The 1,087,255-nt window shown below is 37.4% G+C and overlaps 5 protein-coding genes, 2 long non-coding RNA genes, 2 other non-coding genes and 4 pseudogenes across 18 annotated transcripts; 6 read left to right on the top strand and 7 right to left on the bottom strand.

Annotated features, from left to right (window-relative positions):
- Nucleotides 1–86,875: 86,875 nt before the first annotated feature.
- Prtfdc1 (phosphoribosyl transferase domain containing 1) lies at nt 86,876–176,317 on the bottom strand. Of its 9 annotated transcripts, none has more exons than XM_074056489.1 (10): nt 175,943–176,186; nt 167,355–167,461; nt 164,725–164,817; nt 163,068–163,251; nt 105,267–105,332; nt 93,836–93,853; nt 92,356–92,438; nt 91,826–91,872; nt 89,246–89,322; nt 86,876–88,110 (listed from the first exon to the last, which is right to left on the bottom strand). In XM_074056489.1, the coding sequence occupies exons 1-10, from the start codon at nt 175,988–175,990 to the stop codon at nt 88,063–88,065; spliced, it is 771 nt and encodes a 256-aa protein (XP_073912590.1). In that variant the 5' UTR covers nt 175,991–176,186; the 3' UTR covers nt 86,876–88,062. The 9 variants fall into 9 exon arrangements, 8 of the variants coding, with proteins under 8 accessions (XP_073912590.1, XP_073912584.1, XP_073912585.1 ...); XM_074056483.1 differs by lacking the exon at nt 175,943–176,186 and adding an exon at nt 175,589–175,913; XM_074056484.1 differs by lacking the exon at nt 175,943–176,186 and adding an exon at nt 175,661–175,913.
- Nucleotides 176,318–201,484: 25,167 nt separating this feature from the next.
- Enkur (enkurin, TRPC channel interacting protein) lies at nt 201,485–231,435 on the bottom strand. The gene is made up of 5 exons (XM_074055425.1): nt 230,925–231,435; nt 219,873–220,018; nt 217,027–217,250; nt 207,057–207,203; nt 201,485–202,398 (listed from the first exon to the last, which is right to left on the bottom strand). Exons 1-5 carry the CDS (start codon nt 230,999–231,001, stop codon nt 202,225–202,227), a joined length of 768 nt encoding a protein of 255 aa, XP_073911526.1. The 5' UTR covers nt 231,002–231,435; the 3' UTR covers nt 201,485–202,224.
- Nucleotides 225,447–225,583, bottom strand: LOC141417696 (small nucleolar RNA SNORA15). The gene has a single exon (XR_012442340.1). It is a non-coding gene; the product is annotated as a small nucleolar RNA SNORA15 (small nucleolar RNA).
- A 181-nt stretch (nt 231,436–231,616) lies between the features above and the next one.
- Thnsl1 (threonine synthase like 1) lies at nt 231,617–242,481 on the top strand. Its single transcript, XM_020180230.2, has 3 exons — nt 231,617–231,777; nt 237,214–237,381; nt 238,921–242,481. Exon 3 carries the CDS (start codon nt 238,968–238,970, stop codon nt 241,212–241,214), a length of 2,247 nt encoding a protein of 748 aa, XP_020035819.2. The 5' UTR covers nt 231,617–231,777; nt 237,214–237,381; nt 238,921–238,967; the 3' UTR covers nt 241,215–242,481.
- Nucleotides 242,482–344,907: 102,426 nt separating this feature from the next.
- Nucleotides 344,908–345,971, top strand: LOC109696937 (heterogeneous nuclear ribonucleoprotein A1-like). Its single transcript, XM_074055424.1, is given in 1 exon segment — nt 344,908–345,971. A coding segment is annotated over 1 exon segment (978 nt). The 5' UTR covers nt 344,908–344,922; the 3' UTR covers nt 345,901–345,971.
- Nucleotides 345,972–348,695: 2,724 nt separating this feature from the next.
- Gpr158 (G protein-coupled receptor 158) lies at nt 348,696–801,427 on the top strand. 2 transcript variants are annotated; one of them, XM_074056482.1, is made up of 12 exons: nt 348,696–348,828; nt 349,101–350,002; nt 389,623–389,728; nt 622,402–622,504; nt 647,767–647,990; nt 695,268–695,336; nt 757,104–757,213; nt 773,136–773,374; nt 787,811–787,949; nt 791,833–791,938; nt 795,931–796,077; nt 797,013–801,427. In XM_074056482.1, exons 2-12 carry the CDS (start codon nt 349,101–349,103, stop codon nt 798,477–798,479), a joined length of 3,612 nt encoding a protein of 1,203 aa, XP_073912583.1. In that variant the 5' UTR covers nt 348,696–348,828; the 3' UTR covers nt 798,480–801,427. The 2 variants fall into 2 exon arrangements, with proteins under 2 accessions (XP_073912583.1, XP_073912582.1); XM_074056481.1 differs by having other exon boundaries at nt 348,745–348,883.
- On the top strand, nt 509,217–521,471 carry LOC141417589 (melanoma inhibitory activity protein 2-like; annotated as a pseudogene).
- Nucleotides 649,802–649,965, top strand: LOC141417794 (U1 spliceosomal RNA). Its single transcript, XR_012442419.1, has one exon. It is a non-coding gene; the product is annotated as a U1 spliceosomal RNA (small nuclear RNA).
- Nucleotides 672,629–684,589, bottom strand: LOC141417504 (oxysterol-binding protein-related protein 9 pseudogene; annotated as a pseudogene).
- Nucleotides 684,631–719,526, bottom strand: LOC141417506 (uncharacterized). Its single transcript, XR_012442135.1, has 4 exons — nt 719,282–719,526; nt 707,482–707,654; nt 688,870–688,987; nt 684,631–685,510 (listed from the first exon to the last, which is right to left on the bottom strand). It is a non-coding gene; the product is annotated as an uncharacterized lncRNA (long non-coding RNA).
- LOC141417611 (U2 spliceosomal RNA) lies at nt 758,953–759,073 on the bottom strand (annotated as a pseudogene).
- Nucleotides 801,428–997,724: 196,297 nt separating the features above from the next.
- Nucleotides 997,725–1,007,827, bottom strand: LOC109703263 (cytoskeleton-associated protein 4-like; annotated as a pseudogene).
- An 8,352-nt stretch (nt 1,007,828–1,016,179) lies between these two features.
- On the top strand, nt 1,016,180–1,033,152 carry LOC141417299 (uncharacterized). The gene is made up of 3 exons (XR_012441821.1): nt 1,016,180–1,017,320; nt 1,032,563–1,032,612; nt 1,032,839–1,033,152. It is a non-coding gene; the product is annotated as an uncharacterized lncRNA (long non-coding RNA).
- The last annotated feature ends 54,103 nt before the right edge of the window (nt 1,033,153–1,087,255 follow it).

Below are 1,087,255 nucleotides of genomic sequence, written 5' to 3'. Positions count from 1 at the left end.
ATGGAAAGAAAATAAAATGCTGATGAAAACACTGTACTTTGTAGAAAGAAAGATGAAATAAAGGTGCATATTGCTTTTCCTCCCTGGCTGCCTGAGGATTGGCTTCTATCACTGTTGACACAGTAACTCTCCAGACCAGGAAGTTCATGACACGCTGGCCACTTCAGAGGAAACAAGTGGTCAATGATATTCTTCACCCTGGGAAGGCAGCAGTGCCTAAGACACAACTTCAGGGAAAATGAGCAAAAAATGTATAAGACTGTCCCAGATGTCATGTTTGTATTTGGATTCAAAATTCATTTTTGGTAAGATAATTGACTTGGTATAATTTATGCTCCCTTGAATTATGGAAAGAAAAATGAGCCCAAACACAGACTTGCAAAGTATGACCTATATGAGAAGAAACAGACCTCGACAAAACAGAGAAAGGAACATAAGAACAGGATTAACCAAGGCAGAGACTGCAAAGGCCAACATTGGTGCTGGCAAAAAAAAAGCTACAAAGTCTTCATTTGTGGTAGCTTGATTGGATTTTTCACAAGGATTAATAAACTATAAACACATTAGCAAGAAGAAGAAGCATGTATAGAAAAAGATTGACCCCAGTAAACAGAAGGAAAGTAGAGACAAATGTTTTATACCCTGAAAGAAAGAAAATATATTAAAAATGAAAGAAGGAGAAGCTGGACTCCAGAGGCTCACGCCTGTAATCCCAGCTACTCAGGAGACAGATTAGGAGGATCACAGAGTATGAAGCCAGCCCAGGCAAATAGTTTGCAAGACCCTATCTCTAAAATACCTGACACAAAAAGGGCTGGTGGAGTGGTTTAGGGTGTAGGCCCTGAATTCAAGCCCCAGTACCGCAAAAAAAAAAAAAATGAATGAAGGAGATATCAAAGGAATTAGAGAGGTAAGCGAAGATATTGAGAGGGGAAAATAACTAGAAATAAGAAATACCTATCAGAAAACAGTGGGATGAATTACAGGTTGTTAAAAAGCATATCAAATACAAAGGAAAGGAGATTAAAGTGATTTGTTAGAGGATAACAAATAAGGACTACAAACAACAAAGTCCCAAGTCTCTCACAAAGAGTTTAAAAGTAATGAAACATAAGAAGGTTTTTTTACAGATAAAATGGGCAGAATTGCTGTGTCCCCCAATATGTATTCTCTCCTTTCATAAGGGCATTTTTATCTGATCACCTAGTTAACAAGCTCAACTTTATTTCATAGTCTTCTTTCTCACGAGGTGTGGCCATATGACTAAACTCTAGGCAATGAAATGTCAGCAAGAATGATTGTGGGTCATTCCAGAAGTATCCCCTTAAAAAGATTATATCCATGCCTGCCCAGACTCTTTTCCCCCTTTACAGTGCTGGCAGTGATGAAGATGCCAGGTTTAGCAAATAAAAATAAAGAGTATTCAGTTCAATTTGAATTTCAAACAGACAGCAAATAAATTTATACTATGTATCTCAATAAATACTTTAAAAAATGTTTCATGCAATAATTGAAACATAGTACAAATTTATTTATTGTTTATTTGAAATTCAAATTGAACAAGGTGTTCTATATTTTGTCTGGAAACCCCAGGACACATAGTGAGAACTGGAATATCTGCCTTCGACCCAGAAATGAAGCCACCTGTGGAAGAAAACAGAACTATTGTGGCAGATCTGAACTGCCTGCTTCTGGATTGTTACCTGAAAGACACAACTTTCTAAGTAGCCACTTCTTAAGGACTGTAGTATTTCTAAGGTCTTTTTGGTATAGGAATTTAGCCTTTGTCCGATATGTGAAAATTTTCTTGCAGTTAGGATTAGAAGGAATTCCCATGTTTCGTGGATTATTAAAAGAGAATAATTAATTGGGGGAAGTTGTTTAACTTGGGGCACAAGAAGAAGAATTCTAGGCAAACGTGGCGTAACCTAAGCACTGGGGAGACTAAGGCAGAATGATCTTCTCAAACTCAAGACCTGCCTGGGCTATATTGCCAGACCCTGGGTCAAACAAGTGAGAAAGAGAAGATGGAGAACAGAGGAGAGGAGAGGAGGGGAGAAGAGAGGAGAGGAGAGAAGGAGGAAGAAGAAAAAGAATATGACAATAGTTAGCGATAATGGAGCTACACTGTGGAACTGGGGGAGGAGGGAAAGGAAGGGAATGACAGTCAACAATATCGAAATATTTCACATCTGCACGTGTAGAGGATATAATGATATGTACTGAAAGCTGCCAAATAATGGGGGAAGGGGAAGGAAGAGTTAAGGGAGAGTAACAGAGGGTGTTGAATTGACCAAAGTAAAGCATATTCACAGCTGGGATACATTGAGAAACTCCTTTGAACATTGACTTTGAAATTAACAATGAAAGATGGGACTGTAAAATAGGCACAGTGTGGCGTATACTTGTGTAGGGGGGAGGGTAGTGGAGGAGATGAAGGTAAGGGAATATGTTGGTCAGAAACAGAATAATGCAACCTCTTGCAATTGCTTTAAGTGGGACGGAGAGGGGGTGAGAAATCTAACCAATGTACAATGTAAGGCTGTTCAGAATTGTCACAACAAATCCACCCTGTACAATTAATATATTTCAATAAAAATGGAAAAAAGAAACAACAACAAAAGGGGTTCTACAAGCAAAGGAATCACACAAACTAGTGGTTGGCAAACTACAGCACACAGACCAAATCCAGTCTGCCACTTGTTTTTGTGGAAGACTGCCACATTCATCCCTCACGTATTTACCACCGTATTAGTACTGCACTAGTAAGAGCTGAGTAGTTGCAACAGACACCTGATGGCCTACAGAATCTTACTTATTTTCTAGTTGACCCTTTACAGTAAAACTTTGCTGACCCCTGACCAGAAGAAAAACATGTGACAGACCTCAGAATTCTTCTCACTATTAGTTAACGTGAGAAAAGTTTTGAAGGAAAAAAAAAAGAATCTGATGTAAAAGATCAAAACTATGTGGACAGTCACATTTAAAAGTAGCTGAAAGACATTTTCAAATATGTAAAGATTCAGAAAATTATCACATTATCACCTTTTCCCAAAGCAATGACAGTGTGATCTACTTAATAATGATCCCAAGTAAACATAAAAGGAAGGATAATCTGACAGAACTGTGATTTTGACTGTGACAATACAGAATGTAAGAAAAGCACTCCCGCAAAAGGGAATTCTACTATTGCTATAATATGCTAGAAAAAAACCTGTAATACCCGGGAGATGGGTGGGGAAGGAAAGGTGGGAAAAATGTTAATTGTTCTAATTTCTTCACTGGCAATAGGGAAATAATATTCTTAAACTATTTAAGCTGTCTTAAATAATGGTTGAGTGACTACATTCGAAACAAGGTAAAAAGACAAGCCACAAGCTCTCAGAAAATATATGAACAGATAGAACCCACCAAGAATTCTCATTCAGATTTTTTTTTTTTTGGTATTTAAGCATGCTTTTTTTTTTTTTTTTTTTTTAGTATTGTGAATTCAGTTTGCTCTTTTTTTTTTTTCATTTTTCTTTTATTATTCATATGTGCATACAAGGCTTGGTTCATTTCTCCCCCCTGCCCCCATCCCCTCCCTTACCACCCACTCCCCCCCCCACTCCCCCCCAATACCCAGCAGAAACTATTTTGCCCTTATTTCTAATTTTGTTGTAGAGAGAGTATAAGCAATAATAGGAAGGAACAAGGGGTTTTGCTGGTTGAGATAAGGATAGCTATACAGGGCATTGACTCATTGATTTCCTGTGCGTGGGTGTTACCTTCTAGGTTAATTCTTTTTGATCTAACCTTTTCTCTAGTTCCTGGTCCCCTTTTCCTATTGGCCTCAGTTGCTTTAAGGTATCTGCTTTAGTTTCTCTGCGTTAAGGGCAACAAATGCTAGCTAGTTTTTTAGGTGTCTTACCTATCCTCACCCCTTCCTTGTGTGCTCTCGCTTTTATCATGTGCTCAAAGTCCAATCCCCTTGTTGTGTTTGCCCTTGATCTAATGTCCACATATGAGGGAGAACATACGATTTTTGGTCTTTTGGGCCAGGCTAACCTCACTCAGAATGATGTTCTCCAATTCCATCCATATACCAGCGAATCACATTCAGATTTATGAAGAGCTTCTATAAACTGATAAATAGAATAGAAAAGGTAAACAGGCAGCTAACAAAAGAGAAAACACATCTGACCACTACACATAATAAAAGACATGCAACATCTTTGGAATTAGGATAATGGACATTAAAATGATAATGAGACCATTTCAAACCCATCAGACTGGCAATCGTGTCTGATACATCAAGTGTTGATGAAAACACAAGCACTGATACACAGCAGGTAGGAAACATAAATTCGTAAGTGGCAACTGTAGCTGCTCAGCCCCCCCATACCCTGGATTATCTGACAAATCCGAAATGACTAATGATCTCCACCTCGATATCTAATAGGGATCTCAAAATTAAAATGCTCTAATCTGCGCTTCCTAAAATAAATGACAATTCTGTTCATCTACTTGCTCAAAAACCAAAAATTTTGAGGTGCCTTGACCCTTCTTCCTCTCCTACCCCACATCCCCTTCAGTTAATTCTAACTTCAAATTATATCTAGAATCTGTCACGTCCACATCTGTCACCCAAATCCAAGCCAAGCCATCTATCACCTGGATTAAGACAACAGCAGTCTTCTGACTGCTGTTATCTTTACCAGTATCTGCTCTCTGGGAAACCCTTTTAAAACCTTAATCAGATCATGTCACTTCTTTGCTTCAAATCCTCTAATGGCTTTCCACTTCACTCAGCTAAAATGCCAAGACACTTAGCAGTAGTTTATACTGGTCATACATAGTCCACCTCCAGGCTACTCCATCTGTTTGCTGTGGTTTCTCAAATACCCCAGGCTTGCTCCCTTCACACCTGTGGCTCACTGACTATTTCCACCTGCTGTTACCCTGGGCTAGAATATGCTTCCCGTGTCCTCCGAGCCTCCTCTTCATTCATTTGCTCTTGTGCTTAAAGCTGCCTTTATAAAATAGGTCTTCCCGGACCACCCTAATTTAAAATAGCACTCACCACACCTAGCCCCTCAAGCTCTCTACCTGTGTTAGCTTTGCCGTAAACAAGTACCTGAGACAATCAACTTAAAAGAAGGAGATGGTTTATTTTAGCTCTCAGAGAGAGGTCCTTGGTCCTGTTGCTTTGGGCCTGTGGTGATGAAGCAGATCATGGTGAGGAGTGTGTGGTGGAGACACATCTCATGGCAGCTAGGAAGCAAAAAATAGGGGAGGGGAGCAGGGTCCCAATAGCCCTCCTTCAAGGGCACTCCCTGAATGACTTAACTTCCTCCTGCTGGGTCCCACCTCCTAGAGGTGCAATTGCATCTCAATGTCACCTCCCACAGCATAAGAACCTTTGGGAGGACATTTCAGATCCAAACTGTAATGCTACTCCTTCTACTTTAATTTCTCAAAGCACTTGTTGCTATCCGCTATTTTCTATTTATTTTTATTGCCTATATAGTATAGAATATAAGCCTCAAAATAGCAGGAAATAAATCTCTTTATTTCCTATATTTCTTGCTACATTGTCAGTTTCTAGAAAAGATCCTGGCATATACTAGATACCCAATAAAACATGTTAAAAAGTGAATGAATAACTACTTTAGAAAGAGCATATTAAACTACAGTAGTTTAACTACAGCAGTATGGGAAAATTAAAGATTCCCATATCCTACTATGAAAAAACTGTTTGTGGGTATCTTTTCAATACACAAGCAGACGGGCATAAATGGCTCCTTCTAGAAAAGTAGAAATTACCTGTTCTTCTGTAGGTAAATAGATAAAAATCAGCTTTATTTAGGTAATTCAAGTTTATTTAGTAGTTGAAATGAACAAGTATATCAATGTATAGCAATTTATATCAAAATAATGATGCTGAGTTAAAAAACAAATTATAAAAATGTAAGCACCTTGATATGCACACCCAACATACATGTGTATCCATCTATGTGACATTGTTTAGGAATACAAACACACGCGTTAAAAGTGTCAAGATCACGTAATGGTACACACCAACTTTAGGAGGGAGAAAGGACAGGAAGAAGAGGGAAATGGGAGGTGAGGTGATAGTTGTGACATCTGGGTTCCTTAAAATTAAAAGCTATCTCTGAAGACATACATATTTTATAATTTATATACCACATATTTTATTCATATGCACTGTATACTACACTGCACAGCTATTCCTCTCTCTCTGTTTCCACAACACATACTAAAATCAGAAACAATTGTTAGTATTTGTGTTTGGGAAAGAAAACTTAGAGTTGGGAAGGAAAGGAAGAAGTACCATGATAACTATTTGGAGTTTTTTGATTGTTTAAATATTTATGACAAAGCATCACTTCTATTTAAAAAAATTTTTAAATGCTTTCTCTTCAGTTTTTCCTTCATCAGTTCAAGCATATTGAAAAATAAATAATAGAATTAAAAGCTTAAGATAATCATCCATCAAACTCTTCACTTGAAATAAAAGACTACCTTCTCTTCCCTGAAACAGTTATAAGAACTGACTATATATTAAGCCATATAAAAAACTTTTATATATTTTAAGAGATAGAAATTGCAAAGATATATATTTACCATATACAACTAGAAGTAGAAAAAAAAGTGGAAGCAAAGCCCCCCAACCTCTGGAAATGTTCCTGTGTTTCCCTGTGCAACTCTTGCAGTTTATAGATGATTATAGATGATTTACAGATGATTAACTCCAAAATGCTTGAATATTTACAAAAGAAAGGTCCTGAGAATGAGAACGGTGAGAGGCTGAGGGATGTGACCACAGCTGCACTTACAAGAAAATTCATAGATTTACAACCTTTCATTACCAAAAAATGAAAATCAGTTACTGATTTGTCTTTATTTCTTGATTTAGAAATCAAGAAATTAGGAGAAAAGTCAAATATATGGAAGGCAGAATGAAGGAGTTAAGGAAACTAAAATATTGAATCAAGTATTTAGAACCAAAAGGCAGTGAAAATCACAAATAAGACTTATGTAATAAAAACAATAACATGGATAAATCATCTGAATATTTAATAAGAAAAAGAAAGCACTAAAACATGAAAACAAGAATGAGAAAGGAAAATAATAACCACAGATCTGAAGGGAATATGAAGTCAAAACAAGAACAGTAACTGGCCTTCCCTATCTGGGGGTCTATATTCCCAGGTGCAAAAAGTGTTGGTTTAAAATATTACATGGTTACTGATGTGTACTCTGTAGTCAGCCCTATGATGCTATACTGAATATGTATCTATACTGAACATGTACAGATTTATTTTCTTGTCAGTATTCTCTAAACAATTTAACTATTGACACAGCATCCACATTGCATTAGGTATTATAAGTAATCTAGAGATTAAAGTAAACTGAAGAATGTGTGTAGGTTATATGCAAATAATATGCCATTTTACACAAGCAATTTGAGCATCCATGGATTTTGAGAGCCATATGAGAGGCACGAAGTCCTGAAACTAATCCTTCCATAGGCAACAATGGATGACTATGCATGCTAATATATCTGAAAATCAGGAAAATATAAATTCTGAAAATTGCTTCAAGACAAACTATGCCTAAAGAGACCAATAACAATGGAAAAAATGCAGCATTGGGTTTAAATAATATATTAAATGTACCATGAAAGGGGTTCATTGCATCTATGGAATTAAGATTTTTCCCCATTTTAATTCATCAAGATTGGTGCAGTTGAGAATTCCACAGTAAGATGTCAGATTAGAAGCTTCCTCCACATGGTCGTATGCAATGACTTAAGCCTATAATCCTAACAACATCAGCCCAAGAAAAAAGTTTGCAAGACCATACCTCAACCAATAAGTTGGGTGTGATGTGCATCTGTTATCCCAGCTATGAGGGAAGGATAAACAGGGGGAGCTTGTTCCAGGTCAGCCTGAGCATAATATGAGACCTAATTTGAAAAATAACTAAAGCAAAAAGGGTTGGCAGTATGACTGAAGTGGTAGTGCTTGCTTAGCAAGCTCAAGGCTCTGAGTTCAACCATCAGCACTGCCAAAAAAATATGTAAATAAAAAGGAAGTTTTTTCCACGTGACTCTGCCAGTAAGATGAGTCAGAGTAACAAAAGAGAAACCATATTCTGAGGAGAGAAAGAGAAAGAGCAATGGAAATCATGAAAGAGGTGACAAAAAAGCTAGCAAGTACTGAGAAACAGAAAGGCAATCAACTGCAGAGAACAGTAGGGAGCAGTTGACAACTCCAAGGTGGGAAGAATCCAAAGCCAACACAGATAAGCCTGGAGAGTGCAGGCAGCCCTGGTAACAGCAGACTGGCAGTCCTAGCTGCCCCAAGTTCAGTCCAGGCTGGATTACTCAGTTTCTGATGCTTCTTCAACATCCTGTTGTAGGGAGGAAGTGTTGGAAAGCACTGAGACTGGCAGGCAGAGAAGGGTTCCCTCTGTTCTTCCCCCTTCAGTGCAGAACTCAGTTCTCTGCCGGTTTCCCCACTCTCCGGTGCACTCAGGGGACACCCCTCAGATTGGATGGACATATGCCACACACCTAAGTGCACACACTAGGGGACTTCTGCAGTGAATGACAGCCTGCTGAATCCACAAGCTGCAAAGCTCTTTGGGGCTAGCAGTGGCATTCTGTGCACAAAGAAGGGAAGCTTCCTAAGTGAATGCTGAAAACATTCCCTTGAACTTCCAGGCCCTCAGCCTATGTACTGCACCAACCCACTACCCCCTTCCTCCCAACAGATTCCAATTCTAGAGGATCCAGAAAGAAGCTTCTCTCATTCTTTTGTCTTCCTTTTAATTTTTTTTTTTTTTTACAGTCCTGGGGCTTGAACTTAGGTTCTTCACCTTGAGCCACTCCACTAGCCCAATTTTTTGTGATAGGGTTTTTTGAGATAGGGCCTTACAAACTATTTGCCCAGGTTGGCTTTGAACTGTAATCCTCCTGATGGCTGCCTCCTGGGTAGCCACTAGCCTCAGCTTATTTTCCTTTTTAAAAAAAAATTTTTTTTAAATTTTATTTATTATCATTTTAAAATGTTTTACTCCTTTTATCTAATTTTACTTACTTATATTTCTGTTTTGTAATTGGAATTTTTATCTCTTGCTTTTCTCTTCCTTATATCCTTTTCCTTTTATTTGTTTAACCTTGCTTTACTTTCTTTTTTCCCATTCCCTACTCGCTTTTTACATAATTATTTTATTAATACTCTTATCTTTCTTAATTTTTAACATCATAGTTTATTCTACATTATTTTTGTCATTTCTTTCTATAGTTATTGATGATGTCGTAGTAGTCTTTAATTAGGTTGTTTTCTTTCTTTGTTTTTGTTTTGTTTTCTTATATGGACATACATGCACAGGAGGCATTTAGAACCCCAAAAGACATGACCAGAAAAGGACTTCTCCGCATCATAATTATATTAAAATGACAGCAGTACAAAACAAAGAATACTGAAAAGAGAAGTACAAAGTCACAAAGGCAAATCCATTAGAATAGCAGACTCCTTAGCAGAAATCCTATAGACCAAAAGGATGTGGTGTAACTTATTTCAAGCCCTGAAAGAAAATAACTGCCAACCAAGTCTACTGTATTATTAAAGTTATCCTTTAAAATCAAAAGAGAAATAAATACTTTCCATAATAAGCATAAACTAAATAATTCATGACCACTAAACCAACATTGCAGAAGATAATTAAAGGAATACTACACACAGAAGAGGAAGAAAGGTATACACAATCAGGAGAGTTTGAGAAAGAGTAAATCTTACTAGAGGAATAGATAAGCAAATGAGAATTAAGGAAAAATCAAATATTATTAACATAATAAATGAGCAAACTTCTAAGATTAATAAGGAGAAAAGAAATAACACAGAGTACATGAAACAACCAGAAAAAGACCCAAAATAATAGGAATTAGTACAATAGTTCAGTAATAATCCTAATGTAAATTGTCTTAACTCTAATGAAAAGATCCACTCTGGTTAACTGGACTAAACATAAAACCTAACTGTTTGTTGTCTGCAAGAACCTTGCTGGCAAAGACATATATACAGGCTGAAAGTGAAGGGATGAAAAAGATATTCCAAGCATGGGGAATCCAAAACCAAGTAGGAGTAGCTATATTCATATCTGATATAACAGACTTTAAGTCAAAATTCACCAGAAGAGATAGAGAAGGTAACTGCATATTAATAAAGGGAATAATCCATCAAGAAGATATGATTATAAATACATATACACTGAATGTTGGTGCATCAAATGTCATACACACACACACATGCACACACACATACCACACACACATCACTACTGGGCATAAAGAGGCGGATAGGTCTAGAAACAATAATAGTTTATGACTTCAATACCCACTCTCATCTCGACCAAAAAACTCAAAAAAATCAAGAAACAAACTTCAGAGTTAAATTGTGATCAAATGGACTTAACAGACATGTACAAAGTATTCCATCCAATAAATGAGGAATATACATTTTTCTCAGCAACTCATGGAACTTTATCTAAAATAATTCTTTTAGGTCACATACCAAGTCTTAACGAGTACAACATATTGAAATAATTTCTTGAATCTTATCAGTTCATAATAGACTAAAACTAGAATTCAAAAGCATGAGAAAGTACAGAAAATATACAAACACATAGAGATTGAATAATATTCTTTTGAACAATCGATGGATCATTAAGGAAACCAGGGGGAAGTTTAAAAAGTTCCTAGAATCAAATGAAAGTGGAAGCACAATTTATAGAACCATGGGATATGGTGAAAGAAGTGCTAAAAGGGAAGTTTATAGCTACAAATGCTTACATTAAAAAAGAAATCAAAGCATTCTCAAATAAATAACCTAATGGTGCGTGTCAAGGTCTTAAAAAACAAGAACAAAGATCAGTGCTGAAATTAATAACATGGAGATTGTTATGGTTTGAATATGAAATGCTCACCAAGGTTCATTTATTGAAGGCTTGGTCACCAGCTGGTGGTTATATTTTGGAAGATGATGGAAACTTAAGTTGGTGAGGCCTGCCTGATAGGAGTAGGTTACTGGCAGTGTTCATTGGGGGCTATATCTTGCCCCAGCCCCTTCCCTTCCTCCCAACATCTCTCTCTCCCTTCTAACTACCATGAGGTGAGAGCCCTTATCCAACACATGCCTGCCACTATGATATTCTCTCACCTCAGACCCAAAGCATTGGACCCAGCTGACCTTGGATGAAACTTCTGAAACTGGCAGCCAAAATAAATCTTTCCTCCTTTTAAATTGTGTCTCTCATGTATTTGTCACAGCAATGGAAGTCTGACTAACACAGAGATTGAAAGAACAATATAAAGGATCAGTGAAATAGAGTTTGTTCTTTGAAAAGATGATTGATAAACTTTTAGCCAAACTAACTAAAAGAAAGAGAGAGAAGACCTAAATTAATATAATTAGAGATCCCAAAAGGAGCATTACCAGCTGGGTGCCAGTGGCTCACACCTGTAATCCTAGCTACTCAGGAGGCAGCGATCAGGAGGGTAGCAGTTCATTGAAGGTAGCCGGGGCAAATAGTCTGTGAGATCCTATCTCAAAAAAGCCCATCACAAAAAAAGGCTGGTGGAGTGGCTCAAGTTGTAGGTCCTGAATTCAAACCCCAGTACCACCACCACCAAACAAACAAACAAACAAACAAAAAAACACAACAGAGACCACTGAAATCCAGAGAAGTATTCTGCAATATTTTGAAAACTTTATTTTAATAAATTGGAATATCTACTATCCTAAGACACATACGTCCCACCTAAAAAAAACCTAAACAGATGAATAATGAGCAATGATTTCAAAGCAGTAATAAAAAAATCTCACAAAAAAGTCCAGGAACAGATTAACTCACTGCTGAATTCTACTAGACCTTCCTAACAACAGTGCTCCTCATACTATTCCATAAATAGAAAAGAAAAGGTTTCTAAACTCATTCTATGAGGTGTTACCCTGATACCAAAACCAGATAACAATACAACAATAAAGTTATAGACCAATTTTTTGATAAGCATAGATGCAAATATCCTCAATAAAATACTTGCAAACTGAATGTAATACCACATTTAAAAAGATCACACACCATGTTAGAGTTTAGTTCCAGGGATGCAAGAACGGTTCAACATGTGCACATCAGTAAGGATAATACAGCACATAAATGGAATCAAGGACAAAAAAATGCACAATGATTTCAAGAGATGCAGGAAAAGCCTTCAACAAAATTCAGCATCTCTTCATGATAAAACCTTGCGGAAACTAGAGATGGAAGGGCCATTCCTCAACATGAAAAAGGTTACATATTTCTGTATTACGCTCAATACAAAAAACTTGAAATCATTTCCCCCGAACTCAGGAATAGATAAGGGTGTCTATTCTCTTTACACTTAATAAATATAGTATTCTTAATCAGGGAACTAAAGCAAGAGAAAGAAATGAAACAGATAAAAAAAGGAAAGGAAGAAGTCTAATTATCTGTAATTACAGATGTTATGATCTTATACCTAAAAAACCCTAAAGACTCTACCAGAAGACACTTTGAGTTAATAAACAATTTTGGAAAAGTAGCAGGATACAAAATCAACAAACAAAAATCAATAGCTTTTGTACTCACCAATACCAAATGTGCTGAGAAAGAAATCAGGAAAACAATCCCATTAAAACTACCTGGGAATAAACCTATCAGAAGAGGTAAAAGATCTCTATAATGAAAACTAAAACACTGAAGAACAAAAGTATAAAACATTGAAGAAGACACTGGACGATGGAAAGACTTCCCATGTTCATGAACTGGCGAATTAAAACTGTGAAAATGGCTATATTACTGAAAGCAATCTACAGATTCAATGCAATCCCCATCAAAATTCTGACAACATTCTTCACAAAACTAAGAAAAAGAATCTTAAAATTTACCTGGAAACACAAAAGACCCCAAATAGCCAAAGCAATCTTGAGCAAAAGAACAACACTGGAGATATAACAATACTGGACTTCAAATTATATTACAGAGCCGTAGTAACAAAAACAGTGAGGTACTGCCACAAAAACAGACATGTAGACCAATGGAACAGAATAGAAGACCCAGAAATAAGCCCACACAGCCACCGCCACCCAATTCTCAACAAAGGAAGCACCAGTGAGTTCATCAGAAAAAGCCTTAACAGAAGCCTGCTGTCTAGCCTGAACCAGGAAAGGCTCATTCTAAGCAACAGTGAAAGCTTTTAAATAATAAACACTCCATTAAAACACCACAGGAGCTGGGTGCACCTAGGGGCTCATGCCTATAATCCTAGCTATTCAGGAGGCAGAGATCAGGAGGATCACTGTTCAAAGAAAAAAAAAATCACAAAAAAGAGATGGCAGAGTGGCTCAAGTGGTACTAGCACCTGTCTAGCAAGCGTGAGGCCCTGATTTCAAACCCTAGTAACGGCAAAAAAAAAAAAAAAAAAAGAACAGAAAAAAATTCCACAGGAAATATTGTGGCCTCATGCTACCTCTACCCAAACCAGCAAAGGTTAAGTAGGAAGCCTAGACTCCACATTCATCAGACTGTATTAGTACATCCAGCCCTCCAATACCTACAAGGTCAGTAGGACCATTTGAGAAGCTTGGCATTCCATTTGTACCTTGCAGCAAAGAGGAGCTCCTTTTTTCTCCCTAGGGTGCTGTCTGAGGAGGCCTACTGCAGAATTAGGACTTCAATTACTGCACATGGTGATGAAGCCGCCCAAACAGAGTGTCAGCTGGGAGAGTATCAGTGGCAGTAACAAGGCTCTCTTAGGACTCCAAACCAGGTTCTTATGTGGAGGCCTAGTGGAGAGACAGAACCCCCACTCCCACCAGCAGAAAGGAATCCTAGAGGCCAGCAGAGGCTGAGGGAGAAACCAAGACCTCTGTGCCCACCTGGCAGTGAAGAGGTAGCACCCTCGGCCAGAGTGATACCAAAGAAAGCCAGCCAACACAGAAGATTTATATAAGATACGAGTCACACAACTTAGTATCCAAAACGTCCAGGTTTAACTGAAAATCACTCATCTTAACAACAACTAAGAAAAGCTCAAACTAATCAATAATAGATTAATAAATTGCAAGTACAAAATGACAGAGATGTTAGAATTACCTGATGATGATTTTAAGACAGCAGTTATAAAAATGATTCAGTGAGCAAACGCAAGCATGCTCAAGACAAGAGAAAAAGGTATAAAAAGAGGGAGCAGAGATAGCAGAGATTCCAACAGATAAATTATCTATCTACAATATCCAATAGAAACAGGTGGCAAACAGTAATCATGGCATTCAGACAGAAAGCCAGTTATAAAATAAATGTACAAAGATGTCATTTTAGATTGTCAAAAAGGACAGTTTAAGTGTATATAAGTAGGTGATTGATTAAATAAAATATGATTGGTTTATAGAATGTAATACCCTGCCAACCGTATGTATTTATATGTCACTATCAGTCAGCCAGATTAGCCTAGATTGATGCTCTGGTGACAAGTAACCCCAAAATCTCAAAGATCTCTTTCTTGCTCACTTCACATATCCTTCATGAACCAACTCTACATCATTTTCTGGGTATCACCTTAATTTTAGAACTCAGTTCGATGGAACAATCTCTTTCTAAATTTTTTTCTGGTCCATGGATGAGAGAGTAAAAAGAGATAAGAATGACATACAAGCTAGTTTAAAAAGCTCTTACTTGAAAATTCTAAGTTATCACTGCTACTCATATTTCATTGGCCAAAGCTAGTCACATGCTCACGTCTGGGATCAACAAGATGGAAATACATCATCTTCCCACAAAGAACCACACCACAGAAAGCAGCACTAACTGTAAATCTGATATAACCTTTCATATTCATGATATACTATCAACTAAAAATAAAACAACAGATTATAGTGCTGGGAACAATATTTGCTATGGATAGTGACTTGGAAGGCATTGGTGGGTGGGTAGAACCAAAGAATGGCAATGATTATTTTCTGCTTTTTATGTTTTTGAAGTGTTAGAGGATTTTTGCAATGAATATGTATTAATTTCAGATTAGCATAATGATGTTTAATTTTAAAAAATGAACAAAGTAAACATCTAGCCTTAATATTTCCTGCTTTGATTGAAACACTCTGCCATTAGTGGCTGTTATGGTTTGAATATGAAATATCTCCCACAGGCTCATGTTTTGAACACTTAGTCCTTAGCTGATGGTGCTATTTTTGGAGGTTCTGGGAACGTTAGGAGGTGGGACTTAGTTGGAGGAAGGAGATCTCTGGCGGTGGATCTTTGAGGGATATCTTGTCCCTGGCCCCTCTCCCTGTCTCTCTCTGCTTCCTGTCCATGAGGTGAAAAAGTCCTCAGCTACACACTCCTGGCACCATGATGTCCTGCCCAAGCATATGGGCCAAACAGCCATGGACTGAATCCTCTGTAACCATGAGCCAAATTTTTTCTCCCTTCAGATGTTTCTGTCAGGTATTTTGGTCATAGTGACACCAAAGTAACTAATACAGTGGTCATAGAAAATATGCTATGACCATTCACAGAGCAATGGTAAATAAATTTGTAGCTTTAAAAAAACTATCTTTGCTTGAGTCAAATGTGCAATTGAGCAGATTAAAAGATCTATATACTGTCTCTGGCTATAATAGAATTCAAATCCAGTCAGCAAAGAAAATGGCCATGTATGAAAATTTTAGAGCATGACCACACATGCAATGCCCTGGAAGAGTCTACTTGCAAAAATGAAGAAGAGAGAAAGATATGGGAGGCAGGAGCCTTTGAAAGGAATTATCTCCCCATATTTCCTAAGACAGTCTGTGGACATTCCTATGTGTAAAGAAGGTTGGGGCAGGGGAGGAGCACAGAGCTGCCAGGGCCTCTGGCTATTGCGTAGTGGCTAGGTTCTGCCATTATGCAGGATTGGAGGTCCCAGTGACCACTTACCATGACTGTGTGAGTTGGGCCAGATGGGGTGATGAGAGAGTCAATAGAAAAGATGGAATAATGATGAGGAGATGTATTTCTGGAAAATCACAGACATTTTTGAGTATAAAGGGGAAACACTGAGATAGGAAGAACTGTCTTGAGAGAATTGGGTGTTCTTTCTGTGGAAGACCCCATATTGTCCTCATGAAGAAAGCTTTCCGTAGAGTCATGGACACTTTCCCTAGAGATAAGGACCTTTCTTATTCATGTATAATATCCATACAACATGCCCTTGACATTCTCAAGAAGTATCTACAAATAGCTTAACCAACCCCCAAATTTCCAGGCGTAAATGGAAGAATCATATTCTCAAACTGTCATGTCCTCTAGAGGTTACGGAGGATGGAAGTGAGAATGGAAGAATACATTTTTCTGCAGTTCCTCTTTCTACCTCAGAGACAATCAGAAAACTGTACCTTGTATCTTGGTGTGGTGCGGGGTGCTGGTGATCGAGCCGAAGCCCATGCTAGACAAATGCTCTAACGCTGAGCTACACCTCAGCTTTTTCAAACACTAATTTCTAAGTCTCAGCCAAGGGGTTGAGGACTTTATTACTTTGAAAGGCATTATAAAGGGATCTCATTTCCTCATTCCTTTGTCTTAATTGGACATAGGCCCAGAGAAGCAATTAGGTCTAGATCAAGAAATAAGAAGAAAAGGTTTGAAATTGCTCTGCAATTTAATGTAGAATGTGCTCTCTACTGTGTGTAGAGGGGCAGCCAGGCAGATTTGGTTACTTTTCTTCCTTTATGTGGATATAGACTATTGTCTGTCTCTGAGAATTGTTTGAACTTGGAAGAAGAATGAGAATGAGTAAGAGGGGACCTCAGAGGGTGTATCTGTGCAGTGGGGAGTGTTTGAGCATGTCTCCAAACAGATAGTCACAAACACTGCTAGCCTCACGGAGAATGAGGACTTTCACCTCACTTAGATATACAGATCTACAAGACAGGGGTCAGGACAATTCTACCGAGGCACCTAAGTGTCCTCTTAGGTGAAATATTACATAAAGCAGGAATTGGCAACCTAGGGCCAAATCCAGTTCCCAAATCTGTCTTTGCGAAGTGTTATCAGCCATGCCCACTTGTTTATGTACTATCTATAGCTGCTTTCATGTAGCTATGGTAGAGTTGGGTAATTGCAACAGAACCTACAGAAGAAGTTTGACCCTGGAACTAAAGTTAGCACTTCCAAAGAGAAAATTGCACATCATCAGTGTTATCCTGTGTTAGTCAGCTTTTTGCTGCTGTGATGAAATACCCAAAGGAAACAATTTAGAGGGAGGGAAGATTTATTTTGACTCATGGTTTCAGTCCACGGTTGGCTGCTTTCATTGCTTTTAGGCATGAAGCAAGGCAGAAACACGGCAGAAAGGCACAGTAGAGGAAAGAAAGCTACTTGCTTCATGATGGCTGGGAAGGAGAAAGAGAAGGAGCCAGAACAAGATAATTCCTTTCAAAAGATCCTGCCCTCCATCTACTTCCTCCAACTAGGCCCCGCCTCTTAATTGCCCCTTTAGCTGTGAACTCATCAGTAGATTGATGTGATTGGGGCCTTCATGATCCAGGCACCTCTCAATAGCACCACCAGCTGGGAACCAAGCCTTCAAAGCACAAGCCTTTGGGGACACTTTATGTTTAAGCCATAACAACCCTTGAAAATCCTTTAGAAAGGGATTACAGTTTATCTCATCACCCAACAAGACTCTGCTAGTGTTTCCTCCAACAACTAAAGATGACATTGTCTCTTCAGCTTAATGTTCCACGAAATGCTTGACATATGTCTAGGGACCCTGAGGTAAGAAAAATGCATATATCTAGTAGTAAGATTGCCATTAACATGAAAGATGAGATGTATGGGGAAACACAAGGAAGGACATGTAGATTCATGCCTCCCATCTCATTTTTACTGTTCATTGAAAGCTTCTGACAAAGAAAGCAGGCGGTGCCTCATGGACTGCACAATTTGTCATTCTCCTCTATTTTTTAAGGAGTGGTATGTAGTTGAACTTGAGTGTATTGAGTGGGTGTATGCTACAACTCTGGTTTGGGAAATACACAATGAGAGCTTTGGGTGCAGAAGTCATCTCGGGGAGAGGGAAAGATTTTTCCAGAAGTATAAAGAATTGAAGAAAGAGCTTTCCTTAGGGAAAGCTAGGAAGGTGGACAGAGAAGATAGTCTGGGCCCTAGATTGTGCCAGAAGAAGGCCCTGTGAGAAGTGTTTATTTTCCTTTTGTGTTAGATCCTGAGAACAGCTATATTTTGCCTCTTGATTAAAGTTCCTTTGCCTATATTATAGGTTTTTTTTCATGTTTCAATAGGTACACGCTTTATTATTTTTTATTATTGTATTATTGTTATACTGGGGGTACATTGTGACATTTACAAAAGTGCTTACAATATCTCTTAGTTAAATTCATCCCTTCCATCATTCTTCTTTATCCTCTCTACCTCATTCTTAGAATAGTTTCAACAGATCTCATTTTTCCATTTTCATACATGAGTATATAATATGTGTTTCTACCATATTCACTCTCCTACATCCTTTTCTTATGTTCTTTCCCCTCCCACTGGTACCAATCCCCAGAGAGGACTTGATTTATATTCTAGTCCTCTGTTTTTGAGGACAAAAAAAAAGACATTTTTGTTTGTTTAAGATAACAATACAGAGAGTTTCATTATGACATTTCCATGTATATATGTGTTGTATTCAGAATTGGTTCATCCCTTGGATTTTTTTCTCCTTTCTACCTTAGTCCTCTCCTTAGAATGAGTTCAACAGGTTTAAAAATTCTGTGTTCATTCTTTTCTTTTTTGGTGCTAGGATCTGTATTTGTTCTTGTATAGAAAGTACATCATCCATCTTCACCTTTCTTTTACCTTTTTTTCCTTCTCTAGTCCTTTAGTGCCCTCCCCTTAGCATGGTCTGTTTTTTGTAGTATTGCTTGTATTTGCATTGGGCCTATAATTGCACATGTGAGAGAAAACATGCTACCCTGGGATTTGAACCTAGCTAACTTCACTTAAGATGATGTTCTCTACTTCAATCCGTTTACCTGCAAATGCCAAATTTCATTTTTTATGGCTGAATAAAATTCCATTGTACATAAATACAATATTTTCAATTCTGGGGCATCTTGGCTGTTTCCACAGCTTAGCTAGTGTGAATAATGCCGCAGTAAACATGGGCGTGCAGGTGCCTTTGAGTATATTCCTAGGAGTGGTATCGCTGGATCCTATGGCAGTTCTGTTTTTAGTTTGTTCAGGAGCCTCCATACTGTTTTCCACAGTGGTTGTACTAATTTACCTTCCCACCAACAATGTACCTGCATTATAATTCTTTTGAGTCAGTTGCAAACCTTCAGTAAATCTCAAGTTGGGATTTTGTGGAGAACCAAAGAATAGGGCAATAAAGGTCCGTTGGCTTTCCCCAAATCACACCTCTGCCCAGCACGGCAGTACTTCTGTGGATCATATCAAGGAAGGCTGGTAATTCCAAGGTTTCTACCCAGTTATCTTAACTTCACATTCAACAGAGACTTAACATAAAAGGTGGTAGCTGGCTGGAAGTGTTAACCCGTGCCTGTAATCTCAGCATGTGGGAGGCAGAAGCAGGAGGAATGTGAGTTTGAGGTCAGCATGGATGTGACAGTGAGACCCTGTCTCAAGAAACCAAAAAAAAAAAAAAACAAAGGAGGATTTCATGGGAGCGAGCAAGGGACAGGAGAGTTGATAGAGTTGGGTAATTGCAATAGAACCTACAGAAGAAATTTGACCCTGGAACTAAAGTCAACACTTCCAAAGAGAATGTTATCCTGTGTTACTCAGTTTTCATGCTTTCATGTAGTTTTCATGGTGAACTCTTGGAAAGGGTGGAGAGTCTGAGTGTTCCAGGGGAAAGGGGAAAAATTCATGAGTTGCACTAACAGAATTGCTTTGCAAAGTGAGGTTTTAATGCATACCTTCATAGCACAAGGTAACTGATCTCATTTTCACCAACATTTGTTCCTTTGCAACCAGAAGACAAAGGTGCTAGGCAAGGAGGCCCTCCCTGGCTAGCGGAGGTCAGCAACACTGAGTGCAGGTGCAGATGCTCTCTCACTGCTCCAGTCTCACAGCACATCCCAGCTGACTTTGTCCTTCTTGTCAAATTACAACTTACCCCATGTCAGAGACTGCCAGTTTGTTCATGGGAGCCCAAACTATGAAGTCTAATCTGCAGGGCACAGTGGTGCGTGACTGTAGCCCCAGCTACTGGGAAGGCTGACATAGGAGGATCTCCTGAGCCTAGGAGTTTGAGATCAGCCTAGGCAACATAGCAAGTCTCCGTTTCTTTTAAAAAAAAAATTAAATTAAATTAGACTATCTAGTCACTGAAGAGGGGAACTTAGATCACTGGTGCAAAGTCTGATTTAGATTCCAATTACAGTGTTTTTGGTGGTAGTGGGTTTTGAACTCAGGGTCTCCCGCACTTGACCCACACCCCCAGCACTCTTTTGCTTTAGTTGTTTTTCCAGATAGGGTCTCACATTTTTGTCTGAGATTGGCCTCAGACTGTCGTCCTCCTATTTATGCCTCCCATGTAGCTAAAATGATAGGTGTGTAACAGCACACCATCTTATTGATTGAGATGGGGTCTCACTAACTTTTTGCTGGGGCTGGCCTCAAACCACAATCTCTATATCTCCACCTCACAAATAGCTAGGATTACAGGCATGCACCATCATGCTCAGCCTCCAACTATGTTTTTGAAAACGCAGATTCATTAGGCTAAGAATTGAATGATGAAAATGATAAATTAAGTAGCATCTAAATTTGATCAAATCTATAATGCTTTGTGCTTCTCAACCTCAGCTGTGCATTCTATTCTGGGAGTTTGAAAAACTCCTGAGGCTCAGATCACCATGGAGCTGGATCAATTCAGGCTCTGGAGAGAGGGGCAGGCAGGGCGCTCAGCATCAGTATTTTCAAAATCCCTTCGGATGAGCCCATTCTGTGGCCAGGCTGGAGACCACTTGCTGGAGAGAGAAACAGTGGAAAAGGGAACTTTTTCCACAACTTTTGTGTTGTAGCACAAAAGCCATCAGGAACTTGACACTTCAAAGAATGTAAAGGGTTTTGTACCTTGTCTTCTATTCTAGAGCACAAGGCATTTAGGAGTTCTTATTTAGTCCAGAAATGTGAGCTGTTCTGTTTAGACTTTGTTAAAGCACGTGTGGACAATGACACCGTGAAATCTCTTCAGCCATCTGGCAATGCAACAGGAAGTTATTCTGGGTGTATATAAAATGAGACAAGAAGGGTGAGCAATTAAAACTTCTCCAAATAGCTTCGATTTCCTAAATGATATGGGAGGGAATCCGTCGTCTCCAAAGGGAATTTTTTACTTCTCTCATTTCTATAGAAAATATTTCTAAAGCCAAGATATAATTGAATTGTGCCTTTTTCCATTAAGAAGTAAATAAAGTCTAACACTTCAAAGATTCTTTTTAAGCCCTGGCCCCACACGTACTAGACACGTGCTCTACCAGTTCAACCATGTCCCTTCCTTTTTGTTGTTGTGTTTTGTTTTTGAGATAGGATCTCTAACTTTGCCTGGACTTGCCTGAAACTCACCATCCTCCTGGGTCCACCTCATGAGTAGCTGAGATTACAGATGTAAGCCACCATGCCTGGCTTCAAAGCCATAATAAAAAATAATGCTCACCTTCTTATTTTCATGGAGAAGAATGTATAAGTCCAATGGATGGGCATTTGAAATGAATATTGACTCAATATTAAAACTAAAAAAATACATACATAAGGCTGAGGATGTAGCTAAGTGGCAAGATGCTTGTCTAGTGGGCACAAGGCCCTAGGATCCATCCCCTACACCACACCATAAGACTTGGCTGTCTTAGGACTAGGTTGGGAGCGTTGGGTAGGTGAAGTGAAGAGGGAGAACGGCTTCTGTAATACGCTGTTACCATTGCTATCTAGGTTTCTCTGCAGCGGCTGAGATAGCCTGAAATCCGTGTCTGCATGTTGTTAGCTGCTATTAGACAAACAGCACTGCCCTGGACTGTAGCAGCCTGGGCAACACTGAGCATGCCCAGTTGTACGTTAATAAATCTCAGAGTATTTTGCAAACATTCTTTTTTTAAATTTTTTTCTTGACATTTTTAACTTTAGTTTTTTATTTCAAAGACATATTATGACAATAATACATAAATGGTTACATATTCTAGACATGCCAGTATATGATATGGAGGAAATTAATAATATAATACAAAATATACTGAAAATACAATAAGTACTCCTGTCCAGATTATTCAGTTTAGGAAACAAAGCAATACCTTATCAATCCTACCATGGCTGCTGTGTTTCCTCTCCAAATGTATCATGACATATGTAAGTATTGGTAAATAATATGTGACAAGTTTGTACATCAAGCTTTAGATAAACAAAATGAAATTCTACTGCATGTATTTTGCTGTAACTTGACCTTATGTTTGTAAGAATCAACCATTTCAATAGCTACAGGATTAGGTCATTTGCTTTTTTGTTGAAATTGTAAATAATAATGCCAAGGAAAATTATTCCATTAGAGCCAAGTCAATATCTTTTGCTTAACTTCCAACAACTATTAATTGCCACTTGTGGAAGTCGTTTGTCTCATGACCTAGATCTCATGCCAGTAGTGTTTTAGAAATATGACCCGGCCTAACATGAAAACCTGTGGCTTCTATGTGGTTTTCTTTTCATTGGCCCCTTATCAAAGTAGAATATACTGTTTCTTCTAATAACTGTGATTTGGCCCTAATCTATGGTATCTTGACATTTAAAGAATCCAAAATGATTACTGCCACATTACTGGTAAGCTTTTTCACTATGAGCTTCTCCATTTGGTCTTATCTTACTGATTTGTAAGAGCTCTTTATATATCAAGAATACCTTTTCTGTTATTTTATTTTCCATTTTTTCATCATTATATTGTTTGTCCTTCTACTTGTTTGTAATAGATTTAATGTACAGCAGTCTTGAATACAATCTCTCAATAATTGTCACTTTAGTTTTCTATTTTGGGTGCCATTCAGAGAAATCCTTTTCTTACCTCAACAATTGTATCCATCACAATTTGTATTTTCTCCCAGAGCTTTTGTAAGTCCTTATATTTTAACCTTTAATTTGACTGAAATTAATTTCTATGAACTTCAATTTCTTCACTTTTTTGAAATAGCTACAATATTGAACCTTTATTGAATATTCAATTGCTCTTTTTTCCCCAGACCTAATGTTATCAGTTTTGTTTCTTTTCTCTTTTCACTTGATTAATAATACCAGTGGTGACAGTGACATTGCTTGTTTCCAACTTTAACTAGAATTCTTTTTCTTTTTTTTTTTTTTGGCAGTACTGGGGTTTGAACTCAGGGTTTCATGCTTGCTAAGCAGGCATTCTACCACTTAAGTCATTCTGCCAGCTCATTTTTGTGTTGGACATTTTCAAGATAGAGTCTCCTGAACTATTTGCCTGGGCTGGCTGAGAACCAAGAACCTCCTGGTCTCTGATCTGATTTCTGTAATCCTGAGCAGGTAGGATTACAGGTATGAGCCACTGGTGCTTGGCTTTAGAATTCTTAAGTAAAGTGCTAAATGTGACCTTTGGCTTCAGAGGAGTATTTTCATGTTAAGAAATATCCTTCTAGTCTTCATTTATTCTAGTTTTGAGTTTGGTTTTTGGTTGCTGTTATTTTGTCAATGTAGAAGAAATGATGTTGACTACATAGTTAATTGGATGCTAGAATCAGTTCTTGAAATTATTCATCAATATAATTGTTTTATGGCCTATTTAAGTTTTTGTATTTATTAATAATTTCTTTATATAACTTCCTTTAAGTTTGGAGGGTGTTTTATTGCTCTTTAAGTCAAATGTTTAATTCACTTATTTTTAATATTTATTGTCTAATACTAATTTAAGACTCTACATTTTATCTTAGTGCAATTTTGTCCTGATTCTATAAACTTTGAGATATGGTATATTCTTTGTCCTAAATAATTTGTACTTACATTGACAATATGATCTTTTTTATGCTACAATTATTTGGAAAAAGTTTTTTTTTAATTTACAAGTAATTTTGAAGGATTCTTTGAAAATCAGTATCTTGTGGTCAATTATTACCATAGTAACTTCTTAGAATTTACTGAATTTTTCTTTATAGCATGAAATATGAACACTTGGCACAAAAAGTTCATGAACTTGAGGTGAATATGGAATCCTCAGCATATGAATTTCTGCGTACGTGCTAAATTAAGCTCCCTGTTTGTTACTAATTTTTCTGTATTATTATTTTTTATTTAGTGGATTTGACAAAACTGAAAGTACACCTAATTTTGCTTTAAGTATTGTCAGTAAGTCCTTGTAGTGTTAAAAAGTTTCATAATTATTATACCTTAAACATGGATAGCAATTCAGTGTAAGTGAAGTATTCCACATGACTACCACTCATAGAGCATCTATAGTATTCTTCCTGCTCTCTTTTGGTTGTATTCGTTTATGTTATGTTGTATTTTCATTCTTTTATTATTAACTTTTTAATCTTATTTTATTGTAGGAGTCAGTTTGATATACCATACAGTTGAATTTTACGTTAAATCCAATTTGAGAATATCTTTAATGGAGATTCTTTTTTATTATCATATTATTGTTGTGCTGGGGGTACATTGTGACATTTTTAAAAAGTTGTTACAATATATCATAGTTTAATTCACCCCCTCCATCATTTTCCTTTATCCCTCCAATGGAAATTCTTAAATCCACTAAGACTAGTATCATTACTAAGCTATTATTTTTGTCATCTTGTTTTCAGCTATGCATTTCAAAAAATTTTAACTGACAAATAAAAATAGGTATTTATGGTGTACAACAAGTCTTGATATGTGCATACAGCACAGAATGGCAAAACAATATAGTCAGTGTATCCACTGCCTCACACACTCATTTCCCTGTAGTGAGAACACTCAAACCCACTGTTCCAACAAACTTCAAGTATCCAAGACATTGTCATTGACTCCTGTTGCCATGTTGTAGAACAGATTCCTGCTGTCTAAGTAGAATTTTGTATCCTTTGAACAACATCTTTCCTATCTCACCCATCCTCCCCCTCCCAGCTCCTGGTAAGCACCATTCACTCTCTGCTTCTATGAGTTTGATCTTCTCTTTTTAGAGTTTATACATAAATGAAATCATGTGGTATTTGTCTTTCTGTGCTTGGCTCATTTCACTTAACATTATAATCTCCAGTTCCATCCATGATGCTACAAATGACAGGATTTTTTTCTTTTTACGGGGGGATAGTATTGCAATGTGTGTATGAACCTCTCGTTGTTGGTGCATGCTTGGGTGGATTTCATGTCTTGGCTACTGTGCGTACCCTTGCAGTAAACGCAGGACTCCAGATGTCTCTTCAACATACCTGTATCTTTCCTTTGGTTATGTGCCCAGCAGTGGGTAGTTTTATTTTTTAATTCTTTTGAGGAGTCTTTCCATATTGTTTTCATAATGCATGTACTAATTTACATCCCCATCAACAGTGAGCAAGGGTTCCCTTTTCTCTACAACTTTGCCAATCATCTTTTCGATAATACACATTCTGAAGAGATGATAGCTCATTGTGGCTTTAATTTGCTGTTCCTTGATGATTAACGATACTGAGTCTTTTAATTAAACCTGTTGGTCATTTGTCTTGTCTTCTTTCAAGAAACATTTATATAGGTCCTAGTGTATTTTCAGCGGGTGGTTTGCTTTCTTGTTACTCCACTGGCTATTTTTAATGCTCTTTTCTTCCCATTTTTCTCTTTCCCTGCCCATTTTTCTATACTTACCATAATTATTTGCATTTTACATATTCTATTCTTATTTTGACTATTATTTTGACTATTGTTATATTAATCTTTTGCTTCATTGTTCCCATTCTCAGCTCCAGTTTTGTCATAAAATAATATGAAATACTAGATTTAAATTATTATTAGTGTAATTCTTTTCTTAAAGAATGATTTCAATATTTATGTTATTTCACCATCCTAATGTCATCTACTTAATAATTTTCTATTAACATACGTCATTAACACAAGGGGGTTTTATTGTGGCAGTTCCATAGCTGTATACAGTGTACTTTGAACAAATTCACCCCTCTGCTATATTCCTTTAGCTCCTCCCCTCCTCCCCCTTCAAACAGTATTTGGTGGATTGTATTATGCTTTCTTCAAATAAATATATATGTACTTAAATCCTTTTCACTCCATTACTCTCCCCACACACACTGATTCCGCTCAAATGTCTCCCTTTTGTACTCATGTTCTATTTGTAGTAGTAGTATGAGTATTACCATTTTACAACTAGATTCCAAATATGAGTGAAAATGTGATTTTTGGCTTGTTGAGCTTGGTTAATTTCACTCAACATTTCCATCCATTTTCCTACAAACAATGTTAACTTTGCTCTTCTTTACAGTTGAATAATACTCCATTTTCTTTATCTGTTCATTGTTTTTTGGGCAGCTACATTGAATCCACAGCTTGGTTATTGTGCATAGTGCTGTGGTAAACATGGGTGTGCACATCTCTCTCGTGTACTGATTTACATTCCTTTGAAATATGACCAAGAGTAGTACAGCAGGATCATATGGAAGGTCCATTTTTAGGTTTCTGATGAACCTCATACTGATTTCCACAGTTGTTACACTAGTTTACATTCCCACCATCAGTGTATGATGGTGTTGATCAGTGTATGATGTGGGGTTCTTTTCCCCCCACATCCTCACAGGCATTTGTTTATTTATTTATTTATTTATTTTTTCATTTTTCTTTTATTATTCATATGTGCGTACAAGGCTTGGTTCATTTCTCCCCCCTGCCCCCTCCCTCACCACCCACTCCGCCCCCTCCCGCTCCCCCCCCCCCCCCCCCGCTCAATACCCAGCAGAAACTATTTTGCCCTTATTTCTAATTTTGTTGTAGAGAGAGTATAAGCAATAATAGGAAGGAACAAGGGTTTTTGTTGGTTGAGATAAGGATAGCTATACAGGGCATTGACTCACATTGATTTCCTGTGTGCCTCACAGGCATTTGTTATTGTGTGTTTCCTTGATGATAGCCATTCTGATTGGGGTGAGGTGGGATCTCAGTGTCATTTTGATTCACATTTCCTTTATGGCTAAGAATGTTAAACGTTTTTTGTGTATTCATTAGCCATTAGTACTTCTTCTGAGAACTATCTGTTTAGTTCATTTGCCCATTTATTGTCTGTTCTTTTGGGGTTTAATTTTTTGAGCTCTTTGTATATTCTGAATATTAATCCTTTATCCAACAAATAACTGGCAAAGATTTTCTCCCATTCTAAGAAGTGTTTTTTGATTCTGGTAACTATTTTCTTTGAGGTGCAGAGCTTTTGAATTTGATGCAATCCCTTCTGTCAATTCTTACTCGTATTTCCTGGGCAATTGGAATCCTACTCGGAAGACAATTGCTTAAGCCTATATCTTTAAGTGTTTTTCCTACATTGTCCTGCATTAGGTTCAAAGTTTTAAGACTTACACTAAGATCTTTGATCCATTTTGAATTGATTTTTGTATAGGGTGAGAGATAGGAGTCTAGTTTCAGTCTTGCACATATAGATAACCAGTTTTTGTAGCACCTTTTGTTAGACTGTCTTTTCTCCAATGTATGTTTTTGGCTCCTTTCTTAAAAATCAAATGGCTGTAGCTGTGTGGGTTTATTTCTGGGTCTTCTGTTCTGTTCCACTGGTTTTCATATCTGTTCGTACCAGTTACATGCTGTTTTTATTGCTATGACTCTGCAGTATAATTTGAAGTCTGATATTGTGATGTCTCATTTGCTCTTTTTTGCTCAGGATTATTTTTGCTACTTGGGGTCTTTAATAATCCTTTAGGAATTTTTATTTCTATTTATGTGAAGAATGACATAGGGATTATGATGGGAATTGCATTGAATCTGTAGATTGATTTCAGTAGTATACCCATTTCACACTATTGATTCTGCCATGAATATCAAAGGTCTTTCCGTTCCCTGGTGTCTTCTTTCATTTCTTTCTTTAAGGAGTTGTAGTTTTGAACTCAGGACCTGGTGCTTGCTAAGCAGGAGCTCCACCACTTGAGACATACCTCCAGTACTTTTTTGCTTTAGTTATTGTTTCAGGGAGGGTCCTGCATTTTGCTCATGACTAGCTTCAGACCACAATCCTCCTACTTATTTCTCCTTTGTAGCTGGGATAAATCACAGGCAAAAATATAGCCTCATACCCATGGCTACCAAGGTTCTATTGCAAATCAATGCCAGCCATGGTGACACACGCCTGTAACCCCAGTTACTTGGAGGTGGAGGTATGGGGATTGTGGTTCAAGGCTGGCCAGGGCAAAAGTACAACATCTTATCTGAAAAGCAAACTAAATGCAAAAGAATCAGAAGCATGTCTCAAGTGGTAGGTTCTGAGTTAAATCTCTAGTACCGCACACACACACACACACACACACACACACACACACACACCCCAAAACAAAGAATAAATTTATGAAGGAGAACAAGTCAACAGAAAAGAAACAACAGAGAAGTCTTCAGAGAGAAAATTCCTGGCTATTTCTCACAGGCAGAAAGCCCTCATACAAGCTACGACAAAAAGTTATCAGGGCAGCTGTCAGTAAGGTCTCTTCTGATGTTGTCATGCACTATGTACTGATCTTTGGGCTACCATGTTCTTGAGACATTTTTGAATTTATATTCATGAGTGCTAGCATATAGATCCAAATATACACTTGTTAGTTTTCATTTAATATTAACAAAAAATGTCATGTAATAGCACAGCTTTAGGACTGTATTATATGTCAAATGAACTGGAAACACAATGCTTATATAAATTATACTTGCTTGGGAAGGGATTTATGTGACCTTAATTTTTGGCAAGTGCTCTTATGTTTGTTTTTAAAAGCTATTAGAGTAGTGGACGGCATTCAGAGGGCATAGAACATAATCCATTAGTCCTTTAACTGTCCCTGTATCATAATAATTACTGTCAAGTATAAACTGACATTAAATGAAAGCATGAAATCATTTTTATGCATATAAAACCTCTTAAAGGTTATAATTCATTAAGGCTGACATTTTGCAATAAACACATGCTAGCCTTTGAAGCAAATACTATTTTTAAATTGACATATTCATACAACTATAACTATACTGTGTAAAAATAAACTAAATGCAATATATGCTAATAAAAAACAGTAAAAAATTAAAAAGTAAACTAAAAGCAATAGCAGATAAATGGTATCTAGTTGTAAAGAGTAAAACCTTTGAAAATTTCTTCTTTGTTAGGAAAATTTGTTTGAAGAAATGAACAAATAAAATTTTAAAATATGGTTCCTCGATTTGTACAAAAGAGATCAGTGGAGCATCTTGTGACTAACAAGAACAAAGAGGAACTAATTCCACAAAATTATGAAGCTTTGCTGTGATAGACATTGAGTTATTTCACAAAATGTGAAAATTCATATTGTATTAAATCTTGGCTCTTCTTAGAAAGTGAGGCTCCTCAACAGAGTCCTTGACGTGATCATGGAGATCAGTGGGCAAGGGAAATCCATGCAAATCACAGCACAGAGCAGAGGCCAGACTGGCTGATGGAGAAACTGACTCCGCTGTGGGCTCAGCCCTGCCTGTCCTGACAGATGTGCCTTCGGCATTCACTGGTGCCTACTGGCTATAAAACTGGACCCAACTCTCCACTCTTCCCTTTCCATTCCCATCTTTGCAATGTGACTTTGTAATTCACACTGCTAAGAGGTGGTGTTGCTATCCTTACCTGTTACATCTGGCTGGCCTGTAGTTTGTTCTGCCAATAAAATGCAGGCAAATTGACAGTGTGCAGTTCTAAGTTTAGGACCCATTAAGCCTTGTGTGCTTCTAGTTGTTTCTTGGACTCTGGCCCCCACCATATGAACAAATCCAGGCTTGCCTGCTGCAAGATGTGACCTCATGGAGCAGAGATGAGTTGTCCCAACTGAAACCATCCTAGATCAACCAATCCACAGCCTGCCCACCAGCTAATGGCTGATATGTGAGTTAGCCCGGTCAGGATCTACCAAGCAGCCCTGCACACTTATATTAGGTCATTAAGCATTTGGGTAATTTGTTACAGAGCCATAGTTAACTGATGGATGAAGCAAATATTTTCAAGTATTCTATTTCAATGCAAAATAAGACAAAACCATTTCCAGTCATTTACCCTAGAATAATCCCTCCATTTTTCATCTTTTCTTCATGTCCAATTTTTGTTGTGGTGGTGGTAGTGGTTGTGGTTCTGACCCAGGGCCTTAGACATGTGTTCTCCCTGTGAGCTACATCTCTAGCCTCTGGTGTTTGAGAGAGGGTTTCACTGTGTAGCTTGAACTTGCTGTGTAGACCAGACTGGACTTAAGATCATGACTTCCTGAGTGCTGAGATTACAGTACAGGCATAATGTCAAGTTTTAAAACACTAGTCTTCTTATTCTTCACTGTCTTTTCTTTTCATTCATTACTCTACAATTCCACTAACACTGCTCATACAAAGGAGATCAAAGCTCTTTTAATGGCCAAGAAGGGAGTTGCATTAGAGACTAAGCTGAGAAGATAGGTGGGGGAAAAAGTGCAGGACCTTTTTAAAATGCCACACTAAAAGGCCTGATACAAAAAGCATTTATTTATCTCCCAAATCTGACTATATTTAGTAAACAATTAGGTGTCATTAAAAGTTCTGGAGCTTGTGACTGGAGGCATGACATGACCAGGGTCTCTTCACTGTGATTAGTCACGTAGAAGCATGGTTGGAGGAGGGACTGCTGGCCTGGGGCCTGAGTATAGAGAAAAGAGTCCAGAGACCTGTGGCAATGTAAGGCAATAAGTCTGTTAGGAAGAGTGTACCTCAGGGTGTCAATAGTGGAATGGAAGAGAAATACTGAATAAGTTGAATGCAACTGATTTGTGATTTCATTGTTTTTATGAGAGCCATTTAGGGAAGAAGCTTATTGGATGTTGATTTTGAAGTTCTAGATGGACTTCAAGGTACCAGGCAATCAGAAATATGAGTCTGGATGTCAGGATCAGATCAGAGCTAGAAAAAAATATTTTTTATCTTGTACCTTCCACTGGTGTACCTTTGTTACAGCAAGATTCCTTCAGTAATATTTTTCTAATTTGATTCTTGGCTATTCTTCCATTAGTCATTTCAAAGAATCCTGCTGAAATTTTCATTGAAATAGTATTGAATGGATTAATTAATTTGGAAAGGATTCACATTTAGAATATAAAGATAGAATATATGTTTTCCTACTCATGAATGTAGACTTTCTCTTCAACAATTTGTCTTCTTTTATTACCCCAGTGAAGTTTTACAGTTTTTTTTCATGTCAGTCCTACTTCTTATTAAGTGTATTCTTAGATATTTTATAATTTATAGTGATTTGTGATTAGAATATTTTCCTGTATTGATTAAACTGCTTCCTGATATACTGAAAAGTAATCCATTTTATGTATTTGTTTAATATAAAACATTGAATTCTATCATTAGTGCTACTAACTTATGCTTCTTAGCCTGTTTCTTCTCCTTTCTGAAATGTGTGCTTATTTCTTTTCTTGCCTTATTTCATGGCTAGAATGCCCAGAGAAATTCTGAATAACAGCAGTGACCGAGAACAGAAACACAGATTATTGTATTTTCTTAATCCTTGCATATTCAAGAAAGTCATTAAGTTGTCTTCATAAATGAAAAGAATTTTCCTTTAACTCTATTCGTATTACTTTTTGTTGTTGTACTGGGATACAATTCAGGGCCTCAACTTGCGAGGCCAGCACTCCACCACTTGAGCTATATCCCCAGTCCTTTCGCTTTCAGTTTGGTTTTCAGAAAGGGTTTTGCACTAACTTTGAGCTGACGTCCAATCATGATCCTCCTACCTCTGTCTCCTTTCTCTTTTTATCTTTTTCTTTCCTCTTTGATCTGTCTGCTTTAATTCATTGAGATCTCATCTTCTAGCATTCTATGAAGGATCAACAAGATTCCTGAAATTCTCCACAATTTTGTAGAGATCATTCACTTCCTCTAATTTCACACTACATTTTCAGACCTTTATTTCTCTCTCTCCCTCTCTTTCTTTCTCCCTTTTGGTGTGCTAGGAATTGAACACAGAGACTCACGAGTTCTAGGCAAATGCTCTACCACTAAGCTATACCCCAGTCCCTCATTCTTGAATAAGTTGTGATCTAGTCATAACCTTTTGTCAAGACAGTGGACTGCTCTGGCCCTCCTCTCTGCACACTCGTGGGAAGATTGAGTTCCCCTTTTGGCTCTACTGCTTGAGAGCGGATTAAAATGCTACTAGTCCAGTTGTCAATTTTTAGGGTGTTTTCAGTTATTGAGGCTCTATCATGACATCTTATATCACTCCTTGCACCTTAAAACTACGGAATGTATGAAAAATTAAAATAGTAGATTCCTGCAATGATGATGGTTAATTTTCTATATCATTTGACTGGGAGATAAGGTACACAGTTATCCAGTCAGGCATTATTCTGGATGTGTCTCTACCGAGTTTCTGGATGAGATTAACATTTCACTGGTAGACTGAGTAAAGCAGATGCCCCTCCACAGTGTACATGGGCCTCATTCAATCTATTGAAAGCCAGAATGGAACAAAAGGACCAGAGAACTCCTCTGCCTGGCTGCATCTGAACTGGGACATTGGTCTTTTCTTACATTCAGGCTTGAAGTGAAACATGGGCTCTTCCTGGGTCTCAGGCCTGATGACTTTGGGACTAGAACTAAGCCATTGGATCTCCTGCTTCTCTAACTTGCTAACTGCAGAACTTGAAACTTCGTCTCCGTATTTGTACTTGCCAATTCCTTCTACTAAGTGTCTTTCTATGTACATCCTGTTGGGTCTGTTTCTCTGGAGAGCTCTGACTAACACAGTCAACCCACTGGGGTCATTCCAGGCTCAGCCTTCTGCCTTTGGAAATTTACCATGGAGTCTATGCCTGCTCTATACTACTAACTGGCTTTCCTGATACCTACTTTCTGCCCAAGTAGTCTCCGGTTTGCTACCTCTGAATTATATAAGTGATCATAAAGATGATTCACATTAATGGGAATTAATTTTGACTCAAGGACTTTGCTGAGAATTTTACATATACTGTCCCACTAATATAGAAAGATGTGGAAAGATGAGCCAAAGGAGATGAAGAGCAAGAAGAAACAATCAATGTTCTGTCTGCCTCAGGCCTGGGTCTATGGGCAAGGTACCATCTGCCTAATTCTCCAATTGGTTCAGATACCAACTCTGAATGCAGGAATAATGGGGGTGGTAAAAACCACATTCTTACCTCCTTTCTGGTGATTTAGGTATATGATGAAGCAATGTCTGAGAGACTTTCTCAGTCAAACGAGCCCATAAGTAGTCTAAGAACTGTGGTCATACTTGCTCATGGTGTAGTCCTAGTACCTGGCACAGAAAAAGTGCTTAATGTTGCTCATTAATACCTGTCAAATATGCTTTTTAACTAGCAAATAATTATTCGAGATTCTGATAAGTGGTATATGACTTAATTTTCGTTGTGATCATTTTTTTTCCCTCTTCCTCCTCCTTCTTCACATTACAGAGTTTGAACCCAGGGCCTGGCAGCTGACACTCTTCCACTTGAGCCATGCCACCAGCTCTCTGTGCTTTAGTTATTATTTGAATAGTCAATGTGGACCACAATCCTATTATATACACTTCCTGAGTGCCTGGGCTGACAGGTGCACAACTTTGCACCCGGTCATTGGTCGAGATGGAGTCTTGTGAACTTTTTGTCCAGGCTGGCCTCCAACCATGATCCTCCTGATCTCTACCTCCAGAGTAGCTGGGATTATAGGCATTAACCACTGCGGCTGGCTCATTCTTCTTTTTTTTCCCCTATAGTTTCAGAGTTATTTTAGTGGATAATTGGAAGAAACTTAATATGTTTATAAACCAGAAGTCATTTTAAATGAGTTTTAAACAATATTGCATCAGAGCTGAAGAATGGCTCTATCAAAGTCCATAATAGTACACATTTCATAAATTGAATTGGTGAATTCGTACAAAAAAACAGAAATATCAAAGGGGAATATGACTTCCTGACCCTGGGTAAATACTTTCATTGCTCAGAGCTCCTTTCCTCATCTGTACCATGAAGAAAATTATAGCCACTCCTAGGTTTGTTGTACGTATGTGAGGGGCAGTGGGGAGGATTAAAATGGCATATGCAAAACTGTCTTACAAACAGTAACTATATATACTATGTTTTAGATACTTGGGTTGCTATCATTATTATTTCCTTTCTCTTGTACTGATTGACGTACAGTATCATTTTGTAACTGACTCTGATCACATATTTTATTGTCATTCCCAGAAGGAACAGTACAGTATTATGCTGGGCTTTTCTAGCAGACTCGAGGGTCACGACCTCACTGGCAGGGAGTTACTGTCAGGAAGGTCTTACTGTTGGTTCCAGGACAAACCATTAAACAGTTGCATAAGTCTTTGTCAGCTCGGAGTTGTTGTTTTGCAGGTGTTTTGCTTTGTTGACACAGCTCATGTTTGCTAGGCTTTATTTATTGCTCTTTCTTTTGGAGGAAAACAGAGAGAAAACAGGACTCCTACCACAAACGGAAAGAGTTTATCTATCTAGTGATTGAACTCCTCAGGAAAGTAGAAAGCAGGCAGTAAGAGATGCATGAATGAATGAAATGAAATGAAACACACTACAAAGCGTAGAGAAGGAGCTAAAGGAGAGGAGCCAGAGGGACAATGGAGTCCCCGGGGAGGCAAGGCGAAAAGTAAAAAATAATTCACCTCATTTTAGTAAAGTAAATAGCTGTTAAAGTCCACACATGCTCAAAGCTCTGTGGAAGCTACACAGAGCAGTAAAACACAACCTCTACCCTTATGAAGCTTAGGGCATGTGTCTGCACAGAGAAAAGAGCAAGCAAGCAACAGCATAGCATAATAAAATGGGTATCCTCTCATGCCACCGCCATTCCACCAATTTTCTTCATGACAAATTATATGAACAGGTCAATTTCTCAAATGATAGGCTTTATTAGGAACACATGGTAAAATCTTATCCTCAAAGGCAGCATTAGTGAGTGCAGTGAATACACTTTCAGAGAAGAATAGAGAGTTGTCTGGGAAGAAATGAAGGTTTTTGGAAAATAGAATCCGCTCTGTCTGATGGCCTGTCTCTGGGCCTCGTGGATGGTCATGGAAAAGGCTGCGCATATAGGAAGTAGTCTTCTTTGTAATGTGAAAGGCATATTTGTGCCCATGGAATGAGAGGTATGCATGGTATGAGAACAGGAGCCAAGGTCACCGTAGGGCTCACAGTTGTAACGCATATTTCGTGGGTTCTGTTCTTCCCCACGGGTCGTGGCTTGTTGGCTAGTCACGTCCATTACTTCTGTTGGGCCAGTTCTAGGCTGCTTAGTTATTCTGGTAATTGTTATTTCTTCTTTCCTTTCTTTATCATCCTCTGTCTTTGTTATTGTGGGATTTCATTTCAGTCTGGAATCTGTGTGCTCTCATCCAACATTTCAGAGCATTTGTTTTATATTTTCTTAGAGTCTTTAAACATGGCTTAGCAATTTTTATATTTCTTTAAAATGTTTTATTCTTCTATGAAATAAAGACTTGGAAATACATACAATTTTGTAAACACCTGCATTGTAAGTCTGAACAGATGACACACATTTAATGTTCACAGGGTAGAAATTTTCAGCTTACTTTAGAAAATGAAATATTACTTGTTACCTTGTAAACAAGATATACAAATTATCAATGATCATGTATCATTTGACAAGGTTAATTTTTATTTAACTTTGCTTTTGTTTTGGAGACAGGGTCTCACTATATTTCACAGGCTGGCCTTGAACTAGTGATCCTCCCGCCTCAGACCTCCAAATGCTGTGATTACAGAGGTGCCCACCTTGCCTGGATTGTTCATTGAGACAGGATCTCACTACCTTTCTTTTACCCTGAGCTGGCCTTGAACCATGATCTTTCTACACCTGGGTTTACAGGTGTGAGCCACTGCACCTGGCCCCAATTACCTCTCAGCACCACCACCTGCAGACTAAGCCTTCACCATGAGCCTTTTTGGGCTCAAACCATAAAGTGATTGTCATTCACTTACTAAACAGTTTTTGAGATTAATCAAGGTTACTATGTATATTAGTAGAACTTTTTATTGCTAATTATTAATTAGCAATTAATAGTCCTTTTTATTTATTGTATAAATATGCTATGATTTGTTAATACATTCAATTGTTGATGGCTGTTCAGTTTTTCAGCTTTGGGATATTATAAATAGAGCTAAACACTACCATGCACAGTCTTGTACAGGCATTTTGTGGTAAATACTCAGAAGAATCAGTGGATTGTATGTTCAGCTTTCTTTCAAAACTTACATTTTTCCAAAGTGGTATATCATTTTTTACTCATATGACAGTTCTAGTGGGTCTCCAACCTCACAGCATTTGATGTTGTCTGCCTTTTAAATTTTAATCATTCTTATGAGTATAGATAGTATCTCATCGTGGCTTTAAGATGCCTTTCTTTAGCCAGGTGCTTGGTGGCTCATGCCTAGCAGCCTAGTTGCTGGAAGAGAGACCTAATCTCAAAAAAAGCCATCACAAAACAGGGCTGGTGGAGTGGCTCAAGGGGTAAGAGTACTTGCTTAGTAAGCATGAGGCCCTGAGCTCAAACCCCAGCACTGCCAAAAAAGAAAAATATTACCTGTGCTTATTTTCCATTCGGGATCTCTCTTGTGAGGTATTTGTTCAAGCGCTTCTTCACATGTTAAAAATGAGTTGTTTGTCTTTAATTTTTTTATATATATTATCCTAGATACAAATCATTTGTTTTACATCTATTTGTTGTTTATATATTTGTTACATACACACACTATATAGGCATGTGCATATATAGTGTGCACATATTTAGACTCATATTTCTCTCAGTCTGTGACTGCCTACATTGCTATTTTAGGGAAATGTAACTTTTAACAACTTGAAGTTCAGTTATTGTCCTGTTTCTTCTGTAACATTTAGTTCTAGCTTTGAGTTTAGCTCCACAATTAAAGTCTAAGTAATTTTTTGTGTGTTGCCTGAGGCAACAAAAATTGTTTTTCCCCCATATATTTGTCCAGAAATTCCAGAGTCACTTGTTGAAAATGTTTTCTTTTTTCCATTAAAGTATACTGGGATCTTTGTGAAAATTAATTTATTGTATACATTTGGATATTTTGGACTCTCCTTTGTGTTTTATAAATTCCATAGGATTTTCTACATAGACCATCATGTCACCTGTGAACAAAACCAGGTATACTTGATCCTTTCCAATCTGAGTGCATCTCCCTACGCTTTGCACAGGTTATAAACTCAGCATGATGTTGAGTAGCAATGGATTTTTTTGGGGGGAGACTGGGGTTGACTCAGGGCCTCACATTTGCAAGGCAGGTCCTCTATCACTTGAGTCACCCTGCCAGCCATTTTTGCCTTGGCTATTTTTGAGATAGGGTCCTGCTTTATGCCTAAGCCAGCTGGGCCCGTGATCCTCCTATTTGTGCTTCTCCACCTTCCCCACATAGCTGTGATGATAGGTGTGCACCATTGTGCCCAGCCTTTGGCTAAAATGGGTCTCACCAACTTATTGCCAGTACTGTCCTTAAAAAAACTTGATCTTCCCAATCTCCACCTCCTGAGTAGTTAGGATTATAAGGTGAGCCACTGGCACCTGGCCAGCAGTGGAGTTTTTAAATAAACATTTGTTTTCTTCACCAATTGAATAAGTAACTTAAAAATGTTCTGTATTTCTTTTGGTTAACCTTAATTAAATACTCATATATGCATTCACCTCCTTCATCTAATTAATGATTTCCTGTTGTTATCTGAAAGTCATACAAGAATACTTCCAATCAATAACATTTTATGAGTAACTATGATACCATAAGGCTCAGAACAGCCTGCCTATCCAAACTTTCAAATTCTCATCCAGGAAGGCACAGGCTTGCATAGGGGCAGATCAGGCTCAGAGAATTCTATCATATTGTTTTATATTTTATTTTTCTTAAGAAAGAAGAAAGACACTGGAAACAGTTGTTAGACTCAGTTGCTGTTAACTGAGGAGCTAAGATATGTTAGCATGTGCTGTTTATTGTCATCTTCAAAAACTTCTAAAACTGTTAAAAAGAGAAACGACTGTAATTGTGACACTTGTGGACTCTATTGTTGGAATCTGAGTAGAATTTTGGGTCTGCTGATTTCTCTAATGGGCAATTTTACATAGAAAGATTGATCCATCATAACCAAAGGTCATTAAAGTGCTTTCTATTTGTCAAAAGGGGCTAGAGTTGCAAATACTGTCTGGAAGGTCTAGTATTTGACTCAAAGAGAGGGCAGCCACATTGAAAGAGAGAAGACCCTTCACAATGCAGTCAAGAAAGAGTAGAGCATGTTCTGACACACGCGCTCAGTTGTCTTCTGCTCCGAGCATCATGCTGACACTAAAGCTTTAGGTGGGTTGGTTCTTCCTTGATACTCTGTTCTGTGGGTAGCTGGACACCTTTCACTAGAATGAAAATTTATTTTATAAATTGTTATCATTTTTCAGAGGAAAACAAGGACAGTTTTAACAGCATTCCCACGGATAGTCCCTTTTCTCTTGCCAGAAAGTAATGAGACAAGCCTACAGGCTTGGTTCCATTTTGGTCCAATTGCAAATATGTGACATTTTAGGAATCTTGGGCTGCTTCTCTCTTCACACCCATTTAATCACAGTTTGGTGACCGGGTTTGATGGAATGAAGTGTCTCTGTAGATTCACTGTAGTGCTGTTTTGGGGATTTTGCAGCAACTATGGTTTCAGAAGAGATGGAAAAAATAAACACACTTAGCAACTCAAGGGCTAGCTGACTTAAAACTGGCTTGGACACTCTGGACCCATCACCATGACTTCTTCAATTTTTTTTTTTCTGTTTCTAAATTGTAAACAGACTTGTGTGAATTCTTCTTTCGTGTATTTGTATCTGAAGTAGATCCAGGTTGGGGTTATTGCTCGTGGGTATACATTTATGTGACCATTAGAAATCTAAGAGCCAGATTTCATATTTATTGAAGTGGGAAGAAAATCTCAAAAGAAATATATTTGTTGACTATTGTTATCAATTTCTTTCCCATTTAAATAAAACTAGATAAAAATATTCCTCAACTGAAGCAGCATCTCTAGTCTAGAGACTCGAAGAGCTTTAAAGATGATGTGTAGACTCAGACATTTGAGTATGGGTGGTGGCTATTGTATAGACTTGCACCATAGGTATCGGGGGAGATAGGACATAAAAGCCTAACTAGGATAGGTTAACTGAATTACCCAAGTTCATACATAGGCGTAGCTGGGAAGTTATCTACTCACTGTGCCTCTCTTCCTTATGTGTAGGTAAAGCTGGTGAAATTGAATTCTCATTACTATGGTGAATCCAATCATTTTAAAGCTATAATATTGATCCAAAGACATATATAGATAGATAGATAGATAGATAGATAGATATACATAGATATTAATATGGGCTACATCAAAAATGTTTTATGGACTTTGACCATATTGGAACACAATATCTAGTTTGGGGGAGTCATTGTGATGTTGTAGGAACATAGAAACTTAACTCAAGCTCTGCTATTGCTTGTGTTCTCTGACATTCTCTATGACATTTTAATATGTCAGTAAATCTTGTTTTAGAAAAACAGCAAAATGAAGTGTAAGGTGTATGTTTTTTAGGATGCTATAAGTATCTGGAATTTTGGGAGAAGTTCCCATTAACTCTTTATAGAACAACAATGGAATCATAGTAATTATAGCGAGATTGTCCCAGGCATGGGCTTGATTGGCAATCAGAACATCCTATCTCGAGAGCCGTAAGGATTACTCAGGGCTGGGAGTGTGGCTCAGTGGTAGAACACTTGCTTAGCTAATGTGTGAGGGTCTGGGATTGATTCCCCAGCACCATAAAACAAACATATATAAGGGTTACTCAGAGATGAACATCATCCAATTTGGGTCAATGAAATTCAATGATACATATAGTGGAGCTTCTAGGAAGAAATTTCCCTCATTCTTCCATCTCTTCCATTTCCTCAATGGAAAATTCTTCTTCCCTTAGATGAGGTAGAAAGGTCAAGGAGTATTACCACCAGTATTACTGCCATAAGTGGAACTGGCCTTAAGACAGAGATAAGACATTGAGGAGAGGAGAGGAGAGGGTGGGTAAAAGAGAAAAGTAGAGACGAGAGTTAAGTAAAGAAGAAGAGTAGGAACACATATGGCCTCTATAACCTCTGGGTCAAGTCCTGGACTATCCAATTATGTGAGCTAATAAATTCCCCAGCCTTTTAGTCTTCATTTAAGTCCAATTCAGTCAGGTTTTCTCCCACTCAAAACCAAAACCATCTTGATTGCTACAAAGGATTGAACTAGAATGTGGTCACTACAGCCAGACTGTTCATTAGAAATTTTTATGATGATGGGAATTTTCTACATCTGCACTGCCCAGTATGGAAGCCAAATGTAGCCACAGAGCATTGGGTGTGGCTAGATGGAGGTGAAGATTGTTACTTAAGTAATTAAAATCAAATTTTAAATAGCCACATATGGCTACTGTATTGGACAGTATGTATCATTAGGTGGTCTTTAAAATCCCTAATAATTCAGTACTGTATGATTTTATGAATGTACTTAATGTCTACATAATATTCACAAATCGATACATATGTTCCCTAAACTCAAATCTGTTGCTGACACACACAGACATCAGATTTCCCATGAGAATGAATATACTAATGTTTTCATTAAAAGCTGTTATGGCAGTTCCCTTGTGGGCAGATGATAAAAGATCGATGTTAATATTCCTTTCTGGCATTGTATAGCTGGGAGGGCTTGGGTACCATAAATAAAATATCTAAGGATTTTTTTTTGTGGTGTTGGGGATCAATCCCAGGGCCTTGCATAGGCTAAGCAAGTGCTACACCGCTGAGCTGTGTCCTCAGACCTCTAAAGATATGTTGGGAATTAAGTGAGAGATTGCATGTAAAGAAGCAATATGGAATCTTGCCCATAGTACATTTTCAATGAATGACAGTTGAGGCTATTGGTAATATTGCTGTTTAAGGCTACCATAAACGAACAAATGTTGCCCACTGCTTAGTATCTAGAAATGCCTACATCTGATGGAGTAGACCAATGATAGGTCATTGCTGTATAGACATATTAAATTGGAATAGAGTTTGAGAGAAAGTAGTCAATACATTATATTTGTAGAAGGACAAATTAAGTCTTAGATATCAAAATGACCAGGAAATCAGTTTTAAGAGAAAATAGAAGCAAGACTATCTGATTCAAAATTCAGGGCTTCTTCTATTATCTTACACTGCTTTCTTTTCTTTTTCACATTTTCTTAGATTTTTAAAACTGTCTGATAGTCTCTATTCAATTGAACAAAAAGGCAACAACAGAAAATTCCTTTTGTTTTCTGGGCAGTTTTACAATAATAAAGTAGTATTTTCAAGATTATTTAACCTCACAGTTGACTCTAGTTTCACTCTTCAAGAAGTAGGATGCTGGGCAAAGTGGTAGAACTCTGCCTAGTACGCATAAGGCCCTGAGTTCAAACCCTAGTACCACACACACACACACACACACAAAAATGGTGGGAAAATTTTTGCTGTTCGTGTTTATTGAGTATCTGAATCAGAGCTATTTGTAGGATTTCAAAAATTCAAATAACTTAGTTTTTGTTTGTTTTATTTTCTATTCCTTTTAAAAAAAGTCTTCTTATCAGGGGAAAATGTCTTTTTCCTGAGTGTATAGTACTGAATTATTATATTCAAAAACAGAATTGTATAGATTTGTTATTGGGTCCCAAATTCTTCTAGTTACTACATTTTCTTATCTATCGTCCACCATTTTATAGCTTTCAAAATGGAGCAAACAGTACCTAAAATTCAAACCCCTGAAGATTCAATACTGAGTTAGTCCTTTTTTGAGTCAGGGTGGCAGGGCACCAGCACCCCTACAATTCATCACTTAACAAACAGATACTATTTGTTCTACAAAAGCAGGAGATTCAAGATCATTTTAATCTTTCTTCAAGTGGCACTGGAGTGTCTTCACCGGTTGGGGTGTTGGGTCTGCAACTCTATTGTTTCATTAAAAGTTTTTATGGGATGAGTATTCTTATTAGGTTATGATTGATAGTGTACAGTTGGAAAAATCAGAATGAGTTCTGATTCCATTTAAGTTAACCTTAAGTATTATGTTGCTTTGACATGGATCTAATTCATGTCAAAAAAAAAAAGTAGCATCTTTTAAGCTACTCCATGAAATAAAGGTTGAAAATAGAGATATCCAATTTACAGAGATTTGTGTCTTACCATATCCATCTGAAACCAGACCAAATGTTGTAAGAGAGTCACCACAGCTACCTAAAGAGGTTCCCATACTTTCATAGTGTTTTAGAAAACATGCATCATCCACCCACTGTTTCCATGGCTGGAAAGAAGAATGTGTTTCTAGGCTGCCCCTATTTCTTCCCGTTTCATAAGATAATATAGGAAGTCAAAATTTTTCTCCAAATCAGTATGTGACTTTGATGCCAAAGGATTGGTTTCAACAAACATTGTTATAAATGGAGATTAGAGTTCTAAGATCACTTGCCAAAAAAGTGTATTTCAACTTCTTTAGGGGTTAACTTGGCTTTGAGTGTCTAGGGTGGGAACTAATGATGAATTTCAGAATTACTTCTGGGAAATGTCACCCAAGCTCCAAAAAGCAGACTATAAATCTTCAGAACATAAGCCATGTGGAAGTTGGGTACTTCCTACATTTCAATTAGCATTACAGTTTGATTCCTATATCTACTCACACATTTTTTTAAAGATATAATTCAATTTATAGGCAACAGTGCAAAATACAATAACAGATTCTAAAAATACAATATTAAACCTATTATATGACAAACCTCAGAATGTATAGTACTACTACACATGAAAGACTATGGAACCTATTTAAGAAGGCATTCTCACACTGGTAGCCAAAAGTAATATCTTATTGGAAATAAATATTACAGTTGATATACACATACAGAAGATTGCAGTGGATCAAGGTTAATCATATCATCCATTGTACTTTTTCACTTTGAAAGCATGGAGAGATCTAGTAGTGAGTCATCACTGTTACTTCCAAACTAGATCAATTTTGAAAGAAGTCTATTGCTGAGACTAGCTGATAAATGTCATTTGTGATGGGAAACATTTGCTTTCTGGCTAGTTGAGTGCATTTAGGTAGACAGTAATGACTTACAGCTGAAGGGTGGAGGTCCTCTAAAAAGAAGTATATTTTTTCTTTGCCAAATATAATGAAAAAAGTATGTATTCCAGCTACTCCACTATTGACAGTCATTCAAGATTTTTGCAGTGTGGCTATTTCACAGAAAATAAAACTCACTGGAAAATCAGAAGAGGGGATTATTACACACAAAAAAAGAGAATCAAGATTTGTCATTATAGAAACAAGGCATGCTGGACACTGGTGGCTCATGCCTGTAATCCTAGCTACTCAGGAGGCAGAGATCAGGAGAATCTTGGTTTGAAGGCAGCACAGGCAAATAGATCCTCCAGACCTATCTCAAAAAAACCCTTCACAAAAAGGGGCTGGTGGATGGCTCAAGGAGTAGACCCTGAGTTCAAGCCCCAATACCACACACACAAAAAAAAAAGACAGAAAGAAAGAAAAGAAATTAGAAGAAAGAATAACTATGACATAAGAACAAGAAAGTTAAGTGTATGATAACCCATGTGTTAGTTTGTATAGATTAGATGTTTTAGTTATGAATAAATTCCAAATTTATTGTACTTAGCACAGCAAAGGTTGATTTTTTTCCACCATGCAAAATGTCCAGCATGGTTCTGCAAAATTTTCTCATTCCTGTTACTGGTGTTTCCCTAATCCACAAGGGGGGTAGAAGGGAACACTATAGCATCTAGCACTGGTAAGGAAATGCCTCTCCTTCTAGGAGTCACATGTCACCTTCAGTTTTATTTAATTGGCTAAAGCAAGTCACATGGCTATGGTCAACTTCAATTGGATAGAGTCTAAGTCAGCCATATTCCTGGAGGCAGGCAGATCAAATATCTATGGATAAGCTTTAATGGCTACCATATCACATTTGACAAAAGAAAATCTATTTATAGACAAAGGCTATTACATGGTAACCATTAATAACAACTGGAAGGTATTTGTAGGTTGCAAAAGAAACCTTTAAAATTTACCACTAATCAATATGTTAACACAAGAGTGTAAAAAAATATATTGCTTGGGGTGAAAAGGGGATACAAGCAATCCCAAGAAATGAGACTAACATAAAATTCAGGCAAAACCTTAGTGGTTTGATGATATATTTTCAGTATGTGTACTTAGCAAGTCAAAGACATATTCTAACCAGTTTTATTAGGAAGTATGATCATTTTTGCAGACGTCAATCTCTTATTTTTTATGGCATGGGGTACTCCTCTTCCCTGCACCAGGCCCCCAGATAAAATCATAAGTAGCACCACAGCATATGAAAACAGAGTAATAGAGCCGAGCTACTTGAACTGAGAGTAGAGGTTCAGAGGCCCAAAGTGGTCCTAAGACAATGGAATACCCTGATTCTAGTTCCAAAAACCACTTCTCAATGGAAAAGAGTTGTCTGGTTATGGAAAAATAAAAGTTTGGGTTTTACAAAAGTCAAGAATCAGAGGCTGTGCATGGTGGTTAATGCCTGTAATCCCAGCTACACAGGAGGTGGAAACCAGAAGGATCTAGGTTTGAGGCTTGAGGCCAGGCTGAACAAAAAGTTAGCAAGACTCCACCTCAATTAGTCAGCTAGGCATGATGGCACATTCCTTGATCCTAGCTATGTGGGAGATGTGTGTAGGCAGATCACAGTCTGAGGCTAGCCCTGAGCAAAAATGCAAGACTCTATTTGAAAAATAATTAGAGCAAAAGGGTTGGGGGTGTGGTTCAAGTGGTTGAGCGCCTACCTAGTAAGTATGAGGCCCTGAGTTCAAACCCTAGTATTGCAAAAAAAGAAAAAAGTCAATATTTATGCTATTTAATCATATGATTCATATGGCAATATTACTTGTATCTATCTGTGATTGTGCTATATAGACCTTAGTAATGTGTGTGTATGACCAAAAAATTTCACAAAATAAAATGTGCCTTTACTATGCTCAGTAAACTCTGATATACTCTATTCTATCCTATACTGTTTTTTGAAAGCAGTGATTTCAACTCACAAAATTATTTCACAACTCATTATAGCATCAACACTATATTTTGAAATACTCTGGCTGGAGGGAAATTTCTAGCTGATACTCCACCAGGATCTAGCCTTTTAAACATTCCTCTGGGTGGTTTGAATTAGGACATTGACTAAACTGTGATAGTGTGTGCAGATGACATGAGGCTGGAAGATGTAGCTAACGTGGCCTTACTGACTGCAACAATGAGCCCAAGAAAACAAGTTGGGGTTAAAAATCTAAATGTATAAGCTTACACTTGAGTCTCAAAGATCTAAACCATATATACCAAACAGATGAAATATGTAAAATTTTATTTTATTCTTTTGGGTGAAGATATAGCTTAAAAGTAGAATATATGGCACAATTTCAGGGCTTAATTTGCTATGGGCATAATATGAATCATTGTTAACATTTGCCAAAATAGCCAGGCAAAGCTGAGTTGGAAAGCAATCAGAGAGTCCAGAGAAGCTTCTTTGTGGCCTTATCTGGAGCTTTTATGCTTAGTTTTTGGGACCACATATGAATCTGAGGGTCAGTGGCAAATGAGAACAAATTCTGTTAGGAGGGTGAGGAAGAAGCACTTTACACGAGGAATCATTGAAGGATCTAAGAACGCAGAGCCTGAAAATATAGGTCTAAAGAAAATAGTGTTCTTTAAGTGTCAGTCTAATACTTTTATCTAATATGAAATCCCATGAAAGAAGTGTTAAGATAAAATGAATTCAACTATGATATATTGTAAGAACTTTTGTAAATGTCACAATGTATCCCCGGTACAACAATAATATGATAATAAAAATAAATAAAAAAGAAGTGTTAATATTTGTTCCCTCTCTTCCCAGAGGGCAGAACCATTCGTCCATTCATTCATCAAATGAATGTTGAACTTTCTACCACATAGAAAGTTAATTAAGCGAGGCTCTAGAAGTACAGAGAACAGTAACTCTCTCCACGCCTAAGGAACAGAGTTTAGAAGTGAGGGACAAAGTTGAGCCTTCTGAAACTCGTGTTTGTGTTTCTTTGATGTATTACTTTGCAGATGGGGTTGTTTCACTGCCTTGACTTATGGTCTGCATGTCCCATCTGATCATATCAGTGTCCAGTGGAAGTCTTTCCAGAGCCTTCCAGTTTCCTTTAGGATAAAATCTGAAATCCAAATGACATCCGAGGCTGTTTCAATCTCTGTGTTTTCGTCAGTACCTCCTTCCACACTCTGACTACGGAGCCCACACTCCAGCCATTTCAAGTGGATTTCGGTTCTGTGGATGTGCAGAGAGCTTTCTCAGGACCTTTACCATGCCACGTGATTATTCAAGGTCAGCCAGTGTCCTTGCCTCTTCTGTTTGTCCACATGTCAACCGGTCACCACCTCCATTGTGAGACCTGACTTCTTGGCCAGGCTGCATGCTCTTCTTTTGGCTCTCATAGTACCCAGTGCCACTTTGTCCCTCACCCCAGTGGATGGAGTCTGTCTAACCACTTATCCTCAGCACCAAGCATAGCAGGTGTCAGTCATCAACAAGTGTTTGTTAGCTATTCAATGAACGAAGGATGCAGGATCACTCTGGTATATCAAGTGACACCAACAGGCAGATATCTCTAAAGATTAAAATGTCATTGATGTCAATCAAAATGGAGGAATGTGAGAGAAGTTCCTCAGAAACTCCTAAACTCAAGGCCACTGCTGAGTAAGGGTCCTAAACATGCAAGTAACAGGAAGTGCTCCCCTAAACTTGCATCACAGAGATGTAAGGAGAGGAGATGATGAATTATCGACCCCAGAAGCTTATCTCCACATGCTGTTCTGCAAGTCAACCCCACACTGCAAGGGACACCAGCATTTCTGCCCTGTGTGAAGGCTGGCACTGTGCAGCCCATGTGTCGAGCAGTAAAACAATCTCGCATGAAAGGCAGCACGTTGTCAGTGGGCCCTGCCAGCTCGGGGGAACAGTACTGCCTTTGAGAGACACAAAGAGCCACTGTCCTTGCCTCTTTTTTTCTTCTCCAAAAACTGTGAGAGTCCAAAACTCGCTATGGAGCTAACAACGGCTCCTGGAAGACTGAGCTGAGGGCTCCAGTCATGTCACCTGTAGAATTTCAGCCAAAACCAGCCCACAGGACGCAGCCCACAAGATTAGGGCTGCCAAATCTGCCTTCTGCCTGGACTGTAATCTGAAAGAAAAGCAAGCTCCACCGAAAACAGAATGTCCCTTTTCTCCCAGCATCTGTGTGTTCTGGACTGCTCTGTCCACATGGAGAGAGTGAATCAGTTTCTGTGTACCTAGATGTGGTCTTGGTAATGGGTGCCCATGTACTAGACTTTTCCATGATGGCTATATCCACTTGACAGAAAAGCCAACAAATAATGTAAGCAGAGATTGGGTGACCATGTGTAAGGTGTAGCTCTAGGCTACAAGGCCAGACTGGCTTGCTGCTAATGTCTCTTCCCGGATCTGTAATTAGGAGGTTGGGAGAGGGAATATGTAATTCACCGTGCCTTGTGTCACCTGCTGGTCACATGAACACCTAAGTGGCTTAAACAAACACAGCACTGCCATAGGTTCAAGTGCAGAGGGCAGGCTTATTAGGAGAGAAGGCTAAAGGGGCAGGTCTGCTGTTAAGAAGATGGACTTACGGATGTGAGGGCGATCTGGCTGCGACATCTGTCACCCCATTGATCGCCAGGGTTGATTCGGCTGATCTGGCTGGCTAGGCGGGTGTCCCCTTCCTCCCTCACCGCTCCATGTGCGTCCCTCCCGAAGCTGCGCGCTCGGTCGAAGAGGACGACCATCCCCGATAGAGGAGGACCGTTCTTCGGTCAAGGGTATACGAGTAGCCGCGCTCCCCTGCTAGAACCTCCAAACAAGCTCTCAAGAAGATGGACTTAGCGACCCTGCATTGGGTACTTGCTAGATGCCAGAGCAGCTGGAAACAAAGGTGAGACCCACAGAGCTTTTAGATGAACGGGAAAAATAGACACACACGGACAGAGCCAGTGCCATGGTACCTGGGTACTGGGCAGGTAGCCCAGAGGAGGAGCTAACTCAGTCTGGAGGCAGCAAAAAAGAGGACTCATTGAAGGAGTTGATGAGCTAGCTGAAGCTTGAGGATGAAAAATGAGTGAGTTAGGCTGGGAGGTGACAGGACCATAGTCCATCCAGGCGGACAGGCAGCAAATGCAAACAGTTAAGTGGGAGAAATGATGGAAGATTGGTGAGCAGCAGATAGTTTTTTGGCATGGCTGCTTTGAAGGACACTTGTGAAAATAGGACAGGTGACTGGTCACCTGAGAAATGGATGGTGACTACACTATGAAGACCATTCCTGCCATTTACAACAAGAGCTGCTTCCTGGCAATGACACAGGGAGGGACAAGACGCCAAAGCAGGGAAGAGACGGGGGACTGGCAACAGCCTCATCTGGGTTCCTTAATCTCAAACATAGCAGGAAAGTGACTGAAAGGCCCATGTGGACCAGGACAGTGGACATGTCAGAGACAGATGAGAACCCCACAGTCTGTTCCCAGCTCCGCCCTAGTACAGCTTTCTGTATCCTTGTCTGTGGCATCTCTGGGCTCTACCAATCATGGATTGAAAGTATTTTTGAAAACTCTTAACATGTATGAACGTTTTTCTCACCATTTCCCAAAACACAGCATGACAATTTACTTAACATTTACATCTTATTAGGTCTTATACGCAATGCAAGATGATTTGAATCTACGGGAAGATGAGTGCAAATTATATGCAAACACTATGCCATTTTATGGGACTTGAATGTACCTATAGATTTTGGTATCACAGGGGGTCTTGGAACCGATGACTCCCTATGTAAGACCCTGAAATTTTGTCCTGGGATATGGTAAGAAATCCCTGAGAGGGTCTGATGTTAAATTTCCTGGTAACCCACAGGATTATGGTTCAGAGTAGAGTTTTGTTTTTTTTAAATCACACACATGTGACCATTCTTTTGCATCAGGATTTGTGGGGTAGGATTTTACCTACTACATGTATCATTTTGTTAGACCTGATAATAACCTTGTACACAAAGAATGGTCCCATTCTATAGTTATGAAAAATGGAGGCTACCTATAGAACAAAGGAACGCAAAAGAAATATTGTCATTCAAACATCTCATTTTAGAATGGAGGGAACTGAGTCTTCAAGTTCAGAGAACAAGCCAGGAGAAAAGGCTGATTCCATTTTCTTTTTTCTGTTTTGTTTTTCTGGAGGTACTACGGTTTAAATATAGGCTTTCTGGATTGCTGGGCAGGCACTCTAGCACTTGAGCCACGTCTCCAGCCCTTTTTGTTCTTGTTTGGAGATGGGGGTCTCATTTTTTGCCCAGGCCATCCTGGACAGCGATCCTCCTATTCTAGGCTTTCCACTATAGCTGAAATGACAGGTATGTGACACCAGCTCAGCTTTTTTCCTTCAAGATGGGGTCTCACAAACTTTTTTTTTGCCTGGGTTGGCCTGGAACCCCAATTCTCCCAATCTCAGTCTCAAGTAGCTAGGATTATAGGTGTGAGCCACCAGTGCCCAACTTGGTTTTAGGTTTTTTGGAAGAGGGTTTTGCTGGGTAGCTTAGGTTAGCCTAGAGCTCCTGATTCTCCTGCCTCTGCCTTACTAGTGCTGGGATTATAGGCATGCTCCACCACATCTAGCCCCAACAAGCAGTCTTTAACATTAAAACTATCATTATTGTTTCCCCCTACATAAGGCAGTTACACTTGAAAGGCAAGTTTCCTGGATCTTTTCTACTTTTGAAATTATTAGTATTATTTTATGCTGAAAATTGAACCAAGAGAGCCTTGTGTATGCTAAGCATATGCTCTACCACTGAGCTATACACCCAGCTCAAATATTGCTTGTTGCTTTTTTATTTTGTAAAGAGGCAAGGTCTCAGCTATGTTGCCCAGCCTGGCCCTGAACCCATGGACCAGACTCCCAAGTAGCTGGGAGTACAGCTGCTTGAAATTTTAATTGCAATCTAAGAAGATAGAAACGTGTACAACACACAGGCCCTGCCTGAGTCTAACAGGGTTGACCCCTTCCTGAAATTTTGCCTGCCTCAAATTAAGAGGAGCAGCAAATACAAAGAGAGGGAAACTTCTAGGTCTGCGACTGCTGGAAGCAAGGAGGACCCCAGGGGCATTGCCTAAGACAATGTCAGCCAGACATCAGCTGTGACAGTGAACCGAGCTGGCTGGTGAGCCAGGGCATCTTGGGACAGGCAGATATTCAGAAGAGACTGCTATTGTTTTTCTTTTCTTTTTGGCAGTACTGGGGATTGAACTCAGAGCCTTGCCCTTGCTAGGCAGGTGCCTTACCACTTAAGCCACACCCCCAGCCCATTTTGCTTCAGTTATTTTTCAGACAGAGTCTTGTGCTTTGTGTATGGGCTGGCCTTGGACTGCAATCCTCCTGCCTGTGCCTCCTGTGTCTATGGGACTATAGGCATGAAACACCACACCCAACTTGTTTTTTGAGATAGAGTCTTGCTAACTTTTTTGCATGGGCTGCCCTCAAACCTTGATCCTTCTCTCTTTGTTTCCAAAGTAGCCGGGATTACAGGAGAGAGCCACACCTGCCCAAGAAACTACTATTTCTAAGAGCTCACTAGATACCAGGAGCTCTCACCTGTGTAATCTGATTTAATTGTAGTAGGAAATGGTGTGACAGATGCTATTCCCACTTCATGGGACTGGAAATTGAAGGTCAAGGAAGATACTTTGGAAGCTCTTGCCAAAGTCAGAGAGCTAGAAAATGGATGGGCTGATATTCAAAACCCGATCTTTGCTATGGACAAACCCACTTGCTTTGTTTTTTTTTTCCTCCTCTCCTTCATTTCTATAGACCCTGCTTCAAGGTTCGTTTCGCCAGCCAAGGGCTAGCAAGCCATTTCTTACCTCCACTAAAATGAAACAAGCAAAAATGAAATTATTTTGAAAGAAGGTGTGAAATAAGTGTAAAGAATTCTCAGGGTAAAAACAAATGCAGGATTAGGCTTGTATCACGAGAAACACCACCTTGAGGTCCTTTACTTATGTCAACACACACAAACATTCTAATTCCATTCGTAGAAAATGAGAGGTGGGAAGAAGGGGAGACAGGCTGTACTTCCCAGTAACTGTTTATGGGGGAAAAAAATCCTTGGTGAGCTAATCTTGCCTTTGAATCCTGTGTTTGTGTCACCGATGATTGCCACAGAAGTGTTTAATTTCATTTATATATTGGAAGTGTTTAATTTCATTTATTTATTATTCATATCCCTCCAACTTCCAAAGATTAATGCCAGGCATGGAAGGGAAGCTTTTTGAATTTTCATACACTAGATTCTTATCTCAACTGCTTGGTTTTGCTACTACATGCATTTAAAAAAAAAAAAAATCCCAGAGCTAATACAACCAAGAGGGTCAGCTTACAGTAGTTGACAGTAAAATTCAAATATTTGGATTTGACACTGAGGTCTAATGCCAAGGACATGCTGATCTATGTGTGACTGACCAGCTCAAATACAAGCGTCCTAATCTTATTCTGCCCTGACTGCGCAGCAGAGATGCTCTGCTGGTTTTGCCTCTTTCATCTGCCTCTCTGCTTCCAAAGCTTGGTTTCTGCTTGAAACCAAGCAAGGGCCTGGTAGCTGAGAAGATCCCGCTCCTGACAGCAGTTTTCATCTTGGACCAGAGATCCCTGGGGACTCTTTGTCTGGCCAGCAGAGGATTCTCTCGGTGGCCAGCCGAAGGCCTTTTCTTTGTGTCCTGATTGACAGACATGAATTAAATATCACCACACTGGGCTCTCTGATTGGTGAATGATGACGTATTACAAGAATGTCTTGGGAAAATGGCGTTTCATGATAGGGGGAGCAAGACCAGAAAGGCAGGGCTTTTTCAGCTAATCCTGAACTTGACAAAGCAGCAGAGACCTTGATTCTGGGCTTTTTTTTTTTTTTTTTTTGGCTGGGTCTGCCTTGTTCAGGCCCTGAAAGGGAAGACCCTGGAATGGCCTAAGAGAAGAGGGGAGGAAATAAAGATTAAGGAAAGAGAAAAGGATTGTTTTCTTTAAATGACAGATGTGATTTCAGGGTTCTGTTCTAAAACGGGTCTGGCATTGTCCCTGAGTCTGTCTCCCACTCCCCACCCCCAACCACTCCCTCAATTTATCAGTGAGGCAATTAGTATTCCTTAGGGCAGTGCTGTGTTGGAGAGTCCATGCTGCTCCCAGCATGCACGGCACAGCCTTGGGCATAAACAGTTCTGCACACACAATGGTCTTGCTTTGAACAGACAGGAACAGTGGGATAAGAGCAAAATGGGAACACAAAGAAAGGCACTCCAGAGTTGCAGGTGATGCAACCTGAATATGGCTAACTAGATAAGGATGGAAGAAACAGGGAGCAAGATGATCCCGTTAACCAGTCTTAGCCAGTGAGAGGTTTAGGTGAGTGCAAAGTAAAATGGTTGATTTGGCTTAGTTGATAATCCCATAAAACACAAAGGAGTGCCGGGAGCAATGTACACCTGTAATCCCAGCTACTTGGGAGGCTGAGACAGGAGGATTGTTTAAACCCAGGAGTTTGAGGTCAGTCCCCAATTTTTTGCCCAGCTTTCAAAAAATATTAAAGTTGTTTTGCATCAACTGGAACACAAGATTCCTTGCACAAGATGGAAAGGGAGTAGTATTTAAATGTTGGCTGGACTTTAGATAGTAAAAAGGTAACTTGTACAAAGAGTTTCCTTCACCTGAAGACTTCTTACTAGGTCGGTAAAGTAGTGTCAGTATTAAACCAGGTGCTCAGGGACAGGCTCGTGACCCTCAGCCAGGACAACTCATGGGGCTGGTTCAGGTGAACAGATAGGAATCAGATGATATCTGGGGCAACAATGGAGCAATAAGCCAGGCACATCAGCTTTGGCCACATGGGAATGGATGGAGAGAGACAAGGTAAGAAGCACGCTGGTCACAGGGCTCAGGAAATTAAGGGGAAAATTGGAAAGTAGTTTAAAAAAACCTAGCAAGAAATTTCACCAATGGGTAGACCATGGAAACTTTCTTGAGCCAAGGAATTCATTCAGCCTTGAGGCTGTAATGTTCCTTGACGAAACAAAAGTGAACCTTGGCATGGCCGTGATGGGTGACCCATAGCTCCCATGGGGTGAATTTGGGGTAATGGTGAAGGAAGAAGGTCAAGGTAGACACATAGGAGTACAAGGCTATGGTGCCAACCACCTACATTCTCTGATGACTGGAGATGACATCTTTCTTTGGGATTAAAGTTTGAGGGTTTCCTGTTTGTGTAAATTTCAATCTAGGTGAGGTCCTTATTTAAAGACTGTGTGTTTGAGTGAGCTGTTGGTGCTAAGTCAGTGCTCGGTGGTGAGTGTTAGTGTGCAGCAATGTCAGCCCCAGGGAGCCTTCCTATGCTGGAAGGAAATGTGAGGAAAACAAATATGCTTTTGTAGTAGATCAACAGCTGGCTGAGCTGTACTATGGTGCATCCCACCCCCTCGCCGCCATATTGTTTTCTTTGCTACGGCACCCTGTGTTACTAGGAAGACTAGTAGCTGTGTGTTTCTTCAGTTCCCTCATGAATCCACACAGCTCAGTCTTAATATCTTGGATATGATTTCTGTCTCAAAATGTCACAGAAAGAAATGAGATTAATTGTAAGAGAAGTGGGCTGGGCAAGGATTGAGAGTAGTGTTGACTAAGGCCAATCCTAATCCTTGATGTGATAGTATTAGAAGGTGCTGTGGTTTGATATGTTCAAGTGTATCTCCCAAGGGCTCATGGGATGGAAGCTTGACACTCAGTGCACCAACATTAGGAAGTGATGGAACCTTTAAGATGTGGGGTTTAATGGAAGGTCCTTAGGTCATCTGGGGTACTGCCTTTGGAAGGGATTAAAGTAGTTCTTGTGGGACCTTGACTTGTTTCTCATGAAAGGGCTGTTATAAAAAGGGCAAATCCCTCCTCCTCTTTCTTTGGCTTCCTATTTGGGGCCATGTGATGTCTTCCTATTGCATGTTGTGTCACCATTATGTTTCCATCTACCATAAGGTCATTCCCAGAGCCCAGTTAATGCTGGCACCATGCCCTTGAACCTCTGGAACTATGAGCTAAAAAAATCTTTATTTCCTTATAAAGTTAGCCAGCCTCGGGTATTTCATTATAGTAAGGAAAAATAGACTAATACAGGAGTGATTATATCATGAGGGTGGAGTCCTTATCAATAGTAGTGTCCTTATAAACATACCCTTGCCTCTCTGCCATGTGAAGGAACACTGAATGGACATACAGGAAACGTGTCCCTGTCAGACCCTGAATCTGCTGGGTTCTTGATCTGGGACTTCTCAGCCACTAGAACTATGAGAAAAAACTTTCTATTGTGTATAAGCCACCCAATCTATGGTATTTTGTTATAGTAGTCCCAATTGACTACAATACTTAATTACCTCTTTAATAACTCTATTCCAAGTAGTCACATATTGAAATATTGAGGGTTAGTACTTCAACATATGAATTTGGGGGAGAGAGGACATAGTTCAGCGCATGACATTAAGTCATGCCACTAAGGGGCCCCCTTGAATACCCAAGAAATATAATCGCTTTAGGGTCTAAAAGATTGTAGTGAATAGTCTTTATATGAAAACAATATGTATGGATTAATAACTAGTCAGTTTTCATTTCGGCAATCACAAACCCATTTATTATCAAGACCCCATAATTATCATATACCATGTGATCATCATGTCCATATTAATAGATACTTACTAAATGGGTGAAAGAAATCTTTCTTAACAAGTCTCACCCTTCCTGGTAAGAAGGATCTGACTATTGAGCAGGAGGCCAGGCTCTCAGGTTCCTCTGAGGATTGTCTCCCATTGAATGAGCTGTGGACAGTCTCTAGTGGACTATAAGGCATGAAAATAATTCAAATTAGACAACCCTTGACAGAATAAATGAATAGAGTGCTCTTTATGACCCAATTACTTCAGTCTCTTCAAGTCTGTTGGCTTGTTCACCAACTTGGAAATTCTAACAACAGAGGCTGAGGCTGCTTCTGTGAGTGTAAGATTATTTCCTGCAGATGGAAGGACAAATGCTCCTTCAACAGGAGCTTCTGGAAGGAATGGTGGGTTTTCAGGGAAGAGATGAGGATTTTTCATTTCAAGTGCAGTCCAGACCACAGCCAAACAAGACTCTGGTTACTTAATGGGCCTGCTCCACAAAGGCTTCTGGGAAAGTGAGCTCCTGAGTGGAATGTGAGTCTGATGCCAGAAAGTGTATTTGTTTGTTGGCTATGGTCCCTGAAGACAAGTTCCTGCTCTGGGAACATAGTTTGTCTCAGACTAATATTTTTGTCACAGTCATAGCAGCCATGAAATGGTCCTATATCAGGCATACCTCTAAATCAACACAGAACTGAAAAAGGAGAGCAAGGTTGCGAATCAGAGCCAAGAAAAAGGTAAGGAACAGAATCCTGTAATAGCTAAAGGTCAAGGAGAGGATGATCCTTTTTAAAACGTGGTAACGTACGCACAATATAAAATTTACCATTTAGCCTTTATTTTTTGGTGGTGGTACTGGGGTTTGAATTCAGGGCTTGCACTTGCTAGGCAGGTGGTCCAGCACTTGAGCCACTCCACCAACCTTGCTTTGTGTTGGGTATTTTTGAGATAGGGTCCCACAAACTATTTGCCAGGGTTGGCTTCGAACTGCGATCCTCCTGATCTTGCTAGGATTGCAAGCATGAGCCACTTGCTCCTGGCTAACATTTAACCATTTTTAAGTGTACAGTTCTGGGGCATAGTTTTTGGACAACTATGATCAACCATCTGCAGAACTTTTTCACCTTCCCCAGTTGAAACTCTGTATGGATTAAACATGGATTCCCCATTCCACCATCCCCCAAGCCCTTGGCGACAACCATTCTACTTTCTGTCTCTATAAATAACATGTAAAAATGGAATCGTGCAATATTTGTCCTTCTGCGACACTTAGCATGGTGTCTTCAAGGTTCATCGTTGAAGCATGTGTCAGAATTTCCATCCTTTCTAAGACAATATCCCATTGTATGTGCAACCACAGTTTGTTTATTCATTCACTCATCAGTAGACGAGTGGGTTGCTTCCACCTCTTGGCTATTGTGTACAGTGCTGCTATGAACACGGATGTACAAATGTCTGCTCAAGTTCTTGCTTTCCACTTTGGGGGGACCAAGAAGTGGATTGCTGGGTGCACTGATTATTAAAGCCATCCCCTCAGCCCATCTTCAAGTCAAGGAGAGAACAATAAGAACAAATGGACATATACGGAGCCCTGGAATCAAAGGTACACCCTGAAAAGGAAGCTAGGAAAACAAAGGTCCAAGTCCAAGTCCAAATCTGGAATCTGGGCCTCCAGCCGTCTGATATATTGTTTATCAGAATGTACTTCTGCCTTTAGATTGTGTATTTGCCTGTTGACCCCTTAGCTCTGTATCTGCCCTGTTCTACCCTCTGTACCATGCAGAGGCATTGGAAATTACGTATCTTAAGTTTCATACCAAATTGTAAACTTCCTCAGGGCAGGACTCTCTTCCATACATCTTGGAATTCCCAATAGCACCTTGTAGGTTTTCAGGAGTATAGCTTGTGGTCAATAAATATTTATGGAATAGATTAATCTAATAGTAAACATTAGAGAAACAGACCTGCTTACTCATCTCTTGGAGTTCTTCAAGGAAATCAACACACTTATGTCAATTTAGACATTATTGATAGTAGTTGAGTAACTGGAGGAAGTAATAACACCACTGTGGAAAAATGAGGCAAGACATCTAACTATGTGCAATTCTAGGCCTGCCATGAAATAGTCTCTGTTTTAGATATCGAGGAAAAATCTAGAAAGATGCTGGGGAAAGCTTAGCAGAAGAAACTCTCAGGTAGAAGCAGTTGAATGAATTGACAAGAAGATTAAGGGGAAAGAAATCACAAGTGTTTGAAAATATTTGAAAGGCTTTCTTGTAGAAGAGAAAGCTGACTTAGCTTTGTTCCAAAGGTAGGTCCAGGACCAATGGGCTTAAGAGCAAAAAAAATGCAATTCAAAATGTGAGAACTGTTAAACTTTTAAATTTGAGCTCTCCAACAATGCAATAGACTGATAAGATGGTGAGTTCCTTGACCACACAGAGACTGTCAGGAATGCAGTACACAGGGAAATTCAGACTAGATCCCACAGATTCTTGTTTTGATATCATAGTTTTAATTTCTAAGTTTTTAATAGTTTGCTTTAAAATGTTCTGTTCAGTTTGAAGAACACAATATCCTCTCCTATCTCTCTGAGGATATTAAGCCTGCATCCTCAGAAAGAGATCTTCTGCTTATTGAGTTTGACATCAGTCTTCAAGATATTGGAGTGTCTCAAATGACTGGCCATTCTTGGCTGTGAGCTCATATTCTGTCACTGATTCTGCTCTCTGCTTCCTGGCATTCTCAGGCACAGTGGGCTCTACCTAATGTCAGATGGAGTGTACAGTGGTTAGACCTCTGGGATGGGGACTCTTCATTATTTTTGGAAGTTTCCAAGGCATTCTTCCAAAGCTCACACTCATTATTCCTCCCCAAGGGCAGGCACCTCTGTGGGGCAAGCAGGAATAAGGACTTGTACTATTTGATGATCTGAAACCTCTCAGGCCTAGGTTTGCTTCTGGGCTCCCCTCTTCCTCCTCAAACCTCTCAGCTTAGGGATGGAGGCTCAGAGCATTCCAGAATGATCTCTTCCTCCTGCAACAACATTTTACCCAATTCTGCCTGCCCTCTCCTACTTAGGAATTCCTTCTTGTTCTGGTCCACCAAAAATACTCCTTCCTGTTTTTCACTTATATTATGGACTGATTATTTTAAACACGCAATCTCTTTTCTGTCATTTGTAGGCATCTGTATTCCGTTAACCATCTTAATCCAATCTCCTGTCCCTTCTAATTTTAAAGGTTATAATTTTATAAATGCAAAAGGAAAAGCTAACAGAGAACACAAGACACTAGAAAAAGAGCTCATTTAAAAGCTATATTCTTTTTCTAAATATAACAATAATAGCACAGAGATGAAGTTCAAAATCACTCACAAACCAGCATCAATGATCACGGTGACAATCACTGGAAACATTTTGGGATGTATGTTAAATATCTCATTAATCCACAGTGACATAACTTACATAAATAGCCACGCATGTATGAGTGGCTACTGTCGTGCTACATGGATGGACATATGAAATGAGATTGAACTCTTCAAATTACCTTGACTATGTCTAGAATTTACCCTTAAGCTGTCATGTGATTATTTCAGTAATCAAGCCAAGCACAAATCTCTGATTAGCTTTTCTCTTTCAATTCTGTTTTTCTTTCATGTTCTCATGTCTTGTCTTATAATTCGGTGTTACTCTTACTGACTAAGCACAAGAGCTTGTCTCTCAGCCTTCATTGTCGCCCTCACTAGGTATACCGATCTCTGCATAAGCAGCGATTGCAAAAACAGGGCACCCTTGAGGCCTGGAATGGCATGTCTACACAGCCTTTTAAAGTGAGTCCATTTTCATTCTTATTCAAGTAACTCATGAATGTAGTTTTAGGAATCTAATGGTAATACCAAGATTTTTTTTTAAGCAGAAGCCTGATAGGATGGCACATTCTTGTAGTCTCAGCTACCTGGGAGGCTGAGGCAGAATAATGGCAACAAAGCAAGATCCCATCACATAAAAAATAAGAATAAAAACCAAAAGTCCCCCCTTCCCCTTTAAGTGGATCTCAAAGGTATCCACTTCAATATGGTTTCCTATGGCATTTTCTCCCATAATTTTACTTATTTATTTATTTGGCAGTACTAGAGTTTGAATTCAAGGCCTCTCACTTGCTAGGCAGGCACTCTACACTTGAGCTACTCTGCCAGCTCTTTTTTGTGTTGAGTATTTTAGAGATAGGGCCTTGCAAACTGTTTCCCCAGGTTGGCCTCAAACCTTGATCCTCCTGATCTCTGTATACCAAGTAGCTAGGATTCATAGGTGTGAGCCACTGGCGCCCAGCTATTATTTTTATTTTTGAGACAGTGTTTTACTATGTAGACCAGGCTGACCTTGAACTCACACTCCTCCCAGCATCCTGAGTGTTGGGACTATATGCATGTACCACAATACCCTGCTTCTCCTCCATAATTTTATTTCTTTTTGGCTGTGCTCTACCATTTTAGCCACTCTGCCAGGCCTATACCTCATTTTTGTATTTGCTCAATTTTGCAATTTAATCATCTATTATTGTAGTAAGGAGTTAGCTTTCTTACACCACTGTTCTCCCTTCTTCCATTCTTCAATATTAACATAATACTTTTGGGGTACGTCAATATTTGGAGTTCATATTATTATGACCAATGTTTTGGTTGAAGTAAGTAGAATAAATAGCATGATTGTGTTTTTACTCAAATTTTTAAAATGTTCCTGAGTTACTGACTGTAGTATCTTTCTTAATTTGTGCCGTCATTGATGTATCCCAACTCTCTGCAATACACCACACAATCAAGTACATCCGCTTCATTTGTTTCTTTGTTTGCTGTTGTTTAATCCAGGAGATCTTCTCTCTGGAGACTTTGCTCTTTCCAGTACAACCTGAACTGGTTTCTTCCTGTGCCTCCTTTACTAGCGTCATTCTGCTGAGTGTCCTGGTTCATTTCATATATATATATTTGTTTGTTTGTTTGAGACAGGGTTTCACTATGAGGCTGGCCTCAATCTGTGATCCTCCTGCCTCAGCCTCCTGAGTGCTGGAATTACAAGTGCCTGGCCATAATTTCTGTTTCTTGGTTTTCTCTCTTATTTTATTTAAATCATTCAATATTTTTTTTCTGAAAAAGAGTATATGAAAGGTAAAACATTGGAGGATTGAAATAACTAAAAATATTTTTTGTTCTTTTTGGTGGGGGGGTGCCCGGTGTTTTAAATTCAGAGCCTCATGCTTGCTAGGCAGGTGCTCTACCACTTGATCTTTGAGCCCCTCCACCAGCCTGTTTCTGTAGGTGTGTGTTTGGAATTTATGAGATAGGGTGTCACTTTTTGCCCAGGCTGGCCTCAAACCTCAATCCTTCTGATACCTGCTTTCCGAGTAGCTAAGATTATAGGCATGAGCCACTGTTGTCCAGCCTATCCTATCTTTATACTGGGTTAATACTTTGGGCAGAGAAATGTAAGTTTGAAAAAAGTTCCTTTAGGTTTTTCTGAAGGTGGAGAAATGATACATTAACCTTGAGTTTCTCCTATTGCTATGGAAAAATCAATGCCATTTTTATTCTTGATACTTTTCATGTGAGCTTTTTTTTTTTTACTTTCTTGAAATCCTTAGGCCCCTTTTTTATTTTGTATGTTGTGAAATTTCCCAGTGATGTTTGTTATTTGAGTTCTTTTTGGTAGGTATTCAATATACCCTTTTAAATCTAGAGTCTCAGATGGAAAATAATTTCTTGTTACCTGTGAGTGTGGGTGAGTGGGCTGGTGAGGGCAGCTCATCTGGCTAATGGGGGAAAAGCAGGGAACCTGAATTATGTATGTACCCTTTACCCAGGGGGGACATGTCCCAAGATAGTTCCATGGGTGCCTAAACCAGAGATAGTACCAAACCCCGTGTACATTAGGTCTTTCCTATACATATATACCTGTGATAAAGTTTATAAGTTAATGACAGAGATTAAGAATAACTAATATTAATAAATGAGCCAATCATAGCAATATACTGAATAAAAGTTATTTTAAGCTTATGAATTGCTTTTATTTTTCTGGAGTTTTCCACTTAATATTTTGGACCATGATTGACCATGAGTAACTAAAACCACAGAACATGAAACCGTGGCTAAGGGGAGACTATTGTACTTGTATTTTCAGTTCATGCTTCATCCAGCCTTCCACACCTATGGCCAGGGTGGGGGTGGGGAGCCAAGTCAACTGTCTTTTCTTTGTTGCTCCTCTTTGCAGGCATTTAGGTGTTTGAGTTCTGCATTCTCTCTCATCCATCTTCTGTGTGTGTGTGTGTGTGTGTGTGTGTGTGTGTGTGTGTGTGTGTCTTCTACACAGATGTTAACATATCATCCACTTGCACTTTTCCTGACATTTTACTAGATTTATTTGACTTGCTTTAAACTCATAATATTTAGCCAAAAGTCTAATGAGCTCTCAGACTGAGTCTTTGAAACCAGAAATGCCATTGTTTGCTGTCCAAGAAAATGATGGGGGATAAGTTTCAGAAGAGGACACAGAAAAGGGACACAGTGTCTCTTTTCTTTATAGGTTTAACTCCTTGCCTCCTGGCAGCAAGTGATAAAGATAACTTCCAATCCCCCAGGCTTGAATTCTACTACTTGTTGGTCTTGTGACTTTGTGCAAGACTTAGGAATCAGCTTCTAGGGTACACTGCAAAAGTAAGATTAAAATGATGGCTTACTCACTTAAAATAACTGTTAAGTGTTCGTTATGATTATTGCTGTTGCTGTTTCAAATGGTAGGATGTTGGAAGTGTCACTTTGGTTTTCAGGAAAACAAAACAAGGTAACTAGTGTCATAGCTTTTGGTTAAATACAAGATGTGGGGCTGATTCCTTAGCAAACAAGCCTCAAATGATGTAGAAGGGGGTAATTCTGAAAAACCACCATATCTCTTTTCTAGAATAATTGTCAGTATTTCCAAGTGAATCTCAAGATTGCCTACTCCAGCCCCACCTTATACTCCGCGTGAACAGAGTGGGTCAAGGAGAAACTTCATGTGCCCACACCACATCCCTACATTTCCTCTTTCCTTCCCTTCAGGAAGTCCCCTTTCTTATCCAGGTCCTTTTCTATAAATAGACGCAATATGCTTGGGAGGACATGACTAGCCTCGGAGTTGGATGGGAAGCTTCACTCTGGATGGTCTGCAGCACTGAACGCTGGCCCAGTCCTGAGGGAAGGTAGGAGGAGGTAGGTGGGAGTAGGACTTGCACACAAGAGGCAGAGGTTAGCAAGCACCAGCAAACATGCAGTTGTCCTCACCTTGATTTCTCTCTCTAAGAAGGATTTGTGGTGTCTTGGAAGGAGCCCCTCATCCAGAGTCTATCGGCTCTGTGGTCCAGTTTGATCCCTGATTCATTTTCTCACAGCTTTTCTTTCTTCATCTGTAAAATGAATGCATCTCAGGGTTTTAGCATAGAGTAAATGAGTGAGTTAGATTATTTAGAAACTTTTTGCATGTCCTGGAAACCCATATCCTATTCTTTGCTCTTTTTTCCAAAATACATGATTACCAATCCACAAATACATCTCCCTGCTTCCCATAACAAGATAGGTAGGCTCTGGTCCAGGTAACACCAGAGTGCACAGGCCCCTGCTGCTGAAATTATACCATAGGACATTCACTTTGAGAGAATCTGCAGAGGTTAAAATTTCCAGGGCTATCCTAAATTGTCTCTGATAATGGCTTGCTTTGCTCAGCAATTGAATCAAGTGTAGCTAATCAATTTAACAGTATTTGTTAAGTCCTGGCCAGGGTCCTTGGGCAGTACAGAGGACATAAAGGAAGAAAAAAAGAGCTTATAATTTTGTGAATGAAACTAAAACACTAAATAAGTTATACAGAACTAAACCAAGTATTAGACTGTGGACAAAAGTCTGGAGGTGTGTTGAAGTTCAGAGAAGGAGAGACTTAGCTTTGATGGCCATTTTGTCTACTGTTCCAATGTATTCTGGGGCTAGTAGAGGTGTCTTTGCCTCTCCCGGAGGCACTTATATAACTTCAAACTCTCTGAATATACAACTAAAATCAGCTACTATTGCCATTCAACTCAGGTTATTGGAACCAGGCATTGATAATCAGCAAGTGCCTCTGTTCCCCTTCTAGTTGCATAAGAATTGGTAGTAGGTTTTCATGCTAACTTCTGTTTTCCTTTACCATTTCTACCCTTTGTCCTGATTTGACCTATAGTAGTACTGTTTCTCCTTAATTTGACTGCAGCCTCACATACTGGAAAATTCCCAGTTAATGTCTTATAGACTCATGTAGAAAAGCCCTTTCTTGGATCTAGCTCCCCTCTTCTATTGCTGTGCCTCTGGGACTCTTGAAAGTGCATGCCAATGTTTCTGAAAGGTGCCTATTGGTGATCTGGTGGTGCTGCTAAGGCCCCTGGCCACCACTGAAGACATTGCTGCAGGACTGCTGTGCCTGATGTTAGGGTGTGCCTGCCAACGCCAGGCTGAGATAGCCAGTGCCTTCCGATGGGCCTGTCAGTGAGACTGCTGCCCAGGAATATGGCCCTCATGCCAGTTCTGGGTGTGCATTCTACTGTCCCTTATGGGACAGCCAGCCCTGGAGTAGGTGCTGGACTGGGGGTTGCAATTGCTGACTTTGTGTGCTGCTTCCTGGGCTATAGTCTCACGGTGTCCATGATTCCCTAAGCAGAGATGTCCAAGCAGAAATAGGGATAAACCTTCCTTTAACTTTTAGGATGTGGTTTTATACTTCCGGCCAAAGTAGTGTTGCCTTATGTTCCCAAAATCTCATAGCACTTTCCATTTCTATTTGCTTCCTTTTCCTCCTCCAATAAGATTCAGATGCTGGTGGAAATAGCTAGGTCCCAGACCCCTGCTACCTGCTCCTACCACATTGAACATGATGTTGAACCAAAGTGTGGAGTAATTTCCCAAGGGAGTTGCAGTCTCCCAAACCATCAATCTACCACCAATCTTCCTTCCAAATTCCAGCCATAAACCCAGTTTGTAAGCCTATTTTTCTGTAGGAAAGTATGCAGGTATGATTAATAAAGAGCTTTCAAGGATAAAAATAAATTTCAGAGGGATAAAATGATGTGGAAAAGTAGAACAGATATAAATTCAAGGAGAAAAAGAAAGGATGTATCATTTTAAAGTATTAAACAAAAATTTTCATGTATAAGTTTTAGTGGATGAAAATGGGTATTAAACTGTCTAGATGTTTAGATTGTATCAGACCCATATAAAAATTATATGTAATCTTAGTTTCAAATACTAACATTCAGAGTCTGCTGGATGTCACATCCTTAGCAACTATTTAAACTTAGGTTGAAACATTTTCAATGTTATCCTTAACACGGGTGAGAAAGTGCATAGTTTTTCAAATTCCTCTTTTGGGTGGGTCGGGGGAGCTGTGAGCAGAATGTTTAAGGACCACTAATTTAGAGTGTTTTGCAAGTATACTCTGAACAACAGACTCGTTTCTATGACTTTATTTCAAACATTGCCTATATAAATATTTTATTTTATAAATTTATTTTCCATCGGATACTCGGAAAGGCACTAGCTCTGTTAGAGAACTTAATTGAGCTCATCCTCCTTCCTTTAAGGCACTGCTCAATCCATTGCTATCTAGATACTTGTGGAAGCAAGTAGACTTCAGATTACCAGTTACTACATCATGAAGCATGTCCTGCAGGGAGCCACCTTAACACTTCCTATTTTAAAGCTCAGTCTGATCTCATTCTCTGCTGCCTCCTCTTCTTCTTCTGCTCTGTTTTTTAATGTTCCAAAAAAAAGTAGCACAACCCAATATTACTTGGCAAGGAGAATGGTGGGAAGGGAACACAGTTAGCCTTCTATGCAAAGTTATTTTTATTGCCACTCCAAGCTTCAAATATCACTTGGGAGGGAAGAGTTGAGAATAAAATTGGAAACTTGATTACCAAGAGAACTCTTTCCTAATGGGAAAAAGAGAAACCATCCAAGGAGAAAGTGGCTCCGAGGACACATTTTTCCATGATCTCTTTTGTACTCTTCTTTGTTGGTTGCAAGAGAAAAGAGCAGTTGGGGTCTAAAACAGAAAGAAGACTTCCTCTAGCAAAAGAACCACAGGGTTTGATTGCCAGCTTTAGCTGGAGCAATTAGTCCACAGAAGATCAGTTTATGCCAGCAGCAGAGAAAACTGGGCAAAGGCCTTTAATGCCAGAGCTGTTGCCCAGAGGTGGAACACAAGCCCCAGAAGGCTTCAGATTCTGAGAAAAACTTGGGAGTGAGTTAAGTTCATTTCCTCCCTCACCCTGCTAATGAACACCAGAATCCCATTGAACAATGAAAACTAAAAATTTAGCCAGTCAGCAAAACTTGCATCTACATATTTCTACTTATGTAGTGTTCTAAATGATACCTACTCTGGATTTATATGTAAATATTGATATTGTGTTTGATAGAGCTTTACCCTGTTAAGTATATACACAGTTTGATATGTACATGCACACACCCCTATATGTTTTATGGTAAATGTTTAGCTACGGCTTCTTGTGCAAAATGCTTTGTTGATCAACAGTCCTAGGAAAAGCCCAAGTGGTTGGTTTACTTTGCACAACTGTGTTAGTCACTTTTCAATGCTGTGACAAAAGACCTGAGAAAACAACTAAAGGGAGGGAACACTTATTTGGCTCACAATTTCAGAAGTTTCAGCCCAAGGTTACTTGGTTTCCTCCACTGCTTCTGGGTCTGTGCATGGTGAGGTTGACCGCCATGGTGGGGAGAATGTGGTGAAGCAAAGTGGCCCACCTCATGTGGAATAGGAAGTAGCAATAGACAGACAGTGGTCAGGTACAAGATATACCCTTCAAAGGCAAGCCTCCCCCACCCCGCCCCCACTGACCTACTTCCTCATTTCCCAAGAGCCCATGCAGTTATCAATGGATTGACCCATTGATGAAGTTAGTGCTTCAACCACCTCTCAAAGCACCAGCAGCAGGGGACCAACACATAAGCCTTTTGGGGGGACACTTTATATTTAAACCATAACAACAACCATGCCTTCAAACACTGTCATGTACCAACCCAAGTTGCAGACACTGTGTTTAAGAGGAAATGTTCAGTATTTCCAGGACAGCGCTTCCCAGTCCAAGCTCACGGTCTCATCCAAACACCCAAAGGTATTGCTGAGCTCTGAAACAAATGTTTGTCTGTGACCTCACTGCCTGTCTTCCTACATGCCCATTCCTAACCTGGCAGCCAATATCTCCTGTTCTGATGATTTAAATGTGAGTTTTCTGGCAGGTGGGCCCAATGAAACCTGAAAGGACCACATAGTTCTCACTGAGTGACATTGCATACTAGGCTTACGGCCATCAAGGTGTAAATGACTATGCTGGACACCCCCTCCATGCTGTTTACAGTAAGGACACTGTTCAGCCCCAGAGATAATGAGCTTGAGAAAGGCCCTATCTGGCCATGTAGACGTCACCACTCTCTGTTCTGGGACAGAAAGTTGTGAATGGAGATCACTGGTAGAGATTGCAGATTGTTACCTCAAAGTCTCACCTCTGAATAGCCCAGGGGTCCATACATCAAAGGGGGCCTCTGTTTGCTTGTTTTTCTTGGCCAAGTGGGAGAAGGAATGTTGGAAAGCACAGGACATTCCCAGAGAAAAGCAGGGCCCTGCCTTGGTATGTTGTTCACAATTCCTTTCTGAGTGAATTCCACAGCCGATAAACTGGCTCGGGCACAACTGTTCACAGCTGCACGTAGGATGTTGCAGAGGACACAATGACTGCTGTGTGTGCTGGAGTACAAACAGTCCCACACAGGCCTGAGTCTGGGGAACAATGTGCCAGCACATAGCCTTCCACACAATACATTCATTTCCTGTCATAACACTAGGCTACCTGAGGCCCAGCAGGCCAGTTCCACCTGACCGAAAAGCTCTCCACTGGAGCATTTCAATTTAGAAGCTCACTTTCATTAAGAATGAAAGACGCACGTGGAAAGAAGAGAGGTGGCAAGTGATGGTTCCTTTTTTCTTTCCCCCTGTAGAGCAAGATATAATTAAGCCTATTTCTTTTATGTCCAAATAAAGCGGTGTGGTAAAAACACTGTAGAGATGTTAGAAGTGATTTCAATTTTAAGTCTTTATGACAATAAATGCTCACGATTCACCATCACTGCTGAAAATACTGGCAGGGAGCACCCTAGGCTGCACATGAGCTTCCTCCCTACCCTGCTGAAGTTTTCTTCTTTATGTGGGTAAAAGCTCTATTGAGAATTGCTAAAGAGGGGGTCTCCAAATATGCTAATGAGAATAGCTGCCACCTACTGAGTACTTGCTTTAGCTGGACCGGGCCTAACTGCTGGAATCCTCACAGAAACCCTACAAGGTGGGTCCCATTGTTAGCCCCTGGGAGTACAGAGGCATTGGGAGTGTAAGCAACTTCCTGCTCAAACCTGTGAGCCTTGTCACACACACACCCAGGGCCTGTGTGAAGGCCCTGTGCACGAAAGCATTTTCACCAGCACAGGGAATGGCTCATGCCAAGTCTGAGATGAGACAGAACTGACAGCTGTCACACGAGACAGCCCATTAGAGGGCTTGCAGGGTAGGGAGCATTTGGAAAGACACAATAGAGGCATGGGGAAAACCTTCTGATGGTTCTTGTAAGGGCCTGGATATTCTTGCGAGTGTTAACGTGAGATGGGAATGCATTTGGAGTTGCAACTCCAACAAGGAGGCTGTCACCTCTAGGGATCCAAGGGGACTGTTCAGGGTCTGTTCAGAGAGCCATACCCTGAATACCAACTGGCCAGGCCATCACAGGTACTGTTGCTAGGGCCAGGTCATCTCTGGAGCATCTGATGTAATTCAAGAATGTTCAAGATGTTCTATGTATGAAGATAGTATAATGAAATGCATTGAAAGCTGTTAAATAATAGGGAAGTAGGGCAACAGAGAGAGTAAGGAATAGAGGTGTTAATCTGGTTAAAGTATATATACATGTGTGAAATAACACCAAGATGACACACCCTCGAACAATAAATATACACTTAAAGAAAATGAAAGACAGGAAGGTAAAACAGGTCTTTTCAGGGGTTGGATAACAGTAGGAGAGGGGAGGGTAAATGGAGAGGGTGGTGGATGTACTTCGTATATGTGTATGAAAATAGAACAACTAAACCTGATGAAATTGTTCTAAGAAGAGGGGGAGAGAGATGGAGGGGATGAATCTAACTAAGACACATTGTAACCACATATCTAAATGTCACAATGAAAACCCCCTGTACAAGTAATATATGCTAATAAAGAATGTTCAAGATGTTAAGAGTTGCAGGGTTCCATGGCAGCAGTGGGAAGGGAGAGGGCAAAGCCAGAGGGAACATTGCAGAAATAGAAATATCCTATGTACCTGGTACTTTGGAACTAGAAAAGTCACCTCATTTTATAATTGGAGGCTGAGGAGCAGCAGGTGCGCCATCTCAGCCAACATCACTCAGGCAGTTCAAGACAGAGCCAGGATTAGAACCAGGGTCTGCTCTCTGCCCCCGAATAAAAGAACCAAACCAGTTAGTATTACTGGAGGCTCTCTTGGTAGAGATGTGACAAGAAAGAAATAAGAGCTAAGAATCCTTCTATCCTAAGGCTTAAAATTCCCTGGACCATACACGACACACGAATGTAAGATCCGATGGACATAATGTAGACTTTCCACCTGTGAGCCTGGCCCACTTGTCAAAACAGAAAATGTGACTGAGAGACAATCTGGGATGGTGATAATCCAGGAGAGGATAGATAGAAAAGAGGGATGCGAACTGAGAGAGAGAGAGCAAGTAGGAAGCATCAGTGGGGAAACGCTCTTTATGCCAAAGGACGAAGCAGCAATGAGCAAGAGCCACAAGCATAGGCAGCAAACAGGTCTGTTTGGCTGGGCCCAAGACCGTGTAGCAACAAGTAATGAAAATGACCTCACGAAGAGAAACCAATTTTTACAACATTCCTGTCATACCTCCATGCAGCTAGCTGCCTGCCATTTGAGACACTGAGGAATCTGCCTTGGTTTGCTAGCTAAGGGATAAGACCAGATAAATGTAAAACAATGAGATCACTCACATGGTCACCCAGCAGGCAACCATCAGTAATGGGAACGCTGTCACTGAGCTACTTGGAAGGGTGGTGGGGCTTCTTCCAGGTGTGATGCTAGGCTCCAGGGTCGTGAGAAACATGCTCCAGGCATGTGTTTTTTACAGGCACATTTTATCAGAATAGTTCCAGTAGAAAATCCACCCACACTGTGTCATTGAAGAGCAAGGAGGACCCAGCATTCTCAGAGCAGTAAAAACTACTTATGTTTTTGTGGCTGTTCGAATGAATGACGGTCACTGGACTTATTCTTCCCTGCCACTGACCCAATCAGAGAAGTAGACTTCCATTTGTTACTCCTCCAGCTCTCCTGGTCTAGGGAGTTCACCATCCTTATCCCCGCTTAGGTGAAAAGTTAGTTTGCTTTCTGTAGTTGTCACCAGATACCTGAGAAAAATCAACTGAAAGGAAGCAGCTTATTTTGGCTCACAGTTTCTAGAAGTTTTAGTCCCTGGTTGCTAGGCCTTGTTGTGTGGGCTCTGTACATCATGCAGAAGCATAGGGTGGTAGAGGTTGCTTATATAATGGTGGGTCAAGAAGTGAGAGAGGAAGAGACCTGCATCCCCAAATCCACCTCAAAGACCCACTCCCCATAACTTAACCTCTCCACCTCTTAAAGGTTCCACCACCTCTCAGTAGCACCACAGGGTGGGACCAAACCTTTAGCATATGTGAGCTTTTGAGGACCATTTGAGATCCAAATCACAACAGGAGTGCTCTCTCCACACAAAGAGCAAGGGTAAGGTATGATTATTGGAGTGCCTTTTTCCTTTCTTTTGCGACAGGGTCTTGCTATGTACCCCATCCTGGCCTGGTGCTCACAATCCTCCTACCTCAGCCTCCTGAGTGCTAGAATTATAGCACCACACCTGGTCAACTGGGCTGTTTTTTGTTTTGTTTTTGGTGAGATTGGGGTTTGAACTCGAGGTTTCACACTTGTAAAGCAGGTGCTCTACCACTTGAGCCGCATCTCCATTTCATTTTGCTCTGGTTGTTTTGGAGATGGGGTCTTGAAACTATTTGCCTGGTCTGGCTTGGAACCTCAGTCCTCCCAATCTCAGCCTCCCAAGTAGCTATGATCACAGGCGTGAGTCACTGGGGCCCAGTCCCAGCTATTCTTGTTGTGGATATTTTTGGCTGTCAAGGACTCCAGAAGCAGAGGAACTTGAGAAGCCCTGTGAGGGAAGCCTCAGTCTTTTTTTTTCATTTGCTCATCCCTTTGATTAGTCAGCAAGGAGGCATTTTCCTTACCTACATTTGACAGGAAGCCTCCAAGGTAGCTAGAAAGGGGGCTTGAACAAGGAAAAGATTTGCATTTTAATAAGAGAATTATCTGGCCTTTGTCAAAGGACAAGGCTGCCTCTTGTTAGAGGAGCTGAGAATCCTGGCTATTTGAGAGGCCGAGATGGTTCCAGGCCAGCCTGGGCCAAAAAAATTTCTTGAGTCCCTATCTCAATGGAATAAAGCCGGGTGTGGTGGTGTGTGGTGTGCACTCCTGTCATTGCAGCGTCTTCAGGCAATGTAAAATAGAAGGATCGTAGTCCAGGTTGTCCTGAGCAAATAGGGAGACCCTATCTCCAAAATAGCCAGAGCAAAAAGGGGTGCAGCTTTGAGTTGTGGTTCAAGCTGTAGAGTGCCTATCTAGCAAGTGGGAAGCTCTGAGATCAAACCCCAGTAATGCCAAAGAGACTAGGGTTTTAAGGAGAAAGGTTGGATCTAGATTAAAATAAGCTAGGACATCAATTTATTTCAAATAAACAAATTCAGCTATATAAATATATATTCGATACTTACTGCGTATCTGACCATTTATGCTATCTTTGGAGGACATTAATATTCTCTTTTTGTTTGTTTGTTTTCTCAAATGCGTTTCTTGCCATCAGACACATGAAATTCAGAAATTGATATATTTAGAAACTGATATGTATTTTTTGTACCCTTTTTCTCTATTTCTGTCTCTTAGTTTGCCATTAATCTTGTTTTCTTCCAATACTAGTTTGCTATACCATGGAAAGCCAAGGACTGGCTTGGGTTTGGGATGGGGACAGAATGTGTGGCCTACAATGTTGCCAGTAGCAAGAAGACAACCAGGGATCTTTCAGAACCCTGTCACCTGGAGGGAATTGAAGGCAGTGGGGCAGCCGAGCCTTCCCCTCTGCTTCTTTTCCTACTTTGTGTAATTTCCATGCAATTTGTGGATTTACAGTTTGTGGTTGTGTTAATCTGGGAGTTCACGGTTCTACAAACCATTGCTTTCTAGGATCACATGAGGAATTCATGTAGAACGCTCTCTTCTCCTCTCCTAAAAGGAAAGGAGGGAACTTGGTGGAGTGGTGGCTTCTCCTCCAAAGGAGGAAGGAACTGTGGGTAAAACTGAATTAATCCCACTTTCATAGTGTTGAAAACAAGGACTTAGCCCTCCAGCCAACTATACCTAGCCCTAAACTTCTGTATGAAGGACCACTCATTTTGAACATCAGTTGAGAGATATCTGTCCCTACATTATACAAGGCTTTCTGAGCAAGTTGCAGGCTGAGATCAGCAGGCTGTAAGACAAGTGGGGAGAGCATGCAGGGAGAGTCAGAAGGAAGTGTGTTAGTCAGTGGGTGGTGAATCAGCTTCAACTTTGGCAAATTATTTAACTCTCCCGAGCCTCTGTTAAGATGGGGGAAGATGAAGGATAGGGGAATACAGAGCAGGCTCTGGAGCAGACAAGTTAAAATTTCTATCACTTTCTAGCAGTTTGAACCTGAGAAGTTATTTTCAGTCTTCCAAAGCTTGTTTCCTCTGGTGTAAAATGAGGGAGAATGATATTACCTACCTGAAAGGGTTACACGAATTAAATATAATATATGTGGTGTCCAATAGGTGTCACCTCTTGGCACACTTTCTTTTTTGGTTCCTGACTTGACGGTTGCTGTAGACATAGTGCTTATGAACTCGTGATGCTGAACTAGCAGGGGACAGGACCTCTTCCATGGCTTCTCCTCTCAGTGTGGAAATGATTTACCAAGACATCTGTTCAAGTTAAAACAACTCTACAACTATTTTATCACAGTTTGGATAAGGGCAACTTCAAAAGCTCTTGTCTGTATCCTGATTATAAAATCAAGGTCAGGCAAACATTACCTGGTATGTTAGTCAGTGTCCTGTAACTGCAACAAAATACGGAGATACTCAGCTCACAAAGAGAAAAGGTTTATTTTGACTAACAGCTTGGGAGGTTTCAGTCCATGGCCAGTTAGCCCCATTGCTTTTAGTTCTGTAGCAAGGCAGGGAGTAGATGGTGGAGCAAGCTGCTCACCTCAGGACAGTCAGGAAACAGAGAGACACCAGAGTCCCACAGTCTCTTGAAGGGAAGACTCTCATAGGCTGAAACCTCTTACACCCCCTAAAAGTTTGGATGAATTTCCATTGGTGCCAAGTTGAAGATCAAACTTTTAACACAGGAAACATTGGGTGACATTTCAGACCCACCTGGCTATAGAAATATTCAGTAATTATTTATATATGTAGTGAAATGCAAGGACTGAGATAAAGAGAATATTCAGAGATGAGTCTCATTCAGAGATGAGAATAGCCAGAGATGAATAATAGAAAAAAAAAGTCAGGATTAAGTATTTACATATGACCATATATTGGTATATTGCATGTAAGGGTGTTGATTAATACAAAGTGGCAAGAATTTTACATCTATTTTTTCATATATGACATCTTAATATCTGTCATATATTAATACATATCATATACAACATTCTCACACCAACACCAAGAGTTGGGCATTATCTCCATTTAATGGAAGTGCAGAGAAGTAAAGCTATTTGTCAGTCAATGGGAAACTTGGACTCAAACACTGGCCTCCCTATTCCCAATGCCTGTGCTCTTGACTCCTACTTCCTGCTTCAGGATATACTGGGAGAGTATATTGGGAGAGTATACTAGGAGAAATGGGTTAGTTCAGCTCCTTCATTTTAAGTAGAAGTTCCAGAGAGGCAAAACGATGCATAATAACATAAACAGTGAGAGGTTGGGTGGAATTTACAGAGAGATTTCTAGTAAATTTGCTACCATTTCTTTCTAAGGAATAGGAAGAACTTTTTCTCTGTTAGCTTTTATACTTGAGGAAGTAAAGTTGCATTCAGAGTAGCCTCGAGGTTGCTGGGGCAGTAAAGAAAATGCCTAGTAGGAGGGGCCAGAGAGAGGCACATGGGCTAACGCCTTGGACCAGAAGGGATGACCTTCCCCCTGTTAGTCACACCGTCAAGCTTGGGCTTGAGTAGCAGTGGTTTATGAAAACGGCACAAAGCCAGGAGCAGGCTGGGAATATCAAGAAGCCATGGAATATCTGGCTGTAGGTAAGCACTGGTCAAGAGGTCTGGTGAGCAGACAGGAGTCTCCATGGGCCAGGGCAAAGTACGCTGAAGTTGTTAATGGTTCAGTCTGTGATCAGAAGACTTCCAAATTCTTTGTATCCCACCAGGAAGAATCCATGGCAGGACCGTAGGTATAAAGGGAGTTTATTAAAAGTCAGGGAAAAGAAATACAAAGGGGAGCATGGTGGGGACCAGGTGGAAGCCAGAAGCCGAGAGAGTGTGTTTCTGCTCTTCAGGTGCTTTTAAAACCTACAATAACCTATGGGAAGGGAGGAACCAGGTGACTCCCATCCAATAATCAATGAGTGGGAAGGGCATGCGCAGTTCCCGGGCAAGTGAGGGCGGTTCCTGAGTCAAAGCATGGTTAATCTAAAATGTAATATTTTTCTACGAGCCCCTAACGCTCCCTAACTTAGCCTACCTCAAAGCCAGCCAATCAGCCAGGACCTCCTACGCCCTGTGGGCACCATCACCCAGAAGACTAGTCGGGGACTTTGTATATTTCTCTGCAGGACCCTATCTTGGGGCTTGCACGTGAAAGCCCTGAACCAGAGTTGTTCATAGGTGTGTTTTTAAGGCCTGGATAGATTCCTAGTGAGCAAGCTTATACAGAAATCCATACGATATTTTGGTAAATATCATACTTGAATGATTGCTGGTTTATTTCCATAAATGAAGCAAAACTGATGTAATTTTAAAAAACATGCTTCATTAGATAGCTCGTATTGAGTTGGTCAAGATTGTCATTTAATTTCACTATAGTCATTCTTGTGCTATGGCATTGATTTTTAAAAGGCTAATATATAGAATATTAAAGAACCTGGTTGGAAATTGTCAGTGCCTAGCGAGTATTAAATAATTCATATCTGCCAGGCACTAGTGGCTCATGCCTATAATACTAGCTACTCAGGAGGCAGAGATCAGGAAGGATCAGGGCTCAAAGCCAGCCTGGGCAAATAGGGTCGTTAGCAAGACCCTATCTCAAAAAAAAAAAATCACAAAAAACAGCTGGTGGAGTGGCTCAAGGTGTAGGCCCTGAGTTCAAGCCCCAGTACTGCAAAAAAAAAAAAATCATATTTGTCAAATGAATAAACAAACCTGAAGTGACAAAAAGAGAAGATCTATACTTTTTGGAAATCTAGGAGTTTGGTACAACTCCCTTAACCTTGAATATAAACCCTAAGAAACTAGGAAGCAATGTATAGTGAAATAGTATATTTGGGAAACCAAGACACCATCACCCCCTCCTCACTAAAATGAAACTTGGGGGGGGCCAGAGAGTGTAATTCAGTAGTAGAGTATGTGTTCAGCATGTCAACATGATTGATGGGTTCCATCCCCAACACCAAAAAAAAAAAAAAAAGAAGAAGAACTAAGGAAGTGGAAAGGGAAGAAGACGAGGAGATGAAGAGGAGGAAGAAGAGAAAGAACAGAAAGAAAAGGAGATGGAGGGAGGAGAGGGATAGCACGAAAGAGAAGAAAGACTTAGGAAAGCACAGCAAAGAGTGATAGAAAGTCTTCAGTGAAGGTCATGTGCGTCCTCCTGCCTCTTACTCCTCACAACCTCCAGTGAAGAAAAGGGTTTATTCAGCTGCCTCAAGCCTGTGTGCACCAGCAGCAGGTTAGGAAATGAGCTAAAGCCAGATTTTTAAATGTTCCAAGTGGGAACATCTGAAACAGAGCTTAGTCACTTGGACTCTGCCTTGAACACCCACGCAACAGAAACGGCCCTAGCACAAGAGGGAAGAGCAGCGAAGCTGGAAGACTCGAGTACACTTGGTTGTTTGCATGTTCCCATCCCCTTCTTTCCAAGTCTTTTTTTTTTTTTTTTTCTCAAAAGCTGTCTTCCATCCCATTTGATGAGAATTCTCCCTTCTCTAGGTGAGTGACAGTACTAATTGCAGTTTCTAGTCACATTTACAGCAGTGCTCACTTTCTTCCAAGTTTCATTTCCAAACACCCTCCTTCTTGAAGTCTGAGAATTTATAAAATCCAATCAGATTTTGATAGGGTAAATTATTGAACATGGCTGAAACTTGGCAAGGGAAAAACAAGTGCACATGTTTTTTTAGGACACTCTGAGACACTCCAGTCCTTTCTCACTATTATTGGGAACATTGAAAGTAAAACAAACTTAGGGAATTAAAGACCATTCTGAGAAGTATTTATAATTGTGATAAAAAGCCACAACAAAATTTATCATCTTAACCATTTTTAAGTGCATGCACAGTTCAGTAGTGTTCGGTACATTCACCTACAGTTCTCAGGAACTTTTTCTTCTTGCAAAACTCAAACTCTGTACCCACGAAACAGTAGCTCCTTGCTTCTGCCACTCTCCCAAGCCTCTGCCTATCACCATTCGACTTTGTTCCTGTAAGTTTACTTAAATCTCACATGAGTTTAGATGCCTCCTATAATGGCATCATACACTATTTGTCCTTTTGTGACTGGTTTATTTCACTTAGGATAGTATCTTTAAGATTCATCCATTCTGTACCATGCAACATGATTTCCTATGGGTTTCATGTGCTCCAGCTCAGTGTTGAGTGGAGCATTTTTCTTCTTCCTTTCTAAGGTTGAATAATATTCCATGTGTGCCTATGCTATATCTTGTTCTTTCTCCCATCCCTAGCTAGAAAGTTGGGTTGTTTCTACCACTTGGCTATTGTGAAAATACACATAGATGTACAAGGAAATGGAACTTCTTTTTTTTTTTTTCTTTTTCTTTTATTATTCATACGTGCATACAAGGCTTGGTTCATTTCTCCCCCCTGCCCCCACCCCCTCCCTTACCACCCACTCCGCCCCCTCCCTATCCCCCCCAATACCCAGCAGAAACTATTTTGCCCTTATTTCTAATTTGGTTGTAGAGACAGTATAAGCAATAATAGGAAGGAACAAGGGTTTTTGCTGGTTGAGATAAGGATAGCTATACAGGGCATTGACTCACATTGATTTCCTGTGCGTGGGTGTTACCTTCTAGGTTAATTCTTTTTGATCTCACCTTTTGTCTAGTTCCTGGTCCCCTTTTCCTATTGGCCTCAGTTGCTTTTAAGGTATCTGCTTTAGTTTCTCTGCGTTAAGGGCAACAAATGCTAGCTAATTTTTTAGGTGTCTTACCTATCCTCACCCCTCCCTTGTGTGCTCTCGCTTTTATCATGTGCTCATAGTCTAATCCCATTGTTGTGTTTGCCCTTGATCTAATGTCCACATATAAGGGAGAACATACGATTTTTGGTCTTTTGGGCCAGGCTAACCTCACTCAGAATGATGTTCTCCAATTCCATCCATGAAATGGAACTTCTTAAATGGGGTTTCTGTGTTGCCCAGAGAAGAATGAATGTATTTAAGGTCTCACTGTGGTGTGGATGGGGGGAGGGGAGATATGGATGACATTTTGCAAAATCACCAACATTTGAAACTACATCAAGTCCTCAAAGGATTTTTCTGGAAGTATCTCAAGTGTATATATTAGTTTCCTTTAGAAAATGAGACAAATTATTGAAACCAAATTGTTTTCCTCTTGGACTTGTTGGCAGTATTTAGTCTTTAATAAAATATTCTGGAATAATGATTGAAAGAGGATGTAGAAATATTACGTTTATTAAAAAAATTCCAAACCACCAACTATTCAAGTGACCCATCTATCTATTGGGAGGCCAAATAGTTACACACAAAGATTAGTGGCATTTGTTGAATATCTCATTTATAATCAATATTAACTGACTAATTGAAGACCATCCTGTATGGGAGGTGAACGTCCATTTTCTAAAAGTCATTTTGATGCTTTTAAGTATCTAGAGTCAATTATTATCGCATGGTTAGCTCAACTTAATTGCAGTATTTTTTTTACTCTTGTATTTTTTCCCAGCAAAATCGAAATGCAGAAATTGGAGCATAAGTTTGAGCTAATGTTATTTCTTTCCTTTTCCACAATGGTAGGAAAATTTGAAGGATATCTAAGTGTGTGTGATTCTTTTCAGACAATATCTTGTTTTCTTTATTCCCATTTCAAAGAATAATGAGACTAGACTAAAACAAGAGCATCACAAAATCTAGGGACATGTTTCAAATCTATGCAAAAACTATTATGCATAGTTTATCTCTGAAGGATTGGAAGTCAGAAAGGATGTGAAGAATGTCTGGGTAGAAAACAAATGATTTATCTAGAGATTCGTTTCACAAAATTTGATCCTTATCTTCTTCCTAGTGATCATCAGAAAGACCACAAAGATTTCTTAATATAAAATCCTCTAAAAGAAATACCATTGTACTGTGAAGTGTGTAACACTCATATTTGGTTTCTTTTAATTTATTATTTCCAGTTCTCTCTTTTCAGGGTTGGGCCAACTCAGAACAGATTAACAGGAAAGATTTAGGAATCAATCATTGCAAAGCTTATGGTGTGATATTTGACCAAATTCCTACGTGTATTAATCTTTAGGGGAAAATTAAGATGCTAATGTCTGACTCCATGAAGAGAGCAACAACTGAGAGAAAAATGGAAGCCTGCCAAATGCAGAAACATGTTCAGAAAAATCACTGCTTGTAAAGAACATCCTATCTCCTTATAGAAGCTACCAGATGTTGTTGAAGTGAATTTCAAAGAAAAGAAAAGGTTATGAGTCATAGGGTGCAACTCCATTTGAGCAAAGTTTAGCAGCTCCGTTAATTAAAGCTCGTTGTGGTATGTGTGATAAATAATGTTACAAAATGAGAAAACATGAATTCTGTACCAAACAGAATTTAACTATTCAAGATACTACTTAAGCCATAACCGTGAATGATACAGAAAAAAGATGCTATGTGAGTGCTGTTTACACGCACAGTGGGTGACAGAAAACAAAACTACATCACACCCAATCACCTAAATGTCATGGGAAACATTTGAAAATCCTAAGGATAACATTATCAAGTGTGTATGGACATAGAGAAGTTAATCAGCATGAGTATTTTAAACACAGGGGAACACATCTGTCTTTGACTTTGCTCATTCAGCTTAAAGCAACTGAAAGAACTTTGGGGGTGGGCCATCCTTTCTATTACTCCTCCCACCTTCCTCTGCACCTCAAGGCACATTTCAGAGAAATTTATCTTTTTCTCTCTTTCCTCCCCTCCCCTCCCTTTCCTCCCCTCCTCTCCCCTTCCCCCCTTTCCCTTTCCTTTCCCTCCCTTCCCCTCCAGAGAGAATTACGCTGGGAATCCAACCCAGGGGCTTGCACGTACCTGGCAAGCACTCTATTACTGAGCAAAACCCCCAATCCTACATCTTAGTTTTTAAATGTTCAAGTTCAGTGTTACAGTGTCTGACCAGACAGAGAATTGAGAAAAATGTCCTTATATCAGAATAAATCCAAGTTATAGGTTCTCTTTTTTTCCAGGTGAAGATTAGGAACCCCTAGTCTTGACTATCAGGAATGGATGTTCAGCCCTTTGTGCGCTAACATTTGAATTTAATCCTGACCCCCCCACACCCAGATTTCTACCCTAGCCTTAGGTGTCCTCTAAGTTGCACTATTCTTTGTCATTCGTAATTCCACTTTTCTTTTTTTCAATTTTCTGCTCTCTCTTTATTCTCTGCAGTCCTCAAGAAAGCCAAATTTATTCTTAGACTAGTTTTGTGAACCCCATGTCATTCAATCAACAAGCATTTCTCAAATGCCTTTTGTATATTCACTATTGTGTGAGGCCCTGGAGACAAAGATGAAATGACACTGGTTCTGTTCTCTCTGGCATAGATACAAGTGACTCCAACATATTTCAAGATTGTTAAGAGTATTCTTTCTTTCTTCTTGTTGGTTTTAATTCATCTCCCTAATGACTAATGAGTTTGAACATCTTTATTTGTGCTTTTTTGACTTGTGTATGCCTTTGGTGAGGTTACTGTTCAAATACTGAGCCCATTTTAAAAACTGAATCATTTGTTTTCTTACTGTTGAATTTTGGGAGTTCTTTTTATAGTTTAGATGCCTTTATCAGATATATGATATATATCTGCAAATATTTCCTATCAGTGTACAGTTTATCTTTTCATTCTCTTGTCTTTTGAAGAACAAAATTTTATAATTTTCATAAATTCCAATTTATTAATTTGTTCCTTTGTGTATGTTACTTTTAGTGTTTTCTCAAAGAATCTTTTCCTGAACCAAGTTCACAAAGGTTTTATCTAGAAGTTTTATAAGTTTCAAGTTTTATATGTAAATCTATGATATGATATGATATGACATGATATATGATATCTATCTACCTATCTATCTAATGCAGTATAGATAACTGATTTCTGTCCTTGGAACACCCATTTACTTTGATCTTTTAAATTTTTCTTTCTTTCTCTCTCCCTCTTTCTTTCTTTTTTCTCTCTTCTTCTCCCTCTCCCTCTTCTTCTTCTTCTTTTCCCTTTCCCTCTCTCTCAGACTGGGTCACCTCAAACTTGGTGATCCTCCTGCCTCAGCCTTACAGATGCTGGGATTATAGGTATGTACTACCCAGCTCAGCAGGTCTTTTTAATTTCTACTGGCATTTTTTATAGTTTTTAGCAGACAAGTATGTGTTAGTCAGCTTCTCATTGCTGCAGCAAAATACCCAACATAAATGGCTATAGGATTCATTTTGGTTCATGGTTTCAGAGGTTTAATCCACAGTCACTTGGCTCTTTTGCTTCCAGGCTTGTGCATGGTGAGGCAGACCGTCGTGCAGTGGTACAGCAAGGTGGCTCACTTTATGGCAGATAGGAGGCAGAGGGAGGCAGAGAGGAAGGGGCTGGGATGAGATACATCCTTCAAGGCACTCCCCAGGACCTATGTCCTCCAACCAGGTCCCACCTCCTACTTGTCACCTCCTAATGATGCTATTATATTCTGAGCCCTTCAAGGGATTAATCCATTGATTAGGCAGAGCCTTGAGGAGCTAACCACTTCCCCCAAACCAATCATCTGACAACCAAAGCTCATATACATGAGGCTTTTGGGGGCAACTTCACAGCCAAACCACAGCAAAGCACTTTCACACATCAGTTCGAAGACTTCTAAGGTTTATCCTTAAGTAGTTCTTATTTGTTGAAGCTATTATAAATACTCTATATTCTACATTTTGATTTTGGATTGTTTGTTGTTAGCATATACATTTGACTTTTGTATCTCAATCTTGACTTTTACCACCTTGTTAACCTCACTTAGTACTACTAGGTTTTTGGTAGTTCTCATTAGATTTTCTGCATAGGTGATCATATCAGTTGCAAATAGATAGTTTTGCTTTTTTTTTCCCATTTCAATCTTGTTGCCTTCTTCTTGTTTTTAATTACATAATTGCACTGGATTGATCCTCTTCCACAGGATTGAATAGTCTTTTTCCCAATCTCAGAGGGAAACATTCAATCTTTCACCATTAAGTATATTATTAGTGGTAGGTTTTTAGTTTTGTTTTCTTCTTTTTGGGGAGATCATTTACATGGTTTAGGAAGTTCTTTTCCTAGTTTTCTGAAAGACTGTTTTTAGCCAGTGGCATGGCAATCACTAATTGACTTTTTTATTAGCATATATTAATTGTACAAAGGTGTTCCACTTTGAAATTTCCATTCATGCACTCTGATTACATTAACCACTCCCCGCCCTGATGTTCTTTGTTTACTTCCTCCCCATCATTTGCCAAAAGATTTAATTAGGAATAGATGTTAGACTTTGGCAATGGCTTTAAAAATATCTATTAAAAGGATCATAAGGTCTTCTTTGCTAGGTTCATCAACATGGAAACTCTGAATATAGTGCAAGACTTTACGAAGCTCAGTTTCCAACTGCTCCTCCATGCGCACCTCAACCGCTCTCTGGAGCTCAGTGGATGAAACTAAAAGTGCCAGCTTTCTAATCACTTGGTCTGTCTAGTGACCAATCTCATCCTCAGAGAATGAGTCACCTCATTAGCATAAAGGGCTCCTTCTTTATTGCTGTCACTGGGGGAAATTCTAAGAATTTTAAGAGCCCTGAGCCAGGAATTGGGGACAAAGACCAAATATATTTCTTCTGATATGCCTACCATTCTTTCTCATCCTCACCTAATTGGCATCTCCCCCAGTGAAGTGAGTGCCGAATGAGCAGCCCCCTAGCAATGGTTCAATTTCTGACTTTGAACAAACCTGTGTGCCTCTGTGTCACAAACGTGATTTCATTTCTTCACCTCTATAGTGGAGATGCCGAACCTTCCCTCAAGCTGTTGTGCTAAGCATTGAGAGTTACTTCCAGCCTTTTGTGCAGTGCATGATACACTCATGCCAAATTGCTTATGAAACATCAACAAGCCCGAGGGTCTGGCCTTGAATCGTCCACCAAATGCTTTGTTACACCCGTGACACATCTCCTCTGAGAGCAGCCATAAGGACGTGTGCAGTCACCCAGTAGCTATGTAGTGTAAGCCACTTTCTCAGGCTCTTGATAGACAGTCTTCACATGGTAGAAGCAAAGGATGCATTAAGGTGAAGACTGATGACATCTATCTCTTTTTTCAGTGAACCAACTTTGTCCTTTAAATTTAGGAGATGAAAGAACTCAGAGCAGGTTTTGTTGTGAAACTGTGTTGATTCAAAAAAAAAAAAAAACCCAAAAGACAGATTGTTAAAAAAAAAAAAAACAACAAATTGTGTTAGTTCCAACTCTGTCATCAATTTTAAGACATTTGTTAATTGATTTGGTGATTACCATTTCCAGGTATAAGATTTTATAAGATGTATAACACACACGCACAGGAAATTAATGTGAGTCACCTCCCTGTATAGCTATCCTTATCTCAACCAGCAAAAACCCCTTGTTCCTTCCTATTATTGCTTATACTCTCTCTACAACAAAATTAGAGATAAGAGCAAAATAGTTTCTGCTGGGTATTGAGGGGATGGGGGGAGAGGGAGGGGCTGGTGTGGGTGGTAAGGGAGGGGGTGGGGGCAGGGGGGAGAAATGACCCAAGCCTTGTATGCACATATGAATAATAAAACAAAAAAAGATTATATATACATATGTATATATCATACATAGTTACATTCTGTTTTAAGAAGCCCCATCCTGGGTTAGATTCTTGGCTAAATTATTATGTAATTTCTTCACATAAAAATAGAACTACTTCTAAAATTTCAAATGAATTCACATTTATAGAATGTTTGATAAACAGAAAGTATATTTATATGTATCTATTTATATATGTATGCATCGTTTTTTCTTGGTGGGACTGGGGCTTGAACTCACAGCTTTGTGCTTACAAGGCTGGCTCTATAGCTTGAGCCACACCTTCCACCCTTATTTTATTATATGTTTATACTATAAACTTAAGCAACTTAATATAAAGACATCTGCTCTTTTGAAGTCTTCATAATTTATTCCAAACTCTATCAGTAAGCAAATGTTTATTTCTTTTTACAATCAAGATATGCATACTGTCTGATGCTCTTTTTATTATCTTGTATTTCCTCATATGTGGCTAGGAATTATTCTGTAATTCTCAAAAGTCTGTCTGAGCAAGTATGCTTCCAATTACGTATTAGGGCCGGAATAACCAGCTTTTTCAGCTCTCTTAATAGGAAACCCAGAAGGTACAGAACTTTTCTGTGCGAGATTGTTTTCTGAAGGTGGTCATAGTGATGCATATCCCATCCTGCTGGATTTTTTTCCTGGTAGTTTGAATTGAAGGCCTCATGTATGCTAGGCAAGTGTCCTACCACTTAAGATCCTAGACCTGTTTTTTTTCTTTAGTTATTTTTCAGGTAGGGTTTTGTCAGGCCTTGAAAACACAATCCTCCTACCTCTGCCTCCCATGTAGCTGGGATTACAGAAAATTGCCACCATGTCTGGTTTGTTCTTTGAGATATGGTCTTGCTAACTTTTTCCCTAGACCTGGCCTTGAACTGCAATTCTCTTATCTCTGCTTCCCAAGTAGATGGAATTACAGGTATGAGCAACCATGCCTGGTCTTTTTACAATACAATGTTGCTATTCTACTATGTGTTGGAAGTCTATATTCTCTTCCCTTGTAACTGGCTAAACTAACAAAATGTGGTAGGAGTCAGCCTGTCATTTTGAATGCAATATGGCTCCCTCCCCTTTTGCCTTTCTCCATTTGCTTTTGGAACCCAGCACCATGTTATGAGGAAACCTGGGCCACGTGGAGAGGCCACATGAGTTCCCACTGACAGTCTGCCAAGGTCCCAGCTGAGAGCCCACATCGACCCAGACATGGGAATAAACAAGCCTTCAGGTTAGAGCTATCATAGAACTTTCTATGATTAGGGAAATGTCTTGTGTCTTCTCTGTCCAATATGGCAACATAATGTCACATGTTAGGCTTAAGTGGTAGAGTGCCTGCATGGCATGCTCAAGACCCTGAGTTCAAACCCTATTACAGAATATTAATTGAAATATCCAAAGTGACTTCACTTTGGACATTTAGCTTCACTTGGGGGCCGCCCTCAGCCTTTGAGTCTTAGCTGAAGAACTAGACATCAGGAAGCAGAGGCAAACCACCTCTGTGTGCCCTCTGCTGTATTCCTAACTCTCGTAATCCATTACAAATCATAAGTAAATTGGCTTAAGCTGTTCAGCTTTGGAGCATTTTGTTACAAAGCAATCAATAACAAATACATTCTTCCTCTTTGGGGTTTGTTGCTCTTCCTATAGCAAATGAAAAAAAAAAGCACAAATCTCTTCTGCCCTTGCCACCCCCCCCACCCCCCACTTTGGGCTGTGGATGGAGCTCAGGACCTTGGACATGAGAGGCATGTGCTCTGCCACTAAGCCACACCCCCAGCCCAACCTCCATCTTTTACAAAGGCTGTGGCTACAGCTGTGTGTTTTTCATAGCCAGGTTTCATGAGTGACCTGCTAACACTTACCCTCCTCGCTTACCACTGAGTCACCACTCAGTGCACCCACCAAGCTCTGGTTACAAATGATGGAGAGCCTCCCTAGCAAGCCTAGCAAACATGAAGCCCTGAGTTCAAGCCCCTGGACTGTCAATAAATAAACAAATAGATAACTAACTAGCTAAATAAAAAGGTGTCAAGATCAACAATTTATCAACCAACCAACCAACCAACTAACCAACCCAAAATCACATTTTTTCTGAGTAAAATAGGAAAAGACACCTTTTGATAAAAGATGCCCTTTCCTGAGGGCTGATGTGGTGACGGTCATCCAGCGTCCACAGCTTGGCAACTGTGGCATTGAATCCTGTGCCCTCTGCTGGGCTCCACATAACAACTGCCAGCCTGTGCTTGCGGGTGGCTCTGAGCTTTGTCCCGTGTCCATCAGCATTCCTCTCACGTGCTGTTCTGGGCTCCTTGCATGTCTGTGGCGCACGAAGCCTCTGGAGGGTGGCGTCTTGCCAAGCCCTGGGTGTGGACACTCTTTCCAGCCTTGAGTTCTTCCCAAACTGCAGAGTTTGTGGGGTCCTAATGTGGAGCTGCTGTCCCACTCCTCCCTGCACCAAAACCTTGCCATGTGCTTCAATGTGGAGAATGGTCCCTTCACTGCACATAAAAAGGCTGCCATGAACACTGCTCTTTTGACTGTGCTCTTCATCTTCTTTGCAATGGTGAGGTGTGACTAGGGCCCCGGAATCCTCAGAACCCTCTAGCCCTCTCAATAAACACCCTCTTCCTGTCTCTGTGCACCTCCTGCAAAAGGGCCCGGATCCTCTTCCATGATGCCCTGGCTCCCTCCCTGGAATCAGCCCACCCACCTGTTCTCATATGTCATCTTGGGATGCAAGGAACTATACTAGAGCATAGTAAGTAAGACTCCTAAGTGCTATGCTTACCCAAATTAGCCAGAAAACGGGAAGGAGAGTGTGGCTTAGGGTTTCAATTTCCTAGAAGAGATTACTTCATTACAAAAGGGAAGAACTATTTCCATATTTCTCTGGAAGTGAGATAAGTTGCTTTTCCCTCTGTGTTGGGAAGACTTGCAAGTTTAGCTCACAGGAGGCTGAGCAAGTGCCTGTCTGTGTTCTGACAGGCTGCTTCCACAGTCTCAGAAGACACAAAACCTTCAGACATAGCCAAAGATTGGTTATACAAGGCACACTGAAATCTGACTACTTGCAGTTCACATTTGAGGGGACACAATTCAGCCTGTGACACATCCCAGAAAGGGCCAGTTTATAATAAAGGTTTCCAATTTGTTTGGAAAATCCCAAAGTATTATTAATTATATTGATTATAACTGAATTTGAATTTCCCAATGGAAGACATACACACACCCACTCCCCCCTCAATCACCTTTAGAACACTAAATTAATAAATGGGTTATCGTTTATTAGATAAGTTTTTACATTTTTGACCTAGGTGAATAAACTCAGACTAGAAAAAGGAAGAAAAAAAAGAAATTGTACCTTTTTCCAACATAATAATCTTGGAGCTCTCTGTCCAAATATTTTCTGAAAAGAAGAAGCTGTAAGAATAATTAAACTTTTTCGTGTATTTAGCATTTTTTTCTTGTGCAGCTTAAGTATGCAAGTTCTCAAAAAGTTGTGAAGTAGATCGATTTTCTCTCTATTCTGAATAAAAATACAATTTCCCCAAATACTGATGCTTAGTAAAATTCAAGATTTTTTAGAGAAGAATTTCATATCATGTATTTTATGGATAATTAATATTTAAAATCAAATGTGTGTCTAATTTTTGTGGGTCTTCTGATATAAACATGGCATCATGGAAAATTATGTTTAGAACATTAATTTTTCATATTTGAAGAAACAAAATATTATAGTCAATTATTCATCTATAACTTGGGTACCAATTCTTTTCTGGAACAAAGCTAGAAGGGATTCCTTTTGCGGATTTCCTCTTGGGAAAGCTAGGTGTGGTTTGTTTTCTTCTCTGACTAGCACAAAGATATGCAGGAAAATCTTTTGCAAGTAAAATTCCTTGTGCTTACAAAACAAGCATAAGGAGAGGGGAAAAAGCAGGAGATCTAGTCTGGCTTAATGTTTGCTTACACTAGGGCATATTTTGGACTTAATCCAGGTTAACAAAAATAAAGCCACAGGACAGGTAAATACAGTAGTATATTTAAGCTCTTGGTGCACATGTATTTCAATGACTAAAAGTATATAGGAAATATGAAGGCGGAAGTAAAACAGTAAGCAGATATGAAGTATAACAAGTTTTCTTCTTTTTTATTAAAGGAAGCTAGACCATAATAACAATATACCACATAGGGCTCAGAATCAAACAAAGGCTGCTTAGTTATTTATTTTGCTTTTGCTCCTTTTAGGAAGCAAGAAAAAAAAAACCAACTCTAATGACACTCAAGTTTATTTTCAATCAAACTCCCCATAAATTAGAAAACGTCTCATACAATGATGATAAGGAGAAAAAGAGTGTTATTCAGAAAAAAAAAACCCTCTATAACTATGTTTATTTCTTATAGCAATTTGGATTGTGTGACAAGTCTTATAAGGACACTTCATGAAATAATTCAACCTCTGTGCTCATGTTTAGGGCAATATGTAAGTGACTTGTCCTTATTTGCTGCATCTTTTTGCATGTAAGGAAAAATTGGTACTTGCTTAGTTTTGAGCATTGCAAACTCCTGCCGTTTGTTCACGTCCCACATGAACAGAGCCTTGCTGCCATTGTGTTTTCTCTAATTAAAATTCAGAGTATTCAACACAGTCGAGTACATCCATGCAGACATGACATACTGCCGTCACGAACCGGAAGCTCAGATCAACAGCACCAAGCAAAGACTCATTTCATAACATCATTAAGATTCATTGTACCCTGCGCTTCTGAAAGGCTTTGTCAAAGCGGATACTAATGTCCTGTCAGAAATGTGCAAACAGAGATTTGTATTAAGTAGCCTTTTCCCTCCTTTTCTTAGTATGGGAACCTAGCTTCATTCCTAGTGCATGGCCTCAGAGCTTCAGTTAAGTGGTTTGCAGGTTCTTAACACTGTAAAATACTACAAAAACAGAGTATGAAAAAAGTTAGGTGAAAAATGTTTGAGTAAGTAGGTGGGGTGGGGGTTTTCCTGGGAAGAGTAATTAGGCAGAATGACTGTATCGAAACAAAAGGAGGGGTAGCTCAGGAGTGTGAAGGTGGGTAGAGCCTATGAGTCACAAGGTGGAGTGTTTAATTTGGAACAAGTCAATATAAGCACTGCTTTCTTTTCCTTAAGAACCTTGGTACTCTTTATATTATAATCTCAGAAAGGAAAGCTCTCTCTTAAAACTTTTTTTTCTTTTATATCCTGTTGAGTGAAGCCACCTGGGGAGACAGACTTTACATGCTGGCTTCCTGAATAGTTAGAATGATGGTATCTGGAATTTGCTTCTTTACACCCGATATTTTTCTTTACCATGTTCATTGATCACGCATATGTGCTGAAACAATAAAGGATATAAATAATTAATTCCTTCACAAGATATGAGGTACAGAAAATGTGATGCAGTAATGACATAGTGAAATGTCGTTGTTCATTTCAACATATGTGTATGTTTGTGTGCATGTGTAAAATCTAAAGAGAGCCAGTCAAATGCTTGACAAAAGGTGCTTTGTTGTTTTAGTTTTGAGTCCTATTCTGTGTCTGGTTCCCCAAGTTGCCCCAAATTAGAAATGCTGAGGGCTCAGAATATTTATCACTGGTGAAGAAAGAAGTCTACTAATGACAACTGCTTGGGTAAATGAAGAAATAACAGTGGGACTCTTATTTGACACTTTTTGGGTAACAGGAGATATGTTACGAATATTTTTATTCCAGGTGATAGAAATGGAGGCAGGCTAATGTTGGCCCCAAAGGGGAATTTATTGGTAGAGTATGGGGTAGTGTACAGAATCCAAGGAGGAGCTGAGCAATGAAGCCACTGGGAACCAGGACCAGGGGTAACCCCAGAAGCTTCACACACCGTACTTGTGAATGCTCTTGGGTACTGTTATTACAGCAGCTTACATCTCAAAACCTTTGGTCTCTGTAACTTTTTATAGAAATTTCTAATTTCCGGGAGCAAGACATCAACTGGTCTACTTTGAATAAGAGGTTTACCTCTAGACTATTCAAGGATGAGGGCCACATCAACCTTGGGAGCCCACCCTGGGGTCTGTGTCTGTGTGTTGAGACCATTCCCCCAAGAGGAAGAATAGTTATCAGTGGCACGCCACTGTGTTTGGAACCTGTTCAATTTCAAGCACTGACATGAAATGTTTTATAGAACATTGGCTATCTGTCATGATTGGTTGAGCATAGTCAGTGACCAGACAGAAAAATCAGTGTGGAGCCACAGTTCTGCTTTTTGCTTCCCATTTCTTTAGTACAAATAGAGATAACCATCATTTGCTTCCATGTAGGGTGGTGGTAGGAATTAATTGGGAATATGTATGCAAAGTGTTCAACATATTCCTGACACACAGGGTATCTCCAAAATAGCAGTCATCATTATTACTATTTCATTCATCTGTTAGATTGATGACACTGTTAAATTCTTATGCAAAGAGAATTAGGGTTTTGCATGCAAAACTTACATTCAGATCTCTGAAGTATTCATTGTAATCTAAGGCATATCCCACTACAAATACGTTTGGAATCTCAAATCCAGTATCTTAACAGAAAGAGAGAGAAAGAGAGGGGGAAAAATTAAGAATACATAACTATACTGTTACCATATGCTGTTGTTGGCACTTAAAACTGTGAGGACCTTGCATTTAGGCAGACAGATGAGAAAAATGGTCAGCAAGGCAAAGGAAAAGCTGAGTAGGGCCCTGAACCAGAATGCTTACTTGGGGAGTCAAGAAAAACAAGCTGACCCACATGAGGAGTGATGGGACTCTCAGTGTGCAGAGTGGAGAAAGGGTCAGAAGGCCCAGTGGATAGCCAAGAGGAGGTATGACTTAGTCATGTGGTGCTGTTATTCCAAAGCAAGCAACATAAGGCCAAAGGAAATGTACCAAAATGCATAAAGGATCATTCAGAGATACTGCAGGACCATGGTACAAGTCTAGGTGTGCAGGCCACTGCAAATGAGAAACAATTTCCCCTATAGCACTCTCCTCAGCTGGCTGGAGGGCTGGAAGGAAAACCTGGGAGACAAGATGAAAGGAAATGGATTTGTCCAGCTAGTAGAAGAGAAGGTTAAGGGTTATTTTAATGCTGGTCATCGAGTCCACAATCCAGAGGACACTACTTAGCTCTTTATCTCGATAATGAGGGTACAATGAGAGGAAATGGATTAAAATGCAGCACAAGGAACTTGGATTCATCAAAAGAAGACTGTTGAAAAGAAGATGAGTTTTACTGGAGAGGAGCCGTGAGGGACAAGACAGCTCTCCTTCTTCAGGGACTTTGAGATCGAGTTAATGTGCCTTGGTCCAATGATTTTTAAGCTTCTTTCAGTATTTCGGAATCTTGTAAGTTTGTTTATTACAGTAGACTAGGAGAGAGATTTGCTTGCTGGCTTTTATGAAACCATACTTTGTGGTGGGAGTAGAGCATGGATGGTTATCTGCATGGTGACCTATGCCCCACCATTCCATCTCTATGACCAAAGATGCTCTTGACTGGAGAAACTAATGGGGTGCTACATAGAAGTGCTAGAAGTGAGGGGTCAATTTTCTAGGGAACTCTATTATGAGGTTACTGATTAGGAAGCCTGTTTGATTCCTCCAAACTCTCCAGTGTCTAGAGGAAAAGGAGCCAGGTGTGGTGGCATATGTCTGTAATCCAGCACTCAAGAGGCTGAGGCAGAAGGATTGCAAGTTCAAGGCTAGCCTGGAATACATAGCAAGTTTGAGGCCAGCCTAGATATTATAGCAAGACCCTGATTCAAAAAAAGAAATTGTTTTTGGAGAGTAGAAGCAGAAGCAAAAGAAAAGACATTAGAGGTTACATTGACCATTAACATCTAACAGAGCCAATGTTGAGAAAGAAAGAAACAAACTGCAAAGCCTCAGAAATCCAGAAAGAGAGAAACAGAGATTCTGAGCTAGTTAAAAAAACTATAGCACTCCCAGTCACAGCTGCTACAGTTTTACTTATGTTGTCATAATTGACAAAAAACTGCAATTAATAGATATGTTTGAATTGAATGTTTTCAACTTCAGTTAAAATCTTATAACAGTATCTGACATGATTTCCACACAAATTTCTGTTTAGTAACCTCATGTAACCTTAACGATATCCAGATTAGATTCCTGAAGACAGAAACCAACAGGAACACACTATTGGGCCTAGTGACATGTGCCAGAGTTAGTACACCCAGCGGAGGACTGGGACTTGTTTTGGGAATGCAGTCACTGGCACAGGACCCATCCATACCGTGCTTCCCTGTGCCTAGTGTTTGTTCAGCTTGCAGATGAGATCTGCAGCCAAATTATCCCAGGGGCTCTACAGCAAACGTAATTTACCAAAATCAAGCTCAAGTTTGCCTATGCAAATGAAAAAAAAATTGCCTCTTGTGTTGGAATAATAAATAATCTCCATGCTTGTTTATCCTTTCTGGCATTAGAACTTGTCCTATTATAGGGAGGAGGGACAATTGCCCCAGGTAAGGACAGCCCTCCAGAACACATGTCTGAGGTCAAGTGTGAAGATGGTAGTATCTAGAGATACCTGTTTGGCTCATTCTCTGTGTTCCTGAACTTTTATTTGGAGGTGTCTCAGATTTCCCCTTCTTTGTGCTAAAACTCAGGTTTGCTAAAGGTCACCATTATGCATTGTCTGGGAACAGTTCCTGAAGTTGGTGGGAGAATCCTTCTAAATCTCCATAGAGCCTCTGCCATTGGTGGGAACAGCTGCCAGGCAGGAATTCTACATATCTGAGTCAGTCCAGTGGGGGTAAGTCTTCCTCTACCTCAAAACTGATCGACTGAGTTACTAGAGTTAGGGTGCTGCATAAAATCTAACAATAAAAATATCCAGTGCACAGAACAGAGTTCCTGTGAAAATTCGAATAAGAAGATGTCAGGCTTTTATAGGGTTCTAAGTCCTTCCTAGGCAGAGGGCAGGAGGAATTTGTGGGACTATGAGTCCTACATAGTTTTCATTTCACATTTCACATGGATGAAACACCAGCCCGCCAAAATAAACCGAAAAACCAAAACACTTACAGTCAGGTCGAAAGCCATCACTTCTGGATGTTCTCTTTACCAGCAAACTATCGTTAAAAAAAAAAAAAATTGCTTTAGTCATCTCAATAAAGTCTGTGAATTGCAAACAGAATTAAACATCACTGATGTATTTTTTCCCTTGAGCCTGTGGGGTGTCATCATGACCTTGTTTTAGTGTGTGCCCACACCTCCACCTGCTACTGTGGCACTACATCAATGGTTCTGTATAAAAAGAAGGGAGCCAAGCAATTGCAGAGAGCTCCTCCAGCTGGTCCTGGAAGCCGCTCATGTAGGCACAGTCAAGGTCAAGAGTGGCTCAGAAACACGGGAAAGCACTTCCTGTCCCCTTCCTTTTCAGGTTAGCTGTCAAATGGGCTATTTTTCCATTGTGGTCAAAAAGCATAAGGCTCCAGGTAAGAGGTCAGTGGTTTGGATGAGACTGTGTCTTTGGAAAGAGCATCCTGTGTTGGGATCCCTTTTGGGCTTGTTTGTAAAAATGCACATCATCACACTGTGCATGTTCTACCTACCTGGCTACCTTAATCATGTTGGGCTTGTATTTCTCTATGCTGCTGAGCAGTGCTTTCATGGTCCTCCCCGTTCCAACAACATCCTTGGCAAAAGGACAGACAAGTTCACCAAAAGGTATTTGTGCAATATAACAGCTTTTTCATCCAGAGAACTATTCCTTATTAATAATGCATGATAATTATAAATGCCAACTAATCTGAGTCAAAGTAGGAAGCAGACTTGCTTCTGTTTGTTTAGGTACCTCTTTCTGGAGGCTGGGCTTTGGGGGATGTATTGGTGAGTATTTCCATCTTGCATCCCAGTTATGCTGAAGAGCTAAATTCAGCCTCACAAGAACATGTGGGGCTCCCCCTGATTGAGTACACTGAGACTCACACAGGCACCCTGGGGGACTAAATTTTGACCCTGAGGTGATATAACACAATATGAGACACATGAATTTTCATGGATGTGGGATGTACATCTGAATACGCTGAATGGATTAACACCTCCCCCTTGGCATCTCCACTCAATAGGGGATTCTGTGGCTGGGAGTGAGAGGTATCTGGTCAGCAGCTGGTGACAGCCATGGGTTCTGAGGGTCTGCATCTGCAGTGAGCCCGAGCTCATCTCTGCTGATAAGCTGCTGCTGTACAATTAGGACAGAATGGGCTAATGCAATTTATTGTCCTTGGGACAGAAATCAGCTGTCGGGAGCTGCTAATCAACACAGAGGGTCTGAATTTAGCCAGGGCTGAGTAATTTGTTTGTTTGGATGGTCTACTTCATGGGTTATGTGGAGCCGGAAGAACTGCTCACAAGCAAGGCACACACAGGCAATTGTGGAACAAAAGCCTGAGAAAAAAGCCCATGTTTTTGCCAGCTGATAAGACAGGTCTGCTCCTGAAAGAAAGTGACCATTTGCTGAATAAGTCCACTGCTGTCATACAGCTGCTTTTTTTTTTCTTTCCTCTTTTCTTTCTTTTTTTAACAGAAAAACAAATTAAAAAAAAATCATAGCTTTCCTTTAGAGTAACACTTTTAATTGATTGTATTTATGATTTTGATGCTGAAAGAACTTGAGAATTGATTAAAAGCATTAGAGTTCATTAGCAAGAAGACTGAACTAAGGGTAAAGAGATTTCTAACCTTGGTTTTACTGTTAAATAAGTTTAACAGTAATTGTATTTACTGGCTCTAGGGGGTTCGTTTTCTTGTCCGTACAACTGTGTGATTCACAAATTGGCATAAGAACAAATTCAGGCATATTTGGAACTGAATATAAAAACAGAATAAGGTACCATAACTGTTATGGCAAAGCGTTCATCCTAAATTATTGGATAGTGATTATTGCTGGCTTCTATACAATCCATTTAGAGAACCACATACACAGTAGGGACTCAGTCAATCCTTGACCACTTTGATAGCAAGTTCTACACTTTAAAACTCACCAGTAGATTCTTTCAACTTCCGAGTATGGAAAAGGAAAAGTCAGCTTACCTCAACAATGAGGACATTCTGAAATAAACAAAACCCATAATTTTAGAATATGATGAAAATCTGGCTCTCAAGATAATACACATCTTGCTTGCAGTTACAATTTCACAATTTGCTTAGCCTGTCCTTCCCTGTCTATCTCTTCCAAATGATTGGAGATAAATCTAGGTATTCCAGATTCATTTCACCAGTCCCTCCTCTGGAATTCTTTGGCGTTATTTTTAGTCCTTTTTTTTTTTTTTTTTTGGCGGTACTAGGGTTTGAACTCAGGGTCTCATACTTGCGAGGCAGGCACTCTACCACTTGAGCCAGTCCACTAGCCCAGTGTTGCAATTTTAGGATCTATATTTAGGTTGGAAGCAGGCTTATCTTAGAACCTGCTGCCTGTGCGAAGAGCTATCTATAAGTCCTCCCACTTCAATATTTCTGGCACGTGCCCCCACTCAGCATTTCTTTGGAATGCTAAGCTTACTCACTGCTCACCAGGATAACAAGCCAACACAGACTGCACTCACGGGGATGGTGCTTGGTAGATGGGTCACATATTCCGTTGTGACAGCCCAGTTCCCATGTAGACACCCAAATCCCCAGGGAATCAGTATTTATCCTCAGATTTTCAACCCTGAGGATAGGGGTGGGTAAGAGGAAGTTGTGAGGGATGTGGAGTATATTTTTAGTGGCATGGTTAGGTTCTTTGCTACATGCTCACAAGGCATTCCTCTACTTCTGCTCTAAGAACACTGAGTATGTTTCATTTCAATTTCTTGTATGATAGTTGCAGTCCCCATTAGTCTCTCAAAACTCTTTGTGGTGGGAATAACGCTTATCTTGCTTGGTATTGCATTCCTAGACCCTAGTCTAATGCCTGTCTATAGATACTCAATGATTTATTGAATGAAGGAATAACAATGGATTAAGCTTATTAATGAGTTAAGATCAACCACTTACCTGGATTAGTAATAACATGTCAATGCTGTCCCACCAACTTAAAAATATGACTGCGTTAATATGCCATCCAATGAACTAAGCAGGTGGGACTATTCCCTTCAAGTAATGAAGTTTTATTCTTTAGATAATCTTTCATTTATCTCTCTGGTTTACATAGCACTTTAAAAATAAGATCAAATCTTATACAGATTTCTTATTTATATCTAATGTAAAAAAACACTGAATTAATAAAAATGTTAATCAACCACTCATCCAGCCAACAGCTCTTCTAAATTTTCACCATATGTCAAGCACATGGAAATGGCTTTCTGGAAGTTAATCCATTAAAATCTAAATTTTATCATCAAGATCCATGATTACATTGCCCACGTTTGAAGGAGATCATGCCACTGTATCTTCTGAGAATCACAAGGATAGAGGATCCCTCTGGTGTTGCTTGTTATACCTTTACCATCAGTTCACACAGTTAGTTGGGATGTACATTTTTAGTTTGATTAAGGCTTACCAACCAACACTGTTACCCAATGGGAATACTTGGAGAGTGTTGAGGTTAATTTCCTGGCTCACAATCTCTCTTTTTTGTTTCAGCTTTATAAAGAATTTTTCTAAAATATGTTAGTCTGCATTCTTGTCTAATTAAGTAGAATGCACTGAAAATAATTAAGTCTGTTTTTTTGCAAGGGGATAGTTCAGAACTTTGCAAAACAGTAGAGTCAATCTGGATTGGCTACAACCTTAAGAAATAGTGGTGGGTGAGAAGTCGGATATGGATGTGTACTGATCAGGAGGTGTGATATCAGAATCTCTCAAATACATTTTTTTTTTCCAAATACATTTTAAGATTGAAATATTTTGAAGAAAAACTTTCCTTCCCAACTTTACCTCTCCTCTCTCCCCAGTTTGCTTCCAAGAGGCAATCCTTTTAATGCTTTCAGTTGTTTTTCTGGCTGTCACTTCTGTATTTTTAAGATCCATATATAATATGTAAAATACACATATAAAATTTATATATTTATACGTGTATATGCACACACGTATGAATTATATATATTACATATGTATATTTGATCCCTAGCAGTGCTGAGGATGGAATCTGGGCCCTTATGCATGCTGAGCAAGTGAGCTACACTCCAGCCCTAAGATTTTCTAAACTTCTGATGTTATTTAAACATCATATTTAAAGAATTTAAAAATGTTCATGTGCTTTAAAATAGATTGAAGTTATCATGACATTTTCTATTATGCACATCCAACATATCACATCTAACAAAAATAATTTTTTTTTGTGTGGTACTGGGGTTTGAACTCAGGGCCTACACCTTGAGCCACTCCACCAGTCCTTTTGTGTGACGGGTTTTTTCAAGATAGGGTCTCAGGAACAGACTGGCTTTGAATCACAATCCTCCTGATCTCTGCCTCCTGAGTAGCTACGATTACAGATGCGAACCACCAGCACCCAGCATAAAAATGATAGTTTCTTAATATCCTACACAGCCAAGGGTAGTTCAAGTCTTCCCAAATGACCTTTTGGCTCATTTGTTCAATATAAGACCTTGCCCTTGATCTTGCCATGGTTCGAATGCCTCCCTCAAAGTTCCTGTCTTAGAAACTTTAATCCCCCCATGCAACACTGCTGAAAGGTGGGGCCTCATAAAAGGTGATGAGGTCATGAGTGATCTGCTCTCAGGAATAGATTACTATCATCACTGCAGGAGTACACTGGTTGTCACAAGAATGGCTTGTTTTAAAAGCAAGACAGGCCTCCTTTTGCTCTCTCACTCTCCCTTTTGTTTGAACTCAAGGCTTCATGTTTGCAAAGCAGGCACTCTACCACTTGAGCCACACCTCCAGTCCATTTTGCTCTAGTTGTTTTGGAGGTGGGGTCTTTTGAACTATTTGCCCTGGCTGGCCTCGAACCGCAGTCCTCCTGATGTCAGCCTCCCAAGTAGCTAGGATTACAAGTGTGAGCGTCTATAAGGAAAAAGACCTTCACGTTCCTTCTTTGTCCTTCTACTTTTACCATGGGATGATGTAGCATGAAGGCCAAGAGTAGAGAGGGTGTAATGGTCCCAACTTTGGAAGCATTTTCATTTGTCTAAGGAAACTAATCTCTTTGTTATTTATTTACTTATTTATTTATTTGTGGTATTGGGGGTTGAACTCAGGGCCTCACACAAGAGTGCTCTACCTCATGAGCTCGCCTGAGTCCTTTTGTTTGTAGCTTTGTTTCTGAGTTAGGGTCTTACTAATGTTGCCCAGGCTGGTCTGGGATTTGTAATCCTCCCCTATCCACTTCCCAAGTAACCAGGATTACAGGCATGAACCACCATACCTGCCTCACTATATGTTTTAACATACCAAGATTAGACCAAAGAGCTAAGGGAACAGTAGTAAGCCATCTTTCTATAATCAGCACATAAAGCAGAGACTGGCATGTGGTAGTAGGTCCTTGAGAAATATCTGTGAAATGAATGAACAAGTCTGACCTCATTTCACTTTCTCTCGCTCATTCCACTTTTGACACATCACCTCCATCTTTTCTTAATGATCTGTAACTCCTCCTTAGCCAAGCAATAATTTAGAGTTACTGCTTTTAATGTTGCTCTAAGCTGTCTTCTAAAATTCCCATTTTTTGAGTGGGCAACCTTAGAAATTTTTTCAGAACACACTGTACCTCCAAAACTCTTCCAATCTGATAACTCTGCTCACTGCCCTGTGATGTTTGCCAGGTACTGTCTTAGTCATTTCATCACACCTAGCTCATTTCCTCCTCCAAAAGCCTGTAAAATTCACAGCCTGGGGGCCACAGGCAAAAATTCTACGGGGACTCTCTTCAGTGTGCTCTTTCCTTTTTATTGCATGATTCAGATCAAAGCCAGTCTCAGAGTTTCCTAGTTTAAAAAAAGCAAAAAAAAGAAGGAAAGAAGGAGAGAAGGAAGGAAGAAGAGAGAATTAGACAAAGATAAATGATTTTTAAAACACAAAATAGCTGAATGTAGTTGGGAATAACTGTAATCCCAGCACTCGGAAAGCTGAAGCAGGAAGATCGAGAGTTCCAGGCCAGCCTGAGTTACACAGCAAAACTCTGTCTCAAAAACGCCAAATGCTTAGCACACTGTGTTGTTTTGTCTAATCTGCTGTGCTCTCTCTAAATCAGAGGCATGGCGGCTCTGAGCAGGAGTTCCAACTCGAACCCGTTGGAGAAAGGAATGCAGCCCAGCATCTCATTTTATGTGATAATTCACAGAATTGCTAGAATCACCAGTCAGTGGGCATTTCCATTATTGGTCTCAGCTTAGTGAGCTACAGTAAAAAGGAATTGGTTTAAACTATTAAGGCAGCCATGGGGAAATCCTGGCAAGTTCTGATGCTCTTTCTGGCATTTGATTAGCAACTTCTTTGGGGTGGGGGGAGAGAGTCTCCTGAAATCCTGCACCCAGCCTACACAGTTAGTTGTGTTTCTTCCTTGCCAGATTTGGGCCTGTTTCTATGCATTTGCTTTTATTCCACCCTTTCAGAAACTTCTCTTGAACATGAATAAAATCTTCTTGAGTTAATGGATGCACACATTTTATGAAGTGCCAGGATTAAATCAACTTTGGGAAAAAAATCAGCCAGAGAGCATGTTGTGCAGACAGCTACAACACACTGAGGGGTATGCTTTAAAACTGTGAGCTGGAAAGGCCATTTCACTGAATTGTTGACGGTTCCCTTCATTAAGCAGGAATGACCTATTTAGAACCATGACTCAGCCAGCCTCCCCTGAAAGCTAAAGAAAAGCAAGCAAGCAAGAAAAGAAAAAAAAAATAAATAAAAGAGAAAGAACAAGTACATGGGGTCTGTCTAGAATTTCCTTTTACTTAATATTTTAACTCCCATGTCTTTAGAGGCTTCAGACATTATGGAACCCATGATACCTCTAATGGTATGCAAAACTGCGCAGATAAACTGTGTTCCTATGTTTTATAAAGTTCCTCTTTTCCTCCCTTCCTCTCTCCCTCCTTCCCTCCCTCCTTCTCTCTCTTTCTTTTCTTCTTTCTCATTTACTGGGGTTTGAACTCAGGGTTTTGCACTTGCTAGGCAGGCACTTTGTAACTTGAACCATTTTTTGAATAGGGTCTTGCATTTCTGCCCAGGCAAGTCTGGACCTTGATACTTCTACTTACCTTTCCCATGTAGCTGGGATGACAGGTAAGCGACACTATACCCAGGTTTTATTGGTTGAGATGAGGTCTTGAGAACCATTTGCCTAGGCTGACCTCAGACCTCAATCCTCCTAATATAAGCAATATAAGCAATAATAGGAAGGACCAAGGGTTTTTGCTGGTTGAGATAAGGATAGCTATATAGGAAGTTTATTCGCCTTGCTTTCCTGTGCATGTGTGTTACCTTCTAAGTTAAATCTTCTTGAACTAACCTTTTCTCTAGGTCCTGGTCGCCCTCTCCTATTGGCCTCAGTTGCCCCAAAGTATCTGCTTTAGTTTCTCTGCGTTGAGGGCAACAAATGCCGTCTAGTTTCTTAGGTGTCTTACCTATCCTCATACCTCCCTTGTGTGCTCCCTGTATAGCTGTCCTTATCTCAACTGTCAAAAATCCTTGGTCCATCCTGTTATTGCTTGTACTCTCTCTTCAACAAAATTAGAGATAAGGGCAAAATAGTTTCTGCCGGGTAGCAAGGGGGTAAGGGGGAGAGGAAGGGGGGTGGGAGGGTAAGGGAGTGGGTGGGGGAAGGGGGAAGAAATGACCCAAACATTGTATGCACATATGAATAAAATAAAAATTAAAAAAAAATCCTCCCAATATCTGCCTTCCAAGTTGCTAGGATTACAAGCATAATCCATCATGTTTGGCCCAAAGGGATCTACTTAAAATACAAATTAGAAGCCAGATGTGGTGGTTCATACATACCTATAATCCCAGGTACTTGAGAGAGGGAAGCAGGAGGATCAAGAGTTCCAGGTCAGCCTAGGCAAAGTTAATGACACCTTATCTCAAAAATAACAACAACAAAGGCTTGGGGTCATAGCTCAGGTGGTAAAGCTCTTACCTAGCCCTTGTTCAATCCCCAACATCACAAAGCAAACAAAAACTCAATTGGATCTAACCACTTGCCACCTGAAAACTTGCCAATTTGGCTTAAATTTACCTTTTCTCTCTGCTATGTTCTCTTTCCCAAAATTAACTGAAACTTTTTAAAATTTTCTATTAAAAGACCAGGCACTCACTATTTGTCAAATATTTATATCAACCTGTGATGGCCCAGACTCTGTCCACCATGCTGGAGACAGAATGCCGAAAAAGACAGGCATGGTCTCACATTATCTTGCTGGTGGGGAGATAGGCTAATACAAAATTGGCCCCACAGTAAACTACAAAGTGTGGAAAGGGCTCCAATGGAAACAGGGTACACATATAGAGATTAATGGGGGGAGATAGAGAGGGCAAGAATGGGGATTCATTTGGGACAGTGGGTGAAAGAAGTCATCCTGTATGTAGTATGCATTTTTGATGACACCTTTAGGCTGAGACCTAGGAGGGATAGGAATAAAATAGGTTTCAAGGAGGAGCCATGGCTTGTCCAAGGTCTTGGCAGGAAGGATGTAGCTAGTGTAGTTATAGTGCTGGGACAAAGGGGTTGTGATGTATGACAATGTGGTGGCAGTAAGAAATCTGGATCATATTCATAGAGTACTGGGAGTAAGGTTGCCAGGTAAACACACAGACTGCCCACTTACATTTGGATTTCAGGTAAGCAACACATAATTTTTTAGTTTAAGCATGCCCCAAACATTACATTGAACATACTTTTAGTAAATAAGCATGGGATATAGTTATACTATAAATTTATCTATTACTGAAAACTGAAATTTAACTGGGAATCTTATTTTTTGTTTTGCTTTTCTTGAGTCTGACAACCCTAATGAAGAGACCCCTGAAAGGCGCTGATGTGACCCATTTTGTATGTAAGAAGATCCCTTTGGCCGCTTTGTGGAGGATGGTTTGGAGGGTGGCAGAAGTTAAGTGAAGGTAGATGTTTAGGACAAACTAGGGTGGGTGTCAGAGCAGCTCGGAGGAGGGACAATGGTGACCTCACCCTGGAGGCCAGTAGCTCCCAAATTTACTGTGCACAGGAATGATCTGGGGATTTGTTGCAAATGAGGACCTTAATTCTGTACATCTGGGGTGGGATCTGAGCTTCTGGGTTTCTAATAAGCTCCTCGGTGGTGTTCACTTTATTGGTTTCTAGACCAAAAATTAGTAAATGATGGCCCAGGCCAAACTTGTCTTACTGCTATCTTTGTAAATAAAGTTTTATTGGAACAAGCCAGGTCTATTTGTTTCCATGTCATCTATGGCTACTTTCCTGCTATCATGGCAGATCTGAGTTGCCACACAGACTTGGCCCACGCAGTCACAAGTATTTATAATCTGACCCTTTACAGAAAAAGTTAGCTGATCTCTGACCTAAACCTCATTTTACACAGCAAGGGTCAAGATTTGGGTGATAGACAGGGAGATGACAGAAGTGGACAGATTCCAGACATTCTTGAAAGCATATGGTGTGGGATAGCCTGTTGTGTCTTGTCTATCCTTTTCTTCTGATGGGAGCTAGGCACCCTGAGCTTCAGTCTTTAAACTCAGGTTGGTTTGACAGATGAGAACCTGGCTAACTGGTGTTGACTGATCCATCTTAGAAATACCAGCCTGGTATGTTCTAAGCCCAAGGGGTTCTGCTTGGTACACATTTAAATGTATACAGAAATTCATCTGTGCACACACAAAGTGCAAAGATACCACCACATAGCACCTCGTAACCCAGAAGAAATCATTTGTCCTGTCAGTCAGAAGTTAAAGCTGATTTCTACTTGCATGTGCTACTGGGTGGGTTTCTACCATCTTCCCCGGAATTTTCACAATCTACTTTCTCCTGGGGCCATTAGAGAAAACACTGAAGGGCAGTGCTATCACCCCTTCTGCTCGCTCTATGTCTGTTAAGCAGCTACCCTTCTCCTTCTCTCCAGCATCTTTCAGGCTCTCTCTCTCTCTTTTCGGTACTAGGGTTTGAACTCAGGGTCTTGTGATTGCTAAGCAGTCACTCTACCACTTGAGCCACACCCCCCAGCCCTTTTTTTACTTTAGTTATTTTTCAGGTAGGGTCTCATGCTTTTGCTCAGGCTGACCTCAGACCTTTTTTTTTTCAGTTTTCTTTTATTATTCATATGTGCATACAAGGCTTGGTTTATTTCTCCCCCCTGCCCCCACCCCCTCCCTTACCACCCACTCCACCCCCTCCCGCTCCCCCCCTCAATACCCAGCAGAAACTATTTTGCCCTTATCTCTAATTTTGTTGTAGAGAGAGTATAAGCAATACTAGGAAGGAACAAGGGTTTTTGCAGGTTGAGATAAGGATAGCTATACAGGGCATTGACTCACATTGATTTCCTGTGCATGGGTGTTACCTTCTAGGTTAATTCTTTTTAATCTAACCTTTTCTCTAGTTCCTGGTCCCCTTTTCCTATTGGCCTCAGTTGCTTTAAGGTATCTGCTTTAGTTTCTCTGCATTAAGGGCAACAAATGCTAGCTAGTTTTTTAGGTGTCTTACCTATCCTCACCCCTCCCTTGTGTGCTCTCGCTTTTATCATGTGCTCATAGTCCAATCCCCTTGTTGTGTTTGCCCTTGATCTAATGTCCACATATGAGGGAGAAAATACGATTTTTGGTCTTTTGAGCCAGGCTAACCTCACTCAGAATGATGTTCTCCAATTCCATCCATTTACCAGCGAATGATAACATTTCGTTCTTCTTCATGGCTGCATAAAATTCCATTGTGTATAGATACCACATTTTCTTAATCCATTCGTCAGTGCTGGGGCATCTTGGCTGTTTCCATAACTTGGCTATTGTGAATAGTGCCGCAATAAACATGGATGTGCAGGTGCCTCTGGAGTAACAGTCTTTTGGGTATATCCCCAAGAGTGGTATTGCTGGATCAAATGGTAGATCGATGTCCAGCTTTTTAAGTAGCCTCCAAATTTTTTTCCAGAGTGGTTGTACTAGTCTACATTCCCACCAACAGTGTAAGAGGGTTCCTTTTTCCCCGCATCCTCGCCAACACCTGTTGTTGGTGGTGTTGCTGATGATGGCTATTCTAACAGGGGTGAGGTGGAATCTTAGTGTGGTTTTAATTTGCATTTCCTTTATTGCTAGAGATGGTGAGCATTTTTTCATGTGTTTTCTGGCCATTTGAATTTCTTCTTTTGAGAAAGTTCTGTTTAGTTCACATGCCCATTTCTTTATTGGTTCATTAGTTTTGGGAGAATTTAGTTTTTTAAGTTCCCTGTATATTCTGGTTATCAGTCCTTTGTCTGATGTATAATTGGCAAATATTTTCTCCCACTCTGTGGGTGTTCTCTTCAGTTTAGAGACCATTTCTTTTGATGAACAGAAGCTTTTTAGTTTTATGAGGTCCCATTTATCTATGCTATCTCTTAGTTGCTGTGCTGCTGGGGTTTCATTGAGAAAGTTCTTACCTATACCTACTAACTCCAGAGTATTTCCTACTCTTTCTTGTATCAACTTAAGAGTTTGGGGTCTGATATTAAGATCCTTGATCCATTTTGAGTTAATCTTGGTATAGGGTGATATACATGGGTCTAGTTTCAGTTTTTTGCAGACTGCTAACCAGTTTTCCCAGCAGTTTTTGTTGAAGAGGCTGCTATTTCTCCATCGTATATTTTTAGCTCCTTTGTCAAAGATAAGTTGCTTATAGTTATGTGGCTTCATATCTGGATCCTCTATTCTGTTCCACTGGTCTTCATGTCTGTTTTTGTGCCAGTACCATGCTGTTTTTATTATTATTGCTTTGTAATATAGTTTGAAGTCAGGTATTGTGATACCTCCTGCATTGTTCTTTTGACTGCTGACCTCAGACCTTGATTCTCCTACATATGCCCCCCATATAGCGAGGGTGACAGGTGTACACCACTACACCCAGTTTTTTGCTGAGATGGGTGTCTCACTAATTTTTTTCCTGGCCTGGCCTTAGACTGTAAACCTCCTGATGTCTGTCTCTGAGTAGCTGGTATTCCAGGTGTGTACCACCATGCTAAGCCTCTTCTCTGGCTCCTAAAAGGAATATCAGTGCTTTTCTATGAGGAAAATCACTTCCAAATGAGGAATGAGGAGAGAGGAACCCAAATTCTATGTGCAAAGTTTTTCTTGGCATTCACTTGAGAATCTTGACAGTTGTCACTTTGACAGACTTTATAGCAAAAGCACAAGGCAATGTATTTCCCCTTAGGTAATGAGTCTATAAGAGAGCATTATACAACAAAGTGCTAAAACGACTTATTGTTTAAAAGAGCACTCCAGGTTGTTAAAAGTTAGGGCTTTCTGGAAATTGCTTTGAGTATTTTAGCTTTCTAGGATAGTTTATGCACTGACGCAGTAACATCAAATGATGGCCTTATAATGCATTAACATTAACAAGTTAATTCCAATTGCTATGGAACAAAACTTACACCAACACGGCAATTTCACACTTGGAACTATTATGCTGTCTTCAGAGTCAGGGGAAGTTAGGTGTTGTATGGTCAGGGTTCTGTTGCTCGGAAATATTCTCAACTTTATGATAACGTATTTGTGTTGCTGTTCTTTTCCCTTCCCGGGATTGCACAACAGTAACAATCTCAAGAGGTTAAGCTCATGTGATGGACTGATCCAGTTTACTCAGAAAGAGGGAGCTGTTCAGGGGTAGTGAACACAAGATAGGTCAGCACAGGTGAACACAAACAAACTCTGCCTGGCTACTTGCTTACATTCACAGCAAATCTGCAATTCAAATCACCTTCCACAAATATCATCTGCTTCATAAAACAACCCTTCCTTCCAAGTTAGGGCTTATGTCAGAATCCAAAGAATCTTTTCATTTCTAATTAGTTATTGGTAGTTTGGAACTCCGAGTTAAAATTAGAGGTGTTTCTTCCATAATTTAATAGGTTACGTTCTTTTTAATAGGGGGGGGGAACACTAAAAAATGTGCTCTTCACAAGTTCTTTTTCTTCCTCCCCCCAATTTTGTACATCTAAACAAACCTGTTTAAATATCTTGCTATAGCACTTAGGCACAAAGCTATGGGGGAGAGAGAAAAAGCAAACAAATAAAGGAGAAAGCTTGCTTTTTCAGAAGGTGCCTGAAAGGGTGAGTAAAAAAAGGAACAGAGCAAGGAGGGCCAGGGGTTTTGTTGTCTGAAATAAGACTGGAATTGGAGGCCAGGAGAAGAAGGATTTTGTCTGCCTCCTGTCCTAGAAGCAGTCTAAGAGGAGCGTTTTGGAAAGCACAAATCATTAAAGAGATTCACACATCTATTTGCATGAATTAGCAAACCCGGGTGAGTGTCTGAAATGCATGGAGTGTCTGACCTTAAATGAAGGTCACCGATGTCCCCAGACCTCAATGCGGACTGAGCAGAGTTACATTAACAAACCTTTCCAGCCAGCGTTGAAAGATCCTCGCCTCCAATTATCTGCATCTCACCCATGGATTGATCATTCTACAGAAAATGAGAAAAAAAAAAAAAAAGTGAGAGAGAATATTTTACTGCTCAAGAAAACCCTTAGAGCACATTTTCCCGTCCACTGGGTTAGTGGCTAGATTTGCGCCTTACAAAAATAGCTAGCACAGACTCATGGTTGCCTATGGTTACCAAGAGCCACTCTCCTGCACTGGGCTTGAGACAAAGCCTTCTAATGACTGGCGGGAGAGACGGGTACGGAGGGGGGATGGAAGGATGGAGGGAGGACAGACAAACCTAATTTTGAAGCAGTCATGGGAGGTGCCTGAACCCACCCAAGGCAGACAGAATTAGACAAGACAGTCACTTCTGGACTTTCCTGAGGCGAGGAGGGCTGGGGAGCCCTAGGAGAGACTAAGCGTTTGCCAGCTCTGCCAACAAGCCCCAGTCATGGACCTGCAGTGGAGAATAGAGACTGACGTCTCCTCTACTCCTTGCCACCGGACATCAAGCCCCTCAACTGAGGTCAAGGGCAATACTAGTGGGCCATGGATCAAGATGGATCACACTCAGATATTCTGACATGAATGACCAAGCCTGAGGTATTTCCATAGTTTCAGGAGTATGAGACCTCAAATTGTACTTAGAAGATTTTTAAATTCAAATCCTCTTAGAGTTTATGGCTATTCACTTCCATATAGTACACTATTTCTTATAGTTCTAATAAAACTTCATGTAGTTCATGCCTATAATCCTAGCTACTCAGGAGGCAGAGATCAGGAGGATTGCGGTTCAATCTCGAAAATACCTAACACAAAAAGGGCTGGTGGAGCAGCTCAAGGTGTAGGCCCTGAATTCAAGCCCTGGTACCACAAAAGAAAAAAAAAAAGAAAACTTCATGAAAGCAATAAGCAGGAATGGATTATTTTCTAGTGAAATATACAATAGAATTACAAAGAAACGAGAGGAAACAGCCCGCAACTGTCTTCTGCCTCATAACAGACACAAGTTAAAGGAACTGACCAGGTAGACCCAGACACTGCGTTTCCTAAAAAACAAGAATGTGGTGAGGTTGCAATGCCTTGATCTAAAAGATAACCTCAGGGAAAAGACGACAGGGTAAGGGACCATATGTGCAATGTGCTGAACCAAGAAGTGGCTTCAGTTACTGGTGTGGACAGCTGGTGTTTTTGCCAGCTTAGCATTGTTCATTCTTGTCCTGGCAAGGTGGTCTTCCCTCTTTTTTAGGGGGAGGGGTCCATTGCACAGGGCTGGGCAGGGCCAGATCTCACCAATGCAGGCCAAACAGCTATGCCTGAAGCTATTAGCCTTAAACTGTCCAGCCACTCAAGCCAGTTCTCTTAGGAATTTTCTTGGGCTGGTTTGAATTGGATTCTGTTGCTTGCAACTGAGAGGCTCTATTAAAATGTACAGTTACTTTGTCAGGGAATTGGTCCTCTGGGAAGAGAAAAAAGAGCCAAACCACTAATGTGATAGTTTTGCCAATGAAGCAACTTTTGTCTTTCTACCTTCCTGATAAAAAGGAAAAAAAAAAAAGCAGACCTTAAAATGTCTTTACTTCCACTTGCTAAAGCATTTCTTCTTTCTGCAGAGGACTGGAGAGAACTCATGAAGGCAAAGACAGAGGATTATACTGCCTGACCCGGTGGCTCACTAAATTAGAGAAAACCAATAATCTTGTGAGAACTATCTCAAAAGGAGAGAAATCACAGACTGTCACGAATTCACTGATTCTTGGCTTTTTGGTACATCAAAATGCAAACATATTTCACAAGCGGTCATGACCAGGATTAAGAACGTCAAAATTGGCCAGGTGCCTGTGACTCACACCTGTAATTCTAGCTACTTGGAAGGTTGAGATCAGTAGGATTGAGGCTCGAGGCCAGCCCCAGCAAATAGTTCCCAAGACGCCATATCCAAAATAACCACAGCAAAATGGACTGGAGATGTGGCTCAAACAGTAGAGTACCTGCTTTGGAAACACAAAGTCTTGAGTTGAAACCCCAGTCCTCCCCTCCCACCAAAAAAAGAACTTATTAAAAATGGCAAAGCGGAATATTTTATTATCACTTCTAGAAGTGCTGAGAGATAGGACTTAACAAGGCAAATATGTCTGCATAGTACACTCAATTCTGTTGTAGTAGGAACAGAAAAATAAAATTTCAGTGCATCCCAGAGAGAGCTACAGTATGAAAAATTGGGTACAACTACTAAGCCACAAAGCTTAAGGTAGGCAGTGAGCTTTACACATTGCCAGATCAGTAAATTTCATGATAATTCTACCCCACCCTACTGCATGTTCAACTCCATTCTACTGGTTTTTGGTTTGTTAAACAGTAATGGGGAATGGGAATGTGGCCTGGTGGTAGAACACTTGACTAGTATGTATGAGGGCCTGGGCTCAATTCCCAGCACGGCAAAAAAAAAAAAAAAAAAAAAAAAAAAATCAAAACAAAACACAGAACATCAGAAAGCAAAATAATGTGCTCCAAGTCATGCTGGGTTGCCAGGGAAGTCTTATTTAGCTTAGCCCAAGTTTCTAAACGTTTTTAATATTAGATCTGTCCCTACCCATCTGGAACCTGTATCTTCCAAGTGTGTATATATAGTCAATTATCCCAACACCATCTATCTAATTGTTTATTATTTTTTCCTACTGGTTTGAAATGTCATTTTTAGCATATCCTTCATTCTATACTAAGAGCCAATCTTCCAACCTAACATGTCTATCTAAGATTAATTAGTCTAACATACCCAATTCACCACCTGCCATCATCATTTTAATTATAATTAAAAAATAATAGATGAATCTAGCCTATTTCAACATACCATGTAGTTGTGATTATCATAGCTTTTCAATATCTGGCAGGGTAAATGCTGGTTTTTTGTTGTTTTTAAAAATTGTCAGTGAGGCCTGGTGGCATATGCCTGTAATCCCAGCACTGGGGAGGCAGAGGCAGGAGGATCATGAGTTTGAGGATCAAGAGTTTTAGGCCAGCCTGGCCTATATAATGAGACCTTATGTCAAAAAACTAAAATCAATCAATCAATCAACAAATAGTATTTGCTACTTTTGTACATTTTTCTTCCTGTTTCAGGGGTGGTTTTGAAAATCAAATGAGTTAATATGTATGGAATATTTAGAACAGGGTATAGCACATGGTCAGCACTCAGTAAACCAGACACCCAGTGCCATAGTTTGGATCTTAAGTATTCCCTAAAGACCCATGTGTTAGAGGCCTGGTCTCCATGTTGGCATTACTGGGAAGTGGCAGAACCTTCAGGAGGTGGGTTTCAATGCGAGCTGTTCAGGTCATTGAAGGTGTGTTCTCAAAAAGAAAAGTGGGGCCCTGGCTCCTCTGTCTTTCTTATGTTTGCTTCCAGGCCATGAGGTGGGTGGTTTTGCTCTGCCATGCACTCCTGTCATGCTGCCTTGTCATAGGCCCAAAAGCAATGGGGCCAGCCAATGATGGACTGAAACATCCAAAACTGTGAGCCAAAATAAACCTTTTCTCTCTAATATCCCAGGTAATTGTTATAGTAATGGAAAGCTGATTAAAACACTCTGTAAATAGGGTTAATTTCTTTTTCTTTCCTTCTTCACCCCTCCCCCAGTCAGGAAATGGCCACTCTTCAGTCCTTCCCAAGTACACTCCAGTCTGGAGCTCCCCAGGTTTAATGACTCCATCAAAATAAACCTTTTGTCTACTGCCAGGATGGTGCAGGCAACTTAGAGGTCCAACTTCTCCATCCTCAGGATTTCAACCAACTTCACTGCTTTCGTTCCATTCAGCCTCATTCGGCCTCCCCAGATTTGAAGAACTTGGTGTCTCTACTCCTGAGCTTTTCAAGAATTGTGTGGCAACCCCTGCCCCGCCCCCACGCTTGCCATTGACTTCTCCACAGGCATTTCGATTGTCATTTTCTCTATTCTGCTGTATCACTCACCTCCTTAATCCGTTTCAACTTCTAAACACAGCTGACATCTCTTGTCCACAAATGTATTCTTCCTGTCCTTCTTGTCCTTGCGGGTATGTATTGTTTTTCTTTATTCTCATTTCGGTAGGGTTTCAGATGGGAATAAGATCAACTGCAAGTACCTAGAATCTATCTGTAATGTTTCAAAACTATCCTGTAATCCTGGGACTGGTGTGCTTGTTTTAATCATTGCTTTTGATTTGATAATATTTTATGTGGGATTATTCACCTATCTTCATGAGTAAGATTGAAGTGCAGTTTTCTCTTGCCATCATAGTAGGTTTGTAAAACGAAGTGGTGCTAGCCTTGTATAATTGGGTGGTTCTTTTTTCTATGTTCTGGAAGAGTTTGTAAATAAATGTATTTATCTGTTCCATTCAGGTTCAGTAGTGCTCAGAGTAGGTACAAGTTAATCTCCAACTTACAGAAGATGAAATAGTAAGAGTTTAAGAGCCAGGTATGGTGGTACACATTTGTAATCTCAGCACTTAGGAGACTGAGACAGGAGATGGGGAGCTTGAGGCTATTCTGAGCTACACACCAAGAAAATGTCAAGAAAAGAAAAAGAAATGCCTGGCTCCATATTATTGTGGTGTGACCCCAACCCTCTGCATTCTGAAAGGAAGAAGCACCTAGTGAGTGCGTGTTTGAGAGCTACATGGAAATGGTAGAACCTGGTTGTAATAGTGAAGTAAGGTAGAAAACCTAACCTGGATGGGAGAAATACTGTGATAGAGGATGTGTGGATTTATTTAAATAGTAACAGAAACCTCTGACATTTAGTCCAGGCGTCCTTGGCAGAAATATTTGGAAATTACTATTTTAGGTGACCCAATCTTCAGGCACTGCATATAACACAGTCAACAGCCCAGCAGGTGAGGTGATTCCTCACATACAGGACTGGACTGCTTAGATAACACATAGAAGAAAACAAACTGAGGAAAAATAGCTGTCCTGAATATCCTGTCCCTGTGAGAAATCAGAAGAGGAAAACTAAAGAAAATAAATAAATGAAAGACCACTCTCTACACCATTCATTTCCAAAGTCAGAGTGACTTGCTTCAAAAGCCATGTGTGCAAAAGCATTCTTAAGAGTCTCCATCTACGCAGAGGCCTTCATTTTGCTTCCTCGGCCTGCATCCTAATTCCTTCCCCTCAGCTACATTCCTGTGTTCAGTGAGGTCACTGACACTCTATCAAAGGGAAAGCGATGCCAAAAAGAAACGCAAACATTTCATTACAAGAAGTATTAATAGTCGCACTAGAGAGCTTCTAATTAAGATGTTGCAAAGGGCTCAAAACTCAGAACATTTGAGACCAGGCTGGATCATAAGAACGGTGAATTGATTCTGGTATCCCATTTTCCAATCATGAGTTGATGTAGACATGAGTCTTAATTGGGTAGCTTAGTCCTTTAAAGTGCCCGGGGTGGCAATGTAGGGACGAGGGCAGTGTACAGAGCTGCTATGGCATTTGTTCTTTGTCCCTTGCTTCAATCAGAGCAGTTCTAATTGTCTCTGTTGCATTTATTAGATTGAAAGGAAGACATTGGGACAGGTAGATTCTGCTCAGAAAAAAAAAAAAAGGCATGAAAACTATCATTAAAAATGGAGTTTTTTCCTCTCCTTGAAATTGTCTTACCTCCTTTTTGGTTTTCTGTTCATTTAAATATCTTTTTGCTTCTGAAATCGGTTTTGTTTAGAAACTCACTCTTACCACGTCTGGGGGGTGGGTCATGAGAAAGGAGATTATAGAGCCCAAGTGAACGGGTAGCTGGCATCTACACACCCTGTGACCTGACTATGTGGGTTCCAGTCACAGCTCACCCTTTTATAAAGTTGTACGACCTTGAGGAAGTGGTTTAATCTTTCAGTGCTTCAGTTTCCCTATATATAAAGAGTATATTCATAGTTCCTACCTCCTAGGATTATGGGAGGGTTAAGTGATTTAGTATGCATTAAACACTTAGGAAAGTGTCTGGCTTGGACTCATTAACAGTACACAAAGTATGTGCTGATTGCTTGCCATCAACCTTTGGTCTTAAGAAGCAGGCACATCTGTTTTGTTTCCTGACATTGGTTTTGTGACTTAATTCTTTGTTGTCTTCCCTCAATGATTATGAATACGTGTAAGCTCTGTGGCTGGGGTTCACTGCAGCCCAAGAGGCATGTGGTTAGGAAGCACTGGTGCCTTCCCAGTGCCACTCTGTATCATGGCTGCTGTCATCGCATTTGGAACAAGCTCATCTGTGTGTTCCTCTGAGGTTTTTCAATGCTTTGAAGTAGGCATTGGATGAGCACAATTTCCACCATTCCACTTCATGGTTTTCACCAATAGACAGAAGCCACTTGGAGATCATGCTCTGACCCACTTTTGTATTTAGTGACTTATGTTAGATTCGTGTTGGTTCTTCTACAGAACCACGGATGGTCAGTAGAGCGTGGAGTTGATCTTGAAGCTGCTCTACAAGATGATAGCAGATGGGTTGAGGGTGCAGCTCAGAGGTAGAATGCATGCTAAGCATGTACAAGACTCTGGATTGATCCCTAGAATCACATTAAAAAAAAAATCTGGGCACAGTGGCTTATGCCTTTAAAACTGGCTACTTGGGAGGCAGAGTTAGTGGGGATCATAGTTCAAGGCCAGCCCAGACAAAAAGTTTTTAAGAGACCATCTCAACCAATGGCTGGGGCATACCTGTCACCCCTAGCTACATGGGGAAGAACAAATAGGAGATCATGGTCCAGGCTGGCTGGGAATAAAGAGAGACCTTATTCAAAAAATACCTAAGGCAAAAAGGGGCTGGTAGAGTGTCTCAAGTGGAAGAGTGCTTACCTAGCAAGTACAAGGCCCTGAGTTCAACCCCCATAACTGGAAAAAATAAAGATGGAAGTAGGAGAGCTGTGGTAGAATCTTAACATGGATGGCCAATATTTTTCCTACCTGGCTGCATTATTGCCTTGAGGATATAAGGATATTCCTACAATCTACCATTTTAGCTTAAGGGATTTAAAATAGATTCATACTCCTCGTCAACAAAAGAAACTTAACCAAGATAACAGTCTACAGAAAAAGTCAATGTTCACAAATTCTGAGAAGCACTTTGAGCTACCTCTCTTACCACTGTTGAAGAACACCACTGGCTGCACGAGGCCCTGGGAGTGCCAGGTTCATGACACCCCATTTGGTTCTCTGTGGTTTGGTTCATGCTTGCTTATGCCACACCTTGCCATCTTTCACCACATGACTAATTCTTGCTTTTTCTTCAAGGCTCAGTTCAGGCGCTCCCTGTTCTAGGGAACTTTCCCGGAATCCCTTGGACTTTGTCTGTTTGGGTCCCAACAACACTCTATGCATATCTGGATGTCAACAAAGCATGACTGGCAATAACTGTGAATGTCACAATTGCCAAGGGAACGAACCTCTTCCAGCACCACAGCCAAGTTCCATCCTAATTGTGCCCCTGGTGGCTGTGCTTGGTGGCATTCAGTGTTTGCTGTGCCATCCAGAAGCATCTAAGTACATACGTTCCATATATTTTCTAATATATCTTCCCCTGCCCATTTAGACATGAAGCACTTGTAAGTAGCACTTGGTTTCTCTTGCTTTAAATTCTTTCTCAGCCCCAAAAGAAGCTACTTGTCCAAGGGGAGGCAAAGGCAGAGAAAATCAGAATTACAAACACATATGAGCAAATATACGTAAAGCTAAACTGAGGGACAGAAATAAAGCTGAACTGAGCAACTTGGTAGACACAAAGATGAAAAATACAATCTTCCTCTGTTATAGCTGAGTGATTCTCACACAGCCCATCTACATTTCCTTGTTCTCATGACTATTATGTTATTATCTCACTTCCCAGTCTGTTCAAGATTTTTTAAAACTTACATGCAAAAAACCCAGGAGAATTCTGAACGTTAAAAGTATGAAAATATGAGTTATTGATATTTGAATGTCAGAAGTTCATTTGATGATTAGTAAAGGATACATCTTAAAGCCAGACTAGCAATTTTAACCAGAAAATTTATATATATATGCTGGCATGTACAGTTTAGTTCACTGGAAATTACATACCCATTTTGCATTCTGACTTTGCGAACATGATGTGACTTTCTTTGAACACAAAATGGCTTTCTGTTTGATGACAATGATTTATTACTCTATTGTGATTGGTATTCTACTCCACCCAGTCTCCAGGAGGAGTAGTGGTTAGCTAAGAGTCATCCCCCCCACCGACAGAGAAAGGCTCTTTTCTTAAAGAGAACTAAAGAGATAGTGGGTCAGAAGAAAGGACCACAGAGAAGAAGCTATCAGTTAACAGGAGGAATGAAGTTTAACCAAGGAAAAGAAAAGGAGAGAGAAGAACAGAATGGACTTCTACTTCTATTTAGTTATAAAAGACCCCAGGAAAAAGGAAACTCCATTTAAAAACAGATCCAGTCACTTTGCTTTATATGAACTCTGAAACCTTGAAGCAGGATATCCTTCTGTTTTGAACCTTGCTATGGACTTCTTGTTTAGGTTTAATTTACATTTTTGAATCATGGAGCAGGAAAACAAGCTGATCCTCTTGACACATCTAACGACTCCAAAGACTTTAGTAAACTCTGTTTTAAAACATGATGATCCTATGCCAATGCTGGCAATTCTTGAGGACCATTTTCTACACAGTTTTTCCCCCTTGGGAAGATTTATAACTATAATTTGAAAAAGCAGCCCAGTGAAAATTTCTCAAAAGTAATGAGATCTTAAACCAGCTCTCATGCCCCTGTGTTAAGATTGTTAGGGAATGGCAAACTGGGATAAGGCAGCATCACAGGAGAGAACCAGAAGCAGAAGCCATGCTGGGAAACATCTAGAATGCACACCACTTTTTGGCATTAGATTAGCTCTTTCTTCATTCCCATTGGATATTAAGTTCAGCCTTTGTGTCACTTCTTAGCTCAAGCTATTTCTGAAGATGCCAGGACTACAAAATGAAGCCCTATTTTGTCATGGCAAATGGGCATAGTCACCCAAAGAGCCAGGCAAGAGGGGCCTGATCTTCTAAGGAATGTTTAGTTCTAATTTTATTTTGAAAGTTCTGTAATAAGAACTTGGGAATTGTGCAAGATGGACATGTATGTGCTGAGGTGGGCTTTCTTCCCTCTTTGCAGAGACATTTGTGGTGGGGAAACAAAGACGGGCTGGTATTTTTCAGTTGACCACCCTCAATCACCCATCCTAGGCTCTACAGATAACATCGCTCTCCGTGCCTATTGGTTCAAAAGTCTTGGAAGCATCAGAGTCAGAAAAGGAGGCACAAAGGGGAAGAAGCCAGGTGTCCCACAGCCCTGACGCACTCAAACGTGGCAATCCAATCTGAAGTTCAGGCAGGTGCAATCTCTGCCCAGGAACCCTGGACTCTATCTTGTGCCCCACCTTGCCTAGCAGACATGTGGCTCCCCTCCGGCTTGGGCCTGCAGGAATGACCTCCAGGTCAGGGGACCTGAGTAGAAATGTGAGACTTGACATGTACAAAACTACAAAGTTTCGAAACCTCAAACATTTCGGTCTGTGGAATGTGGATCTGTTATCTGCTCTTGACCTGAGTCATATGTTAGGCATAAAACATCAAGCCTGACTGTTAGGATTGTTAGCTATACATTTACCAAGTGCAAGGCACTGGGAATCCTAAGACAAGCCTATGAAGTATGACCCAGCAATTGCAGTCCTTGGTATTCAACCAAATGAGCACCCAAACTTATGTCTGCATAAAAACGTGCACGTGTATGTTTATGGCAGCTTTAGTCGCAATTGCTAAAATATGGAAGCCACCAAGAGGGCCCTCAGTAGGTGAATGGCAAAATATTCTATGCATCCAGACAATGGACTATTATTTAGAGCTAATAAAAAATGAGCTATCAAGCCATGAAAATACATGCAAGAAACTTCAATGCATGTTACTAAGTGAAAGAAGTCAACCTGGAAAGATTACCTACTGTATGACTCCAACTACACAACTATTCTGGAAAAGGCAAAACTATGCAGACAGTCAAAATGTCAGTGATTGCCAAGGGGCTGGGGGTAAGGAAAGGGTGAGTGGGCAGAGCACAGAGGATTTTTTTAGGGTAATGAAATTATTCTGTATGATACTGCAGTGGTGGACACATGTCATTATACAACTGACCAATCCCATTGAATGTACAACAGTAAGGTGAATGCTGATGTAAACTATGGTCTTGGGGTGATAACTTGTTACCGTGGGTTCACTGATTGTAACTAGTGCACTGATGTAGTGAGGATGCTGGGATGGTGGGGGAGATTGGGTATGAGGAATGGGGTAAGGAATGTATGGGAAATCTCTGTTCTTTCTGAACAGTTTTGCTGTGAAAAAATAAAGCCTATTAAAAATAAATTCTATGAAATAGCAGGTTCTGTGACCTCCCTGGTTGAAGTGACCTTGCTAAGTAACTGTGCCCAAGGTCCCAGTGTTGGAAAGTGATGCTGTAGAGCCAGAGAAAAGATTTCACCCTGTCCCCAGCTTGCGCGTTAGCCTCTCCTGATCAACACATTCTACGACTTCTCTCTTCTGATCACAAGTCACCTTTCCCTGTGACTAGACACAAGCTCCCTAGAGGGCATGTGCCACTGGCTCAGCCTCTCAAGTACTGGATTACAGGCATGCACCACCAGGTCTAGCTAAAGGTCTGCATTTCTGAGGGAATGGCTCAAATTGTAAAGTCCTTGCCTTTAGTTCAAACCCCAGTACCACAAAAAAAAAAAAAAAAAAAGAAGAAGAAGAGAGCCTCATTTCTAACCAGCTCTCTTTCAGACTGTGGGGTTGCTGCAGGCCCCTGGGCACCCCCTGAGAAAGCACAGCCTGTGCTCAATGCAGGCTAATTAGTGGCTAAATCCATGCATACCCTGTGTCTTACCATGTTTGTACCTTGTTGATGATCCCTCCACTCAGAAGATCTCCTCCTGTCAAAATCCTATTCCTCCTTAGGCAGCCAGTGAAGGACTACTTCATTACACACTATCACCTGGACTTCACCCACCATTACTTGCCAGCCAGAGCCCACCTTGCCCACCAACCTGTTCCCTTTGCATCTAGCACCAACTCGTGCAGCTGTTGCTTCCTTCTTAAACAAGCACATCCTTGATCATTGCATCCATATCTGCTCTTTTGCTGTTTTGAAAGCAACTTGAGGAAAGGGACTTTGTATCTGTCATTCTTATAGGTTCCTTAGTACTGAGCAGGCCTGGCTTTGTCTGATTCAATGCCTTGTCCACTTCTTCCCTTTTATGGACGATAAAAGAGGAAAATCCAATTCACTAAATGTTGATCAGGGTTTACTGGGTGACGCACTTTACATATGTCATTTAAATTAAGCTTCATAACAACTCAAAAGGGTAGCTGTCATTGTTGCCATTTTATAGAAGAGGGCACCAGTATCAGAGAGCTGAGTAAGGAGCAGGGACAGTCTGAGCTCCTTTTCAAAATTTCTTGGGGTTTGAGTCAGGGCCTTGTGCTTGCTAGGCAGGTGCTCTACCACTTCAGCATGTCTTTGACTCTCTGAACTCTTTTCCACTCCAATGTCATGTTCCTTTCTGCATACAAGGCATCAGTGCGTCCTCACATCTTGGTAAACTATCAAGTAACATAACATGTTTTTTTTTTTTTTTTTACTTTTTTTTTTCATTTTTCTTTTATTATTCATATGTGCATACAAGGCTTGGTTCATTTCTCCCCCCTGCCCCCACCCCCTCCCTTACCACCCACTCCACCCCCTCCCGCTCCCCCCCCCAATACCCAGCAGAAACTATTTTGCCCTTATCTCTAATTTTGTTGTAGAGAGAGTATAAGCAATAATAGGAAGGAACAAGGGGTTTTGCTGGTTGAGATAAGGATAGCTATACAGGGCATTGACTCACATTGATTTTCTGTGAGTGTGTGTCAAGTAACATAACATGTTTAATATACATCTATACTGCAGTACTGCAGTGGTATGTCTATGAAACTGAGAATAACCAAATTTAGAACTAGGCAATGATTTCCAGACTAAATGTGACCATGTAAGAAAAAAAAATTATGATCAATGATAATGCCTAATTTAACTGATTGCTCACTGGGATGCCTAGGCATTTTTTATTATGACCTGAATGATTGTGTCCCCCTGCAAAATTGATTTGATGAGACTGAATCCCCAGTGGGATGGATGATACTAAGAAGTAGGATCTTTGGAAGGAGATTAAGTCAGGAGGGCTCTGCCCTCATGGTACCTCATAAAAGTGACCCTGAAAGCTGGAGATGTGGTTCAGTGGTAGAATGCTCACCTTGCATGCTCAAGACCCTGGGTTTGATTCCCAGCACCACAAGAAAAGTCACCCTGAGAGCTGTCTTACCCCTTCTACCATGCAAGGACACAGCAAGTAGGTGCCATCTATGAACCAGAACTAAATCTGCATGTGCCTCCATGTGAGACTTCCCAGTCACCAAAACTGTGAAAAATAATTTCTGTTGTTTATAGCCACAGAGTTTATGGTATTTTGTTTGAGCAGGTTGAAGAGACTAAGACAGTGTTTTACCTACTCTTCAAGGTTAATGTAAGGAGCAGACAAATTACCAGTATATGCAAATGTTATGAAAAATGTAACAAATTTTCCATGTGCAAAACATTACTAATAGTATCTCTAGGCATAATACAGATCTAAAGGGAAAAGGCAACTTATGTGAAATATACATAAAGTAGAAAACTGTGGGAAGGCCAAAGACTAGAGTTTCATCTTATTATTTTTTAGATTCATGACCTTTGTTCAAACGTCTCCAGGTACCTAATGAGACACGAGCAATAGATGTAAGAAGGTCAGAGAGCAGAATGCTCCTAGAGTCACCTTTCATTTTTCAGAAAAGAAAAGATGGTTTATTTGATGTAGGCCTGTTGATTGGCAGTGCAGGCCTGCAAATTCCTTCAGTATTAAGTCATGTCTTCAAAACTGGGTGGGGCGCTGAGTTATTAAATTTTTTCTTTTCCTCTGGAGGCCAGGGCTTGGAAAGCTGAAGACTACATGTGAAATGAGTTGGGTGGTCTCAGGAAAATTCTGTGTAAACAGCATCGCTCATCTAAAAGTAGCACCAAACACCGCGCATCTGTCTGTCCATATTATCCAAGCAAAATCTGGACTCCATTAATGTGCCTGAGGAATAAATTATTCTCTAATAAATGTTTTTGTAATCACAGTGAAAAGGAAGCTTCAGGACACCAAAGGAAATGAGACTGCTGTCCCCATGTGTTGGCGGAAGCCTGGAGGAGGAATGGGAGAAGGAAGGAGACCACAGCTGTGTCTGGCTCTAAAGGGAAAAAGGGGGGAAAGGAGGGTCCAGGGCAAGAGGTTCCCACAGGGTGTCTTAGTCTAACCCGCCAACAAGGAATGAAAAGCCCCTAGGGACCATGGCCTTTGCTCTTGGTTTTTGTGAATAATCTAAGGCAGTACCTCAATGCATGTTTATCAATGGAGACACTCCTCTGTGCTCTGCAGGTCAGATGTGTCCACAGGATGTAGCCCTACAAGGACCAGCAGCTATTAAACAGGGCACGTGGGCTGTTGTTTTTTACCCAGGTACTGCTAGTGCACAGAACATCTACTTTTCTCTGTCTCTGCCCCTGACAAATATTTGTTGTTGTTGGCTGATGAATACAGGATCCTTGTTTGCTAACGAAGTTTCATTGAGTCAGGGGTGACAGGGAAGAGAGAATAGGAGGGTGGAGGGTGATATGAATTTCTTCCTGGCTGGCTTCTTTGACAGTAAGCTACAGAACTGCTTTCATCAGGCATGGGGAGATTTGGAGAGGGGTACAGGACAGAGGTAGGATATATATATATTAAGAATTGTTTGGGGTCCCCTGGCTCTATGAGGACCCCAGCCTTGCCCTGGTCCTGAAGGTCCAGCAGCTTTGGGAGAGTCATGTTGTTACTCTCATTATAGGCATTGCCAGCAAAGGCATCACAAATGACTCAGATGAGTCTCCTCAGGCAGAAACATGAAAAGCAGGAGCTGCAGTGGGGCTGGTGGACAAGGTGGTCGATGTTCTGTGGTAACTGCAGCTAACAGACTGACTTATGGATACTTGTGAGGACCCATTTGAAGACCTTGAGAAGTAGCTGGAGAACTTGGGGAAAGCTCAACTCAAATTCATGAATAGATCCAGTTTTGTATTTATCAATTGGTAGTGAATGCTAAAGGTTAACACTACATCCAAGATGACATTGGGTTTTAGAAATTCAGGTATTTATTTTGTACTTACATGGTCTTCCTTTGATTATGTAAAATTCATTTGCTGTAAAATTCATGATACCCTTAACACAATGGGGGTTATGAAATCATTTCCTAATATTGCATCTTGTTTTTTAATTTTAAAATATTTGAAGGAAATAATTTTTTATTATAGCTTTACCATTTCATTATACTTTGGATAAGTGCCTGTGGCTTCTACTACTTACCAAAATGCAGTAACAAAGACTAGATTAACCCGCTTTTCTCAAAAGAAAAAAAGCAAATAATATGAGACAATTTCAAGACACTGACTGTCAGGCAACAATTTAACAGTAATTCCCAAGAGACACAGACAAAGTGGCCCTGTGATTAACTTAACTTACCGTCTTCTCAGGACACAACACAGAGAAGGAGAACCCAGGCCTGTCTGAGTGAGTGGAGTCCATAGAGCTGGGAGTCCAGGAAGAGCAATGTGGTTAGAGTTGTTAGTACAGAAGGCTGGACAAAAGAGAGCTAAACAGAAAGAGCACAATGCAGAGCACAGCATTCAGCAGATGGGCAGATGCATCAACTACCTGAGGCCAAGGAAAAACCATCCAAAAGGATCAAAAGGAACAGGGCTTAATACAAATAAGGCCCAGCCTCTTGCACCATCATCAGTGGAAAATCTCATGGTTGACAGGGCAATGAGTAGAGTGCTCTGGAAGGGCACTTAGTTATGAAGAATAGATACAGGGAGCATTTGCTCTGGACTCACATAATAGAATGTAAAAGCAAGATCTGTAAGGATCAAACTGCTTCCAAGTGATGCAACTGCACCCCAAATAAGGTTCAAGAATATTCACATGAATAAATATATATTTATTTGAGTATATATAGATATCCACAAGCATATAAAAACATGCTCAAAATCAATATCATTAGAGAAACCACAATCAGCTCTCACCCATTAGAATGGCTACTATTTAAAAAAAATACCCAAACCAGCAAACAACAAAGGATGTGGAGAATTTGTAACTGCTGGGCATCATTGCTAGGTAAACTGGTGCAGCTTCTGTGGCAAATAGTATGGAGGTTCCTCAAAAAAAATAATAAAATTACCTTTTCATCCAGCAAACTTACTTCACTGTATATAAAAAAGATTCGAAAGCAGTATCTCAAAGAGATAGCTGCGTACCTGTGCATTGGTCATCACAGCAGAAAAAGTGGGAGCAACATAAGTGTGCATTCATGGGTGAGTGGGTAAACAGCACAAGCATATGCGCACAGTAGGATATTTTTAAAAAGAAGGAAATCCTGTCATATGCAATAACAGAGATGAACCTGGAGGATATCATGTGACTGGAGGATATCGTGAAGTAAGTTGGTTACAAAAACAACAGACTTGCCTTGAATTTGTAATCCTGGACAACTTCATGAGACCCTGTATCAAAATAAAATTTAAAAGGGAATCGGGGTGCAACTCAATGGTAGAGAGGTAGCCGCATGTGTGAGGCCCTGGGTTCAATTCCCAGCACAAAGAGAGAGGAGAGAAAGGGAGGGAAGAAAGGACAGAAGAAGGAAAGAAAGAAAAGACAATATTCTATGATTCCATTCACATGAGACAACCTGAAGTAGATAGACTTATAGGAACAAAGAAGTAGAATGGCAGTTTCAGGAACTAGGGAGAGGGGGAAAGAAAAAGTCGTCATCCAATGGATATAACATTTCAATTTTGCAAAATGAAAAAGTTATAGAGATCTGTTGCACAACAAGGTAGATGTATTTAGCATTGCTAACCTATGTTCTGGAAACTAGTTGAAATAGTAGATTTTGTGATATGTGTTTTGTTACAAAACCACAATTAAGCATGATTTAAAAACTCTATTCCACAATTAGGTATAATTCACAATGTTCGACGTCCAGTAAACAATTACTAGAACTCAAAGAAGCATGCAAGTGAGGAGAATAATCACTCCATCAAAGCCGACCCAGAACTGACATAGATGTCAGAATTAGAAGACAAAGACATTAAAGTGGTTACTAGAACTGTATTCTGTATGCTCATGAAGCCATGTTGTACACTGACATTTGCGAAGAAAGCCGCGTGACAGGAACCATGGGCAGTCCACAGCTGACAACTAGAAAGAAAGCAGGAGCCTGAGCCAAACAACCTCAAGAAAATGGATTCGAAGGAAATGGAATCGAAACTTTTCTCTAACTGAGCATATCTGGATGCAGCCAGTTGACAACCTTGACTTCAGCCTTGAGAAACCCCAAGCAGAGGCCCCAGCTACCAGACTCCTGACCATGGAAACTAGGAGATAATAAACGTTTTCTGTTTTAAGATATTAAATTTGTGGTATTGGTTATGATGTAAAAGAAAATTAGCACAACTAGATAGGTCCAATTTCAGAGCAGACATTGCAGAAGAAATTATTTGTGAACTAAATGACAAATAGAAAATACAATGTTGGGCATGGTGATACACACCTGTAATCACAGAGCTCAGGAGGCTAAGGCAGGAGGATCACAATTTGAGGCCAGTCTGGGATACATAACAAGACCATAAAAGGAAGGAAGGAAGGGAAAAGAAAAGAAAGAGAACTAGAAAGCATATGAAGTTAAACATAGAAAAAAGAATTTTTTAAAAATAAAAAGACCATCAGTGAGCCATGGGATGATTTCAAGAAACAGCCTAAGAGATATATAATTACGATTCCTGAAAAAGTGGAACGGAGAAGAAAATGAGTAGAAGAAATAAAAGCCCCAAAATGTTCAAATTTGAGGACAAGCGTAAATTCAAGGAGTTCGATGGAACCCAAGTATAAGTGACATGAAGAAAACTGTACTGACACATAAAAACACGGCAGGAGACTTCTGTCTAAAAACAATTCCAGTGAGAAGGCAGTGGGAAAAAAACCAAAACAAAACCTTTCAACCCAGAAGTGTACACCCAGCAAAAATACTGCTCAAAACTACAGGTGAAATCCAGAGTATTTCAGACAAAAGCTGGAGGATGCACCACCACCAACGGTTCACTGCAGACAGTTACAGGAGACCCTCAGGCAGAAGGGAATGGTGTCAGAAGTAGGATATGGACCACGGGATGAGGAGCATCAGAAATGATAACAGATAGAAAGGATCCTTCTCTTATAACTGGAATTTTTAAAAATTAACTTTTGAAGAATAGTTTTAGCTTTAGAGAAGCTTTTGATATTTGCACAAAAAGTTGAACCCCCAGTTTCTCGTGTTATGTTAACACCTTACAGGACTGTGGCATATTTTTCCACACACGTGGTATTTTACCATGGATACATTACTACTTCCATTTCTCTTTCTGTCAGATGTGCTTTACAAAGATAGCTATTATATGATCAGAGTCGGAAGCGGGGATGAACTATTTTCCATAATGTAACATATTTGAGAAAGAAAACTCGCTTGAGTTTCAAAAACAACTCAGAAGGAAGGAATATAAACTTTTTTATTAAAAGTTTTCATGGGACCATCTCTTAATAATTACATAACCATATACATTAGCAACATTTTTGGAGACACTGATTCTTTTCATTTCCTCCCTCCCTCCCTCCTTCCCTCCCTCTCTTCCTTTCTTTTTGCAGTACTGGGGTCTTAAGTACAGGACCTTGTGGTTGCTAGGCAGGTGCTCTACCACTAGAGCCACAACCCTAGTTCTTTTTGCTTTATTTATTTATTTTTGGTGGGACTGGGGTTTGAACTCAGGGCTTGGCACTTGCAAAGCAGAACTCTGCTGCTTGAACCACACCTCCAGTCCATTTTGCTGTGGTGATTTTGGAGATGGGTTCTTGTGAACTTTTTGCCCAGGCTGGCCTCGAACCTTGATCTTCCTGACTTCAGTTTCCCAAATAGCTAGGATTACAGGCTTGAGCCATCAGCACCCAGCTGCTTTAGTTATTTTTCAAAAAAGGTCTCATGTTTTGCCCAGACTGGCCTGGATTGTGATCCTCCTATATATGTATCTCCTGCATAGCTGGGGCCCAGTTTACCGGGTGCAATGGAGGTCTCACTAACTTTGTCTCAGTTGACCTCAAACCACATCCTTCTAATCTCTACTTCCTGAGTAGTTGAGATTAGGAGTGAGTCACTGCACTCAGCTTTTATTTTCTTACAACTAGAAGGATATATTTAATTAATGTATAATAATAATAATAGATAAACTAAATTTTATGGAGACAGAGATTGTGCCAAGTCACACTTACCTGATCTCATTTTTCTAGAGGAGAAAATAAAATCATTAGCTAGGTAGCTGATCCCAGCTTATTCAGTAACTGGCAGAACCAGAATGTGGATCCAGCCCCATACCAAAGTCCTTGCATTCGCTCAGTTATGCTTAACTTCAGGAAAATGATACAGATCAACACTAATCAACTTGGCAATGCCAGCAACACCAACACTTAAATCTGGGCACACACAGTCCCCATCTTCTCACGTCTACTGGAAATGCAGCAAGATGGAGGAACTGCAAAGCTGCCTGTGCCCTGATGATGTTATTGTGGTGCTCAGAAGAAGGATGGAAGTGGGGTAGCTCTGCTGCTCCCTTGGCTGTTGGGAATGCTGCTTTTCTGAGTCATGTCCTTGGATCTCTGCCTCTATGGACACTGACCACTTGACCATTGCCCAGTGACTCTGGACAGGAGGCAAGATGGGTTTTGTTCCATCACGGTCAAGTGCAGTCAGGGGAGTACAGTAGTTTCTTTTTCCACTTCACGCAGCTCAAGGCCAAACTAGTTTGTGGACGAGGCAAGTGGCTGACACCCAGGTTCCCACTCGGCTATACTCAGTGACACTCCCTTTTGAGGTTTTATGGAAGATATCACTTAAGTTTCAGTGCTGAGAAAAGTTTGAAAACCACCAGCCTACCGAGAGTCAACACAGCATTGTGGTTAAGATTGTGGCTTAGTGGCTTAACAATTTGTGTTCAAATCCTGGCTGTGCTACTTGTGGACTACACACTTATGACAAATTAACCCTTCTGAGCCTCAACTACAGCCCAACCCAGGAAATGGGAGTGATTAGCTGTACCATCAGCCACTGTGGATGGGTGATGAGGAAGGTGGGACCAGTTTAAATCTCAGAAAAAGGAGAAACACCAAGAGGGAAAGGCTTGGGACTGGTTCTCTAGACAAGTCAAAAGGAGAGGGGCTTACCTGTGTTGTACCAGCCAGCATCTCCTAAAACTGCAAAAGTGGGTGGCACCTTATGGAAAAGTCGGTCCCTCTCTTATTGTATTTGTGAAAACTGAGGCCTAGGGAATTTATGCCTCGTAACACATTAACTTAGAAACCCATACCCTGTAAGTCATTCTGTTTCTGTATCAGTGTAGGTTTTTTTCCTTCTGCTGGAAATTTCTAAAGTTTCTTATTCAAGTAAATAAAGTAGTTTTCTATGTTTTAGTCAGTGTATGTGGAAGGTAGCCCATGGGGACTCTGGCATGAGCTTAGGGAAATAGTATAATACTGGAATAGAAGGGAAAGAAAACCTAAAAACCTAGGAGGGACATACATATATATATATATAATGTATATTATAAAAACATAGAATTATACATTTATTATATATAAAGTATATGTAAACATATGGTAAGTATAAGGTATGTAAATAAAACATACAATATATACATATACTATAAAATATATTAACCATATTGCATACTTATAGGAATACATAATACATATATTTGTAATATATTATATTCAGCTCAATTTTATCCCTCCCAGTTTTTAGGTTTTCTTTTACTTTTATTCTGGTACCATACTATTTCCCTAACATAGGTGGCCCCCCATGTACCACCCCAACACTTTGACACAAACATAGAATATATTTTATTTGAATAAGAAAGTTTAGACATTTCAAGTATCTTCCACGTACATATGCATATATATACAAGTACGTAGTGAGAATGATTAAAAGTGAAATTGGTATGACTTAGTACAATTTTTAACCCATCACAATATTATTACAACCCCTACAATATTAAAATTTCTTTCACACAATAACTTTCAGGCCACTAAAAGTTATGTGACACACATGTAATCTAAAACTGAAACACAAATAGTTCTTTCCTTCCCTCACCTTTTCCTGCACTGACACAGTGCACCCCCAGCCTCAGCTCACCCTCTGGCACATGACAGTCATGTGGAGTCATGCAGAGAAGGGGCTTCTAGTCTTGGAAACCAGGGGACAGAAGTCAACAGCAGGTGCTCTGAAGTCTTTCTTTTCTCAGAGCCTCCTCATAAGAATCCCAGAGTTCACCAAATTCACTTCTGACAATGTCATGTAGTTTTAATGTGTTCCCAATGGAAGGAAAGGAAAAAAGATGAGATGAAATGCACCCCATGTGAAACCACCACAGAGAAAGGGCAGAAAGTGTCAGTCACTCTGTCTGGAGGAGTACTGGCTGGTTATACATGGAGCACTCATTGGCCAAGGCAGGAGTCCTGAAGAGAGCTCTGAAAAACCCAAGTCATTCCATCCCTGCAGCAAAAGGATAAACTATTGTGTGCATTAAAAAACAAAAACAAAACCTGAGTCAAACAAAAAAAAGTCTCCTTAGAGTCAGTCAGTGGGCTTTCCCATTCCCCCCTACCCCATAACTAAGTCTAAACTTAAAAACCAAACAAAATAAAGCAGAACTACTCCTGCTACCTGTGAAATCTCTTAGGATGTTCATTGACTGCCTCTCTCTTCTCCAACCCTCAGAATGAACAAGGCTGAGGGTATTTTGGACCAAAATTAGATCAAGTGTTTTGAGAAAACTTTTTGATGGCAGGAAACGCTGTAGTGTTTAGATAGAGTGAATCAGTTAGCAATGGAGACCTTTAGGGGAATGATAAGACTGAACTTGATGGAAACCCAGGGCTTCTTTCTAAGAATGACTGTTTTTCCCAAGAAGTACAAACTAAAAAAAACCAACCAAAACAAAACAAAATGAGTTGGCACTTTTTGCCTACAAAATTGAAAAACATATGAAAGAAATAGAGTTATGATATCTGAGGGTGGCAACAACATAGAAAAAAAACACTTTCCTGAAGAGCTGTTGGAAATAGACATTAAGTACAACTGTTTTGCAGGGAAATGGGGAGAGAATGATTTTATTACACTTGAATAAAATCTTTCAAGTGCACGTGATTTGAGGAGGAAGCCTGATAAAATAATCAGAGATGTGCACGTCTTATGAATAAGGATATTTTCGCAGCACTATTTATGAAGCAAGAAGACTTTACGTAATCTAAATGTCTGGTAACAAATGCTTGAAAAATATGTAAATATACATATATAATGGGATGCTTACAAGTCATTAAAGGAGAATCTTTCTGATTTGTGCTCAACTCAAGATTTCCTCAAATAGATGTGATAGGATCCCCATTTGGACTAATTTAAATGGGAAGGTAGTTGATGGAAAGGAAGAGTTAAGAACCAAGTTTAGGAAGGCCAGAGATAAGGTAGTTTGAGTGACAGTTGAGTGACATCAAGAATGAGGGACTCAGGTGGCCTCAGGACTCTCTCTTCCTCTTGTTTCTGCTTCTACTCCATCTCTAAGCTTATACTCTCCCCAAAGAGGAAAGGATTTTTCCTCTCCAAACTTCAATGTGAAAAATTCCAAGAAAGATTTGATTGGTCTGACGTGGATCACATGGCTATCCCTTGGACCAATTATTGTCATCAGGTGTGTGTGTCAGCTATCATGATTAGCCAATCTTGTATCAGATATTGTTATAGACTGAATATTTATGCCTCTCCAAATTCATATGTTGAAATCCTAACCCCTAATGTGATGGTATAAGGAGGTGGGGTTCCTGGGGGGTAATTATGTCATGGTTTTAGTGCCCTTATAAAGTAGACCCCAGATCACTAGCTGTCTTTCCACCAAGAGAGGACGCCACAGAATATTGTTCCTTTTCAGGTGAGTAGTTGCAGCTTACTCTCTTTGAGGAGTTCATTCCTTATGCTGTTTGTAAAATTAATACTGGAGTACTAAGTGTACAAATAGATTTAGAAAACAATAAAAACATTGCATGCTAAAGAGAGAGAGAGAGAGAGAGAGAGAGAGAGAGAGAGAGAGAGAGAGAGAGAGAGAGGACTCCAAAGAGAAGTTATCCGTCTGCAAGCCAAGAGAGGGTACTTATCAGAACTCAACTGTTCCAGCACTTGATCTTGGACTTTTGGCCTCCAGAACTGTGAGGCTGCTATAACAGGGTACTAGGAACAAAGTACTGCCACAATAACCTTTATATCAACTGATGTGCTCAAGGAGGCCACGTGGACTCCCTGAGGCTGCAGTGGGTGGAATAGCACAGTCAGGTCCAATGGAGAAATTTGGGACCCAGGAGCAACTCCAATTTATGTCTGCCACAACCTCAGTCAATAACAGTACTTGCCAAAGCTTTCTTTCCACAATAGTTGAGCCTAGTCTTGTAAGGTTAAAGACCAACTCTGACTTTCTTTACTGCAAGTGAAGTTAAGAACCACATGGTTGGTAAGTGCTCTGCAATAATCTGGATAGGGATTACTTCCTGGAGCTGTGCCTGGCCACCTCTAGCCACGTTGTTTGTTCAGGATCAGAGAGAATGAACTGCCAACCCTGAAAAATATTTTATATCCTCCACAAAACTTAGGAGGGTAAAAAACAGTTATCAGAAACAATTCCCCATTATACTGAAATCTAGCAGAATATTCCTAAAGTGGACTCTGTCATGCTATCACTAGAGATGGCCAATTTGAACCACATATGAGAGAGAGAGAGAGAGACAGACAGACAGAATACAACATAACTCTTTAAAATTCAGATTTTTTTCAAGATAACAAAGATAGATGGTTATGACAAATGACAGTCATTTTAAACACATTGCCACAACAGTGAAATGCTCTAATTCAGTTACAGAATAGGCAACAATGTGGCAGGAAGAATTTCAAATTAAACAACAATGCTGAGTTTGTGGTTTTTCTTTATTACACAGATGTGGACATCCATAGACCCTCCTCTATTGGTATTGGGGGTTTAAGGAGTTGGGTAGATGTATTAGAAATAAACCTAGATTTTACTTAGGAAGAGAGTAGCAGATCTGTAGGGACTGCTAGGTACTGATAATTTAAAACTCAATGAAAAAGAAAACAATAGGTAGAATTCCAACTCTCTTGATTTACTGATATAGCTCAAGTCACCCTTTTGAAAACCACCTCATTTTATTTGATACCATGTCCCATATTGTCAGGCTAGAAGAACTTAACTAACCAGGCATGATGGTGCATACCTGTAATCCCGGACCATGGTCCGAGGCTGGCCCAAGTAAAGTTAGCATGAGATCCAACCTGAGAACAAACTAAAAAGCAAAGGCTTTACTCAAGTGGTGTAGTGCTTACCTGGTAAGCTTGAGGCCCTGAGTTCAATCCTTTGTACAAGCACCAAAAAAAAAAAAAAAAAGGGCTGGCAGCATGACTCAAATGGTAGAGTGCTTGCCTAATAGTGTGAGGCACTGAGGTTCAAACACCAGCACAGCAAAAACCAACCAGCCAAACAAAAACCCAAAAAGCTTACTAGACAAATTATGCTGGATATAGCGGTTCACATCTGTAATCCTAGCTACTTGGGAGGATCAAAGTTTGAGGCCAGTTCAGGAAAAAAGTTAACTAGTGCCCGTGGAAGTCGGGGCGGATATAAGGAAAGGGTGAGGGAGGCTGAATATAATGGAAATACTATGTACTCATGTACAAAAATGGAAAAATGAGACCTGTTGAAACTATTCCAGGAAAGGCGGGGGGTAGGGAGAGGAGAATGAAGGAGGTGGTGAATTCAACTATGATATATTGTAAGGACTGGTAAATGTCACAATGTACCCCCAGTACAACAATAAAAAAAATTAACTATACCTCATCTCAACCAATAAAAGCTGGGTCTGGGAATGTGTGGTCCAGGCAGGCCTGGGTGTAAATGTGAGACCCTATTCAAAAACTACCTCAAGCAAAAAGGGCTGGAGGCTTGGTTGAAGTGGTAAGAGCACCTGCCTAGCAAGCACAAGGCCCTGAGTTCAAACCCTGGTACAGCCAAAACAACAACAACAAAAAAAGGAACTATTTACTGCTCCAGAAATTTTCTTCCAAATACAAATTCTGGCAAAAAATTAACCAATAGCCAAGAGACATGAAAGCCAGAAGGTGCAGATCAGAACCCCCTCGCCCTGAGTGTGTTGTGGATATGTTGTTTCGTGCCCTGGCTCCGGAGGCGTAGAAATCAAAAGGCCCGAAGTTTTGAGGCTGTGGCTCTGTTGCCCACATGTATGTAACCTTGGGAAACCTGGTATTTTTCCCATCAACTTTTACAGGTCCATAAATTGCCCCCTTATTCCATCCAGCAAGTTAACAGAAAGGCAACACCTCAGACCTTTCTGGAGCCTTGAGTGGAGACAAAGAGGGAAGGGCTGTGGTAACTAATTTTGTGAGAGTTTCTCATGAAAAAAATATTCTGCTTGGGATACATAGCCCCCCCCCTCTTTTTTTTTTAGTAATTTCATCAAACTCATTCTCCAAATTAAAAAAATCCTGTAAACCAAATGAACAAATGTACATAATGTTACTGAGAAGCCAGTTAGTAAGGATTTTAGTTGCTACATTTTATACTTATCTTTTTTTTTGTTTGTTTGTTTGTTTGGAATAGGAGCTCTCTAGGTAGCTTTGGTTGGCCTTAAACTCAAGATCCTCCCAAGTGCTGGTGCTGGGATTATAGGCATATGGCACCATGCCTGGCTATACATGTTTACTTTTAGAATTTAAAAAACCCAAATTAACTAGATTAGTGCTGTAACAAAGACTCAGGAAGTACATTTTATATAAATACAATGTATGAATAAAGACTGTGTTCAGAAAGGAATAACCCTGTTTCCCGAGAAAATAGATCACTTCATAGCAACTTGTCACTAACAAGTTTGAAATTAGATTTGAAAATTTTTAGTCTGAACACTGAACATTAAACTATGAGAGTACAAAGTAATTACAGCTCAGAAATTGAATTGTAGTGTTAGAAGTGTGTCTAATTCTCTAAACTTCCTCAAAATCATATGCCTCAAATTATCACCACATGATTCATGGAAAATCATGTTTGGTTTCCTTATGAAGGGACATATCACAAAGCTACGATTAAAATTCCCCTATTGCTCAAATGGCCATGCCAGATTCTTGTTTCTTGAATGGTTGAACAGGGTAAGACCAAGTCAGTAGGAAAAAGTAGACTGAAGTGTGTAAGAACGAAACTAAGTGGGTGTTTCTTCGTTGGCCTGGTGTCAGCAATTAGGAGAACACAGGAACTCAGCAGGCGTGAGACCATGGACATGTTGTAATCATGTGATAAAAATAGAAGTTACAGACAGAAAGTTGCTTTTAAAAAGAAGTGACTCTCAGGGCTTCACTGCACTAAGACACTAACATGTATTTTCTAAAAAGCAGAAACAGTATGGCTTCATTTCTAATCTTTCCCGTGCTGAGAAAGACACACTGGCAGGGTGTTCTAGTCCGGCTCTGCCCAACTCCTCTGCAATTTGCAGTGAATTTCTCTTCCTGAACATGTATGAAATATCCATCTCCCTAACAGATGGTGGAAAGGCAGGGTGACTTGCTCAAGGGATGAAGCCCGGGAATTTCTTTAGGGATCTCCCTGCAATTTCTGCACATTTATCTACAGAGTGGGTGGTTGTTAGGAAGTGACTGGGAACAAAATAGAGGGCTGTGTTTCAGTCCCCTCCCTGCACAGCTGGCGTTGCTATTGGCAATGAAAATTTTGTGAGTTGCAGCACTGGGGTGAGACAAGAAAGATGATGGCTTAGAGCAATAGATGGATTACTCATCAAAGCTGCCAGTTTAGCTGCATGGCAGAAGGAGGGGATTGCCCAGGATTTTTTTTCCCCCACTTAATCTTTAAATTGCTCCCTGGGAAAGTAACAATTCACATTCTAGTTAGGCATTAAGCCTTGCCTGGCTTGATTGGCCAATTCATACAGCTGATGCCAACAGTTCACTCTTGTGGGGCCCACTTTATTTTGATCTGATCCCACTGCACCCTAACTACAGCTGGGCATCCTGAAAAAGCACGAAACCTTAGAGCAGGAATGAATTCTAGCAACTGTCCATTTTTCTCGTCTTTTGCAAGTAAGAAACCCAGTCAAGAGATACCAAAGCCTTTGTGATTTGGTAGATCATATCAGAACCAGGTCAATCTAGACCTTATAAATTCCAATCCAGTGTACAGTGTCTATCTCAGGAAAGGAGATTTTTTTCCTAAGAGGTTCTTGAGGAAGTTGACTTTTACATTTTCCTTTACGCTTAGACCAAAGAGAATGATACTGACCCTCAGCGAGCTTTCTTCTCTCATCATGCAGTGACAAGGTTACTGAGGACTAAGCCTTATGAACAAAAGAAGTAGTAGGACTTCTTTCTCCCTCACTGTCTTGGTGCTGTGACATAATTGTTGGCTTAGATATGCATTCATTTATTCTGTCAATAAATATCTGCTGATTTTAAGAAGACCATAAAAGTTAGAGTTTTCTATTCATACAACCTTCTCCCCTGTGGATGGAATAACAAGGTAAAGACGTTATGGTGGAAAAAGAGGAGTAGCTCATTCTCCTATACTAAGTAAATAAATTTTTGAGCATCCCTATAAACTGAAGATTAAGAAAGCAAATTGTTGGTAATATCTTATTTTTTGTTAACGGGTAGTGGTGATATGCAAATGTGTTTACTTGGTGGGAAAGTCATTGAGCTGTATGCTTATGATTTGGGCATTTTTCTGGGTGCATGTTACATGTCAATACAAAGGGCTTATTTTCAATGCAAAAAAACCCCAACCAAACAAAAAAAAAACACTTGCTAGGCATTGTGGCCTACATCTATAATCCCAGGACTCTGGAGGCTGACCCAGAAGGATTGTGAGTTCAAGGCTAGTCTGGGCTGCATAGTGAGACCCTTTCTCAAACAAAACAAAACAAAACAAAACAACAAATGCAAATGATAGGAAGCAAATAATAGGCACAATCTCAGTACTCAAGGAACTTCTGTGTTTAACACAATCACCTGAAATGTTTACTCACAGATCAAGGAGTCCTAGGAGACTCCTGAAGCCTAGGAAGTTCACATGGCTGGTTTTGGCAGACCCAGCATGGTTACTTCCTAACAATCTCTTTCTGCCCTCCCTCATCTCAGCAGTGTGGCACTCTGTGAAGGGTCACCACCAAAGAGGGTTGCTGAAAAAAATGCACAAGTTTACTCTTTGTTGGCCTTGTTCTAGTCTTTCCATACTGTAAACTGAAACTTTTAGTCTTTCTTTGGATTAACTAAATTGTATGGTTCTGAAATTAAACAGCAGTAACTCATCCTGATAAAGTTTGTCCAATGGGATCAAAGAGGGTTGTGTCTGTACCCTGAGTAGGCTGCACAATTACACCATCAAAATTCTCTTCCATTCTTCTTCTGAAATGTTTCAAAATATATGTAACACATACAACTATATACATATATACATATAGCACATATATAAATATATACACATACTATATATATATATGTACACACTATATATAGACACACATATGTATGGCTTGAGATGCTTCTAGCATTTCTGAAATTGACAAAAGCTAGTATGTGAGAAGTGTAATTCCCTCCCACTTTTTATGGTGCTGGGGGTGGAACCCAGAACCTCACGAATGCTAGGAAAGTGTTCCACCTCTGAGCTAGAGCCCAGCCAGGGGAAGTACCCACTTCTGAGGAACAGGTCACAGTATTGTGTATCTTCATTGTGAAGTCTCTCCCAAGGATACATGCACAACCAACTGTGCCTTTTCATCAAGATCATGTGGTACCAAAGGGCTCCTACGAGGCTCTGAAACAGACCTGCCAGTAACTGTTGGGGTGCATTAAGGATTTGCACCAGTCAGCTGCATGGAGGGCTGGGGGCATTTCAGGCCCACAGCACTGGTCACTTTCTGTGTTACCTCTTGGATTGTCCTCTGATTTAACCAGTCCAGAGCCTTCTCTTACAGAACTATCCTAAGATGGTTCTAGGGATCTCCATCTATTCCAGAAGTACCCACAAAAGATGAAACCATGGTTCATAGAGATCTTCCTTACTAGGTCTTTTACCTATACACCTGATCCTTCTAGTGTGGGCTCCTCTATTCTCAGTCTGCCTCCATATGTGGATATTATATAAAATCCTGTCCTCCATCCAATTTCACTTTTTCAGTCAATCTCTTCCATAGTACCAATTTCCACCCATATGCTAATGACTCCTTGATTTATTTTCATCTCTTGCCAAGATAGTACTAAGGTTCATCTTCCCAGAGACCTACTGGAAATCTCCACATGCTCCACATTGGAAATCTCGTTCAATGTCACCATGGATAAGAGTGTCTGCTACCCTCCCTGCTGGACATTTTTTTCTCTCCTGTGTTCTTTATCTCAGTAATGGCTCATTATCCACCATTTGCCTCAGCCAGAAGCAATGAGCCATAGAATTCTCTTTGCTTCCTTTTATCGCCCATATTCAATCTGTTATCTATTAATTTACTTGCCTAAAAGATTTAGTAGTTATTATCTATTTCATAATATTCTGGGATAAACAAGAAGGTCCACATAAATCACTTATATGGTGCTTAATAAGAAGTAGTCAATGAATTACTATTACTAGTCCTAGTAATGTTATCACTACTATTGCTAGCTGCCTTGATCAGAGACATAGATGGACAGGTAATAGACATGTAGATACAGACAGATACAAAGAATGACGGGACTCATGTATCTGGCAGTTTACATTAATCACTTATTCATTCAGAACTACTTATACTGTACTACTGTGGGCCAGTGTGACACGTGAGCCACCTATATTAGGTTTGGGGATACTGTGGTGAATAAAATGAAGTACCTATTTTCATGGGCCTTATATTTTAGTGGAGAGAGACCAGAAGTACATATATACATAAAAAACAAACCATGCAGTAATAAATTCTATTAAGCAAAAAACACAGGCTAAGAGAGACAAGGGATGGAGGATACTATTTTAGAACAGGTCTGAAAAGGTGCTGTTTAAAAAGAAATTTGGAGGATGTAAATGGAAAACATTTCATTTCATCCTGTTTTCGTCCTGTTTATGCACTTATGGACAAGAAACTTGAGATTCATAAACATGGAATTATTTGCCCATTGGCTTCAAAGTATTTCTGCAAAGTGTCAACCTAAGCCTTTTGTATCTCTCTGCTTTCCCTTCATCTTTGCCTTAGATCTTCCCATCCCTAGACTCTTCTGCCTCCAGAGGCCCACATATCCTTAAAATGACTTTCTGTGACATAGAAAGAACTTATCAGTACTTAAAATCCTTCTATGACTTCCTGTCCTCTGAACCCCAGAGGGTCATGGCCAATCCCTCAGAGTCACAGCAAGCTCATCTTTGTAGATCTGCTTTCTGTCATTCCCATGAATGTAGTGCTCCATATCTCCTAGATTCAGGCTTCAGATGTTGAATGTAGCTGTGGGTGTTGCTTTTTCTGCCTTAACTTCCCGTGTCCTCGTGGCTGCAGAGAAAGCACCACCGTATGACTTCTTCTGTGATGCTCATGACTGAGCAGAGGAAGCCATCCCTAACGCTTGTCTGCTCCGTGCTTTGTGAATATGGCTTGTCACAGTTCCTAGTGTATCATTACCACCAGGTAATTCTGGCCTGAAGAGAAGGCTGGTCCACCCACGTTAGGAGGGCACATCACAGTGAGTACAAAGAAATAAAACGGGTCTTACCATTTGGAACAAAGAGAATATTTCCTTGGATATTTAGACAGAATACAGATCACACAGAAGGAACATGAAAATCTGTCTTTAACTGTTTGATGTACAGATTTGGTGTTTCTGTTAAGGAGCCAGTTAACTGGAACATTTTATTTATCAGGAAAATAAGATGATTGTTACAAGACCTCATTTTATGGGGGCAACTCCAGCCACAAAGCCATGTGTGGGAGGTTTCCTCAGGTGTACTAAGAGCTAGCTTGAGGCCCCTGAGCTGCTCACTCCCACCTGAGCATCTCATGCCCTGGCTCTAAAAGGCATAGGGCCACAGGAGCAGAGAAATGGAGATGTCAGAAGGTCTTGGCGCTCTTCCTGGGTTTACCACTAGTTCATCTTTCTTTATATGTTTGGAATAGAGCCAGACAGTTATATCTACTTAGGATACAAAGCAGCCTATGTTTTATTTCCTGAATATAAAAGTCTTATGAATACATTGTAGAAATAGGGATAGTGTAGATAAGTATAAAAACTGAAAATTACTCCAGATATGGGGACTGAAAAATAGTGACTTGCATGAATTAGAATTTCTGCTGGATAAAAGCATAAAGTCTTGAATCACCTCAAGGCCAATTCCTCAAAAGAAGTCATTTCTATGGAAATGCCACATAATTATTTTTGATTTTTATCCTTCACTTGAGTTTTTGAATATCATGAGTAGCTTCACCGAACCAAAGAAAAAGTCATATTCTTTCAAATTCAATGTGTAACAATTTTTAAAAAATCATTTAGTTTGGTTTTATTCTTTCTGTTCTTTTTTATCTTAAAACTACACCCCAAATCATTTCAAAGTGAAATATTCTAACACAGTGTAAATAGAGAACCCAGAATAAAAGACTATTTCATTCTAGAGCCAGACAACAAAATGTCATGACCTTTGTCCTAAGAGTTTGATTTTCAGTAAAATTTCTTTATGGAGTTTTCTAGCAAGCAAGTGTTTGGAACATTAAATGTGGGAAAATTTTACTTGAAGGCAACACTGCTTTCTAGGATTTGATCCAAGACATTTGAAATGAATGCTGAATGGGGCCTTTTATAATACAGTTTCACTGAGTACTGCTAGATCCACAGCAAAATCTCCAAGGCCCAGGGATACATCACGCTCCTGGACCCCATCACTGAGGTACAGAAGACCCTCAGTATAGTTTTGTTGAACTGCATTTAAGTGAATATGCCCTTTGTGTTTTCCAAAGAACTGGAGGATTATCATACTGTATTTCAAGTCAATATTTTATGCAAAGAATGTTCTTTACATATCTACTTTTTTCTCCAAGGACTGTTGGCATAAGCAGGATTTAGGGGACTGAGCACTAGACTCTTCCATGAACTACTGGGTACCTTGTTGAATGTGAGACCTGCTTCCACTCGTGCCCTGGCGAGATCAGATATGGAAAGAGGGATGGGTATTTGCAGTTAGACTCTCCTCCAAAGAGTCCTTTTAATTTCTGCTACTGTGAGAAAAACAGAAGAGGTCTTGCTGGGGTAAATATGCAAGAAAGAGGTCATTCATTTTAAACATAAATTCCCATCTTGGGATGATCAACCCGGAACAAGGCACCCAACTTTTCAGAGCCTCAGTGACCCCATATGTTAAGTGAAGAGAGTATTATTCACCTTTCTGGGGATGTAGCTCAGCAGTAGAGTACCTGCTTAGCATGCACAAAGTCCTGGGTTCAATCCCCTCAACACAAAATCTACCTCAAAGATCAGTTCCTTTGAGGACTGGGATTAAGTGTGTATTTTTTTCCTTTAATTTCACATGATACAGCAGAATTGCTGATACACAGACTTCCACCAAATGTTAGTTGAATGGATGAATTTTACTTCATTGCACATGAACTTCTTCTTAATTCTTATAGCTTTACATAGGAAAAAAGAAATTCCCTTTCTTCTAATAATGAAAGACGAATATGCTATATGGCCACTAAATTAGACTTCAACTGTTATTGTTCCACAGTTTATCCTCTACATGGAAGAATGCCACTTTGCTTCATCTCACTTCCTACTCCAAGTCCATGAAGCCCTTAGTACCTCAATGAAATTAGGCAGGGTCTAGTTCAGCCACACAAGGGCCTTTGTTAGTGCTTGTAGCCAGCCATGTGTTCCTGTGTAGGTTGGGCTCCTATGTAGGTTGAGTCCAACAAAATACATAAACTTGTCTAATAGGCTGAACAGCAGCAGAAGCTGAGGATTCAGCAAATGAAGAATAATCACACTTTTGACAACTCATGTGTGTTTTAAGGACTAGTGAAAGAAGACAGCTTTGGTTGAGAGAAGAACACTGCATTTAACTTTAGGAAACCTAAATGTTAATTTTCATTTTATAAGTGGAGTGACCATGAGCAAGTCAGCAACAACGCATAAAATTTAAAAAAAATCGTTCTGTGTATAATGGAGATAGTGAATCCCATCTCAAAAGGCTGCTGGAGGATTAAGATAATGTGCACGAAAACACAGCATATTTTAGTAAACTCAAGTGTGAATCAACTAAAAACCTGGAATTTCTCACAGTCAGATGAGAGCAAGCATTTTTCTCCCTTCAGAGGTGTGTAATTATAGACATATCCTGCTTTAATAAAACCCAGTACTATATATAACAATACAAGTCTACAAAGTAATTCAAGCCCACTTATTTCACAACAAAAGGGTACTTATAGAATAAACCACCACTGGATTTCATGAAGTAGAAGCTGAACTGGAGGCAATTAAAATTCAATACAATTTATAAAAATTGTATATGACTTTTCCGATGTAAAAAAGAATCCTCAAATCAGGAACTCTAATTTCCATTTTATAGCCCAGCAGGCAAATGCCTGGAGAGTTAAGTAATTTTTTTTTCAAGATTGCTTAAGCACTGTACATCTGTGTATTTCTTCATTGAATCTCAATTAAATGTACTGACCTCAAAAATAAAAACAGAGCAGTATTTAGAGTTATTTAAAAAATAAGCTCTTTCAAGTTATCATTTATACATACTGATGGTGTATAATTCAATGAATTACAATCAATCTATCACCAGTCACCACAATCATGACACAGTGTACCCACATCAGCATCATTCTGTCCCTTTTTGTTTCCTCTCTCTCTACTTGTTGCTTCTGGTAAACATTGTTTTGCTTTCTGCTGTGACAGTCTGGGTTTTTTTTTCCTCCTAGAGTTTTGTTTAAAGGGAGTCATGTAACATTTCAAGTCTGGATTTTTTTTTACTTAGCATAATTTGAGATTCACCTATATTGTGTTACGGCTGATATCATTCTTTATGTCATTCATTCCTTTTTTTTGCTGAGGAATACTATATTCATGGATATACCTTTTGTTTATCCCTTAACCAGTTCATGGACAGTTGCAATGTTTCTAGTTTGAATTACTATGAGTAAAAAAGTTTGATATGAACATTTGCATACCAGCCCTGTTGTAAAAAAAAGTCTTCATTTCACTTGGATAAATACTACAAGTAAGATTGTGGGCCATATAAACATAGCTTTACTTTATAAGAAACTGCCAAAGGGTTTTACAAAGTGGTTGGACCATTTTACATCTTCACTAACAGTGTATGAGGTACCAACTTCTTTACTTCCTCACCAACAACTGTCACTACTTAGTTTCTTGATTCTAGGCATCCAAGTGGGTTTGAAGTGGTGTCTCCTTATGATTTTGCTTTGTTTTCCTCCATGACTAATGGCGTTGAGAATCTTCCCATGTCCTCATTTGCCATTCATATATCTTTTTCAGTAGAGTGCCTAATCAAAACTTTTGCCAATTTCAAAATATTGATGATTCCTTTCTTATTACTGAGTTGTAAGAATGCAACACACATGCACACACACGCACACGCATACACGCACACACGCACGTGCGCGCACACACACGGATACATGACCTTTATCATATTTATGTCATATTTATGTTTTGAAAGTATTTTCTTTCAATTGGTACCTGTGCCCCAAACTTTGAAGTCATCCTTAATCCTTTCATTCTTATCTGGTCTCCCTGATTCTGCCTTTGCCTCCCATTTATCTCAAACATAACATCCTGAGTGATCTTTTGAAACCACACATCAGATCATGTCACTCTTCCACTTAAAGCCTTCTAAAATCTTCCCTTTACTAAGTTGAGAGCAATAGAAGGTTATAAAAATAGTAAAAAAATTCCATTTTCAGTGGAATCTGATTTTGAAAATCAGATTTTGACATATAGTATAATACAATCTTTTCACTAAATAAAATATAAAGGCTGTCAAATACGGCATCAAAAAGTTCTAATTGCATTTACCATCAAAATCCCAGTCATCTTATGGAGAAAATGGTCACTCTTCTAGGGCTGAAAGAGTAACTCCATGCTGCAGCAGAGATCAGCCTGGAGGTGGCTTCCCCTTACTGGTTCAAAGGTAACTTAGCTTGGAGGGGGTGGGACTAACGTCAAGCAACCTTGAGGTTCTTGCTGTTCTTCTTAGTTTAATCTTTTAGATAACTGAACACGTGTTTACTAGGTTTACAAGATGATTAATTATGCACTTTTAAAATTATAATAAAGCTCTCTGTTTAGCATATAATTGATACGTTTGTTATTGTGGCTTCAAACACTGTACCCTATTTCAGGTCCAAGCTGACACTTTTTTTCTTTTTCTTTATTTTTTGGGGAGTTGGTACTGGTGGTTGAACTCAGGGCCTCCTCATGCTTGCTAGGTGGGCACTCTACCACTTGTGCCACTCCACTAGCCCTTTTCACATTGGTAATATTTGAAGTGGGGTCTTGCTTTATGCGCAGGCTGGTCTGGACCACAATCCTCCTATTTGTACTTCCTGTGTAGCTGGGATGACAGGTGCTTGCCACTGCGCACATTCATTGGTTGAGATAGGGTCTCCTGAACCCCTGACCTCCCAACCTCGAACCACAATTCTCTCAATCTCTGCCTCCTGAGTAGTTAAGATTGCAGGCTTGAGCCACTGCACCTGGTCCAATCTGACAATTTTTTAATATCCCTACACTTGGTTAAGGAAAACTCCACTGTGATAATGACAATAGAGAGGTTAGAATCAAGTCAGGCATAATACCTCTTAACTGAGTAATTAGTAATTTAGTAACTGTCATTTCTGTCAGAAATGACCAAAATGACCCTTACTAGTCAGCCTAAATGGTTTACAATGTCTCTATTAGAATATATTTTCATTAAGATTAAATAGTAAGATGCAAATAAGGATAAGGCAACTTTGGGTAATGATTTTGAAACAGGTTTTAAAGTCTATTTATTGCTACATAGGAACTAGAAATCACATTTGTGATTGTGAGGAAACACAAAGCAGCTGTGGATTCAAGATGCACAAATAAATCTTTCTGAGTCCCCATGTGGAAGAACAGGATTTCCATGGTTATTTTTAAATAAAGTAGATGAATTTTAAGTTTAGGGACTAATGAAATTTTATGTTCATTCTGGGGAAATTACTTGATTTCTGGGAAGTATCCATTTTGATTGAATTTTTTATGTTGATAAATTGAATGACCATGAATTCTAAGACAAAAACTGAAATCTAAAATCCACACTACTTTATGAATCTCTTGGCTAAAGTGCTCAAAGGCTATAAAGTTTCGAGTTATATAGAAAAAAATAAGTCATAGAATCAGGACTCAAAATCATGTATTTAGATAGGAAAATGAAGAGCCACAAGTCCTAGGATACAGACTCAATTTCTAAATTTCTAAATATTTTATTTAAGAATGAGGAATGTAACTATTTCTACTAGAAATATTCCAATTTGAACTCAGTTACTGTGAAAATAAAAAGAAAGTCATAATGTGCTGTCAAAAAAATTCTTAAGCACTTTCTATCTGCTTTTTATTTTGTGAACCAGCAAGAATAAAACCAACACCCATGTGGACACAGGACTCTAAAGTGAAAATATATGAGAGTAAGAATAAAAACAGAAGGAAGGTGAGTGAAGGCCATTGAGAGCTTCACAAACACATTCTTCTTGGTCTGCCAACATTCTTAGGCAGCAAGGTGTTCTCTTGCCCTCAGCATCCCAGGGGTGTGGTGTTATCTTAACCTTACACATGCTACGATCTGGCTTAAAGAGCAGAGTTTAAGAGAAGTCAGTGAAATTTATTTTGGAATATATCAAGCAAGTAAGTCCTTGAGGCCTGACCTGCCTCTTATGAGGTCCAGGCCATAATAAATTCTTCAAAGAATTTTATTAAAGCTGAAGCTCTAGCCAACCCTTTCTCCAGCTAGGATCATGCCAACACTGGCTTCATCTTTGCCACGTCAAAGCAAGTAGCTCTACCTGAGACCTAAGATATACTAAAGAATGTGAATAACAATAACCATAGGAAGAAGAAGAAGAAGAGAAGGAGGAGTGATAGCTGTTTGTAGATCACATGTTTGGATGATACAGTACTAGGGCTCTTGCATATGCCATCCAATTTATTGCTCATAAAAAAAATCCTTTAATGAGATACTCATAATGAGCCTATTTTACCAATGAGAATGCTAAGATTCAGAAAGGTTCAGTAACTCGATATCAAAACTCAGTATGTGATATTAGAATATGTATCAGGTGCATCGTTATTCTAAGTGTGTGATTATGGCTACCATATTGTGTTGTATTATGCATGCCTTTTCAATGACAGGAAAAAGGGTCATCCAACTTCCCTTAACATGTTTCTAAATAAATAAAAGCTTCAAAGAGCACAACTGCTCAACCTGAGTAAAAACGGAGTGTCATTTTCTTTTCAATGACTGTTTCCCACACTGGGCTTCCATCACCCTACAGGCGATGTTAGAATTGCAGGCGCCTCCTACGCAAGGAGTCATTTTGCTCTACTTCCTGTGCTTGTCTGGATTAGCTGCTATTGCTGACACACCATCATTTTCTGGGCTCTTATCAATGTCACCAAGTTCTTTCTTGCCAAATCTGGTAGTCAATTTTCATTCTTCTAGCTTGGTCACTCAGCTGCATCTGATGGTGGATCAGCCCTCCTTGCTTGGTTCCAAGGACATGACACCCTGGCTACTCCTTTTCATACTCCATTACTCATTTCATTTTGTTCTCCCAGTTTCTAAATATTCAGCTGCCCCAGGATCAGTCCTTAGAGCTCTTCATCTACCCTCATTCTCCAGGTGACTCGTTCTTTACCATGACTTTAAACCTTCTATATATTGATCACTTTAAAAATAATAGCTTCGTCTTCAACCTCTTCCCTAACTTCCAACTAGTGTGCGGAGCTTTCTGTTAAACTTGAATGTCAAAGAGGAAAACAATCCCAAACCAAACTCCTGGTTTCCTCTTCTAAACCTCCTTTCTATACCCTTCCTCATGTTAGTGAATGACAATTCAGTTCACAGTCTTGCTCAGGTCAAAAACTTAGAGTCAGGTCATTGTCCACCAGTGTCAAATTCAGCAGTAAATCTGAGTGGGGGGGCTTTCTCTGTACCTCTAAGATATGTACTAATTCAAGTACTTCTCACCAGGCTTTTGGTAACCATTCTGGCTCAAACTATCATTGTCTCTCTCTGTAATTACTGCAATAGATTTCCTAATTTCTTCCTGCCTTTTGCCCTAGTCTCTTCTTTTGAAGTATGAATCAGTTGAGTGTGGTGACTCATGCCTATAATCTCAATGTTCAGGAGGCTGAGGCAGAAGGACTTCGAGTTTATAAGCCAGCCTGGGCTACACAGAGAGACCCAGTCTCAAAAATAACTAAGCTAAACAAATCAAAACAAGCCATTCTGCTCAAAGCCCCATGACACCTGCCCACTTATTCAGAGCAAAAGGCAAAGTCCATACAGTGACCAGCCAGGCTACAATATTTCACCTTCCATTACTTCTTTGAGTCATTTCTAATCAATTTCTCCAGCTGATTTTTCTCTGGCTGCCTTTGCTTTTCCTTAAATGTGCCAAGCACATTCCCACCTTAAAGCCATTGTACTTCCCTCCCCTTTTCCCAGAACTGACTTCCCTACCACATGGTTTGCTCCCTGGTTTCCTTCACATCTCTGCTTCCAATGGCCCATAATGAGAGACCACCACCCTGACCACTCCCCCAATTTCGTTCAAGCTACCTTATCTCTCACCCAATCTTGTTTTTCTCCATAGTATTTTTCACTATTTGACAAGTTTTATATTTTCTTTTTTGTTTGTTTGAGACAAGGTCTCACTAGGTAACACAGGCTGGCCTTGAACTTGTGATCTTTTTGGCTTTGCCTCCTGAGTGCTGAGATTATAGATGTGCACTACCACATTTCATGTTGTCTTTTTTTTTTTTTTTTTTTTTGCCATACTGGGGTTTGAACTCAGGGCCATCACCTTGAGCCACTCCCCAGCCCTTTTTTTTTTTTTTTTTTTTTTGTGAAGGGTTTTTTTTTTTTATTTTTTGAGATAGGGTTCATGGAACCATTTGCCTGGGCTGGCTTTGAACTGTGATTTTCCTGATTTCTGCCTCCTGAGTAGCTAGCATTACAGGCGTGAGCCACTGGTTCCTGATTCATGTTTTCTTCTCTTGCTTTATTTCCAACTTTCTATTTATTTTACTGAAAATGTAGGTTCCAGAATGGCAAGTCAGTCACCCAGAACCTTGTTGCCTAGAACAGGGCCTGATGTATAATATAAATATTTGTGGAGGGAACAGCTGTGCAATTTTGTGCACACAGGAACTTCCAGTGGCATCATTGTCTTTTTTCCTAACAAGGCTATCTCCACCTAAATTTGTGACCTTCCCTTATGGCTGATCAGCCACATGTTCCTGTCTTTCCATTGTCCTATAGGTCCTTGGCTCAGTGGTACCATTGAGGACCTAGACTCTCTTCCCTTCCTCTCTGCTATCCTCAGTAATTACCTGAGTTCTTTTTCTTGTCTTCTCATGGTCCCAACAAGATCACAACAGTTGCAGGCATCACTTAAAGACAAAAATAACTTCATACTAAAAAGAAAGCAATTTTTTAATATGGAAACAAACCCTTTCTGAGAAGATGCTCAGAAAGGTTTCCCTTACATGTGGAAAATGCCCATTTCTTCAGCACAAGGGAGGCTGGGTATCTTCTTCTGTCTCTATGGGAATGGTGATCATAATATTTCCTTCTATAGTGCTTGACAAAAATTAATTCATCAGTGTCTTGGGAATGAGATTGGCACTGATGAGTTAATCTTGGAAAGCACTTAAAAAGTATTATATGTATACAGTATTATATATAGTATTTATTAATACATATAATACATAGTAGTATTGTACTAGAATTAATTTAAGAAGTATTAGACCATGGGAGGAAATCTCATTCTTTTTTAGCAAGATACTGTTTTGTCTTTAAGTGACCCCAGGAACTGTGGCCATCTTCTTTGGGCCATGTGAAAACAAGCTCAAGAGCTTCTATTTTCTTGGGCTTCTCTTTTTGTGTTTTTTTGTGTAGTCTTTCATGTTAAAGACCATTTTTCTTGTTTGTCATATTTAAATGTGAGACACCAAAAGTGCCTACTGGAAAGAGTTGGGGGTGGGGCAGGGAGAGGTGGACAACAAATGGATTTATTAGAAGACTCCCATGAGAGACGTGTCCTTTTCAATGGTGGATTCCTAGTGTGATGTGTGGAGATCTTTTCTTTAGGCCCCTCCAGTGTCTTCAAAGAACACTCACTGTCAAACCTGAGTATCTTGCTGGTGGGCCTGGGGGTGGTGATACACCTGGCTGCTAAGGAAGGGTACTGGTGGTCCCAGAATCTCATGTAGAGGCTGTGGTTGAATCTTCTCAGACCTCTGTTTTACTTGTCCACACTTTGGGTAGTTTTTCAGGTGCTTATTCTCCTGAAAAACTGATGTTCAGTTTTCTGTAACAGTGGGAGAAAGGGATGAGGCTGGGCAGGAGAGGAAGAGAAGAGCATACCCAGCAGAAGTGGGATCAAGAACCAAGACGTGCAAATGGTTCATTCAATGACATGGTTCACATCTGCTGCACCTGGCATCTCCACATGCTGAATCTCTCAAAGTCCTGCCTAGCTCACTCTTTCTCTGGTGTTATTCTCTGTAGGCACTGAGGTCCGACTTAACTGCCACACCATTATTAGGTCCATTACTTCTGTCCTCTTGTCTCTTCTCTGATTCTGTTTGCATTTGAAATTATTTATATGTCATAATGTAAATCAAATGAATATGGGTAATCTGCTACTTTTATAGCATCTTTTCAGGACTTTAAAGATTATGTAAATGCAAGTTTATCATTGAAAGCCTGCTTCATCACTTTACAAAAGCAGAAAGCCCAGGAAAATGAATTTTTTTGCCACAGTGACCCTTCATCATGGTGTCCTTCTCCTGGGAGGCAGAGGAGAGAGGCAGAGAAGACCTTCCTGCTCTTGAGTCAGGCTGTCTACTTTTGCATCTCAGCCTTATTCCTAGTCAGCTCTGTGATTTTGGCACAGTTTCTTAAACTCTCTGATTCTCTTCCTCCCTCATAGTCTTCTGGTTCATTGAATTGTAGTGTTCACAGATGATTGAGAATTTGTAAAATATGTAAAATAATACTTTCACATGGTGAGCAATTTTATTGGTTCAGCTATATCTAACTCAACTTTTAACAAACCTGTGTATACATGGAACTATTACATTTTAAAGATATCTGACTTGAAGAGACACCAGGGAGAACTTATTCCAGTATCCTTGTTCTACATGTAGGGAGTAGTCTTACAACATGGCTGACAAAGAACAATGACTAACACTAGAAAAATCTACTCATCCATCCATGTGATAGATGTCCAATTGTACCCAATAAGAAACAAACATTGAATTACATAATAGTTTTCATAATAAAATATATTCACTAATATTCTAAACTTATTAACAATTCCAACTCCTTCAAGAAGGCTACCAAAAGTATCGAAAATATTATTCTTTTTACAGGTCCAAATTGATCTGCACTAAAAGTGAGTGGATTTTGCTTTAAATATAGAAACAAAGCAAAGATATGTTTCTTTTACAGATAAACTCCCTGCCTACAATACACGCAACAGTTACAAGTGATTTAAAGAAATAAAACAATAAAGAAATAATTGCTTCTTGAGTGATTTGGGCTCAGAAATCAGTGGAATAAGGATGTGTTAGAATCAATTTTCAGGTTGGGTGTGGTGGTACATGCCTAGAATCTCAGCAACTCAGGAGGTAGGGGAAGGAGGAATGTGGTCTGAAGCCAGTGCAGGCAAAAGTATCATCTGAAAAATAACTAAGGCAAAAAGCCTGAGGGTGTGGCTCAAGTGGTAGAATACCTGCCTGAGTTCAATCTCCAGGACACACACACAAAATCTATTTTCAGGGCTGAGGCTTTACTGTGGTGGAAGACTTGCCTACCATGCCCGAGTCTCTAGGTTTGATCCCCAACACCACGGAAACAACAACAAAATCGCTTTCATCTATCTTAATATGAGGAAGAGAGATAACATACGTTTTCATTTCTTCCATCCCTTTGTTTTATTGTTTTTTGTTTGTTTGTTTTTCTGTGGTGTTGGGGATTGAACCTAGGGCCTTTGGAAGTGTACACTTGCCAGATACTAGTGGGAACTGCTTGAGTTTGCTGTCCAGTTGTCTGTCCTAATTACAGGAAGCTCTCCACACTGAAACAACCCAGCCCACCTCCGTCCTTCGGCGGGGCCTCCTAAGAGCCAGAGAGGAGAAAGGAGTACTTGCAGGCCTCTGCCCACAGCATTCTCCATAGCAGGAGGAGATGAGCATTCTTACCAAAGGTATCGCAGACTCATCACCAGCCACTTGGCCCAGTGATCACCTAGTCTTTTCCTGAGGCAGTCCTGCCTCCCTTTCAGACCCGTGGCCTGAGCGCCCGGGCCTTGACCCCTGACTATGGCTGGGCCCTTTGCCTCACTGACAGTCATCCTGTTTTTCTGGCATGATGTTCTAATTTGTCAATGTCTGCTTGAATTTCATGTCTGTTCTCTAGGAGGATAAAACTTCGGCAGACAAACAAAAGAACTATTTTCAAAACTATCAAAAGGAATATCAAATTAACAGATGAAAATTAAATAATTCTTGTTCTTGAAAGTTATGAAGCCCAAGCATTTCAATATATATTGAAATTACCTAAATTGTTAACAATAAACTGTGCTTAATAATGGGAAACTCATGCCATAAGAGAATATAAAGTATAGTTTACACAGAGAATAAAGGCATCAAATTCAAACTGTATTTTAGCATGTTGACCATCACAAAAGAGTCTTAAAGAAATTATTTTCCAAGATGTTTCATTATATATCCAATCGTGGTAGGTACCCCTCCCCACCCTGCCACCAAGTCCAAATTATTTCCTGGAACTCTCCTACCACATGAAGCCAAGGTATTTAAAAATATATATATGGAATATGTGAAGTCATAGACTATTATGGTTTTGATGCTAAGTTTTATATTCTACACCAGTTACAAAATGTTGGTTAAGCTTATAAGGGAAATTATTTTGTTACCTACAAGTATTTCTGTATAGAAAATTAGCAATTATGTGGATAGAATTAATAAAATAACACATTGCTATAATCTTCCTGAAACAAGTCAAGTATAAATAAGTTAAATGAATTAACAACATCCTTTGTGTGTGTATATACACACATATACACACACATATACATATTTTTTTTTCCTTAAGTTCCACGAGGCCAGCATGTGTTCAAATGATACATGGGACTTCCTACATATTTGCAGATACACAAAATATAATTGGGACCCACAAGGCATCTGATGCAGTCCAAATCATCTGATGAGTCCAGTCAGTGCTCATGGTACACACGCTTTCTTGTGGATCAGGTCCTGCCTCATCTCCAAGTTCTACAGGCTTCTCTCCTAACAGTTAGGACATCTCCATTCCCACCTCACCTGTTGGCTCAACCCCAGGGGATCACTAGGAACAAAGCAACCTTAGTGGGGATTGGAGCTCTTTGGATTTGCTACAGGCATATGCTCACTATTGTGCCTCGCTGGCTTGCTTGCGCTGTTCTGCCTTGTTCTCAAGATCTAGTACCCACTGTGCTCTCGATTTATCCTGTTTCCTGTGCCCAAGTCCCTCCCTGGAAGCTTGCCTCCATACCTAAACAACTGGGGAGTTTTCTTCTCCTGCTTGTCCACCAAAGGATTGGAATCCTTTTCCTCTCCCATGGCCTTAAGATGAAGCTTGACGGTGTTGTGATTGAAAACTTGGTTCAGGAATGAACCAGACCTCCAGTTCCTAGCCATGTGTCCTTGGGAATCCAAAGAAGCTGGCTGACCTTGTCTGCAAAGATGTTGGTAGCACCAACATCGTAAGGGTCTTGTGAGGGCTTAATGAGCCAGTAGGTATAAAACACTTAAACCATAGCAGTTAGTGAATATTAGATTTTATCTGTAGTCATACCCACTTACACAAGCTAGTCGATACTGCCTAACTAGTGCCTGCGCTCTGAAGGCCGTGGTCTTTCATTTATCTTTCAACTACCTATTACACCTACTGTGCTGGAGTTCCACTGTGTCTGTAGCCAAATGAGTTAATTCCCTGAAACACCCCACTCTCAAGACACCCCATGCCAAGGCCAGGTCTAGTTCCTTGTCCTGGATTCAGTTGATTAGCTGAGTTAAGCACCATTTTCCCCAGAGTAATCTCTCAAAACCTGGACACCTATATAATTTAGTAGCTGTTTCTGCATTATGTTCTTATTTACCATCACTGTGTTTGCTTTCCATAAGGAGAGGCAAACTCTAAAAAGTGTCTCAAAATTTAGAAAGCTAAATTTAAATATAAAGAATATATATTTTTAAAAATGCATGGATATTTATAAAAAGAGTAAAAAAGCAAGAGCTAATTTTTTTATATTATCCTTATTACACAAATGGGCTTTGGTTTAAAAAAAAAAACAAAACTCTTCTTTGATAGAAATCTCAAAGTAAACTTGCTTAGAGCAATGCGAGATGATCTCTTTTAAGCCAAACTAGGTATTTGCTTCACGCCATATTTCTTCATCCATGCATGCTGAAAGCCAGTAGTAAATATGTCTTAAGAATCAAAAGTCAAAGAGAAAACAGGTGATGTCGACAACTCTTTGTTTTAGGACACACATGAACATGACAGATGTTTCAGTGTCTCCATCCAAAGGTCACAAAGAAATTATGCTCTGGTTTGCACAAATACTTTTGATTCATTTTAAAGGCTTAAGCAGATTGACTCAAACTATCCAGGCCTATCCCTGATTTATTCTTTAGCAAATAAGTCTTCCTTTGACATCAGCATGAATGTTTTGAGGTTATAAAAAATGCTTTAAATACTAAGGTGAAAAACCATGCATCCTCAAAACAATAGCTCACCATTTGCAAATGTGTACTGTTTATAGGACCTGCTAGTGAGAATTACCAAAGAATAAAACCAATGTTTCCTGATGTATTTCAACGGTTCAAACACTTCCCAGTGATACTTCTTTAAAGGGAGGAGGGTGGCTATTAATTTTTATCAATTCCAGTTTTCACATTTTAATATCTCCCAAGTTAGGATGCATCTTAAAATTCATGTCATGTCATGGTTTATTTATAGCATTTTTTTCTTTATTACATAGAGTAATGGCATACTTTAAACTCTATAGTATCTTAGATTTAGTGGAATATGCTAAGTTTAGGGATTTTTTTATATCTCTCATCTTCACTTTTCATTTAATCTACTTTCCTGATCCTTTCATTTTGCTCTTTGTTCTCACTTTGTGTGTGTGTGTGTTTACCTACATGCCCACTTTGGAAAGATCCAAAACCCCTAAAGAAGTGAGGAACTTCTCCTCCAGAGAAGAGAATCTTTAAAGAACTGGAGTCTTGTTTTCTCATCCCAGGCCCAAGACTCTATTGAGGACAGATTTCCTATCTCCTAAAGAAAAGCCAGGCACTGGTGGCTCACACTTGTAATCTTGGTTACACAGGAGGCAGAGATCAGGAAGATCACAGCCAGAGGCAAATAGTTCTTGAGACCTTATCAGGAAAAAAAAAAAAAAGGTCACCAAAAAGGGCTGGTGGGAGTGGCTCAAGCAGTAAGAGCGCCTGCCTTGCAAGTGTGAGACCCTGAGTTCAAATCCCCATGCAGCCAAAAAAAGAAAAAAAGAAAGAAAATTCAACTCAAGATACCCTTCCTACATGAGGGTAATGGGGGGGGGGTGAGTATGATCAATGTACATTATAAAACATGTACAAAACTCTAAGTGAAATTCATTATTTTGCACAATTAAAATATGCCAATAGATAAAAAGAGAACAGTTCAGCAAAAGGCCTGGTTGTCCATACTTCTTCCATTCCTCAGTAGCATCAAGGACTGACTCAAACCTTTGCTCTTAGCTCTGGGAATGAGAGAGGAAAACAAACGTATCTTAGCATTTCTCTTCCCTCACGGGGGTAGGCGTGCGGCTAACCCTCAGTTCCAATGAGCCTCCTTACCACTGATGCCAGCTTTTCCAGGGGCCCCACCCCTGTGAGGAACTCTCACAGTCCTATGGCGGTTATGCTTTGGGTTGCAGTTAGCTCCAAGAAAACCTTTCTCTTGGTGTTGCCATCACACAGAATTGCTATTTAGTACAGCGCAGTGCACAGTCAACAGGAGCTTGCTTAAAATACAAAACTCCTCTTTGGTTTTTAAAGCCTTGAAACTTAAAGAAGATTGTCTCTGCTCACAGATTAACTAAGCAAACTGGTGGAAAGTGAAGAAATCAGTGTGGCACCCGGAGCTGTACTTTATCCTCATACTAGATCACATATAAAGTTTTTCCCTTTCCAGGGGGGGGTACCAGTGGGAGGGGGACAGCATAAGGAAAGGGTAAGGAGGATGAATATGGTGGATGTACTTTTTATTCACATATGAAAACAGAATAATGAAACCTGTCAAAATTGTTCTAAGAAGGGGGGAGAGGAGATGAGGGAGAACAATGGACAGGGTGAATCTAATTAAGATATATTGTAAGCATATATGTAAATATCACCATGTATCCCCCCTGTAAAACTAATATATGCTAATAAAAACTTTTTTTCGATGATTCTGAGGTTTGAACTCAGGGCTTTGAGCTTCCTAGGCAATCACTCTACCACTGGAGCCATACCTCCAGCCCTTTTTTGCTTAAGGTTATTTTTTCAGATAGGGCCTCATACGTTTTCCTCAGGCACTCCTGGATTGTGAGCCTTCCACCTACTGCTCCCATGTAGTTGGGATTACAGACATGCACCACCACACCCATTATAAATTATATATTTATACAAATTATAAAGTCACTTACTGGCACCTCACAACACTTCCCTCCTGCTTTTTCCAAATCTCCACTCTAGGTCCCTTGACTAGATCTTATTACACAAGGCCTCCCAGCCCTATCCTGACCCATGCTCTCAAAACACACCAAGTTCGCTAGCCCAAGGGGCAGCTGAATTATGCCATTTCACTCTGGCTCAATTTTCTACGTGCTCAGGAATTGGTATGAAGCTTGAAGCTCAAGCCTCCTTCACAATTCTGCTGGATTTGCTTCCCAAATTGCAGCAAGCTCTAAGGGAATCCAGAAAACAAGCGTATGTTCGTATCTTTTGGACAATCTCCACGATGTGGAAAGAGCAAAAGAAGATCACAGTTTCCTATAATTTATAGGAAACTTTAGTGTCAATATTTATTATTCATTTTCTTGGAACATACTTCTTCAGAGTTTATTAATGTAATAGGTAAAACATTTTAGGAAAAAAAACCACTTAATTGTCTATTTGAAGAGCGCCATTCTTACAGCAATTCTAGGAGGTGGCTTAAAATCTGGTTAGGTAGGGCTGACAGCCAGTGGCTCACGCCTGTAATCCTAACTACTTGTGAGGCAGAGATCAGGAGGGTTGCCGTTCAAGGCCAGTCTAGGTAGAAAAAAAAAAAAAAAGTAAGACCCTACTTTAAAAATACCCAACACAAAAAGAGGGCTGGTGGAGTATCTGCCTAGCAAGCATGAGATCCTAAGTTCAAACCACAGTACTGCCCCAAAAAATCTGGTTAGGTATATTTCAAAAACAAAAACAAAATCAAAACCTCATGGAAACATAGTGTTGGTGAAATTTCTCACCTTTTAACCCAACTCCTCTCAACACATCTCTAGGGAGACAGTATGTTCAGTGATCACAATCAGGCTGGGGAGTCAAACTTGCCTTTGAGTAGCTACCTGACTCACTGACCTTGGTATACTATTCACATGGCAGGCTTTAAATGAGTATAATAAAGTTACCTGTTTCTCACTTTGTGTCTACTATTAAGTCAGTCAAGTCTTGAGTTTTCTTTATTCCTCTTCACTCTCTCCATTCCTATTCTTTCAGTGGTGACTTTACTTTTTTTTAAAATTTATTTTGCAGTGCTGGGGGTCAAACTAGGACATCACAAATGCTAGGCAAGTATTCTAGCACTGAGTGATAACTCTAGTTCCATTACTCTTAATTTTTTTTTCAGTACTGGGGTTTGAACTCAGAGCCTACACCTTGAGTCACTCCACCAGCCCTTTTTATGAGTATTTTCAAGATAGGGTCTTTCAATCTGTTTGCCCCACTGGCTTTGAACCACAATCCTCCTGATCTCTGCCTCCTGAGTAGCAAGGATTACAGGCCTGAGGCACCAATGCCTGCCCTTATCCTTAAATTTTTAACAGGCATAGTTAAAGTCTGTAAGTTATCCACATGTGTATTTCCCCCCTAAATAATCCAGAGGACATTACAATGCTTTTATTCTGATCATCCCTTTCCATTTACAACTGAGTATGGGCTGGTATTTTAATTCTACATTCTTTGCTACCAAAATTTGTTAAAACCAATATATATTATTTCATTAACTATTATTTTAACCCATCAACATGTTTTTGAATTTATTTTCATGCATGTCAGTTTCTTTGCTCATGTTCATTCTTGTGAGTTCTAGTTTCTTCTTACTAAAATACATCCTTTGGAGCAGGTTTTCAGCCAGTGTTATTGAAAAATTTTTTTAGACTGTGATTACTGTTTTTATCTGGCACTCACGAGAGAGTTAAAGATTAGCAGGCCATGAAAATCTAGGTTAACAATTATTTTCTCTTGCTATTTTGAGAAAACAACTGATTTCTATTTTTCTATTTTTTCTGACTTCTCTTGTGTTTCTGAAGTCTGCTGATAGTGAGAATTCTTTCATAGGCAATCTTTCTTTTCTCTGGTTGCTTGTACAATCATCTCTTTGGCTCTGGTGTTTTGTTTGTCAGTCTATGTATAGTCTTGCTATGTTTCCTGAATCTGAATATTCATGTCTTTCATCAACTCTAGAATAAGATTAAACATTATCTTTTCAAAAATTGCCTCTCCTCTATTCTCTTTCTTAATGGAATTCCTATGGAACATTAAAAAATGGTTTTTCCATTCTTTTGCTCATGTCTCCTATCCTCTCTTTCTTTCTTTCTTTCTTTTTTTTTTTTTTTTGTGTACTGGGATTTGAACTTCAGGCCTCATGCTTGCTAGGCACACTTTACTGCCTGAGCCACTCTACCAGCCCTTTCTTATATTTTAATCTCTATCCTTAATATCTTATTGGTAACCTCTGTCGATCAGTGTTCCAGTTTAAAATTTATATCCATAACTACATTCAATCTACTGCTTATCCCAGACATTGAGTTACTATCTTATCTACTAAATTACTATCTTTTTTACAAATAGACATTCCACTATTTCATTTTTAATAGTTCTCATTTTTTTCTTCTCATGCTGTCCTATCTTTTCTCTAAAATTTCTTCAATTATATTTAGTCACATTAAGCATTATTTTATATTCTCTTTCACATCATTCATTTACTGATCTCTGCTATTTCTTTTTAGCTGATCTTGCCTATGGTGGATTCTTTCCATTGCATCATTTGTAATTTTGGCTTGTAAACTCAGGTTAAATGATGGTTTATCTTTAGGAATCATGCCTAGATTGAAGTACTCTCTGCACAGGGGTTTGGACTGGTTTCTACTAGGGTCCCTGGAGTTATCATGGCCTGAGGCCAATTTTAATATTAAAGTCTTGGAATAGAGTTTCCCAGACTATGCAGGTAGTAATGTACATGTTATTATACACATGTAAATCAAAACTTGAAGCTCACATGTGATTGAGATTTGTGGTTAAATATTACTTAGGACATATTTTACTTTCCGAGCCCATCTCTACTCAAGAAAGGTAAGGTAGCTTTCTCAGGGTCTTCCATTGGCAAAGGGTAGGTTTTTCACCAACGGTATGCGTCACTGAGGAGAATGGTTTATGTGAGGTTCTCATTCAGCTTCCAGTTTTACTTGAGTTCAAGACTTCATCATCCACCTCTAAATAAGTGTTAAAACCAGATTACGAAAACTGACATCTTTCTTCTCTACCTTTGCTCCCTGGAGGCCACAGTTTACACTTACCCTCTGATGTTCACTCTATTAATTTCTTCCATTTAAATAGCTCTTATCTTATTGTAGAGTCCAGTAAGCATTTAAAAAGTCTTTTATAATTAAATTTCACCTAGTATTTTGGGTGTTTATAAAAGGAGGGTTTTAAAGTTATCCATGGTATTCCACAAAATGGTCACAAATTCTCTTTGTACCTTGGAAGGCACATGTGTATATGAGTTTGAGAAAAAGAAAATACCATTAAAATGTATAACATTAGGCCATGGTAATCATGCCTGTAATCTGAGCTACTTAGGAGGTGGAGATCAAGAGAATTATGGTTTAAGTCTAGCCCGGGCAAAAAGTTAGCAAGACCACATTTCAACGGATGAACTGGACATGATGGTGCACACCTGACATCCTAGCTATGCTGGAAGCATAAATAGACTGACCAGACAAAAACACAAGACCTACTCGAAAAGTAACTAAAGCATAAAAGACTGGCAGTATGGCTCAAGTGATAGAGCACCTGCTTAGCAAGTGGGAGGCCCTGAGTTCAAACCCCAGGGCTGCCAAATACATATCTCATAGTAGTAGAATGCAAAAAGGTGCTCATGAGACATAATGCACCTTTGAATTAGAATAACTGAAAAGTAAATCCCCACAGGTGAGTAAACTCTTATGAGAGATAACTTATATTTGATTCTTTGTTAAATAAAATACTGTAGATATTTTAAGACAAGCTACTAAGCATAGTTACTCATGTACATACGGTATGTTGTATAGGTAATATCTTCTCTCTCATGCAACTTTAAATTTTTGTTCAGGGACGATTACTATTAAAAGCAAATTCTTACATAGTAATAATGATAATGGTATGCATGTACTTAAATTTTCTCCTCTATACATTTTAGGAAGAACACATAACCAACTCCTTTATAGATGTTGACAAGCATTATTAACATCTTAGAGAACAGTAATGTTTTGTGGGAAACCTTAGAAAACATTGTGGGAAAAGTTTACGTGCTACAAAGGACATAGGCTGGAGAGACTAATGGGTCTGTGACACCATTTCTACTATTTATTGGCTTGTGACATTAGATACATTAAATTAACCTCTCTGAACCTCTGTTTCCTCAGAAGAGATGCCTGGCAGGATTTCAGTTGGGATTTAATGAGATAATGAATTGATTTAATGTTTATAGAAAGCTAAAAGGAAAGATTGAAGGGAAACTTCTTACTAAGAAGTTTCTTGTTAAGGAATTCAGGTTGCCAGGGCCCCTCATCTCATTAAAAAACAGAAGTATGTTAGCCATGCTCTCCAAAAATTAACCTAATTTTTCCCTCCCTTCTTCTCTCCCTCCCTTCCTACCTTGGCTATACTAAGGTTTGAACTCGGGGCCTTGTGCTTGGTAGGCAAGCGCTCTTCCATTTGAGCCATCCTTGCAGCCCTTGTTGCTTTAGCTATTTTTCAGATACTGCTCATGTTTTTGCCCTGGGCTGGCCTCTCCTATCTCTGGCTCCCGCAGAGCTGGATGACAGGGACACACCACCATGTCAGGCCATGTAATGTTCATTTTCAAGCAATTATTTTCTACACTGTTGCTATTCATGCAGATTCATTTCATGTCTTACAGAAAGTTTAATATAATAGCAAAGACAAGTCCTGCTATGTATGTAACTACCTATCCCTCACAATGGTCCCTCTGAGCAAATTGTGGACCACCACATCAGGTAACTGACACCTTGTTGGGAAAAGTGTCCCAGGTGTGACTTATGGATGCTGATAGATGGGACAAGGAGACATCCTTTGAGTGAAATGAACTTTCAACTTTGTGTTCTCAAAAAGAAAACTTAAAAGAATTCTATCACCATGTTTTTCCTGGGGGGTAGGGATATGGGGGATCCTACTCAGGGGTGTGAGGGAAGAGGAAGGCAACAGTCAGCATTAAACCTTTACCACTGTCATCCAGCTTCACACATTGCACCTTAGCTTTCATTAGACGACAGGAGACCAAGGAATAAGATTACGCCATGCTTCTGAATAGCACTCACCAGCATGAACAGTCCTACTCTCTCCCAGAAACTTCTAAAGGCATCCACAGGACACTTGAATTACCATTGTTTTTTCCAAGGTGTTTTTGAGATGTCTGCACCCTATGAGCAGGGCTAGAGGTATGAGGAAGCACCAAATGCCCCAGAGGAAAGTGAGCAAGTCTTATTCTCTTATTGATGTTGCTTATTCATTTTTTTATTAGTCTCTGCCCTCGGGTGTGTTGACAGAGCTCAAATACTAAAGGGATGGTCAGCTAAAGCTTCACCTGATGGAGCAATTAATTTACTTCTTGGTCACCAACTTATATGCTATGGGTGGAGAGCTGTTCACACCATATCCCAGACCATGAATATGGATTTTCCATCCATTTACGACAATATGTAATTAAGGAGGAAGTTTTACTTGAGTGAGCAGGTAGTCTTTTATATGATGTAATCTCTTAGGAAATGATTTGTGTCACCTTGGTGGAAGACAGGAGGAGAAATATTTGGTAAGAGGGGAACAGAAGACATATTACAAGCATCTTTGAGTCTTACGAGATTGATGTTTGGGACAGAAGCTAAGACCACACATGTGTGAGGCAACATGATGGCGGTGAAGGTTTGATGTCCTCTTCCCTTAGAGTCCTGCGTAGACACTCCCACATCCTTCTCCCAGGAAAATATGGAGATTTAATATTATTTGTCTAGATGTAGCGATAATGATCCCAATGCTGCTGGAGTTTTAAAAATGCAAATGTTTATTTTAAACAATTATCATATGAACATGAGTTAACAGAGTGCTCAAGTGTTAGAATGTATGCCTCAACATGAATGCCTTTAGTAATAGAGAGGTTGTTTAGAGAAATGGATAAAGAAAATGTGGGGTATATACAAAATGGAATATTACTCAGCCATAAAGAATGAAATTATATTGTTTGCAGGAAAATGGTTGGAACTGGAGATCATCATGTTAAATGAAATAAACCAGATGGAGAATGATACGTATTGCATGTTCTCTCTCACATGTGGAATCTAGATGTTTAAAAATGAATGACAGGAGTATAAAATGGGAAGGTTTGGGAGGTGGCAGCCAGTGGGAGGTGATACAGTGAAAGGAGAAAGTAAAGGTAGGGTGAATAAGATTGAGGTGCCTGTATGCATGCATGAAAAATAGAGAAATGAAACCTGTTAACATTGTCTAAAAATGGGAAGAGGAAAGGAAAGACTAATAGAGGGATGAAATTGACTATATTCATGTATGGAATATCACCACGAAACCCCTTTGTGTAATTACTATTTTGAAAAGAGAAGGTCTGAGAAATTAGGAAGTGAGCAACATGTTTAATAAAAGTGACATGGCGTGCAATGCTGTTGGTTTCAGGATAATCAGCTCCAGCCAGGGCATATACTAAGCCTCAAGAAAGAGGACTGAGATCTTACAAAGCATAGTTTCTGCAGCAGAGCTAAACTAGAAATTATGCAGAGATCTCTTGAAAATTCTCAAATATTTGAAAATTAAACAACATGAAATAAGCAATGAGTGAAAGGGGAAGGCACAGGAGAAATTCCAAAATAACTAAAAGTTAAAAACATATATCAAAATATGTGGACTGTAGCTAAGAAAAATTTACATTATTACATTTGTGTTAGAAAACAAGAAAGGTGTCAAACCTGTGAACTAAACTTCCATTTGAAAAAATAAAAGCCAATTAACCCTAAAGCATACAGAAGGAAGGAAATGAGAAAGACAAAAGCATAAATGATGGAACTGAAAACAGTAAGGCAATTGAGAAAATTGAGGAAAGTATAATAAACTGGTTTTTTGAAACAAGGGAAACAATTGACAAGTCTCTGGGCACACTGAAAAAAAAGCAAAAGATGGAAGGTACAATTTAATAATCAGGACATTTAAAGATAATATGGAAATACAATAAGCAACTCCATGCCCCAAAATGTGAAAACTTAGATAAAATGGACAAATGTCTTAAAAGACACAAACTAATAAAACTTATTCAAGATGAAATACTCCTGAACCAGTTCATAGAAACTGAATTTGTAGTTAAAACCTAACAGACTGAGACTGGTGCTGCACACTGTAACCCCAGCACTCAGAAGGTAGAGGCATAGGACCACATGTTTGAAGTTAACCTGGGCTACATAGTGAGTTCAAGCCAGTCTGGTCCTAATAAAGACCATATCTTAAAAACAAAACCTTTTTGACAAAGAAAATTCCAGGTCCAATGGTTATGCTGAAGTATTCTACCAAATACTCAAGAAAGAATCAGTACTAATTCTATATAAATTCTTCTGAAAAGAGACAAAAAGGAAATACTTCCCAATTCATTTCATGAAACCAACATAATCCTAACAGCAGAACCAGAAAAGGCATTATAGAAAAAGAAAACTATGGTTTATGATCCTTCATGAATGTAAATGCAGAAACCTCAAAAAAAGCCAGGCGCCAATGGCTCACGCCTGTAATCCTAGCTACTCACTCAGGAGGCAGAGATCCAGAGGATTGCCATTCAAAGCCAGCCCAAGTAAACAGTTTGCAAGACCCTCTCTGGAAAAAGCCCATCACAAAAAAGGGCTGGTGGAGTGTCTCAAGGTGTAGGCCCTGAGTTCAAGCCCCAGCACTGGGAAAAAAAAAATCAAAAAATATTAGCAAACTGAGCCCAGCAATGTATGAAAAGAATAACATATCATGATCAAATGGAAAGATAACTCAACATTAGAAAAACCAGCCAATGTCATTCACCATATCAATAGATCCAAGAAAGGTATCTGATAACAGTCACACATGATTTTTAAAAATCTCTTAGCAAACCAGGAATAAAAGGAACTTCCTTAATCTTATAAAGAATATCTTAAAGAAACCAATAGTCAATACCACACCAATTGAAGGAAAGGATGTTTTCTTTCATCATTCCTATTGAGTACTGTTCAGCCAATGCAATAAGAAAAGAAAGAGGAAAGTATATGAATTAGGAAAAAAAGACATAAAATTACCTCTGTTCACAGAAGAAATGATTACCTTCATAGAAAATTTTTAAAAAATCTATAAGAAAGCTGTTAGAATTAATGAATTTCAAAATAATCATAGGGTTCAATATATAAAATCAATGCTACTTCTATAGACTATTCATAAATAATTGGAAATCAACTTCAAAGAAAAACCTCCTTGACATAGTATGACTCAAAAATAGTAAATATTGAAGTAAAAACCTAACCTTATATGTCTAAGGTATGACTCTTGAAAACTAGAAAACAGTGAAATTAAATAGAATCAGTGCCCTGATCAGGGAATGGAAGAAAAAATAGTGCTAAGATGTCACTTCTCCCCAGATTGAGCTATAGATTCTAAACAACACTAATAAAAATGTTTTGTAGAAAACAACATGATTTTAAAATTTGTTCAGAAAGGTAAAGAACAAGAATAAGCTGAAGCAGTTCTTAAAAAGAAAAGCAAAGTTGGAGGATACAATATACCTGATTTCCAAGCTCTTTACAAAGTTAGAATAAATAAAACAGTGTGATTTGTGACTTGACAAACTAGATGAACAGACCTGATAGACTGTCTAGAAATAGACACATGTAAACATATAGAGTTAATCAAATTAAATTACGCTCTTTAAAAAAATGCTGTTAGGAAAATGAAAAAAAAACCAACTCACTGACTGGAGAATATATTTAAAACACATATATCTAGTAAAGGATACACAGCCCAAATATGTAAAGAATTTTCAAAACTCGATAGTAGGTAAAGCAAACTACCCACTTTTAGAAATGGACAAGATATTCGATCAAATGCTTCATCAAAGCCTGTATGAGTAGCTGATAATCATATGAAAATATTGCAATGTCATTATTCACAAAACCATGCAAATTAAAATCATAGTGTGGTACTATCAGCTCTTCAAAAAGGAAAACATGAAGAAAAACTGACAATATGAAATGCTGTGAAAATATGGAGCAACTGAAACTCTCACAAAAGTATTCAATCGCTTTGGGAAACAGTTTGGCAGTTTCTTTCTTCTTTTTCTTTTTCTTTTTTTCTAACAGTAGTGGAGGTTGAACTCAGAGCCTCCCACTTGCTAGGCAGGTGATCTACTGCTTAAGTCTCACCCAGCTCTTTATGCTTCTAGTTATTGTTAGGATAGAATCTCACAGGTTTTGCCTAGGCCAGCCTGGCATGGTCCTCGGGATTTCAGACATGCACCATCATACCCAGTTTATTGTTTGAGATGGACTCTTGTTAACTTTTTGGCTGGGCTGGCCTTAAACTCAACCCTCCTGATCTCTGCTCCCTGAGCAGCTGTGATTATAGGTGTAAACCACTATGCCCAGCTTTAAAAAGGTGTTTTTAAGAGCTGGAATGAATACAGTGAGGATCACAGACAAATGAGTGGCAAAAATCTTGTTCATTCATACTTAATCCAAGGTGAAAGGAACCTAAAGACAGAAAACATTTTCAAGATGAAACTGAGGGGGAGAATTTGGTCAAGGTACATTATATTCATGTATTGAGATATCACAATAAAATCCCTTTGTGTAACTAACATACACTAATAAAAAATAAAATGCAGCTGGGTGCTGGTGGCTCATGCCTATAATCCTAGCTACTCAGGAGGCAGAGATCAAGAGGGTCAAGGTTCAACGCCAACTTGGGCAAATAGTTTGGAGACCTTATCTTGAAAATACTCATCACAAAGAAGAGGACTGGTAGAGTGGTTCAAGGTATAGGCCCTGAGTTCAAACTCCAGTACTGAGAAAAAAAAAAATTCTACTTTAAAAAAAAAAAGAGGATAAAACCAATGAGCTAGGGTTAAGGTGTTTGCAGACAAACAAAAAACCAACCTCACCCTAGCCTGAGAGATCATCAGGAAACACACAGTATGTTTCTTAAGAAATGAGAAGTAATGTTCGGCTGCTCTAGACCTCAGGCAACTGAGTCATGTGAAGAGGGTGGCAGGCAGAATCCTAAAACGGTTCTCAAGATTGCTGCCCTGTACATGTGTCCTAAATAGTCCCCTCCTCTGGAGTGTGAGTGAACCTTGTACATGTGGCAGGAGTAAATTCTCTTGAGATTAGCTAACTAGTCAGTTGACGCTGAGTTCATCAAAAGAGGGATTATCCGAGGCAAACATGACTTCATGAGGTGAGCTGTAGAAGGGCTGGGCCCATCCTTAATGAGATTCTCCCACAGGGCTTGAGATGCATAAACTACTACAACTGTGTTCAACTGCCTGAGGAAAAGTTCATGATACAAAGACCTGAGGGTGACCTCTAGAAGCAGACACGGGGTACCAGCTTACAAACAGGAAATGGGGGCTGAATTCTGACAACAATCAGGATTCTTGGGAAAGGCCCCAAACCTTAGCTGATCAAAACCTGAACTACCTTTCTCATCTCAGTATAGTGAGACTCCAAGCAGAGAACTCACCTGTAACACATGCAAATTTCTGACCCACGAAACTAAGATAATAAACCTGTTGTGTTGGTTTAAACCATTAAGTTTGTGGTGATTTTGTAATGACCAATCAAAAGCCAATTCAATGTGTCAAGCTAGTTTAGTCAGTGAGAATATTTTCATGGTTTTGACCCCATGAGTTCTTCAATGAATAGTAAATTAGCTTTAATGATTTTGTATCCATTGAATCAAAAAACATCATACGAGTTAGCATCATAGAGGTAAGAGATGATTACTAAGGGGACCATGTTTTTGAAAAATAATTGCTATCAATTCTGTCCAGAGATGGCCACAGAAAGCCCACCATAACCTGGTAGAAGAACTTCTGTTGGAGGCTTTCTAATCTGGTCTCCTCACACTGGAAGATGTACTGGCCCTATGGCTTCCCTTCTCTACTTCCGGGCCATGACTACAGACACTCAAGTAGTCTGGACTGGAAGCCTCCCACACGTGTCCAGGACCAAGAGCGATATCCAGGGTAGAAGTACATCCCTGTTCACTGGACTCCCTTAACATGGACCATACTCATTTGTGAGGCTGGGCACCAGGAAATAACCACACAACTTCCTCATCATAAAAGAATGCATGAATCATTCCTAAAGAGTCTTTCCATATATCTGAAAACAGAGATTTCTTTTTCTTCCTCCAAAGAATACTTTTGAATTCTTATAGTAGGATGTAGGATTCTTGCAAAATTTTTTTAAATTACCCTCTTCATTTTCATTTCAATTTTTTAAAAGCAGACCCTTCATTTTCATAACTTTGTTAGTTCTTTTTTACTAACACATTGTGAATTCTAAACATTGCATAGTTAAAATGAACATGTGATAACTTACTTTGTAACTTTTTAGTCTGATGAAATCAACCTTCATAGAGACAAATCGATCTGAATTTCGGCTGATGTTCTTCAGGTGTTCTACAAGATCAGCACAGAATTTGTACCCTCCTTTAAGCACACACAGGACCATAATGTCACAGTATCCTGTGTCTTTCATTATATCCTTAGCCAAGCGCTCAATTCTGAAAGAAGTAAGGGGTACAAGACATATTAAAGAACAACTACTTCCGAGTACTTTTGCTCCTATAATAAAAACATAAGATGCATTATACATGTTAGATTAGCATGTGGATAAGGAGAAAAGCTTAGGAAACAGAAACCAACAAGCGGAAAAGTTTTGTTTAGGCTGGACACAGAGAGAGTGTCCAAAATACTTCAGGATAGCTACTTCACAATGCTATATCCTTGTTCCTGTATGTCATAAAAATTGAAACATAAAATACACCGTCAAAGAGCATGCATGTTATCTATTGTTTTCTCATTACAGTACCTAGTTGTTAACCTCAACAACGTTATGATGGCATTTGGTGGCATGCTCACTTTATAGCAGAGAGGAAGGAAATGGACAGTGAAACTGTCAAAGGAATAATATGTCTTATATTCGACCAAGGTAGCACGTTGCATACATGAAAAGTGCCCCAGAGTACAATTTGTAGGAGGCAGGGTTTCTGTGGCACACAATGTAAGAGATGCCCCCTGGAGTTGTGCAATGTACAGCAGCCATAGACTGTGAAACTGTCCTTGTATTTATTTCTAGTTGTTCCAAGTCTGTAAATCCATTGCCCATTCACCATATAACATTAAAACTTTAAATGGGGGCAGGATCTAAGGAGCATACTTAAAAAAAAATCCTAACTGGCATATAATTAATTAAATTATATATATAACTTAATTTAATTTAATTATATATAATTAAATTGAATATATAAAATATATATTTAAATTAAATATAATTTAATTTATAATATAATTAAATTGAAATATATATATACATGTATACATGTACATTTATATAATGTCTATATAACACTGAATTATACATGTAAATATAATGGTACATGTATTCTACACATTGATGTATATTACAAGTTTTCTATAAACATATTATATAAATGCTACATGTATTCTACATATTACATAATATATTTTAAATCTTGCATATATAAATATATACATATATATATATACATATAGAATGGTAGTCATGATTTTAGGTAATGTTCCTCAAAATTTGTTTATCAAAACCAGAAAAGTACAACAGACTAGATATCATATGTCACATGCTCCTTAAAAAAAAGATATAAGGACAACTATAATCACTCCAAATTCATATGTTTCAATACACCAATTAAAAGATAAAGAGTGTCAAGAGATTACAAGAGAATCACTTTAAATGCAAAGACACAGATAAATTAAAAGTAGAAAGATGGAGAAAACATGCCATGCTAATACAAATCAAAAGTAAGCTGGAGTAGCTACTTCATTTTAGGCAGGGTAGACTTCACTGCAAGGAAAGTTTTCAGGGATAAAGTACAAGAGTATTACAAAATGATAAAGAGGCCAATTCCCCCACAACAATATAACAATCCTTATCGTTATGCTCCTAACAGCAAAGTGCCAAAACGTGATAGAACTGCAAGGAGAAATAGACAAACCCAATATTGCATCTGGAGACTTCAATATTCCTTCTGCCAGTAACTGTCAGATCCAACAGCCAGAAAATCAGCAACACCATCGATAAACTGGATCTAATTGACATGAATAGAATACTTCATCCAGCAAGAGAATACACATAATCTCAAAAGATACCAGTGAAAAAGACAAGTCATACGCTGGGAGAAAATGTTTGCAAATCACATATTTGATAAAGGACTTGTATGCAAATATACTTTTAAAAACTCTTAAAATTCGATAAGAAGAAAAATACCAAATTAGAAACTGGCAAAGGACTTGAATAAACATCTATCAAAAAAGATAAATTAATAGCTAATGAGCACACTAATGACTCAGAAAACGTAAATTAAAATCACAATGAGATATCATGCATCCACTAGAATGGCTATAACTCAAAGGACAGACCATATAAAATGGTGGCTATTTGGTGGAGACACTAGAACCTCATGTACTGCTGGTGGGAATGGAAAATGGTGCAGTCCTTTTGGAGAACAATCTACAATTTCTTAAATTTACCAGGATGCCCAGAATTCTACTCCAAGGAATCTATCCAGGAAGAATGAAAAGAGATGTCCATACAAAGACTTACATGGGAAGGTTCACAGAAGCATTGTTCTCAATAGTCAAATTTAGATATACAAATGTCCAGCCAACTGGTGAATGAATAATTAAATATTGTATGATTTTTATTTTAATGAAATGTCCAGAAAAACAAATTTATAGGGAAAGAAAGTAGATTAGTGACCACAAACTGGGGGTGGGGGTGGAGGTCGGGGCAGGCGCCAGGAGTTAACCGCAAACAAAATTTTTAGTACAATAGAATTGTAAAACTGGATTGTAGGGATGATTGCCCAAGCATGAAAATGTATTAAAATCATTGAGTCATTTACCAATAATAGGTAAATGTTGTAATATGTAAATATATCTTAATGTTTGTTTTAAAGGTGAGGATGGGTATTCCTGAGGCTCACCTTAGCTATTGACTCAAAATTTTTCAGACCTCAAGGTTAGGAATATACACTCAAGTTAACTGCAATTCTCCTGTACAGGGAAGAAGCCTAGGATCAGGTTACCCTGGACTCAATTGTGTATTAAGTCAAGATTCAACGAACTGAAGCCACAAAATTCCGGTAAGAAATCAGGCTGTTTAAACTAGGGACCTCCCAAACTGGTGTTAAGGGAAGTCTCGTCTGAGAGTTATGGACAATGCAAAGTCTCCCTCTGCACAGAGAAAGCTGTTTCTTTATAAGTCAAGCATTTCCACCCCCTCTCCTTTTTTTTTGCCAGAATTCAAAACAAAATATTTGTTTTGAATTGCCAACTGCTAGATTTAGCAATTTAAAAATGCACAATTTCCCAAGTATATTTGACCATGGAACTTTTTTCCCCTCTGAATATCAGGTTTCTATTCTATGTAAAATCCACCTGAGGCCATGAGAAACCCCAGACTAGAACTTACTTTAATAATACACTATAAATTCAGAGAACAAGCAATATACACATCTTATGCAATGGAAAATCTTAGAATGTGGATGAAAGAATGACAGTTCTTTTTGCTTATTGACAGCGATTAATGGAAAGATAATATCTTGGGAAGAGTGACTAGTTAGAGATTTTTGAACTTTCTTTTGCTCTGAGGACTTAGTTCATGAAGTTAAATATTAACTCAAAAGACTATAACAGCTTTAAAAACAATAGAGGTAGAAGTACTATAGATTATGAATTCCATTCTGAATTCTAGACCTCTGAGGAATTTCTAGGATTCCAGATGGTACATTGTAAACACCAGGAATTTTGCTTTCCCTATAAATGTACAGGCTTAAGTATTCAACCTTTGTCTGGGAACTGAGAAATACCTGAGCAGTCTTGATAGTAAGGCAGTTTTGTTAAAAGGGTACAACCCATAAATACTGATGCTCGTGGTGGGCTGAATTACAGGTGGTCTTTGAAAACCAAGAGTACATTGAAATAACACAGGATCTTGAAATGGGAGAGAAAATGTCTTTGGGAAAACCAGTCAGCTAGAAAGAAGCCAGAGAATGTCTATGTGGAAAGGAAGGAAAAAACTAGAAACAGTATGTAAGAAAGAGCTCTCTGCAGAATTTTAAGCTGCAAGTACCGTTATTCTCAAAATATTGCCACTGGCCAGAAATTATAATTGTACACAGACTAGCTAAACCATGAGAAATGAAAGTTGCACTGAAAGTGAGGACTCAAAGGGTATGTCTTGTGAAGACAAAGGTCACCTCTTGATTCCCTGGTTAACTGGACAGTCTGTGAAAGGCATGAGACAAGGGTTTTGGGGTGAAATGCAAGGCCTTCCCAACACCCATTTTCATCCTTTTGTATAGGACATAGTTATTCTGAGGCTGTTACTTACATAGCTTACTTATGCATAGCTTTCTTACCATTCTCTCCAGAACAAATGTCCAGGTATATCATTCAGATAAAGCATACATTTATTGTATTCTAAATTTGCTGCCTATTAAATGTCTTTTTACCACTAAGAAGAGGGACTCAGTAATAAGGTCCTCATATCTATTATAGGATTCACACAAGAGTTGGTCAGCTTAATTTAGGGACAAGACTTAACACAGGAAATAACACTCACCTGTCCACAATGATGCCATGAGGTATGAGCACAGATTGCAAATCTCCATAATAGTGCTGTGGGTATGTGAATAAATTCAAGTCATATCCTGGCCAATTGTCCATTATCTGTAAATCAAATTATTTTAATTATGGTATTTTTCATTGGAAGTTTACTTTTAAAACATAACCAACAAGTATCATTTGAAAAAAACAGAATAATAGTGAATATAGAGAAAAGGTCTATAGATCTTAACAGTGCATTGTTATATTCTCTCAACTTGTGAAAAACTCAGGGGAGCAAGGTTATTTGTTTGCTACAACCTCTCAAAAGACTTAGTACTAAAATGACTGCTCCATTCTCAACTATTGGTAGCATATAAGAAAAATATAAACTCAGCATCTTTTAACTGACCTGGTAGTATTATTTATAAGAGTGTTAAGGGCTGATGGTATAGCTCAATGATAAAGCATTTTCCTAACATGTGTGAAGCCTGGGTTCAACCTCCAGCACCATATAAAATAGTATATATGTGCAAACATATAATTTATATCCAATCTATAAACATATTATGAATATATAACAGAATTGTATAATCTATACAGTGTCATATTGTACATTTTATATCATTATACATAAAATTACTTTTCTATTCATTGTAAATGCCTCATCGGTCTGGAAAGTTTACTTATGAAAAATATGTATCTCTCAGCATTTGAGCAGACCAAATTTTGAGTGGTCCAGTCAGTACAGTAAAGACTTTAAAAGGATGTCCTATGGTGGGAGCTTAAGCCAGTCCACTTAAGAAAATGATGGTGCAGAAAGTTGGCCTATTCATAGAGCAGATAGACTGATAGCAAGTCTTTCTCTTGCTTAGGACTCAATGTGCAAGTTTCGTGGTTAGAATAATGACAAGGTGGGGAGAAAGTGAAGATGAAAGTAAAGTTACTTTTACTTTCGATCATCAAGAGAAAGATGCAAAAGAGCCAGGCATGGTGGTTCATCTGTAACCCCAGCTACTTGGAAGGTGGAGATAGGAGGGTCGTGGTTTGAAGCCAGCTTGTTTTTGAGAGCCTATTTCAATAACAAGCTGGATGTGGTGGTTCACACATGTAATCCCAGCTACTGAGGATAGGAGGTAGGAGGATCATGGTCCAGCAAAAAAGCATGAGACTATCTGAAAAACAAGTTAAAAGCAAAAGAATTGGGACATGACTCAAGTGGTGGAAGGCTTCCCTAGCAAGCATGAGGCCTGAGTTCAATCCCCAGTACCACCAAAACAAACAAAGAAAAAAAGATGCAATACTGAAAGTGTTATATACTTGAACTAGCTTCCTGGTCTTTAATCACTCCTGCACTCTTTGACCAGGCTAGCCTGTTCAGCTTTTAAGATGTCAAGGTCTCTTACAAAGCAGAACCATGCTAATTTTCCATCCTAACTCCCTATACCTTCTTGCTGCCCTTGAATTGGTTTCCAGTCAAGTCACAAAAAACAGCAGCTCTGGTTTCATTCATCTTTCTTGTACCTTGTAGCCTCGTGTACCCTTTTCCTTCCTTTACCCCTCTACCTTTGTATTTAAGCTTATCTCACTCCTCAGAATCTCAGGTAAGGTCCCACTTCTTAATGCTCCCACCCCCGATCTTCTTCCTCAAATTCCTTGTAGCTGTCTGTTCTAACAAAGGTTGCCACTCATGCTTCTTGAGGACACTGCTGCCCTTCCATCTTCCTCTTCATTCTGTCTTATCTGTTTGCTGACTGTTTAAGAACCCACTCAAGCTCCAGTTAGTGCTGGGACGTTCCCTTGCTTTCCATACCCCTCTACACACATGACTCAAAAACAGCTCCCCTTTATATAGGTGTTGGAGGTGGGTATAAGGTCTAGTCCCTACTCACTCCCATCCCAGTTCTAGGTTCTGGAAAGCCAGTCAAACCAAACGAATGTTATTTGTCCTCAAATTTTATCTCCTTCCTATCTCAGGCCAGGGCAACTCATTCTCCCAGTTGTTTAGCAAAAACCTTGACATTGTCCCTGATTCCTTTCTTAAGTCCCCCTCACAACTCGTTAGCTCGTCCTATCTTCAATTCCTCCCCAATTTAAGCAGGACCACCCCTCCTCTCCTCAACTCCACTGCTGTCTCTCCACCTCCATCCTGGTCCATGCCACCATCATTTGTTCCCAGACTAGTGCAGGAGCTGCTAAACTTATCCCCCTTCTTCCACTTTTGCATCCCTCCACAGGGCTCTTTGGAAAATGTACATCATATCATGGAAGCCTTCTACTCAGGTTTTTTCAAGGACTTCTCATTTCACTCTGAGTAAAATCTAGAGTCTTCACCATGGTCCACAAGGGTCTGCCTCTCTGATGTATCCTCTGGCACTTTCTTCCTCCCTCCCTCAACCATCGTTCTCCTTGCTGCTCCTTGAATCTGCCAAGCATGAGCTGTGTACCTGTGATTTCTTTTGCCTACAACATTCTTCCCCTAGATGGCCACTTGGCTTGTCCTCTCCCTCTTTCAAGTCTTCATTCATTGTTATCTCCACAGAGTGGCCTTCTCTGATTTCTGGTAGAGATTTTTATATTATTCATTGTTGAATTCCCAGTGCCCAGATTATGGACCTGGACTAAGGTAAGTGCTCAAAAATGTTCAATGAATGAATGAATGATATACTCTCCACCCATACACTGCCAACTATCTCAATTCCAGCCTCAACTCCCAGTTTGCTTCCTTGTGACAAAGAGCACCATGTCCAAGGCTCTGGAGAGTCATAGCTATCATATCCATTATCAGACAAATGGCCAAAGGGTGTGTGCCATCTGCATATTTGAAAAGTATCACATTTGCTCTACCTCCTCCAGCAAAGCAAATTAGTGGTGGGACTGGTGAATTTGTACAAAGCAACTCTGGTTTCCACCCTGAGAATTCCTTGGGCATGCTGTAACCTCTAACACCACAGTGACTGGTCAGAGCCTTGCCTAACAGCTGTATCTGAGAGAACTCCAGCCTCTGGTTGACCACAGTAAAGGCTGTCCAAGAACCATGGTGAGCACCAGGCTCCAGGGAGATCACTCAAGCACTTTCTGGCTCTCCTTCTGGACCACACACACTACCCACTCCACTTCCTAGAACTCTTCCATTTGTGGCAACAGTGGCTCATCTGTTTTTGGTTTTTGGTTTTTTTTCTGGTGGTGGTGGTACTGGGGTTTGAATTCACAGCCTTGCACTTGCTAGGCAGGTACTCTACCACTTAAGCTACACCCACTTCTCCCCCCAGCCCTACCAGTGTCCTTCTGAACGTATTCCTCCCAGCATGCAAATCCTTTACTGCCTTTTGCTTTGATTGAATCTCAGAGACTACTCTCTACTTCAAGTTCAAGAGTTCTGAACCTTACTGCCATGAAATTAGAGAAATCGCTTATTCTCTCTGAGACATGGTTTCCCCCTCATTCAAGTAAGACACAATAAAACCTATGAACAGGGAAGACTAAATGAAATATAACAGATAATGTACACAGAATAACTAGCACATAGACATGAGCAAACTAAATACCTAACAAATGATGCCCAAAATGAGAAAAGAATGCCAAGGAAAGAGAAAAGATGATAAGAAAATGACAAATCAAACCTAAACATAAAACTGTAATGGCAATCCATAGCTGAGAGGCAACATGGAGTAATGACTGGTCAATAGCATAGACTTAAAAGTCTGGCGCATGGGACAAATATGTTAGCCCTGAGACCTTGGGTGTAAACTCCAAGTCTCAACGCATTCATCTATACAAATGAAGCCAATGCCTGCCTCATATGGTTACTATAAAATAAGACTCATATCAGCATGTTAAATGTTAACCACTTAAATGTATTGAACCATCAATCATTTATATAATTTACTTAATCCCTTATATAAATTATGTTTTAAGTCATTTAAAGAAGTACCTCAAAGCTACTTGCCAGTCTTATTATCCCAGTTAAAGCTGTAAATTTAAAAGTGGAAGAAATATACTTTTCTGATAGGATTATGTAATCCCAATTGGCCATTATTTCCAATTAATCTGAAATAGTGCTTTCATTGCTGAGATAAAAGATAGGGTCTACTGGTTTAGGCTTTGCTATCTTTAATGGTGGGTGTAAATAAGTCTAAACCTGGAGAAATGGAGTTTGCTCTGAACCTTAGATAATTATGCTATTCAGCTGTTTTTGAAAAAACTCACATCTTGAAATAGTTTCAGTATTACAGATAATATGCTCTAAATGTATTCAGCACAATGCTCTCTCTGTTCAAAGAGGCCAAGCTAGGAAAGTGACAAGCACATTAACTGAGTCATTTTATACAGCATCCAAATCCCAGAACTAATTCTGACTCTCGTTCTCATTTGAAGATATATTGAAGTCATTACAAGTCATTACAAATTTTTTTTCTTGCTGAGACTATTTCTTGTAGTTTTATCCTTAAGGGAGAATAATAGTTTGGAAACATATAAGCAGCTAATTTCTGCTTCTGTCCACCTCTGAGCTCCACACACTTGGTCCCATACTCCCCTGCAAGGCATTGTCACTGGTTTTCAGGCTCATGTTTGTCCCTCCCTCTATCAGCAAAGAGGAAGGAAGTCTCATTAAGAATCGCAGCCAGGAACATCAACAGGCCCAGATCCAGAGCCCACCTCAACCACAGGTTTAGAACAATTGATAGAAGCAATGCTCAAAGCAGGCCCCAGGTTCTGCTACCAAAGGAGCAATGGGAGCTTGACAGACCACATAATACCTTGTTTCCCAGATGCCTTCCTTTTCTGCAGTGGATTCTGCCCCCAGAACATAAAACTCACTGTGACAAAGTAAAGCTGTCTCTTAGATGGAAGCCTACCTGATTACTTGCCTCTCTCCCTGACTCTGCCACACTAACCCCATGAGAGTAAGGATGGATTGGGGGAAGGGAAGAGTCAACCATAACAGAAACACATGTCATTGTAGATTTTCCTATTTTTATTTGTACCAAACTCACTTGTGTAGACATCAACTATGGCTCTTTTGATAATGCTTTAGTAAAAAAAAAAAATCAAACCAAACAGGGAAACAACAATATCTAATAACCTGACTCCAAAATAGCCCATGTGGGCAGAAATCTTGTCTCTGAGAAATAACAAAGAGTCACCAACCAGGAGTCTGATGATCTTCCTAGCTCCAGATCAAATGACAACCAACTCTGAACAAAATTTCTGAACTCGGGGTCCACATCTCTTATTTGGCAATTAGTATATGCTATACCACTAATGCCCTTCCTGCCAATTCAACTGTAAGCCACTTGTAGGCAAGAATAATTTTTAAATCTTTTGATCTTCCTTTCTCTTAAATAAATTATACTTTTCTTGTCATGTTTCCACCATCTGGCTCTAATTCTCAGACATCCCCAAGTTTCTGCCAATTCAGAATTTTCTTTTCTGCGTCACTTCTGGACAACTCTGTGGCGATACACTTCAATCCTCACCTTGATAATCATTCCAACTATTCTTTCCTGTAGCTCCGTTACCTGTCTTATGTTAAATTACTTCATCTTAATACTCAGCAACACATTCACATAACCACACCAGTCCTCTGAGCAGCCCCATCTGTGGGATTCCTTGCAGGAATCACAGCTATCTATGGAGGGGAGTGTTCAAAAACTGGTTCAAATTCTGCTTCTGCCATTTGCTACTTATGTGACTATCATAGATATGTAAATTGCTGGTCTACATGGTCTGTCCGTGCCTTGGTTTCTGCTTCTGTAAAATGGGGAGTATAGTACACCTACCTCACAGTAAAAGCCCATGGAAGTGCTCAATAAATGCTTGCTTATTATCACCTGTCCCCTCCCCTTTTTTCTAAAAACTGGTACTAAAATTTCCCTTTGATTTTTTTTGCATCTCTTTCTAAGGGGTTTCTATTTTTTCCAGTATACTTATCCTCTCCAGCTTTTCTTTCGTTCTCAACCCTATATGGCATGAGCTTCCCTCCATCAGCACCTTCAACTCTCCGAACTTGACTTGCCTTTTATATCCAACTTGAGGTTAATCTGATGGTCCCAGTTTCTATTGGAGAAAATGACATAAATGTGGGCCCATATCATCATTCATGAGTTATTGCCAACATCGGTGGACCCTCGTACAGTTTAGCAACTACGTGTCGTGCCCAAGCCCCACCCTAGCTGGTGCGGTTCCTCCTCTCCTTATACGCCTCTCACAATTCACAAAATGACCTTGCTTCTAAGATGGCCTCTGTTGACGTTGGCCTCTGTCCAATGGAGATTGGACAATTTACATTATTCTCTCACTTGCTATTAATAATCTACCTGTCATCTTATTAGTGCATCCAGATTCACCTCATTCTTTTTCAAGAGCATCCAGCATGATATGGTGGCAGTATATCTTAAACATTTTGCTAATGGGATGGTTGTTTAAAACCAATTAATTGCTTTGTTATTGTTAAATACAATGGCCCCTTTCCCATCTTTCTCCTCCTACTTGTTCCTTTTGTAGCCTCTGACACTTGTTGTCCTCATGACTCCCCAGGCCCTTCCACAAAACTGTGTCCTCTGGGCACCTACCCACTGCTTATTTTTCCCATGCTGCTCTTCCTTCTTGGTCTCGTTAACTGGCTTCTCTCTCAGTTTGCCTATTACATTGGGGCTTTCTGGGTGTCTAGCTTTTTCTCCAGGCCTTGTGCTTTCTAGGTAGGTGCTCTACCACTTGATCCATATCCCCAGTCCATTTTGCTTTAGTTACATAGGGTCTCGTGTTTATGTCTGGGCTGGCCTAGACTGTGATCCTTTTATTTCTGTTTCCCACATAGCTGGGATAATAAGGATATGTCACCACACTCAGCTTTTGTTGGTTGAGATGGGGGTCTCTCGAAATTTTGGTCCAGGCTGACCCTGAAACTGGGATCCTATGTATCTCTGTCTCCCCAAAAGCTAGGATTAAAGGTCTGAGCCATCATGCCCAGTTTCAGGCAGCTATCCTAAAAAGTTGTTTTTATTTCTTTTTTTTTCATTTTTATTGGACATCTTTGCTCATTCTCCAAAACTAAATATTACTCTTTCTGCTGATGATTTCCAAATCTGTTATATTACTCTCCTGGATTCTAAACATGAATTTCAAATTGTCTATACTATGCCCTGACTTGTGGGCCCTACAGTCTTAATTTATCCAGCATTGAACTTAATTGTTTCTCTTTTTACATTTTCACCCCCTCTTATTCATCCTTCCCCTCTGTCCTGTCCATCTTCCTCATGGTTACTAGAGTGAATTTTGTAAAAGCATAATCAGATGTGATGGTTTCTCTGTACTTGGTATGTGGCCCTGTGCCTCGGAGTCCTAAGTGGTGACCTCCTGTGTATTCTTCAGATCTTGGCTCAAATGTCACTGAAAACAGGCCACCACCCTGATCACCTGAGCAAAAGCACTGCTTCCCAGCCGTCCTCCAGTTACTTTCTACCCTGTTACCCTCTTCCCCTGGCACTCATTATTCTGAAAATATCTATTTATTTGCCTTTATACTGCTTGATCTCCTTTTGTATGCAAGTTTCATGAAGACTGGGTGTGGATCTTGTTCCCTGACTTTGGTCTGGGCCTAGAACCCAGCAGGACAGACAATACGCACAGAATGAATTAATAAATGAACTCTTTCTCCTTTAAGGAAAGATCCTGCTGTTAAATTAAGAACTGAGCCACACATTTCAACCTGAGCAGTTCTATTCCAGATGAGTTGTTTCCTTTCCCAACCCCCCTCCCCCGCCCCCGTTCTAATTCAGTCCATTCATTTTCATAAATGGATTATCTGTGAATTACATGCTGAGCTCTGGAAAGAGAATCTAAATGGCAAGTGAGCCCCATCCACTGTTTCACCACCTTTTCACACTAAGCCTGACACAGTCATAATCACCGTGGTCTCTGACCGGATCCCAGAACACACAGAGAGATGGGTACCCTCTGGTTGACATCTGAAGGATGCTAGGGTTTAAGAATTGCCCCCTCCCATCCCCCTACATCCCCCATCCCGACACACTTAAGTATTTTACACACATTCTCTCCAACTTGTCTCCCTTTCTAGAGGAGGCATAGGACACTCCAGGGCCCCTAGCTTGTCCCAGTGCTTGTGCACAGAGCCCCACCCCAAGTTCAAAGGCTTCAAAGCTCCAACTCCATCTACTTTGTTACTTTATGTCCTTCTGCCTTCAAGAATTCTCAGTATCTTATTTAAAAGACAAAAGTTAAAGCCCATACTGAAGCAGTCAGGAGGCAGCACAGATAGGAGAGGCGGCACGCAGGAGGGAGGGGCGGCGAGGGGCAGCTCACAAAAGTCGCTCCTGGTGGCTGTCAGAAGTGGGGACCCCGACGTAAGGCGGCAGTGGTGGGCTCCTGGCTGGGGACCCGGGACGAGGCGGGGGTAGTGGAAACACCGGGTAATCGTCAGATTGGGGGCGGGGAGAGGAGGACCAGGTCTGAGGATGCTAACAATCCCCGTCCGCCGGGGAGGCAGAACCCGAACCCGAACGCATCTCGTGGACAAGGAGGGTGCCAAGAAGGGAGGGGAGGGGAGCAGCCGCCTCGTTCCCGAAATTGGGACTTTGCATTTACCACGACGCCTCGCCCGTAGTCTGGCGCCTCCTCGCTGCTCCCGGCCATGTTCCTCTCGGGGAACGCGGGAAGGAAAGACGCGCGCAGGAAGGATCCGGGAGGCCGCGGCGAGGGTGGGGAATGGGACGTGGGGACACGGATGGGGACCGCCCCGCCCCTGGCCAGCCGGCTGGAAAGCAGCGCCTGGCACGGCTCCAGGCCTCGGGCGAGGCGCCCCCTCCCCTGGCGCGGAGCCCCAGCCGGAGCCCGCGGCTGCGGGGTCGCGGGGAGCAGCTGCGGAGCAGCGCGCGCCCCACCTGAGCGCAGGCCCGGGGCGCGTCCCTGGCGGCCGCCGCCTGCCGCATGGCCGTCTGTGAGCCCCGGAGCCCCGCCGCCTGCTCCGCGCCCCGCTGGGACCCGGGGAAGCTGGCAGCCCGCGGAACGGCTCGGCCTTTACGGGAAGAGAAAGCATCCCCTGCTGTCCCCAACCCCTGGGCTAGCGATCCCTTTGATTCCTCCCTGCCAATCTTGATGGCGCTCTGATCTCTAGAGCCACGACACAGAGCATCGTCAAGTATTGCTGTGGGCCCACAGTAGCCCGGGGTGGATTTCAAACCCTTTCTCCGTCCAGCCAGAAGTTGGGAAAACCACACAATGGCTTTTTACCTTGAACCATATCCGTGATAGGGCCTTGTCACTGCATTCGGGGCAGGGGGCAAAAGGGGTTTTTATAAATTTCTTTATCTGCTCTATCTTCGGTAAGAACACACGGGCAGATTTTAATTGTTTCATGTTGCAGTGGAAAGCAGTAAGTCTCCTGTGATTAGAAATCCTTGTTTTGTGAATGTATTATTAAAGCCAACCCCCAATCCCAGCTTTTTCCCAACCCAAGACCTGGGGGATTTTGTCCTTTCTCTCAGGTCTTGCTTTCTCTTTATGTGTATTCATTGTCCTAGTCTCTGACATCTTGCCAGAGGCTCCACACAGTAGGATTTGGGTTTAAAGCTCTGAATTGAGCCCAGTTTTCTTGACTCCCCAAAAGACCTGTGTTAGTCTTAGGATGTGACTCAGTGGTAGAAGGCTTGCCTAGCACAAAGCCCAGGGTTCCATCCCCAGCACCACAAAATAAATAAATAAATTGCTTTCTTGGCCCTTTGGCTAAGATCAAGTGCAAAAGATTTATGTTAAATCTTTGGATTCTGGTACATGCTGGCAAGAAGACTGGTGACTGTGCCTGGTTTGAGGGGAAAATAGTTATCAATCAGTTCATATTCCCTAGGTTGGAAAAATATTAGTCATTCAAATGTGGCAGCCGGGCCATGCTCAGTACCCTTGGCAGTTACAGTCTCTCCTAAAAGCCAGTGTAGTGCAAGAAAGAGGGTACAAAGATCCCTGAGATTACCCTCTTTGCTTGTTGACTGGCTGCATGAATGGGTGAGTTTCCTATGGCTCAAGTAAACAGTTTCAGTCATTGTGAAAGGTCCTTATTTTGAAACATTATATTTATAGCCTTCCTGTCTCCTTTCTCATACATAAAGGACCATCTTTTATTTTCCTGTTTGAAGACCAGGCCCAGGAAATATTCGTAACCGATTTCACTGAAATTTCTTAAAGTGCCATCATTAAGATGACAATCAAACATTAGGGTCATTCTTCTCTCTCAAAGACCTGCAGCTTCACTGGTCACTTCACTCCCATGTGAAGGTGTGGAGGATCTTCGGGGGGCTCAGAATTCTGCACTGCGGAGAGACACCAGAAGGATATGCTGTGGTTGGGTCACGAACCATACTCTGAGATATACCATTTCTCATTGCTTCAATATCAAACTAAGCCATAAGGGGCCCACTGTGAGTGTATGGGCCAGATTGGGAGGCAAGAGATTTCAAAATATATTAAAGGCCTGGGATGTAGCCCATCGGTAGAGTACGTGTTTATTATGCTCAAGGACCTGGGTTCAATCCCTAACGCACACACTCAGAAAGCAACAATTGGGCCCCAGCCCATCCACGGTGGAAGATGTGAGGGAGATGGTGCAAAAAATTTTACCCCCCACCCGAAAGATCATCAATTTAAACATAAAACCCAATAGGTTCACAATGAAAAACTGAACATGCTTGAAAGACAACAGGAATCTCATGAATGCACATTCAAGAAAATCCTATATAGACCTTTGTACAACACCCTATAAAGACCACAGAATGATGAACAGATAGTTTCTAAAATCAAATTCATTTTATTTATTGTCTTCGTATATTATGATAACCTTTTGTGTTGTCTGATTAATATAAGACTTGATATCACAAGTAGTATTTGCAAAGACTAACATGGAAGAAAAGCAACTCATCTGTCCAGGCTTTCTTCCTAACCTTACATTATGAGTATTCATAGGCAAAACATAGTGAAATAACTTTGGACTAAGTTTCCAATTTTTCTAATAACAATCCATATAACTTTAGCCAATCAGTCTAAGCAGCTAAATCAATGTACTATGTGTCAATTTCCTCATTGGTGGAAGAGGCAAAGCATTTCTTTTCTACTGCATATGATAATGAGGTTAACATGAGATAAGATCCAAGAGAATCCTTTGGAAAATGCTATAAACTGTAAATTACTTTTAATCTGAATGCTGTGAAAAATATATAACCAAATGCTTATAAAATGATTCCATGTAGAAATAATACAGACTTGTTTTTAAAATTTGATATAAGGTGACTAATCATAGTCAAGAGAATCTGGGACTAATAAGAGAATGGATACAGAACAATGTGAAAATTGTTAAGATAATGGGATTTTCTATAAAAATATTTTCACTCAGACTGTTCATTTTCTAACATTCACCGGAGGAGCATCTTTGCAAAGTTAATAATGAGTAAATAAACTTGCATTTTTCTGGCATTCTCTTTACCACCTTTACATTATGAGTCATTCATCTGCATTTTAAATTCTGAAATTATCTTGTTCCAATCCCCTGGTGAAAACCCAAATATTTATAATTAACTGAATTCTCCACCAGGCTAGAGAATCTTGTTCTGGAAGTACATCCTAATCTTCTGACAGTTTGGTAACACTTTGACTTTTAGTGACTGAATCTATCTACCTAGCTGTTCCTAGCCAGTTAGTCCTTGACACCAGGTTGGCAATTCCGAGGGGCATTTGATTCTTTCTGAATCCTGAAACGTGAAAATAAATTTCAAAAACTCTTAGCCAGGGAATTGTGTTGAAATACATAAACATCTGAAACTTAGTGACTCAGATTGTTAGTCACAGAGTTACTGGTTAGAATCTGGATAAAATCCACTGTGGACCAAGGCCAGTAATAATGGTGATGATATTTTGCTTTTCCATAGTGCTGAACAAAACACTGCAAATGTTGCAAGTACAAATGAAAAAGTGGCAAGATATTTTCATCCAAATATTCAGGCGAAGTAAGAATCTTGCTAACTTTGAATTAACTATTCCTTCTTTACATAAATACAGTAAAAAGAAATGTAGTTGCAAATAATTGTAACAAAAGCCAACTTAAGCAAAAACCTCATTTGTATTCAATTAACATAGTAACTCGTCTTTCCAGACCTCTTTATTTGAAGCAGACTGGACCCAATGTGTAGTCTTTGAGTAAAGAAAATAATGACTCCTTAGCACTTTTTACAAATAATGCTAGGATTAGGTTTTGTGTTATTACACTTTCGTTAGTAAATAACATTCCAGTGAAGAACACACTGAGTATAGATTGAAGCCTGTTTTCTTGCAATAATGTCGGACATGAACACTATCACCAGCAGAAAGTGCTAGGCTTCTTCATAATATCCTCCCACTATCTCCCCATCTGACCGGAACAGGAATTGGATAGCTTCAGAGAAAAAGAATAATGTATCCATGTGTTCCTCCAGATCTCAGAGTCCTGGCAGCTGACCTCAGCTCTCTTGGCCACCATAAAGCAGTCACTGAAAGGACACAGCTGCAGGAACTAGGGACTAAGCACCAAATAAATCTACAGGGCTGGAGGCAGAAGTTACATACATGACCCTAACACAATACTCTGTGATTAGGAATGAACAGATTAGCATCTAATGAGCTGCGGCATCTTATGCAAAATTAATTGGTTCCTCAGCCAGGGCTAAATTTCTCATGGAAAGATGTCCACTTCAAAAAATAAAATAAAACATAAACAACCACCAAACCACACAGTAAACAAGGGAGCCTTATTAAATTGGCAACAACTTGGTCTTGTATCCTAGGAAGCCTAGAATGGAAATGAGCGGTTCAGCTCTGTTCTGTTCTGTTTAGCTGTGTAGATCTGTCTTCAGCTCTGACGTGATGTATATTACCTACTGTTCCAGGTAGTGCCTGGTTCTGGGTTGTATTTTAGAGTGAAGGTGGGAGAGCTAGGGAAATAGGTTGGGGAGATGTGACATGATAGCAGAAGAGACTGAAAAAAAAATCACAAATATTAAACATTACATAGAGCAATCTTCCCAAAGCGTGCTTGATCCACTTTTCTTTACATTTGAAGATGATATTGTGACCCATTAGGTTTGAGAAACAATGAAATAAGCAAAGTTTAACTGATTTCAATATTGTAGGACTTCTAGAAGCTTTAGTATTCCAATGTACACTGCCATATTCAATGAGGCTGTTGCAAAATGAAGTGTTTCCCCAAGTTTTGATCATGGAAACCTTTTTTGGGGGTGGAATACAAAAGTTTTAAAAAGTCTTATTAGAGGTTTTTAAAACTTTTAAAAGGCTTAAAAAGTTTTTTTACACTTTAAAAAAGTTTTAAAAATTGCATTATCGTGAAATATTTAAATTTATGGTTTTAATGTTTTCTCCAAGTAAGACATTGTATATGGTCTCAATGATACACAAAAATGAATATCTATTTCCAACATAATATTTTTTCAAACTATCTATTGATATTCTTTGTTTTAAAAACTATGCAATGGAAACTTGAACGGACATGGCGTAAGTTCTTCCCAACCTCTGAAAGAACCTAGCCTTGTGGTTTGGACCATCATTCAAGTTGACATGAATCTTTGTAGTTGTCATAAAAGACAAGGATATTATTCACACATACACACTCCTACCTTCTTCTGTCCCTCTAGGTGTGAACAAACTTGGCTTTCTATATAGCAAGACAGATGAAAGTCATCAGTGGCAGTGTCCTTTTTTGTCTCTTGGTTACAATACAGAGGCTTGAAAAGGCAATTGTTTTTAAATATTGTCAACATGTAGACTAGCTCAGTGAACCAGGAAGCAAGCAAGGATGTTGTGTCACAAGTCACGCAAGAGTGTGTGTGTGCTAAGAGCTTCTGGAAAGCTTTTCTTTCCAAAGAGCTGCCCATCATATCCAGGACAATGGGAGATTATGGTAGCAACCTCATTAATAAATCTGTGATACGTAAGTGAAAAAAAACGAGTACATTGTGTTTCTAACCAGGAGTCTCTTAACTACACTTATTCCTTTATTAATACCTATGGGGTGTGTGGTAAGTTGAACCTGACTCAGAGGAGAGCAAATTTGCTGAGTTTTAGTCATTTTGCTTATAATTTTTAAAAAGAAAATCAAAAGGTATTTTTTGTTTTATAGTATGTGAAAATTGTTTTAAGTTGGAAAAATACAGAAAAAACAGAAGTAAAATATGAAAGTTCTTAAAACGTTTTGGTACGTTCTTCCAGTTTTGTGGTTCTGGAAAGTTTATCTTACACAGTTGTGACTAAATGCATGCTCTGTATACCCTTCTATCTGCTTCACACTTCAAGTAAAATAAGCATGTAACAAGTATTTTTCTATGTTGTTATAAATTTTAAACATCATTTGAAATAGCAGTGTCATCATTTAGACATTCCCCAATACATTTATATTACTTACAAATTTTGATTTTGTAAATATATATCAATAAATGTTTGCAATAAACTATATTTATTTTAACTATCTCTGAAGGATAGGAATGGAATTTCTAAGTTAGAGGGTATAAATATTTTAAGGTTTTTGATGTGTATTGTTAAATTTGTATTTCTTCAATGAAAAATTGTAGTAAACTGTAGAGATTTTTAAAATAAGAATGAATAAAATATTATTGTTAGAATACTTTGAGTTTAAAGGAAAAGAACATTAATTAACATATGTAAAAGTTTAGTAATGGGAACTAATAAGAAAAGTCAGATTGAATTTGTGTTAAATTCTTCTCCATAGACTATTTTAAGCAATGTGGTTTAAACATTGTAGTCCATAAAGTAATTCCTAGACTAATGAAAAGTTTATGGTGCTCAGTTTCAAGCTTTTGGCTTCAAGTCAGACAGACTCAGCTTTAAACGGATTCTACCACCTACCACCTGACCTTGGGCAAGTCTCTTAACTTCTTTAGTTTTTCTGCATCTGTCCAATAAAGATAATGTCAAGTTTTGCTTTTTAAAGTTATTGCAAGGCTTATTTAAAATAATGGATCCAGAGTACAAACTATTCTGGTAGAATGCAATACATTTCATCTAGTCTTAATATGGGCTAATTTTAAATGGAATTTCTGGTCAGAGCTTTTGCATTAATAAACAGACAAGTCAAATATTTTTTTAAAAAAATAAACTTACAGTCTGTAAAAGCTCTTTAAGCAAATGGGATATTTTCCCATGAAATAATGTTTTTTCATTGTGTTATCAACTTGTTCTCTATATATTATAACATATGTTTATGTATCTATGTGTGTGCAAACATAATAATAATAAACAAATAATCTACAAGAAAAGCTCTCACCTAATTAGTATAGTGATAGAATCTGAATTTAAGCCTGTTTTTTTAAATCATTGCTTTACTATTTTTTTTATTTTATATTAGAAAGAAAGTAGCTTGACTTATACTCTTAATGTTTGTGATATGAAGGACAGTACTAAAAGCTAACTGCAAAATTAGTGGCCACTTCAAATAAGCTCAATATCAAACATAAGCACATTGTTAATCTCAATATTTATAGTTTGTTTCTATAGAAAAGTATGGAAAAGTATAGAAAAGAAATGGATCAAATTGAAAATTCTAACTTAAAAATTAAACCAAATCAGTATTTTTTCTAGGTGTTTCTGGAAGGAAGCGATGAAGAAGGCATTATATGTACTGACAGGTTGCTGTTGGTGCGGACCTGGGCCTCAAATTTGGCATTTGGCTTAAGCAGCTTTCTGCTCCCGTAGGCCATTTGGGATGCTATTTGATTACTATGGTTTTCTTGCTTTCTCACTCACCTGACCTTAGCTTCTCCTAAGGTCAGCAAAACTATCACGATCCTTTTGAACCCCATGGTCAGGCCACATTGTCATTATTATGACTTTACCACTTGTCTTGAAAAAGATCCTTCAGTTTCTCTTTGGTTCATACTAAATTCACAAATACCTAACAACCCTAAAAGTCACACAGGTGTGAACTTTTCAACTCGGTTTAAGGCGATTTAAAGGACGAGGAGATGAGAAAATCTTGTTTTCATGGGAAGGTCAGATGCTTAATCATGATAAAATTTCCTTCTACCTCCAAGATTGATGTCATTGGCTTTTCATTCTCAGAGTTTTCAGCATGTTCACACAGTCGGCCACAGAACAGACACCCCGGTCACCTTTCACAGAGAATAAAGGGATAAGAGATGGCTGACTCAGTCTTCTCTGTGGCCTGGGGATTTTGCCAAGGCTTAAGTGATATAGATAGACTGCCTCAAAAATTGTAGTACTCATACCTGAACTTTGTTGTACCTGTTACCTTTTCACCTTCATAGTGAAGGTGTGTAACTTCTCCCCAACCCAGTACTAGGAATCAAATCTAGCACCTTGCTAATGTGAGGCAAGTTTTCTACCTTTGAGCTATATGCCCCCAGCCCCCACATTGCTTTTTTTGCTTGTTTGCTTATTTTTGCAGTGCTGAAGTTTAAATCCAGGCCTCGGCAGGTGCTCTGCTACTCACTACATTGCCTTTTACGTTCTGATTTTTTTGATGTCTAGTGTTACTTGTGAACTTTATTCTTTTTCAACATTTTCCCCCTAAATCTTAAAACTAGTTTGTGTTTCTGAGATCTTGCATTAGTCATACTTCTTGTGCTAAATTCAGTTGTCTAATTAGATTGAATTTTTTTAAGTAGCAGGTTTAGAGAGTATCTCAATGGTAGAGTGCATGCTTAGTGTGTCTGAGGTCCTGGGTTCAAGCCTCAGAACCAACAGGAAAGAAGGAAGGGCAGATGGAAGGAAGGAAGGGAGGGAGGGAGGAAGAAAACTAAAAAAAGAAGTAGCAGACTTAAAAATGGTAAATATTGAGAAATTGAGAATGGTTTCTGAAGTTGCCATTTAAATTATTATTAATAAAACTTTTTTGTGTTCATTTGGAAAAGGTTTACAGACATTTTTAACAGTTTTTCCAAATTTTATTTCCTTCTTGTTGTTGTAAAAGAAAAATAAAAAGGAAAACTCTGACATTAAAAGTGAATCATGAAAAAAATGACATTAAATGATAGACAACCAAAAATTCCCAAAAGCCAGTTTGCTATTTTACAGATGAAACTCAATAAGATGATGGAAGTAATGATCAAAGAAATACTCTCCCCCTCATTCAGCACAGTCTATGAATGTCTATAGGTTAGTTGAGAAGGTCAGTGCCTTCCCTGTTTGCTGTCAAAATCTATAGGCAACTCTGCCATGCTGAAGTGCTCTGGGTATGTGGCTTAGAAGATTTTGCCATGGGGGTGACCAGGTACGTGAACTCCCATGCACTTTACCTGGTTTTACACTAGTGTTTCTCCATATAACCAGTATGGACATTTGGAGATGTATAATCCTTTGTTGTGGGGTATCTTATACATTGTAGTCTGTTCAGCAACATTACTGACTCAGGGCCATTATAAGTCAGTGTGACAATCAAAAATGTCTTCAGAAAGTATCAAATATCTCTAGGCAGAGGGAAACAAAATCATCGGTGATTAAGAACCACTGTTCCTAGATTAAAAGCTCTTAAACTGTCCATACTTATTTCCTACTCTTTTTTAGATGGTGAAGGAAAACATAGACCTCTAGCCAACAGACCTATAGAGTACAAGTCTTAGATACGTAATAATCTGAGAACAGTTTATGGGAAGGTTTTCTTTCTTTTATGCTCCCTGGATTAAACATAAATATTTTAAACGTAGATTATGTTTCAAATTTAAAGAAACACAAATCAAGTATTGTTCAAGTCAAGAAGCAAAACTGAAAACTGTGATTTTTTTTTTGTACTTTGTTTTTAATATGTATTCAATTGTTTTCTGTCTTCTCCTTGGCCTTCAAAATAGGAATTTGGAGTTTGTAATATTATCAGACCTCTGAAGTTCACTAATATTATTTCCATTTCATATATATATATAAAAAAAGGTGAATCTTGGTAGGCTGAGCAACATACCTAAGACTGCACACAGTCATGCTCTTTTTAATTCATAGGTAGGATCACAAGGCAAGCTTACCTTCTTATACCTGCCTTTAGCATAGAATTGTGTGTGCTAAAGTGAGCAAGCCATTGCACAGGTGAGTCAGCCTGCTGTCATGGGAAAACCTGGAATGAGATTTCCAGTGCTGTAGTCTGCAGTGACCATTCTCTGCCACTTAAATGTGCAATCTTGGAACTCAATTCTCCATGTTGAAATTGAGAACAACCATAATTGATGGATAAGACCATTGTGACGGTTCCATTGCACCATCATCACAGCCATCCATATATTCCACTTTTTCTCCTTTCCCTCTTTTCCTTTTCACTTGCATCTATTACTTGCATGGTCTTGGGGCTGCAGTTCTGCTTTACCTTCTCAGCTCTCATTCTGGGTCCCAGTACTATAGAGCGATCACCAACACTTGTCTAGTTTTTTTTTTTTTTTTTTAAGAAAAATAAGTTCACAGGCTTGATAAAATTAACTGAGACCTCTGAATGGCAATTCATTACTTCTTGAAATGATTTTAAATTTCCAAATGCTTATATGTCTATGAATATGAAAAGTTAAGCTCACAGTCAGGAGCTGGCAGGAGAAAAACAGAGATCATTCAGTCCAGCAAGGCTTCTTTTTACTGATGGGGACTTGGTCTTTTGAAGTTTCATTTTCAAGCAGGTCCAATTATTAGAAGGTTCTGATCCTGCCCTATCTGTACCTTTAGGTTTATTTGTTTGTTTTAATGAGCTAAACAGCCACTGGAAAATCATGGGCCTATAGAGTTTGTATGTGAATATGCCAAATACAAAATATTGAAACTAATTCCATAGCTACAAAACCATCTGAAACCCTGTCTCATTTCTTACATTTTAGTAGGGGCTATATATTTTGGAAGGGTAGAGAATTCCTCGTGATTTAAACTTTCTGTTAAAGGACTTACAACAAGTAAATTAGTCATTAAAACTCCATAAAAAATATTAAAACTCCAGAAAAAGAGGTCTACTTGGCTGAGAAAATGAGTTTTGTTTGTTTTTACATCTGCTATAGTTTGGATCTGAAATGCTCCCCCAAGGCATTTAACACAAAGTCCCATGTGTTAAAGGTTTAGTCTCCAGCCTATGAGGTAGGGCATAGTGAGATGAAGGTAGTTAATTGGGGGTGTGCTTCTGAAGAGGTTTTTGGGGCCCTGGTCTCTTCTCTCTCTTTACTTCCTGGAGCCAGCAGGTGAAACCTTTGCCATGTGGTCACTCCATGATATACAGTGCTGCCACAGGCTCAAAGCAATAGGGCCAAGCAACTGTGGATCAAAATCTTTGAAACCATGAACCAAAATATACTTTTCCTTCTTTAAAGTTTATCTCAGGTATTTTGTCACAGTGACAGAAAGCTGATGAACAAAACCTGCAATAGTATTTGAAGCCTGACTTAATAGAGAATGCCTCTGACATTCTCTATTAAGACAAGAGATACATCCGGACTCATTCTCTTTTTCCAGAAGAATCTCCATGGTCCAAGGAGAGTATGAATTGGAACTTCTTGGGTATGGCCAGAAAATAAAAACTTGAATAAGTCACTTATGCAATGTGTGGTTTTGTCTTCTGTGCCACCTTCATATTTAGGGAAGAAAAGTGACATCTTTGCAAAAGACTTAGCAAAGAAGAAACCCCATTATGTGGCTATATGCAAACTTCTCATTAACTTGGAAAACAGTATTGACTCTTTATCTTGAGCTGTGACACCCAGTGTTGTGGTTGTTTTCTAGACACCAGAAACACCTTTCCTTAGGCTTCATCCCAGGGATGCAGGGGTGGTTCAACATACGAAAATCAATAAACGTAATAAACCACATTAACAGAAGCAAAGACAAAAACCACTTGATCATCTCAATAGATGCAGAAAAAGCCTTTGATAAGATCCAACATCATTTCATGATAAAAGCTCTAAGAAAACTAGGAATAGAAGGAAAGTTCCTCAACATTATAAAAGCTATATATGACAAACCTACAGCCAGCATTATACTTAACGGAGAAAAATTAAAACCGTTCCCTCTAAAATCAGGAATCAGACAAGGATGCCCACTATCTCCACTCCTATTCAACATAGTACTGGAATTCCTAGCCAGAGCAATTAGGCAAGAAGAAGGAATAAAAGGAATACAAATAGGTAAAGAAACTGTCAAAATATCCCTATTTGCAGAAGACATGGTCCTATACCTTAAAGACCCAAAAAACTCTACTCAGAAGCTTCTAGACATCATCAATAGCTATAGCAAAGTAGCAGGATATAAAATCAACATAGAAAAATCATTAGCATTTCTATACACTAACAATGAGCAAACTGAAAAAGAATGTATGAAAACAATTCCATTTACAATAGCCTCAAAAAAAATCAAATACCTAGGTGTAAACCTAACAAAAGATGTGAAAGACCTCTACAAGGAAAACTATACACTTCTGAAGAAAGAGATTGAGGAAGACTATAGAAAGTGGAGAGATCTCCCATGCTCATGGATTGGTAGAATCAACATAGTAAAAATGTCGATACTCCCCAAAGTAATCTACATGTTTAATGCAATTCCCATCAAAATTCCAATGACATTCATTAAAGAGATTGAAAAATCTACTGTGAAATTGATATGGAAACACAAGAGGCCACGAATAGCCAAGGCAATACTCAGTCAAAAGAACAATGCAGGAGGTATCACAATACCTGACTTCAAACTATATTACAAAGCAATAACAATAAAAACAGCATGGTACTGGCACAAAAACAGACATGAAGACCAGTGGAACAGAATAGAGGATCCAGATATGAAGCCACACAACTATGAGCAACTTATCTTTGACAAAGGAGCTAAAAATATACGATGGAGAAATAGCAGCCTCTTCAACAAAAACTGCTGGGAAAACTGGTTAGCAGTCTGCAAAAAACTGAAACTAGATCCATGTATATCACCCTATACCAAGATTAACTCAAAATGGATCAAGGATCTTAATATCAGACCCCAAACTCTTAAGTTGATACAAGAAAGAGTAGGAAATACTCTGGAGTTAGTAGGTATAGGTAAGAACTTTCTCAATGAAACCCCAGCAGCACAGCAACTAAGAGATAGCATAGATAAATGGGACCTCATAAAACTAAAAAGCTTCTGTTCATCAAAAGAAATGGTCTCTAAACTGAAGAGAACACCCACAGAGTGGGAGAAAATATTTGCCAATTATACATCAGACAAAGGACTGATAACCAGAATATACAGGGAACTTAAAAAACTAAATTCTCCCAAAACTAATGAACCAATAAAGAAATGGGCATGTGAACTAAACAGAACTTTCTCAAAAGAAGAAATTCAAATGGCCAGAAAACACATGAAAAAATGCTCACCATCTCTAGCAATAAAGGAAATGCAAATTAAAACCACACTAAGATTCCACCTCACCCCTGTTAGAATAGCCATCATCAGCAACACCACCAACAACAGGTGTTGGCGAGGATGCGGGGAAAAAGGAACCCTTTTACACTGTTGGTGGGAATGTAGACTAGTACAACCACTCTGGAAAAAAATTTGGAGGCTACTTAAAAAGATGGACATCGATCTACCATTTGATCCAGCAATACCACTCTTGGGGATATACCCAAAAGACTGTTACTCCAGAGGCACCTGCACATCCATGTTTATTGCGGCACTATTCACAATAGCCAAGTTATGGAAACAGCCAAGATGTCCCAGCACTGACGAATGGATTAAGAAAATGTGGTATCTATACACAATGGAATTTTATGCAGCCATGAAGAAGAACGAAATGTTATCATTCGCTGGTAAATGGATGGAATTGGAGAACATCATTCTGAGTGAGGTTAGCCTGGCCCAAAAGACCAAAAATCGTATGTTCTCCCTCATATGTGGACATTAGATCAAGGGCAAACACAACAAGGGGATTGGACTATGAGCACATGATAAAAGCGAGAGCACACAAGGGAGGGGTGAGGATAGGTAAGACACCTAAAAAACTAGCTAGCATTTGTTGCCCTTAATGCAGAGAAACTAAAGCAGATACCTTAAAGCAACTGAGGCCAATAGGAAAAGGGGACCAGGAACTAGAGAAAAGGTTAGATCAAAAAGAATTAACCTAGAAGGTAACACCCACGCACAGGAAATCAATGTGAGTCAATGCCCTGTATAGCTATCCTTATCTCAACCAGCAAAACCCCTTGTTCCTTCCTATTATTGCTTATACTCTCTCTACAACAAAATTAGAGATAAGGGCAAAATAGTTTCTGCTGGGTATTGAGGGGGGGAGCAGGAGGGGGTGGAGTGGGTGGTAAGGGAGGGGGTGGGGGCAGGGGGGAGAAATGAACCAAGCCTTGTATGCACATATGAATAATAAAAGAAAAATGAAAAAAAAAATAAAGAAATAGAAACTAAAAAAAAAAAAAGAAACACCTTTCCTTTGAGACATGTTCCAGCATTAGTGGCTGCAAGCCTCATTCCTAACACCTTTTCTTTATTCCTTTGCACAATCTTACTCAGTTAGAATGCACCACTTCACATACACAGGGATTAAAGCAAGGGCAATATGTATAAAGAGGATCCTAGAGATGGAGAGAAATCTTAGTAAGTATACTTCAAGAACCCTCAGGTGTTTTAGTATATGTCTGTATTTATGTGTACCTACACTTTCCCATTAGTACTTCTATAACCAACTAGTAATGGTTGAACAATTCCTTAACCTCTCTGTGCCTCAGTGTCCCTGCCAGTAAATAAGATGATGATCAGCCTTATGTCATAGGCTTATGGTGAGGATGAAGTGAATTAATTAGCTTAAACACAACACAGACTCTAATAAGTGCTATATATGTTTGCTATTGACTATTACAGAGATTAAAATGTAACAATGTCTATGTTTTTTATTTTATTTGCTGTACATAGCTTTGAAAAGTCAAAGTAAGTTAGTCAATTTTTAGTCTATGATCTTTATCATCACAGGCTGGGAAGATTCCAATTCCATCGGTTCCACACAAATCCAAAGTACTCTCTCTCTCTTTCTCTCTCTCTTGCTCTCCCCTCTCCCACTCCTCCCCCCGCAGTGTGTGTGTGTGTGTGTGTGTGTGTGTGTACATACACTAAGGACTGGCAGAGACAGATCCAGCTGGTCTGGACTGCCCATTCTTCTGTCATTACTCTACATAATGAAACCGTGTGATTTCTTTCATCATATGCAGCTGGTACCACCTGGTCTGCCTTTAATGGATCCCATGCCCAGAACTGATGAAAGGCTTTGGCTGTTACAAACGAGAATATCCCTCCAAATGAGCTGAATACTCACCACTGAGGTAGAGCATGAAAGATTGTGAATTTTTTCATTAAGCTCTAGTATTTTTCATTACTCTGCTTAATTTTATATTTAGGACCTGGAACAAATTTTATAATACCTTTTCCAGCATTCTTATCATTATCCTGGCCCTCCTTTGTGCCTTTATTTGGATAGCAGTGACACCTACATGTGTGATGGGTGTCACATATACATATATAGGTGTGTGTAAAAATATAGAGATAACATAGATATATAGATATAATGTATACTGGGCAAATAATTATAGCTCAACACTTCAACACACCCAAGACTAAAGGAGATAGCTTGAAGACAAAGGGAAATATAATAAAGCAGTATAGTTTAGAAAAAGATCTGAACAGATTCCCATGGATGAGGCCTCTGGTAGCGCTGGCCATCACTGGGACATGGAAAATAGTGGTGGAAAGTGTTATTCTCTGGCAGATTTTTAAAAAGCCTATTCACAAGTAAGATCTTGGGCCCTCCCTGATTCTGATATAAGGAAAAGACTTTCCTAAGCCCAACTAGGAGGAGCTCCTCATGCCCCTTTTCCTTTCTCTCTTGCACTAGTCCTTTTCCAGGGCCGATGCACAAGAAAGGTAAATCATACACCTAGCCATTCTGAGGCACTCTTGTCCATGAAGTCTGAGAAGGCACAAATTTGATGTCTTGTGGAGCCAACATGGCAAACTTAGGAAGCAGAGAAAACCTTTCATGTCCTTAGCCAATCTCCTTCTTCCAGAGGCCACACCTCCCACTCAATAAGGAGCCCATATGCTCTGTGATATCTCCTGTTGTCTAAGGTCCTTCCCTAGCAACATACCTCAGCCTGCCTTGCCCAGCATTGTTGCACATCCATGGCCTTTGTCAATGTCCTACAGAACCTGCACTCTTTTATATGCCTCTTGACTCCTTTAGCTGGGGTTCTTCTACCCATTAGTACCATGCTAATTCAGTAGTACTTGATAAGACTTGATGGTAGAATTTCAGGCACTGTGGCAAGGCGATGAAGGTAAGCAGTATGTTTGAAACCCATAATATCACCTGGGGGTGCCATATCATCCCCAGGGCTTTCCCGTACACAGGACTAGCTTCTTTTGGAGGCACAGAAGTTCAATCACATATGATCACTAACTCTCTCTACTTTCCCAGCCCTTGTATTTGGTTTTTTTTTATAAGTAACAGGACAGATGTCTCCAATCCTTAAGTAAGCCATGCTACCCCTTTAGTTATGAAGACTCATGATTTTAGGGTCCACAAGTCATGTTTGCTGATGAGGGTTACATGTTTAAGATATGGTGAACATATTTCATAACTTCTCTACATGTCTATCACAGAATTACAGAATACATAAATCTCTTTCTCTTTGAAAGCTCAAAAGAAACATTCCTAGAGAAAAAATGAAAAAGGAGGCTATGATGCTTTCAAAAATAAATACTACAAGTCATAGTTTTGATATTTTTTTTTTGGCTTTAAAAAAGTTGTGGTATATAGTTTTCAAAGGAAAAAAATTAAAGAGACCAGTGAATTTGAAGAAAAAATTTGGATAGGGTCTTTTGTAGCAAACAAAAAGAAATAAAAAATAAGAGCACTTTTACAAACAGCTACTTAAGTCCTGTCAATAGTTACAAATTGCCTGGAACTGAAGTTTATCATGTAAAATGACATTTCAGGCCTTTATCCATTCTCACCATGAATGTTCTTATGCCATTCCCCAAGGAATTCTAAAACTGTTCTAAGAAACTTTTGCATCATCCTAAACTTGCAGATGCTCTGCTTGATTGCCTTAGAAAAAAACCCCACTCTTTTCTGTCATTTTGCATAGCAACATCCCAAACACAGCAAACATGATGATGCATGGAAAATACAAAGAGTCTGGGAGAAATACAGCCATGGAGGGACTGGGCATGTGTTCCCAGAAACCACTTGAGGACTGAGTAGCTGCTCTCCCATGACAGCTGCAAGAGGCCAGGCCCATTCATGGTTCTCATTTCCTGAAACTCTTCCTTAGCAATTCTTCCAAACAAAGTTTTATTTTATTCTGAAATCAGGTGAAAAGGAAAAAAAAATCATTGTTTATTGAAAAGGAAAAAACCCTTTCAAGATGATGTGTACTCCCATAGGATGAGCTGCATATTTTAGAAGTATAGTAAGTATGTGCTGTTCTAAAACAGTTGCCATAGGAACAAAACTTTCCCCCCCCAAGTAAATCGAAAGATAATCACTGTAGTAAATTTCCACACAAAAATCTCAGCTATATGAAATAATGTCAGGTGAGAGTCAAATCCAATTGATTGTATATTGGGATACTCTCTTAAATAGAAAGGCCCTAGATCAAGGGAGGGGAGAGTAAGTGAAAATGCTTCCCTCAGTAAAGTTTGCATAACCAACAGTCAAACTGTAAGTTTACTAAAGAAACCATCAAAGAGGGCACTTTGATGCCACTGCTTTTGTAGTCAACCCTCACTTCCCAGGAGGAAATCACACCAGCTCTCAGATGAAAACCCGGTGAAGCCATGTCAGAGGAGTCTCCAAGGACTTGTTCTGAAGAAGAAAGCAAATGCAGTACAGCAATGAGGAAGTGGATACTAGTGTGCTGTGAGCAAGGCAGAGTCAACTGAGGTTTAACTATGGAAGGTTTGCACAGTAAGCTGGATCTGATCCAGTTTTAAAAGATGAGGTAACATCTAGGAAGAGGGGAATGTTTTGATAGAAGAGCTAGTGTCATAGTCCATTTCTTTGAGGATGTACAGGCTGCATATTTGAATATCTGTGAGATCAGACTACCTTAGAATTGATGGTGTCTCATGATCACTCTCAACTAGGTGGCACCAATGATGTTGTGACATTAGCTACATATGACCAAATGTCATGATCACTTCAACTGAGTTTTGTCTATGTAAGTCCTAGATGACATTTAAAATGTCATACAAAAGATTATACTACTATTCATTCTTGAAATAAGGAAGGCAAGGAAACAGAGTGGAATGGCCAAATTTGATATTAGTTGAAGGAAATGGTTGTTATGTGAGAAGTAACCAATGTCATCAAAATACAGAAGAGGAATCAGAAACCTGGACTAAAAACCCAGAGACAATGTTTGGAGACCATTTGTATGACGAGTTGTATCACTAACACTCCTGATGGCATAGAAAGTATGGTAAAGATGCTGACATACTGAGTAGAAAAATTATTTAGGTGGGTCCAATGTTAATGTAAAGGCATCTTAGAATTACCTTAACCTTTATCTTTTTATGCCATGCAAGAATACATGAAAAAAATTGGAGTTGGGAGTGTGGTTTAAGTGGCAGAATGCCTGCATGGCAAGTGCAAGGCTCTGAGTTCAAACTCTAGTGCCACCAAAACAAAAAAAAAGGTTGCAATAATAAGATGTCTGAAAACTCACTCAATTTAATACTTTATGAGATGTACCTTAATTTTTAATAAAATAGAAAATGCCAAAGACCATGTCTGACATATGATGAATCAATATCAGTTAGTACTTAAAGTATACTACTGGGAACATAAAACTAAATGATAGAAAAGGAATCTTTTGCAAACAGGGAATGTTCTGGTTAAGTTGAGGTATTTGGCTTATATTTTTATTTTTTTCAACTTTAAAAAAATTATAAGGAACAATTGTCATTAACTCATCTGGTTAATACTAAAATAAGTAGAAATTTTAAAGACTTAGAATCTTGGCACTTTTTTAATTTCATTTTTTATGGCATAAACTATACTGAGAGGAAATAGTCATAGGATTTACTACTGTATTTTAACCCTCTAACGGGTGTGTCAATGCAATTAAAAAAAACTTTGGGTACATTACAGAAGAACAAAAGCAGTTTAATGGTACAGTAAGGTGGTCATCCAAATTCGAAGAGACTCTTACAATTTGAAGCCCAATTCACCATTCTCACTGTTTATACCATCTCTACCCATAAGGACCTAGAATTAGTCAGTGCTGGACATCCTCTTACTGTGTGGGTGGCAGCTGCCTGTCATCTCAATAATTCTGAGGGAAATCCAGGGAATTTGTTTCAAAGCATTTGTCCAGATTAAACCACATGTGGCCTCCAGGCTGCTCTGGGCCACAGCCTGCTGGCTGTGTAGAACCATCAAGTTTATCCAGGAAAAAAAATGGACTGTCTCCTCAAAGCCAATAAAGATAAAAGAAACTCACATCAGTCCAAAGCAGCATAGCTCATGGGCGGGAATTGCATAAGATTACGTTTTGTCCTCTGTGTTGGCCTCAGAAAAGCCAGGGAATAGGAAGGAAAGTAGACAGCTGTTGAGTCCTTCTGGTTTTTGTTTTCGCTTGCTTAAAAGGAACTTTGAGTTGGACACTTGACTGTGTTGTTCAACTCCACTGGTGACAAGGGGGCCTTGAGCACTTAATAAAGAATTCTTGCTATTATGTCTACTTGGATTAAATACACATACACACATGTACACTTCACATTGCTGGAATAGGATCTTATGAAAGGTCAGATCTGATGGGATTCCTGTGTGTTAGAGGAGTTCAAGTCCTCATAGAGGTTAGTGAATAGGAAAGTTTGTTGGACGGACCAGAAAAGTTGTAGTCTTTGTTATTCCATGGCAAAACATTTGTTGAAACTGTCACCTACAGTGTCACAAAGAGAAGCCACATGCCTATCTTACTCTTTGCAGGGAGACTGGTAGGAAAAACAGAATATTGTATCAGGTTGACCATCACACATTGCTTTTAACAAGATAATACGAAAGAGAAGGAGACTCAAACAAGAAGTGTACAATTTGCATAGAGACGAAAGTGAATAGAAGGATCCTTTTGTGTGTTAGGTGAGATTTTTCTCTGCATGTGGCCTGCAATCTAAAGTTAGTAAGTGAGCGGCCTCCTAGTATTAAAAAAGACAATGAAGAAAGAGAGAAACCCAGAAAGCAGTTGATCCAATGCCATCTCCATCACCTTGGTGCTGAAAACAGATCTCGGATGGTTGCAAGGAATCTAGATAGGTTAATTCAACACAGTGCAGCTGAAGAGAGGGCAGGGTCCCATACTCAAGGCCTTGCTTCCATTCAGAGCAAAAACACAACTGCAGTAAAAGCCAAAGAAACCGTTGCTTTTTTGTGAGATCCACCAAGATGATGGTGTGTGGCTGATAAAGAATAAGGTGATGGCCAGGCATGCTAGTGCATGCCTCTAATCCCAGTTACTTGAGAGGGAGAGATGGGAGGGTTAAGTTCAAGGTCAAACTGGGCCAAAAAAGTTAATGAGACTCTAAGTCAAAAAACCAAGTTAGGTGTGGTGACACACATCAGCTTTTTTAGCTACTTGGGAGACAGAGGTGGGAGGATTGTGGTCTAAGACTGGCCTGGGCAAAAGCATGAGACCCTATCTGAGAAATAACTAAAGCAAAAAAAGGGTGTGGCTCAATGGTAGAGTGCTTGCTTAGCAATCATGAGGTCCTAGATTCAAACCCTAGTACCGCCAAAACCAAAACGAATGAGATGACAAAAAACCATTCCTAGAATGAATGCTTGCTTACATTAACACAGGATGCCTCTCTGTAAAGTACAACAGTCTTCCATAAACACAGACTATGACAGAAGACAACCAAGTATCTTCAAATAGGAGTACTTTAACTATAGATGCATATAATTATCTTATATTATAGATACACGTATGTATAGAATACTATTTGGAAATATATACAAGAAGTTGGTCATGGTGGCTGCTTCTGGGAAGGAGGATTCAGTGGCTTCAGGAAAGGACTGTGAGGGAGACTTATTCTCCCTAGTTATCTTTGGGTACATTATAAATATGAACCATGTGTCTACCTCACCTAATCACATGCATGCAAAAAAGCAAAATAAAAGAACTGCTCATAGTAAGTTACAAGTGCACACACCTTTTGACTCAGTTGTTTCTCTCCTGATAATAATACCCTCCAAGTATATCCAAATGTATGAAATGATGTATTTTCAAGCCCACTAGCAAATATTGAAACAACTTAAATGTCCATCAATAGGCAACGTATATTAGATACATCTATACAACTTAATACCGTGCATCTAAAAAGAGGGATAATGAACATTGTGGCAAAAGACGAGTACCACAATATAACTAACTGAAAAAAGGCAAATATTAGCTCATGCTCTTGTTAGAATTAAAACAAAAGTGAGGGAAATATAGATATATGTGCTATATAATATGTGTGTATGTGCATTTGCTTTTCATGAAGTATTTCTGAAAAGGCACATAAAACGATAACTTTGATTGTTTCAGGAAAGGAGAGTTTGGTGACAGAGGTTCAAGAGTGGAATGAGACACTTTTTATTAGAGAAGAATTCCATGGGTGTTTTCTACATAGGCAGTGGCATTTGGATAAGTGTGTGTTCTCACTTCACAGGCCACACTTACTTGAGGATCTATGTTATCACACTTTATATATATATATAAAGCATAAATATATATATGTGTGTAAAATATAGCATTCATTTTCTATGTGAGTAATATCATTTAGAATAAAAAATCTGCATCTAAAGGTCACATCTGCACGTGCATTAAAAGATATATGTATATGTGACCTTTTCACAGCAATCCAGTGGAAAAAATGCCTTTCAATGTGCACATTGAAATAAATAGTATAAATAGCATTCACTTATCCTGTTGCTAGTTTTAATTATTTTTCATAGGTAATTGATGTGTGCAGAAGAAAACACTACCACTTTTGACCCCATTTAACAATTTTTAATGAAGACATAGCTCTATTTTGGTGGTCCCAGATACTGTCCTAAGAGCACAAAGCCTATATCATGACTACAGAGAGTTCTATAATTGAAATTACTCTTTGTGGAAAAAAGACCATGTCCCATGTCTGGTTTTTTTTTTTTTCTCTCTCTTCCTGTGTCCCTCTCCTTTTCCCCTATCCACTTTCTTTTAGTACTAGTTTCCCAGAAAGATCATCTATTTTAGCACCCTGTGATTGAAATCCACAAATAACTGTTAGGAAGGAAGTTTCCCTTTTTGTATCTTAATGTATTTCTTGACCTATCAGTCTCAGTTTTCAACTAGCTGTCACAAAATTCTGAACATGTCTGAAATTGCATCTTTATATCTTTTCCATATCCTCCTCCAATCTCTTCCTCCAGCTTTTCTCAATTCAGAAAATGGCATTCCCATGCCCTGTTGCTTAAATCAGAAGAATTCATCCTGGAAATCTCCCTCTCCCTCACCTTTCAATCACCTTTTCACCTCCTAAGTATTTCTTCAGTACAGCTACTGTGTGTCTTCACTACTGCAACCTTGGTCTATGCAACTATCTTCTCTACCTGGAGAACCGGGTTCCTCTCCTTGTCTCCCACATGTATTCATTCTTTTACCTGGATCCATGTAGCAAGTGGATAAATTGCATCATGTCACCTCTGCTTACAACACATTAATGGCCCCTGTTTCTGTCCTCATCTTCAGTTTGCATGTTTGTCCCATCTCTAAGAATCCTCCAGTCCCAATGCCGGCCTTCCTCCTATGGGAGCCTCAGATTCTTCACAAATTTTATTCTCTCTGCTCAGATTTCTTTCCTATTTGCACTCCTTCTCATCTTACTTCTCTTAACTTTGAAGTACTAATTCTTTAGTTTAAGAGTCAGATACTACAAAATCTGGTTTAGAACTCCCTTGATATTCTCTTAAAAATAGCATCCTACTTTTTCTTTCAAAAGATGAATATAAACTTTTAGTTATAAATTTGTGTGTTTGTATCTTTCCAACATCACTGTGTTGTTCACAAATACCTAGCAACTGGAACACTTACTGGCATGGAATAGGCAGTCAATATTTGTTAAGGACAAGGAGTGAGCTACTGAAGGGATTGTTACAGAATAACCTATTTTTTTCCTTCTGACTCTATTCTAGCCGACATACCCTTTGGCTATGACTTGTCTTCTCTTACTGCTTGACTAATAGAAGGGAATGTATTGATTGGATTTATTTGGGTCAAAGATGTTGCTTAAAAATTGATGTTTAGGTGACAACTCAAGTAAGTTCAAGTGCAGTTTAGTTCATGTGCATCTTCTCTGAGGTCCTGAGAATGGTGAACTGTACCTCCAGACTTGAGGTCAGAATCTGAGCATCTCAAAATCAATAATGTCACCCATGATCCTCACTGAAGTCAACCTGCAGACCTTTCCCCTCAGCGACTCTCTGGCATCATTGTTGACTTGAACTTATTTTTCTTTTTGGAATGTCTATGCTGAGTAACTTGGAAAGTATTGCCAAATTTGGGGCAGTTACTAAAGATAGAAGTTACCAAATACAGTTGTTATCAACTGTGTGTGCCATTTAGGAGATTAACCAGGCCAGACTAATTTTAGGCTAGGACTTCTGAACTTTTCAATCAGGTCCTTTATGCAAACCAGATTTTAGTGGTTTGGAAAATTCTATTGACAGTATGCTAAGGGGCCTAGCACAAACTGGACAAAAGCACTACACATTGAAAGGAATCTATGAGATCTTAGATGCCAGGGACTGTGCTGTTGTATTTATATTGTCTCGTTCATTCTCATCATAACTTTAGAAAGCACAGTTGTAGGTTATCGACCTCATCTTACAGATAAGGAAAACAGGGTGTCACAGTGTAGTGAGCAGTAGAGTTGAGAAGTGGATCTGTGTCTTGCCTGACTCTAGTGCCTGAACTCTTCAGCATTACATGCAATTGTCTTTTCCTGACTCGATCAAATTCCAACTCTTTGGTGTGGTGTCAACTGGTTTATCTCATAACAAAAAGATCTGTAAGTCTGATTTAGGTCATGAAAACAATGCTAATGGGTCATTGAAATATATAATTGGATTTTGTTCATGAATTTCTTCAATAAAGAATTTTTGAAGAACTTCTCTATACCAGCTCTTTTGTGAATTCTAAGGAATGCAAAAGAAAAGATACACAGTCCCTTTTCCCCAGAAGTTTGCAGTTTCACAGGAAATAGGCAAACACCCAGACATGCACAGTGCAGTCTGATCAATGCTGTAAAAGGAAGCCAGATTCTGCGGAATCAAAGAGGGGCGTCATAGGAATTTGATAAGCTGACATTTGAAGGCCAGATTCAGGGAGGTGAGAAGGACAATGCCAGCTTTCTGTTCACGTGTGCAGATCTGGGAGGCCTTTGGTAACTCAGTATCATGGGCATATCGGTTGTAGTGGGTTGGAAGGGGCAGTATTTTCAAGCACCCAAGCCAAAGTCATAAGCAAAGGGTCAGACCACATCAAATATTTATGCTTCTACTCAGAGTTCCTTGGAAAAGGAAAAGAAACCAAGCCAAACTAGCAGTAATAATGAAGTTTGACTTTTAGGCTCAGGTTTTTATCCCCAAGTAACTGAAATCTCAGTGTCTCTTACTTCACGATCACAAGGAGAGAGAATCAGTCACCGAACAGTCCTCTGAATTATGTGTCTGTCCCTCCTCGGACTGATAGGATGACCCAGAAGAATGTGTGGATGAGAAGAAAGTGCATTAGAGCTAACCAAGGTTGGGCTTCCATTGCAGGAAAACCCTTCTAGGGGCAATGGATGGGAAGTTCCCCTATACGAGACAAAAGCAACAAAGTCCATCTAGCAATACACTCTGGGTCAAAGAATAAAAAAGTCCTGATTTTTTTTTTTTTAGAGCACATTTATAGAAAGCAAGAAAAAAACCCACTCATTAAAACCACAAAGTTATTGTTTTAACATTTAAGGCTACTCCCACTCAGGACTCCAAAGTGTAATAACCATATGGCTGAAATAATTTGAATGTTGTTATATTGCTATTGCTATTGATTTTTTAAAAAATGAGTATGTATAGCAGTCACTTCAAAAATAAAATACTAACCTAAATATCTTTTCCTGAACTCTAGCAGAGAAGGCTGGCGATACCAGGAGAGACGCTTAACAAAAGGGGGCTGAGTCCCTGAGTGGCTGCACGGAACAGGGTATCCACAATCCTCACTCATATCAGTGACGTAAATGAGAACGGTATCTTTATTTTATCAGGCAACTAAGACTTGTTAAAGCAACCTCAGTTGCTGACTTAGACGATGCAAGTAGAATGATAAGCAACCGTGCTAGGCCTGGCCTGTGCCTATCACTCCCCACCTCTGAACAGGACAGAACCTAACTGCTTTGTAAGTGTGGGTCCCTAAGTGAGTGTGTGGAAAGGGGTTCCTGTTGACCTGTTTACAGCACCATGCTGTTATGTGAGAAAGAGCTGAGCTTCTATTATGGTTATTTAATAATACATTTGGGGTTTATTGTTGCAGCTGTTAACTTACCCTAAAGAGCTACCAACTATTCTGGACAAGTGAAAATTTATAATATAACATCTTTTGTAGTTATCATGTATCATACACTGCCCATTTAAAAAAGTATCTTTCCAAGGCTAATAAAGAAGAATGTTCATAAAGAGATGTAAAAAAGTTTAAACTGAATTTAAAAAATTATATATAAATATTTTCCTCTAGCTAAAGTAAGCTTTTTAATAATACTCTCAAATTCTGTGTTGGTAAAAATGCTTAAAAAGACTTACTATTTGTTTCTATGTCATCTATAGGCTAAAAATTTGTGTAAGTAGTAGAAATTGTTATGTTTTTCTGGTATTTTATAGTTTTATACATTTTACTGAATTACTAATTTAAAATTTTGTAAAATTTTATAAAAGAATCTTTTTCCTTCTTAGATACACATAGATTTATTTCTTATTTTGAGTAGGAACTAGTTCCACTTACATAAATCTATTGTTTACTAAATTACAAAACTATAAAAATTAACTTTAGAATTCACAAAATAGATAAAGAGAAAGGGCCAAAAAAAAAAAAAAAAGCACATCTTAGTAAAATATGCATAGTGAGTTACAGAATAAAGCAGTGTATCACAGGTTTTAAAAATCAGTAAGTCATAAAGGAGGTTATTCTCTTAAATCATTTCTCAATGCCTTTTACAAATTGTCTTCTTGATTTTTATTTTAGTTTTTCTTTCTTCAAATATAAGAATTTTACCATATATACTGTTATGTATATTGAAAATATTATAATTTGGAGTAACTGCAAACAACAAAGACTACCAGAGAATGTATCTTTTAAATCAGTGAAGCTCAAAAAAAAAAAAGTAGGAAATACTACAGAGTAGCAAGAGAACATATGCTTCTATCTCCAATTCAAAATACTTGATAATTTTTAAAGTTGTGCTCTTTGTATCCTGAAGTGCAGAAGAATTTGAAGGTCTGAGTGTTGACTTTTTTTTCACAAATCAATGTTTATGTGAAACAGGTACATAACAACAGTGGCTTATAGGATAGAATACAGAACTGGAACACACATTCTCAAACGTCAGTGGTTGTTTATCTGTGGAAAACATGACACTAGTGACAATACTTTCCTCTTGTATAAGTGAATAATTCAATTATTCTTTAAAATTGCCTAAGCATTTTGATTTAAACTATTTTTATTCTCTTCATAGTATTTTCCTCTTTGAAAAACTTGAAGTTTTGTTTTTATATTTTCCATGTTTCCTCCTATATTAAATTTCTATACTTAAAAAACTCACCATTACTTATTAGCAATATAGATAATTTTGTGCTTTTCAATGACACTAATGTCATGTTCCAGCTGTTTCATTTCTTCTTCTAGCTTCTGCTTGCGAATCTTCTTTGGTATGGAGTCAATGAAGACTGACAGGGACTGGAACTCCTTGTGCACCTCTTCCCAGTTCTTTTTCAATCCCTGCAAATGATAAAGAAAACAGAAAATACAAAAGCATATTGAAAAAGCAAAGTAAATGGTAAAGAAATGATATTGGTAGCAAAGAATGTAAATAGGTACAGAACTTAAAAAATGTCAAAAAGAACTTTTAAAATGATATGTATTTATCAAGGACTTGGCCACAGTAACACAAAAAACTGTGCAGAGGCCAAATTCTGTCCTCGATTGTCTGCTCAGTGCCCACTGGGAGTATTTATTTGCTCTGTTCTTGGTGTTACCGTACTTGTTTTTATCATCAAATATGCATATGCAGAATTGTGAGTATTATGGCACTAAGTTCACAGCAAATGCTTGGTAAAAGCCAACAGTTTGAGAATTGATATCCCTACATTTAAAAAAATTGAGCAGAAAACTATTTCTTATAAAAATTTTACTTTTTTCACTAGAATTTTATTTTTTCCCTCATTATTCAACAGAGAAATCTTATTGAAAGACTTGATTCTGACTTGTATGGAGATATTTTCTTATATTTGGCAAAGTGGGATTGTAAAAAATGCCCAAATACAATTTTACAAAAGACAATACTTTACAAGTATTTTCAGTATATTAGATAGAACAAATCATCCTCCATATCATCAAGGGATCTATACTTGCCATTAATGTGTTCCAAAAATGATTGGAATGCTGTTAAACCCAAGACATGCTAATTCAGTAATGTAGTTAATGCTTTATAGTCTCAGGAATCAACAAATTCAAAATTAGGGCTCTCTTAGGAGCTATAAAGGTTCTTTTCCACCTCTCCCTAATTATATTTCTTATTATAGTTCTCCACTGACAAAACGGTCTTAAGGTACTAATTGAATTAATTCAATAACCTTTTATAAATTAACACTTTTTACTGTTCATTGTGGGTACACAGATCATTTTATTTACACAAAAGCATAAAGGAAAACAAACAGTTCAATATAAAATATTGTAGGAAAAACATGGCTCTTGAAAGCCATGGCTATGTCTGTAGGCATAAAAGAGATTAGAACTATCTTATGTAATAATACCTCACAATAAGCCCTCATGGTACAAACTCAATTTTGTAGAAACTTTTTGGGGACAATAAAATGTCAATGATTTAGTTCTATGCTTAGGTAAAAAATAATTATAGGACAGGGTGCACTGTAGAGAATAGGTTGGTTGGGGAGAAAAGGGCAAAAGGCTTTGACCCCTTATTGAGTGAAATTAAATCAAAGCTCTGTGAAGGGGAAGAGATAAAGGAGAGAAAAAAGCCTCCAGGTTGAACTTTGAAAAAAGGGAGATAGGTCAGCATAGTTTTTAATAGAATATGAGATGTATTCTAAAAAGAAATCCTCAAAGAATTCTGCTTCTCCATGGCCTTTCATTATGAAATGTGACATATGTTTCCACAGTGCTCCACTGGGGTGTCTACTGCAGAGAGGAAATGTATATATTTGTACACTTTCAAATATCAAAGGTTTTTCAGAGCTTCTTGGGTGATATTTCCATATTACTTATGGTCACAGCAGCTACATTTTTTCTCTGGATTTCTTTTTAAAGGGTAGTTTGCTTTTATCTTCCAGCGTGTACAATAATGTTTGGATCAAAGTCAACAGCTTGGGATGGAAACTAAATGTAACAAATAGTTCATGTTGTGTTGAAGTAGCCTCCTTGCTGTTTGTAAGGCTTTTTTTTGGTTATTTTATCCTTTAAAAGGATCTTTTATCCATGATAGCAATAGCAATTTTCCATTATTTTTTATTTCCATATTTTTCTTCCTTCTATTTTAATGCTAAGGTAATATTACTAATTTGGGAGAAAAATAAGTAGGGAGAAGTGCTCATATCCTGAGGAGTGCCTTCAGTTTCATGTTCCTTTTGTACCCACCTCACCCTCCAAACTTTCTCCACTTCCTGCCTTGCTCAGTAACTAGGCTTGGAAGGTGGGAGTCAAGTCTTGGGGGCTGTTCTCTTGGGTCTTGTGCACCCCTCCACCCCCTCCTCTGACTGAGTTCAGCCAAAGAAGACCTTGGTGGGAGGAAAGAGTTTGGTGCCTTTCTTCTCCCTCTCCCTCAACACTATCTGGACAATAGCTAGATTTCTAACTGCATTTATCTGTGACTATGATGCCTGTCAGGTATCCCTTCTTTAGGGCTCCAGCTCACGTTAGGCTCCCATAACACTATTTATTGTCCTTGCCCTTCAAGCATAGGTGGTAGTAGAGAGTTCCCTTTTCCTTAGGCCTGGGATGCCTCTGTGATCCTTGTTGGTTCTCTTACCCTGTTTCACTTCTGTAACTAGGTCTTTCTGAAATTCTCTTGAGAATCCCAGCAGAAAGTATCTTCTAGTTCCTGCTGGGGTCCTCATTCAGACAGCTTCCCTGCCTTTCTCCCTGTGACTGTAGCCATGAGGTAGTGAGGAAAACACCAGCCAGGAGTTGGTAAATGTGACTTTTAGTCCCTATTCATCCACTGGATCATTTGTGACTAAGAACAAGTATAAACCAAACTTGAAGTTCATTGACAATAAGATTGCATTTGTTTTTCACACCACAGTTTCCCTCAGCTGGATACAGTGCCTGGAACAGGACAGATGTTCAACAAATGAATGGATGGATGAATGGTGGATGAGCCGACTTACTATACCTGCATTTTGTGTCCTCATCCGTAAAATGAGAAGTTTAGACTCAAGACCAGATGCTCCCTTCCAGATATAATAAGACTGTTATTTTCATGACAAAAAAACAACAAAAAACCCAAACAAACAAACAAAAAAACAAAACAAGCAGGACAGAATTTACTTTGGGCATGCAGCCATATTGCCATAGAACTCTATGCAACTTTAACCAGGGAGGGAAGCATAGCTTACAGCTTGTTGGTAGTGGAACTAGTGGCTTTATTACTATGGCCACTGTGCTCCCTAGCTAGTAAGGCATCTGATGGAGGATTTGCTATTCATGCATCAAAGGGTAACTCTGGAGTGACCAGAAAATGAAACTGAAGGCTGTATATCCATTATACCCAAAATGAAGTGTGTGTGTGTGTGTGTGTGTGTGTGTGTGTGTGTGTGTGTGTGATTATAAGTTTTATAAGAGTCCAGGGCACTAGTCAACACTGAAGGATGTAGATCTTTAGCTGAGCCTCAAAGTGCAGAATAAGAAGGTGTCCCAGACAGCAGGAGTGGCTTAAGGGCAAGGACTATGTCTCTTTGTTGACAGTGGCATCCCCAAGCCTAACCCAGGGTCCAGCAGAGGTAGATGGGAGTTCTGCCTATTTTCTGCTTCTTCTTTTTTTTTTTTAAGCCTAACTTAGGTATAAAATCCTACTTTCACAAAGGCATGTACTTTCTGAAAATGGTAGAATCCAAACTGGAAAGAAATAACAGGCCAAAAAGCAGCAGTCTCCCCAAAAGTGATGTGCAGACTCCACTTTCATGCCAGCCTGTCTTCCACTCTCCTTTGCAGAACCCTGTTATGGGAACCTCTGCTGGATACTGGACCAGGCACCAGGGATGCCACTGTCAACAAAGAAACTCAGTCCTTACCCTTAAGCCACTCCTGCTGTCTGGAATACCTTCTCTCATTCTGTACTTTGAGGCTTGGTTAAAGATCTTTATCCTTCAGTGTTGACTAGTGCCCTGGACTCTTAAAAAACTTGCAGTCTACACACATACACACACACACACACACACACACACACACCCATACACACACACACACACACACACACACACACATACCTGTGTATCTACACATGTATAGATGCACATATTACCTTTCATCAATTAAATTAAAACAATCTCTACAGCAAAAAATTTATTTTATGCCTTTTAAAATATTCTCAGGGCTTAGCAAGATAATGTTTGCAGAATAGACATCTAATAAACCTGTATTGGTGATTATGATGACACTGATAAAATGCTAAGAATTTGTAACAGTATATGAATCCATTTCCAGTAGAAATTAATGATGTAAAAAGAGTTTTCTCTGTTTTTATGAAGTTACTAGAAATGGCGTTGTAGAAAGCTTTCAAAATAAAAGAGCAAAGAACAATTTCACCTCTGTAAGAGACAGCCTGACTGTGGATGAGAATAAGCAGGTGCTTAACAAATACTCTGTACAAATGTTTTAAATGCTTTAGATAAAAGCCTTGCATTAAAAATCCAATATAAATATACCTTTGTGTTTACTTTATTCAAAATAAAGACAATATGTGTAAAACCTAACACCCGGTAAATTAATAATTTTGATAGTTGTATAATAAGAAAGAGAAAAAGTAGGTTAGATAGCTTCAATTATTCTAGAGCTCCATCTAGTGAAAAATGTCTAGTTTATGGGCATTTTTTTTTTTTTTTTTTTACAAATTCAGGGGAGTGAGAATGAAAACTGCCTTATTCATTCATGTTGGTGATAAAAGAATGTAGTCTTCTTTATAACACAAAGTCGCTAAGTTGGAAACAAAATATTATTCGATGAATCCCTATGTTATAATTTCTTGTTCTTTCCAAAGAGTCAGCTCTACTGAATGGAGTTTCTTACTAAAACCAAAACAGTCTATTGGTTTCAAAGTCAAAATGTTATTTTAATAATCAAGTTGATTGTAGAGTGGACAGGCCTTTCTTTCAGAGATGTTGCTAAGAGTTCTTTACAAGTAGAAATTACAGAACACTGACCTGCAGAACCGCCTCCCTTTCCTCATCAGACAGTCGTTTCATAGCTGCTTTCTTAAGGTTTTCCTGGATATAATTATCATATTCTTCTTGGGCTTTCTTTACATCCTCATTTCGCTTACATATGTATTCAGGTGTGATGCCATAATCCTGTAAGGATTTTTCAGCAAAAATATCATCAGTATTTTGAATGCAATCTCAATATGTATGTACATAGAAACCAATAACTAGAGAAAAAATTTTACAGACTTAAAGACTTTTCTCAAAACACTGCATATTGACATAATTCAATAATTTTTTTCCCCCAAAAGGAGTAATCTTTTAAAACTGAGAAGTTATTGTGGTCATTTGTTTTCCTCTTCTGAATGTCTCCAGTGCCTGTTTCTGGCTTGAAACTCCACCCTTACTGTACCTCTAAGAGTTGGCCTTTTCTTTTCTATACTTTATGTACATCTGTTTTTATCTTGAGTTCTTTTTCTTGGTTAAATAAAAGGAGACACAAGGCTTTATGAAAACATACTCTTAAAATTTAAGAGAAAATTGGCCTGGGACCCTACGGTTGTTTTTGGAAAGGCAAGCTATATTTTTTGGCTCCTGGGCTTCTTAGAAGACTGACAGTAAAGCCATCAGCTGAGGTTCTTTCAGATTAATGGTCTGAAAGATTAATGCTACTGGTCTATAGAGACAAAAAAGTATTTGAGAATGTACTTGGTGCTAAGACTGATAGTGAAGAAGTACCGGGCCTGGTGGTGCATTTCGTCAATCCCAGCTATTACGGAGGCAGAAATGGGAGGATTGCAAGTTTGAAGCCAGCCCAATAAAAAGTGGGAGACCCTATCTTCAAAAATAAAATACAAATAAAAGGGCCAGTGGCATGGTTCAAGTGGCAGAGTGCTTGCCTAGCACACACAGGGTCAAGGTACTGGGTTCAATCCCCAGTACTGCAAAAAGAAAAAGATGAATAAGAAAAGCAAAGCTTCTTTCCTTATGGAATTTTCATTCTATTTGGTGAGAGACACTCACTGAATATAAAGTGACAAATACATCCCTCTGTATTTGTCAGTTCCAAATCCATGGGTTCAACCAACAGTGGATAGAAAACTTATTGAATAATTGCATCTATACTGAACATGCACTTTTTTTCTTGTCATTATTCCCTAAACAATACAGGTAATAGAGGATTCCAAGATGGCGGCTAGAGGGAGGAAGCAGAAAGCGAGCCTCCTATAGTGAAATCTTGGAGAATGCTGGAGACACACTTTGCAGGCATAATCACTGAGAAGAGGCATAACTTTGACCCCTCCACACCTCCAGCCGGCACAGAGAATCTCCACTTCACGTTAAATGGAGAAACCAGGAGGGTCCCCGGGCCGCCAGTCACCCGCGCCCAGATGGCTTGGGAAGACGCAGACCAGGCCTGACAATGTGGGTGCAGTGTCACCTTTCCCAGTGCTTGGAAAGGGGAAAGCCTGTAGCAGAGGCTCACGCACAGGAGAACTCTGAACAAACAAAGCCTGCGGGGCAAGGTGAGTGCTAAGCTCATCCTTGAGATCTGCATAAACAACGCCTCCAGCAATAACAGGCTGACAGCAGCGGGCAGGCGAGCCACAGCCGCAGACACCATTCTCAGAACTGTCTCCAGACTCTTTTTTTTCTTTTTCTCCCTACCTTTGATGAGAGAACAACCGAATTACACCTGCAAGAGGAAAAACTTACTGAAACTGTATTGCATTTGAACTTGGGACACTTGGTGGGGTTTTTTTGTTTTGTGTGTGTGTGTGTGTGTGTGTGTGTGTGTGTGTGTGAGTGTGTGGTTTTGTTCTACTTTATGCATCCCCTTTGATGAGACAACTACAGAACAACATCTGAGGCACCATCTCCAGGACTGGAGACTGAGATGGACACCCAAATTATTAAGACGGAAATTTCATTGCATTTGAACTTGGAGGGTTTTTTGGTTTTTTGGTTTTTCTTTTTTTTTAATTTTCTATTTTCCATTTTATTTTAATTCATTTTTATATAGAGATATTTCTTTCATTTACTTATTTTTTATTTTTATTCTTATCTTAATTTTTTTTATTTTTTATTTTCAATCCTCTCTCTGTCTCTCTAATGTCTGTTCAGCTTACTGTCAACTAGTACACTAACACTCCCTGTTTATACCTTTGAAACTTTCTTGTCTGAAACCTTGTTCTGCTTTCTCCCTCTTGTCTGTATATTTGTTTTCCCCTTTTCTTTAACTTCTTGCTTTCCATCTCAGCTCACCCTTCCATTCTAAATATTACCATTGTTATTATTACAAGCTAGAAAATACTTAATTGCACACAGTACAGGGACAGTAACAACACCAAAGACAATGATGGGAAGACAGAAAAAACAGGGAAACCAGTTTTCCCACAGCAAAAAATTAGTACAAGAACCAGAGCGGAATGAAGAAAACAGAAACTCAGGTTCAGACTCCAACAAAATGAAGATAAACTATGCCAAAGGACCCAATGAAGCCCACAAGAATAATTTAAAAAGAAGACATACTACAAGTACTCAATGAGAATTTTATAGAGATGATACTGGATAGGGTCAACCAAAATGTACAGGAGACACTCAAGAAATTCCAAGACAACAAAAATAGAGAATTTGAAAAAGCAAAAAAAGAAATAAAGGAAACCATAGAAGCACTCCATAAACACCAAAGTGCAAGAGAGAGCATGATGAATAATGGATAAATGAACTCAGGACAAAAATAGACAACATTAAAGAGGAAAACAGCCAGGATATGGAAAACCTCAGAAAAAAGAATGAAACAGAACTGCAAAACAAAACGGAAGGCCAATCCAGCAGAATAGAACAAACAGAAGACAGAATCTCAGAACTTGAAGATGAAATGGTAATTAAAGGAAAAACCGAAGAACTATTAATTAAACAACTCAAGACCTGTGAAAAGAAAATGCAAGAACTCACTGACTCCATCAAAAGACCAAACTTGAGAATCATGGGCATCGAAGAAGGAGAAGAGGTGCAAGCGAAGGGAATGTGTAATCTATTCAACAAAATAATAATGGAAAATCTCCCAAATCTAGAGAAAGATATTCCCATACAGATGCAAGAGGCCTCCAGGACACCAAACAGACCAGATCAAAATAGAACTACTCCACGACATATCATCATTAAAACAACAAGTTCAGAAACTAAGGAAAGAATATTGAAGGCTGTAAGAGAGAAAAAACAAGTAACATACAAAGGTAAACCCACCAAAATCACAGCAGACTTCTCAACAGAAACATTAAAAGCAAGAAGAGCGTGGGGTGAGATCTTCCGGGCACTGAATGAAAATAACTTCGACCCCAGGATACTCTACCCAGCAAAACTATCATTCAAAATAGATGGAGCAATAAAAGTCTTCCATGATAAGCAGAAACTAAAACAATATGTGACCACAAAGCCACCACTACAAAAGATCCTGCAAGGGATTCTGCACACAGAAAGTGAAACCCAACTTAACCATGAAAAGGTAGGCAGCACCAAACCACAGGAAAAGAAAAAGCAAGACAGTAGAGAGTAACCTCAAGTTAGGTACACACAATCAAACCTTCAAACAACTAAGACAACTAAATGACAGGAATCACTACATACCTATCAGTACTAACGCTTAATGTTAACGGACTTAATTCACCCATCAAAAGGCACCGCTTGACGAAATGGATTAAAAAGGAAGATCCAACAATTTGTTGCTTACAGGAGACCCATCTCACTGACAGAAATAAGCATAGGCTAAGGATGAAAGGCTAGAAGAAGATTTACCAAGCCAATGGCCCCTGAAAACAGGCAGGAGTAGCAATACTTATCTCTGACAAAGTAGACTTCAAACCTACATTGATCAAACGAGATAAAGAAGGACATTCCATACTAATAAAAGGGGAAATAGACCAAAAGAAAATAATAATCATCAATCTGTATGCACCCAATGTCAACGCACCCAATTTCATCAAACATACCCTGAAAGACCTAAAAGCATATATAAATGCCAACACAATGGTTGTGGGAGACTTTAACACCCCATTATCGTCAATAGATAGGTCATCCAAACAAAAACTCAATAAAGAAATCCAAGATCTAAAATATGCAATAGATCAAATGGACCTAGTATATGTCTACAGAACATTTCATCCAACCTCTACACAATATACATTCTTCTCAGCAGCCCATGGAACCTTCTCCAAAATAGATCATATCCTAGAGCACAAAGCAAGTCTCAGCAAATAGAAGAAAATAGAAATTATACCGTGCATACTATCTGATCACAATGCAGTAAAAGTAGAACTCAACAACAAAAGTAAAGACAAAAAACACGCAAACAGCTGGAAACTAAATAACTCATTACTTAATGAAGAATGGATCATCGATGAAATAAAAGAGGAAATTAAAAAGTTCCTGGAAGTCAATGAAAATGAAAACGCAACCTACCGGAACCTACGGGACACAGCTAAGGCAGTCCTGAGAGGAAAGTTTATAGCCATGAGTGCATATATTAAAAAGACTGAAAGATCCCAAATCAATGACCTAATGATACATCTCAAACTCCTAGAAAAGCAAGAACAAGCAAATCCCAAAACAAATAGAAGGAGAGAAATAATAAAAATAGGAGCTGAAATCAACGAAATAGAAACCAAAAAAAACATACAAAGAATTAATGAAACAAAAAGTTGGTTCTTTGAAAAAATAAACAAGATCGATAGACCCCCAGAAAACCTGACTAAAATGAGTAGAGAAAAAACTCAAATTAGTAGAATCAGGAATGCAAAAGGGGAGATAACAACAAACACCATGGAAGTCCAGGAAATCATCAAAGACTACTTTGAGAACCTATATTCAAATAAATTTGAAAATCTTAAAGAAATGGACAGATTTCTAGATACATATGATCATCCAAAACTGAACCAAGAGGAAATTAATCACCTGAATAGACCTATAACACAAAATGAAATTGAAGCAGCAATCAAGAGTCTCCCCAAAAAGAAAAGTCCAGGACCTGATGGATTCTCTGCTGAATTCTATCAGACCTTTAAAGAAAACTGATACCAACCCTCCTTAAACTGTTCCACGAAATAGAAAGGGAAGGAAAACTGCCAAACACATTTTATGAAGCCAATATTACACTTATCCCAAAACCAGGCAAAGACACCTCCAAAAAGGAGAACTATAGGCCAATCTCCTTAATGAACATTGACGCAAAAATCCTCAACAAAATAATGGAAACCGAATTCAACAACACATCAAAAAGATTATTCACCACGACCAAGTAGGCTTCATCCTAGGGATGCAGGGGTGGTTCAACATACGAAAATCAATAAATGTAATAAACCACATTAACAGAAGCAAGGACAAAAACCACTTGATCATCTCAATAGATACAGAAAAAGCCTTTGATAAGATCCAACATCATTTCATGATAAAAGCTCTAAGAAAACTAGGAATAGAAGGAAAGTTCCTCAACATTATAAAAGCTATATATGACAAACCTACAGCCAGCATTATACTTAACGGAGAAAAATTAAAACCATTCCCTCTAAAATCAGGAACCAGACAAGGATGCCCACTATCTCCACTCCTATTCAACATAGTACTGGAATTCCTAGCCAGAGCAATTAGGCAAGAAGAAGGAATAAAAGGAATACAAATAGGTAAAGAAACTGTCAAAATATCCCTATTTGCAGACGACATGATCCTATACCTCAAAGACCCCAAACACTCTACTCAGAAGCTTCTAGACATCATCAATAGCTATAGCAAGGTAGCAGGATATAAAATCAACATAGAAAAATCACTAGCATTTCTATACACTAACAATGAGCAAACGGAAAAAGAATGTATGAAAACAATTCCATTTACAATACCCTCAAAAAAAATCAAATACCTAGGTGTAAACCTAACAAAAGATGTGAAAGACCTCTACAAGGAAAACTATACACTTCTGAAGAAAGAAATTGAGGAATACTATAGAAAGTGGAGAGATCTCCCATGCTCATGGATTGGTAGAATCAACATAATAAAAATGTTGATACTCCCAAAAGTAATCTACATGTTTAATGCAATTCCCATCAAAATTCCAATGACATTCATTAAAGAGATTGAAAAATCTACTGTGAAATTTATATGGAAACACAAGAGGCCACGAATAGCCAAGGCAATACTCAGTCAAAAGAACAATGCAGGAGGTATCACAATGCTTGACTTCAAACTATATTACCAAGCAATAACAATAAAAACAGCATGGTACTGGCACAAAAACAGACATGAAGACCAGTGGAACAGAATAGAGGACCCAGATATGAAGCCACACAACTATAAGCAACTTATCTTTGACAAAGGCACTAAAAATATACGTTGGAGAAATAGCAGCCTCTTCAACAAAAACTGCTGGGAAAACTGGTTAGCAGTCTGCAAAAAACTGAAACTAGATCCATGTATATCACCCTATACCAAGATTAACTCAAAATGGATCAAGGATCTTAATATCAGACCACAAACTCTAAAGTTGATACAGGAAAGAGTAGGAAATACTCTGGAGTTAGTAGGTATAGGTAAGAACTTTCTCAATGAAACTCCTGCAGCACAGCAACTAAGAGATAGCATAGATAAATGGGACCTAATAAAGCTAAAAAGCTTCTGTTCATCAAAAGAAATGGTCTCTAAACTGAAGAGAATACCCACAGAGTGGGAGAAAATATTTGCCAGCTACACATCAGACAAAGGACTGATAGCCAGAATATATAGGGAACTTAAAAAACTAAATTCTCCCAAAACTAATGAACCAATAAAGAAATGGGCAAGTGAACTAAACAGAACTTTCTCAAAAGAAGAAATTCAAATGGCTAAAAAACACATGAAAAAATGCTCACCATCTCTAGCCATAAAGAAAATGCAAATTAAAACCACACTAAGATTCCACCTCACCCCTGTTAGAATAGCCATCATCAGCAACACCACCAACAACAGGTGTTGGCGAAGATGCGGGGAAAAATGAACCCTCTTACACTGTTGGTGGGAATGTAAACTAGTACAACCACTCTGGAAAAAAATTTGGAGGCTACTTAAAAAGCTAGACATTGATCTACCATTTGATCCAGCAATTCCACTCTTGGGGATATACCCAAAAGACTGTGACATAGGTTACTCCAGAGGCACCTGCACACCCATGTTTATTGTGGCACTATTCACAATAGCCAAGTTATGGAAACAGCCAAGATGCCCCACCACTGACAAGTGGATTAAGAAAATGTGGTATCTATACACAATGGAATTTTATGCAGCCATGAAGAAGAATGAAATGTTATCATTCGCTGGTAAATGGATGGAATTGGAGAACATCATTCTGAGTGAGGTTAGCCTGGCCCAAAAGACCAAAAATCATATGTTCTCCCTCATATGTGGACATTAGATCAAGGGCAAACACAACAATGGGATTGGACTTTGAGCACATGATAAAAGCGAGAGCACACAAGGGAGGGGTAAGGATAGGTAAGACACCTAAAAAACTAGCTAGCATTTGTTGCCCTTAACGCAGAGAAACTAAAGCAAATACCTTAAAAGCAACTGAGGCCAATAGGAAAAGGGGACCAGGAACTAGAGAAAAGGTTAGGTCAAAAAGAATTAACCTAGAAGGTAACACACACGCCCAGGAAATCAATGTGAGTCAATGCCCTGTATAGCTATCCTTATCTCAACCAGCAAAAACCCTTGTTCCTTCCTATTATTGCTTATACTCTCTCTACAACAAAATTAGAAATAAGGGCAAAATAGTTTCTGCTGGGTATTGAGGGGGGGGAGAGGGAGGGGACGGAGTGGGTGGTAAGGGAGGGGGTGGGGCAGGGGGGAGAAATGACCCAAGCCTTGTATGCATATATGAATAATAAAAGAAAAAAAATACAGGTAATAGCTATTTACATAGCATTTGCATTGTATTGGGTATTTTAAGTAATCTAGAGGTGATCTAAAATACACAAAAGGATGTATGTAGGTTATACGCAAATAAGATGCCATTTATATAAGGGATTTGAGCATCCATAGATTTTGGTATCCATGGGGGATCTGGAAACAATCCCCCGTGGATACAGAGAGATGGCTTATAAAATAATTCATCTGGGATAAAGTAAAATAAAGTGTAGGAAGGGTCAAGAAAATAATAGGGGGCTATTGTAGATAAATGAGGAGGTTGGGAAAGACTGCTCTGGAGAAGTGGCACAAATTCACTGGTTCTTCAGGGCTATGGAAGGATAATGTTGTACTAATTCTGTTGAAATAAGATGCAGCTCTATGATCTGCCTTCCCAATGTGAATGCAAGTATCTCTTCTGGGTAGAAGTCTTAAGAATAAGTGAACTACTTGCCAGGTTTCTCTTCTGTTTAGCCTTGTGACAGGTAATGTTTTGGGTTTTCTGGGTGGAAAGGAGGATAAGAAGCAGAACCTCTAACAACCCTTAGTAGAAAAGTAATTTTTTAAAAAGTCCTCTATTTACTAGCAAATAATAAATTTTGTTGATTTAAGTTACTAGAATTTGAGGGTTCTTTGTTACCACAACGTAACCTAACCCATCTTGACTGAACAAGGGATAGAGATCCTAGATGTAGGTGTGGTCTGGGAAGTTACTCAGCACTACACAAATAAACGCTGAGAGCAGGGTTCTGTGGCAGTGCATGCAATGATGACAGGGCCAGTCCAATTTAGGAAATGCTGAGGGAATACCTGGTGACAGCTCAAGCATGACAGACAACTGAAGTTCATGATGATGATTCTACAGCATCAGAAGAGATTGCATTACATTTTGCATATTCTACTTAAGAAAGGAGATGGCGCAATACCTTTTAGAAAATAAAATCCCACAAATGGGCCAAAGCATCAGGGATCTCAAATATTCTTATATGCTGCATTACTGAAGGCTAACATACACTACTAATATTAATAATTGCATACGTATTACAATACCAGTTCTTTGTCTTACTTTTATTAGGTGCCAAATTCCTTTCTTCCTTCCTCCCTCCCTTTCTTCCTTCTGTCCTTGCCACAACTTATTATTATTCTTTAGGATTTTGTACTCCTATTTTACTATGTGTTCCAGGAACTTTTATGCTCTATAAGTATACAATATAAAAGAGGATTTATATATTTTTCTTTGTAAAACGTTTTTATTTCTTACATCTTCCATCTTAACATTAAACTCGAGCTTCTATAATGTTCACCAAGGAAATTACATGCTTATCTGATAAACACCTTTTTCAGAAAGAAATGAAGGACCTAAAAGAACTAGATCATTGTATAGTCCTCTCAAACATACATCAAACTGAAAACAAACGCATTTAAGTTAAAATAGTAACATGAATTCTTTACAGTACTCTGATGGTGAGATGGCCCTAAAGTTGTATCTCTCTTCACTTCTCTCATTCTGCACCAACTTTTTGTGGTTTAATGACTACATCTTAAGATCTTCTGAAAGGTCATTTCTCTCAGATTTACAGTAGTGACTATACTTTTGAACTCGAGGCCTCCAGGTTGCTAGGCAAGCACTTTCCCACATGAGCCATATCCCCAGTTCTTTTGCTTTTAGTTTGTTTTCAAGATATGGTATTCTGCTAACTTTGCCTAGGCTGGTGGCCTCCAACCACAATCTTCTTGTCTCTGCCTCCTGTATAGCTGGGATTATAGGTATGTGCCACCATACTTGGCCTTTTAATGACATTTTCACCTCACCAAAACTTAATATTTTTCAGAGGATGGTTGTTATAACTATTAAGTGTATTATCAACTGAAATTGAGGAAAACAATTCTAACTTTCATCTACTGAATTATATGGTATTGCTCAATACAAGTTCTCGGTCATTTCATTGCATTAGATTTGGAGCAAATAGAGACTGCAGAGAATAGATGATGATGTAATCACTACTACGAATGCCATGTTTAACTGATTTAAATCTCAGGCTACCTTTTTTTTTATGTACTTTGGAACAAGACCTGAAGTCTCAAGGACATGCTTGTCTCCAGTTCTTCTGTCAACATAAATTGGCTTAGGCTTTTTAGGCACTCCCATGATGGCGTCGGCTGCATTTGTGGTTATAAAATTTTTTCCACTCTGTATTCCCATGACTGGATGATCAGTCCTCAGGGGCACACCAGGCTTTCTGGGCTCATTCCAAGCAAACTTTTTTTCTGTTAAACATAAAATTTTTGTTAATATTAAAGAATAAAAATTACTACCCAATACAATTTGCAATGTCCAGATTTTACCATGGGTTTTGGGGTTTTAGTAATAATATATTCAGATACTTAAGGTAAAAAGATATACTTATCCTCAAACTTACTGTGTTGTGTATATTAACTATGTACCTCAAAAAGTAGTTTTAAAAAGAAATAATCAAAATGAAAAAAATTAAGTACAACATAATCAATTAATGTTGAAAAAGTATTAAAAAAATCTAAAATAGGGCAAACATCCTAAATTATATACTAGCTCACTAATAAATTTCTACTGGCTATTTGAAAATATTTTCTTATAAAGACTATAGCAATAAGTGTTCAGTTTTCTCATTTAAGATAAGTTTATATAAGAAACACTAAGATGCTCTTCTGAATACTATCAGTGCTACAAATAATTGCTTTTCAGGAGAAAACTGCTAGAAAACCACCAAGTAAGTGAATCAGGCTTGATGTATTGAAAGTCCATGAATCTATGGATATTTTCACTTAAGCTATTGCTACTGTAATGTAGAAAACCCAATACACAGTTCAACAAATAAAGTGTCACAAACATGGGTGAATTTTCTTACTCATTCCTGATTGTATCCCACCTCTGAAACTAACTACTATGCAGGATTTATCTTATTTCTTTATTCGATGGTTACTTTACACAGTCTCTTCAGCTTGACGATTCCAATCAATCTATTTTAATACAGACATATCAATATAGTTTGTTAGTTCTAAAATGTGGAATAATTATAATTTATTTCTAATAACTGAAGAAAACATATGTCTTGACATGGCCTTACTCCAATCTTAACCCATCACAATTATTAAGGGACATTGACTTTACTCAGTTTTGCATTAGGTGACCTTGTTTATGAGTCTATATAACTTCTATTATCAGAAAAACAGTATTTGTTGTTAAAAGTCCATGGAGTATTTTAGCTTCTTGTGTCCTCCCAGAATTCAGATACTGTGTTCCTTACCCTTAGTACCTCAGAATGTGACTTTGGAGGTAGTGATTTGGATATAGGGTCTTTAATGTGGTAGTTACCATAAAATGAAATCATTAGAGTAGTCCCTAATCCAGTACGACTAATGTTCTTATAAAAGGAAATTTGGACACACAGGAACATAGAGGACCATGTGAAGACAGACACAGGGAAAAGACAACCATCTGTCTACAAGCCAAGGAGAGATACCGCAGAAGAAAACAATTCTGTTGCTAACTGAAGGTCAGACCTCTAGCCTCCAGAACTACTGTGTCTCACTGAACTGTTTTTTTTTTTTTTCTTTTTCCTTTAGGTAATTTTTTTGAAATTGAATCTCAAGTGGTTTTCGAATTCCTGAGCTCAAGCAACCTTCCCACCTCAGCCTCCCCAGTACTGGGGCTACCGGCACTATGCCTGGCTTGCACTGGGCTCTTAGTGCTCTTACAATATCCAGAATTATTTGTTCTTAAGACACTGAGAATACTGAACTCTATTTTAAGATTGTACACTGTTCTTGAATGGTGGTGTTGGTCACAAATGCTAAGACTCCACTTGAAGAAGGTAGAAAAGAGAATTTTGAAAAAAAGGAAGGTTGTATTTTCAGACTTGCTCCTTCCACCTTTTCTGACACTGCCCTCACCCTTTGTCATGGGATAGAGATTATGAGAGAGGATTGTGAGACATAAAACACTGCCATAGAGGAAGAAGTAATTGCACTCTTGTCAAAGTACACCCCTAGCTGAGCTTGAGATGTTGCATTATTTCCTTGATGGAGCAGACATAAAAAGCCCAACATTATAAAGAGACACTCATTTGTGACATTTCTTCATTGCCCTGTGACATTAAGGGGGACATACCGAGGATGGGAGAAGTTGCTTCTGTGCATATGTTGTCACAGATCCATTTCCATACATTCTCCATTTTCCTGATAGCCTTCTTTCCCAGCACAATGTACTCTATGATTAGAATCAACTACATACTTTTTTGAGGCCCATTACACAATGAAGAACCTTCTCAAAACCTGGTGATAACTGCAAGATGGCAATAGCAGAGCACTAAAGCAAGCATGGGGCCCTTCTAAATGTGGATAGCACACCCATGAAGCTGGCTCTGCCTGCCACACACCCATTAAGACTCCTCCAGACCTCATGGGTGCTTCAGTCCCAGAAAAGTTAATGCTTATATTCAAAAGATAGCCTGGTATTGCCTCATCAAATGATAACTGTTATCTCTTGGAAAAAGATCAAAGATCATAGGCTGCAAAATCTTGCCCATTAATCAGACACTATCTTGGGATTCTGAATTCTTATAATTGATGCCACTAGCTAGAGATTAAGATGGTAAAGCATGTGGGTGGCACTGGAGGTAGAGCTTCATTGACTAGTTCAAGATGCCTGACTCACCAGAATTTGGGGGCAATTTATCACTCTTCTGTCTCTTTCTACTATACCCTCTATTGCAGCTATCTCCTAGTCACACAACCCTGACATCATGTGAGGTCAAGTTACCATCATGGTATATATTAACTGAAAACAAATAATTCTACTTAAATTATCTACTAACACTTTTAACATTAAAAAAAGGGGGTGCTAAAACTTACTGGGTGGTAGAGGTTTATCCTTTGAATGTTTCTTTAGAAAATGCTTTGGAGAAGGTACTTCGACTTTTGCTGGTCCCATAGTTTTCATGGAAGTTTTAAACTTGTTCATGTCATTTTTTACAGCTGTCTTAAAAATTGATATATACCTGAAATAAAATCGAAAAAGTTGTCACATTTATATTTCTAGTAAAAATATTTAAAGTTTACAAACAGGCATACATTTCTAATGTATATTGAAGTCTGTATTCATATGGAGAAAAATAGCTATAAAGCATAAAGATGTGAGCCCTGGCCACCGCTTATGAGATTCGGGTAGAAGCTCTGGTCTAAGACAGAGGCGCCAGGGCAGACGTGTTTCTTGTGTTACTTGTCATCCGCTGAATGTCAGTAGCATTGGTTGTGGTGTCTCCTCTTTCCACCCTGATATTAGTAATGTCTCCCTATGTACACATACATCTAATATATGTTAGTCTTGGTAACTGGGACTTTATTAATTTTATTGATCTTCTTAAAGTCCAGAATTTCATTGATTTTTCACTAATGGTCATATATCTTCCACTTCAAAGATTTCTACACTGATCTTTATTATTTCTTCTCCTTACTTTGGGTTTAATTTGCTTTCCTTTCTAAGCTTTCCTCAAGGTATAATTATAGGTATTTGATTCTAAATCTTTATGTTTTCCTAATATGAGTGTTTAAAGCTGTAAAATTGCCTCTAAGCACCACATTAGCTATAGCCCACAAATTTTGATATGCTATGTTTCATTTTCTTTCAATCCCCAAATACCTCTTATGTAACATTTTTGTATCTTCTTTGATTTAGAAGATTGTCTAGGTACCTTTGCTTAGTTTTCATATATATATGGACTTCCCAGATATCTTAACTGATTCTAATTTACCTCTACTGTGGTTAGAGGATATACTTTGCATCATTTCAGTCCTTTAAAATGTTCTGATCCTTGTTTTAGGGGACAAAGTATGGTCCATCTGGGTAAATGTTATGTAAATGCTTGAACAGTATATTCTGCTGATCTTGGGTGGAGTGTTTTATAAATTACAATTAGATCAAACTGGTTGAGGGTGTTTTCAAATGTTCTATATTTTACTGATTTTTCCCACTTTTTCTATTTTTTTTATAATTCAAACAGCTTTTGCTTTATAGGTTTTGAAGGTCTGTCGGCATTTTTATGTTCTCTTTAAAAATTTATCCTTCATCATTAAAATTACATTCTATATTTCGTTTCAAATTCCACATCCTATGCTCAGCATGGTGGCTCACACATGTAATTTCAGCTACTCAGGATGCAGAGACAAGAGGATTATAGTTTGAGGCCAGCCTGAGCAAAAAGTCACCGAGCTTTTTTTCAAAAACAAACTGGACATGGAGGCACATGCCCATAATCCCAACTACTTGGATGTGAAGTTGGAGAATTGAGTCCGAAGGTCAGCCCCAAGCAAAAATGTGAGACCACATACCAAAATACAAAAGGACTGAGGCATGGCTCAAATAGTAGAATGCTTGGCTGAGCATGAGGCCCTGAGCAAAATAAATAAAGAAAAAAGTAAAATTCCATCATACAAAGTCTATTTTGTCTGATATAATTTTGTCTACTCTAGACTTCCTTTGATTTGCAATAGTATGCGTTTTTCCATTCTTGGACTTTTTATCCGTTTGTCATTATTTTTAGAGATTTCCTTATAGACACCATAAAATAGAATATTTATTCACTCGATAATCACTTTTTATTTGGTAAGTTTAGACTATTCAATTTAATGTGATTTTTGAGGTGTATTTGTGTTTCGGTTTTCCTTCTTGCTGTTTTATGCATCTCCTATTGCTTATTCTCCTGCATTTTTGTTTTGTAGCCATGTCTAACTTTTTATAGCCTTCCTTAAAACAACATTATCCCAGTTCATATGTGCTAGAAGAATTATGTGAGAGCTGGTGGTGCAGCCCAATGCCAGAATGTTTGCCTAACCTGTGTCTGGGTTCTAGTCCCAGAACTGTAAAACAAACAAAAAACCTTACAAAATAATATTTATATCCACCCCCACCTTTGTCTTAGTGCTGTAATGTATTTTACTTCTCTACAGGTCAAAAACTCCATAATTCCTTGAAATTATTTTCCTTTCTCAATACAGCCAATTATATTTTAAAGAGTCTTGAAGGGCTGGGGGTGTAGCTCAATGGCAGAGTCCTTGTCTAGCATGTGTGAGACCCTAGTCCAATCTCTAACTCCACACAATGAATAAGGACCTTAAAAAAGTTTTCATATTTGGACATATATTGGCCATTTCCAGTATTCTTCACTGTGCTGTGTAAATCAAGTTTCCATCTCTTTCCATTCCTTTGCATAAAAAATTTTTATTAGCATATCTTAGATGTAAAAGCGGGTTTCATTGTGACATTTACACATGTGCCTTCAGTATATCTTAAAGAGCTTTTAAAAAGCTTCTGGTTGTCCTCCGTCACTCAGTATGAAACTGGCTGTTCCCCTTTCTTCCTCCATATCTAATGCTTCTTTTTTCCCGTTTGGCTGCTTTTTAAGATTATTCTCTTTACTAGAGCTCCAATAAATTTGATTACCATCCCTTGGCATGGGGTTCTTCATGTTTTACTTTTCTCTCTTTGTTGTTTATTGTGATCTTTGGGTTTAGAGATTTTACCAAATTTCACAAATTGTTGACTTTTGTTCAACATTTCTTCTGTTTCTCTCTCTTCCAACCACTTCTGTGATTCCAATTATTTTCTTTTCTTTTTACCTTTGGAGGTACTGAGGTGTGAATTCAGGGCCTTGCATTTGCTAGGTAGGTGTTATGCCACTTCAGCCACACCTTCAGGCGTTTTTGCTTTAGGTTATTCTTCAGAGAGGGTCTTGCAATTTTTGCCTAGGGCCAGCTTGGACCACTATCTTCTTACCTATGCCTCCCAAACAGCTGGGATTACAGACACACATCACCTTATTTGCCTTTGTTTATTCAGATGAGATCGCACTAACTTTTTGTCCAGAATGGCCTCAAACAGTATTGTCCTCATCTCTACCTCCCTGGTAGTTGGGATTACGGGCATGAGCCATACTGCATGATGCTCTATTGTCCTTTCTGGTTTTATTGTGTTTCATTTTATGTTATTCTATTAATGTGTCTTCTAATTTACCTATATTTTCTTCTTGAGTATTTCAGGTGCTGTTAATCCAATCTAGCACGTCATTTTCATTTTGGACACGGTATTCTTTATGTCTAAAAGTTACATTTGGATCTTTTTTCTCTCCTTCTATTTCTCTCCAATTTTGACCCTACTTTTCTTTACATAGCTGTCTTAAATGTCCTCGTCCACTGATTTTCTTACCTCCATCACTTCTGTATCTGTTCATATTGATTTATTTTCCTTTTGGTTATACTTTGCATGTTCATGCTTCTTTACAAGATTTTTGATTGGATATATAGTAGTATGAATTTCACACTGTTGATTGCTTTTGTCTTTCTTTGCTTTTCTTTTTTGTTGTTATTCTTTTTCCTTTTTCTTTGTTTTATTCTGGGATGCAGTTATCATGCATGGAAAGAGTGTGAGCATTTTAAAGCTTGCTTTGAAGTTTTAGGGTAGGCCCAGAACAGCTTTCAGGCTCATTCCATGTTGGCCACACAAATGAGACTCAACTTAGTACCTGTGTATTAGTTGACGTCACCTTTCTGCCTTGCAGAAACACAAACTTCACCTTGGCCCCGCTGCTTGCCTTGGTTGTAGTGGTTTCATTACACACATGCACTATCAGTCAGATGTTAGGAAAATCCTCATACAATTGCCACTGATCTGTACACAGATCTCTCCCTCTGTGCTCTGAATTCTAGCTGCTCTTGTCCCCAAACTCTGAACTTACAGAGATTCTGACACTTTGTTTAAATTTCCTGCTCTGGATCTTGGCCAGGAAATTCTTACTAGGGAGGTATTTGAGCAGTTGTAGGACTGCCTCGTTCATTTCTCTTCTTTTAAGGATAACTGCTCTGTGTTGCCTGTTGTCCTGTATCTGAACATCATTGCTTTTGATGTTTTTTCAAGTCTTCTAGTTGATTAAGATGAGAGGATAAATCCCAGCCTTGGTTGGACACAGACGTTCAACTGTCCTGCTTTGGGCAGTTCGGATTCTCTTCTTCCTTATGTGGATAACTTTGTTTGAAAAATATTAAATTTTTCTTGCTTTTACATGCCCTCCCTCAATCTTGAATTCAATGGCTGGGAATCAGTTATGGTCTGAATTTAATGAGTTCATTAGACATCTTCAGGAAATAATATTCAAGCCAAACCTATGCCTTAAAATTCCCATAAAAGGGGTTGGCAGATGTGATATCATGATCAATAAATTAATTTCCTTTGAAGTGAAAAAGGGTATGTTACTCCCACCTTTACTTAACTTAAAATTTTGTAATTTAACACTTTTATGTGGATGAATTGAAAGCCTACTCATCTGTTATAGAAAATAAGAAATTAATTTTTATTTTCCAAAAGTAATTATAAAATAAATGAATTAAAATCTAGGTTCCCTTGATCTCCCTTGTCAATTTTCCAAAATAAATTCAGTTTTCTGTGTTTCTATTTCTGTGTGAATTGCAATTGATTTTTAAAAATTTAATATAGCATGATACCTTTTTAGGTCAGTATATGCAAAACTTACTCTTTCTTTTAAATAACCATATTTATTCCACTTTCTGAATGGTGTGGTTTTATTACAAAGATCTAAGAGGTGAATTTATTACATAACTGGCTCTATTTTCTGATTAATTATTTTATGTAGGCTAGGGCTAACTAATTCTGAAACAAAAATTGTCATCACCAGTAAATGTAACTTTATTTTAGTATTAATAATCACCTACAGTAAGTCATATCATTAAGATCCTAGGAATTCACTTTTTTAACATTTTTAAAGGGTACACAAATAAATGCTATTGCTCAAAAGTTGGAATTAATTGAAAGAACTTCATTGAGATTTTTTTCTCCTGATGGGTGGGATGGGCATCTGTATAACTCTCTGTGTCCATGTGGGTGTTATGCTCGTGGGTGTTATGCTCTTGTGTGGAACACAGAAGTCTCTGGAGCCTAGATTGTGTTACAAAGTCTGCCAAACCACGGGGCCCCACATTTGCTAGGTGCTCTACCAATTGAGCCACTCCACCAGCCTTTTTTTTTTTCCTAAATAAAACTATTTTTATTTTAAATAAACCAATGATAAGAATATACACAAACCAAAAACATTTATGAAAGCCATTAATTTCTTACAAACCCACTATGACCCCAACAGTTTAAATAACAGATTGCATTTATTTGTTTTGCAGTGATGCTTATCAAACTGAGGGCCTCACTTGCTTGCTAGACAAGGGCTTTACCATTGAGCCATATGCCCAGCCTATAGAATTGCATTTGAAAGCAGTTAATGGGGCTGCTGGAGTGGTTCAAGCAGTAAGAGGGTCTACCTAGCAAGTATGAGGCCCTGAGTTCAAATCCCAGTGCTGCAAAAAGAAAAGAAAGCAACTAACACAGCTAACAGCTGCTCTTGGTAAGCTATAAGTATTAGTTCATTTATTTGTACTCACTTTTAATAATGACACCCTATGGAAAACGTAGCATATCATCATAGCCATTTTAAAGAGAAGACTTTACTTTCGCACAGCATCTGGCAGTGTAAACTGCTAATTAAAGACATAGTATTCTTCCATGCCTCACCAGCCCTGTTTTTGTGGGTTTTTTTGTTGTTGTTTTTGTTTTTGAGATGGGATCTGGCAAACTATTTGCCCAGCATTGGATTCGAACCACAATCTTCCTGATCTCTGCCTCCTGAACAGCTGGATTACCAGGTGTGAACCACTGACACCTGGCTTCTGAAAGATTTCTTAAAGAGAATTTTTACACGTACTAGATACTCCATAAGCCCACCTGCAGGCATTGAAATGAATCTTCAATGCGGCCTCATGACTATCTAAGTAATTAATTTGAAGAATGGATGCCAATTCTACCGCTGTCTGGTTGGTCGTCAAAGCTCTGTGTTCAGCTGTCAGCACAGGAGTGTACCTTTGAGGGTAATTATGAGTTAGTATTGTCCATACCTATCACAAACTATTGCGAAAAACAGTAAGGTGGAATGTCAGGAGGGTATGCTGCTACTATTATTCACCTAGGTCTTCACTGTGCAAGGCACTCGCATATGGACACAGAGCCTGAAGAGGGTCACGGGATGAGATGATGCATTTTAGATATATGGGGTTAGAGAAAAATATGTCATTAAAGTTAATTTTACCTGTGTTTTCTACATTTTTTAAATGACTATTAGAAAAATTTTAACTACCTGTGGCTCATGTTCTATTTCTATTGGACAGTGCTGACCTAGATATCAAAAAAAATCTCTCCTTGAATTAAATTATGCAAATAACTGCATACTCAGAGCACAACATATGGACACTGGTCTGTAATGAGAGCAATATTAGAGCTGTGAAACTCCAAATATTTAATGTAAGAATGATGCTGACATCTTAATTTATACAATCACGCACAGCATGTCCTCTATCTATCCATGAGCCATGGAGGAGGCAGTTATGATTCACACCAAGACGCGTGCTTCTCCTTGGCTATGCTCTGCTTTTGTCTATGGAAAACATGACTTGGAGTGTAGGTGGTTTTTAAAGAATCATGGGAAGAATCTTTCCTCCTTTGTGGGCCTTGCTGCTTTCTGGTAGCTCTGAGTCAAATTTGTAGTAGACAAATGTAGGATGTCAAAGCATATCATGTACAACCTCATTTGTAGCATCACCATCCTTTTCTGTCATCTTTTCCCATTTTCTTTGATACCCTCATTATGGAATATCTTATTGCACTAAAACAAAGCAGTATACAAATACTAAACAGTACCTGACACATAATATATTACCAGAAAAGGAAAAAATACACATGGTGTTTTGAAGCAAGAGTGTCCCTTAGGTTTATTTTACTTACTCAGGCAGGTGTGCAAACTGATGTTGGACCTTAGTATCAGATTTGTTCTTGGTCTCAGCTCTTGTTCTTTCTACCTGCCTCAATTTTCTGGGCCTGAATTTTGTCTTCCATAAAACTAGAATACTACTACTTATCTCATAGGGTTCTCATGAGAATTAAATAATAACTGTGAAAAACAGAACAGTATTTGGCACTAATATAGTACCTGTTTTGTTATTATTATTCTATATCCATTTTATCAAGATTTAAAAAACTAAACTATTTAATCCTTTATTTTATCTATGCCCTGGAAGACACAAACTTATTCTCTAAAACTTGGAGTCATGGTATCTAAGTGGTTAATATATCAACACATACAGATTAACAGATTTTCCTGGCTTCTAAAAACAACCCTTTATAACACAATATTGCATACACTATTTGTTGCTTAAGATATTAAACTTTTTAAAGTAACTGAATAACCTTCTAAAAATAAGTTCATTTATCTACAAATTTCCCTGGCAACTAATTTTAAGAAGTAGCATTGGCATATTTTGTTCTCTGAACATTTTAAGGTGTGTGTGAACCACCAGAGAGACATGCTAATATCTCTTACTAGATACTGCGTTTTCTATAGCAATTTAAATGAGGTTCATTTGCTTAAATGAGAAAATATTAAGCAAGAAATGCATGTGGTAGCTGTAATTTTCCTTGCCGACAAAGATCCTTGCCCCTCATTCATATGTCTGAAAGTGAAAATCGCCTTTTGGAGTGATCCCTTCCACTAGGTAGTTTTCCAGACCTTCAAGTCTTCTACATTGTTCAGGTGCTTCTATTAATTATGCCACATTGTCAGTTGTGTGACTATTTTTGGTGAAACTGAATCTTCTGTATAAACTGTAAGACCTATGTCAAAGTGTAGAGTGTGTGTGTGTGCGTGTGCGTGTGCGTGTGTGTGTGTGTGTGTTAAGCACAGCACTTGAATAAAAGGAATACAAGAGATGAAGAGAAGTGTTATTATGGTGGAGGTCTGCAAGGATTGCCTTGCTAGATGAAAAGTAATGTCTGACACCAATCATAAAACCCTGTCTGATCCCAGGTACACAGGAGACAGATATGAGGAGGATCATGATTTGAAGCCAGCCCCAGGCAAATAGTTTGTGAGACCCTATCTTGAAAAAATCCAACACAAAAACAGGGCTGATGGAGTGGCTCAAGTGGTACAGCACCTGCCTAGTAAGTGGGAGACCCTGAGTTTGAACCCCAGGTTCCACTAAAAAAAATTCAAAGCAAACAAAAAAAATCATCTCAGATCATATATTGCAACAATGGGACAAAATTTCAATTATACCTAAAACAAAGATTTAGGTAATATCCTTGATTTTCTTTGAATATAAATTCATTAAGACGGCTACTACTCTCTGACTGAAGGCTTGCCTATAATTACTCAGCAAAGTAAACAAGACAAGAATCTCAGGATAAAAATGTTATCTAAGAATTAAACAAGCAAATGTCATAAAGACCTCAGACATGAAGGAATAATCATAGAGACAGGGAATATGTTACAATTAATCACAATGAAAAACAGAAAGACATTTAAAATAAATTAGCTTAAATTAACACTTAAAGTGTTAAATGTTTCAATTTTTAAAAAGCAAACATCCAGAAAGTCTAGTGGGCCTGATATAAATTTCTCAAACAGGAGTTACAGAAAGGATCATTTCCTTAAGTTTATGGAAAGGCCATGATTACATGAGCCCATCTGAAGTTTCAGGCACCACAAATGAATATCAGTTCAAAAAATAAGATTATCAGAGTCACAGATTGGGGAGATAATTTAAGCAAAATAATTTATATCTCGATTTTAGCAAAGCCTCTTATTAAATGCTTGTGATGAGGTAGAGAAATATGAACTGATTAATGGGTCCACTTGGGTAACTGAACACTCAAAAAAGTACTGTCAGCCTTGAGAGAGATGTCTACTGAAACACAAATTGCTTGCCCTGCTCAATGACAGATGGAGATACAAATGGCATGCTTATTAGATTTGCAAATGATACAAAGCAGGAAAGGATGGTTAACACAGTGCATGAACAATTCATAATTCAAAACTATTTCCATAAATTAGTGATGAGAAGTATAGTGCAAAATACTAAGGACATAATAGTTTTGTGGGCTGTGTGACCATGTCTGGAATACAATCTTAAACAAAAGGGGTGTGGGTGATCTCAGTTCTGTCAGTGATCAGAATCGTGACACTGCTGCAAAACTGTGATGAGCTGCCCTGGATCTGGATTTATAACTCTGTGATGTAAATAGGACTTGTAATTTTAAGTATTTCTTTCTTATGAATAATTCTTCCTATTAGGAGATAGAGTCAGGGCAAGTTTGTGCTACTGTAGTAAGAACTGGTTAAATGTTTTATTATTAATTTTTTCTTTTTTTACAAATCAGTTGCTTGCATGCATGCCATCTTGTCAAATACTCATCAGTTTTTTGTTGACAAGGTAAATTGACTTTACCCTAACAGAAAGGGCACTATTTTTGGAAGCCTTCTAATTCATTTTTCTTCTTATTTCTTCAGAATAAAATCAAGAATTTATGCAGTCATTACAACATCTCCAAGAACTGATATACTAGAGTAATGTTATGCACATAGTAAGGGTTCAGTTAATACTTGCCAAATGAATACTGTCCCTATAAACTTTTTGAAAAAAGTGCTCAGATGCAGTAAAGTTTTTTCATTTATCAATGGCAGAATGCCTATCTAATAAAACGTCTTAACATTCAAATTCAATATTCTATAGAAAATAGCATCCATTAGTGTGATACAGAGAGAAGAAAAGTTATCTTATATAGCATATAGGAATTTTGGCCCAAAACTTGGTTCAGCAATAAATAATTTGAACACTCATAAACTCTACAAATATATCAGAGTTTATATTTCTCTTTCCAATTTCTACTAACTATTGAGAAGTTAGTGGAGATACAACATGATCATCATGCTGTTTAAAACTTGATATTCACTTAGGCTTAAAATGAAAGGAGTTGATCATTTGTTGTAAGAAATTATTAGTAAAACAAGTGACTTGATTGAATTGATTTGGAGACCTTAGAGATTGTCTAATCTGCCTAATAGCTTCTACAGATCAGAACACTAATGAAAATTCATTCAAGACCTCCAAAACAATTAGTTTTGGAACCTTGGCTTTTAGCCCAAGGCTCTTTTAAAGTGGATTTGACTTACATAAGGAAAATGAGAAATGTAAATAACAAGAAACATTTTAAGTCCTAGGAAGAAAGGTATTTTTTCCCACTAGTCACCTTCTTTTCTCCCCATAGCTTTAAATAAGTTCTAAGAAGTACCTACACAGGAGTAAGTAGAGTGTTTACTTTGTGGTCATCTTTTTGGCATTTGGAGAATATTAGGCATCCTAACAGCTATGTAAAATTTTAACTTAATTACATATTTTGGGTCTCTATCCATCCAACCATTTTCCCTTCCTTTCAGCCATTAGATCTGAAAGAGACCTTAGAAACCACTGCCTATTCCATGTACGCTGCTTAACCAATCGCTGACGCTCAGAAACAAATGGGAATTTACATTTGACAATAATCTTGGGGAGTGGGATAAAGGAGCAGTAATGCAATTACAAATCCAAGTTCCCAAAACGAAACATCAAATATCCCAACACAGGACAACAAAGTTGTGATTTTCTCTTTTCAACAACATGAAATTTCACACTATGTTATATGCCACATCATGTACGAACAATAGATAAATCATAAACTAATTACATAGCGTATTAATAGGAGGCCAAGTGTAACATAATAAAATGATGTCAGAGTCCTGGACCACCTTCTCTGTGAATTGTGAAATGCTAAACTCCTAGATATTTTTCATCTTTTCTCTACAAAGTTGTGTCCAAGGTTATTTCACTGAGACAAAAATATTTTATTTAGTCTTTTAAAATCCTAGATTATGCTTAGTCCTGAAATGGAATCATTTTTTCCCTTTGTTTCAAGTGGAATCATCATTCTCCATTCTAGTTTTATCGAAATTATCAAGCGATAATCTTTGCATTCCCACATACCTAGGAGGCTGGGGAGGCTCCTTCAAGTCACTTGGTATGAGGTTATAAATGCTCTCAGAAAAGCACGTTGGATCCATGGCCACAAAATGACTCCTTTAAAAACTACTATCCTCAACTTTTTTCTTGCTATACTAGTATTCCCGTCCCTTCCCTTCCTTGCTCCCTTGCCTCGCCAAGGAACTCAAGTTTGTCTCTTTGACATAATCCCCCCTTCGGCCCCTTCTTAGCGGGCAGCACTCTCCAGAAGAAAATACCCTTTCTACTCCTCCTGAGATTGCTTAGCGTTGTTGACCGCGTGGTTGTCGCGGAAACCGTTACTAGGCAACGGGGAAGTGGAGGCAGCGTTGCAATCCAGTTTTCCTCTTCTATCCTCTCCGGCCTGAGAAATTTATATAGAAGCCTTTGTGCCTTTGGGGAAAAAGAGATAAAAATAGGGTCCCCGAAAACATTTTTTTCCGGTATTTGGAGAAAAAGAAAAATTCTACAATAGGAAGCGCAGTTAGTGCGCAGGCGTCACACGGTAAGACACCAGTGCGCAGGCTCCAATGCCGGCGGGGGCGGGGCGAGGGGCTGAGGCCACGCTGACGCATGGTCAAAGTTCCAAACCCGACGAGGAAGGGGAGGAGCCCGAGGATCTTCAGGGCGGAGCGCGGGCAGGTCACGTGCTCTGAGCGGGGAAGTGGCGCGCACGCGCGCAGGCCTGCGCATGCGCAGAGGCCGCGGTTCGGAGTTAGGCGGGGCAGGGGGTGATACTCGGAAGGTGGGCTCAGCCTTCCGAGGTGGCATTGGTGGCTTTTGGACGCTTCTTCCTATTTTCTTTCCTTTCCCCAGTCTTCTCAGTGTGATTTTCTTGGTGAGTTATTGGAGGAAAAAGAAAGGAAAAGCAGAGGCCAATCCGTTCCCCTCGCATGCCTCCCTGTCCCCATCATTCCTTCTGCTACTCGGTGGGTTCTCAACTATGTCTGCGCTCATTTTTTTCTGTTGCTTCTGTCCCGGGCTCCCCAGGACCCCGATCTGTCCCCTCGCATAAGGTAGCCGCCACCTGTGTGAGTGCGCGTCCCCGCGGCCCGCCATCCACCTGTCGCGCCTGCGCGCTCCCCTGCCCTGCAGGCTGCCATCCCTGTCTCGGTGCCCCGCGACCTCCCTCGGGTCTTCCTCCCTTCCCAACACCCCTACTGCGGACCAGCAGTCTGAACTAGGACCAGAAACGTTTAGACGGGCTCTTTAATTTTCGCTCATGTTTTGGTGTCCTTTCTTGAAATTTTTCTTCCTGAAAAAACAGTTTTCTTCCGTTTTTGAGCCATTTGGTCTTTTGCACATGGAGGGAAGGAAACTTAGGTAGAAGCCTTTAGCTGAGTCTCTAAATGACATTTTGTTTTTATGATTTGGAAGGAAGATAGATGGCTTTGAACCAACTTAACAGAGGCTTCTCTGTTCAGGAAATAGCGCTGCCCATAGATAAGGGACGACATGAAATTTGGGGTTCCTGCTGCTAGGCCTGGTGAATCGACAGCATGGTGGCTTGGTGAGCTTTTTGGTGCTTAAAAAAGCAAAGAAGACTTTGCTAAAGGTGTAGACCCTTATTTGGGGGCTCTTACTGAAGTTTATTGGATAAGAATAAATTTAGTTTTTGGTTACCAACTTGGATCAGATTTTAATTTTTACTCCAGGCAGTTAACAAACATTTCAGACAACTAACCTTTGGGGTATGATTCCTCTGATTTTTTCAGACTGCGCTAAGTTTCTATCCAAAACATTTTAGATAGATTTGGCTGTCAGTTTAGATCTGCGTATACCATTTTGCCCCTTTCTTTTCCCTTTGAGTATTTTATTCATTCATTTAAATTTTGCTTAGCATATATAGAGGAAAATTAATTGAGAGAACTGTTCTGTACATGCTAAAATTTGAGTTAAGCATTCATAGAATGGAAATACCATTAACCAACTGGATAGTTACTAGTCAAGGCTTGTAATTTTCTTTTTCAGTACTGGGGTTCAAACCAAAGTACACCGAGTGCTCTGCCACTGAGCCACATCCCAGCCCCAACCAAGGCTTATAAATTTTGTAAAAGAATGAACCGTTGGGGACTGTCCATGTCAGTCAGTTCTGGAAAAGCCAGTAAAGGCAGAGCACAGTTTCTCCAGTTAGCACCAAGTGGTCTTAGTTACTTAGGTAGCCTTGATTTCCTGGGGTTATTGAAATAAAACACTTTCAGTGATGGCAGTATTTGTGCAGCCAAGGTAATCCTACACAAGTGAACAAAGGAATGAGCAAAGAGATGAGGGAAGTGGTGTTTCACAGAAACAATTACAGACAGACCTGGGGCCACAGGCATGTACCACCATGCCTTCTTGTTAGTGATATGAAACCTCACTAACTTTTTGTCTAGACTAGCCTTGAATTATAGGTATGAGCCACCATGATGGCTTAATTTTCTTTTTTCTTTTTTGTCAGTATTGGGGTTTGAATTCAGGGTATTGCATTTGCTAGGCATGTGCTCCACCACTTGAGCCATGCCACAGCAGGAGTGCCTTTTTAAAATATTTTGTGAAGTTACAGAATTGAGAAGTCTTCAATTAAATACTTGAGACCATTGGGGTATGTAACAGCACACCACTAACAACAAGAAGAATTTAGTTTTGATAGTAATATAAAGAAAAGGATAAGTGATGAGCTTATAAAATTATGCTTTTGGTCATAGATCCTTGTGATTTCAGCATGGCGGTAGAGAATATGGTCATCTTGTCCTCCCTTATCTATTTCCTACAAAGTAGGTGACTGAAGGTGTTGTAGAGAGGATTTGGGATCAGTAGTCAAAAGCAGCATAGTTTCACTAACCCTTGGCTAGTATTTGCAATTTTTCTTATTATTGAAAAGCAATTATTGATGTAAAAGCACGGTAATTTTAAAGATATTCTTAAACTCCAGGATGGCTTTTTAAAAAATAAGATAATGAACTAGATCTAGACAACCCTTTTCCTTAGAAAGTTAAAATGAGATTATTTTAATAATACAGGTTGATGAGCATAATCATGACAGTTGTTTTTAGAAATTCATTGACCTATAGCCATTTCTCATCATTAAACAGATTTTTTTGTTTGTCTTGGTCCTGGAAATCAAAGCCAGGGCTATATGCGCACTAGCAAGTATGCTACCTATGAGCTACAATCAAGCTGGCCTCAGACTTCCTGTGCAGCCTAGGTTCTCTTTGATCTCTCCATCCTCCTTTCTTAGCCACCTGAGATTATAGGCATGTAACACCATGCCTGGTTTTAAATAATCTGAAATGTTATGTCTTACATTTTGTTTTAGAAATGCATATAAATAACAAACATTTTAAATTGGTGGCAAATGCTAAATCAGGTTTTTGAGGATTTCTCAAATTTGGAAATTAGATAACTTTATAATAATTTGAAAAATTCTTTTGAATCATTTTACAAATAAAAATTGTTAGTGCTAGAGTGTAATTTTAGTCAATTTCATCTAATGCTAAATCTAAGAAAACATCGTTGTAAAGAAGATGCTGGAAATTTATATGTATTCTGCATTGAAAAGTGTAGCTGTATTAGTATTTGCAGGGAAAAATCTAAAGTGATTTCTGTACTTTAAGTTTTGAACAGCTTGAAACACTAAAATTGTCAAATATTGTTCCTGGGGTCACACGATATTTGAATTTACATACTAAAGGACTTTTTTCTTTAAGTTCTAGCTGTGATACTGACACACTATTACCTTTTTATTTATCTGTTTGAATGGCCAGTGTCTAAAAAAGAATCATTTGGAATTAGTGGGTGAAAAAGCTTCAGTACAGGAAGTAATCAGAAGAGAAATCTATATAGAAATTATGTGAGGGGATGGATGTAGCTCAGTGGTAAAGCACTTGCCTGGCTTGCTTAAGGCCATAAGTTCAATTCCCAACAGTGAAGAAAAAACAAAACAAAACCAAAAAGCAATGTGCAGTGGAGTTGTATGGATCTTGCACCTTCTGCAGAGTTAGTATAACTAAAATGTTTTTGTGGAGAACTCACTTTACAAAGTACATTTAGAATTAGCAATGCAGTGAAACCTCATTACCATATGGTTAAGATTTTTGTCTTTCAGTAGTTTTTGTTTCTGAGTCTTACATGATTGATTTCCATTTCATGTGAAATAGTTTTGTCCTTTAGCTGAAGAAAAATTGCCTATTTGTGACCAGTGTACTGAAGGACATATTAAAATACTGATATTTAAAAAGGCTTAATAAGATAGATTTGAATAAAAGGGAAATGAGTAATTGATACTCAGTATTCACAGATTCCATAGTTGAGATTGCCTGCTTACTAAAATGTGTTTGTAAACCCCAAATAAATACTTGGCAGCACTTTTACAGCCATTCATGGACATGCGCATAGCAGTGAAAAATTTGAATTGCCCTGCTGAAGTCAAATGATGTGATACTCTGCCTTCTGGTTTCAGCTCTAATTCTATAAACAAATTTCCTCTTCACCTTTGACTTAGTACCACATTTTTGTGCTTTTAGTGGTTGAGTTTGATTTTTTTAAATGGTCCCTAAGCTGAGTGATGAAGTGCTGTGTAGTGTCCCAAGTGCAAAAATATTGTGATGTGCTTTATAGAGAAAATGGGTATGTTATATGAACTTCATTCAGGCATGAGTTATAGTGCTGTTGGCTATGAGTTCATGGTAATGAACAAACAGTATACATAAGAGGCCTTTAAACAGAAAACAAGGTTATATGTTGATCAGTTGGGAAAAATTTGTGACTAGAGGCTCATAGGCACGTGCTGCATTTCCCCTAGGTATAATGGTTCAATGTTCACTAATTCACTGATAGTGGGGACTTTATGAGACATAATTACCATGAATAAGAATCAACAGTTTATAAGTAAAAACTCAATGTACAGATAAATGTTCCCTGCCAGGCCCTATTCCATTTTCTTTTGTTTTTTGGTTAACTTAAAACAGTTAGGCAACAAGGCTCTAAAATTAATCACTGACTAAACATTACAAAATAAAATGTAACTAGCTTAAAAAAGACTGTATTTTTCTTTAGAAATGATATTATTTGTTACATGTTATAGCATTTAATTACCTTCTGCTGGTCCAAGGAAAATTTTTGTGGTAAAATAATTGTTGATACACAATTTATAAATTGAACTGTCATTTTCTCTTTTTATTTAATATCTATTTTGCTCTCTCAAAGTGTTTTGGAAAATGGAAATGAGGTAAAATTTAAATTGAGAATGCAGGGGGGAAATAGGAAGATTCCAAAAGATAAACACATTTTCCTTAAAGTCTTCTACTCTTAACAGAGTTGATGTTCAGCATTGTAGCGATCAACATAAAGTGAAAGAGAGAAGAAAGATTCAGTGTCCAGAAAAACAAACCTACTCAGATAACGTACCATTATTACTGATACAGAAATCAGAAAGAAAGTTATAGACTGCAAACTCAAGCCACTCTAATGTTATAAGTAAAAGCCTCCTGAATAGGTGGTTAACTTGACTATTTTATACAGTGCCAGAATACAGTTTTATAGAGTAAATTGCTGATATGGTTCAAGTTACAATTCTCTCTGGTCTTTGGTTTACATCAGGGAAAGTGTCAGACTGCATAGCAAAATATTTCTTCTGGAGATTTATGAAGAAACCAAACCATAAAAAATATACTTAGCTTTGTGTCTGGATATTCTTATTTAATTCATATGTTCTTGTCATATAGTGGCAATGATTAATATTGCTTTGTAGAAATATTCTTAGATGCTTAGCCACTCTGATATGTGCTTTGAATTTATCACAGATCCATTGCAATAGCAAAGGGTTACCTGTATGTGGCAAAGCTTTATTTGAGCTTTTTATAGTAGATGATGTTATATACAAATCATGTAGTGATTTCGATGGATGAGGCAACCTGAAAGAACAACACAGACACTCATTTCAGAGCTTTAGTCCATTGACCTTTTTCCCTCTGCTCATTAAACATACAGTTAACTTGTTAAATTCGGGTATCATTGTGAACAATTTTATATTTGTTTTATTAGGCTACTTGTTAGGTTTTTATTGTTTAATGGTAGAATGCCTTCAGAACTGTTTACTAAAATACTTTTTTGTGATAAGATATATGTTGAAAAGCAAAACCCAGTGTTAATCTTTTAATAATGGATTTGGGGAAACACGAAAGGATTATTTTTCCTTTAAGATTTCAGATGGATTTTTAATAATAGATTATTTTATGTATAGAATTTATGATACTATATACAGTTAGATTAACTAGAATTTTTTCCACTATAGGTTCTACTTTTTGCAAAGATCGACTTTGCCTCAGAATCAACATCTTCATCTAAGATTAGTTCCTGTGTATCCTGTGTTTGCAAATCAGTGGAGTTAAGCACACTACATACAAGCTGAGAAGTCAAATAAGGAAATGAATTCCTTCCCTTGACAGTTCTAAGTTTAATTGTAAGTGAAAATCAGTGTTAGCTTAAAATGGTTTAAATGTTTAATTACAAAACAGTTTAAGTATCATGGATAATCAATAGTATATGATTGGAAATTTTCAGAACATATTGAAATAAAACATGTAGTGTTTCACATAGTTTAGTTGCATATTAATTCTATCAGAGAATGTGAGAAAAGCCTCCCTATGTGTCTTTAAAGTTACTTCAGTCAGTTTAAATGAATATTGTAGCAATTATTAGACTATTTCACATGACAAAAAATTTGGCTTGCCTGGCATACCTTTTGTTTTGGTGAGTATATTTCCAAAAACAGGCTTAATCATTATGGAAGAATTGAAGAGCATCTTTGGATGCCAGAACAATTTTTCCTTTCATCATTGGAAACCTTCCTGAGTGTCTTGGCTATCTCTCTGGAGTCTGGAATTTGAGTTAAGTCTCACCACTGATGTTTATAGGAACAGAAACAATATTTATGGGCTCAAGCAAATGAGGTTATACATAAAACCGTTGACCTTATTGTGATTAATGTTTCTTCAGGATACTGAAATGATATTATACTTGTCACTTTGGCTTTTTAAGGCCTTGAGTATGAATGATATCTAAACATGCTTCTTAACAGTATGTATGTGAAAGGCACATAGGAAAGAAAATGCCATACCTGTGTTCTGTCATTTAGAAAATTATTTAAGCACTTTATAAGCAAGTATGTTCTTTTGTTCTAGTTTCCTGTTTGTTCTAGTTTCCTGTTGTGAATTCTTTAAAGAAATTAATAAGTAACATGATGGTGTATCAATGTGCTTGTACAACTGAAGATAAACAAGTGTTTCATATATTGTTTACCTTTCATGAATTCCAACTAATTAATTAACCCTTCAAGCCTCAATACTTGGTATCTGTTACAAACTAATAAATCACAAAACAATTTTATTACAATATTGCATGAAAGGAAAAGAATATTAATTGGACTTGGTATATACATAAATACTAATATATATCTATTTTAAAGCATCTATGATATGACATTTTTTGAATAAGGTTTCTGTTGTTTATAGTTACTTTTTATGGTGGTGGGAATCAGATATATTTTTTAAAGTTTTGATTTTTCAGTGTCTTGAAATTTGAAAAGATATGACTAACAAATACTGCATATTTTCTTTCATACATGGAAACTAAAGAAAGACCTGAAAGTAGAAGAGGGATTATTAGTTATTGGGAGAGGTATGGGGGAAGCAGGAGGATGTAGGAGCAGGAAAGGTGGATGTGATTAAAGCTAGATATATATACATATATGGAAATACCACAGTGAAGCCCGGTGATTTATATAATTTGTGTTAATAATTATAATAAAAAAGATCTTACTAAAAAGAGTAATATGCAATATATGGGAATTTAGGTTATAATACTTTTTAAGTGTCCATAAATTTGAAAGACTTTAAAGCATTTTGTATATTGAGATCATACTATAGTCAATCCTATCAGGATTTTAAGTTTGTTGAAATAAGTAACCAAATGTCTTTTTTGTTTTTATGTCTTGAAAAAGGCAAAAGCCAGTTCTTAGGTTGGCTTGGGCAGAAAAGTGAAACGAGAATGCTCCACTTAAACAGATATCAACACCTGAAACAGATAACAGTAAAATGTTTTTCTAGTATTCATGTTAAAACGGATAAACATGCACAGCTGTTTTTTTCAAGAACCTTTGCACTTGCAGAATTAAGGAAGTCATGGCATTCAACATACTCTCTTATTGGAGACAAAAATATTATCCTGATGGGCCCTCCTGGCGCTGGGAAAACAACCATAGGCAGAATAATAGGTCAGAAACTAGGTTGTTGTGTCATAGATGTGGATGATGATATACTGGAAAAAACCTGGAATATGAGTGTGTCTGAAAAATTGCAGGATGTTGGTAATGAGCAGTTTTTAGAAGAGGAAGGAAAAGCTGTGTTAAACTTGTCTGCATCTGGAAGTGTGATTTCCCTTACTGGGTCCAATCCCATGCATGATGCTAGCATGTGGCATCTGAAGAAAAATGGAATCATTATATACCTCGATGTACCTCTTACAGATATAATTAGTCGTCTACAATCCATGAAGATAGATAGGATTGTAGGTCAGAATTTTGGAACACCTATGAAAGACTTGCTTAAATTTAGAAGACAGTATTATAAGAAATGGTATGATGCCCGAGTGTTTTGCGAAAGTGGGACTTCCCCGGAGAAGATAGCTGACAAAGTGTTGGATGCAGTCAAAAGATACCAAGATGTGGATTCCGAAACATTCATTTCAACAAGGCATGTTTACCCTAAGGAGTGTGAACAGAAAGTTTCAACAAAATTCTTCAGCGAAGCTGTGATTGAGGGGTTGGCTTCAGATGGGGGACTCTTTGTTCCTGAAAAGGAGTTCCCAAAATTCAACTGTGGAGAGTGGAAAAGCCTAGTAGGAGCAACCTACATAGAAAAAGCACAAATACTTTTGGAAAGGTGTATACATCCTGCAGACATACCTGCTGCCAGGCTGGGAGAAATGATTGAAACCGCTTATGGGGAGAACTTTGCCTGCTCAAAAATTGCCCCTGTCAGGCACCTTTCAGGTAACCAGTTCATCCTGGAGTTGTTCCATGGACCAACAGGATCATTTAAAGATTTGTCTTTACAGCTTATGCCTCATATTTTTGCACACTGTATCCCACCAAACTGCAATTATATGATACTTGTAGCTACTTCTGGAGACACAGGGAGTGCAGTCTTAAATGGTTTTAGTCGTCTCAATAAGAATGACAAACAAAGAATAGGTGTGGTCACATTTTTTCCTGAGAATGGAGTTAGTGATTTTCAAAAAGCACAAATAGTTGGTAGTCAGAGAGAAAATGGATGGGTAGTGGGTGTTGAGTCAGATTTTGATTTTTGCCAGACAGCTGTAAAAAGAATTTTTAAAGATTCTGATTTTACTGGCTTTCTCACTGTGGAATATGGAACAATCTTAAGTTCAGCTAATTCCATAAACTGGGGCCGATTGCTTCCCCAGGTAGTTTATCATGCTTCCGCATATCTTGATCTTGTTAGCCAAGGATTTATTTCTTTTGGAAGCCCAGTAGATGTTTGTATTCCCACAGGAAACTTTGGTAACATATTAGCAGCAGTATATGCCAAAATGATGGGGATCCCTATTCGAAAATTTATCTGTGCCTCTAATCAGAACCATGTTTTGACTGATTTTATAAAAACAGGACATTATGATCTAAGGGAAAGGAAATTAGCACAAACCTTTTCGCCATCAATAGATATTCTCAAACCTTCAAACCTGGAGCGGCACTTATACTTGGTGGCTAATAAAGATGGACAATTAATGACAAAATTATTTAATCAGTTAGAAAATCAGCATCACTTCCAAATAGAAAAGATTCTAGTTGAGAAACTTCAGCAGGATTTTGTAGCTGACTGGTGCTCTGAGGAAGAGTGCCTAGAAGCTATTAGATCCACCTACAATACTTCAGGGTATATTTTGGATCCACACACTGCTGTTGCAAAAGTGGTTGCAGACAGAATGCAAGACAAAACTTGCCCTGTGATTATTTCATATACAGCTCATTACTCAAAGTTTGCACCTGCTGTCATGCAGGCTTTAAAGATTGAAGAAATCAACCAAACTTCATCAAGTCAGCTTTATTTACTGGGTTCATACAATGCATTACCTCCACCACATGGGGCTTTATTAGAGAGAATGAAACAGCAAGAGAAGATGGAGTACCAGGTTTGTGCAGCTGACTTGAATGTCCTGAAGAGTCATGTGGAAAAACGAATCCAAAATCAATTCATAGTAAAGTTTTCTGAGTAGAATATTTTTCCTGGTGATATGCATGCAATAATACCGAAAGTTGATTTGGAGCACAATAGCATTTTGTTCATATGTAAATGTCTGTATGTGTATCTGTTAACTTTTGGAAATTCAACACCCTTATCTCTAGTACTGATGGTTGTACCTGTGCTGTACCTCCTAAGATCCTCACTGTAGAAATGACAAATTGCAGCATAGTGCATGGAACCTTGTGCTATCATGCTTTGCTTTGTGTGCATGAGGGATATATTCTCCTTCACCCCCACTTTTAAGCAGACCAAAAATATCTGATCAATTTGACTATTAAAAACATCTAACCATAATCTTTAAGTACTACATCTATATAACCATTATTGACTTGAAACTTAATTGACTACTCAAAATAACTAACTTGTGTGGAAGAGGTAATAAGCTCATCTATTAAGAGTAGGGCCAGTATTTTAACCCTTTTCAAACTCTTTTTTTGGACTGTAATTATGTGTTTCCCACACTGTCCAAATTAGATAGCTAATAGTGCCTTCACTTTAAAGGTTTATAGTTAGGGTGATGAAGTTTGAAAATCCAGACAATGTTTAAATTTAGGATGCAACAGTCATGGATATAAAAATAAATTTGCCTATTTCCAAGAGAAAGGTTTTCCAAAATTAAGAGTGTTTAATTAGTCTTAATAAAAGTACATTTATATAACATAATAGTTGTATGTTTGCATACAGTTGTTTACTCCTGTAGTATTTGAAGTCCCTTCCTATTTAGTTTGTCTATTGTCTCTCTTTTCCATGGACTCTTTGGCACCTACCCCCATGCAGACATATTTAATTTGTATTCCTATGTGGTAGCAGTAGACTTTATGATTTATATTTGTGAATTTACTGGATGTTTTATTTCTGAATTAAAAGTTGCCACTGGAAGGACTTGTTAGTGTAGTAGGCTACTCCTGACCACAAGGTGGCATTCCTAACATAATGTCTGCTGGTACCAATCTCCTTCAGTTTCTGGGAGAACTACCTCCATGAAGAAATAATATTAAAAGCAGATACCTTAAAGCAACTGAGGCCAATAGGAAAAGGGGACCAGGAACTAGAGAAAAGGTTAGATCAAAAAGAATTAACCTAGAAGGTAACACCCACGCACAGGAAATCAATGTGAGTCAATGCCCTGTATAGCTATCCTTATCTCAACCAGCAAAACCCCTTGTTCCTTCCTATTATTGCTTATACTCTCTCTACAACAAAATTAGAGATAAGGGCAAAATAGTTTCTGCTGGGTATTGAGGGGGTGGGGGGGAGAGGGAGGGGGCTGGAGTGGGTGGTAAGGGAGGGGGTGGGGGCAGGGGGGAGAAATGAACCAAGCCTTGTATGCACATATGAATAATAAAAGAAAAAAAAAGTTGTGATGATGAAAATAGTTTAATTTTGATAGTTTAATAAGCAGGACCAATTTTTTTTTAAATTTTAAATTGAATTCATTATATGTTAACATCAGATCTCTGACTAAGCTTCTAAAATATAAGTTCTGAAGCCAAAAATGGAAAACTAGGAACAGTTTCTCAGAAAATAATGAAAGATTAAAAGTTCTACACATATTTATATATGCATTATTGTATCATTTAAAGATAATAGCTATATTTAGAAAATACATCTAAAAGTTCTCTATGTTCTGCCTGGTAGCAAGGGAGTAGGAGGGGAGAGGGAAGGGGCGGGGTAGGTAAAGGAGGGGGCAGGGGGGAAGGGGGAGAAATGACCCAAACATTATATGCACATATGAATAAAAGAAAAAATAATAAAAAAGTAAAAGTTCACTATGTGCATGACAAAAAGCAAACAAAAAAACCCCAGGAGGATCGAAAATTCTAGGCTAGCCTGAGCTACACAGACTGTTTAAAAAAAAAAAACCCAGTCAACCAAACTGGTAAAAAGAAGAGAATGCATAAAAAATCATGTGCAATACAGAAGAGTTACTGTAAGAGTGTATGAAAAGTGATATAGCCAAATGCTATAAAATTTAAAAGGAAAGGATTTCTATGGAGTAGTCAGAAAAGATTTCACAGAGGACATAGAGCCTGAGATGCAAGTTAAGATTTTCTAGGCGAGGGAAGGGGCATTACGTTCTAGGCAGAGACCAGGACTGCAGGGAAGGTGAAATGCTCCAATTTGCCTGCATTTATTTGTGGCCACTTTGTTCTCTGTCTAAAATGGTCATTTCATGTCTTCACATGTTCTCAAAACTAAATCTGGCTCTTCAAATAACCTTAATTCATTTGAGAGAAACAAATTAGCACATCATCCCTCAGGTGCACTGTTTGCATCCTGTCCTTTCTTTCATTGAATCAGGCAATAGCCCTCCTTTCAAAGGCCAGTCTCTGAGATGTGCCTTGTGTCCTGTTCCCTCCAGCCAATTCAGATCACTCACCACTCCCTCAATGGTGAACCACAGACTATCACGCAGACATTTGACTTCTGCTGTGCCACTTCTTTGCATTCACATCTCTCCCTCAGAGTGTTAGTCATTTTTTTACTGTTTAGTTTTCACATTGTGAATTTTATATAAATGGAATCATATTGTATGAATGATTCCATGACCTATTTCTTTTGCTCAAAAACTTTAAAATTCAGCCAGCCAGATGAAATTAAGCTAAGGTTCATTTTTGTTATTACTAAATAATACTTGATTACATGAATCTCTCAATGCGTTTACCAGTTAGTGGACCTTTTATCTAACTTTTATCTGATCTTGTATCCAACAGATACATCGTTTTATAAAATTTATGTTGAAGGTTAGTGAATATGGACATCCAATGATTTGTAATTCTTTGTAGTTACGTAAAATTAGTTTTCATATCTTGACATTATTAAATAAAAACGGGTATATGAAATGAAAATTACTAGTTTTCTAGTAATTACAAATTACAGCTGTGGCTGTAATTTCTAGCTTTTACTATCTTTGAAATTACTATGTAAATATAGTGAATTTGTAAGATTTTTGAGAAACATGAGATTTTTAGGTTGTATATTTTGGAAATCATAGACTGTTTCAATCAGAATAGAATTAAGACATTCTTTCACATGAGGTTTTAGTTAGAGTTTCATAGCAATTTAGCTTAAAAAAACATCATATTGGTTGCTCTCAATTCACCTATCAGCGTTTCATAATTCAGACTACTCAGTGTGAGTAGGAAAAAAAAGTAACTTTCCATGTGAACATCAAACTAATGGAAATTTTTTAATGAATAAAATACTTAGATTAAATTAGGCTTATTTGTATCCACAATGAGCTTAACTTAATTTATAACTATATGCCAACCAATATGGTTTTTATTTAACCCATATAAAAATTGTCTTGAGTTTGCTTGACTGTACACAGCCCAGGTTTGTAATCCATGTACATAATTTTCTTTAAAATTAAAGAACTTCTGTGATTTCAAAATATTTTGTTTATATCATTCATTATCTTAGTTCTTATTTAATAGGAAGCATTTTTAAAAACTTGTGTAAAATTTATAGTTTTTAAGGGAATATATCTGCTCTTTGGTTAAATAAAATAGAGAATCTAGTGTTATCTGAAGTTTTAAGGTTTTATTATTTTTATTTATTTATTTTTATTTTTGAGACAAGGTCTTGCTATGTAGCTTAGGCTAGCTTTGTCATATGCTTTCTTTTGTTGTTGTTAGTGGGACTGGGGTTTGAACTCAGGGCCTCATACTTGGAAGGCAGATTCTCTGCTGCTTGAGTCACACCTCCAGTCTTTAGGCTGGCTTTGAACTCATGATCCCCCTACCTCCTTCTCCCAAGGACTGGGATTATAAGTGTGCACCACAGCATCTGGCTAATGTTTTAATTTGATTTTGGTTCTAAAGAAGATTATTTACCAAAGACATCTTTTTTTCCTTCATAAATCTCAATATTGAATTGATCTCTTATCTAATTTTAGTTTGTGCCAGTATCTATCAAGATAATATTGATTATAATAATCAAGTATTTTGTCAACATTTAAAATTACATAATACTAAAAAGCAGCCTTTGCAGAATTAGGGATTGTAGAAAGAAAAGGCTAAGTAAGCTGGTCTTAGGCTCAGAAGTGGAGTAGTGGGTGAGATTACCTGGCAAGAAGCAGCCTTTAGTCTCCTTGGGCTATGTGGACATCAGAACTGATGTATGAGCTTTCTGAGCAAGAGAAATTCACTTGTGATTACTAAGTATCTATCGAAAGGTTTTTTATTCCTTACATTATATTTGGTCTATTGTGTTTTTTTTTAAATTTGTTCAGTCTTATGGTGGGACTGGGTTTTGAATTCAGGGCTTTGTGCTTATAAAGCACTCTACCACTTGAGCAGCACTTCCAATCCATTTTGTTCTGTTTATTTTGAAGATGGGGTCTCTTGAGCTATTTCCCCAAACTTGCCTCTGGATCTGTGACCCTCTGGATCTCAGTCTCCCAAGTAGCTAGGATTATAGGAATGAGCCACCAGCATCTAATGATTGGATCTTTTCTGAATAATTGATCTGATCAGTTTTTCTGTGTGGTACCTGAGCAATGCTTGTAATTTGCTCTATGCTTTGGAGAACAGTGATCACTGGATCAATAAATAAGCCCTTTTTGGAATGAAATTGCTATATAAATAATTGCTGTGGAAACGGTCTATTGTATAGCACCTTGGGAATGTGTTCCTCAGTAGGGCATATATGCCTTTGATCGGAAATGCTAGAATCTAATTGATTCAGAAGACAGAGAGTTTATTCCTAGGGAAGTGAATTTCAGACCAGATAGTATGTCCAAATCCACTTGGCTGCTTGATAGAAATACTAATTCCCTAGGTTCATCATTAGAAGTTCTGGTCCATTCTATCAGGAAGTGGGTCCTAGAAACTTGTGTTTTTAAAAACTTGTAATTGTGGAAAAATACACATAACAAAAAATGGGCATTTTAGCTATTTCTAAATGTTAATTTTTTTCATGTCATTGAGTATCTAATGTCCTTAACTCTTTCCAGCTTGCAAAACTGAATACCCATTATACAACTTCCATATCCATTGTAACTACACTGTGTTCCTATGATTTTGGCTGCTCTAGATACTTCGTATAAGTGGACTCTCACAGTATTTACCTTTGTGTGCCTGACGTGTAATTCAGCATAATGTCCTGAAGGTTCATACATGTTATGTACATTTTGTTTATCCAGATATCCATCATGAATATTTGAGTTGCTTCTACATTTCGACTATTGTAGATAGTGCTATGAAAATAGATGTGCAAATACTAACACACCCATGCTCCCAAGACCCTGCTTTCAGTTCTTTTAATTATTTACCCTGAAGTAAAGTTACTGGGTCAAAGCTTACTTCTGTTGAGTAACAATCTTACTGTTTTCCATAGCAGCTATACCATTTATATTCCCACCAGTATGAACTTGTATTATTGTGTTTTAAATTCAAAGTTGCACATATACCTAGTTTTAAAAGTTAGCTTTAGAATGGCAAAGTGCTAAACTTCTAATTCCCTGAATGTGCTTTTTCCCATACCCATTCCCTGGACATAATCATTTTTGATCAGCTGTTTCTCTGGCATTTTTCTTCAATATTTCTTGAAAAATTATACTGCCATTTGAATTTTAGCTTTAGATGTTATCTACTGATATTCTTATGTGAAAGATTATTTAGTTGTGTTCTACTATCCTGACTTATTCCTCTCTCATTTCCTTACCTCCCACCCTTCAAATGTACTTATAACTTTGGATTAGATCAAAACTGGTATTTACATTATCGTAAGTCTAAGAATTATCCATATTTGAATTATATAGAATATTACAAAATTTCATTTTGTTTCATTTTGGAATTAATTTTTTTTTTTTGGTGGGGCTTGGATTTGAACTTGGCCTTGCACTTGCGAAGCAGGTGTTCTACTGCTTGAGCCACACCTCCCATCCATTTTTGCTCTGCTTATTTTGGAGATGGGGGGGGCTCTCAGGAACTATTTGCCTGGGCTGGCCCTAAACTGTAGTCGTCCTGATCTCAGTCTCCCAAGCAGATTAAAGGTGTGAGCCTCTGATGCCCAGCTGGAATTAATATTTATGGTATTTATTCCATTTACTTAGCTTTCTATATATGTAACAAATTCACCTCAAACTTTCTGCCAGATGCACAAATGTCATTGAGTCTAAGTTCATTAAGTAATATAACATTTTTACCTTTTTTTGAAGATTTTCCTCTTAGAACCCTGGATCCTGTTCTAAGGCAGGCTATACAATATAAAATTTCTAAGTACAGTTGAACATAGAAATATATACCTTGAACTGCATTTATTTAATATGTATACCTATTTACATATAAATTCATATTTAGAAGTATGTATACATACATATAAAAATAAATGAGCAAATATTTACTTAAGTATGCTGGAGAAAGAACTAGTAAACTCAAAAATTTAGGAATAAAGAAAAATACCAACTAATTACCATTTATGACTGAAGTGCAACTGTAGGTTAATTATGGATGTAAGAGGCACAAATCAATGAAAGCATTCTGTGAAAATTGATTATATAGCATTTATAGTAAACAGTTTAATATTGTAATTTTGAGTTACACATTGTTTATATCAGTAGAATTGATAAAATTATGTACACACACACATTTTTTTTCAGAAAGCCACTTCTGCTCTGAAAATCTAAAATCTAGAAATTTTTGAATAAAGAAATACACTTACTCTGTAGGTTTACTATTTGTGAGTACTGCATTTTGAATTTAGTACCTCATGCTTATTATGCAAGTGCTCTACTACTTAAGTCCTGCCTCCACCCTTTTTGCTTTAGTTTATTTTTCATATAAGGTCTTGCGCTTTTTGCCAGGGATGGGCCTCTGACCAGTATTCTTCCATTACCTGTCACAGAACTGAGATTACAGATGTGCATCACCATGCTGAGCCCTACTCTGCAGGTTTAGGGGAGGGATTGTGATCCTGTCCATTTTGCCATAACACAATGCTCTGTCTGACAGAAAATATGTAAAGAAAATGGTATTTCTACTGTTTTGAGTGGCTTCATTAAAATGATTCAATTTCCCAATTTGACTAAGATTATTCATATTTGTTTTGAATTTTACAAGGCTGGAGTCAAGTAACAGAAGTCTTCAGGAAATAATTTACTTGCCCTTGGAATTACCTTCTTTCTGGAACTCTCTCTCCAATTTGCTTGAGATTTCAAACATAATTGGTTGACATAATATTTAAACAGCTGCCAAAATCAACATGGGTTATTATCAGAAAACAGATTACATTTCTTATAATTTCCACATATTTGTAGAGCTCTGTTAAAGTTGAATTCTAAAAGACCCCAATAGCTTATTTTTCATAGTGTTTTGTATGTTTTCCAGAAAAAGAGGCATTAGTTCAAGAAATACCCCTTCTCTTAAATATTGTCTGCTATGAAGAAACACAGAACATCTTTCTCTTGAGAAAAGTTGAGTATAACAATATTTTACTGGCTTCAGAGGGAAGGAAAATATTAGTTTAAATCAGGTCAAGAGCATAAAATTTCTTCTACTGGCCAAAAGCAGGACCAAGATGAAATTTTGTTTTAGGGAGAAAACAATCAAAACCCAAATATCCTTGAAAATGTACAGGTCATTCTTGTCAAAGAGAGAAAAATACATAGGAGCATTATAATTTTGAAAATTAATACACATTTCATATGATTTTCCCAAAGCCTCCAAACATGAGGTCCAGAAATTGATCAGACTTAAAGATCCTATCTCTGCTAATCATAATTATGAGACAATAATGTACAACCCCTAACATAAATTTATCAATTTTTTAAATTATTGGTATATTTTGCCAGTGAGTACAGATTTGGTCTTCTCCACCCAGGGCTCTTCATCCCTTTTACCAAGGTATCTAAGAAATGGAATGAAATAAGCCAGTTATGTAATCCCAGGTATTCAGGAGGCAGAGACAGAAGGATCAGGAGTTCAAGGCCAGCCCAGGAAAAGTTAGCAGACCCTGTTTCAAAAACAAAATACAAAGAAAAGGACATAGTTCAAGTGATAGAGCTGGATGTGATAGTGTGTACCTGTAATTCCAGCACTTGGGAGGCTGAGGCAGGAGGATTGAAAGTTGGAGGCCAGCCTGAGCTACATAGTGAAAAAGAAATAGAATGAATGTAATAGTTTACTTGGTAAACATGAAGTTAAATCAAAGAGGATAGTATTTTTGAGGGATATTTCACTCATACCCTACAATAAAGAATGCTTCTTTAGTGAAGAGAATAATGTTTGACTCAAAGTCATTCTTCTCTGGCAGTGCTATATATAAAGCTAAATATTCATATTTGAGCATCAGTCCACTACACTTCAAAATCACACACTTTGGTTGAAATTTCTCAGATTTGTTACAAAACAAAGTCATTATCTTTAGGAAGCTTATAGAGAATTTAGACAAGTAATTCAACTTACTGTAATCTGGTGTGACCAGACAGAAACATGGTATGTCCTGAGAAAGCTAATTAGACATTTGGTTTCCCTTCAAAGTGATGTTCTTCTAGTATTTACTTTTGTTTGTGGGGAGGCCAGTTTTGCTCTCACAAGCACAATACAGGAAAGGATCCTGGTAGAATATTCTCCTAAGTAAAACTGCATACCCCAACTAGCAAAACAAAAACATGGAAACTAACGAAGTTAGCCCCTCTTAAAAGGAATTTTAGTTTCATTTGTTGCTATTCGAGAATATTCCTGGATGATCCCAGCCTTCTCATTCCCAGAAGTTTCTCAAAGTAATCCTCCCAATCAATAAACAGTTTTCTCCATCTGCATTGTTCCAGTGGTGTTGAAATCTTCATGATGATTGGTGCACTGGACATTCACCTGACTGACTCTTCCCTAATCCACTTCCACCTATGATGGGTTTACACACCTGAGGCTGTGGGATGGAAGCCACAAGAGAGGCATCAAAACCATTCTCTTCTCTAGAGATGAATACTGAAACTGTACTCTTTTCCTAATAAACTTTACCATCACTTTCCAAAAAAGTCAGATCCAGGAATTAGAGAGGGTGTTCTTCTAGAGGATATGATAACATGCATGGGAGCGAAAGTTTTAAAATCAAGTGGCAGTTACATAGGCAATTGGTGGCAAAAGGAAGCAGCATGGCATGGAGTGTGGTATATTTTATTCAGTTTGCCTGATACAGTGTGTGCATGGGGTTATGAAGGTGAAACTAGAAAATCAGGCAGGATTTTCAGAAGAATTTATATGAAGGATTTTAAGTAGAATACCATAATCTTCCTTATTTTTGAAAGATCATATTGGCAATTGGGTGGTGATGAAGGAATTAGACTCATGGGCTTGAGAACAACATGAAGGCTGAGCAGGACCAAAGCAGTGGGACCAGAAAGGAGTGGGCATTTCAGGAAATATTTAGGAAGTAGCTTTATGAGATTTGGTGACAGATGAGAAAAGCATGGAGAGATTCTGGGTTGGAAATTTGGTGCATTCACAAAGAGAATGGATGTTTGGTGAGGAATGCGTTAGGAAGGAAATGTTGACCGATTTGCATGTGTAACTCATTGAACATTTAATTATTACTTTATTTTCCATTGCAAATTAGATGGTTTTCAAGCCCCTTTCAAGGAAGAGAAAGTAAAATGACTGTTACTAATGAAAGCATCTGGTGACTTGGAGAACTTTCACCTCCAACCAGATGAATCTCTGTTTCTGTCCCTAACTAACTTCTAAACCTGCCTTGCTCTTTTTTCCTTTTGCTTTTCCTTGTGTTTTACTAAAAATGACTTCCTAAATCCTTCCCATCTACTTGTCAATATACCAAGTTGTAATACAGGACTTAATTCATTTAATTTTTCCCTGAGCAATCACCTGTTCATTTTAGCTCTTGTATTTATAGCTCCTCTATAGGTAATTTGCTAAAATCCTGGATTTCTTTCTTGTAAATAGTTATTTTCACAACTTAATTGTACATTTCTATTAGAAGTTCAGATTTCTTAGTACCTGCCAAAGTGTCAGTATACTATTATCATCTAAAGGATAGATTCTTAATTAACTTTTTGGTGTATTTTATTCTGATAACTGGCAGTACAATAGATTACACAATAGAATATTGAATTTTAAATTTGTTGGGCAGACTTAATGAAATGTTTTAACTTGCATTTACTTTCTAAAGTACATTATAGGTTAGGATATTTCAGATTCTAAGTACCATTGTTCTTCAATATCTACTACTAAATTTTTTGTGTCATTTTTATACAATTAGGGAATAGTGATTTCTTTTTTAAAGGACCTACTTACTTTTGTGGTGATCAAGAAAAAAATGAAAGAAGTCTGATAGCTCTCTGAAAATTCACACAAAATATATGCTCTAAGTTGACATGGAACAATGTGTTTCCACTTCCCTATTGGTGCTCTAGTGTGGACTGGGTCCACTTAAATAAATGTATGAGTTAGACATTAGATATTTGTTTAACTCTTAGGAGACTTAGGCTTATGACTAAGGTTTGGACTCGGGGGCATGTCTCAAGTGGTAGAGCATCTGCTAGCAAGTGTGAGGCCCTGAGTTCAACCCCAATACTGCCAAAAAAAAAAAAAAAAGGCTAAGGCTTAAAATGAGTGTAAAGATACCCATTACCAGGACAGTGAGCACTTTTCTCATCTGTACAGACCTCTGTTATAAAACTTACAAAACTGATATAAAACCAATATAATAAATTAATTGTGTGGCGTTTTTAAGAGAATATATCATATTCTTATGGGTGCTGTTACTGTAAATTTTGAGAGACTGTGTCTTGGGAGAACAGTGAACTTCAATAGCTTCTTTTCTGGGAATGATTTTAATGTAGCCAAGAAGAATCCCTATGACCTTGTATAATATTGATTTCTGAAATGAATAACAATTATCAACACTGAAATACAATAGGGGAATATGACTGTAAATGCATCCTTTTATTTCAAGCTATTTTTAAATAGCTACTAATAGTAAGCTTTCCCATAATGTCAACTGTATGACATGACCTACATTTGCATAGGATTTGGAATGAGAGTGATTGGATCATTGTTACAGGTAGTACGAGTTATTTAAATAAGAGTATGTATCCTGAGGATTGCTAGAATCACTTTGATAATTTCTCTGTATAGCAGACATTTCTACAACAGACTCAAACATTTTGCTGCCATGAAGTATGATAGTTATTTTAGCAAGACATTACTTTAAAATATTTACTGTTAGATTTTCAAATGTACCTTTATGAAGTGAGCTTAAGGATATGTTACAATTTTAAGTGCCAGAGTCATAAAGCTTTAAGCTGTTTTTCTTTCAATAAGATCTTGGTGATTGATGCCTGTTTGAAAAGAAAATTCACTAAGCTTTGCTTAAATATCCTAATTTAGTCTTCATAATGGGGTCAGTTTCACTCTTGAATTCTCATTCAGAATGTCCACAAATGGTCCTGATATTTGCTTATTCTCTAGCTATGCACAGTATGTAAACCTGTATCCCGCTTTTTAACTGAAGGTATTGTTTCAGTTAAACTCACCTCCTACTGTATGACTTGTTAGCTTTCTGTTGCTCCAAGAAATACCTAAGATAATCAATTTATAAAGAAAAAGGTTTATTTGGCTCCTAGTCACAGAGGTTTCTGTTTCTGGTTGGTTGGATCCATTGTAAAGCAGCACATCTTGGTGTAGTAGAGCAGAGCACTTAGCTCATGGCTGGGAAGTGAAAAAGAGAGCAAGGAAGAGACAGGGTCCTACAATCCCCTCAAGGACATACCCCCTAATGGGGGAAGACCTCCATTTGACTCTACGTCTTAAAGGTTCCACCAACTCCCAGGGACTGGGGAGCATACCTTTAACACATGGGATGTTGGGGAACATTCTGGATTCAAACCATAGCAACACTGAGCTATTACAATCCTTAGTGACTGAAAACAACCACTATATGTCAGTGATCCTGTGGGTCAGGAATTCAGGCAGAACTCAGTGGAGATGACTCAGTATTGTGCCACATGGTGTTGGCTGGGCAACAGCTCACTTCCATGTCTGGGCCTTGATGCTGGCTGTTAGGTGTATTGCATGCCTCCTTTCTTCTCATGTGTCTTCTCTCTTTATATTATCTTCCATCCTCCCAGCCCTCTCTCCTCACATGACTTTTCTCTCCAATAGTATAACTTTCCTTTAGTTTGCTGGGTTCCAGAAGCAGAAGCAAAAATTACATGGCTGCCAGATTACTTCCACTACATGCTATTTGTCAATAGATTCCTGGTGGAGGGAAATAGATTACACTTCCTGATGGGTAGTCACATGACAAAGGAGTGTGGACTCAGGAGGTCCTGATTCATCAAATCTATTTTAAACACCCTACCAAAATTATATTAAACAGGCTTTGTAAGACAGTCATTTAAATCAAGGAGACACAGCTTCTTGGTCATAACTTGAGGATTTTTAACACTAAGATGAAATAGTGTTGGAAATAATGCTAATTTCTGAACCTAATCATAGTTTAACCATTTTGTCTTTCTTCCTTAGGCAAAGTTGAGATATTGTCTTTCTTATCTTAGTGAGATCTTGCTGTGCTGAGGTTTAGAAAACATAGCTCTTGCTTTTTAATAACTCACTTTTAACATTTAATAAAATTGTGGAAATCATTTAGTCAAATATGAACATGATTTCAAATGGTTATATAGTAATTTATATAGATGTACAATAATTTTTTGGGGGACAGGTTTCTTTTATGTAGCTCAGGCTGGCCTCAAACTTGAGATCATCCTGCCTCAGCCTCCCAAGTGCTAGGATTACAGAACAATAATATATTTAATCCCTCCCCTGCTGATAATATTTACATGTTTATAGTTTTTGTTACTTTAAATAACACTGTGACAGGGGCAACCTTAGGCATGCATTCTAGGCATAATGAATTCCTAATAAGATAAAGCACATAAACATTTGAAAATTTTGATGCTAAATTTCAGAAAAGAAGTTGTTCCAGTCTTCCAGTTTCCATGGTTTTGATGAGAAATGCCATTCATTCAAGGTTGCTTCCTTGTGTGTAATGTGTCTTTTTTCTTTCCCGTAGCTCTTTTCAAGGCATTTTTCTCTATCTTTTATTTCTATGATGACTTTGAATTTATCCTGTTTGGAGTTTATTAAGCTTCTTGAGTATATAAATTTATGTTTTTCATCAAATTTTGGTAAGCTTTTGGCTATTCATTTTTTTTTCCTGTGCTGATCTATCTTGTCTTTCTAGAATTCCAGTTACTTATATATGAGAAGTTTCTACATTGTCACATAGGTCCTAAGGCTTTGTTATTTTTAATTTGCTCTTTTATTCCAGTCTTTTTTTTTTTTTTTTTTTTGCAGTGCTGGGGTTTGAACTCAGGGCCTCACACTTGAACTCAGGTGCTCTACAGCTTGAGCCACTCTACTAGCCCTATTTCAGTCTTGGTTTTATTCTGTCATCATCATCAAGATAATTTTGATTGATCTTCTGTCAACTTTACTAACTTACTACTCTATAATCTCCATTGAGGCCTTCCAGTTATTATACTTTTCAGTCCTAAGCCTTTCATTTGGTTCTTTTCATTGTGTTTCTCTCTCTCTCTCTCTCTCTCTCTCTCTCTCTCTCTCTTTTCCCCATTGGATTTCCCACTTTTTTGAGCATCCAGTGCTAATGCAAAAATGCCAAGGTCATACAAGACACAAAAGACCATGGTACTATCCCAGAGTGAAGGAGACAAAAGAGACAACTAAATAATTAAATGCAACCTGTGATCCTGCATCAGAAATTTTTGTTTTGATAAAAAGAACATTACTGAATTGATTGACAAAATTTGAATGTCTGTAGGTTAGATAAACATATTTTATCAAATTTATTTTGTAAGTTTGGTAATTGTGATGTGGGTATGAAAGAGAAAGACCTTGTTAAGAAACTCATGTTGATATTTGTATTTTAATAAATTATAATTTTCTGTGTTTACTGTGTTCAATATTCTTTTTTATTTATTTACTTTTAAAATTAATATGTACAATGAAGTTTTTTGAAGTAAAGAGTAAATGTTTTAGAAAAAATATTTTATACTGAGACAGTAAGAGAGAGAGAGAAAGAGAGATTTAAGGACTCTAGGTGAGAAGCATATAGAAGTTTCCTTACTATTTTTGAAATTTTTCTATAAATTTAAAACTAATTCAACTATGAAGAGATTTATAAAAACCCTTGAGATCATGAAAATTAAGGAATGACCCCCAAATTGTTCAAGATGGGAAAGCACTAACGAGATATAAATGCAATGAATCATCTGAACTTAATTCTGAACCTATTCAGTACAATATTAGGACAATAAAAAATATGAGAAGAGTATTTAGTTAGATAGTAGAAGTATATCATAGTCAATTTCCTGATTTGGAAGGTTATCTTATTGTTATACATATAGCAATATATTGAAATAAGTACTGATTTTCAGAAATAAATATTGATCTTAATATTTTTGGGAATAAATTTTGATGTATTAAAGGGCAAAAAGGCACCAAATTAAAGTTTGGGAATTTAAGAAGAGAAAAATAATCACAATTCTACCACTTTAATTAATTTCCATTAATATCTTCTTTTTTCTTTCTCCATATTTTTATATAAGAAAAGAAAGCAACACTTTTAATTTTAGTCAATGATAAAACTTTTTTGCTAGGACATTTCTCAAAACTATTGAAATAAATAATAAAATGTAGTCAAATAACTGGAAAACAACATGAGTTCTGCATGATTTTATATTGCTACATGACTCATCCTGCCCTGAGCTTTACCTTAGAATATAAGATTTCTATTTCTTCCCACTTTATGGGAGAGTAAAATGAGAATATTATAGTAACATAATAATTTTTGAAATACAAGTTGTAGTAGTGAGGAAAATGAGTTATTTCTGAAAAAAGAATCTCTAAGGAATCACATAGCTTCAAATATTTGCAAAATACTGAATATTACCATAAAAGTATAAACATCACTATGAATTCTGATCAATTAACTTGATTATGTAAATCAAGCATTATTTCCAGAGATTGTTTAAATCTGTCTTTGGTTTGATTTAGCATTGATTAAAGTTAAAACTTGTTCATCCCTTTTGTCAACAGTGAACAAATTAAAAGAAGAAACATTGCAAGAGAATATAGAGCAATCAATCCTTACCAAATTAAATAATTAAATATTTAATAATAAATATGTATTAAATAATATATTTATTATTTAATAATTAAAATTATTTAATAATTAAAATTAATAATTAAATAATTAAAATTATTTAATCTGGCTATTTTATCCTTTTTATAGAAGAAATGAGATATCTTCTGGTAGAATAGTCAGAATGGTACTAGAAGCCCTGCCTTTGCAAAGTCAAAATGATCTATTCAAAGATTAAGTACATCTTATCAAATTCAGAACAAATCTTACTTAAAAAAAAAAAAAGAAAAGAAAAAGAACTCATGACCAGTCATACTTTTAGGCTTTTGAGAAGAGCATGTATGTCAGTCATTAGAACTATTGCCTCCATTCTTTTCATGTTGGTTGTATGCTCTAATTCTGTAATTTAACTTTTCTTGCATCTGATAATCTCTGTACCATAGTTTGATTAGTAAATGTTCCCTCAAAGGCCCATGTATTAAGGCTTGGTCCCAGAGTGGCAATATGGGAGGAGGTGGAATCTTAGGAGAGGCAGGGCCTAGTAGGAGATCTTCAGGTCATTGGGAGTGTATTTTTGATGGTGTTGTGGGGCCTCAGCCCTTCCTCTTTTTCTACTTTGCTTCCTGGGCCTGAGGTGAGCGGTTTTCCTTTGTTTCCTGCTCCTGCATCCATGTGCTTTATTACCATAAGCTCAAAACAATGGGGATGATCAATCATGACTGAAACCTCAAAAACTGTGAGTTGAAATAATTCTTTTCTCTTTATAAGTTACTTATTTCAGCTGCTTCATTATAGTAACAGAGAGCTGCCTAACACACTCCATGACAGCCTAGTGATGAACAACTTTTCCTATATGTGTTACAGAGGTGCTTCTGCAGCTGGATCCAACACCACCAGCCTGGATACCTTAGGCAATTAAATTAATTTCTCTATGCTTTGGCTTCTTCATCTAGAAAATATACAGATAAAAATACCTGCCTCATTGGCTTGTGACTGTGACATGAGATTGTACCCATAAAGCACCACAATCATTTGCTTTCTACAAAACCACGGCTCTTTCAGAGGAGGCACGTAAAACAATCTTACGCCATAAATTTCTGAAATCTCACTATAAATTTCCATGGACAGATGGACTTTTTACCAAACTCTGCTTTGTTGCATTCTAGCCAAGGACTTTATTTACTAAGTGCTCAAAGGGCTTTTTTTTTTTTTTTAAAGGCTGCAATACATGAAAGTAAGTTCTGTATGTTAGTTTCCATCTCCTAGAAAAGTAAGATATTAGTGACGCTATTTTACTTAGGTGGAAAAAGTGAAATTTTGCCATCTGCAGGGTAATTTGTGGTTTGGGCCAAACCAGTAGACTCTTACTTTGCTTTTCACCAAATAAAAATTATTTTTTTTCCAACAAGATTCAGGGTAATTGACTCTGAAACTACTGGCAGTTTAAATATTGTTTATGTAAATTTTTACAGTTCAGAGAGCAGAAAAACTCAATTTTTCTTTGGAAAAATTTAATCCAATGTAAACACAAACTTTCGAGATTTATTCAAGGGATGCTAATTAGTCCCTTTTCCAGTTTTTCCATGATGAGGCTATTATTGAATGTCAGCAGCAGGATTAAAACTCAGGAGCATGTAAGACCACTGGACAATGCTCTGTTGTCTCTCATTCTTTTTGGGTTACTCAGTATTTGAATATCCAAACTAACTGTGGGCAGGGAAAGCACACATAATTAAATTATACAGACAAATTCTTACACCTTATTTTGGCTGAAGACTTTACCCTTCTCAAACTTTTTAAAAGAACTAGCAAGAAAATGGTCAGTTTCCTGTCCTTACTTTCCTAGGTTCTTTTAAAGAGTATTGACAAATGACAAGACATCTCCTTCCCTAGCCCCCCATTTCCTCTGCTATAAGGAGCATTATCAATAATGAGAGCTAAAACAAGAGTCTAGGTAACAATTCCGTTAATAAGGTAGACTTGCCGGGTTATAAAAAAGAAGAGAGATCTTGAGTTTGAGGTTTGGCTTCTGGTTTTCCTTTTCTTGATTACTTTCCAACAAACTTAAAGACTATTTTCTCCCCCTTTCCCATGATAGACTTTTTTGGCAACACAGAAGTAACAGTGGAAATAAACATCTAACAGATGGTCTCAGCAGTTTCCCTAACAAACACAGCACAAAATGAAAGCAAATACAATGGTCTTATCTTAATTGCTTTATTTCCCACTGAATATTCTCCTGACCACAATTTTTGGTTGTTGTAGTTTCCCCCTTTTAACTCTGTGATTCCTTACATATAGTTCCTGCAATATTCTTCAAGGTCAAGATCCTGTACCTCTTTTACTGCCACTTCTATACCACAGAGAAAATTGTATCATACTGATAGTACAAATAGCATCCCCAACAGCAACTGTGGAGTTCTGTAGGAGCAGATAGGAAAGTACCACTTCTGTATCTGGTTCTAACACAAACACAGGTCATGAGGTAAAAGTAAATCAAGGAGTATTAATAAGAAGAGGAAGAAAGAAAAGAGTTGGGAAAATACACCGAGGACTTTTAATTGAGAAGTGAAAAAGTAAGAAACACCTAGGGTAAAAATGTCAGCCTCAGGTTATAGAGATAGCAAAAAAAGTTATGTTAGAGGACCAGAACTGGGAGTCTGTCTCCATGTGGCCTGGAGATGATATATGGGTTCAAGGCCAGGATGTTCACAAATACGAAACTCATATGTAACACTTATCAGTTATAGAAAGCAAAGCTGAGTTCTGAATCTGAGCATTGCAAGATGAAAAGGGTCAAAGTGTCAGCAGGTCCAGGGCTACATGAGGCATAAAAATCAAGCAGAAAGAGAAACAAAGCTCCATCCCTAGTCAAGGGATTCACACCAAGTAGAAGATGCTGATGAGAAGCAGAGTCCTGAACAGGCAATGGCCCAAACCAAATTAGATTCAGTTCATGAGCCAAGGTCTCAAATATCTGTTCTCAACCCTGATTTTATGACTTTCTAGGGGTATGATCAGGCTAGGGTTTCACGACATGCTGGGAACCTAGGAGAGACGAGGGGTTCTTCCAAAGTTATTCTTAGACATTTCATTCTCTGTGGTAAAGGTCTTTTGTATGACTTTGTTACAGTGTTTTGGAATAAGGGCAAAACTTCATTTTTTTCCCCCTTAAATGCAGATACAGATCAATTTGGAAATATTCAGTGTTTAGTGGAAGTAGAGGAAATGGAAATAAAAATGGAATGGGAGGAGGAAAGAAAAGACATTTAACAAATCCTAGGAGACCGTCTATATAGAATAGTGATTAAGTATACTGGCTTTGGAGTTACAATACCTTTATGTAAGTGCCATTTCCACCATTTGCAAGCTGAGTGTGATCAAGGCAAATTATTAAACATCTTTAAGTCTCATCTATAAAGTGAGGATAATAAAGCCAAAAAGTTGTTGGGATGACTTACTGTAAATTGTTAGAAGAGTACCTTACAAAAGTAGGTTCTCAATACATGCCAGTTGTTATTTTATTCTCTGGGGTACATTCTTGTAGGTAGTTATTGATCACCAACAATGTGCCAAGTACTTTGTTAGGTGCTGGGGAAACTTTGATAAACAAAACACACATACTTTCAGAAGACAATTTAACAGAATTTGAGAATCTAGATAAAGGTCTATAAATAACAATTTATGGAAACATAACAGTTTATGGAAAATTAAAGTTGTCTACTGAGGGGTAAAATGCGCTGCATATATCCATATGAAGATGGCATGATGAAACCCACCAAACACTGAAAGAGGTAGGGAAGAGGGAGAGGGGGAGTGGGAATATAATGAAGGGGGGATGTGTTTATTCAAGGTATACTGCATGCATGTATGGAATTGTCATGGTGAAACCTCATTAATGTATGATAAATCAAGAATAAAATAATTTTAAAAATAAACAATGTCAGGAGTGAAACAAGACAGAAGGAGAGAATGTTTCTGCTAGGTAACTTGTAAAAATAGAAAGAGTAAATGTATTTTGGAGAAACCAATAAAGGAAACCATGTCATCCTAAGAACTATGTTATTGTAGGGACAAGGATCAAGTGGTGATGGAAATGTGCAAAGAAGACAGTAAAAGTCAGGATTAGATACTTGGGTTTATGGAGAATGTCTGAAAGTGATGTAATGGTGTAAAAGGAACAAAGGTACTTTTGTGAAACCAACCCTCCCTCTGAGAACTAGACAAAGTATTTATAATCTGCTTGATTGGAGAGCTACCATGACAGCGAGGATTTTCTGGGCCAAAATCCAAAAAAGAAGGAGCCCCAGAGAGATGAAATCATTACCATTGTAGTTGCCCCTCTGATTTTGGAAGCCAATGCTGAGAAACTGAGCAAAGGTTTTGTCAAATTCATGGAGCAGGGAAAGAAAAATTGGGAAAACAAATCCATGGGGTAAAACTCAAAGACTCAAGGAGAAGAGATCCTGGTAAGTACTTAAGATGGGACCCTCAATGTAGGTTTGGCTAATTATGTATGGAATTGTCACAGTGAATCCTCCTCATTAATGTATGATAAATCAAGAATAAAATAATTTAAAAAATAATGTCAGTGAGTGAAACAAAATGGAAGGAGAAAATGTTTCTGTTAGGTAACTTGCAGGACTTAGTTCTTCCAATGAAATTTCAGTGTAAGTTTGTTGAGTTCCTTAAAAAATTTAGTTGAAGAGAATTGACTTCTCTATAATAATAAGTTGCGTTTTCCAAGAACATGAAATGCACCTCCATTTATTCAGATCATGTTGGGTGTCCATCCATTATAGAGTTTTACAGATTTCTCCTTAGACATTGTGTTAGTCAGACTTCTGTTACTGTAAAAAAAAAAAATACCTGAGATAATCAAAGTAAGAAGAGGAAAGGTTTATTTTGGCATGCAGTTTTGGAAGGTTCAGTCCATGGATGGTTGGCCTCATTGCTTTTGGGCCTATAATAGCATCATTGCAGGTGCAGTAGAACCTCACCGTGTGGCTGAAAGCAAAAGAAAGTGAGAGCAAAAGCCCATAGTCTCAAAGTCCTCTTTGTGGCACACCCCAATGACCTAAAACAACCTACTAGACCTCTTAAAGGTTCCACCACTTCCCGATAGCAGTATGGGCTGGGGAACTAAGCCTTTAAAACATGTACCTTTGGAGGACATATCCAAACCATAGCAGAGATCTTAATACTATTAAGCTAATCTCTAGATGTTTTATATTTTTTGTTATATAATGATCACTTGGATGTAACTAGTTATATAGTTGCTTATAACTTGCCTAGAGAAATGGCATAGTTTATTATAATTTGCTGTTCAGCAACCTTACTAAATGTTCTAACTGTTGATTTTTTTAGGTAGATAATCATATTAGTTGCAAATTATGGCTTTTTATCCTTCATCTCTTTTTCTTTTTCTTCTTTTTCTTTTTTTGGCAATGATGGGGTTTGAACTCAGGGCCTTGTACTTGCTAGGCAGGTGCTCTACCACTTGAACCATGCCTCCAGCTGTATTCTTCATCTCTTGTTTCACTTTCTTCTACTGGGTAGAACCTCCAGTGTGATGCTAGACATTGTCAGCACAGTGGGTACCCTTGTTTGTGATTTCAAAGAGAAGCATGTGTATTTAGCTAAATATAAGTCTTGTCCTAAAGGTTTTAGTAGATAACCTTAATCTGTTTATGCAGAATGCCTCATTCCCTGACGAGCCTAGATTAAAAAGGTGTATTACCACATGTATCCTCCTATTTCTTCTTCTCATCTCTGCTAAAATATGTAGAATATTCATCATTTTCTTATTTGTTTAGTATTTTTCCTTGAATAATATTCAGTTCAACATAATCAATAGCCTTGATACAGAAACTGTCAGAATAATTGTTGTGGGTGATTCCAACCACCAATTCCATTTTCTTTTATATGTAGGTTGCATTGTAGTTAAAGTTCTGAAGTTGGATCCTAATCATTAAACAGCCTTTTTAAAGTCCTGGATGGCAAATAGTGAAGACTGTTTCTTCATGTTTCATCCCTAGACTTTATCCTCTTGTAGTCCCTATGAAAAGCCAATTGTCTTGACTGGATTATGTGAATAAATTGCTAAATAAATTGCTAAGCTCCCCTTTTTCTCTGACTTACAAGCCATCTGTCCTTAAAAACAAACAAACAAACAAACAAACAAAAACTACCTATATATGGTCAGTTGCTGCTATATCTATATCCTTATCCTGCATTTATAACTATAAAATAAAAACCATGGGATTTGTAATAGAGATTTAAAAAATCATATGCAATTTAAAAATTTAAATTTGTGTACTTATAAAAGTGATGGTAATTATCTGTTTCAGCCTAAATCAATTGGCAATTCTATTAGCTTATTGCTGCACTGACATCATGCAGGCTGTCACAGGTAAAGGCGTATTCAGAGCCATGTTACATTCTAGGGAATAAAAAATAGATGTGCTATAGGTTTGACACTGTCTCAATTTATCCTCCTCCCCAGTAAGACAAAAACACAGACATTGAATGTAGAATAAAGCTAATAAGTAAATTCAAAAAATCAAATTATGCATATATGTGCATATATATGTATCCTACTTAACTTTCAAAAGGATTGAAAGGCATTTCATGAGAAAGGGGAGGACTGACATTAAAATCAGCATGGGAGTCATCTCTGTACTGGTGAACTGTGGAATAATGAATTTCTAATTCAGTTCAAGTTTTATAATTACTTTTTACTGATGATTTATGATCTTATGATGCTTTTAGAGGTACAGACTTTGAAAGTCAGACATTTATCTATGGAACTTATATAATTCTACACCAAAAAACCATAAAACTACATAAGCAAAAGCATAAAAATGAATGTAATTGCAAACTTGCCCAAAGGACGAATGATCTGAGGGGTTCGTGGATTTTCCCATTCCTGAATTGTACCTCTTTCCTCACTTCTGATTTATTAATAGAGAAAAAGCATTTCCACAATTAAGATAAAAATCGAGATGTAAATATTTCTGGGAGAAGCAGCACATATATTCATATTCCCACGATAGTGTGTTGGGTCTTTTCATGGAGTTTCAGGAGAGAGGTCACTGCAAGCAAACAAGGCAGAAGCAGGAGTCTAGAAGGATGCAAGACACATAGAGTTCCACCAGCTCATCATTCTGTGTAAGGCCTCTCACCGGATCTTTGAGGTGATTCTAATTCACAGGTAGGACACTACTGGCTTCTAGTCTTATCTGTATCAGCAACATATGAACTTATAAAATATGTTATTTTTTACTTTAAAAATGGAAAAATTACATTGGACCGCAGAATTCTGATTGAAGCCTTAGGGACTAGAACAGAAAGCTAGAGTCCCTAGAAATCTTGGGCAGGATGTACAAGGAATATAGACAGGATAACATTCATGGAAGAGCCTAATGAAATAAGTGAGAAACAATTTTCTCCATTTAACACTGTAACAAGAAACAGCAACAAAAAGTAAACCTAAATAAAGCAGTCTCCATCTGAAAAGCAAGGAGATAAATGTGCTAAAGCCTGAGTTTTAAGATTATGATTAGCGGTGGACTCATTTGGGCCTTTTGGTTTTTTCTTCACATCTTCTTGTTCAAGTGTTAAATATTTTTGCCTACTCAAGGCAAAATACACAATGTTGACTGAACTTATTCTAAATCCTCAAGAATTCCCACCTAAATACATTCACACTAATTGTGGGCTTAATGAAGTACCAGAGAAAATAAGTAGGAAAAATCTAATTTTTAATTAAGAACCAATTTTCCCTATTTTTAAGAAGATATTATAAATTGAAAAATTATAATTGTACATAATTGACAAATTATAATTGTATAAAATTGGGTACAAGGTGATGTTACAGAATACAATGTGAGATGATTAAGGTAAGCTAATTGATGTATCCACTACCTCAAATACCTATCTTTTATGTGTGTTTGTGTGTGTGAACATTTGAAATTTATTCTCTCAGCAATTTTGAAATATTCAATACTGTATTATTAACTATAGTCACCATGTTGTATAGTAGATCTCAAAAGCTTACTCCCTTGTCTATTTCTTTGTGTCCTTTGACCAACATGTCCCATTTCCCCCCGTGCCCCAACTTCTGGTCACCACCATTCTATTTTCTGCTTTTATGAGGATGACTGTTTTGGATTTCACATATAAGTGAGATAATGTGATATGTGTCTTTCTGTAAGCACCCATTTTCTATCACCTTCCACCCACTATAACTATATGGATATAGTACCTAGCTCAATAAAACTAAGTGATTTAAGGTTCACAGGACAATGGCAATAAAATTGACAATATTATCATGTTTTTGTTACTATGCCATAATTCTTTCAGCAAAACTTCCATTTTGGGCCACTTAGATAGTTTAAAATATTTTGACTGATGCAAATAGCCCTGCAGTTAGCATATTAGCACATAAACCTTTGTATACAAGGTTGATTAGAAATTATAATGAAATATTTAAGACACACAAAAAGGCAAAAATCAAATTAAAATACTGGTATACTCAACAACTACCTTAAGAAGTGAAACTTTACCAATATAGTTGAGGCATCCAGGATCCCTCTTGATCTCAGCTCCTTACCCCAGAAGTAAGCTCCTGATACTAGTGCTCAGCATTTTGCATTCCTTTATAGGTTCACGATTCAGCATGTAGTTCTAAGCCGTGCGTGTATCAGCCATGTAATATACTTTTCCAATTGCAAATGTAGTGTCTGCTCATTTTTGAAAGGTTGGTAATAAACAATTGCTGTAAGCTGATTTTTTTTCTTTACAAGGTGCTTTCTTGTTTCTCACCTCATTTAATTCCCTTGAATCCCTATAGACATGAGGAGCAGAGGTTTTGGGAGATGAGTAAATATCTCACGATTTCTTGACTATCTAGGGAAGGGGCCAGAACTCACATCTGGATCTTTTGACTGTAAACTCAGTGATGTTTCAGTCAAAATATCCTACAATGGTACCACCATTCTTCCCATTAAAATCCCCAGAATCAAGTGATAGCCCTTGCTTCTCACTCATTTGTTTTGCCTCTTGTGACTTATTTAAATGCCAGCTTTCATGTTTCTTTTAAACTGAGTTTTCTTGTGTGCCAAAGGAGAAGAGGAGAAAGAACTACAATGTAATTTACCTTTGATGCCAATCAAAAAAATGGTGCTGGATTTTAGTCTTTACTGCCATTACCCATCTTCCTTCCTTGCCAAGGCTTGTATTCTGGGTACAGACCTAGCTTTAACTTGCTGCTCTCTTTGAGGCCTGCACTTTCCAAATGCATTTATGTTGCCCCCATCTAGTATAGAAAACCTTTCTCCATATTCTCACACTGAATTTAGGTAGCAGATTAATTGGGAGGGGAGAAGACTCTCCTTGAGATGATTCTCTCAATTTGGTTTAAGCTGGAATGATTATTTTAAGAGTTAGAAGATTCTACAGAAATACTGACGATCAAAAATTTGTCTTCAGTTTATTTGTTGTTTTTGGAGTGGAGGAATTCATTATATTTCTTTTTGAGTGCTTGATATAAGGACATGAGGAAGCTCTTTTGTGTATCTTCAGCTGTTCTTCCTTTTACTTTCATAAACATGACTTATCTATCTATTCCTGCAGCGCCACTGTCTCCTTTTTCTTTAGAGAAAATTCCAGCCACCAACTGACTGAAAAACCTTCAGCATGTCAGGTGTGAGGAGGACTCCAAAGTTCTCAAGCAATAGCTGCTTTTTGCTGTGTTATATTTCTTACAATATGTAGACATTGGTGAGCCTGGTACATCCTTGTCATTATAATAAGGGTTAGAAAGTGTATCTCCTATATTTCTAACACCACATTTAGATTCCTTCAGGATAAGTATTGTTATCTATACTTCACAAATGAGAAAACAAAGGCCCAGGGAGGTGAACCACCTGTTCCGAGTCCATGCTTGTTAGTGAGAGACAGAGTCAGCGTTTGAATCCAGGTGTTAGAAATCAAACCCTGTGCTCTGTAAAAAGCAGTGCATTTGTGAAACACATATATGCCATGTACTATAGGCTATTCAGAGGTGAAAATACTTGCCTTAATCCCCAGGAGTTCCCAGGTCAATGGGAAGGAAAAGGCACACACAAATACAATTCTAATACAGAATTAGTTGTACAGATTTCTATAAAGAGGGACTGACAACATGTTCTGTGAGCCCGGGGGAAAATGAATTCATATTTTGAAGAAAGCTAGTGATTTTGAGAGGGCCTCAAAAAGAACAACTTCACCAAGTATTGCTATGGAGTAGTTTCATAAAGAAAATATAAAGTTGGGAGCCTTGAGTTGGGAACGTGTAGTTGATGTTTAGATAACTGTAGGCAGGTAAGAAGATAGGTGATTATCTGAAGGGTGTTGTTTAGAGAGAGATATACCTGGAAAGCCAGAGGTTCTTTTCTTTGAAGGACAGGAATTTTAGGAATTCTAATAAAAACAAGAGCAAAAGACTGTAAAGCTCAGTAAAACATTAGTGCCTAATGGGCTTTTGAGAAGTAACTTGGGTCCCAAGTGGCTTGGCCTATGTGGTAGTACAGAAATATAGGCTTAAATAGGTATTCATTCTGTGTATTAAGGGCACAGTGCTAGGCTCCATCACTTCAAAAATCACCCCAAGGACCTGCTCTTAATGAGGCAGTCACCTGTGGCTATGATGGATGCCAAGAGCAGCCATTATGGAAGTAGTCCAAGTGGGTTCTGGGATCAACACACACAGAACACCTGAAGAGAAGCAATCATAGTTGGAGCGGGACATGTCCCACTCCTTCCAGATCAAATTCACTGTCAAGGGGCTTTATTCCAAGGTCAGAAAGACATACTTTACTTGGAAATAAATTTTCCCAGAAAGGCCCAAGTACTGTAATTAATAACATTTGTTTTAAAAAATGAAACATAGAACACAATATTTATGTAAATCTAAAATAGTTTCATCCAAAGCAATGTTCAGGTTTTTGTGTTTTGTTTTCATTTTTGCAGTATTGGGGGTTGAACTGAAGGTCTTGTGCTTAATAGGCCAGCACTTCACCACTTGATTCACAGCCCCTGTCCACAATGCACAGCTTTGCAGGATCATATACATCCACAAAGGAAATGGAGGGGGATGGTATTGGAGGAGTGAGAGAAAGCAAATGAAAACAACAGTCAAGCCTTGCACAGTTCAGCGCTAATGCTGTGTCAGAAGCTGAGATACATAATTAGTTCCACCCTCTTCGCCTATGACCCAAACAATGCCCTTAAATTGCTTTTCAGTTCTTGTCTATAAGCTCTACGAAGATTTAAGAACACCAGGTTTGCTGGGCGTGGGTGGCTCTCAGAAGACAGAGATCAGGAGGATTGTGGTTCAAAGTCAGCCTCAGGCAAATAGTTCACAAGACCCTATCTTGGAAAAAGCCAATACAAAACAGAGCTGGTAGGGTGGCTCAAGTGGTAAAGCGCTTAGCAAGTGTGAGGTCCTGAGTTCAAACCCCAGTACAGCCAATAAATAAATAAATAAGAACACCAGGTTTAGCTTGGTGGCCTATTATGGATACAAAAAGTGAGTGAATAATGTATACATATGCTTCTGGACTTCTAGGTTCTGGAAAAGTCAATATCAGGATATGACTGCTCAGTCTATTATATCAAAATTATAACCTCATGTTATTCCTTCATAGGGAGAAACATGATTTTAACTCTTAATAGACAAGAATGCACAGGAAAGGCATTCCCAGGACAGTGTTGATGGCTAGATTCTAACACTACTTTCTCCTCCCTGCTGATCTGTGTCCTCTTCCAGGGCACAACCTGCACACATCTTTGAGTGACCTACCCATGGAATCCTGAAGAATTTGCCCTTTGGCCTTTATTTCACATCATCAGAAATCTCACAATGCAAACTCTCCCTCCTGGTATTTATATACACATACATATAAAAATACGTTCATATGGGCTGGAGATGTAGCCTGGTGGTATGGCATGCAGAAGGCTCTGGGTTTAATTTCCAGTACCATGGTGTGTGTGAGTGTATGTGTCTGTGTGTGTGTGTGTGGTGTATACACACACATACATACATATATATGTAATCAAACTAAAAGAGTATCTTTCTCCTTTCCTGTCTTAAGTTAGATCACGAATCACTTTTCTATTATCGTAGCTTCAGTAATGCCAAGCCCCAAGAGTAGACTGGAGGCAAGGATGAGGGGAAGGAAGGAAGCCTCTCATGTCACTGTAGATTGAAGCATTTCACAACCAGGACCAACTGACTATTTCCTTTTGTTTCAGAAAGGTTTTACAGCTATTATTGCTTTTCTCCCTCTTCTTGTCTCTATTATGCAAATTTAAATAAACCTGGGATTGGTCCTTACCTTTCACTTAATCCCATGCTGATTAGAACCAAGAGAGCTGATTTATGACAGAAGGTAGTCAGCGGAAGAAAGCCATGACTGGCAGGTTTACGGAGACCTGGAGGCACCACCTGAGACTCATGGATAAACAAGCAGCTCTGAGAAGCCAGGGCCCACTTCCCTCCTCACTAGTCCATGCTTCAGATTTCAGTTTTCCCCTTTGTACCTTAACTTTCTATTTACAAGGACACTTGATCCATGCTCATTTTATACAGAGAATCTATACATAGCATAAAGAAAAAATTGTCATAGAAATAACCAATATCCTGGTGGTTTTCAGCTCCTCATAAGAGACCTCTCTATTCATTTTAATATGTCCAGTGCCTGTACCACAGTCTGGGATGCCCAACGAGGTACAATAAATACCAAGAAACACTTGGCACATGACACTACATTCTGGTGGGGATGGGAGGATTTACTAGCTGGTGTCGACATGAGGAAAGACTGAAAAAAATCCCAGATGAATTAGACCTGTTTCACTATTTTGCATAGCAGCCTGTGTGAGTTTGGTAGGGCAGGAAATGATAAATTGATAAAACATCAATGCCTAGTTGTTCCAACCCTCTTATTGGCCTGGGTTCCTCTGCTTCATGAGGGCACAGTACATGGGAAGCTGGTGGAGCAGACATGTCTGTACAAGGTAACCAAACCAAGGATGCTGTGGGATTTAATCCAAAGCCATACTAGAAGAGAACATAAGGGTGACTCAGAGTCTAAAAATGTGTTGTGCAAACAGACTGGGTGCCCGTCACCTGGGTAATTTGGCTGGGTGGGATCAGGCTCCAGTGGAGGAATGCTGGTCTCCATTCTCGTAACTCAGCCCCAACAAGGAGCCAAGGAATAACTCAACCAGAAATGGCTCCAGTCTGCTTGAATTTCTCAACTAGACCCTAGGCAGAAAACATGCTTCTCACTCTCAGAAAGTTTAAGGAGAAAAACAATCCAGGAAAGCCTCTTAGTTACGAATGAACTGAAAAGGTACGTTACCTGCCTTCCCACATATTCCCCCATGAATGTACATTCACTGAAAATTACAATGACATTTTCCCAGAAGGAACGGTTCCAATTTTTGCCATCTTACATCATAAAGCTTCAATGGTGGTTGGATCTAAACTGAACTATAGGTAGTTCACCCTGTTAGCAGGGTAGACCCCAGACCAGCACCCACAGGGGTGAGGTAATCTAAATCCCTCATGTTTCTTTCTTTTTTTCTCTGTTGTTTTTTCTTTTCATTTTTCTTCTTTTTTTGAGACAGAGCCTCACTATGTAGCACAGGCTGGCCTCAAACTCACAATCCTCCATCTTGGTATCCCCAAATTGGGATTACAGGCATATACCAAACCCAGTTTCTTCCTTCATGTTTCTTTTTTTTCCATTTTTTTAATTGTTGTGCTAGGTAGAGGTACATTGTGGCATTTGCAAAAATTCTTACAATATATCAAATATATCATATTTAAAATCACCCCTTCCACCATTCTCCTTTATCTCCCCTCCTCCCATTCCTGGAATAGTTTCAACAGGTCATTTTCCCATTTATATATAAGTGTACATAGTATTTGCACCATATTCACCCTCTTACACCGTTTCCTCACCTCCTCCCCCCTCCTGATGGTACCACCACCACTACAAACACCTGATTTGGTTCATCTCTATTTTTCTTCTTTCTACCTCAGTCCCATTCTTATGGTGGTTTCAACTAGTTTAAAGATTCTACATTCATTCTTTTTTGGGGGTGGGGTCCTCTGCAAGTTTATTGAAAATACAAAATTAATAAAGGGAAGGATTAGAGGTTATGTGATTCCATTCTGATGTACTAGAACAACCCTGAACAGCACTTCCAGACCACTTTTGCTGTAGCTTCTGCACAGGGGATCAAAGGAGACAAGGTTCATGGTAACTACATTCATTCTTATATAGAGTGTACATCAACTGTATTCACCTTCTTAACTTTCTTCTTTTACCTGTGACTTCCCCTTAGCATGACCTATTTTTCATAATATTGCTGTATTGGTATTAGTTCTATATCCCACATATGAGAGAAAATATGTGGTCTTTGGCTTTCTGAACCTGGCTAACTTGACTTAAGATGATGTTCTCCAGTTCCATCCATTTACCTGCAAACGACAAGCTTCTTTGTGGTTGTATAAAATTCCACTGTATGTAAATACCACATTTTCTTAATCCATTCATGGGTAGCTCCCTCCCTCATGTTTTTTTAGGTGAAGTGATAAAGTCTCTAAGGTCCCCTGGTAGGCTGGATGCTCAGGGGCAAAACCTTTGAACACAAGAATGTCAGCATTACCTGGAGAGCCACCTCCAGGCACCTGCTGTCTTTATATTCCATGGCAATCAGTCTCCATGGAAAGATCACAGGTGCTGGCACATGTGGCAAGGCCCTAAGCTCTGAGATGGGTACTTGTTTGCAGGTTATGTGGCAGCTGGCAGACACATCCAGGTGAAGAAACAAAACTTTATCCCAGGATTGCACCAACAGCAACTTCAGGACTCTGCATCCTGCACCCATCCCTTGCCTCCTTCCCATGTGTGGCTTCCCCTTCTGTCCCTTCTTTCTTCCTCTAGACCTGGGCTCTGCAGGGATATGGGACAGTGCACCAGTTGGTATTCCTTGCTCATCTCCAATTACACAGAGAAGAGGCAGGAGAAGAAAGGAGAAGAAAGCTCTGCTGAGCTACAAATTTGGGGCAACTTTTCCTTTGGATAGGATAACCAGACAGCTAGGTCATTTTCCAAGTTCTGGCCACAGCTAAGACTATTGTCAAAAAAATGGTAAAATCAACAGGCTTCAGATTCCCCAACAACCCCTCTCTCCAATCCATAAGTTTGCCTTGTCTATCTGACATCCCTGTAGCAAGTGATTTTCAACTGCCCAAGGCACTGTCCCTTTACCAAAACCTAGACCTGCCCACTTTTCTCTCCCTTCATCCCTGTCATTTTGGTCTGAGAAACTTAATATAGGTATGATTATTTATTTATTTTGAGGTGATGAGGATGAACCCAGGGCCTCATACTAGGCAAGCCCTCTACCACTGAGCTGTATCTGCAGGCAAAGGAAAATTCACATTAAACCCTAGCTGTTGACTTTAGTATTTAAATTAGTTCCTGGCACATGGTAGGCACTCAGGAAATATTTTCTGGGGCAAAGGCTTCCAAAGTGTATATCACACAAAACTCCAACCAGCTGGCCAAATCTCTGAGACATTTGACTAGAGGAATAATGTAATAATAGCCACTATACTACTAGTAGTTAACTGAAGCTTAGGGACTATTGTGAAATGTTTGAAGAAAACCATGAGTTTGCACTGCCACTCCCTGTCTGGGAAGTCTGGGGTCAGCCTCTTGCAGTTTTTCCCTTCTGCTTTTCCTCTTCATGTGTCTCCCCTGAGTGGTTGTCCTGCCTCCTGATACAGGAGCTTGTCTATAGGCATAGCTGGGAAGGAAGGAAGCTCTGGCCAATCTCTCTGGCTGACAGAACCTCTGGAAGTGGCTTTCTGGCAGCCAGTGACACAGACGGTCTGGCTTCGTCCGCTATTTAATTGCTGACATTTGTGTAGGAGGAGACGTGTTAGTAAAAGCACACACCTTGTCAGACCACACTCAGGCCTGGGCAGAAAAATAAGGTGGTGACTCATACAAGGTTGGAAGATAGCCCCATCACCTGGGCTGCCTGAAAATGACAGGAAAGGCAGAGCCAGGAGAGGAAGGTTCTTGTCTCCCTAGCTAGTCTCTCCCTACCTCCCCCATCTTCTTTCCAGTCTGTCCTATAGCCACCTCATCATGTGCTCCAGCTATGTAGGGTGATGCACCTCTCTCCAAATGTCACTTGCTTCTCCCTCTTCTGAGCTTTTCCATTTCATCCCCTATGCTTGTAATGTTCTGGCCTCAGGTCTATATTTAATTGTTCTTCATACCATAAAGCCCAATTCACACATTTTCTCTTTTTTTGAAACTTTCCCTCCACTTTCTGCTACAGGGAATCCTTTGTGTAAAACCACACTCCAAAGGAAATGTGCACATTGTGTCATGGCTGTTCTTATGCATTTCATTGCCAGTAGATTTGAAAACAGGGACAGTATCCTATACATCTTCCTGTCTACTTTACCTACCCAGGGTCTGGCCAGGTACTCCCAAATGGTGATAGACTGATTGTGGAATGAAGTGGACAAACTATGCCAGGGACAAATGACACTGGCTGAATAGAGCAGACACATGCAGATGACGAGTGCAATGTCTATAATTCTGAAGAGTTTTCCATCTTTGAGCCCTTTAAATTTTCTTCTCTCTTCCCAGAGAAAGATCCTGTTGCATATTTGATGGTAAGAGTATTCCTTTTACTAGACTCCAAGCACAGTGATTGTTGATTGGGACAGTGGCAAATTTCCTGTGCATGTGCCATGTCAATAAGAATTTCCCTGGATCTTTTATTTTATTTTATTTTGATGGGACTGGGACTTGAGCTCAGGGTTTCATACTTGCAAAGTAGGTGCTCTATTGCCTGAGGTGTGCCGCCAGTCCATATTTGCTTTGGTTATTTTGGGAGATGGTAGTCTCATGATATTTTTCTGGGGCTGGCCTCCAACCACAGTCCTCTTGATCTCAGCCTCCCAAGTAGCTAGGATTACAGGTATAAGCCAGCAGTGCCCACCTTCCCTGGATCTTTCAATATAAAGTTGCTCCTGGTAGAAATAGCTTGACTATTTCTAACTTCAGTTAAGAGCGCTTACCCTGGTGTTTCAGGAGGAGCTATTGACTCACGGGACAGGTAGAAGCACACTATGGAAACTCTTGGTTTTAGCAGTGTGGGAAGGACTTATTCTTTCACCCAGAATAAGACCCTGTTCCCAAATCCAGCGAATGTGCAAGCTGTCTTGAGACCAGTCACGGAAACATGATGGGCTTTTGTTTCAGGGACTGCTCTCCTTTCTCAGGCATATCAGCCTGTCTGTGCCTCGACTTCTCTACGTCAGCCCCGCCTCGCTGTGACAAAGGCATGAGGAATAATGGTGGTGTTTGTAGAGCCAGCTTGTGTCACTTGGATTTGCAGACAAAGGGATACAATGCTCATGCATGACTAACACAATTCGCGTCTGCTCAGGAAGAGGAAATGACTGGCCATCACTCAGAGGGCGTCTCTCCTTCTTGCAGGGAGTACTCACAACACCTTCACAAAGGGACATTTCTTCCTCCTGTTTTTCAGTCACAAGCCTATGCAGAGGTTAAGTCATCTCTGTGTTGATTTACTTTAAGATAGGTCATCGTAATCTACTCTCTAGGAGGAATGAGGAAGCATTCGAAGCATCATAATCAGGCATCCACATTCCAAGAGTGGTTAGTTAGCATTTGAAATGCCCTAATTAAGGATCAACACTTCAGAGGGGGTTTACATAGCACTTGAAGTATTACTGAAAGCTACACCACAAAGGGCATGTTAATTAGCACAAGAGAAGTAAAAGTGAAACTTTCATTCCTGGAATATGTGGTAGTCAACGGATGCTTTTGGCTGGAAAGATTGTGTTTCCCAACACTACAGGTTGAGCCAGGTTTAAGAATGCAGCAAGTCAGCTGGTCACCAGTGGTTCATGCCTATAATCCTGGCTACTTGGAAGGCTGAGATCTGGAGGATCACGGTTTGAGGCCAGCCCACTCCCCATCTCCAGAATAACTAGAGAAAATAAACTGAAAGTGTGGTTCAAGTGGTAGAGAGCCTGCTTTGTAAGCACAAAGCTGTAGCCTCTTTTTAGCACCAGGTGATGAAGATCAAGAAAAGGCAGGTAAAATGTGATCCCTCAGGAAAATAGACTTGAGAATTATCCAACTTGGCTCTCTGCCTTTGTTATATGAGCAGATCATTGGCTATATCTTGCTTTTGCTTGATGCTATGTTGATAAGGTCTACTGCCATTCAACCCTAAGAATTTTCCTTGGTTTTAACAAAAGATAAGTATGCTATTGTCCTTCATGATAAATATAACAAATAGTCACACCTTGAGGATCACATTAAGAAGACTAAAATTCCTGGCAAAAGCCTAGAATAACAAAGAGGCTTCATAGCAATTGACAAAAATAATTATATGGTTCCTGCAGGAATTTTATTATTTGAAAATATGTACCATATGGTGCATATGGTACACTAAACAGGCTCATGATAAACCCCATTAAATTTCATGTTGTATAAAGTTGATAAGACAATAACACCACAGCCTCATTTTACCGAGATTCCATTTTTATTTTCATTCTAGTATGCCATGTCAGCAATGGAATAAAATAACAGAAAGCACTCAACAGCTGGACGGTGAACTTAATCTTATAAGGATTGTCTCATCCCAGCTCTACATCATCATGATCTTTTTTTTATTGGAAAAATTATAAGGAACTATAAGGGATGCCAGGGTTAATTATAACCTTAGACTTTAAAAAACAAACAGTATTGTATCAATTCTTGCCTTTTCAGCATCTAGAATTTCACTTCCTATTTAAAAGATTCCTTATTTATAGGAAAGGAGGAAGAGAAAGAGGAAAAGCAGGAGAATTCTAATAGTTAAAGTTTGGCTAAAAGTTTCCCCAAGATCCTACAATTCTTTTGAAGACTAATGTTGTAACTTTGAGTTCATAACAAGATCCCTGGAAGCAATACCCTGGACTCTGGAGTTTTCTTAGGTTAAAGCAGTTCTGATATTTGACTTCCCATGGATCCCAGTATTTTATCTTCATAGGATACTGGGAACTATGAGGAAGTATCTGAATTACTTATTACTTATCCTAAGCACAGGAATTGAAAATAGCCTTGAGCTTTAAGTAGGTATTCTACATAGTGCAGTAGCTTGGGAAGAAATACATCAAGTTATCTTTTAGCAGGGACATGTCCAAATGAATCAGTTCTGTTTGGATATGGTTCTCTGGGCCATGAATTACATGCTTTGCTCATTTAGGATGCTAGGGTAGTGCCCACACACGCCACCTTGGTCTCCTTAGCTTATTTGCTGTTCCTTAAAGAGATCTGTAGTTGAACAATGCATGAGGAACCTCACTCCACTGCTGAGAAACACTTTACTCTGTGGTTGTTCTCTGGGTCTTACTACCAATACCCACTAAGGTCATTGTAGAACTCGCTTTACATTTTTTCTTAAATATGTTTATCTATATTGATGTGGTATCTTAATGTTTACAGTAGATATCTAATCTTTTCTTCCCATGGAACAGTTTCCCTCCTCCTAGAACCAGTAACATTTGCAATCCAAATACCTCCCTGTAATTATGGAAAACCATAATGACCTCCCGAGCTTTATTTACATGCTTTAAATAGGGCTGTGAGTGAGAGGAAGGAGGAGATTGGAAAGGGGAAAGTTGAATCTTTGGTGACCTCCACTGGACACACACTCATATGAAGTTACATTATATTCTCATTTGTTTTGTCCTTAAATATGTGGGTTCTCTCTCAGTAAGAGAATTGCTGGATGAGAAAACAGAAGGAATATGAGAGAAACACACAATAATCTCTCTGCTATAAAATGGTGACTGTGGGTGAGGTGTGTGTCTGTATACAATCATGCAACACAGGCAAATAATGTGTATATTATATATACTTATATATAATATATATCACATACATATATATTACATATGTGAAATCAGATTTTTAATACTTTTTTCAGTTACAATGGCACTCACAGTGATTAAATGTGAAGGTTTTTTTTCTTTCATTTTAATGAAAGAATTGAGATATTTACTTTGATGATCTGGAAGGCAGTGAGGTGGGTGTAGGGATGTTTTCAATGTGAAAGATATATTTCATGACAGATGGATTTGCTTTGAGAAATGCTGTAAGGAAGATGTAAGGTGCTAAGGATAGAGTGAGAATCAATGAGCAGAAGTCACAGTGAGGGATATTTTAGCCCTAAACACGAAAGAACTTTCTACCCTGTCAACCTACTAGAAGTGGACTGAACTGAAGCATGACTTTTCAAGAGCTCTGTGAAGAGAATTTGTGTATCAGTTGGCCTCAAAACAAGGTAAAAGTTACTGTGCTTAATTTAAGTGACAAAGTGAAAAATTTGGATTTGTTAAAGGCAATGTGTAGTAAGCAGAAGTTAGGTAGTGTTATGGGAAAAATGAATCAAGCATTGCAGTACAGCACTGAACTCTATGCATCCTGGGCATTTGTGGTGTTTGCTCAGATGTACCAGCCTCAGTATGACCTAGGGAGAAATTTCTCTGAATGGCTCAAGAGAGACAGCATTCATTTCCAATGTCAATGCCAATGACATTCACTACATTAACACCTTCAAAAGGGGAAATTAAAAGATGAGGATGGAATATGTGTGAGCTCAAAACGCATTATTTCCACCATCCATAGAAGGCAGGCAAATAACAGGTAAGTATGTAACAACAACAACTAACCTTTAACTTTACAAATAGTATTATTCAAGAGCCTATTATTTCAGTTTTGTCTCATTCTGTCTTCATAATTTTATGAAATAAGTACAATTATTAGACTAATTTCATCAGCATGGAGGTGTTCATTACTGTCCCAGTGTGAAGAACTAGTAAATGACAGCACTGAGATTTGAATCCAGGTCTATCTGCCTCCACTCCCACAGTCTTACCCACTATATTCAAGAAGGGATCAGGGCTCCCAACTATCCTGGGTGGCTGCTGCCCAAGTGCATCAGGCTGTCTGTGAAGAAACCTTGGCCAAGAACTTGGAAATAAAATCAGATATGGCGATGCAAGCCCAACACATGGTAAACTGAGGCTGAGGCAAGTTTGAGGCCAGCCTGGGCTATATACAAAGACCCTGTCTCTAAAAAGAGAAACTAAAACAAAAAAGGAACTTGAAAAAGACTATACAAATCCTAGCTCACACTGTCTCAGAACTATTTAGAATATTGGAATCTACTTTTGTGACCTGAATATAAACAGTAATATATAAGGACGAGCTAAAGAAATTAGGAATTTGTGGTTGTTTGAAATTTAAGGGAGTAGATCAATGGTACACAGGTAAAGATGTACTATTCTACTGTATCTAGAATCCTTCCTTCCTCCTTCCTTCCTTCCTTCCTTCCTCCTTCCTTCCTTCTTTCCTTCCTTCCTTCCTTCCTTCCTTCTCTCTCTCTCTCTTCTGAAAACAAAATAAGAGAAAATTTTGAGAGCAATAGTATAGACTAGGTTCAATATGAGTCAGAAATTCCTGGAAGAGAAAATTGCAGAGGTTAGGAATACATTACCAAGGAAAGTTATAACTTAAAAAAAAAACATAGTCACCTATGTGGACTAACTTGTACTTTGACTATACGAAAAAACTACATGAAACTCAAAAAATTTCAATGTGGACAAAAGTCAGCTAAATTGTTGCTTACTATCATGTAGTCTTAAAAAGAAAGAATAATTTTAAAAACCTTTTTTTTGTTTTGTTTTGAACTAATTATATATACAGAAAACTAGGACCTGTTTCATTTTTTCCATGTAACATCAGTGGCACTTTTCAAAGCAACATGTGTTCACATTTCACTCATGTTTGGCCAATATCTGAGTTGGAAGACTAAGTTAGAGGTTATTGAGTTGAGTCTCCAGCTGCCTCTGGAGTATGGATTTTGGTTCTCAGACTAAAAAGTGCCAACGTCTCCAGTCCATGTACTAAGTGTATATGAGTAAGGCTCAGCAGTCAATACTGGCTCAGCAGTATTGGCTCCATCATCAATACAGATTAACCACAGTTACACCTCCAGGAGCTCCTGACTGTGTGCTCTTCCCCTGTGACTCAGTAATTCTTTCATTCCAGGATAGATACAATACTAAGTAGCAGTTTCCAACATGAAACTTGGATGTCACCCATCTACCCACCCTTGGAAAAGCTGACAAACTGTCCCCTGGGAGTTGATGATGTTTTGTGCACACCAAAAGAGAGACCTGCATGAGGCTGTAGTTTTTGACTTTTCCTGATGGTCTTTTTAAGTTGCCTTTGTTTTCTGAGCTGGAAAGTGGGAGTGGTGAGTCCATACATATAAAGGTAACCTGAGAAGTGCCATAAACATGTTATAGTAGGTGTTGGTATAACTATTTGGTTTTCCACTATATGAACTCTCTTACAATTCTGATCGTATCTGACATTATTGAAAACATTGCCTTCCAACTTAATTATAATTAAGTCCCAATTATAGAGCCTTTACTATGTGTCAGGAACTTGAGTAAGCTCATTAAAATATAAGATCTTGGTTAATACTTACCCCATACTAAGGTGGTATTATTATCTCTAATAATAAATATATGCATTAAGTTATAAGTAAGGACATTGAGGCTTATACAAAGTGGGTACAAGTTGGTCCTTTGTATCCATGGGTTCTGCATCCATGTCAACTAACTGCAGATTAAAAACATTTGTGAAAAAAATTGTGTATAGATCTTTTATTTTTGTAATTGTTCCCTAAACAATACAATATAATGACTATTTACATAGCATTTACATTGTGTTGGATATTATACATAATCTAGAGAAGATATAAAGTATTTAGGAGAAGGCATATAGGTTACATGCAAATACTATACCATATTATATAAGAAATTGATCATCTATGGATTTTGGTATTAGCAGGGGGTCCTAGAATCAATCCTCCATGGATATCAAGAGATGACTGTAATTTATTCCATGTTATAAAGCTTGGAGGAGCTGAGCAGGCATCTATCCCACGTCTATCTGACTCATATTACCTGAGAATCCTACTATGCTTTAATTTCATTTGTACTTTCCCCCAAAAAGAGCTTTCATTCTGATTGGATAGGAATGAATTTCAATAAATGTTTGCAGGAGCTTCCCATTGTGTTCAGGCACTGCGCTCCATGGCCGCAGCCCTGCCCTGTGCATTGAGCATGTTCTGGTGCTTTTATTGTAAGGACTGTTTGACATCATAGACGTCATCAGTTCCCCTCCCCCAGGTCCTCTTTGCACAGTAGTGTACCCATCCTGAATCTGCTAGCGATTCACAGTTGTGCCCACTGTGGAGCATCCACAATGCCCCAGTCACCTGGGGGTCCTCAGGTAGTTTACCATCCACTCCAGCAAGCCATGACTGAAAGCATATGGACATAAATCTGAAGGTAGGACTTAATCCTGGGTTACTTTGTACTCCAGGGTGTTGATGGGGAGCAAGATTGAAGTTTGTCTCCAGAGGACACTACTTTCTTGCTTAGCTCCACCTAGTCCCAGATCTACCCTTTCTTCTTTTTCCCCTGCCCTGACAGTATGCATAAGCCAATCAATCACATGAGCAAGAATCCCCATTTCAGGTTCTGCTTCTAGAATACCTGAGTTAAGACAGTTGGGCCATTGTTGAGAGTTTTTCTATGCTGTAGTACTTAATCTGACTCAAAGAATTCCATGCCTTTAAACCTGAAATGGGGATGTAAGGATTTCTTTTTCAGATAGTAAAAAATGCAATCTGTACAAATACATAGCTTGTAATAGCAATTCTGGAGTGAGTTCCTGTAAAGTTCTCTTCAATTATTTGAAAAAAAAAAAAAAACTCCATTTAAATACATTTCTCCCTGTGCTTATTTATACTAATTTTTTGTTGTTTGGAACTAATCCTGGCTTCTTAGAGTGGAGGTATGTATGATATTATACACTTGATGTTATCCAGGAGTGGCTTTAAAAAGGTTGTTCCTGCTGTTTAATTACTGCCATCTATTTGGTTCTCTGCCTCTTGTCATACACTTACAATCACTGAGGTATCATTCCAATGAATCTGCCATGCAGGTTATTGTACTCTGGTTATTGGAACTCTCTTTCCCTGGGTGTCAAGGCATATAAAGGACAACTGTGTCTTTCCCTCTCACAGAATCTAAAATGTCCTTCTTTTCCTTCCCCAAAGGAGAGCATCTTCTCAAGTTTTTCTCTTTGGGTTGGCCACCTGCTGGTTCATAAATCAGGCTCCAAAGGGAAATGTGATAATTGCACTGAATATCTATCACTGTACCATTTCTGGTTACCCTGAAGCAGTAACAGAGCTAAAGAAAGAAAAGGAAAATGGTTTTTCTACAGGGACTAATCTTACATTTTGAAAGAAAAATTTCTCCAAAATGCTATCACATTGTGGGCTACTGGGGGAAAAGTACCCAAGGTTAGAAGTTTAGTCTGTACCAGTCAATCATTAACAGTTTTCAGTCTGGACAAGTCAACAAGATCTACCACAAAAAGATAAGAAAGTTGGAACATTCACAGGTTCAAAGTCTAGCTATTAGGGCAGGTGGCCAGTGTGTTCTATTTCATGGCCTGCTGTCCCTCACAGTGTGGGCTGAGCCTTGAGGACAGTGGGAGAATGATTTCAAGATTCGTCTCTGGCACTAAGTTCTCACTTACGTAAGACAGAGCTCTTTGCTTATCCTTCCAGCTTTTTTCTGTACTCAAGTGCCTTTAGCTCATTAGTTATATCTTGGGTTACTTAATTTCTTCAGCTTCGTATGCCCATTAAGAAAGCTTGTTTGCATTCCCCAAATCTTTATAACTTTCCCTTCCTTGTTCACCTTATTTCAGAACCTATCAACCTACCTTTCCCCTTTCCATACAGCCTTTCTTTAGGTGAGTTATCACTTGACTGGTAACATAGCTGGTATGATTGTTGTATGGACTCCTCACTAGCAAATTCTAGATGTTTGTTTTTATGTCTCCAGATAGTCATCCATTCTATTTTTCTTGCTCTCTCAGACCATTCTCTCCCCCACTCCCTGCACATTGTCTTGTGGATTCTTTATAGCCTAGCACAGGTCTTGGGGAAAATAAGGACTTATTCTGGGCCCTAGAATAGACACATGTAAGTCTTCATTGAAATAGGCACATACATTTGAAAAAACAATACCCACCTGGGTAGTTATTTCCTGGTGATACCATTTTACCAAGTAATGTTACCTTCCTCATCTACCAAATATATTTTCCCATGGTGTAAAACACAGATATCTTTCTGTATGTAAAATCCTTCCATCCATTCATAGACACCTGCAAATAACCAAACAAATTCTATACAGCACAGAATACCATTTATAATTTAATTAAAAAATTATTTGGGTCATAAATATTCAATGTGGGCTAAAATGAGCGAATAAAAATAAAACTTGACAAAATAGTAACTAATTTCTTTTCTTATTTTTCTGCCATGCAAAGTCATCTAAGCAAAGATTTCAAAGGCCATATATTAATTTGCCTCTTAGTGTTTTCAATAGGTAATATATTTAGCGATGTTGTCAACTTTTTTTCTGATTTTTGATCCTGAAGAATGGTGATTAGCTGGGTCTGGTGCTGCCAGTGAGGGAGGTGAAGTGCGTCCTTGGTCTCCTCCCTCCACCTCTTTCTCAGTCTTTTCTTTCCTCTCTCCATTCACTCCCCACTCCTGCCTTTCAGGGCATTCTGTCAATCACCCCCTCTTCTTGGTGGGTAGTTGAAGTTTCTTTTTTAGATAATTCTAAAAAGTAATTTACCCCTTTTCTCAGGAATAATGGCATATCAATATAAACTTATCTCTTTCTGACTATAAGATTAATAAATATTTATTTTAACATTAAAAAAACAAAAAAGAAAGACAACGTAAGTTCATCTTCACTCCACATTTCAGGAATATTTACTTAGTAATTTGGTGCCTTTACTGTTTTAAAAAATTAAAACAGTTGAAATCAGCCAGATAGTGATGAACATCTATAATCCCGGCACTTGAGAGGCTGAGGCAGGAGGATTGAAGTTCAAGGTTACCCTGGACTACAAAGAGAGATTCTGTTTCAAGGAAGAAGGAGGAGGAGAAGAGGGAAGAAGAAGGAGGAGGAGGAGAAGGAGAAGAAGGAGAAGGAGAAGGAAAGGAAGAAGAAGAAGAAGAAGAAGAAGAAGAAGAAGAAGAAGAAGAAGAAGAAGAAGAAGAAGAAAAAGAAAAAGAAGAAGAAGAATTTGAGCTCATTTTATCTATGAGTTCTCCAATATGCTATTTTCTACTTAATACTAATTTGTCAGAATTTTCCATCATTAGAATATTGACTAATGTTTGATTTTAAAGGATTCATCCTGGGTTATTCTACCATTCCCTTGGTAGAAAGCATCTAGTCTTTTTCCAATTTCGCAATTATAAATAATACCATAACAAGTACTTTTTCCTATACCTCAAGAGGATTTTAATAGGGGATTCTAAAACAGCCTAAGAAATGTCTCTTTAACTGTAGATTGCAGAAATTGGCTGCAAACAGTAGATATAATTTTGAAGGGAAAATGGACTCTTGCTTCATTTGCTTACTAAAAATGTCAACTACATTTGAGGGTGTCCAGAGCCAGTGACAGATGAAGCAATTGCTGTTGACACATGTTGAGGTTATCAGCTAGGTAAGATGAAAGTGGGGTGAAAGTTGACTAGTTTTCAACTTGTAAATTGGTATTACACACTTCCTGTCTTCTACCTTTTATACATCATTCCAAAATGAAAGTAAGGCAAGCCCTTCTGTGATTGTTCCCCACTGTCTACTTTAAACGTCCCAAGCACAATCCCTCAATGATTATTTGTTGAAGGAAGAAATGAATCCATGAGTTAAGTTCTCTGTAAAGAGAGGTGTGTCCATGGCAGAAGTGAAACCTTCATCCCTTTCTCCTTCCATCCTTCAGTTGGTATTTTGACTAATTGCATTTTTGGAAGTTCTTTCTTGTAGGTTGATGGACAGTCCCTGACTCCCTCTAGTGGTAGACACCACAAGGCCAGCAGGCTGATTCTGCCCTGCAGTCTAGAAGCCAAGAGTCAGTGTCCTTAAATGCCCTTTTGAAATAATGGAAGCTGTGTTTCTGAAAGAGCCCTTTCTTACCCTACAGAAGTTTTTGTCCTTAGCAGGCCATCTGTGTCTACTGCTGCCACAAAACAAGACATCAGGGCAGGATTGTTTTTTTCTTCAGGGCAGCATCCCAATTTCTTCTTTCTTTTAATTAACTCAGCAATCTACTGAGTTATGTTTCTTTTTCACCAGGGTTTGTGACTTGCTGTGTCCAGATTTCCTTTATGCTGTGTCATGGGCAAGAAACATTGCTAATATGAACTGAGCACAGAATAATCCAGCTGTGAACCTGACAATGCTCACATAAAACATTGAAGGAAAGGCAAAAAAATCACTCTTATGCCTTTTGCAAATTAAAAATTTCAGGAACATAAAGAAAAACAGAAGGGACTATTACAAGCATTACTAGCAAATCACTTATTTAGCATTCTGTCTAAAGTTTCTAGTGTTTTATTTTTTGATAGCTATTTTAAGAATGAGTTGGGAAGCTTCCATGAGTGAATTGTCTAAACCTTTTATTGATTTCTTCATGTGCTTATGAAAAAACCAAGTCTAACTGTAGCCAGGTGAGGCAATTTGGTTTCTGGCAGAGCACCTAACTACCAATTTCACAAACTTCCTACCTGTCTAAGACAAACTAAGAACTAAGAACTATTGGCATAGATTTCCTTATTTGTGCAAGTAGAAAATTGGGAGTCTTTACTCCCATTTCCTGTGTGAGGAGCAGGAAATGTTTCTTCCCCTTTCCCCTACTTTATCTTGTTATATTAAAAGAAATCCTTGTTAAAACAAAAAAATGCAAAAAAAAAATTAGAGAACTGAATTGGCTTGGATGTAAACAGTTCTTTCCTGTTCTAAACTCACAGGGAAAAACAGCTGCTTCTTAGAGAATGACCTAAAAGAAGATGGTTCCCTTTCCCTCAGTTGTGCACCATCACTGTGGGCTCAGGATCCCCAGGAGGTTCCATGAGCAAAGCAGGAAACATTGCCTCTTTTCTAATTCCTGGCTCCACTGTCCCCTGTATGTTGCTGTTCTGAACAGGGCATCAACGTCTTGATCTGTGCTTAAGGAAGAGCTGGCAGCCTTCTAGAACTTAGGTGCAGCTACAGTAGGTGAAGACACATGGCCCCATCTCCTGGAAATCTCAATAATGAGGCTGAGATTTCTTTGCCTTGTATTTAAATTGAGATCACAGTGAACACTATAGCTTTGAGCTATGTAAAGGCAATAAGCACTTCAGCCCAGAAACAGTTCTCCTTGTTTTATGAGGTTGTACTTTCAGTATGTGTTTGAAGGAGAGCTATTTATGGGCTTGCAAACAAAGTGCTGGAGGAAAGGAATTTAAAGGATGTCCTTAAGCAAATTCAGAGAGTTTTATTTCAAGAGGCTGAACTGTACATTAACACTTTACCTTCCAACACACATCTCGCTGCCTTCCTGGGAGAGATGGTGACTAAATCCTTGAGACTGTCACTTCCTCAGTGTGTTGGCTCTTGCTGTGCCTGGTGTGACCTCCTGACAAATAGGGAAGGAAAAGAAGTTGGAAATAAGATAGCACTTTTAGGTAGGGTGGGGGCTCATTGATCCTGACTAGGTAATTTGGGTCTCACTCAAGACTTGGCCTTTTCAGACTTTAGTCATGGTGAAAGAATGCATGAATAATAACAATAATAATAACAATTATTATTACTTTTTTTTAATAAAGTGAATGACTACTATGTTGGCATGCCCAATGTAAAGTAAAACTATAGTTGTAGATTTTAAAATAAAAACAATTTATTGGATAAAGTGCAGTTTGTCAAGGCATGAAATCACCCCTCTGCCTTCTTAGGTGCAAATAATGAGCTTTAAGGTTTTCATGTCATTTTGGTTCTAATTTGTTCTGCTGTTCAAAGCTTAGTCATTTGACATCTCTTAAGCCTGGGTTAGGGAAAGTTAAAAAAAAAAGCACATCTTTTATTTAATCTTTTATGTAAGCATTTGGTTACCTTTTTAAAAGTTTGATAAGGGAGGTGTCTGAACCTCCTGTAAGAACAGGGCAGTACTCTGGTTCCCAAAATACTTGCACAAGATGTTAATAAATGATGCTTCAGAAAAAATTGTATGTGCTCAAATGAATTTAGTTAGCATTTCTCAAAGAGGAAAAAGTGATCTCTGTTCTCACTGGAAACTTGGCGGACCCAAGCTTCTGTCTCATGCCATGGTTGGTGATAGAAGGAATGAGAGCATCCTTGTGCCCCCTGGCACTTGGCTTTGGTCAGAGTAAAGTTGGTGATCTGTTGCTAGGGAGTTTGTACCTCTCTGTCCAATGATTAGATGCCAGTGTTGAGGAAAGGCTGCATTCAGAGGGGCAGGCACCCATTCTACACGATCCTCCACATCTCCTAGGTTGCCTGGTATACTTTCTGCTGCTGCTGAGTTGTAGTGGACACAGGCCCCTGTCATGAGGTCTGGGCTTCAGAAGACATTGCCCTGGTTCACCTCCAACAGATACCTTTCTTAAAAGGCATTGAAGTGATGCCTATTTAGGGCCTATGGCTCATTTCCTTTCTAGACCATTGGTACTCAAAATGTTGTGGCCCAAACAGCAGCATCACATCACCTACAGATTTGCTAGAAATGCAAATTCCTGGGCCCTAATCCAGAACTCCAGAATCAAAAACTCTGAAGGATGGATCTAACCATCAGAGTTTTAGCAGCCCTTTTGGTGATTCTGATGCTTAAGGTTAAGATCTGTGGTTTTAATCTGGACCATCCTCTGGGGTGTCTGAGTCCTGGAGATAATCTGTTAAATGGCTCTGTGCCCACTTCTGAGGCTTGCACAGGTCTCTTATTCCTGGATCTGAGAGAGATGAGTATTCAGAGGTTCAAAGCAGCTTTCTCAGATGGTTGAGAGCTAGACAGAGCTTGAATTGGATGTTCATAATTATACCTTGGGCATCTGAGTCATTACCAAAGTACATTTTTCAAAGTATAAGACAGGATATAATTTATTTAAGTTGGTAAGTTTAATTTAATGTTTAAACATTTAGAGGTAGGGTAAACAAGCCTCCATGTTTACTCCCATCCTGGCCTCTACAAGTGTTAGAGGTTAAAAGTGTATAATATTTCATTCATTTATTCTCCATTTGCATATTAATGTATTTGATGTCTTGCTCTTCATTAATGTTGCCTATGTGATACATCATCACCATCTTTCTTCACTTCTTTAATTGCAGCTTCTTTTAGTTCTTTGTACAGATTTATAAATACTTTGAAGTCTTTTTGTATTAATTTTACCATCTTTTTGTTCTCATGGCCAGTTTCTGTTGCCTCCCTATTATATGGCATACTTTCCTCTTTCTTTGCAAGTTTTGTCATTTTTTGTTGGAAACAACATATTTTAGCAAACTCTGGGTACTGATTACTGCCCCCTCAAATACACTGCAGGGTTTGTTATTGTTATTTGCTTGTGTATTTGTTTAATGGTTGCCTGGATTATTTTAGTGAAGACCCTCCTCTCCCACCACACACACACATTGGTAAGCTTACCATATTTCTCTTCAGGGAGGCATAGCTTTGGGATGCCCATGTTCATAATGGGATGACAGTAGGCTGTGTAAGGCTTTTCTCTTGTCTTTCCCCAACCACTCTCATCTGTTAGTCTCAACTAATTATCAGAGGTTGTGCTATTATTATCAGCAATGCCCTGAGTCTAAATTACTCTACAGACAAATGCAATCACATTCAGTTTCCCACAAGGCATGGTTCATTAGATCACTACTGGACAGTGTTCTGATCCTGAGAAGTCATATCCTTTCCCAGCTCTCTCCTAAAAACTAGTCTGCCTTCAGTTTAACTGAGCCTTCGTCTAATCCACAAGTCGCCTCCCAACTACCCTATCACAACCCCCACTGTTCCTGGGAGCTCCCTTGGGCTTAATGAAATCATTTCCCTTGGGAAGAGATTAGAAGCTGTTTTCCAACCTGCTTCTCCCTCCCAGGTAAAATCTCAGTGCCACAGCCTGTGGAGCCAAGAGTGGGGACAATGGCAACTTTTCCTCTGAGTGACACCACTGCTTTAGGAGTTGAGTATTTGGTGTGGTGTGGTGGTGGAGGGACAGTATCTTGAGGTCTTTCATTGCTTCTCCTACCACAGAGCCAGTACCTGACAAGCTGAGTGAGGAGTGATGGAAGCTTCATTATTTTCTGAAGTTTGGCACTCAAGGTAAAGCCTACCTGTCATGACTGGGGGCTGAAAAGACCCCCAACCTGCCCTCTGCACTGACCCACAACTTGGTCTCAGCAGCAGAATGAGAAATGATGTTGTCTTGCTCCTCTAAATGAGAGCAAAATTTACTGGGATCCCTGTGTTCATTCTTGTTCTACCAGTCTGGAGTGGGGTCTCTGCCTTGCTGAACTAGGAAGGGATAGAGGGGGAATGTTCTTGGCTCAAATACCACACTTCTGTTTTCCTCACTGAATTTTCATAGATTTTTCTTGAATCAACATTTCTTCATTTGCTTATGCCTTTACACTTTAAAGGGTGTTTTAAGATATTTTCCTCAAATTTCACTTGAATGCAGGTCTTAAGAGCTCCTTATAGTGTTAGTCCAGAAGTTGATCTTCAGATTAATTTATTTGAGCATTCTGTTGAACACCTGCAATATGCCAGGTACTATTAGAAATGCAGTGGTGCTCCTATTCAACATAGTACTGGAATTCCTAGCCAGAGCAATTAGGCAAGAAGAAGGAATAAAAGGAATACAAATAGGTAAAGAAACTGTCAAAATATCCCTATTTGCAGACGACATGATCCTATACCTTAAAGACCCAAAAAATTCTACTCAGAAGCTTCTAGACATCATCAATAGCTATAGCAAGGTAGCAGGATATAAAATCAACATAGAAAAATCATTAGCATTTCTATACACTAACAATGAGCAAACTGAAAAAGAATGTATGAAAACAATTCCATTTACAATAGCCTCAAAAAAAATCAAATACCTAGGTGTAAACCTAACAAAAGATGTGAAAGTCCTCTACAAGGAAAACTATACACTTCTGAAGAAAGAGATTGAGGAAGACTGTAGAAAGTGAGATCTCCCATGCTCATGGATTGGTAGAATCAACATAATAAAAATGTTGATACTCCCAAAAGTAATCTGCATGTTTAATGCAATTCCCATCAAAATTCCAATGACATTCATTAAAGAGATTGAAAAATCTACTGTTAAATTTATATGGAAACACAGAAAGCCACAAATAGCCAAGGCAATACTCAGTCAAAAGAACAGTGCAGGAGGTATCACAATACTTGACTTCAAACTATATTACAAAGCAGTAGCAATAAAAACAGCATGGTACTGGCACAAAAACAGACATGAAGACCAGTGGAACAGAATAGAGGACCCAGATATGAAGCCACACAACTATAACCAACTTGTCTTTGACAAAGGAGCTAAAAATATACGATGGAGAAATAGCAGCCTCTTCAACAAAAACTGCTGGGAAAACTGGTTAGCAGTCTGCAAAAAACTGAAACTAGATCCATGTATACCACCCTATACTAATATTAACTCAAAATGGATCAAGGATCTTAATATCAGACCCCAAACTCTTAAGTTGATACAGGAAAGAGTAGGAAATACTCTGGAGTTAGTAGGTATAGGTAAGAACTTTCTCAACGAAACCCCAGCAGCACAGCAACTAAGAGATAGCATAGATAAATGGGACCTCATAAAACTAAAAAGCTTCTGTTCATCAAAAGAAATGGTCTCTAAACTGAAGAGAACACCCACAAAGTGGGAGAAAATATTTGCCAGCTATACATCAGACAAAGGACTGATAACCAGAATATATAGGGAACTTAAAAAACTAAATTCTCCCAAAACTAATGAACCAATAAAGAAATGGGCAAGTGAACTAAACAGAACTTTCTCAAAAGAAGAAATTCAAATGGCCAAAAAACACATGAAAAAATGCTCACCATCTCTAGCAATAAAGGAAATGCAAATTAAAACCACGCTAAGATTCCACCTCACCCGTTAGAATAGCCATCATCAGCAACACCACCAACAACAGGTGTTGACGAGGATGCGGGGAAAAAGGAACCCTCTTACACTGCTGGTGGGAATGTAAACTAGTACAACCACTCTGGAAAAAAATTTGGAGGCTACTTAAAAAGCTAGACATTGATCTACCATTTGATCCAGCAATTCCACTCTTTGGGATATACCCAAAAGACTGTGACACAGGTTACTCCAGAGGCACCTGCACACCCATGTTTATTGCAGCACTACTCACAATAGCCAAGTTATGGAAACAGCCAAGATGCCCCAGCACTGACGAATGGATTAAGAAAATGTGGTATTTATACACAATGGAATTTTATACAGCCATGAAGAAGAACGAAATGTTATCATTCGCTGGTAAATGGATGGAATTGGAGAACACCATTCTGAGTGAGGTTAGCCTGGCCCAAAAGACCAAAAATCGTATGTTCTCCCTCATATGTGGACATTAGATCAAGGGCAAACACAACAAGGGGATTGGACTATGAGCACATGATAAAAGCGAGAGCACACAAGGGAGGGGTGAGGATAGGTGAGGCACCTAAAAAATTAGCTAGCGTTTGTTGCCCTTAACGCAGAGAAACTAAAGCAGATACCTTAAAAGCAACTGAGGCCAATAGCAAAAAGGGAACAGGAACTAGAGAAAAGGTTAGATCAAAAAGAATTAACCTAGAAGGCAACACACATGCACAGGAAATTAATGTGATCAACTCCCTGTATAGCTATCCTTATCTCAACCAGCAAAAACCCTTGTTCCTTCCTATTATTGCTTATACTCTCTCTTCAACAAAATTAGTGGTAAGGGCAAAATAGTTTCTGCTGGGTATTGAGGGGGGGGAAGAGGGACGGGGCGGAGTGGGTGGTAAGGGAGGGGGTGGGGCAGGGGGAAGAAATGACCCAAGCCTTGTATGCACATATGAATAATAAAAGAAAAAAAAAGAAATGCAGTGGTGAACAAAAGGGACACATTCTTTTAGTTTGTCATCTAGCCAGGTATATAGAGGAAACCCAATAAACATTAATCAAATGAATGAATAATAAGTGTTCTCATGTTCTCTCACTCTCTTTCTAACTAGAGGTCTAAGAAATCTTTGGGACATCTTGCTAGCTGAGTTTCTAGATATTTAGAGGCAGTCAGAGAGTTATAGGAACAATGCCTTCCTATACTAGCCTTGTTCTATTATGGTGTTTGCACAATCTTCTTGTAATCCCAACTGTATTCAAAGAGTTCATGTGGCATTTATGATCACTTTCCCTGTTATTTTTTCCCTCTTTCTTTGGAGACCTTCATTAAGGATTAAAAGTGTGCTGTTACCACAAGGTCACAGACTTTGTGACTAGAGTGTCATGGTCTTGACATGATTCTGGCCAGGAAAAACCTAACTTCTTGTTGTATGACTTCAGAAGTCCAATTTGTGTTCTTTTTCCTGGGATTCTCTAATTTACATTTTCTCCCAGTCTCTGATTAGGCTTCTTCCAATGACCAAGAATGTGGGGCTGATCTGTAATAAGAATAAAAATGAGGTGTCTTGTCTCTGCATTTTTTTTTGTTTTTAAGTTTCATTGTTTTGTTCTTACTCTAGTTCATTAGTTACATTTACATCTGCCAACAGTATACTCAAATATTCTGTCATTCTATTTACTTTAAACGTTCATAATGTTCGTAGCAAATATTTCTTACATTTTTCACATTTTGCCTATTGAAAATACATTTATTAATATCCTGAGTGGGGAATTTTGCTTGCTGGTAGTCCATATTTATCTTCAGTTGGTTCCAAGTCCTGTCTGCTATTGCAGGGTGGGACACCTCAAACCACATTTTCTGACATTTCCTCATGAAAGTATATGGGGCCTATCTTTGGCCATTTCTATGCCAGTTATCCCCAGTCACCAGATATCTGCCACACAGTTGTGCCCAATATCCAGAATCTCTTTTGGAGCCACCCAAAATGATGTTTCTATTAATGCATTTCTCTTTCTCTTGATAGCTTTAAGTTGACACACTACTCTAAAATCTGAAAAAATTCATGTTCTTTCTTTCTATATTTAGCTGAATATTTTCACCCTTGAGAGCGCAGTGTATTTTTCTCATAAAATGATGGCATTCCAGTCCCTGAAGCATTGATTGTAATATCATATCTAGAGAGTGCTAGAATCAGTTTAAGAGTCATTCTATGAGATGTACCTGTAGAAATGTTGGAAGCCACAAGGGAGAGAGAAGCCATTCTTTTTTTGGCAGAAATGGCAATGGGCGCATATGGTGAGCATTTGCAATGGTCAGCTCAAAGTCATGTCCCCCTTCAGTCCCTGCTTTGGGGGTTGTAGTGTTTCTTGTGGCATTTATGATGATTTCCTCATGGCAATAGCTTTGCTGCTATTGCTCTGACCCAAGCAATGCATTGGTGGATGGACAATCTGATCACTTGTTCAGGTGAGTTGTATTGGTCCAGGTGGGGCTGAGGATACATCAGAGTAACTGGGAGGCTGGATCAAAATATATGTTCTTATACCTAGGATCTTGTCAAAGTCTAAGGTGAGCAGAAGGGGAAGTGGTTGGTGGGACTGAAGGAGGACACTTACAGTTGTCAGTTGAAAAATTCTCCCCCAAAACACAGCTGTAACTTCAGGGAACTAATTAGGTGCTTCCAGAAACTTTGCAGAACAACACTGTGATTTCAATAAGTCCCAAAGTGAGCGTGTCCTGCCTCCAGCTCATTATGTCTCTGTTTGTGCTCTCAACTGAGGTACAACTAGACCCAGAGAAAACTATGTTCTTTTAGTGCCTGTGAAAAATGCTAAATAAGCAGCCCTGGAAAATAACAACCTCTATGTGCAAAATGGAACAATGTTGCTCTTCCTAGAACTTGAGAAAACTGGGCAAGTAGGGACTGGATTGGGCATTAAGCAAACTTTTTCTAGAATAGCAAGAGGGGGTGGGGCTTATGTTCATACGATTTTGTTTTTATATAAAACTATTTTGTCAAATATATAATTAATGTAATTTCACTTTTAGATAATGATGTCCTAACAATGTTAGTATGCTTGTTAAAAGGACTACCAATTTTATCTTTCATATATACATTCATTTAATTCATTCAACAAGCACGTATTAAGTGCTAATGTTATTCCAGACACTGTTCTAGTCACTAAGATGAACTGATAAACTGGGAGCACTGGCTCACATGCCTATAATTCCAGCACTCAAGAGGCTGAGTTCAAGGTCAACCTAAGCTATATAACAAGACCCTGTTTAAAAAAAAATGAGATACAGTCTCTGACCTCAGGAAGTTCATAGTCTAAAGAGGTTAATAGATCCACAAGCTCATGATTATAATCTGACAACATTCACAGGATGCTAGAGGGGTTTTCAGGAATCTAAAAAGAAAGAGCCTAATTCCAATTGTGTGGAAGTTCATTTCAGAGGAGGGTTACTCTAGAAACACCTAGCTCAGCATATAAGAACCAGTCCCAAGATGCCATGAAACTGAGGCTTGGGTGATGAGTGGATGTGCGGGGTCAGAAGGAAGGGGGAGTATAAAGTGGTCAGGACAAAAGTGACTTCATCCAAACTGGATACGTCTGGTTTATCTCAAGCTAATATCAAAGACTTCAGGCACATTCTTGGTGCTGACTGCCAGGCTCTGCTCATAAAGCTCCATGTTTTGTTTATTTATAGTGTGGTGGGAAAACTCTGCCGGGGAAACCAACCAGAGTTACTCAGCAGAAACCATGGCAGTTATGACTCAAGATGGTTGCAGCCAGATGAAGCTGAATCCTTATAAGGCTTCCTGGAGATAGCAACACTTAAATCTAAAAAGATGGTTAGGCATCATCCAGAGACTAGAGGGTTGGATAAGGACATTATAGGTATAAGGTCAGCTTATATACAGACACAGAGGTGAGAAACTGAGAAACTTCATTTTGGAGAACTAAAACAGCTGGGCTTATTAGATCATTAAGTGCAAGATGAGGGAATGAGAAAGAGTGGTGCTGTACTGGAAAGTCTTTTGTGGCTCATTAAAGAGTCTAGAGGACTCTAGGCCAAGACGACTTACTGGAGTGTTTTATACGTGAAGGGCAGGACCAGGTTATTGACCTTGGGTAAAATAGATGAGAGGACTGGGGGATTGGGGAGAATACAAAAGACAGAGAAACCAAAAGGTTATTGATTAATAAATGGACAGGAAGTATTAGATTTGGAAATCATTTCTATATCATCTGTAAGAAGCAGAGGTTGGCTGAATATGGGGATGAGGGAGAGGAGTAATGAGGATTGTCAAATCACATGTCCTATGGCCAGACTCATCTCAAGAGTCAACACAATAACATATGTGTGGAGATAAGCTACATGCGATCTGTATTCTTCTTTTTTGCCCCCTCAAAGACCCTATAATAAAAGTGAAAATAACTAAGAAGAAAATGCCTTGAACATCTGCTAATGTTTTATCTGAAAAGATTGTTTAAATTGTTGAGCAGACATCTTATGATTATGATGGAATTATGGTAGTGTATAGCTTGGGGACATTTTTCTTCCTCTGGAGCCTTTTAACAGTTGAAAAATGTCTTTTCTTCCTTTCTTCTTTCCTTCCTTCCTTCTGTAGTACTGGGGTTTGAACTCAGGGCCTACATCTTGAGCCACTCCACCAGCCCTTTTTTGTGATGGATTTTTTCAAGATAGGGTTTCCCAAACTATTTGCCCAGGCTAGCTTCAAACTGTGATCCTTCCTGACTGATTTCTGCCTCCTGGGTAGCTAGGATTACAGGTGGGAATCACCAATGCATGGCCTTTCTTTCTTTCTTCCTTTTTTTTTTTTGATGGGACTGGAGTTTGAACTCAGGGCTTCTCACTTGCAAAGCAGGCATTCTACTGCTTGACCCACACCACCAGTCCTCTTTCTTTCTCTCTCTTTTTTTTTTTTCCTGAGGAGAGTAAGATGAAGAGGGAAAAGCAAAGTTATGTTGCCCTTAGCAACTTGACTTGAACTATCATAGCACCACTAAGCAAAAATAGCAACTTAATGAAAGGATGGAGCTCTGTGGAACTTTGCCAGTCTGCAAGAAAGGGACAAGCCATTTGGACTCCAAGTGCCACAGAGAGGGTCAATATCTCCAGATTGGAATAGCAAAGTTGGTTAGGTGTAGATTGTTTAATTAATCCAGTGAGTGTTCTTTATGCGCAGTATAAGCAAAGGAAGGGGGGAAGATGAAAGAGAAGGAAGAGGAGGAGGGATAATTTCAGATATAAAATGTGCTATGCAGAAAGAAAAGTAAAGGAATAAAGTGACTGGTAGGACAGAAGTAGTGCATTGCTCACAGCACGATTTAGCGCCATGGGTTGTGCTATTGTGTGGCAACTGGAGGGGAACATATTTTAGCAACCATCTCCTGTATTCAACAGGATTATTTTTCATAGCAATTATAAAATTAAAGGGTCATACTGACTAGAAAAGAAACATAGTAAAGTTTTTCTTTCCTTGAACTTTGTTTATATATTCAAGTCAATAAAAATATTTTGAATAAAGCCTAAAATATGAAAGTACAGTATAGTACATGAAAGAAAAAAGGCATAGCTTTTCAATAGATTTTACATCTAGCTAGCAACTGAATTTCAATCTTTTGGATACAGTCTGATACAGTAATATTTCACATCAATGCTTTTCTAGTAGTTATTAAATGTTTATAATAACAAAAGTATAATTTAGGCAACTGTGAATTCATACCAGTAATATTGTTTTCAAAATTCATTCTTTAGTTTCAAAGCAGTTATCAATTAAAATGAACAAATTTCAAGTTACAAAGATAATCTTTCAAGTTCAGTTAGATATTTCATGTATGAAAGTTTGCACTTATGAAATAAACTATATCTTTTCTCCCAGTTCTCACTGTTCTAGAATTTAAATACTAAATAAAAACATAAAACCATCAATGTAGAATCAAAACCCAAATGCATTTTTACAATCATTGTGATATCATAGTTTATTTAAAATCCACTACTTAAGTGCAAGAAGATTTAGTACCACAGGGATAACAGGCAAGGATTTCACCCAAATCAAGCTCAAAAGATTCTGAACAGGGGAAAATTTATTGTCCTAAGGAACAAGTGTAGCCCAGTCTGGATGTGTCTGTGTTGGGGGCCAATTGCATAACCGAGATTTCTCCAAATTAAATTCCATACAGAATACACTATGTATTCAAGGATAAGTTATAAAAAACATGATAACTTAATGTATGTTACTGATACTCAGCAATAAACCACAGCAATTGCTGAAAACTTAAACCAACTAAAGGCTTTTTTGGGGAAAGAATTATTGTATTATTGACACTGTGATAATAAAGCGCAAACTGATTTCTGCATTGAAATCTGAAGTCAGATCTGTTGTTGCTTTTAAAGTTTCCAGAGACAATGTCCCACTTATCACCTGCACTCTGGCCTCCAGGGCTCCTGTTGCTCTTCTGCTCTTGATATAACACTGGATTTTCCTTGAATTCTCTCCAACCTACCTGGTGCCTACAGTTCTCTAGTTACTGTCATTGTGATAGTCAAGGACATTTGGAACACACATCCCCTGGAGTAGTATTGCCTGGCCCTGGTGGTAATTTTCACCGTCATCTGAAAGGGTTTATTGGAACCTATCCTTGAATTTTAATCATTTATTCATTCATTTATTCATTCAGTCAAGGTTCAACATGCTTATTAATTCCATAACACAGGCCAATGGAGATGGCAGGATTGTGTCCTAAGGGAACACAGTCTCGAGGGAGAAACAGACACATGGAACAGTAATTGGCAGGCAGTGTGATATGGGCTGGGTATCTGGATGGATTTTCACAGAGAACCCACAGCTCTGTGAGGGGCTGGTAAATGGGGAGCTGATAGGAGATGCCAGTAAGGCGAATCTGAGACCACTTACCATCAGCCTTGCAGCCAAAGGCACTTTGCCTGTTGGCTGTGCATTGATGCAGAGGTAGTTCTAGAGGGACCAGTTACTATGAAAAGACTCATTTCCGCTTCAGTGGGAGACAATAAAGAGGAAAGTGGCTCACAAAGGGAAGAGACAGGACGGAGAGATTTCTCTGTAGGAAAGGCAGAGTCACTTCTTCCTTGAAAAACACCCAACCTGCCTGATGTGGTGACTCTCTTCTGAGCAATGCTTCCTGAGAGGAACTTTGATATGAAATATGGCATGAACCTCCTTTACATGAATTTCCTATTAATTAACACACTACTTCCTCTCTGCATAGAATTTGGCAAGATTTTCCATGATCCAAGGTATCTGAACTCCTGCCAAACTATCTATCTTGTGCCTGCTTTGCATAATGTGCCTTGTCTGAAGTTGGACTTAGGCAGAGCATTTGCTTGTGGGATGCTCTCTCTGGGGGAGGAGTGGATTTTCTGAGCCATGGTAGATGAATGGTACCATCAGGGAGCTGAAAAGAATTCCAATAGGGTCGGGCTGGGAGCTGGATGAAGCAAGCTGGCCATGGTTTATGCATCTTGGAGCTGTTTTCTTTGGGGATTTGGAGAGAAGATACCTAGGAAATGGGGTTTAAATTAGAGAAGTCTAAAGAAGCCCTGTGGGCAGTCATTTCAGGCCAGTGCTGAGCGAGGCTCTGTGACCTGGACCTTGGCCAAGGATGGGTGGATCAGGCTTATTAGTATCTGAAAGCAGGGACAGTTCTAGAAGTTGGAAAAGGAAGTAGAAGGTAAATAGCAGATCTTGTTTCTACCTCTTCCTCACCAGGAAGCATAAGGGAGCATCTATTTGACAAATGCTGTTGCGACAGCATGAATGGCTGATGCTACTTGCCACCTATATATACAGAGGAAATTTGCTTTTCTAGATCTCAGTTTCCTCTTGTGAAACCTGTAAGGTTTCCCTTTCTGTGCTGAGGATCTGGCCTTACAATTCAGTCCTGCCCTGGGTGAAGGTGAGGAGGGGCTGGTGGCAAGGGAATGGGCCAAAGGTCTCTTGTCTGTATGGCATTCCGAGGAGTCAATGAGTAGGTGAGCGTGAAGGGTAGCCAGCTGTTGTTCAGTCACTAAAGGCTTATTCACACATTAAAGCAATCACATAGTAAGTCTTTACAAAGAACAACGTATGGCCCTTTTTCTCGAGGAGTTTCTTACTGAAAACAAGACCTATCTATTCATATAGATGATAAATGGAAAACAAGTTTAAAAAGCAACTTCAGTGCTCACCCAAGAAAGCACCATAGAAAGGGGTGTCAGCTGGGTGCTGGGGAGAACAGGTTCCCCAGGATTCACAGAGGGACTGACTACAGCGTTCTGATTCATTGCTCTAGAAGCTTCTACTGGGTAATGCTCTTTTGGGAAAAAGAGAAGTTTGGGAGCTGGAACCAATGAGGCCAAGGTCATTGGGGCTATGCCCTAGAACAAAGAATAAACAAATGTTCCTCAGTCACGCACTGTGTCCTCTATGCTTGGTTACCAGCAGGCCTGCAGGGTGGCTCTATCAAGATTGCATCCGGTAATAAAGGCAATTAAATTGCCAGGGTTGCCAGGTCAGTGCCCTTGCCACTGGGGCCCACACAGGACCAGCCCTTCTATTCCCACCTCCACCCTGAGATTCAGTGAAGGGCCATAACGGAAGTTGCAGGAAGTATAGCTGGGTCCCTCTGGGGCTGACAGGTGCCTGCAAGTCAGAGGTTGGAGTTGCTTCCCCATGTTTGCAGGGTCACAGATGTAACCTCACATTGGGTAGCTGCTCCTTTCTGGTCTTTCCCCACAGCCTGCTATTCTCTGGTTACCAAAACCATTGGCTGTTTCAGCACCAGCTCCCTTAAATCTCTCATCTCCAGTGCCTGAGACAGTACTCTTTAGGCTATGATTCTAATGATAAACACAATGAATCTCTTAGCTCATTAGCCAACATACCTAGTTGGACCACATCATATAACACATACTTAGAAACCACTTTTGCTAAAAGGCACTGACTCCTCACTTGGGCCTGCAAATGTCCAAGGGGTAGCTTTGGTAACGTTTTGCCAAGTAGGGTAGGAGCTTGGCATTCCTTCCTCCATTTTGTATTGGCTTTCTCTGTAGCTGCCTTGAAATCCAGGAAGGACAAGACTGATAGATAACATCTTGTGAAAAGAGTTGAAATAACCCCCCAGCCACTAATGACATTCATGTTATGACTGGGTCCCTCCCAACCAATCCTGAGATGATGATCAACTGGACCACATCTCTGACCACTGGACCACACCTACAACTGGGATTGTTTTATAATCATGCACACACCTCAACCCTACTCTGATTCATCCTCTATTTAAACCTAGAGCTCATGTCTGTATCCAAAGATGGGCTGAAAGGCTGACTTTGCCTCTTCCTGCAGTGTGTCTGTGCCACACAATAAACCTCCTTTTTCCACCCTTCACCACTACTTGCATTTTTGTTTGGTATATTGGGGCAAATGGCTGGACCTGAAATGTGGAACCCCTGGGGTTAGGTCTTTGGCTTAGAACTCTGGTTATAATCAGTGGGGCCAGAAGAGTCCTATGCCTCTGCCAGGACTATGGGAAATGGCCAGTGTTGAAAGAAGGGAGTGTGGACAGGCCTTTGTACCACAGAGTCTCTGCTATGTCCCTGTTTCTATCGGAGTATGTCTCATTCTCTTTTTTATGCATATGCAGAGTAGTCTGTTCCACTAAACTGTGATGGATGGTAATTCCTGAGGACAAGGAGCAGGCCACAGAGTCATTTATGCATCTCCAGGGCCCAGAACTGAAGCAGGATACATAGACAAGGAGATAGGGAAATTAAAGATAATTTAAAAATATCAAAAGGGCCAAGCACAGGAATTAAAACAGAACCAGGAAGTAAAGCTAGAAAAGCATAGCAGCAAGCTGTCCTCTATCTCCCTCACTTATAGATGTTAAGTTACAAGAATAGAGAGACACAAAGGACATGTCTTCTCTTTTTAGATGTTAGGAAGCTACAAACTCTGAATAGGGAGAGAGACAGAAAATTAAGGGGCATGTCTAGTGAATGGATGTCCTGAAGTTACAACTGTTGTCCCTCCCTGTGCTTTGGGTAAGCCAAGATTGCTTGTCTCCATGTTTTTGACCCATAATGAGACCTGGTTTAGCCATGTTTTGAGTAACAGATCCATCCAAAACCCATTATCTCAGTTTTGCTTAGCAAAATAGTTACAGGTTACTAGGTGATGTGACCAGGTGACTAGATGAGAATTCAACATGAAATCCTACAGCTAAATAACCCCAAACAAGAACCACTCCCATGTCCTGTGTGATGAGGCAGGGGATGTTTCTCGTCCCCTTTCCTTTTTCTCCTTACTTTATCCTGGTTTACTAAAATAAACCCTTGCTTTTTGTGAGACCCTTTGAAATACTTTTATTATGGGTCTCAAGTTCTTGTGAGTTGCATAGAAATTGAGAAGCTGAGGGTCCATTCTCTGGTAACAGGTCAGGAATGTGAAGCATGGAACACTTCTGATACTCAATAGACCTTTGTAGATGGAATTAGTGAGGGAATGCTCACGCCAGGGTGATCGGCAACGAAAGGGTGGCAGAGGGAAAGGGAGTCAGCGTAGAGAGTGATGAATAGGACGGGACTTTATTTGTGACGCTCTGTCTTCTCTGTCCTACCCAAGACTCAAATCTGCTGTTGGCATTTGTTATGTTATATTAGTTTTCTTCACACAATTTTCCTATGAATTAACACAATTCTTTCTCAGCAGATGAATTGGCTGGATCTGGGGAATCAGAGCAGTTGGAGTTTCTGCCAAACTGTCCACCTCACACCTGCTTGGCGTAATGTCTCCTATGAAACTACTGCCTAAGAAGTGGCACTTGGCTTCTGCCTTGACAGGAACATTTCTACCTTGGCTGTCCTTTCCACATCATGGGTTTTGCTTTCTCAGTCCTTCCCACATTCAGTTTCAGTCAGGGCCAGTTTGCACTCATAAACGAGCTTATTTTACATGGAAGGAGTTTCTTTCAAAGCAGGATTCTGTCCCATTCAAGGGGTGTCAACCGCTAACCACTTAACATCCATTCTCTATCCCTCAAATTCATTGGAGCATGTTTACGGAAAGCTGTCTTTTCCTTAACAATGGAGTGCAGTTGTCAACTGACCAAGGCTAAGGCTGAGTGCCCCAAATTCAGAATCTTTTCTTCTCTGACTATAAACTTGTTTCTGTCTCTGAAAACTACCTTTTCAGTCATTGCCTTAAGCATAATGCTAATACTAACATTTTGAAGTTTAAATAATACTTTTTTTTTTTGGAAGAGGCAAGTAATTAGGTAGATTACTGCCCAGAATTTCCTTTTCGTTTAAAAATCAAAGAAACCGCTGGGCGAGGTGGCACATGACTGTGTCCCCAGCCACTCAGGAGATAGAGGTAAGAGCATCATGATCTGAGGCTGGCCAGGCAAAAGTGTGAGACCCTATTTGAAAAACAAACTAAAAGCACGAAAGATTTGGGATGTGGCTCAAGTGGTGGAGTGCTTGCCTAGCAAGCATGAGACCTTGAAAATTAAACAAATCCCAACTTATGCACTGTTCTCATTCCTGTTTATTTTGAGATAAAGAAAGAATTTACATGTGATGCGCTATTCATTCACCTGGAGAGTGGCCTGGTTTAGGGCACTTGAAGATGAGGTCATTGTCAGGTGCTGAAATTCACACTGGATTACTAGGGGACTCATCGTATGACTCCTTAAGTGTATCTGACTCTGATTACAAATGCATTAAAAAAATTTCCTCTTGAAAAAAACAAAGATTTTCATATTTGTAACCAGTCTCTGGGAATTATAAAACAGGATATTGCTTTTGGGGTTGTGTTGTGGATGGCGAAATTGCCAGTCCACATAATTGTTGACCATAAAAATCTGCATGGGTGTGTGTTTTTTATTGAGACATAACTTTATACATCATCCATTCATAACACATTACTGACTCTGCTGCCCTTATTAGCAATTGGAAAAAGAAATGGAAACTTGAATTGGGAATGAATTTATATATTCATTTAGCTTGGCTAATTAACTGCTGAAATAATGTCCCCACTTCTTAATGGATGCTCCATTGGAGGGATAAGGCAGATGCTGAAGATGAGGTGACAGCTCAAAAAGGCACTTGGCTTATGATAATGTTTGTTAAATACATGACAGGAAAAAGCAGGTTGGAGTGTTCTCTCTACTAACAAACCAGATGCTGCCAAGCCTGGAGGCAGTTGACTGATAGCCTGCTTATACTGTGGCTGCTTACATAATAACATATCATTTTGTATTCTTGATAATGCTAATATATGCAAGTTCATGAGCACGACATTCCACTAGCCTGTTGTGGACTTGGAGGTTGCCTGGATTTAAGAGAAGCTGGAGACCAGGGAATGGTGTCTAAAGCCTGTACATGATATGCATGTATGTTTTTATTTTGGAAGGGGTGAGGAAGAGGAAGGAGGTTATTCATGTTTCACTGTCAATTGTACCAACTGTAAACTTTTTGAAGCCACCTACAGTTTGCAGTGGTAATTTAAAAAAATGGAACAGTGTGCATTTCTGGTATTTAAAACCCTGACCTAAGTTAGTTCAGAGCAACTCAGATATCCCAAAGTTCCCAAAGTATAACAGGTACTTAAAAGCTACTTTTAGTAAAAACCACTGAATCATTGCATGGGCCAGCAAATGTCCAAAAGGGGAACTAAAAGATTGGCATTCCTGGCTCCATGACCTTTGCTCTGAGCCATTCCGTCCTGCAGTCACTTTGCAGCCATCTTGTAATCCAGGAAGGACATGACTGATGGATAAATATCCTGTGAGTGGAGACAAACTTACCCCTTCCCCTCTAACCAGGCAGCAATGACTCTTATTGTAACAAGGCCCCACCTGACGACCTGATCAGTCCTGATATGAGCACTGGACCCGCTGTTACAACCACCTCTGACTACCGAAACACACCGGTGTCTGTGACTATTTATTATGCCTCTCCCTCCCTCCCTCTCTCTTTCTCTCTGCCCCCAATTCTTCCTCCTCTATTGAAACCTAAAGCAAATGCATGTATGAGGGAGATGGGTTAAAATGCATTAACTTGCCTCTTCTCACCATGTGTCTGTGATGCATTCATTAATTCTCCTCTCTCTGATCTCCACCATTACTTGTCTCTTTATTTGGTGTTCTGGGTTGAGTGGCCAGACCTGATACATGGACCCAGGAGTTTGGGCCAAGAACCTAAAACTCCTGTTTCAAATATTCATTTTATGAAGTTGAAGTTTTTCATGGTTCCAAGATTGCTGGGAAGTATGTTATAATGGTAGCTATTGTCATTTGCTTTGTAGAGGGGAAACTGAGGTAGAAAGAAGTTATGGCATCCACCCAGTTGGTATTGGAGCAATAGGCAGAATCTGCTTCTCTGATTTCTATAAAATGCAAAATTTCCCTCTTCAAACTCACTATGTAGTCTAGGCTGGCTTGGAACTTGTAATCCTCCTGCTTCAGACTCTTGAGTACTGGGATTACTCAAGAAGGTGCATGAATCACCACCTATCTGATTAATGTACTGTTATATCCTCCTCACTAGGTCACTAAGTAGACATGCCTGATAATTACAAACGCTAGGCACAGAGGTCTGCTGGAGCTGGAGATGGAATTATAGACATCTATTTCAGATGTGATCAGGGAAGGACAGAAGTCCATGACCCAAGCCTTCCACACTGGCCTCTTCCCTTTCTCAGTTACTTCTATCAGTCACATACAACAGTATTCACTAAGTTTGTGATCAAAATTTTGCCCTTCTCAGTCTGGTTTTGCTTTTGGAATACAATATCATGCTAGAGATGAAAGTTACTAGAGAGAACATCTCACTCAAACTTTTGAATTTGTGGAGAGTTTTATGAGGGATTAGACTCAGAATGTTTAAACAATTTGCAACTAGAGGCAACTCTAGTTAATAGCCATGGTCAGGCCACTAACATTTCAATTCTTCATCATCTGAGTGATGAAATTAGGATCACAGCTAGTTCTAGTTGAGCACCTATCATATATCAAGTGCTGCATATGATATTATTTTCCACCATAACCTTCCAAATGGGTCACAGGATTCCCATTTCATAAAGAAGACATAACTCAATGAGGTCAAGTAGCTTATCCACACAGCAGGTAAGTGAAAGCAAAGATCGGTGACTGAGTTTAAAGAGTTGGCTTGAAAACCATGGTCTTACTACTTTTTTCCCTCACTTGACTCCTGTTTTGAAGGGGGCACACATTATTGTTCCCTGTACAGGGATCTTTTATAATAGTGATTTATTCCAAAATATTGGTTATTTGGTCTGGTTTAGAAGCTAGGAAGTTTTAAGAAGTTCTCCGGGTAACTCAAATGTTCATCTAGTGTTGAGAATTACTGCAGGAAGTCAGAGACAGTAGAGAAGTCACTATCACCAATTGTTCTGGAATCCCAGGTGGACTGGGCACCCAGGTGGTGCTCCTCATCATTATAAGCACTGCCATTGCTATCAGCCTTAGGCGCTCAATGCTTTGGGGTCAGGTCCAGGAGAGGATCAGCCTCTTTTGAGCACTTCACTCTATAAGCGCTATTTCTCCTGCATTTCTGCTTGCTTGCTGTGAATCTTCACTTTGTGAGGAAATGGAATGATACTCGCACCTGTTGCCTTTCTTGGATCTTCATGAGGCTTTATCATTTAATGTGGTATGACGGGCTCAGTTTGGAAGACCTAAGTGATTCCATTGCCTGCACCTCCATTATTTTGCAGGAGATCACTGAGCTCAGGCAAGGCAGGTTTTCAAGACTCCTTCGAAGGTTACCTATGATGAAGACGTGCTGTGTCTCAATGGAGCAGTGAATGTCCCAGTCTCTTCTGTTCTCAGTTCTGACTTTGATCCTTTTGTAAACTCATTAAAAACAGGTTCCTTATCTTAGAATGTTCTCTCCAATTGCAGCAGTGAATGGGTTAGGTCGCTGCTTTTGTTCATTTTCTGTGGCTATAACAAATAGGTAACCTGAACCTGGGTAACATAAAAAAAAAAAAAAGAGGTTTATTTGACTCACAGGTTTGAAGGCTGAGAACCTAAGATCAGGCAGTCCCATCAGTTTGGCCACTGGTGGGAGCCTTCTGGCTACATTGCAACATGGAAGATGGAATCATCATGGGAGTATATGTTGTAGAGAAAAAGAAATCACATGGCAAGACAGGAAGTAAGAGGACTTCAGGGGCTGGGCTTGCTCTTTTTGTAACAACACATTCTTTCAGGAACTTCCCTGGTCCCGAGAGAACTTATCAGTCCTTCCTGAGAGCAGAGACTCAATAACCTAACACCTTCCACTAGGCTTCAGCTCTAAAAGATCCCACCCTTAACATCATCATAAGGGACCAAGATTTCAGCACATGAAGCTTTGGAGGGTAGACTCACTTCTTACCCAAGTCATAGCAGTCACATCAGTGTTAAGCAGAAAAGATGACAGAGGCCTGGGGCCATTAATAACCAGAGCCCTCGGTAAACTGTGTCATGTAGCTTTTGTTCAGGTTGGTGGGGAAAGGTGGAGGTGGGGGTAGACATTTGGATAGTCTCTATTTTGTTTCCACTTTCATTCACTTGCACCCACTTCTAAATCTTAGGATCAGTGTATTCCTTTTCCTTTTCCTTTCCTTGTGTGCATCATGTGCTCTGATACTGAGCTGGACCCTTAGCCCCAGAGATAGCTTAAGTGATAAAGATGAAACTTGAGTCTAGGCAGTGTGGACCAGAACCCATGTCCTTCAAGCATTGGTATTTTTAAATTATTATTCAGCATGAATAAAAGTAAAATCTACGAATCAATCTCACACTGGTGACCAGGGCAAAGGGACCACCCTGAGGCTCACCTCCAGTTCCCTTATCAACACATGGACTGGAACCAAGGGAAAGGAAGGCTTATTCCAAACTCCAAAGAGGTTCAAGTTTATTACTTCACAGGCAAAAGTCATGTTGTTACCCTGATACAGAAACTTTGCTTTGACAAGGGTTCTACAGTTAACTTAGGAAACAAGCAGAAAATTAAGTTGGTCTCTGTCCAGCGAGCATCTCATGAGACAAAGTGGCTTCTGGTACAGCAGGTATCCAGAAGGCATTCGCACTGGGGAGGGAAGCAGGCACCTTTCCAAACATTCTCCCTATCACCTCGGGAATTTTGCCTCCCAGGTGAGCCATCTCTAGAGCCGTGATGTGAAGCATGACCACGAGGGAGCGTTTGGACATTTCAGATAGCAACCAGACAAGGGGACCTTCCAGGACAGAAGACTTCCCCGGAATCAAAGCATAAAATGGAGGAAATGCTTCTACAGATTAAGTGAGGTCAACTGGAACCATTCCGAGACCCAGAAGTCCTAAACCCATCAATTCCCTCTCCCGGCGGCTCACCTAGCAGTCCTCTAACCCCAGTCCCCAGATGCATCCCTAGATGGGCGGCCCCGTCAGCCAAGTGGGGTTGAGGAAGGAGAGCTGACCCAGATCTTACTTGTAGACTAGACCACTGGGTGTGGTACAGTGGTGTTGGGTGTCGGGGTGGGCATCCCTCTTGGGATTTCACACTGGGATGTAGTTTTGCAGAAACTTGGTGGTTACCTAGTTGGCTAATTTTCCTTGTTTCTCTCATTGATTTGTTCATGCCCTTTCCTGTTCCATCAAAGAGGATGTCAGGTCAACGCAAGGAGCAACACTTTGAGGAAACCAGGAGGGATACTAGGTTGACCCAGAACTAGGTAGAGATGGCTACCTGAGAGTGAGAGTCTACCTACATTCTTGCCTGTCAAGTCTCTTCCTTCCCCTACTCCCACTCCTCTCCAGCCATAGTTGCATGGAAAACCAGCACTTTTCAGCTTCTTGTTTTCTGTGGATCCTTCAACTTCTTGCTCTACTTCCCTCTACCTCCATCCTCTTCCTAACTAAATTGTATCTTCTTACTCATTCCTGTTTAAGGCATTGGTTGGGAAGGAACAGTAAGGACTTCCTAACTAAAGTCCTTTAGAATAAAAGTAGCTAACATTCATTCAGAGATTACTATGTGTTGGACACTACTCTAAATGCTTTGTTGGCTCACAGGATGGTGAAGAAGTATCTAGTTTACACATAAAGTAACTAAAGCCCAAAGAGGTTAAGAAGCTTGCCCAAGATCACACAGTTAGTAGATGGTGGAGCCACAGTTGAAATCAAGGGCCTGCACTCTGAAGCTTTACACCTTGCCTGAAATACTGAAAAGATTTCAGACATCTGAAAGGCATACTGGGGACAAAAAAGGTTGTGATATCATGGTTTTCACTGAGAACCCCTAGATCATGTGCACTCAGGAGGCTGGTCATAGCTGAGAGCTGCTGCTTTTGGCTTATGTTTGATTGTTGTTCTTCTTAATAGGTGGTTTGGCATCCTTAATATTGGTTTATTTTAACCCTAAAGACTTTATTTGGTTGTATCTTATTCTGACCTGGCTCTCACCAGATGGTTGTGAATTTCAGGAGGGAGTCACATCTTACCCATCTTCCTGTTCCTACATCTGCAGCTCTTGGGTTTACTCTGTGTTTATCAAATGTGGTCCATTGGGATTAAACTCTTTTTATCTGTTTTAACTACCTTGAAATATGGGCCATGGCAAATCTGCTTTTCCCTGAGCAGGCTGGCTGATGATCACATCCTGCCTGTCATTGACATTCCTTCCTTCTTTCCCATTTCCACAGAATGACATTTTTTTTCTTTACTAGATTTAATATGTGAGTGTTGGTTCTCTCTGATAATCTCGACAGAGAATATACTGTGTATTTTTGATTAAATCTTTTGGATTCACATGAGTAGAAAGGACTAGAAAATTTTACCTTTCATTTCCAACTGCTTGCTTCAAGTTAAAGAGTAAATGAAATCCCACTATCCTATCTCAATCTATTTTATCTATCATGCTGTATGCCTTTTCTGTCACATACTTCTTGTAAATTGCAGATGTTTTATTTTGTTCTCCAATCCCTGATCCTCAACTTTTTGACAAATTCAATTCCTATCTGAATATAAATTTAAAGACTGAGGTTCTCTGGCTAAATGCTCAAACCTTAGGAATCTCCAGGATTCAGTATTGTTCCTGAGAGACTAGATCTCTGAGACACCCTAGATTCTTAGAGTAGGGTAGACTCTGATTCAGAAAGGAAACTCAGTATGGGATCTCAGAGCAAGCAGGAATCTCCAGGTCAAGACTGACTCCAAGTCAGAATTGATCCTGTGCATGTTTGTGGATAAAGAGGACTCACCGCTGTGCACAGTGATGTCAGTCCATGTCTGCTATAGATAGTCATATAACCTTTCATCTCCTGCCATATGTCCCAACACACTGAAAATAAGATCCCCCAGATCACTTCTTCCATGTGGTCATACCTGATCAACCCCACAGATCCCTGAATCGTTCTTTACTCAGCATCCCGTCATCTTCTCAATCCCCAATTTTTAAAAAAATTTTATTTTAAATTAATTTTTTAAACTATTGTTGTGCTGAGGGTGGTACATTGTGATATTTACAAAAGTTCTTACAATGTATCATAGTTGAAGTCACCCCCTCCATCATTCTCTCAATACCAAATTTTAATTACAAACATTTCCAGATTTGTTCTGTAGGAATATGTGAAGAATATTTTTTGAAATAACATGAGTTTGGGAGGATCTGGAAGTTATAGGTAAAGTTTTCTGTATCTTAAATGAAATTTGTCCTTTGTATTATTTTGGTACCTGTCAATGTGTTGCTTTATAAAACTCCTCCAGACTCTCTCTGTGTGATGTTTTTCTTACCACAGACACAGACCTAGGCTTACTGGCGTCTCCTTTCTGCACACACCTAAGCTTAAGTCAGCTGAGATGGTCAGCAGCCTGCCTAGAGTGAGAGGGCTGATAGAAATTCACATACACATTTAAAAGCTCTGTCAGTATCTAGAAATAATTTATCCTACCACATAAGGCACATGTTCTGCTATTTAGCCAAGGCACATTTTTAGATTGGGGGCATGGGTCCTGAAATTCTTTCTTTGCCATACTTATGTAACCTTTCTTTGTTGCGCACTTGCTCTGGGATTTCAGGACAAGGAATTTTCCACTGTCTTCACTTATGGACTTTCCCTGGGCAGGCTGAGAAAGTTTGCCTTTGTTACTGCATTCCATCTCTCTATCTTTTGGGCTTTGCCTGTGGAGCTTCACAAATTCTCCAACTGACTAAATTGAATCTGGTCCATATGAATGCTGACGGATGATTAAATGCATGGAAGCATTTAATAAATATTGTCGTTGAAAATGATTACTTTTCTGATCTCATGACAATGATGAATCTCTTTGAATGTTTCTTTATGTCTGTGAATAGATCATCAAAATGGATTGAGTCTTATTTTCATCTCAGTTCCTACTAATATTGACAAAACAGCTATTTTTAGTTTGTTAAGGAAATAGCTTCAGTTGGGAAAGGTAGCTTTTTAAAAAATAAGAAAAAAAGCCTAACCGAAGTATAGTTAATTGGAAGAGGATTTTGATAAATTCTTTTATTTTTTCTTCTGAGAGACACAGAGAATAATGGGAAAGAGAAAGAGGGGAGGGCCACTCACCAGAAAAGGTTTTAAGAAATCTTGCTGGCTTCTATTTCTGTACGGTTTGCATTGACAATGCTAACGTAGACAAATGAAGGAACAGGAAATGTAGCTCATTGGTTGGTGCTTTTCTGAAAGACTGATTGATAACATTTTCAAGTATTTGAGACGATCAGGGACAGAAAGCAGTATTCACAGGGTATGAATTCCTCCCCATGACGGCGGGGAGTGCAGTTGACGTCTCGATGCCTAGTTTTCTATCAGTTGGGCCTGGTGTCTGCAATGTCTCTCTCACACAGCTACCTTGAGCTTTCTTCCTCTGACTCTCTCACATGACCAGATCCTTATTAGGGCCTCTCCTTAAGACTCTTTTGCCACTAATCTAGTCATGCTGTGCTTGCACAAAGGAAAGTGCTAGAAATAGCTACTTCAGTCTATGACACAGCATTCCTTCTCCTTTGAAGGGCTCATGGGCCTTATTCAGGACAGCTCATAGTAGGTCTTAATGTTTCTATACAAGTCTCCAATCTTTCACAGATTCTGAAGGCAGAGATCTTTGTCATGAGCCCAGGGGAAAGAGTTACTGTATTTCACAGGACAACAGTGAAGCTCGCACCTGGGTTGTTCTCCCAAGCCTCAGCAGGCCTAATTTATGAGGTGAGGTAGAATTCTGGCAGTGAATTGGAGCCGAACTCATTTACTATTTTGACTTGTGTTTTTAAAAACTAGTGTTTTTTTTTCTAGTTATAGAAATGGTAATTGAGTTTTGCAAATGTCACAATACACCCCCAGTATAACAATACTATGATAATAAAAACATTTAAAAAAAGAAGTGATAATTATGACTATAAAAATCCAGGAAAAACATAAAATAAAACTTAAATGTAAAAGTAAAGCCCCCAAAATAACAGTACTCTCAAATTTTGGTGTCTTTCCTTATATGTCCTATTTTCTGAATAGAAAAATGTAACTATTTGACAGTTTTAGTTACACACACACATATATATGTACACACATATGTACATAGATGTATGTGGTTTGTCTTACAAGAACAGAAGCATGCTCTGCATACAGTGTCGTAGCATGTTTATTTTCACTCAGCATACAGAGCATCCATTTCCTAATGTTTTTAAATAGCTCTCAAAACCATAGCTTTAAATAGCTGCACAAGATCCAGATGTGACTATAATGAGATTACACGAGATTAACTTAACTGGTCTCTCACCATTTAATGTTGCAGTTGTTTTAATAGTTCTTACCATTATCAAGTAAGGATAAACAGCTTTTAGGTTACTTTTGTATCTCAGTTTCATTTCTTAGGGTAAATTTCTAGAAGGATAATCGATGATGCAAGTGGCAGGAATACTTCTGAGTGTATATATATATATATATATATATACTCACACACATAATATAACATTGTATGCATAGTATACATAGATTCAGAAGATTTTATATATAATCCACTGTATATGTGTGCATGTATATATGTATATCTATCCCGTCCAGTTGCCTTTGAGAAGGCAATTGCAACTTAAAACCTCACCCTCAGTGGATGACGACCTAGTCCTTAGCAACTCCATTAGTACTATTGTGTGCATGTGTATTTATGTGTTTGCATGCATGTAAACACACCTCCTCAAGTGGATGAAGTAAGAGATGGCGCCTGATTTTAACTTGCATATATTATAATTAGGAGAGTGAACACTTTTGCATAGATACTTGAATAGACCACTATATTCATTTCCCCAGTGGATTTGTAAGGCTGCTAAAAAATTCTTATCTTTTTCCCCCATCATGTTTCATATTATCATAGTAGCTGAAATAATATTAGCTTTGTATATTTAGGGCTAGGCTCTCTATATGTACGGAATGAACTGTATATTGTAGAATGATTGTGGCATTTCAAAACTAATCAAAGCACATAGTGGCAGAGGGCAGATAGGGAAGAGCCTAAGGCTGGCATAGCAAACAGTGGTCTCGCTGGAGGATTTGGGAATAAATAAAAAACAATGGAAGGGAATTAATAACAGTTCCCTCAATTTCATTTGTATTTCAATGAATTCAGATGCCACACATGAGGCAGGCAGCATCTACACACATAACCCCCTGGAAAGCTTAGAACACAGTAGCAAGGAGCCCTGGCTCTGCGCCAGCATTGGGTTTGAGCCAAGCATTTTACACTTAGGTTCCAAGCAACCACGAGCAAATACTACTTATCTTTCTTGGCCTCAGCACTATTAACAGCAATATGGGGATAATGATACCTGTTTCCCTGTGTGTCGTGATGATGAAAAGAAAGGATTTTTTACATAAGCCTCTACCAGTGTCTGGTGTATAATCAGAACCGGATAAACGGTAGCTATAATCGTAACCCCCAGGAGTTAGGAGGGTTGTCTTAAGCCAGCATCTTATACTAAGGTCACTGTACCATATCTCTGTCATCTTGAGATAAAGTTATGGTAAAATAAATTCAATTCCTTCTTCTCATTAATGCAAATTTCACTATGGGCCCTGTTAGCTGGTTTAATTTACTATTTACTCCCATTGTGTGTCAAGTGATGTTTCTCTGAACCCAGATGAGAATGAAAACGATCCAATTAGAGAAAATGCAATTAAAAGACCATAAGGCTATATCAGTGCTTTTCCATCCTCCACTCATATTAGACTCTGGATTTGACTCATGAAATGTAACACACAAGCATGCGAGCCCAGAGGATGCCCATTCCAAAGGCTGTGTTTCTTGGTGTCAACAGCACTGGGACACTCAAACTCCTGCTTTGGTTCCTTGAACCATTTTATTTTTACTCATTTTCCATTCATTTTTTTAGTTTAGATTTTAATAATATAACTCATGCACACATATATAACTTGGATATTAGAATTTGAACTTATTTGAAGGATGGGGTGTTTTACAGCTATTTTTAGCTCCCATTTCTTCTTCTTTTGCCTCTAGTTAGCAAAATCCATCTATTTTTAGTATTAGACACATTGTTGTTAGTTAAGGGATTTTCTCAAGGGAACTGAGGAACAGAGAGAAAGTAAGGAAATTTTTGACACTGCAATTCGAATGCCTCCCAATGACAAAGTCACTGTTGAGATTGAAAGCAGTCACCTCTATGTCTTCTTCAGACATTCCTTTTCACCGTCCTTTGATGGAAGATTAGTCAGTCCTTCCAAATACCTCAGGAATGAACTCTCAGGGATTTTCCTAATCCTAAGGCAGACCCTCCCTCACAGAGCCTGCTGGAGTGGAAGCCCTGAGCTGCTCTGGCACAGAGTGGAGCCCTGGCAGCCCTTCAGCTCCCCCTCCTTCATGGTTTGGTGGGTAAAGAATCTGGTTGCCATGGCAACTCCAGCAGCCATTTCAAGCTACAGGGAACATTCCCTAAGGTTTCTCTCCATCTGTGTGTCCTTGGCAATCTCCCTGCTTTGGTGAAGTAGGTGGGGAGCCACTTCCTCCGGGATCTCCCCCAGCTAACGATGGTATAAATGGGCAGGGGAATGGTGTTGCCAAGGCAGCAACTCCTCTGGTTCTTCCACTGGAAGAAGGTCCGGCTCAAGGGATCTGCTTGGTGTTCCCAGAGGCAAAGTCAGCAAGGAACTTCATTATCATAATGGCTTCCACATGATCCTTGTAAGAGAAGAGTCGGCTTTGTGGGATAGCAGCTGGAGACTGGGCAGGGAGTTTGGTTGAAGAGGCTCTATTCCCAGTGACCTCATTGCAATGGTAACATGCATAGTGGCAGGATCCAGCCAGGCAGGTCTTTTATCAGCTAAGTCCCAATGCCACCTTCCAGGTTGTTCTTGTTCCCCCATGCTTCCTATCTTCTTTTTTGTCCGTCCTTAAGGATTCTGTTAGTGTCTTTTCTACCAATTCAAGACTTGGCACAAGGAAGGATGCTGTCTTTGCCTGTGCTCACCTTCTCTGCTGTCCACCAGTGTTTTAAAAAAATCTCCTTTGGAAAAAGGTAAATTTTGTATACAAGGGATAACAAGGAATACCAAGAGTTGTAATCACAGGACTTCTGGTAAACTCTGTAAGTTGTGACTGTGTTCACCCATGCGAGCTCATCCGATCCCCTCAACCCTTACTCAGACTGCTTTCCTCTTCCTGGGCTCAGGGCCTCTGGTGGGAACAAAGGTGGCTTTGATGTTCCAACACTTGCATATAAATCTTGTTCCAATCTATTCTTATCATTTGAGAGACCATGGGTGAGTCACATAGTCTCTCTGGGTATTCATTTTCTTATCTGTGGAAGAAGAAAGTATAATGTCTTCCTCACTGAATTGTGGTGAGACTCAAAAGAGGTAACACACATGAGTTTTGTTAATCCTCAGTCACTTTGTGAAGCTTGATACTTTTGGTAGTTTTTGACCCATGGAGCACTCTTTAATTTAGCGATTCATCCAGTTAATCATCACATGCATGAATATGAAACTCAGTCTGATCCTTCCCTATGGCAGTTCCTATAACCTCTGGGAACATCGCCTTCACTTCTGTTCAATGGAACATCACCAGTTTCAGGGTGTGATTTTAAAGATCATACAAGACACTCAATATAAATGTTTACAGCAGAACCAGGCAGAGTACCTGCAAGATTTGTAGTTATCATTATTCATTGCCTACTATGTATTCTCATAGATTTCTCCTTTGAAGGCTTGAGTGAGTTAGTCTGTGTCCACATCCTCTCTCCCACTTTTAAAGGCTGAGAATTGGCAAAAATGGGCAGGACCATAAAATTTCCCCAGCAGTTAGTGACTATGCCTCAGGACCAGAGGTTCAAAATAACCAGAAGGCCCAAATCCTTGCCAGTCCCCTCCCAATCTCCTTAGAACCCAATGGCTAGGTCAGCAAACTTGGCCCTGAATTTTAGAGCAGGGACAAAATTATTTTGGGGGTAAACTTCCCCTCTTTGTTGCTTCTTCTTCCCTTCTCTGTGAGTTTCTGTCTCCTCAGAAACATCCCCTTGCCAGCACTCTGGGGACTCTCACCCAGGCCTGCCCTCCCTCAAGTGGTGCCAGTGGCTCTCAGACCTTTTCAATGTCCTCCCATTCTCCAAGTTCACCTGACCCACCATAGGCAAGTCCTTTCAAGCACAACTCAGCGTTTAGCAACCTAATCAATAATTTACAGATAAGGCATTAAAAAGTAATGAACACTTAAAACACTGCCCCTCCCAGAAAATATTTTTGCAGTTGAAGTGGAGCTTTCAAAGGCTTCACTCCTAACCCCTTGTGAAAGCTTTCATAACTACATCAGCCTGTGGTGACTGAGCCCACCTCCCTGAACTACCCCTACATTTACAGCGTTTCAGATTTAATTGGCTTTAATTGTTGCATGGGCTAGTTTCTTCTCCCCAGTGAGATTGTAAATTTCTTGAGGGTGGGACTTTTTTTATGCCAATGGTGTTCAGCATAAAATGATTTCTCAATAAATTTTTTACAAATTGATTAATAATAGGCAGTTTTCTCAACCAGGAAAATGTCTTCTAACACATGGGTTATATTTGGAAAGTTGAATTCTCCTAAAGTCCTGATTGATTCTAATGACTATTTTTGGGATTCTATCTCTATATACTTCCTCCTGAATAACCACAGTAGAATGATTTTATTTCAATGAGGATGACATTTCAAGTGAGATAGCTTTAAGGGAATTCTTAGGATAGCTTTGTATAAATTTACACCCAAAGAGGCAGTCATGGACCTGCAAGTATATTTTATTCAAAATGTCTAATTATTTCTGATAAACCACTGGAGATCTAGTTCCAGGAAGTCCAGGTTTAAAATAGGTTCTATTAAAGGAAATGATGCATAATGCAATTGCATCTTCCTTATTGATTAGATATTTTTAAGATGTGCCTTTTGTTCAAAACCAAAGGACAGAAAATAAGAGAAGCATACTCTGAAATAGTTAAGTCAGAGCAAAACAGTATGTAAAAGAAAAGTAAATGCTAAAATTAGCTAAGTTATCTCAGTCTGTAAAGAAAATCTTTTTTTTCTAATTCTCAGCAATGGTAAGGAGAGAATTCTTCATAGGACCCTTCTAGAAAAAGTCTACTTGTCTCTAGTTCTCTCAGGTATAAATAAAAGAAATGGTAATAACATCTCTAAGGTGTTATCAACTGTCATAAGAATATACAAAGGTAGACCTGTTCTCAAAGGTAACATTCAGTGCATCAAATTCCTTTTTCTGAAGGATAAGTCAAATTGCTCTTTAAAACCTAGGACACAGGTTCCTGAAATGCCAAGGAGCCTGGCTTTTATTTGCAGAACTGAGTCCCCCTGTCAGATGAGAGTCTGGTGAGGACTCCAGGGTTAATTTTCAGGATGTCAATAGAAGGAAAGTTGGATACCTTGGATCATCAGATGGAAGAAGAAGAGATATGGCCCCTTAGTCAGAGGATGTGGGAACAGTACATTCAATGGGTACTGTGGTCAGTAACTCTGATTCCCCAGATCACCCTTCAGGACTAAGGCAATCAAATTCCAGTTTCTGAGAGGGTTGACTATTGAAAGTTCACTGCTGAGGTCTCCCCAGGCCATTTCCAACAGCTAAAGAGAACCTAAAGATGAAGCATGAGATTTATATGCCTTAATCTCAGGACTTTTCTCTGGGATGAGTAGCCTCCAGTGACTTGTTGGTACTGGGGTCAGGGATAAAAATCTAGTCCTCTTGCGTCAGTTTGTTCTCTGAAGGCCCATCCTGATGCTAATGCTCCTTGTGTGATTACAGCTAAGGCTGTCATTTAGATTGTACCACAGCTCAACTCCTTTCTCAAACTAATTTCCTTCCCTTCCTCATGAGCATTGGTTCCAAGAGCACTCCCCACAAACTTCCTCACACAAACCTTCATCTAAGAGTCTGTTTCCTGATGCATCCAACTAAGACAGAGAGTCTTCTTAATTTTGATCTAGGATCAAGACTTTTCTACCAGGGAAGTTTACCCCAGATCATAGAAATCTAGAATCTTACAGTGGGAGAGGTCAACATTAGATGATTTTATACAGGAGAAACTGAAACCCTGAGAAATTAGAGGACTTGGGTAAGGCAGTGGATGCTGTAGCATGGCTGGCTTAGAACACAGTGGGGATGACTCCCAAACTACATTCTCCCTCACATCTCCATGAAGAGAGGCAGGCAGCTAGAAAAGAGTGATGAGAAAGATCAAACCTGTGAAGAATTGACCTTTCTGTAAATGTGTTAGATTTGTGTTGTGAAGGGGCTGCAAGGCGATGTCTTGGTTCCATGGCTTCTGATCTTCCTTTAGCCTTTTCCCTATTATTATTAAGGGAGGCTATGTTATGGAATAGATAATAAATGTCACAGAGATGAATGAGGAGCTAAAGAACCCTCCAGGCTTCTATAGATCAGCTAGTCTCATAACAACAATTTTGGCCAGGAAAGCTGCTGCCAGAGTAACAGCAGAAAAGTCATCCCCAGCTCAGGCAATCTCCAGAGTTAGTTTGTATGTGAACATTTACTGTTTAGTAGGTCTTTCTCACAAAATGCTTTACAGGCACATTCATTTCCCTAGATATCACTTACCCTGTTATTGCCTTCCTTTACTGAATGAGTCTGAATCTTTCCAGTTTCACAGTCTTACCTGTGATGCACATTGTTGCTTTCTTTTCTGGAGAATTCCCTCCTTCCTGCTTCCTAACACAATATTCCTGAATGGGAATGGTTACTGACTCTCCCACCTTCAGCCCAAAGGGAGAATATGGATTCAGTTACTTAAACCAATCAGTTAATGCCATGTGTGTTGCTATGGTGACAATCTTAGCTATTATCTTCTCATTTCTAAACCTATGACAGCACAGACAATGCCTTCATCTCCAAGATAGGTTCCAGGTATATATCAGAATTGTGTTGGGTCAATTAGAGTGAAAGACTTGGTGGTTAGAGAAACACAGTTTCCCCTCCTCCTAAATGGAATGATGTGGAGATGGGAGGCCTGGGACCGATGTGTCCATCTATCCATCTTGTCTTAAAGGAGTGTAGCCTGAGGAAGAAGCTGACACACAGAGGAAAGTTGAATGGAGAAAATTGCCAGGACTTTGCTGGGGTTATGGCCACACAGCACCTGGTTTTCAATCTCTTGCTCCATTTTTTATTTACACATGTGCATTTTCTTTGTATCTTGGTACAGTTGGAGTTGGGTCTTCTATTTCTTTCAACTAAACACATGCCACATGATGTAGGTTTTGCAGAGGTTATCTCCTCCACTGGACCTGTGCAATCCTGGACAGAACAACTCTAAACAGAAAACAAAAATCATGAAAAATGAAGTTGAAAGACTTAAAAGGGCATCCACAGATGGATTTTATGCGATCGTTTTGGCTCAACTTAACCTGATGCTCAAGGCCTCGTGTTGAAAGTCATGTATGTTGGTCTTCCCAAATAACAAGTTTTCCTAAGTTTATAGTAGCTGTGAGTGCAAGTGTACTGTGGTACTTACATGACTTGAATGTCGTCCTACAGTGCTGAATAAATCTTTTGCATCCTATCAATGCTTAGAAAGTAAGAGTTGAATCCAAATAAATTCACCTTTTGTTACTGCCATCAACACATCTTCTAAGTTAGGAAGAAAGGACATTCCCTCTGCCACTGTCAAGTGGTTAGACGTCTATTCTGTTAAATAATCAGTAACTAGAGTAGGGTCTGGCCCAGAATAAGTACTGAAATATTTGTTGAATAAGTTCACTTTGAATTTGGAATCATAAAACTCAAGTGGTCAGTTAATTTTTACCTTTCTACTTTTCTTCAAAAATCCTAGTTTTATAATTCTACCTTTATCTTTCTTGGCATACCTCTCCTACCAATGAATTCTCAGCCATAGAATGAAGGTTACAGAGGCTGGGGACTGGAGAGCAGGGAGATGTTGTTTTGAGTGAACAAAATTTCACTTTGTTTTGAGATCTACTGCTTAGCATGAAAAATATACTTAATAATACAGTATTATATATTTCAAAATTGCTGAGAGTAAATTTCAAATGTTCTCATTACAAAAAAAGATTAAGCATTTTGAGATGATAGATATGCTAATTATCTTGATTTGATTATTTCATATTGTATTCATAAGTCACTTTGTATCCTGTGACTGTGTCCAATGATATATTGTCAATTTAGAATAAAAATCAGATAAAAACAAATTAATTCTCAACCAATAACTTTGGGTCAAAAGTGAACCAGTTTGTCTTTCTGCTTCTAACTTGTTCCTGGGAGCTGTGAAAATGTCTTTCATTCAACAAGTGGACTGGTTTCTAAAAACAGACAAAAAGTAAGACAGAGTATAAGAATCTTCTGCTTATAATTCTTCAATAACTTCCAATTTTTTTATTATAATGAAATACATATAACAATTTACAGTTTTAAGTGTCTAATGGCACTAAGTACATTCATATCATTGTGCAAAATAATTCCCAAACTAAAAACTGTACTAATTAAACAACTTCCAATTTCACCCATCCTACAGCTCCTGAAGCCCCCACTAGAATTTCTGTCTTCATGAATTCCACTGTTCTAACTCTTCGTAAGTGGAATCATATGCTAATTGTTCGCTTGAGATTGGCTCATTTCATTAGCGTAATGTGTCCAGATTCATCCATGTTGCCACAGGTATCAAATCTTCATTTTTCTTAAAGACTGAGTAATATTTCATTGTATGTACATATCACATTTTGTTTATCAAATTATCTGTTGACAAACATTTGGGTTGATTCCACTCTTTGGATCCTGTGGATAATGCTGGTAGAACATTCATGTACAAGTTCCTGTTTCAGTTCCTGGCTTCAATTCTTTGGTGTATGTACCTGAGAGTGGAATTGCAGGATCTATTCTATGTTTAATCCTGGGATTAGGTCTTTTGAGTTAAGTTTTGTATGTGGTGTTCCAATAACTTTAAAAATAAAAATAAACACAAACTGGAACTAACATATCTTTCCAACTTTATCTCCACATTCCAACTACCCCGCCCCACCAGAGGATCCTTGTAAATGGCCTTATTCTTTATATACTGAGTTTAAACTCAGGGCCTTGAACTTGCTGGGCACGTGCTCCACCACTTGAGACATGCCCTCCAACCCTTTTTGCTTCAGTTATTTTTCAGATAGGGTCTTGTATTTTTATCTAGGCTGTCCTCAGATCAAGATTCTACTACCTCCACCTCCCTAGTAGCTAGGATTAAAGATGTGTACCATTCTGCCCAGCTCATTTGTCACCATAGGGTCTTGCTAACTTTTTTGTCTGGGCTTGTCTTGAACCATGATCTTCCTATCTCTGCTTCCCAAGTAGCTGGTATTACAGGCACTAGCCAGTGTGCCCAGCTTCTCTTCTGTATTTTTAACTCTTAAACTTTGTCCATTTCCGAGTCTTCATATTTTTTCTATCTAGGTCACTGCTTTGCTTGGCTAGTTTGTGCTCATCTTTCAGGCTTCAGCTCAAACATGACATTCCTACAGAGGCTTTATGTGGCTATTCTGCCTTTTTTTCAGCTCTCTCTTCTATTCTTCCCACCTTTCCCAGGTTATTCTTTTTATTCCATCCCACTAATTTCTTTTATAACACTTACAAAGTCTGCACATTCCATGTATATTGGCTTGCTTATTCTTGTGCAGTTCCTTTTCCACAGACAAAGAATTGTGTCCACCTGGATCGCTGCTATATTCCCTGTGTCCAAACAATACTTAGCACCAGCAGGTCCTCAACACAGTTTTGCTAAATGAATTACTGCATGCAAGAATGAGTCACTGTGTGCACGGGAAGTTAGCTCATGGAGACTTTAGCCAAGAATTCTCAATTTACAGGCTCTCTACTTAGCCTCAGAACTATGGAAGAGTGTCCTAAATCTGTTTTCTAAGGAAGTAAAACAGCCTATCAGTCAGGAATGTTAAGGATCTAAAAGAATACTTATTTTCCATAATGGTTATTTGAGATGTTATGATTGGCTTTCCATTCTGTCCATGATTTGACATAGCTGTTCTGTTATTTCACTCTAAGAATTTAAGTATACTAGTATACTTACTAGGAAAGCCTAGTAAGTAGGATTTTTTAGAATGAGGGGTGGATGTGAGTAAGTTACAGGGCGAAGGTGACAGGGTAGTGGAGAGTATTCAGAGAAAGGTTTGGTGGGATTATCTGCCTGTAAGCAGTATTCCTTAAAACATTCTTTTGTTGATTGCTAATGCTTGTTATGCCAGAACAGAAAATGTATACACAGACTCCCACTGGGGTCAGGGAAGTGATACTTCTCTAAACCCATTCATAAAATTACTCAGTCATGATGAACATTGAGGTGGTCAATAATTGTCTTCTTTGGTGTGACATTATATTGGCAAATAATCATCACTGCCAAGCAAGATGAAGAATAGTTTCTCATTTCTATCAGGTGAAATGGCAGAATAACAAGGATTTAGGATAGACAGTATTCACAGTTCAAGGCTTTTAGAAAAACAAGAAGAGTACTTTCTATAGAAGAGTGATGAATGGTTGGCTAGTTGGACGTGTGTTGGTTATGTTCACTGGTCAGTTTGTGTTCAGATGTTGCATGGAGACATCTTTACTTTGTGCAAATTCCCTCAAAATGTGCTGTGGCTCCTTCTTGTCCTGCAGCAGTAGCTCATTCCAAGTGAGCTAGAGTGGCTAACCAGGTTGGTGGAGATTTTGTCCAATATGGTTAAAAGTATCTATTTGAGATCATTAAAATGTAAACATGATCTGTCTTTCTATTTCAGCAGTATTGGAGTTTGTCTTCAATCTGATGCCCACAGAAGCATCTACCCTGGGTGCACTTTGCTCCCTCCTCTGCATTCTCAGAGCACTCTTGTTTCATCTGTATTCATTCCACTGTTACATTCTGTATCTTACTGTATTAGGCAGGGTTCTCCAGAGAAACAGAAACAATGGGGGAAGATTTATTTATTATGAGGAATTGGCTCAAATAATTGTGGAAGTCCCATGAGCTGCCATCTGCAAGCTGGAGACTCAGGGATGCCAGCTGTGAAAAAGCCAGGAAAAAAACCAAGAAAACTGATGGTGGATATTCCAGTCAGAGGCCAATAGAAGATGAGCTGAGATATCCCAGCTTGAAAGATGAGGCAGGGGAGAAAAAAGGTGGTGATAGTTCTTCTTTCTTCCACCTTTTGTACTATTGGGGTCCTCAACAGATTAGATGCTGCCTACCCACATTAGGGAGAATTACATCCTCAGTCCACTGTATTTGCTAATCTTATCTGGAAACACTTTCCCAGATAGTCCTAGAAATAACATTTCTTCTATGGCCCAGTCAAGTCTACACATAAAGTTAATCATAACACTTATACCTACTGGAATACAGGCTTGAGGAGCAATACCACCATAACCTACAGAATCAGGGCTTTCCAATACAAAAATTCATAGTAATGGTAACAGTACTCAGAATTCATTAATTCCATTCACTGTGGCCATGTGTCAGGCTCTCTATTTCTCCTGTCCACCATTGCCTAGGAATCTGAAAACCTGACACTGGTTCTGGAGTGTCCCTCAGTCCTGAACAGAGATAACAGAACTGGGGACCCCAGAGTGTCAGGCCCTTTGCTACCCATGCTTCCTAGGACAGATCTGCCTCCTTGGTTTGGCTGGAATTCTACTATTTTTTTGTAATAGCTTGTGAATTCTCTTCTTCTCTCAGTGATTTTCTTCTTGTATTCACTTTCAGGCATGCCCAGAGAGTCCCCAGCTGTAATTCCCCTGAATCATTCTTTTCTTTAATTTTCACATTGCTCTTCGCCTCCAAGGTCATCCATTACTTATGTGCTCCCTCCCACCCTCCAGCTTCCCATATTTCTTTCACCCTCACTCTGCTCATGTTGGTAGAAGTGTGAGCAATGGCTCACGTCATCCCTGGCCTCTGATGCATCACATTAATGAACACTGCCAACACCTACACAGTTCTCCTAAATTTCTTCCATTAGTCATTCTTTTGGTCAAGGCTCTTAAGGTCCTTTGAAAATTCATAAATCCTCTCTGGAAAGGTGGCACATCTAGCCAGTTTTTAGCTATTAGTTTGTTTAATCAACTAGGTTCAGGGAACAGGGCCATGAAGTGATTTTTAATAAAGTATCTAGGGAAATATGAGCCAATACCTTGGAAGAGATGTTTCAGTAAGAACTGAGCAGCACTGAAGTGATTCTTTTTGGAAATAGGAGATGCTGTCCAGTGAAAAATGGCTTGAAGAGTAGACTGCCTGACAAAATGGGGAGAAAGGAAGGAAGGAAGGAAGGAACAAAAGAAGGAAGGAAGGAACAAAGGAAGAGGATCATCTTGCTGCCACGTTTGTCCCTACACAATAACTTATAGGATGGGGACAGATGGTGTTCTACTCAACCACATGACTTTCTGCCCAAACTAGGGCACTTTTGAGAATGAACTGGGGAAACGCTTAAACATTATACAGAATTAACAGATATAAACCAGGCTTTTCCTGGGCAAATTAGTCTGTAAGGTAGTCCTAGTTATAGGAGGAACCACTGAAGAGTCTGCACCATTTAATTGAGAATTTTTCATTTTTCCCCAGAAGCCAAATATAAAATCTGCTTCCATCTACCAGGTCCCCACATAGTCATAAGACAAATGCAATTATCCATTAATTCATATTTAAATATTCTTGGTTCAAAGTGAAAAGAGAAACATGAACACAGACTCCAAATGGAGAGGTAGGTTGGGGGCAGGTTGTGAAGGGCCTTGAATGCTGTGCTGAGGAGTAACTGACTGAATTAATCTTCAAAAAGACGTTGCCAGGGGAAGGATGCAAAATGACCTACTGTTCATTGTAGTTGCAGTTACTCATGGTTAACTGTGATTCAAAAATATTAAATGGAAAATTCTGGAAAGAAACAATTCATAAATTTAAAATTGTGTGTCATTCTGAGGGTTACTTGAATGCAATCACTGAGTTAACCATGATAGTCAATCTGATAACCTCCACAGCTAGTGGACTTACAGTGGGTAGTGTATACAGCATGGATGACTCATGTCCTGTGGGGTAGAGTGGGATGGTGAGTGATTTCAACATAATACTCAGACTGCTTCCTGGGGATCAATGGAAAAGATCAATAGTAGCCTAGTGCTATGACACAATGCTATGTTATTCATCTCATCACATCTCATCAGTTAGGAATTGTATCATCTCACATCATCACAAGAGGGATGAGTATAGTATAATAAGATACTTTAATTAAAGTATATTGCTATGATTGTTTTATTTTATTGGTAATTATTACTAATGCCCTACTTGTTTAGTTCATGAATTAAGCTTTGTTATAAGGTTCTATATAAGGGGGAAAAGCATACAAATGGTTGGGTGCTAACCGGTTTCAGGCATCCACTGTTGGTCCCCATGGATAAAGGAGGGACTGCTGTATTGCCCCTGAGAAGGAGTAGCTATAACAAATATGTGACCATGTCAAGTGCAAGTGCTGAGGAGCTGAGTGAGAGCAGAAGTGGAGGCCATAGAGCTATAAATTGGATGCTGAACTGAAGCCTTGTTCCCCACAGTGGTGCCATTGGGAGGTGGTGGAAACTATAAAAGGTGGGGCCTAGTTGGAGGTCTTTAGGTCACTGGGCATGATCTTGAAAGAGATAGTGAAACCTCAGGCTCTTCCTCTCTTGTATGCCCTGACTATGAGGTAAGAAGTTTTGCTCCATTGCATACTGCCACCATAATTTGTCACCCAGGTTCCAAAACAATGGAGCCATGAGTAAAACTTCCAAAGATGTGAGCCAAAATAAACCTCTCTTATTAAGTTGATTTTCTCAATTATTTGTTATATTGAAGGAAAGCTGGCTGATACACACAGCAAGAGGTGTCTGTATTTGACAGACACTGTGGTGCTAGAATTGGTAACTCTTTGTGAATGACTAGATGTGGGAATGACAAAAAAGAAGGAATAAAGAATGACTCAGGGTTCTTGGAAGATTGACTAGATAAAATGAATGTGATTAGCCCAGATCAGGTACAAGATTGGAAGCAAGATATGTTCTGTTGTTTTTATAGAAAGTTTAAAGAGGGTGTATTATGGACTATGGCTTTGCTGGCACTTTGCATACTAGCTTACTTCATCTTCTCAACAGCTTTCCGAAATGGGTCTTGTCATTATCCCTCTTTTACAAAGGAGGAAACTGAAGCACAGAGAGGCTAAATGCCTGGTTCTGGTCCCCACCTAATGGATGTTGGTGATGAGATGTGAAGCCAGTAAGAGTTCTAACTCTTTATGGCCTCCTCTCTGGGATAAATTTTAAATCTGTTGAGATGGTGGCAATTCTAGGGGTATTTAACTGTTGGTATACATCTGGCAGATGCAAATACAGCTCCTTTTTTCATTTGTTTTTATTTTCCTTTTTTATAAGAGGTATGAGGCAGAGTCCCATACATACCCTGCTGGATGATATCCATTTTCATGGCTATAAGCATCAAACACATCCATGGAGTTACTCCAAAGAATTTATCTCAGTCCTTGACAAACAACTTCTCTGAACTCTAGTGGCACCTCTTCAGCTGCCTGCTAAAAATCCCTAATTACATAACTGCTGCCATCAAAACACTTAGGCCCTTATTAAGGTTCTTTAACCAGCTGTATTAATCCGGGAAAGATTCAAAGCCTTTCAGAGCTTCAGTTTTTCTTTTTGTAAGAAAAGGTGGTTTGGAGTAGAAGATCTATAGCCTAGACTGTAAGGCCTAGAAAGAGCCTCATTATTTAGTTACTGTGACAAAATCACCTTACTCTGCTTAGTTCTTGTAGTTATAACTTGCACTGTCTGATACAGTTGAAATGTAAATTCATGTTAATTGAAAGTATATAAAATTTAAAATTCCCTCCCTTGCTCTCACTAGCTATTTGTGTGTGTGTGTGTGTGTGTGTGTGTGTGTGTGTGAGTGTGTTGTTAAAGACTGAACCCAGGGCCTTGCACATGCTAGGCAAGTGCTCTGCTATTGTAGTGTACCTCAGCCTTCACTAGCTATACTTAGATGCTCAGTTGACACATGTGATTAGTAGCTACTATCACAGACAATGCTGATATAGAACACTGTCATCACTGAAGAATGCTCTGTTGGATAGTTATAAATTAGTCAACCATCATGTCCAAAGTCAAAATGTGTAAAGGTATCATTTCTCCATTAGCTCTTCATATTCCCTAGGACTCGTGGTAGCATGTAACATCACAGACCCATGGTAGAATATAACAACACAGAATCACGGTAGCATATCACATGCTATGGACTGAATTGTGTCTTCTCTTAATTCATATGTTGAAGTCCTAATTTCCAATGTGACTGTATTTGGAGATAGGTACACTAGGTTAAAAATTTCTAACTTATAGCTTGAAAGATGTTATAAAGTTGGGGCATTGATCTGATAGGACTGGTGTTCTTATAAGAAGAGAAAGAGACACCAGAGATGGAGCCCTCATGTGCACACACAAAAGAAGCATCATGTGGGAACACAGTGAGGAGGCAGCTGTCTGCAAACCAGGAAGAGAAGCCTTACCAGAAATCAATACCAATAGCACCTTGAGCCTCTAGAACTGTGAGAAAATATATCTCTGCTCCTTTTTTAAAAAAAAACACTTTTATTATCATATTATTGTTGAACTGGGGGAGCACATTGTGACATTTACAAAAATTCTTAGAATATATCGTAGTTGAATTCACACCCTCCATCATTCTTCTTTATCCCCTCTTCCCCCATTCCTGGAATATTTTCACAAACAACAACAAATCTTGGGGAAAGTGTACGGGAAAAGGGAACCTTCATACACTGTTGGTGAGAATGTAAATTAGTATAACCACTATGGAAAACAGTATGGAGGCTCCTCCAAAAACTAAAACTAGAACTGCCATATGATCAAGCAATAGCACTCCTAGGGATACACCCAGTGGAATGTAAGCGAGGTTTCAATAAAGACACTTGTACACCCATGTTTATTGTAGCATTATTCACAATAGCTAAGCTATGTAAACAGTCAAGATGCCCCACCATTGATGAATGCATTAAGAAAATGTGGTATTTATATACAATGGAATTTTATTCAGTCATAAAGAAGAATGAAATTTTGTTGTTTACAGGTAATGGATGGAACTAGAGAGCATCATCATAAATGAAGTTAACCAGGTTCAGAAAGCAAAAGGCTGCATGTTTTCTTTCATGTGTGAGATATAGAACCAATACAAATAATACAAGCAATATTATGAAAAACTGGCCGTGCTAAGGGTGGGGGGAGTCACTAATGGGAGAGGAAGGGTAAAAGAAAGAAGTTAAGAAGGTGAATATGGTTGATGTACTTCCTATACAAGAAAGAATATTGAATTTTTAAACACGTTGAAATTACCATAAGAAGGGAACTAAGGAAGAAAGGAGAAAGATAGAGGGAATAAACCAATTTGGGTCATAATATATATATTATATATGTATACATATATTGTATATACATATATATAATATATACATATATTATATATGTATATATATGTTATACATGGAAACGTCACAATGAAATTCCCTGTATAGCTATTTTAAGCAAACAAAAATAAATTTCTGTTCTTTAAATCACCCAGTCTGTGATATTATATTAGAGCAGCCTGAGACAACTAATATAACTGTTCTCCAAGAAACCTATCCTTAACATTCAGGTATGAAGAACAGGGTTGCCCCACTTTTATTCATACCTAACCACCCAAATCTAATACACCTTTGTGTTCTCTCTTAAATATAACTTGAGAATTTTCCTTCCTTTCCATTTCCATCTTATCTAAGCCTTCAGCTCATATTTGATATACTGCAATCACTGCCCAATGCCATTTTCCCTATTACCAACACCCAATTTATGAATTAATCCTACCAACAGATTGTGTTCACTTATGTTATCTTTTGTCATAAAACTTCAGAGTTTTATGGATTAACTCTTAGGCAAAGCTTAAACTTCTTACCCTTAAATTTACAGTCTGGCTACTGTCTACCCATAGTGTCTCCCAACTCAAACTGTGTACAGTCTAAGTGAACTGATTCCCTGACTCACCCCACACTTTGTTATTGAACTTGCTCCTTGTTCAGTGTCCTGTCCCAGAACATAAAGTGTTCCTAGTCTACACTGTCATCACTTCAACTCCCCATTGTCCATCAAATAAGAACCCCCTACAGTCTATCTCTCTTCTAAACTTCAACAGCAGCAGCACTGACAACAGCATCACAAAAGAAATTAGAATACAAGTGGCAATTTTAAGAACTTTAATTATCTGTCTTAATTTTCTCTGAAACCCTATGCAATCAATAAGTGTCATCATTTTTAAAATAAGAAAACTGAGATGCATATAGCTCAAATTAAATCAAGTCCTAGCCTGTTTTTCCTTGCCACATTCCATTCTTAATACTTAGTACTTGGTGCCATAATGTTTATCTTTTCAAGTGTGGATTCTGTTTCCCCTACTAGCCTAGAAGCTTCTCAAAGGTAAGTCCTGTGTCTTTCTTCACTTGGGCATGGAACACTGTACTGGTTCTTTATACTTACCTGTTTCTCAGCGACTTGTAAGCTTCTCTTTCTAAATCCTAGCCCTTAGTTGGTGGCAGTCCTCAAATCTTGGTCTTAGGCTCTCTGCTTTTCTTGCTTTGTACATTTTTGAATTATAATTCTGTGGTGACTTACTCCATTACCAACTGTGTGCATGGCTGAGAATTGTGCCAAGGCCATCAATTTTCCCAGCACTTCAGTACTGACAGGCATGTCAGTCGACCAGACTCCCAAGGAGGGAGAATTGCTGGCATCCATTAGGGAATACTGGAACTCTCCATTGTGACCTCTAGCTGGGTTGGGACTATGGGGAGGCAGGTGAGGAACTTGGGGGTGCAAAATTTAAAGAGGTGCTCACTGTCGGGATTTTAGACATGCTGAGCCTCATTTGGAACACTCTGAGTTCCACCTCTGGGTTGGCCTCAGAAATAATCTTGGGGTCCAGCAACAATATCTGCTACAGTCCCATACCTCCTTTTACATTGATTATGACACACTTGGCCTTATAACGTTGTTAGCTTTGTGCAGGTCTTCCCTCTTATTAAATGATAAGTTTCTTCAGGGCAGAAACTTATCTTTCTAAACCCCTTTTCCCAGTGCTTTATAACATTAGTCACTCAAAAAAATGGTTGTGATTTTGACTTGAATTCCCTCTATCTTTGGCGTATCTCTAGTGGAAGGCTGCATGAGTGCTCCCATTTCAATTCCCCTCTCTGAATTTCACCCTAGACCAGCAGAGATAATATCTATAAAAGACTTGGGGTCAAAGGGTCAGGCACAGGAGGTAGCAACTCAGGAACCAGAGCAGAGCAGTGGCTCTCCAAGTGTGGCCCCTGGATGCATAGTGTCAGCCTCTCCTGAGAACTTGCTAGAAATGCAAATTCCCAGGTCTCACCCAGATTTACTGAGTTAAAACTATAGGAGGCAATCTGTTTCTTTAAATCCTTTGGGTGATTCTGCACTAGAGAATGATCAGGTAGTGAATAACCAGGAAAAGATTTCTTGGTGTTAGGCAGAGGGAAGAAACTGGAACCTTTGGTGTATGGGTCTTGTTCAGTAGTTGAGCTGAGCAAGATGGGTCTTGGGGAATGTAGTTCTATTTAAAAATTTGGACCCTGGAATGCTTTGATAGTAAAGAGAATAGTTTGGTTTATAGAGAGTTTCAGTCTATTAAATAAAAATGAAAAGAACCGAAAGGATCCTGAAGAAACTAAGCGTGTTGAGGACCTTAAGTGGAAGGATGCCTGTACAGAGGAGATCCAAATACCAGAGTAAACATACAAGCAGAGCAGGGCACCATAATTTTTTTTTCTTTTATTATTCATACGTGCATACAAGGCTTGGTTCATTTCTCCCCCCTGCCCCCATCCCCTCCCTTACCACTCACTCTGCTCCCTCCCTCTCCCCCCACCCCCTCAATACCCAGCAGAAACTATTTTGTCCTTATTTCTAATTTTGTTGTAGAGAGAGTATAAGCAATAACAGGAAGGGACAAGGGTTTTTGCTGGTTGAGATAAGGATAGCTATACAGGGTATTGACTCACATCGATTTCCTGTGCGTGGGTGTTACCTTCTAGGTTAATTCTTTTTGATCTAACCTTTTCTCTATTACCTGTTCCCCTTTTCCTATTGGCCTCAGTCAGGGCACCATAATTTAAATGCCATCTCATACTCTAGTTACAGAAAAGGAATGAATTATTTGTATCAATTATTTTTCCCTTCTTTTCCTCCCTCCCTCTCCCTCCCTCCCTTCCTTCCTTCCTTCCTTCTTTCCTTCCTTCCTATAGTACTGGGGATTGAACCCAGAGCCTCATGCATGCTAGGCAGGCTTTCTACCACTGAGGTACATCCTTACACCTTATTTATTTTTTAATTGTTTGAGACTCTGTATCTGAAACTTTAACCCTCTGAAGCTGTCCTACTTGAAGCCATCCTAATTTCTAGGTCTTCTGTCTCAGTATGATTCAATTTCTTTTTGATTACTCTTTATATATGAAATCCAGGAAGTCCAAGATCAAGACACCAGCAAATCCTGGTTCATGGTATTTGTTCATTATAATCTCACATGGTGGATTATCTGGGGCTTCTTTTAAAAGGGCAAAAATCTCATTCATGGGGGCTCTTCACTTATGACCTCATTTCCTCCCCAAAGACTCCATCTCTTAATACTAGCACATGAATTCAACATGTGGATTATGGAGAGACAGATACGTGCGAGCTGTAGCAATGCACATGCTCAACTTTATTAGAAAATATCAGACAAATTCCTGTAGTAGCTGTTGTTTTGGTGCAGTAGATTGAACCCAGGGCCTCACACATGTTAAGCAAGTGGTCTACCACTGAGCTATTCCTTCAGCCTGTGTCAGACAAGGCTTCACAGACAGTGTCAGAGCATTCCCCTGGCTCTACATGCCCACAATTGGTCTTGCCATTTCAGTGGTTTGGAAGTGAGTGTCATATTGCGGTTTTAATTTCTATTTCTCTGAATACTAATATGGTTGCATTCCTCTTCATATGGCCATTTTGATTTTGGTGGGGGGCAGGGGAGAATGTGCATGCAAGTCTCTTGCCTTTTTTCCTGTTGGGTTGTTTACTTTCTTATTCATTGTCTTTGTGTATATATATTTAGATGCAAGTCCTCTGTAGATAATAAATATTGTTTATATCTTCTGTTCTATGGATTGCCCTTTCACTGTTAATGGTATCCTTTGATAAACAATTTTGATGTAGTTGAATTTGTACATATTTTTCTTCATGATTAGTGCTTTTGTGTCCTGCTTAAGAAATCTTTCTCTACTAAAGTCATGAATATTCTATTGTGTCAGAAACTCTTTGGGCTGCTGAGCTACTTGTGAGGTGGAGATCGGGAGGATTGCAGTTTGAAGGTAACCCAGGTCAAAAGTTTGTGAGATCCCCATCTCACAAAAACACCCCCAAAACAGCTGGGCATGGTGGTGCACCTGTCATCCCAGCTATGGAAGCGTAACTAGGAGGATCTTGGAATAGGCCAGTCTGACATAAAAACAAGACCTTATTCAGAAAATAAGTAATTCAAATAATCTGTAGGTCATTTTGGATTTTATATAAGCACAATTATGTTGGCATTTATTGAATACTGACAGTTTTATAGTTTCTTTTTCATTCTTTTTTCCCATTTTCAAAGCTGCATTTTGCTATGTAGCCCAGGCTGTCCTCAAACTCAAAATCGTGCCTCAGCCTTCCAAGTGCTGGGATTGCAGTTGTTTATCACCATGACCAACTAATTTCTTTTTCTCTTCTCTTCTTTTCTCTCTTCTCTTCTCCTCTTCTTCTTTCTTTCTTTTCTTTTGGTGGTGCTGAGGATCAAACCCAGGGCCTTGCTTAGCATTTGCTCTACCCACTGAGTTACATTCCCTGCCATTCCCCCCCAACACACCAACTTTTGATGGTACTGGGCTTTGAGCTCAAGGCTTTGCACTTGTCAGGCAGATGCTCTTTAATTTCTTTCTCTTACTTTAGGAACTCTGATATAGTTCCAAAATATTCAGATTAATAACCATACTGGGTAATTATATCATAATTCATTTAGCAAATATTTGGTTGGAGGATGCCTACTTGGTCTATTCTCTTTTTCACAAATAATGAGACATTGAGCAATTGTAAAATGTACATTTTTGTGCATTCATTCTTTAGAATGGAGTTTTTGAAGTAATTTAGTCAACCAAGCACATATAAAGTAAATAAAATATTTTAAAAACAAGTATATGGTAACCATCAGACAACAATTACTTTTCTTAGTAGCTTCTTTTTTCAGATACAATGGGATTACACATTTATATTGGAAAAAACTATACTATTGAAATGTAAATATAGAAAACAAGGTTTGTGAAGCATATGAAAATATCTGCCCTTTTGTGCCCTGATTTCTGAGGATATAAATGTCTTCATACATATTTTTAAAAATTGGCTTCCTAGTCTCAGAACTGCCTGATCTTTTGACTTGAAGAAAAATGCATTTTTCCAACATTTTCTTTTGAAATTGACAAAAAGGAAGTACAGAAGAGGGAGGCGAGAGAGAAAGCAAGAGAACTAGAGGGAAAAAAGAAAGTGCAGACAAGGCTGGGGACCTTACTTCCTTTAGCCCTCCGTTTCAAATTCAGAGCCCGGACTCATTGTCTCAGGGCAGGTGCATGGCAGGTAGGAAGCAGAACCATCTGCAGAGCCTTTCTGGTTTTGCTTCATAAAGTCTAATCCCAATGGGAACAACAACTCTCCAGGAAAAAGTTCCCTTGGCCTGTATTAGACAAGGTTCAGAACTTCAGTGGGACAGTGACCCAGGTCCCGTTTATTGGTAGTAGCCCAGGGAGGGAGTATAATCTCAGAGAAGAATATTTGCAGGTGAGATCTTAGTAGGGTTGTTAGACAAAATACAGGATGCCCAGTTAAATTTGAAATTTGTGTAAATAATGAAATATATTTCATTATAATGAACTCAGGGCCTCTTGTTTCTAGGCAGGAGCTTCTTCTACCACTTGAGTCACACCCCCAGCCATAAATTTTCAGCATAAGTATGACCCACTAAAGAATTATTTATTTAACTGACATTAAAGTTAACTGCACATCCCAACCTTTTTTTTTTAAATTCATATGTGCATACAATGTTTGGGTCATTTCTCTCCTCTTCCCTCCGCCCCCTCCCTTACCCACCCTAACCCCTCGTTACCTGGCAGAAAAATTAAAAAAGACTGTTCTGCCCTTATCTCTAATTTTGTTGAAGAGAGAATATAAGCAATAATAGGAAGGACCAAGGGTTTTTGCTAGTTGAGATAAGGATATCTATACAGGGAGTTGACTCACATTGATTTCCTGTGCATGTGTGTTACCTTCTAGGTTAATTCTTCTTGATCTCACCTTTTTTCTAGTTCCTGGTCCCCTTCTTCTATTGGCCTCAGTTGCTTTAAAGTATCTGCTTTAGTTTCTCTGTGTTGAGGGCAACAAGTGCTATCTAGGTTTTGCATGTCTTACCTATCCTCACCCCTCCCTTGTGTGTTCTCGCTTTATCATGTGATCAAAGTCCAATCCCCTTGTTGTGTTTGCCCTTGATCAAATGTCTGCATATGAGGGAGAACATATGATTTTTGGTCTTTTGGGTCAGGCTAACCTCACTCAAAATGATGTTCTCCAATTCCATCCATTTACCTGCGAATGATAATATTTCATTCTTCTTCATGGCTGCATAAAATTCCATTGTGTATAAATACCACATTTTCTTAATCCATTCATCAGTGCTGGGGCATCTTGGCTGTTTCCATAACTTGGCTATTGTGAATAGTGCCGCAATAAACATGGGTGTGCTGGTGCCTCTAGAGTAACCTGTGTCACATTCTTTTGGGTTTATCCCCAAGAGTGGTATTGCTGGATCAAATGGTAGATCAATGTTTACATTTTTAAGTAGCCTCCAAATTTTTTTCCAGAGTGGTTGTACTAGTTTACATTCCCACCAGCAGTGTAAGAGGGTTCCTTTTTCCCCACATCCTCACCAGTGGTGTTGCTAATGATGGCTATTCTAACAGGGGTGAGGTGGAATCTTAGTGTGGTTTTAATTTGCATTTCCTTTATTGCTAGGGATCATCCCAACCTTTTATTGGTCAGGTTGTGTTTTGCTAAATATGCCAATCCTATATTGTAGAATTGTAACTCAGCTCTGCAGGTGGCCAGGTACCTTCAGATTATATATGGTGGCATGGCATCAGACTGTATATAGCATCAGAGACAACTGGGCCTCAGTCTATATGGATCAGACCAGTGGATATCTTAGTAGGGAATAGTGTGGACAGATTCCGATGGCTACACTCCCAACCCTTATCACTGTGGGAGACCCCAGAAGAGGAGGCTCTTTCCAGAATGGTTAAGACTGAACCTCCAATTTGCTCATTGAGATGAGCCATTAAAGTAAAAATTAATTTGATCTCTAGAATATTTAAAAGCCACATTCCATTTATATCTGAGTGGTTAACTGTGATTCTGACATGTGATGCTTGAAAAACAAAAATCAAGGAAAGTTTAGAATTTCAAAATATAGCAGCTTGACTCTTGTTTGCTAGTGCTCACATTTCACTGATGATGTGGCTCAAGTGGTAGAGTGCCCCTGCCCAGCAAGCGTGAAGAGTTCAAACCCCAGTACTGCCAAAAAATTGTTTCTTAGTGGTCAGATGTCAAGAAGTGGCTTTGCTTATGTTGGGCAGGAGCCAAACTCAGGATTCAGGATGGATACTTGTGACAGTTGCCTGTTTCTGTGTCTGAATATGTCCTCTGTGGGTCCTGTGCTCTCCCTGAAGTGCCTCTGAGCTGCAGAGTGCTGGGTATGCAAAATCTGTCCAGTTCAGACCTGCAGCAGTGCTCTGCTGGCTTACCCTATTTAGTCACAGACACACTGTTGCCTGTCTCAGAGTTGTGTGAGGCAGTAGGAGGGTTTAGTCAGTCTTGGTCATAAGGAACGTGGCCAGAACCAGGATCTGCAAACTGTGTATAGAAGGTGAAACAGCTCCCAAGTCATACATAGTCTTTGTACTCTAGAACTGTATGTGTGGTTTCCCTCTGGTGCTTCAGAAGCCAGACCATGAGGAGTTCCTGGACTTCTTTTGTCTGCATGATTTAGAAGCTTAGTCAGAGGGTAGCCAAGCCATTTTATTACCAGGAAAAGGGATAAGTGAGAGGTTCTAGAAAGAGGCTCTAGGATGGTGGACCAACCACTACTCCCAGCTATCTCTCCTCCCAGCTCCCTACTGGGCTTCCTCTGACCTTTGTTTGGAAGTTGTTTGTGTTGATTTGTTTGGGGAGGATGCTGCTGGGAGGGAGTAAGAGGTGTTTTTCTCACCAAGACGGGGATCCTGGTCTTATAGCTTCACTTCACCTGCTCAAATGACAAGTTAAAATAAGAAGAAGGAGTTCAAAAGAGGAATTCATGTGGGTATACCACACAGATTTGGAAAGGACTATTTATTTTTTAAAAAAAATTATCCTCTTCACTCTTTTGTTCTGTTTTCATCATGAAGTAAACTTTTTTTATTGTTATACATTGTGACATTTATAAAAGTTCTTATAAGATATTATCATTGAATTCACCCCCTCCATCATCCTCCTTTATCTCTCCAGACCCCATTCCTGGAATAGTTTCAATAGGTTTCATTTTTCCATTTACATACAGAACTTCTTTACTCTTAATATCTGAAAACCCTCCTGCCTCTTGGCACTGCAGCCCAGAGCTCTTCTGGTCCTTGTCTCAAATCTGCCTTCATCCTAGGAAGGGTAGATTTGTGTGTGGGAGCCAGCTTCCTCTCTATACATATTATAATGCAGAACCAATAAACTGGAGGTAAGACAACTCCATCATCCATCTGCAGGAAGTTCTGCTGTGGCTCTTAGGACCTCACAATTCAGAAGTCACTCGGCAATGTCAGTGCCTATTCCCGGGCTTTTTTTTTTTTTTTTTTTCCCTAAAAACTACTCTTTTCATGACCTCCAGGTGATGAAGGAATTGCTGAATGGAGTCTGAAATCCTCTTCCTGTGTTTCAGAAGGATTCTATTTTCCACTTCAGTTTTTAATTCCCTTGAAATGAGTCATGTAACAAAAAGCTTAGTTTTAAGCAAATATGTGGCATGAGTTTTATTATCATGGGGTATTGAAAGTATGGCTAATTTTTTTTTAGCTTTCTTCTACATCATCTCTCACTACACAGATGCTTGTTTCCACAGTCTTTTGTTTTGTCAGTATTGGTGTTTGAACTCAGGGCCTTGTACTTGCTAGTCAAGCACTCTATCACTTAAGTCACATATCTACCCAATTTTGTTTAAAATATTTTTCAAATAGGGCCTTTTTGCCTAGGACTGACTGCAGACTGTGATCTTCCTATCACATAGCTGGGATTAAATTTATGACCCAGCATACCTGGCTTGTTCTTTGACATAGGATCTTACTAAATTTTTTTGCCCAGGCTGACCACTATCCTCCTCTCTCTGTCCCCCAAGTAGCTGGGATTATAGACATGATCTACCACACTCAGCCTTGCAAGGGACTAAAACGAGAGACTTGCAATGAGACTTACACTTCTTATCAGAAAGAGTTCTGATCTGACACCTTTGACTTCTAAATCAACTGATATTAGCCCTTCTGGGGTATCTATCTATTTTCTTCTTCTAAGAGGACTTAAAGTAGGCAGTATGGAAGGTCATCCTTCTTCCCTGAGTTTATACTTACATCCTTTTTAGGAAAAGAGACCAGACTAGTGGCCTGTGCCCTTCTGACAGAGAGGAAGCCCATAAACTTTATCTTTTTCTCTTAACCTTTTATTTGAGGGTAATCTCTGAAATAGCTATTCTTGTCAAACATGTGAATGGCTTACTATTTATACCTATTTTTAGATGCTATAATTATGGCCATCATCATCATAAATATATAATCATTAAATATGTTGGATTAAAGTTGTAGTCTTACTTAATTTGTGTTTTAAAAAGTCAGGAAAGGAGTGTTTATTCCCATTTCCTTCATGGGGAGCAGGAAATGTTTCTCCCTTTCCTCCCACTTCTCCCCACTTATCCTGTTGCATTAAAATAAATCCTTGCTAAAACTTCAAAAACAATTAGTAAAATTTCAACTGGGACCAGGCCGCTCTGTGCTGATCACAAGCAGCTTTCTGAGAGCAGGGCAGGGCTCTGTGATCTCAGGGTCTCCATGCCAGGAGCTTAGCTCCACCCCCCATGGGGCACAGCTTCTCATTTCCTCTGCCTTCTGTTCCTCCTGTGGATCACACAGAGGAAGATGTTGGCTCCATCTGGAAAGCAGGTCAGCCAGTCAAGCTTTGAGGGGACACACAGGGGCTTCTGATATAGACGACCTAAATTTAGAGACTGATGAGTAAGGAGAAGGGCTTGACTTCCAGAAAATGGAATTCACCTTCAGCCTGACAGATTCACAACTGCCAACTGTTAGGAACACAAAGATCCAGTTGAAGGAAGACAAAGAAGAAAGGTCTTTCCTAATCTCAGATACCTCCCCCAAGGCCTGCCCAGCACTGAAACCTTCCACAAGGCAATAGGGCAAGATCAGTGAGAAAGACTGTGTTACTCAGGAAGAGAAAAACATGTCGGCTCCTGTTGGAATATTTACATCATTGGTTGGTCAGCTTTGTTGGTCCAGTGAATTGCAAAAGGTGAGGAGGAGTCACAGAGCACATGACAATTATTCATTTGGGGCCAAGGCCATGGAAGAAATGCAAATTGATCAGAATTTCTTCCCTCCTCTTCCTTTTCTATTCTGTTCTGGACCTTTGATTAATCATAATCTTGGATTCAATACACATTCACCATTGGTTGATTAATGATCTTATTTATTAATTAATTTATTTATTATAAGTACCTGTGAGTCTACAAGTAATACAAAAACTGCGCACTGCTGATATTTACATGTAGCTCCATTGTGCTTCCCTATCCTGTGCTCCTACCTCACTCCACTGAAGGACTTCAACCACCTCCGCAAATTCTATGTACACAGTTCCCTTGCTTTTGTTTTTGAGTGTGTGAGAATGCCCCTGTTTAACTGTTCTCCTGTTGAGGAGCAATTAGGTTGTTTCTATCATTTAAACAATGACGTTGTTAACATTCATGTAGACATCACAGGGAACATGTGTGTAAGAGTTTCTTCTGTGTAGATATTAAGAATGGAAGTGCTCAGTCATAGAGGAGATGAATGCTTGGCATTACGACACAGTGCTAAATTATTTTCCAGAATAATCATTCATACCAATTTTATGCTCTTCCTCAAGCAGTTCCTAGGACACTTTGTGAATTCACATCCTCTCCATCCTCTTCACATCCAAGGCCAGTAAGTTGGCATTCTAGACGTTAGAATTTCTGCCAGTCATGGAGATTTAACTTGAATCTCTTTGTGCATTGACTTGTGTTTCCAGTCATCAATGAGGCAGAACAATCCCTTCACATGTTTACTGGTCATATGTTTTAAAATTTCTATTTTATGTCTTTACTCATTTTACAATTGGTATGGAAATACCAGTTGATACTGATATGTAGGAATGGCAGTTTTTCTAAAATACAAAAATCTTTAAACATAGGATTCTACTCCTAGATGGAGTTGCAGAAATTATTTCCTATACAAATATTATTCATTTGCAAGGACAGGGGTTGTATTTAATATAACAGGAGGTATTGATGGGCAATGACTATGACCTTCTGAAAATTATAATATTGCCAGGTGTGATGGCACCTGACTATGATACAAGCACTCCAGGGGCTGAATCAGGAAGTGCATGGGTTTGAAGCCAGCATGAACTACATAGCGAAACCCTGTCTCCACACTCTCCACCCTCCAAAAAGAAAATTACAATCCTGAATTCAACAATGTGCATGCATCTTGTCCATGATAATGCTACTTTCCTTTTCCCCACACCTCCAGTCCTTCATCTCTTACTGTGGCCATTTGAATAGCTTCCCGCACAGTCCTCTAATTCTACTCTGATTTTCCTCCTTCAGTTTGTGTAGCAGCCCCCATGACTTTGTCACTCCTGTGACTTCCCTGGCCTCTACTCACAGTCACTTTGGCTGTTCTGAGAACAGGCCAAACTCCTTCTTCTCTCAGGGCCTTTGGGTCAGCATCTTCTGCCAGGAAAGTTTTTCTCTGGCTTTTCATAACAATTCTTCTGGTCATTCCCTGTTCCACTCCATGCCATCTAATCCGAGCTGCCTTTCCTGACCACCAACCTATACATATCTTCTAAAAAGTTTTTGTTTGGCACTGGGGTTTGGACTCAGGGGCTTGCACTTGCTAGGGAAGCTTTCTGCCACTTGAGCAGTGCCCCTAGTCATTTTTTTTTTTTTGCTTTAGTTATTTTTCAGATAGGGTCTTGTACATTTGCTCGAGGGCTGCCTGGACTGTGATCCTCCTACCTATACCTCCTGCATAAATAAGATCACAGATATGAACCACCATACCCAGCTTGTTGTTTGAGATGGAGGTTTCACGAATTTTTTACCCAGATTAGCCTTGACTCATAAGCCTCTTGATCTCTACCTTCCCAGTAGTTGGGGTTACTGATGTATACTACCACACTCAGTTCTACACAGCTCCTTATCCTATTTTATTTTTCTTCAAAGCATTTACCACATTTTAAAATCACATTTTATCACATTTTGTTTATTACTGGACCGCTCCATGGAAGGCAAGCATCATGATGGCAGAAACTTGATTTGTTTGTTGCTATATCACTTTTGTTTAGAACATCAAAGGTAGTATCTAAACATCTTTACTCTAGCACAATGTCTGGCACATTGTCAACTCCCAATAGGTATTTATTTGTTAAATAAATTAATCAATATCATAGATGAGGAGGTAACCTCACACTTCTTTAATTATTCACATGGAGGGTCACAGCACCAACTCAGCAAATATAATCATCTTATACAAAATGAGTTCATAGGAACTAAGATCATTCTAAGACAGTCAAAGCATAATTCTGGAAAATTAAGTGAATTGTTTGAACTGTGAGCTGTTGGGGAGTTACCTAGAGTTGGTACTTCTGTTTTTTATTTTTTATATTACTGAGGCATATTTTGCACACATCCACTTCAAATGTGTAATTCCAATAATTTTTCATGATGTAACTGAGTGGTGCAGCTACCACCGTTAATCAATCTTGGAACATTTTTACTCCCTACCCCCCAAGTAATGTCCCTTGTGTCCATTTATAGTTGATTCTTGAACTCATTTTCAGCTCTAGGCAACCGGTAATCTACTTCTGTCTCTATAAATTTGCCTTTTCCAGCTATTTCATAAAAACATAACATGTGGTTTCTTGTGTCTCCCTTCTTTCACTTATCACAATATTTTTAAGCTGTATCCATGATAGAATATGTGTTAGCAGTTTGTCCATTTTTTACTGCTAAGTGGTATTTCGTTGTTTGTCTACACCACATCTTGTTTATCCATTTACCATCTAATCCTAATCACTTCCTAAAGGCATCATCTTCAAATATCATTCACGATGTGAGATCATGTGCCTGGCTTATTTCTTCCCAGTCCATCCATGTGGTTTCACATGTCTTTGCTCTTCATGAATGAGGTACTGTTGTTAGTTGGTGTCTTTTGTATGTTTATGGCATACATACACCTTGTAGACATGGTCTTGGGCACTTGCAATTACCAACTTGTAAAAGCTCCTGTGTTAAGATGGAAATCCAGGTCCTAGGTTGCACACATAGTAATTGATCATGATTATGCTCAAGGTAATATCCTGATGAAAACAACATTGGATAAACAACAGCGGGATAAAGATGGTTTGAGGTGTTTCACTCCAGCAGGTGGAGCAGATAAAATAGAGCAAAGAAAAAACAATAATCCATTGCTCATCTCTTACTATCAACAAAGTCCCTTTCTTTCAGTAAATCTTGTTTCATATTTTTGATCATTTTCATTTCCTGATGAGAAAGGGAGCCAACCAATATCGGTCTTGGCTGGGACTGCCCTTTCCATAATTGGGCATGATTTTTAGTCAGTGCCGTATTAGCCCTTCCCTGTGCTGCTACCTGTCAGGTCAGGTCATGGGAAGTCATTTAGGTAGATGCTTTCCTTAGCACATTCATGGTTTTCTCTCATAAATACCATTTCCTAGTTTGTCCTTCCTAGGTGGTTGGGAAGTTCTTTAGGTGTCCTCAGGCTTACAGAACTATTTTGGGGGAATAAAGGGATGAAAGTGAGAGGACCTAATAGTTTGGATCAATGTTCTAGTGATAATGTACCTGGTACTGTGCTTAGTAGTATTTTTTTAAGCAGTTCAGTGGGAATGTGAGAATAGTTCAAGTCATGTCCTTTACAGTGAAAAGCAGAGGAGATCACTCTGGGAAGATCTGGACTGTTGTCAGGAGTCATGCTTACAGGGAGTAAGATTTGAAGGGTAAACTGGAGGCAGGTGAAAATAAACTGCTAAGCCCAAAACATAAGCATCTTGGGCAAGTCTTTTCAGTTGGAAATAGACAAACGAGAATATTTTAGGCATGTTCTTATCCATTCACGTTGACCTTCTCTTTCCATGTGAAACACGTGGGAAAGTTTAAGCATAGAAAGGTAACAGATCAAAGGTGAGAAGCATGGCACACAGAAGTGGTTCTGGGAGTGTGGTCCCTGGACTAGCAGAATCAGAATCGCCTGGGAATTTGTTAGGAATGGAGAGTCTCAGGTCCTATTCCAGATGTACACTGAGTACAGTGCGCATTGATAAAAGCTCTTCAGGTGAATCTGAAGCTTACCAACGTTGGAGAACCACTGGAATACCCATTAAGAGCACGACATTTGGGGTCAGATGGATGTATTACTTAGGAATTTTTTGGGGTGTTTTCTGCCTGTAAGATGGCAACAGCATCAAATTCATAGTGTTGTAGTAAAGATTAGCCAAATTAAAGTATGCAAAGTCCTCAGGACAATGTTTGGTCACTGTAAGTGCTCTGCAACAGTAAAAACAGTAACAAGGTGTGGTGACTCACACCTATAATCCTAGCTACTAAGGAGGCAGAGATCAGGAGGATCATGGTTTGACGTCAGCCTGGGGAGGCAGGGGAAATTTCGTGAGACCCCACCTTAATCAATAGAAGCTGGGCATGGTGTTGCATGCCTGTCATCTCAGCTATGAGGGAAGTATAAATGGGCATACATAAGACCCTATTTGAAAAGTAACTAAGGCAAAAGGGCTAATAAGTACAAGGTCTTGAGTTCAAATGTCAGTAATGCTAAATAATTATCACCACCATCATCATCACCTTTACTGGTTTTATTTTTTCCTCATCCTAGGTGTCACAATTTATAGCAAGGCTTTGTGTTTAGTAGATGCTTTCTCTTAATATCTTAGGGTTATTTTCCATATTTCAAGACAATCTTCTTCAGCATGTGTTCCATGAATGTTTGCATCAAAATATAAAAATGCAGATTCTTAAGTCCCATCCAGAGCCAGAAGATCAGAATTCTCTAGTGACACTTCTGCAAGCTGAAATTTCAAAACCACTACTCTTAAGTAACAAAGACTATTATCTTCATTTTGCAAATGGGCACAGGAGACCCAGCAGACAGCATATGTTCAGGGAAACCCAGAACATCAGTAAGAACAGAAATCAGAAGTAAATGTCTGGCTTTGTGTTATAATAAAGATTGTGTGGTGTCTCTGTAGTTTTATTTACTTTATCAAGAATTTTATTGAGTTTGTGCCATTTTGTTTGCTGAGATTCAGAGTTATTTTATTTAAAAATACTATCTATCTTGTAAATCTAGGTGTATCAAGAGTGAAGTGGTTCATATCTGTAATTCTAGCTACTCGGGAGGTGGAGATTGGGAGGACAGAGGTTCGAGGCCAGTCTAGGCAAAAGGCTGGAGAGACACCATCTCAATCAGTAAGAGCTGGGCTTGGTGGCATGCAGCTGTCATCCCAGCTAAGTGAAAGCGTGAATAGGTGAATCACAGGCCAGGATGGCCCTGGCATAAAAGTGAGACCTTATTTGGAAAAGGACAAAAGTATAAAGGTCTGGGCTCAAGTGGTAGAGTACCTTCCCAGCAAGCTCAAGACCCTGGGTTTGAACCACAGTACACCAAAATAAAAAGAACAATGAGTTCCTGGAAAATAAACTAGACCATATCTACCACTCAGCCGAAAGTGTTCCAGTTGTTCCACTCTTGTGTGATTGGTATGTAATTTGGATGTGTAGCTGACACATCCCTCTTATTTTATAAAGGAAGCAAAAGGGCTCAGAAAGGTTGAGGAAATTGTCAAAAGTCATATGATTAGATAATAGCAGAAACAATTAGAGTTAGGCCACCCAATTACCAATCTACTTCCTTTCACTGTATCTCTCTGCCTTACTTCTTGCTTTTAAAAATTATTTAAAGCAGCCTTTAAACATTTTGAAAAGGTAATTCCCCCCACATTACTCACATCAAGTCTGATCTCAGCAGTTTTTGATCTCATTTAATTCCTTTTACTTAAATATATGCCAACACCGCATCTTTCTTTTTATAATAGTGATAAATCAATCATGCAATGAACAACTAATAACCAAAACTCCATTACACATTGCTTTTTCATCAGTGCAAATATCTTCTAAAGCAATTAGATTGACTTTTCAGGTTGTGATGAAAAAAGCTTCAGGCCTTTCACACAGAGCCTACAGGTCTTGTATCCATTGTTCAATTATGTCAAGCTTCTGCTCAGTATAAATGTGTATTTAGACAACTTAATTCTTAATTTTGAGGCATGCACAGGGATATTTATCTACATCTACAAATTATGTTCACATAATTGGAGGGCGGGAGGAGGATATTCATGCCAGGCTCATTTTTTTTAATCTTGATTATCTTGTAAAATGATTTTCCTTTTGTCTCTATTATTTGTACTTTTCCTATTACCTTTGAACTCCAGCTTATTGTAGTATATTCTTCCATTCCTCTTTCCTGCTAAGGATAGAATATTTGTAGACATTAGAACACTCATATACTACTTTCTATACCTAGGGTAAGTTTTTCCCTCTCTTATACTTAGCTAATTAACTATTACCTACTCTCTAGTTAATTACTTCTCATTCTTTAGGTGTCAGTTCAATTGTCATCTTCTCTAAAGTCTTTCCTTTTGTTTCTTTATACAACAAGCTCACTGACTTGTGCTCTTTATCACTGCACAGTATATATTTATTAATAGTACTTATCACAATATGTAATTATCTTGCTTATTTGTTTGCCTCTTTTACACCTGTCTTTACCCACCTGAATGGAAGGGTCATGTTGGCGGATGTTGTGCCTGTTTTGACTCAGTACCAGGCCCAATGCTCAATGAACATTTGCTGAATGAATGATACATGCCACGTGAGTTAGTGTGGAATTTTGTGGTCTGCTTTGAGTGTATGTTAAATCCTGGTTCCGAATAAGAGCCTTTGGGGAGGGCAGGCATAGTGGTGCATGGATGTAATCCCAGCTACTCAAGAGGTGGAGATAGGAGGATCATGGTTAGAGGCCATCTTGGGCAAAAGTTAGTGAGAACCTCTCTCAAACACTGACAACAAAACACAACTGGGCATAGTGGTGAATGTCCGTAGCTGTAGCTACTCTGTAGGCAGAGGTAGAAGGATTACAGTTCCAGGTTAGCTAGGCAAAAATGAGAGACCCTAAGAGTGTAACTGAAAAATGAACTACAAGCAAAAAGGATTGGAGGGTGTGGCTCAAGTGGTAGAGGGTTTATCCAGCAAGTGTGCAGCCCTGAGTTCAATCCTTAATACCATCAAAAAGTTAAAAAAAAAGTTTTTTGGGGGTTATCTCCTTTGTTGATAGACAGTAACACATAGGGTTGTTTAGCTATTTAGTTACCTTGACTCCAGACACATTAAACCAACCAAGTCTTCTAGAGCATATGAAACTGGGCAGCTTATCTTGAGTGGACCTAGATTTTCTAGATCATTCTGGACTACGATGCACTGTCTTCCAGAGCTTGTGGTTTATAGTAGTTTCTGGCCACAGGCAAATATTGAACTCTTGAAAGGTGGCTAGCATGATGTGCGAGGTGCTGTGAGTACAAAATACATATCAGACTTGGAAGATTTAGTAAGAATATAGAATAGATTTTTAAGAATATAAAATCGATCATTAGTAGTTTTACATTATTTGCTTATTGATATGATAATAATTTGGACACAATGGGAAAAATAAATTACATTATTGAAATTTACCTTTTAAAGTTTTTTTCAGTAGGAGGACTGAAGTGTGGCTCAGGTGCTTTTCCAGTACAATCTCAATTTCTAATTTTGAAGTCCAGATACAGAAACTTTAAATGTAACATATCTTCTTTCAAAGCAATGCAGGACTGGTCTTTTGATTATGTGGGGTCATTTAATTACTTATAGAAGTACCCACTAATAAAAATATATCTTACTTTTCAAGTTACATACTAGAAAAATTAAAAAATTTGATAAGCTATATGTCTTCTAAAAAGTCAAGTAATGAAGAAATTATACTTTAGTCTTTAGAAGGTTAAAAAATGGAAAAATCATAGAGTATACTTTGATAAATTAAAAAAACAGAAACTCTCTTTCTGTCCGTGGACCCGGCGGAGGAAGCATCGCTTAAGCCTCTCTTCCCACTGCCGTTATGTCTAAGTCGGAGTCTCCTAAACAGCCCGAGCAACTGCGGAAGCTCTTCATCGGAGGGCTGAGCTTTGAAACGACCGATTAGAGTCTGAGGAGCTATTGTGAGCAATGGGGAACGCTCACTGACTGTGTGTTAATGAGAGATCCAAACACCAAGCACTTTGGATTTGTCACTTATGCCACTGTGGAGGAGGTGGATGCGGCTATGAATGCAAGGCTACATAAGGTGGATGGAAGAGCTGTGGAACCAAAAAGAGCTGTCTCAAGAGAACATTCTCAAAGACCGGGTGCCCACTTAACTGTGAAAAAGATCTTTGTTGGTGGCATTAAAGAAGACACTGAAGAACATCACCTGAGAGATTATTTTGAACAGTATGGAAAAATCGAAGTGATAGAAATCATGACAGACGGAGGCAGTGGAAAGAAAAGGGGCTTTGCTTTTGTCACCTTTGATGACCATGACTCTGCGGATACGATCGTCATTCAGAAATACCGTACTGTGAATGGCCACAGCTGCGAAGTAAGGAAAGCCCTGTCGAAACAAGAGATGGCTAGTGCTTCATCTAGCCAAAGAGGTCGAAGTGGTTCTGGAAACTTTGGTGGTGGTCGTGGAGGTGGAGTTGGTGGCAATGACAATTTTGGTCGGGGAGGAAACTTCAGTGGTCGAGGTGGCTTTGGTGGTAGCCGTGGTGGTGGTGGTGGATATGGTGGCAGTGGGGATGGCTGCAATGGATTTGGTAAGGATGGTGGTTATGGAGGAGGTGGCCCTGGTTACTCTGGAGGAAGCAGAGGCTATGGAAGTGGTGGACAGGGTTATGGAAATCAGGGCAGTGGCTATGGCGGGAGTGGCAGCTATGACAGCTATAACAATGGAAGTGGAAGCAATTTTGGAGGTGGTGGAAGCTACAATGACTTTGGCAATTACAACAATCAATCTTCAACTTTTGGACCCATGAAGGGAAGAAACTTTGGAGACTGAAGCTCTGGCCCTTATGATGGTGGAGGCCAATACTTTGCTAATCCACGAAACCAAGGTGGCTATGGTGGTTCCAGCAGCAGTAGTAGCTATGGCAGTGGCAGAAAGTTTTAATCGACAGGAAACAAAGCTTAGCAGGAGAAGAGAGCCAGAGAGGTGACAGGGAAGCTAGAGGTTACAACAGATTTGTGAACTCAGCCAAGCACAGTGGTGGCAGGGCCTAGCTGCTACAAAGAAGACATGTTTCAGACAATATTCATGTGTGTGGGCAAAAATCTCTAGGACTGTATTTGTGACTAATTGTATAACAGGTTATTTTAGTTTCTGTTCTGTGGAAAGTGTAAAGCATTCCAACAAATGGTTTGATGTAAACTTTTTTTTTGCACCCATGCTGTTGATTGATAAATGTAATAGTCTGATCATGATGCTGAATAAATATGTCTTTAAAAAAAACCCAAAAAACCAGAAACTCCTGTAATTGTTGCCACAACGTTGTACTAGAGCATGAAGCTGGAATGACATTTACTTAGCATAGGAGCATTCATTGCAGAGCAAAATTTAAGCAAAAAGTCAGATATGAAATGAAAGCTACTTGTAAGTAAATACAAATCTAATAACTATTCTTTGCATAGCTATAAAAACTCACTCAGAGACCATGTACTGCATTTCAGAAAATTGGTTGCCATGTCTAATTTCAAAAGCCCTCATTACTGGCACATTAGGTAGAGTTCTGTTAGGTACAGTAATGAATGACCTTCTGGTTCATTAATTAATTTAGCAAATATTTAGTGAGAACCTACTCTATGTCAGGTAGTGTTCTTGATGCTCAAGATACTATAGTGATCAAAGTAGAGAAAGAATTTTGCTCCTTTGTAGCTCACATTCCAGTACTTGGGTACTGCTATGGTTTGTATATGGTTTGTTCCCCAAAGGTTCATTGACTGGGATGGCAGAACCTTTAATAGGTGGGTCCTAGTAGAAAGTAATTAGTTTCTGGGGCTCTACAATCATGAATGGACTAATGCTGTCTCTTGAAAGTGGGTCAGGTTTCCTACAAGAGTGGCTTGTTATAAAAGACCCAGTTTGGTCTTCTTGGGTTTCTTACTTCTTATCCTACCAGGTGACTTCTCTTTTCCTCTTACGCATCTTCCCAAACATGTGTCATCCACCATGTTCTGATGTAGTTGGAGGCCTTCACTAGAGGCCAGCATGATGGAGTTGCCTGAGCTTGGATTTGCCAGTTGCAAACTTATGCGCTAAATAAGCTACTTACATCTACATCTATCTACATCTATGTCTACGTCTGTGTCTCCATCAATCTGTCTTTCAAGTGGCAGGTATGTTTTTGTAGAAACACAAAACAGACTAACACAGGAATTTCCTCAGTGGAGAGAAGGGCATGAAATTGCACAGTAAATTTAGGCATTGCCATCTCAGAATGCCACGAATGACACTTGTTAGTTGGGAATTGAAGTGAATTAGAATTTTTTGTCTGTGTCAGCCTTGGGGAATTTGAAATATGGAAAGTCTAGATATCTACACCATTTATCTATTTTCAGTGTATCAGAAACACTTAAATTCCTCCAAAGGCTTCAAAGAAAGCAACTACGTTGCATTAAGGGATTTCCCAATAGTTTAGAGGCTTGGGTATCTATTCAACTCTTTATTCTGTTGGGATATCCCTATCTAGAGCTAACCAAAAGTCTTAGTTCTTATCCAGTTCTAGGAAACTCCCAGTCAGAGTGATTTCCCATCTTACTCAACGTAGACTCACACTTTCCCATTTTCATCCTTTCAGTTTGCAACCTGTGCCCCTTGAACATGTTCTTTCCCTTGCATGTCTTTATTCTCACACATTTTCAAGGTTCCCCTCCGTCCTGGTCCCCAAGAAGACATACTTTAATGATGACATTTTTCTTCCCCCTGAAATTCAGCCGGTAGATGTCTCCATTACTCTCTCATAGCTAAAGACCAGACCTACTCAGTAAGTAGGTTTCGATCATTTCTTTAATGAACAGTAAGGAAGAGGATTTGATCATTTGCCTAAGAGAATGAGCAGATGCTCAGGAGGACCCATCTCCATCCTACGTCCGTCCCTCCACTGTCAGTCAGGAATGAAAACTCCTTTCTCCCGCTTTTCCAGGCAAAAGAAAAGGCTGGTTTGAACTAAGCATCCAAGACGCCAACACCCTCCGGCTCAGTACGTCCAAGTTTCCTTGCTCTCGGTCACCAAAAAGCTCTGCTTCTCTTCTCACTCCCGCCCACCCCACCCCGAGTTTCCGAGTCATCGGCGAACGCGAGTGGGCGAAAGGACTCCGCGCGGCACGTGCCGCGCCACCGCCTCCTCCTCCGCCTCCTCGGGTTCAGCGCTGGACAGCTCCCGCCCCAGCCCAACAAATGGCCGTCAGCTGATTGACAGAGGCGCCGACCAAACAGGGAACAAGACGACTTGAAGCCGCCCTACAAGGGTTTGGTTGCGGCCAAGCTGCCTCTTTAAACTGGTTTCCTCCGAGAGCAGGGAGAGGCGGCAGTGTGGTTTGTGGCTAAACCTAAAGGCTCAGTTAACCAGCTGCCTGGCCTTCAGAGCTCCGCAGAGACAAGCGTCTTGAAAGGAATCTCCGCTCCCTGGGACTCGCTCCTGCGCTGGGGCGTGGGTCTGAGTGCGCGCTCGGAGCCGGAGCTCGGGGCGCAGGGGTCGAGGAGGAGCCAGAAGCCGGGAGGCGGGAGCGACCTGCCACGGGTGAGATGATGGAGCGGCGTCTCGGGCGGCCGCGGTGGCAGCCACAGCCGCAGCAGCAGCCGCTTCAGCAGCTCTTGAACGCACCTCAATGAGAGCGCGGAACGAGAGGCTGAGCAAAAGGACGCGAGCAGGCTCACTGCAGCCGCGGCGAGCGGACGGGGGATGTAACCCGTTCCGCTCACGGCTGCGAGGTGCGTAATCCCGAGCCGACCCATTGTGGAGCGGGTGCAGCCAACATTGCCACAGGTGACTTGATTTCCGGTGACGGCAGCTTAAGCCAGCTGGGCCAATTTCCAAACATTCTTATTTTAATAGTCCTTTTGGGACTGGGTGCCATCTGGAGAAAGGGGTGGGGGGAGGCCCCTTACTTAAACAAACAAAAAACTCTTAACTGCAGATACATTGACGACCAAAAATTTAAAAGTGACTCCTCTCGTTTCCTCCTTTCCTCTCCGCGAGACAGATGGGAGCCATGGCTTACCCCTTACTCTTTTGCCTCCTGCTCGCTCATCTGGGACTGGGAGCTGTTGGCGCCAGCCGTGACCCACCGGGACGGCCAGAGTCCCCTCGAGAGAGGACTCTGAGGGGGAAGCAACACGCCCAGCAGCCGGTTCGAGTCTCTGCCCCGGACTCCTCGGCTCTCTGGAGCCGCTCCACCGACGGCACCATCTTGGCGCAGAAACTCGCCGAGGAGGTGCCCGTGGACGTGGCCTCTTACCTCTACACCGGGGACTCCCACCAGCTGAAGCGAGCCAACTGCTCCGGCCGCTACGAGTTGGCGGGCCTGCCGGGGAAGTCGCTAGCCCTCGCCAGCTCCCACCCCTCCCTGCACGGGGCGCTGGACACGCTGACACATGCCACCAACTTCCTCAACATGATGCTGCAGAGCAATAAGTCTCGGGAGCAGAACTTGCAGGATGACCTGGAGTGGTACCAGGCGCTGGTGCGGAGCCTTCTGGAGGGCGAGCCTAGCATCTCCCGTGCGGCCATCACCTTCAGCACCGAGTCTCTGTCCGCGCCCGCCCCGCAGTTCTTCCTCCAGGCCACGCGCGAGGAGAGTCACATCCTGCTCCAGGACCTGTCCTCTTCCGCACACCACCTGGCCAACGCCACGATGGAGACCGAGTGGTTCCACGGCCTTAGGCGCAAGTGGAGGCCCCACTTACACCGCCGTGGCTCCAATCAGGGGCTCCGGGGCTTGGGCCATAGCTGGAGGCGCAGAGACGGGCTCGGAGGGGACAAGAGCCATGTCAAGTGGTCTCCGCCTTATCTGGAGTGCGAGAACGGGAGTTACAAGCCCGGGTGGCTGGTTACTCTTTCCGCTGCCTTCTACGGGTTGCAGCCTAACCTGGTCCCGGAATTCAGGTAGGAAGAGGGGGAAAAGGGCGAAAGCAACACCGTCGTTCTCCCGGTTTTGCGGGTGTGTGTGGCAAAGAACACTTCGCTGCCTGTGACACTTACATCTCCCGCCCTCAGAGCAGAGCTCTGGGCTGAGGGATGCCCCAAGCGGGCGCTTGTGCTTAGGGCTAAAAGCGCCCTGCATTTGCCAGCTTTAGGCACTCCTAGAACGTCTTTGGATGATGATATCCTTGCAAAGGAGGAGGGAAGTTGGGAGAAAGGGGGGACACTTGGTGGAGATGCTCCATGCTTCCTTCAACCCTCCGGATAACAAGGAGGGGAGCTCCCCATTAGGGGTGGTCACAGAACGTTGGGAGCTTGGGGAGTGCCCCAGTGCTGAGCGTCAAATGAGAGGAGAAGGGGAGCTAAGGAAGAGAGTTACTTGTGCCTGCCACTTTGGGATAGCCTCTGCCCATTTCCTGCAGGTGTAGATTGGGGCACCAGTCTGCTGTTAGTCAGCTACAGAATGTATAATTAAACCTGTGCTATCCCCCTGGGCAGTTCTGGCCACTCAGCAGTGAGTCACTCTCAGCAGAGCTGTCTCCAGGATCCAAACTTGGCAATTTGGTCTGTGTGCTCCTTCTACCCAGCTCCTCCCTTCTTCCCTTGCTTCGTGCCTTCCTTCTCTTGGTCCCTGTGTTAGCCATACCTAGAGGTTTTTCCTCCAGGCCTTCACAAGCTCACACACTTTATAAATGAACCTAGAGTTAACCAGGGAAGGGAGCAATGAGTTCTAAATGAATTCACTCAGGAAGCTTGGAGGAAACAAGCAGTTCTGTATTTCCTTTCTGGAGATACAGTTAAGGCAATTGAGGGAAGCTGAAAACTTGCAAATTAGCAGGTTGTAACTTCTGCCCTGAGAAGTGCCTGACTTTTGTGGTAAGGAACTCTTAGAAGCAGTGTTTAGGAATGGATGCAAGGCTAGGGGTGTAGCCCAAGTGGTAGAGTGCTTAGGCCCCAAGTTCAAACCCTAGTACCACCATGGACAGAAGGAAAAGAAAAGAGTAAAAACTTCAGGGAGGGTTTGGGAGAGGGCTGCAAATTGACTGGTATCCTCCCCAATTCTTGTGGTGGGAGGGTCTGGAAAGAAGGTCTTCGCGGGCCAGACTGAGGTTGCTTCATTATCTTTGGGGGAACCTTGGAAGAAGTGAGAAAACCTTGCATGTGGGTCATTTTGCTTTGGTGCTTTGCTCTGGCACAGCAAAGGCAGGGTACGGACCTGAAGAGAGATAGCTTGTTAAGAACTGGGTGGGAAGTGAGGAAAGTCAGACGGCTTATTTATCTCCATACTGCCATTTCCTGCTGAATGGCCTCAGGCAAGTTACTTAACCTTTCTGGTCCTCAACTATTTCTCTATCAAATGAGACAATTGAACAAGAGAGTCTCTAAGGAATAATACAGTAATAAAATTCTGTAGCTTTTAATGCTGGCAACACCTGAGAAGGCATAAAGTGGAAAACAGCCTCCCTTTTTTGATTCTGCATGACGTGTGTGTGTGTGTGTGTGTGTGTGTGTGTGTGTGTAGGTGTCTTTTAAAGATTATGTCTTAAAACACAGTAAGTTTCCTACTTTCAGGAGAAGCTCATTTCCTCCAGATTCCTACAGTATCCTATAAGTAAGAGCAGAGCCTGGCTTTGAATCTTTGAAATACTGTTGGATCAGAAAAAGAAAGACCAGCAGCTGGCAGCAAACTGTTTCTGGCCTTTAGACAAGCCTGTTCAGGGACTCTCAGGTCTCAGGGTCTACAACCCTACCTCGTTAACATTTCTCTATGTCAGGCTTTGTGTTAATTGCCTTGCATGCACTATCTTTTTTTTTTTTTCATTTTTCTTTTATTATTCATATGTGCATACAAGGCTTGGTTCATTTCTCCCCCCTGCCCCCACCCCCTCCCTTACCACCCACTCCACCCCCTCCTGCTCCCCCCCTCAATACCCAGCAGAAACTATTTTGCCCTTATTTCTAATTTTGTTGTAGAGAGAGTATAAGCAATAATAGGAAGGAACAAGGGTTTTTGCTGGTTGAGATAAGGATAGCTATACAGGACATTGACTCACATTGATTTCCTGTGCGTGGGTGTTACCTTCTAGGTTAATTCTTTTTGATCTAACCTTTTCTCTAGTACCTGTTCCCCTTTTCCTATTGGCCTCAGTTGCTTTAAGGTATCTGCTTTAGTTTCTCTGCGTTCAGGGCAACAAATGCTAGCTAGTTTTTTAGGTGTCTTACCTATCCTCACCCCTCCCTTGTGTGCTCTCGCTTTTATCATGTGCTCATAGTCCAATCCCCTTGTTGTGTTTGCCCTTGATCTAATGTCCACATATGAGGGAGAACATACGATTTTTGGTCTTTTGGGCCAGGCTAACCTCACTCAGAATGATGTTCTCCAATTCCATCCATTTACCAGCGAATGATAACATTTCGTTCTTCTTCATGGCTGCATAAAATTCCATTGTGTATAGATACCACATTTTCTTAATCCATTCGTCAGTGCTGGGGCATCTTGGCTGTTTCCATAACTTGGCTATTGTGAATAGTGCCGCAATAAACATGGATGTGCAGGTGCCTCTGGAGTAACAGTCTTTTGGGTATATCCCCAAGAGTGGTATTGCTGGATCAAATGGTAGATCGATGTCCAGCTTTTTAAGTAGCCTCCAAATTTTTTTCCAGAGTGGTTGTACTAGTCTACATTCCCACCAACAGTGTAAGAGGGTTCCTTTTTCCCCCGCATCCTTGCCAACACCTGTTGTTGGTGGTGTTGCTGATGATGGCTATTCTAACAGGGGTGAGGTGGAATCTTAGCGTGGTTTTAATTTGCATTTCCTTTATTGCTAGAGATGGTGAGCATTTTTTCATGTGTTTTCTGGCCATTTGAATTTCTTCTTTTGAGAAATTTCTGTTTAGTTCATGTGCCCATTTCTTTATTGGTTCATTAGTTTTGGGAGAATTTAGTTTTTTAAGTTCCCTGTATATTCTGGTTATCAGTCCTTTGTCTGATGTATAGTTGGCAAATATTTTCTCCCACTCTGTGGGTGTTCTCTTTAGTTTAGAGACCATTTCTTTTGATGAACGAAGCTTTTTAGTTTTATGAGGTCCCATTTATCTATGCTATCTCTTAGTTGCTGTGCTGCTGGGGTTTCATTGAGAAAGTTCTTACCTATACCTACCAACTGCAGAGTATTTCCTACTCTTTCTTGTATCAACTTAAGAGTTTGGGGTCTGATATTAAGATCCTTGATCCATTTTGAGTTAATCTTGGTATAGGGTGATATACATGGATCTAGTTTCAGTTTTTTGCAGACTGCTAACCAGTTTTCCCAGCAGTTTTTGTTGAAGAGGCTGCTATTTCTCCATCGTATATTTTTAGCTCCTTTGTCAAAGATAAGTTGCTCATAGTTGTGTGGCTTCATATCTGGATCCTCTATTCTGTTCCACTGGTCTTCATGTCTGTTTTTGTGCCAGTACCATTGCATGCACTATCTTGATTAATCCTCATAACAGCCCTACAAGTTGGATTTTATTCTTTTCCCTATTTTAAGGAAAAGGTATCTGAAGTACAGAGGCATTAAACTTCTTCCCTGCTGATTGCACAGCAGTTAAATGATAGAGCCAAGTTTTAAGCCCACTTCATGCTTGTCACGACTATGCTAAACCTTGTTTTATGAAGATGGCCTGAGGTGCTGTGCAGAGAGTAGCTGCTGTGTAATAAAAATGAGTGTCATATGTGGAACTGGGGAGAAAATCCATTTATTTTTCAGAACTGTTTCTCTTAAGGATCAGAAAGTATAAGCTAAGTCAAGGGACTCAGTGCCTTCTGCCAGCCAAGATGAAAGGCTTTGCACACAAAGGGTATGAGGTGGTGAGGAATCACATGTCCCGCATGTGTTCTCTGACTGTGTTCACAAAATAGGTTGCTTTTTAAGTGCTTATGTAGCGATCAGTGGTGTCTTCAGGCAAGGCAGGAAGCCAGACCATTTAGTGTCTGGCTCTGCACAGATGCTGGCCAGTATTGCAGAGCTCCATGAAGAGCAGAACCAGAACTTCTAGATGCTCTTGCCCAGTGTCCTGTGCCCTACCAATACCATACTGAAGATGTCAGTGTTCATTTTAGGAACTAGAAGAAATGTTAAAGGGATCAGGTGTTTCTACCTGTTGTTTCATAAAGAAACAGAACTAGAAATGTGAAGTGGCCTATACTAAAAATCATCTATCAAGTTTGTAGTGACAGCAGAAATGGGATAAAGGCCATTTCTACCTCTGGCTTAGAAATATGCTTTAGTATATACCTGAGACATATTTCCATGGCTCCCTGGACCACTGTACACAACCTACATTGAAACATACCATATTCTTTTCTTCTTTTTTTTTTGAGACAGGGTCTAGTATGTAGCTCAGGCTGGCCTTGAACTCATGATCCTTCTTTCTGTGCCTCCCAAGTGCTGGGGTTACAAGCATGTATACCAGACCCAACCCAACATTCTTTATTCTCTATCATCTTTTAGGACAAAACCCCCCATAGAATACAGTTATTGATTTCAAAAGAAGGATTATATTGTTTATTTCACACATTTGAGCTATTTAAATAGGCCTTTTATGTCTCTACATAGTTATTAGAGGAAACAGTTTTTGTTGTTAACGCTTTATCATCTAAGATTTGTATTCTAAATGTATAGGTAAATAAGACTGGACAGGTATTGTGCCAGGGTAAATCTGAAATAAACTTTGGAAACCATGGTTAGGATACCCAATCATGATTTTAAATGGTATTTTGAACATGTAGAGTGATATTTTTAGAAAGTTTTATCTGTAATGAAAAAAATCCATTGATAATGATTTATTTATGAAAGAGAAATAGAGGAAAAACTTTGTAGTTAGAATTTTCATTTAAGATTATAATAAATCCTCAGATCTTGCTTATAAGATTCAAGCATTTAAAAATATATTATATTTTTAGAAAATGTAAATTCAAAACACAAAATTTAAAAGTAATTTGGAGAATATGGTGGACTACCTTCCTATATCACCATTTGTCACTATAAATATCACTGCGTAAATTTTATTCTTCTCTGTTTTAGAATGTCACAAATATCTTAAAATTTAAAACCTAACATAAGACACACATAGAGAAGTTTATCGTTAATTTTTTCCTTTCAAAAGTGGCACTAATTTCTCTTAACTTAATGTTTCATGAATCTTTTGTTATAGACCAGCAGTTTAAACATTTAAGTTCTCATTTTCTATCTGGGCAAAAAAAGAGAGAGTCATACTTTAAGTTATACTCTAAAATATTTTTACTTACAAAATTAAATTTCTGATATCCTTGTAGAGTTTTCCTCAAAGTTAGAGCTCTTTGGTTTCGATAGTAATTTTTCTTGGCAGAATGTAAACTAGTACAGAGTTGGATCCCATTTTGCTGAGTGCAGAAATACCTGTCCGGTGGTGGTTAGAACTGATCAGTGCCTTGGATAGGTGGCAGATGCTTTGGTGTTTGTTGAATTTAAATGAAGGTGAGTTCCTTTGGGAATTACTTGCTTTTTGCTGAACTGAAAGCATCTCTGAAATTCATTTGGTTTCATCTTCTTTTTGCAGTTGAGGAAATAGAGACCAAAAGAACTAAAGGAATTTGCTACCAGGGGCACAGCTCTTTTGTGACAGTTTAGGATTATTTGGAACCAATATTTATTGAGTACCTACTATATACTAGATGCTTTATATAAACCACTGCATTTAACTCCTAGAATTCTCAGTTAGTTACAACTTCAGAGAAGTTGAGCAACCAGCCCAAGGTAACACAGCTAGTAAATTAGGGAGCCCAAGTCAAATTGAGATCTAGTTGTGGTCTTTCCATTACTACATGCTGCATTTTACCTTTTGATTCCCCAATTTTCTTTTCAACCTTTCTTATTAAAAATATAAGATGGCATTGGCTAGAATTAGTATATTTGGCCCAAATAAATGATATACACTAGTTATTTTTCTGCCAATCATACAATCAAGAATGTTGTATAGTGAGAAGAGTATTAAACTTAAGGTAGAACTTTGTCTCAAGTCTGTCTCTAGAGGTCTAGAAATCAGCTGGTGCATGGTTACAACATAGAAATGGGCTTGGTGATCTCTACATACCTTTACAACCCTCTTCTATGAGTCCTTAAGTCTCAAGTGATCAATAGGTAGTTTTGGAAACAGGGCTGATATACATAACTCTAGTACCCTATAGAAATGATGACGATGGGAGAGGAATGTCAGACCTGGTATTTAATTTGGTAATGGTCATTTATTCACGGATGAGTTACTGAGAGCCCAGTGAATGTATACTAAGTTAACCATATGAAGTAATGGAAATGAGAACTCCATTTCAAAATAAGAATAAATATGATCTAAGTTTCCAGATTTTGGAAGACCCCTGGAAGCATATTTAACTTCAATGTGGAATTATTTCACAGACTTCTAAGTCAAGGACTTAAGTAAAAATCTGTAATTTCCTCTAAGATAATCAACATTTCTACATTTTGGAGCTTTTAAAAACAATGTTTTCAGAAGGAGACAGAGACAATAGAAATTAAAAATGTGATGAGGAAATTTTCAACTAGAAGAGTTAGAAAGTCAAGTGAAAGACTTCCAAGAAGGCAGAGTAAAAGGATAAATTGGGTAATTGGATAAAGAGAAAATAAAGAGCAGTCTCATAGGGGCCCAATATGGAAGAATCAAGCTTTCAGAAAAAGAGGACAGAAAACTGTATTTTAAAATAATAGAAATGATGGATGGAATTGGAGAACATCATTCTGAGTGAGGTTAGCCTGGCCCAAAAGACCAAAAATCGTATGTTCTCCCTCATATGTGGACATTAGATCAAGGGCAAACACAACAAGGGGATTGGACTATGAGCACATGATAAAAGCGAGAGCACACAAGGGAGGGGTGAGGATAGGTAAGACACCTAAAAAACTAGCTAGCATTTGTTGCCCTTAACGCAGAGAAACTAAAGCAGATACCTTAAAGCAACTGAGGCCAATAGGAAAAGGGGACCAGGAACTAGAGAAAAGGTGAGATCAAAAAGAATTAACCTAGAAGGTAACACCCACGCACAGGAAATCAATGTGAGTCAATGCCCTGTATAGCTATCCTTATCTCAACCAGCAAAACCCCTTGTTCCTTCCTATTATTGCTTATACTCTCTCTACAACAAAATTAGAAATAAGGGCAAAATAGTCTCTGCTGGGTATTGAGGGGGGAGAGGGAGGGGGCGGAGTGGGTGGTAAGGGAGGGGGTGGGGGCAGGGGGGAGAAATGAACCAAGCCTTGTATGCACATATGAATAATAAAAGAAAAATGAAAAAAAAAATAAAGGTACAAAGATGAAAAAAAAAAATAAAATAATAGAAATGAAAAAAAAAAAAGCAAACAATGTTTTCAGTTGGGCACCAGTATGGCTCATGCCTATCAGGAGGATCTTGATTTGAGACCATGCTGGGCAAATAGTTCACAAGACCCCATTTTCAAAATAACCACAGCAAAAGGGACTGGAGATGTGGCTCAAGTAGTAGAGTGCCTGCTTTGCAAGTATGAAGACCTGAATTCAAACTCTGGTTGAACCAAAAAGAAAAAAAACCTGTTTTCCATTTCCTCTATAGTTAGCTTTAAAATTTCAAAAAAACAGCTATTTATGATGGTGCAACAGTGGCACAGGATTGTCTTGCCACTTTCTAGAATACAGAAGTGGGACTTCCAAGACTGCTAAATAAAAATACAAGAGTATATTCCTACTTTCTAGAGATGGAATTGGTGCCCTCATTCAACTGCTGGATAAGTCAAATGTTATTTTCAGAAAGACAGCTGTTTTGTAATATACTGTCCAAGTTTTCAGGCTATTCTTTTTCTGTCTTTTGAGTGCTATGTAATTCAACAAATATTGAATTTTATGATTATATTTCAATGTGCTGAGATTCCAAGAAGTATGTTGTCATTTTGCAGGTGGTTGGTACAACTGCGTTAGGACCCTGTTTTCCCTCTTCAGTTTTGGTTTGGTGTTTTTGAGGGTCATTTATGGTGAATTACTAATATAACACTTTGGAATTTTGATAACTTTGGCAGCCTGATGGTTATTGTGTGCAAGTAGGCAGTTCACTGGTACTAGGGTTATGCTTCAGAGAGATTGCAGCCAACATTGTTATTAAGCTCTTTGCCAGCACAGCAATGTCATATGCATTGGTGGGGCTTGTTTTGCTGGTCTTTCAGTCTTATCTCCTTTTCAGCTTTTAGCAATAATTCATTTCTATGTGAAATTTCCATGTTGGCTGGGCACTTGCTCATTCAAGGTTTTCTTCCAATTGGAAAAAAAACTTGATCTGTAAAAATATTTAGGTGGAGAGCTAATCCATGAAATACTCCTCAGTTAAGAAGAGGTTTAATCCTCTTGACTAAAAGTCTTTCAGATTTCCCCTCTTCTTCCCTACAATGCCAAAGTCAGAATAGGAAACATGACTGAATTTATTTTCTATATCTAAGAATAGTATAGTGCTTTAAAGCAATTCCAGGGTGCATCTAGTTTAAGTACCTTCATTATAGGTAGAGTTTATGGAAAACATGCATTGGTTTATATGTGATTTAACCACAAGACCAGAAAATTAATTTTTTCAAGCAAAAGTCCTGTTATCTTTTTGTGCAAGAAGTTTCTCTCTCTCTCTCCCCCTTTCTCAATCTCTCTCTCTCTTTCAGACACACACACACACACACACACACACACACACACACACACAGTTCCTGCCTCTAATTAATTGAGATCCTGTTAATGTTTATTCATTGTAATACTTGTAGCTTTCCCCCATTTAAAAATGCAAACAAAACAAGATAGTGTAGAATTTTTTAAACCTTGTCTAATTAACAAAGTATCCAGTATAGCCATAACTTAAAAGAAACTTTAAGAGTTGCTTAAAATCTTGGTTAGTTCTTCAACTTTGTTTTCTCATCATTTATGTGCTCTGCCCAGTGTACATGTCTTGTTATATCATTATACAAGAACTTGTATAGAATAATATGACACATGGCTTTTATCATAGAGAGCCAAAGGTGTGATAGTGAAGAATTATATATCTTATCAATTCTAAGATTTTTGCATTTTGGTGAATCAATCTGAAATGTGTCATATGATTGGGGGTAGGCCAATTTTATTTGGCATTTATGTTTTTTTTAGTGGTGCACAATGTAGCAGTTCATCTCACAATTAGTAGCATCTTGTATTTGATGAAATATATTAGGAAATGGGAAAATAAATTCCAAGGTCTCTCCAACTATAAAGTTCTATTTTCATCTATCACATATCCAAGATGCAACAAAATATGCATATATGGAAACATGAAATGCAGACCTCCTTCACTGTTGTATATTGCTATTTGTCTTTGTATAGTTTTGTTTAAAAAGATGAACTATAATAAAACATATAACCACATTGTACTTTTAATGAATGTGAAATATACAAAATGTTGGGCTAGAAACAATAGGAACTTTTATTTTCAGAATAGGTTAGGTTAGGATTATAAAAATCTTTCCAGTGCCATCTGCTCAAATATTTCACTCACACTGTGGGAAAATGCCTAGGATAAAAGACCACTGATAGACTAAGAATAGGAGGAAGTAAATGTGTCTCTTCTTTTTAAAGTGCTTGAAGGTTTTTTTGGTGGAACTAAAAACTTCTTGTGCAGCAATGCAACTAGTTTTGGCCAATAAGAGATGAACATTTTTTCCTTTCTTTTATGTAGTCCACTGCTTGGGTAGAATGAAGAGTTTAGTTTTCCCATTATTTAATGACTCAGACAACAGTGTAGGGCAGTGTTTTTCAACCATGGCACCATTGACACTTGGGGCCAGATAATCTTTTGTTATGAGGGCAGGCTTCTTCATTTTTAGATGTTTAGCAGAACCTCTGGCCTCTACCTACTAGCTACCTATAGCAAACACCCCAGTGTGGCAACCAAATGTGTCAATAGACAAATATCCAAATATCCCCAGTCGGGGGAATGTTTGAAAGCCACTAGTGTGTTGATGAACACATGTAACACATACCATGCTATTCTGAGGTATCCTAATTTCAAGGATTCTTCATGTTTGTGCACATGCAGGCATATATATATGTATCTACATGTATGTATACATATATATGCACATATACATGAGTTTGTCAGATCACATTTCTATTTTTAATTTAAGATATAAGACCATATATGTATAGAACTCCAAATGAATGAAAATCAGGAAATTTGATGGATCAATGGAACATTAACTAAGTTACATTTATTTTATATGTCATCAGAGCTTAAAAGATACCTCATAAAGTTATCGGTAGAATCAGTTGCTAAGTATTATTGTATTATTTATATGGCTAAATGTTTTATATTCAAGACTTCTTATTAAGACATGCACTTTGAAGCCAGATGTGGTGGCCAAGCCTGTAATCCTAGCTACTTGGGAGGCTGAAATTTAGAAGATTGTGGTTTGCCTGGGTCAGCATGGGCAAGAAAAAAATCACAAAACCTCATTCTCCATGGAAAAAGCTGGGTGTGGTGGTGTGTGCCTGTCATCCCAGCTATGGTGGGAAATGAAAAATAGGATTGTGGTCCAGGCCAGCCTGGGCAAAAAGTGAGACCCTGTTTCAAAAATAACCAGAGTAAAAAGGTTACACATGCAGGTATGGCTCAAGCAGTACAGTACTTGCCTAGCAACAGTAAAACCCTGAGTTCAAACCCCAGTACTGCCAAAAAAAAGAAAAAGATGCACTTTGAAAGCAAAGTGTGTGTGTGTGTGTGTGTGTGTGTGTGAATATCTAAGGGTATAGCAGCAGGATAGGGGAGTGGGGAGGAAAGAGAAGGGAGAGGAAACAAATGGAGATGAATGAGCAGATGAAAAATGATTAGCAATCTATGATTTTGAAACATTATTATTTATTTATTTATTTATTTTTGTGACACTGGGGTTTGAACTCAGGGCCTTGTGCTTGCTAGGCAGGCATTCTTACTGCTTGAGCCACTCCACCAGCCCTAGTAGTTGTGGAATATTGTTTTACTTTTTCATGACGCTCTGTTTTCCACTGAGCAATTTTATATTCAGATAAAACTGAACTAGTCTTCCCTAGAAGGTAGTTGAGGAATCAAGTTCCTGGAGATTTAATCTTTATAAATATAAGTTGATTGTGTTTGTATTTTGAGACTTTATTTCAGGATATAAAAGCAATTTTAGGCTAGTGCAGGGCTTATCCCAGGAAAGGAATATTCATACCCTAAAATACATTTATTTAAAAATATTCTATGCCATTTTAACTTTATTGATTCCACTAGAAGTTGTTAGGAATTTGAACTTATTACAAATGCATTTTCTAGGAGAAATGACTGAAAAATATAATGTCTATATATTATATAGACATTACTTAAGGCTTTAATATACATATGTTTAAGGATGTGGTTTTTAATATTATGGAAGCTTAGGTGTCTGTTAAGTGAGAAGAGAGCTTAAAAAAACTCAATGACCATGTGATGGAAAAGAATGTTTAGGTTTCACAGTGCACCTCACCTTAGTGCAAACTGATCACTCCCTATCCATAAACACATATGTGAGCTGTAGTGAGGGTACATTGTATTAATCACGCAGACATGAGAGGCAACGCTGTGAATGTTAGAGATGTGTCCAAGGCACATGAAAAGACAGAAGAAGACTGTGATTTTTCTGAGTAGGCAGATTTTTGAGAAAGCTGTTACAGACACTGACTTAATAAATAATTTTGCAGAATGACTAAGGGCGGGGGAGTGGTAACCATCACTTGTACTAGCTATGGTTGCAGTGAACTTGTAGTTTAACAGTAGCCACAAAGAAATCACTGAGCTGTCAAATCAAGGCTCACTTATGTTCGTTATTCACTGAGCACAAACCTGGCTGAGCATCGGGATCTCTTGAAGAGCCTGATCTTGTATTCCTAGGCCTTCCTCAGCCCTTGTGAATGGGACAATATGGGGATAGGGTCATGAATCAATGTTAAAAAAAGTCTTTGTAATTCAGAAGTAGCTTGTTCTTGAACACAAACTTGGGAAAAAAGTTAACAGTATTTGATAAGGTTGAAATGCATGTAATTCGTTTTACAAGATTTCAAGAATAAAAATTCAAAATTGTAAATGTTGAGCGACTTTAGCTTTAGTCATTAAAAAATTTGGTTATAAGCATTCTGGATCCATGAAGCATTCTAATCTTGTGAGTGATTCTACCTACTGCAAATTTTAGAATGAATAGCAGGCTCTTCACAAAGGCACGGAACTCACAGTACTGAAGCCTTGGAAAGAGAAACTACTGAGCTATTTCATTCTCACTTATTTGGAATTTCTTCCTTTTCATGACTTTCAACTAGGGGTGCTTATGCTTCCTTTTCTTATTTGTCTCTTTATGCAAATGTGCTATTCCTCAAACAGTTCTATACATCCCAGAATTCAAGGACCATGTTTTATGACTTCCTGTATGCAGTGCCTCTTACAAGTGCCTTGCATGTTTCAGGAAGGCAATATAGAATCATTTCTGGGAGGAGCGGCTTGGGGATTATAAACCCAGGTTTGAATCCAAGAGTTTCCACTTTCACTTGCTGTTTGACACTGGGCTCCTTATACAACTCTGGCTCAGTTCCCTCATCTGTAAAACCTGTTATTGTTGTAAAGGGTAAATAAATAATCTTATATATGTGAAGAATTGAACAATTCTGTAATGTACAATTCTTTTTTAAAAAAATTATTTGAGTGTGCAACATGAACCTGGCTAGGGCTACAGGTGCTTTGAATAGAATAGTGAAGATGACAGACAAAAATCCATCTCATTAACTTTTTTTGTGGGTAATGAGCAAGCACAATTAAAATGAGAAATAATTTGTTTTTAAAGTTTTATTATTATTATTATGCTAATAAACAAAAAGCTTCCAGTCCTCTAGTAACATGTGAATTGTGAATGACTTCATTTGGATGCTTTTATTGTACTTTTTTTTTTTGGATGCTTGTCCCTTAGCTCTGGAAGTTTGGGTTTTCCAATTTCTCTCAGGAGATCTCAGTCAAAGGATAAGCTATTTTTAGTTGCTCCATTCTAGGAAGCAAATGGATATATTGGAATATTTGAAATGTAAGGGAGGCAGAAGTTGAAAATCCAGAATTCTGTAAAAAATTTGTTTAGTGTTTTTCTTGCTCCTAGGAGCAATCCTATAAACTGAAACACTTTCCAGACACAATAGCAAAAGAATAAAAGGAGAGGTGCAGTAAATAAACATTAACAAAACATTTCCTCTTTTCACCAGCATGGCTGAGATGACGACCTGCAGGTCCCTGACCTCTTTCAAGCTGGTGCCTGGCAGATCCTATTGTTCGGCATTTCCTGACACACACTTGGCAGTCTTTTGTGGAGAGCTCTAAATCTTTAGGTCGGTAGGAAGCATAGGCCCAGAAGTGAGAATGCAACAGCCAGAGCGAGACCACAAAAATTTGAGACACGAATTTGAAGGAGGTAAATTCTGCTTAACAGGAAAAGATGTATAGGTAGGATTATTTCTGATGTTGAGTATTAATAATTATAAAATAAAATCATCATCACTAGCTTCTCAAATAAGACTAATGTGGAATTTAGTTTCTTTATGTTTTTTCTTTCTCCTGGTCTTTCCATAGTTTTATTTTCACTAAGTTTTTTCCACTGGTTACTTTGAGTCTTGAATCAATAAATTTTAGATAATATCTTCTATTCTTTACTTTTCTTCCCGTTTTACTCTTGTTACTTATCCCAAATATTTTTTACATAATTAAAGATTGTAATATTTATATTTTGTTATTTTGCTAAAAGTTTGTGTTTTGTTATTAGTTGTCTCTAAGAAATGAAATGTGAATAATTGAATTAATGCCATGAGAGAATGTGTTGAATTTCAAGTTCCAGTGGATCTTTTTAAAAAATTTTAGATCACTTGCTTAAAGCCATGCTACAGTTAGTTTGTGTATGTCTGCATCAAGAGTTTCTCAGTATGCCCTCCTACCTCTTGGAGTTGTTCATTGCTCCCCCCCTCCCTTTTTTCATGTTAAAGAGACAAAAAAAAAATCATGTGACTTATTTATTTCTAAGATCATCCAACTTCTTAAAGAAATCATTCTATTTCTTAAAGAAAATTCACATTTTTATTGGTGACATTCTTCTTGGAATCCCATAATTTGTACAAATTGCTTTAGATCTCCTAAACAATTATCATGGAAACCCTTTCAAATTATTGATTATTTGGATTCCTTCAACAACTGTGTATAGATCCTATTTCTTCTATAATTCTTCCTCTCTACCATAAAGCATATTCTCAAATACTTTTTTCAGAAAAGATGTGTGGAAGGGAAAATCTGTAAGTCTTTCCATGTCTGAAAATGTCTTTGTCTTTATGCATGATTGACTGTCAAAATACAGAAATATACAGTCAAAGTTGTTTTGTCTGTAGGATTTTAAAAACATTGCTACTCTGTTTTCAACATTTTCTGTTCCTGCTGAAAACTATGATGCCAACCTGATTTATTATACCTTTGTCAGTAATATTTTCTTCCTTCCTCATGGAAACTTTTAAGATCTTTTCTTCTTCTTGGGGTTCTGGATATGCATGATGATGTGCTTAGATGTGATTCTTTTTATTCACCAGTCTTACTACTTAAGACTTAGACCCTTTTAGACTTTCACGTAGGAACTCCCTTTTATGGTTGCTTAAAGTGTTTTCTATAATTCTGTTTTCTCTTTCAGGACTTCCTACAGTTGGCCATTTGACTTTTTGGAGTGGTCTCTTATTTCTTAACTTTTCTCTCATTTTCCATCTCCTTTTCTATTTATTTCACCTTCTGGGAGATTTTCTTATTTTTTCTTTTTTGTTGAATTAGTTTTCATTTGGCTACCTTTAAAAAAAATACAGATGAACTATTTCTTGCTTTTAGATTATTTCTTTTTCATAATTGCATGTTCATTTTCTTAAATCTCTTTGAGGATATTAATTAAAAATCTGTAAATTCTCTTCTATTCCCTGAATTATTGCTATTTCTTTCAGGTCTAGGGTTTGGCTTATTCCTATCTGTTCTTCTTTAACTATCTCCTCTCCTGAAATGTAATCCTTAGTTGCTCGTTAATTTATGATTAAAGACTAAATTTATATAGTTGGATGTCATGGATTCTTGTGATACAGCAGTAGCTCCTCAGTAGATACCACCTTTAACAGTCAGGCTTCATTCACTTTAGGATGCCCAAGAAGGTAGTTGGTAGGTAGTCTCTGCTCCACTTAGACCTTTATTCTGGGAGACCACTGGGGAACTAGCAACTATCCTAGGAGCTTCAGTTCTTTTCTTCAGGAGTTGCTTTCAGTGTGTCTACAGAATCATTCTGGGTTTTTACCTTGCTGATAAATGCCATCAGTGTACACAAGAGAGGGGATGTGCTAGGTCCATGTAACTGTTTAGAAGGAAGTCCTTCAATTTGTTATCCTGAAGGTCTCAGTTTCCACTCCCACTCTTGATAACTGCTGACATTGGACTTTAAATATTTCTGGATTAGAAGTTTCCACATCTGCTCCTGGCTTCTTGTGGGCATGTCCTGAGCATAACTGCCACCACTCTGGTCTATCATCTGCATGATCCTGGAGTACTCTCTCAATCTAAGGTCAATTACTTTCATATATATATACTTGTTGGGGTTTGGACTTAGGGTTTTGCACTTGCTAGGCAGGTGCACTATGGTTTGAGCCACACCTCCAGCTCTTTTTTGCTTTTGTCATTTTTAGAGATATGGTCTTGCTTTTTGCTTAGGCTGGCATAGGTGGCGATCCTGCTATTTATGTTTCCTGCTGTTGCTGAGATGACAGGCATGTACCACCATGCTCAGCTTTTTTCCGTCGAGATGGGGGCTTGCAAACTTTTCTTTTTGCCCAAGATAACCTGGAGTAGCAATCTTTCAGATGTCAGCCTCCCCATAGCTTGGGATGACAAGCACATGCCACTGTGCCCAGCTACTGGTTGAAATGGGGTCTTGCTAACATTTTGCTTGGTCTGACCTCGAACTGTGATCTTCCCAATCTCAGCCTCCCAATTAGCTAGAATTTTATTTATTTATTTATTTATTGTGGTGCTTGAGATGAAACTCAAGACCTTGTGCATATTAGGCAAGTGCTCTGCCACTGAGCTACATCCCCTGTCCTCCTCACTATATTTATTCCTTCTTATACTTAATTACTGTCCTTACAGTTAGATGTGGAGGAAGGGGGTAGAAAAACATATGCTCAACTCATCATCTTGAACAAGAACTTAACCTTGGGTCTTTTGATCAGTTGTCTTAACCTTGTACCTAGGATGTGTATATCATATTCAACTCTTACTTAGCTTTGTGTCCTTAGGCAAGCTATTTAGCCTCTTTATGTCCCACATTTCTTAACTTATTTAGGGAGAATAATATCAACCATATATAGCTGTAATATAAATTAGAGAGAGTAATCTCAAATACAGTTTTAATGAGGATGTTTTAAGGACGTCTAGCACAATGTCTAATAAGTAATAAGCACTCAGTAAATGATAACTGAAGTAGAAAGGATAGAAATAGACAATGAGCTGTATATTTAGTTTCTATCTGGATATATAATTAGAACTCATTTAAATCAATGGAAACATTTTTATTTGTCTTATTTTCTCTTGATCATTTCTGGATCTGAAGTGCTGTAAATCTTAATTATCATGAACAGCTGGCTTCATATATAATATTCAGATGTAGAAAAATGTTATTTAGAACTTAAAAGCCTGTACAGATTATATCTTGTACAATTTGACATGAAGACCTATATGAATAAGAGCCAACAGGGAGAGAGGGAAGGAGGAAGGAAGGGAAGGAAGGAGGGAGGGAGGGGGAGAGAGAGAGAGAGAGAGAGAGAGAGAGAGAGAGAGAAAGAGAGAGATCAGTGCACATAAATGTAAGAAATTATTAATGAAAGATGTATATTTGCTTAGACATTGCAAATACTAACATAAATGGCATGTTAATTAAATTTCCAGGAAATCTCAAGGTACATAACAACTGTTAAACATTTCAAGACAGGTTAAGTGTTCACATTTATTTTCTCTTACAGAATATGATTGTCCTTATTTTTTTCCACTCACAGCTCAAAAAGTATAACATTGGAAATATTTTGTGGTTTCTATGAACTTTATTTTCCTCATTGTAAAATGAGGTAATTATTTCTTCTTTTATTAGACTATTTGAATCAAATAAGTCAGTGGTAGTGACCTCTTTGAGCTAGGTTCTCTGATAGGGAATTGACCTAGAAATAGTCCTATTATAAGTGATGCTGTAAAGAACACTGCATATGTATTTGTTAAAATAAATTGTACCTCAAAATTATTTTAGTGAAGGAAAAACCATAAAAATGAAACATTAGTCAGTTCCTGTTGGAGCCAGCAGTGGGACAGGCACGGTCCCACTGCTGGCTCCGAAAAGTTCCCACTGCAAAAGCAGCAGACTCAAAATATATTTTTCAGGGGACAATCATCTATCTATTATCCAACTTTAAACTTTAGCAATTTTAAAAGGTGTCCTGCATTTAACTTTGAAAGATTGTTATCTGTAGGAGTCCCAAAATACAAAGACTATATTTGTAGACACAAAGCAGATATCCCATATGGTTGATCTTACCTCATTTTACATTTATAGGTTCTCTTTTAAAATCAAATTTCAGTACTGTTTTGTACATAAAATGTACAGATCTTCTCAAGGAAGGCTTGACCTGATTGCCAAAAAGACTTCTCAGAACAAGAAGCCAGACAGATGGAAGCCGTGTGTACCATGTAAAGCTTTGAAGCTTTGAACAAGTCTGCTGCAAAGTGATGTGGGGGAGGAGAACATTTTCTTGCTTTAAGACAGATTGTTATCAAATTCTTCGAGATGTTTTAGAGAAGATCAGGTCTAATAAATAATGTTACTACAGGAATATCAACTTGTGATTGAAACTATGAGTAGTTATATGGTTGGGAAATAGATTTAAATTAATTTCTGGCAATATTTTGGAATGATAAGTTATTATTACATAACAGAACTAGAGAAAAAAGACTGCCAAAAATACCTCTTAAAATTGGCCTTCTGAATAAGCAGAATACCATTTGATAATAATATGCTTGCATAACTAAAGTGTTATTTTATTGAAATGCAATAAACAAAAATGAAATTACTATTATAAGGCTGCACAGTGGGTCATGTTGCAGCAATGAGGGAAAAATAAGACTATTTACCAAGGAGTTGTGTTCAGTCATCAAAGGGCCCAACTATACTTAGTTGTCAGGTGATCTATGGCAGTATTAATGTTATTAGTAATTTAATGTTTTGCTAAGGATGCTATTACCTTAGGGTCCTGTTCAAAGTTTGGATGAAGCCAGACATTGCAATGACAAAGCAACTTCTACTGTTATGCCACAAATGTTTTCATTCTTGTCTGTTTTAAAAGAGCATGCTAAAAATATTTCTAATTAGGTTACTGAGATTTAGAGGATTAACTATGAAGTTTTAAAAATAATCATTTGCTTCCCTGCGCTGATCTGTATCAAGCATGTTTGGTTGAATAGATGGAAGAGGTGCATTTTGAGCCCAATACAGATTCTTACATATTCAGGAACTTATAAAAGAGTTGATTAAAGATGAGAACAAACCATGTGACTGATAGAAGAGAAAATTTAGAAGACCATGAAATCTTTTACTCTGCAGAGCTTTTCAGGAATGAAGTAATTATTCTCTAGTTTTAAGTGACAAATTTTTCCTATTATAAAAATGTGTTTACAACCAGGTACTGGTGCCTTATGCCTGTAAGCCTGCTACTCAGGAGGCAGAGATCAGGAGGATTGCAGTTCGAGGCCAATTCAGGAAAATAGTTCATGAAACCCTATCTCAAAAAAACCCATCATGAAAAAAAGAGTTGGTGGTGGCTCAAGTGGTAGAGCGACTGTCTAGGTGAGGCCCTGAGTTCCAATCCTAGTACTGCCAAAAAATGTGTTCACTTAAAAATTATAGAAAATGATCAACCAAAAAAAATTCTAATTAGTCACAATCTTAATGCTGGAGAGAATCACTGATAACATTTAATACATATCTTTTATTTAAACATACATATTAAAATATTCTTATTTTCTGAAAATGTATATGAAATGTTATATACTGTGTTTTGATTTATAGTTCAACATTCAGTAAATATTATTCTGAGTCACTATTATTTATGGCTGCATATTTAGCACATATATTCAAGGTTTACAAAAAACGCAGCCTTGTTAAACAATTTACTTGCCAGAAGACAGGGTAATTAACAGGTGATTTGTAAAGGTGTTATCCAAATCCTGTCCAAATTTTTTTTGCAAGATAATAAGCTAGTTTGTTACTGTGTGATAGATAGTGCCAGAAGATATGAGGATCCTGGATCAAAGAGAAAGAACATGGTAACCGTAGAGCTTCCCCATTTCCAGTACTGCCCAGGTCTCACGGGTGATGCAAAGAGGCTGTGACAGATACTTGTACATGGAATGGATTGCATTGTCGGAGGTGAATTTTGAATTCAGGGAATCAGCACTTTTATCGTAAGCAGAAGGACACCTGCCCTCTGTCTGCTGAGACAAAGGTGATCAAGGTTGCTCACTTTGAAACATGACCCTAGAAATGGAGTAAGTGGAGAAGTCAAGACTTTGCATTCTTCGCATATCTTGTAAGATCCAGAACGGAAACTGGAGTGGAGGGGAAGCTTCTCCCAACAAATTCAGGTGGTACTGGGGTATGAACACAGGGCTTCACACTTGCAAGACGGGCACTTTACCAAGTGAGCCATGCCTCCATCCCTGTTGTATAAATTTTTGATTAGTACTTCCATACTTCTAGGCAGATTTCTTGCCTTATTGTTCTAGTACTATCTTTGGGACATTTTTCTTTCTTTTTTAAGTCAAATTGCAACACAGAATATAAAATTATATTATTACTATCTTGACTTTATATGACTCATTTTAGGGAATCATAAAGGTACAATTGGCAGAAAAAACAGGTTTTGGGGTGAGTGAGCTTCATATTTTCACTTATAAGATTATTACAGACTCAGATGACAATGTAAATGTTACCTTCCCTAACTAATATACACTGGTTTCAGATAGCTACTTTTGACATTATTTTACTTAGTTTTAAAGCTATGGATAAGGCAAATACATATTTTATGTCTCGTAGTATAGTGAAGATCAAATCAGATAATATGTATTAAAAATTCTTTAAAAACTGGACAGAGTATACAATTACGGGTATTTAAAATACAATGTTTACTACATGGTGTATTCAGTAGTGCAAAGCAGGGTTTATAGGATGTGTTTACTCTGCTTTCTATTGGCCAGGTTTAGTAATCATTGTTGTTTTTATTGATTTTTCACTTTCTTGTAAGCTAGGTTAATAATGGCACTCAATTGTGTATCTCCAGTGAATGTTCAGAGGTTATTTTTTCTAATGTTGCTTTAACATTAGCAATTATCTTTCTTTAGAAATGGAAAAATTTGAAAATTTGAAAATAGAAATTTCTTAATTACCATGTCAGAATTGTAAAAGAATAAGTGAAATTAACACCTTGTACATTGTGTATTGGTACACATGACATTCCTCTACCAGCCATCTCTCAGCAGCACTGCTGTTTTCAGGATAGAGATGCTTTTGTCTTGTGTGACTCTCTCTCTCTCTCTCTCTCTCTCTCTCCCTCTCTCTGTCCCTTCCTCCCTTCCTCCCTCCCCCCTCCTCCCTCTGTGTGTGTGTGTGTGTGTATGTGTGTGTATTAGAACCAAGAAAAGAAGAAAAGAGAGGGAAGTGATAGAACTGTGTAGAATGCTGCTGGCAGCAGCAAAAACATAACATTTCCTGTTTATAGGGTTACATCTACAAAGTATCAAATTAGGTAAATCCAAAACCTGCTTTCACTTGAATTAACCTGCGAATCTGATCAGAGTCTGTCTATTTTGTTACTGCTTGGGGTATATGGTATAAGAAAGCAGGACACTTCGTTCTTTTTCTTTTTGGTGGTACTGGGATTGATCTCAGGCACTCAGGCTTGCTGGTCAAATATCTACCACTTGAACTGCACCAGAGTTCTTTTTGCTTTTAGTTTGTTTTTCAGATAGGGTCTCACTCTTTTGCTCAGCAGCCTGACTGAACCTCTCCTACCTCTGCCTTTGGATTTGCAGGTATTACAGGCTGGAATTACAGATGTGCCCTACCATGCCTGGCTAAACCACCTGTTTACTTTAGGTGACTCTCTTACTTTTATGTGTAATGTGTAAATTTTGTGGAGCATTGTTTTCTGATCCCTATTCTTCCTTTGGGGTTACTACATTAACTACAGTTATATCTGTACACAACTGTGTCATCTTCTTATAAGGCAAACTCTTAAGAGATTTCTATCTGCTTACTGGATTATCCATCCCTAAATATGCTAGTCACATCAGAGGACTGAAAAGAATACAAAGAACCATTACTAATTCAATAATAGTTGTTAGGATGACTAAACTCCCAAAGTACTGATAGACTATTTCCCCACTTCATATCTAACATTGTAGCTAGCATAGTCGATGCTCAGTGCAATTTGTGTGAATGAATAAATTGAATTTTACTTGTTTTTTCCACTATACTATTATCTTAAAAATTACTTTGTAATTATAAATGGCAATGAATTTTTAACTTTGCTTTCCAGAGATACATTATTGATATATAAAAATACAATAGATTTTTTCCGCAGTTTGCTTCTTTAAAATTAGTATATCTTAAAAGTAAAGGGTTTCATTATAGCATTTTCATAAAAGTGTATAAAGTACTTTGATTATATTCACCCCTCTATTACTCTCTCTTACCCACCCTCTTCTCTTCCTCTTTTCCCTTCTCCTTCCACCTCCCTAAAATACTCCTTTTATTTAATGACCTTGTTTTTTCCCCCTGGTTTCCACAAATGAGAGAAGACATGAGATACTTGACTTTGTGGGGCTAGCTTATTTCACTTAACATGATGATCTCTAGCTCCATTCGTTTTCCTGCAAGTAATTTCATTCTTCTTCATGGCTTAGTAAAACTCCATTGTATATATATATCACACTTTCTTTATTCATTCATCCATTGCTGGGCACCTAGGGTAATTTCATAATTTGCCTATTGCGAATGGTGTCACAATAAATATGGGTGTGCAGGCATCTCTATAGTAAGCAGACTTTGATTCTTTTAGGTGTATTACCAGAAGTGGTATGCTGGATTATATGGAAGTTCAAGTTTTAATTTTTTGAGGAATTTCCATGGTGGTTGGACTAATTTACCTTCTCATCAGCAGTGACTAAGAGTGCCCCCCCAACTGTCCTTGCTAGCATTTGTTATTTGTTTTCTTAATGATAGACATTCTGACTGTGGTTAGGTGGAATCTCATAAGTGGTTTTGATTTGTATTTCCCTGATGGCTAAGGATGCTGAACATGTTTTTCATTTATTTATTTGCCATTTTTAGTTCTTCATTTGAAAGGTGTCTGTTCAGTTCCATTTCCCATTTGTTGTTTGGATGATTTGTTTTCTGCAGTTCTTTATATATTCTAGATATTAATCCCCTGATAACTATCTGGCAAAGACTTTCTCCTATTCTATATGCTGTATCTTTACTTTGTTGATTGTTTCTTTTGCAGTGCAGAAGCTTCTGAATTTGGTGCAATCCCATTTATCAATTTTTGCTCTTATTTACTGAGCCTAGGCCTATACCTTAAAGTATTTCTTCTCTAGTAGTTTCAAAGTTTCCAGTGTTATCTTAAGGTCTTTGGTCCATTTTGAGTTGATTTTTGTATTGGGTAAGAGATTGAGCTATCTAGCTTCAGTCTTTTTGTAGATAACCGGTTTTCCCAGTACCACTTGTTAAAGAAGCTTTTTTCCCAGTGCATTTTTGGCATTTTATAGAATAATACGGCAGTACCTGTTGGGCTTATTTCTGGATAGTCTTTTCTATTCCATTAGTCTGTCTGTATTTGTAGCAGTACCATGGTGTTTTTGTTTTTAACTGTGGCTGTGCAATATAGTTTGATATTTTAGATGCCTGACTTCTAACAAAGCATTCCTTTTTTGTTCAGGTTTTCTTTGGCTATTCAGAGTGTTTTGTATTTCTACATTGATTTTAGGATTCTTTTCCTCTTTCTGTGAAAAATTTTGATGGTGATTGCATTAAATTTGTTTGCTTTTGGCAATATGGCCATTTTAATATTTATTCTCCCAATCCACAAACATGGGTCCATCTTCTATTGTCTCCTAACAATTCTATTCTTTAGTGATTTGTAGTTTTCACTGTAGAGGTCTTTCACACCATTGGATAAGTTTATGCCTAGAATTTTCTTTGAGGCTGCTATGAATAGCATTGCTTTGTGACTGCTTTTTCAGTGAGTTCATTGCTGGTGTATAGAAAAGCTACTGATTTTTGTATACTGATTTTGTATCCTGCTACTTTATTGAAAGTGAGTATCAGATCTAAGAATCTTCTGGTGGAGTGTTGAATCAATGTAGTGCTTGAATTCTTAGCCAGAGCAATATGGCAAGAGAAAGAAAGGGATACAAGTAGGAAAGAAGTCAAACTATCCCTGTTTGCAGATGATATGACCTTAAAGACTCCACCAGCGTACCATTGTCTTTTAAAGAATGGTATCTTGTGCTTTGCATTGTCACCATTACCTACCCTGCAGTCTTAAGTATAGTAGAACACACACACACACACACACACACACACACACACAATCTGTCTGTAATGTGTGTTAAAATCAGGTAATTTATTGGCATTCTGGCATGTTGATAATGAAATATCCGCTGAACAGTAAAGTAGCTACAATAGAGAATAATTAGACTTTAAATCAAATACATAGTTTTGAGTTTAGTGTCTGATAGTCTTAATATTAGGAGTTGTATATTTTCAAATTAGTTGATTTGTCTCTTCATAAAGTGGAGATGTTACATACCTTGCAGATTGTTTCTAGAAAGTTATTTATAACTCAAAAGTATTGTATACATGTTGGTTCATTGTTAGCATTATTTTTATTTTAAGCTTTAACTTCCAAATCCTGTCTGGTGTTTTGACCCCTGGCTGCATTCACTCCATGGCTTGTGATTCAAGTTTTATTTGTTCTAAAGGGAAAGTTAGCCTTATTCTCATATAATCCAGCTGTCTACCTACATTTGCCAAGTAAGCTGACAGCACACACTTTGACACTGGGGTCCTGACTGATGTGGCAGACTTGACACTAAGGCCCTGAGAAAACTGTTCTTACTGTAGTTACAGGCTAGAGTAAATGACAGAGTTGCTGGGTGTTTTGGGGAGAAATGTTTTCTCAGGATGAGGGAGATACCCAAAGATGAATTTCGCTAAAACTTGTAGTTATGAATCTAGAGCCTTTTACAGTTATATGGTAAAAGAAAGGAAATCACTTTTATTCAAAATTTTGTCATTTCCATGATACCCCAAATTTGCAACTGATGGGTTATGTAGTGTAAAAATCATTTTATTTAAATAATTGCCATAAATCTCATTATCTTTCTTAATTTTTATGCACACATCTCGGTTTTTAACTCTTAAGTGTTGCTCTATCTCCAGTCAGTCCATTTCTCTAGCGTATATCATATGACTCTTTATGGGTACAAGAATTTCTCTAAAAGATAAACTCAAGAGCAGGATTTCTGGGTTGTAGGGAAGGGTAAAATATAACTTTACTAAATTTTGTAAGATTTCTCTCTAGATAGGCCTCATCAGTCTTTGTACACACCAGCATATTCTGTAGCCTCATATTCCTGCCAAATCTTGGCACTCTATAGTGTCCTAATTTTTGCCAGTCTAATGGGTGTGAAGTGATAGCTTCATTATCATTCTTACTTGTATTTCTATGATTACTAATAACCTTGAACACCTCTTTATATGCCTGTGAGTCTGCTGGGTTTACTCTTCACTAATGTTTTGTTTATATCTTTTGCCCATTTTCTATTATGTTTACTCTATTTTTGCTGGGTTGCAACAGAGCTTGGTGCATTCAAGATATTTCCTTGTCAATTTTAGACATTGCAAAATCATCCAGTCTGTTATCTTTCAATTAACCAGTGCTTAATACCCTCCTTTGTACAGAATTTAAAAAATTCTGATGTTTACTTAAATCAAAATTTTGTCTTATAGTTTTATGCTTTTATATTTTATTTATGAAGTCTTCCCATACATCATCACAAAACATTGTCTTATATTATCAGCTATTAACTTTATAGTTTTTCCTTTCACATTGAGATCTTTAACATCTTGAGTTCATCTGTATATAATGGTATTGCTGGTGGCTCAGTTTCCCAATACTATCATCCTTTGTCATGCATACAAGTACCTTATACCCATATGTTTATCTCTAAGCTCTGTTTTTGGTCCACAACCATGTCCACTATAGTTGGGCAATGTGTCTTAATATTTGGTTGGGCAAATTCTCCTTTTCCTCTTTTCTTTTGTGCAACTGACTTTTATTAAACTTGAGCTGCTAAGTTTCTCAAAGTCTATCTAGAATTTTCATTGGTTTTTGTATTAAGTTTAAATTAAATTCTGATGAGAACTGACATTTTATTACAATAAACTATCCCCTTCGAGAGCCTGGGATGTTTCTCCATTTGTTCAGATCATCTATTTTATTCATCTTTAGTTTTCAAGTTTTCTCTGTAGAGGTTTTGTGTAATCTTGATTAACTACTAGAGAATTTATGGATTTTGTTGTCATTTTAGGTGGTATCTTTTTAGTTACACATCTTTAAGGGAGGTTGTTGCAGTAGAGAAATGCTGATAACTTTTGTTCTTTGATCTGATATTCAACAGCCTTCCTGAACCTTATTCTTTTCACTTTTGTGTATTGATTTTATTGATAGATGAATGATCATAACTCTTCTGATCTTTATTGTCTCATTTTGTTCATTTATTTTTGTTCTGATAGAATTAGTTGGGACTTTCAGTACTGCCTTACAGAGCATCAGTGACACAGTAAGCATTCTTGCTTATAGAGAATATCTTAAAGAAAAAGTTTCTCTTTCAGGTTTAATTTTGCCAGCAGCAACATTATCAAGTTAGGAGTTCCCTTTTATTTACAGTTTGAGATTAAAAAAGTTTAAATGTTAAATTTTGTAAAATGCCTTTTTACATGGATTAAAATATTTTCTCATTTATTTTATCAATATCATGAATTTCATTGATCTATTTTCTGATGTTTAAACATTCTTTCCTTATTGATATGTATTCCATTAATTATTAATTAATAATTATTAATTATTTTTAATATATTTTAACATTTTTTAGTCAATATTTCCTATAGGATTCTAAGGTATGTATACAGAGTTAAAATGTGGCTATACTTTTTTGGTATTTTCTTCATATCAAAATGAAAACCACATAAAATGAATTGGGTTTTTTTGTCTTTTTGGGGAAATTTTATGAAAACAGAAGAACTAGTCTTTAAAAGTCATTCAGAATTGAAGTTTTTCTAAGAAGTGAATGGTTTAAATTTTTTCATTTACTGTTCTATTCAAGTTTTCTATTCTCTCTGTGGCCAAATTTCACATTTTATGTTCTCTTTCAGGTTATCCTTTTAAATCCTTTTCCTCTAGATTTTTTAAGTTTATTAGAATATAATTAATCACAATGAAGTTTTTACTCATTCCTTTGTATCTTTTTACTATGTGTATTCTTTCTTTCCAATTTTTGTACTATTTGCATATTTTCTCTTCAACTCCGCAGGTCTCCCTTATTTATCTTTTCAAGAAATGAATTTTTCTTACAACTAAAAAGCTTTAAATTGTTTTGAAGTAATTTTAGACTTCAAAAGATCAGCAAAGGTAGTACAGAAAGTTCTCATATACTCTCTACCCAACTTCCCATAATAGCGCATCTTACATAACCCTGGTAAAATTACCAGAACTAAGGAACAAGTATTAATATATTATTAACTAAATCACAGACTTCATTCAGGTTTAGTCAAATTTTCTACCAAAGTCCCTTTTCTATTCTAGTATCCAAAGTAGGACACCATATGTTATAGTCTAATGAGTTATGTTCTCCACCCATTGGTTTTAATTTTTTCTTTTGTGTGTGTGTATGTATGCATGTACTTGGGTTTTGAACTCAGCGCCTTGTACTTACTAGGCAGGCATTCTACAACCTGAGCCAATCCTTCCCCAAATCTTAACCTCCAGTATCTCAGAATGTGACTTGTTTGGAGATAGCATCTTAAAGAAGTAACTAAGTTAAAATGGGGCCAATAGTGTGGGCCATAACCCAATATGGCTAGTGTCCTCATAAGAAGAAAATAAGGCACAGACAGGCATAGAGGGAAGTCCACATGAAGACACACGGAGAAGATGGTCATCTGATTTGAGAATGTTGAAGATTATTCTGTATTGTGTTGGCTATCCCTCAGCTTGGATTTGTCTGATGGTTTCTCATGAGTAGGCTGAAGTTATAAACTTTAGGAGAGTATACAATAAAGCAGACTTGCCCTTCTCATTGCATCATTTCAAAGAGTACATGGTATTATATGCTTTGTTATTGGTGATGATAACTTTGATTACTTGGTTAACATAATGTTTGCAGATTTTTCCACTCTAAAGCTTCTATTTAGATTGGGTACAGTGGCTCACACCTTAAATCTCAGCTACTTGGAAGTGGAGATAGGAAGATAGAAGTTTGAGGGCAGCCTGGAAAAAATATTGGGGTTACCCTACCTCAAAAAACAAGCTAGATCTGTTGGTGCATGCCTGTAATCCCAGCTGCTCTGAAGGCAGAGGTAGGAGGATCATAGTCTTAGGCCAGTGCCAGCAAAAGTGTGAGACTCTTATCTGAAAAATACTGAAGCCAAAAGTGTAGCTCAAGTTGTAGCTCAAGTGGCAAAGCATCTGACTAGCAAGTGTAAGGCCTTGAGATCAAAATCCCAGTACCAAGCAAAACTTTTATTTTTCCTTTCTCTACTTTGTTCATTAGAATTGAATCATTAAATTAAGTCTACACACAAGGGGAGGTGAGGTAAATTCCTCTTCTGGAAGGAGGAACATGTCTTAGACATATGTTACAACCATCATAGTAGTTTCTCTTTAAAGCTTTTCCCACTGGTATTAGCTCTCATCAGCAGGTCTAGCCTACAGAAATTATTGCTGTCATGTTCTATTTTATTTTTTTGGTACTGGGAATGGAATCCAGGGTCGCACATGCAAGGCAAGTACTCTATACTGAGCTACACTCCTAGCTCCTACTACGTTTTAATCAATTGAATCAACTTTCTTCTGAAAGAAAGTTGCTCCTCCTTCCTCATTTATTTAATCATCTCTTTGTATGAGTATGGACTTATGGACATTTTACTTTTTTTGTGTTACTATCCAATATTACCATTATTTGGCTCCGGATCCTTTGTCCTGCGCGATGCCTGTCCTTTGTGATTGACTTCTGCCTCTGTTTTACATTCATTCTGGATCTTTGCATTTTTTTGATGTTTTCTCACCTCTACCTTCTTAAATATTTAGTTTTTTTAAAAAAAATCTTGTTTCCTTATATGTATAGCAACAAATTTCCTTGTATTTTTATTGATGTTCCACAAAACTCTTTGTACTATTTTGGCTGTCATTCAATTTGAAATATATATTTTCAACCTAAGGGTAATTTAGTAATATATTTTACAAGCATATGAAATGTATTAAAGTCATCTTTCTAAGAAATTTAATTCACAATTTAATGTATTACTAGTAAAAGATATAATATGATAATGGTATTTGGAATTTGAGTTTTCTTTTGCAACATAATCTGGTTTATTTTTGGTAAATATTTGGTAAATATTCTGTGCATACTCTAACAAAGTGATTTATGAGTGATATGAGTAGTTCCATATGTGCACAACTGTAATAAAGACAATGTTTAGGTATTTGCCAAAATTGTTATTTTTGTTTTGACTTAACAGTTTCTCAGAGAGAAAATAAAAAGTTCAAATTATAATTGAAATATTTATTTCTCTCTTAATTTTGGACAACTGTTGATAAGTACCTCCTCCCCCTCCCTCACATAATAGATGCATACATGTTCTTGATGACTCTATCTCCTTGTCCATTGTTCCTTTTCCCAATATATGTATATTAGTTAGGTTTCACCTATTTCTGTAGAAGAAGCATTTTACTTTATATTTTTATAATTCTGTGGGTCACAATTATGGGAAAGGCATGGCTAGGTGGTTTATTTTGGTTGTATTATCATCTGAGGTAGCTGGGGCTGGAAGATCCATTTAGCATGGCGTCTTCACTCATGTATTTGACAGTTGGACAGGACATTTGAAATAGCTGAAGGATGTAAGGCACTACTTGGTAATCTCTCTGTCTACACCTTCAATCCATCTAGCATCCTAGAGTTCCTAAGATAATGACAGGGTATCTGACCACCTTAATGCAAAACCACTACCCCTCTCAAGCAGACTTATCCTCATTCCCTGTCTCATCTCATTGTAGTATTGTCTTGACATCAAGATTTAGTCATCTAGCAAGGTCCAGGTGAGGACAAGGCTCCATACGTGTGGCTCCGTGAGTACAGCATCTTTCAATTTAAAGACCTGTAAAGAAACATTGTTAACTCTGAAGACTTGAAAGGAAAGAGACATGGCTTGTCCCCAACCCCCACCTCTGCACTGAACATACAATAGTGGTGAAAGCATTGGGGAACAACGGTAGCACTAGTTCACAAAGCTGGGGAACAGGATACAGATAGCAGTCATTAATCCCTGAAAATTCTGAAATCCACTTAAGCACATATGACTAATTACTTCATTAGGACCCAGTCCTGCACCCTGGGAATCCTTTTCTGAAAGTCTTGGCTTTATCCTTTCAGCTCTTGAATCTGCATCAGAATTATCTTTCCTTTTTCCTAAGGAAGTGCTTAATGTTTTACAGAATCAGCTTATAAAAATCAGTAGCTTTTCTATATACCAACAATAAACAGATTGAGAAAGAATATAGGAAAACAATTCCATTTACAATAGCCTAAAAAAAATCAAATACCTGGAAATAAATAAATGACCTCTACAAGGAATACTACAAACCACTGAAGAAAGAAATTGAAGAAGACTATAGAACATGGAAAGATCTCTCATGTTCATGGATTGGTAGAATCAACATAGTAAAAATGGCTATACTACCAAAAGCAATCTACATGTTCAATGCAATTCCCATCAAAATCTCAATGACACTCATCACAGAGATTGAAAAATCAACCCTAAAGTTCATCTGGAAACACAAAAACTGCGAATAGCCAAGGCAATACTGAGCAAAAAGAACAATGCTAGAGATATCACAATACCTGCCTTCAAACTATACTACAGAGCCATAGCAATAAAACCAGCATGGTGCTGACACAAAAACAGATATGAAGACCAGTGGAACAGAACAGAAGACCCAGATATAAATCCATGCAGCTATGCCCACCTAATTTTTGACAAAGCTGCCAAAAACATATGACAGAGAAAGGATAGCCTCTTTAGCAAATGTTGCTGGGAAAACTGGATATCTGCATGCACTGAAACTAGATCTATGTTTATCACCCTGTACTAGTATCAACTCAAAGTGGATTTAAGGACCTTAATATAAGACCTGAAACCTTGAAGCCATTACAGGAAGGAGCAGGAAATACACTGGAGGCAATAGGCATAGGCAATGACTTCCTCAGTAGAACTCAAGTGGCTTAGCAACTAAGAGAAAGGAACAACAAATAGGACTACATCAAATTAAAAAGCTTCTCCACAACAAAAGAAGTGGTCTCTTAATTGAAGAGGCTGTCCACAGAATGGGAGGAAAATCTTTGCCAGCTATACATCTGACAAGGAGTTGATAACCAGAATATATAGGGAACTCAAAAAACTAAACTCCCCCCAAATCAATGAGCCAGTGAAGAAATGGGCAAATGAACTTAACAGAGCTTTTTCAAGGGAAGTTCAAATGGCTAAAAAACACATGAAAAAAATGCTCACCATCCCCGGCCATAATGGAAATGCAAATCAAAACCACATTAAGATTCCACCTTACTCCTATTAGAATGCTACCATCAAGAATACAAACGGCAACAAATGTTGGTGAGGATGGGGAAAAACGAACCCTCATGCACTGCTGGTGGGAATGTAAGCTAGTACAACCACTATGGAAAACAGTATGGAAGCTCCTTAAAAAACTAAAAATAGACTTGCCATATGATCCAGCAATACCAGTCTTAGGAATATACCCGAAGGATTGTGAGTCAGCTTATAATAAAAGCATCTGTTCACCCATGTTTAGTGCAGCACCATTCACAATAGCTAAGCTATGGAAACAGCCTAGATGCCTCACTACTGACAAACGGATTAAGACAATGTGGCATTTATGCACAATGGAATTTTACTCAGCCACAAAGAAGAATTAAATTTTGTCATTTGCAGGTAAATGGATGGAACTGAAGAACATCATCTTAAGTGAAGTTAGCCAGGCTCAGAAGGCCAAAAGCCATGTGTTCTCTCTTATCTGTGCAATATAGACCTAACGCCAATGTAGCAATACTATGAAACGCTGGTCACAGTAAGGAGAGGTCATGTACCAGAGGGGTAGGGAAACTAAGAACTTGAATAGTGTTGCTAGCTTGAGCCACTCCACCAGCTTGAATAGGGGTGATGTACTCATTATACAAGAATGAATATAGAAATCTTAAACTGACTAAAACCACCAAAAGAAAGGGACTAAGGTAGAATGAAGAAAATTAGAGGAGATAAGCCAATTGGGGTAATACACATACATGGAAATATCACAAGGAAACTCCCCATTTAGCTTTTTTGTTTTTTGTTTTATCTTTTCTCTTTTTTCTCCTACCGAATTGGAGAACAAGAGGGTGGGACAAGTCCTGACCAGGGGGGTAAGGCTGGCACCAGTAGGAGGAGGAAGGTACTGGGGAAATGGGGTAGGAGGGTGAATTGGTGCATTAAAATGTGTACACATCTAAGTAAAAGCAAAAATGATACCTGTTGAAATTACTCCAGGAATCGGGGGTGGGAGTGGGGTGGGGTTGATGGGATGAAAAATGGTTGGGGAGGTGAATTCATGTATGATATACTGGACACATTTTAAGAACCTGTGTAAATGCCACAATGTACCTCCACCCATCACAACAATAAAGAAAAAAGATCTGATTGGAATCTAGGCCCCCATAAAAGTGCTTAATGTCTGCAACTGAGTAGTTTTCTCAGTCTGTTTCTTAACCATATAAAGTAAGTGGGGGATATAGGCATATATTTACATTTTTGTATTCTCTTTTTCATTTCATTCAGCATGACAGTGCTCCTATCTATGACATTCATTGAAAAATGCTGTGAGTTTTCCTTAAATCTTACTGGATTTCACTGTAACAGAAAGAAGCCACACCTACAGATTTCTTTGAGACAGGTTATTTTTTTAAAAAAAATAATCTTGGGCCCTTTTTAAAGGTCTTAACAAAAGATTTCAGAGCTCCATTCTGTGTTTTTTTTTTTTTTTCTCTGAAGCCACTGCATATTTTGAGAATCTTATGCTGGGAGAGACTGAAGATGAGAAACAATACAACAGTCCTGGCTTTATGTATTTCTTCAAAAATTTGCTCAAAAACTAAGCAGCTCTATGGAGCATTATTCACAACAGTCAAAAGGCAGAAGCAACCCATGTGTCCATTCATAGATGGATTAATGAAATGTGATATATAAGTATTATTCAACCTTAAAAGGGAAGGAAATTCTGACACATGCTATAGTATGGGTAAAACCAGGAAATTATATTAAATGAGATAAGCCAGTGATGTAAAGGATAAATACTATATAATTATACATATATAAGGTACCCAGTAATGGAATTCAAACACAGAAAGTAGAATGCTGTTCTACTCCAGGAGCTGGGCCATGTGGAAGATTTGGGGAGTTGTAATGGGTAGTTTCAATTCTGCAAGATGAAAAGAGTTCTGGAGTTTGGTTGCACAACAATGTAAATGTATTTAATACTACTAAGCTGTATATTTTAAAATGGTTAATATAATAAATTTTATGTTGTGTATGTTTTACCACAACTTTTAAAAAAGCCAAATGAAACAAAAACCAAAGCAGATCTTACCTTAGTCTATGACTACTTTTTTGTATTTATCACAGGCAGCTAGACAGTCAGTCTGTACTCTGTGTTTGCCTAGAAAATTCCTCAGCTCCACAGGTTCATTTGTTTACAGGTGACAGTTTTGTGAAACTTTCTATTATGTGAAGAGTTCTCTTTTCTTGCCTTGAATAACATTTTCTTCATTGTCCTTCAAGACTTACCAACAGATTCCTACTTTCATTAATTACCTCAGAGGCTCTTTCAGCTTCTGCTTATGCCAAAGGTAGCCCCATGCATTTTTTGATTTTTATTATGGCAGGCACCCATTTCTGGGCAGTAGATTCTATTCTGGCCGCCTACTGTTAGAGTGAGTGACTGTGTAGTTGGTCTACCAGTACCTGGTTTAAACTCTTTTTTTCAGGAGAAGGTCTGTTGACTATATGGACTATTACTACCAATTTTTTTTTTTTGCAGCAATGGAGCAGGAAATTATTGTCCAAGGTAACACAAAGAATAAAAATGGAACCACAAAGCTTTCCTTTAATCTCTTCAGTCTTTCTTTCCATCCTTTCATTCACAGAGGTTCATGATATTCTCAGTTTGAGTTTTCTTTCCCTCCCTTTTTGGAATCATTGTTACTTTAACCATTCCTTGCTTCTCTTCAGTATCTAAATTTTTCCAAGATTTATTTTGGGGGTGGGCTGACATAGGAGCTGAGAGAAAATGTTTAAAAAAAGACATAGGCCATGGAAATTTTAGTCATGTTGAAATAGATCATTAAAAATAAAAATATACAATATAGTGTGCTAAATAATATGAAGAAGGGGAGCATTTGGGGACAGTAGAGAAGTGACTTCCAAATTTGACTTGGAGTTCATGGCAGACATCAGAAACGGGCCATACAGAAGTTACAATGTAAAACATAGTTTAGGCAAAGTTACTTCAGTTATAAAGACATGAATAAAGAAATGGTTTTATGAGAGTATGAATTTTTTGGGAGGGCTGGTCCTAAATGTAATTCTGAATTTTCAGAACAAAAAATATATGCACGAGAGGCTAGAGAAGCCAGGCATAGGAGGGAGCCAGACATAGGAGGAAGTCAGACATAAGAGGAAGCCAGACTAAGGAGTTTGGATTTTATTCTTTGGAATACTATTGATCTTGAATGGGGAACTGTCAGGATCAGATTTACAGGCTCCAAAGATTATACAGGTAGCAGAATACATGATATTTAAGCTTTAGGGTCCCTTGCTTGCATAGGCATCTTCTAAAGTCCTAGAATTAGTTTCGTGGTTAACTGTTTTTGCAAAATTTGCAAAAGTAAGACAATTTAACTGCAATGGTCTCTTTCTACTATAACATATGTCTGTTCTTGGAAACCAGTTAAGGGAAGTTCAGGATTATTTAGGCTGGATTCAGAAATAAATATTAAAGTAGTTTATAGTCACTGCTGTGTATATCTAAGTTATTGCTAGCCATTCTGCTATACAGTTGGCTTTTGGTAATGGTGCTTACCGATTTTGCAGTTGTAACACAAAGCTGTAGTGCCTAAGGTGTGATATAAATGTATTAATAGTTTTGCATTTGCTTCTAAAGAAAGAATCCTAAACCATATAAACTTCAGAACATACAAACCAGAATCTTCACCTGGAATAAAGACAGACAGAATCAAACAATTATTAAACAATGTTAGTCTCATGAGGGATGAAGGCCTGAAACCAAGCAGTGGTGGTGGAAATGGAGGGGAAGGGCCAAAATACAAAGAAGAACGTGGGGAGTCCAGCTTACTGCACTTGGCAATTGATTGACTTGGAGGTCTACTCACAGTGAAAGAACATGAGAGGAATCAGGGATCGCCAAGGACGAATCCATTTTCAGGGTCATGGCATTTCTGGTATGTTATGGACAAGTAGAGGAACACTGTGGTCTGCAGTGCAGCTGAACACACAGGGGGTGGGGTGGGGTAGGGTGCTAGTTGCTGTATTTTCCATCCTCTGGAGGCTCCCTCCCAGGCTTGTTTCGCGCCTCACGCTGCTGTCTTAACGCCTGGAAACAGCAGCTTCTTCCGGTGGCCTGGGAATTTCCCAGCGCCCCACATACCGGATGTGGAACTGCATTTCCGCCCCAGAGCCTCAGCTCTGGTGATGCAGGGCATTGCTGGCTCTGGCTGGGCTTGGAGTGGCCTGTGGTGGGGCGCCCTACATAGGCCTAAGGGTTGGTGCATGGGTTTAAGCAGACCCTTCTTCCTCACGAAGAGAACATGTTTCTTCCCCCTGAACTCCCTGAAGCCCCACTTCCTTTGCAGGAAGACTGCGGGGCCTTCCCCTGGGCTTTGCAGGTCTCCAGGCGCCAAGGCGAAGTCCTAATGAAGATGAGTCAGCGTTCATTTCCCAGCTGGTGAACGCATGGCTCATTACCTCTGGTGGTTTGCACAAACCCAGAGTGCTTATCGAATTGACTTTAGGGTCTGCGGTGACTTTTTGGATCCCATATTGGAACTTGGAATAAGGGAGATTGTTGTCAGTGGTTAAGGTAACCTATTTCTAAAGTCAGGAAAAGTAACCAGAATACTTGCAATGTCCTAGAATTCCAAAGCAGCAGCTGTTACTGAGTGAGCGGGGAGGTTTTGAGATTTCCACTGCATTGCACTAAACTCTCCTCGTGTTGAGTATAGTTGAGGAAAATTTGACCTAACAATTGTGGTAGAAGTAGAAACGCATATTTTGATTAGTTTACTCATTGCAGATACTTTCTAAATAAGATATTTAAGGAAGAGTACTAAAATGTAGCAGGCAGTAGCCCAGTAGAAATTTTCTAACACTGGAGATAGAGGATATGAATGTGAACTGCTGTAATTATCCCTTGAACACTATAATGAATTAGAAATCTCATCTCAGTGAGGCCTTTTCTGATTACCTAGTTAAAAAAAATATTTCCCCCTGCGTAATACTTCTTCCTTTGTAATGTATAGTATAATTTCCTTATTAGAGTCATTGTTGTGGGAAACGACAAGGGAAACAAAGTCACGGAGACCATTTTCACAGGAAGCAGGGTTTATTAAACTAGTGGATTTAGGAGATAATTTCTCAAAGCCCGGAGCCGCAGTCTTTTTCTGAAGCGGGTTAAATACTTACAGAGTTTGTCCCCCAACTCCCTACAGAATGTGGTCACAGTTACAGGAAACATTGCAGAGGTAGCTGGAGGCTTGCAACTGCAGAGCTAGCAGAAAGCTGCCTGTACACTCAAGAGTGGGGAAACCAAGGTGAATACCAGAAACTGAATCCTAGGAAAATAGCCAAGCTGGCCCCAACATCATCATTTATTATCTGCTATCTCAAACTAGAATTAAGTTCTATGAATGCACTATTCCCCTCATCTTCAACTTGGCTCATATTAGGCACTCAATACATATTTGAGTGCAAGAAGGAATCTGTTCTTTTCTGAAGAGCTTAACGTAGAACCAGAAGAGTGCTTACTTAGATGATTGGCAAGATCTGTATGAAACACAGTTCTATTGAAAGTCCTAGAAATGAAGGTCATCTACAAATGTTTATTGAATCCCTCCATTACCTTAAATGATAGTTTTCCACATTCCCCAGAATTTAGAATTGATTCTCCATTAAACGTCTTGGTAGTTTATGAAATGTCTTATACCTTTTGGGTGGGTTTTTTTGCAGTATCTGGGTTTGAACTCAGAGCCTCACACTTGCTAGGCACGTGCTCTTATTGCTTGAGCCACTCCACCAGCCATTGCCCTTGGGTGTTACTTTGAGGCAGGATTACTTAGTTCACCTTTGTGTCCTCCATAGAGTATTTTACGGTGATATGCACACACCAAATAATAAATACTTATTGAAAGAGCAAAGGAATGAACTGGGTTAAAGTCATAGATTACTTGGGACTCCAGTTACTTATCACATGCCCATAGCAGTTGTGTTTTCCATATTCTTCCTTACTCTGAAGGATTTGTACATTTTCTGTGATAATTTTGGGATTTTTATTTCAATGAGCATCTAAAAATTAAATATACTTCTGGTTATCTGGATAACGAAATAATAGGAGGCTTTAGTATCCTTGTTTGGTTTTGTGTCTATTTTGAGCATGTGAGAACTAAGTAGTGTAGTGCTTTGTTATTGGTTAAAGAAGGGAAGAATAAATGACTTATTCATCCCCAAGTGAAGCCCAAATGACATTAGCCTCTCTTCAGAAGATTTCACAGTAGTTTAAGGAGAAAAGATAGGAAAGAAATAAATCATTAAGATGTGGTAAAATAGAATTGTTCTGGTTTTGAGAGGTGATTTAGTATTGGCAAAGTATAATCACTGGTTTTCTTAATATTTTAAGTTTAATTTTTGTTAGTTTAATAGTTTAATTTGCATTTATTTTGTAATTGTGTGTTTCCTGTGATTATAAAAGCTAAAAATGAGGAATTTGAGGCTAATTTTATGTTTTATATATTTAATATTATAGAGAAACTAGTTCAAGTTGGGAGTGTGGGACTTGAAAATGCGTTTTACTTTTAGTAGTTTTTAGGGCTGTTTAAGCTTTACTCAAGTTTTTGAAAAACTGCAAAGAATATTTATTTTGATAAAGTCCAGGTGTGACAGTTCAGTGTAGGACAGACACATCTGCAGCTGTTGTTGCTAGTGAAATATAGAAGGAGGGATCTTAGGAAATATGGAGAAGTTGATGGGAGAACATGGGGGAGTTTTAGATAAACTTGGGGACTCTTTGAGCAAGTTAGCTTTTGGTTTAGAATATGTGAGTTTTCTTTGCTAGTGGCTCCCCAAATGCCTAAGCAAAATGCAGTCTTTTATGCTTTTATATTGAAAAGAAAAATATTAATCAGCATTTCTGTAGATAATGTAAATCGCTGTGCTTGGTGAGCAACACTGGAACACCTGAAGAGCTATTTAAAGTTGTTGTGATACCATCTTTAGCAATAAAGGAAATGCAAATTAAAACCACACTAAGATTCCACCTCACCCCTGTTAGAATAGCCATCATCAGCAACACCACCAACAACAGGTGTTGGCGAGGATGCGGGGAAAAAGGAACCCTCTTACACTGTTGGTGGGAATGTAGACTGGTACAACCACTCTGGAAAAAAATTTGGAGGCTACTTAAAAAGCTGGACATCGAACTACCATTTGATCCAGCAATACCACTCTTGGGGATATACCCAAAAGACTGTTACTCCAGAGGCACCTGCACATCCATGTTTATTGTGGCACTATTCACAATAGCCAAGTTATGGAAACAGCCAAGATGCCCCAGCACAGACGAATGGATTAAGAAAATGTGGTATCTATACACAATGGAATTCTATGCAGCCATGAAGAAGAACGAAATGTTATCATTCGCTGGTAAATGGATGGAACTGGAGAACATCATTCTGAGTGAGGTTAGCCTGGCCCAAAAGACCAAAAATCGTATGTTCTCCCTCATATGTGGACATTAGATCAAGGGCAAACACAACAAGGGGATTGGACTATGAGCACATGATAAAAGCGAGAGCACACAAGGGAGGGGTGAGGATAGGTAAGACACCTAAAAAACTAGCTAGCATTTGTTGCCCTTAATGCAGAGAAACTAAAGCAGATACCTTAAAGCAACTGAGGCCAATAGGAAAAGGGGAACAGGTACTAGAGAAAAGGTTAGATCAAAAAGAATTAACCTAGAAGGTAACACCCACGCACAGGAAATCAATGTGAGTCAATGCCCTGTATAGCTATCCTTATCTCAACCAGCAAAACCCCTTGTTCCTTCCTATTATTGCTTATACTCTCTCTACAACAAAATTAGAGTTAAGGGCAAAATAGTTTCTGCTGGGTATTGAGGAGGGGGAGCGGGAGGGGGTAGAGTGGGTGGTAAGGGAGGGGGTGGGGGCAGGGGGGAGAAATGAACCAAGCCTTGTATGCACATATGAATAATAAAAGAAAAATGAAAAAAAAAATAAAACCAAAAAAAAAAAAAGTTGTTGTGATAGAAGAAGCTTATTTTCTCCTAGTGTCCTCCCCACTCAACATTCTCAACCTCCCTGTCCCTGCCTTACAATGGGAACTTGTAGAAAGAAATGAGATGAGGATGTGGTTTTGAAGGTGGGTATTATTTCAGTCAAATTTCTACCATATCTGCAACAATATTGTTTGGGGTTCAGTCAAATATGTTTTGAGCAACTATTATGTGGCAGGCATATATGAGGAAGTAAAAATGGTACACAATACAGAGTTCCTGTCTTTGGGACTTATAACTGATAATTGCCCACTTTGTTCTGTGGTTTATCTTTACTTGGTATGCTTTAGTTAAATATGAGTGAGAAATTTGAAAAATTTTTGTACCTTTATGCTGATTTGCCTGATTTCCATGACAGAACACAGAGTTAGAAATGACAAAGGCTCAAATTATTTTTTTATCTTTTTCAATTTTAGGGGTGTCATGAAAGTTGATATAAATCTTCAGAAAGTGGACATTGATCAATGTTCAAGTGATGGCTGGTTTTCAGGGACTCACAAATGCCACCTTAACAATTCAGAGGTAAGAACATGAAAACAAAATTCTCTGAAATCAGAAGCTCATAAACGGTTTACTGTTATAAAACTGTATGTTTTTATTTGTGTGGGTGAATTAACAAGAAGAATTCTAATTAGAAAAAAAAAATCATCAGATTTCAGTGTTGCCAAATGAGCTGAAACTGGAGAAAATAAAATTCGTGCAGAATAGCTATTCATTTTGGGACTCTCTTGAGAGGTGGCCAAAATTAAGATTATATATGAAGTTTAACTTTGTTTAAAGGCTGACCTGTTCTTCAAAATGGGCTGGAAATGTAAAATAGCCACAAAGTAAGAAAACCAAATCATGCACATTAACCAGATTGTCACCATTTTATGGAATATAATGCTTATTGTAACAATTGATGGGATTCATTTAGACATACTGCTGTGTGCTAAAAAATGAGACATGGCAAGGACACTTTGCAAACAAAGAGAAAGCTATATGTAGGGATCTGGAAAGGGATTGTGTGTATTTGTTTGTGTTTTTTCCAATATTTAGCTCCTATCCATACTTGATTTGATAGGATTCTGGTTGATAAGGAACAACATTCATGCTTTTGGAAAGACTTCTTTTCTCATAAAAAAAGATTTAGCTTTTTTTAGTTTCACAGAAGAAATGTGATAATATACTAATGACTTCATTTCCAGTAATCTATCTCTGAGGTCTCAAAACGCTATGAAACAAATACTGATCTTAAATACTCATACTCTCTCAATATTCGTTCCATGAATTTGTAAGGAAAATTAGAGCTTAATTCATTATTTAAAATAGAAAGGCTATTTCCATAAATGTAATAATCTACATCTATAATTTGAATTTTTGCTATTTGTGAATGGTAATTGTACATAATGCATATGGTTTTGTTTTAAAGTAAGGAATTTTGAATCAAAAGGAACATTAGGCACTTATTTGTGCCATTTCATAAGCAAAAGTCCACAGGTATATATGCATGTATATACTATGTATATATGCCCATTGCATGTTTACAATGTGTACATCCTACCACACATACCCCTGACACACACAACCGAAATACCCCCATACTCTCATACCTCCAAACAACCTTTGACTGTTCCTTACATTCCCCATTCACTCCACACACACGTTTCACCCTCTCCTATGATCTCTGCCACAATATCCCTCAACTCTTGTACCTTCTTGCCCCTTGAAACCTCCGTAATCTCCCATATCTTTCTAAATCTATCATACCTCTCCTCCATATCACTGTGATTCCTTTCACTTCCTCACATTCTCACACATACCCAAATTTCCTTCTGCCTCTCCATATACCACTACACAGCCAGTCCACAGCTGCCTCTTATTTTACTGCCAAGAAACTGGGATCCACATATGTATGTGTGTGTTTCTGCCTTGTTAACTCACAAAAGATTCTCTTTCCCTATTTGTTCCTGTGTTTTTTGAATATTGATGATTCTAGCATTTTTAAAGATGAATTTCATTCACTGACTGGCGAGTGTCCTTATTCTGATTAGCTCCATATCAGTGGCATATGGACACTTGGCATTATCTTTTAGCTTGAGTGAACATTTTTCTACATTAGTGTCATATTGTATATATAGACTTGTGTGTGCTCATTTCTGTGCAGCCTTGTTTCATTGGTGCTCTTGGATGGTTCAATAAGCAGTCTGTTAAGCAAGATGTAGTTAGGTACTTTCAGTTTGTTATAGTTGATGCTGGCTTATAACAATATTGATGTGGTTTTTGTGGCTTTATAGCATGTTTATTTATTTGGCTAGATGGTCATATTTGACCTTTTCTTCTCATTGGAAGATTAATTCATTTTCTTACATCAGAAGTAGTAATTTTATGAGTTTTGTGTCTTTTAAAGGCTTTCAAATAAACTAAGTTTACTTTAAGATAAAATATCGTCCTATATTCTGATTAACAAACATTAGGTTGAAATATGTTACTTTTAGGACTATATATCAGATATGGGAACATTATATTTTTTCAATTCCTATTGGAAAAATTAGGAAATTCTGCTCTACAAGACAATTGACAGTTCACTGAACTTCACTTTGAAATGTACAAAGATAAAAAAATAATATAAGTGCTAAAAATAATATAAAACACTGGATGTATGGAATGCATAGTTTGACTTTCAATCTGGATCTCTCCCTGCTTGCCCTATTCTTTGCCTAGGTATTGAAGTTGGTACTTTTATAAACTGGGCTGGACCCAGGTTCTTGATATGCCTTACATAGGGCTGTCATGGAACTCTTTACACAATTTTGGTTGGGCATCTCTAAGGTCCTGTAGTTGATTCTGGTCACTGTAGGCACCTGAAATGGCTCCTTATCACATCTTCAGTCTAGTTGCTAGGAATGAATAGCCTTTCATTTCTTTCCCTCTACTGCTAGGAATTAGAGATTAGAAACTGTCTTCTCTTAAAGTTTTTACTTTGGAAAACAAAGAAAACTCTCTTGCTTGGCTGTTTTTCATCTGCTTTTATTCCCCTCTGTCCTTCTAATGTTCTGATACCCCAAGGATCACTGTGTAAACTGGCATATTTTGAGAAGTATTTAACATGATTCACATTTTAGGAGGTAGAGACGTTCATCTTTATGAACGTCCATACTATTAGAAATTGAGGCTGTCTTCATGGTTCACAGAGAGTTATCTATCTTGTAAAGAGTAGAGGAATTTACGCATTTAAAATTTCACTTAATTTTTTCTGAAATGTTGAGTTTTCAGCCTTCAGGGTATATTAAACCAGAGTAGCTGGTCTGATGTTGGAAATAGATAAGTGTTATGGGATCAATAACAAAAGTTTTAGGATTATTTTAGAAAGGCATGGAATGTTTGTGAAAAAACAGTTTCTCAGTGAGTTTAGGTTGGCACAAGGTCTAGGAAGGAACTAAGTATTTTCTGAAGGACAAAGCAAAATAAGATATGAAATGGCACTCTGAAGTGGATTGCAGGATTATTCTGGCTATCTTTGTAACCGATTTATATCACTGCAAAATGGACTTAATCATGTTTTCAGTATCCACTTAATTCCACCTATTTTTATATCAGTGTTTTGAGTACCTTAACTCCTCTTCTACAGAATAACTCTTTAAAAACATAAAGAGTTGATAATTGATTTTTGTTTTAAAGGTTTTATTCTGCTTTGTTTCCACTAAAATAATTTTTTTGATTATTTGAAGTAGAAAACATTAGTACAGTGGCCATGAAGCTTTTTGATTACGGGACATTGGGAGAAATGCTTTAAACATACCATATGTGTATTTTAAATGTACAGAGTATATGCATCTTTTATTATACTTAGGTACCATTCTTATTATAGACCAGAAAACTCTAGAAGATTGATGCAAAGATGAAATAATAATTAAATGTAAATAACATTATTTTATAAAAATATTAAGTATATCCTTAATGATAGCAAAATTGATTTGTAACTTCTGCAAAAACTTTTATCAAGATGTTATGAACAATTACGTGTTACCATTTTTGAAAGTCTTTAATATTTAGTAATGTAATGATTCAAAGTCTCTAGGTTCAGTTTATTTTTATAATTTGTTTTAGTATCTGTCAGAGGTGGAAAGGATGCTTCACAGGATATATTAATCTGAAGTGAAAGAATAAATTGTTGACTCTGTTTGCTAAATTATAATGTTTAGTTTTTAGTTCTATCTACCAGTTTTGCAAAGGTTTTTGCAGAAATACAGCTAGCAGTTTTTCATCTTCCTGATGTTAATTGACCCCTGCAAACAAATTAAAAAACTGTGCATTTTAATATTTTAAAGGATGCTGGTAGAGTGGCTCAAGTGGATATTTTAAAGGAATAGGCTAAACATAGCTGAATCCCCTCATGTGGAGTATTAAAATTGATTAGGAAATTTTATTTTCAAGTTTCAGCTGTGGGCACTATGAGTATTTGTAGTTTTTGGCAACCCTTCTCCCTACATAACTCTGGAAACATTTTCAAATATCTGTTGTGAATATGCTCACTTCAAGAGTCATTCTCATGGATTGTTAAAATGTCACTTTTGGTTTGAAGAATTGGCTTATGCATTTTTGGGAAATGTCTGCTGCATAGACACTTATCAGTGGTTACTTGTCATCACAGAATAGGTCAGCAAATGTGGGACATTTGTCTTTTTTGAAAAGTCAGTGTATAACCAATCTTTAAGCTCAGAAACAAGCATTTTGATATAATAAAATATTTGTGTAGGAAGGTTTTCTGGATCACATATCATCATTGTAAAGAATTTTAAGTATTTTGCAATGTAAATTACTCTATAAATTCATCTAAATGGCCAAATGTAAATACTAATAAGCTGAAACTTGAAATAAAATGAAGGAAACAAGCAACTACTGTCAATATTTCTGTTTTGAAACTCCTAATTTTCTTCAGGCGGTATCTCGTGCCTCATCAGATTTGTAGTCATGTGAAGTAAGCACTGAGTGAGGGCATTCATATTAGTCCAAGTCTCAAATATCAGCAGAAGTTAGCTTATTTCTTATCTTTCTAAGTGAAAAGTTAAATATAGACAAAAGTTCTAGTATTTTCTTCTTGAATGCCAATTGCTCCCGTGCATACTGCTTTGAACATTCTTTTGTAGTGCTGGGGATCAAACCCAGGGCCGCATACAAGGCTAGTTCTCCACCACTGAGCCATAGTCCCAGCCTCTGAAGACTACTGTGTGACTTTATCACATTCACTGTTCTATCTGGAATTCCTGGAATGGTTGTGTTGTCAACTCAGTCAATGGCATTAATTGCTCTAATATAGTCCTCCCATATCTCTGCTTTTCATTGGAATGTATTGGATAAGGATCTGTCTATAACTCCTCACTATTTTAATTATTTGTAAGTTAATGAATCTCTAAAGATATTTTCTTAAAAGGTCAAAAAGATAAAAAGGATATGCTTTAGTATAGTATATGAGAAGAGGAATTTAATGCAAAGATCTAAAAAAAAAGTAATGGTTAATATTACTCTTTTGAAATGCTTACATATAGAACATACTCATTTGACTACAGCAGAGGTTCCAGTACTTTTCTAGAGATCTTTAACTGTGATTTAGTGAAATCACTTAAAAATAGCTGTTTATCACTTCTTACCTGTGTCTTCTGTGCTACCATTTCTTTTCTTTTCTCTAGAAAGGTTCTGTTTACAAATATTGTTGTTCACCTATCTCTGGAACTGTGCTGCCCATTGTTGATAGGCACTAGCCCATGTGGCTACTGAAATTTAAATCAATTAAAATTGGCCAAAATGAACATTTCAGGTACCTGGCCTCCCTAATTTGATGTCAAGTGTTTGAGAGTTATTCGTAGCCAGTAGCTGTAATATTGGATAATGTAGTGGACAGATCTCTGCTAGAATATGGTCTAGTATAGACTATTTTTGAAGCCTTTCAAATCTCTGAATTTCTGAATCAGTAACATTGCCTTTAAAGTCACCAAGAGACATGTAAGGACAAACTTGAAGTTAATTTTGGCTTCTAAGATCTTCTCATGATCTATGTATTAACTCACTTGAAAATAAATAAGAACCTTGCAAACTATTTTTACATGCTATTAGTTCACATCAGAAACTGTTTTCAAATTTCAAATCAATTTTCATATAATGGAGAGAAGTGAGCATTGGCATTTGTATTGATATTTAAATTCCAATTGTATCTGTAGGAAAATCTCCCTTTTCGCTCATTACCAATAAGAAATGTGGCAATTTAATATAAATTTGCACTCTCCTATTAGAACAAAGGACAATGACCAGATGTTCACTAGTGCCTAGCTCTATCCCTGGCCACTCCATTGAAATAATGGACATAGCCCACTCTGTTGTCAGGTGACCTTCCTTTATTCTTCAGACATTGCTTTTGAATTCTTTCACTGGAAGTACCCCCAATAAAATTAAACCTTTTTTTTATAGTAGTATTCATTCAGATTTTTGAACTCTGTTTTCAGCTACCATCTAAGTCTTTCTTCCAGTCTAAATGTCCTGTGGTTCAGGTCAGATACCTTGCTGTCTTAACCAGGCTCAGCTAAAAGAACAGCGCACAGCTGTATGTCTCCACACTGATTGCTTTTTTTTTTCCTGGGGTTTTCACTATTTTCTTAGGAGTTTTTTGGGTAAGAGATTATGGAATTGTTCTTATACTAGAGTTTGGAACAATATAAGATTATTAAGGGAAAGCTTGGCTCTCAGTTTCAGAAGTTTCCAGCAACTGAATCAAGAGCTCACCAGTGCTTGTCACCACCTTGTGGTTGGAGGAAAGAGAATCCTTAGCAGGAAACTAAGACATTCAGCTATTTTCTTTGTTGTCCAGACATCTCCTTCACTGTTAGAACATTACACATATTTCCTTATTAACAGTTACAAGTTGATGTGTTACTGTTTTCTAGTTAAATCTTAGACCATTGTTCCTAACACTGTCTTGTGTGGTCCAGTTCTGTCATTAGTTTGCTTATATCTAGTTAGGTCTCTGTTTGAGGTTTGTTGAACTGTTATTCTTAGTAATTCTTCTAATTAGTAAAATGCACATTTTATTTCCTATGGGATTCATTTTCCAACAGATTCATTCAACCTCACTGTTTTCACTCATGATACGTATATTTGTTAGTACCTTCCAGACTCTGTATTCAGGATTGGGGAGACAGTGGTGAATAAACCAGAGGAAATCATAATTTAAATAATTTCTTTCTAAAGGAAACCAGAAAACTTGAAATGTATCAATTGACTTTTTAAAAATACTACATTTGCTAAGGGACTAAAATGTCATACATTAGTTTTCGAGGCACAGGACTGAATAAGCCATACAGTAAAAGTCTTTACACAGCTTCCAGAATTGAAAGAATTACCTATTGGATTGGCAAATAGTAAAAACACCCCATTACTTTATTAAGTGTTGGTAAAGATATTCTTATGCATTATTGGTAGTAATGAGAATTGTTATTTAACTTTCTAGCAATATGATAAAAACTTACAACCATTAAAAAGTGCATACTTTTTTTTGTCACACCTATTTTTTTCTACTTCTACTTTAATAATTTAAATATTTTCTGAAAGTGTCAGAAATATTTGGCACATACATAAATATATATGATAGACGACTCATCACAGTATTATGCATTGTACCATAAAGTTAGAAACAACTTAAATGCACAATAAAATATAGCCTAATATTGACTAATTATGATGCATCCCAAAATGCAATATTACATTGCTATTTAAAATGAGTATCAGTCGTAAGTCATTGATATGCAATGATAAAATGATTTAAAAGAATTTGTGATACAGAGAAAAGTGATGTTATTTGAGAAAGTCTTTCTGGAATCTATTTAGTAGATGAATCGGGAAGAAGCCAACTTTCCCCTACCCTTTAGATTTTGAGAAGAGAAATTTGTCACTGTGGAAATGTGGACAAGGCAATGTCTAAGCTAGATCACAATTTATTTAAGGTGAGTAGATTGAAGGCAAGATGGCTTATGTAGTGAAAAAGAAAAAAAACTTTATTTTCTTGGCAGTACTGGGGTTTGAACTCAGGGCCTCACACTTGCTATGCCATGTCCCCAGCCCTTTTTTTGCTCTAATTATTTTTTCAGATCGGGTCTTGTGCTTTTCCCTGGGCCAGCCTCCAACTATCATCCTCCTACATGCGTCTCCCATCTAGCTGGTATTACAGGTATGTGCCACCACACCTCGCCCGTTCTTTGAGATAGGGTCTTACTAATTTTTTTTCCCCAGTCTGGACTCCACCCATGATCCTCCTATCTCTACTTCTCATGTAACTGGGGTTATATGCACTGCACAGTGCATGGCCCTCAAACGTACTTTAAAATGCTAATGGTGTCTCTATATAGAATTTACATGCAGTTGGGAAGAAGAGGATAGAGAGTCAGTTTGAAGGACTTCAAAAATATCTCTGAGGGTGGCACATTCATTTCTTTCATTATTACTCATAGTGAAGATTGTTAATGCAAACCAAAATACCAAAATCAAAGGTTATAGTTGGAAATGGATGAATCCACCATAAAGACTATGGGTGAGCCAGATATGGCAGCTCACGCATGTAATCCTAGCTACTTGGGAGGTGGAGATCAGGAAGATCTCAGTTTGAGGCCAGCTCGGTCACAAAGTTGGTTAGACCCCATCTCAATCAATAAAAACTGGGTTTGTAGGTGTGCACCTGTCATACCAGCCATGTGGGCAATATAAATAGTGTAGATGACCAGGGTACAGACTGATGCAGGCATAAACATAGGATCCTATTTGAAAAATAACTAAAAAGTAAAGAAGGCTGGTGGCATGGCTCAAGTGGTAGAGCACCTGCCTAGCAAGCATTAGGCCCTGAGTTCAGCCCCCAGTACTGCCTCCCAAAAAGAGACTGGATACATTTCACTTTTTCTGTTGTTTCAACTTAGTAAATTTTATGAAAATCTACAAAATAAAGTTTATTAATATTAACATGAATAAAGACTGCTTTGCTTAGTAATGCTTGCTTTATGTTACACTGTTCTATTTGCTTATGAACATTAACTTAATCATTGTAGTCCCTATGTTACTAACGAGAGGTCAGATAATTTATGCATGATTATACGATTAGTAGTTGGTAGAGCTTTGTTTAGAACTCAGATTTATCTGGTTCCAGATTCTATTTTTTCACAACTATCTTACACTTCTTATTATTTTCTAGGATCCCTGTGATCAGATAAATTTATTTAGGATTAGGAGTGAGTACATTTGGGGTATTTTAGATCGTAAACTACGTTTAGTTTTGGGAATTAGATAGCAGAGATTATGGGATATTGCTCTATGTCAGATGTCATTTTAGGAAATGACTGAATGGATTTGATGTTAATAAGTGAAAGTTATAGTAGTTTGTTAGCTTTATTTGGGGCCTTGTGCTGGTTAGACTGTTCAGTTCTATGAATATAAGAGAGATGTAGTTAAAAATAACAAATGCATTCTAAATTGAAATTGGATACTAAACATTATTGCTGGGTTGGAGTAATGCACAGTTCTTCCAGGATGAAATTTAATAGAAACAAAGCTAAAATCCTGACTATGGATCAAAAAAGCTACCTTTTCAAGTATAGGAAGAATGATGTGGTTTGGTTACCCATATGTGAGCAATATTTGGGAGAATAAATAAAAGTTCATTGTGAGGCAACATTGTGGTATGGCCACAAAATGGTAGTAAAGGCCAATTTAGAATCAGGCATGGGAGTATATGATATAATCCCAGCTACTCTGTGGGTGGAGGCAGGGAGATTGAGAGTTCAAGGCCAGCTCAGGAAAATGTAGTGATTCCTTATCTCAAAAACAGAATAAAAAAGGGCTGGGAGGATAGCTTGAGTGGTAGAGCACTTGCCTAGCATTTTCTAAGCTCTGGGTTTAATCCCCAGTAAGCCAATTTAGTCTTAGGCTGTTATCTAGATCTGAGGAGGTTTATGCCTCACATTTCTAAACTTAGCAGTAAATACCTAAAACAATATGACAAATTTCAGTCCTCATACATTAAAATATGACAGAGACAAAGTGAAATGCTTTCAGAAGAGAAACCCTTTGAAAAGACTTTGAAACCTTGTTTTTAGAAGAGTCAAAGAAATGGGGAATATTTTTCCTGGGGAAGAGAATACTAGTGGAGGATCTCATAACTGTCTTCAAGAATCAAAATAGTTATAATGTGGATGTTTATACTTTTCCTCAAGGTACTAGGGACTAGGCTGTGACTCACTGGTAAATTATAGAAGACTCCGTTTGGCTCAATATTAGTGGGGCTTTTTAACAATCAGAATTATTCAAATATTGAGAATATAAATAAAAAAAGAGTTTGTGATAAGGAAATTAAGAGGTAGAGTGGTTTTAAGTAATTTAACTGCGGCAACAAATATGCTATCAAAGTTCTGGAATCTAAAATACAGGAATGTACTAGGGTGATGAATGAGTGATTTGAAAAAATAATTATTGACTGTGGTGGTTCTACTCTTGGGACTTTAGCCAAGAGGAATGATGGAATCTTACTTCTGTGGAAATTTAGGTAGACCAGTCAAGAAGAACTCATTTTGCTCTTGGGAGGCCAAAACATGTTTCTAAGAGAATGTGGTAAGCTCACATTCAGTTTTGTGTTAGGATCAATATAGAAGAGATTCCATCTTGTGAGTGTGAGTGATGGCAGCAGAAGTTTCTTGCTGGCCGTGGTACTCTTGGTTTAATGCATTAGCACGACTTGAGATGGTTGTAATGTCCAGTTTGAAACAGTAGCTAAAGGATAAGATCCATCTTCTTGGACAGTGGTTGGTGAAGCTATCCATATTTTACCAGCATTAGCTAAGAGGCCATTGTTAAGGGAAGGGACCCACTCTTTGCAGAGAGAATTATCAAATCAAGTGAGAATATAGGAATAAAACAAAAATAAATATGGAAGATTGCAGCTCACTGTGAATAGAAATGCCAAGGAAATCAACCACATTTATGATGAGTAAATTTGCACTTTAATTATTGGTGAAGATGAAACTCCTAAAATGCTGCCAAGCTTCTCTGTGGCTTAAGAATCAGGATGGCACTAAATTTGAAGGTTGAAGATAATAACTTAGGCAGTGAGGCAAGAGTAGGCTGAAGCAAGAGGATTAACTTTCACACACCAATGGATATGAACCAAGTAGCAGACTTTCTTGGTCTTTTCAATTTCATGATAGAACATCTGATTAAATACAAAGTTATGAACAGATTTGGAATATGTAACTAAATTTTAAATGGAGCCAATCAGGGGAAAACCTACCTATTAAACCTTTGCTTTTGTCATATTCAGTAGCAGAAAAAATTGCTAGTTGTCCAATTCTAGATATGAGAAGCAATCAAAGTATACAGTGAGTGCCTGAGGGTGACTTTTTGGGGGTTAAATACAACTTTGCTTCATTAGATTATATGGGAAAAAATCCCATTGTGACAGCAAATCAGATCTAATCTGGCCCTCCCTCTGCTACAACTATATAAAATATGGTGGAAACTTGTCAAAGCTTTCAGTGAGAAATGAAGCTACTGATGCTTGGCAGCCCCCTTTAGAGCACAGTGAAAAATCCTGTTGCTTAGCTATAGCCCTTGGCTGACTGGAAAAGCTTTCACTGACTGTATTATAAAAGAGTTATACTCAATTCCTTGATGTCCTCTTCCCCCTAACATGAAAAGCCTTATTTACCACCATCTTTTTCTTTTGGTTGGGGGGAGGGTATCATTACTAAGTCGTTGATGTGTAGTCATCCAAGATAGGCTTTGATTTATCTTTGTCCCTCCCCCGGGCTTATAGATTGAGAGAGAACAAGTGGGCAATTGATGATACAAGCAGAACATAAAGTATTGAGATAAGCTAAATGCTTTTGCTCTCAAAGTAATGTGCAAGTGTCTGTGTCTTTTTTTGTCATTTGGAGTCTTTGTGTTTGTCTACAAGATTTACAAGATTATAATTAAATGTACAATATTTAAATATATTTTTGTATTTTAAAATATAAACTCAAATGTTGGTGTATGGAGAGGTGTAAGGAATGGTATCTGTAATTGATGAAACAAGAATAAGAACAGAGTTGAAAAAAGCCTTAGAAAAGAAAAGAATTAAGAAGAAAAAACAAAGAACTGTAAATGGAGAAAATTTGCAGCAGTGATTGCACTTGATAGAAAAGTGTGTAAAGAGAGAAGTGGTAGATGGTCAGATTTTATTTCAGTGGGTAAAAATGGTCAGGGACTCCTGAGTCTGGGGGAATACCTTATGGTCTTTTAGAGGCTTTTGATTCATGCTCTGCCTCCAAGAAGGAGTATCTTTGCACTGTTCTAAATATGTAGAGATCCACTTTATTTTTATAGCTCTTCAGGAAAGAGAGCTGTCCCTCAGCAATGTTTTCTATTATCTCACCATAATTATTGTAATGAAGTGAAGCCATGACCTATCTTGATTATGTAATTATTTTAGTAGATTTTACTGTTGTCAGTACAAGCTCTGTTTTACACATGCTAAAGCAGTTTTTCCTCTGCTGGTGCTTACAGTTCCATGATCACTTGGAGTTAATTTTATATTTACATTTAGCAGTAGGATAATGGATAATTGTCTCTATAAGCTTGACTCCATTGCAAGTTTAGTTTCTTTGAAGCCTAGAATTCATAGACTTACAAGCTAAGCAGTCATGCTTATGGGCTTTGTTTCTATGCTGGTCTGTACATTATTTTCACCTGCCACCTTTTAAAATATGTTTGTCTAATTCAGTTATTTTAAAAATGCGGTCTGGGACCCCTGGGAGTCCTGAAGATCCTGTCAAGGAAAACTGTAGTTAAGACCATTTTTATAATAACTAAAAGCCTTTTGAGGTCTCCTCTTTCTTCTGGGTATACAGAGGTCCTAGAATGTGTAGTATAGAAACAGACTGAATGCAGAAAGAAAATCTAGTTGTCTTGTTATAAGACAGACATGAAAGAGATTTGCAGAAATGTAAAGCAATGACACCCTTCTTGCTGATTTTTGAAAATAAGTTTTTCATAAATACAGTAGTTGTGTTAACATGTTAAGTTTCCATTTTTAAGTGAATAAATATTTTTTAAATTTCTAAGTTTTAATATTTAAGATGGTAATATTCATGACTTTAAGCCATATAAATCAGTATTCTGGAACACCCAGTAATTTTTAAGAGTATGAAGGAGTCTAGAAACCAAAACGTACAAGGTCAGACTAGTGTGCTTGTCAGCTACTGCATGACTTCTGACTTTGATTGCACATCCTGCTTTCTGTCTTACTTTGGTGTTTTTGCAGACAGACTTTTACAACCTATCTTCTCCCTTCCACCTTTTCTCCCAGTTATTTTAGCCTCAGATCCTACTGAACTTTTAGGTCAGTGCCATTAGGATTGGTGGATTATAAAATGATCATCACATTATTAAAATAGGGTGTGCCTCGCATTACTGAGGAACTGGGTTCACCACACATATAAAAAATAGCAATTTGTCTAGAATAAATTTAGTTTAATACACATTTCTCATGATAGTGAATACATTATAAGGAAAATATTTATGTTATCTCACTTTTTATATAGTTGGAATGAAAAAGATACATTTAAGATTTATGTTTTTACTTCATTTGTAAACAAAGTTGATGAAAATGCCAAATGATGGTATATGCTTTATTTTACTCTTTAAAATTTTCACACTGAAATTTTAAATGTGAGTTGAAAAGCATTTACATTCTAAGGCATATATGATTATATGGAATTCTGTAGCCCTGAATACAAAGAACAATGTGTCTGTTAAACTAGTGCCATTTATTAAAAACTTGAGCATTTGATTACCAGTCAGATGGCATATTTATGTAATGCCTACAATTTTTCTCATAAGGATGGGTCTGAAATTTATGCTTATCATTTGGTAATCTTGTCAGCAGCTAATTAATTTTTATCTTTAATGAGAAGATTGTGCAGTCAATAAGTGTCATTTTTTGGTATATAGTAAAGATATCCTTAGGACCAAATGAATACTATGTATATATTCAGAATGGGAAGTCCATTCAGTATTATGTTCCTTTATTGAAATTGTACACAGATTCCAGAATCTTTTTCTGTCTAAGTGAAAGACTGCACAGGTTTTCCTTAGATAGTCAAAACAATTGCTTGGCAGTTACACACTGCCATATTTTGTCACCTGTGCCACAGTCAGGTATGTGCTGCAGCTAGCACTGAGCTTGGGAGAGGGGTGAGTAGAAATGAAATGCTTTACTTTTCTCCTGATTCACAGTTGATTAGAGTGTGAGTTTTAAGAGTGTTTGGTAGGGTGACATAATCTTTCTGGTGGTACTATGTTGTTCCCTTTCCATTTTCTTCTCACACCCAGTGCCTTGTGATGCCTTGTTGATTTTTACCTCACTATCTCATGAGTCTGTTTTTCTTTTCTCATTCTTACTATAACTGATTTAGATACCATTCTGACAATTTCTTGCTTTTCTTTAGTGACTCTAATGATTTTTAAAAAATTATATGTATCTAAGAAAAACAACACAATGTTTTGGTACAGTCCTACCTCCTGAGGTGGTTCCTGTCATCAACCAAAGTAACATATCCATCATCTGTTACCTTTAACGTCTTCCCTCTTTTTTGTCCTTTTAGAAAGAGGACCTAAAGATCTACTCTCTCAGCTTGCTTGGACTTTTGCAAAACTCTCTGTACTTAGTTTTATTCCTCTCCAATTCATCACTGCACCGCTGCCAATGAGATTAAAAAAACACTCAAATGATGATTATATCATGTTATTTTTTTTTTCTTGAGAGTATTGTTTAGTACAGTTAAAAGTGCTGGTTTGGATTCAGACTGCCTATATCTCTTAACCTTTCTAAACCTCAATTTTCTGTAAATAGTGATAATTCTATGATGTGCATAGAGTGCTTTGCACAGTGCATTTTCTATAAATGCTAGCTATTCTCCATAGCACTTTGTATGCTTGAAAGTAGTGCTTATTTATAATTGTTTATTTATATTGATCTTTTGTGCTAGATGTAATCCTCATGAGGCCAGAAACCACATCATGCTTTTTACCACTATTTCAAGTGCCATAGCAATGTCTGTAATAAAGATGCTCAAAAAATATTTTCTGTGTTTTCTAAATCTCAATTCTATCTCATTCTGTAATACCCAACTGTTTGCTTCCCGTAATTCCACCATGCTGTTTTATGTCTCTATGCATTTATTTGCACATGCTGTTTTTTTGAGATAACACACTATTTCCCACTTTGGCTGTCTGATACAGTCCTTCCTATCCTTTGAGTTCTAGGATTGTGTCTTTCAGACCTTCTTGTCGTCTATAACCTGCTGCAGGTAGAACAGATTGTTTTGTCATGTGTGCCATTATTATACATTATATTATTACATAATATATTATAACACCTATAGTTCTATGCTGAAGTTATTTGAATGTTGTTAATTACAATAACTGCATTTCTTAGAGGTAGTCTCCTTCACATTGTCATCTGTGCACGCATGTGTATACACACATGTATATAAATATACATAGAGTTGTATTTAATCCTCAGAATAAGCCCATAAAATATTTATTATTATTTTAGTTTTACAGTTGACAAAACTGAGGCTCGGAAATTTTAAGAATTTTTAAGAAAGTAATTGATTACAATTAAGATATTTGATCAGTTGCTGGTGCAAGAGTACCTAAAGGCAAGTCTGCTGCCTGATCATGAATAAGGCTATTCTTACGGTTTATGCTCATGTGCAATATCAGGTTAATTGAATAAAGTGAATTTTATGGTTACTGGTTTCATTATTATCTCAAACCAGTAAAAAAGAATTAGGTGAATTTTGCCTTAGTTTGTGAACTAAGTCCTCTTTTGGGACTGGAAAATTCCACATAGAGCCTGGTAACTCATTGAATTCTTCCTAATATCTGAAAATATCTTGGAATATTTAGATTCTAGGTCTAATTTTAATTGTTTTACGTTTTATTACTTTGTTCAAGTCACTGAAAGCAGTTATAATAAAAAGGAATAGAAGTTCAATTAAAATCAACAGTTGTAATTCTTATTAGGGAACTTCTGTTATCATACATACTATAATCAACTCTTATTTTTATAATCAGTGTGGCATAATGACAGTTATGTGATTTGGTTTCTATTGTGTTTCATTTGTGAGAGAAGAATTTTGTAAAAAGGGTAGGTGGTTTTTCAAATTGACTAGCGATTAGTCTCAGTTCACCATTGTCAAGTGTTTTTTGTCATTTATTTATATTTGAAAGAATGAAAACATGGTACTTCAAAAAAGTGCATCTCTCTCTTTTTGACATTTAAATAGTAGGCTTTGCAAATACTATTCCACTAAAGCCATATAAATCCCACTGCACAGTCAACTACCAAATTAAAAATTAAAGTATGTTCTTAACATCAAGTTTTGCAGTGTATATAAATATATAATTGGAAATACTTACCTGCATCAATTTTCAGCCCTCCATCTTTTTTTCCATCTTCTCTTTCCTTCCCTTCTTCTCATCCTCTTCTTCCTGCCTCCCTTTCTTTCCTTTGCCCTTCCTTCCTTATTTTATTGTCATTTTAATTTTCTTCCCTTCCCTGTCCTCTTCTCTTCTTCTTTTTTCTTTTCTAGTTCTTACTTTTTTTCCCCCCATGTATCTCCACAGCTTCACAGAAAGAAAAGTGAAAAGTAGAAACTCTTGTTGCCGGGTTTTAGGAGTCCCAAGCATTCCTAGTGTAGTGGTTACAAAATTTTAAAAGTATAATTCTACTTTTAGTATCTGTTAAAGGATAAAATAATGTAAGAAATTAATAATTTCATACATCACAAATCACAAGAGTTTTATATGCACTTGAAAAGACATACATGGTCAAGATATTTTAAAATTTGAATTAGAATGATTGATGTGGCTTCTTGAGTTTTTGGAACTACTTATGATCACTCCATGACTGCAGGAGATTTGTGAGCTGGGGGTTATGCACTACTTTTGGAGCTTGTGATTTACTTTTTGGCTCATGTAGTTTTGTTTGTTAAAAGCTATGTAAGACTTCCTTCAGCCAAACAAAATGAAGAATGGTTAAGCAGCAAACAACCTTAGATTGATTAAGTATGATTAAAAGTATTGTTATTAAGTTTGCCTGGTTGGTATATATTTTCTATACTAGAAAATGTACAAATGAATACTTTACAGAGCTTTTTGTGCTTAAGTGTATGTGGAAGTAAACTATAAAACATTCTTCTAGAGTTTAAAAACTGGGCATGTTAAAATCAGCTACAATTAAATTTATTTCTACCTTGAAAAGGAATGTTTAAATTGGCCTTCTTCTTCCACTGTTTTTGGGTTGTTTTCCCAATTTCAATGTCCAGTGGAACAAGTGTGATTTGAAAATGAATCTGATGATCTAATTGTTACCATAGTTGATTGCATAATTTAAAATTTTACTTCTATAAAATTACTTCAAAATATCAAAATCAATAATTGTTTATTGTAGTCATGAAAAAAAAACATACAAAAAGTAAGCATTTCCTTCTTTCCCCACCACCTTTGAATTGTACCTTCTTTTCCCATGTCCTCACTAGTACTGGATGCTATTTACTTTTTGTCTGTTTGATGGGACACCTTCAAAGCCCTCCTTCCCTCTCAAGAGTTTTGTTGCACATGTTGTAGCATCTTTTATTGTCTTAACATATGAAGTTTTATTTGCAATAGGTTATTTAACAACCCTTTCTACAAATTTTACCAACTGTGTAATTTCTTGGAATTCTCAACTCTACCTTTTCAATTCAAGGGGATGATTTGATTTACCTTCTTCTGTTCTTAGGCCTGAAAAGTCTCTTTAGACAGTGAACTAGGGCATTTGTCTAAATGCCCTAGTAGATTTTTCTCCTTTTTTCTCCTTCTCCAGTAGATTATTTGTCTAATTTGCTTGTTGTCAGATGTTTTATACATATGTATTTGTAGTGTTTTGTTTATTTAATATAGCAAGGTAAACCTTGTTACTCCATCATGCTTGAAGTGAAGGTCCACTTCAGTTCTCTTTAGTAGTACAAATTAGACAGCATTTTGATAATGAATACTTTTAATTAGATTGTACATCTGGGATCATTTCATTCTGCCTAGAATGTTTCCTTTTGAGGTCCATTATATAAGGATTCTTATTGGTAAACTCTTTATTTGTAAATATTTTGATTTTATCATTGCTCTTGAAAGACACTTGTACTGGATGTCCAATGCTGGATTTCTCCTGGATGCTTTAAAGATACTATTCTGTGGTATACTCTTTAATTTTGTCTGTCATATTCTCAGGTTCCTTCATATAATTCTTGATATTCTTTGTCTCTTCTTACAGATAAGTGAATAAGAAATGTAAGGGAGTTGACACTATGAGGAAAAACATCATTTATCAGAACTAATTGTTGATAGAAACTTTGAGGTTCACTTTTGGATAAGCCTTCACCCATTCTCTTTCATCAGGAATGATTTTCTTCACTTGATTTGAAATATTTTAGATTTAGACTGTATTTTCCTTTATACTTAACATCAATGCCAAGCCACATGTCATTTGCTGATGCCTGTAATCCTAGCTATTTGGGAGCCTGAGATTAAGAGGATAACAGTTTGAAGCTAGTCGGAGCAACAAAAGCTCCTGAGACCCCATCTCAATCAATAGCTGGGCATTCATTGTGTTGCAAATCTGCCATCCCAAGCTGCATATAAAGTTGAGATGGGAGGATTGTGTCGAGGCCAGCCCAGACAAAAAAAAAAAAGTTCATGAGATCCCATCTCAAAGGAAAAAAGCTGGATGTGGTGGCAGGGGCATCATTCCAGCTGTAGTGAGACGCTTAAGTAGAAGACTCAAAGTCCAGTCTGGGCCAGGAAAAAAGCCAGACCCTATCTCCAAAATAACCAGAGTAAAAAGGGCTGGAAGTGTGACTCAAGAGGTAGCATGCCTGTCTAATAAGCATGAAGCCTTAAGTTCAAACCTGAGTACTGCCAAAAAAAAAAAAGATTAATTACCATTTTTAAATGAAATTTGAATTATTATAGTCTATATACAGGGGATCTTAGAAAACATATATTTTATGGTCAGTTTTAAGGCTTATTCAAATCGAAATGAATGTAATATGTCTGCATATTTTTAAATTATGTCTCCTAGAAATTAGCCTAGTACCAAGCTTGTTAATTACTGGATACCCAGATCCTGACAATATGCACTCCTATTCCAGATCTAGAATTTACAGGCCTGGTAACATGGCAATTTACAGAACTGAAGTTGAGACAGAAGACAGACAGCAACAATGAGTTCCTATTGCTGTTAGATTAAGTACAATCTTATCTCTGTAGATGACCTCAAGGCTACCTATAATGACTTTATCCAATTTGCCTTATCTCCATCATTGTATCTTCTCAAGCCATGCTGTGTCTCACACATGTCATAAAATTCTTTGTCCTAGGTCTTTATTTACTGTGTCCACCCTGACTAGGATGCTATTTCACTGCTTACTAAATTTACCAGTTCTCCAAAGCTCAACTCAAGACTAATCTCTTCATCAATCAATAAGAGTAAGCTGTATTTACTCTAAAAATGGAAGGAGTGGCTACTCAGTTTGGTCTTTAATCATGCATTATGTTTGGAAATTGCTACATATGTTTCAAAACCTGTTCCAAATGGATCATTTTGGAAGACCTTTCCCAAATTGCCCATCCCACATATGAAGTTCTTTAGCAAAAGAGTTATCATCTTGGTGTCATTACTTTTTCATGTCCTAGATACTTTTTTATTCTTGAAGCTAATTCCTTGATATTTCACCATCTTCCTCCTTGATTTCTGGTTTATTCAGCCAGACATTCATGTTTCTTTTGTGCCTGCTTATGTCACTTGGTTTCATTAAGTTTTGTCACTTGATTTTCATTAAGCTTTGAAACAATATTTTATTTATTTATTTATTTTTGGTATTACCTATCTCAGTCACTGCTTCAGAATTCTTCTTAGTCCTAAACTAGACTCATCCCAGTTGGTAGTTCTGTACCATCAATCCTAGAGAACATAGAAATGTCTTTAAAAGCATCCTTGTCTACTGAATTGCTCAAAAGAAATGCCATTCAACTGTAGGGAAAGTAAGGAGGAGCCTAAGAAGGCAATCAGTACATTGGTTAGCAAACACCCAGTCCCCCACACTGAAGGACCTGTCATAGATCAGTCCTTAAGGGTGGCTGTCACCCTGGCCCAGGCCATGGCTCCTGTTCCTGAATCCTAGGAGTGAGTCATAAGATCATGAGAGCTGATGATTTCTATTCAAATTGAGAGAAGAGACAGAGGATTAATTTAAAAAAAATCCATAAATAATTACCTATTAACGATTGATCTATTTCTGGCATATGACCCACTCTTCATAGGAAACTGAATTCTAGTTCCTTTTTGTGTGTGGGTAGAGGGATGGGGGTGTAAGGCTGTGATTCTCAACCTTCGTTTATGACAACTTTGACAGTCTCTAAGGTTGTGGTAGGATTCTTTTTTTCTTTTTAAAATCTAAATTAAAAGAAGCTTTACTTACTAAAAATTTGCTATGGAACTTTTTTTATTTTTTGGCGGTACTGGGGTTAGGACTCAGGCACTCTACTGCTTGAGCCACACCTCCAGCTCTTTTTCCTCTGGTTATTTTGGAGATAGGGTTTTGCTTTTTGCACAGACTGTCCTGGGCCACGATTTTCCCCACTGTAGCTGGGATGGTGTATCCCACTGTGACTGGGACTGTGTATCCCACTGTAGCTGGGATGATGGCCCGTACCACCACACCCAGATTTTTTCTTTTGAGACAAGGTCTCACACACTTTTTTGCCAGGCTAACCATAGTCTTCCCTGATCTCAGCCTCCAGAATAGCTGGGATGACAGGTGTGCACTACCATGCTCAGCTATTGGTTGAGATGTGGTTTTATACATTTTTTTGCCCATGCTGGTCTGAAATTGCCATTCTCCCCTCTCGCCTCCTGTGTAGCTTGGATTATAGGAGTGAACCATAGGCCTAGCTGAACTTTTGAAAGAATAGAAAATAGAGTGTTCTTTCTTCTGAGATACTGGAAATTATATTTTCAACATAATCAGCAATCTTACTTTCTATTATTTTGTTAACAATACTGGGAATAATGAGAAATGATGTTAATTGTGAAATCATTTATAAATCTTGAAAACATTAAGGAACTATTTTTGATAGAGCTAAAAATGATGAGATATTTTGTAACTATTTTTGCATTATATTAGACATTGTTTAATTGGCATTATCCAATTGTTGTTAGTGAAAGATACTCCAAAGCTAGTTTGAACTTTTGTTTAAAATAGATATATATTTTTGTCTGCTTCAGTTTTTCCCACTAGAAGCAGACAGGGCTGCTATTGGTACATAGTCATGTCATTCCTATGACAAATCTAAACTTTTTGAGAACCAGTTCTTTCAGTCCATTGATAAAGATTAGTCTCCCTAATCCCATACAAAGCCTTTCATCTGTCTGTCCTTGGGTAAAGCTCATTTTATATATATATGGACTGAAAGAACTGGTTCTCAAAAAGTTTAAATTTGTCACAGGAATGACATGACTATGTACCAATAGCAGCCCTGTCTGCTTCTAGTGGGAAAAACTGAAGCAGACAAAAATATATATCTATTTTAAACAAAAGTTCAAACTAGCTTTGGAGTATCTTTCACTAACAACAATTGGATAATGCCAATTAAACAATGTCTAATATATATATATATATATTAGTATTGGGGATTGAACTCAGGGCCTCACACTTGCTAGGCAAGTGTTCTATCACTTGTGCCTTGCCCCCACAGCCCTTTATGCTTTCATTCATCTTTCAGATAGGGTTTTATGCCTTTGCTTAGGCTGGCCTTTGGACCATAATCCTCCTACCTCTGCTTTCTAAATAGGTAGGGTTATAGATATGCACCACCACAACTGGCTTGTTTTTTACGATAGGATCTTGCTAACTTTTTGGCCATGCTGGTGTTGACCTATGATCCTCTTATCTCAGCTTCCTGAGTACTGGGATTGCATTTACAGTAATTTCTTTCTGGGCAAGTGGAAATGCCAAGTTTGGCGTCATTGTAGAACATAAACCACAAAAATATAAATACTATCTCTCAAGGCCATGACACTTTTCTAAAGAACGTCTTTTTCTGTAACAGTATCATTTCTTTATTTTGTAAGAACTTAGCAAAGACTGTTTTATTGCTGGTTTGTATAACATTATTGTTTATAAAAATTGGTTCATTTTAATTTTGAAAATGGTTTTTTGAATCTTCAATCAGAACTTCAGACTGAAGCAATACCAAATGAAAAGGTAACCACTAAAGTGTTAATATTTACTGTTAGTTCAATAAAACAAATATATGAAAGACCATGAGCTGAATATTTTGGGGTATAGAATGATATAAACATGGAATCTGCTTTTAAGGAGCTTGACATCTCCTTGTAGGGTAGGGTGAGGGAGCATCTACAGAGCAAAGACACTACAGACCAAAGACACTTAGGCCATAAATCATCAATAAAGAAACCTCTAAGTACTAGGAGATCTGGCTTTTAAAGGCACTGAGTAATGAGTCCTTCAGAAACAAGATTATTTTTATAGGTTATTCATTGCTGTAGGCAACTAATTGATAAATGAGGACCTTTGGATGTAGCAATTTACCAAGCATGAAATACTAACATTGTGCCTTCATTCTGCTCTAAATGTAACATAAAAAGCAATTAATGAGGGAATTCTTGTTAATAGGTATGGAAGACTAGGCTTCATGAACTGGTTATTCTGAAATCACTCCATTGAAAACTTTAGATGCTTTGGTGAGGGTCAGTGAGGCCTTTAGCCAGCTTATAAACTTTGGGGGATGTGTAACAACAGCCCTAAATGAAAAGATCTGATTTGTTTTTCCCATCATTCTTTTTAGCTCTAGTCATTGCCATTCTCTTCTTCCTGGGAAGTTCGTCTGTCACTGACTTTCATGGAGGTGACAATCTATCATTTGCTGATTTAAAAATTGATGTTATATCAACAACATTACCAAATTATTGCCTTAACTATCTTTGTCTTAGCAACTTACTTTCTTTTATTCTTTTTTTTTTTGGTGTGACTGGGGTTTGAACTCAGAACTTTGTGCTTGTAAATCAGACATTGTACTTCTTGCACCACATCTCCAGTCCGTATTTCCTCTGATTATTTTTTGGACATGGGGTTTTGCAAAGTACATGGTCTCAAACTGTGATCTTCCCCATCTCAGCCTCCTAAGGCGTAAACCACCAGTGCCTGGCTTATTCAATATGTTTCAAAGAGTTTTCTTTTTAAAGAGAATTTAATTTCTTCATTAGAATAATGGAGGTGTCTCTCTTTGAGCCAATTACTTACTAAAGCCAATACTAAAAGATACTGCATTCATGCAAAAAAAAAAAAAAGCAGTGAAAGGACTATCCTCAAGTTTATGGAAAGCTTAAATAAGGATAATTCTAAATATGGTAATTAACTTCAAGGAGATCGGAAGGAAGTTGATTATAATGAATAATGTTACTCAGGATCTTTAACACGGCAGAATATAATTATCAAAAGTATGCTAATTTTCACAAACTCACTGTGGAAAAGATATCAGTAAGATACGTTAAAGTCTTCCACTGAGCGATGCTTTGTAAGTATATGAGCCATGATGAAAGCATAATATATAAGCACTTGGTAGCTTCTGGGCTGTGCTGCAATTAATAGTATATAAGGCAGTCTGACTTGTTGATGGAATAACTGTTATTTGAAAGACCTGTTTTCCCTTTGGAAGGAAACAATAAAATTTGCTTGAAATAAAATCAGCAAACTGAATATTGTCCACTACTCTTTTGTCAATTTAGTAAAAAACTCACACCAGAGTGGTAAAATTGCAGGAACCACAGAAAGGGTCCTATTCCTGCTATTTCCAAATACCTGTTTCAGTGTCACTTACTTGTATTGTTTAACTTGATCCTTCAAATGGAAGGATAATGAATCCAAGAGCTTTGACTATTGTATGGTACTCACTTATGGGATCATTAAAGAGAACTTCTGGGGACTAAGATCTAAAATACAGTGGGTTTTTTTTTTTTAGGTTTATGCTTCCACCTGCATTTGGGTCTTTGGCTGTTTGTTTGTGGTCTTTATAAAAAAACCTATCTATGAGCTGGGTACTGGTGGCTTATGCCTGTAATTCTAGCTATTATTTGGGAGGCTGAGATCAGGAAGATGGTGATTTGAAGCCAGTCTGGGTAAATAGTTTGAGAGACCCCCATCTCCAAAATAATCAGATTAAAATGGACTGGAGGTGTGCTCAAAGGGTAGAGCACCTACTTTGTAAGCAAGAAGCCCTGAGTTCAAATTCCAGTTCTACCAAAAAAATAGTAAGGAAATACTATCTTAGGAAAACCAAGGCAGCCTACACAAGGTAGTTATTTCAGTTCTTTTTTCTTATTTTTTATTGAAACATACATAAAGATGCCTTGGTAAAAGTCCCCCTCCCCATCCAGCCTCGCCTGGTGGCACATGCCTGTAATCTTAGATCTCTGAAGGTAGAGAGCAGGAGATTTGAGAGTTCAAGGCCTGCCTGGGCTACATAGCGAGTTTGAGTCATCCTGGGCTACATCATGAGATTCTGTTTCAAAAACAAACAGTGGGCTTCCTCATGACAAATTAATTTACCAAAAATTATGAGCACTCTAAAAATGGGTTTGTAAAAATACCATATAATGAAGAGCAAAGCTTCTTATCACCTGATGGAAATATACTTTAATTTAAAATGTTATTATCTCTGAAGATTTCTAGTTCAATTGTTTTTAAAATTAATAGATAAAGGTTTTCATTAAGTATTTTGATAGAGTCATCGATCCAGAAAGTTCTGAAAGACTTCTAAAAGAAAGTTCATGAGGGATTCCATAGTTATAAGCTAATAAATAATTTAGAAGTGAAAAATTAATTCTACATCTAATAATGCTGTTACATTGGTATGACTTTTATTTAATTGTGTACAAGAAAATAAGGAAGTTTAAGAAGGGACATTGTGAAGGGAAGTGGGTGAAAGATCTAGATCCAGGATACTCTGCTGTGTTTTTTTTGTTGTTGTTGTTGAAAACTTGTTGAGTATGTAATTAGAGGCTAAAAATTCTTTTTGAAAGCATACTCAGATAAGGTGATTGCATTTATTCATTACTTCTAGAGATACTAGTAAGTTAACTTTCCCTCTTTTGGAGACCTCAACTGCAGGGTAAATTCTACAACTATTTTTCTAAGAGAGCTAGCAAAGTTGGATGCTGAGCCACTTCAATATTCAGGCCGTGAAATCTTGGGTGTGATCCTTTACTTCCTGGACATTCTTGCTGCAGGTTTTGTAATGATACCAACTTTTCTATAACTCCAGACACACTGCTGTTCTTGGTTCTATTTTTAATAATCTTTTCAATTACATGTTTATATTCATTCTCTTCCTTCCCATTTTTAAAATTTTTATTTATTTTTTTATTCATATGTGCATACAATGTTTGGGTCATTTCTCCCCGCCCCTGCTCCCTCCCCCTCCTCCCAACCCCCTCCCCCTCCCCCCAACCCCCTCACTACCCAGCAGAAACTATTTTGCCCTTATCTCTTGTTTTGTTCTAGAGAGAGTATAAGCAAAAATAGGAAGGACCAAGGGTTTTTGCTAGTTGAGATAAGGATAGCTATTCAGGGAGTTGACTCACATTGATTTCCTGTGCATGTGTGTTACTTTCTAGGTTAATTCTTCTTGATCTGACCTTTTCTCTAGCTCCTGGTCCCATTCTCCTATTGGCCTCAGTTGCTTTAAAGTATCTGCTTTAGTTTCTCTGTGTTGAGGGCAAAAATGCTATCTGGTTTTTTAGGTGTCTTACCTATCCTCGTACCTCCCTTGTGTGCTCTCGCTTTTATCATGTGCTCAAAGTTCAATCCCCTTGTGTTTGCCCTTGATCTAATGTCCACATATGAGGGAGAACATACGATTTTTGGTCTTTTGGGCCAGGCTAACCTCACTCAGAATGATGTTCTCCAATTCCATCCATTTACCAGCGAATGATAACATTTCGTTCTTCTTCATGGCTGTATAAAATTCCATTGTGTATAGATACCACATTTTCTTAATCCATTCATCAGTGGTGGGGCATCTTGGCTGTTTCCATAACTTGGCTATTGTGAATAGTGCTGCAATAAACATGGGTGTGCAGGTGCCTCTGGAGTAACCTGTGTCACAGTCTTTTGGGTATATCCCCAAGAGTGGTATTGCTGGATCATATGATAGATCAATGTTTAGCTTTTTAAGTAGCCTCCAAATTTTTTTCCAGAGTGGTTATACTAGTTTACATTCCCACCAGCAGTGTAAGAGGGTTCCTTTTTCCCCTCATCCTTGCCAACACCTGTTGGTGGTGGTGTTGCTGATGATGGCTATTCTAACAGGGGTGAGGCGGAATCTTAGTGTGGTTTTAATTTGCATTATTTTATTGCTAGAGATGGTGAGCATTTTTTCATGTGTTTTTTTGGCCATTTGAATTTCTTCTTTTGAGAAATTTCTGTTTAGTTCACTTGCCCATTTCTTTATTGGTTCATTAATTTTGGGAGAATTTAGTTTTTTAAGTTCCCTATATATTCTGGTTATCAGTCCTTTGTCTGATGTGTAGCTGGCAGATATTTTCTCCCACTCTGTGGGTGTTCTCTTCAGTTTAGAGACCATTTCTTTTGTTGAGCAGAAGCTTTTTAGTTTTATGAAGTCCCATTTATCTATGCTATCTCTTAGTTGCTGTGCTGCTGGGGTTCCATTCACAAAGTTCTTTCCTATACCTACTAATTCCAGAGTATTTCCTACTCTTTTCTGTATCAACTTTAGAGTTTGGGGTCTGATATTAAGATCTTTGATCCATTTTGAGTTAATATTGGTATAGGGTGATATACATAGATCTAGTTTCAGTTTTTTGCAGACTGCTAACCAGTTTTCCCAGCAGTTTTTGTTGAAGAGGCTGTCTTTTCTCCATTGTATATTTTTAGCTCCTTTCTCAAAGACAAGTTGGTTATAGCTGTGTGGCTTCATATCTGGGTCCTCTATTTTGTTCCACTGGTCTTCATGTCTGTTTTTGTGCCAGTACCATGCTGTTTTTATTGTTATTGCTTTGTAATATAGTTTGAAGTCGGGTATCGTGATACCTCCAGCATTGGTCTTTTGACTGAGTATTGCCTTGGCTATTCGTGGCCTCTTGTGTTTCCATATAAATTTAATGGTAGATTTTTCAGTCTCTTTAATGAGTGTCACTGGAATTTGGATGGGAATTGCATTAAACATGTAGATTACTTTTGGGAGTATAGACATTTTTACTATGTTGATTCTACCAATCCATGAGCATGGGAGTTCCTTCACATATTTTATGATTAAATATAGCATGCATACAAATGAATGTATATGTGTATTAACTGGGTTAATAATAATAATAACAAATGAAGACTTTGATAAATACTCTTCAGCTTCTAAAACAAATGTTTAGAGTATCCTGTGGTTTTTTCCCAAAAGATATCTTAGTGCTACACCTACCAACAACATTAATCCCTCTTTTTTCAATTTTTTACTTTGATAACCTGGATCTTAAAGTGGACATGTAGAGCAGAGTCCCTTACAGATTTCAGTTGGGCATGTAATATTTTTCTTTTGTTGTGTAAATCCATTGCTATTTCAGGATAAATTTTTAAAATGTTGCATGTTGACCTATTTTAATTCAGTAAGCTACTAACTCAGGCATTTCTTGTCTCTTAAATTAATGACCCACAGCAAGAGTGGGATACTTCACTGATCTGTATGCACCAAGCTTTGATTAGTAAATCATGGAAAGCACACAGCACGGCATTGAGAGAATGAAGTGGATTTCAGTTGACTACAAAAGAGAAGGAATAGATGGTAATACTGGGATTCCATTGAGGGTGACCCTAAAAAGAAATTTTTGTTGGAAGAATTGGGAATGTCAGATTCTAAAACAAAACTTCCTACCTTGTTCCTGTTCAGAACTGTTCCTAATCTTTTTATTGTTTTCATTATTCAACTGAACGGTCTTCAGTTGAACTCTTGAGTGATATTCTAAAAATGAAATCTAATGTTATTACCCCTCTGTTGAATACATTTTGGTGACTTTGCACCACTGGTTGGATTAAGATTGACATTCTAGGATTGGTATAATTTACCTTGATTGTCTTCAGTTTGTTGCTGTAGCATACTGGATTTCTGAGATCATATTCTTTCTCTATATGAAACCTTTTCTTCATTCTCCATCTTTCCAACATCATATGTTCTCCTAGTTGAATGGTCTTTAGATCTTAGACCAGTCATCACAGTAAGGAATTTTGTTTGTGAGAGATTTTCTTAGAACTGAGTTCCTTTCCTTTAGAACAGTCATCTCAAGTCTGTAATATACATGTTTAAATATATTTTTATTAATAGCTGTGTTTCACTCATTAAGAGTAGAACTTGTGTTTTCTCACAATTTTTTGCCAAGTGTCCAGATAATAAGTAGTGCATGCAAAGTGGAATGAATAGTCTCCAGGGTCCTTCACTGTGACAGATCAAAAAGTTCAAATGGACCTGAAGAGTAGGAAAGAAGATGTGATCTATTTTACAGGAGTGGCCATCCCATAACCTGAGTTAAGGATTGGAAACCTTTTTAAGGGAATTAAAATTAAAGGGTTTTGACTACTTCACATGAATACAATGTGGTTTCAATTTCCTGTTTTATAGTTTAATCTTCCTACTGCCCTATTTCTTTTTCTTGCAATATGGAGGTAAAAGAAAAGCATAGTACACAGGCTAGTAAATAAACTGTAAGTAGTATATGCTTAATTAGCTTCAATAAGTATCGAGTGAGTTTTGATAATATTTTATTAAGTGCTATGAGCAGGTCAGAATCTCACTGATATTTTTTGATGATGACTAGAAGAATGAGTCTAGAAAGAATCACGGAATTGATGAATTCCTTTTTGTTCCTAAAAATGATATTGAAAATTTTAATCTGGCATCTGTTTCTGTATTTAAATCATTATTCATATCATCTTAACATTGCTTCTAAGCTAATTTACTTACTCAAATTAAAATAATTGCTATAACCTTTCATTTGAATATTTAAGACTAAGAGAGATGGTGATACACTTCCTCTGGATATTGTCTTTGTATCATCTGTTCCTCTTTAAAACTTAATAATATGTGTTTAAAGCTTCTCTTGTAGAACTAATTTTTAGTACTGTAGCATGGAGGCAAGTGAACATGTGAAATAACAATTGGGCTCTTTAAAACATCATAAACAAGGTTTACAAGGGCCATATGTTATCTTTTTGGAGCTGTATATGAAGAAAACAATTTATAAACTCACCATAATTTCACTGAACAAATGGGCTTTCTAATTAGACAGGCTGTGATTTGGCTCTATGGTTGAGCCCAGTGTTGTTTTATGCAAGAAATTATTATTATTTCTTACATATTTAATGATAGACCCAAATTCTTGGTTACAATTTTTTGAAAATTTGTGAAGAGAGAATTTTTTTGTCTGTTCCCCCACTCTATCCAACATACTTTCATACAGGAAGTTCTGAATAAATGTTAAGTTAACTGAATTGCAAAAAGAATATCCAACAAGGTGTGTATTAGGCTATACTTGGTTTTTCTTAACTATTTCTCTCAATTTCAATATCCCATTCCTTATATAGAAATATTTACTGTAAACTTAAAATTAATACAAGTTTGACTTGCATAGCGGATGATTCCTGATGCTACTAAAGCACATATTTTTTCTTCTTCTTTTTTTTTTTTGCAATTTTATGAATACTGTATTCATTAGGGTTAACTACTGAACCTTGAATGAATCTTTACCTAAATAAGATTCCCTTAGGGTACTTTGTTTTTCTTGAAAATTGATCCTAAATTTAGACTCTATCTATGAGGGTGCCTGTATGAGCTTTAGAGCATCTGGGAAATCTTTGTCTGTTTTATAGGAGACAGTAGGGTCTCCTGGCTGAGGTCTGGCCATAGCATGTAAAGCTTAAGGAAGGGGCCAAGGCTTCTTCCTGTGGGTATAGTGAGCTGCACATTAGCCAATCCCCAAACTACCCCCTCACCCCCTCAGCCAGCTCCACAGTGGTCTGCTCCAGTAATGAGGTAAGCAATAGGGTCGTGTTTGTCTCCTTTTGAAAATTAGACTTGGCAACAGTGAAGCAGCTTTGGAGCATGAATGGCCAAGACTGTCTGTCAGCCATACTTGGGGCTGGTCCTAGAGGAGTTTTGCAGGGTTTTGACAACAGACCATGAAGAAGTGAGACCAAAGCCCTGTAATTTTCCATGGAAACTGGTGGTATGTGTAGCTATTGTTGGACTTTTTCTATTCCATTGTTTCTGTGGAGAAGTTTTCATGTGGCTAGAAGTTGACTTTATGTGAGCAGAGAAAAACAGCTTAGTATAAAAAGCTTTCTGGACTAATTGAGATACTTGTAAAAGTTAGCCTTGTTCAAAAACAGCATGATGGTTTAGTATCATCTTTAAAGAATGCCAGCTTTATAGAAGCACAGACTTTGGAGGTTGCCCATGAAAAGCTGGAAATATCCAAGCTTAAAGTTGAGGACGTGTTCCTTCTAGGAAAAGAGCTGATAGAAATCTAAATATTCTAGACAAGTTGAATTGAATATGAACATATTAAAAATGATACAGTCCCTAGATATGAATCAAAATCTCTCAAATTAAAAGTAGCTAGAGCCCAAACAACCTTAAGAATACCTACATCAATGAAGCACATCTTAAGAACTCAATAACACATGCCTTGAATGAAAAGTCACAGCTTCAGGAAAGCTGCATACAGCTATTACAAGACGCCGAAGCATGGAAGGATCAAGTGAGTGAACTTAATAGAAAAAAAATAGCAGTTGAAGACTCCATGCACATGCAGAACAAATTCTAAAAGATAAAGAAGATTACATCAGGTCTCTTAACAGAACACTTGCTAAAGATGAAAGTCTGGGCCACTGTTCTTGGAGAACACATATCCACATGATGGATCAGGAAATGGTGCTCAATTAGATAATCAGAGGGAGCATTGAAGATACTGATGTATGCTGTGAAGTTAAATCCTTCTTTAAAAATCCTTAAAATGAGAAAGAAATCAAGTTTGTACTCAGTTGTGTGAAGTTGACAGAGCAAGTGAAGATACTATAGAACACATTAAAAATTTCCAAGGTAAACTAGACATTTTATATTCAGAAAGTATATAGTTTAAAATTGACAATGAGAAGCTTCAGCAGAATGTTTAAAAAAAATGAAAGACCTGTATGAAGAAAATGGATTGAAATTCTTTAAGAAATTAATAGTAGAGAATCATTACCAGTGAGAGACAGAAGAAAATTTCCAAGGCAGAGGAAAAGACCAGCCAGGCAGCGAAGAGCTGGAAACCTATAAAAAGATAGCTGGAGAGCTGGAAGAAAAATTGGAGAGAACCAATCATTATTATCAAGTGCAGATTATTTCATATGAGAGAAAAGCTCATTTTAATTAGTTAGTTGCCCAGGGTACTGAAAAACAACTCAAGTATTTTAAGCAAGTAAATGCCATCAAGAGACAAAAATTAATTAAAATAGAGTTGGAATTTGAACTTTTTGGAAAAAGATACATATACATTTGGTATTTTAAATGCAGTATGTGGTAGAAAGCATTTTCCTCATGGTCCCTCATCATTGTGTCAGCCTTCATCTGATCTAGCTCTTCCTCCATAAATACAAAATTCAAATGTGCCTGATTCATCTCTGCCTGCTGAAAGCAGACTCTTGGGCCCTGGTTTTGTTCCGCCTATCAGAGGTCCGTTGTTCCCAGCCACTCCAAGGATCCAGTTCATGAGAAGAGATCCTTGTTTTCCTCCACCTCCTCCAGGGAACATATCTGGAGCTCTTCAAGATTATTTTCCAATAAGGGATGTGTTCCCAATGGATCCAAGGAGCCAGTTCATGAGAAAAGGACCTCCCTTTCCTCTGCCTCCTCCAGAAAACATGTCTGGGGTTTCTACAGATTATTTTCTACCCGGGGATGTGTTCATAGTGGATCCAGGAAGCCAGTTCATGTGAACAGGTCCTCTTTTTTCCCCTGCTTCCTCCAGGAAACTTGTCTATATCTTCTTAAGATTCTTTTCTACTCACGGATATGTTCCCAAAATATCCAGGGAGCCAGTTCATGAAAAGATGGCCTCCTTTTTCACTGCCTCCACCAGGAAACATGTGTGGAGCTTCTCAAGATTATTATTCACTAGATGTTGTGTTCCCTAAGGATCCAAGGAGCCAGTTCATGAGAAGAGATCCTTTTCCTCCACAACCTGCAGGTAACATGTCTGGATCTTCTGAAGATTCTTTTCTGCCACAGGATGTATTCCCACTGGATCCAAGGAGCTAATTCATGAGAAGAGATCCTCCTTTTCCTATGTTCTCCAGAAAGCATATATGGAGCTTCTAGAACTTATTTTCCACCAATGGATTTCGCCGACACGCTACATCCTCCACTCCCAATGAGAAATGCCTATTCAGCAAGGGGTTTTCCCAATTATCTTCCCGCAAGAGCTGGATGTCCCTACACTGTACCCACATCTCAGTGTAGTACGAATTTACTTCAGGGTTGAATCCACCTTCAAATGATCCTGCTACTGAACATCTAGAGCCACAGAAAGAAACCTGGCAATATTTTAGTTTCTTTTCAAAGTAATTTTGACTTCTCTCTGGTTTTCCATGTATATATCTGCTGTTACTTAGTCTTACACTCTACCTTAAACTGAAGCTTAATAGAGTAATTCTCAGAATAGTATTTTATAAATAGATGATTTAAATATGAATCCTAATTTATTTCCATTCTATTTTATTTGGATAGTATATTTAAAATTTTCACTTTATTGTGGATTGTATAAATATTTTAATTTGATTATTTAATCCACTATTACATAAACAATAAATGAGTTCTATGTATGTACTCTTGTTGTAGGGCTTTTTTAAACTCCAAAGGCTATGTCTTTATGTTGGGAAATGTATATACTGTAATTTTAGATCAATATGAAAGTAAGATCTCTTTTCACAGTTCTTTTGATTTCTCTTTCATTTTCAGTTTAAATTACTGCTCTAAGTCATTATACTTTACCTCAAATTGAAATTTAGTAATTATAATTCTCAGGATAGTATTTTATAAACAGATGATTTAAATATGAATCTTGTTAGTTCATTTTTAACTTAGTGTATTTTCATTTTATTCTCATAGTATAACTAATTTGATTATTAATCCACTATGATGTAAACAGTAATTGGAGTTTAATATATATGATCTGGAGTCAGGTCTTTTAAACTCAAAGGATGGGTCTTTATGCCACTGTAATTGTAGACCAACATGAGAGTAACTTCATGTTTAATTAAGCAGCTCTTATTTGATTTAGGATCTTGTTTGGCCCTGATAATAATAAAACCTGTCTGTCTCCATGAAAATATTTATTTTATGTGCATTTTTAAGGATTAGATCATATTCATAAATGAGATTTCTGACCACATGACCCATTGAATTATACATGTAAAAGTGCCAAATTTTATGTATATAAATTGTGCCTTGATGAAACTATATCACTTCCAGAAATTTCTGAGTCAGGATTCTCAAAGAAATAAAATTAAAAAATACAGCTGGGTGCTGGTGGCTCATGCCTGTAATCCTAGTTACTTAGGAAGCAGAGATCAGGAGGATTGAGGTTTGAAGCCACCCTGGGCAAATAGTTTGCAAGATCCTATCTTGAAAAAACTCATCACAGAAAGTGCTAGGTGAAGTGGCTCAAGGTGAAGGTCCTGAGTTCAAACCCTACCACTGCAAAAAACAAAACAAAACAATACTCATAACAGACAATGGGAAACTTGGAAATATCTTCCATGTGGAAATTATTTCTTTCGGATCCGTCCTTTTAAAATGCAACCAAAAGAGTTTCTATGTCTGTGTGTAGAGTCCTCATGTAAATGGAATCAGAAATGGGCTAGGGTAGGAAAGAGTAATTAGACATAAGGTAACCAGGCTGCCAACCTTGGCCTTCGCATGAGATCAAGTAAAGTCCATAAAATGTCACTGCTGTTTAGAAAATTTTTTTCTAGTGAACCAATACTATATGGAAGCTGTGTGAGGAACCTACTAAGTATTTTAAGGTGAAGCCTATATCCTTTTGTTAGTTTTTTTTTTTATGTTCTTGAAGGTGTGAATCAAAAAACTGAGATTTGGCTTTGTCTTTTGCCAAATTACAAATTCTTCTTGTCTCATTTTCTTCACATATAAAATGGAGATAAATTTTCTTTCTCTGTATACCTTAACAACTCAGTACCCTATGATACAAGTACCTAGCCTATGGTTAACACTCCCTTAATTTTTTAAAAAGAGAATCTGATGATAAATAACAATTAAATGGTGAGTTAATTTTGGTTTGAATAGAGTAGATGGTTGAATAGAGTAGATGAAAATGGGGGACATGAAGATGAATTTTGATCGTTTTTGATTTTAAGCATATATTCAAATACCCAAAAGCAAGTTAGCATATGATAACATAATAATGTCCTAGTAAGCAGTTTGTAAAAAAGTTCTATTTTATATGCTTTGCCTATAATGTGTTTTTTTTTATCACCATGGGACTATAATGCTAAACTAACTTTGAAAAATATTTGTTAACTGTGTGTTTTTGCCTATCCATCTGAGAAGCCTGTGATTTTTAAGTTATATCCTCCTTCTGCCCTGGCTCTGCATTTGCTTTGTATTTTGCAGTAGAGGGAAAAGACTAGGGTTTAAAGTCTAGGTTTGCTTTCACTAGCTGTGAGACTTTTAGCAAATCAATTATTTTGATTAATTTTCCTTAATGTAATAACAACATTAGCTAATATTATCAAATAGTTATTGTGGACCAGACACTCATGAAAACTTTAACCAAGTTGAGCCATTTAGTCTTTCCTACAACCACATAACAAAATTGCAAATATTTCCCCCATTTCATGGACAGAAAATCTAAGAAACAGAGTTGATGGTGCCATGCTCTGTCAAAATACAGTGAGATTCTGATATTCAGAGGTGCTTATATATATATATATTGTCTTTAGAATTTACTTTTTATTTATGGTATCATTCAATCTGTTTTGTTTTAGTGGTATACATAAATACTAAGTTCTCTTTTTAAGTATCATGAAGCTAAATCTAGAGTGTCAAATTGTATTATTTTGAAGTCCAAGCTGTTGCTTCTTTATATTGAGAATTCAGGTTGTTTTTGCCACATTTGATACAGAAAATAGAAGTTCTTCTAGTTTGAGGTATAAGACTTTTATAGATCTGGGAATTGCTGGTTGCTGTTGACACTGTGGAGCTACAGAATCTTCCTCAATGTGTGAAATAATATACTGCAGATATACTCCACTTTAGCTTCAGAAAGATAAATTCATTTGCTTGTTGTAACACTCTTAGGATAACTGGGAAGAATTCTGTTTAAAATAATAAGATTTTCTAGGAAGATCATTCTTCTATAAATAAAGATTCTTTGTATTTCTGAAGAATTGTTGGTCTTGATTCTTCTTCTTTTCACCCCTCCCCCCATTTGAAGGGGAAAGTGTAGAATTGAAATGGATGTAATAAATTGGAACTTTCTGTAAAATAGTGTAAGAAGGATTGGTAATTCCTGGAAGACATGATTGAAGTATATGGGAAAGAGGAGATCTGAGAAAAGCCAGGCTATAGGGCAAGCAATTTGACCTCCAAAAAGAATCATTTAGGCTTGAGTTCTCTAAATTCATGCTAAACTTCTTAAATAAGTGTTTTTTTTTTTAACAGCAAAATGGTTATTTGCTGTTTTGGTTCTCTTGTTACTCTTTTTTTTTTAAATGAGGGGCAATTTTGAATTGGTGCTTATTCAGATAATAGAGATGGCATAATGCACTCAGTGGTCTGGTAGGTGATTTATGCTCTTCCTATGTTTTCTGTCTTCTTGCCCCTGCTTTTTAAAATCTTTTGTTAGCTTTCTCTTTCTCACCCTATCTGCTTTACCCTGTCTCAAAATCCCATCTTTTATTTACACTCTTTGATGTTTAAGTCAATCCATAAATATAGACAGAAAGATGTAGAAATGGTGGCTATTTTGAGCAGGAAATTACCTTCTCAGAATGTTTTTTATAAGAAGGGATTACTTCTTTGAGGAGACTCATTCATCAAGACAGAAGTTGGTCCTCCTATACAAAATGGAATGAAAATAGAAAGAGTCCAAATGTACTAGGATAAACACAGCAATCAAGAGTATGAGTAGTGAGGGGAAGTCTAATTTGGAGGAAAAATGTTGGCTGCTTGTGAGCAAAGAAATAAAAACAGCAAATGTTCCTTCAAATTACAGCAAGAGAGAAATGTTATCCAGGGATGTACTAGATTCTAAAATTTTTTCCAGTATTGCTTTGAGCCAAAGCTGAGTACCTAGAATTACTCATGTGACATCCATGCGTATGTCAACATCATAATTTCATGGGATTTGGAGTCAGAAGAGATGGAGGGTATCCTAAGGCAAGAAAACCTAAAGTTCACCTCAAATCGCAAATTGGTTCATGTCATAACTGTGACTAACTTCAGATATTCTGATTTCCAAACCACTTTTTCTACTTAAAAGGGAAGTAATTGATTTGTGGTTCCTGGAAATGCAGCCTGTATTTCATCTATCTTCTTCCTTCTCTTGTTGAGTTTCCTCTGTGAGATATCATCAGACATCATTCCAGTCATATCTCCAGCAGTGACAACCTCATCATCAATAGTAATGTATCGTAAAGAGAATGGCACAATAGATTACGCAATCTGACTAAGGTATTTTTAGGATTTGAATATGAAATGTTCCCTACCGGATCATGTGTTGAATGCTTGGTCCCTTGCTGGTGGCACAATTTTGGGAAGTTTTGGAAAGTTTAGGAGGTGGGGTGTCAATGGAGGAAATAGGGACTGGTGGCATGCCTTTGAAAGTTATACCTGATCCCCAGAGCTCTTTGCTTTCTCTGTTTCTGTTTGCAATGAGGTAAAGAAGCTCCTCCACCATACACTGAGTGGCTGTGATATTCTGTCCAAGTACATGGGGACCAACAACCAAGGACCAAACCCTGTGAAGAGTCAGTCAAAATAAATCTTTCTTCCATTAAGTTGTTACAAATGTTTGGTCACAGTGAACAGAAAAGTAACTAAAACATGTATCCTCATTTTTGTCCAGAGAGAAATTATCTGTTTGACAAATAGGCTACAGTTATAATTTCATCCTAAGGATATTCTGGGCCTTTATCAAGAGAATTGATACTATAATCTTCTTTTTTTCCACATACAACATGAAGCAAGACTTTTGGTTCAGTTTTCCCATTGTATTTAGGAAATAATCTTTGCTTTAGTTTAAATATATTTTCAGATGAAAAGGCTTTTGAGGTCATTTATACCTGCTATAAATCTTCTCGAAATACCTAAAGCATTTTAAGAAATGTTGGTAAATAGCTCTACCATAGATTTTAATTTATTAGGGAGAAAACATTATTTTCCCAATTTACTCTTCCTGTGTTGTAGCTTTTAAAAGCTTTTTTATTGTCATACTGTTGTACTGGGAGAAATTGTAACATTTACAAAAGTGCTCATAATATATCTTAATTTCACCCCCTCCAACATTTTCCTTTATCCTCTCTCCTCCCAATTTCTAGAATAGTTTCAACAGGTCTCATTTTTCTGTTTTCCTATATGAGTACATTATGTAATATTTCTACCATATTCACCTTCCCACACCTTTTCATTATGTCCTCCCCCCTCCCACTGGCGCCATCTTCCAGACAGGACCTGTTTTACCTCCGTTTTCGATAAAAAGACATTTTTATTTAAGACATCTATACAGAGAGTTTCATTATGACATTTCCATGTAGATGTATTGTATCCCAAATTGGTTTATCCCCTCCATTTTTCTCTTTTCTATTTTAATCCTCTTCTTATGGTGATTTCGATAAGCTTAAAATTCTATATTCCTTCTTGTATAGAAAGCACATCACCCATATTCACCCTCTTTACTTCCTTCTTTTACCCCCCATCCCATTAGTGGCCTCCATTTAGTGCATCCTGTTTTCATTTGTGTCCTTCATTGTTTATGTTTGTTGGTCAGTGAAATGTTTGTCTTAGTATTATACCTGCACGTGCATTGTACTTAAGTCAATGTAATCCCCTTTTACTGCACTTCTTTCCCTTTTTTCCCTTTCCTGTGTAGTTTAACAATTTTCAGCATGTTTCCTTGTGTCTTGTTTCTACACAGATGTGATGTACCTTCTTCATGACTGTGGTTTTTGCTTGGTATAGTTTTAATCTGCTGTGTGTGCTTTGGAAAAAGAAGCAGTTGTCAGTGAACACAGTTTCCTCTCTGCTTGTTCTTTTGCAATTGAGCCATTTTCCCTTCCTCTGGCCTATTTATTCTTCCTTTGAAGTCAAATTATTATTACAATTATTTACACAGCACCTAAGATGGTTTGATTTCATTGTTTTTTTGGAAACGTTGTTCATGAGGATATAATCATTTTTCTTTCACCCTCAGAAAGCACACATACACCCACATTTGATCAAGATAGTTTATTACTCCATGTGGTCAAATCATATCCTATATAAGATGTGAATGATAAAATCTGCTTGCTTGTAAAATAAGCTAGTTATTATATCTTCAAATAGTAGCAATATAAAAGGAACATAAAGAGGCTCATTAAAAAAAAAGAGGCTCATTGAAGAGATAATTTTACACAAAGATGATATGTTAAGTACCCCTCCTCAGTAGCAGTGTAGGTGATGTAATCTGATTTAAAAGACAGCTTACTCATTAGTATTAAATACATATAGACTGTCATAAGGACATTGTTGGCAGGCAGAAATAGATGATAAAATTATAAAACAGATGAGTACAAGTTAGTGAGGTCATGATGTGACCTACACTTTTCTTTTTGGACAAATTAGGGTTTTGGACTCAGGGCCTTCTGCTTGTTAGGCAAGCACTGTACCTCTTGAACCACGCCTCCAGTCTTTTTTGCTTTAGTTTATTTTTCAGATAGGGTCTCATGTATTTGCTTGGAGCTGTCTTGGGCAGCAGTCTTTCTACCTCTGCCTCCTGAGTATCTGGATTACAGTTATATGCCACCACATCCAGCTTCTTTTTTGAGTTAGAATTTCACTAACTTTTTTACCTGGACTGATCTCAAACATCAATCTTCCTATGTCTGCCTCCTGAATAGGTGGGATTACAGGTGTGTGTCACCACCCTCAGCCTGTGTTTTGAGTTAGAGTTGCACTAACTATATGATTGGGCTGGCCTTAAACCACAACCTTCCTATCTTTTTCTTCCGTGTAGCTGAGATTACAGTTGTGACCACCATGCTCAGCTCTCACACTATTGATAAATTTTTAAAAATGCATATATATTAATTAACTTTCCTTGATACCACTGATCATCAAAGCCATATAACTATTAGATAGGCACAAGTATTTTAATCATATCACATGTTTAAAAATGAACCTTTTGACTTTTGTTGTATTTTTGGTGCATTGAAATGAGTTAAGTAACTCCCTAATTGTAAACATAGGTTCTTCTTGTATCAGTCTGACTTTTGTGTGTGCTCAGAGTAAGGTGATACAGAAACAGGAAATACTTTGAGGAAAACAATACTTCAGGAATTATACAAAATTATCCTTGTTTGAAACAGTGGTTGGGCCATTCATTTACGAAAAATACCTTATATTGTTTTAATAACCTTTTCCATTCTAGAATCTTGCTTATCATCTTTGCTGTACAGGATTCCGTGCTGGGATTGTAAGGAAATCATCTTAGAAAGCTTCTGGGAGGTCCAATTCCATAGGCACAGCTCTACTTTTCCATAGGAAATTGTATGTGTTGAGGTTTCTATAGAGATGTAAAACCTGGGGACTCTATGAGGTCCCCACAAGGTGAACATTTCTGTTCCCTTGTCTGTTTCCCCTGAAATGGGTATAGCAGAACTCTTCAAAGGAAGGAATCTCATGCTCATTTTCTGGGTTCATCAGGCAGAAGGTGGCTGGGAACCTATGGCCCACATTGCCTCTGGACTATGTCTTGAGCTGCCCAGCGACATAGTCCATCTAACTGTGTAGTCCTGCTGCACCTTCATCAGAATTGTCTAGGATTCTTGCCAAAAACATAGATTTGAGTTTTCCTCAAAATTCTGGATTCTTTACAATAAGTATCTCACACACTGTAAATATTGAGAACTACGGGTTTATTAAGTAGTAATCCTTTTGCTGTTACATGCACACCTCTTCCCATTGGCTTCTTGACACTCTTGTTCTCTGTCTTAGCTCTTTATTTACAATAGCAGAAGAAGAGACAAATGACTTTCATATTAATAACACCCTTTCTTCACATGCTGCCAGGAAGAGAGGTTTGGGGAGGCTTTTAAAGAAAAAATATGAAGCAGATGTTTGTTACTTGAATATTTCCAGGCTCTCTGTTCATTTTGTTGCCCCAGCTCAGACTTGGCATGAAGACTGATCATGAAAATGACTTTCACTCATTTAACCCTCTGCTGTTGAGAAAGCACTTATGAATTTAAAAAAAATTCATATGACTTGTACCTAGTAGGAGATTTGGATTTTTTTTCTAGTTTTTCTATTTTACATATGAAGACAATGATACCTAGACAAGTTTTCTGTTTGATCCGAGTCCTAATTGCTGACAGAACTGAAAGAGTTATCCACCTATCCTAATTCTAAGACCATTTTTTGAGGGGTGTGGTTACTATTATAAAAATACATGCAATTATTTATTTGAAGGGCAAATTATTTTGTAGCTGAGACATCATCTTTGAGTTGTTATTCTTAATAACCTCACTGCTTCCCAGGTATATTTCTATTTATTGTCATGTTGTAGGAAAACAGCTGAAAAACATTTCTTATTGAGTGAGCTTTTGTGCAAATTGTACTCAGGCATTGGATCCCTTCTGCTTGAGGTTGGATTCAGTAACACTGTTTTAAGTGTCAAGGCGTGGTACTTTTAATTAGCATTTACTATATTAACACTGATCAGTGTGAATTCTGTTGATTAAATGTGGATGGTAGTATATACCCTGAGCAGAATCCACTTACATGCTGTTATGTTCACAGGACTCCTCTTTCTCTTGCTCAGTTTTCATTTACAAAAACAAAAACTCCTTTCTGTTTCTTTCTTGTGAATGCTTAAATTGATAGTTTTTGGACTTGCTCAAGGTATCCCTTCAAATGTTTACAAGAATCATGTCTTTTGCCTCCATTATTCTGTAACAGCTCAACTGAGGAGTTATTTAAATATGAATGTAGGCCATTTTGTGAAACATAGTTTGGTGACAGAATCATACTGCTGAAACATAAAATTCTAGACAGAGGGCTAAGACACAGATCAGGAGAAATCTTTTTAATTGGGCCTCATCTGGAAAGAGCTAAGGCAAGAGGAACATTCTGACTTGAATGAGAGAGCTTATATTCTGTGTATGAAACATAGTAGACTAGAGAACAGAATCTGGTAAGCAAAAGATCATTTTTAATGAAGAAAAGTGCTTTGTATATAACAGACCTAAGCAAGAACATCACCTGAATCAGTCCCAGAGATTTTTTAAGTCAAGAAAAATGGAGGAAAGTAGAATTAATTGGGAGTAAATCTCTCATACAAGTAGTAAAGACATAAGTAAAACAGCATAAATTTTTCATACCAAGTATTACAACACTATTCACCAACTGACTTAATTTTCATTGAAGCTTTGCAAAAACAAAACAAGCAGTACAAAGTAACAGGAATTTTCAGGTGGAGTTATAGTAAACAGGACAGCATTGTTAACTTCTATAGGGAAAAAAATCAACACAAAGCTTATGGTTCTGGCAAAATGATAGATATACATTGTGAAAAGCTGGATAAAGAAGTAAAGACAATTTTAGTTGCATAGCTGATTTTGTGAAAACCAAAGTGAAAAATGTAAGCATCCCTCCTCCAAAACCAACAAAATGAAAACAAAAAGTAAACAAAACTAAAAGAAAATCTGAGCACCAAAGAAATAGGGGGATGAAGGCAAGTCTGAGAACTTGCACTGCTATTGGTGCTAATGATGACACATTTGTCTTGGAGGTAGTGGGCTTTCTGGTGGGAAACTGGCCAAACAAAAAGGGCTAAACCTAGACCCTCAAAGGGACAGTGCTCTTCGGGGAACAGTGGCAAAGCGAAAATTGGCTCACACATATGGGAAGAATGGGAACAGGTAGGAAACCCAAAACTTGAAAGTCTTTGATGTCCCCACTGCAGAGAAACTAATACAGTAACTTTAAAATGACAGAGGTCAAGATGGGAAGGTGACTGAAAAGTAGTGAAGCGGTCTGGTAGAGATGAATCAATTCGGGTTGTAATACACTTGTACGTGGAAGCAATGCTAGGAATCTCTCTGTATAGCTATCCTTACCTCAACTAGCAAAAACGCCTTGTCTTTCTTATTATTACTTATGTCTATTCTTCATCAAAATTGGAGAAAAGGGCAGAACAGGTTCTGCCTGGAAGTGAGGGGGGTGGGGGTAGGGGGGAGAAATGGCTCAAACAATGTATGCACTATGAATAAAGAGAAAAAATAATTGGCTCGAAAATTGAGGAGAGAAACCCACCAGATACCTTGGTGATTCACTTTGGTTTTGGAGAGTTAGTGTTCTCAAGAATTTTCAACTGCAGGCCTAAGGCCTGCCTACATCTGGATCTGGAGTTTAAATTATTTAGTAATTAGTAGGACAAATTATACCAATGCTTTTATCCATTGTTTGTAGACCCCTCAATGGTGCCCATTCAAAGCAAGAACAAATGGTCCCTGAAAAGTCACCTAAGGCCCTAGACTTTAGAATTTCTGGAGACTGAGTTTAAACAAATAGTACATGATAAAACATGACAAGCACATCGGAAACCAAAAACAGGAAAAATAGTAGATTTTCATTTCCAGATAATTCAGATATTGTGATTAATAATGAAATAATATAGTATGTTTAATAGTAAAGATAGGAAGGATAAGTGAGAGATTATCAAATATGGCACATAGATTTAAAGACATATGGACATCTGGAAATGAAAATAAAGGTTTGACCAATGTCCTAAACTGGAGGCCTGACTACAGAGATTCTACCATGTTAGGTACAGCCACTTGCCCCAAATGAAAGCAAAGAAAAATAGTCATGAAAAGGCAGGGAAGGATTTCAGTCAAAATGGCCACTTTCAGAAGATAGAAATTGAGCATTTCAGTCCATCTTTGGGGTACTTACATGAATTTTGGGTTTAAGTAGAGGAAAAATTGGGGTAGAAGATGAAAGATGTGAACAATTAAGCAGTCTTGGTCAAACTGTGCTGTAGTATATTATCATCTCCATTCTGATTCTTCAGAGTAGTCCCAAGAAAGTTCTTATTGTTTGAGGAGGCAATCTAGTTCCCATGAGAGGATCGCAACTACCTGGGGATAATCCCATCATGGAGTATCTGTCTGCATGGCTCCAGTGTTCCTGGAATCCAAGGTGACTACAGATTTAGGAGAATGACTGGAGACTTTCAAGTGCTTTTTTAGAGGTCTGGAAGAGGGTTTTGTAAATGCTGTCAGTAAAATGCCTGAGTTACTCTTTGTGACTTCAGCCTTCAATGAGGATTGGATAGGTTAGGTATCACCAGTGTTTAGGCAGGCACTCCTAGGATGATTAACATGCCTACATGCAAAGTTAAGTAGGAATCTGGCCCAAAGTAAAGTAGATAGATTAAAAATTAAGGCAGAAATGTCAGGTTTTTATCCTATTTTTAGTTGCCTATGAGCCAGTGAGGAGTCAAGTTTTAGAAATAGCAGTTTCTAGTACTTTTTATGTAATTAATAAATTAGAAAGTCATATATTAGACTCAGATGCTGAGAGAATTGATGAACTGGAAGATTGGTTCAAGGAAATCTTGCAAAATGTAAAACAGAAATAAAGGAAAACATGGCAAATTGAGAAACATGGAGAATTCAATAGAAGAATGAGCATATAGCTACTCAGATTAGTAGATTGACAGAATAGAATGAGGAGGAGATGATATTGAAGAAGTTAATGCTGTAGAATTTTTCAGAACTGATGATATATTGAAAAAATTCTTAGGACCATGAAAACCGAGTATATCTCATTTAGAATGAATAAAAAGAAATTCATATAGTCACAGATCATATCAAAACTGTAATTATGTATGTATATGCATATAGTCCCCAAATTAAAAAAATTCCCAAATGATAAATTTTTCTGGCATTTCAAATAAGGCATACTCAACCTGAAGAACCAAATCAAAAGAATTTACTAGTGAACATACGTAAATAGAAATTTGCTGGTTCAGTGTCAGAGATTGCCATATTCAATTGATAGTTCAAGATTCAGGTCTATTCTATTTAGATATTTATCTAAAATAAAAAAACTAGGACATAGAGAGTTTAAAAGAATAAGTATAAAAAAGGAATGCAAGGAAAATACTAATTAAAAAGTTCTTAGATAACCTTCTTAATGTCACATAAAATAGATTTGAAGGTCAAAAGCTCTGTTGGTTATAGAGGCATTCAGTCTACAATAAGCCATATATCCTAAGTTAGCATATGTAATTACATGGTGTATACAATAAGTAAATATAGATTATGTTGGAAATAGTTTCTTTAGTTAAAGCTTGTAAATTTTGACATATCAAGTTTTCATTTTTATTTAGTTCCAACCTTATTTAAATTTCTCTTAATGTGTAAATTTCTCTTAAAGCTTCTTGTTTGGACATTAGGTTATTTATAAGTATATTTAATTTTAAATATTTGGGGAGTCCCTGTTTTTTTTTCTGTAACTGATTGCTAGTTTAATTTCCTTATAGTAAAAAAACATACTTTGTACTATGTGTATATTCTTTTAAATTTGCTAAGGAAATATGTAACCCCAAATATGGTCTGTCCTTGTAATATTCCACGAATACTTGAACTTGTGATACCTCATGCTAAAGACATGTCAAGTGGATCAATTTTATTGATATAGTTTTTCAGATGTTTTTATAATGTTACAATTTTTCTGTGTACTTATTCTACAAATTTCTGAACAAGGTGTATTGAAGTCTACAAAGACAGTTGTAGATTCGTCTATTTCTCCTTTTAGTTCCATCAGCTTCTGTTTCATGTATTGTGGAACTCTTTTGTTGGTTGAATATATATATTTAAAATTAATATGTCTTCTTGGGTAATGTTTTCTTTTTCTATGTCTTTATTTTAACCTTTGTTTTTATTGGTTAGGCTGAATTTCTTTTATATTGCAATTTTAATTTTTGTGTTTTTAGATAAAATATAATGTCTTTATGTGAATTTGCTATTTTTATTTTTGTTCTTAATTTTATTTCTCTTTCTTCTTTTTTAAGCAGTAGATATTATAATTCTACCTCCAAGATTGTCTTTATACTTATACCCATTAAAAATTTTTTTTTTGTGTGGTTCTGGAGTTTGAACTGAAGGTCTACACCATGAGCCACTCTACCAGCCCTATTTTTGTGATGGGTTTTTTTGAGCTAAGGTCTTGCAAACTATTTGCCTAGGCTGGCTCCAAACCTTGATGATCCTCCTGATCTCTTCCTTCTGAAAAGATAGGATTACAGGCGGTGAGCCACTGGTGCCCAGCTCCATTTAAATATTTTAATGATTGTCAAATGGTTTATAATTCATATGTTATTTACTGAGACTCTACCTCACATATTATATTATTTCATGTGTAGCATAATTCCTAATTCCTTCCTCTCATCCTTTGTGCTATTTTTATACTCTTGAGCTATTTCCTTTTCTATACACTATAAACAATACATTGCTACTATATGCTATTCAACTGTCACTTATCTTTTAGAGAATTTTAAAACAACTTATATTTCATTTATTCTACTTTAAACTGTGTGTGTCTTCTGTCTGGTAGAACTCTTTTAGTATCTCTTTTAGTCTAGGCATACTGCTAAAAATTATATTTTGGTTTATCTGAGAAAAATATCCTTGAGAGGTCATTTCCCAGCATATAGAATTCTGGTTTGATTTTTCTTCTTTCCATACTTTAAAGATGGTGTTTCATTGTTTTCTGTTGTACAGTTTTTTTTATTAGAAGTCTATTGCAGTGTTTAATCTTTGTTCAATTATATATAAAATTTATTTTTGTCTTATGCCTTACCAGAGCTTTTCTTTTGATTGCTAACTGTTTGAATCTGATATGCCTCTGTGAGTATATGTCTTTTTTCTTTCTTTTTTTTGTTTTAGTATGTATTGTATTTGGGTTACCTAAGCCTCTTGAATTTGGTATGGTGTCATTCATTAAATTTAAATTTTTTCACAAATCTTTTATCTCTTTCTTGACCTTCTACTTCCCCTCACACTCTTTATTAGTTTGGATGATTTCTATTTACCTATCTTCAAGTTCACTGATTGTTTCTTTGGCTGTGGGAAGTCTACTGATTACACTGTCAAGGGCATTCTTCATTTTTGTTACTGTGCTTTTCTTTGTAACATTTCCATTAGATTCTTTTTTGGGGCTTTCGTTAAGATGTTGGGTAGCCAATAGACCCTGGAACCTTGAGCACTTACGAGTCTGAAAGAATATTTCAGATTTGTGGTAGCAGGGATTGGGTAACCTGGCTTTTTCACTAAGTATTATACTATGACTCCATTAAAAGACCAAACCTGCAAATCATGGGCATTGAAAAAGGAGAAGAGGTGCAAGCTGAAGGTATAGGTAATATATTCAACAAAATAATAGCAGAAAGTTTCTCAAATCTCTAGAAAGAGATGCCCGTCCAGGTACAGGAAGCCTCCAGGACACCAAAGAGACATAACCAAAATAAAACCTCTCCATGGTATATTATAGTTAAAACAATTAGCACACAGAACAAGGAAGGAATGTTGAAGACTGTAAGAGAGAAAAATCAAATAACATTTAAAGGTAAGCCCATCAAAATAATAGCAGAGATACAAATGACCAGTAAATACATATATAAGTGTTCAACTCCCCTGGCTATAAGGAAATGCAAATTAAAACTATAGTAAGATTTCACCAGTTAGAATGGCTATAATCAGGGCAATAACAACAACAAATGCTGGTGAGGATATGGCAAAACAAGAACCCTTATTTACTACTGGTGGGAATGCCAATTAGTACAACTGTTATGGAAAGCAATATGGAAATTCCTCAAAAAGCTGAAAATAGAACTTCCATATGATACAGTGATATCACTCTTGGGCATATACCCAAAGAAATGTAAATCAGAATACAATAGAGACACCTATACACTGATGTTCATCACAGCACTATTCATAATAGCCAAACTATAGAAACAACCTAGGTGCCTTACAACTGATGAATGGATCAAGAAAATGTGGTATATATACACAGTGGATCATTACTCAGCTCTAAGGAATAATGATGTGAGGATTGAAGGTACATGGATGCAATTGGAAGACATCATGTTAAGTGAAGTAAGCCAGGCTCAGAAAGACAAAAGCCACTTGTTTTCTTTCATACATGAAAGACAGATTCAAAAGATAAACATACCACAAAAAACATGATCACACACAAACTCATATGTAGAACTTGTTTGTAATAATGGAAATACTCTATGGAACTCAGGGAAGGAGGGAAAGGAAATGAGAGTGTTAGAGTATCAACAATATCATAAAACATAACATCTTTGAAGATAGAGGATATAAGGATATGTATTGAAAGCTATTGAGAAATAGGCGATATGCTAATCTCTTTAATAAACTTAGATGCAAAAATCCTCAATAAAATATTGGCAAACTGAATACAGCAGAGTATCAAAAAGTTCATACATCATGATTAAGTCTGTTTCATCTCAGGAATTCAGGGATGGTTCAACGTATGCAAATCATTGAATGTAATACAGCATATTAACAGAAGCAAAGAAAAAAACCCACATGATCATCTCAATATATGCAGAAAAAGCCTTTGACAAAATTCAACATACTTTCATGATAAAAGCTCTGATGAAACTAGGAATAGAAGGACTGTACCTCAACATATTAAATGCTATATATGGCAAGCTGTAATCAACATCATACTAAATGGGCAAAAACTGAAACCATTTTCTCTAAAGTCAGGAATGAGACAAGGGTGTTCACTCTCTCCACTCTTATTTAACATAGTCTTGGAATTCCTAACCAGAGCAATAAGACAGAAGAAATAAAAGGAATATAAATAGAAAAGGAAGAAGTCAAACTATTCCTATTGGCAGATGACATGATCTTATACCTAAAAGACCTGAAAAATGCCACCAAGAAACTTTTAGACATCACAAAGACCTTCAGCAAAGTAGCAGGATACAAAATCAATTTACAAAAATCAGTAGCCTTTCTGTATACCAACAATGAACAGACTGAGAAAGAATATAGGAAAAACAATTCCATTTTTAGTAGCCTCAAAGATATAAAATACCTAGGAATAAACTTATCAAAGGAAGTGAAAGACCTCTACAGTGAAAGCTATAAATTATTGAAGGAGATGGAAACATCTCCCATGCTCATGGATTGGCAGAATCAATATGAAAATGGCTACCAAAGCAATCTACATGTTGAATGCAATTCCCATCAAAATTCTAATCATATTCATCACAGAGATTGAAAAATCAACCCTAAAATTCATTTGGAAGCCCAAAAGGCAATAAATGGCCAAAGCAATACTGAGCAAAAAGAGCAATGCTAGAGTAATCCCAATACCTGACTTCAAACTATACTACAGAACCATAGCAATAAAAATAGCATGATACTGGCACAAAAACAGACATGAAGACCAGTGGAACAGAATAGAAGATCCAGCTATGAATCCACATAGCTATGACCACCTGATTTTTGACAAAGGTGCCCAAAATACATGATGGAGAAATGACAGCCTTTTTGACAAATGTTGCTAGGAAAACTGGGTATCCGCATGCAGAAACCTGAAACTAGATCCATGTCTTTCACAGTATACAAATACCAACTCAAAGTGAACTAAGGACCTTAATATAAGATCTGAAACTTTGAAGCTAGTGGAGGAAAGAGTAGGGAACATGCTGGAACTTAAAGATGTAGGCAATGACTTTCAAATGGCTCAGTAACTAAGAGAAAGGATTAACAAATAGGATTACATGAAATTAAAAAGCTGTGCACAATGAAAGAAATGGTCACCAGATTGAAAAGGCAGCCTACAGAATGGTAAAAAAATCTTTACCAGCTATAATCTGACAAGGGATTAATAACCAGAATATACAGGGAGCTCAAAAACTAAATTAGTTCCCCACCCCCAAAAACAATGCCTAATGAAGAAACTGGCAGATGACTAATAAACACAAGAAGAAATGCTGAGCATCTCTGGCCATAAAGGGAATGCAAATCAAAACCACATTATGATTTCACCTCAGTTCTGTTAGAATGGTTCTCATCAAGAGCACAACAACAACAAATGTTGGTAAGGATGTGGGGCAAAAAGGAATCCTCTTACACTGTTGATAGGTATGTAAATTGGTACAACTATTAGGGAAAACAGAATGGAGGCTCCTTAAAAAACTAAATATAGAACAGCCATATGATCTAACAGTGCCACACCTAGGGATATACCTTAAGGAATTTATGTCAGGTTACAATAAAGACAGCTGCACACCAATGTTTATTGCATCATTATTCACACTAGCTATGCTATGGAAATAGTCAAGATGCCCCAGTACTGTTGAATGGATTAAGAAAATGTGTTATTTATATATAATGGAATTTTATTAAGTCAAAAGAAGAATGAAACTTTGTTGTGTGCAGGTAAATGAATGGACCTGACAACAACATCATAAGTGAAGTTAGCTAGGTTCGGAAAGTCAAAAGCTGCATGTTTTCTCTCAAATGTGAAATATAGGATCAGTAAAAACACAAGCAATGTTATGAAAAACAAGTCACACTAAGGGGAGGTCACATATGAGAGAGGGAAGGTAAAAAAAGGAAATTAAGAAGGTGAATATGATTGATGCACTTCCTATATGAGAATGAATATATAATTTTTAAACCTGTTGAAATCACCATAAAAAGGGGATAAGGTAGAAAGAAAAATGAAGAGGATGAAACAATTTGGGTTATAATACATTTACATATGGAAATGTAAACACCCTGTATAGCTATCTTAAACAAACAAAAATTTCATTTTTTTTTTTCAAAAACAGAGAACAGGAAGGCAAAACAGGTCCTCGCTGGTGGGTTGGTACCAGTGGGAGGGGGGAATATAAGGAAAGGTTGTAGCAGGGTGAATAAGGTGTATGTAAATGTATGTAAATGGAAAAATGAGACCTGTTGAAATGATTCTGGAATGAGGGGAAGAGGGATAAGAATGATGAAGGGGGTGAATTCAACTGTGATACATTGCAAGAACTTTTGTAAATGTCACAATGTCCCCAGTACAACAATAATAAAAAATTTAAAAAGATCATTTCTTAAATTTTCATCTTAAATTATCCATCTATTTTGCATGTTGTCTACCTTTTCTATTAGAACCTTTAACATGTCAATAATAGTGTTTAATATAGTTTTGATTTATGTGTGACATTTGAATCTAGGTATTTAGATCATTTAGTCACCTGGCATTAGGTAGGTTGTTGAAATCTTTTGATGGTTCACATTTTTTGTTGTTGTTGTTAAAATCTGGGCATCTTGCATAGAAAAGAGGTGCCTGATGTAAATAGCTTTTTGCCTTGAAATAGGTATGCCTTTTCATACACTGAAGCTTCAGTGTGGTATTTGAGTCAATAAAGATAGGAATTGGTGTGGGTTTAGGATTAGTGTTATTACCTTCATTGGTCAGAGCTTCCAATCCTATAGTTGTTACCTTGTGTTAGGATGATGATTTTTATCAGGAAGTTTTTTTCTCCAGTGTCTTCTGTACTTTCAGCTTTAGGTCTTCTCTTTGTGATGTGCCTTAGAATTTTTCTCCACATTTTTGCTCAGCTGTCATATATCATTGTCACTTGATACTTATTATCTCATAGTGAGGGCTAGAGGGAATTTTAAAGAAAGTAATAGTTATTATCAAGCTTCTGTTTTAGGCAGGTGTTGAGCTGAGGAATGTGACTTTCTCAGGACTCCTACTATATTCCTAGTATTCCTATTCTTCTATCAGAAATAGAAAATATTTTGTTCCTTTTCTTCTATCTTCAGCAGGTTTTCACTGTTGTCCTAAAGGAGAGCATTTTTGTTTTTTACCAGTAGTTTAAGGCATTTTAAAAAGATATTTAATATCTTTTTGATGTCGTTTCTCCATGCCTACACTGTGGAGAATGCTATCTCATGATTTTCACTTTCTTTTTTAAATGTGAGCAGCAAGTCAGGATTGTGTAGAAGAACCTTTAAGTTTTATGAATCCTCATATATATGGATTCCCAATATTTTATAGCTTTGCTAGTCCACAGTTAATCTTTGACAAACTGTTAAAAACATTTACCTGAATTCTTACTGGTGTCTGGTAGCATCTGTCTTATGTAAGCAAATGCTTGGGTCTTATCTCTCCTTGCAGGTGCATGTCTTTCCTTAGATTTTATGTTAGAGTTTCAGAGTTTCTTGCCCTGCTACCTCACATCTAATGAGTTCAAGAAAAGTTTGGGATTCTAGCTACGTTTGGAGAGTCACTTCTGTAATAGCAGAACTCCTTGGGAGGTATAGGCAGGAAGTTGAGTTTGACACCAGAATGGGCTACATGGTAAGACCCTATCTTAAAACAAGCAAACACCATCTGCCAAAAAACATTGTGGATTTTCAGAGAATTCATCATTTTCTACGTTATTTTCACTACATTAAGTGTGGAACAGTGTTCTCTACAGCTTTATAAATTTCAACAGAAATGCCGTATCCACTGTCATGTTTTAATAGAATAGTAAGCCTGGGATATATATGCATGGACTATACTCACAAATTACCAAATCTTTGGGTTTAAATTACCCGGAACAGAAACCCCATTGTAATGGTTTTTGCATTTCTATATCCACCTTTCCATCACTAGTGGTAAAATAATAGAAGCTAAAACATATGCATTGCATATTGTATGCCAAACCCTATGTCAAGTTAACATGTAACTCAGTCCTTCCAATTTTTATATTATATTTCAGGACAATGAGGAACAGTGAGATTAAACTGCTTATCCATGATAACATACCTTCTAAATAGTAGATTTGGAGTTCGAATCCAAGTATTTTCAACCACTAAGTATTATCACTTCTCAAAATTATAAAAGCACAATGAGCGAGGATAACTTAGAATTCTGCAGGGCATGTAGTCCTGCTCTTTTCATTTTACAAATGAGAAGTCTTCAAGAGATAAGTTAAATGACTTATATGGAGGTAACTGCAGAGTTTGTGGCTGGTTCAGTATAGAATTAATTTTCCATTCTGTTTTCATTAAATTTATTACAGGTGGGAATATACTTCCAGTGTTCCAGGCCTAGAGATTCATTGTTAAACCATTTCTCATTTGGACTAGGGTTTATTTATGGGTTCAGTTTGAATGGTGGAAATGAGAGCAGTTTTCAGATTGCCATTTAATTATATCACATCCTTTATGTATGTCTAAGAACAGAACACATCCACAGTTAAAATACCATTTTTTCTCAGGCAGGGAACAAATGAAATGTCCATAGTTGGGAATTTCCTACCAAAGGGCTCTTTTCCTCCAGTTGTTTATTAACTCTTGTATTCAATTGTGAAAGCCATTTGTTCCATTCAGGTCTTTTCAATAGTCACTGATGAAATGCCATTTGTCCTCTGATAGACTGAATCTTAAATATATAATTAATTCATCATTATAACCCTATTCCTAACCCTCACCTTCTACCTAATACAGTGCTTATGGAAACTGATATACCCTGTAAGGGCAGAGATTCCATCTTATATTCTTTCTTTTCCTTTCCTTTTTGCCTTTATATGATGGTTACATATATAGAATGTAGTGAGAGGATTCTGGAAACTGAAATTACCATGTTCTGACTTACTAGCACTTTATCCTCTGGAAAATGTTCTATTGTTTTTGAGTCTGTTTTCTTACCTGTATTGAACAGTGTATGATGATTAAATTAGATCATTGATTAAACTACCAGTATGTGTTGGAACTCCTGTTACATGCCTGACCCACTGTTGCACACTGGGGACACAAATTTGAATAGGACATAGCTGCAGTTTTCCAGTGAGTTCATCATCTAGTGCTCCAGAGAAGGGGCACCTGTGAGCCCTAAGCAGCCAGTACTCATGGTAGCCAAGGGTGGGAATGTCACCTAATGAAGGAGAATCTGCCTGTGGGGTTAGCAACCTCTGTTATATGCATCCTTATCAATTATGCACCCTGCTGAACTTTCCATTATAACATTTGTTCCTGCTTGTCATTGTTTTATCTACTTGACTATATATCTGCATATCTATCTATCTGTCTGTCTGTCTATCCATTTATCTCTATCATCTCTCCTGTGCCTCTTCTCTTTCAAAGATTAAAATGAAATCTTCATAAGGAAACACATTTTTCTTTTTTTTGTCTGTATTCCTAGTGCCCAGATAAATACCTGGTACCTTAAAAATGTCAAATAAGAATGATTGTGAATAACATTTATTAAATGCTTTCAATTTGCCAGGTGTGAGAGTTCTAAATGCTTGGAAGTGTTACTTCATGCGCTTCTCAGAACAATTTTACGAGGAAGATACCACTGTCATCTCCATTTTACAGATGAGGAAACTGAGACGGGGCTAAGCAACTTGTTCACCATTACACATTTAGCAAGTGTTGTGTTGAGGATTCAGCTGTACTGAGCCTGCCACCTCTCCATAAATAACACATGAGTTTTGAAGGAATAAGTCACCTGATTTAGATTCATCAGCATTTTCCAGGTAGTTCTATGTTTCTGTCATCCTGTTTCAGCACAGTAATGAAATGAAGATTCAGTAAAATTCCTTCAGTGTCTTTCTGTGCCTATGTTCTGCCATAGGAAAAGGCTGGCACTTTCCCCATTTTTTCCAGTGCATGTGACCTTGGCCTGTATGTTAATTAGCTCTTGGACTTAGTCATTTGTTATTGTATGATGTACCCCATATCATTTCATTTTGAAAATCTAGTTTCTACCCTAGGACTGACATCGCTATCTTTGCAGGCTAGGGAAACTTTCTCATTCTTTCTGAAGCTCACTTTCTTGAGTAGTAAAGTGAGATGAGTGTCATCTAGGTGGATAAAATTATGGGCCTGAGAAATAGACGTGTTTGTCTTTAGTCTTTTTTTAAAAAAAAATTTTATTTTATTCATATGTGCATACATTGTTTGGGTCATTTCTCTCCCCTATTCCCTTCCTTACCCCCCTGCTCACTTAGAATAGCTTGGTTATATTTTATCCATATATTTTCATTATTATCATATATGTTTAGTGTGTGTAACATGTTTTGGTGTTCACTTACATGGTAAAGTGGTCACTATTGTCAAATAAATCATTGTATCCATGATGTTACTCTGTGTGTATGTCTGTGTGTGTTAAGAGCACCTACTGTCATAGAAAAATGTAGTACAAAATACAATATTGACTGTAGTCATCATGTTGTATGTTAGATCTCTAGACTTACTCATCCAAGATAAGTGCACCTTTGTACACTTTGACCAGCATTTACTCATGTCTGCTACCCTCTGACTCCTAGTAAATTTACCTTTCTGTTCTCTGTATTTCTTTAGATAGATTACACATATAAGTAGGTGATGCAGTATTTTCTTTCTCTGTTTGGTTTGTTTCACTAATACCCTCTGGATTTATTCATATTTGTTCAAATGACCTTCTTCATCTGGAGGGCTGGTGTTATAGGTATATGCCATCCCACCTGGCAGAAGAAGCATGCTGTATCCGTGTTCTGTGCTTTTTGTGACAAATAACCTGCAACTTAGCAGCTTAAAAGAGCACAAATTTATTATCTTATACTTTCATGTATTAGAAATCTGAACAGGTACCACTAGGTTCAAATCAGGTGTTAGCAGGGCTGCATTAGAGATCTTTTACCTCTCTTTCCTGAAGTTACTTACATTCCTTGACTTGTGATCCATTCCTTTCATCTTCAAAGGCAGAAATTTACATGCCTATGACTCTTTCTCCACAGTAACGTCATCTTACTCACCTCCTTTCACATTCAAGAGCACATGTGATTATACTGTGTCTATTTGCTTGTATAGCATAATATTTCTATGTTAAGGTATGCAACCTTAGCTCAATCCCATTGGCAACTTAATTCTCTTTTGCCCTATAAAGTGACATTCTCAGCTGCAGGAATTAGGATGTGGGCATATTGGGGACTGGGGTGGGACATTATTCTACCTCCCATACATTCTTTAATAAAGTATCATCCTTCCATTTGAATATGGGACAACTGAGGAAATATCATTTGGTAGAAGTTCTTAAGGAGATTGCTTTGTTACATAGAGAAGAATGATTATAATTAGTCTATCAATGTCTATATGCAAATGTACCCCTTCTGCATGAGTGAGGGTAAAAGAAATCAGGATTGTCTAAATTGTTTTAATCCCCAGGCAATCTCTTGTGCATAAAAGAAATAGAAACATGGGACTAAAAGAAACTTCCAGGGCTGGGCACCGGTGGCTCACACCTAACCTGTGATCCTAGCTACTGAGAAGGCAGCAGTCAGGAGGATTATGGTTTGAAGCCAGCCCAGGCAATAGTTCTTGAGTACCTATCTCAAAAAAACAAAAACAAAAAAACCAACCCATCACAAAAAACAGGCTGGTATAGTGGCTCAAGGTTTAGACCCTGAGTTCATACTGCAAAAAAAAAAAAAAAAAAAAAGAAAAAGAAAAAGAAACTTCCTGGGAGAGGGGAAGAAGAGAGAGGAGGAAGCAAGAAACCTACTTAGACGAGGATAGATAGAACAACAGAAGTAAAGCCAATTGAATTTATTGGCTTTGTCTAAATGATGTACAAAGTATGTCGGACAAAGTAAAACATCACCACTTCATTGACTGGTGTTTTCTCTTGTGGATATTGAGTCTACTGTGGTGGCTTAGTGTGGCCTCTGAGTTTATCTTGTTCAGCTCTTCTTATCTCAAACTTTTGTGTACACTCAACATAAGCTTTATGTGACAACTACCTATGGTTATTCCTGCCATTCTTAGTCCCTTAAAAATATATCATGAGTTTTTAGAAAAGATATATATATATGTCTATGTATATGAATTAGAGAGTTGGCAGGAGAAACTGTTAGTGTTTCCCCATAAAGTTTTTCAGTTAATAAAACTGTATCATAGATCTTAGTTTCTCTATCTTTAAAATAAGTTGCTCTGAGTCGATAGCCTTGTAAGATCCTGTCTTTTAGTTTAAAATTCTGTTCCTTTAGGCCATTTATCAATTCTGGTGTATTCTTTAAAAGTGAAATAAAAGTGTCAATGCCTAGTCTTTACCTCAAGTGACACTGATTTAGTTGATTATATTTTGCAATTTCATTTCAATTGCTCCACATGAAGTTTTTCAGGATAAAAGACACACAGTAATTTAAAGTGAATTAGTGAGGAAAAACATGAATGAGTGAGGAGTACATAAGTGAACACTTATTTTCTTTGAACTACTTCCTAGCCTAGATAAATCATATTCTATATATTAGGATTATGAGGACTTTGATAGGCAAACACACTGCTACTTGAGCCATGTCGCCATCCAGATTATGAGGAGTTTGCAAAGAATGGGAATAGTTTGGGAAGGTAAATTTGTAGATTTCAAAAAGGAAAAGCAGTTGAATACTGTATTATACAAATCTTTGTCACTGCCTTTTAAAATGAGATACAATAATACATTTTGAATTATACTTTATTGAGATAGAGGTTATGTATAATAAAGTACTGTTTGAGGTCAACTACTGTTGACAAAGATACACATTTGTATAACCACAACCTAATTCAATATATATACATATAAGAAAAATATAAGAAAAGACTCCGTGAAGACTCTGGGAGATGAGGTTATCTTTAAGCCAAGGAGAGAGGCCTCAGAAAAAACCCATTGTGAAATACCGTCACCTAGTGCTAATCTCTAAAATTGTGAGAAAAAAAATTTCTATTGTTTAATACTCCCAGTCCATGATACTTTATTATGGCTAACTAGTACATATTTCATTACTGTCATTATTTATTTTGATGATCAAATTGTTCCAAGATTTGATAGATAAGTGCCCCTTTAATTTGCCTTTTGTAGCTTTCTGATATGTCCTCATGATTACATGAGCACTTTGTAGCATAATAAGATGTTCTAGGTTCTTTGTGTACTTCCTCTCCTTGGGCCCTGGAATCAGCCATTTCATGAAGCCTTGATTTCTTGGAGTGAAGAATGGCATTTTGCAAACAAGGTCCAGGGGCTGTGTGTGCCAATTGCTACTAAGGTAGTGTTAATGTCTGCATATTCAGGAAGCATATTGTGTGTCCCTTTTCCTCTCTATGTCTCTGTCTCTATGCACATATACACATACACATTATGAATCTACATCATTACCTCTTCCAATTTCACACCACGGGATTTGTTATGGTCTTCTGATTGTTCACGTTTGCAACTCTTGTCTCTGACAATGAGAAGCTTACCTCTCCCCATCCTCAATCCAAGAAGACATCATAATCATTCAGCTCTTTCACTGTGGTAAATGAACCTACTAATTAGATTTTAAATGTTTGCTTGTATTTCTTTTGGTGTTTAATCTGGGAATGTGTAATGAAAATATCCCGAGTTTATGTTATTCATTTTAAAATTTGTTTACATTTCATTTTAGAACTCAATTCACATTGTTATTATATCACCATATTATTTTTAGTCAGGATCTCACTAGTAGCCTAGTCTGTCCTTGAATTTAAGATCTTCCTGCCTCAGCTTTCCACTATTGGAATTACAACATATGTCACCAATCCTAGCAATATTTTCATTTTTTGAATGTTAAAATATTAATGATTCAAAAGTAAAATTACAATACAAATGTTATTCTGAGAAAGTATAATTGCTACTCTATGGTTACATCTCTTTCCCACCTACTTTTCCTTCCCTAATTCCATTCCAACCCAAAGGTAACCAGTCTCATTAGTGTATTGGGTTTATCTTGCTCTATCATGTTTTATTCTTTCACAAATGAATTGGTGCACACATACACACACACATACAAGCACACAATGTAAAGGCTACATTTACTTTTTAGAGACAGTTTAGGTTAGCAGCACTATTGCGAGGAAGTTGAACAACTATCCCATATATCTCCTACTCCTACACAATGTATAGCCTTCCCCATTACCAGTATTTTCTACCAGGATGGTACATTTTTCTACAATGGATGAACTTGTGTTAGCACAAATTATCATACAAAGTCCATAGCTTACATTAGGATTCACTCTGTGTGCACATTCTATGGGTTTGTGCAAATTATAATGACATATCTCTATAGTACCATATACAATAGTTTCAACTATCTGAAAAATACCCAGTGATCCACTTGTCCATCTCTTCCTTCCTCCGAACTCTGACAACAACTGAACTTTTTAGTGTTTCCACAGTTGTACCACTTCTAAAATGTCATGTAGTTAGAATCATATGGTATGTAGCCTTTCCATATTAGCTTCTTTCACTGAGTAATGGTCATTTGAATTTCTTCCATGTCTTTTCCTGGCTTGGTAGCTCATTTATTTTTGGTTTTGAATAATATTTCATTGTCTTGATATATCACATTTATTATTTACTCACCTATTGGAGGACCTCTTGGTTACTTTTAAGTTTTGGCAATTATGTGTGAAGCTTTCAGAAAGCTTCACAGATTTGTGAATGGAGGTAAGTTTTCCATTTCTTTGGGTAAAAGCAAGAAATATGATTGCTATATCAATCTCGTAAGAGTACATTTAGTTTTACCAGAGACCACCAAACTGTCTTTGAAAGTAGCTCTTTCATTTTGTATTTCTACCAGCAATGAATGAGAATTCTTGTTGTTTCACATTTTTGTCAGAGTTTAGTGTTAGTCTTTTGGGATTTTCATCATTCTACTTGGCTTATTGTAGCATCTCAGTGTTTAAATTGCAATTCTCAAGAAACATGGTATACAGCATCTTTTCATATGCTTATTTGCCATCTGCATGTCTTCTTTGGTGAGAAGTCTGTTAGGATGGGACACATTTTTAATCAGGTTGTTTACTTCTTATTGTTGAGTTTTGGAAAATGTTTGTTTTGATTAATTGTATTTTATCAGATACAGGTTTTTATAAATATTTCTCCCAGTATGTGTCTTGTCTTTTAGTTTTCTTAACAGTGTCCTTTTTCTTTCTTTCTTTTTTTTCCAGTATCATGTAATAAACCCAGAGCCTCACACATACTAGGCAAGTGCTTTCTCAATCAAGTTATGCTCCAGTCCTTTTGTTTGTACTTTCTTTTTGAGATGGTCTCCTATCTCAAAAGTTTGAGGCTGGCCTCAAACTTCAATCCTTCTGCCTCTTCCTCTCTAGTAGCTGAGTTTCAATCATGTTCTACCATGCCTGGCTTTGACAGTGCTATTTGCAAAGTGGAAAATTTTATTCTGAATAAAGTCCAAATTATAAATTCTTTCTTTCATGAATCAAGTCTTTGATGTCATATGTAAAGTGTCATTGTCATCTTGTCCTGTCACCTTGTAGTTTTAAAGTTTTTTGTTTAGGTTTGTGATCCATTTTGTAGCTGTTTTCATGGACTATAATAACATCTGTGCCTGGATTTTAATTCTTGGCCTGGGAAAGTCTCCTTGTTTCATTTCTTTCATTGAAAGACTATCTTTATATCTCCCTTGTAATTTGTACAATTGCATGCATACAAACAGATGTATTTAATGTATATTAACAGAGTAAAACTATTAACAATAACAATTGAAGACTCATATAGATACTATTCAGCTTCTATAACAAATGTTTGAAGTTTCCTGAGTGTTTATTCCCAGAGATATCTTACTGCTACTACCTACCAATAAGACTTCTCTCTTTTCTTTTAATTTCTCACTTTTCCCCCTTTTTTTGGCAGTACTGGGGTATGAACTCAGTGGCTTGCACTTGCGAGGCAGATGCCCAACTACCTGAGCCATGCCTCCTGTCTTCAATTTGTTACTTTCAGTAAAATGTTTCTTATATAATGTTTCCATATATGTGTCTGTCTGTCTCTGGGTTTTGTATTCTTCTAGTGCTTTAGTTATCTATCCCCGTGCCTGTATACCATTTTCCTAATTACAATAGTTTCATTATCAGAATTTATATCTTTCAGAGCAAAACTGTCCTGTGATTTTTTTTCTTTAGCATTTCTTGGCTGTCTTCTTCTAAATAAATCTTAAAAATTCAGTGATTAAGGTCCACAAAAGCTCAGTTAAGAATTAGATTGAATTGTGTTAATACATATGGAAAGATACACCACTAGAATGTTGCATTTCTGTTTCTGAGCACAGTGTCTCCTTTAATTTGGATTGTTATTGATTCCTCAAACTGAAGTTTAGGATAATCTTTATGTCTTGCACATCACTTTTTAGGTTTGTTTATGCCTACGTTGTTTTTGTGTTGGTATGGTAAATGGTATCTTTTAAAATAGCTTTTTATAAATCTATTGCTGGTGCATATAATTTTAATCAAATTTCATATGCTGATCTTATGTGCACTTATATAGCTAACTCTCTTAACAAATCTAATCATTTTCTTTGGGATTTATTCTGAATTCTGTGTCTAATGACATTTTTTGTTTCTTAATTTTCTCTTATACTCATTTTTATTTAATTTCACTGGGTACAACCTGTAGTAGCAGGTTCAACATTGTAACAATGTTGAATAGAAGAAACAATAAAGAGTAGTAATCCTTATATTTTCTTCTATTTTCTAAAAACTGTTTTAACCCTGGACATTAAATTTGTGGTAGATTTTTTTGTTGGTTTGTTTGTAAGATACTTTTATCAGGTCAAGAAGTTTGTTATATTTTTTCCTTTTGTATTCGATAATTGCAGTGTTTATTTGGTCCTTTACCTTTCCCCCCAATAACTCTCCTTTGGGGGGCCTTAATTTTCATGCATTGGTGGCCATGTTTCTTAGTATTTCATCTACAGAAATCTTTTAGGTATGAATCAAAGTATGTTCTTCCAGTGGAGATCTGTATTTGTATTTGTTAGTGCGGTCTGTATCACCTTAGAACTTCTTTGACTAAGGTATTTGCCTGACACTGTTTAGGCCACACAGTTAATATGAATTCTTTGTGGGTTAGGTATTTTTCCTTTTCTTCCATAGAATCCAGAGTTCAAGACTTAGAATGACATGTAATATTCTTTTATGGCACAGATTTGTTTTGTTTGTTTTTATTCTTCACCCATTTCATGTTCTGAGGATGCCACCCTTTGAAGTCATTGGGATTAAGGGGACATCTGTATCTGACCCTTTCACTGAAAGGGCCTTAGTCTTGCGTCTTGTTATGTAGCTGATTAAAACTCAGGGTCTCGTTATCAACAACTGGTGTCACCCCAAAGCGACTGTTAGTTGCCATGCTAAGTATTCCTGTGGATTTGTGCTTTCTTTAATTTCTGGAGTCTGGGTACTCTTAATTTCTTATTAGCTGAGTAAGGCATTAGATAAAGTATTTTGAAATATTTTCATTATCATTTTCAGTTGTGCTTTACCAGGAGGAGATTATATGAACATCTATTCCACTGTATTGCCAAAACTAGTATTTCCCACTTAACTTTACTCATAATCACAGTCTTGTCTTGAACCTGTCTTCCTGACACTGGCCAATCATTGAATCAACAGTTGTTACACTTTGCTGTACATGAAAACCACCTGGGAACTTTTAAAAGTTCCTGATGCTTAGGCCACACACCAGATTAATTAGATGAGAAGAATATCTGAAGTCTTAGTAATTTTTAGAGTTCCCTGCAGGATTCCATTGTGTAGCCAAGGGTAAGAACAACTATTTAAAACCTAGCTGACCATTTTGGTGCTTGTGTATTCCTGTTCACTTACTTTTTCACCATTCTTCAGTCACATAGTTCTTTTTTTTTCTTTTATTATTCATATGTGCATACAAGGCTTGGGTCATTTCTCCCCCCTGCCCCCACCCCCTCCCTTACCACCCACTCCACCCCCTCCCTCTCCCCCCCACCCCCTCAATACCCAGCAGAAACTATTTTGCCCTTATTTCTAATTTTGTTGTAGAGAGAGTATAAGCAATAATAGGAAGGAACATTGATTTTTGCTGGTTGAGATAAGGATAGCTATACAGGGCATTGACTCACATTGATTTCCTGTGCGTGGGTGTTACCTTCTAGGTTAATTCTTTTTGATCTAACCTTTTCTCTAGTTCCTGGTCCCCTTTTCCTATTGGCCTCAGTTGCTTTTAAGGTATCTGCTTTAGTTTCTCTGCGTTAAGGGCAACAAACACTAGCTAATTTTTTAGGTGTCTTACCTATCCTCACCCCTCCCTTGTGTGCTCTCGCTTTTATCATGTGCTCAAAATCCAATCCCCTTGTTGTGTTTGCCCCTGATCTAATGTCCACATATGAGGGAGAACATACGATTTTTGGTCTTTTGGGCCAGGCTAACCTCACTCAGAATGATGTTCTCCAATTCCATCTATTTACCAGCGAATGATAACATTTCGTTCTTCTTCATGGCTGCATAAAATTCCATTGTGTATAGATACCACATTTTCTTAATCCATTTGTCAGTGGTGGGGCATCTTGGCTGTTTCCATAACTTGGCTATTGTGAATAGTGCCGCAATAAACATGGGTGTGCAGGTGCCTCTGGAGTAACCTGTGTCACAGTCTTTTGGGTATATCCCCAAGATTCGTATTGCTGGATCAAATGGTAGATCAATGTCTAGCTTTTTAAGTAGCCTCCAAATTTTTTTCCAGAGTGGTTGAACTAGTTTACATTCCCACCAACAGTGTAAGAGGGTTCCTTTTTCCCCGCATCCTCGTCAACACCTGTTGTTGGTGGTGTTGCTGATGATGGCTATTCTAACAGGGGTGAGGTGGAATCTTTGTGTGGTTTTAATTTGCATTTCCTTTATTGCTAGAGATGGTGAGCATTTTTTCATGTGTTTTCTGGCCATTTGAATTTCTTCTTTTGAGAAAGTTCTGTTTAGTTCACTTGCCCATTTCTTTATTGGTTCATTAGTTTTGGGAGAATTTAGTTTTTTAAGTTCCCTATATATTCTGGTTATCAGTCCTTTGATGTATAGTTGGCAAATATTTTCTCCCACTCTGTGGGTGTTCTCTTCAGTTTAGAGGCCATTTCTTTTGATGAACAGAAGCTTTTTAGCTTTATTAGGTCCCATTTATCTATGCTATCTCTTAGTTGCTGTGCTGCGGGGGTTTCGTTGAGAAAGTTCTTACCTATACCTACTAACTCCAGAGTATTTCCTACTCTTTCCTGTATCAACTTTAGAGTTTGTGGTCTGATATTAAGATCCTTGATCCATTTTGAGTCAGTCTTGGTATAGGGTGATATACATGGATCTAGTTTCAGTTTTTTGCAGACTGCTAACCAGTCTTCCCAGCAGTTTTTGTTGAAGAGGCTGCTATTTCTCCATCGTGTATTTTTAGCTCCTTTGTCAAAGACAAGTTGGTTATAGTTGTGTGGCTTCATATCTGGGTCCTCTATTCTGTTCCACTGGTCTTCATGTCTGTTTTTGTGCCAGTACCATGCTGTTTTTATTGTTATTGCTTGGTAATATAGTTTGAAGTCAAGTATTGTGATACCTCCTGCATTGTTCTTTTGACTGAGTATTGCCTTGGCTATTCGTGGCCTCTTGTGTTTCCATATAAATTTCACAGTAGATTTTTCAATCTCTTTAATGAATGTCATTGGAATTTTGATGGGAATTGCATTAAACATATAGATTACTTTTGGGAGTATCGACATTTTTACTATGTTGATTCTACCAATCCATGAGCATGGGAGATCTCTCCACTTTCTATAGTCTTCCTCAATCTCTTTCTTCAGAAGTGTATAGTTTTCCTTGTAGGGGTCTTTCACATCTTTTGTTAGGTTTACACCTAGGTATTTGATTTTTTTTGAGGCTATTGTAAATGAAATTGTTTTCATACATTCTTTTTCAGTTTGCTCATTGTTAGTGTATAGAAATGCTAATGATTTTTCTATGTTGATTTTATATCCTGCTACCTTGCTATAGCTATTGATGATGTCTAGAAGCTTCTGAGTAGAATTTTTTGGGTCTTTAAAGTATAGGATCATGCCGTCTGCAAATAGGGATATTTTGACAGTTTCTTTACCTATTTGTATTCCTTTTATTCCTTCTTCTTGCATAATTGCTCTGGCTAGGAATTCCAGTACTATGTTGAATAGGAGTGGAGATAGTGGGCATCCTTGTCTGGTTCCTGATTTTAGAGGGAATGGTTTCAGTTTTTCTCCATTAAGTATAAGGTTTGTCATATATAGCTTTTATAATGTTGAGGAACTTTCCTTCTATTCCTAGTTTTCTTAGAGCTTTTATCATGAAATGATGTTGGATCTTATCAAAGGTTTTTTCTATATCTATTGAGATGATCAAGTGGTTTTTGTCTTTGCTTCTGTTAATGTGGTTTATTACATTTATTGATTTTCGTATGTTGAACCACCCCTGCATCCCTGGGATGAAGCCTACTTTGTCGTGGTGAATAATCTTTTTGATGTGTTGTTGAATTCGGTTTGCCATTATTTTGTTGAGGATTTTTGCGTCAATGTTCATTAAGGAGATTGGCCTATAGTTCTCCTTTTTGGAGGTGTCTTTGCCTGGTTTTGGGATAAGTGTAATACTGGCTTCATAAAATGTGTTTGGCAGTTTTCCTTCCCTTTCTATTTCGTGGAACAGTTTAAGGAGGGTTGGTATCAGTTCTCCTTTAAAGGTCTGATAGAATTCAGCAGAGAATCTATCAGGTCCTGGACTTTTCTTTTTGGGGAGACTCTTGATTGCTGCTTCAATTTCATTTTGTGTTATAGGTCTATTCAGGTGATTAATTTCCTCTTGGTTCAGTTTTGGATGATCATATGTATCTAGAAATCTGTCCATTTCTTTAAGATTTTCAAATTTATTTGAATATAGGTTTCCAGTCACATAGTTCATTGCTATGGCTCGTGTTCCATATCCACAGAAATCACCAAATTGGTATACTCTTGACATACTCCTTCAAACCAATGTGCTGTCTGGGAAACTCAGTCTGTTACACCTATGATCACTGAACAGGAACATGTCCGCTTATTTTTACTTTTCTTTACAATTCTATTTTTAAAAAGTGTTTTCACACTGGTGATACAATTTTGTTTTCTTGTGCTGAGAAATTTTTAGTGCCAAGTCTATTAATTTTCTAATTAATTCTGATAGACTACTTTTATAGTCTTAGCAAATCAGTGTGTGATATGCTTAGATTATGAATAGCTTAGCACAGAAAATGCTGTAATTTCAATGGAATAAATTAGAGTCCATTAACATGGCAGAGTCAGTTGTCTTTTTAAAAAATGCAGATTTGTTCAGAAATGTACTCTTTTATTTGTTAAATGATCCATGCTTTTAATCATTATGAATTCCATAGTTTTTCTCTTTTTGGAGCTAATAGAAAAGGAAAAGGTAAATGATAAGTGGAGCTAGTAGATGTAGCAAAACAGAAAGTTTCTGTCATCATACTTTGTTTCTGGTCAGAGTATAGTAATTGACCATAGCATCTTACAAAATGTTGTACGACTGTCCTTAAATGTATGCATCTAAAATACATAACATAATAAATTTGTAATTTTTAAAATATGTAATATTAAAATAATATAGTTATTTTATTTCTTAGTAAATAACTTATTGTAATAAAACAAACTGTTTCATTTCTGGAGCTTTTGTATGTATGCATGGGAGCCAATAGAGATCTAGCTACACTAGTGCAAATGATTAGGTTAATACATTAATTTTACTGTGTACAAGATAAAAGATATTTCCAAAAGGGAACAGATGGCTTAACCAGGAATAGCAGACTTTTCATGATTTAATAGAGTTGAGGACTGGAATGCTTTAGAACAAATCATTCTTTGGGATGCAGTTGGGCAAGTTCGTTTTAAGAAGCCTGCTATTGCTTTCCATTATAATTGGTAATTACCGTTATTTTCTTCAGGGGAACATTGTGTGGAATAACTAATAATTGCAATGTATTTTTGAAGATACTCATGAAACTTCATAATATTTCGAACTCTCATATCAGAAGGGAATGAATATGGATAAAGGAAATCTGGGAGAAAAAACTTATTTCCAAATTTTCTGAAATTTTCCTAAATTGTTTTATTAATCTGTTTAATTTCTCTGCAAAGATACTATATTTTTCAGACATTCTGCTGTTTTGTGATATGTATCAATACCTCGGTATGGATGTAGGTCCAATACATGGCATACAAATGTCTTTTCTTATATAAGTGCCACCTTTTGGTTAATGCCATCTTTTGGTATTCAGAAACATTTTTACTGTCGTTGGATACATTGGAGGTTTGTTTTCAAGAATTTATTCCTATAATATCTAAATCACATGTCGATTTTGTTTTTGCTGATGTCTCTTATTTCTCAAACCAATAGTGTGGTAGTTTCCCAAGATACCTCCCTCCCAATGTATCACAACTCTTTATACTTATGCCCTTGCCTAGTTGTCCACACAGTGAAACTGGGCTACCTTTTTGTAACCAATGGGATGTGTCTAGATTGATGCAGAACACCTTCCAAAGGTAGCTTATGAGACGCCCTACATGCAGATCCTTCATATGGCAAAATGATGTTCTTGAAAATTGTCACAGTGATATCTAAAATGGTACCTTTCCAGTCTCTAGTGCTATCTATGAGGTTCATGTTTGCTTAAAAGTAGAATTGAGACCTGTGACCTATTTTTAGTTTTTTAAGAAGACTGTTAAATATGGTGCATTAACCCAAGGTAAGGCTGCACAGCTCATACAACACATTTCTTTCCTTTTTTTGCTAGATAGATACCAAATCTTACATATATTTCATTGAATAAACTTAAATTTAGAGGTAGTTTTTTGACATTGTTGTTTTATTTTCTTTGGTAGTCAGAGTATTTCAAAATAAGGGGTTCTTGTAAGGAGAATAAAATGGATTCTCTTAATGTGATTAGGTTTTATTAATGTTTCCCAAAATCTACTTCTTCTTCCCTTCCAAGCCTGCAGAAGACTGTACTTTCCATCCCTTTTATATTTGAGTTCAGCTGTTTGGCTACTTCTGTTTATGGACATTAGATTGTGTGTCACTCAGTTTTTCATCACTGTAGCAAATACCTACGAGATATAATTTGAAAGGAGAAAATTTGGCTCAAGGTGTAGTTCACAGTTGACTGGGTTCATTTTTTCTAGGTTGTGATGAGGTAGCATATCATGGCAGAAGGGTATATCAAAGCAAAGTTGCTCACCTAATGGTTACCAGGCAACAGAGGGAGACTGATGGAGACAATCATTACAAGATATAGCACCCAAAAGCTCATTCCCAGTGACCCACTTCCTCTAACTAGATCCCACTTCTGGAAGTTTCTGCCATCCACCAATAATGCCATAATTTATGTATCAATCCATTAATGAATGCAGAACCTTATGATACAATCACCTCTCAGTTATTTGGCCTCAGCATCTGGGGATCAAGCCTTCAACTCATGAGCCTTTTCAGGGGACACTTCATATCCAAACCTTAAAAGAGTGTAGGGAGAAATGATATGCATGACTTCTGAACCCGAGCATTTCATTGTCATAAAACATTCTGTCCTCTCTTCTCTGATGCAGTAGGCAAAATGGTCCTGTGTTCTAGATGGTACATTTTCAAGAAGGAGGAATGTTGATAACTTGGATCCCCAAGTGGACATGTAGAACAGAGTTCCCTATAGATTTCAGTTATGCATGCAACATTTTTTTGTTGTGTAAATCCACTGAGATTTCAGGATAAATTGTAAAAATGTAGCATAAGGTGACCTATTTTTCATATAGCAAGCCACCAACTAAGGTGTTTTTCTTCTCTTCAAATAATGACACACAGCAAGAGTAAAGAGATATCATACTTAACTGATCTGTATGCACCAAGTTTTGATTAGTAAATCATAAAAAGCACTCAACAAGACATTAAGGGAATGAAGGAACTTTTAGTTGACTACAAAAGAGAAGGTACAGATGGAAATACTGGAATTCCACAGAGGGTGAATCTAAATTCACCAACTTCTTGTTGGAAGAACTGGGAAAGTTGGGTTCTGAAAATAAAACTTCCCATCTTGTTCATCTTCAGAACTGTTTCTAATCTTTAAACAAAACAGTCTCTGTTGTAGTGCTTGAGCAATATTTTAAAATGGAATGTTATTACCCCTCTACCAAATATGATTTTGCACCAATGGTTGGATTAAGATTGACATTCTAGGATTGGTGTGATTTACCTTGATTGTCTTCAGTTTGTTGCTGTAGCATACTGGATTTCTGAGATCATATTCTTTCTCTATATGAAACTTTCTTCATTCTCCATCTTTCCAACCTCATATGTTCTCCTAGTTGAATGGTCTTTAGATCTTAGACCAGTCATCACAGTAAGGAATTTTGTTTGTGAGAGATTTTCATAGAACTGAGTTCCTTTCCTTCAGAACACTCATCTCAAGTCTGTATTATACATGTTTAAATATATTTTTATTAATAGCTGTATTTCACTCATTAAGAGTAGAACTTGTGTTTTCTCACCCTTTTTTTGCCAGGTGTCCAGATAATAAGTAGTGCATGCAAAGTGGAATGAATATTCTCCAGGGCCCTTCACTGTGACAGATCAAAAAGTTCAAATGGACCTGAAGAGTAGGAAAGAAGATGTGATCTGTTTAACAGGGGTGGCCATCCCATTACCTGAGTTAAGGATAGGAAACCTTGATTAGATCCTTTTTGATGGAATTAAAACTAAAGCGTTTTGACTACTTGACATGAATACAATGTGGTTTCAATTTCCTATTTTATAGTTTAATCTTCCTACTGCCCTATTTCTTTTTATTGCAATATGGAGGTAAAAGAAAAGCATAGCACACAGGCTAGCAAATAAACTGTAAGTATAGTAGATGCTTAATTAACTTCAATAAGTATTGAATGAGTTTTGATAATATTTTATTAAGTGCTATGAGGTCAGAATCTCATGGATGTTTTTTGATGATGACTAGAAGAATGATTCTAGAAAGAATCATGGAATTGATGAACTCGTTTTTGTTCCTAAAAATGATGTTGAAAATTTTAATCTGGCATCTGTTTCTGTATTTAATTCATAATTCATATCATCTTAACATTGCTTCTAAGCTAATTTACTTACTCAAATAATAATTGCTATAACCTTTCATTTGAATATTTAAGACTAGGAGAGATGGTGATACATTTCCTCTGGATATTGTCTTTGTATCCTCTGTTCCTCTTTAAAATTTAATAATATATGTTTAAAGCTTCTCTTGTAGACCTAATTTTTAGTCCTGTAGCATGGAAGCAAGTGAACATGTGAAATAACAATCGGTGTCTTTAAAACATCATAAACAAGTGACATGTACAAGGTTTACAAGGCCCATATGTTATCTTTTTGGAACTGTATATGAAGAAAACAATTCATAAACTCACCATAATTTCACTGAACAAATGGGCTTTCCAATTAGACAGGCTGTGATTTGGCTCTGTGGTTGAGCCCAGTGTTGTTTTATGCAAGAAGTTATTATTTCTTACATATTTAATGATAGACCTAATTCTTGATTACAACTTTTTGATAATATGTGAGGAGAGAATTATTTTTTGTATATTGAGTGAGTACTCAACACACTTTACATACAAGAAGTACTGAATAAATGTTATTTAAGTGAACTAAATTGCAAAATGAATACACAATGAGGTGTATATTAGACCATACTTAGTTTTTCTTAACTATTTCTCTCAATTACATTATCCCATGGCTTATATAGAAATATATACCACAATAAATTTAAACATTAATACAAGTTTAAATTGTGTAGAAAATTTCTGAATCTACAAAAGCGTAGGTTTCTTCTCTTTTTTGCACTTTTTCTGAATACTGTATTCACAAGGGTAAACTGCTGAACCTGGAGTGAATGTTTACCTAAATAAGATCACCTTAAGGCGCTTTGCTTCTTCATAAGAAATGATTCTCAATTTAGGCTCTATCTATGCGGATGCCTGTTGTTAGGGCATTTTGGAAGTCTTTGTCCTTTTTCTATGAGACAGTGGGGCCTCCTGACTGAGGTCTGGTCATAGCATGTAAAGCTTAAGGAAGGGGCCAAGGCTGCCTCCCCTGTAGGTGGTGTGAGCTGCACCTTACACAAGACTCCTCTATCCCACTAGCCAGCACTGCAGTGGTCTGCCCTAGTGTCAGGGTCCCAGGCAGAATTTTGAGTGTTTGTTGCCTTTTGAGGCTCAGCCTGTCCTTGGCAATAGACAAAGCAGCCTTAGAGCCATGAATGGGCACGAGACTGTCAGCCATACCTGGGGCTGGTCCTAAAGGAGTTTTGCTGGGCTTTGACAATAGACCCTGAAGAAGTGAGACCAAAGCCCTATGATTTTCCATGGAAACTGGTGATATGTACAGCTATTGTTGGGCTTTTTCTATTCCATTGTTTCTGTGGAGTTTTCATTTGGTTAGAAGTCAACTTATATGAGAAGAGAAAAACACCTTGGTATAAAATTGAAGAAAAATGTGAGGTACTTGAAAAAGTTACCCCTGTTCAAAAACAGCATGATGGTTTAATATCATCTTGAAAAGATGCCAGCTTGTTAGAAGTACAGATTTTGGAGGTAGCCTATGAAAAAGTGCAAATATCCAAGTCTAAAATTCAGGAAGCACTCCTTCTAGAAAAAGAGCTGATAAAAGAGAAATCTAAACATTCTGAACAGGTTGAATTGAATGTGGACATGTCAAAAATGATACAGTCCCAAGAGGATGAACCAAAATGTCTCAAGTCAAAAGTCACTAAAGGTTGGTATAAAAAGCTTTATGGACTACTTGAAGAAAAATGTGAGATACTTGTAAAAGTTAGCCTTGTTCAAAAATAGCATGATGGTTTAGTGTCATCTTTAAAGAATGCCAGCTTGATAGAAGCACAGACTTTGGAGGTATCCTATAAAAAGCTGGAAATATCCAAGTTTAATGTTGAGGAAGTGTTCCTCCTAGGAAAAGAGCTGACAAGAGAAATCTAACCATTCTAAACAAGTTGAATTGAATGTGTACATGTTTTAAATGGTACAGTCCTTAGAAGATGAATTAAAATCTCTGAAATCAAAAGTAGCTAAAGCCAAAACAACTTTACCAATACTTCATATCAATGAAGCACATCTTAAGGATTCAGTGAAAATTCCAGCTTTGGGAAAGCTGGAAACAGCTTTTACAAGAGGCTGAAGCAGAGAAGATCCAAGTTTGTGAACTTAATAAAAAGACAATAGCAGTTGAAGACTCCATGGTACATGCAGAACAAGTTCTAAAAGATAAAGATTACATCAGATCTCTTAACAGAACACTTATTAAAGATGAAATTCTGCGCCATTGTTCTTGGAGAACACATAATGCATGATGGTAACTTAGAAATAGCAATGAAGTGTGGATCAGGAAATGGTGCTCTCTTAGATAATCAGACAAAGGGAGCATTGAAAATACTGATGTATGCTATGAAGTTAAATACTTCTTTAAAATCCTCAGAACAAGAAAGAAATCAAATTTGTATTCAGTTGTGTGAAGTACAGAGCATGGGAAGACCTAACAGAGCAAAGTAAAGAAGACATTTTACAGTCAGAAAGTATACAGTTTGAAATTGACAATCAGAAACTTCAGCAGAATGTTAAAAAAATTAAGGAACTGTATGAAGAAAATGGATTGAAATTACAGGAGATTAATGGTAGAGGATCATTACTGGTGATATACAGTGAAGAAAATTTCCAAAGCAGAAGAAAAGATCAGCCATGCAACTGAAGAGCTGGAGACCAATAAAAAGATACCCAGAGAACTCGAAGAAAAATTGGAGAGAACCAATCATTATTATCAAGTGCAGATTATTTCATATGAGAGAAAAGCTCATTTTAATTGGTTGGTAGCCCAGGGTGCCGAAAAACAACTCAAGTATTTTAGGCAAGTAAATGCCAGCAAGAGACAAAAATTAATTAAAATGGAGTTGGAATTTGAACTTTTAGGAAAAGATTCATATACATATGGTATTTCAAATGCAGCATGTGGCAGAGAGCATTTTCCTCGTGGTCTCTCACCATTGTGTCAACCTTCATCTGAAACGGAAGCTTTCCTCTGTCCCTCAATTTTGTTGGAAGGTCCACTGAGGCCCCCACCTTTTCTTCCTCTGGGTAGAGTGAAAGGCTCAAGAAGCCCTGAGAATCCTCTGGATCATCACGATAGCAATGAAAGAGGGAAAGCTGTGATAGGGTGACTGGTCTTTGTGAGCACCTCTTGAGACTGGGTCCCTGTCCAATGCATGCAAACAGGATAGAAGCATGATGATCCTTTATTAGGTAAATCATGTTCTGATCCAGCTCTTCCTCCACAGAGGTAACACTCAAATGGATTCATCTCTGTCTGCTGAAAGCAAAGTAGTGGGCTCTGGTTTTGTTCCTCGTATCAGAGGTTCATTGTTCCCAGTGGATCCAGTGAGCCAGTTCATGAGAAGGGGCCCTTGTTTTCTTCCACTTCTTCCAGGAAAAATGTCTGGACCTCTTCAAGATTATTGTCCACCAGGGGATATATTCCTATAGGATCGAAGGAGCCAGTTCATAAGAAGAGGGTCTCCTTTTCTCCTGCCTCTCTAGGAAACATGTCTAGAGCTTCTCATCATTATTTTCTACTTGAAGATATGTTCCCAAGGGATCCACAGAACCAGTTTATGAGAAAAGGGTCTCCTTTTCCTCCACCTCCTCCAAGAAACAAATCTGGAGCTTCTGAAGATTCCTTTCCACCAGGGGATGTGTTCCCAATGGATCCAAGTAGCTAATTCATGAGAAGAGACCCTCCTTTTCCTCAGCCTCCTCCAGGAAGCATATCTGGAGCTTCTTGAGCTTATTTTTTCACCATGGGATTTACCTGACCCACCACATCCTCCACTCCGAGTGAGAAATGTTTATTCACTGAGAGGTTTTTTCAGTTATCTTCCCCCAAGGGCTAGATGTTTCCTGCTGTACCCACATTCTCAAGGTGGAAATGAATTTAGTATAGGGTTGATTCCACCTTGAAATAAATGATCCTGCTACTGAGCATCTAGAACCAAAGAAGAACTCTGGCAATATTTTCACTTCTTTTCAAAGTAATTTTGAATTGTCTCTTGTTTTCCATTTATATATCTGCTTTTACTTAATCATTCTACTTTGCCTTAAATTGAAGCTTAATAGAATAATTCTTGGGGTAATGTTTTACATATAGATGACTTAAATATGAATTTTATTCTATTTACATCTGTTATATTTATATAGTATATTTTTCATTTTTCTAGATTGTATAAGTATTTTAAATTGATTATTTAATCCACTATTACATTAACAATAGTTGGAGTTTTATTTATATACTTGGAGGTCATCAATTATAAGGACAGTATTTATAAACAGATGTTTTAAATATGAGTCTTACTAGTTCATTTCCATTCTATTCTCTTTGGATAGTTTATTTTCATTTTATTCTAGGTAGTATAAGTATTTTAAATTGATTATTAATCCACCATTATGTAAGTAATAATTGGAGTTTAATGTATGTAATTTTGGAGTGGGGCTCTTTTAAATGCCAAAGAATATGTCTTTATGCCAAAAAATGTATTCACGATTATTGTAGATTAATACGAAATAAGATCTCTTTTCAAAGTACTTTTGACTTCTCTCTCATTTTCAGTTCATAGTACCACTGTTAATAGTCATTATACTTTACATCAAATAGAAGATTAATAGCATTCTAATACTCAGGATAATATTTTATAAATAGAAAGATTTAAATATGAACGTTTTATTCATATCATTTTATTTTGTTCTAGATAGCATAACTATTTTAATTTGATTACTTAACCCACCATTACATAAAAAATAATTGGAACTTCATGTATGTAATCTTGCAGTTGGGCTATTTTAAACTCTGAAGACTGTGCTTTTATTCCAGGAAATGCATTTACTATAATTTTAGACCAATGTGAACATATTATCTCTTTTCAAATATTTTTAACTTCTCTCTTATTTTCAGTTTTAATGACTACTGTTATTTAATCATTATACTTTACATCAAATAGAAGATTAATAGATTTGTAATTCTCAGGATAGCATTATATAAATATATGACTTGAATATGAATTTATTTGATAATACTTTTTCTTTTCTTTTTATTCTAGGTAGTATAACTGTTTTGATTTATTTAGTTCACTATTATATAAAGATTAATTTGAGTTTTATGTATATACTCTTGCAGTGGGGTTCTTTTACACTCCAAAGACTATGTCTTTATGCCAGGAAATGTACTTAACATCATTACAGGCCAATAAGAAAGGAAGATCTCTTTTCATAGTAGTTTTTATTTCTCTTTCATTTTCAGTTAAAATTAGTACTGTTGTTCAGTCATTATACTTTATGTCAAATTGAAGCTTAATAGAATTATTTTTCAGGGTAGTATTTTTTCAGTATATGATTTAATTGCAGATTTATTTTCTTTAGATAATATATTTTATTTTAATTTTATTCTGGATAATAAAACCATTTTAAATTGATTTAATTGGTGTTTTATATATGTAATCTTTTAGTGGGGCTATTTTAGACTCCAAAGGCTGTGTCTTTATTGTTACAATTGTAGACCAATGTGAAAGTAAGATCTCTTTTCAAAGTACTTTTCAAAGTACTTTTGACATCTCTCTTGTTTTCAATTTCAATTGTAACTGTTACTTAGTCATTATACTTTAATGCCTACTGTTATTTAATCTTTATGCTTTACATCAAGTAGAAGATTAACAGATTTTTAATTCTCAGGATAGTATTTTATGAATAGATGATTTAAATACAAATGCTATTATTTTATTTCCATTTTCTTATTTAAATAGTGTATTTACCACTTTTGGGAACATACCCAAAAGACTGTGACACAGGTTACTCCAGAGGCACTTGCACACCCATGTTTATTGCAGCACTATTCACAATAGCCAAGTTATGGAAACAGCCAAGATGCCCCACTACTGACGAATGGATCAAGAAAATGTGGTATCTATACACAATGGAATTTTATGCAGCCATGAAGAAGAATGAAATGTTATCATTTGCTGGTAAATGGATAGAATTGGAGAACATCATTCTGAGTGAGGTTAGCCTGGTCCAAAAGACCAAAAATCGTATGTTCTCCCTCATATGTGGACATTAGATCAAGGGCAAACACAACAAGGGGATTGAACTTTGATCACAAGATAAAAGCGAGTGCACACAAGGGAGATATGAGGATAGGTAAGACACCTAAAAAATTAGCTAGCATTTGTTGCCCTCAATGCAGAAAAACTAAAGCAGATACCTTAAAAGCTACTGAGGCCAATAGGAGAAGGGGACCAGGAACTAAAGAAAAGGTTAAATCAAAAAGAATTAACCTAGAAGGTAACACACATGCACAGGAAATTAATGTGAGTCAATTCCCTGTATAGTTATCCTTATCTAACTAGCAAAACCCCTTGTTCCTTCCTATTATTGCTTATACTCTGTCTTCAACAAAATTAGAGATAAGGGCAAAATAGTTTCTGCTGGGTATCGAGGGGGTGGGGGGGAGAGGGAGGGAGCAGAGTGGGTGGTAAGGGAGGGGGTGGGGCAGGGGGGAGAAATGACCCAAGCATTGTATGCACATATGAATAATAAAAAAATAAAAATTAAAAAAAATAGTGTATTTAATTTTTATTTTATTCCAGATAGTAAAACTATTTTAATTTGATTATTTAATTCACTATTGCATAAACAATAATTGGAGTCTTATGTATGTAATCTTGGAGTGGGGTACATTAAACTCCAAAGGCTGTCTTTATGCCAAGAAATGTAGTTACTTATAAATTGCAAACCAATGTGAAAGTAACTTTTTGCCTAATGAAACAAATTTTAATTAATTTAAAATCTTGTTTGGCCCTGATAATAATAAAACCTGCCTGTTTCCATTAAAAATATTGATTGTCTGTATATTTTTAAAGGATTAGCTCTTATTCATAAATGAGATTTGTGACCACATGACTCATTGTATTAAACATGTAAAAGTGGTGATTTTTTTCACATGTAAATGTTCCCTTAATGAAGCTGTATCACTTCCAAAAACTCTGAGACAAGGTTTTCAAATAAAATAAAATAAAATAAAAATATACTCATAGCAGACAGGGAGAAGCTTCAAAGTATCTTCTACGTGGAAATCTTTTCTTTCAGATCTGCCCTTCTAAAATGCATCCAAAATAGTTTCCATGTTTGTGTGCAGAATCCTTATGGAAATGGAATCAGAAAATGGGGTGAGATAGGGAAGAGTAAATTAGACATGACACAACCACACTGCCAACCTTGGCCTTCATGTGAGCATCAAGTAAGGTTCATAAAATGTTACTGTTATTCAGTAAATTATTTTCAGCTGAATCAATACTATATAAATCTGTGTTAGGAACTTACTAAGTATCTTAAGATGAAGCTTATGTCCTTTTGTTATTTAGTTTTTGATGTTCTTGAAGGTGTGAATCAAGAAACTTAGATTTAATTTAGCTTTGTGTCGAAACCTTTTTAAAAGCAATAATTTGTGACTTTAAACAAATTTCAAAGTCTTCTTATCCCATTTTCTTTGCCTATAAAATGGAGATAAATTTTCTTTCCCTATATACCTTAACATCTCAGTACCTTATCATACATGGAACCTAGCCCATGGTTAACACTCCATTAATGTTTAAAAGAGAATCTGATAATGAGTAACAGTTAATTAAATGAATTAATTTTGGTTTCAACAGAATAGGTGATTTTTGTATGAAAATGGGGGAACATGAATATGAATTTTGATCATTTTAGTTTTTAAACATATATTCAAATACCCAAAAGTAAGTTAGCACATGATAACATAGTAATGTCCTTGTAAGCAGAGATTGTAAAGAAGTTCTATTTTATATCCTTTGCCTATAACTTGCCTTTTTTTATCATAATGGGACTAGAATGCTAAAATAACTTTGAAAAATATTTGTTAGCTATGGGTTATTCGCTTACATGTCTGAAAAGTTTGTGATTTTTAAGTTACATCTTCATTCCACCCTTGACCCTGCATTAGTTTTAGATTTTACATTAGAGAAAAGAGTAGGGTTTGAAGTCTAGTTTTGCTTTCACTAGCTCTGAGACCTTCAGCAAATTGATTATTTTGGTTAATTTTCCTTAATGCAGTAAAAACATTAGCTAATATTATCAAACAGTCACTGTGGACCAGGCACTCATGAAAACTTTAACCAATTTGAGGCTTCTTACAATGACACAATGAAATTGCAACATTTTCCCCCATTTCATGGATGGGAAAACTAAGGAACAGAGGTGATGTTGCCATGCTCTGTCAAAAGTTGATGGGTATATTGTTACCAATACAGTAAAATTCTGATATTCAGAGGTGCTTACATAGTTTTAAAAGTTTACATTTTATTTGTTATCATTCAATTTGTTTTGTTTTAGTGTTACACAAAAAGTCTAAATTCTCTTTTTAAGTTCCTGTTTGAGGTATAAAACTTTAATAGAGATCTAGGCATTGCTGGTTGTTGTTGACATACACACATATTTGATCAAAATAGCTGATTACTCCATGTGGTCAAATCACATACTATATAAGATGTGAAGGATAAAGTCTCCTTGCTTCTAAAATAAGCTAGTTTTTGTACCTTCAAATAGTAGTGATATAAAAGGAGCATAAAGGACCTCCATTGAAGAGATAATTTTACATGAAGATGATATATAAATCACTCTCCTCAGTAGCATTATAGGTGATGAATAAAAGCTTACTTTTTATTGATAGATACGTATAGACTGTCATAAGGACATTGGTGGCAGCCAGAAATAGATGATAAAATTACAAAACAGATGAGTATAAGATTTTGAGGTCATGATATGACCCACACTTTTCTTTTTGTCTAAACTAGGGTTTTGAATTCAGGGTCTTCTGCTTGTTAGGCAAGCACTGTACCTCTTGAGTCACACACCCAGCCATTTTTGGATTTGTTTATTTTTTCAGATAGGGTCTCATACTTTTTGGTTGGGGCTGGCCTTGGGCAGCAATCTTCCTACCTCTCACAGCTTAGTAGTTGGGATTAGAAGTATGTATCACCACACCTAACTTGTTTCTTGAGTTAGAGTTTCCCTAACATTTTTGCCTAGGCAGGCATCAAACCACAATCCTATCTCTACATCCTGAATAGTGGGGATTAAAGGTGAATGTCTCCACACCAAGCTAGTTTTGAGTTAGGGTTTCACTAACTTTTTTACCTGTGCTAGCCTTAAACAACAATCCTCCTTCTGCCTCCTGAGTATCTGAGATTACAGGTGTGCACCATCCAAGATCAGCACTCACACTTACATATATCTAAAAAAAATCCATGCAGGATGCCACTACTCATCAAGTGTTATTATATCAAATGTTCATAAAATGAACCTTCAACTTTCATTGTACTTCTGGTGTATTGTAATGGGTTAAGTGAATCTCTAGTTGTAAATACAGGTTTTTCGTCATCCATCTAATCCCAATCTCTGACTTTTATGTGTGCTGAGAGCTATGGTGATATAGAAACAGGAACTACTGTCAGGAAAATAAGATTGCTAGAATTACACAAAATTATCTTTGTTTGAAACAGTGGTTGGGGACATTTGTTTAAGAAAAATATCTTACATTATTCTAATTTAATAACCATTTCTGTTCTAGAATCTTCCTTATAGCATCTTGGCAGTACAGGATTCCGTGCTGGGATTGTAATAAAATCATCTTAAAAAGCTTCTGGGAGGTTCTAATCCATAGGCACAGCTCCCCAGTTCCATAGGAAATTGTGTGTTGAGCTTTCTGTAGAGATGTAAAACCTGGAGACTCTATGAGGTCCCCACAAAGTGAACATTTCTATTCCCCATCTCTCTCCTCTGAGTGGGTACCAAGGAGCTTTTCAAAGGGAGTCTCATGTTCATTTTCTTAGTTCATCAGGCAGGAGCTCCTCAGAGGACTGTGGATTCACTCTGCCACAAGGCTATTGGGGTAGACTGTGCCAGGGACTGAGCACTTCTGACAACGTGGTCCAGGTGCACCTTCATCGGAATTGTCTAGGATGCTTTCAAAAACCTAGATTTGGCTTCTCCTCAACTTTATGAATTCCTGACAAGTAAGAATCTCACACATGTCAGGTGCCAGTGGCTTTTGCCTCTACTCCTAGTTACTCAGGCAGAGATCAAGAGAATAATGGTTTGAAGGCAGCCTGGGCAAATAGTTCACAAGACCCTATCTTGAAAAACCCTTCACAAAAATAAGGCTGGTGGAGTGGCAAAAGGTGAAGACCCTGAGTTCAAACCACAGCACCACACACACACACAAAATCTCACACATCCTAAATATGGAGAATCACTGGTTTATCAAGTACTAAACCTTTTGCTGTTATATACAGACCTCTTCTCATTGGAGTCTTGACACTCTTGTTCTCTACTTAGCTCTTTATTTACAATGACAGAATTCATATTAATAACACTATTTCTTCACATGCTGTCAGGAAGACTGATTTGAGAAGGTTTTTAAAGGAGGAATTGTGAAGTGGATGTTTGTGACTTGAATGCTTCCAGGCTCTCTGTTCATTTTGTTGCCTCAACTCAGACATGGCATGAAGACTGATCATGATAATAACTTTTATTCATTTTACCCTCTGCTACTGAGAAAACACTCATCATATATTATTTTTTAAAATTCATATAATTAGGAGAAAATTTGGATCACTTTTTCTAATTCTTCTATTTTACACCTGAAGAAAAAAATAGTGCATAAACAGATTTTCTGATTTGATCAGAGTCCTAATTGTTGACAGATTTGAAAGTTACCCCCTTATTCTAGCTCCAAGACAATTTGTATTTTTTGGGGTGAGTACATGCTATTATAAAAGTATATGCAGGTCTTTATTTGAAGACCAAATTGTGTAGCTTAGACATCTTTGATTTGTTATTCTTAATAGCTTCATGATTTTCCTGGTCAGTTTCTGTTTGTTGATATTTTGTAGGAAAATAGCTGAAAAAGACATTTCTTATTGTGTGAGCTTTTTTGCAGATCGTACCTCTTAGCATCATTGGAACCCTGCTGCTCAGTAACACTTTGTTTTATGTGTCAAGGCATGGTATTCATTCACTGTATTAACAATGATTGCTGTGGATTCTGTTGATTAAATGTAGATGGTAGTATTACTGTACCTTCAGGAGAATCCACCCACATGCTGCTATGTTCACTGAACTCTTCTTTCTCTTGCTCAGTTTTGATTTAGAGAAACAAAAACTGCTTTCTGTTTCTTCCTTATGGATACTTAACTCATAGTTCTTGAACATGCTCAAGGTAGTCCTTAGAATGGGTAGAAGAATAAATAAAGTCTTTTGCTTCCATTATTCTGTAACAACTCAGATGAGGAGTTATTTAAATTTGAATGTAGGTCATTTTACATAACATTGCTCAGTGACAAAATCATGGTGTTCAAACAAAATTCTAGACAGAGGGCTAAGATACACAGATGAGTAGAAATCCTTATAATTGTACCTTATCTGGAAAGAGCTAAGGCAAGAGGAACATTCTGACCTGAATGAGAGAGTTCATATTCTGTGCATAAAACATAGTAGACCTAGAGAACAGAATCTGGTAAGCAAAACGTATCACTTTTAATGAAGAAAAATGCTTTCTTTGTAACAAACCTAAGAAAGAATGTCGCCTGAATCAATCCAGAGATTTTTTTAAATCAAGAAAAATGAAGGCATGAAGAATGAGTAGGAAACATATCTCTCATAGAAGCAGGAAGGATATAGTTATAAGAGCAGAAACTTTTTCATACCTAGAGTATTTCAACAACATTCACCAATTTATTTAGTTTTAATTGAGGCTTTGCAAAAACAAAACAGACATTACAAAGTAACAGGAGTTTTCAGATGGAGTTATAGTGAAGAGGACAGCACTGTTAACTCCTATATGGAAAAGTCAACACAAAGCTTATGATTCTGGCAGAATGATAGATACATATGGTAAAAAGCTAGACAAAAATGTAAAGACAAATTTAGATGAATAAATGACTTTGTAAAAACAAAACTGAAAAATGTGAGTTCCCCTGGAAAAAACCCAACATGAAAACCAAAAGAAACAAAACTAAGGAAAATCTGAACATCAAAGAACTAGGGGTTGAAATCAAGTTTGTGAACTTGCACTGCTGTGGGTGCCAATGCTTGAGTGGATACATTTGTCTTGGAGGTAATGACTTCCTGGTGACAAACAGAAAGTGGCTAAACGTGGACCATCAAAGGGACAGTGCTTTTCAGGGAAATGTGGCTTAGCAAAAATAGTCTGGCAAAGTGAACAAAGAAAACTTCCAGATACCTGGTGACTCACTCTGGTTTTAGGGGGGTGGTATTCTCAAGAATTTGCAGCTGCAGGCCTAAGGCCTGCCTACATCTGGATCTGGAGTTTAAATTTGTATTACCTACTTAGTAGGGCAACTTTAAACTAATGATTTTTAATCCTCGTGTGGAGTCCCCCTCAATGGTGCTCATCAAATAAGGAACAAACGGTCCTTGTAAAGCTACCCATGACCCAAACCTTTAAAATTCCCAAGAGTAAGTTTAATCAAATAGTACATGATAAAATATGACAAGCACATTATGAGATGATAAACATGAAAAATAGCAAATTTTCATTTCCAGATAATTCAGATATTGTGATTAACAACAAAATAATATATTACTTTTAATACATAAAATGTAAAGGTAGGAAGTAAGAGATTATCAAATATGACACACAGATTTAAAGACAAATGGACATCTAGAAATCCAAATACAGGATTAACTAGAGTTCTAGGCCAGAGCCTGATTTAGGAGATTCTATCATTAGGTCCAGCCACTTGCCCCAAATGAAAGCAAACAAAAGGAACGGTGAAAAGGCAAGAAAGGATTTTAATCAAAGTGACTACTTTGGAAAGATAGAAACTGACCATTTGAGCCCACCTTTGGGGCACTGATGTGAATTTGGGGCTTAAATAGAGGAAAAATTGGGGTAGAAGATGAAAGATATGAACAATTAAGTGGTCTTGGTCAAACTGCTCTGGTAAGTCATTATCTGGTTTTTCAGTGTAGCCCCAGGAAAGTCTTTATTTTTGAGGGGGGAATCTGGTTCCCATGAGAGGTTTGTTCCTGCTTGGGGATAATCCCATCATGGAGTATCTGTCTGTATGGCTCTGCTCTTCCTGGAATCCAAGGTGACTACAGATTTAGGAGAATGACTGGAGACTTTCAGGTGCTTTTTTAGAAGTCTGAAAGAGGGCTTTAAATGCTGACAGCAAAATGGCTGAGTTACTCTTTGTGCCTTGAGCCTTGAAGGGGGATAGGACAGGTGAGGTATCACAGGTTTCCAGACAGACACTTCTTAAATGATTAACATGTCTACATGCAGAATTAGGTAGGAGTCTGACCCAAAATCAAGTAGATATGAAATGAAGGTAGAAATGTCAGGAGTTTATCCTGCTTTTAGTTACTATAGACCAAAGTGTGGAGACACTATTTAGGAAAAGCAGTTTCTAGTACTCCATGTAATTACTAAAGTAAAAGGTCATGTATTAGATATTTTAGTCTCAAGTGAGAAGAGAATTGATGAACTGGAAGATTGATTGAAGGAAATCATGCAGAGTGCAAAACAGAGAAATACAAAGAAAACCTGACAAATTGAGAAACATGGAGAATTCAATAGAGGCATAAATATATAGCTACTTAGATTAGTAGATTGACAGAATATAATGAGGAAGAGGTAATAAGTAAAATAATGCCCTAAAATGAATGAGACATTAAAAAAATTCTAAAGACCAGGAGAACCAAGTATATTTCATTTGCATTAAATAAAAATCTATTCATATAGACACAGATCGTATTAAAACTATAATTATGTTGTTATGTATATGTATATAGTCCCCAAATTTGAAAAAGTCCCAAATCAGAAATTCTTCTGGCAGTTCAAATGAGGCATACTCAAATAAATAAAAGACTAAACCAATCAAAGAATTTTCTAATGAACAAAAGGAAATAGAATTTTGCTGGTTCAGTGTCAGAGGTTGTCATATTCAAATGATAGTCCAAGATTCACCTATACTAATCTAAACTCAAACACAAGGACATAGAGAGTTTGAAAGAATAAGTATGAGGAAAGGAAAGTGTGTCAAATACTAATTAAAAGAAATCTTAGGTAGCCATCTAAGATAAAATACACTTGAAGGCCAAAAGCACTCTTGGCTTTAAAGGCTCTAATAATCCACACATCATAAGCTAATATGTATAATTACATGCTGTATAGAATAAAAATATAACTGTTGAAAATATTCTCTTTAGCTAAAGCTAGTAAATTTTAACATGTTGAACTTTCATGTTTATTTAGTTCAAACTTTGTTTAAATTTTTCTTAAACTATGTTTAACTTTCTCTTATGACTTCTTGTTTGGACATTAGGTTATTTACAAGTATATTTAATTTAAAATATTTGGGGATTTCCTGATATTTTTGTTACTGATTGGTACTTTAATTCCTTTATGGTTACAAAACATACTTTGTATGATATATATTCTTTTAAATTTGCTAAGGAAATGCGCAAACCAAAGTATGACCTGTCCTGGTAAATATTCCAAGAATGCTTGACCACATGATTACCTAGTGCTTTTGAGGGGCATTCTTCTGTACATGTTAAGCAGATCAAATTGATAGATAGGGTTTTCAGATCTTTTATAGCCTTACTGTTTTTCTTTGTACTTACTATATCAGTTTCTGAGCCTGGAGTGATGAAGTCTCCAAGGACAGTTGTAGATTTGTCTATTTTTCCTTTTTTGTTCTATCAGCCTTTTCTTCATATATTTTGAAGCTCTGTTGTTAGTTGCATATGAATTTAAAATTAATATGTCTTCTTGGGTAACGTTTTCTTTTTTCTGTCTTTATTTTTACCTACTTACTTTTATTTGTTTGCTGAATTTCCTTTATATTACAATCTATATTTTAATTTTGTGTTATTAAATAAAATGTCTTGGTATGAATTTGCTATTTTTATTCACGTTCTTAATTTTATTTCTCTTTGTGTCTTCTTTTTAGCCATGGGATATTATTTATAATTCCATTTCATCTCCAATATTGTCTTTATACTTATACCCATTATACCCATTAAAATATTTTACTGATTGTCAAATGGTTCACAATATGTATCTTATTTATTCACTCAACTTCAAATACTATTATATTATTTCACATGTAGTCTAATTCCTAATTTCTTACTCTTGTCCTTTGTGCTATTTTTGCTCTTTTCACTATTTCCTTTTCTATATACTATAATAGTACATTGCTGCTATTTTTACTTGTCACTTATTTTTAGAGCATTTAAAAACATTTTTATATTTCATTTATTCTACTTCAAAAATTATGTGTTTGTGTGTGAGTGTATATGTGTGTGTGTGTGTGTATGTTTGTCTTCTGTCTGGTATATTCTTTCTTCCCTTAGAACTCTTTTCACATCTCTTCTAGTTTGGCATACTGCCAAACAGTACTATTTTGGTTTAGTTGAGAAAAATATTTGTTTTTCTTTCACTTTTTGACAGGTAATTTCCCTGCATATAAAATTCTGCGTTTATTTTTCTTCTTTCCATAGTTTAAAGACAGTGTTTTATTGGATTCTGACTTACGGTGTTTTTTATTAGAAGTCTACTATAATTTTACCTTTGTTCAATTTTATATAAAATTTATTGTCTGGTGGCTTGCCAGGGTTTTTCTTTTCTTTTGTTTGTTAACTCTTGAATCCAATATGACTCTGTGTGTGTGTGTGGCTTTCTTTTTTTGTTTTTGTGTGTATTGTATTTGTGTTATCTAAGCCTCTTCAGTGGTATGATGTCATTCATTAAGTTTAAATTTTTTTCACAAATCTTGTATCTCTGTCCTGACCCCCTACTTACCTTCACATTCTTTTATTAGTTTGTATAATTTCTATTTACCTATCTTCAAGTTCAGTGATTGTTTCTTTGATTGTGTGAAGTCTACTAATTAGAAGAATGTAAAAGGCATTCTTCATTTTTTATTGTGTTTTCCATTGTAACATTTCCACTAGATTCTTTCTTAAGGTTTAATCTTTTTGTTGAAATTATCCATCTGATCTTGTATTTTGTCTATGTTTTCTTTTTTATTATTGTGCTGGGGGTACATTGTGGCATTTACAAAAGTTCTTATAATATATCAACTATATCGTAGTTGAATTCATCCCTTCTACCACTCTCTTTTACCCTCCTTCCCCCAATTATAACATTTAACATATCAGCAATAGTGTTTTAATAGTTCTGATCTATGTGTGATATTTGAATTTGGTCTTTAGATCTATGATATTAGGTGGGTTTTTAAATTTTTTGATAGTCAGTAACCTTTGTTGTTGTTAAAATATGGGCATCATGCGCAGGACAGTAGAGCCTGAAGTAAATAGCTTTTTACCTAGAAAAGACTATGCCTTTTTCAAATTGAAACTTCAGTGTGGTATTTGAGTCAATAATGATAGGAACTGGTCTGGGTTTGAGGTTATTATTCTTACCCTCATTGGCCAGAGCTTTCAATTCCTGTAGTTGTTACCTTGTGTTAGGATGATTGTAGTTTGCTGGAAGTTTTCCCCCCGGAGAGCAAAAAGAATTACCCTAGAAGGTAACACACACGCACAGGAAATTGATGTGAGTCAACCCCTGGTGTCTATTCTACTTTCACCTTTAGACCTTTCCTTTGTGATGTGCCTTAGGACTTTTCTCCCTCCATATTTTTGCTCAGTGTCCCTGTAGTATATCATTGTCACGTCATACTTACTATCCCATGGTGAGGCAGGAGGGATTTTTTAAAAGCAAGAGTTCTTAACAATTTCTGTTTTAGGCAGGTACTATGCTCCTGAGTCTCAGGAATATGACTTTATCGATACTCCTACTCTTCTAATATTCCCATTCTTCCACCAGAAATAGAGAAGTATTTTTTTCCTTCTGTCTTCGATGGATTTTCCCTGTTGTCCTAAATGAGAGCATTTTTGTTTTCCATCAGCGGTCTAAGGCATTTTTAAAAGGCATTTTTAAGGGGAAAGAGTGAAGATGGCTTTAGGTGGGGTTTAATATCTTTTTGATGTCTTTTCTCATGCCTGTACTGTGAAGGATGCCGCTATCTATGATTTTCACTTTTTTAAAAAATGTGAGCAGCAAGTCAAGACTGTGTAGAAGAAACTTTAAGAGTTATGAATCTTCAGATATGTGGATCCCCAGTACTTTATAGTATTGCTAGTCCATACTTAATCTTTGAAAAATTGTTAAAAACACGTGAATTCTTACTGGTGTCTGGCAGTGTCTGTCTCATGTAAGCAAATGCTTCATCTTATCTCTCCTTAGATTTTGTGTTAGAGTTTCTTGTCCTGCTACCTTATGTCTCATGAGTTCAAGAACAGTTTGGGATTCCAGTTGATTGTGGAGGGTCACTTCAGTAACTGCAGAACTCCTTGGGAGGTGTAGGCAGGAGGTCGAGTTTGACACCATCATGGGCTACATGGTGACATCCTATCTTAAAAAAACACAAACACCACCTGCCAGAAACAGTGTGGATTTTCAAAGAAGTCAGCATTTTCAGTCATTTTTATTGTATTAAGTGTGGGAGCAATGTTCTCCACAACTTTCTACATTTCAACAGAAATATTGTATCCACTATTATGTTTTAATAGAATATTAAGCCTGGGATATATGTGCATGGACAATATTCACAAAGTACCAAATTTTTAGGTGTAAATTACCTGGAGCAGAATGATTTTTGCATTCCTGTATTCACCTTTCCATCACCAGTGGTAAAATAATAGAAGCTAAAACATATGCATTGCATACTGTGTGCCAAACTCTGTGTCAAGCATGTTTCATATGTTAACTCAGTCCTTCCAATTTTCATATTATATTTCAGGACAATGAGGAACAGTGAGATTAAACTGCTTGTCCATGATAACATACCTTCTAAATAGTAGATTTGGAGTTTGAATCCAAGTATTTTCAACCACTAAGTATTATTGCTTCTCAAAATTGTAAAAGCACAATGAAGAATAATTTAGAACATATCATCCCACTCTTTCATTTTATAATTGAGAAGTCTTAAGCAGATGAGTTAAATGACTTACACTGGGATAACCACATAGTTTGTGGCTGATTCAGTGTAGAAGTAAGATCTTCAGTTTCCCATCCTATTTAATTAAATAATAGCATTTGATCACAGATGGGAATATACTTCCAGTGTTCCAGGCCTAGAGATTCATTGTTAAACCATTTCTCATTTGGATTAGGGTTTATTTATAGGTTCAGTTTGAATGGTGGAAATGAGGGCAGTTTTCAGATTGCTGTTTAATTATATCACATCCATTTATATATGTCCAAGAACAGAACACATCCACAGTTAAAATACCATTTTTTCTCAGGCAGGGAACAAATGAAATGTCCATAGTTGTGAATTTCCTGCCAAAGGACTCTTTCCCTCAGTTGTTTATTAACTCTTGTATTCAATTGTGAAAGCCATTTTTTCTGCTCAGGCCTTTTCAATAGTCACTGACTAAATTTTGTTAGTCCTCTGATAGACTGAATCTTAAATATATAATTTATTCATGTTTATATCCCTGTTCCTGACTCTCATCTTCTACTTAATGCAGTGCTTATGGGAACTCACATATCCTGTAAGGGTAGAGATTTATCTTATATTCTTTCTTTCCCTTTCTTGTTTGCCTTTCTATGATGATTACATAATAGAGTATAGTGAGTGGAGTTAGAAAGCTTGAGTTTTATTTATCGTGTTGTGACTTAGTAGTAATTTGTCCTCTAGGAATTGTTCTATTCTTTTTGAGTCTCTTTTCTTACCTCTATTGAACAATGTTTGAGGATTAAATTAGATCATTCGTTAACCTACAAACTATTGTTATATGTCAGACCCACTGTCAGGCACTGGGGACACAAAGTTGAATAGGACATAGCTGCAACTTCCCAATGAGTTCATTGTTTAGTATAGTGATTAATGTGTAAATAATTCTGACAAGTGATGATATTTATAAAAGTTAATATAGGACATACAGATGTGAGAAAGTCCAGATATCCCAAAGAGGTGTGTTTAAATATGAACAAGTATTTATCAAGCAGTTGAGGAAAAAACAGTGGTAGGGAAAGTTAAAGGCACTTAAGTGTTTTGTGAGCTGTGGGACATAGCTTGAGTGGTGGAGCACTTGCTTAATTAGTATGATGCCCTGGATTCAATCTTCAATACCAAAATGAAATGAAATGTAAAAAAATAAAAATTTCCCAAGTGTGCATCAAGAACTAGTCAAGTTTCACATATGTGATGGATTGTCTTTATTTTTAAGAAGCTATGTGTCAAGAAATAAAGAAGAATATAATTGGATTTTTTTGTGTGTGTCACTGGACATTGAGCTGAAGGCTTTGTGCATGCTAGGCAAACCCTGCTACATCCCCAGCCCTATAATTGGGATTTTGAAAATAATCTTGTTGTTATATTTTGAATAATAAGTCTAGAGAAATGCTAGTATTAAATTTACAAATAAGTGAAGAAGATTAAATGACAAGTCAAGACCGCAATTAATTATAAGAAATTAGAGGCTTCAGGTCTTCATTTTATGAGCCATTTTAGCCAAAACTTTTAGTAATTATCTTTACAATAATATCATCATACCATTGGTGACTCTATGAGGTCACAAAAACATAACAAAAAGTAACATTGCTTAGGATGTCATGGTTAAATAATTGAAGGTGGGTTGGATGGCATAATAGTTGAAACCCATACAATACAGAAAGACCAGGAAAACAGAAAAAATACTCAGATTCAAGAGTCTCTTTATTCTAGTATGTCAAAGACATTTTGTGCTGTTGGCTTTTTGAAAAGATTCTATATAATATGTTTCTGATTTTCTCACACTATTGACTTCCTATTACAGCTATCCTTTTATCTAATGCCATTTGGAATAATATGAGAAAATTTTGCCTTCACAGATTAGAATTTAGAAGAAAAGCATTGGGTAAATTAGTTAATGCTAATATGTAATACAGTGTTTAAAGAGTGCTGTGTATAGAACCTATCCAACAATGCAAAAGACCATAATTCATGTGATGATAAAACTGTAACTTAGTATATCAGTGCAAGGAAAAAGAAAATGTGATTTTAAAACAAAAGGCAAGAATAATAAAAAATGTCTAAGGAAGAAATAGATTAATATTCACACAAAGTGACAATCAGAAAATGTAGCCTGTTTTTCATCAGCAATAGAGATATACTTGATAATCAGATGTTATATGACTGAAGCATTGGGTGTACATGTGTATCAGGGAGAGGATTTCATGCAGTATCTTCTTGTATTTTTCTATTAATCCTCCTATTTTTAATCTAAGTGGAAATTATGAAATAATTTCCATGTTTTTTTCTAGATAACTGCATATTACATTTGCTTTTGAATTATTTAGTTAAGACTCCATCCTAATTAAACCAAATGTACTATATTTGTTTGGTTGCATAAGGGGCCACAAAGTACTATGCATTAAAAATGAAATTCTAGGGGGAGAGACAATGGAGATGATCGAGCCAATGTACAGTAAAAGCCAAATCAAAATTGTCACTATGTATCCCCCCATATAATGAATATATCCTAATAAAAATTTATTAGGATAAATTTAACAAAACTATTTAAAAATTAGTGAAAAAATGGCATAATTAGAAAAAAAATTATGATCCAAATACCCTTTATGCAGCTATTTTAATATTTGCACATTGACTTCTGCATGCAGCAGTGTTTTTAGCATAATTGCAATTATATATCTATATGTTATAATTTCTATATTGTGATTTCCTTCTCTCCTGTGAAAAATGAGACTTAAATAAGTTTGCAGAGATATACACAGTAGAACAAGGTAACATTAAGTAAAACCAGTTGCAAAGAAAGAATTCTGGAGACAGGGAAAAGGTAGGAAAAATAAGAAATGTGTGAAATAATATAAAATAATTGTGTCATGATATTCTAAATGTATACCAAAAAAATTAGCTTTGAGTAGACACACAAAGAGGAAACTGGGTACAGTTTCTGGTTTATAACAATGAGTAGACGAAAACAGACCAGTTGTTTAGGAGAAGTGACAAATGTTCTTAATCCTGAGGCAAGAGAGAACTTTCTTTTGTTTCTTATGATAAAGAGGATACAAGGGCTTCCACACCACTCTGGTATCAAATATATTCATGAATTTAATGGGGCTGCATTTCTTATTACATCCATTTTTATGTTCTCATTGTTGGCAAATACTATTCAATTAAGGTTATAATATAATACACTTAAAGAAGTATTTAAATTCACAATTGTGATTTCTTTAGAATTTAGAAAATCTCCTTGCAATGAGCTGGTTTTTTTGGCTTAAAATAATGATTCAAGATTACTTTAAGTGGACACTTTTTTCTTTTCCTTTTGGCTAAATTTATTCATGATTAGTAGACTACTTAAAGCATTTCTTTGATCTAGTTATAGTTTTAATGCAATTGTCCTGCACCACCTTTTTTTATCCTAGATTATTACCTAACTATTTAATTCATTAAGAAAGCAAAAAATGAATGATGATAAAAATCATAAGAATTATAAGACGATGGGAGGAGAAATCAGCCATGGTGAGCTGGATGTGATTTTTTTCCACATTAAATTGGATGAGAAATGGATGAGAGATTTGATCGATTTTAAAGATAGGTCACAAAAAGTATCTTTTGCTATTGCTAGAAAGTTTTCCTCTACCTTTCTTGACAAAGGACACAAGCTCATTGATTTCTTTTTTATTTTATTTTTTTTTTCATTTTTCTTTTATTATTCATATGTGCATACAAGGCTTGGTTTATTTCTCCCCTCTGCCCCCACCCCCTCCCTTACCACCCACTCCGCCCCCTCCCTCTCCCCCCCCAATACCCAGCAGAAACTATTTTGCCCTTATTTCTAATTTTGTTGTAGAGAGAGAATAAGCAATAATAGGAAGGAACAAGGGTTTTTGCTGGTTGAAGCTCATTGATTTCTAAAAGACCCTTTGAGCTTTCCCACTTTTTACTTTGCAGATGTAAAAGATAACATTGGTTGTATACTGCTCCAGTCCTCATGAATATAGAATTCTTTTTTTAGTAGAAAACAGTAAGTTATTTATCCTCTACTTTTATCCATATGAGGAAAAACATCAGTTATAATGTATCTTATGAGTTATAACTTGTGTTGTAACTATGTGGGGTTGGGAGAAATATCTGCCCAGGAAACTGAACTTGGTTCCTGACCCTCCTACTTACTTAGTAGGCATGGTCTGCCTAGGTTCAGCATGCTTTAAATAAATGGGGGTAGTCTTTACAGTGAAGTTAATCTATGTTTAAAGGATTCTATGAGCTATTATATACCTCACACAATAGCTATTAAATATTTGTCCTTCAAAAAGTGATAACCAGTATATTTTATTATGATTTCTGGTGGTATTATTCTGGGAAGCAAATTTGCAACAGTAGTAACCATTTGCCTTAAAGGGTTTTATAGGTACTTTATGTTTCTGGATTTCTGCTTAGGATTAAGAGAGAGAATAATAGAAAATCAGGTGCAGAAATAATTTCTTCATATCAAGTTATGTTTTTATTCCTATGGATCATCCTATATTCTTGACCCTAGTTTGGGGATTGAAAAACAGTCTTTAAATCTTTAACTTCTGATAGATTTAAATATTACAGATTAACTTGCAAATAAATTAATTTGTTTTATATTGCCATTGTTGCATTGATTACATTTATACTGCTGTTGTATTATTAACCAATAAAAGATGAATGAGATTCCAGGCATTTGAACCAAGAAGGAAATGCTGACTAAAACAACCATTTTTAGAGGAGGGATAGTGGGAAGAAATTTGCAAGTCACTATTTTAAGAGAATTTTTAATCAATATTAAAATAATTCATTTTAATATGCTTATAATTAAAAATAAAAGGAGTGGAAATACTTCTTTACATCAACTTAGTTTGCTCAGCAAGATACTCACAGTTCATAAAGACATCTTTTTACTTAGTTTTCTGAGTCGTGCTATGACTCACTAGGCTGGCTTTCATGATGATGAGTCATTGCAGATTTTCTGGGAATAAGGCATCCACCTGATCATCATTGCTTTCTTTTATTTGTGATCAGTAAAGAAAGTAGAACATCATTTCAGGTGATCATAGAGATAGCAAGGGGAACATGGAAATAAAAGCTTATCATTTGGATGTAATCATTTCTACCTAGTAAAGGGTGAGTGATTTGTGCAACAAAAAAAGGTAATACCTAGCATGTTCATAACTTCCAGTTTTCCATAACTACCTCCTTTGATGCCTAACTAAGAATATGGAAGCTAATTACCCATAGACATGGAAATTCTGTTTACCTTTTAAAACATAAGATTTACACTGGGGCAAGAGATTGGTTGTATCTGTGATTCATATGAGGTGAAATCATTGGTCAGGATGTCTAGCTTGTCAGGTAGCTATCTAGATGTATAAAAAAATAGAAACTGAGAAGAATCATTAATATCTGATAATGTACTGATATCTACTGATGTAACCCTTAAAAAAGAAGAGGGCATGAAAGCTGACTGCTTGTCAGATTATATTGGAGATGTTTCTTTTTCTCTTTCCCAATTTTTCCTTTCTCTGGTCTTCCTCAGGTCATACCTCCCCATGTTACCACCACATATAGCCAAAATCCTGTGTCATCCAGAATTCAGATTCTGGTTATCTCTACCAGTTCCATTATTGAGTTCTGTCATTCAAAAGATCACCTATATCCATCATACATCATCACTTTAACTGTTATATCCATACTCCAAACCATCTTAATGCCTTATGTGATCTTCAGTACTAGTCTCCTAACTGGCAGCACTACTTACCTGCTTATCCTTTCTGAAGTTCATTTGCTCATCAGCAAGAGCAATTGATTTAAAAGACAAATCATACCATGCTTAAAAGTAGGAATGAATGGGTTCTTTTCCCTTTACACACCAAATAAAACCTGAAAAAACCTTTTTTTGGTCTCCTGATTTTTGTTCCTTGAATGTGCCCAATTCTCTCCAGACTGAGGTCATGTGCTTGTCTAGCATACTATTCTCCCTAAAGTTCTCCCTGAAGACCTCTCCCTAAAGCTCTTTTCTTTAGATCTCTGGTCATATGTCACTTTTACAATCTTTAAAAAATGATGTCTTAGGTCAGGGACTCCAGAAGCAGAAACTGCTCTAGGTATTCTTGGGTAAGACATATACTGAGTGCTGTCAGGAGAGAGGAAATGAGAACGTTTTAGAGCCACAGAGAAAAGCTCAGCAGGTTGTCAGCTGATCTAGGGACTTGCTTCTACCTGGTTGCAGGAGGAGCCCAAGAACACAAATCATATCACAGACTTAGTCCCACATTGAGGCAAGGAGACTGGCTAGTTGTTCACCATACTAGCCAGTCATTGGCTGCTCCCAGGATGGTGATAATGGGAGGCAGTTTTCTGATGTGTCAGCTTCCATTCAGATGAGGATAGTGCTCCAGAGCAGGGGCAGCTGTGAGCCCTTAGCAGCCAATACTCACAGTAGTCAAGGATGGGAATGTCACCTAATGAAGGAGAATCTGTTCAGGGAGTTAGCAACCTCTGTTATAAGCATCCTTCTCAATTATGCACCCTACTGAACTTTCCATTATAACATTTGTTCCTGCCTGTCACTGTATTATCTACTTGACTATACTTGACTATATATCTGCATATCTATCTATCTGTCTGTCTATCTATCTATCTCTATCATCTCTCCTGTGCCTCTTTCCTTTTAAAGATTAAAATGAAATCTTCATAAGGCAACATATTTTTTCTTTTTTTTTGTCCTAGTGCCCAGATAAATACCTGGTATGTTAAAAGTATCAAATAAGAATGATTGTGAATAACATTTATTAAATGCTTTCAATTTGCAGGTGTGAGAGTTCTAAGTGCTTGGAAGTGTTACTTCATGCACTTCTCAGAACAATTTTATGAGGAAGATACCACTGTCATCTCCATTTTACAGATGAGCAAACTGAGACTGGGGCTAGGCAACTTGTTCACCATTACACATTTAGCATGTGTTGTGTTGAGGCTTCAGCCGTGCCGAGCCTGCTGCCTCTCCATAAATAATACATGAGTTTTGAAGGAATAAGTCACCTGATTTAGATTCATCAGCATTTTCCAGGTAGTTCTATGTTTCTGTCATCCTGTTTCAGCACAGTAGTGAAATGATGATTCAGTAAAATTCCTTCTTCAGTGTCTTTCTGTGCCTGTGTTCTGCCATAGGAAAAGGCTGCCACTTTCCCCATTTTTTCCAGTGCATGTGACCTTGGCCTGTATATTAATTAGCTCTTGGACTTAGTCATTTGTTATTGTATGATGTACCCCATATCATTTCATTTTGAAAATCTAGTTTCTACCCTAGGACTGACATCGCTATCTTTGCAGGCTAGGGAAACTTTCTCATTCTTTCTGAAGCTCACTTTCTTGAGTAGTAAAGTGAGATGTTTCATCTAGGTGGATAAAATTATGGGCCTGAGAAATAGACGTGTTTGTCTTTAGTCTTTTTTTAAAAAAAATTTTATTTTATTCATATGTGCATACATTGTTTGGGTCATTTCTCTCCCCTACTCCCTTCCTTACCCCCCTGCTCCCTGCCTTACCCCCCCTTACCTCTCGCTACCAGGCAGAAATTATTTTGTCCTTATCTCTAATTTTATTGAAGAGAGAGTATAAGCAATAATGGGAAGGACCAAGGGTTTTTGCTAGTTGAGATAAGGATAGCTATACAGGGAGTTGACTCGCATTGATTTCCTGTGCATGTGTGTTACCTTCTAGGTTAATTCTTGTCACACTAACCTTTTCTCTAGTTCCTGGTCCCCTTCTCCTATGGGCCTCAGTTGCTTTAAAGTATCTGCTTTAGTTTCTCTGTGTTGAGGGCAACAAATGCTATCTAGTTTTTTTGGGTGTCTTACCTATCCTCATACCTTCCTTGTGTGTTCATGCTTTATCATGTGATCAAAGTCCAATGCCCTTATTGTGTTTGCCCTGATCTAATGTCCACATATGAGGGAGAACATGATTTTTGGTCTTTTGGGCCAAGCTAACCTCACTCAGAATGATGTTCTCCAATTCCATCAATTTACCTGTGAATAATAACATTTCATTCTTCATGGCTGCATAAAATTCCAGTGTGTACAAATACCACATTTTCTTAATCCATTCGTCAGAAGTGGGGCATCTTGGTTGTTTCCATAACTTGGCTATTGTGAATAGTGCTGCAATAAACTTGGGTGTGCAGGTGACTCTGGAGTAACCTGTGTCACATTCTTTTGGGTATATCCCCAAGAGTGGTATTGCTGATCATATGGTAGATCAATGTTTAGATGTTTTAAGTAGCCTCCAAATTTTTTTCCAAAGTGGTTGTACTACTTTACATTCCCACCAGCAGTGTAAGAGGGTTCCTTTTTCCCCGCATCCTCGCCAACACCTGTTGTTAGTGGTGTTGCTAATGATGGCTATTCTAACAGGGGTGAGGTAGAATCTTAGTGTGCTTTTAATTTGCATTTCCTTTATGGCTAGGGATGGTGAGCATTTTTTCATGTGTTTTTTGGCCATTTGAATTTCTTCTTTTAAGAAAGTTCTGTTTAGTTCACTTGCCCATTTCTTTACTGGCTCATTAGTTTTGGGAGAATTTAGTTTTTTAAGTTCCCTATATATTCTGGTTATCAGTCCTTTGTCTGATGTGTAGCTGGTAAATATTTTCTCCCACTCTGTGGGTGGTCTCTTCAGTTTAGAAACCATTTCTTTTGTTGAGCAGAAGCTTTTAAGTTTTATGTAGTCCCATTTATCTATGCTATCTCTTAGTTGCTGAGCTGCTGGGGTTCCATTGAGAAAGTTCTTGCCTATACCTACTAATTCCAGAGTATTTCCTCTCTTTCCTATATCAACTTTAGAGTTTGGGGTCTGATATTAAGATCCTTGATCCATTTTGAGTTAATACTGGTATAGGGTGATATACATGGGTCTAGTTTCAGATTTTGCAGACTGCTAACCAGTTTTCCCAGCAGTTTTTGTTGAAGAGGCTGTCTTTTCTCCATCGTTTATTTTTAGTGCCTTTGTCAAAGACAAGTTGGTTATAGTTGTGTGGCTTCATATCTGGGTCCTGTATTCTGTTCCACTGGTCTTCATGTCTGTTTTTGTGCCAGTACCATGCTGTTTTTATTGTTATTGCTTTGTAATATAGTTTGAAGTCAGGTATTGTGATACCTCCAGCATTGTTCTTCTGACTGAGTATTGCCTTGGCTATTCGTGGCCTCATGTGTTTCCATATAAATTTCACAGTAGATTTTTCAATCTCTTTAAGGAATGTCATTGGGATTTTGAGGGGAATTGCATTAAACATGTAGATTACTTTTGGGAGTATCGACATTTTTACTATGTTGATTCTACCAATCCATGAGCATGGGAGATCTCTCCACTTTCTATAGTCTTCCTCAATCTATTTCTTCAGACGTTTATAGTTTTCCTTGTAGAGGTCATTTACAACCTTTGTTAAGTTTACACCTAGGTATTTGATTTTTTTTGAGGCTATCATAAATGGAATTGTTTTCATATATTCTTTCTCAGTTTGCTCATTGTTAGTGTATAGAAATTCTAATGATTTTTCTATGTTGATTTTATATCCTGCTACCTTGCTATAGCTGTTGATGGTGTCTAGAAGCTTTTGAGTAGAGTTTTTTGGGTTTTTAACGCATAGGATCATATCATCTGCAAATAGGGATATTTTGAGTTTCTTTACCTATTTATATTCTTTTTATTCCTTCTTCTTGCCTAATTGCTCTGGCTAAGAATTCCAGTACTATGTTGAATAGGAGTGGAGATATTAGGCATCCTTGTCTAGTTCATGATTTTAGAAAGAATGGTTTCAGTTTTTTGCCATTAAGTATAATGCTGGCTGTAGGTTTGTCATATATAGTTTATGATGTAGAGCTACTTTCCTTCTATTCCTAGTTTTCTTAGAGCTTTTATCATGAAATGGTGTTAGATCTTATCAAAGGCTTTTTCTGCATCTATTGAGATGTCAAGTGATTTTTGTCTTTGCTTCTGTTAATGTGGTTTATTACATTTATTGATTTTCATATGTTGAACCACCCCTGCATCCCTGCGATGAAGCCTACTTGGTCGTGGTGAATGATCTTTTTCATGTGTTGTTGCATTCAGTTTGCCATTATTTTATTGAGGATTTTTGCATCAGTGTTCATTAAGAAGATTGGCCTATTGTTCTCCTTTTTGGAGGTGTCTTTGCCTGGTTTTGGGATAAGTGTAATACTGGCTTCATAAAATGTGTTAGGCAGTTTTCCTTCCCTTTCTATTTTGTGGAACAGTTTAAGGAGGGTTGGTATCAGTTCTTCTTTAAAGGTCTGATAGAATTCAGCAGAGAATCCATCAGGTCCTGGGCTTTTCTTTTTAGGGAGTCTCTTGATTGCTTCTTCAATTTCATTTTGTGTTATAGATCTATTCAGGTGATTAATAGCCTCTTGGTTCTGTTTTGGATGATCATATGTATCTAGAAATCTGTCCATTTCTTTAAGATTTTCAAATTTATTTGAATATAGGTTCTCAAAGTAGTCTCTGATGATTTCCTGGACTTCCATGGTGTTTGTTGTTATCTCCCCTTTTGCATTCCTGGTTCTACTAATTAGGGTTTTTTTCTCTCCTCTTTTTAGTCAGGTTTGTCAGGGGTCTGTCGATCTTATTTATTTTTTCAAAGAGCCAATTTTTTGTTTCATTAATTCTTTGTATGGTTTTTTTGGTTTCTGTTTCGCTGATTTCAGCTCCTATTTTTTATTATTTCTCTCCTTCTATTTGTTTTGGGATTTGCTTGTTCTTGTTTTTCAAGGAGTTTGAGATGTATCATTAGGTCATTGATTTGGGATGTTTCAGTCTTTTAATACATGCACTCATGGCTATAAGCTTTCTCTCAGGTCTGCCTTAGCTGTGTGCCATAGGTTCCGGTAGGTTGTGTTTTCATTTTCATTGACTTCCAGGAACTTTTTAATTTCCTCTTTTATTTCATCAATGACCCATTGCTCATTAAGTAATGAGTTACTCAGTTTCCAGCTGTTTGTATGCTTGTTGTCTTTTCTTTTGTTGTTGAGTTCTACATTTACTGCATTGTGATCAGATAGTATGCATGGCATAATTTCTGTTTTCTTATATTTGCTGAGGCTTGCTTTGTGCCCTAGGATATGATCTATTTTGGAGAAGATTCCATGGGCTGCTGAGAAGAATGTATATTGTGTAGAAGTTGGATGAAATGTTCTATAGGCATCAAATATGTCCATTTGATCTATTGTATATTTTAGATTTTGAATTTCTTTATTAATTTTTTGTTTGGATGACCTATCTATTGATGATAATGGAGTGTTAAAGTCTCCCACAACCACTGTGTTGGCATTAATATATGCTTTTAGGTCTTTCAGGGTATGTTTGATGAAATTGGGTGTGTTGACATTGGGTGCATATAGGTTGATAATTATTATTTCCTTTTGGTCTATTTCCCCTTTTATTAGTATGGAATTTCCTTCTTTATCTCATTTCATCAATGTAGGTTTGAAGTGTACTTTTTCAGAAATAAGTATTGCTACTCCTGCCTGTTTTGGGGGGCCATTGGCTTGGTAAATCTTCTTCCAGCCTTTCATCCTAAGCATATGCTTATTTCTGTCGGTGAGATGGGTCTCCTGTAAGCAACAAATTGTTGGATCCTCCTTTTTAATCCATTTCACCAAACAGTGCCTTTTGATGGGTGAATTAAGTCTGTTAACATTAGGTGTTAGTAACTGATAGTTATGTGGTGATTCCTGTCATTTAGTTGTCTTAATTGTTTTAAGGTGTGATTGTGTGTACCTAAATTGAGGTTACTCTCTACTTTCTTGCTATTTCTTTTCCTGTAGTTTGGTACTGCCTGTCCTTTTACGGTTATGTTGGGTTTCTCTTTCTGTGTGCAGAATCCCTTGAAGAATCTTTTGTAGTGGTGGCTTTGTGGTCACATATTGTTTTAATTTCTGCTTATCATGGAAAACTTTTATTGCTCCATCTATTTTGAATGATAGTTTTGCTGGGTAGAGTATCCTGGGGTTGAAGTTATTTTCATTCAGTGCCCGGAAGATCTCACCCCACGCTCATCTTGCTTTTATTGTTTCTGTTGAGAAGTCTGCTGTGATTTTGATGGGTTTACCTTTGTATTTTGTTTTTTCTCTCTTACAGCCTTCAATATTCTTTCCCTAGTTTATGAACTTGTTGTTTTAATGATGATATGTCGTGGGGTAGTTCTATTTTGAACTGGTCTGATTGGTGTTCTGGAGGCCTCTTGCATCTGTATTGGAATATCTTTATCTAGATTTGGGAAATTTTCTGTTATTATTTTGTTGAATATATTACGCATTCCCTTTGCTTGCAACTATTCTCCTTCATCGATGTCCATGATTCTTAAGTTTGGTCTTTTGATGGAGTCAGTGAGTTCTTGCATTTTCTTTTCATAGGTCTTGAGTTGTTTAATTAATAATTCTTCAGTTTTTCCTTTAATTATCATTTCATCTTCGAGTTCTAAGATTCTGTCTTCAGTTTGTTCTATTCTGCTGGATTGGCCTTCTGTTTTGTTTTGCAATTTTGTTTTTCTGAGGTTTTCCATATCCTGGTTCATTTCCTCTTTAATGTTGTCTCTTTTTGTCCTGAGTTTATTTATCTTTTTATTAATCATGTCCTTTGTTTCACTTTGGTGTTTATTCAGTGCTTCTATGGTTTCTTTTATTTCTTCTTGTGCTTTTTCAAATTCTCTATTTTTGTTGTCTTGGAATTTCTTGAGTATCTCCTGTACATTTTGGTTGACCATATCCAGTATCATCTATATAAAATTCTTATTGATTACTTGGAGGATTTCCTTTCAGATTATTCTTGTGGGCTTCATTGGGCTGTTTAGCACAGTTTATGTTCGTTTTCTTGGAGTCTGGATCTAAGTATCTGTTTTCTTCATTTCTCTCTGGTTCCTGTGCTAATTTTTTGCTGTGGGGAAACTGGTTTCCCTGTTTTTTCTGTCTTCCCGTCATTGCCCTTGGTATTGTTACTGTCCCTCTATTGTGTGCAATTAAGTATTTTCTAGCATGTAATAATAACAATGGTGATATTTAGAATGGAAGGGTGAGAGGAGAAGGAAAGCAAAGGAAGTAAATAAAAAGGAAAAAACAAATAATCAAGTAAACAAAACAAAACAAACAGAAAAAACCTGTGTCAAAGATATAAACAGGGAGAGATAGTGTGCTAATCAACAGTAAGCTAAACAGGCATTATAGAGACAGAGAATTAAATAAAATAAAAATAAATCATATAAAAATTAAAAATAATCTCCAAGTTCAAATGCAATAAACTTTCATTCTTAATAATTTTGGTGTTAGTCCCTCAGCCTCCAATCCTGAAGATGGTGTCTCAGAAGTAGTTCTGTCATTGTCTCATCAAAAGGAAAAAAACCAAAAAACAAAGAAAAAACAAAGCACAACAAACTGTCCCAAGTTCAGATGCAATACAGTTTCATCAAGTTTTTCAGCATGCAGGTGTAGTTAGGTTGTTGTCTCATCAAAGGAAGAGAAAAAAAAGAGTCTGCAGACAGCTTTGTGAATGTCTAGCTGAGGCTGCTGTCCACCTGCCGGCTGCTGTCAGCCTGCTTTTGCTGGAGGGTTTATTATGTAGAGCTCAGGCGTGAGCTTAACACTCACCTAGCCCCTCAGGCTTTGTTTACTTAGAGTTCTTCTGGGTGGGACCGCCACTGCTACAAGCTTTCCCCTTTCCAAGCTTTCCCCTTTCCAAGCACACTGTGGGAGGTGATACTTCACTGGCTTTCTCAGGTCAGCGTGTTTATTTACAGTTCACGTGGGAAGTGACCCTTCCCTCTCCTGTGGAGTTTTCCTCCCACCACCACTTTCACAAGCTTTCCCGCTCCTGGTTGCTGGGTGGGTGCTGCTGCTCCTGCCTTCTCCAGCTGGCTTGTTTATTTACAGTTCCATGAGGGATTGCCCCTCCCCACCTCTTCAGCGCTCAGGGCTCTTTGCTATGTGTCTTTTTTATTGTTATTATTATTCAATTTATTTTTTTCTTTTTTCCCTGGGTGGAGGTTGGTCTGTCCAGGGGTCTATGCTGATCTGGCCCAGGCTTGTCTGTGGGAGTACCGTGTACCACTTAGTTCACCTGGTCATCTGCTTCTCCCAAGCCAGTTAGGCGCTGGCATTTGGCGGTGCGAGAGCCCTCCTGGTTTCTCCATTTAACGTGGAGTGGAGGTGCTTTGTGCAGGCTGGGGATGTGGTGGTGTTGGAGTTTTACCTTTTCTGTGTGGTTTTTCCTTCAAGGTGTTCTCTAGCATCTCTCCAAGATTTTACTTTAGGAAGCATGCTTTCTGCTTCCTCCCTCTAGTTGCTATCTTGGAATCCCTCCTTGCCTTTAGTCTTAAGTATTGTATGAATGAACCCATATAAAAGTAAGTGAATGAAACAAGTGTTTAAGTATCATTTGAAATTGAAAAGAATTATTTTGTATTTTTTAACTATTTGGACCAGGAAGCCAAAAGCATAAGAAGATATATTGGACCTAACTAGAAGTAAGAAGATTTCTTTACATTGTCCTTATTACATGTCTCCTGTGTTTCAGATCTGCCATATGTTTCACCATTTAGGTGTCATCATTTCAGAAGCTAGGAAATGCACTGTGTTTTGACTTTTAAGCATCAGGTACCTTATACCTTAAATTTATCAAAGCTCAGTTGGAGAATAAATATTTTGGAGCAAATCAGTTGAATTACCAGGCCACATAGGTATTGTGGTTTACAGATTGTAACCTTCGGAAAAGAAACTAGATTTAAGACAAGAAACATAAGGTTAAATTTATCCTTGTGTTAGTAACTGTGTAACTCTGTTTTGAGACCCTTTTTGGTGAACTAGAATGGCCCTGCAAGAACAATGGAATTTCACGAGTTTTTTTTTTTTTTAATAACGTTTGCTGTGTTTTACATTGGAAAGAACATACCTAGACTTAAGAGCTAGTTATAGCTGAGTTGAGTTCATATTCTGGCATCAGTACTACAGGGAATAAAAAGATCATATTCCTTCCCTTTAATATCTGAGGACATTGGGCTAGGCTCTTAACATTATTGATCTGCAGGTTCCATCTGTGTGAAAGGAGATATTATGAGAGCTATGCCTGAAAGAATGCCTGCTGAGACATATAGACACTCAATAAATGCAAGCTAATAATTGATTGTGATAGTGATATAATAACATTAGTTTAGATTATGTCCTTTAATACTAATAGGCTACTTCTGCATGGGCATTGTTCTTGTATTTTGGGTGTGCTGTATGATAAGGCCTAACTCTAAATGTTTCAGAATTTAACTCTGCTTGAATTTAGCTGCTTTAATTCTACTTTTCCTTTCTTGTTTGTTTTATTACTAGATTTTTTTTTTTTTTTGCAGTACTGGGGCTTGAACTCAGGGTCTTCACCTTGATCCACTCCACCAGCCCTATTTTTGTGAAGGGTTTTTTGAGACAGGGGCTCATGGAACTATTTACCCTGGTTGGCTTTGAACTGAGATCCTCCTGATCTCTGCCTCCTGAGTAGCTAGGATTACAGGCGTGAGCCACCACCTCTCTGCCTAGATATTTGTTTTTTAATTTCACCAACTTCTCACCTTAAATAGTATTACCCAACAAGATAGAAAATTTGCAAAAGTTGCCCCATTCTTTTATAAGCAAATTTTTTTGCCACCAATCTGACAGAACAGCTTTAGAAACTTTGTTTTATTAGAAGAGAATAATTTCAAATGAACATACCATCATATGTCTTGAATCTCAAATGGTACTTCATTCTGTTAAGGCTGGTCTCTTGGTCAGCCCTCTTAGGGGCTTTTAAAAATTTTTCCATTAATATTTTTACTTTTTTCTTTATCAGTGCAGCCAAAATTCTGGCTTCGAATTAAAAGGTGGGTAGTTCAAATCTTTGGATGAATTATAACCTTACATGTTATAACTAGCATATTTCTCAGAAGTTATATTTCTTCTTTTTAAAATTTCTTGATCAGTTATAAATCTTGTATGTATCCCTGCACTGGTATTTGAACTTCAAAGGAATGCCTTTGTTATTTCTACTTCTCTGCTGTTATGTCCTTTTGAAAGGTTGCAAGGAAGACTAATCTCTCCATATTTTTTTCTTCACTCCAACCAGAAGAAAGAGATTTTCACTTTGACTTTAGTTTTCATTTCATTTTCTTAATGTCTTTAGCTGGACATGATATCTATGGTCCTTGTTTATTTTCGGAACTGTTTGTTAGTAACGATTTGTGGTGTGGTTAGCATAATTTCTCTGATCTTTGTTGCATGGAAGAGCTATATTCACTTAGAATAGTTTGTTTATATTTTTTCCATATATTTTCATTATTATTGTATATGTTTAGTGTGTGTAACATGTTTTGGTGTTCACTTACATAGTTAAGTGGTGACTACTGTCAAATAAATCATTGTATCCATAATGTTATTTTGTGTATGTGTGTGTTAAGAGCACCTGTAATCTACTGTCATAGAAAAATCTAGTACAAAATACAATATTGATTATAGTCATATGTATGTTAGATCTCTAGACTTACTCATCCAAGATAAGTGCACCTTTGTATACCTTGACCTGCATTTACTCATGTCTGCTACCCTCTGACTCCTGGTAAATTTACCTTTCTGTTCTCTGTGTTTCTTTAGATAGATTACACATGTAAGTAGGTGATGTAGTATTTTCTTTCTCTGTTTGGCTTGTTTCACTAATGTTCTCTGGATTTATCCATATCAACGAAAATAGCCCTCTGCTTCTGGTGTTATAGGTATATGCCATCCCACCTGGCAGTAGAATCATGCTGTATTTGTGTTCTGTGCTTTTTGTGACAAATAACTTAAAATTGATAATAGAACACAAATTTATTATCTTATATTTTCTTATATTAGAAGTCTGACACAGGTTTCTACTTCAAGGTGTCAGCAGGGCTGCATTAGAGAATCTTTTACCTCTGTTTCCTGAAGTCACTTTACATTCCTTGACTTGTGATCCCTTTTTTCATCTTCAGAGGCAGAAATTTGCATCCATCCCTCTGACCATTTCTCCAAGGTCACATCTTCTTCTGACACCTTTTTGCCTCCTCCTTTCACATTCAAGAACACATGTGATTATGTTGTATCCACCTGCTTATCTAGCATAATATTTCTATGTTAAGGTATGCAACCTTAGCTCAATCCCATTGGCAACCTAATTCTCTTTTGCCTTATAAAGTGACATTCTCAGCTGCAGGAATTAGGATGTGGGCGTATTGGGAGTTGTGGTGAGACAATACTACTACCTCCCATACATTCTTTAAAAAACTGTCATCTTTCCATTTGATTATGGATAAACTGAGGAAATGTTATCTGGTAGAGGATCTTAGGCAGATTGCTTTGCTACGTAGAGAAGAATGATTATAATTAGACTATCAAGGCCTAAATGGAAATGTACCCCTTAGGCGTAGTAGGGTAAAAGATAACAGTATTTTCTAAATTGTTTTAATCCCCAGGGAACCATTGTGCAGGAATGAAATAGAAACATGAGATTAAAATAAACTTCCAGGGAGAGAGGAAGAAGAGAAAGGGGGAGAAAGAAACCTTATTAGACAAGGATGGATCAAACAACAGAAGTGAAACCTATTGAATGTACTGATTTTGTCTAAATGATGTACAAAGTATATTGGACAAAGTAAAATACCACCACTTCATCGACTGGTGTTTTTTTCTTGTGGAGACTGAGACTACTATAGTGGCTTAGTGGCCTCTGAGTTTATGTCATTCAGTTCTTTCCTTAAATCAACAAAAGCTTTATATGGCAACTAGTTATGGTTATTCCTGCTATTCTTAATTCCTTCAAATATATCATGAGAATTTAGAAGTATATATATATATATATACACACACACACATATATATGAATTAGAGAGTTGACAGGAGGAACTGTTAGTGTTCCTCAATAAAGTTTTTCAATAATAAAACTATATCATAGATCTTAGTGTCTCTATTTCTAAAATTAGTTGGTTTGAATAGATGGCCTTTTAAGATCTTATCTTCTAGTTTAAAATTCAGTTCCTTTAGGCCATCTCTCACTTTCTGCCTATTCTTTAGAAATGTGATAAAAGTGTCAATGTCTGGGTCTTACCTTAAGATATACAGATTTAATTGATTGAAATCCTTAGATTTCATTTGAATTAAGTGTTTTTTCCCAAAGTGAAGATTTTCAGGATAGAAGAGATACATTTATTTAAAGTGAATTAGTAAAGACAAACATACCAGAACGAATGAAGAGTACATAAGTGGACACTTATTTTCTTTGAATTACTTCATAGCTTAGGAAAATCATATTCTATATGTTGGGATTATGAGGAATTTGAGAGTTAAGCCCCCTACCACTTGAGCCATGTTCCCAGTCTAGATTATGAGGAGTTTGCAGAGTGAGAATGGTGTGGAAAGGTGAATATTCTGACTTTCAAAAAGGAAAAGCAGTTGAATACTGTGTAGTGCAAATGGATATCTTTGTCATTGCTTTTTTAAATGAGATGCTGTTATACATTTTAAATGCTACTTTATTGAGGTAGAGTTTATGTATAATAAATTTCAATTTGAGGTCAACCATTGTTGACAAAGGTACACATTTGTATAACCACAACTTAATTTTAAGATGTATAGGATTTTCATCATTCAAGACAGTTTTCTGGTATTTCTTTGTGATCAATCTCACACCCTCTATCTGGAGAACTATAGATCTGGTTTCTGTCACTACAGATTTTAATGTTCTAGAGTTTCATATAAGTAAGAGCATACAGTATACACTGTTTTGCATTTGTCTTGTTTTGTATAGCATAAGGTCTAAGTGATTTATCTGTTTATTGCATCTGTAAACTATTTTTTAGTGCTGTGTGGTATTCCATTGGAATGCTGATAACAGTAGGTCAGTTTGCATTATGTTGTATATATGAAGGAAATGTGAAGGCACGTGATATGAATTTTTTTCCTTGTATAGCTCTCATATATGTATTTTGGCATGATACCAGTTGAAGTTAAACAAAAAGCCTTTTTTCACAAAAATAATTTCATGTTGAAATCATTGGAAAGTTTGTCATTTGAAAAAGATGATAATACTTTAATAAATAATGTGAATGGTTTATGTCTAATCCAGGATTATCAATGTGAGAGAGGCCATGGGGAAGGGTGGCATAAAATTTTCTGTCTGGGGGCTTTTAGAGTGATACCAATGACATCTGAGATGGTAGTTAAAACAATTTTCTTCTCCTAACAGAAACCAATAATCAGTATTGCCTACCTTCACATTTGAGATGTGTAATGTAAAACAAATTATCCTGTAGCCTGTTTTCTTCCTTCCTCTCTTCTTTTTGTCCTTCTCTCTGCAAACTCACTTTCCCTTTCTTTTTTTCTGTCTTTCCCTCTTTTTCTGTCTGTCAGTCATGGTTGAAGTACCCTACTTTGCCAATTCTTTCTTTGGTCCTCTGTTAACCTCTAGACACTAGTTCCTTGACCCAGTCCCCAGATCCTTTCCTTTTGTCCCAGTATTATCAACTCTATTATGATTTTCTTTGTGCCTTTACTTAAAGAACCTATTACATGAACTGTAATCACATGAGCTTTCTTGTCCTACTCACCTTTGAATCCACTCACTGAGATCCACTGTACCAATCATAAGTGGACTTCTCACCTTCCATAGTGTGAAGGTTGCATGCTGCTAGAGAAAATACTCTCATAATAGCAATGTAAGCTTATGAATTTTAATTTCAGAACTTCTCTGATTTCTTTCAACATTTATTTCAAATGTTTTTCTTCTCAAAACATTAATCCAACTTCATTTTCCTCACTATTAGAATCATTATATCTTTCATCATTTCCTTCCAAATTAAAGCCATGTCAATAAATAGTAATGCCGATTATCCTTCTCTTGGGCTCCTCCTATTTCTTTCTCTATTAAATATCACTGTTTAATACTCTTTTATTTTTGCTTTTCTTCTGTATGGTTTAAAAATATTCCCAATCCTAAAATCAGTCAAACATTATTGCTTTCCTAAAAATTCTTTTTTATTTTCCTCTTTTTTTTCTTCATCAAGGTGAGTTGAAAGAGTAGTTTGCATTGTTTTCCTCTATCGCCCTTCCTTATTTACTCAACAACTGACCAAAATCGGAAAGTAATAACCAATTCCAGTGGATACAAATCAGGATTTATATTTGGGAAATGTTACATTATTTCACCTCCCTGAAATTCTATACCTTTACCTTCCATCATAACACAGATCCAAATTCTTCCTCTGCCTGTACCCTTTAAGTTACTCTCACGTTCTCCTTTTCTACAGCCTGTGCCATTTTTAAAAATTTTATTGTTTTATTATTCATATATGCATACAAGGCTTGGGTCATTTCTCCCCCCTGCCCCCATCCCCTCCCTTACCACCCACTCCGCCCCCTTCCTCTCCCCACCACCCCCTCAATACACAGCAGAAACTATTTTGACCTTATCTCTAATTTTGTTGAAGAGAGAGTATAAGCAGTAATAGGAAGCAACAAGTGTTCCTGGTTGAGATAAGGATAGCTATACAGGGAGTTGACTCACATTAATTTCCTGTGCGTGTGTGTTGCCTTCTAGGTTAATTCTTTTTGATGTAACCTTTTCTCTAGTTCCTGGTCCCCTTTTCCTGTTGGCTTCAGTTACTTTTAAGGTATCTGCTTTAGTTTCTCTGTGTTAAGGGCAACAAATGCTAGCTAATTTTTTAGGTGTCTTACCTATCCTCACCCCTCCCTTGTGTGTACAGCCTGTGCCATTAAGGTTGTTGTACTTTCTAGGGACTCATCTTTATTTATTTTTTTTCCCTGCTGAATTCTATCAGATATTTATTTATTTGTTTGTTTTTTTTATTCATTTATTCACATGTGCATATATTGTTTGAGTTATTTCTCCACCCTGTCTCCCTCCCCACTCAGTTGCAGGTAGGTCCTGTTCTGCCCTTATCACTAATTTTGTTGAAGAAAAGATACAAGCATAATAAGGAACACAAAGCATTTTTGCTAGTTGAGTTAAGGACAGCTATGCAGAAATATTCCTAGCATTGCTTTCATGTACACATGTTATGATCATGTTGATTCATCTCTAACTGATCTTTACACTGGTTCCTAATCCCCTTCTCATGTTAACCTTTGTCGCTTTAAGGTTTCTGTATTAGTTCCTCTGGATTGGGGACATCAAATGCTTTTATGTTTTGGGTTTTCTAACTATTCCTATATCTTAGGGACTCATCTTTAGCTTGGTTTTCCTTGCTGTCATTTGCACTGTGGAAAATCTCATCTACTCATGATTTTCAAATGCAATGTTTCAGTGACTTCTAAATAAACTAACTTAAGCCTCGTTTTACCCCCTAAATTCAAGTCCCCTTTATTCTACTATGTGAGGAGGAGCAATACCTGGGTATAAATTACCCCTAGTTAATGATTAATTCTTTATCTTCCACCCAAATGTTAGAACTGGAGCCTCTCATGTTTTTCCTATTACCTTTATCAGTTGGCAATATGTCACTCATGCCAGAGTCCTGGGATCTTCCTTTATTTTCTTTGTTTTACAGATATAATAAAGTATAAAATTACCCTCCTTTAATCCATATTTTCTTAGAAGGTAATTCTTCCATAATGCAGTGGAATTATACCACAAGTTTCCTTGCAAGAAAGTATTAGGACACATCCATGCACAAAGTAAAGACCATGTGAAGACACTTGGAAATGATGGTTATCTTTAACCAAAGGAGAGAGGCTTCAGAATAAAACAACCATGTTAACACCTTGTCACAAATTTCTAGCCTTTAGAATTGTGAAAAAATTAATTTCTATTGTTTAATACGTCCAGTCTGAGATGCTTTATTACAGCAAACTAATATATAATCCATTACTATTGTTATCTATTTTGATGAACAAATTGTCTCAGATTTGACTGGTAAGAGTCCCTTTAATTTGACTTTGGTGGCCCTCTGACATATCTTCATGATTACATGAGTACTTTGCAGCATAGTAAAATGTTCCAGACTCATTGTATATTTCCTTTACCTTGGCCCTGGACTCAGCCATTTCTCATGAAGCATTGAGTCCTTGGAGTGAAAAATGGCTTTTAGAGAAAGACCCAGGTGATATGCATGCCCATTGCTACTTGGGTAGTGTTAATGCTACCATGTCTTGGGAAGCATTTTGTGTATCCCCCCACCTTCTCTGTCTCTGTCTCTATGTACATTATGACTCTAGCATTACTTCTTTGAATTTCACACCATGAGATTTTTCTGGTCTTCTGACTTTTCACATTTGTAACTCTTGTCTCTGACAATGAGAAGCCTACCTCTGTCCATCCTCGATCCTAGAAGACATCAAAATCATTCAGCTATTTTACTTGATAAGTAAACCTACTAACTAAATTTTAAATATTTTCTTATATTTCTTTTGGTGTTTAATCTGAAAATGTGTAATCAAAATGTCATGTGGGTATGTTATTCATTTTGAAATTTGTTAATATTTCATTGATATCACTTTTTTTTTTTGAGACAGAATCTCACTAATAGCCCTGACTGGCCTTGAACTCAAGATTTCTTGCCTCAACCTCCCAGTATTGAAATTATAGCACGCGTCACTAAGCCTAGCATATTTTCAGTTTTTGAATGTTAAAATATTAATTATTCAAAATTAAAATTATAACAAAGATGATATTGTTAGAAAGTATAATTTCTATTCTATGGTTACACTTTCCCACTTACTTTTCCTACCCTAATTCCACTCAAACCTGAAGGTAACCAATCTCAATAGTATGTTGGGTTTATCTTAATCTATCATGTTTTATTTTTTCACAAATGAACAGATGCACACATATATACACACATACAAATACACAATGTAAAGCCATTTTTAGAGACATTTTACATTAGCAGTAAAATTGAGAGGTTTTACTCAATTTTAAAATTGAGAGGTTTGTACACTTGTACAATGGATGAGCTTATGTTACCACATAATTATCACACAGAGACTTACATTAGAATTCACTCTTTGTGTTTTACATTTTATGGGTTCATGTAAATTATAATGACATGTCTCTGTTATAGTATCATACAGAATAGTTTCAACTGTCTGAAAGATACCCAGTGCTTCTTGTAGCCATATTCCCCCACCTCTAAACTCTGGCAACATGTGAACTTTGTAGTGTTTTCAGAATTTTACCTCTTCCAAAATGTAGTTAGAATCATATGATATATACCCTTTCCATATTGACTTCTTCCACTTAGTAATGTTCATTTGAATTTCTTCCATGTCTTTTCATGGCTTGGTAGCTCATTTGTCTGTGGTTTTGAATAATACTTCATTGTCTTGTTATATTGTACTTATTATCCATTCACCTATTGAAGGACCTTAGTTGTTTTTAAATTTTGGCAATTGTAAGTGAAGTTTTGTGAGCATATGTATGCAGGTTTTTGTGTGGACATAAGTTTTCCATTTCTTTGAGTAATAGCAAGGTATGTGATTGCTATATCAATCTGATAAGATCATGTTTGGTTTTACCAGAAACCACCAAACTGTCTTAAAAAAAGTAGCTCTTTCATGTTGCATTTCTACCATCAATGAATGAGAATTCTTGTTGTTTCACACTTTTGCCAGTACTTAGTGATAGTATTTTAGGATTTTCATCATTCGACTTGGCTTATTATAGCATCTCAGTGTTTAAGTTGCAATTCTCAAGAAACGTGGTATGGAGCATCTTTTCATATGCTTATTTGCCATCTGCGTGTCTTCTTTGGTGAGAAGTCTGTTAGGCTTTGGGCACATTTTTAATCTGGTTGCTTGTTTTTTATTGTTGGGTTTTAAAAATATTGTCTTGATTAATTGTCTTTTATCAGATTTATATTTTTAAAATATTTCTTTTTTTATTGTTTTATTATTCATATGTGCAGACAAGGCATGGGTCATTTCTCCCCCCTGCCCCCAACCCCCTCCCTTACTACCCACTCCATTCCCTCCCAGTATGTGTCTTGTCTTTAAATTTTCTTGCTAGTATCTTTGTTTTTCTTTTTTTCAGTATGGGGGATTGAACTCAGAGTCTCATACATGCTAGGCAAGGACTGTCTCCATTGAGCCATGCCCCAGTCCTTCTGTTTGTACTTTGTACTTGAGAAAAGGTCTCCCTAACCTTATCCTGGCTGGCCTCGAACTTCCATCTTCTCTCCTTTGTTTCTCCAGTAGCTGAGATTATAGTCATGTGCCACCATGCCTGACTTTGACAGTGTTGCTTGCAAAGTAGAAATTTTTATTCTTAATGAAATCCAACTTACCAATTCTTTCTTTCATGGATCGTCTTTAACATCATTTTCAATGAAGACTCATTGAAAATCCAAAATCTAGATTTTGTGCTGTCATCTTGTAGTTTTACAGTTTTGCATTTTATATTTAGGTCTGTGATCTATTTTGCATTTGTTTTCATGGAAATTATAACATATAAGTCTGGATTTTTACTGACTTTAGAATATGTAATTGTTTCAGTATTATTTGTTGAAAAATTCTTTATATCTCCTTTTAATTTTCTCATTGCATGTATACAAATGAATGTACATAATTTATAGGGGTAAAAAATTATAGCAACAAATGAAGACTCATGTAAATACTACTCATCTTCTAAAGTGAAAGTTTGAAGTATTCTATGGATTTCTCTGAAAAGATATCTTACTGCCACTACTTACCAACAAAACTGCTCTCTTTTCTTTCATTTCTTACATTTTTTTTGGCAGTACTAGAGATTGAATTTAGTGCCTCATGCAAAATAGACAGCTACTCTACCACTTGAGCCTTGCCTATACTTCTTAATTTTTTACTTTCAGCATTGATTACTTATACAAAATAAGTCTTACTATATGTTTCCCAATATGTGCCAGTGTGTCACTGGGTTATAAATACTTTTCCAGTGTTTTAGTTGTATATCTTCATATCTGTATTCCATTTTTCTTATTAAAATAGTTTCATTATCAGAGTTGTTATCTTTCAGAGCAGAACTCATGTGTAATTTTTTTCCTTCAGTATTTTTGGCCTTTCTTCTCTGTCTTCTTCTAAATAAACTTTAAAAATTCAGTGATCAAGGTCCACAAAAGCTCATTTAAGAATTAGATTGAATTGTGTTAAATCCATATGGAGAGATACACCATTAGAATGTTGCATTTCTGTTTCTGATCACAGTGTCTCCTTTTATTTGGATTGTTACTGATTCCTCAGAGTGAAGTTTAGGATAATCTTTATGTCTTGCACATCACTTTTTAGGTTTGTTTATGCCTACATTGTTTTTGTGTTGGTATGGTAAATGGTATCTTTTAAAATAGCTTTTTATAAATCTATTGCTGGTGCATATAATTTGAATCAAATTTCACATGCTGATCTTATGTGCACTTACATAGCTAACTCTCTTAACAAATCTAATCATTTTCTTTGGGATTTATTCTGAATTCTGTGTCTAATGACTTTTTGTTTCTTAATTTTCTCTTATACTCATTTTTATTTAATTTCACTGGGTACAACCTGTAGTAGCAGGTTCAACATTGTAACAATGTTGAATAGAAACAATAAAGTGCAGTAATCCTTATATTTTCTAAAAACTGTTTTAACCCTGGATATTAAATTTGTGGTAGATTTTTTTGATGGTTTGTTTGTAAGATACTTTATCAGGTCAAGAAGCTTGTTATATTTTTTCCTTTTGTATTTGATAATTGCAGTGTTTATTTGGTCCTTTACCTTTCCCCCCAATAACTCTCCTTTGGGGGGGCCTTAATTTTCATGCATTGGTGGCCATGTTTCTTAGTATTTCATCTACAGAAATCATTTAGGTATGAATCAAAGTATGTTCTTCCAGTGGAGAGCTGTGTTTGCATTTGTTAGTGCGGTCTGTATCACCTTAGAACTTCTTTGACTAAGGTATTTGCCTGACACTGTTTAGGCCACACAGTTAATATGAATTCTTTGTGGGTTAGGTATTTTTCCTTTTCTTCCATAGAATCCAGAGTTCAAGACTTAGAATGACATGTAATATTCTTTTATGGCACAGATTTGTTTTGTTTGTTTTTATTCTTCACCCATTTCATGTTCTGAGGATGCCACCCTTTGAAGTCATTGGGATTAAGGGGACATCTCTATCTGCCCTTTCTCTGAAAGGGCCTTAGTCTGTGTCATGTTATGTAGCTGATTAAAACTCAGGGTCTCGTTATCAACAACTGATGTCACCCCAGAGCGACTGTTAGTTGCCATGCTAAGTATTTCTGTGGATTTGTGCTTTCTTTAATTTCTGGAGTCTGGGTACTCTTAATTTCTTATTAGCTGAGTAAGGCATTAGATAAAGTATTTCAAAATATTTTCATTATCATTTTCAGTTGTGCTTTACCAGGAGGAGATTATATGAACATCTATTCCACTGTATTGCCAAAACTAGTATTTCCCACTTAACTTTACTCATAATCACAGTCTTGTCTTGAACCTGTCTTCCTGACACTGGCCAATCATTGAATCAACAGTTGTTACACTTTGCTGTACATGAAAACCACCTGGGAACTTTTAAAAGTTCCTGATGCTTAGGCCACACACCAGATTAATTAGATGAGAAGAATATCTGAAGTCTTAGTAATTTTTAGAGTTCCCTGCAGGATTCCGTTGTGTAGCCAAGGGTAAGAACAACTATTTAAAACCTAGCTGACCATTTTGGTGCTTGTCTATTCCTGTTCACTTACTTTTTCACCATTCTTCAGCCACATAGTTCACTGCTGAGGCCAGGTGTTCCACATTCACAGATCACTAAGTTGGTATACTCTTGACGTACTCCTTCAAACCAATGTGCTCTCTGGGAAACTTAATCTTTTATACCGATGATCACTGAACAGGAACATGTCAACTTATTTTTACTTGTTCTTAAAACATTCTGTTTTTAAAAAATGTTTTCACACTGGTGATATAATTTTGTTTTCTTGTGCTGAGAAATTTTTAGTGCCAAGTCTATTAATTTGCTAATTAATTCTGATAGACTACTTTTATAGTCTCAGCAAATCAGTGTGTGATATGCTTAGATTATGAATAGTTTAGCACAGAAAATGCTGTAATTTCAGTGGAATAAATTAGAGTCCATTAACATGGCAGAGTCAGTTGTCTTTTTAAGAAATGCAGATTTGTTCAGAAATGCAGTCTTTTTTGTAAAATGATCCCTGCTTTTAACCATTATGACTTCCATAACCCTTCTCCTTTTGGAGCTAATAGAAAAGGAAAAGATAAATGATAAGAGGAGCTAGTAGATGTAGCAAAACAGAAAGTTTCTGTCATCATACTTTGTTCTTGGTCAGAATATAGTAATTGACCATAGCATCTTACAAAATGTTGTTTTATGACTATCTTTAAATGTATGTTCACAGCATCTAAACTATGTACGTGTAAATTTATATTTTATAATTATATAAAATTAAAATATAATTATTTTAATATCTTGGGAAATAACTTATTTCTTGTTAGTAAAACAAGTTTCATTTCTCGAGCTTTTTATATATTTTTCAGAGCATGGGACTATGTAGAGCAAATTGAGATCTAACTACAATATTACAAATAATTAGGTTAACACATTAATTTTAGTGTGTACAAGATAAAAGATATTTCCAAAAGGGAACAGATGGCTTAACCAGGAATAGCAGACTTTTCATGATTTAATGGAGAGAGTTGTGGACTAGAATGCTTTAGAAAAAAAATCACATTCTTTGGGATGTGGTTGGAATAGTTGGTCTTTAGAAGCCTGCTGTTGCTTTCCATTATAATGGATAATTATCAGTAATTTCCTCAGGGGAACACTGAGTAGAATAACTAATTAATAATTGCAGGGCACTTTCAGAGATATTCTGAGTAACTTCTTAGTATTTTCAACTTTCTTACCGGAAGAAAATGAATATGGATAAGGGAAACTTGGAAGGAAAAATTTATTTCCAAATTATTTGATATAATTATTCTTAAATTTTTTGTTAGTTTAGTTTCTTGCAAAGATACTGTATTTTTCAATAATTCTGCTGTTTTGTGATAAATACCTCGATGTGGCTATAGGTCCAATACATGGCACACAAATGTCTTTTCTTACATAATTGTCACCTTTTGGTTAATGCTATCTTTTGTTATTCAGAAACATTTTTACTGTTGTTGGATACATTGGAGGTTTGTTTTCAAGAAAGTTATTCCCATCATATCTAAATCACATGTCGTTTTTGTTTTTGCTGATGCCTCTTATTTCTCAAACCAATAGTGTGGTAGTTTCCCAAGATACCTCCCTCCCAATGTATCACACTTCTTTATACTTATGCCCTTGCCTAGTTGTCCACACAGTGAAACTGGGCTACCTTTTTGTAACCAATGGGATGTGTCTAGATTGATGCAGAATGCCTTCTGAAGACAGCTCATGAGGAAGCCCTGCAGTTTTGACTCTGACTAGAATGGTAGTATCATGCAGATCCTTCATATGGCAAAATGATGTTCTTGAAAATTGTCACAGTGATATCTAAAATGGTACCTTTCCAGTCTCTAGTGCTATCTGTGAGGTTCATGTTTGCTTAAAAGTAGAATTGAGACCCGTGACCTATTGTTAGTTTTTCAAGAAGACTGATAAATATGGTGCATTAACCCAAAGTAAGGCTGCACAGCTCATACAATACATTTCTTTCCTTTTTTGCTAGGTAGATACCAAATCCTACATGTATTTCATTGAATAAACTTAAATTTAAAAGTGGTTTTTGAAATCGTTGTTTTATTTTCTTTGGTAGTCAAGAGTATTTCAAAATAAGGGGTTCTTTTATGGAGAATAAAATGGATTCTCTTAATGTGGTTAGGTTTTATTAATGTTTCCCAAGATCTACTTCTTCTTCCCTTCCAAGCCTGCAGAAGACTGCACTTTCCATCCCCTCTACATTTGCATTTAGCTGTTTGGCTACTTCTGTTTATGGACATTGGGTTGTTTGTCACTCAGTTTTTCATCACTGTGGCAAATACCTAAGAGATAGAATTTGAAAGGAGAAAAGATTTATTTTCTCAAGGTTTTAATTCACAGTTGACTGGATTCATTTTTTTCTGGTTTGTGATGAAGTAGCATATCATGGCAGAAGGATATAACAAAGCAAAGTTGCTCACCTCATGGTGACTGGAAAGCAATGAGAGACTGATGGAGAAAATCATTACAAGATATAGCACCCAAGAACATATTCCCAGTGACCCACTTCCTTCAACTATGTGTCACTTCTGGAAGTTTCCTCCACCCCCCAATAATGCCAAAATTTATGTTATTAATCCATTGGTGAAGGCAAAGCCCTTATGATCCAGTCACTTCTCAGTCATTTGGATCCAGCAGCTGAGATCGAGCCTTTAATTCATGAACCTTTTCAGGGAACACTTCATATTTTAACCATAACTTGCTGTGAAAAGAAATGATATGAGTAATTCCTAAGCCCAAGAATTGTATTATTGCCATAGAACATTCTATTCTCTCTTCTCTGATGCAGTAAGCAAAATGGACCTGTGTTCCAGATGGTGTACTTTTAAGGAGAAATGTTGATAGCATGGATCCCTAAGTGGACATATAGAGCAAAGACCCTATAGATTTCAGTTATGCATGCAACATTTTTTTTGTGTAAATCCACTGAAATTTCAGGATGAATTGTCAATATGTAGCATGTTGATGTATTTTAATACAATAAACTACTAATTAAGGTATTTCTCCTCTCTTCAAATAATGACCCACAGCCAGAGTGGAAGAGATGGCATTACTTCACTGATTTGTATGCACAAAGCTTTGAATAATAAATCATAGAGAGCACACAGCAGGGCATTGTGAGCATGAAGCATGAAGCGGCTTTCAGTTGAAATGCTGGAATCTAGGGTCAATCCTCGATGGAACTTTTTGAATGGGAACTGGGAAAGTTGGGTTGTGAAAATCAAACTCCTCATCTTTTTCATGTTCAAAACTATTCCTAATATTTTGGTGGTATCATTATTCAACAAACAATCTCCATTTTAGTGCTTGAGCAATATTTTAAAAATGAGATCTGATGTTATTACCCCTTTACTGAATACATTTCTGTGATTGTACCAGCAGTTGGAATAAGATTGATGTTCTAGGATTAGTGTGAATTTACCTTGATTCTTTTCAGTTCTTTGTCTTAGTGTACTAAATTTATGAGGTCAGATTCTTTCTTTGTATGATACCTTTTTGTCCCTTCTCCATCCTTTCAGCCTTTCACTATTTTCCTAGTTGATCCTACTCAGTATGTAGACCTGATGTCAGTCATCAGATTGTTAGAGATTTTGATTGTGATTTTCATAGAACTGAGTTTTTTTCTTTCAAAACAGTCATGTCACATCTCTAATTTACATGTTTAAGCCCAATTTTTTGATCAATAACTGTATTTCACTCAATAAGAGTAGAACTTGTGTTTTCTTACCTTTTTGTGCTCAGTGTCCAGATAATAAGTAGTGCAGGCAAAGTGGAATGAATATTCTCCAGGGTCTTCACTGTAATAGGCCAAAAAGTTTAAATGGCTCTGAAGAGTTGCTTGGAAGATGTGATGTGTAGTACACTGTTGGCCATGCCATAATTTGATTACTTAGTTTTGGATTAGAAGCCTTGATTAGATCCTTTTTAATGGAATTAAAACAAAAGGGTTTTGACTACTTCATATGAATACAGTGTGGTTTCAGTTTTCTGTTTTATAATCTAATCTTCCTAATGCCCTATTTGTTTTTCTTGCAATATAGATGTAAAAGACAAGCATAGTACATAGACTGCAAATAAATACTAAGTAGAAACTGTTAAATTAGCTTCAGTAACCGTTGAGTTTTGATATTTTATTACTTCATATGAGCAGTTCAGAACCTCATAAATATTTTTAAAATAATGATTCTAGAATCAGTAATTGATGAATTCATTTTTATTCCAGAAGATGATGTTGAAAATGTTAGTCTGGCATCTGTTTCTGTATTTAATTTATACTCAGTGTTTGCCTTGTCTTAACCTTGCTAGTAATTTATTTACTCAGATTAGGTAATAATTGCCATAACCTTTCATTTGAATATTTAAGATTTAAGAGTCCTGTGGATACTGTCTTTGTACCCTCTATTCCTTTGTAAAGTTAAATTGTATATAGTTAAAGCTTGTGTTGTAGACTTAATTTTTAGTATTGTTGCATGCAGGCAAAAGTGAAAATGTGAAATAAAAATTAGGGTCTTGAGTAAATTCTACACCAATGGTATATAAAATATTTACAAAAGCTATATGTTACCATTTTGGAAGTGTATATGAAGAAAGCAGTTCATAAACTCACCATAATCTCAGTGTCTACAAATGTGTTTTCTAACTAGACAAGCTGCCTTTTAGCCCTATAGTTGAATTCAATGTTATTTTATACTAGTCATTATTATTAGTTTTTACATATTTCATAATAGATTCAAATTCTTGGTTATAACTGTTTGAAAATTTGCAGACAGAATTATTATTTACATATTCCTTACCCTATTCAATGTATTTTCACACTGTAAGTATTAAGTTAATGTTATTTGAGTTAACTGAATTGCAAAAAGAATTCCTAATGAGGTCATATGAGACCAACTTAGTTTTCTTAACCTATTTCTCTTAATTTTATTACCCCATGCCTTATATAGAAATATATTCTACAATAAATTTTAAAAAATTACAAGTTTGAATTGTGTAGAAAAGTTTTGAAGCTACAAAAGCACGAGTTTCTTTCCCTTTTTTTATAATTTTCTGAATACTGCATTCATAAGGGTAAACTGCTGAACCTGGAGTGAATGTTCTCCTAAATGAGATTCCCTTAGGGTACTTTGTTTCTTCTTGAAAAATGATTCTCAATTTAGGCTCTATCAATGAGGGTGTCTGTATGAACTTTAGAGGATCTTAGAAGTCTTTGTCCATTTTGTATGAGACAGTGGGGCCTCCTGGTCAAGGTCTGGCCTATACCATGTCAAGCTTAAGGAAGGGGCCAAGGCTTCTCCCTTGTGGGTGGAGTGAGCTGCACCTTACCCAACACTACTCTCCCTACCTCCTCCCACCCCCACTCCAGCCAGCTACTCAGAAGTGGTCTTCTCAGGTGTCAGGGTTCCAGATAGAACTTGGGTTGTTTGTCACCTTTGAGGCTTGGCAAAAGGCAAAGCAGCCTTGGAGCCATGGATGGGCCCAAGACTGTCTGTCAGCCATACCTGGGGCTGGTCCTAAAGGAGTTTTGCAGGGTTTGACAACAGACCATGAAGAACTTAGACCAAACCCCATGATTTTCCATAGGAACTGGTAATATATATAGTTGTTGTTGGACTTTTTCTGTCCCATTGTTTCTGTGGAGTTTTAATTTGGTTAGAAGTCAACTTTATGTGAGAAGAGAAAAACACCTTGGTATTAAATTGAAGAAAAATGTGAGGTACTTGAAAAAGTTAGCCCTGATCAAAAACAGCATGATGATTTAATGTCATCTTGAAAGGATGCCAGCTCAATAGAAGCACAGGTTTTGGAGGCCACCTATGAAAAACTGCAAATATACAAGTCTAAAATTCAAGAAGCACTCCTTCTAGGAAAAGAGCTGATGAAAGAGAAATCTAAACGTTCTAAACAAATTGAATTGAATGTGGACATGTCAAAAATGATACAGTCCCAAGAAGATGAACCAAAATGTCTCAAGTCAAAAGTCGCTAAAGCCAAAACAACCTTAAGAATACTTCAAATCAATGAAGCACATTTTAAAGACTTAATAACAGGTGCTTTGAATGAAAATTCCCACCTTCAGGAACACTGCAAACAGATTTTATAAGAAGTTGAACTATGAAAGGGAAAAGCCAGTGAACTTAATCAACAGAAAATAGCACTTGAAGACTCCATAGCACATGCAGGACAAGTTATAAAAGATAAAGAAGATTACATCAGGTCTCTAACTGAATGCTTGCTAAAGATGAAAATCTGGGCTGTTGATCTTGGAGAGGACATAATATATTATGATAACTTGGAATTAGTAATGAAGAGTGGATCGGGAACTGGCACTTACTTAGATAATAAGACAAAAAGGGCTTTGAAGAAACTGATGTATGCTGTGAAGTTAAATGCTTCTTTAAAATCCTTAGAACAAGAAAGAAACAAAATTTGTACTCAGTTATTTCAAGTAGATAGAGCAAGCAAAGATCGTACGGAGCATATTCAAAATGTCCAAAGTAAACATGCCATTTTACAATTAGAGAATACAGGATTTGAAATTGAGAAGCAGAAGCTTCAACAGACTGTTACAAATTGACTGAACCATATGAAGAAAATGGAGTGAAATTCTACAAGAAATTAATCGTGGAGGATTATTACCAGCTAGACATAGAGAATAAACTTTCCAAAGCAGAAGATCAGCCATGAAGCTGAAGAGCTGGAGACCTATAAAAAGGTACCCAGAGAACTTGAAGAAAAATTAGAGAGAACCAATCATTATTATCAAGTACAGATTAAAGTGAGAAAAGCTCATTTTAATTGGTTGGCAGCCCAGGGTGCTGAAAAACAGCTCAAGTATTTTAGGCAAGTAAATGCCAGCAAGAGACAAAAATTAATTAAAATGGAGTTGGAATTTGAACTTTCAGAAAAAGATTCATATACATATGGTATTTCAAATGCAGCATGTGGCAGAAAACATTTTCCTCATTGTCTCTCACCATTGTGTCAATCTTCATCTGAAAGGGAAGCTTTCCTCTGTCCCTCAATTTTGTAGGAAGGTCCACTGAGACCCCCACCTTTTCTTCTGGGTGGAGCAGAAGGCTCAAGAAACCTGAAGAATCCTCTGGACCCCTTGCATTAGCAATGAAAGAAGAGATTCAAGCTATGATAGGTTGACTGGCCCTTGTAAAACTCCTCCTGAGGCTGGGTCCCTGTCCAGTCCATGCAAACTGGATGAAAGCATGATGATCCCTCCTTCATGTGAACCATGTACTGATTCAGCTCTTCCTCCATAGAGGCAAAATTCTAATGTGCCTGATTCATCTCTGCCTGCTGAAAGCAGAGTAGTGGGTCCTGGTTCTGTTCCTTCTATCAGAGGTCCGATGTTTCCAGTGTATCCAACCAACCAGTTCCTGAGAAGGGGCCCTTGTTTTCTTCCACCTCCTCCAGGAAACATGTCTGGAGCTTCTCAAGATTATTTTCCACCAAAGAATTTGTTCCTAATGGATCCAAGGAGCCAGTTCTTAAGAAGAGGACCTCCTCCTCCCCATTTCCCCACTCCAGCAACATGTTTGGAGCTTCTCCAGATTATTCTTCACCAGGGGATGTGTTCCTAAGGGATCCAAGGAGTTATTTCATAAGAAGAGCACATCCTTTTCTTACACCTCCTCTAGCAAGCATGTCTGGAGGTTCTGGAGATTATTTTCCACCAAGGCATTTCTCTGACCCACCACATCCTCCAGTCCCAATGAGAAATGTCTACTCACCAAGGGGTTTCCCCAGTTATCTTCCCCCAAGAGCTGGATGTCCCCCCACCATATCCATGTTCTTAGAGCAGAAGTAAGTTTTCTTCAGGATTGATTCCACCTTCAAACAATCCTGATACTGAACATCTGGAACCACAAGAAGAAACCTGGCAATACTTTGATTTCTTTCAAAGTACTTTTGATGTCTATCTCATTTTCAGTTTAAATAACTACTGTTACTTAGTCGTTATAGTTTACCTCAAATTGAAGCTTAATAGAATTGTAACTCTCAGGGATAGCATTTATAAATAGATGATTTAAATAAGAAGTTATTTTATTTGGATAATATGTTTTATTTTCCTTTTATTCTAGACAGTGTAACTGTTTTAACTTGGTTATTTAATCCACTATTACATGAACAATAATTGGAGCTTTACATTTGTAATCTTGCAGTGGAGCTATTTATTAACTGCAAAGGCTGTGACTTTATACCAAGAAATCTGTTTACTATTCTTGTAGATCAATGTGAAAGTAATATCTCTTTTCAAAATACTTTTGACTTCTCTCTTATTTTCAGTTTAAATTAGTACTGTTACTTAGGCATTATACTTTATATCAAATTAAAGCTTGATAAATTATAATTTTCAGCATTGCATTTTATGAATAGATGATTAATATGAATTTATTTTATTTTGATAATATGTTTATTTTCATTTTATTCTAGAGAGTATAACTACTTTAATTGATTTGATTGGAATTTTATGTATGCAGTCTTGCAGTCTTGCAGTGAGGCTGTTTTAAACTCCAACAGCTGTGTCTATTTTGCCATGAAATGTCTTTACTATAACTGTAGAACAATGTGAAAGTAAGATCTCTTTTCAAAGTACTTTTGACTTCTCTCTCATTTTCAATTTAAATGGCTACCGTTACTTAGTAATTATTCTTTTCCTCAAAATTAAGGTTAATAGAATTACAATTCTCAGGATACTATTTCATAAATATATGATTTAAATATGAATGTCATTTTATGTACACCCTCTTTTATTTAGATATGTTTTATTTTTATTTTATTCTAAATAGTGTAACTATTATAATTTGATTATTTAACCCACTGTTACAGAAACAATAATTGGAGTGTTACATATGTATTCTTGGACTGGGCCTATTTTAAACTTCAATGGCTATGTCTTTAGGCCAAGAAATGTGTTTACTATAATTGTAAACCAATGTGAAATTAATTATATGATTAATTAAACATATTTTAAGTGGTTTAAAGTCTTGTTTGGACCAGATAATAATAATAATCTGCCTGTTTAAGTTAAAAAATACTGGTTGTATGTGCATTTTTAAGGGACAATATACCAGGATTAGATTGTTTTCATAAATGAGATTTGTGACCAAATGACTCATTGAGTTATACATGTAAAAATGGTGAATTTTACACATGAAAATTGTGCCTCAATGAAACTGTATCACTCCCAAAAAAGTCTGAGTCATGATTCTCAAAGAAAATAAAATTTAAAAATACTCAGACAGCGAAAAACTTGGAAGTATCTTCTGTGTGGAAATTATTTCTTTAGATCTGCCCTTCTAAAATGCAATAAAAATTGTTTCTATATTCCTGTGTAGAATCCTCATGAAATGGAATCAGAAACTGGGGTGGGATAGAGAAAAGAAATTAGACATGACATAACCACACTGCCAACCTTGGCCTTCACGTGAGCATCAAGTAAGGTCCATGAAATGTCACTGCTCGTCAGCAAATTATTTTCAACTGAATCAATACTATAGAAAAACTATGTTAGGAAACTACTAAGTATTTTAAGGAGAAGCCTATGTTCTTTTGTTATTTTATTTTTGATGTTCTTGAAGGTGTGAATCAAGAATGAGATTTAATTTAGTTTTTTCCCAAAACCTGTTTAAGCGAGAATTTGTGAATTTAAGTAAATTACAGATTCTTCTTGTCTCATTTTCTGTGCCTACAAAGTAAAGGATAATTTTCCTTCTCTATAAACCTTAACATCTCAGGACCCTATCATACATGGAGCCTGACCCCCTTAACACTCCATTAATTAAAAAAAAATCTGATAATGAATAACAGTTAATTAAATGGTAGATTAATTTTGGTTTGAATAGAAAATGTATAAAAATGGAGGAACATAAGGATGAATTTTGATCATTTTAGATTTTAAGCATATATTCAAATATCCAAAAATAAGTTAGCATTTGATAACATAACAATGTCTTAGTAAGCAGAATTTGTGAAGAAGTCTATTTTATATTCTTTGTCTATAATATAAGACATTATGGGATCTAGTCCCCATAATGGGACTAGAATGTTAAAACAACTTTGAAAAATATTTGTTAATTATGTGTTATTTGCCTGCATGCCTGAAAAGCTTGTGATTTTTAAGTTACATCTTCCTTCCACCCTTGACCCTGCATTAGTTTTAAAACAACAGATACTTCTGCTGCAAAAAAAAAAAGATACTCTTTTTCCCTGCATTAGAGGGAAAAGAGTAGGGTTTAAAGTCTAGCTTTGCTTTCAATAGCTCTGGGACCTTTAGCAAATCAATTATTTGATTCATTTTCCTTAATGCAATAAGAACATTAGCTAATATTATCAAACAGTCACTGTGGACCAGGCCTCATGTAAACTTTACCCAAGTTGAGCCAAGCCATTTAGTCCTTCCTACAACCACATAATGAAATTGCAACTATTTTCCCCATTTCATGGACAGGAAAGCTAAGGAACAGAGGTGATATTGTCAGGCACTGTCAAAAGTTGACGGATATATTGTTACCAATGCAGTGAGATCCTGATATTCAGAGGTACTTTTATATAGTCTTCAAAATTTACATTTTATTATGGTATCATTTAATTTCTTTTAGTGTAATACAGAAATTGAAGTAACCTGAACTTAAATATAGGATGACAAATTGTATGATCCTGAAGTCAAACCTTTTGTCTTTTTATAAAAACAATTCTAGTTCTTTTTGTCACATTTGGTACAGAAAGTAGAAGTTCTTCTAGTTCAAGATATAAGAATTTTTATAGAGATTTAGGGATTGCTGGGTGCTGTTGACATGTGGAGATAACAGTATCTTCCTCAAGGCATAGAATAATATACTACAGATATACTCCACTGTAGCTTCAGAAAGATCAAGTCATTTCTTGTACACTTAGGACAGCTAGGAAGAATTCTATTTAAAATCATGGGCCTTTCAAAATAGATCATGCTTCTATAAAAATTTTTAAATATTCTTTGTGTTAGCGAACAATAGAAGGTCTTGATTCTCTCCCCCAACCCCAGCCCCAGTTTGCAGGGGAAAGCATAGAATTGAAGTAGATGTGGTGCCAGTGGAATTTTCTGTAAAATATAGTAGGAAGGATTGGTAATTACTGGAAGGCAGGATTAAAGTATATGGGGAGGAGGAGATCTCAGAAAATCCAGGCCCCAAAGCAAGCAGTTTGTTCTACAAACAGTAAAATCATTTATGTTTGAAAACATTTTCCAAATTCTTGGTAAACTTCTTAAGTCTTATTTTTTGTAGCAGAGTATCTGGTTATTTGTTGTTTTGAATCTTCTATCATATTTTTTAATGAGGAAAATTTTTGAATTGGGGCTTATTTAAATAATAGAGCTGGTATAATGTGCTCAATGGTCTGATAGGTGATTAATGTCATTCCTGTGTTTTCTGTCTCCTCATTCCTGCTTTATAAAATCCTTCTTTAGCCTTCTCTTTACTATCCTTTTTGGTTTACCCTATCTCAAGATCCCATCTTTTATTTACATGCTTTCATGTTTAAGTCAATCCATAAGTATAGATAGATGTAGAAATGGCAGCTTTCTATTTGGAGCGGGAAATTACCTTCTCAGAATGTTTATAAGAACAGATCACTTCTCTCAGGAGATTCATTCATCAAGCAGAAGCTGGTCCTTCTGTACAAATTGGAATGGAAATAGAAACCATCCAAATATACTGGGATAAACACCACAATCAGAGATTGGATTGTGAGTGGAAGCCTAATTTGGAGGAAAAATGTTGGCTGTATGTGAGAGAAAAAAAATATAAATAGCAACTGTTCCTTCAAATTAAAACAAGAGAGAAATGTTATCCAGGGATGTACTAGACTTTAAAATTTTATCCAGTACTGCTTTGAGCCAAGGCTGAGTACCTAGAATTACTCACGTGACATCCATGCGTATGTCAGCATCATAATTTCATGGGATTTGGAGTCAGAAGAGATGGAGGATACCCTAAGGCAAGATTACCTATAGTTTACCTCAAATCACAAATTGGTTCATGTCATAACTAAGGCTGACTTCAGATATTCTGATTTCCAAACCACTTTTTTCCACTTAAGAGGGAAGTAATTGATTTGTGGTTCCTGGAAATGCAGCCTGTATTTCATCTATCTTCTTCCTTCTCTTGTTGAGTTTCCTCTGTGAGATATCATCAGGCATCATTCCAGTCATATCTCCAGCAGTGACAACCTCATCATCAATAGCAGTGTATCTTAAAGAGAATGACACAGTAAATTATGCAACCTAACTAAGGTATTTTTAGGATTTGGATATGAAATGTTCCCCACAGGCTCATGTGTTGAATGCTTGGTCCCCTGCTGGTGGCACAATTTTGGAAAGTTTTAAAAAGTTTAGGAGGTAGGGTGTCAATGGGACTGGTGGCATGTCTTTGAAAGTTATACCTGATCCCCAGTGCTCTTTGCTTTTTCTGCTTCTGTTTGCAATGAGGTGAAGAAGCTTCTCCACCATACACTGAGTGGCTGTGATATTCTGTCCAAGCACATGGGGCCCAACAACCATAGACCAAACCCTGTGAAGAATCAGTCAAAATAGATCTTTCCTTCATTAAGTCGTTCATACAGATGTTTGGTCACAATGACCAGAAAAGTAATTAATACATGCATCCTCATTTTTGTTCAGGGAAAATTGTTTATTTGACAAAATGGAGTGTAGTTAAAATTTCATCCTAAGAATATTCTTAGACTTAAGTAAATTGATACTATAACTAAATCTTGCGAAGCAAGATTTTTCGTTCTGTTTTCCCATTATTTTTAGAAAACAGTATTTGCTTTTAGTTTAAATATACCTTGAGATGGCAAGACGTATGAGATAACTTATACCTGCTACAAGTAAAGCATTTCAGGTAGTCCCAGTAAACAGCTGTACCATAGATTTTAGTTTATTAGGGAGCAAACATTTTTTCCAATTCACTCTTTCTCTTATTACATTTGTTTTTTTAATCTTTTTAAAAAAATCATATTAGTGTTATTCTGGGGGTACATTATGACGTTTAGAAAGTACTTAGAATGTATCATAGTTGAATTCACCCCTCCATCATTCTCCTTTTTCTCCCTCCCCTCCATTTTTAGAATTGGTTCATCAGGTTTCATTTTACATTTTCATACACGACTACATGAGTTTTCCACCATATTCACTCTTCTACACCCTTTCCTCATATCCTCCCCACCCCACTGGTCTCAACCCCTGTTTGCCTTCCTGTCCTCCATTTTTGAAAAAGATATTTTTGTTCATTTATTATATCTATACAGAGAGTTTCATTATGACATTTCAATGTATATATGTATTGTATCCCAAATTGGTTCATCTCTTCTATTTTTCTCCTTACTTAGTCCTCTTCTTATGGGGACTTCAACAGTAAGTTTGTATTAGGTAGCAGTATAGTGATGCAATCTGGTTTGTAAGACAGCTTACTTCTTGGTGTTAAGTACATATAGGCAGTCACAAAGAAATTGGTGGCAGCTAAAAAACAATGATAATATTCCAAAATAGATGAGTATAAAGTTTTGAGGTCATGATGTGACCTACACTTTTCTTTTTGACAAAACTGGGGTTTTGAACTCAGAACCTTCTGCTTGTTAGGCAAGCACTCTACCTCTTGAGCCATGATTCCAGCTATTTTTGCTATTGTTATTTTTCATATAAGGTCTCATGCTTTTTGACTGGGGCTGGCCTGTGGACAACAGTCCTCCTTCCTGTGGCTCTTTAGTTGCTGGGCTTTCAGGTGTGTGTCATCACAGCCAGCTTATTTTTTGATCACTTTTTTTTATCTGGGCTGGTCTCAAACCATAATCCTCCTATGTTGGCCTCCTGAATAAACAGCATATATGTGTGTGTTACCACATGCAGTTTGTTTTTGAATTAGGGTTTCACTAATTATTTGCCTGGGATGTTCTTAAACCACAACCCTCCTATCTCTGCCTCCTTAGTAGCTGGGAATACAGGTGTGAACCACAGTGTACAGCCCCCACACATTTGATAAATCTAAAAAATAATGCACATACATTAATTAACTTTCATTGATCCTACTACTTATCAAAGCCACATAACTATTAGACAGGCACAAGTGTTTTAATCATACCACATTTACAAAAAGAACCTTGAACTTTCATTGTAGTTTTGGTATATTGTAAAATGAGTTAAGTTATTTCCTAATTATAAATATAGGTTCCTCTTCATCAATGCAATCCTAGTCTCTGACTTTTGTGTGTTCTCAGAATATAGTGTTACAGTAAGAGAAACTACTGTCAGGAAGACAAGACTGTTGGAATTATACAAAATTATCCTTATTTAAAACAGTGGTTAGAGCCATTTGTTTAGGCAAAATTTCTTAAATTATCCTAATTTAATGATATTTTCCAATCTAGAGTCTTGCTTATAAAATCTTGGCATTATAGGATTCTGTGCTGGGATTTTAATGAAATCATCTTTAAAAGTTTCTGGGAGGGTCAGTTCCGTATGCATAGTTCTACAGTTCCATAGGAATTTATACATGTTAAGGTTTCTGTAGAGATGTAAGGTCTTGAAACTTTATGAGGAACCCACAAGGTGAATATTTCTTTTCCCATGTCTTCTTCCCGAGTGGGTGCAGAGGAGTTTTTCAAAAGAAGTGATCTCATGCTCATTTTCTGACTACACCAGGCAGAGGGCTCCTGTAAGGACTATGGCCCACCTGTCACGAGGCTTGTGTGTTGTGTTGCCCCAGGGACAGAACACTTCAGCGGTGTGGTCCAGGTACACCTTCATTAGAATCCTCTAGGATGCTTGCCAAAAACCTAGATTTGGGTTCTCCCCCACTTTCTGAATTACTGAAAAAAAGAATCTCATGAACCCTAAATATGGAGAACCACTGGTGTGTTAAGTGGTAATCTTTTTGCCGTTACACGCACACCTCCTCCCATTGGGCCCCTGGTACTCTTGTTCTCTACCTTAGCTCTTTATTTGCAGTAGCAGAAGAAGGGACAAATGGCTTTCGTATTTATAACATTCTCTCTTCACATGCTGCCAGGAAGAGAGGCTCAGTTTAAAGAGAAATTGTGAAGTGGATGTTTGTGACTTGAATGTTTCCAGGCTCTTTGTTCATTTTATTACCCCACCTCAGATATGGCATGAAGACTGATTGTGATAATGACTTTCATTTATTTTGCCTTCTGCTATTGAGAAGGCACTTATGTTATTTAAAAAAATTATATAACTTGTGCCTAGAAGGAAATTTGGTTAATTTTTTGGACATTCTTCTATTTTACACATGGAGAAAATAATGCTTATAGGCAGGTTTTCTGGTTTGATCAAAATCCTAATTGCTGAGAGAGCTAAAAGAGTTATCCATCTATTTGAACTCAATGATCAATTTTTTTGGAGGTGGGAGACATACTGTTATAAAAATATATGCAATTATTTATTTGTAGAGCAATTGTTTTGTAGGTGAAACATCATATTTTATTTGTTATTGTTTTATTGGCCTCAATGCTTTCCAGGTGTATTTCTATTTATTGCTATGTTGTAGAAAAACAGCGGAAAAATACATTTCTTATTGAGTCAGCTTTTGTGCACATTTAGTGTTCAGAGGCATTGTATCTCTGCTGCTCAAGGTTGAATTCAATAACACATTGTTTTGAGTGTCAAGGCATTGTACATTTAATTAGAATTCACTGTATTAACACTGATCAATGTGAATTCTGTGGATTAAATGTGGATAGTAGTATTACCATGCCCTGAGCAGAATCTACACACATGCTATTATGTTCACTAGATTTTTCATTCCCTTGCTCAGTTTTGATTAAAAAAAAACAAAACTGCTTTCTGTTTATTCCTTTTGAATGCTTAATTGATAGTTTTTTGACCTTGTTCTTAGACTGAGTACAAGAATAAAGAATTTTGCCTCCATTATTCTTTAACAACTCAGCAAAGAAATCATTTAAATTTGAATGTAGGCCATTTTGCAAATATAGCTTAGTGACAAAGTCATACTGTTCAAACAAAATTTTAGATAGAGGGCTAAGATACACAGATCAGCAGAAATCTTTATAATTCTACCTCACCTGGAAAGAGCTAAGGCAAGAGGAACATTCTGATTTGAGTAAGAGAGCTCACATTCTATTCATAAAACATAGTAGACCTAGAGAACAGAATCTGGTAAGCACACTATAGCATTTTTAATTAAGAAAAATGCTTTGTATTTAACAAACTAAGCAAGAACATCACTTGAATCAATTCTATAGATTTTTGAAATCAAGAAAAATAGAGGCAAGTAGAATGAATTGGGAAGAAATTTCTCATGAAGCAGGATGGGCATAAGTAAAAGCAGAAATTTTTTCATACCTAGAATATTACAGCAGGATTCAACAATTAATTTAGTTTTAATTTAGGCTTTGCAAAAAGAAAACAAAACAGACACTACAAAGTAACAAGAGTTTTCACAGCACTGTTAGCTCCTATGTGGAAAAAATCAACACAAAAGCTTATGATTTTGGCAAAATGATAGATACATATTGTGAAAAGCTGGATAAAAATGTAAAGACAATTTTAGTTGAATAGCTGACTATGTAAAAGCAAAATTGAAAAGTGTAAGTACCCCTGAAAAACACCCAAAATGCAAACAAAAAGAAACAAAATTAAAAATATGAACCCCAGAGAAGTAGGGGTTGAAATCAAGTTTGGGGACTTGCATTGCTGTGGGTACCAGAGCTGGAGTGAAGACATTTGTCTTGGAGATAATGGCTTCCTGATAGAAAACTGGCCACAAAAGTGGCTAAATGTGGGCCATCAAAGGGACAGTGCTTTTCAGGGAAATGTGACATAGTAAAAACAGACTAGCAAAGTGAACAAAGAAACCTTCCAGATACTGGTGACACTCTGTATTTTGGAGGGTGGTGTTCTCAGAATTTGCAACTGCAGGCCAAAGGCCTGCCTGCATCTGGATCTGGAGTTTAAATTAACATTACCTGCTTAGCAGGACAAATTTAAACTAATGTTTTTTAATTGTTGTTTGGAGACCCCTCTGTTGTACCCATGCAAAGAAAGAACAAATGATCCTTGAAAGCCACCTATGGCCCTAGACTTTAGAATGCCCAGAGATTAAGAGTACATGATAAAAGATGACAAGCACATTGGAAACCACAAACATGACAAATAGCATATTTCTTTTCCAGATAATTTAGAAATTGGGATTAACAACAAAATAATATATTACACTTAATACATAAAATATAAAAGTAGGAAAGATAAGTAAGAGATTAGCAAACATGATACACAGATTTAAAGACAAATACACATCTAGAAATGAAAATAAAGGTGTGACCAGAGCCCCAGGTCAGTGACCTGACTGCAGAGGTTAGATATAAATTGAGCATTTGAGCCCATCTTTGGGCTACTGACATGAGCTTTGGGTTTTTATAGAGAAAAATTGGGATAGAAGTTGACAGATATGAATAATTTTTAATAATTTTATTAGCATATAATAGTTGTACATTGTGATATTTACATATGTGTTTAAATGTATCTTAGTTGGATTTATCCCCTCTTTTATTCTCCATCTTCTTAGAACAGTTTTATTCTTCTATTTTCATATGTGGATAAAAATACATCTGCCATATATACCATCATTCCTGCTTTCCTTGTGCCTATCCCCTCCCACTGGTACCTACCCCCAGAAAAGATTTATTTTTCCCTCCTGCCCTTTATCTTTTAAAATTAAGTATATATTGAGAGTCCAACGGTGTTTTCCCTTGATACTTCAGGTCTGTGTATATCATGCTTTTATCAAATTAACACCTCCCTCTGCTACTTACTCATTCTCTATCACAATGGTTCCCTAACATTCAACATATTATATGATATTCATATATAGATGGGTTGTTTCAGTATTTTTCATTCTCTAACATTTTCTCTCACCTCCCATAACCTCTCAGACTGAATCACTAATATAATTTTGTTCTCTGTCACTATATATATGTGTGTATATATATATATATATATGATCATATGTGCTTCTATATATACATTTAACTTATAGGTCTAGCTTGCACATATGAGAGAAAAACATGTGACCTTTGGTTTTTTGAGCTTGGGTTACTTCACTTAACATGAAGTTCCCTAGTCCCATCCATTTTCCTGCAAATAACATAATTTCATTCTTCTTTATGCCTGAATAACACTCCATTGTTTTCTTAATCCATTCATTAGCTGTGGGGAATCCGGGCTTCTTCCAAATCTTGGCCATTGTAAATATGTTCATACATCATGATCAAATTAGTTTCATTCCAGTGGTGTAAGGATGGTACAACATTTAAAAATCAATTAGTGTAATACAACATATAAACAGAATCAAGGACAAAAACCATATCATCTTATCAATAGATGTAGAAAAAGCCTTTGACAAAATTCAACATCTTTTCATGATGTGAATAATAAAGCAATCTAGGTCGAAATGTGCTCTGATATGCCATTATCTCAGTTCTGGTTCTTCAATGTAGCCCCAGAAAAGTTCTTATTGTTTGAGGGGCAGTCTGCCTCACATGAAGAGTCTCTTCTGCTTGGGGGTAATCTCATCATGGGATATCTGTCTGCGTGGCACTACTGTTCCTAGAATCCAAGGTGAGTACAGGTTTAGGAGAATGACTAGAGACTTTCTGGTGCTTTTTTAGTGGTCTGGAACAGGGCTGTGTAAATGCGGACAATAAAATTCCTGAGTCAATCTTTGTGCCTTCAATGTAGAAGGGGATAGAATAGGTTAGGTATCACCAGTGTTTAGGCAGACACTCCTTGAATGATTAACATGCCTACATGCAGAGTTAAGCAGGAGTCTGACCCAAAGTAAAACAGCTAAATACAAAATGAGGCAGAAACGTCAGACTTTCATCCTGCTTTTAGATACCTGTGGGTCAAAGTGAGGAGTCACTTCAGAAAATGCAGTTTCTAGTACCTGTTTTGTAACTAATAAATTAAGTCATATATTAGATATATTAGTCTCAGATGCTGAGAGAATTGATGAACTGGAAGACTGACTCAAGAAAATCATACAGAGTGTAAAATATAGAAATGCAAGAAAACCTGACAGACTGTCACATGGAAAACTCAATAGAGGCATGAAGATGTAGCTACTGAGATTAGTAGATTGATTGAGTAGAATGAGGAAGAGGTAATAAGTGCAGAAATAATGCTCTAGAATTTTCCAGAATGGATGATACATTAAAAAAATTCTTAGGGCCAGGAAAACCAATTATATCTCATTTGCGTTAAAAGGAAATTCATAAAGACACAGATCATATAAAAACTATGTTTGTTTTATGTATGCATATATTTCCCAAATTTGAAAAAAATTCTAAATCAGAAATTCTGGCAATTCAAATAAGGCATACTCAACCTGAAGAAACAAATCAAACTAATTCATTAATGAACAAAGGGAAATAGGAATTTTCTGGTTCAATGTCAGAGATTGACATATTGGATTGATAGTTGGAGACCCAGTTGTATTCTATCTACATATTTATCTAAAATAAAAAATTAGGATGTAGGCTAAAGAATAAATATGAAGGGAGGAATGCCAGGCAAATACTAATGAAAAGAATTCTTAGATAACCATCTTAATGTCAGATAAAATAGTAACATGGCTAAAAACCATGTTGGTTATAAAGACATTCACTCTACAATAAGCCATATATCAAAAGTTAATGTGTATTATCATATTAATACATATGTATTCATATGTGTATCATATACTGTAATAAACCTATAAATGTTGAAAACATTCTCTCATAAAGCGAGTAAATTTTGACATATTGAATTTTCATTTTTATTTAGTTCAAACCATATTTAAATCTCTCTTAAAACAACTTCTTTGGACATTAGGGTATTTATAAGTGTATTTTATTTTAACTATTTGGGAATTTCATGATATTTTTCTGTTACTAATTGCTAATTTAATTCCTTTATAGTCACACAATGTATTTGTATGATATATATTCTAATTTCCTAAGGAAATATGGAGATGAAAGTGTGGTCTTTCCTAGTAAATATTCCATGAATACTTGAAGGTATGGTACCTGGTGCTATTGAGGGGTAGACTTACACACATGCTAAGTGGATCTATTTGATTTGTAGGGTTTTCATATCTTTCATAGCTTTAATGTTTTTTCTGTGTACTTATTATAATCAGTTCCTGAGCAAAAAGTGTTGAATTCTCCAAGGACAGTTGTGGATTTGTCTGTTTCTCCTTTTACTTCCATCAGTTTTTGCTTCATATATTTTGAAGCTTTGTTGTTAGTTGCATATATATTTAGAATTAATATGTATTCTTGGGTAATGTTTTCTTTTTTTTCCTTTGTCTTTATTTTAACCTATCTTTGTTTTTATTGGCAGGCTGAATTTCATTTATATTGTAATCTGTGTGGTTAGATAAAATATAGTAAGTCTTACTGTGAATTTGCTGTTTTTAATTCATGTTCTTAATTTTATTTCTCTTTGTGTTCTCTTTTAACCATTAGATATTATTTATAATTCCATTTTCTTTCCAGTCATGTCTTTATACTTATACCCATTAAAATATTTTACTGATTGTTAAATGGTTTACAATACGTATCTTATTTACTCACTCTGCTTTAAATTCTGTTATATTATTTCACATGTAGTGCAATTCCAAATCCTTCCTCTCATGATTTATGCTAATTTTGCACTATTTCCTTTTCTATGTATTTATCAGTACATTGTTGCCATTTTTTATTTGACTGTCACTTATTTTTAGAGCATTCAGAAATATAATTAATTTTATATTTCATTTATTCTACTTCAAACTTTGTGTGTGTGTGTGTGTGTGTGTGTGTGTATGACTTCTGTCTGGTTTATTCTTTCTTTCTGAATAACTCTTTTAACATCTCTTTTATTCTAAGCATATTGCCAAAATATTATATTTTGTTTATCTGAGAAAAATATTTGTATTTCCTTCATCCTTGAAGGATAATTCCCTAAATGTAAGTTATGGATTGAATTTTCTTCGTTCCAAACTTTAAAGATAGTGTTGCGTTGTTTTCTGATTTACAGTGCTTCTTATTAGAACTCTACTGTAATTTTTACCTTTGTTCAATTTTATGTAAAATTTATTTTTTGCCCGATGGATTTTCAGAGTTTTTCTTTGCTTTATATTGTTAACTGTTTGAATCTGATATGACTGTGTGTTTGGGTGTGTGTGTCTGTGTCTTCTTTCTTTTTTGTTTTAGTATGTATTGTACTTGGCTTATCTAAGCCTCTTGATCTGTGGTATGGTGTCATTCATTAACTTTAATTTTTTTCACAAATCTTGTGTCTCTGTCTTGAATCCCTACCTCCCCTCATCCTCTTTTATTAGTTTATAATTTGTATTTATATATCTCATGTTCACTGATTGTTTCTTTGGCTATATGAAGTCTACTGACTAGACTGTAAAAGGCATTCTTCATTTTTGTTACCTTGCTTTTTGTTGTAATATTTCCATTACATTCTTTCTTAAGGTTTCATCATTTTGTAGAAATTATGTATTTTTTCTTGCATGTTGTCTTCCTTTTCCATTAGTACCTTTAACATATTAATAATAGTGTTTCAGTAGTTTGAATAGTTCAGAATATTTGAATCTGGCTCTTCAGATCATTTAGTCACCAGATAGTAAGTGGGTTTTAAATTTTTTTGATGGTTCATATTTGTTGTTGTTGTTAAAACATGAGCATCTTGTACAGGACAGTAGTGCCTGAAGTAAATAGCTTTTTGCTTACAAATGATATTCCCTTACTTACACTGAACCATCACTGTGGTGTTTGAGTCAGTAAGGATAAGAACTTGTCTGGAATTGGTATTGTTGTTATCCTCATTGGCCAGAGGCTTCCATTTACTGTAGTTGTTAGCTTGTGTTAGGATGAGGATAGTTTGCCAGGAAGGTTTTTCCCTGGTGTCTACTCTATTTTCAGCTTTACGTCCTCCCTTTATGATGTGCCTTAGAATTTTTCTCCACATTCTTGCTCAGTCTCCCTGTCATATATCATTGTCACTTGATATTTATTGTACCATTGTAAGGACTGGAGCGACTTTAAAAAGTAGTAATTCTTATCAGACTTTATTCGACTTAATAAGGTCTTATTGAGACTTATTTTAGGCAGGTGCTGTGCTCCTGAGCACTCTTAGTACCTCCTACTCTCCTCCCCATTTTAAGTCTGAGACTGGCATGTCCTCCTATTCTTCCACCAGAAAGAATGTTTTTTTCCTTCTGTTTTCAGTAGTTACCTAAGTGAGACTATCTTTATTTTCCACCAATAGTGTAGGGCATTTTTTTGTTTTTTTATTGTTGTGCTGGGTGGGGGTACATTGTGACATTTACAAAAGTTCTTACAATATATCAAATATATTTTACTTGAATTCACCACCTCCACCATTCTCCTTCATTCCTTCCTCCCTTCATTCCTGGAATAGTTTCAACAGATATAATTCTTCCATGTGCATACATGTGTACACTGTATTTGCACCATATTCACCCTCCTTCACAATTTCCCCACCTCCTTCCCCCTCCCAATAATACTACCCCCATCAGGCAGGACCTCTTTCACTCTTCTGTTCTCTGATTTTGAATAAGAAAAGAACAAGAAAAAAAAATGACATTTTTGTTTAAGTTAGCTACACAGGAAGTTTCCTTGTGGCATTTCCATGTTTATATGTGTTATAGACTGATTTGGTTCATCTCCTCTATTTTTCTTCTTTTTACCTTAGTCCCTTTCTCATGGTGGTTTCAACTGGTTTAAAAATTCTATATTCATTCTTGTATAGAGAATGCATCAACCATATTCACCTTCTTAACTACTATCTTTTACCCTCCCCCTCGTGTATGTGATCTCCCTTAGTGTGACCTGTTTTCATACTATTGCTATATTTGTATTAGGTCTATGTTCCACATATGAGAGAAAACATGCAACTTTTGGCCTTCTGTACCTGGCTGACTTCACTTAAGATAATGTTCTCCAGTTCCATAAATTTGCCTGCAAATGACAAAATTTCATTCTTCTTTGTGGCTGAATAAAATTCAATTGTGTATAAATACCACATTTTCTTAATCCATTTGTCAGTAGTGAGGAATATTGCCTGTTTCCATAGCTTAGCTATTGTGAATAATACTACAATAAACACGAGTGTGCAAGTGCCTTAATCATAACCTGACTTGCATTCCTTTGGGTATATCCCCAGGAGTGAAATTCCTGATTCATATGGCAGTAATATTTTTAGTTTTTTGAGGAGCCTCCATATGTTTTCCATAGTGTTTGTACTAATTTATATTCCCACCATCAGTGTATGAGAGTTCCTTTATTCTCTACATCCTTGCCAACATTTATTGTTGTTTGTGTTCTTGATGGTAGCCATTCTAACAGGAGTGAGGTGGAATTTTAACATGGTTTTGATATCCATTTCCTTTATGGCCAGGGATGTTGAGTAGTTCTTCATGTGTTTTTTAGACATTTGGATTTCTTTCTTTGAAAAAGTTCTGTTCAGATCATTTGCCCGTCTCTTCATTGGGTCATTGCATTTTTGGGAGTTTATTTTTTTGAGCTCCCCATATAGTCTGGCTATCAATTCCTTGTCAGATGTACAGTTGGCAAGGATTTCCTCCCATTCTATATGGAGTCTCTTCAATTTAAAGATCATTTCTTTTAGTTGTGCAGAAGCTTTATAGTCCCATTTGTCAATCTTTCTTCTTAGCTACTGAGCCTTTTGAGTTCTATTGAGGAAGTCATTACCTATGCCTATTCTAGTGTATTCCTTGCTCTTTCTTGCACTAGCTTTAAAGTTTCAAGTCTTATATTAAGGTCCTTGATTGGCTTTGAGTTGTTACTTGCACAGGGTGAAAGACAGGGATCTGCATGCAGATAATCCAGTTTTCTCAGCAACATTTGTTGAAGAGACTGTCTTTCTCCACCATATGTTCTTGGCACCTTTGTCAAAAATCAGGTGGGCGTGTCTATATGGATTCATTTCTGGGTCTTCTATTCTCTTCCACTGGTCTTCATATCTGTTTTTGTGCCATACCATGCTGTTTTTATTGCTATGGCTTTTTAATATATTTTGAAGTAGGGTATTGTGATACCTCCAGCATTGCTCTTTTTGCTCAGCATTGCCTTGGCTATTTGTGGTCTTCTGTGCTTCCAAATGAACTTTAGTGTTGATTTTTCAATTTCTGTGATGAATGTCATTGGAATTTTGTTTAACATGTAGATTTTTTTCATAGATTTTAATACCTGTCTTGATATCTTTTGTCTGTGCCTGCACTGTGAAGGGTGCTATCTCATGACTTTCAATGTTTCAATTTTTTTTTAATGTGAACAAGGCAGGACTGTGTTGAAGAACCTTTAAGTGTTGTGAATCCTTATATATGTGGATTCCTAATATTTTTTAGTCTTGCTAGTCCATACTCAGTCTTTGAAAAATTGTTAAAAATATTTAGATAAATTCTTACTGGTATCTGGCCGTGTCTGTCTCATGTAAGCAAATGCTTGCATCTTATCTCTACTTATAAATGCATGTCTTTCCTCAGATCTTCTGTTAAAGTTTGTTTCCCTACTGATAGTCAACTCTCTAATGAATTCAAGAAAAGTTTTAGATTCTACCTGGCTGTGGTGGTTGACCTCTGTAACTGCAGAACTCTTTGGGTGATGTAAGCAGGAGGCAGAGTTTGACACCAGCCTGGACTACATGGTGTGACCTTATTTCAACAAAAACCCACCAAACACCAAACCTGCCGAAAAAGAAAAAACGTTGAGGATTTGCACAGAGTCCAGCATTTTCTGTTATTTTTATTATATTAAGTGTGGGAGCAATGTTCTCTACAACTTTCTACATTTCAACAGAAACTCCATATCCACTAGGATCTTTTATTGAAGTATGAAAGTATGAGATATATATGTGTGGAGTATATTCACAAATTACCAAATCTTCGGGCTTAGATTACCTGGAGTAGGACACCCATTGTAATGATTTTTTACATTCCTACATTAATGGTAAAATAATAGAAGCTAAAGCATATGCAGTGTGTGCTGTGTGCAACCCTGTGTCAGCATGTTTCACATTCAGTCCTCCAGTTTTCATGTTGCATTTTAGGACAAGGAGGCACTGCAGGGTTAAATCACGTGTGTAGGATAACATGCCTTCCAAATAGCAGATTTGGAATTTGAATTCAAGTATTTTTAGCCACCATGTATTATTGCTTCTCAGTATTATAAAGCATGATGAATGAGAGTGTCCCACTCTTTCATTTTATAATTGAAAAGTCTTAAGCAGATGAGTTAAATGACTTACATGGGGATAGCCACATAGTTTGTGGCTGATTCAATGTAGAAGTAAGATCTTCAGTTTCCCATCCTGTTTTTATTAAATAATAGCATTAGATCACAGATGGGAATATAGTTTCAGTGTTCCAAGCCTGGAGATTTCATTGTTAAACCATTTCTCATTCGGTCTAGGATTTATTTATAGGTTCAGTTTGAATGGTGGAAATGAGGGCAGTTTTCAGATTGCTGTTTAATTATATCACATCCATTTATCCAAGAACAGAACACATCCACAATTAAAATACCATTTTTTCTCAGGCGGGGAACAAATGAAATGCCCATAGTTGTGAATTTCCTACCAAAGGACTCTTTCCCAAAGGACATCTTGTGCTATTGGCTTTTTGAAAAAGATTCCAAATAATACATTTTTGATTTTCTCACATGATTGACTTCTGTTAGTACTGTCCTTTTACATATGCCATTTAGAATAATCTGGGAAAATTCTGCCTTCATTGTTAGAATTTAGAAGAAATTCATTGAGTAAATTAGTTAATGCTATGTATGATACAATGTTTAAAGACTACTAGTGCCTACAGACCTATCCAACAAAGCAAAAGACCACAATTCATATGATGATAAAACTGTAACATAATATATCATGCAAGGAAAAAAGAAAATGTGATTTCAAAACAAAAGGCAAGGAAAATAGAAAGTGTCTAAGGAAGGAATAGATTAATATTCACATAAAGTGATAATCAGAAAATGTAGCCTATTTTCCATGAGCAGTAGAGATATGCTTGATAACCAGATGGTAAATGACTGAAGCATGGGGTGTTCATATGTATCAGGCAGATGATTTCATGTAGTATCTTCTTTAATCCTAACCATTATCAATTAGTCCTAACCATTTTAAATCTAAATGCTAAGGATAATTTCTGTATATTTCAATTTTTCTATATAACTATATGTTACACTTGCTTTTGAAATGTTTAGTTAAGACTTGTTCCTAATTGAACCAAATGCACTATATTTTTTTGGTTGCAGAAGGGGCACCAAAGTACTATATATTAGAGAATAAAATTCTACTGTAATAAAAATTTAGCAGAACTATTTAAAAATTACCACTGAAAACAATTGGCATAATCAGAAAAAATATGAATATAATTTATAATTCCATTACCCTCATGCATGCAGCAGTATTTTTAACATAATTGCACTATACATTGACATGTTACAATTTTTTGTATTGTGAATTCCTTCTCCCCCATCTCATGAAACATTTGATTTAAATCAGCTTACAAAGTTATGAACAGAACTAGATAGCATTAAATAAAGGAAGAATTGTGGAGAAAGAGAAAAGGTAGGAAAACTAAGAAATGTGTGAGTTAATAAAAAAAAAATCATGTCATGATATCCTAAGTGTATCCCAAAAATTTATCTTTGAGCAGGTACACAGAGAGAGAAATGGGAACAGTTTTTGGTTTATAACATCAAGTAGATTAAAACAGACCACTTGTTTAAGAGAAGTAACAGGAGGATCCTAAATGGTGACTGGGACACAGACACAGACTGCATGAGCTCCATGAATCAGGGACCTTACTGAGATGCTGAAGACACCCTTGGTTGGGGGAGAGCACAAGGGAGAGCTGAAACTTCAGCACTCAACCCCTAGCCCATGGAAGGTTTCTCCATGCCATGATATACTGAAAGAACTGGCAGGCCACCACCCCTACACTGCCACCACCTGCCTGCCGAGCGGCCACCCACTTGCCAGCCCACTGGCTGCCAACTCCAAATGTGCTTGAGAGACCTTCAGCAGACCAAACAGAATATTTTCTTGCTGGACCCACACTTGGCAAAAAAAAAGAAGAAACAAAACTCTGAAACCCTGAACCCCCAGCCCATAAAAACCTTCTCCATAGCATGTTACACTGAGAAAACAGGAGGGCTCCAGTACTGGCAGACATCAGCTCCAACCTGCCTAGAGACACAGACAAACAGGCCTGGATGCTAAAGCAGTAACACCAGAACTATGAAAACTGAAATTCTACTGCTCCTGAATCGGGCATTTTTCTTTTCTTTTCTTTAAGTATTTGTTTGTCTTGTTTGCTGTTTGATTGTGCACCATCTCTCCCTGTTGATTTATTTGGTTCTCCTTTTCTTTTCTTTCCTTTTCTTTTGCTTTTTTCTCTTTCTTTCTTTCTTGGTTTTATTAGTTTTACTATTGTAAGTTAGCTAATACTAAATTACACATAGACCAGGGACAGAAATAGTATGAAGTGGAATGATGAAACAGTATGAAGATGAAAAAGGGATGGAAACCATTCTCCCCACAAAAATAAATTAGTACAAGATTCAGAGGGAAATAAAGAAAATGGATACCCAGATCCAGACTCCAACAAAGCAAAGATAAACTATACCAAGGAACCCAATGAAGCCCACAAGAACATTCTGAAAGAAGAAATCCTGCAAGTAATCAATGAGCACTTCATAGAAATGTTGCTAGACATGGTCAACAAAAACATACAGGAGGCACTCAAGAAATTCCAAGACAACAAAAATAAAGAATATGAGAAAACACAAAAACAAATAAATGAACTCATAGGAGCCCTAAATAAACACCAAAGTGAAACAGAGGACACCATAAATAGAGAGATAAATGAATTAAAGGTGAAAATTGACAATATTAAAGAGGAAGTGACCCATGATATGGAAAACCTCAGAAAGAAAAATGAAACAGAAATACAAAACAAAATGGAAGGCCACTCCAGCAGACTACAAAAAGCAGAAGACAGAATCTCAGAACTTGAAGATGAAATGAAAATTAAAGGAAAAACTATTAGTCAGACAACTCAAGACCTGTGAAAAGGAATATGCAAGGACTCACCAACTCCATCAAAAGACCAAACCTGAGAATCATGGACGTTGAAGAAGGAGAAGAGGTGCAAGCAAAAGGAATTTGAAATATATTCAACAAAATAATAACAGAAAATTTCCCGAATCTAGAGAAAACTATGCCCATACAGGTACAGGAAGCCTCCAGGACACCAGACTTCACCAAAATAGAACTACCCCATGACATATTATTAAAACAACAAGCACAGAGAATAGAGAAAGAATATTGAAGGCTGTAAGAGAGAAAAAACAAATAACATACAAAGGTAAACCCATCAAAATCACAGCAGACTTCTGAACAGAAACCTTAAAAGCAAGAAGAGTTTGGAGTGAGGTCTTCTGGGCACTGAATGAAAATAACTTCAACCCTAGGGTACTCTATCCAGCAAAATTAAAATTCAAAATAGATGAGGCATAAATGTCTTCCATGATAAGCAGAAACTAAAACAATATGTGACCACCAAGCCACCACTACAAAAGATTCTTCAAGGAATTCTGCACACAGAAAGTGAAAGCAAATAAAACCATGAAAGGACAGGCAGAACCAAACCACAAGAGAAGAAAAGGCAAGAAAGTAGAGAGTAACGTTGATTCAGCTGAACACAATCAAATCCTTAAACAACAAAGACAACTAAATGACAGGAATCACCACATACCTATCAATACTAACACTGAATGTTAATGGACTTAATTCCCCCATCAAAAGACACCGCTTGGCAAACTGGATTAAAAAGGGAGATCCAACAATCTGCTACATACAGGAGACCTATGTCATCAACATAAACAATCACTGGCTGAGGGTGAAAGGCTAGAAGAAGATTTACCAAGCCAGTGGCCCCAGAAAACAGGCAGCAGTAGCAATACTTATCTCGGACAAAGTAGACTTCAAACTTACATTGATCAAACGAGATAAAGAAGGACATTCCATACTAATAAAAGGGGAAATACACCCAAAGGAAATAACAATTATCAACCTAGATGCACCAGCATCAATGCATCCAATTTCATCAAACATACTCTGAAGGACCTAAAAACATATATAGTCTCCAACACAGTAGTAGTGGGAGACTTTAATACCAAACAAAAAATCAGTAAAGAGATTCTATAACTAAATTACATCATAGATCAAATGGACCTACCTGATGTCTACAGAATATTTCATCCAACTTCTGCACAATATATATTTTTCTCAGCAGCTCATAGAACCTTCTCCAAAATTGATCATATCTTTGGGCACAAAGCAAGCTTCAGCAAATATAAGAATATAGAAGTAATCCCATGCATTCTATCTGATCACAATGCATTAAAATTAGAACTCAATAACAAAAACAACAGTAAAAAACATGCAAACAATTGGAAGCTGAACAACACATTGCTCAATGATCCATGGGTCTTTGAGAAATAAAAGGAAATTAAAAGGTTTCTGTAAGTTAATGAAAATGAAAACATGACCCCCCAGAACCTATTGGACATAGCAAAAGCAGTCTGAAGAGGAAAGTTTATAGCCATGAGTGCATATATTAAAAGATCAGAAAGATCTCAAATCAATGACCTAATGCTATATCCCAAACTCCTAGAAAAACAAGAACAAGCAAATCCCATAACAAGCAGAAGGAGAGAAATAATAAAAAGAAGGACTGAGAACAATGAAATAGAAACAACAACAAAAAAACCATACAAAATCAATGAAACAAAAAACTGGTTCTTTGAAAAATAAATAAGATTGACAGACCCCTGCAAACCTAAAATGAGGAGAGAAAAAACCCAAATTGGAAAATCAGAAACATAAAAGGGGAGATAACAAGAAACACCACGGAAATCCAGGGAATCAGCAGAGACTACTTTGAGAACCTATATTTTAATAAATTTGAAAATCTTGAAGAAATGGGACAGATTTCTAGGTAATTATGACCATCCAAAACTGAACTAAGAGGATATTAATCACCTGAATAGATCTATAACACAAAATGAAATTGAAACAGCATTAGTCTCCCAAAAAAGAAAAGTCCAGGACCTGAAGGATTATCTGCTGAATTCTATCAGATGTTTAAAGAACTAATACTAACCCTCCTTAAACTGTTCCATGAAATAGAAAGGGAGGGAACACTGCCTAACTCATTTTATAAAGCCAACATTACTCTCATCCCAAAACAAGACAAAGACACCTCCAAAAAGGAGAACTATAGGCCAGTTTCCTTAATGAACATTGATGCAAAAATCCTCAGTAAAATAATGGTAAATTGAATCCAACACCACATCAAAAAGATCATCCACCATGACCAAGTCTGCTTTGTCCTAGGGATGCATGGATGGTCCAACATACACAATTCTATAAATGTAATACAGCACCTTAATAGAAGCAAAGACAAAAACCACTTGATCCTCTCAATAGATGCAGAAAAAGCCTTCGACATGATCCAATATCACTTCATGATAAAAGCAAATGGTATCTAAACTGAAGAGACCACCACAGAGTGGGAGAAAATACTTGCCAGCTAAACATCAGACAAAGGATTGATAACCAGAATATACAGAGAATTTAAGAAACTAAACTCTCCCAAAATCAATGAACAATAAAGAAATGGGCAACTGAACTAAACAGAACTTTCTCAAAAGAAGAAATTCAAATGGCTAAAAAACACATGAAAAAATGCTCACCATCTTTAGCCATAAAAGAAATGCAAATCAAAACCACACTAAGATTCCACCTCATCCCTGTTAAAATAGCCATCATCAAAAACACCACCAACTACAGGTGTTGGCGAGGATGTGGGGAGAAAGGAACCCTCTTACACTGCTGGTGGGAATGCAAGCTAGTGCCACCACTGTGAAAAAAAATTTGGAGGCTTCTTAAAAATATAAACATGGACCTGCCATATGATCTGGCAGTCTCACTCCTGGGGATATACCCAAAGGAATGTGACACAGATTACTCCAGAGGCACCTGCACACCCATGTTTATTGCAGCACTATTCACAATAGCCAAGTAATGGAAACAGCCAAGATGCCTCACTACTGACAAATGGAGCAAGAAAATGTGGTATTTACACACAATGGAATTTTACTCAGACATGAAGAAGAATGAAATCTTATCATTTGTAAGTGAATGGGTGGAACTGGAGAACATCATTCTGAGTGAGGTTAGCCAGGCTCAGAAGACCAAAAATCGTATGTTCTCCCTTATATGTGGACTTTAGATCTAGGGCAAATACAGCAGTGTTGTTGGACTTGGGTCACATGACAAGGGAGAGCACATAAGGGAGGTATGTGGATAGGTGGAAAACCCAAAACATGAAAGCATTTGATGTCCCCACTCCAGAGGAACTAATACAGAAACCTTAAAGCGACAGAGGCCAACACCAGAAGGGTATCAGGAACCAGTGTAAAGATCAGTTAGAGATGAATCAACTTGGGATGTAACACATTTGTATACAGAAGCAATGCTAGGAATTGCTCTGTATAGCTATCCTTAACTCTTCTAGCAAAAATGCTTTGTCTTTCTTATTATTGCTTATGTCTTCTCTTTAACAAAAATAGAGATAAGGGCAGAACAGGTTTTGCCTGGAAGTGAGGGGTTGGGGGGAGAGGGTGGAGGCAGGGATCAGGGGGGAGAAATGACCCAAACAATGTATGCACATGTGAATAAATGAATAAAAAGATAATAAATTACAGATTAAAAAAATCAGGATTATGTTGAGAAAGGAAACCTCTCATTCCAACCTATGGCTAGAGTGACAGGGAAGGGTACAAATTAGCCAAGAATATGAGAGTGCTATTCTTCAGCTTGATAATTTCTTCTAATAACATAAACAGGCACTGGGTAGCCCAGCAAAAAAAGTGCTTGCCTAGCATGTGTGAGGCTCTAGATTTAATCCCCAGGGCCACAAATCCAAAAACAAGCAAGCAAGCAAAATCATTATGAGCATGAGTAGAAAATCCAGGGATACTTTTATAACATAGTCATCATTTTCTTAAATTCTTACCATGAATAAAACTTGCAAAATAAAATAAAATGAAAAAAAGAGAAGCAACAAATATTCTGAATCCTGAGGCAATGGAGACATTTATTTTTCATCATAAAGAGGATACAATGGCTTCAACACCATCTGGTATCAAATGTACCCTTTAATAGGGCTGCTTTTCCTGTGTCATCCAGAATTCAGATTCTGGTTATCTCCACCAGTTCCATTATTGAGCTCTGTCTCTCCATTCAAAAGATCGCCTATATCCATCATACATCATCACTTTAACTGTTATATCCATACTCCAAACCATCTTAATGCCTTACGTGATCTTCAGTACTAGTCTCCTAACTGGCAGCACTTCTTACCGGATTATCCTTTCTGAAGTTCATTTGCTCATCAGCAAGAGCATTTGATTTAAAAGACAAATCATACCATGCTCAAAAGTAGGAATGAATGGGTTCTTTTCCCTTTACATACCAAATAAAACCTGAAAAAACCTTTTTGTGGTCTCCTAAAACATTTTTGTTCCTTGAATGTGCCCAATTCTCTCCAGACTGAGGTCATGTGCTTGTCTAGCATACTATTCTCCCTAAAGCTCTCCCTGAAGACCTCTCCCTAAAGCTCTTTTCTTTAGATCTCTGGTCACATGTCACTTTTACAATCTTTAAAAAATGATGTCTTAGGTCAGGGACTCCAGAAGCAGAAACTGCTCTAGGTATTCTTGGGTAAGACATATACTGAGTGCTGTCAGGAGAGAGGAAATGAGAACGTTTTAGAGCCACAGAGAAAAGCTCAGCAGGTTGTCAGCTGATCTAGGGACTTGCTTCTACCTGGTTGCAGGAGGAGCCCAAGAACACAAATCATATCACAGACTTAGTCCCACATCGAGGCAAGGAGACTGGCTAGTTGTTCATCATACTAGCCAGTCATTGGCTGCTCCCAGGATGGTGATAATGGGAGGCAGTTTTCTGATGAGTTAGTGTCCGTTCAGATGAGGATAGTGCTCCAGAGCAGGGGCAGCTGTGAGCCCTTAGCAGCCAATACTCACAGTAGCCAAGGGTGGAAATGTCACCTAATGAAGGAGAATCTGTTCGGGGAGTTAGCGACTTCTGTTATAAGCATCCTTCTCAATTATGCACCCTGCTTAATTTTCCATTATAACATTTGTTCCTGTCTCTCATTGTATTATCTACTTGACTGTATATCTGCATATCTATCTATCTATGCCACTTTGCTTTCCAAAATTAAAATAAATCTTCCTAAGGAAAGATGTTTTTAACTGTCTTTCTAGTGCCCAGATAACTACCTGATACATTAAAAGTATCAAATAAAAATGATTATACATAACATTAATTAAATGCTTTCATTATGCCAGGTGTGAGAATTCTAAGTGCTTGGAAGTGTTACTTCATTCATTCCTCATAACAATTTTATGAGGAAAAGATCACTGTTATAAGTAATAAATGAAATCCATACATAAGTAAGCATCATTTGAAATTCCAACGTGTTGTGCTGTTTAACTATTTAGACCAGAAAGCCAAAAGCATAAGAAGAAATATTGGGCTTAACCAGAAGTAAGAGCATTTCTTTAACATTGTCCTCAATACATGCACCTGGGTTTCAGGCTTGTCATGTGTTTGACCATCTGGGTGTTATCATTTCAGAAACCAAGAAATGCGCTCTGTTTTGTCTTTTAACCCTGACACATTAAACTTACCAAAGCTCAGCTGGAGAGTAAAGATTCTGTGGCAAATCCATTTAGTTATCAGGCAGCATAGTTAAAGTTGCTTACAGATCATAATCTACAGAAAGAAAAACTAGTTTTGGGCCAAAAGACATAGAGTTGAATTTCTCCTTGATTTAATAACTGTTACTGTGTTTTAAATCCTTTTTGATGATTTAGAATGGCCCTGCAAGAACAGTAGAATTTCATGAGTTTTTGTGATGTTTGCTGTGTTTTACATTGGAAAGAGTATGCCTAGACTCAGGAGCTAGTCATATCTGAGTTAAGATCACATTCTGGCATCAGTGCCAAGCAGGGGTGGAAAAAAAGGTCACTTTCCTGCCCTTTAATATCTGAGGATCTTGCACTAGGCTGTTAACATTATTGAACTTCAAGTTCCATCGGTATAAAAAGAGTAAATGTGCAGATATTTTGAGGGGTATGCCTGGAAGAATGCCTGCTGAGATACATAGACACTCAGTAAGTATAAGCTAATAATCATAATAGTCTGGGTTATGTTTTAGAAGAGTAATAGACTACTTCTGCTTGGACACTGTTTGTGTACTTTGGGTATATGATAAGGCCTAACTCTGAGGTTCTAGATACTAGAATCTCTGCTTGAATTTAGCTGTTTAATTCTGCTTTTCCTTTCTTGTTTGTTGTATTAGTAAATACGAGAATTCGTTTTTTAACTCCACAAGTGTCTGACCTTAAATAGTATTACCCATCAAGATAGAAAATTTTTAGAGCAATCTATTAAAAAAACAGATTTAAGATTGTCTCATTATTTTATAAGATTGAATTTTGCCACTAGACTAACAGAGTACCTTTAGAAAGTTTGCTTTATTAAAAGAGAATCATTGCAAATTGACATCACTATACCAGTGTCTATTTTGAATCTAAAATGGTACTTCACTCTGTTAAGGATATAACACAAGTTTGTTCTCTTAATAGCTTAGGGAACCTTTTTTGGCCACACTAGGGTTGGACTCAGGACCTCACACTTGCTAGGCAGGCACTCTCACTGCTTGAGCAACTCTGCCATCCCTTAAGGGCCTTTAAAAATCTTTCCATTAATGTTTCTACCTTTTTCTTTAAGAGTTCAACTAGTATCCTAGCTGTGCATTTAAAGGTGGGTTGTCCAAATCTATAATCTTTGGATAAATCTTAGTCTTAAATGTTATGACCAGAATATTTCTCAGAAGTTTTGTTTCTTTTTATTTCTTCTTTTTTAAAATTTCCTGATTAATTACAAATCTTCTATGTTTCTCTGATAAGGCATTGAACTTTGTTGTTTCTACTTCTCTGTTGTTACATCCATTAAAAATGTTGCTAGGAAGATTGAACTCTATATGTTTATTTAATCAAACCAGAAGAAAGAATTTTACACTTTGACTTCAGTTTTCACTTCATTTTTTCTGATATAGCTATTTTCTTTTTTTTTTATTATTATTGTGCTGGGTGGAGATACATTGTGGCATTTACAAAAGTTCTTATAATATATCAAATATATCATTCTTGAACTCACCCCCTCCACCATTCTCCTTTATATCCCCTCACCCCATTCTTGGAATAATTTTGACAGGTATCATTTTCCATTTACTATGTATACAGTATTTGCACTAGATCTACCCCCTATACCCTTTTCCCATCTCTTCCCCTCCCACTGATAACAAACCCCCAGACAGGACCTGTTCTGCCCTCCTGTTCTCTGATTTTGTAAAAGAAAAAAAGTGATACTCTTGTTTGTTTAAGATAGTTACACAGGGAGTTTTCTTGTGACATTTCCATGTAGATATGTATTATAACCCGAATTCATTTATCTCCTCTATTTTTCTTCTTGCTACCTTAGTCCCCTACTCATGGTGGTTTCAACAAGTTTTTAGCTCGACCTAAGTAGAACTTGATGTCTACACAGTGCTTGTTTATTTTCAGGACTGTTTCATCAGTAATGATTTGTGGTTATGATTAGCATCATTGAAAGGTTTTCTCTAACCTTTGCATTAACTTCTCTGATTTCCCTCAATATTCATTTCAAATTTTTTTCTTCTCTCTCTCTTTCTCTCTCTCTCTCGCTGCACTAGGGTTTGAACTCAGCCTCGTGCTTTCTAGCAGATACACTTATGACTTGAGCCTCACATCTTTATTCTCAAAACATTAACCCAACTTCATGTTCCTCACTGTCAGAATCATTATATCTTATTTGATATGGAGGAAATAAGCCATTTACATAGATATTAATGTCTCTCATTCTTTCCCTGGGCTCCTCCTATTCCTGTCTCTATTAGTAGAATTCCCTGTCTTTTAACATATATTTTTTACTGCTCTTCTGTATATTTTAAAATATGTCCAGTCCTAAAATCAACCAAATATTATAGCCTTCCTATGAATTTTTTTCTATTTTCCTCTCTTTTTTCCTCATCAAAGTGAGTTGAAAGAGTAGTTTGCATTGTTTTCCTCTACCACCCTTCCTTATTGACTCAACAACTGATCAAAACTGGAAAGTCATAGCCAATTCTAGTGGATGCAAATACAGACTGATTATTGTACCTCCTTGAAACTCAATACCTTTACCTTCCATCATAACATAGACCCAAGTTCTTCCTCTGCCTATACCCTTTAAGTTATTCTCACATCCTGTTCTACAGCCTGTGCCATTAAGGTTGCCATACTTTCTAGGGACTCCTTTCTAGCTCGGTTTTCCTTGCTCTCTCATGCTCACCATGGGCAATCTCATCTACCATACAGCTTCTAAACAGTATGTGTCAGTGACTCTTAAATAATTTATCTTAAGCCTTGTATTTTCCCCCTAAGTAGAAGTCACCTTTATTCCACTATGTGCAGAGCAGCTCTAGCTGGGTATTTAAATCCCCCATAGTTAAAGATTAATTCTTTATCTTCCACCCAAATGTTGAAACTGGAGTTTCTTCTATATTATCTTTATCAGTTGGTGATCCTTCACTCATGCCAGGCACTGGTTCCTCATTTTCTTCTTCACTGAGATCTAATAAAAGATATAATTTCCCTCCTTTTAATCTTTATTTCCTTAGATCCTCATCATTTTTCATCTGGCTAATAATGCCTTCTAGTTTATCTTCTTGCGAATATATGTATATATATATACATATATATATATATATATATACACACACACACAAATACATATATATTGTTCTTAAAATCCTCCCATGATACAATGGAATTATACTACAACTTTCCTTGTAAGAAAAGATCAAGACATACCATGCACAAAAAGAAGACCATGTGAAGACAGTGGGAGATGACAGTTTTCTTTCAGTGAAGGAGAGATGCCTCAGAAAAAACCAACCCTAACACCTTGTCACAAACTTCTAGCCTTTAGAATTGTGAAAAAATAAATTTCTATTATTTAATATGTCCAGTCTGAGATACTTTATTATGGCAAGCTAATACATAATCCATTACTATCATTATTTATTTTGAAGATCAAATTGTCCCAGATTTGATAGATAAGTGTCCCTTTAATTTGCTTTTGGTGGCTTCTGACATGTCTTCATTATTCCATGAGCACTTTGTACCACAATAAGATTTGTGTACTTCCTGTATCTTGGCCCTGGACTCAACCATTTCTCATGAAGCCTTGAGTCCTTGGAGTGAAGAATGGCTTTTAGAAAAAGACCCAGGTGCTATGTATGCCCATTGCTACTAAGGTTGTGTTAATAGCAGCATGTCTCAGGAAGCATGTTGTGTGTCCCTCTGCCTTTCTCTGTCTATGCACATGTACACATACACATTATGAATCTACATCATTACCCTTTGCAATTTCACACCATGGGATTTGTTCTGGTTGTCTGACTTTTCACGTTTGCAGTGCTTGTCTCTGACAATGAGAAGCTTAGCTCTCTCCATCGTCAATCCTAGAAGACATCACAATCATTCAGCTGTTTCACTGTGGTAAGTAAACCACATTAATTTTCAATATTTGTTTGTATTTCTTTTGGTCTTTAATCTGAAAATGTGTAATAGAAACATCCTGAGTTTATGTTATTCATTTTAAAATGTGTTAGTGTTTCATTTTATAATTTTATCCACATTGTTATTAATATCAGACTGGCCTTGAGTTCAAGAACTTCCTGCCTCAGTCTCCTAGTACTGGAATTACAACATGCATCACCAAGCATATTTCACTTTTTAAATGTTAAAATTTTAATGGTTTAAAATTAAAATCATAACATAAATGCTATTCTGAGAAAGTGTAATTCCTACTTTATGGTTATAACACTTTTCCATCTACTTTTCATGCTCTAATTCCATTCAAACCCTAAGGTAACCAATCTTATTAATTTATTGGGTTTTTCTTAATCTATCATATTTTTATTTCACAAATAATTAAATGCACAAATGCACACATACAAACACATAGTCTAAAGGCTATTTTTAGAGATGTTTTAGGTTAGCAACAATATTGAGAAGAAGGTGCCCAAATATCCCATATACCTCCTGCTCCTGCACTTGTTTAGCCTTCCCCATTATCAATATCCTCCAACAGGATCGTACATTTTCTACAATGGATGAATTCATGTTAGCACATCATTTTTGCAGACTATAGTTTACATTGGAATTCATTCTTTGTGTTGCCCATTCTATGGGTTTGTGCAAATGGTAATGACATTTATCTATTACAAAAACATACATTATAGTTTCAGCTGTCTGAAAAATCCCCAGTGCTTCACTTAGCCATTCCTTTTTCCCTTCAACCCCTGGAAACACCATAACTCTTTCCTGTTTCCAGGGTTTTACCTCTTTTAAAATGTCATGTAGTCTGAATCCTATATTATGTTGCCTTTTAATATTGGCTTCTTTCACTGAGTAATAGTCATTTGAATGTCCTCCATGTCTTTTCCTGGCTTGGTAGCTCATTTATTTGTGATTTTGAATAATACTTCATTGTCTTGATATAACACATTTATTATTCATTCATCTGTTGAAGGACCTCTTGGTTGTTTTTAAGTTTTGTGAACATACGTATGCAGGTTTTTGTGTGGACATAAGTTTTCCACTAGTTTGGGTAAATAGCAAGGTATGTGATTACTTTGTCAATCTGGTAAGAGTATGTTTAGTTTTACCAGAAACCACCAAACTGTCTTTTAAAGTAGGTCCTCTATGTTGCATTTCCAGCAGCAATAAGTGAGAATTCTTGTTCCTTCACTTTTTTATTTAGTGATAGTATTTTGGGTTTTTCATCATTCTTATAGGCTTATAATAGCATCTTAGTGTTTAAGTTGCAATTCTCAAGAAACATGGTGTAGAGCATCTTGTCATATGTTTATTTGCCATCTGCGTGTCTTCTTTGGTGAGTTGACTTAATTTTTGGCATTTTTTAAAAGATCATATTGTTTCTCATTGTTCAGTTTATTTGGATTGTCTTTTATCAGATTTGTTTTACAGTGTTTTCTCCTAGTCTGTATCTTATCTTTTAGTTTTCTTAACTGTAGTTGTTTTTTTTTTTTTTTCAGTACAGGGGGTTATACCCAAAGCCTTCACACATGCTAGGCTAGTGCTTTCTCAGTTGCACTTTTTCCCATTCCTTTTTGTGTATATTTTGTGTTTGAGATAAGGTCTTCCTAAGTTTGCCCCATCTGGCCTTCAACTCTCCATCCTTCTGCTTCTGTCTCCACAGTAGCTGAGATTACCATCATGTCTGCTTTGACAGTGTCATTTGCAAAATTTGTTCTGAATGAGGTCTAACTTACTATTTCTTTCTTTCATGGATCAAGACTTTGATATCATACCTAAAAAGTGATTGCAAAATTCAGTCTTCCTGATTTTGTGCTATCATCTTGCAGTTTTACAGTTTTACATTTAGGTCTGTGTGTGATCTATTTTGCACTTGTTTTAATGGAATGTATAACATCTGAATCTGGATTTTTTTGGGGGAGGGCATGTGGATGTTAAGTTGTTTCAGCATCATTTTGTTAAAAAGACTATCTTTATATCTCCATTGTAAATTGCTCCTTTGTTAAAGGTCACCTGAGTATATTTTTGTAGGTATGTGGCTCAGGTCTCTATTTTGTTCCACTGGTCTAATTCTCTATTCTTTTTCAAGGTCATATCATCTTGATTACTATAGCATTAGAGTAAATCTTAAATGTAGTCTGTCCTCCATCTTTGTTCTTTCATTGTATGTGGCAATTCTGAGTCTTTTTTCTCTCTCTATAAGCCTTAGAATCAGTTTGTTGATATCTATGAAATAACTTACTAAGATTTTGATTGGGATAGCATTGAATTTATAGTTCAAGTTGGGAAGAACTGACATCTTGACAATGTTGTGCCTTCCTCACCACAAACATTCTTCCTTTATATTCCAAATCTTGATGTGGTAATTTCTTAAATGTTATTTAGAATTTGAAACCATTTCAATATATTTGTTGTATTTGTTATATTAAAAGTTATTAGTGTGTCTTTCAGTTTGAATGTGTCTTTTCCATATGCATAACTTTGTTATACCATGTAATAGAGATAGTGTTTCACCGAGTTATGCAGATTTCCCAAAATGATTACACATTTGACTACAAAATGTAAGGAAAAATATTTGTCAAAAATTACCACTAATTTCATCAGAAATGTCTAATATTGGAACCTTGTCAAGCTTATGATGGTAGAAACAAGTTTTCCAAAACTTGATTTTGTCATTGACAGAAAATCTTGACAGTTGTTTTCCCTGAAGTATAGTTTACTTTATTCATTTTCTAAAAAATGCTTGTCAGATATCTAATTTGAATAACCATAATTTATCTGTCAATTTTTCTTTCAAGGAAAATGATGCTTTATAAATAAGTGCTAATTCAACATATAACTGAAACAATTGTACAAGTGATTTTGCTTGAGATAAACGTTATAATTTGGTAGGCAGCATAAGTACTTCATGCATACTTTCCCTTTCATTGCACTAAAAATGAACTGCACTCAAGGGCTGATATGTACTAATATTAATTTAATTGAAAGATACTCAAAGGTTGAGATTTTTAACATATTACTAATTTTTACTTTCTTGATGAGGCAATTATTAAGTGAAATTTATTTTTTTCTGCCAGTGACTCACAGTGGTGAGTACAATAGTTGTTAGTCAGGTTTGATGTTAGTACTTTGGTTCATGCTAAGATGCCAGCAATGCTAACACCCGAAGTTTTGTAGCAGCAGCACAAGTATTAGTACATTAGAAAAAGCAGTATTTTCTGGGGGGTTATCTTTTTTTTATTTCATTTGGATTTTTTTTTGTTTTATTCATTTATTCACATGTGCATACATTGTTTGGGTCATTTCCTCCCCCCTTCCCCCCACCTTCTCCCTCTCCTCCCCACCCCCTTTCACTTCCAGGCAGAACCTGTTCTGCCCTTATCTCTAATTTTTTTTTCATTTTTCTTTCATTATTCATATGTGCATACAAGGCTTGGTTCATTTCTCCCCCCTGCCCCCACCCCCTCCCTTACCACCCACTCCGCCCCCTCCCTCTCCCCCCACCCCCTCAATACCCAGCAGAAACTATTTTGCCCTTATTTCTAATTTTGTTGTAGAGAGAGTATAAGCAATAATAGGAAGGAACAAGGGTTTTTGCTGGTTGACCTTATCTCTAATTTTGTTGAAGAGAAAACATAAGCAAAATAAGAAAGACAAAGGATTTTTGCTAGTTGAGATAAGGACAGCTATACAGAGAGATTCCTAGCATTGCTTCCATGTACAAATGTGTTGCAACCCAAGTTTATTCACTTCTAACTGACCTTTTCACTAGTTCCTGACCCCCTTCATACTGACCTCTGTTGCTTTAAGGGACCTTTTTCCATTGCAAATCTCTTGAAAGAGTCATTGGGATTCCCTGAATATTCACAGATCATACTTTAAAGAACCACTGATACAGATTTTTTATTTCTGTTTACTGTTGCCTTCAGGACAATTTTAAATAGTAGTGAGAAAGTATATATCCTTGCCTTATTCCTTTTCTTACGTGAGATATGTATAAATATATCTATTTCCCCTAGTAAGTAAGATCCATGCTTATTAAAAATGTATATTTCATGGGCTGGGAGAATGGCTCAAGTGGTAAAGTGCCTACCTAGCAAGCATAAAGCTCTGAGTTCAATGCTCAGTCCTCCCCCCCAAAAATAATCAGTCTGAAGGGTTGTGTTTTGTTAGCTGAGTGTGGTGCCACATGCTGTTATCCCAAGCTGTGTGGGAGACTGAGATTGGGAGGATTTTCCAGGCCAGCCTGGCCAAGAAAAAGTTTGCAAGTCCCCATCCCAATGGGAAAAAAAGATGTGGTAGGGTATGGCTGTTACCTGGTCTATACATTGTTATCTCAAAAAGTGAGACCCTGTTTCTAAGAAAAACAGAGCAAACAGGGCTGGAAGCATGGCTCAAGCTATAGAGCCTCTGCTAGCAAGTGTAAAGCCCTATATTGTCCCCAAAAAGTACATTTCAATTTCTATTTTCTTGAGTGCTTTCAAAATCAGAAATAGATCTTAAATTCTACCAAAGGACGTTTTAGTGGCATTTATGACAACAATCAAATTTTTCTGCTTAGATGTCTTATTATGGTGCACAGTGTTAATGGTCTCCCTAACTCACTAATATTGTTCCTAGAATAAATTTTACTTAGTCATGGTGTATACATATGGCTCAGATTGTTAATATTTAGCAGTTTATACTGATATTTGTAAGTGATATTGATCTGAAATTTTCTTTTGTTGTACTATCTTTAAAGATTTTTTTTTATTGTGGATGATTTTTATCCTTGAACTCAAGATCTCCTGCTTGAGAAGGTACTAAAGCACTTGAGATATGCACACAGCCTTTTGCTGCTTTAATTATGTCTTGGATAAGATCTTGCATTTTTGCCCAGACTCAGACCACAGTCTTCCTACCTATGCCCCTAGTAGCTGGGATGATAGGTGTGCCACCATCCTGAATATTTGGGTTTAAATGTTATACTTGCTTTATCTCCCATCCAAGTACTAAGTACTAACCAGGCCCAACACTGATAAGCTTCTGAGATCAGACGATATTGGGCATGTTCAGGGTGGTATGGCCAGAGACTAATACTTGCTTTATAAAAGAATTTGGAAGTCTTTCTTAAGCATTCATACCCTGGAATAATTTATATAGAATTGGGATTGTTTGGTTGAATGCTCCAATGAAATTATGAAGGCCTGGTACTTTATATGACACTATTTCTGTGTTTTCGAAACATACTTTAAAAATATTCTTGTCCACATCTGTTTTTGGTTTTTTTGTTATATATCTGCAACTGAAGTTTCTTTTATTATGGTTAGATGATATTCATCTGCTTGTAGATTATCCAAGAAATGCTCATCTGGGTGCAGTGGCTCATGTCTGTAATCCTAGCTACTCAGGAAGATTCATGGTTTGAGGCTAGCCTTGGCAAAAAGTTTGCAAGACCCTGTCTCAACCAATAAATAGCTGGGCATGGTGGCGTGCCCTGTCATCACAGCTATATAGGAAGATTAACAGGAGGATCATATTCCACTCCAGCTCAGGCATCAACACAGACTCCATTAAAAAATACCTAAACTAAAAAGGCTCTAGTGGTAGACCACCTGCCTAGTAAGTACAGGCCCTGAATTTAAACTCTAATACTGCCAAAAAAGGTAGGGGGAGATGGTCATCTATACTGTATTCCATGACATCTTCCATATTTAAAACTTTGTCTATAAATTTGATACTTAAAGGACAGCTTAGCTGGATATAAAAATCGTGTTTTATCTCTTCTTCTTTTTTTTTTTTTTTTGCAATTGGACTTTAGCTCATTTATTTGGGTTTGACTCTGTCATCTTTTTTTTTTCCTTTTTCTTTTATTATTCATATGTGCATACAAGGCTTGGTTCATTTCTCCCCCCTGCCCCCACCCCCTCCCTTACCACCCACTCCACCCCTCCCTCTCCCCCACCCCTCAATACCCAGCAGAAACTATTTTGCCCTTCTTTCTAATTTTGTTGTAGAGAGAGTATAAGCAATAACAGGAAGGGACAAGGGTTTTTGCTGGTTGAGATAAGGATGGCTATACAGGGCATTGACGCACATTGATTTCCTGTGCGTGGGTGTTACCTTCTAGGTTAATTCTTTTTGATCTAACCAGTTTTATCTCTTCTTTATGTGGGTTCTTGAAAATGCTGTTCACTTGTTGCCTTGACTTCTGTATTGCTTTTGAAAAGTCTGATGCTAGCTGAATTTTCTTGGGTTTGTAAGTTATTTGTTCTTTTTCTTTGAGGCCTTGAAGATTTTCTTATCTTCAAACTCTAATAATTTTAATACGATAGTCTCAGAGTTTATCATTGATAATTAGTTTTCCCAGATATCTGATAAGCTCTTTCTACATAGATTAAAGCAGAGGATCCAAAGTTTCTCAGTTAATGATAACTAGAGTACCTCAAAAAATATTGTTATAGAGTACTGAGGCCAAGAGAAATCTATAGCAGTTCTATTTATTAAGTAGTTTGATCTCAACCACTTAATAAATATTTATGTCCTAATAACTTGATGGCCATTTGAAAATAATTGAAAGAAAATAAAAATAATGTTTTACTTATGCTTCTACCCCAGTTCATCTGATATTGGGATGTGTGAACTTGTTGTTAGTCACTGCATAATTTCTCAGACCTTAGTATCAATTGGAAACTGTCTGTTCCATACTGATTTTCATGTAACACAGCAAGATTTGAATGAGAAGTGTATGTACATGTATATGTTACACAATTGTTCCTTGTTTAAATGTGTGCACATCGATGTGTACATACTTAATTGTTTTTTATCACAACAACTATGAACAAATCAATGTTACAAAGATTTGATGTTTTGAAAAGTAATACAGTGCTATCTCATGTTCAATTTGTGGAATATTATAGAATAATTGTGTGATTTTTAATAGCTGTCAGATGTCTGTGTTTTCCTCAAGAATTTAAGCTACCTCATACCTTGCCTGTAATTCACTCAGTGTACAGTTTGGGAACCATTTGATTAAGACCTTTATTTCTGTAAAGTTCTTTAGTTATTTTCCTTCATTTAAGACTCCAATTAAACATGTTTTAAATTTGTTACCTATTTTAACTACTTTTTGATTTTCATGTCTTTGAAAGCTTATTTTAATTTTATTTCAATGCATCATGTTAAGTATTTATTGACGTTTATTTCTCCTTGGGCATTTTGTACTTTAAGTTTTGTTTCCAGTATGACTTTTGTATTTTTCTTCTATTTATTTCTTGAATTTAAAAAAGTCCAACATTTCTTCTTCTTCACTATTTTTCCCCTTAGTTTTGGAATTCTGTCTCAATATTTGTTTTCAAATACTTGTTTGAAGTTTGTCTTTTTCTGATGACTAATGGTGTTGAGACGCTTTCCCTGTTTATTTATTTATTTTTTTATCAATTTATCTTTTTTGGTCAAGAGTCTCTTTGAATCTTTGGCCTTCTTTTTACATTGTTTTTTTTTTCTTATTATATTCCAGAAACATATCTCTTTTCATATCTATCACTCATAAATACTTTCTCACAGACTCTACATTGTGTTTTCATTCTCTTTCCAGAGTGTTTGAATGCCATTATATATTTTAGAAAGTTATGTTCTTTTGATGAATTGATTTTATCATTATGAAATGACTTCTTTGTCATTGTTAATATCGTTTGCTTTGGAAGTACTTTTTCTGACCTTAAAATAATTCAAGTTTAGTGAAGAGGACATCTACATGGGGAGGTGGCAGCTGAGACAGGAAAGCTAAGTTATACAGAGGCAATTTATCAAATAGCTAAATTAATGATAATAGGAACTAGGTTTCTCATTGTCTGAAGACTTCAAATTTAGGAATAAAGACAAACAGAACAAGTCTGTAATATTGAATTAGAATTAGAAATTTCATTGGGATTTCATGGTTTGATAGCTATAAAATTAAATATTGATATGAATGTATTTTTGTGTATGTTTATATGATACATATCTTTGTGTACATATATTTCCTAGTTTTATCTATGAACAGGGTATGGAAACAGCAACATACCAAAATAGCTAGCAACTAGCATTTAGTTCTTTGCTTATAAATATCAGTTTTCACTAAAAGGAAGCAGGGTTTCTTGGAAAAACGACTATTTTAGGACCAATCAATGAAAGTGCAATATGAGCCTGGACTATACCAGAAATCAATGAGGTTATCAAAGAATGATGGAGTATATTAAAAGCTTATAGAACACAGCTTGCTACTCTTCAAATCTGGTTTAATTTGCCATTAGAACAAATAATTGTGGATTTTAACCCACTTAATTATATAACAAAGTGAGAGTTGAATGAGAACTGCATGGGTATGTGCACACATGTTTGTGTGTTGTACAGTTGTCCCTTGGTATGCTTTGGGGATTTGTTTCAGGACCCTACAAATACCAAAATCCATAGATACTCAAAGTCCTTATATAAAGTGTTACAGTATTTTCATATAATCTAGAACATTCTTCTTCATACTTTAAATCATCAATGAAGTACTAATATCTACTGCAATCTAAATGCTATGTAGTTATTAAATGATATTATTTAGAAAAGCACAAGAAGAAATATCTATACACATTTACATATATGTATGTATGTAGATGCATATATATGTAGATGCATATATATATACATATATATGGTATATGTAGAGGTGTTATGAAAAGTAGTATAGTGACATAGTTTTGCAATATTTTCCCAGAAAGTATTTATTAATTTCAAAGAGGAAAGAGCCTGAAAATCACTTTAATTAAGTGATCATCATGTATTTTACCAGTAATGTTAACAATTTGAACCTACACAGACACACACCGCCTGATATGTCACAATGTGAAGATCCTGGAATTACTTCTGTGATATTTCTAGCAAATGTTCATAAAATGAATCTGTCATGCAGAAACATAAAGCATACCCATACTGAGCTGCATTCCACAAAATAAGTAGTGTATATTCTTCCAAAAGGTCCAAGCTTATTATTTTTTTAAAAGTTAAAGGAAGACTAAAAACTTACAGACTGAAGTGGACCTAATAGACATATCAACATGTGAATATGAACTAGTTTCTTTTGCTTTAGTGAGAATGGGGACAAGAGATGAAACTTAATGGGGTAGAAATATTAGATGGCAATGATCAATATTAAATTTCTTATGATTATATTTATGCTATGTAGGAGAATGTCCTTCTTTATAGGAGATATTCACTGAAATACTCAGTTATGATGTGCCATCCAATTGCTAACATTTTATTCAGGATAAAAATGTTTATTGTATTACACATATTTTTTAATGTTTATGATTAATTAAAAATTAAATTATGTCAACAAAAATGAAAAAATCTGTGCAAAGAGCATCAAAGTTGTAATCTACTGTTACTGTGTTGAACTGTTGGATAATTTTAACAGTATTCTGAGGAGCTGAATGGCATTTTCCTAAAAGTTTAAGTAACTTTGATGAACTGTTTGGGCTACTTCAGATGATGGCCTCTCTGGTTAGTAGAGGGGAGAAGACACTGTGCATTGAAGGAAAATGGAAGAATGGAGAGTTTGATTTTTCTCAACTTCAAGTCATTGTTAAACCAGTATTAAAATATTGACTTCTTTATTTTCAAACCCAGTCCTGAAAGTATTTTATAACTTAAAATTATTTTTAAGTAACCTAACCGTTCTGGTCTTGTTTCTTCTTGAAATGAATAAATTAGGTTAAAGTACTTTCCAGCTATGTGACACACTGTGTCACAATGTAGTGTCATCCTTGATCAGGGGTAGAATTGCTGAAATATGGCACATTGTCAACATAAAGCAAACTCCCTACAACAAAATATCTCCCGTAGTCTGAAGTTCTCAGCATCAAATCTGTTTTATGAGATTAAGGTAACATTTCCTAAAGTGCCCTTTTAGGGTAATGGTGGATCTGTTTTAAAAACAGAATTTTGTTGTCAAATACATGAGAAAACTCTAGGCTAAATAAAATTAAATTGATTTCTTGACTTAGACAAAGTACATTATTAGAGAAGATTGCAAATGAAACATTATTACATGTAGAATACGAGCCCAGATTGGTTGTTGTATCAACAAAGATCTGCATTCCGAAGGAATGATCCAGGGGCCAATGAATTTTGATGGGAATAGTTCTGCTCATGATAACTCAGGGCATAGTTTCAGTCAGAGGTCAGACTTGATAGTAACACTAGGTCAATAGTTTGAGCAGCCAGCAAATATGAATGTCAACTAGCAGAAAAATCGCAGATTAGGAATCACATTGATTTGGATAATCCAGGTTCTTTGATTCTACTTTGTATGTTGTTCACCAACTCAGTAACACTCTGAGTCTCAGTTTCTTATTACCAAAGTAGAGATAAAATAATAATAATGATAATAATAATGGTGGTACCAAGTACTTATATAGCACTTAGAGCCTGGTATTCTAATCATTTAGCATATATTAACTCATTGAATATTCACATTCACATAATCTCACATAAAATTTATTTTCTTATCTCTACATCAAATTCTGATCATACAGGATTTTTGTGACAATTAGACAAATACATAAAATGACTGCTGCAATGCTGAGGACAGACACACTGAGCACTTCTTAAATTTAGGTGCTGGGTACTACAGGTTAAAGCAAGGAAGAGCTGAAGCCAAAGGGAGTGTAGTGACCTGTGAAAATGGAGGAGCACTAAAGATAAATTTTCACAGCTTTCACAACCTTCCTTGGAGCTAATTATGGCCACGACTTCCCACTCTTTCTTATTTTTGCATACTTGCAATCTTAATTTTCCTCCCACACCACAATGTCACTTTTAGCAAACAATGTTTGTTTGTTTAATCAACAAATCTATTTTCTATTGAATATTTACTATGTGTAAGGCTCTGTTCTACATAACTAGTATTGAACTAGTACATAAAAGGAATAAAGGATCCCTGCTCTCAAAACATACCTTCTTCTAGAAGAAAATGGGTAATAAATGATATAGGTAAAATATAAAATATGTCAGATGATCATAAGTATTATAGACAAAAGTAAACAGGAGAGGTAGATAGGAAGAGTATGGGTGAGGATGGCATTGACCTTTATATAATTTCTTCTGTTCTTTCCTATGATTTTTATAGATCAAGTCTACACATCAAAGGGAAAAGTAAAGGCAGAAGAGATAGGGAGAGAGGGAAAGAATTAGGATGTACAACTGTTGATTTGTGTTTAGACGTAAATAAATAAAGCATTGTTTTATTCATTTGAAAGTATGTAATACAGCATTTCTGTTTCTGTGCCTGACTTATTTCAATAAGCATAATATTTATGCTAAGGGTATTTATGTTGTTACAAACTACAGATTTGTCTTCCTCTTTTTTTTTGGCAGTACTGGAGTCTGAACTCAGGGCCTCACACTTGCTAGACAGGCGCTCTACTACTTGAGCCACTTCACCAGCTCTAGATTGTCTTCTTTTTATTAAGGCTGACCTTAATAGTCTCTCTTTCTCTCTCTCCCTCTCACATACACACACACACACACATACACACACACACACACACACACACACTACTTTCGTTCTTTATTATCACCCTATTGTTGTACTGGGAGTACAATGTGACATTTACAAAAGTACATACAGTATACCTTAGTTAAATTCACCCGCTCCACCATTCTCCTTTATCCCCCCCCCATTTTTATAACTACTTCAGAGGTCTCGTTTTTCCATTTTCTTATATGAGTACCTAATATTTCTACCATATTCATCCTCCCATACCCTTTCCTTATATCTTCCCACTCCCACTGGTCCTGCCAACACCCAGACAAGATCTCTTTTACCTTCCTGTTCTTCATTTTTGAAAAAAAAGACATTTTTGTTTGTATAAGATAGCTATATAGACATATCCTACATGGTTCTTATCTACCATCTTGCAATTGGAGAATGTCTGTAATACCAGAGCTTGGGAAAACCATTGAAACCAGAAAATGTGTCTGGAATCACCTGGCTCCATGCCCAACACTGGTTAGCACTCAATAAATGTTCTCTCATTCAAAAGAAAAAAAAAAGAAAGCTATGCAGGGAGTTTCATTGTGACATTTCCATGTATATATGTATAATACACCGAATTGATTCATCTCCTTTTTCTCCTTTCTTTTTTTTTTTATTTTAACAATGTTTTACTTTTATTAACATTCTTTTTTTTTCATTTTTCTTTTATAATTCATATGTGCATACAAGGCTTGGTTCATTGCTCCCCCCTGCCCCCACCCCCTCCCTTACCACCCACTCCACCCCCTCTTTTTCTCCTTTCTACTATAAGCCCCTTCTTGTGGTGATTTCAACATATTTAAAAATTCTATATTTATTCTTATAAGGAAAGTAATTCAACCATATTTGCCTTCTTCATTTCCTTTTTTACCCTCCCTCTCCCATTAGTGACCTCCCATTAGCAGGGCCTGTTCTTCATAATGTTGCCCAATACAAATTATTGGGCCTGTCTTCCACATATGAGAGAAAACATGCAGCCCTTGGCTTTCTCAACCTGGCTAACTTCACCTGAGATGATGTTCTCCACTTCCACCCACTGACCTGCAAAACAACAAAATTTCATTCTTCTTTATGGCTGAATAAAATTCCATTGTATATAAATACCACATTTTCTTAACTCATTCCTCAGTTGTGGGGCATCTTGGCTGTTTCTGTAGCTTAGCTATTATGAGTGATACTTCAATAAACACGGGTGTGCAGGTGTCTTTATTGTAACCTGACCTACAGTCCTTCAGGTATATCCCTAGGTGTGGCACTGCTGGATCATATGGTTGTTCTATTTTTAGTTTTTTGAGGAGCCTCCATACTGTTTTCCGTAGTGGTTATATTAATTTACATTCCCACCAAACAGTGTATGAGGGTTCCTTTTTCCCACATCCCTGACAACATTTGCTGTTGTTTGTGTTCTTGATTGCAGCTGTCCTACAGGAGTGAAGTGGGATCTTAATGTGGTTTTGATTTGCATTTCCTTTATGGCCATGGATGTTGAGTATGTTTTTGTGGTTTTTTTTTTTTTTTTTTTTTTTTGTCATTTGGACTCCTTCCTTTGAAAAAGCTCTGTTTAGTTCATTTGCTCATTTCTTCACTGGAACATTGATTTTGGAGGGAGTTTAGTTTTTGAGCTCCCTGTATATTCTGGTTATTAATCCCTTATCAGATGTATAGCTGTCAACTTCAATTTGGTGACCATTTATTTTGTTGTTTCATGTAGTCCCATTTGTTGTCCTTTCTTTTAGTTGCTGAGCCATTTGAGTTCTATTTACCAAGTTATTGCTTATGCCTGTAAGTTCCAATGTATGCTGTGCTCATACATTGCAAGTTTCATATCTTATATTAAGGGCCTTAATCCACTTTGAGTTGATATTTGTACAGGGGGAAAAGCATGGATCTAGTTTCAGTTTTCTGCAAGCAGATATCCAGTCTTCCCATCAATTTTTATTTTAGGTATAAGATCATGTCATCCACAAATAGGGATAGTTTAACTTCTTCCTTTCCTATTGAATTCTTTTTGTTTCTTCTTCCTGTCTTATTGCTCTGGCAAGGAATTACAAGAGTATGTTGAATAAGAGTGGCAAGAGTGGACACTCTTGTCTCATTCCTGACTTTAGAGGAAATGGTTTCAGTTTTTTCCCATTTACTATGATGTTGGCTATAGGCTTTTCATATATAGTCTTCATTATGTTGAGGTACATTTCTTCTATTCCTAGTTTCAGCAGAGCTTTTATCATGAAAGAATATTGAATTTTGTTGAAGGCTTTCTCTGCATCTGTTGTATTGAGATGATCATTTATTTGTCTTCTGTCTTTGCTTCTGTTAATATGCTGTATTACATTTATTGGTTTGTGTATGTTGAATCATCCCTGCATCTCTGTGATGAAGTCGACTTGATCATGGTGTATGATCTTTTTTATATGTTGTTGAATTTCATTTGTCAGTATTTATTGAGAAGTTTTACTTATAAGTTCATTAAAGAGATTGGCCTGTATTTGTCTTCATTTGTTGTGTTCTTGTATGGTTTGAGATGAATATGATACTGGCTTCATAAATGAGTTTGGCAGTGTTCCTTTCCTTTCTATGTCATGGAAAAGACTGACTGATAGAATTCATCAGTTAATACTCTAGGTCCTTGACTTTTCTTCTGGGAGACTCTTTATTGCTGTTTCAATTTCATTGCTTATTATAGATCTATTTAAGTGATTTATGTCCTCTTGGTTTAATTTTGATTGGTCATATGTATCTAGAAATTTGTCCATTTCTTCTAGTTTTCTAATTTATTAGAATATAGGTTTTCAAAATAATCCCTAATGATTCCCTGAAGTTCCTTGGTGTTTGTTGTGATCTCTCCTTTTTTATTTTTTATTTTATTAATTTAGGTCTTTTACCTGTTCCTTTTAGTCAGACTTGTTAGAGATTTATCAATCTTATTTATTTTTTCAAAGAGCCAGCTTTTTGTTTCATTGATTCTTTGTATGTTTTTTTTTAATCTCTATTTCATTGATTTCAGCCCTTGTTTTTATTATTTCTCTCTTTCTGCTAGTTTGGGGTTTGTTTTTTTCTTATTTTTCTAGGAGTTTGAGATGCAGCTTTATGCCATTTTTTGAGATTTCTGTGTTATTATATGCATTCATGGCTATAATCTTCTTGTTAGCATTGCCTTTGCTGTGTCCCATAGGTTCTGGTGGATTGTGCTTTCATTTTCATTAAATTTGAAGAACTTTTTGATATCTTCTTTTAACCATTTCTTTATCTGTTCATCCTTCAGGGGCACAATAGCCAAGAAATGGCTATTGTGAATAATGCTACAAGAGACATGCAGTGTCTCTGATTTGGTTTCCATTGGATGTACACCCAGAAGTGTGATTACCAGATCATATTGTAATTCTAGTTCTAATTGTTTGAAGAATGTTTATACCATTTTCCATAACGGCTGTACTAATTTAAATTTCTACCATCAATGGATAAGGATTCTTTTTTTCCCACATCATCACCAATACTTGTTATCTTCTGTCTTTCTGAAAACATGCTTCTTAAGAGGTGTGAAGTAATATTTCATTATTGTTTTAATTTTTATTTCCCTGATAATATTTATAAGCATTTTTTCATATTTCTATTGTCCATTTGTATGTCTTCTTTTGAGAAATGTCTATTCAGGTCTTTGTCTTTTTTTAAATTGGGTATTTTCTTGCTATTGAGTTCCATATATATTTTGGATATTAACATCTTGTCAGACTTACAGCTTTCAAACATGTCCCTCATTCCAAAAATTCTTTTCACACTGTTGACTGTTTCCTTTGTTATGCATGATTTTATTTATATGTGGAATGTTTAAAAAGTTGAACACATAGTAGTAGAGTATGTGTTGCCAGGGGCTGGGAATGGGAAAGAAATGTTGGCTAAAGTGTTCAAAGTTTCACTTATATAAGATAACAAGTTTCTGGAGATCTGTTGTACAGCATGGAGACTGTAGTTAAAACTAATGTTCTATATACTTGCAAATTGCTAATAGAACAGATCTAAAATGTTCATATTGCAAAATGTTCATATTGCAAAATGTTCATATTGCACAGATTTAAATCTGTGAGGTGATGAATATATTAATTAGCTTAACAAATTCCCCAATGTTTACATATGTACACTGTAAATATGTACAATTTTTGTTAATTATATTCTAATAAACTTGATAATATTCTGCTAATAAAAATAAACCTAAAGCCATACACACATGAGAAATGGAGAAAAACCTCCTTACATACCTCACTACTATTTTACCTTCTGTATCTGCACACAGTTTAAAACTGTGATTCTGAAGCTTTGAATCTGAGTCACGTACACAACCTGATTCCATTGACTTCAGTTTTTCCATGGCCTTAAGTATTTGCTGACATAGTGCCTCACAAATGGCTGACATATTGCTGTGCTAAGCAGATTTCTGCCATCAGTGTGCACCAGCGAATGAAGTGCCTCACCAGGGACCTATTGAGTTAAATGGTGCACACTGGATTCACTCTGTTCTTTCCCATTGTACAATGACGTCACCTTCTCAGTTCTCAAGGGAAATAAAAACTCCTTCCATCTGTGGCTACACTTGCATTCTGAGGGGTTTAGGATTTATGATTTCAAAAGATGGAAGGCAGGGTAAATGAGACACTAACCAAATTAAAAGTGTCACACTAACTTTTATAACTATTACTGTTGATAGGGCCATTAATTGTCTGTTTTCTTCATTTTGGGGTTTAACTAGAAACCTAAGAGTTGACAAAATTACAGAAAGGTTAAAAGAGAGTACAAAGAAAGAATGAAGAAAAGGGATTAAAATTTTAGAATGATCTTAGAATTCTAAATCTTTTATTACAACTATAGTGATTGGACTATTTTCAAAATGTTTTATGTTTTAAAAGTATGTACATTCTCACAAGAACTTTCTTCATAGATATTTGTGTTGAGGATACTTCTCTAGCTTAACTAATAGTTTGGCTGTTAGAAAAGCCATTTTCTAACACTGAGAACAAAGATTTAAAGAATAACAGTGCTAACAGTGTATCCTATAAATAATGCTAGTGCAGACACTATTTGTTGCTATAATTGGTTAGTGTATTGGGTCTGAGAGTTAGTTCACTTGGAATGTACTTGAATAAGGGGGCACTACTTCCTGTCTTGCTAACAAAGAAAGTGAACTGTATACAGACAGTACTTGGTGTTAGATACCAAGGACTCCTCCAATTTGGGATCCTGGAATCCACCCACCACTGACAACCCTTGAAGCTGTAATTGAAGAAGAGATCCAAAAGAGACAGTATCTCATTTGTGCACGTATTTGTTACCTAATGTTTATTTTATTAGAACATTTCCTTAGGTTTTGAAACCCTGAAGAATATTTTGATAGCATAATATAGTCATTAATGATTTAGAAGCCACCATGTCCAGTAAAGCATTGAAAGCAGTTTATTTTTGTCCACAGAAATGAAATAATTAAGATAGTGTACTAAAGAAAATTTATATATGTGACATTTTATTTATCTCAATTTAGTAACACCTCCACATAGAACTACTTTCCATTCACTGTCTCTAGCTAAGTGGAAATATTCTATGTACCTGGTAGTTTGAAATAATTTTTAATTTGTTTTGCTTTATTGTAGGTAATTTACATACTAAGATACATTTAATTTCCATTGTCTGGCCTTTCAAACAGGTATTAGTAGTTTTTAATCCATCCTTTAGATCCCACTATGTTTCTCCTGAGGCACAATCCTGAATAACAAGTTATTACCTCTTACATACATGAGCTAACTCTCACTTTTCTAACAGATTAAGATCATGTAATATCTGTTTATTTCTTTAAACTTTTTAAAACCTTTTTCTTCCAGTTAAACTATCCTTTTACTTTTCTTTTCTGTTCCCAACACTTCCACTCTTTTAAAATTTTTCCCCAACATTAATGACTCACATTTACTGAAACTAGGATTTTTTATGGTTGTGGAGAAAGCACAGAACAGTCACATATAGTCAAGTTTGGCATAGAGGAACTCATGTTTAGGATAGCATTTCAGTGCTTCAGCTCCTTGGACAGATTAATAAATTGCATTCCAATAAAGATAAATCCCAAACAAGGAATACCAGGCCACCCTACCCTTGAAAAACCACATAAAATTTTAACTTTGTAAGTTGATCTGACTGTGTTTAGAAGTTGAAACTTAAAAATGGTTAGGAAATAGTTTATGGGTTGAGCTCATGAAGTTGAATTTGAGTCTGACACCTTTCATTAAGAAAACATTTTTCCCTTCATAGAAGAAAACATACATTGATAAATTGTTTGTAGTTTGAGTAACTGATAAATGAATGGTTAAGGCCTTAACCTTAGCTTAAAGAAAAAAAACAACGTTCTTTTAATCACAGAAGAGGAGATAATCTATTCTATCAGAAAAGATATCATAAGTATCATGTTTTGCCCTATTGTGATAAATTAAATAGGCCCAAACTATAATACAAAGTAACTGAATAGAAAATGTCAATTTTTATCTTTAAAAACAGTATTTTCTCTCAACGGAGTAAAGTACTACATTGGGTCTGCTCAAGGATGTGACAGGGAATAATGTTAACCTTAGAAATGTCAACAACAGTGGCTCTGAAGAGAAGTTGCTACCACTGCTAATGGCTTTCATGAGCCATTACCTGGCCTATCTCACTCATCCCAGAGTAGGTAGGTTAAGGAATTAGGTCATGCAAGCCTCGTTCTCCACAATGTTAGGACGTGACATTATTTTGAGAAGACCCCTTTCCTCCCTTTCTCCCTCCCTCTTCCCATTCTCCCTCCCTCCGTCTCTCCCTCCCTCCCTTCCTGTCTTTCTTCCTTCCCATACTGGGGTTTGAATGCAGGGCCTTTCACTAGACAGGTACTCTGCCACTTAAGCTATACTCCCAGCCTGAGTAGAGCCCTTTTTTAAAATCATGATTCAAAAAATATTTGCTCCCTCTGAGATTTGATTTAAAATAATCTGTGGGAATGGTAGTGTAGATGAAATAAGACTGGCAGAGGATTGATAATTGAAGGGTACTTGGGTATTACTATTTGCTGAACACTGTGTGTTTAAAATGTTCTCTTTAAAAATGTAAAAGCAAAGGGATATATAAACAAAAAGTGATAAAAAGGAAAAGGGATTTTGCTAACATACATGCTAACATATGGCATATAAGAAGAAAGTGCATATACCATATAATTGTGCAATTTTAAACGATGAGACTCAACGAAGCAGCTTATTAGAATCACTTGGGAAGCTTTTTGCAAATAAACTTCTAGATTCCTCTCCCTAGAGCTTTTGATTCAGTCAGTCTGGGGAGATAAACAGCTTCCCAGGAATTCTGATTTACTAGCAGCTTTGAGAGCCACTGTCATCATTATCTGCCTGGATTATGTCAAAAAATTAACTTCAGAAAAAGAATTTTGGTGAAGATAGCAAATTGTAAAGTTTGTGAAATTCACCAATTTGATGAAATGGGCAGTTTTCTTAAGTAGAACTAAGGCATGTTTTCAGCTTTTAACCTATGACACTGATAGACTTAGAATGAGATCTAGCAAGAATTCACAGACTGTTAGAGCCAAAATTTTACTTAGATATTCCCTGTCTTTTCTCTTTGTTTTATTATATAGACAAGAGAGACCATAACACAAAACTCACCAGGATTTAGCAAATGTTTATTGGAATGCCATAGGAGCCAGGTATGGGTTTGGATAGGCATTCTGGACTGGAAATTAAGAAGAGTTGCAGTGCTTGACCTGGAGAAACATATCCATGCCTTCTATTTTTTTTTGTCGTCTTCTATCATATTATCCCACCCTCTTCTCATCTTATCTTTAACTTTAAATAATAAGCCTACATAACTTCAAAGAGAACATTTCCATTTTATATTAATTTCCAATATTTAGTACCTTTCCTTATAGCTTAAAAAAAATCAGGGCTAATCCTAGTACTAACATCTGTTTACCTCTAAGCAAGGATAGTTTTTCTCCATACTAGGAATGATTCCACACACTTCAGGTTCTCCCAGCATCAGCATCAGAGGGACTTAAGGTTTTCTTAAATGCAGCTTAGTTCAGATGCCTACACTTTTTCACATAGTATTTCTCTTGATTCATTTTTTTTGGTATTCCAGTGGTTCTAAAATTTAATATGTAGAAAAGTAACCACATAATGCTTCATATTCATATTACATGCTGACTTTAAGGCAGATTTAAAGGATTTTTCTTATTTTTAATGTGTGACATTTGACAGAGTGTAGGTGCTGTGGTAAACACTATACTCCCTATAACTAAGTGTTTGGATGTGATAAAATGAAAAAGGATAATGTAATGACTGAAAATGGATTTTCATTCAAGAGGAAATAAATCATTACACTAGTTTCTAGACATCCTCCAAAATGAGAAGAGACCAAAGACTACATATAAACAGAAGTTCAATACCAAAATTCTTTGTTCTTTAAGGACATAGTGGGTACTCTTTTTTTTTCCTCCAAATGTTAGGTTTCCTGGAGCTTTAACAGAAAGAACATGAGTAGGCAGAGCTTCTTATTTGATCTCAGTTAGGTTCAATTTCAAAAGTGTCCTGGACCAAATACAGACAACCCCCAGGCAGACTGCTTTATGTTTTAAACCTACAGATTATAGATCAAATACATTTTGGTTCCTTTGGAAAAAATGCATTAATTCTATTTATAAAAACATTAAAAAGAGATTGGTTTCCTATGAAAAATCAGAGGATTATTTTAATCTATAAAAAGCTGAAATGGAATTATTAAAAGGATAATAGGCAACCTGTTGAAAATGACAAGTGAAAGAAGATTTATTTCAACTTTTGGCACATAATAATAATAATAATAATACCCCCAAAGGATAAGTATTAAATTAGTCACTTTGTGGATAAAAAAACATTTTTTAAATTTAAATAGAGAAATATATCACAAGTAAAACTTGGAACAATTATTAAACTATGAATACATTTTCAACTTAGGCTATTATTGTCATTTCTCCAAAACCTGTAGTTATTAGTTCTGTCCTACTGGAAACATTCTCTAGCCCCTTTTGGTAACTTCCTGTCATTGAGAAGTTTCAGAGTCTCTGACAACAGAAGTGACATCAGGAGTCCAGAGAAGTCAAGAACTGTTGTGATAGCTCAGTTTCAGTTTTAAATAAGCAATCCAATTTCTTTCAGATTATGCAAGCTGAGATAGAAAGTGTGATATCTGAAGGAACCAAAATCTGAATGAAAAAAACTTGAGAACTGGATTCCAGTTACCAATGTTACTATCCTGGGTTGCCTTCCATTCAGTTTCTTTATTACCTAGTTCTTCCTATAAAGAAATATAAAAGTTACCTCCTTCACTACCTTATAAAGTTCTAGTAAGAATAAAATGTGATATATGACATGAAAAGGGAAGTACAAGACAAATATAAAATATTTTTGACTCAATTCACTGCATTCATCTATTTTGTATTTCCACCCTAAGCTACATTTTTTCAAATTTTTTAAAAAGTCAGTCCTTTCAAATTCATTACTAATGTGAAACTGGATTGTGGTCAGGAATCAATGCAGTGTAAAGAAAGATCAAGACAAGGATCTTCTGTCAAACAGCAGGCTAGATGGAAAAGCTCAATGTGAATCTCTTATTTTTAAATAATTTTTCTTGGGGAATTCCAAGATGGTGGCTAGAGGGAGGAAGCAAAAAGTGTGCTTCCTAAAGTAAAATCTTAGAGAGACGCTGGAGATACACCTTGCAGGAAAAAACACCAAGAAGAGGCAAAAGTTTGACTCCTCCACACCCTCATCCCATGCATACCATCACCACTTCACATTAAATGGAGAAATCAAGAAGGCTCCTGGCCACCGCCAGATGCCAGTGCCAAGATGGCTTGGGAAGATGTGGACCACGAGGTGAGCTAAGTGGCATGCAGCACTCCCACAGACAACCCTGGGCCAGATCAGCATAGCTCCCTGGACAGACTGACCCCCACCCAGGGAAAAAAGAGAAATGAATAATAAGCAATAAAAAAAAGACATGAAGCAAAGAGGGTGGGGTTCCCTGATCACTGAAAGGGGAGAGGGGAAATCCTTCACAGAACTGTAAATAAACATGCCAGCCTGAGAAAGCAGGTGCAGTGTCAACTCCCTCAGTGTGCTTGGAAAGGGGAAAGCTTGTAGCAGTGGCAGTTGTGCCCAGGAGAACTCTAAGTAAACATAGCCTGTGGGGCTAGGTGAGTATTAATCTCACTCCTGAGATTTGCATAAATAAAGCTTCCAGCAACAGCAGGCTGACAGCAGCAGGCAGGTGAGCTGCAGCCTCAGATAGCCATTCACAGAACAGTCTCCAGACTCTTTTTTTTTTTCTCTCTTCCTTTGATGAGACAACAACTGAACTACACCTGCATGCTGAAAAACTTACTGAAACTGTATTGCATTTGAATTTGGGACACTTTGTGGTGTTTTGTTTTGTTTTATTTGTTTTTTCCCTTTGATGAGACAATGACAGAACTCCTTCTGAGACACTATCTCTAGGATTGGAGGCTGAGGAAATAACACAAAAATTATTAAGACTGAAACTGTATTGCATTTGAACTTGGGACACTTTGTGGTGTTTTTGTTTTGTTTTGTTTTATTTGTTTTTTTTCCCCTTTGATGAGACAATGACAGAACTACTTCTGAGACACAATCTCCAGGATTGGAGGCTGGGGTACTAGCACCAAAATTATTAAGACTGAAACTTTATTGCATTTGAGCTTGGAGATTTTTTTTTCAATCCTCTCTCTGTCTCTCCAATGCCTGTTTAACTTACTGTTGATTAGTACACTACCAATTTGTTTGTTTGTTTTGTTTTGTTTTTGTTTGTTTATTTGTTTTTCATTTTTTCTTTAATTTCTTTGCTTTCCCTCTCCTCTCACCCTTCCATTCTAAATATCACCATTGTTATTATTACAAGCTAGAAAATACTTAATTGCACACACTACAGGGACAATAACAACACCAAGGGCGATGATGGGAAGACAGAAAAAATAGGGAAAACAGTTTCCCCACAGCAACAAATTAGTACAGGAACCAGAGAGAAATGAAGAAAACAGATACTCAGATTAAGACTCCAACCAAATGAAGATAAACTATGCCAAAGAAAACAATGAAGCCCACAAGAATAATTTAAAAGAAGAAATCCTGTAGGTAATCAATGAGAATTTAATGGAGATGACCATATGGATGACACCATATGGTCAACCAAAATGTACAGGAGACACTCAAAAAATTCCAAGACAACAAAAATACAGAATTTGAAAAAGCACAAGGGAAATAAAAGAAACCATAAAAGTACTGTATAAACACCAAAGCGAAACAAAGAACATGATTAATAAAGACACAAATGAATGCAGGACGAAAATAGACAACATTAAAGAGAAAGAAACTCAGGATATGGAAAACCTCAGAAAAAAGAATGAAAGAGAATTGCAAAACAAAATGGAAGGCCAATCCAGCAGAACAGAACAAACAGAAGACAGAATCTCAGAACTCAAAGATGAAGTGGTAATTAAAGGAAAAGCTGAACAACGATTAGTTAAACAACTCAAGACCTGTGAAAAGAAAATGCAAGAACTCACTGACTCCATCAAAAGACCAAACCTGAGAATCATGGGCATTGAAGAAGGAGAAGAGGTGCAAGCAAAGGAAATGTGTAATATATTCAACAAAATAACAGAAAATTTCCAAAATCTAGAGAAATCTATTCTCATACAGATGCAAGAGACCTACAGAACATGAACAAACCAGACCAAAATAGAACTACCCCACAGCATATTATCATTAAAACAACAAATACAGAGACCTGAGAAAAAATACTGAAGGCTGTAAGAGAGAGAAAAAAAAAACATACAAAGGTAAACCCTTCAAAATCACAGCAGACTTCTCAATAGAAACATTAAAAGCAAGAAGAGCTTGGGGTGAGATCTTCTGGGGATGGAATGAAAATAACTTCAACCTTAGGATACTCTACCCAGGAAAACTATCATTCAAAATAGATGGAGCAATAAAAATCTTCCATGATAAGCAGAAACTAAAATAATACGTGACCACAAAGCCACCACTACAAAAGATTCTTCAAGGAATTCTGCACACAGAAAGTGAAACTCAACATAACCATGAAAGGGCAGGCAGCACCAAACTACAGGAAAAGAAAAAGCAAGAAAGTAGTGAGTAACTTCAACTTAGGTACACACAATCAAACCATCAAACAACTAAGACAACTAAATGACAGGAATCACCACATACCTATCAGAACTAACACTTAATATTAATGGACTTAATTCCCCCATCAAAAGGCACCGTTTGAAGAACTGGATTAAAAAGGAATATCCAACAATTTGTTGCTTACAGGAGACCCATCTCACTGACAGAAAGAAGCATAGGCTTAGGATGAAAGGATGGAAGAAGATTTACCAAGCCAGTGGCCCTGAAAACAGGCAGGAGTAGTAATACTTGTCTCTGACAAAGTAGACTTCAAACCTACATTGATCAAATGAGATAAAGAAGGACATTCCATACTAATAAAAGGGGAAATAGACCAAAAAGAAATAACAATTATCAACCTATATGCACCCAATGTCAATGCACCCAATTTCATCAAACATACCCTGAAGGACCTAAAAGCATATATTAATGCCAACACAGTGGTTGTGGGAGACTTAAACACCCCCTTGTCATCAATAGATAGGTCATCCAAACAAAAAATCAATAAAGAAATCCTAGATCTAAAATATACCATAGATCAAATGGACCTAGTTGATGTCTACAGAACATTTCATCCAACTTCTACACTATACATTCTTCTCAGCAGCCCATGGAACCTTCTCCAAAATAGATCATATCCTAGGGCACAAAGCAAGCCTCAGAAAATATTAGAAAACAGAAATTATACCATGCATTCTAGCTGATCACAATGCAATAAAACTAGAACTCAACAACAAAAGTAAAGACAAAAAACATACAAACAGCTGGAAAATGAATAACTTATTGCTTAATGAACAATGGGTCATTGATGAAATAAAAAGAAATTAAAAAGTTCCTGGAAGTCAATGAAAATGAAAACACAACCTACTGGAACCTATGGGACACAGCAAAGGCAGTCCTGAGAGGAAAGTTTATAGCCATGAGTGCATATATTAAAAAGACTGAAAGATCCCAAATCAATGACCTAATGATATATCACAAACTCCTTGAAAAACAAGAACAAGCAAATCCCTAAACAAATAGAAGGAGAGAAATATTAAAAATAAGAGCTGAAATCAATGAAATAGAAACCAAAAAAACCATACAAAGAATTAATGAAACAAAAAGTTGGTTCTTTGAAAAAATAAACAAGGTTGACAGACCCCTGGCAAACCTGACTAAAATGAGGAGAGAAAAAAACCCAAATTAGTAGAATCAGGAATGCAAAAGGGGAGAAAACAATAAACACCATGGAAGTCCAGGAAATCATCAGAGACTACTTTGAGAACCTATCAAATAAATTAAAAAATCTTAAGGAAATGGACAGATTTCTGGATACATATGATCATCCAAAACTGAACCAAGAAGATGTTAATCACCTGAATAGATCTTTAACACAAAATGAAATTGAAGCAGCAATCAAGAGTCAACCCAAAAAGAGAAGTCTATGACCTGATGGCTTCTCTGCTGAATTCTATCAGACATTTAAAGAAGAACTGATACCAACCCTCCTTAAACTGTTCCACAAAATAGAAAGGGAAGGAAAACTGCCTAACACATTTTATGAAGCCAGCATTACACTTATCCCAAAACCAGGCAAAGACACCTGGAAAAAGGAGAACTATAGGCCAATCTCCTTAATGAACATTGTTCCAAAAATCCTAAAAAATAATGGCAAACCGAATTCAACAATACATCAGAAAGATCATTCACCATGACCAATTAGGCTTCAACCCAGGAATGCAGGGGTGGTTCAACATATGAAGATCAATAAACATAATAAACCACATTAACAGAAGCAAAGACAAAAACCACTTGATCGTCTCAATAGATGCAGAAAAAGCCTTTGATAAAATCCAACACCATTTCATGATAAAAGCTCTAAAAAACTAGGAATACAAGGAAAGTACCTCAACATTGTAAAAGCTATATATGACAAACCTACAGCCAGCATTATACTTAACAGAGAAAAACTGAAACCATTCCCTCCAAAATCAGGAACTAGACAAGGATGCCCACTATCTCCACTTCTATTCAACATAGTACTTGAATTTCTAGCTAGAGCAGTCAGGCAAGAAGAAGGAATAAAAGAAATACAAATAGGTAAAGAAACTGTCAAAATATCCCTATTTGCAGATGATATGATCCTATACCTTAAAGATCCAAAAAACTCTACTCAGAAGCTCCTAGACACCATCAATAGCTATAGCAAGGTAGCAGGATATAAAATCAACATAGGAAAATCATTAGCATTTCTATACACTAAAAATGAACAAACTGAGAAAGAATATATGAAAACAGTTCCATTTACCATAGCCTCAAAAAAAAAATCAAATACCTAGGTGGAAACCTAGCAAAGGTTGTGAATGACTTCTACAAGGAAAACTATAAACTTCTGAAGAAAGAGATTGAGGAATACTATAGAAAGTGGAGAGATCTCCCATCCTCATGGATTGGTAGAATCAACATAGTAAAAATGTCTATACTCACAAAAGTAATCTACATGTTTAATGCAATTCCCATCAAAATCCCAATGACATTCATCAAAGAGATTGAAAAACTGCTATTAAATTTATATGGAAACACAAGAGGCCATGAATAGCCAAGGCAAAGCTCAGTCAAAAGAACAATGATACCCAACTTCAAGCTATATTACAAAGCAATAACCATAAAAATAGCATGGTACTGGCACAAAAACAGACATGAAGACCAGTGGAACAGAATAGAGGACCCAGATATGAAGCCACACAACTATAAGCAGCTTGTCTTTGACAAAGGCGCTAAAAACATATGATGGAGAAAAGACAGCCTCTTCAACAAAAACTGCTGGGAAAACTGGTTAGCAGTCTGCAAAAAACTGAAACTAGATCCATGTATATCACCCTATACCAATATTAACTCAAAATGTTCCAAGGATCTTAATATCAGACCCCAAACTCTAAAGTTGGTATAGGAAAGAGTAGGAAATACTCTGGAATTAATAGATAGGCATGAACTTTCTCAAAGAACTCCAGCAGCTAAGCAACTAAGAGAGAGCATAGATAAATGGGACTTCATAAAACTAGAAAGCTTCTGCTGAAGAAAAGAAATGGTCTCTAAACTGAAGAGACCACCCACAGAGAGGGAGAAAATATTTGCCAGCTACACATCAGACATTGGACTGATAACCAGAATATATAGGGAACTTAAAAAACTAAATTCTCCCAAAATTAATGACCAATAAAGAAATGGGGATGTGAAGTAAACAGAACTTTCTCAAAAGAAGAAGTTCAAATGGCCAAAAAACACATGAAAAAATGCTCACCATCTGGAGCAATAAGGGAAATGCAAATTAAAACCATGCTAAGATTCTACCTCAGCCCTGTTAGAATAGCCATCATTAGCAACACCACTAACAACAGGTGTTGGCGAGGATGTGGGGAAAAAGGAACCCTTGTACACTGCTGGTGGGAATGTAAACTAGTATAACCACTCTGGAAAAATATGTGGAGGCCACTTAAAAAGCTAAACATTGATCTACCATATGATCCAGCCATACCATTCCTTGGGATATACCCAAAAGACTGTGACACAGGTTACTCCAGAGGCACCTGCACACCATGTTTATTGCAACACTATTCACAATATCCACGTTATGGAAACAGCCAAGATGCCCCAGTACTGACGAATGGATTAAGAAAATGTGGTATTTATACACAATGGAATTTTATGCAGGCAAGAAGAATGAGATGTTATCATTTGTAGGTAAATGGATGGAATTGGAGAACATCATTCTGAGTGAGGTTTGCCTGGCCCAAAACACCAAAAATCATATGTTCTCCCTCATATGCGGACATTAGATCAAGGGGAAACACAACAAGGGGATTGGACTTTGATCACATGATAAAAGCGAGAGCACACAAGGGAGGTATGAGGATAGGTAAAACACCTAAAAAATTAGCTAGCATTTGTTGCCCTCAACGCAGAGAAACTAGAGCAGATACTTTAAAGCAACTGAGGCCAATAAGAGAAGGGGACCAGGAACTAGAGAAAAGGTTAGTTCAAGAAGAATTAACTTAGAAGGTAACATACATGCACAGGAAATCAATGCAAGTCAACTATCTGTATAGATATCGTTATATCACCTAGCAAAAACCCTTGGTCCTTCCTATTATTGCTTATACTCTCTTTTCAACAAAATTAGAGATAAAGACAAAACAGTTTCTGCCAGGTAGCAAGGTGTAAGGGGGGGTAAAGGAGGGGGCGGGGGGAAGGGTGGAGAAATGACCCAAATACTGTATGTACATATGTATAAAATAAAAATTAATAAAATAAATAAAATAATTTTTCTTCAATTTATTTCTAGAGCAAATATTGCTTACATCTCTAGGATACCTGGAGGTCCCCAAATGTTACAAATAATTTACATATTCAGGATATAACTGTAGTCCTCAGATTCTTATGATGTTATGATGTTTCTGAAATAATCCAATGCAAACTTTTGAGTTACTACTGAACAGCGAGAGAGCAAATGAATGCTATACTTGGAATTTTTTTTGGCATAAACACTTGATTTGCTAATGGCTTAAACTTGGCCATATGCCAAAGGTGCAACTATATTCTTACTATTAATTATTTAATACTCACTAATAGCTTTTCGCATAGGAATAGAAATGTCTAGTGTTATGAGGGGTACAGTAAAGGTTCCTTTTGTTGGTATTATAAAAGATAGGATATTGTCTTTATAAATAACTTGTCTTTCAAATTTTATTCATGAATCTGAGCTAAACTGTCTCATAGTAACTGTAATACTCCATGGCTTATACATTATTTCAAAAGTTCCTTTGTGAACTTTATAGACCTGTAGAATTTTTCCAAATGCTGAGGTTTACTCACATTTGTGTTTTATCCACTAACTGAGACCTTCTAATTTCTTCCTTTTCCTGCTAAGGAGTTGCAGAGTCTTCATTTTACTCTTGAAGCTTTTGCTTACAGTTTAAAATTATTCAATATCCTGGTTGTATCATATTTGTTACTCTGAGACCTCATCACAGAGGTAACAGGTTCAAATATTCTCCCACAATTCTCATAAAAGATCATGAAGAATAAATACAAAAATAAGAGCAGTAAACAAGAAAGAGAAGAAAGGACTACCATTATGAGATAATATGATTTAAAATTGAAGAGATTCTATTAAGACATATATAGGAACCAAAAATTAAATTGTTCAATACAAGAAATAATATGTACCTTATAAAACATACAAATTGTTTGAAATATGTGACAAATGCTTCTAAAATACAGGGAAAATATGACACTGTGTATATAAAACATACTGTATATCTCATATTTATCTTTATTCATTTATTCATATGTGCATACATTGTTTGGGCCAGTTCTCCCCCCTGCCCCCTCCATCTCCCCTGATCCACTTTGCTTCCAGGCAGAACCTGTTCTGCCCTTTTCTCCAATTTTGTTGAAGAGTAGACATAAGCAATAGTAAGAAAGACATAGCGTTTTTGCTAGTTGAGATAAGAATAGCTATACAGAGAGATTCCTAGCATTGCTTCCATGCACAAGTGTATTACAACCCAAATTGATTCATCTCTAACAGACCTCTTCACTACTTCCCAGTCACCACGCATATTGACCTCTGTTGTTTTAAGGTTACTGTATTAGCTCCTCTGCAGTGGGGACATCAAACACTTTCAAATTTTGGGTTTCCTACCTTTCCTATTCCTCCTGTATGGGTTCTCCCCTTTGTGTGTGACCAAAGCCCATTAATATTACTGCATTTGTTTTAGATCTAAAGTCTGCATATGAGGGAGAACATACGATTTTTGGTTTTCTAAGCCTGGCTAACTTTGCTTAATATGATGTTCTCCAGTTCCATCCATTTATTTGCGAATGATAAGATTTCATTATTCTTCATAGCTGAGTAAAATTCCATTGTATTGTGTATAAATACCACACTTTCTTAATCCATTCATCAGTAGGGGGCATCTTGGCTTTTTCCATAACTTGGCTATTGTGAATAGTGCTGCAGTAAACATGGGTGTGCAGGTGCCTCTGGAGTAACCTGAGTCATATTCCTTTGGGTAGATCCCTAGGAGTGGGATTGCTGGATCCTATGGCAGATCTTTGTTTAGTTTTTAAATTATTGTTATTCATTTATTCACATGTGCATACATTGTTTGGGTCATTTCTCCCCCTTTCTCCCTTCTCCCAACCTCTCCTCCCTTCCCCCTTCACTTCCAGGCAGATCCTTTCTGCCCTTATCACTAATTTTGTTGAAGAAAAGACATAAACATAATAAGGAAGACAAAGTGTTTCTGCTAGTTGAATTAAGGATAGCTATGCAGAAATATTCCTAGCATTTCTTTTGTGTACACATGTATTACAACCCATGTTGATTCATCTCTAACTGATCATTTTTTAAGAAGCCTCCATATTGTTTTCCAGAGTGTTTGTACTAGCTTGCATTCCCACCAGCAGTGTATGCGGGCTCCTTTTTCACCACATCCTCACAACATTTGTTGTTGGTGATGTTTGATAATGGCTATTCCAACAGGAGTGAGGTGGAATGTTAGTGTAGTTTTGATTTGCATTTCCTTTATGGCTAGAGATGGTGAGCACTTTTTCATGTGTTTTTTGGCCATTTGAATTTCTTCTTTTGAAAAAGTTCTATTTAGTTCAGTTGCCCATTTCTTTATTGGTTCAAGGATTTTGGGGAAGTTTAGTTTTTTGAGCTCCCTGTATATTCTGGTTATCAGTCCTTTGTCTGATGTATAGCTGGCAAATATTTTCTACCATTCTGTGGGTGGTCTCTTCAGTTTAGAGACCATTTCTTTTGTTGTACAGAAGCTTTTAAATTTCATGTAGTACCATTTGTTGATCCTTTCTCTTAGTTGATGAGCCCCTTGTATTCTACTGAGGAAGTCCTTGCCTATGCCTATTGCTTCCAATGTATTCCCTGCTTTTTTCCTGTACTAGTTTCAAGGTTTCAGGTCTGATAATAAGGTCCTTGATCCATTTTGAATTAGATACTAGTACAGGGTGATAAACATGTATCTAGTTTCAGTTTTCTGGAGGCAGATAACCACTTTTCCCAGCAACATTTGTTGAAGAGGCTATTTTCCATTGCATGATTTTGGTGCCTTTGTCAAAAATAAGGTGGGCATAGCTATGTAGATTCATATCTGGGTCCTCTATTCTGTTCCACTGGTCTTCATATCTGTTTTTGTGCCAGTACCATGCTGTTTTTATTGCTATTGCTTTGTAATATAGTTTGAGGTCAGGTATTGTGATACCTCCAGCATTGCTCTTTTTGCTGAGTATTGCCTTGGCTATTCGTGGTCTCTTGTGTTTCCAAATGAACTTTAGGGTAGATTTTTCAATCTCTGTCATGAATGTCATTGGGATTTTGATGGGAATTGCATTAAACATGTAGATTCTTTTTGGTAGTATAGCCATTTTTACTATGTATGATCACGGAAGATCTTTCCACCTTCTGTAGTCTTCCTTGATCTCTTTCTTCAGGGTTTTATGGTTCTCCTTGTAGAGGTCATTCACATCCTTTGTTAAGTTTACTTGTAGGTATTTGATTTTTTTTGAGACTATTGTAAATGGAAATGGAATTGTTTCTATATATTCTTTCTCAGTTTGTTTGTTGTTGTATAGAAAAGCTAATGATTTTTGTAAGTTGATTTTGTAACCTGCTCCTTTGCTGAAGCTGTTTATGGTGTCTAGCAGTTTTCAGGTAGAGTTTTTTGGGTCTTTAAGATATAGGATCATGCAAATAGGGATATTTTGACAGTTGCTTTATTTATTTGCATTCCTTTTATTTATTCTTTTTGCCTTATTTCTCTGGCTAGGAAATCCAGGACTATGTTGAATAGGACTGAGGATAGGGGCACCCTTGTCATTCCTGATTTTAGGGGAAATGGTTTCAGTTTTTCTCCATTAAGTATGATGTTGGCTATAGTTTTGTCATATATAGCTTTTATAATGTTGAGATACATTCCTTCTATTCCTAGTTTTCTTAGAGCTTTTATCATGAAGTGGTGTTGGATCATATCAAAGGCTTTTTCTGCATCAATTGGGATGATCAAGTGGTTTTTTTCTTTGCATCTATTAATGTGCTGTATTACATTTATAGATTTGCGTTTGTTGAACCACCCCTGCATCCCTGGGATGAAGCTGACTTGGTCATGATGAATGATCTTTCTGATACATTGTCGAATTCACTTTGCCATTGTTTTATTGAGGAATTTTGCATTGATGTTCATTGAGGAGATTGGCCTATAGTTCTCCTTTTTGGAGGTATCTTTGTCTATTTTTGTGATGAGTGTAATATGGGCTTCATAGAATGAGTTAGACAGTGTTCCTTACTTTTCTATTTCATGAAAAAGTTTAAGGAGAGTTGGTATCAGTTCTTCTTTAAAGGTCTGATAGAATTCAGCAGAGAATCCATCAGGTACTGGACATTTCTTTTTTGGGATACTCTTTACTGCTGCTTTAATTTCATTTTATGGTATAGGTCAATTCAAGTGGTTAATATCCTTTTGGTTCAATTTTGGATGATCATAAGTATCTAGAAATTTGTCCATTTCTTCAAGATTTTCAAATTTATTGGAATGTAGGTTCTCAAAGTAGTCTCTGATGAGAACCTGGCTTTCCTTGGTATTTGTTCTTATCTCCTCTTTTGCGTTTCTGATTTTACTGATTTGGGTCTTATAATATATCATAGTTGGACTCACTCCCTCCATCATTTTCCTTTATCTCTTCTCTCCCCATTCCTGGAGTACTTTTAAGAGGTCTCATTTTTACATTTACATACATGTGTACACAGTACTGGCACCATATTCACCCTCCTATACCCTATGCCCACATCTTCCACCCTCCCACTGGTACCAACCCCCTGTTCTGCCTTCCTGTTCTCTGTTTTTGTAGAAAACAAAATGAAATTTTTGTTTGTTTATGCTGAAAATACTGCCTAAACCACTTGATAGGAAATAGTTCCTATTATCAAATGTGAAGATTGATAATTGCCACAGTATTATTATTGTAAAAGGTATAGATGATGGAGCCATATATGTACTACTGGAAAACATCAAACCAGCAAGCATTTAAAAAATGTTATAAGGCAAATTTTTATATTTAGCTTGTTACCTATCATAATATTCAAAATATGAATAAACCAATCTCTTGTATAATTCTATATAATGCTTACAAGGTATAGAGATACTGGAATCAGAAAAGATATTTAAAATTAGTATCATTGCATATACTATGAATGGTACCAAAGAATCAATTATGTTGTGCTTCCTTTGGTATGATTCAGTTGACTGTTATAGCACTTGCTTTTCATTGCCTTCCCAACAACCATCCCTCTGCCTTTTTTCCTTTTTATTAGAATTCTAATTCTATATGGGTACCTACTTTTCCCCTAGTGCCTCAGGAATAGATTCTAATAGAATTTGTATAATTTGCTGCAATCTCCTATTCCTCTTGCCTGTAATTAGCTTAGGCAAGGGCATGTTACACCACTATAACTAATGAGATATAAGGGAAAGTCTGCTAGAGGGATTCAAAAAAATGTTTTGTTTTTTCTACAATGGAAAAGATCTCCCTTTCTGCTTATGGATGATAATATGATAATATGAGGCTGGGAGCTGTTGAAGACATCTTGTGTTTGCTAAGTCATAAGCTTCAAGACAAAGGTGTTCCATGAAGTTGACAAGGAAGTAAGATGAAACAAAATTGGGTCCTTGAAGATGGTATTAAGGCATTAAACTCACCAACCTTGGAATTGCCAACCTCATGGATTCTTTTGGAAGATAATTAATTCCTTATTGGTGTAATTCAGTTGAATCAGATTCTTTTTAAATTTCTTTTTTCATCATATATTAATTATTTAAAATAATGAGTTTCATTGTGACATTTTCAAACATGCATACAATGTTCTTTGGCCATTTTTATACAGCTAAAAGTATCCTAAGTGATATTATTCACTGTATATTTTTGTGCTCTTATGATATTGATAAAAAATAAGTAATTTACTACTATGCAGCATTCTGTTATACATTTTATACAGAATACTTTTTGAAGGCATAGCAGCTGTTGATAATTCTTCCTCAAATAGAAATAAAACTATTTTCTACAGTTTTCCTAGCAATACTTTGATAACATTTTTAAACTTTAAAATTTTAAGAATCACATAAACTGATATGTTTGTGCATAAGAAACCACTCTTAGTTGTCTCCCTTTTTTATAAAGTGAGCATTCCTAGATAAACCATGATCAAGATCAAGATATGGAACATTGTTGGTTTTCAGAACTCTTCCTTGTGCTTCCCACAGGCAATACCTTCCCTTCCTAGGAAACCATCATTCTACAATAGATAAATTTTACTGTTTTTAGGTGTTGTATTTTTTAGTCATGTTTTCATTTCAGTGTTATCAAATGTATCAGCTTTTTCCTTTATAATTAGTTATTGTGCTATGACTAAGAAATCTTTGCCTACCCTAAGGTCATAAAAATAGTCTTGTCTGTTATCTTCCAAACAGTTATTTGTTCTTTGGTCTTTCTGGAATTGATTTTTATGTAGGTGTGAGGTCAGGGTAAAAATGTGTTCATTTTACATATTCTCTGTTTTGTTGAGATAGCTTTTTCATCAATTTGATCTACCTATTGATCTCTGAATTCTATATTATTTATTTTGTTTGTTTTCTGTCCTATGTATCACAATTTATAAATTCTTCAAGTTTGTTCCTTTCAAAATTGTTTTTATCATTCTTGGAATTTTGCATTTCTATATAAATTAAAAGATGAGTTTATTAATTTATACCTAAACACAACCCTGCTGGGATTTTGGTTTGATTTCATTTGATCTATAAATCAATATTGAAAAAATTGACATTGTTACAGAAAAATATTCTCTAAGTTATTTACATTTAATTTGCTTTCTTTATTTTCTCTCAGTGATATGCAATGATTTTCTGTTAGAGGTCCTGCCATATTTTGTTAGAATTATTTGTAAGTTTTTTAATGTTTTGCTGCTATTGAAATATCTTGAATTTTTATTTTCTAGGTGCTTATTAGTATATGAAAATAAAATTGATTATTAATTCTAATAGTTTTTGATTCTTTTAAGGTTTTTGTGTTCTGTGTACTCAGTTTTGTCACCTCTGAATAATAATGTATTTATTTCTTCTTTCCAGTTTTTTGAAGTTTCAATGTTTTTTGTTTTTTCCTGAATGAACTGGCTAGTAGTTCTAGGAAAAGACTGAATAAAAGTACTGATACAAATATAGCAGACATTCTTGTTCCTTTAATGAGAGCACCTTCATAATTTCATCATTAATTATCATGCTTACTGAAGACTTCTTTTTGGGGGTGGGAAAATCTTTAATATATCAAGGAATTTCTATCTGTAGCTCATTTATTAAACTATTGTCATGATAGTTGAATTTTATTGTAATGTTTTTTCTGCATTTATTACACTGAGGGGATGATCATTTGCTTTTCTTATTGTATTCTGTTAATGTGGTGAGCTATATTGAATGGACTTTCAGTGCTATATTAACTTCATGTTTTTTGGAATAAACCCAACTTTATCATAATACATTATCATTTTATATCTAACTGGCTTCCATTTTACTTCACACATGTACAGATTAGAAGTCAGAAATGCCAGCCAGGAACTGTTTCTCACACCTGTAATCCCAGCTACCTGGGAGGCAGAACTCATGAGAATCAAAATTCAAGGCCATCCTGGGCATAAAGCTAGGGAGATATCACCTCAACAAATGTGCCTGGCATAGTGCTCTGCTTCTATACTGTCATAAATGTGTAGGAAGGAGGATCACAGTCTGAGGCTGGCCCCCAGGGGCAAAATGAGTGACTTATTTGAAAAATAACTAAAGCAGAAGCATCTGGTGGCATGGCTCAAGTGTTAGACACCTGCTTATTAAAAGTGAGGCCCCATAGTACAACCATCATTAAAAAAATGCAGAAATGTCTTTGAGAAAAATCACTTTTAAATTTGCTCCTTCAAATGCTGCTTGCCTTAGTAGCACTAAACTCCATATTGTGCCTCTCTAGAACATTTAGATGGATATAAGCTCACAGTTACCCTTTCCATGTGGACTCTACAAACCTGAAAATATCTTGAAGGAAAAAAAAAGTGAATAGAGTACTCGGTCCACCGAGGTTTTCTTCCCTCAGCATCGTGGCCCCTGAAGTCCTGGCTACTCAGAATGTTACTCTCCAAAGCCTTCAAACAATTAAGGTTTCTTTGTTTGTTTGCTTTATTTTATAGGGATCTTAGGCTTACATACAACAAGGGTGTTGGTTTGAAACAAGTATCTCTTAATGACCGCCTGTTTAAAAAAATCATCAACAGAATGCATATATTTCAGTAGGATAATTCAGAAATAAGTAATTGCGTATCACATGTATGTTTCAGTCAAAGAAAGACTTTTATTGACGTGTAGTATATATGTTTAGGTAGAATTAAGTAAGATTAAAAATTTCCCTAGAGAACTACAAGTAATAAAATAATAAAATAGATGGTCTAGCATAGAAGAGTACAATAGCTCAATTACTTATAGGGAACACACAGATAGTAAGACATAAAGTCAAAACAAACCTTTTAGATACAAGTTTAAGTGACTTGAACAATGTTAAATGAAGCAGGAACCTTACGAGATTTTAGTTATCTGCTTATTTTTCCTCTGAAATTGGAAGTTTACAAGTCATCTGATCAAAGTCTCATTTTGCTCATACCAGAGACTTTCTTTAATGCTTTCTATGACTTGATGAGTATTTTATCTATCAGAAGTCCTAAAAAGTCACAACTATGTTAGGTAATGAAAGCTGGAGACCCACTTATCCCCAGCATACTCACTGTGAAAGCATTAGAGCCAAAATGTATGCAGAATCATGAGCCTGTGACGGAGGATGAATTATTCCAGAAAACAGAACACAGTCCTCACAGTCCTTACATTATACTTTATCTAAAACACAGCCTGGGGAGGGAACGTACTAATTTCTGTTCCTATATAACCATAAGCAGAAAGGGATAGATTGAAGAGAGTAATAATAAATGTATGAAACATGAAAGGATTGCATTTTTCCCTCTCCAAGAATGTACTTCAAGAATTTTAAGTGATTCTCTCAGACCAAAAAGATGCAAGTGCTTTTTATTTTCTTTGTAGCAATTTCTGTGTCTTCAAAAATCTTACAAAAAGAAGCCTAGTTATTTTTCCTTTAAAAACATTGATATAGTTGTTACAGTAAAAGTAGAAAAGATGGTGAGTCAGAAACCCCCATCTCTGTGGGTTATTAAAGAAAAAGAATATCAGTTATCAAGATTCAAAGTAGTGAAACTAGAGACTAAAGATCTGGTTAAGCCAGAATTAGCAATAGGGTAAGGACAGATAATGCAAGGCAGCATGAATTGAGAGCAAATATTGAGTGTCATTGCTAGCTACCATCTAAGCCTTTAAAATAATATTCTCAGAATTATTATTTCAGAATTTTAGAACAACGTAGTGATTGGGCTTAATGATGAAAGTGAAGTGGAAGAAATAAGAACTTTGAGAATAATTTAGCATGTTATATTAGAGGGTTATTACCAAAGGCATAAAATAAATTATTTTTAGATGTCTGTACCAGGTTTTATAAAGATGTGGAGGTATGGTATATTTGTATCTCTTAAGATGCTAAAAGGGAAAATAGTCTAAGAGCAATAATTGAAAAGAAGTCTGTCAATTCAACAGGAAAGTTGAATTGATTATAAGGGGATGGGGAGTGGTTAGAAAAAAGTATGGACTGAATGAACTTTGGATAAATAGGACAAAGAGTGGCACAAAACTCTAAGAGTGGTGTCATGCTAAAATCCAGAATAAATAAAGCTTGGAAAAAATAATGACTTATGAAGGGGATGAATAAATGACTAGTTTGCTTATACAAAAAAAATGCACAAATTTCCACTGCTAGTAATAGTGGCCCAGAATCTACTATAAGTAGATTCTTAATAAAATACTTACTTGTTCTTTTTTACTGTTCCTTGATTCCCTTCTTTTGGTATCATAATTTTTATTATTTCATTCTTTGTATCTGTTAGCCATATGGTTACTGTACAATTTCTGTAGATGTTTCCTTGGAGATTATAATATATATCATTGCTTTATGAAAATCAAATGCAAATTCTTCTCTCAGATAATGTACAGACATAAAATACACAATTAACATCTGTATCAATTTATGTTCTACCATATTTTAACATTTAAAATCATTACTAATGATTTTTAAAGTAAATATTTATATTTTCCCATATTTAGTCTTTCCTCCTCATTTTTCCTATAGCTTCAGACTACTATTTGGAATACTTTATCTCTGCCTGAATACTATCCATTAATATTTTCTTTAATGCTATTCTGATGCCGATGGAATTTTTGTTTGCTTATTGGAAAATGTGTTTATTTCAAATTTATTTATGAAGGACCTAACATGCTAAGCTAGCACTTACTCTCTTTTGGTATTTTGACATGCTATTACATTGTCTTCTGGCTTCTATCCTATCTCATAAAAAGTCAACTTTCAGTCTTGCTGTGGTTCCTTAGATAATGCTGCTTTCTCTGGCTTCTCTTAAGATTTTTGTCTTTGTCTTTGGTTTTCATCCATTATACTATTACATTTATTATTGTGGTTTTCTTTATTTTCATCCTAGTTGGGGTTGATAGTACTTCCTAAATCTATGGCTTAATTTCTCAGAAGAGAAGTTTCTTAGGATTCACTATTTTAAAGGTTGAGTCAGCTCACAGCACTCCTTGTATTGCACAGCACTAAATTCAGTAGATCTCTAAAATATAGACATAAGAAATTCACTCACATTATTTTTGTGTTGTTTTGTTTAAGGATAATGGTCTTATAAAGAACTCATCATCTTAATTTTTTAATTAGTAAGAATAATATATATTTATGGCATGCATGATGTTTTGGTATATGTATGCATTGTGGAATGACTAAATCTAGGTAATTAACATGTGTATTACTCCACATATTTGCCATTTGTTTGTGGTGAGAACATGTAAATTATAATCTTTTGCCAGTTTTCAAGTATGCTGTCTATTAATTATAGTCACCATGATGTGCAATAGATCTCTTGAACTTATTCCTCTTGATTCTTTTAAAACAAGTTTTGGAATCCCAGACTTCAAATACTTTCTGGTTTGAAAGTATTTGATAAATAAAGTATTCATAGATAAAATATTCCAGATTCTTTATATTAAAATTTAAGTGCCTAAACATGATAGTTTGCTTCATCATTAAATGTAGAAATTCCAATTTTAGCCATAATTATGATGTTCAATAAATATAGTTCTTTTTTTCCTGAAAGAAATTCCATTTGCTATATTTGGTACTATATGAGATAGAAGCAAGTGTCCATATCTAAGTCAGCTCAGGCTGCTGTAACAACATACCATAGACTGGGTAGCTTATAAACAATAGAAAATCATTTCTTACTGTTTTGTATGTTAGCAAGCTCAAGCTCAACTTGCTAGGAGATTTACTGTCCTGTATGGACCTGCTTTCTGGTTCATAGGTAGTGACTTCTTGCTCTGTCCTCACAACAGAAATGGCAAAACAGCTGTCTAAGATCTCTTTTATAAGGGTACTTTTCCCATTTTTGAGGGCTCTGCCCTCATGACCTGATCACCTCCTAAGAGGGACTCTGAAGGGTTCCACCTCCTAATACTGTCACCTTGGGGGCTAAAATTTTAGTGTATGAATTTTAGTGGACACAAACACTCACACCATAGCAATCCATTTATCAAGTATCTAAGAACAGACTCCATTTGTCCTTTACTGGCCACAGCAGAACATCTAATTTGTTCCCTCACTGGCCCTGTCAGACAACATTATACAAACAGAGACAAAAGGACCATCCTACTGGTTAACCAGTGGGAGCTCTAATAAGCCTCCCTCTGATGGAGACCCTTCTCTGGCCCATCTTACTGTGTAGCAAGATTCTCTACAAGATTTCTGACATCTGTTATAGAACAAAAGTTAACAAAGTCTTTGTAGTACTTTGAACTCTTGTGAAATCAGGCAACAAAAGTACTTTATAGGGATCTTAAAGTAGTTCTGAAAAATACCCATATTCCTATTAATCCTCTAACAGAGACATTTCTATTTTTATGAATAACAAATTTAAATATAAGTCAGATTAATATTAAAATATTACAAGTGAAGAAGTAAAGGATTTGCCAATTAAGCATGGGGAGATATAAGCTCCATTCTCATTATCCTAATAGTTCATGGTCATTAGCAATATAAATGTGCTGATATTATAAATCTCCTAGAATGTTTTTGAGGTTGTTATTAGCAGTGGTTCTTTTTTAGAAAACAGAACTTTGCTGGTTAATTTTGCTTTTACCATGGTTTGCATATCAATTATATAAGATATCTTAATAAAGGTTATCCTTATGTTACAGATAGGGGGACTAAGGCAGAATAACATCCTATTTAACTGATTCTGTTCTACAAAGTTTCCAAATAAGGTATAGGCATCACAGTTCATTTTAGGTATACTAGGGCATTAGGCAACAAGATATTTGTATAGAGGTAGCAAGTGATAGAGTCTCTAGATCAATGTTGAATTTTAATCCCTGTGAGCAATGTGTGTTTCCTGTAGAGTATTCTGAGTAAAAGATTCTAAAGGTAATGAGAAAACTGTAATGTAAGTATGGCACAGTGAAACCTCAGGCCTGGAGCTCAGCTACTGATCCAAGCTACTGCTTTTATAAATCTCATATCTAATAAGAGTTCCCTTTTCACTAAATTACCCCTAAGAAAAAAGTTTCAAACAGCATATATGAAGCTCACATGTCTATGGATGCTCTCAGAATAATTACTTTATTTGAAACAAAGAAGTATTGTTTTGGGAAGACAAAACAACTGGTTAGAAATGTTGCAGGCCAGTGTCGAGAGTTCTTGCCTTCACAGGCCAAAGAATTGGCTTGTGAGGCAGCTGATTGACTTGTGAGAGAGCAAGGTCAGCACACAAAATAGGATTTATTAGGGAAAGAAAAGGCTGCAGCTAGAGCAGTGTAGCAGACCTGGAAACCAGTAGCTCCCCATTGAGGTGAAGACTGGGGCCTTTCATGGACACTTTAACTCTGGGTTAGGGTAAGGGTTAGTTGGGTTTTTTTCATTAGATTCATGCACATGGGCCCTCTTTGATGAGCTAGTCTGTTTGCCCCTTATAGGGGGAAACAACCTGGAGAGCATTCTGTTTATCAGCCCCGTGGCAGATTTGTGAAACCATTAATCTCCTTCTCAGTATGCAGGGCTCATAATATTCTCCATGGGGGATGGGATACTGACTCACTCATCTGTCCTGTAGGTTCCCAGCCCCAACAAGTCCTCCCTCTGAGATAAGTACCCAACTGCTGTTGGGAAGAGGGTAATGACTCATCTAGCTGCTTCTTGCTGGCAATGGGATGATGGGAGGGGGAGGTAGGTGTGTAGTAGTACATGTTCCAGGGGTTGACCCATGTAGTCTCCAGAGGCCCCCAATAGAACTGGATGGAGGGTTCATGTGTAGGAGATGTGAGTATTCCTTGACTAAGAGCTGAAATTTGATCTGTTGGCCCAAATAGGAATATTATAAGGAGCAGATAAAAGGGGCCAGCCAGAGGTAGTGTCCAAGGAGCCCAGCTCCATGTGTTGTTTCAGAAGGAACACGAATTGTCTAGCTAGCTGTTGTGAGGGGTCAGTGGGGTCTTCAAAGGCAAACAGAGGCTGACTGTCAGGATGTAGAGGAATGTAAAAGAAAGCATCCTTTAAATCTAATATAGAGTAATATTGGGCTTTTGAGTGTATTTGAGCCAACAGGGTATAGGGATTGGGAACAGTTGTGTGGAAGGGGATGACTTGTTTTATTAATGAGCCAGAGATCTTGAACATATTTTTATTTATTTGGCCCTTTTTAGACAGCAAGAATAGGAGAATTGTAGGGGCTGGAGCAACTGATTAGTAGCTCTTTTTTTTTTTAAAGGAGTTTATGGTAATTTAAGGAGTCCTCTGAAGGCCACTTCTCTTGGCCATCCAAGGGATATTGGGGCCAGGCCTCAGTACAAAGAAAGATGAGGGTTTTTTTCTTGAGATTATTAGGGTAAAGGTCCTTGCAACATTTCAGTAGACAGGCCAGTGGAGACTGCTTGGATACTGAGGCTGGAAGACTGGAGGGGACAGGTCCCATCTAGAAGAACAACAAAAATCCTTGGTCAGTTCCCCTCTTGTTGGCATCCTGACTCAGGATTGACCTGACAAGAGCAGGCATCTCTGTTTTATGATTTTCTTCTGCTGTCAATAGCCAGGACTGAAGGAAGTGTAGTGACTGGTCAGACTTGGCCACCTTACCAATGCAGGGAAAACCTCAAGGATCCTGCCTTTTAGCCTTATATCACCAAAAACAGGCAGCCAAATAGAAAGCTACCTCTTTAGCTAAGGGATGAATCACCTGGAAAAGTGCCTGTAAAGTTAGAGAAGGGTACTCAGAGGTAGTCCCTGGGCAATCACGGTGCCACAAAGGGATGACTAGTGTCAATATTTGGAGGAAACTTTTTTATGCTGAGGCTGAAAGTGTAGGGAGTTTTAAATGAATGGTCTGGAGACCATAGCAACGCCCATTTTTTTTTGTCTGTTCCACTAGCACTTCTTGGGGACTGTAACTTTTGGATAAGAATTGGCTCTAAGGGCTTGGTTGATCAGGCTCAGGCATGAAGTGGGGCTGGGCGTGCACTGCAGCTGGTGAGGTGCCACCACCTTCCCCCACACCTGGAACAAGCAACCCCTTCTGCCTAGGCCCACCCCTGCTACCCACCATTTCTCCTTCCATGCCTGTGAGCACATTAGTTTGTTTTCCCCCTCATCCCTTTTTGGGGGAGTGGCAGCGGGTTGCAATTTGTTGCTGTGCATGGCTGGCAGCAGTGGTGACTCTGTACGTGAGCTGGTTCCTTCGCATGGATTGTCTTAGCTATGGTGGACAGTGCTGCTCTACCTGGGGAACCTGAAGGGATGCGCTGGCATCCTGTGCACACAAGCACTTCTCCTCCTCCCCTCACAGGGTCGGAGGGAGAATGGGGGGTGGAGTGGGGTTAGGGTGCATGTGTAGCAAGGCCCATGTCAGTCCTCACCCCCATTGGGTCTGCCCTGAGGCCTGCCACTCCTCCTCCTGTGTGTGCATGCACACACATTTATTTTCCCTCTCATCTTTTTCTGGGGAGTGGTGGTGGGCTGCGGTTGCCACCGTGCAGCTGATGGCAGAGGTGGAGGCTCTGGACACCAGCTGGGATCTTTCCATGGATTGCCTTAGCTTCAGGGGTGAGAGGCCTGTGGGGGGGGTTGGGTGCACCTGTGTCATGTGAGGCCTACATAGGTCCTCACCTCCACCGGGTCTGTAGTTTGGGCCACAGTTCTACATGGTGCCCTTGCTTTGGCTGGCACCCAGCAGCCGACTCAAAACTGGTGGATCAAGGGACATGACAAACTAGGTATGCAAGTAGCTTATAAAAGTCGTAAGAAACTGTGGTACAAGTTTCCCATGGGAGACCAGGGTTGCAGTAAACACAGGGAGGAGAAGATGAACAGAGACAAACAAGGTGGCAGTACCAGGGAGGGAGTGTATGAGTAAAAGTATGTCTGCAGTTTCTGGTGGGGACTGAAGGGGCAACCTGACATCCTAGGTAAGAGAGAGGAAACAGGACACATGCTCGAGGGATTAACAATTAGGTGTGATTTCAGGTTGTTCCCACTAAGTGGTACTAGAACACTGTCAACCACACAAAATCTCCACACTTGCGTCACTGCCTCTGGCAGAAGGGGGTTCTGACAGGTGGGAGAAGAAGAAGAAGAACACCATGTGCTGAAACCAAACAGGCTTCCTCCAATGTAGCATAAGGTATACCTGAATCAACCCCAGGCTCAGTCTCAACTTGCAGGGAGGGAGCAAAAAGCAGGCCCCAGAGCTGGAATTGCTATGAGGCCAAAGTTGGCTAGGAGCTGTTGGTCTGATAATGTGATGGGAAAGTCCCTCAGGAAGACAGGAACAGAGAGGGAGACAGGGGGAGCAGCACAGGGAAGTCTGCTTTTGGATAGTCCTCAGCAGGTTGCTCCCCCCAGCAGAAGTGTACAGCAGGGCATCGGAGCTCATGGTTGCACCTTAAGCAAACTTCTGCTGGTTTGGCTCTCAGTCATATTGACCTTGGTCCAGGAGAGTTGTCCCTTCATGGTCACCAGAAATGTTGTGGGCCTGTGTCAAAAGTTCTTGCCTTCATAGGCCAAAATATTGGCTTGTGAGGTCAGCACACAAAGTAGGATTTATTAGAGAAAGAAAATGCTGCAGCTAGAGCAGTGCAGTGGAGGCGAGAAACTGGTGGCTCCCTGTTAGGGTGAAGGCTGGGGCTTTTTATGGACTCTGGGTTAGGGTAAGGATTAAGTAGGTTTTTTTCATTAGATTCACGCACATGGGCTCTCTTTGATGAGCTGGTCTGTTTGCCCCTTACAGGGGGAAATAACTTTGAGAGCATTCTGTTTATCAGCCCCATGGCAGATTTGTGAGACCATGTATTCCCTTCTCAGGATACAGGGCTCATAGTGCACTCCATGAGGGATGGGATACTGACTCATTTGTCTTTCCTTTAGGTTCTCATACCCAACACTAACTTATTCATTCTAGTTTTAAGGTACATAAAGTCACCTGACAATAAGTCACTCCCTTTTTACCCAAAAGGCCAAATCAGTTTAATATGAGTTTAGGAATTATTTCTACCATCTCCCAGTTACAAGTGTTCATTGTAGACAGTTTCCTCTTTTGTGTATCTGAAACAATCTATAATTTTAAAGTGCTTTTAAGAAGATGGACTCAAGCAGACAAAACATCTCATTTCATTTTGTAAGCATCCTTAGGTGCACATTCAGCTTGACTAACTCTTTCCAGGCTTCTGTGTTCCTTATAGATTTCTTGAACCTTTTCCTAATGTATTTTCCATTGCTGTCTTACATAAGTAAGAGAAGAAATCAAAGTATAATTGTGACAAATATATTAATTATTGTGTTTATGAAGGCAGAGTTGAATTTATCCTTGTTTCTAAATTCCTGGAAAGAAATGAAGAAAATGTGTCAGAATTTTGAGTTGTACAACTAGAACCCAGCTACTTAAACAGTTGATGAAAGACCTATATTCTGTTTTCTGATATCCTACAATATACTTGTGCAAGCTCTGAAGCATCAAATTAAGAGCACGGAGGTTGAGTCAGATCTGTTCAAGTTCAAATCCTGGCTTGATTTTTACAAGTTGCATAACTTTGGAAAAGGTACTTAATTTCCATGTGTCCCACTGGTCTCATCTTTAAAGGTAACATTTATAATTTTTGCCTCATGTGAGTGGAATGAGGATTAATTGAGATATTACACAGTACCGCACATAGTGCCTATATTAGTTCTCTATTAATATTTCAATAAATCATCACAAAGTTAGTGGTTTAAAACAGCACAGTTTATAATCCTAAGGTTCTGCAGGTTGGAAGTGTCAAATGCAGGTCTCACTGGGCTCTGTTAGAAGAACTATGCTTCTTTTTTATTTGCATATAATAATTGTACAGGAGAGAAAAATTACACATTTACATATGTGCTTAGAGTATATTATAGTCAAATTCACCCCCCCATTGTTCTTCCTGATTCCCCTTCCCCATTTTCTTAGAACAATTATGACAGGTTTAATTATTCTATTATTTAATTTCGTACATGAATATAAAATACATTCACCATATTTGCCCTCCTTCACCCTTTCCTTATGCTCTCCCCCCTCCCACTGGTACCTAGAAAGGACCCATTCTGCCTTCCTGTCCTTTAATTTTTTAACATGCATATTGATAGTCCAAGGGGGTTTCACCTTGGCATTTCAGATATGTTTATATTGTGCTTTAATTAGATTAACCACTCCATTACTTACTCTTTTTCTATTTCACTGCAGACTATTATTCAACAGCTTACACTGCATTGTATTATATTATCATAACACATAGATGCAATGTTTCACTCGCTAACACTCTGTGTACCTCTCCTGTCTCCTGTAGTCCCCTCAGACCCACAAATAATACAATTGTGTCTCTCCCTTTATCTGTCTATCTGTCTGTCTATCTATCTATCATCATCTTCTTAAACACACACATATATTTATGAGTATATGTATATAATATCACGTATGTATTTATGTGTACATTTATCATTTAGGTCTAGCTTCTACATAATGAGGAAAATCATGTGTTCTTTGACCTTTTAAGCCTGGCTTACTTCACTTAACATGATGGTCTCCAGTTCCATCCATTACATGCAAACACATAATTTCACTCTTCTTTATGACTGAATAATATTCCATTGTGTGTATATACATATGTATATATATGTGTGTGTGTATACAAATGTATATTGTATGTGTATACAAATGTAATATATACATATTACATTTTCTTAATCCATTCATCAGTAGTGGGGCATCTGGGATGTTTCCAAATCTTGACTATTGTGTTTTGTTTTTCATTTTATTAGTATATATTCATTGTACAGGGGAATTCATTGTGACAGTTCCAAATAGTCTTACATTGTATACTGGTTAGATTATTCCCACCATTTCTCTCCGCCGCTTAACCCACTTAAAACAGTTGAAAGAGATTTCATCATTCGATTTCTTTTTTTTTCTTTCGTTTTTCTTTTATTATTCATATGTGCATACAAGGCTTGGTTCATTTCTCCCCCCTGCCCCCGCCCCCTCCCTTACCACCCACTCCGCCCCCTCCCGCTCCCCCCCCAATACCCAGCAGAAACTATTTTGCCCTTATCTCTAATTTTGTTGTAGAGAGAGTATAAGCATTAATAGGAAGGAACAAGGGGTTTTGCTGGTTGAGATAAGGATAGCTATACAGGGCATTGACTCACATTGATTTCCTGTGCGTGGGTGTTACCTTCTAGGTTAATTCTTTTTGATCTCACCTTTTCTCTAGTACCTGTTCCCCTTTTCCTATTGGTCTCAGTTGCTTTAAGGTATCTGCTTTAGTTTCTCTGCGTTAAGGGCAACAAATGCTAGCTAGCTTTTTAGGTGTCTTACCTATCCTCACCACTCCCTTGTGTGCTCTCGCTTTTATCATGTGCTCATAGTCCAATCCCCTTGTTGTGTTTGCACTTGATCTAATGTCCACATATGAGGAAGAACATACGATTTTTGGTTTTTTGAGCCAGGCTAACCTCACTCAGAATGATGTTCTCCAGTTCCATCCATTTACCAGCGAATGATAACATTTCGTTCTTCTTCATGGCTGCATAAAATTCCATTGTGTATAGATACCACATTTTCTTAATCCATTCGTCAGTGCTGGGGCATCTTGGCTGTTTCCATAACTTGGCTATTGTGAATAGTGCCGCAATAAACATGGATGTGCAGGTGCCTCTGGAGTAACAGTCTTTTGGGTATATCCCCAAGAGTGGTATTGCTGGATCAAATGGTAGATCGATGTCTAGCTTTTTAAGTAGCCTCCAAATTTTTTTCCAGAGTGGTTGTACTAGTCTACATTCCCACCAACAGTGTAAGAGGGTTCCTTTTTCCCCGCATCCTCGCCAACACCTGTTGTTGGTGGTGTTGCTGATGATGGCTATTCTAACAGGGGTGAGGTGGAATCTTAGTGTGGTTTTAATTTGCATTTCCTTTATTGCTAGAGATGGTGAGCATTTTTTCATGTGTTTTCTGGCCATTTGAATTTCTTCTTTTGAGAAAATTCTGTTTAGTTCACTAAGCCTATCAACCATATTCCCTCACCTTTATCTCCCCTATTCACTCTTCCCCTTCCCCAAAGTCCCTACTCTATACCTATGGCCCAGTCCTGTCTTTCATTTTTACTTCCAAAGTCAGTGTTCAAAAGGATTCCTTAATGTATTCCAGCTATAAATATACTTTGGTCAGTTCAACCCCCTCTAAAACTCTCCCTTATTCTTTCTCTCCTACCCCTATTATTCAGGTAAAACTTGGCTATTGTGAATAGTACCTCAGTAAACACAGGTGTGCAAGTGGCTCTATTGTATCCTGGTGCACATTTCTTCAGGTAGAGCCCAGGAGTGGTATCACTGGATCATATGATAGGACTATTTTTAGTGTTTTGCAGACCCTCCACACTTTTTTCTATAGTCCTTATGCTAATTTACATTCCCACCAACAGTGTATAAGTATTCTTTTCCCCCCACATCTCTGCCAGCATTTGTTATTGATGACAACCATTCTGACTGGAGTGAGGTGGAATCTTAATGTCATTTTGATTTGCATTTCCTTTATGTTCAAGAATATTGAGTATTTCTTCATATATTTTTTGGCCATTTGTACTTCTTTTGGGAACTTCCTGTTCATTTCACTTACCTATTTATTCAGTGGGTTATTGATCCTTTTGGGGGTTAGTTTTTTGAGCTCACTGTATATTCTCATTGTTAATCCCTTGTCAGATACATTACTAACAAAGATTTTTTCCATTCTGTAGGCTGCCTCTTCAGTCTAGTGACTGTTTTCTTTGCTGTGCAGAAGTATTTTAGTTTAAAAATTCAGTAGCATTTCTATAGACAACAATGAACAGTCTGAGAAACAAGAAAAACACCATTCACAATAGCTTCAAAAAAATTAAAATACCAAGGAATAAATTTAATGAAGTGAAAGACCTATACAATGAAAATTATAAATCATTAAAGAAAGAAATCAGTGAAGGCATTAGAAGATAGGAGGACATTCCATACTTAGCAGAATCAATATTGTGAAAATGGCTATACTGCTGAAAGAAACCTATAAGTTCAGTGCAATCACTGTCAAAATTCCAGTGACATTCCTACCAAGATAGAAAAGTCAATCCTAAAGTTCATATGGCAGTACAAAAGACCTCAGATAGCCAAAGCAATCCTGAGCCAAAAGAGCAACGGTGGTGGTGTCACAATATTAGGCTTCAAGCTGTAATACAGAGCCATAATAATAAAAAACAGCATGGCATTGGAACACAAACAGACACAAAGACCAATGGAATAGAACAGAAGACTCATACATAAACCCACCTAGCTACAACCATATGATTTTCAACAAAGGAGCCCAAGTATGCATCTGAGAAAAGATGGCTTCTTCAACAAATGGTGCTGGGAAAACTGAATTTCCACCTGCAGAAGATTGAAACTAGATCCCAATCTCTCAGCTTGTACTAGCATCAATTCAAAATGGATGGAAGATCTTAATGTAAGATCTGAAACAGTGAAATTACTCCAGGAAGAAATAAGGAAAACATTGGATTACATAGGCATAGGTAATAACTTTACGAATAGAACTCCAATAGCTCAACAATTAAGAGAAAGTATTGACAAATGGGACTATTGAGAAGGCTATGTTTCTTTTTTGGGAGGCTCTAGAAGAGAAAGATCTGTTTTTTCGCTTATTCTAGTTTCTAGATACTTTCCCACATTCTTTGCTTGATAGTCTCCATCCTCAAAGCCAGCAAAATGGCTTCTCTCTTACCTTTCTGCAAATGGCATCCATTTTCTTTTGTAGTCACAGCTCCATCTCATCACAATCAAAAAAGGACCCATATGATTAGATTGCATCCACTGATAATATATAATTATTTCTGCATCTCAAGGTCATTGATTTAGTTATTTCTGCCAAGTAAGTAAGGTAACATTCACAGGTTCTAGGGATTAAAATGTGACCATCTTTGAGGGGCCTGCCACTGTGCCTAATGCACTGTTGATAGTCATAAATGTTAACATCTTTTAAGAGCCATTATTCTCATTACTATTCTATTTGGCATTTGCTTGGAGCTCAGAAATACTTGGCTTGTATTTTTTAAACAAAGGATGGTTAGTAGCCAGGCATGGTGACACGTGCCTCTAATCCCACCACTTGGGAGGTTGAGGCAGAAAGACTCTGAGGTCAAGGCCAACCTGGGCTACATAACAAGTTCTAGGTCAGCCTGGGCTGACCCTGTCTCAGAAAACCAAGCCAAACTAACCAACCAACAAACAACAATGATGAGAAAATTGGAAGGTACTCTTCATGGGGTACAGATAATAGCATAGGCCACATCTTTTAACAATTCTATAATTCATTAATTATATTTTCCCAGTATTTTGATGTATTTTTACCTTGTGTTTTAAAATTTACAGAAGATTTAGAAACTGAAAATGATGTTAATGATGATAGGGTCCAATCTTGATTTTACAGATAGAAAAGCTAAAGAGTAGCAAGCTCAAACCCCCAAGTGCAGTTTGTTACAGGGATGCCAGTGTAAAAAGCTTAGTCCCCATTCCACTCCGCTATGTTGCCCCCTACATATCACCATCAGCTCCCAGCCTTTCTGTGGTCTCTGCTGGGCTAAAGTCTTTGTACAAATGTCTGTTGGAGGATTTTGATTGCTATTATGGCATCTGCATGCCCTCTTCTTCTGCACTTTTTGGCTGTCATATAGAGCTCTGGGAATATGTTTGTCTAAAGAGTTAATATTGTTCCCTGAATTATTTTGTTCCTTGAGCTATTTTATTCTTTTAGAATTATCTTCCCTGAATCATTCTATTCCATGTGTACTTTGTTCTACAAAATTGTGATGTATTATTGATAGGTTATATTGTTTACATATTTCAAGTGAGTGGACAGAGGTGTCAAGCCAACTCCTGAAAATCACAAGGTGAAGGCTTTCATGGATAAACTTGTTACATTTCTAACTAAAAATGTAACAATAAAGGCTTTTCAGACTGTTACTACAAATACTGCCCAGAAATGATATTTAAAAAGCAAGACAGACCACATTATATATTGTTCATATGCTAGGAAAACCCCCCACAAGTTTATATTCTCATCAATAGGAATTATAACTTTGCATAAACTAGTCTCAATATTAATAACACTAAGAAGTTACAAATAGTGCATTGGCGTTAATGTCAGTGGGATGGGGAGGGTTAATGCTGTTATCCCTGCCTAGCATTACACATTGCCAAGGAAATAGGATCTGAACACTTGACTTCCCATTGGAGCCAAAAACAATGAGTCTATGATGACCTCCAAAAGTTACCTGCTTGTTAATCCAATATAGATTAAGAAAACTAGATTAGGAAACTAGCATGTATTGTATCAAAAAGCAAAAACTATTTAGGTAACCTGAAATTTGCCTTGAAGATTCACTCTAGTAAGGTAAGTGTTTAATTTACAAAATGTTAAATTCTATTTGAACTTTAAAGGAAACCAAGCAACCTGAACTCTGATGTTCATTATTGTTTCATCATTTGTAACCCAATTCTAATTGTCTATGAAGTTTATTGGTTTCCTGTGGCTGCTTTAATAAAATACCCAAATTAGTGACATAAAAATAACATACATTTATTATCTTCCTCTTCTGGATGTCAGAATTCTGAAATAAGCTTCATTAGAGTAAGGTCAAGGTGGCAGCTGGGTTGGTTATTTCTGGAGATTCTAGGGAAGAATCTGTTTTCTTTTCTAGCTTCTAGAGGCTGCTCAAATTCTTTTGACTAATGGATACTGTTATCACTCTAACCTTGACTTCTGTTGTCACATCTTTGTACCTGTCTCTGACCCTCCTGCTTTCCTCTTAAAAGGACCCTTGTAATTACATTGGGTCCATATGAATAGTCTACATTAAACTCTTCATTTTAAGACGTTTTAAGTTAATCTCATCTGCAAAGGTCCTGTTACCATAAAAGATAACATATTTACAGGTTTCAGAGGTTAGGATAGAGACATCTTTAGGGGGTGGCATTATTCAGCCTACAGAAAGCAGAGCTGCCCCAATGTCCAGTGAAGTCAAGCTGGTGATGTTTTCTGAAGAGACTGAAGGAAAGCTGTACTTTCCAAACTTACTTGGAAATAATGCTAATGGAATCGTGTTATGGAAGTGTGTCTTGGCTGCGTTGTCAAATTCGTTTGACTCTTGTTGCAAAGATGATCGTGGTGGCAATAAATAAATCAGAATAAAATTGAACTATAGTGTGATAGTAAGATGAGAGGAGCTGAATTTCTACCTTTAATGACTGAATTATATTCAGGCCTGGTTGGTGAAAAGATTATTTTAATTCGGGTGAACCTACGTTACAAAGATTAGTGGGGCATGGAGAGGTAATAGTTTTCCTTAGTAACTATGTGTTATGAATATTCATAAATCCATATTTTAAATAAAATTCAAGGTCTTTAAAGAATATGGAGTACTGGTAATAAAATTTATTTGGTAGGCTTATTGTCAGAAGAGGGCAATTGGAGAGGTGGATTAAAATGATACTTAGACCTCTTTCTCTAGCTGACATTGTTAATATTCTTTGGCTAGATCAGTCAAAAATTCCTTGGAATTGCAATTTTTTTCTTCTCTCAATCCTGTCCTTTATATGTGAACATAGTATCGAAGGTGGTATTTGTAGAGCTATAACACTACGTTTTCAGCTTGGAGCCACTGGCCAGTTTTAAATACTAATTTAAAAAGGATTATGGCCAGGATCAGAAGTCAGGATGGTGAGGAAGGTAGGGGGATAGAAGCTTTTCCCAGGTTCATTCCTCAGGGAGAGGTGTATTAAGAGGGAAGCCACACTTTCTTCTTTCCTGTTTTCCGAGATTTGGTTGCCTTGGAGACAGGACCATTGTTTCAGGATTAGACCTAAATGCTAGAGAACCAGCTATCATTTCCTGAGATTCTGTTTAAAACTTTTTTTTTGTTTCAAGTACAACCTCTGGCATTTGTTATGAAAATATGACCTCCTTTAAGAAATCTACCACTGAGACAGTCTGAAGAACGGAGGGTTTAAGCCAATCTCTGTGACAGCTTCAGCATAAGGCAGTAGGTGATGGTGGTAGCAAGTAAACAACTTTATTTTCTTGTTCAGCTGTCCTGAGGTGCTGGGGTAGAGGGTGGCAAAGCCTGGGATATGAAGTACATTGAAATTTGACAATAGAGATATAATGAAGATGTGAAAGGATCTCAGGTTTCTGGACTGGACCAATGGCAACCTACAAAACAAGGGCCAGAGTTCAGAGGGAAAGAAATGTAGCTGCTCTCTCCTTGTATTTGAATTTCCATTTTTTTCATCAGAGTCAGGTGGGAACTTGCTTCTTTTAAAGGTGACACCCTAGCCTGGTACATCAGTGCTGCCTCACCAATAGATTTTTTTTCCTTAATGGTGAGTACATAGCCACTGCCAAGAACCATTTAAATGCTTCCTTTAACACTCTGGCCTGGTCCCTCCATCAGGAATGCTAGACCTCCCCCACGTAACGAAGGACTAAATCCGCGGGGCTCCCAGGACCAGACTGCTTGATGTACTTACCACACTGGTCATTAAGTATTTTGAATATTATTCTAGTGAAACCCAGGGGATAAAGTTAAACCCATCAGTTTAGTTAATGAAAACCCAATACAACCAGGTGTGTGGAACACAGCTATGATTCCAGTACTTGGGAAGCAGAGGCAGGAAAAATTGTGAGTTTGAGGCCATCCTGGGCTACATAGCAAGACTGTGTCTTAAAAAATCAAACAAATAAAAGTAAAAAAAGCCCCAACCTTCCCCTCCTCCACAAACTCTAATACTTCCAGCTTCACAACAATCTCAACAATGTCCCTAACTGTGTAGAGCACTTTTTAGACTGTTTCAGATAGTAAAGGGAATCTTTGGCATAGCAATTGAAAATAAGGACGTTAGTTCTGGCTAATTTAACTTAAAAACTATCCATATGGTAATATATACCACTATTCCACTGTTTTTATGGCTAAATAATATTTAATTGTATTGATTATGTCCTATTTCTTCACCCTCTCATGAGGTAATGGACATATGGTTTATTTTTACTTTTGGCAGTTTTGAATGATGTAGCTATGAAAGTTCATGTACAATTCTTTGTGCAAATGTATTTTTTCATTTCTCTTTGATGTGGAGTAGAATTTTTGCATTATATGCTAATTTCATGTTTAAATATTTAAGGAATTCCTAATTTTTTAAAATTTATTTTATCGTTTTTACATTTACCTATATGTGTATACGTTATTTGGGCCAACTGCCCCCCGCCACACTCTGGCTTCTGGGCAGAACCTATTCTGCCCTCTTGTTTTCTGATTTTGTTGAAGAGAAAACAAAAGAAATAATAAGAAAACCATAGCATTTTTGCTAGTTTGAGATAAAAATAGCTATACAGAGAGATTCCTAGTGTTGCTTCCATGCACATGTGTATTACAACCCACATTGGTTCATTTCTACTCGACCTCTTCACTACTTCCTGGTCCTCTTCCCATAGTGGCCTCTGCCAGTTTAAGATTACTATTTTCATTCCTTTACAGTAAGCACATCAACCTCATTCAGTTTTAGGTTTCCTTCCCTTACCTTATTCCTCCTGTTCATATACTCCCATTATTGTGTGACCCATGTTCAATAATATTACTGAATTTGTTTCAGGACTATAATCCACATATGAGGGAGAACGTGATTTTTGGCTTTCTGAGGCTGACTGACTTAAGATGATGATCTCTAGTTCCATCCATTTACTTGCAAATGACAGAATTTTACTCTTCTTTGTGGCTGAATAAAATTCCATTGTCTATAAATACCACATTTTCTTAATCCATTTGTTGGTAGTAGAGCATCTTGGCTATTTCTATAGCTTAGCTACTGTGAGTAGTGCCTCAATAAACATAGGTGTACAGGTACCTTTGTAATAATCTGAGTTGCATTCCTTCAGGTATATCCCTAAGAGTGGTATTACTAGATCATATGGTAGATGTATGTTTAGTTTTTTTAAAGAAGTCTTCATATTGTTTTCCAAAAGTGGTTGTACTAGCTTACATTCCCACCAGTAGTGCATAAGAGTTTCTTTTTCCCCGAATCCTCTTCAACATTTGTTGTTGGTGGTGTTTTTGATGGTAGCCATTCTAACAGGTATGTGAGGTAGGATCTTAGTGTGGTTTTGATTTGTATTTCCTTTATGGCCAGGGATGGTGAGCATTGTTTCATGTGTTTTTTGGCCATTTGGATTTCTTTCTTTGAAAGACTTCTGTTTAGTTCAGTGGCCCACTTCTTTATTGGTTTATTGATTTGGGGGGAGTTTAGTTTTTTGAGCTCCCTGTATATTCTGGTTATCAGTCCCTTGTCTGATGTATAGCTAGCAAAGAGTTTCCCCCATTCTGTGAGTGGCCTCTTCAACTTAGAGACCATTTCTTTTGTTGTGCAGAAGGTTTTTAATTTCATGTAGTCCCATTTGTCCATCCTTTCTCTTCATTGCTAGGCTGCTTGACTTCTACTAAGGAAGTCCTTGCTTATACCTATTGCTTCTAGAGTATTCTGTGCTCTTTCCTGTACTAAGTTTAAGGTTTTGGGTCTGATATTAAGGTCCTTAATCCTTTGAGTTGATACTACTACAAGGTGACAAACATGGATCTAGTTTCAGTTTTCTGCAGGCAGATAATCACTTTTCCAAGCAACATTTGTCTTTTCTCCATTGTATGTTTTTGGTGCCTTTGTCAAAAATAAGGTGGGTATAGCTGCATAGATTCATATCCAGGTTCTCTATTCTGTTTCACTGTCTTCATATCTGTTTTTTGTGTCAGTACCATGCTATTTTTATTGGTATGGCACTGTAGTAGGGTTTGATGCCAGGTATTGTGATACCTCCAGCATTGCCTTTTTTTTTTTTTTTTTTTGGCATTGCCTTGGCTATTTGCAGTCTTTTGTGTTTCCAAATGAACTTTAGGGTAGAATTTTCAATCTCTGTGATGAATGTCATTGGGATTTTGATGGGAATTGCATTAAACAAGTTGATTGCTTTGGGTAGCATAGCCATTTTTACTATGTTGATTCTGCCAAACCATGAGCATGGGAGATCTCTCCACCTCCTACAGGCTTCCTTGATCTCTTTCTTCAGTGGTTTGTAGTTCTCCTTGTAGAGGTAATTTACATCCTTTGCTAAGTTTATTCCTAGTTATTTGATTTTTTTTGAGGGTATTGTAAATGGAATTGTTTTCATATATTCTTTCTCAATTTGTTCATTGTTGGTGTATAGAAAGTCTACTGATTTTTGTAAGTTGATTTTGTATCCTGCTACTTTGCTGAAGCTGTTTATGGTGTCTAGAAGTTTTGGGGTGGAGTTTTTTGGGTCTTTGAGGTATAGAATCATGTCATCTGCAAATAAGGCTAGTTTGACTATTTCTTTACCTATTAGTATTCCTTTTATTTCTTCTTCTTGTCTTATTTCTCTGGCTAAGAATTCCAGGACTATGTTGAATAGGAGTGGGGAGAGTAGGAACCCTGTCTCTTTCCTGATTTTAGGTGAAATGGTTTCAGATTTTCCCCATTAAGTATGATGTTGGCTATGGGTTTGTCATATATAGCCTTTATATTGTTGAGATACATTCCTTCTATTCCTAGTTTTCTTAGAGCTTTTATCATGAAGTGGTATTGAATCTTATCAGAGGCTTTTTCTGTATCTATTGAGATGATCAAGTGGTTTTTGTCTTTGCTTCTATTAATGTTCTGTGTTTCTCTTATTGATTTGTGTATATTGAATCATTCCTGCATCTGGGATGAAGCCGACTTGGTCATGGTGAATGATCTTTCTGGTATGTTGTTTTATTCGGTTTGTCATTATTTTACTGAGAATTTTTGCATCGATGTTCATTAATGAAATTGGCCTGTAGTTCTGTTTGGATGTGTCCTTGTCCAGTTTGGGGATGAGTGTAATACTGGCTTCATAGAATGAGTTAGGCAGTGTTCCTTCTCTTTCTTTTTCATGGAAATGTTAAAACGGTGTTGGTATTAGTATTCTTTAAAGGTCTGGTAGAATTCAGCAGAGAATCTATCAGGTCCTGGACGTTTCTTTTTTGGGAGACTCTTTATTGCTACTTCAATTTCATTATATGTTATAGATCTGTTCAGGTGGTTAACATCTTCTTGGTTCAGTTTTGGATGATCATAAGTATCTAGAAATTTGTCTATTTCTTCAGTATTTTCCACTTCATTGGAATATAAGTTCTCAAAGTAGTCTCTAATGATTCCCTCAATTTTCTTTGTGTTTGTTGTTATCTCCCCCTTTTTGTTTCTTATTATAAGAATTTGGATCTCTCCCCACACTCCTCACTTTAGTCAGATTTGCCAATTGATTTGTTAACATTGTTTATTTTTTCAATAGAATAAGCTTTTTGTTTTGTTGATTCTTTGTAAGGTTTTTTTTTATCTCAATTTCATTAATTTCAACGTTTATTTTTATTATGTCTCTCCTTCTGCTTGTTTTGAGTTTTACTTGTTTTTGTTTTTCTAGGAGTTTGAGATGTAGCATTGGAACATTTTTATTGCTACATCTATTTTGAATGTTAGTTTTGCTGAGTAGAATATACTAGGGCTGATGTTAGTTTCTTTCAGTGCCTGAAATACCTCACTCCATGCCCTTCTTACTTTTAAGGTTTCTGTTGAGATATCTGCTATTATTTTGTTGAGTTGATCTTTATACATTATTTACTTTTTCTCTCTTACAGCCTTCAACATTCTTTCTCTGTTCTCTGTGCTCATTGTTTTAAAGATAATATGCCATGGAGAGGTTCTATTTTTTGGTCAAGTCCGTTTGGTGTCCAAGAAGCTTCCTGTACCTGAATGGGCAAACTTTCTTGAGATTTGGGAAATTTTCTGTTATTATTTTATTGAATATATCCCATATCCCATTTGGCTTACACCTCTTCTGCTTTTTCAATGCCCATGATTTTCATGTTTGGTCTTTTGATGGAGTCACTGAGTTCTTGCATATTCCTTTCACAGCTCTTGAGTTGTTTAATTAAGATTTCTTCTGCTTTTTGTTTAATTTCTATTTTATCTTCAAGCTCTGAGATTCTGTTTTCTGATTGTTCTAGTCTGCTGGAGTAGCCTTCTACTGTGTTTTTTTGTTTGACTATAGGGACCTTTTTTTCCAGGATTTCTGTTTGATTCTTTTTTCTGAGGTTTTTTCCATATGTTTGTTCAACTCCTCTTTTATATTTTGTGTTGTCTTCTTACATACCTCTTCTTTTATAGTGTCTTTTGTTTCATTTTGGTGTTTGATGACTTCTTCTTTCATATCATTTATTTGTTTCTGTCCGTGTCTTCTCATGTTCTTTATTTTTGTTGTTTTGAAATTTTTTGAGTGCACCTTGTACATTCTGGTTCACTGTTTCTAGTATCTTCTCCTTGAGTTTCTTTGTGATTTCTACCAAGATTTCCTCTTTGAGGGATTTTATGTAGGTGTCACTGGGCTCCTTAGTGATACTTATCATTGTTTTGTTGGGGCCAGGAACTGGGTATCCATTTGCTTCATTTTCTACTGAATCTCTATTGAATTATTTTTTTCAGGAGTGTGGTTTCCATCCCTTCTTCTTCTTCCCTAAATTGTTTTCATAGTGGCTGCACCATATTATATTCCCTCTAGCAACTTCTGGAGATATCAAGTTCTCTATATCTTCGATAACACTTTTTATTGCCTGTCCTTTTGATCATAGTAACATGGTGTAACATGGTGTCTCAGTGTGGTTTTGATTTGCATTTCCCTAATGACCTTTTCTGTTTAGTCTCTTTTTGTGTGCTATTGGCTGTTGTATTTATTCTTTGGAGAAATGCCAATTCAAATATTTGCCCAATTTTCCCCAATTGTGTTGCTTTGTATTGCTTTCATTGTAAGAGATCTTGTATAATTTTAGAGAAAATTCCATTACCAGATATATTATTTGTAAATATTTTATTTGTATTTTGTCTTTGGAGAATTTTCTATTGTATGTTCTTTTTACATTTTTAATGAAGTTATTTTATATTTTGTTGTTGAGTTGTAGGCATTCTTTATATATCCTAGACATTAATTCCTTATCAGAAGACATATGATTTGCAAATATTTTTCCCATTCCCTAATTATTTTCAATCTGTTGATTTTATTGCTTGATGCAAAAAAGATTTTAAGTCCTATTTGTCTATTTTTGAATTTGTGAACTGTTGGTTTTTGTGTCATACCAAAGAAATCATTCTCTTGTCCAATGTCATAAAGCTTTTCCAATATGTTTTCTCTAGGCATGTGATAGTTTTAGGTCTCACATTAGTAAAACATTTTCAGTTCACTTTCATAGTATAAGGATCCAATTTAATTCTTTTGCATATGGATATCCATTTTTCCTAGTTTCACTTATTGTAAAAACTGTCCTGTCTACATTGTGTGTTCTTGATACCCTTGCTGAACAATATTTGATCATTTTGTGAGGATTTATTCCTGGGTTCTCAATATTTAATATGCTAGCCAGTATCATACTATTTTGATTATGGTGGCTTTGTAATATATTTTGAAATCAGAAAGTATGAGTCCTCCAAATTCGTTCTTTCTAAAGATCATTTTGGCTCTTTGAGTTCCCTTGAAATTGCATGTCAATTTTAAGATAAAATTATCTATTTCTGCATAAAATGCTGTGTTGTTTTTTTTTTTTTAAATAAGCATTGTGTTGAGTCTGCAGATTGCTTTGGGTAATAGGAACATTTTAACAATGCTAATTTTCCAATTCACAAAAATGGGATGGTTTAGGTTTTGTTTTCTTTTTCCTTTTTTCTGTTTTTTTTTGATTTTTGGGGGGTGGCTAGATAATACTGGGGATTGAACTCTTGAACTTGGAGCCTTATACATACTAGTCAATTGCTGTACCACTTGAACCATGTCCACAGGCTGAGGATGGTTTTCCATTTACTTGTATCTTCTTTAATTTTCTTCAGCAAGGTTTTATAATTTTCAGCATTCAAATCTTCAGACTCATTGATTTATTCCTAAGTGTTTTATTCTGCTTGATGTGATTATCAATGAATTATTTTTTCTTATTTTTCACATTGTTTGGTGTTAATGTATAGAAATGCAACTGGTTTTTGTTTGTAGATTTTATATTTTCAAACTTCTGAATTTATTTATTCTAACAGATTGACCTTTTTATCCTTGTAAATTGTCCTTTGTATCTAATAACTGTTTTTATATACTATCTGATATAACCACACCAATTATCTTTGCTTACTGAATTAATGATATATCTTCTTCTGACTTTTTGCTTTCATTCTACTTGTTTTAAATCTAAAGTATATCTCTTACCCATAACATATAGTTAAATCATGTTTTTAAAATTATTCTTTAAAAATGTTTCCTCCATTTGATTATAGTCTCTTTAAAGTGAGATTCTAGAGATAAATCAATAATTCATTTGTGATTGCTTATTTATTATATATTACCTTAGTACCGTAAATGAAACCAAAGTTTCTTTTAGTAGTTTTATGTTAGCCATGGCAGCAAATTTTGTGTTTTTTGTAAGTTTAATCACAGTATCTTATATTTTTATGTTAACTTGTATTTCACTCTAATTAGCTGATTGAAGTCCTCCCAAATTCTGCTTTTTGTCATCTAATATATTCATTGTCAGTCCTGTGATATTGATTGTGATGAGTGATTTTATTTAATCAGTGTGTCTAGGCATTGAATTTATCTATTCTATGCACTAATTCTGCCACTTGTTAAAATGTGACTTCAGACAAATAATTGAACTGCTCTTTCCCTGTTTCTTCATCTATAAAATTAGGATGATATAATCAATCACCTCTTCATTCTGGGTTGCTGTGAAGTTTACATGAATTAATATTTGTAAAGTGTTGAAATAATGCCTAGCATATAATAAACACCATATATGTATTTGTAAGATAAATAATTAGTTCTGTGGCATAGAAAGTATTATTATTCCCATTTCATAAGCAAGGAAAATAGAATTTTAAAACATTAGGTAATTGCTCCAGGGTCCTGCTATTATTAAGTAGTGTATCTGAGACTTGAATTAAATCATCTCTCTCTCCAAGTCCATGTACTCAACCACTAATTCTCCAGTATCATTCTCTCAATTCTTCTTCCAAATCATTGTTAAACACATTAAAGGGATGTACTACCAGAGTTATCTCTCTATTAATCAGAATCATTTTTATAATCATTGAGCAGCATCCCCAAATCTTTTTATCCACTTCTCCAGAATCGTTAATTTTTCAAGTAAACTATATGAAATGCCTTGGTGAATTCCATCTGTAAGCCTTCTCTGTGTTTCCTCCATGCATGGCAGGAGACATCCTTAAAAAAGGAAATACGAATATTCAAACATTTTCATTCTTAGTGCTCATGCTGATTATCTGTCATGTTTCTTAAATGACTTTTTTTTCTGATTCTGTAGCTGAATGGTACCTTTGAGAGTTTCTCAGTATTCTTGAACCTTTCATTTATGAATTTTATGTGTATTTCATTGGATAATATTTCTCTTCTGTCTGCATCTATTTTCCTAAAGTCTAAGATATTTGTCATTTATATTTGATCTTCTCATTAAAGATATGAGAAACATTAAGAAGACCTAGCTCTTTCCCTTAAACTTATATTTCCATCTAAATGTTTGTTTTGTTACTCAGAATTAGGCTTAGAGTATTTAGAAAGAGCCTGCTTTAATGCTAAAGTAAGAAAGGCTTTCCACTAATGTTTCAACTATCTGCAATAAACTTCATTTTCCTAAGGTACTTGAAAACATTTTTGCATGCTAAGTGTTTCCACTTAGTCCTATTTTCAAAACTTATTTTGTATTTTGATCGTGAAATAAGAACATTTTTCTCTAAAATAACAAGATGAATTTTTAAAAAAAATCTTGCATATTTTTCCTTCGAGAATGATAGCAATTACACCAATTAAAATGATTTTCTTTGCCAGTACTAAATACTATTTTATTTTCCCCATAATAAAAGAAAGGCTGAGTGCCATTCAGAAATAATAACACTTAGTTTTGATTTAGCATTTACTAGGCGGTATAGTTCCTGACTTTTGGTTTAGCTCTGTGCCCTTCATTCTTTAGTTGATTTGTTAATTACATTACAAACCCTCCAGAATTTCATTGGAAAATGCATATGCATATTCAGTTTCCAGATACTTTAGAGGCAGCTAAGGACTTAGTGCATGTAAATACATTCTAAGCCTTATATAATTTTTGTGGAATTTCTTTTAATATCCAAAGGTATTCTCATTCAATATCAGTACATAGATTCCATCTGTCACCAAAAATGGAATACATAAAAATGTTATGATTCTTTCAAATAACCCATAATAATAGCAGAATTTATATAATACATGAAAGAGAAAGGGATTAAAAGATATTTTTTAGTGAAACAGTATGGAGTAGTGTTAATTTCATAATGTCTTTATTGAAATATAAAACATTTCATAAAAGCACACAGCCATAAGTACATAGAAAAATGAATTTTCACAAAGAGAGCACTCATGTAAAAATCCTATATAACTATCACTGAGCACAAAGAAAATAAAATTACCAGAACTCTAGGAAATCTTGGGTTCAGATTCAACACCTTCCCCTACCTGTTCCCACAATTAAAACAAATACACTTATTTTTAACAATGTATATTGCATTTCCTGTTTTAAACATTAGATGAATAGATTAATGCTATATATGTCTAATTTTGTTCAACATTGTTTGAATGAGAGATAAAATTATTTTAATGTATATAATAGAAGTTTATTTTCAGTGTAGTATAGTATCATGTAATATGGATATGACATGATTTATTTCTCCATTCTAAGGTAGATAAACATTTATCTTTGTTACAGTTTGGGTCTATTGTGAACAATGTAGTTTTTTATTTCTACTGGGGCATGTTCACATCTTTCAGTTGAATATATACCTGAGTTTGAAATAGTTGAGTAATAGGATATGTTATTTTCATATTTAGAAAATATGCCAAATTCATTTCCAGATTAGATCAATTTACCTATTAACCAGTTCTGTATGAGGTTTCTGTTTAGTCCACATTCTCAATAACACTTAGATTAGCAGTTTTAGTTCTTTATATTTTGTTGGGCATGTGTTGATTATTTTATTTTGTTTTTGAATGTTGGTTGGAAAATTATATATGTTAATTGTGTAACATGCTGTTTTGATAGATATAGACTGTGAGATATTTGTGGTGAGAACATCTAAAATCTCTCAGCAATTTTCATGTGTACAATACATTGTTACTAATTATATGTGTCAATACCACATTGTACCATGCATCTCCTTAATTTATTCCTTTTAAAATTTTGTATGCTTTAACCAACGTTTTCCTAATTCCCCCTACCTCTTGCACCCAAGCCCTGATAACTGCTCATTCTCTGCTCTCACGAATTTGACTTTTTAAAGATTGTATATTAGTAATTTTAAATTTGTTTTTCTCTGATGACTAATGAGATAGAAAGTATTACATATGTTTTCTAACCACCCTAATGCTTTGCTTAAGATTTTTTTCTCAATTTTACTTGTAATGTCTGCTTCTTATTCATGTATGAATTCTTTTCATATCCTAGATAGGAATTGTTTTGTATTTGCTGAGATACTGTGTCTATTATCAAAATTGGTGTTTAATTTTAATGTATTTCTTTATATTTACTATCCTCCAAATCATGAAGATATTGACCTGTGTTATATTCTAGAAGTTTAATTGCTTTATGTTGTATATTAATCAAACTGGAATTTATTTTTATAAATGCTGGGAGGTAGGGGAAATTTCATATTTCTTCAGGTGGCTATGAAAGGTCTCAGCTCCATTTACTTAAAAGATTTCTTTACATCACTGCTTGGCAGAACCACCTTTGTCAGTAGTCACATGTCCTTGAGGATGTGGGTTTTAAATTTTTTGTAGACTCTATTCTGAATTGTGCAATTTTTCTTGACTTGTTCCAGTACCCCATTGTTACAGCTAGTGCTGTTTTCAGAGAATCTTGAAAAGCTGTGGAGTAAATCTTCCTGTTTTCTTTTGTTCTTTTGCAAGATTTTGGAGGGGCAATTCTTGCCTCTATACACATTTCTGTATAAAATTTAGTATATTATATATGTAGGTGAATTTCTGGAGATTGAATTTTTTTTTTATTTTTCTTTTATTATTCATATGTGCATACAAGGCTTGGTTCATTTCTCCCCCCTGCCCCCATCCCCTCCCTTACCACCCACTCCACCCCCTCCCGCTCCCCCACCTCAATGCCCAGCAGAAACTATTTTGCCCTTATCTCTAATTTTGTTGTAGAGAGAGTATGAGCAATAACAGGCAGGAACAAGGGGTTTTGCTGGTTGAGATAAGGATAGCTATACAGGGCATTGACTCACATTGATTTCCTGTGCGTGGGTGTTACCTTCTAGGTTAATTCTTTTTGATCTAACCTTTTCTCTAGTTCCTGGTCCCCTTTTCCTATTGGCCTCAGTTGCTTTAAGGTATCTGCTTTAGTTTCTCTGCATTAAGGGCAACAAATGCTAGCTAGTTTTTTAGGTGTCTTACCTATCCTCACCCCTCTCTTGTGTGCTCTCGCTTTTATCATGTGCTCATAGTCCAATCCCCTTGTTGTGTTTGCTCTTGATCTAATGTCCACATATGAGGGAGAACATACGATTTTTGGTCTTTTGGGCCAGGCTAACCTCACTCAGAATGATGTTCTCCAATTCCATCCATTTACCAGCGAATGATAACATTTTGTTCTTCTTCATGGCTGCATAAAATTCCATTGTGTATAGATACCACATTTTCTCAATCCATTCGTCAGTGGTGGGGCATCTTGGCTGTTTCCATAACTTGGCTATTGTGAATAGTGCCGCAATAAACATGGATGTGCAGGTGCCTCGGGAGTAACAGTCTTTTGGGTATATCCCCAAGAGTGATATTGCTGGATCAAATGGTAGATCGATGTCCAGCTTTTTAAGTAGCCTCCAAATTTTTTTCCAGAGTGGTTGTACTAGTCTACATTCCCACCAACAGTGTAAGAGGGTTCCTTTTTCCCCGCATCCTCACCAACACCTGATGTTGGTGGTGTTGCTGATGATGGCTATTCTAACAGGGCTGAGGTGGAATCTTAGCGTGGTTTTAATTTGCATTTCCATTATTGCTAGAGATGGTGAGCATTTTTTCATGTGTTTTCTGGCCATTTGAACTTCTTCTTTTGAGAAAGTTCTGTTTAGTTCACGTGCCCATTTCTTTATTGGTTCATTAGTTTTGGGAGAATTTATTTTTTTAAGTTCCCTATATATTTTGGTTATCAGTCCTTTGTCTGATGTATAGTTGGCAAATATTTTCTCCCACTCTGTGGGTGTTCTCTTCAGTTTAGAGACCATTTCTTTTGATGAACAGAAGCTTTTTAGCTTTATGAGGTCCCATTTATCTATGCTATCTCTTAGTTGCTGTGCTGCTGGGGTTTCATTGAGAAAGTTCTTACCTATACCTACTAACTCCAGAGTATTTCCTACTCTTTCTTGTATCAACTTAAGAGTTTGGGATCTGATATTAAGATCCTTGATCCATTTTGAGTTAATCTTGGTATAGGGTGATATACATGGATCTAGTTTCAGTTTTTTGCAGACTGCTAACCAGTTTTCCCAGCAGTTTTTGTTGAAGAGGCTGCTATTTCTCCATCGTATATTTTTAGCTCCTTTGTCAAAGATAAGTTGCTTATAGTTGTGTGGCTTCATATCTAGGTCCTCTATTCTGTTCCACTGGTCTTCATGTCTGTTTTTGTGCCAGTACCATGCTGTTTTTATTGTTATTGCTTTGTAATACAGTTTGAAGTCAGGTATTGTGATACCTCCTGCATTGTTCTTTTGACTGAGTATTGCCTTGGCTATTCGTGGCCTCTTGTGTTTCCATATAAATTTAACAGTAGATTTTTCAATCTCTTTAATGAATGTCATTGGAATTTTGATGGGAATTGCATTAAACATGTAGATTACTTTTGGGAATATCGACATTTTTATTATGTTGATTCTACCAATCCATGAGCATGGGAGATCTCACTTTCTACAGTCTTCCTCAATCTCTTTCTTCAGAAGTGTATAGTTTTCCTTGTAGAGGACTTTCACATCTTTTGTTAGGTTTACACCTAGGTATTTGATTTTTTTTGAGGCTATTGTAAATGGAATTGTTTTCATACATTCTTTTTCAGTTTGCTCATTGTTAGTGTATAGAAATGCTAATGATTTTTCTATGTTGATTTTATATCCTGATACCTTGCTATAGCTATTGATGATGTCTACAAGCTTCTGAGTAGAGTTTTTTGGGTCTTTAAGGTATAGGATCATGTTGTCTGCAAATAGGGATATTTTGACAGTTTCTTTACCTATTTGTATTCCTTTTATTCCTTCTTCTTGCCTAATTGCTCTGGCTAGGAATTCCAGTACTATGTTGAATAGCAGTGGAGATAGTGGGCATCCTTGTCTGGTTCCTGATTTTAGAGGGAATGGTTTCAGTTTTTCTCCGTTAAGTATAATGCTGGCTGTAGGTTTGTCATATATAGCTTTTATAATGTTGAGGAACTTTCCTTCTATTCCTAGTTTTCATAGAGCTTTTATCATGAAATGATGTTGGATCTTATCAAAGGCTTTTTCTGCATCTATTGAGATGATCAAGTGGTTTTTGTCTTTGCTTCTCTTAATGTGGTTTATTACGTACATTGATTTTCATATGTTGAACCACCCCTGCATCCCTGGGATGAAGCCTACTTGGTCGTGGTGAATAATCTTTTTGATGTGTTGCTGAATTCGATTTGCCATAATTTTGCTGAGGATTTTTGCATCAATGTTCATTAAGGAGATTGGCCTATAGTTCTCCTTTTTGGAGGTGTCTTTGCCTGGTTTTGGAATAAGTGTAATACTGGCTTCATAAAATGTGTTTGGCAGTTTTCCTTCCCTTTCTATTTCGTGGAACAGTTTAAGGAGGGTTGGTATCAGTTCTTCTTTAAAGGTCTGATAGAATTCAGCAGAGAATCCATCAGGTCCTGGACTTTTCTTTTTGGAGAGACTCTTGATTGCTGCTTCAATTTCATTTTGTGTTATAGGTCTACTCAGGTGATTAATTTCCTCTTGGTTCAGTTTTGGATGATCATATGCATCTAGAAATCTGTCCATTTCTTTTAGATTTTTAAATTTATTTGAATATAGGTTCTCAAAGTAGTCTCTGATGATTTCCTGGACTTCCATGGTGTTTGTTGTTATCTCCCCTTTTGCATTCCTAATTCTACTAATCTGGGTTTTTTCTCTCCTCATTTTAGTCAGGTTTTCCAGGGGTCTATCGATCTTGTTTATTTTTTCAAAGAACCAACTTTTTGTTTCATTAATTCTTTGTATGGTTTTTTTGGTTTCTATTTCGTTGATTTCAGCTCTTATTTTTATTATTTCTCTCCTTCTATTTGTTTTGGGATTTGCTTGTTCTTGTTTTTCTAGGAGTTTGAGATGTATCATTAGGTCATTGATTTGGGATCTTTCAGTCTTTTTAATATATGCACTCATGGCTATAAACTTTCCTCTCAAGACTGCGTTAGCTGTGTCCCATAGGTTCCGGTAGGTTGTGTTTTCATTTTCATTGACTTCCAGGAACTTTTTAATTTCCTCTTTTATTGCATCGATGATCCATTCTTCATTAAGTAATGAGTTATTTAGTTTCCAGCTGTTTGCATGTTTTTTGTCTTTACTTTTGTTGTTGAGTTCTACTTTTACTGCATTGAGGTCAGATAGTATGCACGGTATTATTTCTATTTTCTTATATTTGCTGAGGCTTGCTTTGTGCCCTAGGATATGATCTATTTTGGAGAAGGTTCCATGGGGCTGCTGAGAAGAATGTATATTGTGTAGAGGTTGGATGAAATGTTCTGTAGACATCTACTAGGTCCACTTGATCGATTGCATATTTTAGATCTTGGATTTCTTTATTGAGTTTTTGTTTGGATGACCTATCTATTGATGATAATGGAGTGTTAAAGTCTCCCACAACCACTGTGTTGGCGTTTATATATGCTTTTAGGTCTTTCAGGGTATGTTTGATGAAATTGGGTGCGTTGACATTGGGTGCATACAGATTGATGATTATTATTTCCTTTTGGTCTATTTCCCCTTTTATTAGTATGGAATGTCCTTCTTTATCTCATTTGATCAATGCAGGTTTGAAGCCTACTTTGTCAGAGATAAGTATTGCTACTCCTGCCTGTTTTCGGGGGCCATTGGCTTGGTAAATCTTCTTCCAGCCTTTCATCCTAAGCATATGCTTATTTCTGTCGGTGAGATAAGTCTCCTGTAAGCAACAAATTGTTGGATCTTCTTTTTTAATCCATTTTGTCAAACGGTGTCTTTTGATGGGTGAATTAAGTCCATTAACATTAAGCGTTAGTACTGATAGGTATGTGGTGATTCCTGCCATTTAGTTGTCTTAGTTGTTTGAAGGTTTGATTGTGTGTACCTAACTTGATGTTACTCTCTACTGTCTTGCTTTTTCTTATCCTATGGTTTGGTGCTGCCTGCCTTTTCATGGTTAAGTTGGGTGTCACTTTCTGTGTGCAGGATCCCTTGCAGAATCTTTTGTAATGGTGGCTTTGTGGTCACATATTGTTTTAGTTTCTGCTTATCATGGAAGACTTTTATTGCTCCATCTATTTTGAATGATAGTTTTGCTGGATAGAGTATCCTGGGGTTGAAGTTATTTTCATTCAGTGCCCGGAAGATCTCACCCCACGCTCTTCTTGCTTTTAATGTTTCTGTTGAGAAGTCTGCTGTGATTTTGATGGGTTTACCTTTGTACGTTACTTGTTTTTTCTCTCTTACAACCTTCAATATTCTTTCCTTAGTTTCTGAACTTGTTGTTTTAATGATGATATGTTGTGGAGTAGTTCTATTTTGATCTGGTCTGTTTGGTGTCCTGGAGGCCTCTTGCATTTGTATGGGAATATCTTTGTCTAGATTTGGGAAATTTTCCGTTATTATTTTGTTGAATATATTACGCATTCCCTTTGCTTGCACCTCTTCTCCTTCTTCGATACCCATGATTCTGAAGTTTGGTCTTTTGATGGAGTCAGTGAGTTCTTGCATTTTCTTTTCACAGGTCTTGAGTTGTTTAATTAATAGTTCTTCGGTTTTTCCTTTAATTACCATTTCATCTTCAAGTTCTGAGATTCTGTCTTCTGTTTGTTCTATTCTGCTGGATTGGCCTTCCATTTTGTTTTGCAGTTCTGTTTCGTTCTTTTTTCTGAGGTTTTCCATATCCTGGCAGTTTTCTTCTTTAATGTTGTCTATTTTTGTCCTGAGTTCATTTATCCGTTTATTCCTTCTGTTCTCTCTTTGACTTTGGTGTTTATACAGTGCTTCTATGGTTTCCTTTATTTCTTCTTTTGCTTTTTCAAATTCTCTATTTTTATTGTCTTGGAATTTCTTGAGTGTCTCCTGTATATTTTGGTTGACCCTATCTAGTATCATCTCTATAAAATTCTCATTGAGTACTTGTAGTATGTCTTCTTTTAAATTATTCTTGTGGGCTTCATTGGGTCCTTTGGCATAGTTTATCTTCATTTTGTTGGAGTCTGGATCTGAGTTTCTGTTCTCTTCATTCCCCTCTGGTTCCTGTAGTAATTTTTTGCTGTGGGGAAACTGGCTTCCGTGTTTTTTCTGTCTTCCCGTCATTGTCCTTGGTGTTGTTACTGTCCCTGTACTGTGTGCAATTAAGTATTTTCTAGCTTGTAATAATAACAATGGTAATATTGAGAATGGAAGAGTGAGCTGAGATGGAAAGCAAGAAGTTAAAGAAAAGGGGAAAACAAATATACAGACAAGAGGGAGAAAGCAGAACAAGGTATCAGACAAGAGAGTTTCAAAGGTATAAACAGGGAGTGTTAGTGTACTAATCGACAGTAAGCTGAACAGATATTAGAGAGACAGAGAGAGGATTGAAAATAAAAGATAAAAAAATAAAAAATAAGTAAATGAAAGTAATATCTATATATAAAAATGAATTAAAATAAAATGGAAAATAGAAAATTAAAAAAAAAAAAACCAAAAAACTTCCAAGTTTATATGCAATGCAGTTTCAGTCTTAATAATTTGGGTGTCCGTCTCAATCTCCAGTCCTGGAGTTGGTGCCTCAGATGTTGTTCTGTAGTTGTCTCATCAAAGGGGATGCATGAAGTAGAACAAAACTACACACACACACACACACACACACACACACACAAAAGCCCCACCAAGTGTCCCCAGTTCAAATGCAATACAGTTTCAGTAAGTTTTTCGGCTTGCAGGTGTAATTTGGTTGTTCTCTCATCAAAGGTAGGGAGAAAAAGAAAAAAAAGCTTCTGGAGACAGTTCTGAGAGTGGTATCTGCAACTGTGGCTTGCCTGCCTGCTGCTCTCAGCCTGTAGCTGGCTGCGTTATTTATGCAGATCTCTGGGGTGAGCGAGCACTCACCTGGTCCCACAGGCTTTGTTTGCTCAGAGTTCTCCTGTGCAGGAGCCTCTGCTACAGGCTTTCCCCTTTCCAAGCACTGGGAAAGGCGACACTGCCCCGCGTTGTCAGGCCTGCGTGTTTATTTACAGTTCACGTGGGAAGTGGGTCTTCCCTCCTCTCACAAGCGTCCCCGCTCCTGGTTGCTGGGTGCGCCCCGCTCCCGCCAGAGCCTCTCCGGCCCGCCCGGCTCATTTATTTACAGTCCCGGGAAGGATTCCCTTCCCCCAATCTTCAGCGCTCAGGGCGCCCCACCCTCTTTCCAGCGTGTCTTAACTGTTCTTATTGCTCAGTACTCAGTTTCTCTTTTTTTCCCCGGTGGAGGTCAGTCTGTCCAGGGGGCTATGCTGCTCTGGCCCAGGCTTGTCTGTGGGGCTACCGCGGTACCGCGAAGCTCACCTGGTCCACGTCTTCCCGAGCCGTATGGGCGCCGGCCACTGGCGGCCTGGGGGCCTCCTCGGTTCTCTGTTTAACGTGAAGTGGAGATTCTCTGCACTGGCTGGAGATGTGGAGGGGTCAAAGAGATGTGGAGGGGTCAAAGAGATGTGGAGGGGTCAAAGAGATGTGGAGGGGTCAAAGAGATGTGGAGGGGTCAAAGTTTTGCCTCTTCTCAGTGATTATGCCTGCAAAGTGTGTCTCCAGCGTCTCTCCAAGATTTCACTATAGGAGGCTCGCTTTCTGCTTCCTCCCTCTAGCCGCCATCTTGGAATCCCTACAGTTTCTTTTTTAACATTTTTCTTTTAAAATTGTAGCCTTTATTTAAAAATATTTTAGCAGCATATACTTTTTATAACTTTATTGCAAATATTTTAGATTATTTTCTTTGATATAGTTGATTTATATTTGTCTTTTCTCTTCTGTCCTTTCTGTGAGTTCATGCCACCACTATCAGCTTTGTGTTTGTACTCTTTTAATTTTCTTTTAGGGGTCTTCTTACTAATACATAATCATCTGCAATTCAAATCACATATAATAATTTGGATTAACTTATACAGTCACCCTTTCCATTGCTGTTGATTCTTTTCTGTATTTTCTGACTTTTATCTAGGATAATTTTATTCCTGCCAACTAAACAGTCCTTAATATTTCCTATAGTATTGATCTGCTGCTCAAAAATTATTTTTGATTCTGGTCACCTAAAAATATCTTTATTTCACTTTTACTTTGAGAGGTGTTTTCACCATTTATAAATTCTACATTAACAGTGATTTTCTTTCCAAATCTAGTAACCAATTCATTGTCCTGTTTCATTATTTGTGTTGCGATGTCAGCTGTAATTTTAATGTTTTCCTTTGAGCCAGGTGTGGTGGCTCACACCTGTAATCCCAACTACTCAGGAGGTGGAGATAGGAGGAACATGATTTGAGGCTAGCCCAGGCAAAAAGTAAGCTGGGTATGGTGGCACATGCCTCTTATCCTAGCTGCATCGGAGACATAAATGAGAACAATCATGGTCCATGCCATTCCAGGCAAAATAGAAGACCCTATTAAAAAGTAACTCAAGAAAAAAGGGCTAGAAACATGGCTCAAGATAGGTAGAGCACCTGTCCAGCAAGTGCGAAGACCCGATTCAAACCCCAGTACTGTGAAAAAAAATGTTGCTCTGTTGAATTATATATGTATGTATATACACATACATAATTCTACATATATAATTCATATGTATAATCTACATATGTTATGTATACATAATATTTTTATATATGTAATTTTATGTTTTGTGTTAATGAATCGGCTTTAAAGATTTTCTCTGCCTTTGATTTTTAGCAAGTTTATTGTGATATGGCTAGGTGTTATTTCCTCACATTAATCTAATTTAGGATTTGCCCCTTTAGCTTAATAGATTGTGAGAAATTTTTAGACCCAAGTCTTTTTTTTTTTTTTGACAGTACTGGGATTTTGAAGTCACAGCCTCATCCTTGCTAAGTAGGTGCTCTACCACTTAAGCAATGCTTTCATTTTTTGCGTTACTTATTTTTCATATAGGATCTCATTTTTTTTTCCCCTGAGACTAGCTTCAGACTGTGATTTTCCTACTTATACCTCCCATGCAGTTGGGATCACAGGCATGCAGTACCACACGCCATCTTTGGTTGAAATGGGGTCTTGCTAATTTTTTTCTGGGCTGGCCTCACACTGCAATTCTTCCAGTGTTCTACGTATGAAGTTACTGGGATTACAGCCATAAGCCCCCACATCTGGCTCTAGACACTATGTTTTGAAATGGTGGTTTTGCTCTCCTCTTCTTCCTCTTACTTCTTCCCTAGGTCTCCAGTTATAGGTATGTTCCCTATTGTCCATGGAAGGTCCTAAACTGCAGTTTAGTCGATCTTATCATTATGATGTTAACTTCTTCTGAGCTTCTTAAACTTTCACCACAGACAGATTAAGAATCCAACAACTTTTTTGATTATCAGTCAAATTTCTTCACACTTTCTGCCTGAGATTTTTGTCCCCTTGAATCCTGAGTATTTCTGCAGCACCAAACATGTTTTTTTGTTTTTTTTTTTCCTCTCCTCAGACCTGTGAGAGTATCTGAACTTTGCTGGCTTCCCAGCTTTTTACCAGCTTATATTTTTCTGGACTCTCAGTCTTTCCCCAATGCCTCATATCATGAAATACTCAGTTTGATACAAAAGTGCAGAATGCAGAATCTCTATGCACTTCTTTTCTTTCTCGGATCTTGGTTACTCAATTTTGACTTCATTGACTTCTTTCTGTTGCTTCCGCATAGACTTCATCTCTCTCTCTCTCTCTCTCTCTCTGTCTCTCTCTCTGTCTCTCTTTAGTTTGCTAAAAGCTCTTATATCATAGACAGAAATTAAAGGTAGTTATCTTCCATCTTTCTCCTTTGCAGTTGTATTTATTGAGTACCTATTAAGTGCCCGGCACCATGCTAGGATGTGGGGACTTTATGGTTAAGATGTTTGTACCCACTATTCAGCTTAACAAACAGATTGTGACAGGTACCTTGGAAACCCAATATATGCCCCTCCCTCAACCTACACTATCTTTCCCATCAAAAAGTAATCATTGCCCTGAATTTTATGTGAATTACTTCTGTTTATAGTTTCACATGTGCATATATTCCTAACAGTACTTTACTAAAGTTTTACAAATTTTATAAAACTCAAATTTTATAAAACTGAAATTTTTATGTGTATTCTTTCACAAATGCATTTTCTTAACATTTTCATTAGACTCATCTAAATTGATGTATATATATATACATCATCAATTGATGTATATATATATATACATCAATTCTTCCTGAGAAGAAGTGTCAGTTCAGGACTGAAAGGAGTGACAAAGCAAGGAGGAGGAAAATTGAAAAATTGAGATTGGGAAACCAAGTTGAAGAAGGAATTGTCAGCAGTGTTAAATTCTGCAGAAAGTTTGAAATTATAATAGATACTGTATTTTATGACACAAACATCCCTTGTGACTTTAATATCTTATGGTTCATTGGAGTTGGGGCAATGAGAGTCATATTGGAAGTAGATAGTTGGGGATGGGAATGGATAAAGCTGTGAAAAAGCTTGGGATAGTGGCTGGAGATGAATTTGAGATTAAGGGAAGGTTTGCTTTTGTTATTTATTTGACTTATATTTTTACATGGTTAATGATGAAACTTGCTAGTAAAAAGAAAAAGGCTGAACAAGAAAGTGAGCATTACTGGTAGATGAAGTCAGTGGCAACATTTTTGAGGAGACTGGATCCAAAATAGGAGGATTAATTACCTTCTGTTTTACCAGGAGGCTCTGTATATTGATTAGGGAGGTTAGATGGTTTTCTCAAAAGCAGTGGAGTGGTAGAGTGTCTGCCTAGCAAGTGTGAGACCCTGAGTTAAAACCCTAGTACCACCAAAAAGCAAAAGAACTGATTTTCAAAAGATGTATAAAAATAGACTGCTCAAAAACAAGCAAAGCACACATGAAGCTTTACTTGTGACTAAAGGAGGGCACATATATAGCAACTCTGATTTTTTTTTTGTGGTTATGGGTTGAGAGCTGTCTGAGAGCCACACCCTGACTTTGTTCTTTGTTGTAGCAAATAATGCACAATGGGATTCAGCACGCAAGATCTTAATAAAGTCAAGAATGAAAAAGATGTCCCAGTGCTTATGAACTATGACCAAAAGGGGCATGGAGTGTCCAAGGTCGAGCAGAGATGAATCAGAGTGAAATCATGGTTTAGCGGAGGGCAACATTTCAACTTAAAAAGTATTGAACATATTAAGAATTTACATTTACCAAGTGTCCTAGGCTATTTCTGCAGGAAGGTCAAAAATATTGAGCATGCTCACTGTGAGATGCAATCTGACATTTTCCTGTATCCTCCTGCATGTCAGGTGAAATTTGCAGACTGTTAATGTGTCTGTGCCAGATGCTGCATTGCTATCCTTGAGCCCTGTTCTGTGAGAACTGACACCACTGACCATAGCAAGAAAATCTCAAAAATTAAGAATAGAAAAGTTTCTTTTCTAAGTTGAAGTATATCTTAAAAGAAAACGTCTTTTCCTCCACCCCTCAATGCCATCCCAGGAGATCATGCTTTTTAAACTGGGTTTTGGCAACTACTGAATAATAGAGCTAAGATGTAGTTCCTTTTCTCCCTGGTGAAGTACTGCATTATTTGTTATTCATGAGTTCTTGTTTTCCTGGAAGATGGCTTGATGAAATTTGTGGGTGATGTGTTCCCTATCATTGCCCAGTGGCCATTTAGATTTCCTCTATTCCAGTGTTTTCCTTTTGCTTTAATAAACTTGCAAGTCATGTGGGGAAGAAGATACTGGATGTTAATCTTAATTGATCTGTTTTAGTACCAAGTCCCTCAAACCCATTTCTATATTGGTAGATGCAACATTCTACAGTATTTATTCACAAGTTACAAAGAAAAAAATTAAAAAATAAACACATAAAGAACTAAGTAAACGCTGCTCTCTTTAAAATCTGGAAGACTTGCTACTGTAGGAGACTCTCTGGAATTAGACAAGTCTTCTTTCAATGCAGGGCCAAGTCATTATTTGCTACCAAAGCAAAAAGGAAATGACAAACTGCATTGCCATGGAAACCCCTTAGTTTCCATTGCTGCATTTTCTCTACCTGGTATAGAAGTAGACGTCTGCAACCAGGCCTTGGGATACATACCTGAGACACAAAGGGTCTTCTGTTTTCAGGACAGTCAAGCATAGAAGAAATCTGCCACTCATATGCCCCAGAATGAAGGTTGGTTTCCTAAGATATGAGTTGGGCAATTCTGCATTGTTAAGGGACAGATTTATTTTTAAAATCAGGTGTAGGACTTAAATTATATTTCTTAAAATACATGTCATAAACACATTTTTAAATGAATTCTCTTATTTGAAATCTAATGGTCCAACAAACTAATCCATCTAGAAGCTAAGAACAGAAAAAATGAAAGTCTTGGAATGCTAACTACATTTTAAAGTGAGCATGTGCTGACTTCATTTCTTGTTTATGAAGTGCAGTATGACTGTGTGCCTGTACTTCTGGAGAGCAGTCTTTTGCTATCTGGGAAGCCAGGCTCTGCCGCAGCTGTGTGGCTTTGGGCAAGTTTACTTTAGCAGTCTACACCTCAGTCTTGTCCTTAAAAAAGAGACAGTACCAGAGTAAGATTGAGTTAGTCCTAGTGCTGCCCTTAGAACAGTGTCTGGCATATGGTAAACACAGTAAATCTCAACTATTTGTTATTTTATTTAATATTTATTATTTTTATCTCATATAGTCTTGCTTGGCATGCTTGGCGACCTACCCTCTATGTACACAGGTAATTATAACTTAAAGGGAAAAGCATTTGTAGAGGTAAAGTTCATATTTTAGGATTATTATATGACAGCAGTAGCTTTTTAAAAAAGAAGGAAAAAAACATAAAAACTAATCATAAGAACTCAAAAAACACGACACTCTGGGCTATTTAGTGTAAAAGAAATTAGAACATTAAACTTCAGAAGCTCCAGACAGCATTAGGGCATTTCTACACAATCACTACCTATTGTTCAACTTAATGCTTCCAACTCAGGAAGAAAACATTAAATTCTGTGCATAGTGTTCATTTCAGCAAAGCCAGAAAATGGTTTACATTTTTGGAAGATGCCAAAACAAAATATAAAGAAAACAGGCATTTTTTTAAGGTCTGTTGTTGAGGGGTTTGAATTATATAAACTTTATTGTATTTGCATTTTTGTCTCCTCCTTTTAGTCAAAATTAATTTTTCTTCAAAATTATATGTAAATATGGTTCTTGGTCACAAGTATTACTCCTGTTAAATGTCAAACAAGAATTTCCCTGTACATATCTCACTTTAGTGTTCATTTTAGACATTCCATTCCCTAATAATACATCTATTCAAAAATGTTCGTGACGATCAGGCTGGCCAGGTTTTGCTTTGCAATCATATTTATATGGAGTTGGCAATCTATGACATGCGAGGTGACATTACACATCAGCACAGCTACAGTATGACCTACAATGTGTATGACATCCACATCATGGAGAATGCAAGACCATTTTCCTCTAAACTCTGTTTTTAAAATTTTATGTTTTTTTAAAAAAACATGTAACATAAAACTAGCCATCTTAACCTATTTAAGTGTACAGTTCAGCAATGTGAACCATATTCTCAATATTGGTGGGTCTGCAGTTTGAACTCAGGGCTGTGCACTTGCAATACAGGCACTCTACTGCTTGAACCACATCTCCAATGTGGTTTGCTCTGGTTATTTTAGAGATGGAATCTCGTGAACTATTTTCCTGGGCTAGCCTTGAACTTTGATTCTTCTGATCTCAGCCTCCCAAGTAGCTATGATTAATAGAATTCTTTAATGAAGTCATCTGGTTCTGGGTACTTTTTTTGTTGAGAGATTTTTGAATGCTGATTCAATCTCCTTACTATATATAGGTCTATTCAGATTTTTTATTTCTTTGTGATTCAGTCTTGGTAGGTTAAATTCTAGATCTTTCTAGGATAAATTCCTAGAAACATATATTTATTTTAATGTAAACTCTTGACTACCATCTCTTATTCATCTGGATCTAGATTACTCCTAGGTACCTGGACTTGATTGTGGGCTCTCAAGGACTCTCCCCAGTAAGTCTCTGCAGATGGCTTGGTAAGGTTCCACACTCACAGGAGTATTATATCTCTAAATATAGAAAGCTCAGTGTTTTTCAAAGGCCATTTGTAGAACAGCTAAAAATGTGGAGGAAGAAGTGTTGCTTTTCCATTTCCACCCTCTTTGCTTTCTTAGAAGATGTAGTAGGAAGGTTTAGACTTAAATATCTAAAGTGAAGATATCAAATGAATGTTAGAATAAAATTCCAAAGATTTTTTCCTGTATTAACCTAGAATCTATGTAATATTCTAAATCCCCAAGGAGAAAAAAATGATAAAAAGCAGCTCCTCAGTCCACAAAGGGGAAATATTAGTTGAGAATTTACCATGTTACAGCATTTTTATAAATTAGATTTACTGTATTAATTTTCTGATCTGGAAAATGTATAATTTTAGTTGGGAGATAATAGGGATTGTGGAGATAGGTAATGTTGGTGGTGAATACAAGACAGTATGGTAGTTTGGTTGCAGGTTTACAATCCTTAATAAAAAAAAAGACAAGGGAAGGGCCACTCTACATGCCAAAACAAGTCTATGTTAGCAGTGGAGCACTGGGTTCCATGCAGGCTCCACCATCTTAGAGTTGGGGAGCAAGTACAACAGCATGACCCACTTCTATTGGTTTTACTTAACTGAAAGTTTTGTCTTTAATTCCTATAAACTTTCATATTTGATCTAAGCATTTAAAATTCTCAATTTTAGTCACTGTTGCAGAGTTGAGTAATATCATCAGGAAATTAGTGCTATTTTAATGAATAAAATTAACCTTCAAATTCCAGTGAAGCAAAATATTGAAAGTACTCTAATGTAGCATTGGTATCTAAGATTTAGTTTACTTGGATAAATCCTTGCTGAATAAATGTCTAATAAATGCAACTCAAAACATATTCCTCATGTTATGTTCACAATATCAGGGATCATTAATAAAACAATAATATACCCCATAAATTGCTTTTCTTTATATCCTTTTGTTCTTCCTATCTGTGTAGCTAATAAGCAGTTGGAATGCCCCGAGCCTCATCAGTTGGACCTATTTTTCCTTGAGAGCCTATTTGGAGGTTTTGGAAGTGGAGTGCAAGTACTCATGCACCTTTGACTAAAGGATAGTCATCCTCTATTGAAGAAGGTCATTCTGTTTGGCCTAGCAAGCAACTTCAGGAAGAATGCGCACAGAGTGGTGATGGGGAAAAGGGACACTAGTCCAGACAGCCTGAGCAGCTGAATCAGCCCTGGTCATCAATGGAGTGACCAGTGTGGCAGTCAGATTACTATTTTGGTAGTGTGTGGCAGGGGTGTGGGGATGCAGTACTGAGTTGGAAAATAAGGCCTTGTGTTTGCTAGGTAAGCACTTTACCATTTGGGCCATGCTTCCAATCAATTTTGCTTTCTTAGTTTGTCTCATGGGTTCTTATACTTGGGAAGGCCTCAGACCACAGTCTTCCTTCCTTCTGCATACTGCTTAGCTGGGATTATAGGCCTGTACCACCAGGCCCAGCTTGTTTTTGAGATCAGGTCTTACTAACTTTTTGCCTAGGCTAGCCTTGAACTTTGATCTCTGATTTCTGCCTCCCTACTAGCTGGGATTGTAGGCATCTGCCACAAATTGCTTTTATATCTTTAATCTTATTTTCTTCACTGCTTGGAGGCTGTGATTTAGTCTTATCTGATCTCATAGCTTTATCTATCATCTTTATGTACATGACTTCAGCCTAGACAACTTTCCTAAACTCTATACTAGTTTGTCAAGCTTCTTATTTGAGCTATTGATTAAATTTCAAGTAGATACTTCCACATTTAACATTTGCAAAGGGGAACTTCTGATCTCCAACCCCCCACCCCCGCCAATCCACTCTATTTGTAGCCTTTCCTAGATCCATTGATGTAAACTCCCATTTTTAAGGTAGCTCATGCCAGAACCCTTGGCAACATCACTTTTTTCTCTTCCTCTTCTGCCCTGTGTTTAATCCATTAGGTCATTTTGATGGATCTACCTTCCTCAGACTACATCTGAATATGACTGAATTAATACAAATTGACAAATAAAGCTCAGAGAGGTTAAGAGAACAAGCCCAAAATCACATGGTTAGGAAGTGATAAAGCCAGAATTCAACTTGACATTTGCTTTGAAGGTTTCGGGTTGTAAGGGTAGTACTAAGGTTTGAACTCAGGGCTTCACACTTGCTAGGCAAGTGTTCTACCACTTGAGCTGTGCCCATAGCCAAATCTCCATTTTCTGACTGACCACAATAATACACTATTTTCATCATATTAGTACTTCTCTAAAGTAAATGTCACAATTACTCTTTTATTTATACAGTTCAGAACTATGATTTGACCTGTTATATAACTGGATATTTATAAAGAGTATGTCCTATTTCAGTTAAGTTCTATAGGAATTCTCTGTGTATGCAGCAAGCAGTTACTTTTTAAATGCTTGCTAACTCAATTGAATTGACTGGTACTCATCTGCCATTTTGTTTTACTTTGGGTCAAGAAACATGGTTTCAATTGAAAGAAGTTATTGGATATAAGTGTGTGGAATAAGAGGGAGTATTCATGAAATAAAAGTTCATGAGGGTCTTTCAGAAAGCTCTTTTTCAAAGACTGCTTGCTACATGTCTGTTAGCTCTCATTACCTAATATATAAACATTTTTCTACTTGCTGGAGTTTTCATGATGAGTAGTATTGATCATGATTATAACCATTTAAGCTGAGATTGCACAATTATTATTTAAGTTACTTAGAATTTTCTCTCAAAGTCCTCTATATCAGAAGGCCATCTTATAAGTCTACTAAAGTCTAAGTTCCTCTAAGAAAAAAGACAAGGGATTTTGGTAGAGAGATATATCAGAAAAGAAGTTCAGTGGTGATTAGATTCTTGAAACATATATTTTACTGATGCAGTGTTCAGGTTTAACAAAAGTTATTCCTTGCTTATGTAATTGAATGCAGTAAGAATGAAGTATGCCAAACTGAGTTGTACTGGGGTTAGTGATTCTTAATGGAAGACAAGATTACATTTTTCCAGAGATATCTATTGTCTATTGGTGTGATATAATTGGAAAGCTGGTCATTGTTATTGTTCTTTTAATGTATATGTACAATGCTTATTTATGAAATCGATTTTAGGTGTAGAGACTTTGAGATCATTAATTTATCATATTTTTCTCTTTTATATTTGCATTTAAAAAAATTGCATGTGCAACAATTTATGCCATTTTATTCCAAGAATGAAATTTGATGAATATTTGACTCAGAAAAGCAGTTTCAACATCTCAACTTCTATGTACTTATCTAACTACTTACATACATTTTCTTTGGCAGAAATATTTTGTAGGAAATGACTTAAACTAGTCACTTAGGTTTTTGAAATATTTCTTAAAGTAACAGTATGATATGTGAGGCATTAAACAAAAACTATGACTAGTAACTAGAAAACCGTGGCAACTGAACAAGTTAAAGATATATCACAATTTAATGACATGTATTTAGAAAGGAAATTCAGTTTGCTACTTCTAAAAAAAAAGACTGTTGGCAAACAAATCTAAAATAAAAGTTCAAAAACATGATATTTTATTTCTGGAAAATGTGTTAGTTCTGTTAGCATTTGTAGTGATGGATATGTGTGAGTCTTCACACTGTGAAATATACTATGATCAACTATATTGCTGTCTTTTCTTATCCATAGTGTATGCCAATTAAAGGCCTAGGATTTGTCCTTGGAGCCTATCAGTGCGTTTGCAAAGCAGGATTCTACCATCCTCGAGTCTTCTCAGTGAACAACTTTCAGAGTAAGTGCCCTTTGTTTCTGTGCCTATATGTGAATACACACGACATATACTATTGTTAGTCACTTAGATTTTCTTTTAACCTTGTTAGAATTCTGTGGTTAAATCCCCAATGGTTTGCCATTATTTAATCACTTAAGGAGTTTTAGTTTGATGTTGTCATTTATAGTGCTGTGGAGCACCATAAAAATAGGTGCTTATTCTTAGGTATATTTTACTTTTCAAAACATATTAAAAACCTGAAAATATTGTAGCTGTTGGTTTGACCATTTGGGATTAGTTATTAAGAAGTGTGACTACAGAAGTTCCTAAAACTAATTTTACCAGTTTGTTTATTTTATTTATCAATTTGGTCATGCTTGCTTTTTATGCTCCATACAGTGAGCAGCTTAAAACAACACAAATTTATTTTCATTGTTCAGGATGCTAGCCACAGGATAGCTGAGTTCGCTTCTCAGGGTCTCTCTGAGTTAAAACTCAAGCCATCACCTTGTATGATCTCTTAGGCTTGGGGTTCTTCAGAGTTCCTTCAGGCCATTTGAGAGAATTCGGTTTCTTGCATTTGGAGGCATGTGGGCCCCATTTTCGATGTCTGCTTGGAGTCACTCTCAGCTCCCAAATGTTTCTTTACGACCTAGCCACATGAACCTCTCACAACATAGCTGCTTACTTCTTCAGAGCTACCGAACCCCTTCAAGCCTGCTAACACAGTCTGATATAACAAAATGTAGTCATGAGGGCGACATTTTGCCATATAATGTCACATAAACAAAGGAGAGACTATTCCCATCTTATTTACAGTTGTGAAGATAGCCTGTGCCCTGTTCCAAAGTGTTATTGGAAAGCCATTCCCCTGAACTCAGATGTCAATTCACCACTAATGAGACCAGGGTTTTGAGGAGAAGGAAATAAGTTTTATTATTCATCAGATGAAGAGGAGGACAGCAAGAGTAAAATCTCTTAAAGTTCTGTCATTCCACTTCTGAGAGAAAAATGACTTCTTTTTAAAGGAGGAATTCAAGGGATCATACTGGAGTATGATGGAGTGCATGCTGTGGAACTTTGTCTCTTGTCTCTGGACTTACTGGTGTCACATCTCCAAAGTTGTATGTCTTACTAGACAAGTTTACTCCTTCTTGGTTGTCAGAGAGCAGTTAAGGTTTGAAGATTGCCTGCTTTAATTGAAGAGTAAAGAGTGTTAACCTCAGGCTCCCCAGCATGAAGAGAGAGACAGCAGGAAAAAATGTCAGTTTGAATAACAAGCACAGAAAACAGGCTAGCCCGCAAGCTGACTACTCTGTTTACAAAAGTGTGGCCTGAAAGCTACTGTTCCATGCAATGTGGGTAATTTTGGAGCAGGGCACAGCCTGATCTCTACACTGGTCTATCCACTTTCAAAGCAGGTGATAAAATGGGCTTTGTACTCTAAATAGAAAACTTGATCATCTTGTTACTTTATTCCTATTCCAGAAAACTTAGTGTTATATTTTAAGTATTGACTTTTATTCTCTCTGAAGAAAAAGCAATGTTGCCAGATTGGCTTGTAGCCACTTATTGGATATAATAACTAAGAAGGAGTGTAGTGGTTAAAAATGGGGTGGTTTCATGGGAAATTAGGTTATGGGGTTGCTAAAACTGGGACACATATCTCTTTTGTACAGTTACCCATTAATCTTTGCCAACCCTGTTATTGGTATGTATAGTAATTTGTTTGTCTACTCGGCAGAGTTCAAAAAATACACAGAATGAGACCCCAGGGCTGCCTTCTGGAAATTTTGGTAGATATTTATAGGTCTATTAATAGATTTTTCTCTCTCTCTTAGGAAACACTATTCTTGGTCTTGAAACTATTTGCATTTAACTTCTAGGTTCTGGAGGTGAGGAACATTTTTCTCTCTCAGTCATGTATTTCAGAGTTCAGCTGTTGTTCTGAGTAATAGTTGCCATAGGGAGAATATAGGGTGGTCCCCAAGATTCTTCTTCCTTGTACACTGCATAAGCCCCTCTCCTGAAGTGTGTGGGCCTGTGAGTGCAATGGAATAGCCACTCCTTGCTGAGGGATATGGGGGCATGTCAGTCAGAGAGAGAGGGAAGGAGGGAGGGAGACTGAGAGTCTTGTGTTGGTTTTGAAGAAGTAAGATACCTTGCTGTGAGAGTACCATGTGACCAGAGACTTCAGCATGGCAAACCCCCATTGATGGCCAGAAGAAAACATGGCTAAGAACTGAGGTCCCAGTTCCACAATTCCAGGGAAGTTCTTCTGATAGTCTAAATGTAGTTGGAGGAGAACTCTGAGCTCCTGGTGAGAATGTACCTTAACCAAACCTTGATTCCATCTTGGTGAGACCCTCAATGGAGAGTTCAGTCACACTATTCTCAAACTTTTAATAAACAGAAAAGAGGAAGTAGAAAATAGACATTTTATGCTCTTAAATTTCTGATAACTTATTATGTAGCTATAGAAAACACAGCTATGTTCTCAGGATAGTTCTAGTGTGTGTGTGTGTGTGTGTGTGTGTGTGTGTGTGTGTGCACGTGTGCGCACACACAATGACATTACCGAGCTGCTTTGGCATTTTTCACATCTATGGTCCAGACATAATCAAGGAGATAGGTTTTAGCTTCTGTTCTGTGAAGGTATTTTGTATCTGGTTTACCCACATTTGTTCTCAGCTCCCACTATGTGACTGAAATAAAACATCTAAATATTGTACAACCAGAGAATGACTATGCCATTTGCTTGTAACACGACCAGGATAGACTGGTTGACCTTTAACAAGTTATCTTTATTTAATTTGCACACTCCTACTTTCTTCCTCATTTTAAGAGCACTGATTTTTTTTTTTTTGGTGGACCTACTGTCTAAGAAATGTCTGCTGTTTTGCATAAGTCTAACTCCCATGCTATACACATTGCAGTGATGGAAAAGAGGCCACAGTTTTCAGAAAGATGACCTATAAATGAGTATAGCTTTGACCTTAGTACACACTTAAACCATCACTGACCTTCCTCAGTGACAGAAGAACACTAGCTATTGTTATAATCTAAAGCCAGTAAAGTACTCTTTGATCAAATATATCTTTCCTAGTGACCTTATCAGGTTGCATGAAAATCCAATGTTAATCACTCCTGTCCTAAAGAAAGTACAGAAACCTGATGGGAATGTGAGCTATCAAGAACATCGGCCAGGGAATGTGTCAACTTTTTTTTTAAATTTCTGGTTCATTATTAGAATACACTACATATCTCTGCATTTTAATATGTTGAGTCTTTTCATTGTATATCAACCAATTACATGGCAGTTGTTGTTTTCATACTTCCCTGAAGAAGGATTCATGAAGTAGGAAATGACCAAATAGAACTCTGGAGCCAAAAGTGAAGAAGGCATTAGAGCCAGGTGCCGTGGTTCATGTCCATAATACCAGAGAGTCAGGAGGCAGAGATCGGGAGGATCATGATTCAAGGCTAGCCTGGGCAAAAAGTTACTCAGACTCTTATCTCAATAAACAAACTGCTCATGGTGGTATGTGCCTGCAATCCCAGTTATATGGAAAGCCCAGGTAGGAGGATCATGGTCCAGGCTCATTCCTAGCAAAAGTATGATACCCTATCTGAAATGTAACTACAGCTAAACGGCTGATGGTGTGGCTGAAGTGGTAGAGTGCCTGTGTAGCAAGAGCAAGGCCCTAAGTTCAAATCTCAGTACCACAAAAAAAAAGCATTTGTGGCCCAAAATATGAGATAACATGTAAAACTGCTACTAAAGTCCACGGCATATGGTAAGTATTCAATAGATGTGTTTAAATAAATAAGTACATATATACAGGTACAAACATTAGTGATACATATAGTAAGATAAGTCTTAAACCCCATTGGTCATTAGCACTCTATTTAAAAATCTTTATTTAGATCTAGGCCAATAGCAAACAAAAGACTTATAAAGATCAAAAAGGATATGTTCAAATGACATGATTTGAAATTGTGCTGACAACCCAGGGACCTTGTTCCTGGCATCTCTTTTGAAATTGGTGTTCATCTGTGAGCTAATAAGATCTGACATCTGGAGAGCAGCAGGATTTCAGAATAACCAAGTGCTGATGTATAGCTGTCTCTTCAAATCCAGGTTGTACACTTTTAGGTTGGTGAAATACAAGTTTGTAACAATCTCATCTTCCTCTCATTCATCTATCTTAGTATGAATTCTGTGTTCAATGAAACTTTTCTCTTTTATGTGGACATACACACCACCAGCCTTTTTTAGTCTTATTTCTTTTGTCTTTTGGATTGACTTCAGCTTGTATATATTTCCAGATAAATCCCAACAAACAAATGACCCATAGCTAAAAATGGTAGTCCCTACATTATTAACTCTGCATATGTTAGGGGAAAAGAGGTAAAAATTAATCAGAGATTTAAAAGTATGTAGTTTGAGAAGACAAACTACAATGTAGGGATGCTGAGATCTGAGGCAAACTGCTACATAGTCTAACTTATCTCTGGGCTCATCCACTTTCTGTCCTGTGTGGGACTCACCTTCTCTTTCCCTCGTTTCATGGCTGAATCGCTGGAGATATTTGGCTTTCTGCATACAAGCTCAGACCCAGTGTTTAGCACCAATCCTAAACTTCAGTGTAATAGAAGAAAAGAGCTTGAACGTCATATCCTCAGCATCAGCATTGGCACGTTTTCTCTTGGTGCCTCTTCAGCTTTGTTGTCTGTTCTGAAGCTAGACTTATGTTGTGTTACAGAGACCTAATGGGCTGGGGTGTAGCTCACTGTTAGAGCTTGCATGTGCAAGGCCTTAGATTTAATCCCCGGTACTACTTAAAAAAAGAGAGAAAAAGCAGCCTACTGAGTTTTACTCCAATTGTTATAGTAGCAAAATTCTCCATCTAATTGCCCATGCTTATGTTTTTTGCCTCAGTCATTTGCATAATTTTCATATTTTCTTTCATTAGTACTATTCATGGGGATTAGAGTCCTATTACTAAATTTATTTGGCACATAGGGTGAGTGGCCGGTAGTAGATTTCCCAGTGCTGGCACACTACTTGAAGCACTGACTGTTGCATTTACCTTGCTTACCTATGGTTACGTCCATTGCAACTATTTGGGTGTGTCATATAGCATGCTGGTTTCTCTGATTGCTAATCTAGGATCTGAATTTCTACACATAGAGTCACATAATAATGAAGCAGGTGGTTTTTGGATTAAGTCTTAGGTTTGAACCATACCTCTACTACTTACTTGAATTGTGATCTTGGCTAAATTGTTTAACTTCCTTAAGTTTCACTTATGTCATATGTAAAATTGGAGTAATATCACCTGTTTTATAGAATTTTTGTAAGGATAAAATGAGATGCTAAAAATAAAGTTAATCACAGATGTTGGTACATATGAAATGCTCAAAAATATTATTTTTGTCAGTTATTTGGAAGTTTGTGTTTATTCTACTTATCCTGTTTCTCATCTAATTTGCCCATTTTCTCAGTATTCCAACAGAAACTTATACCCAGTCCAGAGATCTTCTCCATCTACCTTATCCTACAAATGGGCTGTGCTCTGAGGTATAATGCTCTAGTCCTTCAGATGTCTTCCTTCTAGTAACTTGCTGAAGTCTTTCTTTGTGAGAACCCACCCCCTTATCTATTTTGCTATTATTTCCATTATTTCACTTTGTCAGATTGCTAATTAGAGATTCACCTATGTTAACAATCATCTCCTCCCAAATATTAAAAAGCCTCCTGCAGGGAATTGTGGCTGCCAGTAATTCACATGTTAATTCATTGTGGGAGACAGAATATCAGAAAGTCTGTTTACTAACATATTCATGAGTATTCTCTCTGCATTCTGGAATTGTGACTTTTTTCTACTTGCCCCTCTGTTTTTCTTTTCCTGTGTAAAGATGTATTATTTACATAGTAAAGACCATAAAGTTCAAAAAATAAAATAGGACATTCAGAACATGCTCCTACATGACTATTTTTGTTCCAATGTAGTGTTAAAAAATGAACATTTAAAAATTCAAACAGTCCACTCTGATAAGAAATAAGATACTTAAATAATTTCTAAGCATTCCTCTATAAATTACTCAAGATTTTTGCAAGGCAAAAAGTAACCTACATTGAAGAAACTTGCAGCACAATACCTTCCCAAGCAATCACAGCTAGAATCCTCAATTATTGGGATCAGCTGATGTCTTGCACCTCCTTAAATGAAATGTAGAAAAGGACCCAACACTGTATTTATTGTATTCTTGCCAAGAACTAACAATATGAATTTAATCATAAGGAAACATCGGGAAAACCCAAACTGAGGGACCTCTGTGAAATAATTGGCCTGTGCTGTCAAAAAATGTCAGGGTCAACTCTACAAGGAGAATTACAAACTCCTGAAGAAAGAGATCAAGGAAGACTACAGAAGATGGAAAGATCTCCCATGGTCATGGATGGGTAGAATCAACATAGTAAAAATGGCTGTACTACCAAAAGCAATCTACATGTTCAATGCAATTCCCATCAAAATCCCAATGACTTTTATCACAGAGATTGAAAAATCTACCCTAAAGTTCACTTGGAAACACAAGAGACTACGAATAGCCAAGGCAATACTCAGCAAAAAGAGCAATGCTGGAGGTATCACAATACCCAAATTCAAACTATATTACAAAGCAATAGCAATAAATACAGCATGGTACTGACAAAAAACACACATGAAGACCAGTGGAACAGAATACAGGATCCAGATATGAATATACCCACCTCATTTTTGACAAGAGTGCCAAAAACATGCAATGAAGAAAAGACAACTTCTTCTACAAATGTTGCTGGGAAAAGTGGTTACCTCTCTGCAAGAAACTGAAACTAGATCCATGTTTATCACCCTGTACTAGTATCAACTCAAAATGGATCAAAGACCTAAATATCAGACCTGAAACTCTGAAGTTACTACAGAAAGGAGCAGGAAACACTCTGAAACTAACAGGTATAGGCAAGGACTTCCTCAATAGAACCTCAGCGGCCCATCAACTAAGAGAAAGGATGGACAAATGGGACTTCATAAAATCAAAAAGCTTCTGCACAAGAAAAGAAATGGTCTCTAAACTGAAGAGACCACCCACAGAGTGGAAGAAAATATTTGCCAGCTATACATCAGACAAGGGACTGATAACCAAAATATACAGGGAATTTAAGAAACTAAACTCTCCTAAAATCAATGAGCCAATTAAAAAATTGGCAACTGAACTAAACAGAACTTTCTCAAAAGAAGAAAATTCAAATGGCAAAAAAGCACATGAAAAAATGCTTACCATCTCCATCCATAAAAGAAATGAAAATCAAAACCACATTAAGATTCCACCTCACCCCTGTTAGAATAGCCATCTAAAACACCACCAACTACAGGTGTTGGCGAGGATATGGGGAAAAAGGAACCCTTGTACACTGCTGGTGGGAATGCAAGCTAGTGCCACCACTCTGGAAAAAAAATTGGAGGCTTCTTAAAAATCTAAACATAGACCTGCCATATGATCTGGCAATCCCACTCCTGGGGATATACCCAAAAGACTGTGACACAGGTTACTCCAGAGGCACCTGCACACCCATGTTTATTGCAGCACTATTCACAATAGCCACGTAATGGAAACAGCCAAGATGCCTCACTACTGATGAATGGATCAAGAAAATGTGGTATTTATACACAATGGAATTTTACTCAGCCATGAAGAAGAATGAAATCTTATCATTTGTAAGTAAATGGATGGAACTGAAGAACATCATTCTGAGTGAGGTTAGCCAGGCTCAGAAGACCAAAAATTGCATGTTCTCCCTTATATGTGGACTTTAGATCTAGGGCAAATACAGCAGTGTTGTTGGACTTGGGTCACATGACAAGGGGAGAGCACATAAGGGAAGTATGGGGATAAGTAGAAAACCCAAAACATGAAAGCATTTGATGTCCCCACTCCAGAGGAACTAATACAGAAACCTTAAAGCAACAGAGGTCAACACCAGAAGGGTATCAGGAACCAGTGTAAAGATCAGTTAGAGATGAATCAATTTGGGTCATAACATGTGTACACAAAAGCAATGCTAGGAATATTTCTGTATAGCTATCCTCAATTCAACTAGCAAAAATGCTTTGTCTTCTTTATTAGGCTTGTTTCTTTTCTTCAATAAAATTAGTGATAAAGGCAGAACAGGACCTGCCTGGAACTGAGGGGGGTAGTGGGGGAGAGGGTGAAGGAGGGGAGAAATGACCCAAACAATATATACACATGCGAATAAATGAATAACTTTAAAAAATTAAATAATATAAAAGAATTATAGAGAAATTACGGAACTAGAATCCAAGCACATACTGTACCCTTGCTGAATTCGCAAAGCTGCACTGCATTGCTCCCATCGACAATTGAGTTCAGATTGGTTGAGAGGGTCAACAGATTATGACATTAAATCTGTTATTTGTTTTGCAAATTTTGACAATGCAGAGATGTTTATTCTAGTTAAGATGAATGGATAAGGTCTGCAATTATGCATTATTTAAGCCTTATCATCTGCTAAGAAATTTGGCAATTTCATTATTTATGTCATTGCCTACTACTACAAATGAATTATAAATTGACTGTTTAATCTGTTGACGCAAATGATAGTCAATTTTTATGTCAATTAAGCATGCATTAAATAAAATCACAAATTTTGTATGATTAAGAAAAAAAAGTCAGGGTCAAAAAGGACAAAGCGATGCTGAGGGACTGACCAGACACTGAAAACATGACAACCAAAGCGAGTGCATGATCCTGGATTTCATCCTAGATAGATAAAAATCATTACAATGAACATTATTGAGAAAATTAATGCCATTTTAGTATGAACCACATATTACATAATATTGCACCACTATTAAACTTCCCAATTTTGATATTATAGTGTGACTTCATTTGCCCTTTCCTTAGAACATACAAACTGAAGTGTTTGTGATAAGGTGACACAATGTCTCCAACCTACTCTTAGGTGCTTCAGAAAGAAGAATATGTGTATAAAGTTGTAAACATGTCTATCAAGAGAATGGTGAATCTGGTTGAAGAATATATGAGATTTCTATGTTACTTTTGAAGCTTTTCTGTAAAATTGTATCAAAATTAAAACTGACAGAAATCTAAGTTTCAAAACATTACTTATCATTTAATTCAGAGGACTAAATTTTCAATTATTATAGCAGTGGTAGATTTACCTAGGTCTCCATGATTTGGAGCAAAAATTCACTTAACAAATCAATTTATTGCTATCTAATAGGACATAGTTTAAAAATACTTATTTTTTATTATGAAAGTATTACATACTTATTAGAGAGTTTGGAGTATATAGAAAAGTAGAATTTAAGAGGACATTCCAAAGTTTATTGTAAACTTAGTGCTTTTTGTTTGTAGTTTCTACATCAGTGCCTCTATATATGATCTTTCTTACAACCTGGTATTATATCCAATTTCAATATCATACATAATTCTTTTGAAAAAATTTTAAGAGTTATATAGAGTTCTGTTGAATAAATGCACAATGATTTACTTAACTATTCTAAGATTTATACTTTGACTTATATAGCTATAAAATTACATAAAAATTCTATAGGTTTCATTTTCTGTTGTTAAGGTAACAAAATTAAGGCAGGAAAATAGATTAACACATTGTTCACACATTGTCACAACCTATTTGACAGGCTCGTTTGTAGTTGAACATTTTAGATTCCTCATGAGTCCTACAAATGCAAAGTCTACTGTAATAACATGTTCTGATTACATTTCTAGTTTGTTTATCATAATCTTGAAAAAAATTTCATTTTGAATAAATTCTTAGGCATATATGGTCTGAGAGCATGAAGAATGATATGTGGAGCTGAATATTATTTTCAAGTGAACATTTGTATTGCAGATCAGCTAATACATTATCGTGAGAGGGCACTTTCATCATTAGTAATTATTAACTGAGTGGATAATATGTATGAAACATTGTATTAGGTGGCAAGTATGTAGAGTCACTTAAATCCTGGCCTCTGTCCTCAAGAAATGCAAAATATTAAATGATCATAAACTTGAGTGCTATTCATTAAGGTAGCAAAGTCCATTATTATTATTCAGAAGCAGTATGATTTCCAAGCATTTTCCCTTGTCCTAGGTGGAGAACTCGAGTATAAATTAATAAACTATTTTGGGGGTTATAAAATTATTTAATTGTGCTTTGAGTCCTACATGGAATGTTGTATCCTAAATTTTGCTTTCTTGAGCTTTAGAAAAAAATTGCTTTCTTTTTGGCCACTTTGTGTTCTTTATAGAACCTCATGATTATGTGGGTGTGTATATATATCTAGGTTTTTTGGGAGGAGAGACAGTACTGGGGTTTGAACTCATGGCTTGGCGCTTGCTGGGCAGGTGCTCTACTGCTCAAGTAACACCTCCAGCCTTATGTCTGTATGTTCATGAGCTCATATTTATTGTGCAAATTAGTGGGTTTTTCTGTGACGTTTCCATCCATACACACATATTATCATACTTTGTTTGAATCCACCCTCTCTTATGCCCTCTTTTACCCTCCTCTTTCCCCCATTTGTTTCCTCTTCCATATCAGTCCCTTTTCTACTTTCTGGTCATCATTTTTTTTAAGATTCCACATATGAGAGAAAACGTGGTATGTTTGTTTCTGTGTCTGTCTTATTTTGCTTAATATGATGACCTCCAATTCCATTTTCCTGCAAATGACATGTTTTCACTTTTTATGGCTGAATAATAGTCCATTATATATACTTCTCTATCTATACTCATTCTCTTAGTGATCTCATCCAATCTCATGGTTCTAAAGACTGTCAAAATGCTCATGGTCTCCAAATATTTATTTCTAGTGAAGGCCTTTTTTTTTTTTTGAAAAATCAGACTTCTGTCAAGATACCTTTTTGATATCATCACATAGATCTCTCTTTTTTGGTGGTTTAAACTCAGGGCATCACACTTGCTTGGCAGGTACTCCACCACTTGAGACACTCAGCCAGACCCCTCGCATAGATCTCTAGGACACAACCTCAAACTAATATGTTGGGATGGAAATTTTTTTCAACCTTCCACATGCATTCTTCCCATCTTGACTGATGGTTACCTCATTCTTCCAGTTGTTTATTATGCACCCCCAGTAGTCATACTGCACTCTTCTTTCTTTCTTGGCTATAGCCAACCCATCAAAAATCTTGTCAACTCCACCTGCGAACATATCTGAATGCAGCCATTTTCTTTTGCTACATTTTGATCCTAGCCACCATTAAGTCTCACCTGAAATTCTATAAGAGCTTCTCACTAATTGTCTTGCTTCTACCCTTGCACTTGCAGTGTGTTTTCTGCACAACTAAAGCAGTCTTTTAACACAAAAATATGACTTCTCTACCCCAACCCTGACATGGCTCTGTATTCACTGAGGGTAAAATCTAAATTCTATAATGGCCCACATAAGCAGAATCATCTGTCCCCCTTATATTTCTAACTCCATCTTCCACTGCCCCGCACTCACCTCTCATCCCTCAAGCCTCATATGTGCTAGGTGTGTTACCACTGCAGTATTGTCAGAGTCCTAGCTCAGAGGCCCAACTTGGGGGTCCCAAGTGGACCAGCTACCAGAAAGGAATTTATCTTCAGCCTGGCTGCATTGGGAAGACAGATGTAAGTGCTGTCTTTGAGATGTCAACAATGGTTTGGGGCTTTATAAGGAATGAACAAAGCCAACATTTGATGGAGATTGTGTAGTTAGTGATCGTGATGTGATTGGCCATTTTCCTGGGACTGACTGTGCAGTCTTATTGGTGCCAAGATAATCACTGAAGTTAGAGGTACATTTCTATTTCTAGTATAGGGTATTTATTTAACAAACCTGTGATCCTAGAATTTAAGATAAATTGAGGGAAAGAATAACTCAGAAAAGAGCAGGTGAGAGATAGGAAAATGGAGTTACCTAGGTCAAGAATTGCCTCCTCATTCAAAATGTACATTTGTCCTGGCTGCCTCCTTGGCCTGGAATTATCTGTACTTATAAGACAATATGGATAACACTATTACCTCCTTCAAATCTTTCTCAAATAATCACTTTTGGAATGCAACATACACTGAGCACTTTATTTAAAATGGAAACTCCCACAGCCAGTGTGCTGGATTCCCCTCGCCTTGTCCCACAATGCATTTGCCTCTTGGTTCTTCTGAGTTTTAATATATAATCTGTTTTTCCTGTTGTGTTGACTAACATCTGTATGTCTTTTCTCAGATAGAACATAAACTCCACAGAAGCAGAGCCTTTTGTTTTGCTCACTGATTTATCCTACTAAAATAGTGACTGACAATCGAAAAATAGTTGTCAAGTTGAAAAATTATTTTTGTTTCTGTAAAATGCTGTACAGTTTGTGGCACTATTCTCCCAGTTTTTTTTTCATGAAACCTCATCCCAAAAATGATTTGGGGTGCCTTACAGAAATGTGTACTGTGTAGCAGAATAACAAGGTGAAAATTAAGGAAAAAATAAAATAATGGTAACTAAAAAAAATCAGGGGTACAATTAAGTCCTTTTTATTTGTTAGAAATGGGTCATAGATGTGGTGCTGAGCAGAGATACTCTCAAATTTTGATTGGCTTAAAATGACTGGAAGTTTTACAAATCTGAAGGGCTTGCCAGATATAGCTAAAATGTGACTGAGAGACTTGCCATGATCATTTGTATGCTAAAAATCTAGCAGCTCAGATATGCTAAACAGTTATCATACTATAGTGTTTTCTAATGCCCTTACCAGACTTTCTGAATCCTTGACAACTTTCTTTATCTTATTCAGTACAGTAGTATGGTAACTCTGGCCTCACTTCCATAACTATCTAATTTGTACTCAAGAGTTGACTCATTGTTTTCTCATTATCTTTGGCTCTCACCCTTGTTAACTTCTGACTTGTGTGCTTTGCTATTCTTCAAGTTTGTATATGTATGAGATTCCTGCTTTTCATCACTTCCAACTCTTCTTGGCCATTGCTATGACTACTTTTTAAAAGTTTTGAGTGGCTTTTCATGAATGTAATTGTACTGTGCCTTTTATCAGACTGAAACCTCCTGTCATATTTCTCACTTTCTGCTATAGAGCATCTCTGAAGCCATGCAGAGATGCAGGAAGCCTGTGGTACAGGATGTAGGAAGCTGCTCTGAATGCATGAGAAAATAATCCAGAATGTGGGGCAGTTACTGACTTTGGCTACCAATGATCAATGATGATCAATGAGTTACAGTTGATGATGGAAAAACTCAGATTCAGGAGGTCGCTAGAGGATTGAAAACCAGGGGCTCCGAGAGAGTGAATACTGCAGCTCCATTACTTCTTCCCTCCTTCACTTTCCCTTTCGTATATTCTTGCTCTCTTGAAATACATTGTTTTAATCACATGAAGATAAGCCTAAAACAATGTCATTGGAAAAATCCTTTTAATTCTGAATACTCTTCCTGTTTCTGTGTGACTGATAATTGCGGAACAATCGTAGAACTATCTTGAATAGATCTCCTACAAAGTCATAATATCTTACCCTAACTGATTCTTTTTCCTTTGAATGACCTAACAAATTTCATTTATTGCCGCCTCAGTCATTCATTACGTCAATCTAAAAACTGTCCTCTTTACTCTCAACACACATTCTTATCTACTCTGTTGAGAATTAGATTTGCTTTTATATTTTATTTACTTCAAAATGGCTTTTTAAACTTATTCTTCATCCCTGGAAAACAAATAGAAACTTTTGAAAATCGTTAATCCACCTCTACTTCTTTCTAGTGTTTAAAGAGACACAAAGTACTCTCGGAGATAATTTATCCAACTACCCTTTTGATTACACTCTGTTCTAACTTGCTCAAGTAATTTTTTTTGTAGTTTTCCTATGTCTTTCCTTAATTTCCATTGACTCCTTTTGTTAACTACCACTGTATTCGAGAAAGCTTGTGTAGAGGAAAATAAAACACAAAACTAATCACCCCCTTTTTGATGTCATTTTACTCCCGTTAACTATGAGCTTATCTTACTTTACTCCTTGAGTGGTACATTTATTGAAATACTGTTCTATCTTATCACTTATTTATTTCTTAAACCCTGACAAACTAATTTCAATCTGTACCAGTCTTTGCAAATGTATCATCTTAAAGGTTAAAATCATTAACTCTCAAAGCCCTTCCTCATACATCTCATTTGGTCACATTCCAGCATTTTCTAGTAAAGTCCAATTTTCTCTTATAACACTAAATCTTCTGATTTGTCAAGTGCCTTATTCTTCACATTCCACAATCATTATCTTATCTACTTCCAAAGCTCTTTTTTTAAGAATCATGAAGTATATTTGTTTTATTGTTAGTTGTTTCTTCATTTATTCATATGTGTATACATTGTTAGGGCCATCTTTCCCCAACCCCTGCCCTCTTCCCCCTGCTTCGTACACCTCCCCCCACACCACCCTCGCTTCTGGGCAATTTTGTTGAAGAGAAAATAAGAAAGACATAGCATTTTTGTTAGCTTCAGATAAAGATAGCTATACAGAGAGATAACTAGCATTGCTTCCATGCATATGTGTAGTTCACCCGAATTAATTCATCTCTACCACACCTCTTCACTACTTCCCAGTCACCTTCCATATTGTTTTCCAAAGTGGTTGAACTAGCTTACATTTACCAACATTTATTGTTTGTGGTGTTTTTGATGATAGCTGTTCTAATAGAAGTGAGGTGGAATCTTAGTGCGGTTTTGTTTTACATTTCCTTTTTGGCCAGAGATGGTGAGCATTTTTTCATGTGTTTTTTGGCCATTTGGATTTCTTCCTTTGAAAAAGTTCTGTTTAGTTCAGTTGCCCACTTCTTTATTCGTTCATTGATTTGGGGGCAGTTTAGTTTTTGAGCTTCCTGTATATTCTGGTTATCAGTTCTTTGTCTGATATGTAGCCAGCAAATATATTCTTCCACTCTGTGGGTGGTCTCTTCAGTTTAGAGACCATTTCTTTTGTTGTGCAGAAGCTTTTTGATTTTATGTAGTCCCATTTGTCCATTCTTTCTTTGAGGTGCTGAGCTGCTGGAGTTCTACTGAAGAATTCTTTGCCTATACCTATTGCTTCTAGAGTATTCCCTGCTCTTTTCTGTACTCTTTTCCCAGAGTTTCGGGTCTGATATTAAGGTCCTTGATCCATTTTGAGTTGATACTAGTACAGGGTGATGAACATATATCTAGTTTCAGTTTTCTGCAGGCAGATAACCATTTTTCCCAGCAACAGTTTTTGAAGAGGCTGTCTAATCTCCGTCGTATATTTTTGGAGCCTTTGTCAAAAATAAGGTGGGCGTAGCTGTATGGATTCATATCCAGGTCCTCTATTCTGTTCCACTCATCTTCATATATCTGTTTATGTCAATACCATGCTGTTTTTATTTCTGTGGCTCTGCAGTGTAGTTTGATGTCAGATATTGTGATATCTCCAGCATTGATCTTTTTGCTGAGTATTGCTTTGGCTATTCACAGTCTCTTGTGTTTCCAAATGAACTTTAGGGTAGATTTTTCAATCTCTGTGATGAATGTCACTGGAATTTTGATGGGAATTGCATTGAATATGTAGATTGCTTTTGATATAGTATAGCCATTTTTACTATGCTGATTCTAACAATCCATGAGCACAGGTGATATTTCCACCTTCTGTAGTCTTCCTCAGTCTTTTTCTTCAGAGATTTGTAGTTCTCCTTGTAGAGGTCATTCACATCCTTTGTTAAGTTTACTCTTAAGTATTTGACTTTTGGGGGGGCTATTGTAAATGGAATTGTTTCCCTATTTTTTTTCAATATGTTCATTGTTGATAGAAAGACTACTGAGTTTTGTAAGTTGATTTTGTATCCTGCTACTTTGCTGAAGCTGTTTATGGTGTCTAGGAGTTTTTGGGTAGAGATTTTTGGGTCTTTAAGGTATAGAATCAGGTTGTCTGCAAATAGACGTACTTTGACTATTACTTTACCTATTCGTATTCTTTTTATTACTTCTTCTTGCCTTATTGCTCTGGCTAGGAATTCCAGGGCTATGTTGAATAGGAGTGGGGAGACTGGGGATCCTTGTCTCATTCTTAATTTTAGGGGAAATGGTTTCAGTTTTTTTCCCATTAAATATGATGTTGGCTATAGGTTTGTCATATATAACCTTTATAATGTTGAGATATATTCCTTCTATGCCTAGTTTTCTTAAAGCTTTTATCATGAAGTGGTGTTGAATTTTATCAAAGGCTTTTTCTGCATCTATTGAGATGATGAAGTGGTTTTTGTCTTTCCTTCTATTAATGTGCTGTATTACATTTATTGATTTGCGTATGTTGAACCACTCCTGCATCCCTGGGATGAAGGAGTTGGTTGTGGTGAATGATCTTTCTTTTTTTTTTAATTTTTATTTTATACATATGTGCATACAATGTTTGGGTCATTTCTCCCCCCTTTCCCCTGCCCCCTCCCTTACCCTCCCCACAAGCCCCTTACCACCCCTTATCCCTCACTACCAGGCAAAAACTGTTCTGCCCTTATCTCTAATTTTGTTGAAGAGAGAGTATAAGCAATAATAAGAAGGACCAAGGGTTTTTTGCTAGTTGAGATAAGGATAGCTATACAGGGAATTGACTCACATTGCTTTCCTGTACATGTGTGTTACCTTCTAAGTTAATTCTTCTCGAACTAACCTTTTTTCTGGTTCTAGGTCCCCTTCTCCTATTGGCCTCAGTTGCTTTAAAGTATCTGCTTTAGTTTGTCTGCATTGAGGGCAACAAATGCTATCTAGTTTTTTGGGTGTCTTACCTATCCTCACCCCTCCCTTGCGTGCTCTCCCTTTATCATGTGATCAAAGTCCAATCCCCTTGTAGTGTTTGCACTTGATATAATGTCCGCATATGAGGGAGAACATACGATTTTTGGTCTTTTGAGCCAGGCTAACCTCACTCAAAATGATGTTCTCCAATTCCATCCTTTTACTTGTGAATGATAACATTTCATTCTTCTTCATGCCTGCATAAAATTCCATTGTGTATAAATACCACATTTTCTTAATCCATTCGTCAGTAGTGGGGCATCTTGGCTGTTTCCATAACTTGGCTATTGTGAATAGTGCCACAGTAAACATGGGTGTGCAGGTGCCTCTGGAGTAACCTGTGTCACAGTCTTTTGGGTATATCCCCAAGAGTGGTATGGCTGGATCATATGGTAGATCAATGTTTAGCTTCTTAAGTGCCTCCAAATATTTTTCCAGAGTGGTTGTACTAGTTTACATTCCCACCAGCAGTGTAAGAGGGTTCCTTTTTCCCTGCATCCTCGCCAACACCTATTCTTAGTGGTGTTGCTAATGATAGCTATTCTAACAGGAGAGGAGTGGAATCTTAGTGTGGTTTTAATTTGCATTTCCTTTATTGCTAGGAATGGTGAGCATTGTTTCATGTGTGTTTTGGCCACTTGAATTTCTTCTTTTGAGAAAGTTCTGTTTAGTTCACATCCCTATTTCTTTATTGGTTCATTAATTTTGGGAGAATTTAGTTTTTTGAGTTCCCTATATATTCTGGTTATCAGTTCTTTGTCTGATGTGTAGCTGGCAAATATTTTCTCCCACTCTGGGTGTTCTCTTCAGTTTAGAGACCATTTCTTTTGTTGAGCAGAAGCTTTTTAGTTTTATGAAGTCCCATTTATCTGTGCTCTAGATGCTGAGCTGCTGGAGTTCCATTGAGAAATTTCTTGCCTATACCTATTAATTCCAGAGTATTTCCTCCTCTTTCCTGTATCAACTTTAGAGTTTGTGGTCTGATATTAAGATCCTTGATCCATTTTGAGTTAATATTGGTATAGGGTAATAAACATGGATCGGATCTAGTTTCAGTTTTTTGCTGACTGCTAACCAGTTTTCCCAGCAGTTTTTGTTAAAGAGGCTGCTTTTTCTCCATCGTATATTTTTAGCGCCTTTGTCAAAGACAAGTTGGTTATAGTTGTGTGGCTTCATATCCGGGACCTATACTCTGTTCCACTGGTCTTCATGTCTGTTTTTGTGCCAGTACCATGCTGTTTTTATTGTTACTGCTTTGTAATATAGTTTGAAGTCGGGTATTGTGATAACTCCAGCGTTGTACTTTTGACTGAGAATTGTCTTGGCTATTCGTGGCCTCTTGTGTTTCCATATAAATTTAACGGTAAATTTTTCAATCTCTGTAATGAATGTCATTGGAATTTTGATGGGAATTGCATTAAACATGTAGATTACTTTTGGGAGTATAGACATTTTTACTATGTTGAGTCTACCAATCCATGAGCATGGGAGATCTCTCCACTTTCTATAGTCTTCCTCAATCTCTTTCTTCCGAAGTTTATAGTTTTCCTTGTAGAGGTTGTTCACATCCTTTGTTAAGTTTACACCTAGGTATTTTTTTTTGAGACTATTGTAAATGAATTGTTTTCATATATTCTTTCTCAACTTGTTCATTATTAGTGTATAGAAATGCTAATGATTTATCTATGTTGATTTTACTGATTTTATATCCTGCTACCTTGCTATAGCTATTGATGGTGTGTATGAGCTTTTGAGTAGAGTTTTTTGGGTCTTTAAGGTATAGGATCATATTGTCTGCAAATAGGGATATTTTGACAGTTTCGTTACCTACTTGTATTCCTTTTATTCCTTCTTCTTGCCTAATTGCTCTGGCTAGGAATTCTAGTACTATGTTGAATAGGAGTGGAGATAGTGGGCATTCTTGTTTCGTTCCTGATTTTAGAGGGAATGGTTTCAGTTTTTCACCATTAAGTATGATGCTGACTGTAGGTTTGTCATATATAGCTTTTATAATGTTGAGGTACTTTCCTTCTATTCCTAATTTTTTAGGCTTTTTCTGCATCTTTTGAGATAATCAAGTGGTTTTTGTCTTTGCTTCTGTTAATGTGGTTTATTACATTTATTGATTTTCGTATGTTGAACCACCCCTGCATTTCTGGGATGAAGCCTACTTGATCATGGTGAAATATCTTTTTGATGTTTTGTTGAATTTGGTTTGCCATTATTTTATTGAGGATTTTTGCATCAATGTTCATTAAGGAGATTGGCCTATAGTTCTCCTTTTTGGAAGTCTCTTTGCCTGGTTTTGGGATAAGTGTAATACTGGCTTCAAAAAATGTGTTAGGCAGTTTTCCTTCCCTTTCTATTTTGTGAAACAGTTTAAGGAGGGTTGGTATCAGTTCTTCTTTAAAGGTCTGATAGAATTCAGCAGAGAATCCATCAGATCCTGGACTTTTCTTTTTAGTGAGACTCTTGATTGCTGCTTCAATTTCATTTTGTGTTATAGATCTATTCAGGTGATTAATGTCCTCTTGATTCAGTTTTCGTGATCATATGTCTCTAGAAATCTGTCCATTTGTTTAAGATTTTCAAATTTATTTGAATATAGGTTCTCGAAGTAGTCTCTGATGATTTCCTGGACTTCCATGGTGTTTGTTGTTATCTCCCCTTTTTCATTCCTGATTTACTAATTTGTGTTTTTTCTGTCCTCATTTTGTCAGGTTTGCCAGGGGTCTGTAGATCTTGTTTATCTTTTCAAAGAACCAACTTTTTGTTTCATTAATTCTTTGTATGGTTTTTTTCATTTCTATTTCATTGATTTCAGCTCCTGTTGTTATTATTTCTCTCCTTTTTGTTTTGGATTTGTTTTTGCTTATTCTTGTTTTTCTAGGAGTTTGAAATGTTTCATTAGGTCATTGAACTGAGATCTTTCAGTCTTTTTAATATGCACTCATGGCTATAAACGTTCCTCTCAGGACTTCCTTTGCTGTGTCTCATAGGTTCTGGTAGGTTGTGTTTTCATTTTCATTGACTTTCAGGAACATTTTAATTTCTTCTTTTATTTCATCAGTAACCCATTGTTCATTAAGTAATGAGTTATTCAGTTTCCAGCTGTTTGCATGTTTTTTGTCTTTACTTTTGTTGTTGAGTTCTAGTTTTATTGCATTGTGATCAGATAGAATGCATGGTATAATTTCTATTTTCTTATATATGCTGAGGCTTGCTTTATACCCTAGGATATGATCTATTTTGGAGAAGGTTCCATGGGCTGCTGAGAAGAATGTATATTGTGTAGAAGATGGATGAAATGTTCTGTAGACATAAGCTAGGTCCATTTGATCTATGCTATATTTTAGATCTAGGATTTCTTGGTTGATTTTTTGTTTGGATGACCTATCTATTGATGATAATGGGGTGTTAAAATCTCCCACAACCACTGTGTTGGCGTTAATATATGCTTTTAGGTCTTTCAGGGTATGTTTGATGAAATTGGGTGTGTTGACGTTGGGTGCATATAGGTTGATAATTGTTATTTCCTTTTTGTCTATTTCCCCTTTATTAGTGTGGAATGTCCTTCTTTATTTCATTTGATCAATGTAGGTTTGAAGTCTCCTTTGGCCTGTTTTGGGGGGCCATTTGCTTGGTAAATCTTCTAGCCTTTCACCCTAAGCCAGTGTTTGTTTCTGTCAATGATATGGATCTCCTTTTTAATCCACATTGGTGGATCTTCCTTTTTAATCCAGTTGCCAAAAGGTGCCTTTTGATGGGGAACTTGAGTCTGTTGACATTATTATTGATAGGTATGTGGTGATTCCTGCCATTTAGTTGTTTTTTGTTGTTGTTGTTGTTGTTTAAAGGTTTGCTTGTGTGCAACTGAGTCAATGCTATTCTCTGATTCCTTGTCTCTTCTTCTCCTGTGGTTTTATACTACCTGTCTATGTGTGGTTTTGTTTTCATTCAGCTTCTGTATGCAGAATTCCTTGGAGAATCTTTTGTGGTGGTGGTTGATGGTCATACATTGCTTTAGTTTCTGCTTATTGTGGAAGATTTTTATTGCTCCATGTATTTTGAATGATAGTTTTGCTGGGTAAAGTATCCTAGGGTTGAAGTTATTTTCATTCAGTGCCCAAAATACCTCACTCCATGCCCTTCTTGCTTTTAAGGTTTCTGTTGAGAAATCTGCTGTGATTTTGATGGGTTTACCTTTATATGTTTAGTTTTTTCTCTCTTACAGCCTGTAGTATTCTTTCTATATTCTTTGTGCTTGTTGTTTTAATGATAATATGCTATGGGGAGGTTATATTTTGCCAAGTCTGTTTGGTGTCCTGGAGGTTTTCTGTACCTGAATGGGCAAAAGTTTCTCGAGATTTGGGAAATTTTCTGTTTTTATTTTATTGAATATATTATGAATCTCTTTTGCTTGGACCTCATGATTCTTAGGTTTGGTCTTTTGATGGAGTCAGTGAGTTCCTCTATATTCCTTTCACAGCTCTTGAGTTGTTTGACTAACATTTCTTCAGTTTTTTTCTTTATTTTCTGTTTTATCTTTGAGCTCTGAGATTCTTTCTTCCATTTGTTGTAGTCTGCTGGAATAGCCTTCCACTGTGTTTTGTGTTTCTGTTTGATGCCTTTTTTTTGAAGTTTTCCATATCTTTGATCATCTCCCCTTTAACATTTTTTATTTTCATCTTTAATTAATTTATCTCTTTTTTTAGTGTCCTCTGTTTCACTTTCATATTTGTATAGGGCACCTCTGAGTTCATTCATTTGTTTCTGTGTCTTCTCATGTCCTTTATTTTTGGTGTCTTGAAATTTCTTGAGTCAGTCTTGTACATTTTGGTTAACCATGTCTATTATCTTCTCCATGAATTTCTCAGTGATTTCTTGCAAGATTTCTTCTTTGAGGGTGTTTTTGTGGACATCGCTGGGTACCTTAGTGTCATTTATCATTATTTTGTTGGAGTCAGGAACTGGGTATCCATTTTTTTCATTTCCCTCTGAATCCTGTATTGAATTATGTTGAGGAGGGTGGTTTCCTTTCCTTCTTCTTCTTCCCATCTCTCTACTTGGTGCTGTGCAACAATGTTCTTGATAGGCTAGTTAGTGGTTTTAGATGCCTGTTTTCTTTCCCTTGATTTAATTTTTGTGTTGTGGCTGCCTTGGTTGTTAGCTAGGTTGGTGTGCTATTTCTGTCCCTGGCCTGGAGGTGTAATTTAGCAATAACTAATTCACAGGTTCAATGCTGACAAGTTTTTTATATATATGTTTATATATTATATAGAAGACCCCTTGGTGGTATTATCTATTAACAGTGGAAGTTGGGGGGGTTAATGTTTGTTAGGCTAGCTATAGAAATTTGGGAAATTGGTTAGGGTGGCACTAAAAGAATAGGTGGGAAGTGGGGTGGGTGAATGGGGGAAGTGATGTGGGGGCTGCTGGGTTTTGTGGCCCTGTGTGTGTTTGGGTGTATTTCTGTTGTTGTAGTATAGGGTGCTTGTATCAGGATTGCAGGGAGTTGGAGTTGTATAAAGTTGGTATGGTAGGTTGGTCAGCAGGTGGTGAGTGTGTAGGAGGGAGAGGTAGTGTGGTGACAGGTTGGGGGAAGATGGGGGAGGAAGTGAAGGCAGGGGGAGAGGGTGGATGAGAAGGGGCAGAAAGAGTATTTGGGAGGGAGAGCAATGGATTGTATTGCAGGAGAAGGAGGGAGAGTGAAGGGGGTGAGAACAGGGATGAGAAGATAGTGATGGTGAAGTTTATAGTACATAAAGAAAAAAATAGGAATAAAATAAAAATTAAAAATGCACAATAATATAACAAACAAACAACAATAACAAAAACAGAAGAAAAACCCACCAAGTTCAGGAAAATAGAATTTCAGTCTTAGTTTAAGTTCTAGAGTTAATCCTCCAGCATCCAGTCCTGGTATTGACATATAAGCAGAAGCTCTGATGTGGTTTCACCAGGTGATTGGCTTATGAGTAATGTTTTGTTCTTCTGTCTACCAGTTTAATTGAAATTCTAAGGTGATGTGGGCTTGCCAGATCATGCATGGTGGTTTCCCCAGCCACAGCTGTGTTATCCTTCAGCTGCAGCTGTTTGGTCAGCTCCTTCCCAGAGAGGTGGGGCAGTTTGGTTTTGAATGTTCAGGAGATCAGCAATGCAATCCGCTACTTGCTCTGCTTTGGGAGGTGGCTTGTTGCTGTGTTTGTTCACTAAGAGTTCGGTACTGAGAGTTTAGCGCCTTGCCCCACCTGCTTTCTCTGGGGCAGGTTCAGCATTCCACCTACCCCCTACACTGTCCATGTTTGATTACAGTTCACTGTTTGTTTTTCAGTTTTGTTGGGGGGGATAAGTCAGCTTAGGAGCTGCACTGGTTTATGTTCCTGGGGGATGGGTAAGGAAGTTCCACATGGTGCATGGTGCTCACCTGTTTGTTCTGCCAATTGACACACAGGGAGGTTTGGAGCAGGCAGTGGTGGCAGGGAGAAATGGTGCCAACTTTTCTTAGTGCAGTGTGACATGGGGAGACTTTCCATGGGCTAGGGGTTCAGGATGTTGCAGAGTTTGATTCTGGTTGATGCTCTATTTCCACTTGATGGAGGAAGGAGAAGAGAAGGGGGAAAAAAGGAGAGAAATCACGTCAGGGAGGAGGGTTATCCCGGGGCTGGACCCGCCTTGCTGGCTGTGCTGCGGGTCACAGCTGTTAGGTGCAATTAAAGGCTGATTTGAGGGTTGGTCTTTGAATTTTTTTCTGCACCTAATGTGATGGAAGTTATTATTTTCACTAGAAGCAGTCATATTTACCCTTGTGGCTCCAAGATCTCAGGGAGGTTTTTGGAGTCACAGAGCTTAGGCTTTCTGCTTCTGTACTCTAGTCTCCATCTTGGATTTTCCTCTCTCTGCAGTTCTTTAACACTGATCTTATGTTATTCCTTGTCTTGTGTTGTGTCTCACTTTTTGTATTATTTCCCCGTGATGAGTACTACATGAAATTTAAGTTGTCTGAAACAGAACTTATCATTTCCAGGCAGCCCTTTCATACCTCCTTTCTTTCTTCTAAGTTCCTTGTTTTCTCAATGGTAGGACATTTATTTAAGGTATTAATGAATACCTAATTCCTTTTGTATCTTTTAAGCTTGGAGAAGAAGAGAAAGAGCCAGTCACTGTGATTTATGTAAATCATCTCATTTAATTCCTATAGCAATCTGTCAGTAAGTAAACTGAGACTCAAAATGGCCAAGTGAGTTGTCTAGTGTCAGAGATATCTAAGAGTGAGAAACATGTCTGCTTGACCCCAAAATCCATTTACTTGTCCCCTGTGTAGCAGGTTGAAGACTATTAAATAGCAACATATCCTGAATTATGAAAAATATTCAATTTTGGTTTTGTCATTGTATTTACTGAGGAAGGAAAGTAGGCAATATACTTTAGGAAGACTGTGAGCCTTTACCAAGAGTTGAAAAAATTAACAAGTTTCCATTAAACTTTGCTATTAAAATGCTGTTAATCAGGAGAACTCTTCCCCTAATTCCTCAGTTAACTGAAGTTGTGATATATACTGAATTGGGCCCATAACTCACTCATGTCTCTTTGTTGAGTTAATAGTTGGAAATAGTTGAATTGCTTTTTAGCATTTGTTGGATATTTATTAGTGTTAAACTCAAGAATTAAAGGTAATCTTTAAGTTTTTTGCTTCAGAACTAATTTAAGATTGGTAACTAAGAAGAATATAAAATTAAAAAGAGAATCAATAGCAGCAGTTAGCAAGTAGCAGGCAAAGTGGGAAATTACATGATCACTTGTAAGTACGGATTGTACTCTGGGCAAAGGATGCACCATCATTAGGTAATTTCACAAGAACAACTGTTGTTTAAGCACCATTTAATCCAATTTAGACCTAATGAACTTGGTAGATGAGATCCCTGCTGAATTAAGAAGCAATCAAAGCCTTGTTTTGGATTCTGTGCCATCTAGGTCAAGAAGTTCCAGAATGATGGTAATATTTACATTCTATATAAAATACATCAACTTTTTCATCTTTCCTTTGACTAATTCTTCAACAAATGTGTGTGGAATGTGATCTGTGATTTAGGGAGTATCATCAGTTGGTGAGTAGTATATGATGATGTCAAAGATAGTAGACTCTTCTCTGCCGTAAAGGCATTTTGTTTCTATTTTTGCTAGTTTTTCTCAGTTACTCTGAATGAAAATTTAAAAATCAAAGGGATCAAAATAATTTTGAGTTCAAAGGCAAAATAAGGTTCTCTCCTAGCAGGAGAGTTGACAAAATGTCTCTAATTAATGAGAAAAAGAATCAAGAGGTGAAGATGTATTTTGACTGTGTATTCTATCTCACCTATATCAGAGGTGCAAATGACATTGTGCTTTTTTATTTGGAACTTTCAGGAAGGGGTCCAGATCACCATTTCTCAGGAAGTACAAAAGATGTGTCAGAAGAAACCCATGTCTGTCTCCCCTGCCGAGAAGGCTGCCCTTACTGTGCTGATGACAGCCCCTGCTTTGTCCAAGAGGATAAATATTTGCGCCTTGCTATCATCTCCTTCCAAGCCCTTTGTATGCTGCTTGACTTCATTAGCATGCTGGTTGTCTACCACTTTCGCAAAGCAAAGGTAAACCAAGGTACCCTAGTTATGATCTTCATTTTTATTATGGAATAACCTCTTTTTTAAGCACATAAATTTCCAAATTACAGTTAGTTCTCTGCTAAGAGAAGTCTTTCTAAAATAAAATTGGACTAGAGTATGAAAATTATATTCTTTAGTTTCTTAGAAAAAATAGAGATTAATAATATGATACTTTAATATTTCCTTTTATAGAATGTTTCCCTTATTTATCCTGGGTTCCAATGCATCATTGCATTGAAGGATTCTTCTTTACTTCATTTCTAGTCTCCAAAGGAGCTTATTCTGTGCCTAAGTTTTCAATCTTTTCTGAATTCAAATTAATTCTTCATGCTGTATGTTGTGTAGATTGGTTTAAATTCTAGAAATTATTGAAAGAACAAAGTATTCCCATTACAAATTAAAAAAGAAAATAACCTTCAAATTAGTCTCAAGTTTGAAAAATATTTGAAGGCTCTGTTAAGTTTCTAAGAGGATGTATCTATTATATTAATGTTACAGATATTAGTACTTATAGACAGCTTCATTAACAGAAGAATACAGCTCCAATTACAGTCAAGTTTTGAGTCATCAAGAAAGTACATACAGGCAAATTGTTTTTCATTTAACTAATATTTGTCTTCTTTGCAACAAACTGTGTTAAGTTGGATATATAATAAAACAGTAGACAAGTAAAGTTAGAAAGTATATAACCACTGTTGTCTAAATGAAATTTTATTTAAAGCCAGACAGTGGCAAAGCAGGTAGAATTGAAATGTCTGTTTAATAAACTGCCTTGGAATCTCTTTGATGTAATGAATTCATTTAGAATTTTAATTTATTTTAATCATAGGTCTTTTGAATTTTAATTTATTTTAATCATTAATGATTGCTGTGCTAAATGAGTTAGTGATACATGGTGGGTACAGTATAATATTGGATATTAAAAAACCGACAAGAGAGTTCTGACTAGACTAGTATCTTAATCTATGCTAATGTTACTTAACAGTGCCAAAGATATTGACCTTTTAAATTACTCTGGACCTTCATGTGAGATGTCAGGTTACTGACCAAAATCCTACTTACAAGGCAGTCATAAGAATATATATATGAATATATATATATATATAAATCTTACTTACAAGGCAGTCATGAGATTATATGTATATAGTATATATATATTATATATATTATTTGTAGGAATAGATAAAGTAGATATTGCCTTCTTTGAGGATGATCACTTTTGAAAGGTCAGTTTCCACAGAATATAAAATAACAAAAGGAAGATATAAGTTAATGAAGTCAGTGAACATAGATCTTGTATATTGATGAAAGAAAATATGTAGTGACAATTTCTCTTGTGATTTCAATTAACAAAATTGGTGGATTAATTGTAACAGTAATAAAATATTTGCAGTGGAGAGATTGCAGATTTGTAATATATAGACTTTGGCTTTTACTTAAAGTTTTCATGTGTCTTTGCAACATGTCTTTGGATAAAGCAGAAACTTGATTCCTTTAGAAGCAATACTGATATTTCCCTTAGGTATTTCCTACTATGTTCTCTACCACTGGTAATTAAAAGAATAAAGTGCACTTAATTTACCAATTTATACCTATATTGACAAAAGAAAAATATCTAGCTGCAATACAGAAGTAGCATAACAATCGTGAGTCAGGTGCAGACTCTGGAGCCAGACTGTTTACATTTGAATTCTGTCTCAGTGCCCTGTATACCATGGGATTTTTGAGAAAACTGCCTAGCTTCTCTCTGCCTAGCTTTCTTCTGTTAAAAATGATGTTAATGCACCATATGCAAAAAATTGACCCAAAATATGAGATAACATGATCACAAAGGTGGTTTTCCCAGGGTTAGGCCTATTCATTTCACTCCAGATGTGCTGACCCCTGCAATTACCTCAAATGTAGGAAATTCGACTGCATAATTTGTGGTAGTGGGGGACTACATTCACACTTTCCCCTGTTAAAAAAAATTGACCCAAAATATAGTGTATTCCTAAATGGGAGAGCCAAAATTAAGAAACTTTTCTTAGGAGAGAAAGTAGGCATAAATCTTCATGAACTTGGATTGGGCAACAGTTTTTTTAGGTATGGCATCAGAAGCATAAGTGACAGGGAATAAACTGATAAATTGAACATCATAGAAACTGCAAACTTTGAGGTATCAGAGGACATCATCAGGAAAGTGAAAAAGGCAGCCTATAGGAAGACAAAATATTTATAAATCACTAGATGATAATAGAATCCAAAATATGTAAAGAACTCATGACTAAACAATAAAAAGACAAATAAAACCAGTTTTAAAAATGGGTCAAGGAACTCAATAGACATTTCTGCAAAGAAGATAACAAACAGTTTGAAGAAGGTGAGAAGACAAAATAGTCATTAAGAAAATGCAAATGAAGCCTAGGATACACACTAGCATAGACAAATTAGTTTTAAAAAAGACATAAACAAGTTTTGAGGACATAGAAAAGTTAAAACTTTCATTCGTTAGTGTTGAAAAGGAAAAATGGTATAGGCACTTTGTAAAACAGTTTGGTAGTCCTTCAAAAATGTACAAATAGTGTTAAACTATGACTCAGCAATTCAGGCCTACTAATATATTTGAAGTATAGTAGGCACATTTTTACCCAAAAAAGTGCATACAAATGTTCATAGGATCATTATTTCTAATAGGCAAAAGATGGAAGTAACCAAATGTCCTTCAACTGATAAAAATGAATAAGAAAAATGTGGTATTCTCCTGCAGTGGAATATCATTTGCCACTGAAAAGGAATGATGTATCAGTACATGGTACCATATGGATGGCCTTTGAAAATGCTAAGTGGGAGAAAGTAGTTACAAAAGACCATATTGTGGTCTTACATTAGTGTCCCAGAATAATAGTAATCCTGGGAAGACTTTAGGTAGCTTTTGAGAGAATCTTTCCTTTAGTCCTGTTCTGTGAAATCTGTATAAGCACTTGTATGTTTCTCAGTCATCAGGGGTGGGTAGAATCTGAAAATGTTCACAAAGAGTTTTCTGGGGATCTTTCTCTAATGGTCACACATTCATTGTGTGTAGCCAGGGTTGTGTTAGAACTTGTAGTTCTGCTGCTTGCAGAAAGTTGCTTGTGCAAGGGGAATGGACTTTGATCACATGATAAAGTGAGAGCACACAAGGGAGGGGTGAGGATAGGTAAGACACCTCAAAAACTAGATAGCATTTGTTGTCCTCAATGCAGAGAAACTAAAGCAGATACTTTAAAGTGACTGAGGCCAATAGGAGAAGGGGACCAGGAACTAGAGAAAAGGTTAGATCAAGAAGAATTAACCTAGAAGGTAACACTCACGCATAGGAAATCAATGTGAGTCAACTCCCTGTATAGCTATCCTTATCTCAACCAGCAAAAACCCTTGTTCCTTCCTATTATTGCTTATACTCACTCTTCAACAAAATTAGAGATAAGGGCAAAATAGTTTCTGCCTAGTAGTGAGGGGGTAGAGCGGGGAGAGGGAGGGGGTGGGGGCAGGGCGGAGAAATGACCCAAACATTGTATGCACATACGAATAAAAGAAAAAAAAAAAAGAAAGTTGCTTGTGTTGCTAGAAAGAAAAACTAAGCCTAAGTTTCTACCTTTCTGAATCAAATGAACCCTTTGTGTTGGTTTATATGAATGCCTGGAATAGGCAAATTCTTAAAGAGCGGGAGTGAATTAGTTGTTGTCAGAGACTACTGGGAAGGAAGAATGGGGAGCAATTTTAAATGAATTCAGGGTTTATTTTGGGGGTGATAAAATATTCAGAATTTTGGTTATGGTAATGGTTGCACCCAAGCTTCATAAATGCTCTTTCAAAGGCATATGTGCAATTACACATATTTCTGTGCTAATAATGTTCAAAAAACACTTACTATGCATTTGTTTATAAGTGACTTTGTGTCTTTTAAAAATGTTATTGATTGTGCAACGAAACTGAATAGTTTATTTACCTATTTATCGGTATCATTGGTGTTTCTTGGAAGATTCAACTTACACCTCTCAATGACAGTTATGGAAATCTTTCCTGGTTATCAAATATGGAGTCATCAAGGGTAACCAGACTTAGGACACATGTTCTTTGCAGTATTATTACAATGTACCAGTTTAAAAGTTGATAATATACAAATAAATTTGTTACCACTTTCTTATTTTTTATTTAGAAAAATGGAAAAGTAGAATGGGATAAAGCCTCATTTCATAGTTTTTAAAAAAGCCCTGAGAGTTTGTGAGTAGCCCATGGTGACATAGTTAGGATGAGAAATTTATGAATTATATTTAATACACAATTTTGTATGTTTATTCAGAGGCATGATTCTAGGTGTATCTCATTCCAATCAAGTTGACAATAATGACCATCATTAACTATCATGGTCAAGTGCCATGGTTCACACTTGTAATTTCAGCTACTCAGGAGGCAGAGATGGGGAGAATTGAGGTTTGAGGCTAGCCTGAGTAAACAGTTAGTAAGACCCCAACTTAATCAATAAGCTGGGCATCGTGCGATATATCTGTAGTCCCAGTTACATGGAAGGCATAGGTAGGAGGATCTCAGTGTGAGGGTATCCCTGGGAAAAAATATGAGACCCTACCTAAAGAATAACCAAAGCAAAGAAAGGCTGGGGATGTGGCTCAAGTGGTAGCGTGCCTGCCTACTGAGCAAGAGACCCTGAGTTCAAACCCTAGTACTCCCAAAAAAATATATATGTATATTAACCATCCCAACGTTAATGCAAGAAGACTTTGAGTGTCTGGGCCATGCCTGGCCAGTTTGCATCTTGTGCAACCACTACATGGCTGTGCACACAGCCATCTTCCCCACTGCAGCCAGAGTCAGCCTCAGACCCCTTCTTATCCGGTTCAACACATGAAATCTATTTGCATTCCAGATCTAGAAAGACAGTGGGATCACAGATCTTTTATATAAACATTCATAAACACCACTGCTCTTTACTGAGTTATGGAACAGTATTCACCAAATGGCACCAGATTTGAGGTTATACACCTTGTCAAGACCTGAGGGCAGCTTCTCTCTATGTCTGTTGATTGTGAAGCCAGGTGCTATAATAGTGAGCGAAGCTCTGGATAGAATTTGCAGAACTAATGGAGGCCACAGCCCCTACCAAGAGACACTCACCTGATGTACGTGGAGGTGTTCCAAGGTAGGGCCATGTACCATGGTTAAGGCCAGTACCTAACACAGAATCTGTGGCTTGTTCCCTGCTGTCCCTTTTGTCAGCATGCGAAAGATATTCTTTAGTCATTTCTCCAAAATCTATGGCATGTCATTTCTTAGTTGCCTTTGGTGAGTGAAAAAAAAATCTTTATGGTCTGCTGGAAATGGATCATTTTGGAACAAAGGCCCTTTGATTTATACTAGACTATTTCTGTGAATTGACAGAAATAACCACATTGATAAATCAAATAGGAAAAGTAACAATGTTATCAAACTCAGATGCTGATCCTGTTCTTCTAGACAGCAAGCAAACATGCAGTGGTCACAGAGTTCTCTGTTCTCAGTTGAAGCACCAGGTGATGATACCACGAGTCGTAAGATGCTACAGAAATTATCTCTTTAAGTATGATTTGGAGTAGATTTACTTGAAAATATTTTATCCAGGCAAAAAATATAAATTCTGTAGCAAATAACTAAGATTCATGCTTCAACAAGTGTTTTAATAGTTTATGATTTTGACAGACACAAATGAGATTTTTTTGGTGGTACTGGGATTTGAACTCAGGGCTTCTTGCTTGCTAGGCAAGCACTCTACTGCTTGCACCAGACCTCCAGCCCTGCAAATAAGATTCTCTTCTATTTTGGGGTGAGGTTTATGGGATGGCACTTCAGAGAGCAGATTAAATTTTACTCTTCAGAATCATTGAGGGAAATAATTACATCCATATGTCCCTAGGCCTTTGGTAATAGATTAAATCTGTCAGTGAACTGAAAGTGACTTTGAACCTAGTTTGTTCTTCTAAAACAATACAAATTTAAAACAATATTTTAAAGAGCCCAATTTAAAATATTATTGAATTATTTCTGCATTTTTACCAAATATTATGACAGGCAATATATTTTTCTATTAGCTATTCCAATTACAGAGTATGGCTTTCTATAGCTTAATATTATTGTTTTGGTATAACTTATTTCTGAATGGAAATTACAAAGAAAAAAAAAGCATTGGAAGGAATACCAGCTAATACCCATCTGAAGAGAAACTTTTGCTAGACCTAGTGAATTATAGCATGTTTTATTTGAGTTTAGCAATATGGAACAAAAAGATAATAGGTTCTAAAGAGTGAATATACTGTGGCTGATATTTTCCCTTCCATTCCTGTAATAGTTCTTTTTTATATTAGAAATTAATTTGCAAGTGAGTTAATGACAATGCTAATTTCTGGTTTTGAAAATGAGATGTTTTAACATGGTGTGAACTGTTTTTTAATGAAATTCTATTAGACTAATTATATTCTAATACCTATTTAGATATATCACTTTTTATTGTGATGAAATATCTAAAATGTAGCATTTTAACATCTTAATTATACAAGTCAGTGGTATTTAATTCATTCACACCATTGTTCGACCATAACCACTATCCATTTTCATCTTACGACACTAATGGCCTCCATCCCAGCTCACAATGTGCACTCCTGTATGTATTTTGTCAACAAGAAAATATTTATGAGCTCTGAATGGAGTTTAGTCCCTCAGCTCAAATTCAGAATTCAAAGAGAAATTATTGGGCTGGGCGTGGTGGTGCACACTTGTAATTCCAACTACACAGGAGAAAGAAAATAGGAGGATTGTGCTTCAAAACCAACACAGGCAAAAAAAATTAGTACGACCCTATCTCAAAAAAAGATAGGTCTGATGGCATATGTCTGTAATCCCAGCCATGCAGGAGGTGACCCCAGGCAAAAACATGAGACCATACCTGAAAAATAACTGAAGTAACAAGGGCTGGGGTGTGGCTCAAGTGGTAGAGTGACTGTTTACCAAGCACAAGTCCCTGAGTTAATGCCCTAGTTCTATCAAAAACAAAAAAAGCTGTTCAACTAATTTGTTACCTTTCCTCAAAGCTACTTTTTTTTTTTTTTTTTTTTTTTTTGCCAGTACCCGGGCTTGAACTTGCTTATCCCCAGTACTTTTGCTTTTTTCAGTTTTTCTTGTACTTTTGCTCCGGTTGACCTTGAATCATTATCTTTCTACCTTTACCTCCCAAGTACTTGGAATTACAGGTGTGCACCACCATGCCCACCTTGCTTTTGAGACTGGGTTTCACTGACTTCTTCTCCGCCTCCCACCCCAACAAGGGTGGCCTCAAGTCAGTCCTCCTGTTGCTACCTTCCAAGTAGCTGGGATTACAGGCATGAACCACCACACATGGACCCCTCAAAACTACTTTTATCAGTGACCAGGAATGCCTACTTTCTCTGCTAACTGCTTTTGAGTTATAAAAGGTGAGCTTTAGAAGTAAGCCTAACATTCAAACACTTGAAAGAAAAATTGAAAAAATTATTTGAAACATATATAATAAGAAAGGACTAGCATCCTTACTCTAAAAAAAATTCCAGAACTTCTTTTGAATCAACAAGAAAAAGAGCCAAAGAAAAATGTACAAAGAATTTTAATCAGAAGCTTATAAAAGAACTAAAAATGTATTCATATTTGCATGAGTAACTAAGAAACCCAAGTTAAAGCAATGACATATTTTTATAACAATAATTCTCTATTGGTGAAGGTGTTAGGAATTAGGTGCTTACATCCATTGGTGATGGTTGTATAATGGCAGAATGTATGGATAAAATTTGGCCATGATCTGAAAAGCTTTAAAATTCACAGTAATACCAAATCTCCAAAATAACCAGAGCAAAATGGACTGAGGTGTGGCTCAAGTGGTAGAACACCTATTTTGCAAGAGTGAAGTCCTGAGTTCAAACCCCAGTCTTACAAAAATAAAATCATGTAGTTTTATTAAATTACTAGAAGTCTGTACTAGAAAAATTATATATGTACATAAGGATTTCCAAATATATGTATGCATACATGCATGTACATTTACCAAAGCACTATTTACAATATAAACTGGGAACAATTATAAGCTCCAAATCGGCTAGATCACTCATGCTTTTAAATATGTAACCCATACAAGTGATCTTGTAAAAATTCTAAGTGATATTCAAATAGTTTTCATGTGGCATTAGATCATCACCTTCCCCACATTTCCATTACTTACTGAAATTTCATTTCCATACCACAGTGCTTTAGCACTTTCCATTTTTTATCTTTCCCTTTCTCTTATTTTCCTTCTTTCATCTCTCCCTGCCTGACTTGATTCCTTCTTCCATTCATCATCCATCTGCTAAGCATCCATGGAATGCTTGGAACTATCTGTAATTGGAATACAATAATGAACCAGACAAAGATCTGTGCTCTTAAGGAGTTTCTATTACAGTGCAGGGCTGTTGGTGATAAGCAAGAAATAAAGAAAATTAGATCAGGCTGTAATTAAAGTGAAGTAGTGTAATGTGCTTGTGACTGGCTTTGGAGTTACAAAACTCTTATAGCCACCATTTAAGTTAGGTATGATCATCACTTTGCATTTGAATGAAATATTACCTGGGATAGCTGGGATTTATACTCATGTGGGGAGCAGATTATGAGAAGCCTGTGAGAACTTGTCATCAGCACAGTTGTGCTCCATGATCCACTCCCTACAGGCTGAGTTTGGCACAGCCCCAGCCACAGAAGAAAGCAAGAAGGCAAAATGCAGCACAGCTGCTTTTCCTAAGATGTTTACTTTCAGAGAATTAGAGTGCAGGTTTCTCCTGTTACAATGTCACACCCCTCCCCAGGAACTGTTGTTCCACCTTCTTGTTTATCACTGGGTATAAAAGACTCACTGAAGAATAACTGGGAGCTTCAGGATGAAGGTTTTTTTATGTGGATTTTTGATTGGCTACTGTTGACATTACTGCTGGCTGTATTTCTCCACCAGAGCAGCTTTCTGCACTGAGAACATTATACATAGGCTTTAGAAAAGCTAAGCTGAAGAAAGCTAAAGATCACATGAGACAGTGTGAGTCTAAGGACCGAGACTTTAAGAGTTATGCCAGTGCAGTTTTTAGACACAGCTGCTGTTTGTCTGCAAGTCTGAGCACCAAAACTATAAAGGGAACATGGGAAAGTGCAAGTCTGAGGGCCACAACTCTAAGAGAGATTAAGGAAAACATGGGACAGAGGGAGTCTAAGGAAAGAGACTTTAAAGAATTTAAAAGAAGCAAGGTTTTAAAGAAAGACTTTAGAAGTAAGGCCTTAGAGAATAGAGAAGAAAAGAGAAGTAACGTAAGAGTTATTAGATAAAAGAAGCAATGAGGATGTTGTACATGTCCATCCAAGTGCCCAGCATACCTGGCCCCAACTTTCTGTGTGTCTCTCTTCTATTGTTTGTCTTTTCTGCATCTCCAGTCACCCCCAGTTAGGTCAGAGAACAAGAGCTCGTGAGAAAGCTCATGAGGCACTCAGATTGGTTTGGTTTTACAGCCTATTTCTCATGTTTATGATGAAATGTGCTCTTGAATTTAAAAACAATAGACCACCCAACCCTGGTCAGTTACAGTAATCCAAGTTCATGCATTCTTTCTTCCTCATTCTATTCTGTCACATTAAATCCTACTCTCCAGTGGTTCATTCTTGTTAGGTATCTACTAATGAACTACATAAATGAGGCTTAATAGCTTTAGATGTTCCTTGGTTCTGCTTAAATGTGTTCTAGACACTTTCAGATTGAATACAATCTTTAATGCCTTAGCCCATGTAGAAAAATATATTGTTTAGGCTGTTCTACGAAATAGAAAGGGAACGAAAACTGCCTAACACATTTTATGAAGCCAGTATTACACTTATCCCAAAACCAGGCAAAGACACCTCGAAAAAGGAGAACTATAGGCCAATCTCCTTAATGAACAATGATGCAAAAATCATTAACAAAATAATGGCAAACCTAATTCAACAACACATCAAAAAGATCATTCACTACAAGCAAGTTGGCTTCATCCCAGGAATGCAGGGGTGGTTCAACATACGAAAATCAATAAACGTAATAAACCACATTAACAGAAGCAAAGACAAAAACCACTTGATCATCTCAATAGATGCAGAAAAAGCCTTTGGTAAGATCCAACACCATTTCATGATAAAAGCTCTAAGAAAACTAGGAATAAAAGGAAAGTACCTCAACATTATAAAAGCTATATATGACAAACCTACAGCCAGCATCATACTTAATGGAGAAAAACTGAAACCATTCCCTCTAAAATCAGGAACCAGACAAGGATGCCCACTATCTCCACTCCTATTCAACATAGTACTGGAATTCCTAGCAAGAGCAACTAGGCAAGAAGAAGGAATAAAAGGAATACAAATAGGTAAAGAAACTGTCAAAATATCCCTATTTGCAGACAACATGATCCTATACCTTAAAGACCCAAAAAACCCTATTCAGAAGCTTCTAGACATCATCAATAGCTATAGCAAGGTAGCAGGATATACAATCAACATAGAAAAATCATTAGCATTTCTATACACTAACAATGAGCAAACTGAAAAAGATTGTATGAAAACAATTCCATTTACAATAGCCTCAAAAAAAAAAATCAAATACCTAGGTGTAAACCTAACAAAAGATGTGAATGACCTCTACAAGGAAAATTATACACTTCTGAAGAAAGAGATTGAGGAAGAGTATAGAAAGTAGAGAGATCTCCCATGCTCATGGATTGGTAGACTCAACATAGTAAAAATGTCGATACTCCCAAAAGTAATCTACATGTTTAATGCAATTCCCATCAAAGTCCCAATGACATTCATTAAAGAGATTGAAAAATCTACTGGCAAATTTATATGGAAACACAAGAGGCCACGAATAGCCAAGGCAATACTCAGTCAAAAGAACAATGCAGGAGGTATCACAATACCTGACTTCAAACTATATTACAAAGCAATAACAATAAAAACAGCATGGTACTGGCACAAAAACAGACATGAAGACCAGTGGAACAGAATAGAGGACCCAGATATGAAGCCACACAACTATAATCAACTTGTCTTTGACAAAGGAGCTAAAAATATACAATGGAGAAATAGCAGCCTCTTCAACAAAAACTGCTGGGAAGACTGGTTAGCAGTCTTCAAAAAACTGAAACTAGATCCATGTATATCACCCTATACCAAGATTAACTCAAAATGGATCAAGGATCTTAATATCAGACCCCAAACTCTAAAGTTGATACAGGAAAGAGTAGGAAATACTCTGGAGTTAGTAGGTATAGGTAAGAACTTTCTCAAAGAAACCCCAGCAGCACAGCAACTAAAGATGTCATAGATAAATGGGACCTCATAAAACTAAAAAGCTTCTGTTCATCAAAAGAAATGGTCTCTAAACTGAAGAGAACACCCACAGAGTGGGAGAAAATATTTGCCAGCTATACATCAGACAAAGGACTGATAACCAGAATATATATAGGGAACTTAGAAAACTAAATTCTCCCAAAACTAATGAACCAATAAAGAAATGGGCAAGTGAACTAAACAGAACTGTCTCAAAAGAAGAAATTCAAATGGCCAGAAAACACATGAAAAAATGCTCACCATCTCTAGCAATAAAGGAAATGCAAATTAAAACCACGCTAAGATTCCACCTCACCCCTGTTAGAATAGCCATCATCAGCAACACCACCAACAACAGGTGTTGGCAAGGATGCGGGGAAAAAGGAACCCTTTTACAATGTTGGTGGGAATGTAAACTAGTACAACCACTCTGGAAAAATATTTGGAGGCACTTAAGAAGCTAAACATTGATCTACCATATGATCCAGCCATACCACTCTTAGGGATATACCCAAAAGACTGTGACACAGGTTACTCCAGAGGCACCTGCACACCCATGTTTACTGCAGTACTATTCACAATAGCCAAGTTATGGAAACAGCCAAGATGCCCCACCACCAACAAATGGATTAAGAAGATGTGGTATTTATACACAATGGAATTTTATGCAGGCATGAAGAAGGATGAAATGTTATCATTCGCAGGTAAATGGATGGAATTGGAGAACATTATTTTGAGTGAGGCTAGCCTGGCCCAAAAGACCAAAAATCATATGTTCTCCCTCATATGTGGACATTAGATCAAGGGCAAACACAACAAGGGGATTGGACTTTGATCACATGACAAAGCGAGAGCACACAAGGGTGGTATGAGGATAGGTAAGACACTTAAAAAACTAGATACTATTTGTTGCCCTCAATGCAGAGAAACTAAAGTAGAAACTTTAAAGCAACTGAGGCCAATAGGAGAAGGGGACCAGGAACTAGAGAAAAGGTTAGTTCAAGAAGCATTAACTTAGAAGGTAACACACATGTACAGGAAATTAAAGTGAGTCAACTCCCTGTATAGCTATCCTTATCTCAACTAGCAAAAACCCTTGTTCCTTCGTATTATTGCTTATACTCTCTCTTTAACAAAATTAGAGATAAGGGAAAATAGTTTCTGCCGGGTAGTGAGGAGTAAGCGGAGGGTAGGGGAGGGAGCAGGAGGTGGTAAGGTAGCAGGCAGGGGGAAGTGGGGAGAAATGACCCAAACATTGTATGCACATATGAATAAAACAAAAATTAAAAAAATATATAATAGTTTAGGGGTGTGTGTTTGTGTGTGTATGTGTGTGTGTTGAATGTGTATGGATATCATAGTGATGGTATGGGTAAAGGTGAAAAGAAGAACAGCAGAGAAAAATCATTTGCCTAAGGGATATTTTTTGTATGCTTTTAAGGAAATATTATTTAAATGATCATATACTCCATCTGGTGACAGTGACACTAATTATGAATTATGAAGAGTACCTGAAGTGTTTATACCACATTTGTCTATGTCTTAAGAAATAGAAAATGCTTAATTATTACCAAAGCTCCTTTATCAGGTTCTCTTGATGTACTACTATTTACTAATGTTTATTTATAAAGCCAGTTACTTGATAAGTATGCTAAAAATAGCTTTTTAAAACTTAACGTACTACTATACTGATTTGTTTGCTTGTTGAAAAATATTGCAAGAGATTAAATCATTAGGTTTTTTTTTAATTTCTAGGAATTTCACTTTTAAAAGCCTGTGAAATATTATGTAAGTAAAGCACTTTGCAAAATTATGGTTTGATGTCTTCATTAGCTATTTATTCATGAATAGTTATCTAAGTTTACAAAGATATTTTGATATTGGTTTGCCCATGAGAAGGTCACCATAGGAAAAGGATATAAGGAAATATAATATATATGCATATATATGTATGTATGTAGTACAATGAATTGAGTACTTAGCAAGGCAGTAAAAGAAAATAATATGACCACATACTCTTCAGATCATCGTCTAGCTGTCTCTTCTGGCATTTCACATAATATCCCTTAACCCTGGGTAAATTACCAATCTCTTATTAATCTCATTTTCTGACTCTGTAAAACAGAGGTAGCAGTAAATCTAACTTTCTAGGCTTGCAGTAAAGATTAAACTGTGTGGAATTAATGGCCTATAGAAAGTGCTCAATAAAATGTAACTGTTCATAGGGATATGTTTAGAATATGACAGTACCATACAATAGAAGTAGTTAGGCCAGATGCAAGTGGCTCATGCATATAATCCTAGCTACTCAGGAGGCAGAGATCAGAGGCAGGATCACAGTTTGAAGCCACCCAAGGCAAATAGTTTATGAGATCCTATCAAAAAGTCCAACACAAAACAGCTGATAAAGTAGCTCAAGTGATGAGCACCTGCCTAGCAATCACTAGGCCTGAGTTCAAACCCTAAGTACCACCAAAAAAAAAAAAAAAAAGAAAAGGAGTGGTTAGGTGTATCTTGTGTGGTCTAGGAAGATATCAAAGTAAGGACATCAAACTGAGATAGTCTGGGCAGAAAAATATTACAAAGCATGTGAACATTTAGGGAAATTAAAATATTTCGTGTAGGTGTTGTAAAAGCCTGGTGCAGCATTTTGGTCTTTATCTAATAGACAGTTAAGATAAATAGTTGATCTGGGTAAAGTTATTATATGTATGGACTTGGCATGACAGAAATAGGTTTGTCAGTCATATAGGTTTGTCAGTCATTCACTCACTCAGTGGTTTTTGAGGGAGCAGCAAGTTCCCAGGCATTGCTATAGCCAGGGGTTAAAACAGGCATCATTTGTGATCTTGTGAAGTAATGAAGTTTATAATCTTGTAGGGTAAAAATAAGTGTGTGTGGGGGGGGTGGGTGTGGGTGGGTGGGTGTAGTGCTATGTGATATGAAGAAATGTAACAAAGTAAAGGGAAAATAGGGTTGGAGAGAATAATGGGGCTGGGGAGAATATGTTTAAATGGGGTTGTTTCCAAGGGCTAAAAAGGTCAAGGCATTTAATCTGAGCCTCCAAATATAACCAGAAAGGACAGGGAAGGAAGAATAGACTTGGGATAGTGGAAGATGAGTTTTCCAGGAAAAGAAAGCCACATCTGTGAGGGTGCCAAGGTGTGAAGAAGCTTGGAGTGTTCTGGGAGCTGAAGGAGGCCAGCATGGGCAGCAAATACTAGCAGAGTGGGAGAGTGGAAAGGGGGAGTGTGAGGCAGTAAGAAGCCAATCACTTGGAGGCTTGAGGTCATGGAAAAGAATTTTATTTTATTTGAAGTACAGTTACAAGCCACTGAAGGCTTTAGAACAGAAGAATACATGGCTCATTCATTGGGATCCTATATACTGATAGTTGTTTTTATTGATTATTGAACCAATTTCACTAGCTGCTTTGTGGAGAATACATTAGAAAGGGGCAAGTGTGGAATAGGGGAAATGATAAATCCATTGACTTAGTGAGAGATAGTGGTGGATGGGAAGAGTAACTAGATCATTGAAATGCATTTGGAGATTGAACTGATAGGAGCTGCTGATAAATTTGATGTGGGAGGTGAGGAAAGAACAAATAAAATCAAGTTTGATTTCCTCAGTTTTGGAGCTTGGAAAACTGAGTGAACAGTAGTTCTGTCCACTAAAATTAGGGAAATGGGAAAAACTGGAAAGAGAATCAGTGGAAATATGACAGAAAAAAATCAAAGCCCCAAATTAGATGTGTTAAGCTTAACAAGAACTGACAAATTTTGTAAATAAAAATGCAGGCTTCCCATACAAATTTGAATTTAATACTTGAAGTTGAACTTATCTGAGCATTCTCTACTTTACCTACCTAAGAGAAATCAAAGTAGATAGTTCAAGTGGACATATCAAATGGATACATGACCTGGAAACCAAGTGAAGGAGCTGGAGTAGAGCTATAAATTAGGAGTTGTGAGCATCAAGACATGGGAGTTTAAACTGTAAGAGTGAATGAGTTCACCCACTTATGAAATATAGAAAGAGGAAAAGTAGGAGAATGCCCAGGACTGGGCTCTTCAATGCTTTAAACTAAAGTAGAATGTAAGAATCCTTTTTTTTAAAATATTCGTATGTGCATACAATGTTTGGGTCATTTCTCCCCTCTTCCCCCATGCCCTCCCTTACCCCTCCCCCTGGTGCCCTCCCTCTCCCCCCACCCCCTTGATACCAGGCAGAAACTATTTTGCCCTTATCTCTAATTTTGTTGAAGAGAGAGTATAAGCAATAATACGAAGGAACAAGGGTTTTTGCTGGTTGAGATAAGGATAGCTATACAGGGAGTTGACTCACATTAATTTCCTGTGCATGTGTGTTACTTTCTAGGTTAATTCTTCTTGATCTAACCTTTTCTCTAGTTCCTGGTCCCCTTTTCCTATTGGCCTCAGTTGCTTTTAAGGTATCTGCTTTAGTTTCTCTGCGTTGAGGGCAACAAATGCTAGCTAATTTTTTAGGTGTCTTACCTATCCTCATATCTCCCTTTTATCTCTCGCTTTTATCTTGTGATCAAAATCCAATCCCCTTGTTGTATTTGCCTTGAACTAATGTCCGCATATGAGGGAGAACATACAATTTTTGGTCTTCTGGGCCAGGCCTAACTAACTCAGAATGATGTTCTCCAATTCCATCTATTTACCAGCGAATGATAATATTTCATTGTTCTTCATGGCTGCATAAAATTCCATTGTGTATAGATACCACATTTTCTTGATCCATTCATCAGTAGTGGGGTATCTTGGCTGTTTCCATAACTTGGCTATTGTGAATAGTGCCCCAATAAACATGTGTGTGAGGTGCCTCTGGAGTAACCTGTGTCACAGTCTTTTGGGTATATCCCCAAGAGTGGTATTGCTGGATCAAATGGTAGATCAACGTTTAGATTTTTAAGTAGCCTCCAAATTTTTTTCCAGAGTAGTTGTACTAGTTTACATTCCCACCAACAGTGTAAGAGAGTTCCTTTTTTCCCCACATCCGCGCCAGCACCTGTTGTTGGTGGTGTTGCTAATTATGGCTATTCTAACAGGGGTGAAGTGGAATCTTGGTGTGGTTTTAATTTGCACTTCTTTATTGCTAGAGATGGTGAGCATTTTTTCATGTTTTTTTTTGGGCATTTGAATTTCTTCTTTTGAGAAAGTTCTGTTTAGTTCACTTGCCCATTTCTTTATTGGTTCATTAGTTTTGGGAGAATTTAGTTTTTTAGGTTCCCTATATATTCTGGTTATCAGTTCTTTGTCTGATGTGTAGCTGGCAAATATTTTCTCCCACTCTGTGGGTGTTCTCTTCAGTTTAGAGACCATTTCTTTTGTTGAGCAGAAGCTTTTTGGTTTTATGAGGTCCCATTTATCTATGCTATCTCTTAGTTGCTGTGCTGCTGGGGTTCCATTGAGAAAGTTCTTGCCTATACCTATTAATTCCAGAGTATTTCCTACTCTTTCCTGTAACAACTTTAGAGTTTGGGGTCTGATATTAAGATCCTTGATGCCATTTTGAGTTAATCTTGGTATAGGGTGATATACATGGATCTAGTTTCAGTTTTTAGCAGACTGCTAACCAGTTTTCCCAGCAGTTTTTGTTAAAGAGGCTGTCTTTTCTCCATCATATATTTTTAGCGCCTTTGTCAAAGAGAAGTTGGTTATAGTAGTGTGACTTCATATCTGGGTCCTCTATTCTGTTCCACTGGTCTTCATGTCTGTTTTTGTGCCAGAACCATGCTGTTTTTATTGTTATTGCTTTGTAATATAGTTTGAAGTCAGGTATCGTGATGCTTCCAGCAGTGTTCTTTTGACTGAGTATTGTCTTGGCTATTCATGGCCTCTTGTGTTTCCATATAAATTTCACAGTAGATTTTTCAATCTCTTTAATGAATGTCATTGTGATTTTGATGGGAATTGCATTAAACATGTAGATTACTTTTGGGAGTATAGACATTTTTACTATGTTGAGTCTACCAATCCATGAGCATGGGAGATCTCTCCACTTTGTATAGTCTTCCTCAGTCTCTTTCTTCAGAAGTTTATATTTTTCCTTGTAGAGGTCGTTCACGTCTTTTGTTAGGTTTACACCTAGGTATTTGATTTCTTTTGATGCTATTGTAAATGGAATTGTTTTCATATATTCTTTTTCAGTTTGTTCATTATTAGTGTATAGAAATGCTAATGATTTTTCTATGTTGATTTTATATCCTGCTACCTTGCTGTAGCTATTGATGGTGTCTACAAGCTTCTGAATAGAGTTTTTTTGGGTCTTTAAGGTATAGGATCATGTCGTCTGCAAATAGGGATATTTTGACAGTTTCTTTACCTATTTGTATTCCTTTTATTCCTTCTTCTACCTAATTGCTCTGGCTAGGAATTCCAGTACTTTGTTGAATAGGAATGGAGATAGTGGTCATCCTTGTCTAGTTCCTGGTTTTAGAGGGAATGGTTTCAGTTTTTCTCCATTAAGTATGATGCTGGCTGTAGGTTTGTCATATATAGCTTTTATAATGTTGAGGTACTTTCCTTCTATTCCTAGTTTTCTTAGAGCTTTTATCATGAAATGGTGTTGGATCTTATCAAAGGCTTTTTCTGCATCTATTGAGATGATCAAGTGGTTTTGTCTTTGCTTCTGTTAATGTGGTTTGTTTCGTTTATTGATTTTCGTATGTTGAACCACCCCTGCATTCCTGGGATGAAGCCTACTTGGTCACGGTGAATGATCTTTTTGATGTGTTGTTGAATTAGGTTTGCCATTATTTTGTTAATGATTTTTGCATCATTGTTCATTAAGGAGATTGGCCTACAGTTCTCCTTTTTCGAGGTGTCTTTGCAGGTTTTGGGATAAGTGTAATACTGGCTTCATAAAATGTGTTAGGCAGTTCTCCTTCCCTTTCTATTTCGTGAAACAGTTTAAGGAGTGTTGGTCAGTTCTTTAAAGGTCTGATAGAATTCAGCAGAGAGGCCATCAGGTCCTGGAGTTTTCTTTTTGGGGAGACTCTTGATTGCTGCTTCAATTTCATTTTGTTTTATAGATCTATTCAGGTGATTAATTTCCTCTTGGTTCAGTTTTGGATGATCATATATATCTAGATATGTGTCCATTTCTTTAAGATTTTCAAATTTTTTTGAATATAGGTTCTCAAAGTAGTCTCTGATGATTTCCTGGACTTCCATAGTGTTTGTTGTTATCTTCCCTTTTTTATTCTCTCATCATTTTAGTCAGGTTTACCAGGGGTCTGTCGATCTTATTTATTTTTTCAAAGAACCAACTTTTTGTTTCATTAATTGTTTGTATTTTTTTTTTGGTTTTCATTTGTTGATTTCAGATCTTATTTTTATTATTTTTCTCCTATATTTGTTTTGGGATTTGCTTGTTCTTGTTTTTCTAGGAGTTTGAGATGTATCATTAGATCACTGATTTGGGATCTTTCAGTCTTTTTAATATATGCACTCATGGCTATAAACTTTCCTCTCAGGACTGCCTTAGCTGTGTCCCATAGGTTCCGGTAGGTTGTGTTTTCATTTTCATTGACTTCCAGGAACTTTTTAATTTCCTCTTTTATTTCATCAATGACCCATTGTTCATCAAGTAATGAGTTACTCAGTTTCCAGCTGTTTGCATGCATTTTGTCTTTTCTTTTGTTGTTGATTTCTACATTTACTGCATTGTGATCAGATAGTATGCATGGTATAATTTCTATTTTCTTATATTTGCTGAGGCTTCTACATGGGCTGCTGAGAAGAATGTATATTGTGTAGAAGTTGGATGAAATGTTCTATAGACATCAAGTAGGTCCATTTGATCTATTGTATATTTTAGATTTTGAATTTCTTTATTAATTTTTTGTTTGGATGACCTATCTATTGATGATAATGGGGTGTTGAAGTCTCCCACAGCCACTGTGTTGTAGTTAATATATGCTTTTAGGTCTTTCAGGGTATGTTTGATGAAATTGGGTGTGTTGACATTGGGTGCGTACAGATTGATGATTATTATTTCCTTTTGGTCTATTTACCCTTTTATTAGTATGGAATTTCCTTCTTTATCTCATTTCATCAATGTAGGTTTGAAGTGTAGTTTTTCAGAGATAAGTATTGCCACTCCTGCCTGTTTTGGGGGGCCATTGGCTTGGTAAATCTTCTTCCAGCCTTTCATCCTAAGCATATGCTTATTTCTGTCGGTGAGATGGGTCTCCTGTAAGCAACAAATTGTTGGATCTTCCTTTTTAATCCATTTCGTCAAACAGTGCCTTTTGATGGGTGAATTAAGTCTGTTAACATTAAGTGTTAGTAACTGATAGTTATGTGGTGATTCCTGTCAATTAGTTGTCTTAATTGTTTGAAGGTGTGATTGTGTGTACTTAAGTTGAGGTTACTCTCTACTTTCTTGCTATTTCTTTTCCTGTAGTTTGGTACTGCCTGTCCTTTCATGTTTTTTTTTTTTTTTTCATTTTTCTTTTATTATTCATATCCTTTCATGGTTATGTTGAGTTTCTCTTTCTGCGTGTAGAATCCTTTGTAGAATCTTTTGTAGTGGTGGCTTTGTGGTCACATATTGTTTTAGTTTCTGCTTATCATGAAAGACTTGCTCCATTTATTTTGAATGATAGTTTTGCTGGGTAGAGTATCCTGGGGTTGAAGTTATTTTCATTCAGTGCCCGGAAGATCTCACCCCACGCTCATCTTGCTTTTATTGTTTCTGTTGAGAAGTCTGCTGTGATTTTGATGGGTTTACCTTTGTATTTTGTTTTTTCTCTCTTACAGCCTTCAATATTCTTTCCCTAGTTTATGAACTTGTTGTTTTAATGATGATATGTTGTGGGGTAGTTCTATTTTGAACTGGTCTGATTGGTGTTCTGGAGGCCTCTTGCATCTGTATGGGAATATCTTTATCTAGATTTGGGAAATTTTCTGTTATTATTTTGTTGAATATATTACGCATTCCCTTTGCTTGCAACTATTCTCCTTCGTCGATGTCCATGATTCTTAAGTTTGGTCTTTTGATGGAGTCAGTGAGTTCTTGCATTTTCTTTTCATAGGTCTTGAGTTGTTTAATTAATAATTCTTCAGTTTTTCCTTTAATTATCATTTCATCTTCCATTTCTAAGATTCTGTCTTCAGTTTGTTCTATTCTGCTGGATTGGCCTTCTGTTTTGTTTTGCAATTTTGTTTCATTCTTTTTTCTGAGGTTTTTTCCATATCCTGGGTCACTTCTTCTTTAATGTTGTCTCTTTTTGTCTTGAGTTTATTTATCTGTTTATTAATCATGTCCTTTGTTTCACTTTGGTGTTTATACAGTGCTTCTATGGTTTCTTTTATTTCTTCTTGTGCTTTTTCAAATTCTCTATTTTTGTTGTCTTGGAATTTCTTGAGTGTCTTCTGTGCATTTTGGTTGACCATATCCAGTATCATCTCTATAAACTTCTCATTGAGTACCTGTAGTATGTCTTCTTTTAGATTATTCTTGTGGGATTCATTGTGTTCTTTGCCGTAGTTTATCTTCATTTTGTTGGAGTCTGGATCTGAGTATCTGTTTTCTTCATTTCCCTCTGGTCCCTGTACTAATTTTTTGCTGTGGGGAAACTGGTTTCCCTGTTTTCTGTCTTCCCATCATTGTCCTTGGTATTGTTATTGTCCGTGTACTGTGTGCGGTTAGGTATTTCTGGCTTGTAATAATAGCACTAGTGAAATTTAGAATGGAAGGGTGAGAGGGGATGGAAAGCAAAGAAGTTAAAGGAAAAGGGAAAAACAAATAACCAAGTAGAAGAAAAACAAAACAAAGAAACAAACAAAAAAAGTTTCAAAGATATAAACAGGGAGAGACAGTGTACTAATCAACCGTAAGCTGAAAAGGCATTAGAGCGACAGAGAGAGGATTGAAAATAAAAAATAAAAAGAATAAAAATAAAAAGTAAGTAAAAAAATATATATAAATTTTAAAAATTCCAAGTTCAAATGCAATAAAGTTTCAGTCTTAATAGTTTTGGTGTTTGTCCCTTAGCCTCCAGTCCTGGAGATGGTGCCTCAGTTGTTCTGTAGTTGTCTCATCAAAGGGGAAAAATAAAATAGAAAAAACCACACAAAGCAAAAAAAAAAAAAAAACCAACAAAGTGTCCCAATTTCAAATGCAATACTGTTTCAGTAAGTTTTTCAGCATGCAGGTGTAGTTTGGTTTTCTCTTCATAGGTAGGGGGAGAGAAAAAAAGGTTCTGGAGACAGTTCTGTGAATGGCTATCTGAGGCTGTGGCTCACCTGCCTGGTGCTGTCAGCCTGGTGTTGCTGGCGGCGTTATTTATGCAGATCTCAGGGGTTAGCTTAACACTCACCTGGCCCTGCAGGCTTTGTTTACTCAGAGTTCTCCTGAACACAACTGCTACTGCTACAAACTTTCCCCTTTCCGAGCACACTGGGGGAGGTGACACTGCACCCAGTTTCTCAGACATGTGTGTTTGTTTACAGCTCACGTGGGAAGTGGGTCTTCCCTCTCTCCTGTGGAGTTTTCCTCCCTCTGCTCTCACAAGCTTTCCCACTCCTGGTTGCTGGGCGTGCGTTGCTGCTCCTGCCTTCTCCAGCCAGGTCCAGCTTGTTTATTTACAGTTCCGGGAGGGATTCCCCTCCCCCACTTTGGTGCTCAGGGCTCCCCACCCTCTTCGCAATGTGTCTTTATTGTTCTTTTTGCTTATTACTCAGTTTCTCTTTTTTTCCTGGGTGGCGGTTCAGTCTGTCCAGGGGGCAATGCTGATCTGGCCCAGGGTTGTCTGTGGGAGTACCACGTACCACTTAGCTCACCTTGTGCGCGTCTTCCCAAGCCATCTGGGCACCGGTGTCTGGCGGCCTGGGGGCCCTCCTGGTTTCTCCACTCAATGTGAAGTGGAGATGCTCTGTGCAGGCTGGAGGTGTGGAGGGGTCGAGTTTTGCCTCTTCTTGGTGGCCTTGCCTGCAAGGTGTGTCTCCAGCATCTCTCCAAGATTTCACTTTAGGAGGCACGCTTTCTGCTTCCTCTCTCTAGCCTCCATCTTGGAATCCCTCTGTAAGAATCCTTTGAGTATTTGAGAAGTAGCCAAAGAGAAGAGAGGAAATCTAGACTATTGTCACATAACAGAACAAAAGAGAGAGGATATTTAAAAGAAGGCAAGAGCAGCCAACTGTGGGGGATACAGCTACGTGATAGAATAAAATGAGGAGAGGAGAGGATGAAGTGGATTTGGCAACATAGAAGTTATTGGCAACCTTAGCAGTGTTTTCTTATGCAATGGTCGAAGTAGAGAAAACATGTGTGCAAATCTTCCACAAATCCTATTTGGAGAGGAGAAAGAAATAACATGTTGACTAGACAATGATATTGAAAACACAAACAACTCTGAGTTCTCCTAGAGCATTATTTGGATTAAGAAGACTTCTGAAACAATCTTTGGAATAGAAGAAAGAAAGAAATGAAAGGTATTAGCCAACTGGAATAGAGGGTTTTCAAAGGTGAGACAGGACAGAGGGAGTTGTTAACAGCAGCAGATGGCACAGATAAGTCAAGAGGAATGAGGCCTAAAGTTTATCTTTGTACCCCTTTAATTGTTATGGTTTTTCTGGGACTAAAGTGTTTAGTAATGGAACACTTAATTCTAAAAAATCTCTTGGATATTTTCAGTCTTCTTCATATAACACTTAGATTTTAAATCAATACAAAGTCATATTGAGATTTTTATGATTGTATGTAATAGTTCAAGAACAATTGTTCATATGTAAAGACGAGATCATGTCCTTTCACCATGTGCAGTAAATTCCACATGAAAACGCATCTGTTGGATTTGATGATTATAAAGTTATTGGAAACTTTTGTCTGAGTCATCTCCAAGCAGTGATAGAAGCAAAAGTCTTATTCTAGTGGCCTTAGAGATAGATTGAAACAGAAAGATAATGAATATAAATGTACAACATTCTTTCCAGAGGTTTTTCCTCTTCTGCTAAGGTGAGCAGATAGAGGGCAAAATCAGATCAAATGGCCAAAGATGAGACAGGTTGTTGATGTTTTTGTTATTGTTGTTCATTTATTCACATGTGCATACATTATTTGGGTCATTTCTCCACCCTGTGCCCCTCCCCCACCTTTCCCCTCCTCCTCCCCTCAGTTTCAGGCAGGTCCCATTCTGCCCTTATCACTGATTTTATTGAAGAAAAGACATAAGCATAATAAGGAAGACAAAGCGTTTTTGCTAGTTGAGTTAAGGATAGCTATACAGAACGATTCCTACTATTGCTTTCGTGTACCCATGTGTTACAACCCATGGTTGTTGATTTTTAACAGTAGAAACACATTTATAAGTTGTTAGAAAATGAGATGAGCAAGTTGAAAGTACTGGGAAAACATGGGATAATATGTGGAACAGGGAACCATAAGCAACAGAAGAGAGACTCCTGAGTCCATGTGGAGCTATTCATTTTGGACTGGAGGAGATCTGTGACTCAGGAAACAGTGAAACTGATTAGGCAGAAACCAAAAATTGGGAGTTGAGACAATAAAGTTAAAGAAATTGTAACTTGAATTTTCTCGCTAGGATTTGATGCAAAGTCATTACTGAGTGTGGTCTTGGTTAGAATGTGGTACAGACTTGAGGAGAATATTGAAAGTTTGGTATACCCATTGCAGAGGAAGGAGGGAGAAAGTCCAAGTACACATAAAGAGGTTGATGATTTACCAAAAATCGTATGTTCTGCTTCATATGTGGACACTAGATCAAGGGCAAACACAACAATGGGATTGGACTTTGAGCACATGATAAAAGCAAGAGCACACAAGGGAGGGTGAGGATAGGTAAGACACCTATAAAATTAGCTAGCATTTGTTGCCCTTAACGCAGAGAAACTAAAGCAGATACCTTAAAAGCAACTGAGGCCAATAGGAAAAGGGGAACAGGAACTAGAGAAAAGGTTAGATCAAAAAGAATTAACCTAGAAGATAACACCCACGCACAGAAAAATCAATGTGAGTCAATGCCCTGTATAGCTATCCTTATCTCAACCAGCAAAAACCCTTGTTCCTTCCTATTATTGCTTATACTCTCTCTACAACAAAATTAGAAATAAGGGCAAAATAGTTTCTGCTGGGTATTGAGGGGGTGGGGGGAGAGGGAGGTGGCAGGGTGGGTGGTAAGGGAGGGGGTGGGGGCAGGGGGGAGAAATGACCCAAGCCTTGTATGCACATATGAATAATAAAAGAAAATAAAAAAGGAAAAAAAAAAGAGGTTGATGAGAACCAGATCAAGAAAGCACAGAGGTTTCTCTGAAGAAAGAAAAAACAGAAAGTTGAAAAGATAGGAAGTATTAATATAGGCAACTATGTTAAATCTATGATCATCTAAGGAATCACAAATATTTTTCAGGTTGCATTTTGCTTTATGTCCATTTATTTTTTCCTAAAACATCTTTACAAAGTGTTCATGCTCCTGGAGGTATTAATGCATACAAAAACTTATCAATGAGCAATGTGGAAAAGATATGGATATACCAACATAAAAGTAGTTATTATCATGGGAAGGAACACTAGTTAGCCATTCAAGATAGCAAGGAAAATCTTTCTGCATTTACTGACATAAAGAAATTTATAATTTACTATTGAGAGGAATGACAAGTTTCTCAGTATATTTGCAGCATTAATATTTGTGACCATTAATTAATTTTAGAGAAATCCCGAGGGAAAGAAATAATAGTAATTAGCATTTTTGGTTACAAATGGAAAAATTAATACCTAAAGGTACTCCTGAGGTCACTCTGTAAACCACTGTTTACTCATAATTAAATGAGCAACGTCATCCAAATTTAATGAAGGGAGCATATTATATGTGACTTCAGCAGAAGTCACTTTATTTATTATAGCTACATCCTGAGCCAGAACTGTCATAGGAGCTCAGGATATGATTGTACTTAGGCTCATCCTAGTTAAAAATGAGGTCAGGGGGTTACTCTTAAGTCTTATTTTCTAATTCAGCAGAGATTCACAAACTAGGGGCCTACTGCTTGCTTTGAAAAAAAAAAACAAAAGAAAAACATTATTTCATGACATTATTTCAAAAGAAAAACATTATTTCATGACATGTGAAAATTATTTGAAATTCAGATTTCAGTATTCATAAATAAAGTTAAATGGGAATATTACCACACTTGTTTGTCTGTCTGTTGTCTGTGTCTGATTTCATGCTAAAGTACCAGAACTGAGTAACTGCAATGGAGACATTGCAGCCTGGAAAGTCTAAAGCATTTACTATGGGCCCTTCACAGAAAAACAATTCCATCTTTCTTAAAATCTAGTACTTGCCTAGGCCAGTTTCCATCCCCCTCTGTCCATCTCTCAGTACCTTGTTCCTTGATGCTACTCATTCACTACCTCTGCTCACTGTGTGTCTCCTGGGTATTTTTTTAGCCTCTTTCTAATTTCTGGTAACTACTTTCTCAAACTAGAAGTCAGCAGTCACCCCTTGAAGGGAATCACAGAGCTCATCTGCACCACTTCCTTTCCTTATATCAGTATCCACCATGCTTTTTTTAAGGTTGGAAAAATGACTTCATGAAGCTTTAAGAAGCACTGAGTATATATAAGTAAACTGTAGTCCAGGTTTAGGTACAATTTAATAGTGGTTCAATTCCAAAATAAAAGTTATTGTAGGTGAAATCATGAAATTTCCTAACGCTTGATTTTAGGAAACACTGCTCTAATTTTCTGAAACAATTCTGAGAAACCAATATTTGCAATAGCTGGGAGTAGTTATAAAAAAAATCTATCAACAGGTTTATTTATGTGTTTCAATACACATATGCATATATGTATAGAACCCAAGATTATATGAACTAGGAAACAGAAGTTGTGTGTCTTGACAGCAGAAATAGAGTGCAGAATGTGAGACTTGGATTTATAAATACTTTTTTAAAGCATAGAGTTTCGAAAAGGAAGAAACATCTTGTTTCAAAACCTGAAGGTTTTCTCAGGACTGAAGTCAAATGGTAACTACCACAGGGAGGGAAAAAGGAATCTTTTTCCCACTTTAATTATTCATCTACACCAGAAGTTCAGTATCCCTGTGATAGGAACCATTGCAGGAGGAAGGGAATGATAGGTTCTCCTGAAGGAAGATTGGTTGTTGCTTAATTATGCCTGCTGCCCTGGTCATCAGGTGTGAACTGTGTTTCCCAACCAAATGCTTCACAGCAGCAAGACATTTTAGTAACGGCTCATCATGAATCCAGTATTCTCCCTCTTCATGGAATAACCTTGTCTCTCATTGAAATTCCTTCCCCTTCCTTTCTTGGGTCTCTTCTTAATTTGTTTTTCAAGTCTGTTTTGCTTCAGTTGTATCCGTATTTCTGATTTTTAAATTGAAAGTGACATCCTTCCAAAGGCAGTGACAATCATACTCATTCTGATCTTCAAACTTCCTCACTTTATTTTTGATTATAGGAAACTTCTTGGTATTTATAAAGACCATATTTTCCCCTGTTCTATTTTTTGCACATTCTATTCCCTTTCAATTGGGCAAAAAGACTTTTTGTCATCCAGGGAAAAACAATCTCAGCAGTAATTCTGTGCTTCTTGCTTCTATAGAAAGGTTTGGTGTAGAAGATGACAGTTTTACTATAGCTGTTTGTTTTTGAATAATATTGCATTCTCCTCCTAATTCCACCCAGGGCACTGTGAGGATAGACCTTGCGTAACCATTGGGGAATATGAGAATGTAATGTTCGTCATGGTTTAGACATGAGACACAGCCTTGCCCTATGTCATGCACCCCAATTGGCATTCCAAGGAATTTTGATTTAGTTCAGACACGAGCATTGAATTGTATCTTCTTGTTAGTACACTCGGTATAAAAGGCTGAGATGGGTGGATGATGGGAGATATGCTCAGCCATGAATGCTACACTGTTTTTGGAAACCCAGGGAAATGGCCCTTGTGAAACTAGTTCTGTATTCTCTTCAATATCATTAGGTAATATCTCAGTGACATCGAATGATTTAACCCAAAATGGGGTTGTATGACTTTTTGGCAATTGCTCCTTTCCTTTCTGTATGAAAAAGTAAAGGGTACCATTTAGCAACCTGAACCATTTGATCCCTGGAATCCTCTGGTTACTAATGGTTACAAATAGGTCTGAATGTACAAAAAAGACTGAATGCCTTTCTAAAAGAGATCTTCCTTAAGAATAAATGTTAGAAGAACTACCTTAGTAAGATCCATTCCAAGCCTAATCTGTGACAAGAGATATATGATCGTACTCTTGTGCTCCTCCACTGGTGCCACTTCCCCATCGTATCTCTGTCATCATGAGAATCAAAAAGGTCAGCATTACTTGTTCCATTGGACGTGGATGAATTCAGTGGTTTTGTAGTATCTGGGTGTTTTAAGCTATTTCTTGTGTTGCTGTGAATCATGAGGCAGGTCTGGAAGAATCTACAAAGTGCTTTAGGGATGAGCCACTTTGATGGAATTCATCAGCATCATAGAATTCGTCTTCACTGCTAGAGTAAGAGAATTTCGGGACTATATTTGGAGACAAGTTGACATAGCTTGGAGAAGTTAGACTGCTGCTAGGTGGTGAAGACCCATTGACTGTACTATTTTGGCGTTGGAGTCTGATGATATCCCAAGGTAGCTAATACAGGTCCAGCAGGTAGGGAAGATGGATGTTGCTCTGACTTACAAACTAAGTGGGTTCCACAGGCAAGATAGTCTGGAAGGCATTGTGCTGGTCACAGGTTCTAAGAGACTAGGTTGATACATTACTTTAATAGTACTTTTAGCAGTCTGTAAGCAGCACAATGCAGGTTTGATTGATTATACCATGCTATTTGTTGTCTCTAATAATTTCAATTTTCTTTCTTTGTTAAACATCTTTACATTTTTGAAGCTTGTCATCAAAGAGTTTTAGTTGATCCATCAATATTTGTAGGGAAGTATCAGCCTGTAAGGTTCATATCAAAGTCTTGAAATTTAGGAAGAAGTTCTGAACCCAAACCTCCAAAAGTGGCCAGCAAAACCACCATTTGCTAAGGCTTCCACCATCTGTGCCTCTTAGGGAAGAAATAGGGGCTGCTCCCAAGGAGCCCTTTTTCTCCTGCCTTGACTGGATCACTGTATTGCAGCGCAGACTGTCCAACCTACTGAGGTTCAATCTTTCCACCATGTTTTTTGTCCTTTAGTACTCTTTTTCTACAAGGAAAATTATAGGACTCTACAGCTATAGGAAGGGAGATCACAACAAGGAGGAGTTTCATGGTTTTTTTCCCTTTCCATTGAAGATGTTTAGAGATGAGTCATGAAAGTAGGACTCTGTCTTATCTTCCCCTTTCATGTCCATAAAATGCATGCTCTTTCCACATATCTGTAATTATATGATCCAGTTTCCTGAGGACAAAAGGTAGACTTCTTCTTGACAGGTTTTCATCTCTTCATTATTTAGAAGTGGTAGATTTCCCTAGAGTTTCATGTCATTAGTGGATCTAAACTCTTTTTCCAGATTTTCTCCTGTGTCTCTCTCTGGGTATCACAGATCAAAAAGAACTGAACACCTGCTAAGCCTGGGCCACCCATCATCTTCAGACTGTAACTCAACTTGGCTTTAATCCTAAAGGGTAACATTAGGATGTTTTAAGAAAAAGCAGTATTGCCCATGCCTTGAGTTGGATTCCTTAGCAATAGCTAGAAAGAGAGGAAACAAGGTCTTTCCAGTAACACCTCCATTAATTAGTTGAATGGTGGTTGATGTTTATAGAAACAAAGCAGGAATTTGCTATTTTTCCTTTCAATGATCCGTAATAGCCCCCTACCAATGGCGCCTGAGACATGTATCTGACGGGGGAGATTGGTTCATTTAAAAAGAGATCAAGCTGACATGAGAAGAGAATTCTTGCTGATTTTTAATCTTGCTTTGTTTTTCAAAGTTTCTGAAACTTAAATTATGTTTATAATGCTAACTAACCAACTCTCAGTTTCTTAGAGATCCTAGGAAAGTGCAGAATTTTCAAGAAGTTAAAATGTTTTTAAAGTAAGAGCATCTATTCTCATGACTCCCAATGTATCACTTCTCCATAAAACGTTCTTAAATTTATGTGCAATACTATTTTATATTACTGCTGAGGGCTCTTAAGGGGGATATGCATTTTCTATTTCAGAATATAGTATTCAGATAAGATTATTTTTGACATTTCAGTAATAGAGTCAAGTTTTAGCTCTAGGACATACATTTAAAATATATTAAAGGTATATTTGGTCTCATCTATAAAATGTTTAACCTCATTTTTCTTATGAAAAATAAAGATAGAAAAGCAGGATTAATAATAAGAGCATAGAAATTTAAAAGAAATTTTAAAAGCCCATAACCTTTATTGGTCTATGGAAGTAGAAATTTAATACATAATTATTATTGGGGCCATATTTGCTATTTATTTACCTTCTGTCTTTTATCCCTGAAGTTTTTCTTTCTACTCAATTCTGTCTCTTAACTCAACATATACAAATGTTTCACTAAATCCTTGATTCTACTTCTCTACCTGGCAGTCCATCTCTGTTTAAAGGTGTCTCTATCCTTGGTGATTATAACAGCTTGTGCCAGCAATGCCAAATAGTCACTTTTGGAGTTTTCCCTTTCTGCTTTGGAATTTGGAAAGATCCTTACCCTCCTCACTGCTAGTCTCTGGTTGGCCTAATTTACTTTTAGGCACTCATTGCTGGTAGGTTACTATTACTTCCCACATCCTTGGGTTGGTTGGGTGTGAATTAAATCCATTAGACAATCAATTTCAGAAGTGACCTTTTGTGGGGAGCAGATTATGAGAAGCCTATGAGAACTTTTCATAAGCACAGTTGTGCTCCATGATTTATAGGCTGAATTTGGCACGGCCCCAGCTGCAGAAGTGAGCAAAAAGGCAAAATGCAGCACAGCTGCTTTTCCTAAGTTTTTTATGTTCAGAGAAAGAAGTAGGAAAGCACGTTTCTCTTGCTACAACGTCATGCCCCTCCCCAGGAACTGTTGCTCCATCTCCTTGTTTAACACTGGATACAAAAGACTCCCTGAAGGAGGACGTGAGGATTTTTTGGATGGGGGAATTGATGGAGAGGTTTTTTGATGGGGTATTGGAGAATGCTGCTGCTGCTGCTGGCTGTTTGTGCATCTCCACCAGAGCAGCTTTCTGCACCGGGAACTTTATACATAGGCTTTAGAAAAGCTAAAGAGAACATGGGACAGTGCAAGTCTGAGGAACAAGACTTTAAGAGTTATGCTAACACAATTTTTAGATGTGGCTGCTGTTGTTTGTCTGCAAGTCTGAGCACCAAGACTTTAAGAGAGAACATGGGACAGTGCAAGTCTGAGGGCCAAGACTTTAAGAAAGCTAAAGAGAAAACACGGGACAGTGCAAATCTAAGGAAAGAGACTTTAAAGAATAGAAAAGAAGCAAGGTTTTAAAGAAAAACATTAGAAGTAAGGCCTTAAAGAACAGAGAAGAAAAGGGAAGCAAAGCAAATGAGGAAAACCATAGAAAAGTAACAGGGCTGTTGTGCGTCTCCATCCGAGCAGCCAACACACCTGACCCCAGCTTTGTGCATGTTTGTCTATCGTATGTCCTTTTTGCATCTCCAGTTTCCCCCAGTTAGATTCAGTGGACATGGAGTTTGAGGAAGCTCTCTGTAACCTTTTACATTTAAGGTGAGCAGACACCTTCTCAGACTTTATGAATGAATTTATTGCAATGAGGTCTGTATGCATGTATAAATTTTTAAATCATTATAGACATTTGTGGTATGCCTCCAATACTGGGAAACGTTAACTTATAATCTTGAAAATTATCTTTTATGTCCTTTTCTGTGATAGAGGTATTCCCTAAAATCAGAATTTATCATCTGGGGTAGTAAAAATGAAATCGTTTTTTACTAATCTTATGCTGGCCACAATCATATAGACACTAAAATATTTAGCTATCATAGTTCATCTATCTCTTTGGCTTTCCTGGTCAGGGAGAAGTGAAACCATTGTCCTGAGGACAGTGAATGTCAAGGATAATGGAACATGAATGAAGGGAGAAGGGGTATCCTTTAAACTCCTCAGGATTCACTCAGTCAAATTAGGTTCTGAGCTGTCTATTCCAGACTATGAGATAACTAAAAGAAAGATTTATTTTAAAATGTCTATGAATGTAGAGAGTGTGCAAATGTGAAAGCTGCTTCTAAAAGAAATCCAGTATGGAGGAAAGCCCTTGCTTGAACTGCTCTGGATGTTAGCAGCATGAAGTAAGTGAGAGAGGTAACAAAAACTGCTTAAACCAGAAAGGCATTCTAGGGTTGGTTTTTTGGTTTGTTTGTTTTTTCCCTTTGACACAAATAAACAAACAGAGGAATGCTTGCCTGAAAGTAAATGAGCAGTTAGGCACAACAACAAATGAACCATTAATGCAGAAGGCAAACACTAGTGGCTCACCAGTGAGATAAATATGGGAAATAGCTGAAAAGACATGACTACATATGACAGATGTAACAAAACAGACAGCAGATGAAAATCACATCTAAATAATAGAGGCAGCTGGAGTTCAGTTGAACCCAATACTCTTTCTCCTCCTTTAGGCTGAGGCCCCAGCAATCTCAAACATTTCCTTTGCTTTCCAGACCCATAATATCAGCTGCCTAATTGACACTATATATCAATATGTTAGTGTATTTGAAACCAACTTCTAGATCTTCCTCTGCCAAATCTAATCCACATTCACTCTTTTGTGTCTCATGCTCCACCATGCATCAGATAGGACCATGGCATCATCTTTGACACACCTCTTTCCCTTATTCTCCATAGCCAGTCCATCACAAAGTCTTTGCAACTTTAAATCCTCAAACTGATTCACTTTTCTGTCACCATTGCTACCATCCTAGTCCAAGATTCCATCTCTTGATTATTGTAGTATCTCCCTGCATTCATCCATGTCTCCTCTATATCTTTTTCACACCACAGCCAGAGAGAATTTTTATAAATTTACTTTGCTCATTTAATACTAGACTCTTTTCTCTAAAAACCTTTAATGACCTTTCATTGCTATAGAATAGAGGCCCAAATCCTAAGAATCACCATGATTGGCAGAGATTAAGAACCCTATAGTACAAGATAACTATTCATAATTGCAATAGGACACAGAAAAGAAATCTGACCAGGACTGAGGGCTCAGGATGGGCTTTACTGAGAATGATGGATAAGTTAAGATCTGAAATATGCACAAGAGAAAAAGCAGGTAACTAAGTATGGCAGTGAAGAGGAAGAAGTTATGCCATCTCAAATAGAGGACCAGCTATTTGTACAACTTCAAACTTGATTACTTTCTCTTTTCCTATGTGACTCCAGCTACATGCTCCTTTTTTTTTTTTTTTTTGGCAACACTGGAGATTGAATTCAGGGCCTCATGCTTATGAGGCAAATACTCTACCACTTGAGCCATTCCCCTAGTTTCTTATCCCTTTTTTACTTGATGTGTTCTTCTGGGGCTGAATATATGACAGTTCCTCTATTTGGAGTGGCATCACTCCTTTCTCTCTATCACTGACTCACTTAGTCAGCTGACTTTTCTTCTTTATATATTTCAAATCTCAACTCATCCAACACGTTCAGTAAAGTCCATCATGAGCCTTCAGTCCTGGTTAGATTTATTTTCTTTGTCCTGTTGCAATTCTGAATAGTTTTCCTGTAGAGTAACAATTATTAACTTCTGCACTAGTCACATAGTGCATTAGGTGATTTTTTTGTTGTAGAGCGCTGCCCTGTGCTTTGTAAGCAGCATCCCTGGCCTCTTCCCATTAGAATCTACTCACTAGATGCAAGTTGTGACAACAAAAAAATATCTCTAAACATGGTCAAATGTCCTCTGGCAGGGAAAAATTACACCTGGTGGATAAGAATCACAGACGGAGGTGGTAATCTGCCTTTCCCTCAGTCTATATAATATATATCTATATCTTTCCCCCCAAAAAACGTAATACTCTGTATGGAAGAAGGAATGTGAGAGTGTGTATGTGTGTGTGTGTGTGCTTAAAGAATGGGAAAAAGTGGGTAGTAATGTCAATCACTTGACAAACTCTCCAAACTCACTCTTTCTTTCATGCCAAAAAGAAAATTTGAGAACTTCTTCCATATTTTTGACTTTCAAAGTAGTCTTGAGACAGTTCACTAGAGTTCATTAGTCATATAATAGTACTTCTGGTCTACTACTGAAAAAGCTGGAGATCATCAAGTTTCTTCAGGAGGTCCCTCTATTTCTCAGTATCTATGTATGCACCCTAAAAACCACTCACATTCTTCAAACAGTTATATTATAAGGCAGGATTATTAACTGCTTGGAGGAAGATGATATTTATAACATTGGTAATATATAAGCCTAAAATAGAGAAGGAGTACAAAGCCTTTGTTAGGTGTAACAGGAATACATTCTATGCTTTCTGTGAAGTATTATCTAGCAGCTCCAGGTAGCCAGTGAAAAAGATGGGCATAAACACATTAATAATAAATGAGAAAGCAGATAAGAATGGGTACACAGAGAAATTCTGTATGGATGATTCCTAATGGAAGCATCAGGATTGTCTTCCCAGTAAAGGCAATATTTGAACTGCTTCAAAACATGCATATGAGTTTTCTAGATAAGAAAACAGCATCTGTAAAGGTCTGTGAATTAAAAAGAGCACAGTATGTTCAACAAATGACTGTGGCTAGAAGGAGCACAGCATGTAGTCTGTAGAGTGTTGATGAAGGTGGAAAGGTTTGTAATGGCTAGAACATGGAGGGTTTTAAATGTTAACCTATGGAATCTGGATTTATATATAGCAAAAAACACCATCACAGTAACTTAGCAAAACTCTCTGGCTGAATGTGGAAGGTGGCTTAGAAGGTGTGAAGCTGGAAGTGTAGACAGCAGATAGGAATATGTTATAATAGTTTCCAAGAGAAATGTTAAAAACAAAAAAAGTGATTCAAGGCAGCAACACTAGGAGTGGAAGAAAGGGAATGATTTCCCAAGACCATAAGGAAGTGTAAATGACATTATAGTAGCAATGACGTGAGAAAGAAAGAAAAGGCACTAGAATGACCCTCAAGTTTCTAATTTTATTTTCTGTGTGAGTTGTGAAACCATTAATAAAAGGAGGGTATTTAGGAGAAACAGATTTCAATGTACAAAGAAAAAAGTGGTTTTGAATATGCTAAGGTTAAGTCATGCATGGACCTCTAGTTGGAGAAGTCAGGATTGGTGCTCAGAAGAGAGGTCAGAACTAGGGATAGATTTGAGTTACTGTGATAGGGTGGCAACTGCTGCTATGGAAATGAATGAGAAACCTTAGGGAAAGAATATGGGGGAAGATAGGTGTATTCCAGTATGTATCACTCAGGAAAGGTTTAGCTAAGAGAAACTTTGTCTTAGTTTTTTTTTTTTTACTGAAAAACATGTCTCACTTGAAGAATTTTAAGATTCAGAACGCTTACCAAATCAGTTTCATGTCCATTGGCACTGATTAATTTATTCTGCTGGTATCAGATCTAGTGCTGAAATTCCCTTAAATAAATAGTTCTATTTACAGCTCTGTGTGAGTCAGGAAGTCACAAAATCTTTGTAAATTTTGCAAGTCTGAGAACAGCCTTCCAAATATGTGCCTTCAGACCACAGGCATATGGTGAGAGAGTTGTTGCCTTCCAAAGGCAGTGATTGAAAAACAGGAGAGTTTGAATATAATTTAGATAGATTTTGAACTGATTTGACACTAATTAATCTATTCTGTTTTAATGACTATCTTCATTCCTTTGAGATCATACTTTCTCATAGCTTTCTATATGTATTTACTTCAGGACTTCTTGTATTTTATCTGCCATGTGGTCCATTCATGTTAATGACTACATGTATGATTATGGTCATTGTACTTAAATAAACCAGAGTCTATTTAATTATTTCATTGTTGGCCTACTTAAGTCAAATTCTAACCTATTTGCTTGTGTTGGGTTAGTATAAAAATGCGTCTGCCAAAACCAGCAGTAAACAACTAGGTAATTTGAACAGATTTTGACATGAATTGATCTGAGCATTCAACAACAAAAAGACAGCATTTTTTATGCAAAGCCATATGTCAAATCAACAACGCTTTGTGTTTGTAGTGATAGTTTAAATCAGCAGATAAGATAGGGAAAATTAATCTAACAAAATCTGCTGGTTTTAATAATAGCAAATGGAGTTTTGTTGCTTTACCTGTTTTTATGATGTCCTTTTGTATAAAGGCATTATCTGAAGCTGGGAAAGATGACTTACAAACTGAAAGTTCAAGAAAATGTTACTTCAAATGCAACTACAATTGAAATACATTATCAAAAACTCACTCATGTCAGAATTGAATTTAAGAAGTCACTGAATGGAAAAATTGATTATACATGAAAAGGACAGGATCATAATTTAATCATAGATTGATAGACACTATTTTTAAAATAATTTTATATGTGGTAAAAAATAAGCACACAAATATATTTTATATAATTATGTTACATTTTATCATATATAGCATGTTCTTGAAGAATTGGATTTAAACAAAAATTTCAATTGTTTTTAAAATAGATTAAAATGCATAGTAATATAATAGACCTTGCCCTAGGGTAGAGAGCTGATAAATGGCAGAGCCAACACACTGTCTCAGGTCAGACTGCAGAGTTTATATATTCAGCCACTAACATATGGGTGGCACTTTTGGGCTTTCATGGAGTGTAGGCAGAGAACTGAGCTTATTTCTGTCAATGTCTTGCTTTTTCACCTGTGCGGGTTTTCTGATATATTTGTTTCCATTAATATCAGTAAAATGTGACTTTTTAAATGAAATAGAACTAAGTAAACTGAGAATAAGTAAAAAAGTAAAAAAATGATCACAAACACACAAAAAAGAATACTCTTTCCTGAAATTCCCATGTCTGCCACATAGAAGGCAGTCAAAAAACAGGCAACCATCATTGTGTCAATGCAACTATGACCCGAGGAACAAGCTAAAGTTAGCCAGGTGGAGGTAGGGAGGGAGGTAGAATAGGTCAGGGTTTGGAACAGAATGCACTCCTTTGCCTTTTTTAAAAATTATTCATTTATTTACATGTGCATATATTGTTTGGGCCATTTCTGTCCCCTCCCCCCTTTTCCCCCTCCCCCCTCCCCCTCACTTCCAGGCAGAATGTGTTCTGCCCTTATCTCTAATTTTGTTGAAGAAAATACATAAGCATAATAAGGAAGACAAAGCATTTTTGCTAGTTGAGTTAAGGATAGCTATACAGAAAGATTCTTAGCATTGCTTTCATGTACACATGGGTTACGATCCATGTTGATTCAACTCTAACTGATCTTTACACTGGTTCCTGATCCACTCCTCATGTTAACCTCTGTCGCTTTAAGGTTTCTATATTAGTTCCTCTGGAGTGGGGACATCAAACGCTTTCACGTTTTGGGTTTTCTACCTATTCCTATGTCTCCCATATGTGCTCTCCCCTTGTCATGTGATCCAAGTCCAACCACATTGCTGCCTTTGCCCTAGATCTAAAGTCCACATATGAGGAAGAACATACGATTTTTGGTCTTCTGAGCTTGGCTAACCTCGCTCAGAATGATGTTCTCCAGTTCCATCCATTTACCTGCAAATGATAAGATTTCATTCTTCTTCATGGCTGAGTAAAATTCCATTGTGTATAGATACCACATTTTCCTGATCCATTCGTCAGTAGTGGGGCATCTTGGTTGGTTCCATAACTTGGCTATTGTGAATAGTGCTGCAGTAAACATGGGTGTGCAGGTGCCTCTGGAGTAACCTGTATCACATTCCTTTGGGTATATCCCCAGGAGTGGGGTTGCTGGATCATATGGCAGGTCTATGTTTAGATTTTTAAGAAGCCTCCATATTTTTTTCCAGAGTGGTTGCACCAGCTTGCATTCCCACCAGCCGTGTCCCAGGGCTCCTTTTTCCCACATCCTCGCCAACAACTGCTGTTGGTTAAGCTGAGGAGCATAGCATGTGTAGAATTGAAGCATGACCAGGTTAGCTATCACCTAGGAGGAAAAAGGGAATGAGGAGCAAGCAGAGTCCATGTTGGGCAAGGCTTGCTCATGTATTCAGGGATTTTTTTTTTCATTTTTATTAGCATGTATCATTTTACAGGGGGATTCATTGTGCCAGTTCTGAATAACCTTACATCATACATTGGTTAGATCACCCCCACTATCTGGGGTCTATTTGCTATAGACTTTGCTTTTTCCACATTTCCTTTCTCATCACTCACATGTCTTCCTCCTTCTTATATAAATATTTCTTAAATGCTTATGACTTACCAGCACCAATTTTAAGTACTTCTCCTCTTAAAACTTGTAGTTAAGTCTCTTGTAAAAGGATTCTATTTTTTTTTTTACCTAAACTGAGATTGTCTGTCTCCTTCCATTACCCTTCTCTTCCTTCTTCATTTTTTGGTAAAAAAGTTGTTAGTTGATTGTTACTCATATAAAAATGAATACATTGTTATTGCACAAAATTAACACAAGAAGAAAAATGGAAAGCTGTAAGTGAAAGCTTCCCTGTTCACTCCCACTATCTTTCCAAGAGATTTCTACAATCAAGGGTTAGATACATGCATGTGCACTCATACCATGCTCATCCACTAACAAATCTTTTAAAAACTTAATTCTCAAAGTTCGTAGAACTCTTTCTGACTTTGCAGGTGTTTTTCATATTATTCAAATAGCTGTAAAATATTACATCATATGGATGAGCCATAATTTATGTTTTCTGCTTTTCCAGCAGATACTGTAAGACTGGAGTTTGAGTAAACATTCATGTACTTATGTTTCTCAGCAAACATACAAATAGAGCTTTATGATAAACCCTCAGGAAGTGGAGTTGCGGGCACAAACAATTGTATATTTTAAACATCAATAGATACTCAAAATTAACTTCCCAATGTCTTCACTAATTTGTATTTCTGTCAGTATGAATTTGCCATTTCTTACCATACTAACCAGTGATTGATAATCAGTTTTTAAATTTTTTTCAATGTAGTAGGTTAAAATCAAAATACAGTGTCAACCTATTCTACCTATGAGTTCTGTTTCTATAGTTTCAATCACCTGCAGATGGAAAAGACTTTAAAAATTGTGTCAGTACTGAATATGCATAGAGTTTTTTCTTGTTTTTCCTATGAAAAACAGTTTTATATATTATTTACATTGTATTATGTATTATAAGTAATATAGAAGCGACTTAATGTGTACAGGGAATATGCACAAGTTATATGCAAATATTATACCATTTTATATTAGGGACTTGAGCATTCATAGATTTTGGTATCCATGGTGGGTCTTAGAACCAATTCCCTGAAGATACTAAAAGACAACTGTACTATAATTTTAATTTACATTTCCTAATTACTTGTGAGGGTGAACATTTTCTCACATTTCTGCTTCTGTTTATATTTCTGCCTTGAATTTCCTGTTTACAGCAGGGTTGTGGCTTCCTATTTCATATCTGCCCTTTATTTCAGAGAGTGGTTAGCAAAAGCTGCTTTAAGAGCCCTCTCCAGATGATCTTTTGAGTGACAGCTTTACAAAATTGGATTTTCCAAGTTCAGGGGCAAAGTTGAGTAATACTACTGAGTCATATGTATGAGTTCTGTCAATTTCCTTGGCAATTTTTTAACCTCTCTAAACCTCAGGCTCCTGATTTATAAAGTAGGGATGATAATACTGCCTATTTTTATGGTGGTAAGTGAATGTTTTTGTTAGGGTTAATAAATGTGAAGTGCTTAAAATAATGGCTTTTACAAAAATGCAGCTATCATCGTCACTGATGTTCCTGTTGTTACTCATTACCATGCTTATTAACTTTGTTAAAGTGAGAATGTATTTTCAATTGGGGAAAAATGTTGAATGGGTGAAGTTGCAAAGATGGATCTCTCTGTTCAACCCAGTACAGAATTTAACTACCCTTTCCCTGGATTTACTTACCTTTTCCCTAAAGTCAGCTCTTTTATTACTGGAATTTATATATTTCTATTTCTTTCATGGTATTAAAAATGTGACTAAAAAATTAAAACTTCAGTAACTGGAGTGTATTCATGGAGTTAAAGAGAACTATTCTTTTGGGCCTTGAAGTGACACCCACTTGGCATGTCATGATACTTAACAAATCAAAAGCTGATTTCAAAGGAAACTTCCTCATTAAACAAAGTGTTGCTTCAAAGAAAGAAATGAGTAAAGGAAAACACATCTACTCAATTAATTTGCCCTCAACAAAGGCTTTGGGGGCTTACTGTGGCACAAATGACTATATTCTTTTTATTTTAAAATATTTAATTGACAAAGATTGTATACATTCAAGGTGTACAGTGTAATGATTTGGCATACATTGGCATCAAATTAATTATCACATCCACTGCCACCCATGCTGTACATTAGATCTAGGAACTTGCTCATCTTGTAACTGCAATTTGCCTTCTTTGTTCAATATCTCCCCATTTCCTCCACTCCCACTCCCTGGTAATCACCCTCCTACTCTCTTTATCATTCCTTGTATGGACACTTAGATCGATTTTAAATCTTGGCTATTGTGAATAATGCTGCAGTGAACATGGGAGTGCAGATATTGTCTTTGATGTACTGATTTCATTTCTTTTGGATCTTCTCAGAAGTGAGGTTGCTACATCATATAGTAATTCCCTTTTTAAGTCTTTGACGAACCTCCACACTGTGTGGTTTTAATGTGCATTCCCACCAATAGTGTGCAATTGTCCCTTTTCTCCATATCTTCTCCAATACTTGTTATCTCTTGTCTTTTTGATAATATTCATTCTAATAGGTGAGAGGTGATATTTCATTATGGTTTAATTTTTTTTTTCATTTCTCTGATGATTATTGATGTTGAGCACCTTTTCATTTATTAGTTGACTGTCTGTGGAGAAATATCCATTCAGATTCTTCACCATTTTTAATCAAGTTATTTATTTGACTATTTGTAGCCCTTTTGTGATTCCATGTGAATTTTAAGACATTTTTTCAATTTCTGTGAAAATGCCATTCAGATTTTAATAGGGATTGCATTGAATCTATAGATTGCTTTAGTAGTGTAGGCTTTAACAATATTATTCCAGTCTGTGAACATGGGGTCTCTTCCCATTTATTTTTGTCTTCTTCAGTTTTTTTGTAATTAATATCATGGCTTTCAACCATCTTGATTAGATTTATTCCTAAGTATTTTATTGTTTTGATGTTATTGAAAATGAAGTTTTCTTAATTTCTCTTTTGGATACTCTGTCATTAATATATAGAAACAATTGATTTTGTATGCTGATCTTATATACTACAATGTTACTGAATTCACTTATTTATGAAGAAGCTTAAATGCAAAATGAAAAATGAAATACCTTTTTGAAATATGAAAGTTTGTTTCTTAACTATTATCTTCAACACATGATGAGGAAGATGTTATCCCAGTTTCTGATTAAATGTAGATATCTTGGTTAGCTTCCTTATGGGAGTAGTCTGAAAGGAAAGAGATGCAGTAATACATGGGGACAAAGAAGGCACACTGCATAATATCTCATGCTCTAACTTTAAGAGCTAAATATTTTACCTTTAGATTTTAAGCTAATTGGCCAATTTGTCTTCCAAGTTGTACCTGGGAAAGCAACCATTAAATTATTACCAATCACTAACACCCTTTCATTATAAGGGAGAATTTATTCTTTTAATTTATAACAGATAGATAAAATGAAGGCATGAGAAAAAGTGAAAGTTGGATTTAGGAGGAAAGGCTTTGATGTAAGTGTCTTACTTGAAGAGGACAGACCTTGATGGAATTACGGAAAAGGTGGAATCATGGTATTAGCTGTCTCATTAGGTAGGAGGGTACAAATAGTACAGGGTAAGGCATCGGTGAGAAGGTCAAGAGGACAGTGACTGCATTTGTGCCTGGGTCCAGTTTTGTGTTCATCAACCCTGTCTGTCTCACACATTATTTTATCCCCGTGAAACCATGAAGTAATAGTACACTAAGCTGGATATAGTTTCTTCTCCTTCCTTCCATCTTCCTTTGCTTATGTTTTCCTCCTCTTCTTAAGACTTTAACTTATTCACTGAATCACAGAGGAGTTTATGTATTAAAAATGAAGAATTTACTCTTGCCTTGAATATGAATCAAAATGCATGTAATTTTTTTTCTGTTTAACCATTTAGTCAATCACTCATTCACTTATTTAGTAGTCGGTCCAAAAAATGTTAGGAGTTCTGAATTAAATGAAAACTATGAGTATTTCATAAGACCCATTTTCTTTCATTTCTATCCTACAAGTATATGTTTCAGATATAGACTGACAATAATACAGGTTAAAAATGGTTACACTTAATGAGGACAAGGAACCTGAATAGAAAAGTGATTGGAAAAATTTAAGCTTTGACATTTCAGTTTGAGGTGCCTATGGGTTTTTAAGGTGGAAATATCTTACAGGCAAGTGAAACTATGAGTATAGAGATTCAGAAAGAGATTATGGCTAAAGATATCTATATATACCTATGTATATAGATATATATTTAGGCAGAAGGAGAGAGGCATTCATCTAGCAGGCTTTAAAAAAGCTTATGACTTTCAGAAAACTGGTTTACTATAGAGTTTAAATTGGTTTTTTAAAGCAATTACCTTGTAAAAGGGTTTTTTTTGTAGTTTTTGGTTTTTAATGTTGTCTTAATTATATAATATCAAATTTCAATGCCATCAAATATCTTTGTATACTTATTTCTCTTGTGTTTTTATTTTTGAGTTGACAGTCTAATCCTAATGCATAAAATAATGTATTTAACAAAGGATCTATCACAGAGAAGGAAGAAAACTAAAACATCCATCAGTTAGTGTGACCTTTTTGGATTCTGTATGTAAGGCTTAGCATTTATTAGCTAGTTAAAACTTATGAATTAATTATTTGAAAACCATTCCTGAGTCATGCTAATGACATAATGTATAAAAGTTTAAAATATCAGATATTTAATTGCAACATTATAATTTTCTGGTAAGCATAAAGACTAACTGAAACAGGAGAATTTAGTGAAACAAATCTCTATAATTGACAACAAAAATCTAAACAGGATGTTAGCTAATTTATATTCTGTCCTCCTTTTCGCTGTCTTTTGACAAATAGCTTTAGAAATGATGTACTCAATATGGACTAAATTACATAAGGTCCATTTGGCTCTGCATGCTTCCATGTTTTAGGCAAATTAGAATCCATCTTCCTCTACACAATACAGAAATGTTTAAGCTACTTACTTTAGAGATTGAGTTTGGAATTTCTGTCTTCGTCATTTTTGCATGGAAATAACGTTTGTTTTCCTACATCCTTTATAATTCACTTTTGTGATAAGCTTTATTGCTAAGGTATGAGTGTTAACATTTTAAAGTAGATTCCTCTAAGATGATAGTTTTCAACATGCCAAATTTAAAAAAAAACTTCTGAGATTAAACAAAGTTCATCAATAAAGAAAAATAATTTACATCTGTTGCTACTTAGCAATCAGATGAAAATGAGTAATGATTTGTGAAATCTCTTGAATTTCTTGCTATAAAATACATTTATGTTAAAAAAAGATTTAGTTCACCCCATTGTAGCAAAGAGTGAGTATTTTGAAACAGTGATCAAAGTGTTTTATCTCATTTATGTCATATTAAAAACTTTTAAGTTTTATTTTGTATTTTAATTATGCTCATTCCACTAGGATTTTTGCATGAGGAGGAATTTGTTCTTTCACTGATCACCTTTTATTTGAAAAATGTATCTGTTGTTATCAATTGCTTTTAATGGATAATAGAAAGCTAAGCATATAATGTAATGTGCATCAGTAATTTCAATGCCACTTCTTTAGGGATATATAGTAATCCTTACCAAGGAACAATATCTTTATATGATATTTTAGTCTTGACCTTTCATTTCTGTATGCATTTTTGACACTCATAGAACTTATTTCCACTATGTAAAGTAAGGGTTACTTTTTAAAGTAATATTAAAGGAAAAAGGGAATTGAAGGTTGCAAATAGATTACAGAGAATTAGCAGTTAAATTTGCATATTTTTGCAGTGAAGCCATGGAAAAATGAGGACAAATTGGACATGGTCCTTCATAGTTGAAGAATGCATTCTAGCAGCATGATAGAGGAAAAGGGGGCTGAGCGTAGAAAGAAGACTGATGGGAGTTGTTTGGGTGATAAGTTGCTTTGGACGGAAGCACAAGGGATATAGCTAAGTGAAGGCTATCCAAAACAATTGCTCTCTTATATCCAAGTTATTCTGCATTTCTGCAACTGTAGTGGATCATAACTTTTGACTCAGAACATGAAATGAGTCTGAGAGGGGATACCTTTAAGTGTGCACAATATTTGAAACAAAGCAAAGTGACAGCTTGTGTTAATTCTGCCAAATAATAACCACAGAAAGTTTCTGCCTAGAATTAACAATTAACAATGAATGACCTGTTAATGTCTAATTTCACATGCACATGAATCATGATTTTTACTCTTCCTCTTTTTAACGTTTTTATCTTTTTGATTTCTTATTCTTTATTTTTCTGCTCTATTTTAAAAAATATGGAATCATATATATGCCACTCTGGATTTTATTTTTGCATGAACTTACCTTTCCAAAAGGTAAGCTTAAACTCAACTATAAATTATCATGTCATATGAAAAAATGGGTTTTCTTGTAAAGTTTTAGAAGTGAGAACTAACATCTAGTTAAAGCAATATGGCAATTTTCTTTAGTGTTTTATATAAAACTCTCAGGAATTTTAAATTGACTAGCAAATTTTTTTAACAGCTGAATCAAACCCTTAATTCATTTATGTTAAAATATTTTTGTGTGTTATATGGTTTGCTGTTATATTATTCCACATCACTCTGTTATTTTTATTTGGGGTAAGAAAAAAAATCACTGAAGATCAGCTTGGGTGTCCAGAGGAAATGGGCACCTTGACTAGGGAAGCAACAGCTATGGAAAACAGACATCTTCCTGAGTCTCACTCAGCAGCTCTGAGTGACTCTCTGTTCACTTCACCTCCTCTATCTTCACGTGAAAAATCCTTGAGGAACTCCCACTCTCTGAGTGCCTGCTCTGTCCCCACAGTATTACTGCTTATCTTTGCAGCAGGACAGTAAGCTGGGCACTAGAATACCCATTTTATAAGTAAAGAAACCAAATCTTAGAAAGTATGACAACTTGCCCAGGGTCACACTAATAATCAATGAATACCAAGATTTCAAACCATCGAGACATAAAGTCCATGTGGTTTGGTCCTTGAATTTATAATTCTGTAAATTACATATATTGCACTTTTGGAGTCTCTGTCTTGGTGCCTTTTTTATTACTGAAAATTCTTATGAAAAACTAAAATCGATTTTAATTGACCACATTTTGGGAAATTATTCCTTGACAAATTTCTCTAAATCTGCCTCAGTTTTTAATATATATCACAGACCTTCTTAAGATAACAGTGTGCTATCTTTCAAACGGAATGTAATCTGTTCTCAAAACCATTTTATGTAATTGTTCAAATTTTTTAAAAATAGTGCCTCTATACTTCTCAATGTTGAGACTTTTTTTTAAAGTGTAAAGTAGGAGAGTTTATTGAGGTAGAAAAGTGTAAAGTGAAAGAGTAGAGGAGTAGAGCCCCTAGAGTTGGGGGAGAGGTGAGTCCTGAGAGAGAGTGCTCAAGAAATTACATGATCTGAGGTTTTTATCCATTCTCCCCAGGGCTTAGCTCACTCTCTATGCTAATTAAGTGTGCAGAAAGCATTTTGTTTGCTGTTCCTACAGTGTTCTGATTGGTTAGTCCTGATCCTCTCTGCCCTGCCTTTCCTTCTTCCACCCTTTGAGGTCACAAGGAGTTCATAATGGAACTTTTCAGGGGCCCTTCCTTCTGTCTCATTTGCCACTTTGAGGAAATAACCTTAACTGCCATTTCCCATCTATATTGTGTAATTGTACTTGGTGTTTATCAGTTTCATTGGAAGTCTCTCTTTGGATTTCTCTATAGAAATAAAAAATTTTAAAGAAAAGTGTACCTCATGAGACTGTTCTTTTACCAAAATGGTTAGCTTATTTTTTTTGCAAATAATATAGATTTGTAGAATTTTGGTTTATCATCCAGACCTATTTTGTGCATTTCAAAATATATTGTTACTGCTGTCATCATAGATTCTGAGGTCCAACTGTGTAAAATGTCTTCATGCTCAGAGGTTTCCTTTGTAATAGAAAGAAGTTGTTTAAATGCTGGAATCAGAAGAAATTGGCAATGATCAAAAATAGCTTCTTCATTTTAATAAGATAAACATTAATTTCCCCAGAGGTTAAAATGTTTAAAAAATATAAATGAAGTAGCTAGTTCCTGAAGTCAGGGAAATGATAAGAAACAATTTTAATTATTTTTAAAAATCCAGCCTTCAGCATTCTGATCTTTTTATTACTTCCAGTGACCTAGCTTTCTCTGGGCAGTTGCATCCTAGGCACATCTCCTCATGTCAACACCATCTTATGCCTCTACACTTTGCATCCCAGGATTAAGGAATTTAGATATTGACTTTGACATAATTTGATAAAACAGTATAATATTATTAGTCTTTTCTTTGTTCTGCTGGTTTGATATCTGTCTTTAACAGTTGTATATCAGACCTGAAACTATAAGAAGTGAGGTAAGTCGGATGGAAACTGAGTGAGATAAAATATGCTCCCCTCTATCATAAAACTCTGTAATTATATTTATTAGGCTTGATGGGCTCTAACCCAAAGAGTCAAACTCAATGGTAATTTTCCATCTTTGTATTTATCTGAAGTATCATAAATATACTGATTGATAATTTGACCTCATATAGTAGGTACTGAATAAAAACTTAGGTGGATATTAAATAAAGCCTTTAGACTTATTGTAGACTTATTTATTTAGACTTATTTTATTTATTTAGACTTATTTTGCATAATCTTAATCAGTAGATTTTCCCCATGTTGACATTTGGACTCACGGAAGCAAAATTTACCACGAGATGATAAGATTAAATTTTGGTCTTTTATTTCTGGTCTCAACTCTAGCCATCATTGTTGCAGGAAGATGTTATTTTTGAGTCTAACAAAATGTTTTAAGGTCATCATATACATTCGTGCTCAGCAACCTATTGAGAAAATTTATTTGAAAATTAGCTTAATCTTTTGAATTTTGATTGACAGATAGATAGCATTTAAGTTGGTAGACCAGGTGAGATACTGCTATATTTAATGTGATTCGCATTATTTACGTAGTAAAGTTATGTTAATGAGTTTGGTGGATTATAATTTGGCATGGTGGGAGATACATCATTGAGACTCCAGTAACTTATAAATGTGCTTGTTTGATCCACCAAAACCATCCTACAGGTATTTATGAAATGGTTTAAGGATAGCATTCAATATGCATGAGTGGTGATTATCTCAGAGATATGGATAAATCTATGTCTGTGAATGGTTGAATGAATCTTCAAGGTAGTTCTTAGCTTCTCACACTGTTTAGTTCAAAGTTCAGAGAATGAAACCCTATGAAGCCACTGGCAATATCATTAAATCTATCAGTACCTTTGTAGTCAGTTGTTCTGCATCTTTCACTTGCTTACCCATCTGCATACCAGACATTTTCTACTTACTTTATTTTCATCAAAGAATGCTGTTTCTAGTGGTTGAAGCATTTTCATAATAGCATAAGTTCTTCCATGCCCAGAACTGTAAGTTAACAATGACATTTTTTGTTTTGTTTTTTAGAGCATAAGGGCATCGGGCCTTATCCTGTTGGAAACAATCCTTTTTGGGTCTCTGCTCCTATATTTTCCAGTAAGTAACATCATTGTATTTTAAATTTAGCCATTTATCTTTTTCTTTGCAGTGTTGTATGTGTAGCGTGTGTGTGTGTGTATGTGTGTGTGTGTGTGTATGTGTGCATGCACTAAAGGCTTCACAAAAATCTAAATCCTCACTCTTACCATTTGGGTGACCCTAGACAAGTTACCATTTCTAAAGTTTGATTTCCTTTGTTAAAATGGACTTAAACTTTCTTTCCAAGTTTGTGAGAAAGATTAAATGTTTAAGATAATATATGAAAGCCATAGTTGGTTGTATGTTTAATATACACAAATTAGTGTTAATTTCCTTCTTTCCACTTACCAACAAGGTAATGCTGAAAAATTCCCTATGAAAAAAATAAACATAGCTGGTGGAGTGGTTCAAGTGGTAGAACACCTGCCTAGCAATTGTGAGGTCCTGAGTTCAAACTCAGTACTGCCAACAAAAAGATAAAGATAAAAATAAATTTAATGAAAAATAACTGTAATGAAATAGATATAGGTGCGGTAGCAGTACCTTACATAATCATTTCATCATACTCATACCATGTCTGTACTAAGAAGATAAATACCAATTTACTAATTAAGTTTAATCAGCTTTTCTACAGTTATTGTGTGCTAAGCATCATGGTAATTTCTAGGAAAACTCTGTATGCAAGATAAACTTGATTTCTTCCCTCAAGAAACTTATAGTTTACAGGAAGAAATGAGTCAGTACAGACAACTGTAATACAGTATGGCAAATGCTAAGAGAGTAGTGAGAGCAGGATGCTGTGGAGGCACATGGGGAAGACACCTGACCAAGTCTAGGGAATAAGATATATCCATGACACAGAGATCTGAAAGATGAGTAGCTGTTGGAGAAGGTAGGGCTGTGTCCTCTTACCTCACTTGCTGTGCCAGCTCAGCTTTTGCTGATTCTTCATCTTCTCTCCCACCTGAATACTTGAGTGCCTCAAAGCTTCATCTTCATAGTTTTTCTTAAAGTATATTCTCATTGATCTCATCAGCCTCACAGCTTTAAATACTACTACTTATATGCAATGACTGTTGCATCTGTATCTCTGGTCAAACGTTTTTCCTGAACTCCAAATTCATATTCAACTGTTTAACTTGATACCTTCTCCCAAAAGAATTCCCTATCATGTTTTTATCTGAGTAACTGATATCTTCCTCAAATTCAGTCTCCAAGTTTCCATTCATCAATGCTATTCTTCTAGTTACTCAGTATAAAATCCTGGGAGTCATTTTTGACACCTCTCCTTTCACATCCAGCAGAAAACTTTTCAAAATGAAACAAGAGTCCAACCAGTTCCCACCATGTTCACTGATACATCCTTTGCATAACCAAGAGCAGTATTCCATGGATTATTACTATGATCTCTTGTTGGCCCCTCTTCTTCTGTGCTTGTCCCTTTCAACCTATCTACTTTTGAAACATCATCCAGTTTTAACAACAAAATTAGACCCATATCACTCTTCTCAAAATCTTTAAAAGATTCCTCATTTTACTTAAAGTGGTAAAAGTCAAAATTCTTACAATATCCTGTAAATCCAAGCAAGATTTGGACCCTGCTCTCTCCATCACTTCGTTTTCTAATCCTTTTCTTTCTCTCAGTGTCTACATCAAGTATTGGTAACCTATTCAGGTCTCAAGCAACATTTTCTATTTCTCTTTAAAACAGAAGTATACTTAGTTATAGTTAGTGCTATGGTCTGAATGTGTCCATCCAAGTTTATATGTCAGAAGCTTCATTCCCAGTGCAAGAGTATTGGGAGGTAGAGCCTTTGGGGAGGTGTTTGGGTCCCAAGAGCCCTGTCTTCATAAAAGGATTAAAGTAATTATTAAAAAAGCACAATAGAGGAAGTTTGGTCCTTTTGCCCTTCTGCCATTGCCATCCACTCTAGAAGGTACACCAAGAAGGCCGTCACCAGACATCAGGTACCAGTCCTTGATTTGGACTTTCCAGCCTCCAGAACTGTGAGAAATAAATTTCTGTTCTTTATAAATTGCTTAGTCTCAGGTATTTTGATACTGCATCCCAAATAAACTATGAAAACAAGTTTTTATTTTTACATGTAATTGTCCCCATAAGTTAATTTTTCTAATTTACTGTCATAGACTTGTGTATAGTAATTAATAATAGAAACAATGCAGTAGTATAAAGACTGTTTCTTGTGCTTGGTAGTCTTCCTATATAAATGTCATGGCATGCATCATAACATTTAATCTTTACCACCGAACTACCAGGCAGGTATTTAACTAAAATCACCTGATAAGGAAGTGAAAGATCTGCAGTGACCTAACTAATCTGACAAATATTCACTAATCTCAACTGCCATTATCCTTTTTCCTGAAACTCTTGTTATTTTTAGATCCGTTTTGTACCCAGCCACTAGAGAGATCTTTAAAAATAACAAATCTAGTCCGTTGGTGGTTTCTAGGTATTTTCAGAATAAAAGTGAAAAAAGTCTTCATGTGGCTTATGGGGCTAGATGTAACATGGTTTTTCCTCCCTTCCCACCTTCACCTGATTCTGCTTTTCTCCTCAGTCTGCTCCCCAGCTACCAGACCTTCTCACAGTTCTTAAATAAACACTCTCTCTCCCCTCAACTAGTGGATCAATTGTGTCGAAGCAGCCTCCAAAGCATCTGCTTGGTTGTGGAAGATGAAGAACAATGGCCCATATTCATATTGTTTTATATAGTGTCTACCATTATGCAACAAAACACTTTTTAATGTTATTTTGGGGTGTTAGCAGAACTTGGCTCATTTTTACTTATAAGATTCATACTTATTCAAATAAGGTAGTCATATTAGTGTATGTGAGCCTATAATCTTATAAGAATTACAAAGTCTTTCAAATAGAAGTATATAGAAAAGTACCACCTTTGAAAGCAGAGTAAATGTCAGACTGTTAAATATTCAAGGCAGTTATTAGGTGTCCCTTCATTGACAAATCCAATTTTGAAAGACATTTGATGGACTTGTACTTGTGATGAAATCAGATACAGAGAAAAAGAAGGGATAGAATTGGCAGTTAAAAAAAATAAAAACAAGACTTCTTGATAATCCTAACATATTTGGGAGGAAGAATCCAAGAAAGGAAGCAGCAAAGTCTACCTGTCAGAAACATCAGGGGTGCTCATCATGCTGGCTTCTTGTATAATTAGCTGTCAGTTTCATCTTTCACAACATAAGCGTTTTTTGTAACTGTATACTAATGTATAGCTCTCAAGTTAATACTCTGTATCTTGGTTTTTAATTAGATTAGTGTTTATGTTGTGAAGACAAAAGGAGTTAAATTATTTAGTGAAGATATAGATATAGCATGAGATACAGGGGACAAAGAAGATTAGAATGTAGCATTAATCAAGTCTGGGAAGGAGAAAAATTTTATTTTATATGAATGAGGGATTTTGAAATGCTATTTTGATCACTGATAGTGAAGTCTTTGCCTATAGGAAAGTATGTGTTTGTCATGTGTGTACATGTGTGAAACATTCTTGAAAAGAAGACTAATTCAAGTCATTTACCCAGGAAACACTGGCTTTCCTGGGATTTACAAAAAAGAAGCTTATAATTTTTGGCTAGAGTTTTGCTATAAGGAAGACCAGTGTTGAGCTAAATATTCAACTAAATACAAGTTGAATATTCCTTATCTAAAATGCTTGGAACCAGAAGTATTTCAGATTTCATATATTTTTTTTAAAAAATTGGAATATTTGCATAGATTACCATTTGAGCATCCTTAATCTGAAAATCCAAAAGCTAAAATGCTCTGAAACATGAAATTAAGTTTCTTAGCATTTCAGTTAATGTATGAGCAATTTCCTCTTTGCTAAATATCTTACCTAATGTCTGAATTTTTAGTGTGAACTATACCAGAATTGCTCATGAAATTTTACTGAAGGGGTAGTTTACAGGTTTTTAAAAATATACTTGAATAAAATAGAATTGTTTTTAGGTCTGGTTAATTCCACGGAAGGAGACTTTGGGAGTATTCACTGTTCTACTGTGTTATGCAATGAGCTTTTATTCTTTTTATGCTGCATATTGTTGTCCAGATTTGCAAGAATTAAGGTTATTTTTGCCTTTTCTAAGCAATCTTAGAATATAGACGATTTCATAACAATACTTACATTGGAAAGTCCAAATTAGAGATTATCATCATTGTGCAGATGAGGACAAACCAAAATCTAACTAAATTTAGCATTGTTATAATTGGTAACAGAGAGCTGAAGCACTTAAAGCACCTTTCCTACAGATTCTCAAAAGAGTCTCATGATTTGAGTCCATACATTTGTGAGCAAATTATTGCTATTCATGATCACCTAAAAATTTTGTATAATTTACAAAAGAAATGTTTAAATCTTTCAGAAAAATAAGTAGGTTTCTTGTTAAATTATATTAAAAATCTTATAAATTAATAAAACATTATCGTATTGCCTTGACCAAAGTACCAATTCCATTGATAAGGTGGGCCCCTCTGTTAGTTACTTATTTAATTGGTGATGTACCTGTAAAGGACACCAACACATGTGTAAAAACAATACTTATTTTCATGTTCCTCTACCACCCTGCTCAGCCCAGGTCCTATAAAAAAAACTGCAAAGTATTAAAACCAGAAGGGCCATCAGCCATGACTTAGTCTTTGTCCACGCTCTTTATTTTACAAATGAAAGAAGAGAGGCCAAGAGAACTTATCATTCATCTAAGTTATCTCAGCAACATAATGAAAAACCAAGAATAGAATCCAGATTCTTGACTCTTGGTCTACCTCTGTCTTCATTATGAAGATACTTTTCACAGAGTGTGTTAGTAAAGCATTCAAACAGCATTAAACAGGGAGCCCAGGAGGCCCATGTTGTACCCTGTGGTTAATCACCCAATTAAGTCTTCAAGAAAATGAAGGACATAGAGGATGGAACAGGAGATCATTTGCACTAGCTCAAGATTGGTCCTAACACTCAATGTTAAATTCATACAAGCGTGGATGGATCACCTTTGAACCATCTGAAGTTCTGACGTGCAAATACTTTTACCTATGAAAATGATAACTTTGTGTTTCAACATAATATCAGGTTGGTTTCAGTGACATAGAAGCTAAGTCAGTAGAATCATACAATAATATTTGTTCTTTTGTCCCTGGCTTACTTCATTTGGCATAATGTTACCAAGATTTGTCCATGTTGTAGCATGCATCATAATTTCATTCATTTTATGGATAAATAACATTTTATTACTTTTAGAGTCATGTGCTGCCTAATGAAGATGATACATTTTGAGAAATGTGTTTTAGGCAATTCTTCATTGTACAAGCAGCATAGACTATACTTATACCAAGTAAGACACTATGGCATTACTAAGTAATACAATCTTATGGGGCTACCATTATATATGTGGTCTGTCATTGACTAAAAGATCTTATGCTGCACATGAGTGTATATGCCCACATTTTGTTTATGATTAACTGATGGGCATTTGAGTTGTTGGCACTTCTTGTCTATCATAAATATGCTGTGTTATACTTCTCTTCGTACAGAGAGTGGCTGTGAACATTGGCCCTGCCCTTGTGGGGCTTCAAGGGATATGGTCATGGATATTTGCACTGAACCTTTTTTATTCTGTTGTACTATCTAATGCCTGAGTGCCTGACCCAAAGTCTGTGTCACAAGAAACTTGTTTATACTGGAAGATATATTTGTGTATCTACTTTATTACTGTCAAACTAAACACTAGGAAATTCTTGTTTGGGAAAAAGTTCATTCTGTGTGTGTCAGACAGGTGAGACATGAAATAGGCAGTTTCCTACAGGATCACAAGAGAAAAAGGGATAATCACTGATAAGGCCTGAAGGGAATGTCACAGGGGTAATGAGTTCAACCAGCATGTGGGGATCCCAAAGGAGAGACCTGTGGAGGCCTTTACTGGGGTCCTGGGAATTACCCAAGTGCGTTTCGCATTGGGAGTTCTACTTGGTGGCTTTAGAGCAAGCAGGTGTGAATTCCATGATCCCATACTTTGATTGAGAGTTGACATTGCAGTCCCATGCTATAATCTCTGTGCAGTCCATGTGGGGTGTGGGACTAGTGGGGTGAATCAAGTAGACTATATCTAGCCATTGCAAAAGGAGGTCATCAGGAGGCAGTTGTATGAGGCAGGTTTCTGGATTGACCACACAAGGAACTAAGAAAAGGCAGAGAGCTAAAAACTGTGTCAAGGTGATGAGCCCTGCTATTAGAAAGTTAAACCTATATTCAAAAATTCAAAATGCATGCTAGACCAACATAGAATTATGTGACTTTGCTGTGTTCTACTAAAAACATTTATGTACAAGTGTCAGTTTTGATCTGTGGTTACAACTTTTTGGGTACATATCTATGAGTGGACTTGTTGGATCACATGGGAACTCTTGTGTTTAACTTTTTAAGAAACTGCCAAACTGTTTTCCAAAGTGTGCATCATTTTATATCTACCAGCAATGCAGAGTGTTCCACTTCTCCACACCCCCAACAGCACTTGTTATTTCCCATTAAAGAATGATAGCCATATTAATGGGTGTGAAGTATGGTTTGCACCTTCATTTTGGATTTTTGAATAAGGCAGGACTTCAGTGTCTAGTTTATGAAGAAACATGTAGATAACTCTGGGAAGAACAGGCTAAGGCCAGTTACCCCTTTATTTCTAAATTCCAGGCAACCCCAGATTCATAGACTATATCATAATCTGGCATTTTGCCTTCCTCCTTCACCACATATTAGCTCTAGTTATCTTTCTTGGCTAGTGTGCCACACAGGTACACCAAAAAGATTAGATGTCTCCAAATCTCCTGTCAATGTGAGATGATACTTTCTACAGGACAGTCATTAATTTCTCTTTTGACCTCCCATGTCCTAGAATTCAATACTCCAATGAATAGAATACCTTTTCAAGACTAGAAAAATGCTTCCTGCTGAGCTTTTAAAATAGAACATAGCAGTTGTCATTGTTTCCCTTCATTTTGGTTCAGTTGTAACTCAGTTTTTGGGTCTGCTCTTTGCTCTTTTTTCCTTTGGTAATTTCATCCACCCTCATAGTCAGTGTACTCTCAGCATGCTAATAACTTCCAAATAAAATCTGAAGCCCAAATCTCTTTCCTGAATTTCAGATCTCCTTGTGTGTCAACTTATTTGAAATCTCTACTTGCAGTCTTATAGACATTTCAGACTTAATTCCTAATCCTACCACTGTCACCATCAAACCTGCTGTACCAACAGATTGCCCAGTTCTAGTTGGCAGCAATAACATCCTTCCAGTTGTTTAGGTCAAAAGCCTTAGAATCATTCTTGACTCTTGTATCTCCTACATCTCATATGCAATTCATCAGGAAACCATTTTGCTTCTACCTCCCAAACATATTCAAAATCTAACCACTTCGTGGTACCGTTATCACCCTGATCTGAATCATCATTATTAATTACAATATTTCAGTGATCTTCTAACTAATCTCACTACTTTCCACTCATGGCCTCAGTATGCTATTCTTAATACAAAAGCCAGAAATCTTTTTTTTAAACCTAAGATAGTGTTACTTTTGGGGAGGGGTGTCACTTGGTAGTAAAGAAGTTTTCTAGAATGCATGAGGCCATGGGTTCAATCCACAGCACTGCAAAAACAAAACCAAAAAGCAAAAACTCCCACAAAAATAGTGTTACTCCAGCTCAAAACCATGCAATAGCTATATCCCATTTCATTCAGAACAAAACCTAAAGGCCTAATAGGCCTACCTGATCTGCATACCATTTTGCTGCCCAAACATACCATGCACTCTATGGTAAAGCTCTTGTGCTAGCTATTGTCTTTGCCTGGAACTTGCTTCTTCTCATATCCATGTGATAACTTCATCTTCTGCATGTATTTGCTGAAATATTGTACAGAATCCTACATGATTCAATACTTTTTTACCTCTTACCGCAAATATCACTATTCTGTCTTGCCTATGCTGCCACAATACTAGTTTCCTTGCTCTTCCTGGAACAGGCCTTGCATGCCACCAAGCTACAGCACTTTTAATCCACATAGCTCCATGGGCTCTCTCCTCTTCTCTAACTCTTTGTTCAAATGTCAACTTCTGAGGTAAAGGAAATTAAGGATCTCATTATTTTGGAATAAATAAGGAGAGACTAATTCAAAATTTGTGACATTTAGAGTGAGAATAAGCAACCACAATTGCAGAGAATTCCTAATGGCACCAAATGGAAGCATACACAGTGATGATATGGAGGCAGAAATGTCACAATTTGGCAGTAGACTAAGAACATCATGAGTGATCCTCAGATTGCCTTCATAGAAACTAATGAGATGTCTTCAGCAGTGAGAGAGAATTTGACCGTAAAATGGTTTAAGTTGGAAGATAAGAAATGGTGCCTCTGAAACAATGTCATAGCCAGAACATTTTATCTCTCTAGTTAAAAAAATCTAAAAGCCAGTTAAGTATCAGTTTGTTTCTAATTCCCTTGCTGCAGTTTATAGGTCAGTGTCTTTGCTCATGGGCAAAACATGGCAGGAACTCTTTCTCCCTTGATGGCAAAATGCATTTTTAATTTTTCTTATGTTGACCCAAGAACATAAATAATTTTCCATTTCCTTTTAGTTAATAAAAAGGCTTAACAAATTGAGATTTTATTGGTAACTATTATATCTGACTATCTGATTTTAGAGACTTTTACTAGTCTTGAGGAAATAGCCTCAGAATCATTAGACATTTGTGTTAGCAACAACCAATACTGTGATGTCTAAGTTTAACTCTGTAGTCTTATATATGAACAATTTGAAATAGGAAGGTATGAAACACTTGGAAAATTTTGAACAATGATTTAGAAAATAGCGCTAGGCCAGAACAGTGACTCAAGTCTATAATCTTAGCTATTCAGGAAGATCACAGTTTAAGGTCAGTCTGCTCATGAGACCCCATCTTAACCAATAGCTGAATGTGGTGGTACAAGCCACCCCAGCTACATGGGAAAGCAAAAATTGGAAGATCTGAAATCAGGGTGTCCCAGGCATAAAAGATGACTCTATGTCAAAAATAACCAGCAGGAAAACAGCTGGAAAAGTGGCTGATGTGGTACAGTGCCTGCCTAGCAGGTGCGAAGTCTTGAGTTTATCCCCCATTACCACCAAAAAAGAAAATAGCTCCAGAAAGAAAATAGCAGTCAGAGTTCAGTAATGTGCTCTGAGTAATCTGAGAAATGGTTTCTTCTTTAATGTTATTGAGGAAAAAGACAAAAAGCAAAAGAAAAAAAGAAAGAAATTATTTGTCAAAGACTTAGAAATGTACTTAAAGTGGTTGCAAATATTCTTTGTGACAAGAAGATGACATTTTGACAAGGTAAATCATACCTTAAGTGTTAGAGGCTATACATGTCTCTAAAGAATCACAATTCAATAAAGTAGATAAGCATTTAAAGAAATAGCAAAAGAAGAAAATATAAAAGCGTGATAGTTACATGAAATTATGTTTTAAAAATTGAACCTCAGGAGATCCAGAGCCAGAAAAAGTGTAGCAGAGAGGAGCATTTAGTATATAGTCTAAATTAGAAAAGCCGATGTGAACTTTAGGAAAAGGAATAGAATGCTCTCCTAGAATATATCACAAAAGTATCTCAATTTAAGTGTTTATTTTAGCAATACATTTACCTAAACACTTTGGTTATTGTTTATGAATAGCTCTTCATGTTATAATTTCTGGAATAGGATATAAACAGACTATATTTTAATAATTATTATTGAATCTCTGAAAGTACTTTGTACCTTCTAAAGTAGACACCGTTCATGATCAGATGTGTATAACATCTGTGTTTGATCTAGCCTTGAGTATTCTAAGTTGGCTTTTACTTTTCAAAGCCATCTCTAGGCTTTGAGGATTACTAAGCTCTGAATGTTTCCGTCCAGTCAAAATTTGTGTTAAAATCCTAACCCTCAGGTAGTGCTATTAGGAGGTGATTAGGTCATGAGGACTAAACCCTCATGAGTAGATTAGCGTCCTCATAAAACAAGCCCAAGAAGAGATGTCTTATTCCTTCCACCATGGGTGGTTAGGGTAAGAAGGCACTCCATGAGTAAGCAGATCCTCACTAGGTTCCAAATCTTCTGGTGTCTTGAACTTACCCATCCAGTCTCCAGACTAGAATAAATAAATTTTTATTTATTGAAATGAATAGTTTACTATAAGCCACCTAACTTATGGTATTTTGTTATAGCAGCATGAACAGAATAAGACAGGGATCATATAAATATGTTGAAATCAAATATAAATGTATTTTATACATCCTAATCCAATCCAAATCACACTTCCTAAATCACATCCTAATCCAAATACCACTTTCAATTTGACTTTGACTTTCTTCATTCTTTATACTTTTGTTTCTTAACCTATATCAGATTTTCATCATTCTCACAAAAATGTGAAAGAGCAAACTTGTCCTGCTTGATGGTCTTATCCATTTCACTAGTCCAAATCAGACCCAACTGGCAGCCCCACACAAGTGCTACTGTTCTCTGTGGGAAGGGCATGAAGAGGCTTAATTGCTTAAAGGGATTTCTCTCAAAACAGTTGTACATTTTACATTTTGGTATGCAACACAGTGTCTAATTAGATGCTATAAGCATTCCTCTACTTGAGGAATCACAGTGAATATTAGAACATAAAAGGCCCCAAGAGCTGCATTAAAGGAACTCATTTCACACCAACCATTTCCCCATTTACCTATAATTTTATTATAACCTTTCCACATGATGCACCTTTTCGAATATCTACAGTATTGTAACATAAATCCCATAATGTTTGCCTTAAAGAATATATACTTAAAATCCCATAAAATTGCAGACATGTTATTCCAACCACATAGGATAAAACTATGTGTGTATGTGTGTGTGTGTGTGTGTGTGTGTGTGTGTGTGTGTGTAAGATATGAGCTTAATGTGTAAGAAAATGACAGACACAAAACTCAGTATGGATGATTACTGCTGAGAAAGGAGGGATAGAATGGCTCAAGTGGTAGAACAAGTCTGTCTAGAAGGAAAGGAAGAGAACCAGGTCAAGAGGGACATAAAAGGGAACTTTTAGCTTATATTAATATTCTTAAACTGAGTGGTAGACAAATTGTTATTCATTCTATCATAATGAATCTGTATTTCCTTTGCTATCTATGTATTGATTGATGGATTGGCCCATTGATCAAAATACTTGGCTCTTGGGCTGGTCTTGCATGCCAGGCGAGCTTGTCCTAGAAACCTAACTGGGGGGTGATGGGAGATGCCAGAAAAGACAACAGACAGAAGACCAAACATGTGTAAAGCTGGGGCCAGGTAGGCTGGGTGCTCGGATGGAGACACACCAGCCTCCTCCACCTCCAGTGAGTTTTTTATATACAGTCGCAACACAAGGTGGAGAGGTGATTCTCGGGGGAGGGGGCGTGACATTGTAATCCTCGGGAACAGGAGGATCCTGTGACGGCTTCTCTTTGAACATAAACATCTTAGGAAAACACCTGTACTGCATCTTGCCCACTTCAGCAGCTGAGGCTGTGCCAATCCAAGCATGCAATTTATTGGGCCTAACTATGCTTGCTCCCTGCTGTGGTTTGGGGCTGTGCCAAACTCAAACACGCAGTTTATTCTATCACCTGTCAGCTCCCAACAGGCTGGGGCACAGCTTAACTGGTACAGCACCTACCTAAATAGTATGACACTCTAAGCTCAAACCCCAATACTGAAAAAAAATAAAACAATCAACAACAACAACAACAAAACCCCAGCTGAATGTGGTGGCTCACTACTGTAATCCCAGATGCATAGGAACTGTAAATAGGAGAGTCCCGGTCTAGGCTGGCCCTGGCAAAAATCACAAGACTCTATCTGAAAAATAGCTAACGAAAAAAGGACTAGGGGTGTGGCTCAAGTGGTAGAGCACCCGACTGGCAAGCATCTAGCCCTGAGTTCAAACCCCAGAACCACCAAAATGCAAAACAACAACAACAAAAAGAAATATATGATGTTCTCATGATTAGCAATCTAGAAGAGGAGCAGAATCCAGCAAAAGATTCTAGGAATAAACTGGAAGGAAAGATGCAGAAAGACCAATTAAAAGTACCTTTTGTATTTCAAAAAGGAGGAGTGGTCAGTTCTGTCAGATGTTGCTGATTAATTTTGCAAGGTGAGAAGGAGAATTGCCACTAAATTTGACAATGTTGATGTGATCCTGAGAAGAGCATCTTTGGTGCAGTGGTAAATGATGAAAGTCCAGTGCAATTCCAAAGAGAGGTACTGAAAGAGATGAAAGAGAAACAGCAAGTACAAACAGCTATTTCTGTGAGTTTTGCAGTAAATGAAAGCAGAGAATTGGAATGCTAAATGATATTATAGATCAAGTAATATAACTTCTTTTTAAAGACAAGAGAAAATGGTGCATTTTTGCATAGCTGTGACATGACCACACAGAGGAGAAAAATTATGATGTAGGACAGATAGGAATATTGTCATTAGGGAAGCCCTTGTGTATGGAATCCAGTGACTGGAAGGGGAAATTGGTCAGAAACAATCAGTTCACTTGTCACAATAAAAATTAAAGGGCTACAAAGACTTCTGTAAATTTAAGATGAAAATCTGGAGTCAGGGCACAAATGAGAACATGGATGGCTATGAAAATGTGTGCTATTTCTCTCATTTTCCTATTTTCAGGTTTTCACACTAGATTCAGCAGTATCTCAGTGCCATTGAGATTGGGGGTATCTGCATCTGCAAAATTCTATCATTTGGCAGTGACATCTCAGACTTTGGGATAATGAGCTCATGGGGTACAGGATATCTTCCTTCATGTATCTCCTTCAGACTATGGTACAGTGTGACAAAATGAATATTGGCAATAGAATAGTGACTCAGAGAATGAAACTGCTGAGAAAATCTTACTCAGTCCACATCCAGACAGTTTATATTCATGTCCTCTTCAGAATCTGTCATTGCCCCAGTTAGTCAGTTACTTGGGGGTATTTCTGTTATTGTAAAGCAAAATGAACATTGGACAATTATCTGGTTATTCTGGTCGATGTGGATATCAGATCAGATCTTCATGTCTGGTCTGTGACATGGCTGCAGATAGGATTTTCATTAAAAATTTTAAGCAGTAAAATGGATTCAATAGTTAATAACCCAGGTTGTTGATAGCTTTTGATAACACTAGGCAGTGCTAGAATTTTTTTCTTTACTTGGTCAACCTTTTGCCCTTTATTTCACTTCCTTGCCCTGATGTATTTAAATAGAATGTCAAAAAGCTGAATGCTAAAAGTTAGCAAACCATCCTATTTTAAGGTAATGTTTAAATGGCATTATTTTCACCCTAGAAATTGTGGATTTGAGGAAGTAGAACATTTATCTTTAGGTGTCTTTTCAGTTCTTCCTTAAAGAAAACAGATTTTACTTCTTCCCTTTTCTATTTGAGAGAAATGAATCCATGATTCAGTTCTAGAAAAAGTCTTTTGGTGACTTTGTAATAACACCAAGCAATGGAGTCCTGCATTTAAAGGACTGAATTTCTTGGAGAAGAAGAGGAAGAAGGAGAAGAATATAAAGGGAGGGAAGGAAGAACTGATCTCCCTAACAGCACTGTACAAATTTAAGGGGAAGTATTACAGAACAATTAAGTTTTATAGCTTTTGTTTATCTATGACACTATTAACTATGTTCCATTTCACTTTATGGTCCAGTGCCCATGTTTCTGTTACCATGACAAGCAACAACATAGAAGGATTCACTTAGTGATAATGATAACTGACATTTACTGGATTACTTTCCATCCTGTACACCACATTATATATCTTAATTGCTTTATATGTGTTATATTGTTTTTATGCATCCTTGAATCCCCTAGTGTGCCTGAAATATGTTAAGAATTCAAAATGGATTTTTTTCAGTTGTTGTTAATAAGGAACTAGATTTGTCAACAATACAGAGATTTGACTTGATTAAAAAAAAGTTGCTGTCTTATAACTGGAAATAAATGGCTCTGACAGAGCCATATAACCAAATATATACTTGTAAAACTAGAACTGTTACTCAAGAACTTTCTGAAGATATATGATTAAAATGCATTTAAGCAGGTGTTTTCTGAGAAACTTAATACAAAGACTAGTGAAGATCTTATCTGCAGTTTACTTATCTCATTTAAAAAAATTTTTATTTTATTCATATGTGCATACAATATTTGTGTCATTTCTCCCCCCTCCCCCCCACCCCCTCCCTTACCCTTCTACCCCCGCTCCCTCCCTTACCCCACCTTACCCTCGCTACCCAGCGGAAACTATTCTGCCCTTATCTCTAATTTTGTTGAAGAGAGAGTATAAGCAATAATAGAAAGGACCAAGGGTTTTTGCTAGTTGAGATAAGGATAGCTATACAGGGAGTTGACTCACATTGATTTCCTGTGCATGTGTGTTACCTTCTAAGTTAATTCTTCTTGATCTAACCTTTTCTGTAGTTCCTGGTCCCCTTTTCCTATTGGCCTCAGTTGCTTTTAAGGTATCTGCTTTAGTTTCTCTGCGTTGAGGGCAACAAATGCTATCTGGTTTTTTCGGTGTCTTACCTCTCCTCACCCCTCCCTTGTGTGCTCTTGCTTTTATCTTGTGATCAAAGTCCAATCCCTTTGTTGTGTTTGCCCTTGATCTAATGTCCACATATGAGGGAGAACATACGATTTTTGGTCTCTTGGGCCGGGCTAACCTCACTCAGAATGATGTTCTCCATTTCCATCCATTTACCTGCAAATGATAACATTTCATCCTTCTTCATGGCTGCATAAAATTCCACTGTGTATAAATACCATACTTATCTCATTAATTTTGGACTTCATAATAGGGAGGCTAAGACTGTGGACTGTGGACCTGACTACAATGCTGCTTATTTCCTGTGTGGCCTTGGGTTAGTCATTGAGCCTCTTTGAACCTGCATTTCCTTATGTGTAAAATGAGAATAATAAAAGTTTTATAGGAAATTAAATGATTGTGTGCATGCAAAATGCTTAGAATACTGCCTGACACATCTGTGGGTTTTGTAAGGGTTAGTTAATAAAGTAGCATATCATAAAACAGCAACTTTCCAACTTTAGCAAGCATTTCTCAGGACTCATTAGAACACAAATGGCTGAGCTTCACCCTGTTTCTGACTCAGTAGTTCTTGGACAAAGCTGGAGAATTTGCATTTCCTAGGAAGTTCCTAGGGATGCTGATGCTACTGATGCATGGTCTTGTAACCACTCTAAAAACCCTTGGCCAAGAGTAGTGCTTTGCAAACAAACAAAACAAAACAGCAACAACAGCACAAAACTCATCCTATTTTATAATGTGTGGAAAAGAAAGCTGCTTTTTCATGCTTTTTTTTTGGTTGTTGTTGTTTATTTCAATCTATCATAGGATATAGTTTCTTTTTCCTTTCTTTTGGTAAAAATAAAGAAAAACAATAAATAAAAATTTCCAGGAAAGTGAATTTGGAAAACAAATAACTAAATGGGAATTTTTTATTCTTTGGGTTTTCTAGTTAGTTTATTTCCAAATAAATGGGAATTTTTTGTTCATTCAGAGACGGGAGTAAACTCACCTAGCAAATGAGGTGAATGTGTGCACTTATGTTTCATGTTAGGCTAGTTCCTTCTGATGCTTTGGTAACAAATTCCCACTCTACCCTCTTTTCCTTTTTCTTTTTCTGAGCGGGGTCTTGCTGTGTTGTTCCGGCAGACCCCAAACTTGTGATCCTCCTGCAGTGGTCTTCCAAGCATCTGGGGTGGCAAGTATCTACCAGCTTTAAACAACGCTTTCTTCTAATACCCATTTTAAATGAGCAATTAATACCTAACATGGTCATAGTTTCCTGGAGTTCAGATGTAAATATCTTTTGGTGCTATTTTTTCTGCCTGCTACGCCATCAAAAATTTGAACTGAACATATCATTCAGGTGATCCTGATCTAACTACAAGCAACGCAAAACTCTAACACTTATAAGACAAAACAAAACAGCAACAACAGCACAAAACTCATCCTGTTTTATGATGCCTATACCATGAATCTGTGCTTCAGAGAAATTTGGTATCCTATATAGGGATGAATTGGTTTTCCCCCAATTAGTTGCCACCATCATTTAAAAATTAGGAAAACTCACATAAAAATGCCATTTTCCTCCTTGGCTGTAGATACAGGGTCCTGAGTGCCAACCACATATTGGAGTCTTACAGTGACTGTCCTGGTGAGGAATATGCCTATGTACTCTGCCTTTTCACAGTCTCCCTGATCTACTTCATTCATATAGAGGAAGCTACTGCCCATCAGCTGGTACTTTGATTTTGCTTCCCCTGATATTGAAAGTTTTGACAAGATAAAGGAAAAGCACCCTTCTTCTCACACATACTTACAACCTCAATCCAAAACAAATAAATCTTCCTTTAAAGCAAGGAAGCCTTCTGTAGTGGTCCTTGAGTTCCCAATGTAAAATCAATCAACTAACCAACTAGCCCAAAAATAAAACATTAAGAGTTAATGCATCGTTGTGACTATTTAAAAGGTCAAAATGTAGGTAATAAAAGCCATTATTAGGTGGTAGTATTCAGGTTAGGTTAGGATTAAGACTGGCTGCATGTACCAATGAATGTAAGAATAGAGACTTTAAAAAGCCAAACTTTATTTCTTTCTGCCATAAAAAGAAATATGGAAATGGTAATATCACAGTGACATGGATGACTTCCATTCCTTCTACACCTCCAACCATGAGTCTATCCAAGGAAAAGGCAGTAAGAAAGGGTAAAAGGGAAAAAATGCTATTCATCTATCTAACTTCATTAGTCAAATTTAATCACAAGGTCACTCCCAAATGCATGAGAGGCCAGAAAATAGTCATTTATATAGGTGACCATGTGCTTATCTGAAAAGTTGGATTTTCTTCTTAAGAAAGAAGGGAATTATTTATATTGTGAGATATCTATCTCTGGTTTTTATTTTCTTTTAGATATTTGTTTTGTCTGCATTCCTACAATGATATGTGTTGCCTTTATAAAAAGGAAAATAGAAGATAAGGAAGTCTATCCTGACTCTGCTAAGCCAATACTTTTGGGGAGAAAAGGTGCTGAGGTACTGATTATGCAACTCACTGTATAGACTGCATTTTGTGGAAAACTGCCTGTCATTACTAATTATACTCTTTTTATAGCTCCTCTTTCTTGTTTCATTCATTTGCTTAGAAAGAAAATAATTATGTAATAGATGTGATTCAAACATAAAAGAAAGTGCTTATTTAATTTATGAGGCTATTAGATAACTACTAAAGAGGGATTCACCTAAAGTGGATTTTCCATGTTTTTTTTTTTCTGGTGACAGCTCAATTCCTTTCAGGGTGCACTAATTTCAGTAGCTTAAAAGCCTTTGGAAGTTATTTAAAGTTATAGTGTAGGCATACTAACTATAGTGTACTAAAGCTGGTTTTAAAAAGAAGAAAACCATGGCTTTACTCTTGCTTCATTCCCTTTACCATGGGTTTTGTTTTTAAAGAAATAGAATACTTCTACAAATTGCTAATTTTAATGTATAAGAAAATGCTTAGAAGAAGGGAAAAGAACTAAGCCTTTTGTTGTGCTGGAGATCCTAATCAGAAAGGAAATAATGAAACAAAATTTCTTTCTAGTGTTCTTTCTAAAATGGAACAAGATAAAGATAAATGCCTATTGAAACTTCACCTAGAAATTACAGATATCTAAAATAGTTGCTAAAGAAGTTTAGGAAAGCTTCACTTGTAAAACTATGGAAATCTTATCTGGACTATCCCAGTATACACTTATATATCTATATATATAGGCCTGCATATAGAGAGATAGATAGATATAGATATAGATGTGTGTGTGTGTTTTCATCTTTCACTTCTATGACAATTTACATCCTATTTTTTCTTCAGCCTACCAAATTGATAGAAGTGATACAGCTTCATATTGCATAGAGTACTGACAAGAATTTTAAAAATATTAAGACTTTTATTATGAGAATTACTGAGTTTTCAAAGAATACAAGAGTTTCACACCAGACTTCTTCCAATAATGATTCATTTTTGGTAAGCCCCTCCTCTACACCTCTACCTGTACCCTTCCAACTTCACCTGTTTAAATTCACATTATTCTTATTGTCTCAGCTTAAACTTCCTGTCCTTAGGGGAGACCTCCTTAAACCATTGGTCTATCATCAATCACCTTCTCTTACTTCAACTGTCCTTAACACACAACTGTATGCAATCTTGAGATATGCACATGGTAATATAAAAAAAAACAGTGGAGAAATGACAAGTTCTTCAATAAATGATGTAGACATAAGGACTTCTATGTGAACAAAATAAATCAAGTCTTTACCTCACACCATACAGAGAGAGAGGCAGAGACAGAGAGATAGAGATAGGGAACCAGAGAGAGACACACAAAAATACAGAGAGACAGGCAGAGAAGGAGTGAGGGAGGTAGGTAAAGATGGAGGGAGGGAGGAGAGAGGAGAAAGGGAGAAGTTATATATAAGTTAGAGACAAAAATATAAAAACTAAAATATGAAGAGAAAATATAGATGGCTTTCTTTGTGACCTTGAAAGGATTTATTCACTAGCACATAGAGAGCAAAAAAATAAAAGCATGCTTTAATTTTTATAATATTCAAGATTTTTTTTCTGTGAAAAATACATATAGACAAAGTAAAGTAAATTAGAAGAAAGTAGATGCTTTTAACCTCAATTGCAATTAAGAGAATTTAAATGGAGATACCATTTCACCAACATCGACTATGGAAGTGTGACAACCTAAAAGCTAAATTTGAAATCTCACTTGCTGTGATTGTATGCAGAACCATTTTTGAATGAAAATTGTCAGCATACAGCTCCAAAATTCTTTTAAATGTGTACTTTTGAGGAAGACTTACTTCTTTCTAAGTAGACATGCTTCAGGATGTTCATAGTGAAAGTTTGTGGGGCTCGTCCTAAATATCCATCAATAAGGAAAATAAAATAAATATATCTTTATTTTAGAAACTTTGGAAACTAAGTACAAGCATGAAGAACTGAGCTGTCTTTTTTTCCTTTATGTTTTTCTTTGATATTTGAAAATGATTGTTGTGGTTTGAATATGAGATATCCCCTGAAGGATAGCCACATGAACCTTCAGGGAATATTGGATCCAGTTGGTAAATCCAATGACTGAAATGTGATTGGATCATGAGGACTTCGACCTAATCAATGGATTGATTCATTGATATAGTCACAATTTGATGGCATTATTGGGAAGTTGTAGGAGTTTGGGCCTGGTTGAAAGAAGTAGGTGACTGGGGGCATGCATTTGAAGAGTATCTTGTCCCTGATTCCTTGCTGCCTCTCTCTCTCTCTGCTTCCTGAGTTGTAAGGAAATATAGGCCCCAAAAGTGACCACATGAAGAGGAGTGATCTGGCCAAGAGATTCTTTATTGCTGGGTGGGAGAGGGAGAGAGCAGAGAGCCAAGAGAGAAAGGGAGAGAGGGGCAGGGGCTTAAATACCCCTCAGTGGGACTCAGCATGATCTGATTGGTTAGGATCTTATGGTTCATGCTGATTGGAGGTTGGGGCAGAAGGAGGATTCAAGCTAGACTTGAGGCAGGACTGTGACCCTGGGAGGCAGGACTGTGACCCTGGAAAACAGAAGCTTAAGGGTAGAGTAAGAACCGAAACCTATCAGCGCCATTATTTATTGCCAACCTGAGTGCCATGAGGTGAGCACTTCTGCTTTACTACACCCTCTTTGCCATGATCTGCCTTACCACAGGGCCAAGTTACCATGTACTAAAACCTCTGAATCTCTGAGCCAAAATAAATCTTTACTATTTAAGTATTTATGCAGGAATTTTGTCATGGCAATGAAAGGCTGAGTAACACATGATTAATCAAGTTTTAGTAAAAAAAATTAAGATTTATAAAGAGTGAAACTAATAATGAGTACACAAATCTTCATGTGCAGAATTGCAGCATAAAAGAAAACCCCATTTCCTTATAGATGTTTAAAACATTCTTGATAAATAGCCATTTCACAAAAAGAGAGGTTGGGGGTACTTATTGTTGAGTCATGAGGGCCTTTGTTCAAATAACCCTGAAGTGCTAGATTTTGAGAGGTGTCCTAGCATGGGGCCTCCTTAGACACAATTGCCACAAAAGTCCTGTGTTCTCCTTTGTCCTCCCTGGACTGACTTAAGCATCAGTCACTCAATTCCTCTTCTTTTTATATAACCAGTGCCATTCTATTCTAGCCAAGTTTATCTCTGCACTACACCGATAAGCCCCATGCTGCTCTTTGTAAATGTCATACTTGGAAGATATCTGTTTTCTGAAAGAATTATATTTTAAAGGGTCTACTGACTGAATTCATTTTGAAAGGCAGTTTGGGTAGGGGGTTTAATTTTTAAATTTTCTTAACCTTTTAGAAGAGCGTCTGGAGACAGGTAGCCCATTATTGTCTCAGGAAACTCATTAGACTTGTAAAGTAGATAAATACTGAGTAAAAATAGTTCCAATTGGATGTTCCTGCAGTGTTTGGTGCAGCAGGTTTCTTAGTGATCTCATTTGTCAAAGATCTTCATCATCTGTTTGAGGTATTAGTATAAAATGTCAATCATTTAGATTAGTGAATTAGATGTCTACAATAAAACTTATCACTGGAATCTCAAAGCTCTGTACAATGTATATTTTTGACAGTTTAGTCAGATCTGGATTGTCTAGGCAATGGTATAGATGAGCTGTACCTCTTTATTTATTTAAAAAAGTATATGGGATGATTTGTAGTTATTTGTTTATCTGCTAATTTTTCCTTAAAGATCATAAATGATTGCCTATGTTGTTAAAATTAGTTATAAATGACAGCCTATAAGATTTAAATAATTTAAAATATAATGAAAAAGTAAATATCATTTAACTTCTACAATATTATAGAATTGAAATAAATTAATCCATAATAAAGTTGCAAAGATGTTGCACACTGGAGAGGAAAGCACACCTCTGTATGTGGGGAACCTCAGTAGCCTCAATACTAATTTGAGGTAAAATGGAAGGAAAAAGAAGTCAAGAATAAAATCTACTAGGATACCCTATGATGGAGGAGAGAATCTTTGGTCTGTATAATGGTATTTATTGCTAAATAATATTGGTTTTGTACAGCATAATTTTTGGTAGAAAATAGTAGATATTGTCTAAAATTATTAGCAGTCTGCATTGCAAAATGACTAATATGCATTTAAATTAAACAATGACCTCTTTTCTTCTGTCCTCCACCTGAGGAACTTTGTATACTCCACTAGCGTCCATTATTTACCATAGAGCAAGGTTTCTCTTCCTCAGCACTACTGGACTCTGGGGTGAATAAATCTTGTTTTGGAGTGGATACCACCACTACAGCAGGACGTGTTGCAGGATCTTTGGCCAGTGGCACCCTTACCCCAGTTGTGACACCTTACATTGTCTTCAGATCTCCAGATAATGTGAAATGGCCTTTGTAGGGCAAAAATCATTCCTGGATGAGAACCACTGACAAAGATAATCCAACACTTTGTTGCTTTATCAGTATTTCTTTTATTATACTTGTCTCCCCCTCAACCCTTTAAGAATTCTTCTGATCATTAGCCTCTGGCCTTTATGCCCTGCTATGAGTTCAGATTAGTAATTTAGAGCTTGAGAGACCTTAGCTGTGTCAACTCTCTGTGTGCCCAAATTATTTTGACCTTCAGCTATATACTAAGGCAGCCTTTAGAATACCAGTGCCTTGTACCATGAGAAACAGAGACACACATTTCAGGTATGACCATGATTCTCCTTACAACTTTATATCAGTTATTAACTACATACATCTCTCTCCTGGATCTCATTTTGAACAAACGAAGCAGAATTAATTTTACTACTTCTATTGATAAGCAGGTGTTTAACAAGGTTAAAAGTGAAAGACCCTGGGGGATTTCTGAGTTAGTAGAAATCTTTAGTGCTTTTCCAATTAGCTGGGAAAGAATGTTTGGAAGAATTAAGGAGCATTTGAGAGGCAAGAAAGAACTTTTAACAGCTGAAATAGCTATCTGCATTCTCACTTTGCGTTAGATAAAGATTAATCTCCAAGAAAGACAGGTAGGTACACTGCAGAAACAATTACTAACTCATGTTCAGCAGTCATCCTGTTAACAGCACTGTGCCAGCCTATTTGAGAGAAAAGTAAGAAAAGAGCACAGTTCTGGTCCTCATGGAACTTACAGTCCAGGGAAAATTATGCACTAAGCTTTTAATAGTTGGGTAACATTACTAGCAATAAGAGTTACTTCATTAATGGAGCAGTCTCTCATCAGTTGCAAATAAGTAGGATAGACAGGAGCAGCAGAAGTTTAGGAGAGAGAATCCTGAAGACTGGAGAGGATAGAAAAGGAGACTTAGAAAAGCTGGGTCTGAGCTTCGAGGGGAAATAGGCAAAGGAGGTGAGGAAATGCATCCCAGTTAAGGACAATGAATGCACTAAGATGAGAAAACAGCTCAAAGCCTATCTGTTGTGGATTAAGTAGAGCTGAGAAATAAAGCTAGAGGAAAGAATAAAGCCGGATCTTTAAGCCCCTTGAATATCAGGCTAAGGGATTTTGATTATATAACGGAAGCTAATGTTTCCCAAACTGGGTTCTATGAAACAGTAAACCCAGGAGACACCCTTTGAATAAAGTGTTCTCTGGTTAAACCAACTTGGGAAGTTGCATGCTAAGCAACTGTGCCCTCCTGGAGAAACAAATACATACTGGTATTTAAAGGCCATAATTAACTTTGTTTGAGCCGGCATTTCCAAGTGTATTTGCCCACCAAGTAGACATTGGGAAGAGTTGCGAGAAATAAGAACATAAAGCCTCTATTAACAGTGAGTGGAACAATTTAGAGAAAATTTGCAATTTGATAATAGGGAAGCATTAACTCTTTTTTTAATGCAAGAGATATTATTAAAGAGATAGTTTAGCCTTCTATTTGTGTGTAGACCGACTGGAGCAAGAAAGAATAAGATATTCAAGAGATTGACCCATTAAGGAGCAGCTTCAGTTCTAGGTATTCATTGTTTGATTTTTCATTCTGTCATTCGTCTGCCAAAGATTGGTTAAATAAGTGCTGTATGTTGTGTGCTCTGCAAGGAAGAATGGAGAGATGATCCCAGCCCTTATGCAGGTTAGGATCTATGTGAGGGAAGACAAAGGCAGAATGAAATTCATAAGTACCATGTTAAAAAAGAAGGAAACCTATGTAGTTTTTTGTTGAACTATGCTGCAAGAGTCCATTTCATTTTCTCTTAATCATGTCATTAAAAAAGAACCATTTCAATATTAGCAATATCACTACACTTGTCAAATAATTTAACACTGTTAGTTTTCAGTGTTTAAGTTTGGCTTTATTTAATCCTGGACCAGTTTAGCACTGTGGAAATAACATTTTGAAATATTGATTTGGACAATGAAAAGGGAGTGAAGATAGTTTGTTTTTGTTTTATTTCTACTTTTGTTTGATATATCTATTATGCAAAAAGTACACAATATAATGTGTAACTTCATTAATTTTCTAAACCTGAACACAACCTGTGCAACCAAACTAATTAGGATGCTACCACTCCCCTAAAACTCCCTCAGTTCCCTTCCAGGTACAAGCCGCCAGAGAAACCACCACCCCAACTTCTTTCAGCATGAATTCAGTTTGCCTCTGTGTGTTGTATATAAATGCAACCATTCATTACATAGTGAGTTTAAAGGAAAGCCTAGAAAGTATCCTCAGTGCAAACTATAGATTGCAATAGTTCTCAAACTTGGTCACACATTAAAAGTACCTATGATCAGTAAACATTTCTGATGTCTGAGTTCCACCAATTACTTAACTGTAATTAGTCTGAAGTAGGGTGTGTGTATCAATCTCTCCAGATGATTCTCACATGCCCCCAAAGTTGAAGGTCACTCTATAATGTACTGGAGACAAAACCATAGAGGTTTATATGACATTGGGGCTAGCTCAATGCCCAGCTGTCTTTGTAATATTTGTAAACCAGAGTTTTCTGTGTCTAGATTTTAAGTTGTAGTTTGGCAGAAGCAGTAGATAATGTGTATAACTAATGTTCCTCCCACAGTCTGTCCCTTGGACAGCAAACAATTTTGAATTCGCAATGGTGTGGGAGGTGAATAGGGTCACCTTGCTCCAGAACTTTCAGTGACAGCAGGTAAATACTGGCTAGTGGACCTGTGGGATTAAAACTGGAGGGTAGCAAATCATTTCCTTGAGGGCTTTAGGATTCCTGGCAACCTGCAGGGCCTGAAGATGGTCCTCGGGCATAGGCATTATTTTCTTCTCATGGGCAAAGGAAGGCTTCATGGATGACCAAGACTTTTGGAAGAAATACAGAGTTGTAATTCTCAGGAATCTGGTTAAGTGGGAAGGACAGAAACAATTGTGCTCTATAAAATTATTTTCATTTAAGCCTGATTATTGACTCAACAGCAAGTTGATATGATGTCTTTCATTTATTTTCCTTTACCTTCTTCCATACTTTTCTGGCATTAGTAAAAGTTTGTGAGAATTTTATATCACAGATGATAAATTCCAATTTCAAGAGTCTGGAGTCAAGTTTACCTTCCATGAAATACAATGGGTTCACATGTTCTATACCCAGGGCTCCAATCCACTTTGCAAAGTTTCTCAATGAATGTGTGGTCCACCATTCAGAAGAGTTACCAGGCTACACTGGCATGTCTTTGTACCATGGTGATATGTTGAATCTCAGCTATCCAAAAACCCAGGACAGTCTTTTCTGTTCCCCAAAGATTATATCTTATTTTATCTTGCCTTTGTTTCTTTCCCATTGTCCCAAATAATTGTCTATTAGCTTTTTGAGGATTTAGTAGTTAAAGAGAGACCCCTGCTCTCATGAAACTTATGGTGTAGTAGAGGAGAGATAAAATAAAAACAAATGAACAAATAAAAGTGTCAGAAAATGGTACATATCATGAAGAGTGCTAAACAGGAGAGAGTGGTGAGTTCAAGCAATGCAAAAGGAGTACCTTCCAGGGCAGTAGTGGGCTTTGATGTATTTGTGGATGGAAAAATAAAAAAGAAGTAGAAAGCCTCTTCTGCTTAGAGCAGGGTAAGCAAGGATAGCTGTGATAGGAGTGTGCTCAAAGAGGTGGACATTGGCAAAACTGATGGTCATAAAGGAGTTGGATTTTATTCCAAGTTCAAAGAGAAACTTTTGAACTCAACAGGTTTGATTTGTTTTCATTTGATTTTATCATATGGTTAACCAGATTTTTTTAAAAGAGCAGAATAAATCAATTTTTCCCAGATAAGACATTTGTGAATTTCTTTTCAGTTACATATTAACTTGATGACTCATACTCTGTTATCAAAGGAAGATGTGACAGACACATGTGTTTGAATTCTTACCCTTTACCCTTGAAATAATCAAGCTGATGGTCTGTGACAATTACTACCTTAATTGAATTTGGGTTCCAAGGACTGGAAGCTTCTTTGAAAACCTGTGTTTTATAAAATTAGAATCTCTCTGTATTGCAGATAAAAATGGAAAGAAGCACTGGTGTGAGACCTTCACTAGTTTTTAGAATATTTGTTTTGATCTGATGGTTTTCTTTGACTTTTTCAAAGCACCTGGGAAATACTACCTGCCTTTGGTAGAAAATAAAAAGGAAAAAATGAAAGCACAGATTGCATTCCTATCACTTTTAAATCCCAAAAGAAAGTCAGACAAGGCTCTTACTAAGTTACTCCAGTATGTGACACATATAACCTTCACACAGTGATTTGAGATGATCAGTCTTAACTAAATAAACAAGTTTTCTTTGTCATTGAACGATACAGACTGGTAGATTTTCTATTTCTTTTACCGACCTCTAGAACTGATTAAGCTTATATAGAGGCAAATGCATGAATTTAAATGTTGGCAAAGTGTACATAGCATGAAGTGACTTGTGAATGAACAGAGTCTACAATTGCAAAGTTATTGTACATGGCAGCTTATTGGCAAATTAAACTGCTGCAAGGTAGAAGAATGGAAGAAAATTAGGTTGCTATATTAGATCAAATTAATTTGAGAATCATCTGGACATTTTATTCCTCTGGAAACAGATTGCTTAGAGGTCTCCAGCTGTGTTTGGCATCTGATCACATTCACATTGAAGAAAAATGTACTTTAACACTGAAAGTTATGCAACACATATTGGTGGCCATCTATGATGTGCACAAATGGATGGATGCTTTTATGGAGGTGATTTCTGGTAGAAAATAGAATCCTGAAAGGGACACAGTAAAGAGCAGGGTCACAGACCTGCTGTGGGCAAGCAGGGCAGGAGAAATTCCCCTAGGTTATAACATAAGATAGAAAGTCAGAGGCTGCTTTGGGTAGAAAACTACTGGGGAAAGGAGGCAGGAATTAGCATGAGAGACTCCTCAGAGGGACGCTTTGCTTTACTATACAATTGCACTGGAGGAGCATAGGATCCTTCTTCCTGCTCGTCCATCAAGTCATAGCAAAAATGTCATGTTCCTCAGAGAGACCCTTCCTGAACACCTTATAAATATCTCTCCTTCCACTATTTTGTCACTGAACCTAAGTTTTTTTTTACCTCATGAAAATTTGAAATTATGTCTTTATGTATGTATTTACTTATTTATTGCTTCTTCACAGGTTTCACTAAAGCAGTGTCATGCTTCTTGGTGCTTCCCCAGCACTTATTGTGTCTGACTGACAGTAACCATGGATAAACTATTTGTTGAATGGAATATACAGGAAAACAATCTGAGAACAGTTGTAGCCTGAGTTGTGCCCCTCTTGGAAATGTAGCTCTGGTCAGGATGTACTCAGAGAACTTGTGTACGTTGCCTACACAAATGGTCAAGGAGATCAGACTTGAGCCTGCAGATTAGGTCACTGAGGGTACCTGACACAATCTTACATGTTTTCCTAATAACCTGTAAAATGGACTAAGGAATATCATGGTTCCCATTTTAGTATTTAGCAGATAAAACCTACATGGTAAAGGAAACTATCCGATATGCATGGTTAATGGATAGCAATGCCAGGATTTGAATTCCAAGATGCTCTGTTTTCCATTCCACCTTATTTCCTGACATTGCTCTCCTCACACTTGGCAAACCCAGCATTTGTAAACTGTTTGTTTCTCCCTTTATGAAGACTATTCCTGAGTTCTGTATAGAACTCTGCTGTTCTGCTGCCTTCAGAACAATTGTTATTCTCCTTCCAGGTGCTGCTGCTGCTATAAAACTTGCTCTGTTCCTTAGAAGGTTACTGGCTCTGATTCTTTCTTCTTGCAGAAAGACAGTCCAGCCAAGGGCAGTCCCAATCCAGAGATATTTGAGTCTGATACTACTTCAAGCTTCCTCAGAAACAGAGATAGACTTATATAACCTCATACCAGTCATGATTCCTGAGAATGACTACAGTGCAGACTAAAGTAAATATAGCCAGGGTATAAACTACCCTCCCCTGTAACCTTTCCTACCACATACTCAGCATCTGCCATGTGTCAGCACTTTACATAGATTATCCTAAATTAGATGTAACTTTAACATCTAAACAAACCCTGAGTGATGCTATCAATTAAAATCACAATTTTAGTATTGCACTGGTACTTGTCCTGTGACTAAGGGTCAAGGTGGAGCCACTTTACAGTCTGGAAGTCCTCCATAACCTGAAAATAAGCTGGTTTGTTTTTCCTATCTCTGCTGAGTCTGCTTGGTCTAAAATCATGAGTACAACTTTATTGTTGCAGAAAAAATCTGGGAAAAATATGATATCTAAATTTGACCCAGTCCTACATTAGCATAAACAAAAATACCAATGTTTATCATAGATAGTTAATTTTCTATGGACATGTTACTCTTTGTCCTTGTAATAAATTATGCATTATTAAGAGTGGAAAAAACTAAAAGTAGGGGAAAGGTAAAGTTGGTATGCACTCTCACTAACACTGCCTTTGAAATCTCCACTATGCAAGTATTAGGAGGAGGGTCTCTAGGTATTTCCATTCCTTCCCTTGTTTCTCAGAATGTACTGAACTGTATGTTTTATACTATCACATGTAACAATGTACACTGAACTAGAAACCTCATTATTAGTTCTGGGTTAACATTTTAGCTATGTGATTAGCGGCAGTTAGGTGTAGAGTAGGGTGCATGAGCTCTAAATTAACATCATCCAAAGCTAAATCCCACTTCTACCACTTACTAGCTGTGCAACTTAATTTTCTTTATATGATAGTAATACTAATAGTATCTACTTCATAGAATTGTTTTGAAGATTAAATGAGATAATATCTTTTCTGTGTTAGTGAAGACTTTTCATCGCCATAACAAAATACCTGAGCAAAACACCTTAGGGGAAAAAGGATTTATTTTGGCTAATGGTTTCAAAAGTTACAGTCTATTATGGCTGGGAAGGCATAACAGAACAGTTGACATTATGGTAGCCAGGAAGCAGAAGGAAAGAATTCCTGCACTAGCAAGCTATTTCCTGTTCCCCTGTTCTTCTACTTTGGCCCTAAGCCTATGACAAGATGCTGCCCACATTCAGGGAGGTCTTTCCAGTTTAGTTAATCCTCTCTGGAAATTACCTCACAGGTACACACTGAGTGTACTAATTTCCTAAGCACTTCAAGTTCTTCAAGGTCTCTCCTTCTCTCTCTCTTCTTTCTCTCTCTCCTCTTACCCCTCTCCTTCCTCCTTCCTTTCTTTCTCTTTCCTTCTTTCCTTCTTCCTTTCTTTTCCTTTTCCCTTTTCTTTTCCTTTTCCTTTCCCTTTTCTTTTTCCTTTTCCTTTTCTTTTTCTCTTTTTCTTTCTTAGGAGTACCAGACATTGAACCCAGGGCCTCACACATGCTAGGCAAATGCTATACCAATCAAGCCTCACTCCCAGCCTATTTGTTTTGGATTTTGTTTTTTGAGATAGGATCTCACTAACTTTGCCTGGGCTGACCTTGAACTCACAATCCTCCTGCCCCTGCCTCCCTAGCATCTGGGCTTACAAGCATGTACCATACTGCTTCCTAGGCAGTTTAATCAACTAGACAAGATTAACTATTACATATGTATAAACCTGAGAACAATACCGAATGTAGACACTGTATAAGCATTAGCTCTTATTTTGATAGGACAATGGCAACTGTAGCCCATCTACAGCACATGTGTATATTTCCCATTCTCTCGTTTCCATATTAAAGGAGCTATGTAAGAAAAGTGCTATGGACCTTTCCAGATTCAGCCAGTTTTAAGAGTCTGTACTGTTCCCTTTTTAACACAGAATTCAAGCATGTGGAATAACTCCTGATTCTGTCTCCCAGTAAGTAAGACATTTGTACACTTGCCTCATGTGTTTCCTCAGAAGAGAGGTTCACTACTTGCTTCTCTATCTACAAAGATCCCCTCCATGTCTTCATCTGTCTCACTAGGCCCTTTATTTCTCTCACCTCTGGATTTCTTTTGTACTTTTTACTTCAGTTCCATCCATCTCCAACACCATTGGAGGATACATTTTCAAAAATATAAATATAACTGTTACTCTACCGCATAATACCACTCAGTAGTTTCTTATTAACTGTAGAATGAAATGTTAACTCCCTGGTTTGGCATGCAAGACCCTCAATGACTTGACCCTGTCTTCATATCCAGCCTCTCTCTTACCTCTTCTTCCTTCACACTTTGTGCAGATAAGACAGTGTTGTGCTTCCCTGCACTCATCCTGCTATCCCACATTCCTCTGAACTTGCCTCATACAAATACCTCTTCCCTTTTGTTCAACTGAGCAATTCTCAGTTGTGCTTTTACGGTTCACCGCAGGTTGGATCTCATCAAGGAAGTCTTTTTACTCAGATAACCCTCTTCACTGTTCACATCCCTCATCCAAAAGCCCTTTGTTATTGTTTTGAAATGATCCAGGCATAGCTTTAGCCACTCCACATTCCTCCATAGCAAATGCACATCTTAATAGTTTTCATGTTCCAAACACAGAGTTTAAAGCATTTAAGTTGTTAATGTTGATCTAGTTTGCATCTCTTTGGAAAAACTTCATGCTAGGTTCAACATGCATCACAAAACTGTTTTGTCTTCAAGTGCTGCAGTGGGACCATAGCCATTCTCAGAACAATTTTTGTTTTGTGTTTTATTTACTTCTAAAAATGACCATCAAAGAGGTTGTCTAAGACAACAATAACATTAATTAAGAGGATTATGTCTTCTATAAATATTATCTTTAGGGTAACATTATATGAAGCCTTGTAAAATTATAGTCATCCAGAGGTCATTTTAAAACTATCCTCCAGAACATAGGTCCCAACACAGGCAGATCACTCATTTTGAAAGACTGGATTTCCATTGACAGATTCCTAATATAACCCAACAGTTGAAAAGCTAAATAAACATTGAACATATAAGGAAAGAAGTAATTCTTAAAACATTCAATTCTAGTTAGGTGAAGCAGTAGAGGCCAACAGGCTATGTATGTGGAAGAACCCTTTTTTTTATTGTTTTATTATTCATATGTACATATAAGGCTTGGGTCATTTCTCCCCCCTGCCCCCACCCCCTCCCTTACCACCCACTCCACCCCCTCCCTCTCCCACACACCCCCTCAATACCCAGCAGAAACTATTTTGCCCTTATCTCTAATTTTGTTAAAGAGAGAGTGTAAGCAATAATAGGAAGGAACAAGGGTTTTTGCTGGTTGAGATAAGGATAGCTATACAGGGAGTTGACTCACATTAATTTCCTGTGCATGTGTGTTACCTTCTAGGTTAATTTTTTTTCCTTTTTCTTTTATTATTCATATGTGCATACAAGGCTTGGTTCATTTCTCCCCCTTGCCCCCACCCCCTCCCTTACCACCCACTCCGCCCCCTCCCTCTCCCCCCCAATACCCAGCAGAAACTATTTTGCCCTTATTTCTAATTTTGTTGTAGAGAGAGTATAAGCAATAATAGGAAGGAACAAGGGTTTTTGCTGGTTGAGATAAGGATAGCTATACAGGGCATTGACTCACATTGATTTCCTGTGCTTGGGTGTTACCTTCTAGGTTAATTCTTCTTGAACTAACCTTTTCTCTAGTACCTGTTCCCCTTTTCCTATTGGCCTCAGTTGCTTTTAAGGTATCTGCTTTAGTTTCTCTGCATTAAGGGCAACAAATGCTAGCTAGTTTTTTAGCTGTCTTACCTATCCTACCCCTCCCTTGTGTGCTCTCGCTTTTATCATGTGCTCAAAGTCCAATCCCATTGTTGTGTTTGCCCTTGATCTAATGTCCACATATGAGGGAGAACATACGATTTTTGGTCTTTTGGGCCAGGCTAACTTCACTCAGAATGATAAGAACCCTTTTAAAATACTGACTATTGCTATGAAGCTTTAAATGTAGATGGACTCACGTCTCTGAAAATATACCAAATAACAATAAAAGAACTACAATAACGACTGATATCATTTTTATTCTGTAGCATATATATGTATGTTTATATATAAATATATATGTGTGTTTTATATATATATAAAACAAAGTTTTTTAAAAACCTACAGCAATCTCCCCCCAAACCTAAACTTACAAAAGGAGAAAAAAGGATTTTTAGCAGTTAGTCCCCTTGATCCCTTGATGTTTTCTGTATAGTTCTTTATGGATGCTTTTAGCATAGGTGTTCCTCATACTGCGTCACAGGGAGTCTCAAAGATAGCTGTGTTGGATGTTCATGGTCATCCAACAAATGCAATGAGTTTTTTCAGGGTATTTCCAGAAGCAGTCATCAGTGACAGTAAATAACATGCCACTAAAGGGCCATTCAGCAGAATGTGTAAGGGCCCACCCAGCATTGCATGAGCATACAGCATTCTGCTAGCAAGCCTTAATTCCTACACTTAAGAGTAGCTAGAACAGAGAAACTAAAGCAGATACCTTAAAGCAACTGAGGCCAATAGGAAAAGGGGACCAGGAACTAGAGAAAAGGTTAGATCAAAAAGAATTAACCTAGAAGGTAACACCCACGCACAGGAAATCAATGTGAGTCAATGCCCTGTATAACTATCCTTATCTCAACCAGCAAAACCCCTTGTTCCTTCCTATTATTGCTTATACTCTCTCTACAACAAAATTAGAGATAAGGGCAAAATAGTTTCTGCTGGGTATTGAGGGGGGGAGCGGGAGGGGGTGGAGTGGGTGGTAAGGGAGGGGGTGGGGGCAGGGGGGAGAAATGAACCAAGCCTTGTATGCACATATGAATAATAAAAGAAAAATGAAAAAAAAAAAGAGTAGCTAGAAGAGTTAGCAATGATTACTTCTTGCAACTTAGTTTTTGCTACATTCTGGTTATATACTCTGAAACTCAAAATAAAAATTACGTACTCTGAAACTCAAAGTTCAGACATTATGTTTTATTGTGGGTCAACTTCACAAAGGTTTGATAAGCCGATGTCTGTTTTACCAAAGTGTATCACACAAGATAGACTAGACCTTGTTGTAGTAATGAACAGTTCAAAACTATCAGTAGTTTTAAACAAGAATGTCTGTTTCTGGTTCATGCCATATGTTTGTCACAGATCAGCACAGGCTCTGGGACACTTGCTTATTGTCCTCATCCATTGCTAGCCATAGGGACAGATGGAAAAGAGAATATAGCAGAGCACAACTCTCATCCCAGTCACATGACCTTTACTAATTTTAAGAGGGAGTGAGACCAGACACAATGGCTCACACCTATAACCCCAGCTACTTGGGAAGTAGAGAGAAGAATTGCAGTTTGAGGTCAACCTGGGCAAAAATGTAGCAAGACCGTATCTCAAAGAATAAACAGGAGCATTGAGAGTGTGGCTCAAGTGGTAGAGCACCTGTCTAGCAAGCATGAGGCCCTGGGTTCAAAGCTCAGCACTTCCACAAATAGAAAAATAACAAGCAGGGTGTGGTGATGCATGCCTGTAATTCCAGCTGTATGAGAGGCATAGGCCAAGGAACCACAGTCCAGACAGACTCCGGCAAACAGGTAACAGACCCCATCTAAAAAGTAAGTGTAGTAAAACGGACTAGAAACATGGCTCAAGTGGTAGAACATGTGTCTAACACGCACAAGCCCCAGAGATCCAAACCCCAGTCCTGCCAAAAAGGAGAGAGTAGAAAGGAAATTTAGCACTGACCGAAGAAGGGAAAGAGAATGAAAACTGTGACCAGTGCTAATAAATACCACACCAAGCTGAAGAGCCCACTTGAAGTTCCACCTTGCAGAAAGGATAGACATCCAGGAAGTGCACACAGTCAGCACTAATAGCTCTCTAAAATGCCCCCAAAGTATGTGCTACAAGATACTCATTTCGTGTGGGTTTTGCACAATTCAAGAAATACATGCCACATTCACACTTCACATATTCTACCAAAAAGGAAAGAAAGAAAACCTACTCCTGTCTAAGGAATTATGCTACAGCAATCTTCAAAACAAGTCGTACGTAACAGAAGAAAAAAATGCACTGTATTATGGAAAATAGTTTAAAACTCTGTCTCATGAGACTGCACAATTATCTGACATGCAGTAACTGCTCAGAAACATTACTTTAAGATACAACTCCCAGAGTCATACGTTAACTTCTGTTTTTGAGAAAGAGGGAAAAGGGAAATTCCAAAGCTTCTTTGACTCACAAAAGTATTCAAATTTTTTTTATTACAATCTGAATATTATTACTGAGGGCAACTGATCTGAATACTTCGTGAGGAAAAACCTAAAGTAGTAAAGTTAGACTCCATAGGAAGAACCTGGTATCCTAAAGTTGGACTCCATAGAATGTGGCCACAATTTCTGACATACATGTCTTTTTAAATCAGTCTTCTTTATTACAGGAACTTGTTTTTGACGTGACTGGCGTTTGAGTTCAGGGGCTGCAGCTTGCTACTTGAATCACACCTCCAACCCTTTTTACTTTAGTCATTTTTCAGATATAGCCTCATGTTTTTGTCTTGGCTATCATCAGACTTTCATCTTCCTTCTTACATCTCCTATGTAGCTGGGATTACAGGCATGACCCACCATACCTGGTTTGTTTTTGAAGTAGGGTCTCACTATTTTTCCCAGACTGGTCTTAAACTGATCTTCCCTGCCTCTGCTTTCCAGGTAGCTGGGATCACAGGTATGAGCCACCACACCATTTTCTGTAAGTTTAGCCTACAGAAAAATTTTAAGGCCAGTTTTTTCAATATCACAGAAAACAGGATGGTTACAGCTAGAAAATTTCCTCTGAATTCTTACATTGGGCAAGGGGTGGAATTTTTTGACCACTTTTGGTTTCAGCTTCATCTTATTTTTAGAATTAAATGCTAGATGTTAGTCTTCTTTTGTAACTACCTTAGCAGTTGGATAGCATCTGAATTGACTGACACCATTTTGAATAACATGAAGAGGAATTTTGTTTCTACCAATAACCCAACAGTGTTAATAAATGAATATGCTGTTATTTGATAAAGTAGTATAAAGGAGAATAAAAGTGTATATCCTCTATAGCTAATAAATTAGTTCCAAAGCTGATATTGTGGAAGAAATTTAACTATGCTAAAATAGTCATGTTGTAAATCCCTCCATTTTACTGCTTACAGCCTGATATGGAAATGAATACAAGGGTGATAACCCGGCCCAGTAAAATCTGAGTGTTTAAATGAATTTTTAGAACTCCACCAATTACATTTAGCAAAAAAGAATGTCATCTTGCTAATGAGTGACAGCAATAGCAGAAAACATACTACAAATCATAGGTCAGATGAAAACCTGCCCAAATTGTGTCCAGTGAGTCATTGCATCCTACATAGACTAAAAGTAGCTACAAGAGGATAACAGTCATTCAAGCAGGAGCACCCTGGGTGAGAGCAGTCAAAGACCCAGAGACTAACTTGCTTGATCTTTTCCTTTGATCCTGACAAATAACCTCTGGCATGCTTCCAGAGCTTACAGTTTAATAACTAGTAATTAGTATAAAAAGTGGTAAATTAGATATGAGGAGACTTGAGTTTTAGTTCTGGTTTGGCCAATTCTGTGACTTAGCACAAATTGCTTAGTCTTTTGGGTCTCTCTTTCATTATAAAATGAGAGAGCATAGGTAGTCTCAGAAATTCTTTCTCATTCTTGTAATAGCTTGTTGGTTTTAAGGAAATGCCCAGAAATATTCAAATCAACATTTTCAACTAGTTCCTATTAACACTGTTACCCTCCCCCCAAGTGGAAGTCCAAAACATGGCATGGTCAGGACATGTAATAAATCCATCCCTATTAAAGAATCTGGACGTTGATGTGAGTTTTGTTATCAGGGAAATCACAGGCTTCCCTTTTTATAAAGGAAGATCTCGTAACACTTGCGGCCTTATTCCTATAACCCTGCTGATGACAATGCCAACTTTCTTCAAATTCTCCTTGGTTTTAGTAATGAGATATGGATATTGGGAGAAAGTGAATGGTGAAGAAATACATCTAGGTTAAATTGCACAGACATTGGGCAGCACTGCCAGAGGCTCCCGGACTAGAGAGCCATCTATGTGCCAGACCCATCTATGTGCTGTCTGCAAGTGATACAATTTACATATGAAGGTATAGATATACTGAATGTAAAATGAGTAAAAAGATAAAAATCATAAGAAATTTATATATTAATTTAACCAGTTAGTATCAGACAAAAAGACTTTAAGAAAGGGGGTATTTGCAGAGATAAGGCAGGATCTTTTGTCATAATGGTAAGTGTCTATTCATCAGTAAGCTATGACAACCCTAAACATGTACACACATAACAAATCCTCAAATACATAAAATTTTTAAATGATGGTTAAAGCTACAAGGATAGACAAATTCACAGCCAGCCACAGATTTTGTTACTGCCCTATCTTGATAATAACTAATACAGATATACCAAACATCAGTAGTGATGTAGAAGACTTGAAAACATGATATAACTAAAATTTATTGCATTTTACACCCAACAACAGAAGAATGCATGTTCTCTCAAAGTACACATCTGATGTTTACCAGCATAACCATATGGTATGCTGTAAAATAAACACAAATAATTTTTAAATGGAAATCATAAGTTTATTCTGATTTCAGTTAAAAATAATCAATAACATTGGCTAGAAAAGTCTCAAATAATTGGAAATTACACAATTTCTGTACAATCAATTTGTGATATAAGAAAATCACCATAGAAATGAGGAAATATTTTGAATCAAATGATAGTGGAAATATAAACTATCACAACTCATAGGATGCAGTCAGAGCAGTGCTTTTAGTGAACTTTACAGGATTAAATGATAATGTTGAAAATGATGAAGTATGATTCTAAACTACAAATATAGAGGAAGAACAAATTAAGCCCAGAATAAGTAGGAGAGAATAATAAAGATAAGAATCTCTAGAAAACATAAAAACAATAGCGAAAATTAAAAATCAAAAGCTGGGTTTAAAAAAATTATAATGTTGATAATTCCCTAGCAAGACTCATCAGGGAAAAAAAAGGAATATACAAATTATCAATATCAGGAATGAAAAAGGAATTTCCACTAAAGGTCCTGTAGTTGTTCAAAGGATAATAAGGTGCTATTGCAATAAAACTTCATGCCAACAAAACCTGCAACTTAGATGAAACAGGCAAATTCTTTTACAAAATACAACTTACCACATTTGATAGAAGATGAGATAAAATATCTGAATAGAGACATTCATATTAAATAAATAAAAATTATGATTTAAAAAACGTCCCACAAAGAAAAATATAGCCAAGTTGCCTTTGGTAATTTATAACATACATTTAAGAAAAAAATATTGTGAGTGTCATATAACTCTTTCAGACAATAGCGAAAGAGAGAATACCTCCCAACTCATATTTTTCCCACATCCTAATACCAACTTCTATCATGATATGCTGTTCCCAAAACCTGGCCAGTATATTATAAGAACACAACATAACAACTATCTCTAATGAAGACATATTCAAAATTCCGTAACAAAATATTAGTAAATTGGATCTAGAAATACATACAGGTGATTATACAATGTGACCAAGTAATATATATCTAGCAATTCAAGGTGACAGTAATATTTTTAATAATCAGTAATATAATTTACCCCAGTGACAGGATAAGGGAGAAAATTCATATGATAATCCTAATCGATATTGAAAAAACATTTGATTAAATTCAGCATTCATCTATGATCAGTAAACAAGGAATAAGAAGACTTCCTCAGTCTGATAAAGAGCACCTATCTAAAATCATAATGACTAGTGACATAATGTACACTGGCTTTTATTAAAGATTCGGAACTAGCAATGGATCACTGCTCAAACTATTTCTATTAAACATCATATTGGAGGTCCTGACTAGTGGAATAGTCAAGAAACAGAAATAAAAAGCTGTTAAGTTAGAAAGACATCTTAAAGGTTTTTTTTTTTCCTTGTGGGACTGGTGTTTGAACTTGGGGCTTACACTTACAAAGCAGGCACTCTGCCACTTGAGCACATCTCCAGTCCATTTTACTCTGCTTGTTTTAGAGATGGGGTCTTGCAAACTGTTTGCTCAGGCTGGTCTCTAACCACTGTCCTCTCAATCTCAGTCTCCCAAGTAGCTAAGATTCTAGGCATGAGCCACTGGTGCCTGGCTTAAAGTATTTTTTTATTTACAGACAACATAATTATTTGCATTTAAAGATCTGAAGAAGTCTACAACAGTAGAAACAATAAAAGTTGTATGATATAAAGCTAATGTAAAAAAAATCATTCCTTTATATAGAAGTAAACAACTACAAAATTAGCATTTTAAATTATATCTACAGTAATATCTAAAAGTATTAAATACTTGAAGATAAATTTTCAAAAATTATGCAAGATATTTATACTGAAAAACAAAATATTTCTGAGAAATGATAAAGAACATTTAAATGGAGACTCGTATGATATTCATGAACTAAATAGTATCAGTTGTCTTCAAATTGTTCTCTATAACCCTTGCATTTGTAATCAAAACCCAGTACATTACCTGTAGTAATTGACAAGTTGATTCTAAAATTTATACAAAAAAGTAAAGGATCCAGATTAGGTAAAAAAAAGAAAATACTTAGAAAGAACAAAACTAGAGGGTTCTGTTTTTTGGGGTTTGTGTGTGTGTGTGTGAGATACTGGGAATTGAACTCAAGGCCTCTTGCACGCTAGACAAGTGCTCTGCCACTTGAACCAGGCATTTTATTTTATTTCATTTCGTTTTTTGAGATGTTGTCTAGCTTCCTTTTGTCCTGGCTAGCCCCAAACTCATAATTCTTTTGCCTCCACTTCCTAAGTAGCTGGAATTACAGGTGTGTACCATCTTGCCCAGCTCAATGCCCAACTTGAAGCCTGGATCAAAGATAGAGGACTTATATTATCAAATTTCCAGAGTTACTCAAAAACTAAAAGACTCAATACAGTGTTGATTTGTCTAAGAGCAGACAAATAGATCAATGGGACTAAACAAAGCAGACAGAAAGATACACACATATAAAATCAAATGATTTTTTTTAGAAAGGCTTCAAGGTAGTTCAATAGGGAAAGTAAAATCTTTTTTGAACAAATGTTGCTGAAACAACTGGATAAAAATGATAACAGCCTAGAATTAGGGAACGGTTTCCTTGAGAGGACACACAAATCACTGATCATAGAAGGCAAAGTAGATGATTTGAACTCATGAACAGTACAGACTTCAGCCCATCAGAGGCATCTTTCTGAAGCTTTGGCTGCAGGGAAGGGAGAGTGGCTGGCTGTCCTGGAGGTGACCTGATTGCTTATGTCTTGCATTCACATGTGCTTTGTTCTTTTGCTAGCATGTACAAGTAGGAAAAAATAAAAACACACAATGGGACAGTTACTAATACCAAAACAATACCAAGAAATTATGGTGAAACACGTGAATACCACAACAGCTTAGTTGTAAAGATTGATATGGGGTTCAAGGAAGAGCAGGAATCTTATTGCCTGGCTTGGTGAAAGCCCTAACAGAGAAGAACCACTCTTGTAATGACCTTCTTCATTCCTGACTATTGGGGCGTGGCCCTGCTCTTTCATTTTCAATATTTTTTCTCTGTTTTGTGCAGTAGGCCTTGGTTCTACTTCCTAGATCTGCCCCACCGAAGCCCATGTTTTCCTTTTGCTCCTGTCCTTTTAACAACCAGCAAGTGTCCCACAGTAGTTTTTATTTCCCCACCAGTTTGAATTAGAAAAAGCAAAACTTACTGACCTTTCTTATTTAATGGCATATGTGACACCACCAAAAATTTCTAGTCCCATCCCATAAGGCCATCTTCAGCCCTGCTCTGCTATAGTTTTATAGGAGGAGGTAGGAGAGTGTGTTGTACCAAGAGATCTTTGAACACATTCTCCCCTCTTAATACTCTTGGGAGATTTCCTGGTCTCCTCCTGAGTGCAAATAGAACTGTAGTTGTGAGCTAATATATGTGAAAAGTGTTTTTATAAAAAAAAATTTCCAACTGCTTTCCTAGTTTGCAATGTTTCTTGGGGCTGGTTACTGCCCCAAGAAAGTGATAGTCATTCAGGCTCACAAAGGAATATACACTTTTTGATTCTATTTCTGTGGAGTTCAAGTACAGCTCAAAATGACCTACAGTGATGAAATATTATTACAGATGTAGCATCCACAGGACTTCATACCTGCCTGGACACTGGAAAGGCAGGAGGCCCATCTGGCAGCCCTTTGAAGTGTGTGTAGCTGAGGATCTTTGCCCTTCTCCTGTCTATAGCAAGAACATTCTATTGCTAGTGAGTTTGCAACAGGCAGGAAAGTTTACAGATGCATAAAATAAATAAAACTTATCCATTATCCAGATAAGTAAGCACATATGCGGAGAAAAGGCCCTACTTATGTTAAATAATTTTGATGTACTAACATTCTTGGTGAGATTTTTAGAGGAAGTAACAGGAAACAGACCAAAGATCTGTTCCTGTCCTCTCAGTCTCTCTCCACATCAGTATGATGCACTTTTTCAACCTTGGCCTTGGCTTGGCTTAGGGTTCTGGAAACAGCCTCACTGGAATCTCCCCATCTGAGCCATAGGGCCATGCCCTAAATATTGTCTTCCCTTCTATTTTACATCAGAACTTCGGTATCTCTTCCTTAGGAACTTATTTTGCCTTAAATGCTTTTAGTTAGTTGTCATCAGTCTAATCCTTTCAGATAAAAGTGATTTTAATGGTAGGTATTTTAGGCATTGTGAAGGTCAATAAGAAAAATATTTTTAAGCATTTTATTCTTTTATTGGAACTTTTAATATTATACTTCTTAGTGCACATCTTAGTTGCAACTACCTTATGGAAAAGTGGAAGGGGGTAAGGGTAAAAGAGGGTGATGGGAGATGAATCAAGTATTTTATATACTTATATGAAAATAGAATAAGGACACTTGTTAAACTTGCTTTGACAGGGGCAAGATCAAAGAACATTATACACATGTATGCAAATATCACAATGAAACCCTTTGTACAAGTAATATGAAGTAATATGTGCTAACAAAAAATATCAGAGGAGGACTGGAGGAGTGGCTCAAGTGGTAGAGCACCTGCCTAGCAAGTGTGAGGCCCTGAGTTCAAACCCCAGTACCACCAAAAAGAGAAAAAAAATATATATCAGAGGAACCATCAATGAAGAATAAGGGAAAAACTTATACCACTTACTACACATCCTAGTTGCACCTACCTTATTTATAACTTCAAGAGAACATAGTGGCAAATTATTTGCTGTTCCAAGAACTTTTCCTTTTCTTTATGAACTGGACATGCTTACATGCTTCTAAGTTAATAGGGTATTTTGTTTGTTAAGCCTAAGACAGCTGAACGTGGAGCTGATGATTCTTAAATGAAAAACACTTTCACTCATCAGTTTGTTCAATAAGCATAAATCGAACATACTTCTCAGTGGAGGAGAGAGATGTATGACAATTGTATTGTAATGCAATGCAATATGTCCCACAAAAAAGGTCTAAACAAAAGCCTAAAGAAGCACTAAGAAAGGGGCTCCTGCATATGGAGTGCAGGAAAGGCTTTCCAAAAGAATAAGTAAACATTTGCTCTCTTGAATAATGAGCAGGTTACTAGAAAAAGAAAGGAGAGGAGAATAGTCTAGGAATAACAGCACAAAAACTAGGAAGTCATTGCTTGCTTGGGGCTGTGAAATCCGTCATGGAGTAAAGACAGTAGATGATCTATGAAGTTGTGGTGCTTTGAATTGCATAAGAGTTGAAGGAAAGAGATGCTGGCAAGCAGATGCTTCTATAGATGGGAGTTCAGAAACATGGTGGGGCAGGTGGCCTATTGCGTGAATTTCAAAGGGAAAAAGACTATGTCTAAATGTAAAATAATAGTTAATTATCTGAATTATACTGACCTAGAAGTCCTTAGGTTGTGGGGCAGATAGTACCTGATGATTGCCAAAAGGCAATGCAACTTTTGACCATCCAACAATTTTCATTATTGAGAGAGAGACAGACAGACAGAGAGAGGGAGAGAGAACCTTCAGTGAAAGTGTTCATAATTTAAGATAATTTCACCTTTGAATGGGCAAATCATTTAACCCCATCCCAATTTAGGAAAAAAGAAAATTAAGTATGTTGTAAATAGTAAAAACTCTGTGTACATTTTGGTTCTTATTATTGGCAGTGCTTATGTGTTAAATAGAACTCTAACTGAGGACAGAAATGAATAGGAGGATTAAAAATATATTGAGAAAACCCATTTGTCATTACTTAAGAAATTCTGAAGAGCTTTTATAGCAACCCGTAGTTACACTGAGAGATTTATTTTCAGTCCCTTTTATTTGAAGCTGACTAATAAGGGATATGTCTTCTCAGAAGGGGCAAGGCATGAGTCATACTGGAGCAGGCTGGCAAAGAACTCTCTCATCATTGGAATTTGATGTTGTTTATGTTAATTTGCCATTGAGAGAGAGACTTTATAACAATGCGGTAGAATCACCTAGTTTTCACTTTAAACAAGAATGAAAAGGGGCTTTGCATCAATCTTTAAGGAAAGAGAGAAATAAGTATATCACTTCAGTTTGCATAGTGCTCACATAAACTTGCTTCTCATCCTGCAGGAGGAGGAAAGGGAAAATTATTAATTCCACTTTCTAGATGAAGGAGTAGATGGTCAGAATGACTAGTTCAAGGTCATGAATTTAGTAAGTGGTAGAGCATTCTCTTGTATCTCCAAATTCTGTAATCTTTGCACTATCCCACCCTGCTTCCCAAGAAATACAGTTGTCCCTCTGTATTTACTGAGATTGATTGATTGTAGAAACCACTCCCCAAATAATCCACTGCTGATGCTCAAGTCCCTGATATACAGTGGTGTAGTATTTGCGTAGGACCTATACACAGCCTCCTATATACACTTCAAACCATCTCTACATTACTTGTAATATCTGCTACATTGTGAATGCTATGTGCATACTTGTTATGTTGTGTCATTTAGAGAATGATGGTGAAAAATCTGTATGTGTTCAGTATGTTATGTATATGTATATATACATGTATTTATTTAGCAGTACTGGGAATTGAACCCGGGACTTTGAGTATGCTAGGCAAGTTCTCTGCCACTGAGCTCCAACTCCAGCCCCAGACATGATTTTCTTTTCAAATGTTTCAATCTGGTTGGTTGGATCTGCAGTGTGGAACCCTCAGATAGGCAAAGCCAACTGTATATTATTTCTGCTCAGAGCATTGAGAGTGGTCACTTCTTCATAGAGGGAAGACATGTGACTGACTAACAGGCAATTTCTGAGCCTGGTTGTGACTGTAGTTTATATAATTACTGTTTTAGATTTTTAACTGGAGTCGTGGTTTATGGAACCTATTGTTTTATATGTTTCATGTGCTTTCCTCAACCAAATGGGGAAAAGGGACCATTGATAAGAGTCTTGGACTCGCAAAAAAACAGTGATAGTTTTGTTTTTTTGTATTTTTCTTCCAATGCATGGTCTACATGAGCCTCCCAATTTAAATGATGAGCCACAGCACAGAGCTGAGCAATCGCCTGCTGCTAGGTACAGTACCTCTGGAAATCGGGAATGGTACACTGAGCGTGCTTGTGTGTGTGTTCTGTTCTGGACTTTAGGGCAGCATTTGCCTCTAATCATTTTATTATATATTGTGACTATTTATCATTTTTCTCCCTTCTCAAAATGCTGTCCTTCAACTAACTCTTTGTTTGTGAATTCTGTGGCCCTTTGTTTGTTGAGGAATGGGGCTCAGAATGTTCACTGACTTCTCTCAGATCATTTGGTAATATCTTGCCATACCTCCTAATGTCATCTTATATGTAATAAGCAACCAGGTTTTAATACTGTTCTGCAATGTGCTTATCATTTAACAATTCCTCTTTTTTTTTCTTTCTCTTTTTATTGTTTTGCTGGGTAGGAGTACATTGTGGTATTTACAAAGGTTCTTACAATATATCAAATATATCACACTTGAATTCACCCCCTCTACTATTCTCCTTTATCCCCTCTCCCCCATTCCTGGAATAGTTTCAACAGGTATCATTTTTCCATTTACATACATATGTATACAGTATTTGTACCATATTCACCCTCCTATACCCTTTCTCCATCTCCTCTCTGACCCACTGGTACCAAACCATCCCGGCAGGACTTGTTCCACCTTCCTGTTCTTCAGTTTGTAAAAGAAAAAGAGTGACATTTTTGCTTCCTTAAGATAGCTACACATGGAGTTTCCTTGTGGCACTTCCATGTATATATGTGTTATAGCCCAATTTGGTTCACCTCTATTTTTCTTCTTTCTATCTTAATCCCTTTCTTATGATAATTTCAATCAGCTTAAAAATTCTATATTCATTCTTGTCTATAGTACATAAACCATCTCATAGACTAGTACAACCACTCTGGAAAAAAATTTGGAGGCTACTTAAAAAGCTGGACATCGATCTACCATTTGATCCAGCAATACCACTCTTGGGGATATACCCAAAAGACTGTTACTCCAGAGGCACCTGCACATCCATGTTTATTGCGGCACTATTCACAATAGCCAAGTTATGGAAACAGCCAAGATGCCCCAGCACAGACGAATGGATTAAGAAAATGTGGTATCTATACACAATGGAATTTTATGCAGCCATGAAGAAGAACGAAATGTTATCATTCGCTGGTAAATGGATGGAATTGGAGAACATCATTCTGAGTGAGGTTAGCCTGGCTCAAAAGACCAAAAATCGTATGTTCTCCCTCATATGTGGACATTAGATCAAGGGCAAACACAACAAGGGGATTGGACAATGAGCACATGATAAAAGCTAGAGCACACAAGGGAGGGGTGAGGATAGGTAAGACACCTAAAAAACTAGCTAGCATTTGTTGCCCTTAATGCAGAGAAACTAAAGCAGATACCTTAAAGCAACTGAGGCCAATAGGAAAAGGGGACCAGGAACTAGAGAAAAGGTTAGATTAAAAAGAATTAACCTAGAAGGTAACACCCACGCACAGGAAATCAATGTGAGTCAATGCCCTGTATAGCTATCCTTACCTCAACCAGCAAAACCCCTTGTTCCTTCCTATTATTGCTTATACTCTCTCTACAACAAAATTAGAGATAAGGGCAAAATAGTTTCTGCTGGGTATTGAGGGGGGGAGCGGGAGGGGGTGGAGTGGGTGGTAAGGGAGGGGGTGGGGGCAGGGGGGAGAAATAAACCAAGCCTTGTATGCACATATGAATAATAAAAGAAAAATGAAAAAAAAAAAAGTGACCTTATGTTTTTCATAATATTGCTGTATTTGTATTAGATGTCTATTCCCATATGAGAGAAAACATGCAGCTTTTGGCCTTCTGAACCTGGCTAACTTCACTTAAGATGATGTTCTCCAGTTCCATCCATTTACCTGCAGATGGCAAAATTTCATTCTTCTTTGTGGCTGGATAAAATTCCATGTGAATAAATATCACATTTTCTTAATGCATTCATCAGTAGTGAGACATCTTGGCTGTTTCCATAGCTTAGCTATTGTGAGTAATGCTGCAAAAAAACATGGGTGTGCAGGTGCTTTTGTTTTAACCTGACTTACATTCCTTCATGTATATCCTTAGAAGTGGAATTGCTAAATCATATGGCAGTTCTATTTTTTGGTTTTTTGAAGAACCTCCACACTGTTTTCCATAATGGTTGTATACACTATTATATTCCCAACAAATATTGTATGAGGGTTCCTTTTTTTTCTACATCCTTGCCGACATTTGTTGCTGTTTGTATGCTTGATGATACCCATTCTAAGAGGAGTGAGGTGGAATCTTAGCATGGTTTTGATTTGCATTTTCTTTATAGCCAGGGATGATGAGTTTTTCTTCATGTGTTTTTTAGCCATTTGGACTTTTTCTTTTGAAAAAGATCTGTTCAGGGATTTTGCCCATTTCTTCATTGGGTCATTGATTTTTTTGGTAGTTTAGTTTTTTGAGCTCCCTATATATTCTGGTTATTAATCCCTTATCAGATGTATAATGGTCAAAGATTTTCTCCCATTCTGGTCTTCCTGTTCAATCTGGTAACCATTTCTTTTTTGTTATGAAGAGCTTTTTTGTTTTGTGTAGTTTCATTTGTTAATCCTTTTTCTTTTAATTTGCTGAGCCATTTTGGTTCTACTGAGGAAGTCATTGCTTATGCCTATAAGTTCCCGTGTATTCCCTGCTCTTTCCTGCACTAGCATTAAAGTTTCAGATTTTATATTAAGGTCTTAATCTGCTTTGAGTTGATAATTGTACAGGGTGAGAGACATGGATCTGTTTTCAGTTTTCTGCATGCAGATATCCAGTTTTCCCAACAACTGGGAAACAACTTGTTGAAGAGGCTGTCTTTTCTCCATCATATGTTTTTGGCAGCTTTGTCAAAAATCAGGTGGGCATAGCTATGTGGATTCATATCTGGGTCCTCTATTCTATTCCACTAGTCTTCATATCTGTTTTTGTGCCAGCGTCATGCTGTTTTTATTGCTATGGCTCTGTAGTATAGTTTGAAGTCGGGTATTATGATACCTCCAGCATTGATCTTTTTGCTCAGTATTCCCTTAGCTATTCATGGTCCTTGTGTTTCCAAATGAACTTTAGGGTAGATTTTTCAATCTCTGTGATGACTGTCATTGGAATTTTGGTGGGAATTGCATTTAACAAATAGATTGCTTGTGGTAGTATAGTCATTTTCAGTATGTTGATTCTGCCAATCTATAAGCATGGGAGAGCTTTTTACCTTCTATAGTCTTCCTCAGTTTCTTTCTTCAGTGGTTTATATTTTTCCTTATAGCAGTCTTTCACATTCTTTGTTAAGTTTATTACTAGGTATTTTATTTTTTAAAGCTATTGTAAATGGAATTATTTTTTCTGTATTCTTTCTCAGTCTGTTCATTGTTGGTGTATAGAAAGTTTACTAACTTTGGTAAATTGATACTGTATCCTGCTACTTTGCTGAAGCTATTTATGGTGTCTAGGAGTTTTTTGGTGGAGGTTTTCAGTATTTTAGGTATAAGATCATGTTGTCTACAAATAAGGATGGTTTGACTACTTCTGCTCCAATCTGTATTCCTTTTATTATTTCTTTTTCCTGTCTTATTGCTCTGGCTAGGAATTTCAAGACTATGTTGAATAAGAGTTTAGAGAGTGGACACCCTTGTCTCATTCCTGACTTTAGAGGAACTGGTCCAGTTTTTCCCATTTAGCATGGTGTTGGCTATAGGCTTGTCACATATAGCCTTTATTATGTTGATGTACATTCCTTCTATTCCTAATTTCATCAGAGATTTTATCATAAAGGGATGTTGAAGTTTATCGGAGGTTTTCCTGCATCTATCGAGAAGATCAAATGGTTGTTGTCTTTGCTTCTGTTAGTATGTTGTATTATATTCAATGATTTGCATATATTGAACCATCCCTGAATCCCTGGAATGAAACTGACTTGATTGTGGTACATGATCTTTTTTATATGCTGTTGAATTCAGTTTTCCAATATTTATGGAGGATTTTTGCATTTTGTTCATTAAAGAGATTGGCATGTAATTCTCTTTTTTTGTTGTTTTGCGTCGTTGTCCAGTTTTGGGATGAGTGTAATGCTGGCTTCATAGAATGAGCTTGGCAGTGTTCCTTCCCTTTCGATTTCATGGAAAAGTTTGAGGAATGTTGGTATTAGTTCTTCTTTAAAGGTCTGGTAGAATTCAGCAGTGAATCCATCAGGTCCTGGACTTTTCTTTTTTGGAGAGATTCTTTATTACTGCTTCAATTTTATTGTGTTATTGATCTGTTTAGGTGATTTATGTCCTCCTGGTTCAATTTTGAATGGTCACGTTTATCTAGAAATTTGTTCATTTCTTCTAGATTTTCCAATTTATTTGAATATAAGTTTTTTAAGTGGTCACTGATGATTTCCTATATTTCCTTGCTATTTGTTGCTATCTTCCCTTTTTTCATTTCTAATTTTATTAATTTGGGTCTTTTCTCTCCTCATTTTAGTCAGATTTGCCAGAGTTTGTTGATCTTGCTTATTTTTTTCAAAGAACCAGCTTTTTGTTTTGTTGATTCTTTGTATGGTTTTTTGGTCTCTATTTAGTTGATTTGGGCCCTTATTTTTTATCATCTCTCATTCTGCTAGTTTTAGATTTAGCTTGCTCTTGTTTTTCTAGGAGTTTGAGGTACAGAATTTGGTGTTTCTTTGAGATCTTTCTGTCCTTTTAATATATGCATTCATGGCTGTAATCTTTCCTCTTAGGACTGCCTCTGCTGTGTTCCATAGGTTCTGATAGATTGTGCTTTCATTCTCATGAAATTCCAGGAACATTTTTTTGTTTCCTTCCTTATTTCTTCAATGATCCACTGCTGTTTCTTTTGTTGTTGAATTCTAGTTTTATTGTGTTGTGGTTAGACAGTATATCAGTTTTCTTATATTTGTTGAGTCTTGCTTTGTGACCTAATATACGGTCTGTTTCTCCTGGAGAAAGTTCCATAGGCTGCTGAGAAGAATGTATATTGTGCTGTTGCAGGATGGAATACTCTGTCAACATCTGTCACGTCCATAGATCTTTGGTATCATTTAATTCTATAGTGTGCTTTGTTGATTTTTTTGTCTGATGACCTATCTGTTGGTGATAGAGGAGTCTTGACGTCTCCCTTCACCACTGTATTGGGGTTTAACTGTGTTTTTAAGTCTAGTAGTGTATGTTTAATAAAATTTGGTGCACCAGCATTGGCACATATAATAGTTGTTATTTCCTCTTGATTTATTGCTCCTTTTATTAGTACAAAGTGACTTCCTTTGTACTTCTTACTAATTTAGGTTTTAAATCTACTTTATCTTAAAAAGTATTAATAATTCCTCTTAAAGATGTTTTCATAGGAATGAGATCACATCTACTTAGTTATTTTAAGTTTCATGATTTTCCAGTGTATGGAGGTAACATGAATTACAGTATTTAACCTGTCTCCTATCAGTGGAAAATGGTTTCACTATTTTTGCTTTTGCAAATGATGTTTCAGTGATTATTCTTGGATATACGTGTCTGCATATTTTATATGAGTGTGTATGTAGGACAATTTCCTAGAAATAGAATTCTTGCTGCATTTTCGCAATTCTCAGATATTTTTCCTCACTCTTCTCTAGGCTTCCTCTGAGCTTTGGTTATATCAATTCCACATGTGGCTTGCTTCTGGGCTGTAAAGTAGTACCAGTGCCCTGTTAAGTTAAAAACACTGTAAATCCTTAAGAAAGAAAGAAAGAGGGAGAAGAAGAAAGAAGGAGGGGGGATTTCTTGAGTAGGAGGAAGAGGAGAGGGAGGGAAGGAAAGAGAGAGAGATTGATTTTGATCACCTAGTCTATCCCCTAGCCCTGCTGAACCCAAAGTTTCCATGAGGGAAATCTTGACTTCCATACTTTTTAAAATTACTAGTGAGTTGGTTCCTGGCTTCCAAGTCTTCCCACAACTGTGGCTATATTTCTCTGACTCCATAGTTTTGTTTCTTCAGTATCACTTATTTCTTTCACAATTTATTTTCATGTATTATTCCAGTTTCTTAAACAGTTGCTTACCCATTTGTTAACTGCATTCTTTATCTTTAGTTCTACTTTTCATTTACTTAGAAATAAGTTTTTCCATATAAATGATGTTATTCAGTCCATCCCCTCTGTTGACCACATTGAACAACTTGACTGTAGTTCTAGGACACCAGGCATTTGTAATATCTAGCCTCCAGTGAAAACCACTGCATTTACCTTTTTTACTCTATCTTTCTTATGTAATGGCAGGCAGTAAAGTATAGTGATAATGAGCTCAGGCTCCATACAGCGACTGAGTTTAAACCCCAATTCTGTCATCTACTAGCTCTGTGACCTTGTATAAATTCCTTAAATGAGCCTCAGCTTCTTCATAAGTTAAGTGGGGATAATAAAAATTATGTAAACCAATTTTACATTACATAGCAAAATATCTAAGCAATCAACTTATAAAGAAGGAAGATTTATTTAGGATATTGATTTTGGAGGTTTCAATCTATGGTCACTCAGCCTTGGTGGTTTTGGGCCTGTGATGAAGAAATGCATCATGATGCAGGTCATAGTACAGACACTTACCTCATGGCCTGGATTTGAAAGAGACAGGAAAGGAAAGGACCTGGGCCACACATACTCCCAGGGACTACAGGACCTCCCACTAGCCCCCAACTCTTAAAGTTTCTATTGTCTCCAAATGGCACCAACCTGGGGACTGAGTCTTTAACATGTAGGCTTTTAGGGACATTCCAGATCCAGATATAGCATTCTGCCCCTGATCACCCTAAGGCTATATATGTCTTGCAATACAAATTGCATTTAATCCATCTCAAACTCTTTTCAAACTCTTAACTGTTCCAACATTGCTATAAAGTCCAAGACAGCAGTCTCCTCTAAGATGCTAAAGAAACAGCTCTGATTCCTTAAAAAAAAAAAAAAAAGAGCAGGGCTCCAGCAGCTCATGCTTGTAATCCCAGCTACTGAAAAGGCAGAGATCAGGAGGATTGCAATTTGAAGCCAGCACAGACAAAGAGTTGATGAGTCCCTATTTCAAAAATACCAACACAAAAAAGTGCTGGTGGAGTTGCTCAAGGGTTAGAGCACTTGCCTACCAAGTATAGGACCTGAGTTCAAACCCCAGTATCACCCCCCCAAAAAAGAAAAAAGAAGTCTGTTATTGTAGTGCATGCCTGTAATCCCAGCACTCGGGAGGTTGAAACAGGAGGATTGCAATTTTGAGGCCAGCTTGGGCCAAGTGAGTTCAAGGCTAGCCTGGTCTACATAGTAAGACCCTGTCTTGAAACAAACAAACAAAAAGCCAGCCTTGGCTTCTCAAACTATGGTGCAAGGACTAGCAGTATCAGCATCCTCAGGGAGATTGTCAGAAGTGCAGTCTTCAGCCTCACCCCACATGTGCTGAAACACAATTTGCATATTAACAGGGCCTTTGGATGATTCCCTGGCACAGGAGTGTTTGAGAAGCAGAGGTATGAGAGCTCCATGCCCACACGGGGGCATTACTTTTACCCCAACCGCACTTCTTCCTCGTCACTCTGTCACCTCCCAGAAAATGTTTGTACTAAATCTAAAGTAGTCAGTGTCAGTTAAATTATTCAAAACTTCTTTGAATCACAGTCCTCCCAGTTTCAGTCTCCCAAGTAGCTAGGATTATAGGCAAAAAAAAAAAAAAAGAAAAGAAAACTTCTTTGATAGTTGTACAATGTGCAATCTGTGTAATCATGTGCAGAGGCCCTCCTTACTGTGCGTGTCTTTAAATCCAAAGAAAGATTTCCCAGGAATTAGTCTATTGCATTACACATGGTGACATTATTTCTAAGGACTCTAAATGTATTTAGTTATTTCAGCCTTAAAATGCAGCACCTAACAAAATCATCTTATTCTTAAAGCTTAAAATTTTTTACTTGTTCAACAGCATCATGATACAAAGATATTACTTACAGCTATTGACCACTTGCAATACATACTGGAATAGTTTCTTTTTAAAATTAAACTTTTTTTGATTATGTTAAATGTCTCAAAATAGTGAGAGCTGAATGCATATCTAATACTATATCCAAAGAAATCAGTCAGTATTATTAATATTGAGAGATATATATTGACATACATACACACATATAAAACACTGTGTACATTATCCTAAATTAATGCTTTCTTAGTATGTATCTACAACAAAGTTCTGAACTACAGCCAAACTACCCATTTTAGAAAATATCAATATTTATAATAACTAAACAAAACAAAAAATGTTAACTACATAATTTGATTATAGTACTCACCTTATCCTCACTAGTGTGCAGATCTCTCAGAGGAATGTGCAATGTACTCATCAGAGGTTCAGGAAAGGAAAGAGGAAGTACAGCCATAGCTTCAGGTTTTTTGGGTGATTACAGAGAATTAACTAATCCTCTGTAATTAATTAATTTTTAATTAATTTTTGGATTAACTTCTTAAAAGGAACAAATATATTTTCTCCATTACCTTTTATGAGTAACCCCTTTTGCCTTGTTTTCTGGAATAAATTAAGGGTGTTATGTTAAGGGTAACATGCAGGGAATCAGTAGACTTTCATTTATGTGCAAGTGTGTACATACCAGTATACTCATATACACACAAATTTTTAAGCATGACCATTATTATTACTTTGTATTCTTTACATATATGTAAATCCTGAGAGCTTTTCTGTATTCATGTGATTGGTAAATATGATACAGTCTTCTATCATAAGTTATGCATCATAATTTATTCTTGTGCAAAATGCTATTTCTTTTGAATGTGTAAACTAAGAAGTTGTAAAAAGTTTAAGATTAAAAACAGTCATGTGTTCTTCTGTTTACTTTGTTGTGATGATCTATTTCTGTGAAGTGCTTTTCTCTGTGGACAGATTTAGAAAGTGAGCACAGGAAGGAGACCCATCCTTTCTATTATCACCCTCCCAGCACACTGCTTCTCTCCAGCTTGCTGTGCTTTTCCTCAGGCAGTCAGGTATCATTTCTGAGTGCTGCCTCCTGGCCCTCTAATCCTTGAATGGGTTGGAGGGAACAGAGCTGGTAAGGTTGGGGCAGAAGTGTACAAGAAGGCTCCAGCACTGGCTGATATAGAAATAGTTCCTGCATGGATAGGACATGACCTAACAGTGAATTTTTTAATTTGTTTGTCTTGTTTAGTAAAAACCTGTGGGTCTCAGAGTTAGGCCCCATTAAGGGTTTAAACATTATTTCCAAGGAACTTCTTAATTTGATACCATCTATCAAGCAGCAAGGAGAATAACCACTAAGACTTTGGGGGCTTGTTATCCTGTGTCTTTAGTTCTTAATTCCTTTTTATATTTTCAAGATTATTATATTGAAAATTCGGGAAAGCATATGTCAGTCACTTTGTGTCTGTTGTCACAATATCCCACAAATATTACTTAAATATTTTATAATTTCTGTATTTTATGTTTTTAGTCCATCTACTCCTTTTTTGGTTTTATGAAGCAACAGGAACCAAGTACAAACTAACAGGTTCTAGAGCGGGTTATATAAAGACATATAATTAAAATAATAGTCCCTCTCATGTGAGGCAATTGCCTAAGTGTAAAGCGATATTAAGTACTAGTAATTTTTTTATAGTTTGAATCCAACTGTATACAGTTATTTAAAAATTCACAAGATACGCATTTTCATCCTAAATACTTCTTGTATGTAAAATAATACATCCCGACAAGAGAACTTTGATGTATATGGTTAAATGACTTATTTCCAGCCTTGTACGTCAAAAGATAACCAACCTACACAAATTAAGTTCAAGGTTTTAATATTAGATATTTCCAAGATTTACCTTTGTGAATTGTCCTCCATGAACAAAAAATACGAGGTTAATTCTTCACTTGTTTAGTAAGGATTGTTGGCAGCATAGCAAACTGGAGGGGAATGAGAAGCCCTGGAAAATATTCAACTAGCAGGCCTTTTCCTTGTAGGAAGCCGGAGGTTGTAGGAGTGGTGGTGCCGGAGCCCCAGACCTCCTTCAATTCCTTATTGGAGAGCAACGTCATCAACAAAAGTCTTCTCACCTGCATCTGTGTCCATGCCTCCTATTACTCAGTAATGTTTTATAAATGAGAGTATTCTCTCAGTCTCTGCTAACAGAAACCCCAAAGCATATTAACTCATTCACCCATAAAAAATGATTCCGTTCACAACTAGTATCACTGAACTGAAGCCAATAACCTTTAACAAGCCAATTAGAAAAGTAGAACTGCTGAGTTCAGCACTATTGCTCAGATTCTTAAAATTATCAGGCCTAAAACATGGTGATCACACCTTTTGCTCTCAGAGCTTTGGGGATGGCACTGGGCTGTGCTGGCTTCTAACCATTGTACCTCCCCAGCATTCTCTTTGAAAAGTGTTAGGCATCATATCTACTGAGCAGATTCAATGTTTCTGTCTCTGATGCTATGTCTATTCTTGCAAAAAAGCTACTCTGTTTTACAACATGCTGCTAGTTTGTGTATGTATGGCAGTTTTAATTAATTAAAACTGCAATTAATAGTTTTTTTCTTTGTGGCTCCTTTCCTCCCCTCACTAGCTATGCTCAGTATCCAAAGAGTATAGGCAATCTAGAAGACTTCAAAACATGCTTTAAAAATCATAATTGAGGACATGCCTGTAATCCCAGCACTTGGAAGGCAGAGACAGGAGGGTCACAAGTTTGAGTCCAGCCTGGGCTCTACAGTCTCAAAAAACCAAGAGCTGGAGATGTGTTTCTGTCATATAGAGTGCTTGCCTAGAATGCACAAGACCTGGGTTTAATCTCCAGCAAAAAATACACACACACACGCACACGCACACGCACACGCACACACACACACACACACATCAAGGTTGATGAAACGGGAAGGTATTCTGCGTGGATTGGCTGGTACACAAGGGCTAGATTTAGAAGACTCTGTCACAGCAATACTTTAAAAACTCATTGCCTAGACTTCCCACTACTGAGATCAGCAGACTGATTTGTCAGCATCTGAAAAAGCTCCCATGGTTAAGAATCAAGTCCTTAAAGCACATATAGAGATAAGTCAGGCTTCACACTTAGGTCTTATTCTCAAAGAAAATGGAGGAAGGAAACTTCTGGGCAAGCTCTCAATTGGTGGACTTGGTGAACCATGAATATGTCTCTTTTTCTCCTACCCCATCCTGCTAACCTAGCACATTTAATTTACAACATCCATAATTTATGCCCCGTGTTTCATTTATCCTGAAATTGTGCATGCTCTTCAGTCCTGATGTTACTCAGTGAACTGAGTGGTTCACTTTTATCCTGCATCCCAGCCATTCAATACAATATCTTTACATCCATCAGTAGATTCTAGAATTAGCAAGAGAATGGAGACAGTTTTCTCATGTAATACGTACTTTGGAATTCTGCCTTCAGCACTGATTCCAGTAGAGGAGTTTTCTATGGGTTTTGTTTTAAAAACTATTTTGATAACCAGTAGCAAATTACTTACCCTATACAAATTAAGTCTCTTTTTCTTTAAAGAGAAGATAATAAAGTATACTTGGACCCTAAACAGGTAATGTGTCTAGCATACTGATCAGTGTATACATGGGCATGGATAACTGCCTTAATGTATTTTCTGATGCTATAACAGAATACCACAGACTGGGCAATTTATAACCAATAGAAGTATATTCAGTTCACTGTTTTGGATGCTGGAAAGTACAAAAGCATGGCCCTGCCATCTAGTGAGGGCCTTCATACTATATCATAACCTAGCAGAAGGACAAACAAGCATTCTGAAGACAGACAAACCAGGCCAAACTCATCCTTTTATCATCCCTAGCGATTGTTTTTTTTTTCTAATTCCTTGGTGACAAATCCATTCTTGCCAAAATGAACTTAATCCATTCATGAGGGAAAAATGAGTTTTGGAGGAGACCAAACATAGCAGTAGTTGTTGTTGTTGATATTACTATTATTTTTGGTATATGAAAATGATAGCTATTAATATGATAGCAGAATCATCACATTCCTAAATTCCTCAGTTTAGTGGCTTAGTTTTCCTCCATTTCTTCTGTCATCAAAATATGTTATAAAATGTTATTAAGTAGGGATTTAGGATATGTTCTATAATTGTTTTATTAAAGTACATATTCCTGTTGTACTTAACAATAAAAGGTTAAGCGTAGGGCTATGAAAGACACTGAAATGTTATGGTCTCATTTTGGGTTTGGGTTTGGGTTTTTTCTCATTATGCAGTATATTAAACACTACAAAACTAGATCTGAATTGGGTGTCCTATAGGCAATTTATGCCCACTTTATCTAAAAATTAATTTATTCCTCGTCCTTCCTTACTTCTTCTCTTCTTCCTAGCCTTTCTTTAAAAAAAAATCTCATTCCTTCTTCATGCATGTCCTGGTTACCTATTACTGCCAGGTTCTATCCTAAGGAATGACTGTGCAATTATAAATAAGATAGTTAAAACCCCTGCCCGCATCTATCTTATAACCTAGCTTAATACACATTAAAAAATGAGTTACTGAAATAATTATTTCAAGATAAAGTTGATGAGTACATTGAAGAAAGCTTGGTACTCATGAGAGTAAAACATGCAAATAAGAGGTAGACCCAACTTAGTCTTAGTCTTAGCCTTAGGGATGGGAAAAGTTACATATGCCAGACCTGAATTGAGACATGAAGGCTGTGGCAAGGAAGTCTCTAGGTAGAAGTATCATAATTTTCTCTAGACTATACACCCTTTCCTTTTTTTCTGTTTCATTTCAAACAAAATCATCCTCCTCATCAGTAACCCAGAGAAAATTTTCATGTATCTTTGAACTTATACTTTATCCATGGATGCTAAAAAATTAACTGTAATTCTTTATTTCTAACCAATTTCATCATCCATTACAGTAACAAGTCCTCAAATTCTTCATCTGTGAAATTTTCACATATTTCATATTTCCTCAAAATGTAGTCAGCTTCCCAGTGTTTTCTTGTTTCTGCATCTTCATTCATCTATTCCCATGAATAACTGAGTTCCCAGTCTCGCAACATTAGCTACATAGTTTTTAGAGGTTTATTTTTTTCTTTCATTCAACAGATATTTAAGGAACCCTTTCTTGCATGCCAAGACTGTTAGCACCATTATCACTGAAGTAGATAAGATAAGTAAGCATGACTGCCACAGAGCCTGCAGATGACTACCAAGTAGGGACCACATGCTAATACACAGGGAAAGTCTCCTCTTCCTAGAGAAAGGACTATTTGAACTTAAGCCTTAAGGGGTGGGCAGGAATAAGCCAGGTACAGGTGAAAGCATGGAGTTCTGTTAAACATATCAATCCAGTCAAAAGAGACAGCAAATGCAATGAGTGGCAGTCTCGAGTGAGTGGAAAGTAATGACAGTAAAAATGAGGTGGCTCCAATTGTGAAGGAACCAGCCTACCATCTTTTTTTTTTTATTCATATGTGCATGCAAGGCTTGGTTCATTTCTCCCCCCTGCCCCCACCCCCTCCCTTACCACCCACTCCGCCCCCTTCCTCTCCCCCACCCCCAATACCCAGCAGAAACTATTTTGCCCTTATTTCTAATTTTGTTGTAGAGAGAGTATAAGCAATAATAGGAAGGAACAAGGGTTTTTGCTGGTTGAGATAAGGATAGCTATACAGGGCATTGACTCACATTGATTTCCTGTGCTTGGGTGTTACCTCCTAGGTTAATTCTTTTTTATCTAACCTTTTCTCTAGTACTTGTTCCCCTTTTCCTATTGGCCTCAGTTGCTTTAAGGTATCTGCTTTAGTTTCTCTGCGTTAAGGGCAACAAATGCTAGCTAGTTTTTTAGGTGTCTTACCTATCCTCACCCCTTCCTTGTGTGCTCTCGCTTTTATCATGTGCTCATAGTCCAATCCCCTTGTTGTGTTTGCCCTTGATCTAATGTCCACATATGAGGGAGAACATACGATTTTTGGTCTTTTGAGCCAGGCTAACCTCACTCAGAATGATGTTCTCCAATTCCATCCATTTACCAGCGAATGATAACATTTTGTTCTTCTTCATGGCTGCATAAAATTCCATTGTGTATAGATACCACATTTTCTTAATCCATTCGTCAGTGGTGGGGCATCTTGGCTGTTTCCATAACTTGGCTATTGTGAATAGTGCCGCAATAAACATGGATGTGCAGGTGCCTCTGGAGTAACAGTCTTTTGGGTATATCCCCAAAAGTGGTATTGCTGGATCAAATGGTAGATCGATGTCCAGCTTTTTAAGTAGCCTCCAAATATTTTTCCAGAGTGGTTGTACTAGTCTACATTCCCACCAACAGTGTAAGAGGGTTCCTTTTTCCCCGCATCCTCACCAACACCTGTTGTTGGTGGTGTTGCTGATGATGGCTATTCTAACAGGGGTGAGGTGGAATCTTAGCGTGGTTTTAATTTGCATTTCCTTTATTGTTAGAGATGGTGACCAGCCAACCATCTTAAGTGATTTAGACTTTTTTCTAAAAGTACTAAGAGCTGCTGAAAGGTTCTAAGCAGGGCAGTGAGGGGAATCAGAAACATCCCAGCCAATGACAGTTGAGGACTGAAATGAAGGGGGACCTGGAATAAGAGGAGAGGAAAGGGGGAAATTTTTGTAAGATAAGGAATTTGTCTCTCTTTTTTTCTTTCAATTGGTCTTCTCACCTTCAGTGTCTTTCTCGCCCATAACCCAAATGATCTCTGACATACTGCTGCCAGATAAACTCCATGGCCCACTAAAGGAATTTTAATGGCATGTCTACTGTTCATGGAATAAAATCAGAATGTCTCACCCTGTTATTCAAAGCTTATAGTAATCAGGACTCATCTCTAGTTCACGGCTTTATTTTCAGTACTCCTCTGAATATCTTTTAGCCTATAACCATACACTCCACACTCCCCAACTTTCCCCACAACATACATTGTCTTGAGCTCCCTCCCTCTTTCCTCTTTGCCTGCACACCGCACCTGTTCCTCCTCATGGCAGAACTGAACTAATTTCACTGTAAGTTGTTCCTCCCTTCCTCCATGCCCCCCAAATGCTACGGTTCACGCAGTGATTAGTGAGCCCTAATTAGAGTTTTCCAATGGATTATTCTGGGTTTTATCATCAATATTATTATTGTTGTCATTGATGAGGATGATGTTGTTGTACTTGCAAATGTACAGTGTAACATTTGCAAACGTTCTTACAATGTATCATAGTTGAATTCACCCCATCCAATTTTGTCCTCCATCCTGTTCTGTGATTCCTAGAATAGTTTCAACAGGTCTCATTTTTCCATTTATATACATGTGTATGTAATATCAAATGGATTATTCTGAAGATAACACTTTCTTTTAAAATTAGCTGAAATAGGTTATTAGGCAAATATTTAGTATGTATACATTTAATGTTCATAAAGCACATGAAATGTACACAGAAACATGCCCTTCTTCAATTTTACATTTGATTCAGAGACATACCTGTACATATAACTAAAATATAAGATATAATAGAAAAGTGTACAGTCAAAAGGTGATTATGAGATATTTGGTATATTGTAAGAATGCTTGTAAATGCCACAGTGTACCCCCAGCACAATAATTTAAAGAAGTGATTATAGTAATTCAAAAGAAGGAATGGCTGGAATGGTCAGAAAATCATTGAAATAATGGGATGTGTTTACACTGCGATGAAAATGATAACTTATGCAACAAAAAATAAATAAAGCAACTCTCCTAATACTTTTTGCCAATACTTACTCAATATTCACTGTGCCAAGCACTGTTCAACTGCCTAACTCACACTTCTACATTTAAACTTTAAAATAGTCCCAGGAAGACATATTATTATTATTGTGTCCACCTAATAAATCAGACATTTGAGGTATAGCAAAGAAATATTAAGTAATTTGACAAAGCTATAGCTAATAAGGAAAACAGCCAGTATAAGAACGCAGAGAAACTGGATTTAGAGTCCGTACTCTCCACCACCACCCACATCACCACATTGCCCTTGGTACATCCATACTAGGAATTCAGTTCACTGTTTGCTAAACTGTTTCTGATAATTCATTTATTAAGTTCACTAGAATTTAATTTTCTGTTACTTTTTAAACTTCTACATCCACAGATGCTAAAAATTTAACTCTTATTCTTTTATTTATTTCTGAGTTTCCATCATCCCTTACAAGTTCTCAAATTCTTCTTCACCTATGAAATAAAAGTTTGAAGGTCTATCAGTAGTTTCCAAACAGTACATGAGTAATTCTTTGATGAGGGACAAACAATGTCAAAATACATTGTTTCTATGTGTGAAGATGGCATAAGGAAACCCACTGAAACCAGTTGAAAATACTCGAGGGAGAAGTCAGGAAAAAGGAAGAGTAAAAGAGGGGATTAATCTGATCAAAGTCCTATATGACACGTGTAAAATACCATGGTGAAATCTCTTTGTACAATTGATATACACTAATAAAAATCAATCGAGAAATACAGTTATCAATTTTTATAAAGAATAATACATTTAACACATTTGTGTGAGACTGCCCCACTATCCAATCAGAAGGAAAAATAACATCAGGATTAAAATAGCAGAAATAAAAATTGAGAAAATGCAAATATTTGTTAAAAGATGATATTTTGACTACCTGTGCCAATAAATTTGGAATTCTGAAGAAGAAAAAGAGAATTTGAAATTCTCTGACAGTGACTCATATCCACAAATAAAGATTGCCCACCTGTGGGGTGAAACCTAATTTTAAAAAATTGTTTTAAATTTTTTTCTTAAAAATTATTATTTTAAAATAAAAAATCATGTAGACTTCTGTTGTAATCATTCACTTTCAATCATTCATTGCCCAAATAGAGTTCACTATATACCTGGAAGCTTTATAATAACTCCGAGAATTTCATAACCCTCAGGAATCCACTGTTGTAGGATAACTTTTAAATCCATCTTCACTGGAAATATTTTGAGATTTTATGTGTTCTAGATTCTAGTCTGTAAACTGTAGTTTCTCTCTGCTGTGAGAAGGAACATGTATACTCTCCAAATCCTTCAATCATGTATCAAGTTTCCTATTTGTTTATTACCTTAACTTTTTTTCTCTTGCTTAAATTCCTTAATTAAGCTTGCTTTTACAACTCGTAATTACTATTGGACTCTTGTACAAAGGAACTATGTCTAAAATATATGTGCTAAAACCTGGCATATAAATTTATGGAATTTAATCTGCTTTGTGAAAATAGTAAATAAAAAGCATTTATATATATAAATATATAAATATATATATATATCCAAATCCAAACATTTTTTCTGGTAAATCTTGAAGGCAAATCTCTGTCTATATCTTTACTATATGTAGTGAATTAGAAATTTAAGGACAAATACTGTACATAAGTAGAGAAAGAAAGATACATTTTTTTACTTACCTCCAGAAACACACAAGGCAATATTATCTCTGATCCATGCCTATTTTAAGAGTTTCTCCTTGAGACTTTTGTGAAGTACTTGCTCCATTTCTTGAGGATTGCATTCTAATTTAATACCTTTATGTAGTAGAAATATTTGAGAAGTACTAGGAGAGAGTAATAGGCAATGTCATTGTTTGTTCTGAAGGAGACAGTGGCTCCACTTTAAAAGTATTTACAAGAAAATGTTAGCTCCCAGCAATATACACATCTATGGTTTGAAAAATCAAAAGTAACAGTCAGAGTTTGGCAGTAGCTATCTTTTCTGTTATGGTGGTCTTGATTTCAGCAGAACTATCTCAGGCCAGCTGCTCCAGCAGAAAATTATAAGACTGTTTTTCAATAGCTTTAAATCTTTTAATGTTCGTTAATAACATTAATCTTTTAGTACTACACAGGGTCCCATAGACAGGGCAAAATAATTCTGATTCTAAAAAGGATTGCATAAAATGTCACAAGAGCACATCGAAGGCAATAGAATGTCTTACACATGCCTTTTTACTGTCCTCCCTCAATACTGGCCACTTGTTCCTTTGTGGCCCCACAGATGGATAGCACAGCAATGTGGTTTGCATGTTTCTCTTTCCCTTCTTTTGGTCTTTGTGTCTTGTATCAAGAGCACATAGCACAGTGTCTAAAATATTTTATTTCTGGTAAATCAAACTCTGGAGTGAGAAGAGAGGAGTTAGTGAGGTCATTGATCCAGCGCTAAGTAGCAAAAATGAAATGGTGGTTTGTTTGGGGGTATGGTACAGGGTAATCCTGTCAGGAAGATCTCAGACAGGGGAAAGCCATCATTGAAGTGTAGGTAGAAATAAGTGAGGCTCTGAGGAGGGCAAAAAGCACTAAGCTGGATCACTCCCTTTGTCGGGAAGTAAAGTTACATTTGAATATTCTAGAGACTTGGGACAGTCGATAGAAATTCCTCAAACTTAGGGTTAAAGAATTTAGATTTTATTTGAAAGTAGTAGGAAGACTATAGCTCTTCAGTCTCAATGAGTGATCAAAGTAACTTTTTAAAGAATTCTTTGAGTGTGTGCTTATATCAACGTTCACATATATGAAACATCTCATGAAATACTGACTTTAGTGTGGGTCATCAGTTGATCCTAAAGGTCTCTTCTTTCTCTTCTAATCCCACAGGTTGTCATTTTGTACTTTGAGCCAAGTACATTTCGCTGCATCCTCCTAAGATGGGTCCGTCTTCTCGGGTTTGCCACTGTTTATGGAACTGTCACTCTCAAGCTTCACAGGTATATTATGTTTTATTCATCTTCATTCCTTGGAAGGATAAGATTGGTTGGCTTAGCATGAAATTGTAATTGCTTACTAGCTAAAAACAGGAAGGAATACAAAGACAATAGAGCTGAAGCAATCATTCCTGTCCAAGCTACAATAGAATCCTGTGTAGGAGAGTTCAACGATATGCTTGTTTGACAAAAACTACTGCTTCCCTCCCCAAGTTCCATATCCTATGGTAATTCTGCTGATATTTTAGGGTAAAGTTCAGAATTATAGAGTTCTTGACTTTCCTCCTTAACTACTATGCTCCAGTGATTATAAACCTTGAAAATGGGGTATACTATAAAGTTCTTATACTTAGTTTTAAAACCACCTAAATACTAGGAAGAATGAGGCAATAAAATAAACTACCTATTCACAAAGGCTAGGGATGGCCAGAAATTGTTCTAAGGCTTTCTCTTGCCCCCTTTTTCTGTGTTTAAAGAAAGTCTGAGTAAAGTTGTGCCAAAGAGCATAGTATAAAAAACAAAACAAAGCAAAACAAAAAACCAAAAAACAACCACAACCTCCTATAGAGTAAACACTGTGTATTAGTCAGCTTTAAAGCTGCTTTGATAACCACAGTAAGTCATTCATATTTTCATGCTAATTTGCCCATGTGTTTTGCAATAAAAGTATTCTCTCTCTCTCTCTCTCTCTCTCTTTCTCTCTCCCCCCCTCCCTTTCATTTTTGCACTTAATTGAGAATGATCTAGATTATCTTTGAGGAATAAATATGAATCTCTTTGATTCTCAAGATTCCTGTCTTATATAGATATACATGGTAAAGTATAAAGAATTTGGACTGGATTGCAGGAAGTCCAATTTAAATCATAATATAACCCCTGACTCTAAGAGGTTATGGGTCTGTCTGTCATGGAAAAGGAAAGAATTCATCCCATGTATATGTTCTTTCTGACTCTCCTGGCAGCCTCTCAGGTACTTTTATTTTATTGTTGTGTCCTTCTACTCTTTAAGCAGCTTCCAGTTTCCACTCCCTACTTGATGCTTACCAGAGGAAACAGACATCAGTGACAGCATAGAGTGGTCCTCTAGAAATTCTGAAAGAACAGGTGCTCTCTCTTAACATGAAAATGACCACTCTTCTTACCAGTTTAACACTCAATGTCTGTCCTGTTCTCTGTTGTAATACCTTCATTGCTCTGTGGTTTTCTATTTAATTGTCTTCATTACTTTAACTTATCTTTTCCTTGAAGTGAGAGTCTTCCCGTGGAGTCTCTCAAGCACAATACCTGACATACAGGAGATCTCAGTGCCCGTTAGAAGATGGGCACTGAGTGAAATGTCAGATGAAGAACTAGAAGCTGCTTTCCAGAGTTCTCTCTACATTAATACACTCATATTCTCTGAATCACTGTGTGCTACCTAAGTGTGTTCCCAAACACACAGCACCACGGTCTGCAAAGGGTATTTGTTGCAGTGTAAACACAGTGTTATATAGTACTGAATCATAATATGAGGAAATTACTTCCATTCAGACTCTCTTTCAATCCTTCTGATTATTTCCAGGAGAAAAATTAGTTTAGAACCAGCAGGTCTTTAAAAAAAAATGACACCTGTGTAACAGAGTGGCTCAAGCTTCAGCCTCAGAGCTTTCACTACAATGCTGTCTCCTTCAGATTCCTTCTCTTTGTTTCACTATATTTATTTTTATGGTTACTTTTTATTTCTTGTCAATTAAGATAACAATATAAAGTTTCCTTTAAAATATTTTGAATCAATAAATAAGAACTGACTTAAGGAAAATACTAGCTAGTGCACAAATACAGCAGATACTACACTTGATCTTAGCCAAAAGGCCGAGAAGCGATGCACAAATACAGCAGAACTCTTGAGAGTTCATCATCATCTCTTTTGTTTATTCTAAAGACTGGAATTAAAACTATTTTCTCTCTACTGTGTCTCTAAAAGTCATTGCATGAAGAATTACTCCAACAGAGGCTTAAATTGAATAGATTATTTCTAATTTAATGAGCTGAGTTATTCCTATCCTGAATGAACCACATGGCTTTACTACTGATTTTGGGTCTTCTTTTTCTGTAATGCTTAAATCTAACTGATTATAATATTGTTTATCTGGAAACTGATCATCAGCTTCCCAGAGGAATATGAGCCATCTGAGGGAAGGGCTGGCTGACCCAGCTTTTCATCTTCCATCTCTAGTGCTGCCCTTGGCCTGTACTAAGCACTGGATATTTGTTGAATGAATGGATGTGTGGATGGTTGTAGTTAATGGAGCTGTGAGAGATATTTTCTGGCTGATATCTCTTATGGTTAAGCAATGTGTGACCCTAAAGAAAGGAAGTCCAAGTTTTGCAGTGACAAGGTAGAGAGGAATGACACAAATTCTGGCAATTCCAAAGTCAAATTTTAGTTCTGTTATTGTCTATTTATGCAATGAGGAATCCCTAAGAATTAGTTTCCTCATCTGTAAATGACTAATATGTCACCTGTAAATTTGTAAGGATTATGTATAATTTGAATGTTTATAAATATATCAAATTGGATATTTTGGTTGCAAACCACAAAAACTGACTATGGATAAATGAAGCAAAAATTTAGTCTTTTAGAAGAATACAGGGAAGGTCATAGAATTAAAGGGAAAGCTACATAATCAGGCTTTGGGAATACCTGATTTGGAGTACGTTGAAGGATCAAAGCAGCCTGAGCTAAGGCATAATGTCTCTTGAATACTGTAGCCCCATTTTCACCAGAATTTAATTTTTCAAGATTTTTTTAAATGCAAGTAAGTCATACCTCTCCAGACAAAACATTCTGAGGAAATTATGGGTATGCATATGAAATGACTGTTATCATCCCTTGAAGATAGAATAGGCAAGAAAGCCCTGAAATTCTACTTTATTTCCATCATTTATCTCAAGGCTTAGTGGAAATACTAAGCATTCTTTGTCACCTGGGTCTTTTGCTGATTGATTATAGTGTTTATAGAATTCTTAGCACACTAAAAACTTGAACAAACCTGAAAAAGAAATCGAACTTCACTTTGCCCCTAGAAATGGTACTGTTCATCTGGAATAGACTTGAAGTCTTCATGCACTTGTACCAAATCTCTGGTCTTTTTCTCTGACAGTGTCTTCTGTATCTGAGAGTCATATAGCCAAAGACTGCCATGACATTCCAGAGGAAAATTATAAAGCAGCCCTTTGATTGTTAATAGTGCCACTTAGGAGAGAAGCATTTTGGTCGTGGAGGGTGGAGTGATCTTTCCCTTCGGGGAGGAGGATTTTGTCACTGATCTTGTTTGGAATCATCAACATCTGTGGTAACAAAAGGGAGGCCAACTTTATTTATTTATTCATTCATTCTATTTATTGTGCTGCAGATTGAACCCTGGGCCCCATGCATGCTAGGCATAGACTCTACCACAGAGCTATACAACCAGCCCCAGACCAACTTTCAGTTATCTTTATTATTTCCATAGATTATCTGCAGACCACAGACCCCCTTATCAGCAGGTCATCAAGGTAATGAAATGCATTTCAACTGAAACTGTTCCTCTTTGGAGAAAGAGAAAGGGAGGAAGAGAAAGAGAGGGGAAGGAGGGAGGGAGAGGAAGGGAAAAAGAGAGGGAAGGAAGGAGGGAGGGAAAAATGGTACAAGTTTTAGCTAGCTCAATATGGATCATAAGGAAAAGAAGAACTGAAGTAGGCAAAACAAAGAAGATTCATTCATTACAAAAAGGAATTTCCTTCAAGTAACCATAAATACATTTGACTTAGTTCATGAATGATGTAGAGCAAATCTAAAAGGACATCTTGCACTTCCTTGGTGAGTTCACAGAACACCTGCTAAGCTAGTTTGTTGTCGTTTGTTTGTCTAAGAAACTCAGAAAGGCAATATCTCTAGGCTCAGATAGCCAGGTATATCTTCAGGAGACACCAAGGGGAAATGCTTTTAAATGAGAGAGTATGGAGAGAGATTTTAAAACTTAATGCTAAAAGATTATTTTCCTACTTCCTATAATAATGTTTCTGAAAACACATTAGTTTTCCATTTTTCTAAGGCTAATCAAGAAAAAAAACCAAAGGATTTTTTGTGCTATGTTTCCAATGAATATTTAAGCAAGTTGTGGAGAGACTTCTGGCTGTGGATGGGGACTTGTCATTTCATGCATTATTCAGTACTCCTTGCTCACAGTACAACCCATAGCAGTTTTCTCTACTGTGCTCATTAGCACCAAATATTTACAGTTTGTGGGAAGGTTTATTTTTTATGCATTTAGTTTGCTTCCTAGTAAGTTTTAAAAAGTGACTGGGAGGTATTTATACTGATTTCTTTTATACATTCTTCTATGGGTGCATAAAACAAATACCTGAAATCTTTAAAAAGGCAAGAGGAAAGCAAGTGTTGACACTCTAGAAAAGCTAAGAGCTTGTGATATGATAAAGATGGGCTCTTTTGGCTTAATTTTGGCAATCATCAGAGGCAGAGTATCTTAAATGGAGTGGTAGGCAAGGGCCCAAGGGCTGTTACTTGACTCTGTTGATGAAGTATAGGCCCATCTGTCTACTGGTCAAGGCATTGGTCATCCCTCATTTGTAAAATAACCTTCATTTTTAAGCAGCTAAGCAAGTGACTATGGGCTGCCACAACATTCTTTTAGAAGTTTCCTTGCCCAGAGATGAATTTAACATCTTTAACATCTGTATTAGTCTGCTTGCTATAACAACATATCCAAGGAAAGCTAACTCTATGCTAAAAGAGAGTTTATTTGTCTGACAGTTTTGAAGACTGAAAGTCCAGACAGCATAGTGCTGCCTTGCAAGGTCCCATGGCCAAGGACAACACATCTCCAAATGGGGAGCCAGAGAGCTGCATGAAGCCAGGCCTGTTCTTTTTACAACAATCACCTGTCAGGGACTAAGGCAAGGGGTCCCATGAGAGCTAACCTTTGACCCATATGAGGCATCACCTCTTAAATGTTCCACACTTCCCACATGGCCTCTCATACAACACATGAACTTTGGGGAGACACACTGAAGCCATATCTGAACCAAAGCAAGGTCCCAAGTCATGGTAAAAAGGATTTTACCATTTCAAAACAGTTTTAGCCAGTTGCCCACCTCAGCCAAAATAATATACCCATAAAGTATCCTTTGAACACATAGCTGTGGGCATTGCATTTTGACTAGGAAATAGCAGTTTGCCATATGGATCCTGATAATGATGTGGATCCCAGGCCTTCTTTTTGCTGAGCTTACTGTGGCTTCTCTTCTTGACTGGTTCAATGGTCTGGGATATAGATTACCTTCAAGTAGAAAATTGCTCATAGTGATATTGCTTAAGAACCACAGTGTTCATCAGAGAAAAGGAATTCATTCTTACACTTCTAACGAAAGTCTCTTTCCCTATCACTCAGGGCACTATTTGGATAGAAACAGTAAGTTCCAAAGCCACAGAAAGTTAGTTGGCCTCGGAGGTAAATTGAAAAATAGCCAAGCTTTTCCTTCTTTACCTGTACCTCCTATACACCTTCTTATATACTAGATGAGTAACTAAATGGCATGCTTAAGGTGAATTCTTAGAGAATGAAGACTTTAGATTATGGTTTCAGAACTCTAAAACTGGAATTTTAAGAAACTAGAAAATAATTAGTTTTATAAATAACTTGACTTTCTCTTTTTGCTGTTTAATAACTCATTAAGTGCCACCCGAACTCCCTGAGACTAAAATCTAGGCAATCTCCCCAGAGACATTTTTTATCATTTTAAATTGTATTTAATGAAACAGGAAAGTTCAAAAATAATTTCTCTCTTAACAAATATAAATTTACTTCATAATTGCATTAATTAAGAAAGCATTGGAATGAAACATACCAGAGACTCATGCAAGTACACAGACTATTTGTATGCTATCCTGATTCTAGCTAATTCTCAGAAATACTGTGTAGTTATATACCTTAGCTTTGTGGACCCTTCATTTTTGTCATTTTGATCATTTATAGGCTTGAAAGCACCTAACAAGAAAAAGTCCTTAAAAACCTGAGAAATAGGCAGTTGCTCCCCTCTCACTTTTCCCTACACATCTTCCCTTTCTTGGCATATTTGCAGTCTGTCTGGAGGCACCTGCATCTGCATCCATTGGGACCTTGCACACAGCTAGCTGTTTTGAATGGCTTCCCCATGTGCCATGAAAACAAAACTACTTCAAAGAGTTACTCTTTAATTATAAAATGTCTAGCTAGCTAGAATTTAGAGGGAAGCTGCCGAGTTCTCTCTACTTGTTCCTCACCACTCTGCCCCTTCAGTGACCTGCCACACTGCCTTGTCCAACACGGCGAAGGATCCCAGCTGAATGGCCTAGGACTCTTACAGAAACCAATTAAGGATTTTTACCTTGAACACTCCATTTACAAATTAATAATTAGTCTAATCTACTCATACAAAGTAAACAATTTGTGAAATATATGCATATTGACAAAAGATGCCTTTTATAAACCAGAAGTCTATATTAATATAAAACCTTGAACATCAATGAGTACCTTTTGAATAAAAAATTGAAATAAAAGCCAAATTTATTTTAATTATTCTTCCTTTCAGAGTATACTAATAAATATGAATAGAATAGGAATGTAGTTACCCAGAAAACTAAGTAGACTTAAAGCTCATCTTATTTTGTCTGAATTCAGGTGTTGTATTTGCTTTGTTTTATGACACATAATTTTGAAATGCAGTTTATTGTATAGCATCTGCACCCTAAGCCTTTCAATGTGGAGCTTTTATTTTTCAAATATTTATAAGTATGCTCTATTTTCTAATAATAGCATCAATATTTTATGTCTAGATCTCTGAAAAGAGGCTTGTACTCCAGTATACATTTTATGGCTATACCCATTGCTTGAAAGATGAGACTATTTTGTTGCCTAGGTTTTTATTCTTTCAACTTGTTATATGTATGTGCACACATGTACAATGTCCTAATCACCTTCAAAATGACAAACCCATCTGGTAATTCAGAATTAGGACTTCTTCGATGATATTTTTAAATTTGTTGTTATCCTCATGTTCCTTGTTAGCATGCCTATGTCCAAATCTATGCTCTCAAGTAGAAATAGCTTGTTCTTTATGTGCAGTAAATCAGAGAAAAAGAGGAAAGTGAGGTTGACTCATTCATGCTGCAGAACAGAAGGGAATACAGGCCTCTTTAAAAGCCAAGGTGAAACAGTCTACTTTTACAGGCTGTTTGCTGCCTCACCTGCCTGCAGTTGTCACCTGTATACTAGATGAACAGAATAGAATTCAGAGTCAAGAGCTAAGCCCACAATTTTATGGTTAACTGCTTTCCTATAAGGGTGCCAAGACAACTCAATGGAGAAAGATGGTCTTTTCAATGATGCTGCTGGGAAAATTGGTATCCACATGTAGACATAGCCACATAGCCCCAGATAAGAGAATGAAGGGGGACTTCTCTACCTTATACCTACACAAATATTAATTCCAAATGGATCCAAGACTTAAATGTAGGCTGAAACATAAAACTCTCAGAAGAAAGGGATTATAAGTATTCATAACATTGTGATAATAGAAAGGCATAGTAACAAAGGGAAAAAGTGGCCTCAATAATTTAAATTTTTGTGCATCAAAGGACACTATAAGAAATTAAAAGAAAACCCACAGAACAGAAGAAAACATTTTCAAATTATATTTCCAGTAAGTGTCTTGTGTTGGCAACCAAAAGCCATAGTCTGACAAGGTCACTGTGGCTTAGCAGCATTCCGACAAGGTTGGAATCTGCAGGTGCACCATGCCTCTATCACAGTGGGAAGGAATGCTAAATGGTTTCCCTTGACTGAAAAGAAGTTTATACTTAGTCAAGGACACTGGCAGTAAGAATGCAGGGTGGAAAACACAGAAAGGTTGTAACTAGGTCAGAGTGTTTTTGATGTTTAAGTCTCTTTCTCTTTTGTATAAAGCTTGCTGAGAAAAATTAAAATTTGCCAGTTGGTCATCAGCCTTCTGGCAATCCTGGCAGTCTTATGTCTATAATATATAAAGAATTATTATAACTCAACAATTAAGGAACAAATCACCCAATTTTTGAAATGGGAATTGAATAGACAGTTTTCCAAAGAAAATATATGCTTGGCCTATGTAGTAGTTTTATGAAAAAATGTTCAATGAAACTAGTAATGAAAGCAGAGCAAATACAGTGTAGTATAGTTTTTTATGAATTTCAATAGGAAAGGGTGTTTAAGAAGTTTATGAAATTGTCAATACTAGTAGTATCCAGTAAGGCAAGATGCTCATCCTCTGCTGGAGAGAGTGCTAGTCAGTACAACCCACTGTATTTTGTAATACGTATTGTCTTTTCAAAAACTGAGTAATTTTACTTTCTGAAGTCTAAAAAAATTAAAGTATGCACAAAGATTATCTGCAAGAGTATTCATTACAGTATAAATTATAAAAGTACTGTTTTTGGTGATTTTCTTTCTTTGTTTATGTTTTCTAGCTATTTGCTTTGACCATGCATTATCATTTTAATGAAGGAATCAATTTACATGTGAGAATAGATGAATATTTGCTACAGTGTATGACACTTATGACCTATAACAGCAAGGCAATGCGGTAGGCACTTTGGGACCTACCAAGTCAAAGTGTTTTAAATGGACTAGTGAGACAAAGCATAAATAATTAAACAGCATGACATCTAAAGAGCAATCACAAGCAGCACTTCATGATTAATTTCTAGAAGCATCACTGGCCACAACTCAAAGTTCTTCTACATCAACACAAATAATACCATCTAACAGTTAAAAATATTATCAAATTCAACCATTGTTGTGTACTCACACAGTTATCTCCTAAATTATTTCTGTGACTGCAGCCACAGATAGTGTGCTTGCATATTTTTCTGTGGTTTAATGTTGAAATTAATGCAAGAGTTATTATAGAGGTTTTTAAAAATTATTTTTAACATTTCTTTTTATGAGACTAGCACCTGAAATAGAAGAAATGTATTAATGTGCAGCTATTCTTTGAGAATTAGGTAGGTTTTCTTCTTGTTTTTGCAAATGATCACTCATGTTAAATAGTAAGCTCATATTTGCAAAGAATTTTGTCATTTTTTTGTGGTTTGGCACCACTCTTTTTCTATAAATGTATGCTAAAGAGACTGAAAAATTAGAGCCATTAGGTCTTATACAATTAGATTGAAACTGTCCTTAGAAAGAGAAATAATTTTTCATTTCCTACCTCATTCTCATATGCACAGTCTTTATTAAAAAAGAAAAGATTTATGGCATCCCTGGGAATTACTTCTGTGTAATTGACCTATATTTCAGGGTAAAAGACTTTTCTCAGACTGTAAACCTAAATCTTCAGTTGTAAGTTAAGAATAGATCAAGATTTAAATATTAACATTAAAACTGTGTCATTTTAACCATTTTATATTGTTAAATAATATCATGTGGGAAGACATGAATTTGGACTGTACACCAGCACTGGGTTCAGAGGGTGAAACCAATGTAGAGTTTAATAATAGCCACTGAGCTTTGGCTAGTTGCAGATGAACCAGTGGCCTTCTAAGCCATAATCAAACAGTTAAGCTGTATTTGATTGACTGATGATTGACTAGGCTATATCCAATAGAGCTGTTTTCTATGCCTTGCTTCTGTTTTCCTGTAAGTGCTGTCTGAATATATTGTTGATTGGAGTTCTCAGTGCTGGCTCTGGTTCTGGGAGCTACCAAATTCTTTCTTCTCTCTGTTCCCCAAGCTGGGTAGCATCATGCTTTGTAACTAAATGTATAAGGATAAATGGTAACTGAATGAGTTTTGATAGAATGGTAGTATTTAAATCTATGGGAAAGTGGAGGAGACATGGTATGTTTGGAGAATTAAATTCATGTTGTGCTTTTTAAGGCTGTTACAGGTTCTGAGCCAGATAATAGTTCTCTTTTGGTAAAATACTGTAATTGGAAAAAGTCTTCATGTGAGATTAAGAGGATAGTTTTGCTACTTGCTAAATAAATGACTCCCCTCACTGGGTCTCAGAATTATTTCTATATATTAAAAGGATCAGAATAGATAATCCCCAATGTTCTTTGTGGCTCCATGTCTAAGATTCAGCACACAGAACAGTCTTGCATCCCTCGCTCCCTCCCTTCCTTCCTTTCTTTTTTTCATAATTCCTTCCTATCCTATCTACTTATGATAAAGTGAGAAGAAAGGAAGAACAACATGTGATATGAGAGCTCAAGAAGATCACTGAAATTGACAAAAATACCTATATTAGGGAGACCCACTTGTGAATTTTATTATACCAGCAATAACTTAATACACTCATGATAATCTTACTGAACTTGAAGTCTGATAAATGCCTAAAAGCTATTTTTGGCCAGGCTATGCCAACCCATTTTAATCCTTATCTAAAATCCAATGACAAAAATGTAGCTCTGATTTGCTTCTGATAATGAAATTTTGAAAAACTGATGAAAAGTTAACTAACATGGGGACTTGCCACCATTGACAGAAGAATGACAGGCAGCAACATGCAGTCCTTTTGTATGGTCAGTCTCCAGGTCCTTCTGTCAGAAATGGAGCTGCTTTACCTTCACTGCAGGTAACCATCACCTCATGCTGTTTATAACCAGCATTTATTCTCTGGAATTTATATAAAGGTACAAAGATTAATAGAAATTAAACTTGAATGGAGAACTTTAGTATATTAGGGCTACTCTACTAATAAAACAGAAGACTAGATAGCTTGAAGATGTACATATTCATTCTTTTTTGTAAATTAAAGAGATGTTGGAGTGCTATGTTCCTTTGGCCATTTTCTTTCCTTCTAATGACATCGTAATTTTTGCTCCCCCTGCCAAAAAAAAAGGAGAAAAGAAAGATATTGAAAAATCACAAATGAAAAGGTTCTGAAATTGGAAATTTTTGTTACACTAGAAGGTTTAAGTTTCTGTTGCCAGCACAGTAAAAACTCAGGAATTATTTTAGGAGGCCTGAAGAGTCTATTAGAAAGACACCCTCACCCATCTTAGGCCTGTGAGGAAAAATTGTTTAGAGTAGCACTTCTCAAACTTTACCTTTGTTACAATTTCCTGGAGGATTTGTTATAAGGGATTTTTGGGTCCTCCCCCCAGGGTTTCTGACTCAGGAGTTCTGGTTGGGATCAAAGAAGTCCCATTTCTAACAAATTTCCAGGTCACTGAAGCTACTTATTTGGGAACCACTGGCCTAGAGCAAGTGACATTTCAACTGAGACCTGGGGAATAAGTAGGATGTAGCTGAACTTTGCATTTGTATTGGTGGTTTGGGAGGGCGTGAGGAAGTGGGACTCAGAGAGAGGGTACAGGCGTATAGTACAGAGGGACTTGCTGAACTGTAAAAAGGAGAAAGTGGTGCTCAGGTGAAAAGGACCTAATTTTTAGAGGCATTTTACCATAGGATAGAGGAACTTCTGTGGACTGTGCAGAGTGAAGGCGGGCAAGACCAGTCAGCAGACTGGTTAGTAAACTATTATAAGAATAAGTTGGTGGGCAGGAGTAGGTAGTAATAGTGTGGATGGAGAAAAATAGGAGGATTTGAAAGATATTTAAGACATAGAAATTAAATTTAGATGATTCATTTGATTGCTGGAATGTGGGTGAGGGAAAAATATCAAAGTTCATTCCCAGGTTTCTGCATTGTGCAGTCAGTGGTACTCTGATGAGATGGGTAACACAGCAAAATGGGTCAGAGGTGGGCAAAGTCGAAGACGGGGTGATTTTACTTCGGGACCTGTTTATGTCCAATAGGCATACAGATCCTGGGTTCAGGAGATTGATCTGAACTGAAGACATAGATTTTGGACTTGCTAGCAGGTAGATAACAACTGAAACAGGGGAGCAGGTGGAATTGCTTGGGTATGGTATATAGAACAAGAATAGAAATGGTGACATTTAGGAGATCTTTGGAAAAGACTGCCACTTAAAAGGAAGACTATGGAAGAGGACTCTACAATCAAAATCAAAAGGAAGCTGACAGAAAAGGAGGAAGAACTTCAAGTTACCCAGACCAAGGGCTTCAGCTGTGTCCAAAACTGGAGAGACATCAGGTAAAATAGGAGTGAACAATATCAATTGGAAGAAGGCAATTGATAACCTAAGTACAAGTCCTTACAGTGGGGTAATATAAGTTCAAACCAGAAATGTGTGGGAAGTAAGAAAGTGAAGGCAGGTAAATATAGTGACAGGCAATTCCTAGATTATCCTTTTTCTTCATCATTTCAGCATGATTTCCATAAATTTATGTATTATTAATAACAAGAAGTGAAAGTATACTTTAAATATGCCTTTTTATATTAAGTTCTGGATATTTCTGGGAGTGTCATAAACTAACAAAAGCTCATTTTTTTAGAGATATAGCAGAATTTCCTCATTTTTTAAGGCAGTGCTAGAAAATCCATCTTATTTTACAAAAACCAATATTCTGAAATGCTTAGATTTAAATACAGACTTACATTATGTTTTTATTATTTAAAAGCCAGTAAAAATCAATAATGAGAGACTCAGGAGGGCTTTGTTTTGGTTTTTCCTCTCTAAATGAGATTATGGGATTTCTGGCAACTTTGAATTCTCAGTATGTGTAATAAATATCCCAAGGGTCATTGAAAAAAACCAAAACACAAGCTTTCTGATAATCTAGAAATGCGATTTCTTGACTAAAAGATTATCAAATTCACATCACAGATTTCCTCTGCAATCAAACTTCATCTGATTAGAAGTATTTTAAAGGAGATAGTTATTTAATGAATCCACTATTAGCTCTCTGAGGTTTAGAGGTTCAAAGATTGTGAGAGTCTTCAAGCATCAGAAAATGAATGGTTTTCTAAATCTCTGCCATGGAAATAAAGTATAGAAAATAACTTTTTCTATAAAACTGTATTTTTCAACCTGATGGAAACTCCTTGCAATAATTTGAAAACTCCCTGTGAGTTCCTAGATGTTGGGACAATCTTCAACCTGCCAAGTAATTCTACCCACCATCCACCAAAGCTAGCTTACATTTCTCTGCTTTGTACTTTTTGTAATTCTTTCCTTCACTAGAATACCTATATCACTAGAATACCAAGATCCCTATATCTTGTCCATTTCTTCCATTTCCATGCATTGATCTCCATCAAGCCTCAGTTCAAATACCTCATATTCTAGGTTAGTAGACTTAGTCACTACATATAATGAATAACTTTTGTGTGCTATTTTATATGGTATCAATTTAAAACTTATGTATAGTTAGGTTGTCAGCTCCTAGAAAGCAATCGTATCATTATGTCTTCCATGTTGCCTAGCATGACACCTCACGCATGTTTGTTATCCTTTGTATATTATAACTATATTCTAATTAAGAGTAAAAACTAGAATTTGTAATAATTTTCTTTCTTCCTTGGCTAAAATACAGAATACCTAAAAGAAAAAAGTGGGTCAAGTTTTCTCTTTTGACAGCCTATTCATTCTCAATTTAAAATTTATTCAGGTAGCCAGAAACAATTATATCTACATAGTAACTCCAAATTTCTCCTACAGAAAATAGTATTGGAACTGGAAAGCTCTTAATTTTTCAAAAATTTATGTCACTTCTAATATAGAGATTGAGTCTTTTGATCTACTAATTATAATAAAAGACCTCATATTCAAAATACTCAACATTAATAATTGGTTAGTTCACTGATAAAGTTGTTTAAAGCAGAAAGGCATTAAAGAAATGTATAGATAGCTGTAATTACAGCACACAAACAATCATTCACTAGGCTTTTAAAAAAGTAAGTCCTCTTCTTTGACTATGGGTCTGATATTCAAAGTTTATTCTCTTTCTAGCATAAATCACTAAAATACATTATCTATTATGCTGTGTTTTGGTACATACACTGTGGTCACAATGTTGGTTCTTTTAATAGGATTAGGAACCTAAAGATTTTTTTCACATAGTTTACTGACTACCCTTGCATGTTAAAGTTACCTCACTTACTGCTAAGTTAACATTGCATTTTAATGTTTTATTTTAGAGTCTTTCTGAAGCATTCCAGGTAGATTTTAATAGAAAGAAGTATGATTTTGTTTTGCAACCATGTATAATTATTTTATTTAATATTTAATTAAATTCTATAATGTGATCATGGTGGGTATAATTTAGGGACAAATACAAGTGATTCATAGTAAATAGCAATTTAGCTGGTTGAAGAAGTGCTTGAGGCACGCTACACACTAGTGCATAAGGGTGTGTTAGCTGCTAGTGCCAGTGATCAACATGGCTGGGCAGCTTGTAACACATAGAACAGAAGGAATGGAGAATAACTGCTAACCTGGTGAACACAAATGTAAAGTAGTTAAGAGAGCCATTGTACCCCTGATTTGGTACTGTTTTATTTTTACATCGTTCACAGAAAAATTAAGGGTAAGTATTTTATTCACAATTCAATAAATTTACCCTCTGTGTTAGTTAAAGGACTGTGAGATTAAAGAAACTGGGGCAGGAGGAAAGATAAATAAGAATCTTTTGCAAAATGACTTTCTTTACTGGATGTCTTGTGTTAATTCACAGAGAGCTACCAAAGGCCAATATATAGAGGAAAATATAGCATAACATATCTAAGCTATTTCATGTAGGTATATTTGCTTCAACTCTAGATTTATAGTGATTTTATGAAGATTTCATATAGTTTTAAAGCTATTAAAATTATGAAGTGGAAAGGAAATAGAAAGTTAGGCAAATGACTTATGGAAATTAATTATAGATACTCTGAAAATATCATTAGTGAATGGTGGTTTATGTTGAATCACATTTTTGTGATACAATATCAAAAGGGGATGGGAAGTTAAAAATTAGCTGAGAATATTCTAGAGATGAAATTGAAGAATGGATGGCTACAGGATCTGTGTAGTAAGGTTGCATTTTGTCTTTGCACAATATTTAGAGGTAGATTAGTTCTTAGATATCTTTCAATCCAGTAGCTCTCAACCCTGGGTACTTGAATCATATATATAGAAAAAAACTCCAAAATTTTTAAAACTCACATTTCTTTCTTTCTTTTTTTTTTTTTTTTTTTTTTTGCAGTACTGGGGCTTGAACTCAGGGCCTTCACCTTGAGCCACTCTGCCAGCCCTTTTTTGTGATGGGTATTTTCAAGATAGGGTTTTGCAAACTATTTGCCTAGGTTGGCTTCGAATCTCAATCTTCCTGAACTCTACCTCCTGAATAGCTAGGATTACAGACATCAGCCACTGGCACCCAGCAAAATCACATTTCTTAATAGATTATCCCAATCTACCTCTTAATGAAATGACCTTATTCCCTTGGGCTGGTATTTAAATATCCCTCAAATATCCCTTGTTTTTATAATATTTCATTATTGTTTTTGGTGATATGACAAAATGACTATGAAGGGTAGTCACATGAAATGATGTCCAAAAAATGCCTTTAATAAAAGTGTGTTATAAAAATAAATAACTCATCCAAGGAAATTTTTGACTGAGTATAATAATGGAAAATCTAACTAGGTATTTTTGGAACTACTTTTGATAACCCAGAAACCCTATTTATCTGAGCAATGCTTACCTATAGTTCTTTCTAAAGTCTTAAGAATTTTTCTTGAAATACTGAGACATGCTCAAAGAAATTCAGTCATATACGAATCACCTGGACCAATGACCTCTAATGCAGGATATTTATTTTGCTGTTGGTAGATAAACTAAAATGAAATTAAATAAAAATATGAACAATGGTGTTGCTGAGTTTTCTCATGTTAAAACTCTGCATAAATAAATTTTGGTTGGGTTTAAGTTTCACCTAGAAAAAATGAAATATTTTAGAGTTTTACTTTCTCAGTGTTAGGTTTGACTTCATGTTTTGATCTTCTTTGTTTCCAGGGTTTTGAAGGTGTTTCTTTCACGAACAGCACAGCGAATTCCATACATGACTGGTGGCCGGGTCATGAGGATGCTTGCAGTAATACTTTTGGTAGTGTTTTGGTTTCTCATTGGCTGGACTTCATCTGTGTGCCAGAATTTGGAGAGGCAGATTTCACTTATTGGCCAGGGGCAAACATCTGATCACCTCATCTTCAATATGTGCCTCGTTGACCGATGGGATTACATGACAGCAGTTGGTATGTGGTCACTTGTTTTGTGTGATTGTTTTGCTTTTTTTTTTCCAGTAGCATTAAAATTGGCTTCTATTAAAGCCTTGCCAAATCCCTTGATAAAGTCTAAAATAATTTTGCCTAATATAATTTTGATAAAACAACATTATGGAAGTGATGATAATGAAAAATGGTATGCAAGCTTTTTCTGGAAATTTCCATTCTTTTTTAAAGGTATGTAGCTTTGTTGGAAAAAATGCAATCAGTTATCAAGTAAACCAGAAAAAAGAAATGTGATGAATAAAGGCAACTTCTGTGTACAAAGAGATCATCACTTGGTCTCCAATAGATTAACAGTACTCATTATATTGATATGTTTGAAAAAAACATATTAGTGGGTTTTTTTTGTACTTGTGGTCCTCTGACACTGATCAGACTTGATATGTAGGGCATCCTGTGAAGAGATTGCCTTTATAAAATTTCTGATTAATTTGTCTTTGCTATACTTATCACTAAAGAAAACTTGTCAGTAATTCTCTGCCAGTTCACTCTTACATAAAGATCAAGCCACAGTACTTGGAGCTGGCAAGAGTTATTTGGTAGAGAAACTGGAGAACTTAGAGGAACCTTGTCATGACTTTGACCAAAGCCACAGAATGCTTTTCTGGCCTACTCAGTTTTTGAAAAATAAGGTAGGGAAATCCACAGACACTTCTAATAATATATAACTTTAAACTAAGTCTCTAAAGATTAAAAAACAATGAGAGATAACCTTTATTATTTTTTTGCTGATCCCCTTGTAAGCCACAGGACAAACATTTTGTGGAACAAATTTAAAAGTGATTTTAATTCTCCTTTTCTGTCTCCCCATATTTGACAATTGTTGGCTGAATAATCTTATCTAGTCTTTCTGTAGAAGCCAAAAAGTGTGTAATTATTAGTTTATAATACATAGTGCATATTTTTCTGGGCAAGATATTTTAAGGTATTAATTGTACTGATAGGTGCAATAATGAAGAAATGTCAATAAAGAAATTTGTCGATATATAAAATTTATCATTGTATTTTGAGTGATATAACTTAGTTAAGTGGCAAAGACTCTTGGAACAATAATAGTTCAATAAAGGAAGGCAAATTTGGACCAGAACCCAGAATCTATATAAAGAAGTTCTTTGAGCCATAGATAACAGGTTATTGTAAGGAGGTGCAGAGAACAGTCTACTTGATAGGAATAGTGACAGGTGGAGGTGGGTGGTAATTGTGTGAAACATGAAGAAAATGTCTAAGTAGAAGAGAGCTGGAGTACATTATCCAGAATGTATTGTTAGTGTTGCTAGATGATAAGTTTATTGAAATCATCTGAGAAATTTGGAGAGCCAGGAGAATGTTATAAGGAACCTATAAATTCTATCCTGATTGCTTTTGTAATGTGTTTTTATTAAAGCAAAATGCACCAAATTCAGGGGTTTGTGGATTGGAACTGTTAGAAGGAGAAATTTTAGAACAGTGGTTCTCAAAGCATGGTGCTAGCAGTAGCATCACCTGGGAACTTGTTAGAAATAGAAAAATTTCAACCCATTCCAGTCCTCTTCAGTCAGACACTCTGGGAACGGGGCCTCAGCAATCTGTCCTTTATAAGAGGTGAATACAGTGTTACTTTAGCATAGAGAACCACTGACTCACAGGAAATAACCAGATGTCTTACTAGAACATATGATCACTAATCTCATTTGTGCTTTGAGCATTCCATAACACTTACTGTTCCTCATAAGAACCCTGAGAACATACTTCTTAATGACTATTTCCAGTTTTATTTTTCTTCTTCTAACTCCAAAATAGTCATGTTTTTTTTCTCTTAGTAGATGACTTCTACTTGAAAAAAATAAATAGGAGCCATCAGGTAGAAGAGTCTTAAGATTCTTACTTACCACTCTATAAATCTTCCTATATCCATATTCATTCTTGTCTTTTCTTCCCCAGGTTATATTAGCAGACATCTCAACCTGTGCCACACTCAACCAACACTTTGACCCCTGTATTTCCAGGGAACTCTCTCATTTTTACCTTTCTCTCATCTGAAACTCCCCTACCTTCAAAATCACTCACTAAAGAACTGTACTTTGACCACAACTTTCCTAGCTCATTTGTTTACTCCCTCTATAATAGCTTTTTAATATCATACACTGTTTTCTTTGCACAGTCTTATGCCACATAGTGATATTTTGATTAATGATGGTTGATTATACAGTGGTGTCCATAAGATTATAATGAAACTGAAAAGTTCTTATCACCTAGTGATGCATACCCATTGTAATGTCATAGCGCAATGCATTACTCACATATTCATGGTGACACTGATGGAAAGAAACCTGTGCACTGCCAGTCATATGAAAGGATAGTACATACCGTAATGTATAGTACATACTACTTGATAATGATAATTAATAACTTTGTTACTGGTTATGTTTTCACTACACTACACTTTCCATCATTATTTTAGTGTATACTCCTTCTACTTTAAAAAGTTTACTGTAAAGCATTATGCTGTTACATGGACAGCAGCCTCAGACATCTCGTATTTACTGAATCTTTAGGTTGCATCAAGAGGCCGTGTCCAGGGACTGATCTCTATCATCTAGGCTTGTGTAGTACACCCTATGATGTTCACACAATTGCAAAATTGTCTAACAACACATTCTTCAGAGGACATCCCTGTCATTAAGTGACACAAGATTGTACCACCACTAAATTCCCCTTTCCTCCAGAGAGAAAGCTCACTAGCAAGGAGGGAACTGGCATTTTTTATCCATTGATTATTCTGGGGGAGAGAACACAGCCACGAGGAAGACTGAAACTACTTCCTAGGCCTGAGGTGGGTTTCACAGGACAGAATAGAGATGCTCAGTATGAGAGCTGCTCCCTATGCTGTAACGAGGTCTCTATCCAGCTAATGAGGTTAGAGAAGCTAAGAGAAGGAACTGATGATGAAAGTATAGTCTAGGTCATGGCTTTACCAATGAGACAGGAGTGGTGAGAGTTGAGAGGCAGGAATCCAACCAATACTCTGAAAGGTGTTAGGTGATAACAATAGGGTGTCTTAGAAAATCAAGAGTCTAGTGGGAAGGGTGCAGGGACCAGGCAGTAAGAGGAAATTAAATTTTGGGGCAATGATGTTTTCATTACCTCCTAGTCATTGTTTTGGTCTTATAAGCTACTGTAACATCTTAGCTCTGAAAATACGCTTTTCCTGCAGCTATACTATTCTTTAAGTAAATAAATAAATAAATAGTCAGGACACGTGACCTAACAACAAGAGCAAATACTTGAAACTAGAACTGTCTTGAAAACTCAGACTTGGTAGATTTTTCATACTATCCTATATGGATTTTCATTTATTTCTCTTTCACATGTAGCATTAGGACATCTAACCACTCTTAATTCAATATTTTCTGATGTATAACATGTGCTCTTTTCAGTTCTCCATGCATATTTCTGTAAATAGCATGTTTACCATTGTAATTTTTAATATATGAGCTGTTGTTCAAGAATAAATTCATGTATTTTCAGTCGGCATGAAAACCTATACTGGTTTCTATGCATAAGTGTTTTTACATAGAGGATGGGCTCTGAAGAGGGAGGAGAAGGGTTTTGCCTTGATGCTATATGTAAACTTTGTCAAGAAGTTACAAATATATATACTTACATTAATGTCAGGAGTCATTTAGCAAAAAGAAAAAAATGATGGTTAATATATTAGTAAACCTACAATGTCAATCAGCTTTACTTGACAAAAACAATAAAAAATTTTAGTGCAAAATAAAAGACCATTTGAAAGAATGAAGTACTTGTTCTTCCACTAAAGTAGAGCTCTAATTAGAAACATAGATCATAAATGTAAAGAATGAAGTCCCTTCTATTTTTGCTTTTTTGCACAGAATTGTTCTAAAACTGTTCAGACAGATGATTTTCCTACCACAAGTGTGTAGAAAGAGAAGCAGGTGGAGATTACACCTTAGAAAGATTTCTAAACCTCCATGAGCCTCAGTTTCTTCTGTGAAGAAATGATTTAAAACAGAAGTGGAAGAAAACTGGCTTTCAGAATCCCATTATCACTTATGTCTATTTAAAAATCATTGTCCTGTGAAAAATTGTGAGATAATCTTTAAGGGAAAACAATAAAGATATAAGCATTGTGACTGTGGAAGACAGAGTTTGAACAATGTGTAAAACTGCTACATAGTCCTCGTGGTCAGTAATTTAAGAAATAATTTCATTAATCTGATAGAGAATTTTAAATTTTGGGTTTTCTAAAATATTTCCAGATCAGATTATAAGTCCTATAAAGAGTTAAACTGCCATAGGTCTTTGAGAAATATCAGCATCTATAATAAGTAATACTGTAGTACTTACACTATGTATATGACTCAGCACTTTGAATTTTTCTAGATACATTTAAATATATTTTCCATACATCACTGAAAGCAAAAGAAAGTATTCTTCCATGCATTTCTCTTCTCTCTTTCCTCTTAACCTAGTAGTCGTAGGTTCCCCAGTGCCATCGCTGTGTTGTTCACACTGGTTCCTGAGCATCCAATAACGATGATCTCAGTTGTAGACTCTCGATAAACATTTACTGGAAGACCAAAGAATGAGCTCTGCCCCCCCTGCCTCTCGTGATGTTTTCTGTGGTCAGAATCAGACTAGGAGGTGGAAACTTGTTAAAGATAAAAATCTAGAGTTATACAAGTGTTCTCAATTTCATCTTAATGATAGATATGTATGTCCAAATTTTGGGAGATATTTATCTAAAAAATTGGCAGTTAGAAACCAGTTTATGAAACTCTGGCTCTCACTTCCCCGATCATGTACATAATAGATTTGTGCAAATTTGGCATGAAAATGAAAGTTATAATTTTAAAAATATTATATAGCATAACTATGAATATTAAGGTAGAATAAAATTTACTTTTTATGAAAATTCTATTTATTTCACTCTCCTCCAAGAGATATGTCAAGAATAAAGGGGTTGACCAGGCAAAGAGAATTTGCATCCTGGTTTCTCCTTGCGTCAGAACAGGACAGCTTTTCTGACTCGAGCCGAGCTGCTGTGCTGCTCTAGTCAGCTTCCAGGAGTCAAGGAACCGCAAGGAAGGACTGAAGGGTCGGGTGACCTGGAGCAGGGACTCAGCCCGGACACTTGGCCCCGAGCCCTGTCCACCTCAAGGAAGCCAGGAAGTTCCTTGCGCTGGGAGCTTGTTTCTGCTGCTGACTGCTAAGTTCTTACGCATTTCATTACCAAGGCCCAAGGACACCTGACTTGGGGGAAATAGTGCAATATCATGGGGTGTGACTAGAAGCGACATGGGCTGTGGGCTCTGGCTGTGACCCACCTGCCTTTGGGCTGTGACCTGGACTGGGGCCCAGGCCCTGGCTCCTGTTGCCTGCCTTTCCTTCACAGAAGAATAAAGGGGTCGAAACTGGGTGTCTCCTAAATTAATGGAAAAAACAAATAAAAATCCTAGGTTATACTCATTTTTAAAAATGTTACGAGTCAGATTGCCAAATTTTTTTTCGGAATGAAATCACCCTACCTGCTAAACTGGTAGTCAGGATTTTTCCCAATAGCTTTAAGATTTGTGATATGAAGAAGTCAAAACTTTATTCCTCTATGAGTTTCCTACCTGATTGACACAAACTAGCCATGACTTCCCAAGCCTGAACTAACCTTTATAATTTCATTCCTATAGACAGGTTTGACACCTAGATTTAGATTTCCCAGGCAAGATCCTCCAATATTGGGCTTCCAAATTTGGAATACTTGAAAAGTAGAGAACTTTATCATTTGGTAATATTTAGATGGATAGCATTCAATTTATGATTATATGTTTTGAACATATATGGAATATATAAAACAGTTCCAGTGACTTTAAAAAAATAGAAAAAGTGGGAAGATTCTTACCTATAATAAATAATAAGACTGTGGAAGAGCAGCTGATAAATGATAATGTCAAGGACATTTATAACTTCCATTCCATGGCTGTATATGCTGATCTTACTTTAGTGCAGATTAGGAAAGCACTAAACTGTTTCCTCAGTTTTTTCCAGAAGTTAGGTGATGATAATCTATGTAATAAAAGTAACATAATTGAGAATAAAACTAGTTTACTGTCTTCTCTAACCAAGCACAAGAATATGCAAAAAGCTCTATGTAGCTTTGTATTTCTGTTCTGCTATCTTCTGTTATTCTGTATTTTTTATGTCAGTGATATGGCCCAACTGTTCTCTACAACATTTATATGATCAAATAACTGTTCCCTGGCAAGGGCCCTCTGTAAATTAAGTTCACCCAATGCCTGAAATGTCTCATGGTCTGAAAAGTTCTTGGAATTTGGCAACTCTTATTCTGTATTTTATTCACCAAGAAGTAAAGAAAGATATAGAGAAAAGTCTAAGTAATAATTAAATATTAATGATAGGCTTATCACTCCTTTTTGGGGAATTTTAAAGTGTTTATGCTTTCAGTGAATTCTGAAACTGATTACCTACTGATCAAAATCCTAGTCAGTTTCCATGAATTTCACATGGAATATTTTTACTACAGAAAACAATATTTTTCTCTTCATCATTGACATGATCTTTTCCTTTGTTCTTATTCTTCCTGGCATAATATTTTAAGTACATAAAACAGATGATGTATTCAGCAATTTAGTCATGTGCCCATGTTTATAAGGAACTGAGAAAAACACAGTAACTCTCTCACTGAGTTACGTAGGGAAATTCTAAGGTAGCAGTAGTTTCTCAGGACTTAAACAATTACCCTAGAAGATTAGGCAGCACTATGACAGATGAGATGTGAAGTAAGTGCCATTGAAAGAGTCCTGGGGAATAGGTTACACTTCCTGCTCTGACTTAGATTAATGTTCTTGATACAGATTCACCATGTACATTTTCTTTAGTCTACTATGCCACAGGCCTTAATCCATGCTGCATTGTAGTTGCCATTTTTAAAATGAATTTATAATTTTCAAAGGATAAAAACTTTACTACACTGATATTTTTGTCATGGCTTGGGCTACATCACTAAAACTACACCTACTTTTTCAAGAAATAGCTTGTGTGTTTTCAGGATGATTGAAATGGGGGTTACTTATTTCTTTACCACCTCTCCTGAAAAATATTCTTCTTACTTAGGAATAATGCTCAAATGTAGAGAGAAAGAATAATTTACAAATACTTTAATAAATAGAAGTTGAAGAAATATTATCATAATAGTGGAGATTGATGAAGGACAATATTTGAGAGACATGAAGCAAGAGTTAGTAAGGCATCTATAGGGACCTTAATTTCTTCTAAGGCATTTTAGCTCATGTTAGCTTTCTATTACTGTAACCAGATATCGAAGATAACCAACTTAAGAAGAGGAAAGGTTTACTTTGGCTTACAGTTTTTGAGGTTTCAGTCCATGGTCAGTTTGCCCATTGCTTTTGAGCCTCTCATGAGGCAGCACATCATAGTGGAAGAAGCTGCTCACCTCATAGGAGCTGAGAAGCAAGAGAAAGAAGAGACCAGCATTCTACAACTCTCTATTCGTGGGCACACCTCCAATGACTAAAACCTCCCACTAATCTCCATTTCTTAAAGGTTTCACTACCTCTCAATAGCACCAAGCTGAGGACCAAGATTTTAACACATGGGTCTTTGGAAAGCATTCCAGATCCAAGCTATAGCACAGCTCCCTTATGGAACCCCAGAATTTTAAAGGGGGAAAATTTAGAAGAAAATAAGCTCCTTTTATTGTTTATACAAGGATAACACATATATTAACTTAGTTGTCAGGAAGATTTGAATGGCCCTTTTCTTTAAATCAAATGGATATCGTAGTTTAAATTACAAACTGCTAATCCATATCAACTACAGTGTATTCTTAGAGTCCCACCAATTCTGACTTCTGCAATCTTAAAAAGCAGAACTAGCACTATCATTTCCTCTAAGAAGAGTTTCTTGTTGGAATAATGTAGGAGTAGAAAGATGTTACAGATTTTTTTCCTGTTTCAGCTCACAAAGACCCATTCTCTATAGTAGGCAAAACTCTGGGATAACTTGAGTAAAGAGACCACTCACTGGTCAACAGAAGAGTACATTTGTACTGACCTCATGAGCCTCTAATTCAGTGGTTTAGCGGCATCATGACCCAAGCTTAATTCAGCAAGTTGTCTCAAAGGTTGTACAAACTGTAAATTTATGGTAATTTCCAAGGAATTAAAATCTTCTTTAACCTCCAAAAGAGACAAATGGTGCTAGAGGTATAAAATTAAGGTATAAAATAAACTAACTCATTCTTCCTGTTTGCCCTTTAGCATCATTCATATAACCCCACCTCAAAGAGGGAAAACATTTTCTATAGAAGAAAATAAATAAGCAACCACCCCCCACTATAGTCATTCTAAAAACCACTCATGCTAGCCTTTTGCAAAGGACGTATGTGTGAGTTTCTATCCATGCAATTCAAGTAAAAGCAAAGACATTGTCACTACTGTCAGACTTTCATAAAGGATCAAAAATTTTAAATGCCTTCTAAATGATAGCAAGTAAATCCAAATCCAAATCCAACTCTCTCCCCAAATAATAATGCTCATGTACGTTACAGGCAAAGGGAAAAGGAAGATGGTGGAACACATGGCTTGCTGCTCAGCAGCAGCTCTCTGCCCTGTCCCTGACAGTCTCTGATCTTCTGTCTCTGGAAGCCTTCATATCCATGATCTCCAATGTGTGTCCGTAATCTCTGAATTCTCTGACATTTGTCAGTTTTGTCACCCCATATGAATCTTTGAAATTTGTAAAGGTAGTATGTCAGAAAGAGATGAAAAAACATTTTCTCTACTTTTTCCACTTAAGATGCAATGGAGAATACAGAAAAACCTTAGTCTCCATTCTGGAGATTTGTCAGAGGAACCAATAAAGAAAAGCTGCTTGAAAACATGTGGTTGTTCACAGCAGTTCTTGTCTCAGAGAGCTCCCTAGCAGTGAGTGGATAACAGAATAGAGAAATCAGGTCACCATATGGCCTATTGGCACTGATAAGATGAACCATATTATTCCTTAATATTCCCATCAATATCTCTGATCCTATGATGAAAGCTCAGCATTCAGGGGTTTTGCCTCCAGCCTTTTAAAGGAGTTCACAAGTTCTAAAATGAAACCTTTACAAACATAGATAATGTCCAAGTGTAGTTAGCACAGGGCCTGGCACATCCAACAGATGTTACCTATGAAATCAGATCAACTGGGGCACAAAAAGTACTTATGAGTAGAACTCTGACTACCACAGGGTATTCAGTTCCAATTAACATATTAGTTGTTTAAAATACAATTGCTGCTTGAAAAAAAACCATTTTCCAAGGGTTTTATCTATGCCTCTGTCAATAATGGAGCAAAAGAAAACCTAGGCCAAGAATGAAATTTAGAGAACACTGGCCAATAACTAAGAGATGTGGGTTCTAGGCTCTGTTATCTTGCTCACAGAATGAGTACAAGTGGAGAAGGATGGGGCAGCCCAACTCTGACTGTCCTTTGTGGCTCCCTGCTTCCAGACTACTGAGAGGAGCGCAAGCACTCTTGCCTCCTTTGTCCTAACTGCGAAATAATTGCAACATCCTCTTGTTTCTGTGTGCTTCTCTATGTTCAAGTTTTATAAACTCAGGTCAAGGCCAATAGAGTAATAGCATCTCACTAAGCTTCCCTTCCTGTCACATACACATGCAAAAATTTACACCTTGAGACATGGTCTTATAAGGTCTCTTCTAACTTTAACTTCTAATTCTATCAGATGTATGTATCACTTTTATCTTTCAATCCATGTAAATTCATAATTGTCCTTATTTTAACCAAAATACTAAAAAGGCAGGTAAGCTGCCAGCATATACCCTGTGTGTGTTTGTTGAATGCTGGAATTTGAATGTAAGCCTCCCTGTGCCTATTGAACCCTTGAATGCTGGAATCTCAAGAATTATCGAAATTGTTTGATTTAATGCTTCATGATAACCTCTGAGCTGTCTATTCTATTATTAGAATGAAAATAAAATGGGTTAATCCTGGTTGTAATCAAAAATAATTTTCTACTTTAATCATGAATTTTCTAAGTGGAGTGGATTTAGAGAAAAATTAAAGAGGGCATTTAAAGAAACACTTGGGAAACAAACCTCAATGTTATACCAATTATGTATGTCTTTATTTATGCTATTTGAAGATAATTTTAATGGGGCTGAGAAGAATAAAAAAATGTTGTTAAAACAAAATGCCTTTGCGGCATGGCTAGCCAAGGTGGCACAGTTTGACGTTTGCACTTTGAATCTGTTCTCCTCTCTGCTCTCATCAGTGATCTAAGGTTTAGAATGGGGACATCACAGAACTGAGATTCTCACTTCTTTGCTTGCCCCCATCCTTTGGAAAAACAACTGAAATTGCTTTCATAATGCTATACTAATTTTTAAAGGCCGAGGTAGTTAACTTTAAAATTTTACCCTTGTAGATTAAAAAATAAAATGCCTCCGTTGTCTACAAGTTCTATTTGGATCTTTAAATATAGTGCAATTCCCTGTATAACTATACTCCTGCTTCCCATCAAAATCATTTAACAGGAGAAATTATTTTCTGAAGCAGAAGCATAACACATATTTCAATTCCACATAATAACCCTGCAAAATTTGGTAACATCTGCATATTTTCTTTTTTAATTGCAGTGTTAGTCTGAAGTTAATTATATGAAGCTGATTTTTTTCCTGAGCCCGACTTTTATATACACATTTAGTTTAATTCATATTTTGAATAATAACTTGTTTTTCAGTGACAGCATATTGTTTGATATTGCTAATGAAATTATTTTAATGTTCAACTTAGCTATTATGAGAAATCTTATTTCGTCTTATATTTTTAAATATAATTCTCCATTGTAGCATGCTAATTAACCTGATGACTCCTTTTTTAAAAAAAATCTTCAGCATAACACTATATAAAAACACTGTAGGAAGTGGTAGGAGGTGCTGTTTTTATAATGCAGCTACCTGTGAGTCTTTCAACTACACAGATTTTTTTTGCACTGCTGTTGCTTAATAAATATTTTTGCATTCAACATTCTTTTGTGCCAAGCACAGTACTGCATACGTGATATGTGTTGGTAAATAGAGGTTGCCACTGTTAGCAATTATGCCAGTATGCTCTTTAAACCAATCATAGGCCTGTTAAAACCATAAGACAAAATAAAATATAACCATTTATTTGAGCAAAGAATAATTCATGAGTCAGGAAGCACCAAAACTGAAGGAGGTTATGGGCTTCACTATAGCAGACAAACCTCAGAGTTTTGTAGGCTGAGCTCGGAATCAAATAAAATGATTCAATTGTTACAACTAGGTGATTGCCTTATTTGGGTATGGTCCAAATGGAGAGCCCATGTAATAGAATTAATCAGCTAGTTCATTGTCTATGATTGGCTGAGGATCAATTCATGATTGACCAGTTATAAGAAATTCCTCTAGGTTTCTATTTGCTTATGTCAGAGTTCCAGGTACAGAAACAACCACAGTCTAGGCTTCTTGGGGATTTTTGTTTTAATGTTGTTTGCTTTAGTAGGCCTGCAATGTTAGAGGGAATGACAAGGTAACAGAAAATCTACATCTTTAATGATTTAAACATAAAATTGATATTGTTTATAGAGTCAAATAGTATTAAGTTAAGTCAACAAATATTCTTAAATTTTATGTGGGGTCTGTATGGGCAAAGGGAGAAAAAAATCATAAAAAACTCAGTTTTTACCCTAAAGGAGGTCACAATTATTTAGGGTGGTTGGAGGGGGGGAAGACTAATTGAACAATTATTCAGCGTGAACAGTTTTTCTCCCAATTATACATTGTGTGGAAATACTCTGTATTGTGTTATATGTGGATTGATACATACTCTAAAATATTAATGGAAAGAAAATTCAGTATAAGTTAGAATAATTTCAGGAGACTTTGTGATGGAGATAGGGCTTGAATTGAACATTGAAAAATTGGTTACGATTTGGAAATGGAAGGGCTGGTGGAGTGGCTCAAATGGTAGAGCACCTGCCTATCAAGCCTGAGCTCCTGAGTTCAAACCCCAGCACCACAAAAAAAAATTTGGAAATAGAGGTAAGGAAATTTTCAGTGGGACCAAAAAATGTGAGCTGAGACCCAGAAGCAGCAAGACTAATCTTTTTAGTGTTCAGTGGACAATGAATCCTCCTAGTCAGCACAAAGAAGTTCTGTTGGGGAGCACTGGAAATCATGTTAGGTATATGAAGTCATTATATAAATAGGTAGGAAGATAGATAGATAGATAGATAGATAGATAGATAGATAGATAGATAGATAGACGATAGATGAAGTCATATTATAGAGGGCTCTGAGGGTAAGGATGAAATATTTGTTAAGTAACAATGAGTCACTGGAGATTTCTGAATGAAGGTGCAGGTGTTGCCTCCCAAAAGGCTGACCTGAGTCTCAGAGACCAAGTTAGAAGTTGGGGTCTAAGAAATAGATACACAAGAAAGAATAAAGCCAAGCAATGTGGGCAACTATCACAAACTATTAATACCAAGAATTTCTTGAAAGTAAAGGCACATTGCCCTGCAGGAATCCTCTTTGAGTCTCACTTTTGAGGCACCATTTTTTCAAGCATTATAAGAATATTCAAATTATCTTTCATAAGTTAACCCAAATTCACTAGCAGAGATTTGGACGAATCCAATTATGATTAAAATGGACTTTCAGAACAATGAGTCTGCCACTGTTAGGATGAATGGATTAGGGTAGGTTTTAGCCAGGTGTAGACAAGCTCTTGAAAAATAGTTTCAACAACTAAGAAGTGAGCTTAATAGGTGCTTAGGCAAAGATTGTAGACATTGAGAGGAATGAACACATATGAGAAGTCAAAAAAGAAATGTAGAAGTGAAAGATGGCTCTGAGATTTTAAACCTGTTTGAAGAAGGTAGTAGTGATGCCATGGACAGAAATAAATGAATTTGGAAAGGAAATTATATGTGAAGACAATTTTCTCATTTCCTTCTCTAGACCCACCAGAGCTTGGCTAGGTGCAGTGTTCACAGCATATGGCCTGTGGCCACTGTGCTGAATCATTTGGATCTACATTTAGTCTCATGGAGAGTTTGGAGTGAAGTTTATTTTTAAATTTGGCTTCTGGCCGCATTGTGGTTTTAGAATAGCTCCTGGCAGATTGGTTTATTTAAGGGATTTTCAATAATTGGGGCACTATCTACTGTTTTAATGCTGGTAGAAATAAGCTGAATGTTGGTAGATAAAACACCTTGGTTTTTGGATAAATGGTCAGTGTTTTGAATGGAAATCAGTGTATCAGTATGTAAGAAGGTTATGTCTAGGTAATGCATTGGATGAAATGTCTTTTCCCAATCAGAAGTTTCTTCTTAATAATTTGATATTATCTTTCAATAAGATCATACCACTCAGATAAAATGGGTTGTTAGGATTAGTGGTCAAAATGAGTTAAAATAACAACTCCCAGTTTGAAAAAAGTCAAATGAAGGTTTTAATAAGAAGAATCATTTAAAAATTATCTATGTCAGAAATCATGTTAAGTTCTTTATATGCATTACTTGTTTAGTAGCAAATAATCCTATGGAGTATGAACTTTTCTTAACCTCATCTTCTGAATGAAAAAGCTGTGGCCAGCAAGGTTAAGGTAATGGGCTAAGATTATGCAATGTTCGATAGTGATAGAATCAGGTTCAGACTTAGGTCTGTATGATCCTGCAGCTCTTAGCTGCTACTCTGTGCCTGTCTCTCCTGGCTTCAGTGATCAAACAAGGTGATTGTGAATTTTATTAAATCTTTCAGCACTCCACCCACAAAAGATACGAATTCTGTCATGTGTGAAGAAACAACATTTCATTTATAAAATATGTCACTGAATGTTTAGCAACCTATATTCTCACATTTCTAGCAATGGATATTTTACTTGTTGAACTGGACTCAGTGCGGTAAGAATTTAAATTTCTAGAAGCCACATCTAAGAGTATAAGAAACCTTTTGTTGCCTTGACAACTTGTTATGACCCATATCCTCCATGAACTTCCAAAACGTGGGCGAGGAATGTGGAAATTTATTTTACAATTGTCTTAGGAAGAAGCCAGATGTTAGAAAAAATTTTGAGGATCCAAATGCTGTTAAAAAAAAACAACAACAATGCCATGAACAAAGTATACCTTTGAAGAATCTTCTACACAGTGAATAAAATTAAAAAATAAATTTATAGCATCTGTATACTTATGTGAGTAACACTTCATAAGCCTCTATTTCTAACTGAACAAGTGTTCCCATAATAGACAAAAATGCATACAAAAGAACTTAAATTTTCTTCTTTCTTCACTTCTGAAACTAATGGGAAATCACTTGTTTGTTCTTCTCACAGCTGAATTTTTATTCCTCCTGTGGGGTGTTTATCTCTGCTATGCAGTGCGGACAGTCCCATCAGCATTTCATGAGCCTCGCTATATGGCTGTCGCAGTACACAACGAGCTCATCATCTCTGCTATATTCCACACCATTAGGCAAGTGATCTGTAGAGCTAATGAATACTACTTTACTTTTCTTGTGTGTTTCAGTTTAATTTGAATAGCAAAACTAGATAATATACATCATAGAATGATTTAGATCTATTTTTATTCATGTTTAATATATGGGTCTATATTTTCAAACTCTTAATATTCACATAGACAACTTATATGTGTGAATTCTGTTGAATTCAAAACAAAAAATATCTACTTCAATCAGATGATGAGGTTATTGTGCTCCTGGGGGTCTGCCTCTCCACATTTTAGCCATGAATTTTGTAGCTGGCCTCTGTTTTATGATTATCTTATGTATCTCTATAGCAGATGAGCACAAAGCAGTAAGAGAAGGCAATATAATGGAGTGGACCAAATAAAACATGTATAACTTATCTTCTAAGAATTTTCCCCTGCTTCATATTTGAAAATCTCAAAATGGAACTTTCAAAAAGGAATCCTGTCATTTGAAAGGCAGCATTGAGGTAAGCCTCTAATTAGAGGCTTGGTATGTGATACACACTTGTAATCCCAACACTTGGGAGACTGAGGCAGGAGGATAGAGAGTTTGAAGCCAGCTTGGGCTGCATTGAAAAACTCTGTTTCAAAAAACAAACTAAAAATAAAAATATAAGAGTGAACAGTGTAATTCATAATTTTGAATATCTTTGTCCCCAGGACTCCTTAATCAGAGCATTCACAGATAGAAACTGTTAACATATTTGTATATCACTTTTAGATATTTTTATATTTGAGGGTATGTTTGTAAAGCATTTTAATTTATAGCATTGGTATGGCCATAAAATATCAGGAATTATAGTTTAGCATGGTAAATCAGGGGAACACTGATTTAGGAAGGATGGGTATAGAGCAAATAGTAGGAATAATAATTACAGAAATCAAATGTGCACAAGGTCTTACTACACATGGACTTAGTTCATAAGTGCCATGGTTTCAATATTTATGAAGCCCAACAGTAAGAAACAATAACATGATCCATTTGGGTAATCTTTTTCTTGAATAACATAATATTAAATAATGCTTCCAGGGCTAAGGTGTATCTCAGTGTTAGAGTGCTTGCCTATCATGGGCAAAGCAATAGATAGAATCCCCAGCACTGCAATTAATTAATTAATAAATTAAAAAAGACTTTCAGTGTCAGGAAAGATACTATTAATATGACACATGCATTCTTTCTTATCGCCATAAAATATAAAATTGTATGTGTATATATCCATATACATGCATATATAATTGAAATGACTACATATTATATGTTGGACTACTTTCATTTTTTACCAAATTGTCAGATCACACAAAAATAAACTAGTATGAATGAACTAAGTCTAAAAGGTGACATATGCACAAGGCCTTTTCCCCAGTCTGTTCTAATCCTTTTATTTATTTTTAGTGCTAAGCATAAAGCAAACCTTCAGGAAAGTGCAAGACTTTTAGAAGTCTGCTTTATTTTTAACCTCAATTTTCAAATATTTCTACACTCCTGGCTTTTAGACCTATTTTTAAATAGTTGAAATCCTCTTTAAAAATGAAGCTTTAAAACTACTGCAAAACCCAGCTTTTCTCAAGATATTTCTATACAGAACTACAACACCTTCCCCCCCAAAAAAACTGACAGTGATTTAAAGCTGTTTAATATAAGTATATTTCAGCTATTTTTCTGAAGATTAACTGTTTTAATTTAAAATTTGAACAACCATTCTTCCTTCCAGATATATCTTGCTAGCTTGTCATTCACTTGTACTGAGATAGGAATTCCCAAGTCCATGGAGATGCTCACAAACTATGAATCATCTCCATTGATGAACCTTTCTGCTCCAGTACTTACAGTGACCCCTAACAGATTGGGCTTGTATCATCTTTCCAGGGTACATTTTATATATAAATATATAGCTTATATGCCTCAGAGACTATAACTTGTTACAGAGTGTAAGGGTCCTATGATAAAAAAAAATCTCAAGTGAAGCATCTCATGCCTGCACAAAGCAAATGTTGAGTCACATTCAGGGCAGGGGTAAGGCCCCTTTTCTCACAAAGGAGTGAGATAAAATGGTAATCTAGAACAGCCTTTTCAACAATATGTGAAATATCATAAGCCTTCTGCACATCCATGTATGTTACAAGTCTATTTTAACTACATCTCCAGAAGCAGCAGGAAATAACTATCCATTTTGGATGACTCTTGAGCTCCCCCATTGGAGAGCTCATTTTAGCTTAATGTTCCAAGGTAGGGGTGGGGGGTGGCGAAATGAGGAAGAAGCCCCCTTGAGTACAATTTTGTTTTAAATATTACTATTAATTTACTTAGAAAAATAGTCAGGAATGTGGTATAATATAAAATTACTTTCTTCCCTTTTTATCCATTTATAGACATTTGTTTTGTGATTGTAATATGAACTTTTTCTTAGGATGTTAACTTTTCAGATTCAATGATGTATGTCATTGAAATAAAGTTCTAATTCTCTAATTTGAAAAGCTGTCAAATCTCATATTTAGCTTTCATGGGTAAACCATTTATGGGAAAAATTAAAAGAGGATTGTAATTGCAAAGGACCTTTATAAAAACAGCATCTTGTTTCTGCCTATGGATGAGTCTTTCAAACCTAAGCATTGGCTTATGTATGCATGTAATGATTTACAAAAATGTTCCAAAATTACTAGAGTGGAACTTGGTATTGAATAACTCCTTGCTCACTTGGAACACAGCTTTATAAATTCCTCAGAAAGAGATTTTCAACATTGCATTTAAAAATATTTAACAATTAGACAATCAAGAACAACTAATGTTTTTTAAATTTTATTACTCATATGTGCATACAAGGCTTGGGTCATTTCTCCCCCCTGCCCCCACCCCCTCCCTTACCACCCACTCCACCCCCTCCCTCTCCCCCCCACCTCCTCAATACCCAGCAGAAACTATTTTGCCCTTATTTCTAATTTTGTTGTAGAGAAACTATTTTGCCCTTATTTCTAATTTTGTTGTAAGCAATAATAGGAAGAAACAAGGGTTTTTGCTGGTTGAGATAAGGATAGGTATACAGGGCATTGACTCACATTGATTTCCTGTGCGTGTGTGTTACCTTCTAGGTTAATTCTTTTTGATCTAACCTTTTCTCTAGTTCCTGGTCCCCTTTTCCTATTGGCCTCAGTTGCTTTTAAGGTATCTGCTTTAATTTCTCTGCGCTAAGGGCAACAAATGCTAGCTAGTTTTTTAAGAACAACTAATTTTTTTAAGGTGCTCTTACAAACCGTAGTGTATTTAGTTTATTCATTGCATTGCTTTTCATTTCAGCCTTTGGGATCATTCACAAAGACAGATAATTACCTACTCTTCCTATTCATTCATTCTAATGAATGTTTTTTAATAAAGAACATCAGAATCAAGCTGGAGTCCTGGCTCAAGCAGGAGCACTGGGCTAGCAAAGGTGAAGCCCTGAGTTCAAACCCCAGTACTTGATTCAAATATATCTATTGGAATCAAGACTTATTTAGATATGTCTTATAACCTAAATTTGTCTGAAACCACCATTAACAACCTTTTCTTTTTAACTCCTGTATTCACTGTTTTAGTTTTGTAGAGTCAACTTAAATACACAATAATACTCCTGGGAAATGTTTAGCACAGCTGTATGTATGAACTATCTTTCTTACTAGTAATGATCTGGAATGAAAAGAATGATACTCATATACCATGAACCCATGAAGGTTACTCAAACCCTCATTGTTCTGTGATGAAAAGATATGCTATCAAAACAGATGTTTTTTTTTCTTTTTAAAAATATACTGAGGAAAACAGTTTCCAAATAACCTACTATTTGAAGTAGAAATCTTGATCTTGGATTGCTAATGTGGAAAATTCTTATTTCAGATTTGTTCTTGCCTCAAGACTTCAGTCTGATTGGATGTTGATGCTGTATTTTGCACATACTCATTTGACTGTGACAGTCACCATCGGGTTGCTTTTGATTCCAAAGGTATTCTTCTAACATTTTTCACACAAGAGAATTATTTTTAAATAGTGCAATAGAGTTATTCTCCTTTTAAAAGTATGTGGTAATAAAGACAAAGGGAAGTGTGGAAATTCTTTGAAACTAAAAGTTTTTAAAAGCTTCATCCTCAGGCAACTGACTGTTTTCTTTAGGGATTTATTAAACATGTTAAATAATTCTTAAATGCCTTAATTTATTATAAAACCCATCATTTGTTTCAGTTCTTTACCAAATATTTTGATGTCTACTTAGGTTTTAATTATTACTGGCTCCAGGTGGCAGTCAGTGTAGATATAACATCAAGATCATTGTTAAAAGATCTTGTTCTAAGACTCCTCTTGTTTAAATTCATATTCAAAGTCCTATTTTGAAGACATTCAGGAGCCTCTACTCCCATTTCCTGCATGGGGCAGAAAATGTTTCTCTTTTTTTTCCTTTCTCCCCACTTTTAACATGTTATACTAAATTTCTTTCCTAATAAACTTTACTATTATTTTTACTAAAAAAAAGATACTCAGAAAATTTTGTGTAAATATAACTAAATAAATATTATGTATAGAAGAATCTCAATGATGATATATTCTCACGAAGACTTATCTAGGCTTTAATAATATAGAGAAGGGGGAATTGGCCAGGACTCAGAAGACAGGGATTCTGGACTTCGTCTTCACCATGAACTAACTGTGTACTATAGCAGTAGCCAAAACTTTTGAGCCCCCTAGTCTCAGTTCCCTTATAAATAACATGAGAGCAGTAAAACTGCTTCGAATTAAATAAAAATGATATTAGAGTATTGGGAAAAGAAATATTATACAAATTATAGCACTATCATTATTTTTCTCTTTTATATATAGAGAAAAATAATGTTACGTATCTTATCATGCCTTACAGTATAACATGAGCACAGCTAAAACCAGAGGTGTGATTTTCCTGTGTTTCACTCTAGGTTTTCTAGGTTTATTCATCTCATGATGAATAAAAACCACTCAGCCTGACTGGAAAGGCCAAAAAGTTATGAATGGAACAAAATACCTATTTTTATTCCTTCTTAAAGTACTTAACTAGCTGTAGGTTTCATAGATTAGGCTACTACTACAATTTATCCTAATGATTTAATACTTTGTATAATATGAGTATGTACTTATTAGATGGATGAATTCTCTATTCAATACATTTTTATTGAGCTCCAGAGAATTGTACACTTTCATACAAAAATATTATACATGAATGTTCATAGGAGCATTGTGCATAATAACCAAACAATAGAAGCAATTCAAATATGCATCAACTGATGAATGTATAAACTATGGCATATATATACGATGGAAAGTTACTTGACGATAAAAAGGAATGAAATTCCAATACATGCTTACAACTTGGACAAACCTTGAATATATTATGCCAAGTATAAAAGCCAGACACAGAAGGCACATATTGTATGATTCCATTCAGGTGATTTGTCCAGAGTAGGCAAACTGCAGACTGAGAGCAGATTAGTGGTTGCCACAGCAAGAGAAAGAAAAATAAAAATGATTTCTTAATGAGCTCAAGGTTTCATTTTGAATATTCTGGAATTAAATAGTGGTGATGGTTGCACAACCTTGTAAACATGCTAACAAACACTGAATTATACACTTCAAAATGGTAAATTTATAATGTATGAATTATATCTCAGTAGAAAGACCACTCTAAAATGTTGTCAAGAAGCTTTGATAGGCAGTGTTCTGTGTCCTTAGAAGAATATACACAGATCAAACTCTGTGCTTACTTTACTTATGTATATCCAGACAATTCAGGAGGATGGAAAAGGTAGATAAATAAGATAAATATTTAAAATAGTATTTTGGATAAAATCATAAGGAAAAATAATAGAGCAGGAATGGACAATAGCTGACAAATGACTATGTTCTATTTTCTTTTTCTTTTTTTTTTTTTTCCTATACTCCTGGAGATCAAAACCAGGGTCCTATGTTGTCACTGAGCTATATCCCCATGATTCTGTTTCTTTTTTTTCTTTCTTTTCTTGGTAGTACTAGAGTTTGAACTCAGGGCCTTGGACTTGTAGGCAGATGCACTACCACTTGACCCATAACTGTAGCTCTTTTTGCTTTCATTATTTTTTTGAATAGGATCACTCTTTTTGCCTGGGCTGGTCTGGACCATGATCCTCCTATTCACCCTTCCCACAAAGCTGAGGTGACAGGCACAAGCCACCACACTCAGCTTTTTCTTTAATTGACTGAGATGGGTTCTCCTGAACTTCTTGCCTAGGCTGCTGGCCTCATATCATGGTCTCCCTGATCTCTGTCTCCCAAGTAGTTAGGATTGCAGGTGTGAGTCACCTGCCTGATGATTCTGATTCTTTTTCTTTCTTTCTTTCTTCTTTCTTTCTTTTTCTCTCTTTCTTTCTTTTCTTTTTCTTCCTTTCTTCCTTCCTTCCTTTCTTTCTTTTCTTTCCTTCTCTCTCTCTCTCTTTCTTTAATGGCACTAGCATTTGAATTCAGGGCTTCACACTTGCTAGACAGGCACTCTACTACTCAAACTACACCTCCTACCCCAATTCTGTTTCCTAAACTCATTATGTTTCTAAGATTTTGCTCAATTAAAGCAGATCTACAGTTACAAGTAACCTCCAGGTAGTTTAGTAGCTTGTGAGATTTGGGACTCTATCATATTCACTATTTATAGCCTTAAACTCATAGTACCTGTGGGTCTCGCAAAGGCAGGAAGAGAAAGAAGGGAAGGATTAATAATTAGTGCAGTTTTCAGTCAGTTCTAATTATAAAACATGAATTATTTCTAAGAGAATTACTGTTTCACATGTCCCATATACATATTCACCTGGCTAGCTGAGTATATAAAAAAATTGACTTTAAGATATCTCTGCATCATCATAGAGTTGATCTATTAATTTTTGAAATAATATTTGAACTAATAATAAGCTAGGAGAGGAGAATCTATATTTTCTAAGCTACTGTCTCAGTTTTCATAAAACAATTCTCTGGTCTGGCAAGTGACTCAAACAATAAAAGCGCCTGCCTAGCAAGTGTGAGGCAGTGCTGCCCCCCACCCCAAGAAAAACACAATTCCTTGGTTTACATGCTATTTAAGGTGTGCCTGGATTATTTTAGTTCTCCTTTCTGCTATCCATCGTTTATCCCACCTCACTCTTCTCAACTTCTCCCCTTAAAAAAGAGACCAGAACATGTAACCAAAAAATATCAATAAACTGTGTGAAAATAATTGAAATGTGAGGAAGGAGGAACTTGAGAATGATGATGAGTTTGACGAAGTCTATGTAATCTCAATGAGTCTTTCCATTTAAACTTAAATACCATCCAGCCCAGAGCTCTTTAGGTCAGGAGGACACTGTGCTGCAGAGAGGTCCCATGTCTTTTTCAAGATCTCACTGAGTACAGAGTTGGGATTGAATCGGATATCCTGTTCACTGAGCCATGAATGTAACTTTTTAAAACTATCTATAGTAAGCTGAGAGTCATATTCCTGTCATAGGGCTAATTGTGCCTATAGACAGAATAAAACTTTACCTAAGTGAAGCAAAATGACAATCACCAGGTAGACCCCACTGCTCAGAAAATAAAATTCCCTCTGACCACCAGTGCACCTAACTTGCTCCTCTTAGAAAATCTTTGTTTGCATTCTTCTACTTAGTTTCACTCTCAAAAAGCAAATACATCATGGAAGAGGAGTAATGTAAATTAACACTGGAAGCCTAGAAAGGAAACCAGGGTATATATTGGAGTCACAATTTTGGGCAAGTCCCAAAATTGTCTTATTGAGAACTCCAGTCTGTAACATGGAAAGCAAGACACAAACACATGAGTAAATCATTGGAAAGTGTATAATGGATGAATTTATCCAGCTGAAGAAATGAACTTTGCATTAGAACCTTTAGAAAACTATAGTGTAATGTCTTACAGTGGGATAATGCCTACATCTCATATTGAATATTGCAGTTTTCACATTCAAGCAATAATCCACGTGATGATATTGCTACAGAAGCATATGAAGATGAGCTAGATATGGGTCGGTCTGGATCCTACCTGAACAGCAGTATCAATTCAGCCTGGAGTGAGCACAGCTTGGATCCAGAGGACATTCGGGTAAGGCCAGTGTATCCTCTTTTCTGTTTCAGATTAGACCCATTTAGACCCATTGATGCTGGCAAACATGTGAATTGGTGTTTGTGTGTGTGTGTGTGTGTGTGTGTGTGTGTGTGGTGTGCTCGTGTTTACATATATGTGTGTTAGAGAGAAAAAGAATGCATGCATGTGAACTGAAGACATGAAATACAGAGTTAGTGCCAAAATGAATAATCATGGTGGGAGCAGTGGTGGCACAAACAATATATACACATGTAAGTAAACATAAAAACAATAAAATAAAAGGAGAAAAGAGTGAAGTTCTAAAAAATGTATAATCAGAGTATAAATTGGAAAGCACAAGTTATTTCAGCTTTTAGAGTAATCCATGTCTACTTGATAATTGGACTGACTTACTGGTAGTCATAATGCATGTTCCATAATGTGAGCTGATGGGAAGGTAGACTATTCCTATGAACAGAGGTCTGGGTTATTTTAAATAATCTGTAGCAACACATCAGCATCTAAAGAAAGAAGTTGTATTATAATAGTCTATGAACTGTTATTCCCTAAACCTAATCTAACATGAGGTATAACCCTATCGATGGCTGCATGGTGTTCCCAAAACTATTCAGGGACCTGGTTCATCAGGATGTAATACACTGTGCTTTGTTATGGTCCTGTCTCAATGCTGGGCCACACAAGTTGAAAGTTCAAAGTCCTTGCTCCAGGAAGCAAGTGTTCATGTCTTCAAGTTAAAAGTTTATGTAAAACAAAACACAAAATAATCAGAAAATAAGAATGAGGAGAAAAACTGATGAGTGAAGATGTTACAAAAAGTTCTAGAGCAGTTCCCCCAAAGAGCTCAAGCTTATTGAATTCAAATGCCATTCAGTGATATTCTCGGCTGAAATACTAAATTCTACATCTTTTTGAACTTACTCTTGTTCTGACAGGATGAGCTGAAGAAACTCTATGCCCAATTAGAAATATACAAAAGGAAGAAGATGATCACAAATAATCCCCACCTCCAGAAAAAGCGGTGCTCCAAGAAGGGCTTGGGCCGCTCCATCATGAGACGCATCACTGAGATCCCTGAGACTGTCAGCAGGCAGTGCTCCAAAGAGGATAAGGACGTCTCAGACCACACTGTGGCCAAAAGTTCAGGCCTCATCAGGAAAAACCCCCCAGAGTCTTCAGGTACCACTGGGAAACCTAAGGAGGAGTCCCTAAAAAACCGCGTCTTCTCACTCAAGAAATCCCACAGTACTTATGATCATGTTAGAGAACAAACGGAAGAGTCCAAAAGCCTACCAATGGAAAGCCAAGAAGAGGAGGCTACAGAGAACTCCATACTGGAATCTCTTTCTAGCAAAAATCTCACACAGAAACTTAAAGAAGACAGTGAGGCTGAGTCCACTGAGTCAGTGCCTTTGGTGTGTAAGTCAGCAAGTGCTCACAACCTCAGCTCTGAGAAGAAGCCTGGGCACCCCCGAACATCTATGTTGCAGAAGTCTCTCAGTGTCATAGCTAGTGCCAAGGAGAAGACTCTTGGATTAGCTGGGAAAAGCCAATCATCAGGTGTGGAAGAGCGTACTAAATCCCAGAAATATCTGCCAAAGGATAAAGAGACAAACAGAAAATACTCAAATTCAGATAATGCAGAGACTAAAGAGTCTGCCCCTCCAAACTCCAATCATTTGGAGGAGCCAAGAAAGCCTCAGAAATCTGGGATTATGAAACAACAGAGGGTTAATCCTCCCACTGCCAGCTCTGACCTGAGCCCTGCCACCACCCAGATGAAGGACAACTTTGACATTGGGGAAGTGTGTCCTTGGGAGATTTATGACCTGACCCCTGGTCCTGTGCCTTCAGAATCAAAAGCTCAAAAACATGTGTCTATTGCAGCTTCTGAAGTGGAAAAGAACCCAACTTTTTCCTTAAAGGAGAAGCCTCACCACAAGCCTAAGGCAGCTGAAGGATGTCAACAATCCAATCAGAAGAGTGTAGACAAGGCTGAAGTATGTCCTTGGGAGAGCCAAAGTCAGTCCCGTTTTGAAGATGAGAAGCATTTGATTTCCAAGACTCCAATTCTCCCAGGGAGACCCAAAGACGAGAATGGAGGTCAGCATTATGCAACCAATGTGTGTGCTGGGCAGTATGGAGAACTGCCCCCCAGAGCCGTAGCATCAAAAGTAGAGAATGAAAATCTCAACCAAACGGGAGACCAGGAGAAACAGACACTATCCTCTGTGCCTGGCTCCTGTAACTCAAGTAATAACTCCCAACAGCTGTTATCATCACGAGCTGAGGTGTGTCCTTGGGAGTTTGAGACCCCAGATCAACCAAATGCTGAGAGAAGTGTAGCTTTACCTGCCTCTTCTACTTTAAGCGCAAATAAGATAGCAGGACCTCAGAAATAAGAGGTGCAGAATACTTTTAAAGTGTAGCATCCCCAGGAAGAAAAGGAGGAAACCCCAAGTTCAATATAAAATAGAAGACCTGAGAATCAAACTTCCTAAGAAATATTTTCCAGTCACAAGAAAGAGGATAGATAGATAAAGTCGAAGGCATGGGCTGAAGAGGCTCAGAGAGCAGCTGCGTTTCACAATGCAGAAACCAGACTTTGGCCAAGAAAACTCATTCCCCTGGAAACACTAGGAAATTCTACATTTCAGCATGTTTAAGGGAAATTGCCCTCAGTGTCAGTCCCAATCAGTCTTTACCCATGGAACTGTGAATATCCTAAGCAAGACAAACAAGGAGACATAGAAGATGTATGACTTTTTTGGCAAAAAAGGAAAAGGCATAGATATATGACTGAAATTCTAAGTAGCTGACTGAAAAGAACTCACTTTACCTATTTAATCTTGACAGCACTGCTCACTTAATGCATCCCAAAAATACCTTTTCTATTGATTGCTGTCCTTTTCTTATAAATGTATGTTTCCGTACATTGTTGTGTCTCATATTTAAGCATTCCAGATTGTATAATTTTTGCAAATAACTTTGATATTATGTGACACAACACATTATGCAATCTGCAGCTACTCGATTGTTATTGCAACTTACAGAATATCTGCTATCTATCAACTTTAGTTGATTCTTGGAGTACAGTAAGCTTTCTCTGGCTTAGGAAGCCATAACTGTTATGATTAAAACTTTTAGTTTGGGCTGTGGTTTATATATTGTGGATTTAGATTTGACTCTATTATCTCACATCATGGTTTGTTATACTGTTTTAATCAGGGTTTTTTATACACGTTGAGTTACTTGTTTTGCACTTCTTATTAGGACTCAGAAGCTTTATTAATCTTGGAGATCAAGTGGTCCTATTTAGTCATTTGTCTCAATAAGTTAAGGACAACTTATCCATTGTTTGTTCAAAGTCAGAGACAAATCGTTCCAATTGTCCCTTTTAACTCTTTCAGTATTTCATACTTAGCAGCATTTCCTAAGGAAGAAGCTAAGAGTGAGAAAGACATACTGTGTGTTGTTATTACCATTGCAAAGGGAAGATTGTAGGAATGCCATGAGAATTAAAGCACTACTGCAGATCCAGGAAATTTCCCTTCAAAATGAAGACAGAAAGGTAGCTCCTAATAGCACTTTTAAGGGATTATTTTTTTAAAGAGAAAAAATTAATGATAGCATCAAGATCATTGTATGAATATATTTTTATTATGCATACTGAAAATATAATATTTTAAATTACCTTAAACTATTTATTCTCATAAACTTTTATTCATTGCTTCACCTAGATATAGAATTTTCTGGGCTCAAATCCCAAAGAGGTTTTATAACTTGATTTATTGAAAATCCATAAGGTGGTGTGGGTTCTTCAATCTCCAAAGCACCGGAAAACTTACAAGTCCTGTAAATTGCCATTGCAAACCACCAAGCTCAAATTGTAAAGTGCAAGATTTATTTGCAAGGCAAAACAGCCCTTAAAGCCTATCTTATAAAACTTATTTCATTCCACACTGATCTCTTGGCATGAAAATCCTAAATTGCTGACTTAGGCCTACTGATGTGATCTTGCAATGAGATTCCAAAGCTCAGTCTCATTTTATTGAAAGATGCAAACTTAAAAATAGAGTCCATATTTCCCTTTCTCTCATGCTAAGCACGGAAGTATCAACTGCTTGTTTGGCCAGAACATTCCTAGCCTAAATAACTGTTTGGGTTTTTTTTTAATTTTATGAGCAGCAAGGAGGACATGCTAGAAAGATAAAAGACATATAAAAGAAATCAGAAAGTGGATCTGAGGCTGTTCTTATAGAATATTATTCTCAGTGAAAGGTAAAAACAGAATTAATTCTCTGTATCCATCATCAGAATTTTCTCTATGATTTTTATTCAGGAGTGTACGAGCATTTCACCATTTTTCAAAGCTGTGCATAAATATTCCTCACCCATTTACTTGCTTGGTACATTACTCAGGTTGGTGGGGTAGGTTTGAAGAGCTATAGAAATTCTATTTTTTAACTGCTCGCTTCATTTATTTCTTTCATCCCTTTTCAATCAAGGCTTATCTGCTCGGGGACCTTAGAGTACCAATTTAAGGTATATTTGTGAATTTAGTTTAGAATTTTTAGACCTACATGCTTGATTCACTTATGTGTGAGTCTTTTGACACTTTTGAGAATTAAGTGGTCAAGCATCAATGACTTTTATTGCACTTCAGGATGATCCTGTTAGAAATGCGGCTTAAAGACTTGCCAAATTATATCTTAGTGACAGCCTACAGTCCATAGATTATTGCCACCAGCACAAATCCGTAAAAATGCTTAGGGTATTTCCTAGAGTTTCATCACCATTGTATATCACCAAGAGAGGTTGAAATCTATGATTGTGGAGGTTCTTTTCCCAGACAGGTAACAGTCAGAAAGTGTTAAAGTCTCGCAAACATTTGCTAGGTTGTCCTTCTCAATGCATGTGCAGGCTGCATCCTGTCCTTGTTTTTAAGCCAGGGTTTATAAATAAGTAGATTTATATCAATCTTAATAGAACTGTATATTTTATGCAAGAATTAAATGCTTTACGACATGAATTATAACCCAGTGTAAACTTTGGTGGCAATATGGATTTGAAACTCGACAGTTCTCTTGTATTTGCTTCCTAGGTTTCTGCATGCAAGTGATGACAGGTAGGACTGAAAACACACTGCCTTTTGACTTTTAGCATTTAGAAACTGAGAGTTGTAGAGTCAACAAAGCTGTAAGTCTCTTCACTTAATCTGTGGTTCTTCAAAAACTATTATCTGAAACATACAGCATCCCACCATAAAATATTTGATAAATTTATTTGTGATGTGTTACAGCATGTAAATAATTATAACTTCTCTGCAATAAAACATATTTATATGAAAGTGGCTTACAGCAATTTGTGTGTTCATTTATCAAAAATTGAATTTATTTCATCCAACCCACTTTAAAAGGGATTCAGTTTGGTTTTGGTACCCTTGTGCACATTTGTCCTCCTATTGACTTTCTATAGGAATAGATAATTGGCCAAATGAACCCTAGAGCATATGGTAATCATTTGAAACATATTAGGACTAGTGGTTTTGATATAAGAAAGCTCTACCCAATCAGGAACTAGTTCAGCTACTTTTTTAATGTTCAGTCAGCACAAATACCAGGCAATCTGGTAAGCAGAGATGATACAGAGATAAACGAGATCTCCAAGAACACTCAGGCTCATAAGAGTATCTAGTCACTGATATGATAATACGCATATGAGAGTAACTAAGTTAAAGGGTCAGAGAGACTTAATAGTTCAAGTTCAAGTTCACTGGTGTTAAATCTACAAAGGAATCAGGTAAGAGAGGAGAGTGTAAGACTGAAAAGATAACTGGGTACAGCCTTGCTTCATTTCACTACTGCTTCAAACAGAGGCATGATCAAGTCATGTACAGAGGGATCATTTTGGAAACATCACAGAAATGGTTCAACATGAAAAGAGACTAATGTCAACTAGACCAGTTAGAAGACTAGTATGAGAGTCATGGGGGCCTAAGAAGGAGAAGGGAAAATTGTTGATACTTCATCAAACTCACATCTTCAAATGAGTATACTGTTTTGTTATTCTCAGTGAAGTGAAAAAAATCAGAAGAATTGAATAATTATTTGAGATACCATGTTTGATGTCATTATGGCTAATCTCAAAAGCTTTGTTGACTCTGAAGACAAGTGGGGCTCAAACCATATGCTCATGAGAAATCTGTAGAATAGGAAAATTTGAAACAAAACCGGGATGGGAAAGGAAGAAGCAGCTATGGTCTCATAGCAGGATGGACCTCAGCTCCTATCTGAAGGTAATAGTTCTTGGAAGCAGCTTCAGAAAAGAAGCAGGAGTGGAAAGAAAGCAGAGAGCAGAGCTGCATCCCTTACCATATCTCTGCATCCATCTTCTCTAAAATGAGCCATAACAATTGTCCTTGCCCTTTCCCACCTGCTCTCATCATTGCACCTTTCATATTGTGTGTGCCCTATAGTTAGAACTCTTACAGAATCCACAACTAAAGCTCTTTGAACACCCTTAAGGGACTACCAAGAAAAGTATTTGGAGACTGATTAATAAGGCATGAAAATCCAGTCTCCTGTGGATTCTCACAAAATGAGACAGATACAGTTTTTTCTGTCATGGGTGGAATTGCTTAGTTGGTGATTGTGTTATTTTTTCATATGTATTCATAGTGTTAGTCATTTCTTTGTCCTTAATTTAGAATCTTTCTGTTAAAAATACTTAAGGGAAATATTTCTATTAGAAATTTACTTTATCATATAAAACTTAATAATGTAACTCTGTTGTTTTAAAACAATGCAAGAAGCTAGTTAAGATTTTCTCAATTTAAGTATATTCCATTCTTTTCCCCTGAATAGTTTTGAAGACAGAAATAGTATCTGTGTAATATAATGCTTAAAGTTTCTTTTCCCTTTAAACATTTGTTTCAAGGAAAGTTCAGGAGCCAATACAAATACAAGCAATACTATATATACATAGAAATATATACAAAGCATATACCAAAGGAGGAGGAAAAAAGGAAAGAAAGTGAATAATAATGAAGTACATCACATCTGTATAAGAACAAGACATAAGGAAACACACTGAAAACTGTTAAACAACACAGGATGGGGGAAAGAGCAGAAGTGCAGTAGAGAAGGGTTACACCGATTTAAGTACAATGCATGTACAAATATAACACCAAGTCAAAAATCCCACTGAACAACAAACAGACATTTAACAATGAAGGAGAAGAATGAAAAGAGGTCATGCTAAGGGGAGGGCACTAACGGGGGGGAGTAAAATAGGAAATGAAGGTGAATATGGTTTATGTACTTCTATACAAGAATGAATATAGAATTTTTAAACCTGTTGAAATCACCATAAGAAGGGGACTAAGATAGAAAGGAGAAAAATGGAGGGGATGGACCAATTTGGGTTATAATTCATATATACATTGAAATGTCATAATGAAATTCCCTGTACAGATATTTTAAGCTAATAAAAATGTCTTTTTAAAATAATGGAGGATAGGAAGGTAAAACATGTCCTTTCTGGGGTGGGTACCAGTGGGAGATGGGAGGATATAAGGAGAGTGTAGGAGAGTAATATATACTTATAAATGAAAATGGAAATGAGATCTGTTGATACTAAGAATGGGTGACAGGGTAAAAAGAGATTGATGGAGGGGTGAATTTAACTGAGATATTGTAGCACTTTTGTAAATGCCACAATATGATAATAAAAAAAGAAAGTTCAGGGGCCAGGTTCCAGCACATTGTGTGTTCTAATTCAATGTTAACTGGTAAGAAGGCAGATAATGAAATGTCTAAATTAGTTTACAATTTCCTTCTCTTTTCCTGTGATGTGAACATAGTATATTTCCAGAAATAAAACTCTCTAATCAAATGAAAATGGAACATGACAGATAAACATAGAAAAGTTCCGTGCTACCATGTAGTCACAATTCTATAAGATAAATGGATTAAGTATAAAAGATAGATGGCAGTCTCTCTTCAAGTCAATCAGCAATAGAAAAGGTAAAAGTGCCTCTTTTGTGCATACAAGAGAAAGATCACACAATTCTTCCCAGATATATATAATGTTTTATGCCTTTTGTAGTTGATCTTTGAGCTAATTGAAGTTCCTTCTCTCCTTCTATTCTGTATCAGTGTCTTCTGCTTCAAACTAGAGTGGTCATATAATTTATGCACAAAGAAAAATTTTGAGAGTACAGTGTTATATTAAAAATCACAGCTTGATCCAGGTGTGATGGCCCACACCTATAATCCTAGCTACTCCAGGGTGGAGATCAGGAGGTTGTGGATCCAGGCCACAAGTTCACAAGATCCCTCTCAATCAATGGCTGGTCATAGTGGCATGTGCCTGTCATCCCAGCTACATGGAAAGTATTAATAGGAGGATCATAGTCCAGGCTGGCTGAGGAAAAATGTGAGACCCTATCCCAATAACAAAAATAACTAAAATAAAAAGTACCAACAGCATATATTAAGTGGTAGAGTGCCTGCCTAGCAGGCCCTGAGTTAAACAATCACTACAAAAAACAAAACAACAACAACAAAAACCAGCTTGATAGCAGTGTAAACCATGGTATCCCAGGCAACTGGATCTGTTTACATGCTTACCCTATTCAAAGAGCAGCACACGTAGCCTCCCTCTGTGGACCCTTTCCTATTGTACCATGTCAGAATGGATTCCTCCTTCCTACAGGCTTACCATAGGAAGTTGCTCAAGTCTGTCACTATGCTGACTTACAATTAAGTCACATACTTCTCTGAATTACCTGCTAAATGAAGAGCTTCTTCACATCAAGAGTTTGTTTCATTCATCAATATATCTCCAATCTTGAACAGTGTATTTTTCCACAAGTTCGATAAATATTTGCCAAATTGAGACAATTGATTATTAGTTATTGTCTAAAATACACTTGAAGAGAAAAGCAATTCTTGCAGCAGAATTTTGAGCAAGTAATAACTGGTATTCTGTATAAATTCTAGCAGTTCCTGGAAAATCCCAAGATTATGACTGAACCATGTGAATTCTAACTCTCCAGTTTTATAACATAAGTATTGATTTGCCAGTATAAAGAAGGAGAAGACTAAAGTTTGGACTATGGCCCAGTTTTTCAGAGCTATAAAGATATTTCCATATGTCATAAAAAGTATGAAATATTTAATTAGGTTGTAGGAATTTTCTTTTAGTTATCTGGAAAATGAAGTGTTGGTTAGGTCTACATAAAACATCTACATAAATACAGATTTTCATGCTAAGCTGTCAAATGTTTCTGAGAAAGGAAATCTTCAGTTGGAATAAATACTATTTATGTTTGACTGACTTTTGAATTTCTCCTCCATATGTATTTAATTTTTATTATATAGAATGCTATATGGAAGCAGTCATAATACCCACACAGATAACTATAAATACTCCATGTATGAGCTGAATATACAGGTTGCATGTACATATGAATGTATATATGACTTGTAATTAGAAAAATACATAAATTTGCTTCATAGTACTATTCTACATTTTAAAGACATTGCTATAAGCACATATGGTGGATAGTTTAACTTATGAACTCACTTCTGTTTTTTATAATACTTGTTGCATACAGTTAATTGAGAAACTTGGATTTATTTTTGTGGTCCTCAGACCACAAAATTCAGTATCAGAAATAGATGGGGATTGAGCCAGAGTCCAGGGGTAGCCTATAGGGGAACTACTTTGGGCACAGAAGCAAACTAGAAATAAAGTTCTAGAACACTGAGTTTAAAAACTCAGCTAGAACCTCTTGATTAAGAGTCAGCAAATTAACTGTCCTGGAGCCTTTCTCCAGAACACTGCACAACTGGAAAGCCTGTTATTCAAATACACAGTCACTGTCCCTTTTTACATCCCATGGTAAGGAGGCAGAAGAATCACCTATTTCTCACCTCTGATGGCATCCTACCTATGTAGTCACCTGCAACTGTGTTCCTTCTCCAAGTGTGAGGGACTGAGAGGGCATGGAAAGCCAAAGCAAAACATACTCCTCCTTTTTTCTGTGTGTCTACTTGCCTTCATAAATTTTCTGAATCTTTTAATAATTGTATTTTAAACCAAAGTATAAATTTAAAAGAATATAGAAATAAAAATTATAAACACATTTAAAAATCTATGTGAAAGTTGGGGACCATTTCATAGATAGTTTATAATGTATAAATAGTGGTAAACACTGCTGATACAGAGCAGAGGGTGAAGCAACAGGAGTCCTAGATCTGTTTCTGAAATCTGGATCTGCCACCAGGAATGTTTGGTTGGGAAAGGTCTCATCAACAACCTGTGTTTACATTTCTGACCTGAACAGAGAGTGAAAGGTCAGAATGAGATGGAACCCAAGGACCCTTTTAGTTCTATGACTCATATTGCATGCACATGTGTGTACAGAATTTCACTGAGTTAAATCATTCTTCTGGAATAGATACAGCTAAGTAACTCCTTAACACCCAGTAAACATTTGACAAATTTAAAATCAGCTAAAGAATTCCCATGTGATATATTTTATAATAAAATCCAGAGTTACCTGAAGTTCTGGGGGAAAGAAAGTAATGGGAATTTACTTCAAAAGGCAAAATGAAGCGAGGGTCAGGAGAGGCTGAACAACAGTTTGCTTCCTGGATCCTTTTCCTTCCTCACTGTGACTTGGTCTGTGCTGGAAACAGACAGCTCCGTTTTTCCCTTCAATGGCATTGAAATCCAGGCTCAAATAGTTTTGGAAGTCCAAGCTTTAAATGAAGTTCTTTAAAATCCTAAAGGTTAATAGAATCAAATATAATAGGTATAAAACTTAACTACACTGTATAAAGTTTATGGGCAACTAATCCAGAGAAAGTTAATTTTACATGACAGATATCTACTCCTCTGAACCATATTCTCCTCTGGTTATCAATGCCAATCTGGAGAGTAGATCATTGTTATTAATAAAAAATAGCCTAAATGACACAAATAGAATACTACATTTTGCTTTCACCACATTCTGTGCGACATTCCTACATTATTTAAACATGAAAAGAGAACACTAATTTAAAATAAAGTTTTCCTGAAATTTGGCTCATTTTATTGGTATTCACTATATCCATTACTTCTCTGTACATAATAAGAACAATATTTTCCCCAAAATCCAAATATTACATAAGTGTGTCATGGAACCTTTGTGCTATATTTCTACAGTGGCTATTCCCTGCTTCATAAAGCTATGCTTAACTTTAGAAAATGTTATTATTCTTTGACCACAAAGAATAGGTAAAATCATGGGAATGGAGCAAGGATGGCTTCCCTGAAAACTTGCGTTCTATAAATAATAGGTTTGGTTCTTTATAAAGAACAAGAAAATATATGTAGCAGACACCTGCTATAATGAGACTAAATTTAGAATGAAAGTTCCATTATTATTTTTTTAAGTTCCTTCCTAGGTCAAGCTTCTGGACCATTTGGCCTTGAACCAGGGCATACAACATTGACATGAATTTTAAAGAGATGCTGAGTTGTCTGAGCTTAGACTTGATGGAGTCTTCCAGGAGACGCTTGTGAAGGCGCAGAATTCTTATTCAAGCAGCCTACCACCTAGGCCACATCTCCAGTCCTTTTGGTTTTACTATGTTTTTCAGGTAGGGCTTTATACTAACTGGGCCTGGGCCAGCCTCCTCCAACCACAATCCTCGTACCTCCGCCTAGGAGGAGGTGTATACCAATATTCCCAGCTACAAATTTCTATTCTGAAAAGCCACATACTTTGCTTTTGTCACTTGAAGCTGAATTTATCCAGTATTTACTGGGAACTCAGCCACAAATCCTTCCTTTTGGATTTTGGCTTTTAATATCTTGCTTCCTATATAATTGACAAAATTCTTCATTTTATTTTAATTTTAATGGTACACGAAAAGTCACAGATTTCTGTACTATTTTATACAGTAAATCTATGGGGACATTGATTTACTAGGCATTACAAATGTTTTCCCAATGAACCATGAATCATTTTCTCCAATCCAAAATAAGCCTACTTGTTAATCTCGTCTCTTTGTGTTTTAATAGAAAATGAGTTCCAAATTTCTATTTTATCAAAATTCTATGACCATATACATTTAAGGACGGAGGAGATTGTGTTATTGTCCCCAATTACATGCAGTCACCCTTGGAAGCCTTCTCCCTTCCCATTGCTGTGTGACAGGCAGTGCCTGTCTGGTGAGGGACATTCTTCTCATCACATATGAACTTCCCACGACTTGCTTTAATCAGTGAAATGTGATCATAAATGGACACCACATCTGTCTAAGCAAAAACTTTAATAATTTTAGTGGTCTTATTCTTTCACAAAAATGGAAATCTGAGGTAGACAATATTTGCTGTCCTCCTAGGCCAGGGCGTACAGTACATAGGTCCAAACTGAGTTCATTCACTTTTGTTCCTGGATCACAGTCAAGAAGACACTTGGAGCAGAGCTAAGCAACATTGTTGACATGTTGCAGATAATATGTATCAGGAGTGAGAGATAAACTGCTTTCACTGCAAACCACAGAAACACATGAGTTATTTTATACTCCACCATAACCTAAAGAAAGCTGACTAATGGAGAAATTGGGACCAAGAAATGAGAAATTGCTGGAAGAACAACAAAAAAGTCAGCATTGCTTTTAGGACCACACAGTGAATGTCAAAAAAACTGTAACTAGAATTTGACATTTTTTAGTGATAAAATACTTGTTAAAACTGTCCTGTAATAAACTTGGAAGGCAAACAGTATCCTTAATGAATTTATGATTTGGGACAACCCCAGGAAAAGAGAAGATTGGAATTATGAGTTGATAAAACAATGATTATACACTATATGATACTGCAAGATCTACAAGAAAAAGATGAGCTCAGACAAGGATTGGCTGCTTTGTAAGCAGAATTGAAAGAAAGATAGAGGATCCAGAAGCTCTGGAACTTGCAGGGCTAGAAAGTAGAACTATTTCACATCTCCAACTGGTAAAAGTAAAACAAAAATTTTTTTTAATTTGTGCCAAAAGGCCAATTCAGTCTTGATACTAAGATCAAAGACTAACTTCAGTTAGCTCCCAGTAAATCCCTTCAGGAGCTGGGGATGCAGCTCAGTGGCAGAGCAATAGTCTAGCATGTTCAAGGCCCTGGGTTCAATCCCTAGCACTGAAAAAACAAACCAGTAAGTCCCTTCAATGAATAAAATGGTTTATGAAAAAAAATAAGTAAGGGCATAGCTATCACACAAAAGCCTATTGAGATCACCATGCCACTCAATTAATGTAGAGACAAAAGCCTATTATGAAAACAATTGCAGGAGGGATTATGGGCCATGAAAATAATAGACATGAAATAAAAAGATAGATGGATTTTGCAAAGATTTGCAAGATAAAAACAAGGTAATTTTGTAATGTATCAACCAGCCTTTTAAGTGAGAAAGGGGGATTATTATTATACTGAGGCAATAGTCATGAACCAGAGCTTCTGGGCAAACTAGAATATATAATTACCCTAAGACAAACAGACCACGTTGGCTTAAGACATAAAATGATCTTTGGGCCCCCAGCCTTTGATAAGCAAGGAGAACTTGGCTCTACTTTCAAGGAATGTGTATTCTTTCCAAAGCCATATTCAGATGATGTCAAGGAGAATCAGGGAGAAGGAAAGAATTCCCATAGGGTCATGCCAAAGACCATTAAGCATGGTGGATTGGGAAGCTATTTGCATAGGAAAGAACCAGTTTCAGTTCAAGAAACATTTCCTCCTCCCAAGGTAAGAAGATGTTCTTAACATTTACCTGATGCGGTTTCAGAACTGACATTGGCCCATGACTACTGTGTGCCTTGCCACATCACCATCCCAGCTTCCTGTGCATCCTTCCCCTTTCAGAATGGTCATAATTATGGTGCTCATCCTTATCTACACCTCTACTGTTTCTTGAATATATGGGGGTAAGATGAAGCAATAATTTATATTTTTTAGTTCAGAGAACCACAGATCAAGAAAACATTTATCTGTACCTGATAAAGTGGCTGCCATGAGATAACAGATTTTGAGCTTCACACAGTACCTAAATAGACCCTTACAGTGTCTTTCTTGGAGAAAGTTGGTATATTTTGCTTAATGAAGAGAGAAAATAAGTTGAACTGTTGATTACACTATTGTTCCCATTATTGATGCTTTTCCTATAGGAATCTCAAGTATACATCCTTACTCATTGGCATATCCTGACCCACTGGCATATGACTTGCAGGGTCTTCCTAGGGACAAAAATATTTCCTTCCCCATCAACTTCAGGCTTAGACACATTCAAACAGTGCTTTAGAGTCTTGATACTGCTGTAACTTAGTTGTTCTCTCTCTCTGCCACAAGAATAGAAGTTCTAAATCAAGACTTCTCCTTTGGCCTAGATCTCAAAATAAAATAAGCACATGGAACAGAGCCAAGCAGAGACCAGCAAAATCGCAGCTGTTCCCTGGCCACCATGACAGGAGCAAAATATAAAATTTGGTTTTGTACACAAATGAGAAGATTATTTGTTACCACAGCTCAGCCCAGTAAAAGCTGACTAATATTGAAAGTTATTGGCCAAAGAGTAGCCTAAATCCTATCATTTTAGCCCTTGCTTGACCTGCTAGTCGTGTAAGTATATGAGAAGGAACAATACCCTAACTGTTGCAGAGATAAATAGCCTTTGATAGAATTTGAAACCATCATGTTATTGATGAATCTATTCTCTTAAGACTCTAAATCATAATTTCATTTTATCTGCTGCTTAAGGGTGATAAATGATTGCATGGTCCATTTTAAATTTAGACTTTGAGTTTACTTTTGGAATGTACTGGCTGTGTCAGGTGATATGGAAGTCAATAATACGAGCATTCAGAGCTTCTTTCTGAGAGAGCCTCCTCAATGGGGAGCTTTGGGTATACAAAAAGTTTTAGTTTTATAAGGGCACGTTAGAAAGAAAGAAATTACAAACAGAAGTAATCTGCCTTTTATGAAGAAGTTTATGTTACTATAACACCCAGATTGCTGGACATTAAATTGAGTCTTCTGAGTAGCTTTAAGCAACTTACCTGAATGTCAACTCTGTCTTCATACTAGCATTGCAGTGACGATGGAGCACTGGGAAATAACAGTGTGTGAGTGATTTTGAAACCTGGGGTTTTTGTGCTGCTATGTATTTTGTCCCCCTGATCCAAGATAACCATTGCATGTTTAGGCTTTCTTATGATACAGAACTAATATAAGTTACTGGCTTGATGTTCAGAATATCCACTGAACCCTGAACCAGTGGAGGAAGATAAGGCACTGATTCTGCTGCCTCATTGGTAGCTGGTGACATGTGCAGTTAGTGGTTCCAAGTATCAAAGTTCCAGCAGAGCAATTTGTAAATACCCAGAAAGTTTCTCAACAACATTCCTTTCAAAAGTTTCACAATCAAGGAGGATCCAAGATGGTGACTAGGGTACAGAAGCAGAAAGCCTAAGCTCCATGACTCCAAAATCCTCCCTGAGATGTTGGAGCCACACTTGGGAATTCTGACTGCTTTTAGCCAAAATAACAACTGCCATCACATTAGGTGCAGGAAAAAAGTTCAAAGACTGACCTTCAAATCAGCCTTTAATTGCACCTAACAGCTGTGAACCACGGCACAGCCAGGAAGGGGGAGCTATGATGAAACCCTCCTCCCCCATGTGATTTTTTTTCTTTCCTTCTCTTCTTCCTCCATCAAGCTGAAATAAAGCATTAACCAGAATCAAACTTTCAACATCCTGAGCCCCTGGTCTATGGAAAGCCTCCTCACTCCACTCTGCACTGAGAAAAGTTGGCACCATTTCTCCCCACCACTGCTGACAGCTCCAAACCTGCCTGTGTGTAACAGACAGAACAAACAGGTGAGCACCACCACAGGAATCCCCTATCCACCCTTAGGAACATACACCGGCACAGCTCCTGGACAGACTGATCCTCCCCCAACAAAACTGAAAAACAAGCAGCAAATTGTAATCTAGCACAGACAGCAGAGGGGGCAGGTGGCACACTGAACCTGCCCCAGAGAAAGGGGGTGGGGCAAGGAGCTACACTCAGCACCAAACTCTCAGTAAATAAACAAAGGAAAGGCAGCAAAAGTTGAGAGCAGGCCGTTGATAAACCACTCCCCGAAGTAGGGCAGGTAGTGGATCACAGAGCTGATCTCCTGTGCCAGAGAGCAGCATTCAAAACCAAACTGCCCCACAAAACTGAAAAACAAACAGCGAACTGTAATGTAGCATGGACAGTGGAGACGGAAGGTGGAACACTGAACCTACCCCAGAGAAAGGGGGCAGGGCAAAGAACTAAACCCCCAGTGCTGAACCCTCAGTGTACAAATACAGCAATAAGCCACCTCCAAAGCAGGACAGGTAGTGGATCACAGAGTTGATCTCCTGAAACAGAGGGCAGCATTGAAAATTGAACTGCCCCACCTTGTTGGGGGAGGAGCTGACCAAACAGCTGCAGCTGAAGGATAACACCACTATCAGATGGAGAACACAATAGTTCTGACCACCCTGCGTGATCTGGCAAACCTACTGCACCTCACAATTTCAATTAAACTGGTAGACAGAAGAACAAAACACTATTCACAGCCAGTCACTTGTGAGACCACATTATACTTTCTGCTTATATGCCAATGCCAGGACTGGATATTGGAGCAGTAACTCCAGAACTTAAATTAAGACTGAAACCCTATTGTTCATGAACCTGGTGTGTTTTATTATTGTGCTCTTTTTTTTTTCCTTTTTTTTGTTTGTTTATTATATTATTGCAGGGTTTTTTTATTCCTATTTTCTTACTGTACTATCAGCTTTACCATCACTATCTTCTCATCCCTACTCTCATCCCCTTCACTTTCCTTCCTTCTCCTGTGGTAAAATCCATTGCTCTCCTTCCCTACTACTCTTTCTGCCCCTTCTCATCCACTCTCTCCCACTGCCCTCACCTTTCCATCCTATTCTCACCCAACCTGTCACCAGACTACCCCTCCCTCCTGCACACTCATGACCTGCTGACCAACCTACTGTACCAACTTTACACAACCCCAACCCCTTGCAATCTCTGACACAAGCACCCTACACTACAACAACAGAAATACAACCAAACACACATAAGGACCACAAAACCCAGCAACCCCCACATTGCTTCTCCAATTCACCCACACCACCTACCAACTCCTCTTTTAGTGCCACCCTAACCAATTCCCCAAATTTGTATAGGTAGCCTAACAAAGGTTAACCCCCCAACTCCCACTGTTTATAGATGATACCATCAAGGGGTCTTCTATATAATATATAAACAACTGGTCAGGCATTGAACTTGTGAATCAGTTATTGCTAAATTACACCCCAGACCAGGGACAGAAATAGCATACCAATCTAGCTGACAACCAAGACAGCCACAACACAAAAATCAAATCAAGGGAAAGAAAACAGGTGACTAAAACCCCAACTAGCCTATCGAGAACATAGTTGCACAGTACCAAGTGGAGCGATGGGAAGAAGAAGAAGGGATGGAAACTACTCTCCTCAAAAAATAATTTTCAATGCAGGACTCAAAGGGAAATGAAGAAAATGAATACCCAGTTCCTGACCCCAACAAAACAATGATAAACAACACTAAGAAACCCAGCATTGCCCATATAAACACCCTCAAAGAAGAAATCTTGCAAGAAATCACTGAGAATTTCATGGAGAAGATACTAGACAAGGTAAACCAAAATGTACAAGATGCACTCAAGAAATTCCAAGACACCAAAAATAAAGAACATGAGAAGACACAGAAACAAATAAATGAACTCAGAGGCATCCTAAATAAACACCAAATTGAAACAGAGAATGCTATAAACAGAGAGATAAATGAATTAAAGATGAAAATAAAAACTATTAAAGAGGAAGTAACCCAAGATATGGAAAACCTAAGAAAAAAGAATCAAACAGAAACATAAAACACAGTGGAAGGTCACTCCAGCAGACTAGAACAAGTGGAAGACAGACTCTCAGAACTCAAAGACAAAATAGAAATTAAAGAAAACACTGAAGAAATGTGAGTCAAACAACTCAAGAGTTGTGAAAGGAATATGCAAGAATTCACCAACTCCATAAAAAGACCAAATCTGAGAATCATGGGTATTGAAAAAGGAGAAGAGGTCCAAGCAAAGGTATTCATAATATATTCAATAAAATAATAATGGAAAATTTCCCAAATCTCAAGAAAGTTTTGCCCATTCAGGTACAGGAAGCCTCCAGGACACCAAACAGACTTGACCAAAATAGAACCTCCCCACGACAAACTATCATTAAAACAACAAGCACAGAGAATAAGAAGAATATTGAAGGTTGTAAGAGAGAAAAAACAAATAACATATAAAGGTAAACCTATCAAAATCACAGCAGATTTCTCAATGGAAACCTTAAAAGCAAGAAGGGCATGTAACCTCACTGAGGAGGTTCCCCCATTGAGGAGGTATTTCAGGCACTGAATGAAAATAAATTCAACCCCAGGATACTCTAGCCAGCAAAACTATCATTCAAAATAGATGGAGCAATAAAAATCTTCCACAATAAGCAGAAATTAAAGCAATGTATGACCACCAAAAGATTCTCCAAGGAGTTCTGCACACAGAAGATGAAAGCAAACAAAACCATGAGAGAACAGGTAGTATCAAACCATAGGAGAAGAAAAGACAAGGAATCAGTGTAGCATTGATTGAGGTGCACACAATCAAGCCCTTAAACAATAAAAACAACTAAATGGCAGGAATCACCACATAGCTATCAATATTAACACTGAATGTCAATGGACTCAGCTTCCTCATCAAAAGACACCTTTTGGTAAACTGGATTAAAAAGGAAGATCCAACAATCTGGATTAAAAAGGAGACCCATATCATTGACAGAAACAAAGACTGGCTTAGGGTGAAAGGCTGGAAAAAGAGTTACTAAGCCAATGGCCCCTGAAAACAGGCAGAAATAGCAATACTTATATCAGACAAAGTAGACTTCAAACTTACATTGAACAAACGAGATTAAAAAAAAGGATACTTCATACTAAGAAAAGGGGAAATACACCAAAAGAAAATAATTATCAACCTATATGCACCCATGTCAGTACACCCAATTTCATCAAACGTACTCTTAAGAACTTAAAAAACACATATGGATTCCAACACAGGGGTAGTGGGAGATTTTAATATTCCTCTGTCACCAATAGATAAGCCATACAAACAAAAAAATCAATAAAGAAATTCTAGAACTAAGTCACACCATAGATCAAATGGACCTAACTGATGTCTACAGAATATTTTATTCAACATCAACACAATATACATTCTTCTCAGTGGCCCATGGAACCTTCTCCAAAATTGATCATATCTTAGGGCACAAAGCAAGCCTCAGCAAATATAAGAAAATAGAAATAATCCCATGCTTTCTATCTGGTCATAATGCATTAAAATTAGAACTCAACAACAAAAACGCCAGCAGAAAATATGCAAACAATTGGAAGCTGAACAACACATTGCTCAATAATCAGTGAGTCATAGGTAAAATAAAAGAAGAAATTAAAAGGTTCCTGAAGTTAATGAAAATGAAAACAGGACGTACTAGAGCCTATGGGACAGAGCAAAGGCAGTCCTAAGAAGAAAGATCATAGCCATGAGTGCATATATTAAAAGGACAGAAAGATCTCAAATCAATGACCTAATGCTACATCTCAAACTCCTAGAAAAACAAGAACAAGCAAAACCCAAAACAAGCAGAAGGAGAGAAATAATAAAAATAAGGGCCGAAATTAACGAAATATAAGCCAAAAAAACATACAAGGAATCAACAAAACATAAAGCTGATTCTATGAAGAAATAAACAAGATTGAAAAACTTCTGGCAAATATGACTAAAATAAAGAGGGAAAAGACCCAAATCAGTAAAATCAGAAATGCAAAAGGGGAGATAACAACAAATACCAAGGAAATCCAGAAAATCATCAGAGATTTCTTTGAGAACCTATATTCCAATAAATTTGAAAATTGGAAGAAATGGACAAATTTCTAGATACTTACGACCACTGAAAACTGAACCAAGAAGATATTAACCACCTAAACAGATCTGTAACATGAAATGAAATTGAAGCAGCAATAAAGAGTCTCCCAAAAAAAAATCTGTTCAGGACCTGACAGATTTTCTGTTGAATTCTATCAAACCTGTAAAGAAGAACTAATACAAACTCTTCTTAAACTTTTCCACAAAATAGAAAGGGAAGGAACACTGCCTAACTCTTTCTATGAAGCCAGTATTACACTCATCCCAAAACCAGACAGACACATCCAAAAAGGAGAACTATAGGCTAATCTCCTTAATGAACATCGAAACAAAAATCCTCAATAAAATAATGGCAAACTGAATCCAACAACATATCAGAAAGATCATTCACCATGACCAAGTTGGCTTCATCCCTGGGATGCAAGGAAGTTCAACATATGCAAATCAATAAATGTAATACAGCACATTAATAGACACAAAGACAAAAACCACTTGATTATCTCAATAGATGCAGAAAAAGCCTTTGATAAGATGCAGCACCACTTCATGATAAAAGTTTTAAGAAAGCTAGGAATAGAAGAAATGTACCTCAATATTATAAAGTCTATATATGACAACTCTATAGCCAATATCATATTTAATGAAGAAAAACTGAAACCATTTCCCCTAAAATCAGGAATGAGACAAGGGTGCCCACTCTCCCCACTCCTATTCAACATCATCCTGGAATTCCTAGCCAGAGCAACAAGGCAAGAAGAAGAAATAAAAGGAATACAAATAAGTAAATAAACTGCCAAAGTGTCCCTATTTGCAGACAACATGATCCTATACCTCGAAGACCAAAAAAAAAAAAACTCTACCCAAAACTGCTAGACACCATAAACAGCTTTAGCAATGTAGCAGGATAAAAAAAAATCAACTTACAAAAATCAGTAGGCTTTCTATACACCAACAATGAACACTTGAGAAAGAATATATGAAAACAAATTCATTTACAATAGCCTCAAAAAAATCAAATACCTAAGAGTATACTTAACAAAGGATGTAAATGACCTCTACAAGGAGAACTATAAACCTCTGAAGAAAGAGATTGAGGAAGACTACAGAAGATGGAAAGATCTTCAGTGGTCATTGATTGGTAGAATCAACATAATAAAAATGGCTATACTACCAAAAGCAATCTACATGTTCAACACATTCCCATCAAAATCCCAATGACATTCATCATAGAGATTGAAAATTCTACCATAAAGTTCATTTGGAAACACAAGAGACCACAAATAGCCAAGGTAATACTCAACAAAAAGAGCAATGCTGGAGGTATCACAATACCCAACTTCAAACTATATTACAGAGCCATAGCAATAAAAACAGCATGGTACCAGCACAAAAAACAGATATAAAGACCAGTGGAACAGAATCGAGGACCCAGATATGAATCCACACAGCTACACCCACTTTACTTTTGACAAAGTCACCAAAAACATACAATGGAGAAAAGACAGCCTCTTCAACAAATGTTGCTGGGAAAAGTGGTTATCTGCCTGCAGAAAACTGAAACTAGATCCATGTTCATCACCCTGTACTAGTGTCAACTCAAAGTGAATCAAGGACCTTAATATCAGACCTGAAAATTTGAAGTTAGTACAGGAAAGAGCAGGACATACTCTGGAAGCAATAAGTATAGGCAAAGAATTCCTCAGTAGAACTCCAACAGCCCAGCAACTAAGAGAAAGTATGGAAAATGGGACTCGTGAAATTTGAAAAGCTTCTGTACAACAAAAGAAGTGGTGTCTAAACTGAAGAGAACACCCACAGAGTGGGAGAAAATATTCGCCAGCTATACATCAAAGTACTGATAACCAAAATATACAGGGAGCTCAAAAACTAAACTCCCCCAAAATCAATGAACCAATAAAGAAGTGAATAACTGAACTAAACAGAACTTTTTCAAAGGAAGAAATACAAATGGCCAAAAAACACATGAAAAAATGCTCACCATCCCTGGGTATAAAGAAAATCCAAATCAAAACCACACTAAAATTCCACCTCACTGCTGTTAGAATAGCCATCATCAAAAATACCACCAAAAACAAATGTTAGCAAGGATGTGGGGAAAACGGAACCCTCATACATTGCTGGTGGGAATGTAAGCTTGTTCACCACTTTAGAAAACAATATGGAGTCTTCTTTAAAAAGTAAACATAGATCTGCCATATGATCCAGCAATCCCACTCCTAGGGATATACCCAAAGGAATGCTACACAGGTTACTCCAGAGGCACCTGCACATCCATGTTTATTGCAGCACTATTCACAATAGCAAAGTTATGGAAACAGCCAAGATGCCCCACTACTGATGAATGGATTAAGAAAATGTGGGTTTTATATGCAATGGAATTTTACTCAGCTACAAAGAAGAATGAAATTTTGTCTTTCGCAAGTAAATAGGTGGAACTGGAGAATATCATCTTAAGTGACGTTAGCCAGTCTCAGAAGGCCAAAAATCTTGTATTTTCCCTCATATGCAGATTATAGACCTAAAACAAATGCAGTAATATTGTTGGACATGGATCACATGCTAAGGGGAGAACGCGTACAAGAGGAACTGGGAAAGGGAAGGAAGCCTAAAACTTGAAAGTGTTTGATAATAAAGTAATCTTAAACTGACAGAGGCCACTATGGGAAGGTGACAGGGAAGTAGTAAAGAGGTCTGGTTGAGATGAACCAATTCAGGTTGTATAACACTTGTGCATGGAAGCAATGCTAGGAATCTCTCTGTTTAGCTATCTTTATCTCAAGCTAGCAAAAATGCTATGTCATTCTTGTTACCTCTTATATTTTCTCTTCAACACAATTGTAGAAGAGGGTGGAACAGGTTCTGCCTGGAATGAAGGGGGTGGGAAAAAAGGGGAGGGGGACGTGGGGCAGGGGGAGAAGTGGCCCAAACAATGTATACATATATGAATAAATGAATAAACAATAAAAAAATGGAGTTTCACAAACAAGAATTTAAGGTGAAATCCAGAAGAGGACCGAGCATGGACTTACTATGAGAATATGAAGGAGCCAAGTATGCTGGTATATATCTGTAATCCCAGCACTGAGGAAACTGAAGCAGAAAGGATCACAAGTTTGAGGCCAGCCTGGGGTACATTGTGAGTTCCAGGCTAGCCTAGACCACATAGCAAGACCCTGCCTCAATAAAAGAAAAAAAAAGAAAGACGGAATATAAAGGTATTTCTTCCAGAAATGGTTAAGATAACATATGAATTAGGTAATTACAACTCTCCATTCTGGGTTAACATTCCTTTTAATTGTAGTCAATCCTGTAAGTTTTTCTTGGATGACTTCTCTGACTTGAGAACTGAGCTCTGAAGAACAGGGACTCTGTAGTTAAAATGTTTAATGTTTTTTCTGAATCCAATCACAGGTATGCTAAAGCACAGAAAGTTGTTTAGGGTTTAATATTCAAATTTTCTTGAGACCAATTTGTAAGTTATACAAATCCAATTAAGATATTAATAGTTTGTGGAACAAAATAGAAAACCCAGACTTGAATTCATGTAGTTATGTCTACCTAATTTTTGACAAAGGAACCCAAAACATATGATGGAGAAAAGACAGCTTTTCAACAAATGTTGCTGAGAAAACTGGGTATCTGCATGCAGAAAGCTGAAACCAGACCCATGTCTCTCACCCTGTACAAATATTAAGTCAAAGTGAATTAAGGACCTTAATATAAAACTGAAACCTTTAAGCTAGTGCAGAGAAGAGCATGGAATGGTCTGGAATTTTAGGCATAAGAAGTAATTTCCTAAATAGAACACAAATGTCTCAGAAACTTAAGAGAAAAAGGATTGATAAATGGGACTACATGAAACCAAAAGGCTTCTGCATCACAACAGAAATGATTACCAGATTGAAGAGGCAGCCCCCCAGAATGGGGGAAAAACTGAACACTATACATCTGACAAGGGATTAACAACCAGAAAATACAAGGAACTCAAAAAACTAAACTCCCCAAAACTCAATGACTCAACGAAGAAACAGGTAAATGAACTGAACAGACTTTTTTCAAGGGAATAAGTCCAAATGGCCAAAAAACTCATAAAGATATGCTCAACATCCCTGGCCATAAAGGAAATGCAAATCAAATTCACATTAAGATTCCACCTCACTCATGATAAGATGGCTATAATCAAGAACACAAACTACAAATGTTGGTGAGGATGCAGGGAAAAACGAACCCTCATACACTGTTGGTGGGATTGCAAATTAGTACAACCACTATGGAAAACAATATGGAGTTTCCTCAAAAAAACTAAAAGTAGAACTGCTGTATGATCAGGCAATACTTCTTCTAGGGATATACCCTAAGGAATGTAAGTTAGGTTATAATAAAGACACCTGCACCTCCATGTTTATTGCAGCATTATTCACAACAGTCAGGATACCCCACTACTAATGAGTGGATTAAGAAAATGTAAATTTTATATACAATAGAATTTTATTAAGCCATAAAGAAGAATGAAATTTTGTTGTTTGCAGGTAAATGGATAGAACAGGAGAACATCACCTTAGGTGAAGTTAGCCAGATTCAGAAAGTCAAAGGTCACTTGTTTTCCATCATTTGGAAATACGGGCACAATACAAATACAAGCAATATTTATATATACATAGAAATATATAGAGAGCATGTATTCAAAAGTGAGACTGGTTAAAGGAGACCAAGGAAGGAGGAAAAGAAGGAAAGAAAGACAGTGATTAATAATGAAATACATCCTGTCTGTGTAGGAACAAGACACAAGAAAACACGCTGAAACTTAACACAAGTGAGGGGAAAGGCAAGTTGTGGAGGAGGGGGTTACATTGACTTAAGCACAATGTGTAGGCAAAAATCCAACTGACCAAAGAACAGACACCTAAATGTTGAAGGACAAGAATGAACAACAGGTCACGCTAAGTGGAAGGCACTACCTGGCGGGGGGTGGGGGGAGTAAAAGAAGATGAATATGTGTGATGTACTTTCTATACAAGAATGAGTATAGAACTTTCAAACCCAGTTGAACTCACCTTAAGAGGACTAAGGTAGAAAGGAGAAAAATGGAGGGATGAATCAATTTGGGATACAATACATATATACATGGGAATGTCATAATGAAACACTCTATAGATATCTTAAACAAACAAAGATGACTTTTTTCTCAAACATGTAAGACAGGAAGATAAAACAGGTCCTATTTGGGGGTTGGCACCAATGGGAGGGGGATGTTATAACAAAAGAGTGTAGAAGTGTGAATATGGTGTAAATGTTATGTACTCACATATGAAAATGGAGAAATGATAACCTGTTGAAACTATTCTAAGAATGAGGGAAATAAAGAAGAATGATGGAGGGGTGAATTTAACTAGGATAAGTTGTAAGCACTTTTGTAAATGTCACAATGAACCCCCAGTAAAACAATATGATAATAAAAAAATTTTAAATGTTAATATTTTGGTGAAAAAATTTGCAGTACTTGCTTATCCTCCTTGTCTGCAAGACCCTGGTAAACTTCCTCCAAATGAATATATCTGGCCCATGGAAAGCTGGAAGAATTTGCTTTCCCAAGATTCTGTCCTCTTTAGTGAATACTTGGCCTTTCCAGAGAATTTTAAGTATCAAGTATATAAAAATAACCTGGCATTTACATAGCACCTCTCTCCCACTCTCCTCAAGAGCTCATTGTTCCAGGAATTCTCACAGGCATTTTATTCATCTGTGTCTCTTCCTGAAGGTGACCTACTCTTACTTATTCTCATTTTCTTAGCTTTATCAAGAGTTTATATACTTGTTTCCAGATTCATTTAAAAAAATGGTTCTAGTAATCTAGTTGTGTCATTTGCATCCAAACATAATTTAAGTAGAAGCATATTATTCTGTATGTTATCAGTTAGCAGCTATACTTTCTTGAATGTTTAACTTCCCCTTTTAGCAGCATCTGGCAGATATTTTAGCTTAATCTTCTGGATTTTTTTTTTTTTTTTGGCATTGCAATACCTGTAGTTTCTAGATAGGAGAGATCAAATAGTCTCAGAGTTCAGAAGCAGCCCCAAACCTGTAAGTGAATTAGCACTTGACAAGGAGCAGTCACCGACATGGTCAAGAAACCTGAAAAAACTAAAAGTTTTTAAGACTCAGAGTAAGAGAAGAGGCCTGATATAACTAGATGAGGTTGTTAAACCCTGGTCCAATACCATCAAACTGAGAAGTATCAGAAAAAGAACATTATTAAGAGGCAGCAAGGAAAAAATACCAGTTAATAAGAACAACTGAAGCTGTGGATTGCACAAATAATAGCAGAGATTTGTAGTAATGGGATTAGCAAAATTCATACCATCTGACTGCAGCTCAACATAGCCTCAACACACAGGGCAGTCTGGGAGCCTCAAGAACAGAAACAAAAGAATCAGAACTTGGACTGAAAACCATGATGCTATAGCACACTAATTATGCATATAATAAAACACTCAGCACAATCATTTCATGTTGTTCTTTAAGACATATACCCATAGTACTCCTGGTACATAAAATGGGACTCCAATCACAGGACTTAAATTGTATCCATTATAAAGTGCAATACTCACTAAAAGAAAATGCATTTTCTTCCCTTGAGTGTATAGTTCAGCAAATAGGACATAAATCCAACAGAGATATAGTTCACAAAATATCTGCAAGTGGTGTTAACTTTTTTGTAAATCAAATCCCTTGCAAGTGATTCTAAATGAGTCATAAGAGCCATTTCTATAAAATCTCCTTTATAAAATGTGAAAACCCAATTACTATCCCTGACAACTTACTTTTTTTCATTTTTATTTATGCTTGGTTTGCTTAAAGGGATTTCATACCAATATACAATAACAAATAATAACCCAAAGCAGAATTATCCTACATTCAGATGCAAGAGAAAAGAGTTTCCCACCCTCTAACATTTCTCATCTTCTTCCCAGGTCTCTAACCCTGTAGCAAACAGGGGAAGCCTAGATTTGCCATTTACTTGTATAGTAGTGCTGATTCCTTTCAGTTTATAAACGCTTACTCTTTTCATTTTCTTTGGTATGATGAACTTACGTAAATGGTGTCATATTTCACCTCTTCTCTTTCATCCCCCAGGCATCTGGGTACAGGAAGGACTTTGCTGGGGTCTCATGGTGGTGGAGGAAAATGGTGTCCTGGAATCTGTTTGGCAAACTTTGGAGCTTTGGAGTTATTGACCCAAGTGAGGGACCTTATTAGTTGGCTAGCTGGTACCTTAGCAGATGAGTAACCTCCATCTACTTTTATGATCTATACTGCTGTCATTCCCAGACCCTATACTTCTAGAAACTTGACTATGTTTAAAATTGCCTGACTCTGTAGCCTTTTGGCCCTGACCCCAGAGCTCTGTGGTCCACTAGTACTCTTAGAACTCCATATTGCATCAGTAAGGGACACAGAGTCGTCTTGTTCTCTTGAATACCATATATAAATCATGGGAATCAATCAGGGTCCCTAGGAACTAGAGAAAAGGTTAGATTAAAAAGAATTAACCTAGAAGGTAACACCCACGCACAGGAAATCAATGTGAGTCAATGCCCTGTATAGCTATCCTTATCTCAACCAGCAAAACCCCTTGTTCCTTCCTATTATTGCTTATACTCTCTCTACAACAAAATTAGAGATAAGGGCAAAATAGTTTCTGCTGGGTATTGAGGGGGGGAGCGGGAGGGGGTGGAGTGGGTGGTAAGGGAGGGGGTGGAGTGGGTGGTAAGGGAGGGGGTGGGGGCAGGGGGGAGAAATAAACCAAGCCTTGTATGCACATATGAATAATAAAAGAAAAATGAAAAAAAAAAATCAGGGTCCCTCCTCTACTTAACCATCTGTGCTTTGGTCCCACCATCATCCCATTCCACAACTGTGCTGGAACCATTTGTATGTAGACTTCTCCCAAAGATTCACAGCCTCCTTGTGCCCCTTGCTCCATCCTCGAGGAAGTATGCTAAATATTCTTATCTCTCCTGTGCACCTCTTGGTTTTCTAAAGCCAAGTTGGAATGAATAGAAGGATGAGACCATGGTATCTGACCTTATTCTCCTCTCTGTCCTTTTTTTCCCCTCAGAATCCCTTCAAGAAAGAAGAGTCAGACTTAAAGTTTTTCCCTCCTTCTACATCATATTTTCTTCCTACTCACTTATGAATAAATGGAAAATCTTCTCTACCTTTAAGGAATATATTTAATCAGCCATGTCCTTCAAGCCTAAAGTATTTAGAAAATCCTCTTTGCTTGTATAAAGCCAGGTGTGCAAGTTTATTGTTTCAATGCAAAATCCATTTATAGTGGCACAAGTTCAATGTTAACTCTCTTGAGACTCCGGATGCACAACTCTCATCCAGATTCCTATTTTAGGCAAATAGCTGAATCAGACTTGCCAAGAAGATTATAATTTTCAAAGTACAAAAAACATAATGTATTAATTTGAAAAAACAAAACCCCATTACCTAAATATTGAAAGCATGATATAGAAATGAAAGTTAAGAACTCAGCAAGTGGTAAGTTTCTATTTAGAACTAGGAATTAACAATCTTTGGGTAATAGCAAAGGGGAAAGATTCCTGAGTTGGAGGGTTTGAAAATTCTCTGGAAGACCGCTCTGTTTGCCTTATCTCAGGATTCTCTGTTCTCTTGGGTCCTCTGACCTCCTCGTCTTTCCCTGGTTCAGAATCCATATACTATTTTGTAGGGAGATAACTGGCATATTCAAAACTTGTGCTTATTTTTCTTACTTTTCCTGGAGATGGCACTGCACCCTACTGGATTCTGTCTCATTGCATAGTTCTCATCCTTTAAACATTTGTAGTTTCTCCTTATGTCTAGGCATAATAGTCCCCAGAAGTGAATTCTACGTTGTTCTGGGTAATAATGGGGATTGAACTCAGGGCCTCACACTTGCTAGGCAGGCACTATACAACTTGACATTCTGCCAGCCCTTTTTTGTGTCTACTATTTTTGAGATAGTGTCTCATAAACTATTTCCCTGGGCTGACTTTGAACCGTGATCCTCCTGATTTCTGCCTCCTGAGTAGCTAAGATTATAAGGATGAGCCACCGGTTCCCGAGTCCCAGAAGTGAATTCTTATATGTCTTTCCATAGTTCAGTCTCTTAGCTCACACACACACGCACACAGGTTCACATGCTTTCAATTCCAACAGCATGTCATGAATCCCATTGTACTCCAGCAACCACAGCTTCTATATAAAATAAACCTTTATTCTAAGAATTTTGCTTTTCTCTTTTGAAGCTAAATTGTTGAATAGATGGCCATTTATTTCAGTTCCCCTGGGATCATAGATATTTTCATTAAGAAAGCATAAAGAGATCTGTCATAATATTTGGACCAAGATCTTTGGTAGGGGACAGATGTTAGTGGTTTGATTGGACCAGATTTTAAACATTTCTGAAGGTCCTTCCCCTCTGACACCTTCTTAGCAGCTTTTACAAATCTGCCACATAGAAAAGAAAGTATATGGATGTTGGTGCTAGCATCTAGACCTAAGATAAGATTTTTATCATCCTCACGATTATAATGAAATTGAAAAATACTTATATGGTACTGGCCAGTCTGTCTGGCACTATACCAAGCACCTTACATGCACTAAACCATTTAAATTTACAATAATCTGTGGCACAAGTAAATTTAATATCTCCCCTTCCCATAGGAAGGAACTGAATCCCAGAAAGGTTAAGTAAATTATCCTCTGTCTTTAGTTAAATTTCACTTCTGTTTCTCATCTCACTGTACTGGAGAAACCTAATCCCTCTTTCCCCAATTCCCCATGGCAGTGCACATGCACACACACACACACACACACACACATGCACAAAACTGAATGCTATAAAGAAAGTGTCATATCCTCTCCAAACATGAATGCTCCCCCCTGGGAAAGGTAATGAATTCTCAGTCTGCAATCCCTGCCCCGTAGCAGTGTTATATCAATTCTCTGAACTTTATTTATTTTTTGAAAATATGAGCTCTTCAGCCCCTATGTTTCTAGCCCCTTTACAAAGTGCATGGGTGGAGTAGACAGAATAATGACACTCCCCAACGATGTCCACATCCTAATTCTCAAAATCTGAGTATATGTTGGGTTGCATAACAGGAGAATTAAAGCTGCAGATGAAATTAAGATTTCTAATCAGGTGATATTAAAAGAGGGAGATTATTCTGGTTTTTCCAAATGAGCCCACTATAATCACAAAACCACTTAAAATTACACACATGAAATGTCACAATGAAACCCATTACTTGGTGCAATTAATATACACCATATTTTTACAAGTGGATGAAGAAAGCAAAATAGAGGTCAGAATCAGTGATGCCATATGAGGACCCTACCTGATTCTGGCTTTGAAGATGAATACAAGCCAAGGAATTCAGGAGGCCTTGAATTGGAAGGGGCAGGGAAACAAATTCATCCTTAAAGTATCCAGAAAAGAAGTCAGCTTGCTAACACCTTGATTTTAACATGCTGGACTTATAACTTATAGAACTGTAGGATAATAAATTTGTACTGTTTTAGCCCACTGTATTTGTGATAATTTTTTGAGATGGAGTCTTGATGTGTTAGTTAAGCTGGCCTGGGCTCAAGCAGTTCTGCTTCAGCTTCCTTAGTAGCTGGGACTACACCAATGATAGTTTTTGAAAACTGGCATAGAGAGTACATATGCTGGATGACATAGAAAACAGTCCCAAATTTCTCTAAATTTAGTTTTCCCATTAGGATATGGAGACAATAATGATCTCAATTCCTGGCCCTAACTGGATCCTAGTTAAAACCCTAACTCTATTTGGATTTAAACTCTATAGCTAAATGAATAGAAAACCAGTTAGTACCAACAAATGCCTTCATATACTTTCTCTTATGTAGAAGCGTTGCTCATAACTTGCCAGTGTAAGGTTCAGTGAGCTAATGTGCATCAGTCGGGCATATTGCTGGCCCTCAAGAAATTCAGCTTTCACCCCTTCCTTCTCGCACAAGACGCTACCGCCCTGATTTCAAATTATGTCCTATTATTCACTTAGCTCCAGAGAAAAAGGAATAATGTGATGTGCACCAAAAGTATTTCAAAGATTCTTAAAGTATAAGTACAAGATAACTTGAATGAAGGCATGAACAGTTCAGAGAGATGTCTCTCACTTCCCTGGAGTTTACTTACCTGTTGTAAACTTCATCTTGTGTAGTCAGTACTTTGACTTACTCAAGGGACCTTTCACTATTTCTTCTAGAAAAAGATAGGCAAGGAAAAATAAAAGCACAATAGTTACTGTTGTAGTGTGAAGTCACCTAGAAACTAAACTTGGGGCTAAAAACAAACTGCAAAGCAAATAAGAATGTTGTCCAGAGGATTGTGCTGTAAAAATAAAAATAATTAAGTCATAATTAAGTGCTTATTCTGTGATTTCTTTCTATGCTTTAGTTCTCTCTTTTGCCTCCAACCACAATGCTTAGTTTCTAGTCCTTGCAGGAACTGATCTGTGTATAGGAGAAATTTGGGGAAAATGCGCTTTCTCCCATCTGAAATACTAGTTTTAACATCTTAGATGAATAGAATAATAGCAACCAAGTCATAAATTGAAAAGGAAAGAATTTTAGAACATCCAAACTTTTTAAGTCATGGAGCTAGCTGTTAGAAGAGCAATAGAAGGAATATATTTTTGTCTTTAGAATTCAGACAGGACAAATTTTAACATTATAGAAGATTTTATCTCAAGCAAATTGATGTATGAAAATTTATACTTACTTAATATAATTCAGGAATTGTTTATTCACTTTGCAATAAAATTCAGGCAATGATTTTTAAAATGAGGCAGCTCTCTTTTTTTTATTATTTTATTATTCATATGTGCATACAAGGCTTGGGTCATTTCTCCCCCCTACCCCCACCCCCTCTCTCTCCCCCTAACACCCTCAATACCCAGCAGAAACTATTTTGCTCTTATCTCTAATTTTGTTGAAGAGAGAGTATAAGCAATAATAGGAAGGAACAAGTGTTCGTGGTTGAGATAAGGATTGCTATACATGGAGTTGACTCATAATGATTTCCTGTGCGTGGGTGTTACCTTCTAGGTTAATTCTTTTTGATCTAACCTTTTCTCTAGTTCCTGGTCCCCTTTTCCTATTGGCCTCAGTTGCTTTAAGGTATCTGCTTTAGTTTCTCTGCGTTAAGGGCAACAAATGCTAGCTAATTTTTTAGGTGTCTTACCTATCCTCACCCCTCCCTTGTGTGCTCTCGCTTTTATCATGTGCTCAAAGTCCAATCCCCTTGTTGTGTTTGTGAGGCAGCTCTCTTAATGTAATTTTTAAAAAATCTTTTAAAAAACTGCAATTAAGACATGGTTCTCCAGTAACACATGCGTTTCTATTGCATGAGACAATTTGCACTTATTCTTCCCTGGAGTGACCTTTACTTGAATTATTTATTCCTAGCTTACAACACCCAAAGATTATAGATATTCTTTATTAACTTGGTCCTTTTCTGGGTTGTCTTAATATATAACTTATGAAAGTGAAATGGGCAGCTAAATTTTGTCTGCTCTTCTAAAGAATGTCAGGAGTCTGAAACCTGATGACCTGTAATCAACCCATCCAGACCAAGAACAATGCTCTAAGGATTTCAGCCAGGTTCTGGGCAAGGCTTTGGGTAGATGGCTAATAGACAACAATGAGAGGCTTGTTCTGGTCTGTGGCTCGCGTAGCATTCGCTTTGGCATAGTGTTTATTATGTTCTAGATTCTCACTTTTGAAGAGGGCAAGTAGGACACACCTGTGTTCCAATGGTGGTTCATAAAGCTTTCTCTCTCCGAGTGCCAAGGTCTGCTCCTGAATGAGGGGCATTGTTATTTGTCACGCAAGAAGATATTCAGGTGAAAGTCTTAAAACCTCGGACTCTAGAAACAGATAAACATGAGGAAAATACCATCTCCACCATTACGGATAGGATGAGTTCAAGCATATCTTTATGTTCAAGTTATTTTATATATTAAGCAGTGCAATGATTAAATTTTATGCATCCATCGGCAAAGCTACGGTGTCCAGTTGTTTAGTTAGTTGCTAGTCTAGATGTTGCTATGAAACTATTTTGTTGAGATCATTGATATATAGTGAGTTGACTTTCAGTAATACAGCATAAACTCAATAAAGTGGGTGGTCCCTGTGCAATGAGTTATTGACTTAAGAGCACAAGCTGAAATTTCCTGGAAAGTGATGCTGTCTCAACAGTGTAATATGCCTACCAGCCTTCCCTACAGACAAGCCACTTGAAATTCCTTGAAATAAATTGCTTTTCTTCTTATCAGTCCACTTTCTGTTGCTATAACAAAATACCTGAATATGGGTGCTTTATAAAGAAAAGAGTTTAATTTATCTCACAGTCCAAGACCAGACAACTTCACTGGTTCAGCCTCTGGCCAAGGACTCATGACACATGCTGTCATAGTGGTGGGAGCACTTATGGAAGAGATAACCTGATAAATCAGCAAGCCAGAGAGGGATTCAATGGCTTTTATAACAATTCATGTGTGAACTAACTTACTATGAGACCAGCATTAACCCTTTCTGGGGGCAATACTTCCAATGGCCTAATCACCTTCCACTAGGCCCCATCTCTTAAAGGTTCTATCACCTCTTAATACACATTGGGAAACAAGCTCCCAACATGTGACTCTTCAAATGGCAACCTACACATAAATCATAGCACCCTCTATGACATCTATCTATCTATCTATATCTATCTTTATCTAACTTTTTTTGGTGGTGTTTGAGTTTGAACTCAGAGCTTCAAACTTGCAAGTCAGGACCTCGACCACTTGAGCCATCCCACCAGCCCTATCTAACTATCTATCTGTCTGTCTATCTATCTATCTATCTATCTATCATCTATCATCATCATCTATCTTCTTTTTCTGTTTCTCCAGAGAACTGATACTGGTTTTGGCACTGATAGGGTTTAAATGAACAGAATCTTAAGGTTGACTGAGTTGGTTCTAGAGATTCTGGAATTGATTCTCTAATTTGGTAGTTTTACCGGCACTAATGAGTGGGAAAAGGACACTGATAATGCATGTGTAATGTGACAATTGAGATTTACAAAATAACACCACTGAATATGCCCTAATCAAATATTCATAAAAGGCAAGGTTCTGGGAAACCACACACTTAATACCTTAGAACATTTTATCAAGCTAGCATGCATAAAGAGATTGTCTGTTTATTCCTAATTGCTTTGACCAAATGGAGAAAGAAAGGGATCAATTCAGAGATTCAAATTTCAAGCCCTAGCACTGTATATAGGACATGAAAGGCTCTGTGTTTTACCTGAAATAAATGCTTGTACTGCATGGAACTGCCACAAGGAAACTCCCTGTGTAGCTATCTTAAACAAGCAAAAAATATATTTTTTTTCTCATACAAAATCATAGAGCAGAAGGCCTGAACAGGTTCTGCCTGGTAGGGGGGTAGTATTTGTAGGAGGGGGGAGGAAGTGGGGAAATGGTGAAGGAGGGTGAATATGGTGCAAATACTATGTACACGTGTATGTAAAAGGAAAAATGAGACCTGTTACAATGATTCCAGGAATGGGAGGAAAGGGGAATGAAGGAGAATGGTGGAGGGGTAAATTCAAGTATGATACGTATGCTATAGTGTAAGAACTTTTGTAAATACCACAATGTACCCCACACACACCACAACAAAAAAGGAAAGACATGCTTGTATTTTATAACTACAGAGCTGATATATATGGTAAACAAATGCAGAATCTTGTCCAGTATATGGTTGAATTACAACCTAACTTGAATCACCAACTTTATAGTGTGTTGAAGTAACATTGATTGTGGAGGAATAAGGTCCTGAAAATTGACCCAAGAAGAAAGTGGTATATGGCTGTATCCTGATAAATCTGGGAACACAGAGTTCACAAATTCTGTTGAGTCTTCTTTATCAGTAGATGTAGTCCTTCTACCTCCATCTTACCTGATGCAAGTCAATGGCATCTTCTGAGGAAGTTGCCTTGTGAGACACCACTTCTTGCTTCTAGACCTGTAGCTAGACTCAAATTCTATAGGCTGCCCAAAAGAAGGGGTACATGGTGTGACCCATGAGGGAGTGTATTACACTCCAAAAGACCACATGGTTTTCCCAAATTACACAAATAGCATTGGGGAAATGCATGAAAACTATTAAAAAAGTATGTGGGATAATGGTATATGGAACATAAAGTTAGATATGGCTGAATTTATTGATGCAGGCTTACTAAGCAAAGATTTTGCAACTGATCTTTCTCCTATCTCATACCTATGGCTGCATGAGGAGTTCCCTATGTTCAGCCGACTGAGGAAGAGAAAACTTGGGTGTAGTTTATAGATAGTTATGTACCATATTTGGGCATCTTCTTTCTGGCACACCCTTGGAGAGGGGTGAAGGAGATCCTCCTCATTGGCAGAACTTCAGACAAGTACACGTATTGTTCATTTTGGTGGGAAAGGAAAATGGCCAGAGATGCAACTGTATTGAAATTCATCATTTGTGGCCAGTGGTTTGACTGCACAGTCTGACACTTGGAGGAAACACGATTAGAACATTGATTACAAGGAAGTCTTAGGAAGAGGTATGTGAGCAGATATTTCTGAATGGGGAAAAAATGTAAAGGTCTTTGTGTCCCATGTGACTGCTTGCCAAAGGGTGACCTCAACAGAGGAAGACTTTAATAATGAAGTAGATAGATTGATCTGCTCTGTTGATACCAGTCAATCTCTTTCCCAGCCACTCCTGTTATTGACCCCAAGGAGCTCAAGAATAAAATTTCCACAGGGCAGGGACAGAGGTTTTACATCAACTCAGCTACATGGACTTCCCATCACCAAGAACACTTTGGTTATAATCACTGATGAATGTTCAAATTTTCAGAAGTAGAGACCAACACTGAGTCCTCAATATGGCATCATCTTCATGATGATTGACAGCTATCTGATGGCAGTTAACTACATTGGATCACTTACATCATGGAAAGAGCAGAGTTTTGTTTTTACTGGAATTGACCTTTATGCCACATTAACCTTCACTACGTACTATTTTTCTGCCAAAGCTACCTACCCTCTGTGGACTTATAGAATGCCTTGTCTGTCATCATGGTATTCTACATAGCATTATTTCTGATCAACAAACATATTTTGCACCAAATGAAGAGTAGCAATAAGCCTTGCTCATAGAATTCACTGGTCTTACCATGTTCTTCGCCATCCTGAAGCAACTGGTGTTAGAACAATGGAATGAGTTTTTGAAGACTCAGTTACCAAGCCAGATAGACAAAAATACCTTGTAGGACTTGGATAAAGTTCTCTTTAGAGCTCTATTTGCTCTAAATCAGCATTCAGTAGATGGTGCTATTTCTCTCATAGCTAGGATTCACAGGTCCAGGAATTAGGGGGGTAGTTCTGTTCACTATTACCCAGAGTTATCCAGTAGCAAGATTTTTTTTCTATTACCACATCCTTATGCTCTGATGGTCTACAGGTTGTAGCTTCAAAGGAAGATACAATAGTGATTCTGTTGAAGTGGAAGTGAAGATTGCCACTTGGTCACTCTGAGCTCCTGATGTTTCCGAATTTATAGGCAAAAGGAGAGTTATCGTACTGGCTGAAATGACTGATGATGATTGCCAAGGAGAAATTGGACTGCTACTACACAGTATGGTCAAGGAAAAGTATGTCTGAAATATAGATTACTTTTATTTGGGGATTAAGTATGATTTAAGTAGGTATGTAGGTGCCACATTGACAAGGGATAGACAGTGATAATGGTTAATTCTGTATTTCAATTTAGATGGGTTGTAATGATCAGTTGTTTGGAGAAACATTAATCTAAGTTGTCATGAAAGCATTTTATATCTTTAATTAATATCCACAATCAGTTGACTTTAAATAAACAAGATCATTCTCATTATTATATGTGGACCTTATCCAGTTAGTAGAGACCAACCTGTGGTTTCCCATCCTCAAGACTATAGCACAGAAATCTTGCTTCAGTTTACAGTCCGACAGCCTGTCTTATAGATCTCAGACTTGCTAGTTCCCAGAATCACATGAACAAGTTCTTTAAAATCTCTCTCTTTCTCTTTCTCTGTCTCTCTCTCATTCTTTCTCCCCTCCCTTTCTCTCTTGATTAGTTATGGTTCTCTATAGGAAGAGAAATAATAGAATGTGTAAATAATTGTAAAACAGGACTTTTTAGACTGGCTTACACTGTGAGAAACTGGATAGTCCCACAATACCTGTCTGCAGGCTGTAGATCTGGGAAACCAATAGCTTCTCAGTCCAAGAAGACTAAAGCCTCAGACCGAAAGGACCAGTGATGCAGCCCCACTCCAAAGCTGAAGGCCTGGAAGTCCCCTGGAGATTCCCTGGTGTGAGCCCATGTTCAAAGGCAGAAGAAGCTGGTGTCTGATGTCCATGATAATGACAGCAGCAAAACAAATAACAATAAATGCCAGTTCCAGGAGAATCAAGAGGTTGCACAGAATGGAAGATTTCTTCTTTCTTCCACTTGTTGTTTCACACACATTCAGGGCAGGAACCCTCCTCAGCTCACTGGTCCAAATGCCAAATGTGCCTATAAACACCTGCACAGACACACCCAAAAGTGTACTTCACTAATTCCCTACATATCTCCAATCCAATCAAATTGTTAACTAACATTAACCATCTCTTCATAGGCAGACAACAGATGACAGACAGATATCCATGACACACAGATATAGATAAAAATTTCCTATTGGTCCTGTTTCTGTGGAAAACACTGACTGACATAAATAATAGCCCTACTTTCTATAAGGGTTAAATGAAATCATAAGTGTGAATACAGTGAGCCTTCTGTACATGGTGGTTTCAGTGGTAGTGATTACCATTCCATAACCTCACATGGGTCTTCTTAGGGTTCTGTAACTGCTCAGTCAGTATTCAAAGAACACTGGAGTTCAAAGAACTTTTTCAAGATCTTCCCTTCAAACAGGGGCAATGAACCAAACAGTATTCTCTAGTCCTACAGTGCACACTGCAGACAGATCACACTATTTGGGCTTTTTAAACATGACCTGTCATTTTTCCTGGACAAATAGAAGTGAAGGATAGGTGTGGGGAAGGTGGATGTTGCAAGTCAGCCAATGGTATTGCTAACTGCAAAGCCTACTTAATGTAATGGGACCTGGGAGAATTGTAAGGTATGGTGTAACATGGAGATCTCTTTATCAGCACCCCAGAGCAACCAAAGTCAAGTCAGAAATGGGCATGAACAGAGGCGTGAGTGAATCAACAGTTGAAGCCAAATGGGTCACAGGCCAAAGATGGTCTATTCATGAAGAGAGGTTCTCGGTCAGTCAGCTTCCTGTCAGAAAACAGAAACCACACAAGTAGTGTGCACTGGGAAATTTTAACATAAAAATTACTGACTCACAGTACGGGATTGACTTCTAAGAGAGGAAAAGAGAAAGCTTAATAATAAAATGCAAGCATTTCCTCTAGGGCTGAGATGGAAGGACTCCCAAGGAAAGAACCCACTTGAAAAGTCTCCACTCCATGTCTCACATTCACCTCATTGGACAGGTTGATCTGTCATACATTGGATGGTGGAAAAACTTGCAGAGATCCCACCAGCTAGGACTGGTAGGAAACTGCCCATGGAGGTTGCTGGTGGAACTTACTGGGAACCTTACCCTAAGGTGGTGGTGAGGAATGTGCACCATTGCCTCTCTCTCTTCCTATTGGCAGGAAAGCCACCTGCTTGCAAAGAAATTGCTGACTGGCATACATGGTTGTGCCATTAACAGCAAGCAAAATAAAATGCCAGAAAAGAAAAGAGAAGCCCCTTTCCCTTCTAGGATTTCTCCTATGTTCTCAAGTCTTCTAGCTGAGGGGACATATTTTGAGATCCTTCTCCAGTAGCACACATCAGGGCAGAGAAAGACGGGTTTGGAGCTGATACATTGGTAACTGCCATAGGCACAAAAGAGGGAAAATAAAGGCACAAGTTTGGAGAAGTGTCCTGAGTCTACTAAAGTGATTTTCAATGTCATGCTTGTGAACTACGACAAGGAATATTGGGACTAGCTAGTAGAATATTGTAGGTGTAATGGCTCTTGCAGTCTCTCAACATATAGTTGCCAGTTCTCCAAGGCTTCCCTACTCCCTGTTCTTAAAAGAAAAATAATACTCTGGCTCCCTGTTTTCTTAGCAGGTTGGTCTGAGACCTAATGAGGCATCAGTAGAGCACCCTGTGCTAGAGTTTCATGCCTATTACTAATAACTTTCCAGAGCATAAGCTGGAGCCGAACAAAGGGAGATCTGGAATAAACACTGGGTACAACAGCATAGAAACCCAATCTGAAATTTTAAAAATTTAATTAACTGTTACTAAGAATTGAATAGCTGAGTTTATCAACTAATTCAGTCACAACAGTCGAGCTGGTTGCTATTGTAATTTGATTTTCTTCCTAACCATACAATCCTATGCTGGATTAGTTTCAATTTCCAAGGAAATGTTTGGTAACAGAATTATATCAATCAACATCTTAATGGATTTAAAGTTAGGTACAATAACTCCTTTTCCTCTCTCTATGGCTGACATGTGGTGAGTCCACATTTGATTAATTGGAGTTGCATACAGAGATTCACCCACACAACCAGAAGAATCCTCTTAAATTAGGCCAAGTGCTAGAGATGTCCTATGTTAACTCCAGGCTTGGTATATTCCTCTTTTCTAGCCTGTAAGCTTATTTTCCTGCACCAAGCAAGTTAATCTACTGTGAATCCAGCTCTACACTCAGGGTTTAGGGAATTTTTTGTAGAACTAGACAGTCTAGCAAGATCATAAGTTTATGAGACAGTTACAAAAATCTAAGAAAAAGGCCTCAGTTATGTGGCTTAAATATGAACTCCAAGAAATATTCACAGACAGGGACAATGTATGTGTACATAATAACCTGGGCAGGATTCATAAAGAAGGTAGCTTTGGCTTTACCTGCCTTTGCGTCACATGTGTGTTGGAATGATGTTTTGGGTCTAGTAGAGGAAAAATGAGAAGTGAGTAATATGAATCCTAGGTGCCTGTTCTAATTCACTTACTCAATAGTTCTGTAACTTTAAGCAAAGGAGTCATAATTCTTTTTTTTTTTTTTTGGCAGTACTGGGGTTTGAACTCTGAGCTTTGCACTTGCTAGGCAGATGGTCTACTGCTTGAGTCACATCTCCAGCACTTTTGGCTTTGGTTATTTTGGAGATGGAGTCTTGCTTTTTGCCCAGGCAGGCCTGGATAACAAACCTCCTATTTCAAGGTTCCCACCATAGCTGAGATGACAGATGCCACCATATTCATCATTTTTATGTTGAAATGAGGTCTCACAAAACTTTTCTTTTTATGGATTTCCCTGAAACCTCAATCCTCCTGATCTCAGCCTCTCATGTAGCTTGGGTTGACAGGCATATGCCACTGTACCCAGCTATTGGTGAGCCTCAAAAACTTTCTGCCTGGGCTGGCCTCGAACTGCAATTTTCCTCATCTCAGCCTACCAAGCAGCTAGGATAACAAGTATGAGCCACCACCAGTGTCCATCCCAATCTAATTATTCTTGAAGTGAGAATGATGAAGGATGATTTGTCCATACCAAATAAGACTATTAGAACAGGAAGGCCCCATCAGTGTTTATTATTAGTAAGATATACTTAAAACTATGTGATTAGTCAGAATTGCTCTTTCCCTTGCTACACCTGATTATAGTCACCTTTGAAAAGAGGTGCATTTAAATGAGTTTGGCAGGAAAACCGCCTTCAGCTGAACAATTCATCTCATACACAGACAGTGGCAAATGAAACAGTATGTCAGGTTGGTATGCTTACAATTATTTGTTCTTTATTTTAACCTAAAGAATGCAGTGAGTTTTATTTTTAAGCTATAAGCAACCATGCCAAGTGTCCAGGTTTCTTCAATGTATGACAGATGAGAGTCCAGATGAGTTGAGGCTCTATTTTTAGTTTTTATTCAAAGAAAAATCAGGCATTCCTGTGGGAATCATCCATTCTGAGTCATGCAACACCATCAGGCCAGAATAAAACAGTTCTGTAACCCAAAGCACTCATTACCTATGAAAGAAAGAACAGAAGCATCTCCCCATAACCTCAGTGCTCTGTGGCATTCTGTGAGATGAACATTTTACCCTTCATCAGTGAAAATGGGCCAAGCAGTGGATTCTGTGTTCCGGTAGGGAAAGAGAGACAGTATTCTTCAAAGATTCATTGTGAAATACAAATGAAATATGATTTAAATCGAAGGCAAGGACAAAAGCCACTTATCACTCTGAAGATTATTTGACAAATTGTTTAGAAATATGTAAGCTTTCTGACCAACCCAGAGTGATAAGTCTATGTTTTTTATGTTCAAGGGCAGAAACAAAACACTTGGTTACTCTGAGAATGTACAGAATGTGATCACAGAAACAATATTCAATATTTTCTAGATGTTATAGATTCAGAAATAGAGCTATCATCCGATGAAAATATCTTCCTTAAAAAACAAGGTCACTAAGACCAATAGAAATTTAGCAACTTGCTCCAGTCAATTAACAATTTAGTGGAAGAGCAGGACTTAGAGCACACAAAGGGGAAATCTTCAAAGACTATAAATGATTAAGGTCCTGATTTCCACATTAGGGGAAAGAGTAGATTCTAAGAATTATAGACTGACTAATGTAACGGAGGACTCAAAGCTTCATAGCTAGAAGGCACAATAGAGAATGTTTATTCTGACTCACTCATTTTCCAGATGAAAATGGGATGAGATAGAGTGTTCTGCTTGCCTATCAGCTAGGTAACAACAGAGCATTGCTAGAACCTGGGTCTTCTGATCTTTGCCTGGGGATCTTTCCACTTCACTAGCATTGGGATTCTTCTCAGGCAAAATTCTAGAATAGATGATTAAACAGATGGCTTGCGAGCATTTAAAAAAGAAAGCAATTGTTAGCAGCCAGCATGGGTTCAGTGAGAACAAGTCAGGCCAGGCTGATCTCATTTCCTTATTGATGCATTTACAAACAAATGTACACATTATTGTAGTGTGCCAGAATGGGGGATATTCAACCAAAATTCAGGTAAGCTATATTTACCCATTGTGAAGTCGGAAGTGAATGATCTTGGTCTATATTCTCTTTCTCCTTGCTTCCCTGGCCTATGCTTTTAATTCTGTGCTTCTCAATCTAAGACTAGGACTAGCCAGGGAGAGCCATACCTCTCTAAAAACGTTCATACTGCTAGGAGCCTTTACCTGTTCCAAATTGGCGTTTATATAATTGTAAAATTTGTTCTATTTGTGAATAATAAATGTTAGAGAGAAGACAAATAAACATAGTAACCTTCATGGGAAGATACTGAGAGTTTAGATTCACTGGGAAATTTTTCCAGTGCTACTGCATAGGCAATATGCATCCCCAAATGCCAAAAACCCCAGGAATGAAGATAACATTGCCAGGTGTTACATTCAGAGATGAACATCTCCCAGTTTGTGATGAACATAAATTACCAGGCTCTTCATTGATTATCATGGTATATGTTATGAAAAAGAAAGGTAGATGGCCTTTGAGGAGATTATGAAACTTTTGGAATAAAAGGGGCTTTAATCTATATCCATCTTCATCATATCTGTACGTGGAACTGAGTCTACTTAATAACATTGTCAGTATGTTAGAGGACAATTTGAGATTACCAGTGCTTCCTACTAGACTAGGGATGGTAACGGGAATGGTAGTAAAATACATAGTGTATCTTGACTTCTATAAAATATTGCTAAAGGCTTCCATGGTCACCTTATTATTCATTGCAGCCAGATTTTAGGACACATCCTGCCTTGCCTAATTGTTCTAGAGTTCTCTAGAAGCTGACCACTATGCTCTGTTCCTGGCTCTTTAGTATTCAATTGATGATCTGAATGAAAACATGCTATTCGATGATCAAACCCGTAGCCAAAAATTTAGGTTTGACTTAACTTTCTAGAAGTTAATGGTGTGCAAAGATGGCCCCAAGAGGGAATTTGTTCCCATAGCTGGACATGGGAAAATAGAGGCTGGAGGAAAATTGGTAGATAGTAAGCTAAGAAGACTTAATGCACTTATGATGTCATGGTGTTAAATAATCTTTAAAACTTCTTTCTAGTTTGTGCTTCAATTATTCTAAAATTTAGTCCATGAAAATCTCTGAAATTCAAATACAGATTACTTACTAACAATTGGGAAACACAATGTTTGTTTCTTTTTTTATTCTTCTTTCTTGGTTTTTTAACCTATCCAAGGTGACATGTGCCATCTGTATTCAATATGCTCAAGACCTGGGTGAATAGCTCAGAAGAGATGATGGGGAACCTCTAGGTTAAAAAGGTGGCAGTGAGTCACAAACAGATCAAGAAATTATGTTTGCATGACAATGTTTGGATTAGAAAAATAGTGCAGAGGAAAAAAGAGCTGTTTATTCTAATACCCTTGTTTAGAGGAAATATTCCTTCCAGGTAGAAATAAGACCTAAAATATGCTTTTATTTTGCATCAATTAACTTATAATAAGAAATTTTCTGATCTTTTATCACATGGAAATCATTAGGATCCTTTCAAACAAATGTATAGCAAGAAGAACTCTCTCCATACAGATTTTTGAAAAGGAACCCAAATATTCATGGTTTGTGGATCCTGCTGGGCACATATCTACAAGGCCTCTTAAGTGATCAGAACCCTCCTGCCATGATCAGTCTTAACCACTCAGAAATGATCTAAAATTTTCAATATCTTCCTGCTTTCTAGAGGCAAGATGATGCAAGCAAATAATATTAAAGTACATTGTCCTTATAATTAGTAATCTCCTAGTACATGACAGAAGAAACGCATGTAAATGATAGGTTGGCACAAGTTATGGCAAGTAAGGTAGACAAGGAGTTGGAATGACAAGGTTCTGACCATGCTTTCATAGGTCCCTAGCTGAGTCCCACATTCTCCATGAATCCCTATTTTGGGGGGAAATGATTCTCAAACGTTAGAGCCAAACAGAAAGATGGGAAGAATTCAGCCACATGAAGAGGGTTTTCAGGCAGAACCAGCAGCAAGTGTAAGGATATTCAGGGTAGGCAGAATCTGAGATTAAGCTCAAGCATCTTAAAGAAGGCTTCCATGGCTGTGAGTAAGAGGGAGAAAGGGATGAAGACGTCCAAAGGAGTCATAAAGCTAGGCTTTTCCCAAGCACTCTGGAAGACAATAATGGATGTTAAGAAAACAGATATCATTTTAAAGTTTTCTCAAGGTAGTATATGAAGAATAGGTTGCTATACCATGAGGAGTGAAATTAGTAGAATGAGCATCTTGGTAGCAATCGAAGTTGTCCAAGCAAGAATGGTAATAGTTTGTACAAGAAGAGTAGAGGATAAGCAGAAGACTGACATGGATTTGGAGGTGGGGCTAAGAAAACTTGCAGCTAATGGATGAGATATTGGATGGATAATTCAATGACATATAAGTGGCTTTGAGAAAGTCTGAATATTCACAGAGACACAAGGCATTGCTATTAATATAGCAACAATACCATCCAAAATGTGTTATTGCTCTGGGGGTGTGACTGAAGTGGTAGAGCGCCTGCCAAGCAAGCTCAAGGGCCTGAATTGAAACCCCAGTACTGCCAAAAAAATAAACCAAAACAAATTATGATGTGTGATTCCAGCTACGAAAGGCTCTCTTGATAAACATATTTCTTAAGCTTACTGTGAACATAGAGAGAAAAGCTTCACATATATAGATTTACCCACCAGGCAATCGAGGGACTCAGAGGTGTCCTATTAGTGAGCAGTCCAGAAAACTATCAACAGTAATTGCTGATCCAATTACTTCTTTCTGAAACTCATCTACGTGGTCAGGTTAAAGTTATGTTCCTTTTGAACAGAGCAGTTACTGTAAACTTGGGCAGCACCTTGAACTCACCAGTACCATGCTGATTCCATGACTATTTTTCAAGAAAGATATTTCCATACCTCTGAACTCAGGAAGGCCACTAGGACATCTTTGACAGCCTTTCTAGTATTACAGGGCATTGGAAGTTGTGAAAGATGCATTCATGAAGTGAAAATAACCATGCAATTTTGGAAGCCACAAATAAAACTATTTATGTGAAATTGTACAGAAAAATTAAATGGTTTATTATCTGAATTTTATTTTTTTAGCTATAAGGACAGGTATTTTTTAGACAACAAACAGCCAAAACCACAGCTCCATAAAGAGCTTAGGGCTACCCTGACTCTTAAAGAAGCTATATAAAAACTAAGTTCTATTTCCAAGGCTGCCATAGAACCAAAATAAATCATCAGCAGTCTGTACATTCGCTTATACATACATACTGTACCTTCTCTGACTGAAAATAATTCACACAACAGATTGAATTCAATATGCTTTCCCTGAAGATGTTATTCTAAAGAACAGAAGTGCTATTACCTAAAATAAAAAAGATAAGAATATTAATTGCACAGTGATTTCACTGCCTCCACATTAACTCCACTGATGATTCCCTTAACCTTTCCAATTACAAAGTGATCCAAATAAGTATGTTAGTTTAATTTCAGAATATGTGGTTGAATCCTTACAATTAGGGAAAATTGCATTCACAAGCCAGAATTTAACAGCTGTAGTCTATAGAAAGTGTCTTTGGGATATTTCAGGTCTACTTGTGATCACTATTTACTTTCCTAGATATTGAAAGCAGAATATAGACACCTATATAAACTAGGCAGTTGTGGAATCTGTTTCAAATTGCACAGGTACATTTTTCTGTTAAATCAAGAAAAATACTTAAAATGGATTTCTCAAAGCTAGCAATCAATTATAACAATGATATAGCAATCAATGATAACAGCATTATCATTATTCTAGTCTTTTTTGAAATCAATTAAAATAGTACAGATCAAAAGCAGTGAAAAGTTTATATTCTTTTACCCTCAACAATACAAAATTGTAGCCCAATAAAATTTTCAAAAGGTATGGAAAAACATATTTACAAAGAAGCATTTCAGATCCTTATTCAGAACATAAAAATATTGGAAGAAACCCATACATCCAGCAATAAGGAAATGATTAAATTATGGAGCATCCATTCAATCTAATATTAATAATTATAAAATCTTTTTTAAATTATGGACATAAAGACTATGTGACAGCATGAATAATTGAATGTTTATGATGTGATATTAAATAATGAATCAAGCTTTATAATTATCTGTACAAATGGATTCAGTAAAGCATACAAGAAAATGCCCTTTATTGATAAGGTCAACCTATCTAAACTAGATTGGGATTTTAAATTAACAAGATAGTGGTCAGTGTATGTATACAGACTTTCCAACATCCTGGGTATTAATTTAGAGGCATATAATTAGTCTGAGAAAGAGAACCACTAAAAGTAATATAGAATAGGGAGCTTAGGGGGTAGATTTCATGGAATTATGGTTGCTAGTGGGGGAGTCTAGGAAATGCTATTGTCCCTGTATTCAATGTTCAACCTGAAGTCACTGTCAAAGAACCATGCCAACAATTGGGAGAAAAGTTAAGGAAATGAGAGCAAGTTGAAATTAGAAGCCTAAAGGACAACCAAATGCCTGAGGACAATCTATACACAAGTGCCTTGGATTGAACTTTCTTTCACTTACAATCTGAAGAGTTCTAACTGATGAAATAGACTGGTCTTGGCATTGGGATAAGCCTGATTGTACATGCATCACCCTGGGCTTATCTTGCAATAAAACTCATGGAACTGAATGATTGACAACCACAACAGAGAACAACTGGTAGGACCAAAATGAAGTAAGTAACAGTTGAAAGACAATGGAAAATAAAATGGGAATAGGGACATCAAAAATTTAGTAACCTTGAGGGTCTAGCAAGAAGACTCTTCACGTCTGCTGAGGGATTTGGGGACCAGCTAGACAGGGCAGAAATGCCACTCTCCAATCTTTACTTTCTGTGCATTCTGTGTGGGTTATAAATAGAATGGAAACTTAACATACAGTGAACAGCTACATTGTTCTGGCTGTTTAAGACAAGCATGGTGTTGTGGTGACCCATTATGAAGACCTAAAGGCCAAGTGTTGACTGATAAGGCTAGTCCTACTTTGGATACATCCTTCACTTTACATTTGTATGAACATTCCTAGAAATAGAAACCAAGTTAACAACTCTTGCTAAAAATCCAAAGTTGTTTGTCTATTATGACTTCATATCCAATCGTAAATGGTCAATGACCAGACATTTTGGAAATTATACGATCCCATAAAACTAATTTTTGCTCTGACACATATATCAGTAATGACCTATTGCTCTATCTTGGAAGTGATCTTGTGAACATTTCCCTCTGAAAAGGACTTCCTCCATTCCAGTGGCCTCTCTAGAGGATCCTTGTCCTCTGCCCCAAGACTCTCAATAGAATGTTCTGCTGCAAATATACCATCATTAGGGACAGCAAAGCCTGGGCTTCAAAAATCTTTGTCATTGAATCTCTGGCATAGGTATGTCCAGCCTGAGAAGTAACCATGATGTGCCAGTGAAGCTACCTTTGGATTCATGTGAGTTTATAATTTATTTTTATGGCTTTATATTACCATGTTTTCCTAGTGTTGGCTTAAGATTCTTGGAAATAACACTTCTTTAAGACAAGGGCTCACTGTCTAATCCAGGATGGCCTCCAACTCATGATATTTTCCTCTCAGCCTCCTAAGTGCTAGGATTACAGGGATGTGTCACCACACCCAGCTCAAAAATAATTCCTTAAAGATTCACATGTGTCATATCTAAAAGAAATTTGTTATGTCTTTTTTCTGTACCCTACTTTGTTATAAAAAGTATGAATAGAAGCTCACTATAATGTACCAGGATTAAAGAAAGAAAGACAGGAGGGATTCCAAGATGGCGGCTAGAGGGAGGAAGCAGAAAGCAAGCCTCCTATAGTGAAATCTTAGAGAGACGCTGGAGACACACTTTGCAGGCATAATCACTGAGAAGAGGCAAAACTTTGACCCCTCCACACCTCTAGCCGGCGCAGAGAATCTCCACTTCACATTAAATGGAGAAACGAGGAGGGCCCCCGGGCCACCAGTCGCCAGCGCCCATATGGCTTGGGAAGAAGCGGACCAGGTGAGCTTCGTGGTACCACGGTTCTCCCACAGACAAGCTTGGGCCAGAGCAGCATAGCACCCTGGACAGACTGACCTCCACCCAGGGAAAAAAGAGAAACTGAGTAATAAGCAATAAGAACAATAAAGACACGCGGGAAAGAGGGTGGGGCGCCCTGAGCGCTGAAGATTGGGGGAAGGGAATCCTTCCTGGGACTGTAAATAAACAAGCCGGGCGGGCCTGAGAGGCTCTGGCAGGAGTGGGGGCGCCCGCCCAGCAACCAGGTTGTGAGAGTGGTGGAGGGAGGAAAACTCCACAGGAGAGGAGGGAAGACCCACTTCTCATGTGAACTGTAAACAAACACACAGGCCTGACAACATGGGTGCAGTGTCACCTTTCCCAGTGTGCTTGGAAAGGGGAAAGCTTGTAGCAGAGGCTCCTGCACAGGAGAACTCTGAGCAAACAAAGCCTGCAGGGCCAGATGAGTGCTAAGCTCACCCCAGAGATCTGCATAAATAATGCTTCCAGCAACAGCAGGCTGAGAGCAGTGGGCAGGCAAACCACAGTTGCAGATACCACTCTCAGAACTGTCTCCAGACTCTTTTTTTTCTTTTTCTCCCTACCTTTGATGAGAGAACAATCAAATTACATCTGCATGCTGAAAAACTTACTGAAACTGTATTGCATTTGAACTTGGGACACTTGGTGGGGTTTTTTTGTGTGTATGTATGTGTAGTTTTGTTCTACTTTATGCATCCCCTTTGATGAGACAAATATAGAACAACATCTGAGGCCCCATCTCCAGGACTGGAGACTGAGACAGACACCCAAATCATTAAGACTGAAACTTCATTGCATTTGAACTTGGAGGTTTTTTTGGGTTTTTTGTTTTTTGGGTTTTTTTTTTAATTTTTCTATTTTCCATTTTATTTTAATTCATTTCTATATACAGATATTTCTTTCATTTACTTATTTTTTATTTTTAGTTGTATCTTTATTTTATTTTTGATTTTCAATCCTCTCTCTGTCTCTCTAATGTCTGTTCAGCTTACTGTCAATTAGTACACTAACACTCTCTGTTTATACCTTTGAAACTTTCTTTTGTGATACCTTGTTCTGTCCTCTCCTTCTTGTCTGTGTATTTGTTTTTCCCTTTTCTTTAACTTCTTGCTTTCCATCTCAGCTCACCCTTCCATTCTAAATATTACCATTGTTATTATTACAAGCTAGAAAATACTTAATTGCACACAGTACAGGGACAGTAACAACACCAAAGACAGTGACAGGAAGACAGAAAAAACAGGGAAGCCAGTTTCCCCACAGCAAAAAATTAGTACAGGAACCAGAGGGGAATGAAGAAAACAGATACTCAGATCTAGACTTCAACAAAATGAAGATAAACTATGCCAAAGGACCCAAGAAGCCCACAAGAATAATTTAAAAGAAGACATACTACAGGTACTCAATGAGAATTTTATAGAGATGATAATGGATAGGGTCAACCAAAATGTACAGGAGACACTCAAGAAATTCCAAGACAACAAAAATAGAGAATTTGAAAAAGCAAAAGAAGAAATAAAGGAAACCATAGAAGCACTGTATAAACACCAAAGTGAAAGAGAGAACACAATGAATAAACAGATAAATGAACTCAGGACAAAAATAGACAACATTAAAGAGGAAACCACCCAAGATATGGAAAACCTCAGAAAAAAAGAACGAAACAGAACTGCAAAACAAAATGGAAGGCCAATCCAGCAGAATAGAACAAACAGAAGACAGAATCTCAGAACTTGAAGATGAAATGGTAATTAAAGGAAAAACTGAAGAACTATTAATTAAACAACTCAAGACCTGTGAAAAGAAAATGCAAGAACTCACTGACTCCATCAAGAGACCAAACTTGAGAATCATGGGCATCGAAGAAGGAGAAGAGGTGCAAGCAAAGGGAATGCGTAATCTATTCAACAAAATAATAACAGAAAATTTCCCAAATCTAGAGAAAGATATTCCCATACAGATGCAAGAGGCCTCCAGGACACCAAACAGACCAGACCAAAATAGAACTACCCTATGACATATCATCATTAAAACAACAAGTTCAGAAACTAAAGAAAGAATATTGAAAGCTGTAAGAGAGCAAAAACAAGTAACATGCAAAGGGAAACCCATCAAAATCACAGCAGACTTCTGAACAGAAACATTAAAAGCAAGAAGAGCATGGGGTGAGATCTTCTGGGCACTGAATGAAAATAACTTCAACCCCAGGATACTCTACCCAGCAAAACTATCATTCAAAATAGATGGAGCAATAACTTCAACCCCAGGATACTCTACCAAGCAAAACTATCATTCAAAATAGACGGAGCAATAAAAGTCTTCCATGATAAGCAAAACTAAAACAATATCTGACCACAAAGCCATCACTACAAAAGATTCTTCAAGGGATTCTGCACACAGAAAGTGACACCCAACTTAACCATGAAAAGACAGGCAGCACCAAACCACAGGAAAAGAAAAAGCAACACAGTAGAGAGTAACCTCAACTTAGGTACACACAATCAAACCTTCAAACAACTAAGACAACTAAATGGCAGGAATCACCACATACCTATCAGTACTAACGCTTAATGTTAATGGACTTAATTCACCCATCAAAAGATACCGCTTGACGAAATGGATTAAAAAGGAAGATCCAACAATTAGTTGCTTACAGGAGACCCATCTCACCGACAGAAATAAGCATAGGCTTAGGATGAAAGGTTGGAAGAAGATTTACCAAGCCAATGGCCCCCCAAAACAGGCAGGAGTAGAAATATTTATCTCTGACAAAATAGACTTCAAACCTACATTGATCAAACGAGATAAAGAAGGACATTCCATACTAATAAAAGGGGAAATAGACCAAAAGGAAATAATAATTATCAACCTGTATGCACCCAATGTCAACACACCCAATTTCATCAAACATATCCTGAAAGACCTAAAAGCATATACAAATGCCAACACAGTGGTTGTGGGAGACTTTAACACCCCATTATCATCAATAGATAGGTCATCCATACAAAAAATCAATAAAGAAATCCAAGATCTAAAATATGCAGTAGATCAAATGGACCTAGTTGATGTCTACAGAACATTTCATCCATCTTCTACATAATATACATTCTTCTCAGCAGCCCATGGAACCTTCTCCAAAATAGATCATATCCTAGGGCACAAAGCAAGCCTCAGCAAATATAAGAAAACAGGAATAATACCATGCATACTATCTGACCACAATGCAGTAAAAATAGAACTCAACAAGAGTTAACACAAAAAACATGCAAAAAGCTGGAAACTAAATAACTCATTACTTAATGAAGAATGGATCATCGATGAAATAATGGAATTTTATGCAGCCATGAAGAAGAACAAAATGTTATCATTTGCTGGTAAATGGATGGAATTGGAGAACATCATTCTGAGTGAGGTTAGCCTGGCTCAAAAGACCAAAAATCGTATGTTCTCCCTCATATGTGGACATTAGATCAAGGGCAAACACAATAAGGGGATTGGACTATGAGCACATGATAAAAGCGAGAGCACACAGGGAGGGGTGAGGATAGGTAAGACACCTAAAAAACTAGCTAGCATTTGTTGCCCTTAATGCAGAGAAACTAAAGCAGATACCTTAAAGCAACTGAGGCCAATAGGAAAAGGGGACCAGGAACTAGAGAAAAGGTTAGATTAAAAAGAATTAACCTAGAAGGTAACACCCATGCACAGGAAATCAATGTGAGTCAATGCCCTGTATAGCTATCCTTATCTCAACCAGCAAAACCCCTTGTTCCTTCCTATTATTGCTTATACTCTCTCTACAACAAAATTAGAGATAAGGGCAAAATAGTTTCTGCTGGGTATTGAGGGGGGGAGCGGGAGGGGGTGGAGTGGGTGGTAAGGGAGGGGGTGGGGGCAGGGGGGAGAAATAAACCAAGCCTTGTATGCACATATGAATAATAAAAGAAAAATGAAAAAAAAAAAGTCTCATTTTCACTGCAAAAAAAAAAAAAAAGACAAAAAACATGCAAAAAGCTGGAAACTAAATAACTCATTACTTAATGAAGAATGGATCATCGATGAAATAAAAGAGGAAATTAAAAAGTTCCTGGAAGTCAATGAAAATGAAAACACAACCTACCGGAACCTATGGGACACAGCTAAGGCAGTCCTGAGAGGAAAGTTTATAGCCATGAGTGCATATATTAAAAAGACTGAAAGATCCCAAATCAATGACCTAATGATACATCTCAAACTCCTAGAAAAAAAAGTACAAGCAAATCCCAAAACAAATAGAAGGAGAGAAATAATAAAAATAAGAGCTGAAATCAACGAAATAGAAACCAAAAAAACCATACAAAGAATTAATGAAACAAAAAGTTGGTTCTTTGAAAAAATAAACAAGATCGACAGACCCCTGGCAAACCTGACTAAAATGAGGAGAGAAAAAACCCAAATTAGTAGAATTAGGAATGCAAAAGGGGAGATAACAACAAACACCATGGAAGTCCAGGAAATCATCAGAGACTACTTTGAGAACCTATATTCAAATAAATTTGAAAATCTTAAAGAAATGGACAGATTTCTAGATACATATGATCATTCAAAACTGAACCAAGAGGAAATTAATCACCTGAATAGACCTATAACACAAAATGAAATTGAAGCAGCAATCAAGAGTTTCCCCAAATAGAAAAGTCCAGGACCTGATGGATTCTCTGCTGAATTCTATCAGACATTTAAAGAACTGATACCAACCCTCCTTAAACTGTTCCAGGAAATAGAAAGGGAAGGAAAACTGCCAAACACATTTTATGAAGCCAATATTACACTTATCCCAAAACCAGGCAAAGACACCTCAAAAAAGGAGAACTATAGGCCAATCTCCTTAATGAACATTGATGCAAAAATCCTCAACAAAATAATGGCAAACTGAATTCAACAACACATCAAAAAGATTATTCACCACGACCAAGTAGGCTTCATTCCAGGGATGCAGGGGTGGTTCAACATATGAAAATCAATAAATGTAATAAACCACATTAACAGAAGCAAAGACAAAAACCACTTGATCATCTCAATAGATGCAGAAAAAGCCTTTGATAAGATCCAACACCATTTCATGATAAAAATTCTAAGAAAACTAGGAATAGAAGGAAAGTACCTCAACATTATAAAAGCTATATATGCTGCTTTGCACGCACAAAGCCTGGAGTTCAAATCCCAGTCCCACCAAAAAAAAAAAAAAACAAATAAAAGCTATATATGACAAACCTACAGCCAGCATTATACTTAACAGAGAAAATCTGAAACCATTCCCTCTAAAATCAGGAACCAGACAAGGATGCCCACTATCTCCACTCCTATTCAACATAGTACTGGAATTCCTAACCAGAACAATTAGGCAAGAAGGAATAAAAGGAATACAAATAGGTAAAGAAACTGTCAAAATATCCCTATTTGCAGATAACATGATCCTATACCTTGAAGACCAAAAAAACTCTACACAGAAGCTTCTAGATATCATCAATAGCTACAACAAGGTATCAGGATATAAAATCAACATAGAAAAATCATTAGCATTCTATACACTAACAATGAGCAAACTGAAAAAGAATGTATGAAAACAATTCCATTTACAATAGCCTCAAAAAAAATCAAATACCTAGGTGTAAACCTAACAAAAGATGTGAACGACCTCTATAAGGAAAACTATATACTTCTGAAGAAAGAGATTGAGGAAGACTATAGAAAGTGGAGAGATGTCCCATGCTCATGGATTGGTAGACTCAACATAGTAAAAATGTCGATACTCCCAAAAGTAATCTACATATTTAATGCAATTCCCATCAAAATTCCAATGACATTCCTTAAAGAGATTGAAAAATCTACTGTGAAATTTATATGGAAACACAAGAGGCCACGAATAGCCAAGGCAATACTCAGTCAAAAGAACAATGCAGGAGGTATCACAATACCTGACTTCAAACTATATTACAAAGCAATAACAATAAAAACAGCATGGTTCTGGCACAAAAACAGACATGAAGACCAGTGGAACAGAATAGAGGACCCAGATATGAAGCCACACAACTATAACCAACTTGTCTTTGACAAAGGAGCTAAAAATATACAATGGAGAAATAGCACCCTCTTCAACAAAAACTGCTGGGAAGACTGGTTAGTAGTCTTCAAAAAACTGAAACTAGATCCATGTATAACACCCTATATCAAGATTAACTCAAAATGGATCAAGGATCTTAATATCAGACCCCAAACTCTAAAGTTGTTACAGGAAAGTGTAGGAAATACTCTGGAGTTAGTAGGTGTAGGTAAGAACTTTCTTAACAAAACCCCAGCAGCACAGCAACTAAGAGATAGCATAGATAAATGGGACCTCATAAAGCTAAAAAGCTTCTGTTCATCAAAAGAAATGGTCTCTAAACTGAAGAGAACACCCACAGAGTGGGAGAAAATATTTGCCAGCTACACATCAGACAAAGGACTGATAACCAGAATATATAAGGAACTTAAAAAACTAAATTCTCCCAAAACTAATGAACCAATAAAGAAATGGGCAAGTGAACTAAACAGAACTTTCTCAAAAGAAGAAATTCAAATGCCCAAAAAAAACATGAAAAAATGCTCACCATCTCTAACAATAAAGGAAATGCAAACTAAAACCACACAAAGATTCCACCTCACCCCTGTTAGAATAGCCATCATTAGGAACAACAATGGGATTGGACTTTGAGCACATGATAAAAGCGAGAGCACACAAGGGAGGGGTAAGGATAGGTAAGACACCTAAAAAACTAGCTAGCATTTGTTGCCCTTAACGCAGAGAAACTAAAGCAGATATATTAAAAGCAACTGAGGCCAATAGGAAAAGGGGACCAGGAACTAAAGAAAAGGTTAGATCAAAAAGAATTAACCTAGAAGGTAACACACACGCACATCCTGGGGCTGATGAAGAACTCAACAAGAGAAGAAAAAAGAAGGAAGAATGAATGGGGCAGGAAAAAGAAGAAAGGAAGACAAAGAAGATATTAGAGAAAAAAAAAGACAGAACATACTGGAGTAGTGCTTTTGACTAAAAGATATAGACTGACTTTTATGGTAGAAAAACCAAAGAAGTTGGTACAATGGGTGAGGTTGCTGGTTAGAGCAGCAGAGTGTGACACAGGGAGGTGACTGCTGTAATTAAATCCTCCCACAGGCTCTGCCCATTTCTCAGAGCTGAGAGCAGAGAAAACTTTCCTGACTCAGAGAAAAAGAAGCTATTTTTGTCAAGTTCAATGAGCCTGAGCCTGCAGAGCTGAACTGGCAGATGAATATTGTTCCTTGGTGCAGTTTCCTCAGAGTAGGAAAGAATTTACAATCCAACTCACAGTTCACAGGGCACATGAATAGCAACTTATTAATAAAAAGGAAATGAAGTTTCAGAATCCTTGAGAATGACGGTAGTCATAGTCCTCTGACACTATGCCTTCCTTTCTCTAGAAAAGGAGTTTGCAGCAATGATGCCACAGTGATGTCTGCTCCATGTCATTTTTTACTTGACAATAATTCAAATGGATCTCCCCCACCCTCAGAAATTTCTACATTTAGACTTTTAATCAAGCTACTCTAAAGCCCAATTGTGATTCTCCCTTCATCAACACTTTTCAAGGAGCTTCTGATTAAAAATAGCCAGAAAAGTCTAGAGGTGCTTCTTATTCTGAAAACTAAAGGGAAGAAAAAAAAAATCTAAGGAATACAGAGAGAAGAAACATCCCCCATTTTAAAAGCACAAAAAAAGGTTGTTTCTTTTACATCTTAATGGAGTCCAGTTACATGTATACTCCCATATAACCACAACCAGATTGTGAATCACAGCATTGGCATCACCCTGAACGATTCCACTGCGTCCCTTTGCAATAACCACTCTCCCAAATCCCACAACAACCCTCGATCTGCTTTTTGTCACCATAGATGAGTATTGCCTTTTGTAGAATTTTATGTAAGTGAGGTTGTATAATTTCTTAAGACTAAGCCAAATGTTTTTGAGACTCAATCAGTCAGTACTCCATTGCTTTGTGTGACCAAGGAACATCCCATTATATAAATACACCTCCTTCCGTTTGCCCACGGACATTGGATTGTTTCCTGCTTTCTGCTATTATGAATAAATTTGCTATTGATATTAGTGCTCTATTATTCTTGTGGACTTACATTTTCATTTTTTGGATAAATATCCAGTGGTGGAATTGTTGTGTTACATAGTAAGCATATTTTAACTTTTTTCTTTATTCATTTATTCACATGTGCATACATTGTTTGGGCCATTTCTCCCCCTGTTTCCCCCTTCTCTCCCCTCCCATCCCCCTCGCTTCCAGGCAGAACCTGTTCTGCCCTCTTCTCCAATTTTGTTGAAGAGAAGACATAAGCAATAATAAGAAAGACAAAGCATTTTTGCTAGTTTGAGATAAGGAAAGCTATACAGAGAGATTCCTAGCATTGCTTCCATTCACAAGTGTATTACAACTTGAATTGAATCATCTCTAACTGACCTCTTCATTATTTGCCAGTCACCTTCCCATAGTGACTTCTTTTGTTTTAAGGTTACTGTATCAGCTCTCCTGCAGTGGGGACATCAGACACTTTCAAGTTTTGGGTTTCTTACCTATCCCCATTCCTCCCGTATGTGCTCTGTCCTTAGCATGTGACCCAAGTCCAACAACACTACTGCATTTGCCCTAGATCTAATGTCCACATATGAGGGAGACATATGATTTTTGGCCTTTTGAGCCTAGCTAACCTCACTCAGGATGATATTCTCCAGTTCCATCCATTTACCAGCAAATGATAATATTTTGTCCTTCTTCATGGCTGCATAAAATTCCATTGTGTATAGATACCACATTTTCTTGATCCATTCGTCAGTAGTGGGGCATCTTGGCTGTTTCCATAACTTGTCTATTGTGAATAGTGCTGCAATAAACATGGGTGTGCAGGTGCCTCTGGAGTAACCTGTGTCACAGTCTTTTGGGTATATCCCCAAGAGTGGTATTGCTGGATCAAATGGTAGATCAATGTTTAGATTTTCAAGTAGCCTCCAAATTTTTTTCCAGAGTGGTTGTACTAGTTTACATTCCCACCAACAGTGTATGAGGGTTCCTTTTCCCCACATCCTCACCAACATTTGTTGTTGGTGGTGTTTTTGATGATGGCTATTATAACAGGGGTGAAATGGAATCTTAGTATTGTTTTGATTTGCATTCCTTTATGGCCAGAGATGGTGAGCATTTTTTCATGAGTTTTATGGCCACTTGAATTTCTTCTTTTGAGAAAGTTCTGTTTAGTTCACTTGCCCATTTCTTTATTGGTTCATTGATTTTGGGGGAGTTTAGTTTTTTGAACTCCCTGTATATTCTGGTTATTAGTCCTTTGTCTGATATATAGCTAGCAAGTACTTTCTCCCACCGTGTGGGTGGTCTCTTCAATTTAGAGATCATTTCTTTTATTGTGTAGAAGCTTTTTAATTTCATGTAGTCCCTTTTGTCCATCTTTTCTCTTAGTTGCTAGCTGCTAGTGTTCTATTGAGGAAATCCTTTACTATACCATTGCTTCCAGAGTATTCCCTGCTCTTTTCTTTACTAGTTTCAGAGTTTTGGGTCTGATATTAAGGTCCTTGATACATTTTGAGCTGATACTAGTACAGGGTGATAAACACGGATCTAGTTTAGTTTTCTGCAGGAAGATAACCACTTTTCCTAGAAACATTTGTTGAAGAGGCTGTTTTCCATTGCATGTTTTTGGTGCCTTTGTGAAAAATAAGGTGGGCATTGCTGTGTGGATTCATATCCAGGTCCTCTATTCTGTTCCACTGGTCTTCATATCTGTTTTGCACCAGTACCATGCTGTTTTTATTGCTATGGCTTTGTAATGTAGTTTGAAGTTGGGTATTGTGATACCTCCAGCATTGCTCTTTTTGCTGAGTATTGCCTTGGCTATTCGCAGTCTCTTGTGTTTCCAAATGAACTTTAGGGTAGATTTTCAATTTCTGTGATGAATGTCATTGGGATTTTGATGGGAATTGCATTGAACACATGGATTGCTTTTGGTAGTGTAGCCATTTTTACTATGTTGATTCTACCAATCCATAAGCACAGGAGATCTTTCCACCTTCTTCCTCTTTCTTCAGAGGTTTGTAGTTCTCCTTGTAGAGGTCATTTACATCCTTTGTTAAGTTTACTCCTAGGTATTTGATTTTTTTTTGAGGCTATTGTAAATGGACTTGTTTCCATATATTCTTTCCCAATTTGTTCGTTGTCGGTGTATAGAAAAGCTAATCGTTTTTGTAAGTTGATTTTGTATCCTGCCACCTAAGCATATTTTTAAATATGTAAGAAACCATCCACCATTTTCCAACTGCTTCTACCACTTCATATTTCCATCACTGATGCATGAGATTTTCAGTTGCTTCAAACCAAAAGCCCTATGTGGGTATAGGTGGTATGTCATTGTGGTTACAGCTTCTTGATGACTATTAATGATGAGTATTTTATGTGTTTATTGGGCATCCATTATGCACAATGTTTATAAAGCATTAAAACATTTTGCCCATTTTTAAAAAATAGGGTCATTTGTCTTGCTATTATTGAATTGTAACTGGTCTTGATATGTTCTTTTTTTTCTTAGTAGGACTGAGGCTTGAACTCAGGGCCTCATGCTTGCTAGGCAGGCACTATGCAACTTGAGCCACTCCACCAGTCCTTTTTCATATTGGGTATTTTCAGGATAGGGTATCACCAACTATTGGCCTGGACTGGATTCAAACTGTGATCCTTCTGATCTCTGCCTCCCAAGTAGATAGGATTATAGTCATAAACCTCTGACACCTAGGTGGTCATGATATACTCTTGAATAAAACACCCACATTTTTTGATGAATTTCAGCTCTGCCTTTTATAGTTTTTGCTTTGTGTTACCTAAGAAAGCTTTGCCTATCCCATAATTGTGAAGATTTTCTTCTTTTCGTCTAGAAATTTTATAATTTCAGCATTTAATCCTAGGTCAATCATCCATTTTGAAAAAATTTTATGTGATATGAGGAAAAGATTGAGATTCTTTGTATTAAATACATATCTATTCAGTTATTTAAGAGCTATTTGTTGGAAATAATACCTAGTTGAATTGCCTGGCCATCAATTGACCATTTGTTGTCCATTGTTGGATTCTCTTTTCTAGTCCACTGATCTACACCTCTATCTGTATACAAATGCTATACTATCTTGATTACTATTACTTGATAGGCAACAGTGAAATCGAATAGTTAGTTCTTATATTTTTGTTCTTTTTTATCTCAATTATTTTGCCTATTCTATGATGTACTTAGCTTTTCCATTTAAATTCTGGGATCAGCTTGCCAATTTCTATTTCCCAGCAGGCAAAAATCTTGTTCAGATTTTGACTAGCATATCATTGTGTTTAGTATGATCTGGTAGAATTCACATCTCAACCTGTGGAGTTTTCCAATCCATTAAAATAGCATATATCTATATTTAATTTCAATGTATTTTGTAGTTTTTAAAAAACAGATTTTGATACATATTTTCATAAATTTATTCCTAAGTATCTCATATATTGTAGTTGACATAGAAGAGTGGTTGATAAAATTTTATTGTCAATTGTCCTTGCAAATATATTGAAATATAATTGTACCATCTTAACTTTAAACTCTATGACTTTTCCAAATTCAATAGTTCTAATAGCTTTTTGCAATTTATTTACAATTTCTATACAAATATATGTGCAAACAGACACAGATTTATTTTTTTCTTAATCTCTATGCATTTTATTATTTATATCTGATTTCAGTGATCATGATTTTGAGTACAGTGTGAACTAGAAAAGGTAACAGTGGCATCTTCATTTCCTTCTTCATCTTGGTTTTCTGTGTGATAATGACTATGTGTGATAATGACTATAGCCTTTTAGTAGCTATCCTTTTTCATATTGGGGGAGTTGCTTTCTCTTCCTAGTTTTCTTAGAATGAGTGTTAAATTTTGTCTGATGATTTTCTGCATCTATTAGAATAATTATAATTCTTCTCCTCTATTTTCCTCAATTGTACTTATATTAATTTTTATGTACCAAATCAGCTTCACATTCTTGGAACAAAACCAAGTTGGTTATGCTACACTATCCTTTTTATGTACTGCTGGATTCAATTGATTAATATTTTGTTAAAGAACTTTGTATCTGTGTTAATGAACATGGTGGACTATATTTTAGCTTTTTCATGCAATGTTCATCTACTTTTGGAAATGCTGACTTTATAGAACAAACTGGGATGTATTTTCTATTTTCAAAAAGAATTTATGAGGAATTAGTAATATCACTTTCCTAAGTGTTTCATAGAATACACAAATGAAAAGACCTGGACCTGGCATTTTTCTTTGTGGGAAGATTTTCAATTCAAATTTCACTTCTTTAATCAATATAGAGCTCTTCAATTTTTCTATTTCTTTGGTGTCATTTATTTCTTTGGATCATTTATTTATTGTAAGAAACTCTCCATTTAATCTGTGTTATTAAATTAATGAGCATGAAGTCTTTGATAATCCACTTAATACCAGTAGGATCTGAAAGCTTTTCTCTTATTCAATTTTTATCAATTTTTACAGATAAAGCATTTTCTTTTATTGATTTTCTCTATCCATGCTCTGTTTTAGTGATTTCTTGTCCTCATTTTAATTGCTTTTTTCCTTCTGTATATTTTAGGCTTACTTTACTCTTCACTTTGTAAGATATACTCTTAGATCATAAGGTCACTTCTTTTCTAATATGGGATTTAAAGCTATAAAATTTCCTCAACAAACTGGGTTAGCTGAATCCTACAATTTGGTACATTATGTTGTCTATTATCTTTCAATTCAAAATATTTTCTGATTTTCCCTTGTTTTTCTTTTAACACATGGATTGCTTAGAAATGTGTTGTTTAACATCAGAATATTCAAGAATTTTCAAGATGTGCTTCTGTTTTCAATTTCTAACTAATAGCCTTGTGTTCAGAGAATATGTTTGGTATGGTGTAAATCCTTTTATGTGTGTTAAGTTTGTTTTATAGTTCAATAGGTTGTTTATATTCTATACACATATTTCTAAGAAATATCCACTCTGCTTTTCTTTAGGTTGATTGACAGTTTTGTTCTACACATCTACATGCTTGTTAATTTTCTTTGTCTACCTGTTCAATCAATAACATAAACAGAGTTCTTGAAGTTTACAGCTATTAATGTGTATTTATTTCTCCTCTCAGTTGTGTCCATTTTTTCTTCAAGTATTTGAATCTCCATTCTTAGGTGTATACACCTTTAGAAAGGTGATACTTTATTGATTGACACATTTAATGGTATAAAATTTTTTATATCTGACCGTGTTCCTTATCCTACATCTAATTTGACTAATATTAACATAGTCTCTCAAACTTTATTACTATTCATGTTTGTATGGTAATTATTTTCCATTCTCTTACTTTTCATCTATATCTTTTTTATTTAAAATGGGTTTCTTACCTATATCTGGGGTTTACATTTTTATATAGACTAATAATGCCTGCTATTTAATAGAGCATTTTAGTATTCCATTTTATCCCATCTATTGGTATATTATTGTATTCTTTTGATTCACTTTTTGAGTGGTTTCCTTAGGGTTTCTAGTGTGCATGTTTTATTAGAGTCTAATTTTAAATGATACTAGACTACTTGATGTATAATATAGTAGCCTTACACAGAAATACTTTGATTAACTCTGAACTTAGTCATATGTTATAACACTAATAATATTATGCTGATATTTTTCTCAATTATATTTTAAAAAATAGTTGAAAAGTGAAAAATTTTAACACATTTATCTGACACTTATTTTTCAATTTATTGAGATGAGTGTCTTGCCATTACTTTATGATACTTCTGCTTGAGCCTCCCAAGTGATGAAAATAGAGGCATTGGCCACCACACCCAGTTTTGTCTTTGTTATTGAAGGATAGTTTCACTGGAATGAAATTATTGGTTGGCAGTTCGGTATTTGGTTTGTTTGGTTTTTCCTCGATATTTAAAAATGTGTTCCATTGTCTTCTGTCTTGCATGGAGATGTCCATTGACTTTCTTGTCTCTCTTACCTGTACACATTGCCTGACTACCCACCACTGCCTGCTATTCAGATTTTTCCTACTTAGTGTTTTTTAATAACTTGATTGTGTCATGCCATTATGTAGTATTCTGTGGGTGTTCATTAAGCATGAAGTCTGCTGAACTTCATGTATCTGTTGCTTTTTAATCAAAATTGGATATTTTTCAGCTATAAATTTAAAAATTTTTTCTGGTCTTCTCCATTTTATGAAACTGAAATGGTACATTTTCCCTACCTGATATTATCACATGAGTAACTGAAATTTTTATTTTTTTCTTTCTATTCTCTTTGTATTTCCATTTGAATCATGTGAAAACCTGTATATTCAAAAGTGCTGTTTTCTTTCATATTTATTAATCTACTATTTATTGCATCCAGTAATAATTTCATTTAAATTTTGGGGGGTTTATTCATGGGTATAAATTATATTAGATTCTTTAAAATTTATTTTGTGTATCTTACCTCATGATGTTCATATTTTCTTTTAAGTCCCGTAATGAATTTAATATAACTATCTTAAAGTTCTTGTCTACTAGCTTTATCATCTCTCTTTTTTGAGCTCAGACATGTTTTTTCAAGTTATGAATGTATTTTACTATTTCTCCATGTGTCTAGTAGCATTTTATTAGAAGGTAAGCTTTGCGATTAGTATGATATATTTGAGTACTAGATTCTGTTGTCTTGAATACTTGAAATTTCTTCTCTAATGCACTAAAATTACTTGAAAATCAGCTTAATTCTGTTGAAGCTTGTTTTGAAGCCCTGTTAGGGACAGGTATAGCATTGACCTTGATTTACAGATGGTTTCATCTGAATACTAAGACATAACTGCATGTTCCAGTTTTTCACTCCATTTCTGTTTTAAAGATGAAAATCTCTCAGCCCTGTGAACTGTAGGAATTGTACAGCACACAAATCCCTTCCATTGTTTTTCCAATCTCATGGAATTTTATCTTCTACATGTACAATTCCACAACACAAAGGTGACCTCCATACCTATGTGCAGAAGTCTTTTCATGTATATCCTTCTCCTCTCTGGGATTTACACTGAAAATTCCAGTCACGTCAACTCCTACAGACTCTGATCTTTGTTTTCCCCACTCAGTGAGACCATGCTTTTCTCAAATTTCTCCTGCCTGGATGGCTGCCCAGAAAATGCCTCCTGGCAGAAAGCCAGGACAATGGTAGGGCTCATGTTCTTTGTTTCTCTTCTTTCAAGGATATCAGTTTTATACTGACTTTTGTACAATGTCTAGAAATATTTTCTAGATGTTTATAGCAGGTCATCAAATATGGTGCCAGTTACTTCATGGTTTGGATGAAACAGCCCCTTTAAAAAGACAAAATGAAAAGGGTTTCACATGGCAGGATAGCAGGGATAATCAAGTTATAATTGCTCATGCCTTGTTCAATTGCATCACAGAATTAAAGTATGTTTATCCTACAATTTGGTGTAACTACAAACATAAACATAGTCACCCCTCTTTTTTCAATTTTTTCATTGGAAATTTCCCAAAATGTAGATAAAGGAACCAAGTATAGACATTTTAATGAAAGTCAAAGACATTTCTATTTAAATTTTGCATTTAGAGAATTTTTTTACTTTGTTAAGCAATTCTATTCTGTCATAAAGTAAAACTCCCACTAAGGAAAAATTTTATTGTTCTATTTTGTAATGACTAGGGGATCATCTAATCACTACTAGACAATTAAAAAGAACGACTTTTCTGCTCTGTCTTTGCCTTCCATTTGATTAATTTTTAATGAGTATTTTGAGGTACAACTCAAGCCCATTTCTCCAAGGAGTCTTACCCAACTACTTCATCCCTAGTGTAGTTATGATAAAGCTAAACAGCTTCCAAAAAAGAGGCTTTAAAATACAGAGCCTTTAAGCATATGGAAATTTCTCTTTCAGAGAGTAGTTCCAAGGTAAGCAATACATGGTAAGCAGAGCTGTTCCTTAATTTTTCTCAAATCATTTTGTCATAATCCATTGAGATGTCTTCTTTCCATGGTCACAGCTGTATTTCTGTCACTAGCTGTCAGAATGGCCAGTTGTAAGAGAGAAAATACAGTGGAGAAGACATATCTACATGGACTAAGCCACAAACTCACACATTATTGGTGAGTACTCAATCACAGGACCATCCTTAAAAAAGGGAGGCTAGATCACGCAATATAGCAGATAGCCATGGTATGGCTGTATTGAGATATGAGAAGAATGGAGTTTTGTGGACAGTTAGTATACTCCTTATTTAAATCTCCCTTTTCAGAGACCTCAATAGTGTTCAGATCTAGCACAGCAATCAGCTCTGTTACTCAGACAAGTTAAAGTCCTGGGATTCTCAAAGGGTATAGGTTCATTTCATAAATTTTTGTGCAAACAAATTATTTATCTTTGTCTAAATAAATTATTATTTGTCCAGATAGAGTCTTGTTTGATGGTTTTCATGACTCTTTTATTTGGTCATTTTCATTGGGTTTTGCAAGTAAGACTTTCTCCATCCAGTCCAATTTCTGTTTAGTGCTCATTTCAGATAGGCAATAGAAATATGCAATGTAATTCACTCACCATTACTGTAAGTTCAGGCCCCCCACAAGCCAGGTTCAAATCTTGGTTTTATCATTTCCAAACTTTGTGTCTGTGATGAATTAGTTTCTCTGAGCCTGGGTGTTTTATAAGTGCAACAATATCTACTTTTCAGATTATGGCAAATATTAAATAAGGTAACATTTGTAAATACCTACTAGAGTGTCTAAGTACACAGTTGGAGCCCCAAAAAACTAAATAAATTCACACACACATGCATGCAAACACACACACACACACACACACACACACACACACACATACATACACACTTACTCTCACTCTTCTCCTTCTCATTCTTCTCCTTTCTATGGAATGTTTGAAAGTCAACAATGGATTCTTCATATTTTATTCTGTTCCACCACAACTGGAGAAGAAGCTCATTCCTCTAAGGACATGATAGTGCATGACCAACATTCCACACACAATAAGCATTAACTGAACCCAGCAAATTCCAGGCAGCATGACAGTCAGAAGAACAGATCCATTTTTCTTTTTAATGAAATAATCTTTTTAGGCATCCACAAACTGAGATGTAGCGGTAAGAGCACTGTCTGAGAATCTCCGCATTAATCCAAATTCTCCCCCAGCTATTTACATAGCCTTGAACAAGTCCTTTACTCAGCCTGGGTCTGAAAAGAATAATAACTTATGAAAAGTTACAGTACCTAACAATACACATTTATTTTATATTTAGTTTTACAATCAAAGCTAAAACAAAAAACGCTTAACTAATGTTATCTAGGTTTCTGAGCAACGAAGCAGTTTTGATCTAAACCTATTTTATACAAAAGTCTTGCTCCCAAATGGGAGATCATACTAGCTTATCTTTCAGGTTGGACAAATCTCTCAAATTCAATGACTATGAATTTGGGTCAAGGAAAGATCAAAACAGAAAACAGTTGCCTGAAAGACACTACATTGAAAGCTATTTTCTGAAGAAGGCAAATACATTTGCAGCTCAACTGTGCTACTTAGGATGTTGAGATATATGAAGTCTAAAATATCATACTCAGAAAACAGTTCTCTTTCTCTTACATTTGCAGGTCAAGACACTTGAAAGCAAGGAACAATTCCATGGAAGGGCTACAGTTTTGGAATTCCCCTAACCAAACTTCCCATTAATTGTGTCTCCACATTCTAGTGTGGAACCTCTTATACTTACTCATTAATGCATCATCTGTCTCCTGTTAGACTAATTTCTCACTGGAGAAAGGTCAGTTTGCTCCAAGGTCAATGTGGCTGATTTTCTTGCTGATTTTTGTTTCTAAACATTCTCCGCCACTATGGTCCACTCTTCAGAGATATCACTGGATATCTGACACCATCACTGATTTCTAAGTTACAGCCTTTAGTTTTATTTGAATGTGCACTTTAGTAAATATCTAACCTTAGAGATGTACAGTAAGACTCAAGAGTGCTATCTAAAGCTAAAATCTACTTATTTCACAAATAACGAACTGAGTCTGCACCTGTGTTCAGATACAACAGTCTATTGTACTATTGTTTATTTCGCACTGTTATTACCATATACCAGAAAGTGTGCTATATGCTTTATATTCTTATCCTATTAAGCCTTGTAAAAACTCCATGCAATTGGCTTTACCTGATCTTTGAAGTAGTTTGCCTCTTTTTTTCTACATTATGGGTCTGCCTGCCATCTTTAAACACTTATTTCTAAACTTCTAAGGTTTTGCCCTTCATTTGACTTATAAAATATTTTATTCATTAAATTGTTGTAAATTCAGCTGGTATAAACCAAATTAGTTTAAATACCATAGGAGCAGCCTAAAGAAATCAACATAAAACAAGCAACAAACTGAAGTTACCATCCTGTCAGAATCCAAATAAATAAATTAAATTAAATTAAGATGGATCTAGCATGGAGCATTGGCTCTAAAGCAGTTCATTTGTTCATTTAATCATGTAATTTATCTAATCCATCCCCAGAGACATGAGGACAGATGAGGCATGTATTGGGATGAATGTCCAAGGGAATATGTTTCCCATAAGATCTGTCATGAAGGAGTCAGAGTGAGATTTTTAAAATATCTCAAAATTAATATGCATCTTCCTTCATACCTCCCAGACTGAAAATGTGCTCCTCTTAACATCCCAATAGAGAAGCTTTAAAGAGAGCAATGGGATGTAGCTCAGTGGTAGAGTAAGTTCTTAGCATGCATGGGTTCAGTCCCCAAAACACACACACACACACACACACACACACACTGAAAGAGAGAGAGAGAAAGAGAGAGAGAGAGAGAGAGACCTAAGAAAAAGAAAAGGAGGAGCTACAGCCACCATTTAGTGGCTCAGAGAACCACCAGCTCAAAGCCGAGTCCCAGGAGGGTGCATGCTATGGTCATAGAGCATTGAGCATAGACAGGAAACAACTCTGCTACTCCATAGAACAGCAAGGCTTAGCATTTGAGCGTAGGCACCAATGTTGAGTGCTATCGTGAACTTCCCTGGTAAGAAAAGTTACACATTTCTTTCTCACTTGTGAAATATATTCTTAACAAAAGAGAAGGGGTCAAGTTAAAGATTGTAACAGATATCCTAATATCTTAGAGAATAAAAAAAAGTTATGCCAGTTTATCAGCAAAAAGAAATCTTCATTCTAAAAGGTTAAATAAACTTCTTACATGAAGCTTAAAATAGAAATCACTGAGTGACTAAGTGGATGACATTATTAACCATTCTCTCTCATAAATGTAGCAACAAAAGCATGTAGGGCTCTTTCTTTTATTATCCTGTACTATCACTTGGATCTAGAATGTCTGGAAAGACTCATGCATTAAAGGCTTGGTCCTCATCACACCTGGTATTGGGAGATGGTAGAAACTTTAAGTGGTGGAGCTTGGTGGGAGGTCTTCCAGTTACAGAGAGCATGTCCTCAGAGGACTCGCAGGACTCCAGTCCCTTCCACTTCATCTTTTTTCATGTCTTGGCCATGAGGTGAGTGGGTTTGCTCTACTGTGTATTCCCCACCAAGATGTACTGCCTTACCACAGACCCCAAACAGTGGGGCCAATTGGTCATCGACTAGAACCTCTGAAACTGGAGCCAAAATAAACCTTTTCTTTTTACAAATTGATTATCTCAGCTATTTGTCACAGTAACAGAAAGCTAAAGGCCTATTACCAAACTAAAAGTTTGTAGGCTGTTAAAACAATGTAGCCTTAGCCTGTAGGTTCCAGTTTTATCCAGAGGGAAGCTAGTATTTCTGGATGAATCATATTTTTCAATTTTACATAAATATCAGATCCCTCCTTGGATGTTTTTGATGAAAAGCTGAGCTGCTGACAGTTCAAGATTACTTTCCTGTGGAAGGTAGGAATGTTGATAACCATGTGAGAGCACAGGTTTTTAAGGGGATGCCATCTGATAATAAGACATCTTAGGAAAGCAGTGGCAGCTAACCAGACTCTCAACCCAACAAACAGCCATCCCCTCTCTCTCGAGACTTGCTCTTAGAAAAGGAACAAGGAGACCATGGCCTGTGGTGGAAGGTCTGAAGACAGTATGTGTTGTTTTGACATCAGAAGTGAGGGCCTTGAATTGCTGAACTGCAAGTTCCTCTCCCCCTCTACTCTTGTGGATAAGGTCCCCTCCCCAAACAACTGACCCCACAGTGGGGAGCAGGCACAGTTCCTCCTTATTCCCAAGTTGTAGGTTTCAGTTCTCTGCCAGCCCATGGAACTATTCAAACAAGTCAACCACATTCTCCTTCAGGAACCAAAGACCACTCTACCTCTTGTTACTACAAAGTCAGCCTCCCAAGGCCCCTGTTTCTTCACTCTGTTCCTAGGTACAGCCTCAGTGTGGTCCTCATGGAAGTTCAACTCTTGGCCCAAGAGTTGATGTTTAGTCAAGCATCTAAAAACATTCTGTTCACCTTTTTTGGCTGCCCCAAAGCATCCTCAAACCAGAAATGATACCCAAGGGGCTATTTGACCTCGTTCTTCTCTGACTCCCATTGCAAGTAAAGAACCTAGAGGAAGGATAAACATAACGCCTCTCCCCATGTTTGTCATTTTCCAATTCTTATTTTTCCTCTTTCCCTCCATTTTTCTTTTCTTTTTATCCTCCCCTTTTAGGCAGCAGTACTGGAGTTTTAACCAAAGATTCTCCAAATCTTTCTTTGTGATGGAGAAGTTATCGCTTCATGGGCCAGAGTAGAAAGACAGCTCTGAGTCCTTATCACACTGGAAGTCCTCGATCTCCTCCTCATGGCCATGGTCACTGAGGCCAGCGAAGGACTGAAGCCCCTGCCATCTGACACTGCCTTGGTTGGTCTAACTTCATGGAAGCCAACCCGGACCCAGCATTGTCACCACATAAAGGTTCTGGAACTGTCACTTCTGACTCATAGACAATCCTCCCTCTAATTTTTGTACTTTGTCTTTGTGCTACTCTATGTGACTGATATTTTTCATTAGTAAAAGTTCTATCTTTTGTTCTAGTTTTACCCATTCTATTGACAAAAAACTCTTCTCCACCTATGCATTTGCAAAACATGGTGATCTGACCACCTGAATCAGAACCAGCTGGAATCCTTAGAAAATACCAATTCCTGGGCCACATTGGACAGAATCTCTGAAAGTGGGTCCTCTAAGTTGGCATCCCTAGCATGCTCCCTTGGTGGACTCTGGCCCTTTACTTGATGACATTTATTTATATGCAGGCAGCTACATCAGTGACTGCATATCATCCTTACATTCAACCCTAACATACCTTAAGGTAAGACCCAACCACAGACCCCGCTGGGTTAGGAACCAGAGGACAACAGCTATGTGCTCTAATTGCTGTCCCTGCTTTAATGGGGGCACTTTGTCTTTGTGCACTGCTATGAGAGTCTATTGTCTTGTACACTCCCACCTGACATATAGCAGGAGAGACTAAAAATAGACTCCACCTGCACAGAACATCCATCCCCAGATGGGGCTGCTTCCTTTTTACTGATGTTGTCATCCAGTTACATTGCTCTGGAAACATTTTATCTCAGTCGCTCCTGCTGAGAAGTGACACATGAGTTCAGACAGCAGTGTGACCTCCTTTTTTGTTTAAAAGCCTTGCATGGCAAAAATTCAATCATAACCATCACTCTACCTGTTGACACTATATGTAAATTAACTAAGGAGTTTACCAAATTCTGAATGTATGTTGGCATATTTGGCTCTCTATTTTCTTAGAGAAAACACTTTGCCAATATTCAGAGTTTGTTTGACAATTTTTGTTCTTACAAATAATCTGAACTGGACAGAACAAGCTATGAAGATCTATGGTCTTCATAGATACCCAATTTAGAGGTTTTTAGGAAATAATGTAAATCACTGGATTTAAACCTAATGTGCACATAAGAGACATTAGGGAACTGGTGCATCACGGTGTCTAAGAGTGTTTTGAATCCCTGTTCTGTTAGTATTTTAGTCAAAGTTTTCCATATAACCAGAACCAATAGGATAGACACACACATATGCATGCACACTGCATGTGCACATACACACACACACACACACACACATAGAGCACACACACACCAGAGGGAGGGGGATTGCTTTATTATGAGGCAGTGACTCACGTGACGTGGAGACTAAGAAGTTTCATGATCTGCCATCTGTAAACTGAAGGCCCAGGGCAGCTGGTGGTATAGTTTTGTTGAAGTCTGAAATCTGAGAACAGGGAAGCTGTTGGTGTTAATCCCAAATCAAAGGCAAGAAAGGTGAGATGAGATGTCCCCAGATCAAGCAGTGAAACATTGAAAATAATGTCCTCCTTCCTTGGCATTTTGTTCTATTCAGCCCTTCTTGGATAGGACAATGCTCACCCACAATAGGGAAGAAGAACTACTTTCCTTGGGTGCATTAATTTAGATGCTAATCTCCTCTGTAAACACCCTCACAGACATGCCAAGAAATAATGGGCACCATGACCCAAACAAGTTAGCACTTGAAGTTAACTTCACATGGAGTTATTATCATGTAATCTTACTCACATTACTTTAAGTTCCTTGTGTTTTGATTTCTTCATTTATCCAGTGGGCTTAATTATAGGATGAACCCAAAGTATTGTTCTATGGAATAAATTTGTTAATATACATAAAGCTTTGGGTAAGTGATTGTCAAATAACATACAATCAATATGTGTTATTTTTCAATAAAAATGGCTGAATTGCACTTTCAAAGACTTGACAAAATTCACCCAGAGTAAATCCGGGGAATCTACATTTTAAACAACTTATTTCTGATCACTTGATGCTGGTAGCTTGTGGGCTACCATTTAAGAAACAGTGATGGAAATGAGTGACCTTCACAAGAACAGGAGAGCAAGTCTAGGACCAACCATTGGGGTTTAGAAGGAAAGGACTGTATGCTATTTCTGTTTGTCTTCTTTATCTAAAAATAAGAAATCTGTCTTAATAATGTTTTAAATACTAGTTGATACTGGGGATATCACTTGTCTTTGTATGGTTTGGATACCATGAAGGAGACACAAAGAATTTCTTATCATGGAGGGTGGAAGTCATAAGAGATAGGGGCTGATGGTGGTTCCCTCAATGACAGTTTGCTTTCAGTGCTTTGTGAGAAAGGGTATTTTATATCCACTCCAAAGGAAATTGTTTTATAGATTATGTTTACCTAATTAAAATAAATTAGATGTATCTTTACAAAATAAACAGCTGACTTTAAAAGATTTTTGCTAAGAAATTATACTAATAATTTAAGTGCAGAAAATGGCAGACTTGCTGTTTGCATTGGTTTTCACATGATCCCTTAGCCAATCACATCACCAATGAAAGCAATCTCCATATACTCAATCTGAAAAAAGAGGCCCAAAAGGGTGCATTTACCAAGAACACTATTTAAAATATTAATTTCTTCTGTTTCAATTAATGGCTATTTCATTCCAAATATATACCATGCCTTAATGTAGAAATAAATATTACCAGAGCAATTTAAAAGTTTGGAGAGCATTAGAGTGAATTTTAAAATTTGATATTCTCTCTGTCAAACAGTAAGTTCACACATACAGAGATCAATAACAAAAGCAAGTTGTCTTTTTAAGTTATGGAAAAATGATCATCTTATTAGAAGTAAAATAGAGGAACACAGTATGAAATCTAAAAGGTCTCATGTATTTTTAGATTAAGTTGCTTACTTGGAGCATAAAATAAAATTAAACCAAATTACTCAGTGTGAGTCCAGCTACAATTGACTTCTCCTTTCCATTTGTCCTTTGCTTTTATAAAGAAACTAATTGATAAGAGCTCTGAGTGTATTTTCTGTAGGCACAAGTTGACTTCCCCTTAGCCTTGGGAGATTGACCAACAACAACAACAAAACATGTAATATGGAAGAGTTAAATAGAAAGCAGATAAAAATTGGTGTAATCAATGCCTTGCTCTAAACTCAAAAGAATTTTTGCAAACCAAATTGTTTTGAAAGGCATTTGCTGTATGGTGTATATCTTCATGTAATTTTATCAGGGAGTCCTCCTTTCAGTTTGTACCTATTACAAGCTATCATCTAATGAACACCAGACTCCAGTTTAATCCTGTGTTGGAGGAGGGTGAGACAGAATAACCTTTAGATGTTTTATAGTAGAGAAAGTATCATGTGCCACATTGCTCAGACTTTTAGGAAGCAGATAGCTTAGCTTGGACTTGAGCTTTGGTATTTGTATTTGATGACATTTACTAAAGCATGCACTGTATCCCTGAACTTTTAAATGGTTTATCTGTCTTCTGTTCTGAAATACTGCACTAGCTATAATATCCTGCCTATCAAAATCAAATATTGGTGCATAGTTATAATTGCAGGCACAAGCCTAAGGCAGCAGAGCTTGAAATTAAGTTGAATCATATGAATTTCCATTTTGGAAAACTAGAAATTGTTATTTTTTAAAAAATCAACTCTCCAGCCAAGCAATACTGAATTCAGTTTGGACCTGCTGATTCTGGTGAGTGGCCCTACTCCAGTCCAGGGTAACCGAACTCCAAAGCCAATTCCTTACTCTGAATGCTACACCTACATTTATACCACTAAAACAAGGGGCTAAAATTCTCATGTGCTAAACCTAGTTACATAAGAAACCTCTGTAAATACCACCTTTTAAACATGGAATGCATTCCATGTTAAAAAAAATCTATGCCTATCAAGATTCAGAAATTTATGAGTTTCATTTAGAGAAATGAAATTGATATATGAATATACAGACCACAAGCAAATGAGTTTTTCCTTCAAGATTATCTCTGTGAGAGGCCAATAGGAGAAGGGGACCAAGAACTAGAGAAAAGGTTAGTTCGAGAAGAATTAATGTAGAATGTAACATATGTACAGGAAAGTAATGCTAATAAACTCCCTATAGCTATCTTTATCTCAACTAGCAAAAACCTTTGGTCCTTCCTATTATTGCTTATACTCTCTCTTCAGCAAAATTAGAGATAAGGGCAAAATAGTTTCTGCTGGGTAGCAAGGTGGTGGGGGAAGAGGGAGGGATCAGGGGGAAAGGGAGGGGGCAAGGGGAAGGGTGTAGAAATGACCCAAACATTGTATGCACATATGAATAAAAGAAATAATAAAAAAAGAAAGGCAATAAAAAACAACAACAACAAAAAGATTATCTCTGTGAGAACTTAAACATTCATTCCCCAGATGAAGTTATTGTCTGAAATATAGTTGGTACCACTGTTGGCATTACAGAGAGGTTTGACAAAAAGAATCTTCATTATCTTACACCTCATAGCTCTATTTACCTGGAGGCAGTCAAATGAGACGCCAACACCAGCTACATCTACCACTCAATACAACTTAGAATGATGGAAAACTAAGAAGTTTGACCACTCTGTCAATTTAAAGGAAAAATTCCTGGAGCTAAAAACTCAGGGCTGAATCCCAGGAGTGTTTGCCAATTAATTTAGTAGGACAATTATGACAGCAAGTATTCACCAACAAGTGGGAAGAGGAGTGGGATAAACAGGAAAAAATCACTACTAATGTGATTGGATGGGAGTATTTGGTGTCTATCCCATACTATTGTCTAAGAAATACTTAAATATCATTATATGATTTTATGGAAATTCTCTAAAGTTTGAACAAGAAAGAGTGAACTTGAGAGGGCCTTTGAATCTGTTAGACCAGTGCCCTCTGAGACTTCTACGTTCTGAGGGGTTTTTCCTACCTGGCGTACCTCAAGAGATGGCTTTCCACAAGGACCCACTGAGCACAGTTCTGTGTAGTCTGCAGCTTTCCTGCTAACAGAAGAAGGGGAGTCCTTTATTTCCTTCGCATTCTGGAAGTCACAGCTCTCAGTTTATCTTGGTCAGCAGCGTTGTATGCCTGGTTTGGGACCCAGAGCACAAGTCACAGCTCCTCATCAACAGCAGCTCTCCTCAGGGCTTCTTTGATAATTCCCATGAAGTTAGCATTTGACCCAAGGGTACAGTGTCATAGACAGGAGTCCCCTCTTTGTTTGGAGTGTTTCTTATCTACACCCATCTATTTTAGCCAATCTCCATACAGATAATATCATGGTTCTATTTTATAGAAACCTTCAAATTAAGACCAATCAAATTAGGCTTTAATGTCAGTTTTTATTGAGCTGGAGCAGGAAGGCCCATAGAAATTTTCTGATAAAATCTTGTTCCTGTAGGTCGTCTTGCATTCCTGATCTGTTAGACTAGCAGTTATGATCTGGTCTGTCTCCACACTGCAGGGTGTTATGGTTATTGGAAACAATAAAAATAGAATGAGAGATGGCAGGCCAGAAAATGTGCCCAGATTATCACCTCTTATAGTTGTATAACAACCAACATTGTGTAAAGAGGGATGTGTCTTGTATGGAGATGGTATCTGTTGTGTATGTTAAATGAGAAAAAGGTTAAGGACCATTGACAACAAAACCACTAAATTTAGAGGAAATGAAATGGTATAAAGATAACTGAGAGAGGAGACAAATACAGGCAAGATATTTATAAGAAGTCAAGAGCTGGCAGTCCAGGATCACAGTAGAGCCACTCTCTAGTATTGACAGACCCAACATGTATTCAGGATTGCTTGACTCCAGTGTCAATTTTCAACTCATGCTGGCCAACAGAAATGGTAATTTCTCATGGTTCAACTTAATCTCTGCTGCCTGAGTTTGTCTACCATGACCTCTCAGCACTCTATTTTCCCATCTAACACTAACCCTCTCCAAGAACTGCCAGTTATTGAGTGGTCTCTTGCTGGATCTCGTGTTTTGTGTTGTTTTTGACCTCTTTTCCTTTCCCTGCATCAAAATCCACTGTTCTCCAGGTGGGGATCGCAGATAGAAGTTTCTACAGCTTCATGTATTACTCAGCTTCTATCAGATCACAGTGGAACCCAAAGGGACCCATAATATGAGAACTTTTAATCTTTTGATTGTATCTGGGGTGATACAGATCCTTTTCTTGGACCCAGATTCTATTCCCAGTCAAATGCTTGCCTGCTTTATCTAGACATACCAACAGCCTTTTCAGAAGCTCTTCTGTGATGATTAGGAAATAGAAAAAATATCACATGGTTCTCCAGCCATGTGTTTTTCTGACTCTTTTTGCAATGACTGTAAATAATGTGCCTTAAGAGTCATTTCGAGATCAAAGTTTACCTTTGAGATCAGAGTTTACCTTTGAGATCATTTTTCTTATCTATCAGGTCTGGGGCCACTCTTTGGCACAAGATATATGCTGTTATGATATTGCAATCTACAGGGATAAAAATAACTCATGATGTCAAACCCTCAGCCCAGGAGTGCTGCCCTCACCAGATCATCCATGAGCAGGAGAGGCAGAGTGGGCCAAGCCCAGAACTCCGCAGAGACAAAAATAGAGCGCTAATGGCCTGCAGTGACATGGAAGAGAGTGGGAAGTGGACAGATATATTTATAAAGAAAAATGGCTGAGAGCATCTGCTAAATCCCCATTCTTTTTTTTTACCCCCAGGTCTATTTCTGGCTTCTCCTTCCACAGTACAGCAGCTCCTCCAAATGACAGCCTTCCCCCTGCCTGCCCTGACCTCCAACCGAGCTCTGAAAGAGGCCAGCTGTGAATGATGGTGGTGTGTCTGGAGTTCTAATTGAAAAACAGTCCCCTCAAATGGAAAGGCACACAGAGGGAGTGATCTCATCTTACTGTTTTTCCCCTCTTGATTTTGTTTCTCCATTGCAGAACTCAGTAAAGCATCGCCCCCAAGTGGTTCTATCCCAGAACTGCAGGAGGCTGCAGGCTGCCAGGTAATAAAGCAGATGTCAAGGAGGCAAAATTCCAAACTTTTATCTAACAGGTTAGGACCCCTCTGGATAAGGTAGCCCAGGCTAGCTTCTCCTGTGTTCTGTAGACCAACAGTCGACATTTTGAAATCTAAAAGTCTTTGGGTGAGCTCACCTGAACATCAGTTTATAATAGATATCTAAGTGAAAAATTAAATGAAAATTGCATTATCTTCCACTCAGATAAGACTCTTATAAAGCAAAGTTTATTTGGAAAAATATATTAATGTGATTATTTTTTGCTCATAGTTTGTGACAGTACTTACAAATGCTTGTTAATTGCTATGATAAATCACTCTAAAGACCTTAGAGTAAATTCATCAATCAAAATTCAAGCATTCTTCTTTTTAAAAAATTTACTGTATATAAATCTGGACTCACAGAAGCAAAAGATTTGATTGTGGTACTGCTTACTGTAGCGGAGAAGACAAAGGTGCTCAAGATTCTTTGTGCACTTTTTATTCCATATCCTTGATGCAGCCACAAAAATAGTCTTGCTTCTTCTTTTAATATGCAAATGTAAACTTCACAGAGTGCAAGTAAGGGGTTTTACTAATTACACAATATGCCAAGGAACTTGACCCCAAATCTGAATCTATCTCTAAAGATTCTAACCAGAGAACTTCTCTGCCTTTCAGAAGAATAAATACCTTCATATGTTTTATGTTTCAATAAGAGAATATCTGAGACTGGGAATTTATAATAAACAGAAATTTGTTGGCTCACAGTTCTAGAGGATGAGAAGTCTAATATCAAGGTGGAGGCATCTGACAAAAGCAATCATGACATATCATTACATGGAAGAAAGCACGAGGACGAGAGAGGGAAAGAGTGGGCAAACCTCACCATTTTATAAAGCACATTCCCACCTAAGAAAGGAGAGCCCTCATTCTCTAATTACCTCTTAAATGACCCACCTCTTAACACTGTTGTATTGTAACTAACTTTCAACATGAGTTCTTTTTTATTCACATGTGCATACATTGTTTAGGTCATTTCTCCCCTCTACCCTCTGACCTTTCCTTTTCCCCCCCACCCCCCTCGCTTCCAGGCAGAACCTGTTCTGCCCTTATCTCTAATTTTATTGAAGAGAAAACATAAACAATAATAAGAAAGACAAAGCATTTTTGCTAGTTAAGGTTAAGGATAGCTATACAGAGAGATTCCTAGCATTGCTTCCATGTACAAATGTGTTACAACCCAACTTGATTCATCTCTAACTGATCTTTACACTGGTTCCTGATCCCCTTCTCATATTGACCTCTGCCACTTTAGGATTTCTGTATTAGTTCCTCTGTAGTGGGGACATCAAAGACTTTCATGTTTTGGGTTTCTTACCTGTCCCCATACCTCCCATATGTGCTCTCCCCTTAGCGTTTGACCCAAGTCCAACCACATTGCTGTATTTGTCCTAGGTCTAAAATGAGGGAGAACATACAATTTTTGGTCTTCTGAGCCTGGCTAACCTCATTCAGAATGATGTTCTCCAGTTCCATCCATTTACTTGCAAATGATAAGATTTCATTCTTCTTCATGGCTAAGTAAAATTCCATTGTGTATAAATACAACATTTTCTTGATCCATTCATCAGTAGTGGGGCATCTTGGCTGATTCTATAACTTGGCTCCTGTGAATAGTGCTGCAATAAAAATGGGTGTGCAGGTGCCTCTGGAGTAACCTGTGTCACATTCCTTTGGGTATATCACTAGGAGTGGGATTGCTGGATCATATTTATGTTTAGATTTCTAAGACGCTTCCAAATTTTTTTCCAGAGTGGTTGTACTAGCTTGCATTCCCACCAGCAGTGGATTAGGTTCCTTTTTCCCTGCATCCTCACCAACACCTGTTGTTAGTGGTGTTTTTGATGATGGCTATTCTAACAAAAGTGAGGTGGAATCTTAATGTGGTTTTGATTTGCATTTCCTTTATGGCTAGAGATGGTGAGCATTTTTTCATGTGTTTTATGGCTACTTGAATTTCTTCTTTTGAGAAAGTTCTGTTTAGTTCAGTTGCCCATTTCTTTATTGGTTCATTGATTTTGGGAGAGTTTAGTTTTTTGAGTTCCCTGTATATTCTGGTTATCAGTCCTTTGTCTGATGTGTAGCTGGAAAATATTTTCTCCCACTCTGTGGGTGTTCTCTTCAGTTTAGAGACCATTTCTTTTGTTGTGCAGAAGCTTTTTAGTTTTATGTAGTCCCATTTGTCCATCCTTTCTCTTAGTTGCTGGGCTGCTGGGGTTCTATTGAGGAAGTCCTGCCTATACCTATTACTTCCAGAGTGTTTCCTGCTATTTCCTGTACCACTTCAGAGTTTTGGGTCTGATATTAAAGTCCTTGATCCATTTTGAGTTGATATTAGTACAGGGTAATAAACATGGATCTAGTTTCAGTTTTTTGCAGACTGATAACCACTTTTCCCAGCAACATTTGTTGAAGAGTCTGTCTTTTCTCCATCATATATTTTAGCCTTTGTCAAAAATAAGTTGGACAGGTTATCATGAGCAGGGGATCAGGAACCAATGTAAAGATCAGTTAGAGTTGAATCAACATGGGTCTTAACACAATGGGTACATGAAAGCAATATTAGGAATCTTTCTGTATAGCTATCCTTAATTAATATGTATAATAATTTCTTATTATACATATGTCTTTTCTTCAACAAAATCAGTAATAAGGGCAGAAGGGGACCTGCCTGAAACTGAGGGTCGGGGGAAAGGTGGGGAAGGGGGACAGGGTAGAGAAATGACCCAAACAATGTATGTACATGTGAATAAATGAACAAAAAAAATAAACAAAAAAATTAGTTGGGCATAGTTGTGTGGATTCATATCCAGGTCCTCTATTCTGTCCCACTGGTCTTCATGTCTGTTTTTTTTGTGCCAGTATCAAACATTCAAAGTATAGCAATAAGGGAGGAGATACTTCTCAAGGAGATGAGGGAAATACAATTCATGCTCTCAACTCTGCCTAGTCAAGAAGCATTGACCCTTCCAGTGATAGGAATAAACCAATAGAGAAACTACCAAAGGAGCCCAGTGGCTTCCAAACCAAGGCTTCTCACACTGGCACCTATGTGATTCTAAAATGTCTCAGCCTTGTGAACTTTAAAGTGGATGTGTCAATTTCTTAGGGTATGGTGTCTCTTGGGAACAGAGATGCATCCATAGCTAGCATTTGAGAGATTGAACTGAAGATGTACAGAGCTCCAAATGTACAAGAAATAAGACTATGATGGAAGAACAAAAGTCATTTTCAACCTAGATCTTTCTAATACTCTCCTGCCAGTGTCTAGAGTGGGAAGTTATTTAAATACCAGTCATCAGTGAATTTCTACCCAGATTCAGCAAAGCAAAGGACAGACACAATCTGGTTATCACAAGATCTGACATTTCTTTGTTTCAGATAGAAGATGAAGTTATAAAAAGTAAAGAAACAGGTCACTTAGCGAGAAAGAATGTCTTAGTCTTAAGGGTGGGTGAAAATGCAGTCAGAAGTGGAGGTCATTGCAATCCAATGCTACTGAGCTGGAGTCTGATCTCTGCTTCCCTTTTCCTCACTCACAGAGTACTTAGAGCCATTGCTGGGGGACAAGCAGCCTCAAATCCTGCTTTAGGAGCCTGCATGGACCTCACTCTTGGGTTAATTTGTTGCATAATATATGCTTTTTTTTTCTAAAATGTCATTCTCATACTTTGTGGTCAGTGCCCTGGCAGTTTGGGAATTGAGGACAGCCAATTGGTCCCACTGATAAACAGACAAACTCAGTTTGAATAAAGACTCAAATCCAGCAAAGCATGGTGCCCCTAGAGACCCAAACTTTGGCAGGCATGGGTGCTTAGGACACAAGGGTCCAGATGCCGCTTCTTGTACTGCTGCAGTGGGGAGCATTTTCCCACCTCCAATACCTCTAACCTCCTCCTCCTACTCAACTCTTCATCGCACACCATCCCTGAGTCTGTAATTCCTGTAAAATAATTACTATCCAACTTAAATGAACATCCCTCCACAGATCCCCTATTTCAATTCCCCTTTTCATCCTTGGACCCACAAGGATGCTAGTCTATGGGTTGTTTTCTAATATTGACTTAATTTGACTTATTACTTCAGCATCTAGGTTTCTTGCTTCATTTTTTTCTATATAAGTTGGGGAAAGTAATAACAGTATATTCTTAGTGATTTGCTGTCATTCTCCTAATGACAAGAGATGGTCTAGACCCTCTAGATGAACTTAGTGATGACAGAATAGTCCCTAGAGGAGTCCAGAGCCTGGGACTGGGCTTAAAATTTAAGTTTAAAGTCTCACATACCTCTTGAACAAAAAGTTAAATTTGAGAGATCCAATGATAGTGAATTCTTCTCAGAAGGAAAGGAAGTCATTGGTAGTTTTGTATTTTTGTCTTAGAATAGTAGTGGTTTCTGGTGCTGAGGCTATTTTTTTTAATATCTCAATATGAAAGTCTGGGAAATGACAAGGAGCTTCCCTGCTCAGTGTAAACCAGGGAGACTTGAAACCTCTTGAAATTTTTTTAAAAGAAAGATTGGTCAAAATTATATCATTCACCACCTTTCATGTGCTCTGTTTGCATAATATCATTTGGTCCTGGTGATGTTTTCTACTTTATTTTATGTTACATATTATCTGTCCCCCAACAAAGGCAGCAAACTTGTAGAAGAAACTCAGTTTGCACTTCTTTTGTATTCCTTGGATTTGATAGGCCAGTGGCTCTCCAGCTTTGGTGACAGCATTAGTTGGGGACAGTGCTATAAAAGCAGACTTCACAGCCCTCCCAGGTTTTCAGACTCAGAGGCTGTGCCTAGAAATATGCATTTTCAAAATGAGTCCGTCGAGATTAATTTAGAGCAGGTGTCCTCTGACCCTTGTATTTAGAAACGCTGTCTTCTGTATTCACATAGAACTACATAGGCACTGTTTCACTAGAATAGTATTAAGGTTTACTGACACTTAGACATTAACACATTCTATTTTTAAGGTTTTGAAGAGACTCCATTCTGTTTTCCATAATGACTCTAGCAATGTATATTCTCATCAACAGTGTGCAATGGTTCCAATTTCTTTATTTCCTTATCTACACTTGCATTTTTTTTGTAGTATAGCGGTTGAATCCAGGGTATTGCCTGTGGTAGGCTAGGGTTGTATCAGCCCTACCAGTTGAGCCCCAGCTGAGTGCCTAAGACTAGCAGCCAGATGGCAGCCAGGTCAGTGAGAATGTTTGGAACATTCCAGACATTCCAAGGTGCCAACCAATGTCATGTGAAACAGAAGACCTGCTGATGAGCCTACAATATTGTGAGAATTTACATATTCTTGTTGATTTATGTCATTAAGTTCAGGTATAGTTTGTTATCAATCAATTAAATAAATGAAACAGCTGGAGGATGCTGTTGGTGAATGTAGAGTAATAACCAATGAGCCAGGGTCCAGAATGATATGTAATAAATATTATCTCACTTCATGATCATTTTTCATATCATCGTGGGAGATCACTAGAAAACTAGCATGAGTTTTGTGGGACCACAAAAAAACAGTTACTGTGAAATTCAGCCTATAGAACTTTAAACAGAAGCAGTAGAGTGGGGACACCTTGGCCTCTATGGATATGTGTAGTTGGCAAGAGGGACAGCTCCCTGTTTTGCAGGCTCATATTTTAAAGTAAACTCTGATTGTCATACATGGACATGCCATCATCAATATTTCTTAGGCTACATAGGGAGTTGACCTTTTAGCCTCTTCTACTGGTAGATCTATGATCTTTCCTAGATTTCTCCAGGAATGAACTTGGGGATCTCCATGAGAAAGGAGATGAGTCACAGTCGTTAGTTGACTTAGAGGAACAGTTTAGCCACAATAATTGCAGTTCAAATTCCTATAACCACTTTGGGAAAAAGTAAGATTCCTGAGAGTCAACAGGGATAATGGGAACCATATCCTCAGAGAGGGGCAGAGAGGGAGGTTAACACCCATATCAGAGCAGCAGTGATAGCCAAGGGGCAAGACTGGAAGACATCACAAAGACACTTTGGACATAGCAGACTACCATGCAAATGGCAAAAGATCAAGGAGGAATTACACTAATCACACTGTCCAGATGGTTCGTGAGTCTCCACACCCATCTGTACCAGCCCCTCCAGCAGTATGGAGCCCTGATGGGTTAACTGTACTCCTACACAGTCAGCACTAATATCACAGCAGTCAAATGGCACCAATTTCTTCAGCCCTCCCAAGCCTCTCATAGCTATCTAGCAGTGCCTGGCTCAAGGGACCCAGGACTTAATTCCTTACTGTAGAGCATGACCTTCCACCTGAAATGCAAATTCTCCTGGGAACAGTGCCTGGGATAACTCTTTAATAACTAATCTTAGATGAATTCCCTTCCTGCTGAGCCATGTCACATAGAAGGGTCAGGGGTAGGAGTCAAAGGCTTCACACCAGTAATAATTCCCTTCTCTGACATGGACCCATCTCCCAAGGTGAGTGCCCAAAGGGCTTTGGGTTTCCAAGCAACCCTTTGTGGTTTTCAGGGTTGTGTTAATCAGCTTTCTGTTACTGTAATGAAACACCTAAATAATCAACTTATAAGGAGAAAAGGTTTATTTTGGATCACAGTTCTGAAAGTTTCAATCAAGAGTCAGTTGAGCCTCTGGTGGGGCAACACATCAAGTGGAGGAAGCTGTTCACCTCATGACAGCCAAGGAGCAAAAAAGAGAGAGAGGAAGAAACTGGGATCCCATTATTCTCTTCAAGAGCCAGCTCCTGGTAACCTAACTTCTTTCCGCTAAGCCTCACCCCTTAGAGGTTCCATCACCTCCCAATAGTGCCAGGCTGGTGACTTAGTCTTTATTATATAGGTTTTTTGGGGGACACTTATCCAAATCATAGCAGGAGAAAATTGATTCAAGATTTTGTAATGTCCGATACTGGCAAGTAGAAACACTTCCAGAACTTTCTTATCCCATCTGAATGTGAGATCCAATGGACTATTTCCACTATAACCTTAGGCTAGATCCTGGGAATATTTATAAGATGATGTGTCTTTGAATTGAAACAGAGCTTCCAGATAGTTCTGGAAGCTAAGGGGTTGTGAAATGAGTGAAGCTGAACTCATTGCTTAATAGCACAGAGTGACTTTTGGAAGGAGACATGGTCCTGCTCCTGTACAAGGAATAGTTTTATGTATTAAATGAAGGAACCACATGTAAAAGAAAATGTGCAAAACTACTAAGCCTTTATTCAGCTAAAAAAAAAGTCTGATCTGCGACTTGTGTACAAATGAAAGGCCATATGGCTTTTCTACTAGAATTTACCCATTTGTAAAATGATATTTTCCTTAGGTTAAAGTTGAATTTTAGTCACTTATAGGAAATTTAAATTCTAATTATGATAATTAGGTTGTGAAATTGGCATAGCAAAATTAAGTTATCCATTATAATTTTGCTTTAGTTTTAAATTTTAAGTGAGTATATAAAAAACTTTCCTAAGAAGAGGCAAAAGAAATGTGTGTAGGTTATTCACACCCTGATTCAAGGACAGCTCAAACCACCCTCACCTGGCTCAGGGACCACCCATGCTTCCCTTCCCACCCCACCCCCTGTCGATTATTGGTGGTCAGGAATCACCAGGTTCTTTCCTTCCCATAGGGTAGTGTAAGTTTTAAATGTACCTGGAAAAGAGAAAGGCTCTTTCTTTCTGCTTACATCTTCTACCTGGTCCCATGTCCCCTTTTGTAATTCTCCTCCCTAACTTTTAATAAACTGTATTACATTTTGTACACAGACAAAAATGAAAGAAAAGTGATCAAAAGCATGAGCTAGATGGGGGCGTGAGTTCAAGTACCTCCTTCCCCCAGGAGATGGCACTGGCTTGCTGGAGTTGCTTGTCAACCTCTTACCAACATGACCTGCCAGTCTCAGGAATTCTTTATCTCTGGGTCCCCAGCAACACCTGGAGACCGTGATACCTTTTGGGCTTCAGAGAAGATCAAAGCATTCCTGGAGTTTGTTAAGAGAGAAGAGGTTGAAGAGGAAAACCAAGAGTCATCCAAAAGCTGCAGGTGCCTCCAGTAGGATCCTGGTGATTGGATGCTACTGCTCTCAGACTAGGTGACATTTACTCTACCATTGGCAGGAATGAGCGGGGTACCCCAAAGCTCTACCCATTCCTGGACAGATCCCTGTTCCCTGTCCCCACCACTGAAGCTTCACACAACTGTCTTAAGACCATCCAGAGACATTTCATAGTAATTGCTCTCCTGTTGGAGTCTCTGCACAAGAAAGCCTAGACTCCATTCACCCCACCAACCAGTGTACCTTGGTATATCTGCCTCGCTAGCTCTATCTTCCATCATTCTCCATTTTTAAAACACCTTTAATGCATCCTTTGATATTAGATCAATCTTAGGCAAAAACCCTGTATCTTGAATATCTCTCTGGAAGGTCCATTTACTGTTTGGATTTTCTAAGACCACTGATCCTTATAGCCCCTTGAGATGGCAGCTATTTACTTTCTACTCTCCCTATGCCTCCACACCTTCATAGTAACTCCAGTGACTTTTCTTTCCCTCTCAATTTTCATGTCCTCAGACTGTCTCTCCTTGTGGTGTCACTCTACAAATCACTGAGTGGCCTCTTCTGACTCCTGATAACTTTAGTTCCTCTTCCTTGGTGCTGTCTTCAACATCTCAATCATCAGAGTCATTTGTGAGTTGGTGACCAGGAACACCTTTTCCAATACCCTGGCCTCTCTCTTCCTTACCTTTCTCCCTCTGGTGATCTATCCTTGTCCTGCCTCAGCCTCTCCCTCCATCAAGCCCTGACCCAAGTCATCCCCCAGGCAACCAGTCTTCCACAAGCTCTTCCTTTCTGGCTTGTAGTGATGCAGACAATTGGAATGTGGAACAGGGAGCAAATATGAAGAGGAAAGAAGGTGGTTAATCTGACTTTGGACCTGCTGTGTGTGAAGACTCCTCTTTCATCTACATGGGTGATGCATAGTTGGCACATCAGTTAGGACACAGATAAGGAACCATTCACATCCAAGTTGTAGTTAAAATCATGTAACATGAGTGGACCATGGCAGAGTCCTCAACTGTGATGAAAGTTATAAGGAAACAGGAATAGGCATTTATTTGACTTGGGGTACAAAGCATGAGCCATGGACTCCCCCTCTTTGGTCAATCTTAGCCAATTGCCTCTAGACTGCCTTCTTTTGCATGGCAACATGAAAGTAGGTGGTCCAAGGACATAGGACCTGGAGAGAAGGAATTTGGGTGATGACCTCTCTTGTCCAGTCCTTCCTTTCTTCAGTGTGGGACATTTCTCATGAGTATTTCCTACCTGAATTTCTGATGTTATTTTAAACATTTTCTTCAAGTAGTGTTATGAGCTGAATTGTGACCACCCCAAATTCTTATACTGAACACCTTAACCCTCAGTACCTCAGAATGTGACTGTATTTGCAGATAGGGTCTTTAAAGAGGTCATTATGTTAAAGTGAGGGCATTAGAGTGGACCTAACTCAGTATGACTAGTATTCTCATAAAAGGAAGGGTTGTACACACACAGAAGAAAGGCCATGCAAGGACACAATGAGAAAGTGGCCATTTACAAGACTAAGAATAAAGCATCAGGAGAAACCAAACCTACCAACACCTTGATCTGGGACTTCCAGCCTCCAGAGGCGTGACATGATGAATCGCCATTGTTTAAGCCATCCAGTCTGTGGTAGTTTGTTATCAGTTTTGTTAGGATGTGCAAGTTCTGCCAACCAGTCATGCATGCCTGAGTGTCTGGCATGAATGCATTTGTGTGATCCATCAGGAGGTATATGTGCACATAGGAGAGTGTATTTCTGGTCACACTCTCTACAACCAAAGGGGATGGGAGTAGGAGATGAACTCAGGAAGACATTATGTAGATGATTTTAAGGGCATCTTTGTTGAAAAATGTGTAAAAGTTACAGTACTTTGGCTTGACACACCTCTAGAAAAATAAGAAACAGCACAAAATTAATTGAATTTATTTTATTAATTAATTTATTTTTTCGCACTACTGGGGCTTGAACTCAGGACCTTATGCTTGCTAGGTAGGTGGTGTACCACTTGAGCCACACTCCAACCCCTCTTTCCTTTGGTTATTTTTTTCAGATAGGGTCTCACATTTTTGGCCAGGGCTAGCTTCAGACCAGAATCATTTTACCTATGCCCCCCATGTAGCTGGGATAACAAGCACTTGCCATCATACCTGGCTTGTTGATTGAGATGGGAGTCTCACTAACTTTCTTCCCTGGCTGGCCTTGAACTGCCATCCTCTCAATCTTCACCTCTCAACTAGCTGAAATTATAGGTGTAAGCCACCATACCCAGCTTTGAGCTCATTTTAAATGACCCCTATCTTCTTAAATGAACAAAGGACAAACAACAAATATAAAATGCTAAGCAGAGGAGTTTTGATATTACACAGAGACTGTAAACGTGGTTGAGCTAATGTATATTTGAATGATGGGTGAAATTTGAGAAGGATCAAGAAAGGGAAGAATGAGAAGGGACAGAGGACATTCCCAGTCCCAGTTCCTTGCCTTTTACCTCCTAGCACATTGGTATTTCTGTAAATTATCCAAGAGGCTTGCATCTGGCACCACATTTTAGAAGATGCTGAACCACCTGTCTGTCCTAGCCAGGCTTCTCAGTACTAGAAGAGCCTACGAGACTAAGGAGCTATGTCTTCCAGATCCCATGCAACCCTGACCACACCCTCTAGGATGTGGGTCCCTGGAATTATTGACCCCGGCAGTCCCAAGTCCACTTTTAACATCTCTACCTATCTCTCTCTGGGTCTATCTTCCAGAGGGCTAAGCAGGCTTTTAGTTGCATACCCCAAGACTGGGAGCCAGAAGTCTGCAGCTGGAGCTTAGATGTGAAGCAGGGATATCTTCACATCATTAGCCACCTCACCACCCAGGAGAAATCCAAGACTGAGAAGAGAAGGGCTGGGTCATTGGCTAGACCCACAGAACTTGCAGATTGGCATACTGCTGCTTAATACAAGGACCCTTGAGATCTGAACTCAAACCTGACATGCCATATTCCTTAGAAGCTATGCTTTTCAAAGTAGGAAGGTAGAATATATTTTATGTCAATTTGTATACTTGATTTGTATTTTAAATATTTGACATGTGATATGTGACCTCTGTGTTAGTTAGTTTCCTGGTACTCTGAGAAAATACCTAAGATAAACAACTTACAGAAGGAAAGGTTTATTTTGGCTCACTATTTCAGAATTTGCAGTCCATGGTTACTTGGCCACATTACTTTGGGCCTGTGACATCACAGTACAACATGACTGGAGCACATGGTAGAGATGCTCTGCTCACCTCATGGCAGCCAGGAAGTAAAAAAGAGAGAAACAAGAAGGGTATCTCATCTCTATATCCCTTCAAGGGTGCTCATCCAGTAACCTAACTTCCTCCCAGTAGACCCCACCTCTTAAAGGTTCTGCCACCTCTCAATAGTGCCACAGGCTGGGAGCCAAGCTTTAGTGTGTGGGCCTGTTGGGGGTTACAAAGGGGCCATTCCAGGGGCTCTTGTCTTCGCTGGGCTTAGGAATAAGCTCACAAGATATGGATAGTGCAAACACAGGTGGACTTATTAGAAAAAGAAAAGGCTGCAGCTGGAGCAGTGCAGCAGAGCCCAGAAACCAGTGGCTCCATGATGAGGTGAAGGCTGGGGCTTTTTATGGACACTTTAACTCTGGGTTAGGGTAAGGGTTAGGTGGGTTCTTTCTATTGGTCGTGGATTTGTGTGCACGGGCTCTCTTTGATGAGCTGGTCTGTTTGGGAGCACGGGAGAAACAACCTCGAGAACATTCTATCTATCAGCCCTGTGGCAGATTTATGAGACCATGTTTCTCCTCTTCAGGGTGCAGGAATGCAAATTTATGAGGCCTGTATCTCCTCTCAGGGTGCAGGACTCATAGCGCTCTTCATAGGGGATGGGATACTGACTCACTCATCTGTCCTTTAGGTTCCCAGACCCAACAGGCCTGTGAGGGACATTTAAGATGTAGACCATAACAACATACTTTTGTACACTGTTGGGAGGAGACTGCCCTTCCTCTAGGCCTCTCCTCTGCCACTGATTCCAAAACCCAGGAAACAAAGACCCTGTTAGGGTCAATCCTAAATGATTCCTGCGTATATCTATTTTCCTCCCATTTTAGAACATTGTGTTGAAATTTCTTCCTTAAAGCAGTTAATGGTGGTATTTTCAACTAAATGCCTAAAAACAAATATTGGTATTTGCAGTAATAGCTCTTTGCTTACACATTGAAAGAGGACAATGATATATGTCCTTTAGTTAGCGACTTGGCATTTGTGTTCTTGTTATGTATTCTTCCAACATTCTGTCAAGCCACACTGTAACATTGTTTCTTTTTTCCCAATGAATGTATTTAAATAGAAACCTCTATCTTAGTTTCAATTATTTCAGAGGCATTAGGAAACCAGCAACAGACAGAATTCTTTTTTCCTGGCTGTTCTGACAATTTTATGTGCAGTGACTAAGTCTGGCCAGCAGATGGCAGAAAACGCCCTGCAAGAAAAAAAATTTAGGTTGACAAGGAGCAAGAGAGTAAGAAAACATAGGTCAGAGGAAGAAAAATACAGGACAAGTGGAGAAGCAGACTGCTACAGAATATTGCCCTTTCAGGACAAGGAAACACACACTTCCTATAGTATCTACTCCTTCTTTCATGTTCCCCTTTCTACCCAACACTATTCAACTTTTTGTTCAGGAGAAAAATTGTTTACATGAGGTGTTAAATGAATGGCACATGCAGATTAGAGGATTTTTGAGACTGGGTGGTTGAGATTGGGGCGTATTGGATCCCATGTTGACCCTGGCTCTCAGCCCCCCAGGGACAAGCCAGGCTGGTTGAGTGACACTGTGCCCCTCTGAATGCCCCACTGCTTTCAGCAAAAACCACTTTTCTGGTACTCTCCAAAGCTCTGTGTGCACCGTGCATCCCTGTCTTCCTCCAGGCTCCAGAATTGGGCCCTCCCCCAAGCACCAATTTAACCTATGTGTCCTCATCTCCAGTCTTATCTGGCAGTTGCCATGGTAACACCTAAGGCTCCTCAGGCTTTCTCACTGACTGACAGGCTGGGAAAACCATTCTGGAATTGACAGTGCTGCTAGCTATATTTGAGCGGAAATTTAATGAAAGAGCAGCCTGACCTAGTTTTAATGCAGCACGATGCAATTGCAGGGACAGGACATGGAGTGTTGTTGAACAGGAAGGGGTTCATACTACCGGAAAGGTGGAAAGACTTCCTAGGCTGAAGGGAGGCGGAGTGGTGACCTCATCCCTCATTATTTCTTCATCTTCCAACAACAGCTCCATGTTACAATCAGTGGGGGAATTTTCCAGCTTAGAGGGGGCGTTTCAGAAAATGTAGAAATTCAGAATTCTTTTTCTAGGTTTTAATAAAGTTATAAACTTAAGGTGATTTTCCTTCCTGAAAAGAGGAAAGCAAGACAACAAATAAACAAAAAAAATAATTTCTCACTGACATATGTGAGGAAAACATCTCTGGAAATTCAGATCTGAAGTTTACCTCTACTGCTTATTTGAATTTTTCCTACTTAAAAGTTGTCTGGCAGGCAGCCTACCTCTGGACAGTCCTGCCATGGTGCTGTTCCTGTAAGAGATGCTTAAACTACTTTTGCTGAAAAGTACTGACTCCTTATGTGGGCCCATGAATTAACTAAAAACAAGAGAAAAGCTTGACATCTCTGTCTCCATTTTGTACCTGTTATTCTTTGCTCTGAGCCATTCACTCCTGCAGTCACCTTGGAATCAAGGAAGGACAGGAATGAGATAACATCTTTATGACAAGGGACCAAAATTACCCCTAAGGAACAGCAGGACAGACCACCTCTCCAAATGAGGACAATTACCTATAATGATGAGGCCGCACCCAGGGGCAGGAGTAATCATGTTTTGGGAACCATCTTGCTCTACTTAAGTGATGCCAGGATAACTTCTCTGGAACCCTGGAAGAACAAGGATTGAGATGGTCAACCAGGCCCCACTGGACCACTGGAACACACCTATAACTAGGACTGTTTAACTATGCATACCTTTTGTCCCTTGCCCAAATTCTTTGTCTATTTAAAGCTAAAGTTCATGTCTGTACCCAAAAGATGGCTGAAGATGGGGTGAGTGCTTACTCTGCCTCTTCCCTTGGCATGTTCCAAGCCATGTAATAAATCTCCTTTCTCTGCCCTTCACCACATCTCTTTATTTGGCATATAGGAGCAAGTGTCTGAAACTGACATGAAAGCCCAGGAGTTTGGGGTTGGGGTCCAAAACTCTGGTTTCATCCTTTCCCTACACCACACCCTGGACTTACCTATCTGCTTCTAATGATCAGAATGCTATAGAAACAATGGAACACCACTTCTGAAACAAGGTCTAAAAAAACTGTGGGCTGTTCTCTGATGCTCTGTCACCAGGATCCCTGACTGCCATGTAATGAGAACAGGCCACAGCTATGGAGAGACTCTGGTGGAAAAACTGAGGCCTGTCAGTAATCACAAGCAGGAGTCCAGAAGTGGACGTCTGGTCCCAATCGCACCTTGCATGACCGGAGCCCTGGCTGATAGCCTCATTGCAATCACATGGGGGACCTGGAGCCAGAAACACACCTGGAGTCCTGATCCACAGAGAATGTGTGTTGTTTCAAGCCATGACACTTTGGGAGATTTTTGTTACACAGCAATAGGTAACTAGTATAGCTATTTATTTTTTCTCTCTTTTCCATTATATGAACCATGTTATGAGTGAGTGCTCTTAGAATCCATCCAGTTATGTTTGAACTAGGCTTCTTCATTTACAGCTCTAAGTGATATAAAACAGATTACCAACTCTCCAGTTTCTACTAAAAATATTTAAGGAACAGATGAATTTATACCAGTTGTCCTTCAGTATCCATGGGGGGATTCACTATGATACCAAAATCCATGGATGCTCAAATCCTGTATATAAAATGAAGTAATATTTGCATATAATCTACATACATGCAGTTAGAACTAAGCTGCTTGTGTTCAGAGCAGGGCAGAACCTGGATAGCAGAGAAAACCTATAAGTATCAGGACGCATTTTGTGGACAGCCCATAACTTGTAAGAAGAAACAGAGCAGACAAATTTAACTCTGATGGACTTGGAGTGAAGATAAGAAGAAGCTATAAAGCCATAAGGACTGAAAAATTAACATGCATTTGGAATGTAGATTGATCTACTGTGAACAATATTGTGTCCCCTGCTAAACCTGTAGTCAAGATAGGAAATTGGAGGGTAATCCCTGCAAAAAATGAGCACTGCTGATGTAGGAAATGAATTCAGGGAAGGTAAAGCATTTGCTGTGAGAAGTTGGTGAAGCGTCCCCCAAGATGCCAGACACTCACATTAACCCAAATAAGTATACTTGTTGTTTCTGCTCATTCTTGGTATCATAATGTTCATCGTGACAGAGAAAATTCAGGGATTTAGTAAACTTTGTTCCTTTTATTATTATTATTATTATTGTACTGGGGATACAATGTGACATTTACCAAAGTTCTTACAATGTATCATTGTATTCAACTACAATACATAGTTGAATTCACCCCCTCCATCATTCTCCTTTATCCCTCCTCCCCCATTCCTGGAACAGTTTCAACAGGTCTTATTTTTCCATTTTCATACATAAGTACATACTATTTCTACCATAGTTACCCTTCTACAACATTTCCTTATATGCTCCTCCCTCCTATTGGTACCAACCAAACTTCCCCAACAGACAGAACCTGTTTTACTTTTCTGTTCCCTGTTTTTTGAAAAAAAGATATTTTTGTTTGTATAAAATAGCTATACAGGGAGTTTCATTGTGACATTTCCATATCTGTATGTATTACAACCAGAATTGGTTCATCTCCTCTATTTTTCTCCTTTCTATCTTAGTCTCCTTCTTATGGTGTTTCAACAGGTTTAAAAATTCTATACTCAGCCATATTCATAATATTGCTTGTATTTGTAATTAGTTTATATTTCACATGTGAGAGAAAATACATGGCCTTTGGCTTTCTGAACCTGGCTAATTTCATTTAAGATGATATTCTCAGGTTCCATCCATTTACCCGCAAACAAAAAAATCTCATTCTTCTTTATAGCTAAATAAAACACCATCAAAAAGAATTAACCTAGAAAGTAACACCCACGCACAGGAAATCAATGTGAGTCAATGCCCTGTATAGCTATCCTTATCTCAACCATCAAAACCCCTTGTTCCTTCCTATTATTGCTTATACTCTCTCTACAACAAAATTAGAAATAAGGGCAAAATAGTTTCTGCTGGGTATTGGGGGGGGGAGAGGGAGGGGGCGGAGTGGGTGGTAAGGGAGGGGGTGGGGGTAGGGGGGAGAAATGAACCAAGCCTTGTATGCACATATGAATAATAAAAGAAAATGAAGAAAAAAAAATAAAAAATAAATACCACATTTTCTTAATCCAGTCATCAGCTGTGGGGTACATAGCTTGGCTGTTGTGAATTATGCTATGGTATACATGTGTGTGCAAATGTCTTTATTGAAACCAGAGTTGCATTCCTTTGGGTCTATCCCTAAGAGTGGAATTGCTGGATCATATGGCAGTTCTTGTTTTCTGTTTTAGGTTTTTGAGGAGCCTCCATGCTGTTTTCCATAATGGTTGTACTAATTTACATTCCTACCAACTTTGCTGCTTTCTAATCTAGTACATCCTAACACATGGGTCAAGGTCAGGCCTCAAACGTCCATGTCTGCTGCTGGTAGGGGAGGTTACAACATTAGATGCTCAAAGTATGGTAACTGAACAGCCCTATTAGGTAGAGACTATCAGAGTCATTTTCCCGATGAACGAAACTAAAATACACGGAAGTTAAATCACTTGCCCAGCCATGGACAGGTAGTTCAGAGATAGGACCAGGACACAAAATTTACCATTGTCAATGGAGACAGTATTCTTATTTGCTAGAGGAGACCAAGTCTCTGGTGTATTTTTCGAAGAGTAAGCTTGATATTAGTTGCAAGCCTATCTTGTGCTACATTGCAGAAATGTTTTGTCAGTCAAAAAGAACATGGTGTTGCCTATTTTTCTCTATAGCTCTGTTTTAGTTTGTTGGCAAATTTAAACAATGCTTTGAGATCCCGTTGGCAGTGGGGATTCTGGTCCTCAGCCATCAAATCACAAGCTGTTTTGACTTTGATCCTACAAATTCGCTTCATTCTGACTCCTCCCAAGATCCCTTCTGTGCTTGAGAAACACTAGAGTGTTTGGGAGACTGTTTAAGAGCATTATCCTAATACTGCCGTTCATATACCACCACCCAGGTTTAGTCTAGAGCTGCCCCCTCCTTGGCTCTCTAAGGAACCAGGGCCAAGGGGAAATGAGACTTCCAAGACCTTGCCTCACCAACCCTGGGTTGGCTGGATTGAAGCAGGTGGCTGAGATCAAGGGGAAATGCCAGTTCAGCCAGGGTCTAAGCCCTGCATATTTTCATGGTTGCTGTCCACTCATCCAGATATGCTGAACAAGGGTCTGCCCTGTCCTGGGCTTTCATTTAAACCCCAATAATCAGCAACTTCAAGAGGCACCTCTCCAAGATTTTCCTTGAGACAATTCAGGCCCCTGAATGATTCAAAGATGATTTTACTGAAAGCCTTTTCAGTATGGATTTCTTTCTGAAGATCATGGGCACTCTGAAGATCTTTAATCCTGGAATACTTTGAAAGGCAATGGTTTGCTTGAAGAAAGATAAGAAAGTGATGAAAGGTTGGGTAAATGAAGAGAAAGAAGGTAAAGAAAAAGAAAGGTGGCTGATAAACCACTTAACATCACTTTGGGAATGTAGTCACTTCCTTAGCAACAACATCAACATCATCGCCATTTCTACCATCACTGCCATTTACTGCCAGCCTGCTCTGTGCCAGGCACTGTGTCATGGGATTCAAATACATCATCTCTAATCACAAGTTCAGAGGTCTGCAACTGGCAGCCTAATGACAAGATGAACTTTCCAGAATAGGAAGTGACCAGCTTCCAGCGGTCCCTTCCCAGCCTACATCAGCCCCATAGATGGCTGTCAGGTCACATAGGCATGACTGTGTAGGTGTGGGACAAATCCTGGTAGAAACTCAGCAGATGTGTACAGTCTGCCTGTCACATGCACATAGCTCTTACACATCTCTTCCCAAGCAGACTTCAAACAAGAGACTTAAAAGGTCACTGAAGCAGAGTTCTGGGGAGCATGGCTCAAGTGGTACAGTGTTTTCCTAGTGAGACTGAGACCATCAAAAAAAAAAAGACTGACAAAACATTTTCTAAATGAGGTAATTCATTTAGGTGCTGACAGCCATTAATGCATCATTATGAATTAATTTACCAATTTAATCAATCAATTTAGTGCAATAATCAGATTAAGCAGATGGCAGGCCAGTCAGCTCTGGTTTGATAAATTAGATGACTTGAAAGATTAGATGATTAAATCAGATTAATCAGATGCTTTTTCCAAACATTCACAAGCAGCAAATAAAACCTCTCACACAGCACCATGAGTTTAGACAACTGTGGAGAAGCACTGGGCTAGTGGTGAGGAGCTGCCTGGGGTCCTGGGCTCTGTCCCTGGCTCAAATAAAACAGCACAAATTTATCTCACATTTCTGGAGTCCAAAATGGCTTTTAAGTGGCTAAACTCAAGTTAACAATAGTACTGCATTCCTTCTGCAGGTTCAAGGGGAGGGATCCTTGCCTTTTCCTGCTTCTAGAGGCCCTCCACATTCTTTGGTTCGTGGCCTCATCACTATGTTCTCTGCTTCTGTCATAGTCACATCTCTCACTCACTCACTTCTACCTCCCTCTCTCACTTATGGGGATCACATTGGGCCCACGGAGATAATCCAGGACAATCCTATAATCTCAAAATCCTTAGCTTAATCCACTCTGCCAAATCCCTTTTGTCAAGGAAAGGGACAGATTCCCAGGTACCAGGTTTAGGTGTTTTTTGTTATTGTTGTTGGTTTTTTGAGGGCATTATTCTGCTTTCTACAACACTCTTAAGACTATTGCCAGATTTTCAGGAGCCATTAAGATCTATCTGGTCCCTTGCAGATACCTCCATGCTCAGGGATCCTGAAAGCCCTCATTGGCTAAAAGCACCCACCTTAATTCTTCGAAGCTCGTAAAGCTCTTACAATTAAGTAATTCCTCTGCAACAGGCTTGGTTTCCAGAAAATTTCTGCTACCATAGAAATACATAATCTGGGAGGATCAGTAACATCCTTGCATTAATATCATCACCTGTAGAAGATGATGTGCTGGTTCCTTTATGATTCAGTCCTTATGATTAAGAGATGCTATACTTCATTGTATGTTGGAAGGAGATCAGGTGATAATGTTCAGACGTTAAACTCCAAGGCCCAGCTCCAGACTTTGCAAAAGACAAAAACATTCCGTTTACAACAGTTACTTCTGTCATAAAATATGTCAGTTGTGGACAAAGTTCAATAAAAGACTCAGCTATATATAATGTGTATATTCATACCTAACTTATATATATACACATATACAGTAAATGCACACACATTTCTATGTTTCTCATGATTTACCTCCAGCATAACCTATGCTTGGAACTGGGGTCTTTTAGGTAAGAATAAAATAGGTTAATGCATGGTATGTCCTAAGTAATAGTTAAAGTTGACTGGGTCTTCAAGGGAGCTATATCAGTTCTTTGGACTGTTGTAACACAGTATCACAGAGTAGGTGACTTAACAGAAATAAACTTTTTCATAGTTTTGGAAACCAGCAGCCTGAGATCAAAGTGTTGTTCCTTCTGAGGCTTCTCTCCTGAGCTTGCAAATGGACTGTCCTCTCCCTACCACTTCACATGGTCTTCCCTTTACTTTGTATTGTCCAATTGTGATAAGGACACCAATCGATCAGTTCAGGGCCCACCCTTGTCACTTCATCTTACTGTAATTACCTTTGTAAAGACTCTGTCTCCAAATGCATTCCTGAGATACCAGGTGTTAGGTGTTTAATGTCCGAATTTTGAAGGTCACAATTCAATTCATAACAGAAATGTAGGTCTTAGAAAAGCACACCAGCAGAGGCAAGAAGTAAAAACATCATGGACGCATGCATTTGCAGAAGATAAAATTCAAGAAGGCTGTAACTTGGGCAAAAGAGTTTAATTTGCCTATAATTACAGGGAAAGACACCAAACACAGGCAGACTAGATAGTAAGGGACCCCCAGGTGCCTCTGAGTGACTCACTAATAAAGGTTTGGCTTCAAGATTTTTAGATCTTCTTTCACCTCTGTCCTGCTTGTCATAACAGTTCTGGCGCACCCACACTTCAAGAGTACCCAGAATGTATGTTTCACTCCCAGACTGAAAACTTTTTCTACTACCTTCTATTATGAGATAATCAGTCAAAATGGAGATAGGCAGCTGTGCATGGTGGTACCTGCCTATAATCCCTGTTACTTGGGAGGTGGAAGTAGGAGGATCACAGTCCAAGGCTGACCCAGGCAAAAGCAGAAGACTCTATCTGAAAAACTAACTGAAAGCAAAAGGATTGGGGACATGGCTAAAGTGTTACAGAGTTTGCCAAGTAAGCAAAGTTCAATCCTGAGTTTGATCCCCAGTACCACCAAAATAAAAAATTCTTATTCTATTACAAATAAATTGCACACGTGATTTTTCCTAAAGGCAGCAATCAATTTGTGTATACTTTTCATTTTGTCACATAGGATAATTAATGATACCTTCTTAAGGTTCAAGATATAATAAAATTTATATTTTTTTCTGCTTCATCAGGAACATTTTTAACTGGAACTTACCCTCCCTTCCCCCTTTTTATTCATGTAATTGGTTAATGGTGAAGAACATAATGAATTCTACTCTAGAGGTGATGCTGTCTTGATTCATGCTCAGGGGCTATAAATGCCACTCCCCTTTGCTTTTGTATTGTTGGTACAAATGTCAACTCAGAAAAGAAAAGAAAACAAATAATGTTCGTACTACTATAAGAATAATTTTGAAGCTGGGTCCAATGGTGCAAGTCTGTAATCTTGGTCCTCAGGAGGCTGAGGCAGGAGAATTACAAGTTCCATTCCAGCCTGGGCTACATAGCAAGGCCTTGAGTTCAATCCCCAGTGCCACAAAACAAAACAAACAACAAACAAAAAAGGAGACATGAAAGTTGCCCCAATTTCCCTCTCTAAAGACAGAAAGGCCTGAGCTTTGTCTTGAAACCTCTCTACCTTTACTTCCATATCTGTAAGAAAAGACAATATCCTGGCTGATTCTAAAATTCCTTTATTTAGTGCAATTAGAAACTCAAATCTATTTAGGCTGCTAGAGAAAATTACTTAATTTATGCTTCCCAGGGAAATATTAAATTTAAATCATGGCTACTAAATACCAAATGAGGATATCAATAAAAGAAAAACAATTAGCAAAACAACCAATTGATACAATATTTATATTTTATTTTTATTAATATTAATCACTTCCTTAAGGCAATTACTGCCTCTGTTAGTTTGCTAGACTGCCATAACAAAGAACTACAAACTGGATGATTGCAACAAGAGAGACATAGTCACACAGTTCTGGAAATCAAAGTGTAGGTAGGTGGAAGGATTGGTCACTCTTTGGACAGTAGGAAAGAATCTGTTCCAGGCCTTTCTTTTGATTCTTGTAGTTCCTGGGCTCACGGTTGCATGATTCTGGTCTTCCTGTAGCATTCTTTCTGTGCACATGTTTGTGTCCAATTTTCCCCTTTTCATAATGATGCAAGTCATCTTGGACTAAAGGCCCACCCAATCCAGTGTGAGTCCATCTTAACTAATTATTACCCACAAGGACCCTCTTTCCAATTTGAGTCACCTTCTGAGGTAGGGCGGGCTAAGACCTCACAAATGAATCCAGAGGGAACAAGTCATTGCACCGCCCATGGGTAAATTTAAAATATAGTAAGGATACTTAACTCTTTCTCCTCCCTTTCCAAAAGAAGGACTCAGGCTTAATTGACATCAATCTGTACTTTCTGTGGTGATACTTGTAGTCAGCAATTCAATCAAAAGCATTATTTTTGTGTGTGGTACTGGGGTTTGAACTCAGGGCCTACACTTTGAGCCACTCCACCACCCTTTTTTTTGAGAAGGGTTTTTCCAAAATAAGGTCTCGTGAATTTTTTGCCTGGGCTGGCTTCGAACTATAATCCACCTGATCTCTGCCTCCTGAGTAGCTAGGATAATAGGCATGAGCCACAGGCATCCGGCTAAAAGCATTTTTTTTTAAAAAGAAAAATGATATAATTCAACTAAAAAAAAAATCTTGACTCCTCCTTCATGTTTACATAAAATCTCTTTGCCTCTAGAATCATTCCAGTTCTGGCATATCTGTGTTTGCTCCTCCAACATGTGGATTCATTAGGTTCAGAGTTTTTTTCAGAATGCCTTCCACTTAAGAGAGCCTCGAAGTAACAAAGTAGAGTTGGCCCTCTATATCCATGGGTTCCAACTCTGGATTAACCAACCCCAGATCAAATATATTTAGAAAAATAAGGTGTGTTTGTACTGGATGTGTGTTGACTTTTTTCTTCATCATTATTTCCTAAACAATACAGTATAACAACGATTTTATAGCATTTGCCTGTACCATTTAGGGGTACAGGTTTTTTTCTCCATTGGATAAAGAATTAGGAGGCAGGAATATTGTGAGAGAGTTTCGCAAAGATTTATTGTGGAAATAGAAAGTAAAAGTAAAGCAGGAACTTCTCCAGTGAGAAGGGTCCCCGCAGTCCACTGAAGTCCTCTGGGATTTCTCTTTTTAAGATCCATCCTTTCTCCTTCCCCAGGTGGTGTAGGGTGTACCCTCCATTTCACTTTACCCAGGCTTCTGTCACCCTCTGTCCATGAGGTCTTTCCCTGTTCAGGACTGGATCCCCAACCTGTGTGCCTGAAGGGAGAAGTGTCTTTTGATTGGTTCCTCCATCTATGTGCACGAGCTACACAAGTAAGAAAGTGCAGGGGTCCTGCCAGTTCTAGGGCATGTTGGGACGAAGAAGCCCCTGAGACACCAGCACCATGTGGAATCCACCATCTTTCTCTAACTGCTTATATTCTACTATCTGACCCACATGTCACACCTGCTAGCAGCCCTTACTCATTAGACAATGATTTGGAGTAGACAAGAAAGGTGCTGTTTATTATTCTGAAACATGGAGATGGGATCTAGACCTACCCAAAGCACAGGGACAATAGGTGAGCTTTAGGACTTCCCTTGTCAGACAGAGCATTCAATTTTCTGAATCTTTACCCATTCCTGAAGACTTTGCAGCTTCTTAACATCTCAAAGAAGGCAGATGCACGTAACCCGTTTATGTCTTTCTCTTCTTGCCACTTAACATCTAAAATGGGAGTAGAAGCTTGCTGGGTTTTTTTTTTTTTTCAGTTTACTTCCTGACTCTAATTTTTAAGTCTGGTGCTTTTGATATTTATTAAAAATAATAAATATAACTCCTCAGTCTCCTCATCTATCTATCCTGCCTCAGAACCAGTCACTCATGGATATTAAGGGATAAGGGTATCTATTTTAGGCCACCTTGGTGATTCAAGTTTCTGTGAGGTATAGAGCTAGCCCTTCCTGGTTAGAGCAAACTCAATGTAGATGTGTTTATAAACTCTGAGGAAGTTTCCCCAATTCCAGCCTACACTCACCTAGCATCCTCCAAACATATCTTTATAACAAAAGCAAAAACAGTTTTATTCCTCTTTTAATGTACAGTAAACATTAGCAGGACACATTTTTTTTAATTCTTCACTTTTAGTTAGCCTTTAACAAGACTAAAATTGCTGTGAAAGTGGCACTAAAGCAGTGACATTTTCTGATAACATAAGAACCTAAGGTGGCCACGAGGACTCCCACAGTTCAGGAACACCAGAGCTGAATATGGACCTTTAAAAGACATATATTTGGCATTTCGGAATATTACTTTAACTCTGGTTTGGAGATGTCTGCTTCTCTGAACATTTAATATGTGATTTCTTAAAGGCATAACATTTTAAAACCAGATTTAGAACAAAGATCTCATTAAACATGATCTGGTTAACATCCTCAAAGTAAATCAAATTCAATGAAAAAAAAAAAACCCATGTAGATATAAAAATATTTTCTAGAACTGGGGTGACATCTTGTGGCCAATGTTATTAAAGAATGTTTTAAAATAAGATATTTTGACTTAATAAATAAGGTGAATGGTTCCAATGTGTTAGTAACCATGTGCTACCACATAAAATATAAATTGTGTTTGGAAGAAGCTATCAGATTAAAAAGAGAGGGAGCTATTTAATATGGCCCAGCTGCCTGTTATTTATACATAAGAAATTTGGGCATCTTCTAAAAAAATAAATAAACAAAAGTACAGACGTAAAGGCTGGGGATGTAGCTCAGGAGTAGAGCATGTGCTTAACATGCTTGAGGTCCTGGACTCCATCCCCAGCACCACCAGTAAAAGAAAAATAATACAGAAACAATAAACACATGTGCTTTTGCCTGTGCTCTGTACATCCCACGTCCTTCAATACTTGCACTTCAGTTTCCTTGGAGAGCATCCCATCCTCGTTCTTCACGTATTGAGATAGGATTGTTGGTACACTCTGTGGTTCCACCTCTCTCTAATCCTCACGTTCTGTCAGAAGCACATGATCTGAACACGGTCAAGGCACTTCTCTTCCAGGGCTGAATTTTTTTTGATGTATTGGAAGAAATACAATATCTTCCTGCTAGTTGTTGTCAGCCTGGAGTCTCTGGTAATTAGTTTTCATGATGTATAGACAGGACATCTTAGAATGAGCATGCTCAGAGGAAAGCAAGCCAGGAAATGAAGAACATTTGAGGTCTGACCTCAAGACTGGAGTAACTGGACCCAGTCATACAGTCATGGTATGTTAAGTAAGAAAGTTAATCCTACAACAAAACTGACTGAATTGATGAAAAATAATAAGCAAACAAAAGGAAAAAAACAGAGAGAATGAAAAACAAGTAATTGAAAACCACTATTGACTTTCATGTCAAAATGTATATATATACATATACACACATATATACATCAACATTTACATAAATGCATAGTAAAATATATTTAAATGTAGTTCTAAATTTTAGTTTTTCTGACTCAATACATTGTGAGAAACTTTCCAGATGAACAAATGTCTCCCTTTATTACTCATACGGTCACAGTTTTCCAGATTCTAGAGGCATCACAATTGACATATCAATTGTCATTTATTAGACAGCTTAAATTTTTAATGTTGGCAATTTGTGATTATTCACAGTCTTATAATTTTTTATGAAATCTTGAAAATTATGCTATTTCCTTAGAATTAGGATTTTTTTAAGGTTTGGTCTTTAATTATCTTAGCATATTTTAGATAAAACAAAAACAAAATGTTCAGATGATTTTATTGTCCTTACAAAATACAGATACCGGGCTTATTAATGTTGAAGATACAGATAGTAAGATAGTAAGATTGCCTCAAGGATCAAAATGGCCATTCTGAGGAGACATTCTGGCACTTGGGGTGGGAGATGGGGAGTTGGTTGAATGGCATCATTTGTTTACTTTCCTTTTGTCTTGATACCCACAAAGAAACCCACAAAAACACACTCAATATTATTGTTGATTAGGGAAATAAAAACATAACCACAATGAAAAGCCATGCTACTACTCAGCCTATTCGAATAGTCAAAATAAAAAAAACAATATCATGTGTTAGTAAGGACATGGAGCAACTGAAATTCTCATACCTGGTTGATAGGAGTAGAAGGTGGTACGACCAGTTTAAAGAGCTGACAGTCTCTTATAAAATTAAACATACTCCCATCACAAGTCATTCTATTCCTAGGAATCAACCCAAAAAATAAAGACACATTTCCATACAAAAACCTGTACATGAATGTTCATAGCAAGTTTTTTCCTTACAGCCCCAAACCGAAACACCCCAGGTAACTTTATTTATTTATTTTTAATTAAGTAAAACATGTGTTCTGCCAAAGAACCTTAAGCAGACGATTATAACAAACATACCTGTAGCCTTCCTCTTCTTTTTTTTTTTTTCAGGTAACTTTATATGTTAAGTTACAGTATATTCAGATAATGAAACATGACTAAGAAATAAAAATAAGAAACATCAACCCACATACAACAGAGACAAATTTCTAAATCTGAGTGAAATAGCTCATCATAGAAGAGGCCATACTCTATGACTTCCCTTATACAAAATTCTATAAAATGCAAATTAATCTGCAAAAAGTAGATCAGTGCTGAGTTTGGGATCAGTGAGAGATGGACTGAAATATGACATAGGAAAGTTTGGGTCAGTGGAAATCTTTCTGTATCTTGATTGTAATCACATTTTCACACATTTCTTTATGTATATGTATATATTTTTATATATACATATGAATATATATGTCAAAACCATAGGACTATACCATTGAAATAGAGGCATATTGTATTATACATAAATTCTAAATCAATAAAGCTAATAAAATAATTTAGCCATCAAAAACATGCTGCTTTAAGACACATTTTAAGTATGTGTAAATTTGAAAGTAAAAGCACAAAAGGAAGTATTTTATGAACACACTTCACAAAAGGAGACAAATACCACAAACTATGGACATTAAAGTGGAAAGCACTATTTTGATAAAGAAGAATATTTCACAATGATGGAAGAGTCATTATTTCAGGAAGGCATTAGGTACATGTAAATCAACATGTACCTAATATGGTACCCTCAAAATCTTTAAATGAAATATAATTTAAAGGTAAATTACTCAAATTTGCAATCGTATTTGAAGATTTTAATTAAACTTTTTCAGTAACTGATATACAGACAAAAATAAGTAAAGTGATAAAATATTAGAATAAAATGATTAAGCTAGAGTGGTTTGACATGGATATAATACTGCACCAGAAAATTGCGTTATTGTCCCATGAACACAGAACAGTTTATAAAGCTGACCCGATGCTGGATCACAGGAAAGTCTCAATGTATTTCAACAAATCAAAATCATGGAGAGTATGTACTGTGCCCACAATGGAATTAAGCTTTATATGTATCACAAGAAGATTATTTAAAAAAATCTCCAAATGTCAAAAAATAGATAATACATTTGTAAACAACCCATAAATCAAGAAAATAACCCTGGAATTTAAAAAATATAATTGAAGCAATTAAACACAATGAGAGCACTATTAATTCATGGTAAATTATAATGAAATAATTGTAATAACAGATATATATATAGCATTCAACAGTGTAACAGAGATAAAAATTCCACTTAAAGAGCTTAAAAATGTGCTGTAAGTAAAAAACAATGCTGAGAATAAATGATTTGAGGACTTCAGGGTTAAAATAAATATGTATAAGCAAATGAAAACCAAATAATATGGAAGGTAGGAAAAGCATAAAGAGAAGAACTTAAAAAATAATAAAGATAGAGAAACAAAGACTAATAAAACAAAAATTTGAATCATTGGAAAGACTAATAAAATTTATAGGTTCATACACAATAGTACTTTGTGCATAAACAGTAACAAATTATCAATATCAGGAATGGAAAAAAAAATCAATAAAAATTCTAAATTTATTAAGAAGCTAACAGTGGGTGACCCATAACAGGCATGCTAACAGATTGTAAGTAAAATTTAAAGTAGGATATTTATGAGAAAGTTAGAAAATTGAGCACTACTGAATAATAATCAAGGAATTATTGCTATATTTTAGGTGATCAAAAAGTGGCTGACTGAAAAATGTATTTATCTTGTAGAGGCACAAGATGTCGCTCTATGGAATTCTATGATATCTGGGATTTACTCCATTACCATAAAGCAGTGGAGGAAGTGGTAGATGCATGGAAAGTGGCCTCATGTTACTGGAGTGGGTGATGGGTACATGGGATTCATTAAACTATACCATCTGCATTTGAGATGTTCAAAATTTTCCACACTAAGAAATTGTTAAAAGAGAGTTGGAATAACTTCATGTTATAACTTTCAAAATTCAGACAAATTGGGCAAATTCCTACAAAAATACTATCAACCAAAATAAACACAAAAACCAGAAAAAAATTATTCTTAGCTATGTTAAAGAAATAGAATTCATAATTTAAAAAACTTTTCTGGTCTCACAACAAAGGAACGAACACAATGACTTCACTGGCAAATTATTCCAGGTTTATTGTTGACCGATGTTATAAAGATTCTTCTGGTGAATAAAAGTGAGAACAACTTTCAGTTTTGTCACTACCATAACTTGATGGTAAAACCTGACAAAGAGATCATTAGAAAAGCAAACGACGGGCTGTAGGTGTGGCTCAAGAGGTACAGCACCTGCCTAGCAAGTGCAAGGCCTTGAGCTCAAACCCCAGTACCACCAAAAAACCAAAACAAGCAGAAAGGCAAATGAGAGGCACACTGACTTCACAAAGGTAGATGCAAAAAAATTGAAACACAAATATCACAAACTGTAAGCTAGCAATAACATTAAAAAAAAAAAAGGCCAGACAGGCCTGTAATCCTAGCTACTCGAGAGGCAGAGATTGGGAGGATTGTGGTTAAAGACAGCTCACACAAAAAAGAACAACAGAAGCCAGACATGGTGGCATATGACTGTGGTCCTAGCTTCCTGGGAAGCATAGGTAGGGAGATTTCAGTTTGAGACTGGCAAAAACATGAGAACTTACCTGAAAAACTAACTCGATTGGTAGAGCACCTGCCTAGCAAGTGCAAGGCCCTAAGTTCAAACCCCAGTACCACCAAAAAAGTAGATGAACTTTTACTCAAAAGCATGGGCTTTTGCTTCCACAATGCAAAGATAAAAGTTAAAAATACAACACAGTAAAAGTAAATGTAAAAACTGTAAAAAAAAATTTTCATCAATGCATTTCCTAGCAAAAGAAAAGAAAGAAAATCATTAGATATTTGTCTTTCATCTTGTTTGTGTGCTGTATAATTTTTATTGACTTATGTGTGTTGGACTACTCTTGCATCTCTGGGATAAGACCAACTTGATCATACCATTTTTAGTGTATTCTTAAATTTGTTTTTCAAGTATTTTATTAAAAAGACTTATGATTGTGTTCATCCCAAAATGCAATATAGTAAATTAATTGGGATGTTATTATTATTGTTAGTTTTGGTGGCACTGGCGTTTGAACTCAGGGCCTCATACCTGCCCAGGCCTCTTTACCACTTGAACCACTTCATCAACTCTTTTTTGTGATGAGTTTTTTGAGATAGGGTCTCACAAACTATTTGCCTGCACTGCTTTTGAACTGTGATTCTCCTGATCTCTGCCTCCTGAGAAGCTGGGATTAGAGGCATGAGCATACTATATGAGCATGCTAGGGCTGTCACAGCAAATTTCCATAAAGTGTGTGGTTTGAATAAAAGAACTTCATTGTCTCGCAGTTTTAGAGCCCCAGCTTGAAAGCAAGGTGTCAGCAGGACCACGCTTCTTCTGAAGGCAGCCCAGATAGATCTGTCCCATCCCCCTGTCCTATCTATATAGTTTGTTAACTTGTAGCTGCAAAACTCCAGTCTTCACTTGGTGGTCTCCTTGCCAGCAGATTTGTCTCCTCTGAATTTTGAGTGATAAATTGTAGAACAGTTGCAAAGCTATGTCCCAGGAAATGGGCCAGGAGTGAACTGAGATGGAAATTGGCAACTCCTCTCTGCTCCTTGCTTCCCATGACATGAGTTCTTGGCTTTAATTCCTAGGCATTGCTTTTAACATGTGACAATGTCCATTTGTGGCCACTAGATGGACCTCTACTCAAAAACATGCATTTTGCTTTCATAATGCAAACTATTTGACCTGTTCTTTCCATTCCAAAATATGTGTTCAGTTTTCCTTTTCACGAATTTTCTGAGGTAGGAATCCTCAGAACCTAACACTTGAACAACAACAAAAAACATTGCTCTGTTTAAATAAAAGGAACATTTGTTACAATGCAGGTTTTCCACTGAATCAGGCAGAGAAAGATCCCAACCATGAATTCAGAAAAAAGTGCAGCCTCCTTCCCTCCATTTCTCTCTGTCTCTCTCTTCCTCCTTCCCTCTTGTATGCCACTCCCCCTCCTGCCATAGTTTGAGTCTTAAACGTCTCCCAAAGGTCCATGTGTTAAAAATTTGGTTTTCAGTTTGGCTCTGGTGGAAGGTGAAAGGTCTAGTAGAAGGTTTTAGGTCATTTTTTGGGGGATGTGTCTGACAGTGCCCATGTGCCCTTCATCAGTGCCTGACCTCATACTCCTTGACTTTGTCTAGCAAGTGGTCACAAGTAAACAAGGATCAGAGAAACCAGGGGCCAACTGTGGTTTAGGCAAAGGGAAATCTGGAATTGGAGGCTCCAGTAACCTCTTTGTTGATATTATCCATTGATTCTGTGCATCACAACCAAGTCACCTAACAAACATTGGGTCTCAGATTCATTTTTGTGTGTGAGGTCCAAGGCCTCACACATGCTAAGTCAGTGTTCTATCACTGAGCTACATCCCCAACCTGTGTCTCATATTCTTTATCTATACGATGATAATAATAATTTTGCACACTTTATTTTTCTAAGTATTACATGAGTAAAGCACTTAGAACCATACCTGAAACATGCTGTTAAGTCAATTAATGTTAGTATTAATAACACTAATGATTACTGTTATCATTAACATGAGCAAACATGAAGCTAAAGGAGAGTTATGGTTAGCAACAAGCAGATGTGATATCTGAGTTGTTCTTGATCTCGAAGCTTTGTCTTGAAATCTCATTGGACTGAGAACAAGGGTCTACTCAATGGTTAAAAATGCCTGCTTACCAGGGCAAAGTGTAGCCAGATAGCATCTACCTTGGCATTTTCTGTTACTCATTGCAAGCTTCCTTGCGGGAGGACCAGGGAGATTTGCACACTAAGCATTTTCAAAATTCTCAGAAACTAGTACCTAAATTCAGGATTGTCACCTAGGGATAGATGCATTTAGAGTTGTAGGTTTTCATCTTATAAAAATAAGTCAAAAGCTTCCTGAAATTAATCGCCTGCTGAGACAGAGGCTTTGTCTTCAAGGATGTTTAGAGGAGGACAGAACAACATCACCTTGCATCATTCTGTTTCAGAATGTCACAATCTAAAATAGTAATGACCCTGCTGTCCTGCTTCCAAGTAATGTGTAATTGTTTGAAAATTTGAAGAGGTTTTTATCCTAGAATAACATTCTATTTTTGTGGGAAGATGGCTAATCTTTCCAGAAGGGAGAGTTATAGCAAATGAAGAAATCCAAACCTTGCCTTTACAGTTCATTTCCACAATAAGAAGAAAGGTAAACTTAAAATATGTTGAGGATGTGACACTATACTTTCTTATTAAACTGTGGTAAGTCATAGATGTCTTAAGTAACGTTCCCTTTTGTTATAAGAGATTTCTTGTAAGGTGCAGAGGGTGGGAACAGAAAGCGGAACAAGCTTGGGTTGTTTTTTTTTATTTATTTATCACACAGGAACCGTGTTCAGAAGTCAAAACTAATACCCTAGGCAGAAACACTCTATTATTTCAGAAAATTACTTTTGTTGCTTAAGGCTTTCTGGTCAGATTTCCAGAAATCATAGATTTAAGTTTGCATAAAACATCCTGCTTTGTTCCTGAATACTTGGGACTTCATTTAAATGTCTGCAGGGATCTGTCACAACTTTCCTTTTCAGTCTAGTGGATAATGCTTGGTCCTGATGGATATAGTCTGTCTGAAGACTGTCATCACTATCCATTTCCACAGTTTTTCCTCATCCCAAACAGAAATTCTATACCTACTAGACAGTAACTCCCATTGACTTCTCCATCCAGCCTCTCATAACCACTATTGACTTTCGGTCTCTATGTGTTTCCCTGTTCTTGGCACCTGACATGAGTGGAATCAAACAACATGTGTCTGATTTAGTTCAGTTACCATAATGTTTTTAATGTTCATCCATGTTGTGGCCTATATCAGAATTTCATTCTTTTTAAGGGTCAAATGATATTCCATTGTACATATCTATCACACAGTTAATCCATTCATCTCTTACTAGATATTGGTGTGTTTCTACATTTTGGGTATTTTAAAATTTGCTTCTATGAACATTAGTATATAATATTTATTTGAGTCTTATTTTTTAATTCTTTTGGGTATATACCAAAGGGTAAAATTATTCTATTATATCATATATTAATTATATTTTTAACTTTTTGAGGAGCTGTCAAACATTTCCACAGTGGTTGTATCATTTTACATTCATATTAGCAATGTCAAAGGGCTCCAATTTTTCAACATCTTTGACAATATTTGTCATTTTCATATATGTGCATATATATCCTTTACAGACTCTTCAAAAAAAGAAAAATATAGAAGAGGAGGGAACATTTTCTAGTTCTTTCTATAAAACCAGTATTACCCTGATATCAAAAACAGTCAAAGACATTATAAGTAAGGAAACCATGTACCAATATTCCTTATGAATTTAATTCTCAATAAAATACTAATTAACTAAATCCAGCAATGTGTAAAAAGGAGTATAGATCTATATATACAATGAAATATTAATCATATAAAAATATAAAGGGATGAAAAACTGCTGCAATATGGATGCTGTACTATGGATGAATTGAGAACATTATGCTATATGAAAGAAGCCAGAGGCCAAAGGTCACAGTACATGATTTTATTTACATAAAACATCCAAAAAGAGGTAAATCAATAGAAATGGAAGAAAGACTGGCAGCTGTCAATAGCAAGGAGAAAGTAGGAATAAGTCCTTCGTGGTACAGCGTTTTAATTTAGAATAGGAAAAATCTTATGGAGTGGATGGATTTTGTGATTGTTATCACAAATTCACACACTGTGAATATGCTAAATGCCACGGAATTGTTTGCCTTTAAATGTTCATTTTGTGCTACATACTTTTGCCATGACCATTTAGTGTCACCAGGACAACTCAACAGGGAAATGATACATTTTTCAACAAATAATATTGGAACAACTGCACATTCACATACAAAACATGAAGTTTGACACACAGTTTAAAGCCACGTACAAAAATTACCCTAAAAAAGAATGATAAAAGAATGATAAAAGTAAATATAAGGGATGAAGCTATAAAACCTTAGAAGAAAGTATAGCAGTAAATATTTATGATTTTGGGCTTGTAGTAATTTCTTAGATATGATGCAAAAAGAAAGGTGACAAAAGAAAAAAATAGAAAAGGTGGATTTCATCAATTTTAAAAGTTGTACTTCAGTAGTCACCACAAAAAAATAAAATTACAATTTACAAAATGTGTGACAATATTTGCAAATCATATATGTGATAGAGTTCTTCCATGCAGAATATATTTAAAAATGCTTGCAACTCACCAATGAAAATATAATATAATTTTTAACTGGAAAATTATTTTAATAGACATTTGTGCAAAAAAAAACCATATTGGTGGCCAGTAGCACATAAAAGATGCTCAACATTAGTCGTTAGAAAAAAATGCAGATCAAAAGCATAATGAGATGCTACTTCACACTTGCTAGGATGGGTATAATTTTTAAAAGGAGATGAAGGAGAAGGGGAGAAATGTAAGCAGAAAGACAAGAAAAAGAATTCTGGCAAAGATGTGGAGAAGTTGAAACCTTTTGTACATTGCTGGTAGAAATGGGAAATGGTGCAGTTATTGTGGAAAACAGCTTGGCTGTTGCTCAAAAGTTAAACTACACAACCCAGCAGTTCTTCTCCTCAGTACAAACCCAGGAAAACTAAAATCTAATGTCCATCAGAAACTTGAAAATGAATGTTCATAGCAGCATTATTCACAATAGCCAAAATGTATAAAACCCAAGTGTTCATCAATTGATGAACAAAGTATGATATATCCATAAAATCACACATTAATTCTAAAAAGGAATAAAATGTTATGTGATACACCATGTATAAACTTTTAAAACATAATTTGAAGTGAATAAAAATAGACACAACATGCCACTTATTGTAAGTTCACATTTTATGAAATGCCTAGGATAAGTAAATCTTGAGACACAAAGTAGATTAAGGTTGGCAGGTTTGGGGCCACTGGAGAATGGAAGTGATTACCAATAAGTCTTGGGCTTCTTTTGGGAATAACGGAATATTTTGAGATTAAGAGTGGTAAAGGTGCCCGGTACCAGTGGCTCACATCTGTAATCCTAGCTACTCAGGAGGCAAAGATCAGGAGAATAACAGTTCAAAGCCAGCTCAGGCAAGTAGTTTAGTTCATGAGACCCTCCCTCAAAAAAACCCATCGCAAAAAAGAGCTGTGGAGTGGCTCAAGATGTAGGCCCTAAGTTCAAACCCCAGTACTGCAACAACAACAAAAAAAGTGATATAGGAATTCCAGCTACTAGGAAAGTGGCGATCAAGAGGAGGGCAGTTCAAGGCTACATAAGAGGCATAGATAGGTAGGAGGATCGCAGTTATAGGCTGGTAAGTGGAAAAAGAAAGACCCTATATGAAAAATGACCTAAAGCAAACAGGAGCTGGAGGCATGACTCAAGTGGTAGAGTATTTTCCTAACAAGTACAAGGCCCTGAATTCAAACCCCAGAACCACCATAATAATAATAATAATAATAATAATTAAACAACTCTTTGGCTACATTAAAATCTACTAAATTGTAGTGTTTAAAGGGTGAATTTTATTTTATATAAATTGTATTTCAACAAAGCTCTTATTTATTAAAAATGATCAAAAGAATATGTGTGGATGTCAAATATGCATATAAAAAGTACTTAGCATCGTTTTCCAATAAGGAACTGCAAATTAAAATAATGAGATACAGCTATACACCTATCATGATAGTCACAATCCCAGTATGTAAGTATATAAAGAAATAGGAAAGCTTATTCATTGCTGTCAGGAGTGCAAAATAGCACATCTACTTTGGAATACTGTTTAGAAGTTTCTTATAAAGCCAAACATAACTTTACTATATGATTCACCTATCATACTACTAGGTATTTACCCCAACTGATATAAAAAATATGAACATCCAAATACCTCTACATAAATGTTTTTAACAGTTTTATTCATAATTTCCCCAAACTGGAAAACATTCTTCAATAGGAGAGTATATAAACAAACTGTGGCATACTCAGATAGTGGAATATGAGTCAGCAATAAAAAGGAAAAAGCCAGCAGGCCATACAAAGTCATGGAGGACTCTTTAATGCATATTTATAGATTTAAAAGTCCAATTTGAAAAGGCTGCTATTTTTGTTCCATTGATGACATTCGTGAAAAGATGAAACTAGAGAAACAGTGAAAGAAAAAAAATCAGCAGTTTCCAGACCTCAGGAAGGGTAGGAGTGTTGAATAAGTAAAGTGTATTTTTTTAACATTTTTTTTGGCAGTGATGAAGTTTGAAGTCAGGGTCTCACTCTTGCTAGACAAGCATTTTACCACTTGAGCCCCTCCATCAATCCAGTAAAGCTTTTTTTGTTTTAGAGTGGTGAAATTATTTTCTCATGAAATAGTGATGGTGGATATATGACATTATGCATTTATCAAAATTTATAGAAATTTATACCACAAAGAATTTATATGTATAAATCAAAGTAAAAGCCATTGAAGAGGTCAGTGGATCCTAGGTTGTAATGAAGAATGTGTCAGAAGAACCTAACTTTTGTATAAATGTATGAAACAAATTTATTGAAGGTGATTGGGGAAAAGGAAGTGACCCAAGTAGCTTTGAAAATGAGTAGAGTCTGTATTTCCAAATGCAAAAGATAGTACATAAGATTGTAGTCTAGTTTCTAAAGTTGTTTGCCTTATCTGAATTCTGCAACCATTATGCATATTGGACTTGAGAAAATAAGAAATGGACAGTGGGTATTGGGAAACAGGATTCTCACTGTTCAACAGAGAGGTCATGATTAAGAATGAAATTATGTCCTTACCTGGAAAACAGATGGAGCTGGAGATCATCATGTCCAGAAATAAGTCTGATCCATGAAGACAAGTGTCCCATGTTTTCCCTCATTTGTGGAAACTAGGGGGTAGTAAAACAAAATAAAATAAAACAAAACAAAACTAAGGTCATGACAGGAACAGTAGAACTACTGGGGAGGTGGGATCAATGAAGGAGGATAAGAAAGAGGAATACAAGGGATGAATATGATCAAAGTACATTGTATGCATGTATGGAAATGTCATGATGAAACTCCTTACTAGGTACAATTTAATATGCACCACCAAATGGGAGGAGGGAAATTTCCAGAAGTATAAGATAAAATCTATAGTGCTTTGAGTTAAAGAGATCAATATAAACTCCTACTTAGTTTAGTAGAGCTACAGATAATTACATATACAAATGTTTATAGATACATAAATATACATGAGTTAGTATGTGCATGTGAATTTCCTTGAATCGGCTGAGGAAAACTAGAAGCAACAACAAATCAGAAACGATGAGACCAATCTGCCCGCAGATCTTAGTTTCTGATACCATTCTCCAATAAAATGTGCAAAAGCTCTCTCTTTTTTTTTTTAAACTTTATCAGCTCTTTTTTTAAAAAACTTTATTTTATCGTTTTTATATTTATTTACATGTGTATACATTATTTAGGCTAGGCTCCTCCCAACCCTTACCCCCCCACACCATCTCTGGACATAACCTGTTCTGCACTTTTGTTCCCTGATTTTGTTGAAGAAAAAAATCATGTAAGAAAAACATAGCCTTTTTGCTAGTTTGAGATGAAGATAGCTATACAGGGAGATTCCTTGTGTTGTTTCCATGCACATATGTATTACAACCCAAATTGCTTCATCTCTACCAGACCTCTTCACTACTTCTTGGTACTTTTCCCATAGTGGCCTTGGCTAGTTTAAGATTACTGTATTCACTCCTATACATTGAGCATATCAGCCACATTCAAGTTTTTGGTTTCCTTCCCTTTTCCTATCCCTCTTGCATGCAGTCTCCGTTTAGTGTGTGACATGTGTTGAATAATATTACTGCATTTGTTTTAGGTCTATAATCTGCATATTAAGGAGAACATGTAAAATTGGGCTTTCTGAGCCTGACTAACTTTGCTTAAGATGATGTTCTCCAGTTCCATCCATTTACCTGCAAATGACAAAATTTCATTCTTCTTTGTGGCTGAATAAAATTCCATTGTGCATAAATACCACATTTCCTTAATTCATTCATCAGTAGTGGGGCATCCTGGCTGTTTCCAAAGCTTAGCTGTTGTGAACAGTGTTGAAATAAACATGGGTGTGCAGATGCCTTTGTAGTAACCTGACTCACATTCTTTTGGGTATATCCTAAGAGTAGTATTGCTGGATCATATGGCAGATCTACATTTAGTTTTTTGAGGAGCCTCCATATTGTTTTCCAAAGTGGTTGTATTAGCTTTCATTCCCACCAGCAATCTATGAGTGTTCCTTTATCCCCACATCCTTGCCAACATTTGTTGTGGGTGGTGTTCTTGATGGTAGCTATTCTAACAGGAGTTGGAATCTTAGTGTGGTTTTGATTTGCATTTCCTTTATGGCCAGGGATGGTGGGCATTTTTTCATGTGTTTTTTTGGCCATTTGGACTTCTTTCTTTGAAAAAGTTGTGTTTAATTCAGTTGCCCACTTCTTTATTGGTTCATTGATTTGGGTGGGGAGTTTAGTTTTTTGAGCTCCCTGTATGTTCTGCTTATCAGTCCCTTGTCTGATGTATAGACAGAGATGTTCTCCCATACTGTGGGTGGTCTCTTCAATTTAGAGACCATTTCTTTGTTGTGCAGAAGTTTTTTAATTTCATGTAGTCCCATTTTTCAATCCTTTCTCTTAGTTGCTAAGCCACTTGGGTTCTATTGAGGAAGTCATTGACTATACCTCTTGCTTCCAGTGTATTCCCTGCTCTTTCCTATATTAACTTTAAGGTTTTTGGATCTGATATTAAAGTCCTTAACCCACTTTGAGTTGATACTAGTAACAGGGTGACAGACATGGATCTAGTTTCAGTTTTCTGCAGGTAGATAACCACTTTTCCTAGCAACATTTGTTGAAGAGGCTGTCTTTTCTCCATTGTATGTTTTTGGAGACTTTATTAAAAAATATGGTGGGCATAACTGCATAGATTCATATCTGGGTCTTCTATTTTGTTCTGCTTGTCTTTATATCTGTTTTTGTGCCACTACCATGCTGTTTTTATTGTTATGGCTCTGTAGTGTAGTTTTAAGTCAGGTATTGTGATACCTCCAGTGTTGCTCTTTTTGCTCAGTATTGCCTTGGTTATTCATGGTCTTTTGTGTTTCCAAATGAATTTTTGGTAGATTTTTCAATCTCTGTGATGAATAACACTATAGATCAAATGAACCTAATTGATGTCTACAGAATATTTCATCCAGCCACAGTACAGGCATTGCTCTCAGCAGCCCATGGAACTTTCTCCAAAACAGACCATATCTTAGGGCACAAAGAAAGCCTCAGCAAATATAAGAAAATTGAAATAATCCCCTACATTCTACCTGATCACAATGCAATAAAACCAGAATTCAACAACAAAAGCAGCAACAGAAAATATGCAAACAACTGGAAGCTAAACAACACATTGCTCAATGATCAGTGCATCATAGAAAAATAAGAGAGGAAATCAAAAAGTTCCTGGAATTTAATGAAAATGAAAACACAACCTATCAGAAACTATGGGACATAGAAAAGGCAATCCTAAGAGGAAAGTTTATAACCATGAGTGCATATATTAAAAGGACAGAAAGATTTTAAACTCCTAGAAAAACAAGAACAAGCAAACCCAAAACAAGCAGAAGGAGAGAAATAATAAAAATAAGTGCTGAAATTAATGAAATAGTGATAAAAAAATCATACAAAGAATGAACAAAACACAAAGCTGGTTCTTTGAAAAGATGCAAGAGCTCTTGATGTAGCACTAGGGTAGAAAATAAGCAAGAGGAACCTAGTGGCACAAGTAAGGAAATTACCTACTTCGTCCCCTGAAAGAAAAACACAATGATGAGGTCATACCAAAGAGACACAGTTGTAAACTGAAAGAATCCCCAATAGACAAAGCTGGAACAATTTAAACAATGAAAGTAGAAAATACAATATTGTGTTATAATTCAAAACAGAAGGAAAATATCCATGAGTCTATGTTAATATAAATATAAACAAATGATTGAATAAATAAATGGGTAGAAATAGGCAAATTTATCATGCAGAGGAATTTCAAATAATTTATGTAAATATACCACTTTCAAGAAGGTAGTGAATCATGCCCTATCCTTTATGTGTGGGCAATTGACATAGTGACTTCTTCACCAATGATATGAAGGGAGAAAGAGCACTTGGTAGTGGAAAAATCTGACATATTCTACCTCAAGAAAATGGCCAAAGGTAACATCACCAAGGAGAAGTCATCTTAGTAGAACAACATTTTAATTCTATAGTCTCCCCCCCAATTCATAACCTGTTAAATCATGAGGATAACATCAGACAAATTCAAATTCAAGCACCATTTACAAAATATCCAGCCATTAAATGTTCCTCCAAACTGAACTGGATGTGTGGCACAAGAGATAGAATCTCTGCTTTGCAAGCATAAAGCCCTGAGTTCAAACTCCAGTCTCACTAAAATAAATAGAAAATAAAAATGTTCCTCCAAACTATCAAGGTAATGGAAAACAAGAAAAGTTTGTGGAAACTGTCACAATATAGAATAGTCAAAGCAGACATGATGACTAAATGTAACATGGAATCCTGGATGGGATCTTGAAACAGTAAAAGGACATTACAGACAAACTATAGAAATCTGAATAATGAGTGGGCTTCAGATAATGAAAATGTATCAATTTTGGTTCACTAATTGGGACAAATGTATCATAGCAATGTAAGATGCTAATAATAAGGGAATTATGTATATATTACATAGGAACTGTGTATTACCTTCAGTTTTTCTGTAAAGCTAAAACATTTCTAAAGTTAAGTTTATTTTTTAAAAGAAGGATATGGAGCATAGACCAGACCCTTTAGCAATATTGCCAGATGGACTGATTTTCCACACAATTGATTTGACTGAAATGTGAAATGGTGGAGAAACTCCACTGAGGATTTCTTGACTTCATTGGCGTTGGTAAAGGTGAATTTAATATGGAACAAACTCTTCCAAGCAATGGAGATGTGATTGTTATGAAGAGGTAGAAATGAATACAGCATCACATTTGGGAGTGGGTAAGTTGGAGAGATTTAGGAGGACATCATCTCAATAAGTTTCACTCTAAAACTTGTAGTTGGACAATTGGTGACTATTCATAACTTCATTCTGAGGAAGAACAAACTGGAAAAAATAAGGTCATATGTGACACCCTGTTCAGATTTCTTAACAGTGATAGCCATCCATCTCTAGATTTGGGAACTTGCTATTTAATGTGGTTTGCAGTGCATACAGTAGGAATGTCATGATTCTGCTAGATCAAAGGTAGGAGCAAAATTTTTCAAAGGTAAGACATTTTGAAAGTATCTATACACAGCCACTGGTTTATTTATTTTTGTGTCTCTGTGAATTTCATTAATTTTATAGGCTACTAACATTGCTTAATATTGAAGCTAAATTCAGATGGCACTTTTCTTCCCATGCATTTCTCCTAAGGAATAGCTTAAATTCTTTTTTTTCTCATTTAAATTTTAATAACTTTGGTACTCTTGAAAATAGTGTGATATAAGTACAAGGAATATTATAAAAAACATGTCGCACTAAGGGGAAGCCATGAATGGGCAAGAGAGAGTTAAAGAAGGAAGTTAAGAAGGTGAATATGGTTGATGTACTTTCTATACAAGAATGAATATAGAATTTTTAAACCTGTCGAAATCACCATAAGAAGAGGACTAAGGTAGAAAGGAGAAAAATAGAGATGAACTAATTAGGGTTATAATACATATATGCCTGGAAATGTCACAGTGAAACTCCCTGAATAACTATTTTAAACAAACAAAAATGTCTTTTTCAAAAATGGAGAACAGGAAGGTGAAACAGGTCCTGTCTAGGGGATTGGCACCAGTGGGAGAGGAGAAGAATATAAGGAAAAAGTGTTAGAGGGTGAATATGGTGGAAATAATATGTATTCATATATAAAAATGGAAAAATGAGACCTATTGAAACTATTCCAGGAATGAGGGGAAGGGAGATAAAGGAGAATGATGGAGGGGTGAATTCAACTGTGATATATTGAAAAAACTTTGGTAAATGTCACAATGTACCCCTAGTATAATAATAATAAAAAAGAAAATGGTATGATAACCAATTTGATCACTTTTTCATCACTATGATAACTAACTATTCAGTTTGTCCCTATGTAAGGCACCATATTAGGTATATTTAATCTCTTTTATTATTTTGGGGGGAGGTGAGAGATTGAAATGAGGACCTCATACATGCTAGGCAAATACTGTACCCCTGAGCCACATTCTTGGCCCCTGATTTGTCTAATTCTTCCTTCCTTTTCCCCCATGCATACACAAGGAGTTGGTGTTCTGTTGTCTCAGAGAATAGCCTTTGTCATAGAGGTTTCCTGTTTTCCAGTTAATCCTGACTCAGAATTAAAGTAATGATGTTCAAGTCAGGTGGACAAAGAAGTAATGATGATTCACACATGCTCTTATCGTAGGATGAGCATAATACTGGATATAGAGAGTGAGTTAGTATCAAATAATTCCTGCTATTTCAGATCCACTTAGTTATGTATTTAATGATCATGGGCACTAAAATTTTTATTATGGTACTATAACACTTATCAGAACTTAAATTTGATTTTTACTATCTGAATATAGAAATGTTAGTTATGTTTCTGTAAGAAATCTACCTATCAGAATTTAGTGACTTCCAATTAATATTTGAACAAATACAATTTCTTTTTAACTGGGGAATCTTATTTATAGACTAAGAGTTTAGGGTAATCTTCAAAATTAAAATCCAATTGAGGAAGTTATAATTTAATTTTAGTGTAAAATTGCCATTCCAACTCTACTAACGATCACTGATGAATGAGATGCATTCTGATAAATAGTTGATATCAGAGTCACCAGAGAAATGTGATTTGGGAAAAGCTACCTGAATTATTACCTTCTTGGTTACATGTTTATTTCCAAAGATAGTATTAAATGTCAAGCATATCCTCTAGTAGTAATGCCCAAAGTGATTTGGGTACTTTCAGGCACTAAAGATATTTATGGTAATTAGCTTGTCACAGGCACTTGGGAATTATCTGGAAGAAGTTAAAGTGGAATTGTCTGCTCATTATTATCAGTGACTGAGGTCCAGAGAAACCAATTTGCTTCCTGACGCATTGTTTGATTTAGGGACTGAAGGACTCACACCAAATTGAAGACCTGGGGATAATACTGCATGCTTAATTCTAAAGATAAGCAAGGCTCTTAGTTCAAAGATAGTCTGTAGAAGCGACTGACAAGTCAGGAAGATTATTAGTGAAGTTTAAATTATAAAGTCTGAGTTGAGAGCTGTGATTAAATATGTACCAGTCCCAATTAATGACTAGTAATCAGTAACTATGCTATTTTCCTCCCCAAATTTCATTCACTCATTCTGACAGTAGTTGTCTAATGCAGTTGTAGAAAGGACTTGAAAAGAAACCTAAACACTCATCATTTCAGTTTGGAAAGTTGTGTTGGTACATGGAGGTTGTCATAGCTGAAAGAATTTAGGCAGTGTCTTAGTCCAATTTTAGTTGCTATAACTAAATTTCACAGTCTATGCAACTTATAAAGGATGAAGGTTTGTCTATTTAGCTTACTGTTTTCTCTCTCTCTCTCTCTCTCTTTTTGCTTTGTTCTTTAACATCAACTCAACCTATACTGTTGTAAATGAGATAAATGGTTGAACAATGAATAAACATCGGTGGAAAAGTGTGTTTGAGTTTCAAACAACCAATTTGTACGCCAACTTAGGTATTCCTGAGTAGGTAAGGGTGGGACTGTGGCACACTTCTCTTCCAAGAAACTCTTTTGCAAACCATTGTTTCTCCTGCTTTCTATTTATTTTCCTCTCAGTGAGTAATAGTGCCAGAGCAGTTCAGCTCTTCTGCACGACTGCCACATTCAGAGCTGGCATTCTTGATTAGAGATGACCCGGTGACTCAAGTGATGAGGGACTATCTCTGCTATTCATTGGATCAGTATCTGGGAAGAGACATAAGAAACAAGACCTGCTTTTTAGCTTTCAGAGGAAAAGGCTAAGGAAAATATTAACAAACCAAGGGGAAAGATCTCTTCTTTCTCAACCCCAGAATCAAATGCTTCTGTAACAGAGAACAGTTCAGGAATGGTCTATTCTTACTGAGTTTTCATTTCAGACATCAATCTAGGAATAATATTAGACTTTGATGTTTGATTCTTTTCTTAATCTGTACTGAGCCGTAATTTAAATTTTCTTATTTAAATTTATTTTTAGCTAATTAAATGAAATCAAAGTTAATGGTAGTAAGGAGAATGTTCCATTAAACAGGTGATAGAGAGTCTTAAAGTTTAAAAAAAGGATAAATATTACAGGATATCAGGTTCTCTGGAATAAGCAGATGCCAGTTTTTCTCCAAAAACAAGATGGGCAATTACAGAATATAAGGTTGCTAATTCTGTTATTAAATTATGCTTGTGACAAGAATACTTTTAAATCTAATTCCTCAACCTGTAAGTTTAAGGTGAACTAGGAGCATTTAAGTGAGTAGATGAATATGTGTGTCGAGAATGTAGTACCTCCAAAACTACTAAAGGATTCTTTAGATAAAATAATTGTTATTTATTGAACATTTATTGAAAACTTCTGAACAGGAGAAGTTCGTATTGATAGTGTGAGAGTATATACACCAAAAGTTACCAATTCATTTATCAAAAAAGTTTTCTGAGCCCCCATGTGTCTGCACTATACTGGTATTAGTAGTCATTCTGAGTAATTATGTATTGTCTCTATATAATGTATATTACAAGGAATTGGCAAATAAAACTATGAAGTAACAAGATGTGCACTCAGCAATCTGGAGACCCTGAAGAGACCAATCTCAGTCTGAAGGTCCAAGAACATGAACATTGTAGGCTCCAGTCTGAGTCCAAGTACAAAGACAAGAGAAGATGTCCTAGTGTGAATAGAGTCAGGCAGAAAGAGAAAATTCTTCTTTGATCATCTTTTTGTTTTATGGAGACCCACCCACATTGGGAAGGGTAATGTTAGTCTACCAATTCAAATGCTAATCTCATCCAGAAACATGCTATAGACACATCCGGAATAATGTTTGACAAATATCTGGGTACCCCAAGGCCCAGTTAAGTTGACACATATTTAACATCTAAGAGGAGACATTAAGCAGAGGGTACATGACACCAGTGTAAGGAGAAGGGTCTGAGTTGGGATTTAAATTTGAGAATCACTAATATTATAGTTGTTATTTGTAGTAATAGGACAGGGGTATCTGTGGAATGAATATAGTTGGAAGGGAAGGGAAGAAAAAAAGAGAAGAGAGGAGAGGCGAGGCAAGGCAAGGCGAGGAGGAGAGGAGAGGAGAGAAGAGAAGATAAGAGAAGAGATAATGATGAGTTAAGATAAGAGGAGAGGAAGGGATTGGGAACTTGAGCCCTAAAGCATTCTAGTGAGGGAAAAGAAGAATCCAGGGGGATAAAAGGCCTGATAAGAAAGAACCCTTGAGGTAGTTATTAAATAAAACAGTGCAGAGCTTCAGAAGCCAAGTGAAGAAAGTAATTCATTGCACCAAACGGTCTTGAGATGCCAAGGAAAGGGAGGGCAGAAAATTAAGAGTAGGCTTTATACTTTGAAAGGCTTTGTGACCTTCATTGGATGAGTTCTGGGCAAGATGGGGTGGAAGAAAGCAGGGGAAGTGAGTGTGTTAGTCAGCTTTGTGTTACTACAATAAAATATCTGAGACAAGTAACTTATAAAGAAAAATGGTCTATTGAGCTCACACTTTAGGGCATTCAAAAATATGGTGCCAATATTGGCTAATTTCTGGTAAGGGCAAGAGATGTTGGCACATCACATACAGGAAAAAATACATCCTGAGGTAGGGGGAGGAGGAAGGGAGGGAGGGAGAAGGAGGAGGAACAACAACAAGAATAACAAAAACAAGAGCAAGAAGGAGACAGTTGGGATCCTGGGTCCCATAGTCCCTTTTGAGGGCATGTCCTTAAAGGCCTAACTTCTTACTGAGCTCCATCTCTCAGAGGTTCCACCACCTCCCAATAGTGCCACTTTCAATGCACCTCTGTACAACAATAATATGATAATAAAATTTTTTAAATGAAAAAATTAATGCTGTTTTGTGGACCAAGTTTTTAATTATGAACCTTTATGTGATACCAAAGTCCAAGCCATAGCCGTGAGGAAGTGTTAAGAGCATGCAGAGGCAAATCTTTTAAGGAATTTTGCTATGAAAGGAAACAGAGATTAGTTTGAAAGGGACATGACCAGATGGAGCCCTCACCATTGAGGAGGTGAGAAGGGCTGAGATTCGGGGCATAAGAGGAGGGACTGGCCTTAGAGAACACTGGGGTGGTCAGTCTATCGTAGGAGGGAGAGCAGAGATCCAGACAGAGATGCAATAGATTAGAAGAAAGAAGTGGAAGTTCTTTTCAGCATCTTACGAAAACAAAAAGTGGGAATCTGCTGTGAGTGAGAAGGAGAAAAAAGCAGTTGTAGAAGAGAGAACAGTCTTCTGGGAGTAAAATGACAAGAGTCAGAGGATAATTCTGAAGCTCAGTTGAAGTTGAGTTCATAAATTCAGGATGTTCCTGAAACCTCGTTCAGCTCTTTGGATGCAAGAGTGGACTAGGCAGAGAAGTAAGATGAATCCCATAGAGGTTTTGCCAGGTATATATGGTGATCAGAGAGAGAGGCGAAGAGATTTTGTAATGGATGCAGGGGAGTTATAATGATGGTTCATGGAATGTAATCTGGGTAGGAAGAGAAATGTGCACTGAAGGGAGGTAAAAACAATGGACGGTCAAGGAGAGCATAGTGGAAATCTCTATTAGAATTTCACATATTACACAGGGAATTCTAAATACAGTAGGATTAACAAAATTGCATCTTCCTTTGGAAGAATAAAATATCAGAAAATTTTTTCCTCCTCCTCTGTTTCTCCCTCTTCTTTTTCTTTTCCTCTTCCTTTGCTTTTCGAAATTTCATAAGTGCTCTTTGAATATACTATTCACTGATGAAAAAGGCATGAATCCTATGAATTGAATGACTATAATAAAGAGAGACAAATACCTACTATCCCAGCTAGAGAGAGTAAATAATGGTTAATTAGGTTATCTTTCAAAATAAAAATTATTTTAGGGAAGTTATAAATCATAAAAATTCAAGCAAATCACACTGGAATGATGACGGATCTATTGACTATTGCAATTTGCAGCCAAAGGAAAGACTCACTCAGGCAGAAAAAGCCCCATGAAGTCAGGAGCAGATGACCAAATCCCTCAGCTTCATTTCCATTTCCCCATGCCAGCAAGGCCTGAGTCACAGCTCTGTCCTAAGTTGGTTACTTACAAAGGCAGGTTAACTATTTCAGGCCAGCAGGATACCGTTGCACATACACCATAGCAATTCAAGAGAACTAAAATTGTTGTAGCACTGACATTGTGCTTCCCAAGCCAGAAGGAATTTGCCATGATGTAAAATAGGGCCCAGTAGTCTACTGCACCTTGTTAAGTCAACAGCATCTTAGGACATATTTGAGAAAAGCAGAGAAAAGTGATCATCAAAGTTTCCCCAGGGATGACCTAATTTTATACTTGGTGAGGAACAACCTAGGAATTTTCATAATCATAAGTCACATGTCTGATTGAGAAAGACCTTAGTGATTTTTGTTTTAATCTCTTACACTCATCTTTGGTGTTTTACTCAGCTACATTCCCTGGAGTGTAGGAACTAGATCAGAGACATTTATGGAAAGAAATTAATATATTCTGTGCTATTTGAAAATATAAATTGCATGATGTATACAATTGTGGCATTCCCAGTAGCTTATATGTGTTATGAAAAGCTCTCCCTTTAAATGACAAGCATGTTAATTACCCTGATTTGATAATTGCACATATGCATGTATTGAAGTACCACATTGTACTCTATAAATATGTGCAATTATTAAGTGTTGGCTTTTTTTTTGTAGAGAGAAAGAAAGCAAAAAAGGAAGGAAGGAGGAAGGAAAGAGGGTAGGAAGGAAGGAAGGCTTATTCTTTGTTTCAAAATCAAACCTTTATCTGGCTTTCAAGTCCTTAAACTGCTAGATTCAAGATTCCTATCTTTTCTACTCTTGTCTTCCACGAAGAAGAAAGGAACTGAGATGTGAATCACTCAGCTATGAACCAGAGAATTCTTATGCATATGTGACATGCAGCAGGAGTAGGTATTATTATGTCCTCGACTGATAGGAAAGAAGACTAGGTTTAAGATGCTTGTCCAAGTCACATATTTAGTAAGTGACTGAGATGGGATTTAGACTTAGAAGTGACTGAGATGGGATTTAGACTTAGAAGTCTGACCCAGGTCAGAAGTTCAACTGCTTAAAACCCTCTTATTCTTTTAAACAAACCAAACAATCCAGCTTGCATCATTTGAAAGCTTGTGCCTCACTGAACACCTCACTTGATGTTTTTAAAGCTTTCCAAGTGTTAAGTGGGCTTGAAGACCCTCACCCACATCTTTGGTAAACCCCTGGGGCCACTTCTACTCTCTTAAAGGTTCCCTTATCTCAGCACCTGTAACCATGAAGCATCCTGGATAAGAACAAGGCTTTCCTATCAGGGAGACATAAAGTCCAAGTCAGCTGCATCATAACTGGAGACCTTGCTCTTCATTGAAAGCCTCAGTTTCATTCAAGGAAAAAATAACAGACACAACAGCTGCCTTCTTCCCAAGGCTACTGTGCAGACCAAATGAGACAAGGAATGTGAAGGATTTCACATAGTGCCTTAAAAAATGATATTATATATTGTATTTCTTAAACCTTGGTTATACACATTAGATTATTTTAGTGTAATTTTAACAGTTCACCTAATATTTTCTGGTGATATCTGCTGTCTTTTCTTTAACCTTTAATCTGTTCTTACCTAACTTGCTCAAAATCTTGTAAAGCTTGAATTGTTTTGTATTTCTTTGTATCCTCTACACATAGAACAGGTTCTCCAAAAACATTTGTCGAATTCATTTTATTTCATAACATTCCTTTGAGTAGCAAAAGGAAGAGCAATTCCAGACAAACTGTGGATTTGAGTAATACATGTCTTTTCTGATGGTCAATGGCCCTTTGTTTTGCTTTTCTCCTTCTGAGCCTCATATTTTGAGGCAACACTTGAGGGCAGCATTGAGTCATTTTGCGCTTGACTTGTGAGCTAGAAAGAAATATGACATCCAAAGGTGAGGGCTGACAAATAGGAAATGAATAATTCTCAGTACGTCACCAGCTTTCAAATGACTGTGCACTTTGCTACAGAAATCTATTTAAAATCAACGCATTCTTCTGCATGCCTCATGGGAGCTTTTGAGGATAAATGACTTGTTTTCTTCCTAATCCTGGGTGGCAAACCAAACTGTAAAACATTTAACCATTTACTCACTCAGTAAAATGGAGCAAATGTTCAAGTCACGTTAGAAAGCAAGATAAATTCAGCACACATTTATGATGGGAGAAGCTGCATCCACTACTCTGGTGATTAAATACTTCCTGAGTAATTGAAAACTGTTAAGTCAGTTCAATGAGACTGAGTGAAAGGGCTCCCTTAGCCAGATTTTTTGTCCTGCAATACTAAAGAGAAGAAAGGCAACAGTGTTTAGAGCAGAGGGTGTATATAGGCAAGAAACTTCTTTAAACACCTAGCCTACAGTCTCCTATGACATCCTGTTAATATATGTTTAGATGCTCTATTGATGCTTAGAACCTTTGCCTCTGGTTACTGTAAGATTCTTACAGTCAAAACTAGAGTGCTGGGCCAAGCATGGTGGTGTATACCACTAATCCCAGCTACAAGGGAGCTGGAAGTAGGATGAGCACAGTCAGAGGCCAGCCCCAGGCAAAAGCTTGCAACCCTACCTGAAAACTAAACTGAAGCCAAAAGGGCTGGGAGTATGGCTCAAATGGTAGAATGTGTGCCTAGCATTCACAAGGCTCTGAGTTCAAAACCCAAAACTGCTCCCCCCCCAGAAAACAAAAAAACACTAAAGTGTTTATGATCTGATAAAACAAAGTAGATTCAGGTACTTCAAACAAATTTTAAGGTATAAAAATAGCTTGCTAAAGAACATTTTTTTCCTCAGCAACTTTGCCCTATCTCTACCCTTCACCAGAATCCAAAGAAATAACAGACATTTTTATAGCAATGGGTTCCTATGAAAACCCGGTAGAAAAGTGTGATGGAATGAACATGTTTCCCATAGGCACACACCTAATTTCTGATATACCTAGTCCCTACTTATCATATGGCCTTTATTCTTCGTTTAGTCACTCAGCAGATATTCATTGACCATCCAACATGTGTGAGCACTGGGAAGATAAAATGAAAGACATATTATCTGTGTTTTAAAGAAGGTTCACAGTCAAGGGAGAGTAATATGCACACAACCATACATACAATACAAATAATTGCAATTATACTAACCTTTTAAGGCTTGAAACCTATTATTCTTTTCATAGCTAAGCTAAATTACACCTCAGAGTGTAATCTCAGAGAGCAGAGATCTTATTTTACAGAGGAGGAAATGAGGTCCAGAGTTGGTGAAATATGTAGTCAAGGTCACACAGCCAGTTAATGCAAAGACAGCAAAAGAGTGGTTATTCCCACGATATCATTCTTGAGTGGAAGATTGTTGAGGTGATGAACTATATATTGGATTTCCTTGTATGTTCTAAACCTCCAGTGAAACCTTTTTTTTTTTTGGTGGTCTGTGGTTTGAACTCAGAGCCTCAATGCTTGCTAGGCAGGTGCTCTACAACTTGAGCCATACCCCAGTCCTTTTTGCTTGTTATTTTTCAGATAGGGTTTCATGCTTTTTATTCAGATTGCCTTGAACTGTGACCCTCCCAATTTCTAACAGACATTTGTCATTTGACCTTGCTTTAATATGTCTCATGCTGTCATTTGTCCAGACATAAATTGCACAATTATGATGTCTTTCATACACCAGTTAACTTTTAATTTGTTTAGTCCCTGACATTATTTTCAGTTGACCAAAGCAGAAGTTTCCTTTTCACTAAGCCTTAATTTCCCAAGCCTTGAGGCTGAGAATTTATAGAGGACATGCCAGTGGGCATTTGGACAATTAGGGTATCTGAATCTGACCTTACATTACCTTTCATACTTCCCCACCATACCCAAACAACACCACCTCATTACATGCATTTGGGAGAGTTAACATTTAAGGACATCCCACGAAAAGCCAGTTGAGTAGTTTTTACTTCTGCACCTCCAGGGGCATGCTGGGAAAATTCCAACAATAGGGTCTAGGAGAGAGGAAAAAGTCAAAAACTGTGATGAGTAGCATTTGCCAATTTCCATGGTGTAAACACTTTCATTCTTAACAGCTGTGTTAACTACTCCACATATTCTGATTTTTTCCTGCCTTCCTGGTATGTATGGGGACACTCCTCCAATGGGCAGCTAAGTTAGGATATGACTTAAGTGTGTCCTCAAAGGTCCCTGAAGGAAGTTTGGTCCCTGTGTGGAGGTGTTGAGATGGTAGAACCTTTAAATGATTGAGTTTAGTACAAGGTGTTTAAATTATGTAAGCGATTGATCCTGGGAAGCAATTAATGTAGTTCTCATAGGATCAGGATAGTTCCTGTGAGAATATGTTGTTATAAGGGAGCCAGGTACCTCCCCTGAATATCTCTGGCTTCCTTTCTCTCCAGGTGACCTCTCCCTGTCAAATTCGCTGCCATCAAAATGCATCCAGGATATTGTGACATAAGCCAGAAGACCCTCACCTGAGGCTAACCAGATGGGGCCATCCAATCTTGAATTTCAGCCTCTAAAGCTATAAGTTAAGTAAACCTCTTTGCTTTATGAAGTATCCAGCTTCTGTTTTTTTTTATTTTTTATTTTTTATTTTTCGCTTTTACAGCAACACAAAATGAACTAATAAACCAAGGAACATCCAGGATTGTAGAGAATGTTCTAGATTCTTCAGCTTGTAAGTGGATGATTCAGATATAAGGCAATGGGAGAAGAACATTCTCTTTGACTCAGCTCTTTTGCGGGGATAGGAGTCAGGAGGGAAGCTGTTCTACACATTAATGGAGCTAGTGAGCACTAGTGCTTGTTCAATACCTTCTCTGGCAGTTGGCCTCTCACAGACAAGCTGGTGAGGATGTTACGGGGCAGTGCCCATGTCTCCTGAAGGACCTGGGTTTCCCACAGGCTCAGAGCTGAAGCTGAGGCACATTCTCGGCAGTCTCTCCACACTGACAGTTGTATTTTTCTTGAGTCTTGGGGATGCCTCTCTCTCTTCATCCTCTAAGAAAGTGTAGAGAAGGGCAGAACCTTCATCAAGGTTCAAGAATTGTGGAATTAGACTTTGGACTGGAATGGAAAATAAAGAACAAAATAAGATATAGAGATAGGTTGGCAGAGAAATTGCAGGATTGGATAAAAGAAAAATCTCAGAAATGACTAAGATGTATTTTCTCCCAGTGAGATTGAACACTGATAATAAAAAATCAAATTGAGTCACAGAGATAAAGAAATGATAACTCCATATATCCAATTCTTGTCAATTATCATGATCATGGAAATATACATTTACCATGCAATAGTCTATTGTAAATTTAAATTGGTTACTTAATACCTTATTACTCAAAATGCCTATCCCACCATCCTACTCCACAGTATGAATGTGGATAGTTGAGTATTGACTCTTGTTTTCAGTCAGACCATTGGTGTCCTGCTGTTCACAAGCAAACTTAATTGTTTATTGTGTTATATAACCTCAGATTCTTTCCAGTAGATTGTGTTAATCCTGAGCCTAAATGTGGAAGAAAGAAATGCTTATTTAATATATTCATCTTTGAAACATCAGCTGTGATAGGGGTTAAGTCATTTAATACTATTATTTGCAAATATGCATTTAAAAATTCCTTAGCTACAGGGGATTCTCAAGTACCATATAGATTGTCTTCTGAAGTGGATTTTAAAAACACACCAAGGGACAAGGTTGGATGTCTGGGAGGGTCTGAGCAATGCTAGGGGATGAGGTATCCATGAGGACTGGTATGACCACAAATATGTTTAAAATGGAAGAGAATGTGTGTTGTGTAAGAGGACTTTCATGGATGGAGTACCAACAGGGAAAGGAAGGGAGGGAGGAGAGTGAAAGAAGGGGGGAGTAGAAGAGAGAGAGAGAGAGAGAGAGAGAGAGAGAAATTGACCCAACTAGTACATTAAAGTATGCTGAAAAAAAAATCCAACTTAATTCATCAGAGTAGAAGAACTGACTTTAGGTATCATTGCATTTTTGGCAGGATGCATTGGTACATTCAGATGACACTAAATTGCCCCCAACTGGTGACTGAGGCAAGAAAATGACAAGACATGGAAGGCAGAAAATTCTTCCTTTAATGCTTCAGATCTTTTCTGCAAATATTGTCACCTCAACCATTTACATAATCTGAAATATTTGTCAGTTTTAAATAATTTAGGATCATATGCAAAATCTTTCTGATTTGAAAATCTTAGACCTGTGTATCCTTAGCCTATGGATCCTAATTACTTTTCTGTTAAAGCATGGTGTCGTCTGCTCCTGCAGAGGCTCTGATGTCAGCCTTACCCATTCTGTATTCAATATTTGTTTCCATCGTACCTATCATTTTAATTATTATCATTTTTCTCCTTTCCTCATCTTCGATAAAGTGAGAAGACAAGTATAGGCAGGAGTCTCAAATTGTCTTGCTCCTCCTCGGGAATTGTGGCAAATTCCCCCTATCCCACTAGAAAAATTTTCCCGGGCTCTAGGAAGCATCGCTCTGTGGGAACATGGCCCCCTCCCCAAATCCTCCTCACTGTGCCCCTAAATGTGCTGTCTGTAACCAGTTGTTCCTGCAGAATAACAATGCGAGCTGCGGGGCTTTTTCCTTTTTCTGCTTGCTGCTGCAAATAGATTAGTCTCCCTTTTATGTGTGCAAAGACATTACCCAGAAGCCCCCGGGATTCCATTATCAGCAGCCAACAGATGGAGCCTATCAGTGTGCTGTCAATCATTCCCCACCTGTGGATCACGCAGTCCAGCCAAAAAATTAATTGCTTAGAAATATAAAATCAATAGACTCAGATCGGAAAGGATTAAGGAAGAAAAGGTTAAGCTAGGGGGAGAAGAAGGCGTGCCGTGATAGAGGACCTTATCAAGTCCTCAGCTTATCTGAGTATGTGACGTTTTCAGTCTTTGATTTGGTTTTCAAATACAAGAAAGACAGCAGATTTAGAACTAGAAATGTTTGGTAAGAAAAACAAAAGGCAATTTACAAAAAGCACAAAGTCCATGGCTTCAGCTTGGGTTGTTCACAAGTGTTCTGAACAAAAAATTGAATTATTTGTTTTCCTCTTCTGTTTTTTATATTTTACTAGTGCAATTTCACATTTAATTCATTTGTTTTGTTCATTCTCTATAGATTTCACCTGCCATATTTTTTAGGACCAGCAGGGACAGGTCATTTTGTTCTCCGTAATAGTTTTATGAAACAATTTCTTTTGTTTTTTAGCTATTTGCCTATTTCTTCTGAAGTGTTTTTTTAATAGGAAAAAAAGTTCACTCCATTGCAAAAATTGTCCCTCACTATGTGACCTTTAGTTCTTTATCTATTTAAACTTTCAGTTATCTGCAGAACAAAGCATGATGGCTATGCCCTCTTGTAGCTCTTAAATTGTATGTCTATAAGTTGACTTCCTGTAGTATTTAGAAATGACTTAGACACCAGTGGCCCACACTTACCTACTCAGGAGGCAAAGATCAGGAGGATCATGGTTCCAAGCCAGCCAAGGCAAATAGTTTGCAAGAGCCTATCTCAAAAAACCATCACAAAAAAAGGGCTGGTGGAGTCACTCAAGGTGTAGGCCCTGAGTTCAAACCCCAACACCACAAAAAAAAAATGACTTAAAAACATACTTGAACTATGGAAACAAGGGATATGGGAAAAGGGGAGTTCCTAAAAGGATGGTGTGTTACATTGCCCTACACTGCACTCTTCCTTGGGAACTTTCCCCAATGGAGCAACAAAGATTATTATTACCAAGGTCATAATGAGAGGCATCAATGGTCTAATTTTGGTTCAGTAATTGGGGTTATCCTCACCTAATTGGGTCTCACCAACTTGATTTGTTAAAATTAAATAGAGATTTGTTAATGTTTTATTTTAGTTTTAAAACAAGTGTATCTTTGATCCTGGCACAGAAAAGCATTGAATTTTCTACATTTGAGTTGAAAAAAACACTTTTTCTTTACAAATAGACATTTAGGGGCAATTTAATTTAATTAACAACGAACTAAATCAACATTTATTACATGTCAACTGCTAGCATATGCTAGAAATAAAATATACTACTTTTCCTCAAGACATTTAAAACTGCTAGCTTGAATAAAAGATGAATGAATAAAAATCACTATTACTTATTGAGTACTTATTTTATGCATTTAGTTGCTTGTTACACCTCTAATATACCTAATCTTAAAAACAATACTCCAAAGAATAATTATTATTCTATTGTTACAGATGAAAACACCAAGTTCAGTGAGTCTAGGTGATTTGCTCAAAGACAAACAGCCTAATAAGTTACCGTCTCAGTTCAGATCTCAGTACACTGCACCTTGACTATAACACCAGGGAGTTTACTATAAGAGAGACAGAAAATGGAATGTCAGAGGTAGGATAAAGATCAAGGCTGCGAACATTCTGAGGAATGTAGCTGATTTTAGAAAAGAATGTAAGCTGATTTTTACTTTTGAGTACCTCTCAGCCTAAGCTGTAGCTCCTGACTTCCGTCCACAGCACCAGGGGCTTCCCTTCCCTGTTTATCCACATCACTTGTAATTATGTTGTGAATTCCTTCCTCACCAGAGCGTAGTCTTGTGAGGACAAGAACCACTATTGTGTTGGTAAATGTTACCCACCAGCTTTCCAGCTTTGCCTTCTCTTGGTTGAATGCTCCCCAAACTACCCATGTGCCAGCTGCTGGCCAGTAAAATTCCAAAAAATACAACAATCAGCCCTCGTGAGCCAACGTACCACACCCTGCTACTGCATACTGCTGGCTGGAACTGCACATGTTGATTTTTACTGTGTCCCCAGTGCTGGCACTTGGTAGACACTCAACATTTCTGTTGAATAATTCCTTCCAAGTTGAAATTTCTAGAAAACTCCTGTTTCTTTTGTCATTTTGTACTACTTGATCCACTGATCACAATCCATATCTACCCAATTTGGCAACTGGAGAAAGGTGAGAAGGAACTCAGGGAGTTACAAATTCTCTCTAGGAACTCATCATCACAACCATATTTACCCAACCATTAGAAAAACACTCACCATTTTGTATGACCTTCTGGAGAAATATGGATGAAGTGGTGGAGTTGTGGCTCAAGTGGTATATTGCCTGTCTAGCAAGTGCAATGTCCCAAGCCAGGCGTTGGTGGCTTATGCCTATAATCCTAGCTACTTGGGAGGTTGAGATCCTGAGGACCAAAGTTTGAGGACAGTCCAGGCAAATAAGTCAGGAGACCCATTTTTCAAAATAACCAGAGTAAAATGGGCTGGAGCTCAAGCAACAGAGTGCCTGCTTCGCAAGCATGAAGCTCTGAGTTCAAACCACAGTCTCATCAAAAGAAAAAAAATGAGTGCCTGCTTTGCAAATGCAAGGCCCTGAGTTCAAACCTAGGTACTGCCAAAGGAAGGGAGGAAGGGAAGAGAGAGGGAGGAGAGAAGGAAGGAGGGAGGGAAGGAGGAAGGAAGGAAGGAAAGGAAGGAAGGAAGGAAGGAAGGAAGGAAGGAAGATAGATGGTTGAGAGTGAACAAGAAGAAAGTTTGGCACTCTTAAATGTTCAGGTGCAGCCAACATGATTCAAAGGACTTACCTAGTATCTCGGTTGGAGAATTTACCTCTCTTTTTTAATCTTTAAAATGCAGGGGACTAGAAAGGATGGCATAAAGCACCCAAGACAGCACTCAGAGCAGTGCATATATTGACTACTAATAGTCATTGTTATCACCAGAGCCATTTGCACTCATCTCCCCCACAGGATTATGAGACCCCAGATTCCTCTGTGTGTTTTCCTATCCCTTTCCCACATGGTTCCTCAATAAGCCCCCAAATTAAACATACCTCCCCATGGCAAATTGACTAGACTAACAATCTCATCAAGGCAAGTGGCCCTACACCATTCAGGAAAGAGCAAACAAAGCCAAAGTTTAGAAATCTGTGTGCCGTAAGTGCATTTAGCTATAACTTGTGTGTCCTCCAGATTTATAGGCCAAAAGAGAGATTCTACAAAGCTATAGTCAGGGCTTTCCTCTAAAAATTCTCAGCTACTCTCTCACTTCATTAGCCATATTTCTCCTTATTGCTAAAGACAAGAACTACAGAGCCAGCATGTGTAATTAAAATTATGGCTCTGCCCTGGTCCACTTAACCTCTCAGTGCCTTAGTTTCCTTACCTATTAAATAAGGAAAATAACTGTCTCTACCTCATCAAGTTACTATAAGAGCAAATGCAGTGATGTGTATAAAATGCTAACATGGTGAGCATGCTGAAAATAAAATACTTTTCTTACATATTTTTTATGCTTGGATCTGCATGTATACCTTAAAATACTTGTTTTTTAGATATGGTGGATTTTTTTGAGTTATGGTTGATTTATTACCTAATGTGTCTTAGCTTTTGTGTGTATTTATGATCTCTCACACCAATCTATAAAATGCCTATGTAAACAGCATTTGATGTCTGTGAAAACCCTGTGGCTTTTAGCTGGATACAAGTCACAATATATTACTTGAAATATATTGGGATTTTGGTGGGAGAGGTCATGCTAGAAAATGATGATCTTTAAGTCCTTCAGAATCAGCTGTAAGAGGTGTTTCATAGTGCTTGAAGTGAAAATGATCTATCAAAGTGGATAAAAATACATTGCTCGGAAAGATGGCATCTTTAGAGGACATGTTATTTGTTGTAACAGTCAGCTGTGTTCACTTGCTGTGGTAAATGAGGACATATCATGACCAAATGCATAAATGAAACAGTTCATATAAGACGTTTTGCAGTGAAAGTCTATATTGTAGTTGAATGGGAATGGCCTGGAAGTGAGAAGGCCCGAATTCTTATCTCAATGGCTGTTAAGTCGTGGTGTGATCCTGTATAGGGCTCTTCACCTTGTGCAGTCTGCTCCCTCACTTGTAAAAGATGATGATCGGATGAGACAGTGGGTGAAGTCTCTATGGTTCTACGATTTTATGGTTTTATGCCTATTTGGCATCATTAGCCTTAGAAATATCTAGATTTGCTGGGGGAGTGGTTCAAGTGGTACAGTGCTTAATTAGCAAGTGTGAGGCCCTGAGTTCAAACCCCAGTATCATAAAAAAAAAAAGCAGAAATACTCAGATTTGATGAAACTGGGAAAATGAGACAATCTGATTTTTTTCATTACTTGATAATAAGTTTGGAGTTGATTTCTCTCTCTCTTTCTCCCTCTGATTTATCTGTTGTAAGCAGAAGCTCCCTGTGGGACCTCCTATGGAGTTTCATGAATTCAAGACCAGATGTAGTAGAAGAAACAATGATATCATGAATGGGCATTATCATTACTTTTAATTATTTTAACTGAATATCTTAAAATCTATCACCTGACTCTGCATTTTAGTAGCTAATGCAAGAGGACACCATGGCTCAGTTTTCTGAGGTCACATGTTTGTGCTTTTGATGAACTGTTTGTAACCCTGACTTTTCTTTTAGAATTGTCTAGATAATATTTGCCAACATCTACAAATGTTAATGAAGTAATTTTTTAGATAGTAGCATAGGCATAGTATGTCACTATAAAATTCACCATAATGTATTTAATTAACCTTCCATCGCTAAACATTTCGAGTCTTTCTATTTTTAACTCTTATACATAAAACTGTGGTGTACATCACTGTACTTAAATTGATGAGCACAAATCTATGACTGCTTCATTGGAGTAACTTAGTATCAATGGAGTTACCAAGTCAGAGGGTATTTTTCCTTTCCTCTAGCAGCCTTACTGCATCTCACCAACACCTCAAATTATCATTTTAAAAAACCTGTCAATTTGATGGGACAAACTGATAATTTGAATTTCCATAATTACTAGCACAGTAATTTTTATCTTGCAGGAGCTTGTTATTCTTTTGCATATGAATTATTGGTGTAGGTCTTTTTTTGTTCACAGCAAAACTGCTAAAAGAATCTTAAAGAGCCTGTGTGCTGCCACATGTCATAGGCACAGAATCTTGATAGATTCTGGCTCCATCAAGAACTTCCAATCTTGAGAAACTCCCAGGACACTCTGACATCACCAGTGTCACAAGGACGGCACCCTAGGACAATGCATATCACATGAGCTGTGGATGGATTCTTTCCTTAGCTACACATTTTTCTTGATACTGAAAACTCTGTGTTGCAATCAGCTGCAAAAGTAGAGATTCAACTTCAGAAAAACACTAAAACAGTTCTGACACCACCCTGTATTTTGAACCACACATTCTTTAAAAAAAAACAAACTTTTTGCAGTACGTATCAAAGTCTCAGTAGGATTTAGGAATTTTTCTAGTGTCGCATGAAGGATGCATTCTGACATGGCAGTGACATCTATTCCTACATGACAAGCACAAGACACAAAATAAGTATGATGCCTGGAAATCCAAGGAATACAGTAAGCAGGTGGCTCCACATGACAGACATCCGGGGGTATGTAACACTGAGATATTTTAGGCTGTATCAAACACAGGACTATTAGCTTCTCAATTTCACAGTAATAGCATTGCTTGATTTTTTAAAAAATTCAGTTTGCCTTTTTTGGCTCAAGTGGATGATTCAACCATTTGCCTAATTGAGCAGACAAATTCTGTTAGATTCGTTCACATTATCCTAAGGGATTAACTCTCTTTCCTTTTAACTAGATCAGACACCTACCATTTTTTTTTTTTTGCCCCAAACTCTTTTTGATAATTAGTTTTCAGATTTGCAGAATCTTACTTGTGTGTATGTGTATTATATAATATGTAATATATATACATACAACATACACACACATATATATATGTGGCATGTGTATATATGTGTGTGTATCCAACACATGCCTCAATGTAAAGTTTGAGTTACCTGGAGACACCATTGCAAAGTAGAAGGACAGAAGATTTCTTATTTTATTTAATCATTCAAGCAAGAACCAAGGGAGAAGGTCACATTGCTGGATAAAGGTCATGTTTAGAATTACATTATGTAGTTGATAAAGAAATGTCCCATAGCATCCCAAGGCTTTGCTTGAGTTGTGGCATGTTCCATTTGGTTCCTTATGAGTCTCTTGTAGGTCAAAGAAGGTCCTTGAATGTCAGTAAATATGATGAAGGGAAAAGATGGAGGGTCTAGAGAGTCGGGAGAAAAGCAAGTACAATGGAGGGAGAAAGAAGGCACGGTGCTGTATATTTGGGATGACCGGGGTCCTCATCTGCCTTCAATGGGACATTGGTGGCGTCCAGAGACACGTTGAGTCCTCAGAAATGAACATACTTTCCATCTGGCACAAGGCCACTCATTGGAAAGGTACCACACTTCCAATTCTCAACTGCTTACATATTTCTCTCCAAATCTGCACACTAAAGAAATGTTTCTCAGGGTAGCAGCCCCAACTGATCTCGCTGGGGAACAATATTCATTGGTATTGACTCAAAATATCCTTCAAAAACTTGTTTGTCTGCTTCCTATTCTTTAAACTATTGCCAATGTCACCATTTGACTCATTAATTTTAATATTATTTATGCCACAAAATGTCATTTTTCTGTGATCACAATGAATAATTTTTTTAATAAAAAGTATGCCTCAACAAAGAGAGGGACTTGGCCAGAATGATTTTCTGAACTTGCTTTTCATTTATAATTGTCAAGCTGGTCAGTATAACTTCTGCTTTTTATTCTTTTTATTTCTTTAATGTAAATCATTTCCACATGTTTCTCTTTCATTTTCACCCAACTTTATCTATCACATGTTCAAATATTAACTCCCCTGAAAATCCCCTGCACATAATATTCATTTGCCTAAATAAGAGTTAACATATCTCCTGAATCACTTTCTAGTTTCTTTTAAATTTTTTATCCTGCTCCTCAAGATATCTTATTTCTTTTTATGCCTTATTTCATTATTACATATTTTGACTATTATATAATCAGAGAAACTAAAACTGGGAAAGATATCATTTTCCACTAGTTTATGTCCTTACAAGAGGGGAATATTCTTCAAGTGTAGACCTCTTCTAGTCTGCCATAACTATCCTTTAAAGAGTAATTCACATGCCACATGTTTGGAAAATTAATTTCATAAGAAAATTTCTTCTTACTCTGTAGTCTATATATTTTTGCCATGCTATGTATCATTTCCAAGTTCCAAGATTCGTCTTGATAATTGCTATGATGAGAAGCCTCTGGCTTTCTTATTTGGGGCACATACACTCTCTGTTCATTTCTTCTCCCAGTGTGCTTCCTTTTTGCTCAAGGCCGGCTCTCTGGGAACCCAGAGCAAGAGAGGGAGGAGTAAACTAAAGATCAGGTGATGGCCTGATGAAAGTGGAGCTAGACAGGGTCAGGGCTTATTTTGTTTTTGCAGTTCCATTTTAGTTAACTATTATTATAAATGCTTTGATTCATGATGAAATTGTTGGCTTTTTAAGAAAAAAATTCAAGTTGAGCTTATGTGTATGCATCCTAACATGGCATTCTGAAGAAAGCCATTGTGATACTGTGTGTTGATGTCTGTGTAATGAAGAATGATTACATTGGCCTGCAAGTGAATATGGGTTAACAATGAACATCAATGCCATAACAGGCCAGCAGCAGTGTGAGAATGAGAGGTTTTCAGAATCAACTCTGAATCAGTTATCACTGCCATTTATTGTGTAATAGACAAACACAATTGGCTTAATTAAGCAAGCAGGCATTCTGCATGTGTGGCTAATTTTAAGGAGTAATATGCCAATTCATCGACAGTACTTAGTGATAGCCATCTGTCTTTTGGTGCACTTCATCCTAAAGGAAGAGTCACACTAATTAAACATTATGAGCTACCAACAAAACTATACTAATGGTATCCCTCTCTGCTCTTTGGACCTTCTGTGGATAGGTCTATTTAAATTATTTGGGTTGGATTAATCTTTATAGACTGCTTCTTCTTTCCCATCCAGTATCTGACCTTGCTGTGAGCAACTTACTGCTTGATCTCAACTTTCCTTCTCTGTGATAACAAAGATGATAGCATTGTAACTCCAGAAACACCTGGATATGTACCAACAGTTTGGTTCTTTTCCATTTGGTTTCAAATCAAGTCTTGGCACCAGATATTGTGAGGCTGTGTCTATCACAGGGCTGATCCTGACAAACAGTCCATGAAAAACAGACAGCAGCTGGCTGGTTGAGAAGACAGCTCTGTCTCCTTGCCAATTGCTACAGCAGTCAGATCAGCAAGCCATGCAGCAAGTACCCACTTCAGACTGGAATCTGAAACATTTCAAATATGGTACTTGTGTTCACTATTTCCCTGGGACTCTGTCATTTTCATGGCTGTTATTCCAGCTTCTGCAGGTGGCCTCAAGTGACCAGTTGGCAGTGCCTAGGATAGTTTTCTGTTTCCTGGCCCTTACCACTCAAAATAAGTGAGCTTTCCATTCCAGCAGATCTGTGGACTAAATTCTGGACTCTTCTTAACCTCAGTCATGTGTAATGACACATGGTCTGTATAGCGAGCAAGGCCTCTTTTCATTTCCTTAAAGACAAGGATGATTCCTTTCCTCCTTAGGGCTTGGTTAGGGAGTGGTTAGCACTGGCCCCTAAACCTTTTCATCATACCTATTACTTGTTAATGTTTTTTCAGAGCAAGCAAGTTCTTGAGATGATTGGGGCTTTTCAGAGTCAAAGGGGAATCTTGGGTGTGCAATTTCCAACAGCTGCCTGGCTAAGGGAGGCCTGGCTCTGTGGCCTTGAACCTGTTCACCAGGCTGTTGTCCACACTCTCGATCAAGTTGTGCTTTTTAAAGTCACGCTGTTTGCTCCTGCCTTTTGGTTGTATTGATTTCTGAAGACTTCCCAGAGAATACCTGCAGGTCTCCCTGACTCAAACAGAAATTATTTGACACAAAGCGAGAGTAAGCCAGGCAGCACAGATTCACTGTCTTCTATGACACAGTAGCACTCTCTGGTACAAAAGGGAATTCAATATTAAAATGGCAGCTTTAATTTTGGGAACAGGAGGGGCCTGTTAAAGGGTATTGACCACTAAGAGTTTTTGTGTGGGCTTCTGCCTGCCCTGGGTCACTACACTCCTTATACACCAGGAGTTTAGAACAAGAGGATTTGTTTGCATGCACTTTTCTTGGTACTTTCAGAAGACAGATTATTTCATGATGACTTCAACCTGTATAATTAAAAATAAAGGCAGTTAATTGAGAAGGGTCTTTTCTTTGAAAAAGCACCATGAGGCCTGAATAAGTCAAATCTAATTAAAATGCAGATTCTCAAACCTCTCCCACCCCCCCACCCCCCACCCCACCATTTCTATTCATCCATCCACAGCAGGGCCCAGGGATCTACATCTTGCAGAGTACCTGATGTGCTGGAGTAGGCAAATCCTCAAGCCTCACTTTGAGAAGCACTGATAAAGCTTAAAGCTCCATGCATAACACTCCAGAAACACACTTCACATTAGAGGAGAGAAACAGCTACTTAAATTATCCCAAGGCAGAAGCTTATGGATTCAAGGAAGAGTATATTCAGTTGGTTAAATTCCACTCATTCACAGAAACATTTTCTTTTCCAGTTCACTTTTTCTTGTTGTTTTTGGTTTTGTTTTGCTTACCACTTGAGCCATTCTGTCAGCCCTTTTTGCATTGGTTATTATTTATTTATTTATTTATTATCAGACCAGGGTTTGAGCTCAGGGCTTCAGTGCTTGTAAAGCAGGAGCTCTACCACTTCAGCCACACCTCTGGTCCACTTTACTTTGGTAGAGATGGGGGTCTCACGAAGCATTCAAGGATGGCCTTGAATGGCAAGCCTCCCAATCTCAGGCTCCCAAATCTAGCTAGGATTACAAGCGTGAGTCACTGGCACCCAGCTGCACTGGTTATTTTTGAGATGGGATATTGTTTTTTTCCCCGTGGTCTGGACCATGATCTTCCTGTTTATGCTTCCCAGTGTAGCTGGGATAACAGGTGCATAGCATAGTGCACTGCTATTGGTTGAGATGAGGTCTCAAGAACATTTTTCCAGTGTTGACTGGCTTAGAACTGTGATCCTCCTAATCTCTGCTTTCTGAGTAACTAGGATTACAGACTTAAGCCACGGTGCCCTGCCTTCAACTCACATTTGTAGCCTTAATGAATTGCCACTTCATTCCAGGGAGATGGAAATCAATGAACTTGGCCCTCTTACCACTCACCTGCCATTGATTCTCATTCTGGCTGTTTGCAAAGTTAACTGAAACATCAGGGCAAAGTAAATATCACTCTAAGCTGTCTCCAGCTTAGAGTCCAAGCTTGTGCTGAAGAGCTGGAAACTAGCCCTTCTCTAGGCTGTAATACAGAAGGTCTGAGAAGTGATCTGTCTGCTTCCATCTCCAGGTTCTCCACCTAGGCTACACATTGGAATATCCTGGGAAGCTTCAGCAAAGACTAATTCCCCAAGTCTATACTCAGGGGGTTTGATTTCAAGGTCAAACTAGGTTGTAGAGGGATTGGAGCCTGAGTGCTTCCAAGGGCAGAACCACCCAATAGGCAAGAGGGGAAGGAAATTCTGGGTAGAAGTACAGTTGCAATAGCACAGAAGCACTCTGGAGCAAGCTTTGTCTCGCTCTTGGTTATTACTGAACTAACTGTGCCTAACTGGGCAGCGATGGGAGATTCAGAAAAGACACAGGATACACAGATAGACAGAAAGTTGGGGCCAGATGTGTTGAGAGCTTGGGTGGAGACACACACCCTCTTTGCTTCTTTTCTCTATTATTCTCTTAATTTACTCTGCTTCTTAACTCTATCTTTATTCTTTAAGGCCTTACTCCTTTATAATTCTTTAAAACCTTGCTTCTAAAGTCTTTCCTTAAAACCTTGCTTTTAAAGTCTTCTTTTCTGTTCTTTAAAGTCTCTTTCCTTAGATGCACACTGTCCCAGGTTTTCTCTTAGCTTTTCTTTAGCATATTCTCTCCTAAAGTCTTCACCCCTAGACTTGCACTGTCCCATGTTCTCTCTTTAGCTTTCTTAAAATCTCAGCCCTCAGACTTGCTAGCAATTCCCCTTTAGCAACTCTCCTTCAGCAATTCTTTTCCCTTCAGCTATCCTTTCCCCTTCCAAAGCCTCCCATATCAAAAAGCCTCCCTTCATCCAAAAACCAAAAGCACCATAGTCCCAAAGCGCAAAAGCCAAAAGCGAAACCCCAAAGCAAAAATCCTGTGTGAGTCTTTTATATGCAGTGGTAAACAAGGTGGAGCAGCATTTCTTGGGGAGGGTCATGACATTGTAACAGGAGAAACCTGCATTCCTACTTCTCTGAAGGTAAACAACTTAGGAAAAGCAGCTGCTCTGCATTTTCCTCTTCTGCAGCCAGGGCTATGCCAATCTCAGCCTACAGATAAACATCTTAGGAAAAGCAGCTGAGCTGCATCTCGCCTTGCTTGTGTCCACTTCTCATAGGCTTCTCATAATCCACTTCCCACAACACTTGTTTTTTGAACACATGTTTATTGAATGCCTACTGTATGTGGGGTTGCACATTAATACCTGGAGAAAAATAAAATGGAAACTGAATCACAGTTTACCAGTGTTCACCCCCTAATGTGCAAATCACTGAAACTATGAGTTTTGCATAAGAGAAAGAGTTTATTCATGGACTGCCCCATATCGCACATCTGCCTCCCTGAGGATAGAGTTTGTGGGTATTTTTGGGATAAAGAAATAGGATGTTGTGAGGTACAGGGAAGATTATTGGATATGAAGTGGTCTGCTCATGCTTAATCAAATTTCATGATTCTTTATGGAATGCATGCCCAGAAAATGGCAGTATTAGCATGTTCTGCTAATACTGTTTTGGGCCCGTTGGTGTTAAAAACCCACCCTTCAGACACTTGCACAGGCCATATGAGGGCTGATGGTTTCAATTGGTTTAAGCTTCCTCCAAGTTCTAGAAAAACAACATAGGCAGCCATTACCTTTGTGAGCAATACATCAGAGGTGTTATCCATAGCAAAGCCAAGGAGAATATACTGTTTAGCTAGGTGGCCTTCAAAATCGATAGCAAAAGCAAGTAACTAAAAGCCAAGGAAGTTTGCTTAAGCCTTCAATTACAGGGTCTGGTCCAGTGGGCAGGACTTCCAGCTTGGTCTCTCTGTCTCTGCCTTTGACCCCTTAGGTTATTCTTAGTACAGCAGCAAAATAAAAGTATTAAAAGCAAGCTCAGAGAATTCCATTCCTTGCTCCAAACTTGTCTGTGGTTTTGCATTCTATTCAGAACCAAATTCAAAGTCTTCTTCTTGATCTGGGAGGCTCTACTGTTGTCTGGCCCTTTCTTGCCTCACTGACTCATCTCCTTTATCCTTCCCTTTGCTTTCCAAGCCCCAGTCTTCTTGGACCCTTTCTCATCCTTATACCTGGCTGTCACCCTCCTGTTTCCGGTCCTTGCATCTCTGTTTCCTCTGCCTGAAGGGTCTTCTCTCTGGCTCTCCCCTTGCCACATGTTAAAGGTGGCATTGTCACATGCCTGGGTCCATACTTTGCATGCAATGTATATGGACTAAATGAGCATATAGGAAACCATAATCAAATTGTGTAACTGAGGCCTGCCCTGTGGATGGGACAGGAAATGGGCTAGGAAGGGGTCTGGAGCAGCTCAGGAAGGGCCAATAATTTGCCCAAGTTCCAAAGTAAATGAATTAGTAAGATTCAAAGTCAGGAAGTTCACCTCAGAGTCTGCCTTAATCAGAAGGTGTTATTTGCTCCCATAGGATTAAAATATTTTTCTGGGGCTGGGAACCTGGCTCAAGTGGTAGGTAGAACACCTGCCTAACAAACATGTAGCCCTGAGTTCAAGTCCCAAGACTGCCAAAAAATGTTTTGTCTTTCCAGTTGTTTTTTATTCATTGTATCCTTTAACTCAAAACACATCTAAGCTTAAATACACTAGGTATACATTTAATTATCTTTCCAAAGGGAAAAGAATCACAAAAACAAATAATTTGGTGCAGAATTCCCCTCACCTAGGATGTCACTTTCTTCTGCTACTATCCTATAAATTGAAATCAGCTCTGAAGGGCCACACATGGTGGATTCATGCTTGTAATCCCAGCAATTATAAGGGTAAAGATGGGAGGATCTGAGTTTGAGGCCAACCCAGGCAAAATATTAGAGAGACCTCATCTCAACAAACAGCTGGATGTTGTGGTACATATCTGTAATCTCAACTACTCAGGAGGTAGAGGTAGTTGGATCATACTCTGAGACCTGCTTTCAGCAAAAAGCACAAGACTCTAGCTGAAAAATAAACTAAATCAAAGAGGACTGGGGGCATGGGTTAAGTGATAGAATGCCTGCCTAACAAGCACAAGGCTCTGAGCTCAAACTGCAGGAAAACCAGAGAGAGAGAGATACACACACACAAAGAAATTAGCTCTTGAGGTGTATGCCCCACACAAGCACTGTACCAGGTAGGTACAGGTGATGTAGCAGCACCAAACAAGACCTTTGGCCTTTCTGGAGGGTCGGCTCCATGGCAAGTGTCTCAGTTACAAAGAATGATTGTAGTTTTGATTTGATAAGTGGTTCTGTGAGAGAGTACAGGAGGACCTGCCCCTGGCTGGATGGGACACCTGTGTAAGATAGTGAAGTCTAAGAGTGAAGGAGGTGCAGAGGTTGAGGGAGAACATTTCAGACAGACAGAACGGGACCAAGGAGATAGAAAAAACAGCACACTGATTTGTCTGGTAATTCAGGTTATAATGCATATATAAATGGAAATGTCACAATGAATTTCCTGTATAGATACCTGTAAACAAAAATGCCTTTGTCCAAAAATAGAGAACAGAAAAGTAAAACAGGTCTTGTCTGGGGAGTTGGTACCAGTGGGAGGCAAAAATATAAGGAAGGGGTGTAGGAGCAGGAATGTGGTGAAAATACTATGTACTCATGTATGAAAATGGAAAAATGAGATCTGTTGAAACTATTCCAGCAATGGGGGAGAAGGGGATGAGAATAATGAGGTGGTGAATTCAGCTATGATATATTGTAAGCACTTTGGTAAATGCTACAATGCACTCCCCAGTACAACAATATTATTATAATAATAATAAATAAACAAAAAGGAAAACAGTAAAAAATGAAAACAAGAGTTAGACTAATTCTTGGAACCTGTTTTCTGTTACTTAGTGTGGGCTTTCCAAGGAATTCTACCATTAGAGATAGATCTCATAAAAGTGTCTTTGGCCTCACATGAAATTCATTTTCTTTTGTCTGGGCTTGAAAACAATGGACTTTCCACATATGCTTCTGTAATTTTGAAAGCTCTCAGTATAACTATGCAAAAGTGCTGGACAGACAGACAGACACTCAAGGTTATTGAAAGGTTTTTTCCTAGCCAATTTTGTTAATATACATGTGTCCACTTGGAAAAACTGGAAAATTGAGTGAATTTTATGTTCATTTAAGGCATCCTTGTCCTTTTTTTTTTCAAGGATTTAAAAATATCAACTAGGGTAGGTATTTATGATTTCACTATTAAGTGTTAAAAGGAGAAGACAGAAAAAATAAAATCGAAAACTCTACGATTTCCAATTGTTTTAAGTGGGAGTGAGATGGGGTAGGGCATAGTGAGAGAGTTCCTCCAATTCAAACTGCTTTCCTTGCATTTCTTTTCTTAGAAGTAACATTGTAGTAGAAATAAATCATTTGAATGCACAACCAGGACACTGACATTGTCACCATCTTCTGTGAACTCTCTGTGAGGCACACACATTATTAGGTATCATTTCTCCCAATATTGAGAAAAGAAAGCAGAGGACATGTATTTAACTGCCTTGCCTAAATATACATGGCAAGTTAATGATGGATCAGCCTGAGCTGAAGGCCTGAGTTCCTTAGATACTAAGTCTTTCTTCTATAATTTAGATCATGTCCAGTGACAAATAAATGTACTTGGGTTGAAGGAAAGTCTTGTGTTTGCTTATTTACTTACTTACTTACATACTTACTTATTGTGGGTCTCAACTTGATATCACCTATGCCATTTTAAACCCTGCTTGACTCTGGAGTTGTTTGGATCCCATAGACATGGGCTCTCCAAGGGAACGATCTTATTTCCCAGCACCTAAACCAGAACTCAAGACCCAGTTCCTTGACTACTCCTAGCAATGGACAGTGAGCAAGCGGCAATGGAAAAATTTTCCCTACACTTTACCATGTCTCTCCTTTCCTATAAAACTCCCCAGTCTATAAGCAGCAGTGGCCTCTAGCTCTCTTGCTGGAGACCCCCCTCTACAAGTTTCTTCTCTTGAATAAACTTGTGCTGACAGTGAGCCATCTCTTTGTCTAACTCTCTGTGCTTTTCAGTCTAAAACTTATTTATTTATTTGGCAGTTTTGGGGTTTCAACTCAGTGCCTCACACTTGCTAGGCTGACAATCTACCAACTAAGTGACACCCTCCCCCGAGTCCTTTTTGCTTTTTAGTTATTTTTGAGACAGGGCCTTGCTTTTTGCCCAGACCAGCCTGGACCATGATCCTCCTATTCACGCTTCCTGAGTAGCTGGAATGACAGGTGTGCACCACCACATCCAACTATTATTAGTTGAGATACTGTCTTGCTAACATTTTGCCTGGGCTGACCTTAAGCTAGGATCCTCCTGATCTTCACCACCAGAGTAGCTAAAATCACAGATGTGAGCTGCTGTGCCTAGCAGGAAGGCTTTTAAAAAATATATAATTATTTCCTTTGATTCCTTTCACTTGACATTAAAAGATGATTTAATATGTCAAAGTCAAAACACTATCCCCTACTGGGCAATGAAGAAGATAAAAATATTTTCCCCTACAATAGAATACATAGCTCAGAGTAGATCCTCAAAAGTATTCACTAAAAATGAAGAAGTAAATGAAAGGCAAGAGACAAGAGGAAGCCTGAAATTAATGAATAGTTTTCATTTTCTTAAACACATGAACTTTGTCTAAGAAGGGAAGTTTCCTTCTAAGATTTCTGGCCATTGTTGTACATGGTAGACATGTTTTATTGTGCCTGTCTCCCCATGTTTTCTTCTCTGCCCATCACACTGTATCCCATGCAGGTAAAAGGACCCATATTTTGTACTATAGTTTAGTATTATAGTACTAAACTATAGTATAGTTTAGATACTAAGTGCTATAGTTTAGATACTAAGTGTCACCCAAAAGCTATGTGTGCAAAGGTTGGTCTTCAGGACAAGGCTATTGGGAGGCAGTGGAACCTTTAAAATGTGGGACCAACTGCCCCACTCTGCCAGGATCCCTGCCCCTTGGGCCCACTGGGCACCAGCTCCACATGAAACAGGCACATACCTTGCCCCACTGGGATCCCCACCCCTCAGGTTGTGCCAAGCCCCAGCTCTGCACCAGATCCCTGCCTGCAGGTCCCCTCCCTCTCAGGCCCTGCCAGGCCCCAGCTCTGGGTAGGACATCCGGAGTCATGCTCTGCCAGGATCCCCACCCCACAGGCCCCGCTGGGCACCAGCTCCATGAAAGACAGCTGCATCCCCCACCCTGCTGAGCCCCAGCTCTACAGGCTTGCCGGATAACTGCTCCGCCAGGTTCCTGCTCAGGCTGCCACAGGAGGCCTCCAAACCTGCCTAAGAGACACAGACAGACAGGACTGGATGTGAAAGGAGTAACATCAGAACAACTAAGACTGTAATTCCACTGTTCCAGAACTGGTGATTTTTTTTCCCCCTTCTTTAAGGGTTTGGCTGTCTGGTTCGCTGTTTGATCACTCACCATCTCTCCCACTTTTTCACATTTTTTCCTCTCCTTTCTTTTATCTTTCCTTCACTTTCTTTCTCCTTCTCTCTTGGCTTTATTAGTATTAATATTGTAACGCAGCTCGTACTAAATTACACATAGTCCAGGGACAGAAGCAGTACCTGATGGAAATATGGGCAGACAAAAAAGGGATGGAAACCATTCTTCCCCCCCAAAATAAAGTAGTACAGGATTTAGAGTGAAATGAAAAAAACAGATACCCAGATCCAGACTCCAACAAAACAAAGATAAACTACACCAAGGAACCCAATGAAGCCCATGAGAATAACCTGAAAGAAGAAATCCTACAAGTAATTAATGAGAATTTCATAGAGATGTTACTAGACACGGTCAACCAAAACATACAGGAGGCACTCAAGAAATTCCAAGACAACAAAAACAAAGAATATGAGAAAACACAGAAACAAATAAATTAAATCATAGAAGCCCCAAATAAACACCAAACTGAAACAGAGATCACCAGAAACAGAAAGATAAACAAATTAAGGGTGAAAATTGACAATATTAAAGAGGAAGTAACCCACAATATGGAAAACCTCAGCAAAAAGAATGAAACAGAAATACAAAACAAAATGGAAGGCCATTCCAGCAGAATAGAACAAACAGAAGACAGAATCTCAGAACTTGAAGATGAAATGACAACTAAAGGAAAAATTGAAGAACTATTAGTTAAACAACTTAAGACCTGTGAAAAGAAAATACAAGAACTCAATGACTTCATCAAAAGACCAAACCTGAGAACCATGGGCATTGAAGAAGGAGAAGAGGTGCAAGCAAAAGGAATGCATAATATATTCAACAAAATAATAACAGAAAATTTCCCAAATCTAGAGAAAACTATGGCCATTCAGATACAGGAAGCCTCCAGAACACTGAACAGACCTGACCAAAATAGACCTACCCCATGACATATTATCATTAAAACAACAAGTACAGAGACAAGAGAGAGAATATTGAAGGCTGTAAGAGAGCAAAAAACGAATAACATACAAAGGTAAACCCATCAAAAATCACACCAGATTTCTCAACAGAAACCTTAAAAGCAAGAAGAGCAGGGAGTGAGGTCTTCCAAGCACTGAATGAAAATAACTTCAATCTTAGGATACTCTACCCAGCAAAACTATCATTCAAAATAGATGGAACAATAAAAGTCTTCCATGATAAGCAGAAACTAAAACAATATATGACCACCAAGCCACCACTACAAAGGATTTTCCAAGGAATTCTGCACAGAGAAAATAAAAGGAAACAAAACCATTTAAGGGCAGGCAATACCAAACCACAGGAGAAGAAAAGGCAAGAAAGTAGAGAGTAACATTGATTCAGCTGCACACAAACAAACCCTTAAACAACAAAGACAACTAAATGACAGGGATCACCACGTACTTATCAATACTAACACTGAATAATGGACTAAATTCCCCCATCAAAAGACACCAACTGGCAAACTGGATTAAAAAGGAAGATCCAACAATCTGCTGCCTACAGGAGTCCCACCTCATTGACAGAAATAAACACTGGCTGAGAGTGAAAGGCTGGAAGAAGATTTACCAAGCCAATGGTCCCCAAAAACAGGCAGGGGTAACAATACTTATCTCGGACAAAGTAGAATTCAAAACTACATTGATCAAACAAGATAAAAAAGGACACTCCGTACTAATAAAAGGGGAAATAGACCAAAAGGAAATAACAATTATCAACCTATATGCACTCAACGTCAATGTACCCAATTTCATCCAACATACTCTGAAGGACCAAAAAACACATATAAACTCCAACACAGTGGTACTGGGAAACCTTAACACCCCCCTATCACCAATAGATGGGTCATCCAAACAAAAAATCAATAAAGAAATCCTATAACTAAATCACACCATAGGTTAAATGGCTCTAGCTGATGTCTACAGAATATTTCATCCAACTGCTGCACAATATACATTCTTCTCAGCAGCCCATGGAACCTTCTTCAAAATTGATCCTATCTTAGGGTACAAAGCAAGCCTCAGCAAATATAAGAAAATAGAAATAATCCCATGCATTCTATCTGATCACAATGCATTAAAACTAGAAATCAACAACAAAAACAGCAGTAAAAAACATGTAAACAATTGGAAGCCAAACAACACATTGCTCAATGATCAAAGGGTTATTGATGAAATAAAAGAGGAAATTTAAAGTTTGCTGGAAGTTACTGAAAATGCAAACATGACCTATCAAAACCTATGGGACACAGCAAAGGCAGTCCTAAGATGAAAGTTTATAGCCATGAGTGCATATATTAAAAGGACAGAAAGATCTCAAATCAGTGACCTAATACTACAGCTCAAACTCCTAGAAAAACAAGAACAAGCAAATCCCAAAACAAATAGAAGGAAAGAAATATTTAAAATAAGAGCTGAAATCAATGAAATAGAAACAAACAAACAAACAAACAAAAAATACAAAGAATCAATGAAACAAAAAGCCGGTTCCTTGAAAAAATAAGTAAGATTGACAGACCCCTGGCAAACCTGACTAAAATCAGGACAGAAAAAACCCAAATCAGTAAAATCAGAAATGCAAAAGAGGAGAAAACAACAAACACCATGGAAATCCAGGAAATCATCAGAGACTACTTTGAGAGCCTATGCTCCAATAAATTTGAAATTTTTGAAGAAATGGACAGATTTCTAGAAACGTACAACCACCCAAAACTGAACCAAGAAGATATTAATCACCTGAATAGACCTATAACACAAAAAGAAATTGAAGCAGCAATCAAGAGTCTCCCAAAAAAGAAAAGTCCAGGACCTGATGGATTCTCTGCTGAATTCTATCAGATGTTTAAAGAAGAACTAATACCAACTCTCTTTAAACTGTTCCACAAAATAGAAAGTGAAGGAACACTGCCTAACTCATTTTATGAAGCCAATGTTACTCTCATCCCAAAACCAGACAAAGACACCTCCAAAAAGGGGAACTACAGGCTAATTTCCTTAATGAATATCAATGCAAAAATCCTTAATAAAATAATGGCAAACCAAATCCAACAACACATCAGAAAGATCATACACCATGACCACATCGGCTTCATCCCAGGTGTAGGCAATTGCAGGCCCAAAGTGACCACGCAGAGAGGGGGTGATCTGGCCAAGAGACTGTTTATTATCAGATGGAGGAGAGGGAACTGAGAGAGCGAAGCAGGAAGGGGCATGGGTTAAATACCCTTTGGTGGGACCCAGTGCAACCCGATTGGCTAGTACCCCTTTGGTCCATTCTGATTGGAGGTTGAGGAGTGGGAAAGTCCCAAGCTGGGTGGGTTCCTGATCTCAGGAAACTGAAACCTAAGGGCCCTGGGAAATGGAAACTCAAGGGCACAATAGGAAATGGAAACCTAACAATGCCAAGAAACCAAAACTTAACAATGCCAAGAAACTGAAACTCATCAATGCCAGTGGTGCCAACACCAGGGATGCAGGAGTGGTTCAACATACACAAATCTATAAACGTAATACAGCATATTGATAGAAGCAAAGACAAAAACCACTTGATCATCTCAATATATGCAGAAAAAGCCTTTGACAAGATCCAACATCACTTCATGAAAAAAGCTCTAAGAAAACTAGGAATAGACAGAATGTACCTCAACATTGTAAATGCTATATATAATAAACCTACAGCCACCATCATACTTAATGGTGAAAAACTGCAACCATTCCCTCTAAAATAAGGAATGAGACAAGGATGCCTACTATCACCGCTCCTCTTCAACATAGTCCTGGAATTCCTAGCCAGAGCAATTAGGCAAGAAGAAGAAATAAAAGAATACAAATATGTAAAGAAACTGTCAAAATATCCTTATTTGCAGACAATATGATCCTATACCTTAAAGACCCAAAAAACTCTACCCCAAAACTCCTAGACACCATAAACAGCTACAGCAAGGTGGCAGGATACAAAATCAACTTACAAAAACCACTAGCTTTTCTATACACTAATAACAAACAAACTGAGAAGGAATATATGGAAACAATTCCATTCACAATAGCCTTAAAAAAAAAATCAAATACCTAGGAGTAAATTTAACAAATGATGTGAATGACCTCTATAAGGAGAATTACATTCTCCATGAAGAAAGAGATCAAGGAAAACTACAGAAGATGGAAATGTCTCCCGTGCTTATGGATTGGTAAAATCAACATAGTAAAAATGTGTGTACTACCAAAAGCAATCTAATGTTTAATGCAATTCCCTCGAAATCCCAATGACATTCATTACAGAGATTGAAAAATCTACCCTAAAGTTCATTTGGAAACACAAGAGACCGCGAATAGCCAAGGCGATACTCAGCAAAAAGAACAAAGCTGGAGGTATCACAATACCTGACTTCAAACTCTATTACAAAGCAATAGCAATAAAAACAGCATGGTACTGGCACAAAAACAGACATGAAGACCAGTGGAACAGAATAGAGGACCTGAATATGAATCCACACAACTATACTCACCTTATTTTTGACAAAGGTGCCAAAAATATATGATGGAGAAAAGACAGCCTCTTCAACAAATGTTGCTGGGAAAAGTGGTTATCCATCTACAAGAAACTGAAACTAGATCTATGTCTATCACATTATACTAGTATCAACTCAAAATAAATCAAGGACCTAAATATCAGATCTGAACTCTGAAGTTACTACAAGAAGGAGCAGGAAACACTCTGGAACTAATAGGTATAGACAAAGACTTCCTCAACAGAACCCCAGCAGCCCAACAACTAAGAGAAAGGATGGACAAATGGGACTTCATAAAATTAAAAAGCTTCTGTACAACAAAAGAAATGGTCTCTAAACTGAAGAGACCATCCACAGAGTGGGAGAAAATATTTGTCAGCTATACATCAGACATGGAACTGATAACCAGAATATACAGAGAACTTAAGAAACTATACTCTCCTAAAATCAATGAACAAATTAAGAAATTGGCAACTGAACTAAACAGAACTTTCTCAAAAGAAGAAATTCAAATGGCCAAAAAACACATGAAAAAATGCTCACCATCTCTAGACATAAAGGAAATGCAAATCAAAACCATACTAAGTAAGATTCCACCTCACCCCTGTTAGAATAGTCATCATCAAAAATACCACCAACAATATGTATTGGTGAGGATGTGGGAAAAAGGGAACCCTGGTCCACTGCTGGTGGGAATGCAAGCTGGTGCAACCACTCTGGAAACAAATTTGGAGGCTTCTTGAAAATCTAAACATAGATCTTCCATATGATCCAGCAATCGCATTCCTGGGGACATATCCAAAGGAATGCAACACAGGTTACTCCAGAGGCACCTGCACACCCATGTTTACTGCAGCACTATTCACAATAGCCAAGTTATGGAAACAACCAAGATGCCCCACTACTGATGAATGGACTAAGAAAATGTGGTAACTTGTATACAATAGAATTTTACTCAGCCATGAAGAAGAATGAAATCAGATCATTCACAAGTAAATGGATGGAACTGGAGAACATCATTCTGAGCGAGGTCAGCCAGGCTCAGAAGACCAAAAGTCGTATGTTCTCCCTCATATGCGGACTTTAGATCTAGGGCAAATGCAGCAATGTGGTTGGACTTGGATCACATAACAAGGGGAGAGCACATATGGGAGATATAAGAATAGGTAGAAAACCCAAAACATGAAAACGTTTGATGTCCCCACTCCAGAGGAACTAATACAGAAACCTTAAAGTAACAGAGGTTAACATGAGAAGGGGATCAGGAACCAGTGTAAAGATCAGTTAGAGATGAATCAACATGGGTTGTAACACATGTGTACATGAAAGCAATGCTAGGAATATTTTTGTATAGCTATCCTTAACTCAACTAGCAAAAACGCTTTGTCTTCCTTATTATGCTTATGTCTTTTCTTTAACAAAATTATAGATAAGGTCAGAACAGGTTCTTCCTGGAAGTGAGTGGGGGAGGAGGGAAAAGGTTGGGGGAGGGGAGAAGGGGGGAGAAATCACCCAAACAATATATGCACATGTGAATAAATGAATAATAAAAACAAAATAAGATAAAAAGGAAAATAATGGTTAAAAATAAAGAATTGACTCCTTAAGCGCAAGATATGAAAAAAAAAAAAAAAGAGGTTGGGCCAAGAGGAAAGTGAGGGCTTGCAAAGGGAATTGTGGGGATCCAGATCCCAATTCTCATCCTGGTTGTGAGGTACATGATTTTACTCTACCTCATACTCCCACTATGATGTGTTGCCTTGCTACACGCCCAAATCAGTGGGATCAGCCAACTATGGACTGAGCCCTTGAGAGCTATGAGCCCAAATAAACCTTTTCTCCTTTAAGTTGAATGTCTCAGGGATTTTGTTATAGTGAGGGAAAGCTGACTAACACAGTACCTGACTCTCAAAAAGGCAATTAGTTTAGATGGTCAGACACCATGGGATGATTCCTGTCAATAATTTGACTAGTCAGAAATGAAAGATCAGTCTTGCAAGCCACAACCACTTAGAGTAAAAGGGTGTCAAAATGAATGGAAGTGGTGGAAGTCAATTTGTGGAGATGCAATTGCAGTTAATCTACAGGGAAAAAGAGAGATGACAGGCTGTGTGCATGGACTGAGAAACCTACACAGAGAAGCAGAAGGAAAAAGAGGGAGAGTGCGGGGGGAAAAGACATAGAAGGAAAAAGGGAAAGAGACAGAAAGAAAGACTGAGACTCCAAACTTGGTTCTTGACTGCCCATATTTCAACTCACATTTTCATGAAAACCAACTTACTTTCTTTTCCTTGAAACTTCCTTATTTTATTTCAACAACCCTTCTTATTCTTGCCATAGTTTTTTTTACCCTTTCCTGTTTTATTGCAACCAAGAACGTTCACTAAAACAGCATATTTCAAAGTTAGAAACCAAACTTTTTGAGAAAACTGAATAAGAAAAGCAGCATATTCTTCAATTGTATTTTAGGTGAACACTTTTAATTAGGAATTTTGTGCAGTGGCTTTAGCAGGACCATTTCTGGCTCACATTATTATCTAGGACATTTGAACAAGTAAATGTGCCCTATCACCTTGCCGACAGGCTATTTGAATTGGTTTCCAGAGAGTTCTGGCACTTTGAACTAAAGAGTATTTTAATAGATTCAAAGCATTTATGGAAAAAATATGCAATTTCTGGGAGAATGAGAAAATATTTGGCTTCCTTGAACATGATAAATAATTTGCTCATAGATGGATAATGTCGCCCCAACACCTGCATGGATGAATAATCACTTCCCTTGATGCACAATTTCCTTTTTGCCTGATACAACTGTGATTTATCATAGCAAGGCTCTGACATGGGTACTCCTTACTCACTCAAGTTATGTATTTGATAAGCAGCATCATAAATCATTGTTAGTCTATGACATAGATGCACATATATGTGTCTGTCTATATATTTATATATTTGTATATACTTTTTTCTTTTAACAAATATTGTTTGAGGGTTTACAATGTACACAATGACGATAGGTGTTGGTTGGGGACAAGAATACACAGCTCTTAGTATTCAATAATTGGTTGAGTATTGATTTTATAAAAGGTTCTGCTAAAACATAGGCATACTGTGTTTTTCCAACGGAGTCTAACTTAGAAAATTCAGATTCCTTTCAAGTCTAGAGATCCATAATTTGTTAGAGGAAGTTGACATGGATGAAAATTCTCCTTCACTATTTGTGTTTGTGTCTACCATGCTTAGCACAAAACTGATGACTAGATGAATGAATGAGTGCATGAATAAAGAAATGAATTGGTGTAAGTTAAAATTTTTTACATTTGATCCTTGCCTATGTGTCCCAAATAGGCTTTTATAAAAGATGCTAAATTGGGACAATAACCCTTCTCTCCTTGACCAATCCCAGAGAATCAGTTAGTAAGGAAACCTTGTTTCTCTCCTAACAATGTTTCATAAACTCCATCCGTTCTGTTTATGGTTAATACCAGTGAGAGATACATGGGACTGCTGGCTGCCTCTTCTCCAGTCAGTCCTGCCATGGATCATTTCAGGCCCCTGACAGAGGGAAGAGTAATATCCTGCAAGAAGTCTATGCTCAAAAAAGATTCCTCCATTGCTGTCCTGAATGCCATGTTCTGTGAAAGAAACTGAAAACATTCTGGGTATGAACTGTACTACTTGATTTGCACTTCACCATGGGAGAAGAGGACCTTATGATTATAAAGGTAGCAACATTTCAACTTCAGTAAGTCATAGGCTATTGACTTTCAAGAGTCGATATTGATTCTGTGACATTAGTAAATTTAATCTTAAAAATCTTCCTAAGTTTCACTTTTAGATAGGCAGACTAAAAATGGTGTTACCTCCTTCCCCTCTTCTAACGAATCTTTCAAATCACAGAGCATTGACTATCACAATGTGAATTCCAGCTCTATCAAAACCAGGAGGCAGCTATCATCCCAACAAATCATGATACAGAGATGTTTTATTTTGTTTTGTTTTGAGACAGGGTCTTGCTGTGTAGCCCAGGCTGGCCTGGAACTCATGTTCTTCCAGCCTCAGCCTCCCAAGTGCTGGCATTACAGATATGTACCACTACACCTGGCAAGGATGATCTTCTTTCATGACATGAAGTCAAGTTTGAGAATGGGGCTACCATGGGAGAACATTCTCATAGTTGTGTCTCTCAGGCAAAGGGGTAGTGCAAAGGGTTGTCATATGTGGTGGGACTGTTTGAAACCACAGGAACAGGGTACAAAGCTGGGGACTTATGTGGACTGGAGTCTTATCTGGAGTCAAGGTCATCTGGGTTGGGTTTGATGCAACAGAGAAGAAAAGAATTGAAATGGAATTAAGAATCACAAACCACTATCAAGGAAAACAAAGCTGTGCGCTTGTGCCAGTAGATAGTTTTTAATCAGTAATGACTATTCCAATAGTGAAGAGCCCAGCAAGACTGAATTTGACTGACTTTTACACATATGATGGGTAACTGTGCATTTTAAAGGAAGAATGAGGGAGTAGGGTAGGGGTTGGATGGAACTGAGAAGAGTTTGGGAAGTGAAAAATTATATAAGGCAGAAATGGGGGGTGGTCTGTGGGACGGTCACGCGAGTTTAGTAACTGGAGGTTGTGGTGGTTAGTGTCCTGCCCTTCACAGGAGCTAGAAGACAAGCACCTACCGTCAGGTGTTGGTGGAACAAACAGTGAAATCACTCGACATTTGGAGTCTCCTTAGTGTCTAGTTTAATGGGATGAGGTAGGACCACCCTGAGCATGTGGCTTTGGGCTTTTAGAAACTATGGATGTCAATGTTTATTCAAGTCTTTATAGGCTAGGGTTGAGGCTCAAGGAGAGAATATTTGTCACCTTGAAGTCAGAGAGATGGAATTTGCTATGGTAATGAAAAATGCAGAGTTGAGAGTCTGTTAGTCTGGGTTTGTATCCTGACTCTGGTATATACTACACAGGTACATGCACACACATGTACACACAGATGCATGCACACACATATACACATTTGCACACATGCACTCATATATGCATGTACACACATGCACATATACACAATGCATGTTCGCACACACATGCATGCACATGTGCACACACACTAACATCAGACAATGTGCAAAAGTGAAAATTGCCAATCATCTTTGCATAAATATTGGTGTAAAAGTCCAAAATAAAATATTTGTACACAGCATTCAACAATCTATTATAAAAGTTCACAATAAATTCAGTATTTATTCTGAAAATGCAAAGATGGTTCATTACTGGGAAATTTTTAACACTATATCTAACATATTAATTGATCAATATGGTCATTTCTATATATTTCAAAAATGTCATTATATATATTCTCAATCTAACTTTGCTCACATAGCCACACATAAACATGCATGTAGACACACACACAAATCCCAGGATCATATTTAATACTGGAAAGTTCTCTGTTAGAATCAGGAACAATACCAGATGTCTACCACCTGCAGTTACTACCGCTAGTTATCATTAGTCTAGTGACATGGCTAATGTAATTATAAAAGGAAGTAATAGAGCAATAACAATGAGTGTTGAAAGTAACACTTTGGGAAGATTTCTGTGTACCTAAAACTCCCACAATAATCAACTTTAAAATGTTAGAAGCAATAAGAGAAATAAACAAGGTGATTGAGTATTAGATATGGGATCAAGAGTTTTATTATGCATAAACAACAGTAATTAGTATAAATTATTGATTATGGAAAGCACATTTATAAAACTGTTGGAAACACTTCCCCTTAAGACATAAAGATTAAAAAAAAAGTCTAGAAATTGACAAATATTCACTGGGAGCAAAATCCCCTGTGATTTAGAACTATAGACTTAAGAGCCCTTTACGGAGAACATGAGATTAATTATGGCATGACTGAACAAGAAGACAACACAATTTAAAAAGCATGAAATGGTTCTAAAAGCACTCATATAGAAAGCATCTTAAGCTATGTTACTAAGTAAGGAAAGCAAGGTTGGGAGCAATGTTGAGATTCTCATAAACGGTTTTTCATTGTTGTTGTTTTATATGAAAAAAGATTAGGACTATCTATACCATGTGCTACTTGGGTATGCATACACAGGAGAACCTTGAAATTGGTGGTGTTGCTGCACTGGATGGTTCCAAGACAAAGGACAAGGACGCATAGCATTCAGAATACTGAAATTACTCAAATTTACTTACACTGTATCTATAGGAGATACAGTATCTATATCTTGAAACTGCATGGAATAGGATACATTACTGTCACAAATTATTACTGTTGTACACATTAATACTGCTCACCAGAAACTAGATCTTATTTCATGTTCTTTATCTTGAATACTGTGGATGCTTGATTCATTTTTTTTTCCATTACATGACACAAATTTGGCTAAAGACATGTTGCCTATCAACAAATCTAAAATTTTCACTTGATCACTTAAATTAAGCACGTTCATATTTACCTTGCTTTTGGGGAGGCAGATTTTCACAAAATGAAGGGCAGGAAACAGCAGATCACACAATTCAACACCATTGAGGATAACACGGGACTGACTGAGGTTTCTCTACTTCCTCAGAGCTCCAGGAGGCAAGTGCGGTAATTTCAAATTTTTGTTTTTGAAATTCTTTTGATTGAAAACAAATATTATTTTTTTGACCTCTCTCAGTCAAAACGACGTGTCACATATCTCAAATATGGTGGCTTATTGTAATATTTCTGAAAGAACAGAGAAAAAAAACAATGATTGCTGGAGGCCAGGACAGGGAGGAAGATAAACTGCATTGCGCCCGGTTGATTATGATAACAACACCTGATTGACCTGGAGAAAGCCAATACTGAAATGGGGTGCACACATGGGAGTGAATTTAGCTAGTTGTCTCAGTGAAATAAAATCCAAATTGCCTCATGACCTGTGCTTGGCCACAAGAGTGAGGCTTTCTTTCATCACAATTGCAAACATCCCAGTAAAGTCAAGCCCCTTGAAGGAAATGATTTCAACCACTTGGAAATAAAAAATAACCTCAGGAACACCAGGTGCATGTATGATTATAGGCAGTTTCCTTGTGAATTCTTTTAGTGGTTTTGAAATTTTGCTGTGAAGGTTTTTTTTTTTTTTCTTTTTACACAGCTTGAGAAGCAGAAGGTAAGCAGAAGATGTGTTCCTCTAGAGAAAATAAAAAGAAACTCAAGCGCAGTTGCAAGGTTTAAATAAATGTTGATTAAATTATTTATTTAAAAAAACACATTTGCAAAAGCAACATTAGCTCACATGCCCTCATAGTGTGTCAGGAAATTCTATGACATTATTAATAATTTTTATTTCTATTGGTTATTATTACAGATGATTGCTAGTGGGTACTCTGAAAATATTGAAAAGTATTAGCTGTGTGGCTTAATAATAAAATCCTAGGTTTGAAAAAGTAAAGGCAGATATACATAACAATGCCTGCTAGTTATTGCCTATCAATTAGTTTGCTTTTCGACTCTTCAATGCAAAATTCTTACTAAATGCACAACTGTATTTGATTAAGGAATCTTGGCTTTTCTCAAGCTTTAATTGTATACTGTATTAGTAACCCTTTAGATTTAGCCTTAATAATTGTTTAACAAAATATTCCAATTCAATTGCTTTTCAAAAGCCAGATTATTCTTTATGGTAAAGGGTTACATCCAAAGATAAAGATTCACCATGATTTAGGTGTCTTTGCAAAAAGAAAACAGGGTTCATAAATTTTATAGAGAAAATTCATTGTTTTTTTTAATAGAATACCATTTATTAGAATTCTGTATGATTTATAGATTTTGCCAAAGATAGAAATGGTTACACAATGCTGTGCTCTTGAATTGTAATCCTAAAAGGCTGAACTGATTTCACTATTAAAAACGGACTCTTTAACTGGATTTGATTTAATTCTCCTGCAGAAAACTCAACATGTCAGGAAGTCACTAACTGCTATTGCCACTTTTCTTGAGATCATCAGCAGAAATAGAATTTGCCAAAACATCTGCTAAATGAGAAGAGGGTTCCAGTTCACTGAAATTTTGCTTAGTACTGTAATGTTTATAGGAGAAAAAGCAGGCTGTGCAGAGATATGCCTGCGAGCTCCTTGATGATGACAGCCCCACTGACCCCAGTTGGCCAGCACAAGTCACACCCATTTACCTCTGTGTCAACTCTGCAAACTCAAAATTGCTGCTGATGCACCTGAATCACCTTGCAGCCTACAGAGACCATAGGAAGGTCACAACCCAGAATGTTAGTGTTAAGCTAGGTTGTGGCATTGTGTTCAGCTGGACAGGGGTCTGGCCTTGCACCTGGCCTGCATTTTATCTCTCTGATAAAGAGATTAATTAGCGCATTCTCATAATGAAAGCTTACTTGCCATTTAAAAGCTCTTTTAAAATCAATTGCATGTTTCCTGTGAGTTGATCCTCCACCCCCCACCTCACTGACCAAATTAAAATGCACTTGCCAAATAAATTGGGGAAATAGTTTCCTCCCAAAGAACCTCAGGTTTAATTTAGAACAAGATGCAGGAGATAAGTTTGGTTTTGTTGTGTCTCTCTTTTGTTTGTTTGGTTTTTGGTTTTTGGTGGTACTGGGGTTTGAAGTCAGGGCCTCACACTTACTAGGCAGGTGCTCTACCACTTGAGCCAGTCCATCAGCCCTATACTTCCCTTTTGTATTCACTGATAGATTTTTGCTTTTCTCTTTATTATTTTCTTCCTTCTAATCATTTGGGCCTCCTACAGTCTTATTATAGTTTAAAATTGACTATGGAGCTAATTTGTTTATAAATTGTCTTCTATTTTCTTTAATAAATGCACATAAGTCCATAAATTTACCTTGTATGCCACTTGAGGCACAGATAGCATTTTTTGTATACAATGCTTTCATGATGGTTAACTTCTAAATATTTTGTTTCTTTCTCTTTAAACATGAGTTATTTAGGAGGGTGCTCTTGAGTCTCTAAATTTGTACTTTTAAAAAAAGTATTTAATATTGTGGTCAGATGATATATTTATGTAATATCAATTCTTGAAAATTTCTTAAAACCATAATATATATATATATATATATATATATATAAATAGTCAGTTTTTGTAAACATTCTTTGTATACTCAAAACATGTAAATATTCTCTATTGAAAAACAAAGAGCAATAGAGCTATTTCTTTCTCTGAAACAAAGTCTCTTTATAGCCCAGGCTGGTCTTGAACTCAAGATCCTCAGCTTTCCGAGTTCCAGGATTACAGGCATGTGTCCTCACACCTGGCTTAGATCATATTTTCTTTTTTCTGCTGTACTGAGGTTTGAACTCAGGACCTACATCTTGAGCCACTCCACCAGCCCTTTTTTGTGATAGGTTTTTTCGATATAAGGTCTCATGAACTATTTGCCTGGGCTGGCTTTGAACCGCAATCCTCATGGATCTCTGCCTCCTTAGTAGCTAGAATTACAGGCATGAGCCACTGGAGCCCAGCTAGATCATATTTTGAAAAATCAGATTAGGCAGGATTGTTGCTTTTGTCATTCAAATATTTGAAAAACCTTTTTAAGGTTTTTGTACTTTCTTTCGGCTTCTGCTAGCAAATTGCTAACATTGTACACTGTGGTTTTAATTTTGTTATTTTTTCCTAACAATATTGTTAAGGTTTGTCTTTTATATTTTAAAGCTAAATGTTCAGGGTAATTAAATCCATAACCATTCTGTCTTCCTTGGGTGGCTAGCAGTTTCCTGGCTTACCTGTTCTATACATTTGCTTTCAACCTTTCTGCATCACTTGTCAAGAGCAAATTGCTAGCATCTGTTTATTTTTTGTTTAAGCTCATAATCTTTTTCTAAAACTACAAATTTCAGTATACACTTACTATAGTTGTATTTTAAAATATTTAAATATTTTATTTTGTGAATTGGGGGAATATCATACTACCAGTATTTCTAACACAGTCTGTAATTATTCAGTATTTCTCTACAACTTTTTTTTTTCCTGGCAGTACTGGGGATGAATCTCAGGGCCTTGCTTTTGTTAGGCAAGCACTCTACTAACTTAAGCCATGCCCCCAGTTCTTTACTTCGTGACTTGTTTCTCAGACAAGGTCTTGCACTTCTTCCAGGCCAGCTTTGTGTCTCAGTCTTTCTACCTCTGCCTCCTGAGTATCTGGGGATTACAGGAGTGTACCACCACACCTGTCCTCTCTACTGCTTTTAAAGATGACACAAATCTTGGCAAATTTTAGCTACCATTTTCTTAAATTATTATAAATGATTGCTTATACTATTAATAATAATAGCCAACATTTATGTAACTTTGCTACTGGTGCTATTTTAAGTTCTTTATTGGTTAACTCAATTAGACTTCACAATGACCCTGTCCTTGTATGTACTATTACTGTGCCCATCCTCCACCTTTGTTTGGTACTGACATTTGAACTCAGGGCCTACACCTTGAGCCACTCCACCAGTCTTTTTTTGTGATGGGTTTTTTTCAACATAAGGTCTTGCAGAACTATTTGCCCAGGGCTGGCTTTGAACCTCAATCCTCCTGATCTCTGCTTCTTGAGTAGCTAGGATTATAGGCATGAGCCACCAGGGCCCAGCTACTAGTCCCTTTTAACATGTGAATAAACTGAGATAAGGAGGTTGAAGTGACAAAGACCATTTAATGAGTAAGTAGAGGACCAATATAAGAAGGGCTTTAAAATTTTATGAGAGAAATGTGGAGTAAGCTAATTTTAATACTGAGGTAGAATTAGATTTATTAAATAAGAGAAAAATTGCAAAACTACAAAGTAAAAACATGATCATTCAGACTATATTACAATTGAAACCTTCTATTAGACCAATAATGTGATGTGTTAAAATCAAGCAATGATGCAGTGAACTGAAGAGATATGCACACATATAGACGGCAAAGGATGATACTATGTTCCATGTAAAGATCTTCCAATAATCAATAAGAAAAGGACAAGCCTGCTGGGCAGCTGTGGCTCACCCCTGTGATGCTAGCTACTCAGGAGACAGAGATCAGGAAGACCATGGTTTGAAGCCAGCCCAGGCAAATGGTTCGTGAGACCCTTTCTCAAAAAAACCCATCACAAAAAAGGGCTGGTGGAGTGGCTCAAGGTGAAGGTCCTGAGGTCAAACCCCAGTACCACAAAAATAAATAAATAAATATACTTAATCCTACAGGACATTTCAGAAATGCTCGTTAAAACTAGGGATACGAGTTGGCTAAAACAGGCATTCTACTTTTTAGAGCTTGGTGGGATTACAAATTTGGAGAACCTTTTCGCTCAAGGGGAAGTAACGCATGCCCTGCCTGGCAGTGCCACGCACAGGTCGCATCCTAGAGCTCTGACAGTCTGTGTACAGGGCAGACAGGCAGCACTGGATGAGACCGCTCTTGCCTAGAACAATGGGTAAGAAGGAAGTCAAAACACAGGTACCAAAAGCACCCAAAGTAATGTACTAATAAGTATAAAAGCAAATGATTGAAAAAGCAAGAAGCAGAAAAGTATCAGAATGCAATACCACTTACTCAAAGGTGAAAAACAGAGGGTTTATATTTTTCTTTATATTATATATGATATAATAATATATATATAATGTGTATTACAAAACATGAAAGTGATATGTACTTCTACAGGATAAGGATAATCTCTAGACAGAATAAGACTTGTGGGATTACTGACATTTTAGGATATTTTATTTCTTTAAATGAGTGATATAAAATATATGGCAAAGCATTTAATCTGGAAGGAATGAGTCCATACCTGTCTATTAGTATGTATTATCTATATGCTTTTAGTATTTCATAATTTAAAATGTAAAATATTCATTATGCTCTGATTTGAAATTCCAGTGTCTTTAATACTTTAGTTAAAAATATTTTTTAAATCATTGAAAGTTTTTCCATAAGCTTAAATACAATAAGTAATTAATTAAGTGCAAGTGAATCAACCAAATATCATTTTACCATTTGTACATCCAGGAAATTTTCTCTCATAGAAGTTACCTAAAAGAATTTGGAAGGCATAGTATTTCTTATCCTTTCTCTTACTGAGATGTGCATTTTTTTAGTGGCTGATCTCTAACTCCAAATTGATAAAAGAACACTCTTATTCAATCCTACCATCATTTTCTCTATGACTTACCTACCTGACATTTTTATTGTTCAGAAGTTATAGTGGACCAACCTTTTCTGCAACATACAAGCATCTAACTTTTCAGGTAGTTTTCAACATTCTCACTCTCTCCTCTGTTGGCTCCTGCATTGATCAGAAGGCTCAATGCAACACAGTTCATCTATAGTTTTTTTCATGCAAGAAAGAATGGAAAAAAATCACTGTTGTATTTCATTAGCACAGGCATGACTGTGCTATAAAACCATCCAGTACTTCCTTACCAGTCCCTATTCATATAGGATATGCACCTACTATTACCCATGACAAACTATGGAGGCCTCAGGTGAGGAGGCCATCTTGCTTTCCCCTTTGGAACTAGAGAAAAATTCCTCTAAGAAAACTTTATAATGCAGCTGGGGATTAAAGTACTGACACAGACCTGTTGTGGAAAGATGGGGACTTGGTTCTTTGATAATGGCAATGGGACCTGTTGGCTCTGATATGTCTGGGAGTGCTAATATGTTGTGGACTCTGTCCCATCACAGCAAAGACAATTCTATAGTAGCAGAATTGAATCTTCTTACAAACTGCCCATTTTTCTGCTCTGAAGAATAATACATAAATAAGGTCTGGGTATCTCGATATATGGGGTCTATTTTACCATATGATGGTTTCTGACCTTCAAATCTTTAAAACAAATAATGGCAATCTTACAGAATTGAATGGACTAAGACCAAGACGTTTAGAGGCAAACTCCTTATGCAAATGTGTCATCATTGTCTGAGAGTTGATACCCCTGGAATGGTGGATTACCCCACAGGGGAAGCTCCTAGCTCATACCAAATTGAATGACTTTCTAATCTCCAAGTCATGATTTATTTTCCATGAGTAACCATCATCCATCCTCTCATTCTGTAAGCTGGTGAAACTACTCTCAGCTAAAATCCTATAGACCATTTCTCTGCACAACACACAGACCCTTAAAGCAGCCTGTTTGCCCGGTGACAGATGCAGACTAGTGCTGTGGAATCTGGAGACACAGACTTCCAGCACAGAAGGGGATGTGGAGCCAGCCTGTTTGCGACACCCAGATTGTGTCTTGGGGTTTTAATGAGTTTGTGTGCGCAGCAGTGGGTCACATACTGTCTGCGGTCGCTTCTGTAGGAAAATACCAGACTCGTGTCTGTGCTGTAACAGCAAAAACTGCTGCTGTTTGGTTGAAGGACACCCACGGAGATTCATCGTCTGTGTGATTCTATTGAATTTTTTTTAAAGCTGGAGGTTGAATAACTATGACAGCAACAAAAGAATCGCTAATAAGATTCCGTTTGGAGCTGAGTCATTATTTCTGCCAATCATTCATTCTCTTCTGGGTAAAATAAATATCCAGACCTGGATTTATGGACTCTGGAGTTGAAAGTATCTTCAATGTCATTTAGAATTACCTCCGACTAATTGGAAGAATCACTAAAAATAAGACTTTCTTACTCTTCTCTTTTTACTTTTTTGTCTTCTCTCTCTCTCTCTCTCTCTCTCTCTCTCTCTCTCTCTCACACACACACACACACACACACACACACACACACATAATTTTTTTGACCCCTGTATTGTATTGACACTACTTTCGCTAGCTTAAACAACAAAAACATTTTTTCTATCTCTTGCATGAAAGGATTTACCCTCTTCTGGGAAACACCATTCATGTTTACGGCTTGATTTCATGTTTTCACCATTCCAGCCAGTCTTCTCTAGATTCACTCAAGTGAGAGAAGGAAACCTTTAATTAGTTGATGCTATTTCAAGATATTTAGAAATTTAGTATTAAAACATATTGGTATAAAAAGTAACTACGAATTATGAATACTCTGTGAAATACAAGGATTCTACATGTCTTTGGCCATAGTTTACATAATTCAGACCCTACTGAGTAGATATAATGCTCCAAGTCTACCGCTTATCTAGTAATGAGTTTCAGCTACTTCACAAGGTTGGAGTGGTAGTCTCTTGGTATGTATGATAACTACATTGCTTGATTTTGCATGCATAGACAAAAGAGCCAATTGATGAAAAGCAAATTCCCAGATGATCAAAGTTTGTCTTTAAGAACAAGGTTCTTAAAATTAACTACTTGGGGGATATTCGTCCTAAAACATTTTCTATACTCATCTGACTTCTTAAATACATGGACTGAGCATAATTTAACCTTTTATTGATGCATTGTCAACATTGTGAACATGAATTTGTTTGTGATAATCTAGAAAACAATGATGTCAAGGTTCACTGGGATAGATAGAGCTATATTTATTATAATTGATGTTTATGCTCCTCCAGGGTTCAGCTTTTGATTTTCCATTGTGACCTGAAGTTTTCTGTGCTCCTTAATGTGCACTGTTGCATCCTTTTCGTGTGAAATGGGTGAGCTCCTGCTCCTTCTCAGAGCAAGGTTCGTGAATGTTGACCCAGCCAAACACATTCCTTAATCAGAAAAGGGATAACATGAGAGGTCTCAGCAAATCACTTCAAGTTTTATAATACATTCAAACTCAAACAAATCACTCAAATTCATAGAAAGCTCCCAGAAAAGCAAAAAATGTTTTAAAAAGGCAGCATGAAGTCTGAGTGTAGCCTATGGACTGACATCTTGTTCCCATGCTTCTTTCTCATCTCTCACCCTTGCAGCCCACAGGTTTACAGTACCAGCCAGCAAGCCACAGGGTTCCTTCCCTTCCTTTACCTATGAACCTTGGTGAGCGACTGAACTAGCTAAGCAAAACAAAAAAACAAAAACAAAAACAAAAAAACCACATTAATATCAATACAGAAATGTCCTAGGATGTGAAGTAATGTTGTGTGAGAAAAGTAGAGTTTTTAAATTAGTGTGTGTGTGTGTGTGTGTGTGTGTGTGTGTGTGTGTGTGTGTGTGTTTTAAATAAGACAGAAGTTAGAATGTAAGTGTGACTGCTGAAGTCATTCAATTCAACATGTATTCATTAAAGGTCTGTTATATGCCAGGCCCTTGGGTACACAGGTAAGTGGCTGATGTATTAAAAAGGGAAACAAGCATATAAACTAACAGCTATAATTCAGTGTGTGACGTGCTATAGGAGACATGAAAATTAAGCTAGATAAAATAAAGAACAGAACAAAATCAAATGAAGAAAATCTTAAATAAGGTTCACTTACTTAAGGTATGGAATGGAATTTAAAAGAAAGAAGACGAGGTTTAAAGTTAATATTGAAATATCATAGAGAGCTGGAGATGTAGCTTTCTTAGCATGTGCAAGGCCCTGGGTTAGATTCTCCAGCACTGCAAAACTAATAATAATAATAAATCAAGGAAAAGAAGAAGTATAAACGTTGAAGAGAGGGAAAGCACCACTTTCACTGAAGTTACAGTCTTAACAAAGTACAGTGGGATGTACACACCACAAATGTGATGAGGAGTAAGGTTTTTAAGCAAGGTTTAGAGACTGAGTGGCAGAGACTGAGTTGGATGAACAATTTGGAAAATGGAGGAAGCTGTTATGCATTTTAAATTAGAGGAATAAGGTATTTATTCATTCATTCATTCATTTTGTGGAACTGGGGATGGAACCCAGGACCACACTCATGACAGGCAAGTGCTCTATCACTAGAACTATGCTTCTAGCCTTTTCCTCTATATTTTGTTTTTAAGACAGGGTCCCACTAAGTTTGCCTGGGCTGGCCTCAAACTTGCATTCTTCCTGTCTCTGTCTCCTGAGTAGATGGGATTACAGAAATGCACCAACATGCCCTGCCAAATTTTAGTTTTTAAAAGAGTGAAAACTGTGTGGAAAATGGTCTGGAATTGAAGAAACTAGAAATGAAAACAGCAATTATGAATTTGTTAGACTAGTTTAAACAAGGGCTGATGATGACCTGCTGTGCAAGAGTTATCAGGTACCCAGAGATGGAAATGCATTCCAGAGATCAAATGGAGAATTGGCTGGGTTTGGCTTAGTAGTGAAGGAGAAAATGGATTTTAGGATAACTACCAGATGTCTGGTTTGTGAAACTGGTCGAAACCATAGTCTCAGAGGAAAAATGTTGAGTTTTATATTTGGGATAAGATATCTCTGAATGTCCTCAGGGTGCCAGTTCTACAATTTAGTCAGTGGGCTGTTGGAAATATGGGTGTCCTTGGGATTAAGGTCACAACAACCAAAAGGACTGGTAGAATGGGGAACAATAACAACAGGACGACAGAACGAGCCTGTGTTTGAACACAGCATAGCTCTGCTTTGTGGAAGTTTAGGGGCCATATTTTCCCAAGCCTGTAATCAGGATACTTATTCTGATAATCACATAAGTCCTCTCAGTGGAGTGAAACAAACTATTCAAGTTAGAGCTGTCTTAGGAAATACGGGCCATATGGTTGCTTTTCTAAGTGAACAAACAAATGGCCAAGAGCCAGAGCAAGAAAGTGGTTGAGATGGCCCTGGGTAGCAAAGAAGGTGCTGAATCACTCACTACCCTTTGCACCTAAGTGCACAGGCTGTAATACACGTAGACGCTTGTTTACCTGGTGTCTGTGTTCATTGCATGTCATCTTTCACAAGGTAGTAGTTTTGCACAGGATTGAGTACAATAGAGGCAGCTTGCCTACCTGTAGTAGAGACTATAGCTGCCATTCTGATTCTCTGTTCATTGTTTGGGCTCCTGTTATTTGGACAGCCCAGTACAGTGACCACTTTGAACTGCAATAACCTATTTTCCTTGGTACGGCCGGTTCTTTTTTTTTTTTTTTTTTTTGACATTTTGGTCACATTTATTATTTTTTTTCATTTTTCTTTTATTATTCATATGTGCATACAAGGCTTGGTTCATTTCTCCCCCCTGCCCCCACCCCCTCCCTTACCACCCACTCCCCCCTCCCTCTCCCCCCCCAATACCCAGCAGAAATTATTTTGCCCTTATTTCTAATTTTGTTGTAGAGAGAGTATAAGCAATAACAGGAAGGGACAAGGGTTTTTGCTGGTTGAGATAAGGATAGCTATACAGGTCATTGACTCACATTGATTTCCTGTGCGTGGGTGTTACCTTCTAGGTTAATTCTTTTTGATCTAACCTTTTCTCTAGTACCTGTTCCCCTTTTCCTATTGGCCTCAGTTGCTTTAAGGTATCTGCTTTAGTTTCTCTGCGTTAAGGGCAACAAATGCTAGCTAGTTTTTTAGGTGTCTTACCTATCCTCACCCCTTCCTTGTGTGCTCTCGCTTTTATCATGTGCTCAAAGTCCAATCCCCTTGTTGTGTTTGCCCTTGATCTAATGTCCACATATGAGGGAGAACATACGATTTTTGGTCTTTTGGGCCAGGCTAACCTCACTCAGAATGATGTTCTCCAATTCCATCCATTTACCAGCGAATGATAACATTTCGTTCTTCTTCATGGCTGCATAAAATTCCATTGTGTATAGATACCACATTTTCTTAATCCATTCGTCAGTGCTGGGGCATCTTGGCTGTTTCCATAACTTATGGCTGGTTCTTTTACACTTTTAAATCTTTGCTTTTAAAGCATCTTTGACTATTTATTGGGGAAAAAAAAGTTTTGCCTTCTTATCATCTCCCTTTGGTTTGGGTTTTTATTTTTTGAAGTCAGATCTAGACTGTGTTGGGTAGAAAACACTCACAACAAACAGTTGGCCACCCACCACCTGCCTTTAAGAAAGGAGCAGGGCTTACATATGCACATTGTTGCAGCAAAATGTTCATGGAATCTGCTGTTAAAGGCATTTAGTTTTATTGTGTGATTGGTGTCTTCAAAGGAGGACAACCTGAACAATGGAGACCTGAAACAGAGCTGGATGGAGCCAGAGAAATACACCTGCAAATACCTCCACCAGCCCTTTGTGAACACAGTCACTACAGGCTTTTTCAGATGCAAGACGGAACGCACAGCCAGGGTGGATGCTAAAAGAAAGCTTGTGGGCATGCCTGGCTGTCTGTGTCTACCAGGCTTTCTAAGGCAGGGTGTTCTTTTTCATGACATGAAAATGTCAGAAAGTGTGTTAGCCACCTTCATGTGTTTGAGAGAATCAGCCATAAAGGCAAAGAGCAAATTAATATTCTAGTCATGGACTCCAAGCAGTTTATTCTGCAGTTCATCCTGAGGAGGTAATGACTAGGAAAATGACAAAGAAAACTGTTACTGACCATTAGTGAGCAATCACCCTGTCATATTACTGAGATAATTTAGATAAATGCAGGGTTTTGCTGTCTCCCAGGGAGACGGGCTGCTGACGTCTTTGATAATGGCAGCCTATGTGAAGGTTGCTTTTGACAATTGTATTAATTTATCTCACAAATGTAAAACAGTCATATCCACACTTGTCTGTTGGATGCAGTCATGTCTTTTTTAATAAGTTTTCCCAAAAGTGTGCAATTCCCTGTGCTCAGGGACACATGCTAAATGTCTCCAGGAAAGCTTGTCAAGCCACCGTGAAAAGAAGTGTTTGGAAACAGAAGGTATTTAATAAATGAATGCTGTGCATACCATATTTTTGTTCAATTGACTTCTATTATTTTAGCAGCTGCTAATTATACACTGTTGATATTTGGAGACTGGTAACAGATTTCCCTGTTCCATATCAGTAACTCGAGAATGGACTTTGCTCCACCGTAATGTTAGTAGGATTTTGGCTGCTACATTTTGAGGGCAATGATTAAATAAAATCAAAATGAGTAGGCACATAGTAGTTTTCAAAGATGAACTTTACGTAGATGCTTGCAAATTATTTTATCTTTTATGTGTGTGCATGGGGCTCGATGTCAAACTCAGGGCCTCATACATGCTAAGCAAGTGCTGTACCGCTGAGTTACACCCCCAGTCCCTATTTTATTTTATCTTTGATTTCATAGTGTGCTGTCTGGTGCCATCTATGTCCTTCAGTGCCAAGAGAAAAATGGGAACTACAATGCTCGTTTTCAGGATAAATAATATATGTATAAATTCTGAGAATATTTTATCTTGAGAAAATATGGAGCAAGACAGGCTATGACCTACATTCCTTTTATGGGAACAGTATCAGGCATGGTCTCCAGCATTTGTAGTTGAATAGAGTGGGGCAGGGGAGGGTGTTTAACTGTCTTACCCTTGATGTCAGGCTGCAAGGTTCAAAGTCAACGACAATGCTCTACTTGTGCAAATGGGCACAAAACTGAGTTTCCACAGATGTAAAAAAGGAATGAAATAGCATCTTAATTTAGGATCGTTGTGAGATGACATAGATAATGAATATAAAGTGGTGGTGACAGGCCAGGGCTTAGTGGTACTGTGCTTACCTAGCATGCAAAAGGCCCTGGGTTTTTTGTTTTTGTTTTTGTTTTTCTTTTTTGGTGGTACTGGGGTTTGAACTCAGGGTCTCATGCTTGCTAGGCAGGCACTCTACCACTTGAATCAATCTGCCAGCCCAAGGCCCTGGGTTTGATCCCTATCACTCAAAAAAACAGTTCATAAAGATGTGGTTGTAATGATGACAATGGAGAATTTAAAGTTGCAAACCCCACTTTGAAATAACCAAAGGTAATCTGACATACATGATAAAATGTCTTTGAGGAGTTAATAGGCAGACTACCCCTTACATGTCAGAGCTAAGAGCTGCATAGAAATGAAATACAGTCAGACAGGATGGATAAATTATAGTGTTTTTTTAGCACAGTAGAGTGACTATAGTTAACAATTCATTGTATATTTCAAAACAAAAGAAAGGATTTTGAATGTTCCCAACACAAAAAAAAGAGTATTTGAGGTGATGAATATGTTAATTACCTTGCTTTGATTGTTGCATATTGGATACATGTATAGAAATGCCACACTCTATCCCATAAATAGGTACACTTATTTTGTGTCGATTAAAAATGGAAAAAGGAATTCCAATGATTAGCTCTCCTTCTCTTACCACCATTTTTTTTGCTTTAGTCTTGCCTAAGTAACATGTCCACCATGAGTTTTATGAGTTTTCATTCTAATTCTAATGTGACTAATTGGTTGAGGCTTACTAAGGAGCCTCACATAATTCTAATTCACATAATTCTAATGTGACTAATTGGTTGTGGCCTCCTGCTCCTGAAGTTTGTGCAGCCAGCAGCAATTCATCACATATACAGGTTCAGCCACCATCGAAGAGAAATAACTTCTCAGAGACTCCCAAGTCCTCATTCTCAGAAAGTACTTACAGGGCGAGAAGCATGTCTCAAGAGGTAGAATGCCTGCCTAACAAGCGTAATGCCCTGATTTCAAACCCCAGCTCTGCAAAACAAACAAATAAAAATAGGAAAAAAAAAACCCCAAACTATTTACAAACTCTAAGTAAATTAAAATACAAGGAATTCCCATAATCTTACATGTTTGATATAGTACTTTCACTTATGTAGAAAGTACTATATCTGACATATGTATTGAAAAATTCACACCTATTCTTGTTATTTAATTCTACTCCCAAAGAAACACATGGTCTTCTGGTTTTAGTTCAATGAGCTAAAGATGTTTTCCTTCTAAACATCTAATGCACCTAGTTTGATTCTGTATCCTGGCTATTGTGAGTGGTGTTACAATAAACACAGAAATACAGATATCTCTTCAATGTACTGATGTCCTTTCCTTTGGATATACACTTAATAGTGGAATTGGTGGATCTTTGGTAGGTCTTTTTCTAGTTTTTTGAGAAAACTCTATACTATTTTCCATAATGGTCGTATTAACTTTCATTCGCACCAATCCAAGGAAGCACGAATGGATAAAGAAAAGGCAGACCACATGCACAGTGGAATATTAGTCAGCCATTAAAAAAGAAAGAAAATCTGTCACTTATGGCTATATAGAGGCACTTAAAATGTTAAGTGAAGTGTCAGACATGGAAAGATAATGCATGTTCACATGTATGTGTGAACACTACAAAAGCTGATCTAAAGGAAGTAGAGACTAGAGCAGTGGTTACCAGAGGTTGAGAAGAGTGGGAGAAAGGAAAATGGAGAAAGGATAGTCAACAGGTAGAGTATGTAGTTGAAGACAAGAATAATTTCTAATATTCTATAGCATGATAGGGTAGCTATGGTTGATAACAATTGATTATACATTTCAAAATACCTACTAGAGAAAACTTTGTATGTTCCCAAGACAAAGAAATGGTAAGTATTGGAGGTGATAGATATGCAAGTTATGCTGATGTCATCCTTACACACCGTGTACATGTATAGAAATGTCACCCTGATACTATAGATACATTATGTGTCAATTATTGAAAAATAAATTAAATGGAAAAGCATCTAATGCAGAATTGTTCAATGCTGGTGGCATATTACAGTGTCCTGGAATGTTCGTTTCTCTATTGTTTTCTTAAATGCTGTCTTAGACTTTTTCCAAGGCCACTTAAATGACAACCTCCAGTTGTGGGCACTGGCATTAGTAGGCTGTAAAAATACTCCAGGGAATTCTAATTCATTACCAGGGTTGAGAACCACAGACACATTGATTTCCAGCTTTGTCTCAGCTGTGTTAGGACCAGCACTTAATTTTTATGGAAATAGTGAGATCACAACCTAATAAAGCAAATAATCATGCAAGCACTCTGTACAGACAGAAACACAGCAATTGAACTGTTGGCCCCTACCATCATCACCTAAAATGTTTCTCTGTCAGCTGAAGGATGAAAGATTAATTCCGTATATAAAAGACTCAATTTCCCCAATGGTCCCCATCTCACTCAGTAAACTGCAAAGCTCCTACAATGGCCCAGGAGATCTATAGCCACTTCCCTTTACATCTCTGCTGTGATCTCCTCCTACACTCTGCCTTGCTCACTGCTTTAGTCAGTCTACTTCCTCACCCTCTTCAACCTGCCAGGTGTGCTCCTACGTTTGTATTAACTATCCCTCTTTCTGGAATTATCTGCCCTAGCTATCCAACTGTCTAAAGCCCTCATGCCCTTCCAGTCTTCAAGTAACACTTTTGTAATCAGAACTCCCCTGGTTACATATTGAGAACTTGAAACCAACACACTACATGACGTCTATGGCATTCTGGTCTCTGTTGCCCTACCTTACTTTTTTCCTATGAAACTTCTCAGCTTCCAACACACTGTAGAATCTGTCCCACTATCATTTTTATTGTTAATTACTAGTCTTCTACTGTGGAAATGTATATGCCTCAAGAACAAGGATCTTTGTTCCACAGGGTCTTTGAGTATTCCACTAATATGACCCACTTGTCAGGTATATAACATGTGTACATAGTAGTCACTCAGTACATCATTGTTAACGGAATAAATGAAATACCTGCCTGGGCTTCTGCCTGGAGCCCTGCTCAGATCTCTGGACAAGACCCATATCTCGACATGTAATTATTTCATGCTTCCAGACTTCTGCTTCCCAGTGTAGTACCTGAGTGTGGTTTAACCTGGCAGGAAAGAATGAAAGGCAGTTTGCAGGCCACAGCCAGTCTAATTCTGTTTCTGCTATTCTATTGTTGATGTAGAAATTAAGAAAAGAAAAAAAAGACACCAAATTACCCTCGACTGAAGGAAAGTTTTTAAGAGATTCTATGATATCCCAAGTTGCTTGGTTATGTCTGTTTTAAGTCTCAGGTCTTGTTCTTTTAAGAAGAGAGAAGCTTTCTTCATGAAGCAATCTTTTAACTACTACCAGGTGGAGGAAAACTAATGGCTGGATGTGCTTATACATATCATTTATAGCTCTTAATCCTAAATTATTCACTGGGCAAAATTCCCATCAAGAGATTTATTTCTCTGCTTGATTTTAATTCAAGTGCAAAATATAACAGAGATGGAGAAATCTCAGCATTAGTCCTCATTTCCTACCACTTCGAATTAGTAGCCTTTTGCCTCACCTCCCACTCCTCATCCCAAGAAAGCAGCTCTATAGAAACCCCCAGTTCAAAGCAGCAAAATCCATCCTCTGAAGAGAACAAAGTCTGACTTGTTTTCTTTATTTTTCCCTTTTCCCATCATCAACCTGAGGCTCACGGATCAGAATGGAAAACAACGATGTCAGAAACTCCAATTGGCTCTTGCTGGGGTTTTCCAACTTCAATATGTGGTTTTAGAAGGACAAAGCTGTCATCTAAACTCATCTCAAGCAATCTGAGTAATACAGGGGGAAATTGCAGTCAAAGGTAGATGGCTTTGAGTACGTATATCCTTTTTGCTTTTCCTGGTTTGACATATCATAGAGTAGCCTTTTAGACAAATTACAAAGCTTTCATGTTGCCCCCTTATTTATCTGTAGATGGCTGAGGAAAGAAGAGAATTATGTGCTGCCAAAATGTACTTTTAGTCTGTGATTTTTTTTCCCCTTTTCGTATAACCATATTTGCCCATATCTTTCATCCTTCATCTAATTTGTGAAAAGTGACAATTCAGGGAGGAAAGGAAGATATGGAAATGAAGATGAGCAGCATTATCTGTGCAATAGCCCCTAGAAGGTTCTGGTTCCTGATTGACTGGGAATAGCCAAATAGGCAGGAATAATATAGAATCAGAGGTCATGAGTGTGAGACTCTCAAACTCTGGTTCACCATGGGCAACAAGTACCCCCAACTGTTGCCTTCGCATGTGGTGAGGAAGAGAACTGGCTGTTCAGATTGCCAAGCGAACCTGAAATCTGTAAATTAGTATATGCAGATGGGAGGGGAGCTTATTGTACAGGAGGAGATAATTGAGACTGTTCTTCCTGTTCGAGTGGCATCTGAAAGCTCTTCTAATTCTGCAGCAATCATCAGTGTCCTTGTGGCTGGGCTTGGTGCTCTGTCATTAGAAGCTCACATCTATTGTAATGGAGCTTCTCTCTTTATGGCAAGGTAGGACCCTATTGCACTGGACTTGAAGTTCTGGTCAAATGCTGTTGCTCAAACCTGTAATCCTAGCTAGCTGGGAGGTAAAGATCAGGAGGATCTCAATTCAAGGCCCGTCCAGGCAAAAAGTTCATAAGATCCCAGTTCAACAAATAAAAGGTGGACATGGTGAAGGTACCAGTAGGAGTACTGTGGTCCAGACCAGCCAGGGCACAAAGTGAGACCCTATCTCAAAAATAACCAGAGTAAAAAGGGCTGGTAGACAATCTGCCTATTAAACCCTGAGTTCAACTCTCAGTTACCACTCTTCTCCCCAAAACAAATAGATAAAAATGAAGCCTTAATTGTTCTGCACATCTATGATGTCCCTTCTCGGGGCATTTGCCCGAATCTTGCATTACATCACTACAAGACAAAGAGGGATATTGCAGGTAAGGAAGGCCCTTACTGGATCTCTTGAGTCATTGTGGGTAGGCTGTTTGTCCTACCACTGAAGCTGCAAAAGAATCTGTTACCAGATGTCTGTTACCTTTCTGTCATTCTCCAAAGTTATGCAGGTGTTCCTTTGCAATGCCAGTATCAGATCAGAACATATTGTCCCTGACCACAGACACTCCACCATGACGGAGTCAGGGGACAACAACAACAGATGCTACCATTGCAAAAATTGTTGATTTAAAATGATAGGAAAATTAGGAGTGTAACCATCTCATCTCTGGCTGGCCACAACCTTGGGATAGGGAAGTTTCTGGAATGTCTCTGCAATGCCTCTGGAGAATGAGATAAGACAGAAAAAAAGATACTTATGTCATACAATATTTACCATAGGAATGAGACAATGAAGAGCAAATCCAATTTTATCAATTCAGAGTTGAGACAATGAAGCTTGAAAAGATGAGATACTTTCCCCCAATACCTAGTATTGTAGTTAGGAGAGAGCTCAGATCCCCTGACCCTTTGTTCTGTCCGCCCCCCTGTACACACACACCCCTACCTCATCACAAAGGCATGACAACTCTTGGTGAACACTGCCCTTTTAGAGAATTGATCTCATTATCATGCATGGGGAGGAGGATTCTCAGATAGAGCCTTGAGTCATATTTACATTCGAGACACAGATGTACCTGTCTATGTGCCTCGGCCCAGTAATGTGTCACCCAGAGACAACTCTGCACAGAGAACCAATAATTTTGCAAAATAGTTTATCCTAAGGACAAGTGAATTAAGGTTCTACAATAGGACTGATAAGAATGTCTTATGTTCAAAGGAAGAGGTGACTTTTCCAACAGTCAACACCATTGACTGTTCAACCCCTATTGATTCACTCTTCAATTCCAGGGTGGCAACTGGATTCTCCTAAGTGTTTACTCAGGAGCAAAAATCAGGGAAAGATGCCTCTTCACTTTAACTTACGGTGTCACTAACATGGTACAAGCCAAGAGCCATGGATAGGGACCAGCATGCTCCATGATCTGTCTCTTAATATGACTGTCACTGCCTGGAATTGTGCAGTGTACAAACCATACAACCAAACTGTGCAAATGTTCTTGTCTAGAATATTAAATCCTACCCATTGATGGACTAGGAAACATCGATGGAGAGAAGGGATCAAAATTGATTCAGCCACTATTAATGCAGAAACTGTAGATGAGTTATTTCAACTTTCTGAGCCTCAGTTTCTTCATCTGTTAAGTGGATAGATTAGTAATAAATTCTCTGGGGTGCAAATTATGTGCCTGGTTGCTCCCTTCTATGCCTTTTGCTATGATAGAGGAAAAGATGGCTAGGCCCATGGAACCAGTCTTTTGGGCAGCATTTTGACCCAGTCTAGAACTTTTTTGCACACGCTATGGATCATTTCTCAGGAAGAAATCTCCTAAACAGGCATCATTTTGAGGTTAAGTCATGGTTGCCAGAGAGATGGCTCAGCCGCAACAGCTCACAAGAGACTTCTGATTAGAACCCTGGGAGTCACGCGCAGGAGTTGAGTCAGCTGTGTTTCCTTCTAAATATGGGTCTGATCGTGCCTGTGCCTGACAGGACCCCTCCCCTTGACTTCACAGAAGTGATTTTTCAGGAGATGTGCACCAGGGAGTTGCGTGGTTGATCACAGGCTGCATCCGAGTCAGGAAACAGGAACGGGGGGGAGAGCTCCCTCTGACTGGAAGACTTCTGCCCTGTCGTTAGGTAACGTGTTAAGTTTAGCATTCCAATAGCATGACCACTCCAGTGTGCCTGCCCATCCTTTTTGGGAAATAAATTATGTTCAAAGAGATGTTTCTTAGGATAATAAAATGAAGAAGGAAGATCTTGGGACTCCTTTCAAATGCCATTTGGCTGCCATTTGACATGTTGTGAAACATATGGAAAGCTTCTAAATTCTTTGTTTTTATGGTACTAAGGTTTAGAACTCAGGGCCCTGTGCTTGCTATGCAGGTGCTCTACTACTTGAGCTTATGTCAGCCTTTCTCTATATGCTAAATATTAGGATCCTTTCTGGACTCTGTATTCTGTCACACCTATTAAAGTCTGTTCTCAAACCAGTAATGTACTATTGAAATTTTTCTTTCAAAGTACATGTTTTAACAATTTGTACAATTGCCTCCTCACTCTTATCTTATTTGTTCTAAATTGTCTTGATCATTTGCCCTTATTATGTCTTCTGACAGTACAGAGAGGAAATCTACAAACCAGTATCACCTATGTGAGTCTCAATGTAAAAAGCTTAAATAAAATAATGACAACCAATTGGGTATTTTTGCAATTGCTCTAAAGTTAAGAATTATTTTAAGGGTATTTGATATCTCTACTATATTGCAGAAAAATCATTGACTTTTAAGTTGACCAAAGTATTCTTTCAATTATTTCAGTATGTTTTGTTTTCTGGTAATGCCTATTCTGCCTTCATTGTTAAGTTGATTCATTATTTGTTTTGTTAGCACAGTAAATTGGCACTGTCTCCCTATTGTATGCTCTAACTGGAAATTGTCCACATTCAGGGAAGTTTTTCATCAATGTTAAATATTTATTTTTAAATATATGATCTCCTTTTAATTCTAGTAAGCTTTTACCCTTAAACTTTTCATGACTTTCCTAGATCATCATGCCATCTTATCAATGGATCTGTAGGCTGCTATTAAGAACCACTGCACTAAACCAATATCTCTTTGCTGGAGCAAAATAGCAGACTGAACTCTGTTCCATTCATCTGTCCACTATTCCATCTCTCAATACCTTCAGCCCACACAGATATTAGACAATCTACCATGTTCATAAAAGTGTACGTGGACCACCACTCAAATGCTTACTCTTGTCTAGATAGAGTGACATGAAGCAAATAGAAGGCAGAGGCAGGATTACAAACTAGATTAATGATGAGCTGCTGCTCATAATGCTTTAAGTCAGAATACTGGGAAGCTTCCTTTAGACTTTGCTGAAGGGGCTAACACTGACTCTCTTGAGCACAATGTCTCATGGATAACATGTAAGCAGACGTGCTACCAAAAGTGACCTAATATGCCATATTTGCTTTCCAGACTTCTGCAACAACCACAAGGTCCAGGAAAAAGCAACTAGTAAGCCAGCTATTTGCACATTATAAACAAGCTGAGTAAAAATGATGCATTCTTCTCAGCATGAAAATGGATGTATGCAAAAGACTTTTCAAATAATTTATGATTCATCATCTCTTTCAAAATCCTCTCTATATCTAGCTGAATTTCAGTGTAAGTTGACAGTAATTTTTACATTTTTGCATTTGCTGGTACAGATTATACAAAGTTTACTTATATAACCAAAATCACCCCCATTATAACTTCAAATATAATAATCTGACAGCCACTGAATATTAACTAAACACTTTCTCCTTCCATCCCCCATAAATACTGCCTGCCTCAAAGGAAATGATCAGCTAGAGGGCATATTGCCTGAATTCTTACCTCATGATATATTTGTTTTTCAGAAAAACCTTTCATATAACAACTTACAAATTCACCCCCAATGAACATCCTGAAAATTTTTTTATCAATTTTGTTAAAACAGTAACTAATGATAGGAAAATTAGACATTAACTACATAATTATAGAAGTCAAGCCATTGGAAGAAGGCCTGGAGTCTGCTGACTCCACATTTTGTTTTTAATTTTTCTAATCAGTACATAGTATCTATACCCACCAAGCCTATTGCAAATTTCATCCTGAAAAGTCAATATCCAAGGGCATATTTTAAGTTAATCAAAACCTGTTTCTGAGAGATAAGCTAAATGAGTTCTTTAAAAAGAGGATGTGAAATGCAAACTTATGTATTCATCATTGTATTTTGCTTCAAGAAATAACCCTGAATAACCCCAAAGTGGATTTAAATGGTGCTAAGATTCAGCTTCAGGTTTGAAGATGATATAAAGGTCTTAGAAAAATATGCCTCATAGCTTTCTACAGCCAAAGGTTGTATTCAGTAGGTTTCAGATTGCTTTTGTGCATTTACATCAACATTTAAACTATGAAAGTACAATTCAATTATGTTAGCCAGGACTTATTAAGCATCCTTATATACTATGGATATAGAAATGGTGGGTACCCTATGGTCTGTCAGGCCAGGGAGAAAAGACTTGGTGAAGAAGACGCAGTTAGACACATGTAAACAGTGTGTAATTTCCATAAATTAAAATTTATGGAAAGGATTAAGAATTCATGGTTCCCTAATCATATCACATGCCCAATAGTCTCTGTTATTCATTTGCCCCTGCTTTTTGGTGTGATCAAACCAGATCACGCCCTGAAACCAAGTTCTTTCCAACAAAATTGCTACTTTGAGAAACCTTGAATGAAGCTCCTTTACTCAATGGGAGACAATTGTGATCCCTTGATTTGAGAGTTACTGTAATAAAATGTTAGCATACAGGTCTTAAACAACCTTTAGAAAATGAGCTTCAGTTTAATTGTAAAAAAAAAATTCCCTGTGGAAATATTTGAAAAAATTTAAATATCTATTGATTTCTGAAATTCTAGACTGTAGCTTCCTGGGAGGAAGGTCATTTTTATGTCAATTGTCCCAACCTACCAAAAGTACTTAGCATATGCCAGACAATATTCTCTGCTTGTTTCACTTTTTAAAATGAATAAACAAGGGACTGCTCTTCATTGCAAGTGTTAAAATACAAGCTTAATTAGCACAGTACAAGTTTTGATGCCAGACAAGCAGAAGATTGTATTTAAAAACACTGTCAGATATTTCCAATATTTACCTTTGATAGTTGACTGCGCCATAAATCAACAAATTGTGAAATACCAGAGTAGCAATGATGGAAGACTGCTTGTCATAGATTTCAAGTGGATCCAAAGGCTCATGTTTTGTTAAAGGCTTGGTCACCAGTCCACGGTCCTATTGAGAAGTGGTGGAATCTTTTGGAGGTGGGGTATAGTGGGGGAAATTAGGTCATTGGAGACATGTTTTGAAGGAGAAGCTGGGACCCTGGTCTTTCCTCTCTCTGTATTTGCTTCCCAACCACCCACTCCCTGCTGTGAGGTGTTATCTCACCACAGGTCTAAAGGCAACAAAGGCAGGTGACCATGGGCTGAAACCTCTGAAGCGAAGGATGAAATTAACTTTTCTTCCTCACCAATTGATTTTCTCAGGTATTTTGTCACAGCAACAGAAAACTGAGGAATGTAATGCTCTGTTCTTCTGATTTTATGCATTTAAATACGAAGATTAATTTTCTTTTTGCAAATATAGTAAAGAAGATTACTCTAAATGGGTAGGGGGAGTCTATTGATGTAAGCGAAAAAAGTCGCTACTGGCCTTCTCCCATAGTTTCTAGTTGGTATCATGGATATTGAAGCTTTCCATTTCCAGACTTGTAGCTCATCTATTGAACTTGTGGTTGGCAATCAAATAGCTGTCATTGTAAGATTAATTGTTGAAACACCACTGATAAATTTCAATACTCTCCCTCCTGAATATAAAAGTACCCTTAGTGCTATTTGTTTCCTGAAAAATGGAAATGACTTTTTAGAGTCTGAAATGGGACTAGCTTCCCACTTATTAAGGGAAATTAAGAGATCAGTTAATGGTTGCAAGTATATGTGTGTGTGTGTGTGTGTGTATATATATATATATATAGAGAGAGAGAGAGAGAGAGAGAGAGAGAGAGAGAGAGAGAGAGGTTCTCCATGCAGTGAGGTGAGTACAAATAATCCCTCCTTGATCATATAATACATCAAAAGCTAATTTTTCTGCTGCTACATTTTTCAGCAAGCAAGTATGAACTCCTCTTACATAATCAGAATGGCCCTCACAAGGAAACCCAGTCAACTCCATTGTGGATGATTCAGTTCTTCAGGCAAAAATTATAAGCAATTGCCCACCTGGAAGCCTGGACATTGTGAAAGAGTGTCATTACAGGAACCATTTTCATGGAGGTTGCTATGGTTTCTGGGCTGCACTTTCTCCTCTCTCTATAGATGGGTGATTTTAGTTAATCAATGGCAAATCACAGTATAATCATTTTCTCTTCAGAGAACACAAGAAAAAAGAACAAGCCTGAAGTCTCTTGCACAATGTCACTGCTGGCAGTTACTTTTCTACTATAAAAGAAAGACATGAATTTATTCTAAATGCAGAGCACAAAAGGAAAGTTGGAATCACTTTTCAATTGAAATAACTTTTCAAGTCAGAGGCTCCTTTTAGAGAATTATCAGAAAGGCAGTTTACCCAAGTTATCTCTCTTGGATATTTATGCAAGGATACTCACCCAAGGATGATGTGAGGAAGAAACAATCCCTTCCCAGGAAGAATCTTGGAATTTTATTACCTCTGCAATGTGTCCAACTACCAAGAAACCAGAGTGAGTAGTATTAATCCGTATTACTCTGCCTAATGCCCAACATGGCTACAGGTTTCTGTAAAGTTTGTTTTGTACTGAATTTATTAAGAAAATAAGACACTATTCCATATATCATCAAACACTAATAAAATGTGAGAAAGAATCCTATTAAGAGAGCAGAGAAATACAGAATTATCACAAGTAAAACCACAAAAGAAACTTGGGAGCTTACTCAAAAAATTGAATATTCAAAAATTGGTACCAACTCTCTACTTACAAGAGTTGACTTGGCATAATTTAAGAGTTTCACATATTAGATTGCTGATTTGTTTAAAATCTAAAATTTGAGGATCAACAAGGTACAAACTTTGGCCATCTTCATAGAGTATCAATTCCATTCCCTCTCACTTAGGACATTGGGAACAGTATATGAAAAAAAAATCACAGGAAACACAAATCTTATAAACCATTCAGGGCTTCCAAATTGCAATGTTAAGGGAGTGGGTGGTGAGAAATACAAAGGAGGGAGGCCAGGGTCTTGTGTTTGTAGGAGCTTCCCTTTTGTATTTTGTATATCAACCACTGAATGATTTTGAAAGTCTTAGAAAACATAGAAACAAAAAATTCAATCAATATCCTTTTAAAATTTTGTGGCCTTGCATAGACAAGCCCATGTTTTGTCTTGAAATGTTTTGTCCCAAATGCTTTGACTTGAAAGCACGTGCTTAATTTATTCAGTATGATTTCAGTTCCATTTGAAGACAGGCATAGATAGGTGCAGCTCTGTACAAAGGGCTGTATGCCTTGCCTACATGAAAAAAAATTCTGAACCATAATCTATACCATCAGATAAACAGGAGAAATACTGGTTATATAAGAGTATATAAGTGTCAAAAGTAAGAGTATAATGCGTGTCAAAAGAATATAGACTGAGTGTGGGTTATTATTTTTCCTTAATTTCTTTTTTTCTTTAAATAAATTTGTTATTAGCATATATAGCATATTTGTTATTACAAAATAATGGGTTCATTACCTTAATTTTTTAACTAAAAGAAATAGATAATTGGTAAATTCAGATTTCTCACAAATGCTCAGAATGTTTTATCTTTCTCTGATCTTATTTTACACCTCCATTTTACCATTTACTTCTTTATGCATTTTATGTACAATTAATGCAGACTATAACTAGGATATTCAAATTCCCTAGGTATTATTTTCTTGGACTATCAACTTAGAAATGCTCAACACAGATGACATATCTCTGCAGAGTGGTTATTTTCATCATGTCCTATCTGGGAAATGAATTTATTTGGATTTTACAATCCAGGGTTTTGATTTTGCTACATTTAGCTTATAAAGTCCCCCACAACTACATGTTATGGGGAAGGATTTTATATCTTATTATGGAAATGTGCAAGTTTCAGAATTGGTCTGCAAACAGAATTGGTCCCAACTGATGTATTTTGGCATAAAGTGGTTAATTTTTAAATGGAGAATTATAAAATTCCAAAAGGCAAATAAAGATTTAAAAAAATTTAATTAGATACTCTAATTTAAAAGAAGTTGACATCTTCATATGAAAGAACCCTGCTCTATGCTGGGCATACAGTATGTGTGTAAAAATGTTTCCTTCCTTAAATTTTATTACTAAATGTGAGACTCCATTACATTTTATCTAAATTGTATTTTTAAAAATCTACAGCCACATCTCCATTACTTCATCTCCATGTTTCTGCATCATAACGACTCAACATATAAAAAATTCTGTAATACCTGGCACATCTAACGTAGTCTTAATAAAAGATACACAGCACTTCAGGAAAAGTAGATTAACCTGTTAGGAACAGAGGTTGCCCTTGGCTTCAGTTGTTGTCAGTACATTCATAAGTCTGTAATACTTATTTTTAGGTTTGGCAATATAGCCGGTGTACCCAATTTACATGATGAAACATGACTTCCTCCTTATTAGTTCACCATGCAAGCTGAGAACTCAAAGACTTTGTGGAAGTGTCTATTCCCAATGGCTGAAGTCCTTTGAGTGCTAAATCCCTGGAGTGTATGCATATTTCTCTAACAGAGCATTCACCCTGTTCATTTTCAAGTCTGCATTCCTATTTTTAAATTTTTTTCAGTTTTTATTGGCATATAATAGTTGTTCAGGAATACATTTAGGTATTTACAAATGTGCTTACAACATATCTTAGTTACATGCACCCCCTCCATCATTCTTCCTCATCTTTCTCCCATCCTTCTTAAAACAATTTCAACAGGTCTCATTCTTCTATTTTCACATATGAATACAAAATACATGCACCATATTCATCATTTACCATTTCCCTATGCCCACCCCATCCCATTGTTACTCACTCCCAGAAAAAACCTGTTATACACTCCTGGCATGCATTTTTATTTAAAGTGCATGTTGATAGTCCAAGGGGGTTTCGTCTTGGCACTTCAGACATATATCTATCATGCTTTATTCAAATTAGCCCCCTCATTACTTCTCTTTCTCTATCACTATGCTCCCCTAATATTTAACAACTTAAGATGCATTACGTTATATTGTATTCATATATAGATGGGTTGTTTCAATATTTTTCACTCTCTAATTTTTTTCCTTTGACTGCTACCCATAGTTCCCTCAGACAGACCCATTAATACGGTCTTGTTCTCTCTTTCACTATATATATATGTATATATATATGATCATATATGTATTTATATATACATTTTATTTATAGGTCTAGCTTCCACATATGAGGGGAAATATGAGATCTCTGACTTTTTGAGCCTGACTCATTTTGCTTAACATGAAGTTCTCCAGTTCCATCCATTTACCTGCAAACAACATAATTTCATTCTTTATGGCTGAATAAAACCCCAGTTTGTATATATACCACATATTTAAAATCTAAATTCCACAATCATGGGCCATCTGGGTTGTTTTCAAAGCTTGGCTATTGTGCATAGTGCCGTAACAAACATTAGTGTCACTCTTTTTAGTAACTTTTGTGAAAGTACACAGTATACACCATAGGCTCAAGTTCACTTGTGAAATATAAATTTAAGGAATTCTGCTCTGTGATGAACATCAGCTGTTCCTTCTCAGTGCACACACCTTGAAAACACAGCACCCTCAAATAACTCTTACCAAGGATTATTGGATGATGAAAAACATTCATATTTCTGCTGGGGATAATTGCAGTATCTTTGAGACAATTTTTGATTACTACTTACTGCTTTTGTCTGCTTATGAAAACAATGCCAAGGCCAGACACAGTCGCTCATGCCTATAATCCTAACTCCTCAGGAGACAGAGATCAGGAGATTCATTTGTGTTTTCGAAGCTGCCCCAGGAGAAGAGGTAGCGAGATCCCTACCTTAATCACCACACTAAATGTGGTGACCCAAGTCAATAATCCAAACTAGACAGAAGGCGTAAAATTGGAGGATTGCTGTTCAAGACAAAAATATCATACCTGAAAAATAACCTAAAAGCAGAAAGGGCTCGAGGTGTGGCTGAAGTGGTAGAGTTGCTTTCCTTGACTGTCAACACCACTCAGAAATAGCTGCTATTAACATAGTACTTTCTTTAAAATTGTGTGCACACCTACATATTTCCACGTGTAAATACAATAAACTGTTACTTTATAGAGAATTGTATGTCCCCTTACTCACTTATTTAATGGTGATATTAAATAAGATATAACTTCTAAGAAGTTATTTTTAATGGCTAATTTGACAACATGTTTTTGTGCCATAATTTAATCATTTGTCATCTTTAACATATTTAATTTTTTATGTAAAAAAATGTTTTTGTGAGCATCCTTATACGTAAATATCTAGTCTAATTAATCCCTCAATAAAAATACAAGAAGCAGTATTAATGGATCAAAAAGCATATTTTAGAGATTCTTGTTACATTCATTTGTATAGTCTTGCTTGATTTGTTTTGAAAAATATCGTCACTCTCATCAATTTGTTAGTGCTCCTTTCACCCCTTCTTCATTAGCAATAAATAAGGTCATCTAAACATTTTTCCAGTTTGGGTTTTTCCAGTTTGGCAGTACTGGGGATTGAACTCAGGGCCTCATATGCTATGTATGCTTGCTATTGTGCTTGGAGGACAGGAGTGCCGCACCCAGCCATTGGTTGAGAGGGCACTGAAGAATTTTTTGCCCCAGCTGTCCTTCTAAGCTCTACTTCTTGAGTTGGTAGCATTTCAGGTTTGTGCCACCTTGCTCAATTACAGTTTGACTTTTAAAATATGATGTTTAGCTGGTATTCAAATATTAATTTCTGGTTCTATTGACATAGTTTAACAGTCTTTGAGAGTTTATTATTTGTATGTCTTTTTCTTTTATTGATTGCCCATAACTGTTCAAATGTCGTCATTTGATTGTGTTGTTCTTATTATTAGGTGCTTTGTAGTGAGGATATTAATCCTTAGGCTGTCACAATGATTGCAATTATTTTATTTTTATTTGAAATTTGCCTTGTAGGTTTAAAAAAATATTGATGTACACAGTTTTTTATATTTTGTTACTAGCTTTAATAAATTTATTTTTTATATTTGACTCCAATTGCTCTTATGCTAGAAAGCTTTATATACACCAATATCTGATAGAGTTTAAGACTTACTTCATTCTATATTTGTCTTTTAAACACATCTGGAATTTTTTTGTATAAAAGTAAGTTGGAGAATCCTAGTCCTATTGACTGTTCCTTTCTTTATTCATTGATTTATGATGTCATCTTTATCACATACTTTTATTTACATATTGAAATTTCTTTTGGGGGTAAGTACCATGTTGTGTTGATCTTTTTACTAACTCATTCATTTAAAAATGTTTTTGAGAATCCACTATGTATCAGGCATCATTTTAAGGCAATGGGGATAAAACAAACAAGAAAAAACACATAAATGAAACTTATGTGCTTACATTCTAGCACAGGTGGAAAGAGAGCACAGATACAAGATAAATAAATAAATATACATCATATTAAATAGTAATGAGTGCTGTGAAGAGAAACATAAGATGTGAAACCATAAAATTCCTAGGGCATTTTTAAGGGAAAAGCTTCTCGACATTAGCTTTAGCAATGATTTGTTGGCTATCACATCAAAAATAAAAACAGCATAAGCAAATGTGGATAAATGGAATTACATTAAATTAAACAGCTTTTGCACAGCAAAGACAGCATTAACAAAATGAAAACCATATTCCTGATAAAAAGCTAATATGCAAAATATATTAGGAACTCCTACAACTCAATAAAAAAGGACCTGAATGACATTTCTCCAAAGAAGACATGTAAATAGCTAACAGGTGTATGGAAAAATGCTCATTAGCACTAATCATCAGGAAAGTACAATTCAAAACCACATTGAGATATCACTCCACATCTGTTATAATGGCTATTATGAAAATGATTTAAAAAATAGCAAATGTTGTGGCCGATGAGGAGAAAAGGAAGCCCTGTACACTGTTGGTGGAACGTGAGGTAGTATGGCTATTATTGACAACAGTATGAGTTTCTTCAAAAAAATTAAAAATAGAACTAACATTTGCTCCAACAATCCTAATACTGGGCACATTTCTAAAGGAATTTAAATCAGGATCCAGTACAGCCATCTATATTCTCATGTTCGTTAACATTTTTCATGATGGCCAAGACACAGAGGCAACCTAATTGTCCACCAGTGGATGAATGAATAAAGAAAACATGGTCTGTAAATATAATGTAATATTGTTCTGCCTTTGAAAAGGAAATCCTGCCATTTGTGATAACATGGGTGGACCTGGAAGATATTATATCAAGTGAAATAAGCCAGACACGGAAGGACAAACACTACATGATACTTCTTAAATAAAAAATCTAAAATAGTCAAACTCATAGAAACAGAAAGTAGAATAGTGAGTGCCAGGGGACTAGGAGACGGGGTAAATAGGGAGATCTTAACCAGAGTCCAAAGTGTTGCTTATGTAAGAAGAATGAGTCCTAAAGATTTACATTACAGTGACTACAGTTTACAATACTGTATTGTATACCTAAAAATTGCTAAGAAGACAAATCTTATGCTAAGTATACTCACCAACAAAAAGTAATAACTAAGAGAGAAGGACAAAACTTTTAGAAGTGATAGGTTTATGGCATAAATTTCTAATTCTTATCCCCAAGCTCACCAAGTTGTGTATGTTGAATACATACAGCTTTTATATAGGAATCATGCCTCAACAAAGTGGTCTCAAAAAACCAAAACCCTCTAAAACAAAAAGTAAAACTGGAAAAATACTATGACTGAAAAATACTAACAAGAAAATCTATGGTTGCTTCTTTCATTCACATAAAATAAAATTTAAGGCAAAAAGACAATAGTAGATATAATGGTAAGCTATTAAACTCACCAGGAAAACTAGCAGTTCTAGACATGCATTCACTTATCAGTGTAGCTTCAACATCAGTAAAGAAAAAAGGCACCGACAATGTACATGATAGGAGATTATGGACACATTTCTTTCACTAACTGGCATATTACTTTCATAAACATATAGAACGTTTGAGCACACAATTAGCAAGGTTAAAGATACAGAGAGAGCCTGTGAGTAACACTCAGAGTACTTACCTGTTAAAATTTCTCATGTATTAGGCCATGAAGCAAGTTTCAATAAATTTAAAGAACTGATATTAGACAGATATTGTTTTATAAATAATTATCTTAGAATTTGATAACAAAAATATAACTAGAAAAAACCCACACATTTTAGCATTTTAAAAAACATACACTTCTAAATAATTACATATACTTTAAAAAATAATTACTTTTAAAAGAAATCATAACAAAATAGAGTAACATTTTAAATTAAAGGATTATCAAAATAATGACTTGCAGGAAGCTGCTGAAGTGTTAAAATTACAGGGAAATACAAATCCTCAAAATGCACATATAGAAAAGAAGACTGGCCAAAAATTATTTCGCTACATAAGCAACTTAAAAACTTAAATTAAAAAAATAGGATAAATTCCATGAAAGTAGGACAGAAATGAGAGTATAGAAGCAGAAATTAACTAGAGAAGACAAAGATACAACAGATAGAATTAACAGTGTGCTGATTTTCCTAGCGAGACAGCAAGAAAAAGTAATAAAAGTAAGAATTGAAGAGAAAGAAAATAAAGACCATTACTGCTTATGTGAAGACAATACAATTATATAGAAAACTACAAAGAGTCTACACATAAATTGGTAGAGTAAATAATAAAAATGTGGGCCAGCCATTATGCCTTGGGTGGGATGGTGGAGGGGATCTAAGATATCTGAGAGTTTGTGGAAAATAAAGAAAAATTTACTAAAAGTCATTAAAGAAGATCAAAATTTAAAAAAGACAATATTCATCATTATCAGAAAGATGTCTTTTCTTCCAAATTAATTTATAAATTTGATTCAAATCCCAACAGGTTTTGAATGAAACCTGAGAAGCTAACTCTAAACTTTATCAAAAGCAAAAGCTAAGCCAGGTATGGCGGTGCACACCTATAATCCCAGCACTCTGAAGGCTGAGGTAGGAGGATCATGAATGTGAGGCCAGCCTGGATAGATAGTGAATCCCTGCTTCAGAAAAACAATAAGCAAACAAGAAAAAGCAAAAACTAAGAATAACTAAAACATTCTGAAAGACCATTTGAGGTGTCATGCCCTACCAGATATGAAGATTAATCTCTAATCCTTCTGTATGGTCCTGTTCCACAGGTAGACAACTCAACTGATGAGCTAATCACAAAGCCCACAACCATGACTAGGTAGTGACAAAGGCAGCATTCATTATTGGAGAAAGAAAAAACATATGCTAGGACACTTTAAAAGTAAGAATTTATGCACATACATACTCCTACATATATATAAATTGGGGGGGAGAATTGTTTCTTAAATGAGATAGAAATAAGATAAAAATGATAATATCGAAATTAAAATTTTTCTGCTCATCAAATGACAAAATGAAAAAAGATGAGCCCAAACTGAGAGAAGGTACAAACACATATATCCAAGCAGGGACTCATATCCAGGACAGGAAAGAACCCTCCCTCAGTAACAACAACAAAACACAATAGAAAAATGTATTACAGACAATTCTCAATAGAGGACATATGCATAGCTAGTCAACAAATAAAAAGATATCAGCCTTGGTATTCAGGACAATGCAAATTAAAGCCATAATGAAATGCCATTGGTAGGAAGAAAAATCAGACAATTAAAATATCAGAGGATGTAGAACAAGTAATTTTAATATACTGCTGGTGGAAAAGTAAATTAGTACAACAATTTTTTGCAAAACCATCTGGCATTATCTGGTATAGACCATAGAGAACTCATATATGTGTAATTTGTACAATTGCTGCTTCCAAAAGCAAAAAGTGGAAATCAAGCAAAATGCCACTTAATAGGATAATGAAAACAAAATGTCATTAATATTAGACAATTGTGGTAAGGGATGAGGCCCAGTGACATGTACCAGCCTATATGAAATGTAGAAACACAAGATTTTTGAGCCAAAAAGCAATGAGCTAACATATTCTATGTTTTAACTCAATGTACTCAAAATAAAATTATATATTCTTTACAATGTACATATATGGTAACACAATAGATAATTAAAGCATCATGAACTGAAAATTCAGAAATTTTCTGAAGGAAGGAGGAAAAAAGGGATGAAAAAAGGAGCCCATAGGGATTTTAATGGTATTAATTATGTTTTTTATTTCTTTAGTTGGGGAGGGGCTTTGGACTGATCTTTTTTCTTTAATATTCACCCTGACAAATTCACTAAAGTTCATGTCAGTATAGTTCATCACCAACCACATGAAAGGTATAACCTCTCTCTCCCTCTACCTTTCTTTTTCTTTCCCCTTCCTTCCTCTTTATCCCCTTCCCTCCCCCCCTCCCTTTCTTCTTTCTTATTTTCTTTCCTTCTTATTTTGTCTTATTTTGAGACAGAATCTTATAGCCAATATAGCTAGCCTTGGCTGGTCTCAAACTTGCAATGCCTCTGTGTCCTGAGTTCTGGGATTACAGGCATGCACAACCACATGGCTGGGGTTTAATCTTTCATCACAAAACACAGTCAGGTTAATAATGAAATATCAAGCCATTTTAAGCAGATTGCCTTGGCTGGTTAGTACTACTCTGGCATTAAGTCTTCACCTAATATTTTCCAGCCTCAAATAATCACTACAGTAATATCTCACCATTTAAATACCATCCTTAGTCCATTGTCTTCAATTTTATCAGGACCATATCAAAATATGGTAAATAGCAAGGTCATTAAAATCTCATCTTTTGGGTAATTCTCCTAACAAGTGCACTTAACTTTCATGAATGCCCTAACAGTTTCTGTGGGTACACCCAAGAAAAGCAACCACATAGAAAGTAGGAAGAATAAACAATCCAAAAGGGAACTAGCAACTTGCTGGTTATCACATCAAACCACACTCTCCCACAGAAGATCACCAGTTTTAACAATGATTAAAATAGTTGCCTGATGAAAATTTCTATAAAACATGAAGCAAAAGCAATGAGTAAATAGAAATATACACAATTTCATGAGTACAGTGAACCTATGAATACTATTATAATACAAATTATTTCATAAAAGCCTTTGTAAACACAACCACTCTTGAAGAGAGACACAAAAAGTAGGAGAAGGATTTCCTTCTAATTTCCAGTGAGCAGTTAAAATCAGCCAGTGCCTTAGAACATTTTCAGATAATGCCATAGTGGTGACTCAATGTCCCTTCTCCTACCTCTTATATCATTCCATCCACCATGCAGCAGGAATCATTACACGGCTATTTGGCATTGGAGCCCCCTCAGTAGAATCTGGCTATCTCATTAAAACCTGTGCCTGCAGGCTTGGGGAGCTTGTGTGTGAGTGTGTGTTTATGCAGTCACGTGTGTGCAGTATCTAATATATGTGAAAAGTTTACACTTATATAAAAAGAATCTCTTTAGTGTCTCTAAACTAATACCACAATCAACTGAAGAAAGATTAAAGATCACTTGGCTTTATTTTATTGCCTCTAATTTTTAATTTTAGCTCTTTCTATTACAAAATTTGTGAAATCAGTTTTCCATTAAAGTTCTTCTGGCCAACAAACATCCAGTGTGTCAATATCAGTTAGGACCATTATTTAATTTATGTCAGCAGTATAAACGAGTGAAAGATTAAAATGGACTCTGTCAATAAGCAGTTTGAAATGTTCAAAGATCACTTGAAACCAAAGGGAATATGGTCAAGGAAAAAGTGTTCCCTTACAGTAACGTGTCAGCTGTGACACAGGGACTAGTGCACCACAGGAGCATAGTCACACACAAATCTGGAACGGATGGCCCCCCCAGACTTGCTGGTCAACTAGCTGAAAGGTCTATGCGAATCATTTATGCCCTCATTTCAGAGTGAAAAGTCAGACATCTGGCACAGTTATGCTTGACTGGTGCTAGCTTGTGGCAGATGAACAGCTGAAGAATAAATTTAGGGACATTATTAACCATGACCAAAGTGTGCCGCTCTATTTCACTAGTTTAAAACAACAGTTCCTGTTTTTCTAAAATCTAGTCATCTTAGTGTCATATTATTTGCATTTCAACATCAGTTATTTATAAATTTATAATCAAATAACTCATAAGACAGACATTTATAACATGCATATAGCTATTTTCCAGCAAACCAAAAAAATTTAAAATTCAGGAATTTAAAATGGATAATTTAAAAGGTATATAAGGACATTTGAATTTGAGGAACAGATGAGCCATTTTTGTGCAGTGGTCTGCAATGATACAAAATTAAAACTGTTTAAGAAACATTTCAAATGTCTTCCATGAGCAGATAACATCCTACATCCTGAGGCACAAAATGTGATCTGTGCTTTCATAAAGTATACAGTGAGGACAAGGAAAGTGTGGTGTACGTAACAAAGGTTTGCACTAGGGTTAAACCAACAGGAATGAAGAGGAATACAAGCAATTCCTATAGAAAGAGCCTGAAAGACATAGGAGCTTCCTGGATGTGGAAGAGGAGGATAAGCATAACAAAACGAATATGTGATGAGTGATTACAGACAAGATACCATGGACAGAACACAGACCAAGTAGGATCAGGTTTGGGTGGAAAGCATGATGTTTGTGCTTTGACCTTTAAGTAGTTTGGCATTGTAGAAGAAAGGAGGACTTTTTAATTTGACTGATTACAGCAAGGATTGGGAAAAAGAGTGACAGTTCCGTAACTTGTTAGTTACCCAACTGGTGAGAAAACTTCTCCCTTGCTCAGCCCTCTTCACACTAGAGCAAAAGGGCCAGGAGTCAGAAGAGCCATGAGCCCCAAACAAAAGTGTCATTTGGGACTGAATTTCGAACATGAATTCATATGGTTTCTGGTTATGGTGATGCATATTATACTAAATTTCTAATTTGGGGTTAAAAGCTCTCTACTTAGCTTCATCTTCACTGATAAAATTTCTCTAAGCATTATCTTGGGGAAAATGTCCTTATTTATTATTATTATTATTTTTTTTGAAACAAGGCTTCAATGGCCTCAACTCGGGATCATCAGCCTCCCCAATGCTGTCGTTATGGGATTGCACCACCATGCCCAGCTCTGGAAAAAAGTTGTTTTAACTGAGTACATATCATTGCAAGTGTGGGAATGGCTGAAGGTGAGATTCCAAAGCAGAAGGAAGTGTGGTTCAAATGACCAAGTTCTATTGATTTATCATATACTAAGATAAAGACTATCATAAAAGCAGTCTTTATTCTGTTTTGGCATAAAAATCATATTTGAGTTTGTTGTAGATGGATTTGTCATTTATTAACTACTAATTACTAAAGAAATAAGGACTATATCTGATTCAATTTACCTTCACGTAGCTCAGCCAGAAGCAAGAATGTAAGCTCTTCTAAACATATCTTGATAAATGAGCCATAGTTTAGAAAGTCACCCAACATTAAAAACTCAATTTCTTGTGGCATCAATAATACTCCAGTCATTGGGATAATAGTTTCTATTTAGCTAATCTGGTTCAGAACTTTGCTCATTTAAAAACAACCACAGATCTACATGTTTAATGCAATTCCCATCAAAATTCCAGTGACATTCATTAAAGATATTGAAAAATCTACCGTGAAATTTATATGGAAACACAAGAGGCCACGAATAGCCAAGGCAATACTCAGTCAAAAGAACAATGCAGGAGGTATCACAATACCTGACTTCAAACTATATTACAAAGCAATAACAATAAAAACAGCATGGTACTGGCACAAAAACAGACATGAAGACCAGTGGAACAGAATAGAGGACCCAGATATGAAGCCACACAACTATAACCAACTTGTCTTTGACAAAGGAGCTAAAAATATACGATGGAGAAATAGCAGCCTCTTCAACAAAACCTGCTGGGAAAACTGGTTAGCAGTCTGCAAAAAACTGAAACTAGATCCATGTATATCACCCTATACCAAGATTAACTCAAAATGGATCAAGGATCTTAATATCAGACCCCAAACTCTAAAGTTGATACAGGAAAGAGGAGGAAATACTCTGGAGTTAGTAGGTATAGGCAAGAACTTTCTCAACGAAACCCCAGCAGCACCTCAACTAAGAGATAGCATAGATAAATGGGACCTCATAAAGCTAAAAAGCTTCTGTTCATCAAAAGAAATGGTCTCTAAACTGAAGAGAACACCCACAGAGTGGGAGAAAATATTTGCCAGCTACACATCAGACAAAGGATTGATAACCAGAATATATAGGGAACTTAAAAACTAAATTCTCCCAAAACTAATGAACCAATAAAGAAATGGGCAAGTGAACTAAACAGAACTTTCTCAAAAGAAGAAATTCAAATGGCCAAAAAACACATGAAAAAATGCCCACCATCTCTAGCAATAAAGGAAATGCAAATTAAAACCACACTAAGATTCCACCTCACCCCTGTTAGAATAGCCATCATTAGCAACACCACCACCAACAGGTGTTGGCGAGGATGCGGTGGAAAAAGGAACCCTCTTACACTGCTGGTGGGAATTCAAGCTAGTACAACCACTCTGGAAAAAAATTTGGAGGCTACTTAAAAAGCTAAACATTGATCTACCATTTGATCCAGCAATACCACTCTTGGGGATATACCCAAAAGACTGTGACACAGGTTACTCCAGAGGCACCTGCACACCCATGTTTATTGTGGCACTATTCACAATAGCCAAGTTATGGAAACAGTCAAGATGCCCCATCACGGACGAATGGATTAAGAAAATGTGGTATCAAAAGACCAAAAATCGTATGTTCTCCCTCATATGTGGACATTAGATCAAGGGCAAACACAACAAGGGAATTGGACTTTGAGCACATGATAAAAGCGAGAGCACACAAGGGAGGGGTGAGGATAGGTAAGACACCTAAAAAGTTAGCTAGCATTTGTTGCCCTTAACGCAGAGAAACTAAAGCAGATACCTTAAAAGCAACTGAGGCCAATAGGAGAAGGGGACCAGGAAGTAGAGAAAAGGTTAGATCAAAAAGAATTAACCTAGAAGGTAACACCCACGCACAGGAAATCAATGTGAGTCAATGCCCTGTATAGCTATCCTTATCTCAACCAGCAAAAACCCTTGTTCCTTCCTATTATTGCTTATACTCTCTCTACAACAAAAACAGAGACAAGGGCAAAATAGTTTCTGCTGGGTATTGAGGGGGTGGGGGAGAGAGGGAGAGGGTCGAGTGGGTGGTAAGGGAGGGGGTGGGGGTGGGGGTAGAAATGACCCAAGTCTTGTATGCACATATGAATAAAAAAAAAAAACCACAGATTGTGTAAAATATAGTGGCATAAATAAGGGGAGAAATGTGTGATTATGCACATTTGTAATTTTGGCTTTGCACTCATCTGTTTCATCTTTTCATATATGTACAGAATTTTGAAGTATGGATAAGGGGATTAAGTGTTCCAAACCTTCCACAAATGGATTTGTCCCCCATTGTTAAATTGATCTATGTTAGGAATTGGTGAATTTCTATTAATTTATTTAATTTTTTTTTTTGGCTGTACTGGGGTTTGAACTCAGGGACCCATGATTGCTAGGCAAGTGCTCTATCACTTAAGCCATTCTGCCAACTGTATTTATTTATTTTAAATTTTAAATGATAAATTCAATGGTGACTTTTTATTAATTCACACTAATTATACAGATTAATGGTGTGTCATTTATGTGCATACATATGTTGTGTTTTGTTCAAATCCACCCTAATTCTTGTCTTACTCTCTCCTTCCTTCCCTTCCCTCTGCTCCCCTTTCCCTTACCTAGTTGTCCCTCTTCTACTTTCAGATAGTCATCTTTTTATTTTATGTTTCAGATTTCACATATGAGAGAAAACATTCAATATTTGTCTTTTCTTTGTTTGGCTTATTTCACTTAACATGGTGATCCCAGCTCCACCCACATTCCTGCGAATGACAGCATTTCCTTCCTCTTCATGGATGAACAATACTCTATGTGTCTACCTAACTACATTTTCTTTATGCATTCATCTGTCAATGGGCACTTGGACTGATTTCATAACTTAGCTATTGTGAACAATGCAGCAGTAAGTATGAGTATGCGTTACTTCTGTTGTATGTTGACTTTGATTTCTTTGGTTATATCCCAGCTAGTTCTAGTTTTAGATTCTTAGTGAAATTGTGCACATTAATGGTGTATCATGGGATACTTAGATACATATACACATTGTGTAATGTTTGTGTCAGGTGTCCTAATGCAAAATCTATGGAAACTGCAGTAGCAGTATGAATACTAACCCCCACTCAAGGCTTCCTGTGGTGAGCACTTTTGGAAACACTTTTTTACCTCCTCTGACATGTGTATTGCTAAATCATCATTTCACTGAGGCACAAAGAGCTTAAGTTACTTAGCAAATGAAGTCACAAACTTTGCAGGAAGCAGAGTCTTATGCTGTCTTTCAACATTATCAGTCCATAGTACTAAGTTCTTCTCCAGGATTGGGGAGTAGTCATTCACTTTTGTATTCTATTTATTCTTAACTCTGCACAATTTATCACCACTAATAACATCCTTCATCTCATCTATATTTTTCATTGAATTACTACACATCATGTAATATTTAGTGTAATGATGTATGCAAATATTTTCCAGTAGTCAAATCTCTGAAATTACATTATATATAGTTTCCAGCTAAACCTTTATTGAACCTTGCATACATCTATCAGAAAACATGATTAAATTATGGAAATACTGACCTTTAAAAAAGCTATAAGCTGTAAACATTACCTGTGCTCTTTATTTTTTCTTTTTTTGATGGTACTGGGGTTTAAACTCAGGCCCTCACACTTGCTCTACCATTTGAGCCCCTCACTAGTCCACCTATGCTCTTTCAAAGTCTTTAGTGAATTAGTAGATATCTATGCCTGTTGTGATTGTACGCTCCATTGCAATGAATAAATTCACAATGTTCTTTATGTCCACTTCCTCCAGGTCCTTAAGGTCCCTTCATACTCCTCTCCCAGCCCATCGAGCTGGCATGTTTCCAGATAGAAACACAGGAAGGCTCCATTCCTCAGCATCCTATCTTCAGAGTCCAGAGCTTAAACTCACTTGACATCTTTGGGGCTCCTGCCCTGCTACACCACTAATGTAGAGACTCAGTAATATGTAGAATTTACCGTTTTTAGAGAAACTACTAGGAAGCCAGACACTTGAATTTTATTGCTCTATTCTCCCTTTAAATATTGAAATCCATTCAAATTAGACCAAATGTATCTTTGGGAAATGAGAAATACTCCCTAGAGGCTATTCCTTCCTAGAATAACAACAATAGTATTTTGGGAGAGCCTTACTTCTCAAATTCACTAGACACCATTACAGGGTTTCCAATGTAATAAATAAATCGTGCCAATTTGCATGTCACTAATGGAAAAATAAGGACAAATGAAAGCATGCTGATGGGAATAGGGCACCAACAATGAAAGTATTCTGAGGTTAGCAGCTGCTCACACGCAGGCGGGCCTTGGAAAAGTGAGAATAGATGCTGGCCAGCAACCTGGGTCCAGAGACCTGGCCCTCAGGTGGCTGGGCTTATTCTTATAGCTCCACTGAGTGTCAGCCTGAGTTGGAAGAGTAAAACAGTTGCACTCTGATGCCACTCCTCCCTCTTCCTCTACCAAAAGAGCCAGGTATGCCAGAAGCAAGAGTCACTCACAGAACATGATAAAGGATTAACATCCAGCTTTATTGTTAGTGCTTTCATTAAGAAACATTTGATGTTGAAGAGGAGGATAAGGATGATAAAACACTAAAAATTTTAAAAATCTACCATATTTTAATTTTTAATTCTTCAGTATTCCCCTATGAGAAAGAAAATTCTATCCCATAAATTATTACTATGAACTTAACTAATTAGTAAAGTCTAAGAACTGGGCATGGTGGTACATGTCTATAATCCCAGCAACTTGGGAGGCAGAAACAGGAAGATCATGATTGGAGGCCAGCCTGGGCAAAAGTTAGTGAGAGATCATCTAAAAAATAAATTAGAAGTCAAAGGACTTGGGGATGTGGCCCAAGTGGTGCTAGGCCCCAAGTAAAATCCCCAGTACCTAGAAAAAAAAAAAAAAGACTCCATAAAGTTACCTTTAAAACTATCTGGAATAGTTAAAAATTAATTTATAAATTATTTCCGTAATATATATGGCACTCCTTTATCTCTGGAATCAAGACCAACTTAAGCTACAGTAAATACCTCAGGGATTTTCTCCAGTTTTACACGTCTCAGTCCTCTTTCTTCCTTCCGTTATATGATCTGACTTCAGTCATAAAGACCTGGTCAGGCAATCCCCTGCCCATATTTCAGATTATGTGATGTAGAAAAAAATCCCACATTACTCAAAGTCAGCCAGGCAGTTACTGAAGGACTTGTGTCTGCATTCGAGTCTTCCAAAATCAAGACGAACGTGTACCCACTCCCCAGGCTGTTTCAGGACTTTTGACTATGAATTATACAGGTATAAGGCCATATTCCCACTATAGGAAAACAATCATACAACTTGTTGACCCCTCAGCACTCTGACCTCTTGAATTATCAACTCATCCTAAACTTGATGTAGGAACAAACTACACTGGGCTTGAACTTTCCTTCCTGGGGCCCCAGTCCATATACACTGCACCAGGATTGTAGGTACAGTGCTCAGATTTTCTCAAACAAATCCCAGTGGCTCCCATGCTCTTATTTTCCCTCATATTTACAATCCACACAGGCTTTTGTGATAAAGAAGGCTCAAAGTCATTACTCTGATCCTTCAACTGGGTCTGGAGTCTCTTTATCAATGATTAATGAAGCTCACGAGCTTGCCTTTGACTCCTCTGGTTTTCTTCAACTCCTCACATTTTATAATACAGATAGCCTCAAGTAATAAAGGCTTATCCTAGGAAAAATTATTGCCTGTTCATCTTCTGACCATTCATAAATCTTCATGTTTTCAGCTGCTTTTTTGTTTGCCCCTAAATGTGTTTTATGCTGTCCTTCTAAAAAGTACTCCTCAGCCCCAATCCAGTTTTTGATTTTCCTGGATGAACATGAGCTTAGCCACTGTTCATCTTAGTTTTCCTGGGGATGTTTCAGAGCCTAATGTACAATTTGCATCATTAGCTGTCGTGTACAACAAAGTCAATGCATCCATTTGGCCTTCCTTTGTGAGGCTTCCTGTCAGCAAAGCTTAATGGTTTGAAAGCTTGGGTAATGTTCTAGGAATGACACAGTTTAGCAGTCCTAAATCTCAGAAATCTGGGGTCTCTCATGAATTTATTTCAGGTGCCCTACCTTGTGCCAGGAGAAAGTACACACACACACACACACACACACACACACACACAATTGTGAATATAAATATACAAGGCAACAGCTAAATGATAGAACTGTAGTTACTTGATGTGTTCCACAGTAAACTTTTCCTCTCCTCACCTCCTTGCAGGCCCCATGAACGCTACTCCATCACTAGTAGTTCCACCACATAGAGTGAGCCCTCAAGGAGTGCCATGTCATATCTCCCCCTTGTTTACTTCTGCTAGTTTGACCTCTTACCTCTTGCCCAGCACTGTGGAATTTCCATACACACATATATCATGCTTTGATCCTATCCACCCTCCTTTTTCCTACCCTTTCCTCTTCCTCCCCCGTCTCTCTTTTGAGTCCCTCTTCTACTTTCTGGTCTTTCTTTTTTTTTTTTTTCCATTTCCACATATGAGAGAAAACATGATACTTGTCTTTCCCTGTCTGGCTATTACACTTAACATGATGCTCCCTTTCATCCATTTTCTTGCAGATGACATGATCTCATTCTTCTATATGGCTGCATGATATTCTAACGGGTATGTTTAGCATTTTTTTTTTATTTTTGGTAACAAAGCTCAAGTGTTTATTAAGAATTAAAAATACTGTAAATAAGCCATGCAGTTCATTTCACAGTAAACTAAAGCTAAATAACCTTTTTTTCTTTAACTTTTCAGCTTTTTTTTCTTTTGGAAGGGCAAGACAGTCATTAAAGAACAATATAGCTCAAAGGGAAAGAGACACAGCAAACAATTACAGACATGTAGTGCACAAGATCTTCAGTGACAGATGTGGTCAGCCCACAGCAGACTTCTTCATGGACACCATTTAAAATAAAAAGATCTGGCCTACATTTCCCCACGGTGACACCCATTCTTTTGTGGACAGTTCTCAGAATACATTTCTTGGAAAACCCAAAGACTCTCCATTCTGGAACCCTAAACCTATCATTATTTGGTAATACAGGTCAGGTCAGTAACCAGGGGCAGAGGTCAAGAAGGGCACCACTTCTGGGCACTGGTTCACATTCAGAACCCTCTGGATTCTTTGCGTAGTTATCTTTGATATCACTAGAGGACTTGTGAATGGAAAAGACACCCCAACCTGAAGAAGTGACCCTCCAGTAGCTGATTCTTTTAAAATGAAGATGAGGGGCCTTCCCCTCTCCATTCAGAGCTGACATCTATGAGTTTCAACCAGTTTTAAGTGGAAGACAAGTGAGACAGCTTATAAAAACTTCAGCCAAGAATATAAAAAATAAGTAAAATTAATTTTCTTTAGACAATTAGAAAAAAAAGCACCCCGCCCCTGCTCTTTTTTTTGTTTTTAACTTGAAATCTGTCAGACAGATTTTTGAGGTTGGAGTTAGTCTGCTTCTGTTAATCCCCAGTTGAAGCCATTGTCATTTTTCTGACAAGAGACACATCCCTTCTAAAAGCCACCTCTTACACATGAGGGCTGGTCCTTTAGGAGACTAACCAAACACAGAAGCAGTGGACTTAAGAAAACAATATATGTGGCAACAATTGCAAATGAATTAACTGGGTACAGGACACAATGCCTGGTGTTCAAATGCTGACTATCGTTCTTCAAGGGGAGACAAGAAACTGGGGAAGGGCACGTAGGAGGAAAGAACACATTTTTGATCATGAAAAATTGAACTACAAATTGCCACCCTGCACACAACTCCTTTAGCTCTTCTTATGAATTTTTCAACTTTCACTAACAATCTATCGAGATCATTCCTCAGGTTATCTAGTAAGCCCTCGATGATGCCAAGTTGCTCTTGTTGATTTTAATTTCTTAAGTGACCAAACTGTCCACAGCAGACCTGAGCATTTTCAAGTCCGATTCCACTTGGCTCACTGAGGCTTTCAGGTTGTCTAGAGAAGAAAGTCTGCCCAGGATGTCCCGAGGAGGCAGACACACATGAGGCCCTGGGCTTGGTTCTGACTGAGCAGCATGTGCACCTGCTCTTGCACCTTCTGCAGTGATGCACAGTTCTGGGAAGCTCACTCATGCTTCTCTTCAGGTCCTCCACATCACTGTTGAGTGCCAGCTGGGCCTCCCCAAACTCCTCACCACCTCAGCCCAGGCCGTTCTTGTTTGCCTCAGATGAGGACCCCAAGCCTTCCAGGTGCCCCTGCAGCACGGCCAGGCACTGTTCATACTCCTGGCTCTCTGTCTGGCATACAGAAGCCACCTGCACAGAATGGACTCCTTCCTCTACAGTCAGCAGCCTAGAGTCCAGTCCCTGACTCTTTTTCTGGAGCACATCTAAGGCATCTGAGTTTTTGAAGACACCATCTCCCTCTGGCCTGTGGACCTCAGCCTTCAGTTGGCGTAGCTCTTCCTCCAGCCTCCTGATCTCCTCAGACTGGAGGAGCTTCTACTTAGTGAGCATCTGCAGGGCAAGACGCTCCCTGTCCTTGAACACCTGCTGCTCCTGCTTGAGGCTCACCAGCTCCCAGACCTCTGTGTAGACATCAGACTCCATGACCTGCAAGGACATTGAGGGCCTCGATGTCCTTCTCCCTGGACTTTGCAGAAGTCTGTACCTCCTCCACCACTTCCCTTAAGGCTTTCAAGTCCCGCTTATACTCCATGCATTCTTCCAGGGAGGCAACCTTGGTTTTTACATCTTAATTTCCTTCTGCCTCCTCTTCTGGACTTCAGTGAAGATGGTGATGCTGTCATTGATGGACTTGGTGAGCTCTGTCAGCCGCTCCTCCGCAGTGTTCTCAAGGGACGTGAACTCTCACTCCCCACATCCTTTACCACGTAGACCCCATCTGAGAGGCCTCTGAGAATCTCATTCTGCAGCTTTTTCAGAACCTCATTGATCAGTTGATTGTACTCTGTCTTTGTTTCAGGACTTTCTCTGTGAGGTCCTGCCTACAGCATGTTTATTTATTTATTTTTTAAAACCCATTCATTTTTTTAAGTGGGAACCTTGGTTATTATGAGCAATGCCACAATAAACCTGGCTGTAAATCTATCTCTTCTGAACGCTGACTTCATTTCCTTTGGAAATATACCCGGGAGTGGGATCACTGGATTGTATAGTATTTCTACTTTTTCTTTTTTTGAGGAACCTCCAAGCTGTTTTCCAAGTACTTTATCATACAGTTCTGCTCCCTGTGTGGCCCCTCCAGTAAGATAGATATGCAAAGTGAGGATTTAGAAACACTAAAGCAGTCAAGGCAGTGTAGGAAACACTGTCTCTGAAATGAGGCCCCTCTGCATACTGAGCACTATAAGCTGAAGGAAACTGAGGACCAGAAGGAATTTTCTTCTCTCTTGAAGAAAGTATTGTTACCAAGAAAGACCAAGAAAAACCTGAACCAACAGGACTAGTAAGTCCTCTTCCCCCAGTTTTTTATCCTTAGGGCATATCCTCTTTTCATTCTTACTTCTACATGACTGTCCATTTTATTCATCAAACCTGAGCATAAAAATAGAGTTTTCACTGGGTCATAGAGTCTTCATTTCTGAAGACTTCCGTGTCCCATAAAACTTATGTTAAATGATTTGGTCATGATTTTCTCTTGTTAATCTGTCTTTTGTTATAAAGAAATCAGACATAAGCTTTATGGTGGGCTGGAAAAGTATATTACTTTTCTCTCCTCCATATTTTTATATCTACTGAATCAACAGTTTTTATACAAGATATTCTATTGTATAAAGAATTATTAAAGTTCTTTTTCTAGTAATTCATGATGTATTCTAATTTATAAAGCATTGATCAACATGGATTGTTTTGTTGTTTTGTTTTTGTTTAGTTGGAAGCACTGCAGGGTAAGGCCAGGGCCCTGTGCTTGCTAGGCAGGTGCTCTACTACTTGAGCCACTCCACCAGTCCTTTTTGCTTTGGTTATTTTTGAGATAGGCTTTTGCTTTATGCCTGGGCCTATCTGCACCACCATTCTATCTCTGCCTCCCAGGTAGCTAGGATTGCAGGTGTGAGCCACAACACCTGAACAGAATTTTGTTTTAAATGACCCTTCAGATGGTTTGAGAAGCACAGTTCTGACAGATCATCATCAGTGTCCCAATTTGTCCATAAAATTGACAAATTTGACACAGAATGATAATATGCCATGTTGTTAAGTATTTGTAGGGTCCTATCTTTCCTATACTTTGGATACATGCTCACATGTATACACAGAGCACTTGCAGATGTGAGAGACTAGTTGTGTTTGTCTGCCAAGTATCATTCAGAAAGTATCATTCTGAAGAGGTGGTGAGAAGGGAAAATGAGACAGCCTAGGACAGTGGTTCATCTACACTGTAATAACAAGGGGTGGTGTGGAGAAATACTCAAGAGGACAATGAATAGGACCTCCTAATCAGTAGAGGAACAAGGGTCAGGGAGAGGCAGAATCACAGGTATCTTGTAGCTTCCTCCACAAACATCAAATGTACAGCAGAGAAATGCTGAATTGTAATGTACTGTGGTTTTTATACAGTGTTTTGTTTACTTACATCCATCCAGCCAAACAATATAGAATTTTATGTCTTCAATGTACATAATGAGAGCAATATTTTTTCATTTTACAAATATAAAATTGTATCATGAATCCCACCATCCTTTTTTAAATCCTTCTCCAGGTGTCACCTCTGTGACTTTGGTACCATCTCTTTGCCCTGCTGTAAAACTGCTGAGAATGTGTTACTTGGAAGGGTTATTGTTTCTTACTTGTAAATACACAGTATGAGGGATGTTAATGACTCATTTACCTGACACTAGGGAAAAATATTACTAGATTCATTATTTCATATCATTTAAATTAAGAATAAATTGTTGTCATGTTGACAACAGGTATATGAAACATCTAAGGGGGTCTCCCCAATTCAGGATGTAACTAGATGTCTCTTTATATCTGGTACCAAAATGATTCTGGGAAAGGAGACACTTGGGGCAAGGTTGCTCTACAGTTATAAGATAAGGCTGGTAGGAACAAAAAGGTTAGGTACTATTCTTACAGCATGTGTAGCAGATTGAATGAGGTGACTGGAATAAATCTCTCTTGATATGGTGACCTTGGAAATGCTCATCTGGGACTAAAATAAAACCAAAGAGAAACAAACAGGACTAAACAATTTTCACGGAAAGGATGTAGGTAGGGAAAGTAGCATGGAAAAACATTTAAGAAAATATGATGAGTGACCTGAGTGTATTATGTGCCTTTGTTTATAATAGTGGCTCCTTATGTTTTCTCAATAAATTTAGCTCAGCTGAGGCACAGAAAAACCTATTCTTCACCAAAGCCTTATCACACAGCATCATTATAAAAGACATGCTGTCACCAAATAGGAAAACTGTGCCCTATTTCTGAATATTTCAATAAAAAATACTTGCTTATTTAGGAGATTTGTTTCTCAAACAGAAAACAGAATGTATCTTTGCAGAAACTCATTTTCTTTTCTTATAATGACACGGAATCATTCTGCCTTTAATTTGCCAACTTTTTCTTCCATGGATTTCTAAGATGCCGGTTTTAAAATGTCTATTGTTTGATCACAAAAATAGAAGTAATTTTACTGTTTGTAGAAAGTCCAAACGTAAGACATCACATATGCAATTATTTACATTTCTATTGACAGACTAGGAATTCACATTAGGAAAGGCTTTTTTTAAACAAAATCTTCCATGTGTTTCAACTGGCAGGGTTCAATAAGCCCTTATTTCTCTGCTGAATATAACTAGCTTTGCTGGGCATATTTTCCATCTTTTTTTTTTTTTTTTGGTTATTTTGCAGTGCTAGGGATGTGACCCAGGGGCTGGCACATGCTAGGCAAGCACTCTAGTACTGAGCTACATCCCTAACCCTAGTGGGTATCTTTTCTTAAAGCAACAGTTTTTTCATAATGTTGGTAAAAGAATATAGGAGATGACAAATCAGCTGTCTTGTGAGATCAAGTCTACTGTTTTCTTATGACTTCAAAATCTTTGTGCTTCAGTTACTCATGAGATTGACAGGAACTCTTTTCAAGTAAGGTTAGCACTTTGAAGCATAGTTCTTAGGATTATTGGGATCTTGAAAAGAGGAAATGCAAGAAATAATTTTGTAAAACAATGTAAGCTGTTCCAGGTGGCTCCATCTTTCTGTGAGAGGCTGTGTCTGCACCCAGTTCTCTCATGGGATGAGAAACAGAGGATACTACACTAAGTAGCTGGTATAAGTGTATCATCAGAAAGAACTCACTCAGAACAGTGGCACCCCAAACAGGTATGATGGTCAATGAATTTGTCAGCTTTCCATTACAATAATGACAGACCTGAGATAATTAACTTAAAAAAAGAAAAGGTTTATGAGCTCACAGTCTGGAGGTTCCTGTCCAAGATAGGTGGACCCACCCATTGTTTTTGGCATCTGATCCAGGGTCCAGATGGCAATGGTGAAAGCATATGGTAGAACAAACTGCTCACTCTTAACCAGAAAGCAAAAAAGAAATGAAGAAACCACAAATTCACAGTCCCATTTCAGGGACATGCCCACAGTGACAATAACTTTCTATAAGCCTCACTTCCTAAAAGTGCCTATCACCTCCCAGTAGCACCACCATAAGGACCAAGCCTTTAATATATATTTAATACATATGTTAATACCATTGGAGGACACTCATCCAAACCACAGCAGTCAGCTCTGCTCCTTACTTGTCAGACTCCACCAACCCTTCCTTAGTGGAGGAAGGTGACCAAATTACTTTTGAGATCTTTAAGATCAGACTTAGATTCACACTAAGATGAAAGCTTTATGAAGGTGAGGATTGGATCTTATTCATCACTGAGTCCTAGCACCTAAGAAAGAGTAGATAGCAAAATATTTAGTGACAGGAGGGAAGATGGAAGAAAAGGGATGAAGGAAAGAATGGAGGGACAGGAAGGAACAAACCCATCTGTTGATTCAGATTTCCTGGGGATCTACAAGTACAATTGAACTATTGCTTGAATAATATTTGCTGATACAATCACAATACATAAAAGGAAGAAGTCAGGGTATTTATCCTGACTTTAGGGATAACGATTGGGAGGACTTAAATCTTAGAGATAGCCTGAAGTAGAAGCTATGCTGAGTGACTTCAAGCACAGGCTTTTGTTTAGGGAAGACAGATGCTATAACTAAGGGCTGGATGCCTGCAGGAAGACAGCCTTGTGTCAGAAGTATCTCACTGTCTAATGGAAGACCTAAGATTTGTACATGAATAACTGTAACACACGCATGAAAATATGAGTCCTGAGAGAGACTCCCTTCAAAAGCCTGTAGAGCCGAGAGTGTGGCCCAGAGGATAAGGTACTTGCCTAGCAAGCACAAGGTCCTAAGTTCAAACCCAAGTACTGCCATGAAGAAGGGGGGTATATGAACTGTGGTTGATGACTTTAAAGGATGAAACATGGTGGTTGCCTGAAAAGGAGGTGAGAGCTGGGAAGACAACAGGGTATAGAGTTTAGATGGTACATGGTGGCCCTTTCAGAGGCAATTAGATTGTCAAACAGACTGACCTCATCCTTCTCTTGTCTAGGTGAAAGGCAGGAGTTATGGATAGGCAGACAATAACTGACAGTACTTCAAAATGTCTTCCTGCTTCAGTTGTCTCTATGTTCTGTGGCAAAGCCTGAAATGGGCAGCAAATTCTTGAATCTGAGCACAGCCTTCATTCACATTTTATTATCCAAACCTCATCATCCCTCCTGGCCTTAGTATGAGAGCAGACATCAAAGTCTGGATGGAAAGAGGCACGTAAGAGAGGAGATAAATTTATTCCAGAAAGCCAGCCCCATTTTAAAAGACCACTTATGACCAGAAAAGTTCTTTGTCTTAGTCACTCATCAAGGACTTCCTCCAAATAGGTGTGGCACTCTGATATATAGCTCTAGGGCCATTTGATGTGTGGTTCTAGGATTAAAGTACAGGCAAGAAACTTCATAAAAAATGTAAATTAATCAGCATCAAAAATCTGTTGCAAGTTCTGATGTCTTCATGACCTCTTAAACTTCGCCCTTTCCTGGTTTAAAGATATGTTGAGTTTGTGTTTTTCCAGACTACTTGGATTGTAAACGCAGACATTCTAGGTTGGAAAGCAATAAATAGGGGATTGGAAAGTGGGTTTTGCTTCAAAGAAGGGTAATGTGATGAGTCATTATTTAAATGATTCCATGGAGCTTTGCACAGTCTTAAAAAGAACCATTTAATTGCATAATATTGAGTCCTTAACTTTATAGGGTCTGGGAGAAATAGTTGCTGTGAAATGGTGGGAAGTAAATGTGATCATGTGATACTAAAAGGAGAACAATAGCTCAAGATGTGAGGAGGAAATTGGTGTATTGGATTCCAAAATAAATTGCAGTTATCAGGAGCTTTTTGCTATGCCTGGGAATGAGCTCTTAAGCAGTGAGGTTCCAAAAGTGCAATCATGAGCATGGTAGGTGTTTTCTTCTCACTTTGTGGAAAATATCTTGACCAGAACATCCTGAGTGTAAAGTCAATAGGAATGGGCCATCCTAAGCCACTCTTTGTATCTTTTGTCCTACTGAGAATTCTTTACTCAATTTTTTAAACTGCTCCTGGTAAATTAAATATGGTGTGAGTTAATGGCTGTGATTTTCAACCAGGGTGATTTTGCACCCCCACCATTCTCAGGGTACACTTGTCAATGTCAAGAGACATTTCTGGTTGTTACAATTAAGAGAGTATGACTAGCATCAGAGGATAGAGATCAAGATGCTGCTAGGCAACCTGCGACGCACGGACTGCCCCCTACTCCCACCCCAGCAAGGAATCATGCAACCTTGTACATCAGTGGTGCTGAGGTTGAGAAACACTGGTTTAAAATGAATCCTGGCTTTTTAAAAAATTGTTCCCATGAGTCTGACTTGTAATGACTTCTACACCAAAACGGAAGCTTCAACCTGTAGGTAATCAACACCTGTGATGTCAATTTCTTGCAAATTTATGAAAAGTACATTCACTCTCCTAAATAAGAACTCAAATATTCTTGCTAGTTATCTCGTGCAATTTTCTGATAAGCTGTGCAATTACATTTAAGTAAAATCATGAGAACGTATCCCTACAGTTACTTCAAGCCCCTCATGGTAACAACTGGAAAAGCACAAAAAAATGGTAAGATTCAGGACCATTTCTGATCACTTTGAATAGGTATCAAGTCTCAGTGAAATAAATATTTCAGGATCCTGGGAATACTAATAACCATACAGAAACACCGTTGGTAAGAAAATTGCTTCAATTCACATAAGATTATTAGTCAAAAGAAATAAGAATGGATGCCATTCCCGAGGCTCTTGTTTTTATACTTGTTTCTTTCCTGGGTGTTTTGAGTGAGATATTTTTAATCTAATATTTACAAGGATCCTGTGAGGTGGGCATGATATCCTTATTTGGGAAATGTGTAGTCTCAGGCCCAAAACAGGAAGGAAATTCACCCAATAAAGTGACTGCCAATATCCTGCCAATATGCCTGTATCCTTCTTTAATCCCATTTGGGAATCTGACAGGAAAACTGAGGGGAGGCTTTGGAAATGGAACCCAAAGCTGAGAAACAGGTTATCTTAGCAGAGAAGATGGACTTTCCCACACACCAAGGGACTATTTTTTCTCTACCATCTTCAGCCTCCAGAATGAGAAGCCATCACCATGGTCACAAACAGAAGCTGAGCTGAATGGAACCAAATGACCACAATCCACAACCAAAGGGATCCAGTGCAGTGCAGAGAACAAAGACAGGTGGCCTCAGGAGGTAGGCAAGGAGTCTAAGGAGTCAAAATAGCATCAAGAAAGAGTGGCGAGGAAGAAGGTGCTAAAGAAAGCTCTCTACTAAAATTAGAGATAAACAACCACAGGGGCATCCTGAGAGACAAAATAGGAGTCATATACTCAAATGTCCTTAGGTATCTGATCTTGGGGAGGCCACAAAGTGCACCGATCAGCATTGGAAACTGTGGTTCCACCTGCTTGTGTTTACATCCCAATTTCATCAGTTAGCACTGTGTGAAGATAGTTGACATTTCTGTGCCTTAGATGACATTGCCTTTCTCAGGTTGTGTTTGTCCCATTTGATTCCTTTAGGCTCATTTAGATTATCCTTCAAAGACACCCAACATTTAGTAGAACCAAGAATCAATTCTAGTTCCTTTCACTAAATATGTGATGTTTATGCCCTACCACAAAATACTCCTATCAGGGATAAGCTGTTCTCTGCTGCTACAGAAAATAGTATTGGGGGAAGGACAGAAAAAAATGAGGGTGAGAGAAAAGCAGATATGGAAAATGAGGAAGAGAGAGGTGATACAATTAGAGGGAAAAGAGTGAAAAGAATTTACAAAACGAACACCAAATATGGCAGAGAAAGGGATGGTTGGTTAAAGACATTATATTTATGCATCTTAGTGATAGAGGAAATGAGCCTTATGCATTACTGTATTTATAATTTAAACAACAATATGAAAGCTATAAATGTTTATATTGAGTGTAATTTGTTCAGTTTATGTTAATAGAATAAAGTAAGACATGGTGTTAGCCTTAACAGATACTCTGCAGAATTACAAATGTATAATTAATTTTTATTGGAACATAATCAATTCAAAAATAAACAATTATAGTAATCTTTCAATTCAGAGAAATTTGATTTATATTCTGCCTATAGTTGCATTGGTATCTGGATTTGAGTTATAAAAGCAGGGTGACTGTTCTGGGGGTGTAGCTCAGTGGTACTTGCCAGCATGCATAAGGCTCCCTTAGTTTCAATTCCCAGGACTGAGTACAAAGAAAAAAAGATGGAAGGAAGAGGAAGGGAGGGAGGGAGGGAGAGCGAGAGGGAGAGAAAGAGAGGAAGGAAGGAAGAGAAAAGGGGAAAAAAGAAAGGAAATTGTAAAGTCAGAGATCCTAAAGAAAGGTGGCTGAGACTACAGAGGAAGTCCCAGTGTGAGTACTGTTGCTGCTCTAGGTTGAAAACATTAATCGCTCCAAGCCCATGGAACAGATGAAAGCTATCTAGCATCATCCTGCTAGTCAAACAACTAGAATCTAACTGAAGCAGTTTTGTGAAATGATCAGACTCTTCTAGGGGAGAAGAGTAGTAAAAATCAGGAAAACTTTTTTCTTCTTTGAGTAGATCAACTTTATGAAATAAAGACAATTAGCAAACCAAAGAGATCTAGTCTATTTTACATAAATGATACAAGATCCTTAAAATCAAGGAAGATGCTAATATAGGGAAATACTCAAATATAGAATTCCAAACTACCAGTGCACAATAGTAGCAGAGACTTCTTTCAGATTCCCATGAAAATCACCGGGTAAGTAACTAACTTGCCACACAACCCAGTCACAACACTTAAAAGTAAAAATAGTAACAGACTTGGAGACATTATCACTAAATGCACATTGTGGGGATAAAAGAAATGCACTGTACTCTGCTTTCAGAAGCAGAACACAACACATAGCATTAAAGAAAGTAGGAAGTCTTAAATTAATCCCGGTTGGCCCCTGAACAAGGGTAAAAAGGATGTGCAGTTGATGCAGCAATCCTCAGCATGTAAGGATTCTTTTCTGATCAGGTGTTTTCTGAACAGCACCTTCTTCCTTCAGCTCTAACCCCATCAATACCTTTTAACTTCTCCACCAAGAAACACTGCAGGCAAGTGCACAGATAGAGGAGCCATGGCAATGGCCCACTTACTGGGAAAGGCTTCCACAGTCCATGCCCAAAACAAGAAAAAAAAAGTATACACCAATGTGGTTCAAATGGTAGAATGCTTGCCTGGCAAGTGCAAGGCCCTGAACAATCCATGTCTGTGTGTTCAGAGAGGTACTTTGGATCCTCTCCCCCATCTGTTGTTTTCCTGTCACCAAATCCTCAGCTAACACACATCACTTCACCATGAGCAGAATTTGAATTAAGACAAAGAAGGAGCATCATGAAGAAAGCTCAGGAAAAAAAGTCGCTTCTCTATAATAGTTCTACAGAAAGATTTAAAAACCACATCACACTTTCCTCAAAGAGTTTCTTTTTTTTGCAAGTAGAGCAGGAGAGTTTATTGAGATAGAAAAGTGTAAAGAGGGAGAATTGGGCCCTCACAGTTGGGAGTAGGGGTCCCAAGAGAGGGTGCCTGAAAAATGACATAATGTCAAATTTATACCCATTCTCTCCAAGGTTGCTCAATCTCTATGCTAATTAGGTGTGCAGAAAAAGGCATTTTGATTGGCTATTCCTACAACATTCTGATTGGTCTGTCCTGATCCTCACACCTTCTGTCCTGCCTTTCCTTCTTTCCACTCTTTAAGGTCACAGGTTATAATGGAACATTCCAGGAGCCTTTTCTTCTGTCTCATTCCCCCCTCTGAAGAAGTAACCCTAACTGCCATTAGGGAAGAGGGGTGACTACTGTTCTTTGGCTGCTTGGAGTTAGAACAGGGTGTTGGTAGGGGATGGCAGTCAGGACCTTCTCTCAGAGGCCTATCTAAAGGTCTCGGGTAGATAAGGTCTTTGAGTCAAAAAGTTTTAAGAAGAGGAAAAAATAACCAAAATTCAATGACAAACTATGTGAGACTAAGGTGGAGATATAAAGACAGCAGTCTGAAGTCTAAATAATAAATGCAAGAAAACTAAAAATCTGAGGCTAAAATTAAAATTCATATAGTATGCAATAAAGAACACTTTAAATTTTACACTTAAAATTTAAAACAGAACATTGAAACAGAAATTTAAAACAATATCTTGTGTAAACTTTGAATATTTGTTCATAATGCCCAGGAAGAAAGCAAGATTAAAATGAGAAAGAATATAAAAGCTATGTAATGCAAAGATACAGATTTAACCTAATAATGTCCTCATAAATGTTTTAGAAATGATGGCAAACATCAATCCACATTTCAGGAGAAATCATTATAATGTAACTGCTGAACACCAAGAGAGAAAAAAAATCATAAAGAGACCAGAAAGAAAAGACACCAACTGCAAAGTAACCTGGACATTAGACTGACAGCCACATTCTCCAAAATAGCAATGGGTGACAGACATAAATAGAAAAATAATATATCTTCAAAGTGCTGACCAAAACAAAATATAAAACGCAAAAAACATTAATCAAGAACTCTGTTCTCCATAAAAACACCTTTCAAGAACAAGGTTGAAATGAAAAAGTTTTAAGTGAAGTTAAAATTGAAGTCCTAAACCAATACACCAAAAATTTTAAATGTGATATATTTCAAGAAGCGAGCTAAAATGACACTTATGTGGATAAATATACACCGACACTGGGATGATAAAACTGATAGTCTAATTTGTGGAGTTAAAAATAATTAAAACAAGATAGAATACAGGTCAACCACTGAATGTAATCTGGGACTAGTATGATTGGAGTTCTAGCATCCTGAGAGCTCTGTGTGGGATAAGAAGAGATACAGAATAAATTCACTTTTCAGTAAAATGAAAGTTTTGAAATTCCAAGAGTGATCACACTAAAAGGTAGCTCTTCTAAAACTGGTGCAAAGGGAGAAAAGCAATGAGAAAAACTAAGGAAAAAATAAAGAAGTGAAAGGGTAGCATTTTAATCAAAAGAACTTAAAGAAGATATACATAAATGAAGAGGTAAGTGATGTTTATGACTTAACTCCCTGGGAGGAAGAGAAGAGAGAGAGAGAGAGAGAGAAAGAAAGAGAGAGAACAAGGGCAGGCCAAGACCTATATAGTTATATATCCCATATAACTATTAATGAAGATTCCTCAACAAAATACTGTTTTATATATATATATATATAGTTATATATCCCATATAACTATTAATGAAGATTCCTCAACAAAATACTGGCAAACTGGCAAAATACTGGCAAACCACATATCAAAAGTATTGTACACCATGACCAAATGGGATTTATTCTAGGAGTACAAGGGTAGTTTGACATATAGAAGCTATTGGTGTAATTAATCACATCAACAAAATAAAGGTGATCATTTCAATAGATGCACAAAAGGATCTGACAAAATTCAACACTGTCTCATGATTTTAAAAAACCCAACAAAGTAGATTTAAAGAGGAAGTACCTCAACATAATAAAGGCCATATATAAGAACCCCACATTCAACATTGTACTCAATTCTGAAAGACTGATTAGGAACAAAATAAGGATGTCCACTTTGCCACTTGTATTTAACACAGAAAGTCCTCATCAGAGCCATTAGTCAAGAGAAAGAAATAAAAGGCATCCAAACCAGAAAGGAAGAAGTAAAATTATCTCTGTTCACATATGATTTGATCTCATATGTAACCTCCCAAAACATTCCACCCAAAAACCTGCTAGAAATAATAAACAATTTCAGCAAAGTTGAGCATACAGATTCAACATGCAAAAATAAGTTGCATTCTATATATTAACAATGTAAAGTCCCAAAAGGAAGTAAAGGAAACAATTCATTTGCAAAAGTCTCAGAGAGAATAAAATACTAAGCATAAATTTAAGAAAGGAGATGAAAATTTTCACAGTAAAAACTATAAAACATTGTTGAAAGAATTCAAAGAACACAAAAATAAATGGAAAGACATTCCATGTTCATGGATAAGAAGTCGTAATATTGTGTTAGACTATCAATATTACCCAAAATAATCTATCAATTGAATGCAATCACTATCAAAATACTAATAACATTTTGTAGAAATTGAAAATTGCATTCTAAAATTTATGTAGAATCTCCAGGGACCCCAAGGGGCCAAACAAACTTGAAAGAAAAATAAACTACAGTGGAAGTCTCACACTTCCTATTCCAATAACAATGGTACTCTACCCAAAACAGTGTCATTCTGGCATAAGGAAGACATGTAGAATAAAGGAAAACAGAGAGCCCAGCAGTAAATCCATCCATATGTGGTCAGCTGATTGTTGACCAATACCATCCAAAGGGGAAAGGACAGTCTTTTCAATAAAAGGTATTGGAAAAATGGATATACAAATGCAAAAGAATGCTCTTGGACAGCTAGCTTATATATTCAAAAATCCACTTGAGGTTGTGGGCATACCTCAGTGGTTCAACACTTGCCTAGCATGAGGGAAGTCCTGGGTTCAATCCTCAGCACCACAAAAACTGAAATTAAAAAATGAACCACAGGTTGAAATATACTGCCTAAAATTATAAAACTCTTGGAAGAAAACGTAGAGGAAAAACTTCATGCAGTTGAATTTGGATTTTTTTTTTTTTTGGATATGATACCAAACGCACACACCAAAAAAAGTAAAAATAGATAAATTGGACATCAAAATTATAAACTTCTTCCCATCAAAGGATATAATCAACAGAGTGAAAGGCAATCTGCAGGAAATATTTACAAATCATATGACTGATAAGTGGTTAATAGAATATATAAAGAATTCCTACAACTAGATAATAAAAAATCCAATTAAAATGATCAAAAGTCTTGAATAGACATTTCCCCAAAGGAGATGTCCAAATGTCAAGAAAGCTCATGAAAATATGCTCAACATCATTTACCATTAGGGAAATGAAAATCAGAATCATAATGAGACCCCCATCTTACATCTATTAGAATGGCTACTATAAAAATGCAGATGGCAAATGCTGGCACTGAAGGAAAAATCAGAACTTTTGTGCATGGGAATGTAAAATTATTTTGATGACAGTACAAAATGATACCACTGGTATGGAAAACACTGTGATAATTCTTCACGAATTAAAAATAAAATTATCGGTCAGGCACCCATAGCTCGCATCTGTAATTCTAGCTATTTAGGAGGATCACAGTTCCAAGCCAGCCTGGGGAAAAGAGTCTTCAAGATCCCATCTCAATGGAAAAAAAGCTGAGTTCAGTGGTGCACACCTGTCATCTCAGCTATGGTGGGAAGCTTAAAATAGGAGGATCACATTATAGGTTTTCCTAGACAAAAAGCAAGGCTCGATCTCAAAAATAACCAGAACAAAAAGGGCTGGAGGTGTGGTTCAAACTGCAGAGAACCTACCTAACAAACATGAAGCCCTGAGTTCAAACCCCTGAGCTCAAAGTCCTGAGCTCAAATGATCCAGTACTTCTATTTCTGGGTGTAAATACACAAAAAAATTGAAAGCAGGACATGGAAGAGATACTGTACAATTCTACAAGGAACATTATTCACAATAGCCAGAAGATTAGAGGCAATCCATGTGTCTGTGGATGGAGGAATGGATAAAAAATACATGCAAACAGAACATTATTCAGACTTAAGAAGGTAGGAAATTCTGATGTACGTTCCAACATAGATGAAACTATGCTAAGAAAAATAAGCCAGCCATAAAAACCAAACTCTGTATGATTTCACCTATATTAGAAAGTCACTTACAAAAAGAAAGCAGAAAGGTGCTTACCCAGGGATGGTGGGGCAACATTGTAGAGCTGTTTAATGGCTATAGAATTTCAGGTTTATAAAATGAGGAGTTCTGGAGGTTGATTCCATAACAATGTGCAAATCATGATTGGACTACACACTTGAAGTGCTTAAGATGGTGAATTTTGTGTTACGTGTATTTTACTATAATTTTTTAAATATTTTAAATTCTCAAAGAAAGGGTAAAATTATTGCATAGGTTTAATAACTATTTATTATGTGCTTCTTATAATGATTTGCCCATTATCTATTGGATTTGTTTACTTTTCTTATTGTTTCATAAGGAATGTCTGATAATTAAAGAAATTTTTCTGGAAGGACATAGTGGCTCACATCTGTAATCCCAGCTACTTGGGAGGCAAAGATTGGGAGGGTCATGGTTCAAGGCTGGCTGAGGTAAAAAGTTAGTAAGACAAGACTTCATCTCAACAAGTAAACCAGGTGTGGTGGTAAGCACCTGTTATCCCAGCTACAAGAGACAGGAGGATGTGGTCTGAGGTCAGCCGCTGGCAAAAACATGAGCACTTATCCAAAAAATAAGTAAACCCAAAAAGGGCTGGGAGCAATGGCTCAAATAGTAGAGAGCCTGCCCAGCAAGCACAAGGCTTTAAATGCCAGTACTACCAAAAATAAAATAATTAAAAGAAAAAATTCAAGTGGAAAAATTTTCTTCCGATTTGTGGTACATCATTTTACTTTGGGTTTGAAATATGTTAACAATAGAAAGGTTTTAAGTTTTTACCTCATGAAATTGGTCTCTTTTCCTCTATATCATCTGAGTTTTATCTCATGTCTACAAACATCTTCCTTTTGAAAATTCTAAAACAACCCACTTATATTTTCTTCTATTACCTTTGTGGTTTAAATTTTTAAGCTTTTGATTTTTTTTTGAACCACATGGATTTACATGAGCTATTATAGTCCGATTGATTCTCTTCCAAAAGGCAAAGAACTTCCTGCAATAGTTTTTGTGAACATATCTTTTCCCACGAGTTAAGGAAACCATCTTTATTCCACTACAAATTCACAGGTGCGTTTCAGTTTATATCTTGACTCATGATTCTGTTCTGCTGAACTCCTTATATCTTTTTTACTATAGCAAAACTTTATAGTTTCTAGCTGTTATGTCAAGATTTTTTTATATTTGTCTATCTTTACACAAATACAATTGCAGGTAACTTGTGAAGTGCAGAGTGAAGAGAAGCTTGAGTGAAGAGAAGCTTAAGAAATTTATTAAATTTATTGATTACATTAGTATAAATCTGTTTATAATAATACATGTTCTCATTTAGGGATATGACATGCAGTTCCATTAAGTCAAGTGGTTTATTTTTTTAAATTCTTCCTACAATAATGTTTTCTTCTTATAGTTCTGATTATTTCTTATTATGTTTGTTTCTATGCATTTTATAGAGCATCACTATTGGGAATGTATTTTTAATGAAACATATTTGCTAATTAGTTATTGCTTTCATCCAGACTTTATTGATATTTATCATTCTCTTTATGTATCTTAGAAGCTTTATTAAATTTCAGTAAAAAAATTGAAAACTAGATGGGGAGTAAATATATATTAAAAAGATTTTCAGATCTAAAGATATACACATATTTTCAGGTTGAAACACCCACTAATTGCTGAATTAGGATCAATTTTTTAAAATAATAATACCCAGAATCATCTTTGGTAAGGAAAACTGCAGCTAGGAGTGGTGGCAAACACCTGTGGTTTCAAAATTAGGAAGGTTATGGTAGGAGGACCATGGATTCGAGGCAAGTCTGAGGCCAGCTTGGGCTATATAACGAAGTCCTGCCTCACAGAAAAAAAATACTAACTAATAAAAAAAAGAAAAGGAAAAAATTTACTGAAAGTTCCAGAAAAGAATAAAGAAATCTCACCCAAGAAACAAGGGTCATGCTGACATCACCCCTCCTCATCAGCAAGAATTGGGCTGGAAGATGATGGTAGATGCTCAGACTTCTGAGAGGAAATGACTATGAGTCACAATCAGGAATGAGGGCCAAATATAGACGTTTTCTGACATGTAAGGATGGAAACCGTTGCTCTCCAGTGCACCCAGGGGTGCAATAAAAATAGATACAGGATTTGTACTTAGAGATACCCTATCATACACTACTTCTCCCTGCCAAGCTCAACTTAAACCAAAGCACAGGAGCTTAAAATGCACAAACTTAACAATGATGAAGAGAATAGGAAATAGAATGAATACACAAAAGACTTAAAATATTTCTGGCAGGATAAAATTGATGGAAGAAAAACAGACACAACAGAGCAGAAGAATGGCAAGATAAGACATGCTTTTTATGTGACATGGAGATCAGTCATATTAACACACTTTCCCCTCCTTGAATAGGCTAGGGAATTAAAGGTCCCCATTAGGACCAAGGAGAAGAGTGAGACACAGGGCTGGAAACATGGAACACCAGACAATCTGTGGGAAAAAGAGTACATTCCCTCACAGTCGCTGTGAGTAGAACCCAGACAACTATACGCTTCCAGAAAGAGATGGGAGGCCGCTGAGCTCCCTAGCTCAGGTAAACACCCCTGTGAAGTGGCAGTCCATAGAGTGCTTCAGCATCACTGACACTCAGATCCCCAATCAGCTTGTCAATGCCTTGCCTGTAATATCATCAGATATTTGAAATAAGCTTTCAACATAAAGGAAGGAGATATTCTTTCTTTTTTGCCATCCGGCAATATTGAAGATTGAACTCATGACTTCAAGTTTACGAGGCAAATGCTCTACCCATTTGAGTCCTGCTGCCAGTCCTTTTGATTTTAGTTTGTTTTTCACATAGGATATTGCACTTTGGCCTGGGCTGGCCTTGAACCTTTGCCTCCAGAGTCGCTTGGATTATAGACATGCACTACCATATCCACCCAGGAAAAAGACCAACTTCTTAAAGAAGTTGAGAAAAGAGAGAAGCAAAGACCAGTGAGGAAAGAAATAAATAGAAGGATCATGACCTTTAAAATCCTCAACTGATAATGCTCAGAAGTTCTTAAGATCAGAATATTCTGTAAGTTTTCTAATATAAAGGAGATAAAGTCAAGGAAATGTCCTTAAAAGACAAAAATGAATAGTATAAAGGGAGAAAAAGACACAAAGACATTCAAATCAGGACACCCAACATCCCTCTAATGTATGCTCCATCAAGGAAGAAAAGGGAAAAAAAAGGGGAAGGGCTAGAAAGGTAACTCAGCAGTAAAGTGCTTGCCTAGCATGTACAAGACACTTGGGTTCCATCTCTAGCACCACAAAAATCAATTAATTAAATTTTAAAAGTAAGAGGAAATAATTAAAGAAATAGCCAAAGAAATTTTTTCTCAAAGTAAAGACATAGCTTTGAGTTTGAAAGTCCAGAGTGTATCCTTTGCTAGTAATGCAAGGATGTCCCTACATCCAATTACAAAATTTCCCCATACTAGGAAGGAAATGCTGACTAAAATGAATAAATTAAGAAAATATTTAAGATATTAAGGTTACTACCAAGGTATAGATAAAATAATTTTTAAAAAGAGTTCCTTCTGAGGAGTGTGAAGGTGTCAGGGAGAAATGGTTCAAGGTACTGTTTTAATTGTCGTAACAATTTACATAATTCTTTTTTTTTTTTTGCAGGTTTGAACTCAGGGCCTACATCTTGAGCCACTCCACCAGCTCCTTTTTTGTGATGAGTTTTTTTTCAAGATAGGATCTTGTGAACTATTTGCCCGAGCTGGCTTCGAACTGTGTCCTCCTGATCTCTGCTTCCTGAGTAGCTAGGATTATAAGTGTGAGCCACTGGTGCCCAGTTTACATTATTATTCTTAAAATTCTAACATATATTACTTTAACAAAATGATTTAAATGTTTTTTAAATTAAAAAACACAATCTTAAAGTAATGGCTGTCAGAGAACTAGAGAGCAGGCTGGCCCCAGGGGAATGTAAACACTGAAGTCTATAGAAAGATTTTCAAGGAGAAAGTAGATTTAATGCAGGGGATATCATGATTAGGAGAATGGGTATTCTTGTGATGTGTGTAGACATACAGTAAAAAGATTCAAAAAAATGAAAAGGAAACTAGAAATGTAAGAAACACAGAAGCTAAGCAAGGAAGACATAATCCATACTTAAGTAAACTAATATATGCATTGAAGGACTAAGGTAGAGTCAAAAATTAATATAACGTAAACCTGAACTTGATACATGCACCATACTGTCTTGACACAATTTTTATTTAAGAGTAAATGAATATTACTCATTTCTTCCGTGAGTAATGTACCAGTATAAATACTGGGGGAAATTCTGGTTTTAGAGTCAGCCCACAGAACAAAACAACCCCTGACTAAAAGTGTAGAGGGCACAGTGAGGTTAAGTGGAATATTGCAACACTGTGAGGAATGAAAGAGGAAAGTTCACAGAACACTTGGCCCTTGGCCCTGAATTAAGCACACTCTGTGATGTGTAGCATGACATTTCTTTTTAGCAAGCAAGCTTCCACTGGAGCCATGCCCCCAGAGCTTTTTGCTTTTGGTTTGTTTTTAGATATGGTGTCATGCTTTTCTGTTTCTCTTACCTCTGCCTCCCAAGTAGCTGGGATTACAGACATGTGCCACCTACACAAGACATTTCTACAGTCTCCTCCTCATCCAATAGCAGTTTTCATTCTGCTTGTAAGCAGTATCAACAACCGCTAACAGCTGATCACCAGGATGTCAATAACTGATCTACTGCCATTACTACCATTGGTGTTTGCATGCTGGAAGCATGAAGGATGCAAAAATGGTAAACATGGTTCCTGTTTCTTTCAAAGTGAAATGGGAGAGAGAAAGAGGCATGTGTGCATGATGAGGTGAGGACAAAGAAACTGGGACCTTGAGAACCACGTGGGGAAGTTTAGGGCCCATTCACTGACATGGGACTGAGCAAAGAGTTAGAGATTGAAAGGTTTAGCATAGGGGATCAGAGTCTGGTGAAGCCCAGTTACCTAGGGGCCCAAAGTAGTAATCCATAAAACAAGACAAGACTTTTTAATGCACATGGATTTTCCCAGGTTTCCCACGCCCTGTTCTAAAAAGGGTGTCAAGTCAGCATAATTAAAATTGTGCTCTGTAGCATGCAAATTAGGGAAAAAACTAGTATTACAATGTTTGACAAAGAAGCAAATTATTTTAGTAGCCCTTGCCATTTATGACAGAATTTTCAGTCACTATCATGTAATTATCCCTATTAGTTATTATTTTCTTGATGCATACATTAGAGTTTAAACCATTAATGATTGATTTTTCATAAGTTTGATTAATGTTTTCAAAAATCTCTGTGAGATGCTTCTACCATTCTCTCCTTGGCAGACATTTTGAAAAGTATAAAAACATCAGAGATAGAGCAGGGAGATTACCACAGAAAAAGACAAGAGAGATGTCCAGGAAGTTGGAAAAATAACAAAGAGGTAGTAAGATCAGTGTGGGCTGGCTTCTGGGGGAAAATTAGGTAGTGAATGGAGTATAATGAGAGATAATTAGGCAAAAACCTTTTGATAGTAATAGAGAGTAATAGGATCTTAATCAATAATAAAAACATTGATGAAAATAATAACTTTTCATGTACCATGTATTAGCATAAATGCTTTACTTGGGTCGAATCATTTTATTCTTATAATAATCTTGTGATGAACGTGTCATTATGACTCCTTTTTTATAGATTAAATAATTCATGCACTGTTAGGAATTGGCAGAGCCACTTTTAACTCAGACAATCTGGTTCTGGACTCTTCCTTTTAGAAACTTACACTGTGAAGTTCTTTGGGGAATGACGAAAGTCTTAAATTGCCATCAGATTTACTTTTCTCAGACTGCTATTTCTCTGAATTGAAATAGCATAGAGAGTCAGGAAATAAGGAGTCTTTGGGCTACACAAGGATAAGATGGTGAGGTTGAGAAGTTATAGGAAGATCGATGGAATCCAGAGTTATTTTACAAAACAATTATATAGGATTTCATGGTGACTAAAATCAGATGAAAGGAATGAGTCAACGATGACTCAAAAAAATAAGCTTCTGCAATCAGAAAATGATGGCAACATTGACATGAGTGGAAATGAACAAGTGGGTGAATTTGTGGGTGGAAGGTGATGGTGAATTTAGCTTTAGCAATCCAAGGAGAAAGTTTCAATAAGCATTCAGAAATACTGCAACACTACCAAGAAGAGGGAAAAATGAAAAAGATTTCAGAAAGAGTAGCATAGGTGACACAGGTGACATTTTACTTTTTATTTTCTCTTTAGAGGGTGATAGTTCATTGAATGTTTTAAACCCTGCTTCATGCCACAGAGAATTTGAGGCATCTTACACTAAAATGAATAAGAGGTTCATTAATATTAATGATTAAATCAATTATTAAATTAATTTCTTAAGCTTCCATCTTCCTCTTATTTTTCTTTTTATGTCGATTATAATTTATTTATTATTGTTGTGCTAGGTGTGGGTACATGTAGCATTTATAAATGTTCTTACAATGTCTCAAATATGTCATACTTTAATCACCCCTCTCCAACTGCTTTCTTTCATCCCTCCATTCCTGGAATAGTTTCAACAGGTATCATTTTTGCATCTACATTCATTTGTATATATTAGTCTCACTTCCCCCCTCCAACTAGTGCCACCCTCCCTCCTGCCTCCCAAATCTGTTCCGCCCTCTTGTTCTCCCATTTTGTAAAAGATAAAAGATAAAAAAGAATAACATTTTTGCTTGTTTGAAATAAAGATAGCTACACAGGGAATTTCCTTGTGTTGTTTCCATGCATGTGTATATCACAACTCCAGTTGGTTCATCTCTTCCAGTCCTCTTCCCTTCTCCCTAGCCTCCTTCCCATGGTGGCCTCGGCCACTTTAAGATTTCTATATTCATTCCTGTACAGTGAGCACATCAACCACATTAAAGTTTTTGGTTTCTGTTCCTTGCCCTGTCCCTCCTGTGAGTGGCCTCCCCTTAGTGTGACCTGGTATCCCATGATATTGCTGCATTTGTTTTAGGTCTATAATCTGCATATGAGAGAGAACATGTGGCTTTTGACCTTCTGAGCCTAACTTCACTTAAGATGATGTTCTCCAGTTCCATCCATTTACCTACAAATGACAAATTTTCATTATTCTTTGTTTCCCGCAAGCCGTGTGGGTACACTGCATGAACCTGACTAAGAACAGTGGGGAATGAGAAATAAAACACACACAGACATACTGACAGAAAACAGAAAACAGAAAGCTGGGATCGGGAGAACTACATGTTCCTGGTGGGAAACATGAGCACCTACCTGAGACACAGTGTTTATTTTATAGGTTAGTACAAGGAAAAGACTAAGGTAAAAATCAAGCTTCAACAATTCTTTGATACAAGGTAAAAGAAATGAGGTTAAGTGAGCTAATTTTCCTAAAGCTATAGAAGCTTAATTACAACACATCTAGTCTGGAATCATCAAGGCATGCAGGACACCTTATCTAAGGTATTGATTAATCTGGCATCAGGGAGTCTCCAAATAGTTCTGGTACTTTATCTAATTTTGCATCAGGAGGCTGGTATGCAGACAGAGCAAGTTGTTTTCTTCAAGGAGATGCGGGAACAAAGGTCAAGACACCAGGTGCTGGGGAGAATGAGAGTAGAAGAGAATGTGCAAGCTCCTACCATGGAGAAACTGTTTAAGCTCCATTATTTCCCAGTCCAGAGTTCATGCCTGGTTTCCAACACTTTGTGACTGAGTAAAATTCCATTGTGTATAAATACCACATTTTCTTATTCCATTCATCAGTAGTGGGGCATCTTGGCTATTGTGAATAGTGCTGCAATAAACATGGGTGTGCAGGTGCATTTGTAATAACCTGACTCACATTCCTGCAGGTATTTCCCTAGGAGTGGGATTGCTGGATCATATGGCAGATCTATGTTTAGTTTTTTGAGGAGCCTCCATATTATTTTCCGTAGTGGTTGTACTAGTTTACATTCCCACCAGAAGTGTATGAGGGTTCCTTTCTCCCTGCATCCTCGCCAATATTTGTTGGAGAAGGTATTTTTGATGATAGCTATTCTAAAAGGAGTAAGGTGGAATCTTAGTATGGTTTTGATTTGCATTTCCTTTATGGCCAGGGATGGTAACCATTTTTCATGTGTTTTTTAGCCATTTGGACTTTTTCCTTTGAAAAAGTTCTGTTTAGTTCAATTGCCCACTTCTTTATTAGGTCATTGGTTTTTTAGGAGTTTAGAGTTCCCTGTATGTTCTGGTTATCAGTCCCTTGTCTGACATATAGCTAGCAAAGATTTTCTCCCATTCTGTGGGTGGCCTCTTTAATTAGAGACCATTTCTTTTGCTGTGCAGAAGCTTTTTGATTTCATGTAGTCCCATTTGTCAATTCTTTCTCTTAGTTGCTGAGCCACTTGAGTTCTACTGAGGAAGTTCTTGCCTATGCCTGTTGCTTCCAGGTATTCCCTGCTCTTTCCTATACCGACTTCAAGGTTTCAGGTCTGATATTAAGGTCCTTAATACTTACTTGTACAGGGTGACAAACATGGATCTAGTTTCAGTTTTCTGCAGGCAGACATCCTGTTTTCCAGCAACATTTGTTGAAGAGGCTGTCTTTTCTCCATTTTATGTTTTTTGGCACCTTTATCAAAAACTAGGTGAGCACATCTGCATGGATTCAAATGTGGGTCCTCTATTCTGTTCCACTGGTCTTCATATCTGTTTTTGTGCCAGTGCCATGCTGTTTTTATTGCTACGGCTCTGTAGTATAGTTTGAAGCTGGGTATTGCAATACCTCCAGCATTGCTCTTTTTGCTGAATATTGCCTTGGCTATTCATGGTATCTTGTGTTTCCAAATGAACTTTAGGGTAGATTTTCAATGTCTGTGATGAATGTCGTTGGGATTTTGATGGGAATTGCATTGAGCATGTAGATTGCTTTTGGTAATGTAGCCATTTTTACTATGTTGATTCTGCCAATCCATGAGCATGGGAGATCTCTCCACTTTCTGTTGTCTTCTTCAATTTCTTTCTTCAATGGTTTATAGCTTTTCCTTGTGGAGGTCATTCACATCCTTTGCTAGGTTTATTCTTAGGTATTTGATTTTTTTTTTTGAGGCTATTGTAAATGGAATTGTTTTTCCTATATTCTTTCTCAATCTGTTCATTGTTGGTGTATAGAAAGGGTATTGATTTTTGTAAGTTGATTTTGTATCCTGCTACTTTGCTGAAGCTGTTTATGGTGTCTAGGAGTTTTGGGGTGGAGTTTTTTTGGGGTCTTTTAGGTATAAGATCATATTATCCACAAATAGGGATAGTTTGACTATTTCTTTACCTTTTGTATATGTATTCATTTTATTTCTTCTTCCTGCCTTATTTGGCTAGGAATTCCAAGATTATGTGGAATAGGAGTAAGGAGAGTGGGCACCATTGTCTCGCTCCTAACTTTAGGGGAAATGGTTTCAGGTTTTCTCCATTAAGTATGATGTTAGCCGTAGGTTTGTCATATATAGCCTTTATACTATTGAGGTACATTCCTTCTATTCCTAGTTTTCTTAGAGCTTTTTTCACAAAATGGTGTTGAATCTTATCAAAGGCTTTTTCTGCATCTACTGAAATAATCAAGTGGTTTTTGTCTTTGCTTTTCTATTAATGTGCTATATTACATTTATTGATTTGCCTATGTTGAACTGTTCTTGCATCCCAGTCAGATGAAGATGACTTGGTTGTTGTGAATGATCTTTCCAATATGTTGTTGGATTCAGTTTGCTATTATTTTATTGAGGATTTTTGCATCAATGTTCATTAAGGAGATTCGTCTTTTTTGGATGTGTCCTTGTCTGGTTTTGGGATGAGTGTAATACTGGCTTCAAAAAAATGAGTTAAGCAGTGTTCCTTCCCTTTCTATTTCATGGAAAAGCTTAATGAGTGTTGACATTAGTTTTTCTTTAAAGGTCTGGTAGAATTCAGCAGAGAATCTGTTAAGTCCTGAACTTTTCTTTTGGGGGAGATTTTTTTGCTGCTTCAATTTCATTGCATGTTATAGATTTATTTAGGTGATTAATATCCTTTAGGTTCAGTTTTGGTTGGTCATATGTATCCAGAAATCTGCCCATTTCCTCTAGATTTTCCAATTTATTTGAATATATGTTCTCAAAGTAGTGCCTGATAATTCCTTGTATATCTTTGGTGTTTCTTGTTATCTCCTCTGTTTCATTTCTGGTTTTACTAATTTGGATCTTTTCCCTCCTCATGTTAGTCAGATTTTCCAGGAGTTTGTCAATTTTCTTTATTTTTTTCAAATAACCAGCTTTTTGTTGTTTCATTGATCTTTGTATGATTTTTTGGTCTCTATTTCATTCATTTCAGTCCTCATTTTTATTATTTCTCTCTTTCTGCTTGTTTTGGGTTTAGTTTGTTCACCATCTTCTTCTTCTCTAAATAAAATAACTTCATTTTTTTTCTTGGGCCTTTCTCCTAGGTCCAACCTTTGTTGATCAAATGATATTCACTTTTAATGAAAATTTTTTATCGTTCTCCAAATTGGAGAGGTTTCCTGTTATGATTTATTTTGTATATAATGTTTGTTGTGTTGTACTCTATTGATTATTGGAAGTCCAAATGATAAAAATCATGTAGTAGTATTTGAAATTCATGATTAATTAATATGTCTACATATATATTTCCCTGAATGTATTTTATTCTTTTGTTCATCCTATGCCTACCTATTAAAATATCTTGACAATGGTTATTTTTTATTTTTTTTGACAATACTGGGGTTTGAACTTAGGGCTTTGGGCTTGCTAGGCAAGCCCAAATGATGAGATATGTCTCTAGCACTTTATGCTCAGGTTTTTTTTTTTTCTTTTTGAGATAGGGTCTTGCTTTTTGCCTAGGCCTTCCTGGACAATGGTCCTCATATTTACACTTTCCATAGTAGCTATGGTGACAGGCACACCACTATACCCTGCTATTGGTTGAGATGGGGGGGTCTCAAAAACTTTTTGCCTTGGCTGGCCTTGTACCTTGATACCCCCAATCTCTGCCTTGTGAGTAGCCAGGATTACAGGCATGAGACTTAAGTGCCCAGCTGATTTTAAATCAGAGTTTTGAAAGTAGTTTCCCTCTTCCAATATCTAAGAAACTAATTGCATAAGTGTATCTTTGACTTAAATAGTAGTAATTGTAATAAACATATGAAGTAAGAAAATTTAGTGGATGGAATTATGTAATAATTTTCAGTCCTTTTCAGTTAAATTTTAGTTTAAGTATATATTAAATTGGAAATTGTTATTTTACCTTTTGCTAGGATAAGTACTGAGCTGGTATTAAGATTTTTGGGGGTCTTGTCCATTTACTGCCACTGACAACCTTTGTATACATAAGCGAGTCTATTTTTACCTGCAATATGAAGAATGTTGCATTTCAGTAGTGGCAGTCACAATGTATTTTAGGAAACCATTGAGGGTCTATTATCTTGATGAGTAAAGAATGAATCAGTAATAGGGAAGTTAAAAGAGGAACAGCTAGGAGCTCCAGACTAAAACTGGGTATGGAGTATTTGAGAATGCTCGAACATCTTTTCAGCATTTTAAATCTAAGGCTATTATCCTGGAAAAGGTTTATGGTCTTTTTTGTTTTGTTTTTTGTTTTTTGATATGGTCTCATGGTCTTTAATTCTCCTACCTCAACCTCTGAAGTAGCTGCAATGACAGGTGTGCCTGACCAGGCCTGGCTAAATTTACTTTCAATCTATGATTAATAAATTTAATAAAATATGTAAAAATACACAAAAGAACAATTTACGTTATCAAAATAACTGCCTGATGAGATACTATAGCTGTACAGACCTAGAGTCATGAACACCTCCACACTCATGCTCAGTGCCATAGCACACTCCAGTGAGACCCTTACTCCATAGTTCTCTCCTTACCAAAGCCAGTCCTTAAGCTCTGGAAGAGGTAGCTCCTTCTTCAAATGCATACATATCTTACACAAATATCACAATTAAGCAGGAAAACTTGATACCACCAAAGGAACACAATAAATTCCACTGGCCTCAGAGAAATGGAGATCCATGAATTGCCTGTTAAAGAATTCAAAATAGTTGTACCAAAGAGGTTCAGCAACCTACAAGAGAACACAGGTGAATAACAAAATCAGAAATCACATAAAACAAAATAAATAGGTCACTAATGAGACAGAAAACATAAAAAGATTATGCAGAAATTTCATAGCTGAACAATACATTAAGTAAACTTAAAAATGCAATAGAAAGGAGCTTCAACAAGGCAGATTGCTTGAACTTATCTAGTCAGGGGAAAAAGAATCTATAGGACCCCAGTGTGGTAATTTCAGAAGGAGAAAAGAAATAGGGACAAAAATCTGATTTAAAAATATACTGACTAAATGCTTTTCAAGAACAGACATCTAAGTACATGATACTTAAAGATTTCTGATCAGGTTTAATCTAAAGAAGATTTCACCAAGACATACTGTAGTAAAACCTTCAAATATATATATAGTAGATAAAAAAGACAAAAGGAATCAATACCACCACAGCAAATAACCAAACCACAAAGGAAGACAACCTCAGAAAAGACAAAGGAACTACAAGGTAGTTAGAAAAACAACAAAATGGGTATATAGTAAGTCTTTACCTATCAAGAATTACTTTAAATGAATTAAATTCTCCAACCAAAAGACATAGAGTGGATGAATGAATTTTTAAAAAGCAAAACCAAAAACCAGGACCGTGGGTGGGTGTTTAGTTCAGTAGCAGAGCATTTGCCTAGGATGCGCTAGGCCCTAGATATGATCCCCAGTACCTAAAAGAAACCAACTGACCACCACCCCTAAAAAAAAAACCCACAGTTATAAGATACCTTCAAAGGACTTGTTTTAGCTTTAAGGACACACATAGACTGAAAATGAAGGGTGAAAAAAGATATTCCATGCAAATGGTAGCTAAAAAACAATAGGGGTGGCTATACTATCATTCTATCATTAGACAAAGAGATTTTATGTCAAATACTGCAAAAAGAGACAAAGTAATTCTAAAAAGATAAAGGCGCCAATTCATCAAGAAGCCATAACAATTATACATATACATACCCAACTTTAGGGCACTTAAATATACATGCAAATATTAATATATCTGAAGGAAGAAATAAACAGTGATACAATAATAATAGGGGACTTCAGTTCCCCATATTAACAATGCACAAATCATTTGAACAGAAAAATCAGTAAGAAAACATTGGGTTTGAACTATACTTTGGACCAAATGGAGCTATTGAACATACATAGAACATTGGATCCAAAAGCAATAGAATATACATTATTTTCAAGCATATATAGAACATTTTTCCAAGATATATAATATGTTAGGTCACCAAATAAGTCTTAACAAATTTAAATAGATGTTTTATCGAGCATCTTTTCTGACTACAATAGTATAAAAATAGAAATCAATAATAGAAGATAAACTATAAATTTCTCAAACATATAAAAATTAAAAAACATTCCTGAAAAACTAGTTAGACATAGGTAAAATCAAAAGGGAAATAAACAGTATCTCGAAACAACTGAAAATGGGAAAACAACTTGCCAAAATTTGTATAATGCAGCAAAAGCAGTTCTTAGGGAGGAAATTTATTATGATGAATACTTACATCAAGAAAAATAAACATCTTACATTAACAACCTAACTTTATACCTCAAGGAATTAGAAAAGAAAATCAAAATCCAAGTTAGTAGAAGAAGAACATAACAGAGATTACAATAGAAATATATGAAATAGAGACTAGAAAAACAACAAAAAAGATCAATGAAAGTAAGTACTTTTTTTTTAAAGATAGAAGAAATTGACAAGCTGTTAATTAAACTAATTAAGAAAAGAGAGGCCATTCAAACAAATAAACACAGAAATGAAGGAGTGACATTATAACTGATACCACAGAAATACAAAAGATCCTTAGAAAACTATGAACAAACATTTACCCAAAAACTGTATAACCTAGAAAACAAAGATAAATTCCCAGACATAAATTTACTAAGACTGAATAATGAAGAAATACAAAATTATAATGTACCAATAATGAATGAAGAGATTAAATTAGCTATCAAAAATCTCCCAACAAAAAAAATCTAAGATCAAATTCAGTAGTGAATTCTACCAAACATTTGAAGAGGTGTTAAGAACAACCTTTCTCAAATTCTTCCGAAAAATGAAGAGGGGAGTCAGGTGTGATGATGTAAACTTAGAATCCCAGTATTAAGGAGGCTAAGGTCGGAGAATTGCAAGTCCAAGGCCAGCACGGACTACATAGTGAGATCCTGCCTCAAAAAAATAAAAATATTTCTTTAAAGATTGAAGAGGAGGGGCCATTCCCAACTCACTTTACAAAGTGAGAATTACCCTGATCTCAAATTCAGATAAGTATACTACACAAAAAGAATTGCAAACTAATGTCCATGGTGAACATAGAGGCAAATCCTCAATTACTAGTAAACCAAATTCAACAGTACATTCAAAGTGCACCATACCACAATCAAGTGGGATTTATACCTGTGATGCATAGATGGTTCTATGACCTGGATCTGCAAGGTCCACATAGGATTGCCTATGTGAGACTGCTGAGTTTATGATAACTGCTCATTATATAACTTATTATATGTGTACTTACTGTGCAAGTTTTTAAAAAAATATATGCATGGAAAAAAATTGAAAAGAAAAATGTACAAATCCTTGTACAATAAACACACTAACAGAAAATAAGCATGAGAAAAGGAAAAAAATGAAAGGGCTGGGGGCATGGCTCAAGTGGTAGAGTCCTTGCCTAACAAGTGCAAGGCCCTGAGTTCAAACCCCAGTAGGAGAAAAAATAATAAAAACAAAAATAACTGAGACTAGAAGGGGGACAATTTGGGAAGAGGAATGAGACCAGTTGGAAGTGGTATGGAATAAGAGAGGATGACAGTGGGCTGGATGTGATCAAAGTACATTATATAAATTACAAAAATGTCATAATGAAACCCATTGTTTTGTACAACAAATATAAGCTAATAAAAAACCAAGAAAAATTGAAAAAAAAAGAAAAACGCTAATATATTAACAGTGGATTCAAGTATTGACATTAAAATGTGGCTAACAAATCACACAGATAACTCCTATAGGCATTTAGAGGATTAAGGTTTACTTCTAACTGTGGTGGTCTAGGAGTTCTTGGACTTTGAAAACTAAATGGGATTTTATGCAATGGAGAGGAAGGCATGGAGCAGAAGTAGAAGAAAGATAAACTGAGCATTGGTGTGGAAGAAGGAAAGTTAAAGGCTTTGCTACCAGCATTGGTTTTAAGGACAGAAATGACCCTCCCATTATCATTTCCCCAAGCCACTAAATAAGCCTGCTGATTGGAGAAAGGTTTGCATACCATAGCAGTGATAGATAATGAGGTTGGGCCAAAACAGCAGCCTTGAGTGTACAACTAAGTAGTTTGTACTTGCTTCTGCAGGTACATGGGGAAGCATTTGAGTGAGGATAAATGAGATCGGGGTAGGCAGGAATGGGCAGGATAAACTGGAGGACATAGAGATGGAAGGAACTGGCATGGCCCTGCTGAAAGACAAAGAAGGCTCCTTCTATGCTGTAGGGTCATTAGCCCCCAGCACTTCTTCCATTCACACTGCGTAATATGACATCCTTTCCCCTCCAAAAGAGGAGGCAAAGTAGGGATTTTGTGTTGAGGCCGAAATTAGGAAGTTGATAGATGACAGTAGGAAGTAGAAACTCCCCAAAATGAGTTTTCTGTCAATATTTATTTCCTGTCTGGGAAAGTCTTAGGACCAGACTTTTATCAGCAATAGAAGATGGTTAGTATACTCAAATGTAAAGATGGGGTGGACACACAGAAGAAATCACCAGTATCACGGCTATTTGAACTACAGGGCAATTAAGTACAAACTTAATTTGTGTCTGTTTTAAAGGTATCTGTATTAGGAGATGCTACACAAAACAGTTCCTTCCACAGATGTTAGCTATGTGTTGCCAGTTTACTGTGTCCCAAGAGAACCACAAGCATCAAAGTAGCTACAGTTCTGTCCCCTATTTTTGTTCCTTATTCAGTGAGCACGAATGTTCAATTCAAGCAAACCTAGACATTTTCAGCTGCTGTTGTCAGATATATTGACCTTGTGGCAGACTAGCTCACCTAAAAATAAAGCTTTCACAACAGAATCCTCTGCCTTTGCCATCGTAATCTCCCTGCTTCTCTCTTCCAAGGGTTGCTAATAGAAAGAATACGGCCCTTTTTCTACCTTTGTGCTCCATCTTGCTCCAGCATTTATCAAACTTCTGCGCCCTAAATAACTTCCTAAGAGCAAAGTCATAGAAGAAGCAAGAACAAAAATATGGTATTTACCCAGCTGCACTCAGTTCTCGATGATACTTCTCACAGAAATGTGAGACAATGTCCACACAACTGAATACAAGCTCTCTGCTATAAGATTCACCTCATTTTCCAGAAATAGGTTTTGTTGGTTGTTTTTTGTTGGTTGGTCATATAGTGTTTGTGCTTTTGTTTCTGTTTTTAGTTTTTAGACTTCATGGGCAAGGCTTAGTCTAGGTAATTTTATAAATAGGCAATTATTATTTTTACCAATTCCTCCTTCATTAGATCTTTTGCTATAACTCTTCTCTGCTCCTTTTGACAACTATCTAGGGCCTTCTCTAGAAAAGTTCGATCTGTGGACAAGACTTTATCTCAGTAAGTAAAAAAAATAGTGCATTAAAAAATAGTATAGATTTAATTTTACTTGAAGTTTTCTCTTTATCTGTAGATTGAAAAACTCTTTTTCCTCTTTGGGGCATTGACTATGTTAGGGAGTCTTGGTTTTGCTCAAGGTCTCTGACCACGTGTTTATCATCTGGAGCTTTCTCCTGCTATGAGGGTTAGCTGAATTGCATGAAGGAGATAAAAACTATTTTGAATTACATCAAACTCATCGTGGAATGAAAAATATTGAATGGCCTTAAACACTGTCAGATCCACCTCCCTAATTTCACAGCTTGAGGAAAGTGAAGGACTTGCACTTAATGTGATAACTCAGTTCAGTTGTTTCCATCTGTGCTTCCTAGAATCTGTCCCCTACAGTGGATTGAATGATAGTCCCCTCAAAAAGGCATGCCTACATCGTGACCCCCACAGCCTGCAAATATAACGTAATTTGCAAAAGGAACTAAATTAACAATCTTAAAATGAGATCACTCTGGATTATGGGGGGGCCAGCATTAAATCCAGTGACAAATGTCTTTTTAAGCTACAGAAGAGAAGACACAGGCAGAAGAGAAGACCTTGTGAACACCAAGGCAAAGACTGGAGTGATACAGCCACAAGGAATGCCTGGAGCCACCAGAAACTAGGAAGAGACAAGGAAAGATTCTTCTCTGGATCCTTCAAAGAAACATGATCTGCCAACACCTTTACTTCAGACTTCTGGCCTCCAAGACTCTGATGGGGGCTGAATTTCTCTTGTCTTAAGCCTCCTGGTTTGTGGTATTTAAGAAATTAGTACAGCTGCTGCTCAGAAAAATATGAATAAATTGGGGATTTTGTATGTTTGATTTAAAGCAATGGACTCTCTTATGATATTTATCAGATATCATTCAGTAGTTAAGGGTTTGGCTATAGTATCATTGTCTGAGTTCAAATCCCTAGTTCAAATCTTCAGCAAAAGCTTAACCCCTCTGGGTCTTCAATTCCTTATCTAAAACACATAAACTAGGTACCCAGATATGGTGGAACACACCTATAATCCCAGCACTTTGGAGAGAGAGGCAGGAGGATTACACGTTCAAGACCAGCTGACTAAAAAAAAACCCAGATAAATAAAACACATAGAATGAAAGCAGGGCCATGAGAAGAATGAATAAATGAGATAATACTTAGAACACTGGCTAGAACACCCAAAGTAACCCTTAAATGCTGGCCACCATTATTATTTTTATTATATTTGAGCAAAAAAACAACTACGCCCACAAGCAGAGTGTCCTACTCAATTTCTCATTGTAGTGCTTTTATCATCTTTAAGGGGATTTAGGCCCTAAGTATAAAAACTATCCTTTCAGAATTTTGAGGGCAACTTAGAACTGCAAAGCTTTCATCTCACTGATGAGTCATTTAGTTTCTTAATCATCATTACTAAATTATTCCATCAAATATTGAATTGATGGGTTGTACTGCCATCTCAGAAAATGATTGCCCTGGAAATCCTGACATCTTGCACAGTGAAGTGATGTATCTTATTATCAGCATATCTTTATGAAATTAAGTACTAATCTTCATAAGTGAACAATATATATGATAAATTGTTTTTATGGATGGCTAAAGACTGGGGCAAAGTGTAAGTTTTGATCATCACAAAGGTATGATATTTTTAGGTGTGTTCCAACACCAGAGTGCAGTAACTCTTCTTAATATGATAGAAAATGTTTTCTATATGTGATTACAAATCCCAGTGAATCTTGGTTGGACAGAGATTTTTATATGACCAATCATCGGCTAATGACAGACAACCATTCACAAAGGGGACAGTGAAATTGAGCTCTTTGTGTTTCTTTACTTTTCCTTTTTTATTCCTTTGTAATCAGAATTAATCAGAATTTCCTTGATAAATTATCACTGATCTCCTCTTCCACTGGAGGCCTCCTCCATGTCTCTAGTGATCCCTGAGAAGTTCACCCATTTTGCAAGTATCCAACACCAACATCAGTGGGCAGCAGAAAATGGACCTTGCCATCACTGCCATTAAAGGTGTGGATTGAGGATGTGCTCGTGTGGTGTTGATGAGAGCAGACCTTGACCTCCGCAAGAGGACTGGAGAACTCACTGAGGATGAGGTGGAACGCGTGATCACCATTATGCAGAGTCCCCATCACTTTAAGATCCCAGACTGGTTCTTGAACAGACAGAAGGTTGTAAAGGATGGAAAATACAGCCAGGTTCTGGCCAATGGTCTGGCCAACAAGCTCTGTGAAGACCTGAAGCAACTGCAGATTAAGACCCACCTCTGGGACCTTCCTGTCGGAGGCTGGCACATCAAGACCACTGGCCATCATGGTTGCACAGTGGACGTGTCAAAGAAGAAATGAGTCTGGGCCTTTCTGTTAATAAATATTTATATAACTAAAAATTATCACTGATCATAAATGAATAACAAGTATGTGAGTAACATTTATTTAGTTTTGTGTGTATAGAAAAAGGGAAAGAATTGTACAATAAACACATACATATTAACTACCTAGATGTTACAATTGTTAACAAGTTACTATGTTCATCATATTTTCATCTATTTTTTATGTTTGTAAAAATTTTTATTATGATATATTCATTATACAGGGAAGGACTCATAGTGACAATTCCGATTAGGTTTATATTGTACATTGGTTAGATCATCCCCAGTCTCTCTCCCCCTCAACCCACTCCCCATCCCATTTACAGCAATTGCAAGAGATTACTTTGCTCTATTTCCTATAAGTATATGAAGTCAATCATATACCCTCATCTTAATCTCCATTCATCCTCCCCCTACCACTAGAAACCCCCATACACACACACTCACACTGTGCCTATTTTACAGTCCTGTCTTTCATTATTAATATTTAAGTTGATGTTCCAGGGTGTCTCAGTGTACGCCCACTGTGGGTGTGCTTTATCTTTGTCCATTCAACCCCTTTTCCAACAGCTTTTAATACACATCCTTGTATCCCCTACCTTCACAGATAGTTTACGTTATTTTATGTTTTATATTATTACTGATGCAGGTATCAATGCTGCCCTGAACATTTCAGCATGATTGTGTACCTAGTTTTAAAACAGGCTCTATCTGTTTTAGATTTTGTTGGGGCTTCAAAGATACAAAAATCTCACAGGATTCGGGGAGTTTGGGAATGTGAAGAAATTGAATAGTTTTAGAAAGTTTAAGTAAGTAAAAAATAATTCTATTAAATTCTTTTGCAGTGATCTTCTGGATATCTTGGAGCTATTATAAGAGGTCTGTGAATCCATAGGTAAGCCAAACTTTGTTTATAGATGGGAAAAAAATCACACATAGATATATACACATAAAATTTATATGTTAGGCTGTCATTGCTAATCTAATAATATAAATACATTTAAAGGTGTGACTGAATGTGTAGCAGTTCTTGTCATCTTGTAGCTTGTGATTTGATGGTTGGTTACCAAAACACAGTGACTGTCACGGAATATTAACAGAAATATTTTCTCCTTTGAAAGAAGACACAACTTCTACAACTTTAGAAATGACCACTTTAAAGAGAACCAGAGCGCTATAGACAAAGAGAATTTTGGCTACCTACAATGAGGAAAAGGTGGAAACCCAGCAACCCTGCCACCTGCCTGATGTTCTGCATCCTCGGCATGAAAGTGTGCTGTCAGTGAGCTGCCTCAACAGAGAGAGTACACAGCTATTTAAGCTTCAGGTCTAGGTTGAAGTCTACAACACTAAAAAGGCTTTTCTCTAACCTTTAATCCTGTGATAGAAGTTGGACTAAATTGTAGGAGCACAGCACAAATCCCAAAATGTTGGTATTCATGGAGAAAATTAAACTATATTAATATTAATTCAACAAGAGAGACATGAGACTGATGTTTGACTATAATTACATTTCGTATAGAGGAAAATACAGTTGTTCTGAATCTCTCTCCTTTTTTTTTTGATGCATTTTTTTGAAAGATGTTTGCCTCTGCCTGCAGGGGATGCTTCTACTACCTTAAAATGGTCTTTTTTTTTTTTCAATATTAGTACTGAACAGAATTTAATATTTTTTACTAATAGAATGTATTTTTATGTGCAACATTTTTTATTTTCTCCTTTTGTTTTATGATTTTTACATTTACTTACATGTGTATATATTTTTAAATGGTCTTGGTGGTAAATCAGCAATATACAGAAAAGACACCATTTAATTTTTCTAAAGTTAAAGATATTATATAAAGATGAAAGTGTAGTTGCTCAAGTGACTGCGTTGTAGGTTTAGATGGTCTTGCCTAAATCCTTAGCTCTGCCATTTGATAGCCTGTTAATCCCTACAGTACACTTCTTTTGAAGATTGTATTAATAACAGTCTTTGCCTTACAATACTGTTATGAAAATTCAATAAGATAATGCATATGAAGTGTTTCCGTATACATGATGAGGAAATATTCAATTAAATAAACATTCAATTTATTATTCAATTTATTATTGAATGTTTATTATTTTTATTATTTTAGAAGGCAGGTCTGCTTTTAAATTGACTAAAAATTGAATTCTTGGCAGAATTATTTTTAAAATGAAGTCTGCTTGTATGGATGTTATTTTATTAAAAATTTCAGCATTGAAGGGTATCTTGCTTATTTGGTTTATCTTGATTTTTTCTAAAAATAACATTGCTCAAAACTGGATATTCTGATGGTGGTTTAATTTAATGTGGCTAAAGTGAAGGCGTGATTACACCCATCTTACAAATTTTGGGCTAAAATTATTTTGCCCTTACCAATAAGATAGAACTTTGGGAGATCCATTAATGGACCAATTATCTGAATGATGAGGAAAACTTAGAACTATCTAAAGAGACTGTGGTTAGGCAAAAGCCGCTTGGTGCTGCAATTTCCACATTTGAAGGTCAACCAATCCACAGATCATAGTTGTTAATGAAGATGAATTCACTCTAATCTGGCAGGAAAGAATAGCTTCTTCCAGAAGCTTCCTAGAGAACCCAATATAATGTTCACTGCCCGTCAAATAGTTCAACAGAATACACAAGGTGGAATGCTAAATACAGCCCGGTCAAGCATCCAGCAAAGAAGTAGATACCTACCCACGATCATTTAGCCCGTATGGAGCTTGTTTAAACAAATCGTGGGTTGTTGTGATGTCACAAGGCCATAAAAGGACCTTATAAGAAAAATATGTGAATGCATTATAAGGGTATAGTTTAAGCTATGTGGGTTTTTTGTTTGTTTTTGCTTTTGCGGTACAGGGGCTTGAACTCAGGGTCTACACCTTGAGCCACTCTGCCATCTCTTTTCATATTAGGTTTTTTCCAGATAGGGTTTTGTGAACTTTTTGCCCGGGCGGCTTTGAACTTTGATCCTTCTGAGCTCTGCCTCCTGCGTAGCTAGGATTACAGAAGTGAGCCACAGGTGCCCGGCTGTTTTCCTTTTCATAAGGCATCCTGGAGAAATTCCTGTATGCAGCTAGAATAGAAACAGTGTTATTTTCCTAAGCGGTTACATGTTTCTGTGTCAGAACACTGTGGAGCGGCTGTTCTGGTTTTCTTTTCCACTCTGACTGAAGAAGCTGTAGTGAGTGGGCTTTGGGGCCGCCATTGTCTGCCTGCACCCTTCCCATCAGCAGCTCCAGGCCGTGCACCTGTCTCGTGGGTGGAGTCACGAGGCTGGCTCTGTGAATGACAGTGACTGGAGTCCACATGCTCAGCATTTCACTGCTACTGCAAGACACTAATAGCTCCTCCTCTCTGTCACAGCCACAGGCAGTCAATGTGACAATGGCTGCGCCATTAGCATAGAAGCCAGAGAGCAAACCTGAAAGAGAAATTAAAGCACTGTTGTCATAAGCGTCTGAGATTTAGCAATCGTTTTTACCGTCACAAAACCTGCTGTGCCACAATTAATGTATGTACGGCTAACTGCACAGCCCATCAACGGAAGGACGGTCCGTCGTTATGCTTTGCACTTCGTTCTAATTTCTTGATCGTTTTGCCTCACCTTTGTTTGTCTTTTATCGTTCAGCACAGTCTAACGTGTCCAATTTTGCCATTATTTCATGCATTCGTGAAAGCCACCTTTGAGAAGAGATAAGAAATAAGTAATGATAAAATAATGGATTTCTCTAAACCCTGGGGAAACACATCCGTGTGGGCTGGTTGTACAAGATAAACAGATTTTGAGCACAGATTTTGCTCTGGAAATTCTCTTCCGAAGAGAAGGAATAGTTGTGTAAGACAAGTAGCTGCATTTCTAGAGAGACACGCTAGAGGGCGCGTGGAGTTTGGAGTACAGTAATAAACACCTCTGACCAGTGTGGGTACAGAGAAAGAATATATTCTCCAAGAATTTTGGTGGGAGTTTTTATATGCCTGTTTACTCATATTTTTAGAAATTCGTGTTGATTGAATTTCCTTTTATGCAAAGTTGACCCTAATAAAACTGAATTTAAAAATTTGTTATTATTAGCCTCCAGTGGTGGCCACACCTGTAATCCCAGTATTTAGGAGGCTGAGGTAGGAGGATTAGGAGGTGGAGGCCAGCCCACGGTACCTATCAAGTTCTAGACCAGCCTTATCCACATAAAGAGACCCTGCTCCCTTCCCCCGTCTCCCCAAAAAAGTATGATTTCACCCTATCAGCTTTATCATAAAACTTCAGAATCTAATGTAATCTTAACAATACATGGAGTTAACAGTTCACACAGGCTTTTTTTTTAAGTGCTAAAAATCAAATCCAAAGCCTGGTGCATGCTAGTCCACTGAGCTTCTACCACTGAGCTACATCCTCAATGCCTAGAAGTGTCTTTCAGTCCAGAATCCTACCCAAACTTGCTCAATGTTCATTAATTTGAATGACCGCTTCCCTCAAAACTAGTAATTCCTGACGTCCACTTCCAGAGAGGGGCCTGCTAAGTGGCAGGTTGTTAACCTGGCCACCTAAGTGAGGTAAAATGTTCATGGCTTACCTGTCCAGACAGAATTATGTTACTAACTGGCTTACAACTTCAACATGAAAGAGGACAACAGGGTAAGTGTGAGAGCAGCTCTAGGGCTAAGGGGATTCCAGGTGACAGTCATATAGGAAGCCATGAGCACACAAACCAATTAATCCATCACCCAACACAACAGCTCCACTCTATGTAGAATTGCTATTTGTATAGCAAGTTACATACCATTAAATATGGATAAATTTGGTAATTTATATCCCCAATGAGAATATTCTCATCTAGAGACGAGGATAACATTTCTAGAATTGTTGTACATTATGAGCTACTTTGTGGCCTTTTTACATCTTTGGGAATGGGAATTAAGTGAAGGGTCAAAATGCATTTAATAATCTCTAAACATTCTTTCAGTCAACAGTATATCCTTCTTTTTTTGGAGGAGGGTAATATAAGATAGTTGAAAGAACACCAAGAGTCAATTAAATCTGGATATTGATCTAAATTTTACATTTTTCAACTGCAGAGTGGGAGTACACATTACAAGGATTATAGAGGAGCCTTAAGTCTCATGAAAAGTACTTGTAGTGTTTCAACACAATAAAGGTTTATCTTTTCCATTGAATCTTTTGTGAGATGAAAGAATCATAAACAATGTTAATTTATTTAATTAAAATATTTATTTAATTAAATAGAGTTAAAGTGGCATTTCTAGGCAATATTGGTAAAGCAGAGCAACTGACAAAAAGCACTAAGGAGGAGACGCCCAAGGGTGGTAGAGTTGATCTGGGTTTGGTGTTACATCTAGTGAAGAATCTGAACTGTGGTATCTGAACTACTGTCAGTTCCTGGCCTCCCAGCCTCCTAGTGGGAAAGCGTCAGTAGAGGGCACTTTGCTGAGTACATGAGCCTTCGTTCTTATCTCGCTGCTATTTTATAATCCATGTAATTCCACAGGAAAAGGAAATGAAAATTTAGACTAAGATAGATAACGTAGTTTAAAATCTATGTGTTGCTAAAACACAGCCTAAGATTTTGTTGTTTGTTTGTTTGTTTGTTGCAGTGCCTCGAATTAGACCCAGGGCCTCATGCATGCTAGGTTCCACCACCAAGCTACCTCTCTGACCCCAAGGTTCACCTTTTGAATTTGTCTTTTCAATTCAATAATAAAGTTCTCCAAAAAAAATGTTCAGTATTAGAGATTTCCCAAGAAATACATTATTTTAGCATCTTCCAAAATAACTGTATACCTGATTAAATTTAATGATTGTGAACTTTCATTTGCAAAGTATTTAGTGAAGTTCAGTGTGCTATTTTTAAACCAATTAAAATATAAAGCCAAAGCCAATAAAAGAGATGTCTGTATGCATATGTATGTATGAAGAAAAGTTTCTAAGTGTCAACTACAGAATGTGCCTTTTAGAAATAAAATTATTATTCCAGAAAATGATAACTGAAATACTAGTAATTCTAATAGCAGCTTAAACCACTCTTATTTGCAGAGCGAACACAAGGGAAATGTAAAATTCCATGCAATCTCTAACTCTCCGTGCCTAATTTTTTTTTTTTTTGAGACAGGTTCTCACGATATAGCCCAGGGTGCCCTTGAACTCACAATCCTCCGACCTCAATCTCCTAAATGCTTGGATTACAGGAGTCTGTCACTATGGCCAGCTTTATGCCTCATTGTTATTGAGACTTGACTTGATCCTTGACACTGTTTGCTACAAATTTGTCATATCTTCTTTCATTTCCTAGAGCCAGGACTGATTAGATTGAAGGATGGGTAATACCTTCCCTCTATAGTTTCTGTGCTGGGTCTCAAAATCATTCTGAGAAAAGAGTCTTTTTCATTGCTTTTTTTTGAGAGGGACAAGTAGCTCTGGTCAAAGAATTAATTTCCATGACCATCTGATTATAACATTCTGTTTGAACCAGGGATAGTGGTCAAAACTGATTAACATACAACAATCAGCGTGTGCTCTCTGGGGTTTCGCTGTAACATAAAATTTTGTGCATTTCAAATCTAGTTAGCTAAGTAGTTTTTATAGCTAAATTTTGAGCCTTTCTTTGTTCTTTTGTGTCATTTTGAATTTTGTAGATATTATAAAATAAGGGCAAACAAAGCTGTTTCAGAGGATGATTCCATTCTGTTTTACTAGTCCACTATCCTTAGATTCATTGAGGTGCTAGAAACCTGTCTCACCTCTATTCTAATAATGAACTTGTTGGACCCCAAGCTCAGTCCTCCTTGCACTTTCCCCACCTTCACACCTCTCCTACCCATGTCTCCTCTGAATATCTTGTTCCTTTGTCTTTTTGACCTTGGGAAATGAGTAGAAATTGCACAACTATTGTTACTTTTAACAAATGAAATAAGTAAGCTGTACAATATTAGGAACGAGAAGGAGAACCTTGAATAAAGAGAAAGCAATTATGGGGGAAAGGGAGGTGGTGGGGATAACTTTGTCCAGAAGAACACCAAAACCAGAAGAGCCATGTGTAGGTACAATTTCTCAGCAGCCACATGGGGAATTAGAAGATGAAAACCAAACTTCAATTAGGGGGTGAAGGAAGAGAGAGCCCAGAATGCTGCTCACATCACAAGACATGGAGCAGAGAACAGGAACTCAGGGAACTCAGGGTGGAGTTTAGGATTTGGGGAGAAGCAAAGGGAGGAGCTGCCACAAATGTCAGTATTCTCAGGATGTAAATAAATCCAGGAGTGCCAATGACATGGACTCTGAAATACTCGGAATCCTCCTGACTTACCAAGACATAGCTCATCCCACTATGTATTTACCCAAACACATGTTTGGATGTACTTTAGTAGATGGAGTCAGCCATAATTAACAAAGAACTCAGTACCATGTCTTTGAGGCATCTTCAGAAAAAGAGAGGATGAGAGCTATAAAGAAGAGTGTCCTTTGTTGATTGGTACCAAGGAATGGCTGGAGGAGGAGCTTTCATCCAAGATTGGCATCTAGTCAACAAGAAGAAAAAGAAAAAAAGAAGGAGAAGAAGAAGGAGAGGGAGAAGGAGGAGAAGAACAGGAGGAGAAAAAAAGAAGAAGAAGAAGGAAGAGAGAGAGAGAGATAGGAGGAGGGAGGGAGAAATCCCTTGCTGGCATCTGTAATTTTTTTCAGTTGAGAGGGAAGGAAGTTCATTTGCTGAGGTTAAAGAGTAAAGGTCATGGGGGTTGGGAGGACTAATAATAGTTTATAATTATTGATGTGACAGATTGATGAAAATCTAAATGAATGTTAACTAAAAGCAGAATATCAGCCCTTCAATCTATATTGGCCCTATGGATAATAATAAACCCAGAGACAGAAGAAAAAAATCTGTCTCCAGCAATTTGACTAGACTGAGAGACTCGGAAGACCATAGTGGTTCAGAAGGAAAGAGAGGAAACAAAAACACTGGCACATTTTCTGGAAAGATAAAGGGATTAAAACTAGAACTAGATAACATAGATGGGTTTTGGGTTGGTTGCTTTTTACTTATTTCACTCCTGCATGATATAAACCAATATCATGTGACCTAGTAAATAAAAAAACCAGTAGACCACCATAGATTTACCAAAACCACACCAATAAGAAATAAGACATGATATGAAAACAATGATATATACTTCTAGAAAACTTACATTTGCTTCTTTTCATTTTCCACAACCAATAGCAGCACTGATTCAGGGAACTTACTTTCAGTCAACTCATATTTTCATTTTGAATTCCTGGATTACAGAAAGATTCTTAAATTTATCTGGTGCATATGGACTTAGGAAAATAGAAAATGAAAACAAGCAAAAAAAGAAACTTCATCACCATCACCCTACCCCTAATAGTCAAGACATTCTCTTCATTTTCTGTTACCCATTAGCCCGAATTCATTATGATGAGTTAGCCTTTGAAGGTTATACTGTGTTCCCAGTCTAAACCAGCCTCTGCTTCCTGTCCACTATGAGATGAAGAAGCTTCTCTGCCACATGTTTCTGCTGCCATGATGTTCTGCTCAAGCACATGGAGTCAAGCAACCATGGTCTGATCTCACTGAAATTGTGAGTCAAAGTAAATCCTTCCTTGTCTAAGTTGATTATGTCAGGTGTTTTGGTCACAGCTACAAAAAGGAACTGATAACACTAAGCTTCTGTCTTGCTGGAGGTTTTCCTCCAGTAACTGGAGTGGTAGGAATTACAAAGCCTTTATTGCTAAGAAGCACTTTTGAATACTTGGACATTCCAGAGTGAAGCATCCTGGGGTTAGGCCCTGAGAGATACACCTTGCCATTTTGGGAGACTTTCAGCGATTCAGAGTCATGTGTTTGGAATATTAAAGTGAATGTGAGTCTAGGATGCACATCAAAGGAAAATCACTTGCCTAGCATGTACAAACCCCTGGATTTGATATCCAGCACCACAAAAAAAATTTTTTTTAATGTGATCTTATTTTCTAGTCATGGGCTTGGGATATCTGGGCTTCATATGCAATATCTCACTTAATCCTCATGACAGACAAGTGGAGAGGAATTGCAATCCTCAAATTACAGATAAAGAAGCTGGGTTGTTTCTAGTTTAAGTGTTTAATTCAAGATCACCAAGTGGGAAGTATAGAGCTGAAATTCTAGCTGGAAATTTCTGAAAGCATTATTGGCTTACAGGACTACTTTGCTTCATAAAGGTCCTTTCTGTCTAAGAATATTAAGGTGGTATATTGTTAAAATCAAAATTTTGGCTTTGCTATTACCTTGACTCAATATTAACACTTGGGGCACAACTCTGTATCACTTTAGATTATAATTCTTTATATTTTCTTCCTGTCCTAAACTGTAAAGCCTTCAAGGACAGAGGCTGTGTCATATCCATTACTAGTTCTCCAACACCAAGGAGAAATTTTTCTCGTTAGATGTTTGCTGAATGACATATAGATGTATGAATGAGGAAATAAATGACATTCACTGGCTTTTTAATCCTTTTTTCTAAGTGCACATGAAACCATACTGGTTGGTGTCAGAATACCTCCAAACAAGAACAATGTTAATTAAGAAGACTCTAGAAGAGAAACAAAAAGTTGTAGAATAATGGACATCAAGTAAAATGTAATAATAAATCTGGTCCAGTTATTTCTGTGGGAGTTTCTACTTTGTTTTCCTTTAGGTAGCAAAATACCAGATCACTCACCTGGGATAGCAGATTCTAGTCTAGTCAATTGCATACAATGTATTTCTTGAAACAATATTTCACAGTATATTTTTCTCATTTAATTTTTGGAACCAAAATCACTAATCCACAGTGAACAACATAGCAGCTCATGTAAAGAGGTCACACAAATATTTGCCCAGTTTCAAATTCTACTTCTTCTTAATTGTCTCCTCCCCAGTAAGAACAACCTTCAGACATTGTGTTTCTGAAGTAAAGAAGCTACTAATGATGAAGAGAGGTTCATCTGGTGGCTTAATACTTTGCCATTTCACTATCAATTATAATTTTATACTGAATTAGCTTGGTCATGAGGGCCAATTTCCTATTTCTTTAGTTTAGACTTCTGATGAGGCTGTTCTGTTTGTAAACCTGCCCTGCTTCAGCACCCCATAGAACCCTCAAAAAGCTCAAGGTCACTTTGGGTCTGAGCATGCCCACGATGCTTTTGTCTAAAGCACTGAAAGCCAAATTGCTGCTGGAATCTGACAGGGCTTCCTGGGGCTCCTAGTCCAGGATGTCAGGCCTTGAAGACTCAGCATTTACTTCCTCCACTGAAGCCCCAGGATAGGCATGACCCAGAGTGTGTGAGCTGCAGAGCCTACAGCCACACCATTTGCAGCGATGTGGTTCTTCCCAGCCATCAGCCCTGGCTGCCAAGGTCAGCACAGGAAGACTCTGCAGGATGTAGGTAATGCCAGTGGCTAAGCTGCTGGGGCTGGCCTAGGGCAGCTTTTTAACCCAGCTTTTAACTCTCCTGACTGGATGCTCTTCTGGCTTCCACCTGCAACAGCTCAGCATCTCCGTTTTCAAACATGCAAAACTATGTTTGTTTTTCAAGCTTCACCTGTTAGATCATTTTTGATATAATAGCTATCTATTGATTATTTTTACTGATGCAAACCATATCATAAAGACAATAGTATAGCCTTTCTTACAGAGATCCTTGCCAGAGAAGCCATTTAATGTTATTTTTCTAGCTTTTATTAAAAATATGAATGTGGTGATTTCAAACATGTTTCAAAGAAAGGAGAGAGAGATAGCAAAAGAGAGGAAGGAAGGGAGAAAGGGAGGGGGGAAGGAGAGAAGGAAAGAGGAAGAGAGAGAGAGAAAGAAAGGAAGGAAGGATGAGAAAGAAAGAGAGAAAACAAACAGGTTTTGGTTTAAAATGGGCATGTGACCAACAAGAAACAATCATCAACCCCTAAACCATCTCATCTAAACCTGTTGCATCAAAAAGATGCCTTTTTTAACAAAAGATAGAAACAGCTTTTCTGACATCCTTAGCCTCAAAACCAGAGAAGACTGAGGTTCTTTAATATAAAATCTCTATTTCAGCGAGGTGTGGTGGTACATACCTATAATCCCAGCTACAGGGGAGGCAGAGCTAGAATGATGGGAGTCCAAGGCTGGCTCAGCAAAGTTACCAAGACACTATCTGAAAAGTAAATTAAAAGCAAAAAGACTGGAGGCTTGGCTCAAGTGGTAGAATGCTTGTCTACAAAAGTGAGTCCCCAGGACCACAAAAACCAAAAAAACAGAAAACTGCATTTCAAAGTTTTTCTGAACTATCAACTTTTCTATATTCCTTGCTTACCTCTTCCAAGGCAAAGTCTGTGTTCCTGCTTTCTTCTCTTTAAGGCTCCAGACAGTCTTAAACTTTCTTTTTCCCCTTGGTTCATAAATTGCCTCTGGTCTTTTCTATGCTGAAATAAAGTTTCCTTTCTCCTTTTTAAAAAAATTTATTTTGTTAGCTGATACATAAAAACTGTACATATTAATGAGACACATGTAATGTTTGATATGTGTATACATTGTGCAATGTTTTAATCAGATTAAACATGCCTATCTCCTTAAATATTTATCATTTTGTTATAGTGAAAACTTCTCAAGTCCCTTTTCTAACTTTTTGAAACATATAATACATCGCTGTCATCTGTAGTCACCCTTCAGTATGATAGCCTAGTGCGATAACCCTGTTACTAACTCCTACAGTCCCCAGTGAACACCCTTTCCCATTCCTTCCCCACCCAGTCTTCTCATTTTTTAATGCTTTTTAAAAAAAAAATCCTAATCTTTTTCTCTTTTGTAACCACTTAATTACTTGAAGAATTAATATGAACTATGCTACTGCCTTATTTTGTTTGGTTTCTAACCAAATACCATAGACTAAATGGCTTATAAACAACAGGTATCATTTCTCATGGCTCTCATGGTTCAAGATCAAGATAAAGCAGATAAGATGTCTGGTGAGCAGATACTTCCTGGTTCACAGCTGGCCATCTTCATGGGTCTCCGCATGATAGAGGAGATGGGGGAGCTTTCCAGAGTCTCTTTTAAAAGGATGCTAATTCCCCTTGTGAGGGCTTTGTCCTGAGGACCTAATTACTAAAGTCACTGCCTCTAACTACCATCACATTAGGGGTTAGGATCCCACGTGTGAACTTGTGGTGGGGACCACAAATGTTCACTCTATAGGAACAGCTGCCTGCATCTCTTCAATACCCACTCACTTCTTTAAAAGTAACTATTGCTGTGTAGCATGTACACATAAAATGCACAAGCTATTAAGAGTGCAGTTCAATAAATGTTCACAAAGCGAACTGTCACCCAGATTAAGACACAGAATACTAGCTCCCCAGCTGGTTCCTTCACAATTTTCCCTCCACTGTCCTTACTACCCAGGGTAACTGAACTGCTACTCAACAATGGAAGTCAGGAAAGTATGTGTGGAATCAGGAGATCTTGTACAACATCTCTTAATATTACCAATGCCTTGTTATTAAAGTCAATGGAAACCTAACTCAATACCAACAGGACTGCAAATACCCTGGATCCTTCATGAATGAAGGTTCATATCACTGTATCCGTTTTTAAAAGACTAGCCAGGCACAGTAGCTCAAATTTGTAATCTAGCTAGTCTGGAAGCTGAGATCCAGAGGATCTGTTTGAGACCAGCCCAGGAAAAAGTTTGTGAGACACCCATCTTAACCAGTGGCTGGGCATGGTGGCACATGCCTGTCATCAAAGGGTAGCACAAATAGGAGGATTAAGGTACAGGCCAGCCTGGCCATAAAGCAAGACTCTATCTCAAAAAATAACCAAAATAAAAAAGGCAGAAAGAGTGGCTCAATTATTAGAGCATCTGCTTAGCAAGCACAAAGCCCTGAGTTCAAACCCCAGTACGACCAAAAAAACCCAAAAGAAAACCCTTAATAACAACAGTGCCGTGCTCAGGTGAGGGGCTGCAGAGGACTAAGGAATGCAGAGCAATGCTGTGGTTTGAATATGAAATGTCCTCCATAGCCTCATGGATTGGGGACTTGCTTGTCAGTTTGGGATTTTGGTAGGTGATTATATCCTGAGGGCTCGAGCCTAAACAATGGGTTAGTCCTTAAATGGAGTCATAATATGATGGAATTACTAGAAGGCGAAGAGGGGACCTTGTTGGAGAAAGTAGGACACTGGGCCCGTGTTCTGGGAGGGGACTGTATCTTGCACTGGCTTCTTCCCGCATACCTGTTCTCTGCTTTCTGATCACCGCAATGTGAACTGCTCTGCTCCAGTGCGTCCTTCCCACCATGATGGACTGACATCTCTTTGAAACCATGGCCATAATAAATTTTCCCTCCTTTAGGCTGTTTATGTCAAGTATTTGGTCACAGTGACCCCAAAATAACTAAAATAAATGAATAGTTGTAGAGGGTAGTTATAAACACCAGTTGCAGATGCCTGATGAGTTACCCAAATGAACATTGCCATTGTCAAGAGTATTTCTTCCATATTTTGCTGTGTTTGTGAGTGTGTGTGTATGTATTAAGCAAATACCCACTTTCTTTCTTCTCTTTTCCTCTTGTTGTGTAACAAAGTTATTAACTGTATATCATAGTATTAAAATACTGTTAACACTAAGTTATCAAGGAGATTCAAGGGACATCAAGAAAGATAAACATCACCCAAGGATTTTTGTATCCTCTTCTAGGTAGAAGGTTAGTGCATTTTCTGCTACACACAGTTATATCATGTTAGGGGAAGTATGACCATCTTAATATCTTTATTTGGATATTAAGCTTGTTTAAAGAGATGTGTGTGGGTGGCAAATTGAGATGGGGGTGAATTTGTGACTGTTTTTTATGTGTCAATCCAGCTAGGCCAAAGTAACCAGATATTTGGGCAAACATCATTCTAGATATTTCTGTAAAGATATTTTTAAATTATATTGACATTTAAATGAGTAGACTTTTGAGTAATTTGGTTACCCTCTATAATGTGTGTACGGCGGGGAGGGCAGTTCGTGCAATCACTAATAGAAGTCACTAATAGAAAAGGAATGATTTCCTCAGGAAGAAAGAATTCTGTCAGCAGGTTGCTTTTGGGCTCAAACTCATTGAAACTCTTCCCTACCAGCCAACTCTGCATTGTTTGCATCTTTCAAGCCACCACAACCCATGAACCAAATCCTGTGAACTTTGTTTCTCTGGGAAACCCTCAATAAAATAGGAAGATCTCCCATGTTTGTATGCTGAGAACTTCTTGGCTCATCCTACTAAAATCACAATGAACTAGTTTATTCACTACATTTTTTGCCCTTAATCAGTTATGTCAGACACAATTATTTCATTAAGATTTCCAAAATGTTGAATTTCTTTAAGCAATTAAGACTATTGGTTTTTAATTTGTTCTCTATACCATTAAATTGTGACTTCATGCATATTATCTTAAGGGTTGATAGTGCTCTCATCCTTATTCATTTCTTAGTCATTTATAATTGTCATTTTGTTTTCTTCTTGTGCCCAAGAATTACCTTTTTGCAATTAATAGCATTACATTGTAGGCAATGACTGGTCTGCAGGATCTAAGTTTTCAGAAAACGATTATAATTTTGTATGTGCCCACTTATATATACTTTTCAATGTTCTACACATGTTTGAAAAGAATATTGTTTAAATACTAGTTTAAAGTTCTATTTAGATATAAAAGAGCAATCTTATTGTGTTATGTAAGTTCTTTACATTCTTGCTTAGTTTTCTCGTCCCTTTATTCTGTCATTTCTTGAGGCAAATGATAAGTTTCCAGTCACATTTACAGGTGTATCCATCTTCTATATCTACTTTTATTTTATTTTTCTTAATAATACATGGTTAGTTACATATTAGTAGTGGCTAAATACTTGACTGGTTTTCTATCCATTGAAAAAAATCAATTTTTGTTCCATCAAATATATTTTACATTTCATCTGGTGCTATGTGGTGTTATTATTGCTCCTCTCACTTTCTTATTGTTAATGCTTATCTGTTATGTTTTATCTATCCCTTTACTCCTCTATATATTTTTGGTCATATTTTCAGGTGTGTCTTTTGAAAACAGCAAATAGCTGTCCTTTCGTTACATATGTTTATTATTAAGGAAACTTAATCAATACTGCTGCTACTACTGAATGTTTAGACTTATTATTGACATTTTGTATATTTTCTTTTTCCATATCTTCTGATTGTTTCCGTTGGTTTCTGTCTACTGGATAGATTGATGCATCATTAGTCGCACTATTTTTTGTCTTTTTGTTGGGAAGCCGTTCATCCAAAATCCTTACATTTCTGGTGTGCATTTTTCTAACATGTATTCTCTTTTCTAAATTCTGGGCATACCTCCATGTACAGGACAGGAACATTTGCCCATTTTTCCTCCCTCTAAGCGTAGCTCGTTTTCGGAGCATGAAGGCTCTCTGTCCTCCTGCATGTTATTGTCTGTGCAGGGCCGTGGCCTGTACCTTGAGTTCAGCCCCACCCTGAATCAAAAGATGGTGGGCAAACACGTGCTGTCCACATTTAGTAGAGGAAGGGAACACCCATTAATCTTGCTGCCCAACATGCAATGGCCCTGAAGACTATATAACACTCCCTCCAATTTCTTGTACTTTTTGCCTTTGGGTCTTTGGCACCCCCCTAAACTCTTCTGACCTGGACAGCACAACTTCCACAGTTGCATTTCTCCGTGGACCTGATCCTGACCAATTTTATGTCAATGATTCTTCAAATTTTCTGGCATGTTGACTAGACTCCTTTTGATTTCCTATGCTATTATGGATTTTTTTTCATTTTAACTTGTTTTCCTTAGGATAATTATTGTGATAGAAGGAAGGTACACAGAGCTCCATTTTGATCAACCTTCTTTTTCTCTCTGTGTCCTCTTTCATACTCTTTATCACCAACCCTCACAGGTCTGTATGTTTTGTTTTTCTCCCTTCAAGGTTTTTCTAGTGTGACTCTTGCTACATATTTATTTTATGATTTCTCTGCCCATTGTGAGGGTTTTCTGGTTGGTGAAGACTTAATCTTACCTCATATCCAAATATTAATATTTTACTCCTATAAATTATTATGGTCATAATTTTGAGCCTTTATTACCAGTAAATTGTAGCATAAATCAGAATTTAATGCTTGTGAATTTATACACCTTGAGAATTAGATATGGCATCCTTATCTTTGTATTCCCATTTGCACCTGAACAATGCTTCCCATTTAGTAGGCAGAAACATTTGTTAGTCTGAATGTGAATTAATTAGAATGTGTGGTCAGTTCCTATCAAGAAGAAAAAATTCATCTGCATAATGTGCTTGGGCTGACAGTTTTATCATAATTTTTTTATTACTTTATTATGTGTTATTATTACTTTATTATGTGGGTTTTTTTAGAACACCAAATTTTTGTTGAGAAGCCCAATAAAATAATGCTTGTGATTAACTTTGTCCTTAAATTGGATTGATGTCTTTTTCACATTCCACACTTCTCTATTAGGAATTCCAACGAAAATACTACAAACATTTCTTACTCGCTCATCATTTACAGACATTACCCATATCAGACATTTTCTGTAACAATGCTGTCTATACCACACACACCCTAATCTCTTGCAGAGAGCATTACACTGACACATATTCCTATTTATCACAACACTGCCTCCTAATCATTCATGCTGCTCAACCTCGTCAGAGGTCTTTCCATCAAAGTGTGTCTCTATGGTAACACAAGCCAGATTTGGCCATTTGGTTACTGTTTGGAACACAAAGGTCACTTGAAGGTTTATGACATTTGGATCTTGGAGCACATTTCCAAAACTACTAATTCTGTATGGTTTTGACATTTGAACACAGTCTTTATTAATAGTACTTTTCCCTCGGTCTACATGTATGTTTCAATTTGGATTATGTTGGTTCATTAGCAATGAAAGCAGCTGACGTAACTGATTTTAATGAGTCACTTGTTTTTCATTACATTGCTTTCCAGAAAATAATACTCTGTGCTTAAAAGATTTCTATATGAGAAAATCATTAGAGACTAGTAAAAATACTCAAGCTGCCAAAACTGAAAAATTGATTATTGAATATTTTTGTGATATTCTCTTTCACCTAAAAAGAAAATCCATTTTGCAATTTTATTGAAGAAGGACAGCAGAATTATTTAATATGGCAGCATACATTGTTATCTTTTTATGTCCAGAAAGTATTTGATTTGAGGATGAATAAATGTTTTCATTGAAATACAATCAATTACGCCTAAACTGAAGACTCTCTTAAAAAGAGAAGCTTTAAGGACAAAATTAAAACACTATAATCTTACAAAAGGAAATTTAAATATAATAAAAGCACAATTACTTGGGATAATAAGGTTTAATAACGAAGTGAGTATTTTTCAAATGTATCTATTTAAAACAATAATGTCTAACATTTAGTAAGTACTTTCTATATGCCTGATTCCATTTTAAATGCTTTATTCCTACTAACTCATTTAACCCTCACATCAGCCCTAAGGTACCATAACAATTTACCAATGAAATATTGATGCCCATGAGATTAATAACTAGCCTGAAGGTACACAGCTATGACAAAACATAATCAGGATTCAAATTGTTGCAGAGCTGAAATTTGACTGCCTCCAGCTCCCTAACTTAAGAAGATTCCCATCCAAATCCACTTAAGATTATTTCTTCTTATTTCAATTGAAAAAAAATTAGGTTTCATATAAAGAAACAAGCATTCCAAAGTAGCCATAAAATGTTTCCCCAAAGAAGAGTAATAACTTACCAGGTACTTAAAAAACAGAGAACAAATATAAGAGTTTTAAACATTAAGGGTTTTATTTTTCTCAACAATTATTTTAACAAGAAGCCTGATGGTAGACAGTTGAGGACTAGGACAGTGGCTCCACAGCATCTTTAAGAGAAAATGAGGTTCTTTAAGCTTCCACTTAGCCATCCTCGGTGAGCGCCTTAATTCTTAAGCTGGTCACTGTGTGGTCACAAGATATCTGCTACATATCCAGCATCCCTGTTATATTCTAGTGACCAAGAAGAAGATGAGCAAGAGTGAAAAATCCATAAGCTTTTTCAAGAACCTCTCATGGTAACTTTAGATATTACAATTTCCTAAAACTGTCAAATGACCTAACCTATTTGCAAGGAAGATGAACAAAAAAATCAGTTTTTTGACTGAGCACACTACGACCCAAGTCAAAATCAGGATCTAATAGAAAAAAAAGCAACACTGGGGCAAGTGTAGAAGAGCCTTTACTCTTCAGCTAGCTGGTCCTGCTGACTCTCAACAATCAACTGTTCACCCTGGCGGGTCAGCTCAGCTGATTGGAAATACTATTCAGCAGCCTGGTGTTCTTTGCTCTTACGCATGGGATTTCACTCTTAAAGTGCTTTTTCCTGGGTAGCTTCCTCTTCTCCAGGATTCTTTCTGAAAACTTCTAGCTACTTCAGACAACATGTTTCGGGAAAACGTGGTTTACAAGAATCAGCTACCAAAGGTAGAAAATGCTATGAGACTGAAGAAAGAGGTTGTCATGTCCAGGATTACAATTTGTTAGGGATATGTGGACAGAAGTGAGTTCTGGGCAGCAGCAAGACAGTAGGCTCTCTGTGACCTGAGGCATGAAGAAGGAGTTTATATGCTAAACTAGACAAAAGTGGCCTATGGCCAGCCATAATCCACCTAGGCTTTCTCAAATCTATTACTATGTCAAGTGTTACTTAACAGACAGCCCAAGTGTTAGTGCTTGGCATGGAAGGCTTAGCGACTGTCTTAATGACTTTACTCTGTAGGATTTGCAATGTGTACCGAGACACCTGGTGAGCAAGATGGCAGTTTATGACCAAAATGGCAATAGTCATGTCAAGTTGGATCTTTACAATCCATGTGTTCCACCTTCTGACAACTCATGAGATACTCATATCCTGCTTAGATTCTCCCTTCTTATGATACAAGGGAGAATCATAAGATTCATAACTACTTCTTGACAGAAATCTGGGGTAATTGAGGAATCTTATAAGTTCCTTTCCTCATCCCAAGTATCACAGTTCTTTGCTGCCTGTTAACCAATGTCTAAAAATATGATGTCCAGTTTTCCCATTGGTCTTAGTGGGCAGGCAGATCTACTGTCACCTACTTTATCGTGGAAGATGCAAAAGCAGAAGACCATTCTGATTATTCTTTTCATTGTTTAGGTTAGATTATATAAAACTAAAAAAAGAAGTTGTAGGTGTTACTTCCTTCGTAAATCAGTTGCTTAGAGAAACAAACACATTTCTTGTAGAAAGCTCATTAAGCATCAGCAAATTTAACCAAAGATTTTAATCAAAATCTGTAATACTGAATACTTGGTAGGAAAATGCCCAAATAATTCCAAATAACCCCAAAATGATGATCTATATATTATTAACCCTTTGATATAACAGACACTTCCAAGAGCAGACATTACTCCTTGCAAATCTTTTGCAAATTATGATTATTTATAGCTTTAAATTTATGATTGCATAAATTCTCTACATTTCATAGCAAATACCCTATCGCCTATTTGCTTTCAACATTAAGAAAAATTTAGGTTGCTATTTTTGAGAACTTTATAATTTTGCAGTTGCCCTAAAGATGTATGCCATGTGACTAAGATTTGCAAATCATGTCATGCATAAATCTTTTTTGTGTCAGATAAACTATTTTTACTATATTAAAGATATTTTAATGATGAATACAATTATAGGAATTTTATAGTAAATTAAAATTCAATGTAGGGTTACTGTGCTGTGTTTTTGTTTATGTTTGTGTTTTATTTTCTTTACTATTTATTGTTTTTTGGGGTTTTTTGACAGTACTGGGATTTGAACTCAGGGCTTCATGCTTGCAAGGCAGGTACTCTACCATCTGAGTACTCCAGCAGCCATTGTTTAAGGTTCTCTCAAACATTTTTCGAGTTACTACTAGCTCAAGGAGCTAAAGATGTTCATTTTCATGTATAAGAAATAACTCTCTGCATAGTATGATTTGATCAGAAGCAAAAAGCAGGTCTGTGCAACATCTCTGCTCATCTCTTTATCTTGAGATCACAGGAAGAAAGATGAATAAACTCTATTAGGTGAGGGCAGGCTAGAAGGGGCTAATTTCTATCTAACATGATTCTTTGGATTGGCCAAGCATTACAGAAACAGGTCTAGGGCAGAGGTCAGTTAAGCAGAAAATTGCTGGTGGAAACAAGATGCGAGGCACCCTATGCACAGTTGATATGGTGACAGGAAAGGGAGATTCTATGCAGACAAATATAAAAAAAGCAGAGTCTAATATGGGTGGTATTCAGAATAGGATGAGCAGAGAAAGCTAGCATTGAAAGAAGTCTGACAGAAAATACTGGGAAACCAGTGGGGACCATAGGATTCAAGCAAATCTCTAGAAACAAGACTAGAAAAGCAATGCAGCCCTCATTTCTAGGACAATGGTATTAGGGCAGGGGCAAGAGTTGAGTTGAACTGCCATAGAAGGATCCATTCAGAGTCTCACAGTGTCGGGCATGAACTCCTTGAATCCATTTAGCCTCCTTTACAGGTTGATCTTGAAAGATTATTTTTTTAAACTGTGCTCAATGAAGAGAGCTATGGGAGAAAAGCATGACACTGGGTAAGAATCCTTGCAGGACCCAAAACCACCATTCACTGGCCTGCCTGCCCTGTGCATAAGTGTCTCCTTTTTAGAATCATTGTTTGGGTCCTCTAGAGGATCTGTTAAAATGAAAAATATTATCAGAGAGGTAACATATTAAGCCCCTCATAGACCAGCCATTAGCACAGTTAATCAAATTAGCTGTTAGGTTCAAACAGAGAGAGAGAGAGTAAGGTCCTGAGGGAATGAAATTCAGACCTAAAGGATACTTTAAGAAAACAGAGTTCCACAGGAAGTAATTTTCTATACATTGCAAATCAGGGAGAAATTTGTCTTTTATGCCCCTAAGTTTATATTTTCTTCTAGCAAACATGCATTGAGAATTCACTATGTGCCAGGCACTTCAAAAGCATTTTGAATATATTGCTTCCTTTCACACTCCAATCCTATAGGTATGTTTTATCATTTCCATCTTAGAAATAGGAAAACCAAGGCTCAAAAAACTCCAAGGATTACATAGGTGGTAAGTCTGTGTTGATGATCCAAATATTCTTAAAAGGAAGGTCTTTCAAAATCCAAGGGACAGGTGTCAGAGGTTTCACTACAACAGGTGTCATTAGGAATGGCGGAATGGGAGTGAGACAAAAATTCAATATCATGCAGAACAGATCAGTTGTCAACCACTGCATTTATACACCATTCACTTGAAAGATTGTGTGGTACTAGGGATACTGTCACTAACCTACATGGAATTAAAGATTTGCCATCACAAAATATGCCATTTGTATATTGATTATTTTACACCAAAATCACTTAAGGAACTTGAACTTCAAAAAGGGCCATTGGGCTCATTATTCCTACATACACATACCAAGGCTGGAAAATAGCCTTGATCACCAGAGACTAGAACTGGAACTGGCAACGAACCTAAGTATGCAAACTCCAGGTAACCTTTTTCCATTAACATTTATATGTCCACCCTGGTATCTTGTAGTAAGACCTCTAGAATATACTACCCTAAGTCAGACAGCCATTTATCCTGTCATTCTTTCATGAATTTATTGTTCTTTGTCTACAAAGCATAAAACCATCACGTCTTAATTATTTCTTCAGACTTTACGCTCTTATGAAAATCCCCATGTACAGGTAGGCAGTGGTGGTGCACATCCGTAATCCTAGCACTTGGAAGGCTGAGGCTGGAGGATTTTGAATTTGAGGCCAATTTGCATTACATAGTGAAACCATCTCTTTTCTCTTCTAAAGGCAAAATGCCTAACTTTATATTATTATGCTATTAGAAGGGAATTGTAAGTCTGCATCTGTCATGGTCCAAAGTATTTTAAATACAATTTTTTGGTCCCTGCCATTCTGAATGTTGTCTCATCTTCTTGTTCGAACTAAGATAACAAGGTGCTCCATCTATGGGTTCATATTAAACTTCTCTTTCTGACTGCTCTCAAAAGAGCTTTGAAGATGGAGAGAAAAGAGGTTAGGACACAGAAACAAGCATCAGAGGACATCTATTACTGGAGAGAGCAAGAAAAGCTCTCTCTCTCTCTCTCTCTCTCTCCCTCTCTCTCTCTCTCCCTCTGTCTCTCTCTCTCTCTGTCTCTCTCTCTCTGTTCTTCTAGCATATGCCAGAAGTGGATTATGGGGGAACATTTCCTGACCAATTTAACCTCTGTCCTCTCATCTAGGTAAGGGGCCAATCTGCAAGTCACTCTATAGCTCTTGAAGTATCATGAGATTATTTGATGAGTGCTCTGCACAGTGTATGATGCTAAAGAAGGCGTCAATAAATGTTTCCCTTTTTAAAAAAAATAAGATAATATATAGGAATGCATTTTAGAAGCCCAAAGTACTATACAAATGTGACAACTTTCTAGCAGCAGAAGAAAAATAAAGATACTGTATTACAAATATGTAGGTGCCTGTGAAGATCTCATTCTATCTGAAATATTGGTATGATTGTTTCACTCTAAGGCCATTCTTACTCATTCACACTTAATGTAATAGTATCTAAAGGCCACTTAGCATTTTCTGTGCAATGGTATGATGGCAGAACTAAATAATAGAAGTTCACGTTTGAAAACAATATGAAACATTTAAGCAACAATGACCCAGCATTCTCATCTAGCTTTGTGATTTGTTATCTTCCAACATCGATGTTTCCATTGTCTCTCTGCTGTTTCAGATATCAATGCTTTCTGGATACTTGCCTGCTAGCCATTCAAGAGATTAGGTTGGTTTTTTTTCTCCTTAGTCTACCACTGTGTTGATTCCCAGCTATACAGTTACCAAGTTATCATTTGTAAATCAGTGGAGCAAGAAATTAAAGAAGCACTGGCAGCAGTGCCTGTGGAATACCAATAACAATAAAGGTATAGCATTCATTGTTTTGCTGCCACCTATGATACATCCACCTCAAACACAAATAAACATAATTATTTTAATCACCAGGGAAAACAAATGAAGCACACCAGTAACCAGATTGGGATAGATGAAATGTTTCCTGGATTTTATCAAGCAAAAATGAAAACCTGTTTTTAATGCTTTGTTTTTATGTTTTAACTCTAAGGCTAATTTAGATTCTTACTTTTCTACTATCTATGGAAGGTACCTTGCTTTGCTTTGAAGTACAAATGACACCTAGTAATTAGGAAACAAAAGGGAGGTTAAAAAATGTTGAATACATTACAACTGAGTAATTTAGTTTTTGTTTGAAAGAAGGAAATTTGCCTTCCCTGATAGTTACACATATCTCTGAGGAGGCTCTGGTAAACTGTTCAGTTAATAAGAAGCATCAATGAGCCTGAATTCAACCAGTGTGTTCTAGAGTCTAAGACAAGCAAAGGAAACAGTTACACATGTAACAAAATTTGAGAAATGGGGAAATGACACAGTTCTCAAAAGTCCAAATAGTGTTGGGTGCTGGTAGGTCATGCCTATAATACTAGCTATTCAGGAGGCAGAAATCAGGAGGATCACAATTTGAAGCCAGCAGGGGCAAATAGTTTGCAAGACCTTACCTTGAAAAAGACCCATCCCCAAAACAGGGTGGGTAGAGTGGCTTAAGGTGTAGGCTCTGAATTCAAACACTGGTAACAACTAATCCCCACCACCACAAAAAAAAGTTCAAATATGTTCTGGGATCAACAAAATATTAATCTGTTGGCATGTAAGATTTCTGGTGTCAGGAAATTCCCCTAATCAGACATTAAAATATAATAGAAAGCTGCAGTGATGAAAACTAGATGGCTATAGCAAAAGAATCAGCAGACATAATGAATAGCTCTTAAAACCTATATTGGAATCTATTAGAATTCCCTAATATTAGAATTTATTTGAAAATAGCATGTAAGTGGGGAAGAGATTATTATTTTATAAACTGAGATTGGCTAATTACTTAAAATAATAAGCAAGTAAGAGTTTCAGTTCTTAACATACCCCAAACAAATTCCAAGTGAACAACTAAACAAGATAAAGAAGCCCTACAAAAAACTATAAGAAAACATAAAATAATTAGTTTGATAGGCCTCCATACATATATAAAAAACTTACTAAAACTATGAGGACAGCTGGCTCCCAGACCTGGTTTCTGAATGCCAGTCTCCACCAGAAGAAACCAGAATGGTTTGGAGAAATGACTGATCCCTCCAGACCCACAACATCCTGTTATGCAGGAAAAATGAGAAAGTGCTGAAAGAATGTGGGGGATCAGGCAAAAGGACATAGGACATAGGGAAAAGAGTAACTTTTACACAAAGAATCTAGATAGATCCTGCCTTATTCAAGTGTATAAAGTGAAAAACACCTATAATAGGACAAATCTAAGTGGTGTTATGCAATAAAAGAAGAAAACACTCCCTCTGTGGGATTCTTGACAGAGATGCATAACCTGAATATCATCACCATGAAACATCAGACCATCTTATGAGGAGTGTTCTACAAAATAACTAAGCTATAATCTTCAAAGTGCCAAGATTGAAAATCAAGGAAATATGAATGAACTGTTCTAGATTTATGGAGACTAATGTGACATGATAACTATCTGCAATGTAATTCTGGATTAGCTACTTTTATATCAACAGCATTATCAGGATGACTGGAGAAATTGGAATGGGATGTAAAGATGAGACAGCAGTGATGTGTCGATGTGTGGCATTGTAACTATGTAGCAAAATAGCCTTGATTATAGAAAATTCACACTAAGGTACTCAAGGAGGAAGAGGCATCCTGTGAGCATCTTAGACTCACCGGTTCATGAATAGAAACATTCTTGTAACTATTCCAGCTCTCTTTTGCCTTCCACTAGTTGCATACATGTAAATGTTGGGTTCGTGTCATAACACATTTTTGATGTATCTGTTACCACAATTCGTTTTGATTCAAATGTCAAACATTAGGGAAGTTATTATGCTATGACTATATCCTAGGACGTTGTAAATATTTGTAAATGTGTATGTTTTGAAAAACAGACAACATGGGAAGATACTCATAAAGTCATATTGCCTGAAAATAAAAGTAAAGTAAAATAGTATATACAAAAATCGATGTGATTCTGCAAATACATTTATGACTTAACAAAAGTACATTTTAGCAATGATTATGTCTAGGTAATGTGGCTCTGGGTGATTTGCTTTTATTCTGGTATTATGTTTCAGTTTCCGGCAATGACTATTTGTTTTTAATCAAAATAATGAAATCACAATAGCAATTCACACAAAGTGATGCAAGATGAATTAGAAAAAGCAGCTGATTCAGGTGGAAGTCTGAGGATAGAAAATCCTACTGGACATATTAAGGAAATCATTGTAAAGAAGGCATTAGGGCGACACAAGAAACTAAGCATTTGGTCTAAGTAAGGGATCCTTTGCTGTGATTCTGCAACTCATCACTGTGACTTTGTTTCTTTTAACAAACCTTGAGTGCCTGAAAGGTGAGGCTGAGAAAAGATGGAAGATGGTGGTGACTGGGGTAGAACGCCTATGGAGTTCCTGCTCTGCTTTTTACTGTGAAGCTCTTTAGTATGCAGCACAGTGGCTTGTGCCCAGTGCTTCCTGATCCACATTCTGCTCAGGCAGGAGCAGCTGCTGATCTAGGGGAAGCTCAGCAGCCCAAAGTGTGCATAGTAGTTCTATGGGAAGCCAATTTCACCACCATCCTCAGGTGACCACAGGCATATTGCAAGATTTAGATCACCTAAAGCGGGACTATCGACATTATTAGTAATTCACAAAATCTAAATATTCAGTTTCCTGGTAGGAAGATTCATTTTTACTTTCAAATCAAACTGTCTATCCACTATCGTAGAAAAACCAGTGCATCTAACTGCTTTTTAGAGTAACAGAAACCACATGCATTTCTCTGGAATAACATCAAAGTCATGGATTTAACAATTTATCATGCTCTCTATTCTGGGCTCAGCTTGGGCATATTTGAAATCAGCTTAGGATGCTTCTGTTGATGCAAAATATTTGCGAACTCTGATTTACTGATAAGAAACTAGACATATGACAGATGGCAAAGAAGTATGAACCGCAACTACCATATGACAACATGAAAGAAAAAAGTTTCTACTCAGAAAAATATTTGAATGTGTCATAAAAACAGTAAAAAAAAAAATCCCCAAAGGCTTAAATTCAGCACATAGAAAAACTGCATCATATTTGAAATCAGTCAGGTTGCTTGTGTTCAAATTCCAATGGATAGATAGTGAGGTAGATGCATAATAGGATTCAACTCTGTGGGCTTTGGCTTCCTTATATCAAACCTGGGGATAGCCTCAGGATGATAGTCAAAATTCACATATATGGATAGTGCACATATAGCACCTAGCATGGTTTCTGCTCTACATGGAAAATGCTTGCTAAAAGTTATTATCATTATTATTTTTAGATTTTTAGATTATTAATGCACTTTGATGTATATAACTGACATCTGCCTTCTATGAAAAAATGTATGGGCTTGCAGATGGAGAATGGAAAGAAAGAATAAGTAAATATATGCTGTGAAGTGGGGAGGAGTATGGCTTTTCCACCCTTACACATGTACTCTCTGCCTCAGACAGTCTTCTACTTTTGGGTAACTATCTGGTTCCTTCCTGACTACAAGCCAGAACTTCAAGGTTGTCTTCTCAGTGAGACCTTTGTATCACTGCAGCTAAAGTGGTCGACTACCTCACCTGTGTCATTTCCAAGATCAGCACTCTGTCTTCTTAACAACACCCAAAATAACTTGAATTTCATCTAGATTTTTTGTTATTGTTGTTGTTTTTACCTTTTTCTCAAATGTCTCTCCCAAAAATTATGGTTACATGAAGGCTAACGCTGTCTTTCATTTATTCACTGGTGGTGTCCAACATAATGCTTTGTACATCTGCCCAGTACATAGACATTTCAAATCTGAAGATTTGAAAAGCAAGCACAATTAAATAATTCGATTTTTTAAATCTCCATGGTTAAAATATCTTGAAGGTATAATAACTTATTTTCACTCTTTATTGAAAGGTCAAAAAGGAAAAAAGGTGAGACAACATATTTTTATGTTTGTAGGCACACTATAAAGGTTAGAATATATTACTTTATAAGGGTTCTCTGTTGTCTGGAAAGAGGTCATGTCAAAAAGGCAAATATAAATTCAGAAATTTTGCTTATTGTAGCTAATTGGTACTTTCAGAGACTTGGATCACATGAGCCACTTTGAAAAAATATCTCTTCCCAACTTTAGAAGATATACTGGTTTGAAACCAATGTTACAAACACTTTTCATAGAATACACCTATTTTTATCAAGTACAATCAAAATTTCTTTTCCAGTAGGTATTTCTTATCTGAGGATTTGTCATCTTCTCATGAGGCTCCAAGTGATTGCTTTCTGGGTAATTTGGCCAATATAAAAAGATGACTGCAATGAATATTGTGGTGTGACATCTTACCCCCTTGGGTCTGAGGCCCTTGTCCCCCAAGAGCAAGGATGTTGTTGAAGAGATTTGCTTTGTTCTGGGTCATGTCTCATCCCAGGAGTTGGTCCTTATTCAATTATGGGCCCTGGGCATGTGGTGAGCCATCCCTCTTGCTTAATTGGGGAAGAGACATTTCTGAAGGGCCATTTCAGCTTCAGAGCTCTATGTGATAGCTTATTGCCCTCCTTGGGATGAAACTGAACACATTGAGTTCAGCAATTTCCTCTGCCCAATCCTATTCTCTTCACTCCCCACAGTTATTGATCCTCCTAGCACTCTCCAATAAACTTCCTGAACCCAGATCTTTATGTAAACATAGAGTTAGTACTTCCTTAAGACACTGAGCTGATCTGATGCCACCTTTTCCCTCCACTTCCCTTTTTCTTCGTTTGGAAGGATTACCCCAGAAGAAAGGTTGATAAACACAATCTACAGCAAGACTATCTTTGAATAACAGATAAGTCTGATGACACATTTGGAAATGGTGATGCAATCCGTCCTCATGTTATAGGATGGCTCAGTCAGAGAGATGGGACACCAAAGCTTTCGGAAAGCAAGTTGATTAAACAGGCCAGCATCAATTCAGTGGATTTGCATCCAAAGGCTGAACTCCGAGAGCAAAGTGGGCTTTCCTTATATACCATTAAGAGCAGGTTACAGAAATGGGGGGTACAGCTCGTTCCATACATGGTCACATACTATTTCATTGGCCATTTTAACCTCTGGAGTGAGGTGACCCTTCTCTGGTCTCACCCCAGGTGACATTCCTCAAATCTGTTTTTTTGTTTGTTTGTTTGTTTATTTCACTATTACACTCATTATCTCCCTACTTATCTCTCATTATCTCATTATCTCCTTTATCTCCTCATTATCTCCTTTCCCCCTTCCAGCCACATTCCCCCATTTGATGCTTGGACCCATTTCTGGGTCAAAGAACATCATCTTGATCCAGAGGTTTATATTTTTGCATTGCCATTACATGGCCAAGAGTTGTCTCCCTGGCATGTATACTTATCATTTGACATTTAAGCTTTCTCCCAGGCCAGGCCTCCACAGGTGTTTCCAATAACCTGAGGTCAATAGATGGAGTTTTGGCTCTTCAACAAAATTATAGATAAGGGCAAAATAGTTTCTGCCTGGAAGCGAGGAAGTTGGGGGGTAAGAAGGTGGTGGGGAGTAGGGGGGAGAAATGATCCAAACATTGTATGCACATATGAATAAACAAAAAAAATTAGTTGGAGTTTTTAGCTATTACAGGCCTTTTGGGGTTATAAACTTGTGTTTGGCTAATAAGCTCCCCAGTGCTGATGGAGCTTCAGACCTCTAGCCATTGTTCTGAGGGGGATAAATGGAGTTAAAACAGATATAATATCACGAGAGCACACTGAGTAGGTGTGTTTTGTATGGTTGTGGGTGCATGACCCAACAACTGTGCCTGCACAAGAATAATAAATATGGAAAACCAGAATTTTGGTAACACTTCCTTCTCTGGTAGTGAGCATGCATGAGTCACAGTCCAAGGCCTGGGGTCCCCAGGTAGAAAGTTGACCAAGATTAGCAAGAAGAGAACACAGAAGGGACTCATCCTCAAAGGTGAGATGGGCAACTCCTCAAGCTTCCACCATACATAGACTAGTCAGCTTCTGGAGTGACTAGAGCAGGACTGATATCTTGTTGTTTATGGTCTCCTGCGGTCTCCTGCTGTCTCCTGGGAAGCAGGGTCCTGCCAGGGAAACGCATGGGCAATCTGGAGGGTGATCTTGCATGGTGAGGCTGGGTCAGGGATGCACTCCCACTTGAGCAAAGCTGGCTTCACCTGGCTGTAGTGGATCCTGGGAACAATCTCTGCTACTTTAACTGCAGTGAGGGTAGATAAAACAACAAAAGGGCCTCTCCAGTGGTGCTTTAATGGTTAAACATTCCATTCCTTTACCCAAACAGCATCCCCTAGTTTATAAGGGTGTGTGGGAGTTGTCAGGCTAACAGGGAGGCTCTCTCTTACCCAGTCACTAATTTTGAGACAGTCAACATAAGGGCCTACATCTGCTGTCTCAGGATGAGGTCACCTATTTCCTTAAGGTCCCCTCACATGCTCTTGACTAAAGGAGGTGGGTGCCCAAAAAGAATTTCAAAACAGGAGAGACCTGTCCACTTGGTGGCGCTAGACCTAATCCTGAGCAAGGCTATGGCAGTAACGGATCCCATTGTAGGTTGGTGTCTTGGCATAGTTTTCTCAATTGCAATTTTAGAGTCCTGTATAAATGTACTACTTTCTCTGAACTCTGAGGACAGTAGGCCATGTGTAGCTTCCACATTATTCTTAAGTCCTTAGCCACTAACTATACCACCTCAGCCATGAAGGTCAGCCCATTATCTTATCCAATAGACACAGATATTTTGAACCGAGGAATGATTTCCTTTAACAGGCACCTGGCCACTTTCCAGGCTTTCTCAGTCTGAGTAGGAAAGGCTTTCACCCATCCTGAGAAGGTGCAGACAAACACCAGCAAATATTTACATCCTCAGTGGCTGCCAGGGTGTGAAGGTAGAGTGGCCAGTCTCAGAAAACTGCATCAAGTTGCTTTGATGACTAGACCCCTAGGCAGTGCCAGGAACCTAGCAGCTGGGTCAAGTCTCCTACAGCTGTCCCCAGTCTCTCATATACATATAGGAAGAAGGGCTTCATCACATCTGGCAAGCCCAGAGCAGGGACACTTGTGAGTGCTCTCTTCATCTTTTTAAAGGCCTTTTCTTGCTCATCTCCCCATACCATGGGTTTCTGTACTCCCCACTTTGTGGCTTCATAAAAGAGTTTTGTCAAGAGAGAGTAATTGGGGATCCAGATCTACTAGAAATCTGCAGCTCCTAAAATTCTCTAATCTGTCAATGTATCTTGGGAGCCAGAATGGAACAGCCTGTTTCCTCTCAGGGCCCAGTCTACATTGTCCTTGTGACAGGTGAAACCCAAGGCATTTGACAATATCCTAGCAAATCTGAGCTTTCTTTTGGGAAACCTTATATCTGCCTTCCTTCAAAAGGGAGAGGATGAGGTGAGTTCTTTTCATACAATCCTCCTGAGTTGGTCCAGCCAACACAAGGTCATCTACGTACTGAAGGAGTGTGCAGACATGCTGGTCGGCCAAGAAAGCCTTTTGGTCAGACACCACGGCAGTCCCAAAGATAGTAAGAGAGTTTTTGAAGCCTTGTGACAAATGAGTCCAAGTCAACTGTCTCTTCTCTCCAGTACTAGGATTTTTCCATTGTGGGGCCAAGGCGGATGCAGAAAAATGCATCCTTAAGGTCCAGCTGGGTAAAGAACTTTGCCTCCCCTGGGATAAGGCCCAAAAGTGTGTATGGGTTTGGGACCACAGGGTGTAAAGTAACAGTTGCTGAGTTGACTGCATGGAGGTCGTCTGTCAAGATGCTTTTAGATCTCAATTTGGGCCTTGGGCGGAAGTTAGTATTGCCTCTGGCTAACAGGAATGATGGTTTTAATTCTACCATCACCAGAGGTATGTTCTGAGTCAGTCCATATTCCCAGAATCTTAAATGGAAGCTCAGGCATCTCAGGACTCTCTTTCTTGGAGTCATAGAGTTGTCATTCCTCCTCCTGACAACCATGAGAGTTGGTTGTCAACTCTCTTAAAGCTTCAGAAGGCTTCAGGCCTTCTCAGCTTTAAGGCCACCATGCAATCAGAGTCAAAAGTTATCTGTGCCCTTAGGTTGCAGAACATGTCTCTGCCCATGAAGGCCACAGAGCATTCAGGAAAGTAGAGGAACTCATTCCTTACTTCATGCTTTCTAAGATTGTATTTAGAATCAGAAGAAGCTGTCAGCTGCCTGATGGGCAGGTGGGCTTATGAGGTTTGGATGATGGACTGCATTAGATCAATCAGAGCCTCAGCCTTTTCCATGAAGGAGGGGGTACAGTGGCACATGATGGGTAGGGTTTCTTCAGGGTCCCCCACTAATGTGGATTTCTCTGGCTTTTTACATTTTTCCCTGCACTTGGAAGCTGCTGCCACCTTGGCTACCATGACCCTACATGCTTCCTCTAGGTGGGACTTTAGCCACATGGGCTGACTGAGGACTGCATTCTGCCAGCAATCAATATGAGGAAACTGATTTAGGTGTCCAGGCTCCCCTGCATCCACTTCAAAAACTCTATTGACTGTGACCTTATCTAACAACCCCTCCAAGGGCCAACCTACACAAAAAGCAGGCCAGTCTATTTCACAGAAGGTCCTAAGCTTGTCAGGAGTCAACTTGACTCCATAATCTCCATTAAATCCCTTTTTAAAGTTCTTAAGCATGCACCCTAGGGGGGGTATTCTTACTTTGACCTCTTCCCATTCCTCCCGTTTCCAGATGTCAAGACAGAGACAGAAACAGGAGGGTTGTGGAAAGGAGGTAAGGGGTCCTCTTCTCTAACACACAGGGGAAAGCAAATGACACCACTCACTTCATCCATCTCCAGCCACTCCCCTAGCAGGGATTTAGGCATCTTTTAACCATAGTGAGTCTGTATAAACCCCAGACCAGAGGCCCTGTTAAGGATCACTCTAGACCACATGAGTTGAGTTTGCCACAGACCTGCAGATCAGGACTCTGCACTTGCTTTGTAGCTGGGCAACATCACAGTCTTGCGCTTTCACATACTCTCACACAGCACAATATTTTCACCCCACTCCCTGAACCTGAGAGACATGGTTTCACCCCCAAATGGTGGTTACTAAGGTGTCTCTGCTGGGAGTTGATCAAGCTCCCCTTCTGTCTTAGGGGGAGGCCTAAATTCAAACCCAGGTTCTTACCAGTCTGATGAGTGGGTTTCCCAAGTTAGTTCCCAAGCCTTTCCAGGTTCCTTTGTGTGACCTTGCCTCCTTGGTTCACTGGGAGAGAGGCTCCCTCCCCTCAGATCAAGATGTCCTGGCAGGGGTGGCCATCCTGGCAAGCCAGGGATGCTAAGCCAACAACAAGGAGGTGGAAACAGCATTCTAAATCCCAGTTGAGTGCTCATAAATGTTATAGGATGGCTCAGTCAGAGAGATAGGACACAAAAGCTTTTGGGAAGCAAGTTTATTAAGCAGGTCAGCAGCAATTCAATGGATTCACATCCAAAGGCTGAACCCCAAGAGCAAAAGGGGCTTTCCTTATATACTGTTTAGAGCAGATTACAGAAATGGGGGGTACAGCTTGTTCCATACATGGTCACATATTATTTCATTGGCCATTTTAACCTCTGGGGCAAGGTGACCCTTCTCTGGTTTCACCCCAGGTGACATTCCTCAAATCTCTTGTTTTTTGTTTTACTGTTGCACTCATTGTCTTTCATTATCTCCCTCATTATCTCTTATTATCTCCCTCATTATCTCTTATTATCTCCCTCATTATCTCTCATTATCTCCCTTCCCCCTTCCTGCCTTCCTGCCATGCTCAAACCTAAACTACTATCCATTTCTTCCTACTCTGTTGTGTCTTCTCAGCTCAGAGAAAAATGTTAGAGGGACCACTTCCTTACAAATTAATTCACAAAAGACTGACTAAAAATATGCACTTTAATATAATTGCTTAAAAATGAATTGAATATGTCCCCAACCCCCCTACACACACCAGATTTATATGTTGAAGTCTTAATTTCCAGTTCCTCAGAATGTGACTGTATTTGGAGACAGGGTCTTTAAAGAGGTAATTAAGTTAAAATGAAGTCATGTGGGTGATCTTTAATATGCTGGTGTTTCTATGAAAAGAGATTAGGTATGGACACATAGAGGGATAACCACATGGAGGTAAGGCAGCTAGTAAATAGGAGAAGGAACCACAGGACTTTCAAGCACTATGAGACTTTTCTCAGAGTATTTCATGTTAAACCCTATATGTCTCAGCCCAATGCCATCCTTTGCACTTGTAAATTTCTTTTCAATTGTAAAATCTTAGCAGTTGCAGAATCCTTCAAGTGCAGAATCCTTTGCAATTATAAGTTTCCCCTTAAGACAAGATGCCCTGCAGGGGGTTGGGGGGGTGGGAATTCAGCCCTTGATTACCTCTCAGGTAAAAGCCATCTGCTTAAAGCATGAATATTGATCACATTTCATACAAATAATTAAAATACCTGAGAGTTAGCATAAGTGCATGCAGAGTGCCCATGTTATGTGCAAGACCTTATCAATCAAACCTGTCAACTAGCCTAGCCTATCCTGCAAAGACTGCCCAGATTTCCCCACACACCCATACTTTGCCCTTTCAATTTATAAAGGCCCTTTGAAAGGGAGATGGGTGTTTCTATCCCACTTGCCTAGAGCCCACTGCTTTCCCTTGTAGTGCTTTCCCTCATCTTCAATAAACTTTACTATCACTTTTACTAAATTTTTGCATCCTGCCTGAATTCTTTCTCAGGATGCAAGTGCCTAGGAGTCTTCTGACCAGTCTTCAGAGACCACCCATCTGATAAACAAAGGCAGAAGAAGTTGGTAATTCATCTTTGCAATACCTTGATCTTGGACTTCTAGCCCCCAGAACTATGAAAAAATAAATTTCTGTTGTTTAAGCTACAGAGTCTGTAGTACTTAGTTATGGCAGTTCTAGGAAATGTTTACAACATGCAGTCATAAAACACGTGATTATGTTTCAGGCCTTTTAAATGTCCTGAGCACATCTAAGAAGCAAGGCAGAAACACCTATAGAAAGGCTCTAAATGGTCTCTAGGTTATGAATTCTTCACCCCTTGTCCTGTTTCCTCTGCCCCATCTTTGTTTCTATATCTTTATTTCTGCTCAGTGTGGGTACCTTGAGTATTTCCTTCAGCCAAAACCTTGCATTCCTGTGCACACCTTTTTTTGTTTTTATACTGTTGTTAAGGCAGGCTAAGTTAGGGATAGTCTGGGATTGCTCCCCCTCTTAAGTCAAGGGCTCCTCCCCCTAGCCCACAGGTGAGAGGAGTCAGATATTCCTAAAAGTTCAAGGTGGTATAAAAACAACCTGCCAAGAGACCCTAGCCCTCATTCTTCTTCCCTTCCCTAACCTGGCAGAACTAGTGACTCTCCTTCCTTCAATAAAGCTATTGTACCTCACCCCATCCATGTCTGCTTGGATTCTTCCATTTGGAATGCAAGGACCACAGTCTTCTGAAAACACCATTTGCTGATAACACTGTTAGACTCATTCTTAATCCTGTGCCCCAAATGCTACACCCCAGGAAACTATTTGGTGATTCCTCAACTGATACCAAAGTTTGTTTGTTGTGAAGAGAGCTACAATAAACTTGGTATACAGAAATCTCAAGGAGAGAACCATCATTCTAAGTGATAGTTCTCATGGTTCCAGGAGTCATTCTTGGGCAGCTTTAAAGCCTCCATGCCTCTTCTTCAGGCACTCTGATGATCAAATCAGCTCTGAGGCGTTCTGATGCCTCCTGGCACCATCGTGCCTCTGCTGTCCTTTACCTGGACCATAGACATGCTGAGGAGCCATAGAGGGACATGGACAGTGCTGTGGTTTATGGAAGAATAAATCTGTCAGTTTTCTCACATAATTATGTTTCACGAACATCAAATCTAAGCTGGGCATGTTGATGCATGACTGTAATTCCAGTTACTTGGGGAGCAGTCAGAGGAAGATTCTAACTTTGGGGCTAGCCCAGTAAAATTAACTAATGAGGCCCTGTCTCAAAAACAAAATATAAAACAAAATGTATAACTCAAGTGGTAGAGCACTTGCCTAGCAAAAGCAAGGCCATGGGTTCAATCCCCAGTATCAGCAAATGAAATTTTAAAAAGCATCAAATTTGTGCTGTCCTCTGAAAATCACTTAATTCTTGGTGTGACAGCTAAGCTTCCTTTACAGCTTCCTCTCCTGCCCTTGAATTCAGCGAGTCTCAGGGACATATCTGAGTGACAGCTCTGTTCTGTTCTCTCTTCTGATGACTAAGGCTTTGTTTCTAGGTCAAGCTTATCACAACTCCTTTTTCCCTTGGGGGAAGTTCTTTCCTAGCACACTTCTCACCTCCTGCAGAAAGACTTCTCATAGACCATCCTGCTAGCTGTCCAAATGTACCCAGATTGCTGAATTGTAGCTTCAGGACAAGCTGGGGCTTCCTGCCTCCAGCACTGTCCTGCAGACACCTTCACATGTTTTATGGGAAGCAAACTGTAGACAGAAAAGGAACCATGGTTGCTGCTTTAGGGAGAAGCTGAATACACTGGCTTTATCTGCTTCTGGATATTCTATGTTGCTTTTATTCCTGCTGTCAGGTCTGATTTAGGACATCCAACCTCAGTACTATTATTACCAGGGATGATCCTTTTGCATTACTTTTCTAGCAAATGGCCATGATACACCCCAGTTCTGTCATCTAAACGATCCATTCCTGTAGATTCCTGTCAGCTAAGTCTGCCTTGGAAAACCCTTGTTCTGTTCTGACTGGCTCCTTAATTCCCTCAGTGCACCTTGAGGTTAGGAGATATTTAAGAGCTTTTACAGTGACAGTGGTCTCTTCCTGAATAGAGCCAGAATAAAAGGTGAACACTACTGAATGTTTTAGTTTAAAATCTCATATCTGATTTGATGTAGAAATTGATTAAATAAAGACACGTGTATGGTGGTATTTTGTTTTTTCCTTAATAAAGAATAATCTTACAAGGCAATTCAAGTTAGTCACCTCTGAATCCTGCAAATATGTCACATCGGAACAATTGTTGAATAGAAATGACTGAAATAAGACCTTCCTTGAAATACATTGTACTTTCTATATGTTATATTTTTTACTTGCCTGTAAATCTGAAGTGTTGCTGTAATTAAAGCAAGAGATTAGAGGTAAGGTAGTGTGGTGGTTTTAGCTATTTAAAAAAAATGTTGGAGACAGGGTGGCCTCAAACTCCCAGTCCTCCTATCTCTCTCTGCCTCCCCAGTGCTAATATTGCAGGAGTGGCCACCATACTCAGCTAGTTATCTTTTCTTATGGAAAAGGATATATATCAATCCAACTTTATAAAGAGGGTAGATAGAAAAAGTAATTCTATTTGATATAAAGCAATGGCCTTAGACTTTTTTTATTGTGTCTTCACCCACTGAGATGTGCATGTGACCTTGTAGAAGCCATCAGGATCTATGTTTGCTTGGGGACTATTTCCTCTGCAACATTCTAATAACAGTGAGAAGTAAGCCCTATATGGAGTCAAAGTTAAACACAACAGCCAAGGTAGAGCTGGAAGAGATATTGCAAACCTTACGAAGGACCAGGAGAAGAGGTTCCTCTCCTGTGTGCTCTGAAGAACACCCACTTTGTGGTTTTTAACTCTGTACCCAAGACATACAGTAAACAGGTCTTCATTCAAGTGCAAACAACTAACTGGTGGCTGGAAAAATATAATGAACAGGAAAAAAAATCCTAACTCATTCAGCTGAATTACCTGCACTCTACCTTTGCTGTTATTCTAAACTCGCATTCCTAGCTTTCAAAATGTTTGCAATTCTTGTTGTTAGAGTGCTTTAAAAAGAAATTGCCATGTGACAGAATATGTAGGTGCAATTTTCCAGGTACCTCATACAATAAGTTATATAAGTATATTGGAGTTTTAGTAGCCTGTGTTGATTATCGCTTCATTTTGATTGAATATTTTCTGTATCCTTGCCACATAATCTCCCCTCCTGTTCCCTTGGGGCATGGGTCACAACATTTCCAGCTACCAAGACTTTCCATCAGAGGCTGCTGCGTCATCGCTGCTGGGCAGTGCCAAATGAGGTTCACTTTGTGATACAGCAGGAGAGGGGCTGGACACAATGTGAGAAGTGGCTCCCAGTTCCTGTTTCTGGGAAGGCTGCACAGTCAGCTTCTAAGCTAGATGTTCAACCTGAATGTAAACTGGATGCCTAGGCTACAGGTTAGAAGTTAAATGTCATGATGACCCCTTGATACATGTCAAGGACTAGTGATAGAGGCTTTGTAAAAGGAAATTCTCCTGGGTACCAGAGGATTTTAAGTCTGGTATTGGGGTACACTTTCCAAATATCCAAGGAATGGCAGCATGGCTCCAAAAATAGAGTCATCAACTTTCCTTTTATGACAAAACTAAAACTTGTTAAGGTGTGAAACTGTATCTAAACTCCTGAGGTTGTAGAAGACACATAGGATACAAGGGTAAAACAAGTCATGAAGGGTACATATTTCAGCTCAGTTATTTGAAAACTGCATACTCTCTCTGAGGTTTAAATATTGTTTTGAGATGTTGAGGAGATAGTTCACGTAAAATACCAAGGATTACAAATGGCACATGGTAATTATAGAAGGCCTTAAGGCTTTTCTTTTAGTTTAATTTACTTAAAATTAGGACCCAAAGTTTATAGTAAATGGTTAAAACAAAACAAGCTCATAAACAAATAAAACTGTAATTTGAACTTTATCTGAAAATGAACATAAAATTGTAGGGCTGAGGTTGTAGCTTAGTAGTAGAGCTCTTACTTAGAATGCTTAGATCCTGGGTTCAATCCCCAACACTGGAAAGAAAGATTTGGAAAAATTGGCTTATTTTATAGATAACCAGACTTAGATTATACTTGCTAACAATTCCTTGTTCCACGCCCTTTTGTAGATGGCCCAGCACTGGGACTAGAAGAAGTCAGAAGGGCCAGATTGTCTGGGGCCCCCGGTCAGGGCAAACTAGCCTAGGGCAATAGGCTAGTTTCTACTTTCCCATTCAAGCATTCCTTCAAACAGAACTGCTGAGAAGTAGAACAGGATGTGGATATTCATCCAACTGATTTGATGCAGAACTGACGTCACCCAACAGCCATGGGGAGAGGCAACACTCTAGCAGCATTTAGAAGCTCTCTCACTTTTTATCCACCATGTCCTCAATCGTCATGGAATCACAAGTCTGTCCCACAAGCCGCCTCAGATTTTCCTCTAAGATGGAACTAAGTAGACTACATACAGCTCTGCCTCCAGTAACTTCTTCCTTTTCATGTGGTTTTTCTAATTTTAATGTAATCAGCATTGAGAAGAACCTGATTACCAGAGCTGCTGGTCTGGAGTGTACAAAGCTGAGCCTTAGTTAAACTTCCCACTCTACTTGGTCAGTCTCTACTGGTCTTCCTAAAGATCCCAAACTTCTGTTGTCAGCCAAGGTGAAGTATGCCAATTTATTGGGAACCAAGGTAAAAACCTGAAAAATAATCTGTTATGGAGGTGATTCCCTGTTTGTTTTCTTTCCTTTGTATTCCAACTTCAACCTAAAAGAGGGTGAAACAGCAGAGACATGCCACAAAGCCTCCTCTTGTAGGACTGGGTTACCTGGAAGAGGGGTCCCTGAGTGCCAGTGAATACGGAAGGAATCTCCTTGAAGGTTTCTTTTTTCTTTGTCTTTTTATCCCTTCTTTTTCCCCTGGCTTTAGATTAGGCCAGCCCCAGTCAGGGAACTGTGCAGCAACTCTGACATTTCAAACCCAGAGAGAAGAAAGAAACCCTGAGTCTCTGGCCAAAGGAAGAAGTGGAAGGGCCTGTTGGAACTGAAGAGTGTGGATAATGCCAGAGAAATAAGTTCTGGTGAATGTGAACTATTCATTCTATGAACTAAGTAAATTCCAGAAATAGTACTGAGCTTAGTAGCTGCTGAACAGACCTGAAGAAGCACAGTAAAGACCTCAAAAACATTGAACTATGATGATTGAACACAGCCCAAATTCCTCCCCAATGGCTCAGGCTTCAGGCAGACCTAAATAGCAAAGCAAAGGTGAAAAACAACTGATACCGGAACCACAATCCTAAAATTGAGACAACTAGCAGTTTGAATCTATCTACGGTCATACCCAGGAATAAGTACTCTTAAATTATTATCATGGTCAACAACATCTTATCCTATAATAAGGATAGGAATCCCTATAATTCACACCTGTTACCTAGAAAAATCTATTGCCCATGGGGGATTTCTTCTGACCATAGTTAAGATAGGTAAATGGGTATTTCTCAAATATTTGAGAGTCATAGAAAGAAATAATTTGTCAAGTTTTAAGCATTAAAGTTTATTATAAATTACTTTAGAGATGGCAAAGAAATGGTCTGCTATATAAAAATCACCCTCAGGCTAATTATATCAATAATTTCACAAAATCTTTTGCTGCAGGTACCAATGAGAATCTACTGTACCTCAGAACTAAAAGATAGCAAAGCCACTGGGGAGAGGTGGGAATAGAAGATGGTTTTTCTTCAAGAGGAGGAAGAGGCATATACTTACCTCCTACCAGGGTGTATTCTTTCCTTTAAGTACAATTTAATAAACCCTAACTGATAAGAACTTCTCAGAAATCAATGTAGATCAAATGAAGTTATAATCTATACCTGAGGGAACCTCTAAGTGCTCTGTCACTTCACAAACCAACTATATCAATGAAAATTTTAGGCAATAATTATCAGGACTTGTCTTTTCAGATGAAAAAACTCTTGGCTAATCATAACAGTGCATCTCTCATTTTAAAAAATCTATTTAGCATTTGATAAGCTAATAGTTGAACAGGATACTTAAAAGATTTTTTGGACACTGGGTTTTTAATAAGCAGCCAAATTGAGATGCATAAAAACTTACATTTCTTCAGAATAGTTGGAAAACTAATTACTTTGGTTATTTGTATTAAATATAGATTGATGTGGTTAAATAATAGTCTAAAATATTAGTAGCATCATTCTGAACATGTGGTATTAATTTTATAGCAGAATAATGTTCATAATTACATTGGACAATTGATTTATTCCCACAATTTCTTTTATCTGGTGTTATAGTTTAGAACTTAAATGACCCCTAAAGCTCATGTGTTGAAAACTTGATCCACCATGCAGCAATGTTATGAGGAGGGACCTTGGGGAGGTGATTGGATCATGAGGTCTTTGAACTCTTGGATGGATTAATTCATTTATGGAGTAATAGCTTAATGGGCTATTGGAAAGTGGTGGAAACTTAAGGAGGTAGGGCCTAGTTTGGAGGAGGTTGGTCATTGGGGACATGCATTTCAAGGGTAGACTTTGTTCCTTGTCCCTTCCTCTCCTCTTTGCTTCCTGGCCTCCATAAAGTGCATAGCTTTCCTCTACCAGGTGCTTTGGCCATAATATTCTGCCTCACAACAGGCCTAAAAGCAAGCAGGCCAAAAAAACTATAGACTGACACTTTTCAAACCATGAATTAAAATAAGTTTTTCCTCCTTTTAAGTTGTTTTTCTTTTGTTTGTTGTTTCTTTGTTCATCTTGTCATTGTGACAGAAAGTCACTGACTAAGGCATTAGTTAAAGTGTTTAATACTCATCGTCATAAACAGAGAAAATGAGAGTCCTGATAAAGAAGGTGAATAACATAAATCCCACATAGACTTGGAAACTCAGATAGACTTATACCCCTCTATGCTGGATAAATAGTGAGAAGCCAGTGGGATTGAGGCAGGCTAGATTAGGGATAGTCTGGGACTGCTCCCCTCTTGGCTCAAGGGCTCCTCCCCCTAGCCCACAGGTGAGAGGAGCCAGGTGTTGATGTATTGTCTCCCCACCTCCAAGTTCAAGGTGGTATAAAAACAACCTACCAAGAGACTCTGGCCTTCCTTCTTCTTCCTTTCCCTCACCTGGCAGAATGGGTAACAACCCCGCTCTCAATAAAGCTATTCTACCTCACCCCATCCACACGCTCTGCTTCGATTCTTCCACTTGGGGCACAAGGACCAAGATCTTCTGAGAACACAGATTGCTGATAACAGGATCTCAGAATATCAATGACTACTTAATATCTTCTTAAGATCTCCCATGCTCTAGGGCAGAAGAAACAACATAATGAACTCAAAAGAGGCGTGGAAGTTAGTAAACGGGTAAGAAAGACCATAAGGTCAGAAATGGGGAGCAGTCCAACAATGGGTGGTGAAGTGAGTACTCTCCTAGGTATTAACTGAAGTTAAATTGCCAAGGCTAAATAGAAAACAGGGGAGCCAAGATTTATGTCCAAGTAGATTCCTTCAAAGTTGTGCAGTCATGTTGGCATGTGACTATAAAATAAACTAATGGAACTGAATAACAAGCCCATATTCATATGTTTATTATTGTTATTATAGTATGACATTTTGTTTGTTGGTGTTGGGAATTGAACCCAGAGCCCGACACATGCTTATTTATAACATTTTAAAAGAGTGGGAAAATGATGGGGCACTTGTTAAAATTAGCCTGGAAAAATTTCATCAACATAAAAAAATCAAATTTTACTCCTTCCTCAAGTCATACATAATAATTCCAGATATGAATTATAAAATTATAAAACTTTTACAGGAGAATATCTTTATGACTGTGGTATACAGAATGATTTCTTAAGATATACAAAGAATAGCGTATGAAGGATTAGATTAATAATTGGCATGTGTAAAGTCATAATTTCCAACTTATCTAAAGACTTATTTAAGAAGATAGGATGGTAAGGTAGAGATTTACTAACTGAAAAAAGATTCTTCAGGCTTCCATTTTATTTCCTATTCTAAAAATACCTTCAGTTTCCCCTCTAGATAAAACCAGGAAACTATAATATGTAATAATTTTTCATAGATCTATTTTGACTTAGAGAATAATGTTACAAATGCTATTTTGCCGAGTTTTACAACTCTCCTACTTAAAAATGCTAGGAATGAGCTTTTTACAAGTAAAGAAATTGCCTGTGTCCACGCTCCACAGTGAGTAATGATACATTTTGAGGGAAACTCTGGGCTTGAAATTGCATCAGTTTTTTTTAAATATCCAATGATGTGCTAAAAAAAACATAAAAGATTAAGAATACAGACAACTGCATTCTTGGTTTCACCAAGAACTTCCCCTAAGGTTATTAGGGAAAAAAAGATAAGAAATTGCATAAGAAACTACTTAACTGTAAATTACTATAAGTAGCAGCTACTGTTTTTCTGTCATGCTGTTGAACTTGACATACATATGAAGTACTCCAAGGCAAGAGTGTATTCTTACCTACTTTTTTTCTATTCCACATAGAACCTAACACTGTGCTGAACACACATGGGTAATATTAATATGGGATAAATGGATACATACTTGCTAATGGAGAGCAGTTATATTAGTTAGATGGCAAGACATTTTAAAGACAAACATTGATTAAATTAAGGAGGAAAAAAAGAACCTATAAATTGAAGGTTGCACAGGGTAAACTGCTAATAGAAAATGTCAATCAGACTCCTATTGTCTTTCCTAGATGTTCATTCACTGTCAGTAATGGGTCAAACATCTCAGAGTCAGGCACCTGCTAGTACAAAAAATGGTTTTTAAATAAAATGGTCTGTGATGTCCTAGATCCAAGTGGCAAGTGCAGGAGTTTCTTATATTCAGTTCCAGAAAGACTCAAGCAATTAATTAGATGTTAACAATGCAATATGTTTAAGAAACAGGAAGCTAGTTCATATCATATCCATGAAAGAAATAATATGCCACTTCAAACAGACGTGTTTTCATCTTAATGTCAATGCAAGTGAGGTGCTCATTTTGTATGGCCAAGATCTCCAATGCCATCTCTGTGGATGTAGCAATGTGGTAAGTGGGAAGTTCACATCTTGAGTGGGAACAATAATAGATTTAGCTGAGCAGTCTTAACTGAGCTTTGTGATGTTTATCTCTGTAGTTTACTCCACAGAGAGGGCAGAAATTTCCAGGCTGTAGGCTTTTTCCTAATTCACACAAAAGGAAACTTAGAGTTCACAGATCAATGGTGTCAGCCAGGCAACAGTGATTGGATGAACACATGCATTCTGTGAGTCAGCTTCCCTTTTGCTGCTAGATTTGTTCTGCCTCTGTGTAGCCTGAGGTTTGGGTTATGGGTAGCAGTTTCCATGATCAAAGTTGACTCCTCAGGATAAAACACCATCCAAAAATTAATCAGTTAATATTCGAGAGGATTCTGGACACTTCTGGAAAAGAGCATGAGACTGGGGATTTCTAGCCTGGTCTTCTAGGGAGAAAATGAACTGATTAGAAAAAGTGGAAGGAAATCTGGGTAGTTTGGTTGATTTTCTGGCTTCCTATCTCCCCAAACCAGACTCATTGTCTGGCTTGCTCAGTATACTTGTGGTCACTGTAGATTTGCTTCCTTCCTTGATTTTCTGCACCTTTCACCTTGCCAAATTCCAAGTTATGTATCATTCTCTAATTATGGCATTTCTATTCCTATTCTTGAACTGCCAAGTATCGTGGGAGAAAATACTTCAACGCAGTTATTGGATTTGCTCCCACTACTGTCCCATCAGAGGTCCTCATGGCTGCCCACATTGCTTGTACCCTTCCTTTGTTACTGACCCCTTCCCTTGTCTAGGAGCCCTTGCCCAGTATACACACATATAAACTGTACTCTCTCTCCATCTAAACCATCTTGACTGTGTGGGACTGCACTGGACAGGACTGGTCCAATTTCACTGAATATTGAGCTCTCATTTAAAATATTTCCATATATTCACTCTCTGGGTTTTTGAAGACTTACACAGCCCAACAGTGTCAGTGTGTTCATGAGCCATCCCAGTTTGCCTTCTCCTGAATTAACACCCCTGATTCCTCCTGTCTTTCCATCTAGTCATTTATTCATTCACCACACAGAATTTCTACCTGACACTATAGTACACAGGTCACAAAATTGTATTAATTTGTTCATGCTGATCTCTGCCTTTGACAAGACATATATTAAAAACTTCTAATTCAATGGGATCAAAGCTGTTTTAAAAGTACTATGGGAGAAAAGGGGGAAAAAGGGAAGGTTCATATGCCTCAGAGTTGTTCAGAGAAAATTTATGGCAAGCCAGTAGAACAAGGCATATCATGTGTGCTTCATATGAGCTATATTATGTTTCAAAGATAGGCTGGCACATCATCTTCAATTATTCACCATCTATTGGCTCATTTGTCCTGGTCTGCTATCTACTAACCTTATAAAAACCCTTTTCAACATTGCTGTCTCTTCTTTTACAAAATCATTAAACTGTTTAATAGCTGACTTTTCCTCTTTACCACCCATTCGTTCTACAATTTCATAACCTTGGGTGAAACAGCAACCATCCCAGAATATACACACACAATGAAATTTATTTATAAACAAAATCTTTTGGATTACTGTGTGTGTGTGTGTGTGTGTGTGTGTGTGTGTAATTTTAGAGATATTTAGTGAGGGCAATGGCAAAGCATTTATTTCTGACTTTCTGGGAGTTTTCCTGACCTGACTAAGAAATACCTTAATCAGTAGGTTCCTTTTAGGATCTTTGTAATCAGGGATAGCTTTTAGAGATCACCAGTTCTGTAGGGTTGCCCTTAACCAGGGTTAATACCCTGGGAGTGATCAAAGTTTGTATTCTGTTTGTGTGTGTGTGTTTGTGGTACAAAGGATTGAACTCAGAGCTTCATGCTCACTAGGCAGACCCTTCAACACTTGAGCCATGCCCCCATATCTTTTTGCTTTAGTTATTTTTGGGACAGGGTCTTATGGTTATGCTGGGGCTGGTCTGGACTATGATCCTCCTGATCTCTGGGATGAGATTACAGGCATGAGCCACCACATCTGGTCCCCAAGTCTGTATCTTACTTTCTTGCCTAGAATCTTCTGAGGTACCTATTCAGATGAGTCCAGTGAACCATGGAACTACCATGCTCATTTAAAAGCAATACTGTCTCTCCTTTTGCTTAAAGACCTTCAAATTAGGCTCAATTCTTGATATTTCTTTTTCTTTTCTTTTTTTCTCATGATGCTGATGATTAAAACCCAGAGTCTCCCAAATGCTAGGCAAGTGCTCTGCCACTGAACTATACCCCCAGCCTCTCCATTCTCAATGTTTTGTATCCCTGAATTCGTATCATTTTAAGAATAAACGTATAAATCTATCTTAAAATGTTTCGTTCCTGCAGATAGAGCCTGACTCTGCTAGAAACTGTATGAGGAAGTTGGTTTGGTTTTAAACTTATGTTTAGAAGTCATGTTGAGTGTGTGAATTAAAATCACTACTTTCGCACTTCAGGGTTGTAGGGGAGAGAAAGAGAGAGAGAGATTTCTCTTACTACGCCTTAGTTCTTAGGTGAGCTCTTTGGCTGGATCTAGGAACCCAATTAATATAAGAAGTGATTAGCAAGAAAAAAATAAATATTTTATTAAATTTACTTGTACATAAGGATCTTCACAAAAGACAGTGAAGTCTGAAGAAATGATCAAAGCGTGATGCTTTTATACATTTTAGACAAAGAAAAATAAATTTGTGAATGAATGATAGAATAAATACATCTTTGAACTAAGTTAGGAAATTCTACACATTACTAAGAGAAATACACGGAGTGGTATTTAAAAAAAACTAGCGGAAGATAAGGGTTCAATGAGTTTGTTTATTCAAGTTCATTACAGTGCTAATTACCAGTCTGATGATCAAAGCTATTTTCCAGCCTTGGTATGAGAAGCATACCCCTTCTAAAAGAATTCTTATGGAATGCTATATGTAGGAAAAGGCAGCCCCAATGGGGCCTTCCCAAAGGTCCAGTTTCTCAAGTGCTTTCAGCTTTCAATAATCAATATACCAATTGGGTATATTTTAAGATAGCATGTCCTTAGATCTTTCAGTATCAAGTAAGAAATGCCTTGAGATGGGCAAGGTACTATGAAGAAAATACTTTATTAGGGATATCTGCCTATAGCAGATCATTCTAAAGCTTCTTTCTGTTCTCTTTCTTACATTTTCTCTTTATTTATGCTTCCAGTTTAGTCTCATTTCTAAATTCATCCACACTACTCTTCCTCTCTTCCAAAATATTTAATTAGCAAAATTGGTCAGTTACTAAAAGGTTGTCCATATTTAAAAGTTCTCTTATGTCATTGATCAAATAATGAACAAAAGAAGGAGGTGGTAATGTCCGATCATTTCATTTCCTACTGTCAAGTATATATCAGGACATTAGTTTTGAAGTGACTTGTAAACATGCATTGTTATAATATCAAACATTATTAAAAGTTTATTTTTTAAATGAGTGGTATAGCAGCAACAGTTTCTGAAAGAAAATGTAATACTTTCATATTTTAAATTCCAGAAAGAATGTTTGATTACCTTTGTCATCTTCAGTGTTAAATCATGTAAACAAAATATAGGAAGATTTTTTTCTCTGAGAAGCTCATAAAATGTTACAGATAAAAATGTTTTAAGTTCTCCTGGAGAGAGGATAGTGATTTTTTTTTTAGGTGTAAATATTGAAAGGGAGAGAAAGAATCTCAGCCTGTGTGATAATCAGCATTCTGTCACTATAACAAGTACCTGTGATGTCAACTTAAAAAGAGGAATGTTCATTTTGGCTCACAATTTCAGAGGTTTCTGTCCATGATCAGTTGACTCTATTGCTTTTGGGCTTGTGGTGATGTAGAATATCATGGAAGAGAGTTCATGGTAGAACAAAGCTGCTCACTCATGGCAGCCAGAAGTGAAAGACAGAAATAAGGAGGCACAACCTATGGTCTCAATATCATCTTCAAGGGCATATCCCCAACAGCCTAACTTCCTTCTCCAAGGCTCTGCTTTTTAAAGGTTCAACCACTTCCCGATAGCCTCATGGGTTGTAGACCAAGCTTTCAACTCATGAGTTCTGGAGGATGCATTTCAAATCCAAACTATAGTATCCAGTGTATCTAGGTGTGTCAGTAGCAAATTCCCAAGAAGGCAAATGTCACCTGATGTGTTTTAAATTTGTATCTAATTTTTCTCCATTTCAATTTTAAGGTCCTTCTATTTTAAAAATCACCCCAACTTCTGGATCTTAGGATTCCTCATTTTCATTTTGCTTTTTGCTCACACCTACATTTTAACTACTTTTTACTTCCTAATCCATCAAAACAAAGTAGTACCAGGCCTATATTCTCTTAGGGTTTGATCTATGCTAACCAATAAATTTAAACCACTGGTAGTACTTCTTCTTTTAGCATCCTTCTCAACTGCCTCTTGCCTGTGTGGGATAATTCAGTATTTGGAGGTAGAGGACCTGTATTTGGAAGTTCTAGCTCTTACATTATCCAGACCTGAATTTCCTCTTGTGGAATAAGGGGATAATAATACTGACTTCAAAGAGATGTTGTAAGGATTCAACATATGTGACAAGAATCACACAAATGCTAGGAATTATTAATAATTAATATGCATTTTCTGAAGGGCCTTGAAATACTATTGCAGAGAATTTCAGATTCTGTGATAAATAAATCAGAAGATATTTTGGAATATCTATAAAGTTTCCTACTTCTCTGTGCAGAAGAAAACCTATATTTTAAAAGGTAGTCTACTCCACCTCACATCCATGAGGATAGCTGCTATTAAAAAATTTAATGAACACAGTGTTAGTGAGAGTGTGGAGAAATTATAATATTGTACACTATTGCTGGGAATGTAAAATGGTATAGCCACTATGGAAAATAAGATTATGATTCTTTAAGAACTTAAAAAGAGAATTAGCATTTGTTCCACTAATTCTACTCCTGGGTATATACCCAACAGAATTAAAAGCAGGGACTTGAAGAGATATTGTGGTTCACAGAAACATTGTTCACAATAGCCAAAAGGTGGAAGCAACCCACATATCCATGGATGGACAATGGGATCTATTTTTCTATTTTTGCATTTGTAATGTATACATGTAATGGACTATTACTGAGCTTTAAAGAGAAAGGAAATTCTAATACGTACTACAATGTGAATAAGACTTGAGGACATTATGCTAAGTGAAACAAACCAGTCATAAAAGGACAAATGCAGCATGATTCCAATTTCTTGGGGTACATTGAGTGGTCAAGTTCATAGACATTGGTTGCCAAGGACAAGGATAGAAAAGAGAGCAGAAGTTCAGACTTTCAAGATGAAAAGAGTACTCTGGATGAATGGCGATGATGGTTGCTAACAATATGAATGTACTTAGTAACACTCAAGTATTAATTTTTTAAAAACTATGAATTTAGTTTTAACAGTAAATTTTATGTTATCTGTTTTTTCCCACAATTTTCTTCAAGGCAATTAGCCAATCTGGCACATCAAAATCCTCAATTTCTTATCTGAACAATTTTCTATGGAAAAAAAAAGAATCTAAAAAACAAAGTAATACTATTATAATATATTGTTTTAGGCAACTTTCAGTCACCTTCATAATATACAAGTTTTCCACACATCCCAAATGCTATAAAGTGTACTGCATATAAATTACTCTCACTTCCTGGGTCCATGACTTATACATGGTACTTCTTTAATTTCTTAACCTTCCTTAGGCTTGGTTTACCCATCTGTTAAATGGAAATGCAAAATTCTTTCTAATATGGTTCTCATGAAGATTAAATTTAATGATGCATGCAATGGGCTTAGTAGATAAATGGCTTATTTCCCTCTACAGATAAATTCAGTGAAATGATAGTTAATGACATTGAGTGTCACAATTAAATAAGCTCAGAAGAACAGATACATGAGGAAGGGAGAAATACATATATTTCTTCAGGACAATGGGATCTTGGCAGCTTTGTAGCATAGAGTTGTACATTTTGACATCAATTCTTTGTACCACAAGAAGCAAGAGTTCTCAATATTTACCCGTCCCACCAATCCACTCATCAAATCTGGATACTGCTTATACCAACAATGGGGAAAGTCCATACAACAAAGTGCTAAAATTATTTGCTCTGATTTGTTCTGCTTGAAAGATATCTCTGTATATGTTTTAAGCACAATATGCCAAATGCTAAAAGATGTAAAAATCCACATTCTTTGTGGGCTGGGGTAGAAAAAAATATGTTGGGCTCTAAACAGATTTTCTAACATCTCTGCAAAGGTGTATTTTGTTCTTTGTTTATTACATTTACTCAGTTGGTTTTCCTGCTTTTCAAAGCTATCTTGTACAGAATCTACTGCCCCCATTACACTAATTAGCAATGTAAATATTTTAACAAATTCTATGGGATTACTTTTCCTCTCCTTTAGGTAAATGTGTAATTTAACACGACTCAGACAACTTGCATCACCTCATCACTTGATGCCTCTCAACATCCAATAAATTAATTACATGGCAAAGAATTTTGCAAATTTTTGATATCAGAAATTAGCATGTAACAAAGAAGTCAAGACTATGCAGCCATTCCAGACGCATGAACTCAAAATAAGAATAACCACTAGAAATTTTATTGGTATATGTTTAAATTAAAGAGAACAAAATTCTTCCACAGAACATGTCTGGAACTCTCAGCCTATTAATTAACTATTAAAATCATAAGGACAGTTAATTACATTGCTAATTTGGACAACTTTAGCCCAAACCACATTTGTCCTAAATGCTCTATTTTATGGTCATTAAATGACAGGGTGTGCAAGCTCTCTAAACCCTTTTCATGGTGTTGAAGGAAAGCTTGCTTTGGATTGGGATATGTGAACATTATTTTTTCTCTTGATTTTTCCTTCCTTCCTTCTTTCTTTTGCTTCTTTCTCCTATTCTTTCTACTCCCAAAGTACAGTTGTTATGAACATGTTTCGTACAGTAGCAATGAGCTAACACTAGTGAACAAGGCAAAACATGTGATTGAATTGCTTCATAAAAATGGTTGCTTCATTTGTTCTGTGATTCACCTGCAATTTTTGGCCAAATGATTCCTCATTAAAACAAGTGAATGGGGTTTAGGATCTGGGATTGTTCTCCCAAAGCTCCAGCTTGCTTTTTTGATGTTGATAAGATCAATCATAGGAAATGTGATGCAGCCACTTCAGCCCATGTCCCAGAGTGGCAGCACAGTGACCTGCTCTGGTAGAACTTGACTCTGAGGCACTCTCCAGTGACAGAACCAGAACCCTTGGTATGTTAGCATTTCAAAGGAACCAACAATTACTATATATGTCCTTTCTTTTGGTACAGGATTCATGTACACAATTCAGAACATGTATTCAAGGAAAAAATATGATTTGCATAAAGCAATAGGTTTTCAGAAGCCATACACAGCCTTTATATTTTTGCAGAATACCTAATACTGGACAACTAAAGCAGGAAATGCTCTGTATTTTTCGATCCATATAATTAACAAAGTTTATTATCAAAAAATTTTAGTAGCATGTTTTTTAAAAAAACATTTTTAAGAATGTTTTAGTTTTAGAATACTGAAAGATGGTAACTTGTATACAAAGATAGATAATTAAAAGTCCAATCTATATTAAAAGGCCATAATTCAAATTGCTAATAATAATCTTTGCATCTTGTTAAAAGCATCTGTTCTCTTTCATGAAACGCCCCCACTTCTCACAAAAATTACAAAGCTGCCACCAAATCAATTATTTAATTTGTAGTAATTAATGCTGAGGTATTGCACTTACTTATGCACTCTCAAAGAAAGCACAAAATCCTACTGACAGGGATTTTTAGTTTTCTTAAAAATGCATCTCAAGCATCTTTTACTGGTTAGCAGTCTGCAAAGAACTGAAACTAGATCCATGTATATCACCCTATACTAATATTAACTCAAAATGGATCAAGGATCTTAATATCAGACCACAAACTCTAAAGTTGATAGAGGAAAGAGTAGGAAATACTCTGGAGTTAGTAGGTATAGGTGAGAACTTTTTCAACGGAACCCCAGCAGCATAGCAACTAAGAGATAGCATAGATAAATGGGACCTCATAAAACTAAAAAGCTTCTGTTCATCACAAGAAATGGTCTCTAAACTGAAGAGAACACCCACAGAGTGGGAGAAAATATTTGCCAGCTACACATCAGACAAAGGACTGATAACCAGAATATATAGGGAACTTAAAAAACTAAATTCTCCCAAAACTAATGAGCCAATAAAGAAATGGGCAAGTGAACTAAACAGAACTTTCTCAAAAGAAGAAATTCAAATGGCCAAAAAACACATGAAAAAATGTTCACCATCTCTAGCAATAAAGGAAATGCAAATTAAAACCACACTAAGATTCCACCTCACCCCTGTTAGAATAGCCATCATCAGCAACACCACCAACAACAGGTGTTGGCGAGGATGCGTGGAAAAAGGAACCCTCTTACACTGTTGGTGGGAATGTAAACTAGTACAACCACTCTGGAAAAAATTTGGAGGCTACTTAAAAAGCTAAACATTGATCTACCATTTGATCCAGCAATACCACTCTTGGGGATATACCTAAAAGACTGTGACACAGGTTACTCCAGAGGCACCTGCACACCCATGTTTATTGCGACACTATTCACAATAGCCAAGTTATGGAAACAGCCAAGATGCCCCACCACTGATGAATGGATTAACAAAATGTGGTATCTATAAACAATGGAATTTTATGCAGCCATGAAGAAGAACGAAATGTTATCATTTGCTGGTAAATGGATGGAATTGGAGAACATCATTCTGAGTGAGGTTAGCCTGGCCCAAAAGACCAAAAATCGTATGTTCTCCCTCATATGTGGACATTAGATCAAGGGCAAACACAACAAGGGGATTGGACTATGAGCACATGATAAAAGCAAGAGCACACAGGGAGGGGTGAGGATAGGTAAGACACCTAAAAAACTAGCTAGCATTTGTTGCCCTTAATGCAGAGAAACTAAAGCAGATACCTTAAAAGCAACTGAGGCCAATAGGAAAAGGGGACCAGGAACTAGAGAAAAGGTTAGATCAAAAAGAATTAACATAGAAGGTAACACCCACGCACAGGAAATCAATGTGAGTCAATGTCCTGTATAGCTATCCTTATCTCAGCCAGCAAAACCCCTTGTTCCTTCCTATTATTGCTTATACTCTCTCTACAACAAAATTAGAGATAAGGGCAAAATAGTTTCTGCTGGGTATTGAGGGGGGGAGCGGGAGGGGGTGGAGTGGGTGGTAAGGGAGGGGGTGGGGGCAGGGGGGAGAAATGAACCAAGCCTTGTATGCACATATGAATAATAAAAGAAAAAAAAATAAAAAAAAAAAGAGTTAACCTAGAAGGTAACACACATGCACAGGAAATCAATGTGAGTCAACTCCCTGTATAGCTATCCTTATCTCAACCAGCAAAAACCCTTGTTCCTTCCTATTATGGCTTATACTCTCTCTACAACAAAATTAGAGGTAAGACCAAAATAGTTTCTGCTGGGTATTGAGGGGGTGGGGAGGAGAGGGAGGGGGAGGAGGGGGTGGTAAGGGAGGGGGTGGGGGCAGGAGGGAGAAATGACCCAAGCCTTGTATGCACATATGAATAATAAAACAGAACAAAAAAAAGTATAAGCTACAAAACACTGCATCTTTAGAGAAAAAGGCTTCTAAATGTAGTATGAGGTAGCTTCGTGTGATACTACTAAGAGAGGCTGATGGCAGGAAACTTACAACACACTGCTAACTGGTTTTGTGTAGCAACCTCCTCCTTGATAGTTGAGTTTTTAGCTCTTATTACACAACCAGTCAAACGTATACTCTATTCGTTTGGACCCAAGACTTTCAACTTTTTGGTATTTGTCAGAAATAAGCCTAATAATCACTGGTAGAAGTTTTGCATGCGATCTCATGGTAGAAATTCTAGGAATACGTCCAGTTTGTGTTGGTGTGGATAAGGGGTAAGATTTTGATTGGTGGAGCAAACAGAGAGTGAAGCACACCTGTCATCATCTTCCATAATTTCTTTTTTCTATACATGAATCTATATATAGCATTACTGAAACATTTGCCTGTTTTCTTGAAGTTAAAATTGTTAGGTCATATTCTGCACTGGAAATGACATCATATGTTTCTAACTGGTGTAGCTCCACTTTTACCTTTCTGAACTGGCACAACTGGTTAGGAAGTAACTCACCTGCAAGTAAAAGTGATCTCATTTCCTCCATGCCTACTGAAGGGTCACCAATTAATTGAGGTTGCAGGCTTACTGGAACAGGCAAATCCCCCAATGAAAATTGGGCATTAATTCCTGGCTTTGGAGACATGGCTGAACCCAGCATCATTGGATCAGATCTTATTTTAGGCATCCAGAGGTATATGGTAAAGACTGCCATTATGGGTATGACACCTACACCTGTCCTAGGACCTTCCCAATTTGACTTTGTATGTATATGTGTGGGGATGGGGGGGTTACTAGAGATCAAACCCAGGGCCTTCCACATGCTAGGCAAGCACTCTACCACTGAGCTAGATCACCAGCCCTAACATTCTGTTTTTAAATGATATTTCAAGGTAAGGAGAGGATTTCTATCAGCCTTGATTTTGGCTGCACCTGTTTGAATAAACACATAGCTATAGTATTAGGATTTTCATAAAAGGAAATGATAGCTAATAATAATTATTACTACTTGTGGAATCAGTAAAGTTCTGGGAACTTTCATCTTCTTTAGTGTCCATAATATTTGAGGTGTTCACATCTCTATGAAGGAGTTAACAGCTATCTTGTACAAATGAGAAAAATCAAGGTTAAGAGAAATTAAAAGAATTGTGCAAAATTCATATAGCTAATAATAGATTGAATCACGATGATAAAGGCCACTCACTTTTCATAAGACTATCAGTTTTTTGATTGAAATAATTGATACATTGGAAACCATGGAAAGAGTTTTATCATAAGACCTCTCAAATCTTTTGTGAGAGAATGATAATAATTATGATAATGATGGCACAACAGTAATAATTATAATATGTGCTAATTATATATTATATGCCATGCAATGCCCTCAGCCCTTATGATCATTTTATTTAATCCTCAAAATAACTGTGATATAGGCAATATTTTTATTGTTTACCATCTTCTACAGGAATAAATTGAAGTATAAGATGTTAAAAATGTACTCATTGCAACACAGCTAGTAAGTAGAGGAAACGGAAGTTTTACTGAAAACAAATTAAATTGTGATTATTCTCACAATCTTCCTTCATAGGCCTCCCAAGTGCTGGGATTACAGACAGGTGTGTGTCACCTTGCCTGGTTGAAAATGCAGTTATAAATGTAGACTGTAAGTACAATACTAAAAGGGTCTAAAAACAAGCAAAACTTAAGAAGCCTCATGAGATATTTCAAACTTTTTAAAAAGCCTTGTTAGTCGTAAATATTTTGAAGGAAAGGTGCCAGAAACCTTCCTCTACCTCCTAAAGAGATTTTACACCCTGTTCTATGCCCTTAATTCTGGCCAATTCTCTCGATCCTAAAAATGTCTATATGGAATTCCTAAAAAGTGCCTACTGTATCCATCACACAGATTCTGGCAAATGCTCTTCCCTAAGAAGGGAAGAAGCAAATGAGTCACAACTGAGATGTAACTGTTTGCTAGGTATAGAAGATGTGGGTGCACAGTATGGATAGAGGTGAGAAAAAAGAATGTCCTAAACCACACCAAGGCTGAATTGTTGAGAAGCTAGAAAATGGTGTGGAGATCATTTTAAGCTGCACAATTTCATCCTTGATACTTCTGTGAGGGTCAAACTGCAATCTGAGCATTTACAGAAGTCATAGATTTTGGAATTATTTTCTTAAAGAGATTGCTAAGGAAGCTGGGTGTGCTGGGTGCATATCTGTAATCCAAGATAATTTGGGAAGCAGACATAGGAGGACTGAGGTTCCTGAGGCCAAGCAGGGTGAAATTAGTACAAGATCGTAGTTGAAAAACAAACTAAAAGCAAAAGGACTGTGGGTGTGGCTCAAATATTAGAATAGTTGCCTAATAAGCATCAGACCTTGAGTTCAAATCCCCAGTACCACAAAGAAAGAAAAAAGATTACTAAAGATTATGACCTTTGAGAAGTCATTTTATTCAGTTTCCTTATTAGTAAATAAGAGATACCTACCTTACAAGTATTTTCATTTTAGAGGAATTTTGTGCATAAAAATGAAATAATGTATTTGAAGCCAGCTTGCACATAGAAAAGAAAGAAAACTCCTGGACTTACAGGTGATTTACTGTGTTTTCTTACCAGAGAG

This window comes from Castor canadensis, chromosome 15 (assembly GCF_047511655.1).
Source record: "Castor canadensis chromosome 15, mCasCan1.hap1v2, whole genome shotgun sequence".
In the NCBI taxonomy this organism is placed as follows: domain Eukaryota; kingdom Metazoa; phylum Chordata; class Mammalia; order Rodentia; family Castoridae; genus Castor; species Castor canadensis.
Note: the sequence above shows the minus strand (reverse complement) of the source record. Positions and strands in the feature narration are given on the sequence as shown.

Coding starts and splice junctions, on each gene's coding strand:
- Prtfdc1 (XM_074056489.1), bottom strand. CDS start 175,990: ATGGCCGGGAGCAGCGAGGAGGCGCCAGACTACGGGCGAGGCGTCGTG. Junction 105,333..163,067: donor TCAGACTAAAAAGTTACAAA/GTAAGTTATCAC, acceptor CATTTTCTGTAG/AATGATCAATCCATGGGTGA. Junction 91,873..92,355: donor AACATGATTAAGGTAGCCAG/GTAGGTAGAACA, acceptor TTTTAACGATAG/TTTGCTGGTAAAGAGAACAT.
- Enkur (XM_074055425.1), bottom strand. CDS start 231,001: ATGGATCCAACGTGCTTTTCTGAGAGCATTTATAACCTCATACCAAGT. Junction 217,251..219,872: donor GGATAAACCTCTACCACCCA/GTAAGTTTTAGC, acceptor TATGTTTAACAG/AAAAAAAGTTTGCTTGGAAT. Junction 207,204..217,026: donor CAAAGTACATAAAAAAAAAG/GTAGCCTGAGAT, acceptor AAATCCTTACAG/GATTATGGCATCACACCTGA.
- Thnsl1 (XM_020180230.2), top strand. CDS start 238,968: ATGCTCCACTTAAACAGATATCAACACCTGAAACAGATAACAGTAAAA.
- Gpr158 (XM_074056482.1), top strand. CDS start 349,101: ATGGGAGCCATGGCTTACCCCTTACTCTTTTGCCTCCTGCTCGCTCAT. Junction 622,505..647,766: donor CTCAGTGAACAACTTTCAGA/GTAAGTGCCCTT, acceptor TGGAACTTTCAG/GAAGGGGTCCAGATCACCAT. Junction 757,214..773,135: donor GTCACTCTCAAGCTTCACAG/GTATATTATGTT, acceptor CTTTGTTTCCAG/GGTTTTGAAGGTGTTTCTTT.